The sequence below is a fragment of the Manis javanica genome, chromosome 6 (genome assembly GCF_040802235.1).
Source record: "Manis javanica isolate MJ-LG chromosome 6, MJ_LKY, whole genome shotgun sequence".
Lineage (NCBI taxonomy): Eukaryota > Metazoa > Chordata > Mammalia > Pholidota > Manidae > Manis > Manis javanica.
This window is the reverse complement of record NC_133161.1, coordinates 17777251-18834236: the sequence shown is the minus strand read 5'-3', so window position 1 is coordinate 18834236 and position 1056986 is coordinate 17777251. Positions and strand designations below refer to the sequence as shown.

The window sequence follows — 1056986 nt, the reverse complement described above, 5'->3', positions numbered from 1 at the left end:
TATAAGCCTTGCCAGCCCACAAATCACTTTTAATGATCCCTGAAAGAAACCATCCGCAAACCTCAGGTAGTGATCTGGAAGTCTGAAGGTACAGCTACAAAAACACCGCGTGAGGAAGGTGACATATAAAGGCTCACTTCACTTGGGCAGCGTCTCTGGTTCTTTCTTTATGGATTACTGCATTCACCTCTCTGTCAGCTGTGAGATAGAGATGCGTCTTCCCTCCCACATTAGGAATTTATAGTTCAGCTCGAGCTGTGATGAACCTTACTAGTCTCACGTTGCCGCTGCCTTCATGACTGTACTGCCTGTATGTTCTGAGAGGGGGTTCAATTAAAAACAAAATCCCTGCAAGAAATGCCAGCCTTCTTCTCTCAGAATATTAACTGATTACATAGCTGTGAACAGCAGAAGGAGGAATTTCTGTCAACTTCACCCTTCCTCTGTCACTTTGTTTCTTCTGCTCTGCCTTCTCCAGCCTTTCAGAGCTAGGATGGAGTGATGACTCCTAGTTCTCACCCTATGTCACCCCCAGTTACCATCCCTCCCAGGTGGAAGTGGGCTCCGGTACAGACTGGGAGAGGAAGTATTATCAACTGCCACAGCCGGGCTTTTATGCCATGACTATGGCAGATAGGATGTTACAAAAATGGCCACAGGGAATCTTTAAATATTTCTATTCCTAAGTGCATTTTTTCCAGAGCTTCATCATTCCCTGTTAACAAGAGGTGTCTATTTCTACTGCCCTTGGACCTTGTTGAGACTTTACAACAATCTCCACAAGCGGAATGTGGCAGAAGAGAAACTATATGACTTCTGAGGCTAGGCCGTCATACAGCTTCTGCTTGGCTCCCTCTTTCTCAAGACGCCAACCCATAGAACCCAGCCACCATGCTGTGAGGAGCTCAGGTCACGTGGAGAGGCCATGTGTTCCAGCTGACCGTACCAGCTAAGGTCCCTGCTTCCAGCTCGCATCACCACCAGGCATGTGAGTAACGGAGACTTCAGATTATCCCAGTTTATGCTGACTAGAGCAGAGATGAGCTGCCACTGCTGAGTCCTGTCCAATTTACAGATTTATGAGCAAAATGAATCTTGTATTTTTCAGTCATAAAGTTATAGGCTAATTTTGTTGCACCAGGCATAGTAACTGGAATGTTAACTCTTCTGGATCTGGAATCAAGGGTTCTAGAAAGACTAGCAGACTCCTCACTCACTCACTGAGTTGGGCTCCTCCAGGCCAATCCCAAGTCTTAGTTCTCCTAAGGATTCCCCCCATGACTGAATACTTCCCTCGGCTGGCTTAGTCTGAAAGGCTGGGCTCTTGTGCCCTTCTATCCCCCTCACGTCTGACCTCTTGCTCTACCCAGCAACTAGGCCTCCCTTGGACTGGAGTCTGGCCCTGTGCTCTGCCTGTGCCCAAGAACTGAGCTTACATGTTTTTTTATGACCAGTTTCTGCTCTGGGATAGAGATTCTCCTCCATGCATTCTAATGCTGTCTCCCCAATACATGTGCCTGGTCACGTGGTATATAATGGCATCCCTGGGGCTTGACCACTGACTGACCCTAGCAAGACTGGTTGGCTCAGAAGCCCTTGAGACAACTGTTGCTGGAGCCAAAATCGGGTATGCCACACCCAGAATCTTTCCTGCTGGGTGGCGATACCACAGGAATGGGCTTTGCAGATGGGCCAGCTTCCCAGGTTATGGGGGTGTTCTCTTACCAGGTCACCAAGGACTCCTCCTGTCCAGCCCCAGGTTATTGCAAGTAGATCACTCTTGAATAACTGCTAGCATATTACCTGAGAGTGAATTTGGAGTAAATATGAATAAACAAGTTGGCATTGTACTAGGAGTTCTGATCAAAACAAAAGTTCTTGGAGGAACAGAAGTTTGAAATTTATATATCTAATCTTTCAATTCTAAAGTAGGATTTGGAGGTCTAGCCATATTTAATGAAGTGAATAAAAATATATTCTCTTAGCTGCTGTTAGAAAATTTATTCCTGAGGCAAAAAAGCAATTTTGTTGGTAAAACTCCACCACCTGACGTAAGCAAGCTCCAAGGCATGAACGTTGGCTGATGTCAAGGTTTCAGAGAAGGCTGGAAAAATACTTTGGGTAAGACAAGGACAGACATTTCTGATCTCAACTGGAGAAGGGAGAAGAAAGTCAAAGGAGGGGAGAGAGATGAGCTGGGGTCAAGGAGATGAAAGAGTGTAGTCAGTGATGGAGGCCACGCGTCATAATGTGTGACCCTTCCTCATGAACTTTGCAGCTTCAGAAAGTCCACTAAAACCAACTGAACACCTGTATGTGTCAACACTGTGGAAAGGAACAAGGGTGCTGGGGTTTGCATGCAGGCTAGCATGGGGCAAAGCCAGCACGGGGACATCAGAGCTGGAGGCAGAGGCCAGTGTAAATCTTGAGGAAATAGCATCTGAAGGCCGGGGACAGTCTGAGGTGATGGAGTTGGGAATTCAGAGCAAGCGGCTTATGCCTTGAAGTCTACACAGCCTCCAGCTGAAGTCTGGTTACAGGAAGACTTCAGGCCCATCGGGCCAACTCACACCTTCATCCTTCTAATCACACAATGAAAAGGCAATATGTGGACACCATGAAATATTTAGATGGTTCAGAAAATATAGAAACAAAGTGAAAAATCATATTTTGATGTGCATCTTAGAGATAAAAAATACTTTTCTCCAAAAAATTAGGATCAAAATAAATATGCTCTCTTGTCATCTCTTTTCCCAACTAATAATATAATGTTAATGGAATATCTTTCTATGTATTTGTTCCTCTTTAGCAGGAACAATGGAAATATATTATCATGGTTTCTGAAGAATTCTAAAAGGATTCACATAGTTTTTTGAAAAGGATTAATTTTGGATGATGGTGTAAATGTTTCCATGTGCCACACAACATTTGGGCATTGACAACCCAGAAACCTCTCTAGAAAGTTCTATGGAATTTGCTCTTGGAATTATTGCTTTTTGTAAACAAATTTTCAAATACTGTTCATCTCTGTCATCAGAAGTATAAAAAGAATTAGAAAACACCACTGCTTTCCTCCACTCAAGAAGCTTTGTAAAAGTACTGATGTAAATAAAATGCTTGATATGTGTATTATAAATGTATAGAAAAAAAGAGACCAATGTCTAGAACAACAAACTTATCAAGTTGGTTATTTTTGAGGAGGAGACTGAAATGGGATGTAATGAATGGGGGACTTTAGCTACATTCTTTATCATTTATAATATTATATGTATATATAATAGATATGCTATATATTATACATAATATGTATAATAATATATGTATAATTTCAAGTACATTCTTTAATAGTATTTGGAAAGAGTAAAAACATTTTATAATTTCTTAAAGTTTGAAATGAACCAATCAACCAGTAAATAAATAAAAGACTAACTTTCGAAGAAATTTTTATTGAAATATAATTGATATACAATATTATTTTGGCTTCAGGTATACAACAGTGATTGGACAGATATCTACATTATTAGATGCTCACTCCAACTGATGTAGTTACTATCTGTGAACATAGAAAGATGTTACAGAATTGCTGACCATATTCCCTATGCTGTACTTTCATCCCCATGACTAATTTATACTGTGACTGAGATTCTGTGCCTCTTTATCCCCTTCACCTATTTCACTCACCCATCCCAACCCCTTCCCTGTGATAGCTACCAGTTACTTCTTAGTGTCTATGAGTCTATTGCTATTTGTTTATTTTGTTTTTTTGTTAAATTCCACATGTAAGTGAAAACATGCAGTATTTGTCTTTCTCAACCTGGCTTATTTTGCTTAGCATAATACCCTCTAGTTCCATTCATGCTGTCGCAAATGGCAAGATTTCTTTCTTTTTCATAGTTGAATAATATTCCACTATACATAGGTACCAGTTCTTATTTATCCATTCATCTATTGATGGACATGTCAATTGCTTCCATTATCTTGGCTTTTGTAAATAATGAGGCAATAAACATAAGAGTGTGTATATCTTTTCAAATCAGGGATTTTGCTTTCTTCAGGTAAATCCCTAGGAGTGGAATTACTGGGTAAAATGGTATTTCTGTTTTTAGTTTTTTGAGGAACCTCCATACTGCTTTCCACAGTGGCTGCACCAATTCACATTCCCATCAACGGTGTAGGAGAGTTCCCTTTTCTCCACATACTCATCTAATGCTTGTTATTTCTTGTCCTTTAGATGGTGGTCTTCCTGACTAGTGTGAGGTGATCTTATTGTGGTTTTGATTTGCATTTCCCTGATGATTAGCAATGTGGAGTAAAAGACTCACTTTGAGACTTCAAGGTGCAAAGATAAAAGGACATGTCATGCCGTGCCCCTGGTCTGTTTCAGGGGGCCTTGCCCCCTTTGCAGATGTTAGAGACAGAAACACTGATGAGAAATTTCCTTGGGCTTCCTGTCCTTCTCATGCAGGGGCAGCCCTGGTCGCCATGCTTGAGGACACTTGCAGCCCATGGTGTCCTGGGATTAATGACGAATATCAAACCGAAGCAGCACCGGCGAGCATCTTTAAGTTTCTAAGAAAGTGTGATACCCAAATGATATTTCTTTCATTTGAACAGGAAAATGAAGCTTCTTTTTGGTTTTTTTTTGAATAAAACTGGTAAACCATACCATCATCAGTAGGTGTGTACCCTGAATTGTTTATCTAAAAATGGGGGCAATTCTCCATAGGATAGCTGACCAGGTTTCTTTGACAGCCACAGGCTTGACTTTGGAGGCAAGTGACCAGGTTAGGAGTAGTCAGAGACCTTGAAGGAGAATGGAGATTGAACTTGTGTTACAGAAATTTTTATTGAAATATACTTGATATACAATATTGTTTTGGCTAAAAACATACTTTGGTAATTTTTAAGTGGGTACTGCTTACCTGTGGACAAAATGTGGCACCAGAATATAATGGATCGTAATCATAATTTACTGAACATACAAAGTCAGGTCCCTTGATTTCTTGTTTATTCATTCTCCGGACACTCACTGAGCTCCCTCTCATGCCAGAATGTTTTCTTCCTGCTGAAATGAACTGACGGCAGTATGGGAGAGGTTTGTAGGCATGAAGGTGTCTGTTACCTTGGCCATGGGTGTCCTGCCCACTCTGTGTGTAACTCAGGTCATGTTCCTGAGAGTGAAACTGCACCATGTGCAGAAATCAAGGTCCCAGGGCGGGGCAAAAAAGGACAAAAAGTTGACCAGAAGCTCTCTTTTCATGCTAGTTGGAATTTACCCAACAAGAATACAGACTGCAAAAGCATGCTGAGGCTGGGGTAAAGATAAAATACCTCCATGAAATAAAAACAAACACACTTTCCTCTAGAAGAACCACTAATAGGTAGCTCATGTTGGAGGTAAGGCAGAGAACTACCCATGCACGTCTCCCTCCTCTGGCACTGGCCTCTGGCCTCAACAGCAGGGGAGCTCGCCTCTGCAGGAACTCAGCGGGGCAACCCTCATGAACAGGCAGCATTTTTCCTGTGAATGTTTCTTTGATTTGGCACTACTTAGAGAGGAAGCTATTCTGTAATAGCTTTAACACAGTTATATACAAAATCTCGTGATGCTGTCTGGCAGACAATTTGAATACTTCAGTGATATTTAAAACAGACTTTTCAAAGAAATATATTTTAAGTTCCCTGAATCCTTCCATTTCTTTTGTCCTTTGAAGCTCAAGGTATACAATATTGAAGCTGATCAAATACAATAGTACATTCTCTTTAAAAATACTAATCTCATGCTAAGCACTTCTTGGCTTCTTTCTACAGAGTGATTGTAGTATGAAGAATAACATTCCAATTGCATCACTAATTTCTTTATCTGTCCTTATGGAGGCTTAGCTCTCCAAAGCAGCCTTAAAATTTAAGTGCCCGTGAAGTGCCAGGTACTGTTGGATGCCAAAGACAGAGTTCTACCTCTGGTGGTTTTCTGCGTGGGGTGGCTGGTCTAAGAGGAATGTGTACTAGAATCACCTGGAATACTTCTTAAACAGGTAAACACCTGGCCCCATCCCCAGATAGTGCAATCCACATTAGGCTTGGGGTGGGGCCCCAGGCATCTGCCTTTTACGTAAGTTTCCCATCATTCTGATGCAGGTGGTCTGAGTCCCACACCGCTGCTCCAATGATGAAAATCTCTGGTTTCCTGCCTTCCTAGGCTAGAAACTGCCATCTTGCAGCATTTGACATTTCCCTGTCATTTTACTTTTCACTGTTAGCCTTTTTAGCTAAGCTGTAATTGCGGAGAGCATATCCCGATAGCACATTGCATCTGTACAACCCTCAGTCTCCTTCCAACTCAGGTGAATCACCAAGCTGGTAGAGCACACAACTCGAAGATGGCAAAGGTCATTACCTCCTCATTAGAGACCTCATAGGTACAGAATTTACTGTTTTACCACTGGGTCAAACATTTTTTTACTTCTGTTTTGACTTGCACAACCCTCTGCTCTCCCTAGACTTACTCAACATAAAGCAGAATTGAGATGAGCTAAGTGGAATCACAAATATCATTTCACATGGTCCCTGAGCTTCTTAAAGATACCACTAAGATTAGGAATGTTGGTATCACCCCTGACCTGGGGTGAATAAGGGGTGACATCTCCTCCCCTCTGATAATTAAGGGGTCTGGCTACAAAAATGAGAAGAATTAGGAAGATGGATGGTCATGGACAGCTGTTGTTATTTTGCCCACCTAACATCCCCTTCTCCCTCTGGTAATGAAATTGCTCTTTTTCATGGGAAACTTTTTACCTGGGGTTGACATGGGTTGCCCCTGCCTCTCACCATGATCAGAGTACTCTGCCCCTTTCCCCTTTTCCTCCCTACCCCAGGCCTTGAGTGCTTGGTTTGGGGAGAAGCATACAACCCAAGAGACCAAGTTAGTAAACTCCCTGATACTTTTTTTGTAGGCGGAGCTACAAGAAACCTCTTTTCAGTGGGATTGCTAAAGCGACAGGATGGGAATTTGGGGCTGTGGTAGGTCACCATAATCATCTCATCAAAAGAGCCGGTCTGAGAGAGGGAGAGAGAAAGTAAGCCCGGAGGCAGCCAAGACTGATTTTTAAGTGAGCCAACAAAATCCTTCCTTTGCCTTTTTTTTCCTGTAGGCTAGTTAGGAATGGCTTCCTGTCACTCACAACCCAAAGAATCCAGACCACTACAGACTGTGCATTTGTCCTTGAGATTTACAGCTTGGTAGAGTAGATGCTACCCCCCACGCAGAGCCCCTTTCCAGTTAGTGCACCCATCTCTCAGCTGCCGTAAGTGTTGGTTTAGTGATTTATGTCTATGCCCTTCATTGACAGAGCACCTTCACCCTGAGATGCCTAGGAGTTACAGTCCACCCACAGGTCAGCCACTGACTGATACAGTCCTGCCAGGAGGTGGAACAACTCTGCAGAGTGACCTATGACCCGGAGCTTTCCGTGGATCGGCCAAGTCTGGGCTTCAGCAGCGGCAACGTGCTTGCTCAGCCCCTTCCCCCTCCATTTCCTGTTGCCCTTGCTTCCTGCAGAGTTTTCCTGAGCAGCTCACCAAAACTCAGGCTCCTGAAGCCCTGTCAGCCTCTACTTTTAGGAAACACAACCTAAGAAACACAGTTGTTTTTAATTAGTATATATTTAAATCAATGAAATATATTCCATGGTTCAAAGTAAAAAGGTATGGAGAGGCTTTTCCTGGGAAACAGCAGTCCCCTGCCCCACCTTTCTCCACCCCTGTCAAGGAGGAAATCCTCATTTCTTGTAATTACCTTAGTATTTATCTCAATGTTTTATGTAACATGCATATCCTTTTATCTCCATTTTCAACATGATCTTTTGATGTCCCAGAACAACAGGGGAGAACTCAGCTCATTTACACCACCTCAGCTTCCCTATACCCCTGACACTCCATCACAGTATAGCATAACTTTTAACTGAATAAATAGCCATTTTTTGTATTATTGTGATTACTATGACCTATACCCATATTTCATCAAATTTAAGATGTCATCAGTTGTAAACATACTATTATTTTATCTACTGCTAAGAAGAAAAAATACTGCCAATTAAGCATGACATACTATCAATTGTATGGTGCATCCCAGTTTCAGAAATAACATGTGGTAAAAACATGGTTTGTTAATTCACCTCCCTACGCAGACTAGAATATCAGATCCATAAAAGCAAGCACTAGTCTGTCTCACTCACTGGTGCATGCACAGTAGCCGGCACACAGTAGGTGCCCAATGAAGGACTTTTGAATGAACGCGCAGAATGTCCCAAATGGCACACATCACTTTCATTCACAACTCATCAGTCAGAACCAGTCACATGGCCCTGCCCACCCAAAAGGGGGTGTTAACAATGTCCAGAAGCCTGGAAGGAGAACAGAGGCAGATGTTGACAAGCACTCATAATGTCTGTCACCAGTACCTACTGAACATCTCCGTCGCAGGGGCCCACAGGCACTTACCTTCTACAAGTCTGAAACAAGTCTTCTCCCACCTCAGCACCCTATTTGACCAGAACTGTGCATGTTTTCTCTCAGAGACTGATACCACCACCCAGCCAGTCACCCAAGCCCGAATTCTGGCAACCATCCTCTCCTTCTCTCTAAATAGAATTTGTCATAAAGTCTCTTTGACTCTATCACCTTAAAGTATTTTGATTTAGTTTTCCTTCGCCATTTCTAATACTGCTTTAGTTTCACCGGGCCTTGCTTCTCTCCTGGAATATGAAAAGAGGCTCCTTTTAAACAGAGTAGAGTGGTGGCTACCATGCACCGGTTGGGGCTTAGCGGAAACTCAGAGATGGTGGTCAAAGGGTACAGACTTATAGTTACAAGATAAATAAAACTCAGAGCACCATGTTAGAGCTAACAATGAATTGTACACTTGAAAGTTGCTAAGAGAATAAATCTAAAATGCTCTCACCACAAAAAAATAAATGGCGACTATGTGTCACGATGGAGGTATTAGCTAAAATGATGATGGTAATCATATTGCAATATGTAAGTTATCAAATCAACACATTGTACACCTTAAATGTACACAATGTTATAGGTGAATTCTATCTCAGAAAGCTGGTGGGGGGAAGAGGTTTTTTATTCCTCCAAGTTTCATGCTCACAGCTGCCAGAAGTAATCCTTTAAAATTCAAATAGCAAATGTCACAGTTCAAGCTCCTTGGGGTTGTGGAGTGGCTGGGTACAGCTGCCATTTGCTCCATACGTTAGAGAATATTCTCTCTTCCGCTCTGAAGCCTCCCAAAGCTCCCTGTTTCATGCAGAGCTGGCAGCCAGTATCCCTCCAGGATCCCACGGAATCCAACACAGTCTCTCTGCCCCCACTCTCTGCCCTCACCTGCCCCCTTGCTCATCTTGCCCTGCCTGGGCTGCCTCCTTGCCATCCCTCTGTACTGCATTGGCTGGGTCCCCGGCCCAGAGTATCTCTACCCAGCTATTTGCCTGATTAACTCCCCCATTTCCTTCAAGTCTTTTCTCAAAAATCCCCTTCTCAGCTCTCTTCACCCCATCCTCTCCTCACTCCTGACTCAGTGTACCCTGTTTTTATTTTATCTTCCTCAGATTTACTACCTTATCTATTTATTTTTACTTGTTGTGATTTATTTTCTGTCTTCTCCCTCCTAGAGTATAAGCTCCATGAAGGTAGGGAATTTTTGTCCATTTTGTTCACTGACAAGCATCTAAAGAGGACATAGCCCATAACAGGTGCTAAATGAATACATGTAAGATTAAAGAATGAATCTCTGTTATATGACCTTGAATGGAATACTCTAAAATCTATTGACTTTTCTGCTGCTCCCACTTTTGGTTCTATAACCCCAGGGTGATGCCTGACGCACACGTATTTAGTAAATACCTGGTGAATATATAACATAGGATAAGCCTATCACTCTATCAATGAGGACACAGACCTCCAGAGCTCCCCTCATGTCACATAGTGAGTAAATGGTGAGGACAAAGTTAGAATCTGGTTCCTCTATGTCTCTGGGGTGAATCTCTCCTTTATATAGTCCAACTCTACTGAAAATATTTTAAAATACAGTTTTATCTTCCAACTATGGTGTAAGTGTCTTTAGACAGGGCAAGGTACCAAGTTCCAACAGTGCCTGATGTGGTACTAGGTAGACATATTACTTATTCATTAAATATTTGTGGTTTGCATGCTTAATAAAAATATTATTATCGTTAACGTTGTTTCTACTATTAATGACAGAAATGATAATAACCTCCCAACAGTCTGCTTTAAATAGGTTCAAGACACTGAAATACAATTTTAACAGTGTCTTCCATCAGCTTGCTCCCTGGAGAGTTGAAATGAGTTCATAATGAGATTCCTGCAATGAGTCCAAAAGCAGAGGGAATGAGGACAGAGCTTTGCTGCCGCAGACACAGATGTTTCACTGGCATTTGGGAGCCCATTTTTTCTCTGCTACTCAGAGCTCTCACCAGGCCCATGGGGGTGGGGGCAGTAGCATCCCATCCCCTTGCTGGGCCCACGTTTTCTCTTCTGGGTGCTGCCCCTTGAGGTCTAGTTCAGCTGTGATAAAGAACTGGTAAAGAACTGATTGTCCACACAGAATAAATCAGAGTGTGCTAGCAACCTATGGAAAACATAGGTGCCTCTGAATCCTACACAAAATAACAAACTGATTAAATTGCCAGCAACTACAACAGGTTATTTTCTCAGCAAGAGACTGGTGCAAAGACTCTTATTTCAAGCTTCTGCTGCTAACATGTTTGACTTGCTTGATTTGAAAGTACAAGATAAAACCATCTGGTGCTTTTAAGCTTTGGTGATGAAAGCGTTAGTTCCAGCAGATCCTGGGCCAGAGGTGGCCAAACAAATAATTGACCGAGTAGAGGTAGGGTTTCATCACTTCCCTTTACACAGCCATCATATCATTAGGAAGAGGAATAGGGAAAATAGGAAAAACTAGCCTGGATTAGAATGGCTCTTGATATGTTGTTCTGCTCTTCTCTGTCTGGGGTCAATCAGGGGAAAACGTCCCAATGACAAGCTTTCGGAATGCTGCCCTATTGAGTCCCACTCCTGAGAGAGTATCTGGGGGTCCTCACCCTAAATGACTCTATGAAATAAATGAATACCCTCATTTCCTGAGCGCTTCTGTGACTTTCCATTGTCAATTCTGACTGTGTCTAATGTGTCAAGTCCCTGAGATGCGTTAGTTATGACCAGGTTGATTCCTCTGCTTATAGTGGTCACCCCAGCACCTTACCGCATCCTCTCCATCCCTCCAAATAGCACACCAAACAAATTCACTGAAAGCACAGGCAACTTGTATAAATATTGACAGATTTTGTGGTAAGACAGGAGAGTTACAGTACAGTCCAATCAGCAATATTTTGTAAAGATTCCCCTCTAATTCCCTCTTCGGAAGCAGTGACCTGCTCATTCCACTGAGCAGGCCCTCCAGCAACATGAGTTCAGCATCACCCTTTTCCAGCTACGTATTTCCTGGAACAATTTAGAGCTTCTCTCTAATTCTCCAATTTGCATCCTGACAAAGAACTTCCTTGGCATCCATCTTAGAAGAGAGGGGACTTGAAAGTGACATTCTCCAGGGTCAAAAGTTATAAAATTCCTGTTACAAAATAAATAAGCCCTGGGAATCCAATGTACAGCATGGTGATGTTAGTTAATAATACTGCATTGCATGTGTGAAAGTTGCCAAGGAAGTAGATCTTCGAAGTTCTCATGGCAAGAAAAAAAATCAAAATTTCATGTGGGGACAGAAAAAAAAAATCCAGCAATAATTGCATAGTGGTGTTCGACTCATATCTAAGTTTTCTGACTCTAAGTCAAATACTATTTCTATTGAATTGTACATTTTGTCTAAAATAACACTAAAATCTATTAAGAAAAAAGAAAGTAGCATTTTTTCTTTTGTCACATGTGAAGGGTTTATGGATGTTCCATGCTGAGGTGCGGGGCACTCGGGGACTGAAAAGTATGTGGTTCAGTCTGCTTAGGGACGTGTTCCAGTGAGGGCTTCTGGATCCAGGGATAAGACACTGGCTGGAATTCAGATGTGCAGGAGTTCTCTTTACCCTGTCCTTATAACACCTTTCCTACCTCCTCTGCAAGGTGGGATCATAGATGAGAAAGCATTAGAGAAAATAATTAACAGCCCCTACAAAATACTGTCATCCTGGCTGAGATCTGAGGTTTGCTTCCGAGTCTTACATTCTTCAAGTGGTTTCTATCTATAATCTTTGTCTCCTTTGCCATAGCAGCAGAAGGAAAACCTGATACAACTTCCAGGCATCTGAGCCACCAGAACTCTTAGCATATCTACGGCAGTCTAGGGTAGAGCTTGCCTTATTCACCCTTTGTCCTTGCCTTTCTTATTGCTAAGAAAACCATTGCATTGAAACTAAAAATCATCCCTTTCTACTCTTGGTATTATTCCTCTTCACTGAGAGTTATTTCCCAAGATTTACAAGGAAAATGCAGGGAATAATAGTCATAATGGTAAACTGAATTATATTCTAGTGGAATGAGGGTGACTCTCAGGTAAAAATCCTGTAATAATGTATGAAATATCTTTTATTATTTTTATCAAAAGTTTCTTAAAGGAGATTTCACCAAGGGATTTTTCTATTAACTTGATACCCAATTTAGCCACAAAAGCACAAATAAATAGGCAAAGCAGAGAACAAATTGAAAAGTCTAATTAGATTCAGAGGGTTCCATTTCTCTTCCTCTTTATCTCTCGATTTTGCTCTGATTCATTGTGGTGATGGTAGGAAGGAGATGATCTTTCGCTTGGAAAATTGTTGCCATTAAAAAGAGACAAAAACAAGACATTTTCTTTGATGCCAAATTCTTTTGCACAGCCTTGCAAAGGACATTGCTCTACTTCATTGCATTTTCAGAAAACTCATCTCAAAAATGTAATAGCTCCTAGCGCTGTCTTACCAATGTCCCTAAGTCTCCTAGGATTTAGTCTGAGTTCCAGCTTTCTGAAATCCCTTTCTAGTCCATCACTTTCATATTTGATAGACCTGTTGATTCCACAACATGCCAGCACATGAATCCATCTGTCATGATGGCATGGTGCCCTTGCTGCAAGATGACATGCCAATATCACCAGTTCCAGTGCCAGCCAAAGTGGCATTAGCAACAATGCCCTGCGTGACACAGTAAACTGTGTACCACTCAGCAAGAGGTCTTCCCAGGGAGGGCACAAACTGCCAAATGAAGAACATGTCTCTCATTACAGCAAGTCACGCATGACCCATTTCTGTGTAGACCCCCTTCCACGAGTAATATTGGCTCTGAGTATTGCCACTGTCATCAAGAGCAGCTCCACCATGCTGACAGAGCACAGGCCGGACTGGAGAACTAGCAACTATCAGAAAACCCACAGGCACACTCCCCATGGGCCAGAGACTGAGGGGTTTCCTGGGATGTGGGACTCTCAGGGCTAAAAACTACCAAGTCTCCAGCAAACAGGGATGCATTGGTCACCAAGCTGTGTCTGCATCTCTGGACCCCCAGGTGATTCCTCCTGGCCTTGTCTCCACCCAACCTTGTCTCTATTTCCACTTTCCTGATAGATGTCCTCTGAGGTGGCCCCACGGATCCCCCTTCTGGTTTTCGTGCCTTTGTTCATCACTATTTGAGTGTGGGCTGGACTTAATCACTCACTTCTAATGAGAAAAGGGCAGAAGGGAAGGAGATACTGAGATTATCTTAGAAAAATGATAGGGCTTCCCTCTTGGGCATTCCCTCCCTCCCTTGCCCCCTCCTCTCCCTTTCCCTCTGAGGATAGCCGGCTGAGGTGTTTCCAGCAGCCCCATGGAGAGCCCATGTGGCAAGGAATTGCCAGCATTTGTTCTAGAAGGGCTGGAATGGGGGAAGGCAGGAATGGGAAAAATACATGACATGATTATTATCCTCAAGGAGCACTTCTGGGTGGAAATCTTAATTATAATCATAGCCATGATAATATTTAGCACTGAGGACTTATCTATGGTTATAATGTGTTACTTCTTTTATTTAAAATTATTTGAAAAAAAAGATGAAATGTTAGCAGTTGCTAATTCTGAGTGGTGGGCACATGGTTGTTACATTATTTCTGTTTTTAAAACTATACACTATATTTTCTATAAATATACGTATTTTTCTGATACATATATTATAATGTACATTAAATACACATTCTATTTTCTGGAGGTATTTTTTCCAATTAAAAGTGTCTGGCATGTGATCAGTATCCACTGCCCAGGCACCCTGACAAGTACTTACATGCTCCTTCTCACTGACTCCGTCCAGTGGTCCTCTGGGGAAAGTTCTGTTTTTACCTTGTTCCAATTCAGAAAAGGTAAATAACTTATTCAAAGCCACCCCGCTAACAAATGGAATTAAAATATAGTTCTGTCTCATTCACAAACCAGTAATCTTAATCACCAAGCTTAAATCCTTACCAAGAAGTAACAAGAAAATATCTAGGTGGGGAAATAAGAAGTACATGTATAAAATGAGTTCAGACAACTTCAGTAAGCTGCCACACTGGAAACAAAGGGTCAGATCTGAGGTCCTGAGTCAGCAATCAGGAACATGGGAAATCACTACCAGCTAACTTAATAAGAGAAGGCTTCATGAAAAAGACTCGTTCGTTCACTCAGCTACTAAGTTGTGAGCACCCACTATGTGCCAGGCAAGGCACTGGGGGATAAAGTGGTGAACAATAGACAAGGCACTGCTCCAGTGGGGCCACATCCCAGTGTGATGAGGGACAGTCAATAAATACGTGAGTCAGGTCATTTCAAATTATGAAGGATGCTATGAAGAAAATTAAAATACAATGGAAGAGTAACAGAGGTGGGGGCTTGTGGACTGGTTGGTTTTAAAGACTGTTGATTGAAGTTTGAAATCAGTTTCCCCTTTTTACCCCATTCCTCTGAGGTAGAGGGCTTTACATAATGGGGGATCCCAAATTATAATCAGCGAGATCTGTGGGGAGAGGACCAACATGTGAAGATTGACATGTCAGGTAGAGTGTTAGATTTCTCTACACATACAACTGCATTTAGTACTATTTGGATATGTTAGTAGTGGGTAAAAGGGGGACAGTAAGATCATGAGCAATGAGAGAGCAAGAAAAAAATATTATGAGTTTGGCAAAAGACCAAATAAAGATGGGCACAGGGTATACATTGGGAAGTAGGGACAGGCTATTACAGAGAGATAAAGAAGAAGTGGACATTTCAAAGCCAGGATGGGAGCTAGGATAAAAAATTTGAGCCACCATAGGTACTGAACAAGACAGTAAAATGATGAAACTAGTATTTTAAGTGGTTTATTCTGGCTACAGATAATACAGAGTAAATAGTGGTGTGAGACAGTTGTGGGAGGTAAGAAAATCTTTCAGAAGATTATAGTTCACATAAGCCATATGGAGCCCTTATCTAAAAAGGCAGGAATTGGGAATGGAGAGTATATCTGAGAGACATTGCAAAAAAAATAATCAACTGCCCAAGCCCAAGAGCTAGGACCGGGGGCCCTTTGGACACTAACTGTGCGAGCTCTCAGTTGGAGGTGGCAGCATTGTTTCTGCCCAGCAGTTCCGGGGGATTGAGTTGTTCTGCTCTGTCGATGATTGAACAGATTGCAAAAATGATCGCTCCAACTTTTTGGTTTTGGACTTGAGATGGAAAGTTTCTCTGAAACTTTGGGTAAGTGGGAGGACTATGCGTAGGACTTGAGCTTCCGGGGGCAAGAGAGCTGCTGCACAGATGGATACATTAAAGAAGACTACAATCAATACCAGCTTTTAGAAGTTTTCCTTTCTCACTAAAATTTGTTCCATCCTTTGAGAAATAACAAAAGAGTTTGTGCCATATGCTTCAAACATCACTAATGCTCCAGTACTTTTCAAGGATATTTCAACTTCTCTTCCTTCTCGGTCCTATAATTAACACCCTATTTGCCAACATATATATATATATATATATATATATATATATATATAAATTGGATTCTGGGTTTCAAAGAGTATGGATTTGCCCAAGTTACCTCAAGAGAAAACAGGAAAGGGCAAAAAATTATAAGGATTTGTAGTAGTATATAAAAATGGAACTCTTCCTGTCTCAGAATTTGGCAGAGTCTCCCCACCTTATGATTAGAGGTGCAAAGTACCTTTACATTCTAAACTTCAGTGGTAGACCACTGATACAAGATGTCCAAAAAGAGATGAAAACATTTTGGCCGTTTGCCCAGTATAACTTTGTACACCAAATAATAAACATGTCCATCGCCCCAAAAGGGATGGGCCACCTTCCCTTTTCCCCTCTCTCTGCATCCTCCCCTACCAGTTCCCAGTGATCTGGAAACTCTCAAGACATTAAACTGGGCAATGGTGAGGCTCACCTCATTTATTTCCTGTCTTTCAAAGATCACTGTTGTTTATTATTTAATCCCAGTGCTTTGGAAGCCACTCTTTCCAATACTTTGCTTTTATTGCTGTTCATTTCCGATGGGGGAATAAGTTTGATCCTTGTAATTCCATCTTGGCTAGAAGCAAAAGTTCCATCCTTTTATTTCTAATCCTTCTACAGCCTCATGTTTTAGATGTTTGTTTGTTTCTTTTTGTAAATAACATGAATTTGGATCTTTTAAATCTAGCTTGAAAATTTTTGTGTTTTAGCTAAAGCATTAGGCCATTGTTAAGCATTTACTGACTAATTTAAGTTTATACCTACCATCCCATCTTTGTATTGTTACCCTCTATTCTATATTGACTTATTTTGTCTTATTTCCCTTTCTTCTTTCTTTTAAATTGATTAATTTTTATTTTTCTCATTTTTCCCCCTCTGGACTAGTTTGAAAGTTATTAGGATATTATCCTTCCTGAAAGCAAGTTTTGTGAACCTGATACTATAGTAAGCAAGATTCAGAATAAGCATAGCTCAGAATCCAGGTGCCCTAATGAAATCACAACAGGCCTCTGAAAATACACATTAAGGAATGAGAAGTATCCAGCATGCTTACTAGGTAAAAAATGAATTAATAATGGGAGGGAAGATAGCTGAAAAGAAAACTTGTTATTATCAGCAAAGATTTTGGTAGAAGAGGTAAACTAGCAATTGCTACTGTAGTTTCAATTTTGTTTGCATGTCTTACGAGGTCAAGCAAGCAAATAAATTCCTTATGAAGATCCCAGAGATAATGAGAGGTGGTGGTATAATAATCGAAGCTTTCTGTACCTTGCTTTTTCCCTACATAAAAGGTCTATTCCTCAGGGAAATAATAACAATAATAATGACAGTAATGACAGAGTAGGTACCAGTTTTTGAGTACTTAAGCATGTAATGTACAATGCAGCATTACATGGTTTTCTCCTTTAATCCTCCCAATAATCCTGTGGCATGGATTTGACTGTGTAGGACACTCCCTGTATGCCACTTAAATCCCTCTGAGCCACATTTATCTGTTACTCTAGCCAACGCTGCAATAACCAGTCCTGCACAGACTCCAGCCAGCTAGCTTCATACAGATGCAGCCTGGTGCTATCTGCCTCAGACCCATGCTTCTGGCCCCAGAGCTTCTCTGCTCATACCCAGCATGGGTTTCTATGAGAAAGTCACTGAGTATATCGTTGGGATGGATATACTCAGAAGTGTGAAGAATCTTATTGTTAGTTCCCTGACCTCTAGAAAGGAGCCACTGTGATAGAAAGGACAGCGTGGAAACTTTTGTCACTACTCTCCTCCACTTTTCTGGCCAGGAGAGCAAAACAATTGTGCATTTCAGAAGGAACTGTAGAGATTAGTACTACCATCAAAGGCTTAAAAGATGCCGCTGTAGAGGTTCCCATAATATTTCCACTCAATTCTCCTATCTGGATACTGAGTAACAAAAACAAATGAACAAAACTCAAGTAGATAATGGTGGATGACAAGCATAAACCTTAATCAGGTAGTAGTCCCAGGTAGCAGTGGCCATGCCTGGTTATCGTATCTTACAAAAGAGGATCACTACAGCCTCTAGCTCTCAGCACGTGGCTATTGATCTGGCAAATATTCTTCTCCAGATCAGTACAGGGAGGATCAGAACCAGTTTGACTTTACATGAGAGGGACAGAGTGCATTCATTGTCTTATTCTGGGGCTATGTTAACTTTCCGATTCTCTGCCCCAGTAGATTTCAAGGACTGGATTGTTTTGATATTCCACCGGAACATTCATGACATCATACTAATGGGATCTGGTGAGAATGGGATGGCAAGTATCCTGGATGTCCTTGTAAGTGAGCCAGATTGTGGGAATAAATTCTACAAAGACTCAGATGGCAAGCACCACTAGTGTAATTACTTACTAATAGTCAAAAAATTTTTAATTAAAAAAATTGAACTGTATAGAGAATTTCAAATATATACAGAACTAGGCAGAGTAACATAACAAAATTATGTGTCCTGCACCTAGCTTCAAAAATGACCAACTCGTAGCCAATTCTGTTTCATCCATAACTTGATTCACTTCTCCCCTCCCATATTATTTTGAAACAAATTCCAGAGCTCACATCCTTTCACTCATAAGTATTACAAACATACCTTTAAAAGAAAAGACTAATTTTTAACATAATTATGTATCATCTATACATCAAAAAATACTTAATAATTCTTTAATATCATTGAATATTCAGCCATTTTTAACATTTCCAGTTGTTTCACAAATATCACACATTTTTTGAAGTTGGTTGTTTGAATAAAGTACAAAGAAAACCTGCACATTGTAATTCATTGATATGTTTTTAAAATCTCTTCTGATTTGTCAGTTCCCCTTCCTTCTCTCTGGTGTTTTCTTCTTTGTTAAAGGAACTGAATCATTTTTCCTGTAGGTTGGACTCTGCCAATGGCAGCCCTGTGGTGTCTTTTGTCCTGTGCCTCTATGTTTCCTACGGATATGTAGAAGGTGGTGAAATTTTGAAAGTCCATAGAGTCTGGGATGTTCTGGAATATCTACTCTACGGTAGAGACCAAGATTTGTATCTTGCACGCTTCTTATCATTAAGAAGGAAGCACAATGTTAGCTGAGAATTTTTAAATTGTGGAAGCAGTAGGCACTGCGCTTGAAGATGACATTCTGACCAGTTCATCAGATGACCAGAAAGGCTTCCATTCTCAAGCGGGATCCAGAACACAAAAACAACTCAGCAACAGGTCCAGGCTGTGGGCAAAGTGCCTTAGTGCTGGGACCACATGACCCAGCAGATGCAGTAGAGCTAGAGAGATCCCCGAGGGGTAAGAATGCTGTCTGACATTTCTGGCAGGCCCCGACACGAGGATTACAGCAGGTTTCTGGAGCAAGACCGTACTCTCTGAAACAGAGCATTACTCTCCTTTTTAGAATAGCTCCTGGTGCGCTCTTGCGCCCTCGTAGAGATGCCAAATGGCTATGAAACTCAGACTGACCATTCTGAGCTCACTGTTACCAGAATCACCAAGTCATAAGGGAAGTTGGGCACAGCAGCAGTCCACTATGCATAACAAACAGCACCTCTGGATCCCATCAGAGCAGGTCCACAGGGCACAAGCAAACTGCCAGACCAGCTGGCCCATCCCCCAAATCACCTACCCCTGTTGTACCAACACCTGTCTGTCCGCTCACACCAATTCAGCCCCAGGCTGTCTCGTGCCAAAGGCTATGCTTTAAACCGGAGCTGTCCACTAGAACTTTCTGTGATTATGGAAACATCCTTTGTCTGCACTGCTGACATGGCAGCCACATGTGACTATGAGGCTTGAAAGCACTCACTGCAACTCAGGAACTGAATTCTAAATTTTATTTTATTTTAACTGACTTAAAATTAAATAGCCACCTACAGCTTGTGACCATCATACCTGATGGTCCCTGATGATCCAAACCGACAGCTCAAAGCCACTTTGCTTAATTGCCTTCAAGAAAAGATTTAGAGTAAGCTATGAGGCACCACTGAATATATATTCATGAAACAACCTACAAGCATAGTAGCCAAAACCAATAAAGGTGCATCTGATTATTCTTGCTGAGATCTAATTGCAAAAAAAAAAGCCTCATGTGAGAGAACTGAAATTTATTTGACAAAGTAAGCACAAACTGGGAGCCACGCATTGTGCTCAGCAGAGGGGAAACAATGGTAACCTAGACAGTCATGCCCCTTGCCCATCTCTTGGATAAAATCAAGGCCAGATATTACAGGAATATTATCTTCTTTTGTCTTCCTTCATCACCACACAATTCATCTGTATGGGGTGTCATTTGTCTCATCTATTTCCTTGACCTGTGATCGTTTAATTGTTGAGTTCTCAACTTCTGGAGCACATGTAATGGAAGGAGCATGAGTCCTGGAGCCAGATCTATCTGGATTTGAATCAAGTTCTGTGTTTAAAGACCCGCCTATCGTATCTAGTTACTTACCTCTCTGAGACTTACTTTTTCTCAATCTGTAAAATGGGATTGAATGGAGTAAATGAAGTTATATATACCCTGGCATCAGACAGTCCCACAGAAATGTTACCTCTCTTTTCTTCATTCTGAGCTTTAGGAATTTCCTGTCTGAGTTGCCCTTAAACATTTATAAGAACTTTCCACAAAACAGTCTACTACATGGCAAGGAAAACCAATTCTAGGAGGCTGTTGGTAGTGACAGGTTGGCTACAAGATAATATTAAGAAATAATTTATAAAAGGAAATAAAGTTATAGTGCTGGTGATCACACAGCTTTTTCAAAAGGAAGAGGAAGTGACAGATCATAATCACATATTCCTGCCACATTCACCATGGAAACAGGTTTGGGTTACTAACCAGAGGCATGTAAACACAAGGTAATAAAAAATAGATGATATTAGAGCTGTGCTCCTTTTATTACTTTAGGAAATTTCAAACTGCTCATTTTACATGCACAGAACTATTAACAAGTGCTTTTTGAATACCCATTGCGCGTTTCTCACTGTGCTGGCCCCTGGGGATAGAAAGATCGATGCAACCCCACCAGTGTCCCCCAGGCTGAGGTGGTGGAGTAGTATGTTTGACAGGTATCACAGGCAGCATGTGACAAGTGTGGAACTATCAGTGTGGCTGCCTTATCCTGGGCTCCTAATGGGCCTGAGCAGTGGGACAGAAGCAGTGACGGGGAGGTGGCCAGGCTTAGAGGACATGGACAACTGGTCAGTTCGTGACCTACAGCAGGAGTTGGGCTGGGGCCTAAAAAATATTAATAGAAAGGTTTCAGGCTCTCCCTTAAAGCAAGGTGAGATTTAGTTGCAAGGTAACTAAACCCAGTTCCTCACGGCTCCCAGAAATGGAACCGAGGCTAGGAGAAATGTATGGACTGGCTCTGACCTAGCTCCGAGGGAGGGAATTCTGGCAGCCGTATCCTGAGGCTCTCAGCTGAACCAGATAAAGGGGCTGGGTACATCTGAACACACATGTTGGTTTCCCTGTGGTAAGGGCTGAGTCCTCCTTGGCCCGGGAACCCTTGCAGTGGTTTTCTGTAGGTAGCCCAACATCACCACAGGGCCAAGGCCTAACACTCCCTCCTTGGTTCATTCCTGGCAGCTCGTCTTAGGTCTTCGGTGTTCCCTAGTGAGAAGCCACATTCTCTAGGGCCTGGTCTTCTTGTGAATTGGGGTCTGAGGCACCTTCGTAGCACCTTTGAGTGCCCACTGAAGGGAGAGGGCCCTGCAGACTGAGGGGATCAGGAGAGCCCTCCCAGAGGGGGAGCATGAGGGTCTGGAGAGCTGACTACACTGTGGTCTGTGTGACTGGAGCCCCTGGAGTTGTGCAGTGCACAACCCATGCAGCTGTGCATGGCATCCCTGTGGACAGGCAAAGAAGTAGGGGTGAAGCATGCTAGGAAGAGAAGACAACAGGAGCAAAGGCCCAGAAGGTCTCATTTGATTCACATTCATTTATTACCACTTTAAACCAAGGAACATTCTACAACTCACAGGCATTTTCACCTTATCATTACTTCATTAACTCCCTCCGTATCTCTGGAGGACTGCTTTGTGGCAATTATTATCTTCGAGGGAACCTTAGCAGAATACATTAAGAGTTGCAGCATGGACTCTCAGGGTGAATTATTGGCAGATGGAAAGAGCTTCCCATCCTAGGTTCTAGCTCTTCTTCAGTCCTGTCTCAGAGTCTATCGTGTGCATTTTTAAAAATCCACCTGATTTTTTGAGGGTGATACAGCAAAATACTGGCCCTGAGTGCACACCACTATGCAAGGAGCAAAGCTGGAGGAAAAAATTTTTAAGTCACTTATCCTTGCACAGTGACAAACTGAAGTTGCTATAAATGCCAAGAGAAAACAATATAGAGAAAATGGATGGGGTTACTGGAACATGTTCATAAATTTATGCAGTAAATGTGCTGTGCGTTCTCCAATTGGCAAACGTCTGATATAAGACAATATTCAGGTTCTGCAAAATCTAAGTTAATATAACATTCCCCCCTATACTATTTAAATTTATTGCCTGAATTTTTATGGGCTTTAAATGGTTTTTTCTTGACATAAATACTTAGTAGTTAACAGTTAATTTGTCACTTTAATCTCAAATTGTTTCATACCACCTAATATGACAGGGGTTGGGAGAGACAAGGAAGTGGGATGTGGCCATCCTGGATTTGGGCAAGTTTAGGGATAGGGATGCCAGACTGGGAAATTTCAACATTTTCAGAAAACTCTTGCACTTGAAATGACAACATGAAGTGTTTTGTGTAAGTGGAAGAACAACAAGGTCCTCACTGTCACCCCTATCCATTCCTGCTGGCGACGAGGGGACTAGACGTTGGTCATTCCAGACTGTACCTGGGAGAAAGAAGGCCCCCAAAGCAAGTGTCACATGGTCAGCAAATAATCGTTGGAGCTGGACAGTGAATACATGGGAGGTACTCACATGTTAGCAGGCTCTCTGTTTTTATGTGTGTTGGAAAAATCCATAATAAAAAGGAGAAAGAGAGATCCTAGAAATGAACACAAAACAAAAAAGAAAAAGCCCCAGTGACAGGATATGACTTTGAGCCTCCCTTCGTGTCTCTCTCAGGTTGCTCTCCTGTTTCACCTGCACAGTTTCCTATTCTCTTCCTCCAGGCCTTTCGGAACCATGTTTCATCACTGTCATTGCAAATGCAGGATTGGGTCTCTTTTTAAGATTTCAGTTAGGGAGAAGCCAGAGAAATAACCATCACGACAAAAAATAACAATAGTTGCCACATTTTGAGCTCTCACTGAGCCTCAAGTTGATGCTACAGTACACTATTTCATTTAAATACTCTGATTATCCTCTGAGGGAAGTTACTAGCACTGCTTTGCAGGTAGAGAAACTGCAGTTTATCGAGCTAAGTGATGCGTCCCAAGTCACAGAGGAAGGCAGAGCTGGCATTAGGAACCAGAGCTGTTGCCTCCAAAATATGAACATAACTCCTATGTCGAAGCTGATCTCAACTATAACCTGGAGAAGAAGGTCAAAGGAGGCCCTTTGGACAGATCATCAGGGGTCAATTCTATTTCATACTTGGGCTTGAAAGCATCACCCCATCCAGTGTCCAGAAGTGGCAGCATAATTTCAGGCAACCCTCCTCCACAGTACGCACACAGGAATCCATGGCGGCGGTGCAACGGAAGGGGCGTGGCACAGACGACGTCAAGAACAAGGACTCCCTTGATAAAGGTTTAATCTGGACAGTGTTTTAACAGTTGGGGTTTGTCTGAAGGCATGCTGGATTCTCAGCTGAGAACAAGATGAAAGGGAAGCAGCCACAAATAAGTAGGGCTAGGGTTGAGGTATTAATTCTGCTGTCTGGGTAGTTTTCATGGGAGGGTAGCCAGTGGTCTTAGTCCCAGTGAGAAACAAAGGACGAAAGTGAAAAAGGCGGGCAGGCAATCCCCAACTCCAAAGGGCTACAGCAAATTCAGCACTGGTCTGAAATGGCGTAAATAATATATGTGAGGGTCCAGTGCACTGGGTGAGACTTGTCAGCAGAAGTTTCAGTGATGCAAAGATGCTTGATGGTGGAAAAAGGGCAGCATCAAGGTTCAAGTCCATCCTCGTCAGAGCCCAGCACTAGACGGGAAGTGTTTACAGGTGGCAGACAGGATACCAAGGCCCCAGTCAAAAAGTCGGAGGCTCAGAGCAGGGTTCTTGCTCCCACAGAAACCCTAGAGTTCACAACAAGTGATCAAGGTGGTTTAGGCTTGAGACCAGTCCCTGATTACCCTTTTTCACTTTACCCTAGCCCTGCCCTGTACAACACAACAGTTCACATAATGATTCTAGGAAATAGCACTGAAAAGCCCATTATTAATTTCTCTAGGGAAAGGTCCATATATTAATTAGGCCTTTTGTATCTGCAGTTTCTAATATAATATCTAGCCCAGAGTTGATCCACAAAAATGTCTGCTGAAGGAATGAATGGGAAGGTCCTGTATAGGGATATGACACAGGAACTTACCTCTTGAAGTCAAGATAATTCAAACAGATCAGGCATATTACTATAGTTGTTCTGACTATATACCCCCTCCCTAGTTGTTCACAACTTAAAAGGTCATCCCTGAAAATAGCAGGTCAACCCTCCAGACCTGATTCGGTTTGGACCTCCTTCAACCATAACCAGCCTGCTTGGAGCTCTGTGACACTGGAGTTTCATTCCAGTCCCCAGATCCCCTCACATAGATCAGCTTCAAAGGCTGGAATGCAGGACTAGTAAAGAATATCCACAACCCCAGGCTGTCAAGACTTTCTATGTGGATCTGAATCCCATTTTTAGGGCCACTCCATCTCATGAGCATCCATTACATGACTACCTGGATCCGGGCTCCAGGCACTAAGAGCAGAAGGCACTCAGAGCAGCTAGTGCAAGAACCTCAAAGTGTCCTGACTCTGATAGTCACTAGGGGTCTGAGGTGCCCCAGCAGGGCTCAGCTCTCATAGCACAACTGAAATGGTGCTGAATTTGCCCTTTGCTACTTACCACATTCTGGGGTAGCTTTGAGTTAAGCCAATCTGAACTCTGCAGGCACAGGTTCCATAGGGACAAAGAAGACAACATCTTACTCTGAACCCAGTCTTTCCCCTGTAGAATCAACACTTGAAGCTGTGTCTGGGCTCCCCTTTGCTAGCGGAATGAATGGGTATGAGAATGAATCTTCCCATTCATTCTGTAGTAGAGTTGGGCTGCACTGCTACCAGGAACAACAAGATTTGAGCTTCCATCTCTCAGCTTATGCCTTGTGCCTTCTAGAACCTGTTGGACGAGGACAACAAGCTTTCTGCCAATGGACTGTCTTCATGGGCAGCTGGAAGCATTAAGGACTGTGGGTTCCCCTTCCTCATCTGATTTCTATTCTTCTGTTGGAATGATTAGTGTCCGTATTAGTTCTCTGTGATGGACGCTGTGACATACCACCCAGATTCCCCAGTGAATGTGTTTTCCTCCTTGGCTGTTCCTCTCCACCTTATTACAGTTCCGTCAGCCCAGGACTGGACTGTGTATATTAGTAAGCTTAAAAAGAAGGAGGAACTTCAGCTTTGTCTCCAAATGCTGACTTTGATAAGACCACAACAAAAGCCATTTGCCAATTCTCTATCTCAGAGCCTTCATCTATTAAGGAGAAATAAGGATATTAAGCTGACTTTTGTGATTCGGGTGGGGGGGACATATTTGTGAGATGGTCAGAATCTCAGGAATAGGGAGTGTGAAAGAAATGTGAACCAGTTGACATGAGACATGTTGCTTACTGCAAATTCCAAATACAGCAATGGTGGGAAAATCTTTGAAATGACAGATCTGTAACTATGGGTTTTATTCTTGCCTTTGATCTGTGCTTTTCTGTAAGAATAGTGAGCATTTCTGCCCTTCAGTGTTTCAAACCAGAAGGGGCCTTAAGGGATTGACTCCAGAGCTTGAGAGTTTCAACATTTTTAAAATTTCTTTCTCCAAAGGGCAGAATCTCAGCTCATCATTACCTTGGAGAAGGAAATGCTATTAAAGGCAGAGGGATGAACTGGCAAACGAAGGGCAGAGAGGGAGCCCAGGGAACCAGACTGCTTTAAGCCAGAGCGGCCCAGGGAATGGATGTTTCTGGATTCCCTCTCCAGCCCCACTGTCACAGAACACTAGGTACTCACAGCCCATACCTATAAAGTGGAATTGGTTATACTTGGTGCCTTTCTCTTCTGTTGTGAAAATGAATGGATGTGAGCAGAATAATTTTTTTCTCATAACATTTTCACCTAGACTGAGCCAAGAAGTGATGAGCGGTGAATTCCAGATGTTGATGATCCCCTACTGCTATCATTTCTCTCCTTGCCTGCTTCTTCTTTGACAGCCAAGGGTATGGATGGCATCGTGGGATGCCTCACTTCTCTCTCTCTCTCTCTGCCTCCTTTTCTCCCTCTCTCTTTCCCTGTTTATTTCTTCCTTTGATGAAAACTGTCTTCTATCAGGGTGAGATATTTTGCATATATTTAAAAGCAACAGGATATTTTGGTCTCCCCAGATATTGCACAAGTAGCAAATATAATCAAAGATCAACTGCTTGGAAATATGAAATGTATCTTTGCAATGGTCCCAGGAAAGCAAGAGCCTATAATGTGAAGAAGTTTACCATCTGCCACCCAAACAGAGTCATCTTTCTTTCAGGAAACAGAGTGGGCTGAGGCTCAGCTTCCTTTTATTTTTTTTTTCTAATTTCAAAGAAAAGTCTTGGTTTATCTGCTTTTGTCACAGACAGGAAATTTCCTTTAGGTTTTCATGGATGCTTATGGTTTCTTAGTGCTTGGGAGCCAGTCTGACCAACAAAGGGGGAAGAAAATACCAGTGGGTAACCAGACACGTCCCGGGGCCAAGCAAACACATCTAACCCACAGAGGCAAACTTCCGTTGCTTGGAAGACCTAAATGGACACAGATTGGCTCTTGGGAAGCTGTTGATGGGTGGCTAACAGTCTTTGAAAAGTCTTCTGTGTTATAAAAGAAATGAGAGCAGGCCTCTGACAGAAATAATAGTAAGAATAGTAATAATGTCTATTTATTTGGTGCTCTCTTCTTTTGTGAAGCTTAAAACATGTTTAAACTCATCAGAAATGTATGAATTGGAAAGGGCTATTTTTTCTAGTCTGAAAAGATAAAGAGCCTACCAGGGTCAGTCAGGGTCTATGAAGGTCAATTTTATATGTCAACTTGACTGGATTACAGGGTGCCCAGATACTGGGCTGAATATCACTTCTGGATGTGTTTCTCTAGAGAACCCTGACAGGGATTCAAGGCCTTCCAACACCCAGAACTGGGTTCTTTCCAGCATAAGTGGCACATGCTCCCCCAGGAGCTGCCAGGCCAGCCAGGGATCTGAGTAGCCAGGAGTAGGAGATATCACTCCAAGAGAACGTATTGTAGCCTGGGGCCAAAGCTTACCTGCTCCTACTCAGCTGCTGGGATGTCTCTGCTGCAATGTGCATGGTACGCAGCGAGCCTCGGAGTCCTGAAGCAAAGGCCCTGTGGCTGAGCTTACCGTCTGGCACTTAACAAACCATGAGTCAGCTTCCACTTCCTTGTCTGCGTCCTCTGGCTAATGGTCAGCAAACTCTTTAAGGGCTGCATAATAAACATTTTAGGTTTTGCAGGCCATGACATCTCTGTCACAGCTACTCCACTCTGCTATTGTAGTGAGAAAGCACCACAGACAATACATAAATGTATGAACGTGGCTGTGTTCCAATAAAGCTTTACTATGGGTACTGAAGTTCGTATTTCATATCGTTTTCACCGCTCATGGAATAGTTTCCCGCCTACCATCAAAAAAATGTAAAGATGATTCTTAACCCTTGGGCTATTACAAAAACAACGGGTCCAGATTTGGCTGACTCTGCCCCAGATCCCATGCTCCTTAGGAGATGGAATGGCTTGTTCAGGGAGCCTCTGCTCTGTGTTTGCACAGTTCCTGGCACACAGATTACACCCGGCACTTACTGGGTGACAAATACATGGGGCAAATGCCAATACCCAGACTGCTTCCTAAAAGACATTCACTTGCTTAACCTCATGTCCCATTTGCCCATGAGGTCTCCCAAAAGGCAGTTGCTCCCCTAATTTAATGGCTCTCAGGCTACTAGAATGCTTTCCTCAGCAGCAAAGGCTCTCCGAGCAGCACCTGTATCCCATGGGGTTGTATTTCTTGCTAGCATCATAAAACCTCCTTTTCCAGTTTTGTTTTCAAAAACGTCGAGGAAACTCTTTGGCACAGTAAAGCACCTTTATTTTGGTGCTAAATACAGGGATGTAGGTAACAGGTATTTCTGCTGCTCTTGCCAGGAAAAGAGGAAAATCCCAACCATATCAAAAGCTTTGTTATTGAAATAAGACACACCAGGGAGAATGACTGCAGCCTGATCAAGCAACGGTACCAGCCTGGTGTTAGATGAGCCCTGAGTCCGTTCTTTAGATGACTTCTCCATTGATTTCGTCCTCCGCTAGGATAACCATCTGCGGACTCAGCCTATAGGAGGATTTATCACCTCCTGTTTCTGCTGCTAGATCAAGTGCCCACCGTCGATAAGATCAGGAGGCTGATTTAACAAATTGAACGTTAATATGATTTTCCTAAGAAAATTTATCATCCCCAGTTTCCTTCTGCCTTGTAGAAATCGTCCCCACAGGCGATAGAGAGATAAGGAAGTTCTGAAACTGCTAGACCTTTGGATTCAGCGCTACCCTGATGCTTGGCGAGCAATTGTGTGGCCACAGGCCTCATCCAGAGCTCCCGGGAACGTGGTGAGCGTGGGAAGAGCCTGTTTAAAAATGCTGAAACTGCAGTTTTCGGGCAGGGCCTCTGGGCTGACCCCGAGAAAAGATGTGATGAGGGCAACAGCTCAGACCTCTGATCACCCCATCTGAGTCTTCCTCTAATTGACATGCCCCCCTAGACCCCCAAAACCAGCTCCTCGGGTTTGGCTATCTTCTCCTCTATCAAAACCTACTTTCCAAAGACTATGTGATGAACTCATACTGAAGTGCTGGGTTCCATTTACCCAGAGAATATACTTACTCTAAATAATTATCAGATAATTATTTATAACTAATTTTTCATTGCCTATCTGTTTCCACTGAAATATAAGGTCAGCATGAGCTGTTTCTTCAACTTAACAGATGCACAGTAAATCTTTCTTGAAAGGATGCGTGAATGAGTGGTATGAAGTTAGGTGAACAAATTTCTTACTCACCCCCAGAACAGAAGGTGAGTGAGAGAGGAGAGGTATACTTGTGGCTTAGTAAAGGTCTGAGGCTTCTAGGCCTACATGTAACCAAATAATCGAACTTGTGCATTTCTATGTTTGTAACACATTTATTACTTATAAAATATGCTTAGAACACTGCCTGGCTCAGAGAAAACATGAGATTCTTCAACAAGCAAACAAACATACATAAAATAAATAAAAGGTTGGCAAACTTTTCCCTGTTGATGAGACAAATTAGAAAAGACAGCCACCCTAATACTTCCCTCCACTCCCCCCCATTTCCCTCTTCCCTCTCACTCACAGCAAATTACTTTTTTCCCCCCTTCAATTTAAGGCTATTGCTATTGTTTTTCTTACCATATTTTATCATCTGGGCATATAGTGCTGTGAAGGCCCCCAGGCCCTCTACCCTAGGGAGCGGTATTTCTAAAAGCCCCGTGACCCATGAGCTCCTAATTATCCTTGTCCATGTCAGCAGGCTCCAGCTAAGGAAATACAGCTCTGAAGGTGTGACTTTGCGGGTAGTGAATGGGCCCAATTTGCACTCCTAGCTCTCAGTGGATATATAAATACCCTGTTTGGAAGACCAGACCTGGTGGGTCACTTCAGAATTGATTTCCTTTCCTAAGATGATGGGGGCTGGTGCTCATGATGATAAAGGTACAAAGATGACTGTGACAATGAAGCCAGCAGCTGCTGTGTGACGTGCTTGTCACAGGCTCTTTCCTGTACTAAGCTCTCTTTTCATCAGACGCTGTTTAATCCTAGGAAGTAGTTATCATTTTTACCTCTCTGTTTTACAGACTGAGAGAGGCTAGCTCATTTTCCCAAGGTCAAACAGCTTGTAACTGGCCAGGCAGATTCAAACCCAGCTCCGTCTCTGCTCGCAATTACTCTGCATGAGGCACTCTGCTATCAAGGCCATGGTTATATTACCTCTAATTCTTGCCACAATACTCTTAGGGAATTATTGGTGTCCCTTTTTCATTGCTATGACAAGTGAGGCTCAGAGGAGCTAAGCGACTTGCACAAGGTTGCAGTTCAAAGTGATGGTGCCCTTGTTTTTTAACTTGAAGAAGTCTCATGTTCTTTTAACCTGCCATTCTGTTGTCCAAGCATCGTCATTTTTATTTTCTCCTTTTAAAGTTTTAAAATATCTTTCAACTTTTTGATAATAAGCATATATTACTTTTATTTTTATCTTTTTATACTCTTTTAATTACAACAGTAACACATGAATATATGCTTATTATAAAAAATTTAACACTGTAGAAATTATATTACTTGCTTAATGAGGAGAAAAGATATACAAACGATGTTATTGCATGTTTCTTTAGGTTTACTAACGACTTCACTTTTGTTATCATAGCAATTGTTAGAGAGAGAAATGAAGTAGGCCTGCAGCAATACCCCCGCTTTTTTAAAAGAAGGCCCTGGTTTGTGGCGAGAATGCTCTCACCGTGAGCTCATGTTGAGAGATTAAGTAAATGTCTCATTCTCCTGCTTCTACCTGGTTCTGCAGACATTGGGGCAGTTTGGGTTTATCATGAACAATAAAGAAAACCCTCTCAGCCTGTCACCTAGGAAATTCCAAGGCTGTTTAGAGTTCTTTGCCGGGAACAGGGACAGAGACCAAACATGCATTTCTGATTTTGTGGCACCTGCCCTGGTTGCAGCATCTGCCATTTCTTCAAGATGGCCTGGGTCCTTTAATTGCAGAACAATATGGGAAACTGAGATCTGGGTCCTAAGGGATCTTGCTGCTACCAAGGTATTCCTTTTAGGCCCCCTCAGCTGACGGCGAACTAGGTGTGTGAGTGCGAGCATCTCTATACGTAATCATCCATATCTATATTTAGCTAAACATGATTTCATACTAAAGTCCCCAACTCTAGTCCATTACCCCATGGATCATTCTAGGTTTCTCTCCTTGCTGATCTGTAAATTTCTACTCCAACAGTGAAAGCCTGGCTTCCACCACCTGCCATTCAGTTACTTAATTGTTCACTTCCCGTATACATGCATACCAGTATCAGGACGGTAACCTGCACCCCCGACGCCAACAATTTTATCAGGTAGAAAATGGCAATGTGCCACACTTCTCAGCTTGTAGTCTTACAGATCCCGCTAATTTCGAGTTACCTACGTCAACATCTTTCCCCTACCCTGCTTGGTGATATTGATCCCTACATTTAGATTCTCTTATCATAGTCTATATCCTTTCCTGGGATGCTTCAACCCCCTAAATAGTTTTTTAAAGTTTACATGTATTAAGGTTCCCTCTTGGTGCTGTAAAGTTCTATGGGTTTTGACAAACACATAATGTCATGTGTGTATTATAGTATCAAACAGAATAATGTTATTGCCCTAATAAATCCCCTGTCCTTCACTGTTCATCTCCCCCCACCCCCCACCTCCACTTGAATCCCTGGAAACCATTGGTCAGTTTACTGGTGTAGAGTTTTGCCTTTTCCAAAATGCCATATAATTGAAATTAAACAATATATGACCTTTAGATTGGCCTCTTTCACTTAGGAGCTTTATGGTTCCTTCATGTATTTTTGTGACTTGACAGCTCATTTCTTTTTATCACTGAGTGATATTCCACAGTGGTACAAGGATGTACTGCAGTTCGTTTATCTAACTGAGGGATATCCTGGTTCCTTCCAGCTTTTCACAATTATGAAACTAGGTGCCATAAACATTACTGAGCAGGTTTTGTGTGAACATAATTTTTTAAATCAGTTGAGTAAATAACCAGGAACATGATTCCTGGATGTGTGGGTAGACTATGTTTAGCTTTGCAAGAAACTGCCAGACTCATCCAAAGTGACTGCACCACTTTGCATTCCTTTCAGCAATTAATGAAGTTCCCTGTTTCTCTAAGCCTTCCCTTTAAATTCAAATCACATCACGCACAACATGAAGAAATGCATCTAGCCAGCCTCCATGGCTCCAGAAAGCAGAGTACCCATAAAAGAGGGGGCAGCCGAGGCACAAGTCCTCACCCTCACCCATGCCCAGGGCTCTAGGGGCCACCAGTTCCCAATGGATACCGGAAGCTCCAACATATTCACTGAATAAGGGGAGGCAATGATTCCCTGGATGAAATAAAGCAAGAGCATGTAGAGGACACCAGGATACACGACGTTCCCATTACAGAGCCAAACACTAGAAAGCCGCTCCCCTCACCAGCCATGCCAGGTGCACACATGTTACCTGGGTCCCGAGATTTCCTTGCGTACACTGCAGTGAGGACAAGGTTACCGAGAGGAATCTTCAAAATGAAAAGGTGACATAGCACCTAAGTTAAGAACTTGTCAGCTTTTTCATTTGCCGAGATTCCTTGAGCCTGTGCTATGGGCCAGTCCCTGTGTTAGGCACCAGTGTCCCAGAACCCCCTGTACAATGGAGGAGCCCAACACATCCACAAATACCAGGATCCAATGCAATACACAGAGTAACAAAGGGATGCACACTGATTTTGGAGCAGATGATACAAGCCTGGTTAGTAAGTGGGAACAAGTTAAAAGGCAATTTCAACAACAGCTTCTGCATCCAAGGCACCAAGCCAACAAACCTGAGGGGCCATAATTACTTTTTCAGCTTTATGTTAAATTACTGCAACTAGCTTTCTGTAGATGGATTTGAAGGAAGAGATGAATTCCCTTGTGTTTTTGAGGCTATTGTGGAGGTAATGATGGTAGGAGGTAAAGGAAGATGTTCAGCGGTGAGCAGCCCGGGGCAGAGAGAGGCAGAGAGATTTATTACAGGAGCAGCTGTACCCCACACACCAGTTCCCAAAGCTTCCCTGTCATTTGGAGAGAGGACAGCACGCACTTTAAGGACACAGTGGAATGCCAGCGATAGATGGGTCAACACGGCTGGCTGGGCTGGTGATTTTGTAATTACGAAGCAGATTTTTTAGACAGAATGGTTACCCCAACTGTGTAATTAAGAGGATCGTTAAGGGATGTTGCTGGGCTGTGCATCACCCTGGGGCTAGAGCTACCACATGGTTACAATAGAAAAATGCAGTCAAGCTTCATCATAAGGCCATTGCTAATTAATTGAAACAAATATTTGCAGTAACAGTTCCTATCAATGATATATTTGCAACAGTTGAATGCCGAGGGAATCTTAATGGTGGGGTCTGAGGAGGGGTAAAAAACAAAAAAACAGGTGTTAGGCCTCAGGTTAGAGGAAAACCAATGGGCCAGTTGAAATTGGATGGTCTTGGTGCAGTTTTGGTTGAATCTAACTCTGTAGCACTGGTTAGGACCTTATTTTGTCAGCATGTTTACCCTAAAATAGGCAGCGATAAATTGGAGAGGTTCCAAAAACAAATAAGAGTGGTTCAAGTTTGCAAATAGCACCATTGGGAAGGTAGGAGATAAGAGAATATTTAGTCTGAGCTATAGATCAGCCTACTACATTAATAAAGACTTTCAAAATTATAAGGTTTTTTGTGAGGATAGAACTTTGCCATTTCCATCTCACCTGAGCACAAAGAAATAAAGCTCAAAATTTGGACTAAGCCCAAATTTTGATGTTTCAGATTCTAGAGCAGGAGATTACACAGATATTTGATTTAATTTCTCCAAAGTCTTTAGAACTGCAGAGAGGCCATAAATCCTAACACAGTACCCGCCCCCCCGCTTTTTTTCATATTGTTCTGGACATCTCTGTTGGAAATCATTAAGCAGTCTTTGCTGAAAGGGCTTCTTTGGAAAAAATACAGGTTAAATCATAAACAAAGGACCTGATCTCATGCATCGGAAGTGGAGTCAGGCTGTAGATTATAACCATAGCCACTTAAGGCTTAGGTGTAGATTATAATCCTTTGGAGGTTGCTAGAAATTAATAATTGTTTGACTGACATTTTCACTGTCCACGACTATGCCCAACACAGAGTGGGGGCTCAGTAAGTATTATTCAGGGACCATGTGTAGAATAATTATGCAGGGAATTTACATGCTTAATTACCTCCAGTTTAGGGCAACCAAACCCCGGCACTGGGCTTGACTTGATCTCCCTGGGCACAGCATCCTGGGGCAAAGCGCTAGGACCTCAGTGGTCAGTCTGGGGATCTGAATCTGGTCAACAAGTTCAGTCTGCATGTAATCAGCAAGCCAGGTTGTCACAGCACAGTTAAAAAATGGGAAGACCTTCTGAAATGACCTTTCCAATGATTCCTGTGTTTCATAGTATCTCACTGGGTGTGTGTGGAAGGTTCTGGGAGAGGTTTGCACATACATCTTGGAGCCTGATCATGAGTTGCTTCATTGGAATGACCCGTTTTGTTCTGGCAAAGCAGGGAAGCTCACCACTGTTGACACGCAGAGGAGTGCAAAACCCCTAATGCCCCATAGGGGCGTTCTTCCAACTAGAATGCGACAAACCCCAGGATAAATCTAACATCTTTCTGGTTTGTCAATTGTATTCAATATTCAGTACTTAGAACCATTTTTTTTAACATTAAAGCAAATGTGTATGAATCATTGTTTTGAATGAAAACATTGCATGAGATTTTAAGAGAAAACGAGAGTTTTCAATCAGATTTCTCCCCAATAAAGTTCTGGCAGAGGCTCCAGAATCCCAGGGGTCATGCATTTGCTCCTCCCTATCTGAGGAGTGCTGACAGCAGCCCTGTCCATACAACTTTCTGCAATCATGGAGATATTCTATACAGACATCTGCGCTACTGAGCACTTGAAATGTGGCTAGTGAGACTGAGAAGCTGAAATTTTTGTTGTATTTTATTTAATATTCCATTCTCTATATAACTGTATTATGTGTATATATAACTATATATTCCATTTTATATATAATTATAATATTCATATTCCATTTTAATTCATTTCATTAATTTAAATTTAAATGGTTACATGGGGCTAGTACTGCACTGGACAGGTTCGAAGAAAAAGTTTACATTTTACTCCCAACTTCTCCTGAGAACAGTGTTTGGGAATTAAGACAGAGTTTAGGAAACAGAGCAGAACAGGAGTCTCCTATAACATTTTCCCTCTGCCCATCACCCTAACTCCAGCTCCCAACCTTCTTCTCACCGGAGAACCCTTTCCCAGACTGTGGAAGAACTGAGCATATGAAAAGACCTGTTTCAGGGGAAAACCTGAAATGGTGAACAGGAAGTGTGAGGACATTGGAGCCCATCCGCGGAGTCTTGCAATCCCTTCAATCAGACCTTAGGAATCCTGGAGGAGGTAGTTTCTAAGTTCCTCTTGGAGGGGTGAAGACCAAGACTGGGGTTGGAAGTATTTATTTTTCCAGTGACCCGGTGAACAAAGTGGATGCAGCCCTCGGCCTCCAGGCACTGTGGGCTTGTTCTCACAACGAACTTGGGTCCTTCTCGGCGAAAGGTGGTGGAGTGTCCTTCACTGGCCTACACGGTGGCTAAGATTTCAAAGCCAGGCAACATCCTGGTGATCTGACTATACGTATCACATGATTCTCAAATGCCCCCTGACTTAGTAATTCCTGTCATTTATCCCAAGCAAATCATGGGGAAATGTTAATAATAGTATGTTAAGTGGTAAGTAAAGGACACAAAATTATATGTACTATATTTATATATAATTATATATTATATATTTTAATAAAATATGCAATATAATCACTATATATAATATATATAATAATATGTATTCTATACATAAACCTCAAGAGGTTTTTTCAATGCATGTGTTTGTAACAAAAACTAGAAGAAAATACACCAAAACATTAATAGCAATTATCTCTGAGTGGTAGGATTATGGGCGATTTAGTTTTCTACTTTATACTTTTCAATTTTTCTTTAATAAATATCACTTTTGTAATTAGGAAAGCCAATGATTTATAAATACCAACACCTCATTTATTAATCATGATTTACTACCTTGTATCCACTGAGAGCCTACAACGTTGTCTTCATTGTGGTGGACACACACTGCTGTGCTCTGGTCCTGCCCTCAGGGAGTGGTGTTCTGGGAGAACTTGGAATTTCAAACATCCCCTTCACTTCTGGGTGTTTTCTCTGAAGCGGGCCCTGCATGGAGACATCATGCATGTTTTAGAGGCAGTGCCAATGGGCAAGAAACAAAGGTAGCCTGGCCAAGAGGTCTTTGAGAAAGAGAGTGGTTAGAGATCCTGTCAAGTGACCAAGAACTGGGCGTGGCTCCGGAGAGCAAGCAGCTATTGGCAGGTGGTGCGATCGGTAGGCACACGGTACAACAAGGAGTGCATTTTTCCATTTTGCAAAAAGGCGAATTCCGGAATGACAGGGGTGTTGTGAAGACTCTTTGGTATCAGTGACTTGACCATATTCAGAGTGAAATGAAAATCTGGCAAGCCTATGCAGGGGCTATATGAGAAGCTGCCCTCACAAAAAACTCCACAAGTTGAGGCAAATGTCAAGATCTCAAGCATGCCTAATTTCCAACCACAGATACACAATTCCAGGCTCATCGCCTCCCTGAGGTGGCTTTAGACTGAGACTGACAGGCTTCATTTTTTAAAGCAGTTGCTGATAGAATTGGGTAAAATGCAACTTAGAACTGAACAGTGGCTTCTAGGGTGCTAACAGCCTAAGCGAGCCAGCTTCCCCCAGTCCACTGGCAGACGCAGGATCGGCTGAGAGCAGGGCTTTCTGTTGTGATGCGCTGCTCCCACTGAGAACACACTGCTCTGCAGGCAGGACATGTACGGTTGCACTATACATCACCCAGCTTGCCACATCCTGTTATGTTGCATCCCATCAGCCTAAGCCATGATGGAGGCAAACACAACCCAGGGTGACATGTAGCACTTTGTAATGCATCGTACGTAGCATTTAAATCTACATCAGCCAAATCGCACACATTGGCTTGGACACTAGAAGCTCGTTATTCAGAGGATGCCATCTAATGTACAAGAAGTATAATGTACAAGAAGGGTATAAAATGCATCAAGGGGAGCATCTGCATCACACTCCATCTGAGAGCCAAAGTTCAGGCAGTACATTAAATTATCACTTCTCCCCTGGAAAACTCCACAACCGCTGGGTCCTTATGAGATAGGACCTGACAAATCAAAATATTCCAAACTTCTGGGAAGAGGATGGTACCTTCAGTCTATCATGGGATGGGTCATGCCCTGTGAGGATATCACCCTTAAATATTGATGCTGATAGATCAATGGATGTTATGAGTGCTGATGGATCAATAGCAAGCAACCTGTGAAGCATATGACTGGATTAAGAGCTATCAGCTCAAAGCAGAATAATGCTAACGTAGTTACTTGGAGTTTAAACTAAGGATCATGTTATCACCACTCTTCTAGACAATTGATTAAATACATGAGACTTTTCAGAACTACGAGGATCAATGATGAATGATATGAGTCTCTAGAGTCAACTCTTCACTATAAATAAAGATTTGACACAAGAATTTTCCTCCATCTTGCTGCCTGATGGATTGGGACCTGGCAGTCATGAGAAACCTTATGTTCTCCAAACCCAACTCAAGGAGCAGTAAGGGAACTTGGGAACATGCAGCCCTCAAGGACTGAGAAACACGGGAGTATGGCTCAAGCTTTCACAGCAGGCTGGGAATCCTTACAGGTTCCTCCTAAGAAAGGAGAAGTTATTGCAATTCCAGGAGGGCTTCAAGAGCTCATCACCTGCCTTTAGATTACAGATGCTTCCTATTATATCTTTTAAACAAAATCCCATGCTCTGAGGTTCTCCTGGCCCAGTCAGAGAAGGAGGAAAGCGTCTGGGGAGAGGGATCGGGTTATATTTCTCAGGACACTTAAAAAAAAGTAGAATTGGAACCTTCCAATGGATAAACAGTCTATCAGTGATTTGTCAATTAGTAACAGGCCCCGTGCCATGATGTCAGGTAATTCTTTGGCTATCATACCTCTACCAGTCTTCCCTTGATGTGACCAAATCCTTACTTTTCTGCCTTAGTCAAGACTATTTGCAGTAACAGAAATCCACCCAAACTAGCTCAATCTAAAAAGTGCAGCTAGACTTTTCCAGAACCAGAACTGGAAAGCCATCTGAGTCCAAGCAGCTTTTCTTCCACCTGACTTGGTCCCTTTCTCTTCCTAGAATCACATAGCCTCTCACCTTCACTTTCCCTCTATGACCTCTATCTCTCTCCCCCTTCTCCATTTCCAACTCTGTCTTTGTCAATCTGTCTTTCCTGATCAGCTTTCTCTGCCTCTCCATATGCACATGGACAAATACGGCTTTCTCAGGCAATTTTAGTTCTCCTCAATTTAAGTGACTGAAAAAAAAAAAAGAAGCACTGTATCTTGTAGCTCCAATAAAAACTCACAGGGGATTTAGGCTCATGTTTGGTTTACTCCAGTCCAATCAGTATTGTCCACTGAGTGTCCACCCTAGCCATTCAGTATGGCCCGGATGGTAGGGCACTGCAGTACACCCATAGCTATCATCCTCCATTTCTGTGACCCTACAAAGTTCTCAGGATTGGGAACTGAACATGCACGTCAAAAGGCATCCTTATGACTTCTCTCCACTTAATCACATCCTTCTTCTTTTGTAAACAAACCTTCACACAAATCATGGTGTAGTGGCAGAGAATAGGCTTGGAGGTCAGACAGACTTGGGTTCAAAGGCTGGCTCAAAAATGACCAGGCATGCAACCTTGGTTAAGGAGCATAAACCTCAACTTCTCCATAAGAACAGAGGAAATAGCATCTGTCTTGAGAGATGTTTTTGAAGAATGGTGACTTATTTTGGAAAGAGTCACATAAACTCAGAATCTCCACTTGTTCACTTTGCATTTACTCTACGCTCAGTTATTTCTGGCTTCTGCTTCTACCATCCCTTGAACTTGTTTTTATTAAGGTCACCTATGACTCTCCTGTTGCTAATATTTGCCCTAATCTTATTTATCTTCTTCTTAGAATTGCCATGTTGACTACTCTCTCCTTGAAAATGCTCTTTCTGTGGCTTCTATGGCGATATATTTTGTGTTTTTACAAATCCATACTGGTTTGTTTAAAATAGTTTCAATATATGCATGAACACAAAAAATCATCAATCTTTTCTTATCATCACCCAAAGTTAACTACTGCGAACAAGTTTGATTCTCTTTTCTTTACAAAAATCACTGCATCGATTTGTAAAAAAATTTACTAGCTCATGAATGAATACACAATGGGGAAAAAACAGCTTCTTCAACAACTGATGTTGGGGAAAACAGGACAACTACATGTAAGAGAATGAAATGGATTATTGTCTAACTCCATACATAAAGTAAACTCAAAATGGATAAAAGACCTGAATGGAAGTCATGAAACCATAGAACTCTTAGAAGAAAACATAGGCAAAAATTTCTTGAACATAAACATGAGCAACTTTTTCCTGAACTCATCTCCTTGGGCAAGGAAAACAAAAGCAAAAATGAACAAATGGGACTACATCAAACTAAAAAGCTTCTGTACAGCAAAGGACACCATCAGTAGAACAAAAAAGCATCCTACAGTATGAGAAAATACATTCGTAAATGACATATCTGATAAGGGAAAATATATAAAGAACCCACACACCTCAACACCCAAAAAGCAAATAACCCCATTAAGAAATGGGTGGAAGATCTGAACAGACACTTCTCCAAAGAAGAAATTCAGATGGCCAACAGGCACATGAAAAGATGCTGCACATCTCTAATTATCAAAGAAATGCAAATTAAACCACAATGAGACATCACCTCACACCAGTAAGGATGGCCAACATCCAAAAGACAAGGAATGACAAATGCTGGTGAGGATGTGGAGAAAGGGGAACCCTCCTACACTGTTGGTGGAAATGTAAATTGGTTCAACTGTTGTGGAAAGCAATATGGAGATTCCTCAAAACACTAAAAATAGAAATACTATTTGACCCAGTAATTTCACTTCTAGGAATTTACCCAAACAAAACCAGATCCCTGATTCAAAAAGACATATGCACCCCTATGTTTATTTGCTGCACTATTTACACTAGCCAAAATATGGAAGCAACCCAAGTGTCCACAATATAGGTAAGTCACAGGGATGGTAGTATAGCACAAACTGAATGACTTTATAAAACATCAGTAGATGAATGGATAAAGAAGATGTGGTACATATACACAATGGAATATTATTCAGCCATAAAAAGGAAAGGTCCTTTCATTTGCAACTTGAATCTAGAGGATATTATGCTTAGTGAAATAAGCCTGGTAGAGAAAGACAAATACCAAGTGATTTCACTGATTTGTGGAGTATAAAAACAAAGCAAAACTGAAGGAACAAAATAACAGATTTATAGATGATAAGAAGGGGCAGGTGGTTAACAAAAAGGAGGGGTTGGAGAAGGTGTGTGGAGAGGGAGAAGGGGATTAAAGGGCTCTATAATTTGCAACCACAATACAGGTAAGTCACAGGGATGGTAGTACAGCACAGAGAATATAACTGAATGACTTTATAAAACATCTTACTATGTTGATGGACTGTGACCACACTGGAGGGGCGAGGACTTGATAATATGGGTGAATGTTGAACCACTGTGTTGTGTATGTGAAACCATCAAAAGGTTGTATATCAGTAATACTTTAATAAAAAAAAATGTATGAGCCTGTGATATAAATTCAATTAATATAGAAATGTAAAAAAAATTAGACATTTAGAAACAGCTCAAATCCCTCCATCCTGAAATTCTATTCTTTATTTAAGATGATACAACCAAAACTCTTTGTTATTCAGGGCATCTTTTTAAAATGCAAATGTGGAACTAGAAAAATAGGTGGAAATACTTTTTTTTTATAATGAGTTCACACTATGTTATTTTAAATTGAAAGAACTAAACCTTAATTTTACTTGATAGTAGACATGAAACAGAAGAATTTTTGAACTTCAAGGAACTGTTTTCTTCATGACAATTGAAACAATTTTCTAAGAGCTCTCTTAAGATCTCTTAAGAGAAAAATATTAGGTTAGAGTCATGACAAATTTCTATTTCAGACATCAGCTCTTTCTCAGTTTCTCCCAATTCCTTTGCCCACCTTTGGTTTGTATTCCCTGTGTTATTGTTTTTATATTGTCCACATCTGCAGCTTTCACTTTTATTTCTGTACACACACTTTGCATAGTTTGTTGAAATCAGTTTTGGTTCTAGATTTGGCTCTATATTCAAGTGTATTGAGTGCTCACCACCCCTCTTTTTAACAGTGAACACTGATTCCTGAGTTCTTTATTTTGATTTGTCTCGATGTAGAATTTTGTTGCCTGCTGGGTGTTTTTTCAGAAGTGCTCATGGGTCTGTATTCTTTGAGTTATTTTATATATGAGAGACTCTGTAGCTTTTCGCGTGATATTTTCTTGGATGGTGTCAAGTTCACCTGTCATTCTTTCTTGCTCTTAGACCCTGATGACGCTCCTCCTTTACTTTCTTCTGGCACTGAATGCTCCTGTGGAAAAGTCTGGGTCCAGCCTTCGTTATCGCTCCTTACTTGATGCATGACAAAAATCTCTTTATACTTGTGTTCGCATAATTTAACTAGGTTATGTTAGCTTAATTAGGCTAAATTTTGATGTTTGGTAGACTGAGCAATTGAGATAATGTATATAAAGTGCTCATCATGGAACCTAGTACAACTATTGCCCACAGACCAAACTGGCCCACAACTTGTTACACAGAGTTTTATTGGAACACAGCCATGGCTATCCATTTGTGTATTTATGCTTTGTCTGTGGCTGCCTTCCTGCTCTAACAGCAGAGTTGAGTTGTGACAGAGACCATATGGTCTGCAAAGCTGAAATATTTACTACCTGTCCCCTTACAGAAACTTTTTACCAACTCTTGACCTAGACATAATCTTTCCCCCCAAACACATACACACTCAATGTTTCTCTGAGAGTTGGAAAATGTGGCCGTTAAAAGAAACTTTTCACTTTACTTTCTAGTCTAACACCTTGTTTTCTGCAAGAAAAGTTTCAATAAAATCTAGACATGTACCCCACCAGCCTTTTCTTAACCACTTCCAAAAATTCATCTGCATTCCATAATTTCCATTTGAGCTCACATTTTTGTCCAGAGACCTATGCCCGCTTGAGGCAGAATGATGCCTCCATTTAAAACTATCTGCATTCAGACACTTGCCCTATTACCATCAGGTGGTTAGATGGGCCATGCCCAGTTGTAAATAACCAGTCGATACCAACTGATGAGAGGGAGAAAAAAGTGCAACTCTCAGATTTGAGTAAAGCCCAAGAAAATTAAACGATAAGTCTATTAAAGGTTATTTTGAAATGGTCCAGATTTTTAAGAGTTTTACCGTAATGACTTTGAAATGCACTTCAGCGGGACTCATCTGGTCCTGCGTCTTGGGGAACCAGCAGCTTTCTGCATAAGGAAAACCTGCAGAGATCATTTCCGGCTCTGTGAACTGCCATCTGCAGTCACCATCTCTTGTGTACCAATTTGCAGAGAGTGACGAGGGAGGTGAGATAGTAGAAAGGATTAATAGTCTGCTTCCCAGTCTCTGGGAATGCTGAGAATAGATATTAGCAGAGGGCGAGATAAGGAATCTCCAGGCTTTATGTGTGTTTGTACAGTGGAAGATATCAAGGTATCTGCCTTTGAGATATCTTCTTGCCTCAGGTCACTAAAAATTAGAGTCAGAAATTTTATTTAACTCTGTGTTATCTACTCTTTGCAACTTGAAGTAGAGGAAGGTGAGTTAACTCAAAATATATCTTGGAGTGGGTACCTATTCATAATTTAGAGAAAAGGCTGAAATACAGATTTCTCTACTTACTCCTCCGTGGAAAGCAGAGTAAGCATTTATAACCCTGAGAAATATTATGAGCATGCCCCTGGGAGTCGGCACGTCGAGAACGTGAGGCCTTGGGCAAGTTTCTTAAGCTGCTCTGCCTTAGTTTCTCCATCTTTATAATGGAGGAATAATAAGAACTGACTGTAGTCAAGTACTGACTATGTGCTAGGCATGATCTCAAATGCTTTCCATGGATCAATTCTCACAACTCTGTGAGGCACATATTGTTATTATTCCCTCTTGCTCAAGGAACCTGAGGGATAGAGAGGTTCAAGTCATTACTAAGTGGGATTTGAACTTGGTAGTCTGGCTCCAAAGACTATCCTGCCTCCTCCTGTTAACAAGGAGATTATTAAAAATATAAAAAGAAAAAACTCAAATAGATTTCTTACTGTTTGCCTTGTATTTAGTAAGCATGCAACGAATGGTAGTCATCTAAAATAAGATGATGATTGTGATGGAAAAAATAATAATTAAAAAACCAAAGTGACTTAGGAAAGGTATGATCACAACCCCGGAAAAGGCAGCTGGCCCCAAGCAAACTACCCTCCTTGCCCAGGAGGGGGCCTTCTTTACTGGAGCTTGGCTCCCCTGTCTCCAGCCGCAGGGGGAATGGAGTTCAAAGCTGGGGAGGCCACTATCACAGTTCTGGCTTTTGGTCTTTGACTATGGGGTTTGTGCTCTCAGTCTTTACCTTCTGCTAGAGTCTCAAAATCAGGGATGACCTTCACGTATTCATGTGGACTGCCAGGCACGGGTAAGGGGTTTGACTTCAGTGGGGCAAGGCTTGGGACTGGGACCCACCTAGGCTATTGGGCATCAGAGAGAAGAGATGGAGTCTCCCTCCTCTAGGAGTCCGGCCCTGGGCGCTGCCTCTTCCATAGCAGGTGGATTGTAAAAAAGCAGTCTTGGGAGATAAATCACAATCTGTGAGCTGAAGAAGGGGATGCTGGGAGGACAGAAAATGAGAAGAGGTGAAATCCAGGTAGAAAACAATGAAAGGCATTGGCGGGAACGGTGAATCACAGAGAGGTGGAAATTGGGATGGAGCCACATGGAGAAGGGGATGACCAGTGCTTCTAAAGAGTAGGAGAGACCAAGAGAATTAAAAACAGGGACTTGAACAGACTTTTATACACGCATGTTCATGGTAGCGTGACTCACTATAGCTAACCTAAAAAGGGTATAATAACTGTTAGGCAGGAAAATAGACATGAGCAGGGTGGCAAGAGAAAAAGTCCAGGAAAGTCTACTAAAAAGACCCAGAGTTAATTAATTAAAACTCAAAAGCCAGGAGGAAGTTAGCCTGGAATGTTTGAATGTTCCCCAGATAAAGGAAGGTACCTCAGCATAGCCCATATCTTTATAGTGTTAAGCATGCAGGCCCAGCCGTGAACAACATAGTAGAAGGCAGGAAGGATTCCACCTTAAAGATTGCATTTTAATACCTAGGAAGGTGAGAAGTAAGATCCTTAACTTACTCTTCAGCAAACAGACAATAACTCAGCCCACCTTGGGGGCCCGGCAGGCAGCCTTGTTTGATATGTTCCCAGACCAAGAACTCCAGGTATCCCAGGGAGAAATCAGAGCAGGAAGTTCTTTGTGGTAAGTTAATTCAAAGTATTCAAAGACCACTTAACAAGTCTACACCCCCAGCTCTTAGTCACAGTCTTAAGAATCTTTAAAAGGGGGAACCCACAACCTTTCAGGACTCTCCTCTCTCTGAGGTCACCCACACTTTCTAAATGTGTAACCTTTTAATCTTAAACTTTCTCTCTCCAAACCTTTCAGGGCGCCTCTCCTTGCTGAGGTGGCAAGTACTGTTTCTCTCTTTAAGTAACTTTAAATACAACTTTTGCTCTGCTTCTACTACTATGTCTCTGTCCTTCAATTCTTTGTTGCGGGTTGACAAGGACTGAAGAAAATACATAACGCTCTCCCACCACAACTATAAGATGTTTTATATAAGTCTCATGGTGACCACAAAAATAAAACCTATTGTAGAGACAGAAAAGAGCATGAGAAAGGAATCAGAGCATACCGCTACAAAAAATCACAATAACCAAAAAATAGAAATACCCAAAATGTCCAGTAATGAATGAATAGATAAATAAAATATGGTCTATCCATACAAGGGAATATTATTCAGCCTTAAAGAAAAGAATGAAATCCTGGTATGTTACAAAATGGATGAAACTTGAAGATATTACGCTAAAAAAAAGAGATCAGACACGGAAGGATAACATTTCATGATTCCAGTTAACCAGTGTACCTAGAATAGTCAAAGGCATGGACGGGAAGCAGGTTGGTGTTTGAAGATGCTGGGGAGAGGGGGAAATGCAGAATTATGGCTTAATGGGTGCAGTTTCAGTGTGTGAAAATAAAAAGTTCTGGAGATGGGTGGTGGTGATGGTTGCAGAATAAGGTGAGTGTATTTAGTGCCCTTGAACTATGCACTTAAAAATGGTTAAAATGATAAATGCTATATTACATTTCACCATAATAAAAATAATAAATAAAAAATAAAGGAAATCTCATAATAAAAGAGTGGGCAAATAGGAATGATTTGACTTTATTCTAGTAGTTGCCTTCTAATGCCCATCCCATGACCCAGACTTATGTTCATTATGTTTTGTGGTGGTGGCAGCTGGGGTGAAGAAGAAACTGGTGAAATGTGTTGAACTTCCATTTTTGCCCATCTGTACCCATTGGTCAATAAAGGGGCCTTTAATTTATCCCAGCGAACTGTCACCAAATGTCAGTTACTCCTGTCAGTTCATCTCAAGAGAGCCGCCCATGGTGCCCATAGGAGGCCTGAAGAATGTCAGCACCAGGACGCCTGATGACTGCAGCTGGGAGATGAGATCAGCAGGAAACTAGGTCAACGGATCGGCCACTTGCTGGCTTGGGGACACTTCAGTTGGGATGCAAAGAGCCTGTGATCCAGGGCACAAGAGCCTTCTTACACCCAGAGGCAGAGGGTGTTAATATCACAGCGTTGCACAGAGCCCTCAAGAAGCCAAACAGCAAGACTCTCAGTGACTCTGGCAGGCTCCCCAGTCCTGGCAAAAGGGGGCATCACGGGACTCTAGTCTCCCTACAATTAAACAGATAATTAAGAAAGAAGAACATGCTTTTCCAATATAAACTGATAGATACTGGTTGGTAATGTTAGCATCAGGAATAAATTCAGCAGTAATCTGCAAAGGATGTTATTGCTATTATAAAAATAAAGATCTGTCTCTGCAACCAATCAATTCAGCAGATATATACCAACAATCAAATTGTTAAAAATGACTTCTATAAATTGCCCAATGTTCCATCTAATGGTGCCAGAAGCAGCTGTGATACAATTTAGGGCTGATATAACCATACGTCGAGAGTGCTTTTTCATTCTGATGTTTTTTGTTCACTTTTAAGCAGTTGTAGTAGAGCCCACAGCTTTGTTTAATGCACCCATGTGAAAACAAAGTATATTTCACTCCATGGGTTAGCAAAGTCACTTTGGCAGAAACACTCAGAAATATATGCATTTAATATGAGAAGAATAATTCAATTTTCTTTCTATTACTTCAGCTACAAGGTTGCAATATCCTTAATTCTTCATTAAGCCCTCTGGCTTGCAAGGAAGTTGCTATTCTTTATGAGCTGCCATACCTCTTTCAAATGAATGTGGAAAAGACCCACAGAGGGATAGTTACAATCATGTATTTTTCAGTCTTGTCTAACAGCCATTTCAATGAAATCAGAACAATTTAGTACCTTTTCTTGGTACCTGCTGCACCCTAAGACTCTGTCTGCCCAAACTTTGTTAATGCTCATCACCAAGCCACTGGTGACCTGTCCATGGCCTTTCTCCCCTTTGCATTTTCATGATAGCTGACAAAGCAGCTAAATACTGGCTGAACTGAAAGCAGCCCAGTTGGGAGCCCCGACACTACAGGAATCCGTCTTCAATACTATAGTTCCAAACTTAGTTCGTGGACTGAAGTTTAAATGATGCCCAAGCTGAGGCACAGTTCACTCCAGACAAGACGACCATTGAGAAGAAGTGTGTCAGCAATACCCACAGGTCTCCGAATGAGTGTGAAGTTTTTTTCCTCAGAAAACGGGATACCAGGAGACAGAGTCACATGAAGAAACCTGGTCCCTGCCCGCAAATGACTTACAATACAGTGAAGAAATGGCTTAAACATCGAATGGCTTGGGAACACCTAGGTGATTCGGCTTAGAATGAGTCCCATGGAATAGATTTGTTTGGGGAGAGAAAGTTCCTATTTCTCTCCAAGACGGAGGTACACAGTATCCACAGGACACTGTGGAAGGTTAAAAAGGAGCCACGTCATTGTCTTGAATTCAATATTCTAGCAATCTGGTTGAGGAAGAAACTAAAAGTAGTGGCTCATATAATAAGGTGAGAGAAAGAGTAGAGCCCGGGGCAGGGAAGGAGACAGTAGTTGAGGGGGGCTAGGGTTAGGAGCAGGTTTGGAGAGACATGAATAAGACATATTAAGTTTAACATAGAAATGATGCCCAGCAGTCAGTTGAAATCTGAATCTGGAACTCAGGAGAAAGTAAATAATAAAGACATAGATTTAGAAGTTTTGTTTTTATGGAATACTGGTCAGATAGATTGTAGAATGTCCTAGAAGTTTTGTTTTGACACTCAAAAATACCTAATTTCTTCCCCAAGAAGTACTTATCCTGAAGCTCTCAATGAAAATTCCTCATCTTTCAAGTTTTTTAATACAAAAATTTTGATAATCTTTATTTGGTCCTTATACTAAAGATGCTCTGAGTACACCTCCACATTCCCTCTCCATCCTACTCTAAACTGCTTTGTGACACAGGAAGTGACCGCTGTGGACTACATCCACAGCTGTTCAATGGTTTGATGAACGGGAGGCAAAAGACAACAGTCAGGAGGAGAGTGAGGTCAAGGTGTATATTCACTGTGGATCCCTCTTCACCTGGTCATGAGGAGTTGGCTGCCTCTCTCTGTACAGCGAATTGCCTTAGATTCCCATAACCACTTCCCCTCTTTGCTAGAATGGCCTAGAGGTGGTGAGAGCTTTCTGTGTTTAGCCTGTGGGGTATAACACCATCTTATGTTAGTTTCCCTGAATCCTGCCTACACTTTTGTAAATAGTGCTTTATCATGCATCAGCTTTACCGAATTTTGTTAAACTCTTCTTGATTGCCTAGTGAGAATGCGCTAGCACTTTTCTGACATGACTCTGATAGAGTTCTCTGCAAATATTGATCGATTGACTGATTGGTTGATTGATATTACGCAGTGTTGGCTCTAATATACCTCCCTTTAAAAAAAATGCTACAACATAGGAATGGCAGTTGGACTGATTTTTTTCATGAAAGAAACTGCTTAAGAGAGTTTTCCCCAGCCTAAAGATTCATCAGTAGGAAAATGGTTACATAAATTATAGGTCATCTCTAAATATGATAGAGAAATAAAAAAAGAATGAGATGATCATACAGATATGGACATGGAAGTATCCCCTGGACGTAAGTGGAAAACAAAATCAAGTGACAGAAAAGTGGGCTAAATATAACCCCATTTATGAAAATATTACACAAAATAAAACTAAACATTTCTTATAAACTCTTGGTCCTTCAAACTTTAGTTCCAAACTTTTCCTTTACCCCATCTCCTATTTCTCTGTTCCTTCCTCAACTTTGCACTTCAGCTTCGTCATGCAGAAGCTAAGCTAGAGCAGGTATTCAATGCTTGTTTGGTGAATAAATGAATTGCAAATTTCAAACATGTCCTGCACTTTCTTTCTTTTCCCCATTATTGAGGTTTCATGGACAAATAAAAATTGTACATATTTGAGGTATACGACTTGATATTCTGATACCTGCAAACATTGTGAAATAATAGTTACAATCAAGCTAATTAACATATCCATCACATATTTGCCATTTTCTTTTCTTTCCTTTTTTTTTGAGTGGTGAAAACACTTAATATTCGCCCTCTTAACAAATTTCAAATATGCAATGCATTATTGTTAACTACATGTACTCGGCACTTTTAAGACTCCATTATAGTGTTAGTTCTTACTGTTGCATTTGCTTAGAATGCCATTAACCTTTCCCTTCCCTACATAAGTAGATGAGTCTTTCAGCATCCTCTGTAAATGCCTCCTTATCTGTGAAGCCTTCCCAAACACCCCAGCCTACAATGTCCTGCTCCTTCCTCTGCCGTTCATAGCAGTTTGTAGCTTTATCTGAGCACCCAGCACACACTGTGTCATAGTCAGATCCAACGTCCCTACAAGATTCTAAGATCCTTGAGAGAGCTTTGGTAATTCTGAGTTCCTTATATGTACATAGCGCCTCTCACATAGTAGGCACTCCATAACTAATTGGTGTATTGTTTTGAAAGTTAGGGTGTGGCAGACACCACATCTTGCTGCCTATTAGATCATTAATTCAGTGTCTCCCAAACTGAACTGATTGAATTAATTAGGCAATTGAAAGTCATCATATTTTAAATAATTTACTCTAAAACCTCTGATAATTTAAATCCAAGATGAAAAGCAGATGGTGAGTGTAAGGGCATAAGGAAAAATGTTTCTTTGTTGGATGTCAAAGTCAACACAGAGAAGTTGAGAGCCTCCAGCAAAGATCTGGCCTGGCCACTGTGGGAATGGGCAAGAGAAGAGAAGTTGGCAGATTGTTGAGCAATCTATTCTCCCTTCTCTCCAGGGGCATGAGCACAGTTTCCTGTCTATTTTAGCAGCAGTTACCTCCTGCAGATTTCCCAATGAATCAGAAGCCACCTCCACACAGACCCATAATCCACAGCTTGTAAGTAATCTCAAATCTAATTTATTAAGAAACTCATTTATTTTCAAAACACCACATTTCTGATTAATTCCCAATGCCATGGGTTATTTAATGCAGTGGGCTTCGTTGTCATTTCTGATTTCCCAAAGCGCCTGATTGATAGAAGCTATTGTGAGCTTCGTCTGTCACTGTATTGTTCCCTTGTCAAGTGACAACAAAAAACCTTATTGATGAAATTGCAGGGTGTCTCTTAAATAAGGTAGAAAATATGGCATGGCATCGGAGACCCACAGGTGTTAAGCATTCACTAGGGAAACTGAAAAGCTTAGAAACTACACAGAAAAGCAAGGCAGATACCCTGTCCACATTCCACCTAGAGAGGTCAAGCAACATTGTAGTCTAGTGCATGGTGTGTGTTCTCATCTAAGGTCCAGGAATTAAGAAGTTTATTTCTCTTTGCCTTTTTATGAGGTGATGAAATGCAGTGAAGTGGATTCAGAATCACAAATCACCTTTAAGTGAAACCAGCCTCTTTGTTTGTTTAATATTTCAGAGCATTGAGGACCCATTTAGACCTCTGAGAGTAACCCTAGAGGACAAGCTTTTTGAGACAAGATTAAACTAAAAAAAAAAGACAGAGAGATGGTGCCACGGTGTTTGTGTAGCTAATCTGCCACACTAAATAGGAAACCATCTCCACTCCTCCCTTAACCTCTCCCCAGACTGAGATTACTCCCCCTGCCAACCTAGCCACAAATACAAGCTAGGGATTCGGAATCAGGTATGAAAGTTGCTATAATATGTCAGTCAAGGGGAAGGAAGCATGTCTCCCACATATTAGCAAAATACTTTCACAATTTGGAACATCACTTTGTTAAAATATGGCAACTCTCCCTTATATACCTCCCGTAAGTGTCTCTGGTACTTTACATAGACACGGGCCCTCAGTGGAGAATTGGCCATTAAATGGAAAACCCAATACCCTCACATTTCTCAAACATAAGGCTAGGTAACTTCCTAATCAGATCTTTCTCTTCTAAACAGCTCCTTCCACAGCCTTCAGGGACAGCAGGCTAGAGATTTGGATTTGCTTCTGTGCCAAATAGTTCCCATTAGCATGGTGTCTAACAGCTGGGCTATTGTGCTGTTTATAAAATGTTCACTGTCAAAGAGCTTATATATCACCTTGCACAGCCTAGAGGACACATACTGTGTAAAACTAAAGGCTAAGAAGCCAGGAGCCTGAGAATAAAGCATAATGCAGAATACATCTTTCAACCCCTCTTCATCACCTTCACTTGCCTTCCTGGAAGAAACCCTGAGAGGACAAACTAGGGGATAATGTCACTGGAGCCACAATTCTTGAAATTCCACTTCCCAGGTCTTTACTCGTGCAATGTCTCACAGGCAAATACAACTCTACTGACTCTACTGTTGGAAAAGTGAGGGCTTTGAGACGTTTTCCTAAGAAGAGCTTATAATAATGTATCTACAAACATCTGTATGCAAAGAGATGCATTTACTGAATGACTAAATTTAGAATGAATGTGGTGTTAGTGCCCTTTACAAAAGATCTAGTTAAAATTGTACTATCGCCATTTTTCACTAAGATTGACTGAGATTAAAAAGCTAATATATTAAGATGGTGAAGATACGGGGAATAGACACTTTTATATTGTTATATAGAGATTGGTGCAAACTCTATTTGAGAATATCTGTCAAAATAAAAATGTGCCTTTCAGAAATTTCCAATTTTAAGATGGCAGAGTGAAGTTTCTTTTCTGCCCCTTTTTCTTCTCAGCACCCAAAACCAACAAGGAAAATGAGAAACAAAACACAAGCTCCATACTCCATGAAATTGGAAAATATTTATAACCTCAAACTATAATCTATGAAAGTGAATGAAGGAGTGTAAATGATATAGCAGAGTGGGGGAGGTCAGTATAGTTGGTTAATGATAGGATTTTTAAGACAATACTACAGAAAACAGAAGTGAGAATAAGGGCTAAAAATGGAGGAATTGATTAAAAATCAATGGAAGGAACACAGAACCCCTCAGAGCCTCCCCCCATCCTGAGCAGCCACATGTCTATCCCTCACATTCTCAGGACCAAGAGAACCTAAAGCAGAGGGGCCAGCCCAGGGGAAGACAGGGAACAGGCGATAGGCTACAAAAATGTAAATTATGTGTAAAATGAACAGGGAGGCCTCCACCTCCCACAAAAAATCAGGAATCAGGGATCAGAATAGCATTAGATTTCTCAACAACATTATTGGAAATTAGAAGATAGTGGGAAAATGTCATTGAAGTTTTGAAGGGAAATCATATTCCATCTATATCCAGCCAAACTATCAAGTCTGAGGGTAAAATAAAGACATCTTCAGGTATAAAATAACCTAAATATTTTACCTCTCATTAAACATTCTCAGGAACCTACTGGAGAAAGCCCTCCACACACACACACACACACACACACATACAAATTAAAACAATCACAAGACAAGATGGGAAGCAGGTAACTGGGGATCCAATATGAGAGAGAGAGAAAGAGAATTCTTAGAATTAGAGCAGAAAGCAACCAGTCAGGATTGGAGCAAGATGATGGAAGTTTCCAGGGAAAATAAGGAACTGATTGATCATCTGATGAATGCATCAGCATGGAAAATTGTGTTCATAGGTTTTTGGACAGAAAATTAAATTTTTACAAAGAAAACAGGAAATGAAAAGTACAAGGCAATCATTTACACCCTGGGAAAAAAATGTCCAAGGAAGGAAACAATTGTAGTATACTACTTAGTACACCAGGTCAAAGTTTGCACAGCCAAAATAATGTAAATAAAATTTGTCAATATAATATTCAACTGTGATGTAAGCACATTACAAGTCTGGAGGGAGGGAAAAGTATGTAAGAGACGTGCTTCATCTGATGTAACACAAAGTCAGTAGAAGACATCAGAAAGGAGAAAGCAAATATTATCACTATGAGCAATGACTTAGAAATATAGAGGAAGGTAAAAACCAAAGGAAAAAATAAAATGATTGAAAATGGGGAAGTCTGCATGTGGGGAGTCAGGAAATGGTGAGGTGGGGTCTGTGGGTCCAGTTGGGGTCTGTGGGTCCAGTTATGTCTTCAGCACAATTTGATTTCTAAAAGTTATGTGCCTGTGATAACTTGATAGAAAGTAGACATGTATTTTAAAACAATAATGGTATTTTATTAGGTAAGCTTCAAAATTACTCCTGACTTTAAAGGGCATTTATTGAAAACTTTGAAGGAAAGAAAGCATTTGATGGAGAAAAATGTGAAAAGTGACTAGCATGTTAAAGGGCTAAATAAAGACTTTTTGTTTTCCTGCCTGGGCTTCTTTTTTCTGTTGTTATGATAATTCCATAAACTTTAGAGTAGAAAAGAACATGTTTGTATGATTAGAACCTATCTCTGAACTTGGCCTAAGTTAATTGCCTGAATAGTCACTTAAAAGAACAAAGAGGAAACACTATTCCACAGTAAAAGAGAACAACCTTCTGATACATGCTACAACATGGATAAGTCTTAAAGGAATTTGGCTAAGGGAAAGAAGAGCCACAAGATTATATAATGTATCATTCTATTTATATGACATTCTGGAAAAGGTATAATTTTAGGGAGAGGAAATAGATCAGTGGTAGCAGGAGCTGGGGGTAAAGTGTGTGGCATTGACTCTAAAGATGCTCAGGTGGGTTTCTGAGGTGATGGAATAAGGTTGTATCTTGATTGTGTTGGGGGTTGGATGACTGTATTTGTCAAAACTCATAGAACTGCACATTAAAAAGGGTAAATTTCATTGCATGTACAGTATCTGAGCAAGACAAACACACACAGAAGTAGGGTAGGAAGACAGAAGATATGGACAATGGTTCCAGAATAGCTTTAGCTTCATAGATTGTTAAACGAGACTAAAATAATCCCACCTTCTCAGGCCTCTCTTCACTGCACTGGGCAGGCTCATTAAGGTCCCAGAAGGCTTGAGGTTCAACATAAATCTCTCCCAGATGTACCAGGGATAGGAAAACCCAAAGTGTCATGCAGGATTCCATGTTAGCTTCACAATCAATGCAGTTTTTCTCAGAAGTCTCTAAAAGCCAAATATTAAAAATTAAAAACATCTCCATGGTAGATTGCAAAAATAGCCACAATTCCTTTCCCTGAATCCACATTACTTTGCAATGTGTCTTTGCAGCTACTTCCATCCAGAGGTCTTGTCTAGTTCCCCACCCCTTGAATCTGGGCTGACCCTGTGAATTGCGTTACCAACAGAATTTGATGGAGGGGACTTTGTGCCACTTCTGATCACAGGCTTCAAGAGGCCTTGTGACCTTCCACTAGCTGTCTTAGAGCCCTGCCCAGCTACCATGTGAACAAGCTTGTTCCTATGAGAGACATGTGGTCCAGTCCCCATCATCCCTGCAGGTAGCGGCTGGCTAACCTCCAGATGTGTGAGTGATGCTATCCTAGAATAGTAAGCCTCCAGCTAATCCATTGGATGACCACAGACACGTAAGCAAGCCCAGACAAGATCAGCCAAGCCTGGCCCAAATGAGCTGAATCAGCTAACTGAATTATAGAATCAGGAACAATAACGAATGGTTGGTTGTAGTTTTAAGTCACTAACCTTTGGGGTAGTTTGTTAGGCAGCAAAGCTAAGTGATACAATATAAAAATTAATATAGTTTTGTAAAAAAAAAAAAAAAGGAGAAAGAAAGAAAGCAACCCACTTAGATGTCTTTGTAATACTGAAACGCTAGGTATCTTAGACTAGAGATGAATCATCAGAAAATACAAATAAAGAAGACTTCTTAGAGTTTCATAAAATAGCACATTACATTTTGAAAATTAATTTTACTTACAGGAATTTACTCTGTAAGTTTATGTACACTGGTGTGCAATTAATAGCATTACTCTGTAAGTTTATGTACACTGGTGTGCAATTAATAGCATTAACCAAGTGAGCTCTGATTAGTGTACTTAACGTTTTATTAGAACACAGCCTCATTTGTTCATCTACATATCCTCTATGGCTGCTTTCACTGTGACCGCAGAATTGAATAATCCTGACAGTGACTGTGCAGCATCCAAAGCCTAAAATACTTATTATCTGGTCCTTCACAGAAAACGTATGTTTACCTCTGGTCTAGACCAGTAGTTCTCAAATTTTCATATGCATCAGAATTGCATAAAAGACCTTTTAAAACCCAGATTGCTGTGTCTACCTGCAGAGTTTCTAGTTCAAGAGGTCTGGATAGGGCCTAAGAACTTGCATTTCCAATTCTTTCTAATGATCCTCAAATTATTCTACCTAGTCTGTGGCCTCTACAAACTGGTAATAGTAGATTCTCAGTCCATGTGGCAGCTGCAATCTAGAGCCACTCCTTCAATGCAGCGTTGCTCTGCCCACCACGCACTGAGCATTCTGCTGAGCACTGGGGTCAAACTCACAACCCTCGCTTTGTCTTATAAGCTATCTTTCCTCCCAGATATTTAGAGGGAGAGCCATAGACCCTGCAAAGAATTATAAGATGTGGGTTCAAGTTTCTATTTTACAATGTCCTCTGGTAAGCCAGTTTACCTCTCTGAAGTCCTGGAGATAATAAACTGCTCTTATCAATTTTACATGACTATTGCGAGAAATAAATGGGAAATTCTATACAAACTATTCCATTAAAGTTAACACTTCATAAACTAAAGTTGTATCATTATTGTGTTTTACTACTAGAAACCTCTTGTTTTGTAACATTGTTATTATTGATAACCCTAGCGCTTCTAACCAGATGTGTTATGAGCACAGAAAAAGGCTTTGTCCAGAAAGAATTAATAAAACATTAACAAAATCCATCTCTGAATAAAAGGAAATCTTGTCACCCATTAAGTAGCTTCCAACATTAGTCTGCATTCAAAGGTAAATATGTGTCTTCATTCTTGGCAGAAAATAAGAGTGTGCAGGACAGGCAATAGATACTGTTGGTGTTGATTGATCTGACTTGCCAGACCAGAAGCTCAAAACAAACCCTGCCTGAGTCTCTCTGCCCAGAGCATCTCCTCAATCTTTGGGTTCTGTTCCCACCAGAAGCCAGCCTCCGATGTCATGCCAGCCTGAGCACCTCCAGGTACTCCAGCATCTTCTGCTGAATGGCTCCAGGAGGACCCAAGGTCCCGGGAACACCTGCCTACCCAGGAAAGCTCAAGAAACTACTGCCAGTTGGCTCCAAGCTGCAGAAAGCCATTAACTGCTAATGACCGTTGGCATGGACACCAGAGGGATTGGAATTTGATATGGAGTGTGGCACCCAGCATAGCTCATTCCTGTCTCCTCGAGCTGCCCAGCTCCCCAGAGGCACTGAGCTGATGTCTGCTGGTTAGCTGAGCTTGTGGATGTCTTTCCTCGAAGCTCACTGCTCTACTTGGGGAAGTCAGCCATAGCGGGAGTCCTGCCTATCTGTTCCATGTTTGCTCTTCAGCTGTCATTTCAAGGTCAACTTCACTCTTGGGCAGCCAGGGCCCGGGTCACCCATCAGGCTGGCACATGCTGCCCTGGGGAAACAGGTGCTATTTAGTCTACGTGGTGGCAGAGCCTCCTGATCCGACCTGGTTAGGAAGTTTTCTTTTCCCAAAGTAGGAATGCAAATTACTTCACCTTTTGGAGGCACTAAATAAGATTGTTTATGTGTTTGGATTTGTCCTATCAAAGCTGGATCACTCAGCTGGCTTCTGATTTGAAAGTGTATGTTTCTCCCCTTAGAATCAGGAAGTCAGAGAGCTAAGTCTGGACCCTGCTCTGCCACCTGCTTACTTTGGAATCTCACGTAGCCTCTGGGTGACGGAGCCTCTCTGGGCCTTGGTTGTCTCCTTTAAAAAAAAAATAGAGCAAGTTGCATTATGATTTCTAAGGCTGCTTCCAGTGCCAAGGTTTTATGATTCTCTTGAGCTCCTGGGATGCCATTCCTAGCCTCCTACTCCCATACACACACACACAGAATGCAAACATTTTTAAAACATGAATCCAAGCAAAATGTAATGAGGAAGGTAAATTTGCTGCCCCAAATTTGCATAATGTATTCTCAAGCCAAGCAGAAATGGCATCTGTATTATTTGCTGTTTTGAATTGCCTGCACCACCACACCCCTGCATTTGTGCAGATAATTGGGAGGTGAGTGTATGTGGGGAAGATACACAGCTGTCACATATGGATCACATCATAGTACCATTTCTCAGAGTTTAGGTTAATGTGATTAACTCAGTTGTTGGAGCCCAAGGAAGAGCATGAGTTGGATTTCTATAGTTTATATAGAGAAAAATCTCTTTTCACATGTCCCTAAATTACACGCCTAACCGTATAAGGAATACAGAGGGTAAAAAAATGTATGTGCTCATGAAATTCTGAATTAGTAGACTCTTGCATTCATGAATTTTGGTTTGTGATTGGAGTAACTCCAAAGGTAGGTAAGGTAGTTTGTCATTTTATTGAGGCATGAGTTTGGATCGCCTGTGCTGGGTGACAAGTAACAGGAACGAGGCCTATAGACAGCGGTGGCACCTAGCCAGTCACCGAGCAGCCGCTCAGCCTCCCAGCTTTGTCTTTCTCATAGGCAGCAACCCCAGTAAAGAAGTGGCTTTACTCTGCCACTTCAATAAAGCTAAAAGGGCTATAAGCTTCTCTGTGTAGATATGCGGAGAAAACAGGTGATTTGGAATGCAGCTCTGAAGAAAACCCAGCACCGGCCCAGATGTTCCCATTCGCTTGAATTCAGAAATGTGAACAGGTCCTTGTGGTAAAGGTCTCAGGGGCTACTGAGGTAGAATCAACAAGCTGTCTCAGGAGCTCGAAAGGGGTGGTTGTAGCATAAATATAACAAATTACTACTCAACAAAGCAGGTAATAAAGAAATGAAACATGCTACTCCTGGAGGCAAAAGCGGCTTAGAATAGAAACAGGCCAAAAATTGCTCTAGATAAATTCAGTACTTATAAATCTACAACAGAGGGCTTCCTTTGTCGTAGGAAAGCTAGGTATGCTCGACACTGGACAGAGAGTAACTGTGCTTGCCCACCAAGCATGCTTGTCCCATTCTCAGCTGTTATCGCTGTACTATCACTATCTTTCATTTATTAAGTGCTAAGCTATTACTAAAAACTTTATATGCACTATCTCTTTTAATTCTCCCAGGTACCCTATATTAAGCATTATTATCCCCATTTCAGAAAAGAGGAAACTTTGAGTATTATACAAACCCCCTGAGTTGACTAGTTCAGCTCATGCAATCCCTCCCTTATGTGGCCATACCTATAGCCCATGATCCCTCCTGCCAACTGATACAGGGCAAGCCCCTGACCCAACCCAAGTTGGGCCAGTGGCATTCTCTCTCCCAGAAATGTGATGTAAGGGTACAGGTGTGGTGTGTGCCCATTAATGGCAGAAATGCAGATAAAGAACACATCCTTGGAGAAATTGGAACCCTCATACATTGCTGATACGTGCAAAATGGTGCAGCAGCTGTGGAAAATAATTTGGCAGCTTTTCAAACAGCTAAATATAGAATCCCATAAGATCCAGCAATTCTACTCCTAGGTATATACCCATAAGAATTGAGAACAGGGACAGATACTTACCAATGCTCATGATTTACAATAGTCAAAAGGTAGAATCAACCCAAATGTCCAGCAATGGATGAATGGATAAATAAAATGTGGTATATCCATACAATGGACTATTATATTACTCAATCATAAAAAGGAATAAAGTCCTGATACAGCTCAAACCATAAATGAACCTTGAAAACATTATGCTAAGTGAAATAAGCTGGACACAAAATAACAAATATTGTTTGATTACACTTACATGAAATACCTAGAAGAAGCAGACTCATTGAGACAGAAAGTGTATTAGGGATTAGCAGGGGCTGAGTCAGGATTTTTGGATGGGGTATTCAGATAGTGCTCAAATCAAGAATAAACCTGCTTTTACTTATGCACAAAATTAGCCTCTGTAGTCTGAAATCTGATATTACAAGTATTTATAGAAGAGATGTCCTATCTTTCACTGTTTAATTAGTCAAAGAAAGTCTCACAATTCATGACAAAAAAAATCCCTTCACTCTGGATCCCCTTGATGTCCAATCTCCTCTCTGCCATATCATTTTAGGTAAGCCTGACTTACCAGGTCAGACAGTTCAGTGGCCTTGTTGATCTCAAAAATCTCTCTTAAGCTGAATATGATAAATTCTACCCATGAACATAACACACACAAGGAAACACCTTTCTGTGTGGATCCAGGAAGAAGTGATAACCATTATACCTAACTTGTGACTGCATCTTCTCCCGTCCACATGGTAGACACTGTGACCGAGCACAAAGACACCTTTCCAAATGTGCTCATCCTTGACGCCCCTCACTATGGGGGAGGGGGTTCTTTGCAACTACAGGTGAACACCTCACCCCATTTTGGCCTTTGAGATGTAAGGGAGAGACAGTTTGTCTAGGGTGAGGGAGAGTTTCTGTAAAGTAATTTGACTTTCTGATAGAAAGGAAGTTGGCCTCTTCCTCACGTCACAAAGGTGCGTGACCCAGAGGGCTGCAGTAGTCATCCCGCTGGTGACGGGCTTACGGACGAAGGCCATCATGCTGAAGATGAAGACACAACTGTGAAAGACCTGGGTCCCAGAATCAATACCACCGACCTCTACACTTCTTCCTCTTCCTTTCACACATTTTACTGAGGCATAATAAACATACAGAAAAGAGAACATCCGTAAATGAACAGCTCAACACCTCATAAACTGCACACACTGTAGAGGCAGAACCCAGACCAAGGGTATGACCAGCACCTGTGTTCCCCCACCCCATGTCCTCCTTCAGTCTTTTACCTCCACAAGGATAACCCCTTTCTGCTTCTACTACCATTGATTAATTTGGCCTGACTTTGTACTTTATATAAATAGAATTATACACTGTGCATTATTTTGTGTCTGGTGTCATCCACTCAGTATTATGTTTGTGAGATTCTTCCATATTGTTTTATGTAGTTATGGTTCATTTGTTTTCATTATTGTATAGTAGCCATGTGTGTACTTACCATAATTTATCCATCCTACTGTTGACGAGCATTTGTGTACTATGTCCAGTTTTTGATTACCAATGAACATTCTTAAATGGTCTGATGATAAGCACATGTACACATTTCTGTTGGGTATTTACCCAGGAGTAGAATTGCTGGGTGATAGGATATGCAGTGTCAAACATTTTCCCAAAGTGATTCTATCAGACAGCTTTTTGTGTGAAAAAAACCCACATTTGGCTAAGCCACTGTAAACTGGGTTTTCAATAACTTGCAACTGAATACATTATTAACTAGTATAGCTTTCTTAGTGTTTTAAAATAATTTTTCAATTAGTTCAAACATATGTAGTCGGGAAACTCCGTCTGTATAGTTCTGTAGAACTGACTACCCACAGGTCCAGGAAAATGGCATGTGGCCCAACCATGGCCAGTCGGCATATTGCTGACTGTACCGATCAGTTCAATGATGGTTACGCAATCCAAGCCGAGCCATGAAACTCAATCCTATGACTTTCACTGGAATTATAGAGAAAGATAAGCTCTTGCAGATAGTTCCAACTATTGATATAAGGATGATAGATGCTTAACCAAAAGTGTTTTTTTTTTTCATACAAAAAGATGTCTGGTATAATCACCTTGGGAAATGTTTGTTTTTGCAGATCCTATCACCCAGCAATTCCACTCCTCGGTATATAACATGAAAATCTGCATTCCTAGCTTGACTTCAAAGGTCAGAGGTACTCACAAGATAGAACACATTCCTGTATGGAAATGATTGGCTGGATTTGAAAATAGTAATTGTCAACATTTACATAGTTCTGATGTGCCAGAAACCATTCTTTCCATGTATTAACTTTATGCATAGTGCTTTACATATATTCACTCATTTAGTACTCAATGTAGTGCAACAACACTGCAAGACAAATACTGGTGATATGCCTGTTTTACAAATAGAAACTAAGGCACAGAGAAGTCAAGTATTTAGACCATGATCACACAGCTAAGATATGGTGGAACCAGGGTTTGAACTCAGACTGTCTGGTTCTAGAATCTGTGCTCTTAACCACTACACACCACCTTTAGAAGAGCCATGCATGCTCCAGTTCATCACAGTGCTCCCCATCACCCTCTGCTGTCTGAGGTCCAGTTCTATTTTCATTTATGTCAACTTGCTGGGCTTCTCTAGACATTCAAATTTGCAATCTTAAGATTACATATTTTGTGAGAGAAAGAAAGTCTCACCTATAAATTCAGGATGTTCCCTACAACCTCCCATGTTACTTACCATACATACTACCAAATTACTAATCCCTGGAATGCAAAGCAAAATTATTCCATACATTTATCCATGTATAATAATTTTTCAATTCTTACCATCACTTATTACTGTAAATTACCCACTATCTTCCGATTTCCTGTGGATGCTTTAAAAACGATTTCTTTTTGGCCAAAGGTTTAGCAAATAATTGTTACTGTTTGTGAAGGTCAGCATTGTCTGGCAGGCTAAAGCCTCCTTCAGTCAGGAAACTCAAAGATGCTGATAGGATGGGGCCCAGGGAAGCATTGACAGCATGGGAGCAGGCAGCCAATGGTGTAGAATGATAGGATACGATTTGGAGGAAGCGAAGTAATCAGAAAATTATCTGGACAGAGGCAAGTCAACTAGAAAACTCTTGAAAGCAGGCAGCAAATGCTGAGGGGAATATTTTCACTGAGTTTGAAAGCTCTGGAGAAGAGGAAGAAGGGCAGGGGATGGAGAGCACACCGTTAAGTTGATAAGTAACTGACAAATTTATCTTCCAATTGGAACTGGAGGTAGGAGAAGTAGTCCCTGAAAAGCAAAGGAAAGGATCTTTTTAAGTTTCCAGGCATGTGGAGAAAAAGAAAAGGAGGCGAAAGGACATGTGGTGCTTTTGCCCTTCCTCTGGTCACAGTACCTCTCCGTCTGTGTACTTCTGTATAACTGACTACCCACAGGTCCAGGAAAATGGCATGTGGCCCAACCATGGCCAGTTGGCATATTGCTGACTGCACCGATCAGTTCAATGAGTTATGCGATCCAAGCCGAGCCATGAAACTCAATCCTATGACTTTCACTGGAGTTATAGAGAAAGATAAGCTCTTGCAGTTACTTCCAACTATTGATATAAGGATGATAGATGCTTGAAGCTGCTGGGATCTCCCATATGGGGAACATCTTGAAAATGATGTTAATACAGATGAGGGAGAAGCAAAAAAACTGAGGTCTAATGATCTGCCATGGTTCAAGCCCCTAGGCCCAGCCATGCCTGACGTTCTGTACTTTTCCATCTCGAGGGCCTATACATTCCTTTTTCTGTTAAAGTCAATTTGAGTTAGATTTCTAACTCAATTTCTATTATCTTGTAACAACAATAACATCTTGGTTTATTTCTTTACACTCAAAGTATAATTCACAACAAATAGACTGAAGCATGATAGATTATCAACCCTTAATTATTAAGAAAGAGAGAAAGAGACTTGACTAGTACAGAATAAAAGGAGACAGGATGTGTCTAAGTATATATACCCTAGAACTGGCAAAAGCAGGTGGAACTGGGAGAGAACACTGGAAGCTGCTGCTGGCACCTTCCTGGTGTGTGGAAGCAGGCCAGGCTGAATGAGCTCTGGTGTTCACTCCCCATCCAGTCTGATCGTTCCGGTCGGTCCCTACACTCTGTATTGTGTGGAAGATACGGCTGAGAAAGAGCACCCAAGGGAGTAAAGGCAAATAGCTCTGCACATAAGACTTCATGCTTTAGATGCAAGAGCTCAGCTTCTCTGGGGATGTTCATAGATGTTTCTGTTGGTGTCATGCCAGCCATCTCCTGGATTGGGTGCTCTGGCTCATTTAATCAATGACATTTTTGGGGATTTCTTTCACTTTTGATTGCTCTCAAGGCCTTTCCCATTATTTCCTTCTCCCCATCTTCCCCTTCCTTTGGTTCAATTTCCATTTTTATTTTTTTTCAGTCCCCTCTTCCTCAAGTGAGTTCAAAAGAGAAATTTGAGGTTGTCATCATTAATGGTATTTAATTGTGTTTTGATTAATATCTATGGATTAAGCTCATATCCTTCACTTAGAATTTCTACAAGAGCAATGAAGGGGTGTATAAACCTAACACAGACTCCCAAACTAAAATACAAATCACCTGTCAACACCATGCTAATGTTCAGCTCCCAGATTGTAAAGACAGGTTTCTCAAGTGTCACAGAGACCTTTGATTCCATCCCCAGAGAGGGTTTTAAGTGAGCTCTGACATCCACAACTGAATCTTTTAATTAAAAACTATGTATATATGTACATTATATATATATAACTTCTTTACAAGGTTGAGAACATGGGGTACCACTGTTTTCTCATTTTAATCTGAACATTTCAAAAGAACACCTTGCCTAGCAGGTTTTACCTTTACCTGACTCAGATAAGCCTCACTAATTCCAATTCCAGATGACACTCTGTATCTGAACTGCAAGCAATACTGGGATCTCCTTCCACTGTAATAAAATATGTACAGGAGCCCCTGGATTGCTAGTTACATGTCAGAGTAACTATCAACATGTCAGAAGTTTCTGAAGCAATTACTTTTCCAACATACCTACTTATATATGTTTTTAGTCTCTCTTTCTAATTGGCTTCCTCAAAAATCACAGCTAAGCTTTAGTCAGCAATCTTTTTCCATGTTCCTTCCCTCCCACCTCCTCCGCATCCATCCCTCCTTCTCTCAATCTCTTTCCCCATCCCCCGCCTTTGCTTTCAACGTGTATGGAAGGCCTATTGCATGCCCGATTGTCAACTCTGAAATGACACTACAAATTCCCTTACAGTTAACTTACAGCCACTGTTGTTCCCTGTTATTTGACTTAATCCACTGAGGGAATAGTTTTTAATTTCATCGCTGGAAATTTCTTTAGCTTCTGATTTCCCCAGGGGATTGTGTTAAGAAAAAAAAATGAGTCTTTTTTTTCCTCTTAAGATCTTAGTGAGTTGAGGACTGATACACATCACTGAAGATTGCTATTAACATTAAGTTAGTTAATTATGGCGAACACATAGTCGACATGCTGTGATGATGGAGGAGAAAAAGAATAGCCCATCAATCAGAGAAGCCTCTAAAAGATTTTGCCATAATCTAGGGATATTGAAATTGATGGGTCTCAGCCCATCAACCAACCAAATATAGCATCTAGCTCTCACTGGGATGGGATCTAAAGTTTTAAAGAATCTAAAATCCAAAGGGGCTGGGATTGGTTGCACTGTGTCACGCTTGAACAAAGAACTGTTTCCATTCTTTTAAACTGAAACAAAGCTGACGTGCAAATTGCATTGGTTTTAGGTGGACAGCATAGTGATTCGACAATCATATACATCCTAAAAACGTTCACCACCGTAGGTGTAGTTACCACCTGTCATCAGACAAAGATACTACAACATTATTGACTATATTCCCTATGCTGTATGTATCCCTGTGACTAATTTATTTTATAATTGGAAATTTGTACCTCTTTATCCCCTTTGCCTATGTCACTCATCCCCCCACGGCAGCCACACCCCCTCGTCCCTACGGCAGAACAAGCTCCCCCAGACTCCTGACACCACTTACTCTTCGCGCCGCGTGTCCTTTCTGACTGTTCCACTGAGGACACCTTTGACTTTCTCCCTGAAACTTGAGCCTCGGCCTCCACCACCAGACCACAGAACGAGCCTATTCATTTTCCTGTGATCTGGGGCGCCAAAGAGGTTCAGAGTGCTGGGAAGCTTGCCGAAACTCTGGGCTCCGAGCCCACTCACTCTCCTCTGGGTGGAAAGCGCCCCCCTAACCAGGTGACGGGAATCTAGTGGCTGAGCCTCTTCCACAGCTGCTGCAAATTGTTAACCCCGAGGATCAGTGAGCAGTTGGAAGACACTTCAGAGGAAGCCTGTGGACCTTCCCGTGAGGACTTCTCTCTTCCCGGTTTCTTCATCTTTCCCTCTCCTTCCTCCTGGTACTTTTTCACTTCATTTCATGCCCCAGTGAACTTATTCAGAGCTTCTTCCTTCATTGCACAGAGTCCCGGGCTGAATTCAGGGCTGCTGCGAAGAGAGACTGCTGACCCTACCACGCCCCAGGTCATTGCCATGGAAGCCCCGTAATGGTCATTTTCTGGTCAGAAAAGGTATTTGAGTCTCTTACCAACCAGCCTGAGCATCCCCTCCATCCTGAGTAGCGCATTTGTCTTCAACACATTCACTTTCTCTCCTTAATAAGAGCGCCAGCTGCCTGGAGGGTTAATTTTTCCAACCTGACCTCCTGCAGTGATGGCTCCCTTTTAAAGTTACTGCACATCATTTTCTCTGAATAATAAGGAATATTAAGGAAGAACACAGAGGGGCTTTAGACCTAACAGGGTGACAGTATTGCAGCCACAGAGACAGAGGGTGTTAAAATGTTCTGCAATCATGCACCCAGGACATTTCTCCGTGTTCGCACCTCTGTGAAGCCCAGAGCTGTGCCTAACAGGCTTTCAGGGCCCCACTTAGCACATATTTACACTCTCACACCTCCTGGAAGGATATCTGATCTTGTTTCAAAACAAAGTCAGCCAGATTGTCCCACCTTATCAGCCTGAACCTATTAAATCTTATTTCCCAGCTGCTAGAGATTCAGGTACTGGTTATTTATGTAGGAATTCGGCAAATGTCAGACAAACCAGTGATGCTTGTCTGGAGTCCTGTTTGCAAAAGATGGCAGTGAAAGATTTATGTATTTCCCAGCCTCCTCTCCTTAGACTCCCCTGTTTGAGCCTTTAGACAAGGCCATGCCATGTCCGGGCAGGAGAGAAATGGTCAGACTGTTTTTTGGAATGCTGACTGCTTCAGGAAGCAGAGCATTATTTATGTCAATTGTATACACCCATTTGCTCCACAAACTTGGGGTGCAAATTGGTCCACAATTCTTTTGCTTTCCCCATTATTGTTTGCCCTACAGCACACCTTTCCCATGCACCTGTTGGCAGTAAAGCCCAGGATTTCACTCTTGAGGTCCACCCTGATACTTCTAATTATCAGTGGACCCTAAAGCCTTAACGCTTTGGGAGAGGGTTGGGAATGGCGGTGACAGCCCTTCCAGAAAGCCAGATTACCAGCACACACACCAATCCTGGAGGTCCTCCCTGCCAGTCTCTTCCCCTGTCTTGCTTCTCTGGCAAGCTCTCTGCCCACTCTCAGAGATGGGCCTTTACACTACGTGTGGTCTACGAGCAGAGCAGCCTTGCCATCCTGCCTAAGGCCACAAGGGGCCCCTCTCTTCAACTTATAGGTGGTCTGCTCAAGTGACACTCCCTTGATAAGACAGGAGCAGTCTCTCCAGGGCAGGCTGGCGTGTTGAGCACTGCTGTCAAAGGGCACGGTATCATTTCTGCCTTTTAGGTACACTAACTCCAGCTCATCACTGACACAGGCCATTTCTTAGTTTTTGAGTCCATTGTAGGACTGAAAAGCTCTCTAAACTAACCGCCATGTCCAAAACCCACAGGAATATGACAAAAAAATACAATGTGCACATTTTGTTTAAGACCCCAGATCATCACTCTGCTGAGCTCCACTTGCCAGATCTGGAGAAGCCCAGTTTCCTGGAAGGCTCCACAGGGCTTCCTGCCATGGGCAGCCAGGATAGGAAAAATTTGCCCTTGAGACCAGCCAGCCATCAACAGCAATCCTGCTGGCCTGGAGGTTCCATTTCTGCCCCATATTCCGGACAAATGAGATGCAAGGAGAGGCAGACATCCACACCACTGCTTGCGTCTCCAGAGAGGTCAGCTCCCTGAGTTTCAGCCATTTTCACTAAGCAGGCTTCAGAGGGATTGGATAGGCTGAGTGAGGAGAAATTTTGGTCCGTGGACTCAGCTCTAAACTGGCATGTTTCTCTGATGGGTAAACAACTCATGCTATGTGCATGCCACCAGCCCAGATTTCCTCTTTTTTTGTGGTGTGCCTTCTCTCTGGGATCATTTCAAATGTCCTGTTCTGCACTCTGGCCTTAAGCTGGAGGACTAGTTCACCACACACACCTCTGTCTTTCATACTCAGAGGGAAGGGGATAGAGTCCAGTCTATTTTCCCCAAGTGTCTCTACTGTCTCTTATTTCTGATTGCAAATAGATGAAGGAGGGAAGTGAGGATTACCTGTCTCTCCAGCAATAGCCAAAAGCCACACCTATTCCACCCCTAGCACAGGTCAGCTCCAAAGCTTGTCAAGCCTAAAACAGCCTTTTACACCAACACATGATGACAATGTTACATTTCATTCACATTGTCCATTGCACGAGTTTCTATTTCTGCTGTAACAAATTAACAGACTTGGTGACTTAGAACAATATTGATTTATTGTCTTACAGTTCTGGAGGTCAGGAGTCCAAAATCAGTCTCACTGGGCTAAAGTCAAGGTGCCGGCAGGGATGGTTGCTTCTAGAGGCTCTGGGAGGAGAAGTTTCCTTGTCTTTTCCAGCTTCTAGGGGCCACCTGCACTCGTTAGCTCATGGCCACTTCCACAAATCACTCCAACCTTTTGCTTCTGTCTTTATGTTTCTTTTCTCACTCACCTCCTCTCTTCAGAGTTCATATAAAAGTCCCTTCTGGTTCCATCAGGCCCATCAGGTTAATACACGATAACTGCTGCATCCCAAGATCCTAAATTTAATTATGTATACAAAAGCCCTTTTGTCAAATAAGATAATATATTTCACAGGTTTCAGGAATTAGGACATGGATACCTTCGGGGAGGGGAGGATCCATTTTCACATTATGTGGCCTGCTACACTCATGTTTTTTAAAGAACACTTTTAGATAAATTGTCTCATGTAATGCTTAAGACAACCTTCAGTGGCAAGTTAATATCATTGCTATTTGACAAAAAAAGATGATACAGACTAAGGCTGTACTATCTAATACAGTAGCCACTAGTCACATGTAGCTACTGAGTATTTGAAATGTGTCCAGTCTGAATTGAAATACATTGTCAAGTGTAAAATTCACCCTGGATTTTGATAACTTACTACAAAAAGAATATAAAGCATCTCATTAATAATTTTTTAAATATTGGTTGCATGTTGAAATGATAATATTTTGAGTATATTAGGACAAATAAAAGAAAAATATCTAAGTATTTAAATTAATTTTACCTGTTTCTTTTACCTTTTTAAAACATGACTACTGGACAACTTAAAATTACACATGTGGCCAGTATTATATTTCTATCAAGCCTCACTGGGCTAAAGTCATATATTTAGTAAGTGACCAAGCTGTCTTCTAACACCTCTCCCATGTCCTATGTCCCATGAAATAGTGGGAAAATGTGGGTTTTGGGAGTCTAAGAAACCTAGATTCAAATTCTGACTCTCCCATTTATAGAGTGTATATTAATGTTGCTGAACTTCAATTTTCAAATCTGAATAAAAGGATAGGTCCTACATCACAGGATTTCTGTAAATAGCACATGGCTAGCCTATGCAAAGGATCAGCATAGAAGCTAGAATGTAGCTGGTGACACACAAACGGTAGTTTCTATTCCCATCATGCTTTTTCTCTGTTGAACAGCCACCATAAGCAAATAGGCAAATAACAATAATCTCAAAAGATGATCAATCATAGGAAAATGGCACATTTATATAAAACTTCTCTTATCCATATTTAACTAGGAAAATCCACAGTTTTTACAACTTTTTACCCTTGTGACTCCAGGCACCTTTGGGATGGTAGCTGTCTGCAATATCTGGACCTCTATGAGCAGATTCGTTTCCTCCACAGATGCACAAATAACAGGGTGTGTAGATACCAAGAAAGAAGACAGACTCTCCTGGGACTAATTAGGCTAATAAGAAAAACCCAAAGGATGGCTCTTATCTTAATTTGTCAGAAGATTGCCTTAAGTGAAGGATGGTAAACTCGTAGTCTTTTGCCCAGTGGATTCTGCATTTGTAACATAAGCATAGAACTATCACACAATACTCTACTCAGAAGCATAGCAAAGATTTCTTAAATTCCCAGTGACAGGGGGAAAGACAATTCATTTGCTGCTGTGTGTAGTGAAGTGTGTTTAGTTGGAAATTAATAAGTGGCATATAAAAAAAAGAATGCCTTGGTGAAATAAGTTTGGAAAACCTTAGGATGAAGGAAATATGCTACCCTGCCTATGGTAATATACATCATGACTCATCAGGAAACAGGATATAGTGTGCAGATTTCCAAAATTAATCTTATTAGAGAAAATACTTTTTCTTTTGGCTGAACATGAAGCTGCTATGGAACAGTTACAGAATCCATATTCTGGGAAATACAATTCAGGGAGTGTTGATCTATTAAATGGAATCTTTGTTCTCTCTCTTACACACACACACACATACTATCAGTTCACAGGTCATGACTTCTTTTCCCAGGCTTATTGACATATAACATATGTAAGTTTAACAACTTTAAAGTACATAATTAAGTATGGCTAATTATAGTTACCATGCTGTACATTAGATCCTTAGAACTTAATCATCTTATAGATGGAAGTTTGTACTCTTTGACCTACATTTCCCTATTTCCTTTACTCCTTAATCCCTGATAACTGCCATTCTTCTTTATTTCTTTAAGTTTGCCTTTTTGTAGATTCTACATATAAGTAAAAACATACAATATTTGTCTTTCTCTGACTTATTTCTCATAGCATAATGCCCTCAAGGTCCACGCATATTGTCACAAAGGCAGAACTTCCTTCTTTATGGCTGAATAACAGTCCATTGTGTGTATGTATGTATGTATATACATACATACATACACATAACATTTTCTTTATCTATTCATCCATTGATGGAAACAGGTTGTTTCATGTCTTGGTTATTGTAAATAATGCTTCAATGAACATGCACATATTTCTTTGAAATAGTGATTTCATTTACTGCCCAGAAGTTGGATTGCTGAATCATACTGTGGCTCTATTTATAATTTTTTGAGGAACGTCCCTACTGTTTTCCTTGGTGGCTTTACCAATTTACTTTCCTTCCTAAAGGGCATTCCTACCTACATTCTTAACCAACAGTAGTTATCTCTTACGTCTTTGATGCTAGCCATTCTAACAGGTGTGAGGTGGTACCTCATGGTGGTTTTGATTTGCATTTCCTTAATGATTAATGATGCTGAGTGTCTTTTCATGTACTTGTTGGCTATTATGCATGTCTTCTTTAGAAAAATGTTCAAAGTCCTTTGCCCATTTTAAAATCAGATATTTTTCGTTTTATGTGTTTTGCTTTCAAGTTGTATGAGTTCCTTATGTATTTTGTGTATTAACCCCTTATCAGAAAGATGGTTTGCAAATATTTTATCCCATTCCATAGGTTAGCTTTTATTTTGCTGGTTGTTTCTTTTGCTATGCAGAAGCATTTTAGTTTGATGTAATCTTGCTTGTTTATTTTTGCTTTCATTGCTTGTCCTTTTGGCGTCATTTCCGAAAAAATTGTTGCCTGCCAAGATCAATGTCAATGAGCTTTCCTCCTATATTTTTTTCTAAAAATTTTATAGTTTCAGGTCATATATTTAAATCCTGAATCCATTTCAAGTTAACTTTTGTTAGTGCTATAAGATAATGGTCCAATTTCATTCTTCTACATGTGGTTATCCAATTTTCCCAGCATAATTTATCTAAGAAATTATCCTTTCCTCCACGGAGTCTTCTTGGCTCCTTTGCCAAATATTAGATGAATATATATGAATAGGTTTATTTCTGGGCTCTTGATTCCATTCCATTGATCTGTGTGTCTATTTTTTACTAATGTCATCCTTTTTTTTTTACTACTATAGATTTGTAACAAAGTTTGAAATCAGGAATTGTAATACTTCCAGCTTTGGTCTTTCTCAAGTTTGTTCAGGTTATTGGGGGTTCTTTGTGGTCCCATATGAATTTTAGGATTGTTTTTTCTATTTCTGTAAAAAATGCCATTGGAATTTTGATAGGGGTTGCAATGAATCTATAGATTAGTTCTTCTATTCCGTGAACATGGGGTATCTTCCCATTTATTTATGTCTTCTTCAGTTTCTTTCATCAATGTTTCATAGTTTTCAGTGTAGAGATTTTTTGCCTCCTTTATTAAACTTATTCCTTAGCATTTTTTCAGTTTCAATGCTATTGTAATTGGATTTTCTTTACTCTTTTAAAAGATATCTCTTTGTTAGTACATAGAAATTCCACTGATTTTTATATGTTGATTTCGTGTCCTGCAACTTTACTGAATTGACTTGTTCTAACAGCTTTTTGGTGGAATCTTTAAGGTTTTCTATGTAGAAGACTATCATCTGCAGAGAAAATTTTATTTCTTCCTTTCCAATTTGAATGCCTTTTACTTCTTTTTCTTGACTAATTGCTCTGGCTAGGACATCCAGTACTATGTTGAACAGAAAGGTGAGAGTGGGCACTATTGTCTTGTTCCTAATCTTAAAGTTTTTAAGATTTTTAACCTCTCACTGTTGAGTATGATGTTAGCTGTGGGTTTGTCATAATGGCCTTTATTATGTTGAGATACATTCCTTCAATATCCAATTTCTAGTGAATTTTTTTTCACAAAAGCATTTTGCATTTTGTCAAATGCTTTTTCTGCATCCACTGAGGCGCTCATATGATTTTTATCTTTCATTCCATTAACGCAGTGTATCACATTTGTTGATTTGTGGCTGTCGAACCATCCTTTTTTTGTTGGTATGTCTAGGTAACAGTTTTTCAATTTTGTTTATCTTTTAAAAAACCAGCTCTTAATTTCCTTGACCTCTTCTTTGGGCTTAGTTTGTTCTTCTTTTTCCAGCCCTTTGAGGTATAAAATTAGGTGGTTTATTGGAGATCTTTCTTTTTTCTTTTTTCCTAATTTCTTAATCTTTCTTCTTTCTAGAGGCTTATCATAATAAGCTTTCCTTTTAGAAATGCTTTTGCTGTATTCTGTGAATTTTCATATGTTGTGCTCCCATTTTCATTTGTTTGAAGATTTTTAAAAATTTCCTTTTAGGTCTCTTCTTTGGTCCACTATTGTTTAGGAGCATGTTGTTTAATTTCCACATATTTGTGAACTTTCCAGTTTTCTTGTCATTGATTTCTAGTTTCAAACCATTGTGGTTGGAAAAGACACTTGTTATGATTTCATTCTTCTTACTTTTGCTAAGGTTTATTTTGTGACTTAACACATGATCTATCTCGGAGAATGTTCCGTGTGCTTGAGAAGAATGTGTATCCTGCTTCTCTGGGATGGAATGTTCTGTGCATATCTGTTAGGTCCATTTGATCTAAAGTGTAGTTCAAGTCCAGTGTTTCCTTACTGTTTTTCTGTCTGGATGATCTATCCATTGTTGAAAATGGGGTATTGAAGTCCCCTGCTTATTGTATTATTGTCTTTTTTCTCCCTTCTGATCTGAAGTATTTGTTTAGAGTATTTAGGTAATCTGAAGTTGGGTGCATATGTATTTATAATTGTTATATCCTCTCAATGATTTGACCCCTTTATCATTATATAATGACTTTTGTCTCTTGTAACTGATTTTGACTTAAAATCTATTTTAAGGCCTAGATATTTTGTTGTTACCATTTACTTGGACCTCAGGTCCAGATGGTTCTATTGATTATACTCCTCTGCTCATTGCATACAGTAAGCATTGGTTGGCTTTGTATTTCAAATCCTGAAACTCAAACAAGTGTCTTTTATTACTATTCTTCTTCTTAGAACCTCCACTCTGCCTATTTATCGATTATAAGAAAATCAAATTTCCAGAGGGGAAAGAGCCAAGGAATTATTTGTTTTCAAAGGCTAAATCATAGGACATGGTACTTGAATGGACTTTAAATCCAAAGGAAACCATTTTTTTGTGTGTGTGTAGTATGGAAAACTGCAAGGCAAATTTCTTCTTGCTTAATAACCATGCTGACATTATGAATCTTCTGCTTCTCATTGCTTATACCTTGTCCCCTTTTGTCCTTACTGAAATGAATAATGTAAATCTGATCCTACTCTGACTTCAATAGTACCCTTAAGTGAATCCTGAGGAGTGGAAACGAAAGAACCTGCATCCTCTTAGTATGATTCCAGTCTAAACAACTTTGCTATTTAATTTAGTCATCAGGAGATGTTTTAGTTATCCAAAGCTGTTTCCTGAAAAAAATTTGGCCCTGTTGGCATATGTACCTGAAGCCTGCCCAGGGTACAAATGGAAAGACCTTCCACATAGTCAAGAATATAAATTAAGCTCCTTGCTTTTCCTTATAAAACCTCAGCTTTGCCATCAGCACTCCAGATAACCCTAGCACACGAATCTTCTATCAACAATGTGGAAGATCCATGCCATTCATTTTCTGTTACTTACCCATCTGAGACAACTGATAATCAAAAATAATTTTCTAAGAAGCATAGCTAAAGATGTGCTCCTCTAGCCTAATGTCTCTTCTAGTCTTTTTATCCTCCCACCAGGTCAAAAATGAACAAATAACATTCCTATAATAGACATTTTTAAGCTACCTCTGAGAAAAACCTTAACAAACCCATGACTTAACCATCCTCCGTCTGGCACTTATCAAGGATATATTTGAGAACTTTCCATAAAAAATGTTCCTATATCTTAAGTAAAATTGAAACTATGTAAATCTACCATATTAGTTGAATATCTGCATGACAGATAAATTCATTTTAGAATTTAATTGAAGGAAAAAAGTTTTAAAGCCACTGTATTTAATTTAACAGGTAATGAAGACCACCTCAGTCATATTTTCTATCATGGCTTAGAGGGAGCTCGGAACTGTTGGGGGATCTATTGTAGTAGTTTTGCTCAGCCTAAGTTTTTATGACACAACTATAACCATCTATTGCTTGGCTCGTCTTCTTTTGCTATATTTTAGTGGTTTTCTAGTATTTTACTCTTTATTGTTAAGTCACTTCAAATCTTTTGGGCGATAGATAAAATGGAAGCAATAAGTAAAGGAACTGTACATAATTGTTATATCACCATTCTAGAAACGTAATAGAGTTAGAGGTAGAAAGACAGTGAACCACCATAGAAAAGGAGAAGGTACAGGTAGAGACAAACAGAATAAAGGTAACTTTCTGCCTGGGAGAAAGAGGAAGAACTACAGAGCCACCAATTTTCTACCATAGATTAGAATTTACACTTACTCTGGGTCCTGAGCTGATAGATTTCCTCCTGCTGCTTTGGACAGACTGCTAGTCACCTTTTAACAAAGAAAAAGATATCATCTTGGTGACTGCTTTTAATTTAAGAAGAATAAAAAATTGAGACCATCTCCATGCATGATTTTTTTTTTTAATGGTGTATGTTGGTGGCTTGCTTGCTTGTTTGAAATTGTGGGGGAGGATTTTTTTCTTTTCTCTTTTCCTCATTTAGCTCCATGGCCTGTTTCCAGGCTTGTCATTTTCTAAGCACTCCTGAGACCACAAGCACAAATGTGTTCAGCAGAGGCCCCAACAGCAGCCCCTCAGTTCCCTGCACTGCCTTCTGTGCCAAACCTGTCTCTCTCACCTGTAATTCCCAGGTCAGAGCGAATTGGCTGGGTGGTTAAGTGTCTCTGATGTCCCTTCCGCCACTTCAGCTGTGGGGCTGGATTGTTGCCAGTCAGCAAACAGGATGTCAGGCTCAGCTGCTTTAGCCGAAGAGATTGATCCTTTTTAAATAAAATCTGTTAGGGTGAATAACATATGACTCTCGGGTGCTCTGATAAGGAAGGGTCATCCTAGGAGAGAAATATCAGGCCAGTATCAGAGTAGCTCCTGTCCTCACTGATTACAGACAGGGATCTCCAAGGTAAATTTAGGAGAAAGGACTGCAGTAAGATCAAAAAATTTTTTTGCCTAACAAGTCAACTGATTTTGTAGTATAATTGTAGTCATAATCGTATAGAACTGAAAAGATAACCCACAGTAATCAATTCAGGTTATATTAAGTGACAGTCTGTGAACTGCCTTTAAATTGCCTTTAAATTGAATGTAGAATTCGGTGGGTATGTGCAGTGTTCATTTTTGTGAAAAAAAAAAAAAAAAAAGGAGTCATATTTTCATCAAATTGCCAGAGAGGTCAACAATCAAAAAAAAGGTCCACAATCTCTCACTGTTCTCATCCAATGCCCTCATTTGATGGAGTGCATCCAATCATAACTAAGACAAGTTACTGTGCTAAAGCAGAGCTGTCAAGTGAAGGATTAGGAAAGAACAATTGCAGAAAAGGAACTTTTCTAAGATGTTTCTAAGTCCTTTAGCTTGCAAGGCTAAAAACACCATAAGAGGACTCAAAAAAGGGCTGCACCATCTAGAACACTAAATATGCAGTTTTTCTGATCAAAATATCTCAGGCATACTATTTTCTATGATCATTTTATGTGTTTAGGAGTATAATTTCCTGCAGAGGTGCCAAATCACGTACAATAGCAAAACCTGCAAATAGGGGATGCTGACATCAATTAGTAACAAAATGCCTGGGTTCTTGTGAACCTTCCTCTCACCAAGAACACGTGGATGACTCAACACCCTGATGGTCAGTTCCTTGATTCACACAAAGCCAATAAACATGATATCATATCTGAGAAATCTTTGTCTAAGGCCACAAATATTTTCTTCCACTACCAGTTCTATAGTTTCAGGTCTTTACTTAGATCTAAAATCCACTCTGAGTTAATTTTTATATGGTATAAGATACAGATCATATTTTACTTTTCTGCATATAGTTGTCCAATTGCTATAAGATCATTTGTTGAAAAGACTATCTGTACTCCATTGAATTGCTTTTGTATGTCTTTGTTGAAAATCAATTGACTATATATATGTGGATCTCTTTCTTGAATCTCTAATCTGTTCCATTGACCTACTTATCTATCTTTATGCCAATAACACACTGTCTTGATCACTGTATTTTTATAAGCCTTGAAAGCAGGTAGTGTAAATGTAAAATTGAACACATTCTCTCTTTCCACCTAATCTTATTCCTGTGTTTCTTATCTCAAAGAATGGGTCCATTCATTCATGCCAGAAACCAGAGAAATCATCTTGGACTTCTTCCTCTTGTGCATTTCACAGTTACCAGTACTTTTCTCCACTCATATTCTATCATCTTTTTATTGCATATTCAATCACAATCTCTCTGTTTCTCTGTCTCTCCCAGCTTTAAAGTTCATGAGGAAAGAAATCATGTCTGCCTTGTCACTCTTATATCCTAAGTCCCTTGCGTGGGGCTTAATAAAAGTTAGTTGAATGAACAAATTAATTAGTTAACTTACCACGTACAATTCTGAACATATACAGACAGACCAGGCTTTTCACTGGTTGCCTTTTGTCTAAGCCAATCCAATCCTTTCTCTGCAGTGCAGCTGCAGTGATTTTTATAAGCAAATCGGATAAAGTGCATTTCTTTAGAAACGTCTTCAGTGTCACTTCATTCCCCTCAAGACAATTTCCAGTTTTCTGAAATTGCTTTCCACCATCTTCTTTGACCTGGCCCATACTTAGTGCCCCAGCCCCGACCCACATCATGCCCATCCCTAACATCATGCTGCATGTTCACAGTCCCTTTCTGATCTAAGTGCATGCTGTTTGCTGACTCAGAACCATGTTTTACCCTCCCTCATTCCTCTTTCCTTTTATCAGGCTAATTCCTATTCATCCTTTGTGCTTGAGTGTTTTCCCAGAATCCACAAGGGGTTGCATGCTTTTCATATTTGCTTCTAGAATACCAGGTATTTCCACCTATTGCAATATCCTAATAGTTATCTGTATCCATAGGAGGCTCTGTGGGAGCAGAGAATGTGACTATTTTGTTGATCATGTATCTCCAGCATCTAGCATAGTTCCTGGCACAAGGTGGGTGTTCAATAAATATTTGTTGAATAAATGTTACATACTCTGATCTACACCATTTAAACTATGAGTATGTTTGAAAACAAGATTAACATTGTTCAGAATACATTTGTTCTATATAAATAGATTTAAAGCTTTTTAGAACAGTTCAACTTAGCGCCTTTAAGAAAGATTTCATTTTGATATGTATGGATAACTTTGAAGAAATCACAGTCTAAACCAGGGCGTCTCAAACTTCAGCATATATAGAATCACTTAGAGAATTTGTTAAGAATTCCAGATTCCTGGATCCTATTCAAAGAGTTTCTGAGTCAATATATCTTGGAACAAGGTATATGAAACAAGGAATCTGTAATTTTAATAAGTACTGTATTAATCAAGGTCACCTATTTGCCATAACAAATAACCTCCAACCTCAGATGGTTAACCCAAGAAAAAGCTCACTTCTTTTTTTTTTGAAAAAGCTCATTTCTTGTCCATATCTCACTCCAAATGGATTGGCAGCTTTCCATGCAGAGATTCAGGGCCCGGACTCCTTACATTTCATGATTGTGATATCTTGTAGGGTCTTGGGAGTCTTCTGTGGAAAAACCATCTTCAGCCAAGAAATCAAGGAAGATTGAAAATGTGAGTACATGAAAGTTTGAGAGTTTTTACAGGTTATCCTGGTAGTGGCCACAGTAAGACCAGAGCTGAACTCAATCAAAAGGTCACATAAGTGCAAATTGGGCAAGGGAATATAGTCCCATGGTACATTCAGACAGAACATACTGGCTTTCCATCTCTGGTGCCCTATCCTTCAGATGCACTGATCTACGGACAATAGTTGGATAAAACCCTGCTATGTGACAAAATTCAGTTCATTTCTTATGAATTCTATACATGATTGTTCATAGGATAGTTTATTATCCCAAGACTTGATATTTAAATGTCTTTTTAATTTCTCTTTAATCCTTAAAGTCATGTGATACATCAGATGGTTCGTGTCCATAGCTCTGTAGACTTCCTTAGGGTGAAAAACTGTTTCCAAAGCTTTTATCAACTATTGGTTATTGCTTTAGCTTAAAGAATCATTTCAGTGACTCCCCTTTCTCATGGCTTCTGCTGAAATAGTTCCTTTTAAGTTTCAGGTCTTTTCATCAATTCTTTCCATGGAGCAGAAAAGGAAGGAGATTATAACCAGGTAAGGCATTTCAGTTCTTCAGAAAAAACCTCTTAGTAATTAATTCTATTTCTAGATCTCTCTTCACTTGACTGCCTTTACATCTTTGCATTTTACTTTTCTTTTACAGGAGGGCTCACTCCAAGTTATAACCATTTGATCAATATTTTATTTTGCACATAAATGACTTTCTTTAGGAACTTTTTAACAACTTACAACTTTCATGAACTGCCTTCTTAAGTAAACTGCTTTCAAAGGAAGATTACTTAGAAAAGTCATTTGTAAAGATTATACATTGTAAAAGTCCTAATAAATATTATTGTATACAAACATTTTCACCTGGAGAATTCACATTTGGAGAGTGGCATTTTAACACCAAAAATGTAAACTGTTTAAAGGGGATTATAACATTTTTTTCAGAACTCAAGGACTGCAGGAATTATTTGATTTTAGGGAGTAAAGTATGAGAGACATATTGTTTCAGTTTGAAATATGTGAAATCCATCTTCACCTTCATTTTCTGCCTTGTAGAAAGAGAGCTTTTCATGAAGTCTAGGAGATGATTATTCTAAGATACTGAGGAATCATTGAGGGGAAAAACAGAAACCCACGGTTGAGTTTCTCATCAACTGATTATGCTATCATGGGTTTTCAAGTTCCCCTTCTTCCAATCCTGAGTAAATAGGACTCCGTGACTCCCCCGCTCCCTGCCTCAGTTTCCCCACTTTATGGACCAGAAAGTTCTGCGATAATCTACAAACTTGGAGAATCATAGGTCAGAGGAATTGTACCAAATCCAAAAAACACTTTGAATTCTGTTTCTAAGGTAGTAAAATAAAAGATAGATGAAAATTCTGTTGGCAAGGTGAGGCTCTGTCTCCATTTACAAAAGAAATCATTCTCACTCTCAGACCTTTCTCAAAAGGCCAGGGAGAAGCATGGAGAAGAGGCCCCAGCCTCCTTCCAAACAAGCAAATGTTAGCTCTTCTAAGGCAATGTAAAGTTCAAAGGATAAACAAGTGGAGCACATCTGGGACACAGTGACAAAGGCTCTGTACACATTTCCAGGAATGCCATTCCTTTAATTCCCTTCAGCCCTTAAGAGGACCAGGAGCCTGGCGCACGGAACCTTTCTCTCTCACTACTATTCTGAGAACTGCAGGCACAAATTCTAACAGTGTTTCAGGTTGTATTTCCCAAGCTCACTCCTTAGACCTTGCTGGGACTGGGTGCTGGGGGCTTAGTGCTCCTGTTGAGGCTGTTCAGAGTGGATTCTGGAGAGACTTTAGTTGGGATGGTGGAAATAACCCTGATCTAGGAAGCCCTGCCTGTTTCCAGTCATCAGTCCACCAATGAGATCTTGAGGTCTGGGAGCTTAGTTTCCTTCTGCCTCTGTTTTCTCACTGAAAACCTTGGACGGTGTTCTCTGCACTTTTGCACAAAAGGATGACAAGACGACAAGAGGCTTTTGGTATCTTGTAGGAAGAATTTCCCTATGGCTTATATGCCAGGCCATACTTACTACTATGCTTAGATTAAAGGGGCAAATACTAATGCAATATGTCACATGAACTTCAGGCTTAATTAACTGTTAAAATCACGGTGTTAGCCGACTTCTTGGAGGCTTTAGGGGAGAATCTGTTTCCTTGCCCTTCCCAGCTTCTCAGCTCATGGCCCCTTTCTCCACCTTCAAGGTCAGCTAAGATGGGCCAAGTCCTTCCTATATTGTCATCTCTTTGGTTCTTCTGCCTCCCTCTTCCATTTTTAAAGACCCTTGTGATTAAACTGAGCCCCTGCAGATATCTACTAGCCTTTTTTTAGCATTAAAATTTTTTTAATTGTGGGAAAATACGCATAATATAAAATTTACCATCTTAACTGTTTTTACATGTACAGTTGAACTATGTTAAGTATAATCACATTGCTCTGCTTTTCTTGTGTTAAAGAAGGAAATTTAAGACCCCCTAAAATATAACTTGGAAATTTTAAACACACTTCAAATAATTCTTGGTTTAAAAAGGACATCATCAATGCTGAAATTATGAATTATTGAGAAATGAATGTCCACAATCATGCCACATATCAAAATGTGTGAGTGTCACCAAATAAAATTTATAGCCTTAAATAAATTTATTAGAAAATAAGAAAGTTAAAAATAAATGAACTGTTCATTCATCACAGGAGCCTTTGAAAAAACACAAAAGTAAAGGGGAAGTATTACAAACATGAAAGCAGAATTTCCACTTCTATGTAAATATATCCTAAGAAATAGCTGCACATGTGCAAAACAAAACTGTGTATTAACAAAGAGGCTCATTAAAATTGTAGAAGTTAAAAATTTGGAAAAACCTAAATGTCTATCACTAGGGAATTAAATAAATTGTAGTATTTTCCCTACAATGAAATTCTAATCAGCCACTTAAAAATAATGCAGTAGATATATATATAATATGAAAAAATTCCAGAAATGCATTATTTATTTAAAAAAGCAAGTTTAATATCATTAAAGCATAATTCTATTTAAAACAAATCCAACCTATATAGTGTATTCATGTGCTTATGCATACATATTTCTGTAAATATGAAATTTCTGTAAACTGAAAAGGAATGGGAAGAAATATACCAAACTGTAAATAAATATTGCTGTTAGGAGGAATGTGAGACTGAAAATTGGTGGTTGAAGAGAAATTTGCATTTTATTCTGAATACTTCTCTACGGTTTGAAGTATTTAGTGTAAATACTAAGAATGAATTTATAAATTACATATGTAATTTTTTATAAATATAAATTTCAAATAAAATAAGTAAAATTTAGATTCATAAGAAAACTTTCATTTAAAGATTAAGACATACACATACACATGCACACAGTTATGTGGGTACTTAGTCAAGATTCTGACCAACTGTGAGATGTTGCAGGTTTTTTCATTTAACAAGTATTTGAAAAACAGAATTATTTTAAGTTCATAACCACTGGGCTTCTTTAGTTTAGCATCTTCAGTCTATGTCTTGCATCTGACCCACGTGACCTCTCCACCCATGGCTGTCTAAGACACTCTCCCATCCTGGTCTCTGATTCCACACTTCCCTTGGTTTTCCACCTCCCTCAGTGGCTCTTTTCCTTTTACCTTTGACCTTTTACCTTTGGATTCCCATCCAGACCATATTCTCTTTTCTGGCTATTCTCTCTCCTCACAGAATCACATTATGACCTCATGGCTGTATTATTTGTTATTGCTTTTTTCATTTCTGCTCAGAAAAATAATATGTGCTGGTGGTGAAAATCTTTCAACATTAAAGACCATACAATGTGGAAAGCAATCATCCTCCAAATTCAACTCTCATAGATACTCTGTTAATGGTTGGTCTTCTCTTTCCTGTGTTTTTCTTCTTGGTTAATCATGTTTGATTTGCATTTCTGCCCAAGTTGGTTTCTGTTGTTCACAGCGGTTCTCCTATAAAGTTGCTGTGAACACCCCATTTGAGAAGACAGAAAACCATTGTCTCTATGGGAAAAACAGAGCTAGGCTCCTGCAAACTTCCTGTTCATAGCAGTTTGTTCACCTATTGATAGACAACTTTGTTTTATGTCTCTGTTTAAAGACACCTTCTTTGATAGATACTGCTAATTCATTCATTCACATTGAATTCAGGGCCAACAGTGCTGGAACCGATGTCTGAAGAAAGCTTATTTAACCCATGTACTTTCTCCATAAGGTAGGTCACAGCCTTATCGTGCTCAGCAGCACTAGCCAGCACCATAGTACTTCACTTGGGGCTTTTATACAGATAAATCACCAGCACAAAGTACACAAATGCAAAAAGCATGGCACTAATTAGACTGCCAAGTGGATACTTGTTCACAGTGTGAGAACCAAAGACACCAATTGGCCTTGTTAGTAGAGACGTTCATTGAATAACTTAAGTTTTTCGCTGTTCTGTGCATGTCCATGAATGACTGCCTTAAATATCGACTTGGGGGGACAGATGTATACGCACACACTTTTTAAAGATTACACAGTGCCAGGGGCTTTTATACTGTCTAACCCCATCCCAATCCATCTTCCTCCCATACCATCTCCTGTTTCCCTTCCTCAAAGGCAACCAAAGTTACAGGTGTCTTTTATCTCTTCCTAGAAGTATTCTACAAACACAAACACACTTTTACATTAAATTTGCATAATATTCTGAAACTTGCTTTTGTTACTCAACAATGTACCTTCGAGATTTCAGTGTCAGACAAAGTGCTGCCTCATTCTTTCTGATGGTTGCATATTATTCTATTATTTGAAATACTATTCATTTAACTCTGTTGTTCTTTTGGTGGTTTTCAACTTTTTGCTGTTTCAAACAGCATCATAAATATGTGAAAATACACAGTAACACAGTATAAACTATTTCAGGTGAAATTCCTGGGTCATAAGGTATGTGCATTTAGTTAATAAGATATTTTCCCTTCTTCCCAACATAGTAACATGTTAAATCTGTTTCAGTATAATGAATATATGAATATTGTTCACTGCTGAGCCAACTGATATGCCTTAATTACATTTACATTTATTGTGCCTTAATTAAATTTTTGTTTTACCTGGAGTTAAAAATACACTCACTTTTTCATTTGCTTAATATTCTTTGAACATATAGCTAAGCTTTCCCATATAATCACAGAGAAATATAAAATGTCACTGCATGTAATTTTCTACATAGTCAAACTTGTCAGAAAATTGATCCATTCTAATTTTGATTTCCTGGAAATATTCCTTTTGGAGACTCCACCTTCTTGCTCCAATTCCTAAACCATCTCTTGTTGAATTCCTGGAGAAAACAAATCTCTTATCTTCAAGGAGTAGGTGAGAGTAATTGTCCTGGATTTGAAGTAGAGTTGGGGACATTGTGTATTGCTAGACAGTTTTTTTAAGCAGTCTTCCTGTTCTTATCCCTTTGCCTCACCCCTGCTTTCCAAGGAACCCAGGGCCTCTAATTCTTGACTTTCCCAAGTTGGCCAAATCATTTGTCATTCCTCACCTACCTTCCCATTTTCATATAGTATGACCTGGGTTATATATGACAAGGTGGGGTTTGTGCTTCGGTGCATTGTTCTTATTGTTTTGGGTGATTTTTTAAGAGGAATAAGGGAATGTGTTATTCAGGGTCCCAAGAGGAAACACACAGCATATTAAACTTGGGAAAATTTGAGGAATATTCAATAGCTGGACTGTGTACAAAAATATGAGCTGGATGTAGGGGAAGAATAGGGGATACCACAATGCCAGAGGCTGTAGCAGGGCTCTAACCCCACCCCCCAGCCAGAGCGGATAAAGAGGGAGAGAGAACTGGGATGAAAAGAGAGAGTTGATGGAGGAAGCCTTCCTGAGAGAGCAGTAGGGGCCTTTGTTTGAGGTGACCCTGAAAAGATTCAGCCAAAGGACCTCATTATCTTTCCTTATCACCCTTCTTCCCTCTCACCTCCTTAGGGTGAAGGGAGGGTCCCACAGGGGTGGAATCAACCCCAAGTCAGAGGGCAAGAGAGCCCATTGATGACTCCATACACAGGTATCCATCCTCTTGAGGCAGACAGCAGGGTGGAAAGAGGGGGAGAGTGGATTTGGAGGGGAAAACAGGAGGTATCTGGCACAGGGGTGGAAATGTCTTCTGCAACTCTTTTAAATCTGAAAGTTTGATCTCCTGCCTTAAGATGTTAGCTCTGTATTTGACACCTAAATTGATGTTATTAAGGCCTAAATTTATATCTCAAGCCAGACTTCTTTAAAATCTAGACTTGTAAATAACCTCAAGGCTGTACTTAATAGTAAAATAATAGTAGTAAAGTAATTAGGAAATGACAAGTCTTGAATATTTGCTTCCTTTGTTTTTAACTTAATTTATATAATGCTAAGTTTATATAATTAAAATTCTAATTATAGTTGTGTTTAACATATAATTCAAAAAACTCTAGAAGATTTAACAATTAGTTCTTGTGAGCTTGTATGAGCCAGGTTCAGCAAACCTCTGACTTTCACCCAGTGTTTGCCAAACTTTCTTGGTTGCATACACCTATCAGTAACGATTCTTTGAACTTTCAGTTGCAAAATATCAGTAGTTAGTTTTACATTATGTACATGCACTATTTTACTAATATGATTATAAACTTATTAAGGGAAAGTACGTGATATTTTTAAATAGCTTTTATTTCATTTATTTATGATATAAAAATTTTATTTTCAACAGAAACAGACTTTTATTAGACAAGAGAAATGCGTCAGCCCTATAAAACCATCTCTGTTTTCACATGTATTGTGGCTGAACTAGAACTCATGCCACGAGAAGACAAAGTGTCAGCTTTTCCAATTTCTAGTTCCTTTATGCTTGTGATGTTAAAATTCAAGTCAATTCATAGTCTCTCTGCAGAAATATTTTAAAGTTACTTTTTCATTTGCTCAATTAAACCTAAACAACATAGTCTGTAAAAGCACTCTCTATTTCTTTCTTATCAAACAAAACAAAAAATTGTAGCAGAGACCCAGCATAGGTGATGGATGCAACCACCAGTTATGATGCTTTGTTAAAAGCAAAAGAAAAAAAAAAAGCCTGTTAGATAAAGAGAAAAAGTATGATGTAACTGTATACATGCAAATTGCAATACTTTACAAATCTATCAAATAGAGTGAATGAGAATGGAGGTCATTGTCAATCTCAACTCTTTGTGGAATCCTCACTCTTTTCAGGACACTTAGTATACCACTGGTGACAAAGGACTGAACCAAGAGAAGGTGGCCATGTCACCCCATATTAATATTTAAGTTTAACTTCTTTAACACTTTAAAGAAAAATAAATGTTTTATTATTTTTCCTCATACACCGATGGATCATTTTAACGGGGTCCTCGACTTCACATTGTCTCTGCCCTCTTCCTCCTTTAGAAACCTCTGGTCCAATCCTTTGCTGGCAGCTAATGCTGACAAGTAGTGTTAAATGGCCATGTAGGTCCTCCCACAAGGGCTCCTGAGAGGCACGTCCTCTGTGTAAGAGGTAGGGAATTGCTGTAACTTGGATTTGCAAAATTAAATTGAATGCAAGGAACATAAGAACAATAGCAGCTAGAAAACACTTAGTTATCTCTGTGGAGCTGGAAAGAAGAGGCTGTAAGAAGGATGTTTTAAAAATAAAACAAAACAAAACAAAAAATTGTAGCAGAGACCCAGCACAGGTGATGCATGCAACCACCAGTTATGGTGCTTTGTTGAAAACAAAAGTAAAAAAAAAAAAAATGCCTGTTAGATAAAGAGAAAAAGTATGATTTGCAAGCATCTTTTGAGTCACTGAAGTTTCCTTTTCTGGGAAGATTTAATAGAAGAGTAAAGCAGTCACCCATCCTTCTGCATAACAGCTATAAATGTGTTATTCCACCCCCCCGAAAAAAAAGTCTTTAAAGATAATCATTCAGATGCATAATTTTCTGCATATTATAAAGTAATTTGTCACTTACTTTGTGTTTTGATAGATGTTTCCTGGTGTTAGCTGCAGAGCACTTCCTTTCATGGCTCTGAAGCATTGTCATTTCCTAGAGATTCCAGTGTGGCTGTAAAAAGAGACTGTTTCTCCTGTGTCCACCACCTGATCACCAATGGAGGGGCTTGGCCCAGGGATATTGGAAGGTGCTGTGATTTATGCTGGAGGGGGCACTTGGCCCACCTCAGTTAAGCTTCTTTATCACACACTGTTTATAATGCCTTTGATTATTTTGGGGGATCAGGGTGAAGGTCAAGAGAAAAAAAATTGATGATGTTTCTTTAAGGAGATCAAAACTTGTTTTGGTTGTGGTATGCCAAGAGGAAAAAAACATGTACTGAAATAACTCCCAGAGCTCTCATATAAATAATGGTTTAAAAAATAAAGATAAACAAAATAACTCACTTTAACATTGTCTAAAGTACTCAATGCATCCTTTTCTCACTGGAGTCTACCTGCAGCCCTAGGTTGAGATTCTTTTTTACTTACAATTGAAAAACCTGAGCTCAAGGTTACCTCATTTACACAAAGGTAAATCTTGTTTCCAAGATAAATCTACACAGACACGGTAGGTCCCATATTTTATGATATATGGCAAAAGGGAAAAGTAAAACAGATTAATTTTTCTTCTTTGGCTTCACAGTCTCGTTGCCTTCCTCCTGCCCCCTGGCCCAGTTGCAGTAAGCTGAGGGCCTCATTCACTTGCTATGTATTTTGAGAAGAACCACAGACAAAATTAAATCTCAGCGGCGGGATAAGAAAACAGGGCGAAGGACACAGCTTCATTGGCGACATAACCATGAAGATGACTGCCAGAATACAGGACAGAACAGGTTCATTGGGAAGCTGTTTGGCATATAAAGCAGAAAAGACGGAGGAAGAGCAGGGGGATCAGGAAAGAGACCGGAATCAAGAAAACTCCAAATTTTTCAGACTATTTCACCTTTTCATAGCATCTGAGGGTAGAAGGACCAGAGCCCTTATTTCAGCAGGGAAGATGGTGTAAGCTAGATGAGCTACGTGTCTTCTCTGAGCCTCAGTTTCTCTCTCTTACACGTACACACACACACACACACACACACACACACACACACACACACACATCCACACCCATAATTTAGCACGGCCAGATAAAATACAGGATACCCAGTTGTATCTGGGTTTCAGATGCGATTATGATTTTTAGTCTAAGTCTATTCCTAGCAATATCTGGAATATTCTTCTTTTTTATTAAGGTATCATTGATATACAATCTTATGCTCAGGTTTCAATGAGCAACATTGTGGTTAGTAGACTCCCCCCATTATCAAGTCCCCACCACATCACCACCCATTACCATCACTGTCCGTCAGCCTAGTAAGATGCTATGGAATCACTACTTGTCTTCTCTGTGCTCTACTTCCTTCCCCGTGTCCCCCCTATATTATGTGTGCTAATCATAATACCCCTTAATCCCTTTATTCCTCCCTCCCCACCCACCGTCCCCAGTCCCTTTCCCTTTGGTAACTGTTAGTCCATTCTTGGGTTCTGTGAGTTTGCTGCTGTTTTATTTATACGGAATACTCTCATATTTTAAAAATGTGCTTTTTTATCTGTAATTCAAATGTAATTGGATGCCCTGTGTTTTTATTTGTTAAATCTGGTAACGCTAACCTAATTAAATTCAGCTCACCCAGGTTAACCATGAAGCAGTTTCTCCCCATTTGCCCTCCCCGCTGGCCCTGACAGCCACAGTCTGCATTGTGTGTCTATGGATTTATCTATTCTGGACTTTTCATATAAATGGAATCATGCAGCCTGTGACCTTTTGTGTTTGGTTTCTTGCACTCAGCACATTTTAAGGTTTATTCATGTAGCCTCTCTCAGTACTTCATTCCTTTTTAATGAATGAATAAAGTTTTCCTTAAGTTTTGAAGTTCAATCTATAAATCTTATTATTTTATTTTACGGAATTAGCAAATTTCAAATAATGTTTAAATTGAATGATTAATGTTTAGCCATTAATATAGTTTATTAAAATTCCTTTGAAATTTCACAAAGTACATATACTTAACATATTCAATTTTCTTTAATACTTTAATGAGCTGTTTAATTGAAGTATTACTCATGTACAGAAAAGTACACAACTCATAGCTGTACAAGTGCATAAATTTTCACAAAATGAACACCCCTAGATAGCTATCACCCAGATCATGAAATAGAACTTAGGTAGCATTGCAGAAGGTCCCTCCTGTCCCTTTGCATCTTCCTGTGAAAGAATTATCTTTAATCCTGAATCTGCTTGATTTTCTGTGGAAGATATGCTTATCTACCAAATGTTCTGCCAATGACTTGCTAGTCAGCTGTGTACTTTAACAACAATGGCTGCATGGTGCAAAGGGCAAGATACAGAAAGATGCTCCATGCTTGTTTTGTGGCTTTTAGTATCTCTGCCACCCACTTAGAACTCCTGTCCAGGGAACAGATTCTTCCCTTTGTGCTGAGTTTTAGTGTGAATGAATCAGAAGTACAAGAGAATGATATTGCATATCGATTATGGCCTTATACTAAACACCCAGTGCTAGTTACTGTGTGTAAATTTCCCTCTGTTGTGTGGGCAGTTAATACTTCTGAAATAAAAACCCTTTAGGTATTGCCAGGGATGGACAGGGTTGCTCAATGGACTCTAACGGCATTTACTGCCAAAGGTTCCATGCCCAGATTGGATGATGATGATGAACCCCCATTCGAAAAGATGTCTTGAGAAGAATTATTTCTAGCTGGAATAGACTTCAGTAGCTGCAGCTAGAGAAACAGAAGACTCAGACGTAAGATAAATGTGGAAAGTAGTTGAAAGGTCAGATGGGAAACGCGGTCTGTGGCCTTACAGTAGAGGACTTTGAAAGCTAGTGGAGAAATCTGTTTTTTGGCAATCAGGAATCCTTAGAATGTTTTGTAGGATGAGCTGATCAGATACTAAGCATCCTCCTCTCCTTCCTCATTATTTTATTTCAGAGGGGGTTTCTGATGGAAGCATGGGACTGAGGAGTGGTTTCTCAGCCCTGTGGCTTGTTGGGGGAGATGAATCTGCTCTGCTAGGCCCTTCATCAGTTTTCCAGCCTCATCACAGCTTTCCCACCCAGGCAACTGAAGGAGTTCAGGACAGGCCACCCAAAATATGCTTCTTTGACATATCAGTTATTTTGAAAACAGCAGATGCGGAAAGGGGTTTTTGGCTTCTGCCCTTTAACCTAAAAACAGGGCATATAATTTCCCATGAGAGAGGTGCCCTCCCGGTACCAGGAAGGAAGAATGCCCTCATCACCAGACACCAGGAATTGCTTTTCTACCCAGACAATGGAGCTCCCTTGATACATTTTGCCACAGAATCCTGGGAGGGTTTGTTCAAGTAAAAGTAGTTTAAGATCTAAGGCAAAATAACTAAGTGTTATTATCTGAGTGCGCAGCACACATGGCCCCTTCAGAACTATTGTCTGTAGACTTATTGCGCAGAGTGAAGCCCTCTGGGAATGCACACTTAAAACGAAAAATGCTTTATTATCATAATGGAGTATTCAATTACTTGCTCTGATGAGAGGTGGAGGAGTTCCTAAATTCACTGTTGTAATTTAGGGTTTTGGGGGGGAAATAATTAAAAATGTAGGCCACCTATGGGTGCTGCATAACTCAGATGATGTAGTGTGGCTATAATGGGAATATGATACATTTTATTTATATAGTTGGTAACTCCAAAGAGTATATTAGGCATTTTGCAGTGGGGCTCAGAAGCCTAAAACAAACAAGATTAAAATCAGCAATAAACCAGATCAGGAGAAGCCAGTGAAATTCAGCAATAAATTTGATGCAAAACCAATGCAATATGCCAAAGGCCTTTTAAAATCTGCTGCAGACTGGGGAGGATGGGCAGGAAGGGAGGGATAAGCGGGGGAAGAAAGGGAGTATTACGATTAGCATGTATAATATTGGGGGGAGGCACGGGGAGGGCTGTGCAACACAGAGAAGACAAGTAGTGATTCTACAGCATCTTACTACGCTGATGGACAGTGACTGTAATGGAGTTTGTTGGGGGGACTTGGTGAAGGGGGGAGCCTAGTAAACATAATGTTCCTCATGATATTGTAGATGAATGATAACAAAAAAAAAATCTGCTGCAGGCTGATGCTTATGTTTTCTTATTTTAGTGACATGGGGTTGATGACCATGAAGGGGGAGTTCGCCTGGGGAGCACTTCCTGTTGTAGGGAGAACAATTCTGATTTTGCAGGGAGGATAGAATTTTCATGGCCCACAGATTTTTGTGAAAACAGTGTGTTTTTGTGTGTGTGGTTGTGAGGGGGGGGTTACTTCCCACAGCCACTCATTCTTACGTGATTTACACTCCTTGTAGGCAGGAAATCCTCCCTTCCAGTGTAACCCTGCGTTATCTTTCTGGGTATCCTACTGTTTTTTTTTTTTTTCCTCTCTCTCATTCTCAATTTTGTTTCTCCTAATCCCATTCTCAGCTTCCAGTCTTTTAAAACCTCTGCTCCTGGTATCCCTCGTCTTACTGAAACATGGCACACAGGGCAGAAATAAGGCTGTTGACCTTGGATTTCACAGAAGGGACTGCTTAGCCTTTGTTTGCCTAGTCAGGATGGGGGAATATGGACTTACTGATATGAGGTTCATTGGGTCCAGTTATGTAAGAATAGTAATGCTCAGAAAAATTCGTCGACTCAGAACTTTATGAAAATGGCATCCAAGATTTGTTGAGGAAGACTGAATGCCCTCTCTGTAACAAAAATACCTTATTTTTCTTTACACATTTACCTTAAACATACTCTAGAGCTTATCTTCTGACACCCTGGTGAAAACCCTTAACCAGTATATTGAAAACATTCTGTCTAGTGTGCCATTTTTTTCTGTGTTCCATCTTGTTCTTACTCAAATGCAGATGCATTTGCCTATCAAGCATCACTTTTAAGAACTGAATCTATATTACACATTTTCTACAGAAGATTGATCTCTCTGCCGAGTAATCTTCAAATTATTTGCTGGTTGCCTGTTGGCCTAGGTAACAGACATGAGTGTGTGGTGCTATAGCACCTCTCGTTCTGCCCCCAGTGCCCCTGTGTCTTTGGTCTCTCTGGCCTCTGGGTTTGCCCTGGCACGACCATGCTCCCTGTACAGTGGCCAAGGCAGAGCTGATTCATCCCCTTCCGTGGGAATTGTTACTTCCTGTTTGGCAGCTGTAATGAAAGATCCTGCTTTGAGCTATACCATGGTGCTTTCTGGGGAACACCACTGAACCTCTTCCTCTCTGTGCCACTGACTGAAGGTGCTATTCTTTAAACACCTCATTTGTAAAACCATATAGTAACATCAAATTTTAATCCCCCACCATGCTTGTGTTATTTTCCAACTTGCTGTTGTGTTACTACAAAGGGGGCACTACCTGGACATCTCCTTTATGCTTCTCCATGTCTGGTTGATTGCTATATATGTATTAAATACCCACTAAGTAGGTCTTTTCCACATACCTTGTTTGTACTTTTTCTTGTATCCTGCAACAGCTTATTTTTAAAATGTTCAAATCTACAGAGCAATGGAAAGAACAGAACAATGAAAACCTGTATATCTTGATTCACCAATTGCTAATACTTGGTCACATTTGCTTCATCTGTTTATACATATCTTATTTTTTTCTAAACCATTTGAAAATAATCTGCAGAAACCTTGATTTTTCACCCATTAATTTTTCAACACACATTTCCTAAAGATAATCCTATATAAACACAATACTATCATGACACCTAAAAAAAAAGAATAATAAGCAGTCCATAGTTAAGATCCCAGAATTCCCTCAAAAGTGTCTTTTAGAGTTGTTACTGCTTTTTCAAAATTTAGGATCCCACTAAGGTTCATGGACTACATTTCGTTCATACATACAAAAAGTCACTTTGAATGAATGTGGAAGTTCAAAGTCATCCATTTACTGTCTCTGTTCCACAGTTCTTCTTGGTAGAATCTGGAATAATTATTTCTACTTAGAAAGATTTATAGACGAATTAGAGCTACCATGTTTAGAATACCTAGAACACACTTACTATGTATATCAAGCACTTGTTATTGGGAAGTTTAGGATTGTTAGTAGGACTAGAACTGGTATGATAATTCTGCTGTTCTGCACTGGTGTAGCTGCAATGGTGTCAATATTGAAAAGCTATTTACTGTTGGCAAATAGCTATTGCCTAAAACACCCCCCACTCTACCCCACCCCCATGTGTTCCCATCCTCACATCTGTCAGCCACAGTATAGTACCTAAAGACTTAATTCCCAGCACTGCAGATGACCCCCCAGGAAAAAGGCTGGACTATCTGTTCTAACTGGTCAGTATCTCTGTCATACCATTCTCAACTTTTTAAATATCCCCTTAGATTAAAAGAATGGAAACCTTGAATAGACATATTCCTGGTTACTCTGTGTCTATTTCAGTTTTCCTATCTGAGATTATTGTTAAAAAATTATTTTAGAATTTATCAAGGCACTCAATAGATTTAGGATTAAATAGCTTTTGCTATTTAAGCAAAGGGGTTAAGGTCTTAAAGGTGCCCTTTTCCTCATTTCCATAATTCTCTGCATCTTTCTTTTCACTACACTTGTATGAATCTGTCATATACAAAATTCTTATTTATGTTTCTCCAAAGAAGAGCACATTTTCTGTGTTATCATTCCAGCCAGAGAACCCAGCATTCTTGCTCAGGTTAACACCATATTAATTAATTTACAAATGTTGGCACAGAACAGGTAACAGGTGATAGTGACTGTTTCTTGAGAACTGTGTGCATATCTGAGCGTTTACTTAATATTTTTGAAATTAAATGTGGAAATTTCACAAACCTGTTAAGTTAAACTAACACTGTTAAGTTAAACTAATTCTGCATTTACTTAGTGCAAACCAGTATTTATAAAAGTGGTGCTTCTGAGCAATTATTTTTATAATTAAAGAATTTGATGAGACTTTGAGCAATTATTTAATTAAATTTTGTAAGTTTTAGAATATGTGGAAGTTCCTATGTGTAGGAACTATGCAAAACTGTATCAGAACTGCCAACAAAATATTAAAAGAACTTTTTGGAGACTGACATAGGATAGGACATGGATAGAGAATACTGGAGAAAGAGAATGATTGGAAATTAAGAGTAAAATTCTATAGAATTTCTCAAGTAGATGCTAATAGTTAATAGGCTGTCATTACCTTAGCAGACAACGTGAGTAGTGTGCAATGTGAGGTATTAGTGACAAAAATAAAACGCAGTAAAATAAAAGGCAGAATACTGAAACAATTAAAGTCTGCCAGAATCATGTATATTATATTGGGCAAAGCTTGTTGTAATAATTTATTTAAATTATTATTATTTTGAACAGATAATACATCCATATGGTTCAAATTTTTATTTTATTTTTCAAAATTTTAAAAATACAGCCCTACCCTTTAGCCACCCAGTTCCTTCCCAAGAGGCAACCAAGATTATCAAATCTTCAGCTTCTTGTATTCTTACAAGGATATATAATGCATATAAAAGCATAATATATTCAGAATATATGTGAATTCGGTATATATATTCACATTCAGAAAAGTGAACAATATATTCTATAACACATGTTGTCACCTTCAGAAAAATTAGTAAGGTAGACTATAAAAAATAAATAAAAATTAAAGATAAAACAAAGTTAGTACTATGTAACCACCACTGATCAAGAAAGAGAATAGTACCAGCACTCCTGGTCACCAACTGCTACCTTGTCCTTCTTACCTAGAAAAGAACCAATATCTTGACTTGTAACAGTACAGTTTATTTTGCCTGCTTGAATTTCATATAGATGAAATTATACAGTATGCATTTTGTGTCTGTCTTTGTTGATTCCACATTGTACTTTTGAGAGTCATTCATATTGCTGCATATAGCTGAAGTTGGCTTCTTTTTCATTACCCTAGGTATCCTATTGTATGACTGTGGCACTGTTTATGCATTCTACTCTTGTTGGGTGTTTTCTGGTACTGCCCTGTTTTGTGATATAATGAATAATGCAGCTATGAATATCTTTTACATGTCTTTTGGTATATATGTACTCATAGCTGTTGGGAAAAGAATATGTATATAATGCAAATAAACCTTAACATGTTATCACTCTTCCCACACACAATGGCTTTTTTCACAAGGGTTTTTATAAAATACTTACTGTATGGGACTAATAGAGACAAGTGAGCTTTGGAGAGCTAATCCAATTATACCATGCAGGTAGCTGTTTTGCACCTATCAGTTGAACCAGTTCAACTTGATTATCTCTGTTCCATAGATGTTCAATCCACACAGAATAGTTGGTCCCGTGTGTGAATCAGGTTCCCTCGTGATGCCTTTCAATCTTTGGATAGCAAAGGGCATTGTCATACAAATTCAAACTATCTCTGTAGATGGTTGAAGATTCCCTTAAAAGAATTGAAGATAAATGGTGGTCACGCTGCTGTAACTAGTACCCATTGTGACAGGAGGTGTGATTTTAGGGTGATCGACTTCCTGAGACTTTTGTACTTGAAATCTTGGAATGGACAGCTCCACTATTTAACTGTGTGGTCCAGATTTGTTTTATTTTTTAAATCACTGATGAGCCAATATTAAGGACAAAAATAGCATCAAATGAGTGTTTAAGTAAAAATTCAAAAGCTCATATTTTGGATATTTGTTTCATTCCAAAATAAATATCGGTAAGCATTTTTACAGACCAAGCACATGGATTTTTGTATTATCTAATTTTACTTTTATGCATGAAAAATGTAAACAGCACATTGGATAATTTTATTCCAGACTGTATGAAAAATTTCAGAGATGGAATTATGTTGCTGATTCTGTTTTAATGTTCCCCATGATTTTGTATATTAAAATGTGATTATAATCTAAATCTTTAAACAATGATTTCCATTTTTGTTGTTGCTCCCAAAAGGCAACTTAATTTTGAGTTAATTCAACCAAACAGTGAAGTCTTTCAAAAATTGCTAAAGGAAATACTGTGTTTAAATCACTTATTATTAGTTTGACAACTGTGGTGAATTTTACCAGCCTTCTGTAATTTTCCTTGAAGTGTTTTTGGAAGATTCAGTCTTAGCCCCATTATATATTAAAGTAGGTTAGAGGATGCTTCAATTTAACATATCCTTTCCAAGACCCTTCTGTATGAAAATGAGCATAACAATGTTTTTGCACTGAAGTTTACAAATGAGTAAGAATTAAAGGAGCTGTGGTGTATGAATGCCTGGTGCAAGCCTGCTTACGTGAGCTACTGACCTTTGACCTTAAAGGGTAAGCAGAATTTCAACCAGGTGAATTGAAAGAAAATGTTTCTTAAAAATAACCATATACTGAGTGTCCTACATACGTATCTTATCATCTCTGAGTCTCTCCACAAACCTGAAGCTAGATAGCCATATTTTAACAGATATGGAATATGAGGCTCAGAGACATTTTAGGCTGAGCAAAAGCATGGAGGAAAAAGGGAAATATAAGAATAGTTGGCATATTTGGAACATGGCTAGAAAGTAGGGTATGATGGGAAGTAATCAATAAGAAAGCTGGAAAGACAGTTGTAACTGGTTCTCTAGTAAACAGTTTCAAAGAGCTATGAGCAATGAGAGGCCTTGGAGGTTTGTAAAGGACGCAAAGATCATACTCTTGCCTTTTTTTTTTCGATAGTAGAGATTTATTTGAAGAAATATTACAACATAAAAAACTTCATAAAGTGTTAATATCCACTCATACAGTGATAGATTTAATATAATGCATAATAAAAAACACCTTCATGATCTAGAATGCACAAGTATTGCACACTCTGGTCACAAACTCATTAGATCATAAGCAAACCTCACAGAGGTTTTAAGGTAAATATATACATATATTTAAGGTAAAACTTAGGAAATCAACCATTTTAAAGTGTACAATTCAGTGGCATTTAATATATTCACCATGGGCTGCAATACTGTCTAGTTCCAGAAAGTTTTCATGACTCAAAAGGAAACCCTGTATCCATAAAGCGATCCCTCCCCATACTCACCTCTCCCTGGCCCCTAACAACCACTAATCCACTTTCTTTCTCTTTGGATTTACCCTTTACTGGATACTTCATAAGAAAGAAGAATCATTCAATATGTGACCTTTTGTATCTGGTTTCTTTCACTTAGCATAATGTTTTTGATATTTATCCCTATTGTAGAATCTATCAGTACTTCATTCCTTGTTAAGGCTGAATAATATTCCATTGTATTGATATACCACATTTTGTTTATCCATTTATCCATAATGGACATTAGGATTGTTGGCACCTATTGGATATTGTGAATAGTTCTTCTATAAGCATTTGTGTAGAAGTTTTTATTTGAGCACCTGTTTTCAATTCTTTTGTGTATATACCTACAAGTTGAATTGCTGGATCTATCATATCATAATTTTATGTTTGGTTTTTTTGAGGAAAAATCAAACTTTTCCTTAGCAGTTGCACAATTCTATATTCTCATAGATAATGTACTAGAGTTCCATTTCTTCATCTACTTGCCAACACTTGCTATTTTCCTTTTTTAAAAAAATAAAATTACAGCATTCCTAGTGTGAAGTATCTCATTGTGGTTTTGACTTGCGCTTCCTTAATGATTAATGATGTTGAGCATATTTTCATGTGCTTGTTGGTCATTGGTATCATCTCCTTTAGAGAAATGTCTATTCAGATCAGTTGCTCATTTTAAAAGTTGGATTATATGTATTCTTGTTGCAGAGTTGTAAGAGGTCTTTATATTTTCTGGATGCTAGACTCTTATCAGATATGGCAAATATTTTTTCCCATTCTGTAGGTTGCCTTTTCACTCAACAGACTTTTGAGCCATTTATTGAAAAAGTAAACACTGGGGAAGAAGCCAGTGGGGATAGAGGGGATAGGAAAACTGGGTCAGTTGGAGGCGTTGGTTGGAAATCTGAGTGTGGATGCCCAGAAGATACTTGGCTATACATGGTGCCTGGAACATTTTGTGCATTCAGTGTTTGTTGAATGGTGGAATCTGGAGGAGAAGTGAGGGGACAGCTGCTGCCTTAGTTACCAGCAGTCAGGCTTGTATTCCACGGAAACAGAAGACACCCCCCTTTCAACAAAGTTGTCCTCTACAACTGAAAATGCTATTCTTTGCCAACCTCCTAAAACACTCAGAAACTCAAATGCAACAGGAAGGTCAAATTGCAGTTTCCCGATCAAATAGCATAGGCTGAATCAGGTATTAAGAATGTGGAAAACAAAATCAGCCAGTGAGAGGTACAGTCTGTTGTGATCTTCTTATAACATTTCCTTCCAAGTAGAATACAATGTGTGTGTACATCTGCAACTAAGCTTATATTTATGTAAGATTTATTTAAACTGAAGTAATTGAAAAAGCTGATACAAAATTGAAATCCTGAATAAATAAGACAGTTGCTTTTTCCGTGATGAAAGCATCATTGACTTTTTCCTTCAGTTTTATCATCTATATGCTGTGCCTTGATTTACTCAGCCATGCCTAAAGATATTTTATATCTTAGGTGAGCTGACTCTCATAAGCAGGCGGTGGTGATGGGGGTATAAAATGGCTCCTTTTTTAGAGTTCTGCTCACATGGCTGATATTATGATACCTTTTTAAAATCCCCTGGGTCTGTGCTGGGTATCCTGTGGATACTCAGGCCTGACATTTTTAGAATGAATCTCAGGGAAGCCATTCTGCTGCTGAGCTAGCCTTGCTCACACATTTCATTTACCCACAATAAGAATATCAATACCTTAGATTTATACAGGGCCTCTCATCCAAAGAGGTCAAAGCATTTTAATTTAATTGGATGTTCCCTTAGCTTTAAGAGCCTCTGGGTATATTTACAAATGTAATAATAAGAAACAGTCTGCCCTGGTTTACAATATAATAGACAACATAAAACAAGTCCTGAACATACTCTGCTTCTCCCCTGACTGCACAAATATATCCAATGCGTAGCCATGGGGTTCAAGGTCCTTGCTGAGCGCATCTCCAGGTATCTCTTCACCTATGACACCATTTCTGCTCTATGAATCCTTTTCTCTAGTCAAAAGAGTCCCTTACATAGGATGCAGGTTTTCACTTTGTACCTCAGCCTGTCTACCAGGCCTTTCTCTTTCTCTTTGGGTGTTTCAGTCTCTATTCATTTTTATTTTTATTTTTTTGGTCCAGTTTAATTATAGTACATCTATTCCTTGAAGATGGCTACAGTCATCCTAGCCTTCCTTAGTTCCCATCGAAACATCTGCAGTATTTATGCTCTTATTCTTTGGACAATGACTACATGCTATGGTTTGTTGTTTCCTTTTCTATTCTTTCCCTCTACCGCATGCAGCTCCTCCATGCAGTCAGGTTTGTAATCCCTCAGATCTTCATAAATTTTGATTGGTTCCAAATAATCTGGTACATCTGGGTCTGTAGTTAAGGGCTGAAGGTTATAAGTGGGCAGACCCATTGAGACTTCCCCTGATTTTGTTTTTTTCATTACTCACAGTTCAGTGCACATTTGGAATTAGTTTAGAATTTGACGTAGAATAGGAGCAATGAGAAAGGGTATGTCTGTCACCTGAAGATGGGAGGTAGAAGGTAAAATGGGAAGGATTTCTTGAGGTGGGACGTGAAGGAAGTGGAATAGAGAAGCAAAACCAGTTTATTGAATTAAAGTTTAACTGGGGTGTTTTGATTTAATTATCACACAACTGCATTTCCTGGTTGTGACAAAAGTAGCCCATCATTTTCGTCGCTTATCCAATTCTTGCTGCTTAAGAAAGTTCTTTCTGTTTACAAAAAAAGTGTATTTGTGTTTATAAAAGCAACAACTATTCACAGAAAATTTCAAAAAAGCAGAAAAGTGTAAAGAAAAAATGAAAAATTATTCATATTCTTGCTTCTCAACACAACCTCAGAATACTCACAGAGGAGTATTTTAAACAAAATTAGTACCATCCTTTAGTAATAATAGCTGATATTTACCCAAGTGCTGATCGTGCATACCTCACTCAGTCTCTCAATAACCTATAAGAGTGTCAGATAAGGAAACTGAGGCACAGAAAGGTTATGTACCTTACTTAAGGTAGTGGAGAGCTGATGTTACATCTAGGTAGTTCCACTGTGCATACATCCTGCGTTCTTTTCTCATGTGCATGGTAAAATGCACATAACATAAAATTCACCATTTTAGCCATTGTAAAGGGTATCATTCAGTGGCCGTTCACAAAATTGCGCAACCATCATCACTATCAGGTACTAGAACATTGTCATCCTCCCGAAAGAAACTCTGTCTGTAAGGCATTATTCTCCGTTTCCACCTTCCCCAGCCCCAGAGTCACTAGTTTTCATTCTGTCTGTGTGACTTCATCTATTCTGGATATTTTGTATAAATGTGATCTTACACTGTGTGGTTCTTTGTGTCTGGCTCTTTTACTTAATATAATGTCTTAAAGCCTTTTATGGCCAAGTAATAGGCCATTGTATGGCTGTGTCACATTTTGTTTATACCTCAGTCATGTACCACACATTACACCAACTTCATTTGGGTTGTTTCCACCTTTTGGCTCTTGGAAAGAATGTTTGTGTACAAGTTGTTTTTTTCCAGCGCTTGTTTTCATTTCTTTTGCCTATGTAACTATGGATGGAGTTGCTGGGTTATATGGCAGTTTTATGTTTAACTTTTTGAGGAATAGCCCAGCTGTTTCCATTATCAGCTGCACCACTTCACATTCCTACCAGCAATGCATGAGGGGTCCAATTTCTCTCCATCCTTGTCAACATTTATTTTCCATTTATAAAAAATTATAGTCATATTAGTGGGTGTGAGGTGGTATCTCATTGTGGTTTTCATTGCACTTTCTCAAAGACTAATGCTGTAGAGCAGCATCTTCTCATGTGTTTATTGTCCATTTGAATATCTTTGGAGAAATGTCTACTCAAGTCCATAGCTCAGTTTTTTATTGAAAATTTTGCCTTTAACTGCTGAGTTGTAAGAATTCTTTCTATATGCTGAATACAAGATCCTTACCAGATATGTGATTTGCATATATTTTCTCTTGTTCTGTGGGTTGTCTTTTTAAAACTTTCTTGATAGTGTCCTTTGATGCACAAAAGTTTTAATTTTGATGAAGTCCAACACATCTATTTTTTTCTTTTGTTGCTCATTCTCATATTTAAGAATCCATTGCCAAATGTAGGGTCATAAGGACTCACCACTATGCTTTCTTCTAAGAGTTTTCCCTTATATTTTGGTCTTTGATCCATTTTGAGTTAAATTTTATCAATGGTGTGAGGTCTAACTATGTGTCTCCCCTGTCTAAATTTATATGTTGAAGCCTAACCTCCAAAGGGAAAGATGATAGTAGTAGGAGTCCGTGTCCTTGGGAGGTGATTAGGGATTAGAGTTCCTACAAAAGAGACCTCGCAGAGCTCCTTAGCCCTTCCACCCTGTGAGGACACAGTGAAAAGGCACTAGTTACAAGCCAGGAAGAAGGCCTTCATGAGAACACAACTATGCTGGCAGCTTCATCTTAGATTCCCCAGCCTCCAAAACTGGGAGAAACAAACTTCTGCTGTTTCTAAGCTACCCAGTCTGTGTGATTTTGGTATAGCAGCCTGAATGGACTAAGACAGGGCCCATTTTCCTTCTTTTGCATGTGGATATCCAGTTTTCCCAGCATCGTTTGTTGAAGAGACTACTGTTTCCTGACTAATGATACAGGCATCCTGGTAGAAAATGAACTGTTCATAGATGAATGGGTTTATTTCTGCACCTACAATCACATTCCATTTATCTATGTGTTTATTTTATGCAAGTACCACACTTTTGATTACTGTATTGTAACATTTGAAGTCAGAAAGTCTGAGTCCTCCAGACTTATTGTTTTCCTAAAATTCTTTAGGGTTTCCACATGTAAAATCATGTTGTCTACAAACAGAGCTAGTTTTACTTCTTCCTTTTACATTTGGATGCTTTCTATTCTTCTTCCTGCCTAGTTGCTCTGACTAGAATTTTCAGTATTTTGTTGACTAGAAGTGGTGAAAGTGGGTATCTTTGTCTTGTGATCCATCATAGTTGGAAAGCATTCAGTTTTCCACCATTGGGTATGATATTAGCCCTGAGTTTTTAATAACTCTCCTTATCATGTTGGACAAGTTCCCTTCTGTTTCTAGTTTTCTGAGTGTTTCATCGTGAAAGGGAGTTGGATTTTATCAATACTTTTTCTGCATCAACTGAGATGATTTTTTCCCCCCTACTGCCTGCATTCTTAGCCACTAGGCCCAGTTACCTCTCTCTCAGTATGAGTCATTTAATTTTTTTTTGAGTCATTTAATTTTATAGCCTGCTTTTTACAGTTATACCATGAAAAATCTTCTTTTCATTAAAAGCCATTGAAATGATTTTCAGTGGCTATGTGTTATATCCTCATATGGAATGTTCCATAATTTATTTAATACTTGTATGTTATTTCCAAAATTTCAGTATTTTTTCTATACCTCTATTTTTTTAGGAACCAAGTCCCTAGAACTTAGCCAAAGGCTATAAATACTTTAAAAAATATATGTCTTTATATATATGTATAATTATATTATCTATTTATAAAACTGATTTAAAAATATCATTGTGAACTTCTACCAGCTTGTTATTTGCTTAATAAAAGTAGTTGATGTGCACTATGCTTACTGTTTCACAACTCCTGGACCTCTGAGCTTGCTTTCTAGTCCTCTCTGAACTTCTTTATTCTTGACCATTACTAAGCAGACGACCTCCTTTCCTCCTTCTCAATATTTATTTTTCTCCTTATTTCTTAATTTACTCACTTTCCTACATACTTCATGTTTGTTTTTGTTCATTTAATCTTCTTATTAATGACCAAGCCAGAAGAGTCAAATGCAGAATATGTGAAAAGTTACCTGTAAAAAAAAAATAAGGCACAGATGTCCAGTATTGCTCTCTATTTTATTTAGCTTAGGAAGAAAAGGCATCTGCAATGTGGCTTTTTCTTTTCCCGTTTTTTTGGTTTTGTGTTTAACTGATGTCTACTTTTTTAAATTTTGTTATCATTAATCTACAATTATATGAAGAACATTATGTTTACTAGGGTCCCCCCTTCACCAAGATATTTTTGTTTTGATGCTTGTGTGATTCTTAGGAAACACAGCAACACTGAAAAATAACTGAACTCAGACATCACATGCCTGCAGAAACATGTAGTTTTAGAGTACACACTGAACTATTTCTGTCTTTTCATTTTTGCATTTTATGTTTTATTACTTGTGTCTAAAAACTTTGCACAGACATCAAGCATTCCCAGCCCTCAGCACCCCCCACATACACATTTTGGCATTGTCTGAGAAATATGATTAAAAATTGGATAAAACTCTAAAAACAAGGAAAAATTTAAAAAAAACAAATAAATATAAATAAGACACTCCTGAGCAGACGTCACTCTCCCGGTTGAATCTTCCTGCATGTCCAGGAACAGAGGAAGGAGAACTACAATTCCCAGAGTGCTTAGAGGGCGTGTCGGGCCTGGGAATTACGGCCTCAGTCCCGCCTTCTCCCTCCAGTGATTGGATTATTCAGTTCGGGCTCTGTATTCCTCTTCTCCCATTGGTGAACTCTCCGTCGCGGTCAATTACATAGTTTACGCTCGCTTTGGTTCCCTCCAGCCCACCGGTTCACCCCCCGGAAGATGGCGGCCGAAGGAGCTGGTGGGAAATACAGAAGCACAGTCAGCAAAAGCAAAGACCCCTCGGGGCTGCTCATCTCTGTGATCAGGTGAGGGAGGCAGGAGGCAGGGTCAGGGACAGGGGGCAGCGGGCAGCGGCTCGATCTCCGCTTTGGAAGGGAGAAGGGTTAGCTGGGTTCTACCTGCTGACCCTTCCCTCCTTGCCTCCCCCCAGCCCCTCCCAAGTGTCCCCACAGTCCCCCCTTTTTCTCTGGGGTTTGGATAGAGGGAGGAGCCCCACTTCACCGTCTTTTCATTAGGGCCAGCGCTTTCTATTAGGGTGTCCGGGCCCTGAAAGCACGCTCTTTGGGGTTTGGTAGAGAAAGCCAGGTGTGTCCATTTAATCTTACATTTATTGATTTACCTTCAGCAGCGCTCACTGAGGAAGGAGCCTTTTTTTCCGGGAGTTCAGGGTGTAAGGAAGGCCCTGAAGTCCCGAGACTGTTGTCACGAGTTGCAGGTTGCGTTCTCACACTTTGGACACCTCCAACCACCTGTGAGTGGCCACAGCCTCATATAATCGTAGAGCCTGTAGTGAGCTGATGTGGGTATCAAGGCACACATCGTTTTTCGATTTTTGTTCTGCTTTCCTATCCCGATCTATATTCTTAAACAGAACAAAATACATTTCACGTTATCCTCTAAGTACGTGGTTTTCCCAGAATATGTATGTATGGTGAGAGTGGGAGTGGTGGACCTTTTAGGGGCTCTTTAAAGAAAGAAAAAGTTAAATTAAGAGCAGGGGAACCTTTTCAAACACCATTAAGGATGATACAGGGAGTGATTAAAAACAACCTGAATAGTATGTATTAAGGCACGTTTTATGTTGGCATTTGAATGTCAACTCATTGAATGTTAATTTTGTAAAATAACCCCACCCCGGTCCTTCCCCCCACGCCCCACCCACCCCCGCCGCGCCTATGCTAAACTTAGTTGAGCTTGGAGGGCTTCTGGAGGGTCCTGATGATCTTTTTTAAAAACCACGCCCCACAGTTCCTGGTAGTTAAGAAGCTCTTGAATGAATGAATGTGTAATTTATAAAATGTACTTATAAAACAGTGTACCTCTCATGGACTGATAGAGACCCATCTCATGGGTGTTATTTAGGGGGCTCTAGTTTAAGGTTAATGGCATATTAAATCATTACAACCAAGTTGTGGGGTTTTTTTTAGAATTAAGACAATCGTTCTTTGTCTGAAAATACTTAATATACTTGGTAGGCCATACAGAGGAAACTCTATTCTGGACCTACAGTCTTGTTGGAACAATATGCAGGTAGTGTAGATGTTTCATGATACTAAACTCCAACTAGAATATTTGTAGCTTCCCATGGAATTATAAAATATGAATTAATTTGGTTACTTTTTTGAACTTGTTTGTTTCTTTTGCCTTATAGTCAACGTTCACTGAGACAGTATGGCTTTAATGCCGGTTTGTAGTATGGTGCCTGGTGCTTAACACATACTTAGTAAATATTTATTGCACAAATGAATGAATGCCCTGAGTTTGCAAAGACAAATCAGATATGATGGTACCCTTGAGGGATAACATATGCAAATAAAAACTATGACAAAAGACTGGAAGAGACAGTGAAATACAAGGGTATTCTCAGAGAATATGTGCTTATTTCCAATGGAAGAGGAGTGGGGGTTGGGGAAGGTAACAGCTATACACAATGGACAATCTCAAATGTGTACTTAAAAGATTCTGTAAGCTTTACCCATTTCTTTTATGCTATATATATCACTTTTCTTAAATGCCAATCAAGTTAACCTAAATATCCTATTTTGAAAAAAACAAAAACCAGACTAAAGCTTATTTGCTGATGCTGAGCCACAAACGTACTGCCTTTGGTTGGCTGTTCCTGTGTGTTCTTCAGGGGGCATCACTGCTGGGTGGTGTGGAATATGATTTGTGGTTATCCATCCATCTCTTAAGCACATCTGCGTTACCTTCACATTGTCACCTTGATTTAGGCCTAGGCATTTTTTTTACTCCATCTTCTGTTGTGTCTTATTGTTTTTCATTTTTCTTCCTTTGATCACCTCAGGCCACTTAAATGACACGTATTGTATCTGTTACTAGCATGGTGTAGTGGAGTGTCCAGACCTAGCATCCTGGGTGAGTTTAGTAAGGACTAGGGTTCATGGTGACATATGATCCTGTTAAAGACTGGCTGTTGGTGGTACTGGAGTACTGATGTATATATTTCAACATTTCTTTGAATCACAGGAAAATGTTGGGGTTGGAGTGAGGGTGTTGCTAACTCTCTCTGTTGTTGTCTCCCTGCCTTTGATCTGCCCCAGTGGTATAAATTTCATAGACAGTGGGGGCAGTGAATGAGAGGAGGCTGGTATTTGTACTTTGGTGTTTGGGGCGGGGTGAGTACTTCAGGGAAGAAGACAGTGGCGGGTGTTCTAACAGAGTAGATCTTAAAAGTTCTCATCAGGAGAAAATAATTGTAACTGTGAAGTGATGGGTGTTAACTTGCTGTGGCAATCATTTTGCAGTATACACATATCAAATTGTAATGTCTTACACCTGAAACAAAGACAATGTTATATGTCAATTATATCTCAGTAAGATGGGAGAAAAGGAACGGGGCATCCGTATTTCTTGTGAGTGAATCGTGTTGTCACTCTGAAATTGCTGCTCTGCCTGTCTGCTCTGTTTGTATTCTTCATGTTATCCTTCTTGTAACCTTGTATTCATGATTAATTCTTCATATAAAACTTTGATTATCTCCTCTTCTTTTTAACCTCTTTCCAGAGTTTCTCACAAAGGCTGTAGCTTTCCTCGTTGCTTTGGCAACAAGCCTCAAAAAGGAAAGCCCGTTTTAGGTTCCTGTTTATAAAATCTGAGCAGTCCTGAAGATGTAGCTGGTACATGCCAGCTCTCTTTCATGTTTCCTTGGGCCTATGATTTTGTCACAAAGTAACTTACTTGTTAGTGATGGAGTCCATTGCCCTTGGAAAAGTTGGATTAGTTTAGCTTTGGCTTTTTCTATCACTGAGCAGTTGTTTTTTGAATAGTCAATGTTAAAAATCTCAGTTGTTTTGCTCAGATATATAGAAAATGTCATTGCTTGACTACATTATTAATTAGTATGATGCTATATATATATTTCTATATATACATAAAAGCATTTTATGTCATCTTTTAACCCTGGATAAGAAAAAGTACAGGTGAATGAGGTTTGAGCTAAAGACAGAGTAGGTATAGAAAGGGCATATCCAAATCTCATCACTGTTTTCAGCCATGGTATCAAATAGTTAAGTAAGGACTCCTATTTTAGTGTGATAGTCCATCACTTTAAAGCATTTAAAAGTGAAGATAATTTAAAGATGGATAGTGTAATTGTGTTGAAAAGTGTCATATTTGGTAGATGGGTATTTAAGTTCCTTGGGACTCATAAATGAAATTCTTAACCATTAAAAAGTACTGAATAAAAATATGTCAGGACAGTCAGATATTTCAAAGGGTGGGCTCTGGGCATTGCCGAAGAGCTCCTCGGGCTTTGAGGTCAGGCTTTGGTGAGGGGACAGACAGTGCCCAGCATCGAGTTTGCGGGAGGTCGCTGCTAACTACAGCCTTTGGTTCTAAGTCTAGCTCCTGGCCCTTTAAAAGGAACTAATTGGGTGGATAGAGTCCTGATTCCCTGCTGATGTATAATTTTGACTGTTTTATACATTTACGGGCACACAGCGTTTTCCTACGTTTCTATTGATTTCCCCAACCTTTGTTTAGTGTGAAGTTGGAGCAGGAAGCCTTTCTAAATGGGAAATAGGCAATATGGCATTTTGGAGATGCTGTTTTATTTTTGTGAGTTCTTGTCTGATTTTTAATTGAAAAAGGTGTCTACCACTTACTGTTAGGTGATTTGCTTTCCAATTAATGTTGACTCTTTTCTCTTTAAAAGTTGGCCTCTAATAGCCAGTTTAATTGGGAAGACAAACTTTGGCTGTGACTTGAGGAGACCTCATGGAAACCTCAGAGCAGAACTTTTGTAGACAGACTGGTTACGCATGTCAGGGATTTGTGAAGGCAGTTGAAGGCTTCATCGACTTTCATGTCTTCACAGAAGTTGAAATTTCAAAAACTTAGAAAATCATTTATTATAGACACCTGTTAAATTCCCTTTTCCTTAGAGAGTATTTTGGTCAGCCCCTTATTTAATTCAAAGCAAACTTCATCGAAGGGGTCCAGGCTTTGATCAGAGCTTTGAACAAACAGCTTTTAGGTCTGTGACACTGTCTGCGGCAGGGGAGTGTGGTCTCTCTGTTGGGAGCAGAGTCCTGGCAGTTGCTGGAAATGTCACCACCACCTCTTTGCGTCTGAGCCTGTCTCATAACGGTTTTTAGGGTTTCCAGTTCTCTTTATAGCCTTGGGAGTCTGGGCACTAGTGGTGCAATCCTGTTTGAAAATTACTGCTAGAAGACCTGGAGACTAAGTCCTTGATGTACTTTCTGGGAGTCCTGGGACATCTGATGGCATATATGGATGTAAGGGGCAAAATATTCCCCAGCTTTCTACTAAACATGTAGAATTCATATCTTGGGAACCCATGTCTTAGTTTCTACCCTCGTGTAAGTTTCTTGAAGGCTTTGGGGCATATAGTTGCAGTGCTGGTGACATAGGTTTTTTCCAAGCATTACTTATAGATAGGTGTGGTCATACTCTTAGGTGGGAGGTGTTGCATAGTTAGTAGAAACTGTTACCCATGTAAAATAAGCTGGAACAGTTACTTAAAATCACTGTTTCATTTCTCATTTGTAAAATGCAATAATGATATGATCTGCTGTGGCTTTAGGAAAATAAGCATATAAAATTGTCTAGCAGTGTGTGGCATAGACACTCAAATGTTCGTTTCCTCTTTAGGAACAGGTTAAAACCTTGATTTTAACATTTGCAAGATAGCAACCAGAACATAATTAATTTTCCACCTGAAATGTCCTTGCTCCGTTGGCTAAAATGTTTTATTCCAGTTGTCAGAATGTTCTCTCTGTAACTAGGAAACCTTGTGTAGTTGAATTAATGTGGAAATTATTTGAGAGCTAAAGAAACTAGATTCAAATATATGTATGCTTATGTGTAAATGTAAAACATATGAAATATAAGCAGACATAAGGTATAAAACATTAGGTTAAAGAGAGAAGGACTATAAACAAGCAAATCAAAAGGCCCATTATCTCTTTGGCTAGATAACTCCTGTTGCCATTAGAAATTATATATATGCTTTCCTAAAATTACATGCATAATTTTTCAAAGTGTTACACATTTAGAAAATGCAAATATTTCAAAAGGAACAGCAGAAAAAGGAGTGAAGACTTTTTCCCCTGATCATCTCCCTCCTGAAACATGCCTCGTTAAGTGTTCTCTGATTGCTGGAGGACAATAGAGGCTATATTTAAGCATGTGTGAATGTATAATCTTTAAACAAAAGCATGTATATTTTCTTTACTATGTTAATGTATAGTATTTATGAGTTTATACTTCAGGACTATTCATAAAGATGTGTTAAAACATGGGAACATAGGTGTGTATTTTTGAGCCTTTTTAATTTTTTAATTATAATATTGATATACAATCTTACGATGGTTTCACACACACAAAACAGTGGTTCAGTATTCACCCATATTATCAAGACTGTATCCCCTCCATTGCAGTCACTATCTGTCAACATAGTAAGAAGTTCTAGAGTCATTAATTGTATTAATTGTCCCAGTGACCTACCTATGTTGTGATTGCAAACTATACCGCCCCTTAATCTCCAACTTCTTCCTCACCCAGCCTCCCCAGCCCTTCACCTAGTTCCTTCTTGGGGTCTATGAGTCTGCTGCTTTTTCTGTTCCTTCTGTTTTGCTTTGTTTTTATGCTCTACAAATGAGTGAAATCATTTGGTAATTGTCTTTTTCTGCCTGGCTTATTTCACTGAGCATAATATCCACCAGATGCATACATGTTGTTGCAAATGGTACGATTTCTTTTCTTTTTATGGCTGAATAATATTCCATTGTGTATGTGTACCACATCTTCTTTATCCATTCTTTGACTGGTGGACACTTCAGTTGCTTCCATGTCTTGGCTGTTGTAAATAGTGCAGCAATAAACACAGGGGTGCATATGTCTTTTTGAATTAGGGATCTTGTTTTCTTTGGGTAAATTCCTAGAAGTGGAATTATTGGGTGAATTAGTATTTCTATTTTTAGTTTTTTGAGGAACCTCCAGATACTTTGCACAGCAGTTGAACCAGTTTACAGTCCCACCAACAGTGTAGGAGGGTTCCCCTTTCTCCACATCTTTGCCATTATTTGTTGTTTCTTGTCTCTTTGATGTTGGCCATCCTAACTGGTGTGAGGTGATATCTCATTGTGGTTTTAATTTGCATTTCCCTCATGATTAACTATGTGGAGCATCTTTTCATGTCCCTGCTGGCAATCTGTATTTCTTTCATTTGTTTTTCTTTATCTTGGCGATCTTGTCCAGCAGCACATATTGATCTAGCTCATTCTTTATTTTATTTTATTTTATTTTGTTATCATTAATCTACAGTTACACACAGAACATTATGTTTAGTAGGTTACCCCCTTCACCAAGTCCCCCCCACAATCCCCATTACAGTCACTGTCCATCAGTGTAGTAAGATGCTGTAGAATCACTACTTGTCTTCTCTGTGTTGTACAGCCCTCTCCATGCCCCCCCCCAACATTATACATGCTAATCGTAAGGCTCCCTTTCTTTTTCCCTGCCCTTATCCCTCCCTTCCCACCTATCCTCCCCAGTCCCTTTCCCTTTGGTAACTGTTAGTCCATTCTTGGGTTCTGTGAGTCTGCTGCTGTTTTGTTCCTTCTGTTTTTCTTTGTTCTTATACTCCACATATGAGTGAATCATTTGGTACTTGTCTTTCTCTGCCTGGCTTATTTCACTGAGCATAATACCCTCTAGCTCCATCCATGTTGTTGCAAATGGTAGGATTTGTTTTCTTCTTATGGCTGAATAATATCCCATTGTGTATATGTACCACATCTTCTTTATCCATTCATCTACTGATGGACACTTAGGTTGCTTCCATATTTTGGCTATTGTAAATAGTGCTGCGATAAACATAGGGGTGCATCTGTCTTTTTCAAACTGGTCTCTAGCTCATTCTTTATAGTGGCTGTATAGCATTTTGTCATATGGATATACCATAATATATTTAATTTGTGTTCCTGCCACCCCCCCTTTTTTTTTAACACTTTTAAGTTTCTTTTTATCTTCTGTTAAAAATACATTGCTGTGAGCATTCATGTACATTGGGGAGTATATCTGTGGTGTAAATTCATGTCAGTGGACTAGTTGAAACAGTGTATTTGCATTTTGTACTTTGTCAAAATGTCCTGCAGAAAGAAAGTAATTTATACTCCAACAAGTGGTGTGTTCAAGTACCTGTTTTCCCATTCATTACCTTGGAGAAACTGAAATATTTTTGATTGTCTTTATTAACTCTTATCTACTGCAGGGAAGAGGGGAGTGTTTTTCCCATTGTCATTTAGACAGTGCTGGATAGGCACTGTTGGATGTATGTGGATATATGTGTTTTGCAAATATTTTTTTCTCAGTCTGTGACTTGTCTTCTCATTCTCCCGACAGTGCTTTTCCCAAAGAAGGAGTTTCTGATTTTAATGAAGTCCATGTTATTAACTATTTCTTTCATGGGTTGTGTCTTTGGGGTTGTCTCTAGTCTTTGCCATACTCAAGCTCATCTAAATTTTCTCCTATGGTAACTTCTAGGAGTTTTGTATCTTGTGTTTTTACTTAGGTTTATTAACTATTTTGAGCTAATTTTGATGAAGGCCGTAAGATCTGTGTCTAGATTCACTTTTTTGCATGTGAATGTCCAGTTGTTCAAGCACCATTTGTTGGAAAAATGGTCTTTTCTTCATTGTTGTATATTTGTGGGTTCTTCAGCAACATTCATGCCTTTTGTTCTCTTCTTGTGCACATTGTCATAGCAACGTTTCCTATTTTCTTCTACAAAATTAGGTTGCACAAACTTTAAAAAAGAGTCATAAAAGAGAAACATCATCCAACAATCTCATTTCCCAATATATTTTTCCTTTTTAAGGTTTTCATGTGGCTCCTGTCCAGATACATACAGAAGTTTAATAGTTGTAAATACAACAAGTTAACATTTTTTTTTAGCTTGACAAATTTATTCATGTTGCTTTGTAGTTATATAAATATTTTTTAAGTGGGGGAGTTAAAAATATAGAAAATTAAAAGGAAGAAAATATAAATTACTCTCTTTGCCCAGAATTAACCATTGTTAATAATTTTGCTTTCAGTTTTTAAAAATTACTGTATCATTATAAAAATAGCACACATTCATTTTAAAGAATTCAAACAATGGAAATGCACAAAAATGTGAAGATGAAAGTGAAAAAATTATCCAAACTTTATACTCCACAAATTACCATTGTTGATATTGGGAACCTAAGTCTCTTTTTCTCTTTTCTCTCTCTGTTGTTATGTGTATGAGTGTGTGTGAAGCATTGAGTAGATAGAAATAATTTTTTAAAATAAATATGGGATCTTATTCTATATGCTAACTTACATGCTTTGTCTCCCTTTTTGAGGTATACATACATATAGTAAAGTGACACATAGTAAATGTATAGCTTTATGAATTTTTCCTTGATGAATTAACCACTACCCACATCAATATAGAGAATACTTCCAGCATTCCTGTCAACTTTTTTCCAATTTATTTTTTTGTGTAAAGATATGCTGTTGTTCCAGCACCACTCATTAAAAAGACTATGCTTCCTGAATTTCTTTTGCTCCTTTGACAAAAATTAGTTGATCGGTGTCAGTCTATTTCTTTCTTTTTTTTTAAAGATGTACAACATAATGATTTATTGTTACCACAGTAAATTTAGTTAATACCTATTACCTAACATAGTTACAATATTTTTTTGTGATGAGGACTTTTAAGATCTACTCTCTTAACAACTTTCAAATATAATGCAGTGAAGTTAACGATAGTCACCGGGCTGTAGATACATTTCCAGGACCTATTTACCTTCTAACTGAAGTTTGTATCCTTTGACCACCTTCACCTAATTCTTCACCCCCCGCCCTTGCCTCTGGTACCCGCCAGTGTGTTTGCCCATTTTTCTGTAGTCTGACATCTTCCATTTCATTTTTCTGTAGTCTGACATCTTCCATTTCATTCGTAGGAATTCTGCATATAAGGGATCCTTCCCTGCATATGAGCCTGAGGAAAGGCTCTTCTTAGCCTCTTGTGGGTTGTTCCATGGATTTCCCGTGGTGGGAGGAGAGAGGGGTGGCAGTTTGTTGGTCCCCATCTCTCTGTGACTCTTGGCTCCTGCAGCAGCATGTGTTGTAGTTTGGAAAAATTGCAGTGAAATAAATTGGATCACACACAACAAGAGAAGAGAGGTTGCAAGGCAGTATGTACCCAGTTCAGTTTTTGTGAAAAGGCATGCCTGTGCTTGTAAATATGTAGAAGGGCTGGGGAGGATGGGGCTAACTGTTGAGGGGCTCTTCTAAGTAGTGGGGTGTGCTGAAGGGGTTTTTTATTTTTGTAAGTCTGTTGTTTGCATTTTTTTACAAAGCATACAGTACTATTTGTCTACTGTGGGGTCTGTTTCTTGACTAGTCTGTCCCAGTGTATGTTTATCTTGATAACAATCCCACATGGTCTTGATTACCACTTTTAGAAGCCTTGACTACAGATAGTGTATACCCTCCATCTATATTCTACTTTTTCAAGATTGTTTTGGCTATTTTAGGTCCTTTGCATTTTCATATTAACTTTAAAATTAGCTTGTCAATTTCCACAATAAAACCTGCTGGGTGGGATTTTGGTTGGGGTTGCATTGAATGTGTAGATTCATATGGGAGAATTGACATTTGGACAATATTGAGTGTTCTATAAACAGAGTGTATCTCTCCATTTAATTCTTTAATTTCAGCAATTTTTTTTGTACATTTCAATGTGTAATTGTTGCATATTGTTGGTCAGATTTATCTCTAAGTATTTTAGGCCACTTCAAATTATCCCATAGCTCACTGAATGACGATGTTCTTTTTATTTCCAGTCTTTTTTCCTTGGTGTTTTCTTTTGTATAGTTGCAGTTTCTGTGCCTTCAAGTTCACTAATCTTTCCTGCAAATTCTAACCTGCTGTAAATCCCTTGTAGTAATGTAATTTTTGTTAGACTGTGATTTTGGTCTCTAAAAGTTTGGGTCTTTTGTTGAAAAATATTTTTAATGTCTCCACTTACATGTTCAGTCTTTGCTATAACAATATATGGACTACAGGTGTTATAACTTTTAATGTTCTGTTCACTAATTGCATCCTCTGGGTCATTTTGGGGTTACTTTTGGTTGACTGATATCCCTCTCCTTCCTTTACATGCCTTGTGCTGTTTTGGATGCTGGATAGTGTGAATTTTACCTTGTTGGGCCCTGATATTGGATGTCTTTGTTTTTCTGTAAATGAGCTTTGTTCTGGGATATGGTTGAAGTTACTTGGAAACAGTGTGGTCCTTTTAGGTCTTGTTTTAAATTTTACTATTTGAAAGCAGAGCAAATTTGGTTTAGGACCAATTTTGTGTCACCAATATGGCAAAATCCTTTTGAGTACTCCATGAAGGATGAGGTTTTTCACTCTGGCAGGGAGTGATTTCAGGTAATTGTTTCCGCGAATCCTTACAGGTGGTTCTTTTTCTGACCTTGAGCAGTTTCCTTCCAGGCATGTGGTAATGATACTCCGCAGGCCTTAAGGAGGTCCTGCAGATTTCCAGAATGCTCTGCGTAGCCTTCTCTCCTTTTCAGTCGCTCTGCCCTGCAGACTCTAACTGCTGTATTGACCAAGGTGTTGAAAGTTTGTTTTGTTAGATGCCGACAAGAGGGTAAAATCTTTCTCTATTATTACATCTTGGCAAGAAGTCCATCAATGCTTCATATTTTCAAAAACATCTTTGAAGATTCACTTTGGTGAAATTTTGGGTTGTGTACACCCAGAGAGGAAGAGTAAGGTAATCAGATGTGCTATATAAAGTTATGGCATGAAAGTGAGTGAGGTATCTTGGCACTGATGGTCTTGTTCACTTTGCAGTATTTTATAGGGTGTTTACTTAAACAGTTTAGTACATTCACTTCAGATAGTACGTGTTTGGGAACTTTTTCTTCAGAACTCATAGGAATGCTTTTCGGACTATTACACATCTGTTTCTGTATTTATTCATATGTAAGAATACTGTGTAGTTCTCTCTTCGTTTATTTAATACCCGTGTTAGTATTGTCAGTTGTTAGCCTGAAGTCTCACCTAGCTGTTAAGTGGGTTTTCTTTGGGCGACATAGTATTGAGATGCCCTTTGTTGCGCCTTGTTTTGTTTTGCCTTTGTTTTCGTTTGCATTTGGAAGTTTGAAATCTTGTGCTTGCATTTTTCATTTTGCAGTGGTGAGCTCTGCAGTTTCTTACATTTCTAACTTTTCAAGCCGTGAAATGAGTTTGGGCTTGGTCTTTTTAGTAGCCAGTCTTTTTGTGCTGGGAATTTTGCCTTGAAAAATATGGGAACTCACCAACAGAAAGTCATAAGGGAGAATTCTTGAGTATCATTTGACACGGTAGGAAAATTAAATATTTTACGGTCCTTAGGAGGACCTTTTCTGACTTTTGCTTATTCTTTTAAAAGTTTTGATAAAGCCCTTGCAAAAAACAGAGTGACACATCCTTCAAAAGGTGGTTTTCCATTTAAAGGTTGGTGTCTGTCACTGTGCTGAATACTCTGGGAGACATTAAACTCAAAATATCACTTGAGACCTTGTTAGAAAGGCAGAATCTCAGTCACCACCCGACCCACCTGACCAGAATCATTTTTAACAGTATTCCCAGGTGATTCAAAAGCATGCTAAAGTTTGAGTGGCCGCGGACATAATTTAGTTGGGGAAATAAGATACAAGAAACCAATTATCATTAACTTTTTTTTTTAGCCGAGATGATGGTATTAAAGCTATGTTTGTAAAAAAATTAAAAGATATACTGAGACATACCAATAAAGATGATATGTCTAGGATTTGCTTTCACAATAATTGGAGAAGAGGGTTGAAGTCAGTGAAGGTATAGATGAAACAAGATGGGAATGTGTTGATGTGGATAAAATGAAAGTTCCTGTGGCCAGGATTCTCACCTGGCCCTGGTTGGCTAGCTCATGACACACGTGTGGGCAATATGTTGCTATTGACTCTGTATAAAGAGCTCCGCCCAGTGCTCTGGGCCACATGGTGGCATGGCTGCAAGGCTGCAGGAGAGCAAAGCAGAGGCTGGAGTGGTGGCAGCGCCAAGGACAGAGGCCCAGAGGCCGAGACCGGCTTGCTGCGTGCAGACTCTGAGCGAATGGGATGTTAATGACTGACTGGCTGCTGTGGAAGTAAAGTTGGGTATAACCCTTGCACCTCAAGAATGTTTTACTGTCATTTCTTTGGTCACACTGAATCCATAGTGAACTTGTCCAGGGCTGAAACCCATTGGCAAGACACTTGATAATTGGTGAAGCTGGCTTTATTTGACAAGTCCAATTTATGTACATGTGTGAAAATTTCCATTGGAAGTGTATGTGTGTTTATGTATGAATGCTGGGGAGAGAGAATGGTGTGGAAATTACAAGGGTCTATAGATTAGTAAACTGCAGAAATGCAGCATAACCTTCATGCCCTGTCCTCCCAGCCTCCACCTACTTGGACACCATCCCTCCCAGAGGCATCTTGCACATTAACATATCAAAGTCTCCTGGATGTCTGCAGTTAGGAAACCTGCTTCAATTTGTGTGACACATATTTCCAGAATAACCTACTACCACATAACATCTGATAATCTTATAAAACATCATTTCTGAGGTACTCACCAGAAACTGCATTAGGAGATGGCATACACCTTTAAAAAGGCCAAATGCTATATTGTGCTGTAATAACAAAAATATTTCACTGTAGGTGAAAGTAAGATGACTGTGGACAAAGCTTTATGGAGGATGGACACCTTAAAATGGAAGTGGGGAAAGAGGTAGCCTTTGGCCAAGGAAGGGTGAAGGGGAGATTTCTAAGTTGTCTTTGCCAACGCTGAACTGAGTTCTATGCTTCTGTGGAGGTGCTTTTGCTTAAGTTTAGGTATAATGGCTTTCTCTGTTGACTATAAGACTTACAGCTCTTATAGTCTTTGCCAACGCTGAACTGAGTTCTATGCTTCTGTGGAGGTGCTTTTGCTTAAGTTTAGGTATAATGGCTTTCTCTGTTGACTATAAGACTTACAGCTCTTGGTCCCCAAAGTGTTTTGTATAACCTAGTTAATTGAAATAGTGAAAAACTGCCCATGTTGGGTGTAGTAATTGGCCCCAAGTGCTGTCTGAAGCAAGACACCAGTGAATTTGCAATTGACTTTAAAGCAGAAATTGTTTACTGTCGCTTGATAGTAAATGAATCTCTTTGCAGTGAATTAAGGAATATTGTTTTATGCATCAGAAAACTTTCAGAGGGCCTTGTCATGAATTGCTATCAATTGGGGGGGGATTATCTTGTATTTTGTGGGATCTATTAAGACATAATTAAGAAACACAATCGCAATGTATAATTGAATCTAATAAAATCTGATTTTAAAGTGTAATATAGATTTGGTTATGCTTTGAGTGAAGCCATATCTTATGTGATTAAATGGTAATAATACATCTTGAACATTTAATGTGTGTGTGTGTGTGTGTGTTTTTTAACACAAACTGAGAGTTATGATGAAGGTCTCTAATTCAGTGGGAGCATTTGTAGACTGCTCATCACACACAAAGTGCACGGCGTTGTATAATAGACTTTGAAGGCCACTTCTCACCTTGATTAACGTTCATATTCTTAGCAATCTCTCCTCCTCTTTGGTTTGTACTTTCACTCAACTGTCTTTAGTTTCCTAGCTGACGTAATAGGTGTATGTTACTCTCTGGCATTTCTTAGGTTGTCCGTATTGTGTTAAAGGGAAAGGAAATCTGACTCACATTTTGAAATAAGGGCTAACTAGATCTAGTAGTGTAACCTAATGTCTTCTGGTTAAAAGCAGTTTGGGAAACAATAAGATTCACGTTTTTTTACAAGAATCATGTCAGCCCTAGACTCTTTTTTTATGCTGAGATCAATAACAAAAAGGATGATGTTTTAGAAAGGTCTGTAAGCTAATAGTTAATCTTATTTGGAGTGAGGTTCTAAAACTAGTTAACCCTTGAATACTTGTTGAATGTTTAAAACTACTCTGTTTTTGTCTTCTAATGTGCTAGAATATTTGGTAAATAATAAGACAATCCCTTGTCCAGTCCTTTTTCTCTTTTTAAGGATAATTCTATTTTTAACTGCATCACGAGAGGGAAGGTGGTGCTGATGGTTCAGGTGCTTGATGAATGAGTGCAGAGGCTCAGTGACATCTACTTTGTCTCCTAAGGGGCCCATTTTGAGTACCTCCCAGGATGGGGATAATCCAGGAGATTCGATTCTTACTGTAGATTGTGCTCCGTAGAGCTGTAGCTTCCTGAGAAGTGATTTTTGGGTATGTGGAGTCTTACTTGTAATTAGTTTTTCTGAATTGCTTGAAGGGATTTCCATTAATTGTTTTGTTAATCTTTATTATTCCCGGAGAAGAGGTCACTGGATGCCAGCAAGGAATGCCCTTAGACAGTTAACCATAGTAACTGTTTTCAGAAAGTGAGACTGAATAATAATTATTTTGTAGATGTCACCAAAATTCAGGTGTATGTTAAATATTTCTTAACAGCAGGTTAATTAGTTTAGTTATCTGGAGCTGTATTAGGCAGCTAATTCTTCTTGTGGATTTGCTGAGAATCTGGGTTGCTATGGTTAAGCAGGAGGACTGAAAACATCAGCCTTGAGATTTTACCCAACCAAAATAATACTGCCTGTGTTTTATAGAGTTTTGTAAAAGTCAGCTCAGGCTGCCATAAGAGAGCACCACAGACTGGGGGGGTTGGGGGGGGCTGAAAGAACAGACATTTATTTTCTCCCAGTTCTGGAGGCTAGAAGCCAAAGATGAGGGTACAGTGGGGGTTGGGTTCTGGTGAGGCCCCTCTTGTCAGCCCGTGGACGGCCGCCTTCTCACTGTGTCCTCACATGGCCCTTCCTCTGTGAGTGTGTGGGGGAGAGAGGGCTCTCTTGTTTCTCCTCTTCCCCTTACAAGGGCATCGGTTCTGTTTCATTAAAGACCCACGTGTGACCTCCTTAACCTTATTACCTCCCTGATAGGCCCTATCCAAATCAGCTACAGTTGGTTGGCGTTCGCGCTACAACATATGAGTTTGGTAGTTGTAGTGATGTGTGTCACAGTCCATAACAGGTGCTACCCTGGAGGTTCTTATTATTTTGTCAGAACACCCTAAAATGCTTCCAGAGTGACAGTCCCATACCTACAGGTAATGTTGACGCTCAGGCAAGAGCCTTGGTCAGGCTGTTAATTTTTCACAGTGGTTGTAGACCTTACTACATGCTTTTCTGGCTTATAATGTTAAACAGTTGTCTATGAAAACCCTCTACTCCCAAATACTTGTACTGTAGACTCTTCAAAGAACTGTCTGGTCAGCTCGAATTACCAAATGGCTTGCTGAGAGGAGGAAATTAATGAACTGCAATCAATTCATTTATTGTATACATTCCCTAAAATCTATCCTTAGATTTAAATGGATCATTGGAAAGCTTCATACTTAGACTATACTCAGTCTTTTAGAATCTCTAGGTCTGAGTTTTAATGTTCTTGCAAGAACTTATAAGAAATGACCATGCAAAATTTGTTACTTTGTTTTTAGAAGGTTGTTGAGGAGACTTCACTGTAGTATATATTGGTCTTCCTTGTTTTAGGTGAAAGACTTTTTTTCTGGAAGTTGGACTAAAGTATACTTCCTCAGGGGAATTGGAATCTCTTTTTGATGAAAATTTTATAACTGGTGATGTTTCCTTTTTTGCATTGGCTACAGGAAACTTAGCGTTAGATTTGGGGGCTCATTTCACGTAAATAATGCCCATATGACTTGAAAAGCTGTGTTTTGCATTTATGACATTGTTTTCTCCTGCATCTCTTGAACAGTTCTACTTTCTCATTTTTGTTACCTCTTATTTTTTTTATTTTTTATTGACATATCATTGATAAATAATCTTTATTTTTATTTTTTTATTTTAGTATCATTAATCTACAATTACATGAGCAACATTATGGTTACTAGACTCCCCCCATCAACAAGTCCCCACCACATACCCCATTACAGTCACTGTCCATCAGCATAGTAAGATGCTGTAGAATCACTACTTGTCTTCTCTGTGTTGTACAGCCTCCCCGTGCCCGCCCCTACTTATGCCTGCTAATCGTAATGCCTCTTTCCCCCCCTGAGTTTTAATGTTCTTGTAAGAACTTATAAGAAATGACCATGCAAAATTTATTACTTTGTTTTTAGAAGCTTCTTGAGGACATTTCACGGTAGTTTAAATTGGTCTTCCTTCCCTTCCCACACATCCTCCCCAGTCCCTTTCCTTTTGGTAACTATTAGTCCATTCTTGGGTTCTGTGAGTCTGCTGCTGTTCTGTTCCTTCAGTTTTTTTCTTTGTTCTTATACTCCACATATGAGTGAAATCATTTGATACTTGTCTTTTCCCACCTGGCTTATTTCACTGAGCATAATACCCTCTAGCTCCATCCATGTTGTTGCAAATGGTAGGATTTGGTTTCTTCTTATGGCTGAATAATATTCCATTGTGTATATGTACCACATCTTCTTTATCCATTCATCTGCCGATGGACACTTAGGTTGCTTCCATTTCTTAGCTATTGTAAATAGTGCTGTGATAAACATAGGGGTGCATATGTCTTTTTCAAACTGGGCTGCTGCATTTTTAGGGTAAATTCCTAGGAGCGGAATTCCTGGGTCAAATGGTATTTCTATTTTGAATTTTTTGAGGAACCTCCATACTGCTTTCCACAATGGTTGAACTAATTTACATTCCCAACAGCAATGTAGGAGGGTTCCCATTTCTCCACCTCCTCACCAACATTTGTTGTTGTTTGTCTTTTGGATGGTGGCCATCCTTACTGGTGTGAGGTGATATCTCATTGTGGTTTTATTTTGCATTTCGCTGATGACTAGCAATGTGGAACATCTTGTCATGTGTCTGTTGGCCATCTGAATTTCTTCTTTGGAGAAGTGTCTGTTCAGATCCTCTGCCCATTTTTTAATTGGATTATTTGCTTTTTGTTTGTTGAGGTGCATGAGCTCTTTATATATTTTGGATGTCAACCCTTTATCAGATATGTCATTTATGAATATATTCTCCCATACTGTAGGATGTCTTTTTGTTCTGTTGATGATGTCCTTTGCTGTACAGAAGCTTTTCAGTTTGATACAGTCCCACTTGTTCATTTTTGCTTTTATTTCCCTTGACTGGGGAGATATGTTCATAAAGAAGTTGCTCATGTTTATGTCCAAGAGATTTTTGCCTATTTGGTTTTACATGTAGCTGTTCAGTTTTCCCAACACCAGTTGTTGAAGGGACTGTCTTTTCCCCATTGTATATTCATGGCTCCTTTATCATATATTAATTGACAATATATGTGTGGATTTATATCTGGGCACTCTCTTCCATTAATCTGTCGGTCTGTTCTTGTGCCAGTACCAAATTGTTTTGATTACTGTGGCTTTGTAGTAGATCTTGAAGTCAGGGAGTGTAATCCCTCCAGCTTTATTCTTCCTTCTCAGGATTGCTTTGGCTATTTGGGGTCTTTTATGGTTCCGTATGAATTTTAGAACTATTTGTTCTAGTTCATTGAAGAATGCTGTTTGTATTTTGATAGGGATTGCATTGAATCTATAAATTGCTGTTGGCAGGATGGCCATTTTGACAATTTTAATTCTTCCTATCCATGAGCACAGGATAGATTTCCATTTATTTGTGTCTTCTTTAATTTCTCTTATGATTATCTTACAGTTTTCAGAGTACAGGTCTTTCACCTCCTTTGTTAGGTTTATTCCAGGGTGTTTTATTCTTTTTGATGCAATTGTAAATGGAATTGTTTTCCTGATTTCTCTTCTTGCTAGTTTGTTGTTAGTGTATAGGAATGCTACAAATTTCTGTGTATTAATTTTGTATCCTGCAACTTTGCTGAATCCAGTTATTAGTTCTGACAGTTTTTTGGTGAAATCTTTAAGGTTTTCTATGTATAATATCATATTATCTGCAAATAATGACAGTTTTACTTCCTTCTTATGAATTTGGATGCCTTTTATCTCTGTGTTGTCTTAATTGCTGTGGCTAGGACCTCCAGTACTATGTTGTATAAAAGTGGTGAGAGTGGACATCCTTGTCTTGTTCTTGATCTTAGAGAAAGAGCTTTCAGCTTTTCACCATTTGCTATGTTAGCTGTAGGCTTGTCATATATGGCCTTTGTTGAGGTATGTACCCTCTATACCTGTTTTGTTGAGAGTTTTTAACATGAATGGATGTTGAATTTTGTCATGCTTTTTCAGCAGCTATTGAGATGATCATTTTTGTTAATGTGGCATATAATATTGATTGATTTATAAATACTATACTATCCTTGCATCCCTGGAATAAGTCTTATTTGGTATAATGGATGATCCTTTTTATGTAGTTTTGAGTTCAGTTTGCTAATATTTTGAGAATTTTTGCATCTATGTTCATCAGGTATATGGGTCTTTAATTTTTTTTGTAGTGTTTTGTCTGGTTTTGTGTTATCTATATTCTTGTACAAACCATTTCAGATCTTTTTTTGAAGGTGGGATTGAAAGTAGGTATTGATATTCAATTTTCACCACTAAATACTTCTTGAAAGCTATCAGTCTTTGCTTGGCAGCTAATCCCAAGTGGCCACAGAGAACTCTTTGGAGTAAAGACCCACAGAGCAGGACCCGCTCCGCCTCCCAGCCTCCTCCCTGACCTCACGCCCTGTGCTGTTCCTCTGCTTCTCTAAAGCCACACTGACTTCCTTGGCCGAACATGTTCTGCTTCAGGGCCTGTGCTGCTTCTGTGCTCTGGAGCCGGCTTCCCCGCGCAGTGCCCTCCCTCTGTCCCTCCCTCATTTCCTAGGAAGCTCTGTTCACCTGCCATCTCTATCTGAGTTGGCCTTCAGGTGTAATATAGTTCCCCTCCTCCTACCCTGCTTTGTTTTTGCTACCCCCTGGCTTCCACGCATTCCCTTTCTGTTTTATTGCCTGCTCACCCCACTGAGAATGTGAACTTCAGACTGGAGAGATTGGTTTTGTTCAAGTCTGGTTGGTTTTGTAGCTGCTTAGAACTGAGACTGCTAAGTACTGTTGGTGAATGGCTAAATGAAGTAAGTAGGGTCAGTGTAACTATTCTTTGTTCTTTCCTAGAGCTCTTTGAGCACGCCTTAATTTGTGTAACTTAGTTGCAGTGGTTTGTTAAGGCAGGAAACTGCCCTCCATGACCTCCTCAGATCCTGCATTTTGCCATTGCTCATTATTCAGCTTTTTCTCTTTAGCTTTTTCTAAGCACTTAATATACCAGGCATCTTAAAAATATAGAGGGGGTAGGGTGAGGACTTGATAATGTGGGTGAATGTCGAAACCACAATGTTATTCATGTGAAACCTTCATAAGATTATATATCGATGCTACTTTAAAAAATACAGAGAAAAGGTTTGATCTTCGTTCATAAATAAATATCGTCAGGAACTTTTGAATGGTAGAGGCTTTTGGGGATTTGGGCCAACAATGTTGTGATTCACAGATGATTTATTTTGTTCCTACTGTATCAGCCCATCCATAGATTGCACTTTGTATTTTACAGAGCATGTGCTCATGCACTTCTCCAATCCACATAACAACCTGGGGAGGCAGGTAGTTGAATTATCTATCTGTTTGGCAAGGAAAAACAGACCCAGAGAAGTGAAGTGACTAGCCTAAGGTGAAAGAGCTTGAAAGTTGCAAATGTGTAATTTGATAAATTTGCTGAGAATAGTAAGAAACTTCTTGTGTGTTCCTAATGGTAGTAGCCTAGATTTGTGTTCTTCATTTCTGCATCCTCTTATTCTTTGACTGAAGGTTATTGTTCCTCTTGAATGATGGATTACCTTTGGGTAACTAACCTTATTTTCATAAGTATGCTTTTTCTTTTACTTGATCTTCTTTTTGTCTTTTTAAGGGTAATACTGACTTTTGTGTTCTCTCTCCTGTCTGGACTCTTACTCTATTAAGTCTAACTTGAAAGCAAAATTGCTCCATGGAAAGAGTCAGTGGTGGTGACTAGTTATTTTCTTTTCAAAACTCTTGACTGGCTACACTGAATTATAGAAGCTGGCATAAAAAAGGAAACTGGCAAATTCAGTTTAGATCTGCAGTTATTTAGCCTGGATTTTTATGCTTGTTTACAGGGCTTGCTTGGAGCAGATGGCTGTGAATTCACTAGAACCACATCCATGTTACATACATGTTCCTGCTAGGTGCTGTTAACAGTAGCTCAACATGTGTGCCATGGCCTTTTTAGGCTATTAGGTAAATAAATTACTTCCTGGGGATTAATTGGTCATGCTTGGAGATGTGATTCATCATGTGAAATGCCAGAGCTGTCTTGGTGGAAAAAATCTTAGTGATCTGGAAATATCTATGTGTATAGCTTTACTGGAATCTAGTTTACACTTTTATGTTCCTCCATGAACTTGGTAATAGTTGGTAAATCATAATGGTATGAGGCAGGAATGGAAAAAAGTCTAAAGAATGATCAGTAACTTGAATGCAGCTTGGAGTGACAACTTCAAATTGTTTCTCCTCTGCTCATGTCTTTTAGCTCATGTGTTTTTAAACCTGCCTGTCCAGATTTAAGACTGTTACTACTAAAAAAAGCTGTTAAGTACTCTGCTTACATCTCGAGCAATCCACTCCCCTCTTTACAAGCTCATGTGTAAGAGTTTGATTAGGTTACAGTCCTGCTGCTCAAGAGCTGAAGGCAGAAAAAGTAGGATTTCATTATATGTATAGTGGAGTTAGGTATCCTTAGCTTTAATTCCAATTCTGATGTTGCTAGATTTGAACTTGTGTGCAAGTTATGTTACCTCTGTGTGTATCTGATTTCTTATTCCCTATCTGTATAAAAGGGGGTGATGGTGGTAGTATCTCACCAGACTACTTTGAGTATTGCTTCCTTAGATGTGTGTAAAATAACCCTGTACATTGCCTAATGTGTAATAGATACTCAATCATTTATATCCAGTGTCTCTTTCACCTTCCCTTCCCAAAATGTATGACTCAGGGATGCATGTAAATCTCAGCATTTGGTGATATTATTTCCCAAGTAGATGATGAATGAGAACTGGCTTGTCTGCACTTACTGTCAAAAGGATCCTGGATAATTTTTGCACCCAATATTTACAAAAATGCCACTAGTTTTAGGCTAGATTACTAGAAATGTGTCCATATTATGGGATATAAAACCTCTTCCTGTTTGGACTGGTCACACCATATCATGAGTACTGTGTTCCATTCTGGGGGCCACAGCTTGAGAGGCAGGATAGGGATGCTTTTAAGAGATAGACTGCCCAGGATTGAAGCCTGGCTCTGCTCCTTAACATTTCTGTGCCTCAAAGACATGACTCAGTCTTTTCATCTCTAAAAAGGGGTAAAAAACACCTATCTCATAGGGTTATTGTCAGGCATAAATAAATTACTAGGTGTAAATCCCTTAGACGAATGCCAGGCATGCAGTAACTTCTGTGTGTGTGTTAGCAGTTCTTGAGGGACTTTCAGAGGGGAAATCACTAGGATGGTGGGCTGCGTGGGAGCCATGCTGTGGAAGAAACAGGTGTTTCACCTGAGAAAGAAAGAAGTATTGAAAGTTCTTTACCACCTAAAGACAAATTTTTTGGAAGAGGGGGAATATATGTAACTGAGAAAGGTAGACTAAGGTCAGTGAGTAGAAATTATAAGGAGGCTGATTTTATTTTAATGAAAGTCTTTAAACAAGTGGAGTTGTTCACAGTGGCAGTGACTGGCTCTGTGAGCTAGTGAGCTTCCTGTTCCACAGAGGCTTCGAAGGCTGAGGAGGGTTCCTGACCTGGCTTGTGTGGGGAGCGGGATGACAGGTGTTCTCGTCTACTCTGCTCTCAGTTCAGGCCAAGTGACTGGCTTAACATGAGAGAATCCCACACTGAAGTTTGCTGGGTTTTGGCAGCAGGAGTGGGAACTTTCTCCCTAGAATTTGTCTGCTTTTTTGGTCTATCATTCCTTCACTTTGCAAACATTTATTGTGAGACATTGTTTCATGTCTCAGTTTGCAGGGAAGAAAATAGGTTGGAAATGAAACTTAGCTTACTGTCTATTGTTGCTTGGCACCAGCAGTCTTTGAAGGAAGCCAGTGTATTAGGGCTTCTTATTGCTGGAAGGTGCTTCTCCGTGGGAGCGTTGTTTCTGAAGTTCTTGTGAGCAAAGCACTGAGTGCCCTTTGTTTTAGACTCTTGTCAAGAATGTTTATTTGATGTTTGTTTGCATCTTTGGAAGATAGAGATGATCTCTCTCTCCGGAGTAAAGAGACAAGCGTATTTATTGTCCAGAAGAAAAGATTCCATTTTCTAAGTTTAATTTCCTCTCTGATAACTCAGTGTGTGCAGGCATCAATATGGGCCCATCTGCCTACCACCGCGGGACTTGGGAGCAAGGGGAACTGATGCAAATATGCGATGTTCATGCCACTTGTTGTGCTCTAAGTAATGATGTCCTTAGCTTCTGACCCAGGCGTTTTGCGTTTTCTTAGTTTGTAAGCAGGGTAAAATCTCAGACTCTTCATAATTCTGAACATGGAGGAGTGGAGTGAAGGAGCAGTCAAATCTTACAAGCAGCACCAAGTGATCTAGTGTTTGGAGGTAGTGGAATTTTAACTTTTGTCTTCAAGGGAATCTTTCCATGACATTCGGGAAAACTGCTCCTGTTCTTACTGCATCTACTACCACTGAAATACTGTAATAGCGGTAACAACGACCCGCATTGTTTGAGTGCAAATGATATGCCAGGCTTTGTTTGATGTCATTTAATTCCCACAACCCTATAAGGAAGGTACATTTATTTCCATTTTATAGATGAACAAAATGAGATGCTGTGACCAAGGTCATATGGGTAGTAAATTGTTGAGCCAGGACTCTAACTGATGCTGTTTGATTCCAGAGCCCACGACTCCTTAGCAGTTAGTGTAAGCTGAGAACAGACCTGCACTCACAACACAGTAACTCCTTTTGGATTCCTGGACCGAGTTCCAGTGCATTTGTGTGTAGGAAGGGGTCTTCCCATGTACAACACCCAGCAATTCTTGGACACCAGCAGGGTGTCTGAGAACTCAGCTCAATTCTGACTCTATCTGCCTGGAAACAGCACCAGATTCTCCAGGTGTTAGGCTCTGTCCTGTAAGGATGCACCCCTTCCGCCCCCCTGCCCCTCTTCCAGATACCAGATGCAAGCCCCAGGCTGTTACCTGTGCTTTTCACTGACTGGCTGCAAGGTGGGAGTTCCCATGACCTCCTTAGGTTCCACTAATTTGCTGGAGCAGCTCACAGAACTCAGGAAAACATCTTTAGCAGTTTAATAAAGGATACCATAAAGGACACAAGTTAACAGCTAGATAAAGAGATACCTAGGGCAAGGTCTCAAACATAGGAGCCATTATCCTCATTGAGCTCAGGGCCTGGCTCCGAGGCTCATACAAGCATTCTGGTTCCCCAGGCATAGAAGCTCTCTCCAACAGAGAAGCAGGATGCCAGAGACAGAGATGATCTGCTCATGGGTTTTTGTGAGGGATTCATTGCGTTGTCATGATTGATTAAACCATTGGCTGATTCAGCCTCCAACCCCCGCCCTTGGGTAGGGTCCAAAAATCTCATTAACATGACAACACACCCATTTTAACTTTAAGGCTCAGTAGAGCGTGTTTCAGGATCTGTAGCTGAAGACTAGATATATCTGGAAAATACATATTTGGTCATCTAAATGACCAAATATGTATTTCTTACAACTCGTTATATCACACTGGGTTTTCAATCCCTACGCTATCCTTTACCCTCCTTGTGTGAGGTGGGGCAAATTAATTTAGCCTTTTCAAATCTAAGCTGCTTCATCTGTAAGAAGAGGGGAGAGAGGATAATAACAGGACCCACTCCAAAGGGCTGTTCTGAGGATTAAACATATATTCTATAAAGTGTGCAGCACAGCTGGTTCCTGGCAGCTAGTAAGCCTCTCTAAATATTAGTAGCTATTATTATTATCCTTGCTGCCTGCCTTTTCTCTAATTAAAAAAACTTAAATGGTTTTGTACTCCGAGTTCTCTATGTAAGTATTTTTGAATAAAGGCAAAATGTCATTCAGGCCAGTTTACATCAAGAGGATGAATTTCAAATGGCAGACAAACCTGGCACAGGCTATTTCCTTATATAAATATTTTCTCTAAAAATGAAAATAGGAGCTAAAAATCCCTGTAGACCCAATTTACTTTCTGATCTTCATTTTAGTAACCTTTGATTTCCTAAATCACTCCTAATGCTGTGGTAATGTGTTACAGTGACAGCTGATGCCCAAGAAGGTGTCTTCTCTGGCTCTGACATTTTCCTTAATGGTAATTCTGCTAGGTAATGTAAACAATGTGAAATGTTTGGCATGTTTCTTTCTACAAATGGTTGTGGAGAGGAGATCATGCAAAGCATTGTGAAGATGGCAAACTGATTCACTGTAGCTTTGAAAAAGCTGTGGCTGTTTTCTGTTACAAGGGGAAGTAACAGTTAAATATCTAGGAACTCTTCCCTTTGGGAGAGTTGATAAATTGAAGGCATTTTCTGATTGTGCTTTACTTTAGATTAACAGCCTGGAAGATTTCAGATTTAAAGAGCAAAGTTATGTATCATGGAACGAACAGGAAGACATGCTTAGCTAGCCTAACCCAAATATTGCAAGTAGTTGTGATAGCTCTATCTGTGAAACCAAATTCCCCTTGAGCTCTCTACTGTAATTTACTCTACTAGTCAGACACATGTGTGGTATTTCAACTGGAACGTAACCTTTGAGGTAATTTGTGTAAGATCACCAGTTAACAGAGGAGGACACAGGATCTGGCATTGGGAAAGGCCTGTCTCCAAGTCTTGGGGTTCCCATTGTGTTGCTTTCCTGAGTGTACCCCACGGCCCTTAGAAGCTTGCACCTTTTCCTTTGTTATGTCTCACCCATCCCCATTTCATGCTAGATTTGGTCTCTTCATATCTATAACACATTTACAAAATTACAAAATATACAAAATTAGATTGAAGTCAAGGACTGACCTGCTGAATCTCCCTCTAAATTGAAAAAGAAGTTTTATGTTATATGGATCATGAATTAAGATCTTTTGTTGTAAATGACAGTTTGGAGAAGACTGTTGTACAGTATTTTGCTTGCAAATACCTAGAAGTGGATATGTGATTGATTCACTGACAGCCCATCTCTGAAAGCAGTTCTAATGATGGACTTATAATTGATTGCATCCATCATTGAGAGCCTAAACTTCCCCCTTCCTAAATTAAAAGATAAATGAAATAAACTATGTTGAATGTATAAACTGACAAATCTGAGGGAATTTAATGAAACTCTAAATTATTGCAGCCAACAGATAAGAGAAAAAGGTTTCTTTGTTACTGATTACAACACTAAATTAAAAAAAAAATTACCCAAGAAAGATAATAGAGGAAACAAAGATCTGTGGCCCATGTATCAAACTAAGTTATTGAAAGATTTTTAATAAGTATATCTATCTCACTCCCTGATTATTGTTGATTCATATCAATCTTGTTAGTGCTGTTGGAAGAATAGTAAAAGCAGGGACTGTCTTGTAGTGTAGCTTATATTATTGCTGCTGTAACAGATTTTAGAATTAATATGACCTTATTTCCAGGCTGCTGGGGGCTCTGTACCAAATTCAGGTCATTTAAATGAGTTACTTGGAAGGTTGTCCCTCCTCAGTGTATGAGTAATTTTATCAGTATGCTCTCAGCTATATATAAAACATCAACTGAAAGTGACTTAAGGGAGATAATAAAGGTCCATTACTTAATAGGAAGTCCTAATTTAAGCAGCTGTAGGGTTGGCTGCTTTGGTGGCCCAGTGACATAGTAGCAGAAGCTTGGCGTGTCTCTGGGCTTTCCCATCCGTGGTTGTAAGATGGCTGGAGTAGATGAATGTCTTAGCTTTGTCTAATAATATCCAGTGTTGGAAAAGGGACCTGCTTCCTGTTAATCTTCTCATAAGAAAACTATTCCTAGAAGTTCTTAGGTCTCAATGACCACACTTGTCACTGGTAATGGAAATGGCATTACTGGGAATTACTAGGATTCACCCAAACAATTGAAGTGCTGCTGAGACTCTTGCACAGTTCATGTTGCCTGTTGTCTGATTAAAAGTGAAGGGAAAGACACCTTGGATAAGCAATCAGCAGGTCCACATAGATGGGCTATTGGGATTTACTGTGGTGGTGGTGGTTTCATAGTTTCCGATAGTACTTGTTTCATTTCCTAGTTAGTGAGATGAATGTGCTAGTATATGAGAAACCCATCTTTCTTTTACTTTTTCTTTTAAGTTTGACTCAGCTGAATATATTCTGTCTTTAACAAGGACTCTGTCCACCAGTGATGATGTTGAAGACAGAGAAAATGAGAAGGGTCGCCTTGAAGAAGCCTATGAGAAGTGTGACCATGACCTGGATGAGTTGATCGTGCAGCACTACACAGAACTGACGACGGCCATTCGCACGTACCAGAGCATCACAGAGCGCATCACCAACTCCCGCAATAAAATAAAGCAGGTACGCCTCCTTTCCTGTTGTCCAGTGATTGTAGCACCTTCCGTTAGTGCAGGTCCAGATGTTGCAGCTTGGAGAGGTGCCTTGGTAGTGGCTAGTGGCCTTAAGCAGTGATTCGTAGCTGCTTTTCAGGAGTTCTGTAGGTGTGTGGAAAGCTTGGCTGAAGAGGATCACAGGGCACCCGGCAGCTTCTTCCCTCCCCCATGTCTTATCCTTGGCTTCTGCGGTTACTTCTCACCAGTGTGAAACCACACAGAGGTGGTGGCCCCAACTGGAGGAAGATGGGTGGGAGCTGTTATAGGGCCTCTTACTGTGTGTTTGAGTCTGTGACTTCATTTGAAGTTGGTTGTGATTTCTGTGTAGTCATTGTATATTTTTGGTAATTTTTGAGAAAACCTAACTTAACAAATTATTTAAACACTATTGTGAATACTGAAATTCTTGAATATCAGTCTTTAGTGACAAGCATGTATTTTTATTTTGTAATTTTCATATTTTGGAGCTTTTTTTTTCACTCTTTTTCTCTCTGCCTTTTTTCCCTTGTTCTTTTCTTGCCCCCTTCCTTCACCTCCCCTTTTCTCACCACCTTCCTTTTGTGGTAGGTCCTTGAAATCTCCTGCCATGTTTTTAGTGCCTAAAGGGTAAAGGGGGTTCATAAGGGCTGTTTCTATATTTGGCCAAGGTATGAACTGCTCAAATGTTATGTGCTGTCATATCATAGCTATGTGCCTCCTGGCTGTGTCTTTTGAGGGCTGCCCTTTGATACCTTTTAGTACCACTTTTTGATAAAGAACAGTAATTGCCACTACTTAACTAAGTGCTGATTGCTTACCAGGCTTGAGTATGTCTGTTCCTCACTCAACAGATTTAGGATTTGAACTCTGGTCTCCCTGACTCTAAGGTCCTTGATGCTGGTTTTTCAGACATCGTTGAAGCAGTGGGCCCCCACCTTAACACCCCCTTTAAATCAAGTAATTTGCCAAGATGCAGAGCCTCATGCTGGTCCCCTCCTCTGTACTCCGTGGCTGCCCCTCAAGCACCTCTGCAGCTAGAGGGCTGCCCCGACATTTGAAAAGTGCTGCCCTGTGCCACCGGGTTAAGGAATTCCCTGGACTGTTCCTCCCCAATAATAGCTGTGCTTACAGCACTCTCACACGTTTTCTTTGCCTTTTAGACCTTACATTATGATTTTATAAGCAGATACATAAGTTACTCTTCTAAGAATCCTGTTGGTACAAGTTTCAGCCTCTGAGAGTACAGTTCCAGAATCCGTGAGCTCTTAACCTTTTTGGAAGCAATGTGTTGACCTCTTTACATTTTAAAATTAACCAAGCATTTTCAGAAGGAATACTATAATTCTTAGCTTTTACAAGTGGTGAGTTCATCTTAATGGATTTATTTGTGAAACTAGGAAAAGCTATAGATCAGTCGCTCTAGATTTAAAGTAAACTGTAGTTCATTTTGACCCTATACGTACTAAGCTCAAGACGGGTCAGACAATGGATGTGTAGAGCTGCTGACCTTCCAGCTTTGCCCCGGGTAATCACAGTAAGGGTGAAGGACCTTTTGGTATTTGTGTTTTCTGATTAGTTTGCCCGACTGAAAGGACTTTGTGCCAGTCTCAGGGGAAGCACTGCAGTGCTTTCTGCCTTGACTCCCTATCACTCTGAGTCGATAGCATCTTTGCCCAAACAAAGAGTGTTGGCTGGTCATTGAAAAAGAGAGTCTCATCTTGATTATTGCACATTTGTTTTAGTAGCCACAGTGTTTTCACCAGCCTCATTTTTCAGTTTGCTGGAGTTTTGTGCAAAAGACAAACCAAAAAGGGAAAACTTTATGTTTATTATATCAGACTGTTGTCAAGAAAGTAAATGTCACATAATTCTGTTATGAATTAGCTTCAGTATTGGGAAGCAAAAGGGATAAAGCTCTTTTCAAAAAAAGCCTTTAATAATTGATAAATGGAAGAAGAAAAATGTTGGGGGAAAAGGAAAGTGAATGTTTTCCTTGAATAATTTGACCATTTTGTACTGTGAGAGTCCATTTCTTTTTATCAAGGAAATACTGATGTTTCCTTACTTATCTTGTCATTTTTGGGTTTTGATTGCACTTCAGATTCTATACAGAATACAGGTGTGTATATTTTAAAAGTAAAAATGGGGATGATTTAATAATCATTGGACTACATTACTTTGGAGCCAAGCAAGATGTTGAGACTGTGGAGGTCTGAGTTGAAACTTTCTTTTTGTTCTTCACCAAAAGAATGTAATGAAGATTCAGCCAACAAATATTTGTTGAATGCCAGCTTTGTGCATGGTTCTTCTTTAGATGCTGGGGCTGTGTCCATGGAAAGCACTAGTTCCTGTCCTCATGGAGCTTACATGCTAAGAGGAGATGGAAAAACAGATAGATGATATTTAACAACATCGATTTTAGTCTGTATATTAAATATCTCTTATGTGTTGAGCATTGCTCTAGAATCTGTGGTATAGAAGTGAATTAAACAAATTCCTCTCCTTGTGGAGGTGACATCCTGGCTTCTGTTCTGACTTTACTGAGACAGGCTATAAATAAGTAAAATACAGTATAACAGATGATAAAAAGTGCTGTGCTTTAAAAAAAGAGGAGTTGCTGTTTTAAATAGGTGGTTAGGGAAGGCTTCACTGAAGTTTCACTTGAGTCAATACTTGAAGGAAGTGAGGAAGAGTCAGGAAAGGGACCTCAGGAAGAAAGAATAGCAGGTACAGAAAGTTCCTGAAGCAAGAACCCGACTGGAATTTGAGAGAAGCAGCAATGAAATGAGTGGAGCTGGGGCACAGTGGGAAGTGGCGGGGTGGCCGGAGAGAGATGAGACAGCTGCTGGATGGTGTGGTGGAGTGGGTCACTGTAAGGACTGATTTTTAACTGAGGGTGATGGGAAACCATTATAAGGTGTTGAATACAAGAATGGCATGATGGGACTAACTACCTAAAAGGTCCCGTCTAGCTGCTACGCTGAGAGTAGATATTAGTGGGGACCAAGGCAGAAGAAGCTACTCAAACTCATGCTTTGTTGCCTTTTAAAGCTTGAGAACACAGAACTGTTTATATTTCCCATTTTGATATTATCTCATATATGGGTTATGTTGTATTGTATGGATAGTACTTCTGTCCTTGATAATAGTAGGAGCCGGCAGGTGAATTTAACTCTCTCTGCAGATGGTTCAAACTTTTCTACATCAGTCAAGTCCACTTGGAATTTTTTTCTAGATTAAAAAAATAGGTGCAATGAAAATACCATGTATGAGTGATCAGGTCAGGTGGTATGGGTAACAAGCAGAGGACTTGGGCTATCTTGTTACTGTTGAATATACTGTGAAATTGGTCAAAATGAGATGTTCTTGTTAGAAAACCTCAAGAGTGATAGGTGCTGCCAGTGTCTTTCATGGGGACTGTTGGAGCAGCAGCACCAAAATAGATGAATACGAGGGGTTCCAAGTGGGGGCTTGGGCTGTACTGGTGATGCTTGTTAGTATTTGACTTTGCGGGTTTCCTCCCCGCTTTACTGGGTGGATGAGATGACATCAGATTTCTTTAAAGATCCTAAGTATCCATCTTATCATAGGATGAGTATCTGCATAACTGAGGAGCAGGTAGGCCAAAGGGAAAACAGATACTTCTCTCTGTTGTGACATGTGCACAAACATTTTACATTTTGCCCCAATTTTGGCTGCTCTGTTGGTGCTAGATTAGGCTCCTAACTCATTTTTCTTGCCTGTCATTGGAAATTAACTATATATATATATATATATATATATACACATGATTATTCAAGTGAATGTTAGGGCTTCATCATTGAATAATGCAACATCATTTCTTAACACTTAACTAAAATAGTTTTGTGGCTTTTATATGAAAGTATATCTTGAAAGGCAGAATCAGAACAAAGAATAACCTTAATATAAAAAATCACAGCAGAACAACACAGTTTAGTAGGAAGTTATTTATTGCCCAAATACAAGCTGGAAATCTAACTGCTTGTCTTTCTGAAAGAGGGAAGAAAGCCTAGAAATGAACGTGTGGAAGAGTGGGTAATAATGAGGTATCGTAATTTAAAATCTAGGCAGTAGTCTGGAGGGCACTAATGCAGTCACAAGAACTGTGAGGCAGTCGTCGCATTAAGCTTAACTGTATCTGTATTTGTGTTCTGTACCCAGACCCCGCACCTCAAAAGGAAGGTATTGCCCTTGGACAGGGTTGAATGGAGCCTCTCAGAGAATTTAAGACTTTAGAATGGCAGCTAAGAAAACTCAGGGAAACAAGCACATGGGAAATAAAAGTTTGAAGGTAATCTTAAACGATCTATAGTTCTTTTAAACAGAACAGCAAGTAGTGTTTCTGAAGTTCATTCTTTCTAGGCACTTTCTATGAGACTATGGAAAAAAATGGGTTGGACATGTGTGAGGAGAATGCCCATGAAAACACTTATGTTTTCTCCATTTTACATTAAAAATTATTCTGTTTTGTGCTTTTAGAATTAAGAATAATGTTGACTGTCATCGATTTTCACCAACCATCCCTTGCCTGTAGGGAATAGGATATTTCTCATCTGTGGTTTCAGTGAGGTGCTCACACATTTGTTGTGCTTTCTTCCAGAGCATATGTGCACGCCAAAGCATTCCCTCTCCACCTGTATCTTATCCTTGATCCAAATTCAATATGTTCCTGATTTTATGACTTAGAAGTTATGGCCTTCCACCTCCTGTGCACCTGAACCCATCAACCTCTTACAGAAATCTCTGTTCCTCTTCTCACAAATGCTACTACAATGTTAGTCAGAGGTCCAAGTTAGTTTATTTTTTCCCAAGGCAGGGTTGCAAAATTCTTTTGTCTCTGCTTTTTGTATCATCTCACATACCCATTCACAATGACCTCTTGGGCCCTATTTTCCTTGTTTTCTTTTTTCTAATCCTCTCTAAGTAGTGACTTATGAGTTCTTACATATTGAAACTGAAATTATTGCTGTTGCCGAACAGGTGATTAACAGCAATGTGAAGTTACTAAAATTCTAAGGAAGCAAAGAAAACCTGTGTTTGAGGAAGGATTTCTATACTTGGACTTTGATGTCATGATTTGAACAGCTTGATTCTGTGGATTTATTTAAGAAAGAGTAACAGTTTTTCAGTATTAATTATCCTGATAAATAGAGTAGAATTAAAGTACTGTCACCATTCATAAAAGATTAGGCATTTGCGAAGTATATGTTGAGGTATAATTTGGTACCTTTCTCACATTTAGATGCTGCTGTTTATTGATATAGTCCTGGTTTTTCCCTTCATGTTTGAAAAACCGTATTTACTGAGCTATAATTTGCATACAATAAAAAGGAATATTTTGAGTATATATGTATATTTATCTTTGAGTGTATTAACATCAGTTGAGCACTCCTTCCTGCTTTTTTGCAGTCAGTGCCTCCCATCCTCCATCCCCTATTCCCCAGGCACATCCTGCTCTAAACAACTACTGATTAGATTCTAGCCTCATACGTTATTTTTGCCTGTTCTAGAACTTCCTATGGTATGTACTCTTTCCTGTCTGGCTGCTTTTGCTCAGCATAGTGTTTCTGAGATTCTTCCTATTTCTTCCCTTTTATTGCTAACTAGTATTCTTCCCCACCCTCCAAGTCTTAAAGTAACATTTCTTCACAGCTGTGACTTTCTAATAAAAAAGCTGCAGTCTTGGGGCAATTTAGTATGAAGAGTTCTTGCAGCTTCTTTTATCTACAGCTTTGATTAACTCAGTTTAGGGAATAATTTTGGTAATGTTCATTTTCCACACAGCCTAATGCCATCTCCCCCAACCCCAGACACCTTCCTTTTCATTTTTTCTTCATGTAGTGAGCAAAAATGAGAGGTGAACTGATTTATACTGTGTATATCCTAGTGTGAAATGCTGTAATAGTCATTTTCCAATCAGAAAGGAGTTTGCCAAGCTTTACCGACATTCTGCGTTTACCCCAACTATCTTAAGAGCCTAGTTGAGTGTTCTATGATATAAAATTTATTTTTAACTGTTTTCATAGTAACCATTACACGGGCAAAAAACTGAGAATTATAGAACCAAGGTGATATAATATAAAAAATCAAAATCTAACATATTTTAACTAAGATTCAAAATACAGCATATTTAATAGCTAGAGTTCTTAACCCATAGACCAAGAACTCCAGTCAAATCTAGGAATGGCCTTGAGAAATGTGTTCAAAAAGTCGAATAATATCACAAATGCTGATGATAAAACCAGCCCTTCCCTACTCCATCCTACCGAAGTCCTAATTCTAACACTTCAGAGGCGCTGACTTTTACTTGTTTTTTTTTCAAATATTTATATTTCTATAATTTCTAAGTAATACACTTAATCTATTTTCTCTTGATTTTTCTGTTGTAGATATTGCATGATTTATATATGAACTTCCAGCTATGCAAGATGAAGATTTACTCTTTCCCCCACCCCACTTCATCTTCCCGCATCCTCTTTATATAGTTGTATCTTAGTTTTTGGTTGAATAGTGCTTATTTCATTATAACTATGTAAATATTTACATGAAGCCCTCCAGCATACTTTTTTCTGCATATGCAATTTTGTTGTTTTCTTTAGAGGTAACAATTAATCCTATTGCCTTTCTTCTGCATTGGTTCCCCTCTTTCCCGGATCCTGTGCTGTTTCTCGTCTCTCGATGGGGCACATTCTACAGAGCTTGCTGAGATATGGTGCATATAAAGTTTATTTTTTGAGAGCTTGTATGTCTGCAAATGTCTTTATTCTTTCCTCACACTTGATTGATAGTTTTTCTGGAAAATCTTTAGGAGTTTAAAGGTATATTATTCCTTTGTCTTACAGCTTTTACTGTTGTTGAGAACAAGTCTCATGCATCTGTTTCACAGTCCTTTGTATGGGCTCTGTGTGCACCACCACCCTGCCCCGCCAAAGCTTTTAAGATTGTGTCCTTATCCCTTGTGTTATTAGACGTCAGGATAACGTGCCCTGGTTGGGTCTCTTTTCTTTGTATTGTTGTGAACACTTGGTGTGCCTTTTCAGTCTGAAACTTTGTTTGGGATTTTTTATTTTATTATTTTATTGGTATATTTCTCCACTTGATTTGTCTCATTTCTTTCTTTCCTGGAATTCCTATTTGGCAAGTTTTGGCCCTCTTACATCAAACCCCTTATTTTCTTTTAAATCCTGTTTTCTTATCTCTGATTTTTTGTTTTGCTCTTGGGAGGTTTCTTTCTAATCTTTGTATTAGGTTTTTTTTTCTATCATATTTTTAATTTCCAGGAGCTGTTTTTTCATTCTCCCGAGTTTTTTCTAATAGTATCCTATTTTTTTTCATTGATATATCTCCTGTTTTTCTTAAAGGATTAAATTTTAAAACTATGTTTCCTGCATAGCTTTTGTCCCCCTCCCCTGCCAACTCCCCTCCAGCACTTTGTTCTTTTTGTTTTGATGCCTGTGTCTCCATGTCACAGGCTTTCCTTGACTGTCCTCAGTAGTCATCCTTGCTAACTACTTGTGTGGAAGAGGGAGGTGCTACAAAGCTGATGGAAAGTTCAGGCAGCTGTGGGACTTGTCTAGTGGTGATTGCGCAGGGGTGCAGCAGTTCCTTGGTGAAATCTTAAATGTCACTATATATCACTTGGTCATTTTTCTCGGAGAGAAGCCATACATTTCTTGTGCTGGAGCTTAAAGTCAAGTTGAGTGTTAGTGAACCAATCCTGGGAAGAGGCTGAGGACTGAGAGGACCTGAGGCTCCTACTTGGACTTCATCCTCCTGTTTTCTGTCTAGTGCCTCACATCCTCCCCTCAGCAGTGTGAATTTCCTGCACTGTATCCTTTCTGATTCAGTTTCTTCAGGTCATAAACCTACTTGGCCAACATTGAGGGGGAGAACTGCCTTTGTGGTTTGGTGAGGACCTAAGGCTCAAAATAGTCCTTGTAGAAAGTTTTAACCCTGTACTCCTGCCTTCAGTATTCTTGATGCTTTCTTTTCAGTGTTAGCAAACCCCATTCCATGCTAAAATTTTCAGATTTCTCTGCTAACTTCATTACTCACTATCCATCTTCTTGCCACGTTTCAAAGCTTTGTTGCCAACTCTTTATTTGCTGTTCCTTCCTTTCTGTTCTCTCTTCTCTTGGTATTTTATGGTAAAAAAAAAAAAATCTTTCGCTGTCATTTTGGTGGGAATGCAGGAAGGACTAGAGCTAATTAGGACAATCTTCAACAGATTTTCAAAGGGGTCTATGACCTCCAAAAAGCTAGTAATCATTCCACTGTGCATATCAAGAGAGATTACAAAATTCTCTTGTTTAAGGCTCTTTTTACATTGGAGAGTTTCATACAAGTATGTCTTGTCTTAATGTTGTGGGAATAAATTAGATGCCTTCTCAAGAAACCTTCTAATCTTAGCATTTTGTCTTCATATTTTCAGTGTTTGCTGGAAAAATGTTAACTTAGTTTCATAGTCACCAGAAGTATACCGTCACTGAGTGGGTGCACCAACGCACCAAAACTTAAAAAAGCCAGACTTTGAATTTTCAAAAACATGGCAGACTTTGTAGAGCGATGGAAATGTCCTAGATGTTGATGAAGGTTTAGATGGTACAGGTATATGCATTTGCTAAAAGTCATCATGTGGTACACTTGAGATACATTCATGTGTAAATTTTACCTCAAAACAAAAACAAAACTGTAACTGAGTATTAGATTCCAATTTAAATAAAAATACATATAAGGAATGTCACAAGTATGTGAAAGTAATTCTGTGAATTGTGAAAGGTCATGATTCTTTGTATCTTCCCATGTTGTAAAAATTGAGAATTTTTACTTGGGGTAGAAAATGAAAATGTACTCACCATGTACATTGTGAGTAACCCCCTGCTCCGCTCCACCTCCCTCTCTTTTTTAAGCTGTGCCTGTGCCAGGCACTCAACTGTGGAAAGCTATGAGAATGTTTGTAATGGCCTTGGTATTTAAAAATTACAATACGTGGCAAAAAAAAAAAATTATTGGTATGCCCTAATTCCTTTTACTCAGATATTATCTGTGGATGTGTCTAGTACTTTTTGGAAACTGGGCTTATTTCCATTTTAGTCAGTTGAGTTGAATGTCCAGGTTCTTGGTGGTAGATCTAGAAGGATAGACCAGGTGATCTTATCAGCCGAATAAGAAATATTCAGGGAAGAATAGGGAAGGAAGAATAGCATGGACTCCGATATCAGTTATTCCCATTTAGATATGTTAACATCAATGTGACACTTTGTATTTTAAAAATTTCATAGTTTTTTTCCCTAGTGTCATTAGAACGTAGGTTAGGAGTAGTTTTCTCATTTTGCAGGAGAGAAAATACAGACAAAGAGGTGAAAACACACTCAAGTGAGCCAGTGTCAGAACTAAGGGTTAGAACTTTGCAAACAGACCAACCCTGGGGAATAAGTGGGGGTGGGAATTAGGAATGGTTTCTCAGAGTAGTACCAGTGAAGACTGCCAACCAGGTTATAGGTTCAGGCTGGCAAAAGTATGGGCTGACCCAAGATGGCATCTGTTTTATTGTAGGTAAAGGAGAATCTGCTTTCATGCAAGATGCTGTTGCACTGCAAACGGGATGAGCTTCGGAAACTGTGGATTGAAGGAATTGAACATAAGCATGTCCTGAACCTGTTGGATGAAATAGAAAATATCAAGCAAGTGCCTCAAAAGCTGGAGCAGTGCATGGCCAGCAAGCACTACCTCAGTGCCACTGACATGCTGGTAAGAGAACAGTCTTCGCTAGTGGTCATTTCTGCTAAGATGTGAAAGCCCTCACTCTTCTCTGAATTCTGTAATTCCCATAGCACACTACAGCTGCTCTCCTGGCATTCACGAACCCTTGCAGGTGAAGCCTGGCTCGTTCTCTTCTTAATTCTAGCATGTGAAATGGTAGGCGATTCTTATTTATGTATTCTGTGTCTTTGGAACAATGAAAAGAAACTGTAAGAAACCAGTACTTAAATCACATTGGAATGGTCTAAAGAGGTGTCTTTAGCTTCAGAGGAAGGTAGTTAATGAATCCCATCTTAAAGAATGAAGTCTGCATGAAAGGGAGAGAGCTTCAGGAAATTCAAAAACTTGATGTTCCACAAATTCTTAGAAGGAATTTTTACATTAAGGCTCCTCTTCCCCTTTTAAATTGATGAGAAAGAAAAGAATTTTGGGGGAATTATTCTGGAAGTAACTGTGTCAAGCAAGAGTACTTCATAGCCTAGCCTTTAATCTCAGTCCATTCTGCTACTTTTTGAATTAGAAACGAAAATCAGAGAAGGTTGCAGCTAGTGGTGCATATAGCCGAGTGTCAAGACGATGAATAAAAATAAAAATGCACATCTTGCTCCCTAATAACCCTTACCTTCTCAGGGCCTGTGGCTCTTAGAGACAGCTGCCCTATCTACCTCCCCTTTCCACACGAACACTCCATGTCCATCTCATTCAGAGTTGTCTGGGGACTATAGAAGCTCTCAGTGGCAGATGGATTATATCTGGATTTTCTTTTTCACAATGGGCAAAAGTCCATTTTCTTTGTTTCACCTAATGAGATTGGCTGTAACACTGACAAAACACAAAGAAACTTGGAGGAGAAACTGGTTAAATCCCTCTAAGTGGTTATAATTCATTCAGACTTTACTAAAGAATTTTGCTGTAAGTCCTTCATAAGAAGCTTTTAAGGAAATTTGGTAACCAAGAGGTGAGATGTGCCGTGATACTCTGTCATGTAGTAAAACCTGGTTACGTGATAGGCTGGAATGGTCAGTTTCCATAGTCGAAGGAGGTTAATAATGGTCTGCTCATGGGAGTGGCAAGGATTGGTTATTTTCAGTCTGTTCATAGTGACCCCACCTTAATAATGACTTTAGGGTGTCCAACAAAAAAATGAGTCACCTTCCACTTTACTGTTGGTTTGTGTATTAGGAATGCATATTTATGCTAAATTATCAAGACTTCAGCAACCAGAGTAACAAGCTTATATATATTTGTGTAGCATAATTACATTTACATAAATCATTATTTTTTTGGTAGTTGGTGTACTTTTAAGTAAATGCCATATATTAAAAATGGGTTGTTAGAATTTGTGATAATTATGTTCATTTTAGGATTTCAGATTTTTTTTAATGGTCTTATTACTTAAGGGCTAAGTTATTTACTTAAGTGCTAATCAGTAAAGACTACTGTCCCTTTTTTTGTTTTTGACTTACTTTCCTAAGGACCTCATTAAATACTTCTTTCCATTTTTGGTTGCAAGTTATAGACATTCAACTCTAACTAGCTTAGGTAAAAAGAATTGCTTTGCTTATGGAACCAGTATGCTAAGAGGACAGGAGTCTAAGTAGAATGCCACCTACGTGGTCTTTGTGCATGTCTTCTTGTTCTACTATAGACTGTTTCTTCACATCTGGTGAGAAGAAGGGGTGTAGCTGTGGCCTACTTCTTCCCAGCTTTGCAGAGGAAATTTTTTCTAATTAAAAAATACAGGGGTAGGATTTAGATTGGGACAGCCGGGTGGAAAGGAAGAGCAGTTACTCCAGAAAAGGGTCAGTGTATAAGATACATTTTCCAGAAATTTCTTTCTTCTATTTGTAGCTCTTTGTATGTTCTGGATACTAATTCTCTGATACATGGATTATAAATACCTTCTTTCAATTCAGTTGGTGATATATCTTTTTATTTTGTTTCAGTTGTCTTTTGTTATAAAGAAGTTTTAGATTTTAATGCAATACATTTTTGTATTCTTTTTCCTTTGTTGCATGATTTTTAAGAAACTTTTTTTCTACACATAAAGAGAATTTCCTATGTCATCGTCTTTAATCCATTTAAAATCTATTTTCTTATATGGTATGAATGAGGGATCTAATTTATCTTGTATATAAATAAGCCACTTGGTTCAGACCATTTGCTGAATCCATTTCCTACTGATTTACAATGCCATCTTGGTCCTCTACCAAGCTGTCACATATGTATGGGTCTGTGTCTGAGCTCCTTATTTTGTTCAGTTGGTCTCATCTGTATCTGCACCAAACTGCTTTTTTTAATTACTATAATTTCATAATATATCTTGATAGCTGTTGAAGGCATTCCCTCACCTTGCAGCTCACAATTGTCTGTACTATTCTTTGCCCTGTACTCTTTCATATGAATTTTAGTATCTACTGGTCGAGTTCCACAAAAAGTGTGATGGGATTTTGATTAATTTTGAGTATTTCATCTTTGTAATATTGAGTCTTTCAGTGAACAGGATTGTGTCTTCATTTATTGAAGCCTTCATTTATGTCTTCTATAATCATGCTTAGTAATGTAGTCCTTTAGATTTTAATGCAGTAAATTTTTGTATTCTTTTTGTGAGTTTGATTTCTGGGTATTGTATTTTCTGTTGCTTTTTAAAACAGTGGCTCTTTATTAATTACAGTTTCTAGTTATTTGTTGCTATTGTGTAGGGATGAAATAGGTTTTTCTTTTTTAATTAATCTTATATTTCCCATAAACTAATCCCAATCCTGTCTGACTGGAGAATAACAATTCATTCTTTTAAGACTTGGCTCAAATTTCATCAAGTCTCTGAATGTCCCAGGTAATTAGATGCTTTTCTTTTAAAAAAATAAAAATAGTATTCTTACCACAATAAAAAAGTAAATATGAATAGCTACTTTTCTTTGTTTCCATAAGCTGCATGTATTTTATTATAATTGCTTTAGTTTTTATGGTAGGTCATTGAGGGCAAAGGCTATATTATAAGTTCTCTATTTTTGTTTGCCCTGTATTTAGCATAGTGCACTTCTTAGTCAGAGTTCACAGATCATTAGCCAAATGGGTAAGTATGTGAAAGGCCTTCATACCACAAAACAGAGAAGGGACATTTTCTTCTCTAGGAACTCTAGTCTGATTTTTCTCTCCTAGGTTGTTTTTTTTGTTTTTTAATAGCGAGATTTTCTAGTTTCTAACCTTTCCTTTTTGCAATATTTAAATGAATGACAAAAGCAATAATTATAATAATGGCTAATACACATTGAGCACTCCTTGTACTGGTACCACTTTAAGTATGTTGCCTTAGTTAATGCATTTTATTCTTGAAACAAGCCTATGAGAGAGGGGTTTCTGATATCCTCATTTTCCAGGTGACATAGTGGCTTTGAATGATCTGGGGAGTTGGCACATCCTAATACACAATGAAGATTTCACGGAGGTAGGATTTAAGGTGTACTTGAAAGGTTGGAAATATTCTTCAATTTGGCCTTTTGTATATATGAATAAATATAGTAAGGTCTATAATTGCTCTTTCAATGGATTTCATATGAAAAAATAATCATATTTTCTCTCCCCTATTGGGAGGAAAATCTATTTCAAGGGTCCAAACTGAAATCTTTGCTACAAGGCATAAGAGGAAAGTGAAGACAAAATGATCCAGTCTTTCAAAACCCTCTGATTTCCTTGGATTTGTTTATGAAAGGATTTTTCATTTCCATTTTAAGGCAGGTGCAGATGTCCAGTAATTTAATACCTACTCAGGTTAATAAATCCAAAGCAAATAAATCGGTGGTGACCCATGGCTCTTGTCAGCTCCTGCGATTCCTACTTCACCATCAGACTGGTCTGATAGCTATAGGCTTGGCTTCTAGATGGGATATTTATTTCTCCTTTTGATACGATAGCTTGAGTATTGCATAAAATAATTAAATTGTCATGACAGGGACTGTCTGCAAATAGGCATGGCCTTTTGTTTTCTTTTTCAAGGTAAACAGCTGCTGTTAGCTTATGAAAAGCCAAAAGTGATCCAGCAAGAAGCCCGTATCCATCACATTGAAATCAGAGACTTGATTAATATCGTAGCCTGTAGCTTTGTGATATGTACGGTTTAAATGAGACCTTTGCAGTCATTGTGCTGGGTTGATGCAAGCACATTAATGACATAATTTCTGGTTGCTGCATCACATTTCTGCCGTCTGTCCTTTGTATTCCACTCACATTAATTGAAGTAATTTTGCCAGTGAAGCGTGTTTCAAACCTCTGCATTTAAATTGAAATTTTAATTCCCTTATTGTCTTGAAAAGACAGCTGAAGATGCCTTGTTACAGGTTTCATTATCACTCAGAACACTCCAGCTGCTGGTTCTAATGTACAATGACTGATTAATTCTGGGAAGAATTATTAATATAAGAATAGCAGCTTCTTCCAGTGGCATGAGCTAATAACCAGGAAGGTATTTCATGATAGTTAATATTTTTATGAACTTTTTTGCATAAGGAAAATTGTGTGGAAGTCTGCATCAAACTAAAATTGCACAGATGAACTTTGTAAACCACTTACACAAGTTCTGATTTATCAACCCATAGAAGTCAATTCGTAATTACATTGAATCAGTGGAAACCAAGCCCGTGTGAGTATTTTTGAAGCACTTTAGTTTGTAACTAAAAGTTTTTCATTTCTAGGTCTTCCTGAGATTGGAGAGACTTTTGAATGGCTCTTGATCATTTTGTCTTTTTAAAAAAATTTATGTAAGTCTTTTAAAAAAAGAATCCATAACTGTTTATTCAGGTAAGGATTATTTATGATATTTATAATGAATATTTACATTAGCTGACTTCTTCCGAGAGAATCCCAGAATGCTTTGCTGAGAGAGTGGTATGGTGGAATTATTTCAGTTAGACTTTGAAAATGTAGCCACATCTGGATAAAGAGAATACAGTAGCCATCGAATTGCATAGTTTTCTAATACCTGATAATAAAAATAAGTATACTTGTAATATTTTCAGTTTATAAAAATCCTTTGTAGTCATTGGACAATGCCGTTGGATTCAAGGGTATGAATATCAACAGGGACCTATACCTTAGTGTGGGTCAGATGGACTTGGGCTTGAATCCCAGCTTTGACTTTTACTTGCTGGATGACCATTGTTATTTATTTATTTATTTACTTACTTAAGGCATCATTGATATACAATCTTATGAAGGTTTTACATGAGCAACATTGTGGCTTCAGCATTCACCCATATTATCAAGTCCCCTCCCCCACCCCATTGCAGTCACTGTCTATCAGCATAGTAAGATGCTGTAGAGTCAGTACTTGTCTTCTCTGTGCTATACTGCCTTCCCTGTGACCCACCTACATTATGTGTGCTAATTATAATGCCCCTTAATCCCCTGCTCCCTCACTCCCCATCCGTCCTCCCCAGCCCCTCCCCTTTGGTAACTGCTGGTTCCTTCTCAGAGCCTGTGAGTCTGAGCTGTTTTGTTCCTTAAGTTTTGCTTCTTTGTTATACTCCACAAATTAGGGAAATCGTTTGATACTTGTCTTTCTCTGCCTGGCTTATTTCACTGAGCATAACACCCTCTAGCTCCATCCATGTTGTTGCAAATGGTAGGATTTGTTTTCTTCTTATGGCTGAATAATATTCCATTGTGTATATGTACCACATCTTCTTTATCCATTAATCTACTGATGGACACTTAGGTTGCTTCCATTTCTTGGCTATTGTAAATAGTGCTGTGATGAACATAGGGGTGTATATGTCTTTTTGAATTTGGGATCCTGTTTTCTTTGGGTAAATTCCTAGGAGTAGAATTGCTGGTCAAATACTATTTCTATTTTAATTTTTGAGGAACCTTCCATACTGCTTTCCACAATGGCTGAACTAATTTACATTCCCACCAACAGTGTAGGAGGGTTCCTCTTGCCTAGAGCTAATTATTTAATTTGACCCAGCTAACAATTGGAGTTGAGAATAAAAATATATCCCCAAGGGATGCTGAAGGAATTAAATGAGATATTAAACTGTATATGTAAAGTATGCATAGTATACATAGTAAGTGCTTAGAAATGTTATTTTTACTGATACTGTAAGAAAGGATATGGTGTTTGCTTCTATGTTATAATCTCAGAAGCTAGTCTGAGTTGGACTTGCTTTGAGTTGATGAAAGAGGGCTTACGTAGATTGTCATTTTGATTCCTCATTTTCTTGCTCTATCTGAATGAAAGTCTACTCCGCACTTTATAAGCCAAAGGAATTCCTGCAGGCAGGGGTAGGATTTTTCTCAGAAAAAGAAAAAACGCATAGTCTGCTGTTGCACATGCACAGATGAATGATCAAGACCCCAAAGTTCTATGCCATATTTTTGGGATTTGGGATGACAAACTTCAGATTTTGTGCCATCAGTTATGTCTTCAGCCTACACCAAGTGTATATTCATAGGGTACCCATTGACTGCCTAATTATAAACAATGTAATTTGTTGGTAAACTATCCAAGGTGACTTTGTTGCAAAATCTGCTCTTAGGTACCTAAATGTGTTACTCTGCTGTGTATTGTAATTAGATAGAAGCCAGTTCACCATTGGAGGGTGCTTATCAAAAAGTTCGTGTGTGTCAGTGCTTGGGTGGCAAGACCAGTGGACCACTGAAGTTGCTTCTATTTGTATCAGTAAAACTGTGTCATTAGCAAATAGACTGATTTTACTTTTCTCCGGTTATGGGCAGGGAATGGTGATCGTGCATACAGTGTCAAATGGTTAATGTACAGGTAAGAAAAGGCCAAAACACACATCCCTTTCATCTGACTTAAAGTGTCTGAGGTCTCATAGGACTTTTTTTCTCATCATGACTCAGAATGGTTTTGAGGTGAAAGCTCTATAAATATCAGGACCTGCAACGTTCTAGTGAACTGATTGGGCTTAACCTGAAAGTGGTTCATTGACTCTGCAAAAATGTTTCAATGATCCATATAGATTTCTCTACAACATAATAAAAAAAAAAATGTATCAGTGATCAATAATAGCCACATTAAAGCCCATCTGTTCCTAGTTTAGAACATTGATTTGAAAGACTGATGCCAATATTCTACACACATATTTATTGGGAAAGAATCTGGCACATATTTTGATAGACTAATGAATATGAGGATGCTGTTGTTCATCAAGTGTGTTGTTGGCATGTGTTATCTGCGTAGGTGGCCTTCACCTTGAAGGCGCTCAACGTGCTAGTCGGGAGAGACAGAGGATGAACAAATACAGTGTCTCATATCACAATCAGTTAAGAAGAGGAGGACCAGGAACACATGCAGTTTGGTTGAGGTCATATGCTTTGCTATTTAAATACGGTGGTCAGCTGTGGCTGCTTCTAGGACCCCTTCATTGCCTCTGATCTTCCTCTCAAAAAGATTTGAAAAATAAAGTTAAATGAGTAACCTTGGTTCTTATGTTCGAAATGAAGTGAGTAGGCTTGTGTGGCAGTTTTATTTTTCTCCTAGGGAGTAAAAGTGCAGGGCTTTGTAGCAGCTATTTTTCCTACTGCTCAATGCCTTTTTTATTTATATTTGTTGAAGGCTGGGTTTCTAAAAGCTAGTTTGATAGGCACCAGGTTATTGTATTAGCTTTTCTTTCTTTTTAGTTTACGTTTTTATATGTTCTTCATTTGCCTCTTTTAATTTAAAGCAAATAGAAATGTTTTTTATATTGCACTGGAGCTCATTATGAGGTTCAGCAATTTTCCAGTGGCTCACTTGGCTCCAGGGCAGTGATTCCCAAACTCTGTGCTGGAGGGACTCCTTCAAAAATTCTAAAGCCCAGGTCACACCCTAGATCAATTACATCAAAATCTCTGTGTGTGGGTGGGTTGGGGGTGGGACATTAGCTTCATTAATTTTTGACATTTTCCAGGGGATTCCAAGGTACAAATTTGAACCTTTAATGTAGGGTGTAGCCTCCGCTGTGCAATACAGCAAAACTAATTGTCCCCGACTGCACCGAACACTAGCTCTGAGTCGTTGGAGACCATATATTTGCATAAGACAGACATCATGGGGGTACTCACCTTTCTGTGGAAATGTAGGTTGAGTAAAGTTGCTTTGTTGCAGTCATCTGTTGTGATTTTTGTGTAGAGCTGATGAGTATTCAGCTCTTATTCTTTATAATTTTTATAGCCTGATTTTATAGCCTGATTTTATGATTTTATAGCCTGATTATTTGGTCATTATGAATTTTGTTTAGTGGTTAAATTAGATGCCCTCTAGGTTTGGACTAACTTGGAACTCTTCATGCTTGGAACTCTTAGAGCTGTCATCCTGGTGCTCCCATTCTTGCATCTTTACTGTGCATTCATCTGACTTACTGCTGGGATTTAATGTATTGAAACTGGGGCAGAAATTTATTGACAAGTAGTGACTAGGTACAGTATTGTATAATGCAAACCAAATGGACTTAAACACCAGACGTTCTTAAGACTAGTCCTGACTCAATTCTTCCCAGTTCTGTGAGCTTAGGCAAACAAATCACCTTCTTGCCTTGTTTGGTATATTCTTCTGTAGAGTGAATATACAAATACTGCCATTCTGTTAATGTAGAAAGGGTGAGAATAAAAATGAAATTGGGTACAAGTAAAGTATTTTGTAAAATGTAAGGCAATACATAAATTTAAAATGGTGTAGGTAGCACCATCATCATCTCTCCCATACAATGTCAGGTAAAAAGAAAAAGTAGTTGGGGCATGTTTATACTGAGCAGCATTTTTCTCCTGATGCTACCATTACTGTGGCATATGGGTTTCCATTAGATTGTGTGTGTGCAGGCATTTACATGCTTATCTGCATGTAATGAGCCTAGTCAAGATTAATATACAAGTCCTTGGCTGACACCCTCCATCATATTTCTGGGTTCAGCCTCATGTATGGATTTGCTTGAACAGTCTTTGATTGGTCAGTCTGTGGCCAGATGGGGCCCTGTAATTGGTGAATTGCAGCAGATGATGACACAGTGTTGTTGATGGGAGCCCTCCATCTCAACTTGGTGATGGTCTGAGAGTGCTCTCAGTATAACTTTTGCTTGGCTTGGCAACAGGGGAGGAGGTTGTTTAAGAAGTCCATTCTCTCTGAGACTGATCCTAATACTAATTACCTGTGGTTGCCTAGCTCTTAAAATGAAAAAAGTCATATTCCTCTCATATGCCTTTGTGGGATATTACTAATTCATTCTGCTAAAGAGCTGCATAAGTGCTGAGCATTTCTGATGGATTTGGGCTCTTGCAAAGTGTGGGTGAAACTGTCTTGATATAAATGTTGAGCCTGAAGCCTTTACTAATTCTTAAGAGGAGAGTTGTTCTGTTGGATTTTCTTGTCCCAGAATAACAAATGTTATCCCAAATACCATCTTGTTCCAGATGACAAAGGTTAGTGACTTTGGGACACTTGTTAAATGAGAATATCTTTCCTAGTGGTCTGTTCTCTTGTATTTTGTAGTAGAAACTTGGTTTTTAATATTCTCTTATGGAGCACTGACAGGAACTGAGAATTAAAGGGATCATAAGATTAGGAACAAAGAAGGATTTCTTTGTGAGCAATTCCACAAGCATTTGTAATCTTATCTTTCTCATGAGGCGTTAAGTATAGTTTAATTCATCAAGAAATTAATTGTGAACAAATCTGTTACAAATCCATTTAGAACAAATAAGGCTTTTAATTTGGCATTGTGCTTCAGAAACCCTAAATATATGCATTACTTTTGTTAATCTTAAAAATGAAACATTTCATTTACCAGCAAAATAATAGGTTTATTTGGGAATAGCAGAGAATTGTAATTTAGGACATGCAAGCTACAGCAAAACCATCGGCATGTCCAGAAAACAGAGGAGCGGAAAACTATTTTGTAGAGGAAAATGGCCCAGTTGGGAGGGCTGTTCTAAGCAGAAAAGTCCATTGGAATAAACCTGGAGGTCCCATGTGTTGTGGCTTCTCATTGGTTGAGTTGTGACAGCCTTTTATTGGCTGGGCTGCTGTGGGGAGGCCGCAGGTGGAAGCCTCCTTCCTGCTGGATACTACAGTGCTAAAATGGTATTGGCGTCCATTCTTCCGGCGTCCGTAACTGGGAGTTAGGAGGAGTGGTGGGCGTGAGAGCTTCCCATGCAGGCTTTGTAATGCCACGTCAGCGAGGTTTCCCTTCATTAATTTTTATATGTTGGACAGGGAATTGTACTTCTAGAGTGTTCTGTTAAGGGAGGAATTAAGAATTCGAATTATGTGTTCAAAAATGTGTGTATAAGGATAATTATCACAGTAAGATTTATGAAAGTAAAAAATGAGCAGTTAGTATAGAGAACTGGCTTATGTCATTTGTGGAATATTCAAATATGGACTAGTATGAGAACACTAAACATGATATTTAATAATGGGCAGATGTTCCCAATGTATTGCCAGATTTAAAAAAGCATATTTATTAAAAAAACAGGCTTTTTGTAAAACCTTTTGAAAAATAATTGGAAACAGTCAGATATAAAATGCATTATTTTATGATTAGTGAGAATACAGACCATCTTTTTCCTTTGTGATTTTTATGTTTTTCAAGTTTGAGAATGTATTACTTTTATGATTTGGAAGAAAAATAGTTTATGGAAAGTAAGTATATTTCTGCGCCTCACCCCTTTTTCTTTTTTAATCTGTAAAATGGTGTGGAACCCCGGGCTTGACAGCCTGTAATGTCTCTTAGAGTAGAAAAATCTTAAATTTCATTTCTCAGATACTGTCTTTTTGTGAGGCTTGGGCTGATGGGTATTTTAAAAGACCTGGCTGCCCCTGCTTTTCAAGAGGGGGGAAAAAGACTTCTGCTTTAATAAAATATGGGAATTAATTGTTGTAGAATGCCCTGATATCTAAGAAAAAACCAAACCAAATAAAAAAATGTAGGGAGAACCCCAAAGAAAGCTTAAGGATAGCTTAATAAAATGGTATGCTTTTAGGACGGCTCTGTGTCTAGAGATCTTTCATGAAGCTAGAAGTCATATTTGCTGTCTTTTGAGTTTTGTTTTCTAAAATTTGAAGATACTTTTAAGAAGGAATTGACAAGTAAAAGACCCTTTCTTTGGCAGCACTTTATCTTCCAGGGGCCCCTCCATTCATTCACTTATCAATAACTTCATCTCATTTGCTTTATCCTGTAAATTCCATTATCTCCCAGGCAGTCTATTGCAGTAAGCCTTTAGTACCTAATACCGCCTCATTTACATTGACACATGCTTGACCTCGGCCCTTCTCCTCTTTGCTAATGCATCAACAAGCGCTGATATCTCTCCGGAGCATTATCATTTGGCTGTTAGCTCAACTAATAACAACTCTTCATTTGAGCTGATGAAGGTTTATTAAATAAAAACATGCAATAACGCTGGCAGAAATGAACGGAGAATGGAAGTAGACAGCATCCTGTTTTTAATGGCAAGAGCATGCTGAGTCTGCATTATAGGAATTGGATTTCCTGAGGGAGAAGGGGCACCTGAATGGGTTGGATCAATATGATGTTAGCAAACTGACTTTAAGAATGGGTGTTTTTTGATGGCCTGATTTGATCGCTGTTGATTGGCTGTAGGCTGAGGAGTCAGGGGAGAAAAAAGTCTTTGCTCCTGGCACTTGGCCTGGCCTTGTGATGCAGCTTTCTCAGGAAGTCTATCTTAAGTACCAGATGGGGTCAGTAGTCCTGAGGCCTTCCGTCATTGTCAAAGCTGAACCATAGGGACCCTAAAACATTTTAGTCTTCTCTAGTGAAGCTAGGATTAGGGATTCTGGGATTTTTCCTGTAGATCTCCTGTGACTCCTCAAAACCTCCATTATGGCCCTGAGACTTGAATATATTCCTTTTATTCTCCTTGTATATCCTACACTTCTCCCCTCACCCCCATCAACCATTTTGCATGAAGAGCAGTCTAAGCCATTCTCCTGGAGGGGCTGGTGCCATGCTGTCAACACAGGTGAGTGGGCAGAGTTATCGAGTTCATATTTAACAGAATTTTGGTGAACAAAGCCCTTTCAGGTCACATGCTTGTGGTTTAATATCACACATGTATAATATGATATGCTGCTAGTAAAATTGTTCCTAGTTTCTCTGATTCACAGAGAGATTCACAGTTAAATACACAGGGTTCTATAAAGGCCACAGTTCTACAAAGAGTCCTAAGATGTCCTGAACGGAGAATGGAAGTAGACAGCATCAAAGTGTTCAACCCTCCTAAAACTATTAGATAGAACCATGTGAAATAGCCAATCTTTGATCATTTTTGACTTGTAAAAACAGTAGTTTCATATGGTTGAAATTTCGAAGTAATTCATGAAAGATAATTGTGGTTTTTTGTTTCTTGTTTTTAAGCAGCTTTTAGTTTTTCTTTTTATTTTTTTTTGTAAAAAACAGTTCTTCTCTAATACGGAATAAAGTTTCCTTTGGATATATGGTGTAGCAAAATGGAAATGTTTGGTAAGTGAATGATCCGGGATTCTTGGTGATAAATTCTTCGCTGCTTGTATGGAGTTGGGTGTGGATCATTCTGCTTTCACAGGGAGACTTCTTGTGCCCATCTGGGGCTCCCTGAGCCTGAATGTAGAGACTTCCGAGTGGGAGGGCTGACTTGATTTTCAGGGCCTGAAGCCACCACAGTTTGCCTTCTAGCAGTTCAGGGACCCGGCGGCAGCAGGCCAGTGACTGGGCACTGAGTAAATCTCTTCTACCAAGGCATGTTTCTTTTGTTGTTTATAGCCAAAGATTTTTGGTGGTCTTTAGTTGAGACTGTTGAAAAACTTAAACTTCTTGTTTTCTTCATATATATACATATACATATACACATGTATAAATACACATAAGGGAAAAGGTATTACGAGACTCCCAAAGACCAGGTTCTTGAATTGCAGTGTTATAGAAATGAACACTGAACTCAAAAGAAAGAAAGCAGGTGGAGATTATTGGAGATAGCTTGTACACAAGGGAATTGACAGAAAGCGAGAAGTCAGGCCCTCTGGGAAGGAGATATTGTGGGGTTTATAAAGGCAGTTTTTGCAGGTCCAGGGGTTTGGAGGTATGGCAATGATTGAACTTTCTTGATGTTTTTACGCCAGTGTCTCAGGGTGAGCCACTGCTATGACGTTGAACAGATGTCGGTTTATAATCTCATAGTCAGTCAAAAGGTTTCTTTTGATACCCTAGAATAGAGGCTTTCAGAAAAAAAGAATGTTGGTAATAAATCATCACAAATCAAATTAACCTAGAACTTGTTAACAAAAGCTTATCAGGGACTATTCGTTGTCACAGGCCAAGTGGTCTAAAACTTGTGCTTGATCAGGTACTGCTCTGAGAACATGTTTTCAAGTTAGGTATACTTCCCAAGAGGGAGGCTTATTCCAAAATGGAGTCCCTCTTGTTCAACACATTTGCTTCCTTTATGGCACATTGTTGCTAAAATAAGCATTTGCATTAGCTAGCAGATGATTTAGTTAGGAATAGTTACTAGTGTCAGTTACCTTTGTGTGTCTCATCATCCCCAACTAAAAAAAGTAAAAAAATAGAAAAAATCAGTAGTTTCTTTTCCAGCATTTTGTCAATGAAGCAACTGTTGAGAATGGCCACCTTTGGTTCCTCTAAAACACTTCCACTGGTTCATATTAGAGCACAAAATTAGATCTTTTTACCTAGTCAACTTGAGTAAGACTGGCAGAAGACAAATGCTTACCTAGAAATAATAATTTCCTCATTTAAATTAAAATGAAGTTGAGAAAGACTTTGGAAAATAAAATTTAAGAGTATTGTAGTTCCTAATTATAAAGATTTCCTTTGTTGTAGACTTATCTCTCAAGGTAAAAAATTTTTTAAATGCCAATTCTTTGGAATTTGTTTTCTTAACTGGTTGGGTGTCTAATAGCAAAACATGCTGTCCTGTTTAGTATCATGTATTAAAACGTTTTGTATATGTTTGCTAACTTTCAAAATCCTAAACGAAATACTTGTTTTCAATCCCCAAAACAGATCTTTATGAGCAGTTTTCAGCTGGTGAGTGGAACAGTAATGTTCTGTTAGATAATATGTGTTCTTTGAAAAACTCCCCTGTTAGCCATCTCCCACTCCAACCATCTATTTTTGAAAATATTTGTAACAAAACTTTCAAATACATTTAGTTCACTTACTATGTAGTCTTCCTTTAGGAAGTGGCATGGCATACCTGAGAATTCTAGGAGGTCACAGTAGATATCATTTGGGGCATGAAAGCTTGGTATTTGACCTGTGAGTAGATGTACAGGCAGCATTTGCCAATGAACTGCTCCACTGTACATTGTCTACTTCATCTTTCATCTACTGTGTCCTGTCCTGTAATTTTAATATGTATTTGTGATATTATTCAGTGTTGTATGTCATGTCTGTGAATTGTTTTGATAATTTCTCGTAACAGATAATCTGTGAGACCATTTTGTTGCTGCGTTAATCCGACTGCATCTCTTGAATTCCTGTTAATATTTCATCACTGTTATTTAGAAAGTGTTTTATAGTTAAATTGGAAAATGGATAAACAGAATTTATAAAAATGACCACTTCTCAGAGATTAAAAAAAAAAACTCTTCAGTTGAATTTTATCAGGAGGTATGTGTATTTCTAATCATAGATGGATATTTAATGATTTCTAGTCAAGCTTAAATGTTAGTAGATGCATGGAAAGAGGACCCCTCGCCCCCAGTACAACCACATGCGATGGTTGGTTTGGTTGACTGCCCTTTCCAAGTTTTCTTTTATGTGTTAACTTCAAGGTACAAGCTCCTTAAAACCAAATAAGATAAATGTCAACTTTCTAAATGGATGTTCTAGAGATCAAATGTTGCATTGACAATTATTTTCTTCAAATTGGTTTGAGGACTACTTAAGGTCCAGTAAGGACCGGCGGTGGCCTTGCCTAGCTTCCGCAATGATAGCTTTTAATTAGTGAAGGCTGGAAAAGAAAGCACTGTATTTTCATATAAAAATGAGACTTATTTTCTATTCTCTTTTTGGTAAAATTTTCAAATCTTTAAGGTTCTAACTATTTTCAATTATATATATGTTAATTGTACTCATATTTTGGGTCCAGAAAACACAAAGTTTGTCATCTAAATTGTTAGAATGATTCTATGAAGGAAATAGTATTTTACTGAGAAAGCTGCATTAAAACATGTTGGAAATACCCTCTGAGATTTCTGTATCCACAGAATAATAGGTTCTGTTAGAAATAATTTCATGGAGCACTCACTCAGTGTGTGCCAGGCACTGTGCTAAGTTCCGTACCTATGTTTTTAAGAAAATTAAGTTTTTTTTGAAAGTTGACATTGTCATATAATTTTGAATTCAAACATGAGCTGTTTGGGTTAAAAATCTTCATGCAGATTCCTACAAGCAGACCGAGTACGGTGGGTGGTTTTCAAGCTTAAATATCTCAGCTGGGTTTAATTACCTTAAGGGATAAGGCTACATGATGGGCCAGTGGTTTACCAAATTATTTTTCATTTTCTGGATCTTGATGTCATTAAAGGTTAATGCAGCCTCTTTCCTCTGCTAGAGACCCGAGTTAAAATCCATTTTAGAGCATAAGTGTAAATGAATTTGTTGTTGTTTTTTTGTCCTTGGGGACACTCTGGTCATTTTGTGAGACTGCCTTTCCATTTGGAGTTGCTGGCAGCTGGCGCAAGGCCCAGGGGCTCTTGGAGCAGGCACGGTTGCAAGTCAGTGTGAAAATGAACTGGCAGGCTTCGGAGGGAGAGCTGGCCCAGGGCCTGCCACTCTTTCCTCCCTTGATTCTTCCTTGGTTAACATAAGGAAACTTGTTTGCTACCAGTATTTGATTGTAACATATCACAAAACTAGTGATGTGTTGTGGATAAGCCATTGCCTTTTCCTCCCCGTCTCAGGCCAGTTTGTATTTGGCAGCCACCCATCTTTCTGTATTCACTGTCTACTTGCTCCTAAGGGACTGTGTATATCTGTGTACCTCTGTAATCAACATTTTTGGTGACCGGTATCTTTCATGGCTTTCACTATTGCTTTTGCATAAATGCTTTATTTTTTAGGAGCATGTTTGTATCCGTAATTACATTTAATGTTTTTGTGCTGAAGTAGTATTCGTTGCTGTCTGATCTGTACATATTAGAAATATTTAGAAGTCTAAGTGAAGCGGGGAGTAGTCATAGCACATTAATCGCTTCAGACATCTGGGTAGGACTTATATCCCTGAGTTCACCTAGTTGTTTCCTTTATTATTATTACTTTTACATTCTTTGTTTCTGTTTTATTTTCCTCCCAAGGAATAGTACCTAGCGTATACTCTTCATTTTGATTTTTTGTTTAAGAAAAATAACACCTGTACCTACAGAAAGATATGAATATAATTTTGTCTGCATAGATAAATGGGATCATATTATACATACTGTCTTCTTTTTCCCCTTTTCAGTTATCATTTTGGTTTCAGAGGGAGTTGTTTCAGGTTCCCCGAGTCCCTCACCTTCTCCATTTTTTGTCGGCATTTCTACACTATTTTTTTCATCCAATCCTTTTTGTCTTAATCTCCCAAATTTCACTTTAGACCAGGAATATCTCTCTTTATAGTTTATCTTCTATTCACCATCCAAATCCCACTTCTTTTATCAAACTGGGTCAGGCCATGGAGAGGTGATGACTTCTATGTCTGCTTGTAGTAGGGGGGCTGGGAGTATATGTAGACTGAGGCTGACCAAGCTGTAACTTAGGACCACCATGAGAATTAATTCCTGCGAAGCGTATATAGTGTTCTTTTATTTAGTCTCAGTCTTAAAAGGTTAGATTTGACTAACAGTTCATTTAAATCACTAGTTCATGGTTCTCAGTTGAGAACCTTCTTACGAGGATATGGATGATATAAGCAGGGAAGTCATTTTGTGTCCATTGATAGGTGATATGCATGGGAATAAGGAATATGTACAGCTTTGTTGTGCCTTAGTTGCCTTCATATTTCTCTTTATTAAGATTATCTAAGACAGCATTGTTTTAGATGTTAAACCCTGCAGGGTCAGAACTAGGTCTATCCACATTCTACTCCATAGAGTCTCATGTTTGCTGATAAGGTTCTCATAAACTCTCTTTTGACAGTATTTTTTAAAAAAGTGTTTCATATTTATAATGTTAGATTATTCAGTTGTACACAATCATATTTTCCCTCTTCAGGTGTCAGCTGTAGAGTCTTTGGAGGGCCCCCTGCTCCAGGTGGAAGGACTGAGTGACCTGAGGTTGGAGCTTCACAGCAAGAAGATGAACCTCCACTTGGTTCTCATAGATGAACTGCACCGGCACCTGTACATCAAATCCACTAGCCGAGTTGTGCAGCGAAACAAGGAAAAAGGGAGAATGAGGTTGGTTAAAGAGGCTCTTTGCTACAGTCTCTTGTGGCAGTGTAGAATTTTAAGGAATATTATTTGCTTCCCAGAATGCTGTACTTTATTTTGCTTCTTTTTAAGGTACTGTACCTGCAACTATATGATATTTTTTTAGTATCAAATATTCCATGTTCTAAAAGGCTGAAGTTCAAAGTTGGTTCATTCCTTCATTGCAATTTATTGTCCTCTTAAGTTAAGATATATAAGAAATATTTACTGTAGGCCTTTAAGATATTCGATCAGAGATTCTCTGGTATATCTCAGAAGGAAGAGCAAAAAAATCCTTAAATTAGATAAAGTCAGCCTAAATAAATACAGATGTGGGACCTGATGTAAAATTTCTTTGTTCCTTAGGGTTGTGTTCAACTTCACCTTCATATAATCCTCTTTTTGGAATAGTTCAGGAGAGGTTCAGTGAGAACAGTTTTCTTTTACTCCTGGGCTGACTATAGCATAGTCCTAAATTTAAGGCCTGGTGGATTCAAGAAATACATTAAATTAGAGCTGCTAGAGAGTAAGACCACATTTTAAGACAGTAGAACATGTATCAGATAGTTGTGCTTGTCATATATCCTTCCAACATTCCTTTAAAATGCCTTAAGGTCTTCTCAGAAGGCAGTTGAGCTCTGTCTATTGAAATACACACGTTCATGCTTTTTCACCCAGCTGTAGACAAGAGGAATGCCAGAAGCAGTGCATGCTGGGAATGAAGTCTTAAAGTACTGTCCTGCTCAACCAAAAATTGCCAACTTTGTGTGTGATGCTTTAGTTCAGTCAGGGACCCAAACAGAGAAGGAAGTTCCTGTTTTGTGCAGATGGGCACTAGAAAAATTTCTACCAGGCACACAAATTGAGCTAAGGGATATGTACCTTCGTCTTAATTTCAACACTGAATCTGAATAGAATAATTGTCAGTACTGTAGTGGAGAGTAAATTGGGAGTAGGGGTTTAGTGCTAAGGAAATTTCTTCCATGGTGTCTGGTGGTAAATAGGAGGTCTGAATAGATTCCTTCCAATGCAGAGATTTAAAAAACAAACAAGAAACCAGGCAATCATACTCTGGTCCTGTGAAAATATTCCATAGTGTAGGAAATGAGTGTTACCTTGAGGTCTCATAGAAGAGCATTGACTTGAAAAAAAATTTTTTTAAAGCAAAACAGGAAAAATTTAGGAGACTAAAGCTCGAGGTTTCTCAAAAGATGCAAGGTGATGTAGCAGGTTAGATTAGATTATTCAAAATTATCACTCCTTCCCCCTCCACTTTGTGGGAGAATTGTACTTCCTGCTCTTTGATTTCTGGACTCTTCCTTTAGCCCATCCTTAACCTGTGGCACAGGGAGGGGTTTGAAGTGTGCTTGTGCTACTGAGTGTGCCCTCTCGCCTCTGCCATTGCCATGATGGCACTGGTCCCAGGAGGAGGCTCAGAGGCCTGGGGAATCAAGCCAAGGTCATATTTTTTACAAGATCACAAATATGAGTGGAAACTGTTTTTGAAAAAGGCTATGTAGTCAGAGTACTCTGTAATAGACAGGATTTATATCCCCACATGAAGCTAGAGACTGAGAAATTTTGATAAGCAGGAAAAGAAAGGATCACTGACTTCTTGCTTACGATGAGTCATAAGTTGTTTTGAATTTTAAAAATTAGAGAAAATGTTTAATTCACTTATTTTGCATTTATTAACCTAGCTATGTATATTTCAGTACTTTTATACTAAATAATCACTAAATACAGAAACAAATAAAACATATTCTCTATTACACAGGGTGATGTATTAGCCATTGTTCTTGATTGTAAATGGCAGAGGTCACTCCTGGTAACTAAAACAAGGAACAGGATTTAGTGGAAAGTTATCAGCTGGGTCACAGAACCTAAGGGAAGGAAGTCTGTGTAATTAGGCTCTAAAACCGGGTACGACCAAGGGAGACGAAGCAGCTGAGCACATCATAGAGAGGCTGCAGTCTGGTTGGGTTGCTGCCTTGCTGACACCATGCCTACAACGGCTGGATTTTTAACTCTCCTGTAAATGACCTCTAAATGTCCCTGTATCTTTTTTTTTTAACTTATTATTTTTTATTAAGGTCTCATTGATATACAATCTTACGAAGGTTTCACATGAGCAGCATTGTGGTTAAATCATTCGCCTATATTATCAAGTCCCCCCGACATACCCCATTACAGTCATTGTCCATCAGCCTAGTAGGATGCTATAGAGTCACTCCTTGGCTTTTCTGTGCTGTACTGCCTTCCCCGTGTAAATATCCCTGTATCTTTATCTCCTCAAGATACAAAGTTCTGGGCAGAAGCACCCAGGTTGTTGAGCCTTTGACATGTCTGGTCTCCTTCAACTAGAGTAGGAAGTAGGCCCCTCTTTCTTTTATGTTTTGACCCAGACAGGGGAGAGTCTCTTCAAATATAAAGACTGTTGCAATTGTTGTTACTCAAAAACAAATACTCAAACACCCCAAAGCAAATTTCTACTGCAGGAGAAAATGAAAAAAATCACATGAAGCCATATACATATAAAGAAAAACATATTTTTGAAGTAGAATTAGACATCTAATAGAATTGATGAGGGTTACATGCCCACCTACATGGGAAAACATAATAAAAATGGTATTTGCAGGATATGAAACAAGGCCTAAATAAAATGGGGAGGCCTTCCATGTTCTTAGCTCATAAAGATGTCAGTCCCAGTTAAATCTCAGTTGAGTTTTTTTGAAACTGTCCAATCTGTAGTTCACAGAATAAATGTGTAAAAATTGTTTTGAAAAAATCTAGAAGGGGGATTATAAAGGAGGCTTTTCTTATCTAATTTTCGAAGATATTGTAAAACTGCTTTAGTCAGAACAGTACAGGTATGCAAATAGAAAATCAGATTAGTGAAATGAATAGAATTTAGAAACAGACCCCAGGATATATGGGACTTTTTTTTAACATAGTTGAGTTCAATGGAGGTCATGAAAGCTATTTTGTAATTAGTGTTGAAACAATTGGCTATTTGAAGAAAATAAATTTAGATGTCTACCTGTTATATACAAGAAATTCTAGCTCAATTAAAAAATCACATAAAACTTTATTAGCATTAGAAAAAAAAATGTATGTAGAGGAGGCTTTCGACGTCCATATCCTACAAAAATAATGTGATATTGTAAACATATGTGGATGTTCATTAGACCAGTGTTAAAAACAATAAAAATACACAAATGTTCAAGAGGAGTATGGTTAATGGTTAAATAAATTATGGTATATCTATGCCATTTAATACTAGGCTTTTAAACGAATGAGAAAGATCTCTTCATGCCAATAGGGGAAGATTTCTAAGATGTATTCTTGGGTCCAGAAAAGCCAGTTGAAAAAAGCACATACAGGATTAGCTTCTTTGTGTGAGAATTGAAAGGATATATGTTTAAATATGTGTCCTTTCTATATAGATATAAACATGTGTATTTGTATTGCAAATTCCTGGAAGGGTATACTGAAATACTAAAAGAAAGAATTACCTCTGGAAAATGGAAAATGAGGAGTGTGGGGAAAGGACTTATTTCATACCCTCTGCACTGTGAATGTATTCATCATGAGCACATATTATTACTTTAATAATAAAATTGGTGATGTGTATGAAGATTATTTTTAATGAAATAGCAAAATAAATACTGTTGAAAGGAAACACTGGGATTCAAAATTCTGTACAGGGTAATCTAAAGATGTTAAAAAAGCATGTGAACATTTTAATGTGTATGAATGTGTGCATGTGTGTGTAGGGGGCCGCTAATGGATGGACAGACAGACTTCCTGTTAAATGTTTTGGAAGGCATTATACCACAATTTAATTATACTAGTAGATTATTATCTTTGTATTTTCCAAAAAGAACCTATGTACCCTTACTGACAGATAAAAATCAACAAAAAGTTATTTTAGAAATAGTTAATCCTTTTATTGCACGCATCCTGGGTAATACTTGGTTTGACATTGGTTCCTTGGACCCTCCAGCTTGTGGAGGAGAAAATTTCAGGCCTGCAGATTTTGGGGTCCATATTTGTCTCTGGGTGTTTAAAGAGTGTTCTTGTATTATTTGTTTCCTATTTTGTCTTCTAAATTTTTTTCTGTCAGATATTTTAAGACCATGACTGTTTTTGACTTTCATACCCCTGAATCATTCATTATTCTTACTGTATGTCCAGGCAGATCTTGGAGCTGTAGGGAATTACCATGCCAGCCATTCCTCTTTAATTACTCAGTTAAATTTTCGTGCTAAGGGCACATTATCTTTGACGGATTCTTCTCAGCTCAGTTTGATTTAACAAACTTTTACAAGCACTTGCTCTTTGGCAGGTACTGCGCCAGCTGTTGAGGTTATAGAGGTGAATATATTAGTTACAAGATTTACAACTTTAAGTTCACCTCTGTCAAATTTTAATTTGATAATAAAATCAGCCAACTGAGCTGCTGCTGTAAATTTTGGATATAGCTGGACATATTTATTATGACTAAGTGAGGGAAAAAATATTTTCTAATTAAAAAGAAAATATTTAATAAGCTATTAGCACTTCTAACATTTTTCTTTTTTAAGAGAAGAAAAAAAAAACTTTTTGTGGCTTGAAATACTGAAATCAAACACATTTAGAAGTGGATCTTAACTAATTGGATGGATGTTTAACAGCCAGAAGTTCCTTGGGGGTGATGGTGATAGGGGTGGTGGTTGTTGGTTTATTTTAATTTGCTTTGTAGTTTTCCTGTCTGCCATCATGTGGTTATTAAATAGCAAGCCACATTTAGTCACAATACACAACTAATAATTTTGGGGGGACTATCTTTACTGGGAAGGACTTTTAGGTATATCAGCTATCTTCTGAAACTCAGCTGTGAGTGATTCTGAGTAGATTTAAAATAAATATTTGTCGTATGTATTTAAAAAGAAAAATAACATCTATCACTATTTCCTTCAAAATACAGTTTAGAGTATTCAAATTACTTAGAAACTTGAACAATCTAATTTTTATTTTTGGTTCTCAAAAATACTTCATCTGAGAGACTGAAAACCCTTCGAGGTTAGTAATTAATATTTTCTCAACTTTATCTCTGACGTATAGTGAGAACAGGCTTTTTCTGTTTTCTGAAGTACATTCTCTTTAAATGCGATATTCTGTAATAGCTCCTGCCTTTCTGTTGAGCTTCATGTCTGTAGCAGGTAAATGAGTGGGTGTGCCCCTGTCCTCGTGAGCTCTTGAGATGAAGTCCCTCCATACAAGAATAAGAGGAAAACCAAAAGTCATTTCCAGAGTTACTTGCTTTTGGGTCAGTGTTCACAAAGGAGAAAATTGAAGCTTACGGGAAAATTTTAGAGGGATGAGTCTATGAAAATCGTTTTGCAGTAAATTGACTTTCTAAAAGTTTATTGCTGGAGTTTGAGGGCCCTTCTGGCTCTGATAATAAAGTCAGCAGGTTATGTTTTTCAAAGTTAAATGGCAAGCCATTTATCACCCTATGTTTAACTGAAATATATTTTTAGGCTAAAATTGAGGAAATAATTGCAGGTTTTAGTCTAATATGAATCTTGTGCACATCTGTGTTTATAGAAGTGTGTATTATACTCACATATATATACATATCACTGTGCACACAGATATGTCCTGACTGTACTTCTTTATTTAGAGGCCTGGCAGGCAGTATTCCCGCTACGTACCTGAATTTTCCTACTGATTGATACGTTCATTTATTAATGCTTAAAAAAAAAAACTCCTCCGCATTTGTTATGGAAATATTTATAAAATGTATTACATATTTTTCCTATCATTTAAAACTGAAATTATCTTTTTCTTAACTCAGTAGCAGCACTATAAACATAAGTGATTTATCCCCTGTCTCCTTGGGCCTGTGTATCCAGGGGCTGAAGAGGTATATAGAGCTAGTTTTCCATTTGTGAGTAAAACGCAGGTAAAAGAGGGTGAAGGAGTTGAGGGAAAGAAAAGAGTAGGCAACAGGGGTCAATATATAGAAGAGGAATGGAGAAATCTATGATCTAATTGATTTCAGAAATAGATGAACTATAATAATAAATCTGTTTATTGGAAGACTCTGGATTTTCTCGATATTGTTTAGGCAGATAGGAACTAGTAGCTTTATACTGGAGAGGAAGAGTTATTGGAATTATGTCAGTTCGATTCCTGGTAAATGTTATTTCTGTTCCTTTTCTGTTTTCCACTTCACCTGAGGTTTCATGCTAGTCTGCAAGAGAGTCCAACAACTGGATATGCTAAGTTTGCTTTAGCTCATGGCTTAGTCGTTCTCAGCTCTTTGGCACTGAGCTCAGCGCCAAGCTCACAACAGATGGTGCAGACTTGTTCCAGTAATGATTCCCCCTCACTGGTATAAGGGAAAAGGGAAAAGGTAATTTCCATCACAGTTACCCTCAAGGCCTAGGACAATGGCTCACACAATATTAGCACTCGATAAAAACAATACGTTATATGATAATTTCATGCATTAACATAGTTTTTGAGAGATTTCTGAAAGAACATGTAATTTTTTTATTAGCTTAAAAATATATACATACCTCATAGTTTGGCTCCAAAAGGGAAGTGGTAGTGGGGAGATAGGAAATATTTCTATGAGGGAGGGGAGAGATGTTGTTAAAGATTGTACCCGTCTTTCCATCCCATTTGGAGAAAGCTTTCTTGAAGGTGTAGTCTCGTCCCTGTTCTTCCTGCCCTCCCACTTTGAGAGTCATATTATGGGTAGTTACTGCTACTGGGGATGTTGCTTGGGACTGGAAAGAGGTGAGGCCTATGGTTCTGACCTGTCTATCCTGGGAACTTAGAGAACTACTCTGTTTAGGTGATTGAGTTTCTTGAAGGTAGGGCACAGGTGTTATTTGTCTTGGCATTTCCTATATTCTTGCATTCAACAGATGCCTATAAATGGAAATTGACTTGAAAATTTAATTGTTTATTATAGTCTTTTTGTCATTTAAAATTAATGTGTTTATTTTGGAGGCTCTAAAGTTAATCACCAAGATGAGCTGCTAGGCCTTTTTGGAAAAGGTGAAATGGGTAATCAAATACTGAATTAACATGTTTGAGCTTCCTTAAATCATTTATTGTCATGATCCTCAGCTTGATGAAATTTATGAACTTCTTTTAAAGCAAATTTAATGTAGTGAACTCCCAGAATATGTCAAAAAACTCCAGTTTCTGTGTTTTTCACACAAGTTAAACTAGGCTGAAGTACTTAATAAAATGTTCATTCAGTTATCATGATACAGTCATTTGAACTTTCTTGGCTGATAAATTCATTTTACTATAGAAACAAAGAAGGGTAGGTAGTGAAACTGCATGGCATAATTTGGTTATAAGGTGGTCATTCAGATGATCCAGAATATACTTTACACTAATTTCTTTGAAACATAGCATTGAAATGAAGACACAATTTTAAATACTTGGAACCCTCGGACTACATCTTTATATCCCCTGTCTGTACCAATCACCACTTTACTGCAAGTATACTTGGGAGATACTTGAAGTCATAGTGTAAAGAGGGCTCATGACAAAAAGAAAGTGATGAGGGATGAGGGTGCAGTGGGACTTGAGGTGCTTTTGAAGAAGGTGGTAACCACTGCTGCTTTCCCCCCTCCGTCAGCTCCCTTGTGAAAGATGCTTCGCCTGGGCCTCTGATTGATGTTACAAACCTTCCAACTCCTCGAAAATTCCTCGATCCTTCTCAGTGTTCTACTCCTGGAAGCTCAGGTGGTAAGTATTAATTCTTCAGCCATTTAGCTTCTTTTTGGTTGCTGCAGTTTCTGGGGGAAGACCCAGGGAAGCCTGTGGGGCCAGGGGAGGAAGGTCTCATGTTAGTGCCTTGGAGCCGATGCTTAGTCCTTTGCCACCCTGAGAGGGAATAAGGTAGATGTTGATTGGTTGGACCTGTCGTGTTATCAGGTTGAAAACTCGAAGCAGAATACGGCCTGTGTCCTGAATGCAGATGTCGGTGCTGTATTTGGCCAGCACTGTTTGGCTTTTCTGAAGTTGAATTTGAATGCTTTTTGCTTTTTTTTTCTCTATAAAAAGCTCCTAGAAACTTTTACCCACCTGCTGCAAAAAGTACATTCCTTGTGTGGTCTTTGAGAGCTTTTGAGTGTGTGACTGTCTTGTATATCCAAACTCCCTGGACCTTCTGGTGGTGCCTCCACCTCCCCAGGTGCCTGCAGGTGTGTGTACACATGTACTCACGTAGGGCACTTTGACGCACATCCACAAACCATGTTTCTTCTTGGGCCACCTCGTATTCGGTTGACTATAACAAAGGTGAGGCATTTTGGCTTGTATTTCAAGTTGGGGAGGGAGGGTGTACTTTGAATCTGGATGCAGAGATTGAGGGGAGTTTCTGGAATGGCTCAGACCTGCACCATCAGAGGGCTCAGCTCAGTATGGCTCAGAGTGCTTCTGGGCGTCTGCAGAGAGCTGCTCGTATGTTGCAGCTTTGGGCTGGGGAGAAGACTGGATGTTTTTCACGGGATATCCCACAGGTGTCTTCATGTGATAGCTAAAGTTCTCAGTCCTTTTAAATAGTAATGTCGATTATCATTGGCTTTTCAGCTAAGAATTAGTTCTTATAGTTTTTATCAGGTCTATAGTCTTGTAGAGTGTAAAGTAATGGAAAGGCAGTAAAATAATTCAGATTCAATCAATTCATTTTATGTGAATAATTAAAAGTATTTCTTTTGAGAACCTAACAATATATCGTTGTTGCTGGGGCATATTTAATTACCTTTTAAAAAATATCATTTAATTAAATTTTAGAGTTATTTAGGCTTGGAAGCTTGAAGTTTATTGCCTTTACTGTAGGAAAAATGTAGGAATTGTTTTATAATAGATTTTTTTGTTAGTCTACTTAGTTACTGACTTAAAAACAAAAACAAAAACTGAACACTTATTTTTTTTTGACACACAAGTACTCAAGGCTCTTCTTGGACTTAAAAGGTTTGTTTTCTCTTTTTGTTGTTTCTCCCAACAACAATCCTATGTTGTTGAGGTAGTGTTGCTATTCATTGAGTTTTGACACTGCTTTGAACTGTTAGGGTGAGGAATTATGGAACAGAATATATATTTATACTTATGATTTGTATTTGACCTCTACCTTTTGTGGAAATTACCAGTTGTTGTATCTGGTGTTTTTATAATGTGAATCCTCATTGCTTAGTCTGGTTGTATTAGTTTAAGTAAATGTTGCTGAGTCAATGGCCAAGAGAAGCAAAAATTTTAATTGTTTATAAAGGAACGATAGGCAGGCATTTTGAAAGTGAGAAGTGCTATATAACTGGAAAATAATCTGGAAAGATGCCAATTACGACATTTCACTAGAAACTAATTTTGCTACGTCTATTATTTTTAATAAGATAGCTCTTACTCTTTGGGCAGTTTTTCTGTCAGACCCTATAGTTAGCATTTATCATTTAGTGGCGTTCATGGTGACACTTTGGTAATCTGTTCACTATCAGGAATGACTTGAAGAACTGCATGGTAATTTAGGGGAGCTGGGAGCATATGGGGACCACTTGTAGATATGTGTACAGACCTTTCTTTTTAGAAGGGCTCATTTCTTTGACTATTTTTGAAGACTGTTAATCCTATGATTTTCCTGTGAGTGACTGATAAAGAAGGTAGTTGAAATACTATTGATTAAAGTCAACGATAGCAGTAGTTAAGATGTGTTTAGTGCCTACTTTACATGAGGCAGTATTTTAAGTGCTTTACATGAATAAATGCTTGAGCTCATTTAATCCTTCAACAGTCCTAGGAAATAGGTACTCTTATTAGCCCTGTTTTACAGATGAAAAAATCAAGTCATAGGGAGGTTAATAATCGGTTCAAGCTGATAAAACCGACAAGTGGTAGAAGTGTGATTTCAGGTCAGAAGCTGGGTTCCACGGTGGCTGTTCTAACCACTTTGTTTTCCTGTAAATAAGCTGGGTGTGCTCTGAGTCATTTTCTATTGCTGCCACAACAAATTACAACCACATAAATTCATCATCTTACAGTTTCATAGGTTGGAATTCCAATATGGGTCTCTTGGGCTAAAATTAAGGTGTTGGCAGGGTTGTGCTCCTTCTGGAGGCTCTCCAGGGGAATCTGTTGACTTGCCTTTTCCAGCCCCTGGAGGCTGCTGCTTCTCCTGACCCACGGCCCCCTTCCTCCTCTTCAAAACCAGTGACAGTGGGTCACATCCTTTTTATCTCACATCTCTCTGATCCACTCTTCTGACTCTTTCCCTTTTTTTTGAGGATTTATGATTAGATCAATCCCTGCTGGATGATTCAAGCTACTCACCCCCATCTCAAGGTCCTTAATCTTACTGGCATGTGCGTCTCCTTTGTCGTGTGAAGTACCATCCGCACAGACTCTGGGGATTAAGACAAGGGTATCTGTGGGGAACTGTTATTCTGCTTAGCATACTCTGCAGTGTCTATTTTCTGACTTAAGTTATCTTTAGGGAGCCAATATATGAAAGTTTCATTTTCTTAAATTTATGTGTGAAGTCTTTAAGTCATTGCTGCCCTAGTCTTTAGGACTGTATTAATCTGGGTCACATTATTAAAGGGGATTGAGTACATGAGGAAGATGTAAATTATGTAGGGAACTGCATAAAATGTTACTAAGTACATGTACAAGTGGGCTGGTGAAATATAATAAAGGGCAGAAATTTTGTCTTATTCTTAATCATAGGCTCTTAAAGCTCCCCTCTCATCCTGTGAAATAGTAGGATTGAGGGTATAATCCATTACAAGTGACATTTTTATAGAGGAAGCTCCAATAGGGAATCCCTGGGTTGAGCAGATCTCCCATTGGAGTGCCATAAGTTAAGGTTGGAGGTGACTCCTGAGAACTTTCAGATTATTATTAATTAAATGAGAATTTTGCACATGAGTCGTTTTTCTGATGTCTTCTTTAGTGGTGGAGTTGGAGTGACTTTTCTGAGATTTTTCTGTCATGGGTTACATGTTATATATATGCAAAATATGTTGCATCATAAAACTGACACAGCAGTCCTATGAGGTAGTTAGGCAGGTACTATTACCATCACACTTACGTTGTCATCTACCATATTCAAGTCTGTTATCAAGTACTTATAATAAAAGTGTAGTATTATATGTGTGTGCATTGTTTAAAAAATATTTACAAAATACAAAATCAAGGTACAACTTGGCAGAAGCAAGCAAACCATTAAAAGAAAAATAATTAGCATCCACTTAGCTTTACTGCATATTCATGAAGAAAAGAAATACCAAAATAAAGAACTGGGCAAATAATGGACTATTCACAGCAAAGTCCATATACATGGAAAGACTGACATTTATCTGACAGAGGTTAAGTATACAGAATATATAAAGAACCCCTATAAATCAATAAAACAAGCTAAGAGGCAAAAATAGGCAAATACAAAATACAAAAAGAGGTGCAAAATATTAACAGGCAGTTTGCATAAGAAGAAACCCATGTTAGTTAACATTAGAAAAATTGCTTGTATGCTCTAGTTAATCAGGTATTATTTTTCAAACTCATTTTACAAATATGAAAACTGAACCCAGGAATGCTGAGTGATTGGTCCAGGTTCGCAGGATGGTAATAGTTGGTTGCTGGCCTCATGCTATTCCCACTCTATGTAAAAGATGTATTTTGCAAGCTTTTCTCCTATTCTTATCAGTCATAGTATTTTGTAATTTACAGGAAACCCAGTGTCTAATTTAGATATAGTGATTCAACTATAACTTGGGTAGAAAGATGGCAGAAGTGTGGAGAAAAGCCAGTAATTGTAGTAAAATGCTGGTTTAAGCTTTTGATGCCCAGTATATCCTTTTATTTGGCAAACTGCCTTTGGAACATTTTGACTGAGCAATTATTCCCAGGGTACACAGGCATTTCATTTGTGGCTTTTTTATTCATTTTATTCACATTCCTGCTGGGATTACTGTGAATATAACTGTAATGAAACTGGACTTCTTTTCTTTTTGGTACTAACATAGGTTAAGCAATAAAACCTAAGAGCATATGTTTTTTCTTTTGCTGCTGTTTTCTTATGTGCATTTTATTTCATAAAGCCTTGTTCTGAGACTTGATAGTTTTTTCAAGAATTTAGGATCTGATATTTAAAAAATTCTTTATATGTGGAGTAGAATCTGTGAATCCCAATATAAAAAGAGGTGAAGTTTCTCTTCTTGGAACTCACATCTTGAGAATACTGAAGATCTGATTCTCCAAAATAGGACCGACCCCCTTTGAGTTACTTCTCTCCTCAAGTAAGGGCTTCCCTTGGCATTTAAAAGAAATTGTTTCTCAAGTATCCTTCCATTTGCACTTAGTAAATATCTTGGTTGATTTCTATGATCCTAAGAAGAATGAGGAATATATACAAGGGAGTCAAAATAGAGTCAATAGCTCTGATATTCAAAATGTAAAAATGAAGCAAGGCCAGAGTTTTTTAATTATTTAAAATATATTTGTTATAAAGAATGAATATTACATTATTCCTATATCAGAGACCAATATGGCCATCACCCATGCACTTCCCACTAGATTAATGTCTTCATAGTTTTTCCGTATTTGATTCAGACTTAAAAAAAAAAACAGGTACAATTGAAGCCTCCTATGAATGTATGAATCTTCCTCAATTCTCTTCCTCTTCCTTCTCTCCCAGAGGGAACTACAGTTTTGAACTTGTTCTGTATCTCTTTCCTGTATGTTTGCATATTCTTACTGTGTGTATGTAAATATATTGTACATCTGTAAATACAGAAATAATACATATAGTTTATGTATATATGTATATGTAAATATGTCCTAAATTTATATATATATACATACACCATATTCTTTTGAATATTTTAAGGTTTAAATTGTATAGCTTAATTTCCTTATTTACTTAATTTTAATTGTATAATTTACTTAATTTCTTATTGTACAATAAGAAATATCTTATTGTACAATTATTGTATAATTGTATAATACAATATGTATCATTCTACTACTGGGATGTTTCACTGAACAAAGTAGTTTTTGGATTTTCTCTTGTGTGACAATATAGCTCTAGTTTATTAATTTTAACTACTGTATAGTGTTTTGTTATATAATAGATCAAAACCTATCTGTTCTCCTATACATAGGCAAGGTGTCAGTCTCCAGTTTTTCATTATTGTGAGCCTTAGAGCCGTGAATATTCTTGTACATAATTCTGTAGGACAGAGTCTACCAACCACTGATCTCTTGGAGTGGGTTATAGGTACATCTGAGATACTGAATCTTTCAGCCTTTGGGGTAACCAGTTGGATCATGGGGCAGTCAGAATCCCTATGCAGGTCCTCTTCAGCCACATGTGGCTACCTTCATTTACCCTGTTTGCCATGGTAATAAGCACTACTATTTTTCATATGTGCCACGATGTCCATAAGGTGGAGAAGTCCAATGCTTAACGGTGGATTATGTGGGTATGTATAGGAATGCTGTGCATTTTAAACTTGCCAAATGGCTTTTTAAAGTGATTGTACAAAAGTACATGAGTTTTTGTTTCTCTACTTTGCCTTGAAAATTGGCTGTTAATTTAATTTTTGCAAACTGAATTGCACAAATCTCAATGTTTGTTTTTATTTTATATTTTTACCTATGAGTTATTTTAATTTGCTTTTATCTGTTTCTAGTGGTGTTGAGAACCTTTCTATGGATTCCATTTGGGTCTCTTGTGAATTGTCAATTGAAAATACACAATTTGCTCAGTTTTTATATGGCCGTTTCTTTTCCCCTTTAGAATATAATAAAGTTAAATGGATGGTAGTAATTTTTCTGTTCTGTTTCCACCCATCCCATGTAGTTAATCAATCTCATTGGTTTCTGGTCTATCCACCCTGGATTTCTTTTTGTATAAAAAAACAGATAGATATATGACTATTCCAACAACTTTCTTTCTTCCATGAAGTGTGGGGTACTATAGATAATCTCTTACACTTTCCTGTGCAATTTTACCTTATATCTTGGATATCACTGTCTATTTGCTCATAGAGCTTTTGCTCTCACCCTGTAACACTTGCATAGTACTTCACTGTGTCCACTTACCATAATTGAACCACTTTCTTATGTATGGGTTTGTAAGGTGTTTTCAATATTTAGCTATTGTAAGCAATGATATAACTGTACATATGAATTTTCATAAGTTGGGGCACATCATGATATTAGAAGGGGGATTACTCAATCAAAAGATAAACTGATATGTATTTTTTTTAGAATTGCCAAATTCTCCTCCAGAAGTTGTACCAGTTGACATTTCTACCACCAGTGTATGGTGGGCTTGTTTGCCCCACAGCCTAGCCAAAGAATGTGTTGCCATACTTTTTCACTTCTGCCTGTTTGGTAGGTGAAAATGGTATTACAGTGTTTCATTTGTATTTCTCTAATCAAGACTTGGTTTGAAGAACTTTTCGTATGCGTGGAGTTCATTTTTAAATTTTTTATGAATTGTCATGTGTCTTTTGTTTTTTTAATCTGTTAATATGATATGTTGATGGATTTTCTAACGACCAGTTTTTCATTCCTAGAATAGATCCTTTTCAATCTTGGTGTGTTATTTTCTCAACCAGGTGTTGAATTGGTGGCTAATAGTTTATTTAGGATTTTTGCATGTTCATGAGTGATGGCGACTTGTAGTCTAAATTGTATCAGATTTTGGTTTCAATGTAATGATTTGCTTCCTATAAGGAATTAGAAAGCTTCTCTTCATTTTCAGTACTCTGGAATAATTTATGGAGCATTGGGACTATCTGGCTTTTGAATGTTTGGGAATTTCCCTATGAAACCATTTGGATTTGGTGCATTTTTGTATTTTTACTTTTTATGCCTTAATAATTTTCTCTATTATATGTGAATTGTTTTCTTTAAGCATTTTGTCCCTAGTGGGATCGATTTTAATAATCTGTATTTCCCTAGGAAATTATTCATTTCATTTAGTTTTTCATTTTTATTCATACAGAGGTCCATAGTCTTATGTTACAGTTTTGAAATGTTCTTTTTGTCATTTATTTTTCATTCGTGCTATCTCCCTTTTCTTCTTGATCAAAGTAGCCAGTGGTTTGTCTTTTGTGGTCCCCCTCTTGCCCTCTTTCCCACTCCCAAAAAATGATGAGGATTTTGATTTATTGATTAGGACTATTTTTTTGTTCTCTAATTATTTTATATTTTATCTTTATTATTTTTTTCTTTGTACTTTTCTTTTGGCTTATGTTTTTTCTGAACTAGAAATTGAAATCATATACTTTAGCTTTTTCATTTGACTGATAAATGTTCAGTGATAAGAAGACAGTTATGTCACACCTTTGTTCATTAAATATTTCTAGCCATTCTAAATTGCTAGTTTGTTTTAGAGATATGTATAGCATGTTGTTAGGCCTTGCTTTGTGCTCTGTGAATGAAATTGAAAATCCTTTTAATAGGTGGGTTGAATCCTTTGATACACATTTATATGATTGATATTTTTGTCTCAACTCTATCATAGTATTTTATAAATACGTTATTTTTATTTGCTATGTTTCTTTCTCCCTGATGTTAATTCTTTGCTCTTTAATTTATACAAAATCTTCTATCGAGGCTTTTTTTCCCTAGTGATTATCTTTTACTCTATTTAAAAACCTTTAAACCTTTGAAAAATGCTCTTAGTCTTTTTTTTTTTCTTTAACCTATGACTCTCAGAATTGTTTTTATTGGTATCCTTTAATTCCCATCTATTGCCTGGATAACAAACAACACACTGTTTTCCTCTTCCTCTCCTGCCAATTTTTAGTTGCATTATTTTTACTTTTTTGCAGCATACTGGCTTTATACAGTTGTCTTCTATCCACACTCCCACTTTTGTTTTTATGTTAAATCTGCATTTAAATATTTTGAATGCTTACTCACCATCAGTCTTTTTGCTGAAGTTTTTCTAGTAATCTCTTGGTTGGATGAAACTTGTCTTGTCATTTAAAGGATTCCTCCAGAAGGGCTCATTGGTGCAGAATTCATTCAACTAAAAAATTTCTTCATTTATTTTGTTTTTCCTATATCCTTGGTACTTAAAGGACAGCTTGGGTGGGTATTTATTCCTTAGTATACACTTTCACTTACTGAATTTTTAAATAAAATGCTATTTCACTGTTGTCTTCCTTTGTGTGTTTTATGAAAATTCTGATATGAGTCTAATTTTTATTTGTCCTTGGAAGTTATTTGATCCTGTAGGCCCTGAAGAATTTTTAACTTAGGAATTTAATAGTTTTAGTTGGGATACATCTTGGAGCTAATTTTTATGTTGGGTTGTGGGGTGGGGGGTAACTCTCTGAGGTATCCAATGAGCTCCTTTCACTTTATACAGCCAAAATCTTTTTTTTTTTTTGGCAAATTTTCTTGGTTTATAATTAAGTATTTTGCTCTCTTATTTATTATTCACCTAATATGTTACTGTGTTCTTAATCTGTCTTCCATTTTTGCTGCTTTCTCTTTGGTCTTTTTATTTCTTTCTTTATATCCCTTTTATCCTCTTTTTTGGTTCCCTGCATTTTCTCAATACACGTCATAAAATACTCATTTGACTCTATTCTCCATTGGGTATTTTATAATTCTTCATGTCTAAGAAAATTTTGTCTTTCTCCTCCATATCTTTTGTGAGTTTAGTCGATTTTCTTCTCACACCTTCCTTTTGTTGGTCCATGTCTATTCTTAGTTTTTGGATTTCTGACTCAAGGTAGCTTTTCGTATCCCTAAATTCTTGTTTGAAAATATTAATTTCATCTGGAATGTTGTCATCTGGGTTAATATACTATGTGGTTGTTTTATTGCAGGAAATTTTCCTCTGTTGATATGTGTTGGATTTTGATTTTTTTTCTTTGTATACCTCCATATGAATCTGTGCATCATTTTCTCTGTTCATTTTTATTGGAGTGTTTTAAAGCATTCCTAGCTCACTGGCTCCCTCTTCTGTCAGCAGAGCAAAATCCATATACTTAGTGGATTTTTTTGTTTTGATGGTTGGGAAAGATGTTTATTATTGGAATTTTGACTCTCTTGTCTTGAAGGATCCTGAAATTCCCCTTTATGCTTTTTGCTCCCTTCACTGTCCTATAGCCAGAGGGCATTTCTGTCTTCCTTTTTGTCTCATTTCTTCCCCAGAAGGTGTATGTCTTGAATACTGCTCCTTAAGTCTCTTTCCTATAGTCCGTGCTCTGATCTGCTTGGATACTTTTTTAGTATTTTGAAACTTAGGGTGGACTTTGTTTTTGTAGTGATGGTTTTAGATCAGTCTGAGGTTTATCAATAAGTCCCTTCTTGTCTCATCATCTCAGTCTACCTTTGACTTTAACAAAGTCTTGTGGCCGAGCAGGGGCAGGCCAGGAGCATGAGACATCGCTTGCTGGTGTTAGGTGTTTTTTTTTTTTTTATACAGTTGTTTTGAATTTTGGGCAACTTGTCTTCAAGTCATCCTGAGGGCATGATTTTTATGATTTTTATTTCTTCTTGTTCTGTGTTGGTTTTGGCAGAAATGTTCAGCAATGGATTCTTAAGCAACTGCTATTGTCTTCAGCAATCCAGTAGTACCTAAAGCTAGAAGTGTTAAAAGTACATTTTTTTTAGGGGTTTTTGTGTTTTGATGGTACATTTTCTCTTTTATTATGAACAGTTCTATGCACATGTTACAGATAAAGAAGTTGAGCTCCAGCAAGACTGGAGAGACCTCACACAACTAGAAAGAGGTAGAGATACTGATCAAAATCTAAGCTCTTTTTCTTCCTACTGCATCATGCTAGCTCCCTGGGCAATTGAACTTACAAAAACATTCTTTAACAAAAGACTGCAACCTAATGCATTTTAGTGAATACTGACTTAGATTGTGAATGTATTCATCTGTTCCTTGTCTCTTTTCATATCCTGTCTTCATGTCATATTTTTAGTAGCCTCTTCTCTGTTGGCTGCTACTACTAATCCTTTTAAGGTACGTCCTCCTGGCTGTAAATGAGACACTGCACATTAAGTGCGGCCCAAGGGGGATTCAACAGGTGTTAGTTTTGTTTGCTTGTGTTTTGTTTCCTTAAAGTCTTCCACTCTAATTTCCCACCCACCCCACCCACGCAAACATACCGTCATTTCCCCTTAGCCCACTTTCACTTATGGAAGGACCAGTGCACATTCATTTTACTTTGAAAACTCACTAAAACACAAGATCCCATCTCCACTTCAGAATTGAAATTATCCTTGTGCTGAGGCTGGAAAAACTCCTACCTTCATTTAAATGATAGTCCCAAATATTAGTTGGCAACAGCTTTGGGCTGCCTCCTTTTAGAAGTGGGGTGTTATATTGTCTGTGTTTTTCTGTAAGATAATTTAATATACACCTTAGGGGTTCTTAGTTAACATTTTTGAAGTACCTTAATCAGGAATCCACACTTCAGGGGTAGTTAGTTAACATTTGAAAGACCCTAATCAAGATGCTATCCTCTAGAGGCTACCAGTGCATGGGGTACTACTCCTTCAATCTGCACCAGTGGGTGCCTTAATTAGAATAAGAGATGTTGGAAATAATTTTTATTGGTGAAGCAAATGGTAAATGTTTAAGATATGTAGTTGACCAAGTATCTCCACTGCGACGTGAACTGAGGATAAAGATTTGGTAAGGCCAACAGCCTAGGTCTAGAGCTTGATTTAGTCCTGTGCTCAGAGCCCTTGATGGGAAATTTTGTCATCTCACCTGGCCAGTGGAGCATGTTAAGTCTCTGTAACTCTGCATAAGCCATATCCTGCTTGCCTCTACCTGCCTGTCTACCTAGAGCTCATTGGATACATGCTCTGATTCCACTCATTGTTTGCATTTCTTGTCAATAAGAGATACTTATTTTCAATATTGAGCCAGACTGTTTCTTTTTAATTTCTTAATTTATATTTTATGTAAAATTGTGTTTTGAGCATATTGGATATCTCAAGTATGAATTTACAGTGCCATTTTGAATTATTTTTACTTGGTAACTTTCTTACTATTTTCTACTTGAAAATATTGTCAGTATTCTGAGGTCAGGTTCCCATCTATGAGGGCAGTATTATGAATATCTAATTTTCTTGATAATTTACTGGTCTAATTAGGCTTGGTAATTCTTTAAGGCTCTTTCTTATATTGAATTCTGTTCAACAGTGGCAGATATCCCTCCTGTTATATAGGGATACTGTTCATGAATACAACATGTAAATTAAGTTATGTAGGTTGGAGTCATATATGTGAACTTTGCATACTTTAGGTACCATCATAGTGTAAGCAATCACATCTAGCAGTTTCTTCAGTAAACACTACCATTATTTCTTATACCTTAATTAATGTGTATAAATGTAAATGATAAGTGAAATAATACAGTTTATTCAATGAAATATTAAAATATATTACTAAGGTCCTTATCTTTAATTTGATGATGTGTGTGTAGCTATGACCTGATACTGATCTTTTCTTACCAAACATAGTGGGGGGAAAAAAACAACAGCCACGGACTGCTCTAGGTTGCTTTCTGTACTCATTGGAAAAAAAAAAACCAGTTTTCTTTTATAAGATACTGAGCTGCATAAATGGATTATTCACTTAGCCCATTTAAAAATACCAGATCAACTATCTATAATATAGGTATATATAATTAACTATAGACCAGAGATGAATAGACTTAAACTTCATTAATAGTACCTTGGAATTGTAGAGCTTGAAGGCACTTTAGATATCATCTAGGTAATCCTTTCATGAGTCCCAACGTGTCATAGTTAAGTGCTCCTTCTATGAATCCATGCTGAACCACAGGCACGATTTATGTCTACTTACACATACATACCTGTATATCCATCTTTCTCCCTCCCTCTCTTTCTCTGTGTGCATAATAAGAAACAATTGGTGCCAATAGGATTTTAATAGAAATACTTGGTTAAGGACATAGAAGTCTTTGAATATTTAGCACTATCCTTTCAGTTAGTGAGGGTCTTTAAACCAGATTCAATAAATCCTCACTTGATAAGATTCTAGAGCAAAAACAGAAACAAAGATAAGAGAGTGGGGAAAGGGAGTAAAGTGTCTCTAATTGTACAGTGTTCTAAAATCTACATATTGTGTACATATTAGAGCAATAGAGATCCAAGAGAATGATTCTGCGTTTGGTAGTTTAAAATATGTACCTTTTGTTCTAATTGTAGTATGAGGCTTTACTGAATTTCATCTAAATTATTTTTGTGCAAGGGTTTTTCCATAAAGCACCTGACCTCACAGGGTTTCTGTGATTATTAGACTAGTGTTCATGGTTGATTGTATTATCTCTTTAAATTCCTTTTAATTTTCTATTGATGGAAATGAAATAAATAATATAAATTAATTAATACTGAATCTGTTTAGTGTTCATGTCTAGGAGATTTCAGGGGACCAACAGAAAGATAAGGTTCTAAACAAACATGCCGTTTGAGGCTGTGGTATTTTATTATTCATACCTTGCTTACTTATTATTTTTAATAGGCTATCTATCATAGTAGTTATATGCCACATAATCTAGGGGCTTATTGATTTAAACTACATGTATCTCCTCACCAATCACTCTTTTGTGGCAGGTGGTTGACATTCAGGTGGCCCTTTGCTTGGGTCCTGTTTGTGGTTCATACGTGTTCTTTTGTGAAGACAATTTGTCCCGGCTAAATTTCTATTTTTTTCCCCTGCCTGAAGCCTTGCTTTTAGTTTTGTTTCATTTTCCCCTTTAGCGTGATGAATTTAGATGGTTCCTTGGCTGTTAAGAACTTTTCTTGCTGTTTTGCAGGATGGAGTAACTCTGTGGCCTACGGTCTCTAGTTCTTCATGTATAAAACAGGACCAATAACTGAAATGTCTGTTCTTAGAATGTCACATTTGGCAATACTGATGACTTTTTTTTTTCTTTCTTCATTTGCCTTCAGAATTGTCATGTCATCTTTAGGGGCTTGAATCTTCTTGGTTCCACTCTCAGTTTACCATAGATTTTGGGAGTCTACTGAGTCTCAGTAAAACAGCATGGATAAACATGGATAAATCTGTAGAGGACTTATTCACTTAAGAGCAAGCTTTAGTAACTAATTATATCACATTTTTTATTAAATGCCTTTGGTTCTTAAGGGCATTTTATAATTTGGGAGCAAAAAAAAATGATTGAGAAGAATAGCCTACATGTCATCTAAAGTATAGAGAATTTATTCAGTGGTTACTTACTCCATAAACTGGGCTGTTATCATTCTTTCCTAAATAGATTTTTACATTCCAGTGTTGCCAAACAACTTGGAGTGGGCTTGTAGTATGGTTGAGCTTGAATCCACTAAAGAAGAATACACACATTCTTTCAGGATGTCACATATTTAGAAACCTTCCAGTTGTTTCGAGGAGTGGAGGAGACGGGAGGATGGGGAAAACTTCATTAGGGTCCATCTTTAGGCTTCTGCTCACTTTTGCTTTTGTGTCAGTCCAGCCATTCATAAAATGAGAGAGTTATTTTCAGGCCAGAGGTTTTTAACCCATGGTTCTTTTGGTATTTGTGAAGCCCTTGAAATCATATGAGACGTTTGCATATGTGTGGATTTGTTTGAGGGCAAGGCCTGAAGTTTTCAGCAGATGACAGAAGCCTCAGATCCCACTTCCCATCCCCTTCTCTTCCTGTCCACAGGCATTAAGAACCACTGTTCTTGGTCACTTCTTCCATTCCCATGCCAGATGGTTTGGGTGAAAGCTATAATCTAAAGATTTGCAGAGACTTTTGACATATAAAATTATTACTCAGAAAACTTCCATGGCTTAGCAAGACCTGTCTTCAGTAGACAACGATATTGCTGTCAACATGTGTTTTAAAGAAACATAGTAGTTTCATATTTAGGAACTACTTTTTTATTACTCTTTCCCTCAAAGTCTTGTCTCACTAGTATAGATTGTTTTTCCTTTATTTTACTTAATCTCTTTTGTTATAATTTTACCTTATTTACCCTTAATACATGTATTTATAATGTCTTTATCAAGCTACTTACCTCTTCTAATAAGTAAAAATTTGAGACTATGGTCTGGCTCTTTAGAATTCTGCAGCACCAAGTATGGCATTTCATAAGCAGTGAACTCTTAATAAATGTCATGAGCTGACTGATTCATTGTGCAAATGGTTGTCTATGGACAACTTCCCATGGAGATTTGCTGACTTGTCCTGAACCATTTTTATCTCTCATTACTGACTGATGGGTATGATTTGAAGAATGTGACTATTATTTTGTGATTCTTAGGTACTATGTGAATATAATCTAATTACAAATTTAACTGAAAAATCATCTCTGATTCCTTTAAGGAAGTAATCAAAGCAGTGATCCCAATTATTAGACTTATTCTGTTTGTGACTTTTGTAATGGAATATATATATTTTTTCTATTTTTTCTTCTCCAGTGAGGGAGATAAACCTGCAGGACATCAAGGAGGATTTGGAATTGGATCCAGAGGAAAACAGCACTCTTTTTATGGGCATCCTCATCAAGGGGCTCGCTAAACTGAAGAAGATCCCAGAGACGGTGACGGCGATCCAGGAACGCTTGGAGCAGGAGCTTAAACAAATTGTGAAGAGGTCTACCACCCAGGTGGCAGACAGCAGCTACCAGAGGGGAGAGAACCTCACTGTGGATAGCCAATCAAGGTAGCTGGGGGCGCAGTTTGCATTTTTGATAACTGCTTACTGTGGTGTGTAAATAAATATCTTCTGCTGATTTTTGTTTCTGAACTTGGGATTCTATAGTCCATACAAACTCACGTGGGTAAAAACAGCTTGCATAAGCATAATTCAGCTGTTTTTTGATGTAGCTGAGAAGTTTTACACATACTGTTAATACTGAAATGAAAGGATGTAGCAATTACTGAACATTAACTGAGTACTAAGCAGTATTCAAGGCAACCTACCTCGTTTAGTTCTCACTACACCACTACGAACTTCTTACTGTTAGGAAAACGGGCTCAGTGATGAAGTGATTAGCTCAAGGTCAGAGGTGTCTGGTCTTGGAGTTGAATGTAAGTTCATGGTCTTTCCTCTGTCCTGTGCTTTTACTAATGTGTGGCGGTATTTGCTAATAGGCAAATCAGTCTCAGGAATTACTGTATCTCCTTAAAACAACTAATAGGATTTGGATTTGGATTTCTTAATTCTTGTTTCATAATGGGAAAATCGAAATTGTACTATGATCCTAACTCTGTCTTGACTGCCATGCACTGGGATATCATGTCTGCCAAACCAGAGTTCAGGGCCTAAAAGACTAATGTCATCTGACAGAACAAGATACTTGAAATTGAGGCTTTCCTGGAAAATCCAATATTCACCACAAAAGTTTCTGATCTCTCCTTCCCCTTCTCTGCCTCTGTCCCCCAACCCTCCACATCTACCAGACATGGACCAGGCAGGAATTTGGCATGGGGGCCTGGGAGCTGGTGGGGAGCCACAATGGAAACTACATTTGCATCTGAGAGCAGAGCACAAAGTTGAGCAGGTCCTTCCAGTTGTTCAGGAGTTCCTGGGGGGTGCCAGATAGTGTGTAGAGGGGATCGTAATCATGTTGACGTGTTAAGGAAATTCTGTTTGTACTTAAGGCTTTAACAGTTTTTTCTAAGAAGTTAAACAAATTTAAGGAGAAATAATAATGGCTAAGTAAGCTATAGAGTTATATCAGTTAAGTACAGAATTATGTAAGTAAGTGTGGAATTCCCCAGACTGACTTAAAATTTTTTGGAAAAATTAATGTATTCTATTTACATTTTTTGTATATCCAAATAATACTGATTTGAATTATGCTTTAAAACTCTTCAAAAATTAAATCCCTTGTCAACTTCATTCAGAAGCGAAATGGGTGGAGAAATCACCGCCCCACCCTCCTGCTACAGAATATTTCAAAGCACATGTTGTGATGAGCTTGGGCTTTGGTGTCAGGCGGACCTGACCTCGAATGCCAGCACTGTCCCTAAGGAGTTGCTTGTGTTGGATGAGGTTATGCGGTCAGAGGTCAGCAGAGGAGCACCACAGAGTACTGTTACCTGCATACCTGTGTGTGAATGCACATGCTTATTTGTTCTGGTTCCTTTGCAATGTCTGTGTTCTTTGATCACTCATGTTGTGTTCCTGAGAAGCTCGGGAAAGGTTCTAAACTGAACTTTGCTTTTCTTCTTTCTTTGCCTAGTGACTGGATTTCTGTGAACTCTTGTCCCCTTACTAATGAACACTCCAAAATTCTGGTTTGCTATTTGCCCTATTGCTGCAAGTCCCTAGATGAATACACTGAACTTTCATAGGGAAATAACATGACTATAGTGTATATTGGAAATGAATCTAAAGGGCACGATCAATAACTTTTCTGCAGACCTCATTACAGTTCCCTTAGAAGCAGTGTGTCTTTCATAGATTTTGACCCCAGCCTCTCCCATTCCCTAAGCCCCTTCCCGAATTCATGAGTAGAAATTGCAGCGGTAGAAGTGGAACCAGGAAATAATAAATGTTTCTCTGTGAGGAGTGAGTCAGCAGGAAGGCTTTTTTGTCCTCTAAGGTTTTGTTTTTTTGTCAGTATTTTATAGGCCTTTGTAGGCAGGATATATTGGACATTGGCAAGTACACAAGCTGTTTGTCTTGGTTTTGTGTGTATAATATGATGCCATTTTATTAAATGTACTAATATGAAAATTTGGGCCCAAATCCTTTATTATGAGATAAAGCAGTACACATGACAAAGCAAAAATTCGGAAATGTTCTGTATTAAGTGGCATAAGGGCCGGAGAATGAGGGAGAGATACCAGGGAAGGTCATCAGTCAGGAACTGTGGGCCATGGCTAACCAGAACTCCATGTTCCTGAATGACGTCATGTCCACACTCATCTAGAAGGACCTCAGGACCAGTGACCCTGTCCCACATGACCAGTATCTGACCATCATCAGCAACCAATCCACAAGCCTTCTTTATGGACTAACCACGTATGCCAGGACTTTACCCACTCTGTGTTAGCCCACCTTCCTTATCCATGGCCAGTGTGAATTTGGAGGACTTTCTTTCCTTGAGAACCCTCATAAACATGCCTTGTTCTTTGCGTCTGGTGTGTAAGTTGTTTCTGTTAACCGGCCATGCTGGTGAAGCAGAAATTTCCTGTCATGGGACTTAGTCCTTTTTCTGGCTGCATCTGTAAAGGCTCAGTAAACCCTTTTGTTTCAGACATGTCTCAGTCCTAGAGGTTTTTTTTGATTTGTCACACAGAAAGCAAACATTTGAAGTGAACCATTCTTTCTGAAGATGAAAGATTAAATTCTGGGGCTGGGATTCCAAAGGACTGGTGCTTTTGAGCTAGTCTGTAGTGGCTGTGTGCCAGCAAATACTTCCAAATGCCTCAAGAATTAATCACCTTGGTAACGTCATTTAAAAGTGATTGGCATTGTGCTACTGGTTTAGAGTTTTAGAAAGCTATTGTCAGATGATCACCTGAACCCTGCATGTTCATGGAAGCTTACTGGGAGTTGTTAGGACCATTGATTTTAGAAGTAAAGTCAAAATACTTTGAATTATTATTGTCTTTTATCATTGAAGGAATCTTATGCTAAAGGTACAAGGATTTGTTTTTCTTAAAGTTGGAGCACAGATTTGTAAAAACAACCATGAACCATCCTTCCTGATAGGCCCCCCTTCCTGTCATTAGCATTAGCTATTGACGCTACTCTGTGGCAAGGTACCCCTACTGTAACTTACCCCACAAATTTCATTGTTCAGCGTCCTCTTCTTAAATACAGTCTGGCTGTGATGCGCTGCAAGCCTGTTTTCATTCATCTTTATGGAAGGAGAATTAATGTTGTGTGCTGTTTTGCTAGAAATGTTGAAGAACCAGGCTAGTGAAGTCTTGTCTTGCTTCCACTTCCTAGAGCCAGAATACTCTCACAGCCAGTTCTTAAAAATCACTTTGGTGACCCACTTATTTTATTTTTGATACCCGCACCCCAACTCTCTATTGGCTTTTAATAGGATAAATGTTTTATTTTTCTGTTCATTCATAATCTAACTAGTATCTATAAACATCTGCTTACTATTACAGGAAATATCTAACCACTGTTGTTGCCAACTTGATGAACATTAGGGTAATGTGCTTTGCCGATCTCCCAGAACCACCTGCTACCCATAATTTCCAGAGAAAGATAGGCAGTGTCTTCAGTTTCAGATTTCAGCCTGTGCAGCTAACAACCAATTTCTTCACCTCCTGCTGCCTAATTATTGATTCTTTCTCAGAATCCAGCTTGAGTATTTTCTTGCCATTTTTGTTCCAAAGAAGCTGGAGGAAGTTCTCTAATATTTAACAAATAGGAAAAGCTTGAGGACTAGATGGAAGAAATCCTCTCAGAGGTGCTGTATCTTACCAGGAATATGGAAAAGAGAAAGATGTCAAGAAAAGAATGATTGACATGTGTGAGCCAATTACTCCTCTATTTGAAAGTCATCCTGTTTAAACATGAAGGCAGATATTAATATTGCAGGGGAGGTGCTGGGGGCCTGCTTTACTTGGTACGTGTGTTGGTCTTGAAGAGGGCAGAAAGGATTGACTAACTTGAAGCCATGGCTACCAGACACCTTTTACCCTTTTGGAAGGAGACCATTTCGTGATATTCCTTGATCTCTATATTACGAATGAAGGAAGATTAAGTGTCTGATATAAAAAGCGGAGAACATTGCATGTCCTGTGTTCACTGTGATATTGAAGAAAGATTACTTCAAAGAACAGGAAAGAAATATACTCATTGCCAAAAGTAGTTGTATTTGGATAGTAAGGTTATAGGTTTTTTCTCCTCTATTTTGCAACTGTTATAGGGAACAATAAACTTATCATTTAAGAATTTAAAGTGTTACTCAGTTTATTTTAATCAGAAAAGTCTTTTTTAATGATCCTATTGTATGTAAAAACATAATGCCTGCTTGCAGATCAACTGAATCATGTCTGTTAGATTACTTTTTATGATGTGTGTGTGTGTGTGTGTGTGTGTGTCTGTATATGTTTGGTAATTTTGACTGCTAGAACAGCAGCTTCAAGAGAAGACAGAACTAGTTTTTCTCATTCAGCGCCACATCTGCAGAATCTAGCTCAGTGCTCACCTGCCCATAATAAATATTTGTTGAGTGAAAGAATGAATTATTCTTTCACATTCATTATCTGTCATGGACCAGACACTGGGCTAAGATGGTCCCTGTCCTTATGGGATTTAAAGTCTAGAGGGGAAGAAAGGCATTAATCAGAATCCTCAGATAAGTATATTATTACATACTGTGGTACATGCTATAGAGGAAAGGTGAAGTGTGCCATGAGAGCATAAAACCACGGGGCCTGATCTGGGTTGGGTAGGAGGACATCAGGAGGTGCCATATGTGTGCATGTGTGTGTGTGTTTAAAGTAAAGCTTTATGTTTTATGCTAGTTGTAAAGCATATTGTTTTATGCTAGTTGTAGTTACCAAGTTTCATTCACTTGATAACCCCTGCAAGTTGTTCTAGTTGTTAGCTTGACATCAACATATAGGATATGAGAAGGAAAGCAGCCAGGTCTTTGCTGTGCTGTTTTCAAAGTTCTTGCCTACCTCTGTGGTTGATTAGATTTTGATAATTATTACCAAGTGTGCTTTTCTTAGAGATAATACCAAATTTTCATGTCATTGTTAATGTTTGAGAGTTCTTATATTCCCTTGCTAGCAGGTTGCATTATCAAATGTTTTTATCTTCACCAATCTGATGATAGGTGAAAAGTGGTATTTCCAAGATGGTTTTGATTTGTAATTCTTCTTATATGAATAAGGTTAAAATTTTCTTGATTTGTGTAAAAATAATTTTTTGTTATGATAGTTGGGTTATATCTGGATATATTACTTCAAAATAATCTGAATTGAGAATGGGTAAAGATACAGATAAAACAAGGTTAGGCTAAAATAATACTGAAGCAGGGAGATAGGTACAGGGTGGTTAGGATAATATCCTGTTCTCTTCACTTTTAACATTTGAAATTTTAAAAAATGTTCAAATAATGTTATGCCCCTTTTAGTGAACTGTATTTTTCTAGTATGTTTATCTTCTTACTTATTTACAGGAACTCTTTATATATTAGGTAAATTAGTTCCTTGGGATTTACTTTATAATTTTCCCCCAGTTTCTTTCTCTTTTCACTTTATGATATCTGGCCATGTAGACATTTGTTTTTATTTTTTATGAGGTTATATTTTTCAATATTATCTTTTATAGCTTTTGGGTTTTGTGTCAAATTTAGGTCTTCCTCACTCCTAGAATATAAGTAAAGTTTCCCAACTTTCTTCTATATACTCTTATTTTTTAATTTTTATATCTTTTGATACATCTGCAATATGAAGGAGTGGCCACATTACTTTTATACAGATGTAATACTTACTAAACTGTATTATAACGGACTGTCTGCCCCTTTCATTTCTGCCTCCTGTGTATCTGTCATGTAATTGATTGAAAAAGAAACCCATACAATGAATGATTCAATGTTAGCAGAATGCTAGCTGAGTAATTCTACTGACAAAGTTGGTGTTTGCCTCATTTCCTAAAACTTTTTTGCGAAATTCTACAATGAATTACATAGAAATACATTGAATAATTGCTCTAAAAGTTGAAAAAATAGACTTTAAGAATATTTTTAAGATTTGGAGTCCAGAATGAGGTATACTGGTATTCTTATGAAGTGGTTTTGTCTATGAGGAAGTCGAAGGCTCCAGCCCCATGGTTTGTAGTCCAAGTATACTGTGTGTGAAGAGAAATCAATAAAATACTTCTCATGGTTTTTTAGACATGTGACATGCATTTCTTTTTCATACACATGGCATTTCCTTTCATCTCTTCTTTCTCTACTACTCACTCTTATCCTAAGTATCTGAAATGTAAGATTTATGGAATCAGTCATTCTATTTTGCAGAAAAATCATATAAGATCGACTTTGAAGCAAGGTCAAGCATTTGTCCTTGTGGCTTCTTGTAGCCATTCCCAAGCACTGCATGTAGCACCTGGACATGCTTGGAATCAGGAAGGGCTTCGATGTAATTTAGATGAGTAGTTAATTTAAATCAAAGCAAGTGGGAAGCAAGTAAATTTAACTTTGGTGATTATGATTCCATTTGATTAAATCTCTACTTTTGATTACATGTATCAGTGAGAACATGCCTTAAATACACTCAAGTATGAAATACTGAAAGTTATGAATAGGATGAACCAGGGACATATAGAAGAAATTCCACTATTCCTCAGCTAGAATATATCCCCTGCAGCTTTACTGCAGTATTTTTAGAACAAATGAAAGGAATTAATTCTTTACATATAGGAATTTTAACCCTAATTGCTATCTATACAACTCATTACCTTGGAAGGTAGTAATGGTCCCAAATCTTGTACTTTCTAGTAAGACTTAAATAAATTAATTGGTAATGATCATAGCTCTTGTAAAAAGGAAATTGGACAGCTGTCTTCCTGACTGTATATTGTCTTTTGGTTATAGTCTCTGGAGAAAGGGTGCTTGGCTGAGTAGGCCAGAGGTCTTACTCAGTATTACAGCTCTTAATCTTTGTGTATATTTGTCAGAGTAAAAAAAAAAAAAAAGTCTGCTTTGACTTTTTTATTTTGCATACTATAGCAGGTTCAAATTAGGGATGGGGCCAGTTTAAAGGAATGGCAGGTAAAATTTCTTTCCTGGGTTATTAGTAACATTGTTTAGGCATTCAGCCTTCATGCTGCATTAAGGGCGCATCCCTGTTCGGCATATAGTAGGAGCTTAGGTCTTGTCATTTCCCGTGCACTTGTTAGTGTCCTACAAAAGGTTTACTCCACACTCTTAACACTGAATCTTTTCAGTGCAGAAACACACAAAACTCTTATGTCAAATGAAATTCTTCCCTGAGTGATATTTAGGAGTGGTGTCAGTTTCATGTGGATCTGAGGCTGTATTTCTTATCATAGGGGCTCCTCTTAACTCCTGGCACAGCCCCTTACTGTGATCGCTAATCAGATTGGACTGTGAGTTTGAGTGGAGAGTTAACTTAGTGTTTGCAGTCATTAAGGGCTGGGCATCTATTTATTTTATTTTATTATTTTATTTTTATTAAGGTATCATTGATACACACTCTTATGAAAGCTTCACATGAAAAACATTGTGGTTAATACATTCACCCACATTATCAGGTTCCCCCCCCTCCCACACCCCATTGCAGTCACTGTCCATCTGCATAGTGAGATAGGACTGGGCATCTATTAAATGCCCAAAAAGTTTAATGAATGAATAAAATAGAAAAAGATGCAGAGGAGATAATATTTTAATAAGACCAAGTGATTTTTTTTTTTAATCTCAGCACTACTCACAGTGGGGTCTAAGGATAAGCAGCACCAATGCCTCTTGAGAGTTAGAAATGCAAATTATCCCTGTGGTGGAGGCTAATAAAATTGGAATCTCTGGGTGCAGCGTCCACAGGTGTCATGCCTTAAGGTGATTCTTAGCCATGCTAAAGTTTGAGAACACTCTCATAATATCGCAGATATCACAGAGGTTTGCAGTTTTGTAGCATTTATGCTTTGCAAAGCAGTCTGCCATCTGGTGTCACACCTGAGTGAGCCTCACTATTGGCCTCATCACAGGTAGGGGCATTATTATTAATCCCAGATTTACCCAGGGAAATGTGAAAGCTGAAATAATTTGACAGTTCACAAAGCTTGCTGGTGGTAGAGTTGGAGTAGTCTCTTTCCATCCTGTAAGTTTGCTTTCTGGCTTATGTAAAAATGACATTCCTAACTCATTTCCTGAGCCTGATGTTCTTCCTAAGGAGAAGGGCAATATTTGCACTGACATACACTTTTCCCTACTCATACCCCCCATTGTGAGCAATGGCAAGCCTCTGAGATAACTGGACATGTCGAGAAGTGTGATCAGCAGCCACAGAGTAAATGGATCTTAATTAGCTCACCTGAGAATCAAACTGATGACTTAGATACCTAAACAGTTACCCTAGAGGCCTTATACATTCTTGTACTAAGACTGTTATACAACTAAGTTCTAAAATTAGACACCTATAATCTTTTTTATTTTTTATTTTTTATTTTGGTATCATTAATCTACAATTACATGAAGAACATTATTTACTAGGCTCCCCCCTTCACCAAGTCCCCCCAACACACCCCATTACAGCCATTGTCCATCAGTGTAGTAAGATGCTGTAGAATCACTACTTGTACCTGTAATCTTTTGTTATCTCTGGTAAATAGATTTGTGGATAATTTTTCTAAGGTTCCAGTATGATGAAACGTTTTTGGAATGGGGTAAGGCTTTTACCCCCCTAGCTTTGGGATACAGTTGACATATAACATTATATAAGTTTAAGGTATAGAGCATGTTGATTTGATACCCTTATATATTGCAAAATGAAACCACCAAAGCATTAGCTAACATCTACATCACATAATTATTGTTTATTTTTTACCATGATGAATTTTTAAGATCTACACTCTCAGCAACTTTCAAATATATAATATGATATTAACTATAATCACCATGCTGTGCATTTAGCTCCCCAGAACTTACAGCTGTAAGTTTGTGCTCTTTGACCACCATTTTCTCATGTTCCCCACCCCTAGCTCCTGGCAACCACCATTCTAATCTCTGATTCTTTGAGTTGAGCTTTTTTTAGATTCCACACTTGTGAGAATTCATAGTATTTGTCTTTCTCTGACTTGATTTAGCATAATGCCTTCAGGTTCCATCCACGTTGTCACAAATGGCAAGATGTCCTTGTTTCTCACGGTTGAATAATATTCCATTGTGTGTGTGTATGTATGTGTGTATCACATCTTCTTCATTCATTTATCTACTGATGGACATTTAGGTTGTTTCCATATCTTGGCTTTTGTGAATATGCTGCAATGAATATGGGAGTGCAGACATCTCTCTGAGATCTTGTTTTCATGTCCTTTGGATATATACCTGGAAGTGGGATTGCTGGATCATACGGTAGTTATATTTCTAAATTTTTGAGGAATCTCTGTACTCTTTTCCATAGTGGCTGCACCAATTTACATTCCTACTCAACAATGCACAGTGGTTCCCTTTTCTGCAATATCTTTGCCAACACTTACCTCTTTTCAGTGATAGCCATTCTGACAGGTGTGAGGTGGTAACTCATGGTGGCTCTGCTGTTCATTTTTCTGATTATCATGAGCACCATTTCATGTCCTTTGCATGTCTTCTTTGGAACAATGTCTGATTCTGTTCTCTGCCCATTTTTTAATTGGCTTTTTTTTTGTTTTTGAGTTGTGTGCATTCTTTATATACTTTGGGTGTTAACCCCTTATCAGATACATGATTTGCAGATATTTTCCTTTGCTCTGCAGAAGCTTGTTGACTTGATGTCATCCCACCTGTTTGTTTTTGCTTCTGGTGCCTTAGCTTTTGGTGTCAATTCCAAGAAGCTGTTGCCCAGACTGATGTCAGAGAGCTTGCCCCTGTGTTTTCTTCCAGGAGTTTTATAATTTCAGGTCTACATTTCAAGTCTTTAATCCATTCTGAATTGAATTTGGTGCATGGTGTAAAATAGTGGTCCAGTTTCATTCTTTGCGTGTGGCTGTCTAGTTTTCCCAGCATTCTTAAATGAGACTTTCCTGGGAAAGGCTTTTGAAAAAAATATACTAATACTTTAATTTCAAAGTAAGAGGGCCTGAGTTTATTTTCTTACTTTCAAATTTTCATCAGATTTAGCACATTTCAGAATGAGAAGTTCATTTGGAGTCATCTACTGAGAATTCAGAAACTGAGCATGAGAGGGCTGACTTGACAAGTGGGGAAGAGACACAAGAAGGAAATTACTAGAGCCAGGACCCAGTTGAGTGTCCTTTTTATTTTTACTGTTGTTTCATTCTATATTGCTAATAATTTTTTCCTGTTCTTTTCATAGTGCAGATGGAGAATTAGTCAGCATTCCTCAAATAGTAACTTCTTTTTATGTGAAGAGTGTTATTAGTGAGAGGTGGAACTTATCCTTACCCTTTAAAAGTAGGTATTAGATAATCTTGAAGATTAAATGGGATCTACATCCTGTTTGAAATGAAAAACATTAGCTCAGCCAAGCTTATTATGAAAATGTGTGACATACAGGCATGTAAAACTAAGACCATTTGATGTGAAATAATTGATGATCAATTTCTTTTAATTTTTTATGGACTACCTAAACTCAGAGTTGAGTATTTTCTTATCATTTTGAGCATAGTGGTAGGGAAATAGATATTTTTTGGTAATTACGTTTGTCAGTGAGAAAATGCAGAACCCTGATATTAAAGTCTCAGCAGATAAGTAGTAGAACAAAACTGATTTTCTACCTTGTGTGCATGTCTTTGCTTCGTGACCAAGTAAGGCAGCTTCTTGGCTGCAGACATGGGTTTTCCAGCCAAATGACTAATTCAAGGTTCCCTGAATGTTAAATTTGGTTTCGATAGTCCTATTTCACCTTAAATATTGAACATTTTCCATACTTTGATGATACAGCTTTATACCGTGGACACGTCTTGGCCTTTGCAACTGTGACTATTCCTTACCATTTTCTTCTCCTTACTCCTCTGCCTGTTTTCATGGTGGCACTTGAAGATGAGATATGTAGATATAACTGCAGGTAGGAAGTGAGTAGATCTTGGGGAATTAGAAACAGTTTACTTATATCTTTAAGAAGGCTGTTTTTAAGAACTGCCAGATAATTGGATGTATGTTTAAAGAACAAATACTTTCTTCATGTTGATACTTTTTAGAAAAACATTTTATTACAGTGTAACTATAATTAGCTCTGAATGCATGTATCTTTCATCTAGTAACTATACTATTTTTGGTCTCATGTTTAGGTTGGTAAGGTTATCCTTTTGAGAGGATATTTTTGTGTGAAATAATTTTTTGCTGTGGGCTTTGACAACCAGAAGATTATAATCCATAACACTTAATTTTCTCACCACTTGTTATTTGTAATCAGGCCTCTACCTTTCCCATCTTCTGGAGCTAGTTTTTCTTTCATTCAACTCTCATCTATTGCCTATCATTTGCTGCGGATTATGCCAAATAGAGGAATATAGTGACAAATCAGATGCAGTTCTTACCCTCAGTGTGCTCATAGTCTAGAGAGGGAGAGGCAAGGACTAGAGGAGAGGAAAACTATGTAGCAGGCCCCGTTAGTAAATCCAGGGGAGATGGTACAGCCTGCCATGGAGGAGCAGGGCAGTGGAGTGGAGGGAGGCCCATTTGGGAGAGTTAAGAGGTGGCGTTTGATTGGATTTGAGGGAGGAGCCAAGGTGGGCGTGATTTGCTGGGGCAGGTGGTGTGATTCACTGCCTCGGGGAACATGGAGAGGTAGGTTTGGGAAGCAACAGGATGGGTTCCATTTAGGACATGGCAAGTTTGAGGTTTATAGCTCAGGAGAGCCGTCTGGCCGGGAGATCTGTCTGGGAGTCACTGGCAAGCGGATAACTGAGGATAACAGTGGGGAAGGAGCCCACAGGGAAGGAGTAGGAGGCCTGAGCAGTTCACAGCATTTAAGCAACTGGCAGAGAGAGGAAGAGGTTCCTGAGAAGCAGCAACCAGAGAGGTGGGAGGAGAGCAGGAGAGCACAGGCTTGTGGGGCGGTGGGAGGCAGGGTGTGGGGTGGGGGGTTGACTGGTCAGTAGAAACGAGTGCCGTGCCTCCTCGAACAGGGACTGAAGAGTGGCTATTCCATTGGGCAGAATGGTTATTAGAGCCGTTTGAAGAGTGTTTTAGTGGAGTACCAGGGTAAAAACCAGTTTGCAGGGAGAAAGTAGAGAGAGGCCATACAGACCGTTGTACCTGACAGTCTCTCCAGCCTCGGTTTCCCTGGCACCGAACAGTACGGATACCTCTTTGGCCTCTCCTTTTTCCCCTAGTGCTCTTTGAAAGGAACACTCTCCAAAATTGGGTCCTTCGGTTCTCCTTATCTCGGAGCTTTAGCTTCCTTGTCTGTGAAAGTACTACCTTCCTCCAGGGTTGTTGACAGGACTAAACGAGGTGATCCAAGTAAAGCTCTTCACACCCTGCCTGGCGGGCTGTGATCAGTGTGGCTTTTACCGATTGCCCCTCCCTTCGGCCTTACTGAGTTAGCGGCCTCTCCCAGTACGACAGCTTGAGCTACCAGCCCCGTGCAGAAGACCCCAGGTCTGCGTCTCTAATCCTACACTTCTCTTAAGACTGCCGCCCTACGTTGCTCAATCTTTTACGCATGAACTCAGGTACCCACAAAATTAGACTGTTTCCTACAATCTGGACATTGAGCCATATGTTGGGGGAGAAGTGTGGTTACAGAGAAGCATAGAACAGGGACTATGTCCTCATTTTCTGGCCCAGGAGCCATGTGTGTCACATAGGCTCTTATTCTGTGAATTAGGTTCCTTTTAGTTGTGAGTGACAGAACCCAAGTCCAGCTGACTTGATTACAGAGGGGTTTGTATGGGAGTGATGTTGGTGTATTTCATAGACTACAAGCTGGGCCTCACTAACCAGGCTGTGGGCAGGAGCGCTGCAGCTGGGCCTCGGGGACATCAGGAGTATCTCTTGTCTCCCCACCCCCCGACTCCCCAGCCCCACCTGTGGTAACTTTACCTTTAGAAGACAATTTACTGTTAATTCTGAGTTTGTTTTTTCAATATACTTTCATAGACATTTTTGCATTTGATTCCCACAATTTGTGATTAGGAAATTGTAATTGAGGAACTTTGTGTTTGAGGAACCTGAGATTTGGAATAGTCCCCAGAGGTATGAAAGTCCCATGGCTATTCAATGGAGAGCTGGTATCAAGTCTCGATTTTGAATGCCAATCTTTTCTATTGGCATTTATACCACGTTGCCATCTCAGAATCAATATTTTCTTTCCCCAACTGTGAACTTGTATATTACTGCATACTGTTTCGTGACTCTAGAAATAACCTGTGGGGTGTGTGTGTCACATACTCCTGGACAGAAATTGTAATTATTTGAAATTCTGATCTCTGAAGGTCTTAGCCTTATTCCCACACGAGGCCTTTTCTTACTCAGTTTGGATTAAGGAGCTCTAGTAATTAAATGAGTTTGCTGCTTTTTGTCTTTTATATCAGTGATGAAAACCTTGAGCCTGACAAGATTTAAGTGACTGAGCTAACTGCAATGTAATGTTTTATTTCTCCTTTCTTTATTTAATATTTTGCCGTGGGAATGGAGTGGGGAATGATTTTAGTGGGGCTTTGTGTTCAGGTCATCCTGAGTGTGTCTGCAGCTAAAGGCAAGCACTTGTCTTCTCAGCCTGGTGTTGTGTGGGCTGTTGGAGAGTGTATGTGAATATTAACAAGCTATTTCAGTTTCCTTTAAACTGCAGATTTATGTTCCATTTATGTGAGTGATTCCTAATCTCTTTTGTCTTTGCATCAGGAGAGAGTCATCTTTTTCTGTTTGAAGGAGTGCGTGTGTTGGTGAGGAACCATGTGCCTTTGCGAAGTGTGTGTGACTGACTTGGGTTTCTTTCTCTTCATTAGCCATTCCCTCCTCATCCCACTGTCAGCTCCCAGTGTTCCTCTGAAACCCTTCTTGCCAAGGTCACTGGGACCTGTGAGTTGTAAATTTCTCTGTCTTTACCTTACCTGACCTCTGTGTAGTCTTTTGTTGGTATTTTCTCCTTTGTCTTCTATAATTTGCCTTCCCGATTTCCCCCTTCCTCCCTAGCTGCTTCCTAACTGTCTTTTCAGTGCTGCTATTTCAGGAGTGCTGGCTCTGGACCTTGCTTGCTTTTCTTGCTCTGCATTATTATCCCCGAGTGATCTCATCCTCTCAAATATTTATCATTTAAAAATTTTCCATTATCAGTCTTACTCCTGAGCTCCAGACTTGCATATTGAAGTACCTAAGGACATAACACCTTAAACTGAACATAGCCAGATTGACACCCAACATCTCTTTGTGCAAATTCTTCCATCACTTTATTCTCTCTCTTCTTTGGGTAATAACCATCTACTTCAGAGCTGCTCAAGCCAGACACCCAGACAGAAGGATCCTGAACTCTCTGCTCTCTTTAATATGGTACTGTTACCTCAACCAATTCCATCCAGTTTCCAATTTGATCCTTGTAGTAATTCTCTGAGGCTCCTAGAAGAACTATTAATGAGTACTTTGGTTTTATAAACGGGAACACTTGGAGAAGTTGACAGATTTTTTCACAATTAGAGGGTTAGGAATTATCAGTGCTGGGAAAGAATGTGAATCTTCTGTTTCTTATGGGTTGCTTATATAAGAAGGAAAAACAAACAAAAAAGCTCAAATGAATTAAAAGACAAAGAAAAGCTAATGTCTTTCTGGTAGTGAAACTCCAGAGGAATCAGCTTTCATCATACTTTTTGACATGCCACTTTTCTTTTTCACTGTCCTTTTATATTTTCTCTTTACTGCAGGGGAGGTTCTGGGCCCTCATTGTCTTCTCTCAGAGCCACAGCTGATGGTTTGTTAAAAAAGAGGTCTATTGAGATATAGTTCACACGCTAGCAGTTCACCCATGGACAGTGTACAATTCTGTGGTTTTTGTGTATTCACAGGGTTGTGCAACCATCACCGCTGTGTGGTTCTGGAACAGTTTTGTCCCGACAAACAAATCCCATATTCTTTAGTACTCAATTCCTACCTACCTAAATAAACTCTGATAGATTGTCTGTCTCTATAATGTGCCTATTCTGGATATTTCTTATAAATAGAATCATACAATGTGTAGTCTCTGACATTTTTGCCTTGCATAATGTTTTGAAGGTCCAAGCATGTTGTAGCAGGTTTTGGCACTTCACTCCCTTTCACAACCAAATGCTCTATTCTATGAGTGTGCCACGTCTTGTTTGTCCACTTACCAGTTAACAGACATGTGAATTATTTCTACTTTTATGGCTTTACTATTCTACTGCTGTAAATAATTCTGCTGTGAGCATTTGTGTGTAAGCTGTGTGCATGTATTTTTCATTTCTCTGGGTGTATGCCTAGAAATGGAATTTCTATATGGTTAGAAGTATGGGTCCATAGGCTTAGTCTAAGTTTAATGTTTGAGGAACTGCCAAGCAGTTTTCCAAAGCAGCTATACCATTTTACCTTCCCACCAGTCCTGTATGGAGAGTTCCAGTTTCTCTGCATTCTTACCAACACTTTTTATTGTCTGTCTTTTTGATTATAGCCATCCCGGTGGGTTGAAATGGTATCTCTTGGTTTTCGTTTGCATTTTTCTGATGGCTAATGATGTTGAGCATTTTTTGTTTTTTTATTTGTCATTCCTATATCTTTTTGGAAAAATATGTATTCAAATCCCTTGTCTATTTAAAAATTCAAATAAAAGTTGTGTTTTTATTATGAGTTATAAAAGTCTTTTAGATATCTAGATATAAATGTTACATAAGATAAATGATTTGCAAATATTTGCCCCCATTTTGTGAGCTGTCTTTTCACTTTCTGAATGATATCATTAGTAGCACAAAAGGTCATAATTTTAATGTTGGAACTCTAGGATTTATTAGCTTGCATGATCGTGCTGTGGTAAGGCAAAGGAGAGCTTCCTTCTCTTTCACATGGGTGGATGTTTCAGAGTAGGCGGAGCTGCAAGTAGCATCTGTCCACTTCGGGCCTGTCTCTTCTCCATTCTTTTCTTGTCCGTGTACCTTGTCTTATGGCTATGGTGGTCATACTGCAGCAGGGCTGTCTGGGCGTTTATCCTGCAGGAGTGGCAGAAGCTGTCAGTGTGACACACTCTGTCAAGGAGTTGCTATTTCCGTGATGTTACTAGATACCCTGGTTCTCATTTTACACCTGATTCTCCACTAGATCTCTTCTAATGGATAACTGCCCCAGGGTGCTGAGTTGTTCTTGTTCTTGACTAGCAGTCAAGGGATGTAGCAGTGGAGTTTATGGCCCTGGAGAAAACTAGACAACAGCTCCCCTCCATTCACAGGAACACTTTTCTTCCAGTGTCAGCTTCATGGCCATTTTGCAGGCCTGTACCTAGAACTTCGTGCCATTGGGAAGTTGGACACCAGTGTGCCTCAGGCGCCTGAACGTCATGAATCAATATGATTTCAAAAAAAGTTAGGGTATAGCATTAGGTTATAAGTTTTAATTTGTCAAGTAGGGACATTCAGCAACATAACTGCTCGCATGAAAGAAAATAACTGAGATTTTCCTATCAAGAAAATACCACAGGTATCAAATTAAATTTACCTTTGTGAAAGTCAATACTGCATATGGTCCTATTTTTCTTATTTTGCCATGTACCACTGAAAAATACATTATGGTCTGTGGATTGATGTTTAGGAACCACAGGCTTTACATACTCAGCATAAATCTTTATGTGAAAAGAACTTAATCAGGTATTTACTCTGTATGGTGCCAGACTTTATGCTGTTTCCCTGTACTGAATTAACTATTTTGCCTATAACTATATTCCTGTACTTTGTATCTTCTGCCAGTATTTGAGTAGTTCCCCAATCACAGATGAGAAAGAATGGTTTTAGGTATTTATGAGTATAAATTGACCTTTAAAAGATTAAAAACATCATTCAAAAGATTAAATGGCTCCTATTTACAAATACAATGTGTAAATGTGTAATTTCTGCATTATGTATATTCTAGACTGAGAGTACTGCATAAAGTTTTATTGATTCTGTCTCTAAATTAAAATGTCAAATAGATATTAGGGTTTTATCATAAGATAGTTATTGGCTGTCACATTGGCACATTAATTATAGTAAGTGGGTAGTAAAGAAGCCATAGGAATAGATAATATGTTATACATCTTGATGAGATGATAATTTCCTTCTCTTATTTATAGTAATAAAATTTTGTTAATTGACACTGCTGGCAAGCTCTTTTGCTTTCCTTTTCTACTTTCCAGGTAGATTTATAAGTCTACTTAGGAACTCTGAACTGAGGGCCACACAATATAAAGGTCACATTCCAAAATGCCTGTACTTGCCCATAGTATGCACATTAAATTTATTCAGCAAACATTTGGTTAATTGCTGTTTAATTACTCCTAAGTACACAAAGATGTATGAAACAGTGCTTGTACTGAAAGACTAATAATGGAGAAGGAGGTAAAGTGGCTAAATGTATGACCCACATTAATTGTGTCACATATGTGAGCCACATGTGATAAGCTCCTTAAAAGTGGGATAACATACTGTACAAGTTCAGAGGAGGAAAGGATGACTCCAAGCCTGGGTGATCAGTGAAGCTGTAAGGCTCAGTGGTAAAGGAATTACTTTGCATCTGTGAAATAAAGCACCTAGCTGTCTCTGAATATATATCTACACTCAGTAACTATAGTGAGAGGTAGGTGGCTAAATGCACTGACATGGAAATCAACTTTTGTTCTAGGCCCAGCTGCTTTGCAACCTCATTTTGTGTCCTTGAGTATATAAAATTGGTGTAATAATATGTGTCCAGCATCTCTCACTATGAAAAATGAGATAATGCGGATGCCTAAGTTGCTCCCTGTGGTGAAAGTCAGATTGCTTGGCAGGTGTGTATTTTTTTTTCAGGCAACTTAGGCCATACAGTTGAATGGAAGTAAGCACAGCTTTCCGTGACTAAAAGGATGAGTATTCTTACCAAAGTGCCCAATTTATTGTTAGGCAATAGCATATTCTTTATAACATCTGAACTGTTGTCTGGAAAATTGCCCGAATTCCTTGGAGAATCTGCATGAACACAGAGTAGTAAGTAGGATAGGGAGCACACTTACTGAGCTGCTTCTGCTGGTTTAAGGACTTTATAACTGGTTACCCTTACATCATTTTCATTATATGGCAGTGGAAACTGAGGCTTAGATAAGTTTTCAGAAGCTGCTTACTTAGATCATACAACTGTTTGAAATAAGATATGTTGGAGTCCAATGCGACATTACATAGGAGCGTGCCACTGTACTTCAGTTTGATGTTTTTCTTGCAGGCCAGGGTAAGCCATCTGTGGACACGGTTATATACATGCTACTTGTTTTTTCACTAGGTTGCTCCTAGAACTGCTGGAGTTGCTATTTGACAAGTTTAACGCTGTAGCCACTGCTCACTCTGTGGTCCTGGGATACCTGCAGGACACTGTTGTGACTCCACTGACTCAGCAGGAAGACGTCAAATTGTATGACATGGCAGATGTGTGGGTGAAGATCCAAGATGTTCTGCAGGTAAGGCACTTGTGCAAAGGATGCCATCTGGATTCAGTTAGAACACCTAAAAATCAGCCACTTAAGATATTCCCTTAGTCATAAACATAGTTGAAAAGTAATGTTGCTGTTTAAAGATAATGCTGCTCATGTCATGAATTATTTCATCCTCAAAAGACCAATTCACTTTTTTTTTTTTGCCAGCCTTTAAAATTAGGAAGAGATTCTCAATGTGTAGCAGTCAAATCAAAGATAGGCAGTGTCTGGCTTTCTATTATAATGTACTTTGCTAGACTGAGTCATACATTAAGGTAATCAATATTAAATGCTCTTAAACACTATTTTATAAACATATATGTAGCCTCATTTATGGCCATTATCCTATAGTCAACTCTTGCATATATTGGGGTAAGTGGCAGGTCAAGAGTTTATTTTGTGAGATGAAAATAAAATCTGTAAAGTCTAAATGTATTACTTTGATTTGTTGAAGATCAGATAAATGATATTACTGTTTGGTATAATGCTGTAAAGATGGTATTTAGAAATTACATTTTCTTTCCATATGCCAGGAAAATATATTTGATTTGGTTACATAAAAATTAGAAATAAGATTTAGAGTTGGCTGATGTAAATTTGACATAGTAAATAGAAATGACTTGGTTAGATGGTACCTACTAAAGGAAAAAAAGTAAGCATTTGTTTAGAATTGGAAAAATATAACTGTGTAGGAATGAAATTACTTGCCTGGCAAATAGGAGTCTTTGCACGAAAAAAATAAATCATGAATGCAAATTGTAGTCATCTTCAAGAGTATAGATATGCTCCTGGTGGACTGAATGAATGATTCTTGGTTATTCATTCATTAGACTTTTTTTTCAGTACAGTATATATGCTTTATTGATGCTTTTGTAGAAAGAATATAGGTTGCAACTAATTCCCCGAGTTTGTTTTGCTGTTCTGGCAATTACCATTTGCTGTAGTAGGCACTTGATGAATGGTTTGCTTGGAAACTGGTTTTTAATACTTTATATTGGTTTGCTAATCTGTCATGGAAATAAAATGTGCTCTTCAGGTCACATTTTTATTTTAGAGGTGGAATAAGATAATAGATTTTAAAGCTACTTCAGAAATAGTTAGAAATATGGAGTTCTAGTTCTGGCCATGATGGAGTTACCTCCTACTGTAAGCAACTCTAAGGCTGGAGAAGAGACCATAGGAGGTGAGTTCCATATTCATCCCAGTTTCCTTACAGGGGATGCTTTCCAAACCATGGCATAGAAAGTGAAGCCTAAGCAGACAGCAGCAAACTTTCAAAGCAGAGCACGCAGAGATCAGAGTTCAGGGTTGTGGAGGCAGCTGAAATTTGTGGGTTAGCATACTGGAGAAGAGGGAATTGCACAGAGAAGGAGCCGCATAAATCCGAAGAGTGCCATTGAGCCTTTGATCAAATGCGAAGCTGCTCACACCGCGTGGCTTGGCAGAAAACCAGAAAACAGCTACGCTGGGACTGTGAGCTACATGGAAGTTCTAGAAGTTGCCAAGTGCTTGGAAGTGTTGGAGTTCAGACTAGCCAGTGTGGTGAGAACTTGCTGAATATCCTGTACTTTCAGATGTGACCTCTGAAAGGTACATTTTAGAAATACAGCTCTGTTCTAGTCCTAGAGTAAGGACTATTTTAGATCTTGCATTCCAAAGCCCAAAATCAAGTCTTTGTGGTATCAGCCTGATGTACCTATAAATTAACTGACTGCTAGAACAAAACTCACTTTCAAGAAAGACAATATAGTCTATATTCTCAATAATGTAACATCCACAATGTCCAGCATACATTATGTTTGCAAAAAAGCAGAAAAATGTGACTCATAACCAGGATTTTAAAAGTTGATAAAAATTAGTATCTGAAATGAAAAATTCACCAGATGGATATAGCAGCAGATTGCATGCAGGAGAAGAGAGGATCAGAGACCTTCAGGATGAACAAACTGAAGCACAGAGAGAAAACAGGCTGAAAGGAAAAAATGAATAAAGCTATAATGTCCCTGGGACAATATTGTACAGTCTAACATTTGTGTAGGACACAAAGAAGAGGGTAGAGAGATTGGGGCAGGAAATTATCAGAAGAGCAATGATAAAAAATTTCCAAATTTGTTGAAAAACATAAACCATAGATCCAAGAAGCCAAGCAAGATTAACACAAAGAAAAGCAAATTCTAGACACATCATTATCAGGTTGCTGAAAACCAAGAAAAAAACTTTAAAGATAGCCAGTGGAACAAGACAACCTTGCCTCCAGTGAACCAGTGATATAAATAACCACCAATTTCTCATCAATGGATGCATCTTGAATGTGCTGGAAAATAAAAAAATTGTCATTCTAGAATTTCATATCCACTCATAATATCCAGTGAACTGAAGATGAAATAGAGGTATTTTCAAATTAACTAAAGATGAAAATTTGTCATCACTAGAACTGCACTCAAGAAATGGTATAGAAAGGTTTTTTAAGCTAAGGGAAAAAATACCAGATGGTAATTGGTCTATAAAAAATATACAGGGCCAGAAGTGGTAAATATGTGGGCAAAAAGAACATACATTTTTCTTCTTAATTTATGCTTACAGCAAAACAGTAATGATATTTGTGGGTTTTACAATATATTTAGAAGTAAAATGTATGACAAATTAGACAAAAGATGAGAGCAGTGTAAATGTAACGGTAGTGCTCTAAGTTTATTATACATGAAGAGGTATAATGTTTAAGGTAAACTGATAAGGATGCATATTTTAATCCCAAGGACAAACTAGTTATTTTAAAACTAAAAATTGTAGGATTGTTAAAAAGATATTGCTATATGATACAGGTATAATACTGCTAAAAAGCCAGTAGAAGGGATAGTGAATATTTGATTAATCCAAAAGAAAGCAGTTAAAAGAACAAAAAAAAGAAAAGATAAAGAACAGAGCAAAGATAGGATGAATAGAAAACAAATAGCAAGATGTTAGTTAGACTTATATTATACCAATTATATTAATGTTTACATTAAATGTAAGTGGACTAAACACACCAATTGAAAGGCAGAAATTGTCAGGTTGGTAAAAAACAAAAAAAAGCTGACCATGATGTTTATAACATATGCATTTTGTTATTTTATTTCTTATTTTTAAATTTCAAGCTTTTAGAAAGGTTATAAAAAGTAAGTATAGTAAGAGCATCCATATACCTCCTTATTCGAATTCAGCTATTGTTAATGTTCTGCCACTTTATCAGTTGTTTTCTTTATGTGCACATGTATGTGTGTGTGCATGTGTATTATATGTATTCTAGTTTTGTTAGTTGACCCAGCAGTGTTCTATATAGCAGGGTTTGTTTGCCTCTCCAGTAGAATCCAGTGTTACATATTGCATTTACTTTTCATATCTCTTCAGTTTTCCTTAAATTTGAACATTTCCAGTCTTTCTTTACCTTTTATAATGGCATTTTGAAGAATATACCCCATCTTTTAAAACAAGTTCTTCATTTGGGGTTAAAAAAAGCACACTTTAAATATAAAGATATGTGTATATTAAAGGTATGTGAATAAACAGAGACATACTGTGAAATACTAATAAAAAATAATTTGTATGCAACCATATCAGATACTATTAGAATATATAATATCAAATGGAATTATTTGTAGTACAGTACTTATGGCATTTAAAACTTGAGTGTATTAAGCTTTAGGAAGTATGTTATGGACTATGTAAACCTATTCTTGCAAGGTTATGGAATACTTCATGAATAGATTTTTAATGATCTCTGATATTTGGCCAACTTGAACTAATATTCTAAATTCAAAATGACCTTTAAGTCTATTTGGATTATATTTGTAATATTATAATGAAGAATTAATAATGCTAATGAACAAAGTAAGATATGTGTCACTTAGCTCTTCTTTGAATTTGTAAAATGTATATAATCACTGCACTTTTGAAAACAAAACCCATTATCTCATAATAAAAATTTTTATAATAAACTGAGGAACTTCGTTGCATCAGATGTTAACAGCTGAAATGTAAACATGATACAGAAATACTTGTTTCCGGCTTAAGTGACCTATACCTTTCACACATGTGAATTCATATGACTGATTTGGTATCCCATTTTCATATGGAAGGAGTTATTTGTTTATTTGTTTATTTAAATAGTTTTGTTGAGATCTAATTTACATGGCATTAGATTCACCTGTTTATAGATTTCTGTGGTTTTTAATATACTTAATGGAGTTGTACAGTTATCACCATGATGTAATTTTAGAATATTTTCATTACTTTAAAAAGAAACTTGTAGCCATTAGCAGTCACTTCCCATTCCCTGTTTCCTTCACCTCCAAGAGTGTTTGAGACACTGAAAAGATAACATATGTTACCTCTTTCAGTACCTCCTAGTGCCCAAATCATACACTGGGCAATGTTTTTACTATTTCATGTTAATACATACATATATCATTGACATAAGCTGTGGCAGATTAGAATATAAAACTAAAACTGATCTAATACTAGGTGAGCAGTCTAATATAGAAATAACATTTTCTTTTGTGTATCACATTTAGCTGGTTTGAGGTTGAGGTATGACAATGGTCTTTGCTGTTTTCCTCTCCCCCACCACCCAACTACGTTTCTCCTCTTTCTTACATTTCTACTTTTCTGTTCCCATCTTTTGTTTTCCTTGATACATTTTGGAAGAATAACCTTAGTCATGACTTGAATTAATCTGTGGTTGATTGTTTCTTAGCTGTCTACTCATGTTTATTAATCCACAGATTTGAGAATGAAGTGTTTTTGATTAAGATGTTCATCTAAATATTTTAAATTGTTGTTATATAATACAAGCTGTCGTACAACTTTTAAATTGTTTTTAGTTGCCTATATTTTCTGGTTGGCTCAAACATTCTTTCAGGTTACTCACTAATATTAGGCTCTACACTACTCAATACATTGGACATGTAGTGACAGACACACCAATGGACTAATGTTACTAAATGTGAGAACGGAAGTTGGCACAATGTGTCATAGTCATTTTGAAACATGTTAAATGGACCCTGAAAGATTTTTGAGGTTGATGGTGAGCTTGAAGGATTCACAGGGGTAGAGGAGATGGAAATAGCATTCTAGATAGCTGGAATGGCAAATGAGATGACATTGGTAAAGTGGCACAAAGTGAATGAATGGACAAGAATATTCAGGGATAAGGAAAAGAATGGTTTAGCTCTAACTGAGGGTTTAATTTGTGGACTAGAAGATGAATTTGGATAGATGGATTTGGGTGCAGGTTGAGGAGGGCCTTTAGTGTCACCAAATAGGTTTGTGATTTATCTTTAGACTAATGGTTTCTGAAGCTGGGTATGCTTAGAGTTACCTAGGGATTGATTCCTAGCCCCATCCTAGACCTTCTGAATGAAAATTGCTGTGGATAAAGACTGGGTTCTGTGTTTTTTGTTTGGTTTTGAGCTTCTAAGGTGATTGATATATTTGTTTAGGATTCTGTAATTGGGAACCTTTGCTCTGGGCCAGTGGTTCTCAATGCCAGCAGCTTCAGTGCTCTGTGGGAACATACTAAAAATGCAACTTCTTGTCCTTACCTCAGAGTACTGAATCAGAAACTCTGGGAGTGGGGCCATTCAGTCTGTTTTCACAAGCCTTTCAGGTGATTCCTATGCGTGGTGAATTTTGAGGACCTTTGTTTTAGGTAATACTGGACTGTTGGCATTCTGGTTTGGGTGTGATGAGATGGTATGGGATTCATGTGGTAACACTGAAAAGGACTGAATGGAGAGGCTAGAGACTAAGGCAGGGGAAGCTGTAGGCTGCGGTCGAGTGTAGGTCATATTGCTTGAGGTTTGTCTACTAGCGAAGCACCCAAGGCGAGCTTTCATGGAGTATGTTGAAGGGATACAAACAAGAGAGAAGGATTTGTAAGTCTTTGGGGAGTCTTTTAGAAAACCTATAAAACCATGTAGTTGACTTGTCAGCTTGGTTTCCAATATAATAGATACATTAATGATGGTTTAGTGTTAAGTTATTGAAGCCAACTCTATGCTAGGTATTAGGGAATAACGATGAGCACAAGACCAAGGGTTCACTCTTAAGTGAGGGAGAACCTGCAATACTGTGTGGTTTTTCGCTAGGTTCCAATCTGACAGGAATAGGTGACATAGGGAGTGTTGTTTCCAAACCAACATGGAGGGTTTAGAAAAGATTTTTTAGTTTAAATTTCCATGTAGAGGTTTATGCTTGGGGTCAGTTTCATATACTTGCTGGTGGCATGCTCTTTAGGTTAAAATCATTTCTGGAGGACAGAACAACTGAGAAGATCAATAGACTTCTGCAGCTAAGCATTTACCAGTGTGAATGAAGGGAATAGGATCATATGAATGAGTTATAGGGGTTCAGGTTTCATTGTTTTTTTGAATGGAAAATGTTTCTTGCTGAAAAATTGAGATGCTTTTCTGCTTATTAAGTCTTGGAAAAGGCTTATTTTTGATCTTCTAAAGCCTTGTGTCATTCTCCACTGGAACCTGGTCTTTCCCTGGCTGGCAGGATCCATCCTGTAGTTAGAAGGCTCGTTTGTCTCAGCATGTGTGTGTCTGGAGACAGCCTTGTGAGGAGACAAGACTGCAGCTCTCATAGCTACAGTGTCAGGATTTTCTCCTGGTGTCAGCCCTGTGACCACACACCGTTGCACTTCTTTTTCAGTTTTACACTCTCTTTGAAACTGTGATAATAGAAATACATGTTTTTGCCTTTCTGAGCAGCACCTTCCAAAATGTCACCTACTTGGTGACATGCCTGTCATACTGTTGGCTGCACATTTTCAAGTGTATAAGACTGAGGTACACTAGAAACAGAATATTCCATTTCTTGTGAAATTCTGTGTTAGAGGAAATAAGAGGATCATTTTGAATAAACCCATCCTTTAGGTGTTATGATTCTGGGGGAAAAAATCTTGTTTTTTCATTTCTCCTTGGAAAACAAAACTGCCCATTTAGCCATTTTTGGCTTAAATGTGTGACACCTGAGTGTGCTAAGCAGCATTCCAGAGGTGGAAGCAGTGGGTTCTAACTGCCATGTTTATCACTGGCAGTGACACCCAGAACAAGTCACTTCACTTCTAAGTGCCTTGATCTCTGTTTTTGGTGATTAACAGAGACAGAATGTAAAATCATTTTACTTTTTTAATGGCCACATAAATGTTTAGTGATAAAATAAACCTCAGGCAGAGAGAACTTGAAGTTTGCTGTCAGAAAAGAACATCTCCAACTCTTATTGCTTCTAATCCACGACCTGGAGGAGTTTTCCAAGGAGACAGATGGAGTTTCCGTTTTGAATCCAGGTCTGAAACTAGGTTACTACTCTTAGGTTTTGTTTTATTTGATGATTTGGCTAGCTGAGGACTCTGTACCTTACAGTAAGACTAGCTCTTTTCAGTATTTCAGGCCAGATAACATGTGAGATTACAGTTACAGAAAGTTTTTCTTCATATTTCAGCCTTTAAAACTTTTTGATAGCCTTTATTTTGGGTACATATTAAAGTCATACTGTCACCCAGGCCACTGAATTTCCAGAAAGGTGTTGCTTCTAAAATTTTGTCTTGTCAATAGATAGTATGCTGCCCAATGAACAGGATTAAGTTAACATTTGAAAGTTAAATAAGAAACCTTCCTCTAACTGGACAGTTTCATAGCACCAGGACTTCCCCTGTGTTTTTATATTCACTACTAATGCTGCAAGTAGAAACTGATGGGACTCCAAGGGGATGATCCCTCTGGGTTCCGGCTCAGACGTGGCAAGTGCACAAGTCAAAGTGTCAGGGTGTCTCATGCCCAGTAAAACCCGAAGTGAATGTTGTGGACATCCTAATACACTGGCCCAAACTTCAGAATATACTAGCTTGGCAGCAAATACTCCAGAATCAGTAGAATTTCCTCTTTCAGATTCCTTCTTCCATTGGAGAAGTCTGTTTGGGGCTGGTTAATTACATGATGGTCTAGAGGACCCAATGGTAGAAAGGATAGGCCTTCCAACCCACCACTTGCAAAGCTTCTCTTGTTGTCTGGTTTAGTCTGAGACTTTATAGGGTAGAGCATTAAGAGTCAAGTGCCCATCAGTCTTGCACTGCTACTGATGACTTAAGTGTCCCTGTGAAGACTGCTTATCAACGTTTGGTGCCCCTGGGCCAAAACAAGGGGTGTTGCTAGGGACCAAGAGGCCATTATAAGTGGTGAGGATTAAACAGAGGTAGATAATCAGAATTACTTATGGCCCCACATCTGCTGTTTCAGTAGGATTCCAACTTACTCCAATGTACGTTCTGGGGTAAAAGCCAGGATTAGCAAGTATTAGAGGCTTGGTGATATTAAAACCAAAACTATTAAAGGTAATCTTAAGGATGGGAGAAGTTTACAAAAAGTGTGTTTAGTTGAATTTTGAAAGATGTCACTGTAGCACGTCTAGGAGCATCTATAGTCTGTGACATATAGCAAATGCTGATAAAATGTTGAAACTCCATGAAGATGAGGAAATATTTCAATATACACATACTTTAAAGGGAAAATAAAAACTAAACAGTTGTGCTGTAACTGATTTCCATTTACAGATTTCAGTCAACTTTTTTCAGAGTAGCAGCCCGAGGACAGCAAATCGGTGGTACCTGTTTCTGACTTTGAATAGTTGAGAGGGTGACAAATACATTATTTCAAGACTTTTTTGGCTGGGAAACAGCTACATCAGAAAATTAATAATTGTCTGTTATTAAGAATGGGTTTTTTTATGTTGCCTTTCCCCCACCCATTTATTACTTGTTTGAGTTTTCTCAATTTATATTAATGAGAATTTGTGAAGGAAAAGATACTTCTTCCTTTCTTTTTTCATGTTTATATAAAAGGAATATAAGAAACTAAAACCTTGCAGGGAGTTAAGACAAAAACACAAACCAAGAGCAGTACAGAGCGGTTTATGGTCCCAAGGAAAAAGATTTAGTGTGAACACAGTGCTAGAGAAGATGAAAGAAGGAAGAGGTATAATGGGTTAAAGTAGTTAAATTCATGGGCAAGATAAAACTTTGGCACATCAGTATGGTAGGGTTGAATCTATAATGCAAATAGTATTATGGAAAGCTGGTGGGAATGGAGGTTTTTGGTTTGTTTTTTTGGAAAGTGTTACCAAAAGATGAGATTGAATAATTTTGGGTGATAAGGAGATCTTTGAATAAGAGAATGGGCAGTTTGAACTTGGCCCTTTTTGGGATGGGCTGTCATTATGGTATTTTGTTTTGTTTTGCTTTTTCCATTATGAAAAATTTCAAACTTGTTCAGAAGTACATAGAAATGTATAGTGAACTCCCATGTACTCATCACCCCACTTCAGTTTCAGAAGTTACCAATTTATGGTCAATATTGTTTCATTTTTATCCCTGCCCATTTTCTTTTCCCTTATTGAAAAAAAATCTAGAGGTCATAATGTTTCATCTGTATAGCAATATGAATCTCTAAAAGGTAAAGAATCTTTTTAAAAAATAATAATTTTTAAATAATAATTTTTAATAATAATTTTAAAATAATAAAAATAATTTAAAAAGCATGATTTCCTTATTAGCACCAAATACCCACTCAATATTCACATTTCCAGTAGTCTCAAATGTTAATATGTTTTTAGTTTGTTTAATCCAGAATCCACTAAGGTTGAAATGTAGGGTGATTTGTAAATTTCTTAAAACTCTTTCAATCTGTAAGTTAAATCTCTCATTTTTACCCCTTGAGATTTACTTATTAGAGAGAGCAGATCATTTGTCTTGAAGAATTTCCCATATTCTGTCTTTTGTCGATTGCTTCCCCATGGTGTTATTTGCTATTTATTATTGTCCTGTAATTTAGGTCTAGAGGCTTAATCAGATTTAAGTAGATTGGCATAATTATTACTTCAAAGCTAATGGTAGATATGCTTTTCTCATAGAGGAGTGAAATGGTGAAATTACTATTTTTTAGGATGATTTATCTGGCAGCAGTGTGCAAAATGAATTAGTGTAGAAGGAACTGGTTGGAGAGATCCCAATTAAAAGGCAAGTTTAATCAATGCAGGAGGGAAAGGCTAGACTAGGGCCGGGACAGTGAAAAGAAAGAGTGCGTAGATTTAGAGAGACTGTGAAGGAAGAGTGAATTTTCAAATCCTTTTATTACCAACTCTAAGAAATGGAAAGCTGTAAGTCAAAGTGAAGTTTTGAACTTGGGTGATTGGGAATTAGGATCAGCACGATGGTGTTTTGTGCCTGTTAAATTGGAGTATTGGCCGAACATCCCTGTAGAATCGTCGCAGGCACCTAGAGATTGAGCATGGGGGGGGGTTAGGTGGAGAGATACAGGACAGGAGATGGAAATTTAAGGACCATCTATTTGCCTGGGGATAGTAGCTTGAAGTTATGTAAGTGGAGCAGCTCAGAAGCTCAGGAGTGTAAAAGTGAAGTGGGGACGGCTTTCTTGAAGTAGTTCATCATCTCAGTCAGCTCTCTAGAGTTGCCACAAGCAGTGTATTGTATGTACGTTCCTAGAGGTTATAGAGTTTCTTGTAGCAACGCCACATTTTGCTTTTCTTGCTTCTGCATTTTTTTCCTTGTGTGTGGATGATAACAGTAGCAAATTGTCGAGCAGGACCCAAATGATGTTCAGCGCAGGGGCTGGTGGCTTTCAACACCTGGTGATTTCGTAGTAGATGTGGACAGACAGCGTACCTATGTTAACAGGTCCAGAAGTGACCCTGGAAGGAAGTGAAAAAAGCAGAGCAAGCAGTATAAAAAATACATGGGGCCCAGCCATAAGGAAAAGACCTTGGCGTTGAGGTGACTTGATACTTAACTTCCCTCATAATCTCTGTATTAGCTGCCTGCCCTGCACCGTGACTGAGGCTGCTTGGTAGGAGTGGGCACCAAGAGTTTCTTGATAGCCTCCTCTGTTTTTTCTCTTCTGTCCATCAAAATCCAGGGAATGTGGTGAATGGGAAGCCACAAGAATTATATATGGTCATAAACTAGTCCTTCCCAACTTAAAGGATATTAAGAAAATGTGTTATTCAGAGATCTCTTTTCAACTGTTTAACAGCATCATAATCACCCATGTATACTTTTTGCCTAATTGTAGGATGTACAAAGTAAATTTTCACTGTAAAATCTACACCTGCAATACACTCAGGCATTGAGAAAAGGTGAAGGACCCTTCTTCACAGGGGAATTCAGAATCATTTCAAATTTTTCATCCTTACAAAGATTATTTAGTAAATTTTATAACATTTAAAGGTGCATGCTTGTTTTTAGTAGTTCTGGGCTTCTTGGAAGTATTTGGTGTTGCCAGAGAGTTGTGTCCATAACACTAGTGAGTGGCGTGAACCTTTTTGGATTAGGTAACAAAGTTTTGAAGAATTTTGAAAATATGGAATGAACAATGAGAACAAAATTCACCACTTTGGATATAATTCCATGTAAGGAAAACAAGGGCTGCTGCCACAGCAAATGACGAAAACTCAGCACGAAATAGCCAGTCTCATGGGGGTGGTAAACGACAGCGTATTAGATATGTGTTAGCAACATGATATGGCAGTGAAGAAGGCCAGCACTATTTTTGGCTCTGCGGTACAAAACGGCATCTCATCGCAGAGCTGAGGCTGGTCATCCCCAGCTACCCAGATCTGGTGAGTCAGCATCCGGGACGGTGCCTTGAGTGTGGGACACGTGGGCACCAGGATGATAGACCAGTGGGTGGGAGTCCCAAGCAGGGCATCTGTCATGATTTAGGGCTTGAGATGAGGCAAGTTTTGATGCTGTGGGGGAAGAACTGGCATGTTAAGGAATAAACATGGAAGCAAAGAGCTGTTAGCCTTTTTTGGAGATGGGAGAATACTGAAGAAATTTAGTCATTGTAAAACTAGTCACTCAGAAGAGAGTTTTGACTCAATAGTCAGCATTGGTTTAATACAGAGCCCTTTTGAGGGGCTGTCAGGCTTGTCACAGCAGATCATCAAAAAGGGGCTCTGAAGTAAAATTAAGCAAGTACTTGTTTATTTTCAACTGTGTCTTTATCAAGGAATTAGCAAGTACAGCAGTGCCTGCTGTACTGGGAACTGGAATACGAAATAATGTAGGTCAGGTAGATTCCAATGCAAATGTTAAACTTAGGAACAACAGGGGTGAGGCTCAACAATAATTAAATAATTCCTTTATTTCACACTTGAATTAAAAAAATTTTCTTTTTTTACTTTCCACATTAGTGTAGATGAGCAGAGCAGAAAGAAATGAAGAAATGCAGAATATAAACTGAATGTCAGGGAGTATTTCTGCAGTGAGAACTATTGGGCCATAGGATAGTCCCCTACGAAAATGAGGTTGAGTTTCATTGGGTGTTTGATCCTGACAGAACTGAATGCGTATCAGCTGGGGAAATAGACCGAGTATCCATCCCTGCAGGCTTTTTCTTCTCTGATTCTGAGCCCTTGTTGCTGATCTGTTCACTTGCTGTGATCAGTAAGAAATACCATCCCTTGTATTTATGACATCCAGGCACATTTTAGATGCTCTGCTGATTGACATAGGCCAAATGGAGATTGACTGCTCTGAGGTTGACCTGGCCCTGTCCCCCTGATTACAGAGTTACTCACTTTTGTTTGGGGTGTAGCACTAGTAGGCTCAGGGTATCCCTTACTCAAGGCAGATGAATTTGATAGAGTGGGCTGGTGTGTATGGTCAGGGTTGTCTTCAAAGATCCTTAACCCAACAGGGTTGTAAGCTGGCCTCCCTGCAGTGCTGTGGGAGCAGAAGAGCTGCAGGGGTGATTGCCAGTCCTGTCCTTCCACCTGCTGATTCCCTCAGGATGTTACTGTAAGGACAAAGCTTATTCAGCAGGCTAGGTAAACTTAGACTCTTCTTGTATTCTGTAGAAACTGATCATTTCAAGTTCCTGGATTGGAAAGAGATTCTGACGAAAAGTTTGACTCCTTATGGTATGGTGATGATGTATGTGCAGTCTTTATCTGTAATAGAATCACTGTATAATCAAAGAAGTAAACTGAAAATGTGAACTAAATTTTAGGTTCATTAAAAATGGTCTGTTTCCACGTAATAAACCAGTTTGTGGGATGCATCTAATAAATATTCCTTGAATGTGTAAGTAGCAGATACCCACTACATACCTATTGGTTGGCTGATTTAAGAGTGAATGATAAATGCATTGTAAACATGATGAACTTGGAGGATTTAAAAATCATGTAGCAGAGGAATCATAAAACTGTGAAGGTCTGTTACATTCCCAGGAGACCAGTTATCCTCTTTCTCTTACATTGAATGGTAGGTAAATCATCCCCACGGTTTCTGTTGGCCAGGAAGATTAGCCCAGGGCTCCAGATAAGGGATAGTGAATAATGTTAGCCAGAGAAACCATTAATGGTTGAGACTATCACATTATTGTGATTAAATGACCAATGCTCACTCACTGGTACCATTTTTATTGTGGGTGTGATAATAGACTTGGAAGAACGGTGAAAAAATTTGATAATAGGTAAAGGCAAAATAAAACTACCCAAATTCTATTTAGTTCTTTGGAGAAGAAAGAGAGGTTTTTACAGTTTGGTTTTCTTATCCTTATTAAAATTTTTCTTCATATCTTACTACAAGTGAACTGTGCATGCTGTAAATTAAATTCACTTTTTTTCAGTGATATCTTTTGTGTGTAATTAGCTTAAGTATTAAGTCTGTCTTTAGAATTATCAGAGCTTCTGTTATGTACAAGCATATATTGGAGATACTGGGGGTTCAGTTCCTGACCACTGCAATAAAGTGAGTATCACGATAAAGTGAGTCAAATGGATTTTCTGCTTTCCCAGTGCATATAAAAGTTATGTTTACACTGTGTATAGTCTATTAGGTGTACAATAGCATTATGTTTTTAAAAAGGTACACACCTTAATTAAAAAATACTTTAAAATTAGCTAAATACTTTAAAAATAGCTATAAGATAGTAACTGTCTGACCTTATAGCAAATCATAATCACTGATCATGGATCATCATAACAAGTATAATCAATGTTAATGAAAAAGTTTGCAATATTGTGAGATTGATCGACATGTGACAGACAGGAAGTGAGCAAATGCTGTTGGAAAGATGGTACCAATAGACTTGCTTAGGGTTGCCACAGACCTTCAAGTTGTAAAAAACACACTATCTGGAAGTGCAGTAAAACAAGGTATGCCTTTAATTCTTTTGAGCAAATGCTGTTTAATCAGAAGGTGCATTTCACCTGCGGGGCAGCTAGGAGTGAGTAGTGTGAGGTGTTTCCTCTCAGTATAGTCTGTGAAGTGTTCTGTGGTCATCTGGGAGATGAGGTGCTATAGAAATTGTAAGGCTTTGATTACAACGCCTGGTCTATAAAGAAAGAACCATGCTAACATCCTTGATGATTCCTTTGCATAATCAAAGAATTTAACAAGTCATATTAATTTTCAGCTCTATTAGAGATGCAAGAATCAAAAAAGATGTTTGCCAAATGGGAAGGGACTAAATTGGTAGGAGAAAGAAATTTTAATTTCAAACTTCAAAAGAATGTTACAAATCTAGCATAAAAAAGATCCGACCAAGAGTACCTGACCATGCCCTTTTTAAAGACTGTCTTGCCAATGGGTTTCAGCCCCCAGCAAGTTCACTACGGATTCAGTGTGACCACAGAAAATGACAGCAAAGTGTTCTTGGGGTGAAAGGGTTATACCCAACTTTATTTCCAGGTGGCAGGTCAGTCATTAAAATCCCGTTCACTCAGAGCAAGTCTGCATGCAGCAAGCCAGTCTCTGCCTTTGGGCTCCTCTGTCTGCATAGCTGTCCCGCACAGCCGTCCTCTGGGCCTCTCTGCACAGTCATCCTGCACAGCCGTCCTCTGGGCCTCTGTCCTCGGCACTGCCACCACTCCAGCCTCTGCTCTGCTCTCCTGCTGCCTTGCAGCCCTGCCACTGTGTTGCACCCAGAGCACTGGGCGGAGCTCTTTATAGAGTCAAGAGTCATGTATTGCCCACAGGTGTGCAGTGAGCTAGTCAACCACAGCAAGGTGAGAATCCTGGCCACAGGAACTCTCATTTTATCCACAAAGACCAAAAAGTTACAAGGGGAAAAAATGGAAACAGGGAACTACAAGAATATGAAATTAAAGGTGCTACAGTTGAGTCAGCTTATGGTAGTCGATTAATTCTGAGAGCTTCAATTTGAAGATGTCCTGCTAGATTATGGTAATGAATATAATTTTGCCATGGTGACCAAGTCTTTATATTACTGTTGCTGGTCAGGCAGCAGTACTTTTGCCTTGTTCCTTACCTGGGAGCAATTGGAGATGACAGATCTTTGTCATTTACTTGTGGAAGGGTGAAGGTGAGATTCCTAAAGTGAAATAGGGACATTTTAAGTGCTCCCTGTAAAAACAAGTTTGTCTTTTTAATATAAAATACTCTTCTAATTTTTCTCTACTTCTATCTAAACACCATTCCAATATGTGTGAAGAGCTGTTGGTCATCTTCTGGGATTATTAAGCAGAGGACTAGAGAGATGGGAAGCTTTCTGCTAGGAAGAGCAGTACCCTTCTCTTCAAGATGAAAAGCTGGAGGCAACAGAGAAAGAGCTTGGGAAGATCCTCACCTTTTATATCTTTTATGCTCTTGATTTTGTATCCACTCTTATCTCCTCCTTCCATGGCTATCTGAGATCAGATAGTTCACAATATTAAAGGAGCAGGTGAATAGGAGCCCACAACTGTGGTCATCATGAAATCACTGATGTCATTTGTGTTTAGGCTCTGTGTGACTCTGGAGACGGTTTTACTGCTCAAGTAAAAGAAGTATTTGTATTACACACAAAGAGAGTATTTAGAAAGAAAAAAGCCATCTGTTCGTTCATTTTGCCTACATTCCTGGGGGAATTTAATCTGACATGACTCACTTGGGATTTGTACAGAATAAACCTGTGCTAACATTTTATGAAAAAGGGTTCCCGGGGTGGGGAAGCAACCAAAACTTTGTGTTTAGGGATTACTTAGTTCCCAACTCAGCAGATGCTTTTTTTTTCTTTATTGCATATATACATGGTGAACGATTATTTTGTTTTCTCATGTTAGCCTTTTTTGATTCTTTCTGGAAGAGGTTCATTCATTCCTTTGTCTAACCATGAAAATTTCTCAGAGTAAACAGTGGCAGCAGGAATGGCTTTAGACAAACTAGTGCTTCAAAGTGTGATCCCCAGACCGATGTCATCAGCATTACTTAGGAAGCAGTTAGCAGTGCACACTGTAGGGCTCTATTCCAGACTTCCGGAGAGAGAAACTCCAAGAGGACAGGGCTCTGCAGTCTGTTGAATGAGCCCTTCTGGTTACTCTGATGTGTAGAAGGGCCACGGAATTTGGCAGCACATGTCTATAAGGAAATACTGGTGTTACTTCAAGAAACTTCAACTCTCACACTCACCTACCTAATGACTGTGACCTGGACCAGACCTCAAGTGCATTATTTCCTTCAACCCTCACAACAGTTGAGAGAACTTTGTATTATTATCCCCATGTTCAGACGATGGCATTGTGTCCAAGCCCATGACTGGTAAGCAGTAGAGCCAGGCTTTGGATCCTGGTCTGATTCCAGTGTTGTCTTGGTGTCATTTTCAATAGATTTCAATTTAGGGGTAAGGATAAGGATGTATATATGTTTTATTAGTAAAGAGTTATATCAGCATTTTTTAAGTTTAGTCACTTTCTTCTGGTTTTACAAATAGTTCCTTTCAATCCAGGATCTTAGTGACTTTGTACACTTGAATGTAAACCCTTTTCTTTATTTCATGCTCATTCTCAGCATTTGTTTTTCTTTCAACTGTGTTGAATTTTCATGTAGGCTAGAGCAGAGTGGGGCCAGATCTTCATTTAAATAGCATTCCCTTGCAGACATTTCCCCGTAATTCTTTCTTTCTGTAAGCAAAGTTTACAGAGGAAGCTAAAAGCAGAAGAAGAAAGTTGAGTTTTGTTGTCTTTTGTGAATTTCATTGTGTTCTACATTCTCAACTGAAGTTCTGAGGACCAGAGAGAACAGGATTATCTTTTTAGCCTCTCTCAATGTGAGCCCATTTTGGTAACTTGACTTCCATTTTCTCTAAATGGGATTATTCACATGCATTTCAGAGGATGATCTGTGGCTAAATTACTATCTCTAAATTGATTAGAGCATGTAAAGTGGTATTTAAGTGTTTATTACTTTTTAATTACATTTATAAAGGTTAAAATATTGTTGACCCAGCTATCATTATCCTCATCATTTAGAATTTGTATACCATTTACATTTCCAAAGTGTTTTATTCATGTAAATTGGCTGGTCCTCCTGGCATTTGTACAAATTATGTCAGTATTATCCCTTGAAACGTTGACATTTTTGGTTTATAGTTACTATTTTTACTTCAGATAAACTACACCTTGTTAAAAGGGTGAAAGTGATTATTAGGTTTTAAACAGCTGAAGGTAAGCATTCTTAAATACCCTTGAAGATACGTCGTTGTCTGGATCTGCTGAAATGGCTGCCTGGCTGATATTTGAGAATGAATTTATTTGCTTTATATAGATTGAATGTCTTAGGTATTGTTCTTCACCTCCTCTTTAATCTTCCCTACTTCCACTCCTGCACCTGTTTGTTTTGTCTTTTTTATATATACAAGAGTGTGTACACATCATAAATTTGTATTTTTCACTTATTTTCACAAACTAAACATCAATACCCAGCTCATGAAATAACACACTGGAGTCTCAGAAGCTCTCCTATCACTTGTTCATTTGAGTATAAGACTGATCTTTGAGTAAAGATCAGTATAGCTGGAACTATGGCCATAGTGAGTTTCATGCTGCAATGTTGCTTCATTTAGGAAGCTAACTCACCAGTTTAATATAACACCTAATATTCACAGAAATGCACACTTCATAAGTGTTGTAGACAAAATAGTGCTGCTTGTCCCAGGAGCGAGGTTGGACCTTTTTAGAAAAGCTTCACATGTTGATGGCTTAGAGCTTTAAACTGGGCTGCTCCTGGGTATAGAGAGGGTGGGAAGAAGAGTAGCTTAAGAGACAGAAAAAGGAGGGTAAGAGCGACATATATTCCAAGCAGGGAAAATAGATACATATGACATGATCTGGTCACAGGGAGAAGTATCATGGTTTGTTTAGAATAGACGGGTCCTGTAAGGATGTAGTCCCCGTTCAAATCTGAGAGATAAGTAGAGGCCAGCTTTTTGAGGATCTTAAATGCCACCTAAGGATTCATAGTAAATTGATAACTTCCTGAATTCCACCTCTGTGTTAGACTTAAAGCTCTTTTTGAGTTTAAGAGTCCAGGCAGTAGGGACTGTGGGTGGTGCTCAACATATGTGAGCAGCCTGGAAAGAAATGGAGGGCCTGGAGGTAGGAAAAGCCGTTAGAAAACTATTATTGTAGATCGGATGAGATGATGAAACCTTGGTCCTTGCAACTCCGGGGGGAGGGGGTGGGAAGAGGGGGAGAATTCTGGGGCAAAATACCTTTGAAAGCAAAATCAGTCAAAGGGAGAAATAATGTGGGAGAAACCTATTTATTGCCTACAAGCAGTTGTCCACTTCTTGCCCATGTCTCTCAGCATCTGGCTGCAGAAGAAGGGGCTCCTTCTTCTCCAACCTCTCCAGTCCAGATAAGCCCTCGCTGCTCACCCTTGCAATTACCTATTGATACGGAGATGCACTAAGGCCAGATGAGAGATTCTGGAAATACTACAAATTTTACCCACAGTCCTAAAATTTTAAGTCCAGCTACTTGAAGACCCTGGGCCTGTTGAGGCAGGTAGGATGCAGGTACGTAAACTTCCTTGTAAGTTTCAAAAAAGAAAAAAAAAAAAACCCAATCCAACTCAGCCACTTAGCTAGACCCCACTCAGCTGCTCTGATTGGTTATGCCCTATGCAGATAAAACTGAGCCATTGGGAAGTTCACTTAGTTAGCTTGACCTCAGCAGCTCTGAGTGATTGTGCTCAATGCAAATGAAGCATTGTGCTTTCAGCCAGTCAGGAGTGAGTTGTGATGTCTTTAGTTCATTTGGCTTTAGTTCAGTTGATTCAATTTAGGTCTGGCGGTGGGTGGGCTGGGTGGGATTTCCTCCTCTCAGGAGTCAGTATAAACCCCAAATACTACAGCCTCGACGGCATCCTCCCTGGTGGCCCCTCATGATTATCAGGAGCTTTCTTGTTTCACTCATTAAAGAGCTTTGCTGGTTGCTCTGTACTCTTGTCTGCTGGCTTCAGTCTTCGTTGCCTCTGAGACATGATCCTGGGAAAAAACAGTGTTCTGGCCTATCCAATAAAGACTTTCAAATAGAAACTTTGGATTTTGTTGACTGTTTTACAAATTATCTAATGTAAGAATTTGCCATAAGGTAATGAGTATTTGGTACATACTTGTCTATCACCTACTATAGGTACATCTCTGTACTCGGTTTGATGTGTTGCTTACTCTGTTCCTCTGCATGCTTGGCATTGGTTAAATTGGGGGCAACCATTTACTAAGTTACTTCCTTATATTTCTATATAACCAGTTGTTTATGAGTCCCCCCAACTATCTAGAGATTGTGGTTTTACAGTGTTTCTCATTTTCTTCTTAGGAATTTTTGCTTTTGTTTCTTATAGCAGTGTGCTAATGTCAGGTCATTGAATCTAGTTATAGTTTCTTATTTTTCCTTTCTTGTTTCATAATTTTAGGAACTAAAACCATTCTCTTTGTGAAATTACTCCTGACATCTTCCTCTGAGCTTTAGAACTTGTTGGCTGTGACAACTATCTGAAGTTTGTCTTGGGCCCTGCTTCCCTTCCATCATCCTTCTGAGAGATCTTGTTTCCCTGTTTGATGTCAAATGGTGGGTTAATCATTTAAATAAGGAGACCATGAATAAAGACAGAAGTGGCCTACATAAATTGGTAGATTAGTGGGTGTCCTGGATAATGAATGGCCTGATAGAGAAAGAAGGAAAGAAGGAAGGACAGATGCAGGGAATAAAACATATATATAGGATGAAAAAGACATAGAAAATGAAAAGGTTTGAGACCTTAGAGTGGTGGTGGCATGAGGAGCTACTTGTAGCTGTAGGTTCAGTTGTGGTCAAGTCTTGAAACTCATTAACCAAGTTGTGCAGGAAGCAGTAATAGTTATAAAAATGTCTTCCAAGTATCCTTTTAACCAGCTGGAAGAGTTGCCATGACTTTTAATACCACTCTGGGGTGTGCCTAAGAATCCTAGTTACCGTCACCATTTGTGTTTCGCGTTGTTCCTGGATGCCAGAGTGCATGCATGCCTTTTTATTGGGCAGTCTGATGAGATGTAGCCTCCTTGTAATGGCTTTTGTATAATACTGATGCCATTTTAGTGAACTGTTTTCTCCTCTCTCCTGTTCAGTCAATTGTTTAACCTCTCAGTGATTTTAGTTCTAAAGATTTGTTCTTAACAGGAACAGTTTTATGTTCTTTAATAAGTAGAGGAGAAATCATCAGTCTGAATCTTTTTCATCAAAAAATTAGAAAAAGAAATTAAATATTGTATCGGTGATATTTGTGTGACTTCTTTGGTTTTTGTCTAAATTTTGACATAAGTTTAGCTTCTTCAACCTTTTAATCTACTCTTGAATGCATTATTTATAATAGATGTGGTGTTTTATTTTGGAACTAGAATATTAATTACCCCTTTTAAGGCAAATCACTACCCAGAACACATTACCTGTGCCTCCTCTAAGAGCTGTGCTAACATATTTTCACCTGACAAGAGGGGCTGGGCAGAAAATTAGCTAATGTAATAGCTGTTCCTGACTAGTAGTATAATTAAGGGCTTTACAAAGCCCTTTGGGAAACTAGAAAACTGAGGGTAAGTTATCAGTATGTAAGTTATCTGTTGCTTTACTAAATAAATGTGTAGGGGAAGTGAATTTTTTCTCTGGAAAGTATTTAAAGTGAACAAACCATAATTAGTTTTGCTTAAGTATTCTGGTCTAATGAACACAGGAAATAGTGAAGTACTTTCTGACTTGGGTTAATTACCATTAAGTACCAGTGTGTACTGCTTTGTGAGTTGCTTCATTTGAAGGCTGCTGTTGAGCTACTCCTTCAAACACTATGGGGGCAACAATGCTGATATTTTCTTGTTAGCTTTAGGGAGGTGTTTTGTGGACAAGTCATCCTCTCATTTAACGTGCATGTGAATCCCCTGTTGATCTTCAAGTGCAGACTTTGATTCAGTAGCTCTGGATCGGGTTAGATAAATTGCATTTCTAAGTAGTTCTCAGGTGATGCCCATGCTGCTTGGACTATATGCTCATAAGACTCAACTATTTCTTGCAACAAAAGGAGAAATCTCACTCAGAAGGCACAACATGCACAAGTGCGCACGCACAGACATCCTCTAGCATTTCTCATCTTGAGAGATTGGGGAGCTCTTTGGAGTCTTTAAACGGCTGTGATCTTCATTGTTTCCTCTTCAGGATACTGTGCCTTTGGTGTCATATCCAAGAAATTACTGCTAAATTCAATGTTGTGAAACCTTTGTCCCATTTTCTATTGCAATTTTTACAGTTTTAGGTGGTACATTTAGCTCTTTAATATATTTCTAGTTAGTTTTTGATATATGGCGTTAGGTAAGGATCCAACTTCATGTTTTTGCATGTGGAAATTTAGCTAATAGAAACTTCAGACTACTTTATAATTAAGGACTTTGCAAAGCCCTTTGGGAAAGTAGAAAAGGGAGGATGAGTTATCACTAAGTTATCTATGACTCTGCTAAACAAATGTGTAGTGGAAATATGTTACACATTTCCAGTCTCCCCAGCACTATTTGTTTAAAAGACTCATAGTTGTATACTTTGGGCCTGACACATAGAAGTATTTATGGAATAAGAGATTGAATGGAAAAAAAAAGTTAAGTCAAATACTATATCTTTGTTTTGTCTCAGGTAGAATTTTTGAGGCTATGGAAACTTTATATTAAAACCATACGACATTGATTTAGTAGCAAAGTTTTAATGATCTGTGTAGAACAAATGTCAATAAGACAAATTTTTAAATTTTCTGTTGGTATGTAGGCAATGATCCATATTAAATATAAAGAAGGAGGAAAAAGATATGGAATAGTAATTGTAAGACCAATAATAAATTGAGTAGAGATAGGTTGTGGAAATTGTTAAAAAAATTCTCCTTTCTGTGGTTTCTCTATTCAGATCAGGTAAAATAATGTATTACCAACAAATACTGATATTATAATTTGTTTTCTGAATATGACTTTTGTTTGCCTTTTGGGACACATACACCACCCTAAGAAGGTAATGGGATTGTATTTTAGAGCTAGCAAAAGAAATTGCATCTATCCATCTATCCACCCATCCATCTACCTCACTTAGCAAATATTTGAGAGTTTGTTGTGGGCAAGATACTATGTTAGATGTTGGGAGTTGCAGGCACGATATATATAATCCTAAAGATAAAATATGCCCATAATTTACAGAAACATCTCAAGTATGAGTCTGCTTTTGTGTTTTTGATGTGGTTAATATTGTGTAGTAATTTTTTTGCTTGCAGAGCACTTTCACGTGCCTTATCTCCTTTTATTTGTATATCACAGATGAAGAAGCTAAGGCTAAGAGTAATTTACACAAAGTCAAGTGGCTACCCAGTGGAAAAAGTAAATTTGAATTCAGAATAGATGTTTATTTCCAAATCCCATGCTGTTTTCTTACACCATCTTTATTGCCTCCATGGGCTATGGTGGAGTACCTCAGAGAACCCTAACAAGTTTTCAAGATCATGGTTTGAAAAATACTTAGTGGGTGTGGCACGTGTTCCAATGCTTAGTAAATTTTGAGCTTTGTGGGTTATAATTATAATGAACTTGTGTTCATTATATTGCCTTTTGAGTTCATTATATTGCTTTAAAACATTAAAAACATGATTTTACCCTTGCTATTTTCTAGGATTGTATTTTTAATATAGCTGTAAAAGTGATTATGTATTTTCTGAAATTTCTTTTGATTCTCTTTGTTTCTTATAATTTCCTTCTGTGTTGATAAAATATAAAGGGTAAAGTTTTATATGTAGAAGGAACTTTAAAAAAATATGTTATTGGAATTCTAGCATATAAATATATAACTGGGAAAAGGAAATCCTGGGGCAAAATACCTCTAAAACTGAAATCAGACAAAAGGAGAAATGAAGTTTAAAACCCATTTATTGCTTAAAAACTGCAGTCCAGGGCTGTCTCTTTCTCCTGCTCTGGAAGAAGCAAGCAAGACCTCCCCCCCAGCCTCTCAGGTTCAGATGAGCCCTCTGTCGCCCAGGTAATTACCCATTGATATGGAGATGAACTACTACTCTCCACCCCCTAGGAACGCCTGTTGATACACAGATGCACTAAAGACAAGCGAGATATTCTGGAAATATTACAATTTTACCCACAGGCCACCCCTCCAGAAATCTTGCCTTACAATCTACTCATTTCCCTTCCTCCTCCGCAATGGTCCCTGGGCAAGAAAACTGGAGCATTGTGACCAGACTAATTACATACAATAGCAACAGCAGTAAAATCATGGTAATCCTCAAGCCAGAGGATTCAGCTAGGTTCAAAGTCCTACGCAAATTAAATCCAAAGCTAGTCCATTCCAGCAGGCAGTATCTGAAGAGGTGGAGAGTTCAGAGCAATTGTCACATGGCAGCTGCTGCTAGGGGGTGCATCAAGGCCACAGGGACTGTAGAAGAAAATAACCTTAAGAGCAATAAGATACAAGTTTTAATGACACCAGCATAGGCAAATCTTGTCCATCAGGTAGGATGCATGCAAGAGTGTGATCCTGTGAAAGAACAGTGGCAGAAATGGGATCTCATCCTGGTCTCGGATACCAGACTTCTCCCCCTTCCCTGTGAGTGTTACAGATGGGTCACTATGTAGGTCTATGGGAGGTACATACACTGGCCATAAAAGATAAAACAGACTTACCCATAAGATGCTCTTAGCTCCTAGACGTTTTGGGTACACTCCTGTGATCTTTGGGGGCCACTCTGCTGTTACTCCAGGAATCCACATGAGGCCAGCTTCCAGGCCTTTCCCCCAAGGTGCCAGAAGGGCCATCCATCGCTAGTCCATGTGTCAAAATGTCCAGGGCCATGTCCGTTCAACAGTGTCTCCCAGGTTTAATGCAGTTGGAGCTGGCAGCAGGACGTTGCTCTGCTGGCCATTTCCTGGCTTCAATAACTCTTCTTTGGTTTATACATACAGTTGTATAGGAGAGGCAGCAAGGTGTGTGAGCATATCCACAGGGCTCAAAGCTCCTTTACGTGGCTTCTCATTCAAACACTGTAGCACTGTTCATAGGTGAAATGACCAGTCCCGTAGACTATTGGTGTCCAACTTCAGGCCAGATTTCAACAAACCATTGTACCTCTCTTATCATGCCTGCCCCAGTAGGGTTATATGGTACATGAAATTTCCACTTTATTCCTAATTGCTGCACCCATTCTTGTAAGGCGTGTCCAGAAAAGTAGGTGTCTTGATCACTCTCAATCACCTGTGACTGGCCATAGGCTGCAAAGACATGCTCTAGGCCACTTTTGGTGGTTTGCTGATCTGCATGATGTGCAGGAAAAGCAGTAGTCCAGTAGCTGTGCCCACCCAAATCATGGCATACCGATATCCTTTTGATATGGACAAAGACCCAATATAGTCTATCTGTCACCTGACAAGGGATATCAGCCCCTTTACTATTGTCCCATGTTGCTGAGGGACTCAGTGTAAGTCCCTCTTAGAGCACACAAGGAACTCCTTCTGGGCTTGGCTGACTTCTTCAAAGGTCAAAGGTAAGCCCTACTGACGGGCTACAGCCCACACTTTCTTTTGCCCTGCATGCAACAAATGCTGATGTAACCATTGAACAACATCAGAGGCCGGCTTTCCTTCTAGCCACCACACCTGGGCTAGTGTGTCTGCTTCATCATTCCCTGGGGAGCATCATTCCCAGCATAGAAAGGGTGCTATGCTGCTGTAAATATGTGCCCCATTTGACCAGTTCAGGCATCTCTGCCATGCCACTCGTGGCCTTTGGGTCCAGTCTAGCACCCACTCCGCGATAGGATAGGTGTTTATTACCTTGGTCAGAGCTGTTGCAGCGATGAATTCTGTATCCAACAAGGCGTGGTACACAGCAGCCAGTTGCTTCTCTATCAGGGTTACTGGACCTCAGCAATTTTCCATAGTTGTGACCAAAATCCAATAGGTTGGCATATCCATTCAAGCCACTGCCAAAGACCCCATCTTCAGTTACATGAATATCTAGCTCACAGGACTTTGATGAGTTCATTACACTCAAGGCCTGTATGGCCTTGAGTGCCTGCTTGGCAACAGTAAAAGCACCTGCACATGTCTCATCCCAGTCCCACCTGTTGCTCTTTCATACCAACCAGTATAAGGGCTTCAGAATTTGTGACAAGTGTGTGATAAACACTCCAGTAGCCCAAAGACCCAAAAACTCTTGTAATACTTTCACAGTGGTAGGGGTAGGGAAAGCCTGGAGCTTGTCTATGACTGCTTCAGGAATAAGTTTAGGTTTACCCAACCAGACAATCCCCAAGAATTTTACAAACCAGGTCCCTGAACCTTGGTGCTACTCACAGCCCATCCTTTCTCTGTAGATGTTTCAATGGTCTAGGAACTGCCCCTTCTAAATCTGAAAGAGAATCAGTTGTGAGCACAATATCATCAATGTAGTGATACAGCAACACTTTGTGGTTTCTTTCATATGGCCGAGTCCTGGGCTACGAGTCCGGGACAGATGGTAGGACTGTGGAGGTAACCCTGTGGAACGACAGTGAATGTCTGCTCCTGGCCCTCACATGTGAAGACAGACTATTCCTGACTTTCCTGTGCTATGTCAACAGACAAGAAAGCTTTAGCAAGGTCTAGTACATAATGATATGTTCCCAGCTCATGGCTGAGGGTGTCCAGAATGTCTGCTATAGAGGGGACGGCAGCATGCAAAGGGGGTGTGACTTTATTCATTTTCCTGTAGTCCACGGTCATACTCCAGAAGCCGTCTGACCTTTCAAATGGCCACACTGGGGAATTAAAAGGACTATGAATGGGCTTTATGATGCCCACCTTCTCCAACGCCTGTGGGGTTTCTCCATTTTCCTTGTGCCTCCAGGCAATTTATACTGCTTACTACTTGTCACTTGCTGAGGTACAGGCAGAGCTACTGGTGGGTGCTTAGCATGTCCCCTCAGTACTGCCTTTACCACACGTACCCTCAGTCTGAACTCACCTGCAGTGGCCTGTAACCACGGGTCCTGTGGGATATCTACCCCCAAAATATATTCAGGGATGGGATAAATGTACACAGTATACTCCTTTGGGGGTAAACGCCCTATCCCCAATGGGATTTGAGCTTTCTTCACTGTAATTTCCTTACCCCCCGTAGCCATCTATCACAGCAGGGGTTCTGGGAAAACACTTGGGGTGGCCATAAGTCAGAGAACACTCAGCTCCTGTGTCCACCTGCTCCAGGACATGTTGTACATTCACAGGGGACCAATGAATTGCTAATTCTACATATGGCCTCTGGTCCCCACCATGTACCCCAAGGTGGGGACCTTGACCCCACCCTTCTCAGTCAAACCGCAATGCCCTGTCATCCTCCTGTGGGGATGAGGGCTCAGGCAAATCCTGAGTACTGTCCCCCAGGAAGTTTTGCAGGGACACATGTTGGGCATGAGGCCTTGACTCCGGCTTCTGTGTCCTGGACCTCAGTGGCTGGAACTGCTGCTCTGGCTTTAATTGGTGCCACAGTTCTAATGAGAGTCTATTGGGCTGCCCATCAAGTTTTTCTTTCACTACCCAAGCCTTTATCAAATCAACCCGCATCTGGGTCCTTGAGACCTTTACAGGGCCTTTTGCACTTCTCCTTTCAGTCGTAGCCTATACTTCCCTCCATGCCCTTATTGTTTCAACCTCTCCCAGATCTGTAATGTACTAGTAGCCTCACTTACGGGTTGCCCTACTTCCAAGAGTAGTCACTAGGGACCCAAAGAGAGATGTGGGAGCTGTATGCAGCCCCAAATTTCTCATTTCTATAGTGAACACCTCCTCATTGAGGCCTTGGGGTCCATATTATAGATGATATTTTTCATACCCAATTCCTGCAGTATCCGGTAGAGCTCTGCATACGTTTTCCAACTACTAGGTTAATATGCTAAATCACCCTGATTAGGCCAAACTACCTTGATGGCAGTTGTCAGCCATTCCAGGAGTGTCTGATTCTCTGAGGCATGACAGGCATTTTGCCACAGCTGCTGGACCAAGGGTGAGTCATCAGGGAAGCTATTCTACTTATCTCAGTACCAGACACAACAATGTTTTCCAGCCCCATATCCCAGAGATGTAAAAGAAATGTAGGCGGAGATTCCGATGGCTTCTGCCTATACCGGACGCTCATGTCCACCAGCTCATCCCTGGCATAGGGACAGAGCATGGAGTGCTGCACAACCTGGGGAGGGGGCGGCTCCTCTCCTGAGGAGCCTGCAGTTGTTTTGTTTTTAATTTCTTAATTACAGCTGGGTGGGCCTTTAATACAGGAGATGATGGTATCTGAGGGTGGGGTGGCCTCCGCAGCAGATTGGCCCATGGCCCCACCTCCTCCTCTTCTCCCCCACCCCCATCTCTGGGGCTGAAGGCACCACTCTTTCCTCCCCCTTCCCCATGGCCTCCTGCAACATTGCTTTTCCTGCTGCCTCCCCCCTCACTGCTGCTAAGGAGTCTTCCAGGAACATAACCTGTCTTTTCAGTAACTGTCTCTTTTCCTTAATGGCATCCCATAGGTTATCACCCAGCTCCTCCAAGCGATGGTGAAGTGTGTCTCTCTCCCGCCAAAGTCCCTCTCTCTCCTCAGTAACCCTCTCAATAATCCTCTCTTTCTCCTCAATAACATTTTCCACTATCTAGATGAAAAGAGACCTTACAATGCCAGATGCTACATGGCCCCTTAGGAACCCTAAGCAGTTTTCCAACTCACGGAGGGCTAATTCTGCAGCTTCTGGTGTTTTCACCCCTCCCCAATTCTGGGGAAGGCCCCACCCATCTAGGAGGTACTTTAGACCAATTCCCCACTAGCTGTTTCCAAATTGGAAGCCCCACAAGCTGGGGGGATAATAACAGGTGAAGCTGCATCCTCTGCCGCTGCATCCACTGGGGGCTCCCCACCATCCCCAAGGGTGGTTCCGGGCATCTCCCCACCATCTCTAGGGGCAGCCTTCCCAAAGGTCACACCCATTTTGACAGATTTCAGGTTCAGAGGTCCTATCAACTACCATCAGATGTAACTCCAGGGAAAGAAAATTCTGGGGCAAAATATCTCTAAAACCAAAATCAGTCAAAATGAGAAATAAAGTTTAAAACCCATTTATAGCTTACAAACTGCATTCCAGGGCCGTCTCTATTTTCTCCTGCTCTGGCAGATGCAAGCAAGACCTACCCCCAACCTTTCAGGTTCAGATAAGCTCTCTGTCGCCCAGGTAATTAATTACCCACTGATATGGAGATGAACTACCTCTTTCCACCCTCTAGGAACACCTGTTGATATGTGGATGTACTAAAGCCAGGCAGGATAGTCTGGAAATATTACAGTTTTACCCACAAAATAAAATATAGTTCTCATAATTCACTGTAAGTTATTTTTATATCTGTACAGAAAGTCTTCATTTAGGTAATAATTATTTCTATTGATAGTATCAGTTGATAAAATGAATATAACTGTGGTTTATTAAACATAATATGCTATATGAAGAAAGTAAAGTGGTATTATTATAATCTTCAACTTGGACACAGTGAGAGGGAATGGTCCATTGCTGCCATGTGAATGTCTCTGACTGCCTGCAGTGAAACTCATGTTCTTTATTAGGAGGGCCACTCGTTGCCCTCCTTCAGGGATTGCTTACTCTTGGAGTTGACAAAGACGCTGTCCTTGACCAAACTTTAGTTAGATTTGTCTAGGCCTTGACCTTGGGCTTCTGTGTCTGTCCTTAGTAAGTCCAGTTTTAGCAATAATCTTAAATCAGTTTATGGAGAATCCCATACCCTTTATAATTTGATTATTCTTGATAACTGATACAAGTTCCTCTTCCCCCACCTTTGATGTATGGATTTGTGACCTGTGTTTATCAAGAATCCTTCTACCCTTGGAATTTCCCTCTTATTAATTTTCCATCCACTGACACCCCCACCCCCACTTGTTGGCTATAAATCCCCAACTGTCTCTGCTGTATTTGGACTTGAGTCCTCTCTCCCTCCCTATTGCAGTGGTCTTGAAGAAAGTCCTCTTTACCATTTTAACAAGAATCAGAAAAATTTTTTCTTTAACTGATTCACAGCAGCAAAAGCAATTCAAGTAATCAAGTCTGTGATTGGATGTAAAGGTTAAAGTTATTGTGGCTTAATGTTAAAAGGAGGGGAAATCAGCTATGTTAAAATATATAATATTTGAAAATTAAGCTATGAAGAATAACAGCCTGGTGATCAGATAGATGTGTGTCAAATGAAGTCCCCAGTTAACTGAAAAGGGTGTGAAAGGGTATCTGTCCGCGACCCTCCTTACCCCAGAACAACTCAGGAGACATGGGCCCATGCAAAAGATTTTTTACTATCTGAAAGAGAAAGTGGCTGCCCCCAGAGAGAGGGAGCAGCAGCTCGTGGGTGAGGAAGCGCCTTTTTAAGGAGTAGGGTTAGGGTGTGTTCTGTGTTGGTGATTGGATCTTAAGGGGTGGGGGTCTTAGCATGCCAGAATTTACCTTCAGGGTGGCTATAATTAATAGAGTTAGATCAATTTAAACAAAATGTTGATAATAAATACCAAAATTACCAAACTATGGACAATTTTTCCTGGAAAGATGATACAAAGACATTTAAAGTCAAACTATAACAAGCACAGAAAGTAGAATTTAATTAAGTAAGAAGCTGTTTTTGTTGATGTGGGTAAAATTGCAGTATTTCCGGAATCTCTTGCCTGTCCTTGTGCGTCTCCATATCAATAGGTGTTTCCAAGGATGGAGAGGAGTAGCCATCTCCGTTTCAATAGGTGATAACAAGGGTGGGGGGAGCGAGGCTATAACTGGACCTGAGAAGTTGGATGGGGTCCATTTTTGCCTTGGTGAGCAGAAGTGGATTACTGCTTGTAAGCAATAAACACGTTTCTCCCACTTTATTTCTCCCTTTGGCTGATTTCAGTTTCAAAGGTAATTTGACCCAGGCTGGGAGAAAGATTTACCCCCCAGAGTTACAGTTGAACATGTATAGATTTCTAAATGTATACTTAGTCTCATTTAATTTTTTTTTTGTCCTCTCAATACTTATGCAAAGCCAGAGCTGTTACTCATTTTCACTTGTTCTGATGACAAAACTGAGATTAAAGATGGTCAAATAATTTGAGATCAGCCAGAACTTAAACCCAAACCTGACACCAAAACCAGTGAAATTTTAACAGTGAGTGTTGGTGGTGATGGTGATGTAGGTGGGGATAGGGGTGGTGATGGTAGTGGTGTTGGGGATGGTAGTAGAGGTGGAGGTGGTGGTCGTGATGGTGGGTATTGGTGTGGTGGTGATAAGGTAGGTGGGGGTGGTGTAGTGGTGGCAGCTTCGCCTTACTTAGGATTTCTTTTCTTCCAAGCTCTGTGATGATCTCATTTCACCTACATTTCAGTGTTCTGTCATAATTTACTACATGACTGCCCGGTGGCAAAGCTTGGATTTGAGCCTAAATGAGTCTGACACTAAAGTCTACATATTCCACTGGAATGCTATATTGCTTCCCACTTTTTTTTCAGTCCACCATATGTGAATCTATGTATTCTCTTAAAATAGTGACACGGCATGGATTCGGGACTGTCAGAGTAGGAGAAGATGGTTAAACAGGTATCAGTGATTCTTTGCCTTTGCCTTTGCATATTTTAATATTCACCACTTTATTTATAAGACCACAAGACCTTTCTGAAGCAGCATAGGTAGCCTGTATTGGGATGTCCATAAAGTGTTCTCTGGCTTGAGCTATCTGGAGTGATGGTATGGAAAGAGGAGTGTGATCACAATCAGGTGAACTTCCCAGTAGGTTAGTGTATAGATGCATCATCCATGTTCTGACTCATAGGCCACGCCTCTGCATTGCTCATCGGGGATTTTGCAATAAACTAGCAGATTATAAATGTTTCGCTGAAATACAGTAACAGAATGATCAAGCTTTATTGCCACTTTATTGAGGTTTTGTTACCTTGCTACAAAGCTACCATTTTGATGATCTAAAAATACTAGAATTTTAGCTGCATTAGATTTATTCTCACTTAATTCATTCCACTTACAGAACCTGCCTCTGCCTACAGAGAGAAGAGATCCCTGAATGATGGCTGTGCTACATGCTGCAGCCAAGCACACTGCTTCCCCCCCTCCCACCCCCCTTCTCAAAGCAGTTACGGAGTTTCACCAGCTATGAGAGTCAGAATGTGCCGGAGGCTAAATTTCTTTTTGTCAAAATGTTTCCAGAAATGGCCAGAGGAGTTGATTTGCTTTTGTTTCTGGGAGCATTTCCGGCGCTACCTTTAGAGATCACTGAACCTGAGCAGTGGGTGTGGCTTTCGGCTCTTCTTATCCTGACCCCTGCTTAACTTTCTTACTGTGGAGCATATTAATTACTAGTATTATTCAGACATTTGGCAGCCTGTAGTCATTCAATTAATTCGTTCTTTCTTTTCTATATATTTTAATTACCCCAGGGATCTGGTATTCTGATGATATTACTTTTGGCTAGCTTGATAAGTATTGGAAATATTTAGTTCTTCCTAGCTCTGGGTTAGTTAGCCTTATAGGGCTGGGGAGGGTATGGAAAAAAACTGGAAATTACTGGACCTTCCTGCAGAGAAACCTGTTGTCAGTTAACATTTGAAAAGAACTTTGCATTTCCCTGGTTCCTTATTATTAATTAGCTCATCTGTATGATGTTCTTAAGAGAATATTCAGAATTATTAGCTGTGTGTTACAAATAAAGGCATAGAAACTAAGCATATAGATTTGCAGGGAGCCTGTTTTCCAGGCTGAGAATTGAAATTATTTTACCTGGACCTGCCTGCCTTTTCAATTTTTCCCTACCTCCAGACTGCCCGTCCTACTGAGCCAATACACAGTAAGTGTACTTTTGAAATGGTTTTATGTCTATGGTTAGCCTGCAGGAATCATAATAATGTGTTGCGCATGTGTTTCAAAGTAGCTCAGAGTCTTTTTATCAGAACTTAATATCTTACAGGATATAAGAGGAAGGAGAGAAGAAAGCATTTTATTAGATAAAAAAGCATTGTACTAGGCAAATTAGTTTTGCATAGGATTATCAAAAGAACTTTAAGATCGAGGAATGTATGTGTGTGATTTTCTTCTCTGCATGAGTTTTACACGTGTTCACATCGTACATATGTAGGCATCTGTCTTACTTGTATTCTTTGTGAATAAGTACATCTGAGGTCTCCAAAAGATGGTAGTAAAGTTTATTGTTTGAAATCTACATTAGCATCAATAAATCTAGATCATTGGAATTGTGCTAGGTCACTGTCTCACATCTTACTTTGAAGTTTAGGGTTGGCACCATGTTGGATGAAACTATATGATCTTAAGCTAAAGTTGTAGATACTAGCTATCTTTGGATCAGTTAACTTGGTTCTATTTTTTGAATATAGATTATAAATTATAAACTATACATGTAAATATATGCAAAAATGTTATGATCAGCTGTCTTAAAGATATCCATCTTTTATATCAAAAGGAACTTGGCAAAAGAATGTGTAGATTAGTGTCAACTCATATCCACTTTGTAAGACAGTTAAACTTAACATCTTATATCTGTAGAGTCATTTTCGGATACAAAGGAAGGGCCTTAAAAGTTCATTAAAAGTGTTAACCAAATATAAGGAATTTGAAGCATCTTTCTACCATCTGTAGATCATAGATCTTCATTGAATTACTTTACCTATTATAACATTGTCTGTAATAGTTTGTAATATCATAGAAATAAACAAGAATTCTTATCATTGAATAGAAATATTCTTCATCACTTACGCATTATAAAGACATTTTGTATTTCCTGTGCTTTTCCTGACCTCTACCAGTACATTTAGCACATTCTTACACTTGCAAAATTCTAACTAAATCTTATCCCATATTGTGTATCTATAGATTTAATGTTTTCAGGACTTAGCATCAGCAAAAATAGAATAATTTCTTGGCTTTTACATTCCAGCTGCATAGTTATTGACATTCTCAAGAGAGTTGTTTGAACAAAAACCCCTACATCAAATACCCAAAGTGAAGGCATCTATAGGTGCAAATTATTATCACATTATGAGAGATTTATCTTCAAGGTCACAAAAGTTTGCTGGCTTAGGGAAAGCTGTGTCCCAATGTCAAGTGGAACAGTTTATTTTGAACTCACGCAGTGTTGTTTATACTGAAATACTTGAATGTATGTTCTCACCTGCTGTCTGTCTTCTATCTTTTAAAGTAATAGAGTAAATCTTAATGAGGCAATTTTTTCCCTCAATGTTGAGTTGCACTTTACCTGTAAGTGTAGCCTTTGAAAGGAAGAGGTAGGACCCTAAACTTTCAAGTGAATCATTAATAAATAACTGCCTATTTTTCAGAGAGCTTACTTATAGGTGTATTGTTTTTGAGGCATTGTTACTTGGCTGCTGGGCCAAAGTTAATCCTGCAAGGTGGTGGGCTATCTCACTTGGAGCATTGTAAGAGCTTCTGGACTGTGCAGAATTTCTTATTTGTATCTGCTGAGTACTTGAGAATTCAGCTTTTTTTTAGCCAGTATTTAGTGGGATAGAGTTAGTTAGCTGTTAAAAAGTAGCATGTTGTGGTGAGACATTTGGAAGATTAAGCATACTTTTGTTGAATGTATTTGGATAATATTTCCATCTTTATTTGAGATAATGTCTAATTCTGTTTCCATGTTTGGGTACAAAGTTTCTTAGCATCTGTCTAAGGGTAGTCCAATTTTACAACCTCACCATTGTGTAAATATTAATCCCCAAACCAACATGTGGAATCAAATACCCTCTGAATTGATTAAAACAGAGCCTAGTCATAAGGCTAATTCATGATAGCAACAAGAATGAGAAAAGAGCAGCCATCATAAATAAATCTTTCCATAAATAAACAAACCTTTGTGACCTTAAATCCCTAGCTTGAATCATGTTAAAACTTGAGGGGAGAGAGAAACTTTGAGGGTTTCTTTTTTACCATGAAAAGGAAATCCAGAGGTGGTTTACAGTCAGTCTTTCTCAAACACTAGTTTGAAGGCAAACTATTGGGCAAGCTGTGGGTGTTGATCACAAAATTACTCCTAAATAAACATTCTGTGTGCTAAACTCTGTCTCAGAGTCTGTTTCTTGGGGACCCCAATTTGGGAGTTTGGAGGATAGAAACTATATTAGAGAATTTGGATGTTTTCATATAAGTAATAAGGGGAAATTGAGATTATTTGAGCACAGAAGTAACATGCTGAAGACATTTTTTAGATATCTGTATCTCTTTTTTAGATATGCCGAAGTCTCTGGTGGTGTGCAGTTCATGTTTAATAACAACATTATTCAGAGTCGAAATGTGGCTGGTACACCAGGGTTAATGCCAATGTTCTTAGCGTAAGTGTGGTTGGCGTTTTAATCAGTGCGAATGTTCAGAACCTTTGCCTGAATGACTGTATTTCCAGCTCTTCAGATCTCCCTGCCCTTTGGTTCAGCACCAATTCAGAGGGGAGAGCTCCATCTACTAAAGGCCCATTTCAGAGTGATTTCTTCTGTCGAGTTCAGCGATTTTACTTTTGCACAGCTCGTTGAATTTTTTTCTACTTTACAAGCTCCAGTGGAGGTTATGCTGAAACTGGTAATTTGCTTGTTTTAAAACCAAATTCCTTGTCATTTCGCTTAGTGCTTAATTCCAAAGGCATTATCAGGGAGCATTCTTAATTCACTCTATTTAATAGTCATGTTGTGTTGGGACTTAGGTAGATGGTAAAACTGTCCTTAAGAAAATGTTGCTGTAAATGGTCTTTATACATCCCTAGCTTGAATCCCCTTTCATACCTTCACCTTGGCATTTTCCCCATGATGTCATAGGCACTTGAGGGGTGACTTTGGTGCTGGATTGAGGCTTGACTTTAAGTTTTTCCACTTTGGTTGGCTGTGGGATATTTTGCAACTGACTTAATTTTTATAAACCTTATGGGTATTCGTGGGCCATGCTTAATGAGACTAGACTTGTTAGAAGGACAGTGGAGTCTTTGAAGAGTTTTAAATAGGCATTGTGGATCAGACCAAAGATGTTGGTGCCCAGAGCATTAGCTTTAAGCCCCTTCCATGACAGCCAAAGCCTCAAAGAACGCCATCACCCCAGTGCCTCTCGCTGGGGTGGACCACTGACTGATCAGTGAAGGAGTGTGAAGGCCAGGCTGTCTCAACCAGCTCTGGAAGCTCTGGAGGGCTGTTCTAGCTCCGAAGCTCCCCTAATGTCAGTCGATGCTGTTTTTGGGCCTTTGTGGTAGCTTGACGTCTTCCTCTGCTCTGTCCTGCTTCTGTTAACTTCTCTGTAAGGAAGCTGTGGGTGTTGATCACAAAAGTACTCCTAAATAAACATTCTGCGTGCTAAACTATGTCTTAGAGTCTGTTTCCTGGGGACCCCAATTTGGGAGTTTGGAGGATAGAGACTATATTAGAGCATTTGGATGCTTTCCTATAGGTAATAAGGGGAAATTGAGATTATTTGAGCACAGAAGTAACATGCTGAAGCAGTCTATTAGGACATTTAATCAGGCTTGCATATGGATCACACAGGGGAGAGCCTGGAGTAATCATTATGAGAGAGCGAATGAAGCAGGAGTTAATAGGTACTGAAGAAATGGGGGAGGGAAATGGAGCTTTGCCACCTGACAGCTGTGTGGCCTTGGGAAGTTATTTAGCCTTTTTAAGCCTTCTATTTCTGGTCTGTAAAGTAAGGGAATTAATAGACTTATCATAAGGCTGTTGAGAGGATAAATGAGATAATGTCAGGTACATACTTGGTGCCTACTAAGTGCTACTTTGAATGGGTTGATTAATCACAGTCTTATCACTACTGACACACACACATGTGCACATACAGACATACCCCCATGCACCTTCTTCTGCACACACAGCTGTCTCTTTGTTTAATATCTTTCAGCTTTGCCTTTCACAAACTTGTTAGTGTAGCAGTCAAGAACTTTTTCCTCTGTCATGGTACTTCTTTCTCATTTCCTATGTTCTCATTTCTTATGTTCCCACAGTTCATGCAAAGGCTGAAGTAGTTCGTGCTCTTCATGCCTCTTGGCTGTGAACATGCTGTTTACTCTTGTTGATGTGGTCTGTCTCTCTGTGGTCTACATGGTGAACTTCTAGTTAATCTTCAGAGTTCCTGTTTAAATAACCTGTTACTTAAAAAGATTTGTTAACTTCCTGGTCTGTATATTGTATGCATTTCTCTCAGGTTTAGCTCTCTGCTAATTTTATGTTTACTTGACCACTTTTATCATGACCTTGGGCCCAGAGCCTGTGTTGTATTCATGTTTCATTTCTCGGCCACAGAATGATGTTTATGGCACATTACAGGCACTTGAGACAGGTTCATTGAAAGTAGGCTGATGAGGGACTTTGTATTGTACCAGCAGTGGTCTAATAAGTCCAGGCAACTTGGGTACAGCTCCAAGGGTTCATAGGATCTGGGAATTCTGCACAGTGCCGGCGTGCATGCACAGATGCTCTGCATTGCACCAGCTCTGCATCTGGCAGGTTTGGAGACTTACTTTGCATACTGATGACTAGCCTTCCAGAACCTTAGGTTTATAGAAGGCCTTGATACCTGATCATCTGATGCCTTATGGCTCCACGATGTCTTCTCAGTTGATGGCCTCTTGTTCTAAGAGGTCTGACATTGAAACAAGTCTATATGCAATCTATGATGAGGAATGCGTTTGGATCAGCTTTCTTTAAAAATCCTCCTTTGATTTACCCTGTCTCTCCAAATTTACAAGTTTATTTTCTCACAGACTTACACGTTTTTTCTCCACTTACTGGTCTATTTAGGTAAAGTAATTTTTAGGCCAGTAGTTGTAAAAACCAATAAAACTGCTCTCAATAAATGATTATAGTTTTTATTACTCACTTCATAGTAACTAACCTACAAGTTGACTACAGGATTTTGAGCCTAAATAATAGTGAAAGTAATGCTAAAACAACTTGTTAGAAATAAGAAAGTCAGAAAGAGAGGCTATATTGGGGGAAATACTTATTTTAGATAAGTGGATGTTAAAATGACAATGGGCATCTAAGAAAGTGTCCACAGGCAGTAAGTAGTTCGGGACAGAAGTCAGAAGAGACAGTATAACTTCTACCCCCAACCTTTTTTAGGGAAAAATGTAACTAAGATATTTTGAAAGACAAGACAATAAACACTAATATATCTTTCACATAGTTGCTATTTCTTAAAATTTTGCCACATCCTATATCATGTGTATGTATACACATAGATTCAAAAATATGTGTGTATATATATTTAACACACATTATACACATCAAGACATTTTGCTCCTAAATAATGTTAGCCTGTGTCTTCATACAGTAAGAGCATTCTTTTACATAGCTTCATATGCTTGACACACTCAATTTAATACTGATATGCAGTCCATATTCAGATTTTTGCAACTGTCCAAGAATATTTTGTACAACTGGGCTTTTAAAAAGAGTAACTAGAATCCATTACATTTCTGTTTGTCCTGCCTGTTTAATTTGCTTTAATCTAGAATAATCCTTTCACCTTGTTTTTGTTTTTATTGATGTTTTTGAAGAGCTCAGGCCAGTTGCCTCATAAGAATATCCCACATCTGGATTTGTCTAATTCATTCCTTCTGATTAGATTAAATTTGGCAAATTTTGGCGAGAATACTACATAGGAGAAGATGTATACTTTCCATCACGTTACTTCAGCAAGTACATTTTACTTTGTTTTATTACTGGTGGTACTGAGTTTGACTGCTTGATTAAAGTATGTCTCTAACTCTCCATTTTAAGGAGACAGATCTCCTTCATAATTAATAAGCAATCTACACAGTAATACTTAGATACTTAGGCACCATTTGTTTATTATTTTTCTCAGCAACCTTCTCAACAGAAATTTCTTGCATCCAAATTTGATTCTTGCCGGAATCATGTTTTACACTCATGATATAAAATATGTAGTATAGATTTGAACATAATGTATCAGTTACTTATTAGTGGGGATAAAGGATAGATTTGAGAAATATTGAATAATAATAAATGGGCCTAGAGCTATTGATACAGAAAAAATTAAAATTAAATCACTACCTCACAACACACAGAAAAATAAATTTCAGGTGAGTTACAGGCCTAAATGTGATAAGCAAAACTAAATCTTTCATCAAAGAATGCGCAATGCATATTTCATGACATTGTAATACAGAAGAACTTAAGACATAAAAATCACAAGGCCTGAAAGAAAAGAGTTGACATTTTGGAATACATTAATATGAAAATCTTCAATGTAACGAAAGGCATTTAAAACAAAAGGAAATGACAGACCATAGACTTGGAGTACATATTTGCAGCTTCTTGAAGTGATCAAAGATAAATATCTATGGTTTGGAAGAAGTTATACAAATCAATAAGAAAAAGACAAACTACTCAATAGAAAAATGGACGAAAGGTTAATAATTAGGCAATTCATACAGGAGGAAGACTAGCCAATTATGAAAATGCTACCCCTCACTAATAATCCAGGAAATGAAAAATAAAGTCCTGGTGAGATTCCATTTTACACTTAATTGATTGGCAAAACCTAATAAGCTTGCTAACACCAAGTGTTGACAAGGATGAGAAGAAATAGGAACTCTTGCATGTAACTGATGGGACTAAATTGCTCTAATTATTTAGTGAGCAATCTGGAAATATCTGGTATAGTCGAAGATGTGCGTATTCCACACCTTAGCCATTCTAGTTTTTGATGTTAGCATACGAAATTGTCACACACACAAAACAAGGATATTTATTATAGCGTTACTTCAAATTGAAAAGTAGAAGTATTGATAAATACTGTGCTATTTTTTCCTATACACTGGGGCAGTGACAATAAAGTAGTTGTATATGTATCCACATGGATAAATCTCAGAAATATAGTAGTAAATTAATAAGCTTTGAGGGTTTATAATGCATATGTATAACACATAATTATGTATAATATATGCAATGTTTTATATATTTAAAGAAACACAGCTTTATTAAGATATAATTGACATACCATTCATCTAATCAAAGCATTCAGTTTAATGGTTTTTAGTATTTATTCACAGAGTTGTGCATCTGTCACCATAACCAATTTTAAAACATTTTCATTACCCCTGAAAGAAACCCTTAGCCCACCAAGTCTCTCCCTTCTCCAGCCCTAGGCAACCACTCATCTGCTTTCTGTCTCTATAGATTTGCCTGGCCTGAACATTTCCTGTAAATGAAATATACAATATGTGCTCTTTTGTGACTGACTTCTTTCAGATAATGTTTTCAAGGTTCATCCACGGTGTAGCATGTATCAGTACTTCATTTCTTTTTTATTGCCAGATAATATTCCATTGTCTGAATATGCCACGTTTGTTCACCAGTTGATGAACATTTGGGTTGTTTTCATTTTCTGGCTGTTATGATCATTAGTGTACAAATTTTTATATGGACATATGTTTTCATTTCTCTTGGTTATGGACACAGGAGTGAAGCTGCTGGGTTATATGGTAATTCTGTGTTGGAACAACCGCACTGTTTTTCAAAGCAGCTACATCCTTTTACATTCTCACCAGCAGCATGTGATGGTTTGAATTCCTCCATAGCCTTGCTGATACTTGTTACTGTCCATCTTTTTTATTATAAACATTCTGGTGGGTGTGAAGTAGTATCTTATTGTAGTTTTGATTTGCATTTCCCTGATGGCTAATAATGTTGATAATTTTTTCTTGTGTTTATTGACTATACATATATTTTTAAAGCATACAGAGCACTAGTATTTGTTGTTTCTCTCTGTATATGCATAATTAAAGTATAAAAATGGGAAGAGATGAGAGAGTAGGGCGTTAGCTGTATTGTGTCCTTTTACTTAAAAAAGGAAAAAAGGCATGACACAAGTAAGGTAAAATACTAGCATTCGTTAAATCACAGTCTGCTGTATAGATTGTCTGCTATATTTCTCCTTTCATGTATATAAAAATATATGTATTTATATCCATATATATGGAGAGAAAAGCAGCTATCCAAAAATGATAGTTGATGTGGTAGGAGCAGAACGTTTTTCTGAGGAAGAATAAAAAAGGAATAGAAATCCCAGAAATGCTTTGGTGCATGCTTTCATTTTGATGAGATAGGAGAAAAAGGAAAGTTTAATAAGAAAGTTACAAGTTGAAAGTCATTAGTACAAACACCAATTAAGGGTTGTCAAAACAACAAAAATTTTTATTGGTAATCAGCTCATCAATATCCTCCAAGGATAGAGTTTTGATTTTGGAAGCAAAGTTCAAAGTCCGATTGTAGGAGGTAAGCAATATATATAATGTATGAGAGAAAAACAGTAAAACACATTAAAAAGATTGTCAGTGAATTGAAGGAGAGAAATATGACAATAGCTTAAAAGGAAAGATGGCTCAAAGAACTTCAGTCTTGCATGTCAAACTTGGTGTAGTGCTTGACCATCATCCATGTGAACAGGTTGGAATTTCTAAGCACCACCACAATATTCTTATGATTTAGAAACGTGGGAGTGACTACTTCGATATTCATATCTTCTCTCCTTCCTCCCTTCTTAAATACATTATTTGCATATATGGCTGTTTCTCCTTCTAGCTCTTAAGATCCTTTGAGTGAAGGAACAATTGGTTATTCATCCGTCTTTGTACCACTGCCAACCACAGTACTTTGCATGCAGTAGATGCATAAAGAATACAGCTTAATTTTAAAAGGAACAAGTTGATTCACCATGGAGAGACCTTGAAGAAAAGCCACGAACAAGATGGAATGATTGAATGGAGCAGTGTATAAAATACCAAATTCATGGTCGCGGTCAATGGATGTTAACTCTTCCCCTCCCAGATACTTGAGGAGAGGCCATTGAAGAAAACAGCTTCAGAAGAGGCAGAAAGGGTGAGAGGCTTAGACTTTTCGGAGGGTGGAGGGAGGCAGGATGGCAGGTGTTGGAGTGGGGGAGTAGTGAAGATGGACTGCGTGGCCACTGCCCTCTGTGTGGTGGGCGAGGTCCCGTGGCCAGAGAGAGAGCAGTGTGGGTATTAAGGAGAACAAAGAACACCTGGAATATCTTTGTATGAAGAAAGAAAGAAAAGGGAGGTGAAGAAATGCATTGTCTGGCAACATGAACTTCACTTGAATTTAGATGGTCTGAATGATGAGGTCTATGTGAACATGTGATTTTTATGCTTTGGAAGCTGGGATTGAGGAAAAGTAAATAGAGTATGTATGCAAGGGAAGGGATTCACAGAGCTGCAAATGAAAGGTTTGGTGGAGACATGGTAATTTCCTTTCAAGTGTTTGAACAACTCCCATATGGACATGTAATTCTTTTCTTTCAATTTCATTAGAGGACAAAAACTCAGGCTGAAGAATTGAAGTAAGACAGATTATTGCTCGGTAAAGGAACTTAACAATAATCAGAGCTATCTGGTATTGGAATACACTGTGTTGAGAGAGGGAGTTTTCTGTCGGGGGAAGGATTCAAAGAGAGGCTGGGATGTGAAGATGGAAGGTCTGATCGCAGGTCAACTAAAAACCTTTTTAACACTTAAGGTGTGAAAAGATTTTGTGATCAGAGGTGGATGGGGTAAGAAAATTTAGTTTGTAGTTAAGAGCCGAAAAAATATAGTGACTATGAGTCTGAGCTAGATTGGACATGAATTGTAGCCAATGTTCTAAGACAATTGGGATTATCCATGCCGTAGTTACCACCTTATTTCTGCTTCTTTACTCTTGACTTAACAATATGATCTTGTCTTTTGTATCTCCCATTAGTTGAAGTGATCCTCAACCAGCCTATCTCATCAGTACCTTTGTACTCCATGTGTTTCCACCCTCTTTTAAATTTTCATTTTAGAGTGGATAGCTATAACTTCTTTGAAATAAAAACCAAGGTGTTTTAAATGTACTTGTGGAGTATGCATGGAAGGCGTGAAGATTTTTGTACATTTCCAGATTTTTGCATCATTTTCTTTTCACTGGCATCAATCAGTAGGTGAATTTTTAATATTGAGTAAAGGCCATACTAAATAACTAAATGTTTTGACATTTTTACTAAAAAAAAATTCCTAAGTAATTCTCATTTCCTAACTTTTCCTCTCTTTTTATCTCCTCTTAGGAATAGAAAGAACCATAGTAGTTTTATCAGTTTCACTTATCTCATGAAGACAGTATCATCAAACATCAGAAGTCCAGAATGAGGGATAACTAATTAGTACCAAATTTGTGTGTTGGTTTCTTTCTTGGCTCATTGTTTAACCGTATATAAGCTGTAGGCTGTGATTTTATAGAATCCTAAACTTAACATTTTCCCTTTCTTTTTGATGTAGTATATTAGTGTTCAGAAATTTAGTATTGATTACTATAGTTTCTCTTGCTTCACCTGAATGTGAAAGGAATGAAAAAGTAACCTGGATCACCAGGTTGGCCAGTTAGCTCTTTTTGCTTGCTAGAGTTGTGTATTGGTTCCTGGAGAATGCTGAATATTTACTTGCATGTCATTCTGCTCAGGCACTATTGAATTAAAGTCACAGCATTCATAGAGAACAATGTTGGAAACTAATAAGAATTTCTAAAATGTGGATAGGTTGGTGATGTGCTATTGAGAAAAAAATGGGTCAATACATTGATTCTCTTGGGCTAAGGGTTGGGGCCATGATTTTCAAGAGACTGTAACAGAATCTCTGGTTAAAGCTTTTCTAAATATACATGACCTACCTCCTGAGGCTCACTGTAGCCGTCACTCCCAGGGGTCTACAGTTTCCTTTATCCTGCTTTGAATCATTATATATACCCATTACCTGTCACTACCTATAAGATTATAGTGAATATTTGTTAGGTATTAGATATAGTATGAATTGAGAAGCACAGTGCTGGTGAATATACGCTGGGGCTGGGAGATCATTGCAGTTGATTGGCCAGCTATTTTATAGCAAAGTCTTCTGTAGGATATAGGATTAGGTAAAGCCCTCAAACATGGTAAGCTTTTAGAATTTAAATGAAAACTGAAAAAAAAAAAGACATTTATGGGGACATATTATAAGGATGGCAGATTTTCAGTGCTAGGAAAAGGTCATCCTTGGCTGTGTTTAGAAGTGATTAAGTGGTTCAATATGATCTTCCTGGCAGGAGTGAACTCAAGGAGTGTTGTACAGCAGACTCCCCTGAAAACAGTGTTATTTCAAGTAGTAGGATGTCTAGACAGAATTAAAGAAGATAGAGTGAAGAAGTGATTTCAAAAAAGTAACAAGGTGGTTTCAATTTGAGGGGTATCAGATGAAATCATCTAATCAGAATTTTGGTGATTATGGAATAACAGACATGAGTGCATGTGTTGTCAGTAGAACTGGGAGAATGTCAAGCAAGAAAAGGGAAGGACGCTCATGGCAGTAAATGGAGTAAGGGCGTATTTACAGATGATGCCAGTTTGAAATTCTCCAGGTCTCCAGGTTAGTATTCATCATTGAAAGAAGTAAGTTGTGAGAGCCAACAGCAAAGAAATTTACCACTTGTCTGCAGTGTTTTGATGTGATTCAGATTTAAAAGGATAACCCAAAATCTGGATGAAGTGACGTCATCTTTATGACATAACGGCGGCACAAAGATGGCCAGCACTCAGCTATTTATGGAGGACTGTCCTGGAGTAAATGCTTTGTGTTTTAAGGGAATTGTAGTCTGACTGGGACAAGAGCAACTTGGAAGGCCATCCCCAACAGAAGGTCGCAAACGCCGGTGTCTGATCAGTAGCGGTGCTCTTCAAATGGGAATCTCAGGTCTCAGCCCCCAATTCAGACCAACTCTATTAGTTTTCTATGACTACCTTATGAATGACCAAAACTTAGTGACCTACAGCAGCGCCCACATGTACTCTCTCCCAGTATCTGTGGGTCAGGAGTCTGGGCAGTGCTGCAGGTTCTTCTTCATCACTGCCTCTCAACAGGCTGCAGGCAGCTGCTGGATTCACCTCAGAGGCTCATCTAGGAAAGAAGTTGCTTCCAGGCTTCCTCCATTGCCGGCTGAAGTCAATGCCTGGCTGCCCCAGAGCTCAAGGCAGCTCTCTTCATTTAAGCCAGCCAACTGTGGAGGCTAACTGACCGATGCAGGGGGCAAGGGAAAGAGAGTCGGCCTACTAGCAAGACAGCCTTACGTAATATAATGTGACATCTTGTCATCTTAGCAATGTTCAAGCAGTTACAAGCAAATCTCAGGTCCCTCTCACCCCCAAGAGGATGGAAATTACACAAAAGAGTGGCTAGCAGGCAGTGGGGATCATGGGGGCCCCCTTAAAATCTGTTTGTGACACCTACTAAATTAGTATCCACATTTTAACTATATTCCTCAGGTGATTACATGTTAAAAAGCCATGTTATAGATAGTAGATGCCAAAAGAGTTTGATTTTTGTGGGAGAAGAAAATTCTTTGGGCTTGAGTTGGCCAGGAAGGCTGTGTTATGACCAGAAAATGATTTGTTGTGCGAAGGCTTATTTGCATCAGAGAATCTGTTGTATCTCTTATCACTGCTCCCACTCCTACCCCTGGCACCCCTCTCCCTGCCACCACCCACTGCCACTTCCAATTAAGTATATTGCTTTTCACTTTTGTGATGCTGTCAAGATAGTTTTCTCCGAGAGGGTCTGTGAGTGCTTAGCTTTGACTCTTTGAAGAAAAAATGAAGTTATTCTTTCCCTTTCACTATTCCATCTTGGTGATGGGGGTTGGTGGGAAGTATTGGACTTGGATTTTTTTTTTTCCTGCCCTAATAGCTGAGAGTCCTGGGGGAAGTCCTTGAAGTATCCTTGGCTTCAGTTCTCTTGTATGTGACTTCTCATATTGCTCTCCTAGAGGGTTATTGTGTGAATTGAGGGAATTAATGGAAGTGAAAGTTCTTGGTGAACTGTAAAGCATTATATAATGTTAGAGTGGACTCCTTTTATTCTGTATGCCTAATTTACAGTGCTGCCCTCTTCCCAGGAAAGCTGGCTTCTGGGTCCTGGTCGTACCTTGATTGTGTCTGACAGGGCACTGGTGGGTGCCTCACCCAAACAGGGCAACACAGATTTTCTGTCTTGGAATTTGAATTTGGAAAGAAAAGATGACACCTCTGGCCTTACTGATCTAACGTAAGGAGATTGGAAACCAAAGAGTCTTTAGTGCTGCTACGTAGAAGGAGTAGCAGAGTGAGCTCGTAGCAGAGAGTGGAGGGGAATTAGCCCTGCACAGAGAATCAGAATAATGGAGAGAGAAGGCTCACCACTCTTGGCATCCTCTCTGCCCTCCTTTTCCTGGTTCTGGCTACATTTTTGCCTTTGAGTTGTATACTGTAACTCTAAATTCATACAACAAATTCCCCCCTTTTTTATTTAAGCTACTTTGAGTTGTTTTCTGTTCCTTTCAATGAGGGAGCTGAAGTGAGGCCAGTAAAGCATGAGAGTCAGAAATTTTTAAAAATACCCTAGCTTGTTTTCCCCTAAAGTTGACATCATTGTTTTTAAAGGCCAGTTATAGTCCTTCATTTATTGAACAGTCATTCAGTATTTTTTCCAGAGTTCCTTAGAGATGTGAGATGAAGAAAGGTGATCCTTGCCCTCAAGCAAATTTTCATTTACTGTCAGGAGAGGGTCATGTAAATAACCACCTATAACATCAGGAAGAAGAGAGAAAGAAGTAGTATGTGCAGCTCCCGTGAGGTGATCTTTCTCTTTCACTTGGCAGCCATGTAAAATTTTCATTTTTTACCAAGAACGACTCCTTTTGTCCTTGACTGATGCTGAGGTCCTAACTGACGCTTTTGGGCCTATCATTTTTGCTCGTGCCTCTGAACACTGCAAACAGGCCAGGCAGTCAGGCCACGTATCCTTTATTAAAGTAGGTGAAGGGAATTACAATGATGTAGGCAAAACTGAAAACAAGACAAAAGAGAAGTTCTAATCAGAGGGTTTAAAAAAGAACTTGCCCTGTGAAGTTATTTGCTCTCCTGAGATGACTGAGTCACTCTTACCTGAGGGTGATTTGAAAATTTCCATGTTTAAGGATTCTTAGAGGTTCTGTGTTTAGATAGCTGCTTTATGTATAATATGGATATTTACAGAGCTTGTGCTAGGTACTAAAAGGACAATTAATATAAGAGTTCTGTGTTCTCTGTAGCTTTCATTATATAATAAAAAGGATACTTATGTATCTTGCATTGCATAAGAAGAAGGGCACCTAGTGTAAGAGATCTGTGTTCCCTTTAGCTTGCATTACATAATAAAATGGGTGGATAAATTAGATGGGAGCCAGCGAAGTCATCGTAAAACTGCACAGGGCTGATTTTAGAACCATATTTTGTTACCATGTAGGTTATATAGGTTATATGTTTTACTGGCTCATGCAGTTCTTCAAAGTGACCCAGTTCAGAGTTACATTTGACTTAGAGCTGATTGAAATAGGTGTTGGTGGAAAATCCCTTGGGAATTTATGGAGCAATTAAAAAAACTGGGAATCTTATTCTTTTTAATAGAAAAATCTGCAGTTAGAATTTTAGAGAAGTATGTGAAGCTTTATCTTACTAAAGAAATTGTGGGAAATACTTATACTTTTAAAACAAAAAAAACGAGTCTTATTTTGAAAATACCAGAGAAAGAAGAATTAATGGAGTAACCTAAAGATGAGCTAAGTAATTTTCTTTGAAATGACAGCTCTTCTAGAGACTAATTCTAGAATTGTTCTAGAGACTTCATAGTCCAGAGGAGTGAAACCACAGGTAAAACTAATACAGGCTTAGATATTCCATCCCACTGGTTCTTCTTGCCTTAATCAATACGTAGTTTCCTATTCATACACTCTCTCTTCCTTTCACCTTACTGTGCTCATTTAGTATTGTTAGTGTGTGGGCACATACACACATTTGTCAAGTTCTTTCTTGTTAGATTTTAAGTTTATTGACCATGAGAACCATGTGGTTAGTGTTGTGTCACTATGTACCCAGTACTTAGCACTATCCTTGGACATAGTAGGCAGTGATTATTGAATGAATGGATTTTTACTAATTCACATAATCGTGCACTCTGCAAGTATTATTTATACAAAGATAAGTCAGAAATATTTATAAGTAACATCATTTGTTGGCTTTTAGAATATTGTGTGTTTGCTGTGAGGTTTAGCACTATGAATATGGTGAATTGGTGAATAAAGAATCCATAAAAAATGTGATCAGTTTGACTCTTCTGTCAGAGGGAAATTAACTTTAAAACAATAAAGAAAATAGAAGCAAGGGCTCAATAGGTGGGACATTTATAAACTAACCCATGACATGGCAAGTGACTACTGAAGTTCTATGGGGACAACCCCTCTGGTAACTACCGGGTGAAGGAAGCCTCACAGCCATGGACTCAGGCAGTGGGGCGGCCACCCCGGTGGAGGGAGCCGCGCTGTTTGCCCAGGGCCAGAGCTCAGGGGGCTCTGAGCCACGTCCTGGGCTCTGGGGGCCGCGGGAGGGTGTGCGTCACGGGCCAGGTACTGCTCTGGAGCGGGAGGAGCCCCCTGTGCAGGGAGCCGCTGCGGGCGCTGCTGGATGTGTGTTGGGGGGTGGCTAGGGAGTCGCACCTCCAGGCTGGACAGGATTTAGAAGCCCCGTTTAGTGCCCATAATCCCCCTGCTTCCCACCCGCCTTTCCCTCAGATGTTTCTTGTCTCTGGTCCCTTTGCCTGCCTGGGTAGTAGAGGGTTCCTCAAGTCAACCTCTGCTACCCCCGTGTTCACTTTGAAGTTGGTGACATCATGCCCTCCGCACCCCCATCCCTCCCCTGAGTTGGGGGTTATGTCAGGAATCGCCACAGAAGCTGCTCTGTGTGTTATGCCTGCAGATGGCTCTGAATCTGTCAAGGGAAGAGCAAGATAAATATTTTCTTATAAATATAAAAGGAAGTGTTTAACACTTATTGTTTAGAAACCAAGCTGATAAGCATATTATATTGTCTGAGGCTCCAGAAATAAGCAAATTAATTACATGCAAATAACTTGCTCATGAAGTGTGGGATAATAATAGTATCTGTTTGGATGTTTATGGTAAGTTTATTTACATGGCTTAATTTTCTGCTAATTTTCCCGTGGAAAATGATAAACGCTGAGTTCCTTTTGCCTTTCTTTCAGAAAGAGTTTATTGAAATTGTGAAAACAGTTACTTTGTCTGGCTGTCATTGCCTTGCTAAGGGCAATTCATGGTGAATTCTTGTATATACATGGTGAAGAAAAACCTGTTAAGTGTTTGTGGGTCTGTTCCTGCCTTAAGCAAAGTCTGCCATCATCAGCGTCATCACGTAATACAGATATTCTTGTTTTTGAATGTATGAGCACTCCTGTTGGTCAGTCCCGACTGACTTTCTGTTGATCTTTTTCGTGAACATCTTTTGATGTCGGCTTCTGGGTGAACTTCTGACGCTGCTTCTCTCAAGGTAACACAGGGGATTGAGCAGTTGTATTGGCAGTGTGATGCGTGGAGTGGGGCCCTGCCTTTTTTGCTACTGAGTGATTTGGGGCATGTTGAAAAGGTGACTGTGCTCTGCTGGGTGCACCACACATTGTGCAGAAACCCCTGCTCCGGGCTGTGGTTCTGCACGCCCCCGCGCCTGTGCTCCTGGAGAGGCAACAGAGACGGTTAGGGGTGTTCTTCTCTTCCTTCAAGACAATCAATTCTTGTGGGTCATTAATTTGGATTGTGTATCAGATACCTCATAAGCTAGGAACATTTTGGTTGGGATGGTGAGTAATTGTTTTTCTATCCAATTTTCCAGGCTGGGCTTATCTACTGAATGCTTCCCCTGAGAGGGTGATACACACCTCTGCTAGGCTACTATTTTATTCGTTTGCACTGTACATACTAAGTCCCAGGCATTTTATTCACCTCTCTGCATTTCTATCACCATGAAAGTTTGACGTAATTTAGAAACTGTTATCTTAAGGTATGCCGAACACTGATTAATCATCTGCTCTTCACAAAACAGGAAGTCGAATGGAAATGGGCCTTTGTTTTAACTTTTGGTAGAGAAGGAGTTTTAGCATCTAGTCGAAAAGGAAAGCAGTGTTTTTGTATCTTGGATGAGTTTGTGTCAGTTACTGGCCAACTGCATTTTGCCATCTAGTGGTTACATGTGCACAGGGATGCAGAGGAACATGGGGGTGCCATTGGAGGGCTGAAAGACTGAATTCTGTAAAATTAACATCTTGCCTTTGGGTACTCTCTTCGGCAGTCCAATTCATCAAATGCCATGGTAGAGATCAGAATTTGGAAGGCTGGTGGCTGAGTATTTTCCTACTGTGTGTCTGGAGGGTTGGGGTTTGAAAGTTCCTACTGTGTGTCCGGAGGGTTGGGGTTTGAAAGTAGTAACACACACACAGACACACACACGCAGACACACACACACACACGCAGACACACACACACACACACACACACACACCAACCCCATCCCCACCCCACCCCCTTGGTGACCCACTGTTCTGCTGTCCCTCCTTTCAGATTGAGATTCGCAGGTAGAGAAATTATGCTTCTGTTTAATCCTCATTGAGAGAAGGAGAAAAATCAATTGGTAGAGTTTGAGGAGAAAAATCAATTTGCTTATTACAGAAAAGGATAAGAGACATAACTACCTTGTGTTTGCAAATTATTTGCTTTCAGGCTGTGATGCTTTCAAGAGTTTGAGAAATAGGGTATTTAACTTCTCAACTTATGACTGATAGGATCATGGTAAAAGGGCTCCAGCCTAATGGAAGCTTAAAATGCCGCTCTCAGAATTGCTGGATCACACTTGACAGTGATTTGTATGTCTACGGATTATTAAACTTCAGCATAGAGAATGTCCTGATTTAAAATTTTCCAATTTTATTCACTTGGTCTGATGTGAAGAGCAGCTATCCTTCTGTAATCTTGTGTGGTAGAATGTAAATTTCTCAGCCTCAGAGAAGTTTCTGGTTATAGCCAACCAAACTGAGCTTTAAGGAGTTCTTTCCCTCTTAGACTTCTCAAAGAATTCCTAACATTTCCTTACCCTTGACGTTGTTCTTCATTGACATCTAAGTGCCTTTTGTTGTTCCAGCAGCCATAAGCATGTGCCATGACCTGGAGCACATACTGTAGAGTGATCAGCAAGGAGCAATCTCAGAATAAATGATAATCACTCTGTGCTAATATTTTATTATATTTATTGTATAGGCTGTCAGTTCTTTTAAAAATCCCTGCAGCCTCTGTAACTATTTGGCTAAGTATGCACAATGTTAATGGTCAGAAATTTGCTGCTGTAGAATTTATAAATCAGGAAACTGATTCAACACTTTGGCTCTAAGACTTGTTTAGGAGATTCTAGGTTCCTTCAGCTATATTCTACATCAGTGTGTTGTCTTTTTATTCCACTTGTTTATTCTGCAAACGTTTATTGGTGCTTATTGTATACATTTAGTTCTGAATTGGGATATACCAGGACTTAGTTAATTTTGGTAAAGTTGCTGACAATGACTATCATTACTTTTTCTTAATTTTTGTTTTATCTCATGCCCTTTTTCACTAATCAGAAGTTACTATGTGAATGTCATGCAGATATGGATATCTGAAAGTCCTTATTTGATACAAGTCCAAAGCTGGTTAAAGGGGGATTATAGAAATATTGATGCCTGAGAAAGGCTGAACAGGCAGGGAAAGTATTAACCAAAAGATTCAGAATAGGGATTGAGGCAATTAACAGTATGAATCAGAAGAACAATGATGAAGGAGAAAGAGTACATTGATTTAGTAGGTGCAAGGATACTGGAACAATGAAGTCTTAGGATATTAGAGAAGGAATTGATAGAAACACGGCTTTTTGTATCTTTTAATCAGCTTTAAGAACGTTTGCCTTGGGCCTAAAATAATGACCCAAGTGTGGAGTTGACTTTGAAATCATAATTGAGTATTTTAAATAATTCACTAGTGAATCACTTCCTATTTCAATATGTAAATTTTCAAAGTTTTGCTAAGGTATGTGATTTTATTACGTATTTTTTTCAAGATTAAAAACACTGAGATACAATTCACATAACATAAAATTCATTGTTTTAAAGCTCACAGTTCAGTAGTTCTTAGTATATTCACAAGATTAAGTATCCATCACGGCTCTCTGATTCTAGAACATGTTCACCACTCCACCAAAAAAACCTGGTCACTGGCAATAACTCACCAATAGCTGTCGTTCCTATTCCTCCTCCTCCCCAGCCTTTGGCAACCGTCAGTCTCCTTTCTGTCTTAGGGATTTATATTTCGGACACTTTGTATAAATGGCCTTGTACAATATGTGATCTTGCGTGACTAGCTTCTTTCACTCAGCATAATGTTTTCAAGGTTCATCTGTGTTACAGCATATGTGTCAGTGCTTCATTCGTTTTCATTGCCAATATAATACTAGTCCATGGTGTGGACATTTGATTTATCCATTCATCAATAGTTAGGTATCTGGATGGTTTCTACTTTTTGACTATTAGGAATAATGCTGCTGTGAAAACATGTACATGTTTTTGTGTGAAGATATATTTATAATTTCAGTATACCTAGGAATGGAATTTTGAGGTCATAGTAACTGTTTAACTTTTTGAGGAGCTGCCAAACTGTCTTTCAAATTGCCGCACTATTTTATGGGCGTGTTATTTGACGTACTCACCATATTGGGCATATTATTTGAAATGTAACTGACATACTATTAACAATAGTTTGCCCTTTGTTTCCTGCCTTTTGGAACACTGTGTATACTGGATTGAGTTACTACCTGAAACTTTGAATTGTCATAAAATTTTAGAGCTGGAGGGGTTCTCATGGAGAGCCATCTTCCCACTGAAATGGAATGCCCCTGAGGTCAGGCACCTTGCCCATTTTGTTCACTGCTCTATCTACTCCACGTAGATCAGTACTGCAACCCAGTAGGTGCTCAGTCAGTGTTTCCAAATAAATGAATCTAATCAAACATGTCTATTTTTTAATGAGAAAAATGATGCCTAGAGAAGTCACACGACTTCCTAAAGGTCACCCAGAAACTTAATGGCAGGAGTGACAGCTGAAATCCTAGACCTGATTTCCTTGCCCAGCTCTTCAATCATCTTGAATTCCCTGTTCTTCCTGAACTTGGTAGTCCATTGCTGACCTGTTCCATCATTTTCTGACAGTATATAGCTTTGCTTTGGGGCTTTATTGACATTTAATGAGTGTTTTTGTTCTTGTGAAGTCATTTACATGTTTACTGCTGAGGCCAGCATTTATAAAAGGAGAAAAACATTTAAATAAATGCATTTTACCTAGGGAAGATAAATTACAATTGCCCATCAATAAATAGATAACTTTCATTGCTACCAACATTATTAGATTGTGGAAGACAAATAAATTTGTACCCTCCCTTGTGAGTCACTTGCCTTAAAAAATTCACAACTAATTATCTGAAAGTGAGACAAGTTAGTGCAGAGTTGCTCTCTGTTTACTAGTATTCCTTTCTTTCCTAATCACCCTTGGGGATGGAGGAATCCATTTATCAGTCTTGTCTCCTTACTCTGCTCTTCCAGAGTAATATACATAGATAGATAGATAGAAAGAAAGATAGATAGATAGATAGATAGATAGATAGATAGATAGATAGATAGATAAATGCAATATAGTGTAAGCAAGCATAGATTACCCTGTTTCTGAGGCAGTGTTCTTGGAGCCACATTTGCATATTAAGTGGACTCGTGTGCCGTGAAGGATAGGTTTATAGACTGGACCCGTAATGAACTTGAGAATCACTGTGTTAAAGCTATGGACTGTAGATAGAAATCTAGAGTATGTATTTTGCTTCCTTTTGACAAAGCCTTTATTTTATAAGGCTTTATGGGAAACAGGTGGTTCAATTACTTTAGTTTTAAAGTCATTCCAGGAAGCAGAATATTAAGATATTACTTGAAAGTATTGAGATTTTCCCCTTTTTGTAACGACCAGCTGATTAGAGTAAGAGATTTAACAGATTCCTGAATTCTGGTCTTGTGTGTCCAAATTGGTAGGACATAGCCTAGGGAGGGTCTTAAGACTATTATAATACTAGTTGTTTCGGCTTTTCTCCATTCATGTAGTTGAAAGTGGGGAAATAGAGAAGAAACCTCCTTTTGGTTAAGAAAGAGATTTTTAGGGATTAGCATGGAGCAGTAAAGGGAAAACAGGCTTTATTTAGAAGATTAATGTTCAGATTTTGGTTCCATGTCCAGCTAGTTATGTGGTCTTGATTAACTCACAGAACTTCACCAAGGCTTATTTTACTAATTTGTACAATGTGAATAATAATAATTCCTCACAACATAGCTTATGTATTTTGTGAGCTGCTTTATGGGACATATAGTAGGCATTCTGCAGTTGTTAGTGTAGTCTGAGCCTGTGGTCATTGGACCATCTAAAGAGAGTTTTATTATGTCTATACATGCGTACATACATAGAACACATATAAGCATGTGCATGGGCACACATAACAGTATAAACCTCCACATGCATGTGCACACACACACACCAGTCTAGCTCTATCCTACATCTTGTTCCCAGCAGGATTTAACTGGTTATGTAGTTGACAAGTTAACTTTTAAATGTATGTGGATAATCAGAGCCTTTTAGCATTGTATTAAAATCTTATTTATTGTAAAGATTTGTTAATAAGTGCTATAAATCTGTTTATCAAGTGCTTTCCACTTTCTTCCAGTTTCTGCCATTGCCACCACTGTTACTTACATTATCCAAGTTGGAAATGTTGGCATGATCTTTTCTACCTTCTCTTTTCTTTGTAAGTTTGCTACCTATAGGCTATGTCTGTGCAAAGCCAATACGGCATAAATGGTGGTTGATACTGATGTAAGGCAGACAGTTTACTAGTCAACAGATTACTGAGATGCTAATAAGCTCCTAATGATGTCCATTTATACGTAGAAGTATGATATATGCTGTTTGATTTTCTTTTTTCCTATTTAGTTCTTATTTTGTAATGGTCCTTTAAATGACAAGCTTATAAAACTAGGTCTCTTTTACCTCATTCTATACCGACAAAACCTTTGTATTCCCTTAGCTAAGCAGGATACCAGGTATGGGTAAACCAAAAAACTTCTACAAGCCAGCATCCAAGGATGTGGTAGATTGGATTACCATTCAGCAAACATTCATTCCCTAGCACCCCACCAGCAGCTACCTCTGAGTCTCAGAGCAATGCACCTCCTCTCCACATTGATATTGGGCATGGACATGTGACCTTACATGACCAATGGAATGTTAACAGGCCACTAGCAAAGGCTTAAAATGTGCTTGTGTATTTGGACTTGGTCTTTTGTGAAATCCCAGATAACCAGCATACATATAAGCAAGGAAGAAGTGGTTATTGTTGTATGTTTCTGAGTTTTGAGTGGTTCGTTACTCAGTACTGCTGTGATAGTAGCAAACAGATACAAAAGGATTTCTTTTTTTAAAGATTTGGGCACTCATGGAAGCCTTAACTTTCCCTACAGGATCAGAAACTTGTTGATTCTATTTGATTATACCAATTTTAATGCCAATTTTATAGTTCTGTTTTATTTTAAAGATTTGGTACTGATTTGGAAGCCTTTACTTTCCATACAGAATCAAAAACTTGTTTGATCATATCCATTTTAGTGCCAAGTTTGTATCTCTGGTCACTGACAAAACTGTTTAGGATCAAAGCTCAGTTAGAAGGAATACTTACCATTCAAATCTGGAAGAAGAAGGGTGCTGGTTGACTTTGGACATCTCTGAAACCTGCCTGAAGTTGTTTCTAGAAGATAATGGCCAGAGACTCCTTTCTTGTTGGGTAAAATTGTTGTATTTCCTTAGTGGTGAAAATGGCAGTGAATACACAAAGTCTCTCTAACTATGGAAAGAGCCTATTAAAATTCCATTTTGTCTTTAGAAGTAAACAATAAAGGAATCTGGAGAACGCCAAACACCTCTTTAAAATAATGATTGTCTTGGGCTAATTCCTTCTCTGTGCTTCCAGGGTCATTAGATGGCAGTCCTACTGAGTAGGTTCATTTGCAAACAAAACTGATCAGAGAGGGGAGGCTGCTTGCCTGAGACTTCCCTAAAGCTGAGGTTTCAGACACCTGCCCATTGTTTAAACTGGTTACTCTCAGCAGTATTTTTATTTATTTTCCCTCTACCTAGGAAAAGTGGGGGAAAAATATTTATTTCAAAGGGTATCGGAACCTATCCTTCAAAAGAGAACACTGAAAAAAGAGAAAAAGGGATTTTGTGCAAAAGCTCAAAAGGTTTTCAGAATATCCCTTTCTTGCCCATTATAAACATGATCTTTCCCTTTGCTCTGAGCTCCCCCCTCTGGCATTCATGGTATATTTCTCTTTCTATTATTAAAAAATTCAAAGCTCCCCCACCATGTCATCTTGCTATCCCGCTAGACTGTGAAGTGATGGTCGGCTCTGCTTTTATTTCCTAGAGTTTGGCGGGAGGTGTGGATTAAGGAACACGGAGGAGCTGACTGCAACATATATGTACTTTTAATTCACTGCCAAAAAAATCAGAAACGCAGTGCACCATTGATGCTTCAAAGATGCTTTGAGTTGTTTAACCATTTTTTAAGGCTTGTGTGCCAGGACTGAAATGAGTTGCTTTTCACAGACCTCAGGATTCTGCTGTCCTAATAGACAAATCCATATGGCTCTTTGTTTTTGTAATTAAAGCTGTATCCTTACTGCTTTTTTTTTTCTTAAATGGCCATCTTTGTTCTGATGGAAACTGATTGCTTTGTTGTTAGAAAACTCCTAACTATTGTATCATATTTTCTTTAAAAAGATTGGTAATGCCCAATTGATTTAGCACAGTCTGAGAGTCTGATTTTCAGTGTAGCTTAATATTTTAGAAAACAAAACCTCACTCCTTTAAGCACCAAAGTTTGTATTTTAATACTTTTTTATGAAAAGTTTTATAAATGTATTTATTTAAATGGGCCTGTAGGGGAGGAGAAAGTTTTCTTCCACCTCTTTGGGTTTCTGGCTGGATCTGAAAATTAAACTGACAAAGATTATCAGCAGAAAAGCATACATATTTATTTAATGGGCACTTTTTGTGGCACAGGTACCCACATAAGGGAATGAAGACCCAAAGACATGGTGAAATCTACATGCTTTTTTATATTAGGTTGAACAAAGAGAGGCAGTTGTAGAAAAGTTGATGCTGGGTTCTTGTTTGCAGAGTTGAAGAATGACCTTAGCAAACACCCAAGGTAGGAGAGCCAGGGAGAGGCTTTTATTTAGAAATAAAGTGAGAGGACAGAGCTCCTGGCTCATGCCAGGAGGGACAAGAGACCCCGGGGTGGTGTGTTGTCTAGGGGTTTTATAAGCAGTTGAGGATTTTTGGGAACTGAGGGCTTAGGGTGTGGACTTGTACCACCTGCCCTGCCCTCAAGGTGGGCTGGGTGGTTGTCTGTCTGCCAGGGCTGTTTACAGTGAAGTTACGGGTTATGCTGAGATACTCTTGGGGAACATTCAAACATTCCAGGCCAAGTTGCTCCTGGCCTTTGACCTTTAACTGATCTCACTGAAGATGTCCGTATTCCTAGTCTAGTATCTTTACTCTAGATAATTCTCTAGGTCTCAGCTGTAGAGTTCTCTTGGTCTCAACTTCTCCTTGATAAGGGTGTTACTTTCCTTCCAGTGTAAAGAGGACATTTTCATAGAGGAATTTCATCTCCTGCTTTTAAGAAAAAGAAGGAAAGTGTGTTTTTCTTGTATTTGCTGTTTCTTAAGTGCCTTTAACTCAAAATAGTCAATATGCAAAAGCAGCATATTTTGGGGTGATGTGCCTTGAACCTGTTCGGTCTTTCTGTCACAAAGTACTGAGCACATTGAGAATTTCCCTGATGACTGAAGTACCATCATTGTGGGCTTTGTGGGAACTCTGTAGCACTTCCCTTTACTGAGTGTGTTGTGGTGTATCAGAGTCAATTTAGCGTCCATAGAGGCATGCACACTGTTGCCCCCACTTTAAACCAGCCCCACACTTCTGTTTCTTTCCATCTCATTTGTCTGCCTCTCCTGCCATCTGTCCTTTTGCCCTGTGTGACTGGGTTATCGCCCCAGCTGTTCATTGTGTCTATCTCAGACAAGCTCCTCTTCCTTTAAAGTTGCCCAACTGCTGTGGTATAAGCTTCGAAAGTGGAACCATGGAGGTTAGAACTGTGTGTAGAATAAATGTAGAAGTACTCTTTGGCAGCAAGTGCTTGAGCTCATAACTTTGGATCTGTAACATGAATAAATTTTGGCTCTTTTCTTATCCTTTCCTGTTAAGTTCTCAGCAGTCCAGGTTGCCAGATAATTTAGGTACTCTTATGCTAACAATGGCAATCAAAGGGCACCTAAAACATGACTATTGTGTAATTCTCTCTCCTGGTCCTATTCTAGTCCTGTCTGAGATTTAGATGGTCATGGGTATCTATTTCTGGGAGAAATGTTCCATTATTTAATAATTTGTTAATTTCCAGCATTATCTGAGCTAGGTATAAAGTTTCTGCCATTGCTTGTAATCCTACCTAGATTGGGTTGAATTAATAAATGAATGAATAAATTTCTTTTGACACTGAAGCAAATGGTTTTTTTTATTTCTTTTACATTAACTCCTTGGTTAGATTATTTTTCTCTTAATTTGGTCTTTTTAAACAATTTTTTTAGTGTTATCAACCACAGTTATCCCATTTTAGATTAGATTCTCAGGCCTTAGTGAAAGTTTGTACACTTCTATCAATCCCTGGCTTTTTCCTCCGTCCCTTAGCCACTGGCAACCATTTTTCTACTGTTTCTTTGAGTTTGACTTTTTTTTCTTTTTTAGGATTCCTCATATGAGTGATACCATGCAGTATTTGTCTCTTTCTTTCTGGTTTATTTGGTTAGCATAATGCCCTTCAAGGTCCATTCATGTTGTTGCAAATGATAGGATTTCCTTCTTTCTCATGGCTGAGTAAATTCTATTGTATATATACCACATCTTCTTTATCCATTCATCTATTCATGGACACTTACTTTGCAGCATTATTTACAATAGCTAAGATACTGAAACAGTCTCTTAATTGGTTTATGTTGATCTTTCATTCCTAAGGGTAGTATAATGGTGTTTGAATTATCTTAAGCAGCATTTTTTTGTGTTTTATTTTGAGGAGATTGAATTTACTCTTGCCAGTTCTTTCAAGAGATTGGTGCTCTTACATCAGCTTGATTGTCTTAGAAATATTTTTTCTTAGCATGGAGACAGACAAACTGGATAAGAACTGGGTCACACCTAGAAGGGCCTGGGCCTTCCTTGTACCCTCTGTTTACTCTTTGCTGGGATGTCTCTACTTGCCCAGCTGTCAAGCCTGAGCTTTGCTCTCTGAATGAGAAGGTGGCTTGAATTAGACTCTGTCCTCTGTAGGCCAGAGCTTTGGTTACTCATATAAGTGGTCTTACTACCTTTGAGCCTGCTTTCTCTTTTGCTGTTCATTTGGCATGAACAAATGCCTTTCCTAATAATCAGGACCAACACCCTTTGCCTTTTTCCCTTTTGTTTCTCCTTTTTCTTGAGAAAAGGCAATGTGGCCCAAAACAAAAGCCCAACTTCATTCCTATCTTATGGGATAGTCGCCAGCATACTCCTGCTTCTAAGGTCATAGAGGTCGCTCTAAGGGACTCTTCAGAGGTCTAGGGCTGACCTGTGAAATACTTAGCCTCTGTAAGAGTCATATGCCTTTCCTACATGTGAGGTTGGTGGCTTCAAGTCAGTTTAATCCGTGTGTAGTCACTGATCTATACTACATGGAATGCACTATGCCCTGCATGAGAAGACACCCCAAAATGAAGTCCCCTCTTTTAGCTTGTAGGAAATGCAGCATTTAGTTTTTTTTGCTTATGTTTATAATTACTTGAGATCTTTTCTCATTAAGGTTATGTCAGCCTCCTGACAGCACATGCCTTTTTTATGGAAATTTGTCTGCCTACTCTGTTTATAAATTCACAGTCAATTAATAAAAATATGTTTGAGTGTTTGATGGTGGATGGGGGTTGTATTGGAATGTATGTCTCTGTGAGGAACTTCTGTGATTCATTAAACTATATAATCATTGTAAAGGTAGATTTTAGGATTTCTGTTCATTTTTGGTTTCTCTTTAAACAGCATGTTCTACAAATATTTTCGAGGAATGTTTTATAAGGAAAGTTGTGAGAATATTTGCTCAAATTTATAGTACACATTATACCTTTTTGCTTTTCTAGTTTCTCAAATCCATTTATGTTAGTAGAATGTTTAGATATTTATTCTGATTATGTTTTATGATTGAATTACCTACTCCATGTTTAGGTATTTTACCTTTTGCTTATATTATTTTATACTTGAGAGAAAAAAATGAGCTTCAACCTCCTCTGATAAGTTTCCTGTTCAGAAGAAACAGAGGAGTTTGGTACCATTTGCCTTTTAGCTCATTGTCTTCATACATGTTCAGCTATCTGGTGATCCCTTGCTATTTGCTCTAAATTTGGTACTCATGTGGGATAGTGAAGAAAAGTCTCTGGCCTCATGGAGCTCACAATCAGCATGGGAGAAAATGTCACTGGTTTTACCACTTATATTTTCCATAATATCTCTCTGTAACCATTTTAAGATTGATAGGCTATTTCATTATCTACTTTTTCCCCCTTCAAATCTTGTGCATCCCCTGTTTTTCTGTGATATTTCCATAATGATTGTAAATGACTCCTCAAGTGTGTGAGCAAATTCCCTTAAGAGGCTTAGCTTCCCATCAGCCAGGCCTATTGATTGGTGAGTTTTGTCGTTTTCTCCATCTGCTTTTTGTAAGTTGCTATTTTTTGCACAGTCTCCTTCTTTCTAATTATACAAATATTTCTTCTTCATTTTTCTTGTCAAAGACAAATGAAAAGGAATTAGTTGAGTTTCTGAGCTAGCTAAGTCTTCATTAATTCCTTACCCCACTGTTTTTAGCAGCATTTTTCCTTTCCTGCCTCTCGGTAATTCTGAAAGCCGCCCTCTCATGTCTGACTTACTTGAGTAGCATGAACTAATTTGCCTCCTATGACTGTCTTCTGTAAGCTTTGGCTGACTGCAACAAGAATACTTTTCACTTTTCTCCATATTTAGTTCACATCTATCTTTGTAGATATTTGAAGAGCCATTTGTGAAAGTACGTTAGGTGTTTCTTGTTCATTATCATTTTCCCCAAGAGGAATTTTTGTCTTATGTGTGTTAATTAATTATCCTAATGATGTCTCAAATGGCCCTCCTGGCCTCTTGCACACTGATGGAATTAATCCTTTATCCCGGGGCTCCTTGGAGTTCCTGATTCTTTAATGTTTGTACATTTATGTTATATATATGTATGTGTGTGTGTGTGTGTGTGTGTTTGTATGTATATATGTATATCTTTAAATGGTTCTTACATTAGTTGATAACTAACTTCGCTTGTTTTTTCATTTGTTTGCTTTTTTTTGCCATTGCCCAAATGCTGTCTCTTTCTCTAATGTACTGTGTTCTTCAGATTTATATTTTATTTCTGTAATGTTCTTTCCTTTCCATCACCTTGCGTGCAGGTCATTATTTTCTCATACACTCTGGTTCTCAAACTTTAATGGTCGTGAGAATCACCATGGAGAGAGCTTGTTAAAATTCCAGATTCCTGGGTCTGAAGCCCAGAAATTCTAATTCATTTGGCCTGTAAAGAGCCTCGATATCGTCAGTTGTAACAGGCATCCAAGAGGTTTTGAAGAGGTGGTCCCTGGCCATATGGTACATACTACTGGGACTGCCTGCTAACTGGTCTCTTGCTGCCAGACCTTACCTTGAATAAGCAGCCAAATTTTTCATCTCAGAATATTTATCCATGGATTACTTTAAAAAAAAATACCTACTATCTGCTAGGTAGGCACTGTGTTGGGCACTCAGAATATCATAATGAGCAAAATGGACTTTGTCCCCAATCTTGCCCAACTTATAGTATATTGACTTGTTTTCTTCATGTCTTCCTCATCTGAAAAACTTCTTTGATTTCTTATTATTTACATGGAACAGGGAGGTAGTTCATTACCATTTTTTGCTGAGGAGCTTTCAGAACAAAAGAGCAATGACTGGAAATTAGGATATTTGGATTTCATGTTTGTTTTTCCTCCTGACTGTGTGTGTGTGTGTGTGTGTGTGTGTGTGTGTGTGTGTGTGTGTGTGTGTGTGTTGCACTTACAAAATGAGGGGATTGGATTAGATCACTAATGTTCCTTTCAATCAGTGTTTGAATCTCATTCATGCTCTCTTCTTTCAGGGCTTACAGTCAAATTTAGAGGAAATGTACCATATTTCATCAGTTCTAACATGTCATCATTTATAAGAGCCCTCCCAATTTCAGAGATGTTAAACTGTGACATAACATTCATCATATAATCAGTGAAATACCTCCTGTGTGTTTGTGTGTGTGTGTTTGTATTTATGAGGGGAATGATACTATACAAAGCTGCTTTCCAGCTGACTACTGATGCATGATTACCTGGGACCAAAAAAAGAAGCACTCTTGAAAGAATTAAGAATTTATTGAGAGACATAGAGTCTGTAACACAACACAAGCAAAGATGGCAGTGGGAGGCTGTCAGTCGCTCAGCCCAGAGACCCTTCCTGTGTTTCCCCTGGATCTGCCTCAGCCTTGAGCTGTGTAGTGTGTAGCGATTTCCAACAATAAAGTAATCAGGGTGACTAAAACTCAGTGGGGACTCTTCCATAGATCACTCAGTTCAGACAGCTCAAAGAAACCAAACTCAGGTTAGTACAATGCTGTTCGTGAGACACAACCTCTCTTTATTTTTTCCTTTTAATTAAATGTGTCATTTAAAAGCATTTGTAAGAATGTTTAGTGACCCAACTGAGTCATAATTTACTAGCAGTCCTCTCCCACCCACCCACACACACACTTTTTATTCCCAAGCCAGGGTCTTGCATAGATAGCACTGACCACCTTTTAAACTTTTCAGAAAGTTATCATAGTTCCTGAAAACTGCAAGGGCTGTCTTCTCTTCATGTTTTTACTGAGTCTTACTATTCTTGGATGACAGATTAAGGGATACAGAGGAAAGAACTAGAATTGACTCTACTTTTATGAAGGCTCTCACTTCGTTGGTCTTCCCACCTTTATCTTTACCCCAGGCTGCCCATTCAATTCCCTCTTTCTTACAAGCACTTTTAGCCTTAGAATTAACTTCCAATGCTACATTTGGTCATCAATGTTCATGATTTGACTGGAGGTATTTCAGTACTACTGGGAGATTCTGGTTGAAATCTTCTATTTCCAAAGCTGTAACTTCAACAGCTAGTGGTAAATGCCAGATAAATGCCATGGACTCTAAGTAAAAAGAAAAGGAGAGACCAGTGAGTTGTTGGGAAATGCTTCAAGAAGGAAGTGGCATTACAGATGAGTGAACAAGCAAGATGTGGGGAAGCAGTACCAGGAAAAGGCAGGGACAAGGAAGTATGAGGAGCATGTGTGGGGAGGGACTCCACCCAGTGGACTGGCACAGAGGCAATGACATGGGCATGGGGGAAATCCTATGCAGGTAGGTCGGGGCTGAGACAGGAGGATCCAGGAATCCCACTTAATGATTTTGTTTTGTTTTTTTTCAGTTCAAGGACGTTTTATTTCAATATGTAGACTACTCCTCTTGAGTTGTAATGCCCACTAAAGGGAATCAACCAGGCCCAATGACAACATAACATTTTAAATATTTTCAAATGCCTATTTTGCTAAAATGAAAGCATTTTCTAGATTCTGCTCATTTTCACTATTCTACTGGTTCAAGAATTAAATTTTTTTAAAAATTTATGTTGATGGAATGTTTTTTAGCCCTTCAAAAAATTTTTTTTCTTCTTGGTATCATTAATAGACAGTTACATGAGCAACATTGTGGTTTCTAGATTCCCCTCATTATCAAGTCCCCACCACGTACCCCATTACAGTCACTGTCCATCTGTGTAGTAAGATGCTATAGAGTCACTACTTGTCTTCTCTGTGATGTACTGCCTTCCCCAAGCACCCCCCCACATTACGTGTGCTAATCATAATGCCACTTATTCCTCTTATCCCTCCCTTCCTACCCATCCTCCCCAGTCCCTTTCCCTTTGGTAACTGTTAGTCCATTCTTGGGTTCTGTGAGTCTGTTGCTGTTTTGTTCCTTCAGTTTTTTGTTTGTTCTTATACTCCACAGATGAGTGAAATCATTTGGTACTTGTCTTTCTCCACCTGGCTTATTTCACTGAGCATAATACCCTCTAGCTCCATCCATGTTGTTGCAAATGGTAGGATTTGTCTTCTTCTTATGGCTGAATAATATTCCATTGTGTATATGTACCACATCTTCTTTATCCATTCATCTAGTGATGGACACTTAGGTTGCTTCCATTTCTTGGCTATTATAAATAGTGCTGCAATTAACATAGGGGTGCATATGTCTTTTTCAAACTGGGCTCCTGCATTCTTAGGGTAAATTCCTAAGAGTAGAATTCCTAAGTCAAATGGTATTTCTACTTTTAGTTTTTTGAGGAACCTCCATACTGCTTTGTACAATGGTTGAACTAATTTACATTCCCACCAGTAGTGCAGGAGGGTTCCCCTTTCTCCACATCCTCACCAACATTTGTTGTTTGTCTTTTGGATGGTGGCCATCCTAACTGGTGTGAGGTAATATCTCAATGTGGTTTTAATTTGCATTTCTCTGATGATAAGTGATGTGGAGCATCTTTTCATGTATCTGTTGGCCATCTGAATTTCTTCTTTGGAGAAGTGTCTGTTCAGAAACTCTGCCCATTTTGTAATTGGATTATTTGCTTTTTGTTTGTTGAGGTGTGTGAGCTCTTTGTATATTTTGAATGTCAACCCCTTATCAGATATGTCATTTCTCCCATACTGTAGGATGGCTTTTGTTCGGCTGATGGTGCCTTTGCTGTACAGAAGCTTTTTAGCTTGATATTGTACCACTTGCTCATTTTTGCTTTTGTTTTCCTTGCCTGTGGAGATGTGTTCATGAAGAAGTTGTTCATGTTTATATTCAAGAGAGTTTTGCCTTTGTTTTCTTCTAAGAGTTTTATGGTTTCATAACTTACATTCAGGTCTTTGATTCATTTTGAGTTTACTTTTGTATATGGAATTAGACAGTAATCCAGTTTCATTCTCTTACATGTAGCAGACAAGTTTTGCCAACACCAGCTGTTAAAGAGGCTGTGATTTCCCCATTTTATATCATGGCTACTTTATTGTGTATTAATGGACCATATATGCTTGGGTTAATATCTGGACTCTCTATTTTCTTCCACTGGGCTATGGGTCTGTTCTTGTGCCAGTACCAAATTGTCTTGATTACTGTGGCTTTGTAGTAGAACTTGAAGTTGGGTAGCGTGATTCCCCCTTGCTTTATTCTTCCTTCTCAGGATTGCTTTGCCTATTCGGGGTCTTTTGTGATTCCATATGAATTTTAGAACTATTTGTTCTAGTTCATTGAAGAATGCTGTTGGTATTTTAATAAAGATTGCATTGAATCTGCAGATTGCTTTAGGCAGGATGCCATTTTGACAATATTAATTCTTCCTACCCAAGAGCATGGCATGAATTTCCATTTATTAGTGTCCTCTTTAATTTCTCTTAGGAGGGTCTTGTAGTTTTCATGGTATAGGTCTTCCACTTCCTTTGTTAGGTTTATTCCTAGGTATTTTATTCTTTTTAATGCTATTGTGAATGGAATTGTTTTCCTGATTTCTCTTTCTGCTAGTTCATTGTTAGCATATAGGAAAGCCACAGATTTCTGTGTGTTAATTTTGTAGCCTGCAACTTTGCTGAATTCCAATATTAGTTCTAGTAGTTTTGGAGTAGATTCTTTAGGGTTTGTTATGTCCAGTATCATGTCTTCTGCAAACAGGGACAGTTTAACTTCTTTCTTACCAATCTAGATGCCCTTTATTTCTTTGTGTTGTCTAATTGCTGTGGCTAGGACCTCCAGTACTATGTTGAATAAAAGTGGGAAGAGTGGGCATGTCTGTCTTGTTCCAGATCTTAGAGGAAAAGCTTTCAGCTTCCACTGTTCAGTATGATGTTGGCTGTGGGTTTGTCATGTATGGCCTGTATTATGTTGAGGTACTTGCCCTGTATACCCATTTTGTTGAGAGTTTTTATCATGAATGGATGTTGAATTTTATCAAATGATTTTTCAGTATCTATGGAGAGGATCGTGTGGTTTTTGTCCTTCTTTTTGTTGATGTGATGGATGATGTTGATGGATTTTTGAATGTTATACCATCCTTGCATCCCTGAGATGAATCCCACTTGATCATGGTATATGATCCTTTTGATATATTTTTGAATTCGGTTTGCTAATGTTTTGCTGAGTATTTTTGCATCTATATTCATCAGGGATATTGGTCTGTAAGTTTCTTTTTTTGTGGGGTCTTTACCTGATATTGGTATTAGAGTGATGCTGGCTTCATAGAATGAGTTTGGAAGTGTTCCCTCCTCTTCTATTTCTTGGAAAACTTTAAGGAGAATGGGTATTATGTCTTCTCTAAATGTCTGATAAAATTCAGCGGTGAATCAATCAGGTCCGGCAGTTTTGTTCTTGGGTAGTTTTTTAATTACTAATTCAATTTCATTGCTGGTAATTGGTCTGTTCAGATTTTCTGTTTCTTTCTGGGTCAGTCTTGGAAGGTTGTATTTTTCTAGAAAGTTGTCCATCTCTTTGAGGTTTCCCAGCTTGTTAGCATATAGATTTTCTTAGTATTCTCTAATAATTCTTTGTATTTCTGTGGTGTCTATTGTGATTTTTCCTTTCTCATGTCTGATTCTGTTCATGTGTGTAGATTTTCTTTTTTTCTTAATAAGTCTGTCTAGGGGTTTATCTATTTTGTCAATTTTCTCAAAGAACCAGCTCTTGGTTTCATTAATTTTTTTCTATTGTTTTATTCTTCTCAATTTTATTTATTTCTTCTCTGATCTTTATTATGTCTCTCCTTCTGCTGACTTTGGGCCTTATTTGTTCTTTTTCCAGTTTCAGTAATTGTGAATTTAGACTGTTCATTTGGGATTGCTCTTCCTTCTTTAATAGGCCTGGATTACTATATACTTTTGTCTTAGAACTGCCTTCACTGTGTCCCAGAAAAGTTTTGTTGAATAATTTTTTAAAAATTTGGAGCTCAGATTTTGTTCATCTTTGTCTTTTGAAAGTTTTACAGTAGTATCAAAACTGACCCATCCTCACAGGTAATTTCTGAAGCTATGGACTACATCTCTGAACCTAGATGGAACTGAGAGGAAATAAGGACCTCTCCTACTTTTTTCAGATAAGCAGTGAAAATGTTCCTCATTTGGGGCTGTTTTGAAGCTGTGGAGCGACAAGCTGTCATGTGGTAAACTTCAAATTCTGACCATGGGAAATCAGCCCAGAACTCAGCATCAATTGACAGTAAAACTTTCCAAACATGTTTCTCACACTTTATTTGCTACCTGTCTTCCTTAGGCTGCCGTTATATTTATATATGTTTATTTAGCCCTTTGAAGACACAGGAACATTTTGGCAGGTTTAATGTTTGATTTTTAACCGTGAGTCAAGAACCAAGGGGAAAGAGCATTTGTTTTCCTGTGGCAGCTTATGTTGCCATTTTTGAGTCTAGCCTACTCAGTTAAGCATTTCATCATTTTTAATATTCAGGTGTATTTTGGCTCTGGATTATTATGTTATAGAAGATGTATCAGTTTCTGAAGTAGGTTGAAGCATGAAAACATCAGTGTTGATCCTTGTCTGTTATACATTGTGTCAGGCATTCGGACAGTTGAACTTGCTTTTTTTTCCCAACTAGAGTATTTAGATCTTACAGGTGAAAAGGAGAGATCGGTCACTCTCTGTTCTTTTCTGCAAAGTCCACCAGGCAAGTCCCCTCCCCCACTTTTTTCTTGCATAATTTTTTCCTATTATAAGAGTAAGGCATGCTCGTTACAGAAAATGTGGGAAACACAGCAAAATATGAGAAGGAAAGTTAACTGTTCCATGTTCCTAGCACCTAGAAATAACTGTTTACATTTTAGTGAATTTCCTTCTCCAAATTTTTGCTTCATTTAAAGTAATAAAATTGGCATTCTATTGGGAATGCAAAATTCTATGCATTATTTAAATAAGCCAGTTTATCCTGTTTATGAATGTAGTTATATGATTATTATAGACATTTTTAGAAAATAGGAAACTTTTAAAATATAAAATTTAAAAATCACTGAGAATCCTATATCCTGGGGATAATTTTTAACTTTACTTATATTTATTTACCTCTGATATTTTTAAAGCATAGTTGAGTTCATATCCTAATAATTTTTAAGCATATTTATTACTATAGCCATAGTCATAGGACCTAGATAGAAGAAGAGTTAACTTAAAAAGCTAATAATTCAGAATACTCAGTATGAATTTCAGAGAGGAAAAAAAATAGCTATTCTGTGTCTCGATGTAACTATTCTTTCTTAGAAAAAACATACGTTTTATTTAATAGTTCTGGAATATTGTCCCAAATGTGTTTAAAACAGTTTAGCCACTATTAGTAGTAGAAGGAATAAGACTGCTGTTTTCTTAAGTATCTAATTAAAATATTTTGACTATGGGTCAAAATGAGTGGTTCTAGGTGAAAGGCAGAAGAGGAAAGGCACATATCTGGAATGTTCTCAGGCCAGCTTTGCCCTTGAGCTGCCCAGTGCTCTTAGTCCAGTTGGGTTCCTGACACTGGGCAGGCAACACCCACCAACCCATTTATGTCATGACTTCCTTAGGCTGGCAATCCTAATTTCTACTCATCTGTGGTAACCTAGAGAATGTCTGAAAATGGCCACCTACCCCCACTAGTGGGTAGAATGGTGTACCCCAAGAGGTTCAGTTCCCAACCTCTGGTACATGTGATCGTGACCTTTGAAATAGGGTCTTTGCAGGTGTCCTCAAGTTCAGAGGAGGATCACACTGGATTCAGGTGGGCTCTAACAACGAGTGTCCTTAGGAGAAGAGAATTTGGATATAGGGAAAAAACGACACACAGGGTGGATGCCTTGAGAGGATGGAGGCAGGGACTGAAGGGATACATCCAGGGGGGTATCCTCTCCTAGATCCTTCAGACTGTGTGGTCCTGCCAACATCTTGATTTCAGATTTCTGGCCTCCAGGCCTGAGAGAGCCTCATTTCTGTTGGTGTAAGCCATGCTCTTTGTGGGAATTTGTTATTGCAGGCCTAGAAACCAATACACCTCCTCAAGGACACTGGTGCCCAATTTTCTGAACTGAAGTTCTGTTTTCTGAGCTTCTTTAAATGTGAGGATTTTGGGGGGGGGGGAATGGGTGGGAGGGCATGCTCATTTCCCTTAAAAATCTGTAGGCAGTGTTTCATAGTCTATCATACAGTGTTGCAGAAAGTATAAAGCTATCCTCACGTCTGTTCTCCTTGTAAGTTTTGTATTCTGCCTGTTTGTCATTTGCATGACAAATTAGGTCTATCTAGACAAGGGTCACTTCATTGTTTTTCCCTCCCCCAAACGGTAAGCTTTTGTTTTACTCATATTATTTTCTCTCCAAAGCAAGAAAATAACATGTATGTGTGTATATATCTTTTTTTAAAGTTGTCCCTGTAATTCTTGAATTGAATCCCTAGTCTCAAATCTTCGTATCTATCACCTGTTCTCAACCTTTTCAATCTTTGTTGCTGTCTGTCCCATCTACATTTGCGAGTACTTCTCAAATTTGTTTTTTGCACCTCTGATTTACTTTGTGGAATATAAATTATTAACCTACTGCTTTTATTGTAGCATTGTCTTCTGTTACAGCATTTTTATTTTCCTTGAAATTTTTATCCTTCCTTTGTACATTTTTATGTTATCCTGGCGTCTTTTCCTTTCAGTCCGCTTTCTCTTTAAAGATTTCTTTTACTGTTTCAAGAAACCCTGTGTTCTCATGTGCCACTGAAGATGCCAGAATTTATTGAAATTTCCTTGTTTCTAGTTTCTTGAAATTTATCTCTTCCTCACTTCTTTTTCCTACTTACTCTCAAATGAGAGGAAGTCTACCCAGACCTAGTGTTTGCTGACTGTTGGAATGTGAAGACTATTATTTAAACATTTGGGTGCTAACGAAATCATTTTCTGAGTTTCACTGCTAGAACTCAATTTCATGTGTACAATCTGCCGGTTCAGTTCTGGCTTTTCATATAATGCAAGTCTATTTTCTTGAGATGGAAGCTACAACCTCCATTTCTGCCTGACTCTCAGATACATAGAGAATAGATCACATACTGAAATTAACAAAACTCTTCCCAGATGATTGTCCTTATCTGCGGGAGGATTTGTCAGAGCCCCATTGCCTGTCCTCTCCTACTTGCTAACAAATTGTTTTATTTGAAATATCGTTTCTAATGGGTGTAGGACAAGAGCACTTGTGCGGGGTGGTAAGCATCTGTGCAGTAGTGAATAGTTGCCCGATTTTATTTGCTTTGGAAAGTACAGACAGTGGGAGAGTGGATGAGACTTTCTGTATCTAGTTGCAAGTGAGCAGACCCACTTTCCTTCCATTGGTGCAGCAGTTAAAACCACTAAGTGTGAACCAAAAAGGTTTAGGTTTAACCCTGTCCCATCAACCTGGTATTTATTTAGTTGGGATTGTTTAAAGATTCTGGCGGTAGCCGGGTGTGGGCCCAGAGTTTTAGTATTGGGAATTATTTTTCGTTGTCTTAGGCACTCATAAACACTTTAGTGGGTATGTGGGAGAGATTGTGTGGTGTACTACCAGCCAAATACCATCTTAATATTTTAACTTGGACATCGAATGTTTGTTTCTCATTTCTACTTACAGATTTCCTATTGACTTGTAATTTAGGGAAAGATCCTCTTTTAATCTTATTTTTTGTAGCTTTAAATGGGATTTTAGATGTATATGTCTAACACAGATTAATATAAATATTGTTGAATTCAGGTAATTCACTAATATTTTATTATTTACATAAGGCAACATTTTTTCTTGCATTCTTGACAAAATGAACTTTCATTTGACAGACTTACAGTATTGAAAATTTTTTACTTTTTTTCTATTTGTATATTTTACTCTCCATCTCCTGGCATATTTTATTTAGAAACCTCGAGTTAGAGAAGAGGTGCAGGGGTTTATTTAGGGATTTGCGATGGTAACTGCTGTGTTAGGGACAGAATGAAGTGGGCCCTCAGTTCTGATGTTCCTTCAGGAAGGTCTCCAGCATGATGCTTGTATACGCTGTGCTGGCGGGCTGTACCTCAGCCCACAGCTAGCTGACGTGATGGAAGGAGGTCAATAATTCTGAGTTGAGAAGACATACCTGTATACCAGGATGATTCCAGAGAGACCTAGTGTCTTGCTTTTACCTTTTTAAAAAAATTTTTAATTGTGGTGAAAAGAACATAAAATGTACCATCTCAATCATTTTTAAGTGAGCAAGTCAGTAGTGTTAACTCTTCACATTGTGTTGCTTTTAACCTTTTTCTTTTAAGAGATGAGGGGCTGCTAATTACCAACTCACTCTGTGTCTCAGTTACAAATGTAAAAATTAAAATAAACTGCCACTTACTCAAAAGACAAAAAAGAAGAGGTGAGGGTGTGATAACTAGTCCAATACACAGTGGTCTGTGATATGTTAAGAACCCGGCTTTACCCATGAAAGAAATGTGTGAGAAACAATGGAAGGAAGAAGGTGAAAAAAAAAAAAGCTTGGAGGAGAAATGGATCCTACAGGAGCAATATTAGTAAATATCTCATTTCCTTGATTCTAAGATACTAAGAATAAGATTAGGAAAGAAAAGAAAAACTACCTTAAATGTATACATCTATTATAAAACAACCATTGATAACTATTTTTAAAGATGTGTATATAACTATTTTAGATATTTAAAATGTGTACCCTAGAATCTAAGAAACATAGGGAGGTGTCATGGATGGTGATGAGGAGCAATAACCATTGTGTCTGACGAGAAGCTGGTGGCCAAGGAGGCGGCACAGTGCCAGGGCACCGGCACAGACGAGGGTCAGAGGCTGTCATGACCACCTCGACCACCATGGCCTTCTCTGTACCCCACCCAGCCTTCAGCTGTCTGCCCATCTCAAACGTCTGGAATAGCTAATGCTCATCAATTCTAGATCATAGGGTTTTTTTTTTTTTTCCTTACAAAAGTGCTTTTTTTAACTAGGTGGTTTGATTGTCTGCCATAATGGATTGTTGACAGCAACTGACAGTTGAACAAATGTACACTGTGGAAACATGTTCTTAGTAATAATGACAGAAGAGCCAGCAAACAATTACATATATGAACTGCTGGCCTTTGTGTTTACTCTGAGCAGATGAGCAATATATGGACATTTGAAATAGGTCTGTTTAAAATTCATGTGAGGTTCACTGTTCAGTTCTATAGTCCATTTGGTGGTTTTTTTTTTAATGTGAAAAGAACCTTATAACGACACTGCCAGTTGTTCATCAGTCTCCTTTCCATGATGTGAAGTCCATGTGTGCCCACCCTCTGTCAGTCCGTAAGTTTATCATGACACATATACATGCCATGGTTTGTTACCTCTTCTGGGAGGAGAATAAACCATAAATATGAACGAGGCTTTAAAAGAGCCTAACATAAATCACTAAGAAAAATCCGTAGTAGACTGTGAGAATATAAAAATCACTGTGAATTATAAATAATACAGAAGGGTTTTCTATGAAAGAGGAAATATATATTTTCTTCGTACAGTAATGCTCAGGGATTTTAATGACATTGGTTGACCAGATTCTACATGGAATTTGGTAGAAAGTTCCATAGTGAAAACTCTTGCTGATAGTTGATAGCATGGAACACTGATGCTTACTTACTATTGGAGATCGCATTTGCCTTATATTGCTGTCAAAGTCTCCTCAAGAGCAACCTTTAGGTTTTCTTTTTCCGTTTGCTTGTAGATAACAACATACAGGTTTTAGATTCTTTAAAAATGGAAAATCTGCGTTGAATTCCAAACATTGTATTTTCACTTACTTAAAAAGTCATTTATCTGAAATTTGTGGTTAACCGTTGGGATACCTATTTATAGAGCATCCAAAGAATCACCTTAAATGTTTATTTTTCTGTTGTATCTCTTTTAACAAGATTTTCTAAGGAAAATTAATGATAAACATACTAGTAACCTTTTTAACATGTATTAAAGAGAACATTCTTTATACTCTTTACGACGAATATTCCTCAGTAAATTAGCAGTTTTAGCAAACGATATACTTTGCTTTAAAAAGTTTTCTTTACAACATGTACCTCTTACACAGTTAAGAGTTACGTGTTAAGCACACAACTTTATTTTGAAAGTACAATGATATTCTTTCTGTGTATTAAGTGCTTTATTCATGTCATGGGATTGAGCAACCTCACTAGATAATGCTGGAGATAAAAACTATAAGATGGTGCTTGTTCTTAGATTGCTTCCTGGTTGAGATCAAACTAATGTTATTTTTAACAGCACTGACATTTCAAGACAATATATGATTAAGTTCTAAATTGTGTGGTTCAGGCAGCTTTTAAATGTCACTCATAAAGAAAACTAAAGACAGGCTACCATTACATTTTTACCCCTATTCACACATAACTGGACTGAAAATGTTCTAAATATTCAGTTTTCAATACGTTAGGAGATGTTTTCTCTAATTCATTTCTAAAAGTAAATTTCTGCCATTCTAAACCAACTCTGTCTTTATGTTTTATCTTATATTTTTAATTCTTCAACACTACCTTCATTCCTCAAGAGGATTTCCTTTGGTTTGTTGTTAGGCTGAAGGTTCAAAAACATGAAATTTCTGCCCTCTAAGAATAGAACATACTTCTAAAGTGGCAATAGGTAATTATTATTTAATAGAATTGTTATCTTGCCAACTTTCAGCTCATTTGTGACAAAGCTCAGGAACACCACCATCTGGTTTCCTATCATTGATTTTTAGTTAAAGAGTCATGACTGGCACATGAGAAAAAATAATAGTCTCTATTTTCTAAAGTAGTTACTTGTAGAATTTTTGGAGGGGCCTGGGATTCTTTGAAAGCTGTTTAAGGGTTGATGAATCTGAACGTTCGCATGGTAGGTATGTATGAACAAATATTGATGGATGAGATTGAGCTCGTGGTTGGATGGAAAAGTGCCGACTGCAACCTTAAAACTACACATGTAATACACATAATTGGTTTTCTGTAGATCTACGGGTTTTAACTTACTGTTATTTCACTTTAAAATTGATTGCTGTATCTATGGTCCTAGCTATGTTTCAAATAGCAAAAGAAGCAGAATTCCATGGAACAGGCAGTGCAGCTATTCCCCTGTCCATAATACGTCCTAAAACATGCTTCTATTATTTACTTCTATTACTTATTGATTTGAGGATTATTGATTATAATAGCTTCACTCTTTGAGAATATACTTTAAAGAAATTGATCATGTGAGCACTATGTTTCCTTTCCTGTTCTGCTCAACCAGAATGTGTTCGGTTGCTATGCTACATTCTGTATTCAGTCTAAATGTATTCTGCCCTGCCTTTATCCATGAAAGCTATTAGTTAAAGGTAAATACCTGTTTTTCAGTTGAAAGTAAGTACGAAAGAAAAGAAAGCAACTGTGTCCCAGTGTATACATTGTCATTAATGAGTCTAATTTCTGCTTGCAAGTTATTGTAACTGAATCTTAGAATCACTATATTCATATTGGTCACTAAACTCTAGAGTGGTCAGTATGTGGGTACAGAATGTTTAGATAATGACTTCTCGGGTCCAGAAAAATACTAGATGTATTAAGGTCAACAAAACAGGCACTAATCAGTACATCTTTACTACATGCAAGTACGTCACTACCAGGAATGATAAGCTTTGTTGCCTGTATTCAGTACACCCTCGTAGTTTACGTTCATGTGGTCATATGACTGAATACGCTCAGGAGGGAGAGAAACTTCAGTTGCAGCTACTCTGGTAGATTGGGTAATAAGAGAAAACTAGGTTCTTTACTATCAATCAATATCTCAAGTATGAGAATCTCAGGGATTGAACTCCACAGGTTGCTCTGAGTGATACAGTCATCTTGTTCCTATGGTAGATGTGCCTTCCCAAGTTCCCAGAACTTACTATTGGGCAGCTGCCACCAGTATAGAATCAATTATCATAGAGCTCAGGATCAAGGCTGTGATAGGTGATTTGGAGAACTGTGTCACTGCACATAGCAGATAGGGACCTAAGGTATTTAGGTTAGTGTCTACACATAGAATGCACTTAAAAATACTGTTTAAACTAACACAGGATATTAGAGAAAGAGGCCAGGAGAATATGGAAAGTGGAGATAAGAGCCACGTGAGTGGCTGGAATCTCTGCACTAGTGCTACTTTTGAATGTATACTTTGGATGTGATGTTTGTAATATTCTAAAGGTCAACTTCATTTGCAGCATTATTTGTATAAACCAACAGAGGAACTAAATGCTGTGGCTCAAAGGAATGGAAGACCATTGAGCTCAGCTGAGAGCTCCTTTAGGGCATGAACTTTGCATCTTTTTATGTACAGTGCCCAGTTTGGGCCAAGCATTCAATAAATCATGAATGAATAGAAACATTAGAGAAAAGTTGATATTTGTGTCGGGCCTTGAAAGGTGGTTACATTTGATGTAGCAGAGAAAAATGAGACATTTTTCAATATTAGTAAGACTATATGAGTAAAGACACAGATGTGGGAAAGAGCTGATCTGATTTTGAGAGACACTGCAGAGGTCAGTTTCCTTAGAGGCCTATGATAGATATCGTGGTGGTGATGGTTGAGAAGAGGTGGTTTTTAAAGACCAATTCCTAAGAATTTTGTGTTCTGTCTTTACTGAAGTCCTGTCCTGATCATCTTACTGGGTAGACCTATTTTAGGAGAACAGAGTACTAATGAGGCCAGGCTTATTACGGGTTTCATCTGCATAAAAACCATTTATTCAGTTGGTATTAATTATGCACTCTCACACAGAAGACTCAGTGTAAGCTTCTTTGGAGAAATAACAGAGAATGATGCACTTTTCTACCGAGTAATTCTGTCTCACAGGCAGTCTCATACCTCCTGATTAACTGCGTTACCATATGCTGCTGGTCACAGAGGGGCTCTTGCAAGGAGCCAGTGTGGTTGCCCAGCACACTCATCTTCCTACAGCTGAGGGATCAGCATACTGAGTGGGGTCATGTTCTTAGTCAGATTGCTAATTAGAGCCTTACTGACACTTGGATTGAATCAAATGTAAAGGTCTGGATGTATCCTTAGGAAGGAGGCCCTTCTAGTGTAAAGCTGGTATATCCATCCCAGTGTTGTGCCAGCCCTTGAGAGGCAACCACAGATGTCTACTAAAGGACCTCAAAATTTAGCAAGAGACATTTTCCAAAAAAACTGTTTAAAAATTCTTCCTTGCTTTTTCTTCACCTTAAATTGGCCAGTCATTACACTGTATTGCTTTTTCACTTACGGACTTCTTTAAAACTGACACACTTTGGTTTTCTCTGTGGCCAAACTTAATCATAGCAGTGCCGGAAGTAATTTTAGCATCAGCAGTAGCTGTAGCTCTGGTGGTAACGCTGAGAACTCATGCTTTTCTAATCAGGTCTGCTTGCTATAGAGACTTTGTGTTGAGCAAAAGCTGATATTTTCTCAGACTTTTGGAAGGAACAAAGGGGAGAGTTATATAATCAGAGACAAAAGGAGAAAAATTTGGGTGCAGGAGAGATTTTTTTTTCTTTTGTAAGTGTGTGCCTAATTTAAAGAGTAATTATTTTAACTGGGTAGATACCATGCTATTTTTTCCGATTTTGAGTTCTGCAGTTACTTAGCCTAGAGCACTACACAGCTATTCATCTTAGTCACTGTCGTGCTCGGTGGCGGTTGTATATAGCTCCTCTTAAGCTGGAGAATATGAGATTGCCTGTTAGAGCTGGAAGGAGGGCCTGACTCCGGGGTTTGGGATCTGTCATTTATCCTATTGCAGAATATAAGCACTGGCAAATTTTGTGAAGTACACGCCAAAGGCATGGTTTCGCTTTCAACTGTGGTGACACTATAATTGATCAAATATGTTCTTTCAAAGAATCATAAATTCTTATTGGAGTTTGAGGAGATGTCATGTTCATTTGTCAACATGTCACTCCAGGGACACAGGTGCAGCAAATTTACGGAGGAAGCACCTCATGTTTCTCCTGAGCCCTGTAAATATGAAGCAAATTTGAGTGAAAACGTGTGGCTTTAGAATACTCCTCAGATGGCGAGCAATTAAGATCTCTGTGTAGAAGGCTTTGCATTGTGATTCTCAGGTTTTCATGTAGCATAGGTGGGGGACAAGTCTGAGGGGACACCAGAGAAATTCTTGGAGACCTGCAGATGTTGTTTCAGAAAAGAATACTAAAGCATTTCTTCTCCGGCAGAGCGAATACTGCATGTATTTAGTCAAGTGCATGATTAACTTTGACATTTGAAAATAGAACTTCACGTGAAAATAAGCATGCTACTTCTGCATGTTTAATTAAGATGTTTAGTTCCTGTCAAGGCAGATAGATTTTTTTTTTCCCCCCTGTGAAGGGCAATATATTCTCAACTTCTGAAATTTCAGAAACCTGTACTTAACCTTTAATCGTCATTCCATTTACATGGAAATCTGATTAACAACTTTTAAAGTTCATAAGCTCCTGGTAAATGCCATTAAGACCTTTTTGGAGTTTTGTTATTAAGAGCTGGCATTTAAGGAAGACTAAGTCCTGGCTACTGTTGCTGTCTTCTCCATAGAAGGATGTCTTAAGCAATTAGCAGAGAACATGAGGTACATGAATCGTACTGTGTTGCTTCCGAGTTAACATGATTGGTATTTAAGTAGCATACTGTCTTTGTCTTTTCTATGACTTGCTTTATGGTATGAACTTGTTTTCGAGTGCTAGACTAGGGCCACGGATAGCGAGGTGGAGCTGTGGCAGTTCTCATAACTAACTAGGAGAGTCAGGCTCAGTTTCCCCTCCCTCTGTGTTGTGAAGTCATACTTACCACAGATACTCATTCTCGAGTTAGAAGGAGTTGGGATACTCATCCTACCCTGTTGCGTTTATTGTATCTCTCTACTGGGTTTGGTAGTAGCCTTTGACAGTTACAAAGTGTAGAATTCGGAAGGAGACGTGGCTCAGGCTTGCATTTTTCTCCTAAACTCTCAGGTATCAGCTGTTCATATATTGACATCACTCTTGCATCATGGGGGCAGAAGGGAGGAGTTAAACGTGTTGGCAGGTGTCACGTAATTTACAAATTGAGATCTGCTGTGATGTATAGAAAATGGAGATAAATCATTAAAAGTCAAAAGGATCCTACTGGGCCATATGCTGCCAGTCTGGCAGGTTTTCTTTCATTTTTTTTCGCTGACAGAATTGGGCCCTCTGATGGATGCATATAATGCATTTCTTATGTAGTTCGTGCAGAACACTGTGCTTATTAGCATTGAGGGGAATGACAGCAGAAAATAATGAAATGAAGTATCAACAGAGGCAAATCAATAAAATGGTAGATTGCATATAACAATCCTATTAAAGATTATTTGAATCTTTGCATGCTTCTGTATTTCAAATTTTTATGAGTATATATTGCTTTTAAATAAATGATCAAAATAAAAATATTTTGGGAAAAGCTAAATAGGAAAACAAGTCTGAGAGAATTAAATTTTCCATAAATACCAATGAAGTAGTTCTCCATTTTGGGACATTAGAATTTTCATCTTTACTGTAAACTTAAATAAGCAGTGCAGTTACTTGGTTAACCTTTCAAATTACAGGTTAACCTCAAGTGTACTAGATAAAATAAATAGTTCAGTCCTATGTTTGGAAGTAACATACAGTGTTTCAGTAGAAATAATGTATAATTATCACAGACCTATTGTACATTTGGAAATATTTTTTCCTGGTAAAAAAACCAATAAAATAGGATTACTTTTTATTTTTTTCTTGAGAGGGCATCTCTCATATTTATTGATCAAATGGTTGTTAACAACAATAAAATTCTGTATAGGGGACTCAATGCTCAATGTACAATCATTAATCCACCCCAAGCCTAATTCTCATCAGTCTCCAATCTTCTGAAGCATAACAAACAAGTTCTTAAATGGTGAACAAGTTCTTACATAGTGAATAAGTTCTTACATGGTGAACAGTACAAGGGCATTCATCACAGAAACTTTCAGTTTTGATCACACATTATGAACTATAAACAATCAGGTCAAGTATGAATATTCATTTGATTTTTATACTTGATTTATATGTGAATCCCACATCTCTCCCTTATTATTATTATTATTATTATTATTATCATTATTTTTAATAAAATGCTGAAGTGGTAGGTAGATGCAAGATAAATGTAGAAAACATACTTTTGTGCTGTAAGAGAGCAAATTTAGATGATCAGGTGTGTGCCTGTAGACTAAGTGTTAATCCAAGCTAGACAAGGGCAATAAAACAACCACGGATGCAGAAGATTTCTCTCAAAACAGGGGGGGTGAGGTTCTAAGCCTCACCTCTGTTGATCCCCAATTTCTCACCTGATGGCCCCCCTGCAACTGTGCCTGTCTTAGGTTGTTCCTCCCTTGAGGAATCTTACCCGTCTCTGGCTAACCAATCTGGATTCCTTGTATTTCTTTGTTTTGTCTGATTGCCGTGGCTAGGACCTCCAGTATTATGTTAAATAACAGTGGGGAGAGTGGGCATCCCTGTCTAGTTCCCAATCTCAGAGGAAAAGCTTTCAGCCTCTCCCTGTTCAGTATAATGCTGGCTGTGGGTTTATCATATATGGCCTTTATTATGTTAAGGTACTTGCCCTCTATTCCCATTTTGCTGAGAGTTTTTATCATGAATGGATGTTGAATTTTGTCAAATGCTTTTTCAGCATCTATGGAGATGATCATGTGGTTTTTGTCTTTCTTTTTGTTGATGTGGTGGATGATGTTGATGGATTTTTGAATGTTGTACCATCCTTGCATCCCTGGGATGAATCCCACTTGGTCATGGTGTATGATCCTTTTGATATACTTTTGAATTCGGTTTGCTAATATTTTGTTAAGTATTTTTGCATCTACATTCATCAGGGATATTGGTCTGTAATTTTATTTTTTTGGTGGGGTCTTTGCCTGGTTTTGGTATTAGGGTGATGTTGGCTTCATAGAATGAGTTTGGGAGTATTCCCTCCTCTTCTATTTTTTGGAAAACTTGAAGGAGAATGGGTATTATGTTTTCCCTATGTGTCTGATAAAATTCCGAGGTAAATCTGTCCAGCCTTGGGGTTTTGTTCTTGGGTAGGTTTTTGATTACCGTTTCAATTTCTTTGCTCGTAATTGCTTCTTTTAACTTTTGTGTTTCTTCCCTGGTCAGTCTTGGAAGGTTGTATTTTTCTAGGAAGTTGTCCATTTCTTCTAGGTTTTCCAGCTTGTTGGCATATAGGTTTTCATAGTAGTCTCTAATAATTCTTTGTATTTCTGTGGAATCTGTCGTAATTTTTCCATTCTCATTTCTGATTATGTTGATTTGTGTTGATTCTCTTTTTCTCTTAATAAGTTTGGCTAGAGGCTTATCTATTTTGTTTATTTTCTCAAAGAACCAGCTCTTGGTTTCGTTGATTTTTGCTATTGTTTTATTCTTCTCAATTTTGTTTATTTCTTCTCTGATCTTTATTATGTCCCTCCTTCTGCTGACTTTAGGCCTCATTTGTTCTTCTTTTTCCAATTTCGATAATTATGATGTTAGACTATTCATTTGGGATTGTTCTTCCTTCTTCAAGTGTGCCTGGATCGTTATATACTTTCCTCTTAAGACTGCTTTCGCTGTATCCCACAGAAGTTGGGGCTTTGTGTTGTTGTTGTCATTTGTTTCTATATGTTCCTTGATCTCTATTTTGATTTGTTCGTTGATCCATTGATTATTTAGTAGCATGTTGTTAAGCCTCCATGTGTTTGTGGGCCTTTTTGTTTTCTTTGTAGAATTTATTTCTAGTTTTATACCTTTGTGATCTGAAAAATTGGTTGGTAGAATTTCAATATTTTGGAATTTACTGAGGCTCTTTTTGTGGGCTAGTATGTGGTCTATTCTGGAGAATGTTCCATGTGCACTTGAGAAGAATGTATATCCTGTTGCTTTTGGATGTAGAGTTCTATAGATGTCTATTAGGTCCATCTCTTCTAGTGTGTTGTTCAGTGCCTCTGTGTCTTTACTTATTTTCTGCCCGGTGGATCTATCCTTTGGGATGAGTGGTGTGTTGAAGTCTCCTACAATGAATGCATTGCAGTCTATATCCCCCTTTAGTTCTGTTAGTATTTGTTTCACATATGCTGGTGCTCCTGTGTTGGGTGCATATATATTTAGAATGGTTATATCCTCTTGTTAGACTGAGCCCTTTATCATTATGTAGTGTCCTTCTTTATCTCTTGTTACTTTCTTTGTTTTGAAGTCTATTTTGTCATGATATTAGTACTGCAACCCCTGCTTTCTTTTCACTGTTGTTTGCTTGAAATATGTTTTTCCATCCTTGACTTTTAGTCTGTGCATGTCTTTGGGTTTAAGGTGAGTTTCTTGTAAGCAGCATATAGATGAGTCTTGCTTTTTTATCCATTCTATTACTCTGTGTCTTTTGATTGGTGCATTAAGTCCATTTACATTTAGGGTGACTATTGCGAGATATGTACTTATTGCCATTGCAGGCTTTAGATTCGTGGTTACCAAAGGTTCAAGGTTAGCCTCTTTAGTATCTTACTGCCTAACTTAGCTTGCTTATTGAGCTGTTATATACACTGTCTGGAGATTCTTTTCTTCTTTCCCTTGTTATTCGTCCTCCTCCTTTCTTCATATGTTGGCTGTTTTGTTCTGTGCTCTTTTTAGGAGTGGTCCCATCTAGAGCAGTCCCTGTAAGATGCCCTGTAGAGTTGTTTTGTGGGAAGCAAATTCCCTCAGCTTTTGCTTGTCTGGGAATTGTTTAATCCCGCCATCATATTTAAATGATAGTCGTGCTGAATACAGTATCCTTGGTTCAAGGCCCTTCTGTTTCATTGTATTAATATATTATGCCATTCTCTTCTGGCCTGTAGGGTTTCTGTCGAGATGTCTGATGATAGCCTGATGGGTTTTCCTTTATAGGTGACCCTTTTCTCTCTAGCTGCCTTTAAAACTCTTTCCTTATCCTTGATCCTTGTCATTTTATTATTATGTGTCTTGGTGTTGTCCTCCTTGGATCCTTTCTGTTGGGGGTTGTGTGTATTTCCGTGGCCTGTTTGATTATTTCCTCCCCCAGTTTGGGGAAGTTTTCAGCAATTATTTCTTCAAAGACACTTTCTATCCCTTTTCCTCTCTCTTCTTCTTCTGGTACCCCTCTAATACGGATATTGTTCCTTTTGGATTGGTCACATAGTTCTCTTAGTATTGTTTCATTCCTGGAGATCCTTTTATCTCTCTCTATGTCAGCTTCTATACGTTCCTGTTCTCTGGTTTCTGTTCCTTCAATGGCCTCTTGCGTTTTATCCATTCTGCTTATAAATCCTTCCAGGGTTTGTTTCACTTCTGTAATCTCTTTCCTGGCATCTGTGATCTCCCTCCGGACTTCATCCCACTGCTCTTGCATTTTTCTCTGCATCTCTGTCAGCATGTTCATGATTTTTATTTTGAATTCTTTTTCAGGAATACTGGTTAGGTCTGTCTCCTTCTCAGGTGTTGACTCTGTGATCTTTGTCTGTAGTTTTGCCTTTTCGTGGTGATAGACATAGTGTGCAGAGCTGGTACAAGTGACGGCTGGAAGAGCTTTCCTTCTTGTTGATTTGTGGCCTTCCTCTCCTGGGAGACCAGCGACCTCTAGTGGCTTGTGCTGGGCAGCTGCGTGCACACAGGGGCACGCAGACAGGGCTTCTGCTTCCTGTCCGGCTGCTATGGAGTTTATCTCCGCTATTGCTGTGGGCTTGCCCTGGCTCGGGCTGCTGCTCCAAAATGGTGGAGCCCCATTCAAGGGGGAGCCGCTGGGAGGCTATTTATCTCTGTAAGGGTCCTCCGTGCTCCCTGCTGCCCAGGGGCTTAGAGTGTCCAGAGATCCCCAGATTCCCTGCCTCTGGACTAAGTGTCCTGCCCTGCCCCTTTAAAACTTCCAAGAAGCACTTGCAACAACAACAACAACAACAGCAACAAAAAAAATTCAATAAGTAATTTAAAAAAAAAAGAAAAGAAAAACGCATGATTTTCTTTGTCCTCAGGTGCCGGCCTCAGGTACCTGCTCACTGGTCTTGCTGCCCTTTTCCCTAGTATTGGGGTCCCTTTCCCTTTAAGACTTCCAAAATCACTTGAAAAATAAAAAATAAAAAAGGAAAGAAAACGGCCGCTCCCATTTCTTTGTTCCCCGTCATCAGCCTCACGCATCTGTTCACTGGTCTTGCTGGCCTGTTTCCCTAGTATCCAGGACCCCATGCATGCACTGTGTCTGTGCTCTGGTGCCGATGGCTTGGGCTGGGTGTTCAGCAGTCCTGGGCTCCCTCTCCCTCTCTGCTGACTCCTCTCCTCCCGCTGGGAGCTGGGGGGAGGGGCGCTCGGGTACCGCCGGGCTGGGGCTTGTATCTTACCCCCTTCGCGAGGTGCTGTGTTCTCGCAGGTGTGGATGTGGTTTGTATGTTGTCCTGTGTCCTCTGGTCTCTATTTTAGGAAGAGTTGTCTTTGTTATATTTTCATAGATATATGTGGTTTTGGGAGGAGATTTCCACTGCTCTACTCATGTCACCATCTTGGCTCCCCCATCAGGATTACTTTTTAATCAAGCTGTTAACAGGTGTTTTTCATCAGGTTAGTGTCTTGCGTAAGGGATGTATGTGTCCTCACCTTTAGATAGAGAGATTTTGCTTATTGTAAAGAAGAAACCTTTCTTGTAGATGCATGAATTGACTAAGTCTAGAAGTGAGTGATATTATGTTGCTCCTTTGGTTATAAAGATTTTGGTTAAGGTATTTCAGTGTGACATGAATTTGTGGTAATGCAGAGAAATATTAGGCAAAGTGCCTTTCATCAAGCCATGTTGTGAGTTTAAGAGATAAATACAGGAGAGGTTAAATACATAGCAGTATATGATTAATTACCAAGTCCAAGTAATCATATGTGGGTTCTATAGGAATTTAAAGGATGACTTTAGATAGATTGGTCAGAGAAAATGTGGTAGATGGTGAACTGATTCTTGAAGGAAGGCTTGAATTTAGGCACGCATCCCTGTCTGTCTGTCTAGATAGGCATAATATGCATGCACACTTGACCCTTGAACAATGCGATGGGTTATGGGTAATGACCCCATGTAGTAAAAAGTCCACATGTAACTTTTGACTCCCCAAGGACTTAACTGCGAATAGCCTGCTGTTGACTGGAAGTCTTATAACATAAACAGTTGATTAAGAAATATTTTGTATTATGTGTGTTGTATACTATTGTTGTATCTGTGATATACTGTATTCTTACAATAAAGTTGGCTAGAACAAAAACATTTTTTCAAATTTCTGCAAAGCTCCAAAAACTTTTCCAGTATATTTATTGAAAAAAACCTGCATGTAAGTGGCCTGCACAGTTCAAACCTGGTGTTCAAGGATCAACTGTTTTCACAACAGTGAGTACCTTACTGAAATTACCATATACACAATTCATACAGTAGAGTCTAGGATGTGGTTAGATTCTGAAGAGCCTCAGATGAATTCTTTGTGGACACCTTGCGGAAAGGGATCACTTGCTTTGTCTTTGTATCCTTGTGTTTTGTATACTCTGTGCCTGCAAACTCCAGTATCTCCACTTTGTGAGTCTTCACAAAGTTCTCCTCAAATCCTAATGAGAAGGTACTTAACACAGTTATTGGCACTCAGTAGGTATAAAATATCCAAATCTGCATTTTTTATTCCTAAAGATTCCATTTTGAGTGAACTTACAAGCAAACATTGTTTTTTTTTATAGGTGTGTCAGTATTCACAGATTACAGATAACCAATATGAAGGAGTTTTTAATAACTGAACTGCTAATTGAAAATTCTGGGTCACAGCCACTCAATTGAATAAACTGTCTCTAGAGAGCAATTTGGGTCTGTTCCAAGATGCATTAACTCTTTCAGGTCATTAGGGTAGCACTTATCTCATTGGAGCAGAAATTTAATAAATGGCATTCCTGTGATGTGAGTAAATTAATGTCCCTCGAAAAGCCTGAAATTTCACCATGGGTGTTGTGGTTCTACTCCTAGGAGCTCATGTGTGAATGTAAAACATCAATAAGTAGCTGCCCTTTAGAGCATCTTACTTTCAATTTAGGTAACCTACTAGGGAGCACCTACTTTGTTCAAGACACTGTGTTAGATGTTAACAGAGATACAAAGAAAAGGCATGGCCCGAACTCTGAGGCAGAAGAGAAGGCACATAACAGGATAAAACCCTGAAGAGATGCACACTGCTGTGTGGGTTCTGATGAGAGTGAGATACCGTGGTTTATAGTCAGATAGATGGTAACCTCTCAGAAGGCAGGGACCATGACATATTCACACAGTATGTTCATTGATATTTATTCTCTTAGGATGTGTGTGTGTGTGTGTGTGTGTGTGTGTGTGTATGTATGTATATAGATAGATGTATGTATGTATGTATATAGATAGTGTATGTATATAGATAGATAGATGTATATATAGATCTATATATCTATATATATATAATGTATACATGTGAATGTATGTGTATATACACAAAGATACACATATATGTAATGGTAAAATATGAGCTACTTCATGAGAAGCATTTATTTAGAAATTTCACAAATGTGCCCTTTTTTCTCCTGTGAGATATAAATGATTAATGCCTGGTGATGATCTAAAATGAACATAGCATGGATGTGAAAACCCAAAAAAAAGCCAGTGCCTTTTGGAGATGTGCTCACTGGTTATGTGATGGTTTCAATTTGGATGTCAGCCTACTCTGGGATATTGACCTCTGGATGGAGGATAAGAAAGGCCTGTCTCATCTACCTACATGTGTTACATGTTCATGTCTGTTGTGAAGGTAGAGTCAGATAGTTGTCATTGTAAGACTAAGGGTAAATGATATATAAAACATCACTGCAAAAAGAACTTCCAAAAAGAAAAATATCGAATACCCCTAGGAGGAGATAAAATGTCAAAGGTGTAGCACTTCCCTCTGCTTCCTCATGCGTGGGGTTGACCTCTCCTCTGGGCATGTGGACTCTGGTTAGTAACATCTGAATGGAGCACATGTACTTTGTTAAAATAAGTGACGTTATCCTTAAATGATCTCGTTCCCCCATGCTTGATGGAAGAGGTAAAAGCAAGTAGGGTAGAGGGACAAAAAAGCTCAGAAAGGGGGATTTGTTTAGGGAGCAGGATATGATTTAGTTTAACCAAATGGTAATAATGTAAAAACAATTGCTAGGAACTAAGGCAGCAGAGGTCAGTTGTGGCTGTGGAAGGTGCTGATCAATAGTAAGGAGGTTGAGTTTATATTGCAGGCAAGGAGGAAACCACTGAAGGGTTTGAGCCGAAGAATCACGACATTGAGCTCTGCATTAGCACGCTTGATCAGGTAACAGGTTGTGGGACAGATTTAAGGTACGAGAAGTTTGAGGCAGTTGGGAGACTTGTAATAATTTATGTGAAAGATGATGAGCATCAGATTTAGAGGGATGAGTATGGGGATGAAAATATTTAGAAAAGGAAATGGACGTTGAGATGTGTAGTATAAAATCTGTAGAACTTGGCAGGTGATTTGGAGAAGAAAACTGAAAAGAGTCAGAGCTAACTGCAGATTCTGATCCTGGGAGATGAGTGAGACGGTAATGGGGTTAAGAGAGAGTGAAACTAAAGGGGCTTGCTTGCTTCCTTCCCTCCCTCATTCCCTTCCTCCTCTTGAAGAGAGGTGGTGATAAGGGATTTGTCCGCTCAGTCTGTTTGTTGACCCCATGCCCCAGCAGTCCCTTTAATGTCTGCTTTGCTTTTGCCCGTCCCGACCGGGACTAGGATGCGAAAACCAGACACTCTTGCAGGTGAAGACAATTCCTCTGTAGAGCTTGGGAGAAAGTGTGGTGGTAGTGGTAGATTTGGGAATCATCTGAAATGTAGAAATAACTAAAAGGGGAGGGAGTAGGAGTTATGGATATTGAGCCTTCAAATAGGATGGAAAATATGATAGTCAAAATCATGGAAGTGAATTGAAACATTCCAAAAATTTAGAGAATGAGCATTAGGGACCTAAATTTAGTGAAGTCTTTATTGTGGAGAGAAGAGGAACTGAAAAGCAGGAGAAAACTGATAGCAGTGAGAAGTTTATAAGGATATAAAGATAATTTTATTTATTTAACAACCTTACAATGCATTTGCTCTGCTCCAGTGTTCTAAGTGATCTATAGCATTACCTCATCTACTCCTTATGCTAGTTCAGTGGAGTAGGTGATATTATTACTCCTATTTTACAGATGAGCTTTGAGGTACATATAGGTAATTTGTTAGTTACTGGGATGTATTAAAAAAAGAAAAAAAGATTTCTGAGCCTTATCCCCAGTAATAATAGCCTGCTCCATGTTAAGCCTTAAGCCTTTTGAATGTGTTATTTCTTTTAGTTGTCATAAAAATTCTATGAGGTAGGTTCTGTTACTACCCTTAAATAGCAGATGAAGGAACTAAGGCTTTAAGCAAAATTAAATAACTTGCAAAGGTCACACAGCTAAGTGGTAGAACTGATTTAAAGTACATACTTTCTACATTTCTATATTTGTTCTCTTATTTTACAGTTCTAGGGTGGGGCACATGAGCCCCTGTTTTAAAGTAGTTCTCCAGATGATTCCTATGTGCAGACCCATCTTTCCAGAATTTTAGCACAAATTGAGAAGGAAGAGGTGTATAGTTGCATTGAAGGGAGGGGATATGAATGATACTGCGGTCAGGAGAATTCAGAGTTGGAGACTTTGGAGGTGGAGTATTTCCAAAGGAGAAAGAATGTTAACAAGTAACAGGGTAGAAGTCACCAGAATTGAGAAGACTAAGAAAGACTGTGTAATGATAAAGGGAGTCATTAACACGTTACAATTAAACATGTAAAAAAACTGTTAACACCAGTAGCTGAAGTTTTACTTTGTAATAGTATAAGAAAATCATGAACCTTGGTAGTAAACTGATGAGAAAGAGTGAGAAAATGGTATAAATAGATAGAAGAGCTTTAAAATATAGGTTTGAATGAAGTGGGCAGAGACTTTGTTGAAACAGTAGTAAGGAATGTGTGTTTGAACGTTGAGACCACTTTTGTGTCTTCCCCTATCATGGTCTTTTTTTATTTGTCTTCTATTGTCTATGAGTGAGTTGGAATAATAAAATGAACAAAATACTCTGTGGTCCAAAATATATGGAGCACAATGACAGAATTGAAAGGAAAAGTGGAGAATTTAATGATTTAAGTTAGAGATTTCAGTACTTTTTTTCCAATAATTAATAGAATAACTAAACAGAAAGCAAGGAGGATTTGAACAAAACTGTCAGGTACATGAGTGAAACTAACATGTATGGAATAATCTACCTGCCACTATGAAAATACACGTTATTTCACATTCACATGGGATATTCTCCCTGTTAACCATATACTAGACCATGAAGGTAAGCCTCAATACATTTAAAAGGATTAAAATCACACATAGTATGCTCTGTGGCCAAGACAGAATTAAATAACAGGAAGAAATTGTGAATCTCTCAAACATTTGGAAATAAAACAACAATCTAAGTTTCCACCTTCAGAGCTAGATAAAAGAAAAAAAGAATCCAAAGCAAGCAGACGTAGAAATAATGAAGAATAATAGAAAACAGTAATGAAAGCAAAAGTTGGTTCTCTGGAAAGGTCAAAACTGATAAATCTTTACCTAGACTGATCAATTAAAAAAGAGAAATCGCAAAACATACCAAAATCAGGTACAAAAAGGAGACATCACTACAGACCCTAAAGAAATTAAGAAGCTTATTAAGGAATATTTTGAACAATTTATGCCAACTATATAGACAACATAGATGAAATATATGAATTTTGTTAGAAAGATACAGGATACCAAAACCCATTCGAGAAGAAGTAGAAAATCTGAATTTTCCTATAGCAAATAAATTAGTAATTAAAACTTTTCCTAAAGATACACAAACCACACAAATAGTCTGCCATACATTTAAAGAAGGAATTATACCAATCCTTTGGAAACTTCTTAAAAAAATACAGGCGAACACTTTGCAATACATTCTATGAGGTCAGTATTACCCTGATAAAAAAGTGAAAGATCACAGGAAACTAGAGCAATATACCCGACGAATATAAAAGCAAAAATCTAGAAAAAAATATTAGCAAATTAAATGTATTAACACAAAACTGTATTAGGCACCATGATTAAGTGGGGTTTATAAAAATATCAAGTAATATAATACACAATAGAATAAAAAGGGCCAGACCCACATAATAATCATCTCAACACATAGAAATGCACTTGACACCCATTGATGATAAAAAACAAAAACCAAAAGCTTCAGCCAACAAAGCCCAGAAGGGAACTTTCTTCATCTGATGAAAGACTATGAAAACCTGTAGTTGACATCATAAGGGAACTTTTTGAGGTGTTAGAAGTGTTCTAAGTGATTGGGGTGATGGTGACACAACTGTGTACATTTACTGAAAACACATTGAACTATATGCTGCAATGGGTGCATTTTATGGAATGTAAATTATACCTCAACAGTGGTTTTAAAAATATGGGAAAAAGTCAGATAACAAATATTAAAAAAAACATGTCCTCCAGTGTCCTTCAGAGAGCATTTAACATACACTTAACAGTGCACATTAATTAATGTATAAATCATGAAAATCTCATCAATAATTCCCCCTTTGCGATTATGTATTTGAGGGTACACCTGAATATGAATATTCATATGCTTCACTAGGGAGTATATTACAAACTAAATTTATTGTCCCTACTAGATTGTTGCTACATTCCTAATGACTATTCATGGAAGCAGTTTTTAGTTCCTCAAATGTGTGATCTTTTAGCTTTTTAAAAAATTTATCTTTCCTTCACGGGATAACTGGTTTTATTCATTTTTTTTTCTGCATTGACTCTCAAATGCATCATACAATCTTATTATCACTATTTTAGTTGACACTTGGGTTGGACTACTTGGTAGATTTTCTTTTATCAAATACTTCCTTAATCATTAATTTTATCCCAAATCCCATTGCCTTCTAATCTTTTATGTGCTGCCATATTTATCACCATTTTATTTACCTATTCAAAACCTCTTATATAGCATCCTCACTCTATATTTGATTTTAATGCCTGAGCCTGTTGTTAAAGGTCCTAAGAAGTTTGTCCATTTACCACCTTTTCAGGTTTACCTCTGACTCTTCGTTTTTGTACCTGAACTATTTGCTATTCATTAAAGATACTGTGAACTTCCCCAGTATTATTTCTTCATTTGATCTTTTCCTTCCACCATGTTTTTTTGCCTTTTATACATTGTAAGATTCTGTTTATGTCCTACAGTGCCATGCCATGATCTTTGTACTTTTTTTTCTCCATTGTCCTAATTAGGAGCAATATTGTCCTTTTATAAATAGCAAGTTCTTTGTCCTGATGCTTACCACTTTCTCTCTTGTATTATAGTCCTCCATGTATGTCTGCATTGCCAAGTAAGCAGTGAGGGAAGGATTGATTGATTTGGATTTTAATTCACTTGAAACATTTTATTTACATATAGTAAAAACCACTTTGATATTAGGGAAGGATTTCTTTTTGAGTTTTGTTTTAGCCAGCACAATACTTTGCATATTTTACATATTAAATAAATATATGTTTAAAGTAAATGAAAAGTTTCTTTTGGGAGCCGTTAAAAGTTGAATTTCTTTGTTAAGAACTGTTCTGTTGGGGTGGGGGTCGGGGAAAGGCAAACATGAGCTCTTTTGATATAGTCTTTGCTGATCAGGTATTTGAGACAGGACCAGAAAATACATGTGTGCTCTTGGAATTTTTTGGTTTGTTTTACTTTGAACACTAAAGTAAGGACCACTCACAAGACTAAATAGTGGTTTTAATTACACAATTGCCATTGTTAATGAGTATAATTAAGCAGGCAGCCATTCATTTTCAAAATGACTGTTTATTTTCTTTTAGTTTCCTTACTGCAGAGTATTTTATTTCTTACACAATGGAGAAATGCGACTGCTATATTGAAAAAATAACGTCTTCTGTTTTTTTCTTTTGTCACAAACATTCCATTCACTAGCGACTGTATGAGGGACATCTGATTTTAGTAATTTTAAATGGTAGTCCTAATTTAAAATATACTATTAAATTGTTTCAATCTCTCTGTTGTAATATTTTCTGGAATCAGGTGATAGTTTGATGGATTTATTGCACTGATTTTGCTCCTCCCCCTTCTGTGGATTTCTCTTTTCAGAAATTCTAGACACCCTGTATTCTTTCTTTTTTTGACACCCTGTATTCTTGTACCTAGCCTTATCTCGTCCATCCAGTAACACTATAGTTCCTGCTTGGGTTCCTCCACTGCTCAGTGGAAACTGGGAGGTGCTCTGGGAAAAAGCCTGAGGAACTCATTTAGTGTGCTTGCTTTCTTTCAGGGATTATGGCCAGCAGTTCTGCCAATTTGGTTCTTTTCATGACCTTACAATTGTTATTTTTGTAATATGTTTTCTCAGCTTTTAAAATTATTATCGGTAGAGGGTTAGTAAAATGGAAGGTACTTTGCTGTGCCTGGAATACAAACTCCTGGGCATCTGCAATTTAAATGAGTAAACGATTATCCTCAATGTAGGCATATTCAAGATACTGCCAAGAGAAGTTGAGTCTTAGTTCATATTGGGAGATCAAGGTGATTTTTTTTCACTATATTATTGATTCAGTCATAAGAAGCAATCCAGTTTTCAGATTCCAAAGGGAGACAAATATGGTGTGGCTTTGCTGTAAATCATTTGAACAATTGAAGTTAGTCATCAGGAGAATTGGGTTCCTACTAGCACAAGTTAAAATCTTTGCAAACCAGTCCTCCTCTTACTATGAGGTACCCGTGTTCTACAAAACACTAGAGGCATATTAGTATATATTCATTGATCAATAGATATCTAAGTGAAGAAGCATAACTCATTCAAGTTATCATTAAGGAAAACATAAGGAACATTAAAGGCTATAAGGATATCTTGAACCAAAGGGTAGAAAATCTGAGACCTTACTAGCAACTGGATTTGAGTCCTGTAAGCTATGGAAAACTTAGGCTGCAACCTTTAAATCTGCTATTTCTCTCTCTCTGGTCACCTAGTTCATTCTTTTATTCTTCCATTGCAGATTGGCTTTCTTTGATTTTTTACCCACATGGTGAAAGGTTGTTTACCCCCAAATTTGTATCTCTGCATTTACATTGACCAGCAGAGATGATATTGCACTTGACACATTCTTGGGAAAGAGAATCTGATGGGCTAACAGGGGGTTGGCTGTCCCCCTCGCGGAGTAAGCTCTGGCTGAAAGGGTGAGATCTCAGCATACAAGCATGGCTACCAGAGTCCACTGTGGAGTGGAGAAACAGTTCTGTTAGGTTAGAAGAGAATGTGGTAAGCTGAGAAGTTATTAAATGGGATTTACTACTCTATGTACCTAGAAGGATCTGGGTATTTCAGCAAGTAGCTACTTTGATAAATGTAGAAGCTGAAGACAGAGATGTGTTAATTCTAAACCTATAAATCTCACATTTATTTTTGGAAAGAACTCCATGTATAACCACAAGCAGTCACAGGCAATATGTTAAAGAGGATTAAATGGTAAATGAGGAATTCATTCAGAATGATGTTACCAATGTTATAAGAACTTGTAAACTTCAAAATTTCAGTTTTGCTTTATATATCATGAGATTACAGACTAGCATTTTAGCAGCTGCTCATCTGATATTATTGGAAGAGATGGCCGACCACTCCAATTTGTTCTTTAAAGCACTATGGTTTTATGCTTCTACCATAGAACCATCCAATATACTAGGTACTCAGGACATACAGTGAATCATGGTATCACTGGAATATATAGATTTTTCAGATGCTTTCCAACCATGTTTTTATATTTCTTTTTTAAAAAACAAATCAATACCTTTTAAGTTAAATTTAAAACACCCACAAACTTTTATTTTTGTTTTTTGAACTCATGATCAATAAGAAATAACAACTGTTGGTACTTAAAAAGACAAAAGAAATGAGTGTCTGAGATATGAAGGAATTTAGAGCCATTAAGAACATGGGATTATCTTCTTCTACAGATTTTCTATGGGCAGGATGTATTTGATATTGTATGTAATGCCCTTGGCCCCAGATTTCCAGTCTTGGGTGATTTTCCCCAGACAAAAGACAACCTATATAGTTAATTTCCTTTCATCAAAAAGGAAATTTGAATGCACAGGTGACTGCTTAGAATATTTATCTATAATTTGGAAGAAGCAGTACATTATCTACAATTATGTGGAATCACCAAGAAATTATATGGTTATATTTTAATAGCAAGTGGGTGTTTGATGTTTATGTCAGGACTTAGTAGTAGAAGATTTAGCTTAATTTAAACAAATTTCAAGCATCTTAGAATTAGGGGCTCTTTTGTTCTGTGAGATAATTAAAAACGTACTTTTTGCAATTTGAATATCAAAGTAAAACTTGACCTGCTTCAAAGCATTATTTTCCAGCTGGTGGTGAATGACATTAGGAAAAAGAGGCAAATACAAGGAAGGAAACAAACACTGGAAAGCCTATGATTAAAATCACATCCATCTCTTTTTAATTTTTCTTGTATTAGAGGTGTTTGTACTGAGGGCTCATTCTATTTTGGTTTGCAGATCACAACATATACCTCAGGGCTTCTTATGACATTCTTTATAAAATGCAATGATTTCACTATACTTTTTTCGATCTGTTATTTTGCATGGCTGTGTGGTGGAACTTAGGAAATAATAAAATTGGGGTGGTCAGGTGTCCTTTCATTATAAATCAGTAATAGTGGCAGGCAGTTTTGGATGAATGCTTAATGATGTATGGAATGAGTTCTGTAGAAGCCCAGTAAAAGGGGACAGCTGGCCTAGAGCAGCCTGTAAGGAGTCGTTGAAGAGTAAATATTGGAACAGTTTAGAAAGATCTGTTAGGATTTAGGAGAGAGGGTAATTTAGGTTAGGCATTCTATAATGAGAGGATGTGGCACATTTAGGGAAGAGTTGAGTAGGTGATTTTGATTGAAATGTTGGGAAGAATAAGATATGACTGGAAATATATGTTGATGTTAGATTGTTGTTACAGTGATAGTGGCAGAAGTGTTTTCAGAAGGTCATTGTGGTGTGTGGGAAGGACTGGAATAGCAATGATGAGAGGCAGAAAATGAAACGAAAAAAAAAAACTTTATGAGATGAACTAAGTTGGCTGTTAGAGTTGCCTGGAAGGGGTAAACTGATGGAAAGTTGAGAAAGAGGGGTCAATAGACACAGACACTGGCTGCTTTATGTAGAAAATGGATAAGGGGATGTATTGAAGATTGTTCTGAAGCTTTAAACCTGGAGACCAGTGAGAATGCTAAACTACTAACAGTATTTAAAGAAACAAGATGGCGGTGTGAGAAATGAGGCAGAAACCTCCTCCCAAAATCACATGTAACACAAAAATATAGCAAATACAACTAATTCCTGAAAGAGCGACTGGAAGGAGGACTGCAACAGATGGCCTACATCTGGGGAAAGGAGAAGACCTCACGGAAAAAGATAAAGTAACAAAGCTGTGATCCGGCAGAAGCCAAACCCTCCCCCAACACCAGCTCACTGGCGGGAGGAAGAGAAATGGAGCAGGAAGGGAGTAAAATCCCAGGACTGCTAATACTTACCCTTGGAGATATACTCTAAGAGCATGAACCCACATTACATGATGCTTCAGAGACTAGACGGGTTGGAAACCAGAAACAGGCAGAATACTGGGAGAGACTGAGATTCCAGCTGCTTGTGGAGAGCAGGTACCCACAACAGGCTGTGCCAGGAAAAAAGAAAGGTGGGCACTTTGAAGGACTTCCCAACAGTGAGAGGGCTGCTAAAGGAGCAAGGATTGCACAGAGCTTGCTGCTCAGAAGAAAGGACAGGTGGACAAAATCATCCCAGCAAACTCAGTCCAGCTGGATGGGAACTTTCAGGAGCTTCAGGCACTCCAACCCCCTGGCTGGCCACACATGCTAAGGCTCCCTACTGCAATATGCAGTCTGTCGCTCCTTCCTTCTGGCAAGCACTGGCTTTCAAACCTGCTTTCCCTGCCATTGCACCAGGCCACCCAGAGGGTGATGCTGCCTACGACAGCTACAAGGGCATAGCATAGAGGCTCCTCTCTTCACACTTGGCCCACTGGCCCTGGCAGTGGAGGCAGACACTGCAGCCAGGAAGCAGGAAAGAGCTCTTTCCTCCCAGCAGGTACTGACACCCCACACCTGTCTCTCCAACCTTGCTCCAGTGACTGTGCAGCTTCAGAGAGTAGAGCTTCTGGGCACTAGAGAGCATTGCTGACACAAAGTTATTATTCCATAGTAATCATTAGGAATGCAAAATGGCAAAGAACCTGGTTCAAACCAAAGTCCCTCAAACATCAGAAAGAGTGCTCAGTGAAACTGAAATCACCAATCTTCCTGATTAAGATTTCAAAATATAAATCACAAACATGCTTATGGAGCTACAGAAAAAAAATTCTGGACCTCAGGGAGGACTTCAAGAAAGAGACAGAAACTTTGAAAAAACACAGTATGTGAATGACATTCAATGGAGGGATTTAAAAGGAGATTAGATGAGGTAGATGAGATGGTAAATGAAATAGAAATTAGAGAAGAGGAATACAAAGAAGCTGAGGCAAAGAGAGAAAAAAGGATCTCTAGGAATGAAAGAATATTAAGAGAACTGTATGACCAATCTAAATGGAACAATATTCACTTTGTAGGGGTACCAGAAAAAAAAGAGAGGGAAAAAGGGAAAGTGTCTTTGAGGAAATAATTTCTGAAAACTTCCCTAGTCTGGGGAAGGAAATAGTCTCTCAGGCCATGGTGTGCACATACCTCCCAACACAAGGGACCCAAGGAAGACAACACCAGGACATGTAATAATTAAAATGGCAAAGATCAAGGGCAATGACATAGTATTAAAAGCAGCCAGAGAGAGAAAAAAGATCACCTACAGAGGAAAACCCATCAGGCTATTATCAGACTTCTCAGCAGAAACCTTACAGGCCAGAAGGCAGCAGCATGATATATTTAATGCAGTGAAACAGAAGGGATTGAACCAAGAATAACCTACCGGCAAGATTATCATTTAAATTTGAAGGAGGGATTAAACAAGTTCCAGGTAAGTGTAAGTTGAGGGAATTTACCTCCCACAAACTGTCTGTACAGTTTATTTTGGAGAGTGTGCTCTAGATGGAAGTGCTCCTAAGGCTAAATAGCTGTCACCAGAGAAAAGAAAACCACAGTAAAGGAAGTAGACTAATTAATTACTAAGCAAATGCAAAATTAAATCAACTACCCACAAAGTCAGTCAAGAGATGTACAAAGAGTACAGACACCTAATGTATAAAGAGTGGAGGAGAAATAAAAAGAAGGGAGGAGGAAAAAAAAGAACCCTTAGATTGTGTTTGAAATAACGTAATAATTGAGTTAGGTTAGACTGCTAGATAGTAAATAAGCTTCCCTTGCACCCTTGGTAACCATGAATTTAAAGTCTACAATGGCAATAAGTACATATCTATCGATAATCACTCTAAATGTAAATGGTCTGAATGCACCAATCAAAAGATATAGGGTTACACAATGGATAAAAAAACACGAATGTATACACTGCCTACAAGAGACTCACTTCAAACCAGAAGACTTTACACAGACTAAAAATGAAGGGGCAGAAAAAGATATTTCATGTAAATAATAGGGAGAAAAAAGCAGACGTTACAGTACTTGTATCAGACAAAATAGACTTAAAAACAAACATAGTAACTAGAGATAAAGAAGGACATTACATAATGATAAAGGGGTCAATCCAACAAGAGCATATAACCATTATAAATATATATGCACCCAATACAGGAGCACCCAAATATGTGCACCAAATATTAACAGAATTAAAAGGGGAAATAGAATGCAATGCATTCATTTTAGGAGATTTCAACACATCACTCACTCCAAAGGACAGATCAGCCTGACAGAAAATAAGGAGACAGAGACAATGAACAACGCATTAGAACAAATAGACCTAACAGACATCTACAGAACACTCCACCCAAAAGGAGCACACTATACATTCTTCTCAAGTGCACATGGAACATTTTCCAGAGTAGATCACATTCTAGGCCACAAAAAGAGCCTCAGTAAATTCAAAAGGATTGAAATTGTACCAACCAGCTTCTCAGACCACAGAGGTATGAAACGAGAAATAAATTACCCAAAGAAAACAAAGAAACCCACAAACACATGGAGGCTGAACAGCATGTTCCTAAATGATCAATGGGTCAATGACCAAATCAAAACAAATTAAGCAATATATGGAGACAAATAAAAACAATAACTCAACACCCCAAAATCTGTGGGATTAAGCTAAGACAGTTCTAAGAGGAGCTTAGGAATTTAACAATACAGGCTTACCTCAAGAAAGAACAATAATCCTAAATGAATAATCTAAACTCACAATTAATGAAACTAGAAAAAGAAGAACAAATGAGGCCCAAAGAAGGTAGAAGCAGGAACTTAGCAAAGATCAAAGCATAAATACATAAAATCGAGAAGAATAAAACAATAGAAAGAATCAATGAAACCAAGAGCTGGTTCTTCAAGAGAATGAACAAAGTAGATAACCTTTAGCTAGACTTAGCAAGAAGAAAAGAGAGTCTATACACGTAAACAATATCAAAAATGAGAAAGGAAAGATCACTATGGACACAGAAATACAAAGAATGATTAGAGAATACTATGAAAAATTCTATGTTAAGAAATTAGGTAATCTAGAAGAAATGGACAACTTTCTAGAAAAATACAACTTTCCAAGACTCACCAAGGAATAAACAGAAAATCTGAACAGACCAATTACCAGCAATGAAATTGAATTGGTAACCAAAAAACTACCTAAGAACAAACCCCTGTGCCAGATGGGTTCAGTGCTGAAGACCTAATACCTATCCTCCTTAAAGTTTTCCAAAGAGTAGGAGAGGAGGGAATACTTACAAACTCATTCTATGAGGCCAGAATCACTCTTAATACCAAAACCAGGCAAAGACACCACACATACACAAAAATTACAGACCAGTATCCCAGATGAACATTCATGCAAAAATACTCAACAAAATATTAGCAAACTGAATTCAAAAATACATAAAAAAGATCATCCATCATGATCAAGTAAGATTTATTCCAGGGATGCAAGGATGTTACAATATTTAAAAATCCGTCAACATCATATACCACATCAAGAAGAAGAAGGACAAAAATCACATAATCATCTTAATAGATGTTGAAAAAGCATTCAACAAAATTCAACATCCATTCATGATAAAAATTCTCAGTATAGAGGGCAAGCACCTCAACATAATAAAGGCCATATATGATAAACCCACAGCTAACATCATAATTAACAGCAAAAAGCTGAAAGCTGTTCCTCTAGGATAGGGAAAAAGACAAGGATGCTCACTCTCCCTACTTTTTTCAACATAGTTCTGGAGGTCCTAGCCATGCCAGTCAGACAACACAAAGAAATAAAAGGCATCCAGATTGGTAAGGAATAAGTTAAACTGTCACTGTTGGCAGATGACATGATGTTGTGCTTAAAAAACCCTAAAGAATCCACCCCAAAACTACTAGAACTAATAACTGAATTCAGCAAAGTCACAGGATACAAAATTAATACACAGAAATCTGTGTCATTCCTATGTGCTAACAATGAACTAGAAGAAAGAGAAATCAGGAAAACAATTCCATTTACATTTGCATCAAAAAGAATAAAATACCTAGGAATAAATCTAATCATGGAGATAAAAGACCTATACCCTGAAGACTATAAGGCACTCATGAGAGAAATGAAAGAAGACACCAATAATGGAAATATACCCTTTGCTCATGGATAGGAAGAATTAATGTTGTCAAAATGGCCATGCTGCCTAAAGCAATCTACAGATTCAGTGTACTCCCCATCAAAATTCAAACATCATTCTTCAGCAGACTAGAATAAATAGTTATATGGAACCACAAAAAACTCCAGGTAACCAAAGCAATCCTGAGAAGGAAGAATAAAGCTGGGGGGATTATGCTCCCCAACTTCAAGCTCTACTACAAAGCCGCAGTAATCAAAACAATTTGGTACTGGTGCAAGAGCAGACCCATAGATCAGTGGAACAGAATAGAGAGCCCAGATATAAACTGAATCACATATGGTCAATTAATATATGATAAAGGAACTATGGACATACAATGGGGAAATGACAGCCTGTTAAACAGCTGGTGTTGACAAAACTGGACAACTACATATAAGAGAATGAAACTGGATTATTGTCTAGATCCATACACAAAAGCAAACTGAAAGTAGATGAAAGACCTTAATTGAATGTAAGTCATGAAACCATAAAACTCTTAGAAGTAAACATAGGCAAAATCTCTTAAATATAAACATGAGCAGTTTTTTCCTGAACACATCTCCTTGGGCAAGGAAAACAAAAGCAAAAATGAACTCATGGGACTACATCAACCTAAAAAGCTTCTGTACAGCAAAGGACACCACCATCAGCCGAACAAAAAAAAGGCATCCTGCAGTATGGGAGAATATGTTTGTAAATGACATCCAATAAAGGGTTAACATTCAAAATATATAAAGAGCTCACATGCTTCAACACCCAAATAACAAATAACCCAATTAAAAAATGGGTGAAGGATCTGAGCAGACACTTCTCCAAAGAAGAAATTCAGATGGTTAACAGGCACATGAAAAGATGCTCCACATCACTAATTATCAGAGAAATGCAAATTAAAACCATAATGAGATATCACTTCACATCTGTTAGGTTCACTAACATCCAAAAGACAAGAAACGACAAATGTTGGCAGGGATGCAGAGAATGGGCAACTCCCCTACACTATTATTGGGAATGTAACTTAGTTCAGCTGTTGTGGAAAACAATGTGGAGGTTCCTCAAAAAACTAAAAATAGAAATACCATTTGACCCAGGAATTTCACTCTAGGAATTTACGCAAAGAAAACAAGATCCCAGATTCAAAAAGGCGTATGAACCCCTCTGTTTATCGCAGCACTATTTACAATAGCCAAAATATGGAAGAACCCAAGTGTCCATCAGTAGATGAATGGATAAACAAGATGTGGTACAATACACGATGGATCATTATTCAGCCATAAGAAGAAAACAAATCCTACCATTTGCAACAACATGGATGGAGCTAGAGGGTATTATGCTCAGTGAAATAAGGCAGGCAGAGAAAGACCAGTACCAAATGATTTCACTCATTTGTGGAGTATAACAACAAAGCAAAACTGAAGAAACAAAGCAGCAGCAGACTCACAGACTCCAAGAAGAGACTAGCAGTAACCAAAAGGAGGGAGTTGGGGAGGGTCGGTGGGGGAGGCTGGGAGAATGGGATTAAGGGGCATGATTAGCACACATAATGTCGGGAGGTCATTGGGAAGGCAGTATATATAGTACAGAGAAGACAAGTAGTGACTATAGCATCTTACTATGCTGGTAAACAGTGAATGCAGTGGGGTGTGTGGGGGGGGACTTGATAATATGGGTGAATGTAATAAACACAATGCTGCTCATGTAAAACCTTTATAGGATTGTATATCAATGATGCCTAATAAAAAAAAAAACTACTAACAAAGAAGACTCAAGGAATTTCTGGTTTTATGGGGAGTTGATTTAGGCATCAGAATTTAGGGTTGATTTTGCCAGTGAATGTATGGCATGTAAACACTGGCTTTTGAAGCTTGAAACCTAAAGACAAAAGGGAAATAAGACAATAGCTGGAGCATGAGGGCCAAAGCAATATTTTTGCTGAGAAGGTGCAAAGAGTAAACGTCTGTAGGAGGGAAGAGAAAAGCCAGCGCATAGGGATGGCCTAACAACAATACCGAGAGGGAATAACTAAGGACACTTTGTTTGTGTGGAGAAAAGGAATGTGATCTTAAAATACCTGAGTCTTAAGGGTGCTGTTCGGTTAGGCCTTGGCCAGTCAGTATTTCATTGTACAGGGTAGTCATTGACTTCTAGGACAATAAGTACCTCAAAGAATTAGTGGGTTTAGGGTATCTTCATACTTTGGTAGAAATATATTTCTGACATAATTTTGGTGTTAAAACCAAAGTGAAACTTGAGTGAAAGCAGTGCATTTATAGATATTTTTCTCTGTTATTTGAGTTTGAAATTCTGTTCTGGTTTACTAGTTGTCTAGTAACTAGACGTTTGATGACAGATTCCTGCAAACTACATTAGTATCAGTGCCAAATCTACAATATAATTGAGCCCCTCAGTTGAGTTTCCTGGAGATAAAGACCCAGTTCAATATTCTCCCTGACTATTGGGCAGTTTGGGTGATGCATTAGGAAAGATAATATTTGTCATTATATTACTTCATCACCATCCTGAATAATATTCCAGCAGCTTGGTAAATAAATAAAGAAAAAAATGGACCAATCTGTAAACATGTTTTATAGTTTCCCAGTGAAATCTCTTTTGTACTGAAAATGAAATAAATAATTACTGCCACCCAAGCTACTCTCATTGGCAGTTCTTATGCCTTTAGTGAGGGTAGAGTGACATAGGGAAAAGCACAAGCTCTGGAGTCAACTCAACCTGGTTTGGAATCCTAGCCTGTTGTTCTGTGATTATAAGACCTCAGGCCAGTGTCTTTTAAAAAAATTGACATTTTTTAAAGACCAGCTTAAAGTTTACAGTGAAATTGAGCAGATGGTACAGAGATTTCCCATCAATTCCTGCCCTATGGTACATACAGGTTTGTTTCTTAATACCACTACTTCTCAGTTTTCTTGTCTTTAAAGTGCAGATAGTAACTTACTTCATAGATTTGAGGATTGAATAAAATCATGTTTCTGAAATGTCTGACATTTGATAAGTACTCAGTAATGTGTATGTGTGTGTAATGGACATCCTTGGCTTTAAAATTTATTTGGGGCAATATCGTGTTCCTGAGTGCTTCATAAATCTTTCTTGATAATACTTAATATGGCTTTCAAATCTTTATTGAATCATTGAATGAATTAATATATACATGCATGCAGGGCTGAATGGAACCCTGACTCTTTGAAAAGCTTTTACTTTGGTCATGGGTAGTATTGCTGGCTTACATGTACTATACCATGTGGTTATATTGAAGTGTTAAGTATGGTCAGTAGTTAATAGAAATGAATTGATATACTTTAGTCCCAGTTAGATATCCTCAGGAACCATGGTGATTTCTGTTCAAGGTCCGTTATTTTCTTTCACAACTGTGGGAACTTTTTAGAAAGCTTGTCTTAGAAATAGAACCACTGATTCTAGCACAGGCCCCACTCCTGAGGCTCTAAAGTGGGTTGATTTTATAAGCGTGACCCACTGGAAGCTGTGATAAAAAAATCCTGTTACTTTTCTTGCTTTGAAGCTCTCAAGATAAGTAGCGGTCCTGGAAATGGTGCGTGGGCCAGGACCTCTTAGCCCACCCCACTCCTCAGCAGGTTTGTTGGATGCTCGTCTGTCGTCCTATCAGAGGAATGTTAGGGCACCGCCTCCAGAGTCAGACCACCAGGTTCACTTTGCAACTCCTGAGCCTGCTGATGAGCCTCATTTCCTTATCTATAATCTGAGAATTTATCTGATAAAATTTTGTGGTTTAAATGAGATAATACATCTAAATGGATTAGCCCTTTACGGGGAACTAGTAAGCCCTCAGTGAAGGCGTAGCTGCTGTCTAATGGGATAATGAGGATTTAGTTATGACCGAAGGAGAAGATTAACCAACTCACTCAGCACAGGGCCCGGCACACAGTAGGCCCTCAGACTGTTCCCTTTACCCCCATGTTCAAATACACTGTTCCCAGTTTTAGGAATAGATAGCAAATGGATCACTTTCTGCCTCTAATGAGTCTTTCTTCAGGTCTACAACTAGACATGAATAGCTAAAATAACATAATTCTGAATGTCAAGGTTGACATCTTAGAATTAGGTTTTCATGATTTTAAAATTATTTTTCAAGCACATCATAAATGTATATAGTAAATGTTTATTGATTGTACAGATGCTGTTGACTGAGTACTTGGACATGAAAAATACTCGTACAGCCTCTGAACCGTCGGCTCAACTAAGTTATGCTAGCACTGGACGAGAGTTTGCAGCCTTTTTTGCCAAGAAGAAACCTCAAAGGCCCAAGAATTCTCTTTTCAAGTAAGTATCTCCCTGCTGGTAAGATAGCAGGTGTCAAGAAGTGTTAGATCCAAGTAGCATGCTTTCTACTTTATTGACAGCCATTACTTCGCCCAATTAAACTTGATTTGAAATAATTTAAAGCAAGTGAACATATATTCAATTTTGTGTACTCTTGTTCTCTATAAGGAGAAGCAGCTGTTTGGGAATATGGTTACAGAACTATCTAGAACTTCTAATAATTTCTGGAGTTTGTTTCTGGGGAGTTTTATATAAAATGAAGGGAAATGAAACTCTCTAGTTGTTTCTGGGGAATTAAATGTGAAATGAAAGGAAATGAAATATTTCAGCCTTTGAAAACCCTGAAATGCCAAGAAACAACCTTTGTTAATAAAGTTATGCAAATCACCCTATCTAAGTGATATTAGATTTTGATTTAATAAAGGAACAATCTGGAAATTCTCCACCATGTTATGTACCCTATGTGTATGTCACTTGGTAACAGCTAGTAGTTAATAATGATAGTAATGATAATAATAATACCTACCACTGACTGAGCAGTTACTATGTACCTGGTACTCAGAATTATCTCAAACATAATCTAATTCAGATTATGTCAGATTTTGGCAGCAGTAGGGCTAATGCTGAAATCTTACTAAGCGCTGAGCACAGCATTCAGCCATTTTCGTGGATTCTCTCATTTGGTTACTACCACCTTATGGGCATCGTTCTATTTTTAATCTTCATTTACACATGCAAAAAACTTGGGGCACAAGAGAAGTTAAGTAATTTATGGAAGTTCACACAGCCAGCAAGTAAGAGAAGTGGCTTTAAATCTTGGCAGACCTATGTGTTCTTCTGGGGAGTTAAGGATACTTAAGAAGTTGTATCTGTAAATCTAAGCATGTAAAGTGACTACAAAAGTACTACTGTAGTATTTTGAATTCATTATTTTTGAATAGGTGAAGCTCCAGTATCTCATCTCAAGGAGAACAGATTTAATCCTGCATTGGATTAAATCCATTCTGCTTATTGAATATGTTCTTCTTTTTTTGTACAGTTTTATTCAGAGGTTAGATGTTCTCTCAGTTAAAATATCTTTAGTCTGCAAGTAACATTGATCCCCCAAATGAAAGAAATGAAACTGTAGGGAAGTTGTTATCTCACACAATAAGGATGAATGTAGAGGATTCCTTAATTCACCAGTTCAGTATCATCAAGGACCCAGCACTTTCCATTTCTCTGCCATCAGTTCCACTCTGACAAAAATGGTAATGCCAAGGAAAAGGTGTTATTTTTCCTGCAAATCTTTTTTTTAATTATTAGACTATTTTTTATACCACTTTACAGTTTACAGGAAAATTGGTCAGACTGTACAGAGTTCCTTTAACATCCCCCTTCCTTATAGTTTCTCCTTTTAGCAATATCTTGCATTAGTATGGTACATTTCTAAAATAATTAATGAACTGATATTGATGCATTATTAGCTAAAGTTCCTTGTTTACATTAGGGTTCTGGCTTTGTGTTATACAATTCTATGGGTTTTGAGAAATGCATAATGTCATATATGCTCCATTGGAGTATCATACAGAATATTTTCACTGCTCCAAACATCCCATTTTCCACTTACTCATTCCTCCCTCTTCTCCCCATCCACTGAGCGCCTGGCAATCACTGATCTTTTTACTGTCTCTATAGTTTTATCTCTCCTAGAATGTCTTTTTTTAAAAAAATCAAATGTACATCACAGTGGTTCAACAGCCCCCCTTCCTCTCCCCCCTCCCCACCCAGTCTCCTCCCCCTTGGCAACCACTAGTCACTTCTCAGTGTCTGTGAGTCTAATGATGTTTTGTTCCTTCTGTTTTGCTTTGTTTTTATACTCCACAAATAAGTGAAGCCATATGGTTTTTGTCTTTCTCTGCCTGTCTTATTTCACTGAGCATAATACTTTCTAGATCCATCCATGTTGTTCCAAATGACAGTATTTCTTTTCTTATGGCTGAATAATATTCCATTGTATGTATATGTACCATATCTTCTTTATCCATTCATGTATTGATGGACACTTAAATTGCTTCCATATTTTGGCTGTTGCAAACAGTGCGGCGATAAACATAAGGGTGCATATAACTTTTCAAATCAGGGATTTTGTTTTCTTTAGGTAGATTCCTAGGAGTGGAATTACTGGGTCAAATGGTATTTCTCTTTTTAGTTTTTTGAAGAACCTTCAAACTTCTTTCCACAGCAGTTATACCCATTTGGAGTCCTACCAAGAGTGTAGGAGGGTTTCTATTTCTCTGCACCCTTGCCAGCATTTGTTATTTCTTGTCTTTTGAATAGTGGCCATTCTAACTGGTGTGAGATGATAGCTCATTGTGGTTTTAGTTTGCATTTCCCTGATGACTAGTGATGTGGAGCACCTTTTCATGTGCCTCTTGGCTACCTCAGTTTTTTCTTTGGAGACATATTTATTCAGGTCCTCCTCCCATTTTTTGATTGGGTTATTTGTTTAGAATGTCTTACTGTTGGAATTACGCAGTATGTAACTTTTTCACATTGGTTTCTTTCACTGAGCAATATGCATATAAGATTCTTCCATGTTTTTTTGTGGCTTGATGGATCACTTCTTTGTATTGCTAAATAGTATTTCACTGTGTGGAAGCACTGCAGTCTGTTTTTTCCATTCACCTTTTGAAAGATAACTTGGTTGCTTCTAGCCTCTGGCAGTTATGAATAAAGGTGTTGTCAACATGCATGTACAAGTTTTTGTCTGGATGTAAGCTTTCAACTCATTTTGATAAATACCTAGCGGAATGACTACTGGATATGTGGTAAGATTATAAGACTCTGCCAAACTGCCTTCCAAAGCAGTTATATCATTTCAAATACTTTTTATCAACAATTAATTATTATTTATTAATCATTTCTGCCAGTGACAAAGCCCCTTTGTAAGTTTTCCTCAGATTCCAAGGTCAGTTTTTATGTCTGCTGCTAAGCCAGTCACTGGCAAGGGGAAGCAGACCACGATGATGGTGTTGAACCAGTTAGCGTCACCTCTGGTGACAGGCCTTGAGCTGGAGAGGGAGCCCCTTTTCTCTGAGCACACTGCTGATTGAAGAGGGAGCAAAGAAGTAAAATGCCCTGGTAGAATGGAGGCCAGGCCAGCCCACAAGCCAGATGGCAGAAGGAGAAGATGGCTGATTGAGGCAGCTAACTGTCTCAGATGTTACCTAACCGATAGGCCTTTATTTTCCCTTTCCCTCCCTTCCTATCTTCCTTCCTTTTTTTTTATTCATTTTGTTATCATTAATCTACAATTACATGAAGAACATTATGTTTACTAGACTCCCCCCTTCACCAAGTTCCCCCCACAAACCCCATTACAGTCACTGTCCATCAGCATAGTAAGATGCAGTAGACTCACTACTTGTCTGCTCTGTGTTGCACAGCCCTCCCTATGCCACCCCCACATTATACATGCTAATCATAAGGCCCCCTTTCTTTCCCCCCACCCTTATCCCTCCCTTGCCACCCATCCTCCCCAGTCCCTTTCCCTTTGGTAACTGTTAGTCCATTCTTGGGTTCTGTGATTCTGCTGCTGTTTTGCTCCTTCAGTTTTTGCTTTGTTCTTATACTCCACATATGAGTGAAATCATTTGGTGTTTGTCTTTCTCCACCTGGCTTATTTCACTGAGCATAATACCCTCTAGCTCCATCCATGTTGTTGCAAATGGTAGGATTTGTTTTCTTCTTATGGCTGAATTATATTCCATTGTGTATATGTACCACATCTTCTTTATCCATTCATCTACTGATGGACACTTAGGTTGCTTCTATTTCTTGGCTATTGTAAATAGTGCTGCAATAAACATACGGGTGCATTTGTCTTTTTCAAACTGGGCTGCTGCATTCTTAGGGTAAATTCCTAAAAGTGGAATTCCTGGGTCAAATGGTATTTCTATTTTGAGCATTTTGAGGAACCTCCATACTGCTTTCTACAATGGTTGAACTAATTTACATTCCCACCAGCAGTGTAGGAGGGTTCCCCTTCTTCCTTCCTTTTTTTCTTTCTTTTTTTATTTTTACCCCTGTGCAACTTACTATCCTAAATCTAGGTGTATTGTAGAAAGTAGGTTTCAGGGGATTTAGCTTTCCGGCTTTCAACCATTACCCTAATTTCAACCTCAGACCACATACACATTTTCAAACATTTTAGACAGTCCTGAAACTGAGGTATTGGAAAGCATAGAAATTGTTGGAAATGAATAAATGAAATTAAGTGATTGTTACCCATTTATTATTATTGCACAATAATAAAAACTCCTCACCTACACAGAATTAGGCTATTATTACAGATTTGCCTGTTTCTAGTCTTGGTTCTCCCATTAATGAGCCATGAGAGAATCCACAGCCTACTAGCAGGCCTCAGTGCCTGTGGCTATAAAACAAGGAAGTGAGACTGAATCACCTCTAGTGCCTTCTTTACTGTAAAATTATATCAGTCTGTGCCTTGTTACAAACATTAAAAAGATTCCTGAGTAGCCAAAACATATCGGGTCATAAAGGATTAAGATTTTAGCAAGCTGTAATCTGTTTTTATCACATCCATGAAGGACATTATTACTCTCTTTAGCTGCCCCTAGCCGGGGTTAATTAAGTATGTTTAAGTCCTCTCTTATTTTGTATAATGTCTGCCTCTCTATTCTTTGCTCAAGAGGTTTTTTTTTTCCTTGCTATTTCTGATCAATAGCTGCCAGCATGCTTTTGGAGGTCAGGGGCTTCTTTTGTGCACTCGGCTGGCAGGTGGCTCATCTGAAGTACTGTACACTTTGCCTCCTTCAGACTGTTAGTGCCCTCTTGGGTCTTGGCAGGGTGCAGAGAGAGGATCAGGTAACCCAAGTGTTTCCCTTTGAGTCACTCTCATTCATCTTCCTTGTCAAAGAACGGATTAAGAAGGCATAATTAAGAAAATCGTGGCATTCCCTCCTTGTTCCCAGAAACCCATCCCATTACCCTGTTGCTCTTCCATTATGTTGCTTTTTACCCCGTACTGGCAGTGATTCCTAGAAGGATTTCTCCTGTCAGCCTGTTATTCTGACTTTGAAAATCTGAGGTTTGAAATGGAATTTTTTTAGCACATCAAAGGATTTACTGTTTGAATATAGTGATGATTTTTCTTCTTCTTTTTCTTTACCTACATGTTTCTCTTAAGACTGTTTTTCTTTCTTGTTCCTTTTTTAATTCCTTATTCTTGCTTTTAGAGATCTGTTCCATGTCATGAGCCTATATGCTCCACGTCTCTCAGCTGAAACGGTTCCTGGGTACGTGTGAATGTTTTGTAGCTTGGAATTTTGGAGAGTATTCTGCATGATAGGTGGTAGGTTGCAAACCTGGCAGCTATTTAGAAACCATTGTTTTTGAGGACTTTTAAGGAGAGAACGTAGATGCCCTGTGGCTTCAGTGTAGTGATTCAGTGGAATGTCTAGCATCCCCTTTGTCCTTGTCTTCTAACTGCGGGAGTTCGGAAGACATGATGTCTTTTTTGAGGGGCTAGTTGTTTTGGGGTGGCAGCTAGCAGTCACTGAGGCTTTTGACTGGATAGCAGCAAAATTAGAATGGCTTTATAGGATATTCTTGTTGCTTTGCATCAGGTATCCTGGCAAAGGATCTGAAGGCAAAAGAAGGTTGCAAAAGACCGCAGCTGCATTAGGACAAATGGACAGCGAACAAAGGCCCCAGACGCTGTTGTAAAGGACTGTTAGCCCAGAATCGTGTTCGCCAGCCTGCCTTGGCCCTGCCATGGAACAGCACAGGCTCTTGTTGTGGAACACGAGGGAGCATCACCCACTAGAGCAGGATACTTTTACACTGCATGGCCCTATACCCTCCGTTTCCATGGAACCATTTGTTTACCGTGCGTTTCATTGCAGGTTCGAATCCTCCTCCCATGCCATCAGCATGAGTGCCTATCTGCGAGAGCAGAGAAGGGAGCTCTACAGTCGGAGTGGAGAACTTCAAGGTGGGTGACTGAGCTCTGGAAAGGCTAATTTTCTGGAGGAAGATCTGAAAGCATTTATAGCATGTAAATTGGAGGTCTGTATTCACAGATTTCCTTTAAGACAACAAAGATTTAAACATTTGATAATCTGTTTCTTCTATCATTTCCCAGCATCTGCTGCCAAGCAGCTAAAACTGTTACTATGGCCACAGGATTTATAGGCCTGCTGCCATTCAGGTGGGAACTAGGCAAAAAGAGGTGGAATCAGCCTCTTCTTGCTTAAAGGTGGCAAATGTGCATCCAGTCACAGTCTAAAGGAATACCAGTGTTCAGTGGCTGTTACTGTTGCTTTTGATTATTGTTTTCAATACCTTCTGGGGTATGGAAGGAATGCCTAAGATTGGGAAAGGGGCAAATGCAGTCTCTGCCATTGAAGGGAAGAAGGATGCCTCTAGTTAGTATGTCTAATCAATATTAGCTTTGATACATAGGGTATTTAATATCCATATATGGTTACTAAAGAATTGTAGTCTCCGTATGGGGATAGATAACTACACTAAATGTGGTGAGCATTTCATAATGTATGTTAGTGTTGAATCATTATGTTATATGCGATTATACTAAAATCAAAAAAAAAAGTTTTCTGCAGAAGAAAATAGTTAAGAAAATAATTAGAGGTAAATTTAGTCGGATCAAAAATCAAACTAATAACATTTTCTTCTTTGACAAAAAGGATGCTAATCATGGTGAATATAATCAATTAAGAAAGATCCGTGAGGGCTTGTCAAGTCATCTTAGGCATTGGAAGCAAAGGAAATCGAGTATAAGGAAATGAAAGAGAAAGCCTTAAGATACAGTTATAAAAGTGTAGCACGAATATCAGTAACAGTATCAAGAAGGCAATGCGAACAGCCATGTAGATAGTATGCATAAAATCAGAGGAGCTGAGAGAAGGGAATGAATGATGGATCTAAGGTATTTCAGAGCTCGTGCTTTCTCCATGAGGAATGGGAGGCGTCACTTTCACTGTTGATGTCTTGGGGGCACTTAGAATATTTTGTAGTGACTAGCCTTCCCAAATGAATATTTAGTTTTTAAGACTCATCATAGTTCTACATCAAAATATTATAAAGTGACCCACCAGCCTCTTTGGATTTAAAGATTACTGCCTAGTCATTCCTACCTTCACCTTCATTATTAATCTAAATACTTGTACATTTTCCCAAAGATCCTGCTATGCTCCCTCATAGTTATATATCACAGTAATAATTTGATAGCACACACACATAAACAGAACTAAAAGTTAGAAGGAAAAGGAGATTAGTCTACCAACATTTTATTTAATATTGAAGTGTTGCTTGCTATACATGGGGAAACCCTGAAGTATGCATTTTGGAGTCTTGAAATGCAGGAGTGCAGAAAGTAGTTAGAATGGGAGCAAATGACAGAACGACTGACTCTCTGGTCAGGGAGGGGGTCAAAGGGGCAGGCGATCCAGGTTCTAGCAGGCAGCTACCTCCCAGGAGGACTGCAAAGCTTAGAAGAAAATGCTGATAACAGAACATTCTTAAAGGATTGATCTTACTTGAACTGCCACTTAGGGGAGCTTAGTCAATCATCTTGCATAAGAGATAACTTCCATACTCACAGTGTCCTAATTTTAATTTCAGAATTGGCTTAAGAAATAATTTAAATTTACCTCCATAATTTCTTTATACATGGATTCTAGTATATCAGATTCCTTTAATGGGGACAAAAAAAGCTATTATCATTTTTCTCTTTTTTTTTAGCTTGAATCCTAATCATCTCATTTTCTTAAAAAGTAATAAACTAAAGCTTTTAGAACAGCGTTAGGTTCATAGCAATACTGAGTGGAAGGTACAGAGAGTTCCCGTATGCCCCCTGTCCCCATACCTCCCCTCTCAACATCCCACAACCACAGTTTCAGTTGACGCTTAAAGATCAAAAGGTAGACCACGTAACATCCAAAATATATAATGAATTCACATGCCTCAACACCCAAAAAGCAAATAACCCGTTAAAAAATGGGCAGAGGATATGAACAAACACTTCTCCAAAGAAGAAATTCACATGACCAACAAGCACATGAAAAGATGCTCCACATCGCTAATTATCAGGGAAATGCAAATTAAAACCACAATGAGATATCACCTCACCAGTTAGGATGGCCAACATCCAAAAAACTAGGAGCAATAAATGCTGGCAAGGATGTGGAGAAAGGGGAACCCTCCTATACTGCTGGTGGGAATGTAAACTAGTTCAACTATTGTGGAAATCAATATGGAGATTCCTCAGAAACTAAAAGTAGAAATAACATTTGACCCAGGAATTCCACTCCTAGGAATTTACCCAAAGAATGCAGGATCCCAGATTCAAAAAGATGTATGCACCCCTGTGTTTATCACAGTGAGCCAAGATAGGGAAGCAACCTAAGTGTCCATCAGTAGATGAATGGATAAAGAAGATGTGGTACATATATACAATGGAATATTGTTCAGCCATAAGAAGAAAACAAATCCTACCATTTGCAGCAACGTGAATGAAGATAGAGGGTATTATGTTCAGTGAAATAAGCCAGGCGTATAAAGACCAGTACCAAATGATCTCACTCATTTGTGGAGTATAACAACAAAGCAAAACACAACAGCAGCAGACTCACAGACTCCAGGAGGGGACTAACAGCTAAGGGAACAGGTTGAGGAAGGTGAGGGGGAGGGAGGGAGGGAGAAGGGGATTAAGGGGCATTATAATTAGCACACACAATATAGGTAGATCACGGGGAAGGTAGTACAGCACAGAGAAGACAAGTAGTGACTCTATGGCATCTTACTATGCTGATAGACAGTGACTGCGATGGGGTGTGTGGGTGGACTTGATAATATGGGTGAATGTAGTAACCACAATGTTGCTCATGTGAAACCCTCATAGGATTGTATATCAGTGATACCTTAATAATAAAAAAAGACACTAACAACCAAATAAATAAATAAATAAATACTTCATTTTTCCTGGGGGGACAAAAAGGTAGACCATGTAATTAATGGGACAGCAGTGCCACCTGTCATACACTATGATTGAAGCATAGTTAGTCAATAAGGATAAATGACTGAACCTAGATTCTTTCTTCTTTTTTGGTAAATAGTAAGAATAGCCAGGCAGAATGATTTTCTGTGTCCTCCCATCACTCCCAGTGGCCTGTGATCTCTTGAGAAGACAGTATAGCAAAATCAGTGAAGAGTAGAGGGTTCTGGGTACAGATTGCTCACATTTAAAATCTAGCTCTGCATTTACTAGCTTTGTAACCTCTGTGCCTCTATTGTTAAATCGGGATGGAAATAACTGTCTTCTTCATGAGGTTGTTGTGAAAGCTAGGTGAGTTAAGCTATGAGTGTTTACAAAAGTGCCAGACAAACATGACCAGTCCTGCCTTCTCTTCAGATATTGTTGGCATTACTAGCATAACCCCTGCAGAGTCTTCACGTACATTCTCTTTCTCTCCTGGGCCGGATGCTACTCCATGCTCCAATTTAGGCTTCATTGGCTCTCATTCTGATGAGCCCTCTCTGCTTGTCCCTCCTGTCCTCAGCCTGTGGCCTCACCCACCCTCACCCCCACCCTGGGGTTGGGGTCCCTGCTGTGTGCTCCTACCACATCTTTCATGTACCCTTTCTGAGCACTCTCTACACTGTTTTGTAGATTAATGCTCACTTATTTGATGTTGCCACAAAACTAAAAGCTTCATGGGGAAAATATGACTTTATTTGTGATGCTTTGCACAGTGCCTGTTACTATAAATATTCCGTAAATACCGACTGACTCAATGATGTAATAAATGAGGGCATCTCCCAAGAGGAGGTGGGGCCACTGACAGCCATTAGCAACTTTGTAGGTTTCCATCCCTTTTTCAGTTTAAGGAAAAGTAGAGGCCCTGTATAGAAAGGTTTTTGTGTTCTGCAGTTACACCTAATTTAGTAAGTAGTAATGTTGCCCTTGAGCTGTCTAACCTAGCACAACACTACTGCCTATAAACAAAAAAACATTTTAAAGTCAGAGGAAAAGTCTATTCTGTGAGGATGGTTACTTGAAGAATAACTGTAATTAGGAACTTTCTCATCTTTCAAAAAGTTAATTAAAATATGGAACTTTCAAGCAACAGTCTGTTGAACTTACGGGTATTCATCAAAATAGGAGGGTTTATCTCTGCTTACAAGGGGAGAAAGTAGTTAGCAAACATCATGTTCATAGTAATCATTAAAAAATAATTTTGCTGAGCTGACACATCACATGCTTGCTGAGAAAATAGCTCAGCTGACAAGTTTTTGGAAAAGTTTGATGGTGTTTCATTCAGAAGCATAAGAGTCTCTGATGAATGCTTTTAACGTTCAGCAGGGAAAAGGGGAGAAAGATCACATCTATTTTCTATTAAAAATGGGCATCCTTTTCCAGTTTTTCTGTTAATCTAATGAGTCTGTGGATCACGGTGTAATCTGCATTTCAAGCTTATCCTTGAAAAGGCATAATCGAATAATTCTGTCAAATCACAAGAGATTGGCAGAAGACTTGTGTCTCTTCTCTTAACACCACATAGCTGTGGGCTTTGCTTCCCAGTGGCTTGCTTCAGAGGGTCAACTTTTCCTTCTGTTGCAGGGGAGCAACAAGGAAATCCACCAGAAAGACCATTAAAGTAACATTAAAAAGCTCAAATTGTACAAAAGCTTAGTTTAAATGTTATTCATCCTAATAACACACAAGGGGAAAAAAGATTGAAAAAATGAGATTTCTTTGGTATCCATCAACCCATCTCAGTTGGCTCTAACTATTATGGTACAGATGGTTCGTTATATAGTCTGCTGTTGGCAATGGGGCTGAAAAGGTGGGGGTGCCATTTCAAAGTGTACAGGATAACAGGTGGAAACCTAACTTGTGTATGTGTCTGCATTAATCATAGACTTCCTATTGTTCTGAGACTCTCTACGGTTTCATTGGGCAGCCATATGATAGGTTAGAAAGATATTAGTTTTAATGAACATTTAGCTTAAATATAGCCTCTCAGGTTTAATGTGTGATTCTTCAGGAGAATAACTGATGAATTCATTATCTCACAGGGGTTTAAAAGAAAGAAAAATACTACTGCTCTTGACCAAAATGCACTCTTAGGTTAGTCAGTCCTACTGTGCCTCAGTTTTCTCATTTGAAAAATTGATCTTGTTAAAATATCTGGCTGCTGTAGGGGGATTTTTGTGACTATAAAATTAGATATTAAGACTGGAAAAATTAGAATAGCTGTAATTGCTTTAAATTAAAATGATGCTTTTAAAAATGTATCATTGTGGAATCAGGACACCTGCATCCTCTTCTCGGACTCCCATTTTCTCCTCCCCTCCAGTCTTACTGGCCCACTGAATTGGCTCTCCTCAGGGTAACCAGGGACCTCCATCTTGGGATTCGGCTTAGCTTTTTTGTGTTTATCCCCCTTGATCTTTCAGCAGCCATTTCCCTTTGCTCCTTGTGTGCTTTGAGATTTCTCAAGCGCTCAGTTGAGTGTCTCCTAGGTTGGTCATAGAATCTTTCCTGTGCTCAGCCTACACACTGTCCCCAGATGGTCTCAGTCAAAACCATGCTCTACTTAGTGCCCAGGTGTGTTGGGGGAAGCGTTGTGTATTTTCCTCGGTCCTTGTCCCCGCTGCAACAAAGAATTGAAGGGCAGAGACACAGTAGTGAAGCAGAGTAAAAGGTTTATTTGAAGTGATGTAAAGAGAAAAATGCTGCAGCAGGTGACCTCAGGGAGGAGAGGTGCCTTGATAAGTTTAAGTTTTATTGAAAGAGAGAATATCTACACACTTAGAAAGTACAGGTGACCTCAGAGAGAGGAGCTCCCTGAAAGGTTGAAAAGAGAAAGTTTTAAGTTAAAAGGTTATGCACTTAGAAACTGTGGGTAACCTCAGGGAGAGGAGTGCCCTGAAAGGCTGGGGGAGTTCCCCCTTTTAAGGATTTTTCAGGAATGTGACTAAGGGCTGGGGGTGCAGACTTGTTAAGTGGTCTCTAAATATTTAAAATTAACTTAACACAAGGAATTTACTGCTCTGATTTCTCCCTGAGATACTGGCATTGTGGTCTGGGAGCATATCAAACAAGACTGCCTGCCCAGGCCCCAGGGTGGGCTGTGCTATTGTCTGTTTGCTGAAGAGTAAGTTAAGAATCTTACTTCTTAACTTCCTGGGTTTTAAAATGCAATCTTATTTTTAAGATGGAATCCTTCCTGCCTTTTACTGTGTTGTTTACAGCTGGGCCTGCTTGCTAAATTACTTGCCCAGGTTGCAAACTACTTGATTAGGGCTGAAGGAGAAAAAAACAGCTATAGGTAAAGTTAAAAAATAAGCTGGGTCTGTGTGATTAACACAATAAACACATGGGTTATGCTGATGTACTCTCCTTTATCTGTGGAATATTCAAACATTCCAGGACAAGTTACTCCTGGCTTTTTGAGCTGTAACTGAGTGACTCATTAACTCTGGGTCTTTTTACTGGGCTATCTTGGCCTTATTCTCTTTCCACCCCGCCATACTGCTCAAATCTATTTTCCTGCCTAACAGGTGCGACTGACTTCCAGATCAGGGCTCCTGCCCAAATCTCATCATTGTTTCCTGACCTCTGGGCATCCAGCCCTCCCTCCCACTCCAACCCCCTCCATCTTGCCTCTATCACTGCATATTTTTGTTTTCCTCATAGTACTTTTCTTAATGTATACATGTCTTTTTAACTTGTTATTTTTCTACACTCCCCTCAGAATACCCAGAATCCAAGCTATATTTGTTAGTGCATTTCAGTGCCAAGGATAGTGCTTGGCTTGAAGTCAGGCACTTGAAAAATAAATGATGAAGGAGGCCTCGATCCTTCCTCTCATTTGTAGGTACGAGCCTATCTTATTTGAGAGACCCTAGTGGGAGCTTTAATAAACAGAGTTAGTAGTCCTGTGATTTGTCGTAGCTCCTTTTTAAAGATAATAAAGCTCACGAATGGGTAGAGTACATTAATTATCATTGATCCAAGTAGAAACACATACTTAGTTTTGATTATAGTTTCTTTTCTGTCTTGGGGCTACTTAGTACTACTGTTTGTGCTCAATAATATTACCTTTAGAGTGCCATTTTTATTCCCATTCATTTACTGAGTGGTATTTCTATAGCCGTGACATTAAAATATTCTGTTAAGCTCGAGCCACTTGATAATTGACTTCTCTAAGAGGATTTGCTTTGCATAGTAAATATGAAAGTACTGCTAGCATCAGGGAAAATTGGGCTCTCATACTGACCTGACCCGAATTTACCGAGTTTTTCTCTGTAATGGGTTGTTGGTGACTGGGGTTGTGAATACCTAACGATATTGCATATAATTAATCTGCTTGGAGGTGCCTTGCCTTAAGGTACACAGTGTTTAAAATAGATTAACCATAAGTTGATTATCCTTTTAACAAAAGGATTTATAATAGGAGTCTCTTAAATAGCAAGCTGTTCTATAATGGAGCATTTAAAACAAGATTTCATTTATGCACACATTTTCAGGGACATTTTGGCTGAAATGAGGTACAGCAATTTTACACTCATACCACACATTTGTTCCACAGCCTTAAATATAAGAAGCACTTGTAAAGCTTTATATCCTGAAATTTGATGAGAAAATTATTTGTAATCTTTTAAATTTTGCTTAATGACTTTGTTAATAACTATGTAACAATATGCAGGGAACATGAAAAGAGTCCATTTTTTTCTTCTTAAAATTGCATGTAATTATTTCAAAATAACCTTAATCTTTCAGAGTTATCTCTTCTGTTTTAGGTTCTAAAATGGTGTATAAAAATTTATTTCCCTTCCTTTTGTATATTCTTGCTTTTTAAAAAGACCGAACTTACTTATATGTAAGATATGTCTTATAATGAAATAATAGGACTTTTATAAATGCTAATTTATCTGTTCCTAAGAATTAGAATAAATATACTTTCCTCAGGTCATGAACAGACTAATGTATTATTTCAAATCATTTAGGAAATAAAAGTATTCTTTTGCCAAGATCAGTGAGTTTACCCTCTTTTATCCTTAATCTATGCAGTTATAGATATTTATTTTATTTTAAAATGTCTTCATTTGTGGATTTCACTTATATAAAATGGACTTATTTTCTGAATTCAACATGCTCACTCCCTAGTGGACACCCCTCTGGTACCTAAGCCACGTTGAAGAGCCTGGAGGTCATGAGAAATGGATCTTGAGAGAGCAAAATGACAACCCCAAAGCCTAAGAGCCTCACCGGTTGCCACACAGGACTACTCAATGGCATAAAAGCTTATTTTTAAAAAATAAAACTTTTGTTCTACTCATTTATTCATTCATCCATGTAGATTTGGGAAAAGAGGAAATATTGCTAAATAAGATAAGTATTGAGTTTTAAATGTGATGCATGTGTCTTTCTCTTTATATCATACTTCAATCAAGATTTTTTTTAAAAAAAACAAACTTCTAATATAATATAACAAAAATTTTAAAGTTACTTCTCTCACATTTTTCATCATTTGGTTCCCATTAATTTTTTAATGTAAAAATAACAGCTTTGATTATTTTTTAAGACTTTCTGTAGGACCATTAGAAAGTATATTTTTGGTAGCTCTAGTAGTTTATATCATGTAACTCTTACTTCAGCTTTTTAGAAAATAGAGAAGACTACAAACATTTATCGTGTATAATGAGGGAAGTAATTGGAAACTTAGAATGCTAAATAACAAGTTTATTACTGTCCTAATAAGACACAATGAGAAGATATTTCTGAACTTCAAAATGAAGGGTGTGCCCTTTCAGGAATACTAATAGAGATAACTTTATCTGAAGTATGATCTATTATCAAATTTCAAAAGAAATTGATGTAAACATGTATGTAGTATGATGTCTAGAAAATAAAACAGTAGCTTTTAATGGTAGAAAGTGCTTTAGAAGTCATAATGTAGTGCTTTTCCAACTAGTTTTTCCAGATATAGAACCCCTCTTCTGTTAGAGTATTTCCCAGTTTCATATAGAAAACAGTTTGAAGTGGAGATGGTTTCAGTAGGGTTGGAGGTTCATAGTTCCGCCTGCATAGATGCCAACTCCATCCACCTCTTTCCTCTTCCTCTGGAGCACCTGAGGCACCACTGCAATACTAAAGACTCTTTGATGCAGACCTCTACATAAAGGGAAATGTGATATGGAAGAGAGAGATGACATTACAGCTTTGTAGGGAGAGGACAGACTAGTCAGTATTGGGTGGTGAGATCGTTGATTATGTGAAAAGACATGGAGTTAGAATGTCAGATCATTTGGGAAAATAACTTTCTGATGCATTGAGAACTCAATTGTGAAAGGCAAAACCTACTAACAAGTATGTTCAGAGCATTATTGTTGGACTAACAAAAACCTGTCAATAATTCAAATACCAGACAGGAGAATGGAATTATAAATGGTGGTATCACCTCACAGTGGAATACTATGTAGCAATGAAAATGAATGAGCTGTACTGTACATTAACTTGATTGACTCTCAAAAGCCTTTGCATAAGACTATATAGTCTCATTCCATCTGTATGAAGGTCAGTAGTGAGAACTGAAAAGTATCTTTAGGCAGGCATCCTTATATGATGAAAATGTGAATAAGGTAGGGTTGGAAACATAATATAAAACCGAGGAAAGAGATCACCTCTGGAGGGGAAGGAAGAGGATAATCAGAGGAGCACATGGGGTATCAAGGATGATAGAATGTTCTGTTTTTTAACGTAAGTGATGGAAATGCTGTTGCTTGTTTCATTATTTTTAAAACTGTACAAATGTCATATGCACTCTTACACATTTCATAAAAAGTGCTAATAACAATTTTTAAAAAAGCTCCTTACATCTGCAGAGACAAAACTGTATATGCAGTCTAATGTTCCTAACTAGAAGTCTAAACCAAGTTTGGAGTTTTTTGGGACCGCTGGATTGATCTTTGTCCTTCACCACTCTGTTGAAACTCCAGGTCCATGGCAAAGCTGTGAATATTCACTGCACCAATTCTGTGCCTTAAGTAGCTCATGAGACGACAGCTTCAGGGTCTGGAGGGCTCCCTCCCAACTGACTTGCTCCTTCCTCCACCTCATCCTCCATCTGGGATGTCAGGGCCTAGCATTAGGTGAAGGCAGCTGGGAGTCTACTTTTGTTTTCTGTGTTTTCCAGGACTCTCTTTATTTATTGCACCTGTACAGATTCCTTGTTTGTACTACACACCTCACTTGACCCTCAAGATACAGTAATGAACAGAGCCCAGGTTTCCTGGGAAGGGCAAAAGAACAGAAAGAGGCCATGGATATGTCACAGAGATTGGAACTTGGCCACCAACATGTGTTCCTCTTTTCCTCTGTATGAATAAGGCCCCTGATTTTTAGCTGGATACTCAAAACAATATTTCTAAGCCTTCTTTGCAGCCAGCCATGGATGTGTAATTTAATTCTAACCAATAGAAAATGAGTGAAAGTGATGCTTTCAACTTTAGGCCTTACATTCAAAGAGAAGGAGCAGGTGCTCCTCTGCCAGCCCCGCGTGCGTAGTGGCCACATGCGGATGCGGATGGTGTGGAGGTGAAGCGCTGTAGGGCTGGGAGACCAACGAAATACGAGGGGCTTGAGTGTCTGACGCTGTGGGGTGTTGCGTCTCTGATGACCAGCACTGCCGTGCCATCCCGCACTCCTCCGTGAGAGAGGAATAAACTCTCCCCTATAGAATTTTGGTCCTCTGTTACTTGCAGCCGTATTCATATCTGAATTTAATTCAACATGAGAACCAGCCATCACAGAATGGTGATCCTCATCGTGATGGAGTCGTGTATGTGTAACGGAGATGCGTGTAGAAGTGCTGGGAGAGGCAGGGAGGTTTCATAAGTATTTACGCTTCAAGCTGCTTATGAAGGATGAAGAGAAGCTTTCCAGATAAAGAAAGGGTGGGCATTTCAGGCAGTGGGCATGGCAGGAATGTACGGAAGTGTAAGAGTACAGGCTTTCCTCATTTCATAACGTGAATTGGATGTAACTCTTTCTATCAAGGGAATCAGTTTTTGTATATAGAATTCTGCTGCTTATAATTTGTTATGTTCAGGAACCTACGATTATAGAAAGGGTACCAAAGTTTTTGTGAATGGCTTTGGCCATTGTTGTAACAGTTAAAAGGTTAAAAGTTGGTAGGAACCAGTGGTGTACTGGTGATAGAAAATGAAAGCCATAATTATACTTAAGGAAAAGCTAACTGTAATCACCTATTGGGTTCTGAGTAATGTCCAAGTGGTATAGCCAGGCTATTTTATTATTAAAAATCCTATAGGAAAAATAACTTTGTTTTAAAGACAAATATTGAAGAATATGTGCATGGTAGACTCAGCTGGTGATATTGGCAGGGGCCGGATCTTGAAGGACTAGCCTGTTCTAATTCCAAAGTACCTTGTTCAGGTTTGACTGCGAATGGCAGCTTGGTTCCGTATGGAGATTGCAGACTGTGTGCTCACATCTGATTTCCACTTTGTAATTGTGCTGTGCACGAAAATATGCATCAAGCTACTTCTGGTTTCACAATTTTAAACTCAAAAAGCCCATATTGTAGTAATATATGATAGTATGTATGAATGCTACATGAATATTGTAATAGTCATAATATAGGATGTTCATTCCTCGAATTGTGGTGACATCTACTGAATTGCAGCCAGTTCATTTGCATATTCATGCTCACTTAGCTCAAAGAAGTCCCTGTTTGTTTGCACATTAATGTCTGATTTCAGCACCAGTTAACTAATTTACATAACCATGTTCAGTTGGTTAGTGATGTTCGTGCGGCTGTTGGTGCTTTGGATAGCACGGGGAGCTTCATGGTTTAGGGGGAGAGGTATCTCAGTCATCCTGCTTTCACTAGGCAGGCTACTCTACCTGTCTGAGCTCTAGGTTTCTTGTTTGCATAATGGAGTTAGCAACAACTTAGCCTGTCCATGTCTTAGGGCTGTTGTAAGTAGCAGTTGACATACTGGAGGTGAAAAGACAGAGTCACTATTTCTGGGCCAACTGTATTCTACACCCTGCTCCAGGAATATCTGCATATGCGTGAGTTCGAGGTGCTGTGGAATAGAAGACAAGCAGACAGATACAGTTTTAAGGGATGTTATAATATTTCAGGAAACATCAAGAGAAAGACACTCAGCACTCACAGAGGGTGTCGTGGCAGGTGTTACAAAGAGGAATCTTTATACTGAAATTATAAAGATGAGTTACCCAGGCTGACCAGGGGAGGGGCACTTGCTGCAAGTAGGGAGAAGGTGTAAAACAACACGCAGATGTGTGAGAGCTTCATGGAATTGTAGATACTCCTTTGTGGTTGAAGCACAGAGTGTGCAGGGAAGATCGGACCTAGACTAGGGAGACAGGTGGACAGGTCACAGAGGACCTGGTATAATAGCAAGAAGGCCTAGTTTTTCTCCCAGGGGTGATAAGGAGTCCTCCAGGGCTTAACACAGGAGAGTGACATAATCAGATCTCCATTTTGGAAAAAGCGTTCTAGTGGCCGAGAGAAGTATGAATTGAGAACAGTGAGATTGGAGACACAGAGTCGGTTTATTTCAGGTGAGAGTTTTCGGGAGCTTGTGCCAGCTTTTTAGAATGGTGACGGCAGTGAGGATGGAGAGGCAGGAGTAGACCTAAAAGCCAATTTCCTGGTAGAATCAATTGGATATGATGACTCATTCTGTGTGGACTTTGAGCAGGAGAGAGCCATTTTGGCTAATTCCCGGTTTTCCAGTCTAGGGACCGGGTAGATAGTGATGTTATTTGTTAAGGCAGGAAATATAAGAATAGTTTTCAGTGGAGCATTAGGGGTGAAAATAACTTTTTTAAAACTTGTACTTTAATGCTTCTCTTTTTGTTTACATCTGTCTAGTCTAACCATGTCTAACCTAACTAATCTAATTAAATACCAGCTCCATCCTGTTGAAGGCAGTTTTTGATTACCTGTCACCATTCTGCTTCCCTTAAGTCAAGTGCCTGAGTTACAGTTTTCTTCCCTTCCTCCTCCTCTTCCTATTTTTAAATTGCAAATATACTTTCTCCTTTCTAGGCTTTGGTTGATCTATTTAGTGCCATTTCAGTCTCTGAAGAATATGAATTCTTTAATTTTTATTCCTAAATGTACCCTGTGTTATTACTGCTATTACAGTCGAGCTGCTATCCATCTTTCTTAATAATTTGCTCTGTGATTCTGTGCAAGTCATTTGCTCAATGTAAAGAGAAGCTAAATGATTTCTGTGACTCTCTTCTGGTCCAAAGCTCTGGGTTCTTGAGTCTCAGCCCCTTGGTCACTATCTGTTCCTCGAAATATGCATGAGTCTGAGTTAGAGGTTCAGAGTGTGGTCTCTGGTCAGGCTCACTACCTGGGTGATTTGGGCAAATTAACTCTTTGTGTGTTTTTCATTTCCTGTAAACACTGAATACAATATACCTACCTCATAGGGCCATAGGGAGATTGAAATGAATTAACACATGTGAAATATTTAGAAATGTGCCTCGTATGTAGTAAGTACTGAATAAATACTAACTATTTTTAATTTTCCTGTGACCCTTCAGCACCTAACAACATTGTTCCCACATGGGAGATGCTCAGTAACTTTTTTATTTTCCATTGAGTGAGTGAATAAGGATGCTAAGGGGAAAATTCAAGTAGAATTTTCTCTGATGGTCCTTAGGAACACTTTTTTTTTTTTTCCTTTTGTCTTCTTTGACAGAAGTCCTTTTAAAGTGCTGAGAAAATGTGTTTACTTCAGTGATCATCCCAATCTCGTTAAATGGCCTAGCTGTGATAGCCTGGGTGGGATTCACTTATATTTCCAACCAAGAGTGCAATACTCAGTGACTCTTTAGTGATCTGTTCTTTCCATATATATTCACTCCAGGGATAAATACTCATGGCCATAAGAAGATGGACATTTCTTTGCAAAATTATTTTGATCTTCAATGTCACTAACTCTGAATTTTACCACAGAAATAATTTAGAATGATTTGTATATGCAGAAAGAGAGGTTAGATTAGAAAGGACATCCCTTCTCTGAAAATTCTTTGTGTTAGAGCGCTTCGTGACATTTTATGTTCACTGTTTTATTGCCTTCCTTTTGCCTCCAGTTTGAAATTACTTCCTTGCTACTTGCGAAAACAAAATGTTAAAAAAAGTTACATTCTAACTCATCATTTGCTAACAGTTCTTAACCTAAAAATTCCTAGAGTTATCAGAGATCTCAAAATAGTACCATAAATAATCTTTTGAAAACAACACAAATTCTTAGAAACAATTAAAATGTTTGAGTGAAAAAAAAGTTTTAACAAATTACAGCTAATTTGAAAGGGACATTTTGAACTTGGCTTGGAAGGTAAGCAGTGAATTGTTTGTCAGTTATTATTCCCCACAGCATGGTTACAGAGAGGGTAATAAAAATTAGGTTATTGATGAGACAAACCATTCACTCATTTGTGATTTCCTACCCTTTCTAAATTCTGTGAATCTTAATGGGAACCAGTAATTCTAATTTATGAATCATTTAAAAAAATTTCTCAAGATCTTTTGCTGCAAGAATTCCTTAGCATCTAAATTGAGTGGTTGACTCCAATCATTTGCTAACTATTTACTCTGATTAATTCAATAGATGTAGTTTCCTCAGAACAGATACAGAATTTTGTCTTCCTAAGAAATTAAAATCCTTTGTCATTCCCAGAGCATAATATGATTCTTTTATATACTTCCAGGATGTTTTTAGACAAATGTAATACCCAACAGGAATAATTAGGTCAATTTTAGATGCTGTCTGCTTAGTTTTTAACCAGTATTATTTCATTTTACGCTTTGAAATGTGTAGCTGTCTCAAAGAATTTTAGATGTAATAATATATACTATATGAACAGAAATTATCTCTAACACATGAGCATTAGTTCCCTATAAACTGAATCCTTTCTGTTCTCCCTTTTTTCTGCCTTATTTATTATTACTATTTTACTGTATTTCACTTTTCATTGAGGTAGAATATGGCTAAAGTCTATAAAGTACACTTAAATATACAGCTAAATTTTTGCAAATAATATACGCATATGCATGGAACCAGCACCCAGAAGTCTTTTTGTACCGTTCACCAGTCAGTCCCATCCCCTCAGGGTAGCCACTATTCTGATTTCTAATGCTATTGATTAGTTTTGCGTATTCTTTAACTCTGTATAAATAGAATCATACAGTGTCTTGTGTGCCTAACTTCTTTCAGTATAATGTCTGATTCATTATTATATATATCAGTTTATTTCTACTGTTATATAGTCTATACATGCTAAACATGTTATACATTCTCTGTATATCTAATATATATGCTATATATTATTGCTATATATAAAATGACAATTTATACATTCTGTTAATAGATATTTATCATTCCCACTTTGGGGCTATAATAAATAAATATGCTATGAATAGTTTTGTACATATGCACTCATTTCTTTTGGGGATAAACCTAGAGTGGAATTGCTGGGTCATGAAATAGGCATATTTAGCTTTAGAAAATACTAACAGATATTTTACAATTACAGAAATCAATGGAAAACTGTATGAGAATTTCAGCTCTACACCCTATCCCTACTTCTGCCACTTTTTCCCTCTCCTTAATCTGTCTAGAGTTTCTGGATATGATTATTTAATTTATAGGCTGTTGATTTACTGATTTACAGTACAGCTTTTCATAGTGAAATGGCTTTGTGCTCTTCCTAGAAGTCTTGATTGTGTATATACCGTTTTGCCCAGGATTCTTGGGTGGCCTTTCTTGCTAGAAATCACCTACTAATCTATTAGCATTTTTGAGAAGAAACATAAAGATACCTCCTTTCTTCCTTCTTTGCTACTTTTTTCATCAATAGCCTTTTGTTTTGAAGTATATTTTTACCATGTGTATCTTACTGATATTCCCATTGGTGACAGGCAGAACTCTAAAACACCAGTGACCCACAACCTTTATGTAATTCACCCCCTGTGTGTGAGCCAGCTCTGTGACTATGATGGAGTATCTCTCCCATGATTAAGTTACATTATATGGTTACCGTGATGGGATTTTGCAATGTGATTAAAGGCCTTAGTGATTTATATTTGGGTTAATCAAATGGGAGATTCTCCTTGCTGGGTCTGACCTAATCAAGTGAGTCCTTAAAAGAGACAAGAAGCAGTAGCAAATGCTAGCTTTGAAAATATTTTCTTGGGAGAAGAATGAGCCATGTGGCAAGGACCTGAGGGTGGCTTCAAGGGGCTGAGAGTGACTCTTGTCCAACAGCTAACAGGGAATCAAGGTCCTCAGTCCTACAACCACAAGGAACTGAATTCTGCCAACAACCTGAATGAACTAGGAAAAGGACTGCAGGCTTCAGATAAGGTTGCAACCCTGGCTAGCACCTGGTGAGATCCTAAGCATAGGGACCCTGCTTGGGCTTTGACCCACAGAAATTGTGAGGGAATAAATTGGTGTTGTTTTAAGCTGCTACAGTTGTGATAATTCATTACACATCAATATAAAACTAATATACCACCCAGTCTTAATATTCCATGACTCTTCCTTTGAGACTGCCAAATATTTCCTCAGACTAATGGCTAGTAGTTGCCAGACTAGTTTTCTTACTGTAAGCAAGGAAGAGAACCACTTTTTTCTCCTACCCCATATTTACTTGAGGTGTCAATCTTAAAATACTCCCTGCCCCTCCAGTTCTCTATGACTTTAATTCGGAAGTTGACAGGAACTTTAAGAAAGGATGGTGGTTTAATAGGTTTTTGTGTTTCTGAGGACTTTATACTGTGATGTAACAGTTTTAAAAATATTTATGATAATTTATATACAATGAAAAACATCATCAATGGTAAGTCTCTGAGGCAAGCAGTACAGATTCTGTTACCTCGCTGGCTGCCTCATGGGCACCCAACACCGAACATGCCCAAATCAAGCTCACCTCCACTTCTCCCCACCACCCCAAACCTGCTCTTCTCTCAGTGCCCCTGGTGTCATCAAATGGCATTAGCAGTCGCCACCTGGAAGTCATCCTTTTCTTCTACCTTTGCTCTGCACAGTTAACCTATTACCAGATCCACTGATACTGCCACCTAACCTATTTACTGTTACAAACTCTTCTGTTTATTTTTTAAATTCTCTTCTTCTTAGTGCTAATTGTCATCACCCCTTGGTTTTTCTGCCTCTATCTTGAATCCTTCCAAACCATTTGTTATATTGGAAACAGTGATTTAAAAGTGTTTGGTGATTTCGTATGTCCTTTAGTATTAAGCCCCATGTCCTTAATGTGCCTAATAAGGTTCTGCATGATTGGCCACCACGTAGGCACAGCCCTTCTTGGCCCCTTTTCTCAACATAGCGATACTGGACTTCTCAAAGCATGTCACGCTCATTCACGCCTCAGGGGCCTTCTCACAAGCTGTTCTCTGCACGTGGAACTGGCTTGCCCACTCTTCCTGATAACTAATTGTTATCTTTAAGGTAGTTCTTTGCCTGTAAGAAGATTTTTATATAATGTTTGTTAAATGCTTATCATGTGTCACTCAGTACTCTAGAAAATTTTACATGGAATATCTTTCATCCTCTTTAACTATTGCTTCCTCAGGGAAGCTTTTTTGTTTTGTTTGCTTGCTTGTTTTTTAAATTCCCCCCAAATTAAGTTAGCTTCTTTATTTGTAACACATAGCATGTCTATAATTATTCAATTAATTATCTGTTGTTTAACATGCATGTGTATTATTCATTTAAAGTTCTGTGCAGGGCAAGGACCATGTCAGTTCACAGACCAAGCTCCTAGTACAGTGTCTGGCATAGAGGAAACACCAGCTGGATATTCATGCTTCTTACCAATGGAAAGTTTAATATTACACATTAACCAAATGGTGAACTAGACAGAAGTGTAGGCCTTTTTTCTCCAGGTTTAGAATTTTTCCCAATATGTTAGTAATACTTGAGATATACAAATATATAAGAAAGAAGATAAAGGAAACTAGTATTATTTGAGAGAAGAGAGTAAAGTTATTGATGTGGCATCTTTTGTAACTATCACCTGATTCTTGTAATCATTTTGTCAGGTAGGCCTTATTTTCTAATTTTTTATCACTAAGAAACCATGGCCCATACATAAATTAAATAACTTGACCAAAGTCACACAATTGATAACTGATAGAGGTGAACAATTAATATAATATTTTTATAATATGGGGTTTGCAAAATGACTTATGTAATTTTCTACCTTATTGAGATGATTTACATACAATAAACCACATTCATTTAAAATGAACGATTTGATGAGTTTTGATAGCTGTTACTCTTATTGAGATAGAGAATATTTTCATCACTCAAAAGTTTCTTTGTGACCTTTTGTTGTCTTTCTCTGTCCATTCCCAGCCCTACATAACTACTGAAATGATTTATGTCACAGAAGATTAGCTTGCAATTTCTAAATTTTATGTAAGTGGAATCATGCCGTGTACAATTTTGTGACTGGCTTTTTTCATACAATGTAATAATTTTGCCATCTGTGTTGTCAGGAGTATCAGTAGCGGGTCCCACTTTAGTGCTGAGCAGCCCTCTATTGTACGGATTCACCAAATTTTTATCCTTCCAGCTGTTGATGTATGTTTGAGTTGTTTCAGTTCCTGTTTATTATGAGTGATGGTGCTCTAAATATTTCCTGTATCAGTCTTTCTGTGGACGTACGTTGTCAGTCCCCTTGGGAATACCTTATGCGTGGGATTGCTGGGTCATATGGTAGGTGTATGTTGAGTTTTTAAGGAAACCGCAAGTTTTCTGAAGTGAGAGTATCATTTTATATTCCCACCAGCAGTGTATGCCAACACTTGGTATTATCAGTCTTTTCAGTTTCAGACATTCTACTGGTGTCTTATGTGGTATTTCATTGTGGTGACTTGTGCATTTTCAGTGTAATATATTATTGATGTGGAAGGCTTCAGAATTGTGGGTTTGAGCTTTCTGTATTCAAGTTAGAATCAACCTCAAATCCTTTTTGTTTTGTAAATGTCCAGACCTGTTAGTCTATGTTATTTCTTCGGAATAACTTTTTTTATATCTACCTCCATTAAGTTATTTTATTTATTTATTTATCTGTTTATTTACTTATCTATTTATTTATTTTTTATTTTATTATTCTATTCTATTCTATTCTGTTTTGATATCATTAATCTACAATTACATGAGCAATATAATGTTCACTAGAATCCCCCCATCAAATCCCCCCACGTACCCCATTACAGTCACTGTCCATCAGTGTAGTAAGATGCTATAGAATCACTACTTGTCTTATCTGTGTTGTACAGCCCTCCCTGTGCCAACCCCCTACATTATGTCTGCTAATCGTAATGCCCCTTTTTACCCCTTATTCCCTCTCTTCTCACCCATCCTCCCCAGTCCCTTTCCCTTTAGCAACTGTTAGTCCATTCTTGGGTTCTGTGAGTCTGCTGCTGTTTTGTTCCTTCAGTTTTTTCTTTGTTCTTATACTCCACAGATGAGTGAAATCATTTGGTACTTGTCTTTCTCCACCTGGCTTATTTCACTGAGCATAATACCCTCTAGCTCCATCTATGTTGTTGCAAATGGTAGGATTTGTTTTCTTCTTATGGCTGAATAATATTCCATTGTGTATATGTACCACATCTTCTTTATCCATTCATCTACTGATGGACACTTAGGTTGCTTCCATTTCTTGGCTATTGTAAATAGTGCTGCGATAAACATAGGGGTGCATCTGTCTTTTTCAAACTGGGCTGCTGCATTCTTAGGGTAAATTCCTAGAAGTGGAATTCCTGGGTCAAATGGTATTTCTATTTTGAGCTTTTTGAGGAACCTCCATACTGCTTTCCACAATGGTTGAACTAATTTACATTCCCATCAGCAGTGTAGGAGGGTTCCCCTTTCTTCACATCCTCGCCAACATTTGTTATTGTTTGTCTTTTGGATGGTAGCCATCCTTACTGGTGTGAGGTGATATCTCATTATGGTTTCAATTTGCATTTCTCTGATGATTAGCGATGTGGAGCATCTTTTCATGTGCCTGTTGGTCATCTGAATTTCTTCTTTGGAGAAGTTCCTGTTCAGATCCTCTGCCCATTTTTTAATTGGATTATTTGCTTTTTGTTTGTTGAGGTGTGTGAGCTCTTTACATATTTTGGATGTCAACCCTTTATTGGATATGTCATTTATGAATATATTCTCCCATACTGTAGGATGGCTTTTTGTTCTATTGATGGGGTCCTTTGCTGTACAGAAGCTTTTCATCTTGATATAGTCCCACTTGTTCAATTTTGCTTTTGTTTCCCTTGCCCAGAGAGATAATGCTCATGAAGAAGTTGCTCATGTTTATGTCCAGGAGATTTTTGCCTATGTTTTTTTCTAAGAATTTTATGATTTCATGACTTACATTCAGGTCTTTGATCCATTTAGTTAGTTTCCATTTGTTAGTTTTCTCTTTAATTTCTCTGAAGAATGTCTTGTAGTTTTCAGGGTATAGGTCTTTCACTTCCTTGGTTAGGTTTATTCATAGGTATTTTATTCTTTTTGATGCAATTGTGAATGGAATTGTTTCCCTGATTTCTCTTTCTGCTAGTTCATCATTAGTGTATAGGAAAGCAACAGATTTCTGTGTATTAATTTTATATCCTGCAACTTTGCTGAATTCAGATACTAGTTGTAGTAGTTTTGCAGGGGAGTCTTTAGGGTTTTTTATGTACAATATCATGTCATCTGCAAATAGGGACAGTTTGACTTCTTCCTTACCAATCTGGATGCCTTGTATTTCTTTATTTTGTCTGATTGCTGTGGCTAGGACCTCCGGTACTATGTTGAATAACAGTGGGGAGAGTGGGCATCCCTGTCTTGTTCCCAATCTTAGGTGAAAAGCTTTCAGCTTCTTGCTGTTAAGTATGGTATTGGCTGTGGGTTTATCATATATGGCCTTTATTATGTTGAGGTACTTGCCCTCTACACCCATTTTGTTGAGAGTTTTTATCATGAATGGATGTTGAATTTTGTCGAATGCTTTTTCAGCATCTTTGGACATGATCATGTGGTTTTTGTCTTTCTTTTTGTTGATGTGGTGGATGATGTAGATGGATTTTCGATCCATTAAGTTTTTAAGTTGTAGAGAAAGTAGACATAAGTTTTTTACAAATCAACTGGGGAGCCACATATATATTTGTTTAAATGTTAAAATTAGTGCTTAACTGAAAATGCTCATTATTGTGCCTCTGTACAGTTCTAGCATCTTCTGAAAGTTTATGTAATGTTATTAAACAATAGTGAGTGAATTCTAAATGAGTCCTGCTCTGAAGTTAAAAATTCCCCATTGTTGCCTTATTAGTAATCACAGGACTAAGGCAAAGTGTTAATTAAGACTTTTCATGTTTCTTTGAGTGCCACCATGGCAGCAAATGGTATCTTAAACTGACAAGCTGTAAATTAAAACTTGCAGAATGCAAAACCTAGTCTAGGGAAAATGAAGTTATGTATAGGTGACTTGTTCCATTTGAATTAATCAAAGGGCTGCTGGTGTAGACCAGCTGTGTGCTCTGATGACAAAAACGAATCTTGACATTTTGGATAATGAAAATTCAGTTCAGCACTTCTTAGAGATATGTATGATAATATATTGTCAGTCAGAAGCAGAGGAAGGAGGGAAGCAAAAACCCTGTCTTATTAAAATAGACAATGTGACAAGTGGACATTGCTGAATCTCCAGCTCCTAGGGAAAAAAATTTCAGGGTAAACCTCTTTTTAAGAAATGATTGGAATAGCTGTTTTATAGAAGGAGGGTGAAAAGTTTTGACTTCTGGTTCATGACCTCTTTGACACTTGCCTTTGTTCATGATTCCTAGTTTCATATTTTCTGTTTTTTTTTTTACTGGGGTGCAGGGTGAGGTCTGAAAGACCTGGAAAGGAGACCTACATTTTTGGTTTGACAGTATTAATGCAATCATCTAGTTTCTACTTGGTAAACCTACTTATTTCCTCTGCATGTGTTTTTTCTAGTTTAGCGGATTAGCTGCACTGTCTCTTCAAAGGCTATCCAATCAAGGAGGGGTTATTAAAACCAGGGCGATTTATGACTGAGAATTAATTAGAGAAGCATTTTCATGCAAAACATCCAATTTTTTGATTAGCAATGGAGCAGGGCTGCAATTAACACTCTAGGAAGCTTAAATTTCCAGCTTTTTGATTCTCAGGAAATGAGATTATCAAACCCGGGTCAGACACTTGACAGCAAAGCGGGGTTGGGGAGTGTGAAACTGTATGTGGAAAAAATTGTTTTTTGATTTTAATTCTGAGATTGCTATTAAGGCAGTGGAACATTCAGAGAAGGGGAAGACCAAAAATCTGAAAATGCAAGAACCTGAATTGTCTGATTCTTTAGTAGCCTGTTTGCTACTAAGTGTCTGCTGTAAATGTGTGCTTGGAATGTTTTAGAAGCACAGCAATATTTTTGTTCTTGCATTACTACTTATTATTCAGTCTTTCTCCAGTAAATTTATTTCAGATATTCAGTGGCTAAACAAATATTTAAAGTGTTTGTATACTTTGGAGGTAATCCAACATTTCTTTCATTAGAAAAGGAACCTTCTTTTCTAAAAGGTGGTTTGCTATTTTGGGAGTCTGTTTTTCTCTTCGGTGTTTTTAATTTTTGCAAGTCACTTGAGACATAGTTTAAGTGGTGAGTTATCACAAGACCCAGATTACCACTTAATGGTAAGTGACCTTTTCAAGCTTAGGTGCCTGAGATATGAAGTAAGGCAACCCAGACCTCCTTTAGAACAAACTGTCTTCTGTCCTCAGCATAATTGGTGTTCCCCAAGGAAATACAACAAAATGAAAATTCATTTGTTCTGGAAAATATTTTTCACCTTCTCATCTCTTAATTTAGACGTCTAATTTTAATTGAGAAATAGAGGAGCAGTGTACCTTTTATATTAGCTCTGCCAGCATAAAACTCATCTTTCTCTTTATTCATGAGGTGCTAAGATTCCAAAGGAAAGGGACCTTATTAATATTTTTGAATCCCCCAACCTTCTCTTCTGTGCTCTGTTTTTTTGCACTTAATAATAGTGCTCTATGTATCTGAAGCTGCCAACATACGTTATTCATGGATTGTCTGCTTATCGGCATCAGGGAAATTGTTGGTATAAATATTAAGATGGAACACAGGTAATGAACCTTGCTAGGCCTGGGGTGGAGGTGGGGCTGGGACTGAAGACTAGTTAATAGGCCTGTGTGAACCTGGCTTTTCTCATGTTCTCCTGGCCTTAATTTTCTCTATTTATATAAAAGGTAGGAGCTGAACAAGCAGTTTCTGGACTATGCTAGTCATGAATAGGAGAGACCACATAGTGTCTGTATACTCACTGATTTCTGTCATTGCATATTTTTTTCTCCCTAAAGCATCTCTGATTTATTGATCTAGTCTATCATTCTTTCAATGCCACTATGGATTCTCAGCTTTATTTGTCAGTCTTGCTTAATCCTCCTTCCTTTGTTAGTGAAGAGTATCTATCACTGCCTGGATGAAAACTGGCTGCAGTTTAATCTTGGGGAAAGCAAGGGGAAAGCTGCCAATCAGAGGCTGTAGAGTTGATCTTGTCAGATTTGTAGCAGTCAGCCTCAAGTGCTAATCTTCCCGTTTTTGGATGTTGATGATTGTATACTTTTTTGGTGTCTGATAAATATTTGCTGAAATAATTTATACTGTTATGTTTATAGATGTTTTCTTTGTTGGAAATTGTTTCTACATGGCCAGGTCTGTAACACAAGGAACCCAAATGGATGAATTAGGGATTTGTAACTATATGTTCATATACTGGGGGGAAGGGGTGCATGATTGGCCTTCAGGGCATCTATGACCCCAGCATTGTTTGCAGGTTTATGGGGGCTGGGGGAAGAAGGTGCCTAGTTGTCATTAAGTTTGCAAAATGCTATTTGTGTCTGTGTATATACATGAATATGTATGTATTTACACAAGTAAATATACAAATGCAATTCCCAACCTTGAGAACCTTATTATCTATAGAAGAAAACCAAATAACTTCAATAAAAGCACATAAAATGACTTCTTTTTGGAATAAGTGTGAGCATACCTATATTCAAATGTTTAAGTATCCAAGGTAGGCAGAAATAATTGAATTTATAAAAACTGGGAAAATTAATCAGAAGAAGCATAGTAATTATGAATCATTTTAAAGAAAATGAGTATTATTGTTTAGTGGAATGGAAAAACCAAGGGTATTCTAGGTTTTTTTTTCTTCCTCTAATGTTAGGTTTTCAAAAATTATAGTTTCATAGCTCAATCAATTAAGGAGCTTGATTTGCTTTAAGAGGCTCACAATTGGTAATAAACCTATCACATTGTGGAATTCCCAGAAGTGGGTAAGGGTGTCAGCTCCTATACTGAAAACATTTCTGCTTTATTTGATTTGCTGTGCACTCGCTTTATATAGTGGTGTTTGATGGACTTGGAAAAAGGCTATTTAAAAATATTTGGTGATTTTTGGAAAAGAGAATTTTTTTTAAAAATTTTATTTTGGTATCATTAATCTACAATTAGATGAAGGACATTATGTTCACTAGGCTCCCCCCATCACCAAGTCCACCCCACATACCCCTTCACAGTCACTGTCCATCAACATAGTAAGATGCTGTAAAATCACTACTTGTCTTCTCTGTGTTGCACAGCCCTTCCCACGACCCCCTCCACTAAACATGTTAATCGTAATGCCCCCTTTCTTTATTCCCACCCTTATCCCTCCCTTCCTACCCGTCATTCCCAGTCCCTTTCTCTTTGGTAACTGTTAGTCCATTCTTGGGTTCTGTGCTTCTACTGCTGTTTTGTTCCTTCAGTTTTCTTTTGTTCTTATGCTCCACATATGAGTGAAATCATTTGGTACTTGTCTTTCTCTGCCTGGCTTATTTCACTGAGCATAATACCATCTAGCTCCATCCATGTTGTTGTAAGTGGTAGAATTTGTTTTCTTCTTATGGCTGAATAATATTCCATTGTGTATATGTACCACATCTTCTTTATCCATTCATCTACTGATGGACACTTAGGTTGTTTCCATTTCTTGGCTATTGTAAATAGTGCTGCAATAAACATAGGGGTGCATATGTCTTTTTCAAACTGGACTGCTGCATTCTTAGGATAAATTCCTAGGAGTGGAATTCCTGGGTCAAATGGTATTTCTATTTTGAGCTTTTTGAGGAACCTCCATACTGCTTTCCACAATGGCTGAACTAATTTACATTCCCACCAGCAGTGTAGGAGGGTTCCCCTTTCTCCACATCCTCCCCAACATTTGTTGTTGTTTGTCTTTTGGATGGTAGCCATCCTTACTGGTGTGAGATGATGTCTCATTGTGGTTTTAATTTGCATTTCTCTGATGACAAGCGATGTGGAGCATCTTTTCATGTGTCTGTTGGCCATCTGAATTTCTTCTTTAGAAAACTGTCTATTCAGCTCCTCTGCCCATTTTATAATTGGATTATTTGCTTTTTGTTTGTTGAGGTGTGTGAGCTCTTTATATATTTTGGATGTCAAACCTTTATTGGATCTGTCATTTATGAATATATTCTCCCATACTGTAGGGTACCTTTTTGTTCTATTGATGGTGTCCTTTGCTGTACAGAAGCTTTTCAGCTTGATATAGTCCCATTTATTCATTTTTGCTTTTGTTTCCCTTGCCCGGGGAGATATGTTCAAGAAGAGGTCACTCATGTTTATGTCTAAGAGATTTTTGCCTATGTTTTTTTCTAAGAGTTTTATGGTTTCATGACTTACATTCAAGTCTTTGATCCATTTTGAATTTACTTTTGTGTATGGGGTTAGACAATGGTCCAGTTTCATTCTCTTACATGTAGCTGTCCAGTTTTGCCAGCACCATCTGTTGAAGAGACTGTCATTTCACCATTGTATGTCCATGGCCCCTTTATCGAATATTAGTTGACCACATATTTTTGGGTTAATGTTTGGAGTCTCTATTCTGTTCCATTGGTCTGTGACTCTGTTCTTGTGCCAGTACAAATTGTCTTGATTATTGTGGCTTTGTAGTAGAGTTTGAAGTTGGGGAGTGAGATCCCCCCCGCTTTATTCTTCCATCTCAGGATTGCTTTAGCTATTTGGGGTCTTTAGTGTTTCCATATGAATTTTTGAACTATTTGTTCCAGTTCGTTGAAGAATGCTGTTGGTAATTTGATAGGGATTGCATCAAATCTGTATATTGCTTTGGCCAGGATGGCAATTTTGATGATATTAATTCTTCCTAGCCAGGAGCATGGGATGAGTTTCCATTTGTTAGTGACCTCTTTAATTTCTCTTAAGAGTATCTTATAGTTTTCAGAGTATAGGTCTTTCACTTCCTTGGTTAGGTTTATTCCTAGGTATTTTATTCTTATTGATGCTATTGTGAATGGAATTGTCTTCCTGATTTCTCTTTCTATTAGTTTATTGTTAGTGTATAGGAAAGCCACAGATTTCTGTGTGTTAATTTTGTATCCTGCAACTTTGCTGAATTCCAATATTAGCTCTAGTAGTTTTCGAGTGGAGTCTTTAGGGTTTTTTATGTACAATATCATGTCATCTGCAAATAGTGACAGTTTAACTTCTTCTTTACCAATCTGGATTCCTTGTATTTCTTTGTTTTGTCTAATTGTCATGGCTAGGACCTCCAGTACTATGTTGAATAACAGTGGGGAGAGTGGGCATCCCTGTCTTGTTCCCTATCGCAGAGGAAAAGTTTTCAGCTTCTCGCTGTTCAGTATGATGTTGGCTGTGGGTTTATCATATATGGCCTTTATTATGTTGAGGTACTTGCCCTCTATACCCATTTTGTTGAGAGTTTTTATCATGAATGGATGTTGAATTTTGTCAAATGCTTTTTCAGCATCTATGGAAACGATCATGTGGTTTTTGTCTTTCTTTTTGTTGATGTGGTGGATGATGTTGGATTTTCGAATGTTGTACCATCCTTGCATCCCTGGGATAAATCCCACTTGGTCATGGTGTATGATCCTTTTGATGTATTTTTGATTTCGGTTTGCTAATATTTTGTTGAGTATTTTTGCATCTGTGTTCATCAGGGATATTGGTCTGTAGTTTTCTTTTTTGGTGGGGTCTTTGCCTGGTTTTGGTTATTAGGGTGATGTTGGCTTCATAGAATGAGTTTGGGAGTATTCCCTCCTCTTCTATTTTTTGGAAAACTTTAAGGAGAAAAGGTATTATGTCTTCCCTGTATGGCTGATAAAATTCCGAGGTAAATCCATTTGGCCCAGGGGTTTTGTTCTTTGGTAGTTTTTTGATTACCGCTTCAATTTTGTTGCTGGTAATTGGTCTGTTTAGATTTTCTGTTTCTTTCTGGGTCATTCTTGGAAGGTTGTATTTTTCTAGGAAGTTGTCCATTTCTCCTAGGCTTCCCAGCTTGTTAGCATATAGGTTTTCATAGTACTCTCTAATTATTCCTTGTATTTCTGTGGGGTCCGTCGTGATTTTTCCTTTCTCGTTTCTGATTCTGTTGATGTGTGTTGACTCTCTTTTTCTCTTAAAAAGTCTGGCTTCAGGCTTATCTATTTTGTTTATTTTCTCGAAGAACCAGCTCTTGGTTTCATTGATTTTTGCTATTGTTTTATTCTTCTCAATTTTATTTATTTCTTCTCTGATCTTTATTATGTCCCTCCTTCTGCTGACCTTAGGCCTCATTTGTTCTTCTTTTTCCAATTTCAATAATTGTGACATTAGACCATTCATTTGGGATTGTTCTTCCTTCTTTAAATATATATATATACTTTCCTCTTAAGACTGCTTTTGTGTTCTTGTCATATGTTTCCGTATATTGCTGGATCTCCATTTTAATTTGGTCATTGATCCATTGATTATTTAGAAGCATGTTGTTAAGCCTCCATGTGTTTGTGAGCCTTTTTGCTTTCGTTGTACAATTTATTTCTAGTTTTATGCCTTTGTAGTCTGCGTTGGTTGGTAGGATTTCAATCTTTTGGAATTTACCGAGGCTCTTTTTGTGGCCTAGTATGTGGTCTATTCTGGAGAATGTTCCATGTGCACTTGAGAAGAATGTGTATCCTGTTGCTTTTGGATGTAGAGTTCTGTAGATGTCTATTAGGTCCATCTGTTCTAGTGTGTTGTTCAGTGCCTCTGTGTCCTTACTTATTTTCTGTCTGGTGGATCTGTCCTTTGGAGTGAGTGGTGTGTTGAAGTCTCCCAAAATGAATGCATTGCATTCTATTTCCTACTTTAATTCTGTTAGTATTTGTTTCACATATGTTGGTGCTCCTGTATTGGGTGCATATGTATTTATAATGGTTATATCCTCTTGTTGGACTGAGCCCTTTATCATTATGTAATGTTCTTCTTTATCTTTTGTTACTTTCTTTATTTTGAAGTCTATTTTGTCTGATACTAGTATTGCAACACCTGCTTTTTTCTCTCTGTTGTTTGCATGAAATATCTTTTTCCATCCCTTGACTTTAAGTCTGTGCATGTCTTTGGGTTTGAGATGAGTCTCTTGTAAGCAGCATATGGATTGGTCTTTCTTTTTCATCCATTCTATTTCTCTGTGTCTTTTGATTGGTTCATTCAGTCCATTTACATTTAGGGTGATTATTGAAAGGTATGTACTTATTGCCATTTCAGGCTTTAAGTTTGTGGTTACCAAAGGTTCAAGGTTAGCTTCTTTACTATCTTACTGTCTAACTTAACTCAGTTATTGAGCTATTATAAACATGGTCTGATGATTCTTTATTTCTCTCCCTTCTTATTCCTCCTCCTCCATTCTTCATATGTTGGGTGTTTCATTCTGTGCTCTTTTTACAAGTGCTCCCATTTAGAGCAGTCCCTGTAAAATACCCTGCAGAGGTGGTTTGTGGGAGGCAAATTCCCTCAACTTTTGCTTGTCTGGGAATTGTTTAATCCCTCATTCATATTTAAATGATAATCGTGCTGGATACAGTAGTCTTGGTTCGAGGCCCTTCTGTTTCATTGCATTAAATATATCATGCCATTCTCTTCTGGCCTGTAAGGTTTCTGTTTAGAAGTCTGATGATAGCCTGATGGGTTTTCCTTTGTAGATGACCTTTTTTTTCTCTCTGGCTACCTTTAATACTCTGTCCTTGTCTTTGATCTTTGCCATTTTAATTATTATGTGTCTTGGTGTTGCCCTTCTTGGATCCCTTGTCATGGAGTTCTGTGTACCTCTGTGGTCTGAGAGGCCATTTCCTCCCCTAGTTTGGGGAAGTTTTCAGCAATTATTTCTTCAAAGACACTTTCTATCGCTTTTTCTCCCTCTTCTTGTTCTGGTACCCCTATAATGCAGATATTGTTCCGTTTCAATTGGTCACTCATTTATTCTCTTAATATTCTTTCACTCTTGGAGATCCTTTTTTCTCTGTCTGCATCAGCTTCTCTGTGTTCCTGTTCTCTGTTTTCTAGTTCATTAATGGTCTCTTGCATCTCATCCATTCTGTTTTGAAGTCCTTCCAGAGATTGTTTTATTTCTGTATTCTCCCTCCTTAGTTCTTGCATATTTCTGTGAAAGTCCAGTAGCATGGTTCTGACTTTTGTTTTGAATTTTTTTTCAGGAAGACTGGTTAAATGTATCTCCCCAGGTTCCTTCTCAGGGGAAGATGTCGAAACTGTCTGGGTTAGTCTTGTCTGGATCAAATTTTTTTGCCTTTTCATGTTGATAGGTACAGTGGTATGCTATTGACGTCTCTGTCAGCTGCGAGAGCCTAGACTTTTTCCACTAGCTCCTGGCCTTCCTTTACTGGGACAACTGCGACCCCTAGTGGCTTGTGTTGGGCAATTGCATGTAGACTGGGTCTCTGTATCTTGCCCAGCCAGTATGGAGGAAGCTCCCTTGCTGTGGGCGTGAGCAGCCTCAGGCTGGTGCTCCGCTATGGCAGGGCCCCGGAGGGGTAATGGACGGGGGGCTGTTTGGCTGTTTACCTCTGTGAGGGGTCTCGGAGCTGTTGCCCAGGGGGTTAGTGCACCCAGAGTTTCCTGGAATTTCCAGCTGCTGGACTGTAACCTGGTATGCTTCTGTCCACTTGCAGGGTCCCTGTCCCTTTAAGACTTTCAAAAAGCATTGCTCTTCTTTGTCCCAGAGGTGCTGGCTGCAGGACCTGCTCACAGGTCTTACTGTCCTGCTTCCCTAGTTTCCAGCACCCCACGTGTGCACTGTGTGTCTGCGCTCTGGTGCGGATGGCTGGGGCTGGGTGTTCAGCAGTCCTGCGCTCCCTCTCCCTCCCCGCTCCGACTCCTCTCCTCCTGCCGGGAGCTGGGGTGAGGGGCCTTGGGTCCCGCCGGGCTTCGGCTTGTATCTTACCCCTTTCACCAGGCGCTGGGTTCTCTCAGGTGTGGATGTAGTCTGGTTGTTGTCCTATATCTTCTGGTCTTTCTTTTAGGGATAGTTGGATTTGTTGTATTTTTAAAAATATATACGTTTTTGGGAGGAGAATCCCACTGTCCTAATCATGCTGCCATCTTGGCTCTGCCTCCTGGAAAAGATAATTTTTAAATATGAGGTAATCTTTTATAGTGGTTGACTTATGTGTGCTTATATGATTATCTCTCTCTTTGTAGATATGGGTGTTTATCAATAAGTATGTAGATGAAGATTTAATTATTATTGAAATTTCTCCTAGAAAAATTACATTGTTATTGAGTTCCTGAAACTATTCTTTAATCCCATTTTCCATTATAATACTTGATTTGATAAGGATATGATATTGTAGCAGAAATCACATAGGAACAGGGGAGCCTATTTTCTTTGGATCTTGATCGATCCAATTAGATATTTATGAGTATGGTGGTTGGTGCAGGCCAGTGAAATGAAAGGTTGAAACCTCAGCGTTCAAAGCAATGGACTGGGAGAGCTTCAGGTCAGGGATTGAAGTATATGAATTATCTGTGAGGGAGGTGGAAACTTTCGGGTTGTTGACCCTTTAAAGGAGTAATAAATGCAGAGAGAAGCTCAAGATGAAGCCTTGGTTGAACAAGGCTTCACTCCTCACAACACTTGAGGGGTGTTTTGAATGAGTTAGGGAGAGAGCAGACAAATGAACAACTGAGGTTTATAAGTGTCATAATATTCCACCAACAGCTTTTTACAAAACTCACCTAGATGAGGTCTTACTGTTGTAGTAGCCATAACCAAATATTTGCTTTTGCTTTTAGTGCCTTTCTGTCAGTTTTTATAACTATGCCTTTGTCTATGAGCCCAGTACATCCAAACGATGTGTTTGTTTCAGTGTTTAATAGTCTGCTTTTGACCACAGGTCCTGAGTTAGAATAGTATGACTTCTGCAAACTGTCGTGATAATGGTCAGTGAAAACAATCTTTGGCTAACTAATGACATCTCATCTTTAATGGAAACATCTTGTTCTGATGACATGACATCTGATCTGTGAAAAATTTTTTAATACAACACCAAGAATTTTCTCTCCATCTCTTCCATGAACTTTCTTTGGGGCTGTGGATAAAATTGTAACATTTCCAGACTGTTTCGCCTGGCTTTTGTACATCTGCATTTCAATAGGTACTCAAGGGTGGAGAGAAGTATGGCTTTAGTGCATTGGCATCATTCCTCAGGGGGTGGAGAGAAGTTCATCTCCTTATCAATGTGTAATTACCTGGGTAAAGGAGAGCTCATCTGTACCTGAGAGGTGAGGGGAGGGCCAGTTTTGCTTCTGCTGGAGCATGAAAGAGAAGGGCCTGGACTGCAATTTGTGAGCAATAAATGGATTTTAAACTTTATTTCTCCGTTTGACTGATTTTGGTTTTCAGAGGTATTTTGCCCCGGGATTTCCTCTCCCCAGACTTATAGGGGCCCAGGTAATTTACTAGGCCTCCCAAGTTCCTGAGAGGACCTTAAACTCCTTCTGATTCTTCTAAGAATTTAGTATTATTACAAATCATATTAGTGTTTTCAGATTTCTTTCTAATTGCTTGATAGTATAATAAGAAAAGCTTGTTGTTCTATAGTTGGATTCACTTAAATAATGTAAAAAATGTTATAAACGATTAGTAGCTTGGATAACTTATCACGTTTCCTCTCTGGAAGTCTGAGATTGCTGTGAATTTGTGATTGTGTTCTACTTAATTGCTATTAACCGCTGCTGAAGTCTCTCACTTATTCACTGTGTACTCATTGCCCATAAGCAGCATTTAGTTAAGGATGGATGAATAATCCCTTCTTTGTGTGTTCAGTGGATGGATAAATACTTTGACGTGGTCTTCCTCAACTAGAGTTTCTTTAAAATGGGATACATGCTGAAGAAATTATTTCAAAAATACTTTTTTCCACACCAGATGACTTATTTGGTAGTTGTATTATATTTGGCAATTGTACGACAGATTATGTCTTAAAATATATAAATGGAATAGGAAGATACATTTCTTAATATTCATGTATGATTGGTTTAAGTTAAAAGTAAAACTAATGGTAGTTGTCTAGTAATTTGCATGTACTCAGGTATATGACTGAAACTTGGATGGATTTCAGTGATTAAACCTCTCTAATGATAAATCTCTCAAAAACAATGTATTCTTGTATGGGGCTAAGAAACCATCTTCTGAGTTAATATAGTGCATTTGTTTTAAAATTGTGTCTGTTGTCTACAACAGTGAGAGGCCTGAAAATGTTTAAGAAATTGACCAATTAAGATTTCTAGTCCTCCCTTGAAAGCTTTGACCAGCGGGCCTCAAGTTTTTTGTTTTTTGTTTTTTTTCTTATATGTTGGGATTCAGTGTAAGATTTTTTCCAAGTGTTTCTCTGTATACTTCTGCGTTTTTTTATTCTTATACATGAAATTGCTGTTCATATTTTGTGTAATTTGTAAAAAGTTAAGTAAAATCTTTCAACCTCAGCCCTGTTCCCCTGCCCAGAGTATTATTCATTGTTAAGGGTTTTAGTGTGCGTCCTTCTAGTTCCTTTCCTGTGCATGTAGATGTGTATTATGTGATTTGACATATTTCCAGATTTTGCTCTTTCAAAAATGTTACAGTGAGTAGTTTTATGAGTATTTCTGACCACTCCTTTAAAAGAGGCATCTAGAAGAGGAATTCTTTTGTAGAAGGTTAAGCCTGTTCAAAATTTGAATATGGAAATTTGAATTTGAATAGACTACCAAATTATATTCTAAGGTTTTTTACCAGTTCACACTCCATCCAGTAGTCTATGAAAGAATCCATTTCTTTACATCCTTGACATCATTTCATATCAATTTTTTAAAAAAACTTGGTTGGCATTTAGACCTGATTACTATCCAGGTTTAGCATTTTTTCTACATTTACTTGACATATGTGGTTTTTTTTCCCTATATTCTTAAGAACCTAAAACTATTTCATCCTTAACCCCTTTTTAAAGGGTTGATTGCCTGTTTTTGCTTCTCTTTAATGATTTTTTGGTATTCTTTATATATTCCAGATGTAAATGCATTATAAATACTTTTTTTTCCCTCCCTGGTCTGACACTTAGATAAGATTTAATTTGGGGGGAAAAGATTTATTTTCTAAAAATAATTTTGAAGCCACTAACCTAGTAATATTTTTGATGGAATTATTTCTTTCAGATGGAAGGAAAATTGAATCTTTAAAAAGATTCTTAAGTAGATACTGAAGTTTTCCTTGAGTAATCTCTTCAAGAGTTTTTGAAGTCCTTACAAATTTTGTTTCTTAACTTAAAAAAAATTAAATAAGGAATAATTATCATTCTCACTTAGTCTGAATAGCTATCCAGCTCAATTAGCCATCTAAAAATTTTCCTATCAACATAAAAGTTCAAGATTTTATTGTCTTTTAATTAATGTTTCAGATCTTTAGTTACTAAGTAGCAACTTGACTCCAGTTTTTCTTCTTAGAATTATTCAGCTCTATGTCCCTTCTGGATGGATTGTGAGTGGGCATCATCTGTGCTTTTTAGAAAGAGGAACAGATGTTTAAAAACTTGCTGTGGGTTGTACCACAGCAGAACCAGTTATTAGAATCTCAGTGTATTGAGATATGCTGTCAAGGTAAAAAAGACACTGCTGTGCAAATAGTGCTTGATATTTTATCTAGCAATACAACGCCCAACATACGGTATTTACTGTGGAAAGTATGAGAATCAGTTCTGCGTTCTGTTCCTCGAGACCTCCATGAAGAATTACCACCTGGCTGGTGCCTGTAACAGCATGGCTGGGAGAATTCTAGCATGACTGGTTGACTTTTTTTTTTCCCTATCAGGGCAGCTACTGGTGAGGTATAAAGTATAAACTAGAATTTAAATAAAAATAAATACCTCCAAAAATAGAAAATCAACAGATACACAATTATTTTTATCCATGGCCACAAAGGTACCTAATTGAATGTGTAGTGACATTTCTTACCTGTCCTTGAAATCTTAATGTCTTTTTTTAGTAAAAGAAGTGAAATATGGAGTATATCCTGAGACAGTGTTTTCCAGCTTTAGAGCATATCAGAATACCTGGAGGGTTCATTAAGACACAGATGGCTGAACCCCATTTCCTGAGATTCTGATTCAGTAGGTCTCGGGTAAGGTCTGAGAATTTGCATTTCCAACATGTTCTTAGGTAATGCTGGTGCAGCTGGTCCAGGGAACACACTTCGGGAATCACTACTCAAACCCTTGTAATAAAATGAAGACTGGGAGTGCTAGTCAGGATAGCCTGGTTGTTTCTGACCAGCCATTTTTATTGCTTCCTTTATACAATAGCACTTAGAAATTATCTCCCTGCAGAACATCAAACCTAAGAGAATTATGTTTGTGCATTAAGAGACCATCAACTTTACACCTTTTCCCCTGAGCCTAGAGCAATTTGAAAAGAGACATTCCCATCAAATGACATAAAACCTGTAGTTATAGTAACAAATTAACAATTACCAGGCTCTATAGTTGGGTGTTTGTACAAGTCTCCTTCATTTGGGTTTTATGCATCAATCACAGAACTGGAGATGGGAGAATGTTTAGGAAAAGGATGTAACACTAGTTTCCCACTTCTGTTATTCCAATAGGGATTTCAGACTAATTTTGAGTTGAAAACAAGTAGTCAGTTTAGATACTTAAAGGCATACCACATTCTTGAAAAGAATAAAATATTGAACGCTGTACATTAGTGTTCTCTGAGTTTTTATTCTAGACTTTGTTTTTGGCCTTGAGTAGTTTAAAAGGAAACTGCTGGTTGCTGAGTCACTGTCCATTTACCTGCCTACTCCTTTTTTTCTACTCCTGATTGTATTCTAGATAGTAATGTTCCCAGTTTAAAAGAAAAAACACATTTCTAATGTGTTTTGCAGTTAGGAGTCCAATGAAATATAATATAACCTGAGGTAGACCTGAGGTAGTTGGTTAGAACTTCTGAGAAAACTCCATAAAAGGCTCGACTCATCTGCCGGATACCCTCTCACCACTCTTTCTCTCTCTGCTTGGAATTTGAATGTGATGGCTGCAGTGTCACCAGCCATCCTGCACTGCGAGGTCGTCTTGAGATTGGAAGCCAAGCACCAATGTTGGCAGAGCAGGAAGGAGTCTCAGTCCCCGATGAACACAGCGTTCCGGTCCTGGGCCGTGTACTTTCAGGGTGGAGAGAGAAAGAAGTCTCTATCTCGTTCAAATGATTTGTCCATCGTTATTTGCAAGCAAATCTTGCTTTTAATATTGAATATAGCATCTGCTCCCTTTTTAAAGAAGGTTGTATCTCGAGAACCGATGAGATGTTTTACCTGTTGACCTTGTAAGTTCATTATAAATTATTCCACACGTCTGACTGGATCCCCATCACCTTTCTTTCTTTTTCTTTGCTTCTCATGTAATAGCATATTTTGGAGTCTGGTACACCTGTTTTATTTTCAACAACTTTGAGGCATAATTAAAATTCACCCATTTTAAGGGTACAATTCAGTTATTTATTTATTTCCTTATTTAATTTTAGTGACTTTACTGAGTTCTACAACTATTATTGCAAAGTAGTTTTAGAACATGTTTGTCCTCTCCATTTATTTGGGCCCATTCAGAGTAATTCCTGCCCCAGCCTCAGATGTTTACTAATGTACTTTCTGTCTCTGTAGATCTGCCTTTTGGGATATTTCATATAAATAAAATCCTACGGTTATACGGTCTTTTGTGTCTGGCTTCCACATTTACAGAAAGGAAACATCTTTGCCTTGTGCTGGTTTCTGGGTGGCTTCTTTTACTTTGCATAGTTTTTTTGAGTTTTATTCATGTCTAGCATGTATCAGTAGTTCATCTTTGTTGATGGATAGCATTCTGTTATATGGACATACCACAATTTGTTCATTCCTTTATCAGTTGATGGACTTTGAGTTGCTACCATGTTTTGGCTATTCTGAATAATGCTCTTAAGAACATTCCTCTGCAAGATTCTAACACACCTGCCTTTGAACCTTAGCTTCTCCACTTAATAGTCTGGGACCTCAGTTAAGTTGCCAAATTGCTTATCTCTAAAAGATATGAGTCCCTTATCTCTAAAAGATGATACACAGTCGCTGTGAGGATTTAATGAAATGCTCTTAAGTTCATTTATTAAGAAATCTAAACACTGGAGGCTCACCAGCAATAGAAGCATACATCAAAACCAAATCAGACCATCACAGTGGTTTTCAGTACTGCACTGTGGGTGGTGATAATGGGCCCACAAGGCTGCAAGTGACTGATGAGTGTTATCATGATAGCTTGTTCAGTTCGTGATGGACAGAGTGGTACCGAGCGCAGCAGAAGCTGTGGGGATTGTATTAGGATGCTCCTGGTAATGCATAAGTTGTGACGCTTCGGGTGTTCACGTGATTTGGCAGGTAAAAATCATCTGATAGTTGTAAATCGTAATGTGCAAATACCTATTTTAATTAGGAAGACAGAGTTGAAGATAAAGTATATGAAACTTTTGGCCTTATGCTTGATGTTATTTTAATCTTTAAAAGTTTTAGCCATTTTCTAGAAAAAAGCTTTCTAAGATTTCTACTTATCTTGAACACAGTATTTTAAACATAACTTTATTGGTAATGTCTAGTCATTGTGATGAAACCCAAACAGTTTACTGCACTAAGATTTTGGTCTGTTTGTCCTTGATTCAAATCATCCAGTTTCCTGTCTTTTCCTGTTCATAGGCCCGCTTTTAATTTAATTTTCATATGTTTATTGTCTTTCTTTGTTGTGAGGCATTGTCTTCTTAGCTACTTTTTTCTAGTAATCTTTTTCATCCTTTCCTTTAGACATAGAAATTGAATATAAGAATGTGTTGCTCTGTGTAAACTAAATAGACCTGGGTGAGTAGTAACGCTTATGAAATTATGTTTCATAACATCTATCTTTTCCCCTGAGAGGCCTTTTTCATTTACTTCCAATTCTTGATTGTTATCTAGGTTCATAAAATTTCTGGGTATATGTGATCTGTATCTGCTCTCCAAATTGCTAGACAATAATTGGGCAAAGGACAAAATTAGTTGTTCCATTGAGTTGTATTTTTCTAGCACATCTATGGCTGGCTCAGGACCCACATGCTTGTGATTTATATATGTAATGTGATACCAAAAATTTACTGAGTGTTATGTTCAGACATTGTTCTGAGTGATATACATGCAATAATGATAGTGATAATATTTTTGTTACTATTTTGTAATTTAATCAATGTAGTTCTAATATTCAACTCATTGGAACATTCTCTATTTACAAACAGTAGAAATTCCTCCAGGTAATTTCTGATAAATACACTTCTGGTCTGGAATGAATGTTCTAGAAAATTTGACAGAAGTGTTTTTCTATAGCATGAGAGAACCCTTTCAGTACCTTAATTATTGATGATGGCCTATCTAGCCTAGATTTAAAAGAGTGTCCATGGAGGCAGCAAGAAGCACCAAAGTTCTTAAAAGGAGAATAATAAAACTATAGAAATGTATAATAAATAATAGGTTAACATTCTTGAGTTGATCAGAAAGAAACAAAACTCTTAGGACTTACATTTAGGGGTACTTGGAGCCAGGCAGTGTAATGAGAAAAATCTGGGTCCTGCAGGAGAATATGGGTTATTTTTGATCTGTTACTTTATGTCTGTTATACTATAGCAAACTATATTTTCTGCATATAAGGAAATTTTTCTCTGATGCATTGGACTAGTGATATTGTGAATATTTTGTTGCCACCACCAGTTTATTCTTGATTATTCATGAGAGGTTCAGATTGTTAATCCAGGCATTAAACTTTAGTTCTTAAAGAACAGAATTTTAGAGCATGTTGTTGCTTTAGTACACATCCCTACAAGATAGTTGACTTTGATTACTAGCTGCTCATTTTTTGTGATATGACTTTATACTGTTACTGGTTTTGATTATTATACAGTGAGAGGGAAAAAGAACTGGAATAATATTTTTTTGCAACCAGTTAATATTGAAGCATGTTGCTGTATATTGCAGGAACTTAAGAACATACTTTCTTGAGATGGGCTATAAATCTTTATGTCCTATGACCATGTAAGTCACTCCATCAGTAGTACAGGGCACTGATTTTGTATTTTCCAATGGCATTTATTTGTCATCAATTCAGATTTTTACAGTAGCAAAAATAGATGTTCCAAGATAGCTAGTGTCTAAGGATCTTATCAATAGCATGCCTTCTTGCAATTTATATTCATTATCCAGATAATGAAAACATACCACTGAAGAGCCTTATTGTCAGTAACTCTGGTTTCATCATCTGAATAGGAAATTTGTCTTTGATGTTAATTGACACATTTCATCAATACATCTTAGAATTGAATCATTGCTCAGTGGCAGCATTTAAAAAATAATGGAAGATTTTGATGCATCCCTATTGAAATTACAGTCTCTAATGTGGGTCTTATGCCATTCTCAGCAACTGTACAAACACTGAAAGGTTAGGGGAGCTTTTTCATTTGTTTGTTTTGTTCTTTTTGCCCTTAAAAAATTTTATTTTAAAAATACAGCTTCATTGGCATATAATTCACATAACCATACAATTCACCCCATTAACAATTCAGTGATTTTTAGGATAATAAGAGTTGTACAACCATCACCACAATCAATTTTAGAACATTTTCATCCTTCCCCAGAGAAGTCCTGTATCTCTTACTACTGACTCCCCATTTCCCCTCATCCCCTCTAGTCATGGGCAGCCACTAATCAACTTTCTTTCTCTATAGATTTTCCTTTTATGGACATTCATATAAATGGAATCATATACTATGTGATGAAAATTTATGACTGGCATTTTTCACTTGTCATTGTGTTTTCAATGTTCATCCATATTTTAATACACATCAATCCTTCATTCCTGAACAGTATTCCATTGTATGGGTATTTTATTTATATATTCATCTGTTGATGGACATTAGGTTCTTTCCACTTTTTGACTACTGTGAATAATGCTGTTATGAATATTCTTGTGTAAGAGTTTGTGTGTACATGTTTCGTTGTGCTTAGGTTTATACCTAGAAGTAGAAAGGTTGGTTGTTATAGTAACCCTATCTTTACTGACAAACTACCTGCTCTTTTTTTTTTTATAGAATTTAAACCACTGACAGTAGAAAACATGCATTTAAGATATGTTTCCTTTAGGTTATTGTCTTCAAAGTGAGTTGTTTATCTTTTTTCCTTCTAACATGTGAGCCTGTCCATTTATGATGTGGGTCAGTCATTACCTACCGTGTACATGTATATCCACCTAACTCCATTCTTTCAACTCCAAATGCATATGTCTAGTTACATATCCTCATGAACCAAGGAATATGAGATATAATCATAGATAATTTGATATTGGACAAGAGAGACTAAATGAGTAGGTCTTCATAGAGTTTTAGGAGTTCAATCCATTTAAATGACAGCATTGTGGAGATGGATCGTGGTGATGTTTGCACAGCAGTATGACTGTATTTCATGCCACTCAAGTGTGCACTCTAAAATGGTTAAATGGCAAGTTTTATGTGTTTTACACAATAAAAGTATATTCACTGCAGCTATGAAATATTGGTAACTACTCAAATGCTTTAACAACAAAGAAACTGTAGGTGAGTGAACATTTTATTAAATTTTAGAAAGTATTAGGGATTAGCTTAAATGTTGGAGAGTATTTAATAAGAAGAAATACTTGTGTTATAAATGAAAATGATATGTTAGTACCTCAAACTTGTAAATAAAATATATAAAAACAGGTGTGTGTTATTTTTCAAACCATGAGAAAAGTTCAAAAAAAACTCAGAAGGAAAAAATGCCTAGCCAAGAGGATCAATATTGAATTTCTTCATAGGAAATAATTTGACAGAAGTTGACTACAACCTAATTGGCCTTCAAATGAGAGCTGTAAACAGTTCAGAGAAGTTGGGCATTTCTAGGAAGTCAGGTCTGCCAGCCACTGCCATTAGGAAGCAGTTTTCACATGAAGTTTCTCTTTGTAAACCAGACCACTAGACCAATGGGAATGAATTGACATTTCAATTTCCTTAAGAACTTAGTGTGTGTGTGATAATTTAGTGTGGAATGAATATAGTCAATGATGGCGCTAGAACACTTTTGACAAAAACCTAATTCATATCATATTTTCTGACAACATTACAGATGATTAAAAGGGTAAATGTAACAAATCAAAACAAAAAATTAGGATGTAAAAGTAAATATTAATGTGTGGATGTACACAGATATTGCTTAAAAAAAACTACTAAAGGAAAGGATATTTCAATTTTGCTATGTGAAAAGGTAAAAACTTTTTATAATCTAAATGTGTAAAATTGAAGGCCAAAAAGTAAACTCAAAATGGATCAAAGATCTGAATGTAAGTCATGAAACCATAAAATTCTTAGAGGAAAACATAGGCAAAAATCTCTTGAATATAAGCATGAGTAACTTTTTCCTGAATGCATCTCCTTGGGCAAGGGAAACAAAGTAAAAAATGAACAAATGGGACTACACCACACTAAAAAGCCTCTGTGCAACAAAGGCCACAGTCAACAGAACAAAAAGGCATCCTACAGTATGGGAGAATATATTTGTAAATGACATATCTGACAAGGGGTTAGCATCTAAAATATATAAAGAGTTCACATGCCTCAACACCAAAAAGCAAATAACCCAATTAAAAAATGGGCTGGGGATATGGACAAACACTTCTCCAAAGAAGAAATTCAGATGGCCAACAGGCACATGAAAAGATGCTCCACATCACTAATTATCAGGGAAAAGCAAATTAAAACCACAATGAGACATCACATCACACTAGTTAGGATGGCCAACATAGAAAAGACTAGGAACAACAAATGCTGGCAAGAATGCAGAGAGAGGGGAACCCTCCTACACTGCTGGTGGGAATGTAAACTAGTTCAACCATTGTGGAAAGCAGTATAGAGGTTCCTCAAAAAACTAAAAATAGAAATACCATTTGACCCAGGAATTTCACTCCTAGGAATTTACCCAAAGAAAACAAGTCCTCAGATTCAAAAAGACATATGCACCCCTATGCTTATTGCAGTGCTGTTTACAATAGCCAAAATATGGAAGCAACCTAAATGTCCATCTGTAGATGAATGGATAAAGAAGAGGTGGTACATATACACAATGGAATACTATTCAGCCATAAGAAAGAAACAAATCCTACCATTTGCAACAACATGGATGGAGCTAGAGGGTGTTATGCTCAGTGAAATAAGTCAGGCAGAGAAAGACAAGTACCAAATGATTTCCCTCATTTGTGGAGTATAACAACGAAGTAAAGTTGAAGGAACAAAACAGCAGCAGACACACAGACTCCAAGAAGGGACTACTGGTTACCAAAGGGGAGGGGAAGGGGAGGATGAGTGCAGAGGGAGGGGGAAGGGGATTGTGGGGTATCATGATTGGTGCACATGGTGTGTGTGGGATCACGGGGCAGACAGTGTAGCTCAGAGAAGACAAATAGGGACTCTGTGACATCTTACTAAACTGATTGACAGTGACTACAATTGGGTATGGGGGGTACTCAATAAGGGTGAATGTAATGACCACATTGTTTTTGTTGTGAAACCTTCATAAGAGTGTATATCAATGATACCTTAATTAAAAAGAAAATTGAAAACCATAAGCAGAATTAATAATACCGAACAAATCGGCAGAAAGGCTGACATTCTTAGCAGAGACAAGCCCCCTTTTGGACGCACCATGAGACCTGGGCCTATCACTTCATAAACTTACCACATTGTTATTTGCTGTTCTTTTTTTACCTGTCTCACACTCAGTGGGGCTACCTTATTTATTTTGGTATATTTAGGGACAAGCACAAAATCTAGCCCATAGAAGGAACTCAGTAATGTCTGAGTGTGAATTGGATTTCAGAGCCCTTTTCTGGGGAGGGGGTGAAACACCGACAAATGCATGTCGATTGATGACTCTGATTTGAGTAACAAGGAGCAAAGTGCTCAGTTAAATTATCTGAGAAATGTAGCATCAGTCAAGATTTTTGGTGCCAAATATTTTAAAAGATGAAGTGTATGTTCCAATAAAAATTGAATGGCTACTAGAGTCACATTATAAATGCAAATAAGATAAAATATTAGTTTTCTGTTGTCCTTCCTAATTCTTCTCCTTTCACCTCCTGAAGTTCTGCCTCCACTCTTCCTGTCTTACTTCACCTCTCTCCTCCTTTCTTTATCTTTACCCTCTGCCCGTTTGCCTCTCTCCTTCTCTTTTCCTTCCCACAGCAAGAGAGTGTTTCATTTATGCCTTCCCTCAGTTAGCTATAAAAATCAACTGAGTATGTGTTTCAGATAGCTCCAGTATGATGAAGAATGCCTCAAAATGCAGCATCTGTTGGTGATAGTATATAAAATAAATAAAAGACTGTTAGGTGGAATGTTGACCCTTCAGGGCTCTTAGGTGCACATCATATGATCTGGATGGTAACCTGAGCCCATCTAATATTGGCCAATAGAATGACAGTGTTTATACATTTACACAGTGACATTTATATGAACTAGGCTTTATCTTTTATTACATTGAATGTACGTGCTGTTGTTATTTTACAAATGCAAATGCTCCTTTAATTAATTATGTTATTTAATTAATAATGTTATTCTTCTAGAGCTGTTTATGCTATGGGAAATACCAGGTGAAAATTTGAAATCCTTAACAATTGGGTGGTTTTTATTTTACCTAATTTCAAATAATGGTTATAATTAAGATTTTATGTTTATAAATCACTCTGCCCTATATAGCATGTGAGAAAAGTTTTTTTCTCTTATAATTTTCTCACTGAAGATAGTTGTCATTTCTATTTAAAAATGCTTTCTTAAACACTAAATGTTCCTTGTTTATTTCTGTAGTTTTTGAAATTTGCATTTCCCCCAATGCATTTCAACAGTAATGGGAAAAATGAAAGATAATCTAGAATAACACCACCTAGAGCAAAATTGACTGTGTTTGTTATTAGTGATGTATTCCAGTTCTGTGTCACATGTATTTGCAACTTTAACAATATTATGATAATGGTGCAGATTCAGCTTTTCTTAAAAAAATGGATTTAAGTAGTTTATCTCATGACTCTTATTCATTAGATCAAAATTAGCCAAGGTATTTTATCAAAACTAGTATTTGTCCTCTTCAGCCATTTTAGTGAATTTCAAGAAGTGAAACTGGATTTTAATATCAACTTTCAGTAATGTGCTAAAGCTTGATTTTTAAAATAATCAAGCTAGCAACAGCTCTTCCAAAACAAACATATGAACCTGCCCCCAGACTGCAGGTGTGGGCTGCTATCATTTTTTCTCAGTTTTGTGCTGTTAATGTGTTTTGAGTCTCTCTAAGGTGCATAATATGTATGATTTGTTTGAGTTTCCACCATAACTTAGTAGTGATTTTTCTCCATTATGGGCTTTACACGTAATGAATTTCAGGAGATATATAGCAACCGCTTCTTCTGCTTGTAGATAGACAGTAATATGATGGAGTGATCAAATACAAATGCTCCTTTAATTTATTTTCCCAAGACGTTTATCCATGTTTTATTTATAAGGCATTTGAAGTCATCCATTTTTGTATGGAACTCTTCCTCTTCTGAATAACAAATAATATATTATCATATATACTGCACTGGAGGAGGGAGTGATGAAAACCAGACTCGAAAATAAAAGTTTAATAATTTGGGCTCATCGGGCACAATTATAGCAACACTTTTTTGTTTTCAGCTGAATCATTACTGTATGAACAAATTTTTTAAAAACTGGGATGGCATATAGCACAGAGTAGTACAGAAAATTCTTTGTTGAGAGAGGGAAAAGATGTTTCTTTTCACCCGCAGAGCATTTTAAATGCAAAAACCTGTCTCAGAAATTTCCTTTCTTGAGATCCTTGCATGCACATGATTCATTTTATGGGGAACTAGAATGAATGAAGAGCCTGTCTGCCCAAGGATCTGTGGTACGGCCATCCGAACGCCCTGGTCAGCTCTTCAGAAGCTGTCTGATGTGAAGGGATCCACAGCATCTCATTTCTGACCCAAGTCAAGTTACCTGCTTGTGTTTCACTGTCCACTTTGTGTTCACTTTTGCCCGATGCCATGAAGAAATGTATCTAAAGCTGCATCATAGCGATAATTGTTATTGACTCAGTTAAAGTTCTCGCTAATAGCTATAATATGGCACAACTTCTTGTGTACTGATTGCTTGAGACTACCCACTTCTAGGTTAGTTAAGAAAAAAAGGTCATGCCAGAAAGAGAAGTTTAAAGTTAAGAATTTCTTAGCATAAATGGTAGATGACTAGTTAGCTGGTGTAGACCTCTGTTCAGTTACATATTAAATTCAATAATCATTTAAATATAGTAATGATTAGTAGCTCCCTTTATATAAGTTTGGGTAGATCCATATAATGTTGAGGTCATAGTTCACTTTCATGGTTTTCCAAAATATGGTCCCAGACTACTCAAATCTTATGTAAGAGACCTTTTAATAGCTCTGAGCAGGCACATTGAAAGTATGTGACTTACAAACTACCATTCAGAAGTATCCTTATGCACAGTGCTTGAACCATCAAGACATACGTGATTTTTATAAAGATGTTGGTTTGAGATTGTCTAATCTCCTGTCTAGAATTTCATAGTTATCCTGTTGTCTGTGTATTTTAAATCCTTTCTATACAGACAAAGAGCTTTTCACCTACTCTGTCTTGTAAGTGTGACATTAGTCATTTGAATTGCCCACCACAGGCTATGTGCTAGTTACTGCTTTCATAGTATAAGGGCTGTGGTTCTTGGACTGCCTCAGTGTCCCTTCAGTGGTACCTTAGGCTTAATTTGGCCGGCAGAAAACTTGGCTCCTGAACATGTTTGCTGAGTCATCCCGGTTCACCTTTGCCTTTCCCAGAACTGCCGCTGCTGTTAGGTTAGTATTTCCAAGGTCAAACTGATTGCTGAACTTTTTCCTATTGAGACCAAATAAGCTATATCAACATTTTAAAGGTTTTATTTTAGTTTCCAAGTGAGAATAATAACCTGGTGATGCTTACAAACGAGTTTATGGATTTCAGAAGAGAACAATGTGCATATTTTTTTCTGAAAAGTTCTTAATGATGGGGTTTATGCTGGAATTTCTGTGACTGCTTGGGAGTATTTCCTCTTCCCCATACCACTTCCTTCTTTCTAAAGTAGTGTTCTTAACCTTTTTGAATCATGCAACTTCTCAAAATAATGTAGTTAAATGCAGTAAAAAGTGCATAGGGAGTACAAAAAGAACCAGCTATGTTGAAATACAGGTTGTAATAAATAACAAGATCTAGTGACAAGTCTAATAATACAACATTTTTCTAGGCAATTATGAGCGTAAGTATAAATTTGAGGTACTTGCAGCAATTTTAATACATGTTTATTATATACAGTTACAAGGCATGTTAATACTCTTGTAGTTGTTGCCTGTAATCATAATTAAAGGAAATAACTCAATTTCAGTTAGCAGTTAGTAAAACAAAGATATGTTTCCACCCCCCCACCTCCCCATCCAGGGTCATGCAGTCCTTGAATTCTAACCATGGATTGTGGATTAAGAGGTCCATTTCTAAAGAGATTTCTGCTTGTTTAATCAATTTTTTCCTGAGCTACTATTCTAGAATGAAAAGGGCTGTTATTTCCCTTTTGGGCTGACTTCCTAGAACATTAGCAGATGATTCCTGTAATGCTGCTAAGCCTTCAGCATCTTCAGCTGCTTCTGCCAGAAGAGATGTGTATTTGGTGCATTATTTTCCTTTCCCCAATAATTGGCCCCTTTTTCACTTGAGAGACCAATATGATATTGTTACCCATGCTGTAGAGAAATTCTTATTTCTTTGGGATATTGTAGACCAAGGCATAAATCAGTTTGACAGAAATACCCAATCCTTTTCTTTGCAATTTGCTGAAATAAGTTAATCCCATTTATAAATGTTGACTACTACTCTGTTTTCCATGTTGATGTTAGGTTAGGAATTTGTTTGTGACAAAATCTATAATTTGAAATGAACCAGCTATTCACTGGACTAAAAAGAAAGACCAGATTGATTTGTGGAAAATTAAAGAAAAAATACATGATCTAAGATTCTATGAAAGTTTTTCCATTGATCCTACATTCTGTTTTTCAAGAGAGAAGTTTACTAGTTTCCTGCAGCAAACAAATGTATGATGACTACCTAGTTTAGCAGATTGATTCACAAAGGCATTTCCCTTCTCTGGGTACATTAGTACCAACAGTGAGTATATAACTAATTTTACTATAGAGACTCAATGGGAAATAGATTTAGATGACAATAGAAAAGGGAGCAAGGTTGCAGGGACTAACCACAATGCCACACTCATTTATTGGATTTTTCTTGCATCAAGCTCAGATTGATTTGAAATAAATAATACATATTTAAGTCATGCAATGGTTGGGCCTTTTATGTTGGTTAATTAAGGGCTCGAGCATATGAATTGAGACCTTTACCTAATTTCTCTGAACCTAAGATCTTCCTATGATGTATCTGTTGTATTACCTGAGCTATATACAAAAAGGAATGAGAAGATTGAGGCAGTATGGAGGAATGTAGTTTGGGAAGGCTGGAAAGCCGCTGTAAAATAAAGAGAACAAATTGAGCTCAAAGCCCTAGGCAGAATAAATTTCAAATTACATAGAAGAGAAAAGCTGTATATAAGTAAAACAAAAGTTTTAGTTCATTTTGTGATGTGTGAAAAATGTGAATTGTAGCCAATTAAGAAAAATGGCAGTAGTTGAAAGTGTCCTATTCAGTAGGCCACTGTAGGGAGCCCTACAGAATGGTCATCATAATTCCCAAATGAAATGCAACACTGTTCTAAAGCATTCAAAATTCTTCACTGTTTTTAGCAAACACCAGGGGGTGGTGGGAGCGTATATACTGTTCATTTTCACTTCCTCTTTTTCTCATGGTCACACATGCTCAGACCTCATTTGTCTCGGAATCACCTGGCTGGCTCAGTGAAACACAGAGTGTTGGGTATCCCCAGATTACTGATTCGTTATTAGGTCAGGAGAGGAACCCAATAATTTGCATTTCTAACAAGTTAGGTACCACACGTTTAGAACTATGTTATCTGCTTGTTTCCCAGCCGAGTAATGACTTGGTCATCTTTTGCTTAATGTGTGTGCATGACTGGTAGAGCAGTGTGTCTCCGAAGAAGCGGTCTGGTAGAGAGCTCTGAGCCTTGATCTCAGGGACATTCAAAGTCCGAGATTGGAGATCAGACCCATTAGGAAATGTCTCCTTAGAGTCTTAGCAAATATGGAGGTTCTTTGTGGAGATGTTAATGTCAACTGGCTGTGAAAATTCTGATTGTTACAAATATATCTAAATCAGTGCATCACCAGTTACTATAATTCTGAGTTTGGCCTTAGTAATGCCCTGAATAGGTATTGTATAAATCTGCAGCTATGCATTATGTTTTTTTCTGGTAGCTGATTATTATATTATCTTTAGGTGGTTGTCACCATCACTTGGTTTATGCAAACCTAAATAGGAGGAAATAGGGCCTCACATTCTCTTCTTTGGTCATTTTATTTATTGGCTTATTCCAATTCTGGGTGACTACTTAATATTTTAAATAAGCCAGGACTCATGAAAATTCTTGGACTTTGAGAGGATGTATGGCTACTCTGTAATAATATGTAATTATTTATAAACCTAAAACTCCTCTAAAAAATAGTCAATTAAAAAATAGTGCTCAGAACCAACACATTAGAACAAAAGGAGAAGGGATTAGAAAATTGTATCTTAGTTTGACAGTTTCTGGAGAAGAAAGATCCCAGATATGCAAGGTGTTTCCTTAATTTTTTTAATCCCTGTTCATTTTATACATCCAAACGCCAACAGATGTATGATTTAGCATTTGCCCTGCACCTCTGGCTCTGGAGACTGTGGAGTTTTTGTGTATGGATTCTCTGTCACAATGAACTCTGTCATTGTTCTGAACAGCTGGGAACAGAGTATAGCTTATTAAGACAGGAGATGTTATCCAAGCCTCCCCTGGCATCCCAAAGAGTAGTGAATATGTTTTGCTTCCCCAGATCTAAAGTATCCATTTCGTTACCACCTAGTGTTCTTTTATTGAAAAACTCTATTGGCCCCATTGACTCTTTGAATGATGTGCATGGTTTATACCAGCTGTTCCCTTGTCTCCCTCTTCTTTGCCTTTTTATTCTGTTTATGGTGTATGGTGTGCCCTTCATTTCAAAATGTAAAACCCCAAAGTAATTAGTATATAACACTTGTTTATGTAACTAGAAGAATATTCAGGATAGATTTCCACAAATAAATCCCTACCTTTCAGACATCCCTGTTCCCTTAGGGGTAAAAAGCAACTTCCTGGGGGACAGGGGGACAAAATGGGGGAGGGTTGTGATTTAAATTCATTGTGTTTATCAGGGGAGGGAGGCTACATTTGAGTCCTTATTCTGTGCCATGTGTTTCACTCATTATTTCATTTGATTGTGGTAATATCTGAGGTATGAGTATTATCATCCTGTTTAGTAAATGGACCACTGAGCATCAGAAGGCTTGAATAGCTCAGTAAATTGTGGAACAGGGATTCAAACCTGTGCCTTTCCGACTCTAATCTCTTTCTATTACTATGCTACTTTTTGGTGAATTATATGTAAATTCAAATGTTCATGATCATTTTTCATGTGGCATCATTGTCTGCTTATGAGGTGTGATTATTCAGGACAAGAAGACAACTAGAGAAATCATGTTAAAAATACTCTCTTATCTGGAGATAAAGGTGCATATGTAGGTCATTTTTCTATTTGGAGAATTATTTGTTCTTGGCAGATGAATAAGCACGGATGATCAGGGATCACAACCTGGAGCTTCCTTTGTAGTTGGAGAGAGAAACAACCTCTGCACTAACATTTATTGGGAGTTTATAGTATGCCAGCTACGTAAATGTATTATTGCATTTAAGACTCTAGGAAGTGTAGGAATAGATGTGGAAAATGAGATCCAGAGCAGTTAAGTCATATGCCCAAGGTCACATTGCGTGCAAGTGTATAGTCAGAGAAGAGCTGCCGTTAGACTCCAGAGCTCCCGCTCTCCGTCTGTGCTGTGCTGCCAAGGAACTGCAGCTTAGAACATGGGAGTGGTGTGATACTGCATCCTAGAAAAGAGGTAGATTATTTGAAGACCTAGACATTTTCTTTTTCTATCAGCCAAACAAAAATATTAAGAAATTGGAGGTACATTTATCCTTCCTTAAATACTAATCTGCTAAAAAAATAAGTTAAAATACATGTAAATTTACTTTGTATACTTAGGATTAATCCAAGAAAGTTGATTATATGATTTCTAAGTCACTCTAGTAGGGTATAAGTGGAAAGAGCTGGGTGTTTAAAGAATAAAAAATAGTTAAAAGCAGTGACAGAAAAAAGCTAGAGGTTTTGCACATGAATGGCTTTGTCAAAGGTAAAAGGAGATGAAGAATGGGAATCTGATTTGCTTTCCATACCAAGGCATCTGTGAAGAAGGAAGAAACGTTGTCAGGTGCTTTGTCATATTAACTGGATAGCCTTGAGCATGCAGGAGGGACTTACTCTAATATGAGACATCTCTGCTATCATGGCAAGATTAGGCAGGCAGGGTATAGTTGAGACCATAATCATTAAACGTTGGGTGGAGTACTCAACACCTCTTAGTATGCATATACATGCAAATACCTTAAAATACGTATTTTCTGCAGCATAGCAAAACTATAAGGAAAGGACAAAATAAAATTGCTCGTGAGGAAAAGATGTTAAAATTGTACAACACCCGTTATTCGTATCCTTTAAGGTACATGTTATTATCATTATAAAGGCTATCTTTCTGTTATTTTGGTAATTGTAAATATACTCATTTGAGGTTTTCTAGGGTAACTCTTGGAATAGATTCTGCCATCTGTGGAGTCTAACCATCCATGTTGGCGAGTACCCATGCTTATTTAATTAGCTTTAATATAAAAGTATTTCATATTTAGCTTTCTCGATTTATATTATAGTCTACTTGACTTCTAACTACAGGTTCATTAACTGAATTTCTATTCTTCTCTTAAATTTTGACAAGTAGGTGAAACTTGGTGGGGAGACAAAGGGATATCATAATACAACCCCGAGAGACTTGGTGCCATCAGGGCTTGTGGCACTGCCACTTCTGAGACCCAGGGAAGGCTTGGGAGCAGGTCTGTCAACCTCAGTAAGAAAAGAGATTAAGAAAAAAATGTTTTATGTGAAAAATATGTAGTTCTTGGGATATAAATCCTTGGAGTTGCAGCTGAGAGTCGAGTTGCACTGCTTCTTTGCAGTCAACCTGACTTACAACAGTGTGATGGTTTTTTATTTTTAAAAAATAGCCACCACTTCCTATTGAATCATTTTTAGAAATTAGTTTTGGAAAGTAGAAGCCTGGTAAACTTACACAAGGACCCTGTATTATTATGAATTTTGGGGAAATTCAGTTCTAGTTCTTTCCAACTTGTGAACTTTTTCTTTCTCCATCAATCTGAACTTGGCTTAGTAACTGCATTCACTAGTATATGCCACATCACAAATTAGTAGTTTATAAAAATCAAAGGAGGAATGAGTTCAGAATGAGGTTTAGGATGAATTGCTTCAGTGAAAACCCTCTTAGGAAATGATTATCAACTGCATTCTCCCACTGTACATAGGAGCAACATAACCACCCTGACCAAGAGGTGGTTCTTAGGTAATTTATTTTCCTGAGTGCTTTTCATACATGGTGTATGGTAGTAAGTCAATGCCAGGAAACAGTGCAGTGCTAAAAGATAACATCGACCTACAAGAAAGCCTGCTTTTGATGACCTTTCCTTCTGGAAGGGAAGAGAACTTTAGTGTGTCTGAGTCATAAATGGCCACATCTGTTCTTGAATTTGGAAAAATGTTTGATTTTGAACCTTAGCAGGAAGAATTATTCCAATATAAATTTGTTTGATATCTATAATTGACTTATTTAGAAGCCATAAGGTAATTCAGATAATTTCAGAAAATTTACTTTTGAGAAGAATTCTAATAAGGGATAATTTAGGCCATTAAGTGTGAGAAAAGGCTATTTACTAAAAAGGGAGTAATGTTACTATAGATGGTTAGAGTTTAAAATGAGAGATTCTCTGTGTAAATAGTCTATTCTCTGAGATTTCAGGGTAAAAATCATATGCATGAAGTATGACCCAGAAAGAGCCCTGTCAATGATTGCCACTGGGACTATAGTAATTGAAGATTTGCCTGTGTTGATTGACTTTCAGTATCTGATTACAGAAGCTCTGAGCTGTGTATCTTATTCTTTGATCTCCTTTGTTACCTTTTTTCAGAAATGCCTGTAAAGTATGTCTGGTGTATCTGTAGACATTGGATTCCTAGAATGCCACTTAGCCATTTCTGTTCAGTGCTTACCAACAGAATATTTCAATTGGCAGCGATATTAACATTATACAAATTAAAATTTGCTAAAATTCTGAGACCCATGTTATTGGCATATAATATACTTATTTATTCTTGTTAGAACCTCACATATATGGATGTTTGTGTTAAAATATGTCCTGTTCTTGAGCGCTGGAATGAGGGCCTATGCCCGGACATGGTAGCTTGTGGATGCCAGCCAGTCCTTCTAGAATGACTCATTGGTGCCGGTTATGTTTTGAGTCTATCTTGGGAATTAAATTCAGTACTATCAACATGAGAATCTTGTCATTTTATTTAGAATTTAACAGTGACAGAATGTATTAGTGAACTTTTATTTAAAAATAAAAAGACATCAGTATCCCATCCTATTCTGTTCCAGCTCTGAGGGTTGCCTGTACGGTGTGGATTATTGATGGTCAGCTTTTGGTGTTACAAGCTATGGTAGTTGCCACAGCTGACTATGTCATCTCTGTGCAGATTTTCTGTTTTTTTTTCTAAACTGTGTACTGCTGCTAGAAGCATTGATGGATAGATTGAGAAGGCTATGTTGGAAAACAGACTTATGCTACCCCTTTCTTCAGTTTTGCTGGGAACACATTTTAACTCTTATAAAACCCAGACCCACGATTCTTCTGTTTCTTCCTGGGTCATTCTACTGCTGGGGCCTCAGTGACAGGGGAGTAAGTGAGGTAAGGAAGGTGAGGTCATTGCCCTGAAGGCTGTGGGTAAGGCTCAGTTGAAGTCTTTGAGAACTAGAAACATGAGATGTTCACATGGCATTTGAGAACACTTTTCATAAATTAGTGTAGATCAGAGAATTTTTTTTTTTAGCTCTGATAAGCCCTTAGGTTGTGTTTTCAGTAAGCCCTGTGTTTTTCCTAATCAAACCATACATACCCTCTACCTTCTGACATTTTGCTTTGCTCAGCACTTCGGACCTGAGTATTCATGTTTGTACTGCCATTTTTGATTTACTCTAGGATTTGCGTAATGACTGCCTACATTTTAAACGATGTCACATTGCAGTGTATTTGTCCAAGTTTATGTATAATCAGTAAACACATGTTTTTGGTGTTTTCTGTTTCAGAGATGTGTGTTTGGCTGTAGTTGTTTCCAAAGCACCTACATTTTTGTCCTGGGTTGAAGAACCTTGGCTGATTTTAATCAGCCCTGAGCTGTCATTTCTGTTCATCACTGTCACATTAGCATCATTCCTGTTCATCAATGTCACATTAGCAGCAAATCTGAACTTGCTGATTAGTAAAGTGGATGAAAATCACAGCTCTGTGTGTGTCCAAATAGCTACTCATCAGCAAGGCTTGTGATGGGGTCTGATGGTTTAATGCAGGCCCTAATCAAGGGCTAAGAAATGTTTTCTCTGCAGTTTAACCTAGTAGTATTGAATTACATTAATATGTATATACACTTGCATACACATACACACACAGAAATAGTGTTAGTCAACGTTCAAAGTCAGTCAGGCTGAATCAAACAAAGGAAGGAAATAAATAGACTTTGAGGATGGCTTCCCTTGTGATTTCAAATCGACCGACAGACATAAACAGCATATTTACCTTTGGTCTTATTGAGTGACTCATATGCAGCTGAAGAACCAGCTTGATTGAAAATATACTGTCTTTGGGGACGTAAACTGAAAGACTATGGGGTAGATGGGATAGATTTCATATTCAAAGCTGACATTCTCCCAAGTGGCGTTAGTTGCTTGCTTCGAAGTGGCACTTGTATAGATGTGTTAATACACATTTGGATTTTTGTGCTGATGAGGAATAATACTAAAACGACATTGGAGTCATTATTTGGAGATGGTCATGCATTAGGTAATATCTCTGCTTGAGCACATGAATCAAATATATATTTTTGGAACAACCTTTTTGTGTATCAGGTAAACTCAAATACTGTTAAGGTGAATGTCCACTTTAAAACCTAATGTCTCTGTGTAGTCAACTTTTGACATGGCATCTTTATTTTCGGAGGTCATTGTCATCCTGACTTTACTGATAAAGTTCTGAGCAGGTAAGGGACTTGTCCAAAGTCACACTATCCATAAGTAAAAGATGGACCTCGAATGTGAGTCAGAGACTCTGGGTATAGTAACTGTCTTTTAACCACAGGGCAACTGCCTTGTTTATGTGGCCGAACATGATTCTAGATAATTATGTAAGGGTTTCATTTTTTAAAAAAATTCTTCATATCTTGCTGCTTACAGTCACATCTGAATGACCACAGCCATTGTGAACCCTAACTTCATTTAGGATAAGAACATTGGAGAATGCAAGGATGACACCACAGTTGGCACCAGAATTCTCTGAGTGGGTTGTAGGATTTCCATTCAAACTAAGGAGAGTAGGGAGGTCAGGTCTCTGGTGCTTATGGAAACCAACTTAGTGATATTTTAAGGTAATACCGATTCTTTTGTCCGGTTAAAAATTTTTACTTTATAGGTTTTTTTTTGTTGTTACATAGAATCTAGCCCTGGAAACATGTATATCTTCCAAACATGTCGTCATTTTCTTTTTCTAAGACTAGTGGGTGCATGTTCAAGTATTTCCAGCATACATTTTGTTGTTATAAACTGAATGAACATAATCATTTTCTTCCCGGATTTCTGTTACTACCACATTTTCTCTTTTCTCATGGCTCAGAGTAATGGAGTGCTATCACATTTATTTCTCTTGTCTTTTATGCCAGGCTGTTTTATTTTGCTTCTTTCTGGGTCTAGAAAGTTTTGTTCAGACATAGACCTGTGAGGCAGCAGGCTCATATGATGGAAAGAGGGTGGGCTTTTGAGACAAAGACCTGAATGAGGATTCTTCCTTCTTCGCTTACTAGCTTTTTGAGTTACTAAACTTTTTCCTGATATAGTCATGTCCTGATCTGTAATGATAGGAATTAGTTGGGTTATTGTGAAGACTAAATAGGGCAACTGAAGAGAAATGGCTACCATATTCCCCAGTCAGTGAGTATTCAACAAATTAGAATGTTCCATTTCCCATACTTTTCATATTCCCTTCCCTTCCTCCCCCTCTCTTTGTGTACAACCCCAATTCTTAGGTAGTCTTAGGAGATCACACTTAGCTCTTTGAAGATCACTTTGACTATGCTGCGGTCATTAGTGTTAGACAAACAGGGTCATCAATGTTGTTTCTAACCAGCCTTCTTATTTCAGCAAAGTATTAGTGGATACAGTCTCCATCATACTACTTTTGCCATCCTTCCTGTTGTCTCCCATGTTGCCTGTTTTATCTGAGCTTATTTCTTTCTGCCTGTTGATTTGTTTTAAAACACTCCTTATCAAGTTGACAGACTTCCTGTCAAACATCTTGGTTGTAGGAATAGGAATGGCTGTGAATAACAGAGACTCAGTGGACCAGTGGTATAAACAAGATAGAATTTTCTTTTTCACATAAAAGCCTGGCAGTCAAGTCCTGGTATCCTGGTATGGTGGCTTTGATCCATGATGTCTTCAAGGAACCAGGCCCTAGCTTTTTCAATGTTTTTTTATGTGTGTGCTCTATCCTAAGGTCTCCTTGTCCAAGATAGGTACTTCAGTTCTTGCCATCATATCTATATATTAGCAAGAAGAAGGCAGGGACAAAATGGGACGTGTCTCTCTCTCTCTGGAAGCTGTTCACACTGCCTTCCTCTTATATTTCTTTTGTTAAAACTTAGTTACGTGACCATACCTCCCTGGAAGGAAGACTCAGAAATGTAGTCTGTTTCAATCATTCACGTGCTGGGAAGAAAGAGAGAATGGATATTTGAGGACAGCTAGCAAGTGTCTACTTTGTTGCTTTTTGTGAGATGGGCTATATCCTTAGTAGGAGTGTCAGTAAATCACATTCTTTTCTTTTACACATTTTATGTAGCAGCTTGTTTACTTCTTGTACTGCACGTTACCTTTTTAAGTCTATACTATGTGGAAATGGAATACCACCTGTACTCTATTATGTTCATTTTCTTGTCAAGAGAAACGTGTCTCTACCAGTCAGATTCTTTGTTCCTGCATGAGTCAGTTACCGTGATCATTGGCTGCATGCTTAGCAGGCAAACCTAGTAGATGCCCTCTTGGATTTTTTTTCTCCACGTTCCTCTGAAAGTAGTTCAACATGTGTGTTTTAATATTGTCTTCAACTGGAATAATGGTGGTCTGTGAAGTCATAGTGCATATTTAAAGTGTGTCAGTACTCAAGTGTAATCATGAACTGTATTGAAGAAGTAATTGTAACAAGTTTTACATATTTATCACAAGTCTATATTTTGGTTCATTTTGATTTATAAATAGATGTTTTCTTTCTTCAGTAGTAACAACTACAAGAACTCCTGCTTCTTTCACATACTTTATTGTAATTGACAGATGTGAGGCCATATGAGTATTTTTATCTTAACAGGTGAGATGACAGGCTTCAAGAGGCTGGGTAACTTGACCAAGGTCATATAATAGTAAGCAGCAGACCTAAGACTTAACCACAGGTCTTTGACTGCAAACTCAGTTCCTTCTGCACTGTGGTGCTGACCTGGAAAATAAGTGCATTCCTTCACCTGCCACAGATTGTGAATTCTCAGAATTCCCCGTTGCTGCCTTTTCAGAATGGATGGATCATCCTCCAGGGGAGAGCCCTCATTTCAACCCAAGTGTCCGGCTACTCAAGCGCTTTTTCTTTATTTGCTGTTTAAAGGTTTTCTCCTGATCCATAGCTCAACAAAGATCTCCTTTCCCCTCCTTTTACCATTGGTCCTTTTTCCTTTTCTTCTATGATTGAATTTATAATATATATAAAAAAAATTGTGTCTGTGCTCTCAAGGCACTTCAGATCTCTGTAGGGGTGCATAGTATACCTATAGGAAAGGGTCACATTGCCGCACTTGCCTCAGTGAAATTGCTGCACGTGTATGGTTTTTCTCTTTTAATGTTCCTTATCCAGTACATTCTTAGTGTGAACTGATACTTACCTGTCATCCTGTATTCCAAAAACATTCACTTAATTTATCTTTGACCCATGTACCTTATATCTATGGTATGCATAAGACTGTTTATGCTTTTACACAGTTAATGCTAGAAGGAACAAATTTCTATTTACACACACACACACACACACACTTTAATTATAAGTACAAGGAGTGGTGCTGAAGGCAGTGTCAGAGCGTCCTGCCTCTGCGTGGAAATGGGGATGGTATCACTCTTCTCTCTTTCCTACTTCAAGCACTGTGATGCTTTCATTAGTCAAAAAGTTTTTTTTTCTTTATTGTCATAAGCTGGTATCTGATGCAAATAGCCATCTCTTCTGTATCTCATTTTGTCCTTAACCTTACCTCCTGAGCTGTATCTTCCCGTTTTGCATAACTGCCAAGGTCCAAACTTTAAAATGAAATTCGATTATGAACATTTGATAAGAACGACTTAACAGAGTTCCGAATCTCAGTTGCTGTCTATGCCTTGCTGAGTTAAGTGAAAATAGAGTATTTTTGTTTCTGCTAAGAATAGGAAAAGCCATTTGTTTCAGACATAGGATCTTTCTAAAAGCTAACCATAATATCTGTGTAGGTTGTGATGATTTAATAATTTGCAGTTTTCATATATAGGACAGAAAATTGTAATACAGTTTTATAAGCATGAAAACTTTCCCCAGGTCCCATCATGGCTATAACCTGAATGTTTAGTTGTCCTTCTGGAAGACGGTCATAGCTCTGTGAGGTTTATGGTGCCTTAGCCTTGAGAATTTGTAGACTCCTCCAGAACATCTGAGGAGGCGTGGCAGAGGGCACTGCTGCTCTACATCCGATGGGTTTACTATAGAAATCTCTTAAAATCCCTTCTTGCTTTGATTCTTTGATAAGCCATTCTGTAATTCAGATATGTGAAAGAAGAAAGATCACCAGCCACTTCCCAAAGCTGGGAGGAGCAGTTAGCTATTTCCTGTCTGTAGTTTTGAGTACTTCAGAGGGAAGGCATTAGATAAACATAAGGGATTTTTTGTTACAAGTATTGCCATTACTTGTTATCATTTATGTAGCACCTGCCTGACTAATGCAGTTGCTTATGGGAGCTGCAATTTTATTCCTGAAGGCCACTTTTTGTCATTATGTAATGTGTGGTAAACCACATAACATCTAAATGTTGCCATTGGATTTCTTTTTTTCTTCAAACTCCAGCCCTGCAATACTGTTTCTGTTCTATTTGTCAGTGAGCCACTAATGGAAATTTCTTAGGAACATATGGTACTAGGTGCCCAGGGAGAGAAAACATTAAAAAGCAGTGTAACTCCAACTGATTACCCCATCATAATTCTTATGACCTCAGAAAACTATTAAAAGAACATTAATAAGTTTTCCATGCGTGGCTTCATTTTTATAACCAGTTGATAAATTGCTAAGTTGCTTTTTTATTTACAAACATAATTTCCAAATTTGTGCTTTCATTTGCGAATGCAGGGCTCATTGTATATATGTAGATGTGTGTTTTCTTGCCATTTCTTCCTCCTTCATAAGCTTTGGGTCTCTTACTCTGAAAGGTTCTTGCCCGGCGTTACCAATTTGCAAGTTACAGAGCGAGATATTGACCTGGTAGACTTTGCCAGTTTTACTTGGACAGCTAATAGTTTCCCATGATAGAGAAAAACTTGCTTGCAGAGACACGCTTATTTATCCTCTATGCACTTCTCATCAAAAAACTTAAAAATTTCGTCTTGAAATCTGGCACCTCTTGATATGTAGAGTATTTTTATAGGATGAATCAAAGCACTTCTCGCTAGTTATTTTCCTTTTACTGATAATACTAAAAATCATGTTTTTAATTTTAGGAACATGAAAGATTTCACATTCAAATAGGTAACAGGAAAATCATAGCCCATCTTCTGAGTATTTATTCTACATGAAATAATTAGATTTAATTAAGCTAATTATAGTCCTTTTTTTTTTCTTACTGGAAATTATTCCCCCCATTTTTTTTTTTTGAAACAGTTTGAGAATTTGGACAACACACAGGAAGCATAAGTTACATATGTCCTCTCTGAGAATCTGTGCCCAGAGGCCGCTTGGATTCATTTTCGATGTTAAAATCCCCACCACTGTGACCTGCTCCATTCTTTAGCACTGCTGGTTATCATCTCCCTGATCTTTGAAAGGTGCTGGCCACAAACATTTGGAAGTGATGATGCACCGTGCCTCATAAGCAGTTCCTTTTAGGTGTGAATCATCTAACCAGGTTCATCTGTATTTTAAAAAGAAATTCTTATCTGTACTTGGGCCTTAATTTGGTGGGTATTGCAGCACTATGACAGAGTAAGAACTTCTAGGCGGTGTTGGGAGTCATCTGGGAGGGGAGAAGTTTTGCTCAGGCACTGTATTTGCTTCATGGGAGTGAAGGGCTACCAGTGAGGAAGGCAGAGGTTCAAGTCTCTCTCCTGGTGGTCATGCACTTCCAATTCTTGGGACACTCTAAGGTCCTGACCTCTCATATCAGTCTGTTTGTTTTTAGTACACAGTATAAGTGCATTTTATAAACTTACTTTAAAAATTACTTTCAAATAGTAGATCATGTGGAGAATGCCCATTTCTTTTTTTAAATTGAGAAATAACTGACAGATAACATGAAGATTAAGGTGTACAGCAAGCTGATTTGATTTATATATTGCCGTTTGATACCATCATGGCATCAGCTAATACCTCTATCATTTCACATAATAATCATTTCTTTTTGTGGCAAGAACAATTAAGATCTAGTCTCCTAGCAACTTTGAAGTTTATAATACAGTATCTTTGACTGTAATCACTATGCTGCGCAGTAGATCTCCAGGACTTATTTATCTACTAATTGCAAGTTTGTAGCCTTAAAATTTCCCCAATTGCTCTATTCCCCAAGCCCTTGGTAACCACCAAGCAAGCAAAGTTTTTAGGAGATTGGGTTTCTTTGATTTCACATATAAGTGATACCATATAGTAACTCTTCCTCCGTCTGGTTTATCCACTTAGTATAATGCCCTGAAGGTCCATTTGTGTTGTTACAAATGGCAAGATGTCCCTCTTTCTCATAGCTGGATAATATTCCATTTTATATATATATATAAAAAGATGTGGCACACATATGTGCGCCACATCTTTATCTATTTATCTGTTGAATGACACTTAGGTTGTTTCCATATCTTGGCTATTGTGAATAATGCTGTAATAAATTTGGGAGTTCAGATATCTTTTCAATACCATTTTCATTTCCTTTGGTTGTGTATCCAGAAGTGGAATGCTGGGTCACATGATGGTTACATTAAAAAATTTTTGAGGGACCTCCATACTGTTTTCCAAAGTGTGTGCACCAGTCAGTGTTCCTTTCAGGAGTGTGCAGGGGTTCTCTTTTCCGTACATCCTTGCTGATCCTTGTTATTGCCTGTCATCATGATGATAGTGAGAGAATGCCCATTTAAAGCTGTTCACAAAATGATTTGAAATGTTCAAAACTGAGTGAATGGCACAATTCGGTAATTCATTAATGGTATTTTATTTTTTTCTGTGTATCCAGAAAAATTCTAGTTGTTCTTTGCACACTTATTGATGGATTCAGAATGAAAATTTAGAGATTAAAAATATTAATAATATTGTGTTTACACTGGAAATAAACCAATTGGACATAAGATGATTTCAGGTATCAAGATGATTTTTGGCTTATATTCAGTTAGAGCACAAAGTTAACAGCTTGAGTGTTTGAGAAACCTGAGTGTTTTAGATTTGTTTGAACTCTTGGTTGGTCTTGCAGTTTAGTCTGTGACATTTAATTCCCTTTGGTAATGAGTTAATAAGGCAATTTGGGATTTTTTTATAACTCTTGCAAAATTCCCTATATATGTAAATTGAGTTTCTGACATAATCTCTATAGTCCAAGATTTTTTCTTAAGGCAGAATTTTATGTTTCCACTTACCATTCATCTTTATTTCATTATTTCTTTGGAATCTCAGTAGGTTACCATGAGTATCTTGGTATCATTTAATTAATTCTATTGACCCCACCCAAGCTGTTACTCAGTTGGTGTTACCTAGTGTGGAGCTTCAGAGGAGTATTTTTGTACTCTTAATTTCTAATTGGTGATATTTGTGGGCAAGTTCCCTTCTTCATTTTACCTGATTCCTTAATTCCATTTTGCTTGAGTTGATCACTTGAACAGCTTCACCCATCCTTCATACAGTAAGCTTTCATATATATACTAACTCTATTAGGTTTCCCTTATGCTGTCTTTTCTTCAACCACAGTAATCCCAGTTCTTTCAAGCTTATTTCGGTACTGCTTTTATCCAGGCTTTAATAATTTCAGTGGCTTCTTCTAGATCTTCTTTAGGAAACTGTAGTATGAGATTATAAAATGAGCCTACTGCTAGAAGTGTGCTCGTCGTTTATCCTCTATATCAGTAAAATTCTTTGAGATCCTCAAACCGAAGCCTCCATGGAAGCATTTATTATTTGTTCAAATATGGCCATAAAAATCGACTTTGCAATCATATTGAGTCATCTTGACAGTGCTGTGAGTGACAGAAACTAATCTTATCTGCTAGCTAGCATTTTAAAAATGATAAATGTACCTTCAGTCTTTAGTTAGCCTGTAAATGAAATTAGGTTTATCTTATTTCTCCAAGAAATAGGATTACTTAGAAAATTTTGAATTATGCCTTTCTGAGCAAAGTTAAATAAGAAAAGCTAGGGGCTACATTTTGATTATTATTATATACATACATTTTTTGCCTGGCTTTTAGCACCAAATAATGGTGCTTTGGGAAAAGGAAAGTGTTAAAAACTCATTATGTATTTCCTGAAGAGAAGAAAAGATTCTTCATCATGCGTGCGACCTGACTTAAAAATTATACCCAGATAGACTGAAAAATACATGTATAAGATTAGTATTTGCCAGGTATTTCTTTCTTTTTTCAGATATAAAATATAAAATATTGATAATCACAGCATGTCTAGCATTGTTTTATGTCTCCTTTCTAGTCCCTTAATCATTTAAAGGTGAAGCTAAATTGAAATCTAGTACAGTTCCTGCTGGTAAAGTGAGTTTTAGAGTAATTTTCGCCATTAATTTGTTTTCCCAGTAGGGCACTGATTTACCTTACTTCTTCATGGGATTCTGCCATCTTTGTTTTGAAATTATCTTTTCTTTGTCTGTCAGGATCAAGGACTTTAGTAGAACCCAGTTTGACCAACTCCTGTAACAAATTAAATTAGGTCACTTCAGTGTCTAATACCTTTTTATTCTGTATTTTAACTGAAATTTCGGAGCCTTAACAGTATTTTTTTTTTTTTTTGTCTTTCCTCTTATTTTTGATCTCCAGGACCATGCTAATCAGTTTTTTAGATGGTATTTTGTCAAATGTGAGGTTTAACCAAATCAAGGGAATTAAAGCAGTAACCTTTTATGTTCTGTTTCTAAAGCAACAGGATATTGATGTGCTGGGTTGATTGGCTGTGGGACAAACCTTGTTATCTTTCATTTGTAGAATTCCTCCCTTCTTTTTCCTGGTCAGCAGGCTTCAGAGCTTTGTATCTCATACATGAAATAATAGGGAGATAAGCTTGGACTGAGTAGGAGGATAACTCTTCACCTTTTGTTCTGATGATTTTTTTTTTAATTCCATTTCACTTAGGCCTTTTAAAAAGTCAAGGGATTTTTATATATGCTTGGTGTTAGAAATTTGCAAGGGGTAAAAAAAGGTTACTTACACATTTTTTAAGCCTCTGAATGGTAGTTATTTTTCTGTGAAATAATCGTAAATGAGAGATTTTCCTCCATCTACAATTTCAGTTCAAGACTCTTGCTTTATGGATGAAATGTATAGTAATGCCTCATTTGTTAGTATCGTTAAGGAATGCAGTGTCTCTCAAAAGTTAATTTTCCAGGTAACTGAATCCTACCTCTGGGAATCACATTGGTGTTCAGTGGACACGGTGTGGGCTTTTGAGTCAAACCCAAGAATCCTAGCTCCTCCAGTTTTTAGATGTTGAACAAGTAGTTGAAATTCTCTGAGCCTCAATCTTCTCTTTTCTAAAGATGGACTTGTAATAATACTGACTTCAGTGATTTACCCTGAGCATTAAATGTGTATAAAGCACCTAGGACAGCACTTGATAGCCATTTAATACTTACTAGGTTCTTTAAATATCATAACTTAATTTCCTTTCTCTTACTGTTTTCCACAGAATCAGTTAGGTTTTTACCTTCTAATAGTTTGCTTATCTTTAATGGTTTTCCGTATTTGCTACATGTTACCCAGTTCAGGTTCATTTCTTTACTCGCTTAAACTATTCTCATTATTAAAGGGTCTTAACGGCCATCTAGTTTGACGACTTTCCCAATTCTTAAATTTTCTCCGCGTTACTTCAAGTAGTTTTCCAGTCTGCATCTATTGCTTAAACAACCTGGTCCTCCTTTGACCCTGTCTAGCCTCAGGGAATGTCTAATCTCCTTGTCACATGGCAGCCCTTGTGCTACACAAGGATGGCCAGCATTTTCCTCCTCAGTCTTTTGTTTCCACATGAAAACCCTCCGTTCTCAGTTTATATTTCTAGGTTTCTAGTGCCCTTGACATTCTGATGAATATTCTTCACTATTCGAGTTGGTTCAAATCACTCTTCAAAATGGAAACTTTTCACCAAATAGGATTTAACCTGCCCAGAGGAGAGTTGGATGGTTTACTTCTCTTGTTCAGGTGCTGTGCATCTGCTAATGGAACCCCCCATTACTCTAGATATACTTTGTAGCTAGTTATTCTGCTGATTCATTGTGACTTTTAAAGGTTGTTCATTAGTGGTGTTTTAAACATCACTTGTCCATTTTATTGTTTTTAAGGTGAAGTTTAAGATGTAAGTTACTGTAATTTAAATTCTAGCCGGAATAAGCAGGCAAAGAGAGGCAACAAAGGGCCAGGTAATTTATTTAAATGCCCCCGGGTGAGGTTCTATGGCCTTCTTGCCCGAGGCCAGAGAAGTCCCGCCCGGTTAGGGAGGTGGGGCGCTTATAAGGGATTAGGAGGGGGAGGAGTGGGCAAGCTATCCTAAGGGGTGTTGAGAGGTACGATTGGCTAAAGGTGACATAATAGACAACTAGAAACTTTTTTCCTTCCAAGAGGGAGGGGGCTGACATCCGGGTCCGAGTTGGCACATCAGCATGGAATTCAGGGAGAGCTGTCCCCTTTCCATATACAGCACGGACTTTGGGGTCTGGTCTGTTCTCCCCCTATGGCATCTCTCTGTTCCGTTTGCATGTCCTTGTTTTTCCTTTCTCCAGCCTAACAGTTGCATACACTAAAATTCAGTATTTTTAGGTGGACAATTGGAGTTTTGACAAATGTATGCAGTCCTGTATATATTACCACATTCAGTATATAGAACATTTTCCCTCATTCCTAAAAGTCTCCCTGGTACCCCTTTAGAGTCAATTTCTTACCTTACTCCCAGCTTCTATCAACCTTTCTATCCCTGCAGGTTGGCTTTCTCTAGCTACCATTCTATTCATACATGGCTGATTTTTCTGCTCTGTAATAGAACTTGATCTTTATTCTTTTAAATTTTCTTCACCTCGGTTTGAGTGCATAGCTCTAGGCTATCGTGATCTTTTGAGACTGTAATTATGTTTTTATTGTCTTCCCAGTCTCATGATGTGCATAAGTTTGACACCTACTTTGGCTGTATTTTTCTAACATGTTACTTGGGGGGAAAAAAAGCTGACCAAAGGCAAGATCAAAATGTAAAACCCTTGTTTGACACTAGAGAGCATCCTCTAAGATGATGTTTATTATCAGTCTCTTCTGGTGATGTACTTAATGAATCCACCTAAGTATATTGTTGTTCTGCTTATATTTATACATTTATTTCAAACCAAGGACAGCACAAGAAATCTTGGAAAATGGAAGTGTGGAACACAGTTTCCATCCTGATTTCCATTACCTAATAGTGTAGTAACCTTTTCTGCCTGCTAACATGACTTTGAAACCATTGTAGGTATGCTGTTTGTTAAAATTCATGTTTCTCTTTGTCATCTCCGTTCCTTGACAGTTTAATTTTGAAGTTTATATACCTACTACTTTCCATTAATCATAAGTGGTAAGAAACCAATAAAGTTTGTTTCTCAAGTGATATTTTTCTGATGAATCAAAACATTTGTGAAGTATGTTGTATTTGTATTTGAATTGAAGCCAGGGTTTTTGTTATGGAACTCTGGTCAGTTTTCATTAGATATTAAAAAACCCTCTACTGGTAGGGAAGAGATGTTACATATTAAATCATTTATATTTACCAAATAAGCTCTTTAAGAACAGGCACCATGTCCCCCTTGTGTACCAGTGTGATCACAGAATCAAGCGGGATGCCAGGCACACAGTAGGTGCTCCCTAAATAAGCATCCTAACTCTAGCACCAGCTCTTTCATAGCAAATGTTCTGACTTTAGTTGTAATAAATACCAGGCCCTGTTTACTCGTTTTATTATGCATTTGTGGTCATCATTTACAATAACAGTTATTTTTCCCGCATGAATTTAAATAATAAAGGTTTTCAAAAGAATGCAGCTCCAAGTTTGAGACTATAACCTTTATCTTTAAGCAATTTCTAGTATTTGACACCTAATTTTTTTCTCGGGAGTAACGGTTTACTGTTTTTTATTACCAGCAGCAGCATCATTAGTGCAAGGCTTTTGCACTTTATCACCCGTTCTTATGAATTAAAAAAAACATAAGTACTCTAATTTAGCTGAGATGCAACTCCATGAGTGCTGTCCCGTGTTCCCCAATCCCACAGTGAGGCATGGTGCCAGCTTCCAGATTTTTACCTGTGATGGTCTTTTTGATGTGTCACTTTGGCTAAGCTACAGCCCCTCCCGAGTTCAATAGAATGCTAATCTAGGTGTTGCTGTGAATGTATGTTGTAGAAATGAAAATATCAAGTCCATAATTAGTTGACTCTAAGTGTGGGAAATTATGTTAGATAATCTGGCTGGGCCTGATTCCACCAGCAAAAGGTCTTAAAAAGAAGAGCTGCAGCTTCCCTGAAAAAGCAATTCTCCCTTGGACAACAGCTTGAGTGGTGCCTGAGAGGTAGGACCTTCCCTTCCTGACAGCCTACCCTACCGATTTGGGCCTTGCCTAGCCAGCTCCCAGTCCTTTGTAGTCTCTTAATCCTTATCTCCTACTGATCCTGTTTCTCATCAGGTAATGACTGATACATTACCCTGTCAGAAAGGTGCTTCCTCATCATTTTATAATGAATAGTGTGATGCAAAGCATGGTTCCTAATTCACGGGTCTGTTGCTATGTCAAAGGTTACAAAAGACTCTTGCTAGGTCAGAAGTGCCTCTGTTTTGCATACTTTTCAGTTGCAGGGCTCCCCTAAACTGTACTGTACTGCTGTAGCTCTCACCGCTTTGCCATTTGATTTTTTTTTTCCCCCAGGTTTTTCTTCAGAATGAAAGTTTTATCTTGTGATTTTTCTTGTCTCGAGTGTAGAGAGATAATGCTCTTGTAATTTTAGTTGTTTTGAAATTGCTCTGTTTACTTTTTTCAGAGAAGAAAAGTAACTGCTGTGCATTTATATGAACTGTTCAGTAGTTAGGCATAGAATATGTCAGCACAAGGTTTAAAACGTGAATGTTCTAGAGCACCAGTACAGAGCATTGATGCAGAGGGGATGTCAGTTATTCGGAAGTTACATTCCAGGATTCTGTCACGTGCTGATTTAATGCCAAAGCATATGGATCTCCATACGGCGTTTCTTTTGGTGTCTTTACCACCTGTAATCTAGCTGATTTTCATTCGTTTAAATTTGTCCAAGAGGTAAGCAAACTAAATATGGAAATGGGAATAACATGCCAGTGTTAAAATGCTGAAGTTTGGGATGAGTTACTGTTATTATAGTAATTACCAAGAAAATAAAGTCATTAAATGAGTGCATTCGTACTACAGTGGTAGTGTTTCTATTACCTCATTAACAGCGGGGAGCAGTATATCCATTTCTGACTTGTGGACTGGAGAGGAAAAGCATTTTTTTATTTTATTTTATTGAATCTTCATAAAAAGATAGAGTTGGATCATTTTGGACATCTTTAAAAGTAGTAATAATAATGATGGATTTTAACATGTTTTCATGGTTCAGCAATAATGGCATTGTGACTAGCGTTTGGCATTTTGATTGACTATAAAAAGTAATAAAACTGGTTGCATTCTGACTCCATGATATTGTAGTTGTTTTATATCATTAAGGATTTTTGATTTCAGAAATTGGGGAAGAAAGAAAAACAACAAACATGGCTCCACTGAACCTGGTTTTCAGACCTCATAAAAATGCCCCTCCGAGCTCCAGCAGAGTTACTGGTTTATGTGTCAGCTAGCATTGTTTTACATCGCATAATGCTTTAGCTTCTCTTCAAAGCAGCTGTTTTAATAGGCAGGGCAGAAATCATTGAGGATGTTTGTGTTACTGTTGCCATGTAAAAACAAAAAGGTGCCTCTTGTTTACAGTCTAGCCAACATCTGATCCTTTTAACTGGAGGTATTTTACTGATAGCCACATGTTGGGGACATTGAAGCACAATTTTTGATACTTGAGATGATGTCAACAGCCAGATATGTTAGGTTTACCTCTTCTGCACGGTAGTTCCCCCCAGGAATGCATGGCAAATTGAAGAGCTGCTGCAGGCCCCCTTTGCTGAGACTTGATGGTGTCTTGGAATGAGGTTGGAGAGGAGGAATAGTTCCCCCAACTGGAGCTAGAACTGATGATATGCGTCTAACCGACCCAGTCAGCCCAGTCAGACTGCACGAGTGTATCTCCCACCCTGTTAATAGCACCTGGCACTGTGTCTGGTGCAAAATACTGAACACCGTATTTTCTTGATTATAAAACATCATATTTTTTCACATTTAAATGTTTCTGAAATCAAGGCACATCTCACCATTGATGAGTTGTGTTTACTTTCCTCTTCAGCAATTTTTCCTCCGTCTTTGAACAAAATGCATTTGAGATTTAACAGAACAAGCAGCAGAACTCACCTTCCTTATGTCTGAATTTTTTGCCTTTAGGGTAGTTGGAGGATCACTGGGTTAGCCCGCACCAGGCTCTGATACTGCCCTTGCCGTTTACTAGCAAGTGGGTGATGCTGAGCAGGTTGCAGAATCTCCGGCATTGATTCTTCATTGATAAAGCAGGGACAATATTCTGTATCCTACTTATATGATAATTATTCCTCTAAGAAAGTTTTCATGGTTTTACTGTGTCATGAGGCATTGGAGCATCTGAACAAATCAATAAGATCATGAATATAAAGTGTGGTATACATGAAAAGATATATGACAATGTGTCTGTAATTTATATACATTTTTATTCCCACTACCCCAATTAATTCAGACCTTTTGCTACATCACGCTTGGATTACGTCTGTTTTCTACTAAATAAATTCCCTGTCTCTGGCTTTTATAGAGTATGCTGAGTAGTCCTGAAGTAATGTTTCAGATTTGTTACTTTCCTTTTCAAGGGTTGTGTTTGTGCCACCTGTCTACTCCTCCAGCTGCCACTTTCTCCTTGGACTTCTTCCTCCCACTCCATCCTTGAGCTACTTGCTTTTCCTCAAGCTCTTCATGCTTGCCAGCTGCATGCCTGGTCTACATAGAATCTTTTCTCCCTTCCAAACTCAGTCTGTATCAACTCGATAAAACCTGATCTAGTGTTCAAAGCCCATCTCAAATATGATTTTCTACCTTTAATTATGTTCTACACTTTACCAGACCCTATAATAGAAAGTGGGAGCCAGGAATAAGGAATGGCAGCCAAGGGGAGCTATGACCCAGTGACCCAGTGTGATTTTCTCTTGTTCCGATCACAATGAGAGGTGATCCCAGGTTTTGTTTTGCTGTTGGACAAATGGCAAGTTGGGGTAGGTTTTTCTCTCTCAGCATGTGAACCAGTGCCTCCTGCCTCCACCTGTGTCTATTCTATATTGCTTAAATTTTCCTTTACCTAACAAGTAGATTTTATGTAGATCCATAAATATTCCTATTTTATATAGTATGTATAACACAAATTTTAAATAAATCTTATGATGTAAATTCCTTAGGAAATAAGTTGTTTGGAAGACTGCAGAAATAAACTGTCTTGAAGGTGAAAATTAAATTCAGATATCAAAAATTTTACCATTTATTATATAGATTTAGATTTCTGTGTATCAGCTTTTCTTAAAAGGTGGCAATATCTATAGGAATGCAGCCCAGGCCTTCTCCTGAAAACTGTAACGCCCTCATAGATTGTATTACTATAAACTGATCAAATTTTAAGCTTTAGCTCTCAAAGATTTAATACAGTTGACCCCTGAATAACATGGGTGTTTGTGAGTGCAGACCCCACACACAGAAATCCACATATAATGTTTGAGACCCCAAAAACTTAACTTCCAATAGCCTGTGGTATATAAAGTGGGTCTATTAACTTCAGATGCAAAAAAGAGTAGACAAGTGGAAAAGAAACGGGAAGGTATAGTGTCCAGCAGAGCAGAGAGCAAGCAGAGGGTGAATTAGCTGTTCTCCTGGCACCTGCCAGGGTTGACAGCTGCCTGCAGGTGGATGAGGCCCAGGTTGGGAGGGACACACTGAAAAGGGGCAGAGGTTTCCCACCTCTTTTCTCTCAGTTGCCCGGCCGAGTGGCACCCCTCCCAGATCATGGTGCTCTGGTTCCCGTCCAGTGAGTGATCTGTTAGCTCAGTTCGAATGCGGTGCTGATACCACTAGTGTCTCAGGTTGAGTCCTTGTATGGGTCACTATATACAAGAATATTTTTCATTTTCTAGCAACCACATCACCTGTGGAATATGCTGCCGTACCTCCAGTTACAGATACTGTATATTTATTGAAAAAAATCTGTGTATAAGTGGACCTGTGCACTTCAAGTCCATATTTTTCAAGGGTCAACTATAGTATTCTCTCGAAGTCAGAAGTCTTTATCATTAATAAGGTTTGAATAGCAGGCATCTTGAAAATATGTTTGAATTATGAGCTCCTAAGCTCTCTACACCAAAAATAGGACTGTTAGAATTTTTGTCAATTTCAACATAAATTGATCTCTGGTAGGGAAGGTCATTACTTCTGCTCTCCAGCCTTCACCTGGTCCTAGGGCAACATATGTGACATGCCTGATCTTACGCTTCAAAACATAATCAAACTGACTTTTTTCTCTCTAATAAAATCGCCATGAATCAGAATTTTAGCCACAGGGTTATTTCAGGTTTTATGCTTTGTGCCCATCGTCATGTCGTCTTCATTACTGTACTGGAATTTGCACTTCTCCGAGGCCTGCCTGTTTGCTATAGACTAGCTTTCTGCAGTCACTTTTCATCACTAGAGCCCCACCTGACTTCTCAGACAGCTTAATGTCTTCTCTTTCCTGTTCTAGTAGCTCCTTACATATTAATAATCACCACATTATATTCAATTTTTTTACTTAAATGTTTTCTCCCCAACTTGACTGTGAAATCGTTATGGGTAGGATCACGTCTTACTAATTTTTTATAACCCTGTGCCATGCAATTTACATGCAGTAAATGTTTGTGGCATCAAAAGATGGATTAACAATAATAAGATTCCTCATCTTCACATTTCCCTTAGGGACAGTAGTACGTCGTGGAATAGACAGACCCCTCTGAGACTGCTATGAATGGAAAATATTTGGGAAAGCAGTGAATTAGAAGTTATTGCAAAAATTGAACCTGGCCTGTAATGCCCCTAGGGTATGGATTAATTCATGTAACACAGAATGGCCTGGCAAGTTATTTATCTAAATAACAATGAACAAATATTTATTGAGTTCCCATCAGCCTACAGGACTGTGCTTGGTTCAGCTATTGTGTGTATAGAGAGAGGTAAGGTATGTAAATAGATGGAAAAAGCAGCAATAATTAAAATGCCTTTTTTCTTTGCTGGTCACTGAGTGTATAGTGGTTAAGAAGATGGTAGTGTGTTAGCTATGTGTTAACTGTTACATGAAACATTTCTTGTCTCATCCTCAAAGAGAAACTATAATTTTATTCTTTGTTAGCTACACTTAATTTCTTTACTGTAGTGTTTTTTGTAGTAATACCGATGTGCCCTGTTTTTATTCTATTTTTTAAATAGAATTCAGACATTCAGTTTGTTTCTCTAAGAACCTAAGTTTGAATTCAGAAGCTCTAAGGTCACTTGAAATACATATAGAAAAAACACAGACTTTGGAATCAGACTGCCAGGTTTAAATTTTGGCTTTGCTACTTCAGCTGCATGTCCATTTCATCATCCTTTGCTATTGTGCCATCTGCAAAATAAGAGCCACAGTGGTACCTACCTTATTGGGTAATTCTGAGGATCAAATAGATAATGTGCCTAAGGCTATTACCATGGTTGTTAGCTATGATAACATTCACTCAATATGCAACTGATTTTGAAGTAAAAATAAATTTGGTGCTACTACATAGCATGCAAAATACAATTTTTAATTGTAAGAATTTTGAGTTTTTTCATCTTATTTGTAAGTACATAAGGTAGTTATGCTTTTGTGACAGAATTGGCCAGACTTATTAGGCTGTTTCTGATAGGAATAGACTGTGTGCATCACTGAGAAAAGCATAATCACTTGAGGTGATTTTTTACTAACTTCATTTTTATTGCCAGTTGTTCCCCATAGTTAAGTTGTAGCAGTATAGCTCGGTACCTGTACTCTTTAACTTGTCACCAGATATGTTCTTAATGGATTGTTGTGACGTTAATGAAATCCAGTCTTGCTGAATCACTAAACCTGCTTTCTCCTAGAAGGCTCTTTATTGGGACCTGACAGATCACCTCTCCAGAGCCTTCAGACGTCCTGATTCTCTAATTCTTCTCCATAACGAGTTTTGTGCTGCATGATAAAATATTCATGTTAAAATAGATTCTAAACTAATTATCTGCAGCCAGCAGTTGCCACTGCAGTCATTTGCTGTTAGCTTGGCTCAAGTTAATGGCTTGTGTTTCAGTACAAATAGTCCCTTCTGGCTGTTCCCTGTTGCTGATTCTTATCCTAAATGAAAATTTCCATACATATCTACAGTCAATTCTTCTTCTGAAAGGAGATATCTTGCCCCATGTTTCCAGCCCATTTTGTTACGATTACCTCGATTTTAGTGTCCAGTCCTTATTGTTCACTTCCACCTTCAATCCCTGTGTTGCTACCAAATTTGTGATTCCCACACTGTCCAGAAGGAAAAAGTCGTGTTCCAACTTCACCATTAATAGAATAAACCACATCAGATTTTTAAAGAAACAAAATGTGAAGCGCCAAGGGCAAGAGGAGCTTGAGTATGTAAGATGAATGTTCCTGCATAGATGCTGGAGCTCTGCAAAGCGAGTGCTATGAAAGGAGTCACTTCAGGAAGACTTCTGGGGCTGGCCTGGAGGGAGATGAGGCGCCACTGGGTGTTTTTTATGTGTATTGGTGGAAATGGCAATTGAAATGCTGAAAGAGTGGGTCATGAGCAAGGACTTAAAGATTGGGTCTTGGAGTGGACCACAGTTCTGTAGAAGTGAGAACAGAAGGAGCCAAGTGAGCAAGAGAACTTCCAGATACCGAGCACTGGCTCATGCTCCCTGCCCAGGGCTTTTTCTTCGAATCTTTCTGCTCCCTTCTGTTTCAGCAGTGAGTGTGAATGGAGTAAGTCAGAGACTGTGCAGATAGTTGGGTCGAGAGTGGGCCTTTCTTGGCACTTCTGACCGCCTGTCACCTCAGCAGCATGTTGGTCACTGAGCTCTTCAGAAAAGAGCAGCTGACCTGAAGCGGTGAATGTGGGTGTTGGACCGAGAAGACAGACACCCATCCCTTCAACATAAATCACATGGCTTTGGTTCAACCTGACTTTCTTAGAATGTTGTAGTCATCACACTCTTTTAAATACCACCTGGCCTCCTTTCCTCCTTTCCAAGTAAAATAAACACAAAAAATCTTAGGTTGCATATTGATTCTCTGCCTGTCAGCTGATACATGCCATATGCATTCTGCAAATGGCTAGGGATTTCACAAGCCCAGTGTTAGTGATTGATTTTAAAATCAAAACTTTACATTTTTCGTGAACCTTTTAAAAAATGAGAATTTTATTTTGAGTAGTTATTAGAGTCACACTTCTTAGAACTTGTCAGGATGTTGAGATAAAGGTATACGGTGTGTAAAACATGCATGGTTTTTATGGAGCTCTGAATAGTAGAAAAAAGTCTCCTGATATAATTGCCCAAATCCAACAGTTCATTCTTCAGTGTACTTAAAAGAAGTGCACAGCATAGAGAACTAATATGATAAATGTTTTCCCCTCATGCATTGTTTCTGACCTGTGTCATATGTTTGCTAATTCATCTGCTTTTTATCCTTGTTCAAAGTACAAGTATGCCTGTTAAGACACCCACAGTGTAATGTTCCCTGAAAAGAAGTGCTAGCTGGCATTGTGGTTTTCTTTTTTTAGTAAAGACATATTTGCCCTGGAATCTGTTATAAATGTAATTCCTAGGAAATGTGTAAAAGGGAACTTGAATATCAGCATTTGAATTGTGGCTTCTTAGAGTTCAGATATAGCTTGAAGTTGAGTTATTGCATATTGTATTTTATATTCACTTTCTAGGTATAACTTCGTAATGATCAGTTAAATGTCTGAATAGTATTTTCTTTTAAGTTCATGAAATACCTGAGGCATTTTTGGGTGGGTGAGTAAACATGAACTATTTTAAAGAGAAAAGTGTGTTTAACCCTTCCCCACTTTTAATGTTAGAATAGTAATTTTGGAAGGTAACAAATGTTACACATATTTTAAACCTCTTTCCTATTCCTTTTGTTGTTTTTAATTTTAAAGGAGTTAATGTATTTTATGCTTTCTTTTTTGTTTTTGATGTTCCCCATAGGCCTGGTCATACTCACTAAAGAGATGTGAGGTATAAACTGTGTTAACGGGCTCCTGATCATTTAAGTTATCTGAGAGTTAACACTGTTGATACTTCTTCAAATCATCTAATAAACTCTCAGTTACTCGGAAGGGTAAGACTGCTGTTGATCGCCAACAGAAGTGTGGGGGACAGAAAGAAGTTCTGTGCTCAGCGATTGCACCTCCGGGGTATCATATAACTGACCACATTGACCCTCTCTACTATTTGAAGGGCATAAGAGGAGAAATACATGATAATATACAGTAACTATGTAAATGCTTATAAGATCTTAGATGTTAAGCAGTTTAAATCAATTACCCTAGACTTTGGTTTGCATTTGGTACATTTTCATTTCTGCTCTTTCCTTTCCAAATTGCCAAGTTCTTATCCCTTGGCCATTTTTCTGTACTCCTTACTGATTTGTATGTATCATTTTTATTTATTTATTTATTTATTTTGGTATCATTAATCTACAATTACATGAAGATCATTATGTTTACTAGGCTCCCCCCTTCACCAAGTCCCCCCCACATACCCCTTCACAGTCACTGTCCATCAGCGTAGTAAGATGCTGTAAAATCACTGCTTGTCTTCTCTGTGTTGTAGAGCCCTCCCCATGACCCCCCCTACATTATACATGCTAATCGTAATGCCCCCTTTCTTTTTCCTGCCCTTATCCTTCCCTTCCCACCCATCCTCCCCAGTCCCTTTCCCTTTAGTAACTGTTAGTCCATTCGTGGGTTCTATGATTCTGCTGCTGTTTTGTTCCTTCAGTTTTTCTTTGTTCTTATACTCCACATATGAGTGAAATCATTTGGTACTTGTCCTTCTCCGCCTGGTTTATTTCACTGAGCATAATACCCTCTAGCTCCATTCATGTTGTTGCAAATGGTAGGATTTGTTTTCTTCTTATGGCTGAATAATATTCCATTGTGTGTATGTACCATATCTTCTTTATCCATTCATCTACTGATGGACATTTAGGTTGCTTCCATATCTTGGCTATTGTAAACAGTGCTGCGATAAACAGGGGTGCATCTGTCTTTTTCAAACTTGTATGTATCATTTTTAATTTTTTGTTTTGTGTAAGTAAGTCTTCCCTACTCCAAAATCATATAACACTTTTTTCCTAGACTCTTATAATTTCTGTAGTTGAGTTTTTCCTTATTACATGTGGGTCTTTAATCCATACAGAATTTGCTTTTGAATAAATGTGACATAAAACTTTAACTTGATTTTTTCAGATGTAGAATCAGTGTCGCACTACCTTTTATTGAACAATTCTAGCTTTCTCCAGTGATTTGAAATATATATTGATCCCCATATATGTCATTAGGGTGTCTTGATTTCAGGTGAAGAGGAGCCAGCTTAGTGAGCTTAAGCAAAAACAGGTAATGGTGGACTGTCCCTCAGAACCACAGAACAGGAAATGCTTCTGAGCCTTGGCAACAAAACAAGTATGACTAGAACTCAAGTGCCATCAGGTTTTTATTGTCCTTCTCTTCTTCTTTCTCTCCATTTCTTACCTCCTGTCTCTACATATTGGCTCCATTCTTCTTTTTCACCATAGGCTGTCATTTTATAAATGGTTCTTGAGCTTTTCATCTCTCCAAAAAGAGACTGAATGCTTCCGGTTTCCAGCCTAAAAATCACAGTTTGGGTTAGCTGCCCTTCAGTGGGTCCTGGAAAAGCAGTCATGTAAGAGCATAGCCAGCCCCAACTAGAACCAAGTGGATAAAGGTGCAGTGACTAGTAAAAGGCTCGTACTTCCTTAGATGCCCACTGTATCTGAGGTGCATGGGTCTGGTTCAGGGCTCTCTAGAAATTAAAGTTCAGCTGTTTACATGCTTGTTCCATTTCAGTGCTGAGTGCTGTTGTCCTGAGAAAACTGTAGCACAAATACCTTCTCATTTTTTTTCCTTTGAAAAATAGTATTGGCTGGTATTTATTCTTCCAGATGAAATTTAGGAACAGCATGTAATGTTCCATTACACATTCCCTAATTTCTTTGATGGGGATGCATCGAATTTATAGATTTGTAACTTGAGAATTGGCTTCTTATTTGGAGACTTTCTGGAATCATGGTTCCCCTGACCATTTTTTTCCCAGTCTTATCATGGCTGTATTAGTGTAAAATGAATATTCATTCCTGGTTTCTACTTAACCAAATAAGGCTTCCTGGGATAATAGTTTAGACAATTTTCGTGAGTAAAAGAAGAAAATAAAGATTTCCTATAATCCTGCCACTCAGGTGTACCTATTTACATTGGAACACATGATGAGAGGACCTCTTTCACATGAGTTAAAGTCATAAAAGGCCAGAAAATGACACTTGTAACAGTTAGGAATGCATTCACTTGTAAATAGCAGGAAACCTGATTGCACCAGGAGCTTATTAATTATTTACATGAAAAGAAGCCTGAAGATAGGCAGTTTGTTCAGCCACTCAAATCAGAGCTGACTCTGTATAGACGTTTGACTTTTCTCTGGTGGTCACAAGGCAGCTGCTGCAGTGACGGTCATTACATTCACTTTGGAGGCAAGAGGGCAAGGGATGGTGCGATCTAATGAGACATAGGAAATACATCTTTGGTCATTCATATGACTGAACATATAGGTCCTGGGTATAGTTGGTCTTCATCCACAGTTTCTGAAAATGCTGCAGAGTCTTAAAGGTGAAATGGGCATTTGTCCTGTTAAGGAGAGACTTTTGGAGGGTGGTATGGGCCAATGGCCAGTAATGTAGTCAATCATGATTGTGCAGTGAAGCCCTCACAAAATCCCCTGAGAAGAGTTTATCGCTCTCTTGGATCCTATTTTTGTGTCAGAGATGTCTTCTGTGCTTGGGGAGCCAGAATGCTCCTGCGCCCCCAAGCCAGGCCCCAAGCTCCAGGAGGATAGAAGCTCCGTTATTTTGGGACCTTGTGCTGTGTATCTCTTTATCTGGCTGTTCACTTGTATCCTTTATGGTATCCTTTATTAAACTGGTGAACCTTCTGTGAGCCACTCTAGCAAATTAATCAAACCCAATGGGGAGGTCATGGGAACCTCCCACCTGTAGCCAGGTGGTCAGAAGCACAGGTAACTGCCTGGGGCTTGAGACTGACATTTGGAATGGGGATGCAGGGGCAGCCTTGTAGGATGAAGTCCTTAAACCAGGGAATCTGGTGCTGTCTCCAGGCAGATAGCATCAGAATTGGGTTGAGAAGACCTCCTCCCACCCACTTACACACATTGGAATCAGGTCCAGGAACCCAAACAGAGTTATCGTACTATTATTGCTGTGTATAATACTGTTAGTCTTGTAGATGAAAGAACACATTGCACATGGGATGTGTCAGTCCACTTGTCAGGAAAATGAAAGCTATTTCTGGTCACCTTGGCCTAAGTCTGGTCACTTGACCACGCCTCTCCGCAGATGAGGTTGATGGAAGCCGCCTTTGGTATTTTGTCTCCATGATGGGACGTAGGGCTGGATTGGCCTTGGGTAGCCAGTCAACACCATCTGCGTTTGCACCCTTGAAAATACCTAAAATTGTACAAATCCAGTTTTGTACCATAGATGGTTTAGTTCCTCTCTTCTTTAACCAGTATTTCCCTATACCCCTTAATTAATTCTTGAGTTTTCTCCCTCCAGGATTTCAAAGAAGCCATTATTCTTCCTTGTCTATCACCTATGCAGTGCAGGACAGAGCCCTGGAAACTGTAGAAGTTATTTTCTCTTTGTCTCCATGCATTTTCAGTGCCATTTGTTGACTCTTTAAGACTGTGTTGCATTGGGCATTCCCTGTTAGTCAGAGTGGTGGCTCTGTTGTGTCTTTGTCTGTTGGCTCTTAACTGTGAAGAAATAGTGACCTTTTGTGAAGGGTGTGTTTACGCCCTCAGTCAGCTATGGCCTCCTGCCCAGGATGCCCATGGCCAGGGCTGGTTTCTGCTGAAGTGACCAGAAGACAGCAGAAGTTCCAGTGGCCCCCCTTGACCTCTGGATTAGACTCCAGTGGGGCCTCTCCAGGCTTTTGCATCTACAGTCTCCTCTGCCTCCCGAAATCACACCCTTGTGCTTCAAACCCTAAATCACATTCATCTGGCACTTCCAGACTTGTCTTGTTTATGAGGTCTCATTGCTTCAGCAGTTATGGCAGACTCTTGACAAATTATTAGCTTTATTTAAACCATAGCTCTTTTCACAAGTATGTGAAGAGCTGGAAAATTGCAATTAGTTTCAGAGAAGCACAGCTGAAATATTCTTGTTTTGTAGGAAGCCAACAAATTGTAAGAAGGATGGAGGATGTCAAGTCATTGTAATTCCTAATGGTACAATGAATGCATTATGGGGTTCCAGTAGCATACCGGGGCCTTATTTCTTATGAAATCTAAAATAAAAGGAACTTAATGTGTTCTTGGTAATCGTCAGGCCTGTTCTAAGAGCTTTTAATTTTTAGGCCTGAGTCATCACATTCTTGTGTTGCTACCCCCCTTATGGTCAAACTAAATACTAGTTAATTTTAATAATAGACTCAATAGGAATACACTGGTTTGCTGGAATAGACTGATGACTCATGAAGTCATGAAAAGAAGATGAAATGATTTTGATCATTTCCGTGCCATTTTTCAAAGATTTAAAACGACTGTTTCAGGCTGAGGAGGACTATTGTGGTCAGCATTGGGGTGTGTGGGGTGAGTGTCGTTATATTTCTTTTGTTTGATTTGTGCTGGTGGGTTTTCATACCCTGGTGTTCATGGCCATTTTGAATAGCACATGAAATTGAAAGAAACTGAAATGTTAGAAGACAGAAAAACAATGTTTTTCAATTATTAAAGTATCCAGAATGAAATGGGCTTATTAAGTCTCAAGAAGTGTGTATTTTAAAAAAATAAATCAAAATTGGGCAAATTAGCTTTTTCTCCCAAGTGTCTTTAAGCATTGAGTTGAATTGCCCTGCAGATGCTGTTGGCTGTGAGGTTTCTAGTTTTATTCCTCAATTGCTCCTGCATCGTTAATGTTACTTTATTTCTTCTTTTCTGTGGTGCCCTGGGTCACGTGGGTTTGCTTATGTAGGAAAGTTAAGATACTGAGGTTATTTTTAAGAATCTAAAGACAAGTGTGCTTATCTGTTAAAGCTTCTTCCTCCAAACACCTGTTACCATTTGAATTTAATCTCTAACAGCTGTAGCCTAGTTATGTGCAGTTTGAGTGGGAGGTGTCTGATACATGGTCCATCTTTTCTGTGTTTTCATGGAAGTGGATTTGATAAAACAAGGTGGCATATGTTGGAAAAAATCAGCCAAATCCTGTATTAGATGAAGAAGATCTTGCAAAACAGGACCTAAAACCATAGTGGTTCAAATATCCTTGCTTACACTTCACATAATGGAAAACTGGGTGATGAGAGAAATTTGTTTCTGCAAAATTGTTAGGAGTTGAATTAATCGCATATTGAGACCACTATCTTTTGACTTAAGCCTCTTTGTGCATCTGACTTTTCCAGCCAAATTACTCTTTTGGGGATGATTCTGTAGAATGGAGTTACTCTAAAGAAAAATACGTAGGTGCTGAAAATTTGTTTTATTTTTCCCTGACACGGGTATAACCTAAATTGAGTTTTATGAAAGATCATTTTAATTCATAGGAATTTTGATTTTTGCCTACTCAGTTGCAGGTCAAAGTCAAGCTCTTACCTTTTTTTTTTATTATTAAGGTATCATTGATATGCATTCTTATGAAGGTTTCACATGAGCAACGCTGTGGTTACTACATTTCCCCCTATTATCAAGTTCTCACCAAATACCACATTACAGTCACTGTCAGCATAGTAAGATGCTATAGATTCACTGCTTGTCTTCTCTGTGTCATACTGCCTTCCCTGTACTCCCTATATTATGTGTACTAATCATAATACCATTTAGTCCCCTTATTCCTCCCTTCCCACCCACCCTCCCCAACCCCTCCCCCTTTGGTAACCGCTGGTCCATTCTTGGGTTCTGTGAGTCTGCTGCTGTTTTGTTTCTTCAGTTTTTCCTTTGTTCTTATACTCCACAGATAAGTGAAATCATTTGGTACTTGTCTTTCTCTGCCTGGCTTATTTCACTGAGCATAATACCCTCTAGCTGCATCCAGGTTGTTGCAAATGGTAGGATTTGTTTCTTCTTATGGCTGAATAATATTCCATTGTGTATATGTACCATATCTTTATCCATTTATCTACTGATGGACACTTAGGTTGCTTCTATTTCTTGGCTATTGTGAATAGTGCTGCGATAAACATAGGGGTGCATATGTTTTTTTGAATCTGGGATCTTGTTTTCTTGGGGTACATTCCTAGGAGTAGAATCACTGGCTCACATGGTATTTCTATTTTTAGTTTCTTTAGGAACCTCCATACTGCTTTCCACAATGGTTGAACTAGTTTACATTCCCACCAGCAGTGTAGGAAGGTTCCCCTTTCTCTGCATCCTCACCAGCATTTGTTGTTCTTGTCTTTTGAATGTTGGTCATCCTTACTGGTATGAGGTGATATCTCATTGTAGTTTTAATTTGCATTTCCCTGGTGATTAGTGATATGGAGCATCTTTTCATGTGCCTGTTGGCCATCTGAATTTCTTCTTTGGAGAAGTGTCTGTTCATATCATCCCCCCATTTTTTAATTGGGTTATGTGCTTTTTGGGTGTTCAGGCATGTGAGCTCTTTATATATTTTGGATGTTAACCCCTTATCAGATATGTCATTTATGAATACATTCTCCCATACTGTAGGATGCCTTTTTGTTCGACGGATGGTGTCCTTTGCTCTACAGAAGCTTTTTAGTTTGATACAGGCCTACTTGTTCATTTTTGCTTTTGTTTCCCTTGCCCAAGGAGATATGTTCATGAAAAAGTTGCTCATGTTTATACTCAAGAGAGTTTTGCCTATGTTTTCTTCTAAGAGTTTTATGGTTTCATGAATTACATTCAGGTCTTTGATCCATTCTGAATTTACTTTTGTGTATGGGGTTAGACAGTGATCCAGTTTCATTCTTTTGCATGTAGCTGTCCAGTTTTGCCAACATCCATTGTTGAAGAGGCTGTCATTTCCCCACTGTATATCCATGGCTCCATTTTCATATATTAATTGGCCCTATATGTGGGGTTTATGTCTGGACTCTCTGTTCTATTCCATTGATCTATAGCTCTATTCTTAGACCAGTACCAAATTGTCTTGATTACTATGGCTTTGTAGTAGAGCTTAAAGTTGGGGAGCATAATCCCATCTACTTTATTCTTCCTTCTAAGGATTGTTTTGGCTGTTTGGGTTGTTTTGTCATTCCATATGTATTTTAGAACTATTTTTTCTAGTTCATTGAAGAATGCTGTTGGTATTTTCATAGGGATTGCGTTGCATCTGTAGATTGCTTTAGGCAGGATGACCATTTCGACAATATTAACTCTTCCTAGCCAAGAGCATGGGATGAATTTCCATTATTAGTGTCTTCTTTGATTTCCCTCAAGAGTATGTTGGAGTTTTCAGAGTATAGGTTTTTCACTCCCTTGGTTAGGTTTATTCTAGGTATTTTATTCTTTTGATGCAGTTGTGAAGGCAGTTGTTATCCTGATTTCTCTTTCTGCTAGTTCATAAAAAGTATATAGGAATGCAACAGATTTCTGTGTATTAATTTTGTATCTTACAACTTTGCTGAATTCAGATATTAGTTCTTGTAGTTTTGGAGTGGATTCTTTTGAGTTTTTTATGTATAACATCATGTCATCTGCAAACAGGGACAGTTTAACTTGTTCCTTGCGGATCTGGATGCCTTTTATTTCTTTGTGTTGTCTGATTGCCATGGCTAGGACCTCCAGTACTATGTTGAATAAGAGTGGGAAGAGTGGGCATCCTTGTCTTGTTCCCGATCGCAGAGGAAAAGCTGTCAACTTCTCACTGTTAAGTATGATGTTGGTTGTGGGTTTGTCATATATGACCTTTATTATGTTGAGGTACTTGCCCTCTATACCCATTTTGCTGAGAGTTTTTATCATGAATTGAATTTTGTCAGATGCTTTTTAAGCATCTATGGAGATGGTGGTGTGATGTATATCCTTCTTTTGGTTGATGTGGTGGATGATGTAGATGGATTTTTGAATATTGTACCATCCCTGCATCCCTGGAATAAATCCACTTGATTATGATGTATGATATTTTTTATGTATTTTTGAATTCAGTTTGCTAAAATTTTGTTGAGTATTTTGTCATCTATGTTTATCAGGGATATTGGTCTGTAATTTTGTTTTTTTGTGGTGTCTTGCCTGGTTTTGGTATTAGAGTGATGTTGGCTTCATAGAATGAGGTTGGAAGTATTCCCTCCTCCTCTACTTTATGGAAAACTTTAAGGAAGATGGGTATTAGGTCTTCTCTAAATGTCTGATAAAATTCAGTGGTGAAGCCATCTCATCCATGGGTTTTGTTCTTGGGTAGTTTTTTGATTACCAATTCAATTTCATTGGTGGTAATTGGTCTGTTCAGATTTTCTCTTCTTGGGTCAGTTTTTGAAGGTTGTATTTTTCTGAAAAGTTTTCCGTTTTTTCTAGATATTCCAATTTGTTAGCATATAATTTTTTGTAGTATTATCTAGTAATTCTTGTATTTCTGTGGTGTCTGTAGTGATTTTCCCTTTCTCATTTCTGATTCCGTTTATGTGTGTAGACTCTCTTTTTTTATTGATAAGTCTGGCTAGGGGTTTATCTATTTTCTTTATTTTCTCAAAGAACCATGTCTTGGTTTCATTAAATCTTTCTATTGTTTTATTCTTCTCAATTTTATTTCTTCTCTGATCTTTATTATGTCCCTCCTCCAACTGACTTTGGGCCTCATTTGTTTTTCTTTTTCCAGTTTCATTAATTCTGAGTTTAGACTGTTCATTTGGGATTGTTTTTCCTTCTTATATAGGCCTGGATTGTATTATTTTTTTCCTCTTAGAACTGTCTGCATTGTGTCCAACAGAAGTTTAGGTGTTGAACTGTTGTTTTCATTTGTCTCCATATATTGCTTATCTCTGTTTTAATTTGGTCATTGATCCATTGATTATTTAGGAGCATGTCATTAAGCCTCCATGTGTTTGTGGGCATTTTGTTTTCTTTGCCTAATATGTTTCTAGTTTCATACCTTTGTGATCTGAGAAGTTGGTTGGTACAATTTGAATCTTTTTGAATTTACTTAGGCTCTTTTGTGGCCTAGTATGGGATCTATTCTGGAAAATATTCCATGTGCACTTGAGAAGAATGCGTGTCCTGTTACTTTTGGGTGTAGAGTTCTGTAGATGTCTGTTAGGTCCATCTTTTCTAATGTGTTGTTCAGTGCCTCTGTGTCCTTACTTATTTTCTGTCTGGTTGATCTGTCCGTTGGAGTGAGTCGTGTGTTAAAGTGTCCTAAAGTGAATGCACTGCATATCGATAGATATGCAGAAATAAACAATCCCCTTTTTATTCTGTTAATATTTGTTGCACATATTTGGGTGCTCCTATGTTGGGTGCATATATATTTATAATAGCTATATCATCTTGTTGGACTGAGTCCTTTATCATTATGTACAATCCTTCTTTGTCTCTTGTTCCTTTCTTTGTTTTGAAGCCTATTTTATCTGGTATAAGTATTGCAGCTCCTGCTTTTTTCTCCCTGTTGTTTGCATGAAGTATCTTTTTTCCATCCCTTCACTTTTAGTCTGTGTATGCCTTTGGATTTGAAGTGAGCTTCTGTGGGCAGCATATGGATGGGTCTTGCTTTTTTATCCATTCTGTAACTCTATGTCTTTTGATTGGTGCATTCAGTCCTTTTACATGTAGGGTGATTTTTGATAGATACGTACTTATTGCCATTGCAGGGTTTGGATTTGTGGTTACCAAAGGTTCAGTGGCAGCTTCTTTATTATCTAACAGTCTAACTTAACTCACCCTGTTATTACGCTGTTATAAACACAATCTGAAGATTCTTTTTTTTTCTCTTCCTTCTCCACTCTTTATATTGTTGGTGTCTTACTCTGTACTCTTTGCGTATTCCTTCACTGACATGGTGGGTAGCTGATTTAATTTTGGATTTGCTTTGTTATTAATTTTTGTACTTCCTTTACTGTGGTTTTTATTTTTTTTCTGTGGTGCCAACTATTTAGCCTTTGGAAAACTTCTATCTAGAGCAGTCCGTTTTATATACATTTTAGAGATGGTTTGTGGGAGGTAAATTCTCTCAACTTTTGCTTATCTGGAAATTGTTTAATGTCACCTTCAAATTTAAATGATACTCCTTCTGGGTATAGTATTCTTGGTTCAAGGCCTTTCTTTTTCATTGCATTGAATATGTCATGCCACTGCCTTCTGGCCTGTAAGGTTTCTGCTGAGAAGTCTGATAATAGCCTGGTGGGTTTTCTTTTGTAGGTGATTTTTTTTCCTCTCTCTGGCTGCTTTTAATATTCTGTCTTTGCCATTTTAATTATTATATGTCTTGGTGCTGCCCTCCTTGGGTCCCTTGTATTGGGAGATCTGTGGGCTTCCATGGTTTGAAAGATTATTTCCTTCCCCAGATTGGAGAAGTTTTCACTAATTAATACTTCAAATGCACTTTCTGTCCCTTTTTCTCTCTCTTCTTCTTCTGGTGCCCCTATAATGCGAATATTGTTCTGTTTGGATTAGTCATACAGTTCTCTTAATATTCTTTCATTCCAGAGATCCTTTTTCTCTATCTGCCTCAGCTTCTTTTTATTCTATTCTCTAATTTCTATTCTATTTACCGTCTCCTCTGCCTCATCTAATCTGCTTTTAAATCCCTCCATTGTATGTTTCATTTCAGTTACTGTATTTTTCAAGGTATCTATCTCCTTCCTGAATTCATCCCTTAGGTCTTGAATATTTTTCTGTAGCTACGTTAGCATGCTTATGACTTTTATGTTAATTCTTTTTCAGGAAGATTGTTGATTTCAGTTTCACTGAGCCCTCTTTCTGGTGTTTGAGGGATTTTGGATTGAAAAAGGTTGTTCTCTTTTCATAATCCTGTTAGCTAATGAGAAATATTAGGCTTGTGTAGGTGGCACCCTCTGGTGTCCAGAAGCTCTGCTCTTTGGAGCTGCCAAGCACCTGGATTGATGGTAGTTGTTGCAGGTGAGCTGTGTCATTGCCTATCCTAAAGAGTTTTTTACTGCTTCCAGGCCTCAGTGCCTGCCTCTGCTGTTAGGATCATTGAGCTGAGGGCAGCGAACAGCCTCTGCGTTAATCCCCTGAACTGCTGTAGGCAGCGCTGCCCTTCTGGTGTCCTGGAGCTATTGCGGGTATCTCAGGCAAGCCGCGCTAGTGCCTGCCAAGAGGACAGAGCTGTTTCCTGCTTCTTTGCTGCAGTGCCTGCCTCCACTGTCAGAGCCAGTGAGCCATGCCCAGGGAGCAGCATCTGCATTAAGCCTGTGTCATTGCCATAGGCAGGGCTCCCCTCCAGCTGGTCTGTAGCAATGGTGGGATTGGTAGGGTTAGCAGGTTTGTGTGTGCCACTGGGAAGAAGGAGCGTCAGGCTGCTGATCACAGTGGGGGGTCCTCGGGGCTGCATTGCCTGTGGGGGAATGGAGCACCTGAAGCTCCTGAATGTTCCCAATCTTCCGGACTGAGTGTGCCAGGATGATTTTGACCACCTGTTCCTTCTCCTGAGCAGCAAGCTCTGTGTAATCCTTGCCCCTTTAGCAGTCCTCTCACTGTTGGGAAGCCTGTCAAAGTGCCCACATTTCTTTTGTCCCAGAGCAGCCAGTTGTGGGTACCTGTTGTTCACCAGCGAGTAGAATGACTTTGCTTTTCAACCTGTCTAATCTCCAGAGCACCATGCAATGTGGGTTTGTGCTCCCAGAGGGCTGGGTGTTTAGCAGTACTGGACTTGTGCCCCTTCCCTGCTCTGTTTCTCTTCCTCACGACGGTTAGCTGGGGTAGGGGGAATGCTTGGTCCTGCTGGGTTCCGGCTTTACTGCTCTACCCTTTCGTGACATAAATTTTCTGTTGTCTTTTCCCAGATGTAGACTGAGTGGTTCAATCTTACTTCTGGTCACTCTTTTGGAATAGTTGTATTTACTCTTTTTTCATATTATATGTAGTTTTGGGAGATTTCTGCCTCACTTCTTATGCCACCATCCTTTTTTCAAGCTCTTACCTTTTTACTTTCTTTCTCCACTTACATTAAAGGAGAAATAAAAAATAATAAAGATGTCTTAGGTACTTTGTCATACTCTTAGTTGTACATTTCTAAACCAATTTCATGTGACTAATTTTGAAGGTTAGCACTAGTCAAAAGTGCTGGATTTTGGTGGCGGTCCAGGAGAAAAGAGGCTAAGATAATAATTTTTCAAAGTTTGTAGTATATAAGGTTTTTGGCATGTAATGTGAGGACAAAAAATGAACAGACATTAATTCTACTCTCAGGGAGAAGATATATGTCCTAACCTAAGACTTAGCAGTAGGTTTGAATTCAGAACTGCAAATTGAGGCATGTGAGCTAAGTCCACTGAGGCCTGTCCCAGCAGTCTGAATTGTAGTTCTGTGAACTCAAGCTTCCCCTGTGTCACCTATAGTTGACCCTTGGACAACATGGGGTTGAACTGTTGGAGTCCACTTATACATGGATTTTTTTCAATAAATATATTGGAAATTTTTGAAGATGTGAGACATCTTTTTTTAAATTGTTTTCTTCAGCTTACTGTATTATAAGAATAAAATAACTAAATTGGTATAATGTACAGAATGTGTTTTAATCAAGTCTTGATGTTATCAGTAATCTTATGTTATCTGGTCAACCTAACAGTAGGCTCTTAGTGGTTAAACTTTTAAGGAGTCAAAACTGACATTCATATTTTCAACTGTACTGGAGGTCCGCACCCCTAACCCTTGTGTTGTCTAAGGTTGTCCAGTTGTATAGATAACCCAGGGTTCCAATATATTGTGAATGGGAAATTGTAATAGAAATCTCTAATTCGGTGAGTAGTAGTGTTAGGTGCCCAACTGTACCATGTTAGTTTGATTAGGGTCCCAGTTAGAGGACCTGGCAAAGACTTTTCCCATTCAGAACTATGGTAAATAGATTGGGAGCCATAGCTAATTAGGAGCCAGAGGGGAGGCTGATCCCAAGGATTGGGCATGCGTAGTGGAGTGGATAGGGAAAGTCATAAGTGGGCCCTCCCAAACATGCTGGATCCTGGGCTCTTCTCATCTGTGAAATGACAGTAGTTAGCAGTGGTTACTTGATTAGGTGTTTACGGGCATGGAAGGAGAAAAATCCATTGAGAGAGCTTAAAACAGTGCCTGGGATATACTGTTTGATAAATATGCTGGTTCTTAGAGATGCTACCCACTCAAAGGATTTAACATAGGCACTGACTTGGTTAGAAATGGCTCAGAAAAGATGTAAGTCTAACCCAGTGGTTCTCAAACTTAAAGTATGCACTGGAATAACCTTGAAGATATGTTACCATTGATTGCTGGGATCTACCTTCAGAGTTTTTGACTGGGTTTTGATTCTGGTGTAGTGTTATCCTATAGAATATAAGATGCCCAGTTAAATTGAATTTCTGATACATAGCAACTAATTTTTAATTATATCCCATGCAATGTTTGGAACATATGGTAGTCTCTCCTTACTCACAGGGGGTATTTTCTGAGATCCCCAGTGGATGTCTAAGTCCACAGATAGTACCGAGCCCTTCATGTACTATGTTTTTTCCTATACACACATACCTATGATATGTGACTACCAGAGGGTAGTGTATACAGTATGGATAAGCTGGACAAAGGGTAGAGTGAGACAGTGTGAGATTTCATAATGCTACTTGGTGAGCAATTCAAAAGTTTAGAATTGTTTATTTCTGGAATCTTTCACGTAATATTTGTGGACCTAGGTTGACAGCAGGAAACTGAAACTCAGAAAATGAAACCACAGATAAGACGGCAGTGGGGAGCCAGAGCTGCCCTGTTTGGGTGGGACAAGGAGGGAGGCTTGTGTACTAAACAACAAAAAAGAAGCTTAATGTTTATCTGAAATTTGAATTTAACTGGACATCTTGTCTTCTGTTTTTGCTAAATCTGGTAGTTCTTCTGGGTGTGGCTTGGGAATTGCATGTCAGACGAGTTCACTCCCAGGTGCCACAGCTGGTTTACAACCACCCTTTGAGAGTCTCTCAAGAACTGCAGCTGGATGGAATTGAGGGCTGTGATAACAATTGTTTTTAAATAACTGTAACACAAAGTATAAAGTTCCCTGAAAGTTCAAAGGATGTCAAAGATATGTTTGTTGCAGCAATGTTAGTGTCTAAATAGTGACAGTTCAGTGGGATTATAGATATATGGTGTGATTTTTTAAAATAAGGAACATGAGTTCAGTATCACTTACGAAGGTATGTAAATGAATTGACCTAAATAAAGTGAAGATAATCGATTCCATTTTTTTTTAGCATGACTTTTATTTAGCCACATTTTCATGAATTTCAGATTTATAGCCTTTTAATGCCAGGAAACATATTTTGGGCTTGCAGTGAGAGGGCCAAGGGCCAAATTTTACACGCAGCTGTACTTTATCTTCAATCTCTTTTGAAGTTAGAAACCAGAAATCAGACTCACACCGAGACAGTATGAGAGTGGTTATTTCATGAGATTTAGAGTTAATTATTTAACCCATGCAAGCCTCAGGTTCCCCATCCGTGTAATAGAAATAACAATAGTACCTATGTCATAGAGTGGTTGTGGGCATGATTTATAAAAGTACACATATAGCCTGGTTTAGCATGTAGTAAGCAGTTAATTCTAATTCTATTTTAGTCAACATTTAACAAGCTTCAAATCTTCAGTTAAGTGGGTCAGTTCTTAAGCTATTGTTAATAAATCCTCTGAATCAAGTTGGGTTTTTTATTTTTTTTTGGCCAAAAAACAGTACTGATTCATCATGCATAATCAATGCACATTGATTAGAGGAGTGTTTAAGTTTAGTTACTTGGTCTACTGCCAGCACAGTATTGACTCCATAAGGACAGGGACCATGCTTTTTTCTTCTCTGTTTTCTTCTTAGCGTGTAGGAGACTATCATTTATATAGCAGGTGCTCAATAAATATGTGTGAAAAGAACACAGGATGACTGCCTTTGGTAAATGCGTTTAATAAACAATATTGAAAAGATTTTATAGTTACATGCAGATAATCTCATATTGGAAGGCACTGTTTCTATGGATATAATGTTAGACTAAAGGTTTAGAGTATTTTAAATAGCAAACCTTGTGTGTGTGTGTATTCCAAATCCTATGTACTAAATCATACTGCTTATATATACCAAAGAATATTGAGAAAAATGGAAAGGTTTTTACACATGTTTATGCACTCTTGAAAAGTGCTGATAGAAGAATAATCACTTGACTTTTTTTTTCTTTAACCTTTTGATACACTATGCTACCTTGAAAAAACTATTTTATTACCTTTATTAAGTCAGCATAAATAGGAAAAACATTCATATGCTTCAGAATTCAAAAGTTTGGAAGTGTATATGGGAAACAGCTACCTGGAACCTCTACCCCCTAGCCACCCTGTTAGCCTTTCCACAGGCAACGGATAACATTAGTTTCTTGTGTTTCTTTTCTTTCTTCTTTTTTTTTTGCATAAATAAGCATCTATATGTATATTCCTTTTTATCTCATTTTACATAAGTGGCAACACATCATAAATACTGTTCTAAACATTTAAAAATATTTATCATGTCATGGCATTTTCTTTTTCATGGTCAGAGTATTTCATTGCACTGCCATACCGTGGCTTACAGAACCACTCCTCCATTAGCGGCAGTCCACGTGTTTCTGACTTCCACTTGTTTGTTACCACAAGCAGAGCTGCAGTGAAATGTCCTTTCACACATGTGAATATATCCGAAAAGATAAATTCCTGGCAGTGGAGTTTGTAGGTCAAATGGTATGTACACTTGTGGCTCTGATGTCCGCGGCCAGACTGCCCACATACGGGTTGTGCCAGCTGATGCTGATAGCAAGCTACATTCTCATTGACATGCTGTATTACCAAACTCTTGACTCACTCCCACTTTGATGTATAAAGAATAGTGCTTTTAGTTTGAATTTGTATTTTTCTCGTGAGGTTCAACATTGTTTCATATATTAAGAACTTTTTACATTTCTTTTTTTTGTAACTTGTTCATATTGTTTTGAGTAATTTTTAATTGCCTCATTTTTCACTTTTTATTGATTTGTAGGAATTCTTTATCAGGTAGTTAAACACTCAGAGGTATGAGTTTCCAATTTCTTCACATTTATCTTTTGACTTTGTTTCCAATAGTTTTGCCACCGAAAATGCTTCTTTATTTTGTTAAATGCAACAAACAAGCTTTTCTTTTGTGGATTCTTTTGACACCATTATGAAAGACTTCTACTGGCTGTGGTTATAATATAAGGGATTTTCTCGTGATTTCTTCCATTACTTTTATAGTTTTATTTTATTTTATTTTATTTTTTTTCCCATGAACACCTCAAGTTTATTACACCCAAATGTGAACTCATTATTTCCCTGGCAAAAACATATTCCTCCTTCTGGTTCTCTATCTCATTGACTGGAGTTGCCATCCACCTAGCCTCTAAGCCAGAAGTGTATAGGTTGTCCTACAATTCTTTTTTTTTTTTTTTTTTTTTTTTGAGAGGGCATCTCTCATATTTATTGATCAAATGGTTGTTAACAACAATAAAATTCAGTATAGGGGGGTCAGCGCTCAATGTACAATCATTAATCCATCTCAAGCCTAATTCTCGTCAGTCTGCAATCTTCTGAAGCATAACGAACAAGTTCTTACATGGTGAACGAATTCTTACATAGTGAATAAATTCTTACATGGTGAACAGTACAAGGGCATTCATCACAGAAACTTTCGGTTTTGATCATGCATTATGACCTATAAACAATCAGGTCAAATATGAATATTCGTTTGATTTTTGTATTTGATTTATATGTTGATCCCACATTTCTCCTATTATTATTATTATTTTTATTTTTAATAAAATGCTGAAGTGGTAGGTAGATGCAAGATAAAGGTAGAAAACATAGTTTAGTGCTGTAAGAAGGCAAATGTAGATGATCAGATGATCAGGTGTGTGCCTATGGACTAAGTATTAATCCAGGCTAGACAAGGGCAGCAAGACATCCACGGATGCAGAAGATTTCTCTCAAAGCAGGGGGGGTGAGGTTCTGAGCCTCACCTCTGTTGATCCCCAAATTCTCACCTGATGGCCCCCCTGCGACTGTGCCTGTCTTAGGTTGTTCCTCCCTTGAGGAATCTTACCCGTCTCTGGCTAACCAGTCATCTTCCGGGGCCATACAGGGAAATGTAAAGTTGGTAAGTGAGAGAGAAGCCATATTGTTTGCAAAGGTTAGCTTTTTACTTCTTTGCAGATTTATGCCCTGTGGCTTCTATGCCCAGCACTTGTCTCGAGGTATCTTTACCACCTGGAGGAATTATGATACTCGGTAAATTCGATATGAGGCATGAATTCTATTTAAGGTTTGTAATTAGGAAGGAAGAAGAAAAGCTATAGATATAGCATATGAAGGAAACTTGGGAGGATTGATTATTTCTTTGACATATCTTCTTGTATAGTACCTTAAGTATGTATAGGTTTTAAACTACTAACTAATTTGCACACACATATTAACATAATAGGAATACGGTGACATAAACAAAGCAAATCTATAATTACCAGCCATCTCCAGTGAAGCCAAGAAAACCATTTAGGCACCCTAGGCATTTGTGAAAATTTATCTATAATATGATGGATATTTTCCAACTGTACTTGAACCATCAGACAAATTAAAGCAGCCCATTTCTGGGATCTGTTCACATCCCATATGTTCTTTTAACCATAGATAGTCTATAGTCATGAGATTTTGGGGTGCTACAACTTGCACCCCTCCCAACTCCTGGTTGAGTTCCAACAGTACAGATCCAGTCAAATTCGTTGTCTCACTGTATGCACATGCCAGCCTAGACATCTCCCTCCTCCTTCTTATGGCAAGTCCAGGAGACGGTGGGCTGGATGCAGCCACAACCGCAGCATCGTCCGGATCCCTGGGGAGGCTTTTTGATGATCATCCCCCGGCACGAGTCCTCCAGAGAGTGCTGATGCCGGAAGCTCCTCCTCATATCGTATCTTATTTCATTTTCTGGGTATCCAAGCTAGGCCTTGATCTTCTGCGTAGAAACAAACAGACCCTTTGCCCACACTTTGACATGCCCTCTATACCACTGTGCAGAACTCATTGGAGGTCAGCACACAGTAACTGCTTTTTTTTTTTTTTTTTTTTTTAATTAAGAGAAAGGAATATTATCAGAAAAGAGTACCTCCATAGCTGATCATCTGACACCCTTTAAGTGATCAACATTAAGGATATTTAAAGCATGCGTTGATCTTTGATTTACCAATAGTTTTATCCTGTTAACGAGTAATCCCCCTTTTCTTTCTTTCTTTCTTTTTTTTTTTTTTTTTTTAAATTTTTAATCTACCCTTTCATGAAGAATACTATGTTTACTATGCTCTCCCCTATATCAGGTCCCCCCTAACAACCCCATTACGGTTACTGTCCATCAGCTTAGCAAAGTGTGGTAGAGTCACTACTTGTCCTCTCTGTGTTCTGCAGCCCACCCTCCCCTTTCTCCCTCCCCCCCATGCATGCTAATCTTAATACCCCCCTTCTTCTTCCCCCCCTTATCCCTCCCTGCCCACCCATCCTCCCCAGTTCCTTTCCCTTTGGTACCTGTTAGTCCATTTTTGGGTTCTGTAATTCTGCTGCTGCTTTGTTCCTTCAGTTTTTCCTTTGTTCCTATACTCCTCAGATGAGTGAAATCATTTGGTATTTCTCTTTCTCCGCTTGGCTTATTTCACTGAGCATAATACTCTCCAGCTCCATCCATGTTGCTGCAAATGGTTGGATTTTTCCACTTCTTATGGCTGAGTAGTATTCCATTGTGTATATGTACCACATCTTCTTTATCCATTCATCTACAGATGGACATTTAGGTTGCTTCCAATTCTTGGCTATTGTAAATAGTGCTGCGATAAACATAGGAGTGCATCTGTCTTTCTCAAACTTGATTGCTGCGTTCTTAGGGTAAATTCCTAGGAGTGGAATTCCTGGGTCAAATGGTAGGTCTGTTTTGAGCATTTTGATGCACCTCCATACTGCTTTCCACAATGGTTGAACTAATTTACATTCCCACCAGCAGTGTAGGAGGGTTCCCCTTTCTCCACAGCCTCGCCAACATTTGTTGTTGTTTGTCTTTTGGATGGCAGCTATCCTTACTGGTGTGAGGTGATACCTCATTGTAGTTTTAATTTGCATTTCTCTGATAATTAGCGATGTGGAGCATCTTTTCATGTGTCTCTTGGCCATCTGTATTTCTTTTTTGGAGAACTGTCTGTTCAGTTCCTCTGCCCATTTTTTAATTGGGTTATTTGTTTTTTGTTTGTTGAGGCGTGTGAGCTCTTTATATATTCTGGACGTCAAGCCTTTATCAGATCTGTCATTTTCAAATATATTCTCCCATACTGTAGGGTTCCTTTTTGTTCTATTGATGGTGTCTTTCGCTGTACAGAAGCTTTTCAGCTTAATGTAGTCCCACTTGCTCATTTTTGCTGTTGTTTTCCTTGCCCGGGGAGATATGTTCAAGAAGAGATCACTCATGTTTATGTCTAAGAGGTTTTTGCCTATGTTTTTTTCCAAGAGTTTAATGGTTTCGTGACTTACATTCAGGTCTTTGATCCATTTTGAGTTTACCTTTGTATATGGGGTTAAACAATGGTCCAGTTTCATTCTCCTACATGTAGCTGTCCAGTTTTGCCAGCTCCATCTGTTGAAGAGACTGTCATTTTGCCATTGTATGTCCATGGCTCCTTTATCAAATATTAATTGACCATATATGTTTGGGTTAATTTCTGGGGTCTCTAATCTGTTCCACTGGTCTGTGGCTCTGTTCTTGTGCCAGTACCAAATTGTCTTGATTACTATGGCTTTGTAGTAGAGCTTGAAGTTGGGGAGTGAGATCCCCCCTACTTTATTCTTCTTTTTCAGGATTGCTTTGGCTATTCGGGGTCTTTGGTGTTTCCATATGAATTTTTGAATTATTTGTTCCAATTCATTGAAGAATGTTGCTGGTAATTTGAGAGGGATTGCATCAAATTTGTATATTGCTTTCGGCAGGATGGCCATTTTGACGACATTAATTCTTCCTAGCCATGAGCATGGGATGAGTTTCCATTTATTAGTGTCCCCTTTAATTTCTCTTAAGAGTGACTTGTAGTTTTCAGAGTATAAGTCTTTCACTTCCTTGGTTAGGTTTATTCCTAGGTATTTTATTCTTTTTGATGCAATGGTGAATGGAATTGTTTTCCTGATTTCTCTTTCTATTGATTCGTTGTTAGTGTATAGGAAAGCTACAGATTTCTGTGTGTTGATTTTGTATCCTGCAACTTTGCTGTATTCCGATATCAGTTCTAGTAGTTTTGGAGTGGAGTCTTTAGGGTTTTTTATGTACAGTATCATATCATCTGCAAATAGTGACAGTTTAACTTCTTCTTTACCAATCTGGATTCCTTGTATTTCTTTGTTTTGTCTGATTGCCGTGGCTAGGACCTCCAGTACTATGTTAAATAACAGTGGGGAGAGTGGGCATCCCTGTCTGGTTCCCGATCTCAGTGGAAATGCTTTCAGCTTCTCGCTGTTCAGTATAATGCTGGCTGTGGGTTTATCATATATGGCCTTTATTATGTTGAGGTACTTGCCCTCTATTCCCATTTTGCTGAGAGTTTTTATCATGAATGGATGTTGAATTTTGTCAAATGCTTTTTCAGCATCTATGGAGATGATCATGTGGTTTTTGTCTTTCTTTTTGTTGATGTGGTGGATGATGTTGATGGATTTTCGAATGTTGTACCATCCTTGCATCCCTGGGATGAACCCCACTTGGTCATGGTGTATGATCCTTTTGATATACTGTTGAATTCTGTTTGCTAATATTTTATTGAGTATTTTTGCATCTACATTCATCAGGGATATTGGTCTGTAATTTTCTTTTTTGGTGGGGTCTTTTCCTGGTTTTGGTATTAGGGTGATGTTGGCTTCATAGAATGAGTTTGGGAGTATTCCCTCTTCTTCTATTTTGTGGAACACTTTAAGGAGAATGGGTATTATGTCTTCTCTGTGTGTCTGATAAAATTCCGAGGTAAATCCGTCCGGCCCCGGGGTTTTGTTCTTGGGTAGTTTTTTGATTACTGTTTCAATTTCTTTGCTTGTAATTGGTTTGTTTAACTTTTGTGTTTCTTCCTTGGTCAGTCTTGGGAGGTTGTATTTTTCTAGGAAGTTGTCCATTTCTTCTAGGTTTTCCAGCTTGTTGGCATATAGGTTTTCATAGTAGTCTTTAATAATTCTTTGTATTTCTGTGGAGTCTGTCGTGATTTTTCCATTCTCATTTCTGATTATGTTGATTTGTGTTGACTCTCTTTTTCTCTTAATAAGTTGGGCTAGAGGCTTATCTATTTTGTTTATTTTCTCAAAGAACCAGCTCTTGGTTTCATTGATTTTTGCTATTGTTTTATTCTTCTCAATTTTGTTTATTTCTTCTCTGATCTTTATTATGTCCCTCCTTCTGCTGACTTTAGGCCTCATTTGTTCTTCTTTTTCCAGTTTTAATAATTGTGATGTTAGACTATTCATTTGGGATTGTTCTTCCTTCTTCAAGTGTGCCTGGATTGCTATATACTTTCCTCTTAAGACTGCTTTCGCTGCATCCCACAGAAGTTGGGGCTTAGTGTTGTTGTTGTCATTTGTTTCTATATATTCCTTGATCTCTATTTTGATTTGTTCATTGATCCATTGATTATTTAGTAGCATGTTGTTAAGCCTCCATGTGTTTGTGAGCCTTTTTGTTTTCTTTGTAGAATTTATTTCTACTTTCATACCTTTGTGGTCTGAAAAATTGGTTGGTAGAATTTCAATATTGTGGAATTTACTGAGGCTCTTTTTGTGAGCTAGTATGTGGTCTATTCTGGAGAATGTTCCATGTGCACTTGAGAAGAATGTATATCCTGTTGCTTTTGGATGTAAAGTTCTATAGATGTCTATTAGGTCCATCTGTTCTAGTGTGTTGTTCAGTGCCTGTGTGTCTTTACTTATTTTCTGCCTGGTGGATCTATCCTTTGGGGTGAGTGGTGTGTTGAAGTCTCCTACAATGAATGCATTGCAGTCTATTTCCCTCTTTAGTTCTGTTAGTATTTGCTTCACATATGCTGGTGCTCCTGTATTGGGTGCATATATATTTAGAATGGTTATATCCTCTTGTTGGACTAAGCCCTTTATCATTATGTAGTGGCCTTCTTTATCTCTTGTTACTTTCTTTGTTTTGAAGTCTATTTTGTCTGATATTAGTACTGCAACCCCTGCTTTCTTCTCACTGTTGTTTGCCTGAAATATGTTTTTCCATCCCTTGACTTTTAGTCTATGCTTATCTTTGGGTTTAAGGTGAGTTTCTTGTAAGCAGCATATAGATGGGTCTTGCTTTTTTATCCATTCTATTACTCTATGTCTTTTGATTGGTGCATTAAGTCCATTTACATTTAGGGTGACTATTGAAAGATATGTACTTATTGCCATTGCAGGCTTTAGATTCGTGGTTACCAAAGGTTCAAGGTTAGCTTCTTTAGTATCTTACTGCCTAACTTAGCTCGCTTATTGAGCTGTTATATACACTGTCTGGAGAGTCTTTTCTTCTCTCCCTTCTTATTCCTCCTCCTCCATTCTTCATATGTTGTGTGTTTTGTTCTGTGCTCTTTTTAGGGGTGCTCCCATCTAGAGCAGTCCCTGTAGGATGCCCTGTAGAGGTGGTTTGTGGGAAGCAAATTCCCTCAGCTTTTGCTTGTCTGGGAATTGTTTGATCCCACCATCATATTTAAATGATAGTCGTGCTGGATACAGTATCCTTGGTTCAAGGCCCTTCTGTTTCATTGCATTAAGTATATCATGCCATTCTCTTCTGGCCTGTAGGGTTTCTGTTGAGAAGTCTGATGTTAGCCTGATTGGTTTTCCTTTATAGGTGACCTTTTTCTCTCTAGCTGCCTTTAAAACTCTTTCCTTGTCCTTGATCCTTGCCATTTTAATTATTATGTGTCTTGGTGTTGTCCTCCTTGGATCCTTTCTGTTGGGGGTTCTGTATAATTCCATGGTCTGTTCGATTATTTCCTCCCCCAGTTTGGGGAAGTTTTCAGCAATTATTTCTTCAAAGACACTTTCTATCCCTTTTCCTCTTTCTTCCTCTTCTGGTATCCCTATAATACGAATGTTTTTCCTTTTGTATTGGTCACATATTTCTCTTAGTGTTGTTTCATTCCTGGAGATCCTTTTATCTCTCTCTCTGTCAGCTTCTATACGTTCCTGTTCTCTGGCTTCTATTCCTTCAATGGCCTCTTGCATCTTATCCATTCTGCTTATAAATCCTTCCAGGGATTGTTTCACTTCTGTGATCTCTTTCCTGACATCTGTGATCTCCTTCCGGACTTCATCCCACTGCTCTTGCATTTTTCTCTGCATCTCATCCCACTGCTCTTGCATTTTTCTCTGCATCTCATCCCATTGCTCTTGCATTTTTTTCTGCATCTCTGTCAGCATGTTCATGATTTTTATTTTGAATTCTTTTTCAGGAGGACTAGTTAGGTCTGTCTCCTTCTCAGGTGTTGTCTCTGTGATCTTTGTCTGCCTGTAGTTTTGCCTTTTCATGGTGATAGAGATAGTTTGCAGAGCTGGTACAAGTGACCGCTGGAAGAGCTTCCCTTCTTGTTGGTTTGTAGCCTTTTCCTGGGAGAATAGCGACCTCTAGTGGCTTGTGCTGGGCAGCTGTGTGCAGACAGGGCTTCTGCTTCCTGCCCAGTTGCTTTGGGGTTTATCTCCGCTGTTGCTGTGGGCTTGGCCTGGCTGGGGCTGTTCCTCCAAAATGGTGGAGCCCCGTTGGAGGGGGAGCAGCCAGGAGACTATTTATCTCCGTAAGGGGCCTCTGTGCTCCCTGCTGCCCAGGGGGTTAGAGTGCCCAGAGATCCCCAGATTCCCTGCTTCTGGTCTAAGTGACCTGTCCTGCCCCTTTAAGATTTCCAAAAAGCACTCTCCAAACCAAAACAACAACAGCAACAATGAGAGAGGGAACAGAAAGAAAGAGAAAAAAAAAAAAGGAAAAAAAAGGAAAAAACAAGCGATTTTTTTTTTTTTTTGTCCTCAGGTGCCGGTCCCAGGCACCCGCTCACTGGTCCTGCTGCCTTGTCTCCCTAGCACCAGGGTCCCTGTCCTTTCAAGGCTTCCAAAAAGCACCCACCCACCGGTCCGGCAGGGAAGGAACGCTCAATATTCTTTGTCCTCAGGCACTGGTCCCACGCATCCGCTCACCAGTCCCGCCACCCTGCCTCCCTAGCACCGGGGTCCCTGTCCCTTCAAGGCTTCCAAAAAGCACTCAGCAAAAAGAGAGAAAAAAAAGGGGAAAAACACGCGATTTCTTCCGTCCTCAGGTGCTGGTCTCAGGCACCCACCCACCGGTCCCACAGGGAAAAATGCGGGATATTCTTTGTCCTCAGGTGCCGGTCCCAGGCACCCGCTCACCAGTCCCGCCGCCCTGCCTCCCTAGCACCGGGGTCCCTGTCCCTTTTAGGCTTCCAAAAAGCACTCGCAGAAAAGAGAAAAAAAAAGGGGAAAAACGCGCGATTTCCTCTGTCCTCAATTGCCGGTCTCAGGCACCCGCCCACCGGTCCCGCAGGGAAAAACGGGGGATAATCTTTGTCCTCAGGCGCCGGTCCCAGCCACCCGCTCACCAGTCCCGCCACTGTGCCTCCCTAGCACTGGGGTCCCCGTCCCTTCAAGGCTTCCAAAAAGCGCTCGCCCAAAAGAGAAAAAAAAAAAAAAAGGGGAAAAACGCGCGACCTCCTCCGTCCTCAGGCACCGGTCTCAGGCACCCGCCCCCAGGTCTCGCAGGGAGAAACGCGGGATATTGTTTGTCCTCCGGCGCCGTTCCCAGGCACCTCCTCACCGGTCCCGCCACCCTGCCTCCCCAGCAACGGGGGCCCGTCCCTCTAAGGCTTCCAAAAAGCGCTCGCCAAAAAAAAAACCGCTCCGGTTTCTCTCCACCCGCCGGGAGCCGGGGGGAGGGGCGCTCGGGTCCCGCCGGGCTGGGGCTTGTATCTTACCCCCTTCACAAGGCGCTGGGTTCTTGCAGGTGTGGATGTGGTCTGGATGTTGTCCTGTGTCCTGTGGTCTCTATTTTAGGAAGATTTTTCTTTGTTATATTTTCATAGCTCTATGTGTTTTTGGGAGGAGATTTCCACTGCTCTACTCACGCCGCCATCTTGGCTCCCCCTATAGTTTTATTTTTTTTTAAATGTTGAATCCACTTGAAAATTATCCAGATACAAAGGAAGAGGATATCATTTGACTTCTACTTTGACTTGACTTTATTTGTGACCTCACTAATTCAGCTAATTTTTGTTGAGTACCTTCATAATCAAGGAACTTTGCTGAATGCTGTCTTACAGGGAATCTTATAGTTTAGTAGGATGAATAGTATTTCCAAAACAAATTACACATTCCACAAAATGCATAAGTTCAAAGGTGGAGATGTTTGAGAATGTAAAGAAAAGAGTGATTAATTCTATAAAATAATGTACTTTTATAATATAAGATTATATTGAAATATGCAGGACTCTTAATGAAATATTCAGATCATATTAATTTTCAAAGTGATTAGTGTTTTAAAATAATTTAATTTTATAAGATGTTCATGGAAAGATTGATTTAGAAGAACAGGTATATACAGTCCGAGTTATAAGAATGTTGAGTGTATGGTGTGAATAGATTAAATGATGATATGATTCACATTTTTAAAGCCTGACATCCTTGTGTATTTTTTTTAGGTAGAAAAAAAGTAAAGCCAATGAGGGAAGCTAATTTGAAAAAGTCAGTTTTTTTAAATTAATTTTTATTAAAGTGTCACTGGTATACAATCTTATGGTGGTTTCACATAAACAACAATGTGATTTTGACATTCACCCATTCTATCAAGTCCTCACCCCCTGTATTGTGGTCACTGTCTGTCAGTGTAGTAAGATGCTATAGATGCATTGCGTCCCTTCTCAGTGCCTATGAGTCTACTGCTTTCTTTGTTCCTTCTCTTTTGCTTTGTTTTTATACTCCACAAATGAGTGAAATCATATGGTGCTTGTCTTTCTCCACCTGGCTTATTTCACTGAGAATAATACCTTCTAGCTCCATCCATGCTGTTGCAAATGGTAGGATTTGTTTTCTTCTTATGGCTGAATAATATTCCATTGTGTATAAATACCACATCTTCTTTATCCATTTATCTACTGATGGACACTTAGGTTGCTTCCATATCTTGTCTGATATAATAGTACAGCAGTATACATAGGGGTGCATATATCTTTTTGAATCTGGGATCCTGCATTCCTAGGAGTGGAATTCTGGGTCAAATGGTATTTCTATTTTTAGTTTTTTGAGGAATCTCCGTATTGCTTTCCATAATGGTTGAATGAATTTACATTCCCATCAGCAGTGTAGGAGGGTTCCTCTTTCTCTGCATCCTCGCCACCATTTGTTGTTCCTTGTCATTTGGATGTTGGCCATCCTAACTGGTGTGAGGTGATATCTCATTGTGGTTTTAACTTGCATTTCCCTGATAATTAGTGATGCAGAGTATCTTTTCATGTGCCTGTTAGCCATCTGAATTTCTTCTTTAGAGACTTGTCTGTTCAGATCCTCTGCCCATTTTTTAATCAGGTTATTTGTTTCTTTGGGTGTTGAGGCATGTGAGTTCTTTATATATTTTGGTGTTAACCTCTTACCAGATAAATCATTTATGGATATATTCTCTCATATTATAAGATGCCTTTTTGTTCTGCTGATGGTGACCTTTGCTGTACAGAAGCTTTTTAGTTTGATGTAGTCCTACTTGTTCATTTTTTATTTTGTTTCCCTTGCCTAGGAGATACATTCATGAAAAAGTTGCTCATGTTTATATTCAAGAGATTTTTGCCTATGTTTTCTTCTAAGAGTTTTATGGTTTCATGACTTACTTTCATTTCTTTGATGCATTTTGAATTTGCTTTTGTGTATGGAGTTAGATAATAATCCCATTTCATTTTCTTACATGTAGTTGTCCAGTTTTGCCAACACCAGTTGTTGAAGAGGCTGTTTTTTCCCCATTGTACATTCATGGCTTCTTTATTGTAAATTAATTAACCATATCAGTGTGGGTTTATATCTGGGCCCTCTATTCTGTTCTATTGATCTGTGGGTCTATTTTTGTGCCAGTACCAAATTGTTTTGATTACTGGGCTTTGTAGTAGAGCTTGAAGTTAGGGAGCATAATCCCCCCAGTTTTCTTCTCCTTTCTCAGAATTGCCTTGGGTATTTGAGGTCTTTTGTGGTTCTGTTGGAATTTTAGAACTATTCTAGTTCATTGAAGAATGCTGTTGGTATTTTGATAGGGATTGTGTTGAATCTGTAGATTGCTTTAGACAGGATGGCCATTTTGACAATATTAATTATTTCTATCCATGAGCACAAGTCAGATTTCCATTTATTGTGTCTTCTTTAATTTCTCTCAATAGTGTCTTTTATTTTCAGAGTATAGGACTTTTACCTCCTTGCCTAGGTTTATTCCTAGGTATTTTATTCTTTTTGATGCAATTGTAAATATTGTTGTTTTCCTGATTTCTCTTCCTGCTAATTAGTTATTAATATATAGGAATGCAACAGAGTTCTGTGTATTAATTTTGTATCCAGCAACTTTGCTGAATTCAGTTATTAGTTGTAATTGATTTTTGGTGGAATTTTTAGGGTTTTCTGTGTATAATATCATGTCATCTGCAAATAGTGACAGTTTAACTTCTTCCTTACCAATTTAGATGCCTCTTTGTGTTGTCTGATTGCTGTAGCTAGGACCTCCAGTACTATGTTGAATAGAAGTATGAGAGAGAGCATCCTTGTCTTGTTCCTGATCTTAGACGAAAAACTTTCAGCTTTTCTCTGCTAAGTATGATATTGGCTGTGGGTTTGTCATATATGACCTTTATTATGTTGAGATACTTTCCCTCTATACCCATTTTGTTGAGAGTTTGAGAAAGTCAGTTTTCAAGATGGAGAGGATAGTTGTAACATACCAACTTTATGACTTTGGAATTCCCTTTGAGAAAGAACCAAGAATAATTAATATTTTTGAAAGGTCAAAGTATTGATAAAAAAGAGCCTCAGATAACTAAAAAGGGGACAGACTAAATTGTGAAATGACAAAGGAAAAGAAAGCTTAACATGTGGGGAAGGGTAGCACACTTGGTACAGTTGATGAACATAAGCAGGGTTGTCAGTTTCTTGATAGGACTTGTATGAAAGGGGAAGTGAAGATGTTAGATGTGCCCAAAGGACCTAAGTGATAAAAGAGAACTGAAGTTTGGAAAGTATGGTGAAATGTGTAATTTACATGACCTTCAGAAAAGTAAGTGAAATTTGATGTCAGGTGGTAGCACATAGTATTTTCAACTGGAAAAGAACCAAAATGTCTTCAAAGCAGAGTAGAGATAAGTAACTTCATAGTTAAGCTTGCATTAACTCCCTGTTGTTAAGATAATAAAAAATAAGGAATACTCAATATTGAGGGGAAAAATGAAAAATTATCTGTGGATTGCATTTCAACTATCTATATGTTTGTACACACACACACACACACACACACACACACATATATGTACACATACAGAAATATAATGTGGCATTAAGTTTTGTTCCCAGAGAGCCAAAAGAAGTATAAAATACTAAATAATTCTTCAACTTTTTGACACAGTCTTCTGCATTTCATGCATGAAGATTAATATTGTTCTTTCCTTTGAGAAGACTCTTTGAATCCTCATGTTCCAGTAAGTGTGTCAAGCCTGCTAGAGATTCTGTACTTTGGCACACCTAATATTGTACATCTGTGTCTCAACCGGAATATGTTTGAGACCTATGCTTATCACCAGTGCATTCACTTTTGTTTTTCTGTTCACCACTAATTTTTATAATGACGAGTGCAATCAAACATCAAATAGTTGTCTAACTGCTTCTATACCAGCATGGCAGTGCTTCTGAAACTGAATTGTGAGCTGGCAGGAAGGGTCTTGGTAGACTAACTGAAAATATTTGACAGTTCAAATTTGGTATATAAAAGTCAATTTAGTAGTGTCAATATATTACGGGAAAGATGGCACTGTATAAATGTTGACAACTACACATATTTAGAACCTCTGCAGACTTTTAATACTATGGGGAATAAGAGTTGCCAGGTCTCTCTAGACTGGGAATTGGAAATGGAGTCTTACATCCTTAACAGTTCATGATTACCAGTTCAGCCACACTATTTTATAGTTAGGAGATTAGAACCTAAAGAAGTGTTTTCCTGAGAGTACAAGACAAATTAGATGGCAGAGATGTACTTAACAATCAAGTTTTCTGACTGACTTTATTGCCTCTTTTCAGCACATGTTGCTCTTTTGCCATAGCGGTTCTCAATTTTCAGTGCACTCCAAGTGACCCTTGGTAAAAACATAGATTCTTAATCTCTGACCTTGGGGAAACTGATTCGGCAGGCCTGATATGTGGGCCCCAGAGTCTACATTTTAAGTATCCATTTGGATGGTGATGGTACTTGTGTCACCCTTTGAGAAGGATGGTCCATGCCATGTGTGAAGCTGGAGTATATGATGTTACACTTCCTAAGTCGCACATCCAGAAGGTGGTGCGACGTGGGCTCTCACCCACTCCTCAACCTCTTTCTCAAGTATGATTTTCATGTGGGAAGTGAAGCGACTGACTCCACCTATAGGTTGGGAACAAGATTTAGGAAGCAGCTAAAATCAACAGGATTCACTGCTTAGGGTGATAAATGCTTGTTAATAACCAGAGTAGAATTGCCCAGCATGAGCCACTTTTAAATAGGCATTCAAAAAAAGCAAGACTATGATAACTAATGTTTTAAAAATCTCTTTGATTGGAAACTGATTAGAGACACAAAATTAAGTATTGGTATCTCTGTGCTTGCCAGCCGTTACCCTGTTGGGCATGCTGGGTGGCCTTTCCCTCCTAGAGCATCAAGTTTACAGTTGTCTCGGAGCTCTGCCTTTCAGTAACTTACGGTCTTGTGGAAGACACAGTTTAACTATGTAAATGATCAGGGAACGATATTCAAAGAGTGACGACTTGTGTGGCTCTAGGTCATGGAATGGTTCACAGTAGACAAGTGTGAGTCAGAGTAGTGACCAGGAGAGCCCCTTGATGGTCCATACAGAAAAAATGTTATGAGACAGAAGGGAGATAATGAGTGTGGAAATTACTAATAAAAATATCTTTAGAAAGAAGGCTAATGAAAAATTTGGATTCACTGAGAAAGTAGATGTGGAGTTTTTTTTTCGTTAATGAGTCCTTGGGTGAAAATAAACTAGGAGATGATAATAATAGTAATAACAAAACAACTAAAGGATCTAATGGAAAAGGCAGTACTGTTTACAAATGAAGAATAAAGTGTCCCTAGGTATTAAAGAAACCAGGCAGTTGTTCGAATGATCGTGTTTGTTTGTACTTAGTGGTATTTTAGTGCAACATTCAGACTATGTCCTTTTATTTCCATGTCATTACAGCCTAAATTCTTGTCTAGAATGTTGTCTACATTTCTTCTCCAAATTTGCAGCAATGAAAACAAACAGTAAATCTGAATCATAGAGCTAAATAATCGAATAGAACAAAACATGGACCTGCCTGGAAAAGAAGACTGGAACTGAAAAATCAATAAGTTTAGGAAAAAACTTGTAAAGCTTACTCAATATAAAAATAGCAATAAATCAAGAATAATAAACAACTAAGTTGCTTTGGATAATCATTTTACTTTGAACAACATAAAAAGAATTGGTAATTTCTGTGTGTGTGTATATGAAAGATTCTAGCATTTGAAAGGTTATGGCAAAATGAAGTACAAACAAAAACATATAAAAGGAATTCCTTCTGGCATAACAAAAATCACTTTAGTAAAATTAAATAATAAACTTTAGGAAAGATACATTACTGATTTGAAGAGCTGTGGGGTTTCTGCGGAAGCTTTAGAGACATCTCTGTCGTCCTGCTGAAACAGCACAACATGATTTCGATTGCTGATCAGTAATGCAAGAATAGTGGTATTTGAATACGATCTATAGTGACTTCAAAGGGCTCATGATTCAGTCTCCTACTCATAACCACTAGATATTTTCCAGTTTTATAAATTAATTTCCTGACTATGAAAAGGGGGATTGTTTTTATTTTTGAAGTTTTCAGTTAGGTATCTTCCACTTGCTAGGAAGCCCTAGCCAGGTTCTAAGATAATAATTAAGGATATGACCATATGATAAAAAGCACTTTCTTTCTTTGTATGTATGTATGTATGTACTTTGAAAGGATATCAATTCTGAAACAAGAGTGTTGTCATAATGTAGCTGTGATAATACATGACCAGTAAATCTCAAATATAATTAATACGTTGACTTTGGAATTTCTGATTAATTTTTTTTAAAAAGCCAATACCAGCCTATTATGTATTTGATACTCATAACTTGCAATGGAATACTAGAGCTGGAAGTAACCCCATTTTCACAGAGTAGCAAAACTTAGGTCTGGAGAAGTGAGCTGACTAGTTACTGCCCAGGGTTTGGTGCATTATGCTGTACACATACTGTACACAGAGTATAGACGGTGTCACTGTCACCATCCTTTGGCAAGTCCTCACCTCTGGTTTTCCACTTTGTCTCACTGAGTCGAGAAATCACCAGAGGCAACTCCAATAACTAGGGAATCAGGGACCCAGGAAGCATGTGGTAATGTGCCCGAGGTCTGCAGTCCTGCACAGCTTTGGACTTTGGACCTTTAACTGTCAACTTGGGCTTTTGATTTGTAGCTGTCAGGGTTGTATGTTCCTGTGCTAAGTATGAAATAAAGATATATATCCTGTGAAGAGAGATTCTTTAGCATTGTAAAAATTTAAAATACCTTTGGTTGCATGCTATAAGTATTTCCAGTTATTATTAGGTGTATATAAAACATTTTGTATTCTTGAAGTACCAGTAACCAGTGTTAATTTCACTGGTTGTTAGGTAAGACTTCTAGTAAGTTTCTGTCCTTATTAATAATTTGGGTGATTATACGTTGTTTTTTTATAACCAGTATCTGACAGGAGTAAGTAGAAAGTGTAGTGTATGAAAAAAGTAGCTCTGATTCTTGAATGACGCCAGAGCCTGTTTGTGTACATGTATCTGCATGTGTGTGTATGCATATATAATTATATGGTCACATTTATTATACATATAATTTATACATATGTAAAATCTGTGTACTTATAGATTTAAAAATATACACACTATACCAATACATACACACACATATGACTTTTTAGATATTTAGAGAGATAATTAGATTGAATCTATAGTACAAGCTCTTTAACTAAACTGTAAGCTTCTTGAGAGTAGCATTTTTAATAACTCTGTTCCTCTCATTATACACTGAATAAAAGTATTTGTTGATTACCCTGATTTAATACTAAGTCAGGTGGGCATTTGTTTCTAAGGGATAACTAAGGGCAGGGCTCTTGGTGTGTGTAGAAGTCAGTCATCATTTCTAAGGGTAACTGCCTGCAGCCTGAAGTGCCTGCTGTTCACACGTGGAAAGATGAAGCTCGCGGTCAGCATAACCACCGCCTCACAGAAAGGGACATGTGCTCGCGCTTGTTAATGCTGTGCTTTGGTCTCATGTTGGCCGCTCTCCTTCACTCCCCATCTTTTTCTCACTAGCCTTTGCCTCTGCCCTTTGCACCCGGATGCATCTGAAAATATGTCACCTGCAGAGATGCTGTTTGGTGAAGACTTGGAATCTCTTCAGGGTTAAAATTTTCTTTATCTTCAGCGGTGATGATAAATCCATTAGAACCAAGGTTTTAGAAGGAATATTATCATAGAAACGATACCGTTCATGCAGTGGATGGCCTGATTGTTCAGTGTGCCCTTATATTACCTCTGACAGCAACGTGCTCACCAGTAACCAAATAATTATATTTATGATTATATACATTTGATGAAAGGAAAGGGATGTGCTTAATTCTTAGCTAAAGTTTTAAAGGGATATTTTCCCCCAAAGGAAGTTAGTATGTATTTTTTATATGTACCTTTGGAGGTACCACATTTCTTTCCTCTGCTACATCTAACCTGTCACCAAATCTTGTTTCCTCTTTCATTTAGATCTACCTCTTGTGGTTTTTTAATCTCACTGATAATACCTTATCCAAGTCTTCCATCACCTCATGCCTGTGACTATAACCTAATGTCATTTCTCTTAATTCTGATCCATTCTGTATACCACATTCTTCAGTGCACGTTATTTACATCTGGACTGTAAGGCCTGATCACAAAGTAGGCAGGAGAGGTGTTGCTTTGGAGTGTTAACTTTGAGTCTCACCTGCCCCACCTTTAAAAAATTACGGAGCCGTAACACATACTATACTGCCTTAGATGCTGCAAACATTTAATTAATATTTGATGGATTGAAACAATTGCCCTGATTAAAAAGTCCCACTGCTTTGGTGATAGGGGATGGCTGGGGATGGCTGTAGGGAGGGGTCAATCCAGGATGTTCATTGTCCAGAGAGTATCAGTTCTGAGAATAAATAGACAATTCCTTGCATTTAAAGGTGTCATAAGTGCAGTAGAGCGAAGTGGATTTACATCATAGTGGTGCCTCTTGCTTCCATGCTTCTTTGCTACCCAGTGGTGTACCCTTCAGACATACTCCGGTGAGTGCTTGTAATGGTCCTCTGACTTTCCCCTTTCCTTTCTTCACCTCCAGTGTCTTAAATGAACCTCTCCTTGGTTCCATAAGGCCAGTCTGTTTTTGCATTCCTCAGTTCTGATTTCTTTTGGCAGGAGGACTAGATGTGGTTGACAGATTATATCTGAGAAGGGCTTTGGTAATTGCTCGTTCTGTTCGGTGGCTGTGTTGCTGACAGATGGGCACAGTGAATATTGAAAGTGTTCTGGACCTTCGCATACTCCTCCAGCGCGTGAGCCGTGAGCACTGCCAGCATTTTTGTTATTATCTATTAGCAAATTTAAAAAGAATCGCTTGGATCTTTACATTTTTTTTTTGAACCTATAAGTAAGTCACGTTTATGGCTAGGTTCTCTTCCATCTCTTCTACTCCCCCCTCATTATACATTTTTTTGGAATAGCGAAAATTCTCAAGATGTTAGTGCAGGCTGGCGTGAATGGGTGCCAACAGTTCTTACAGACTTGTTAAAGGATTTATTTTTTTGCCTGAGAATTATACATATGGCCTAGAATGATAATATTAGGATCTGTGTTGGTGGAGATAATTGGCAGATCACACCTTGAGGAAAGTGATTGGTTGGCTTGTCTCTTTCATTTTAATCTGTTGTCTCCATTACAGTCAAATTATCATTATGTAGTATATTATTATGCCTTTTTACAAAACCCATTTAACCCATTTATAGGGGGCATCTGTTAGTTGAGCTTGAATTATTTAAAACATTTTCTTACATTAGTCAATTTAGTAACATCCAGCAAAATCAAAATGAGCAAAAGAGGGGATCCCAATAATCTGACAGTTATAAAGATGGTTTCTTAACAGAGGGAACTTCACCACCCAGATAATGCCAGAAGTAATCTCATAAAATCTCAGTAGAAAAATAAATAGTCAGAAGTGAGAAATGGGACCAGTGAAACCATCTCAGGGAAGACTGGTTGCCAACACGGAGACTTGGATATTGGACTAGAGTGCACTGATAGAGACTTCTGCACCCATACAGCCCCTCCACAACACAGGTCTTTATAAAGTCCTTGAGATTAGGGGAGCTTAGTTCATCTGTTTCATTTCAGTGGTGACAAATAAGAGGATGACGTTTAAAATATTCACAGTTGTGATCGTTTTTAGTTTAGCATTTGTGTAGGTATGGTTATTGTACAGCAATCTCCTAACACCTCATGCTTGTGATAATGATAATAGACACTGATATCTACTTATAAAAAAGAATCTAAGATTAACTTATTATTATTTTTTTTCCTTTCTAGTTCTGTTATTCACTGTGTACATGTAAATTCATGAATGAGATAGAAAAAGATTATCTGCTCAGGGTGGGATAGATATTTTCATTCCTTAGTAAGTGGAAGAAGATGCTTACATACTCATAGACACAGAAGCTGGACTTGTGGTCTGTTTAAAAAGTAGTTTAAGAATAGACATAATCAAAAAGGATAAATTATACATAAGATGAAGCTGGCACACATCTTGTTAAAGTTTAGATAATGCACTTGACCCTTCAAAATGGGTTTGAACTGCCTGGGTCCACTTGTACATGGATTTTTTTTTTCATTACATACCTACCATAAATTAAGTTTCTTTCTCCATTGTCTTATTTTCTTCAGTCTATGTAATGGTACAGTATATAACATAGCATACCAAATACTTATTAATTGACTATGTTATTGGTAAGGCTTTCAGTCAATAGTAGGCTATTAGTAGTTAAGTTTGGGGAAATTCAAAAGTTATATGTGGATTTTTGACTGTGCAGGGAGACAAATAATTGGAGACAAATCAGTTTGGTAAAGATTAGAGCTTTGCACCCTTAACCCTGCATTGTTCAAAGGTCATCTGTATTTTCTAATCTAAAGATTAGAAAAGTAAAATGTGTTTAATTCACTTGTCTTTATATATTCACTTTACTTAATGCATTCACCAGACTTTAGGAAGGTGGCAAATAATTACAAACTTGTACTTGTTTCTTTTTTCCCTTTAATAATAGTTTTCTTTATGAAAAACATTTGAACTACAAAAATGCCATCTTGCAAGTTCCTGCATCACCATCTTGAGCATTTTCACTCTCTTGTAAGAACTCTAAGATAACTGTTCCTATTTTGATTCCAGTGATTATTATGAAGTTAGAAGATCTCTTGGATAATGTGTACTATATTTTACAGAAAACCGAGGCCCCCAGAAGTTAGGTCATTTAAGCTTGTCCAACAAGTTAAGGCACAGAGTCCGGAGAAAGCACCCCTGCCTCCTTATCCTGCTCAGTCCCCTTGCTTCTCATCATACTGCCCTCTCTCACGTCCCCAATCTGGATGAGTGCCTGTAAAAGTCAAGAGGACGTAGTTTTCAGTCTAACAATTATCAGTGATTCCTTCCATGTTTTAATAATAGCATTATAGAGTTCAAATTTGTTATTTTCCACAGGCTTTACATGCAAAAATGCTCAATGTTGACTGAATTAATGAAACTGGTAGTTTTGTTTTGCATATGCATTTCTTCTGACTTTCCCCCCAAAATGTGTTAAAATTCAAAAAAGGAACCACAATGGATCCATGTGGCTTATTTGGAAGGACATTCCTGCATAATAAAGTACCAACACAATTACATTATGCAAGTTTAGTATTCATAATTGGAGATAAATCAGCTTCATAGAGATTAGAGATTTTTAGAATAGTATAGGTGTTCCTGTCTTAACCACCCAATAGGTACGTGCAAACTTTTTCCAATTCAGTATATATTTGAAATTCTTATTCTTATATTATTGTCTTAATTTGTTGAAATTGTGATACATAAGTAGTAGTATTATCACATGGGATTGAAAGAAATGAAGTCCATGGTTCTGTATTCCCCTTTGGCCATATTTCTCCCTTTGAAATCAGCTTCACCTTTCATCAAACACTTGGTGGGATTTTCATGATTTCTGTGCCATCCTTAGTCCATGGAAGAAATCTCTTTTTTGGTTTTAATTTTTTAAATTGAAGTTTCATTCATATACAATCTTGTATTGGTTTCAAGTATACAACTCTGTGATTCAACAGTTACCCATATTATTAAATTCTTACCCATGCTAATGCAGTTACTGTCAATGCAGGAAGATGTTACAGAATCATTGTCTATATTCTCCATGCTGTACTACCATCCCCATGACCAACTTTTATTATGATTGAGAATTTTTGTGCCTCTTTATCCCTTCTCACCCCACTCCCCTCTCTCCTGGTAATCACCAGTCCCTTCTCAGTGTGTATGAGTCTACTGCTACTTGGTTCATTTTGTTTTGTTTTGTTTTATTTTTATATTCCACAAATAAGTGAAATCATATGGTATTTGTCTTACTCCACCTGGCTTATTTCACTTAGCATAATACCCTCTAGGTCTGTCCGTGTTGTTGCAAATGGAAGGTTTCTTTATCTTTATGATTGAAATATTCCATTGTGTGTATGTACTATCTTTTTATCCATTCATCTACTGAAGGACATTTGAGCTGATTAGGAAGGACTCTCTTTACTTGATGCTATAGAACCTTGAGCACAGTTCCCATATGCTGATTATTTACTAAATATTTTACTATTGACTAATTCCACCCTCTGGTTCTCCAGGCACATGGTTTTGAATTAAGGATATATTTTTGTATCTCAACATTAGTGAGAATTAGAATTTCTCACAGAATTTTTTCCATTTTATTTCTTATCACCATGGCTAACTTGAAATAATAATTCAAATAGAATGTTTATATAAATATATATATAACCCAATGTGGTGATGTATTCTGGATAGCTCCTTTTTTCAAAGGTTACCTGTGGCTTGTCATCAAAATGAGTTGCTTCACTTTGAGGGACTATCAATCAATTTCAATTTGCATAAATTTATTTTTTACTTGAAAACTGAAGTAATGCACTATTAGTTTTATTAAACAGGTGGCATATCTGTCAAAGTTCTTAACATTCTTTGTGATATTAAAACTGGAATTTCCCAGGGCCATGAAAGAAAAAGTAGAGAAAGAAATCTTTAGTTACATTGTATTCTCCTAGTTCTCTTGGGTTTATAGTGAAGGAACAGGTGTTGGGGGTGGTGTAGAAATTAGTTGCAAATCATGAAAAAATAAATACCAGCTCTTGCGGATGGGGTAGGGCCAAATGGCTTAGGAACACCACAATTACTCTGCCTCTGAGAAAATGCTGCTCAAGGTCAATAGCTTTTGTTAACCTCCCAAAATTCTAGGATTACATAAATAATGAATGCCCCAAAATGCCTTGGTTTTTGTAATGTAGATGAAGGTAAGAGGCTTGTCAGAACTGAAATTTGCATATTAGAAAACTTTGGTTATCTTGTTCTTTAAAGACATAATGTCTGTGAATATTCATGAGTGCAATTAAAATATTGATGGTATACTGATACTTCAGTTTTAGGTCTCTAGCCATCCATAAAAGTTTCATTTAAACTTGATTAACAGTGAAGGGATACTTTATATACTGGCTTTTTGTCTCCGAAATGAAAATGTAGTACCTGACATGAGTAAATAATTTGTTTATCCTTTGAATGCCTAATTTCTTTTGCTAAGAAAAGATCATTCTTGAATATTGAGTAAGGCATGGGCCTAGTAGGGATATCTTTTGTTGCTAAAGTACTCTTTTTTTTTAAAGCACTTCTATTTATTGTATAGTAGTTGGGGTTTCTTTAGTTGCTTCACTGATGTCTAATTTTCTTTTTAATCTTTTTCAATTGTAAAGTATGCATAATATAACATTTACCATCTTAACCAGTGTCCAATACTGGTGTTACCAGTGGTAAGTACATTTACCACCATCCATCTTCACAAATTTTTCATTTTCCCCAACTAAAACTGTGTACCTATTAAACACTTAAACCCTATTACTGCCTCTCTTAGCCCCTGGAAACCACCATTCTACCTTCTGTCTCTCTGAACTTGACTAGTCTAATTACCTCATTTAAGTGGAATTATATAGTATTGGTCTTTTTGTGACTGGCTCACTTCACTTAGCATAATGTCCTCAAGATTCATTCATGTTGTAGCATGTGATAGACATTTCTTCCTTTTTAAGGGTGGATAATACTCCATTGTATGTATATGCCATATGTTTTGTTTATCAGTCCATCCATGTGAATATCTGAATTGATTCCTGCATTTGGCTATACAGAGAATAATATATGGACATTGTGAATAATGCTGCTGTGAACACTGGTGTAAAAATGTCTCTTTGAGACCCTACTTTAAAGTCTTTTGGATATGTACCCAGAAGTAAAATTACTGGATCATATGGTAATTCTATTTTTAATTTTTTAGGAAATTGCCATTCCATTTTCCATACTGTTTTCCATTTTCCATTCCTATCTGTAGTGCACACTGTAGGTTTCAATTTCTCAACATCCTTATCAACATTTCTTATTTTCTGTTTAGTTTACAGATTTTAAGTTACGAGAGTTACATAAACTTATTGGACACATTCAAACTGTTAGGGTGCAGGCTTCCGAGGCTTCCCCAGAGAACAAACTACACAGGCATAGAGATGTAAATTCAAGCAAAGTCTTTATTCAGCCAACTAGTTGGGGTCCAAGTCAGCCCGACGCAGCGGGTCTCAGCAAGGACCCCGAGCACTCTGAACCAAGGGTTTACATAGCAATTTCAAAGCACTTAACTCATAGCAATTTTCTATAACTATACATTATTCTTGCAAGACATATATCCTGGGGTTAAGCAAGGGCAGGGTAAGACTACTCCTCAATGGTTAGGGAGGTTCTGCACGATAAGCTTGGTATGTAAGATTTACTGACCAAGGTTAGCTGACCAAGGGTCACAGCTGCCCACCACCCGGTGCTCATGATTAACTTGTTTTTCAAGGCCTTACCCAGGCCCAGGGTTTTTTTTTGTTGTTGTTGTTTGTTTGTTTTTTTCCTCTGAGTCACACTCTCAGAAAATGGTTTCTAGGTTTCTAAGATGGCTATGCTTATGCTAATTTACTAATCTTACTAATGCTTAGATTCTACATTTCCCCACTTTCCTTTGACCATTCCAATCATGGAATGTTTGTTTCTTCCTGCTGTGTGAGTGAATGATACTGCGTCTCAGCACTAGCACCTGAACAGCACTCACTCTTTCCCTAACAAAGGCTATTAGCCGGTTTAAGATACAGGGACCTAAAGTGAGAAGCAGTATAAAAATAAGCAAGGGCTCTGCCAGGGTGGATATCAGGGTTGTAAACCATGGGGATTTAGTAAACTAGGATTCAAATAGCCCTTGGCAGGCCTCTCGCTCTCTCTTCCTTTGATCTGGTCTCTCTCTAAGTTTAGACATTGAATCTCTTACTATTCCGGAATGGTCTGCTGTTAAGGTTTAGCTAAGTTTTATTAGTTCTTTTTCCTGACTCTTAATGCTCTCTGCACTCCTTTACAAAACAATGCAGAAAGGTACAGAATAAAATTGAAAATCCTTCTTCACTCCCTCTGACTGGGGTGGGGAAGGAGAAAGTAATGTTAAGGTGACTGCTGGTGTGGGAAATTGGTAGAGGGTCCAGCTTTGGGGAAAGAAGGGCAGGATGTACAGACAACAGATTGTTGAATTTGAAATGTCTGAGGTATTCAGGTGAAATCTAGAGTTTGGGAGAAAGATCAGGGCCACACATGTGCTTGGGTTCCGTTATAACACATTCAGGTGGTACTGACTGTGTATTTGATCATTCAGGGAGAGTCAGAAGAGCAGACTTGGAGACTAGAACCTTGGCAACTTCAACATGTAAGGGATGCGTGGAGGTAGAGACCTGTAGTCATACGCTACACCCCCTTTCTTCCTAAATTTCTTTGTTCTCCCAAGATGGCAGCATTCTTAGTGTATTTGGAATCCATACTTTTAAGTCCTCTCTGACAATTACCTTTGCCTAATTTGTCACCATGTTTCTTTGCTTTTTTCTTTTACAATACTTTTCAAACCTGGCATTTCTGCTGTTTTTCTACTTGCATCATTTTTTAGGCCTTTGTTTTTAGTCTATTGTAATTTTCTTTTAACCTATTGTCTCCAGAATTTTCTCTCAGACTTTTATTGACTTCACATATCATAATTCTGTGTAAGCTTTCAAATGACAGAGAAGTTCTAGTGTTTAAGAAAAAGTTTGAAAGGGTTCATTTCGTAAAAATAAAGGTCCTGGCATTCAAGGTACCCCAGAATCTACCTCTAATTTATCTTTCTGAACATTAATTTCAGCATAACTTCTAGGTTTTTGCCATTCTGCAGTTTTTATCCTCCTGGATCTTCATGTCTACATTTTCAGCGCTGTTTCCATTACCTGGTTTACTCTTTCGCACTCATACAAAGGTCCAACTTAGTGAGTCAAGTCTCACTGAAGACAGGCGGTGTGGTGCTGCATAAAGCACTTTGTGGAAATCCTTATGTAGCTAGCTATTATCTGTGTAACTTTGAACAACTTACTTTGCTGAGTTTCAGATTCCTTATTGGTAAAATAGGCCTTTGTGTGGATTAAATTAATCAAAAAGTGAAATGTGAAGCTCAGTAGTTAATGTTTCTGATCTTTGTCTCTCTGGGTTCTCATTCATTTATTTATTCAACAAACAGTTGCTTCAGCACTACTCTGGGGATGCAGCAGTGAGCAAAATGGACAAAAATCCCTTCCATTTAGGGACGCATGTTCTAGAAGGGGAGATGGGTGATAAACAAGATAAGAAATATATAATGTTTTAGTAATGATAAATGCCAAGAAAAAGCAGGAAAGAGATGTAAAATATTAGGAGAGAAGGTTGAAATTGTAGATGGGATGGATGGCAGAGGCCTCTCTGAAAGTTTTCTCTTTAAACCCTTGACAAACTTAGTTTCTTGGTCTCTGACATTCTGCTCTTTGTCTAGCTGTGTGTATTGACAGCTTTGATCTCATCCATTATAGGCTCCTTGTGCTGAGGCGCACTTTGTTTCAGCCCTTCGTATACCTCACCCAACTTTTATTGCAGTGGAAATATATCACTCTGACAAGAAACTGATACAACTGTAAATGGTGGAACCGGCAAGGCCTTCTAAGAGGATGTTGGTGGGATTCTATGAATGTTAAATATTTAATAGTTGTTTCATCTAATTTCTATTAGGCCAGATACTTATAATTGCAAAATCAAAACCGAAAGAGTAAAGACTAGTTACCTCCATCAGGCTTTAATTGCTCTTTGGAGACTGAATAAGCATGGCAGTGCCTTGGAGCACCTGGGAGATGAAAACTGGGCCTGTGAGGGGAAGTAGCCCAAGCTCAGAACTAAGTAAAACTGAGTCTCACAGTGAGACTGAACTAGCCTGGCCTTGGAAAGGCAGCTAATGATTTATTCAAACCATTTGTCTCTTACAAGGTGTTCGCATGTCAAGCTGAACAAAGATCACCGACTAAAATACATAAGCTTTTAAACATCACTGTCTGACCCATCAGCAAAATCAGATGACGGCTTGAATATGTAATTAACAGCTAGAGCTGTCCTCCACATTTCTTTAGTGTCTAGCATATCAGGCAGAAAATGAGAATCAGAAAGAACAACTCAGAATGTACACCTCTCATTTCTGATTCAGTTTTTTCCAAAGAAAATTTGTCCTGAGAAGAGTTAAATTTTCCTGCTGCAGTGACATGAAAGCTATGTTGTTGTTATTGCTTTTGTTTTGAACTTTGAAGAAAGGAACTCCACCAACCAGTCCTCTTTGATTAGTTGAAGCAGTTTTTTCCCCTTAAGGGAAACTGTAGACCATAATTTCATCACACAAAAAAGTAGGTGCCCGATCCCTGACCAAAGTTTGAGTTTGTTTTTCCCTTGGGGATTTGACATTTTCTGTTTCTTGACATTTTTACCATTGTTAGACACACTTGGTATTCTTGCCCTATATTCTTCCCCCAAAGGAGTTTGTGTTTTTTATCTGCTGGAAGGCAGGAATGCCTTGTTTTGGACAAGCCATTTAATTGTTCAGATAAATCCAACTATAGTGTAATAGAGCAATCATTAGGAACTGGGCCTTGTGGGAGCATTTAGATTCATGAGACCCAGATCCTCAGGTCAATCCAGGAAACAAATTTAAATGCCACATACACATAATGGTTTCTTGTCTCTCTTCTTCTCCACCTGGCCCTCCCCATTCCACCCTTTAAAAATATTAAATATCATCCTAAAAACAAAATGCCATTTGTTTCTGTAAGATAAATTTTAGCCGAAATAAGCTGGCGAAGAAAGGCAACAAAGGGCTAGGTAGTTTATTCGAACGCCCCGGGCGAGGTTCCCTAGTCTACGGAAATGGAGGCTGGGGAAGTCGCGAGAAAGTAGACAGGCAGCGAGTTTTTAAAGAAGGTAGGGGGAGGCAGAGCTTAGATTTACAGCGGCGGGAGGATTGGCTGGGAAGGGGGCAGCAGCCAGGGACTTTGGCATGTCATCAGTGTCTGACGTGCTACCCCCTCCCCTCAGTGCCTTCAGTCTTACAGTTTCAATGTATGTGGTTTACTTATTTATGGTTTTCTGTTTGGGAGAAGAATAATTTATTACCCATTAAGTAAAATAATAACAAAGATTGCTTTTTCGCCATTATTCTCTATTACATACAAAATAAGGAAATGGAAACCAGCACTTTTTTGCTCCCTTTTCAATTATTTTGTTGTTAATTCCATTTTAATTACACACACACACACACACACACACACACACACACACACACACACACACAGTCATATTTCCTAGCAACACTGCTTCTTTTCCTTCATTATAACACTGTGTATATTTGTTTAAAAAATACACCTTTTGGAACTAAGTTGCTGATATGAATTTTTAAGGAGCTTTTTTAACAGTCTATTTGCAGAAGTGATTCTGAGATAATAGAGCAAGGAAATGGGACAAGGATCATGCCATTTAAAAATCTACTTAGCCTAGTTCAACCATTGTGGAAAGCAAAATGAAGGTTCCTTAAAAAACTAAAAATAAAAATACCATATGACCTGGGAATCCCACTCCTAGGAATTTACCCATAGAAAATAAGTTCTTAGATTCAAAAAGACATATGCACCCCTATGTTTATTGCAGCACTATTTACAATAGCCAAGATATAGAAGCAGCCTAAGTGTCCATCAGTAGATGAATGGATAAAGAAGAGGTGGTACATATACACATTGGAATATTATTCAGCCATAAGAAGGAAACAAATCCTACCATTTGCAACAACATGGATTGAGCTAGAGGGTATTATGCTCAGTGAAATCAGCCAGGCAGAGAAAAACAAATACAAGAGCATTTCCCTCATTTGTAGAGTACAACAATGAAGCAAAACTGAAGGAACAGAGCAGTAGCAGACTCACAGACTCCAAGAAAGGACTAGCGGTTACCAAGGAGTGGAGAAGGTGGGTGGGAGGGAGGGAGAAGGGGATTGAGGGGTATGTGATTAGTACACATGGCGTAGGGGGATCATCGGGAAGACAGTGTAGCACAGAGAAGACAAGTAGTGACTCTGTGGCATCTTAGTACACTGATGGACAGTGACTGCAGTGGGGTTTCAGGGGGGACTCGATAATATGGGGGAATGTAGTAACCACATTGTTTTTCATGTGAAACCTCCGTAAGAGCATACATCAATGATACTTTAATGAAAAAAAAATCTACTTAGCCCTTGAAAAAGGCCAAGCTTATTGTTTAATCTATGTGCTCTTCTTCCTCTTCTTCCAGCCCCTTAATCAGTTAAGTATCTTTGTAACAAGACCGAAGACCTCTGGACTGTAAATGAACCTCTGTGGGTTAAGAATGACAAGATCTGGATCAACACAGAACTGAAATAGCCCTATTCTTAAGATAAAACTTCAAAGGAATCATTAATCTCCTGTGTACCTCATGCCTTATGCCAACCGCTACCCGAAAGGTTCCATAAAACTTCAAACCCTAAACTCTTAAGCGTGCCTGCACTCGGAGTTAGCCCACACTCTCATCTGAGTGTGTATTGTCTGTCAAATAGGCTTTCTTGTTGCATAAGCCTATTGCACTTGTCTCTGAACTCTTTTTCATGATAAAAACAAGAACTCTCTGATTCCACCTCTGGTGGAAAGTGTCTTTGTCACTTTGCTATTTCATTCATTCATTTCTAGTCTTAATCCTTTTCTCTCTCCCTCTTTTATTTCAGACCAGTAGGAAAGTGGAAGTTCTCATACCATAAACTTAGTCCATCCAGTGCTCTGTGGCTCCCCCAAATTCTGGGTTGGTAGGGATATAACTCCCATGCTGTGCAGATCAAGTGGACAGTGGACTCCAGGTGACCCTAGCTTTAGGAGTTGGCAGGGGATTTGCCCCATACTGAGCGGTTCCATGAACTTCCCTTGCCTCCCTCTGCTCTGCCTTGCTCTCTGCTGCCTGCAGGGCTGCTGACATTTGCTTCTAGTCTCACGCTGATGAGTTCCTTCCTCACTGACACTTGTTCAACCTGATCAAGAATTCTTTCCTGATCAGAGTCAAGAGCCCTCCCGTCCCCATATGGGTTGAGGTTTCACCTAGTGTAAAAGGCCTCCCCAGAGGCAGCTACTTGGCAACGATTCCTTGTAGGTCCCTGTTGGACAAAATGGGCAGCTCATTGGAGTATAAAAAGTGGTATTTGGTGGGGTTTGGAGGATTGAATGAAGGTAGGTCTGAGAACTGGTTCATTTGCTTTCATTGGCCCCGTGTGGTGGCAACAAGGTACATATGGTAGGAAGACCTGAGGCAGTGAAGTGTGTTGTGATCCTGATCTTGTAATCTGTGGGGGCCACTCAGTTTTTGTATTTTTCCCATTCAGAACACATGAATTAGTCTGCTGAGATTATTCTTTGTCCTAACGAAAGTATGGCAAGATCTGGACTTGAGATCTTTGCAGCCAAAGAAGCACGTGGAAAGTATTCCTTTTTGGCCACTATATTGCACATAGGAATGCTGACACCTAGACTTAGCGGGAGAGGCCTGGAAAGATCCATCCAACAGTAAATTTATAAAATTTATAAATATTAATCAAAGGGCTTAAATCTTCCAAAAATCAGGAAGGTCTTTGATTTTGGACTCATTGATTCTACTCAGTCTTCATTGGTTGTGAAACACAGAAAAGAAGTAATGTGAAAGGTCATGACTTCTGTAATTTACATAAGTATTTTGGTGCTGTTTGTCCTTTTGTTATTACATGTGAAACAGGAGAATGAGTAACATCCAGGCAAGGAGAGATTTGCCCAGGCAAGACTGCAGATGTTGCTTTATTGTTCTGGTTGTGGACTCTGACATTTCTTCATCAGCCTTGGTATCTCCAGTTCACTATCTGAAATTAACTCTGCTAATCCCCACCTTGCAGGCATAACCTTCAGAGCCTGAGATAATCCAGCCTGAAATCTTTAAGCCATAGGCCATCCTGCTCCCTGAATTACTAATGTGTATGTAATTATAAAATGGGAAGCAGTTTGGCTTTGCGAGTCTGGCTTGAGAAGAATAGCTGATGAGGTTGTCAGATCTGTGTAGGAAATACCCAGAGGAGATCTTCTTGGATGGAGGCTCTTGGATTAGAGAAATCTCTCCTGATTTTAGATTCTTCAGGTCTGTGTTTTCCACACATGGAAAGGAGAAGCCAGTCCTTTCCTTGTTACACCCAGTTGTTACAACTTCTGCGTCTTACTTTTCCAGAATTCTTGTAACAGAGTGTTTCTATAATAGATGAGCAAGCATATTTGAGCAAATATAGTAAAATAGACATCTTAGAAAAGTATATAAAATAATTTATGAATAAGCAAACAAAAAAAACCTTTGTTTGTGATTAAATATTAAAACAAGAATAAATGCATTCAAATTTCCTGTCAGAATCCACAGTTTATGTGGTTACATAAAGATGTAATAGAATTTAATACCTTTTATAAAAGCATTTATCAAAAAAAATTACTTTGATGCCAAACTGTACACTAGATAAAAATAAGTAATATTCTTCCAACAAGTAGAATTGGGGCATTATGATTAACAGACTCTCCTTAAACCAAATACAGTCATATTGATTATTCTTGGATGCCTGGGTGTTACTCATTCTCCTGTTTCACATGTAACAACAAAAGGACAAACAGCACCAAAATACTTATGTAAATTACAGAAGTCGTGACCTTTCATATTACTTCTTTTCTGTGTTTCACAACAAATATTGTCATACTGACCATCACATTGATTACTCAAGTGGCCTTGGCCATGTCTCCCTCACCACCATTTGCCTTGCTCCCAAATAGCTTTCACAGCTTTCGCAGGGTGTCTCGGAAGTAGATCTATTACAGCCTAAACAGAGAGAGGAATTTTAGAATCTACCTTAAAGGGAACCAGTTTGGTGAAGGTTTGCTGTTGTTCCTCTTCGACCAAAAACGAGGAAGTATATGAGGCTTTGCAGATTCCAGACAATGGGTAAAACCTTAAGTGGAAGAAAATAAAAGCTAGTCTTGAAAAATGGCATAGAAAAAGAGCAAAAAAATTCTGTGTGAAGATCTTTCTCCCTTCCTTTCCTTTAGCAAATATTGAACTTTGATGTTTCTAATTCTAAAGCTCACACTCCTGACAACAGGAAACTCCTTCTTATGTTTCGTACTTCCTGTACCTTCTCACCAAACCTCTCAACTCTTAGATGTTTTCTAAGGAATTGATGGAAAGGCCCCGAGTTTGGGATTGTCCGTTGTTCCTCCCCATCCAGCCTCTGTCCTCTCAGGGTTCTCTTGAAGGTGCTGAAGCCCGGATCTGGCCCCTCTGTCTGCCTGGCTTTCTTCCGTCCTAGCTGACTAGCGGTCGTGCTCGAGTGGCCTTGGCCACGTCTCCCTCACCACCGTTTGGCTTGCTCCAGAATAGCTTTCACAGCTTAGGTACTTCATATATTGGGTATCCCAGTCCTTGACAAAATCTGGATTTCTTTCTTGTCCTTTAGCTGCAATAGTAGAAATGCTCTCTGGTTATCTCATTTTACATTGCAGAAAGAAACTGTAACTATGGATTTATGAGAAATTTTGTGAGAGTTCTGGCTGTTTTATTTCCTAATGTGCTGCCTCGTTTTGAAGTAAAGACAAGAATAGGCCACATTAACTTTGTTTTTACACATAGGGAAAATATGCACTGAATTGTGCATATTTGCAAAATGAGTGAATAGAAGTACTTAAAATCAGATTTTCTTGTTATTAAATCCTATCCTTTATGTAATAGATCCCTCTCTTCTTATAGCTCAGTTGTATGTTTTGGTTTTGTTTATAATTTCTTGTTTTCTTTTCTGTTTGTTTGTTTTAGAGTTTGGAAAATAATGGGATGCTTCTGTGGAGAAATTCTTGTGTCATTTCGTATGCCTTTGACTGTTTGTACTAGAAGCACCCCCTCACTAAATGGGCTCCTCAGTCAGCCCAACAAGAAGTCTCTGCATCAGGGGGGACCTCTGGTCCAGGCCTCCAGCTTTGTTGCCCTGCTGTTCTCCCGGGCTTTCCCTTTCCTAAGCGTGGGCTTCATCTTCACATCGGTTCCAAGGTGGCACCGGTGTCCCAAGTACACAGTGTCACAGTTATCACATCCACACAAGATCTCGAGGCAACAAAGGCCCACCTCTTCTTTAAAATTTCCTTTAAAAAACAAATGATCTTTTCCCAGAAGGTCCTCTGCCTTACTGGCCTGAACTGCAGACCCTTTGCCTAAATATGCCTCTGGACTTAAAGGGTATTGAGTTAAGCTTGCATAAAGCATTCTGCGGTCCAGATGAACAAATTCAGAGTTTTTTGAGAAGAAGAAATTGAGGGGGATATGAATTTGGGTAGGTGGCCAAATGTTCAGTTTTTTTTGGTCTTCTTCAGTGTTCATGGAACCTCTCTTCAGCTAGCTGGGTCACACAGGTCAAGCTTGATGAATAGGGCAGTGGTGCCTGATGTCCCGGGTGCACCCGCTCTCTCAGAATGGGTTAGGTTTGGCTGTGAGTAGCAAAGACCTAAAACGCAGTGGCTTCTTCAGGGTAGATGTATTATTCCCTTACTCAGAAGTCAAGGGAGTATGTGGTTGAGGTCTAATGGCTTTGTGCTACTAAGTCCTTGGAGAGTCTGGCTTGTTCCAACTCGGTCTGTGACAGAACCTTCATTCAAGACGGTGGACTTTGCAGTCACTGAATGCAGAGATAAAACAGAAAAGTGACAAAGGGTTTTTGCACCAGCTCTCTTTTAAGGGAGATTCCAGGAAGCTACCACACAACATTTCTGCTTATATCCAATGGCCAATACTTGGTGATAGAGCCATACCTAACTACGAGGGGAGGCTGGAAATGTAGTCTGAATTTCAAGATTCTCAACTGAAAATCATTAGCGTTATTAATATGAGAGTGACTGTTGGCTACAACTAACATTCTCTACCACAACTGCCCAGTCTAATCAATCAAATTGATTATGTTAGTGAACAGATGATCAATTACTTAGTATGTGGACTTTGCTTACCTCCATTTATCCTTTTGAAATCTGTGCCAGTATCTGTGGAATGATGCCCAGCATTCTGGAGACTGCAGAACTTACCGTGTGCGGCTGTGCTATTCAGCATAGTAGCCATGAATCCCATGAGGCTATTTAAGCTCTTGAAATGTGGCTAATGCAACTAAGGAGCAGAATTTTAAATTTTATTCGATTTTAATTAAAAACTGTTATTTGATTCAGTTGCTGAAACCTTTCAATTATATATGGAACAACTTGGGTGTGTGAAATCTACTTTTTCAATTATAAATTTTATGAAGTCTTAATATAGACCAAATTTTTCTGATGAACATTTAATGTCTGGATTAAGGTGTGCTCTAAATGTAAAATGCAAACTAGATTTTGTAGACTTAATATTAAAGTAAAATATCACATTAAAAGTACGACTATATATTTTTGTTGGATATATGGGGTTTAATATTAATTAAGCTAATCTTACTGGTTTCATTTTACTTTTTTAATCTGATTACTGGAAATTTCCAAATTGTATATGAGATTCACATAGTATTTCCACTGGTCAGCACTGTTATAAAGCCTCATCTCTCAGTAGAGGACATGACCTCATGTGCAAATGGAGAGGCTTTCTAACTTTTCCTAGTTTTAGAGGGAGCAGACATTTCCAAGATGAGTAAAGCTATGTTTTATGTTTTTGTCATATTGTCCTTGCTGGATGATACTGTATTTCTATTTTCTGTGTATTCCTGTCTTTCTCTATTTGTTCTCTTATTCTTCTACATTATCATGATCGTTTCCTGGGCTTCCCTTTAACTGTCCCCTTACCTCAGGGAAAACTTGTCGTCTAATTTCTCTTTGGCAGAAGATGACCATACTGTGTAATCTTCATGTGCTGTGCTTCACTGAATATGGTATATCTTTGCAGCTTTGATAACAGATACCAAATTAGCCTTTCTGACATTAGCATTGACATCTAAAGGCCCTTCCTGAACATCATTTGTTTCTGATGGATGAGCAGAGATCAACCCTTTTTCTGGAAATTGTGTATAATGTTTTGTAGCCAAAGCCTACCTTTTATTTATTATTTATCTTAGTATCTGTGATGAGATATTGGGAAAGTGGTGCCTTACTCTATAAAGTGAAAATTCATTTTCCAACTTGACATTATTTCCCTTAAATATCACATTGCAAGTTAATCATAGAACAGCTACTGGAAACTAGAGAGAGGCCCTTGACTTTTGAGGTGTTTGAATATACCTTGCATTGTCTAGCACATTGTCATTTGTTTTAAACCACTAACCTTCTGTAGGGATCATAAAGCAAGGCGCTTCCCTTTTTGGTAACTGGATTTTCTCAACAATTGCTTCAGTAACCCTTGCTTTACCTCATAGAACTGTGAAGCTCATATGGAAGTGTGACTGCAAAATCGATTTGGACATTACATAGCTGTATTATTCTAAGGTATTACTAATGTAGACCTCTTTTCCTCTTTAGCGAAATGAGGGTGTGGTAGTTTCCCACTTGCCCAGTCACCTGTGTGCAGACTAACCCTCTGTTATTTGCACTAATGTGGAGAATCAATGTTGTAAAATCTCCAAAGCAACAGATAATTAGAAAATCATTTAGAAAAACTTCTGCATTTTCATTTACATATGAGTCTCTCTGATGTTCTAAGAATTCATAATTCAGGAATCAAAAGCAAAAAAAATTTTTATTCTGATTCACAAGAATATAAGCTTTACAAGTTTGTCATCTCATCCCTTTATTTCCTCAGAGTCTGTAGTGGGAAAGAAATGCGTCTCTGTCTCTGTGACCAGCAAAGGGTTTTAGTATAAAGCACTGTGGTGTTATTTTTGTAATATTTCAAACCTTTAGTTGCCTTTTGCACATGGGGTCATGTATATCTCAAACCTTTTGTAATATTTCAAATAGGCATTTGTGAAATAGCCTCTTTCTTAGCTTCTATAGAAGTACCAACTACATACAAATTATGCCATTCAAGTACATAAATAAATACTGTCAATATGCAGTTGAAAGCACGTTTGCTGTGAACCACCTGTCTTGGGAAGAATCTCCTAAAGATTTTTCTGGTAACGGTGCACAGAAATGTGATGGGTGTAGACTCCCTTGGCCATTTCTTCCTTGTTTATATGCTACTTTTTAAGAAAATTAAGAAATAGCTTTGGCATATTCTCACCCACCTCCTCCCATCCTCCTCAAAATAGGCCTCTCTGTGATTGGGGTATTTTTTTTTCCTGGGGTAAAAAAATCTCACATTGTTTTTTAGTTAATTGAAATGCTGAATTTTGATGTTCACTGCAGTCCTTAGCATGGAATAATCACTGCTAGTCACATTATTTATATTTAGAGCAATTTCTCCCCTTTTATTAGTGGAAAGATCTGGTGGAAATATCTTGTGATATAAAGCAATCTCTGCAAATGTTTGGAGATGTATGTATGTATATATACCCCATGTACACGCATATGGGCATATTTATTTTTTAAAAATTTCGAGTCAACTTACTCCCTACAACTCTAATTGGCTATAAGTAGCTCTCCATATTGTACATATGTCACAGTGTTAAAGACAATATTCCCTGGTAGAAATCATCTTTGTGAAAATACAGAACATTTCAGTATGGCCTCTCCCTCCCAGTGCTCTGTCACCCCCTGCCACCTCCCCAGTTCTCTTCAGTTTGGGGAGCAGAGACAAGCGCTCAAAGTGAGAGTAGAGCAGACAAGACGGGCTAGCAGTTTTCTGCTTTTCTTTTCTTTCCTTTTCCTTGATGCCAGAAAACAGCTCTCCTGTGAACTTTCCAGCTACAGAAGCAGCTGTGGCAGCTGCTGTGTCTTAAGGTATGATCATGGCCTTTGCCATTGCCAGGATATAGCCTAAAAATAGAACTGGTGGCTGAGTCAAGTCAAGCTTCATGACTTCCGGAACATCTGGGGCTTGTGCCTATTGCCAGCAAAGGCTTGGCATAAAAAATGCCATACCCCCAGTTGGTATTTTGAAGAAACACTCCAGGTCGTCTCTGGGACATGTGGGCAGTCCAGTCCAGATCCTGCACCTGCTCACCCAGCTGGTCACCAATTATACAAGTTCACATTCTGCAGGACTTCTGTTGACTCCATAACCTTACTTGTGTGACTGCCTGCCTAAATAGCAGTGTAAATGTGGATGTGCACATGTGTGTATTTGTATAAATACACTTTATCTATAGAATGTGTATATGTGTAAACTTTTCAGAGTTTTGCTAAACTGAGTCCAGCATAGTGCTGACACACTGACTTCTATGAAATTGGTTTTTATTAAAGTCTGCAGGTTATTCTCATACTGGCAATGGCTTTGATTAAGCACTGTATTAGGGTCACATCCTAGAATAACAGCATTTTGAAATCTGGCTGTTTTTGAAAGAATTGTAATTAAAGTTCTGGCTGTTTTCCCATGATTACTAATGTCTGCTGAGGGTTGGGTTTCCCTGGTCGTTGCTGGCGATTGAGTTGTGTGGCAGCCTCCTGTGTGCTTTCCTGCCAATATCAGTGGCATTCTCCAGGGAGAGTGATTTTGCATTGAAATGCAAGAACTGAAAGTGGTAACGAAATTAACACGGGGTCTAGAGTTTCTGATGTGACTACAGAGCGAGAATGGGAATGTTTCCTAAAGTCTAATTCATCTGTGATTGAATTTCAGACAAAACAACACTGCCATGATGAGAAGGGAGATGATGGACAAACAGGTTGAGGAATACGATATGGCAGGGTGAAATCTAGGCGATCAGGTATTTTAGCTTCAGCTGGGCCTTTCTTCTTAACAAGTGTTCCTGTGCCTTGACATGAGCACCGAGGCAGCTGCACCCTGGGGAAACCTGTGCCGTCAGGAGTGATCTCTGCCTGCCAATGGGAGATGGAAAACGAGCTCCTTTCTAATGTGTGTGCGCGCATGTGTGAGAGATGTGATTCCCTAGGTACTATGGTATAGTGTGAGGTTATCAACTAAATAAAAAATCACTGAATATCTACTACTGTCCCAGTTGATGATATGCTCCTGTCCACACTGAAAAAAATGCCAGAGTTAAAAAATGGAGAATAAGGGATACGAGGTTTTCTCCTTGGTGCTACCAAATTAAAATCCTACATAATTTTATTATTTTACTTGCTAGTTTCTCATCTTTGGAAATGTTAGGACTTGTGTATTTATTTTCTATCCATGTAGGTTATAAATTCCTTGAGGGCAGAGCATTGTCTGTTAGACTTTTTTCTTTTATTGTACCATACACAAAATAGTTTTGTAGTACCGATCTGCGAATTATTTAGAATTTATCCTTTGTGCTCTACAAAACATAGTGTTTAATCTTAAATGCAGTGTGATACAAATACCTAAATAATTAAAATTATCTTCAGAGAGTTCTGAAATTAAAGAAGTAACATGCATTGTACTTCTCATTTTGCTCTTTCTTCATATTTACATTAACTTTTAGGCCAGACTTTAAGAGAGAACGATGGGCTTTTGGTCTTACCTCTCTTGTACATCAAGATATTGATGTATGAAAAAGAGGGAACAGCACAGTAGTTCTGTTGAGATGTGAATATAAACTCCAGAGACTAACTTGTCACTTTTTCAGCAAATATTTTCTGAGTACCCACTATTGTCAGGTGGTGTTACATTTGCTGGAGATACAAGAGGAAACAAAGTTCCTGCCATCTTTTATTTTATTTAAATGTTTTTATTGAGATAAAATTCACATACTGTAATATTCACCACTTGACAGCATACAGAATAGTGATTTTTATTATGCTCAGAGTTGTGCAACCATGACCATTACCTAATTCCAGAACATTTTTACTATCCCAAAAAGGAACGCTTATCTATGAGCATTCTACGTCTCTCCTTCCCCCAACTCCTGGCCATCACCAATCTATTTTCTGTCTTGAGGGATTGCCTATTCTGGACACTTAGTATAAATGAAACTATACAATATGTGGCTTTTTATGTCTGGTTTCTGTCACTTAGTGTAACAGTTTTCAGGTTCATCCTTGTTATAGCAAGAGTCAGTACTTTATTTTTATGGAGAAAAGGAAGACTACTAGAGGAGCAAGTAGGGGATGGGAAGTGGGTCAGAATTTGGTTTGGACATATTAAATTAGAGTCATGCTTATTAGAATTCCAATAGAGATACTGAGTAGTCAGTTGGCCGCACAAGTCTGGAGTTCAGGAGAAGAGAGGTCTGGAGTGGAGATATGAATTGAGGTGTCATTAGCATATAGGTGATAATTTAAAGCCACCAAGTTCAATGAAGTCTTATGTGGCATGTATCTAGAGTAGGGAGAGGGTCCGAGGGGTGAGCCCTGGAATGCTCAAATGCTGAATGGTAGGAAGATGAAAACTTTCAGTAAGAAAACTGTCCCAGGAGTCAGGAGGAGAACCAAGAGCTTACAGGGCCCTGGAGCTCAGTGAAGGAATTGTTTCCAGGAAGGAACCGTTACTTGTGTCAGTTGGCACTGCTAGATCAGTAAGCAAGGGGAGGATTGAGAATTCTTCATTGACTAAGACCGTTCAGGAGGGTAGCTTCTACACCACCCACAGAAGAGTGAAGGTGAGGGCCCCAGAACTGTGTATCTGCCCGTGGTCCTCAATGCCCACAACCCTTACACAGGCTCACCTCCATCTCATCACGCCCTGTATCTCATTCCTGGCAGTTCCCACAAAGAACCCAGGGTTCCCCAGGTATCAACATCCTCAGGGCCCTTATCATTAATACTATGCTGTGCATCTTCATTTCCTTCCTCTGTCAGTGTCTGAATTTACCCATCATTGCAAATCCCCTACGTCCCAAACATCTTTCCTGAATGCTCCTTTAGCCTTCTAGAGCAATTAGAACTAAGACCCATCTCACCTTGGAGAGCCTGCTTTCCTTGCTGTTGTTCTAAATGATGATTTTTTTTTGGTCCTAGAGGGATGTGTTGGGTGTCTTCCTTGACTCTTCTTTCTCTTTTTCCTAAAAATTCCCACACCCTCAGATTATTTCATCTGTTGTTATTCCTTCTTGTTATTCATGGATCCCGGGATTGCTCTATCCTTTCATAGCTATAGATAATGCGATATGTATTTGTTAATAATAAAGTAATTTGTTTTCTCACTTTGGACAAGCATCAGTGTTTCAGACTTGCTTCACTGTTTTTTGTAATAACAAGGATAGTTTTTTGAGGCCAGTTTTCTGGAACATTAGTAGATATGAAGGATGACAAATGCATTAGTCAGGCTCCTGCTGTACTGGACTAATCATAAAAAAATACATGAATTTTAAGTGACTTATAGAGTTGAAAGGAGGACTTAACACATGTGTCAGATATGCTGATCAAATGATAAAGTGAAGGAAAATTGAGCCTCAACCTTTTGTGCAGCGAGTGAAAAGTAAAAGCACATTGTAGTTTTCTGTGGCAGATGGAATGTGAACAACTAATAAATCAGGTTTTGAAACATTGAAGAACAACTTATTTCAATGCATATGGTATTGGATCTTAGACAAGAATGTACTGGGAGTAAAAATAGGTAAGTATGTCAGAAGGAAGAGTACCTGAGCATCATCTGCATAACAATATTTAAATCCATTTCATGTCATCAAACTCAGACATTTAGTAAATAAATAATTAAATCCATTGCATGTCATCAAAATCAGAAATTTAGTAAATAAATAATTATAGCGCACCAAGATGCTCTCCATGGAGTCCTGCGTGAAAGAAATCAGAGTGAAATTACCAAGCATTCTGTGATCATTCGAATACTTTGTTCTCTTTTGTGCTTTAAGAAGATCACAAGACTTAAAATCACTTTATAGGCTTCCTCTAAGAAGCATTAATAGTAAAAATGCAAATTCTTAAACAGACAAATTTGTATCAGTTCTTGTGAGCCTGCTTTATGCTTGGTATGTTTGCTGTGTGGTCATCCTTTTTCTTTACTGATTCATACAAAATGGATCACTGCATAAAACTACATACTACTTAAGTATCAAAGATTTCAGAAGAGCAAACAGGCATGGTTCTGAAGTTTGAATTTAGTATTTACCAATTAAGGTGTGGGGAAAATATCAAACAAAAATTGAGGTCATTAAATAATTTTAAGTTATCCTTTGGCTTTTTTTGATTATTAAGATGAATAAGAAAATTTTCCTTTGAATTTTTGTTTGAAATGAGGCGTTTTTCATAGAACATAGTTCAACTTGAAGATGTTCAAAGTGTCATAGCAGAACTTTCCTGGAGTTTTAGTGAGATTCTGTGTCTTCCATTTAGTACAGAACATTTTTTGATTGGGTAAATGGAGAATAACAATGGTATTTTATTTTCCTTTTGAAAAAACAGCGTGAATCTCGTATGCTACACTCCTCGGGGATCTCTGGGTTAATAGTTTGTTTGATCATGTCATTTGGGTTTGTGGTAATTTCTTTCTGCCTTCTCAAAATGGATTTAATTTGTTGTGTTCATCAATTATTATTGAACTCTATATTGGAGCTGTAGGTATTATATTTAAATATGAGATAAAAAGACCCTACCTTGAAGGTGGCCACAGTTCCTGGGGAGACAGAGAGCAACACAGTTAACTATTTCAAAATGTAGTAAAAAATAGAGATGAAATAAAATATTAAAATATGAGATGCATGAGGTTAGTTTGGCAGAACAATCACCTGGGCCCAGAATGTAAAACTTTTCTTCATTTAATGGTAAACCTGCAACATACTTGTACCCAATTGTTATGTGGAGGGGTGTTGTGAGCATAGGATGTCAGGTTATTTCTCTAGGTAGGTCCTTTTGAGATCATTGAATGCCACCTTCTAAGCTTGTTAAACTTAATGCTTCTGATGGTATGTGAAGAGTGTCATGCTATCCAGCTCTCGGCTTTCCCTAAATCATGGCTTACTGAGTGAATACTATTTGTCAGGCCAGTACCCAGCAGAAGAGGTCTAAAGTGACTGAAGGTGGGTGTTTACCTTGAGCACTTTTCCTTTATGAGAGAACAATTAATATATTGTTATGAATAAGGTGATAGATGTCTGTGCAAGGTCAAAAAAAGGACCCTACGAAGGTCTTGAGGCTTTATATAGGTACTTCGGAATTGGAGAGTGCAAGCTCAGGTTTAATTTTAACAGTTAAATTGTGTTATTGTGCTCCAGTTGTTAATATATCTGTATGTAATATGCAGACATGGTGAAACAGGATTTAAGAGGGTGTTTACTAAAGACTCCAGTGGATCTAGGGAAAATTAAGAAATGTTTTCTGTGTTAAATATAACTGGTGATTTTCTGGCAGCTTTTTTAAAACTATTTCTAGGGGACTTGGGGGGATAATTTCAAACATAAAAATTAGAAAGACACACCCCCCCACACACTAATCATTCCACATTGAATAGTTATCAAGATTTTACCTTACTTGCTCCATTTCCTGTTTTTCTTTTTAATTCTTTGTTGAAGTATTTTAAAGCAGTTTCTAGATGTGATGTCATTTTATCCCTGCATGCCTGAATATGCGTCTTTAAATACTAACAGCACTTTCTTAGATATTGATAATTCTAGATGTATAAGTTGTTTAATACTGTGCTGAAGCCCATGAAAATGTTGGTACCCAAATTATTTATTTTGCTTTCAAAATCTCAGGGTTTTGATTCAGATATTTTACTAAATGATTCTTTGACTTTTGTGAATTTATCTTATTCCAATTATATATATACTGTGCCAAACTATTAATAATTTTTTGATATTATTCATAATAGGTCTGTAACAATCGCTCTGTTCCCCCTCTGTTGTGTGATAAGCAGTAAGGAGTATGGAGAAGTCAGTTGAGGAGAAATATTTGGGGAATGTTTTCCTATAAACTGCATCTCTCACATTGAGACATAAATACAGATTTATATGTGTTAAACCTAGTTACAGCCAAAATGGATAAAACCTATATTTAAAGAAGAATATCTTTACCGAACATGTGTTTTTTTTGTTTGTTGGTTTGTTTTTGAGGGGGTGGGTTGGAGTGGGGTTGGTAAAGTTATATGATATTAATCATGAGAACAGTTTCAGACTCACGGGAGTGGGCTTGCGCGTGCTCCCTGGAGCTCACTGTGAACTTTTCTTCCTACTCTGTGTTCAGTGACATCATATTGGTACCTTGAAATTGGCCTTGACCGGGAGTATTTACACCACAGCAATCAGCAAAGGCTGCAAAGCAGGGCTTCTGCCCCCACTCAGAGAGCTGATTATTAAACATTTACCAGCACAATGGCAGTTGCAGTCTATGGAAAACTTTTTACCTATAAAACGACAGATCCAAATGCTACTTTCTTCTTTTGTACTTTTAGCCTCTTTTTTTTTAAGTTTTCATTGATATACAATCTTATGCTCAGGTTTCATATGAACAACATGTGGTTACTACACTCCCCCTCATTATCAAGTCCCCACCACATACCCCATTATAGTCACTGTCCATCAGCATAGAAAGATGCTGTAGAGTCACTACTTGTACTTTTAGCCTTTTAAAAAATACTACTCACATTACTTTATACTCATTTGCTCTTTGATGTGTAGAGTATTCCTTTTTATTGTTGGTGTGATTAGACATGACTAGATATAATTACACAGATGTTTAAATCCATTTTCATAATCCTACATGGCTATGGCAGAACATAATGATGAATTTAGGGCAGTTGACTATTGCAGAATCCTTGGTGATGGTCTTTGACTTAATAATATTTATGAGTTTATTCCCAGGACATTTTAATGAAACCCCAGAATCTCACTGTTGGAATTGATTCTTACTTTCCAGTCATTGCTTTAAATCTCCTTTATGGTATCATGACAAGTGGACAGCCAGCTTGTCGTGGTGGAGAGGGAAAAAAAAGACCTTGAGTTACAAGAAAGAAATTGTTTCCTAAAATAGTCACTATTATTCATTGCTCTTCTAATCCTTGGTAAGTTTTTCCTTTTATAAAGCCAAGTCCACTTTTCTGAAGGATCCATTCTGCTTGTCTTAATACTGTCTCCTGGCCAACAAAATACAATTTTTTTTGTTTATTAAGGTGTCATTGATACACACTCTTATGAAGGTTTCACAAGAAAAACAATCTGGTTATTACATTCACCCTTATTATCGAGTTCCCCCCAAACCCCATTGCAGTCACTGCCCATCAGTGTAGTAAGATGCCACAGAGTCACCACTTATCTTTTCTGAGCTACACTGTCTTCCCTGTGACCCCACACACACCATGTGCACCAGTCATGATACTCCACAATCGACTTCTCCCTCCCTCCCCACCCACCCTCTGCCACCCCTCCCCTTTGGTAACCACTAGTCCCTTCTTGGAGTCTGTGAGTCTGCTACTGTTTTGTTCCTTCAGTTTTGCTTCATTGTTATACTCCACTAATGAGGGAAATCACTTGGTATTTGTCTGTCTCTGCCTGACTTATGTCACTGAGCATAATACCGTCTAGCTCCATCCATGTTGTTGCAAATGGTAGGATCTGTTTCTTTCTTACGGCTAAATCGCATTCCATTGTATATATGTACCACTTGTTCTTTATCCATTTACCTACTGAGGGACACTTAGGTTGCTTCCATATCTTGGCTATTGTAAATAGTGCTGCGATAAACATAGGGGAAGCATATGTCTTTTTAAATCTGAGAAGTTGTTTTCTTTGGGTAAATTCCTAGCAGTGGAATTCCCGGGTGAAAGGTATTTTTCTATTTTTAGTTTTTTGAGGAACCTCCATATTGCCTTCCACAATGGTTGAATTAGTTTACATTCCCACCAGCAGTGTAGGAGGGTTCCCCTTTCTCTGCATCCTTACCAGCAATTGTTGTTCCTAGTCTTTTCTTTTTCCTTTTTTTAAAAATTTTGGTATCATTAATATACAGTCACATGAGCAACATTGTAGTTACTAGACTCCCCACATTATCAAGAACCCACCACATACCCCATTACAGTCACTGTCCATCAGCATAGTAAGATGCTATAGAGTCACTGCTTATCTTCTCTGTGCCCCCTGTACATCATGTATGCTAATCATAATGCCTGTTATTCCCCTTCTCCCTCCCTTCCCACCCACCCGCTCCAGTCCCTTTCCCTTTAGTAACTGTTAGTCCATTCTTGAGTTCTGTGAGTCTGCTGCTGTTTTGTTCCTTCAGTTTTCTTTTGTTCTTATACTCCACAGATGAGTGAAATCATTTGGTACTTATCTTTCTCTGCCTGGCTTATTTCACTGAGCATAACACCCTCTAGCTCCATCCATGTTGTTGCAAATAGTAGGATTTGTTTTCTTCTTATGGGTGAGTAATATTCCATTGTGCATATGTACCACATCTTCTTTATCCATTCATCTACTGATGGACATTTAGGTTGCTTCCATTTCTTGGCTATTGTAAATAGTGCTGCGATAAACATAGGGGTGCATCTGTCTTTTTCAAACTGGGCTCCTGCATTCTTAGGGTAAATTCCTAGAAGTGGAATTCCTGGGTCAAATGGTATGTCTATTTTGAGCATTTTGAGAAACCTCCATACTGCTGTCCACAATGTTTGAACTAATTTACATTCCCACCAGCAGTGTAGGAGGGTTCCTCTTTCTCCACAACCTTGCCAACATTTGTTGTTGTTTGTCTTTTGGATGGTGGCCATCCTTACTGGTGTAAGGTGATATCTCATTGTGCTTTTAATTTGCATTTCTCTGATAACTAGCGATGTGGAGCATCTTTTCATGTGCCTGTTGGCCATCTGAATTTCTTCCTTGGAGAACTGTCTGTTCAGTTCCTCTGACCATTTTTTTTATTGTATTATTTGCTTTTCATTTGTTGAGGTGCATGAGCTCTTTATATATTTTGGATGTCACCCCTTTATCGAATCTGTCATTTAGAATATATTTTCCCATACTGTAGGTTGCCTTTTTGTTCTATTGATGGTGTCCTTTGCTGTACAGAAGCTTTTCAGTTTGATGTAGTCCCACTTCTTCATTTTTGCTTGTGTTTCCCTTGCCCGAGGAGATATGTTCATGAAGAAGTCAGTCATGTTTATGTCCAAGAGATTTTTACCTATGTTTTTTTCTAAGAGTTTTATGGTTTCATGGCTTACATTCAGGTCTTTGATCCATTTTGAATTTATTTTTGTGTATGGGGTTAGACAATGATCCAGTTTCATTCTCTTACATGTAGTTGTCCAGTTTTGCCAACACCAGCTGTTGAAGAGGCTGTCACTTCCCTATTGCATGTCCATGGCTCCTTTATCATCTATTAATTGACCGTATATGTTTGGGTTAATACCTGGACTCTCTATTCTGTTCCACTGGTCTGGGGGTCTGTTCTTGTACCAGTACCAAATTGTCTTGATTACTGTGGCTTTGTAGTAGAGCTTGAAGTTGGGAAGTGAGATCCCCCTGCTTTATTCTTCCTTTTCACGATTGCTTTGGCTATTCGGGGTCTTTTGTGGTTCCATATGAATTTTAAAACTATTTGTTCCACTTCATTGAAGAATGCTGTTGGTATTTTGATAGGGATTGCATTGAATCTGTAGATTGCTTTAGGCAAAGATGGCCATTTTGACAATATTAATTCTTCCTAGCCAAGAGAGTGGGATGAGTTTCCATTTGTTAGTGTCCTCTATAATTTCTCTTAAGAGTGTCTTATAGTTTTCAGAGTATAGGTCTTTCACTTCTTTGGTTAGGTTTATTCCTAGGTATTTTATTGTTTTTGATGCAATTGTGAATGGAATTGTTTTCCTGATTTCTCTTTGTGTTAGTTCATCATTAGTGTATAGGAAAGCAACAGATTTCTGTGTATTAATTTTGTATCCTGCAACTTTGCTGAATTCAGGTAATAGTTCTAGTAGTTTTGCAGTGGAGTCTTTAGGGTTTTTTATGTACAATATCATGTCATCTGCATGTGTTGGGGTTTTAAGTGAGTCTCTTGTAGGTAGCATATAGTTGGGTCTTGTTTTTTTTATCCATTCAGTGACTCTGTGTCTTTTGATAGGTGCATTCAGACCATTTACATTTAGGGTGATTATCAATAGGTATGTACTTATTACCATTGCAGGCTTTAGATTCGTGGTTACCAAAGGTTCAAGGGTCATTCCCTTACTCTCTTACAGTCTAATTTAACTCACATAGTGTGCTATAACAAATGCAACCTAAAAATTCTTTTTTTTTACCTTTCTTTTTCTTCTTCCTCCATTCTTTATATATTAGGTATCATATTCTGTACTCTTTGTCTATCCCTTCATTGACTTTGGGGGTAGTTGATTTGGTTTTATGTCTGCTTTGTAATTACTTGTTCTACTTTGTTTGCTGTGGTTTTATTTCCCCTGCTGACAATTATTTAGTCTTAGGGACACTTCCATCTATCGCCGTCCCTTACAAATACACTGTAGAACTGGTTTGTGGGAGGTAAATTCTCTCTGCTTTTGCTTATTTGAAATTTGTTTAATCCCCCCTTCAAATTGAAATGATAATCTTGCTGAGTAGAGAATTCTTGCTTTGAGGCCCTTCTTTTTTATTGCATTAAATATGTCATACCACTCCCTTCTGGCCTGTTAGGTTTCTGCTATGAAGTCTGATGATAGCCTGATGGGCTTTTCCTTGTATGTGATCTTTTTTCTCTCTCCGGCTACTTTTAATAATCTGTCCTTATCCTTGATCATTGCCATTTTAATTATTATATGTCTTGGTGTTTTCCTCCTTGGGTCCCTTGTGTTGGGAGGTCTGTGCACCTCCATGGCCTGTGAGAGTATCTCCTTCCCCAGATCGGGGACTTTTTCAGCAATTACTTCCTCAAAGACACTTTCTATCCCTTTATCTCTGTCTTCTTCTCTGGTTCCATTTGAATTAATCACACAGTTCTTTCAATGTTCTTTAATTCCTAGAGATCCTTTTTTCTCTCTGTGCCTCAGCTTCTTTTTTTCTCTCTTCTCTAATTTTGTCCCATTTACCATCTCTTCTACTACATCGAATCTGCTTTTCAGTCCCTCCTTTGTATGTTTGATTTCAGATATGTAATTTCTTAATGATTGAATCTATGTCCTATATTCATCCCTGAGTTCTTGAATATTTTTCTGTACCTCCATCAGCACATTTATTATTTTTATTTTGAACTCTCTTTCAGGAAGATTGATGAGTTCAGTTTCACTTGGCCCTTTTTCCAGTGTTTGTTAGTTTTTGGTTTGAACCAGGTTCCTTTGATGTTTCATATTTGTATGTGGTGCCCTATAGTACCTATATGCTCTAGTCTTTGAAGCTGCTCAGTGCCTGGAGTGACGTCAGGGATTTCAGGGGAACAGTGCTGGTGCCTGGGAGAAGAAAGAGCTGTTTCCTGCTTCCCAGCTACTGTACCTGTCTCCACTGTCAGAACTAGTGGGCTGAGCACACAGGTGTAAGCCTCTGTGCTTTGTATTTGTAGCTGCTGTAGGCAGATCCTCCCTCTGCTGGCCTGACTCCACAGCAGGGACTGCCGGTTTGCTATCCCATGTCGGTAAGCCAGGAGAACGGCACAGCAGACTGCATATCACAGTTGGGGGGCCTCGGAGCTACCCAGCCAGGGGTATGGAGCACATAAAGCTCCTGCAAGTTCCCAACCTGCTGGCAGAACACACCCAAACAGCCTTGTCTACCTATCCCTTCTCCTTAGCTGCAAGCTCTGTGCAATCCCTGCCCCTTCAGCAGCCCTCTCCACTGCTAGGAAGCCTCTCAGATCACCCTTCTTTCCTTTGTCCCAGAACAGTCGGATGTGGATCCTGTCCTCCACAAATGGCTGGAATCTCAGTCTCTCCAAGTATTCCACCTGTCTTAGCTTTCCAACCCCACTTATCTCCAGAGCACCATACAATGTAGGTTTGTGCTCCCAAAGCAGATCTCCAAGACTGGTGTTCAGCAGTCCTAGGCTTCCACCCCCTCCCTCCTCCGTTTCTCTTCCTCCCACCAGTGAGCCTGGGTGAGGGAAGGGATTGGCTCCCTCGGATCAAGGCCTTGGTACATTACTGTGTTTCATGAAGTCTGCTCTGTTCTCCAGGTGTATGCAGTCTGGCACACCCTTCTTTCCTATTGCTCTTTCAGGATTAGTTCTTTAACTATATTTTCATATTATATGTAGTTTTGGGTGGAGTTCTCTGTCTTGGCTTTCACGCTGCCATCTGTAATCTCTCAGATGCACAGAATACAAGTTTAACTCCTTTTTCATTATGTCACTTCACATATCTGAAGACAATAATCATATTCCTCCCCACACTTCCATTCCTTCAGTCTAAGCATTGCCCATTTCTTCTAATGTTTCTTTTATACCTGAGTATAAAAGGTATGAGTTGAATCTATGAGTTCAAATCTATGAGTTGAATCTGCTCTCCTCTGAGGATTTGACTCTTGATTTTTCATGGTGGGGAGTAGCAAAACACGTAACTGCTTCCATGTTATAGCAAATGTCATTTATACCATGCTTTACAAAAATTTTACAAGCAGCCCCACACACGTTCTTGTATTCGTTCTTTATGATAAGTCCTTGAGGGCAAGGAAGGTATTATTGTGTGTTTATAGATAAATAGAGGTTCAAGCTATAGTAAAGAGAGTTTGGAAAAGTTTAAATGCCTTGACCAAGGACAGACACAGAGAGTAGTGGAGTTTGAATTTTAATTCAGAACTTTCTGGCTCCAGAACTCTACTAAATTCTATTACACCTGGAGTTTCTGTTATTGAAGCTCTCTGTGTCCTTCCTGGAATTACTTGTAAAATTTTGTCTTCATGTATATATGCATTTCTCTGAGGAGAAGATCTGTAGTTTAGATCAGATTCTGAAAGACTTTAGTGACGTCACTCAGGTGAAGAACTGTTACTGTGTGGCCTGCTTCTCTGAAGGATCATTCAGTATAAAATTATTTCGAGGTAGGGTTTCAATAAATAAAAGATCTGGCATTAATACTACTTTTTGAGACACAGCTTTATTGAAATTCATGTCATAGGATGAAGATGACTTCCTCAAGGCTGAATCACTTGGCTGAATTAATATGAATAATAAGTACTGTATAGTTTTTACATATAACTAGATGACACATAAACACAATATATATATATATTTTATGCTCTTATTATAAATTTTTCCATTCTTTTCAAATCTTAAAATTTAGAAATAATTTGTTTTTAAACAAAAGGAAATAAATTTAGAAAAAATCCAGTTTATGGAACTTGTCCTATTGCTTTATTGTCACACTTCATTAAATAATATTGAATTTCTGTCAGAGTTTAATGTGTGTAATCAATTCACTTTGGTTATTTTGAGTGGGGCTGAAGTTTTCTTTATGTAATAAGCTTAAACGTGTTCTAGGACTCTTAGGTGTTAGCTTTAGGTCAGGGGAACTCTCTCTGAAATGCTTAGAACTCTGAAGAGCTTGAGTGCATATAGATATAGACTCATTTGTTATTCTGGACATGAGAAGATGAGGAATGTCCAGGTTCTTCATACTTTCTCTGTAAAACAAAAGGTAAGATCATCTGTTAAGAGTGAGGGAGAAAGCAGTATACCTGGGGTGGAGAAGAGTTGATAGAATTGTTGTAGACAGTGGGAGAATGAATTATCCAGAGAAATATCGTTGACCTGCTGGGCAGTGTTGAAGGGCCTATTCTAGTTAGCTATTGTACCTTGTTCAGTGACCCCTACAGCAGTGGTTGGTGAAAACCCAGAGAAGGCAGGTAACTGGTCTTCCCCATGGTTGGCTTTTGCAAACTGGTAAGATGAGAGGACAGTAGGATGAGTGATGGTTTGGGCAGGAGCCCTCCTTGCCTTATGTATCATGAAATCTTGGTTGAATAAGGAGGAAAGGGGGGGAAAAAATGATGAAGTGGGAGAAAGGTAAGGAGCCTGTAGCTTGGAAGCCATGATGGAGTCAAAAATGATTGTGTGAGGATGGTGGGAAATGCGTAGTTAGAGCAGTGATAGATAGTCGTTGTCCAGCTGAGACTGAGGGAGTGAGTGGCTGTCACTGGTTGGATTCTTCAAAAGCAGACACTGAGACGGAGTCAGAGGTGAAAGATATCTGTTGGTAGTCACCACCTATGAAAGGAAGTGGGCTGGACACTGGATTTGCCATAGAGAAAAGTCAGATTGGAGGTGGGTTTCTTAGAGCCTTGGCCAACCCAGCACGGATCAGTGCCATCAGAATTGTTTTGCATTGAGGTGAAATAGCCAAGACTTCATGCTCCTGCCTACCTTACTCACTGAATGTGGGCCTTCAAAAAAAGGGTCTCTCTGCTGCTGAGGCAGACCCTGACATGGTTGACAGCTGGAGACTGCATGCTGGACTATGCATGTCTGTGGACCACACAGGCTGGGGTATGAAGAAGGAGGTCTTCAGCTCATTGGCAACAGGAATATCAAAGCTCTTGGAGGCTTCTGTGTTTGATGGGCCATAAGCATGAATGTTGAGGTTTTCATCCTGTACACTGGAAGAACTTCAGGTAAGAAGTAAATTGTGGATCAGGAGCCAATGTTAGTAAATGGTAGCAGATGAAGATGGGAGAGGGGGGCACAGGACAGTGGGTTGTGCCCTAAAGTATCAGAATTAAGCATATATATATATATATATATATATATATATATATATATATATTACTCAAGTGCCGAGCTGCAATGGTCTGGAAGCTGCTTTGGGAAACCACCCAGTCTAGTTGATCAGTTCTCCTACCTGTGAGATAAGAAATAACTGATACTTTAGAGGACTATGGAGAAAAATGTTCATAGGAGAAAACCAGAGTATAAGAGAGGGGGGTTGGAGATTGTAGAAAAGTAGTACCTGAATCAGGAGGAAGGAAACTGAGAGTAGGGTGGAATGGCTAGATAGTTACTATCCCAGAAGACTGGCCAATGAGATAGGAATGAGAGGTGCGGCAGGCTTTGGGCATAGTGGCCAGAGGTTTTGTTACCTTTAGCTTGTTAATGGTCCCAGGAGCTGCAGCATCTATGTGCTGCTTGGAAGATAGGAGAGTTACTTTGAAGCAACTGTCAGGATAAAAATTAAGAAGAGGATTGTATTAGAGATTACTCTGTTAATCTGCATTTGCATTATATTGTATCACTTCCCTTTTCTGAATCTTAAATAGCTTCCCATTATACTTAGAATTTTTTTTTTAAATTTAAAAGTCCTTCCTTTATTTCTTCAAATCGCATTGTAAAGCTCTTTAGACATACTTTTTTTTTTTTTTTTTAGATAATTATTTTTTATGGAAGGGTAGTTGACACACAGTATTACATTAGTTTCAGGTGTACAACACAGTGATTGAACATTTATATACATGATAATTCTAGGTACCAGCTATCACCATACCAAGTTGTCACAATATTTTGACTATATTCCTTATACTATACATTACATACCGGTTACTTACTTATTTTACAATTGGAAGTGTGTACTTTATTTATTTATTTATTTTATTTTTTTCTTTTCCTTTTTTTTTTTTGTGAGGGCATCACTCCTATTTTTTTGGATCAAATGGTTGCTAACAACAATAAAATTCTGTATAGGGGACTCAATGCTCAATGTATAATCATTAATCCACCCCAAGCCTAATTTTCATCAGTCTCCAATCTTCTGAAGCATAACGAACAAGTTCTTCCATGGAGAACAAATTCTTACATAGTGAATAAGTTTCATGATGAATAGTACAAGGGCAGTCATCACAGAAACTTTCGGTTTTGATCATGCATTATGAACTATAAACAGTCAGTTCAAAGATGAATATTCGTTTGATTTTTATACTTGATTTATATGTGGATACCACATTTCTCTCTTTATTATTATTATTTTTAATCAAATGCTGAAGTGGTAGGTAGATGCAACATAAAGGTAGAAAGCATAGTTTAGTGTTGTAAGAGAGCAAATGTAGATGATCAGGTGTGTGCCTGTAGACTGTGTGTTAATCCAAGCTAGACAAGGGCAATAAAACATCCACGGATGCAGCAGATTTCTCTGAGAATGGCGGGGGAGGGGGGGTTTCTAAGCCTCACCTGTTTTGATCCCCAATTCCTCACCTGATGGCCCCCTGCGACTGTGCCTGTCTTAGGTTGTTCCTACCATGAGGAATCTTACCCGTCTCTGGCTAACCAGTATCTTCCGGGGCCATACAGGGAAATGTTAAGTTGGTAAGTGAGAGAGAAGCCTTATTGTTTGAAAAGGTTAGTTATTTACTTCTTTGCATATTTATGCCCTGTGGCTTCTATGCCCAGCATTTGTCTTGAGGTATCTTTACCACTTGGAAGAATTGTGATACACGGTAAATTCGATATGAGGCGCGAATTCTATTTATGGGTTGTAATTAGGAAGGAAGAAGAAAAGCTATAGAAGTAGCAGGTGGAAGAAAACCTGGGAAGATTGATTATTTCTTTGACATACCTTCTTGTAGAGTAACTTCAGCATGTATAGGTTTTAAACTACTAATTAAATTGCACACACACATTAACATAATGGGAGTACAGTTATGTAACCAAAGCATACCTGTAATTACCAGCCATCTCCAGTGAAATGAAGAAAACCAGTTAGGCACCTTAGGCATTTGTGAAAACTTATCTATAATATGGTGGATATTGTCCAACTGAATTTGAACAGTCTGAGAGAAATCAGACAAATTTAAACAACCCATTCCTGGGGACTGTTCACATCCCATATGTTCTTTTAACAGTAAATAGTCTGTAGTTGTAAGATTTTGGAGCGCTACAATTTGCACTTCTCCTAATTCTTGGTTGAGTTCCAACAGTTTAGATCCAGTCAAATTTGTTGTTTTGCTGTATGCACAGGCCAGCTTAGATACCTCCTTCTTCATTCCCATGGCAAGTCCAGAAACTGGTGGGATGAGTGCATCTACACCTGTAGCAGTGTATGGATCTTTGTTGGGGTTTTTTGATGGTCATCTTCTGGCATGAGTCTTCCCATGAGTGCTGATGTTGGAAGTTCTTTTTTATATTGTATCTTACTTCATTTTCGGGGTAGCCAAATTAGGCTTTGATCCTCGGTATAAACACAAACAGACCCTTTGCCTATACTTTTATATGCCCTTTATATCATTGTGTAGAACTCATTGGAGGTCACCACACAGGAACTGCTTTTTTTTTTTTATCATTAATCTACACTTACATGATGAATATTTTGTTTACTAGGCTCTCCCCTATACCAGGTCCCCCCTATAAACCCCTTTACAGTCACTGTCCATCAGCATAGTAAAGTGTTGTAGAGTCACTACTTGTCTTCTCTGTGTTGTACAGCCCTCCCATTTCTCCCACCCCCCATGCATGCTAATCTTAATACCCCCTTTTTTCCTCCCCACCCCTTATCCCTCCCTACCTACTCATACTCCCCAGTCCCTTTCCCTTTGGTACCTGTTAGTCCATTCTTGAGTTCTGTGATTCTGCTGCTGTTTTGTTCCTTCAGTTTTTCCTTTGTTCTTATACTCCACAGATTGAGTCAAATCATTTGGTATTTCTCTTTCTCTGCTTGGCTTATTTTGCTGAGCATAATATCCTCCAGCTCCATCCATGTTGCTGCAAATGGTAGGATTTGCCCTTTTCTTATGGTTGAGTAGTATTCCATTGTGTATATGTACCACATCTTCTTTATCCATTCATCTATCGATGGACATTTAGTTTGCTTCCAATTCTTGGCTATTGTAAATAGTGCAGCGATAAACATAGGGGTGAATCTGTCTTCTTCAAACTTGATTGCTACATTCTTAGAGTAAATTCCTAGGAGTGGAACTCCTGGGTCAAATGGTAAGTCTGTTTTGAGCATTTTGATGTACCTCCATACTGCTTTCCGCAATTGTTGAACTAATTTACATTCCCACCAGCAGTGTAGGAGGGTTCCCCTTTCTCCACAGCCTTGCCAATAGTTGTTGTTGTTTGTCTTTTGGATGGCAGCCATCCTTACTGGTGTGAGGTGATACCTCATTGTAGTTTTAATTTGCATTTCTCTGATAATTAGCGATGTGGAGCATCTTTTCATGTGTCTGTTGGCCATCTGTATTTCTATTTTAGAGAACTGTCTTCAGTTCCTCTGCCCCTTTTTTAATTGGATTATTTGTTTTTTGTTTGTTGAGGACGTCAAGCCTTTATCGGATCTGTCATTTTCAAATATATTCTCCCATACTGTAGGGTTCCTTTCTGTTCTATTGATGGTGTCTTTCGCTTTACAGAAGCTTTTCAGCTTAATGTAGTCCCACTTGCTCATTTTTGCTGTTGTTTTCCTTGCCCGGGGAGATATGTTCAAGAAGAGGTCACTCATGTTTATGTCTAAGAGGTTTTTGCCTATGTTTTTTTCCAAGAGTTTAATGGTTTCATGACTTACATTCAGGTCTTTGATCCATTTTGAGTTTACCTTTGTATATGGGGTTAGACAATGGTCCAGTTTCATTCTCCTACATGTAGCTGTCCAGTTTTGCCAGCACCATCTGTTGAAGAGACTGTCATTTTGCCATTGTATGTCCATGGCTCCTTTATCAAATATTAATTGACCATATATGTTTGGGTTAATTTCTGGGGTCTCTAATCTGTTCCACTGGTCTGTGGCTCTGTTCTTGTGCCAGTACCAAATTGTCTTGATTACTATGGCTTTGTAGTAGAGCTTTAATTTGGGGAGTGAGATCCCCCCTACTTTATTCTTCTTTTTCAGGATTGCTTTGGCTATTCGGGGTCTTTGGTGTTTTCATATGAATTTTTTAATTATTTGTTCCAATTCATTGAAGAATGTTGCTGGTAATTTGAGAGGGATTGCATCAAATCTGTATATTGCTTTGGGCAGGTTGGCCATTTTGACGATATTAATTCTTCCTAGCCACGAGCATGGGATGAGTTTCCATTTATTAGTGTCCCCTTTAATTTCTCTTAAGAGTGACTTGTAGTTTTCAGAGTATAAGTGTTTCACTTCTTTGGTTAGGTTTATTCCTAGATATTTTATTCTTTTTGATGCAATGGTGAATGGAATTGTTTTCCTGATTTCTCTTTCTATTGATTCATTGTTAGTGTATAGGAAAGCTACAGATTTCTGTGTGTTAATTTTGTATCCTGCAACTTTGCTGTATTCCGATATCAGTTTTAGTAGTTTTGGAGTGGAGTCTTTAGGATTTTTTATGTACAGTATCATATCATCTGCAAATAGTGACAGTTTAACTTCTTCTTTACCAATCTGGATTCCTTGTATTTCTTTGTTTTGTCTGATTGCCGTGGCTAGGACCTCCAGTACTATGTTAAATAACAGTGGGGAGAGTGGGCATCCCTGTCTTGTTCCCGATCTCAGAGGAAATGCTTTCAGCTTCTCGCTGTTCAGTATAATGCTGGCTGTGGGTTTATCATATATGGCCTTTATTATGTTGAGGTACTTGCCCTCTATTCCCATTTTGCTGAGAGTTTTTATCATGAATGGATGTTGAATTTTGTCAAATGCTTTTTCAGCATCTATGGAGATGATCATGTGGTTTTTGTCTTTCTTTTTGTTGATGTGGTGGATGATGTTGATGGATTTTCGAATGTTGTACCATCCTTGCATCCCTGGGATGAACCCCACTTGGTCATGGTGTATGATCCTTTTGATATACTGTTGAATTCTGTTTGCTAATATTTTATTGAGTATTTTTGCATCTACATTCATCAGGGATATTGGTCTGTAATTTTCTTTTTTGGTGGGGTCTTTGCCTGGTTTTGGTATTAGGGTGATGTTGGCTTTATAGAATGATTTTGGGAGTATTCCATCTTCTTCTATTTTTTGGAACACTTTAAGGAGAATGGGTATAATGTCTTCTCTGTGTGTCTAATAAAATTCCGAGGTAAATCCGTCTGGCCCCGGAGTTTTGTTCTTGGGTAGTTTTTTGATTACCATTTCAATTTCTTTGCTCGTAATTGGTTTGTTTAACTTTTGTGTTTCTTCCTTGGTCAGTCTTGGGAGGTTGTATTTTTCTAGGAAGTTGTCCATTTCTTCTAGGTTTTCCAGCTTGTTGGCATATAGGTTTTCATAGTACTCACTAATAATGCTTTGTATTTCTGTGGGCTCCATCGTGATTTTTCCTTTCTCATTTCTGATACTGTTGATTTGTGTTGATTCTCTTTTTCTCTTAATAAATCTGGCTAGAGGCTTATCTATTTTGTTGATTTTCTTGAAGAACTAGCTCTTTGTTTCATTGATTTTTGCTATTGTTTTATTCTTCTCAGTTTTATTTATTTCTTCTCTGATCTTTATTATGTCCCTCCTTCTGCTGACCTTAGACCTCATTTGTTCTTCTTTTTCCAATTTCGATAATTGTGACATTAGACCATTTATTTGGGATTGTTCTTCCTTTTTTAAATATGCCTGGATTGCTATATACTTTTCTCTTAAGACTGCTTTTGCTGTGTCCCACAGTAGTTGGGGCTTAGTGTTGTTGTTGTCATTTATTTCCTTATATTGCTGGATCTCCATTTTAATTTGGTCATTGATCCATTGATTATTTAGGAGCGTGTTGTTAAGCCTCCATGTGTTTGTGAGCCTTTTTGCTTTCTTTGTAGTATTTATTTCTAGTTTTATGCCTTTGTGGTCTGAAAAGTTGGTTGGTAGGATTTCAGTCTTTTGGTATTTACTGAGGCTCTTTTTGTGGCCTAGTATGTAGTCTATTCTGGAGAATGTTCCATGTGCACTTGAGAAGAATTTGTATCCTGTTGCTTTTGGATGTAGAGTTCTGTAGATGTCTATTAGGTCCATCTGTTCTAGTGTGTTGTTCAGTGCCTCTGTGTCCTTACTTATTTTCTGCCCGGTGAATCTATCCTTTGGGGTGAGTGGTGTGTTGAAGTCTCCTAAAATGAATGCACTGCAGTCTATTTCCCCCTGTAGTTCTGTTAGTATTTGTTTCACATATGCTGGTGCTCCTGTGTTGGGTGCATATATATTTGGAATGGTTATATCCTTTTGTTGGACTGAGCCCTTTATTATTATGTAGTGTCGTTCTTTATCTCTTGTTACTTTCTGTGTTTTGAAGTCTATCTTTTCTGAGATTAGTACTGCAACCCCTGCTTTCTTCTCACTGTTGTTTGCCTCAAATATGTTTTTCCATCCCTTGACTTTTAGTCTGTGCATCTCTTTGGGTTTGAGGTGAGTTTCTTGTAAGCAGCATATAGATAGGTCTTGCTTTTTTATCCATTCTAGTACTCTATGTCTTTTGATTGGTGCATTAAGTACATTTACATTTAGGGTGACTATTGAGAGATATGTACTTATTGCCATTGCAGGCTTTAGATTCATGGTTACCAAAGGTTCAAGGTTAGTCTGTTTAGTATCTTACTGCCTAATTTAGCTCACTTATTGAGCTGTTGCATACACTGTCTGGAGATTCTTGTCTTCTCTCCCTTCTTATTCCCTCTCCTCCATACTTCATATGTTGTGTGTTTTGTTCTGTGCTCGTTTTAGGAGTGGTCCAATCTAGAGCAGTCCCTGTAAGATGCCGTGTAGAGCTGGTTTGTGGGAAGCAAATTCCCTCAGCTTTTGCTTGTCTGGGAATTGTTTAATCCCGCCATCATATTTAAATGATAGTCATGCTGGATACAGTATCCTTCGTTCAAGTCCCTTCTGTTTCATTGCATTAAATATATCATGCCATTCTCTTCTAGCCTGTAGGGTTTCTTTCGAGAAGTCTGATGTTAGCCTGATGGGTTTTCCTTTATAGGTGACCTTTTTCTCTCTAGCTGCCTTTAAAACTCTTTCCTTGTCCTTGATCCTTGCCATTTTAATTATTATGTGTCTTGGTGTTGTCATCCTTGGATCCTTTCTGTTGGGGGTTCTGTGTATTTCTGTGGCCTGGTTGATTATTTCCTCCCCCAGTTTGGGGAAGTTTTCAGCAATTATTTCTTCAAAGAAACTCTCTATCCCCTTTCCTCTCTCTTCTTCTTCTGGTACCCCTATAATATGGATATTGTTCTTTTTGGATTGGTCACATAGTTCTCTTAGTGTTGTTTCATTCCTGGAGATCCTTTTATCTCTCTCTATGTCAGCTTCTATACGTTCCTGTTCTCTGGCTTCTATTCCTTCAATGGCCTCTTGCATCTTATCCATTCTGCTTATATATCCTTCCAGGGTTTGTTTCACTTCTGTGATCTCCTTCCTGACATCTGTTATCTCCCTCCAGATTTCATCCCATTGCTCTTGCATTTTTCTCCGCATCTCATCCCATTGCTCCTGCATTTTTCTCTGCATCTCTGTCAGTATGTTCATGATTTTTATTTTGAATTCTTTTTCAGGAAGACTGGTTAGGTCTGTCTCCTCAGGTGTTGTCTCTGTGATCTTTGTCTGCCTGTAGTTTTGCCTTTTCATGGTGATAGAGATAGTTTGTAGAGCTGGTATGAGTGACAGTTGGAAGAACTTTCCTGTTTGTTGGTTTGTGACCTTCCTCTCCTGGGAGAATAGCGTCCTCTAGTGGCTTGTGCTGGGCAGCTGTGCACAGATAGGGCTTCTGCTTCCTGCCCAGCCGCTATGGAGTTTATCTCTGCTGTTGCTGTGGGCGTGGCCTGTCTTGGGCTGCTGCTCCAAAATGGTAGAGCCCTGTTGGAGGGGGAGCAGCCGGGAGGCTATTTATCTCTGTAAGGGGCTTCTGTGCTCCCTGTTGCTCAGGGGTTTAGAGTGCCCAGATCCCCAGATTCCCTGCCTCTGGACTAAGTGTTCTGCCCTGCCCCTTTAAGACTTCCAAAAAGCACTCTCCAAACCAACAACAGAACAACAAAAGAAAAAAAAAAAGAAATTAAATAAATAATTAAAAAAAAAAAGAAATACGCACGATTTTCTTTGTCCTCAGGCGCCAATCTCATGCACCCGCCCCCCTGTCTTGCTTCCCCGTTTCCCTAGTATTAGTGTCCCTGTCCCTTTAAGACTTCCAAAAAGCACTCGCCAAAAAAAAAAAAAAAAAAAAAAAAAAGGCTGCTCCTGTTTCTTTGTTCTCTGGTGTTGGCCTCAGGCACCTGGTCACTGGTCCTTCTGCCCTGTTTCACTAGTATCCAGGATCCCATGCATGCTGTGTGTGCGCGCTATGGTCCGGATGGCTGGGGCTGGGTGTTCAGCTGTTCTGGGCTCCTTCTCCCTCCAGCTCAGATCTCTCTCTTCCTGCTGGGAGCTGGGGGGAGGGGCGCTCGGGATCCGCAGGGCCTGCGCTTGTATCTTACCCCCTTCATGAGGCGCTGGGTTCTCGCAGGTTTGGATGTGGTCTGGATGTTGTCCTGTGTCCTCTGGTCTCTATTTTAGGAAGAGTTGTCTTTGTTATATTTTCATTGATAAATGTGGTTTTGGGAGGAGATTTCTGCTGCTCTACTCACGCCGCTGTCTTGGCTCCACCCCTATACTTAGAATTTAAAAAAAAATTTTTTTTTCAATAGCATGACCTACCAGGCCTTTTGTGGTCTGGCTGTGTCTACTTCCTTTCCATTTTACCCTTTTTCTTCACTAGGGTTCTAAGACTGAACTTTGTTTCAGTGTCTTGAATGTGCCCCCCTCTTTAGTCCCTCAGGAACTTCACACATGCTCTTCCCTCTGCCTAGGACACTCCTTCCTCTGCTCTTTACAGACCAACTCCTGTTCATCCTTCCGGCTGCGTAAATGGTATTCCCTCAAAGAGTCTTTCTCTGGCCTTGAAATAAATTAGTCCCTAATAGATACTAAAGATTTATTGTTAAATATTAGAGAGGCATTGTGGTCTCTCCTGCCATTCTGTTCCAGGCTCAACACAGAAGACACTTTGTAGTTCCATATTTATCTGTTTGGTAGCTCAGTATCTAGCTCATTACACTAGGGTCAACTCCAGAGAACAGGGGCTGTCTTTTTTTGATCACTCCTGTTTCCCAGTACTTACAGTTCCTGACATGCAGCAAGTTTCTAGTAATTATTGAATGGTGAATGTTTGGTGTATCCCTGTGATATTATGTAATCTTTACTAGTCACATTCTTTAAAAATATTACATACTTTTGAAAACAGTCAGGGTCAAGTGTTAGGAGGAAAAAACCTGTTGAAACATTCATATGTATATAGTTTCAGTCTTGCATGTGTATGCTTTGGTTGTATGCTGGTGCAAATGTATTGCTGAAGTGGGTATTCCCTGTATAATATCTGCCTCAGAATTATATCACTGTGGCCAAATTTCAGGAACTTAGTTTTTCATAGATTTAAGAGTCGCTGGCATGAAGAAATATATGCTTTCCCATGGCTACATTTATTTAAATGAAATTATTTATATTTCATTTTAGTTTCATTTTACATGTCCGGGAAGGGTGTCTTGGGAAGGAAATAGTTGAGTAAAGACCTGAAGGAGAAAAAAGGAAGTAGTCATATAGATCTAGGGTAAGAGTGTTGATAGGCAGAGGGAACTCAGTGCCAGAGGCTCTGAAGTAGATGTGTGCCTGGTTGTTCACAAAGGAGGAAGAAGGCCTGTGTAACTGGGTCAGAGTGAGACGGGCAAGGAGGAGTAGATGAACGCAGAAAATTATAGGGGCAGATAGTATAGTGTCTTCTTTTTCATCATAAGGGGTTTGGATTTTACTCCAAATGAGATAGGAAGCCGAGCGTTCTAGAGAGAAGAGTAATTGGATCAGCTTTGCATTCTAACAGAATCAGTCTGGCTTGTGTTGAGAATCCCCCAAAACGGGGCAGGGATGGAAGCAAGCTGAGCTGTTAGGAGACCAGTAAGCAGGAGAGAGATGGTGGTGAATTAGAAGGTGGTAGCTGTGAGGATGGTGAGAAGTTTTGGGATTCTGTGTTTTGAAGGCTGAACTAATAGGATTTGCTGATGGATTGGATGAGAAGTTTGAGCAAAATAGAAGAGAGACAAGGGTTTAGACATGAGCACCCAAAGGTAGGCATTGTCTTATTACTACCAGGACCTTGTTTAGTACCTGTTCCTGGTTGCTATTTCATAAATACTTGTTGAATGAATTTAATCGGCCTTCCATCTCTTTGTTCTAATCTCTCTTTAGTTCTCTATTGCTGGAGCAGTGCTTTATTGCTTATAATAAAAATGTTTACATGGAAACTGTGTCCATCCATCATTAGTTTGTAGGCCTAAGTTGCTTTGTCTAGTATCTTTAGAGCCTTTTTGTTAGTAACCTCTGCCTCTCTCCACTCTCTCCTGAGCTAAATTGCCAAGTCATTCTTTTGTGCATTTTATTTTAATAAAGCCTTGTCTATGTTTTAGGCTTTTGAAAAACAACATTTTAAGAGCAGATTCACTGATTTTTGAAGAAATATAAAAGTAAAGTACTGTTCCAGGAAGAGGTTGTAGCAGTAATTTTATGTGATGTATTTAGAAAATTTTGAAAAGTAGTTTCTTTGTTATGTGATTGAGTCACTATTTTTGATCAGCCAAATGGAGTATTTATTGAATACCAATATTAGGAGTTCTGTGTTACATGTTATCTTTGCTAATGTGCTTTTTTTTTTGTAAATAATCAGGCTTCTTTGTAGAGGAACAGTATCATATTTTCTCTACCTAACCACTGTAACTTCACATGTCTTCCCTGGATTTTATTATGCTTATGTAAATTGGTTTCCAAACTAGAGTAATACTTCTATCTCACTGGAATTCCATTTTTTAAAATTCTTTTGCTGTATTTTATAATAACTTTGTCTACCTTTTGGTGTGTTCTTTTATATCTCAGGTATAACATGAACTTCTTGAAGTCATGGCTTATGTCTATTAGTTATGTCATCATGAGCACACTCCTAGGCACAAAGATGCTGAGTTCCTGATTATAGATTGAATTTAAATAAATAAATAGTGTTTTCTATTAAATATATTTTCACCAGAACTGCTTTTTTGAAAACCATTGATTACAGAGATTTGTTTAAAGATACCTGTTTTGGGGTGAATAATTGAAAAACAGTTTTGGATAAAATCACTGTAGCACCTGGGCGGGTAGAGAAGGGTATTCCTGGTCTTGGGCAAGCACCTTGTGAATCTGGTAAAACTGAAGTAAGACAAGGGAAAGGACAGGTTGGATTAAGGGGTTTCATTTCTCACAGCTTACTAGGGTCCACCAGCCAGGTTCCATACTGTCCATCCCCTCTGGCCTCTGTATGTGCTCTCTGCTTTCCCCTGCCCACCCCTTCTCGCAGGAACTCCATGGGCGGGTACATGGTGACTGATGGGCACCAGATCAGTTAGCTACCAGGAACAGAGGGGAGGAGAAGAATGACCATTTTCTCTCTACCTCTTGCCCCAGATGGACCAAAGGTTCTACTGTGGTAAACATCCATCGGTATGTAAATGGACTAAGGCCAGGCATGAAATTCTGGAAGTTCTCGGTGCAAACTTACATTAACCCCATAACCACATAAACATGCCATGAAATTTACCCATTATTATTTCTCTGCATTGGGGATTCCTGTGATAATCAAGGCAGGACATAAGATCTTCCCATAAAAGAAAGAGTGTGTGAGATAATCATGATTAGATGGTGTAAAAATGTCAGCCCCAAATGATATTAATTCTTTTTTCCTGAAGCATAACTAATATCCCAAAGCAAAAAGTACAGTGCATTCTCATTTAAAATCTGATTAGAATTATTATATATGATATCTCAATGATTATAATAATTGGCACAAATTTCTGCTTGGTAAAGGTGCTACTATATTATTATACAGTACCAGAAAGTGTAACTAAAACCAATATATTATAAAGGGGAATTTATAATCTGGGAAATAAAAATTCACAGATGGAAGGGTTTCTCAAGAGCACACCATCTGTTTCATTCCCCTTATTTTATTGGTAAGAAGTAGAAGGCTTATAGAGGTTAAGCAGCTTACTTAGTGCTATATAATTACTTGATATCAAAGTTAGAAAATGTGATATAATTTGATATAGTCTTTATCAAATTGCATTTTATTCTGTATTTTAGATTTCACTATATCAAGTTAACTGATAACATTTATGGCAAGAGCTATATTACTTTTATTCTGCTTTTTATTTTTCTTGTATGATTATCTTTATTTATAATAGTTTATGATTTTTATTTATATAATGATTCATGCTTTATATTTATATTGATTATCTTAGGATATGAGAATTGACTAAAACAAACCAACAATCAGTAATAGAGACAGATATCTGAGTAGAATCCAAAGATACTTGCACTGAAATAATTGCATTCAGAGGGGCAGTTGTTTGTTGACTGTTCCATAGGGGTAGATTGTGTGGAGACTTCTCTTTCTAACAGTATGACTGGTACCTTTATTCATCTTCCCTTGAAAAAATTTTAAGTGTTGGATAAAGCACTAAAAAGTGTGTTAAATTGCTTTGATGAGCTGTCAGGAAGTTAGGATTCTGGAAGCAAAGAAAAGGCCTGCAGAGGGGCACTGGAAAAAATACCATGGAAGCCTGTTTTCACCCTGAAGGTATTTGCCAAGCCCCAGTGAACTCGCAAGGCACTGGAGAGTAAAGAACCCAGAACCCACCCAACCTGGGGAGTCTAGCAGAGGGGATCTCCAGACTCCATGTGGAATATATATGGACCATGCAGAACTGTCACCCCTTTCCCATAATCTTCCCGCATCCTGTAAGGGACTGAAAGAAAATTGGTCCCCCTTGGCACCAAGGCTGAGGGAGGACAGATCCCTAGAGAAATGCTTGTCCTCAGGGTGGTGTGAGAAAAATTCAAAGTGAGAATTTAGTTTGAAATAGGTTCCAGGTTGGTAGCTTCCTTAGGTAAACTAGCAGAAGCTATTGCTAATGTTTCCTCATGGAACCTACCTTCAAACCAGGCCTCACAGTATTGCTACAGAGAAATATTTAAGGAATATGGGCTTATAAAATATACACACAAGCACATGTGCACGTATATATACTTGATACATAATATATATGGGAAAAAAGATCCAGGAACAAGCTTCAGCAGAGGTGAGAGACAAAAGAATCAGATGAGCAGAGACTTCCAGATTGCAATTATGAGACATAATATGGGCTTATCTCACAATAATATTTTAACTGATAACTTTTTGCTATCATGGCTTCTGCTGTTTATATCTTTTTCTTGGCCTTATTGCAGTGCCTTTATATTTTTAATGGCCTCATCATATTCCAGTTTATATCATATATATATATTATATGTGTTTTCATCAATTATATGTAGATATATGTGTATGTACTCAATTCCCTATTTCTTGCATTTTAGGTGATTTTTTTTAAAAAAACTAATATCCTGTTCTGTGATAAACATCCTTGTTGCCAAATCTTAGGTTCATCCATAATAGTATTCTTTTATTGAGGATGAGAGGAAATGCTTAGAACTAGAATTTTAGGATCTAGTATTATGAATGTTAACACTTAGGGTATGTGCTTTATGACAATCATGACTGATCATATGGAAAAGAAACATTTTGAGAGTAAGTATAAGATATAAGTGTGCCAGATAAATGTGGAGCAAATATGATTGGAAAAATTCACTATCTTTTGGATGATTGATAGCTGACATTGAACTTAACTGCATTTAATGAAGGAGAGAGGTCAAGGCTTTGAACATAGAAAGGTCATCTGTTTTTTCTCATGATTGTCATTATTTCAGTTGTAGATGAATTAGATGGCTCTGTTTCATCTCTTAAATATATGACACTCCATTGGGGTAGAAAAATGTATTAGACGTTGGAGAGCTGAAAGTATGCACATTCTGAATAGATTTTTTTATCAATTTTCTACTGAACTTAGGATATGCACAATCCTATATTATGCCCTATTTATATAGAAACAAAAAAAATAAATGTCTCTACCAGCTGTAATTTTAAGAGTTGGTAATGTCTTCGCTCATGTTTAGCTGGCTTGAAGACTGATCTTAATTCTGTGAGAATATTGCAAGAGTTGCCTAGAGTGCCTGGAAAGTTAACTGTTGCTGATAAATCCTAAACAGTGACTCTGGGTTTGCTGGTAAAGTCATTTAAAGCCACCTGTGCTTCAGAAATCCAGATGCTTCCAACGAGCCTTGAAATAATGCTGTTTCTGTTTGGATACCAGCACTGATTATCTTTGTCAGTAAGCTACCATGTTGTGCAACTTGTATTTTGACTCTAAATTTGTACTTAGAGTACCTTTCTCTCTTCTACTTCTTCCAGTCATTTGGGGTTATTATACTTTGTACCTGTCATATCAAGCCCTTCAAAATAATTTCTTTCAAACTTTGGGAGTACGTGGATTTAAGCACATCTCTGAGTGCAAAGATAATGACAACATTCAACAATACCATTTTGTCTATATGAACTAGTACGTTTATGCACTAATCATTTACAGTGGCCTGTGCTCCATCATAGTCCATTTCACAGGCAAAATAAGATTGATGGGCTCAGTCTGTTTTCAGTCTGCTGCTTATCTGCACCATAAATCTACCATCCAGCTGGCAAGACATTGTCGGAAGACTCCTGACTGACCAAACAGACATGCTAGGTCTGCACTGAGATGGGCTTATCTGATTAGGGAACTTCACTGCATTCTGTCATCTTTCAGATCATTCTTGCTTTATTTTAACAAGAACTTCTGAGCAAAACACAGTAAAATCTTCTGCAGTTGGAAACTTGAGGGAGGAGAGAAACCTTACTGTCTGTTTTTAATCACGGGTAATGAACCAGCACACTCTTAGTTGAAACAGTACAGATAGCACAGATAGTTTCCCAATTGTGCCAATTACCAAATGCTTCTGCCCTGGCCGTCACCTATTACATCTAGTAATGCTTCCTCAATGATCCCTTGAAACAGACAGGAGCACCCTACAGGAAGCAAGGGGAGATCTGGGGCTGGTGGGAAAGGGTTCTTCTGGAGAACAAAATACTAATACTTCCTCTATGCTGCCCATCACCCCCTCCCCCCCCACTGCACCCCCCAATTTTCTCTTAAATAGTGGTTTTTTAAAAAAGTCAACAGTAAACATCAGCGTGTAGCTTTATTTGAAAACAGTCTGCCAGTTCCTCAAAATGTTGAACATAGAGTTACCTTAAGCCCCAGCAATTCAAATTCTAGGGATATACTGAGGAGAATTGGAAACATGCCCACACAAAACTTGGATATGGGTGTTTGGTAGCATTGTTCATGATAGCCAAAAAATGGAAATACCCAAACTTTCATCAGTTGGTAAATAGACAAATTGAATGTGGTATGTGCATACTTTGGGATATTACTCAGCCATAAAAAGAAATGAAGTACTGCTAAATGCTACAACATGAATTGAACTTTAAAAACATTATGCTAAATGAAAGAAACCAGACATACAATAAGTAAGATAGAGGATTCCAGCGTCTACACATACGAGAATCTCTGAGCTAGCCACTAAAATATATTTAATAGATTCAAGATCATTAAAACTAGGGAATCAGTTAAAGAGTGCAAGAAAGAATCAATGCAATCTCTTTATGTCGCCTGAAAATCAAGTGAGTTGGAGGAGGATGTCACTAAGATAGGAATGGTCCTCAAAGAAGGCCAATTAAAGCTCCCTTGTGCCTTATTGATCAGGCATTTAAAAATACGCATGCAGTGACTGTGGCTCCTTTGGTAATTGGCTCATAGCTTACATTTTGCTCTTCATGGAGCATGCCATTTCAGATTCCACTGTGGAAGCAATCAGTACTACTACTAACGGAGCCACCTTTGACTTACGTGCGTGTAAAGAGCGCCCAGATGAACCCATTTCACTGATGGCTCAGGATGAGCCATTATTAACCTTAAAATTTGTTGTTTCATTTTCCTTTCTTCCTTGTCATCCCATCCTCAAAACAACTTTTAAAATTTGTTGCTAGGAAGATAATTAAGGAGTTGTTTTTTTGTTTTGTTGTGCTTTTTAAACCAAGTCACCACCCTACAATAATAGGTTATTGTAAAATTCCCCTGTTTAGGAGCTAGAATGTATTCAATTCTTGAACTCTGTATGAATATGAGTTTAATTTCTGCATAAAAATTATTTTATGGAATTTAACCAAAAATCTGGGAGAGATGATCTTACTTGAAGCAAAATTCAGATGAGGTGTTTGCTTTCTAGCGATCTGCTCACATTGAAATTCCAACAGACATAAGATACTGAACATATTATACTGTTCGTTATACTTCAAAACAGGTACTGATTGTCAATACCATGATCACCCATAATAATGCATTAGGCAGTCTCTGGTTTAGAGTTCTCTGTGTCTTGCCTTGGATTTGTGAATGACTCTAGAGAGACCAAAAGACACTTCTCCTTCTCCCTCTGGGCTAAGATCCTTGGAATTTCCTTTAATTTTTCTTTTCCCAGTGTCTTGCCAATGGGTTTCAGCCCTGGGCAAATTCGCTATGGATTCAATGTGACTAAAGAAATTGACAGAATGTTCTTGGGGTGAAAGGGTTATACCCAACTTTATTTCCAGGTGGCAGGTCAGTCACTAAAATCCTGTTCACTCAGAGCGAGTCTGCATGCAGCAAGCCAGTCTCTGCCTCTGGGCCCTTCTGTCTGCACAGCTGTCATCTGGGCCTCTGCCCTTGGCGCTGCCACCACTCCAACCTCTGCTCTGCTCTCCTTCAGCCTTGCAGCCCTGCCACCGTGTCGCACCCAGAGCACTGGGCGGAGCTCTTTGTATAGAGTCAGCAGCCATGTAGTGCCCACAGGTGTGCAGTGAGCTAGTCAACCAGGGCCAGGTGAGAATCCTGGCCACAGAAACTCTCATTTTATCCACTTCAGTTTTACCCCACCCCGAAACTGCTGCCTAATTCTTTAACTACCAAATACCAAACTTCCTGCAGCCCATCACCACTCCATTTCTAATTGAGAGGAGGGCTTCCCATGGTTGTGACCAGAGGGAAAGAAGGGAAAGATGATTCCAAGTCCCTCTCTGACTACAACCTCCCATTCCTTTTAAAACTTCTCTCATTCTGACCCCAGCCATAAATACTATTTGACTTTATGAAGACCTCCCCAAGTGTAGCTTCCATCATTTCCTCAGTCAAGCCCTTTCCAAACTTCATTTATTTTCTTATCAAGGCTTGACCCATCTGTGGTTAATCACCTGAATTTCTTTCTTACCAGAACCTTTAGTCCTTTTTCTCCTGTTCTTTGATCACATCCAGCTGGTAAAACCTTAATTCTCACTCTCAAAGTCTCTCTTCTCCACTCTTACTTTTGTTCTAGAATATCATATAAATAACATGCTGTTGCTGTATTCCAGTAATTACATCCCACCTGGGCCCTCAGCAATAGAGAAGGGTTACCAAGGAATCTTGCATCAATATTTTCCCCCCGTTCTTTTCCAAGATTAGTTCAGCTACTAACCACTCACCATAAGCCTCCAGCACTACAGAAATGAAGCACGAATATACTCAGGTCTCAGGAGCTCCCAAGTCTTTGCTTCTTCATGCCACTCCTACTAGACTCTGTTAGTAAGATAAAAGTTCTCTGACAGAATGCCCAGGAGAGCTTTTTTGTTTTAGTTTATTTGATTGTTCTGGTTTAGTTTTGAATTCTGATGAAGGGAGAGTGTTGAGCAGGAGACATGATTTCTCGGTACCACAGGAAGGTAAGTTTTCAGCTCCTGACCACTTGGGACTGCTGAGAACGCAAAGGATTCTCATTGGTTAGCAGTGCCTGCCAGTGCTTCTGAGAGCGAGGAGTGGCACCCTGAGTGATATTTGTCATCCCTACTTGAATATACTTTTTGAGGACCAAAAAAGCCCACCAACATCACTTGCTCTTCACACAGGGTTTGTCATGTTCTTACTAAGTTACGAGGAGTGGAGGGGGTTGGGAGAGGGAGGATGTATTTCGTGAGTCGTAGCCCAAAATTCATGCTCAGGTTTTCAAGAGTTACAGAGGACAGCAGAAATAGAGACATGGGTATAGTATAATTGAAATTTGCAAAGAGAGTAGAAATGAAATGTTCTCACCAAAAAAACAAAAAGTGATGGATGTGTTAAGTAGGTGGAGGAATCTTTTCACCGTGTAGGTGCATATGAAATCATCACAACACTACACTTTATCTTACACACTTTTACCAAGGAAACCTCAATAATGCTGAAAAAAAGGAATAGAGACAAGGTTTTAAGTTTAACAAAAGAAAACAAACTTAATTTACATACGAGGACTGCTTATTTTATTGTGAGACTTTTGAGACTTTTCAAAACTTTGTATTTTGCCCCATCTTCTTTTCCCTTTGTTTGCTAAAACTAAAACTCTTAGATAATCTTTGTGGGATTCCCATGCATTTTCTGTGTCATGAGGTTGCTGTAAGACACTGTATGGGCCTCAGATGATTGGATGTGTGGAAATGACCTCTGGTAACAGTAAAGGAACCAAAGGAGACCTATTTTTTTATTTAAAAGGAGAAACAGGAAAAACTGGGCCTCTATCAGTGTTTTGGGCATTAATACAGTCAGACTCTCCAAAGTTCCTCCCCAAAGGGCCAGACTTTTTCTTTTCTTTGCATCATCCTGTTCCTAGATCTCCAAGGAGCGTTCACAAGGAGTCTGGAGTGGAGGGGTCATTTTACCCAGTACTGGCTGGTCAGCAGAGATGGGAAAAGTAAAGCTAATTCTGACTCTTGCTGCTGGGTCTGTATTAGAGAGGAATGTGTTCTTTCTGGCCTCAGTTGCACTATTCAGTGTGTTTCCTCAGAACCATCATCTGCATGATGGTTTTGTCTATAGAATGTTGTTCTCCTTCAGCTTCACTTACATTTTTGATCAAAGAGGCTTTTGTGCACTGACTTGGATAAATAGCTGCTATATTGAGTGTTGATTCCATGGAAATGCATTTATCTGTCAAACTACCATAAAACCAGGGTTTTCTGCTCCCTCTTTGAGTATTTTCCTGCATCTCCCATCATCTGTGCCATTTTATTCAACCTGTGAGTTTCTTGGGAACATAAAATGGTATTAAGCACATTATAGTATATATATATAGTAAGAAAAAAAAATTGAATACTGAACCTGTCATGTGTGTGACCTCGATCAAGACACTTTGTTCCCTCCCACCTGTAATGAGCCTCTCTTTCTTCAGCTTTGTGTTAGGTAATAATTTACAGGGATATTATTCAGAGTAAGTGAGGTATTTTTTGTAAAGGTCCAGTACAGTAGCAGTTTCCTAGTAGGTATCTAATAAATATGAATCCCCTTTCCCTCCCTTGACCTTCTTCCTACGTAGACCCTCTGAAATACTTGACACCTGTCATAATTATCTACAGCACAACATTAGAACTACCCAGGAATAAAATATAATTGAACAGTGAAATAAAGGCAAGGCATTTATGTCTCCGATGGTGGAGATAACTAATTTGTTTCTGTACAGGAGATTGTCTTCTACAAATAGTATCTTAGTATATTTTTTCATCACTTGATTAAAACGTGGGTTCCTTACCAAGCATACTGCATGCAGATGCTCTTTGTTGCTAGGCGGTTTGTACTTAGAATTCACTTGGTCTAAAAGAGACATCGTTTTTTTTTGTTCATTTGTTTATTCATATATTCATTCAACAAATGTCTCCTGAGTTCTTATTATGTGCCAAAAACTATTCTAAGCACAAGTGACACATCCGTGAACAAAACAATATTGTTGTTAATAATTATGTACTTGGTGAGAGTTGAGTCCAAAAAATGATCCTTTTCTTGAAGGGGCCTGTTGCCTAGATTTTCTTCCCAGGTCCAAGGGCAATTTACCCATGAGCAGTAGAATATTACCACCAATCCTGGTTTGCTTGGCTTGACTGTAATAGTAAATTGTTTGCGGGTAATGCAGGTGTTTTATCTTTGTTTCCTTCCCGATATAGTGCCAATCTAGCTCATTTACAGTCCCTTGTAACATGTTTGTTGTTGATGGTAGCAGAAGTAATAACATTAAATTATAATGATAATTTGAGCTTTAAGAATAGGCCCTTCTAAAAGGACCAAAATAGGAACACCTCTGGCAAGGTGACAGCTACGAATTCTGGGAATCCTTAGACCATTCAGCTGGCTCTTAGAGCCAGTTAAAGATGCCGTTTATTGATGCAGTCAGGAATTCCATATTTATTGTACTGAATGCTCTTTTATAATCCTTAGAAGTATTTATGAAGCAAAATATTTGCTGTAAAAGAATTCACCTTCACTGTGGTTCTTTTCTATGTGGAAAGGCCAACTTTAAACCTAGGACAAATAAAAAATATCAGATGAGGCATGCTGCTCTCTGTGGCTCAACAAAAATAACCATTTATATTCTATATATTTTCATCTAAGTACTTGGCACAAAGCATTCATAATTTTAACATCTATATATTTTACATGGATTAAAAAAAGAAGAGTAGAGAAGGACTCATTTTATCATGTTATAAATGTTCTTAGCAATTTCCTAAACCTTGCACTGCAATAATATTGTTTCCCAAATAAGACAGACATGTTTTAATTGGTCTCAATGATATTGACTTATACAATTTGCCTGAAGCAGCAAAAATAATGATGGTGTGTGTGTGTGTGTGTGTGTGTGTGTGTGTGTGTGTGTGTGTGATCAGTTAGATCCTTCACTGCTTGGTAATTCTAACATGAAAAGTAGATGACCACTTATTTGAGATTACTGGGTGTCAACACTGTACTGAATGCCCTCTGGGACATTTTCTCACATAAAAATCACCACATGTCTTCAAAAGAGTTTATTGCAATATGTATTTTATAAATGGGAAAGCTGAGGCTTAGAGAGTTAATTTGATGACGCTTTAAAATATTATGTAGCTGATCTGGGTCCAGCACAGATCTTTTTCATTCTTCCCACTGTACCATAGTCTTTCAGTGAGAACATTTGTTTCCATTTCTTTCTGAGGCTTTGGTTTGGGATTTCTGTTTATTAAGGTGACTATATTCATTACACACTATATCAACTTCTGATTGGGAAGAACTAAGGAATAAATAAGCTTAGGAGCTAATTACTTACAAGTAACTGAATTCTAAGAGATGGGACTAGCCTGCAAGTCCTAAAATGCTATCATCCCCCCAGTCAGTGGGTGGCCCTGGTGCATTGTTAGAAACAGGACATACGACTGGGTTGGTTCTCCTCCTCTCCACACAATATCTATATTCTACCTGTGCTACTGTTGTCAGCTTCTCTTTCCTTCCAATTATCCATCACCATTTCTGGTGCCTATCACTTGGCCTTTGACAGCTGAGGTTAGACTGTAAGCATAATGAATGAAGGGGAGGGAGAGGCTCTGGCCTTTCTGTGCTTTTCTCAGGGTTGGATGTGTTCCTAGGGAATGTTTATGGCACGGCAACAATTCCCAGGTTACTTGATTACAGAAATGCATGTGGGGAGAGGCAAGCTTTGCTCCTCACCCAGAATATTGAAATGTTAGAATAAATCTCAAGATAGAGCCTCACAGACCATATGGTCTTCGGCCATGGCCTTAACTTTTGGTTCTGACAGCTTTATTTTCAAGAATATTTTCACTGGGTTGGTGCTGTTTATTGGTAATTTAGTAAGCTAGCTAGATTTGGACTTGTGGTAAGAGGAAGTAACTTCAAATACAGTGTAGATGGCACTTGGTAACGGGACTGGGGAGAGTATGTGAGGTTTCTGTAGGTAGAATTTTGGTTGGGGGTTGAGGTTGGGAGGAAAGTCCTTTTTTTTCATATTTCTGCCCAAACTTCACTTTTTATTTAGTTTAACCCCACTGTGTGAACCAATAATCATCTTTCCATAGCCGTCAGTAATTTAGAACAATGAAATGATTATGTAGTTTCTAGCCTGGTGCATATTCATAACCAAATCTTCCTCTCACTGACATTTCTAATGGATCCTATGCCTTACTTTTAATAATATGTAATAATGTATCTTCTGTTTTCTGTGTTCCCCATATGATTATCATCAACAAATGTTTGTGAAGCTCACGTACTACCTTTGGAAAGGACACAGAATTGCTTACATTGGTTAGGTTTTTGACACAGAGAGAATTGTTTACATTGGTTAGGTTTACAAAATATAATGCTTTATCATCTAATTTTAATAACATTCTACTAAGTTAGGTCTTCATTTCTTTCTTCCTTCAGCTAGTATATACTTTTATAACCACTTTGAAGGAAGTTACATCCCAGGTGGGGAAAAGTTGCATAAACATTAGAAATCAAATGACAATAGGAGAAGTGGCCTATGTTAAGGTTACATAGATTATTTCATATGAAGTCAATGTCAATGGAATCGTGGACATTGGGAGAGAGACATTTGACAGTTTAAAGCTAGACATGATGCCTAAAGGAATGGTAGGAGGGGACACAGCCCTCCAGCTGGGAGCCCAGTTTAGGCCAAGGCCTAGAGGTGGGCATGCATGCATACAATGTTTTCAGTGTCCATTAAGGTACTAGTTTGACTGGAGCTAGGTTACTCAAGTCAGTATTCAAATACTGAATGCCCAATACCATAGAGCTTCAGAATTTTTAGAAACCATTGGAGATCAACTCAAATTTATCCTTAAAAGATATGCTCATATTCAGTAGATGGATGTATTATGTTTTTATGTAGAATTGATTTCATAAGAAGATACTGATGTTGTTTCTAGAGTGCAGAATATAACCAGTTGTTTTTAACACATACACACATTTCCTTGGTTATTCATTACTGACTAGATTTTATCATCTTAGAGATATGTTGCTAAAACAGATTATTTATTCAGGTTTGGTTTTTTTTAGTTTGTAACCATATCATGTGACCTTTTGAGAAGAATTTTTAATTAAAGGAACAGTAGTTATGGTAGTTTTGGCAGGTTTCTTTTGCTTTCCTTTTAACCCAGCAAAACCACTGACTGAGCAGAACACTAATATCTCTGCTGCAAATATAATAATACAGGATGGCTTATTTTTCCAAATAAAAAAAAGACAGCACATCTTTTTGAATCAAGAGCTGTACGTGCCACTATATTTTCTGTTTTTTTCCTTAAGAAAAACCATGCTCTGATTAGTTGGTGGAAACAACTGATCCAAATGGATTTGTCTAGACTCCGATGCCTTTGGGAAGTCTCAGTGATCCTGGGTATGGATTTCTTAAGCTTCACATGTTTTTATCAGTCAGTTTCCAGGAAGCCTCAGAGACCATTAAGATAGATAATAAATCAGGTGAGATTTATTTGTGTTTGGTATCCTGCAAAGAAGTGTAATTAGAAAGAAAAATTTTAATTAAAAAAAAAGAAATGAAATACCATAAGTTCAGATTGTTAGGCTATCGAGGAAGCCCATTAAATAACATCTGTTCTTCCTGTCCGAGTTCTGAAACTATTAAGAAATAGCATAAGTAAGGTAGCTGGCAGGCAAACTACCACTTTCATGTTAATATAAGCTACACTGAAGGATGCAGCCTGGTTTGAGAGCCAGGCGAGTTTGCTAACTGAACACCAGATCTACACACATCTCCTTGCCCATTTACAGAAGGCGCTGGAGCTTCTTTCTGACAAGGCAGGACCTTTATTGCTAAACTCAGCAAGGTAACACTTACTATATATTGGCACTCATGTTTCAAAAGTGGAATAAGGGGGCTGCTGAGGCATTCATGCCAGCTTTTTCCCTCAATTTTACCAAAGTAGTTAGTTCATTTCCCCCGGAGTGGGTGAAAGATGGAGAGAGGCCAGGGATTACATAAAGGAGGTTCAGTGTAATGGAAAGAAACAGAGGAGTTGGGGGTGGGGGCGGTGGTGGCAAAGGGGAGGGAAGGGGCAGATTTCTCCGACCATCCTAAGAACATACATTTTTTCTTGTTCTAAACTCTCTAAAATTAGGATGTATCTTAAATCAATAGCATCTTAGTAGCTGTCAACTGGAGACAGTCCTAATGAGTTGTTTTTGCCACAGTATGCGTGAGCTGAGTGGTTATTCCTCACACCGTGACCTTTCAGTGTTTCAATCAATGAACCATTAGAGGATAGGACCGTTTGAGGAAAGAGTGTGAGTCCCGCTTGGTACAGGAACACCTTCTCTTTAAACCTTCTGATAGCATCAAGAACATCCCAGCTTTAAACACAATGGGTATCAGCAGCTTGGAATAAAATACTGGATGCACTACTTGAAGAAACCCAGTAAGTGACATTGTTTAGAAAACAAGGATATTGACAATTCTGAATCATTAAGAGGAGCTGGACTTTGAATATTACATAGTTTTAAGAATACCTTAATCAATTTATTTTTCTTTTTTAATGTGTGTAAGAGACTTGTGGTAAACATCTGTTTATTTAAAAAGCTTAAATAAAGCCTTAAAAATCTTATATAAATCTGTTTATAAATTATGTAACCTAGTTTTATATATTTAAACTATAGGAAGCTTTTCAATCAGAAAAAAAAGATTCTAAGTAACATGGAGGCATTATAAGTTTAATTAGTAGAATTGTTTTTCTTAGTGTTATTTAAAACAATAGTGTGTTTTACAATTAGTGGGGTATTAGATTTGATGAAATGTGATCAGCGCAGTTTATATGGGTCTGCTCCAATTTTGACAGTCCAGGGCAACCTTGAATGGTACTCCTTCTTTCCCCTGAAAATTTCATGTACTGTACTGACATAGACACTGGTGATTAGAGACCCAGATTTTGACCTTACCCCTTGCTCTGTTTCTTTCTTTTTTTTCTTTTCTTTTGATATGTTGGTTTACAGTTTTCTGTTTTTTTTATTAAGGTATCATTGATAGACAATCTTATGAAGGTTTTACATGAGCAACATTGTGGTTACAACATTCACCCATATTATGAAGTCCTCTCCCCTCCCCCCATTGCAGCCACTGTCCACCAGCATAGTAAGATGCTATAGAGTCACTACTTGTCTTTTCCACTTGCACTGTTTGTTTAAGCAGACCTTTTATTTTTAATGTGCTTTTACATTCTCACTCAAGTGAAAATGCTAATCCAGAATTCATTTAATGAGGAAAACTGGATCAAGTCATTAAAAGTAATTTTGTAGGTATTGAAGGCAACTGTTTTCAGTGATGTTCTTCATTTATCTAGATAGACTTGGCTTATTTCTTTGTAGAAATCCTAATGAGCTAAATCTCTCTCTTTCTCGCCTTCTTTCTAAAAGGGGGTCCTGATGACAACTTAATTGAAGGTGGAGGAACAAAATTTGTCTGCAAACCTGGAGCCAGAAATATTACCGTCATATTCCATCCATTATTAAGGTAAGTCAAATTCTATGAACTTACTGGAGATCAATATTTTCATTATTTATGCTGATGTACTGAATGCCAATAGGTCAGTCAGTATTGAAACAAGTCGTAAGAAAAAATTTGCTCCGTTTTCTTGGGTCTCACTATCAAAGTTCATCAATAGAACATATAATGTCAGTGCCACTAAGTAACTACTTTTTCTCAGAAGTAATACTCCATAAGTACTTTCATTCAATTTCCTCTTGTTCCTACTCTTGTTCCTGTCTCTGCCCTCGTTCTCTCTGTCATTGTCCCTCCCTTCTCTTCCTTATTATCTATTTCAGGAGTTGGCAAACTATGGCCCATAGGAGAGGTCTAGCTTGCCACCTGTTTTTGTAAATACATTTTTATTGGCATGCCCATCTGTTAATGTATTGCCCATAACTGCTTTTGTGCTACAATTTCAGAGCTGAATATTACAGAGAACTGCTATGGCCACAAAACCTAAAATATTGACTCTGTGGTCCTTTTTAGAAAATACTGTGGACCCATGAACTTGCTTACTAATTTACACTAGCGACTTATATACTCTCTGAGAATCGACAGGTCTCTAAATATGATTTACAAAAACAGAAAGACATAGCAAATATATGTGAAGGATAAGTTGATGTTGACTACAGTGATATCTATTATAACGCTCCGTTTATTGGGATACTATGATCGTAAGAAAATAAGAATCCATGATACTTTGTTTAGAAATTTTCTAAGCTCTAAATACATTAAAAAAAATACTTTTTCGGAGGGTGTAGGAAAAGGGAGTTGTTCAATGGATCTAAAGTTTCAGTTTTGCAAGATGAAGACGTCAGTTTTGCAAGATAAAGAGGTCTGTTATGTAACAGTATGCATATAGTTAACACTATTATACAGCTAAAAAGGTTAAGGTGGTAAATTATATGTTTTTTACCAAAAAAGGGTACTTTTGGGGCATAAATATATAATACTACTTGTGTATGTTCTCTCTGTAATGAACCAGTATATGTTTTTCTTGTATTTTCACGTAATGGACCAGAAACTCATGTTAATTGAAAGTTATGTACCTGAGGTCCTCACATTAACATTCTCAGATAACTCCTATAATATTTGGAATAACAGTTAAACAAATGCTACCAAATTGGCCAGAGGTAATATTGTATTTACTTTTTCAGAACATAAGCAGTTTATTATTGGAATTATCCTACCTTCTTTTTAACCAAGAATTATTAATTTGATATTGTCAGACCTAGTTCAATTCATATCTCTTATTTAGGTAACCAGGTTTTAAAATTGTACTGGAATACCCTACCCAATTAGTTTTAAATGCAAAAACAAAAATATATAAATCAAACAATAGAAAAAAGCCTGACTTTCATGCAATAAAACATAATTTTGAAGAAATGTTACTAACCTTAAAATCTGTTTCAGCAAACATTTGCAAGTAAATTCATGTTATTTAAGAATCATGTAATTAAGAGAATGAACACCATTGCTCTATAAATTTAGCTGATTATATGTTTATATAGACACACATGTAAGTAGTAGGTAAATTACAACATATAGAATTTCTGGATTAAGTAACAATGCTTATATATATCAACTGACTTTGGTAATTAGTTTACTACTCACTCTCTTCTCCAGTTACAAATTGATTTCTACTTAGTGTTGTTAATTGTTAGGAAAATGGCAAAATACTTTAATCATTGTAGGCATCTCCTAACCTAAATTTAACTCCATAATTTACTGCCAACTTTTGCGTGGCTTGGATAAATGGAATCCTTATGCTAATGTTTGTTCCTGAGTATAGAAGAAACCCTTTGGAAGCTTTTTTTAGCAGTATTGTCAATAACCACTTTTGAGAAAATTTTTTCCCCATAAACTTTTTGTCTCTTTTATAACATGAAATTATGAGAATGGATAAAAACATATACTTTTTCACACTTAATAAAATGCATTTCTGGTAAAATACTGGTAGAGTTTATTACAATTCTTGACAGTTTTTAGTATTTATGCTGCTTTACTAAGGGTTGTTTTAAGGCTTAGTAATACTCCTAGTCTTTCTTGCTTGGCTGGTCTCCATTTTCAACCAGAATTTTAATTTATTATTGATCAGTCCTGGAGAAAGTTTTACATGCTATAAATAGTTTACCATTCATTCATTCTCTGTGTAATTCTTAATGGAAGTCACAAGAATATTATGTGGTCTGCAAGGTAAGTTAATTCCTTTCTAAGCAACTGATAATTATAGACTTTAAATCAGCCTTTGGCTTAAACTGCAACCATGCTTCTCAAACCCATTATAGAGTCAGCTGAAAAACTCATAATCGGCTTATGGAACTTCAAATGACTAAGATTTTTCAGTATTTTTTTTAATTTTAGTTTTTACACTTCAACATCTGCTGATTTTTGGACTTCTTTCTTCTAAATTTGGAAATTTAGTTTTGGTAATGAAAAGAATCAGCTTTCTCATATTAGTATATATATATATTTTTTCACTTCTCCTATAGTCATTCATTTATTTATAATCAACAAAGGTTTATCAAATATGATGAGTGTTTTCTCAAAGTTTGATGTGGACTCTTGTTTAGAAATAGTCACTCTTATTTTTATGAGTTTATGTAGACAAAGCTTGTAATCGTTAATATAGTCGGAGAGGCAGTGTAGAAGAATGGAAAGATGGGGAAAAAGACACAGGGGTGAAATGTAAAATGAAAACCACAGCATGCTATCTAGGTTCAAATCTAGGTTCTTTCACTTCAGTTTTACTCACCAACGATTTCTTGGACTCTGATTCTGTACCAGATCTGGGGAAAACAAAAAAGTAAGATTGAATTCTTGCCTAAAGCTGCACACTTGGTAACTGCATGGCTGGCAGAAACATCAGTTGTTGGAGAGGACCTGCCTCAGTGGGATGTCTCATACCTAGTATGAGTGCACTCTAGAGAGTGCAGCCTCTCTTGAAAACAGTAAGAAATCACTGAGCAATCACATATCCTGTTACCCAGTAGTTCACCTCCTCATGTGTTTCCACTATGCGGTGACTCATTATTTTCTCACCCCAATTTTTCAAAACTTTTAATAATTGATTATAGTAATTATTATAACTTGCATCATATTAAAAAAAAGCCATACACATCCTTCAGAAGGAACTTACCATCGGTTGGCTTTTCTCACAAATCAACACCTGTTTAACTATTTTCACTGTTATCTTACACAATCTCTTAGTGAACTCCAGTGTTTTTCACTGCAAGGAAGAAACCCTGGCAAGTGTGTAGGTCCTTCATTTTCCTTTGCTACCCTTCCCCGTATGGAGCAATATTGTGGCCTCTCTTCCTGAAACTGCATATTCTTATTATACACTTCATTTATTGAAAATGTTCTTCACATAATTTTTATTCAGCTGGCAGTGTGTTCTTGGCAGCTAAAGGTCTTCCATGTTGAACACTCTGTTAAGAACCCCACACAGATTCCCATCATGCTGTTTTCTTTACTTTCAGTAGTTGTTTATACTGTCCTCCCATAAAATTATTGTACAAAGTTCCAGATCTGGTAACTTAATTTTGTACATTTCTCTTAACTACTGCAGTCTTAGCACTAGGGAATCTCATAGGATGTTGGGAGCAAACACACTGACTTCCAGTGCGTTCACTGACCATGAACTCTGCCAGGCCCTTGCCTTGATTATTTAATGGTTTTCCTTACTCTTTTTTCTTTTGTGTTAGGAAATTAGAAAACTGCATCTTAGAGATGAAGTTATAGAAAGATGATGTATATGGTTTTATGCTGCTTACTTTATTCTTTGCCTAACTAGACGTTGTATGCAATTAAACCCTGAGGTAAGCTTTTGATGGTAGAGATCAACTGATCAATTTTTCTGCTTGTGGGTCTAAAGGAACAAAAACACATTAGAAATGGTTTCTAGCCATGCTTAGGTAGATTGTGAAATATTTTCACCAGTATGGAGACCCTGAAAAGAATACAGTTCATACTTTTTCACCCCCACAGACACATTGATATTTTTTTTAGTTTTTTCTGGAAACATACAAGAGGAATGGATGTATTCACTCTAATAATGGATTTTATTTTATGGGACTTGAATTTGGGGACAGAAGGAAGATACGTTAATGTTGAAATTTGAATGGCGTATTTCCTTTCATCTTGCTCTGACATACATTTAGATTTTTTTTACAAAAATTATTTTTGAATAATTGTACCTGGTAATCGTTAACTATGATCTGAATATAAGTAAATGTTTAACAAAAATGCCCATTTTATTGAGTTATCAACCACAGTTCGATGCAGTGTAACCCTTACTAGTTATAGTTGATATATAATGTAGCCACTTCAAGAAATTTGAAATGACTTTGTGGCTATGATTTGTGTGGTTTTGAGCGGAGAGAGTAACAATTTATTTATTTTTTGTTTTTTCATTTCTCAATATTCTTTGTCCTCTAAAAACAGAAAATAAGTTGTACCTTAGATCTGTTAGTAGAGTTCCTTCATATAGAAAAAATGGCTGATAACAAAACTTATCCTTTTATAAATCTAAATGCTTGCAGCATCTATCAAAAGTATTTAGAAAACACTCCAGCGTTCTTTCTTTCTCTGCTTGTATGTGCGAACATATTGCATGCGTTTAGGGCCACTACTCAAATTGGTGGGGAGCACCGCTAATGAAAGCAGAGTCCTGTGTTTGACTGCTGCACTCAGTCGTCTCAACGGTGAGCTTCCGGTTTCAGAGGTGAAATCGTTAAAGAAAGGTGTTGGTGGGATTTAATCCTGCCCGTTATTGCTTGAGAAACAAAAATTCCAAGTCTGCCTGTGAGGACAAGTCAAGAGTGAGGACATGAGTCCAAGGAAGCCTTCTCACTGTCTTCTCGTACAGCTTTCCCCACTTTGTCTACGGACACCAGCTCTTGGATTAGGATGTGCCACCCTTATGACCTCATGTAACTTTAATTATCTACTGAAGGGAATGCATGTTACATTTTGCAATTAGAACAAACTTGGGAAATTAATTTATTAAATGGTTTATTAATCATTCTTTTAGTACTGGAGCCATTGTTGCAAGGGAAAGGAGTTTTGTACATTGGGTGATAGAGGCTAGGCCCCTAAAAGTGGGTTGGGGTGTGTCAGAGTAACCACAGTTTAATTTTTAATGTTGGTCAAATCATTGGTCACAGTTGGTCACAGTTTTCCATTACTTATAAAATAAAGGAGTTAGTGGGTTTGATTTTGCTTTCCCCCTTGCAAGTTTTATGATTTTTGTGACTGGAAAATGCTTTTAGGTATTTAGGAACTCAAAAGGCCTGACATTTTAAAGTTTGAAAGCCCAAATGACGATGTGTTGTTTCTTTTGCTTATTTGCTTCAACTTGCTTTTAAAAGGCATTTGGCTCTTTAGGGTAGTGAACACTTTGCATACATGAAGTGTGTTTCTTATGAGACAATAAAAGAACAGATGTTTGCAGTCAGGGTGACTTGGCAGAGGTAGGAGGCTGGAGACATAGTGGATGATGATGGTATTTAAAGTTGCAAAAATGTCACTGATGTTTACTCTGTTGAACACAACTTGAATATTGAATATCTGGGCCGTGAGTGTTTTTCACTATTTATTATTGACCACACTTCATTAAACTCAGACAGCAATTAAAGACTTCCAGGGTAGAATAAAAAATGAAATATTTATTGGCAGGAAGGAGAAGGCTGGCATTTAGGTCAGGGAGGTGAAACTTCAGGACAGCTTGGGCTTTGGTGACGGACAGCGTCCCTCTGGTTGGCTGCATGCCTTCCTTAAGGAAAAACAGCAGAGAAAAAGGGACTGTATTCACACCACCTAATGCTGTTTGTCTCTAATCACAGAGAGGATGACTTCTAAAAGTTAATCTTGTCAGATGTAGAAACTGCCGGTTAGCAGCAGTACAGGGACCTGTTTCAAAGTTACACGTGTCCTGGTTGTGAAGTAGTCTTGAAGTGCCTGTGATTGTTAAGCAATGCTTGAAGTCAGGCCAGGAAATAACTGAAATCAAACCTGGGGCAGCGAAAAGAAGACGGAACTCCAAAATAACTGATGATTCTGATAACATTTTTATTTTTATGTTTTTTATTTTATGAATTATAGTACTTACATTATCACATATTGACCATCGTGGTAGATCAAAGGTGTTTAAGTTCATTGTTATAATTAAGCATAATAAAAATCCATTTGCCATCCATTTAATAAAATTTATTGAACACTTATTCTGTGCCAAGTCCTCTCCGTCTAACAACTACTAAGTCTGCCCCCATGGAATTTAGTCTAGTGGAAAAGTCAGGCAGTGAAATAGGAAAACACATGAAACAGTATCAGGTAGTGATGATTTAATGAAGATGAACAGAGAAGAGTTAGGAATTGAATACTGACTGATGGCTTTGGGGTCGGGGTAGTGGCACTGTTTTGGATTGGGTGACCCAGGCCTGAGAAAATGACATCTGGTTAGATATGAAAATGAAGTGAGAGAGGAAGCCATGTGAATCTCTGGGGTAGAATGGCCTGGCCAGAGGAAATGCCAAGTGAAAAGGAAGAGTTTGAAGAACAGTAAACAGACTAATGCGAATGGGGGTGCGTGCAGCTGGTGCATATGTTAGGGTACATGAGTAAGAAGCTTGCACACGGTGTAGTCAGGGTGGAAATTTCTTCTTGTCATTTAGACAACAAAGAGGGCACTAGATTTATAAAAATCTTTTGGGACTAGGTCTGAGTTTTGCAAAGGTTCTCGAGGCTTAGAGAAAGCGTGATATAATAGCTATCAGTAACGACTATTTTCTAAGGTTCCATCTTACTGCATTTTGGATACTGAAGAAGCCTTCTTTGTAAGACTGAAGTAATTAACACTCTTCTCTTTGATAGAGTGAAAACCCTCTGTCCCTCCTAACAATTAGGTCTCCTGAAATGAAAAATAAACCTTTGATATGTAGTATGATCCAAAGAGACTGAGCAAATGTTATGCCATCGGTTTATCAAGATGTTACTAAGGATTTATCCGATGTGTCATTCCAGGTACAGATACATATGCTTTCTAAAGAGCAGCTGGGGTGGGGCTGCAGGTTTACTGTTTGCTCCTAAAGGAGTCGTCCAGGTTGGTGGGCTGCTCTGCAAAAGGCCTGTGGTTTATTTTGTTGTTGTGTTTTTTGTAATCTTTGCCAACAAATCTAATAGAAAATAACACATAATCACTTAACCAATTGTGGGGTATATATTTTAGTCTAAGCCTCGTCTGGCACAAAAGATTTGTTCAACTTTTTGTCACTAATCCTTGCTCGTAAGTGAATGAATTTGGTAAGACCATTTTAGTCTTCAAAACTCCCAAGTTTGCATTCCTGTAACATCCTGGATTTCTGCCCTTTGTCATCTTTCTTTCTCAAAACCTTCTTACATCCGCTTTCAATTTCCTAATGTTATTTCCACAGCAAAGGGAGGACAGTGGTTCAGATGTATCTTCTAAATAAAGGGGTACCAAAAACACTTGTTTAAAAATTAACTTATGCAAATGGTTGGCAAATATTTGTTGATTGGAAGTGAATGTCTTTTCATCAGATATGAATATGAAGCGAAACATTTTTTCTTTAGTAACGAATCTGAAGTAGATCATTTTTCTTATCTAAAAATTGTGTAGTTGAGTTTTTGTTGTTTTACATTTTTTTTTACCTCTGTTGGAAATAGAAAGTATTTGTCATAGAATAAAATACAGAAACAAAAAGGTGATTTAGAAATTTACTTTTTACAGCATTAATCCTGAATTAAATTACTACTCTTATAACTGAGCTTCATGTTTTGAGTTTAATAGGTATTTATTAGAAATTTACTTTTTTCTCTGCCCTTTTCTTTTCTTACTACATTGGGAGCTTATGGTTGCATAAAGGTATATTCGCCTTATCATTCTCTTATGAATAAAGAATCCCCTTCCAAGATTTTAAAACTTTTTCTAACTGATGAAACCTTGCTTTAAAAGCTTTCTTATTTAGCCTTTTACTCTGTTTCTATGGATTTTCTTTTTCACTTTGATTTAGAATGTGTACAATATCTCCTAGATTATTTCTTGATTATGTATATAATCTTTCCTTGATTTTATATATATATATGTATATAGAGACTATATGTGTATATATATACATATATATATATATGGTGTGTATATATATAGTGTGTACGGTTTACTTTGAAAGAGGGATTTAAGTTTATTTAAGCATGAATGTCACAAGCTGAAATAATTCTTATGTATTTCTTTTCCCAATATTTTTTATCTATGAGAAATGCACAAAAGTTATCCTACCTGTGTCAGTTTGCTGTGTGCATTGGTATTTGGCAGAATATTATTCTGAGCATTTATAGATATGTGATATTTTTATACAGATACCTGTTTGTTCTTAATGAAGTAAAGCTTATGTAGACATTTTGAAGTATGCTGGTGATTAGACAGTCTAGCCAATAGCATTGTAAGTCATACATCATTCATACATGGGAGAAAATGTGGATATCTGGTTGCATTTTTATGAACGACTTTTTTTTTCCTGTCCTCAAAATGATAAAAAGTATTCTTATGTTTTCAGACTATCTGACCTGTGAAGGCCTGTGAAGGACTGAGTAGTGGTATATTGAGATTGTAAACCCACATTTGATTAACTGCTTTTGAATTTATATTATAAATGTCAAATGCTTTTAATCTTCAGATTAACTTTTGGAGATTAAAAAATTGTTTTTCTAAGCATTTCTTCAACTTCTGTTTTCAAAATGTGTAGTGTGATATGCGGCTAAACACCAACTGCAACAACTAACCAACCAGCAATATTATGTTACTGACTGAAATGGGCAGTCAAGGCTTTAACTCAAATATCAATGCAGATTTAAACAGTAATGTCAGAAAGAAGAAACATATTACAGGCTAGGTAACAGAAGAGTTCAGGCCATTCCTGATGAGAAACAGTAGGAAGAAACGGATGTGTTAGTTAACAACTGACGAAGAAAACCAGAATATTTTATATGTATTTTCAAATATATAAACGTCTGTCACTTGAAAGAGATGAAACAGTTTTGGGTTTTTATTGTTGTATAAATCTGTATTAGAACTACTTAGTTGGTTGGATGTCGAAGAGATTTGATTGTGTACAGGATTTTCCAATGAATAAGGCAATCGAGAAATAGGGAAGCTTTCCTGGAAGACAGTATTTTTCCTGGAGATGCATAAGCAGAAGCTGAATTCAAAATGAAGTTAACTAGAAGCTGAACTGCCAGGTACATTTTGTAGTCTTTCTAATACACTGTGCAACCTTAGAGCTCTGGACAGATAGGTTTTTTCCACTCTTGCTCATTTGGGTTTCTTTTTTATGCTTTGGTTTAATGCTGATGATTATTACTGACCAAGTCAAGGAGTTATAGTTGTGTTGCGCCATTTTTGACGCAGGGTAAAGGAGCTCATGTCTTGGCTGTGGCTAGTGAGTTGTTAGAGCGACCACTGCTCCCTACAGTGGAGTTCCTTCTCTTCTCTTTTTTCCTTCTCTGCTACAGTTTTTGTAGTTTGCTGTTTTTCTCCTGAGCCAGGAACTGGTACATGTTTCATTGACATGTTTCATTAAGACAAAAAGAAATGGCTTTCTTATGTTGTAAAGCTATATGGGTCTAAAACTATATTTTTAAATAAATCTAAAATCGTCATGACTGTGGCTGTGATTTTGACCTAGATTTAAGATGATACTTTAGATGCAGGGTTTGTTTTTTTAATTATTATCAATTAAATTTTATAGCTATCAATTTATATTATTGGAGGCTTCCATATTTGAAAAAAATAGATTCTTTTCAGTGCAAAACATTTACATAATTTGTGTGCTGGTATTCTGAACATGTATTTGTCTTGGACTACAAAAGCCAAAATATGCTTGTTCGGTATCCAGTGAAATATGTTTCTGTCCAGCCACAGGCCCATTTACATTGGATTTTGAAACCTAAGTTGATAATGTAATTTGGTATCAAAAGTAACAGAAATACCTAGAGGAAAAATAATATCCTACACTTCGATTCTCTGTATGATTTGGGAAATTACTTTACCACTCTCCTTGCTCCTCAGAAACACATATATAGACACACACACTCTCACACCCACTCATACTCTTGTTTATTTTGTTCTTTTATTTCTGCTTTGCGTTCTTTGTTTCAAGGGCCTCTGTGTAATACCAAGAGCTCTTTCCTAATCATTTTCAGCTTTTTTACTTCCTGTAATTGTCACTTTGACATTCAGTCATTAACACTGCCTACTATGTATTTTTTTTAATACGTGGTACTACAAGTGAAATACTTTCCATTTCAGAGTCAACCCTTTCTAATCTTTTTGTAGTAAAAACAAACAGAAACCTTCAAACTAAGCAAAAGTATTTTCTTGAGAGTTTGTTATTTAATAAGAAAGGCAAGTTCTTTGATTCAAGCAGGAGAAGCAAGAACAGCCTGATAAAGAGAATAGAGGTGGAAGTATCATAAAGGAAGATTTAGTTATTAATTACCTTTATTTCATTTTTTGGTAGTAGCAGTGGTTTTGAAATTGGGATTGCTGGATCCATGCTTTCTGTTGTTTTTCAACTGAAATAAATACTGGAGTTTTTGATGTCCTCACATAGTTATTAGTACTTGTGGAAGAATAGTAATTATTTGGCAGTTACTATTTTTAAATTCAGTGAGCATTCTTTAATGCCTATTCCTGTAAGCAACCACATCATAAACAGGTGGGAAAGTGTTTGATACATAACAAGAAGAAAAAAGTGAAAGTTTCTAGGATATCACTTTCTAGTTCTATAAATATTTTTGAAGCTAATCTATTTTTTCATTTTTACTGACTTATGGTATACATACATTAATGTGTAAATTTTTACACATGGATTTGTATATATATAGTCATATACTTGTATGAATTTTTATAAATGTATACACAAGTACCACTATGACCCAGATCATTGATACAGCTCATTTTCATTGCCCCAGAAAACTGTCTCATGCTGATGGGAATACTCTTCCCTAAGAGGTAACTAACCGTCAGTTAGATATCTGTTATTACAGATAGATAGGTTTTGCTTAGGCTTGAACTTCATATAAATTGAATGATACGATATGTCCTCTTTGATATCTGGCTTCTTTTATGCAACATTATGTCTGTATTAATCATCTACATTATGGGACTAACAGCCATAGCTGATTCTTCTATTTTAGCCATTGTACCACTGAAATCTGAAATTATAAAAATACTATATTCAATCATTATTTGGGAGTAAATGATAACTTTTTAGGATCTTATAGTTCTAAAAACTGCTTACAAGTTAAACTTCTTCTAAACAACTTTTCAAGAAATCTTTTGATTTCCTGTCTTGTGGGGTCAAGGAAACTCTCAGGCAAGTAAGAGATCCTGGGGGCCAGGCATGGCCCAGCCAGGCAAGAAGCCAGGGTGTGCGGATCATCTTGGTAATATTCATAGACGGTCTTACAGCCTTGGAAGTTGGAAAAACCAGGGAAGCTAAAATTAATTAACTCTGTATTTCCCAGACTTTGGGATTTAACAAATCAATGAAAAAATAATTGTCAACTAAGGTAGGTTGCCACTTTTATTTAAAGAAAAGGAATTTCAATATCAGTAACAGTAAAAACAATATTGCCTTGATGTTGAGAACCATCCTTTTGAAAGAAAGATAGTTGGCAACTTAAAGTCAGCATTCGTAGGCAGCCATTAATATGTAGGCTAGTGTTTGAAAACAACAAATTCAATCCAAGAGGGAATTGAGAAGTTTCACACAAGGGATTAATAAAGAGCCAGTCAGATACAGGACTATCATAGGAGGCAACGAGCACGCATGGGCCCAGTTGGGAGGCTCGAACATATGTAGTGAGTAGTAACTAACTGTAAATCATGTGGTTCTGGTCCATAATAGTAAAAATGTTTTCAAAATGAGCAAATGAATCATAGGTAAGTGGGTGGCCCTGTTTTAAAAGCTCAAGATAAACTTGATGGATATTAAATACTCTTTTAGTAAGTTTTTAGAATCTTACATTATAACTTTTCCATATTAAAAGACATGTGGTTTTAACCTCATACTATCTTGCACCTATTGTTAATTATATTTATTCACTGCCTTCATGTTAGCTATTTGGCTATTAGAATATAGTAGGTTCTATACAGTCACATTTGACCTAGCCGCTTTGTTTTCGGAGTGTCAATACATCTGTATCCTTTTTCTCCTGGTGGCTTCTAGAATTCCCTGTCAGCAGCGATGCTGTGCCAGCTACAGACAGCTTTCTTGCTCTGCCCAGTGTGTTCAGGGTGCTAGCATCAACAAAGCCATTAATTTCTGATCTGCATGTTTCTTTTTGCTTTTTGCAGCCATGTTAAGAATGATGGAAAAAATTCTTAATGTAAGAGTGGAAATAAGAACAGCAAAGAACATTGCATGAAAAGAGGCCACTAAGTCCATTCTTCAAAATAAAATTAGAAATACCGAGCAATTTTGATAGAGGTGCATCAGTGCTCAAAAATGCATCTGGGTGACTCTGTAGTTCTTTCTTATTTTGAAGCTTTAAGGAAAATTGAAATGAGGGTTTCACTGAAGAATAAAAAGGAACCGACATCCTCCTATGAAAGTTGGAAGTCCCTCTGCTTTATAAACCTTAATTCATTACATTTTCTTTTTTATTGATTCTGTTTCTGATTGATGTTGATTCCCAAGATGCAACTCCTATGTTCAATAAGAGTTGACTCTCTTTTTTTATTTTTTGACAAGAGTAAACTATCTTTAAGCTGAATTTTAAAGGAAAATTCTTTAGTCATCTTTTTCTCTTATTTTTCATTCATTGATTTTTTTTTCCAACAAATATTTATTGAGTGCTGTGTCCAGATATTATCTTTGCCTTTGTGGAGCTTTTTTCCCTGATAGGTATCATGGTAGTTTGAGAAAAAAAGAAAATTGATGAGAAAAGTCCATTTTTCCACTGATGCTGAATTTTCTTGGTTTTCCACCTTTACCCCAGGAGCTTCTTTGTCCTAGAGGCACATGTCTCTGTGCCCTTGCCTTTTTGAGAAGCACTTCCTCTTCTGGTCTTAATTCCAGTTCCCCATCCCCTGTGGGATGTTGTTCTTTTGGTAAATCCAGCCTCTCCTGTGTCTTCAGTCTTTTCTTCTCTACTGGCTCCTTCCCGGGGACCTGTAAATGTGCTCAGCCTCTCCTGTTTTATAACAACTCTTTTCTTAAACTTACAGATCACCCACCTCACCTACCACTGAAGGTCCTCTCTTCTTTCCTGCTAGGCTCTTCCTTTCCCTCTTCCGTTCACTGTGCACGCTGCTGACCAGGCAGCTTCTGACTGTCAAACCTCAAGGGCATTTTTCAGTCTTAACTAATTCGTCAACATATTACACAGCTGATCATGCTTTTCTGTTTCAGTTCTTCCGTTTCAGTTGTCACCTTTTTCTAGCCTCTTAACTCTACTTCACACCATTCATTCTCAGGCTCTTTAAAGTTCTGCCCTCTCTGCCTACTTACTCAACACACATTCTCCACAGTCTCGCTTTGATAGTTTCCTGCTTACTCTGCCATTATCTTGCCCATTTAGTAGTTCTGGCTGTTATTTTCAGAATGTTATCTCCAAACCAAAACTTTCTCCAAAGGTCCAGGAAGCAGGTTCCGTTCTAAACTATCCAATCTCTGTCCACATCTTCCACTCACAGCCTCTCTCCTCTGCCCAGACCTACATCCTGCCCTGCTAATCTGCGTCTGCTCTTTGCTTCCTGTACTCTCTACTCTGAGAGATGCTGCTGCCCGCTCTCCAGTGATTCAGACCAAAGAATTCTTCTTGGAATCTGCCTGCAGAACTTATCTCCACCCCACATGCCAGTGGCACTCATTTTTGTCAATCCTGCATCATAATTATGTCTCAAATCCATTATTATCTTTCAATACCTATTGCCATCGCTTTTCTTTCTCAGCTTCCTAAGGGGTTCCCGTTACTCTGAACCTACACTTCTCATCCGTCTTGCACACGTCTGCCAGAGTGATCCTCCTTTGTAATTTCTGACTGTCTGCTAATGAAGGGAGTCAGAATTCCATTTTGTAGAGTATATATAAGGCTTCCTCTGACCTTACCCACATTGCTCTTAAGTTCACCTTTTATATTCACCTACTGTAAGCCTTTTCTTTTCCTGAACCTGTTATGCTATTATCCTTATTTATTTCTACCCAAAACCCACCTGCTCATGCCAACCTTCTTCTTTCCTTTAAAATCTGGTGTACAGTTTATCCCTGAAGATTCAGGTCATGCATAATTACCTCCTCTGTCAACTGTCTCCTGGCCTTAGCCCCACCCATCCATGCAAAATGTGAGTTGACCACTGTTTTCTTTTCAAATTTTTAAAATGACTATGAATTGGGCATATTTTCATTACAGTACTTAACACATTGTCTTGAAATGACTCATAGAATGCAGTCTTACAGAAATCAATATATGCACACCCAGTGAAAATATTAGAATAGGAAAATAAGCTATCAGGAGAAAATGGTAACATCTACAATTAAAAGTGTTGTTTGGAAAGAAGGGTGAAGATTAGGGGTGAGAAGAAAACCTGGATTGCATGCATTTAAACTGAAGATATTTGCTTGGAAGTTGGAGGTGGGGGTGGGAAGGGAGGGCCGGTGAAGGACAAAGATGGGACTCCTGGGTGAACAGTGTGAGTCAGATGGGCTAATGGCCTTTGTGGCTGGGTTGAGAGATTTTAGTTTTCCAATTAAGCAAAGCTTGATAAAGTGTCAAATCAGGTGGTACAGAACTGAGGACTTTCAGAAAATTGAGAGGGTCAAATACAGAGGTCCAGAAGGATGATGGGGGTGAGTGTGTTGGAGGATGGCCTGAAGGGACGATGAAAAGACTGTGAAACGGACAGATCACAGGGAATGTTTAGCTAAGACCTATACTGGGCCATCTATCCAGACAAGATCGATTATATCAATTATATGCCATGTACATACCATTGTCCAGTCATTAAAAGTGGTACAGCAGGTATATTTTTATTAACATAGGAGAATATAGTCAATATATTGATTAAAACAAAACAGAAGTATCACATGACCAAATTTTGATTGAAATACATAAATACATTTATATTTTTCTTTAAAGTACATGTATACCTAGAAATACATGTGAAGGTATTTTCTTTGTTATAATTTACCATATATTCTGTATTTATTGCAACAAGCACATATTTTATAATTACAAAAATGTCAAAAGGGAGAGGCCAGCATATAAGGCCATGATCTACCCAAACACAAATAATAACTTTATTACTATGATTATGTATTTACTTAAGTATATGAATGATATAAATAGTATTAAATTAAATAGCTATCACTTAAATACCAATTTGCAAAATACTTCCAAGCACACCATCTTACTGTCAGCATAACAACCCTGAAAAGCAGTTTGAAAGCTTAAACATTCAGTTCCTCAGGGTGACGCAGTATTGGAGGCATAAGCCTATGGATTCTGGTTCTAAGTCCTGTGCTTTCTGCAGTGTTGGTTTGGAGCCCAGTCAGGAAGAGGTCCTGTTCAAGGTACTTCATCGGACTTAGCGTGCTGAGCTGCTGCGGGGATCTAGGTCACCTCCAGCTGCTGGCTCCTCTCACATCCAGGCCCCCTATTCAGTCATTCCATGTAGTAAGTGCATGAGAAAACATGGGATTGCTGAACTAATTTTTAAGCCTCATTTCTGCATTTACTCATATATTTAGTGTAGTCTGTGTAGCCATCCTGAACTATTTGAAGTTCCACAAACCTTCATGCTCTGTCACCTCTCTTCCCTTGCATGCGCTTTCTCTCTACTTACGTGCCCTTTACCTCCTTTATTCCTGGTGAGTTTCCATGTGTCCCACAGCAGCAGGTTTTCTGAGTCACCTCCCTTACTCCTCCCCTTTCCTCTGTGCCCTTGTCACCTAGCATATATTGTTCTCTTAAGTGTTTGTTCGCTCATGTTTTGCCCTCATAATGAAGATGCTAACAACCATTTTTTGATTGGCTTTGGATGCCTAGAACTTTGATGTCCCGCTCATGCTAGGTTCTCCATGAATGTTTGGGGAGTGAATTAGTATGTACACTTTTCATGGACAATACGAGTCCTCACTGTCAGAACTATGGTAACAAAGATAGACAACTGGTTGTTAGGTGACCATGCACAGTTCATAGCTCAGGTTTTGTGCTCCTAAAACAGATTTGCATCCAGTTTTCTTTCTTCGGGTTGCTTTTGATACCCAAATAAATTTACAAGGCTGGATTTCCAAATGTGTTTTGTGGTACAGTTATTTAAGGAGAGCTGATTGTTATTCAGGTCATTGTAGTGATAAAGATGAAGCAAGAGAAAAAGCCACTATTTTGCTCTTTTTAGTGCTTATGTTAGCTGACAGGCTGCCTGTGTTTGATTACAAATGATCATCTGTAAAACTCAAGGTAGACCGTTAATTTCCCATGACAGCACATGAAGCTCCTCTTCCCCTCCCCTCCCCAAGCCCAGGCGCACACAGCAGAGGAACCTCCTGCAGGAGACATTTGCTCATGCCTGTCAGAAACGTGCTGCAACAAGTCATTTAGGTTTGGAGTTTGCAAACATACGTCTGCCTTACTGGGCATCCCAACGGCTGGCAAAAATTTCATTTCCCCATATTTTCCCTTCCTTCTAGAAAAATAACCCTTACAGATGTAAACATTACAGGAATTTTGTCCTAGGCTGTGGTGCTTCTGAAGAAAGTTTTATTCCTGAAGTTTGGATTGGGCAGAGGAAGGAAACCTCTGCTGACATTCTGAAATCTTTCTAGCAATTTATGTGAACTGTACTACTAGGGAGAAGATATTTTTCTTCCAAATATTGGTTACATCTCATGCTCTTTTTTCCTACTCTCACTGGAAAGGAAGAATAAGCTTTCCTAATGACCTTGATGTTTCTGAAATTTCTGTGTATTTTCTCTTGTAGTTGCTTATCAGTCTTTTAGACTCTACAAGTCCACTCCGTGATTCATACACATTTGTGTTTACCTGGAAGTTGGATGAACTACATTTATGTGTGCTACACATATTTCAGATATTATTTTATTTTGTAGATGATGCAGAACTATTAATTAAAACCTGAGTCTAAGAGAAGTTTGCATTTAGTTGTGACAAAGACTGGGGCATGCCCTCTGCAAAGTCAAGAAAGGGAAGGTGGATTCACTTCTAATGCAGTCAGGAAGCCCCTTTATAATTTAAATATATGTTGGCATATCCTGAGAAACCTGGTCTTTGAATATCCCTAAGATAACTCAAAGTCTCTCCCAAACAAACTTTGATTGAATCACTTGAAGGAGCACATTAAGACGTAGCCATGGTCCTTAATGGATCAACACTGTCTATACTCATTATCATAGCAAACTCCAGGAAAACTATTACCAAAGCCCTAAGAGTCAGGTTATTGATGCATCCTAGTGATATTGCTTGTGTTGCTCAATTTGATGCCTTGCAAACATTGAACTTCTGGAACATTAATATTGTTTCCTGTTTGTACTGAAAAACAGTAATGAGCCTACATCTTGAATCCCTGTATTTTGGATTATATACAAAAGAGTAAATAAAAGTTTTGAAACTTTTTTAAAACTCTGAATTCTAGGAATGTTAGCATAATGTAGGATGGAACTAACCATCTAAGACTACATTCTGGGTTTCACTTTTGCAATATATTGTAAAGGTCTCAATCAGTTCAAGTAAATAATAATAAAAGTAACTCAAGTTATTGAGTCCTAGTGATATAGCCAGCTACATTTTGAATGCTTACCATGGATTATCCAATTCAGTCTTTACCGCAACCCTATGTGGTTATCCCTATTTTATAGCTAAGAAACCTGAGGCATAGAGTTGAAGTAGGTTGACCAAGATCACATTTTTGTGAGTGGTGGGGCCAGGATTCAAGCCTAGCAGAAGTACTCCAGTACCCTGGCTCTTACCTCCAACGCTGTATTCCAAGGCTATGCCTACATTCAAACTCGTAGAATAGGAGATTTTTCTGGTTCAAGGACTCTTTCATGGTGGCTCTGATTGGGCTGTTGGAGTCTGGAATACCATTTCAGTAGGACACCCTGGGAGCAGTTCATTCTCCTGCTGGGTTAGAAGAAATGATTTTTCTATTTAAAAAATTTAAAGTGGAAAGACACAATATGACTACCTCTGGGCTCCAGAGACTTTGCAGGCCAGGTCAAGATCAGAAATTCAGAGTACTGTCTCATGGTGGTCTGGTCTAATCACTAAGCCTCTTCTCAGTTTTTCTTCAAAAAATAAGCATCTAAAGATAGTTGGGGTGATTTAGAAGACAACTTTATGAATTTAACTGGTTAGTTAATTGCATAACTTAAAATTTTTACTATATAAATTTACCCAAGGGAAATTTTCAAGCCCATTTAAAATATAATTTAATTTATTTAAAAGAAAATTTTGCTACATAGATTAGGAATATCTCTATTGCAAGAAAGTAGCCCTTGAGTATTTTTAGAGTAGAATATTGTGGTTTCCCAAATAGCTTTGGGTCTTGGTATGCAGTGAAACAAAAACTTTAAAGAACCCCTATGTTACCTGCAGGAATGTTATCTTTATAGCATTCTCTATTGGCATTATCTTCTGGAAAGCATGCATTTCCCTATGTTTTGTGGCATTTACTAATTTCTCAAATGACTCCTACTGTTGTGGGCCCTTCTTTTTTTCAGTGAGATATGACAAGTATAATCTCAAATTTTTTAGTCTTTATGATGCTATTATGAATTGGCTTTAAACACATACATCTCCCATGTATGATATATTCCTTGTTCCTCATTTTGAAAAAGCAGGATGATCTAGTGGAGGCCATAAAAGGGGAGGGAAACAATTAGACTTCCCCAGGCCATTTGTTCGTGCCCTATTGCTAAGCCTTACTCGGGTGTGAGGAAAAGCAGACATACCTATGTATTTATTTGGAAAAGCCTCAGTAAATGATAAACAGTTTGATTCAGAAGCTTCACTAGTTTTTAAAATTCACTCAGTTGTTTATGTGGTGTTTATACTTTTCTAAAAAGAATGTGAGACAGCTGGTGGAATAACTTGTTTGAAGAGCAGTAAAAAACCGAAGAGGAAACAATGCCAGCAACAATTTGTGAAAGGAACGCACTGGATATGTTTAATTTTTCTTAACTCATTTTCATAGTCTAGCTGTGCTTTCCTATCCGGTGCCTTAACTCTTACTCAGGAGCACAGAGTAATGAGAGGGCTGATTCAGCCCTCTGGTGGGTTGCAGTGAAGCTTGAGCGGGCTTTTCCTGTGGTGCCTTAATCCCACTCCCTAGTGGAGCATGCCACTCATAAAGGAAAAATCATTTTAAGCTTTAAAATTTAGCATTTTTTGAGCTTACTATTTTAAAATAATAAAATTCTTTTTTTGGAGGGGGGCAAAACAATTATTCCTTTTTAATTGTATCCTAACGTCCACAAAATCACCCTGAGGTGTCTTCGGGTTCCATGGAGTTCCTCTTCTCCAGATATTGATGAAATCATTAAACAAGCCTGAAGCTTCAGGATTTCTTCTCCAGCAACACTTTTCATTGCACTTTATCATTACGTTTAGTTATGTTTCATCTAGTTTACAATATATGTGACAGGGTTCATCTCCCAGCCAACTGGAATTAATTTGACAGCTAAGCATTTCATGAGCTGGCTCCAGAACATGCTCTGCCAGACCCTGCCATGTGTGAAGCATCACTCCTTTTTTACCACTGAAGATTATTTATGACTTTGACTTCTCCCATGCTCGTGTGTGTTTCTGAAGGACGGAGGGTGTGGCGTTGCTGCTCCAAGTGTTTCTCTTGGCTTTTCTCTGTGTAAACCTCACTAATGCTTTCACTCACCACCTTCTGTATCTTTGCTTTTGAGCCAGAGGAGAAAAATGGAGCTGGCTTGAATGGCTTTCCTCGCTTCCCAGCAAGAGAATGCACTCCAAAGCCCTGGTGTAGTTCAGACCTATCTCTGTTATTGCACATTAGTGGCTGGAGGGGATATTAGGAGGGAGATTGTGGTTTGGTGAGAAAATTGTTGGAATGGAGCTCAATAAATAATTTCTTAAGAGTTTAATCCTTAGAAGTTATGACTGTAAGTGACTGAATGGGAACCTGTTTCCCCTTTAGGGAAAAAATAACATTAGCTATGCATTTCAGGAATAAGAGAAAGGAAGTGTTTATATTCCTAAGATTTGATTATGTTCCAGATTTCTGCCCTTTCGTAAGTATCCAAAGCTATCCAAAACAGACTTTATTACTACTCTAAGCCAGTTAGAACACACATTCTTTTATTTGACCATTTTCCCATTATTTATCAGTTTGATAATTTAATTTTATGATCATATATATGTTTCCTAGTTTAAAAGATTTCCCTCCCATGGCATGATTAGCAATCATGTGTGAAATGATTATGCGGAAACATTACTAGTGAATCACTGCTTGTCTAAATACTGTATGTTTTCCCTTGAGAACATTGGCTCTGGAATGTATTTCTGGTGCTGTGGAGGAAAAGAGAAAGTCTTGATGTTTAAAAAATGGAGCCAGAATTTAATTTGTGAAATGGAGCTTTAATCTCAGTTGTTCCTCCCACTGGCAGCATCTTGAAGTTGCTTATTTCCTTTCTAGAATGAAAATTGTGCCCTCTAAGACAACTCAGTCTTACTTTTAATCTTCAAATTGGTGTTTTCTTAAAGAAAGAGCCAAAACTTACACTGGCTCTGTTTGTGTCTGTGTATTACATAGAGTCTAAATTATAAGTCCTAATTAGTGCCACTTGGAGAGGCCATTGCAAGGTCCCTTACCGTAGTACGCACACCTTGGAACGAGAAAGTGAGTCTTATATTAAGACTTTAGACTAATAATTCTGACTGAACTCCTGCACAGTGTTGAAACCCAAATCAGGAGTAGTCTTCTTATCATAAGATACAATCAATAACTTACCCTGTTGGTATTCACTGTTGGGGGATTAACTCTAATCTGTAAAATGGCTGCAGTGGAAAGACAGAGAAAAGCCAGGAGACATAGTCTCACTTCCTGGTTATTTTAATCTACAATAGAGAGAAGTTGCTCATTTTGGTTTATAAATATAGCTTTCTTAGTATTGAGTTTGGTCAGTTTCATTTCTGCAGTGGACATCTCTTGGGTGTCCCTAAAGAAAGAAGAAAAAAGGGAAGGGAGTTTGTTTACTGATGTAATTATTATGACCATAAAATGTTCTTTCAATATGTCCAAAGCACACCCCAAGAAAAAAGAAAAATGGAAAGAAATCAGACACCACCTTTCCCTGTTTTTCTTCCCAAAGAGGGCCTCAGAGTTCTGTAAAGAAGTCATTTTTTCTCACTTGCAATGTTTGATGAAGAAGATTGACAGCGTACGTAGAGACTTAGTCTCATTAGGGTCTGGGCCAAGGAAGGCATCGTAGCCAAGATCAAAGCTCTGAACTGAAGCAGGAACTTTGCATTCAAACTGGAATCAATCTATAGGAAAAGGATGCTGTATCTTCCAAAAATTAAAAATTCAAAACAAAATGAAAAAAAAATCAACACCTGTAGTCTCTTAGCACTACAGATTCTGTATTTATTTTGAATTGAACATTTTCAGGAAAACATCATGATTCATTAGTCTGAGAAATTACTGCATTATCATAAGAAAAGGATTGTTGACTCCAATAGAAATAGGCTTTGGTCCACTTATAATATAAATCAGGCTCATAGCATTAAACCATAAATATGGAGATACAGATTGCTTGTTCATTGAATAGTATGATTTTAAATATTACTCTGAGGACTTCTTTCTGATATCAGAATTGCCCACAAGGAGACCTTACTGTGTAACTCCAAAACCACTACAGAGGTTCTACTCTGTAGATTGATTCTCATTATTGGCTTACAGATAAACAAAAAAGCTGGTTGATTGCCTTTTCCTGGTAATTTGGTTATAATGTTGATGGTGTATAACTGGCATTCTTCCTATGAAATCTCTTAACTATTCTTGGTGTAGATGAAAAGCTACCAGCATAAGTACTTATGATGTAAGGATGCATTTTTTGAAATTTTTATGTGAAAAAAAAGTGAACTGTAATTACTTTTACAAACAGTATTTTTTTAATGAAGATAATTAGGAGATTGGGGGAAGAGGTTCTTGTCTTTTGATTACCCCTGAATAAATTGAAGGCTACCCATCAGTAAAGGGTAGTTTTCTCTCTCTTGTTTTGCGACTAGAGAAATATAAGCTGTTTAATTTGTCTTTAGCATAACACAGAGAAAATTATTAAAAACAGCACATCTGAGATCATTTCAACCACTTGGCTAAGGGAATGGAGGAAAAGGCCGGAAAGGAGAGTTGAAGAGGGAAAACAAACAAGGGAAAGAGTGAGTCACAGTTCAAGGAGGGAACCTAGTGAGAGACAATGGAGACAGCGGGGCCGCTAAGGAGGGAAAAGCAGCCCCAAACAGGGCTGTTGCTCTGTCCTCCAAACTCTCATAATGCTCATTTTTCCTTACAGATACCAAAATGAAAAGAACTTTAATGCTTTTGTGACAGTGTCCTAAAAACTCATAGGCCAGGCACTATATTAAAGTAGACCCTTTGTGGACCTAAATATTAACCCTGCTTTTTCCTGGTGAAAAGGAGAAAAGGAGTAAAAATGTAAAGAAATTTTAGGGATCTAAAACTGTAAATAACAATGAAAGTACTTCATTTTCTAATTAGTGAAAATTTTAGGAAGAGAGCAACATTTGTAAATACGTGAGATTGTGTCTGTTAAGGGCATCCATAATGGAGTATTACATGTACTATTTTCCTGTAGATTTTGACAGGCCCGAGGGTGTCTTCTACTGAAATTTCAGAAAGGAAGGAAAACATTGTTAATGTTAATAATGTTCTAATTTTGTAGATAGAGGTTATGTTTTCTATGACATTGAATTGGTTTGGAATCCAAAACTAACTCATTTATCAGAAGCCTTTTCTCCCCCTAAAGGTCAAGGCAAGCCTCTGCACTTTACTATGAGGAAATAATTCTCAATGTATTTGCATATCACAGTTGTAAATACTCATTGTACCAAAGCACCCTTTTATTTATGAAATTGTTCCTCAAAGTAATTTTTCAAATGGTACAGAAGACTCCTCAGTACTGTCTTTGCACTATTTTGCATTTGCACACAAACACAGTGTTGGGGAAGAAAAAACTTGCCTTCTATCCCTTTTAGGTTCTTTGATTTATCTAATAAATTAACAAAAGACAGATTAACAGGAGAGAAACATTTAATGCTGTGAATATGAGTGCTCATCCAAATATGAGAGCCCCGGGCAAGCTGGGCAGTTGAGGCTTACATGCCATTTTGGGTGAGGAGTGGACGGGGTCTGGGACTGCAAAGGGGAGGAGGGGAATTCACGGGATAATAAGAAGAGCAACCGTTTGGTAATACAGGTCACTTAGATAAAAATCATCTCTTGGTAGTAACTCTTTTTCTGGTCCAGATCCCCTATCTAAATTCTTCTAGGTAGTTTGAGAGAGAGGTGGAAGTTTTTCTTGAATCTGCAGGGTCTTGATTGCCTTTAGCTCAAAATAGTCCATGTGCCAAAGTGGCACATTTTGGGGACACTTGTTCTGAACCCCTTTAGTCACAGTAGATTTACCTTCTACAACTTTCACTTCTCTTTGGCAGGGTAACAGAGTAAATACCTTCTCTGATCTTTTTTTCTGTGGGTCTTCAGCTCTGCAAACATCTCCTTATTCCTCATAAACTCTCCAAAGCTCAGTAAATACTTTTCCGTGGATAGCCTGCGTTTTCTCCCTTGTATAGCTCCATTTCTCTCTCTTTGGACAGCAAAGAAAAAGGAAGCCAGACTTTATTAATTGTTTTCTGTTGCCAGTCTCCAGACAACTTCCCCATTTCTGAATTGCACAGCAGAAATTGAAGGGAAAAAAGTAGAACTATGTGAGAATGGTATGCTCTCTGTCCATAATTCTTCATCTTTATATTGGCTTGGTGTGTGAGCAAAGCCCCGACGGCAGAGAATCGGGGGCTGGAGGAATAGGAAGTGAGGAAGTCTAATTAAAAGTAAGAAACCTAGTTGGGAAAGATATTGGCAGTCATGGAAAGAAATGAGTTTCCTCATAGATATCATGTATTTTTTCCCCTTTGGGACTTGTAAGATAGGATTTCTAATATATGGAGTTTTTTCCTTAATAAGAAAATGAGTAGTGCACTGGGAGATTTCTGTTGCTCCAGCACTGGTTCTGTACATGCTTGAATAAAGGTTTATAAAAATCAATCCTGCGTGAAAGAATATGCCTTAGTAGGAGTTTACAGGAATGCCTTAAATGAATTAGGATTCTGAGAGCTGTGAGGGAGGCTGTTTAGCCCTGAAGGCAGACATACTCTTGGGTTCAGGTATTGGAGTCAAACCAGTGTAGGTTCCCTTCCTACTTTAGTCACTAAGGTTCATTAAGTCTCAATTTCTTCACCTGTAAAATGGGAACACCACTATTGGCTTTGTGGGCTTGTTGGAGATGAGCCGATGTATGTAAATTATTTAGAATTGTACTTGAAACACAGTAAGGTCTTGGTAATGAGATCTGCAGAGATTGTTGTCAGAGAAAGTGCAAATGGTTTATCATTTTCAGACGATCTGAGAGGCCTTAGCATTTTGGGGCTGTTGAGCATGGATACAGCAAACTGAAGGGGGTGGGGAACTCTCCACCCCATCCTCTGATCTCAGTCCTGGGCCATAGCGCTTCACGTTGCTGATTGTGTGACATTGGGCCAGTTGTTTAATCTCAGTTGATCTTTCTCATGAGGATAGATTGGTAGTGCCCATTTCATAAAGCTGTCAAGGATGATATTGATATGAATACTTACGAGATGGTAAGTATTGCCCAGCTATAAGCATATCTATGCATTCATTAGTTCACTCATGTATTCCCTAAGTGAATATATGCTAAGGGTGCACAGAGGCCCTTATTTATATAGCCTGTTTTTAGGGGGAAATGATTAGTTTTGTTATTTTAATTTCTTCCTCCTCTTTCTTTTTCCTCCAAAGCAAAAATACTGCTTATTTTGGTTCTATTTTATACTTTTACTGTGTTTGTCAAAGTGTGTTTTGCGAACCACCTGTGTACTGAAATTGGCAGATGAGCTTATTAAAAATATGAATTCCTGATCCTTACGTTGGAACCTGCCAAATCATAAGTCTGGGTGCAGCTTGGGGGGATTGGCATTTTAACCAGCTTCTCCTGATGGTTCCTAAACTCATGTTTGTAACATGTTAGGCTCACCTGGTCCCATTTGGTGCTACATTAGGAAAGCCTAGAAGTCTCATTCCTGTTCTGCTGTACAAGTTTACTGTCACTTTGGATCCTGAAAAACACTTTGCTTTACTTGAGATGGAGAAAGAGCACTTTGTTTATTCAGCAGTCTCCTTACTTACCTCATGGGTTTTCCAAAGGTAAGTAAGATATGACTGAGCTGTCTTCCTCTCTGGATGTCTTCTCCTAACATTCATTCATTTCTCTAAAACTCCAGATGCATAGGCTAACACCTGCCTGCTGCCAACCTGCAGTGTAGCAGAGTTAATAATGTACCTTCCCTTCCCCAGTTGTAGGGTTTGTTATTGCCCTTGGGCAATGTGTTCAGAACTCACAGCCTGAATGTTAATAACAAGGTAAAAAAGGACGGAAACTTCTGCATGTCTTTTCATTAATTTTTTTTTTTTGCAACATTGAATTGATTACTTCCCCTCTCCCAGAGCACACCCTGTGTGACCCTGATTTAGTGTGGCTTGACCAATAGTCTACAGAGTGACTAATTTGTTTGTACTCATTTCTTTACTGAGTATTTTCCAAGCAAAGGTATGGGAAAACTGCTGTGTGAGCAGGGGTGAAAGAAACATTGAGGCATGGATAGACAGCTGTCTACCCCTGTTTGCTGTAGTAATTTTTAGGAAGAATAAAAGGCAGGGGAGAAAGGATGGTGGTAAAGATATGTATCCCTCTAAGATATTGTTTCTGCCACATTATACGAAAGACCCTTGATAACCAGCAGGGAGCATTTTAACGCCTGTTATTTTTGTTTGGGTTGATCTCTATAAGCAATGGAAAAGAATATATTCCCCAATGAATGGGTCTAGTGGAGCTCTTGCAGATGGTAAAAGGATCCAATCAGAATAATATTAAACCTTTGAGGGCAGTTTAGGGTTTAAAAATTTATTTTATTTATTTTTTATTTTTTCATTCATGTAGGTTTTTTCCCTTCTGAATACTTTTTGGGGAGGCCCAGTGCCAGTTTTATTCTGTAGGATACACAGTAAATACCTCGCTAAAGTTTTGCAGAGCTGGATGGAAAGGGTGAATGCGCGGGGATGTGCTGCCATCTGCAGAAGTCCATGTGTGGCCTGGACAAGGGGAACTGCCATTTATGAAGTGCTTGTTGTGTACCAGTTCCTTTTCATGCCTCGTCTTAATTCTCAGAACAGTCACTTAATTTTAAAAATCAGAAATTGAGAAAGAGATAAAGTGATTTGCTCTAGGCCATAGAACACAGTCCTGTAGGGTGACTTTGGGATTTGAACTCACATTTGTCTGACTCAGAGTTGCCTTTGCTTATGTGCATGTCACTCAAGCCAGCCAGGGCGTTTCCAGGATAGCTGAAACAGCAGAGGGGTTCAGCATCACCCAGAGAGAGCTGACGGAGGGAACTCACAATTCGTCTCTGTTCTCCTATGTCTCCGTTGCTCCATGCCAGCAGATCAGCTGTGTATGTGAAGTGAGGTGTTGGAAATTACCACTGGAAGAGCCTGAAGATGTTGAGCCTTAAGCTTTAAGATGTTGGTGTGAAATCACAAAAATCACATGAACCCTATACGCATCTTACTGTGTTTGGTCATTGAGTGACACAGGTGGAATTGTGTGCATTTTAGTAACTACCTCCTGAACCCGACCAGGACGGTATTCTGCTCCCTTGTTCTGGGCAAAAGTAAAAAGCTTATAGTGACAAAGACTGTGGAAAGCTCACACAGAAATGGTAAAATACACATTTTACAGGCTCTTTGCTATTTACTGTGGATATATTTTATCAAGTGTGTATGGTTAGGGACTATGTATTTGTGAGATAAAAGGATTTTGATGGCAGGGAGAATCTATACTTCAGAGTAGACTCTTGACCAGTTTAGGTTCTGACAACAGAGTATTCAATTAAAACTGAACAGTGAGCTGCCCGTCCAGCAGGAGTTTGGTGTGATAACATCCTTTCAAATGCTCTTGTAGGTGAGAATGGGACAGGTATGTCTGCTAAGTGTTCTCTGTTAGTATTACCTCCAAAAACAGTTCTTAGAATAATAGGATAAAATATTTGAAATGGAACAGATTTGTTATTTATAAGAAATTAACAATAAAAATTGTTTGTTTTTGAATGAGGAAAATGCCTTAGACCCATAGGATTCTGAAGTTCCATATGACATATTCTAGACCAGTGATTTTTGTTTTGAGTGGGAGGGGGTGATTGGTTAAATAAACTGTTTCATTAGTAAGAACTATGAGCAGACATAGGCTGGTGGGGCAAAGAAGATGAAATAAGATAGCACTGTAGTAGGCATAGGCTAAAGAGAGTATGAAATGCCTTCTAGGCACTGTTACTATTTCAAGTTAGGTTCCATTACTGAAATGCCATTTTATTCATTCTCATTGTAGACTAACATTTATTGAATGATTTATTATAATTGACTTACTAATGATAGAACAGATCTTCCTCAATCTATGATATCCCTAAATTATTTTGTCTTTGGTCCACAAAGAATTTGAGAGAACCAAGTAAGTAATTCTAGTAAGTAAGAGAAATTGAACTTGAAGTAAAGAGAGTCTGGAGCTAGGAATTTATATATGGGAGTCACAATAATAGCTAACATTTTTTGCATGCTTAGTGAGTGCCACACTTGATGTTGAGCCTTACATTGTTGGCTCATTTACTGTTACAGAAACTCTATGAAGCAGGTGGTATTACCGTCCACATTTTACAGATGAGGAAACTGGCACAGACAATATTTTTATAATTTGCCGTGGGTCGCATAACTAGTAATTATTACAGTGAGATCAAATGGAAATCTTGATGGTGTTTAAATCCAAGCTTTTAACCCCTGTACTTTTCTGCTTGGAGGTGATTTTTAAGCCTTGAATATAGTTGAAAGCTGAGGGTCAGTTTAATCGTAGAATATCCCATATTAGGGACAAGAGAATTGATGAGACAGCAAAGGCCATAGAAAGAAAGCCAATTATGGAAACCTTGCAAGAGTGTTTAGAGGAGAAAGTTATTAAAAGCTGCAGAGAAATCAAGAAGAGAGAGAAATTACTAGATAGAGCGATTATGACTTTGGGAACTTTGAATAGAGCTGCTCTGAGGAGGGCATATAATCATATCTCGATATGCCGTTCATTTTTAAAGTTTTGGACTAGTTTACTTAATGATTATCCTTGGTATCACTTAAGGCTAGTGCAAGAGTGTTCCTTAGTTGAGAAAAATCTGAACATTTTTTAGCAAATGAGACCTACCGGTCACTTCCTTTGTTTCTTTGTCTCATTCCTCCTCTCTTCCAAAATAAATAAGTATATATATGAAACAAAGGGAAAGAAGTGACAGAGCATTTGCCTTACTGAGAACAGAATAATACCGAATGTTTTCTTTGTCTTGCCCAGGAAAAGATTTACTAAGGAGTAGATGCAAGTTGGCAACAGGTGATGTGATAAGTGTGTTAGTGGACTCTGTGGAGACTGAGATCTCCTGTGCTTTTTACAAAGACCTGAAAGCATGTTACAGACTTGCTCGAAAATAACATATGACATGTGTAAGGAATAAATCTATTTCTTTTTTGTTTCATTTGTTTTTTGGCATTGGAGAATTTGAAACAGAGAAAGGGATGGCATTGAACAAAATACAACCCCCAGTGTCCCTTTTCCATGCATGCCCTTCTGGTCTGCGCTCTTCCTGCCAGTCAGCACAGAGTCACCAGCACTGCAGCCGGCCGCCTTGACGGGTCGGGAGGCCTGTCTGTAGGATTTCGTGGAGCTGACCCGTTTTCTCCTCAGAAGACTCTGTTCCCTTGCTTCCCAGGGTCACATGCTCTACGAGTTTTCTTCCCATGCCTTTGGCTCCTCGTGAGTTTCCCCCTCGCCTACCTGGCCTCTTTGCCTGTAGAGTTTAGTTCTTGGCCACCTTCTCTTTTCTTATCTGTGCTCGCTTCCCTGGCGATGTCACCCCACCCTAGGACTTCCAATACCGCCTCAGGATGATGACTCCCGAATTTACACCTCCAGCCCCATCCGCTCCAGGGAGCTCCAGCCTTTTCATGTCTTTCAGCTTTCTTGACATTTCTGCTTCTTTGTCATATGAGAATCTCAAATTTAAAGTGTCCCAAACAAAGATCCCAGTGTTCCACATCCTCTGCTCACCAACTGTGTCCCTTAGCCTTACCCATTTCAATAAATAGCAACATCCTTCCTTCAGTTCCTCAGACCATAAATCTAGGAGTCCTCTCTCTCTCTCTCACACTCCATAAGCAATCTATCAGCATGTCCTATTAGCTTTGAAAAACAACCCAGAATCTAACCATTGCTCACCACCTTCATAGTCAGTACTCCAGTCTATGCCACCCACCACCATCTCTCGCCTGGATTATTGAATTCAGCTCCTAGCTGGTCTTCATGCTTGATTTCTTGCTAATCCTCCCTTTTAGCCAAAGTGATCCTGTTAAAACGTACATCACATCATATAAACTCTGTGGCTTAAAATTCACCAATAGCAATTCATGCAGAGGAAAAAGCTGAATTCTTTACAGTCGCTTAGAAGGCCCTACATGATCTGCTCCTGCCAGGTGAGTGCATTTTCTACAGCTCTCTCTATAGCTCACTCCTCTCCAGCCATGCTGTTCTCCTCGAACCTTGTCTTGAATCTTTGGATAGCGCTGCTGTTCTTGCATGTGAATCACTACATTAACACCATTAGGGCTCTTCTCAAATGGTACTGTCCTTGTGAAGCCTTGGTTGGCTAGCCTGTGTAAAATAGTAATAAGCCCTACTTTCTCCCCACCCCCTTTTCTCTAATCACTGTCTACATACTTTATCTTTTATCTGTCTTACCGATAGTCACCTCCCACTAAGAATGGAAGTTACACAGGGCAGGGATTTTGTCTATTTTGTTCAGTGTTGATTCCCTATTACTGAGGATGGTGCCTGACATAGCAGGACCTCTGTTATGTTGAATGGGTGGATGAAGTTTCAGAGCCTCAAATAGAGTTGTAGAGTTCATGGTATGCAAGTATATGTGTGTCTGTGAATAGAATTTTTCTCCTGTGAGCTACAGTCCCAAGATAACAATTTTCCTCCTCTGAACAAAGGTGCCTCTGTATCCCAGATCTTCATCCCTGTGAACAAGGATCACCTATTAGAGCCAGTGTGATTCAGGGAGGAGCACATAATGCCATCTCCTATTCTGTAGAGTCTCTTTGGCCCAGAATGATTTCAAAATGCTATCCCATAAAGGCAAACAAATCCAGAGACCTCTGTAGTTTCCCTTAACCTTTGCTGCATTAGCTGAAGATGAATCTATGCAGAGTTCACTAAAGGGAACAGACAACTGCATTAAGCTGTGTAATGATGAACACTAATGGCCTGTGACAAAATGGGTCTCTGTAGGCTCAGCTGCCATGTATGGTGGGAATTTTTCCTTCTTTTTGATAATGCTAATGAAAAACAAAACAAAACAAAACCACATACAAAGATGCAGAGAAATAACCTGCAGGCCAAGTTCAAGGTTATTTTCATGGGATCTCGGTTTTTCCTTTTTCCTCTTGGTAAGCACGTGCATCTTGACTGTAAAAGGTATATGCCATTGTACAGTGATGGAAGGCACTCTGCTGTATTAAGTAGAATATGGGGCCCTTTTATTCCCAGTAGCAACTGGTATAGCTCCTTTGTTTCCTTTTCTGGGACATATGCATTGCCATGCAAATGATTAAATTGACTTTTTTAGTTGCTTGTTATTTTTGCTTATAGACACACCTTTTTTGTGTTGATTTCATTTTCATGCGTTTCTTTCCCATTCCGAATTTAAGTGAGGAGTTTGTTTACCTATGTGTCCTTCTCCCCATTTGACTTTCACATATTTGGCTGAGTACTCTTGGGTAAATCAATTAATTTTGCCTATTACATGCAACTGTTAAGAGGATCAAATATGCAACATGTAAATATGCTGTAAAAACTACTGTAAACATTTAAGTGAACGATGCCATTGTGGATTTTAGACAAGTTGATCTCTAAGACTCTTTTCAATTGTAGAACTAAAGTATTCTAAGGCTTCCATAGCAATCTTTCCAGTATATTCTATACATCTATAAATTTAGTTAACTGAGAGAGACACTACATATAAAAGATATATAAAATATTTCATGGTCAAATCTTAGAAATCCCTGGTATTTATATGTTTTATATATATGTATTTGTGTGGGTATGTGTATTTTAGTTTCATATATATTTTGTATTCATTATATCCATGGAATACTGAAAAATGTGGCCTAGGGCTTCTTTTGTTAAGTGTTCAGAATGTCAGTATGACCTACACATACTGTATTTTCAGTGTTTGCTTCTCTGATATTCAGAACACATTTTGCTCTACAGCAGAATTATTTGACAACACATTCCCTCCCTGCCCTCTGCATCTCCATGGATGATCTATAAAAAATAGCATCTCTATTTGTTACTAAATAAAACTCTGGTATGACTCTTTTCTGTAAATCCAGTGTTATTACCTTCTTCCAAAGTGATTTCTGATAGTCCAGCCAGAACCCTTGCTTTGGTTTGTCATTTTCATGCTAGATTCTTGAGTAAGAGGGCTATCTCTCGTTTTAGCCTGAGAAGAAAGGAGTATGAGGTGCATTTGAAGGCCCTGGTTTGGCTGCCTGATCTACCAAATTTGTAAATCCTAAGAATCCATTTACTTTTTAAAAACATGTTTGTTCCTATTTTCAGCACCAGTCCGTCTCCTTCAGCTTTCCCATGTGCATGCCCTTTGTAGCTCTGTATCAAGTAGAGTGCTCCGCCATATTGATTTAATGGTGTGTCTCAATAAATTTCCCCTGTTCCAGTGCTCGCTCTGTACCAGGCAGCCAAGGGGGAAACAGACGGATGTGCTGGCTAACTAATTTTAAAAAAGAAAAAAAATTCTATTTCTCCATCCTTTAATGTCATAGCTGTCCTGCCAATGACCTGATAGTGAGATGTTTTAGGTTCCCCCTGACATATGTTACAGGAAGTAGTGACCTGACCTTTTAAAGATTTTATTAACATTTATAAATTTGTTTTAGTGTCTTATGTTGGAAGCAATGATTTTTCTCCAGAATGGATTGGGGTGACTGGTGTACAGATTGATAGTCGTGTCATATATTCAACTGGTACACATTTTGTAGAATATACAGATGCTGTCTTCCCACTCCTCCCCACCCCCAACCCCTGCTTCTCTTTCTTTTACCATGAAGGCTTACGCTAATGAGGAGGGAAGCATTTGAAATTTAAGCAGTTTACAAACACCTGAATCAGTACCGTGAACCTTTACATAACCAGGCAGGTTTGGATTATTGCTAGATAAAATACTGAGGCACCGGTATTCAACCTTCAACCTTTCCTCAGTGCCGAATGTATTCCAGACACTAGGGCTGGGAGGAGTGATTGCCGCAGTCCCTGTGCTCAAGTAATTTACAAACTGATGGATTAGGAACCTGGGGTCTGCGGTCCAGAGCCTAATCAAAGATTATTTCCTTTCTCAACTGTGTTGAAAGTTTTTTTTTTTTTTAACTGTTATATCTTAGCTTTTCCTAGGAAATAATTTAATTTCTGTGTACATTGTGGGCAGAAATATTTGTCATAGGTTAGTAAAGCAGATCTTATAAATGCAAACTCCTGGAACTTAAAACTATATCCAGTTTTATAGCCTTAGCAATTCTCATCTTCCTCTCCATACCCTAAAAACTGAGAAATAAGTGGCTTTAAAAAAAAGGGCACTTCTCCCAGGACAGGAAACAGAAGGCAGGAGAGTTGGCTGCCTTTCTGACCTGTTTACTGCAATAGCGGTTGTGATGGTGGTGATGATTGACGCTCCCATCCGTCATCTGCCTGTTTCCAAATGCTTCTGAAACGTAAATTAAGCCTCCTAGCTCCTTGGTGAGTATGGCTTGCAGTTTTATTTTACAGTAAATATTTGTTTATTTTATAGACAGGGAAATTTAGGCATTGAGGCCCAAGTGGATAGATAGATAAGTTACAGATGCTGCTGGGAAACATCAGCTAATGTTTATTGAGCTCATGTGGAGTATAATACTTCATAAGCCCTGTGCAGTATATTTTGTGTCTAGCTTTTCCTTTTCCTGCTTGAGGAAAATATCCCATGAACCTTTTACTGGCTTGAATTTACTCTTTTGTCCTCATGGAAAGCTATTGCTTTGTTGTTGTATATTTTACATTTGCCTCTTCTTAATGCGTATTACTTTTTACTTTAGCTGTGCAAGACCTAATAAGGACATTAGCCGTATTTGCAGGTTCTAGGCTTTCCCAGGCTCAATCACTCACATTTTCAAAAAATGCGAACATTGTCACATATCAAGTACTGTGCTAGGGGCCATGGCCAGAAGGTGAATTAAGAAACTCTCTTCTGGTAATTCTTAGTACCATAAAAGTATAATATACCATAAAAGTATAATTTTTGTTTGCTTGATTTTAAAGCACAATTCTTTATTGCAGAACTTTTCAGAGCCTTTAATATCAAGGTCTGTGGTGAATTTCCAGAGGCAGATAGTACATACATCATTTTCTAAGCCTATGTGAACAATAAACACATTATTTAAGGAGTACATTTTGGAGTTAATATTCTTTAGAACATGCTTTATAGAACTGATGATATGGCCATTTTCACCATCCACTTTGTACATGCACTAGAAGTAGTCTGAACAGACAAATCAAATTTCCCAGAACAGCTGGTGAGGATTTGACATGGTCATTCCTGAAAGCTGCTTTTCCCTCCCCCTGAGTAGCAGCCTGTGAAAGAGAAACAGACTGCCTCCCCAGTGCTCACACTTACTCTCTATCTAAATAGGTGTGTTTATGAGTGAGACTAAATCTTAAAAGATTAGCAATCCCTAGTCTAGCCCCTATGTTCAACTCAAGGGAAAGCTGAAGCTAGTATAGAAAGGCTTTGTGACTTACCTAGGATAATAGGACTAGTTAGCAGCAGAGCCCGAGAAAAACCCTGTCTCCTGACTCTCCCATTACAACCACACTTGGTCTCAGAAGATACCTGATCAGAAGGTTCTGCTTCAGATACTGAGAAGTCCCCATACCCAGTGCATTGGGTACAAACTCCTACATAAGTAGCCTTTGCAATCAGAGAAGCTAAAAATAGTCTTTACAATCAACCACTTCTTGCTGTTTGCCCACAAAACATCTGAATCAGCCAGCTGCTCTTTTTTTTCACTTCGTAGTTTCTGCATTGGTTACCTATTTTCATCATAATGGTTAAGGTGTTTTTACCTAAATAACCATGTTATGTTTTAGGAACTGTGAGTTTCTCTCCTCCATGTTCCACAAGTGTATACAGTGACTCACTGTTAAAATCGATGCACTACTGGAGCCCTATGTAGGTTATATTTTGAATTGTTTATATCAAAGCAAGTGCAATAAATACAAGGGAATAAAAAAAACCCATGTGTTATATAATATATACATAGATACACATATGTATATGTTATATAATAAATGTATGAATAGAAAATGTTATAAGGCCTTACTTTTCTCATAAATACGTTCCAGAAGTGCGTGTAAGTGAAATAAAAATGTATATATACATTTTTATGTCTGTAGGTCATGTTCATGGTTATTCACCAAATTGCCTGTTTTCTGAAGCTTTTCTCTAACAGGGTACCTGGTCGCATCACAACAATATAGTTTCATACTTGTGAATGTATTATACGCCATACATCCAGTTTATTTGGTAGTCAGTTTGGAACTCAGAATGCATTTTCCCATAGATATTATCTCATTTGTGCAAACCTCCACAAAACAGTTTTATCCATGATAGATCTCTAGTGTCTTACTGGCTTCCTCAAATTTAACTAAAATATAAGCACATGTCTTGGGACTGGAGTTAAGAGTTTGGCTTGAGATTCTAGGAGCATATTCTTCCTAATAAAACCTGGCAGTGGGGTCAGCAGCTCATAGGCAGTATTGGGATATGGTAGGTTGAAGGGACCTTGGAGTCATCCCGTCCGGTCTTCTTATTTTAGAGAATAAGGACACCTGCCTCCACATGCCCTGGCTGTGGTTCCCAAGGCTCAGGGGCGCACGGCTCTTTCTTGAGAGAGCTACGTGTGGGGGGCAGTGTCTACAGGGTCATGGCTATGACGACTAGCATGTGACCTGGGGCACATCTGATTTTTTTCCCCCTTTTCCCAGCTTCCCTATTAGTTCTTCTGGACTCTGAGTGTTGACAGTCAGCTTTGTATCTCCTGACTTTTCTCTTGTGTGTGCTGTTCTTTCTTCCATTTACTCCTCAATTTTGAGAAGCTGCCCTCAGTGTCCCTTCTTAGGCCCTGACTCGGTTACTCGGTCTAACACACACCTGGTTGCTTGGTCTTGCGCCACCCTAACGTGCCTTCCTGGGGAACGAGTCCTCTGACTTCATTCTGTGCCCGAGGATCTGCCTTAGCTTCCCCTCCGGGTATGATGCAGTGCTCCCTGTGATCTCTGAAAGCTTGGAGAGAAGTCTCAAAAACGAAGAATAGCAGGCGTGCTTTCCTCTTGGCCCCCTTTTATCTGTTGCTGATTACTTCCACGGTAATCCTCTTAAGTACGGTTTTACAGTTACTGTGATACTTCGGTTGTTAATGCTCATTTTCCTTGTTCTTTTTATCGGTATTGTACCACCTTAACGTACTAAGTGAATGTTATAACGGACTCAAAAAATTGATTAGCATTCCTCTTGTAAAAGTCCAGGCATGTGGGTAGCATCGGTGCAGCGCCTTGTAAGGAGGAATAGGTGCTGGGGTCGAACAGGTGCTTGCAGCCCTCAGCGACTTCCTGTGGTGAAGTCTGGGAAGGCAAGGCGTTGTGTCACTCAGGCTCTATGGAGTTTAAATCTGCCAAGGTAAAAACGCAGAACTGTAGCTTCCCTTAAATGATTAAAAGTTGCGTAAGGCATGGGGAAAGAAAATCCCAAAGATTTGGTGGCTAGAAAATCTTTTATAGTGAAAAGCTAAACCCAAAGCAATTGCATGAGACCCTAGAAATCAGAGATGGAAATGAGAGTGGATTACATGTAATACAAAAGACAAATGCACACACATTGCCTGACGAATGGGCTTTTAATGTAAGACAAGCCGATTAAGACAAAATGCACAGTAATTAAGGCACATCTTAGGAGGGTTAGGGTTGCTGAATTTTTTGCACATGCATATACTTAGTTTATTTTGAATTCTCCCATTATGGTAATTACATTATTTCTAAGGTGTGAATTTTTACAAGCCTGTTACATGAAAACGACAGATTACTAAGTGAGGTTTGTGTGTTTAACCTTGTGATTCAGTTACATGCCATTTATGTGCCTTGCCTAGAATGTTTGCCCTCTAATATTTCTGTGTGGTAACCCAACTGTCTCCCTTTATTGCTGCCATAGTACAATGAACGTTTTCTGCATTTTTATGAAGAGCCTATTAGCAGCATAGGCTTCATTTAAGGAATTTCTCTAGTTTATGAATACAGTTCATCTCTGTGATTGAATTTAGCACTTTAATGCTATTTATTTACTCTATACCGTGAAATGTAATATAATAAATAATGGGTCCCTTGAGCTTGTGGTAAAGCTCAGTGATCATCCTCTCAGCAGGAGGATGAACACAACTTGAGTGGAGAAATAATGATCAAAATTTGCCACGCTCACTGGGATGCCATTTATATACCCGAATCTAATAAAGGCAGAATTACCGCACTTAACATTATGCTTAATACTAGTGTCTGAATGTAATGAGACTGGGAGAGGGAAAAGACCCGGTCATATTAGCAACAGTTTAGAAGATAGTATCAACTCCAAATTACCAAATCAAGTAAGGAGTTTTCTTAAAAGTATGTGACACCTACTTTCTGGTGATGAATAAATGTTAGGTTAGTGTTATCCACCATCTTTACCCAAGGAAAAGCCTTGAACTTTTTTGGGGGTGATATTGTTTCACAGTCCCTTCATTATCAGTTTGGAGATTTTCAAGATGACCCTGTTGAGCAATCCATAAGTGAATATCTGCAAGCCAGAACTTCAGTGTGTGGTCATTGGTCAATAGGGACAGACTGTTTCATAGTTGAAGTCCAGAATTGGTTAATGCATGAATGTTTAAAACTCGGTATTTAACTGTATACCTGACTATATTGAGATGATTCAGGTCATTTTTATATTATCTTTGCTTTTATTTCCTTTCATTAAACATTAAACATTTGTTCCTTGAAAAAAAAAAAAGGATCACAAATTTACATGCCTATTGGAGCTGACTTGAGTGAGTGACTTAGGCAAATTGGAAGACCCTTTGTCCTTCTAAAGGAGCTAGCCTATATGCAGGTCCAGCTAAGCATCACTTAGGATATAATTCCAGTGGTGCCTGATTGTCTGAATTTGTCTAAAACAAGGAAGTCAGTTATTTTTTGTTATGTGAAATCTTCATATAGTCAATTGCCATTTCATGTTTTAAAATGAAATGCTGTGGTCTCATACTAAATATGTCAGCACTCTAGTTTTGGTTCATAGGTTGCCAGTTGGATGACTCTAAGTTATAAATTCATGAAAACGTTTATACAACCAAGGCTCCCACTGAACTGTTAGTTGGAGGCGTTTACTACCGGTTGGAGTGTGCCTCCATCTTGATCCTCCCTGGCCATGCATACTTCGCCTCCTGATGGTTGGTAAGGCTTTTCCTTGAAACTAAATCATTCAAAACTTTTAACATCTTTAAAGCGAGAGTCCTGAATGAACTTAGGTATTACAAAGTAGAGGTACCTGTACCTCCATAAATACAAAATACTTAGTAGTCCTTTTATATTGCATTTTTATTTTTCAGTCTTTAAAATTCAACATAATTTTATTGCTTATTTATATGGAAATGTACGGATGGCTAGAGGATAAGCTGAGGTTCATACCTTTATGGTAACAGAGTCTTAGATAAATGATTTCATGATTCTGTTTTGCTGCTAACAAATGATAAACGGAACTACTGCCAAATGCAGGCATCCACTACAAGCTTACCTTTTTAAAAATCAGCATCAGTGATTTTTCATTTCATTCAAAGGCATTTGCCGAAGTCATAATTCTATTGTTTATCATATGATAAGAGAATTCATATTGAGCTGTTCCTACAACCCAAGATTGTTTCTCTTGATACAATTTATTTAGTATGAACTAGAATAGTTATGTGTATGTGTGTAATGGTTATGTCAACTCATGAAGACTTTTTGTCTTCACAGTTCTATTTAAGAATATGTGAAATCACCTTAGAAAACCCCAGGTTTATTCATATAACCCAGGCAGGGTATTATAGACATACACTATAGTCTGCATATAAGGCTGTGGTTCTTTATCGGGGAAGGGTTGACTTTATTCTGAAAGATTCTGAGGGCTGATTTACTTGTAGTCTGCTTCTGGTGAGGACAAATCATTCTACTTTGTCGACTATTCGATTTAGAGCAGACTGTATACCTAATGGCCCTGCCAAGATGAATAGCCCCGGACTGTATCTCCAGATAACAGTGTTAGGAGTGGGCAATAGTGTAAAGTAACCTTTTGATGAGAGGCTTCAGAAAGCACAATTTTGATTTGGGTGTCGCTGGGAGTTCAATACTTGTTCCTTTGTTGGACAGCTTTAGTTAGTAGATTGAGATGAAATGTGCTTTCTTGTAATTTTTACTTCCAGTCCTTTCAATCTCTAAATGCCCGTGGCACTTTCTGGTTCTCTTTTTCTGGCAGTTGGTAGTTTCTGCCTTGTGCATTATCTATACTTGTATCGTGAATAAAGAATGGTTCAGCTCTATTGGGGAAGATTGCCTACAGGATCCTAGCATGCCTGTTTGGGAGAGCACCATAGACTAATCTAATCCCTTTATGACAGTCATTAAATGTATCAGTTGCTTTAGCCTTAAGTCCAGGCTAAATAACCCTGGTTCTCCAACAGTTCTTTCTTCTAAATCGTTTGATTGCTCTTCTCTGGTTCTTCTTGGGTAGAGTATTGCCCCTTCTCATGTGCAAAAACTAGAACAGAATGCAGTGTTAGTGGTGGGATCTGATTTCTCCGAAGTGGAGAGAAGAGCCTTATGCTTTCTGTGAGTCACTGATTTCTCATAAGGCGTTTTTTTAACCACCCTCCCCTTTTTTTCCCAGGGCAATATTTTCTTTTATTATGCTAATGTATTAATACAACATTATACATCTATGTTATATCCAAGTGTGTATACCTCTGAACTCTTTATTTTCCTGGTGATTTTCATTAGTGAAAAGATTTTGTGATTAAGTACTTTTGTTAGCAGTAAGAAGCTCTTCTCTTGTCATGTATATTATAGAAAGCTTTTCAAAAAGTCATATACAATTATCATTTAGGGGTGCAGAATACAGTAAACATGAGCATGTGTGTGAGAGAGAAGGAGAAAGAATGAGAATGAGGTGATGAACCTCCAAGGCCTGAAGTTCTTGCCTCCTGTATTCTTACTGGCATTCTTGTAATACTGCAAATGTCTGTGCTACCCATGTAGAATATTATTCTGTTTTATTTGAGCTGCCGATTTCCTACGCATGAAATAAAACTGCTTTGGTAATGCTTGGTGTTTCCCTTATCTCTCATCTTTAAGTTCTAGGAAAAAGCATTAAAGTATTCCTGTTGACATATGTATTATAGTTGAGATATATTGCTGTTTCTGAGAACAAATGACAAATCTCATGTCTTTGCCATTCCACAAGCCTTCTACCAACTCCATGGGTCCAAATGTCCCCTCCAGGTGACTTACTGTGCTTGATTTGTTCTTGATTCCATCTTTAGGCACTTCCATCTTTCAGGCCACACCGATCTCCTCACATGGGGTATGTAGTAGAATTTCTCATCTGTCAAATGCATTGCATGCGTAAAAAAAAAAAAAGACTGTCATTCAAGTTATCAACTATAAGAATAAAATTCCAAAACTTTAATTTGGAATTGCAGGCTTGTGTTTTAAAATTTGCTTTCCTCTGGATTCTTTAGTTTGACTTTTGCTTTCTTCCTATATCCCAGTCTCCTTCATTCTTTAGTTTAGCAAATATTTTGTAAATGCTATGTAAAAAGAACTGTGCTCAGCACCTTGACAGTTAAAAAGATAAATGAAACTCCTTTCCTTTTCCCCACTCCAAAACCACCCAAGAAAGCAATCACTGTTTCTCCTAAATAGCATGAAAATAGAATGCTTTGGGTTTTTTTCCTTGTTAGTTTTGACCAAGAGATTTTTGTATGTTTTGTTTGTTTTCTTCATTGGTAGATAGATATATTTTAGAAAGCCTACATCACTTAGCGACTCAAGAATGTTTATTTAATACCCTAAAATGTGTTTAGCTGTATGATGGCCTTAAAATGCGTCACCATAATTATACTTTTAAACTTACATTGACTGTTTTTAATAAGGCTCTGTTTTCTCCTGTATTTGTTCAAGTTAAGAACAACCAAAAAAGGAAAAAAAAGGGTGAACTTTATGGTATGGAAATTATAACTTGGTAAAGCTGTTACATGTAGATTAGGCTGAAACATCTTATCTAAGTAGTATTGCTTTGCATTATCAATACAAATAGTCTTCTTTGGTTAGATTTAATCCCATGTATAAAAATTTTGCTGGGGCATTTTACATCACCAAAAATGATGGACCACTTCATTCTTTATACTAGCTCCAGTTCTAAAGCTCAGGAAAGCTTAGTTAACTAATTGAAACACTCATTTGGATAAGAACTTAAGCAAGGTTCACTAATTCTCAATTTCCCACTTTGCTTGCAAAACACAATGTAAGTATGGAGTGACGCTCTTCACAGCTTATTACACTGTGTGTTCACTCACAGGGAAATAATCTCATGCAATTTACTCCCAACTGTTTCCCTCATGCTGACCCCTTTATTAAAGCAACTGATTTCTCAAGGTTATGTTTAGTTTGAAACTATTTTATTTTTTTGGAGGTCATAAATTCAGACACACACCTGGTCTCATTCTCCTTTGGTTTTTTTCCCCTTTTAAATATCTACATTGTGATAGCAACCAGCTCTTGACGGCTCCTACCCTGTCTTTTCCTGCCTGGTTGATCTCAGTTAATTTCTTTCACTTAGAGATTTTATTTCATTTTTTTTCTGGTTACTTTTTTATATGTTCAAACCAATCTCAGGTCTTCTGTTTTGTTAAAGTATTTCAGGCTCATCATCTATTAATAGTTTAGCCCTTGCCTTGGACTGTTTTATTTATTTATTTATTTATTATTATTATTTTTGGTATCGTTAATATACACTTACATGAACAACATTGTGGTTACTAGATTCCCCCCATTATCAAGTCCCCATTGCAGTCACTGTCCATCACTGTAGTAAGATGCTGCAGAGTCACCACTTGTCTTCTCTGTGCTATACTGCCTTCCCGTGCACCCCTCTATATTATGTCTGCTAATCGAAATGCCCCCTTTTCCCCCTTCTCCCTCCCTTCCCACCCACCCTCCCCAGTTCCTTTCCTTTTGGTAACTGTTAGTGCCTTGAACTGTTTTTATCAACACTTCCAACCTTAGAAACACAGGCCGTGTCTCCACCAAGAATCCCCGTAGGTCTGATGCTTCTTTTCCAAAAACCGAGGTTTCGGAGGTGAACCATGGTGCTGAAAGTGAACGTGCCATTTTGAAAATGCGAGGAAGTTTTATTTTCAGAATTTTATAAAGTCTTCGTTTTCCTTTTGCTGCCTTTGTTCCAAATCTTGCTTTTTAGCTTGTTTTCCCTCAAAGCATTTTATTAATAGTGCTGTCTTAAGTTCTCCCTCTCATGACTAGTAGTGATGAACTGTTCCCTCCCCTTCTGCTGTCTGTGCTCTGGAGGCCTCTTGAGATTTCTTCTTCTTGTGCATGTCCACCATGGGTCTCCGGGCGCAGAGCCTTGGCCTGATGATCCAGGATCTCCTCCGGAAGCCGCTGTCCATGCCTAAGAGCTGGTCCTGGGGTGCATGCCGGTAGCTTCGCCTGAATGCCACCTTCCACACCTGAATGGCATAGATATCGTATTAACTATAATGCTTATAATCAGGTGACCTTGCCAGTCGCTATTTGTGGCAGGCCTTGTTTTCACCTGTATTTTGTATTTTCCTAGTGCACAGCATTCTGTAGCGTGTTGAAGCTGAAAGATTACTCAGAAATGACCACAGATGATAATATATGCAGGACAACATTAGGTTGCTAATTTCTCTATGATCTAAGTATGGAAGTAAATAGAAGTGAAAATTTAGAATGGTTAACAAATCACAATCTCATTGCTAAGTAGTGTTTCTTTTAAAAATCAGGTGAAGGTCCTTTGTGCTTTTTATTGATTTTATTTAATGAGTTTATTTCTCCCTTCTAAAGAGCCACCTTTATTCCTCAGCATAATCGCTGGGAATAAGATGCTAAAAATCATTTACATTTGAAGAAGAAATGGATATTCCAGCTTCATTCTCAGACAGGAGGGTGATTGATGACTTTGATATCAGAGTCTTAACTGAAATAAATTTTGGCTCAATTCAAGAGAAAATAGTGATAGCACAGGTCCTCTCTGCCAGCCACTCAGGCATAGGGGACGTTTTTGGGATGGGGTGGGGGGTGTCTTTCTTCACTTATTTGAACCCTAGACTGAAAATCTCCAATTTTATCCTAAAGTTGATTTAACAACATGACAAATGTTTAAAAATATCTGAAATAAAGAATATAGCACATTTTACTGAAATAGGAGGCCAGTGGTTTATACATGTTGGTCAAATGCATTCCTCACCTTACATAAATCTCCAGAAAAGCTACAGGAAGGAAACACATTCCCCTGACACGACAGGATGTAAAATGGATATAAACCAATTGCTTTTTGCAGTTCTTAGAGCAGTCTCAGGAATACTGACCCTTCTGACTTCATTTTCAAGCAAGAACTTTCCACTCCCACCTTGCAAGGAAAAATAATTGAGCTGAATTCCCAGCAAGAAGCAAATCAAGGTTTTCAAAGAATAATTTTGCTAGGACCCATGGAGCAAATCACCTTTAAAACATGGCAAAGGTAGTTGTTTAAATACATTTAAGCCTCTAATCACAGAGGTCTTTGATGAACTTTTCCCACTTTAAATACATCAAAGTAAGTAAAGCAAGTAGAGAAGCCATTAGAAAAATCCTTATAATAAACACACATTGACCTACTTCCCTCTCCTTTGGAACCTCCCCTCCCCTTGTTTTAAGCTATTCAGGTGGGCTTTGTGTAGTGAAGTAATCAGACTCTCACAGGCCATCAAAAAAGGAATTTAAGTGATTAAAAAAAAATTCTTCAAGATTTCAAGGAGGCTGGTCAGTAGTGTGAGTGCCCAGTTTTTGGTGGTGACCTTCAAGTTGAACCTTTTGGATGGTAAATAGCCTCCTGCTTGCGCCTGTGTGTTTTGGCTTAAAAAAAAAATCAATCTCTGAGAAAATGGGCTTCCACCTGCCTTCCAGCAGGGCTCCTTTGATGATGGATGTTAATGCAGTAAGCTGCTGACCCAAGAAAAAAGAATTGTGCTGTTGTTTTGAATAAATAAACTTAAAAAGAATCAATTGCTATAGCTTAGAGAAATTTAAATGGTGGAGAGCATAGTCTCTTTCTGTCGTGTTTCTCCTGTAAATAAAGCAGGTAAAGGGCATTTCAGCACCAGGTATTTTTCTGGATGATGGAGACTTGCTTCTAAGGGGAGGCTTTTTAAATTTTAAAAGAAATGTTATCTCAGTATCTGAAGGGAGAAAAGTCTGCTTATAACAAAATAGGAAACCTATAAACAATTTCCAACTGGCAATAGCAAGGGAGTTTCCCCATTCACTGGGCCTTAATTTGCATTCAACATTGTTAGTATGTGGATGTAAGCTTTCCTACTGTAGTTTACAGAAATATTTCCAAAGGACTTTAAAATGTTTTATTCAGTTTTAAAAGCGGAAGGCAGTGTGGTTCTGCCAGAACAAAGTAGTTAACCCAGGTGATTTTTCTGATGGGGCTGGCTGTTGATTGACAGACTATACATGAATAATTTCACTGCGCACAATTTCCTTTACCTAAACCATACCACCCAATGTTATGATCATAGAGGGAAGGTGATTATCACCTATAATGACTATTCTTCAGGCAATAATATGATTTGGTGGGTTCCTGGCCATTAGACTTAGTTAGTGTTAATAGACAGTCAAGGATATTAGAAAATACAAAGGTGGCCTTTCTTTCTATTACCTTTTATTTTGGTACCAATCAACAATGTCTAATAATGCTTATGATTCGGTCTTAGTTTACTTACTCCCCAGCTCCAGCCAACCAGCCAGTATGCACTTACGGTATTAATACATGCAGAGTCAGAACTTAACATTACCCATGTTCCTAACAGTTTCATAAATTGAGAACAACCTAAGCATCAAGAAATAGTGGGAAAGCTAAGTAAATTTTGGTATTTGCATATAGTGTACTATTATATAGCCATGAAATCCATTTCCTGTGCTGTAGAATGGAGACAGTACCTACATCATAGGGCTGAGATGAAGTACGTTCATTTATGGGAAGCACAAAACAGTAACTGCATGTAAGCACCGGGCAGCTGTTTGTTATTTTTATTAATCATATGTTAAATTAGTTCCATGAAGAGCTTTAATTAGCAAAGAGAAGTACATATGTTTCAAGTGAATATGAGATATGGACACAATTATCATCTTAACTATATAAAATATCACTAGGAGATAATATTATAAGTTATCACCTCTGGGTATTAGTTTTTCTATTTTTTTTAATACTTCTTATGGTTTCATCAGCATATGGTTTACGATTTGAAAAAAATCTGATTTTAAAAAGTGTCAATAGCTCCGATATAGTTGCAAGAATGCATTTGGTCTAAAAGAAATTATCTGACATATCTAATTATGGTCAGCAAGTTCAGATAAAAGTAGAAAGAGTGAGTACTCATCAGTTTAGGCCAAATGTACATGTACAGCATAATGTAACTAGTTCTATATAGTTTCAAGTCCTAACTCTACCAGTTACTTGATCATTGGTGTTAGGTAAACTTAAACTCTCAGAAGTCTCATCTGTAAAATGGAAATAAGGCCATTTTTTCTGTTTATCTCATGATGTGATGGAAAGGATTGAATGAGGTAATATATGTGGTAAGTGCTATATAAACCTAATATCTAAATCTAATACCTAAATGTATACAAAATATCTAGGCTTTTTTTCTGTTTTTGAGTTTAAATATTGTGATCTTTCAGGTATAAATGATATTAATTAAAGACATTTACTAGAACTTTTAACAAAGAATGAATAAAGTATGATTCGGTTTATCTAAAACGGTATTTTAGGCTTAAGCCTGAATTCTGTTCCTCTTTGGGATTCAGATATCTATGAAGAATTGATTAAGTAGTCCAGAGTCTAGTTATTTTATAGGAAAAGAGAGTCTAGTAGACCTTCTTAGGACAGTAAACAATACTCTTGACTGAGAAGAGGAATGGCGATTTTGGGCACACATAGCTCAAGTGTCGGACACTTAATTGTCTCCCAGTCTTCTTCCTTATTTTCCATTCAGATATAGTCTATGATATTTGAGTCAATCTGAATGAGTGGGCATGCCTATTTATACCTGCATTTGCTGTCTGGACAGTGAGATCTTCCAGTGCTGGAGGTGAGCAGCAGAATTAGCCCTGCCGTGTAGATTCACACCTTCAGCATGAACTTGGAAATCTGCTTTATCTGTCACTTGCAGTGAGCTAGGCCCATCTTGTGCAGCTTCAGTTTGTTTATTGATGCAGTAAAGGGTTCTTGTGAAGGTTAAAGGAAATGCTACATGTAAAAATGGCTTTTGAAAACACCTAAGTTACAGAAACAGGATATTTGTATAGCCTCGGTTGCTCTTCCAAAGTCTTTATTAATTACCATGGTGATTTTAACATAAGTCCCCAAGTTCTTGGATGTCCCTCCTTCCAGGAGGCAAAGCCTAATTCCTCTGCCCTACACTGTGAGCTGGACATAGTGACTCACCTCTAACAACTACAGTATCTAGAAAGGGAAAAACAGTAACTCGACAGTGGAGAAACCTGAGAGAAACCATTTGCACGTTATCAAAGTTTGATCACCAATCATAAGACATACTGATGTCATGTATTCCTTGATGTGATTGATAAGATGAGAAAGGCCCTTCACCTCTTTGGTATTCTTGCCCCAAATCCATAACAGCAGTCCAATCCTGGAAAAACCACCAAAGACACGAAATAACTGGTGAGTACTCTTCAAAAGTTTTGAAATCATGGGAGGATATAAACAGACGATTCTCCAAAGAATAAATTCAGATGGCCAACAGGCACATGAAAAGATGCTCCACGTCGCTAATCATTAGAGAAATGCAAATTAAAACCACAGTGAGATATCACCTCACACTAGTGAGGATGGCCAACATTGAAAAGACTAGGAACAACAAATGCTGGTGAGGATGCAGAGAATGGGGAACCCCCCTACACTCCCGGTAGGAATGTAAGCTAGTTCAACCATTGTGGAAAGCAATATGGAGGTTCCTCAAAAAACAAAAAATAGAAATACCATTTGACCCAGGAATTCCACTCCTAGGAATTTACCCTAAGAAAACAACTTCTCAGATTCAAAAAGACATATGCACCCCTATGTTTATTGCAGCACTATTTACAATAGCCAAGATATGGAAGCAACCTAAATGTCCATCAGTAGGTGAATGGATAAAGAAGATGTGGTACATATACATAATGTAATACTATTCAGCCATAAGAAAGAAACAAATCCTACCATTTGCAACAACATGGATGTTGCTGGAGGATATTAGGCTCAGTGAAATAAGCCAGGCAGAGAAAGACAAGTACCAAATGATTTCCCTCATTTGTGGAGTATAACAATGAAGCAAAGCTGAAGGAACAAAACAGCAGCAGACTCGCAGACTCCAAGAAGGACTCCAGCAGTTACCAAAGGGAATGGATGGGGGAGGGAGGAAGGGAGAAGGGAATTGAGGGGTATTATAATTAGTACACATGGTATTGGGGGTCATGGGGAAGACAGTGTAGCACAGAGTAGTGACTCTGCGGTATCTTACTACACTGACGGACAATGACTTTAATGGGGTATGGGAGGACTTGATAACATGAGTGAATGTAGTAACCACATAGTTTTTCATGTGAAACCTTCATTAGAGTGTATATCAATGATACCTTAATAAAAAAAATGGTGTTGAAATCATGAAAAACAAAGACTGAGGAAGTATCATACACTGGAAGAGACTAAGACATGGTAAATGACAACTAAATTCAGTGTGGTAGCAAGGATTAGACTGGGGACAGAAAAAGGACATTAGTGGAAAAACTGGAGAAATCTGAATAAAGCCTTCAGTTAATAGTATTGCACTGATGTTCACTTCTTAGTTTTGATCATTACACCATGGTTAGATAGGAGAAGTGGATGAAGGGTGTGCAGGAACTCTCTGTACTGTCTCTGCAACAATTATTTCAGACTAAAATGTTGAAAGATATCTAGTGATGGGAAGTATACAGGTGTAAATAACTTTATTCCAAAGAAGTGATATGCTGTTTATCCAATTGTTGTAATAGAGAAAACCTACATGTAAATAAATTTGATTAATCTGATAAAATTTTGCTGCCTTATGAAATTTTTACTTGATTTCATTTGTTACCATTTTAGACCAGTAATTCTATTACACATCTTCACTGGACTATTTTTTTTCTGGCAGATGTTTTTTTTCTGGCAGCTATTATAGTTTTCCTTTATTCAGATTTTCATTTTAAAATATGCACATGTAACAAATAATTTTCCAATTACTATGGGGGAAGAAGCTATGTCAGAATGGTTGAGATGGAAATTCATAAAAAATATAAAAGTTTACAAGTTAGATAAATGGTACAGAAGTCAGGAAAACAGTTAAGTCTGTTAAGCATGATAAAGATAATAATGCTATTAGAGTAGTTAATAATTTTGGAATGGTATAAATCTAATCAAGTTATCTAATCCTTACAACTAAAACTTAAAAGCTATAAGGTGTGGGCGCTGTAACTGTCCTTATTTTATAGATGACAAGATTGAGGCACAGAGAGGTAAAGCTCAAATTCTTAAATACAAACCTACCACTTTGCCCTGTTTCTGAGAATTCTCACACCAGGTTCATACCATAATCTTGACTGAAGAAATACCTAGATAACCATGCGTGGCATTGTGGAAGGAGACGGGCATACCCTGAGTAATTTCTTAGGCCACCTTTCTCATGCACACATTATAATTTCATTGCCTGCTAGTTCTGCACCGGATGTCAAGTAGTGTTTACATTCAGACTCTTTCACCACCACCTAGGGGTCACGATGACTCCAAAGCTACACCTGCTGGGTCTTGGAGCACATTGTTATTTTCTCAAGCCACCAACCAATACATGCCTTTGAAGAAAAGAAGTTGGTCCGCACATGGCAAAGGGATGTATGGGTCTCCCCTCTGTGCTGAACACCATGAAGTTCTTTTCTTTAAACAAATCTGTGTTCTGATCTTGCAGAGACTGTCATTCTATGAAAGGGGGGGCAATGTGCGAGAGCCCAATTAAAAGACTGCCCTTCCCACCTTGACTTCCTGAGCCCTGGGACTGTTTTGAATGTCATGTCTCTTCTTTTATTCTCGTCTTTCTTCGTGGGGCCTTGCCTCTCCTTCCCTGTGTGTTTATATCACACGGCTTATTCCAGCTGACACATTTTGTTAGTGTTATCAGACAGATTAGAAGGAGTAAAATCACGGTGAGTGTTGTTTCTCATTTTTTCAGGTCAACAGGCTTCCTCTCAAAGACTGTGCTCCTTGATTGCTCTGCTTGAGGCATGATTGATCGGTATCAGGTTTGCAGCTTATTCTACATCTGACTCACAGTTTAACTCACAGTATGCCGATTTCATATGCAGTGTTGGTTCATATCTTAGGGCTCACTATCTAACTTATACATTAAACTTTCAAGAGGCTGGCAATAGAAGAAAGGTTTGTAATTTGCTCATCTGAACCATTATTACTAATATCTGTAGCTTTTGAATCACATAAAAATACACTGTGATTATTCTTTCACTGATGTTAGGTATTGTTTAAGGTTAGAATAATTTTCAGTAAATTCCTAACTTAAAAGCTCTAACTCTAGTTTTATGGTATTTGCACAGCACATGAAATCTTTTACCCAGTTTTGGGTTACTCCCATGATATTTTAGGCATAGAAAAGCAATTTTGCCATCTAAAATAGTTGTCACTTTTGTGACACACTCATAAAAAAAACAGGTAATATATATTAACAGCAAAATATGCAAAGCTGGTAAATATTTCACATATACAGTTAAGATAAAAAATATAAGGATATAAAATAAAGCACTTAGGAAATAGAAATATTCCTTTTTTTCTTAAAACATTGCATACTGAGCAAATGATCATAGTGTGCGCCCAAGTTTCTTTGATCATTTAAAAAGTCACACACACAAAAAATCACATTTGCTGTTTTAAAGCATATTATTCTGCCAGTGTAACATGTGCAATTTATCCAATTAGTTGAGACCCCTTTGCTTTAACAAACATTAACAAGCAGATACTCCCTTGCACACGTATTAATGTTAGGGGGAGCGTTGTGTATTTTCCCCGGTCCTTGTTCCTGCCACAACAAAGAATTGAAGGGCAGGGACACAGTAGTGAAGCAGAGTAAAAGTTTTATTTAAAGTAACTTAAAAAAAGAAAATGTGCAGGTGACCTTGGAGAGAGGAGCACCCCTGAAGGGTTGAAAAGAGAAAGTTTAAAGTTAAAAGGTTACACACCTAGAAAGGGCAGGCAACCTCAGAGAGAGGAGTGCCTAAATGGTTGGGGGTGCCCCTTTTTTAAGTATTTTTCAGGAATATGACTAAGGGCTGGGGGTGCAGACTTGTTAAGTGGTCTCTGAATATTTAAAATTAACTTAGGACAAGGAATTTACTGCTCTGATTTCTCCCTGAGATACTGGCTTAGCGGTCTGGGAGCATATCAAACAAGACTGCCTGCCCTGCCCCCAAGGTGGGCTGGCTGTATACTATTATCTGTTTGCTAAAGAGTAAGTTAAGAATCTTACTTCTTAACTTCTTGGGTGTTAAAATGCAATCATATTTTTAAAATGGAATCCTTCTGCCTCTTACTATGTTGTTTATGGCTGGGTCTGCTTACTAAATTAGTTGCTTAGGTTGCAAATTACATGATTAGGGCTGAAGGAGGAAAAAACAGCATATAGGTAAAGGTAAAAAATAAGCTGGGCCTGCATGATTAACACAATAAAGACATGGGCTATGCTGAGGTACCATCCTTTATCTGAGGATTATTCAAGGTCACGTTGCTCCTGGCTTTTTGAGCTTTAACTGATTAACTCATTATCTCTGGGTCTGTTTTAGTGGGCTTTCCTGGCCTTATTCTCTTTCCACCCCACTCATATCTATTTTCCTGCCTAACATTTCCCCTTCAAGCAGTTGGGACCTAAATCATTGGGGTGAGGGGCAACCACAGCTCTGGCTGCTTCCTGCTTGTGAGGGACAGTGTGGTTATTTGGGTCTCTCTGCTTGCTGGCCATTGGGATGGTGGAGTGTGGATAAAATGAGAGTTCCTGTGGCCTGGATTCTCACCTGGCCCTTGTTGGCTAGCTCACTGCACATGTATGGGCAATATGTTGCTATTGACTCTGTATTAAAGAGGCTCTGCCCACACCATGGCATGGCTGCAGGGCTGCAGGAGAGCAGAACAGAGGCTGGAGTGGTGGCAGCACCAAGGTCAGAGGCCCAGAGGACAGCTGTGTGGGATGACTCCGCAGGCAGAGAGGCCCAGAGGATGGCTGTGCAGGCAGAGGGGCCCAGAGGATGGCTGTGCGGGCAGAGGGGTCCAGAGGCAGAGACCGGCTTGCTGCACGCAGACTTGCTCTGAGTGAATGGGCTTTTAGTGATTGATCTGCCACCATGGAAATAAAGTTGGGTATAACCCTTTCCCCCCAAGAATGTTTTACTGTCACTTTCTTTGGTCACATTGAATCCATAGTGAACTTGCCCAGAGCTGAAACCCATTGGCAAGACATGGAGATTAGGACAGTAAGGGCACCCAGTTAGGTGTTTTAATTGCTTGCTGTCTGTTGAAGCAAGGAGGACTTAGACTGGCTGGAGGGGTGTCTGTCAAGTGGTCCCATTAAGATGTGTGGTCGTCGGAGGGTACAGGTTGGAATCCTTGTCTTACGACCATCTGCAGTTTGCTTCTAGGCGAGGAGACACAAATTGGATTAGAGGGTTAAGTAAGCACGGTCTGAATCAGAGGGCTAATACTACTACTCCAAGGAGAGGGATGAAAGGGCCCAGCCAGGGGTCCTGTGTCTCCTTTTTGGCAAATTTGTCAAAGAAGCAGATATTCTCTTTGATCTTTTCTAGATTTTCTTCTACTAAACTTGAGGTGTTGATATTGAAACAGCAGGTCTCATTAAGTATGGCACAGGTGCCACTGACTTTGGCAGTGAGCATATCTAAGGCTGTCCTGTTGTGGAGGACTGTGTGTGCTAGCGAGTGTAAGGATTTTTGCTAGACTTCTATGGCTTCTACTGTTGCTTTCCAGATGTGCTGCATTACTAGAGAGATATTTCTAATACTATTTTCAAGGTCAGGAATTTCTGTAAACCAAGAGACCGTGTAATATGGAGTATACTAGGCTATTCATTTCTAATACTGGGTTGTGAGTGGCTAGCCCATCGAAATTAGGAGGCTATTCTGTTTGGCTAAAGTAGAGGGATCCCATGGCCCCAAGGGTTATAAGTAGAGGGTCATATGCCTGCCAGGTGAGGAACTAATAAGGTGAGGGTTAATAATAGTAATGATGGCATGTTTAAGGACATTTCTTTTTAAGGTTTAAACCCAACAGGGGCAGAAATACTGGCTAAAGGAAAGGGGTTTCACAGTAGCACAGGAAATGAACAATAAGTCCCACTCTCACAAGAATGCCCAGAAAGACTTAGGGAACTGGAGTCATGGGGCACTTATCTTAGGTGGCTGTTGCTTGAAGAGATACTTCAGATCTTCTGCAAGCTCACAGGCATAGCTGGGTTCTTGGGTCTTGTGACTCTGCACCACTGGATCTTTCCACCACTTTACAGGAGAATGATGGATCCAGCTGGTGACCCCAGGGACTTTGACAGCTGAGGAGGCAGACATAAGGACAGGGTAGGGTCCTTTCCAAATAGACTGCAATAGAGATTGGGGCGACCCGTCATTCCAGACTTTGATGAGGACCTGGGTCAGGCTATGGCCTGGGTGAGCCCAAATTCTCTTAAAGCCTGTTGGAGTGGATGTATAGATGTGGCATATTCTAATAGGGCACTGGCCTCAGGAAGTTGTCTGACTTATCAGTTGGTAAGGGCATGAATTTTCAGGATAACAGGACTTTAATTTTAAGAGACTGTAATCTGGAAGAAATAAATTTAGTTAATAGGTTTAGTAAGCATGGTTCACACAGTGGGGCTAGTAAAAGCATTAGTGGGAGTTTAGCAAAGTGTAGTAGCCAGGATGCCGAGTTCTAAAAGTGGAACTGAACTCTATGATTCTGAGAGACTTGATCAGCTAGTCTCTTCGCTGCTTATCAGAGACAGAGGTTGAAATCCTTGTCTGAGCAACACCTGGAGTTGGATTTTCCATTCTGGAAGAACAAACTTGACAAGGAGATTAAGAATGCATGACTAAATATGAGGGTTAAGAATAGTAAGATTTTTAATTGAGATGGGAGAAAATTGGAAACATTTGGAGAGTCAGACAGGTATTTGATGAAACTAGAATTTAGTTTATTTTACAATGACTAGTATTAGAATCTAATATAGATAAGGCTGCATTATTGAAACAATACTTGACTCTCTAGAGTCACCCTCATTTTTTATTAGAGATAACCATATTAAGAAAATAAGTATAGCTTTAGACACTTGGCTTGATTATTTACATTAGTGCAGCAAGAAGAACAATTGATCACATAGGATTTTTTGCATGTGCTCTGCTGGAACTTTTTATAAGGAATTTCAGATTGAGCTTTTAAAGGCCAGGAAAGACAAGCCAGACTTGTCATCAGGTTTTGCTTGCAGTACCTGTAGATTTGGGTGAACTCCTCTTCTTGAGGTTCCCACGGTATTTTGAAGTTCCTGCACCTGCCAGGAAGGCTGCTGGGAACCCTGTAAGCAAGGTCCCAGGCCAGTTCTTCCAAGGGGCTGTGTTGGCTCCATAAAGTCAATCTTAGTTCCTTAAAGCTGTCTGGTCATATCTGAGTTTATGCATGTGTCTATCAAATATGATATTCCAGTCAAAGCCTTGGTAATAATCAGTGTTTTCAATTGTGTCCTGTTGCAAGGAGAGCAGATTCTTATTGAACTTAATGCAAATGAAAATACTGCCATAAAATATGAAAATAGTCAGAGGGTTTCTAAATTCTGGAGAGATCAGGTAGAGAAAAAAAAATAAATGTTTCAATTTTGCTTATAAAGGTATAGTTTACCAGACTGTTGTAAGCTAGTTTAAGAGAAAAAGTTTAAAACACACTTTTTCTGTTTACAAGAGATTAGCGACATTTGAAACAAAATGTCATGAAAATTAAAATTATCCTCTAGTTTATTCAGTCTTAGGTAATTAATTATTGCTTGAATCTAGGTTTTTTACTAGTTCTGGAATAAAACAGCAATGGCAAATGACCAAAAAAACTTAAAAATGGCGATGGCTTAAGATCTGATAAGAGTTTATCATAACACAATTGACAAGAAAATTTGGTAATTTCTGTAACATGTAACAGTTTAATAATCTAAAGTTTAGCATCATTCATTTGACAGGGGTTCCCTAGTAATTATATATTAAATAAATAAGCCAAATTAGCCAAATATTTTTCCCTGATGAGGAGAAAAAATTCCTCTGACATGTTTCAGGGACCCTCTGGAAAATATCAGAGTTAACAAGAGGTAAAAGCACCTTTTTGAATTTGGTTTTGGGAAGTTGTCAAAAGAAAGTTTTTAAGGCACTTGCTTAAATAAGGTAATAAGTTGTTAAGAAACAATATTTAGTTATTCATTTAACCAAAGTGACAATAAAGATTTTAAAGGCAGATACAGAGAGTCATATAGTTGTTAGCCAAACTTAGCTCTTTTAATATTGAGATTTTTGTCTTTTTGAGTATGCTGACATACTACTGAGACGTTAAGTACAAGAATAAGCCATTGTAAACTGTTACACTAGCATGTCTTCATGCACAGGAGGAAGAAGATTTTCCCCCCGCAGAGCATCTTTGTTACTATAATTTCCGTTTGGGCCTACCGAGCAAACAGCAGTTCAATGGGAACCTGTATCAGACAAGTGAAGGATGCTAGTAAACTTAGAAGCCTCTTTAATAACTCTTTTGCTCAGCTAAGGTCAGTTTTAACCTAATGTTGGAGCAGAAGTAAAGTAGGGAGAGGAGCAAAGAGAGGACTGTATCAAGTTTGCAAGCGTGGCAGAGTTCTTTTGGCTTCTGAGATAGAAGAAGCTTGAATGTAGGGGACCTCTGCTCAGCTGCCCAGGGTCGAATTGGGATCAGTGCTAGAGAACGCAGCCCAACAGAGTGGCTCATCTAGGAAGGAAGGAGCTCTTCTGGTCCCAGACATCTCCGAGAGCAGGACAGAAGACTGGAGTCCTGGGGAATGTGTTAGGGAGCTCAGCGTCCCAGGGTCTATCCCAGAGGTCTTGGCACAGCCAGCTGCCCAGGACCTAACACATCCCACCTCAGACATCCCTCCGAGTGGGATATGGATAGGGAGGAAATGAATGAGTTAGAGAGCGTAGCATCCCAGGGCCTATCCCAGAGGTCTCAGCCTCCCAAGACCTGAAAATCTGTGCCTGTTTTCAGACATCTCTGATAACAGGGCGGAGGATGGAGATCCTGGTTTAGGGCTTAGGGGGATGGAGGACTAGTCTGTGGCTTCCTAGTGAAGGGTTGAAGGGTCTTACCACAGGTGGTCCCATGAGACGTGACAGGTGTTGACAAAGGCTGACAGTGAGGTCCTATGGGGGCAGGAAGGAGGCTCAGCCAAGTCAGGCAAACAGCTAGAAAGCTGACTTGCAATAAGCAAGTGAGGGAAAAGGCTTATGAGAGGAGAGCAGTGAAGGAGGCGCACATGCAGAGGAAAGGGGCGCATACGGTTCTAGGATAGAAATTTTCAGGGAAACTTTGGTCTCTAGATTTGCTGAGTCTTAACTGGTCAAGGTTTTGGCATCACTAAAGGTGCCAGGATAAAGGCAGAAGAAGGGAAGAGAGGCAGCTTTTCACTGAGCTCTTAGAGTCAGCAAAAGGCATAAGGGGGTGGTCTGGCCAGGCAAGCCTCTTGGAGGTCTGGGGAGCCTCGTCAGGGGACACGAGGTGGTTAAGGTCCCTGGGGAGACTTCCAGACTAGTTAGGAAAGATCATCTCTGGTTGCCGGGACTGAGGGAGACAGCTGTGAGGGGAACAAAACAATGCTGTGCTGAGAAAGAGGTTTTGATGCTGGACCAAACCTTAGGAACTTGTACGAGGACCGGCCGTAGCTCAGGAAGGGTGTCTCTAGGCGCTGTATCATTCTCCTACCCTTTGTCAGGACTGCATGTAAACTAGGAAATAGTGTTTTACAAATGAAAGAGACTGTATTAATCCTTCATGATAATTTATTAAGTTAAAACTAATATTTGTTTACAATGTCAGAAAACTGAGTTTTAATGCATTCTTACAACTTTGTAAAAGATGTAAAGTGATGGCTTAGGTATGCTATATGTAAACTTGTTATGCTTATAAAGATAATGGATGTCCATACAAAATTGCCATTTATTTTAATTTTCAGTTTTAAGGATAGGGTTGGTACTTTAAAAATTGCACATCGTTCCAAATTTTTAGTAATTGGGTTTAATGAAGTAAAAATTACATAATATGTCAGAAATTTGTGGTTTCCATGTTTAAGGAGATGGGGGAAAAACAACACATAAAAATAAAATGAAAGAACACAGAAAGCCTGGAAAATTTCTCAGGACAAAGCAGTTAGAAATGCAGGATATAATGTAATAAACTTTCTTTTAAATGTATTGCTGACCTTGTTAGAGAGTAAGAGGTCTCCTGGGAATGAAAACAGAGAGAAAACAAAAAACCAGAGCAGTAGGCTGAGACTGACACTGCAGCTGCCTGGGGGGCATTTGTCAGTCTCTGTAACCAAGACGTTTGAGTTTTCACAGCTGCATCACTCCTGGAGACAGGCCTTTGGGCCTCTGCAAAAGGGGCTTTAGGATTAAAATGGACATATAAAGCATAGGCTTTTTGAAGGGTTATACCGTAAGTGAAGGGGTAGAATAGAAAACCAATCCACTCATCAGCAAAGGGAGATGACAAGGAAATTTGTCCTGGCAAAGCAAACAACTCTTCTCTAGAGGACTATATCCTCAATTAGGGCCTTGATTCTTCCCATGGATAAAATTTCCTAAGACACGAGTTCACAACGTCAAATTAAACAAATACACAGGGAATATGTAACCGTGAGGTGGGGTCAAGCAGAAACGATAAGCAGCTGAATTAGTTCCCAATCACTTTAGAATTGGAATTACTAATTGCAGAATATAAAATGGAGACGTGGAGAGTTCAGTCTCAGCTCTCTGGGTCACTCCTGGTGGTTTGAGTGTCCCCAGCAGAGATCCCAGTCATTACGGAACCAACACAGTCCTTCCCTGCTCTGTCCTTTCAGAATTCTTGAACCCCAGAGTGGTGGTTGTTACTAAGTTTTGGAGTGTTTTTTTTTATATATAGCAGTGGGTAAATGGAACAGATAAGATGAGAAGTTCTAATCTGCATCGGACAGAAGTTTCAAAAGAAGATAATAGAACAAAATAAGAGGCAATATCTCTGGAAATAGAAATTGAGAAATTTTCAGAATCAGTAAATGACTTGAATCCTTGGGTCCCAGAAGCTTAATGAATCCCAAGCAGGAAAGACTGAATGAGAGCCATCACTTCGGGCTACAAGATTAAACCGTGGAGCACCAAAGCCAAAGATAAGACACTAAAAGCAGAGAGAAAATATGGGTTACGTACTAATGACGTACAACTTGTATTAGTTGGTATAGCTAAAAACTGGAAACATCCTAACTTTTCATCACAGAAGGACTGATACGTACATTGTGATATGTAAACAATGAAAAGCTATACATACTATCCAGCAGTAAAAAACAGTTGACTAGAAGCAGAGTATATTAACATGAATTAATCTCCCATAGTGTTTGGCAATGAATGTGGTATGATGGCATTTATATAAAGTTTAAAAATATGAGAAATTGTACACGTGTTTGTGTCTCTGTGTATTCTTTAGCAATCTATTCACGTGTAGGAAACACATAGTTTTGAAATGTAAATATTAAAGTCAGTATAGTGGTTACTTCTGGAAGTGAGAATGGAGAAGGAAAAGGATTGTAATGAGGACTACACTCAAGGCTCTAAGCTTGTAATGTTAAACTGGGTAGCGACTACATGGGTACTCATTCTCTGTACTTACTTGTATGTGTGAATATTTCATAATAAAATATTGAACACGGATGTGTAGATTTGGTGAACAGGATAATAGGAACCTATATGACATCTCCTTAAAGGAAATGCATACTTAGTCTGAAAGGATTTGGAGGCTGGAGGTTAAGTGAATACTATTTACCTTTTGGCTTAAGTGGATAGTTTAAAATAGGAAAAAGGCCAAGCAGATCTGATATGAAGTCAGGTCTTGAATGGGAAATTTTAAGCCAACTTGGTGGGTTAGGGTGGATGGCATGAAGGAAGGGAGGAAGTTCGAAACACGAGATATTGAACCTTATGACCAAAGTCTGGGAATTGTTTATGAATGGGATATGTTTCTTGATAACCAGCAAGGTAAAACTTGAGCTTTTAAACTGTTAACCACTGAAAAATCTTTATATACTAAAATCTTCAGATGTTCTGAATATCTGCAGTAACAAATAGTCTGTGACATTTTGATGCAGATGATTATCTTTTGTTTTTCAAACACCTGGCAGTCACTGTGATGTGTTAACAATAAATGAAATCCTTGTTAGTATGAATGGGAAAGAGAAAGGATACATATGGGTTGGTGAAGAGAGACTGGAGAGACAGGTGGGAAGTGAAGGATTTAATGATTATTAAATTGCTAAACATCAGTTGCTAAAGATTAAATTAAATAAGGTATTACCAACATCTTCATTCTTTTTTCCAGTAGTAATTTTGTCACTGGAGAATGAGTTGCCGAGATGACAGCTTACCTGGAGATTTAACTTGGTTTGGTTTTGAAATCCATTGGCAAAACTTTTGCTCAGTCTTTCACTGGATCTTTTCTTTGCAAAGAGCAGTCATTCAGATTACTGCGAGTGTAGCATGTATGTGATATACTTGGGAGTTTAAAAATGCAGGAAAAACACAGGAATGGTTATTGACTGTAAACAGCTGAGCAGGAAGAGCAGAATCTGAACGAGAGGGGCCCATAAATAAACATCTTCCAGTAAACGATTCAGCTAAGCATTCATGCTTGTTTTACTCTCCTTACTTTTTCTCACAATTGGTTTTTTTAAAAGTACAACTTACACACCATCCTTTAGTTACTTTTTTCTCTACCTAATTTTAATTTCAGTTTTCTAAAAGTAAGACTGTGGTCCCAGCTTCTAGCCAACCTTCCAATTGGCTGCCTTTGGATAAGATGTCTACCCTTGGTCCATTTAGCTACAGATTGGTAGGATTGGACGCATGCTGAAGAACAAAGTCTCTAAGGAGACCCCATCAACAGAGGCTGTGTGCAGCAGGTGCACCGAGTGCCCGACAGTTACTTGATTAATACCCCAGTTATGGACAGTCAGCAGAGCATGATTTCCAGCTAATCACCTAGCCCAAACAGAGACTTGAATGGCACTGCTGCAGTTTTGGTAAATCTGTAGGCAAAGAATAGTTATGCTTAGGAATGCTACTGAGTTTAACATATGGCTTTCTCTTGAATCCTTATTGTTCCATATATTTTGAATTCTAAATTTCTGTATTGACATTTCCCCCTCTATCTATTGCCTCTTAGGACTTTTGCTTCCCACACCTCAGGATCTGACTATTAATACATTACTAACCTTTCTCCAAACTACTTGTACAACTTGCCATAAAATACATTCAAGCACAGCTGTTCATTATTTTAACTTAACTAGTTTTAATCAGTTGCCATGAAGTGTGATTTAAAGAAAAAAACCTGTTGGATAAGGGTATTTATTAAACATAAATATTTGTATTAAATCTTAAAATACTAGTGTGTGAATCTAGCAAGCTGTGTACAGATGTGTAAAATTTATTATTAAAAGTTGGCTTCAGAACAGTTTTGCCTTGAAGCACTCTGAAAATAGTTGGTCTAGAGTAGAACTATTTAGCATCACTTTACATGCCATTGAACTCAGAGTGAGAGTCGTGATTGAGACACCCTATAATGCATGTAGTAATGTCCTGAGGTCTTCATGTAATTTTATACGGCTCTTCACCAAAGCCTGGAGGAAGGTAGTATGTTCTATAGCATGATTAACTCTGAAAGAGCCGGCTTTTTGTGAAGCCAGCTGGAAATAGAATTCTGTGTGTGGGCACACAGTGTATAGAATGGGCATTGTACTTTGTGCATATCTCCATGTATTTTTCCCTTGTTCAGTATTTATGTTTAATTGAATGGAATGAAGTCTCCTACAGAATGAAAATGTGTACTGAAAAAAGTGGCAGCAATAAAACAATACCTTGCAGCTTTTTATTTTGAGTCCTGGTGGATCTGTGATTTTACTTTACATTAGTAATGACAGTATAGTGATGATTATTGCTTTCTGGGGACTGATAAGAAAAGAAATGGTACCCAATTTTATTAGTCCTTAGTATTCTATGTGCATTGGAGGCCCTGGAACTATAAGAACATGGCTGGAATATATATATTTCTTAAACAAATGAATTATCTTTCAGTATCAGGAAAAATGTAGTTTGTCTGCCTTAGAAAAATAAAACCTTCGAACATAATTTTTTAGCTTGTCTGTCATTTTAAACATTAAAGAAGACATAGCCCCATGGTCCAGGCCCATTGCTCTTTGTCAGAAGATGCTTCACTGGTTCTTATATGACCTTTTTGACATTTACATTGCACTCTGAATACTTGAGAAACCAGAGGATGCCAGTTCTTCTGGATTAACCAGTGGTCATCTCCTCTACCAGTCAAGCACTTGCAGTATTCTGTGTACACACTGAAACTGTTGAAATGCCCTCTTTCCTTATGTATTTTTGTTCCCTTACTATTTATTCCTCGATTTGTTATATATTTCTATGTTACTATTATAATGCAATTACATCATATGATAATTTATTTATAATATTATATAGAGACATATAATTATATATATTACTATTTATCTTTATAGTTTCTTCCATATGAGACCCAGGCCTTTTCATCCCCAAATTTATTGCTGCAGATGAAATAATTTGGAAAAGAAATCCATTCGTGAAACTATGTTTTGGTCTCCAAGTGAATAGCCAACGCATCCAGCAACCTCTTGATAAATAATTCTCAGGGTGATTGTGGCTGTGCTGGAAATACGTGCCCTGACCATTCTCAGCTCCCTGCGTCCAGGTTCATCCAGCTCCCCGCATCTCCCTGCTCTAGCATATGGAAGATAGGAAACCGAGCAGCCTCGTGGTCTAGTCTTAACACAGCAGTCCAACCCTGAGAGCTGTGAAGTAGCAAGGACCTTGACTCCGAGTTTCCTTGAAGATGAAAAAGATCATTTAAAAAGAAATCATCTGTTGGGATAGCTCTTCCAAAACCCTTTTTCTTAAAGATTTTCTGGTTGCCCTTTATCATCCCTGACTTTCATGGAATCAGTATTTCTCAATAATACTGTCAATGAGAATAACAGCATTTATTAAGTATTTGCCAGGTGTCAGGCAATGTGCTAACCACTTTACATGCACTATTTAGTTCACACAAACAGTCCTGTGAGGTATGCCCAATGACATCATCATTTTGGAGGGGAAACGAGTCAGAGAGTTAAGTAACATGCCTCTAACTACACATGCCTCTAGTTAGCAAGTCCTGGAGCTATGCCTACAGCCCAGGTGGTCTGGCCCCAGAGCTCACTCTCCTGATGGTCACATGCATTTAAATCAGCAAAAGTGTGTAAAATGCAGTCTATGTCCAGGCAGGGAAGATAGAAAGACAGCCATGTAGACTCAGTCTCAGTAGCCCCCAGATGATAAGGGCAATCAATGAGAAGGGTTTTTTCTAGAAGGGAGAAGCAGAATAGGGTCTCAGGAAGGCTTTGGAGAAGAGATTATTCTGGAGCGAAGTTTCAGTGTGTGTGGCCAGATTGTGTAGGGCTGTTGAAGGCTGAAGAGACAATGTCACTGATTCTTGCATGGTGACCCCTGGAAAGTGCCATCACATCCCCTGGGTGGCCTTTCTAGGAGCCCTGTTACAGGTACACCTGTAAATAAGTGCTCAGAAGGTGAGAGCACATGGCTTATTTCAAAAATCAGAATATTATTTCCATTTTCCTCCCTTGGAGCCAGAAGCAACAGAGTTGTATCTTTATCGCACCTAGATTACCTGTCTCTGGTCTAACAATATTTGTGAAAAGAAGCAGTTGAAGGGAGATTCTCTTATTCTTTATTTTTAGATAATAAAGTGGACTTTGTGGATAGCAAGAGTCAACACTTTACTCTCAAGATTTGAAGCACTTCCCCCTCAATGTGTTAATTTTGAGAGACTTATTGTTGTTATCATTATTTAATGATCATGGTAAAACCGATCCATTAAGTTAAGTAAATCTATGTTGATAATTGTTGCATTAATAGTGACAACAACTTTTCTAGTCATCATTATCAATAACTTCCGTTAAGTTGTCTCTGCATTTAAAAGTTTGCCAGGCAGTCTAGAAATATCTGATTATTATTATCTGAACAAGTAATATTACATGTATCAAATCCTATTGTAGTGAAAGCTGAAGGACTGCCCTGTTTCATTTATTATACCGAAATGTAGCTGTATTAAGCATTCCTTGAAACAATATTTTCTTACATGAAGATTAACATAGAAATATGGGGCAGGTGTTCTCCACCTCTCAGGGGTTATTTGTACTGTTTCTCATGTCATTAAAAAACAAAATACACTACTGATCAAGGAGCATTTAAAGCAGGACATTATAAACGTAAAACCAATGATATTCCCCCTTATATTTTGGACCCTTTGTCTATATAATTTTTTGGATTTTTTATTGTTGACATTGAAGTAACAATCTATTGATTTCTTAAAATGAGCTGCTTTAGAACAGCGCATTCATCCCACTCTCCTTTGTACTGTGTTTCTATTGTTGCATTTATCACAATTTTAATTTATCTGTTTACATGTCAGCCGAAGACTCTGAAGGCAAAAGGTCTTATTTGTCAGTGTCTGTATTCATTTCATGAACGTGTATGGGGTACCAACTTTGTGTTAGGGCAGTTACCTGCTTTAGGAAATTTGTTCTAAGGAGGAGGCCACAATCGGCCCATCAGAATTACAAGGGCCCACATGCCTGGTCTCCATCCCTGGGATTCTGATCTACAGGTGGAGGCCTGGCTTGAAGGTTGTTGTTTTATTTTTTTTAAAGCTCCCCTGGTACTTCCAGTGTTCCTTCAGAGTTGAGAGAGAGAGATCGTCCTTCTCAGACTGATTAGTCCTCTTCCCGTTGTTTCCGTTATTCTTTATCTTTTTCCTCATTCATGGTAAGGAGCTAGAAATAAAGCAAGCAGGGAGGTGAAGTGGCTTATCTTAAAGCTTAAGGAAAAAGAAGGTACTTTCACACAGATCATCTCATTGAACTCTTCTAGTATTTCTGTGAATTAAGTATTATTATTCCCCTTTTGTTCCCCCAGAACATTAAAGGTTATAGAAACTTACACAAGGTTGCACATCTAGTTATTGGTGAGAGTATGGTTCAAAACCGAGAGCTGTGTAATTCAGGAGCATACGTCTTCCCCCTCGATATAACCAGCTGTACCATAAAACTGAAATGTGCTGTTACAAAAATATGTTCTGCTAACTGCATATGTGTTCAGTTTTAAGAACAAAGAAAAAAATGCAAATAAGTTGAATGCTTCAAATAAAAGCTCAAGTGCTCTATAAAAAACAAAGATTGAGTTGAATTTCTTTTGTATTTGTGGCCTTTGGTTTTATTTTTCTTTCTGCCCTATGTATCAGTACCTCTCCATGAAAAAAAGCCTGAGGCTATTTTGTTTTCAAATCGTTCCGTATAGTTTTTAAGTACTGATTTCACTTTTAACTTGAGACTAATTTTAAGATACATAGAGATATACTCTGTAGTGTTACAGAGTATATATATTTATCACTTAAACTTATGAAAACAGCTACTGCCATTCATTTGGCAGGTTACCTTGGTACCAAGTTCTAATGTCTCATTTTTTTCCATATGTCAAGATGCCAGCCATTGTTTTTCTCGATAATTTTTGAGGTTGTCTATTGAGGTGTTGCTCAGAATGTTAAAAGTTCAGAGGTTGGTTAATTTATTTGTGTATGTTGTGTATCTTTCATGCAGAAATTAAAAATTGGGCCATGATAATAAATTAGTCAATAAAAGTAGGCATGTGCTATACCAGTTCAGTGCCGTGCATATATTATTTCTTATAAAACTATGCACGAATCTGAGATTGCCTTTGTTTAGTATTATTGTTTACTATCAGCATTTACCTTTAGAACCACAGTGATATAAATGAAACAAATATTTACAAGAATAAAATTACAACACATATTAAAGAAGCTAGTGTCAAATGATTCACAGAGGAATATATTTACATTGAGACTGTTTAAAGATTAATGTTCTTAAAAGTCTTCTCTCAGTTTGGGATGCCCTTCGCCTTTAACCCCTCAGGCAGATAGATCTTTATCCCTCAGCTTTACTCCTCAGTAGAGCTTCCTCTACCAGACCCTTTTTTAGGCTGAACTGGTATTTGTTCCTCTAAAAGCTCCCTGTAATGATTTATTTAAGTGTGTGTCTTTTCAACTGCATGTGAGTATGTAACGTCCATCTCTGGGAGCTCCTGCAGAATCTGAAACATTGAACATTCACTAAATGTTTCATTTTGGTTTAATGAGTAAAGTTTATCATTTGCCGTTGCAATGGAAAATGTATTAGAGCAATTAATTTTGCATTCTCTAGTTGTGAGATATAATATGACTCTCATTTTTAGGAAAACTGAGGTCCAGGGTAGCTAAATAACTTGCTAAAGTCATGCTAAATGTTCCTTAAGTTTAGTTGACACTATGTTCATTTGTCTTTCAATTCTGTGTACTTTTGAATAAATCAGCATTTGCCGAACTATGTTCCACAAGACATTAGTGTGCCAAAAAATGTAAATGGGACTCAAGGCCAGTAAGGGAAAAGATGGAACTGGGATGGGGCTAAGGTGGATAACCTTGGTTGAATGAAATGTAGTGGGTTTTCTCACTCCAGGACTTATTGAACTCTAACGTGCTAAGTACATAGTGCCAAAGAGATGGATAGAGCAGGCGGTTTATTCCAAAGTTACATGTTAATAGAACCCCCTCTTTAAAATTACTCTTGTCTTCTCTTGAAAGACTATTTTTTCAAAAGATACAATGTAGAGAAGCTACACTAAATGAATTCTGTATAATGTTGATTCGAGTTCTTTTCGTCAAAGTCCTCTTGACTTTGTATGTGCTCAAGAGAAATTGAATGATCCTGGTTGTGGACTCTTTTCCTGGATTTGTTTCTATGAGTTTTGACAGATTCCAAAATTGCAGGAAATTGTTTCCATTTATTCATTAGTAAAGGGACTATCAGGGGAGACATACAGTCAAATACTCAATCCTTGGATTTGTGATTTTGAGCCCATGGTTATTGTTTTACTAATAGGTCCTGGTCAAGATATATGTGTCAGATCATATTGTTACAAATAACAATAGATGATCCAATTTCATTTATTTCACTGAATTTGTTTTATTGCCTGAAGGAAGTTGGTTTGGTGATCGTTTTTTATATGGAGACTTTGGTATCCAATGTGGTCCAAAAAACACACCAAATCCACTCTCTGTTATTAGTTAAAATGGAAAAAAAGAGCCTTTCTCTGATATTAAATAATAAGCTAATAATACCTGCTGTAAGAAAGTTTAACTTGGCCAAATTTAAATCCTAAGCTTAATACGAATTAAAATTTAATTACAAGAGGGCAGTTAGAGGTAGTTATATTGTAATTTGAGAAGGAAACCTGAGAAAGCTAATAGAGATTGTGAAACTAGGGAGAGAATCCGCAGCACTGGGTGTAAAGAGAAAGAACTCAGTAGTGTCCAGGGTAATCAGTGCAAGGAGGTGTTAATGCTGTCACCACGTGGAACTCGTAATGATAGGAGGGACGACTGGGTTTTTATAGTTTCCCCAAGGGATGAAGTAGCTTAATTAGGTTAAATGTAGTCTGGAAAAAAAATTCACATGAAATAAATAATCTGACTTTGAGAATGAGAATCCCCGGCTCATCTGAACTTGGAAGGAAAATGGGAGCTCTAGATACGAATGTCAGTGTGGAAGGGGGATGACTTTGGACACCAGACTCTTCTGTTTTTGAGCTTTGTGACCTTGGACAACCCTCTCTTCTGCATTTACTTAACAGGGTATGGAAGGTCATACCTAATACGAATGACTGTAACTCTATGATTTTAAGCTAAGAATATAAAAGGAAATAGAGCAAACATGTCTTTACAATGGAATTTTGAGATGATATGTTAGGACCATGATTATAGATGGACTGATATTTTTTTTAGTAAATAATGTAGATTTGATCATCTAATTGAATTTTATCCATAAAAATATTCATGTCATGAGAATTTTTTAATATATAAAAATGCTATTGTTCCGAACATTTTTTTTTTTTTTACTTTTACTTTGGAATTACCTTAGAGCAAATTTAAGGACACAAAAGTTAAGTGCAATTGCTTTATATATTTTGTATATGTATAAAAACCATATATATATATATATATACATGTACTACACATATATAATATATTTTTACATCAAATGATAGTATCTAATTTGTTTACTGCTTCATTCATTGTAGTTGGGTTTGAATGATTTGAAATGGTGAAAAAAATTCCTTAGTGGACAAAGATGTCATCATCTAATTTTTTTAAAGGCAATGCCTGATGTAGAATTCTAGAATCATTTTAATAGTGGCAGTAGCTCTGAGGTTAATCTCTAACATCCATAGGCAAGTTTTTTGGAAAGACTGTTACTTGGCTATTTATCTTCTTATATACTTATTAAAACCAGCAGTCAGTTTATAGCATATTCTTACCTGGTGAAATAAATAGAAAGGAACATTAGCTGAAGATGTGAGAGTCAAAATGCAGAGATGTATGCCAGGGAAAATAAACAGTATCTTGAATTTGCAAGTGTTATTCCATCAAAGGGTTATAAAAACTCCTAGACAGTCTTATTTTTCCCAGTTGAATTATAAAAAAATGTAGTCCTAGATTTTAGAAATTCTCCATTATTCTAATAGCTGTGACACACCTTCAAAAAGATCTGTGCAGAGTATAATAGAACAGCATAATGTACGATCTGTGATATGAAAATTCAAATTGGAGCTGAGTGAAAGCATAATATTACCTTGAAGATTTTAATGAAGGAAGATATTAACACGATTAAACAAGATCAACAAGCTTAAAAGCTAATAATCAGATCATTTTTAGGCACTGTTAGCTTGCTTCCACTGGGGCTTTGCTTGCCAGTTTGTGTGATTATGATTTGTGTATCAAATTATACTTTCTACTAGGCAGCATTCAGCTAGAAATTGCAGTGCCTTTATAACTTTAGAAATGATCAAACTTAATTTTAAATAAAAATGTAGTATTCACCTGGCTATTCTGCTTGTGTGTGAATGGACTTCCCTCCCAACTAGTTTGAATTAATGTCACTTTTATGGCCCATGATATGTATGTTTGTATGCAGATCTGTGTGTATGAAAAATTTGATATATGGGTATACCTTTTACTTTATTCCATTAGCCTCAATATACTCATCATGAAAACAGCTAGTTAAACAGTTTCCAGCATGGTATAGGAATGTACAGTTTATGAATTATCAAAGTGCACTGCAAAGATGATAGACATGCATGTACATTTGTATTTGTTATTTATGTATACACTTAGATGCATACACTCACTCCTATGTCAATATTAGACATGGATTTTGGATGACCAATAAATGTACAGATCAGAATTAATATAATATGTGCCACATTAGAAATATAAACTGATGAAATAAATTTTAATAATGTATTTCACCCAGTACATCCAAATATTTCAACCTGTAATCAGTATAAAAATTGAGGTATTTTGCATTCTTCTTTTCATACTAAATCTTAGATTGGTTGGGGAAGGAAAGCCTGCCTGTCTCCTAGAGCCGGAAGCCTGCACAGATGCACAGACAGGCACATTCCTGTGGGGACACAATGTGCCAGCAAGCTTTCAGGCACATTCCTGTGGGGACAGCACTGGGACCAAAGCCCCTCTGAGGGGAGGTGTGGAGATGTTGGAGTGTTTGCTTCTCAGACGAGATTGTAAATGGAAAGTTTCTGCAACTGTGGACTCTCAGGCCCAATTAATATGGTGATGGAGATAGTATCTTAGGCAGGTCAGGCCTCCATACTGAACTACTACAGACTAGGTGGCTTAACAACACAACTTTATTTCTTACAGCTCCGGAGGCTGGAAATCCATGGTCTCGATGCCAGTGTAGTCATGCTCTGTTCTCTCTTCCTGGATTACAGATGGCCATTTTCTTGCTGTGCCCTCAAGTAGTAAAGAGAGGACACTCTGATGGCTCAGTCTGTTTTCAGGGAGCTCTGGTGCCATCATGAGGGCCCAACCTTCATGCCTTCCTCTAAACCTCATCACCTCCCAAAGCTGCCATCTCCTAATACCATCACATTAGAGGTTAGAGCTTTAACATACCAGTTTAGGGGGACACAGACTTTCAGTCCATCACAGGGCACTGCTTTCATAACTCAGGCTTTCACTGTCTCCATTCCCGGTAAGCCAGAGTTCTTATAAATTTCTTGTGTGTACACATCCGGTGCCTTTTTCCTGCTGATGCCTTTTTTTTTTTTTTCTTCTTTTTTCAAACCATTACCAAATTGAGGCCAAGTGACTCATTTTGTACGTAATTAACTGTCAGGTGTTTTGAAGGATTTCCATTGAAGCTTTTATTGGTAAAATTTTAGGATTCACCTTATAACAGTGATTAGTTAAGAAAATGACCCCAATAAAAACTGTCATTAAATAGAAATAAAGAAAAATAGAGTTGATAATGAAATGCCAGTTAATTAGTTTTAACTGTTTCCTATTTTAAAGTAGATTAGAGAAATCTGCCTAATTTTTTTTTCTCAACTCCCAATATGCTTATTTGTAAGATATATTTGCTATCATTTTTGTTTCTGACAGATTTGAGGACCTGAAATTCTGAAATTCTGGCTCTCTTAGGTACCAATGGGGAATAGATGATGGACTAGTAAAAATAATAGCTGAAATTTGTATGGTACTTTACAGTTCATATTTATGAAGTGCTTTTTTGAAATCCTCAAGATAGAACCTAATGAAAACTCTCAGACTTAGAGAAGTTTTGGGGACAGGGCTGTCAATCAAAGCAAAGTCCCTCCTTCTGGCTTGAGACCCATTAGTCCTTCTGTTAGAATACAGCTGAATCTCTTGATTTACAAGAAATATTTTAAGAAGATGATAAAAAAGTAGGATACATGGTCAGTACAGGAAAAAGGAATTCTTCACAAGTGATCTAGTAAACTAAAATGAATTCAGAGTTTGAGGCATTTATTACCGAAGCTCTTCTTGAGTTTTTGATAATGAGTTTGGGAAAGAACAAACATTTTGGTTGTCTAGGTGGGGACCTAATAATTGGAAGCATTCAATAACTTACCTATTGATAATAAAATAATTTCTTTTGATATCACTGAAAAAAAAGAATTGATATTAATCAAACTTGTTAAAAGGGAAAAGGCAAATAGTGTACGTATTCATTTATTCATTAAAATGTTATTGAGCATTCCTTAAGTTCTGGAGGACAGACAGACAAGACTGTCAGCCATCATGGAACTTAAGTTCTTGTGGGGAAGAAGTTTCAATTCCACTGCAGACACTGAGTTGAGTACTTTACATATACTCTCCCCAGAGTCCCATGGCGACCTATTGTATTATCGTTATTTCCAACTGAAAGATGAAAAAACTGAGTCTCAGTAAGTTGCTCAGGATTATGCAACCAGTAAGGATCAGGAACGGAAACTAAGCCTTGTTCTGTCTGACCCCTTCACCCTGTGGCTCCATGACTATTCTGTCCCATGGTCGCACTGTAAGAATACCATAACAAAAGTCCACAGCTAATAATGTTAGAGCCTGTAGGTTAGCTCATCATTCAGTTGCTTTTTACCAGAGCAGCCATTTTCTAGTACTGGGCTTCATTATGCCTTCCAAAGAAATTGCATCTGATATGTTTAGTCTGATTTGTTAGCGCAAATGACTGCTTCCCCTCCATAACAACAGGAAGATTCTTAATGGTCGCTATCTTTGGAACAGTGATTCTGATACGGAGTTGCCTTTCTAATAGTGTAGTCTGTGTAATAGCAAAGGACAGCCAATTATAATCAGGCAGGGTCTGCCAAGAGTGACATTGGTGGGGGGGTGCTATACAGACTTTGTGAAGGAATAGACAGGAGATGACATCAGGGGGAAAAAAAAGAATAAAAGGGAGGCAAGACAGTTCCATACATTACTAATCAGCTACAGGGAATGTTCTACAAACTGATTATCAGCAGCAGCCTGTCACCAGGCGCTGCCCTAGCAGATTAGAATTGTCATCCTCTAGGTTGTATAGACACTTCATTTCTCATCAGATTAAGGTTTTGATTACATTCAGCCTAACGGAAGGAGGCATAATCATATTTAGTATGTGTTTGGCCAAACGTCAGACAACTATCTGGGGGATTATATCTATTCATTGCCCCGATGAGTTTAGCATTGTTTTTAAAATTTCCTGCGACAAAAATCATCTCTATGGTAATTATTTTCTATTTCCTTCTTAGGGAGACTGAGATTTTAGTGTAGTGGTGAAAAACTTGCGGCTCTGTAGCCTCGGTGCCATCCCTGCCTGGCTGTAAAACCTCAGACTGATGATGTGATCTCTCATCGTCTCAGTCTCCTCATCTCTGCAGTGGGGAGAGGAATGATTGAAGCACTCAGATGAGCTCCTGGCCCATGGCAAATGCAGTATGTGTTAGAGGGGCTGTTGTTTGATGATTATGGATGGGACTGCTGTTTTTACAGACGTATTATCATGCCAAACTTAAATTGGTCGTCATTAACCTCCTAGCCTAAGATGTCAGATGAACAAGAACACTGGTTTTAGATTTGTAGTACTTTGCCTATGAATATTGATAAATTTGTATCAGCCCTTTGTGAATGTTATAAAACACTCCATGCAGTAGCCCTCAGGCATTTAGGGCACAATGTTTGGTATCTGAGTTCAGGCTGCTGTGACAAAAATACCATAGACAAGGTGGCTTAAACCACAGGAAGTTATTTCTCACACTTCTTGGAGGCTGGAAGTCCGAGATCAAGGTGGCAGCAGATAAGCATCTGATGAGCACCTGTTTTTGTGATTTCCAGGTGCCCATCTTCTTGCTGTATCTTCACATGGCTGAGAGAGGTCACCTCTCTTGTGACTCTTCTTATAAGAGGGCTCCACCTTTGTGACCTAATTACCTCCTAAAGTCCCTACTTCCAATTACCATATCACACTGGAGGTTATCAAGACTTGGTGTGAACTTTGGGGGGTCACAAACCTTCAGTCCATGAGCACTGGGAAGCAGCACAGCACGAACAGCTCAGTCATGGCAGGACTCCCACGTGGCAGGGGGAGACCTGGGGGATATGCTCTCCTGCCGGGACTTCCCTCTGGCTCACCGGCCTGGGCAGGTGTGGCTGCCGGAGCTCCCGTTGTGTGTGGGGATTGCACTCAGTGGAGAGATGATTTGGACGTGGAAACTAGTTGGGATATAAATTGTCAGCTGCAGATACAAAATGCTACTATGTGAGAACCGTCCTATAACCTCAGCTGTTTTCATTGTGCAGGTAGAGACAAAGAAGTGTATTCCGGGGCAGCTGCTGCTAATTTATTTTTCCTTTGTTTTGCTGTGACCTGATTTCCATGTTCTTATTTTCTTTTTTGTAAGTAATCCTAAATCAGATGATCATGTCATGTTAGGCTTAAACTTGAACTATGTCAAGCTTAATTTTAACAACCCCCAAAAAAAAAGAAAAGCAAAAGTCATGGTGATATATACATCAACATTTTATAAAATGAATGAGGGGAGGGATAAATTAAGCACACTGTTGGCGAAGTGGGGCCACAGGAGTGGCAGGGTATAAATGCGCCACCCTGTCCCCCTAGAACAACAGCAGTGGAAAATAAACTATATCGTTTTTTACTGACTTGTTCTGTTGGTGAGGTGACTGAGGCATTTGAGTGCACAACCAGGAAAATAATAGGTTACTTTCACAATGGTAGACGTTTAACAAATGCTCATTGACCTACATCATCACTGTCATTGGCGAGAGCTTTTATGTGTGATATTGATGCGTCACTTCTTTCTTATTGCCATATTCTTTTCAGATTCAATCTGTCTGCAGTGGGCCACTAAACATTTCAATTTGCTACCTGTAGAGCCAGGTTGCAATGTGCAGACTGAAATGAGAGAGAAATGGATTTAGTGAAACACAAAGTAGAGAGCTTCATGGATTTTTGTAGAGGGATGCACAAACTGAGACACACTGATAAGATATGCACCATCACTTTTGAGGGTCTCATGAAAGTACATGGTATACTGAGCAATTCATGGATGTTGATATGGAAAAGAGACTCATCTGGGTACTGATAAGACCCCCTTTATTTTGAGGAACTTAGACTGTCAGCCTGAGTTGTACTTGCCTATAGTCAGTGTGTTCTAATAGTTCTAGAGTACTTCTTTCTAAACAGTAGGCTTGTGTAGGTGCTCTTAAAGAGAACTCCACTAGTGAAGAAGAGGATAAACTCCAAATGATTTCCTGGCCCAATCAGATTGAAAAGGATTTTTATTCCACAGCTGGGAGAGATTTTTCTGTCCTTTGCAGTTTCAAGAGAAGATAACCTAAGGACAAGCTGACTAGGGGCACAAGGGGCCAAGAGAACCGCAGGCAGTTGGAGCCAGAGCCTTGACTTTACCGAACCTGGACACCTGCCCACCTCTGGACTGATTGTTATGTGAAAAGACAGATTGCCTGCCTGTCATGTTCCTTTGCTGCTGAAAGCATACTGCTGGCTAGATTGCCTTGGGCGTTTATACTCCCAGAGTCTATGTCGCACATTCAAATAGATGGTGTTACTTTAGAACACAATTCTGTAAATTAGTGAGTGTCACCCCCATTTTACCAGAGTGGAAATGAAAGAGATCTACTGGTGAAGTGACTTAGGTTCAGCCAGCATTAAAGGGCCCAACCTTGGAACTCACCTCCTTCCCATTCACATATGAATCTCTGGCATAATAAAATTAATACTAGACCAAAGGAATAAATAACTCGGAACTTCAGCCTCTGCTCAATCACTATGTGGTCTTGAGAAAGACATCTCATCTCTGGGCCTCATTTTTCTCCTCAGTATAATGGGGTAGGTTGTAATGGTTGATCTCCAAATTTTCTCATATAAACCTTATATTTCCATTTTCTCCATTTTTATCTTTTCTCTCTCTTTTTTTCCCCCCCAAATCATTATCATCTTCACAAAAGAGCAACATTTCTTGTGGGTTGTATAAATAGATGAAAGCAGGTAGAGAATAGCATCCATGCATAACTTTGTACTGAGTATTTAGGTTTTGGTGCCAAACCAGTTATTTCAGGACCTGGGGTCCCATTGTCCTCTCATTTCTGCTGCCACCACTGAACACTCCCAGTTGGAAAGGGTCTTTCTTCAGCTGACTGGAGACTACAGAACTGCATCTGGTCTCTAGCCCCCTTCCCTGCTGACCCCGAAGGAACCATTAAAAAGTTTAATGTTTTCTAATAATTGTGGGGTTTGGATAAGGGGTGTTGGGTGGCATTATTATTGAGAATTTAACCAACAGGAGAAATAGCAGATTAAAAATTCTAAGTTAAAAGGTAGAGTAATTCATGGGAGAATATATTTATAAATGACATATCTGATAAGGGGTTAATATCCAAAATATATGAAGAACTCACATGCCTCAACACCCAAAAAGCAAATAACCCTATTAAAAAATAGGCGAAGGATATGAACAGACAATCCTCCAAAGAAGAAATGCAGATGGCCAACAGACACATGAAAAGATGCTCCACATCACTAATTATCAGAGAAATGCAAATTAAAACCACAGTGAGATATCACCTCACACCAGTTAGGATGGCCAATGTAGAAAAGACTAGGAACAACAAATGTTGGCAAGGATGCAGAGAAAGGGGAACCCTCCTACACTGCTGGTGGGAATGTAAACTAGTACAACCATTGTGCAAAGCAGTATGGAGGTTCCTCAAAAAATTAAAAATAGAAATACTATTTGACCTAGGAATTCCATTCCTACGAATTTACCCTAAGAATTCAGGAGACCAGTTTGAAAAAGACATATGCACCCCAATGTTTATTGCAGCATTATTTACAATAGCCAAGATATGGAAGCAACCCAAGTGTCCATCAGGAGATGAATGGGTAAAGAAGATGTGGTACATATACACCATGGAATATTATTCACCCATAAGAAGAAAACAAATCCTACCATTTGCAACAACATGGATGGAGCTAGAGGGTATTATGCTTAGGTGGAGAAAGACAAGTACCAAATAATTTCACTCATCTGTGGAGCATAAGAACAAAGCAAAAACTGAAGGTACAAAACAGCAGCAGACTCACAGACTCCAAGAATGGACTAACAGTTACCAAAGGGAAAGGGACTGGGGAAGGTGGTTCAGAAGGAAGGGAGAAGTGGAATAAGGAGCATTATGATTAGCACACATAACGTAGGGGGAGGCACGGGGAAGGCAGTACAGCACAGAGAAGACAAGTAGTGACTCTATAGCATCTTACTACGCTGATGGACAGCGACGGTAATGGGGTATGTGGGGGGGACTTGATAATGGGGGGAATCTAGTAACTACAATGTTGCCCATGTGATTTTATATTAATGATACCAAAATTTAAAAAAAAAAACGATAGAAAAAAAAAGTAGAGTAATTCAGTGTCTTAAACACAAAGACCCCTGTATTTTGAGTGACTTTAGGGATTTAAGAAGTTTGGGGCCTTATCCCTGCTCACCTTTTGTAATTTTCTCGTAATACATAAGCTGCTCAGGAACTTACTGACTTAGTTAACTGTGATGAATTCTAAGATTACTTCATCTGCCTCTTCCACGTTTTGGGTGTGGTTCACCAGACTTTGCATATTACTTTTCTCTTCCCTCATAGGGGCGTTCAGAGACAGTGGGAAAGGGAGGGTGCTGAGGCCTTTCAGCACTTACTTAAATCTGGAGGAAGGGGTGTTTGTAGTGTAGACACATGAAACCTGACAATTTACTTCTCATTGAACTCTTATTCTTACTCTAGAAAGCATATTTCTTCACAGGAAAGTTACCGTCGAATGGCTGTATTATTCCTGTTTAAATGGGGGGGAAACATCTGTAGGCAATGCAGAGTCATTCAAGCAATTAGTGTCGCCTTGAGTTGTGGAAGCATACCATGTCCCAATGAAGAGTTTTTTTCCTGCTTAAAAATATAACCAAGTTTCCAAACACCTTGTGTTACACTACCACCTTCAGAGGGGTTTGTTCTAGCGTGGTATTTGTTACTGTTTTTTTAGATGCATTTTATTCATTTAGGGACTTATCCAGCAAATATTTATTGAATACTTAGTATGTGCAGAGTATTGCAATGTGCTGGAATGTAGCTGTGAAAAAGTTGACACTGGACTTCACCATGAAGGGGCTTTCAAAATGGTAGAAAAAAACAAGTTGAAGAAATAATTGCAAGGGCTTGTCGTAGAGCTGAAAGGCCTGTGCATGGGAGAGACTCTGAACACAGCCTGTTTATAAACATGGCTGTACAAAATTTTGGGAGAGTAGAACATGCTTCAGAAGGAACTGTGAAAGACAAGTTCACCGAATAAGTGTGCACTTTTCACATCTGGCCTTGTCTGTGAAACTTGAAGATTTTAAATGAGTTTTAGTATCGATCTGGTCTCCTCTCATGAAATATAAAAACAAAAATATCCCTCATATTGGAGCTTCCTTCTGGAATGTTTTTCATAATTAAAGAAGTTTGTAATTGTTCTACATTAGTTTTAGAAAATATTCTTTAGAAGTATTTCTTCAGTTGATAATAATTCACACTATATCTATGTTCCTTAGATGTAAAAAAGAAACAAGATAATCATTTTTCACTCATTTTAAGTTTTTTTAAAAAGCCTTGTTTCCATTTGGTATTTCCCATAGATTCAGATTTAGCTCTTAAAAAAAAAAGGAAGATAAAGAAATCCAGACAAAGATGAATTGTCAGAACTTCTGGAAGCTTCACTACTCCTACTTATCCTTTCAGGTAGCTACTGCCAAAGAATAAAATCAGTAAAATTGCTCTTTTCTGTGTAATTCAAGGTTAATAACTAGTAAAAGAACTTTTGATCATTAAGTGAGTTCTTTAATTTCACAAATGATAGGAGTCATCTCCTTTTAAATTAGTAGTATTCATTTAAAAGCTTAAGAGTTGGTGTATTTCTCTCATTCAGGTGTAGAAGTTTGCTCCTTTTTAGTCTGGCTCGCTCCTCAAGGCCCTGTTAAAATGTGAATGTTCTGTCTGTGTGCATCCCCCCTCCTCTCATACCCGCCTCAGCTGGGGAGCTTCCACGAGTGGCTCTCTACTCCACCCAATGGTTCTGTATAATTTATTACAATACATCAGTCATATATCCATCTCTCTGCTAAATTAGGAGCTCCTTGTATCTTTGTAAACCCAGTGCCCAACACAGTGCTTGTTGGTATAGAGTAATGCTCATACATAGCTATTGTGAGTGAAATGTGACCTTCTGAGAACAAAATATACATACAGACAAACACATACAACCAGCAAATGCACATTAAATGCCTGTTGTGTGCAGGGTTTCCATGGGTTCCATTGAAGGTACTAAACATATAGAATCCCTCCCCTACCTTTAGGAAGCATACAATTTCATTGGAATCTAAATGTATATTTGTGGAAAAGACACCTTACCTAATGGTGTTATGCAAAGATGTATTTTGTTTAGAGGCCAGAGGATATCCTCTGTTGTGGTTTAGAGGCCTGAGAAGAATCAGGAACTTCCTTATAGAAGAAATGGGACTTGAGCTCAACCTTAAAAGCGTAGGTAAGATTTATGCCAAAAGGCACCATAGGTGACAGTTGTGTCCAGTAGATTGCATTTAGGTCCCCCTTCACTGGGGAGCAGGGCTCAGGACTGACCACACAACCTCACCCAGCACGGCTAAGGAGCAGGTCTTACTAGGGAAGAGGGAGACTTACACGGCTAAGTCAGCAAGAGAAACTGAGGTACAGTTTCTCCCACAGTGAGGTAGATGCTCTGGGGTTTGGGCTCTGCTGAGCCTGCAGTGTGGGCTCAGGATCCCTGTTACTCCACCCTACCATTAGGCAAGAATGAGAAAACACCGTCGTCACTGAAGGGTACTTAGGCTGCCTGGGACCCAGCAGTTCAGTTGGATGTCCCAGCTGCCTATGGAAGTTTGCTGAAAATGTCAGCTGCCTGGTATGGAGACCCTTTCAGACCAAGGGAAGTTCCAGTTTCCTTTTTTGAGGGAGGAAGCCCCCAGTGCTGTAGACAACTGATCCACAATAGTCCCTTCTGCTGGGAACGAGCTGTGCACCTACACCAGCTAGTTTGTTGCCCGGGTAACAATGAGTGAACTTGGGGGGTCACCATCAGATAATCCTGCTTATTGCACCACGGTGACTAAAACTTTAGGCTCCAGAAATAAAGACCTCAATTCAAATCCCAACTTGCCCACTTCCTGGCTGTGTAACCATAGGTCCTTAACCTCTCTATGTGTCAGTATTTGGAAATGTGAAATTAGGCTAATAATAATTCTTTCTTCATAGGATTGTAGTGAGGATTAAATAAAACAGACATTTAATACATAGTAAATGTTCACTGAACATTAGTGGAAAAGGAAAGGGTAATGATCTTCCAGGAAGGAGAATAGTGAGGACATTTGTGGAGGAGCAGGAATATTCTGGGGACCCTGGGTGGACCTGTTTTATCAGATTAAGGGGCTCATTTGGGGGAGAATAGGACTGGATTTGTGGAGGGCCCTTAATGCAAGACTAAAGTTATCCTCCAGGCAGTTTGGAGCCATTGAAGATTTTCTTGTCAAAACGTGACGTGTAGAGGCATTTTTCAGAAAAATAATGTGGTGGTAGGCACTCCAGATATATTAGAAGGTAGAGAAACTCAAAGCAGGAAGACCTTTCAGGCTAGAAGTAATTTATTTTCCAGGAAACTGTGGATTTGAGTTGTTTGAACTTTGACTTCCATTCAGTCTACCATATCCGGTCAGTTAAAATCTTAGTTGCAATATGTGTCCAGAACTGTATCCATCTGCTGCTGTTCTTCATTGTGTGCACAGTTTGAGGGTTAGCATTATATAAAACAAGAGTTAACAAAGTAATTAAAATTATTTTTAATAAGGCATAATGACAAAAGTACTCACTGTAAGATAATATATATAAAAGGCATTTCTCTGAAGTGGATTTCTCATTAAATTGAATTGACAGAAACTTAGAAACAATACTCCCCCTTTACAAGAAATAATAATTTTTCATGTGTTAAGCCAAAATTTTATTAAAGTTTGCAATGTCTTTAGCATTCTGTTTTTCAACTCTGCCTTCACATGGTGCTTGATAGAACCTAATCAAGAAATCATGGATGTATGACTGAATGAATTGATGGTTGTAGAGAAGTTCAGAATTTTTGGTTCTTTACCCCACTGGATAGTGATTGCTTATGTATGATTATTTCATGTGTCTCCGACCATTACCTCCACTAAACTGTGGGCCTTTTGGGGCAAGGACTGTGCCTCTGTTGTTCTAACTGTAGTACCTAGTTCAATGCCTAGAATAGTCTTTCATTATTTCTTGGATAAGTGAATCTGCCTCCTGAGTATGGGATTCTGAGAGTAAAGAATTTTGTTCTAGGCCATGAGCCACTCACTTAAGATCTCTGAGACTTAGTTTCCTTATCTGTAAAAATGTGTGTAATACTTATTTTGCTACTAAATAATAGGTTGAATATAATAAAAATAGTTCAGAATTATAATAATTGGTTAAATATGCAAATAATAGAGGGACTTTTTCATGAGTGATGCCTGTAAGCTGTCATAGCTATGAGATTTCAAGGTACAGCCATCAATAAGGAAACAGCCACTTTGTCAAGCTTGAGAAGAGCCTGTTATTTTACCAGCAAAATGGGTTTCTTCAAGAATAGCAGAGGAATTGCAATGTGAAACATGCAAACTATGGTGAGTGATAGGCAGGTCCAGAGAATAAAGGAGAGAAACCGCTTATGTAGAAGAAAGGGCTGCTTTGGACAAAGACCACTGGGAGAGACTGGGGGAGACTAGGAGTGGTGGCATTTGCTGAATAGTAACAGCTTCTCATTGGCTGGGGCCATTACTGAGTAAGGAGAAAATATTCCTTTCTCCTGCTGAGATAGCAAGTAAGCTTCTTCGTATTGGAGAATGTAAGGAACACTTCTCCCTGTTGGGGTCTGCAATTGACAAGTGGTAGATTGTGAGAGCTCCACCTTCAGGGATTTCTTTTAGTCATTTTCATATTCTTCCCCATTTGATCAAGACCTTACCCCCAAAATACCACTGATTAAGAATTAGGTCATCTGCTTTTTATTAGAATTGTTTTTGTCCCTTGGTATCAGGAAGGACCTTTCCTGGTTGTCATGTCCCACGTCAGAGGGAAAGTGCACAGGTTGGAAACCATCGAGGCCATATTTGAGTAAAATGGGGGGCCAGGAAGGAGAACTCTCAGGCATTTCTTATTTAAAATCCCTGTCTTGTCAAGGTCCTAAGCATGGGAGATGATCTCAAAGCTCTAAGTCAGTGTACCCTGTTGGGCATACAACACTGACTTTTGGTTCTGCTTTGCGTGATTATTTTTAATATGACTCCAGTTTGTATGGTGGTTCTAAACCAGGAGCCCAAACCTGAAAGTAACCAACAAAATTGGTAAAAAAAAAAAAAAAAAACAGGGGTCATTGGGTGAAATTTATTTTACCCAATGGGCTTGTTCCTTGATCTTGTATCATTGGATTTCTACCTCTCCAGAGGCACTGATCCCTATGCAACAGGTGGTGTTTCCTATCACACAGATTCCTCCTTGTTCAGCAAGTAAGTAATCAAGGGCTATGCCATTGTCCAAAACTACTTTAGCCAAGTCAGGTGATCAGTGTTGGGATGCTACTGCTTTGGAAATTGGCTTACTCTCCCTGTGGAGGCAAACCCTGAGTCATCTACATCTCCGGGAAGTTTCCATTTAAGACAGCTATGGAGGTTTAATGGGTGGATTTACTATGGATGATGAAAGGGACAGTTAAACGTGCCAAAAAGCATTGACCTCCAATTCACCAGCTACCTAAACATTCATATGTCCATAGGAAGCGCAGTACACTGCAGACAAAAATGAAACCAAGTGGGGCACAGAGGACTCCAGCTAAGGTCTGGTTATTGATAGATCTATTCGCTGGAAATTCCTGATTGACCTTTTCAGTCCAGAGCGCAGAGGTGTTAGGATAACATTCTTTGAGGTGCCATCCCATCCTAAAAGAGTCTTTTTTTAAAAGACTTACAAAGAGGAGTTAGCCCATTTGTATTTCCCTTGAGTGCAGGGGAACAGATTGTATTTAGATAAGGAAAAGAACGTCAGGGGTACAAAAGTAATACAATTGGCAACGGTGGAGGTGTTCACCTGAACCAGTATGGTTGGTGAAAGGTTCAAGCAAGGTATGGGAACCAGACAGGTAACGCCCATAGGCTTACTGATATAATTGGCAATGGCATTTGGGATTAAAAAGAAATTGGCTGCAGTAAGACCGAGAGATCTCCGACATCATGGACAAATCAGAGTTTCTGATAACAGATCCAAAAGTCAGAAATGTTTCCTCCTTTTGTAGTAGATTGGGAAATACTGGTAAGAGTGTTGTAGTTCCAAAAAAGACACAGAAAATAAAGTAAGAGGCAACAGTGAGAGAACAGTATACAAACCTGGTCTGGTATTCTTGTTTCCTTCAGTTGTCACCTGCTTCACCTCCTGGAAATCTTTACTTTCAGGTCACCAGTTGGAATGGTGTTTGATTCATTCAGCGTTTGATACTTTCTTTAGATGGAACACATAAATCCAAGAGTCTTGTCCTTGGAGTTTGGCGGCACAAGGGTTAGTTAATAGTAACTGATGGGGCCTTTCCAATGGGGCTGAAGAGAGTCTTTCTGGAGATGTCTTTTCCAAAAGACCAAATCTCTGCACAAAAGATGATCATTTCTGATGTTTTCAGCTCATGGGAGTGCACTGGGAAAAGACTTTTCTGACAAAGTGCAGTTATTTTCTGTGCATTTGATTAGGGTTTTGTAAAATTGGAGTATATCCCCTTTTTTCATCTGTGGATCAGAGAAAGCAGGGGCTCAGTGCATTGGGCATCCTGCTACAAGCAGAACAGATTCTCATTGAACTTGTGCAGGTACATAGGTTGTCATGAAAAATAAGAATATTTAATCAGAGTTTCAGAATTCTGGAGGGATCAAGAAGGGTGAAAGGAAAAATGCTTCAATCTTTGTTGTAAAGATACACTTTACCAAATTGTTGTGAGATACAGATAAAGGAGAGACAAAAAAGGTGTCTTTTTAATCTGGAAAACAAAACATTAAAGCAATTAGTTTTCCACTAGAGTTTTAGAAATTCTTCCCCAATTCAGTGTTGTCAAAACCTATGCTCTAGAGTATCTGTTGGATTCCTTTTTCATGAGTCTCTTTAAAGGTAAAGCAATTTTATAAGGAACTTTTTCTGCAGAATATCAGAGTACAACAATAACTAAATAAAATTGCAAGACTTTAGGATGGCTATGGTTAAAGGTCTGTTGAGAGTTCACATACACATAAAAACAAAGTCGATGCAAATGACAAGTAAATTTGGTTATTTTTGTGGCATACATTTTAAAAGTATGACTGTAATATTATGCCAGGACATAATCAGAATTCTAGGAATCTTATATAATTTTTGGAGTGCTTATACTAACATGCCTTTATAAATACAGCATAAAGAAGGCTTATTATTACTTCTTATTTGACAATGCTTCCCGTGTAATTTAACATATCAAAAAAGCCTAATTAGTGTAATATCTCTCTTTTTATTGGGAGAGAACACATCTTTTGAGATATTTCAGGAACCCTCTGGGAATTCTCAGTTTGAGATCAAAAACACTTCATTTAGAATTTCAACTTTGGGAAGTTTATCAAGAACAGTTGACCCTTGAACAACACAGAATTGAACAGTACAGGTCCACTGATAACATGGATACTTTTCAGTAAGATACTGGAAAATTTGGGGAGATAGGTGACATTTTCTTTTTGCTAGCTTATTGTATTGTAAGAATACAGTATTTAATACATATACAAAATATGTATTGATTTAGTTCAAAAATGAGCTATTAATAATTAAGATTTGGGAAATCAAAAGTTATATGTGGATTTTTTATTTCATGGGGTTGTCAGTGCCACTACCCCCTGCATTGATGAAGGGTCAACTAAATATCAGAAGGTTTGACACTTGGCTAAATAGGATCACAGGAAGTTATGTAGCAATACTATCTACATAATCAAAGTTGACAAAAAAAGATTTCAAGGACAAATATAGAAGACTACATAGCTGCAAAGCCTTAGCACTTTTTGACTAGAGAAGACAGCTTTTCTAAATAATCAAAGTTCTGATAAAGACAAAACACAAGAATCTTTGTTTCTAGGCAGATTACATTAAAGGTAAAGACATTTAGTTGATAATTTCTATTAAGAACAGACCAATGATCTAAGAAAACTTTGTCCTTTAACACAAAAACCAAATTCTGATTTTGCACCAGTGTACTTTTGTTATTAAAACTTGCTTTTAAATAAATTCATTTTAATCTTAGCCAGTTTGATTACACATAAAATTCCTTTCCCAAGATCCCTTTTCGTAAAATTTTCTACAACTATCTTTGTCCATTTTAGTTTGTCCCTTGTTGTCTTTCCAAAATAACCAGCTTTACTTTAGGACAGAATCACTTTTATTTCCCTCAACAAAATGCAGTTCCATTCCTTGTGCCTTCCTTTAACAAAAACACACATCCTACTTCCCTTGCATACTTCTCATATACAGTTGTTTCTTCCATCCTTATTTTTTTTAATATTTTTATTTTTACATATGTTACTAGATTTCTTAAACCTTAGAATACTTAATTCCCTGTGAGAACTAAGAAGTAAGCAATTGTGGACTGGTAAATTTATAAATACATTTCATAATTTCCAGAAATGTGCTTTTTCATCAAAAATTTTCTCAGTGTGGCATAAAATATGTTTACTAATAGATCCAAATATCTTTAGTTCCTCTGTAGTAAGAGGCCACATTAAATCAACCTATGTTTAGTAATTAATGTCTTAGCATTTTATCTTGTTTCAAGAAACCAATCCAGATATTGAATGAAATTCCGTCATTTAATTTAGCAAAACTCTAAAGTTGCAAGTTACCAAGAAGGATTTGGGGGAGCATTTTTTTTAAGCACACATTGCACCTAAAAAATATTAGCCCATATTCATTCATCTATCTAAATCATTTTAATTCCCCCCAGTTATGTTTAAGTAACGCATAAAAACTTCATGAGATATTCAAAGGCTTCACGATTTCAAAGTCTGCTATAATCTCAAGCACGTTTTCTTGCTGACAGATTTTTTAACAGAGATAACATGAACCTCTTTGACTAATAAACCTAGGTTAACCAGAATAAAATTTGTATGTTTGTCTTATATTCAGTGTTGATAACTCTAAGCTATGTCTGTCTAAAATAAACCAACAAACTTAAACTAGCTTCTATTTATCAAAGAATATCCCAGATCATGTGGACTTGAAAAACATTTGGGTTTGTTTACTTATTTCTTGGAAATACTTGTTTTCCTAAAGCCAATTAATTAGAGCCCTTTACAAATTGGTTTTGGCACTGCCATCCAGAGGTAGAAATGTTATATCATACAAATACTAGACATGCATAAACATATACGCAGAGATCATAGATTTTTTTTTTTTTAAACCTAGCTATGTCTTGGGTACAAAACTCAAAAGAATAGTTGGATCCAATTTGTGTTTCTGGTAGATGGACATAGTTAAGTTATCTGTGTAGATGGTTGAAGTATTTTTGTTCACTAAAGATTTTTATTTGCATGCTATAAAGATAGTTGTAGAGCTGTTTTTAAAGTCATTTTATCTTTTAGAAACCTGTGCGCACAAATGAAAGAATGTGTTCCACTGTGTCTGAGCAGTTTGGGATCCTCTCTTTTAAGGTGTCCCTTAAGATGGGTTTATCTAAATCAGAGCTTCCCCTGAATGACCATTACAATTTCAAATTATCCAAAAGTTCACTCAGTTCTCAGAAGGGCACAACATCCTGGTCCAAGGACATGGTAGAAATGTTTTATCATATATGGATACATGTATTTTGTATACGTACAATACCCTATTTTGCCTATGGATTCCCTGAAACCTCTTAACTGTGAGGGGCTCTGTTTTCCAACAGCTCTAAAGCCTGGGAATCACACGTTTTCCCCCTTCTGAACAGGATGCTTAATTAACCAAAAAGCTTTAGGAAACAGAAACGGAACAAAAAAAAACAGAAGTAGAAAACACAAGAGTACACCAAATACAGCCAGAGAGCTCAAAATGCAGAGAGAGTAGAGGAGCTCAGGTCCAGGAGAGACGCCTTCCAACTCCAGGGTCTCTGAGAAAGGAGTGAGCTCTGTGGACGCTGTGGGGATCGGCACCTGTGCTGCTTACCAGCCCTGGAGTTGGGAGTCATCTCTGGATCCCATCTCTGATCATCGGGTAATGTCCACCTGAAAATAAAACAGCCAGTTATTTTGCCACTGAAATGAGTTTATTCGGGAATAGTGAAGGAATTGCAATGTGAGATGTGTGCACTATGGTGAACCACAGACACGTCCAGAAAACAAAGGAGAGGAGCTTGCTTATCTCAAGGGAAGGGGAAGTTGAGGTGTGGTGGGGGGCTGCTTTGGACAAGAGTCCATTGGAGGAGACTGGGAGTGGTGGCTTCTCAGTTGCTGATCGTGACAACTTCTCATTGGCTGGGACTTTCTCATTGCTGAGCAAGGAGAAAATCTTCCTTCTGGGATAGGGAAGTTAGCTTCTTCCTGTTGGATTTACAACTGAACATGAGTAGTAGTGTGTGAGAGTTCCCCCTTCAGGGCTATCTGACTCCGCGTCAGATGAGGTCTCCTCTATATTCACAACTTTCACAGAGAAACCATGGTGTACAAACCAGTCTACCTTAGGGTCTGATCTTGTAGGTCGGTTTTCTTTCTCATATAAGACAAAAAGGAACACTTACTTTGGGGTCATCTTAGGTCACAGAACGAGGCATTTCAGACAATGTAGCATATTTTGCACTCCTACCTTAATTGTTTTCTGACAAAATATTAGAGATAAAGAACTTTTCGAGAGTCAAAACAGTATTTTGTGCAACTTATTGATGATACTTATGGCAGTCCAGCTGTGGTGTTTAGCAAACAATAATATATCCATGGTAGGTAAACAAGATGTGGACCTTGGTAAGGAAAATGAACATTCCGGCAAGGGGATTGATGATTTGAGATTGACTTGACTGCCGCTCAAAACATAACATCACAGAAACAACAGCGTGTTACTTAGGGCTTAAATTTATCTGACAATTTTAAGAAGAAATAATTAGGAGCTAAAACAGAACTTCTTAGCATTAAGTAGGACCCTTTATTTTTCATAAAGTAAATGTGTAACTGAAATATATTTGGTGTTGAGATTGTGGTTTCGCTCTATTCGTCTTGCTTTGGGTGGACTTGCTCTTGCATTTACTGTCTTGAAATTTGGAGGCCTCATTCTTCTTGTCACTTATTTAATGGACTGGCCTTGGTTTTGGGTGAAGATGGGAAAATTCGGAGCTGCATTTCCATTTTTTTCCATTAAGATTAAGAAAAACATCCATATTTTGCACATTTATCATCAATTACCTCACCTTACAGTTTATTATTTTCCATACTCTTAGGAGCTTATTATAAAGAAAAATACTTTGAAACATCATCAAGAATACTTTCTGAGTGTTACCTATTTGGGGATCATATAAGAAGGAAAGAACCAGGAATCAAAACTGATAATTGGAGCCATTAATAAGATAGAATATGAAGGTGGGGTGATGTGGCAGAAAAAAAAAATGTTGCTTGGAAGTCAAGAGGTCTCGTTCCCCTTCCTAATATTGTTGCTTTGTCAGAGACGAGATTTTATCATATTAGATGTAGTCCATTGTAAGATATAGAGAAAGAAAAATGCAGATATAATGCTGGGTGTACCATGGAATAAGTTTCTTAACCTTTGTTGTCAACCCGAAGCACCAAGTCTTTCATGACCTCCTAGTGAGTCAAGCGTCTCTTTTCCATGTGACCACTGGGCAGGTTTACATGTTAGGAAGCCATTTGTTGGGTGGCAGTTTTCCATGGGTCTCTTGCATTTCTTCATGTTTCATGAACAGGAAGGCATGACACCCGGTTTTGTTGTGTCATCCTCTCCAGGATGGTTATTCAGTGAATAGCTTTGGAAGAAGAAAGAGTGTCTTCCTCTGGAGCAAAGGACAGATTATTTTCTGTCCAGTATCTTAAAAATAACGTCTCTTTATAGGGAACAAAGATTGGGCAAGTTTGCTTGCAGCCTATTACAAAGGATGGGGTTTCTTTACGTAAGATGCTCCTTTTGTCCTGTAGCCTACTGAGTGTCATGCATCACCTGGCCCTTGTTACCTGGTGTGATCGGAAGTGAGCCTTAAGGAGCCAGAGCAAGAAAATGATGATATTCTGGCTACTATTATTGGTGAAAGTAACAAATATCCTTTGTCTCTGACCCAGAGGGCTTTTCTTCTTTGATCAGCATCTTTGAAACTGTGGCAGACTAACTTGATAGCTTGCAAGTAGGGTAAAAACTCCGATCCTGCACAGTTCTGGACAGGGTTGAATTTGAATGCATTCATTTTGAAGTAAGGTACATAGATGAAGTCATGAATCTGATGTAACTGGCAACTGCATGTAAATGCCAGCAGGCAAGAGAAAGTCGGAACTCAAGATGTAAAATCTGACTTTAAGATTTCTTGCTGAACTGGCCTTATCTATTATCCTATATTGAACTTGCTTTAAATCTATTCTTCCATTCTAATGAAATGTTGGAAATCTAACAATGAGAGTTTTAAGACATCAAACTTGAGAGTTTAAGACATAAAAGAAAAGAAAAACAGTTTCTCTGGCTATACATGTATAGCTACTTTGATTTCATTAAACTCCTGTTGTTTTTGAATTTATCTAGGGGTCAGGGGCAAGTCAGAGATTCCTTTAATAGAGAAAAAATGGTCAATTTCTTTCTGTTTTAGAAAAAAATCAAGATTGTGCAGACAGAAGAATGTCAAAAGAGAAATGTTCCCCTTTCACAAGGGAAGTTGGTTGTTGTTACACTCTGCTTTGGGCAATTACATGTCTCTATCAGGAGCCAATTTGGAAACATTATAGAAACTTTAGGTCTTTGGTGTAATATGACTGGAACAGTAAGTGGTAACTGTTAGGTACTTTACCTTGAAAAGTATCTTAGTTTCTTCAGCTTGGATTCTAGGAATTTTAAAGATCATCAGGAAAGAGAAAGCAATCCAATAATTTTTACTAGAGTATTCATGTAAGTATCTCCTGTGAAAATCTGTGTAAAATTTCCCTGCCATTCAAAATGCAAAGTGGGGTATAATATCACTTCTCCGAACTACCCTAAATTGTTGAATTTTGAAACAATCAGGCTTTGAGTTATGCCCTCACCACATAAATTCAGCTTCTCAGATTGGATTATTACCAGAGGGATGCAGAAGCAGGAAAAATAAATAGTGTTAGTCTGAATTGTCCTTCTGCGTTTATTATTTGAGCTGCTCTTAACCTTTTCCTAGGCCAGTGATCATCTCATAGATTTGCTTTTATTCGTATGCCTAAGGGAATAAAAATTCCTTTCTTGCTGAGTATTATTTGTAAGTTAAATGTTACTTCTCAATTTATGTAATAATCTTAAATTATTTACCTGCTTGGGAATTCATATATTACAGATGTGCCAGGTGAAATCTGTCAAAGGAGTGAAAGCATTTGTGCTACTCATCTGTTGTCCATTAAAGTAGCTGAGTTGGGGTTCTTGGCAAAATTTAAAAAGTGTCCTAAAGATAAGTAGTGATTCTATAGCATCTTACTACGCTGATGGACAGTGACTGTAATGGGGTTTGTGGGGGGAACTTGGTGAAGGGGAGAGCCTAGTAAACATACTGTTCTTCATGTAATTGTAGATTAATAATAACAAAAAAAAATGGTGTCCTAGAGAGCAGAAGTGAGGAGAGAAGAGGTCAGGTGGCCTGTATCAAAGTCAGGGGTGCTACAGCTGCCATCTGCTGGCCTCGGGGTAGTTTCCACTACCCCGCAAGCAGTGGTGTTCCCTCTTCCATCTCTGTGTTTCCTTCATTAAACCCTGTGGCGATGTTTGGGGGGAGACACACAACACTGTTTAAAACAAGAGAAATGGTGTCTTCCTTCAGTCAGTGGTATGACAATACCTCTTGATTTGATGGGGATAATAGCTTGAGCTACTGAAGAAATTTAAGTTCTTTCCATAATGACTTACTCAAAATTAAAATGAAGCTCTAAGTTATATAAACAGGAGTTCTTAAATGTACTTGCTAGTCATGCCGACCAAAATCATGTGAGAACTGAAAATCCTGTTGCCAGTATTAATAATTAACTCCAGGCTGGCAGATTTGGCCATGGTAAGTTTTGTGCTTTTGGGGTGGTAAATTTAGTCTGAGGTCTTGGGCTGCTAGGGGAGCTGATTTTCCCAAGCTTGTATCTCCAAAGCCCTACAAGCTTTTCTGTTGAATAGCTTGAGGCAGAGAAGACTCAACTGAAGCTGTCGAGGAACTTTCACTGACTTCATCAGTTATTTCAAAGTCGACTGAAAGATGTCAGTCAAACTAAGCTTTGGTGGGAGTAAAAGAAAAAATATTTTAAGTCCACATCTGGGAAATAGATCAGTGAGGCAGATTTCAGAGCAGAACCTCTTACATCTTTGTTCTTTTGGAGCATCTTTTGCAGTGTTTTCCACTCATTCATTCACCCACTCATTCTTTCATTCAACAAATATTTATTGAGTACTTACTGTATACCTGGTGTCATTCTGGGCCCTGGAGGGATAGCAGAGAACAAAAAAGACAAATTTCTTGCTTTTTGGAGCTTGTACTCTAGTGGGGAAACAAATATTAAAAATGTCGTATCATTTTATTGATTCATAAAATATTAATATAATAACCAGCTGGTGACAAGTGCCATGAAGACAAAGTAGACTAACAGGCTAATTAGGAAAGAATCTCTGTGAGGGTGATGAATGAGCAGAGGCCAAAGGAAGTGAGGGAATGATTCACGCAGATATCTGGAGACAAATGTTGAGGTAGAGGAACCGCAAACGCAAAGTGCCTGAGACAAGTGCATGTTTGGGATTTGGAGGACCCTTATGGGGTGAACACAGTGGGTGAGGAGGTGTGAAAGGGGATGAGGTCGGACAACATGGTAGGTGACTGCAGGTAGGAGGTGATCACGTAGTGGGCCTCAGCAAAGACTTCAACATTGAGTAAAAGGAAATTACGGGAGGGTTTAGAGAAGTAGAGGGAAATGATCTTAGATTTTAAAGCAGTGCTGAACAACAGAACTTGATGGGATGATGGAAGTGTTCTGAAATCTACAGTGTCCAATGAGGTAGCCACTAACCACTCATGGCTGTTGTGCACTTGAACTGAGGCTAATACATCTAAAGGAACTGAGTATTTATTACAATTTTGAATAGGATTTAAGTAGCAAGATGTGGCTAGTGGCTAGCATATTGGACAGCACAGTTTTGATTTTTTATTGGTTGCTTTGTGGAGAATGATACAGAGGGAGCCAGAGGGACGGAAGTGGGATGGAGACTTTGGAAGCTACTGAGATAATCCAGATCAGCAGTTAGCAAATATTTTTTTGTAAAGTGCCAGGCAGTAAATATTTTAGACTTTGCAGGTCGTGTGGTCTCCATTATAGCTCTTCAAGTGTGTCATTGTAGCATGAAAGCAGCACAGACAATATGTGAATGAACTGGAATGGTCATGTTTCCATAAAACTTTATTTATATATGGGTCCAGTTTGGCCCTTGGGCTGTAGTTTGCCAAACCATGGTGTGGATGAGAGGTGGTAGTGACTTGGACCAGGCTGTACACCAAAGGTAGAGTTGACAGGGTTTATTGTAGACTACATGTGGGATGTGAAAGAGAAAACTCAAGCAAATAACTAGGTGTCTGACCTCTGCATTTAGTAAAATGGAGTTACCGTTTCCTAAAATGGGGAAGACTTGGATAGAAGCAAATTTGGGAGGAGAAACCTAGTTGAATTTGGCCCTGTTAAATTTGAGATGTCTAGTAGGCATCCAGGGGGAGTCTAGAGGTGAGCAGAGAGATCTCCACTGCAGAGATATATTCAATAGTCATCAAAAATAATGGTATTCTGTATGATTTCATTTACATAACATCCTTAAAATGACTAAATTATAGAAATGGAGAGCAAATGAGTGCTTGCCAGGGTTTAAAGAGGAGATTGGGAAGGAGGAAAGCAGTTGGTACTATAAAAGGGCAACAGGAAGGATCTTTGTGGTGATGGACAGAAATGTTCTGTATCTTGACTGTATCAATATTGGTATCCTGGTTTTGATATTTTACTATAGTTTTGCAAGATGTTACCATTAAGGTAGTGGGTAAAAGGTACAAACGTTTCTGTATTGTTTCTCTGTATATGCTCTATAATTGTCTCACAATAAAAGTTTACATTAAAAAATTGATGATAATAATAATAATGGTATTAAACCCACAGTTATGAGTAAGATCTCCTAGAGTGAGAGTCTAATAAAGCAAAGGTCTGAGGACTTACCCCTGGCAGAACCCTCCGTGTAGTGGTAAAACAGGCAAGAACATAGCAAAGGAGACTGTGAAGAAGGGTCAAGGCAACCCAGAAGGTGACGTCCTAGCAAGCAAAGGAACATGTGTTGAAGGGAGTCATCAGTACTCTCACATGCTCTGGGGCAGAGTGGGCACATGCACGTATGTGGAGCTGAATCCCTGGCACGCTCTGCACTGACTCTGTGGAGTTGTGATGTACAAACCCCATGTTCAGATGCCTTTAGTGGCTCCCCTTTGCCTACAAAATAAAGTCCAAGTCCTTGGTCAGGAAGTCATATTGAAAAATGGTTGTAAGCTCAACTGTGGCACCTCTTCACAGGCCTCCAATAAGCCCTGTAATTTTACACTTTCTTAATTTACTCATTCTGTTCAATTTGTCCAATGTTAATAATTTAACAAACAAGTTTGTGCAAGGAAAAGTCTTAAAAGCTTGTTTGTGTTGTCATCTGTTATTACAGTGTCTATCACTTTCTCTTGTACATTACCTCCCATTAAATTATTTACATGGAAAGGATGAAACATTAGCTTTTATGCCTTCAGTTAATTACAGGTGAATTCCTCTTCTTTCTTTTTTTTTTCCATTTTATAACCTTTATTGAAGTTCTTTTAAATAATTTGCCACTTGACAGTTTATTAACTTGATAACAGCACATGAATATGTATCTGAGTCTTCCTTTGCCCCAAAATGCCACTTTTCTTACTTATCAACAGAGCATCTGAGTGAGTAGGAACTACAGCTGAAGTAATACAACTTTTTCATTAGGCCTTAAAACATTATGTTAAAAATTTATAGTAGTGCATCGAGTGGAGAAAGGGAAAGTTACATGGGAGCTCAGCCTCCATTTAGTGGCTTCGTGAACCTGGAGCCACAAGAAGCGCCGTAGCTCCTTCCAGAAAATAACTGTTTGCCAGGGAGTTGTCGTCAAGGGCTTGTTTGTGTGATAGGAGGTACTGGGGACATTTTTACTGAGACTTCCCACTGATGTTGTCACATAGTGTTTTCTGAAGACAGCTTTTTGTTTCAGAAGTAGAGGTAACACTGGGGAGTTACAAAACATCTCACGTCTCTGACTGTTTGGAATCTGCCAGAGAGTACTTTGCCTTGTCAAATTTAAGTCAGATTTTATGTCCTTCCTTTGGAAAATGGTTGTATTGGCTGGAAATGTATCTTAATACTAAGTGCCAACCTTCTTTACTTCACTGCCTTCTAGCCATGTGTAACCTACATTATGTTCCTCTGTAACAAGCTGTAACATTTTTCTATTCTAGAAACTTTGGGGCTCTTACCCCAGTTCCTAGTTAGCTAATAACAAGAAGAATGACTTCTGTGTACAGGTCGTTTTACTACAAGCCTTTAGGGTGTTCTAATCCAGCCTCCAGCACATCTTTATCGTGAATTTTGTCCATTCTGATATTTATGCCTTTAGTTATAGAAAACTCTCCACTTTTTGAGGAAACTCATTTCATCATTCAATGAAATTGCCCCATTAGAAAACCTTCTTTTAGTGAAAGCATTCCATCTTTTTGCAACCTTCCCTGTCCATTGCAGTTCTAGCCTTTGGGTTTTTAAGGAAATGGTCCAGTTCCTCTTACACAAACTGTTCTTCAAATATTTGGATGACAAGAACAAATTTCTGTTCTATAAACCCTGGAGGTTCTCAAATAATGTTGGTTATTGATGAATTTTCTCCCTTTACTTTTCCTTAGAATTAGTTTCTAGAAAAGTTGCAACAAATGCAAAAAGCTTAATTGCTAACTACAAACTTGGGACAGACTGGAAGGAAAAATGTGGGAATGATTGACAAGTGACTTGGTTACTGTGATTTTAAAAGTGTTGTATTGCTTTTTATTATATATAATGTCTATGTCAAATTTGCCATTTTAATCATTTTTAAGTGTACAATTGAGTGACATTAAGTACATTCATGTTGTTGTGCAGTCATCACCACTGCCCATCTCCAGCACTTTTCCTCTTCCCAGACTGAAATCCAACCCATTAGATGGTATCTCCCTATTCCTCTTTTTATTGCTTTTTATTTCCTTTATGTGGGACATAAATAAAAGAATGTCCTTTTTCCTTGGACTCTGTAAATTAGCAGGTGCTAAATGAAGACTCTGTCTATTGCTGGGCTATGACAAAAAAAAATTGTAGTAATTTCTAAGACTACCTAATTTGCAAAACAATGGAGGTGAAGAGATAAATAAGATAATAATTTGTCCAGCCAAATAAAACAGTTAGTGGGACAGTGGACTGGCATGGAATTTGGCACAGTGAGACCTCAGTTTGAATCCTGGCTCCAACACTTACTCTAGATAGTGGCTTTTGGGCAGGTTACCGTCTCTGAGCCTCAGTTGCCTCAGCTGTAGAATGGGTATAAAACTTGCTTTTTACCTACCTTATGGGGATATTGTAAGGAACCAGGGAGTTCTTTATGTCAGAGTGTTCTGAAAATCAGAATTCAGATTTCAAATGTTAATTTGTGTGTCCTTATAACATGTACCTTGGTGTCTTCCTCTTATTACCCTTTCCTTGCCAAGTCCAAACATCCTACATTGAGCCTTTGTCATTATGTTTGAAAAATCTGAGTGTCATTCTGTAATAATCATGGTCCTTAAATTATCATTTGTGTAAGTCTATGGTGACTTCCTTTTCAGTGTTTGGAACCCACCTCATCTCTGTAGATGTCTTGTAGTGACCTATTGAGATTCTGTCCTTTACTTCCAGTTCCTCAAGGCACTTCCCAAGTGATGGACATAACCTGTTGTTTAGATAAGCAAGGGAGCATTGTTGCTTCCTTGCCCTCTCTTCTTAACAGGTCATGAAGATGAATTGAAAATATAAATCTTAACTTATTTTTTATGAATTCCCAAGAAAATGATTGTCAAAAAGAATTTTTCTCCTCTTCACCAAATAGTTCTCGCTATTTTTCAAAATGTGGCTTGTGACAGACGAATGTAATATTTAAATAAAATTATTAGAATCAAGAAAGTGCCAAAGCTAACAACTTTTAAAAAGGGCTATTTTGCCCACTCCGTAATTGACATTCTGTCACTGCTCAGACTTTATTTCATTTCTGCTCAACTCAATATATGGATTTTTATACAAACCATTTACCAGGCACTAGACAGTAGTGCCTTTGGCAGATCAAGTTCGTACAGGTAGGTTGTTTGTTATCCACAGGGGAGCTTCATTGTATCACTGGGACAGCTTCCCTTAGCAGGCCAGGGTCAGAGCGAGGGACACTTACAAACTCAAATTCTTGATGGGAACATCCCTAGTACTAGAAAGATTTTAAAACTTAAACCTTTTGAGCCTGTGCAGTCATTATCACATCAAGCAGGGAGATGGTGATGGGTCATAAATTGGTTTTGCATTTCATTTGAACAGGACCTGGCAGAATATAAATGGAATCTTTGAAGTTCACTTATCTCCTAATACTTCACTGTTTTTCAGTGTGGTCTGAGGGTTGAAACTTTAGATAATCTCTGATTGTTTCTGTTAGGCTACCATAAGGAAAAACTGTATTTTCCTAGTTTCCTTATGCCTTCCAGAAATCCAGGGGTTCCTTGACATTCTGGTTTTTCTGTATTGATTTCATGCAACGTTTTGAAATGTTAGGAGTTTAACAAATTGTGACACGCTTCACTGTCAGTATTTCTTGCGGAGTGAGGTATATGTTTTAGTATTAGTCCACTGCTTTAAAGCCATCCTGAACTCAAAACTGTGATCAGATCTTAACTATCTTCAGACAAAAGGTAGATGTAAGTTATATCTGGTTTGAGCATTCCATTTACTTTTTTGTAAAGTGGTTATTGTCTGGCTTCTAACCTTAAGCCATATTGTTCACACACCTTCTCCAGGTGACTCACAAGTTTGTCTGCATCTTCTCACTCGTCCTGTCATCTTTCTGATCTAATCTCTTTCATAAGAAATCTGGTTTGTTATATTAGAAGATTGTTTACCCACCTCAGTTACATGGGATCTTAGGTTCTCTCCTTTTTGAGATGTGAGAGTGTTCCACTTCTTGAAGCCCCAAATCCTTGCTGTTAATTTACCTGTTAAGACCATCCAGTGAGGATTCTCTTAGCCTCTGTTGTACTCGACTCCAAAATGTTCTTATTGTCCTCCTACTTCCTTTCCTTCATTCCTTTTTCTGAGGAATAAATATTCTACCATATCAGGCTAAGCTCTCATTTGTGCTTTTGGTTATATCCTCTGCCAGATTTTCCCGAATCTTCCTCCTTTATTCCTTACCCACGCCAATCCAAACCCTCTCTCCATTTCCCTAAGATGATTATTTTCTCCCTACTTGTTTCTTTCCATTTACCTACAAACATGCTCATTCTCTCCATATCCTAAAAAAACCTCCTGCCCTGAGGTCTTCTCAAGACACTGCCCTCTTTTCTGTTCCAAGTTCATCCAAAGAGTTGCCTGTGCTCCTTCTCTCTACCACCCACTAACTCTAGTATTTTAAAAAATACCGGTAATTCATCATTCTGTAGGACAGTCATTTTCAACCCTGACTACGTCTGAGTCACTGGGTGAATTTAAAACCTACAAATGCCTGGGCGCCACCCTGACACATTCTAATTTAATTGGCCAGTGATTAAGCCTCCCCATTGCTAATTTTAAAAATCTTCCCAGAAGGTTCGGCTGTGCTGCTGGGGTTGAAAGCCTCTGGTCCTGTAATAACCCCTGTTGTTAAATCCAGCAGGTTTTCCCCCCTCTGCACTTATTCTCCTTATCTGATTCTATCAAAACAGGTGCAAACCTTCTTCTTGAGCTCCTAAGTATTCAGGGTTGAAACAGTGCTGTGTTTGCCCCCTGCCTTCCTGGCTGCTCATTTTTCTCTGGCCTCTTTCTCCTTCCTATTCCTAAAATATTGCTTCTGCCTAAATTACGAACCTAGGTAGGTCTTCTAGCCTATATAATCTAGATCAGCGATCTTCCTTCCTTCCTTTACTGTTATGTTTATGCAATATCTTCCTACTCTGTCTCTCCCCAAACCCGTATTTCTCAATATCTGCCTTCTAGACATCTTTACCTATGTATACCATTGGCATCGTGTCCAAAGAAGAGTTTATCATCTTGCAGGAAGTTTTTCTCTTCCCTAGCTTCTATTTTTTTCATCCACCTGTGCCATAAGCATAATTATTTTCAAATTCATCTTCCTTTTTGCCACTACCAGTTGTTATCTAAATCCTATAGATTCCATCCAAGGAACTGCTCCTTAGACTGCTATTCTTTTAATATTTCTACCGTCATAAATCTTGTTCTGGCTGCATATGAACAATACCATTGCCCATTAGCTGCTTGACTATGTCCTACACTGTGCTGTTATATCAATTTTCAGGCACAGTTCCAATCGTTTCACTATCCTTTAAAACCATCTGTGGGTCCTTATTGATTATAATTGAATACAAACAATTGTCATGAAATTCTAGGCACCTGATAATAGGTTCCTGCCAGCATGTCTGACCCATCGCCATTACCTTTCCACAGAATTCTGTGCTTCAACTAAATGGGGCTGTTTGCCATTTCCTCATCTCTAAACTTTTTTAATTTCATTCTTTTGCTTGTTTAAATATTCTGCCTTATGAAGCTTTTTACATGTTTTCTGAATCCCTTAGAAAGGAAGTATGTTGCCATAAAAGTTCTAGGCTGTGTGGATCCCTCTCATGTTACTTGACTTCCAAAGTCAACTTGGAATTAAGTAGCTTAAGGTTTCTGGTTGCTTGACTGTCAGACTGTCATTTAACCAGGGTGTGTGTATATCTTAGAAGATGGGTTGTGGCTGGTTGGGACACATGGGACATCCTGGTACTCCTCTTCTAGCAAATCCTCTTCCCTTTACACCGTACAAGGTAAGGATGAGGTTTCTCACTTTTTCATTAGCGACCACTCCCATGTTTCCTGTAAGCTGGAGTCTATTTTCCCAGCCTGCACCTTTTGATAAAGCATGCCATTCAGCCTTTCAGTGCAGTGACAAAACAAATATCCCAAAAAGTTGGGCCAATATACTTTTGGATTCTTTTAACTTTGCATGCTTTCTGTGCCTCTCAATTATTAAACCCAAATTGTCCTCCTGCTGTCTTGGAAGAAATGAGATTTCTCAGCAGTAGCAAACAACAATGTCAGTCTATTTGAGACTGTTAATGACTCATTTATAATGTTGGCAGACAGGCAAAGGCTGGAGAAATTAAATGTACAGCATCATTACCTTTGTGGTTAGCATGGCTGGGACACAGGGTGGTGCGTAGTGCAACATTTTAAAAGGCAAGTAGAATCCTTTTAGCAGAATGAGCTTCATACTTGAAGGTGTGAGTAATGGAATGACAAACTGGTAGCTTCTTGCTCTTTGTGCTTCCTGACCAAGGCGTTCTGTAGAGAGAAATTAGCAGCCTTTGCAGGTCTGCGAAAGCAGAGCTGTTCCAGCCTCGTGACCTGTTTTGCATAGGTAATTTTAGACATGTATTTTTGATGTTTTGAGAACATCATTTTCATAGAACATGACTTTAAATCCTTTTTTAAAATCAAGACATTAATTTGTTTATTTAATTGCAGTATAATTGACATAAAATATCCTATTAGTTTCAGGTGTATATCAGTGATTTGATATAAAATCTTTTTTAAAGTGGTAATTTTTAGAAACTGTCTCATCTCTTAGCTGCTTCTGATTTTGGAGGTAATGTTCCTGACATCTCCAGGGAGGTTGCAGATAGGAGCTTGGGTACGTATCAGCCAGCACGCCTGTAAGTTCCCTTCCAACTCCAAGTTGTATTGTTACTTCCATTCCATTTGAATTTTTCCCTAGGAACTGAGATGACTAGGCTCTAGACTTGTTTTCCTTTTTATGTGTACAACACATTTATAAAATAGATGGCTTGTTTTGACAGTTTGCAGCTGTAGAAGAGAAGGAAGGTAACTGGCCCCAAGTGCAGTCTACACAATAGGGTGAAATATAAATGTAGACAGTGTGTGGGAGTCTGAGACCTGATACTTCTTTCTCTGCTGCTTTTTAAGAATGCCCATCCTGGTATAGGACTGCGCTTTTTCTGATGGGGCAACAAAAGACAGTTTGTGAAAAGACAACGTTCAACTTCATGATATTAACCTACCTTGTCTTTTTCACGATGAATGTGTACTTCTAATTTATCAGAACGTTTAACCATCTTTATTATTTTGAATCTCTGTTGCTTCCTTGAATAACAATAAGAAGTTCTGTACATCTTCTACCCAGTGTTTACAGTATTTTCTTGGATTTGTTCTGAAACGACCTTTAAGCTTCAAGATAAGCCCCCTTTGTTGTAGAGTAAGCAGTTTGGTGAGTGGGTCTGTGTATCATTTTTGTATATATTTTCAGTGTCAAAACCTGTTTTTGCATGTGTTTTCAGCTTTATGTTGCCAGATTAAAAAGTCAATTGACTGTTAATATTGGTAGGACTGCTTGTAAAGCACTGTGTACAGTTAAGAGGATGCTAAGAAGTAGAAGATATGGTATCTGCCATCAAGAAGCTTATACAGTTGGCACTTAACTACCACAAACCATTGATTCATTGACAACCTTGACTGTATTCATGTTAACTCTGAATTATCTTGAAGTGTCATGAAGAAGTTGGGGACCTGGCCTCAGGGCATTTACATTCTATTCTAATCAAAAATATCTGGTTATACCTAGATGATTTGGTTAAGGAATATGAGAAAAGTCACTGAGATAAGAAAGAGCCATTATGTGTTGAGTAATGGAGTATTCTAAGCAGTATTTCTATTTCTAAACAATTTGTATAAATTAAAAAAATTGTAGCATGGCATTTTGGCTGAGTATGAATTCAGGAGTTGGCAAAAATGCCTTGTCCTGTTACTTCGGTGGTCCTAGGAAAGTTATTTATCTCCTTGTCTTAGTTTCCTCATCAGTACAAGGGAGGGAATCATAGAGTTTTCCCCATAGAGCAGTGGTTGAAGTAAAATAGTACATCCAAAACTCACAGGATTATACTCTCAGTGAAATATCATTGCAGAACCCTATGTAATAAAATCAGCTCTCATGATAACTGTTACTCTTCAGAGACTCCTGCCAACACTTCTGCACAGTGCATATTGTTATTCCCCCAACCCCTTATATAGAGATCTATATATTTAACATACTCTTTATGCTATTTTTATTTTATCATTTTCTCTAATATATATGTTTTGAAAAATCGAATTTTCCAATACAGCCGGTGTTGAAGTTTTCTAGAATGAAGAATAAGTAGTTTTGAAAGCAAGCTTTAGCAGATAATTGAACTTTAGTTATTAATGCTAAAACTTAGTTTTGAAACTTTTCGAATGAAAATCTCTCTTAAATGTGTAGTAGTATTATTATTTTTTTGCTTCTTGAAGCCTTAACTGTCCACTTCATGATTCACACATCTGTCAATTACTGGATCATAGGAACTTAAAAAGTCTTACCTGTAGTCAATTCTCTTGATAATAAAGATCTGTATGGGCAGTATGCCAAGGAATGATATTCTAACAGATTAATTATGGCATTAAATATCAGTGCTCAATCAGAAAAGCAGAAGCTTGTATAGATGTGTGGGTATTTATAGTATAAAAACACACATGTAATAAATTTTGTTACAGGGACTTGACCTTGTACAGTTGTGGTGTTCGCAGCTTATGCTGTAATTTGCAGTCTGCATGGGAGACAGGAAGGAGGAAAGGGGAATATAAATAAAGGAGAGCAGGGACAAGCTAGAACCCACAAGAATGGGCCTGAGTTTGTGTCAGTTCTCTCTGTCTCCAGCCCTGATGACATGAGTGTTCTATAGGAGAATTTGGCACCCTTATCATTGAGCTAAAGATACACCTGGCAGAGGAGTTGAAGAAAAGCTGCAGGAGGATCGGGGAAATGGTGGAGCCATTGCAGACCTGACAGCTGCCCGACACCAAGGAGCTGAATCAGCAATGACATTAAGACCCCAACCACCTGAATCTGTAAAGTCCCGTGGCTGCTGCTTCATTTCCACCCCGCAAATCTCAAGCAAGAATATCTCTTGTAGTTCACGCTACCTGGAAACACACAGGGAAGGGAATTCAGTGAGGTATAGTTTAGCCTGGCCAACCCAACACATTACAAAGCTACCATAACAAATTAGCCTTCTGTATAACTTTATCATGTCAAAAGGGTAGTATTCTACAGGTCAAAGCTTTTTCTAACCTTCTTATAGTAACTGGATGACAAAATTCCAGGCATAGCCAGCATATGTAATCGCATCATTAATGTTTCTATGGGGCTGTGAGTCCTATGTAATGGCTCATTGTATTTGAGGGTACAGGATTGTAATGTAGTAAAATTAAGAGTAAATAAATGAGAATATTAGGGAGATTCCTTTGGAAATTTTAATCAATTTCTGAGATTAATTCTATAATAATATTTCATCCTGTAATGTACTTTGATTCAGTGAATTAACTTTGGCAACCAGAAAGATACTATAAGCATATTAATATGCAGTAATCTTTGCTGACCCTCAAATAACTATATGAAATGAAATTCCACTGAGTCTATAAAATAAGTTTGAACTTGATAGGAGGAAGTGATATACATTAGCTTGTACCCTCTAAGCAACAGGTAAGCATAGGACTCTTTGAAAAAGTCTAGGACTATAAAATTTGCAATTATCCACACATTTTACAGATAAGAGCCGCATGGATATTTGCATGTGCATTAACAGTAAGCCCTAGCCTCTGAACCTGGGGATCTCGATCCATTATTACCTGCAGGGGTGGTGGTTAACATGCTTCATGAATTTTGCTTCATCAACATTGTGACACTGCTCAAGAGAGTCTTTGTTAAAAACAGAAAAAAGTTCTCTGGAAATACTACAACACTGTTGGGCAGCTTCGTGGTTTATTGCTTGTCTTTCTTTAGATAGAATCTGGCCTTCTTTTCCATAATGACAATATAAAATGCTCCAAAGACACATATATCAGCAAATTTCTTGTCCTTAAGACAATTACTTGCCCTTTCAATTAGCACTATTTGAGGAAGGTGGTACTTTCTGAGAACAAAAGCCCCATTTTCGCTCCGCCTTATGATAATGATGGTGGTATCTCACTCTGTTGGCAGAGGATTTATAGGGGTCACATTACATGGTCTTCCAGGAATGACGGCCTGTTGGAGTGCAGGCACAGCTTACCATGGGATGATTCCTGTGTTTGACAAAGATGCAGAGATTGACATCCTCGTACTTGAATTGAGGAAAGTAAGACATGGAGAGTTGGAGATAAGCATCTTGCTGAACCTTTGGCTGCCTACCATCCCGTACGCACCCCCTTCCCGCCCCCTTCATCCTAGCTGCCAAATACCATTTTGTTCAGGTTACCCTCTATGCTCAGGGAGGTTCCTTCCTCCTGCCCCTCATGGTGCATCGTGATTTGTCTAGGCCAGTTGTGCTAATGCTGTTTCTTTTGCCAACGGTGGTCCAGGCCACAGATAAATCATGCTGCTCTGGTCAGTGAATCTGAGAGAAAGTCTAATAGGCAACTGGGAAAAGGTTTTCTCTGATTAAAAGATAACACAAAGAAATAGGCCCATTTGTTTCTGTCAACAATGTCAAATGTACATGTGTTACCTAGACCCTGACGGCCGTTTTGTAATCAGAAAGAGACAAGCCTCTGATGTTGATAGAGAAATGGAAAGGCTCCGTGTCCTTAATGATACTGTAGAGCCACTGAATTAATTGATTCTGAAACTGACCTGTCTTTGGAAATCTTGTCACCAATGCTAATAATTATACTTGCTGTTTAATCTATTTGTGTATCTGGTGTTCTGGCAGTCAGAAGACATTCCCAGCTCCAGCTGGTGTACCCCTGTGACTGTACAGTTCCTGGTCTCCCCTCCGGCACAGTTTAGTGGATGAGTTAGGTTCTGCCTGTTAGATGCATTCATGTGACATTTGAAAGGGGAACTGAGATAAAGCTGTTTTTGGTAGCTTGGCTTTTTTGGGGGAGCAAGTATGGAGGTGGTATTTTTGCATCAATGTTCAAAGTCACTCACCAGTTTCATGGCTATCAGGAGGTAATTGTAGCTTTAGAAGCCTCCTAATTCCTCCCTTTCCTAAGTGACAGATGTAATAGTTCTCTGGTGGGTCAGTTCTTTAGTGCTTTTTTTGAATAATTTCTGGAAACCCAGCACCACCAGCTCTTCCTGTGATACTGTAAGCACCAAATTTCTCAATATTAAATCCCTTTCTGCTTAAAATACCTTTAGTGGTTTCGAATTCTTATAGTGAAACCCTAACTGTTAACTGCTTTTAGTCAGTTTTCTATTATTTGTAACTGAAATAATCCTGGTTGAAAAAGTCATGCGCATAGTGAATAGTAGAGTGAGAAAGTTAAGCCAAGTCACGTGATTACAAACCCGGCGCTCTTCCAATTGTACCGCATCTGGGATGTCAGGAAGAGCCCTAGTTCAGTTTCTGGAGGAAGACTACTCTCCGCTGCACCCCTGTTTTGTCTCCCTTTCTCCTCTAGTAGCCTCCCAGCAGGCGTGTCTAGCTCTGTGCCCACCCTTGTCTTTCTAAACACAGGCCCTGCCCTGGCAGCACTGGTTTGCCCTCCCCATAGAGGCCTCTGCTGACCTGAGGATGCCAGGGCCTCTCTTTGCTCACCGCTCCAGTCTTGCCGCTCTCCTGATGGCCACTTTGTGTACATTTTTAAGATACATCTTAGATGTAACGTTTTTTTAAAAAATGAAATCTCTCCCTTTCATTGGTTGGCTTAACATCTTGATCCTATCATAATTCACGTTACTGTCACATTGTGTCATGATTATTTGAGTGTTTCTCTCCACTAGACAATGACCTTTGCAAAGAGAAAGACCAGGTTATATCTGCCTTTGTATTCCTGGGATATAGTAGGCAGTCTGAAAATATTTGCTGAACTGCTGAAGCATCATCTAAGTGTTCTAACAGCAATATGAATATAACATTATTATTTTGGGGCGGGTGCCCTCCCTCTGTGCCTGCCTCATCCTCCTGCCCACCTGTACATACGGGAGGGGAACTAACTAGGTGATCTCTAGGTGGTTAGTCCTTCCAGTTGGGACCCTGGAGTGGGAGGGTATACACACCACTTATTAATATTTAGAATTCATTAATTAAAAATCCTCAAGTTGTTTCTCAGTTTTCATTTCTAAATCTCAAATATTGTATAAGGTCTCTGAACCGGTGTTTCACCAAAGCACTCTTGAAACCTATGTTATGGGTGAATAACTGTGGTATTTTCTGATGTTGTTATGTACTATTGTACAGATTGTAAGAGGGCTTTTTTCAGTACCTTCCAGTGAATTGTCTGCCATTGATGATGTATTTATTCCTGTGACTAGCTGACTACAGTGACACCCTCACAGACTGATGAAGTTATTTTAATAGAAATACATTTGTTCTTTGACTAACTGCCCTCTAAAGCCCATAGACTTTTGTCACTTTATGGTTGATATATCTTTGTTGTTATTATAATACACTTTATAGGAACTAAACTATTTCTGTTATTTCTGCTTCTACTGCTCAGTGCACCATTTCTGCTATATTCTAGTCTTTAACTTACTTCCTTAGTTTAATGATTCTTTCATTTTTTTCTTTTATATTCATTTGCTTCTTTCTCTGATCACATTCCACCAGGAGTATTGGATTTTGCACCAGTTATTTGGTTTTTGTGACTATTGCCAGTCTTTATGAATGCTTCTTTCCTTCTGTAATATGTAACAGAATCTGTGACCAAGGTTTATTCTTTGAGAATTCCTCCTTTTAAATATTCTGATTACTTACAGCATTGCTAACAACTCCTGCTTTATTTATAAGTTTTCTCTTTGAGCTGCTTTAAAGAATTAAGTGAAACAATGCAACATGACACCCTGGTTTACCTAGAAAACTGATTTCCGTATGATGTTACTAAATCGTGTTTGCTTATAGTGAGGTATTCTTTGATAGCAATTGAGACTCTCAACCTACAACATATTATTAATGTTATAGGACACATAGATATGTGAGAAATGGAAAAGTTTAAGCGTAGAAATATTTATTTTTAAAATGAGTTTTATATTCTGCAATGAGAAAACTTGACATTTCTCCCTGACAGAGGAATCAGGACCTGTTAAAAGCATTTGTCAGTAGTACATTAATATTCAGGGTAGCTCACCCACTATCGCTTAGTTCTTTTCAAGTTGAAACTTTAAGAACAGAAGTGTTTAAATAGCAACACATACAGCTCAAAAGGATGTCACCTTCATTCCTGGGATGCTCGGTCCTGGGAGTTGTTGACCCAAGCGTTCTAACAGATTATGTGCTGAAAAGAGGGAAAAATACTTTATTTTAACATCAAAAGAACAAAGAAGGGGTTGTTTTTCTTTTTCCCAGCTGCCCCCTGGTGGCAAAGGCACAACAGACTGAGGAGGCATTGCAGAAAGATTCTTGCTGCTGGTGATGCTCAAGAGGGTCTCACACCAGTCTGTGCTGTACATGTGTGCTTCTGAAAAAGAAGAGCAGAATACTGGCTCTCCTAATTACGTTTTGCTTCCCAGCGGCATCTGCTCTTATCATAGGTGCACCAGGCTCTACCAGCTCAGTCAATACTGGTATATTAGCAAGAGGCAATCGATAGAAAAATTAAAAAGGAAAGTCAAGGTAATTAGGCTAAAGCTGCTGCTTATGAGTTTTCAGTAATTACTTTAGCTCCCTCTTGTTTTCCCATCTCCAGAAAAATAGGACCTGATTGAAGGACTGGGTCATGTTTTACTGAGGACATGTCAAAATTCTACAGAGCCAGACAGGAAACAAAATTAAGCTGTGATTGTTTTAGAGCAGTAAAAGGGCCTTGGATGATGGCAGGGGAAGAATAGGCGCTGATTTAAATGCACCCATGAGCAGCTGGGCCATTGTTGGTACCTGTTCCATGTCGTCAGTTTTTGCACCATTGGCAGAAGCCCACTTTAGAGCCCTGCACCATCTCGTGTATCAAAGCTCCAGAGGAACATAGTGGACGAATTTCCCCCAGAAACAGCATCTTTTTGGAAATGAGATGCCACCCTTTATAAAACCACAAATAACCCAAAACCTCATGGCTGCCCAAGTGGATGACACTTTGGTCATTTTCCTTTGTGGTCATAAATGACAGAGGTCACTGTCCCTATTGGGCCTTAAGAGGTGAGGGAGCCTAATCTTTGATTTTGAGCTACTTTGTCATCTTTGTGCCTTGCTCCTGGGAGCCCTAATAACTCAGAGCCACCCTGCTTTTGATTGCTTCGTTTGAGGTTCTGCCTCTTAGGGAAGGAAAAAACCAGAAGAATTCCTAGTTTGGGAGAGATCAATCTAAGGCAAATAGATAGGCTAGTGAGAGAGATATTTCATGTTTTATGTCCTTTTACAGTCCTCATTTGTACTATTTCTGTCAACATAAAGTACTTCCTAAATTTTACAACCAAATTATGTACTAACATCATTTCATTCATTGCTGATATGTAGCTGTTAAACATCTTCCAGGTACATATATCCTAGAAGCAGAAAGTATATATATAGAAGAGTATTAGATCTTGTTAAATATACAGAGAAAATTTAGATATGGAGGAATATATTTATTGAGCACCTGCTATGTACAAAAGGTTTCAGAAGATTCCCGAGGTACAGGAAATAGTATAGTAAATTCTCTGCCTTTCTAAGATCCCAGTCCTACTCCCTACTTCTCCCCCACCCCCCCCCCAACTAAGTCTGTTAATCAGAAGTGAGTGATGGAGCCGAGATTTGAATTCAGGACAGTCTGATTTCAAAGCACAAGCTCTTAACTCTTTTATTACATTATAAATTTTACCAGAGACTTAATAAAGACTCTGTAGGGGAAGATAAAATGTGTGAAACATGGTCTTAACTCAGATTCATCCAACTGATGCTAGAGTGTGGGATGGGAAGGTATTGAATAAAATACATACACCATACACCCAAAGGCATTGAGAAGTAAGATGAGGAGGCACAGACAGACCTGGAGCTTTAGTGAGAATTATTGTTAATTATTCATAATATTACAAATAGTCTTACATAATTCCACCAGTTGGGCTTGCATATGTGAATCCCTCCTACACGTACAACTTCCAGCAAGTAAAACTACTCTTGATTGGTGATTTGTGCCTGTTCTTTCTACAAGATTGTGTCAAGTCCCTCAGAAAATTCTGTGCACCCTTTAGATTAGCTGAGGCCAGGGAACTACAAATGTGGCTAAAACCTGGACACATCTGATGGCTGAATTCTTAGCTGTTGATTGCCATGATCCCAAGTGTTTGGAAGTTCTAGCTGACACTTCCATGGTGAAAATAGAGCATAATAAGCATGTGTTTCTTTACTTAAAAAAAAAAGTTATTCTGAATACATAATCACTTCTGAAATAGATATGTTTAGAAATTTGCCAAGGGGATAATTTTTGAAAGCTTGTTTTTCCTGTTCTCTCTCTGACCCATTTTATTTAGACATTCCAAGGGAAACTTTTTTCTACTTCTCTGCTCTTTGCTTTTTCCTTTTCCCATATTTGTTGTTTCCATTGTCACTCCATATATTTTGTCTTTCTTGTTTTCATTTTTACACTATAAAAAGTTTGTGTATCAAGTACCAAAGAAGGGTGGTGGAATATTGTGCAACCGTTAAGACAGTATAGATCATTTATGCAATAAGAATTTACACACGAGTCCAGCTGCCTAGTTTGGACCTTAGCTGTGCTTTGAATTAACAATATTAAGTAACTTCCAGAAGTTAACTTCAAGAAGATTAAGTACTTTTCTTAATCTACAAAATAAGAATAACAGAAGTACCTATCTTTTTTTTTTTTTGCTCATAAATGTGAGTTTACTTACAATCCCTCCATAAATGTAAATGAACCATTTTGCTGCTTTTCTCTCCTGAATGTCCGTATCAGTCATTCAGGTAAATGGTACTTTCAACTCTTGAAGTTTCCCTAGAGTTCAAAACAAAGTGGCCTCAGACCCATCTACTCCAGTGCAGCCATGGTCCCTGCAGGAGGTCTCAGCTTCTGCTGAAAGGCAGGGAGGGGCCCTAGCCCCGGACAGCTCATCAGAGAGCTATGCAGGGGCCTCTGCCTCTGGTTGGCTTACTGCTTAGGACGTGGGAGGCAACAGCGCCCCAACAGGCTCCCGGGAACAAGACTGTCATGGGAGCTTTTGTTGAGCCCCAGATATCAGCCCTGTGTTACTTTGGGGAAGTAACACAGTTAGGAAGGCCCATGTGGCAGGACGATGTATCCACATTGCTGCTGCTGAGGAAGATACGGTGCCACCCCCGTGGGCCCCAAGAGTCAGAGTGGCTGGAGCCAGGAGGTCAGTTGATGAATCCAGGCTGCAGGATTCTTTCTGAGAGTGTGGCCAGAGGTTTCATGCATGTCATTGGCCAGAAAGAGGCTGAAAATGGACTGAGGCATCTCTTCTCCAGCACACAGGTTCCCATGGGGAAATGCAGGGCACACTCTTCTTCCCCTCATTTTCCTTGATGTTCTATTGCTGAGTCTCACCTCCTTGGCCTGGTACCACGGCCTCTTGTGATCCAGCCATATCCAGTGCTGTTGAGTCCTGCTGTATTCGCCTCTCCCCATGACCACTGAGCTCAAGCTGAGAAAAATGCCAATTCTCTCTCCATCCCATGTCTTTGGTGATTTAGTGCATATGAGCAGGCTCTGCTCTCCACCTGAAACTCTTTCACAGAAGTACCATCTTAAAGACTTGTTCTGAAGATTATTTGAGCTAACATATAGAAAGTGTCTATGCACAGTGCTCTATAAATGTTCATATATTTAATAATAAAAACTAAAATACAGTATTAATTATATTCATAAGGCATGTATAATGTTATAGAAAATGTTAATGAGACTTTAAATGAAAGAAACAGGATATAAAGTGATATATGATTACTACTGTGAAAACGAGCACTTCAGCATTTTTAAAGAGGACTGGAATAAGACCAAAATATTAATTGTTTGTTTTAGAACCGTTGTCCCTTGTTAATCCTTATCTTTTTTAAAAAAAAATTTGAGGTACTTATCAATTATTTTATTATCAATTGTTGATCTGTTGACATGGTTTTTGGTGGTCTGTCCCTCTAGAATGGAAATTTTCTGAGAAGGGACTCATGCGGTCTTTGTCCCCAATATATATCGTGGGTCTACTGCCAAGTGCCCGGCAGAGGGTATCCCTTCAGTAAATATTTGTTGCATGAATATGTTTACTTTGTAGTTTTCTGTGTCTTCTAATTATGTTAATAGAAAATTTCTAACTGTTATACCAGAAAAACTATTTTTAAAACATTATTTCAGCCTTCCTAAAGTTCAGTAAGCAGTTCGTGGTAAGAAAATGTTTCTGATGTTGCCTGTTTACTCAGTCCTTTTGAAGTGGCCATTCCCACTCACAGCCTTTATTTATTTTAATTTTTTGATGTTTGTTTTCATTAGCTCTTTAATCAATCTAGAAAAACTGTAGGAGTATTAATTTTCCATTATTTTGTTTTAAACCTACCAAAGGTCTTGTTTTTAATTAGGAGAACTCGGTTCCTAGTTCTGTGGAGGGCTTCAGTTATTTTGTGAGTGAAATATTACCTTAAGCCCTTTTTGTAGATGAAGAAATGTTCTGGTTTTTAATTTTAAAAAATTGTAGCCTGGCTAGATCACAGATCCCATCCATGGTTTACTCAACATTAAAATTCTCAGTGTTGGAGTCACTACTTAGTACACCGTTGGCCCACCAAGCCGTGTACAGCTCTGCCTAAGGCTGGGTTAGGTGCTGATACGCTGGTGAGGGGAAATACTTGCTTTAGTGCCAGAGATGCTGCTGTCCGGTGAGATTTGGCATTGGCCTTCAGTGTTGCATTTGTAAGGTTTGGGGTCTCTGGAATTCAGTGCTCAAGTTTGAAAGGGAAACTGTACTGAAATAGGATTGTAATGATACACATACACATTGATACAGAGAGAAGTCAGACAGGATGCAGAAACCTTTTTATCTATTGCTAAAATTTCAAAGTTGCACAGGTGCAGCCCATCGTTCCCATGATTCCTCATTCACCTACCAGACTGACGGAATTTTCTTTTTTCTAAAGTGCATCCCACAGAAGCAGTTGGGAGAAGGCCAGAAGAGAGGAGACCATGAGAAGGAAAAATGCGAATGCGTTGAGGAGAGGCAGGCTCAGAAGGGCATTATGTCAGCACAGCTGCCCCTGGGGGTGGGAGGACCAGGTATATCAAGAGAAAAGATAGGTCGTTTTATACACCACTTAGAAAACCATCTATGTTCCTAATCTGTGGTCCAGGTGGCATAAATTAGATGGTGTGTAGTGAATTTTCCAGTAGCATTTTGTTGCTCTGAAGGTCTGAAACTTCTCTGAGAATCTGTAGTCAGGTTAACTCCAAACTGCTACTGATTCAGTTTTCTGCAGTGCTATTATTGCTGTGTAATAAGACTTGCTATTTTTATTTTAGTATTGGGATGCATTGCAGTGAACATACCTAGGAGCAATTACTATCCAAAGCAACACAGTCTAGAATAAAGACAGCGGTATGGGTAGGAGAAAGAATAAATGCTAAGTGTTGTGTTGCTCTTGTGGTGGTAGCAGCTGTTAGTGATGCTATTATCTTATTTTTCTTACATGAAATAAATTTGGCTGTAATGAAAATGCCAAGAGGATTAGTAGTAACAGCGTTTATTTAAGATCACACCCGAAGTACTCACAAGAATCGGTGTTCTGTGAGGGTCAGATGAAATAATTTGTGAATTGGGTTTGAAATCCACATACATTGGAATATATGCTGGTAAAATGATGATACCATGTCTTTCTGGAACTTAATGTATTGAATTATTCTGCTCAGAATTAAAGGCTCCTTGAGCAGTTTGGGCCTTCATGGGATCGGACTGAGTGTGCTGCCTGACGTGGCCTCCCCGCTGCTGCTCCTCCTCCCCCCCAGCTCAACCAACTGCTCCTGTTCTGAGGCAGTGTCTGAAATCTGTGTGATTCAGCAAGAAAAACCTGCAACCAGGCAGAATATTAATTATTTTCTTCCCTATCAGCCATCACCACGTGATTGCAACATCTTCGTCCTGATGAAAGATTTGGTCTTTCAGATGTAGAATGGCTCGTTAGTATTTTGTTTTCTCTTCTCACCCTGAAAAAGAAGAATCTACACAATCAGAAAGGTCAGGAGACCAGTGGGTTTTCTGTTCCTCTGACAGTGACCCAGACCTTCCCGTGGACTGGCCAGAGCTGTTCCTTGAAGACCCAGGAAGTGCTGGTGTGGTACTGGCTGAGGCATTGTTGCAAAGCCTGTATTGCCCCCAAATACTCCTTATCCGATCAGTTATTGAACTAACATCTTTCTACCTGACCTTAGATTTAGGTCACTAGAATTAATACTTTGGGTTAGAAAATGAACCTGAAGATATTTTCTTCAGAAGGCTCCTTGTTAAAAACTATACAGGTTTGAAGAAGACCTGAGACCCTAGAAATCTACAATGACTCTTCATTAATATGCTTTGTGAATAACCTAGGACCGGCTTCCAGAGAGGGCATGTGAAGCCACTACTGAATGGGGCCCTGTGCTCAGAGGAACCACATGAAGCCCAGCCTGGGAAGTCATCTCAGAGTCCCACTGGGGTCCCTAAGATCACTCCATGTCTGCAGATCACTAGAGGGATTTGAGGAACTTGGCAGATAGTTGTACCATGGCTAAGATTTATAACAGTGATGTAATAAGGATACACAACTAGCTGTTAAGGGAAAAAGCCACAGGCAAGGTCTGGAGGAATTCATCTACTGACCTCCTTAGGCTCTCCTTCCCGTGGGGCCAGGGGATCGCACAGAACGCATTCTCCCTGCAACAAAAATGCAACGCCGTGTATGAGAGATTCAGCGCCCCATGTCAGGGACTGGTCCCCTGGTCATGTAGGCATCCTCTGCCTAGCATGAACCAAAATTCCAGACTCCTAGAAGAAAGCAGATGTTCAGCATATCAATTATTTGGGTGGGTGAGAACACTTCCAAAATCCAAATCTCCAAATACTAGCCGAGGGCCAACTTTACAAGCAGGACCTTCTTCAGATAGCAGCCCTCGGGCTTGCTACACTAGCCTTTTTCTGTTCAAGGTACTTAGCTTCAGTGATTTTGCTATATCGCTGAAGAATGACCTGATAGTATGGATTCAGGAGCCAGGACAATTGACATTAAGTCAGATATCTGTTCCTGTAGTTACAAGAGAAACACTTTCAGACTCCCAACAGTACAAGTAACTCAGTGTGGTAATAATTTGAGAGAACTTTATTACTTGGGAATCAAAGTCAGTAGATTTTGTAGTAATAAGAGTCATGCTCTTCTTTTTCTTAGGGAAACCTTCTCTAGCTGATAATTTTCAGTGCAGTCCAAAAGGGTGGTGGAAAGGAGAGATTTTCTCAAAATGGCCTACTTGACAGTTTATACAATGTCTCTGGGTCCTGGTGGAGGGTGGCCTGTATTAAAAAGCTTTGTGTATAATCAGACTAAAGAACTTCTAAAATGTGACTTGTTTTGAGTTTTGTTCAATCTGTGTAATTTTAAATTAGTCAAACTTGAAAAGGATAATATTATGTCTAAAACTCCCTAGTTAAGCAGAATATAGTGTGAATTAATATTTTAACCTCAAATCAATGGTCATTTCTTTTTTCCACACTAAATTGCTTCTCTTTGTACAGTACCTTGAAATTCCTAGCCAACTAGTTAACATATTTTTGCTCTCCTGAAGGTCAGTTGGCTTTTTTCTTGGCCACTGGATTTTGGTGCCATGAATACTGAGTAGATAAGCCTCTGAGACCAAAATGAGGTTGTTGGAAATTTATCTGAAGTTAAAGAAAGCATAAGACCTTATGTTGTGGTTTTGTAGTAATCAGAGAAGAAGGGCTGAATGTTAGAGTTATCTGGAGATTCAGGTCACGTGGGCTTCTGTTTCTCTGCTGTATCTGCCTCCCATTGTCTCCTTTCTCCCAAGATTCTGGATTCCATATGCCCTTAATAGTGAGCCACTGTTCTTAATGCTTGATGGAAAAGTGTTTTATATTTCAAGCATATTTAGACCTTTATATATTTAAGAATTACTGGCTTCAAACACTTTTTCCAATGTGTCCATTGTACTCCAGTTCTCAGGAAGTCTTAGACTGTTTTGGTTTTATATGCTCTTCCCTGGATGGACACTCAGAGCCCCATTGGTTGATCACTGGTTTCTTTGGGATGAATATATCTATATGTAAAGCAGAAATGCCTTTGGTGTTTCATTGTGTGAGTCCCATTTTAAAATAAGGCACTGTAGAATATGAGAGCTGAGTAGCTGAGATGTGTGGGGATTATAGACTTGTTTTGAACCTTTTCAGTAGAAAACTAAAGAAAACCAGTTCTTGGAGATGCAGAGTTTCCTGAAATGCAAACCTCTTAGACAGAAGTCATTTGTATTCATACCCACACATGTATAATACTAGGGAGGAGGACCATCACCCAGAAAGTACTTTTCCTCCTTGAACTGGTTTACTGAATCCTTCAAGTTTCTGGTTTTGTTAAAGACCATAAAAATATTTTGACGGCCAGCACATTTCATGGCCACAAGGTACCTTTAATTGCTTGCATGTAGTTGGATCCTGTCTTTCTCCTTTCCGGACAGTGACATTTTTTAGCATTTCTCTGGCAGTTATTTGTAATTGCTCTAGTGTTCACCACTCCTAAATCTTACAATTAAATCATTTGCGATTCGAGTCACATTTCTAAGCAGATGTACCAAATTACAGCTCAAGACTTCTGCTTAAAATGCAGAGTCCCAATTAGTCAAATATCCAGGGTGGGAAGGGTTAGCAAGGAAGAGACCTGAGAAAACACATAGCCCAAAATAGTTTGAACTTGCCTTGCTGCTCTGCCTCCGCCGAAGTTTGATTCCTCAGCATGGAAGAGGGCGTTACATCTTCTGAGAAACTGCTTGGTTTCCATTTCATTCAAGTATAATTGGTTTTCATGGACTGAATTAAGTAGGACAGCAAAAGTTAGGTGGATGAAATAAGTGAACAAGTATCTCCATATATAACAGCATCTTTGGGTGTTTATTCTTCATTTCGATCAAAACCACAATTTCACCTATGGCTCTTTTTGTCTTATTAGTTTTTACATGTTGTCTTAGAACACAACTGCCAAATACATCTAATTTTCCATTTTAATTGGTTTCAAGAGTCTTTACAAACTGCCCTCTTACTACTCCAGTCACTGGGAAAGGCTAATCTATTGTATCTCCTGAATTTTCTACTTTCTATAACACCAACACCTAAAATCCCTTCTTATAGTTAGTCTTCCTTTAACTGGGGACTCATTCATGTCTCTGCAGAGTTATGAACCTCCGTTCTCAGTAGCTCTCCCTTAGTGCGCGCTATCTAAGGGAAGCGGTGTGATCTGGAGGAGAGAGCGTGGACGGGAGAGTCTGAGTAGTTCTGCCTCACAACTGCCTTTGCTCCTCTCTGTCTCCGAGAGTTCGGGCAGGTCAGCTAACTTTTCAGAGTGATGATACTCTCAACATAGGAGGGAACTAGTGGCACCCATCTTTCTGGGGTTCTGTTTGAGGTTTCATTTGTTTATGCTCTGGTTTGTGCATTCTTTCATTGATTCATTCAGAATGTGTATTGAGCACGTACTCTGTTGAACATTGTGCCAACACTAGGGAAGTCAAGCAGGGCATGGTCTAAGCTCTTACGGTGCCTACAATTTGGTGGGAGAAGTGGACATGAAACAAGCAGTTATAAGTTTGATCACTGCTTAAAAGCCAAAAATGACTGAGTACAGAATGCCATTGAAGCAGTGCAGGGGAGAAACAATGAGAAGTTGTCTTAGTCCACTGGGAATGCTACAACAAAATACCACAGACTGAGTGGCTTAAACAACGGGAATTTATTTCTCATGGTTCTGGAAGCTGGGAAGTCCAGGATCAAGGCGCAGGCAGATCGGCGTCTGGTGACAGCCTGATTCTTGGCTCGTGGGCTGCTCTCTTCTCTCCGCATCCTCAATGGCAGAAGCAGGCAAGGGAGTTTTCTGGGATCTCTCTTATAAAGCCACTAACCCCACTCGTGAGGGCTCTACCTTTATGAATCACCTCCCCAAAACCCCACATCCAAATACCATCACATTGGGGATTAAGTTTTAATATATGAATTTTAGGGGGATACAAAAATTCAGTCTACAGCAGAAGCCATCAAAGTTTTGTTTTATTTAGCATGGGGAGGGAGATTGAGAGAAGTCAGGAGCAACTTTGCTCAGCAAATAAATGTTAACTTAATGGGTGTTTTTATAGAAGATGAGCTAAAATAGGCCATGCTTTGCTGCCCTTAGCAAATTTTACAAGTCTTTCACCAGAGTCTCAGTTTTCCAATTTGTCTGAACCTTTGAACTCTCAACGGGCTCTCTCAGACATTATCCCACATAATTGCCTGCATCTGGCCCCATGTTTTGCTGATGCTATGCTGCTTAGGTAAAGCCTGTTTCCTTTCTCTGTGATTTGATTCCTCTTTCTTCTCTGACAGCATTCCGCTTTTCTTTGTTGTTGTTATTCATGTTTTTTTTATTAAGGTATCATTGATATACAGTTTTATGAAGGTTTCATATGAATGACATTGTGGTTACTATATTCACCCATACTGTCATACCATACTACACCACACCCCATTGCAGTCACTGCCCATCAGCGTAGTAAGATGCTATAGAGGCACTACTTCTCTGTGCTGTACTACCTTCCCCATGACCTCCCTACATTATGTGTGCCAATTGTAACGCCCCTTAATCCCCTTCTCCCTCCCCACCTGCCCTCTCCCACCCCTCCCCTTTGGTAACCGCTAGTCTCTTCTTGGAGTCTGTGAGTCTGCTGCTGTTTTGTTCCTTCAATTTTGCTTTGTTGTTGTACTCCACAAATGAGGGAAATCATTTGGTACTTGTCTTTCTCCACCTGGCTTATTTCATTGAGTATAATACCCTCTAGCTCCATCCATGTTGTTGCAAATGGTAGGATTTGTTTTCTTCTTATGGCTGAATAATATTCCATTGTGTATATGCACCACATCTTTATCTGTTCATCTACTGATGGACACTTAGATTGCTTCCATATCTTGGCTATTGTAAATAGTGCTGTGCTGTGATAAACATAGAGGTGCATATGTCTTTTTGAATCTGGGATCTTGTTTCCTTCAAGTATATTCCTAAGAGTGAAATGACTGGGTCAAATGATATTTCTATTTTTAGTTATTCAAGGAACCTCCATATTGCTTTCCACAATGGTTGAGCTAGCTCACATTCCCACCAGCAGTGTAGGAGGGTTCCCCTTACTCTGCATCCTCACCAGCATTTGTCATTCCTTGTCTTTTCGGTGTTGGTCATCCTAACTGTTGTGAGGTGGTATCTCATTGTTGTTTTAATTTGCATTTCACTGATGATTGGTGATGTGGAGCATCTTTTCATGTGCCTGTTGGCCATCTGAATTTCTTCTTTAGAGAAGTGTCTGTTCAGATCCTCTGCCCATTTTTTAATCAGGTTATTTGCTTTTTGGGGCCTGAGGCGTGTGAGTTCTTTATATATTTTGGATGTTAACCCCTTATTGGATATGTCATTTATGAATATATTCTCCCATACTGTAAGATGCCTTTTTATTCTACTGATGGTGACACCACTCCTTTTATCCCTGTCCTGCAGGATACTCTTGATGCTTTTCTCCACCTTGCTGACAACCTCTTTCAAAGATCACAGAACTTAATCTCTTTAGAGTGTGCTTTGTGTGTTCTGAATCTTTTGAAGCTGAAGTTTATAAATATAGGAAACTTTCATCTATTACAAATATGAACACCAAGAAGTTGAAATGCTGTCTCAGAAGACCAATTCTGTAGTCTTCATTGTACCTGTTTATTTTTTAAATCTGCTACCTTGCAGCAAGTTCACCAAGACAGGGATTGGAATTTAGTCACTGGTACATCACTAGCACACCTGTGAATGTGATGTTTTTGAGGAAGGGAATATTATTAACAAACATTCAGGGATGAATTTAGGTTACATATACACAACAAAAACTCTAGAGATGAGGTATGTAAATATCTAATTAGGAACAGCAAGATGTCATTATTTAGGCAGAGATCACTGGAGAGAGTGAATTACTTCTACCTGGAGAGGTCCAGAGAGGCACTATGACCATTATACCACTGTCTTAGTCTGCTCAGGATGCTATAACAAGATGCCAGAAAGGGTAGCTTACAGACAACGGAATTTATTTCTTACAGTTCTGGAGGCTGGAAGTCTGAGATCAGGGTGCCAGCGTGTTTGGGTGGAGCTTTCTTCTGGGTTGTAGACTTCGCATTGTGTTTTCACATGATGGAAGGGACAAGGAATCTTTGTGGGGCCTCTAAAGGCCCTAATCCCATTCATCACAGATCCACTTTCCTGACCTAATCACCTCCCAAAGGCTCCGCCTTCTTACACCATCATGGTCTGTGCAACTATAATGTGGAAGCTGAGAATCATACTGGCCATGAAATAGGTGCTAACAAATCTGCCATTCACCAGTTTTTATTACCGCAGGGCGTACTTGATACTCATGTAAAGTTCTTCACAGGACACTGGAAAGTCATGTGAAGCAATCAGTAAGCCTTTCATTAAGAATGTTATAAGGGAATTATAATAACAGTAACACTAAATTCCATCTGCTGAATGCTTACTAGTGTTAGGCTAGGCTCTGTGCAAAGAGGCACAATACATGTCTTCTCTCCTATCTTCAGTACTAGGTGTCCACACACCCTGAGCTTCTTACACTCTTCTCCCAGATGTTCCAGTTTTTAATTTCTTCATTCCTTGACTCAAGGTGGAACATTTGCTCTGAGTATCTTGCCTGCCCTTCTATCTAATACCTCTTCATTTATCCTTCAAGACTTAGCTTGTTTTCCCAGGGTCTGCCTGGTGAATTGGTTCCCTTCCCAAATGAAATCATTGGAAAAGTAGTTTAATACCAGTAAATTTATGGATAGAGGAAAAAATTATCATTCTATTCCAACATAACAACCTTTTTTAGTTCCATAACCTCCAGTTATTTTCCTCATGCGTATATATTCATATAGTACTACATGTACTAATTTATATTCTGCTTTTTCCCTTACACATCATATTTTTTCATATTTCCATAATAATTTTCACAATCATCATTTTCAGCAAAACCAGTATTACCCCATTACAGAGAATATATCACCCGTAATTACCATCTTGATGGCATTTCTTGCTTGTTTTCTGTAAGTACCTGTGTAACAATTTAAAGTGGAGGGTGGGGATATTTAAATAACTCAGAGAGCCTCCATTACCACTTTTTAAATTTTGATAATGTCACACTTAAAAAAACTGTTTTTCTTTCTAAGTGACTTACCCTCTCTGAACTTCCGTTATCCCACCTATAGAATGAAGATATTTGCTTTATCATCTCTAAGATTATCTCTAAAGCCCTTTTAAACTATAACCATTCTATGGCTTTATGGCTTATTGTTCTTTGAATGTAATAAACCTTGATAGCATTGATAGTTGTTCACTTTTTTGTGTCACAAACCCCATTAAGAATGTAGTGAAAGCTTTAGACCCATTTAAAAATGCCACTAGGCACTAACACAGCGTTTCATGCAAGACCATCTGGGGACCAAGAATCTTTTGTTTTAAGCACAGGAAAGAAAAATTTATGTAAATGACAGAATTCAGAAAGTATTTCATATTCAAGAGGTAGGAGAAATGGTATGGTTCATTTTTCTCTAATGTGCAAGCAAGACTGCAGAAAATGGGAAGAAATTTTGAAAAGCCTATATAAAGCACATTGTAAACTTATACAAAAATCTTTAATATTTAAAGTATTAAATATTTTGCCTGAGTTTTAAATATCTGGGTGTGGTATGATCAGTTCAGGAGAATCATTGTGACTATAGTCAAAGGTGGTGAGTCTTGGAACTGTAGGAGGAAATACTAAACTTAGGCTTCTAGGATGAGAAGGGGAACAAGTGGGCAAGATCATCATTGGCTGCTTTTAAAATACGTATTGAAGGATAAATGTCTTTTCTAGCTTCACTGTATATTTCTACTAAGTTTATCTATGAAGTTTGTTGGTGGAGATTTTTGTTTTCTGTATGTAGGAGGATAAGCAGATACTAACATTCTGCCTTTATACAGATGAGGCCACCGTTCTGCTCCCTTCTTGCCTGTGATAGTCATGGATCCTACTTTAAGATGTGATTCTAGTGGGAACATGATGTGGTGTTGAATGTAAGCCACTGAGCACAAGTTGCATTTTAGAGCTCTGCTTAAATTGCTTGGGATTCCTCTGCTGAGTTGAAGATTGGAGGGAAAAAGCAGTTTTAGGAAAAAAATGAAGTGTCTCATTTTTTAAGATGTAGATACTGTTTACGTTGTGATTTAGATGTTCAAAGGAGTTTCAGGAGGATGCTTCAGTTTTGGAAGTGCCTCAGTTGGGATGGGAGCGAAGGCCATCATTTGTGTGCTCTTTTGCTGAGAGATTTTGGAGTCAAAATTGCTTGCCACCTACTGTGATGTCTTTACGTCCTTCCAAGAGAATCATATCCTCTTGGTTCTGTATGTCTGGGGAACCCTTACTAATAGAGTCCTGTAACCCCATTTTGAAACAGATGAGGAGACTGAGTCTCAAAAAAAAATCTAAGTAAATTGTTGAAGTGGACATAATGAGTAAGTTGTGAAATAGGGACTGGAACTCAGGCCATCCGGATCCAGAATTTGCTTTCTCATCCAGAGAGGTTAAGAAAGGATTCTTTTCATGATTGCTTTGATTTTCTGTTCAGTCAGGGGAATTCTAAATTGCTGGGCTTTTTAAGAAACATTTTTAATGGTAGTGCTTATGACTGTGACCTTGGTGGTAAGTCATGGAGTATAAAATAATTCAATCAGTGAACAATTTTTACATTGAATTGAATGAATATTTATTGAATGCCTGTGATATTCCAGGTACCATGCCAGACACTAGGGACAAAAAGATAAGGCCAGGATTCTGTCCATAACGGGCATGTCACTCTAAGAAAGCAAACGTGGAAACCAACAGGTAGACTTAGGGCAAGAGAGACGCTGTAGGAAAATACATGCACATGCAGTGAGGACATTGGACATGAGCACATGTCTTTATTTTTCACCCCTATTTTATGTAAGTATATACATTTTTAATAAGTAAAACAGAAGCATGGTACAGATGTTATACGGTCACACACTGAAAAGCTTGGGTGTCTGTCTGTATGTGTGTGTGTATAAGGTAACATTAATTTTCTTGCCCAGATGCCCAAAGGATTCTTAATCTTTGCAGCTGAGTAACCTAAGATATATAGTATTTTGGGGGTGGGAAGGGAATACATTATGCCTCTTCAATCTTTAGATTATAAAGAGTATAAAAACGTTGTTCGTAAGGGAAAATCAAGAATTAAAGTGCTTTAGTGGTTTGAAGTATTTATGGAGTAAATGTTGAAGTTTGGGGGCAGTTCTGGAGGGTGGGGAAACATAAGGTGGAGGACCAGCAGCGTAGTGGTAGGCTAGCCAGTTTTAAAGACGATGAAATGCTGTGGGATTCAAGGATTGTTCCCAATGTCAAAAATACCCTTCCTCCAGTTTATAACAGTCCCTGAAATTATACCATTAAAATGTTCTATGCGGGGGAACAATTCCATAAGTAAATAAGAATAAGATTGGAAAATAGTCCCACTAATCCCATTCTTAGTAGTTCATTACTCCTTAAGATAAAAAAGTTTTTAAGAAATCCCATACTAAGGGGGAAAAAAAAGCATTTTGTTTTATTTTTCACCAGTACTTCCCAATTTATATGGCCATAGGATTCTTTTTTCATGGAATATTAGATTAAGATACTATTGCTCTGAGCAATCTTCTTTTAAAATTCTAATGGATGTGGGCAAGGCTAATAAATGATAAGACCATGATGATGATAATAGTAATGACGTAATAAAATAATCCCTAGACTTTATTGGATATTTACTATCTCCCAGGCACAGAACTAAAGTGACTTTGCTTTTAAATACCGTACTCCTATAAGCTTCCTCTTTTTTACAGGTGAAGAAATGTAGGCTTAACAGGATGATATAAACTTTTGCATGGCCACACAATCAGTAAATGTCAGAGCCAGCATTCAAACCTTGGTAGTATGAGTCTGGAGCCGTTCATCTCTATCTTTCCCACCACCATCTAACACTACACGTACGTTGTCATCAGATACAGCCTAGAGTACCTTAGCTGTTGACCCCTTTTTGCCACGGCAGCAAGCTGAGAGAAGGGCCTAGCTGAGCGGTGGTCCTGATGGACAGTGAGGGAAGGGAGTGAAGAGGAAGGGCATCAGTCCCTGAATGTTGGGTGGGGGCAGGTGGTCAGAGTTGGGAGGGGGCGTACTGGAAGAGAAGTACCAGTGGAGAGGAGCAATAGGCCAGGTTGGTCTCGCAGTAACCTCCTGCATGAGATAAGAAGACACAATGGATATAGAAAATAAAAATAAAAAGTGGAGAAGAAGCAGAGGGCCAGTTAGGATTACTCATTGCCTGTCCAAGTCAGCCCAGTCTGACCAAAGATGAAAATGTCAGGACAGGTCAAATTCCTTGCAGGAAAAATCGCCGGGAGCCAGCCTCTGGTTTTACACGTCCTCTGGTTTTACACGTCCTCTGGTGATGTTCGGTTCCATGCAACGAGGCCCTTCAGAGAGCACGTGGACCCAGCAAGTGGTAGTGAGCGCAAGCGGGTGTGTACAACAGAGGCATTCAGAGCACCCCGACCTTTTCATTTAGCCTTTTTTAAGGAAGAGAGTAGCATTTTGGCATAGTATTTTTGTACAGTAACTACATTTGAATATGTGTAATATTCTTAATTAACAAACATTTTTGAAATATTGTTTTAGTGATGGGATAGGAGATGGAAGGATATATGCCATCTTTGTATTTCCTCTTAACAGGCTGTCAATCGTTACAAGTAAGAGAGCAGAGGGAGAGAGCGCTGCAAAGCCCCTGGAAGGTCGCTCGCTTTGAGTCGCAGCATCCAGGATCTGCCCGCAGTGTCCTCTCCTCTCACCTGATACTACCCCCACCTGCACTCTCTCTCCTGCTCTACTCATTTCCCTCCTGCCTGGCTGGTTCGACTTTCCCCCATTCTAGGCCTTTTTTGGGAAACACACTAACTTGCTATAGGACTCCTGGCTCTCATTCCTCTCCACTGGAACATAAAAGCTTCTTTCCTAAAACAAAAAGGTCCATTGTAGCACAGCATGCTTAATGTCCTGATTTAAAAGAATGTGAGGCTGATTTACAAGAAGTCTTTTTTTTTCTAGTTAACAGAAAGTTCCATGTAACAAAAATATTTCCAAGGCCTAGGAAATGGTCTCCTTATTGCAAGTTATATTTGATACTGCGTAATTAGAATAGGCAGATATGTATCATCTCTTGGATTTTCTCTTACCGTTATTCGACCTGTAATACTCAGCTTTACAACTTGATTGCAAAAACAAGTTAGCACATTCACAACCCTGCACCCAAATTAGCGTGTATCAGCCTATCAACAACCAGTGAGAGAGCAAACAAACTGATAAATTAAGAATTTAGTATTAACAATAAATCCACTGGGACTTCCACCTTCCCTAATTAAGAAGTCTTAAAGGAAGATTAGCACTTTCTGTTGATGTTTACCTCTGAAATTTTGAACAAAATAATGTAAGCAGAAGATACCCAAAGGAGCATTTTTAGAAAAATCCCAACAATTGCATAGAGCCACACAGATGAAGTGATTTAATTAGCTTGGATAACACTATTTCTTCTAAAGGATCTGAAATAGACTCATGAAACTCATAAAAAGCCTTGTATTTTCTAGCATATGTGAGTGTTTAAGGGTGCTTAAGAGCCTGCTTTGAAAGATTTGCTGAGTCTCCCTTGATAAAATGTACTATTGTGAGAGTTATAAGGAAAAGAGGCTGCCTGAAGTATTAACCAACTGGCAATGTCTTCATAGAATTTAGATCTAGAAAGAGACTTCAGAGTACTTCTGATATGCCTCTTTTTACAATAGAGTATGCTGGTGCATAGATTGGCTGTTCATTCAGCAAAGGTCCTATACTCGTTTAGGTGACAGAGCTGTGTGGCTAGACCCCAGGTTGCCTGAAGGATGAAGTGAGCTTCTCACTGCTTTTCCCATGCAACCGTATTGTGTAGCTGGTACTTGATTTACTTTTCAATGTGCAGTCAACTTTGTTGGTTAAGATAATAGATGGTAAGTGAGATCTGTGTATGACTTGGTTCAATTCTAACCACCTCCCTGTACAACTTACTGGCAACCTAATTGGTAAGGAAAACACTTTCACTTGGACCCAGTGATGTCTTATCTGTATTTAACAAGGGACTGAGCAAATGAGTGATGTAGGTTGGCTTTTACTAGTCAAGTGTTTTCTTCTCCTTCCTCACATGAAACTCCATCAAGTGGCTTGTCCAGGAGGAGTGGGAAAAAGGCACAGGAAGAGATGCGAATGCTACTCACCGCCTCCTGAAGTTCCTTCCTCATGCCTGGGCTTTTCTGTTGTTTTTGGAGCAGGAGAAAGCACAGGTGTGGAGTCATAGCAGGTAGAGAAGTCGGAGTGGAGACTTGTCCTAGAAGACACCAGATTCTGAGATTTGAAGGGATAGGTTTCCAGTGATTTTATAACCCCTCCTTCCCTCTTCCCCGCTTATCTCCAGGAACTGACATTCTACTAAAGAAAATATTGGGTGTCCTTATTTGTAGGAGATGGCAGAGCTCTGAGTGAGACCCAAAATGATACTGAAACTAGTGATAAGTAAGAATTTTTTCTTCTTTTCATGGTTCATGTCCCAAATCAACTGAAAATTCTATCACTGTATGATACAATGTCAAACACTGAAAGTTAAGCTTTTAGGTTTGAACAGTATGAAATTGCTGATTTTCAACTGTATTTTACCAATGAAAGTGCAAGTTCATATGGATTAACCTAAGTTGTAAAAATCAACAAATGAGATCATAAATGTGCAAGAATGTCATACATGGTTGGTGAATATGTAAGAAGTTTAACATTACTAGAAACCGAAAATGAACATTAATATAAGAAACCATTTCCTTACCATTGTACTGGTGAGCCAACAGGGAGTCTTACACGCTTTGGGTGGAATCAGTGGTCCATACAACCACTGTATATGGCAGTGTTTACACATAATGTTTTTCACTTACATATTTATACCAAGGTAGTATACTCATAATATGAGTAAATATTTTTGCACAAATATGTTCATCACAGCTTGTTTATAATAGCAGGAAACTGGAAACAAACTAAAGACCTAGCAATAGAGGAATGGGAAGTTAATCATGCTACGTCCATATGATGTAGTGTTATGTATCTGAGCAATGTAAAAAGCTGTTTATAAACATAAAAAAAAGACAAGAAAACACACCAGAACACTGACAATGGTTATTCTTTTCTTTGTACTTTTCACTTTAATATGCAATTAACTTGTACTCCTTTTATAATGTGGGGAGACATTTAAAGTAATTGTTTGTTGGACACCAATTTACAAAGTCAAGATGTCTCCGTGGCGAAAAGTTAATATGTCCACATAGAACCAGGAGTATCTGCATTTCTAACGAGTTTCCAAATGGCAATGATGCTGCTAGTCTGGGGTTCACACAGAAACTGTCATGAATGGTGATTAGGTTTATTTAAAGTAGTACTGAGCACCAAGTATAAATGCTTGTCTCTTTGCGAGTCACCAGGCTCTAAAATAAAAGTTTGGAGTGTAATTTGTTCACTGTCTTAGTTTGTGTCTGCCCTGACGACTCAATACCATGCCTTTCTCTTTTTGTATCCCCTTCACCTAGTACCATCCCTGGCATAGAAAAAAATGTTCAGTTGTGTTGTTTGGTGTACGGAATGAATCAAGTGGTGAGGAGCACAGTTCTGAAACCATAAAAATGATTTGGACTCCTGGCTCCCTTAATTTCCTGGTGGTGTAGTGTTAGGCAGATTACTTAACCTCTTGGTGCCCCCGTTTGCTCATTCATTAAATGATTTCATGTGGTTGTTGGGAGAATTAACCGAGTTAATACACGAATTTCAGAATAATGCTTAATGGTGGCAGTGTTGTTACTTTCATATAGGACTGTCTGCATTTTCATGTTTTTCCTAAAAGAAAAGTTGCCTGAGTATTCAACAAAAAACATTGCAACACTGAACACTTTTAAGAGAGGGAGATTATAATTGTTTTATTTAGTACAACAACTTGGGAAAAGGACAGTGGAGAAATTGTAGTTCCCTAAAAGCATTTTCATGGACTTCTGCTAGACATTTCTGCTCTTAGTGGCCCTAAGAGGGGTTTACCAACTCTGGGATCTCTCAAAGGCCTTGAAAGTTTCTTAGTCTTCTTTTGATTCTTGTACCCATATAAACTACAAAGACATATAGCTCTGTGGCTCAGTAGAGTTTCTTAGCCTTTTCACTTTTATTTATGTCGTTTATGTTAATGATAATTATACTGATTCCCTTATAGGTTACACATGAAGGCTGAATGAGAAATTATGGGTAAATGAAGTAGCCAGGTGCCAGGCACGCAGCCGATTCCACTTAATAAATGTTCATTCATTTTATGTTACCTCCCCACTTTCACTTCTGCTCATCTTTCTGCATCCCACAATTTCTGTGAAGTCTTCAAATGTTGCACAGAAGGCAAGTGATATTTTTACTAGGATTAGCATGTTTTTTCAAAAATTGCTCTGAAAGGTCACATTTAAAATAACAATCCTTCTGATACTCCAACCATCTAAAAAAATGTGCTATAAGAAGTTAATTTGTCCAGTGAAAATATGAACCCCTCTTCTGTCTTCCTATGGAAGACGCCTTCACAGATATTTCATTATGATGTCTGTAAGCTGTAGACAAATCCCCTGATCCCTGTTAGGATAGCACCAGCATCCAGTGGGCTGAGAGTGTTCAGCCCCGGAGCATGGTATTTTATTGAAGCGGACATGCCATTAGAATTTGTTTGTTTTAACGCTTTCAGTTCAAAAACTTCCTAGTCCCAGAAGAGTGATTTTCTGTGAGACAGGATAGGAACTTTGTATCTCAGATATGTACAGTTGCCATTTAATTTTTTTTAAGTAACCTTTGAAATAATGAGAAAGTTACTGGTTTCAAGCATATTGAGTAATTATGTAAGTTATTTTACTGTTAGCTAACAGAGCTGGGAGTTGCTTAATATTGATCAAGCTTTCACTAATATATATATAGACCTTTCTTTGTGTGGCATCTACAGAGTGGTGGAAAAGACAAAAAATTCAAAATCCAAAGATTGAGTTTTGATCCTGGTTGTGACATTTATTAGGTAGGTAGGCGATAGAGGGCAGGACATTTAATGTCTCCAGGTCTTAGTTACTGCATTATTAAACACAGACACCAACAGCTAGGCAATTATACTTGCTGTGACCATTAGGTAAGATAAGATGTATGAAAGCTTTTCATCATCCATGAAGTCCTATATACAGAGAGGTGAACTTGTTAGGCCATTGCTTGCTGGCTTTCTATTACAATGTGAACATAAGGTTTTATTTTTTCCTATAAAATGAGCATGAGTATAACCTATTGCTTGGGGCAAGTTCACACTTTCATTTGCCTGGGTGTGGTATAAAAATTTTTTATAAATCACTATTTTTTCCCCTTGAGTTCAGGACTTAATATTTAAGTGGAAGTGATCTCTAATAGATAAAGTCATAACCCTTTTGATTGAATTTATCACTGGTTTACAAGTAACCTGTGCTAGGCAAAATTTTCAAAGCTGAATAGCTGAAGCTTTTTGTATGAGAGTTGATAGGTTTTAAGATGGCTTCTTCTCATTTTGAAAACCCAAGCTTAACGGAATACTTATAACTATAGTAGACTCAGGAATTAGAAGTTGTGTGTATATCTCTAGATGTGCTCTTTTACCATGGACAAATAATTTGCTTCCTAGTCACTGAGAGCCTGATGTTTCTTATAAGTGTAGGATAAAAATAAAGAGGGTATGTATTTTAAGATCTTTGAGTAGCATAACATTGTGATGATAAAGTTTGTACTTGGAGTTATTCTAGAACTAACCTAATTAAAACTTTCTCTTTTCTGCATTAATCACCTTCCTCTGTATTTTTATATTTCCTATAAGGAAAATGTCAGATTAACCCATCATTTTCCTTTCCTCAGCGTTAAATAAGCGTGCATATTTTAAACTTTACCTGTGAATTATAGTTCCTCTACCTTTTGTAATTTATCTCCCTATTCTCTTCTGGGAGTCAAAGTGCCACATAATTTCTGTGCAACTTACTTTCTATACAATGGCCAGAGTACTTATTCTAGGAGATTGTGTAAAATCAGGCTTCAATAAATGTACATAGCTTTCTCTCTGCCCAGCTTAGGGATACAAGCCCATAAAACTGAAATGAGGATGAAATTTGGTAAAATTCAGATGGAACTAAAGAATCAAAAGCAATTGAACTTTTACCAGGAATTCTGAGTGAAATAACTGATTGCATTATCTAATACTTCCCCCTCAGTAAGATTCCTTCTATTTGCCTGCTTTTACTTAAATATGGCTTTTAGGAGGCTCATATGTAGAACTTCTGTACTTATGAAAAAAGAGATAGCTTTGTAATTACTATGTGAGAACTATGAAGTGCGAAAGAATACATTGGCAAGGCATATTACAATTACTTTGTCATGCATCTGGTTATGTTGGCATATTTGTTTAATGAAATTCCCTGCTAATTATAACTGTATGTACTTGTGTTAATTATTATTTGCTTAACACAGGAAACAGTGTAATTCTTTAAAGGAAAGCAACTCACTTTCTATTTAAATTAAATTCCAATTTAATTTGCTTCCTAAAATGATAGTAGTGACATTTCATTAGAACGGTAGTTGAGAAACATTTATCTACCTCAGTGGAATTTGGACTGGCTAAAATTCAGCAGAGTTGTTTGAATATCAGTTTGTAATTGGGAATCATAAAGTTTTAGAGTAGAATGGTCAACATTACCAAACTAACAAATGAGACTATGCTTACTGAAGGATGTTTTCCCCCTTTAAGGAAAAACTTCCCTGTCGTTCTGAACTTTGCATCACCTATTCTAGGAGAGAGGAGAGAATCAGTACTTGGCAATGATTCTCAAAGACCCAACTAGTACAGTTCACCTTCTAATATATTCTCATCAGCATTTGGTTAGTGTCAGATTGCCCAGATCACTTGGTTATGATCACTCATGATACCTAGTGTAATTTTAGTCTTTCTCAAGCTTGCAAATCTTTCATTAGAATTAAAATAAGATTTTGAATGGAGTTAGCCCTTTTTTTTTATTACATTCTGTTCATCTTCACTCAGTTTCAAAATTTTCTGACCTCTATAGGTTTCCTCTTCTTTGGCAGACACTATATTAAAAAAAAAAAAAATTACCCTCACTTATCTTGAGGAGCTGGGAACTCTTATTTATGTAAGAGTTCCCTTTTATTTGCATTCATACTTAGATCTTTTCAAAGGGCTTGATTCTTATCTGTTCTTTTCCTTCATTTAGTTTGAAACTAATTTTTCTCTATAAAATACCAACTTAAAATATTTTGCTGACAGAGAAGACAAGTAGTGATTCTACAAAATCTTACTATGCTGATGTAATGGGGTTTGTGAGGGGGACTTGGGGTAGGGGAGAGCCTAGTAAACATAATGGTTCTTCATGTAATTGTAGATGAATGATAACAAAATTAAAAAAATTTTTTTTAAAAAGAAAAACAGAAAAACAAACAAAACCTAAACATACACATTTAAAACACATACATCATCATGGATTTTCTGACAATAAATCATATATATTAAAATTTCATAATTCAGAGCAAGTAACAGTCCTGGCAGAGAAGGCCCTTAATAATAGTTTGATATCTATCCTTCTAGACTTTAAAATGTGTACGTATACTTTGTTATGTAAATGAGATTACACTGTTCTGTAACCCCTTTTTTATGTAATAATATAAGTATATGTATTACATAAAGGTATGTCATATCCTTAAAAAAAATATTTTGCTGTTTATTCTGCCTGTTACTCTAATTCACACCAAAAATTTATTTTTCTACCTCAACAATGTTAGCTTTCTTTCCAGACAGAAATGGCTTTAAAACATGGCCTTTTCAAGTAAATTGCCTATTTTTTTTTTTGAGCATCAAAGTCCTTATTTATGGGGCTTCCAGTGTCTGCCTTGTAGGGCTAGAGAGAGATGAAATGACATAACATACATAAAGCATGTACAACTATCACCCAGGTTAGATAATGAACCTTAACTAGATCACAGGAAGGTAATATCTCTTCGCTATAGTAACATTCTAACGAGTCCCCTAAAAGTTGATGCCAAACTTAGGACAGGTGTTCAGTTCAATTTAGCAAACGCTTTTTGACTGATAATCATCGACCAGGCACTGAATGTATCCAAGAGGAAAAGACAAGGTCCCTCTTCTCAGAGAGCAGGGTCCAGTGAAGAAGTCAGATCAGTAAATGGATGATTTCAAAATATTATAAAAAGCACTGTGGAAAAATATAAAGAACAGATAAAGGAACATAGAAAAGAGGGTGTCCTATCAGAGGCTATAACAATCAAACTGAGTCTTTCAGAATAAGGTAGGAATTAGGCAGGTGAAGGCATAGGGAAGGACGTCCTGTATGTTTCTGTTAAAATTGAAAGCACATAGTCTTTGACATCTGATGCCCCAGAGACAGAGCTGGTGACATGCAAGGCTGTATGATCATACATAGGCCAATTATTTAACCTCTCTGAACATGACTTTCTACACCTACATTTAGTGTTCATCACAAAACATTCTGAGAATTAGATGTGAGGATGCATATAAAGAGGCTAACTGAGGCTGGTGCAAAGTTGTTTAAAAATAAGTCTGTTTGGTTTTAAACATTGAAAACATAGCTTTCAAAGCCAAGAGAGCTAAATTTTGGTATTTGATACTGGCTATCCTTACTAACTGCCTGCCCAGTAGTTAGGCTACTAAAATGGAAACTTTTATTCCCAATTAATGCACCATTTTTCTCAGAGACTTTAAACAGACATGTTTTTGACATATCTTTCAGGCCTGGGGTGGTGTCTGGTTTTTATTCCAATTTTAAAGTCTGTCTGCACACATTGCACCTTGAGCCATTTAGCACATAGAAGGATAAATTATTTCTTTTTATGATTCTTTTTGTTAACAACTGAGGGAAACAGTTAACATTTATTTAAGGAAAAGAAAAAGACTTGAGAGAAAATTTTGGTTATATTCTAATGAGGGTAAAAATCTCTAGTTGCGGGTGGGGCGGAGGGTGGTCCAAATGGTGGCATAGCAGGATCTTGAACTCACCTCCACCCGACACACCAAATCTGCAGCTACATATGGAACAATTCCCTCTGAAAAATAACTGAAAATCATCCATTTAGCTCTTCCACAACAAAGATTAATGGGACCACCATGAGGTGGTAGGAGAGTCAGAGATGTGGTCTCCCCCAAAACTCCACCCTCTGCATAGTGACCCATAATAGGGAGGGGTCTCACAAAGCCACAGCTTCTCCCTGAGGAGTGAGGGGTTTGGGCTGCATATTAAGTACCCCAACCCATGGGACATGCACCAGACAGAGAGCCTCCAAAACATTTGGCTTTGAAAACCAACAGGGCCAATGCCCAGAAACCCAACAGGCTCTTGGAACCTGAGATATTTCTTTTAGAGGTCTCATATATGGACTCTTTCGCTTTGGATCCAGCGCAAAAGCAGTAGCTTGAGAAGTGTCTAGACTAGTGCCTAGATGTGAGGGAGATTCATTTGTTAATCTGGAAATGTCTATCAGAGGAGCAGGGACCAGTCGGGACTCTTTATAGGGACAGAGGCACTGGTAGATGATATTTTGGCTCTCTCCCTCTATTTTGCTATTGCAGGCAAGTGCACGTGGACCCTCACTCTACTATTGCATTACTAAAGCTGATAAGAATTCCCCACCCACAACCCTTTCCCATTGCTCTGCTAAAGTGGGTGGGTGTGTGCAGTACACACAGGGGGCACCCTTTATAATCTGACCCTGGTAGTCACGTGGCTTGCATTCCTGGGCCCCACAATGTTCTAACAATTAGAAAGACAGTTCTTCCAGGATACAACCCCAGGGCACTACACAGAAATCAGATTGAAACATATCCCCAGTCTTCCAGTGAAAAAGGCCTATTATCTTTGCCTGAAGCTTCAGCCTGATGTTCAGACCTCAGATTTGCCATACAGCTAGTGGCCATGAAAGTACTCTCAGGAGTGTAGACAGGGAGACAACATCTTTGTGCTCTCACTACCATGCATAGGTACCTCCCAGAAAGGAGCTTATATACTTAAAAGCACTTGTATTCAGCACAGTATTGGAAATCCTAGCCAGAGCCATTAGGCAAGAAAAAATAAATAAATAAAGCACACACAAACTGAAAAGGAACATTTAAAACTGTCACTATTTGCAAATGACATGATTTTATATATAGAAAACCCTAAAGACTCCACTAAAATTCTGTCAGAACTATAAGGTTGCAGGATACAATATCAATATACAAAAACCAGCTGCATGTCTATACGCCAAGAGTGAACTACCAGAAAGAGAATTTAAGAGAACAATCTCATTTACAATTTATAGCTTTTATTCAAAAAGAATAAAATACCTAGGAGAAAATATAACTGATGAGGTAAAAAAATCTCTATGCTGAAAACTATAAGACTTTGCTGAAAGAAATTGAAGACACAAATGGGAAGATATTCTATACTCTATGATTGGAAGAATTAATATTACTGAAATGTCCATTTTCTCCAAAGCAATCTACAGAGTCAGTGCAATTCCTTTCAAAATTTCAATGACATTTTTCACAACTATAGAACAAACACTTCTAAAATGTGTATGGAATCACAAAAGACCCCGAATAGCCAAAGCAATCTTGAGAAAGAAGAACAGATCAGGAGGCATCACACTCCCTGATTTGAAATTACATTACAAAGCTGTGGTAATCAAAACTGTGTGGCATTATAGATCAATGGAAGAGAATTGAGAGCCTAGAAATAAACTGATACTTACATGGTCAACTAATTTATGAAAAATGAGGCAAGAGCATACAATGTGAAAATTAGTCTCTTCAATAAATGATGTTGAGGAAACTAGGCAGCCACATTCAAAAGAATAAAACTAGATCATTGTCTTATACCATACACAAAAATTAAGTCAATGGGTTAAATCCTTGAATGTATGACTTAAAACCATAAAACTCTTAAAAGAAAACAGAAGCAATGAACTTCTTACAACAGGAAACAACATTGGTCTTGGCAATGAATTTTTGGATCTGACGTGAAAAGCAAAAATAAACAAGTAGGATTACAACTAACTAAATAGTTTCTGCACAGCAAAGGAAACTAGCAAAACAAAAAGGCAACCTACTGTACGGGAGAAAATATTTACAAATATTTTATCTGATAAGGGGTTAATATCCAAAATATATAAAGAACTCATCCAACTCAAAAGCAAACGATAAACAATCTGGTTAAATATGAGCAGAGGCTCTAGAGAGACATTTTTTCAAAGAAGAGATACAGGTAGCCAACAGGCACATGAAAAAAATGCTCAACATCGCTAATTATCAGGGTTCACATCAAAACCACAATGAGATGTCAGCTAACACCTGTTAGAATGGCTAGTATCAAAAAGACAAGAAATAACAAGTGTTGTCAAGGTTGTGGAAAATAGGGAACCTTCCTGCACTGTTGGGTGGGAATGTAAATTGGTGCAGCCATTATGGGAAATTGTATGGAGGTTCCTCAAAAAATTAAAAATAGAAGTCCCATATGATCCAGCAATTCCACTTCTGGGTATTTATCCAAAGAAAATGAAGACACTAATTTGAAAAAGTATCGGCAGTCCTATATTCATTGTATCATCATTACAGTGGCCAAGATATGCAGACAACCTAAGTGTCTGTTAATGAATGAATGGATCAAGAAGAGTGGTATGTATGTATAATGGAATATTATTCAGCCATTAAAAAAGAAAGAAATCTTACCATTTGCCACAGTAGGATAGATGTTGAAGCTATTATGCTAAGTCTAATGAGAAAGACAAATACCATATGATTTCACTTATACATGGAATCTAAAAAACAAAACAAACAAACAAATCCAACTCATAGACACAGAGGTCAGGTTGATGATTGTCAGAGGGACAGTTGATTTGAGTGGATGAGAGAAATGGGTGAAGGGGCTCAAGTGCTACAAACCAACAGACAATAAGTACATCATAGTGATGTAATTAATGCACAACACACCAAGTAGAATCATTAATATTGCATAGAATATTTGAAAGTTTTCAGGACAGTAAATCTTCAAGGTTCTTATCATAACGAAAAAAATTTTTGTTATTTTGTGTGGTGATAGATAACCAGACTTATTTTAGTGGTCCTTCACAGTATATACAAGTATCAGAGTATTTTGTTGTATACCTGAAACTAATGTTATATCAATTTTACCTCAAATAAAATTCGTAAATGTAATACATCAATCCTGTTTCCTGGATAACATTAATGAAATCTGAGAATTTTGAACTTTTCCCTTATTCCCCTTATCATGAATGTTTAACATCCAAAGGAGCCATTTTTGTTCAGAATTAGCTCCCAGGTTTAAAGGATTATTAGCAGTCACCACAGGGAGCATCATACTCCATTTATATCTGCCACCCTTTTTTTCCAGAACAGAATCCTTTTCTGTACAGTTTTAGCAGAAACCTTTGTTTCTAGTCTCATCTGCTAGGTGGACCTGTGCCAAGATGAGATGTCAAGAGTGTGACCAAATTATATGTTAGAAACAAGGACCACTGCTTTAATAAGCTTGGTAAGATCAACATGTATAGACTTCCCTACATAAGGAATGCCACTGTTATCCCTCATGGAGCTATTTCAGTAAAAAATATCCTGTTCTTAATAATCATTTTATGATCATAATATTAATTATTTTTAATGACTAAACTCATGCTAAGCACCTATTATGGTATTCTTCTATTTATCTTTACAGTGGTCAAATGGAAGCTTATGTGATACCCAGTTTATCTTTGAGGAAACTAAGCCTTCAAGAAGTCAGATGACTTGCCTGTTATCCTATAGCTAGCAGAGTTGGGATACACAGCCAGACCTATCTAATTCCAGAGCCCATATTCTTAAACACTAGTCTATCCTGCATCTTTTTACTCCTTCTATGATCTTCTAAAATCAATTTTACGCATGTTAGTCCTTAATGTAAACCATGATCTCATATTTTATGAGTGTGTTTATTAGCTTATTAATTGTTTTGTTTATAAACACTAAAAGCAAGCTGGTACCAATGCAGACTTAATAAGATAATTATTCAGCAAGTGTGTTTTTGCTAATAATGAGCTACACATTATACTGGGCATTGGAGTTTGAAAAATAGAGGCATCTCTTGACCTTGAGCAGGTCATATCTAGTTGGCAAAAATACGTAAAAGAATTCTCAATTCCAAATTCCAAAAGCTCAGAGAAGTGGAAATTTTTCATGTGTGAGACTCGTTTAGCAGTAATGCCTGGCTTGAACTGATAGGCTATGTATAGCCTTAATTTTGGACTAACATTTTATATATGTTTGATTATGAGGTGCTACCCTAAATTCTGCTGGGATTGTTACATAATATGCAGTAAGTGACCCACATAACTTTTCTAAATTCAAACTTTCTCTTTCTGAAAAATACCTGGTCCTAAGGGTTTAGTAAAAGTGATCGTGGACCCATCCAGTGAATGGAGGTGTGGAGGTCCAGAGAAAGGAATGATCATTTGACCTGATTAAATTAAAGATTCACAGAAGAGAGGCTTCGGGCACTGAAAATGGAATTTACCAAAAGGTAGAAAGCAGTCCCAGCAGAGCTGAGGACAAGGGCAAAGACGGGATCATTAGCGGATCTGGCGAGCGTATATAGGAAAGAGACTAGAAAGGCACCTTGGGACCAGGTTCCAGAGGGCCTTCCTGCCGCAGGGGGTGTGCGCTGTGTTTCTCTGTGGCCAGACCCTGGGGCGGCCTTACGCAAGAGGAGTCACCTCGTGGGATGTCTGCATCAAAGGATTTTCTCCTGCCTCAGTGTGAATGCTATGATAGTAAACAGGGTCTGAAATGCTGCGAACCTGAACCAAGGCAGTGGCAGTGAGGAAGGACAGAGGAGGAGGAGCGGATTTGAGAGATGAAGAAAATACTCCCAGTATTTTCTAAATTTTCTAATTTGAGCCTCTGGGCAAATGGGAATACCATTGAGCAGAAGGTGGAACACAGTAGGAAGAACAAGGATTTGGATTGGGGAGGAGCTAGTGATCGTGTTGTATATTTTGAATTTGAGTCTCCTCTATATTATGGTTGCGAAGATGTACAGCAGGCAGTTGAAATTTGGGGTCTGAAGCACTAGTTATAAATTTTGCCTTTAGTCATTGGTATGTATGACCATTTGGAACTAATAAATATTGAGAATGGGCATATAAAGTTAAAAAAATAGGTGACTGGTATTTAAGTTTAGATGGAAGAAAGGAAGCTAAGGCAATTAAAGTAGGAGCTGTTCTTGGGGAAGGAAAAGGGAAATGTAGCAACGAATGGCAGAGTGGCAGTGCCTCCCTCCTGGCTGGGGTGGCCGGGCCGGCCCCGCAGCAGTGCAGGTGCTCTGGAGACTTCGGGAGGGTGAGCTCTATCAAAAGATCTCTTGTCACCTCCGGGCAGGCAGGCATGTTCTGTGAGAGCCAGTGAGGTGGCTTAGGAAGTACTAACTGCTAGTGTAGACCACTCAACAGAACTTACGTGGAGAAGAGAGGGGGTTCTCTATCCTTTCAGAAGAATTTGGAAAGGCTAATTACCTGATTGAAGTAACATGTTAAAGGCAATTTAAAGTCTTCTCTGCCAAGCTGTGTACTCTTTTTCTGTGGAAACAAAGGAGAGACTCTGCCAGCTACAGCCTCTTGGACATTGTCTCCAACAGCATGAATTAAAGAATAGCCTTGGAACACTTTCCAAAGCAATTTGAGGCTAACTGGGTAGATTCTGATAGTAAGCTGTCATAGAATAAGTTTTGGTGCCACTGACAAGCCTTCACATGGATTTGATCTGAAGAAATAAATTCAGGATGAGTGACCACGGGGGATTCTAATTCAGGCCTAGGGTTAAGACCAAGAATAATTACTTTTAAAAGTTGCCTTTATGAAATCATATATGTAAGAGTTATGTTCAACCATGACACAGGCAACTTCTACCATGTTATTAAGATACTTCAGTTGCAACTTTGCTATTTTTCAGTGATGCATGGGTGTTTGATAGTGGGAGGAAGATCTTGAAGACTCAGTTTCCAAACTGACAACAAAGGGAGCCAGTAGCTTCATATCCCAAAAATAATATTGCTTGTCTTCTTTCCATCAGGAGCCTTTTATGGAACAATGTATCATTATATATGGAAACAGTATGGGAAGCAATTCTTTTAAATTTTTTCTTTGTTTTATTCTAGTAGAAAATTCTGTCTTGTAGCTTGTCTGTATTGCTAGGGAAGATAGCCCAAATGCATCTTCTGCAGCAACTTGTAAACAAGATGTCTTACATTGATTAATTACTTGTGAAAATCCTGAAAAAGTGTCGTCTTTTACGTACAAAAGTATCATGTCTGGCCCTTGTGAGAAATTGACTCTAAAGAACTAAGTCTCAGCGATAGACATAGAGGTTGCTGCTTGTAACCTCTAGACTCACAGTGGTAGTGGTATTGGGGGAGGGGGAGATGCTGGGGTATGTAATGACTGGAACTAATAAATCACTTTTCCTAGGCAGTTATACTGTGATAGTTCAGTGACTCTCCATCTAATCAGCAACATGTTTTACCATTGCCAAGAAATACACTAAATTACATCAGGTGATTGACTCTTCACACTTCGTAGCCCTAACAGTAGGGTTGTCCTTCCATAAAGTTGTGAGATCATCATCTTCATGATTTGATAGGGGTTCCAAGGACACTTCCATGTCCAAATTCTTTCTGCCATGAGTCTGTTACTACAGTTGAACTCTGCTGCTCAAGATGTATTGACTTCATGTATTGTTTATTTTTATATTCATTCATTTGTCTATTCAGCCATCAAGTATTTATTGTATATCTTTAATGTATATTACTTCTTCCTATGCAGTATAAGAGGTAAAGATAGGATCCCAGACCCTTGTCAAGGGAGGAGAAGGAAGCAATGGTTTCTGAGTCCAAACTATGTACCAAGTACTGTACTGGACACTTTAATCTTCAAACAATCCTGAAAGGTGGTTGGTGATTATGTCTATTCTATAGGTGAGGAATTTGGGACTCAAAGAAGTCAGTTACCCAACTTTACACAGCTGTGAAGGGAAACCGAGGTTCCTTCTCATGTTTCTTCTCAAAAATCTATGCTCAGTTAATGCTTCCTTAAGGAGCTAATAACCTGGAAGAAGAGATACAAAATGAAAGGTAGAGTGTAGCATGTGCATTAAAAAATGTAAATAAAAGGCTGTGGCAGTTCAGAGAAGGATAGAAATACTTTCGGCCAGGAGATTAGAGTTCCCTGCCTGGAGGAGATGACATTTAGGCTAGGCTTCAAGGATGAGAAATATTATCCATGAACCAAATTAAATTTTCTTCCATCTAGAAAGAAGATGTCTTACTTACAGATTTCCTATATAGTGTTTTGGTTATCTGGAAGTATATTGAATGTTTGAAATAAATACTCTACAATCAAATTGATTTTATCCCAGCATAAAAGTAGTGAGGGCAAAGCTCGAGGCATACATTTTTTTCCTTTTTAAAAGATAGTCTAAGGTGCAGTGCTTTGGTGATAAAGTCTAGATAAGAATAACAGGAAGATACTCAATAATTAAGTGCTGAGGGAGGTCAGTTGCATAATTTTGAGGTGATCAACCCTGAATTGAGAAGCTCATAATCAGTGACTTCTAGATGAACTTCTTAAAGTTCATGTCTTTGTCCCAGAGAAGTCTTTCTGGAACACCTAGCCAATTACTTGGTCACTTTGCCTACACCCCTTCCTACTTCCTGGGTATAGTCTAAACGCTTCAGTTGAAGCCTTCGGGATTGGGCCTTCCATCTGCATGGTCTTCCACTTTGCTCTCTCCTTGACATTTGTGCCTCCTTCCCTCACTCCCAAACGTTTGGTGTCCTCTCCTCCTCCACCCACCCTCCAGCCGAAGTATCAGCTCTCCTCTGACGCGCCTTTCCTGAGATCTGATTGCTCGTCCCTTCCCCCTTCTCTGTACACTGTATCGACTTATGTCACAATGTCTCTAATATTCAGTGCACTCATTTGTTTACAGATTGGTGTCCTTTTGCTAGATAGTAAAATTTTTGAGAACAAAAAACATGTGCATATCCCCAGCAACTAACATTATGCCTGATACATACCTATCACTCAGGAAATACTAATGGGCCTTCCGCTGGATAGATGGATAGATGTACAGACGAGTGAACAATTTTGTCCTGAGCTAACCCTGCAGATAGCAACCCAGTTCTCAAAGTCCATTAGCTTTGTAAAACTTGTGGGCGGGGTTCACCCCTCTGACGCCTCAGCCACAGGAGACTCTGGACAAGGTACCGCAAGCAGCGCTAGTGTGTAGAAAAACCCAGACTTTGATTTTCAATGTAGCAATTACTGATTAATACTCTCACGGGCAGATGTAAATATCAGATGTATAAACAGAGTCCTGGATTTTATTGACTCTCAAATATGTCACAATTAAGTGACTGCTTCTGCCTGTGTCATAAAGATCGTAACATTTAAAAATTAGAACATAATTATCTGCTATGATCACCTAGATAAAATTTTATGGCTTATTTTACATTTCAGTAATTCATTTAATGGAGCTTCTTCAGCATTTGCCAGTATCCTAGATCTCAGCTAGGTCTCCAACAAAAGTTGTAAGTGACTTTGCCAGAAGTCATAGATTTATCTTTAGATCTTTAATTTTCCAATCATTCCCACACTGATTACTCCTTGTGTAAGAACGATGGGAGCAGATACATCTAATGAGTGGAGTTTGAAGTTAAATTAAGTAGCTGACAAACATTATGTCGGTTCAGTTCGCTTTGAGGTCATTTATGTATTTAATATTTCTTGACCAATTTCTTTACCTTGGCCTAAAGATTTTCAGAATTTTTTTTTTGTCTATAACTAACAGTACTGGGGACACATATATACAAATTTCTATGTGCAGTACGCTCTGGTATTTTCTGTCGTATTCTGTCCTGTTCCACTGCATATCCATCCATTCTGTGATGGTTATAGTGTACTGTTTGAAAAACCCACTTTGGTCATTATCAGTAACAGATTCAAGCAGGTCCAGGATCTGGCATCTACTCCCAGAAAATCATCCATGGCTGTGGATGTACTTTACACCAACCAGTACTGGAGGGGATGAGTGGGAGTTATCACAGACATGCTCTGTGCAGGATCGTGCACAAAATCTATCACCTGCAATCCTGTCTCCTCTTTCATTCAGCCTCATTTGCAAATGTTCCTTGCTTAGTTGCTGAGTGTCATGGATCCATTTGGGGAAGCTGGTGAGTCATCTTGTGAATAGTAAAATGAATTGAGGAAAATTACGTTATGTGTTGATTCAGTCTTAACCCTCTCGTTAGAGGACATCAGTACTGATTCTGTCTCTGCAACTCATTCCTAAATGAAATTCATTGGAAACTAGATAACCCTCTAATAACCATGCTTGTTTTTGCATAATAGAAGGAGAAAAGGATTAAATTCTTTGTTCTAATTAATAGAAATGAAAATAGAATCACAATCCGTGGTATGGCAAAATGAGAGAAAATAAGGCTTGTAAGTAATTTTCATGGTTGTTTAGAAATAATTGTTTCATTATTGAGTTAATAGTTTTTACAAACAGCTTTCATTTCCATATCATATTTCTGCAGTAGGTCTTTATTGAGGTTGCCTAGGCAGAAGATGGCAGTAAGTTGTTTTAAATCCATCACTTGTCTAAAATGTGAGTTCCAAAGTAGGGAAGGAGGATGTAGCAGGAAACAGTAAGGTATGGGAGGGAAACAGGGGGTCAGACTGGTATCAGCTGATTAATAAGACAACAAAATTCATTCACCAGCTTGTTTCAAAGGAGACTTTTATTATTCTGGAGAGAAATTAGACATCAGATCCCTCGTAGGCCCCAGGCTCTGACATGTGTTTTATAATGACAGTTAATTAGATACTGTCTGCAGCAATCATAGGCTGTCATTTCTAATACATTTCTGAGAAGTTGAAGGACAGGAGAAGTCACCCCCTCCCCGTCTTTCCCCTTCCCGTAACTGAAATCGGTTGCCAAAATTAACTATGAATATATGAGGCACGAGCTCAACAATTATACAGCCGTTCTGCACATTCACTTTTCCTACTTAATATGTGCTCTGCATCCCAGGCTATGCCGGGCATGCATTTTGCAGACAGAGTTGTTACTGCGGCCCTGGTAGTATTTAGGAACATCTCACCCAGCAGTCTCTAACACCTGGTCTCACGGAAGATGCCACTTATTGTTTGCACCTTATGTGTTAGAACACAAAGAATCTTTCATGCTGCAGAATTCAAATCACTAGCCCCCTCCCCCTTCCATCTTCACTAAAGCAGAACTTGCCATACATTCATGAGCATTATTTATTCTCATATATGTAACCTTAAATTTGGATAACTCCTATAGTATTATCTAACCTATATTTTTAATGCCCACATTTGCTGAACATCATTAAAACATGGCAATAAAATATAATATAAAAGAAACTATGCTGTGAGGCAGAAACACTGCTTGTGACAGCTTAAAAGCACAGGGACCTTAAAAATTATCCGATCCATTCTCTTTATAAACAAGGGCATTTGAGGCCCAGAGGGCTAAGATAGTTTCATGGCAAGCTGAGTAGAAACTCCATTCTTCTGACTGCTAGGCTGTTGTTCCCTTCTCTTTAGAGCACTGTTCCCTGCCTTATTATCTGGGGACTTCATTACAAACCCCAGATTTTTCTGACCTTGGATTTCCTCATCTGTAAAATGGGCATAGGAATAATATTGACGTCCTAGAGTCCTCTATGGGCCTCTAAGCCATCTTCAGTTGCCCTCTGATGGCTTCTATCATTTGTCATCTTGACCTGGGCATGCCCAGGCCTCAGAAACATGCTCAGAACTACAAGAAGGCTCTCAGGAGCTTTCTGGTTGAAAGCTGCACTCTCACAGGCTACTCACTGAGTTTGCTTCCGACTTAGAGACATGGCCACATAAGTCATGTGTGGAAATTCAGTCGTTTGTAACCCAAATTATCATAACTGATGTCCTTAGAGTGGTTTTCCAAATATGAGAGTAAGAATTCCCTAGAGAGATTCTTCAAAGTACAGATGCCTGCTCCCGTCCCACTTCTACCCTCCTACCAAGCCCCTTGAGGGAAAAATGAATATGGTAGGTTTGGAGCAGAGCCTGATAATCTATGTATTTGCTAGGCTTTGTTTCATTTGTTTCTGTTCTCTGAGCTCCCTGGACAACTGCCTGGGGGATGCTGCTTACCAGAGCAGATCATGTTCCAAAACGCGCTGCCTTCTACAGCTGCTGAAATCACCGCATGCTTTTCTGTGGGTTCTAATTAACTTTCCCATTTTGGAGGTTGGAGTGTCAGCAGTAAGCTGATAATATAAATTCTTGGAAGCACCATCTCTCTTTTCCTTGCCCCTGTGCAGTCAGATGTACACAATGCCACTGGCCTCATTGTCCCCTTCAACTCCACCACCTCTCCATTCTGAGTCCTGACTGAAACGGGCTGCAAAGCTGATAGACGGTGTCTATGAAGAGAGGCCTGCTTGGCCACTACCAGAAGAAAAATGTTTGAGATTTGTTTTGTTCTGTGGTGGTGGTTTTACTCTCTCCACATCCACTATCCAAATAGTAGGATTGAGTTTATATTAAGCCTTTCTTTCTTACATTTGGTCCCCTCATGATCAAGGACGCATATTTCCAAAACACATAGCTGGAGTTAAGGATCTGATGCATGATACTGAGTGATTATTCTCTGTGCAAAATAAACTGGCATCAGAGAGCAGATTGAGCCAGTCTTGCCCTCATTATATGATCCTCTGCCCAGTGAGCTAAGCAGCGGGGACAGAGTGGGGAAGGCTACATGTGGGTTCACCATCCACATCCCTGAAAATGCACACTGATACCTTGAATTATTCTCATGTGTGAGCTGAAAGTGTGTGCTTAGCCAATTCCATATGTGGTACTATAATGCTTCACTTGTTTTCTAAATGAATGCAACATCCTTACCAGCTGTGGACTCTTACTGTTTGTAAAGGCTTAAAGATGTTCAGTAGGAAGTAGAAAGATGTTGAAAAAGGCAATCAAAGATAATGAGATAATATATATAAAGTTAGCTTAGGCAGAGCCTAGCACATAGTAAGCATTCAATGAATGTTAGCTCCATTGAGGTTGTAATTATTATTCTTACGCTATTGCTGGTTAACTCAACTTATTGCTAATAATCAGTGGCATATTGACCATGGATATTATGCACAGAAACTTGAAGACATTTCATTGATTTTTTTAGGAAAAAGCAATTTAAAAAATCCACTTGGTTCAAGCTTAACTTCTTACTCTATTTGTGCATATCATAGTATATGGTCCTTAACTTACGACCATCAGTTCTGAATTCATATTGCCATTGGGTTTAGTGAATTAGACGTTTTTAGGTGAATTAAATGGGCTGTATGAAGCTCACCCTGGCCAATTTCAGGAATCACTGAGGCTTGTGGATAACTGACAATGTCTTTTCAAAGTTTATGATTATTTTTCCCTGAAGATTCTAGTCCTCCACTCTCAGCTAGCCTGCCCTCTCCTTTTATTAGCCGAATAAATAATAATGAAAATATAATTAACCTAAGGCCTGTTACCTCCAGCAGCGACTTAGATAAGTGGCAGTAAGATGAAGCACTGCCTGTTACCCCAGGGCTCCAAGTCAATGGGCTTTAAGAGGATTTAACTCTTTATAGAGTCATAATTGTGGCGATTTAATTCTCAAAAAACGGAAGTAACATTTTACACATTTTGTTTTTGAAGCCTGCCTTGTCAGAAGTGAAGAATCTGTTTCCCTCCTAAACTCTTCAGTACATAGTGCCACATGCCGAGGTTTCCCAGCTTCTCTACTTTGCCATATGCCTATCCTTTGGGGAAAAGGAGTAGAAATCAACCTGGATGAAATTGCAGCCTCCGTACGTTTTTATGCACATGAGAGGAGTTACGTTGATCATTCTTAGCAAATGGCTTCAAGCCACTTATTAGGCCACTCCATAAAGTAGTCAATTTGACAGTCCCACAGGGTGACCTGCAAACACACAGCTTTCTTCATCTGGGTACACAAAGTAGCACTGTCCTTGTACATTTGTCTTTAAGTGTATCATCCTTAATAAAGTTAGACAGAGAGACAAGTTCATTTTATCTGCCAAACATGTAGCAGGTGCATCTATCGGATTACATATGTGCACCTCCTCTAATGTTATCTGGGAGGAAATGTTCTCCCTGTGGTCTTCCATGGATATAGTGCAGTAGAGAGGACTGTGACACAGTTAAGGCATTAAAATATCCAAGAAACTCTTAAGACATCTTTTTCCCCATCCTTGTCTCCTCTGAGGCATCCATAATCCCACAGGCTTGTTTGTTCATGCTTCTGTTGGGTGTCCAAAGTCCAGTGGGACTGCTACATCAATACAGATTAAATCATGGCTAAACACCATTTGGGATGTTCTAGTATCTTCAGAAGAAGAACTGAAATCTGGCACTCTTGAAACTTCAGGAAAGGATTCCTAGGACATATAATTAGACTCAGAGCTAGAAGGAAACCAGGCCATCAGTTCTCTTGAAGGAAATACATCTATCTTCTTTCTGCTTACAGTCTTGGTGGACTTATGGGTCTTTGGACATTTATGAGTATTTGGTAAATGAAAAGCACCCTTAATTCAAAGAAATGAGGCAAAATATGGTAGAAATCTAATTTTCTCTGATCTACAAAGCTAAAGAAATTAGATACTTCAAGTTGCAAGTACAATTTGAAAGACTAGGTTAGCCAGTTGAGGATACTGAGTTTTGCTTTCTTTTTTCACTGTCTCTTTATTGACTGTCACAGTCTATTTTCTCATTTCACCCTTGGGTGCTGGATTTACAAACATCCTACTTGCAGGTTGCTCTTGTTCCTCTCCCTGTCCTATGCTCGTGACACTGACGTGATTTGTGTGTTGGTTTCAGTAGTATATTAATGTATTCAGTCATCGTTCAGGAGTTAATTGAGCATCTTGTCTCTCATTCCAGACATGTAGCACATGTTGCCCCAGCCCAGTTCCTATATGTGGGAAGGGACCATCACAGAAGTCTAACTGACCTCTTTGAATGAAGGGCTACAGAACGTGAATGATGAATTGGGTTCCATTGTGAATGTGGACAGGATTCATCTATTCTCTCTAATTTTTAAGATCATGTAATTTATGAAAAACTCAACTCATGTTGATTTTTATCCTCTTCAATCATCAACATGTTATTTTTTAAGAGTTATCAAATGTTCAAGAGCTAACATTTGGCTCAGAGTAAGGCTGTTCATGTGCCAAATAATTTGGATTAATTTCAGGAGCCTTTGGGTCTTCAAATGGGTATCCTTAACAAAGTAGGATGTTCTGTGTTTCTTTATGGCAAATTATAGACCACAAATTGTCCCTGCTTTACTGGTGGTCTCCTAATTGCTTTGTATCTAAGAATATTTATGTATCGTTTACTACCATATTAAAAATTTGAAACAAAACTGTCCTGTAAAGGCCCTTTAGCCTTCCAGAAAGGAACTAAAGAAAAGAAAAGAAAAGAAAAAAGCGTGAGTTTTAGTTTTGTTCTAAATAAAGAACTATTTGTGGGCCAAGAAAATTACTTAATTTATATTGTCAGACATTATTTCATGATTATCTTCTTTATATGTAGTCTGCTAAGATTATAGATTTAAAATCTTTTAATTAGTCTTTAATGACTCCTGTTCCATATCAAGGAGAATTCTTTGAGCATAGTATATATCCAAATTTCTTTTGAGATTAAGAACCATATACAGTTTTTCTATGCCTCTGCTTGTTCTGTTGAGAATAAAGATATATACATATTTCTGGTCAGTTACCTTTGCTTTCACAAATATGACTTCAAAAGAAATAATAGGAAAACTTATTACTGACTTATATATCCAGGTCTGATATATACAATCTGAGGATCTCCTTTTAGACCACAAGGTATAGTAAAAATACTTTCTGCAGAGGGTCCTGTAAGAAGTTGCTACCCTAAAACTGAAAAGTACTTTCACATTCCTAGTAAATGTCATTCTGAAAAACAAGGCAGTATTATGATTATTGGTGAAAACAGGGATGACTTAATTTGGAATTAATGATGAGTAGTAAAGATGAGAGATAGTGGCATATGGTTGAGAATGCAGACTTTAAAACAATCCTGTTCAAAACCTGGCCTAGTCATTTATTAGTTGTATGACTTTGAACAAGTCACTAAACCTCCCTGTTGAGTTTCTTCATCTGGTATATGGGGATGGTGATAATTTTGTAGGACTTTTAAGGATTAAGCATGTTAATACACAGGAAGTTCTTAGAATAGTCTCTGGCATATACCTAGTACATATCATATGTAGCACCTGTTATGAGTCATTGTGAAGATTGTCTTCGTACCGTACCTTACCTGGGTGACACTGTTCTCCCTGAAACTACAGATCCCCTGCACCTCAGTACTGATTGCAGCCTAGATATCTAGTAGCATTCACTCTTTACTTTATCCCCTATTTAAAAAAAAGAAAAGTATCTCTGAAAGGCATATAAAAGGATACTGGACTGATGAGAGAATTACAGGCATTCTTCCTAGTACTGTGCTGTGATTAAGAGAAAGGAAAAGTCCAAAGTATGTACAATAAGTTTTAACCCACGTTGCTGTTCATCCTACTCTACCTCTCAGTACTGGTCTTAGGGGGTGATGAATGAGAAAAAAGTGTAAGACAAGTTCTTCATAGCTCCCATATTAACTTTAGCAGGACTTGATCTGGGGTATTCTCATTTAAGACTTCTCCACTACTGCCAAAGCGAAGATAGTCAGAAGGTGGTGGACCGCTCGCTCAGTCTTCCCATTACTCATTCAGAAAGTCACCATAGTCTAACGGAAGTTTCAGAGCTGTTTTCCGCTTCATCCTACCACATAGCAGAACAATACCCAAGCAATAATTGCTCTAACAAATCCCTTATTAGTCTATAATGTGGCCTCTGCCATGTTGGGTTTTTTCCTTTAATTTAATCATTCTAAAATGCTGAGAGTATTTCCCTTCTCTTTTAGTCTCACATGAAGTACATCAGAGACTTTTAAGTAAATTGTTATGGTGTTAATTAAGATTTCATGGTCAGGCTCTATTCTCCAGTAGGTATGATAGGATTTGGCCTCCTCTGTATCTTCAAATAAGCAGTCCTCAAACATCCGTATGATCTTTCCTGCTGCCTTAGAAAATTTGATATAATGGAGGGATGATGAAGCAATCAAACAAATTCTATTGATTCATCTCGGTGAGTATAATTCACATATCAGTGAGTATCTAGGATACAAAATTACCTTTGGAGTTTAAATTCTCATTCAGAGTTGCATTAGAAAGGTAATTTTGTTTTTGTAGGCCATGGAGTTTTGATTTTAAGTACTATAAAATTTATATCTACTTGCTATCTTCATTGTATAAATGAGAGGTTTAAATACTGTGCATTTAATGCCCCTGTCTATAAAAATGAGGGTTTTTTAAAATGCTTTTCTCAATACTACTAACTCTTATTTTTGCTGTACTGCTAGGTGAGTAGTATGGATTTATGATACTATAAAAAGCAGAGAGTCAGGGGATAAAAGAGAAGGAACAGATATCTTAGAAACACTGTTCCGTGAAACTTTTCACAACTCTCTAGGCCTTTGGATCATTTGGGAAATTTTAGTTGGGTCCATGTCAAATGCTGCCAGGGGTTACAATATTGTCTATGTTTATAATGTCTTTTAAGCTTTATTTATTTTTTGATATTTAGGTCAGAGGACTTAGCTCGATGGTTTCCTGAAGAGCAGAGCAGGGTGTTCTGGAATGCTGGGAGAGCAGGACTTGGATGCTGGAGGGATGGGTCTTATTAGACAAATGATATTGTCATAGAATTAATGATCACTAACACTATTTTATAACTAGCTATGTTTTTATTTCTAGGCATCAGTCAGTACCTTAAATGCCTTAACATTCATAGTTAATGTGCTTTCCCCCAAAATCCTTCATTTTCTGCATACTTGAAATAATTTCTTCTTCCCGTAATAGCTTTTGAAGAATCTAAAAAACAACACTTTTAGCATTTTATTTGACAGTGTTGCCAAGTCAACGAGGTATTTTTTGTTTGTTTTGTTTTTGTGAATATGGAAAAGGGAAGCATTAATGATATTAGCAGCCTCAGAGTTGTATTGGATTTAGGGGCTCAAAAACAGGTTTTAAGAGCTTATCATTATTATGCAAGTTTCTTCCTGTACATATGTGTATTTTTAACTGCCCTTTTATATTATGGAAGATAATACTCTTGGACTTAGCAACTCTCCCAGCTTTACCAAGAATCTGACATAGTTATTGTTAATAAATCCTAAGAGCAATGTCTTTATTGTTTCGTTTTGGAGCATACTAGTGCCATAAAGAATCCCTCATTGGGCTGCAGTGGCCCAGTTCAGGTTTGCCTGCCATTCTCAGTCATTGGCTGGGAGCAACTTTGGAAAATGTGGCCTGGCGTGAACACGGAGGGGGTCTAAAGGTGCAGCGCTGTGGGCTGACATCAGCTCTGCTCCCCACAGCACATTCTCTCAAAGGCAGATCTGAGTGGAGCCCCTACATGGCAGCCACAATCCCTCTTAGCATGTCGGTATTTCTTAAATTAAGAATGGTTAAGTCTTGCCTTCTGAAATGCTGTGATCACTTGGTCCTGTAAAGACGGTTCTGGTCATAATATGCCCTGCTTTATGGTGACTCCACACATGACATCACAAAACTGGGCAGACGACCTTTTATTAATCTTTGGAAACATGAGACAATGGCCCGTGCATCAGCAACCCTGGCAAAGTGGGATATGCTACCTATGTTCTTTTCCACACTTTGGTTCTAAGAGAAAACGGTGATTCGTAAATAGTATGTCTTCCTATATAAGGGAAATAGAAAGTATCAAGAAGCAAAAAAAAACCTCTTTAAATGCAGAGTTTCAGAACAGTCTGTGGAGAAGGCTACTAGACTTGAGAACTTTTGCAGGCTGTTTTACTTTATCTGGTTCATTTGTTGGTATCCTAGAGAGGTCATTAAATTCTAGATTGGACCCGACTTCTTAGGGGTCCTGGAGTCCTATAAAATAAATTTTTGTAATTCCTATAAAAATAAATCAGAAAACAGGTTCTGATTTCTAGGGATGGTTTGTCCACACTGGTAATGTTACAGAGCAGTGGGGTAGGAGTTGGCAGGCCTGGGATTGGGATCTGGCTCTGCTGTTTACCAGTTATGTTTCCTCTAGCATATCACTTAGTCTTTCTCGGTTTGTTTCTGTATCTGCGACATGCAAGACTTGGAATATCAGTGACTGCAGAGACCCCTTCCAGTTCTTAAATCTGCTCATTCTTTCAGTGTGGAATTTTCCAGATGATTGAAGCCCAACCACCCTGTTGCCTGAAGCTTGTGGGAGAGGCTGATGCATCTCCAGGGGAGGTTGTCTCACACTGGGCCTTCCTCACCTATGTGAGTCTCCCATATGGGCTCAGCACTGACGTCAGTTCCCAGTTGTGTTCTTGGCTTATTCATAGCTCCTGTGCCTTTGGGAAAGTTGCCTCGCTTACCTGTAGTTTCATCAACTCCAAAACAAATAGTACCATCTTGCAGACATGCCAGTTAATAAGTGACAACACTAAAAAGCTTTAGTTGTATCCAAATCAACCTCTTCTAATTTTAATCATTCCCTTGTGGCTGCTAACTTTAATGGTTCCTTTGTAATCCTAGCCTGTATGAGTCTTTCTACCTTATTTCACCTTTGGGGGTGAAAATAACCATGTTGGGTCAGCATCAAATGCTGCCAAGGGTTACAATATTGTCCACGTTCATAATGTCTTTTAAGTTTTTGTTGGGAACATGTTAGCTTTCTTGTCTCAAAGAAAGGCATCAATCCAGACATTGCTATGTATTTGTCAAAATGCTGTGTTAGGAAATTACTGTATATTTACATATCTAGGTTTACTAAAATAAATGTAACCTCTGAGATCTTGCAATCATTCTTGGATCTAAACTAGTTAGATACCTGGGCCTCTAGGCTTAAAAATATGCCTCCTTGGTTTATAAAATTGTTGGATTATTTTTAATCACATAAATGCACCCATCATTGGGGCCTTTAGGGTATTAACATTAATCAAAGTGATGCAAAATTCAATTAGAAATTATCTGATGCTCTCTACATGTTGATCTCGCTAGGCAAGTCTTTTTTGCAATAATCTACTTGAAGATGAGACTCAGATCAGGCAGAATGAAAGCTGTCAAGGGCAAGTTTCAAATCAGCAGAAAAACGATCCCACCATGGGAGTATCTTTGCAGTATCATCCACAGTAGAAGTGGAGCCTGGGGCATATCACACTTTAATGGGTCCCCTGAAACACTTTGTTTTTTAGATAAAATCTGATTAAATAAGTGCCAGGAATTATTGTCCATAGATTAAAAGTTCCCAGGACCTGGGTACATAACTACAATTATACTGTGCATGTTGGGAGAGGGATTTGATAGCAAAGGCTGATGGTATTGTGTGGAGTATGAAGGCAAGACAAGTCTCCCCGGACCTTCCCTCTGGCTTCAGGGCCCCCCAGGGGTGGATTCTGCCCTGGTCACTGGCTCAAGCCATTGGATAGTACAGTGACAGAGTGGGAAGACCCAAGTTTCAAGCATAGTAGGGTTTGAACCCTATCTATACCATTTTATTTGTCTAACATGGACAAGAACACTGTGCTTTTTCTGTAAAAGGGGGGATGTTTCCCTCATAGGAGTATTATGAAGATTAGTAATAAAATGTATATAGCAATTCATACAGTTCATAGTATTCAACAAATGATTTTTTACGAAACATTTCATTCATATCCCATAACATGGATATGAACCATGGTAGCCCTTGAAAACTTTATTTCTTTAGGCTCTTCCCAGCTGTAGGGGAGTTAGAGCACCCATGTCTTCATGTCATTCTTGACTCTTTGCTGCAGAGGCTGCCAAACCCTTTGCCCAGTTCTGGTTGGAGACATCCAGAGACCAGGGATTGTCTGCGATTGGTTGTTGGAAGAGTAGATCATATGTGGACTTTGCTGCTTATATGTACTGCTGTGTGTGATGTCAAGCCATGGCCCTGGCCATCATCTTACTTGCAGTTCCCCTAGGACATAACTGCTTTTATGAGCAATGAATTTTATATGGTTCCTAGTGGCAGAAAGCCAGATGATCATCTCATTCACCACGTCAAATTACTCTTCCGTGTTTGTGCTCTTGAACTCTTGCACTGAAGTAATGTAATAAAGTGTGCACTCAGTGAACTGTGTGGAGAATTAGTATATAGAATCATTGCTTGTAGGTAGTTTTAAAAATTGTAAATTATCTGGAAGGGAGGAAGGTTCAGATTTTGACAAACTAACAAAGATAACTTAGTTCTTTCTTCCTTTGTGTTCAAGATGCCAGTGATCTGTGTTCTCAGTAACAGGAGGTAATACAGATTTGAGGTTGTGATGCTCTCATATTTTCCTATATTCTTCTATACGATTTAATTTTTCAGATCCTTAAGTGATGGCAGTGAGTACCAAGAGAAAGTGTTATGTAGATGAAATGCTTATTATTTATTTGTTTTGATTTGCTTCCTTTGGATAATTTATGAATGTGATAAATTCTTTACACACCCCCCATCTTGTTTTAAAGAGTAGTATTCATTAGTTTAAAACATCCATTTTATCTACCTTTCCATTTTCCATGATAATATCATGTTAATAATTCAAATCAATAACAGTTTTAATTATGCCATTTTTTTCTTAAAATGCTTTTTCATTTGATGAACACACAGTCTTTTCTTTGCTGTTTTTCCCCTAATCTTCATCATCTTAATCTTAAGGGACAAAGGTCAAGTGCAAGTGCTTGTCGTGGTACATAGTAGTTATTGAACTCTAGTGGTTAAAGCTTCAATAGCACATTAAGAGGACAGAAAAATGTACCTTTTGATATCTTAATTTGATCACTCTAATTGAGAAGGTACACCTTAATAATTACTCAGTAGATATATTGACCTGATCCTTCATTTGCCTTCTAATTTGGACCCTCAGTCTTTGCCTTTCTGAGTTTTATCTTCATTTAGCTCAATAATATATGGAGAACCTTGGACATCAGTATTCAGGTGATGGAGCACTGGCCTTGACCTGCGCCTTTTTCTCTTCTTTCTTCCTCCCTGGAGTCTGTTCTTGTACACGGCATTGATGGTGGGCTCTGTCCCGGAACTGACAGTGCAGGCTAGTTATAATGATGCTTTCAGATTTCTTCAGAGTCTGTAATTAAATGACATCACTAAGTCTTAAATGCATCTGCTGTGAAAGTCAGAAGGCTAAATTATCCCATTAAAGAGAGAAAAGTGTTACTTGGTGTTAAAGACTCCCAAGTTTAGTATGCTGAAGAGTTGCTTTGGGAAAGCTGTTGAAAGCCAGTTGAGCATGGAACATAGTGGGAAGATTGGGGGGCTGGAAGGCCATGTGGTTCAGAACAAGCTGTTCAAGAATCACAGCTGCATTCAGGCTAACTTTTAAAAATGAAGGCATTACATTTTTTTTTCTTTTCCAATGCAGTTAACTGCTTGGCTGCTGGTTTTTACTCCAAACATCTGTACTACCCCAGGCAGATATCAGCAGCTATGTGACCCCAAAATAGTATACTGTAGTGATTGGAGTGCAGTTTGAATGAGACCAGTACCATAAATTCAGTTCCCGTAGGACCAATGCACTTCACTAAATTAAATGACCAGTTTATCGTATCTCCAACCCTAATTAGCCATCTCCCATATGAGCACCTCATTACAAAAGGAGATCTGGAAGTAGGACCTCTGTTGATCAGCCCAAAAGTGCTACCACTATTGCAATAACACCTTAAAACTTATATCTTCTACACCTATTTGGCTAAGTACATAAATTGTAGAATTAAAGTATTATTGCTTGTGGCAATATAAGAAATATTTATTTGGCCTTTATCTCTGGTTCTTGGCACACAGCTCCTAAAACCCTTGGAATCTCTGGAGTAATAAAATGTCTCTTATATGCCAGTGAGATGACTGGTGACTGAGTGGGTACCCCTGGACAGCTTCAGGATAGAGGCTGGTTTCCAGGAATACCAAGGCATAATTAAAAGGTTGGGACTTTCAGCTCCACCACACATCCCCTCAACCCCCAATCCTGGCAGGGGAGAGAGGCTAGAGACTGAGTTAGTCATGCACAGCCAATGATTTAATCAATTGTGCCTATATAATGGGCCATAGACAGCATAACAATCCCTACACAATGGGATTCAGAGAGCTTACGGGTTGATGAGCCCATCCATGTGCTGTCAGGAGGGTGGCTCACCCCAGCTCTACTGGGACAAGAAGCTCCCATCCTAGGGAGCCTTCAGAACCTTGCCTTATATACCTCTCCATATGGCTGTATGTTTTTGCCTTTGTAATATTCTTTATAATAAGTTGGTAAATAGTTAACTGTTTTCCCTGGGTTCTTTCATCTTTTGTAGCAAGTTATCAAAACCAAGTAGGAGGTTGGGGGAACCCCAATTCATACCTAGTCCATCAAAAGTATGAAAGGCCTGGGGCGTGTGATTGGTATCTGACATGGGGGCATTCTGATAAAACTGAGCCTTTGACTTGTGTCTAATGCTAACAGTAGTTAGTGTCAGAATTGGATTGAGTCATTGGACATCCAGTTGGCATCCAGAAGGTTGGAGAATTGATTGTAGGTGTGGAAAAAACCCACACATTGGGTGTCAGAAGTGTTGTAAAACCATTTGTACTTATGCAGTCATTTTTTTTTGGTTGTCAGTTGCGTTTGCTCCCTTTTAAGTATAAAAAATAATACAAACTCTTGATCAAATCTTAGTCTTTTCAGTAGCTGTTTTCTTTGGCACATCCCTAAAATTGGGAAATATTCTCAATAGGTTTTTTTCTTCCATCTGTGTCTTGTTTATTACACTATGTCAGAAGTTAGGGCTCATATCTCTTGTTTACTGAGCAATAGAGGGGTGGAATGGTACGAGAGGAAGGAACTGAGATGCCGTGGACCAAAGCCACCCCATATTCTTTCCTTCTTCCCTGAGCATGTACTTAACTTTCTCAAAATCACCTGGTTCTTTCCGTCCTCAGTGCCTGAGAATGCCATTATCTCCCACCACCAAAAAGAGGTCAAAGGAAGAGGTGGAGGAAGGAAATGGACATACATTCTATATTCTTCATTTTACTTTAGAAACACTGGAAAATCCCCTCCAATTCTCAGCCTCTTTCCAATATACCAAATACATCAGTGAAGGACTTTTTTTTATTATAAGTCAAAGAAACCAATACCAAAAAAGGAAACTTTTTGGAAGGACAATAGGGTGTCTCATAGAATCCAAGCCGTGTGAAGGACAGAAGCCGGGACAGCTGCGGGCACCCCAGCAGGAGGTGTCTGAGTCTTCCCTCCAGTGCTCCCGTCAGGTGGCCCAGGCCTCCCAGGTATCTCTTGACACTGTGCAAATCAAAGACAGGGCCATGCAGCAGCGAAAAAAAAAGCTTCAAAAGCTTCAAAGAGTCTGTCCTTCTGGGGGCTATGGTTTCTTCTCTGAGAAGGGGAACTGCGTAGGCCGTCCAGAAAGTGCCTGCATTGTTGTTGACAGTTCCAGGGGCTTTATTTCAGTTCATTAAAAAGCAGGTGTGTCGAAGGGTTTCTAGAACAGCATCTGTTCTAGAAATGTAATGATAATTTTCAAAGCATCTTCAGTACCTGAGAAGTTGGGAGCACTAGGTCTAGAAAAGCATTTTTCTTCAGGCTTAAGGCCACACAGAAGGTCTCCACTCTGTGTCATTTTACATTTTGCTGACCTTTATTCAGTTGGTTCACACTCCCCCCCAGCCCCCATCCAACGGAAGACCCAGTAGGATCCAACAGAGATGACCTCATCATCCTGGCTTTTAGAAGACTTGCAGTTTATTTATCGCCATATAGTTTGTTGCATGTTCAGTTTTCCCTTCTAAACATCCAGGAAAACAGAGCAGATGGACACCAAAGACTCATAATCTTTTTTGCCCTGTCCAAAATGTAAAGTAATAAAATTCACCCACTGATTTTTTTTTTTAATAGTCTTGGCCCTCACCCCTCCCACAACTTCTGGAGGTCTGAAGACTTCCCAGGAATTTTTACTACTTTGCATGCATACTTTTTTTTAAAATTAAGGTATTGTTGACATACAGTCTTATGTTGGTTTCAAATATGTAGCATAGTGGTTCAACAGTTACCCATATTATTAAATCCTCACCCCTTCTAGTGCGGTTACTGTCTATCAATGTAGTAAGATGTTGCAGAATCATTGGCTGGATTCTCCATGCTGTACTTCTGTCCCCATGGCCAGCTAATATTTGGCCCACTAATATTTATGTATATATATTTGGCTTCTGCTGTGCTCAGAGAATTGTGCTAGAATTGTGAAGAATCCAAGAAACTTGCATCAGTTTCTGAATTCAGATAGCTCATACTTTAGCTGACAACATTAAGACATAAACACAAAAGTAATTACCATTTTACTTCAAGGTTTTTAGTAAATCCCAAATGATCAGTGTACAGATGGAAAGTGTTTTAGACATGAAAGAGGAAGGATTCATGAATAACAACAGCAATGATAAGTAACATTTATTGAACATTTGTGTCAAGTATTATATTGAGCGCTTTGAATGGGCTGTCATTTAATCCCTCAACATACAGATGCTATTGTTTACAGGTAAAGTCTCATAGAGGTTAAAAAATTTGCCCAAGGTCACACAGATAGTAGTGGCATGACGCAAATACTTCTTCCCAATGCTGTGTTCTTAACCATTGTGTTATTTTTTTAGAATATATCATACTTTAGGGAATTTCCAGGAGGAAAGGAAGTACAGTTCACATTTATATTCAACATTCTGTATGGACTAGGGTCTCCCTCCTCCCTCCTGCTGTTGTTTCTCCTTTATTGGCTTCTCCTTATCTTTTCTATCTCTAAATTAGGGTAATTTGGGTATCTCAGGTTCACCATTTGGACCTCTCTTTTTTTCTATCAGATGCACTTCCTAGTCTCATGACTTGAAATATGAACTCTGCACTAATATACAAATATTAGTGCCCAATTTTTTCTCTCAACTTTAGACTTACTTATCCAACTCCCCACTCGATCTCTCTACTTAGATGTCTGATTGGCATCTTCAACTACATTTGTCTGAAACTCTTAATTTCTCCCCAGGTCACTTCCTCCTGTTGTCTTGCTCATCTCAGTAAGTGCCAGCTCCATCCTTCCATTTGCTCAGTGGCACCTCTCTCTTATATCCCATACACAGCAGGTCATTGACAAATCTTGTGTGCTCTGCCTTCAGAATCTAATAACTTCACACCATCTCCATTGCTCTCACCTTGATCTAGGCTACCGTAATTTCCCATCTGCATTGTTGCAATAGTGTATACTATCTGAAGCTCCTACTACTTTTATTGCTCATTATACTCTGTTGTCCACAAGGCAGTCAAAGTGATCCTGTTAAAACATGACGTAGATCGTAGTGCTCAGTCAGGGCAAATCCAGATTCTTTGCTGTGGCCTGTGAAGCCCTCATGACCTGGCCCCCCATAATTTCTTAGGTGTCATCTCTCATTATTCTCTCCCTCTTCCTGCTTCTCCCATGCTGGTCTCACTGATGTGTTTCAAATGCAGTAGGTCTGTTCTAACTGAGGATCTTTGCTTGCCATTCCCGCATTCTGAGAAATCACAAGGAAGGCACTACAAAAGCCACTGACTGTTGAGGCACTATGCTGTGGTGATACCACTGTGTCCACATACCTACTCTCTCCTAGATAACGTATCTCCTAGTTCCTAAGGTCCACAACATTTTCTTTTAGTATTTTTTTAATGGTTAAAAGAATACTAATCTATGGCCTTTCAGTTATCTTTCATCTTGTTTTCAGCTCATATTTGGATTGGTTTCGTCAGTCAGGTAAAGAACACCACTCCATTATGAATGAAAAATAAAAATAGTGACAGCAGTGGATTGTAAGTTAAGGAACCCAGAAGGGATTTTAATACATCAAAAAGCAAGCATCATTTATTGACCAATGAATAGATACATAAAATGTGGTATATCCACACAATGGAATGTCATTCTACAGCCAAAAGGAATGAAGTACAGATGGTTGCTGAAACATGGATGAGCCTTGAAAACGTGAGGCTACGTGAAAGAAGCCAGTCACAAAGACTGCCTATTATATGTTTCCATTTAGAGGAAAAGTCCAGAACTGGCACATGTATCAAAACAGGAATTAGATTAGTAATGGCCTAGGGCTGAAGTGGGGTAGACTTGTGGGGGAAGTGGAGAGTCACTGCTAATAGGAATGGGGTTTCTTTTTGAGGTGATGAAAATATTCTAAAGTTGATTATGGCGATGGCTGCACAACTCTGAATAGACTAAAAACCAATGACTTATAAACTTTAAATGGGAGAATTGTATGTGAATTATACCTTAATAAAGCTTCTTACAGGAAAGAAGGAAGGAAATTCTTTATCTGAAAAGTTCTCGGCCAAGAAAAGCATTTTCCTCAGGCTTAAGTCGGTATAGAAGCTGTCCATTTATACCACTTTTTATTTTGCTGACCTTTATTCAATTTTATGTCATCCCCCACCCCCCACAGTGGCACATATTTTCCATTAGCTTCTCTTAGTTTATTCAATTGTTGATTTCTGGAACATTTCCCAATTTAATTTTATAGTGTGCCACACCAGCAATATAGGATTACCACTTGATGATAAAATGAAACAGTGCAATGTATTGGAAAGAAGACCAATTTGAAAAAAGAGGATTTGAAAGTCCTGGGTTCTAGGCCCACTTTTAACATGACTGCATTCTTGGTCAAATTACAAAACTCCGTATCTCAGTTACTTAGTTTGGTTATAAGATTGTGACACCCTAATAATAATTGCAAATTTCCTAATCAGTCTAAGTCTATCCATTTCAAAGGGGAAATGTTATTTTGTTGTCAGTTGTGGGGGATGATGGGAAAAGACTTTCTCCTTTTCCATTTCAGTTTCTATGAATACACTGTTGAAAGACTTGGTGTGTAATTTGGGCATTTGAACCGTAACAACCATATTGTTGTTGATTCAGTTTCCAACTCTTCATCTTAGATGCCGTCATAACATAGTGATTGTCCAGCTTAACGTGTCCAAGGATTTGCCACTTTTTTTGGATAGCAAGATCTTAAGCCCACTGACCCATAATCAGAAGAAATATATATTCTCAGGTAACAAACCTGACACCATTAGTGTTAGGTGGCTCCTGAGGGAGTCAGAAGCTGCCTCCAGCCAGGGAAATAATGAGCACATAACTAGCACAACCTGATCTTCCCAGCAGCAAGAAGACTCAGCCTACTTTACATTCAGCAGAAAATATGGTCAATGAATCAGCAGCTGCTGAGTGAACTGCAGGTACCCCCAACTGGAGGAGAAACAAGCTTTTTTAGCAACAGTAGAGCATGCAGTAGAATGCAGACAGGAAAGGAATTTGATGAGTTGATTTTCACTGGGGAAGTCTGAGAGATGTCTTTACCTGGGATTGCTTAATAGCCCTAAAGCTTTAAGCTGCTAATGAGTCTCTGCCATCCCTTTGGGGGCACTTTTTTATTGTTAAGCACTCAGTAGGTGGAAACAAATGATGCAAAAACACTATTCCCAACTCCCTGGAACTATGGGGTGTTGGGAACCACTCAACTTGCACCAAAGATCCAGAACACAATTGGTAGAAAATATATGGAAGCTATTTGCCTTTATCACAAGTTCACATGTACCACTTTTTATTTTGCTGACCTTTTTTCAATTTGATGTCATCCCCCACCCCCCACAGTGGCACAATTTTTTGTGCCATTTCACATAATTTTGTTTCATGAGTGGCTACATACATTCCATTTGAACTAAATGATTAAGCAAATTATTCATGTAATTCATTCCCTAGTACTAGAGCTGGGTTATCTTTTAAGATTTACAGCTAGCCACTAACTGAAAGAAAGATATCGTGATTGAACTCTTCTTGGTCTTCACAAAACGAGCATTTCCAGATTGAGATTTGTAGGTAGAAGTTCATGCTGCATAGTACTGGGCAACTGTGGGACCTGATTGTCAAATAAACAATCATCCTCTTTGTTTATATGAGGAAAATTCATCCTAAGGCATGTGGACCCAATAGCTTTCAAAAGTATTAAACTCGGCACATAATTAGTAATCCAAAAAGGCATTTAAACTCGAGTCTCTGAAGCATGGAGGAAGATGTACATTACATAAATTGAATTATCAGTATAGATACCTTCTTTAGTTATAGACATAATCAAGTTTTAGTGAAAGAAGACATTTATGTAGATTAGGGAGAAGCAGGAATGTTTTAATCATTGAAATATAATTCCTATTAGGGTATCAGGAGCCAGTATAGAACTATAGATCTTTTCTTCTCCCCTTAGAATGGGGAGATCTTGATATTTTAAAACTAGAAGGAATCCAACAGTCCTTCTCATTCAGCAGTTGACTATCCAGGATTCTCAGCTCCTAAAAGGCTGTGAAGTTGGTGAGAAGCTTCACAATTTGTTTTCAGTATATTCGTGATGATGGATGTACTCATTTGTGGGGTAAAATTATAGTATTTCCAGAATCCCTCCCCTGGCCTTAGTCCATTTGCATACTAATAGGTGTTCTCCCACACACACACACCCCTAGCAGCCTCCAGAGACAAGGTGAGGAGAGAAGCTGTTCTCTCCTCCCCTCTGTTGTGCGACTGGTCTTGCTCCTGTCAGTTGCTGGGGTTCTGCCTGAAGGGTTCCTCCTGGAATTAGCTGGGGGAGAGGCAAGAGTGAATGGGATGGGAGAGAAACAGGGAGTGAGGGTTGCTGCCAGAGAGGGATAAATGGAGCCAGGTCTCCTCTGAGCAATAAACAGGTTCCTCCACGTTATCCTTTCTCTAGACCTTTTTCAGCTTCACCAGTCACTAGTTCATTCGCCCTAGGCTGGGAACATGCTTCCATCAGAGCGACATCTGGCTGTAGTCAGCAACACCTGTGAACCCCGACATCTGTCTTCATGGGTGCAGTGCTTGAGCGGACTGCCCCTAGAGATGGTGGGGAGACACCCAGAAAGTCCCCTGTGGATGGTGTGGTTTCACCTGAGAATCCCCCATCCGTGGGGCTTCTGTGCAGGGATCCCCTAGTGGGGAGTTAGTCTAGGGTAAAGCGCCTCCTAGACGAGTGGGCCCCACCCCAGAATTGCGAAGTGTGGGAAGACACTGGAAATCATGGAACTGTCTGTCCATAAGATAGGGGACTGCTTAGGGGGCCTGAGTGGCCATGTGGCAGCAGGAATTGTGCAGCGGTTGTTTCCCCAGGTATTGGAAAGGGTTCCTGAGGAGAGAGGTGCACTTCAGTGTTGCTTGGATGAGCTGGGATATGAGCTATGGGATGCCCTAAAGAAGGAGAGACAGTATTGAGAACTGAGGTCACGCCGCTGAAAGACACGCTAGCTAGGGGGGAGAAGGCAGCGAGAGATTCCAAGCTGCAGGAGGCCGTGTGGGGTGGGAAGGAAGGAGCAGTGCCTTCAGCCCTGGAGATGGTGGAGGAGATGTCGGGAGAATGAGGGGCTGCAACTGAGGGCGGAACTGTTACCAGGGCCAGCACCCAAGGCAACAGCCCCTCCTGTTTAAAGGCCCGTCCTGTTGTAATTATGAAAATAAAAATGCAAGAACTGTCAGTTCCTCGGGGAGCAGCCCCCTCCCCACGTTGCGGAGCACTCCATGCTCCACCCCTGTACGTAGGAGGAGCTGGTGGAATTTGAGCATCTGGTTTAGTCAGAAACCCTTAGAAGCTCTGCCACATGGCTTTTGTGTCTTTGGGATATGGAGGTGGAAAGCATTGTTCTGTCTGGGTCAGAAATGGGAAAACTGGCTTGCCTGACGATTCATCCCTCCCTCCAGCAGTGGTTGCAAATGCCCATCACACCCCAGGGAATCATGCCCTTCGGGATTGGCTGACAGCAGCCCTTAGAGCAGTTTGGCTTAATCAGGGTGCTTTACCATACTTCCCTGCTAGATGGAAAACATATGCTGAGCTCCAGCTGGTTTTATGGGAGTTGGGCATGAAAAATACCATCTATAATGTGGACCCCCCAGGGTCCTGATGAGGAGTTTTTCACCATAGAAATGAGAAATCTGGTGCTCTATACAGCTCCCCCATCATTCTTTGGGTCCCTAGTGACTATTCTTGTCCCCCGCATAGGGAAACCCTTAAGTGAGGTTACTCATACTATAGCATATCTGGGGGAGGTTGAAACAATTAGAGCACAGAAGGAAGTATGGTCTGTGACTGAAAGGAGAGGTTCAGAGGGTCCCATGCAGGTCTCGAGGGCACAGATGTGAGTTGATTTGATAAAGGTGAGGGCAGTGAAAGAAAAACTTGATGGGCAACTCAATAGAATCTTACTAGAACTGTGACACCAATTAAAGTCAGAGCAGCAGTTCCAGCCACTGAGGTCAAAGATATGGATGCCGGAGACAGCCATATGTCCAGCCTGTGTGCCTGCAGGACTTCCTGGGGGAAAGTACTCAGACTCTGCCTGGACCCCCACCCCCACAGGAGGGTATTGGGTGTTGCAGTTTGACTGGGGAAGCATCAAGGCCCCCACCTCGGGGGATGTGGTGGGGACCGGGGGCCACATACAGAATTAGCAATTCATTGGTCCCCCGTGAATACACAATGTGTCCTGGCACTGATGGATACAGGAGAAGAGTGTTCATTGATTCATGGCAACCCTGAGCGTTTTTCCTGGGATTCTTGCTGTGATAGGTGGCTATGGGGATAAGGCAGTTAGAGTAAAGAAAGCCCAAATCCCATTGGGAATAGGGCATTTACCCCCAAAGGAGTAAGCAGTATAGATTTCTCCCATCCCTGAATATATTTTGTGGGTGGATATCCTATAGGGCCTGTGGTTACAGACCACTGCACGTGAGTTCAGACTGACGATACATGTGGTAAAGGCAGTTCTGAGGGGACATACTAAGTACCTGCCTGTAGATTTGCCTGTACTTGGCAGCTGAGAAATTCTAAGCAATACAGATTGCCTGGGGGACACAAGGAAATTAGAGAAACTCTAGAGAAGTTTGAGAAGGTGGGCATCATAAGGCCCACTCATAGTCCTTTCACTTCCCTGGTGTGACCAGTGAAAAAGCCAGATGGCTCCTGGCATATGACCGTGGACTACAGGGAACTGAATAAAGTCACGCCCCCTTTGCATGCTGCTGTCCCCTCAGCAGCCCTAGTGGACATCTTCAGTCATGAACTAGGGACATATCATTATGTTGTAGACCTTAACTAATGCTTTCTTCTCTATTGACATAGCACAGGAAAGTCAGGAACAGTTTGCCTTCATGTGGGAAGGCCAGCAGTGGACATTCACTGTCCCACAGGTATACCTCCACACCCCACCATCTCTCATAGATTTGTAGCCCAGGACTTGGCCACATTGAAGAAATGCAAAGGATGTGGCTGTATATATTATGCTCACATCTGATTCTCTTGCAGATTTAGAAAGGGCATCTCCTAGGCTTGCTGAAGCATCTACAGGAGAAAGGATGGGCTGTGAACAGCACCAGGGTTCAGGAACCTTGTTTGTCAGTAAAGTTCTTGGGGGTTGTCTGGTCAGGCAAGACTGAAGTCATCCCAGAAGTAGTCATAGACAAGGTTCAGGCTTTCCCTACCCCTACCACTGGGGCAGTATTATAAGAGCTTTTAGGTCTTTTGGGCTACTAAAGAATGCTAATCTGCACTTGGCACAAATTCTGAGGCCCTTATACCAGTTGGTACGAAAGGGCATCAGGTGGGACTGGAATGAAACTTGTGCAGTTCCTTTTACATGCTGCTAAGCATGCCGTCAAGTCCATGCAGGCCTTGAGTGTAGTGGACTCATCAAGACCCTATGAGCTAGACGTTCATGTACCTGAAAATGGTTATGGATGGGTCCTCTGGCAGAGGCTTGAACAGACCCGCCAACCAATTGGATTCTGGTCACAACTGTGGAAAGGAGCAGAGGTCCAGTACACCTTGATAGAGAAGCCACTGGCTGCTGTGTACCATGACTTGCTGGCTACAGAGCCCATCACCGGGACAGCTCTGACCAAAGTTATTTTCGTCTATAGTCCTTGCAGCTTGGGCCAGTCCCCTGGTTACAGCTGCTTCTTGCTGAGCATGCAGAGCTTCCTGCCAGTTTCGCTGCTGGCCTCCTGTGGAATGGACATGCTATGGATTTAATCTAAGTAGGACTTTGAATCTAGCTGGCTACTCAGGCTTGTGGATTATCATGATTTTATTGCTACCTATATTTCTGCTGTTTATAGTGCTCCAGCTTTCTTGCACAGGGGCAATTGTGGAAGATGCGGAGTGAGTAGATTGAGAGGCGAGAATTCTGGAGGGGTAGGTTGTGGGGTAAAATTGCAATATTTGCAGAATCCCTTGTTGGCCTTAATCCATTTCCATGTTAATAGGTGTTTCTTTTGGAGCCTCCAGGGACAAGGAATGGAGAGAAGCTGTTCTCTCCTCCCCTCTGTTGCACAGTTGGACTGGCACCTGTCAGTTGCCAGGGCTCGCTATGTGGAATTTCTCTGTGGAAGGCGCTAGAGGAGAGGCAGGTGCATACCAAGACTGGGGAGAAGTGGAGCAAGTGACTACTAGAGGGGGACAAATAGAGCCAGGCCTCCTCTGAGCAATGAATGGGTTTCTTCTACTTTATCCCTTCCCTAGCTATTTGTCGGCTTCACCGGTTTCACTAGTTTGTTTGTCCTGGGCCTGGAACATGCCTCCCCTGGAACTATATCATTATATGGCTGCAATATTTTAAATAGGCATATTTATATTCTGGCTGGGCATTTATCAGATGAAGATGAAGCATTTACCATAGGCTCCATAGAAGGGGCTGAACCTACCTAGTTCCGGTACCTGTCCTTAGCTCCATGAATAGGGTCTCTTAATATTTGTTGTTTGGATGGATGTATGAATGGGTAGGAAAAGAATTGATAAGAAGTTCTTTTGGCAGTTATAGAAACTGGGATTAATTTTTTAAAGGGGAAATAAATTATTGTTTAACAAAGCAGTTTGGTTAGTAAAAATATTTCAAGACAAAATGTCAGTGAGGACGAGTTAGTAAATTGAGTTCTGGATGTGTAAACTAGTTTCAACATTTCTGAACTAGGGTCCAGAGAAGTTAGTTCACCTGCTCCAAGCTGAGCGGCAGGGTAAAGACACAAACTAAGTTACCTAATACAGAGCAGGTTTCTTTATATGTTTACTCTTTTGGAAATAAAAATACTATCTAAGATTTAGAAATCAAATGTTGGTGGCTCTAAATAAAACTTACCTCTATAGTTAGTTCCTTATTTTTATTATGTAAGACATGTGGGAACTGAATCAAACATTGTTATTTTCATATTCAGATGAGACTGTTGAGGGGAATTTTGTGACTAAGGAATTTGGGGGAGTTACAGCTGCCTTTGAAGATCTGATGACAGCTGTGGACCCTGGAGAAACACTTGCATGCCCAGCTCCACCAGGTGATTCCCAGGTTAAGGACCTTGGTTAAGGGCATCTGCTGCCATGCCTTTTGTCCCTCCCATGGTTTTAGATGCACTTTCTAGGACCTGCACATTTGCTTTTACTCAGATCAGGATCAAACAGCCCATAATGTTTCATATTTAAAATGCCCCAAAACATACTTTATACATTGTCCATAGTAAGTGATGATGTTATTTATAACTAAGGCATTTTCATTTTTTAAAAATATGGGAAATGATAAAAGAAAGTCTGCTACAGAAGAAAATTGTTCACAAAGCAGAAATATAAATTACCATGCTTTGATGAAGCCATAAGTGGAGCTATTGTAAACTATGCATTTTTATCCAGAAATGGAAATGGAACTGTAAAAACTGACAACTTTGATGCTCTTAAAAAGTGTATAAAGTAAAATACGTTTACAGTTCTTCAAGAGCTGGTATCAAAAGCAGTAGTCAACTTTAGGTCATCTGAGCGGCTTTGGAGGCTGTTGTGTAGACAGAGCCAAATGTGAGTTTCCTTCCCAGGGTGTTCTCCTTGCCTTGGCTACATGAGCAGGACTGGTGTGAGGAACAGAGGTGACAGTGGGCATTTCCTTGGATTTTTGGAGGCTTGCTTTCTTTCCCACCTTATCCCCCACCCTTTTTTCTTCCTCACCTGTGAAAATATGCCGATTACTAGGAAAGCAAGCACAACATTTTAATTGGCAAATGAAGATGTTTCCTCAAAGTGGGGCCTCAAAACCTCAAAGGGTAGCTTGAGAAGGAGCCTATTCACCTCATTGTATCATCTTCATCGATGATTTTAATTCCAGATTTGAAGAGACTCTAACATGGGCAGTATTTAATCTGTTAACTCTGATAACTTGACTGCATCTGTCAGGTGCCACCTTACTTTTGAACTGAGTCTCAAATATACATCTCTAAGGGGACTTCTGGTTTTTCTTTACCCTTCTAACAACAGTGAAAATGCCCTGCTGGCGTTCCGTAGGTCTTCGTAGGCTTCCTGATTCAGTGGGAGAGTGGCTGAGGAGTTGCACTGGCGGACCTTGAACGTGGGAAACCATTTCACCTCATATATCCTCCCCATTATTTTGCTACTAAGTGGGGGTTTTTTTCTTTTTTACAGTCTCTATAACCACCTTAGAATCCTTCATGAGGCTTCTAGTGTTCCTGACTCCTAATTAGAAAAACAATGCTTCAGAGATACGGTATCATATATATTCAGGTGACTTCATACTAGGCTGGCATTTTCATCTTTGCTTTCCAGGTGACTCATAGACTGAATGTCTCTCCCGTTTTATGTGGTTAATTACTTTAGAAAGCAACTGGCAGCCTAGCCCCTTGTCAGCTGTGCTAATGACATTGACACTTCCTGGCCTCCTGAGTGAACCTGGAAGTCAAGCCGACATCTTCTGCTTTGGAGTTCTTACTTAATATTCAGTGTTTGTAAATTCTCAAAATTAAATCACCTTTTTCCTAATTTTGAGGTTTAGTTACTAGGCTATTTCATCTCTTAGCACCTGAGAGGCACTACCTTCAATTCAGCTCCTTCAGAGTTCAATTCTTTCAGCCCACGTGTTCTTCTGTCATAGTGTTAGTTTCATTGGACGCTGTGCCAGCTGTTGATAATAGCAAGAAAGTGTCGCAACCAGCTGCCACTGGTCATTTTCCTTCCATCAGTAGCTGTCCTCTTTGGCTGCATTGACTGAGCATCTCCCAGTCTAATCACTGTTTTTCGAAACAACTAGTCATGGTGAGTGCTTTCTTAGATGCTCATAGAGACCATGTATTCAAAGAACTTTAAAAAAAATCAGGTCTCACACAAGCAACTTCATGTGAAATTACTGTTGAATATAACTAGTACCTTCAATAAATAAGGAATGAAGACACTTAGAAAAGGGAGGACAATGGTTAATGGGCCTGCTTTTCCCTTTAACCGCAACTATGAAAAAATATAATCCTCATTAAAGGGCTGTAAAGTTGTCCACTTTAGTGGTTCTACACCCTAATGTCTCCTTGCTTTTAGTGCTGTTTTAGCATGTTCGCCCTCTGTTGCCTGCAGGAGGGAGCTTATTAGACTTTGTTGCTTCTGGAAATGAGCATTGATAATGAGATAGGTGTAGTACTCCACGTCCCTTTTAGGGCCCGGAGGGAATTACTCTTAGCATTGAGGACAGCTGAGGAGGGGGCCAGATCATGCCAGCGTCCCACAGTGAATCATGGGATGTGAGGTCTGTACTCAAAGGGTCTGTGAGGTTCATCTAGTGAGCAAACGGAAGCCCAGGATCACAGCTACAGACAGTGCAGCCAGCTTGGAATCGATTCCTTGGCTGTATTCTTTCCATGACATCATACTGTCTCCTTAGTAATTTTCTTTTTTTGTTTCTGAGGTTCTAACCTATGCAAAGTTTAAAATGCCAGATATTTCATTAGAATTTGAACATAATGGTGAGACATTTGTGACAAAACTATTTAAGGAGAGGGAAAGGGTCTCTGTCAACCATATATGGTTTTAGGATTAAACTCATTATATTTGGGGGCATTAATTTCACCAACTATATCATAGTTTTTCCTGAGATATTCATCACTAAAAATAATCTTTTTAGCCTAATGTTATGTTGACGCCTTGCCTATAATATTAAGTAATCAGTATCTTCATGATTATTAACTTCTTTGGAACATCCTTTAGTTGATTCACAGAGAGTTTATGGTACACCTGTTAAATGCTAATCAATATGGTAAAGTGGAGAATATGGGAGACATATGATGGTGCTTCCTTTTAAATTCTTGTTTCTTAATTGTAAGGCTCCAATGAAGATTTATATATCTAAGATGACTTTATTAAAATTCTAAGGATTGCATTTTAATTTACTGTAGGCACCAAGTTCTCTAGCCTTAAAAGTTTTCAGTTAAATTCTGACTTTCTTCATAGGCAGCTTAGTTTAGTCAATGCTATACTCCTTTAATTTCTTAGTGAGATCAGGTCAGATGAAAGCACAGTTTTGCTTTCCCAAGGTGACATCATTTGGATCCCAAACTGAGGTTGTATTATTTTTGTAGTGGATACCAGTCAGACTAGGGAGTGGAGGAAAGGCCTCGAGAGGAAATACGGCCTGGCGGGGGCTGAGGCAGGGCAGGCCGGGCCGGGCCGGGGCAGGACGGGGCGGGCCGGGCCGGACCCACCCCTACCCCTACCCACCCCAACCCCTCCCGATGAAGACTGCCCAAGAAAGCCTCCTAAGTCGACTGAGGGTAAACACGATGGCTTTGTTTATTATAGGCAGGTATCAACATAACATCAGGCTAACAAGATGATTTTTAGCGATGAATATCTCTGGGTTTATTGGGAAAACACCTGATTTCATAGATGGGCTCATTCCCTAGTTATGTGCCCAGGAAGCTAATTATTCAGTCGGAGGGTAATGAAACACCCTGCCATCTGTCTGCCAATTTAATGGAGTGTCAGCATATCCCAAATAGGAAGTAATTGGATTGACAGACACAAAGCCAGTTATTAGACTGTTATTATCTGATTGGAAAAAGCAGGCGGAGAAGCATACAACTGTAGCAAAACTAATCTGATGATGTCTGTTGTTCCCGGAATACATAGTCTGCCACACAGAATTCATGGGCTTTGAAACCCCTGGCCGGCTTAGGAACATTTGGTGTTCCTAAGAATTCATCTCTGTATTCTTATTACAAATCATTATAGTGCAATCGAATAAAACACAGTTTGCATAAAGATGGGGCCCATTTATAAAACTGTCACCACAGCCACTCTATTAATAGAGCCATTTTAAAGATTTATTGTGAGCATATGTTAGTTTTTACAGGGGGCCAGATTGAAAGCTGCAGGATCTGAAGATGCAAGAAAGTGCTACTGGTGATAATTCAAGAAAAAATAATGTTAAGCTATTCTGCCCAAGTAATGTCATAAGACACTTTTCTTACTTTTCAGGTTTGATCATCAAACAGTAGACTCAATGAGGCATCACAGAGCTGTGACAAGGTCTAGAGCTAGGTTACATTGGCACTTCTTTTCTTGCACAGATCCCAGTTTTACTGCCTGGCACCACACTGGTGGTCAGGGGAACCCGTGGGATGGGCAAAATAGGAGAGTTTGGAAGCTGAACTGACCTCTGGAGCTTTCTTCTTCTCCAGACACTTGGCTGGAGTGGATCTGATGGGAATGAAGTAGTAAAGACACTGCTTCCATTATTTCCATAATGGGCTCAGTGAGAATGATAACATGGACTTTATAGGCCTTGGAGTTCATGGAGAGAGCTGGGCAGGAATCCAGTGAGTTCACGGCGATTCAGCAAGCACCTCGTGTGTTAGGCACTTTCCTAGGCTCTAGGCACACTGCTGTGAACGCATCTAAGTCCCTGTCCTAGTGGGGCTTAGGTTCTCATGAGGCACATGGAAAATTCTCCAGTGGGGAGTTGGAGAATGCCTGGGAGCTCTGTTAGATGCCAGGCCTTCGTTGGGCACCGTCAGCAGATGGCTGCATGCAGAGAGCTCGCTGAAGTGTGTATGTATGGGGAAGGGTGGGGTTGTGTGAGTGTCTGGAGGGAGAGCAGCCCAGGCCATGGGAGCAGCATTTCCAGAGGCCCAGAGCACATTTTCAGTATGTTCATCAGTGGTGCCCCCAAGACACCAGGTGTTGCCAGGTCCCTTGCCTGATAAAGAATCCCAGCATTTCTTGTTTGTGAGTTAGGAAAGACTGATAATGTGTATGAAAGGGTTTAGTAAACTCTAAATGGTGCATAGACATAAGGTACTGTTAGCAAGCTGCAAGTGAACTCTCGAGATCTCCATTATTGTAAACTGAGTCATTTAAAATTCTGGAGGAGTTCCTACTTAAAGAGATTCAGTCATAACAGGACATTCATGATACAAATACTCTATCTATTTGGTTGGAACATTTACAAATAAATGGACAAATGAATTAACAGAGTATTACCTGCCATATAAAGAGTGCTACTGTATTTCAGGCACTTTGCTTATATACACTGGGTGAGTAAAAGGCATTAGGGCAGTAACATGGATCACTGCCAAACTGCAGTAACCCTCCAAGGGGAGGTATTAGTCCCCTATTTTGTAGATGAGGGGCCTGGGGATCAGGGAAGTCTTGTAGTTAAATACCTGAGAGAGCTGAGATTCCAATCCAAGCCTGCCTGACCCCAAAGCCTGGGCTCCCTTCTGTACACTGCATTGTCCAAAAGACCACATCACACAGTTCTTAACAAGAGTGACACATTATGTTGGGAGTCATTGAAATATAAAAATAGTAATAATAAAAGCACAGTCTCTGTACTCAGAGAAATGGAAATATAGGTGGATGAGATGACTGCATAAGAAATAACAGGGGACAGTGGAAGATGAGGTATAAACATATAATTATGTTCCTTGGACTATGACAGCTAAGAGAGGCCGGGTGTGGGGGTGAGGGGGTGTAATGTAAGCTGGAGAGAGGCCTGAAGCTGAGCTTTTAAAAGACAGGAAGAATTCAGGTAGGCTATGATGTAGAGTTGCAGTCGTTTATGCATGGTAGGTTCTATTCCTGTACCTAAGGTGTATATTGGATATTGTCATGTTTACCTGTGGAAATTGTTTAGCAAGTTAGAGATGAATTACTATCTCAGTGTGGTAAGTAAGGTACAGCAAGTGTTTCCTTCAGTTTTTCTTTCCCTCTCTGTGGTCAAGTTCCAAAAGAAATATTCACCTTGTGAATAATAAGCATTATATTGCATTAAAATACATATTCTAAATACTAGATGACATACTCAAACTCAGTGTAGCTAGATTCTGACACCACAGAAGGCAGCCTGGAGCTGAGCCTAGTTGAGGGGCCTGGATTCGTGTCCCCCTGTCCCGTTGACCCTGGGACATGTTCTTGTCAAATAGAATGGCAGCCGAACCCCTTGCTCTGTTTACATCGCACTCTCTCTTTGCCTGTGTGTTGGTGATTTCATGTATCTTAAATATGGGTATTCTAAAACTTCACCTGAAATGAGGGGTGTTCTAAATGAGTGGGGAAATAGAAATGAAAGGTCCGAGACTGGAATAACTTTGCAAGTAATAAGGAAATAAACATCCTGCAGAAATGTAGGAGTGTAAGGGGGCCAGATCATAGGATGGCCATGAAAACCAGAGAGAGAATTTTAGATTCATGTGATGGAAGTAGAAGCCCCTGGAGGTTTTTTGAGAAATGGATTATCACTATGAGTCTCATGTAGATCAATCTAATGATGAAACGTAGATGGATGGTGAAGTGGGAATGGGAAAGACTAGTTCAGGTGTAGTTATAAAAATTGGAGAAGTACAGACCAGGCATAAAGATGGGTCTAGTTTGGAAATGATTTTGTTGCCTTTTTATCTTACTTGATCTCATTAAAGCAATGCAAAGGGAATAATGAACATTCAAAGGAGTGGGTTAAATACCGAGAAATTTAGTGAATCAGCTAGCTGTAACTTTTTGAAATATACTGTCAGCCAGACAGCCAGGCAGCCATCTTATATTCCTCCTGCCTCTCTAAATTTATCCCTAGAGGTAAATATTACTTCTCCAGTGAAGCACTATAAGCTGTCGGTGGCCTTAAAATTGGTAATGAATATGAAAATGACTCAAAAATCCTGAAGACAAATTTGAAACATTATGATTGTTGCTTGGTTTTCATCCCTTTTGGATTCTCTTAAAATCATATTTAGATTAGATAGGTAGAGATATTTACATTTGAATAAATATATATCCTTCAATGATCCAGTTTTTAATTATTCTGATTCCTTCTGCAATTAGTGATAATGCCTTCTAGAGAAGTAATCGACCAAAGAGGAAGGGAGTCATCCTTCACCCTATCCAGACCTGCAATAATCACTTTGTTTCTCCTGATGATGCTCAGGATGGAAGATTCACAACTCCAAGAATAGACGTTTTTCTGTTTTGTTTTAATAACATCCCTTTTTTTCTCTCATAAGATGGTATTAAGTAATAGTCATATTATTAAATAATACTCCTGCACTGAACTTCCACGTCTCTGATGCAGTTTTCTTTCCTTTGTTTCTGAAATTCAAACAACCTTAGGGACAATAATCAAAAGGAACTGCATCCCTGGGGACACTTCATGGACGTCACCCTGTCATTGCTTTCACGTTTAGGTGACCAGGGTAACTGACCGCGTTGACATCTAATTGAAGCCTTTGTTCCCAGTGTGGAGACCTAATAGGCATCGTCTGTTCTCTATCAACACGACTACAAAGTGTCAGTCATGCCTAACTTCTCAAGTCAGAGAGCAAGATAAAAAAATTTGAAGGTCATCTCATGCTTTTGTTCCTTTCCAGTTCCTTTTCCATAACTTGCAAAAATTACCTTAGGGAACAGAAAGCCTCCAACTTGTTCAAAGCTGATCAAGCCCATCTTTTTTCAGATGAAAACAGAATTGTTACATGACAGCCACAAGCAACGTGGCGGACACCCACCAGGTGCTTCAACACGGTGAGGGCAGATGAGGAAGGCATGACCCGGGGCCGGGGTGATGAGACTGGCATGGAGACAGCTGTCTTTTCACTCACCACTGCTCTCTTAACCATGCTGTTTACTCCTGTGCTAATTTCCTAGGGCAGCAATGAGGTGAGACGCATGGACTGTATTTGGAAATTATTTTCTTCTTGTTGACTGTGAGCTAGACATTATGTACTAGCATCCCCTCGTGCTTGTGTTCTCTGTATGGCTTAGGTTCTCTGGTGGAGTATGTTATATTTGTTCCTTAGTAGGCCTACTTCCTTCCCACTGCACCACTGCAGATTCAGCCAATAAGAGGTACCATTTGTCTTAGCAGCAGTATTGTTTGTAATTTCTGAATACTTCCTTAAGGTAGAGACCAAGAGCTATGAATTAATCAGAGCTTGCACAACTGAAGTTAGCTCTAATTGTCATGGGTAGAGAAGATAAAACACAGATGATCAAAACGGTGACCAACAGCAAATGAATGTATATTTTCTTCACGTATATTCAGCTAAACACAGACCTAAGTTAGCTGGTTTACATCATGACCGTTTTTAGAGCAAGCTTAACTTACCACTTTAATCAGAAGGTCACGGAGCTTCTGCTAATGTGCTGTGCTTGTCTCTGAGGGGAACGCACTGGTAAAGCTGACCCATAACCTACCCTCAAAAGACCGAGTCAGGTAAGGGGATAAGGTGTGTAAACAGACTGTAAAGGGGTCTGTACCATTTGTGCTGTTAGCCTGTTGAGAGTATAATTCTTAAGTTTTTTTTAATCTCTGGAGCAGTGGCTTTCATACATTGTTTTCATAGTAAAAATTGTATTTTACATCGGGACCTGGTACATGCCTACATGTATGTCTTAAAAAAAACCTAAATAAATACAAAAATACACACACACACAAAATAGAGATTACACAGATCAATATTTATATGAATAAATGTAATACATCCTGAAATTTTCTATCCAGTTCAGTCCACCCTCAGCCCCGTTTCTCTCAGTGCCAATTGCAACCCTTGAATTTTATTTCATGACCAGCAATGGGGTGTCAGCTGTGGTTTGAACTCAGCATTGCCTAGCTTCAGCCGTCTTAAGGGTAGGTTCTCTGCTTTGTCATTTCTTCATTCTTATCATCTAGTGGTGCCAGACATACGGTAAACACACTAAATGTGTGGTGAGTACATGGATAAATGGATACCCAGATCTGCTCAGAACTAATTTTTTGATCAGGTCCCACCTGATGAAGAGCACAGATGTTTCCTATAATCCTAACCAACAGAAATAAGAAAAAATTATCAGTGTCTCATTCTGTCACCTCTACTGAAGTGAATATAAAAGGATAATGAATTGTATATTATTGAGAAGTGATCCATGTAGTCCAAGGGTAGGCAAAACATCTACCACCTTCAACTTTTAATACATTGTGTTTCACTAATGGTCTCTTTTTATTCTTCATGCTACTGAAGTTTTTTTCTGAGACCATGACTGAAGGAATGAAATCTACCTTCAATTATTTATAGTTTAAATTAATGCAAGTAAGACTTTCTGGCTTGCTGTGCTGATAGTCATTAATAAATATTTCACTGGGTATTAGGAAGATTCAGATTGAATAAATGAGGCTCTTTTTCAGGATAAACAAAAGCTCTTGTGTTTTTTGCAAATGTGCAGGCCCAATTCTCCTGCCTGGCTTTCATTAAGGCAAATGAATGTTAGACGGGTGCATCTCCAGAACGATGGATCCTTTGGGACCTGGAGTCGACCGGGGCTCTGCTGTGGAATAATCCTCTAGTTAAACTAGGTTTAATCTCATTAGCAGGGTAATTGTGCTGTTAGGAGAAATGGCCAACCAGGTTGAAGAGAAACCCACCTAGTCTAATTACTCTTTCACTCTCATCATTGGAACGATAGAACACTGAACTAAGGCAAAAGATTGCTGGCGGTGTGCTTGGCCTAACATTGTGACTGAGTCTTATAAAACTGCAGATCTCTCACAGCTCTTCCAGCCTGCGTATGGCCCTGATGTCATGAATTGACGCATTCTGCAGCCCTATCCTGGAGAAACAAACACACCAGTAGTAGAGGTTCCTGTCATGTCACTCTTTTTTGTACATGCATTTTGCCTACTCATTTTCCCAACAAAGTTTTATGTATTTGCCTTTGCCACTGTTTTTAGAACTACCAAAATATCTAAGAGTTAGTTGTGAAAAATATGCCTTTCCATCCCTGGAAATGAGCACATTGGGAAATTTTCTAGAATCGTTGAATCTTTGACCATTTATTTTACTTTCTCCTGAATTTCCATGCCTGTGGGCTTTGCCGTTTTTAGAATATGGTATAGAAGAAAGAATGGTAAACTAATTAAGAGCGGGATCTAGGATAAAGATACTATCTTAAAACTGGATAGCAGTGTGACCTTCAGCAAATTACTTATCTTGTCTGAATTGCAATCATTTGTAAAATGGAAATACAGTAATTACGTCAAAACAGCCCCCAAAGCTGAGTGAGTTTTAAGTATGTGGAAGTCCTTTGTAAGTGCCAACATGTGCCTTAGATAAGAAAGATCATCATGTATCCATTTGACTTATAGGACCTGGCATCGCCGGTGCCTAGGGCATGGCCTATATGTGGTCAGGAAATGTTGATCGAATTAATTAGTTAGATGTTTGGGAGGTTTACATCATATTTCAGATTGTTCCTGGGATTTTGCGTGAAGGATTATTGCCAAGAATGTGTCAGAAATAGAATAAAATGTGTGTTGCTGCATACTTTTAAAAAGAGGAAATACAGTGACTATCTCCTGTCCAAGAAGAGCTTATTATATAGCTGGCAAAACAAAATATGCATGTGGGAAATGACATAAAGACATTTACAGGTGTTAATAAGTACAAGTGCACACAGTAGCAATCTGAATAATTAAATACTAAATGCAAAACTCTTGTCTTGTGGCTATCATGCTTATGACCATAATTTTTCATTGTTGACCTCATAAAAATGGACAATTTTATGTATACTATCATTGAAAATAAACTGTAGAGGAGACTGGCTACCATTCTGATGGGCTAGATGCTTTTTTCACAGATTTCACATTAAACAAAGTAGTTTTCTGAGATATTTTTTTCCATTAAGATGTACTTCTTATTTGCATTACAATAAAGCACGTATTCCTTTTTTTTTTTTCATTGCTTGAACACAGGAATCATTTCTTAGATGAAACCAGGGCTTATATCAACAGAAGCACATATTTGAACTACTTCCATAGGGTTGCTGCCTCTTGCATATTCAGCTGAAATTAGTAGCAACAATCAGCCCAAAAGTGTAACTCAGTAAGCAGAGTCACCTGATTGCAAAGCTGGACTGTTGCACAGCTGTTTTATGTTCTGTGGATTTTAGATATTTGTCATCAGCTCAATCCAGAGGAATATCAGTTGTACAGGAACTGATAGTATTGCAATTGAAATTCTTCTATAGGGTCTAGTTTCTCTTTGCAAATATATATTCCATCATTTTAATGCCTATGTGATTGATAGACATCCACCTACAAGTAATCAGTTTAGACAGGAGGCTATATTTTGTTTCTGTACTATTTTGTATACAAATGTCATTAACTATACTTTTCTGTGGCTCCAATCTGCTAGCAGAATTTATCACTCTGATGTAGCCTTACAAAGGATATGAGAACTTGAATAAAATAGAATAGTAGGAATTAGAAAGGCTTTAATTCCTACTTAGTAAATGGACCTAAATATGAAACTAACTATAAAGAAGGAAATGACACTGAGTCTTCTGGAAAGAAGTATGGCAGTAATAGTATGATGCCAGCTGAGATGGCCTAAAAATGTTGAGCTTAGTTCACTTCCAAGGTTAAGTTGATGCTACTCCAGCCCATTGTGTCATGTGAAAGCCCCAAGAGTGTGACACGGCAACGATGGCCACAAGGGAGACTCAAGAAAGCAGATAATCTCTTCCAAATAGGGAAGAGCTCTGTAAGAGGTAAATTTGAAGAGAACTTTGAGCCAATATGGAAAATAGCTTTGTGAATATTGTTGTAAGATAATTATGATACCAGTGTGAGAAAGCATGGATGTGGGAGCAGAGAAAGTAACCAGCAGTCATAGGAGAAGATTATCATGGCTTCATGAAATAATCAAGTATGGGAAAAAGGTGATAAAAGTAGAGAAATGGCTGTGATTCACTTATTATCACAGTTGTTGGTTAGGGGATCACTCACTATTTTCCAGGTACTTTTTCTTAGAGCACTTTGCGTTCACTTGGCAGTTAAGAGATAATAAATGTAAGAGTGGAACAAGAAATAATCATAAGTTAAATTCGGAACAAGGTTACTGCCAAATAGGTTCATTAGAGATAATTCAAACTGAGTTATCCAAAGCATTCATTTATTAAATATAATGAAATGCATCCCACTGGAGGAATAGTTGAAGGAGCGTACCAAGTGGCCAGCCTGTCTCTTCCAGCAAACCTATACTGTAATTTCATCCCCACAGGCTCACAATTGATGTTTCTGGCACATGAAATACTTCACCAAATTTCACATTACCAGGAATGTGACCAGGTTTTGATTTGCTCATAGTTTGCCTTAAAATGCCTCATATCAATACATTTAATATAGTGCATGCATCACTTAGCTTCACAACCTTCTGTTTTATCTTTCACAGTCCTTTTTTTTTTAACCTTGTTTGGCCAGCCATATTTATTCCCTAAAACATAACCTTAAAATAATGTATGCATTGTAAAAAGCACGGGCCTTTCAAGATAAGCCTAAGTTGTGATAGAAACATAACGTCATCATTTCTTAAGGCGTTTATTAACTGTGTCCAGTGTACTTGACATAGTGTTAAGTGCTTCATGTATGTTTCTAAGATGTACATAGCGCAGTTGTTGCTCTAAAGGAGCTTAATTCTAATAGGAAACACATAGAAGAATGACTAATGCCATGTAATGAGGTAAAGTGGTTCAAATTCATAGTTTAGAAAAGGAAAACTTTATGAGTCAGCAACCTTTGAATTGGTCCTCAAAGGAAGGTTATAGTGAAAATGACAGTTTTTCAAACCTCCACTCTTGCGTATATACCACAAATTAGAAAATGGCTGGACAGACTAGCAGTAGACCACATAGACATTATCAAAAGGCATAGGATCTTTTTTCTTTTTTTGCTTTTTTTAAATGTAGGAAATGTAGGAAGTACTCAGAAAGCAAAGTTTGCTGATGAGTAGAAGTAAAAATAGCTTAGACTTATTTTTTGACACCTGATAGGTACTAAACATCATTTTCTGTGAACAAGACACATTCCCTCCCTTCAAGATGTTTACAAACTAGCAGGGAATGCAGACCCGTCAACGGGAATATTCTGTGGACCTGAGTGTGTAGGGGTCAAGTGAAAGGGCATTCAACCTAGACTTAAAGGAGAGAAGGTCTCCTGGAGAAAGAAATATTTAAGCTAGTGGCTATAGGACAAGTAAGTATTGGGAAAAGAGGTATGGAGAGAGTGTTCTGGGTAAATGGACCAGCATAAGCAAAGACCTGGAGGCAAGGAAGAATAGGGCACATTAGTGAAACTCCAAGTGGGCATATATTCTTTGCCATGGTGAAGTTAATATAATAGCTGTGTTAGATACATTGACAGAGGAAGGAATTAGAGATGGCAAAACCAGTTAGGAATTGTTTTAGGGAAGCCTAGGAAATAAATAACCTTGTATATTAAGTTCTGTCCATTCATCTAAATCATCTCGTTTAATAAAAGCCTGAATCATGGAGCTGGATGTTATGAATGGAGGCCCAAAAATGTCCACTTAGGCCCCAGCATGGAACTGATTGAGGTTCCACCATCACATCATGTGCTACATGCAGGATAGTCCCTGGGGCATGATTCTTTCACTGTGAATGCTTTAGCACCTAGAACAACGCAAAGCGTAAGGTAGACATTCATCAGTATTGCTTAAATAAACGAAGGAATGAACAAGTGAGTAAATGCATGAACATAAGACATAAAGAGAATGTCTCTAACTCTGGAGGCGTCTTGCCCGAGTAGCAAGGCTGAAAATAGGAGGAAGAAGTGCAAGATGATTGAATTTGAGCCTGGGTACATGGAATGAGGATGGTACAAAAATAGAGAACACTGAAGGAGAGAATTGAAATAATAATGGGAGGGCAGCTGTGATGGTTCCATTTTAGGCATAGTTTGAATTGCCAAGAGGGCATCCAATTGATAGTATCTAAGAGGTGATTAAAAATGCAGATCAGAAGCTCAAAGGAAGAAAGCAGGACTAAAGATGAAATTTATTATATTTCAAGAGAAATAATTTGGGCTTTGGCACATTCAAATACTGTGTTTAGTGAAACTGTGGTCCTCTCAATCCATGCAAGTTTCCATTATACCAAGATGCATTCTAGGGCTTTCCACATGTGCTTCTGTTGATGATCCTCCCCTACCAGCCTCCATCAAGAGTCCTAACCCTAAGGGTGAGCATTTGAGATGCAGCAATATTGGAAAAGTACATTTTATAGAGCGGTGGTGGCCAGTGTGGCCTGTGGAGCCAAACCACTAAAATTTAAATTTTGGCCCATCACTTAGTAGCTGTGTGACCTAAGGAAAGTACTTAACCTTTCTGTGCCTTCATTTCTTCTAAGTGGCAGTTATAAAAGTATTTCATAATGTTTTAAGGAATAAGTGAAACAAAGCATGGAGATCACTTAAAACAGTGCTGCCATATTGTCAAGCATAATCTGTCAGTCATTAATGTTACTGTTATTCTTTCACTCGATCAGCTCTATGATATGTAAAATGCAGGTAGTAATGGTGCAGATTCATAGTTACTGTAAAAATTACATAAAAGAACCCACATAAAGCTCTTCAGTAAGAAAATGGTAGGAGCTCAATAGATGTAAGCAATTATTAATATAGAACCTACGGTCATAGCAACAGGTAGAAGATTTGCCAGATTCCCCTCTGTCTTGCATTAGACTTTCTAAAGGCCAAACTGGTATGGAGCCGCTGAAATAAAGTATATTTACTACATTACACATAGGTTTCCAGATGATATGATAGACATTTTAGTAATAGGTTGCTCTTGGTCTTGAAGATTTTCTAACAGCCTTATGTTTTATAAAAATATAAATAAGAGATTATTTTACTACAAAGAACATAAATGGAAAGGATAAAAAACAAAATTCCAGACCTGTTAATAAAGCAGGATTATCATTTTGTCTCTGAGTTTTGTATCAGTAGCCCTCATTTATTAATTTATTTATATGCATATTTTAGTTTTAAAAAATTGCTTGATATTAAGAGTTACAGTTAGAGTTAATTCAATTTCCAAATTACATGTTTAAAAAATTTAAACAGCTGTCACTTTAAAGAGGCTTACTTCATTTTACCTAAAGTGCTTTTCAGTCTGGAGGGAACGCTTAAATGTAGTCACAAATCACTTGCAATATAATCATGGTGAGATTTTTTAAGTTAAATATGTTTACAAGCCTGCAGAGTTCAAATTTGGTAGATAATCTTTTCTCCCTTTACTTAATGACTTTTACCTCTTTTCTCCTCTAGTCCTAGGCATGAATTTCACTCATTACAAATAAGAGCACCCAAAACCCTTTTTATTTCATTAGTTTAGCAAATTGTCTCCTCGGGCTGTGGGCTGAGAACATGATTTGGCTCTGCAAGGATGAGCTTATTTTGCACTTTTACCCGGAAAATCTTTCGATACAAAAGGCACAGAGAGTAGCTACACTTCGCATGAACACTCCCAGACCGTTGGGGCAGCCTCTGCTGATGTGCTGATGACTTACTCCCATGAATTAAGAGGCAAATGTGCTCTAAAGTGCATTAGCCTTTATGGATTTTTCTTCGGTTTTCGCGTTCCACTGATTTATGGTCTTAAATACACTGGTAGCTGCTGTTTCTGAATGAGTCCCTTGTAAATCATTTCTAAATGATCTTTTTCAAATCAGATAATCCGAGTAAGTTGAGTATATCTCCAATCAATTCCTGAGGCTTCTTTCCTTCTTTGCCCAAGTTGTTTTCAGTTTGCTCTGTGCCTTAAATGTCGTATCTGAGAGTAATTGAGTAAGTAAGAAATCCGCCTTAAAGGAGCCATGCTTGCCAGGGGCTGCTTTGTCATCTCTGGCCCTTTGCATGGCCTCTCTTGAGTTTGATTCCAAACGCCCGTTCAGCTGAGTCCAGCTAACTGGTCACAGTTTTTTGTGCAAGGGACTGATGTCTGGGAATGGGTTTCATTGTGGGTGGTAGATTGTTATTTTTTTTCCATACAAATCAGGGATGACAGGGATTTTGAGAATACTGTGTTCTTATAAAAGTCTGCATTTGCCCTTCGAGCGGTGGGTAGAAAGTGTCATCACCACACAGGACTCTGTGGTTGGTGATGCTTGGTGTCTCTTTATATGGGCCTATATTTCTAGAGAAAAGTTCTGCATTTGGCACTTAGTGTTCTGTTCTTTTTCTGTGTCCAGAGATTATGTCTACTGATTGGATTGGCGAGAAATGTAACTGTATTTTCTCTTTGTAATCCATGTGACATTCATATTAGAGGATTGTTGTTATTTACTGCTGCTGTTTCCATTCTGTCCATCAAACTATAACACAGAATCAAAGGTGCAAATTTCAGAAGATTCGTATGCTGGCTTGGAAAGCACAAGTAATTCGTTCATGTCTCTGTCATAAATAGTACATCACTTTTTATTGTTAATTAACTGTTAATGTATGCATTTATAACTCTGTCATACATTATTAAATGTACAGAGTACTATACAGTGAGGATGGTGCCATGGGGACTTACCTTTGAATATGCTTGATTACTTAAGCTGACCTTTGTCAGGCCTGTAAATAATCATGCAAGTTTTCACAAAGACCTAGGACTGAAATGAATGGAAAAAGATGATTCATATTTTCTTAAACATCTGTAAAGCTATTATGCAGTGGATGAGATTCAGAGCTTCTTGGTGGAGGTAAGCCTTGGTGCATCTCTGCAGAGAGTTGACTAAATTAGAAGATTCATTAGTGAAAATGATATGGTGAGAGATCCTACAGAATGTAGGAGGTCAGAAGGGTAAATCACACATTTCCGTTTGTTGTAATCCATGGGATCAAGAGAAAAATCCCTAAGCCTTTCAGATAAATATTTTGTGTACACTATTCAGCCTAAACCACTACAATGTATGTGTGATGCCATACAACAAAGTCAGGTAATATCAAACCAAAAAGAATTAAAATAGTGGATGTTGTATGATACAGATTATATACAAATGTATGCCTGATAAACGTTAATTAGCAGGAATCACTGGCACACTATTCATGAGAGAGGTGAATGAATTCCTTGTACTCCAAACACCAGAATTCTGAATTTGAATTTCCTGAAATGTGCAACTTTTATGTTGTATTTCAGTTTTATGGAAAAATGATGTTTCCCCAGGAATGGATTCAAGTAACGCATTTTTGGCAGGAATCTCAGAGCAGCAATGCTGTGTTTTTCTTTATCATTTCAGGAGCACATCATACCAGTTTGTCCCAGTACTGATAATGTTGGCCATGGAATTTTAAAAACTCATTACAGTGTGACTGTGAGGAATACATAATTTATGATGAGTGACTATTTTTATTCAAATGAATAAATATCATTGCTCTCATTACAACATCTACCATATAATATAAGCCCTCTGTGTTCAAGGATACTTCCAGCTAGTAGCAGCCATAACTCTTGGCTGAGATAAAAGGGAAGAAATGGAGCTTTACAATGAAAAAGAATTTGTGATGAGGAGACTGGGTTAAGCCAGGGGCTCAGGAAGCTTGAGCGACGCTTTAATTAGTTTGCAATTTCACTGGATAGAAACCCATTGTGATAAACATTTTGAAAATATTGGGTCAGATATAGGTAGTGGGTACTCATGTATGCATTCCAAAGGACACATACTTGCCATAAGAAAGAGCACATTTGCAATATAGGTACATATGTACACATACGTACATACTTTAGAAGTTCCCCTGGTTGTTGATATCCTGGGGAGAAAAAAAAAACCTTTCGTTAAATATTTACAAATAGCAATATCAGGACTTAGGAACTGAGATCCATGCTCTCAATACCCAGCTGTAATGAGAATCAGTTGCCTACTCATTTATTTTTTGGTTTACCCTACTACGCAACCTCAGGTTTAGGAGGCTGATCTGAATATGATTCCTAAAACCTCAAATTAGATGCTCTGCGTATATCATTATGTAGATCATTGTCTTTGATTCTCCTTCTCTCTCTCTCCATACACACAGGTACCTGGGCTTTGCGTTTGCTTTCTCATCATTTACCGGGATAGGAATCCCCAGTGTGAGAGCACTTCACGAGATTAGATAAATACCCTTCTGACAGGGTTCCGTCTGCGTTCCGTCTTAACTTTGAAGTGAAGTGTTTTCTTTCCTAATGAGATTTTTTTCACTGTTAAAAATTCAATGCTTGCTTAGTTCCATAGAGCTGATTCGGAGCATTGTTGGAAAAAAAATGGGCTTTTTGATGATTCTCTTCTGTACTCTTGACTCTCTCTCCTGTCTCCCATTCAGCAGATTATTTTTAAAGTACTTATTAGGTGAAAGGAGCTATGCAGTATATTATGGGAATTTGGGGGCAAAGAAATAAAGACTCGCCCATGAAAAATGATAAGAAACTACTCCCAGTAACTTGTGGAAATAATTCAACAGAAGCAAAGTGAGAATGTCCACTGTAAGATTATCTATGATAAAACCAGAAGGCAGTGTTAACCTTCTCTAATAGATGTTTGGTTTAATAATTAATAATGTATGCATTAGCATGATGGATACACTGTGTGAAAGAGCAGAATATGGAATACAGTTGGCCCTTGAATAACATGATGTTAGGGGTGCCAACCCCCCATGCAGTCCAAAATCTACATCTATTTTTTTGACCCTCTCAAAAACTTAACTACTAATAGCCTACTCTTGATGGAAATCCTTACCAGTAACGTAAGTAGTCGATTAACACATAGTTTGTATGTTACATGCACAATATACTATATTCTTACAGTAAAGTCGGCTAGAGAAAAGAAAATGTTTTTCCAAATTGTTGTAAATCTCCAAACAATTTTCCAGTATATTTATTGAAAAAAATCCTTGTATAAGTGGACCTGCAGAGTTCAAACCCATGATGTTCAGAGGTCAAATGCAGTGTGGATCACCATACTGTGCAAAGGAAAAAAGTGATGTGATGTGGGTGAGGACTAGAGAATGCCTAGTCAAAGACAACTGTTAACACTGGGGTGGTGGGAATATAGCATGATTTTTCTTTTTTGTACATCTTTTATTTGGACCTCTAGTCCAGAATCTTGGGAAAAGGGTTTGTCAGAGAAATCATGCCCAGGTTTCAAGAACTATGGGTTGATGTTAAGGGACCTGCTAATTGTTTTGTTCAACACCAAATATTTTCTGAGAGCTTGTTATATGCTAGCCACAGAGGAGTGGTACTAGGCATTGAGGCCACAGAAGTGAGCGGTGTACACTTGGCCCCTGGCCACATGCAGTTTTGGTCATGCCAACATCAGTTGGTTGAAGAAATAGTCAAAGTATTAACCTTGCACTCCAAATTACCAGTTTTGGACAATTGCATGAGAGAGTAAAGGACTGAGGAGGAAAAAATTCATAAAACATAAAACATGTCACACTTCCCTCTAATCGCCAACCTCACAAGGGTTTATGCACTGCCAGTAATTACACGAATAGCAGCAGCTAACATTTATTTAGCTGTTACATGTGTCAGCCCCTGTGCCGAATGCCTAACTTATATTTCATCATTTAATCATCAAAAAAATCCTGTGTATTACATCCATTGTCCAGAATACCAAAGTAAGATTAAGAGAGGCTCAATAACCAATAACCTGCCCAACACTGTCCATTCAAGATTCAGACAGGAGTACCTACTCTTAAGTGTTCTGCTCTTGGCCATCTATTTCCCTTAACCTGTTCCTCCCTGCAGTGACCATGAGTCTGATTTACCTCCTGGCTGCCTCGCTAAGTTCTTATTCTGTCTTCCTCCTGCCCAAGAAAGGGCAGTTTGCCCATTTCATGTACTTCCCATTTTTGACTTGAGTTTTAAACTCAAGGGCTGATGAAGAGCCTTAATTTTTCTTGCATTCTCTCTTGCTTGTTTCATGCTTCCTGCACAGGGAAGGGCCTCACAGCTCTGCAAGCAGATTTGGAAACACGTTGAATGGGTCCCCTCTAGTTAGTGATAACACCATCAGCCTGGGTGTGTCAGTTTAGACTGATGTGTGTGCTTTAGGGAATAAGTGATTTGTATTTGAGGAAAGTCATTCAGCGACATGTGATGGGAGTCCTGCCTCTCCATCAGGGCTGCTCAGCATGTGTTTTAGGAATGCCAAAGGCGAATAAAGGACAAGAAAAAAAGGAAATGTGGATAATTTAGAGCCTTCTGTTGCTGTTTAGGAGCAGGTTAACTACTTAAACTTTCATTCTAATGTTAAAGATTTTCCAAAAGGTAAGAAGTACTTCTCAGAAAGCCCTTTTTCTAAGCCCCATTGAAAAGAATAAATAGGAACTGTGATAATTCATGCCCGCAATATTACAAGATAGTGAAAAAACCTTTGGTGTATTTACTCATTAGCGAATTAGTAGCAGCGGTTTTCTTTAAAAGGCCAACCAAGGAGGAAGAGATGCCCTGGGTAGGGGATTTCTCTGTTAGATGACTTCAGAATGGGTCAGTGTAGCAGGATGTGGGACTGGGAATCTTACAATGATGGCCATGGTTAACCATCTGCTTTTATTTCTGCTCTTTTTCCCTGTCTTCTTCCACTTACTCTCTTCTTAAAGATTTGTTGTATCTTGTTTTGGATCACCCTTTTATTTCCCTTTTGATGCTGATAACAACAAGAAGCCTTATTGCCATTTCTTATGGCTTCTCATGTCCCACTCTCTTTCCTTCAATCTTGGGTTCCTTTTCACTGTGGTAATCCTATATGTACTCCCTCCCTCCCTCCCCCAGCCACACACCTGGGATTAATGGAGTGTTTAAATGGTGAAATGCAAGATTAACCATGATGTATTTGTTTATTAAGTAAAGGAAAGTCTTTATTAAGTTAAACGGTGAAACTTAAGAAACATTTATATACCAAACTTTAAGTGTAGTCTAATGAGAAAGCAATTTATGAAATATAGTCTTTGATATGTAGGTAATTTTTTACATTTGCTAATTCAATTTTGAGTAGTTAATGTATCACAGTTTTAAAAAAATGAAGTAATTACAAAAAGTTATCATTGGAGAGTCTTATTCCCACTTCTCATCCAGACCCCACCCCCATCCCTTTTTACTACCAGTGCGCCTTCCCAGGTGTCTTTATAATAAACAAATGAGGATATATAATTCTTACAGACAGGTCAGTGTAGTGAAAACTACTAAATATATAATGATCTGCACCTTGCTTCTCTCACTTAACAGTATATCCTGGAGATCATTTCATGTTGCATCAAAAGCTTCCACGTTTAGAGGTGGGGGAGTCTATACAATATTCCAGTGTGTCTATACATCACAGTTCATTTACCCAGTAACTAAATGATAGATTTGTTTGTTTGTTTCCAGTCTTTTGCCATAAAAACAATGTTACACAGATCTATGTAATCATAATCAGATACAGTTGTCAGAATAATTTTCCAGAACTGGAATTTCTGGATCAAAAGGAAACATATTTGTGATTTTGAATGACAGAGCCAATTTGCCCTTCATAAGTGTCGTACCATTTTTCCCCTCCCATCAGTAATGTACAAGAATGTTTTTCACCAAACTTAATGCCATCAGAGTATGTTTTCCAACTGTGAGAATTTGGCTAATACCTGGATGTAAAAAATGGCATCTCAATATAGTTTACTTTTTATTTTTCTCATTATGAATGAAATTAAGATTTATTTCTTACATTTAATGGCTATTGTATTTCTTTTACTGTAAATTATCTTTCTCTGGTCCTTTGAACATTTTTTCCTAGCTGTCATCTGTGATATAAATTGCAAATATATCTTCTCAGTTAGTCATTCATTTTTTGCCTTCATTTCATTTCACTTGTACTTCCTTTGAGAAAAATTGAAAGTACAACGCATGACATTGTGGAACTGTAAAAGTCACCATGTACAACAATCTTACTTAATTGGGAAAATCACAATTGTTTCCTAACTTTAAAACTTTTTTGTCAAAACATTAAAAACTCTCTGGCTGTCTGTTATAAATGTATACAGAAATGAAAAAATAAGAAAACTAATACTTAGTGAAAGGAAAGGAGCGACACATAGCAGCAATTCACCGGAGAGTTCCGCTTTATTAGGGAAAGGTGCTGGGTTATATAGGAAGGGGCATGAATTGATTGAGGTGTCACTTCTACGGGGCTGGTGGCTGTTGGCTAGGTGCTGGGATTGGGAGGAGGGCGAGAGGTGATTGGGCTTCAGGTGGCGCTGGCGGGAACTGAGGACCCCGAAGAGAAGCCGGAAGTTTGCCATCTTACTGGTGGGGACCCTTCACTTAGTACACTGTAACATTAGAAACTTAGAGAAATCAAGTTTTCTTTGCTAAAATCTTAAAAGTAGTTTTTACAATGCTTTCTGCCACCCCTTTATTATATACCTTGCAGTTTATAGTGAGCATCTTTTCTGTGCCTTGGTGAAATGTCATACCTCTTCTTAAGTTTGGATCAACTGCCAGCATTTTATTCTTTGCATTTCAGTGTCATGAAATACCTCCTAGAGTTCCTTTAATGTGAAGGTTTCTTTGCTGGTGTGGTTTCTCTGGGACATCTTCATCTCTTACATCACAACCACTGTCCTCACTTAGATCAGTAAGTTCGCCTTCACTCTGGCATTTGCTTCTCTGGGGGCAGTGTGAACATTCCCACAGTCAGCTGTTTCTTCTATAAATACATTTACATTCATTTTGAGTTTAGCTTCCAATGTTATACCCTGTTTTTCATGTATTTTTATCTTTTTTGAGCAATTCCCTCTTTTAATTATCCATTTTTTTTGAGAGGGCATCTCTCATATTTATTGATCAAATGGTTGTTAACAACAATAAAATTCTGTATAGGGGGGTCAATGCTCAATGCACAATCATTAATCCATCTCAAGCCTAATTCTCGTCAGTCTCCAATCTTCTGAAGCATAAGGAACAAGTTCTTACATGGTGAACGAATTCTTACATAGTGAATAAGTTCTTACATGGTGAACAGTACAAGGGCATTCATCACAGAAACTTTCAGTTTTGATCATGCATTATGAACTATAAACAATCAGGTCAAATATGAATATTCGTTTGATTTTTATACTTGATTTATATGTGGATCCCACATTTCTCCCTTTATTATTATTATTTTTTTTATTTTTAATAAAATGCTGAAGTGGTAGGTAGATGCAAGATAAAATTAGAAAACATAGTTTAGTGTTGTAAGAGAGCAATTGTAGATGATCAGGTGTGTGCCTGTAGACTATGTGCTAATCCAAGCTAGACAAGGGCAGCAAAACATCCACGGATGCAGAAGCTTTCTCTCAAAACGGGGTGGGGTGGGGTGGTGAGGTTCTAAGCTTCACCACTGTTGTTCCCCGATTTCTCGCCTGATGGCCCCCCTAATTATCCATTTTTGTAAAATCTCACGTGGGTTATCACTGGGAGATAAGAAGACAACACAACTACATGCTTTGCTGTCTGTACATAAACTTAATAAGTGATGTGCCATGATCAAAGACTGATAGATTTTGAGAGAAGTGATGTGATTGGTCATTGATCATGATGAACATCAATTATTTATGTAGAGGCTTCGGAACTAAAGAGGCAGCAAGCAGCAAAGTTTTTACTTTATGCCATTTCTCACAGTTAATATATTGTGGTAACTGAAATTTAAGCCTTGGGGGACTGGTGGGTGTTACTGACCAAACTATAGAAACTTAAACTTGTGCACCTTGGAACTATGCAAAGCAGGATCTGCCAGTATAGAAAAGTACAAAGAATAATATAACAAACAACTGCATACTCGTCTTTGAGTTTTTAGTTATTAACTTCTGCTGTATATGCTTTGTCTTCTTAATAAAGGAAATAGATCATTACAAATAAAGTTGAAGTTCTCCTTTGTCTCTACATCCTATCCTGTTCCTTCTTGTAACCTCCCAACTCATATGCCATCACAAATTGAAAGAATATCCTCTATGCTTGTGTCTTTTTTTTTAACATTTCTATCCATATATATAATACCTCCATGAGAAATAAATAGTATTTGGGGGTGTGCCTCTAAATTTTCATCATAATTTGTTTTCCATTTATCTTGTCTTTCTTTGCCTTTTGTATTCATATTTCCTTCTTGACTTAAGAAAAAATATTTTGTGTTGCTTATTTCCCCCTCTAGTTTGGAAGTAATAGTTTCTATTTCATCCTATTTACATTCAATTAGTGGACTAACTTGTATTATAAAAATACCTTCATTTACAGATAAATAATAGAGTGATAACCTGCTCTTGTTAAGATTTCTGAGAACTCCCCCACTCTGTCCATGGAAATAGCCAAAGCTTAGAGATACCTATATGTGTTTTGTCATATACTACTGTAACTATTTTTCTGATATGTTTAACAACCATTGTATTCCGGCTGTCTTCCAGATTCATTCAGGAGATTGAACATGCCCTGGGACTCGGCCCAGCCAAGCAGTGTCCTCTTCGAGAGTTTCTTACCATGTACATCAAAAACATCTTCCTCAATCAGGTCTTGGCTGAAATCAACAAGGAGATTGAAGGAGTCACTAAAACATCCGACCCTTTGAAGATCTTAGCTAATGCAGACACCATGAAGGTGCTGGGGGTGCAGCGGCCTCTCCTACAGGTAATAATGTACTTTGAATTTACTATTTGTATCGGCAGTTTTCATCGACTTGGCAGGAGTCACAAATTTAAAAGAACAAGAAGAATTACCATCTGTTTCCATATTCATCAGGGACAAAACAAGAGGAAATAAATAGGCACTAGGGAAATTTAGGACTAATGTAGAAATAATGGAAATTCCTTAAGATCTCTAAGAAGTGGTTAGCTTTGAATATGGGAGATGGTGAGTTTCATTAACATGCAGGTGACTCCTCATTATTTGCCTGGAATTTGTCTTTGAAATGAATTCTTTTTCCATTGGTTAATGCATCCTGGGCTATGAAGGGCTTAGAGGAAGGAAGTTACTCTGCCTATAACCTCAGCTACCAACCAAAACCTTCTCTACCATTTGAGGGCAGACTTACTGTAAAGAACTTGGCCAGCTCTCAGTGAATTTGAACCTACCAGCAACCTGGCTTTTACAAGTCAGATCCTTTCGTTCAAGTGATGATATCATTAATATTGAAATTTTTACTTTGAATGTATAAAGAAATGATTTTTGGGCAACAGAAATAAAATAACTTTTCAGTGGGTATTTGGATTAATAGGCTTAAGGTATTTATTTTGTATCCATTTTAGCCAGTGACTTGGAGGTAAATATAAAACTAAAAGAAATTTCATGTGGGTTTAAATTATGGATATACATGAACTATTATTACATCATAATTGAATCTTTATAGTGTTCTTCATTTAACAGACTGATGGGCACTATAGCACTTATTTAATAAAAATTGCGTGATGGGATTAGAATCTCAAAATGTGGAAGGCTAGAACTCCTCAGAGAAAAGTTGTGTAAATGGAAGAAATAGTTGCTTCAGTTGTCTGCCTCACATGCCTTTCTGTAAGTCTTCCTTGATTTTTCCTTCTTCATACATTAAAATGAATAAAAATGCTGAACTTTTCATAGGGAAATGTCCTGGTTATGTGCATTCTTTTCTGTGAGCAAACTCTTCTGTAGTATTGAGAAAATAGAATAGAGGCATTCAGTTCTCCCAGAACTTGAATAATAACATCACACTTGGGAAAGAGTTCTTTTGGAGCGCCTGAGTGTGTGTTAGATGTGTTCCTGGTGAGGCATCTGTACCGGGAACGGGGCGGGGCATGTGCTCACTCGTCCCCCTGCTGGATACTCGCGCACTGGCTCTCTGCGTGGCTGTGACGTCTCCTCCCTGAGTCTCAGTTCAAATAAGTAAAGTAAATGAGTATGTTTTGAGAGTTATAAATAACTGCAGTGTCATAGTGAGAAGATGAGAAAAAGAGGGTGACAAAACCTGTTTCGGTTTATCTTTTGTCTGACCATATCGTTAACTTCCTGTCCGCCAGACTTTCGATCTGTATATCCCTGAAGGGTCATGGTATATGCTGCACCGAGCAACTCCAGTATGCTTAGCGTACTGAATTTAAAAGAAAACAAAAGGCAACAGTGTACTACAGTGAATCTGTGAACTAAGATGCTGGCTTGTTACACATGATCATTTTCGGCTTGAGTAGCAAAGACATTAAAACTCTAAGTAGCTGACAGCCATCTGGGCCGTGTTAGGACTGCGCACACTGCTGACTGAATGACGCATCTATGCAGCACCTCAGCGTGCTTGTCAAACCACTCCCAGCCTATCACAAGCCGTTTGTTCATGTTACCATGCCGCTGGGTCTTTAAAACAATTACTCTGTTTGATGCTAGACAATAACTACATTGCCTGTTTCTCTTTGACCTGGTCAATACAGGATAATTCTGTGTGAGTAAATCTTGAAACTAAGGCCATCCAAGTTATTAATCTCCAAAGCTGTTTTCAGAGCCAAAATACCTAATTTCTTATTTGGTTACTTGGTTGCCCTCTCTTTCTCCATCAGAATTTTATGAGAACGCAAATTAGACCATGTCAGTAAGTTTAAGAGTCTCAGAATTATGGGATTGAAAAAGCAAATAAATAGATGGTTATTTTCCCTTCCCCTCTTGAGGAATGCTCTTGCCTTATAATGATTATAAATTGTTTTCTAACATAATTTTCCATACTCGCGCTTCAGTGTTTCTTAAACGTGCTTATGTGCCACCTTGATATTTTTGTTCCTGGCTGATTGTAGGTGACTATTCTGAAGAAAAAGTAAGAAATAGTTCTCAAAAGTTTTTGCCAAGAATCTGAAACAACTGCTATGGAGGGAGCTCCGAGAAATATCTATATGTGTGAAAGATGTAGGTGGGTTAACTATTCCATTTCGTGAGGTATAAAAATGTTCCTTAGAGTTACCCTCTGCTAGACTACTGCTCGGTCACAGAGCAGGAGCAGGGAGCGTGCCTGTCCCCTGGGGCCGCACCCAGTGTCATAAAGCATCAGCCCAGCTGGATTCTCCAGGGACAGTGGAAGGTCAGCTGTCTCTCGGCACTGCTTGCACATGCTGGGCAACGCGCTGGGGCACCAACCCCAGGACACTTTGTCCTCGCCTCTCTGAAGTGCCATCTGGGCGGTACAGTCGGTCACAGGGGGCCATGTTCGTGGACAATAAGATGCTTTTGTATTGGTGATTTTGCTTTCTGGGCTCAGCATTCGTAGATGGGAAGGCAGGAAGGAAACAGGAAGGAAGAGATTGTAGCACCATTTTACAGATGAAACAATTGTGCGAGTGTTGGCCCAAAGTAATACAGCTTGTAGACCAGTAGTAATAGAAGGTGTAATCATAGTGAGAGCAGAGCATTCATGGTGGTAGATAGTAGTAACAATAGCAGGTAACACTTCATTTGCATTTACTGTGAGCCAGACACTGATCTGAGTGCTTTCTGTGTAGTGACTTGTGTTTTGCATGCATCAGCAATGGCTTTATGAGGGTGGTATTCTTCTGGGGAGAAAACTGAGATACAATGACATTAACTAACTTTCTGTCCACAGTCACACAGTTAGCTGCTGTAATTCAGACCCAGGCAACCTAACCCAGGAATCCCAACACTGAATGAGTTCTGCTCCGAGGGGAGCTTGAAGGGTCTGCTTGTTGGCAAGCTATTTGTTACCAGTCTGCCATGAGATGTACAGAATTTGAGAGAAAGTGTTTAGACACCACCCCACCCCCAGCCCACTTTAAGCAATTTGACATTGTCTGTTGAATCTAATAAGGAAAAATGGGATTGGTGTTTTGTATATCTTTGTGGTTTTTAAAACTTCTTTTTTCTAGGAATTCATTTCTATGTATTTTATGAATATCAACCTACAGCAGATTAGGGGGAAAAAACCCTAGGCTCTCACCATAGTTAGGGACACACTGCTCTAAATCCCTTCCTTCCCTGTGTTGCCTCTCAAAGAGTGGAAGCTTAGAACCATCTCTCATCTTAGTGCCCAAGGCGCTTTTCAGCAGAGAACAGCTTGGATATTTTTAGCAGATGGTTCTCTTCTAAATCCCCATCTCCTAGAACAGGTTCTGCTATACAGAGGGTACTTGAGATTTAATAAATGGATGAATGGATGAGTGAGTGAGAATGAATGAATGACTAATGGCTTCCTCAGTATAAGAACATGTGTGTGTGTGTTTTCCCTGCACATATACTATCTGTGGTCTTGAGCTTAAGGATTTTCCAGTGCTTATACTCAAAAGTCACATTTCTTATGCCCCTAATGCTATCATTCTCAAGACAGGAGGGCTGAATACACCTCATGGTCTTGCCGTCTGAAATCCCTCCATTGCCAGCACTTTTTTTTTTCAAAATGGCTTCCGCCTATTGTAAAGCAAAGCATTTGGTTCAAATGAAAGAGAAACTTCTCCTGAGTCAGATCTGGCGTTCTGAACAGGCAGCTATGGAAATAAGTCAATTGAAGTGGATACCTTCTCCTACCTTATAGGTCTACAGGAGTCTAAAAATTGTTCATTCATTGGACATGACAAAACATCCACTCAGTTCCTCACTTTACCATTGATTTGGGGATATCATTTAATTTAGTTCTTCTTTAGTTTTTCCATCCAGACAAAGGGCAGGGAGCTAATGCTTAAGGCTTTTTATCTTTTACCTGTCAAACTGCTAATTAGGCATTTAACTGAGCGAGCAAAGATACAAGTGAAGTTCTTCCCTTACCCCCAAAGGAAGAAATACTCTATATGCCTAATACTTACACAGTGGTCTGTGGGCAAGAACATGGGACCTCTGAGTCAGAATATGCTTCTGTATGGTAACACCCGGTGATGTGTGTGCACAGTGGAGTGCCGAGCACTGCCGTGCACCAGTGCAACACAAGCGGGGTCCTGGGCTGTCAGCATCCGCGTCACCAGAGCTTGTGAGAAATGCAGGTTCCTGAACCTCAGCGCACTGTGCGGTGGGACCCAGGAACCTCTGTGCTGTCTGGCCCTTTCGGCTTTGATAGAGACCGAGGGATAGTAGCGCTGCCTCGCACAGCACCACCGTACCCAGCTGGACACTGGGGAATGGGGTCTAACCCTGTGGGCTCTTGGTACTACAGTGGTCAACAGTCGTCACTTAAAAAAACTTCAGCTTTGTCTCATACAGGCCCAGAAATTGTAAAAGCAATATTTGCAGTGGCAGCAGAAGCTGCTTCCCAGTCTGGCACATCGTTGAGTTTTGCAGAGTTCCTTCCAAACACAGGATGAGCCTATGTTTTTCTGGCTCATGTGGGGCAATGTGAGACAAAGGCAGCTTTCCCACTGCTCAGGCTCACATTTCCGCATCACTGGAGGGAAAACATAAGCTGTACAAGGACAGATTTCAGGCAGTCTTGAAACATTTAAAGCATATTTTCATTTTCCTCACACCCCACTAATTGTCAGGTACCTCTGTGAAGCAGAATGGCTAGAATTGCCCACAAAGACTGACAAGTATCTCATATCTTCCTCAGCCACCTGCACTTCCCTCTGTTACCTGGGGGTTTACAGCAGCAAATCTTGGCAACAAGATCTTTAGGATCACTCAGGAGCTTTCTGAAAACACCACTGCCCAGATCCACCCCAAGAGATTCAGTTCAGTTGGTCAAGAGCAGGGCTTGGACATCAGCATTTTGTAAGCTGCCCAGATGACCCCAGCATGTGGCCAGAATTAGTGCCACTGGTCTGGATCTTTCTGCTTCATAGAATTAATTATTGCCCCAAGAGGAAGTACATAAAAAAATTATAGTTGAGGCATTCTTTAATTCTGTCAGGTTAATAAGAGAACACTCTCTTTGATGCTTTGAATGAGGCTTGGTACATAAGCCTTGGAATCAGATACAAATGGATTTAAATCCCAGCCACTTCAATTGATAACTTTGTGACCAGGACCAAATTGGTAACTTCTCTGTGCCATTTCTTCCTCTGTAAGACAGAAGCAAGAGAGGATACCCTTGCTCCTTTCTCTTTTTCCTGGAATCTGTCCACTGATCATTTATTAGTAGCAGAATCAGCATGTAGTGTGTACTACCACTAAAACTCGTATATTCGTTTCCTGGGGCTACCATAACAAATTACCATACAGTTGGCTCAAAACAGTGGAACTGCATCCTCTCTCAGTTCTGGAGTGCAGGGCGCCCATTCCCCCAGGGGCTCTAGGGGAGGCCCCTTCCTCAACTCTTCCAGCCTCTGGTGACCCTGGTGTTCCTTGACTTCTGGTAGCATAACTCCTAACTCTGCCTCCGTCTTAACATGGTCTTCTCCCCTGAGTCTCCATATGTCCATTTCTGGCTCTTGTAAGGATACTCTCATCACATTTAGGGCCCACCCTGTTCCAGCACTATCTCATTTCAATCCTTACCTTAATTATATCTGCAAAGACCCTGTTTCTAAATAAGGTCACATTCTGAGGTTCCAGGTGGAGTTTAGGGGATGCTGTTCAAGGTACTACAAGTAATTATTGGAATCAAGTTATACAGAGTGCAATATATTCAATTTGCTGTATTTTCCTTGATGGCCACTTGGCAGGCAGCAGTGTAGGAATATTTCTGTGAAGGCAGCAGCACCAGGATGGTCTAAATTCTAGGTGTCAACATGATTCCAAATGACAGCTTTTGGTAGGCTGAGTGAGCTGGAGCCCCAGCTAAGCCTTATTGAAGGTTGGTAGACGCAGCTGCTTACAGTGTGGTGGTTGGCTGAAGATGATCACACTTGACATCCGGACCTGTTGTCGCCCCAGCTCTGCCGAGGCACTGCCAGCGCCCCCCGCAGGTTTCCCAAGGCAGTGTGGCTGGCAGCAACAGCACACTGTTTTCATCATATGAGATTATTTTAGTGTGAAAAATGTTGCATTTGCGTGGTATTGGCATCACTGCCAGTTGTTGCCATTCCATTCCATGGTACCGAATATATTCAGCTTTTATTAGTGTAAATAGATTAGTCCCATTTAAGGTCTGCTGGAAGTCATCATGAAAATCATTAACTTGAACAGAGAGCAGGTCAATTGATTTGTTTCCCTCCCTGTAAGCTCAGAGAGGTGGTGCTAGTGGTCCCGCTGTGCTAAAGTAAGTCTTGGATCCAAGATGCCTTGGGGTCTGATTTGATTTTTCAGTGTCCATCTAGATCTAAAGAAATAGGAACTTACCACAGTTTGTAGTTTTAATTTCCTTTGAATTTTACTCTTGCTCTTTTATTTTATTCCCTAGCAGTGTTGTCTGGCTTCTTCATGACAAGTAGAGGCCTCAACTAATCAGCCACTAGTGGGTAATTTGGGCTTTATCCTGGAAGACGGAATAGAAGATGCCTTTATTTTTGTCATCGGTTGTTTGTTCACTGTGGCTTCAACTCTCACCTGTTCACTTCTGAGGCAGCTGAGCAAATTAAATATTTACTATCAATGGGGACTTGTAACATTCATCTGTATCTTTGGATTATCTTATCAAGTTGAGTTACTTGTATATTATTAGTTCTGTTAATGGTTTATTTGTTTTATTTTTTGTGGAATTTTTGTTGTGATTCTTCTTAGCCATTCAGGAAAATGATTAATGTAAATTTCATCATGGCAGGGTGGGTAAAGCATATAAAATGGGGATCTGGTCCCTTGTAAGGGAACTTGTCATAACTGTTAATAAAGTCTGTGAAGTGAGCAAGTGCAAGATGATTTTTATATAAAAGCAGAATAGGCACATAATATGATCAACTTGAATTTTTACAGATATAGTCTTATCTTGGAATGAAAAGGGAGTAGGAGCGGGTCTGTTAACTGGTTTTCTTAGAAAGTTCCTGGTTAATTAGACTTCTGTAAGTAGCTGTCTACAAAACGGGGTGGGGGGAATTATATGTATAGGTACATGTGTATATGTGGGGGGGTATATATAGGTTTTATATATATATTTTTTAGCTAACTTTATATAATACAGCCAGATAGGCTTTTGGAGAAATCCCATAGGGGCTACAAATAAAGTTAGTTTTTTCTTTTTTCTGTAGAAACCAGCCCTATACGTTCTATAAGAATCATTAATGGTCTCAAAAGTTTTGTCCTTTGAAGTCCATTATGATTCCAGTTTTTTCCAGCAACCCATCTTTCCTAATGTGTTTGGACATATTTTAATTTAGATGTAACTTTTCAAGAAATCATTTATTTTATCTGGGCTGTGGGGTCAGCGAGAAAGCCCAAGCTGGAGGGCTTCATCCACATGGATAGAGGCATCACGGGGGCCGCTGAATGAGAGGGATCACAGTCACTGACGCTTGTTTGCCAGCTTTGCTTGGTGCTAAGAAGCCTGAGCATCAGGCTGTTCCGAGTGATCTCAGTATAGGGCTAAGTGCTGGATTTAAAAGAGGGTTCTGAATTTACTTTCTAAGTAAGGGTAGGCCCACCGGTGGGGGTCTTGGTTCTCACGTCGGCTGCTCTGTGCAGCAGGGCTCATCGCGGAGAGTCTTTCTTCCGCAGTTGCTGATCGGCTGCTGTCTCTTCTGGTCTTGCCTCAGCCCACGCCCGGAGGATGAGCAGGACAGAAGGTAATGGCTTACGACAGATCTGCTGACAGGGACTGAACTACATTAACACTCTGTCACTCAGATCTTTAGAGAGCTGCCTTTGCCTGAAATAGATTTGACTTTACTTGCTAACAAAGGCATCTTCAGATTGATTTCTTTCCTTAAATGCTAGAGAAGAGGAAGAGCATCCCATCAAGAGACAGCAGGAAGAGAGAAAAGCCTGGCTCGACAGCCCAAGCAAGTGATAGCGATCATTCTTGGGAGCAGCAGAGTTGCTGATCTGGCAAGATGACTGGTAGGAGCCAGATGAGTCCAGAGAACTGCTGTTCTTCAGAAATGTTTGAGGTTCTTATCCTAAGTAATTTTTGCCCTGTCTGGATATTACAGCTCTGGCTTAGAGATGTTCTAGTGAGAAAATGGAGAGAGAGAAACAAGATCTCAGCTTGAAAGTTAAATGGCCCTTAACAGTTAACTGTTCAAATAAAGCAGCTGTTTTTCTTCGGGCTTTTCAAGGATCCTGTCTTACTCAAAAGCTTACATGTACTTTATCTTAGCAGAGACACTCTAAGATGGGCTGGTAGAAATCGGGTACATCTACTATAACAAGAGTAACATAACGCAGTTGAGTAATTTACACTGTTGAAATTCTAATAAAACAAAGTGATACTTATGAATACCTGCCTTATGCTATCACCAGACAAGGAAACGTGGGGTTACAGAAGAAATTTAAAGCATGGCTCCCATTTCTCAGGAGCTTCTGATTTAGCCAGGAAATCAGAACTCCTCACACCTACTAATCTGAGAGCAGCAGAGGACAGTTCATCATTGAGCACTGAATGGGATGGTTCAGAAGATTTCCGGTTGAGTTGAGGGCGCTGAGGCTAGAGGGTTCAGGAGACTTCAGGCAAGTTGTGGGTTCTGTGCCGGGTATGGTAGGCTGTGTAAAAATGGAGATGACAGAGGGGAAAATAACCCAAATGAAGGACATAATAACATAAGCAAAGACACAAAAGGCGTGTCTGTGACACAGTGAGGTTAGTCGAGATGAAGGAAGGAATGAACGGAGAGTGAGGGATAAGGTGACCAGGGAGCACGGGGCTCTTATAGCATCTTAATCTTTGAGCAGAACAGTTTACTTTTAATGTGGGGAGAGGTACAGAATCGTGAGAGGCTTTAAGAGAAGGGACACAGTCCAATGGCTGTACTTCCAAGGGAGCGTGGGCTTTGGCCCTTCACGGGCAGGATTAGAGGGCAGAAAGGCCATCCAAGGCAGGAATCCCCTCATCCACCTCTGAAGGGGAGACTGAAAGTTCCTTGCAAATGTTCCTCTGCAGGCCGAAGCTTCAGCTGCCTGAGATTTGGTGAGCCCCAACATATTGCTCAGTCCAGCATTTGAAGTCATTCTTTAGACCGCTTGTCGTAATTGGCCACACGACCCAGACAAGCTAACTTTTGGGGATAAGTATTGTGCTCCTAAATCTCCATCAAGTTTTCCTCCAGGCCCTCCCAGGCAGTGACTGGATGGCGTTCTTCGTCACCTCTGTCCACATGAGCAGCCTCTGTCTGCAGCATGTCCATATTTGTATAAAGACGAAGCTGTACATTTCTCACTTATTAACCTTTGTAGACACACAGGGGCTCTGTCAGTTAAAGCCCTGCTTTGAGGAAAAGGCAGCACACTGCTAGCTCATTAACAGGTTATCTATGTCATTATGTCCTCATTGGATTGTACATATTGGGAATAGAGTCTTTTGAGGAGAAAAAAAATCCATCTAGGCCTCTAGTTTCTTTTTCTTCCTCACTTTTATCTGCTTTTTCTCCTCCATAGTTACAGCTATTCCCGTGATGGATGGTCATATCTTTGGAGTCCAGAATACCCTGAGTATTCACTTGCAAATAGCTACAAAGTCAAATTCAGATAACTGTACTTAAATGAAAACTATTCTGTATCTCACCTCACTGGTCACATGCTACTCTCTCTTTGCCCCATTTCAACCACAGGAGCTTAATTGCTTCTTCCCTTTCATTCCACAAAGCAGTTCTGAATTTGTTCTTCCCTTGGTCATTCCAAGGTCAAGGCTGCCTGTCAGGTGCTTGCAGAAGTGCTCTGTTGGGTGACCTTGCTTGATGTGTTTGCCCATGGCTTCCAAGGCTTTGCCAGAATGAGCAGCCTGCTTGAGCAGAAACAGCTGAACTGTCAGCTAATTCCTTGCCTCTTAAGGAAGAAGTATTCCCTTTTCTTCCATACATTTGCCTTCGTGCCAAAAGAAACCTCTGACACATAGTAGGCACTCATTGGTTTGAAAGAATAAAATGGGAATTGCCAACAGTTATATTAAATGGTGGCTTCTGGCTTAAACAGGTAGGGATAGGTGTGTAAAAGTGAACCTATATTGTTTGCCAAGGAACGTAGCATTAAATATTTGTGGGGTTTTTATGATTTTTAATTTCAGAAAAGTGTTAGATTTTCAGAAAAGTTGTGAAGCTAGTACAGAATTCCTATACAGCCCCCACACAGTTTCACCATTATTAACATATTAGTATGATGCATTTGTTAAAATGAATAAACCCATATTGGTGCATTCTTGTTAAAGTCCATATTTTATGCACATTGCCTTATTTTTTACCTTACATCTGTCTTCTGTTCAGGATCTCATCCAGGATACCATATTCCATTTAGTTGTCCTATCTTCTTAGCCTTTTCTTGGATGTAACAGTTTCTTAGTCTTTATCTCTTTTTAATGACCTTGTGGACTAGGTATATTGCACAGTGTCCTGTGATACGGGTTTGTCTGATGTTTGTCTCACGATTTGACAGGGGGTACCTGTAGTAGGGAGGACGACCGCAGAGGTAAAGTGCCATTCTCATCATATGTCAAGTGTACGTGCAATCAGCAACTTGTCACTGCCGAGCTTAACCTTGAGCACCTAGCTAAGGCAGTGTCAGTCAGGTTCCTCCACTAGAAAGTTACTCTTTTATCCCCCAGAGCCCACCAAAGCCCACGTCTCTGGCTGCTTAGAATACTCTGTCTCAGTCTACTCTGTTATTGGGTATTATCCAGTTTTTTGTGAGGTTTTTTTTGGATATGTTTTTAGCTGTTTATAGAAGTTGTGGTATGAATGGGATTGTGGCAGTGGTAAGGATAGACTTAACAGATAAACAAGTAATTTGCATACATTATACACAGTTTATACACTCAAGGAATGAGGAGTTATGCGCCACCTCCTTGAGGGAAGAGTATCTGTGTAAAGTATTTGGAACATTTCCGCATGAGAGAGTTATCTTTTCTCTCCCATGTTTATATCTATTCAGTCATTTATGGCTGAATGGAATCATGGATTTTTTTTTGTATACAGAAGATTATGATCCAATACAAATTGTTCTAGTTTTGGCCATCGGGAGCTCTTTCAGTTCTCACCTATCTCCTGTGTCTCTATCTTTGTGATTTTTTTTTTTTTTGGTAGCACTTCCTTACTCTTTGGTACTATAATATACTCCAAGCCCCATCTGTATATTTTGTGCCCTAGTCCTAGAATCACCAATTTTTTCCCAGGAAGCCCCAGCTCCTGTTGCTGGAGAACCCTATTGGCAACCAAGTTCTGGGGAATTGGTATACGGGTTGCTACCTGGATATCTTTACTTCTGGGTCCTCTCAACTGGCAGAGAAAGGAAATAATATGTGACCCTTGTATGTATTCATATCTCTATAGTCTATATATAGCCACTCGTAATATTCACTGAGCCAAAGCCAAACATGAGTTCATATCGATGCCAGCAACTCTAATGCAATACCGGTGGGTGATTCTAACCTCCTCGTTGGTATCTTCCCTTTTCCAGTTTTGAAAACTGGCTCCCACCATCCCTCATCGAGCTCAGAGAGTAGGGGAGAAAAGCCAGGCATGGGAGAAACACATTGACCGATGTGTTCATTTCTGGCATACATGCATTGCAGTATCAGAATTGTTGACCCATACTCTTTTGGGAAACAAACTGATTACTAGTGCAGAGTCCTTATGTATAATTTCTGTTGCCTTTAATGTTATAGATTCTACTAATTTCCAAAAGTACTCAGGTCAGCAACTTTTTCTCCCACTCCTTTCGGTAAAGTTGTCGTATACATTTGTAAAACTGTTAAATGGTTTTGTCACATTCTGTACTCTCCATTGGGCTTCCTTAACCTCTTAAATGATTTTTGTAAATTTGCATATATTTAGTTTCATTCTTTCAGCTTTAAAATTCTTTGGGTTTCAACAGATGCTTGATGTCATGTATCTACCATTATGGTATCATACAGGAGAGTTCTTACCACCCCCCACATTCCCTGTACATTATCTGTTCAACACTTCTGCCCTCTCCCCATGTGTCTGGAAATCACTAATTTTTTTTACTGTCTCTGTAGTTGTGCCTTTTCCAGGATTCATATAATTGGAATCATACAGTATTTAGCTTTTCCAGACTGGCTTCTTTCAGTTTGCAGTATGCGTAAGATTCATTCCTGGCTGTTCTTGGCTTGACAGCTCACTTCTTCTCACCGCTGCCTGATATTCCATGGTGTGGATCATGGATGTTGCGTGTGGTGCAGATAGGCCATAGTTTGTTTTCCCCTCACCTAATGAAGGACATCCTGGTTGCTTCCATTTAACATGTTTATGAATAAAGTTGCTATGAACATCCACATGTAGGTATTTGTGTGGCCATAAGTTTTCAAATCAGTTGGATGTTGTTTTTAGCTGTGTATCCCAGTTGTGCGAATGCAGGGGCTTGGGGCGGTGGTGAGGTCAGACTTACAGATAAAGAGCTACATCATGGTGGTACGTGCTTTAGTAAAAGCTGAACCTAAGAAAAAGGTGAAAGTAAAAATATTTAAATTTACTCTCACTCTTAAGATACTATTAAAAAAAAAACCTTATCCTCTCTCTCCCTCCAACTGTACCCCATGCCCCCCAACCAACACAAAAAGATAAAACCAACCTGAAGACATGCTGCTACAGCGACAGTGAAGACCGTGCGTCAGGTAATGTAACAGTTGGCTCTGAAAAAAATAGACATAGGAATTCCCTGGTGGCAGACTTCAGAACTTAATGATTTTTCTTCTTCCAGCTCAAAGAGTAGGGAAGAAAAGCCAAACGTGGGAGAAAAAACAGTTCTTGCCAATGAGAAGGAAAAAGGTGTAGGGATTCTTGATCATCTGGAAATCTGGAATTTATAGGACAAAAGAGGAAATATAATTATTTTACAAGTCAGTCATTCAGAGCTAACTACAAGGAAATTTATTCACAGATTTGGGGTTCCTCCTCCAGGGATTTCTTATAAAAGGAGATAAATCCAAAGAACAAGACACATGGGAAATGAAATCCTGCTTTGTCAAGAGCTGAGCTTGTATGTTTCAAGAAGACCTTTCATATTAAGCTTCCAAAAAGAGATACCAGGGCTCTGTTAAGAGGCTTTTTTCTGTTTGCACACCTTTAAATGTTAGGTGGCTGGGTCAGCGGGGCCAGCTGGAGCCTGCCCTACACTATACACTGGTCAGTGGTGAAGATGATGGTATGGGGAGAGAGAGGGAAAGCATGCTTACTGCCTGGGAGGTGGAATGTACAAGAGGTGGTACATGCACAGCCTTCATAAGTGTACTTGAATGACCTGCATATTAGTAAAATATGACAGAAGCTCAGAGGCTTAATTAGCAAACTCTCTTTGTGGAGGAATTAATAGGGTGAAATCAGTATAGGCAAAGGGGCCAAACTGTAAGTGCAGAAAGAACTTTCTCCAATACCCAGCATACAAGAAATCTGTAAGCTATCAGGGATCAAAAGGTTTTTTATGCAGAACATAGTAACATAAATAAAAGAAAATAAAAGATTTGTCTTTAAGTGGAAAAAAAATGAGAGATGTGTTGCAATTTATGATGTTACAATTTTGTTGGTGAATGTTTTAATTAGTCCCTGGGTATCTATGTTTTTTAAAAACTTGCTGTATACTTCATATATTTGTCTAAAATGCATTAGTTAAATATTTATGGATTTAGTTATATTTTTATAATGTCTGCTTTTTTTATGGAGTAGTTTTATAGAAATAATCATGTGACTGGATTGAAAGTTATTTTTACTCTTCCTCAGCTAGCTGTATCTAGGGAAAATCAAGCTGATTGGCTCATGAAACTACTGACCAGACTGACCTCACAAGTACTAACCCATTTATAGACCTTGTGTATGGGTAGAAGTAATTGCTTTAGTTCTAGCGTGTGAATACAAATACTTCAAGTAATGGCAAAAATTTTAGGTTTAATTCTACTTCTTACTGGACATATAGGCACATGCTGTTTTACTTATATGATAGCAAGACAGCAGACAAGGTGTGCTATAACCAAATTTTTATACATGAGATAAATGTTCTTTCTTAGTCATAATTCTGTTTAACAAAAGATATGATTGCATATGGTTAATGTGCAGTGTGAATTTCCCCAAGTCAGCGTAGTATTCTGTCATATAAACACTAATATCAGCTAGAATTTTAGAGACAGAATTTTAATCCAACTTTATGACTAAAGTCAAGCTTAACAAGGTGTCTTGCTATGGAGGCATATCTAATAAATGGCCCCTCAAACAGTGGAATCCAGGCCTCTCTCCTGCTGACCCACTTCTCTTTCTATTCTACCTGCAGTGTTATTTAAAACCTCTCCTTTCATGTCCTAGCAGTTTTTTTATACTGGATTTTAACACTAACACTTGTACTATAAGAAAAATAGTTTGCTCTGCCGAACTTCAAAAAGTAACATCTCAGGCCACTCACTAATTAGGGTGACTTCACTTTTCTTTTGCTCCTTTCTCTAAAGGCAGAGCCCGTTTCAACTCTAAAACCAAATAACAAGCAGCTCTCTCTTAATTCACGGTTTTCAGAATTTTAGAGTATTTTTTCCCTTGCTGTCCAGAATGCTGTCTGAAAAGTCACAATGATTTGAATAATTGACCGCTGGCTACTTCATGAAATTGTCAGCCTGGATCCATGGTTCTGCCTCCTCCGACCACAAGTCCTTGAGCTGCTAATACTTTTATGTGTATGCTCTTTTTTTTTCCTTCCTGGTTTCATTTAGATAATTATATTATTCACCGTGGAATATAATTGCTGTTACACTGTTGCAGGGGGTGGGGGGAGCAGATTGGGGGGAGCTGTCTGCTCTTGGCATCTGCAGGTTGTAAGATGTCTGTTATGCTCTAGCCTCTAATTTCTTTTCCATGCACCTTTTAAAGATTTAATTATACCTTTGTAAAAACATAATTTGAAATATGACTTCTGATTCTTTTGAAAGGTAGAAGAGAGATTAATCCATTGTTAACCATGAACAATCATGGTGCAATGGAGAAAACTTTGGGCTGGAATTCAGGGATCAGTGTTCAGCTGAACAAATAATTTCTGAATGCCTACTGTGTGCCAGGCACTGGCCTAAGCATTTAAAAGTGTAAAGATTTTTTTAAAAGAGAGAGAAAACTGTCCCCTGGGAGTTTACATCTTGGTCATCTACCAACTTTCTGTGTGACTTCGAGCAGAGCACGTCACCTCTCTGGGCCACAGTTTCTCATCTCTAAACACAGGATACTGGCTCTCTTCAAATGTCCTTCTAGCTGTAACTCTCCATGGTGCTCTGATAAAAGCCCATGAACTAGCAGCCGCATTCCTTCTTTGTCAGATTTAATTGGAAAGTAGGTGTGTCAAAAAGTATACATTTTCTGAGACAGAAGTCAGTTTGTCACCTCTGTAATCAAAGATGGTCTGCTATGAAAGCTCCTAAAGGATCCCTTTTTCTTGAGAGTACTTTCTCCCTGCTAAGATCAGCATTTCCGAAGCAGGGTGTGTTGGGGAGCAGAAGGCAACAACCTCTGAGGAACTGAAACTTGTTACCAAAGGAGCAATAACGCTTCCTCTCAAATTACCACTTGCCCGTCTTTTGGCCTCTCACGATGGCAGGTGTTCTTACAGTGAGTCTAACGTGTTTTTCCAAGCCTGCATTTTGTTGTCTGCTGGTTAGAAGGGGCAGTCACAAAATGGCCCTTTGCCTTTGTACTTCTGTTCTTTTCTCTTCGGAGGTGTCTCGTGTTGACCAAAAAAGTAAGGACAAAGCTGTAAAGCAGTTGGCATTGTTTGTTTGGGGCCCTAGAGGTTGTGGTCTGGGAACACAGATTAAAGAGGAAACCCAAATGTATGCTCCCTAGAGGGAAACAGGCTTAGGGCTTCTTAAGGTAAGGGAAGGAACTCCAAGGGGACTATGAGAGTTGTTCTGAGATAATTGTGATTAGCCTCGGCTATTGTAACCTACATTCGGCTATCCATAATTGGTTGCTAAGTGTATCACTAGGCAAAAATCCACTTTCTTGTAGGTAGCAGAAATTTCTTGTTTGTCCCAGATGGTTATGATTCGGCAGAAATGTTAAGCTCAACGTTATTCTGGCATAGTCAGTTTCAGAGAAGACACGCATGGACCCCATTTCCTTAATGGCCCCTGACTCTATTTTCGTTAACTTTAATTGTTAATGTTAACTCCATTTTTGTACATTTACACCAGTTTGGATATTGTGAAACTTGCCAACTCAAGAACTTGGAAAACTTAAGAGATATTAAACATAAACACGGTAGATCAGGCTGTGTAACTTTGAGAGGAAATGGTATTCTCTGTCAGATCCTTATAGTGTTGAGTCAGGCAGACCCAAAATGAGAGCACATAGCCCATTTCAAATGGAATACAAATAACACATGATAAAATAGAGATTTGGAGTAGATTTTATAACATGTTTATTTCAGGGAGCAAATCATAGCCCATTTGCCATATTGGAAAAACAATTTTCCCCTTATACAGGGAAAATGGAGTATTTAAAAAGGAAATGAGTATGACAACAAAATGGACTTGGTTAAAATTGGCAAATTTGTTTCTTATTTACCTGTTGTTTTTGCACAAGAGAGAGTGATATGGGCCCTAGACCTGCTTTCAGTAGTAATGGTTCTTTTATGAAAAAATAACCTAGCCATCTGGGGTGAAGTAGCTGGCACATGTCCTATCCTCTACAGGGGTATAAATTGATGCTAGAAATCTATTCTTATGCAATATTAATTCTTTCCATAATTTGCAATTTACCTCCTTTCCCCTGCTCTTCATCTCTATGAAAATCTTTGCAAGCAGCCCTCTTCACAATTGTCTAGTAATAAAATACTGTGTGTCTAGTAAGCCCACCTCTTTTTTGTGATTTGATTGATCTTTAGGGCTGTGTCCTTTAGACCAGTGCTTCCAAGATTTTAATATTCATGTTAATCACCGGGGGATCTTTTTAAAATACACATTCCAATTCAGTCAGTCAGGCCAAGCCCTGAGATTCTGCATTTTGACCCAGCACACAAGTAATGCTGAGGCTGCTGATCCAGGAGCCATACTTTGAGTAGCAAGGCTGTACACCTGAAGTCAACAAGCTTTTCTTGTTAAGGGCCAGATAGTAAATATGTCCATGTGGCTATGTGAGTCATGTGGTCTCTGAACAATTGTGCCACTGTCGTATAAAAACAACTATAACCATTGTGTAAATGAAAGAGCCTGGCTGGGTTCCAATAAACTTACCAAAAAATGCAGCATCTGCATCTGGGTTTGGCTTGTGGCTTGTCATTTGCCAGTTGCCTACTTTAGACAGTGTGTTTGAAATGACATATATATATATGTATGTATTTTTTTTTAACTTGAAAGTTTTTATTCTAATACTTGCATGAAATTGTTGTATGATGTTAGGTTTATGTATAAAGTGGGTGGAGGTTATTTTATGCTCTACCAAGGTATTATGCAAGAAAAAACTTAAGCCAAATAACAAGATTTTCTTTCTCTTTGTAGGACTTAGATGAGGTAAGTGGCATAATTTTTTAGTACTGTTGTGGCATAGTTGTGACAACATTTTGAAAAACCATGTCCTGTTTGGCGAGTAGTGGTTTACTGTTACACATTATTACATGCACGCTTCTCTCCAAACTCTGACTCTCTTCTGTGTATGTGCATGTCTTTTATCACATCTCTTGCCGTATCACTTGGCACTGATCCATGTTTGGGTAATGAGATAGTTTGTTGTGTCTGCAATGAAGAAAATGATTTAAAATGCTTTTTAATAAGTTAACGGTAGCAAGTGTTGAAATTACTGTAATGAGATAATGACAGTGCAGCATATTGCTTTGAAGATTGTGCTCTAGTGAAGAATGTACGCCCTTAATAAATTCACTTTCACTATATTTTCCTGGGCAAGGCTGTTTAGCATTTGCCTGTTTGTTTTAGAATCATTTAGGAGTAGTGTTGAGTTTTAGGATGTCAGCTTTGGAGGACTTGGGCAAGTCCCCAAATCTATAGTGACAAAGGCTTTATGGGAAGATGAACTCAATCTTAGGAACCTCAAGGCAGTGTACTAGATTCCCCTTACTCTGCCAATGCAGATCATATTGTACTTCATATCTTCGAAGTTTTAAGTGTTACACTTGTTTTCTCCCTATCCTTGCTTGTATTAAGCAAACATGCACCTTTTGTGCATGTTTGCTTAAAAGATCAGTAGGCCTCCAGTGTAAGACAGAACTACAGAAATGAAGACCTGCATCCTACTTTCAAGTTTATTGTTTAGTAGAGAAAGGCACACATACTGACAAATCAGTATTATATTTACAATGGTACACATCTGTGTTTGATGCAGTGGGAACTTTAGAGAGGGAGTAGTCATTCAAGAAAGATTTCATAAAGGAGGTGAGACTTAAACTGAATCTAGAAAGGTGAGAGAATGTTCAAAGTAGAGGAAAAAGCATTATTAACAAAGATACAGAGGCATGAAATAGCCTAGCACATTAAAGGAAATAAGTACATAGTCATGTATGCCTACAATGGAATTTTAATAGCACAATGTTATACACAGCCTGGGTGAATCCAACAAAATAACATTTGGAAAAAAAAACAAGACAAAGTAATATGTAAAATGATTCCTACATAACAGGCAAAATTATACCATGTTGTTTAGGGATACATATCCAAGTGGTAAAATTCTAAGAATATCAAAAAATGTTTCTTAAGGAGGTTACCTCAGGTGGGAAGGGAGAAGGCTTTGACTGGGGTGGGGGGCACTTGGGATACTGGAAAGTTGTTTCTTTACCAGGTGTGCAACTCCACTGAGTGTTTGCTTTATAATTATTTAGTAAGATGTACACATACTATAAACTTTTATATAAATGTTATCGTGAAATGTATATATGTTGTATTGCACAGTGAAAGAGATTTTTAAGAAGAACATGATTACCTGAAGTAAGGCAGTAGAAATGGAAGAATGGGTATTAAGGGGCTTAGGGAGCAGAGTCTGTGGCCACTGATTCGGTTGGGGATGGAAAGTCTGGGTCTACCGTGATCCCAGCTTTTTAAATTTATTGAGTTAGAAAGATGGCACTTGCTGAGATAGGGAATATAGTATATAATGCACGTGTACAGTTTCTGTAATACAACTTTTCAGACATAGTTCTTTCTTCTTTTGTACCCATCTTTATTCTGTACAAAGGTTGTTACTCACACCTACTTCTTCAGGTCAGTGTACGTTACCACCACCTCCCCACAATCCTGGCAAGACCTCCCCACAATCCTGCCAAGAAAATCTGTCCTGTAGCCTGGGTCATCTCGGGACAGATGGGAACATTCCAGACAGTCAGAATGCATCGAGGGCCCAGTGTGCCCATCTAGCAGAGACAGACAGCTGAGTCAGTAACAGAGCCCCTGCCCAGGGTAGTGACTGACGATGTCTGTGGGTTGAACACATCCCAAACTGACTTCTACCTGGTTCTCTCCGAAAGTCGAAAACCCCTTTTTCAGACTTGGCGGGCTTTCTCCCTGGCAGAAGCATTTCACCCTTGTCGCCTCCCCAGCAGATAACTCCTCCCACATGTCCCAGCCATACTGTCTCCCTCTCACCCAGCAAATCGCATCTTTCTTGGTACTGTTGTGGAACTTGGTTGGAACAAAACTCCACACTTCATGTCTCCATGCGGGAAGTTAAAGGAAGCTTTGCTTACTTGAACAGATTAAAGGTTCGTTTTATAATCACGTCATGAGCCCACATCACAGTAATCTGGTCCTTGTTGCAGTGATGTCAGAGTACCTAGGGATCCTCCTTGTTTGTTTCTGGGGGAAATGAAGTGTCTCTGGTTGACTGGCTAAGTTGTCAGTTTTAGAGGATTTAAGAGAACATAACAAGCAGACATTGTTGACCATAATAAACCAACAGATTTTGCAGTGAAGTCCACAATAACTACCCTCTACTCATCCCTTCCTTTACACACACAGCAGGGAAAATTTTTAATTTATAGCAAAAAATAGCAAAACATTACACTTATTTTATACCTATACAGTTGGTTTTTAATCAAACAAAGAAACAGAGGGCAAAACGAAAGGAGATTTGAAAAGGAAAAAAAAACAATGCGGGGAGCAAGCTGAGACTAGTATTTCATAAAATCCTTTTCTAGCCCTACCAGCTGCTTGCTTCATTACCTTAGGCTTTCATTTAATCTTTTAAGTCTTTGGTGCTTTCTATTCAGTTCTTTTTCATGAGTTTCTTGAAAAATCTCAAAATGTTGATAATAGAAACCATAGGCCAATCCATAGCAAAGTGCCTAGTAAGCTCAGCTCTTTTACCACCTTCGCGGGTTAGTGGTTGCTGTGCAGGGGACACACATCTCCCATGGTGCTCTGGGCCTCAGAGCTCCTTAACAGTACCCAGAACCTGTGGGTCACTCCACTACGTGTTGGACTGAAAGAGGCCAGGCTGTTGCTGCTGGAAATTTAGGACCACTTCACTGAGGGAATGCAGTATAGTGCAGGGCTCAGCAAATTTCTGTTGGAAAGGGCCAGGTGGGAAACTTTGCAGGCCATATCGTCTCTTGAAACTGTTCCACTCTGCCTTTGTCTCAGGAAAAGTAGCCACAGACAGTAAACAAATGGATGTATGTGGCTGTGTTCCAATAAAACTTTATTTACAAAAACAGGCGGCAGGTAGATTTGGCCCACAGACCATATGGTTTAGTGGCAAGATGGCTGGATTTTGGGCTGTGTTTCCACATGGGTTCACATATCATCACAATGTGGTCTTAAGTGGGTCTCATCACTTGTGTATTTATTTGTAAAATTTGTAGTAATAGCATTTGTCACACCTCCCTTAGACAGTTAAATGGAATAATATAGATGAATAGAATCTGTTTACTGTGAAATACTATGTGAATATAACCTTTTTTCCTGATAAGTATTATTAGCAGCAATGGGGGCAATTTTTCTAGAGGAGTGGAGGATTAGGAATCACTGGGGTACTGGCCAAACAAGTTCGCTTCCTTTTCTACAAGATAACGGTCATGCTTCCTGTTAGATGTCTCTTCTTTAAACTGAATGTTCCTAGTTCATTGAACTCTTCCTCAAATGAGGAGTTTCTAGAATTTTTACCATCCTGATTGTCCTCTGGATAATGTCCAATGTCTTTCTAAAAATGAGATACCAAGAATTAAATGCTGTCTGTTATGGTCTGCCACATGCACACGTTTAACTTTTTATTCAACAAATACTTCTGGAGCTACTATTCTTTTGGGAGCAGTCTTCTAGACACTGAGAAATGCAACAGGCAATAAGACAGGCAAGATTTCCCACAGAGTTACTTGGAACTTAGGGTTTTGGAGTCAGAACCCCTACACACCCTCAGAGAGCCCTACACTGGGAGGTAGACTGCACCTGGCAATATTCATATGTATATGATTCTAATGGGAAATCCTAGGATCCTGTCACTTAAGAAAGGGGAGAAATCAGACACGGCCCTTTTTGCCTGTGTACACAGCTTCATATAGGAAGACCATATAGGGGAAGAGAAATGATGTCCACATGGTCTGTGGTATCTTTTACATCACCTCTGGTGGTCAATGGAAAAGATCAGTATTATGGATGGTCCCCCCACATCTAAGTGTTCTCATGTAACAATCTTAAACTTTCCTGAAGGATTTGATATACTCAAGGGGGACATCATATTGAAACTTTTTATTTTAATTTTTCCCAGTTTACATATTTTTAACTTGTATGAAGGTCTCATAAAGGACAATAGTGGAAGATAATTGTACCTTATATAGAATGGTATGTTCTGTATAACACAAACTTTCTAATCGGTCTGTTCATTCTCCTCAAAAGCATACATGACATTTTCTTGACCCCTTAAATTGTCTTGCATATGATAGATGTTTAGTACATGTTTGTTGAATGAAAACATGCTTATGCAAAAATACATATGTTTTTTGGTATGGGAGAGCCTTTCAGAAATCAGAAATACCAAGATACAAAATCCTTGCTTAGTAGCTTTTACCTTTTAATGGAGATCTCATCTATTTTAACCTGAAGCTGGGTTAAAAAAACAGTTTTTACCCAGTAGTGTTCTGGTAAATGTTAAAACAACCAGCTCTCTTAAAAAAAAAAAAATGAGAGGGAGGGAGATAAGTCAAGCTCCACTTTGTAGTGTTTGCCAATTATCATGGTGTAACTGGCTCCTGCCATGTCCAATTTCAATCTGCCAACCTGCTGCTGAATGCAGCACCGAGAAGAGATTCATAGTAGCACACCATTGCATAGAATTTTTATCATAAGGTCATAGTAGATGTAAGTAACCTCAAAAGCTTGGGTACGAGTGATACTATTTTTGTGTTTAATAATGTCTGTGTTTGACAACTCATTCACCAAAGTCCTAAATATTTAACAATTTACTCTTAGATGATAAGAGCCAGCCCCAGCACATCACTGTTCTGATCACAGTGTGTTTTAATGACTTGTTTAATTGTCTGCCTCCTTCCCTAAATAATGAGCTTCCTGGAAGCATGTCCAGTGTCTTGATATGCTCACTATTGCATCTCTAATGCCTAGCACCTAGTAGGTACTTACATATTTTTGACTGAATGAATCATTCCAGTCTGTTACATTCTCACCAAACTAGTACCCTGTGAAACACGATAAGGGTTTCTTTCCCTAAAAATCACATTTTATTTTCTTGGTTTTGGGCAGTTTCAACAATATACTTACTGTGGATCTTCATCTCTAAGCACTCCAGCATATGAAATGTTAATGTCTTCAATATTTTGCTGCTTATGGGTATGTGTAGAAATAAATCATAAATATGTTCAGGAACTACTTCTTAATGGAATATCAGTTTCTTTGATCTGTCTATGTTCTTCTAAACGAAGAAAACTGCCAATTCCTGTGATATGTAGATTACTTATCTTAATAAAATTGCCAAAAATTTTAAATTTTTCTCTAGGTGCTGCATAACTTCCATGTTTTGAAATTCTAGCATTTTTGTACTTTAAGTTATTCTAAGAAGAAAAGAATGCTCCTCCTAGAATGTAGCCTAACATTTCTCAAACTGTGGTCTACAGGATCCAGTTCTATGGGATATTTATAAGTACTATTTGAGACCTGGTTCCCAGGTGAAAATGGGCTTGGGAAAATTAGTTTAGCATTATACAGGTATTTTTACAATAGTACATTACTGGATGGAATACAGCATAGACTATTTCCCAAGGATTTTTTTTTTCACAAAAGTATTACAAGGACCTGATATTCCAAGGAATACCTTTTGGGAAATATCACACTCAGATATGAACAGACTTAGAGAATCATACGATGTTTAGAATTGAGACGCCTTGAAGATTACCTGGGTTTCCGTGTCAAATTCCATCTTCTATCACCCTCACCAGAGGGCCATCCAGACGCTGCTGAGTACCAACCTTAGCAAGATACATCCCCCTCCAAAAGGCAGTCTGCTCTGTTGCTGGCCTCCTTAGCCTTTTTTTTTAAACAACGTTCTTCCTTAGAATTGAACCAAAACTGTGTTTCTCTATGAATCATCTGGGGTACTGGCCAAACAAGTTCGCTTCCTTTTTTGCAAGATAACAGTCATGCTTCCTGTTAGCTGTCTCTTCTTTAAATTGAATGTTCCTAGTTCATTGAACTCTTCCTCAAATGAGGAGTTTCTAGAATTTTTACCATCCCCATTGTCCTCTGGATAATGTCCAATGTCTTTCTAAAAATGAGATACTGAGAATTAAATGCAGTCTGTTATGGTCTGCCTCATGCACACATGTTTAACTTTTTATTCAACAAATACTTCTGGAGCTACTATTCTTTTGGGAGCAGTCTTCTAGACACTGAGAATGCAACAGGCAATAAGACAGGCAAGGCCACAGGTGTCAGGAAGTACATAGTCTAATGGTGGAAAAATCAAATGAATCAGGAAATAAGTAAATAAGATGGTTTCAGGCTGGCAAAACATTAGAAAGGCAGTAAGACAGGAACGTCTGTTATGGTAGAAAGTGTTAAGGAAGTGGCATGTTTTAGACCAGCAGCAAGGGACAGATTCTCAGGAGGTGACATCTGAGCTCTTCTTGAACAATAAGATAAAGGAACCAAGGAGCTAGCATCTGTGGGTAGTAATGTTAAATCTCCTGGATTCAGAAAGGAATCCAGTAGTAACACAAAGGAGGGCCACGTTAGAGAGTATAGTAAGGGAAGTGAAGAATAACAGGAACTTCTAAAGGGCAATTCCAGTTCATTTGATCCACGTTGATAGTACCTTGATAATTCAACAATCTGTATTTGATAGGACATCATACTGCTGTTAACCCACAAGATTTTTTTGTTTTTGCTGTTATTTTTCTAAGAATCTGCTCAAATTTCTAATTTCTGTTGATTTTTGATATATTACAATCCCCAGGCCCTTCCCCCCAACCCCATTAGGCTCTTGACAAAGACAGTAATCTGGAATCTAAATGAAAAACATTTGCTGGTCTTAAATTTCATAGTTTTGGTTTCCTGCTTATGAAGATAATATTGAATCTTGACTGTCGTCTATAGTCATAGTAGCAGCATTCTCAATTTTCTGTTTTTCTTAAACTTAATAAATCTTCTGTATCTTTTTTCAAAGTTATCAATAAATCTGTTGTACAGGTCATTTCCAAGTCTGTTATGGATATCCTTTTAGGTTGAAAAGAATCCATTAAGCAACCCTTGCTCAGTATAGTTTTTCAACCACCTGCTTACACTTGATTCCATGAACTGTCATCCACCCATATTTTTACCATAAGGACAGCCTCTGACGATAATTGAAGACATGCAGATCACTCAGTCAATCCTGTACAAAAAGAAACGATCCTGTAAGAAAAGAAAGTTTATCTGACACCTTATGAATGCATGTCTCTGAGATAAGATTTACTTTCCTAAATGCTCATAACCCAAAAGATGGTTGAAACTTAATCAATTCCTTCTAAAATGCATTCTCTCCCATTACTAAAGATAAAATCACAGTATTTTCCTGACTCCAGTCTTTGGGATGAACATTAGGGAGCAAGCAAACCCTTATGGAATCTTCTTTAATAAAAACGTTCTTCCTAAGAGAAGGAATAACAACATCCATCGCTTAAAATCTGTGCCCCACATGGACTCACACAAAACAAGTTGATATTTATTGAGCACTCTCACAATGACCTAAGGACTAATAAATTGTTAAAAACACATATAACAATAAACAAATAAATTAAAAGGCCATCAGGTGTCTTTGCTCTTAAGTACCCCTTACAGGCCTGGGAGGCCTAAAATGGGTTAAACTTCTGGAAGCCAGATTTAGTTAATTACCTGTCTTTTTGCTCCTAATGTTCAAAAATCCAGTAAATGATTCTAGCCTAAGGTAGAAAAGTACCCAAGAGCAGTTTGGCTGTAGGTTAGGCAGTCAAGGCAGTCAGTCATGGGCTTCCTGGGGACAGTGCCATTCTTAGCACGACACCAAAGTTAACTATGTGCTTACTCACCAGCCAACACCTGCTCCATACAGCTAGCTAGGTTCTGTTGGCATCAGCCTCTTTATTCTTAATAGTTATTGTCAAGATCTCCTCTGTTGTGATAATCGTCACCTGTATTTTCTGAGGAAAGAAAATCACTTTGCCCAAACATCCGAGTGGCTCAGCATCAGGCTGAGGCACATTCTCAAGTGCTGCCACGCCTGGACATCCTGATTCGGTTTGGTCCAGTTGGCGGTGCTTATGGAACCCTTGCTGCATGTTCGTGTTCGTAATCATGAGCAGGACAGGACATCCCGTTCTGGAGACATTTCTCATTCCTGGCCAGGCATAGCCTCTGAAGAACCTGCCAGCTCGTGTGGGCCGAGTGGCATGTGTTGCGCCCTTTCGAGCTCTGGCTTTGCCCCCTGCTCAGAGAGCTCGGCCTCCCGGTATGTTCTTGTCTGACCTGTCTGTGAGCGCACAGGGACCCATTGACAGGTTCCAGCAGTTCACAGCCCCTGGGGGATGCACTGTGTTTAATGTGCCTTACAGGGGCAGAGTGCTGGACCCTCAAGATGGGGGTCATGGAAAAAGCAGCCCTCACCAGGAGCCTGTAGCACCGCCTCATCCCAGAGGGCATGTGTGAACCGTGCCAGCCCATTTGACTGCCAGGAGAGGACTCATAATGACACATCAGCAGTGTCATTTTCCACTTGCCATTCTAGACACTGGCTGTCCAGCTTCCTGTTCCATAAGGAGTCAAGATACAGCTGAGAGTGACAGGCACAGGGCAGGTAGGGACCTAGGGGCCTGAGGGAGCAAAGTGCCTTCAGAGACTGAGGACAGTGCTCCCTGTCATACGTGTCCTCTCTTACCGGTCTCCTGGTTACTAAGTATTTTTCTAGCACATTCTCCTCCTGGATTCAGATGTTCAAAAGAAAAAAAAATTGAGTTTGTTCTTTATATGCTCTGAAGCTAGGAAGAATGCAAGAGAGAAGAAGTTTACATGTGATCTGACAGTCTTACTGATCTTTGCTGATAAAAACTGGCAAAGGGAAAGGTAATCGGAGCCTCGGGAATTCAATTCATTGCTTTAATCCACTCAACAGATACTTTATGTTTAAAACACAAGAGCAGCTATCAGCAAAATTGAGAGACTCTGTGGGACCCTGAGGCACTTTAAATTTTTGAGACTCTTAACTCCTACCCCATCCCTATTCAAATAGCCCCTCCTGGCCATTTCTTCTTCTTGAGTGTGGCCTCCTTGCCCTCCAGGCCCTTGGGCACCCTAGAGCCCAGTTTTAAAAAAAGAACTTGCCTATTGGCATTAATTAAAGTCCTTATGTTCTCTACCATAAGCTAGAGACTTGTGCAGTGTATTATCCCTACTTCTTGTGAGTCTCTCAGTGTCGCCATGTGTTTCTCATTTGCAGGAAGTAGGTAGATAGTACACACTGCCCTCCAGCTGGTTGCTGTATCATAAATGGCTCCTCTTCCCAGTCCTAAGGCTCTGCCAAGTCAGCTTTTTTCCAGCAAAGAGAAGCAGACAGTGGTTTCTCATGTACACCTTCTCCCAGGCATTTAAAAGAGCAATTCTGCTACTTTTACTCCTCTCTCAGCCCCTCTTAAACTACAAGTCTACCTGAAATAATATAATAATCTAAACCAGAAAACCAACTTTGTTTCACCTGTGTTTTATTTTCACTGCTTTTCTGCTACAGAAGGTACGCTAGATGATTTCTTCTAACCCATCAGATATAAAAAGAAGATGTGACAGCACCCATATCTTTATGTCTTCCACTTACCAGGCAGGTGGGATTGAATCTTTATCTTGATTCTAAGGTCCCAGCACATTTGAGTTTGGAGACATGTTGGCTTTGAGCCTAGGGCAGTGGGATCTATATTTTAGTCTATAAGCTTCAAATCTCCAGATTCATTTTTCTGCATTAAGTGCCCAAGTGATGAGATAATAGTACTCTTAAGATAATATACAATGATGAACAATTCTGAAAAGTATAGCGTGTACCTTTTTCTTTGGGGAGAGGGTAGTAGTAACTAGTGATAAGAAAGTAGACATGAAGTCAGCTCCCCATGTTCATCTGCCAGTGAAAGTAGTTAACCCTGCATTCTACTTTGCACTCGAGAACCTTGGTGAGCAGTTACACCCTATACAGACTGCAGTGGAAAAGCACTAATCTAGAGTCTGGCAACTCGTTGTAACCCGTTAGCTTCACTACTTATTGGCTGTATAAATGGATCCTGTCTCTTTACACCTCTGAGCCTTAATTCCTTAACCTGTAATCTGAGATGTTTACCTTACAGTGTTGTCTGGAAGATTAAATGATTTGGAACATGTAAAGTGAAACCCTACATGAATATTGATATTACCGGCCCATACAGTTAAGAAAGCATGGCCTTTGGAACTAGAGTTGGGGTCCACTCTCAGCCTTACCACTCACTGGCAGCATGACCTTCACAGGAAGCCTCACTTCCTTGAGACTTAGTTTCCTAATCTATAGAATGGGACTAATACTAACTTGACCCTTACAGATCAGTATGGACATTAAATAAGTGATGCATATAAAAGTACATTATGAACGTTAAGTTCTGTGCAGATTAAGTTATCAGTGCAATCGTAAATGAGAAAATACCTGCGTGATGCTGTAGTGATTTAGAGTTGTACGAACATGATAATGGCTAAGTCTAGAAGGCACATTGCGCAGGTCTTATTCCTGGCTCTGCCATTTACCGACAGTGTGACATCACCTCTTTTGTAATTGCTTGTTTACTTCTCTGTCATCTGCAGGTATGTGAATTCCTTGATTACAAGGAGGCTGGATTCCTACTGCATGTGCATCTCCTAGCTAATACATAGATGCTCAGAAAAAGTCTGTTGATACATGCATGATTTTTATCATCTTTTATATTGTAGTACTTCATAGGTATCACTCACATTTATAATGATAACCATAAATTGGAATTGGTAGGGCAGTAGCCAATTATTGTAGCTTGTATGAAATTCACAACTCGACTTGCATTTTGCCCCTCCAGACTTCTTAACCCATCTTGATTCAAGTTCCTTGCTTGATAGGGTCTTATCTAAAGCCAGAAATGCAAAGTAGAACATTTCTTAAAATAACACCTCCACCTGGATGGTTGTCTTCTACTAACCTGAGACTAAACAGTAATTTTGTTTGCCACATGGCTCTGATGAAGATAAGACACTCTGAGTACCTTTTGGAATCACACATCTTGGAAACCCCTTGAGGGTAGGGGACTTGGCATTGTGCCAGTGCTTGAGAGATGTTAATTCTGAAATGGAATGGTGTCTGGTTCAGCTCATAAACACCAGAGTTTTCCTGTACTTTTACCCTATGTCTATTAATCCAAACCCAGTAATAATAAATTATTTTCAAGTTAGTCAAAATGGGGTCGCAGCCTTAGGCATCTCTTACGCTTCATCTGTTTTGAACAGCAAGTGCCATCTTGCTGCTGCTTGCTGGCCAATCCTAGGGTGCCTTTCAGATTCTGATGGCTGATTTTGTGGCAGCCTGCAATCCAGCAGGTCTCTTTGCAGCCATCTTTGGCCTCTGGATACTTGACTCTTCCCCCTGCTAAAACTTTGCCAGATCCCCACCCCCTGGCACAATTTGTTTTCCAAGGACCTCATTTCACTTGTCTCATAGATCCACTTGGGTTGAATGAAAGCTCGGACCATTGTTTGTGCAGGTCTTCACTTTTCCAAGCAGGGGTTCAAGGTAAACGGCCCCACAGCCCCAGCTACATCTCAAGCACATGTCCCAGAGGTGGCAAGACAGAATCTCAATCTTCAGGCCCACCTGGCTCTCTGATATGCTCTTTTTTATGTGTGGCCATGTTGTCAGCAGCTTCCTCCCTCTCTCCCCACCCCCTCACCCAGAGAGCTGTTCTGAATATGACAACCATCTAAAGACGAATTATCTCCTCACAAAGTTAATTTCTGTTTCCCAGCAGGGAGCCGCTGGCTCCCGCTGGGCTTGCAAGTGCTTCTGCTTGGTTAATGGATGCCTGTCCCTTGGATCCGGGTCCCACACTGAAACTGCTGCAGCTCCTGGCTCTCCATTTACTTTAATTTCCTGCCTGCAGCTGGCATTAGCAGACCTAAGTGGGTTTATTCACAGGATAGTGACTTACAGTCATTAGCACTGGAGGGAAGTCATGCTGAAGACGAGGACTAGGGAGCTGCCTTCACGCCGTCCTTGATCAGTTACAGCAGTTTGGTTGAGAGTAAAGCCACAGAATCCTTCTAGAGAAAGAATAAATGGCCTAACGGGAGAGGTTCAGCTCTGAGTGTTAAGAGTTGAAAAAGAATGGAACTTTTGTGTGTTTTCGATGTGCAGGAGTGTGAAGATAAAACAAGGTGCTGGATGAAAACCGCTCTGTGCACTTTTAGGTGTTAATAGTCAATGTTGCTGCTGTTCTGTGTGCTTGAAGCTTTTTAAAATGTAGGAAATTTAGTAACAAAGAGTTGTGTTCACCATCTGGAAAGCAGAGCCAGAAGCTAACTAGAAAATTCCTTAGAGCACATCTGGAATGTTTCTATTAGGGCTAAGTAAGGTCAAATATTGGCAATTTCATATAGTTCAAACTTGACAATGCTGGCTTTTTGGATAGGATTCTGAAGTCCAACAGCATCATAGATTTGTTTTTTTCCCTCTGAAAAAATCCAGAACCTGTAAAGCAGTGCCCATGTGTCCTTGAGAAGACCCCAGCCCTAAGCCGTGAACTGTGTGGGTCAGAAATATACCTGAGAATGGCTGCATTCAGCAAACAGCCGGTGACACAGACTTGCTAGTGTTGGACAGCCCACTTTCCCTTTCTAAGCCTCATTTTTCACAGAGTTTCAACATATCACACAGTCAAGTTAACAGAACATGAGAGATCATCAGGCTAAAAGTTCTGAGGAGGAAAGGGGAAGAGACAGCAACTCCTCATCCCTAAAAAGTGCCACTTACCAGGAAAAACTTCAGTTCTGGTGACTCCAGGGATGTGCATCGTTGGCCGCTGCAAGCGGAAGGAGAACCCATAAAAAACAAATCGGAAGCAAATCCCTCCCTAGCCCCCTCTCCCGCCCCCATCACGCTGTCGTGCTATGTGCGTTTGGACAGATATTTTTTACTAGTTTTGGCTTCATGCTGAGGAACGTAGTGTTTCAGAGGTGAATTGAAGATGATCAGATAGTAAAGTATCTAGTATAGGGTCAACGCACATTGGTGCTAACAGATGCAATTTCTCTTTTTCTTCTTTGCTTCCAGGTTTCAGTCTTGAAATTTAAATTCTTTAGGTCTTGAAAAAAAAATAATACCCTGAGCAAACCACTTTAAACTTGGAAAAGAGCCTCCACATGCATCTATGATCTCATGATCTAGCTGAATGAGCTATATGCATAGTATCCATAATGTTAACATGTGTATGTTTCTATTATATATGTATATGTATAAAACTAGAAATCATTTAGGTACCTTAGCCGAACTCAGCTGCTTCCTGTTTCCCTCATGTGCTGCCACCATTCTTGCTTTTATTTTCTTGCTCCTTCACTTTTCTCTCCTAGGAAGGCCCTTCTACCCATTCCCAAATATTCAAACATTACCAGCTCAGCTGTCACCTCCCTCACAAAGCAATGGTCATTTCAAGAAACAAATAATAACTGATTGCTAACTATGTACAGAGCACAATGCTAGGTGCTCAGAGTTATACAAAAAAGACCAGGCTCTGCTTTCAAGACTTAAATTTCAACAAGATACAAAAGATACATCCATATCATGAATCCTATCTTATTCATCAGAGTATTCACAGGACTTTTTGCATACCTGGCTTACTGTTATTGGAGAGGTTAGTAATGCTGTTGCATTTTATTTCCTCTGAGTACTTGATTGATTAGGGACCAGAAGTTGATTAGTATAAGCAAAACTGAAAGCTTCTGAGTTACATAAATGGTGGTCATAAGTGAACCTAGGTACTTTTAAAGCTCTTATGCTGTACAAAGCCATAGACCCTCAGTAAAAGCCTATTTATTCCAGAAAAGTTTGTCTATCTGATTTTCTGGTTCACATTATTTTAAGAAACAGCAAATCAGCAGTTGCAGAAACTGACAACAGTAAGAGTCTGCTACTACTTTTTATTCCAAGCATTGAGAATTAATAGCTGCTAGTCTCTGTAAGAGAATCTGGAAAAAGCATTAAACAGCATGCTTGTTTGGAGCCATTTAATGGGGTACAAACTGCTCTGCCTGCCATGATAGCCTTTAAGGGTAAAGCTTTATTGCTAAACAGATTAATATTAATAATGGTGAATTATTAATTTGTAATGAGTCACTATGGGGTTACTTAATATCTCTGAATTCTACTCCTAAAGGCAGGAATGTATCAATTATCTTACAATAATCGTCAGAGATGACAGCATAAGAATTGATATAACATGTATGGTTGTATTGGAATTTTGTTTTATTAAATATCATTTTGAAATAAATAATTCACCTGTTAGGGATTGGGATTTTGAGAAATTTACTTGCATTGTTTAAAAATGCAAGTAAATAGTGAAGGATTATTATATATGTATATATAGAAAGATGTTTGGCATTATATAATACTTTATATTTTTCCTAAAATAAATTTATATTTTCATAAAACAAAGTTTTTATCTTGACTGATTTAATTTGCCCAATCAGATTATGTTTTCTAAGCTTTTTCTTTTTAAATGAATTCCTTGTTTTAATTCCTTTTAAAAAAACAAGGGAAACCTTATATCGGTAGAAATGAAGATTAGAAAATCCATCAGCAATGTGTTTAACAAACATATGAAAACATGAATGTCATTTTTTTGCAGTGAAAACCTCTGGAGTCCTCTTATATAATTAGAAATGATACATAAATTCCTGTATGCCAGCAGTTCTGTTAAATTGTGGTAATACTCTAAACATTCAGTTGGACTACATTGTCTTCCCACCTCTTGCATTTTTGTGTTTATTTTTATTCATTTTGCTATAGAAATACTGGTTTCCTAGGTGCTCTATTACGAGTCCTCTGTTACTGACCAGTTATTGTGAACTTGGAGACGTCTAGTTTGCTATGCATGTTTTCTTAATAAAGAATATACTCATCTCTCAGCTTTTCCTCATGAATTAATGACATTAATTCAGCTAACATTTATGAAGAGGGGACTGTGCTCTTCATAGAAGTGATCTCATTTAATCTTTACAGCAACGGCGGGGCTGAGAGAAATTAAGTGATTCTGTAAGATCACAGAGTAAGTCATTGGCCCAGTCGGGGGGTGAATCCAACCTTTGTGACTCTTGCCTCTGCCCACTACCCGCCACCTCCTTCCTCCTTCAGGCCTCGGCTTAGTGGACACCAGACAGTATTTAGCCGCTCAATATATGAGGGGCCTCATGTGTCTTGAGATCTAATTTCGATGAAATATTGGGGGGCAGGGAGCTAAGGAATAGAGGGAGATAAACAGAAAGGGTTTGTTCAAAGTACTATGGGAGCACAAAGGAATGAGTGATTAACTTGGGGGAAAAAAATCAGGAAAGGCTTTGGAGAAGGCTGACGTTTGATCTTGCAGATTGCGCAGGAGTGTACTAGGCAGGTGACCATTTCAGGGAGGGGGAAGAAAAGTCCCCAAGGCCCAGATGTGGCAAGAGTGGGCAATTGAGTGCAGCTGCGGAACCCGGGGGAGATTGGAAGGTGGTGATATCAGCTGGCGCGGCCTTGCACCCATGCGGCCTGGTCAGTGGCGATTGGTTCTTCTGGGGCATTGCTGCTTCCTTCTTCCACGGAATCTCAACTCTGACAAGTACTTTCCAATTTGATTAACTTCTCTCCCTGTTCCAGAGTAGAACTCATTTTGATTCATCTCTGAATCTGAGAGCGGGTGTGTGCTCTGAAGCTTTGAGCTGTAGAGCTTTGCAAGAGGTACGCAACTTTCTCTGGTGAAGACAGATGTCTGACAAACTGTGGACTCTGTCCGTTGTAGTCTTTGCTGAGTGGCTCATTCGCAAGTCCCCTCAGTGGGTCTGAAGACATTTGGCTCTGCTGTGCCCTGCAGTCTCTCCTCCCAGGCCGACCAAAGTCCATCCCTGCTGCTTGTCCTGGCAACAGCACAGTGCTGGGCTCCTGAACATCTCTGCACCACCCCAACAGTGATCCCGCTGGGGCCCTGTATGGCCAGTGATTCAGCCACTTACAGAAACTATAGCTCCTCACTCAGGGATTCCTAGACAGTCTAGGAATCACCGTGAGTGATTAAGCCACTGGGCTCTGAACCAGATTGCTTGGGTTCAAGTCTTGGTTCTGCCACTTACTAGCTGGCCTTGGGCACATTTCCCACCCTCTTTGTGCTTTCTCCTTTGTAAAATGGCAATAATAGTACCTTCACAGGGTTGTTGTAAGGATTAAGTAAATTCGTATGTAAATTTCCAGCTTATGTATTAATATGAACACTTTCTAACACAGCTGTCAGCACTCGATAATAAGTTCAGTGTTATCATCCCCATCACTGCCAATGACCCTTTCAAAGCATGTAAGGCCATCTCCCACTCCCTCCCCTGAGACCTGGGTGGTAGATTTTCTTTGGCAGGAGTTCCTTGAAACAAAAGGAAGCTGTTAAGTCATCCTGGGGAGCCAAAAATTTGGTTATTCTTTTACAAATGGGAGCAGAGAAGGAGAAAAATCTCTTCTGAGTCCCCCCACCCCAAGTTTCCTGTGGAAGTTAGAGCAAAAATTAGTCTCTCCGATTATGCTGCCACATTCACTTAAATGTGATACATGATATGACCTGTAGGATGACAGTGGAAAACTAATCACTTACTTGGACCTGCCAAAGACTAATTTTTAGAAACTTCAGAGGTAGGCGTGCATATTAAAAGAGACCAGGTCTTTTCAGTAAAGCCCTGAGCAAATGTGTATTGATTAAGTTAATTAAAGGAAGATTATGACTTGTGCTCTGCACTCTGTATGTTAGCTGACAATATATGGTTCCAAGGGATCTTTAAAGCATGTGTGCTAATGGCCTTCTTACTTAAACGAGCATGAATTTCATCTCATTTCATCAATTTGGTAATCTAAATAATTGCCAAGAACACAGAAAGTGAAAAAACAGAAATTTTCTTTTATAAATAAATTAAAATACTTTAAGCTGTTTTTAGCAATCATTCTATATGGAGTTTGGTTCACAGAGATCCTTTCTCTTTTTCAAATAGTAAGGACAAGAGCTCTTTATTTATCATCCTGATCTCACTTCCTAGCTTCCTGTGGTCCTAGAACCATGAAGATTTGGCTGGGCCATTTGTCTGGGAAACCTCCAATGTCAGTTGTCTGACCCAGCCCCATCCAGAAAGATTCTCTAACTGGCTGTCTGGAGATTGAAGGCCTCACTGCCAACACCCAGGAAGCCAAATGGGAAGAAGATGAGAAGGCTCGGGATTCTTGGCATCTGATATTCATGAATTCACTTAATTCCCCATTCTTAGTTGTTCATACTGTACCAGAGACCCTCCGTTTTACCCTTTCCAGAGAATAAACCTTCAGCTTTTTGCCAGGGTGGAGGAGAATCCATCCTTTTATCCAGTGTGGGGAGGGCTCTGGGGCCTGAGGACCTGTCAAATAGACTTAGCTAGTCCCAGTACCCCCCGCCCCTTCCCTCTGCTCCCACACCCAGGTGTACCTGGGCTGCCGGGAATCCGCAGTTGGGGTGGCCTGTTTCTCAGCCTTCCCACTACTGCCGCAGCATTCCACTTCCTTGAATCCGATCTGCTTTCCAGCTTCCAGACTCATGTTGCTTGTGTCTTCTCCCTCCTGTTCTCCTTTGTTTATCTAGGTTTATATGTCAGTTAGAAATAATCTCTTTGTTGTCATTTTGGTGAGATTTGGGGAGGGAAAGAGAAAAAAAGAATACCTGTGCATGTGCAGTCTGGCTTTTTTAGCCCAAAGTGAAAAGCACATCCTTCTCACTCCTGCTCCCACACCTGCACTCAGAAGGCCCGGCCCTGCCGCGCCCCTCAGGCAGCTGGAGGAATGTAGACTGCGTGTCCCCTGTGTTTCCCACCTTCCCATGCCGTGGAAGTCCAACTTCTCTACCTGCCTTCTCTGAAGGCCCAAGTCAGATTCTAATGTGGCTCTAGGTCTTTCCAGAGCATCTCGGGCTGTGATGAAAAGCACTTGTCTCTATGTCATGGGAAGCTGAATTTCTAGGTATATGTCTTTCAAGAAGACTAAAACTAGACTGCTGGCTCCTTCATGCCAGGGCCTTGCCTGAGAATTTGGGATTCAAGTTGCCATCTGGTATAATGCAAAGAGCACAGGCTTTGGGATAGAGTCAGTCTGAGGGCAGCTCTGTCCCCACCCCTCCCACCTACCAACCCTGTTACTTGGACAAGGAACTTAACTTTTCTGAAGCTTCCCTGTCTTTTCTGTAAAGTGAGGCGTATTAGAACAGAATGTGATGACGCCTTGCTTAGCATAATCCCTGGCATACAGGAGGTATTTAAGAAAGGTTAGTTCCTCCCACGCCCTTCTTCTTCGTTCACATCTCCTTAGCAGTGTTTTCCAATATGCACAAGAATATTCACTAAATGATCTGGAAAAAGAAGTTGATAAAGGTTCTTCATTAAACATAGCTACTCTATTTTTCCATATTCAAGCTGCACCACATCACCCATAGCAGAAGGTAGGATCCCTCCTCTAAACCGGAATTTTATGGCAGGAAATCCTTAACTGCCTTAGTAAATGTGGACCAGGGGAGCAGAAACACAATATCCACTGCAATTGAAGGGGCCCAATCTCAGTATTGGCTTTGCCAAAGCCAACCTGAGGCTTACAGCTGTGCTTCCTCTTTGCAATTATAGAAGTGAGAAGTGTGTTAACTAACACTCAGTCCAATCTGCAGTTTGCCACTTGGGATCTAAAGCTGGCTGATGTTCTGACCTAAGGTCCTCTGCTGTGTAGCTTTGCCAGTTGTAATTATATGTTCAGGGTTCAGGTGTCAATTAGCAAAATAGCCCATTATTTGGCAGGTTGGAGTAATGAGACGGATCTTGCACTAATCCTTCAATTCAGCAAGCATTTGATAAGAGCTATATACATCAAATTCTATATAGTACTGTACCTAGTAAGGTTACATGAAGAGCTGGGGGTCAGAAATTTTACCTGCGCCTGCCTTTTTGAGCTCATGCATTTTCAAATATTACTAGAATCTTCAGCATCAAAGAAAAAGACAAGAGTTTTCCATAAAAAACAGTTCTCACTCGCATACACACAAGCATCCCTTTGTATTCAAGTGACAAGAATTCAAAGGCAGTTACCTCATGGAACAGATACAGTAGAAATTCATTTAGTGAAAAAAATACTGAATATGATTGCACTAGACTCTGCTTGACTCTGGGGAATGCTTGGTGAGTGAAACAGACTGGCTTTTTCAAAGATTCTTGTGCCCTATGGTATCTGACTTCTTCTCTCTGTTTCAGAGCTTGCCGTGCAGATTTTTCTCAGTGCCATATAGCTTAAATTCCCGAATCTGCCATTCTTCTTACAAAGTGTATGTATCCTCAGTGCTCCCCTAAAGCTTGTCGTGTCATGGAATGTTCTCTACTCCTTCTTGACCTCTGTTTGTTTTCCATGCATCAAGGGTCTATGTGGAACAGAGAAGGAAAAAGCAGGACCCTCACTTGGAGGGCATGACTGTGGGTGGCAAGATTCCACAGTGTGTTTTTGTTTGCCACTCATGGCCTGTAGCATGTTAGAGAAACACACTCAGGCCTTCTCTGAATTCATCTTCTCAAGCTCTTTTTCATAGTTGACCTCTTCATTCATCAGATTAGAGTGGATATTCTGTTTTCGTAAACTCTTACCATTTTCATTTCTCTCCCTCTTACCACATGTATTTCCTAGTGATGACAAATTTGGGACATTGTGAAGATCAAGTCTGCAGGCACCCTGCGCATCCACTTACTTGAGAATAGCTGCATGTGGGTAGTCACACTCAGCGGTGTGCAGGAAGGAGCTGGCTCCCACGGGTTCCAAGAGCTGGTTGTTAAACTTTCAGAAATTTTGTGAGCCAGTTATTAAACACAGCCATTGTTAAAAAGTAAGTTCAGCAATATTCAGAGGCACTAAACACTCAGACTCATCACTTCTTGATTATTTTGCTACATTTTAGTATTATCTCTGCTCTTGGTGTTTTACATCTTTTCTAGCTGATGGTAGACAGATTCCATTACTGTGTGTCTACTGGACTTCTCTTCCCAACTCTGAGCTGAGGGACAGCACATTGGTAGCCCGAGTGTGGCCATAGTGGGAATGTGTACACAGGGAAAACAGCAACCACTACAAGTCAGGACTCCCTCATCTCCCTGCAGAGCCAGTTGTTTAACACTGACCCTCACATTACCAGTCACTAGTGAAGGGTCCCCACCAGTAAGATGGCAAACTTCCGGCTTCTCTTCGGGGTCCTCAGTTCCCGCTGGCGCCACCTGAAGCCCAATCACCTCTTGCCCCCCTCCCAATCCCAGCACCTAGCCAACAGCCACCAGCCCCGTAGAAGTGACACCTCAATCAATTCATGCCCCTTCCTATATAACCCAGCACCTTTCCCTAATAAAGCAGAACTCTCTGGTGAATTGCTGCTATGTGTCGCTCCTTTCCTTTCATTGGTGCCGAAACCCGGGAGACGGGACACCCCAACTGGGCCCCGTCTTCCCCCCGACACCAGCAGCAGCTTGCCCTCATCCTCTTTTTCCGGCGCTGGCTCATCACACTCACCACTCCTCTCTGGCCTTTAGGTAAGTTTTCCCCCCGGAGTGGGCCACTCTTCTCCGAGCTATCGCAGTGCCATTGACCATGATCGTCTGGCAAGGCCCTGACGCTCGGGAATGAGGAGGGAACGCTCCCCGCCTCAGGCCTTCACGGCTGCGGCGGACCCTCAGGCCCCTCCTCCAACAGCCATAAATCCCTGCCTCAAGCCTTTACGGCTGCAGCGGATGCTCAGGCCCCTCCTCCGACAGTCATAAACGCATTCACCGTCCCTTCCATCAGTGTTGAAAGTTTTTAAGCAAAATTTCCCCGGGGTGGGCCACTCTTCCCCGAGCTATCGCAGTGCCATTGACTGTGATCGTCCGGCAAGGCCCTGACACTCGGGGATGGGGAGGGAACTCTCCCCGCCTCAGGTCTTCCCGGCTGCGGCGGACCCTCAGGCCCCTCCTCCGACAGCCATAAATCCCCGCCTCAAGCCTTTATGGCTGCGGCGGACGCTCAGGCCCCTCCTCCGACAGTCATAAATCCCCGCCTCAGGCCTTCACGGCTGCGGCCGACTCTCAGGCACCTCCCTCCAACAGCCATAAACGAGGTGACTCCTTTGTGGATGAGAACGCTCCCTTTTCCCCCCCTCCTCCTTCTGCTCCGTCCACCGAAAACGCCTAGTGCTAAGTACCTCGTGACTCTGGCACTCTGCCTTCTTAGGGAAGTCTGGGTGACGACCCACACTTCCTAAGAAATTCCAACTCGTATACGAGTTTCCGCAGACCACCAAGGATCATCGGGGACGCCCTTTGTCTCCTTGTGGTCTGCTTCCAGTCCGAGGATCTCTGTTCGTCTTCCCCTGTTTGTCTCCTTCTCTGTCCTTTAGCCATGGGAGCCTCCTCATCCCTCCCTGAAAGTTCACCTCTTGAATGCCTGCTCAAGCATCTGGCTACCCTCTCCCTGACGCCTGATATAAAACCAAAACTTCTCCGTAAATACTGCTCCCAAGATTAGCTGACATACCCCCCTAGACAATAACAACCAATGGCCTGCAGGGGGAACTCTTGATCCTAACATCACTCGTGATCTTTTTAACTACTGCCAGCGCCTGAAAAAATGGAAGGAGATTCCCTATATCGAAGCTTTCCGCCTCCTCCTCCCCCAGCCCCCTCCCAAGTTCTCCTAGCCTGCAAGCCGCTGCCCCCACAGAAGCCTCCCGTTCACTCCCTTCCCCTTCTCCTACAACAGCCCTTCTCCCTTCCTTCCCCACCATCTCCTCCCCCATCTCACCTCCTCCGCCTTCGTCCCCCACAGATTAAGCCTGAGCCTTTCAGCTCCCCCTTTAACTAGGTCCCAAGGGCCTCCTCCGTCTTTGCCCTCATCACCTGTTTCTCCCCTGTTAGAGACCGCCTTTGTCTTCTCACATGTTTGTAGGGAGAATGGGAAAGCACCTTCCCCCATGTCTGAACGCAGCATGGGAAAGCACAAGCTAGAGAACAACCGGTGCAGTCCTTAGAAGTTATCTGTCCACAAAAACATATCTTGCCAAGACTCCTCACTCTGAAAATAGGGAGACCTTAAAGATGTGTAGAAACACTGCGCCTGCTTCTAGCTATGCCCTTCCCCCACTTGCCGATGTGGCAGGAATAGAAAACAACGCATTCCATAAGCAATTAACTGGAGCCCTGCTGTAGCTCTGTTAGTAGAGCATGGGACTCTTAACCTCAAAGTCATGAGTTCAAGCCCAACTAGAGCAGCAGAGGCAAGCAGCTGGGCTGCTAGCTGGCGACACGTGGGTCTTTCTTTATTTTCTTTGCCCCCCTCCTGCACTTCAGGACCTGCTCGACTAAACACGGCTAGACCATGTCACTCCCCCACAGACTGAGCCAGAACCCTTCAGTCCCCATCAGACTCGCTCTCGAGGGCCTCCCAAAATTATCACCCCCCTCTGGGAAGTAGCAAGATCCGAAGGCATCGTGCGCGTTCACATCCCTTTCTCCTTAGGAGATTTAGCCCAACTAGAGAAACGCCTAAGTTCCTTTTCCACTGATCCCACGACATACATCAGGGAGTTTCAATGGACCCTCCAGTCTTACAGCCTCACACATCATGACATTTTCATGCTCCTGGCCAATACTCTCCTCCCTGAAGAGCATAGACAAGTTTGGGACTTCGCCCAAACACACGCTACGGAAACCCACAGGACTACCCCACCTATCCCCCTGGCCCCACTGCTGTCCCCGAACAAGACCCACACTGGAATTATAACCCCGCCGTAAGTCTCCGCTTTCGAGATATTTTTGCCTCCTGCTTAATAGCAGGTCTGAAAAAGGCAGCTCGTAAAGTAGTCAATTTTCAAAAGCTCCAAGACATAATTCAAAAGAGAGATGAAACGCCCTCCGAGGTCTTAGACTCACTCAAGCCCCATTACAGTATACCAGCCTGGACCCAGAAACACCTGAAGGAAGACATGTCCTTATGACATACTTCCTAGCTCAAAGCTACCCCGACATTAAAGCTAAACTCAAAAAGTTAGAACAGGGCCCCACTACCCCACAGACTGAGATCCTTACAGTAGCCTTTAAAGTCTTCCATAACCGGGAGGAGGAGAAAGAACGCGGTAAACAAAAGGCTGATCAGGCCAATTTCCAGATGTTGGCCCAGCTGATAAAACCACAACCTGGGCACCCCTCTACAGACAAGCCCCCCCCCCAGGAGCTTGTTTCAAGTGCGGAAAAGAGGGACATTGGTCAAGGGAGTGCCCCTCCCCCAGATCTCCTACCACCCCATGCCCCAGATGCCACAAAAAGGGCCACTGGGGGTCTGATTGCCCAACCACCCGAAGGGGAGGCTGGACGAACAACCCCCATCCTAGTGGGGCTGGCAGAAGAAGATTGACAGGGCCTGGGGGCTTCTCGCCCGACCATTTCCATCACCAAACAGGAGCCCAGGGTTACTTTAACAGTAGATGGTCGCCCCATCTCCTTCCTCCTAGATACAGGAGCCACCTTCTCAGTCTTGTGAGAATACCGGGGCCCTACCACGCCAGCCATTACTCCTATAGTCGGGGTAGGAGGTAAACAGATTTTCCCATTAAACCCCCCCCTTTTATGCACAATCCTAGACAGTCCCATACCTTTCTCCCACTCCTTCCTAGTTATGCCCCAGTGTCCCATCCCTTTACTAGGACGAGACAACCTTTCCCTCCTCCACGTTTCCATAACTATATCCACTCCCATAGCCCCCAGTACTCCCTTTCTGATGGCCCTCATAGCCGACAACCCCCCTCTACCCAATGAAAGCTCTGGTTCCGCCCTCATACACCCTGTAAATCCCAAAGTTTGGGACATTACAAGCCCCTCCATGGCCCTATGTCCCCCTGCCTCTATCAAATTACATGACCCCTCTCAGTATATCTGTCAGGCCCAATACCCCCTAACCACTTCAGCCCTCATAGGCCTCCAACCCATCATTCAAGATCTCTTGAACAAAAATTACCTCAGACCCACTCACTCCCCATTTAATACCCCCATATTAGCTGTTAAAAAAACCAACAGATCTTTCTGCCTTGTCCAAGACCTTCACCTTATCAACATGGCCGTTGTCCCTATCCATCCCTTAGTTCCAAATCCATACACCCTTTTATCACAGATCCCTGCCTCGGCCTCCCACTTCTCAGTCCTAGATCTCAAGGACGCATTTTTTTCTATCCCTCTGGACCCCTCCTCCCAAGATTTTTTCGCCTTCACCTGGACGGACCCATACACAAGACATTCTGAACAACTCACTTGGACAGTTTTGCTACAAGGCTTCCGAGATAGTCCCCATATTTTTAAACAGGTCCTAGCTCAGGACCTCAAACACTTTCATCATGATCACTCCAAGTCCACCTTATTACAATACATGGACAATCTTCTACTCTGCAGTCCCTCGTGGGAACAGTCTCAACTTGACACTGCCTCCCTACTTAACCTTCCAGCTTCCAGAAGTTACCGAGTATCCCCCATCAAAGCTCAAATCTCTTCCCCTCCTGTCACTTACCTCGGATTCCTTCTATCTCAACAAAGAAAGTCCATTACCTTAGACAGAAAATGGCTCCTCTCTGACCTGCCCATTCCCAAAACCAAGACAGAAATCCTTTCCTTTCTAGGCCTGGCTAGGTATTTTAGAGCGTGGATCCCTAACTTCTCCCTGTTGGCAAGACCCCTATACGACCTCAGCAAGGGCCCCCCTAAAGAACCATTATCCTCCTCACCCCGACACTCCTTCATTAAGCTCCGTCAAGCCCTTGTGGAAGCCCCAGCTCTCCATCTTCCTGATTTGTCAAAGCCCTTCTCATTATACATTCATGAGAGGTCCAGTCAAGCTCTAGGAGTCCTAGGCCAATATTATGGCCCATCCTTTGCCCCAATAGCTTATCTCTCCAAGCAATTAGACCCCACAGTTCAGGGATGGGCCCCCTGCCTACGAGCATTAGCCGCTAGCAGCTCTTGCAGAAAGAAGCTCATAAACTGACATTCAGGGCGCCCCTTACCATTCTGTCCCCACATCACCTAAAAGATCTCTTAACCTACAAAAGTTTATAGACTTTCCCTCCCTCCAGACTCCTGACCTTACTGTCCTCTTTCCTCCAAAATCCCGTTCACCCCCTTTGCCATCCATACCCGAATCATGACTTTTTCCTCCTTTACTGCTCTCTTGCTTTTTTCCTCATTCCTATTGTCTTCCCCGCCACCCCAGCCTCCTCTGTATGGCGATTCAAAGTCAGACAGACTTACACACAGCATCAAACAAAAGTTACTGCCCTCATTGCCACACCAGACTGCCCTCTGAAGAGCTGCTCTGAGCCTTTATACCTCCACTTTCCTCCCTCCACCGAAGTGTTCACTAGCAGCTACCCTTATTCTCCCTACCTCTGCTTCCTCTATGACCAAAAACAAGCCTATTGCAGGCGATGGCCAGACACCTACAGGAGATGTCCCTACTGGTCTTGCGCCATTCACTACATGGGTAACTTCCAGTACCCACAGTATTACTCCTCCAACCGTTTCATGAAATATCCCAACGGCTCATTCTCCTTATCAATCCCAGATCCCTGGGACTCTTGATGAGCTGCCAGAGTCCCAGCCTCAGTTTACTATGGGGGGGTGTCCTCGACCCCCCACAGTACCCTTCATATCTCTCAAAAGTATGTTCCCTCTCACTCCCAGATCTCTCAAGTTGCATCAGATATCAGACATTCCGAAAAAGTCATTATCCAAACTCTTGATAGCGCCTCTTCATCTTCTTATCCCCACCCCTCTTCCCATTTCTCCTACTCTTCGTTACAGCTCATTCAGGACACCACCATCTTTCTCAACCACACCCTTAACACCGCCAATTGTTTCTTGTGTGCATCACTACAGCGCCCACTGCTGGCCGCCGTGCCCCTTAATATTTCCAACTACTCCTTCCATGCAGAAAGACAACCCCTCTGCCCCCTGGCAGACATACCCCTATGGGAACCAGAATACGCAGATAATCTCACCATCCACCACTGTGTAGGCCCAACTCCACCCCCCCTCCAGCGCACTTCACTGCCTCTCTATCTACACCCCTACCTCCGGCTCTAAGACTTTTACGCAACCGGGACACTTCTTTTGGTGTAATGGCAGTCTTTTCAACTCACTGCCTTTCAACTCCGATACACCCTGCATTCTCGTCACCCTAATCCCACAGTTTACACTTTACAGCATGGCAGAATTCCTTGAGCTCCAAACTCCCTTGCCCTCGCGCACAAAAAGAGCTGCTTTCCTTCCCATCATGGTCAGTAGCTCTTTGATCACCTCAGCCATTGGGGCAGGGTTTTCAGAGAGAGCCTTGGGTCACTCTCTATGGGCAGTTAGAGATCTCAACGCCAAACTTGAGGGAGCCCTGACATCCACTGCCGATTCTCTAGCCTCTCTCCAAAGACAGGTCACTTCGCTAGCTAAAGTCACCCTTCAAAACCGGCGGGCCCTAGATCTGCTTACAGCCGAGAAGGGCGGCACCTGCGTCTTCCTCTGGGAAGAGTGCTGCTATTACATCAACGAATCTGGCATTGTAGAAACTGACATTACCAAACTCACCGGCCTTGCCTCCAGCCTCCACTCTGCTTCCAATTCCAACCCATTCTCTTCAATACTAACAAACCCCCTCCTCACCTAGCTCTGGCCCATTGCAGGCCCCATAATAATCATTCTTCTCTCCTGTCTCTTCTTACCCTGTATAATAAAGTTCATCAAATCCCAAGTTGGAAAAATCTCTAATCAAGCTTTCAACCAGCTTTTACTCAGGAACTACCAGCTTCTGGCCACAGAAGATCCCTCACCCTCAGGTGACCTCCTCACCACACGCTGAGATGGACCCCTCTCTCCACTGGTAACTGTTCCTGGAAACAATGGCCGCAGGCGCCTGGCTCCTGACACCCATATCCTCTTGGCACCATTGGAATCAACAGGTCCTCAACCTATGGTTACAGGGAACCTTCACTGATTTCCAAACGTGAAGAAGTCCACATCTACTCGTCCTTACTGCGGGGAGTCCTATCAACCCTTTCCTCCCAATCCTCAAGCCCTCACTCCCTTCTCCGCCCCTGTTCAGCAGGAAGCAGCCAGAGAGAAAGCAACGTCCACAAACTCATAGAGGAGAAAGGGGGGAATGAAGGGTCCCCACCAGTAAGATGGCAAACTTCCGGCTTTTCTTTGGGGTCCTCGGTTCCCGCCGGCGCCACCTGAAGCCCAGTCACCTCTCGCCCCCCTCCCAATCCCAGCACCTAGCCAACAGCCACCAGCCCCGTAGAAGTGACACCTCAATCAATTCATGCCCCTTCCTATATAACCCAGCACCTTTCCCTAACAAAGTGGAACTCTCCGGTGAATTGCTGCTATGTGTCGCTCCTTTCCTTTCAACTAGTGCTGTCCTCTTCTACCTCTGCCAACATTCCAGTCCCTCGTGATCTTGAGACACAGCAATGACCATTTATCTTCAAGACAACAAAGTTCTTCCTCCAGCTAGCCTGCCTTACATATTTTTGGAGATGGTAATCGTATCCATCTCATACATAAATGAGTTAACCGCTTGAAAAGAACCTAGAATAGTGCCTGGCATATTGAGCTAGCAATATATCCACACTCATTTAATAAATGCTCCCAGTTGTAATCCAGCTCTTACCTGCAGACTTATTATGTGCTAGAGAGCTCAAGACAGAAAGCAGAATAGCAAATGGAACACATGAAAATAAAAGAAGAGGAAGAATAGCCTGGGGTTGGAATACAAGAATAGTAGCTCTTCTATTATTATTCTACCAGGAGAAGGGTTAACAAACCAGAGGAAAGGTGGACGTCAGGAAGGGAGACAGATAAATAAGAAGAAAAATAGTTTATATGTCAGAATAAGCTGTGAAGATTAAAATACATAAACTTCTAATATTTTATTTCAGGTGTATACATGAGGAAAATAAAGGGATACTTTATAAATGCATAGAAAATTCCCATTTTGATTTAAGCAATTAAGCCAATTCTGATCCTCATTCTAGGCAGAGATTTCATTGTCACAAACTGGAGGTACTTAGGCTAAATCACATTTGTATTGAACAGGAGCCATGGAGGCTGAGTGAGAGATGTGTGTCCCTATCTGCAAAAAACGCAAGCCCCGGAGGCCCAGTCTTCGTTTGTCTGACCATCTGGAAATCTTCAGTGATCTAAGCACTCAATTTTACCCTCATTTTTAGAACAAAAGGGAAACAATACAAGAAGAAAATGGGCAGCAGGGACATTTTACTTTTCATTTAAAAAAAATTTTAGTGATAAAAGGAACAGAGAGTTTAAAAGAAAAAAATGAGAAACCATTAAAATGATTTGAATACTCTGTCTATATTTTGTAGTAGGCTCTATTGTTTTCAGTTACATGGGAACTGTGGTAATTTTATGACTCGTTAGAGTTTTTTTTCCAAATTATATCTGCATGTTCTTAAAGTGCCTCCTAAGTTACCCGCCTAAGAGCCTCTTGAACAATTTCATTATTCCTTTTAGGACTTTTGAGTTTTGTATTAATCTTGTATTTTAAAAATTTTATACCTAACAACCCAAAGATAAATTAATGACAGTTGAATCTTTGTATACTTAATTTCTCCTACTTTTAAAAACGTGTGAGCTCATCTCTGTTCTCATCCTTAGTCTAATAAGAAATTCTAGAATAAATATGAAGTCTGGATTTGGTAGAATGGCAACTTCCCACTTAAAAACAAAACCGACACCGCCCTGAAGTTGAAAACAGTCACAACAGGGAAACATTGTTCTTTGACATATATGACTCATCAGGCATCGTGACCTGCAAAACATGTACTCTGTTCATGTGGACACTTACTCCTCGAGCAGTGATCCCAAAGTCCGCCAACCCGGGCCAGCCAGCCCCACGTGGGATCTACAGAAAATGTATAAAGTAAGTTCAGTATAGTCCATGTGTGTGTGTGTGTGTGTGTGTTTTCCATTCAACTTTCTTGAAAAGGACTGTCCTTTTTTTCCTATTACTTTCCCCCCATTTTTTGGTGTTAGAACATCCATACTTTTATAAAAACAATGGTGTTGCAGGTGATCTGTTTTTGTTTTAAGATCATAACTGGGCAAAATTAAAAGTCAGATCTATTTTTAATCGGTCCATTTATTTTTCCTGGTTGGTGAAATCCTCAAGTCTGGAATTTATTGTACATGTGTTGGCTGTGTCCTTCCGAGTGGCGTGGGTGTTTCCTGTGTGAAGAGATAGTCTTAGAAGGAACTGCATCAAATCTTCAGTATTCTTTTTTTTGAACCACTAATAGTTCCCAGACTCAGAAGAGCTGCTTCCCTGGGCAGGCTGTGGGTGGTTCTATTACTGTGACTTTCACACAAACTTTGGCGGAATGCCATTGACTTTAGTTCATCAGAATGCATTGTGGTAATTTCTAATCTCAAATCACAAATAATGTGCTTTGAGAACTAAAATCTGGGAAAGATAAGTATGAATGACTCATCTCCTAAACTTGGGAAAATGAGTTAAAGCCCAAGTCGCCTTTACAGTGGGCAGGGTGGAGATGCCCCATGGTTCATGAAGAATATCATACCCCTTGCAAAAAGGGAGAATCACTCAGTCCACATTGCCAAGGCAGTCAGTGTTAAAACCGCATTTGCACCCGGGTCTCCTGTTTACTAGCCATTTGGTTTCTGCCCAGGTTGTATATTGTTTTGGTCAACATGCAGAGGTCATATAGAGCAGTTAACTTTATTCCTAGAATGAGCTCAAATGCTGGGTTTACAAATAGCCAATTTTGTCAAAAATAACATTTTCTTTTTAAAATTCATCAGTTCTTCACAAATTTTATTGTCTCTCCCGGTATGAGGCATAGCTGAGCTATATCTCTACCCTTGAAGAAATTTTCCCTCATGTGTGCACGCTTGCACATTTGTTCACTTGGTCTCTCCCCCAGACAGTTCCATATGTTCTGTTTTCATGGAAGCCAAACTCTCTGCTCATTCTCCTCCTTAGAGGGCTCCAGATCTTACCTCTGAGGTGCAGGAGTAACTGAGGCTGAAACCATCTGCAGGAAAACTTGTCAGCATAATTGATTGTTAAATGGTGTGAGCCACCAAAGACAGGTGAGCCTGCAAAGAGTGGAACAAATGTGTGTGTGCTGTGCATCTCCCACTGGGTCCAGTTGGACTTCCTCCTCTGACATGGTGATTTATATATCTGTAGCTCTTCCCTAATGAATCCCTACCGTGGGTCACTGCAGCCTCCTGCTGAAGAGACCTTGCCTTTGCTAGTGAAAAGGAGAATTGTAAATGTTCTGCTCTGCGCATTTCCAGGTGTGTTTATTGGTTGGCACTCAGTAGAGTAGCTGAGGACATGTAATCTTTAAAAGGCCAAAATAATCACATAAAACTCTTGAGTAATACTGCTACACCGGAGAGGACTTTCTGTGAATGTAGATGCTTTGTGACTTGACAGAAACTTGTCAGAATGGAATGTGAATTTGAGAAATATGAAGAGATGCAAACATTTAAGACTACCTGTGATGGCAGCTTGGTGTTCCAGAGTTCTTTTAAAACGTCTTTCAAAGTGTTATACTTGTTCCTTGAAACTGCTTTAAGTGTTAGACTTGCTAAAAAATTGGGATGATAATGACTGCTCTACTTTCTCACAATCTGTTGGGATATTGATGGAGATATTTGCGAAGTACTCTTAGTTCTCAAGAAGAAGGGTGTTAGGAAATGCCGTGGTGATGGCATTAGCAGGGCATGGAAAATTATGCGAAAAGATCTTTTCAGAAAGATGAGTTTAAGATAGTTTGAATTATTAGATTGAGCCTCTATGGCAGTCTTATGTCCTTACGTCCAATCCTTTTGTCATAAATATTGGTTCTGGGTGAATTAAGAGGCCAGGGCATCAGGATAGCACGAAGACATGAGAACCATTGCTGGCTTAAAACTGCTACTGAAGAGTCTCTTGGCTGCTGGCGGTGGAGTGGCCCTGTGCCTGCAGAAGGCTGGTTATACAGAACAGCCTGGTGACAAGCTGGAGGGTCCAGTCTTCATTTCCTGTTATGTCTCCATCCTATCTACTTGCTGAGTTACTTACACCTTCCTCTCATGGGCAGATGTCTCCAATGAGAGTCTCTCCCCTCACCATACACCCCTCCACAGCTTCCAGTAAACCTACTTCTGGTCTCACTAAATATCCTCTGAAGGTCACGGTAACCTTCCATAATCAGTCCTCATTCACCTGGACTGTGCTGCACCAGTCCTGGGGACTTCCTGAAAAGATTAACTCACTACTTACTATTTTTACTAGAAGCAACACAAGATCCAGCTGCCTGAGTTCAAATCCAGTATGCCCTTGGACGACTCTTAGATCTCTTAGTCCTTTGGTTTCTCCAGCTATAAAATAGAGATAATAGTACCCATATTATAGATAGTTCAATAAAATGGATAGGGAGTTCAATGAGGTAACACATTTATAAAGCACTACCGCATATAAAACAAGGAGGTAATGCATGTAAAGCACATCTTTGGCCACCTCATTATAATTGTTGTATTCCCAGAATGTAGCATAGTGGTACTGCCTGGCTCATGGCAGGAGCTCAGTAAATATTAGACAGATGGACAAATGGATGATAGGTAGCTCTTCTGACATGTACATTTATATTACAATGCAAATGCTCTTTATATATGCATATATATGTATTTTTTTTATTTTGGTATCATTAATCTACAATTACATGAAGAACATTATGTTTACTAGGCTCCCCCTTTCACCAAGTCCCCCCACATACCCTTTCACACTCACTGTCCATCAGTGTAGTAAGATGCTGTAAAATCACTACTTGTCTTCTCTGTGTTGTCGAGCCTGCCCTGTACCCCCCCAACATTATACCTGCTAATTGTAGTGCCCCCTTTCTTTTTCCCCACCTTTATCCCTCCCTTCCCACCCATCCTCCCCAGTCCCTTTCCCTTTGGTAACTGTTAGTCCATTCTTGGGTTCTGTGATTCTGCTGCTGTTTTGTTCCTTCAGTTTTTCTTTGTTCTTATACTCCACAGATGAGTGAAATTATTTGGTCCTTGTCTTTCTCCGACTGGCTTATTTCACTGAGCATAAATCCATGTTGTTCTAAATGGCAGGATTTGTTTTCTTCTTATGGCTGAGTAATATTCCATTGTGTATATGTACCACATCTTCTTTATCCATTCATCTACTGATGGACACTTAGGTTGCTTCCATGTCTTGGCTATTGTAAATAGTGCTGCGATAAACATAGGGGTGCATCTGTCTTTTTCAAACTGGGCTGCTGCATTCTTAGAGTAAATTCCTAGAAGTGGAATTCCTGGGTCAAATGGTATTTCTATTTTAAGCATTTTGAGGAACCTCCATACTGCTTTCCACAATGGTTGAACTAATTTACATTCCCACCAACAGTGTAGGAGGGTTCCCCTTTCTCCACAACCTCGCCAGTATTTGTTGTTGTTTGTCTTTTGGATGGTAGCAATCCTTACTGGTGTGAGGTGATATCTTATTGTGGTTTTAATTTGCATTTCTCTGATGACAAGCAATGTGGAGCATCTTTTCATGTGTCTGTTGGCCATCTGAATTTCTTCTTTAGAGAACTGTCTATTCAGTTCCTCTGCCCATTTTTTAATTGGATTATTTGCTTTTTGTTTGTTGAGGTGTGTGGCCTCTTTATATATTTTGGATGTCAACCCTTTATCGGATCTGTCATTTATGAATATATTCTCCCATACTGTAGGATACCTTGCTGTTCTATTGATGGTGTCCTTCACTGTACAGAAGCTTTTCAGCTTGATATACTCCCACCTGTTCATTTTTGCTTTTGTTTCCCTTGCCCAGGGAGATATGTTCATGAAGAAGTCACTCATGTTTCTGTCTAAGAGATTTTTGTCTATATTTTCTTCTAAGAGTTTTATGGTTTCATGACTTACATTCAGGTCTTTGATCCATTTTGAATTTACTTTTGTGTATGGGGTTAGACAGTGATCCAGTTTCATTCTCTTACATGTAGTAGCTGTCCAGTTTTGCCAGCACCATCTGTTGAAGAGACTGTCATTTCCCCATTGTATGTCCATGGCTCCTTTATCAAATATTAATTGACCATATATGTTTGGGTTAATGTCTGGAGTCTCTAATCTGTTCCACTGGTCTGTGGGTCTGTTCTTGTGCCAATACCAAACTGTCTTGATTACTGTTGCTTTGTAGTAGAGCTTGAAGTTGGGGAGTGAGATTCCCCAACTTTATTCTTCCTTCTCAGGATTGCTTTGTCTATTCAGGGTCTTTGGTGGTTCCATACGAATTTTTGAATTATTTGTTCCAGTTCATTGAAGAATGTTGTTGGTAATTTGATAGGGATTGCATCAAATCTGTATATTGCTTTGGGCAGGATGGCCATTTTGATGATATTAATTCTTCCTAGCCAGGAACATGGGATGAGTTTCCATTTGTTAGTGACCTCTTTAATTTATCTTAAGAGTGTATTGCAGTTTTCAGGGTATAGATCTTTCATTTCCTTGGTTAGGTTTATTCCTAGGTATTTTATTCTTTTTGATGCAATTGTGAATGTAATTGTTTTCCTGATTTCTCTTTCTATTAGTTTATTGTTAGTGTATAGGAAAGCCACAGATTTCTGTGTGTTAATTTTGTATCATGCAACTGTGCTGAATTCCTATATTAGTTCTAGTAGTTTTGGAGTGGAGTCTTTAGGGTTTTTTATGTACAATATCATGTCATCTGCAAATAGTGACGTTTAACTTCTTCTTTACCAATCTGGATTCCTTGTATTTCTTTGTTTTGTCTAATTGCCGTGGCTAGGACCTCCAGTACTGTGTTGAATAACAGTGGGAGAGTGGGCATCCCTGTCTTGTTCCTGATCTCAGAGGAAAAGCTTTCAGCTTCTCACTGCTCAGTATGATGTTAGCTGTGGGTTTATCATATATGGCCTTTATTATGTTAAGGTACTTGCCCTCTATACCTATTTTGTTGAGAGTTTTTATCATGAATGGAGGTTGAATTTTGTCGAATGCTTTTTCAGCATCTATGGAGATGATCATGTAGTTTTTGTCCTTCTTTTTGTTGATGTGGTGGATGATGTTGATGGATTTTCAAATGTTGTACCATCCTTGCATACCTGAGATGAATCCACTTGGTCATGGTGTATGATCCTCTTGATGTATTTTTGTATTTGGTTTGCTAATATTTTGTTGGGTATTTTTGCATCTACATTCATCAGGGATATTGGTCTGTAGTTTTCTTTTTTGGTGGGGTCTTTGCCTGGTTTTGGTATTAGGGTGATGTTGGCTTCATCGAATTAGTTTGGGAGTATTCCCTCCTCTTCTATTTTTTGGATAACTTTAAGGAGAATGGGTATTGTGTCTTCTCTATATGTCTGATAAAATTCTGAGGTAAATCCATCTGACCCGGGGGTTTTGTTCTTGGGTAGTTTTTTGATTACTGCTTCAATTTCGTTGCTGGTAAATGGTCTGTTTAGATTTTCTGTTTCTTTCTGGGTCATTCTTGGAAGGTTTTATTTTTCTAGGAAGTTGTCCATTTCTCCTAGGTTTTCCAGTTTGATAGCATATAGGTTTTCATAGTATTCTCTAATAATTCTTTGTGTTTCTGTGGGGTCCATCATGATTTTTCCTTTCTCATTTCTAATTCTGTTGATGTGTGTTGATTCTCTTTTTCTCTTAATAAGTCTGGCTAGAGGCTTATCTATTTTATTTTCTCAAAGAACCAGCTCTTGGTTTCATTAATTTTTTTCTATTTTATTCTTCTCAATTTTATTTATTTATTCTCTGATCTTTATTATGTCCCTCCTTCTGCAGACCTTAGGACTCATTTGTTCTTCTTTTTCCAATTTTGATAATTGTGACATTAGATTGTTCATTTGGGATTGTTCTTCCTTCTTTAAATATGCCTGGATTGCTATATACTTTCCTCTTAAGACTGCTTTCATTGTGTCCCACAGAAGTTGGTTCTTTGTGTTGTTGTTGTCATTTGTTTCCGTATATTGCTGGATCTCCATTTTAATTTGGTCATTGATCCATTGATTATTTAGGAGCGTGTTGTTAAGCCTCCATGTGTTTGTGAGCCTTTTTGCTTTCTTTGTACAATTTATTTCTAGTTTTATACCTTTGTGGTCTGAAAAGTTGGTTGGTAGGATTTCAGTCTTTTTGAATTTACTGAGGCTCTTTTTGTGGGCTAGTATGTGGTCTATTCTAGAGAATGTTCCATGTGCACTTGAGAAGAATGTGTATCCTGTTGCTTTTGGGTGTAGAGTTCTATAGATGTCTATTAGGTCCATCTGTTCTAGTGTGTTGTTCAGTGCCTCTGTGTCCTTACTTATTTTCTGTCTGGTGGATCTGTCCTTTGGAGTGAGTGGTGTCTTGAAGTCTCCCAAAATGAATGCATTGCATTCTGTTTTCTCATTTAATTCTGTTAGTATTTGTTTCAGATATGTTGGTGCTCCTGTATTGGGTGCATATATATTTATAATGGTTATATCCTCTTGTTGGACTGCGTCCTTTGTCATTATGTAATGTCCTACTTTATCTCTTGTTACTTTCTTTGTTTTGAAGTCTATTTTGTCTGATACTAGTATTGCAACACCTGCTTTTTTCTCCCTGTTGTTTGCCTGAAATATCTTTTTCCATCCCTTGACTTTAAATCTGTGCATGTCTTTGGGTTTGAGGTGAGTCTCTTGTAAGCAGCATATAGATGGGTCTTGCTTTTTTATCCATTCTGTTACTCTGTGTCTTTTGATTGGTGCATTTAGTCCATTTACATTTAGCGTTATTATTGAAAGGTATGTACTTACTGCCATTGCAGGCTTTAAGTTTGCAGGTTACAAAGGTTCAAGGTTAGCTTCTTTACTATCTTACTGTCTAACTTAACTTGCTTATTGAGCTATTATAAACACTGTCTGATTACTCTTTATTTCTCTCCCTTCTTATTCCTCCTCCTCCATTCTTCATATGTTGGCTGTTTTGTTCTGTGCTCTTTTTAGGAGTGCTCCCATCTAGAGCAGTCCCCCTAAAATACCCTGTAGAGGTGGTTTGTGGGAGGCAAATTTCCTCAACTTTTGCTTGTCTGGGAATTGTTTAATCCCTCCTTCATATTTAAATGATAATTGTGCTAGATACAGTATCCTTGGTTCAAGGTAGTTCTGTTTCATTGCATTAAATATATCATGCAATTCTCTTCTGGCCTGTAAGGTTTCTGTTGAGAAGTCTGATGATAGCCTGATGGCCTGATGGTTTTTCCTTTGTAGGTGACCTTTTTCCTCTCTCTGACTGCCTTTAATACTGTGTCCTTGTCCTTGAACTTTGCCATTTTAATTATTATGTATCTTGCTGTTGTCCTCTCTGGGTCCCTTCTGTTGGGAGTTCTGTGTGCTTCTGTGGTCTGAGCAACTATTTCCTCCCCTAGTTTGGGGAAGTTTTCAGCAATTATTTCTTCAAAGACACTTTCTATCCCTTTTTCTCTCTCTTCTTCTTCTGGTACCCCTATAATGTGGATATTGTTCCTTTTGGATTGGTCACACAGTTCTCTTAATATTGTTTCATTCCTGGAGAGCCTTTTATCTCTCTCTGCGTCAGCTTCTATGCTTTCCTATTCTCTGGTTTCTGTTCCATTAATGGCCTCTTGCATCCCATCAATTCTGCTTTTAAGTCCTTCCAGAGATTGTTTTATTTCTGTAGTCTCCCTCTCTACTTGCTCCCTTAGCTCTTGCATATTTCTCTGAAGATCCATCAGCATGTTTATGATTTTTATTTTGAATTCTTTTTCAGGGGGACTGTTTAGATCTATCTCTGCAGCTCCTCCCTCAGGGGTTGTCTGGACTGTTTTGGACTGAACTAAATTCTTCTGCCTTTTCATTGTGATAGTGGTGGCTGTAGGCATGTAGCGGGTATGTCAGCTGGGAGAAGAAAGTCCTTTCCTGCTTGCAAAATGCTCCTTATATTTACAGTATATCTAAAGTAAGGGAAAACAAGGGCACTTTAATTTTTTACCTTCATTAGTCAAGTCAACTAAGGGCTACAATTGGGTTATCTTTGAAGATATGTTTTCTAAAGCTCATCTATATTCTTTTTCATGCCATTTTACTTTTATGCTTTACTTTATATTTTTTCTTTTACTAATTTTTCCTTTGAGTAAATTACCTTTTTTAAAGAACAACTTGCATTGCTTAGGTTAAGGAAAAGAATGAAGGATTTTTTTTTTAATGTGCATATAACTAAACTGTAGAGCATGGAATAATATCGGACCCTTTGCGTAATAGTTAGAAATATACAACTGGGAAATAAAACTCCAGGGGATGCCCTTACCTGGAGGAAGTCATCCATTGGCTGTTCCTCTCTCTCCTTTGGAGAGTGTTGGGGCAGGTAGCTGGTTTCTGGAAAGTCTGATTCCCTGCACTACGCCCCTTCCTTGAAAGTCTTCTTCCTTAGCCTTTATCAGCTGTTGCTTTCTCAATTTTTTTTTATCTTTGTCCCTGTTCTTTTTTTCTCTCTGGGATCCTCTTTTACTCAAGCTGCCCCTAGGCTACTGCCAGGGTCTCACTCAACCTCCTTGCTGTGAGCACTGCATCTTGGTCCAGCCCCCATGTGTGTATAACTAGACTGTAGAGTATGGAATAATATTGGACCCTTTGCATATAGAGATAGTAGTACCCGTATTATTGGACCCTTAGCCCAGCCCATCTTCACCCAGCACTGTTTCCCCAAGAGGGGACACAGAATGGGGTAGTAAAGAGGTCATAAAAATGGAAGTCAGAAGGCCTGAATTCCCTTTTCCTTTTCAAATCTCGTTTCTTTTGTTTTTCTTGCTGTTTTTAAGATTTTTCTATTTACCACTGGTTTTCAGCAACTTGATTACAATGTTTCTTGCTATAGTTTAAATGATTTTCTGTTTGAGTTTTGTTGACTTTCTTGGATCTGTGGCCTTATAGTTTTCATCAAATTTGGAAAATTTTCAACAATTATTTTTCTGTCTCCCACTTCTTTTGGGGTCTTCAAGCACATGTGTATTAGGTGGCTTGACATTGTCCCACATTCACTGACTTCCTGTTCCACCATTTTAAACCTTTTTTCCTCTGTGCTTTATTTTGGATAGTTTCTATTGCTGTGTCTCCCATTTCTCTTGTCATTTTCATCGTTTCCTTTATGTTCTAGGCCATAGGAACATATTTCTAATGGCTGTTTTAACCTCCTTGTCTACTCTTTCTGTTATCTGACTCATTTCTGAGTCTGTTTCCCTCAACTGATTTTCCTCCTCCTTATGTATTTTCCCACTTCTTTGCATGCTAGATCATTTTTGATTGGTTGCTGGACATGTGATTTCTTTTACTTTGTTAGGTGCTAGATTTTGCTGTAGTCCTTTAAATGTTACTGAACTGTGTTTTAGAACGCATTTAGTAACAGAATTGCATTGATCATTTCACCGTTTGTTTGCAGGCTTTTCTAGACACATTCAGAGCAAGCTTTATTCTAAGGCTAATTTGACCCTGCTCCTGAGGTAGTGCCTTTCTGAGGACTCTACCAGATGCCCTATCTGTAAGGAGATTTTCCAGTCTAGCTAGTAGAAACACGAACCATTCCTGGCCCTGTGTGAACTCTGGGAATTCCACTTGCTCTTTTCAGGTCATTCTTTCACTGGCCTAGTAGCTTCTGCCACGCATGCACAGACGAGTACTCAGCCAAAGATTTGAAGAGACTCTTCCGAATATCTACAGAGATTCCCCCCTCCCCACCTTCTTTTACCCTCCCTCTATACAGTTTCCTACTCTGATATTTTAGTCCACAAAATTCTAGTTGCCTTAACCTTCTGAAATCAAATTCTTTCTCCTCAACTCAGCAAGATTCCAGGCTCTGTTTAGGTTTCCCCCTTTCCACATTTTGGCCTGGGAACTCCAGCTGGGGCATTTGGAGGGCTCACCTGATGTATTTTCCTTCTCCAGTTTCTAGAACTATAGCTTCATAATTTCATCTGGTGTTCTAGTGTTTAAAGCAAGGCTTCAAGCTATTTTATAGCAAAATACTTTAGTATTACTTCTTTACAAAGCAAGAGCATTTTCATTATCGAAATCATTATCACTGTTATCAGCATTAGCAGTAAGTTCATGATATCGTTTAATACCCAGTACATTCTGAAATGTCCCAAATGTTACAAAAATATTCTTTATAACTAGTTTTTCCAAACCAGGATTCCATCTAGAGCCACAGTTGTTAGCTGGCTTAAGTCTCTTAATCTAGAAGTCACTTTTTTCGTGACAGAGACATGTTGATTAGACCCAGCCAGCTGTGCTCTAGAATATCCCATCCTCTGTATGGGTCTGATCGCTTTTCTCTATTTCCTGTTACTATAAGTTAGATCTAAAAGCCTGATTAGATTGAAGTTAGATGTTTTTAGTAATAATATATCCTAGATGGTGTTACATTTCATATTCCATCACATCCACAGGCCTGTAGGAACTGGCTTCCTAATGTTAGTGGTGCTCAGATTGACCCCCTGAATGACAGTTGGGACCGTGTGGTCCCTCCATTGTGCAGTTGTGGTTTTTCCCTATTTGACCAGAAAGTAATCTGCATGGTGGAACTTTGCCACTACAAAAATATTCATTTCAAATGTCAACTTTCATCAGTTTGTTTTAGTACCAATTGATAATCTTTACCTGAATCAATTGTTTTACTAGGGACTGCAAAATGATTCTGTTATTTCTAATTCTGTTATTCTATTCTAATTCTGTTATTTCTTCTACATTTCTTAGCTGTCATTCTTCATCAAGGTAGAGTGTCCACAATTTTGCAATCCTGAAATACAGTTCCTACTGGAAAGACAGAGTAAATGCATAGTTGTTTCTCTTTATCCTTTTCAAAGAATTTGATCAAAGGGTGACAAACGAGTTTTTTCTGACTTTCTCTCGGCGTTGATATTTCATGTTTTTCAATAAATATGTCAGCTGCAATAATTTATTCCAGTTGATGTTCTAATCATCAGCTTTGGCCAGAGGGAGCCCAGAGACCTGGATTCTAGATTTTGAAGTATCATAAACCACCTGTGTATCTTTGACAGGCCCTTTCCTATTTGTTTTGGTTGTTTTCCTATTTTAAAACCCAAGGATTAGACTGTGGATAGGCAGAGTTGCTTTTAGCTCTAGAATTAGGACTCTGAGCTCCACCTCCTAATACACTGCACAGCTTTTCCAGTTCTCCAGCTAGAGGAGGCAGCCCTCAGTCCGCCATTCAGGCCGTGCACAGGCCAGCTCCCTCTTGTCCAGTCACCTTTCTCCCCCAGTTTCTCAACAGGAACCCCTCCTCCAGGCACACTGGTCTGTTTGCCCCACACAGCCAGCACGCCCCTTATTCCCAGCCTTTGCCTGTGCCTTTTCTCGCCCTGAAATGCGTTGCCTCTTCTGTGCGTGCATCCCAACCTCACCCTTGCTCCAGACGCCGCCCGTTCAGGCTCCCACCTTTGTACTCCCATTCCCTTACATTGTCTTCTGTACTTATTTGCATCTTCTCTTGAAATACCACTTGTTTCTTTTTGAAATGATGTTATCTCAACTAGAAGGAGACCATGCTTTATGCCACAAGCACTGCTTGGCACAAAAGAAGCGCTATGGCTGCTAATGTTATTGTTATACCTCTGTGTCCCTTTGTAGCATGTAGCACTATGTATTTCACTGAATAGCAATCTTAGGGTGCTTTTAAAATACGTGTGGGGCACGTGAGTGTGCCTGTTGGGTGGCGGTGGAGTTGGGGATGTTTCTTATTTTCATGCTCACCTATTCACTGATCTATTTCTGCTCTTTGGGCTCCATTACATAGTAAGGGTAATTAATAAATATGGACACAGAGTTACATTGATTTTAAGTATATTTGTCAAGAAATATTTTTTGAACTATCTACTATTAGCTAGGGAAACAAAGATGCCCCCTGGGATCTCACAGTGTAATTAAAGCAGACTGTTATATACTTGTTTCCCCTTTCCTGCTCTTTTGTTTTGTTTTGTTTGGAATATGAAATCACACACCCTTAAATAAGCCTCATAAGGAGCCAGCTGTGCTTATAAGATATGTTAGACACAGATATTATTCAATCATAAATGCTCCTCTACCCAAAATGTTAAGAAAATATTATTAGTAGTTTACATCATATGCATTTTCCTAGTTTTTAACTGGCAAATCAATTTAATAATCTCATATGTGAATTCTAAAAGGATATAGCTTTTCTGATTGCCCAAAATTTGACCTCATTTTCTTTAAGTCTAAACAAATTCCACTTCTCCGCAGCCTGCCAGGAGAGCGTCTGCATGTCATTCCCTGTTGGCTGTAGAAATTTGTCTTTCTCAAGAGTGGAACCTTTTGGGGTGATCTCCTGCACGTGGAGTGGACCATCTAGTGAATAGTAACATTTGGATTAATTTGTTGTATTTTCTTGCTGGAGAAAAGTAAAGAGGAATATCCAAAATACTTAGGTACTCTCTGTGTATGTATAAATTATAAAAGAGCCTCCAGGATCTAGCTTTTGACTCCCTCTCTCGCTGTGAAGAGCCACTTGCAGTCCCCAGATCTCACACTGTCTCATGTTCCGTCTGCCCAAAGTGCTTTTTTTCCATCTTGGTCAACCTACAAGTTGCTGTTTATCTTTTAGGACTGAGCCCAGTTACAACTTCCTCCTCCTCACCCCTTCATCCCACCCTCCACCCCAGGGTAGGGACCTCTTTCTTCCTCTCTGCCACTGCCGGACCACCTGCAGACGTCCAGGAGAGCACCCCGAACAGCTCCTTGTCCTTATTCAGTACCTGTCTGTCTCCTCCTACTCATATCTAAGATCGCGAGAGGGTAGGAATCTTGCTGAGCTAGCTTTTTTTTCTCCTAGAGATAGCCTACTTTTGGCACAGAGAGAATGGGTACATAACAACTATGTATCTATGTAATCAAAATTCCCTGCTCTTCCCCCAAACAACGTCTGATCCTTCTGAACTGGTCAGATTTAGTGACCCATAGTGGTATTGCCAGCAATGCTACTTAACAGCTTCACATTTAAAACTGTACCACAAGTGAAAGCATTACAATAGAATACCTGTATGCTGACAGACGGTGATCTCAGAAAATTCTTGAAGGGGTGCCTATTCCTCTGTGTAACGGTTGGACATTGTTTTAAAATTGAGATGTAACAGGCATACGTGTAACCACCAGCCAGATATCCCTCCTAGCCAGTATCCCGTCCTCCCCAGCAAAGGTTGTGTTAACCTCAGTTCCCCAGAGAAACAGAACCAAAGGGTAGGGGACACGTTCTGGGTATTTCTAACAGGACCAAATGGGAAGTGGAGAGAGTCTTCCCACTGAAAGGAGTTTTTAGTTGAGACCTGAAAGGTAAGAAAAAGTTCTCTAGGAAAGGAAGACAAGGGTCACGACTTTGCAGCCAGGTGCAAGGCCTGACATGGGAATGAAGAACTAAAGTCCTATGTGGCACCTGGTTAGAAAGGCAAGGGGGCAGTGCTGGGCAGGGGAACTGGAGGGGTAGAGAGAGGCCACGTCATGAAGGGCCTTACAGGAAATCTGATGAATGTGGGACCTAGTCTACTCAAGAGCTTCCAGTTGGTGAAGGACAAAATTAGGCATAACTAATGTTTTATTTTTATTTAAACTAGCAAACTGTAAAGTGCATGCATCTTAAACACAGAGAGTTTTTACATGTTTTGACTCGTGCAGCAACTACCCAATCAAGTAGTTATTGATAGATTCTCCATTTTAGCTCAGCATTCTTTTCCAAAACCCAAACATTTATTTTTTCTTCCTTTTCCTACTCTTTCCCACCTCCTTAACATTGCTCTGGTTTCTTCCTTCTTTAGCTCCTTAATCCTGACTGAATCCTCCTCTCTCTTCACACTGCCTGTCATGCAAGTTGGTAATGTTACTGTCCCAGCCTCACCTCCTGTCATTATGGAAAAGGACCACCTATCAGGTTGCCACGGGGCCTGATGAGTACATGTGCCTCAGAAATAGTCTCCTAGATGCTTGTGTCGTCATACCAACAGAGAAAATGACAGGGATGAAGGGACAGCCACTTAGGACTGTGTAGGTGAGGTGTCAGTCTTGATTTTCATGAAAACATGAAACTTGATCGGGTCCAGCTGGGACGCAGAGTGGTGCGTGGAGTTCCAGGGGCGTCTGGAAGGCTCTCCCTTCCCCATGAGGACTCACTTCCAGGTGCTCCAAGGGCAGCCCCGATTTTGACTTCTATCACCAGAAATTACTTCTGCCTGCTTTTGAACTATGATAATAATAAAACCGTACAGTTGTACTCCCCGTGTCCAACCGCGTTCACTGAGCGCACAGTGTGGAAGCTCCGTCCGTGTTGTCGCATTGGCTGTAGTTGGTCCTTTCCTTTGCTCTACGGGTTTCCCTTGGATAAATGTGCAGTGGTTTATTTGTCCACTCAGCTTCTGATGGACGTGAGGATCCCTTGGTTTTGCTATTACAAATAAAACTGTGCTCATGTCTTCCCACGGACAGAGGCGCTCACTTCTGTGGGACATACACATTTCAAAGTTCCGTGAGGTCCTTGTGAGGTGGAAGATGGTTCCGAAGGGAGTAGAAGTAGCAGTTTCTCAGGTAGCAACTCTCTGGGTGGCTGGTTTTTTCCCAGATAGTTTCTGAAAGGAGTAAATCTCATCAGAACATTTTAAACACCACACAAATCAAAATATAGATTAAAAAAGAGAGAACAGATTTCCTTTCGGCTTCTATCACTACTGTTGTCATCGTCGTTATGATAGTTTATAGTCAACTACAACTTGGAGCCGATAGTAATTGGAAGGGCAATCTGGTATGACCAGTGTTAATGACTTGTAGTTGAATATGTCCCGATAAACAGTAACCGTGTCGTCAGCAAACATTTGTGAAGCCTCCTCCCTCCACAGCTGCTGGTATGTGTGTAGTAGTGGATGAGTGTGTCTGAAGCGATGGACAGATTTACCTCATATTTTCTGTCAAATTCTTCATACAGCCGTTTCCCAGAACCCTAGGTTCTTTGCAGGTGTCTGCACCATCTCTGCATTAGCAGCTAAAAAGCACACATGCAGAGGTTGCCTTCTCCAGACTGAAGTTTTTGTTGTTGTTTTTCCTGAATTATGAATGTATATGTCTTAAAACTTTAAAATTAGCACATTTAGTTGTATATATAATGGATTGTTATAGAGAAAAATACAATTAAGTGAAATTAGGAAGGCTTTTATAGAAAAATCTAAGAACTTTAGTCACAATGTTCAGTCTTTAGAATCATAGGAGTTATTAAGATACAGTAATAGAGACTGTGATCTGATTCTACCTTACCAAGTCAGGCTTTTGACCCACTCTTTTGCATTATAATTATACTCAAGGTCTGTGCTTTCACCCTGTTCAGAATGTGCTATGTATTTGCATTAATTCATCTAATAAACATTTAGTGAACACCAACCATAGGCCAGATAGCTTCCTACTAAGTAGCAGATACACAGGTATAGTTACCAAACAAAAGGATTTTATAGCTTAGTGGAAGAGACAGTCAAGTGAACCAGTAGTTGTCAAGCCCCACTTTGGGCTTGGGCTCTATTATTCCCAAAGTGTTCTGATAGCACAAAGGAGGGGCATTTAAATCAGAGCAGGTCACCCTACAGCTGACTCTTCAAGGAGGAGAGACGTGAGCTAGGAAGGGCCTTCCAGGCACAGAGCGTGGGAAGCTCAAAGGCACAGAGGCAGGAGGGCACCTGGTCAAGGAATGACTGGTAACTTAGTGCGGTTGGGGCGCAGGGTGGGCATGTTCAGTGGTGCTCCAGAGAAGCCCGGAGGGGTGGGTGTGTAGGAAAGGGTGTGGACTGAGGCGGCAGAGAGCTGGATTCCCACCGTACTCCTACCAGGACTGATGTGTCCTCATCAGTATGACCAGAGAACTGGAAGAGTCACTCCCAAACCATGTTCTGGAAATACTGTTCCAGTAGATGTGAAAAGATGTGCTCTGAAAATGCTTTCTTTGCTTAAATAGTCAGGGGGAGATTGAATACCACAGTCACCTCTTCAAGAGTCACAATGACATGAACATAGTAAAAGTTTCCAAAGTCCTCCAGTGAGGAAACCACTTCAGTTTTTTTTAACTCAGCATTTTCCAAAGTACTTGAACTTAGAGGCAATTTTCTATAATACTAATATCATGCTGTAGAGCCCCATTTTGACAAACAATGGACAAGGTCTCAAAGGTTTAAATATCTTCATTCATTTATTTTTAAATTTGTTAAAAGTGTGGAACCAAAGAGCTGCTCCTTATACACTTTCTTCCTATTTTAGATGGCTGGTGTATCCATGTAAGAAATTTTAGTTTATTTTCATATAAATGTTTTTTTAAATTGCATCAGCTATCATGGGTTTGTTTGATTGTTTTCTTCTTTTCTCATTTTTCATGTCATGCCCAGACTTTATTACCTGGTAATAAGTTCCAAGAAATGAGAATTGGGTTGTTTCTAAACAAATATAAATCATTTCTGGTGTGTTTAGTAGAAATTATGAATGAAATCAGGGTTTGACTTATTATGAAGTCATTATGTTCAACATAGGCAAATCCCAAAATTAATAATAAGTTCATAAATCATTTGTGGTGTCACACAGATCAAATAAATAAAAACAGAATTGACCTTGTTAGAAATTTGATATTTTCAGCGTTTCTCTGTCAAAGCCACCGATTTGGAAATTGTTTTAAATTCTTGAAAAGTGGGAACTTTTTTCCCCTGTAAAAATACCCATCATTTGGCAAACTACAGTGTCATTTTCCTTGAAGCAAATGTAGTGATTGATTATCCGGAGTGCTACTACGACAAGGCACACCAAGCAAATAGCTGGAAAATTGTATGTAATCATACAGCATCACACAGGCTCTTTGTTGAGCATAATCATTGGAATTAAACCGTGGCATTCTAATCATTCCCTGTAGGTACTTCCTGTTTACCCCCAAACCATATTCCTACTGCCTGCAGGGTCCCCTTCCCTCGCGACTGCCTTCAGCACAGCTCTAGTCACCTGAGAGCACTGGGCTGAATACAGACCACACTGAACAAACCCAAAAAGGTTTCAAAATGCACAGATGTCTGTGTCTGGCATCCCTCCCTTATACTGACATTTAAAGAAGTTTATGAACGTGTATTAACATTAGTAGTACTGTTTCTTTTATTCTTAGTATTGTCCTGAAGATCCTGAGAAATTATAAACAAGCTGGGGAGGGGAAGGATGGGAGATGGATAGAAGGGCAAGAAGAATGCCGGGCTCGCTTTGAGAAGCTGAGCATCTAACCGGGAAGACCAAACCACCTGAGGCCCCCTGAGAGCAGCCACACAGTGGTCCCCAAGTGAGAAGCAACAGTGCCCTGACTGAATATACCTGAGCGATGAGGGCCACTAGAGCGGAGGGGCCACCAAATTATCCTTGCTTATTAGAAGACTAAATTGAGTCATGAGAAAGGAAGAGGTTGCCCACCCTGCCCCAGAGTTGATTATCAATAGCGTAATTGGGAATAGAACCAGGCCCTATCTCTCAATAATCCCAGCGGTCTCCCCATGCTCAGCTTCCCTGCAGTTTTAGATTTTAAACAGGCTTTGTTAGGATGGCTGTGCGCCGCTCTCCTTTATTAATTGCTGCCCACATATTGTAGGATACCCAGTGTTCTGAATCAGGATGAGGATTTTAGGTTCTTCTTACCAGCATGGGGACAGCTGTAGCTATGCAGAATCAATTCCTGTCACTCACACACAAGTACAGAGGAATGGGATTATGGATCAGGGTGAAGCTGCAGTGCTTTAATCTTAAAATCAATACAGGAGAGGAAGTGGGACTTGTGGGGATTCTACAGAGACTGTAATTTGGTTTCCTCTGTTCCTTCCATTTCACCTTCTGATTATTTTACTGCAGGGGTGGGAGGGGGGAGGAAAAGAAGATAAGAAACCTCTACATCAAATAATCTTGCATAAGCGTGCACATGTAAACTCATAACTCAAGCTGATACTCCATTGTGTTGAGAAAAACTATAGATTTTTATCCATTCTTTTTATTTTCAGTAGAAAAAAAATTAGCCAAAACCCTGTATCCCAGAGTCTGCATTTAAGCATGATAAAATGCCATTGATTCTTTCATGGGTCACTGTCAGACTGGGAAAAAATTTTTCTTTTTTAAGGTTTACTTTTATGGCCAAGTCTACCATAGTATATGTAATTATATGTGAATAAATGCATATTCAACAAACCAGTTGACCAAAGGGACATCAAGCAGCTCAGCATGTGGTTAGTATTTACTCCAGTGTAATTCTCCTCCTCTTGAAAGAGGCAAGAACTAATGATTTAAACAACTCAGTCTTTCCTTAATGAAAGGTCTAGAATGTACTGAATATGCCTGTGTTCAGACATAACACTGAGTAGCCGCACAGCACTGTCGGTCTCTAGCTATGAGATGGGCTTATTATTTTCTCCCTTGAATATTCCTTTAATTCAATTTTAACAATATGTCTGAGTCTATTTGGATCCTGCTTCCGCAACGGCACCAGCAATAGGAAATACTGCGATCACATGAGAAAATGTTTGGGCTACCCACCCTCAAGAGCTCTCGAGTCTGGCTGGGACGCAGAGGGTGGATGGTGTTCCAAGGACAAAGCCTGGAGCCCTTGCTTTGTTCACTTCCTTCTTCTAAGCCGATTTCTTCTTCTTTACACTGAGGATGGTTATGGGATTCCCCTGATGGGCTGGCATGTTGAATGGGTTAAGTGAGATGGAGCATGTAGAATACCTAGCACTGTACTTTGCACTTGTAAGAATCTAATAAATGCTCATGATTATCTGATTATTATGTGAATGTCAAGTGAGATAACATATGCTGTGTATGTGAAAACAGTCTGCAAGCTGTAAGGCACAATACGAATGTTAGTTGCATTCTTAATAGATTGATGGTTTAAAAAAAATTGTTCAACAACTCACGGAAGGCTTTTTCTTTGTGCTGCCTGGCCCCTAATCTCAAAGTGAGTCAGACTCCAACTAAATACCCATTTCCTTTCTTAAAAGCCACAGAGGTATCTTGTGGATGCCAAGAATTCCATGAAACCAATTTGAAAATCCCTGGTCTATGCCCTTCCCCATAGAACACTTTCCAGGTCTCTGGAAGGCAAACACGATGTAAGAGATTTGTTTTGTCACTTTAAATGTCCCATCCTCCCATGAAAGCTTATCTTTTTTTTTTTAACTAAGGTAGCATTAATATACAATCTTATGAAGGTTTCACATGAGCAACATTGTGGTTTCAGCTTTCACCCATATTATCAAGTCCCCCCCACGCACCCCCTTGCAGTCACTGTCCATCAACGTAGTAAGATGCTGTAGAGCCACTACTTGTCTTCTCTGTGCTGTACTGCCTTCCCCGTGACCTGCCTATATTGTGAGTGAAAGCTGAAGTCTTAAGTGATTGCTTCCTTTCAGTTATCCTTCCTTGAGTAAAAAATACTCATGAAATTCTGTGTTCTCTTCCAGAGTACAATTATTGTGGAGAAAACAGTGCAGGACCTCATGAACCTAATGCGCGACTTGAGTGCTTACTCAGACCAGTTCCTCAACATGGTGTGTGTGAAACTCCAGGAGTACAAGGACACCTGCACTGCGGCTTACAGGTGGGGCTTCTGCTGGGGGCTGTGCCAAGGCACTGCAGCGCCTGACGACTGTGTGAGGCAGTGATGCTGCTGTCCCAGCCTCACCTCCCGCCATTGTGGAAAAGGACCACCTTTCAGGTGGCCATGGGGCCTGATGAGTACATGTGCCTCAGAAGTAGTCTCCTAGATGCTTGTGTCATCATACCAACAGAGAGAAAGACAGGGATGAAGGGACAGAGCCACTTAGGAGTGCCAGTGGCTGGCATAGGTGAGGTGTCAGCCTTGATTTGCATGGAAGCAGAGAATCATAGGGTTTGTCTTGCTCAGGGAAAAACGGCAGACTTTGACAAGTCATCTTGTGCTCCTACAAGATCTTATATAGATTTTGAACTCTTAGTAATCCTTAGTCATCTATAACATGATTTCTTTTTATTTCTTACACATATGTTCCCCTGATGTTTGATCTGTAATCTTCCTACTGTCATGAAAGGACAGTTACACCTGTTTTGGACATCACTGGAAATGAAAAACTGTTGTTATGAACTTGAAAACCTATTACTTTTCCCTCTGCTTTCTTTTCTCTGGGTTCAAAAATCCCTTCGAGTTGATGGAAAAGATTCATAGCATTTCTCATAAAAAGCTAATAAAACAAACAAATTAGGAACAAATTATGGCCTGGTTGGCAAGACTGGAAACAGGGAATAAAATACTAAATTTTGTGTAGTGTATTATTAAGGACAGGTAAGTAGAGTACATCATCCGGCACTGCTTGTACAATATAGGAGACAAGAACAGAAGGGATAAAATGGAAGAGAGAGAAAGAGAAAAGGTGATCAGAGGTGGGAAAGAGTTCACAGAAGGTGAGAGGTGTGTGATGGTAGAGAGAAGATGAGACTGAGGGGAGTAGAATAAATAAGGGCATTGCAGACATGCTGGGGAGTATTATCATAGTGACCTGATACTGAGGGGAAATGACGAGAAAGTCAGGCTGGAACACAGTTCCTTGTAGAAGGTAGTAGTAGATAATGTTGGCTAGGAAAAGTAAGCACAAATTACAAGCAGTCTTCACCAATAAGACTCCGACATTTAAATGTTGCAGAGTAGATGATAAGGAGTCATTATAAGTGACCTAGGAAACAGTGTTAGGGAAGATTAATCTGGCAGAAGAATATAACACAGATTCGTGCTTCACCTCCTTCATTCCAGCAATAAGTATTATTGAAACACAGTTGCATGAACCAATTAAAGAAAAAACCATTTCACTGAGGATGTACTCCCAGTAACATTTTACTTTGTTTTGTCCAATAATTATTCATCAAAAATTATAACATTTGAGTGTGTTGCAGTCATAGGCATAATAAGAAATTACATTATAATAAATTGTGTACCAAGTAATAATTATAAAGGCAATTCAAACAAAAATATTTAGTCTCATGGTAACAGTTTTAATTTCAATTTTTCAGATTTTAATTTGTACAAATAATTTTTTGCAGAATGCTTCCATCGTATAATCAATAAAATACCTTCAAGTATAAACATATATTACACTAGGATAAAATTCACTGAGGAAATGAAACAAATAGTAATTCAAAGAGAAAAATGAAAAATATCCAGCTGGTAAAGAAGAGCTTATTCCTATGTGTGTTAGACGCATAACGGTGGATAGCAAATCCCCATGGCATTGAGATTCCATTGGATACACTTAAAATAGTGATTTTAAAGTGTTCATCTTTTCAACATTTGATATATGTCAAAAATAATATCTTCTGAAGCCATTTAAACCCATGCTGGAAAATACTGTCAATTTAAAAGTGTGGGAAGGAGAATAGGGTTTTTCAAAGTTCCTTTAAAGTGTACACACGAAATGTTAAAGCCATTGCTCTTGGGTCAGTGTCTAAGCTTGGAACACCTGAGCCATAGAGTGTAACATGTGCACCTTTACCAAACCAAACTCCAGAGGGACTGTAGCAATGTCACATCTACCAAATGAGAACCATATAGCATATTTTAAGTATTAAAACATCAGTATTAAAATTTTTAAAAATATTTTAAAGTCAGTGCAGTTAACTAACATTTTCTCTTACATTTACATTAAGTTTATGTTTAACTAGCTGAATTTTAAGGCTATTTTTAAAAAGCAAGTCATGTCCTCTTTTTTTATATATTTCATTATGGCCATCCAGTAATTTCTAACAAATAATAATGCTGGTGAATATTAACTATTATAGAGCTGTTACAGAACCTACCTAAGAGAAGGTAAAGTCAACTCTACAAACTAAATTCCACTGTTGACCATTTTTATATTATTGTTGTTCTTGGTATTTTGAAAGAAATCAGTTAGCTTCATATAGATTGGCATCTTACTTACTGTAGGCGATCTCTTCCTCAGCATTTGTGATCTTGCCCCTCCACATGCCAAGTGATGGGAAGATCACTGCACCTGCGAAGCAGACTGGTCGTTGCCGAGCAGTTTCCTGTTTTGAAATGACACTCCCCTAGCCACTGGCCATAGCCCTTTTTCTGGGGTGGTTCCAGATCAGTTTAATCCTTGTACATGAAAGTCCACTGTGGTCCATTTAGTCTTTTTCTCCCGCTAGACTGAACAGTCTCAGTTTCTAATATGTCCTGGGTCTGCACACCATCAGTCCTCTTTTTCTGTTGCCCGTTAGCCCGGAAGTATCTATCTTAAAAACAGAGCCCAGTGTGCCAGGGGTGCTCTTTGTACTTCAGCAAAACCTTCACCTTCCTTGCATAGGACCCAGTGCCGGACATAGTGCCTCTTTTGATATCCCATCCTTGCATCTGTCAGGTGTTTATTGAGCACTTACCAGATCCGGGATCCCATGGGAACAAAGACGTCAGTCACAGATTAGACCTTTCATGAGCTTACCTTCTTGGTAGAGGACAGAAAGGGAAATAGGGGACAAAGGAACAGCACATATGTATCCAGCGCATTAATTCATGAAAGGCAGTATGGTTAAGATAGGTAGACATGCTCCAGGGGGAAGAAGTTACTCACGGAGGACAAGAAAGGCTTGGTGAACGACAGGCAGTGTGAAGAGTGAGGAGGACTCAGTCAGGATTAAGGAGCTAAGGGAGGAAGAAGCCAGAGCAATGCCAAGGAGGTGGGAAAGAGTAGGAAAAGGAAGGAAAAAATGAATGTTTGGGTTTGGGAAAGGAATGCTGAGCCAAAATGGAGGATCTGGAATGCCAGGCCCAAGGAACTCTGGGCCTTCTTAGATCAGGAGGTGGGGAGCCCCTGAAGGCGAGTGAACGAGGAGTAGTGCCAGGGGCAGACCGGGGCATCAGGGGGGGTTTCCTGAGCTTTGCGTAAGATGGGTTAGAAGGCAAGAGTCTGCAGGTAGAGGGGAGAGAGGCGATGGGTGCCGGGTCGGAGGAGGGGCTGCGGAGACGGTGAGGGCAGTGCAGACCCAGGGATGTGAGGGGGGTGCCTCTGCAGGACACAGCTGCTGCTTGACTGCAGACGGTAAGGAAGCAGAAGAAATACTCACTGAAACCAGTCTTATCTTTCCTATACTGTATTTGTAGGGGTTTTTTTTGACTTCAGGATTTCACATTTACCCATTAAATTTAATGCTACTTTTAGCTCATCATTTCAGTCTATTGAGATATTTTTGAATCCTCATTCTGTCATCAGAAAATGTAGCCATTTCTCCAAAATCCATGTGATTCTTGAATTTATACACCATCTTTTAATTTCTTTATATATATGTCATTTTTTTAAATGCTCAACAGGACAGGACAAAGTTGGAAATTTGGCGGGCATACCTCTCAAGACTCCCTCTGAGACTACAGCCATGTGTTATTCAGTACTTCAGAAATGCATGTGTTTTTCTAACTATGAACCTGGACTGTGGCTCAAGAACAGACCCTGGAACCTGAATTTGAATACCAGCTTTCCCACCTGTTAATTGTATGATCTCAAACAGCTACTCAGCTTTTCTGTGCTTTTCTCGTCTGCAAAAAGAGATAATAATAGTTCGTCCCTCATAGAGTTGTTTTGAAAATGTCAGTCTTTTAAAATTATTTCTAACAAAATAGTTAAAGCTCCCCCCAAACGATTAGCTGCTGTTTTGATAGTGACAATGATGATAACGAAGATTGCCTTCACCACCATTAGTGACAGTCCCCCCTATATTTCATCATATGCCCTAGAAGAGACTTGAGAGATCTCTTGTTGGTGTCCCCCAAGTCCCGATCCTTTTGACACAGTTATCCCTTCTTCCTGTCTCCCCATGATGGGCATGCTCAGGCCAGCAGTGGGCAATACTAGGCATTTGTTCAGTAATCCTTCTACTCCTATCCCTTCATTTTTAAGCCCCTCTCCTCCCTTCTCTGCCAGCCTTTTTAAAAACTCTCATCCTGGACAGCTTACAAATAACCCTTAGAAACAAGGTCTCTTGACCTTGAGCCAAATTTATCATTTCTTCATTCAAGTCAGTGAGTCACCCAGTTAGGAAAGAAGCAAAAGGCTATGTGACTTTTTTGTTGTCAGAGGCCAGGAAGATCCTAACTGTTCACAAACTATTGAAAATAATCTGTTCTAGAATTTTGCCTGTAATTCCAAACTCGTCCAATTTCTGTAACTCACCTTCTTTCCTTTTATGAACATCAGGGCGTTTGCTCTCAGGTGTTTTACCCTGTCTCCCGGGGTACCACTCAGACCATCAGCACTGGTTCTGTGATTCTATACTTGGAATTATTTCTGTGCCCCAAGGTCCTTGCCTAAATTCATTAAACCTGTCAGAATATCCTTTAATCTGTTGACGCAGTTGATTACTCAATTCTTAAAACAATTTATTTACTTAGTGTCTAGGATTTTGTTCATTCAACCAGTGTTTATTGAGTACTTAAACAAGAGTGTCTAGGTACAGCAGTGACCAAACAGATAAAATACTGCTTGCATGGGAGATGTTGGAGATGGGAGAGAGGAGATTTATAGTAAATATAATACATAAACATGTTATAAAGAATTTTAGGAGATAATAAGTACTGTTGGAGAACAAATGGAGGAGGGTGCATGACCCTGAGTTTAGGAGGAGGAGGTTGCTATCTCAGACAGGATGCTGCCATAGGCCCTGTCAAGTTATGGTTTGAAAACGGCTCAGAGGAGTTTGGGGAGTGAGGTAAGGTAATCTGGAAAGAGTGCCCTGGCAGAGGACAAAAGCTCTGAGACAGGGCTCAGCATGATGCTTTTCAGGCATGGGGGGAGGCGGCTTGTGTGGTCAGAGTGAAGTGAGCACGGAGGGCGTTAGAAGGATGCCCGGAAGATAACCGAGGCCCAGACCATGTCAGCCACTGTAGGGACAGGGATTTCTGCTGTGAGTGAAATGGGGCACCATTGCAGGAATTGTGTCTAGGAACAGCAAGGTCTTTCTTACATTTTAAAATATAAATATTGAGAAGAGACAGTTGGAGAACAGGGGTGGACACAAGGAGACCAATTAAGGGTGATCCAGGTGAGAAATGAAGACAGCTCATACTATTGGTAGCAGCAGAGATGACGAGAAGTGATAGAATTCTGAATACATTTGGCAGGGCCAGCCAACAGAATCCCTCGCCAGACTGGATATCAGGTGTGAGACAATGGAAGGTCTCACAAAGAACTCAGGGTTTTTTGAGTGGTGCAGAGATGGAGTTGCCAGCTATTGAGATGGAGAACACTGCAGGTTTGGGAGCAAGTAGATCAGGTTTTTAATTTGGAGTGTCTATTAGACCCCCACTTAGAGATACAGAGTCAGCAGATGGATGTATTCATCAAAAGGAGAGAGGTCTGTCCTGGGGATATATCTTTGCCAGTCATTGGCATGTAAATGGTATTTAAAGCCCATGAACTAGATGGAATCTCCATGGGAGTGAGTATAAATACGACCGAGAAGACGACTATGGACTTTAAAACGTTTGCAAGAGGAGGAGAAACCAGCAAAGGAGACAGAGAAGCCACATTCAGTGAAGTAGGAAGAAAATTAAGACAATGAGGTGTCCCAGAAACTGAGTAGAGGGATGCGAAGAGTATCAGCTGGTCCCAGCACTGCTGGGTCAGCGTTAGGGCTGCGCGTGGACTGAGTGATAATAACCTGGAGACCACTGGTGATTGTCGCAAGAGTTGTTCCTACGGACTAGAAGTGAAACCTAGATTGGTGTGGGCTTAAAAAAGACACTGGGAGGAGAGAACTTGTAAATATAGGTGAGACATTTATACGGAGTTATGCTGCAAAGGGGAACAGACAGATGGGATAGTAGCTAGAGAACTAAGGTCACATGAAGGATTTTGTTTTGTTTTGTTTTATGTATTGTTTTAAATAGAAATAAGTGCGCTTTTGTGTTTGAGGAAAATTAGGAGAAAGGGAAAATTCAATGTAGGAAAAGGGCGAATTGCTGAAATTTTGTTTTTGGTTACTGAGTAGAGGTGAGATGTAAGGCACAAGTGGGGTGAGTGGCTTCAGGCAGAACAGGGATAACGTTGTTCCCCATGATCTGTCCTTCTTATGGGAGTTGAGTTATTCTCTGTCATTTATATTTCACCATTTTGTCCAAACAGTGCAGCTGTGTTTCCCTTGTACTACGTCTTGGAACATAGCCATTGTTTTCAGTTCCTGTGCTCACCAAAAGGATCTTGATTCCTTCGCCCAAGAGAGTAAACTACTTTGGGATCCCTCCTGGCCAAATTCTCTGGAATGGTCTCCATTTCTTGGTTTCCACTATCAGATCGTTCCCTATACGGGGTAATATCTGTAGGTCTACCACGGTTGCTGAATTACAGGCCTAGGAAGAATTCTCTCAGGGTTGGGGAAGGTACTTCTGCGAAGCTTTGAAGAGGAATAAATAAAAAATAATTGATGTGGTTGTTACACAACAATGCACACTCACAGACACACACTCCCTCCCTGCACATACCACCCCATGGTGCCTGTTGCCTGTGAACCAGGTTTTTCAGGCTTGGGCAGAAAGTGTTTCCTTATTGTATGGGTCTGAAGATGCAAAGTGTCCTTACTTCCTCTCTTCGCATTTATTGCCCTCCCCCAGATCGGCACCTGCTGAGGAGTAATTAGGGCAGTCCTAATTTGGACAGCCAAATCCTGATTACAGTGAGAGGAGAAACAGGAAATGTTCTCGTTTCACTGCCAGCAAATGACTGACTTAAATAGAAAGCCATATACAATTCAAATGATCCAAAATGATATAACATTGGGGAAGGAGGCAGGGAGCAGGGAAACATTGCAATCTGATTCTTTCTCAGCAGATATCTTTTATAGAAATGATCAAATCCATAAGCTCACAATGCCCTCTGCCGAGAGCTGGTTTGTTTTCCGAGTTTACCACGAGAACCTGAGCATCCATCAGGAGTTTAGAGATCTGAGGAAAGGTCAGGAACATCTCACCTTTCTGTGAGCACCTCACTCTGGAGAGAAGGTCGGTACTGTCTAATGATGTCACGGTACATGCTTTGGATGAAGAGAGGTCTCCTAAAAGGGTAATGAGGACTAGAAGTCTTTTCCTTAATTAGTCACACCCCTTGGGGCTCAAAGGAAAACTCAGCTGTGAATTCTCTGCTGCGCTGCATTAGCAGTCAGACAGTAGGCTCTTAGTCTGCCGCTTCCAAGCTGAGCGCTTCTCTCCCTTTGCTTGTCCTCTTTGTCCTGAGGTACAACCAACAGCTTGTGGTCCCCAAAATAGTCATTTAAAAATTGGAAATCACAGATTTTTGAAGTTTCTGCCTCTTCCAATTTAGCATCAGTTTATTCAATTTTTTTTTTCCTGACCTTTCTACATTGTGTTGCGCCTGGCAGAGAATTACAAATCAAAGATCTACTCATAGAGCCCCAAGTGATATGACATGGCATGTTTTTACTAGGAGAAGGAGTAACCATCTTCAGGACCCACTTTTCACCACTTCTCCCCAGAGGACCAGAACTCACACCAGCGCGTGAGGGAAGGGTGACGTAGGGATAAACTTGCTATCACTGAAATCAGGTCTGGCACAAGGCTGGGCACTTTTATGGCCCCTAGTATGTTTGTTGAATGGATGAGGAAATTCCTGGCAGACTAAACATGATGAGCAAGGAGTGGGGCGGCATGATAGATGGCTGTGATACATGGGGGAGAGGCTGAGAAATCAAAATGACTAGAGTGGACACCATAGTTGTGTAGAAACAGGCAGAAAAGGGGGATTTGGATAACTTCCCATATTACATAAAGGAATGCTGTTGTAGGTTTTGGTGAGGAGGACGACCTCCCCCTTCCACGATCGAAGTGTCATTTTAAAATCTCAGTGGCCCCATTGTGCAGATTAGCCACCAGGAGCCATGGTGAGTCATGAAGCCCCTCCAGTTTCCTGTGTAGCCAGAAGCCAGAGTCCTGCAGGAACCAGAGCCTAGTGGAATTCACCTTGCTGCCTTTGCCACCGAATTAACTTTGAACCTCAGAAGAGTCAAGGGCATATGCCAGCAAAATCCTCTGCAAGCTCTATGCAAGCTTGTCTTCTTGTCTGTCTCTTGAAGTTATGTTATGTCCCCCCCCCACCTTCTTGGCTTACCCAGCACAGATATATTCATTTTTATTAAATATTGAAGAGATACAAAGAACATTTATAAAATGTGTACAGTATCTTGTTCATAGAGATAATTCAGCAAATGAAAGCTTTTATTGCATGCTCCTATAATTTATTATGTATAACTCTAGTATTTACCCATTGTATTGCAATTTTAAATTTTTTATTGTGTATTTGATCAATTGTTGATTTACATGTCTTTCTCTCTCAAAAATATTGTTTTCAACTATGGATTTGTATCAGAGTTATTTGGGGAGATTTCAAAATGCACATACTGGATTTCCCACACTAGACCCACTGCGTGTGGGGCTTGGGCAAGAGTAGTTGTTAGATGTTCCCAAAGTGATTCTCAGGTGCGTTACTGATCTAAACTCTGAGGCTCTAGAAGGAAGTTACTATGTCTTTTCCACATAATTATCTCCAACTTTTAGCATGATGTCTGTGTACACATCTTTCCCTTATGTTTATTGATCAAGTGACTAACTTCACTCTACTTTTCCAGCGCACATCAGCAGCCTTCTGCCAAATACAGATGCCGGCCACTTAACCAGGTGTGCCACAAATTCTGTAGTAAGCAAGCAGTCTTAATTTCTGCCACCTAACCCAGTCTACCCTGATCAGATAGGAGTCTCTTGCAGCAATGTTGATGCAAAATAATAAGGACCTGGACTCAAATGGAAAGACACACTCAGGAAAGTAAGCAGTCACGGGCCAAGGGATTTCACTGGCATTAACTCACCTAGTCAGTCACAGCTGTTGTGAAGATTAGATTCTCCCAACCTTACAGATGAGAAATGGAGGTCCAGAGAGGTACATGACCCTGCTAAGGTCACAGAGAATGGCTGTGGCTGTGCTGGAAGCTAAGTCTGTCTGACTCTAAAGTCCAAGGAATAGTCAATGGAATTAAAGGGGAAACAGGAAACCTAAAAATGTTCAAATGGTTTAAAGAGACATTTTAATAGGAGCACAGACCCCAGAACAGTAGATTTGGGTCCAATTCAGGCTCTCATCTCTTGGTTATTTTACCACGATGGGCTAGCCGAAATATTTCATGTATCAAATGGGCATAATAATCACAGTACCTACCTCATAGAATTGTTAGGATTGAATACATGCAGAGTACTTGGAAGACCACCTAGTTCATGGTAAATGCTAAGTATCTGTCAGCTAATGTTATTATTTATTGTTGCTGCTGGTGGTAGTGATGTTTTTGTTATTATTTACTTTTAAATTAATTCATTGATAATATTGTTGATATTCTAATATTACTAACATAAGGAAAGACCTCATACATGATGTTTGAGCCAAATTCTGAAGGCTGATCAGGAGCCATGTGAAGATATGGGTAAAAACATTCCAGAAAGAGGAGGCCGCAGGTATGAAGATGCACAGGCTTAAAGCTAAACTGAGTTAAGGTTTGCGTAACTGGAACAGAGAGCGCAAAGAGACTGGACACTGAGTGAGGTTGGACAGGGGTGGAAGTCAGATTACTTGAATTATTGCTGGCTGCACAAGAGAATTATGTGAGAGCTTAAAGGACACCCCTGCTGAGCCCCACTTCAGAAGGTGAGATTTATTTATCTTTTAAAGATTCTACCTAGGTATTCCATGTGCAGCCAGGATTGAGGACCACTGATGAACTATCTCAAGGCCAGGGAATTTGAGTTTTGTTCTAAATGCAATGAGAAAGCATACACTTAAGTTACCTGGTCTGAATCTTTTTATAAGGATCTTGAGGATATCCTAATATCTATATTTGCTTATCAAAAATATTCTGATTTGCTTATCAAAAGAAAAATCTGAACATTTACAGTTGAGACAAAAATTTTTAGGGACAATTTTTATACTCTTGGTCCACTGTGTTACAATATAATTTCTTTTTGGTATTTTAAATATCAGACAGTTATGACCCTTCATATGAGAACTGGTCTATTTAAAAATTGTTATTAAATTTTCCCCAACAGTTACTTTCTGTAAACTTTCAAATTCCAGTTCTTTTTCTGAGGGTCCTCTTGAATTGTTTCTGTTTCCCATGAACCATTTCTAGAGTTACCAGATGCTTCGTAACTTGTGATTCCAGACCATCACACAGCTCTCTCACCAGCACTGAGTGTGATATAAAAAATAACATGGTGTTTCTCTGCTTGTTTCCTGTTTGTTCTGCTCCATGTTAGCATAAGGGATTTTTTGGTTTTGCTGTTTCATTATAATCAGAAGCATGGCCCTAACTTATTTTTGCATCCCTCATTCTAAATATCACTGTGTTGCTGGCCATCGCACTGTAGTTTGGCTTACTGTACAGGTCCAGTCATTTACAGTTGAAAATTGACCATAGTAGCTTAATTCGGACCATCCTTGCCTGGGGTTCATTTGTCCAGCTTGGCTTCTAATGTTTGAAGTGCCTGAAAGATTCAGTCTGGGAAAGTAAACATCACGCCCTGACTGGCACCAAACATTTGACTCCAATTAGCCATACCTGCCCCTGGTCGTTTACCTAATGAAAGACTCAGCACCCCAGCTGTGTCCAGAGACCAGGCCCACCGGCACTTTGTAACTGCTCCAGAAAGGAGGCAGTGCACATCAGAGCCAGTCAACACCAGCAGATGTTTTCTGAATGAAATTCACTGAACTGTGTCTGGAGGGTGGGCCCTTCTCGTGGCCCCCCTATCACCTGTTCCGAGAGGTATGCCCATTTTCCTCTTTCTCATGGGAACAGGCCCAAGAAGTTGCACAGATGGCTCTGTCTTTGGGCCACTGAGCCTTGAATTAATTAGTAGATTATGGTTCTGGTAGTGGTGATTAACTCTGCTCTTCCTGTGGAATAATTGTTGAAGCTATAGCTCTTCTTTTTTGAGACTATTTGAACAGGTCCTGGAATTTTGTAGCCCACACAATACAGTTTATCACAAAATTATAAACAAAAGAATAAACAAACAAATGCAGTTGATCAGGATTTAAACTTTGCCATTTGAAAGAAAAATTCCCTTTAGGGTAATTGTATGTTGGTAATCAATGCCAATATTTCAAATTAGAATATTTAGAATTGCATTTAGGATTGATGCTTATTCCAGTATGAATTAATACTTCATTGTTGAGGGTAGTATATAGGTAGCATTTTAGTTGATTTGGATTACTATTGTTTAATAAGACAGGATCAGTGAATATTAGTGAAGGCATAATATAATATTGAATAATTAAATTAAGTCAGTCTTTTAAAAGGACATAAATAAATAATGTGGGTACCTTTAATCTAATAGTCCACTTTTTTTTCAATTCTGCTAGTGCTAAAATGAAAAAGTCTCCAAAATGTACAATATCATTGCAAATCTACAGACCCAAACTTTTTCCTGAACCCTAGGACAGAAGTATGCCAGTATCGATGGGCTCATTTAGATGCTGGAAACCTGAGCTGGGTTTGGGCTTCTGACCCTGTGGAGCAGAATTTAACTTACAGTATGGATATAAGGAATTGAGCCACTCAGCCAAAATACTTTCTACATATGGACACTGAAATTTAAGTTTTATATAATTTCCACGTGTCTCAAAATATTCTTCTTATTTTTCTTAACCACTTAAAAATGTCCACACTGTTCACAGCTTACAGGCATGCAGAGTCACCTGATGGGGCAGATTTAACCCGCAGGCCATAGTGCCCAGCCCAGTGTAGAAAAAAAACTTGTAATGTGAAGTTATAAATGATAAGTATAAAAGGAGGGTTTTTATCATTTGCTTTCCAACAGGAGAGATTATTGTGGACTGACATAGTCAACAAATTCTTACCAGAGAAAGTGAGACTTCAAGGAGACTCTCTAATAACAGGCCATCTAGAAATAAGTGGAGTAGAAGTTTTGTCAATAAATAATGAAGTCTTTGGTTCATTTGTGAGTCAGGACTTTTTAATGTTGGACTTTTTCAGAGGGGGACACACCTGAATTCATTATTCTCATTTGTGTTGAATTCAGAGAGCATGCTGAGACCCTGAAGGAGTGATCCACAATTTGGTTAAAATGCCAAATGACTTGACAGCTCACCTAAGTCATTTGGTGCAAAGAAGAGTGAAAAACATTAAAATGGTTTTAGTGTAATGTTATCTAGACTCCTGAAACTGAAGAGGGCTTATCTTTATCTCTAGTTCAGTTCTTACACACTTTCCAGGTACTTGGTGTTGTGCTAGGCACTGGGGACACGGCAACTAATGAGAAATCAACTCTACCCTCAGAGAACTCATTGTCCAGCAAGGGGATCCCAGCTTGTGAAGAAGTGTAGTAGGAGCGGTTACAGTAGCGGCGAGCGCAAGGCAGTGGTTCTTCCCACTGAGCGCGCAGTGGAATCATCCAGGAAGCTTTTGAAAATTCTGATGCCTCGGTCCCACCCCCAGAGATTCTGGCTTACGTAGGCCCAGGCATCTAGTTTTTTTAAAAGTTCCCAGGTGAGTTTTTATTTAATTTTATTTTATTGTACCTAATGGGCAATCAAGGGTGAAAATCTCTGGTACAGGGGTGATGAGGCACAACAGAGAGAACTCAGCCGTCCCAAGGGAAGAGTGGAAGTAACGCTTAATCAGTAGAGGCAAACAGGAAGATGTAAGAAAAAGACTTTCTAGGCAGAGAGAATACACAGAAGTAGTGAACAGCGTATCCCATTCAAAAAACTCTGAAATACTCCTTATTTATAGGGTGGTCAGCCAACACAGCAGGGGTTTGACTTGGGATTAGTGAACGAAAGAGTGAAAAAATAGCAGGAGATGAAGCCAAAAAGGTATCTTCATGCCTTGCTGTGTTTGGACTCGCTCTTAGGATTAGGAGTCAGTGAAGAGTTCTAAGAAGAATAACATGACTGTGTTTTTACAATTTAAGAAAAACAACTCTTCCGATTAGTGTGGTAAATTGGACCGATAGTCTTGAAGATTTAGGCAAGGTGCCCAGTTACAAGGTTGCCTCCAAGTCCAACTGAGAAATGATAAAGTTCTAAATATAGGTTAATGGCAGTGAACCTGAACAGGAAAACAACAGATTTATAAGGTACTAAGGAGGTGGAATTGACAGGATGTGGTGACTGTGGGTGTTTAGGATTGCTGAGAGTTCCTGACTTCAGTAATAGGATGAATGGTTGAACCGTTGACCAAAGTAAGGAATACTAGATGTTTAGTGGGAGAGGGAGACGTGGATAATAAATGAGCTTCTTTTGACTCGTCTTAATTTGAAATACTACTAGGATTTTCAAGAAGAATTCTCCAGTAAACCTTTGGATATGTAGGTCCAAGACTTAGAGGGCAGCCTTGAAGATATTAATTTAGAATTATTTGGAGTATAGGTTGGTCAGGTCTGAGTAGAAGATGAGGCTGCCCAAGTGAGAAATGCAGAATGCTTTGAAACATCAATATTTAAAATATGGAGAGAGGAAAAAAGCATCAGTTTGGCTAAGAAAGAAGTTAGGGTAGCAGGAGTTAATCCAGGAGAAGGTGACATTGTGGAAACCAAAGGAGTAATATTTCAAGGAGGGAGTAATCAAAAATCAGATGCTTTAGCATAATCAAAGAACGTGAAGAATAAAATACACCCACAGGTTCGGGGAGCAGTTTCACAGGAATGGTGGTTCTAGAACTTTGACTGCAGTTGATTTAAGACTGAATTTGGACTTCAGTCAAATGTGTGGAGTGGAGATTTGTCAAATGGATGGCAGAAGAAATAAAGACAAAATAATAATAACTAAAAAGAAACTTTTAGTATGATTTCCCAAAAATGAATGTTCTAGCAATTCCAGTGTGTTTTGGTGGCATGAGGTAGAAGATACATACTTCTCTCTTCTTGCCCATATACTGATTTCTAAGAGACCAGAAAGGATAATGAACTGCTTGTTGTTGCTTTTGTTAAACAGAAGTAAAATAAAATGAGACCAAAAAAAAAAAAAAGTGTGGAGTGGATACATTTAGGAAGCCCTTTTCCAAAGCTAACACATAGAAAGTCCAAATAAAACTATATGATTTTTAAAAATGTATTTTAAATGTGTAGCCAAATTCAAAAGGAAGAAAGAGAATTCTCCAGATTCCTCCAATGAAAGAGAAAGTAAAAGGTATACAACAAGCAAAGGTTGAAGTTCAGTGGCCTGCCAAGGTATGAGGACCACATTTAGAGGGTGTCTTAGTCCTTTTGAGCTGCTATAAGAAGATACCACAGACTATTTGGTAGCTTATAAGACATTTCTTACAATTCTAGAGTCTGGAAGTCCAGGAACATGGTGCTAGAAGGGTTAGGTGATGCCCTCTCCCAGGTCACAGATTTCTCATTGTATTGTCACTGTGGCAGAAGGCTCTAGAGAACTCTGTGGGGTCTCTTTCATAAGGGCACCAATCCCATTTATAAGGGCTCCATCCTTATAATCTAATCAGTTCCTAAAACCCCCACCTCCTAACACTATCACATCGGTGGTAGGATTCCAACATGTGAATTTTGGGGGAGTACAAACATTGAAACCATACTAGAGGTCAAGACCCAATTAGGGGTTAGCATTTTAACACCTGCATGGCAGGGGCTTTCATTTGTGCAGAGATTATCTAAGGGGATTTTCCGCCCATGAATGGGACTGAGAAAACTCTGGGCTTGGGAATGAGCCACCCAATTTAGAGTAGAAAAGGTGACCCCTAAAAGAAATCAGAATCCCATACATGTATATGTAAGTAGGGACCTCAATTTGCACTACCCATGTTGGGAGAGAATGTTTTACAGCAAGAAAAGGAAAAAAAAAAAACTCAAAGCTTACTTAGAACTAGTGAAACCCATAGACAGGATGCAGAATAGGCTGATGCAAACCACCTATGTGACATCTCCAAAACTCAGGGCAAATGTGGGATTCCTGCAGAGGACAAGTCCCACTGAGGTAGAGCTGCCCACATTAGAAAACTCACCATCTCAATAAAAGAAGGAAATTGCAACCAACAGGACACTTGACATCCAAAGAACTTCCAAATAATATAGAATCACATAAAAGGAACTTTAAAATTGCTGCTTTTAATATATTTCAAAGAGATGCAGGAAGGGCTATAATACTAGGACAGGGCATTTTGGAGGGGAAGCCAGTGGATTTGTAACAGAGCTAAATAGAACATTTAGAGATGAAAATACAACAACTGAAAATTTTTCAAAAAGCTTTAGAGGGGCTACATCGTAAAGTAAATCATGGAGAGTAATTTCATGAATTGAAAAAGTGAATGAGAGGCGAGAAAGAGAAATCAGTGAGTGGAGACCATTCATTCGATGACAGTGTCTGTGAAGGAGAAAGAGGAGCTTCCCCAGAGAGAAATGCTGAAGAAGGAGGAGATTCATTTATTCATTCATTCATTCATCCATTCATTTTTTGAAAAAATAACAGGGACTGGAGAATATATTGAGAGAGACATTAGATATACAGGAAAAATAATTGGAGGGAGAAAGGATCCCCAAAAGCCACGTAAAGGGATTGCTGAAGTGAATGAGGTTTGAACGTATTTCCTTGGGAGCCAGAAAGTGGAATCTTTGAAAGTATGTAATTAGGTTCCCTCTTTTCTCTGTCAGATGGGAAGAATGTGGGGGATAAGCAATGAGGAGATAGAGTGCAAAGGTTTAAAAAATAGCCATTGATGGAATGGAAGAGGAGCTTGATCAGGACAATCTGTTGTAAAAAGAATGCCAGAGAACATTGAGGGTCCATCTGGCGTGGAGTATCATATGCTTGAGGCAGTACCATTCTATAACACTGCACCCAGCACCCAAGTATAAAGGTATAAAACTTAGATTGTGAGGCTGATCCTTAAATATCACAGAAAAAGATGCAAGAAAGTAACAAGGGAAAAAAGGGACTAGAAGGTAGCAGTGAGAGTAATTTGAGAGATCTGAGGAAAGAAGGTCTATAGTTTAATTTTTGTATCACTGACCATAGTTACTGTTAGTAACTTACAGTGAGAAGAATTCTAGAAATATTTATTCTAGCATATTGTCAGAAGACCAGGGCAGTATTGCTCCCTGCAACATGAAATCATATTACCTTAAGTCAAGATATCATGAGTTAAGGTTTTTAGGCTTCAACTTCCTTTGTCTACAAACACTACATTGTCTATTGGGTAAAGGAGGTTTTATCAAACACACATGTGTACATGTATTGCATATACAAAAGTGTATAATGTTCACCACTATAATGCTTTACCAACATAAATTCCTGACTCTGATGTGGAAGAGCAGAGGGACCTCTGTGAGTCTTGGTCAACTTCAGAGGAGTAGCTAGCTAATTAACACTCCCTTCATGAATAAATATCATTTCTGTCACCTAGAATTGCTGATGAGGAATTTTAGACCATTGAAATTAGTTACAGTGATGGAAGTGTTGATCAGAAAGAGAAGCTTTTTGACTAAGTTGAAAAATTGAACATTGCAGGTACATTCTGATAAGAGCAGTGTTATAGCTGACGCATGGGCCCCATTCAAGGACTTGAAGCCTGTCACTCTAGGTCACTAGTCAAAGTCCACTGCAGAGAGCAATAATCAAAGACTTCTTCTGCCTGACATCACGGGCAGAAGGTTTCTCTGTGATGGTACATTTGCTTTGAATAGAGGGGTCCATAGTTCAAAAAATACCTTCAAGTACAGCTAATTGGTCATTCAAACCAAGAAGTCAGAGAACAACCTTTTATACCACTTTCGTCACCTTTCAGATACCATTTTTGTCATCGTTTAATAGCATTCTTCTACATGACTACCCCACTTTTTATTTGTTCAACATCTTTCTTAAAAAATCCCCCCTAAAACGTACCATACACTTTTATTTGTCCTAAGGGATTAACTCTGATGGGGGGATGAATTATTATTATCACTAGCTTTCACAATGACTCGACAATAAAGAAACTATGAATGAAGTCTAGAAATTATGTTTCCCAGTAATGCGACCTGGTAAGGATGTCATGCTTCCAACTCAGATAACGGGTTACGTTAATAAGAGAGATGGGTGTAGTACCTTTTTCCTGCAGCAAAAGTAAGTGAAAAATGCTAACTGGATACCAGGCATTTTACTGAGATGTCTCTTTTCTGTTGATTGTGTTTAGGGGTATTGTCCAGTCTGAAGAGAAACTTGTTATCAGTGCATCTTGGGCAAAAGACGATGATATCAGCAGGCTTTTGAAATCTCTACCAAACTGGATTAATATGGCTCAACCGAAACAGCTGAGGGCAAAGAGAGACGAGGAAGAAGACTTCATAAGGTGAAGGTCTATTTTCTAAGTTGTACTGAACATGGGAGGAAAACGTCTGTTTAGCTGATACTTTCTTCCACGAAATTTTGCCAATTCTAAGTATCAAGTAGCAATGAACTAACTTAGCAGATTTATATTCATCCCAGCACACCTCTTTTCCCATAGAAGTATGCCTTGTGCTCAAAACTTTAGAAGGAAGGGATTGATATGAATAAGATTTGGAGCATTGTTAAATCAAGTTTACTATCTTTCAGTTTGTATGTCATTCTCCCCTCTTAGGGGAAACATATTCATCAATTCCTTTATTCAGCAAAGTTATATTAACTTTGTTATCTGTCATGCTTTGGAAACATACAATAATATAAAGCTCCTACCTATTCAGAGTATGTTGCAGTGGTTCTGAGCACGTTTTTCAGTTTATAGAACTGTTAGCTGAACTTTCTAGAAATACACATGTGCTTCCCATGTCTGTTCACGTGCTCTGTATTCTGATTGTTTTCTACTTATTTAGACAAAAGTAAGGTCTCTCTTTCAACTTTATCACTCAACATTTACCTTTGTACAATTTAAATTATTTACCTAGCAACGAAAATGTGGCCTAATTTTATGAAGTAACTCATTTTCACCTGGCTTCCTTGCCACCGTGAAATGTTGTCACCTTTGTCATTTTCAGAGCTGTGTAAGTAGAAAAAATTTGTCTCATTATTTAGATTTATCCTTACTGTCCTTTGCCTGTCCAAGTGAAATGAATAAATAGTAAAAAATTTAAAACCTCTTTAAAGAAGCAAAGACCAGAAAAGGAATAAAAAAATGTAATGGCCAATACCTTACTTTTAATTCATCATAGACCTGTGAGCTTCATCTCTTTCTCAGAATGTGGGTTGCAAGTATAAATAGGTTTTTATTGCTCACAACATTAACCATATTCAAACAATGTAGTGCTATTTTTTAGCATTTTATTATGAAAATTTACTATAGTGCCATTTAAAACTTCTTCAAAGTCATGAGACTCAAAAATTCACCTGTAACTTAACCTAAAGCATTTCTGTTTGATTTTTCCTTATTATTCACACTATCTCAGAAAAAACTAGTCAGGTAGTTACACTGATATAAGAAACTGTTTATAGTTTACTTTTTTTAGTTAACAGACTTTGTTTTTGGAGGGAGCAGTTTTAAATATTTAAAAATATTGAGCAAAAGGTACAGAATTCCCTTATGTCCCCTCACCCACTGTCCCACTCCAGTTTCCTCTGTTTTTAACATCTTGCATTAGAGTGATAACATTTTTTTAAATTGGTAAGTTAATATCAATAGATTATTGTTAACTAAAGTCTATAGTTTACATTAGGGTTCCCTCTGTGTTGTCCCTTCTGTGGGTTTTGACAAATGTATAATGAATGTATCCACAATTACAGTATCATTGAAAATAATAGTTTCACTGCTCTAAAAATCCTCTGTGCATCTCTTGTCCCCCCTACCTTCCTCTTGATGAACCCTTAGCAGCCACTCTTTTTTTTTTTTAATTGTCTCCATAATTTTGCCTTTTCCAGAATGTCATATAATTGGAATCATACAATAGGTAGCCTTTCCAACTTGGCTTTCGCTTAGCAATATGTGCTTAAGTTTCCTTCATGTGTATTGTGGCTCAATATCTTTTTTCATCTCTGAATAATATTCCCTTGTATGGAAGTACCACAGTTTATCCATCACTTATTGAAGGATGCTTTGATTGCTTCCACATTTTGGCAATTGGAAATAAAACTTCCTGTAAACATTTATGTACAGGTTTTTGTGTGGATGTAAGTTTTCAACTCATTTGGGTAAATACCAAAGAGTGTGATTGCTAGATTGTATGTTAAGCGTGTATTTAGTTCTGTAAGATATTGCTAGACTGCCTTCCAAAGTCGCTGTACCGTTTTGCATTCCTATGAGCAGTAAATGAGAGTTGCTCTCATTGAGTTGCTAGCATTTGGTGTTGTCAATGTTTTGGATTTGGTACATTCTCATAGTTGCTTAGCGATGTCTCATTGCTTTAATTTGTATTTCCCTAATGACATGATATTGAGCATCTTCTCATATGCTTGATACCTGTCATATTTTTTGGTGCAAATATATTAAGATCTTTTGCCCATTTTTAACAAAGTTGTGTGTTTCCTTACTGTTGAGTTTTAAGAGTTCTTTGTGTGTTTTGGATACCAGTCCTTTATCTGATATGTGTTTTGCAAAGATTTTTCTCCTAATTTGTACCTTGTCTTTTTAATCTCTTCACAGCATCTTTCTTAGAGCAGAAGTTTTTAATTTTAATCAAGTCCAGCTTATTGATTTTCTTCTTCTTTTATAGATCATGATTTTCAGCCTTTTGGTTTTAATTGAGTATTTTTTATGATTCCACTTTTTCTCTTCTCTTGGTATGTAAATACTCCTTTTTTTTGCCCGCTCTTTTTAGTGGTTACTCTAGAGTTTGTAATACACATTTATAACTAATCTGAGTCCACTTTCAAATAATGCTGCAAGTACCTTATAACAAAGTATTTCCAATTCCCTCCTGCCAGCCCTTATAACATTCATTTCATTTATCTATAAGCTGCAGTCTCTACATTGCTATTATTATTTTGAACAAACTGGTACTTATTTTCTTTCATTTATTGCTTTTTAAAAACTCTTTCTTTCTTAACATAGGTCCAAGTTTCTGACCTGTACCATTTTCCTTTTCCCTAAAGAACTTCTCTTAATGTTTCTTGTAAGGCAGGTGTCCTGGTGAAAAATTCCCTCAAGTTTTGTTTGTCAGAGAAAGTATTTATTTTTCTTTCACTTTTCAAGAATGGCTTTGCAGGGTACAAAATTCTAGGTTGGTGATTCTTTCAACACTTTAAATATTTCACTCCACTAATCTTCCATAATTTTTGAAGAGATTCTATGTGATTCTTATCCTTATTTTTCTATAGGTGAGGGGTTTTTATTGTTGTTCTGATCTAGCTTCTTTTAAGATCTTTTTCTTTGTTTTTAATTTTGTGCCGTTTAAATATTATATGCCTACTTGAATTTTTTTTTTTTTTGGTGTTTTTCACGCTTGGTGTTCTCTTGAGTTTCATGGGTCTATGCTTGGATTTCTATCATTAATTTGGGGAGATTCTCAGCCATTCTTGCTTCAACTATTCTGTTCCTATTTTTGTTTCTTGTCCTTATGGTGTTCCCATTTTGTATATACTACACCTTTTATAATTGTTCCACAGTTCTTTTGTCTTTTCATGCTTTTATTTCCTCCTTGAATTTTAATTGTAGAAGTTTCTATTAACATTTCTTCAATCCCACAAATTATGCCCAATCTGTTGACAAGCCCATCAAAGGCATTTTTCATTTCTGTTATGGTATGTTTGTTTTCTAACATTTCCTTATGATTCTTAAAGCTTCCATCTCTCTGCTTACATTACCTATAGTTTACTTTTTATTGAATAAATATTATGTAAGTGCATATATCAAAGACATAGTTTGGTAAATTTCCATACTGTCCATGTGTAACTAGTACCCAGATGAAGAAACAGAACATAGAAACAATAAGCCCTTGTATGCTTCCTTTTAGTCACTACTTGGCCTCCCCAAAAGTTACCCTTTCTGACTTACAAACATTGATTAATCTCTTTTGGGATTCCATATAAATGGAATCATGCAGTTATGTATTCTTCTGTGACTGGCTTAATTTGTTTTGCACTATGTTCGCAAGATAAATCCATATTGTTGTGAATAGGTCTTTATTACTCTATCATCTGTTTCATATTCCATTGTGTGAATACACCACAGTTTTTTAAAAAATATTTTATTATGTGTGTGTGTATGTATATGTATACACACATTCATTCTGTTGATGGGTACCTGGGTAGTTTCTAGGTTGGAACTATTTCAAACAGTGCTGCTGTGAATATTCTACTGTATGTCTTTTGCTAATCATACATGTATATTTCTAGGAGTAGAATTGCTGGGTCATAGGGTATGCATATGTTCGGTTTTGGTGTACACTGCCCAGCAGTTTTCCAAAGTGATAGTAAGAGTTTGCACTCTCACGGCATCGCTCCATATCTCTTATATACTTGACATTTTGCATCTTTTTTAGTCTTCTAGTAGTTCTGTAGAGGTATCTCATTGTGGTTTAATATGCATTTCATGATTAATGAAATAAGCACCTTCTGTTGTACTTTAATGCATTTATTTACCATTTGAATATCCCCTCAAATACTTGTTCAAATCTGTTGCCCATTTTTCATTAGGTATCTGTCTTTTCCCTACTGTTCAGGATATAACTTCTCTTAAATAGATAGGCAATGTGTTCTCCTACTTTACAAGTTGCTTGTTTACTCTTTTAATGGTGTTTTCTAACAAACAGACTTTTTAAATTTTATTAAGTCAAAAAAAATTTTTTTTTAGATAGGACATTTGTTTCCTATTTGAAATCCTTACAGCAAAGTCATAGAGATGTTTTTCTCTAAAACCATTATTTTAATGAATATATTTGTCCCCAGTATCTGAAATAAATTAATAAACTCTGAATACTTTCATTTCCTGCTCCTGTTCTCTCCACTTCCCCTTAATGGACACTGCATGGCCATGGCAGTAGTATCAGACAGTAGCCTCATGGCTTTTTTTTAACAAGAGAGGTAAAGAATGATTGAGACATTGATTAACTGGCACCCCAGGTAGGAATAATCACATTGATCTGAGGACAGAGGTCAGGCCACCAAGCTTTATTTACTCTTTCCTAGTATTTTCATCACATTTTCCTGCTGCCAGATACTTAGGCAGTCTGTAAGCATATTCCCACTCTTCTCTTTAAATGCACTCATCTAATCATATTTATATCATGAATAATTATATTAGCAGCAACTTCTCAGGGCTAAACTATTTTTCCCAACTTTTCAGGTTACTTTAAATGAATATAAGTCTTCTTCTTGTTGTTCTCCATCTTATATTATTACATAACTTCTTAATGGTATTTTATGCTGATAAAGGAGATTTTCGATCAGTTTTATTAGTTATCTCCAATAGCTTAGAATTAAAGGGAAGGGTTTCTAGCCCTATTCCAAAAAAGAGAATTCTGATGCAAAGAGACAGACCTCCTAATATATCACCTCGTGCTTCTGATTTAGGTGATCTAGAATTAAACGCCTGGCTTTTTTTTATATTTTTCTCTTGTTTTGCTCCTGGAATTGTATCTTAAATTTGAAGACAAAAAAATGGTACATTTTTTTTAATGTTTGGTGAATTGTAATGTACAAGAAATAAAGTGTAATCTTAGGTGTATAAACCAATTAAGTGTTATGTGTGATTTTACCCATGTAACCATCTCCCAGATTAAAATGGAGAACAAAATTTTCTAGTACCCCAGAAATCCTGCCCTCAGCGTAACCACTATTCTGACTTTCACCACCATATTTTTTGACTGTCCTCAAATTTTATATCAATTTAATCATAGTATCTGATTTATTTTGCAGATCATTATACCTGAAAGCTTTTTGTCCATGTTGTTGCATGTAGACATGATTTGAAAGCAAATTATATTTGCTTAACAGAGGAAAAATAAATAATTTTTTAGTTCTATTTTGTTTTGTATGTGATTGATTCTTTCCTCTTCATCTGTCATATTCCCTACCCCAGTTGTAAATTGAAAGCAAAGGTAGGTAGGCGAGAAAACACTTCATTGATATTCCAATGTGGTAGAGTTGACAAAGCGCCTTGATTTAGCACATCAGAGTACCATAGAGCATGGCAGGAGCCAGAAAGACTGGAGGCACATTCTCCTCCTATAATTAGTTTTTAAAGCTCGGAGTGCTGTTTGGCTCACAAATGAATATAGAATCCAGTGCCCTTTGCATTGAATAAAGGTTATGTTCCCTTCACTACTAAATGAGACCCTTTCCTATTCTTGTATTTTAACTAAAAAAAAAAGGTATTATTTCCAGGCCTAACTTTGAATAGAGGGGGGAAAAAAGATAGGTCAAGCCAGGGCTTTAATAGAGAAAAAAAAAAAAAGAAGCAAATATCCTTTTGTTCCCAAAGAAGCTGAAAGCAGGCTTTCTAGCCCATTGTCTTTGCACCTGTCAAATATATGTATATATTTATCCTTGGCCTATCTACTGATAAAAGCAATCCTGCTTTCTGGAGATATAATTAACAGAAAGGGTAAGGTGTTGGGAGAAATAAAGATGGTGGGAAGGGGTTGTCTAGGAGTTGGGGAGACCATATATATGAGAAACACTGTCCCAGAAAATCTCGTACCCCCGTTTCACTCAGGGCCCCAGAATTTCGAAGAATACAAATCATTTCTCTAGAGCCAGATTTGAGAATCCTAATGTGGGCAGGCGTGATTGGTGTGACCAGGACCAGAGTTATCAGGTGATAAATGGTGAAGAATACATAAAACCTATGAATTAGTCTTGAACTCTAGCAGACAGAAGGATGACTGATAGAGAATTAAGTTTCTGGAAAGATTATGTAATCTATTTTAACAACCACAACAATCTGAGTTGGTGGTACCCAGCTCTGTGCAGCCACTGTGAGTTTTCAGGTATTATTATCCCCCTTCGACATATGAGGAAACTGAGGTAGAGAGAAATTAAGAAACGTCCCCAGACTCACAGTCACGGAGTGACAGAGCTGGAATTGAGCACAGGTAATGCGGCTCCCAGAGCTGTCACACTGTGGTCAGCCAGCTTAAAAATGGATCTGGAACTTGTATTTTTGGACATTTGAGTTGTTCCTTCATTTTCATTGATAGTCATAATCTTGACTGACATTCCAATCATTTTATGCTATGCCACGGACTTCATATAATTGCTTTTACTCTAGAGGTAGTCTGTCAGTATTGGTATTCATTGTGGGCTCTCTCCATTCCAGGACCAGATTGGTAACAGAATAGCCAGGTATTTGGGAGCTGGCAGGGGATAATACATGAAAACCAGGAATTGTTGTCTCTTTCCTCTGAGCTTGATATTTTCCTAATCAAAGAAAAAAAAAAAGAGTCATTGTTGTAAAGAGAAGGGATGAAACAGAGAAAATGAAAATATAAAAATGATATAAAACAGAGTATGTAGATTTCAGATAGAACGTGAATCAGCCCTGAATAAGGAAGACAGGTGAAAGCTTAGCTATTTTAAGTTACTGAGTTATTTAGAAAATAACTTTTTATTTTGTCTAGGGAATCAAATGACTGCTATGCTTATTAAGACTGCTTTTTTGTCATTTTATGGAATTATGAACTCAGTATAATTAAAGAACAGCAAAATACTTTCTTATAAGACTTTACATGGCATGAGTTCCATATTAAAAGTTAGTATTTAAATAGGAGTCAGAGTAAAAGCAGAAAGAAGGTTTGACTTCTTACCTTCCTTCCATGGAACCCTAATCGTTCATCACAGATCCTAAATAACGGTTGAATGAATGAAACTGAATTTTAAAATAAGAAGAATCACCTAGTCTTCCATTGAAAAAGAATTAAAATGTAAGGAAAATGCTGTCAGTGGCCTCCCTAGGAGTTACATATATAGTAACACATTCCATTTGGAAGCTCACAGGCCTGAGTTCTCGTCCTGAACGTCACCGTTAAAACAGTAATCTGTTTCATTTGGTCTGTTTTTGCCTTTGGTGGGCCTTCTACTTCTTCAGTTTCTTCACAGAGTGGACAGTCCAGAGCAGCAGAAATCTAGTAGGCCTACAAACGTATTTAGATAGAAATATAACATGAATAAAGTTAGAGCATAAGTGATGCTCAGAAAAATTCTTCTTGGCAGTTTCAAAGGTTTTCAAAACAACATAAGCAACAGCTGTTAAAAGGTTGCCCATAACTACAGCTATTGAAGAACCTTTAGATAAATTTGAAGGAATAAGTAAGTAGAAGATCTGGTGCTGAGAAAAAAGACTGGCTAGCTTGAACAAAATGTTCACTGTCATGGAGACATGTATTTCACGATCTCTGCAGGCTTAACATGACTTTAAAACTATAATTATAAAAGATGAATCAGGAAACATGAATATATTAAAGAAGTATAGAGTAGAAAATGCTTTGCTAAAATTTTTTTTCCCCTCGATTAAACAAGACGAAGGTCATAGACGGATGTAGGACACTGCCAGGCAAGGCTGGATGAGAAGCAGACTTAAATCTCAAAATTAAACAAAAAGACAGGTAATTAACTGGAAACTCAGCTAAAAACATATCAATTAATGTTCAAGATGATTGAGTTAGCTACTTTGTTATTATATTAAAATGATATGACTCCTGTTAGTGTAAGATTGACAGTAAGTGGAAAAACCTTAAAATCTTCCCTGTCCATTGCATAAATGCTCATCTATTTAGACAATTATTTGAGGATTATAATTATCTGTTAGTATCATTAAATTTTAGTGTTTTCTACATTTTTATATTTTGTTGAATTTCACATCATGGGATTACCTTTTTTTACTTAGATGGACATTTAATACGATTCCTCTCTCTCTCGTTTGGAGTCCTCAATAAAGAACAAAAAAAATCAATCCCTCTAACATAGTCCCACACAGCCCTTCAGAAAGGCCTTCAGAAAGAGCTGAGAATGATGTCCTAACCAGTGCGATACCTGTCACCTCACCTGGCCAGAGCTGGAAGCAGTGTTCCTAAGGCAGTGAGAGTGTCAAATGCCCACTGAAGTGGCCTGTGCCCACTCGTGTCTCCCCCAGCTCTGTATCCATTGATGGCTGCTCTCTGCAGGCCTATACCTCCCTGCCAGATGACAAAGGACCACTTGCCTTCTCGTGCCCTCTGTCTTGCCCTGTTACATTTTTCCTGATTCCTAGTCCCCAGTGTTTGCCGTGCCCATTCCTCTTCCTGGAACACCCTCTGCTCAGCCACCCGGCCTCTGTACCTGTCCAGGGCGGGTTCCAAGCTACAGATCAGACATCAGCTCCCCTATCTCTCTTCCCTGAAACCCTCTCCCCCTCTGTGTCCTTCCTCCTTCCCCCCTGGGTCAGGAACTCGCAGTATGGAGGGAGTTAAACAAATGAGAAGCTTATAGTGTGGTGAGTGCTACGACTAGAGGTGAAGAGTTGTGTAAATATATTAAAAGGAGATCAGTAAAAAAATGAAAAATAATAATTACATCAGGAAGGGGACATGGGTATAGTTGAAGGTGGGAAGTGGGTAGGAAGTAAGCCAATTCTTCACCTATCCACTGAGCAGGAGGCCAGAATAAAATGTCTGAAATTAATACATCAACAGGTAGCAGCTTCCACAGATCACATAGAGAGATAGTTTAAACCACTGGAAGAATTCACCACAAATAGTTTTTTGGATTTTTTTTTTAAGTTGTAGATGCTTCTCTCTGGGGCACAAGACTCAGAATGGGGAGCCTTGGGACAGGGCATCACTGTTCATCATTAGAGGTTATTTAACCACAAGTAATTATTACTTAGGTTTTAACTTTTTATTTACTTAAAAATATTGGCCACACATATTCAAACCCATTACCACTCACTGCCAGTCCACCAGTTCCCCACTAATACACTAAATGTCATTCTAACATTTCTTTTATCCCTGAGAAAAAAAATCATAATCTTAAGCCATCTTCACTTTCTGCCAGTTTTTTGCAGAGCACTTAACTCTGCTCTGTACTGTCTCACTCTGCTCCAAAGAGTCTCATCTCTTTCTTGGTCTTCCTTCTAAGCCCCCACCCATTTCTCAGTTCCTTCCCCATCTCTGTTCCCAGATTGCTGCCTTGAAGACAAGACACTTAGTTCCTTAGTTTGGGAATTACTGCCTTTGCTTGAGATCAGCTGTTGAGTATCTCTGCTCAGAATGGATTTAGATTCTTCAAAACAAAACTGGATGCCAATATGAGAAATAACCAAAATGGTCAATAAGCTGGAATACTCAGATGAATAGGTTCAATGCTTTATAAATTTTGACTTTTAAATTCGTAATCATTCTTGGAAGTTGAAAAACTGCAGTACATGTTCAACATATAATAAGTAATTATTGGTCATTTTAATCCTGTATATCAATAATCTGTTTTGAAGCTGTTCTTTATGGAAATGTTCTCTTATGGAAAGCTGTTGCTATTTGTATAGATGCATAACTTATAGATGCATAACTTCTAGTGACTCCTGGCAGAGAAAAAAAATGCCTACCTGTGGAAGTCCCAGTACCTCCAGAAAAACACTTATACCTTACTGTTTATATCCAGTATTGTTTGACAACATCCTACAAAGGACACGTGGGAGCCAGGCTTCCTTTAGTGGCTTGGCTAAAGAAAGATGCATGCAGGTTCCAGACTAACTGGCAGCTTTATCGCAAGTTGAGTCTGTGTCCAAACTCTGAGAAGGTGCCGTCAGCCTGTAAATAATGTGCCGCTGCACAATGAGCTCTTTGCTTCTTGTTACCTAGTATCAACTTTCATGGAATTTTTCAGACTTCACCCACTAAAAAACCAGTGTTTTCATCTGCTTGGTACAGAAAAGATGGGTACAGAATGTGGGGGAATACCCCGAGACTGAGGCCTGGGGTTCCTGCCTCACCCTGCCCCTGATTCTCCCTGAGTCTCCAGCCAGGTCTCCGCGCTCCTCTGCTCCTCAATCCCTCATCGATAAATGACTGCTTTTGATTCTAGAACTTACAGACTAGCACGTGCATGTGTGTGTGTGTGTGTGTGTGTGTTTTAAGTAGCATATTGGGTCATATTTAATATTGAGTAAAGTTGTGTTTTTATGTTGTATATTTTTATCTTAGGTTGGAGCCCTTTGTTTGATCAGTCTGTATGCCTAGTGCATTCTGTCTATTATGCAGCATTTTGAATAAATTTCAATATGTTTTAGCTACTACTGAGGGTTCCAGTTTTAGTATGTTTACACTTATTGCATATTTTTTGCAAACATTCATCATTTATTTGATGTCTCAGAATCACAACCTTCAATTACAAAGCTGCTTTTATAAGAAAATTTGGCCAATTCTTTAATGATTCTTATTTTCTAGAAAACTAATGCCATAAAAGCAGAGGGTGCCTGTAAAGGCTTTTGAAACCAAGTTCCTAGATCAAATAAGTATTCGATACTGATACCAAAGTTGTATGGTTAATGACCAGAGCACTTAGCTAGTGTTGCTCTAGAATTTCAGTGTTAAATGGCAGGCCTGGAGTCACCCAGTAGTTGCTCAGTAAGTGCTTGTTCAATGAATGTCTGTACTCATGTACTACTTGATATATGCAGTTAAATAAGAGAATTGATAGCATAGAAGGAATCTTAGCATATAGGATGTGTATTCATCTGCTCATGCTACAATAACAAAATACCATAGATAGGGTGGCTTAAGCAACAGAAATAAATTCCCCACAGCCCTAGAGGCCAGGCAGTCCAAGATCAAGGTACCAGCCAGTTCAGTTCCTTATGAGGGCTCACCTCCTGGCTAGCAGAGACCCATTTTCTTGCTGTGTCCTCACATGTCAGAGAAAGAGAGATCTCATATTAAAGGGTATTAATTCCATCATGAGGGTTCCACCTGACTTACTCCCAAAGATTCCATCTCTAAATACCATCACTTTGGGGTTCAGGGCCTCAGCATATGAGTTTGGGGAAATATGTTTTAGATGACAGCAGGGTGCAAACACTAAACTGCTTACCTACAATCTGAGCTATAATTTTACATAAACTATTATAAATGAGTCAGAAATATAAGAGCCATGTAATGTATAGCATATACTGTTAGTAATGCAGGCCAAGGGACAAAAGCTTTGCTGCCAGGGAAGAAAAGTAGTAACTTAGATTAAAACTCATTTATAGAGAAAACCTAGAGAATTTCTTATTGTATGACTTAATGCAGTTCTGAGTCAAATAGGAACAGTGTTTTGCATGTGTGGGGTTTTTTTTCACATAATGAACCTCCCATAATAATGTATTTGGTCTTATCACACATTTGCTTATGATGACCTGTAATTAAAATCTTGACCTCTCATTAAAGACTCACTATTTGAACCCTCATGTTTTGCTATGAGCAGGCTCTGTACGCTCTCTGATAAAAGTGGGTGTTGTTTTTGTCTTTCTTTTAGAAAGCATAGAGGTGGAAATGACTTAAGCAGAATGGTGTCGCAGTTTAGTCCCCAGGCCCTTGGCCTGCCATTGCCTTGGTAGCTCCAGCCTTTTTTTTTTTTTCCTGGAACAGATTTATTTGAGCCTAATAGTTTTTCTCTGCTTATCCATAAGAACACAGCACATAAGCCACCCCAGAATTCTTATACAAGGACAGAAAGATGGGCTGACAGAAGAAATTATGTATTGTATGCCTATGTGGATTAAACATGTCAAAACATAACTGGCTGTCATTCTAAATTTTATCTCTCTGGATCTGAAATGAGAATGGCAGAAACAGTGTACAAGAATTCTGATTGCTTTAGTAATACTGCTCAAGTTTTTAATTTGGCACATTAAATTCTCATCATACATGTTAGGTTATACCTTGTATAAAACCTTCATTTCCAGAAAGTCAGCATGCTGGGAAGAAATTTATAGATCACTTTCAAGGGATCCATCTAGGCAGCAATCCTAGGAGATGACTGTTTTGGGAAGTATTTTGGGCAGGAGTCGGGGAGATACTGATTGTGAAAAGCACAACTGTCTACTTCTCAATTCTTATTTTTTCCCTGAACCTAAGTTGTTCTTGTTTGAAAAATTTAAGCCCACATGAGAGTTGAAATAACTGTCCAAGGAATGTATATACACCCTGACTTAAACTTACTGTTAACATCTGCCACACCCACTCTGTTCTTTCTCTAAATGTATACATTCACTTCCCTTTTATCAAGCCATCCAAAAGTAAGCTTAAGATGTCATGATTCTTTACTCTTAAACCCTTGAACATGCATATCCCTTGAACAAGGGCATTTTACTACACACCCACATCATTACCGTAAGTATTCATTTCATGTTGCTGCCATAACAAATTACCACACACTTAGTGGCTTATTAAAATCACACAGATTCATCTTCTTACAGTTCTGTAGGTCAAAGTCCAACCCAGGTCTCATTGAGCTAAAATCAAGATATCTGCAGGGGCAGGGCCACATTCTTTTTGGGAAGCTCTAGGGGAGAATCCATTTCCTTGCCTTCCCAGCTTCCAGAAGCCAATCTCATTCCTTGGTCTGTGGTCTCCTTCTTCCGTCTCCAAAGGCAGCAGCATAACCTCTCTGATCTTTTACTCATCATCACATGAATTCTCCACTTTAAGGACTCCTATGATTAGATTTGGTCCACCCCGATATTCCAGGATAATTTCCCCATCTCAAGGTCCTTAACCTTAATCACATCTGCAAAGTCCCTATAGCCATGTAAAGTAGCATACTCACAGGTTCCTGAAAGTAGGTATAGACATCTTTGAAGAGCCATTATTTCCCCACACAGCACACATAACAAAATCAACCTTCAGTCCAAGTTTATCCAACATACAATCCATTGTCTTAATTCTACAATTACCCCCCAAAAAATATCATGTGAATTTTTTTAAATCCAGGATCCAATCAAGATTCATACATGACATTATGTCTCTTTAGTTTCTAATAATCTGCAACAGTCTCATCAACTCCTACTTTTCATGACATGGAAGAGTCCAGGCCAGTTATCAAGTAGAGATCTGAATTTATCTAACAGTTTCTTCATGATTACAGCCAAACTGAACATTGGAGAACACCACGTAGGTGATGCTTTGTGCCTCCCACTGCTTCACGTATAGTCTGGCTATGCTGCTCTGGCAATGCCAGGCTGGACCATTTGGTTAGGGTGGTGACTCCCATTGTGCATTTCTTTCCTTCTGTAACCTGTAGGGTGATACCTTGAGACCATGTGATATTTCTGTTCTCCAACAACCTTTCAGCCAATAGTTTTAGCATCCATCAATGAACTTTGTCTGAAATATTTATTAACTAACATTCTTCTGTAACAAAGAGTTTTGCGTCCACCTCCCTTTGTCCCCCCCTCTTTTTCTCTCCCCATCTCATTGATGGTTTCAGTTAGTCATCACGTTAGGCACAATTGGAAAGAAAACTTTATGGTGAAAAGGCAGAATGGTGGTAAATGAATTTCAGACATATGCATTGGAGACTTTATTCCTTATCTTTAATATAATATTAATGTGGACATTTGGTGGTGGGACAGTCCTTGCACTGTCATATCAAAATGATTTCAAAACGTATCAAAGTGTTTGAGGATGATCATGATTGTCTACAAATACTTTCATTAGCCTGCCTTTATCTTTTCCTTTCTATTATATGTTCACATTAACAATGTGAGAGTTGGGGGCAGGTAGCTGTTTTCATTCCCAGGAAGCCTCACAAACAGCAAGGGATTTCAGCATTTCTAAAGTGTGATTGCATTGTCTGGGAGGGGGGGGTTGCTTCTTTGAGTCCCTGGGTAAAGCAAAATGCTAAAACTACTACCTCGTGTGGGACCAGTGTGTCCTGTAAACTAAGGCCATAAAGTAGCTCTGTTCCCACCTTTGCTACAGTATGCAAGTGAGTACATCTTTCTCTTTGTGCATCAGTTTCTCTATAAAATGCATCATAAATATTTGCCATCCTTAAAGATCCAATCAAGGAACACAGTCACAGGAAGATTTTAGCACACTATATTCAAACTCTGAGTCATGGCATATTAGCAAAGTATTAAATCATTGCAGTGGGCTTTGAACCCATCACAGGATCTAGGACAGGACACAGGTAATGGTGAATTCCTAGCACATATATGCTAAAGAATAGGCAACTCAAGAAAAAGAAAAAAGATGGGAATTGATGTTTCTCTAAAGATATACAAATGGTCACTAAACACAATGCTCAATATCATTAGCCATCAAGAAAATGCAAATCAAAGCCACAATGAGATCTATACTACTTTGTATCCATTGGGATACTGTAATATTTAAAAACATAATAATAATTTTTGGCTAGGATGGGGTGAAATTAGAACCTCATATACTCCTGGTGAAAATGTAAAATGTGCAGCCATTTTGGAAAATAGTTTGGCATTTCCTCAAAAGGTTAAAGACAGAGTTACCATACGACCCAGCAATTCCATGCCTAAGTATATAAGCCCAAGAGAAATAAAAATATCCACAGAAAAATTTATGTGAATGTTCACAGCAGCAATATCCAATAACAAAGAAATGGAAACAACCCTGATGTCCATCAACTGGTAAAGGATAAACAAAATGTGGCATATCCATACAATGGCATATCTTTTGGTCATAAAAGAAATTAAGTACTACTATATAGTTGAACATGGATGAACCTCAAAATGTTCAATGACAGAAGCCAGTGACAAAAAACAACATATTGTCTAATTCTGTTATATGAGTAGGAATCATATATGAATAACCAAAATAGGGAAATCTGGGGATTCAAGATGGCGGCATGAGAGGTGAGACAGAGAATTCCTTCCAAAACCACATATAGTGTGAAAATATAGTTAATACAACTAGCCCTAAAACAGCTACAGGAAAGAAGGCTGCACCAGACTGCATGCAGACCTCACGAACAGAGCAGACCTCACGAAACAGGGTAATGTACAAAAGCCTTGATCTGGCAGGACCTAAGCCCTTCCCCCACCTCAGCTCACTGGCAGGAGGAAGAGAAATGGAGCAGGGAGGGGGTGGAAACCTAAGACTGCTGAACACCCAGCCCTGGAGGTCTTTGGAGCACAAACCTACTTTGTGTGGTACTCTGGAGGTTCGTGGGGTTGGGGAGCTGGAACAGGCAGAGTGCTTGAGAGACTGAGATTCTGGCCATTTGTGGAGGATGGGGATCCACATCTGGCCACTCTGGGACAAAGGAAAGACAGGCGGTCTGAGAGGCTTCCGAGCAGCAAGAGGACTGCTGAAGGGGCAGGGATTGCATGGAACTTGCTGCTCCAGAGGAGGGACAGGTGAACAAGGTTGTCTGGGTGCACTCTGCCCAGCAGGGTGGGGACTTTGAGGAGCTTCAGGCGCTCCATTACCCTGGCTGCCTACTCAGCTCTGAAGCCACCCCACTGTGACACACAGCCTGCTGCACCTTCCTTCTGGCCTGCTGGCACCGGTTTGAGAATGGGCAGTCACTGTGCTGGTGTCAGGCCAGCCACAGGGAGGCCCCGCCTACAACAGCTAGAAATGCCAAGCACAGAGGCTTACAACTGTGTGCTCGGCCCACTGGCTCTGATACTAGAGACACTACAGCCGGGAATCAGGAAACAGCTCATTCCTCCCGCCAGGCACCAGCGCCTCTCCCCTATGACCCACAACCTCATTCTAGGGGCTGAGCAGCTCCAGAGACTAGACTTCTGGGCACTAGAGGGCACCACATAGAATTATGAAATGTCAAAGGAACATGGTTCAGACCAAAATCTCACAAACCCCAGAAAAGGGGCCAAATAAAACTGAACTCACTAATTTTCCTGAAAGAGAGTTTAAAATAAAAATCATAAACATGCACATGGGTAGAAAGTGTTATTGAGGAGGTAATTACTGAAAACTTCAATCTGGGAAAGAAGATAGTCTCTCAAGCCATTTGAAACAGCTAGAGAGAGAAAAAAGATCCCCATCCTCCACAAATGGCCAGATGCACAGATCAAGGTGCACAGATCTCCCAACACAAGGGACCCAAGGAAGACAACATCAAGACATAATAATTAAAATGGCAAAAGATCAAGGATAAAGACAGACTTTGAAAAACAGCTAGAGAGAGAAAAAAGATCACATACAAAGGAAAACCCATCAGGTTATCATCAGATTTCTCAACAGAAACCTTACAGACCAGAAAGGAGAGGCAAGATATATTTAATGCAATGAAGCAAAGGGCCATGAACCAAGAATACCCTACCCAGTAAGGTTATCATTTAAGTTAGAGGGAGGGATTAAACAATTTTCAGATGAGCAAAAGCTGAGAGAATTCACCTCCCACAAAGCAACTCTACAGTGCATTTTGGAGAGACTACTGTAGATGGAAGTATTCCTAAGGCTAAGTAGATGTCACTAGGGGAAATAAAACCACAGCAAAGTAGAACAATTAATTACTAAGCAGATACAAAATCAAATCAACTACCCTCAAAGTCAATCAAGGGATAGACAAAGAGTACAGAATATGATACCTAACATATAAAGAATGGAGGAGGAAGAAAAAAGAGGAAAAATAAAGAACCTTTAGGTTGTGTTTGTAATAGTATATGAAGTGAGTTAAATTAGACTTTAGCTAGTAAGGGAATTACCCTTGAACCTTTGGTAACCACAAATCTAAAGCCTGCAATGGCAATAAGTACATACCTATCGATAATCACCCTAAATGTAAATGGTTTGAATGCACCAATCAAAAGACACAGAGTAATAGAATGGAAAAAAAACAAGACCCATCTATATGCTGCCTACAAGAGATACACTTCAAACCCAAAGACATGCACAGAGTGAAAGTAAAGGGATGGAAAAAGATATTTCATGCAAACAACAGGGAGAAAAAAGCAGGAGTTGCAGTACTTGTATCAGACAAATTAGACTTCAAAACAAAGAAAGTCATAAGAGACAAAGAAGGACTTACATAATGATAAAGGGCTTAGTCCAGCAAGAGGATATAACTATTGTAAATATCTATGCATCCAACACAGGATCACCTATGTGAATCAAATTTGATCACATATGTGAAACAAGTAGTAACAGAATTAAAGGGGGAAATAGAATGCAATGCATTCATTTTAGGAGACTTCAACACACCACCCTCCAAAGGACAGATCAACCAGACAGAAAATAAGTAAAGAGACAGAGGCACTGAACAACGTATTAGAAGAGATGAACCTAACAGATATCTATCCAAAAGCAACAAAATGCACATTCTTCTCAAGTGCTCATAGAACATTTTCAACAATAGATCATATACTAGGCCTCAAAAAGAGCCTCAGTAAATTCAAAAAGATTGAAATTGTACCAACCAGCTTCTCAGATCACAAAGGTATGAAACTAGAAATAAACTACACAAAGAAAACAAAAAAGCCCACAAACACATGGAGGCTCAATAACATGATCCCAAATAATCAATGGATCAATGACCAAATAAAAACAGAGATCAAGCAATATATGGAGACAAATGAAAATAATAATTCAACACCACAAAAATCTGTGGGATGCAGTGAAGGCCATGCTAAGAGGGAAGTATATTGCAATACAGGCCTACCTCAGGAAAGAAGTCCAATCCCATATGAACAGTCTAAACTCACAATTAAGAAACTAGAAAAGGAAGAACAAATGAGGCCCAAAGTCAGCAGAAAGAGGTACTTAATAAAGATTAGAGCAGAAATAAACAAATTGAGAAAAATTAAACAATAGAAAGAATCAATGAAGGAAGGAGCTGGTTCTTTGAGAAAATAAACAAAATAGCTAAACCCATAGCCAGACTTATCAAGAAATACAGAGAGTCTACACACATAAACAGAATCAGAAATGAGAAAGGAAAAATCACTATGGACACTGCAGAAATGCAAAGAATTATGAGAGAATACTATGAAAATTATATGATAACAAACTGGATAACCTAGAAGAAATGGACAACTTTCTAGAAAAATACAATCTTCCAAAGCTGACCCATAAACAAACAGAAAATCTGAATAGACCAATAACCAGCAAGGAAATTGAATTGGTAATCAAAAAAACTACCTAAGAACAGCACCTCTGAAACAGATGGTTCCACTGCTAAATTTTATCAAACATTTCGTGAAGACCTAATACCCATCCTCCTTTAAGTTTTCCAAAAAGTAGAAGAGGAGGGAATACTCCCAAAATCATTCTGCAAGGCCAACATCACTCTAATACCAAAGCCAGGCAAAGACACCACAAAAAAGAAAATTACAGACCAGTATCCCTGATGAACATAGATGCAAAAATACTCAACAAAATAATAGCAAACTGAATTCAAAAATACATCAAAAAGATCATCCATGATGATCAAGTGGGATTCATCCCAGGGATGCAAGGATGGTACAACATTCGAAAATCCATCAACATCATCCACCACATCAACAAAAAGAACAAACCACATGATTATCTCCATAGATGCTGAAAAAAGCATTCAACAAAATTCAACATCCATTCATGATAAAAACTCTCAACAAAATGGGTATAGAGGGCAAGTACCTCAACATAATAAAGGCCATATATGACAAACCCACAGCCAACATTATATTTAACAGAGAGAAGCTGAAAGCTATTCACCTAAGATCAGGAACAAGACAGGGATGCCCACTCTCCCCACTTTTATTCAACATAGTTCTGGAGGTCCTAGCCATGGCAATCAGACAACACAAAGAAATAAAAGGCATACAGATTGGTAAAGAAGAAGTTGAACTGTCCCTGTTTGCAGATGACATGATATTGTATATAAAAAAAACCCCAAAACTACTAGATCTAATATCTGAATTCAGCAAAGTTGCGGGATACAAAATTAATACATAGAAATCTGTTGTATTCCTATACACTAACGATGAACTAGCAGAAAGAGAAATCAGGAAAACAATTCCATTCACAATTGAATCAAAAAGAATAAAATACCTAGGACTAAACCTAACCAAGGAAGTGAAAGACCTGAAAACTACAAGACACTCATGAGAGAAATTCAAGAAGATACCAATAAATGGAAACACACCCCATGCTCATGGATAGGAAGAATTAATATTGTCAAAATGACCACACTGCCTAAAGCAATCTACAGATTCAATGCAATCCCTATCAAAATACTAACAGCATTCTTCAATGAACTAGAGCAAGTAGTTCTAAAATTCATATGGAACCACAAAAGACCCCGAAAAACCAAAGCAATCCTGAGAAGGAAGAATAAGGAGGGGGGAATTACACTCCCTGACTTCAAGCTCTACTGCAAAGCCACAATAATCAAGGCAATTTGGTACTGGCACAAGAACAGACCCATAGACCAATGGAACAGACTAGAGAGCCCAGATATAAACCCAAGCATATATGGTCAATTAACATACGATAAAGGAGCCATTACAATGGGGTAATGACTGCCTCTTCAATAGCTCATGTTTGCAAAACTGGACAGCTACATGTAAGAGAATGAAACTGGATTATTGTCTAACCCCATTCACAAAAGTAAACTCAAAATGGATCAAAGACCTGAATGTAAGTCATGAAACCATAAAATCCTTAGAAAAAACTTAGGTAAAACTCTCTTGGACATAAACATGAGCAACTTCTTCATGAACATCTCTCCCTGGGCAAGAGAAACAAAAGCAAAAATGAACAAGTGGGACTATATCAAACTAAAAAGCTTCTGTACAGCAAAGGACACCATCAGTAGAACAAAAAGACCTCCTACAGTATGGGAGAATATATTCATAAATGACATATCCGATAAAGGGTTGACATCCAGATTATATAAAGAGCTCATGCACCTCAACAAACAAAAAGCAAATAATCCAATTAAAAAATGGGCAGAGATCTGAACAGACACTTGTCCAGAGAAGAAATTCAGATGGCCAACAGGCACATGAAAAGATGCTCCACATCGCTAGTTATCAGAGAAATACAAATTAAAACCACAATGAGATATCACCTCACACCAGTAAGGATTGCCACCATCCAAAAAACAAACAACAACAAATGTTGATGAGGTTATGGAGAAAGGGAAACCCTCCTACACTGCTGGTGGGAATGATTAGTTCAACTATTGTGAAAAGCAATATGGAGGTTCCTCAAAAAACTAAAAATAGAAATACCATTTGACCCAGGAATTCCACTCCTAGGAATTTATCCTAAGAATGCAGCAGCCCAGTGTGAAAAAGACATATGCACCCCTACGTTTATTGCAGCACTATTTACAATAGCCAAGAAACAACCTAAGTGTCCATCAGTAGATGAATGGATAAAGAAGATGTGGTACATATACACAATGGGATATTATTCAGCCATAAGAAGAAAACAAATTCTACCACTTACAACAACATGGATGGAGCTAGATGGTATTATGTTCAGTGAAATAAGCCAGGCAGAGAAAGACAAGTATCAAATGATTTCACTCATATGTGGAGTGTAAGGACAAAGAAAAAACTGAAGGAACAAAATAGCAGCAGACTCACCAAACCCAAGAATGGACTAACAGTTACCAAGGGGAAAGGGACTGGGGAGGATGGTTGGGAAGGGAGGGATAAGGGGGAATAAGGGGCATTATGATTAGCACGTATAATGTGTGTGGGAGACACAGGGAAGGCAGTATAACACAGAAAAGTAGTAATTCTATAGCATCGTACATGCTGAAGAACAGTGACTGTAACGGGGTATGTGGTAGGCACTTGATAATAGGGGGAGTCTAGTAACCATAATGCTGTTCATGTAATTATACATTAATGATAGTAAAATTTAGAATAAATTAAATTAAATTAAAAAATAGGGAAGTCCATAAAGATAGAAAGTAGACTAGTGACTACCTAGGGTTTGGGGTCAGGGTTGGGGATATATATGAAATCTAATGGATTCAGGATTTCTTTTTGAGGTGATGAAAATGTTCCAAATTAATTATATAATTGAATAACTGTGACTATACTAAAAACCACTGAACTGCTCATATTAAATGGGTGGATTTTATGGTATGCAAATTACATCCCAATAAAGGCTGTTATTTTTTAAAAGTGCCCATGCTTGAACCCCACCCATGGCCAATTTCTGCAGGTGGTGTTTGGCATGGGGTATTTTGTTTCTGCTTCCCTAGTTAAGTATTTCATAGAAAGCCAGGGTGAGCACCACATGTTTAGATGAACTACCAAGATCCCTGTCAGTGCTAGAATGCTGTAAATCCATGAGTCTCCTGTTTTCTGCCTGTCTCAGTGAGTAGGTTGATTTAAAGGAACTAACTGGTGGAAGAGCTGGTGGTCAAACACCATCCTCAACCCCTTAATGATGTTCCTGATTAATTTCTTTGGCTGTCATTTGTAAATGAGTAGAAACCCAGAAATCTCCATTTCCCTACAAGCAGAAAATGAAGCAGTATTGTCCTAAGTCCCAAACAGAACCTCGGAGAAGAGAAGTTGCTGATAGTTCACATACTCTTGATTTTAAAGAACACCCTGAAGCCCCTCCCTGACTCATTCCCAGCTCTGCCTCTGCGTAGATCCGTGGACTGCTCGCCTCACCTAGCCTGTCAAGAGCATTGCAAGTTTTTAAATGGTGGCAGAACAGTAGGCAAAGAAAGCAAATGAAAAATCTCTGATTGTGATTACTGAGGCAGGAGACAAATTTCTAAAGAGGAGCAATTACTTATTAAATATGAAAAATAGCTCATCATGTGATAGTGTGTGATGAAATGCACATGTAGGAAGACCATCGAAGGATAGACTGTGTGATGAGTTTTAGCAGTTTCTAGAAGGGAAAATAATGTAATCAAGATAACTGGACTATTTTATTACTTCTTATTTATGAGGATTTAGCCAAGATCATTTTAGAAAAATAGGTTTTGAACAACCTGATTAAAGAAGCTGTCACAATGGTACTACCCCCATTATTTTTGACACAGACAAATTAAGTTTTGAAAGGGGTGAAGATTGAGCAGTTGTAAAAAGTAGAAGTGGTAAGTGGAAGTGTCATTGTCACATCTCATAAGAGTCAGTTGCTATTATTAGGTGTAGGTAGGTGACCCAGACCTTTTTATAACCTTCATCAGTTTAGGCACTGACAGATAAGGGCTTCGTGATCTTTACAGGTCACCTTAACGTGTCCCAATTTCTCTTCCTATGCAGTAGAACTAATTAATTCCCATGTCAAATAATTTATTTAATTCCCAGTAGCATTGAATATTGTCAGACATCATTATTAGGCCTTGCATAAGTCAAGGTCTAAAGTGGAAAACAGAATCCACTTCAAGGATTACCTTTGAGAGAATTTAATGTAGCTGGTTAGTTAGACAGGTTAATGATAACTGGATTGTCAAACACAGAACACTTTGATAACCCATAGATAAGCAACAGCAAGAAGCCACCTCCTCCCTTCAGGGGGAAAGCCAAAGGGAAGGGATTTACTGGAGCACCAAGGTGACCGAAGTCAGTTGGGGCCTGGTGGAGCTGTGAGATGCATCTGTTCCTGGAGACATCACCAGAGGCAGAGAGGGAGGGGGATAAGTACCCTGGCTTCTCCTTTCCCTTTGCCCTTCGGTGTACCGCCAGGGCCCTCATCGTCAGTATCCAGCTGGGAGCCTGGGAAACAGGCTGCAGGGTCAGCTCCACCTCCCTCTGGAACAGATTAGGGCACACAAGCCTCGGGCTTGGAGAGTCCACCCACTTTGTTACCTGTATCTATTCTCACCATATGCCCATATTTTAAAATTTCATACTTCCACTTAGTGCAAGGTACTGTTCATCATATGGAGGCATTCTCCCCATCTTCCCAACAAGGAAGCATAAGTCTCATCAGTCATTTTAATTTATGTCAAGTCCAGCATCTCCACCATCTTCCATATCAAGTCAGATGTGAGTCCTCATATCTGGTCACCTCTGAACTAGATTGAAAAGTTAATCACTACCAGCTCCTCATATAAAATATTGGGGGAAATACCACCTCACAGCCATTAGGATGGGTATTTTTTTTTTTAGTTTTTTTCTATTAAAAATTTTAAAAACAGAAAATGGCATATTTTGGCAAGGTGTGGAGAAATTGGAACCCTTGTGCATTCCTGGTGGGAATGTAAAATGACCCAGCCCCTGTGGAAAACAGTTTGGTAGTCCCTCAAAAGGTTAAATACAGAACTACCATACGATCCAGCAATTCCCTTCTCTGTATAAACCCGAAAGAATGGAAAGTGGAGACTCAGACACTAATACACCAATGTTCATAGAAGCATTACTGACATAACCAAAGGTCGAAATAACCCAAATATCTACCAATAGAGGAATAGATAAATGATATGTGGTACGTACCTACAATAAATGTTATTCAGCCTTAAAAATGAGTGAAATTCTGATATATGCTACAACATGGATGAATTTTGGAAACATGCTAAGTGAAAGTAGCCAGACACAAAAAGACATGTACAGTTCCACTTCCATGGGGTATCTAAGATAGGCAAATTCACAGACGCAAACTATGAGAGTCGTTACCAGGGACTGGGGGGCAAGAGGGAACAGGAAGTTATTGTTTAATAGGTACAGAGTTTTCTCTTTGGGATGATGGAAAAGTTGTGGAAATGAATAATGATAATGGTTGCACAACATTGTGAGTGCTTAATGCCATTGAACTGTGTACGCTTAAAAATGGTTAAAATGGTCAATTGTATATTTCACTACAATTAATAATAATAGAGGGAGTGGAAAATGAAAAGACCCCATTTATGAGTAGATGCATGAAAATACAAGGCTGCTGCCATCCTATTTCTGTAATGCTCAGGAGGCCGTAGGTGGTATTCGTCACCTCCTTCTTCTACCACGCGTCCTGTGTTGCCCTTGCTCTCTGCCGGCACCTCAGGCGGTCAGCGTTCTCTACCTGTTTGTGTTGAACTAGGCCTTTCTTCCTGCAAGAGCTGAGTTCTTAGCAGTTCTTTCTTGAGGCATTTACTGTGGACGTGGAAGTCCTAAGAGGGTCCCCGTGAATCTGACATGTCCTGCCTGCTCCTGTTGCCTAAAAGCAGCACATTTCCCCCTTGGCAGTGGAGGTCCGTCATTCCAGGCTTCGGAGTAACGCTGTTCTCTGCCTGTTGGGTCAGTAGTAGGAAAAGCCCCAAAGAGCCAGGTGATAATCACTTCCACCAATGTAAGGCGGTCACCATCGTCTGCCGGGGCAAGTATTCCTTCCTGAATGCCTCTCCACCAGTTTAGCCCCAGGTTGCATGGCCAAGAGCAGGACCTCCACGAGTGGTTTTAGTAATGGGAGGAGAGGCTGTTCCCACTTTCACTCCTTAGCTCCCAGACCCATAGTTTCTTACTGGAAAAAAACAGAAGTTGTGTTTTATTCTCTGGGTCAAAGCGCTGCAGCACTCCAGCCTGTGTTGCCTCCAGCTGGTACCTGCCTGGGTCCTGCCTTGGCCCTTTCACGGCCCTGTCTGACCAGCTCCTTCTGGGGGACTGGGTAGGCAGCAAGAGGGGAATCCCAGGAGCGTGGGCCCTGCCTTACTTCTTTTGCCTTAAAATAAGTTTCTTGACCAGAAACATTGTTGAACAGGCTATCATGACTGGGAATAAGACCTTGAGTGACAGTGGTCTGCTGGGAACACTTCAGACGAGGAAAGCAGCCCCACACTTCAAGTGAATGTGACAGTGTGGGTGCAGCGCCGCCCCTCCAAGGTACACGAAGTCTGCGTGAGTCTGGTGCGCCACCTGAGCCAGTCCTCTCCCCTGCCTGCCCCCGCCCCCGCCCCCACCCGGCTGAGGCTCACAGGGACTCCTGCTGTCAGGTGGAGGCTGTGGGGAATGGGGCAGGGAGAGAGGGGAATGGGTCTGAATGTATATGGCACTTGATCAAATATAGCTCAGATCTGCAAATCAATCATTTTCAAACTCTTTGCCATATTTCTTTCATGAAGTGCATTTAATCTGCTGAAAATGTAGGTGTATGTTTCATTTTTTGTCTGTTTTTCCATTTATTTATTTCTCTACTCACCTATTTCTCTATTTATCTGTCTTTTCTAGTTAGTTGTCTTCCTAAGCTTTCACTGGATATACAGAACTATTTAAAGACTAAATGGAAATAATTCTCGGCCTCTTCGGCAAAATTCTCTTATGAATTCTTGTCAGATAGACAGACCTCTTTAAAGATTATAACTGTGTGGTAAAATTAAGTTAAACAGGCTTTACATTTGGCAAAATTCTCTTAAATAAGTTCTTGTCAAATCAAGCTCTTTAAAGATTTATAATTGTGTGGTAAAATTAAGCTTAGCAGTTTTAACGTTGTTCTTCAGTTTCATAGGCTTCTGTGTGAGCACGCTGGTCCAGGGCTGATGAAGTGACTCCTCACATGCTGACGACGGTTCATTGCTTAAAACACACAAGTTTTGAGTTCTGATTTCTGTTCTTGGCTTTGTCAGATAATCTTTGGGCAAATACTGAGTGCCTGTTACTTCTGAGTTTCTGTTAATTCACCTCTCAAGATAATGCATATTCTGCTTCCCATTTTACTTAAAAATATATAATGTCTTCATTAAATAATTATACGTTAGTAATAGGCAGAAGATGAAGACTAAAAATTCGCATCTAGGAGGAAGAAACACACAGGGTGGTAGGCATTCTGGCAGTGAGACCGCACGTGGAGGACACTGCATCATGTTGAGCAAGCCTGGAGCTCAGACCAAACCAGCCTTCGGACCAGCCACTCACCACTGCCCAGTGTGGTGCGAGTGACTGATACACACCCATGGCTCCAGTTCTCTGTGCTCAAGTTCTTCATGTGTCCATCTGAAAGGTTTCCTCATTCATGATAGGGCTTCCAATTTTTGTGTTTAATTAGAAAGTAAACCTGTTCTTTGAAGAAAATGTAGAAAATACGGAGAAACACAAATCATGATCCAGTCACATGGTCAACATTTTGGTAGATAGATATCCAATCTTTTTTCAGTTCATATAGCTCTACAATTTTTTTTTCTTTTTAAATATCATCCCATGCTTACAGTTTTACAACTTACTTTACTCAGCTGCATATCACGGCTAACAATAAGCTACTGAACATTTTTCTATGGTATTGAGTATTTTCTAGTATGTGATTTCTAATGACTGAATAGCTTTCCAGACTCTGAATGTACCATAATTTATTTACTAAATTAGAGGACTTAGACAAAAATCCATAGTCAAGCAGCTAAAGCCATCCCCTTAAGGTTATTCTAACCCCTAATAAATGTCCCCCAAGCTCTTAGACACACACAAACCCTCGAAGGAGTGGTTTCTCGTGTGAAAGGGTTATAGTTGTCAATCATTTCTTGTTGATGTCGCGGTTTCCGTGCTATCCCCAGGTTGTTAGGGGGTGATTATGGATTCCTGTCAAATGAGATGTCTACTGTGTATTCAACATGCAGCAGTTTGTATTTTTCTCAGTCTGTTGCTCTCCCAGTGGAGGAGGTTAAGCAAATCTCAGGAAGCCAAAGGGAAATGGGATCAGCATCTAGAGCTGGAAGCACACAGCAGACATGCCCGAGGCCTGGACACCCGCACACAAGCAGATTAGACTTCTACATAAATACATTTGTCTTGATTGTCACATTCCACCCAGGGTTACACCTACATGAATAAAAATGGCTCCAAGCCTGTTTTTCAAAGCAGTTTGCCTTCCCTATTGCTTTATAACCACCCAGCTCAGAGGCATTTTTTTTGTGTTATATCTATCAAAGATGATTAAGGGGCTGAGAGAGTTGATATATAAGGACAGATTAAGAAAAGTAAATATTTACAACTTGACCGAGTGACAGCCAAGGGGAAGCTATTATAACTGTCTGCAGGGCTCAAAGCATGAAGGAGAGACATGGTTTTGTTTTTCCCAGTAACCCGATTGTAGGGATATCTAAATTCAGAAAAAGTTTTCTGAGGATTACATCATTTATGCTAATTAGATCATTGTGTCAGTGAGAAATTCCATTTAGCTGCTCTGCAGCAGCAACTTGGAATAGCAGTGGCTCAAACAAGTAGGGTTTCATTTTCCCTCCCATAACTCGAGGCCCAGGAGTGTGTTGTCAAGGGCCATGTTGCGGTTCCATAATGTCACCGGTGCACCTGTGCCTCCCTGTTTGGGGCTCCATTATTCTCAGTCAGCACTGTTTTCATACTCATGGCCCTGATGTTTGAAGAAGAGCTACTACACCTTCACTGGCCTTGGCTCCATTCCAGAAAGGGGGAAGGCAGAAGAGGTCTGTGCCAGCTAAGCCTGCTTGAAAGAGCTTTCTTGGAGGCCCTTTTACTGATTTAAGTTTATATGTCACTAACTGCCACATCTGCGAGAGGGGCTGGGAAATTGAGTGGGGTTTTTGTTTGGGTTTATTTTGTTTTTAAGTGGGTGCATTGCTGACCCTAACAATACCACAGTCCTTTTACTCAGAAGACATGATATAATGGATACAGGGTAGGCAACTCGTAGTTTCTTTCACAGTAATTTGCCACCTGAAGATTCTGAGAAGTCTGGCCTCGGAAGCAAAGGACATTGCTACAAGGTTACAAGGTTCCATTTGGAAAACTAGCCCTTGAGATTCAGTTACTTCTGATCACTCATCTAGTTCAGTTTATTCATCATAGCGTACCCTGGGCTGATGCTAAATAAACCAGTCATCTCAACAGACCTAAGAATTATAACAACTACAACTTACTATGTTTCACCAAGTTCCACACACTGTGCTTGCACTTGACATCATCTGAATGGTTTGCTTCAAAATTCTCCCCAGAGGGATGGGGAATGGACAAAGGATAGATGATACAAATCTCACCCATGATTTGCTCATCATTGAAGGTGAACAATGGCACCATGGAGGTTTAATTATACTCCTCTCTCTACTTTTGTAGTTATTGAAATTTCCCAATAATGATTTAAAAAGTCACCTCATCTACCTCCTGCATTGTTCATATGAGGTCAGTACTATTCCCTCTAGCTAACAGTACTCAGGGAAATTAAGCAGCGTCACACAGGGAGTAAGTGGCAGATTCAGGATTCCGACCCAGGTTTGTCTGACTTTGAAGCCTGTGCTCTAACCCTGACCAGCTAAAGAAAGCATGCTTCCCAGCGAGTCGTCTGAAACTTGTTAGAAATGCAGACTTTCAGATCCCACCCCAAGCCCTTCTAGAAGTCCCCCACGTGTGGTTTGTGCGCGCTCAGGGTTCCTGTATGCGGTCTGTATTGCCTTCATAGCCATCACTTAGCCAACTCAGTCAATCAGCTATGACTTTTCCTTTAAAAATACAACTCTCTATTAGACAAGCAGTGACTCTATAGCATCTTACTACACTGATGGACAGTGACTGTAATGGGGTATGTGGGGGGGACTTGATAATAGGGGGGAATGTAGAAACCACAATGTTGCCCATATGAAACCTGAGCATAAGATTGTTTATCAATGATACCTTAGTAAATAAATAAATATTATATATATATATATATATATATATAACTCTCTGTTGAAATCAGAAGCCTAATCATGAGTTACTGCTTTGTAGCAAAACATTTTTAATGGGCATTTAATTTACAGCTCTTGTTTCACTGAGCAGCTGCTGTAGTGCGGGGCACCACGTGCCTGTGTCAGGGGGCACCCTTCCGACTCTGTGTCAGCTGTATGCATCACTGCTTGCCAGAAACAGTTCGGTTTGTTCTGCTTAGATAAAGCCCTTCCTTCTGCTGACTCAAGGTGTTTTGAGCTTTAAAAGCCTTGGGACTTAGAGAAAACTCTCCAGGTGCCTTTCCAGCTTTCACCAGCATCGGTTCTGCTTACCCTCCTATGTGGAATGTTCCGAAAAGGCATTTTTCTCCCTAACAGCCTCAGTCATCTTTTGTTATCTCAGCCCTTTCTTTTTGAAAGAGAGAGAACTGTGGAATTGGGGGACCTGAGTCCCAGCTCTGCCACCCATGTGTCCCATGGGCAAAACCGCTAACCCTCTGAGCCTCCGTTTGTGCATCTGTGCAGGGGCAGTGCCACAGGTCCCCAGGGTTCCTTCCCTTGCCTCCCTCCTGTGACCCCATATAACATGACTCTTCATTCCCCTAAATCGTTATGCAGACAGCAGGCTCTGCAGAAAGCCCCCTTAGCCGTGTTTTTCTAGTCAGTAAAAAGAATCTAGCATGATGTGTTTTTTTTAATTGACTTTTCATTCTAAATAATGAATGCCTTAATGCTTTATGGTTTATTTGCTTCAGATCCTTTTTAGAACAAGTGAATGAGTGAATGAGGCCTGCCATCCATCTCAACTGTAATCTGCTTTCTTAAATAGACTGGGCCCTCTTTGCTTGTGAACATTTTAAAACATCTAGCTGATTAACTTGATTATTTTATTTACTACCATAACCTTCAAACCATGTACATATTTAACACCCTAAACAGTTCATCAACTTCCATAGCAGAAGAGGCAGGGGAAAAACCCCCAAGGGAGCAGGTGTTGAAGCCATCCCCAGGGACCACCACCGTACGGGCTGGGCCCATGCTGGCTCCCAAAGGTACAAGCCTCAGGGTCACTTGATTCTTCTCCTAAGAACCCTCTTTCTCATACCAGAGTAATTTTAAGCAGGTATATGGCAGTTTTCTCATAAAATTAAGCCTAGGAAAAATAGCATGCTGTAAAATACTGACTTTAACAACCACTGTGCTAGACATGCCTTAAAAAGTATTGCCCACCCCGTCTTCTCCTTGCGGACTGTGAAGTGTGTTTCTGATTTGTTTTCCAGGGCAGCCTTCGGCAAGGAGTCAGAAGTTCTTATTGGGAATCTGGGTGATAAATTAATCCCTCCCCAAGATATCCTCCGTGATGTCAGTGACCTCAAAGCCTTGGCCAACATGCATGAAAGCCTGGAATGGCTAGCAGCTCGAACAAAGTCCGCTTTCTCCAACCTTTCTACATCTCAGAGTAAGTATCTGGTGTGGCAGCTGCTGTGGGGACAGCTGAGGAACTAGACTGAGTACTCTCATTTGGAATGTAGCATATATACGTGTCGCCGTGTGGGGGGCATGGCCAGGCTGTCAGAAGATCTGAGCTAGATCCGTGCCAGAATTCTGCTTGGGCTACACCTCATGTACTTTGTGATTCTGCAAAAGGGAGTAATCTTGGCTTCCCTGTGTGGGGCATGGAAGGCCAGGAAAGCTCCATGTTAACATAGCTTGATAGTAAACCTTAGAAACATAAAGCAGTGTAAAAATGAACCCCTGTGTCTCAAGAACAGAAAGCAACGCCATTTGCCCCCCTTAACAATTTCTCAACTGTAGAATCTGTGTCTCAGAGCTGAGCCTTCATTGTAACTGATAGAAAGTGAATGAAAAAGTGTCTAAAAAGAGAATAGAAGTGGTTAAGGTGCTAGAAAAATAGAGACAAAGAGAAAAATAATTACTCTGGAAAAGAGATGGCTGGAAGATAATTATGGAATTCAAGGAAATTAAGGAAAAAGATATGAAATAAAAATGAGAAGCTTTTTTTCTGTCAAGGACCAATAGTCAAAGAAAAACAATTTGAAAACTTAAGGGCACATAAACTTTTTCAATAACTGTAAAATAAATACTTTTAATGGCATTAATTCAGAAGTATATGTTAGTTAAAATAGAAGCAAAGAAAAAATACGATAAATAAAGGAGATGAAAGATTTGAATGCATAAATGGAGAGATGGGAACAGAACAGAAAAGTAAACAATAGTAGCAGTCCCATGTAAGAAACAAAATCAGCTCTGAATTTAATATTAGAGTTAACTGTTAGAAGATTACTGAGAGGAAAATGCTTACATTATTTGAACTCTGATCCTCAACTAAGTTATTTATTATGATTTTCTTTTGAAAAGTTATTACTTGATTAGCCACGATTTCCAGCCTTGAGATTGAAGAGTTTGGATGAAATTCACAGGCATGAGTTATTCCTGGAAATACAGGCACCCTAGGCAGTCTTGGAGGCCTGTGAATGCTTTACTATTCCAATTATCTCACACTGATTATGTAGCTATCCTGAGGGTCAATAGTGGGTGGAGAATGGATGGGACGAGGGCTTTTGAGCAAATTTATACTTTAGAAATCTGCTTAAAATACTACTTTTTATTTATTCTTTTATACTTCTTCTTACATAAAATGTTACTTTTTAACTGCTGATAAAATTATACTTATTTTCAGAGTCTGTAGGAAAAGAAAATGTATCCACCTATTAAGGATAGTTTGAGCGTAGTATTGAATCCGAGCAGACTCTGCTTAAGTAGGAATCCTCAGGCACTCAATTTCATGATCCCATCACATAAGGCAGTCTGTTACAAGCAGTAGTCTGAATTATCCATTTTCTGTCCCACTTCACTCCCCCAAAGAAAAAAAGTCAGGAAGTGCCGATTCCCTTTTGCTAATTGCCAAGTAGACAGCTCTAAAAAGGGACCAGATGCCTCTTTTCTTGTAGTTGCCTTTGACTTTTGCAAATTCAGAGCTGCTTGTATTGGTTTATTAGTGATGACTGGAAGGGGTCCTCACATTTGGTGGACCATCAGCATCTAATATTTAATATGCAACCTCTCGTTTCCAGTGGCACAGCATTCCAGATTTCTGTCCATCTAAAAGAGCTCCACTTGGCGAGGTAGCAGTAACCTCTATAGCAAGCCACTGAGTGATTCACACAGGCTCACCTGGCATCAACTGTTTCCAAAAAGAGAATGATACTGTCTGCATTATGCTCAACTTCATAACTGCACGATTTGGCTGTTGTGTTGATGTCACTAAGAGTACCCAGTCCAGTCGATGCCTAATTGCTGTCTTTAATCATCTCTGTTATTCTAACAGAGATCTCTTCTACCATGCCCATTAATACTTTGTCTCATGTGCTCAATTCCATTTTGTCGTTTTAGTTGTACCCTCTCAGTTGCTTTCAGGGTGATTATTCCACCCAGTGAGTGATTTAAGTGACTGTCAGCATTTTGATGATCAGTACAAAACCCAACTGAACTGTAATCACTACTTTTGCTGTCTTTGCTAAAACAAAGCATCGAGCAAACCTGACTTATTCTAACAACAAGCCTCGCTCACCCAGACTCTTCTGTTCTTTGAATTCCCAGGACAGACACCCACTGATGTTCATAATTCGAACAAAGCAGAGAATTCTCTGATGATGGGTTACTTTGACTTCTTCATGTCAAGGTGACTCTAGAAAGGGAATTAGGGACATCTCTTTATTATTCTTGTGAAAAGTGAACCAAATAATCACCTCCACAAAAGTGTTTCCAAGTCTGGAGACTGGATAGCATAAATAAAATGCCAGCCTTTTATCATGGATACTCAGCAGGACGGAAAGAAATCAAGAAAAGATTTTAGGTTTATTTCTGGTTCCGCATCCTGTTAACTGTTTGGTGTGGTAACTACCCTGCCTTATTATACTTGACAAACTATTACTATAATGGAGTAAAGGAAGTTGGCAGAAAGTTATTTTCATAATAGAATATCTGTTTAGATATTACAACAGGAGTTTTAACCACCTGAAACATTTCCTGCCATTCCGAAGAGAGTATTGCATTTTAGCCCCTGGGGATGGTTGGCCATTTGTCCAAGAGATAAAAGTTGATCATTTTTTTAGAGATAGTTTTTCCATCTCTTTTGGTGTTTGCCTATGTGTCACTCTGTCCTCTGCATGTAAAAGGCTCTCCTCACCTCACAGATCCTGGCCGCACCGAGATGTCACCTGTTCTTTCATCCTACGGCAGTCCATGGTCCCTGTGCCATTCATTCTGCTGGCCCAACCCCCCAATCTTCCTTATATTTTTATGCTTAAAACTCTTTCATGGAAACTCACAGACTGATTGAAGGAAAAAACTGGTAATATTCTTAAACCTGATTGATCAAAAGACTTCAGGTGTGGTTGGATCTAGAAGTTTGCAAGATAGCATCACAGACATGTTTAGCTACCTGTGCACATTCTCTCGGTCACTCTCTTTCTCAGTCTTTATCTCTTGGTATTTTCTCTTTATTCTTTTCTATCTAAATAAGCACTTTCCATGTGGCAATATCCTTGGCCACCAGCAACTCCAGGATTATTTGATCCCAGACCAAAAGAGCATTTTTGCCAAGAACCCCAGAAACAGCCCCAGAGAGGACTTGAAATGAACCAACTTGACCTTCTCTCGTGGGTCCCTCTGGTTCTCATCTTACAGGCCTTGTTCTCTGAGTCTGCCTTTCTCCCCACAACTCAGCCTCTGTCTCCCACTCCCACTTCTAAAATTCCCTTTTTTTTTTTTTAGGATCTTTTCAGCACAAGGAAATTGAGCAGGATCATATTTAGCATCAGGCCTTCAAGGTCTAGGTTAAACATACTTTCCCCCACTGATCACAGTTTCATCTCATGGTACTCGCACAAGATAACGTCTGCCCTTTGTAATGTCCGCTGTGTATAAGAATCCTAAATAAAGGCTCTGATCTGGGCTCCGATGTTATGGTTAAGAAAATTGAAAGCAAAACGTGACCTACATAAAAATAGTTATAGTGTAAAAAAAAACAGTAATGATTTTCTTTTGTATTGTATCCTTTTGTTTTGTAGATGTATCACTTTTAGAAAGACTACAGAGAATTGAAAGGGAGCTCAAGGGCTTATATTTTCTGCATTGCTTCAGGAGGTGGGGGTGCAGTGGCAGGGGAGACCTTCCTTTCTGCCTTGGATTCTGTTAAAAATCTCCAGGATTAGAGATTCTAAAACTTCCTTGATTGTATACTCTGCTCTTCAAGCACCTGCCCTTTGGGAGGCCATCTTTTCTTATTAAGTCCCTTTGCTTCAGCCTCTAACCCTCCTTCCTCTGTCCCATTCCTCAGAAATTAAACATTGAGTATTTTCTCTATAAAATAATGTATCTGAAAACATTTCCCTGGCCTCTACCTGCCCATCTCTGGATATTAAAGATTTTTGGCCTAAAGATCCCACTCTCTGAGTCAAAGAGAACCAAATCTAGCAGATTAGGAGCCCAGATCAGGCCCAAGTTCACTCACACTCTTGGATGGTGATTCTGCTATTAGCCTTTGCTAATAGGGGCTTTGTTGCAGGTTCCTTTGGTACAACGTAGCCTCCTCTGGTTCCCTCAGTTCCCATTACTGAAGTTCTTGCTGAGCTCACATGTACAGATAATGAAAATTAATAAAAGGGATAACCTAGTCTTTTTCAGTCTGCAAAGCCAAAGGGTTAACCATCCCTCTAACATCCAGGGCAAATAATATCATATTTGTTCAGGAATTGTAGTATTAGTTATAGAATTATTTATATACTTTTGTGATGAGAAGTACATAATATAAAATACACCATCTTAACCATTAAATGTCTAGTATAGTGGTGTTAAATATATTATTGCACATCAGTGTTCTAGAACTTTTTCATTTTGCATAACTGAAACTCTCTATCCATTTAACAGCTCACTTTTCCCCCCTCTTACTCAGCCCTTAATAGCCACTTTCTACTTTCTATGAGTCTGATTACTTTAAGTACTCTTATGTAAGTAAAATCACACAGAATTTGTCCTTTTGTGACAAGTTTATTTCACTTAGAATAATGTCCTCTAGGTTTATTCATGTTGTAGTGTAGGGCAGGGTGTCCTTCTTTAAAGCTGAATAATATTCTTTTACACCTCATTCTCTTTATCCATTCATCTCTCAGTGGACATTTAGGTTGCTTCTACCTCTCAGCTATTGTGAATAGTGTTACAGTGAACGTGCATATGCAAATTATATTCATTTTTTAAAGTAATTCTTAGAAATCACTCAGTCCAACTCAGTCATTCTGCACATGAGGAAATTAACGTTTCAGAATGGTCACATTGCCTGCTGTGCCTGATGGGATGGAAGCAGATCTTCAAGTTCCCAATTTAATTTTCTCTTTACCATATTGTTGTCTTGACCAGTACCCAGGTTAACTGCTGGCAGTGCTTGGAGGTCCATTCATGCCATACTCCTATTAAACCATCAGGACGATTGCCTTTTTAATTTTTTTTTTAATAGAAAAAAAAATTCAGTGCCTACAGTTAACTTGTGATCACTTCTGATTATCATTTTCCTGTGTGGAACCAGATTTTGAGTGCCTTGAATATATAGGATTATTGCACGTACCTCTTTTGAGTTTCATCATAGCTGTAATAAAACATTTCTCAATTTGTCACTCTCTATTTTTGTTCTACAGGTATTTGCTACCTTAGAAATTCCACTTGTCTTGTTATCATATTATGTAATATATTCTAGACACTGCACTGTCCCATAGAGTAGCCACTGGCCTACTGTGGCTATTTAAATTTAAATGAATTGAACTTAAGAAAATTAAAAATTCAGTTTTTCAGTCACATTAGCCATACTTCAAATTCTCAATGGCTGTTGCATTAGTCAGCACAGGTTTAGAATATTTCCATCACAGAATGTTCTCTTGGGCAGTACTATAGTTCATCAGCTATGTCATTGATAAAGGCTTAAAATAATGCCAATCCATATACTTGGCCTTTTGAAACATACTTGAAATGTCCACCTAGTTATATCAAGACATGGATAGCTACTAAATTGTCTAGCCTCCAAACCCCCTGACAGACAAGTGTGTTTTAGGCCTAGCAGTATCCAAATTTTTTCTATTTATGCTAAAGAGAAAGAGACTTAGTTGTCAAAGATGCTTGAGAAACATTAGGTTAAATAACATTAAGTATCATTCAAACACTAAAACATCTGAAGTCTTTAATATGTTAACAAGCAATTACAGCTGTGCAGTTTCCCAAACTTGAGGTAGAATTCTGTTGCTCCGGAGCATTTCACAGGGCTTTTCTTCCTTGAAACAACTTCTGGGAAACATTGTCCTGTCTTGTATTTATATGATTTGTTCAGAATCTTTCATTTCTCCCAATAGTCAGGCACAGAACAGGACAGATGTTTCACTATCGCAGGCAAGTAATTTCACATTATTAGCAGAGTTGCACATCATCACATGACTTTGGTCGCAGTTCAGTTATTTGATCTGCTTAATCTTTTTAGAAATGTTCAACTCATCCAATATAAAATGACTGTGGTTTCCTTTTTGCTTGTTTCAAATTTGGCTGCTATACTGGCCCTTTTCTAGTCATTGCACTTTCCTCACATTCTCAAAGATTCTAGCCACTAATAAAATTCCATATCTCAGTTAACTGACAATGCTAATATGTCTATTATGGGGCTCCTGGGATTGATCTTTTAAATAAAATTTCTATTTTAGAATAGTTTGAGTTCAAGATGTGAAGCTGATGTAGGGTTCCCCTGTATCTCATACCCAGTTTCCCCTCTTGCTAACATCTTACAGCAGTATGCTACTTTGGGCAAAACTCATGAGCCAATGTTGATACATTATCATTAACCAACATCCAGACTTTATTAGAATTTTCTTAGTTTTTACCTAACATCCTTTTTCTGTTCCAGGATCCCATCTAGGATATCATAATAAATTTAGTCATTATGTGTCCTTAAGCTCTTCTAGACTGTGACAGTTTCCTTGATGTCCCTTGGTTTTGATACCCTTGACAGTTTCGAAGAAAACTAGTCAGGTATATTGCAGAATGTCCTTCAGAAGGAGTTTGTCCAATCTGTTTTCATGATTAGACTGGACTTACAGGTTTTAGGAAGGAAAACCACATAGATAAAGGCTGTTCTTATCAAAGCATCTCAAGAATAACTCCCATCAATGTGACATATCGCTGATGATGCTCTGGGACTGATTTTTACGCCTCCAATTCACATAGTCCTCTCTAGACAGTTCCTTCTGAATTCTAGATTGACTTACCACTTGCTCACCACAAATTGCTTTTGTCTGTTTATCTTTCTAGCCACTGTTTTTTATGAATGCATCTATTATAAGCTCAATGTTTGGACAAGCTGAATAGCTGCTAAAAAAAAACAGCTGTCCAGATTAAACAGTTAATGTAGTTGATATAGATTATAATCTTGTGGGTCTGAAAGGCTTGGTGTGGGAAGAGCTGTCTTTTTCTACCCTGAGCCACTTGATTAGGGCCTGCATCTACTTTTTAGTTGCCACATGTGCTAAACAATCCTTAATAAGTGTCACAGCTGTATTTTGGAGCGGACTTAAGACAAAACACACTTATCTTTATTGTAATGGAGGTCAGAAGTTTCAGCAGGCTAAAACCTAGGTGTCAACAGGCCTGCACTCCTTCTGGAGATTTAAGGGGACAACCTGTTCCCCCACCTTTTCCAGCTTCTAGAGGCTGCCCACATCTCTTACCTCTTGGTCCCTTCCTTCATCCTCAAAGCCAGTGGTATAATACAACCATGTAAATCTCAGATAAAGATTCTGAGACTAAAAGAATTATTGTTCACTAAAAATAAAGTCTTTTTATTTTCATTGGGTTCCAGTGTGCAGTGTTGACTCAAAACCCATTTAAAAGTGGAACTTGCTTCCTGAAAGATGGCCTTTTTGAGTAGCAATTCCCAAAGTTGGTTGCACATCAATTGTAATCAGTTGGGAACTTTAAATATACTGATACTGGGGAAAAATACTGATTCTGAACCCCACTCTGAGAGGTTTTCAAAAATCGTGCCAAGTTGTGGCTTGGGCATCCCCGAACCAATGAAATCAGAGGTGGAGAACCATTGTTCCAAAGGATTAGTTCTCAACCTTGGCTTGTATTAGAATCAACCTACTGAGTTTTGAGTTAGACTTTATGGGCAAGATACCCAGACCATCATGCCTTTTAACATTCAGGCTATTTCAACAAATAGCCAAGGTGGAGAAACACTGATTTAGAGCCCCCCAAAATTTATTCTTTAATTTCTATAGCTTTGTAGTTTTTTTTGCCAGTTCTTCTGTTCTCAAAAGCTTGAGAGTAACATGACTTCCCATTTTATGGACAAAAACACCTGGCACAGAGTGTTGTACTTTGAGTCTATGCCAGAGTCAGGACAGTGACCCCTTTCTGCGTAGCAGTTTTCAGTTAGCCAAACTGTCCACCCCACTCTGATTTAAACATTCCTCTTTAGTGAGAAGGGCACAAGGAATCAGCGTCTCTCTTAACACAAACCGCTGCAATTGTCTAACCAACTGAATGATTGTTGACGTGTTATTAGTCAATTGTATCATTCAAATTAAACATGGAAAAAGTCCAGGTGTCTGTACACTCCCATCCCTCAGGTACATCATTTTGTGATATAGCAGAAGGCTTTTCTGCATTGCCTACTATGATTTAACATTTTCTAGAAGATGGGGTATGAATTGTCCTACACAAAAGCTCACTATAATGGTCTTTGTCTGCCTTACCAGTAAATGGAAAGATAAAATGCAGACCTCATCACACTTTTTACTTTGCTGCCGTGACACAAATGAGAAGAAAAATATCCCTAGCCAAGATCTCATGGGGCATTGTCCTGTTTCAGCTTTCCTTTTGTCAAACATTAAGCCAGAGTTTTCACTGTCATCATTTCATCTGATTATCTTTAATTAAAACATCATGCACGGTAATTCCTCTCCTGCTTCGGTATTTACAAATTTCAAATATTTGTAGACTGTTATCAGACAGCTCCTCCTCAGGTGTTGCTTAGCCTAACTACACGTTTAGTTTCTCTAATCATCTTTGCGAGGTTAAGCTCTTCTGTGCCTGAATCATGTTTTGGTCTTGTTAGTTGTCATTTCCTTAAGTGGCCTCTCATTCTGTGTCTTCACTGTTACCGTTCTTCTTCAGTTAGTGCTACCTTACAAATTCATTGTGCTAGTTAATTTCATGATCATACTGTTTACTGAGAAAATTACATAAGCAACTGTATCTGAGATCCTGGGATTATGTCTGAGAGCAGACCTGCCTCTCTCTGATGGTCGCCTCTGTCTACATTGCCCTTCTGAGAAGCCATCCTCAAAAGGATGCATTTTTGTTCTTCAAAACTATGAAGAGAGGGTTCGGCGATTATTGAAAAACATGCCACATCAGAACCAAATTCAATTCCCTTCTTGTCAACCAGCTGGTCATCTGTAGAGTTCACTGTCCTGTGCTGGGTACTGATCAGAAGGCAGCTCCCCACCCGCCTCGGCAAAGAGGTAATTATCAATTGTAAAGCTGCAGAAGGCTAGAGCTGTGGGCGTTTCAGTGTAATTACGGAGTTCTGAGTATCTGCCCATGAAGAATTATAAGCCTCTTCCTTTGAAAATACCAACATTTGTATCCGTAAGGGAAATGTTTTATTAAAATATGATAATATCGTGGATGCTTAAGTGCAGTGGCTTGGAGCTTCCTGCTGAATGATTGTATCTTCAAACAAAACTATAAAATGGAAACAAGAAGGAGAAATAGGAATGAAAATCTTTGGGAAGAGGGAGAGACAGAAGTTGGAGAACAAGAGAAGGCTCTGCAGTGGCAAGCCGACAGAGCCGGACGGAGGAGAGGGTGGGCGAGCAGGATTACCCGAGCCGAGCCGACGCACCTGTGATGGTGAGGAGGCCTGGCTGCGAGGGCAGCCGGACTTGGGCAAGAAAGCCTCTTACACTGAGAAGCAGGCAAAAGGCCGTACCTGAAGGCACTGACCGTACGATTACATCTAAGTTCTTATCTAGAAGAGCCCTCAGACAGTGGGGTGCTTTAAAACTTGAGATAAACCCACTAACCAACGTGAAACCATGACTTAATCAACTCCTCGCTAGATAAAGAGTGTGTCTTTTAATTTCTTCACCCTGAAACTCAGTTTAGGTATGTTGAAAAATGCAGCGGGTAGGAGAGCTGGATCCTTCCAGGAAAAACAGAAAGAGTGGAGAGCTGGCCTAGATTTAGTGGCTGAAATCTCCATCACTCTGTGGAATTGAATTCAGAAAAATATCCAAAGTGCAAACCGGATATGCTTTTTCAGACAGCTTACTTATTCATCAGTTGTGCATAAATACTACCAGCCCCAGGGAAGTTTAGCAAACAGGCGGTCTGTGCAAATGTGTGTGCATGTGACAGTCCCCAAGGATGCCATGGTGATGATAATGGACTCAGCATTTAGATTGCATTTCATCCTTTCAAGGACCTTTATAATCATAAATTCTTAATCCCTTATTCCTGCCTCAAGCTGTCGTTGACAGGCAAGCCTTTATTCTCTGTTTTACAAAGCATGATTATGAAACAGAAGTTCAGTCATTTGCCCAAGGTCAAATGGGACAGTGACAAAATCTAGACTAAACCTGACTGTTTGCAGAATGAAGACCATAGTGTGTGGAAAAACAAGGCGATCACCTGTTAGAGTGGGCCTCAGAGCAGCAAACCAGCGCACCTCTGTTTCCCCACAGACGGTGCTGTTCTTCAGCTGTCTCCCCAGATGCCAGCAGCAAGCTGAAGGCGATGCGTTCCTGCGATGAATGGCATTGAGTGCACCTTAAAGGGAGGGGAGGTGACCTGACATGTCACCCACTTTAAGAAGCTGAAGCAGAAAAGCTGTCCACCCCCACCCGCTAGATCTATCTTGAAGCACAGTTTGTAGGTCTGTATTTAGGAATCGGTTCTCTTTTACTGCATTGTTTTAAATTCAATACTGTCATTTATATCCAGTATTACAAATTATACAGTAAAAATGTAAAAGATCCCCCTTCATATGAGGTACAGAGATACATCAGGTGTAAGTCTCCAAAGCACAGTGCTATTTATTAATAGCAGTTAATTCTGTGAACTAACTATCTCTGGTCATTGGATCCTGGGTGGATTTGACTGGAGTTCTTAACTAAGAACCGAATCCAGTTTTTATGAAAGGAAGAATAATGAGGACTACTCTGGAAGGCTGATGAAAAACATGGGCATCTTTCTAGGAATCAAGAATATCTGATCAGATTTCCTCAAGGAAGCAAAAATCCTGTAAATGTCAGAAAGATGTTACATGCTGGAAAACCCCTTTGGTCAAAGTCATCTAAAGAACATACTGTTGGTAAGTGACTTTTCAGCAAGTCTGTCAAAAGCTTCTTGCCACAGATAAAAATGCAATAACCTTTCACTGTGGATGTGCCACAATTATCACTCATTTAAAAACAGTGCCTCTAATGGAGTATTTTATCATGCTGGACAGTGTCTGCATTGTTCATTATTTAGTGTTTGCTAAGCTGATGGCCCTTCCGTAGTGCTTCTCTTATCTCTTCTCCTTCAGAATTGGATTTTATATTTCCGAACCAGTCAGATATGACAAGTCATTTTCTTCCCTCTTGTCTTCTAAGAAATGCAAACTTGATTTCTTTTTTTTTTTCAACAGTCACCACTTAAAGATTAAAGTTACTGGAAATGTCTGTATTAACGCGTGTTGGGGTGCGCACTGGAGGACGATTGTAGTTGAATTGCAAGTGAGGTTTTCCTCTCTTCTTTCTCAATTTTTGTTTTCCAATGTGTGTGTATTCTATCTCTCTTTGGAACCTCATTCTTCTAAAACACACAGTGTACGGCAAAGATGAGGTATTAGGAAGCCTGATGTTGTTCGAAGACAAGGTAACTATCGAAATTATTATATTATAGGACCCCAGTAAAGGGGGTGATAAGCTGTGTAAGTGGGTCTCTGTATGTCAAGATGGTCTTTATATGATAAACTTCTTGAAATAAAAATGACAAAGTCATTAGCCTAACACCTGAGGAAGAAATGCCAGTTCAAGCAATATTTCTTTCTATAAATAGCTCATTATTGAGAATTTAAACATTTTGAGTCTGAAAAAATGCAGCTACCTGTGGTTCCAAGGGAATGATTTTTAACTACATGTACTTTACCCAAGCTTTAGGCCTGATCTCTAATACATACTTTTCAGTGTTACATCTTATTCCAGGTTTTATTTATCTTGGGTACTTTAGTGGAATAGTGCTGTTTTCTCACTAATACCAACTCTTTTTTTCTTTATAATGAGGAATCTCTGGGAGATGTAGGTGAAGCAGCCTGAACAAAGGGTCAGAATAAAGTGGCCATATCCTCTTACTTTATTGGAAGCCCTCTCTGTAGGTCTGCAGAGGACCTGTCCATTTTCTTCAAGAGAGTCTCTTGCACAATTTTTAGGGAAATGTAGGACTTTTCTTAAGGACTGTGATCACAAGACTTTAACTTTTTAATGGAACAGTCTTTAAATAATGATATCAGGATACTGAGAAAGATTGTGTAGAGAGAAATCTGCACCAAAGTATGTATTTCATAGATTATTGTCATTGTATAAAATGTATGGATTATTATTGTAAGCATCAAAATGGAAATAACATCAGTGCCTTTCTTCACACACTGATTATAAAAGCCATCCTTTACGATTGGCTTTATGAAGAAAAATACTTGCTCAGACTTTACCCAGAGAGAGAGGATGTTCAGAACTTCCGTCATGTCTGCTTCTAAAAGAGGGAGTGTGTGACGAAAACTCCACCATCCTATTATTTGTTTAAAGATACCACCAGCCCAATTAACGCATTTGCTCAAGCCAACAGCCTTTGGGCTTTTCACAGAAATCTTGGAAGTGAGCTGGAGAAACGCCCCCACAGAAGAGTTTTGCATATGCTGCTGTGTCTGCCTTGCTCCAGGAAGCAGAGCATGTCCCTGCCAGACAGATGGCTACCACAGGCACCACCACGGCCAGAACCTCCTCCCACAAACAGTGGGGAAGCATACTTTTCCTCTCAAAGAATGGAAAAACATACTTTCCACCCACTTTCCTTGCCCCAGCACTACCCATGGCATACTGAGGCCAGATGGACATCTACTGCTACACCTACCTTGTTTCTGGTCCTCGGCACCAACAGGACACGATAGACGAGCGTGGGCTTGGCCATGGACAAGGCATGTTTAACATCACCAGTGTGATGTCTGTATTATAAATCCCACATAGGATCGCTTTGAGGATCAAGTCAACTAATAAATACACAACACCTGATACACTGCCTAGCAAACAGTGGTCTCTCAGTAAATGGTAGTTTTTTTTCTTCTGCTTCTGAGTCTCCTTTTTAAAGTTCATTTCCTCATTCCTAGCCATCCTGATAATATTCGATTTCTGACTCTTCCGTTTTGCTGTCAGTATTTGCCCATGGTGGCGCTCAGTGTGAAATGCCTGGGTCTGCCTTCAGTTTTTGTCTCACCTTCTCCTATCCTTCCTGTTGATGGCTGGGCCATTCTCCTCGATAATTTCACTGTTTAAGGGATCTTTGGTGCAGTGCATTTAAAATAATTAAACTTTGAGCACTTATGTTTAACAGCCTTCCCAAACCCATATAGCCTTTGAACTTGCCCACTGGGTAAGGGTGTGCTTATTTGGGGCCACAATGAGTAAAACTCCTGGTTAAACCTCAGCTCTCATTAAATGACTTTCTCTGTAAACTTGTACTTCAGTATATCAGGAGTTATGGAAATGAAGCTGCTGCTACACTGCGGTCTTAGTGAAAACTGTAACAGAAGTGACAGGCCATCCACGCATTGGTGCTCTTGGACTTTTTAGCATTAAGGGACTCTGTATTTAGCTGCATTCTCTTCCTCCTTAGGAATTAATTTGTAGCATATCTCATTGAGCTGATTGTTCATATGGATTTTTTTCATATGTGTCTAAAAAATGTTTTACTTTTTAAAAGCTGAATAATTTATAGACTGTTAAATATCTAAATAGCCCTGAATATCCCCAAGAAGGTGAACAGGACACTGATACTTCATTAATGCCATATATATATTGGAATGTTAAAAATAAATAAATATGCATTAATTTAAAACATCTACCAAAACTGCAAACTATAGTCTGTAGTCTTCAATAAAATCCTGGTGGCAAAGAATAACTCAGTGTAAAGTAGGGTTTTCCTTTCTAAGGGTGTAAGGAGTTCAAGCCTTCTGGTCTTTAGATTAAGAAGTTAAGATTCTTAAGTGCTAATATGGTAATTTCTGTGTCCACTATTTGGATAACAGATTATTCCATGATATCCTTTGTGCACCCCTCTTTTACTAAGGTTCACCTTTTAAGGTTTCACATACATCGTGAAACGACAAAAAGTCTTCATTACCACAGAGCTTCTGTTAGTTTCAAAACCATTGGAAACAATCTAAACAGTTGAGAAATGCATCTCAGTAATGTACTTGGAAGGGTTGAGAAACAAGAATAGTGAAAACAGCTATTGAGCTTGAATTCATTTGGGGTCAATTACCCGTGCTGCAAATCACTTAATTTTCTACTTTCCTCACTGAATTAGTCATGTGAATTAGTCAACAATCCAGCCACCACTGCCAGACCAGCTGTCACCAGGACTCCTTCCCCTCACCAACACGCCATAGTGGCTTAGGCTGTAAGTCACAGCTACCTGTGTGTGCTGCACGGGGCCTGCCTGGTGGGTACTTCATGCTGATGCAGATGTTGACAAGGCCACTGTAGTTACCAATATCAATAATAAAATCAGTTTGAGGCATAACTCCTTGAACATAGCAGGTACTTAGTAAATGTTTCATCAGAGAGAGTTCATTTAACCAAGGGCTTGCAGTGAGGGTCTGAAACCTGCTGCCCTTCTTGGATTTACTGAATTGGCTGGTAATCTGTCTACAGATGAGCTAACACTTTTCCTTATTTCGGCAGGCATTACCATTCCCTCCTTTTCCTCTCTCGTTTCAGGCACAGGTAGTGACAATTATCTTACATAATGTAACACAGGAAGGTTCCTCCCAAGTCATCCGTTGGTTTCCCATGAAGAATTTCTCCTAGGATTAAACAGTATGACTACCTTTGGATTTCCACTATTTTTGGCCATTCATGTCCTTATCTAAAGCAATATATTTAATTATATATCTGTTTTATCCCTTGCTAAATGTGGGATTTATTTACGGGGCATGTTCTTCATGACCCTCTACTTTGACTTGTCGCCCCTTTCCTTAAACAGTCCTTCCATCAGTACCTGTTTGTCACAAACATTCACTCACCAGCTAATAAATATGTTTTGTTCTTCCCAGGAATTCTTTTCCAGATTGACTGCTAAAAGCGCTGAATGCATTTCCCCCATAGAAATATGGTTATTTGTGGTTTTGGGATATGGGGCATGGTTTTTCATCTCTCTGAGTCTCAATTTTCTATTATAATTATTATTAATTAGGTATATTTTATGTACCTAATATTTATTATATAATTTATTATAATTATTGTAAAGTAGGCATACTAATAATGCCTATTTTTGATAGTTGCTCTGAAGATAGGCTAATTTGACTTCCAAAGTATTTCTCCATCTGTCAGTTCTTCATCCCTACTGTCACTACTCTGATTTATACCTTCATTCTTCTTGCCTAGATTCTCCCAATAGCCTCCTATGATTGGCTTGCTCCCATTCTCCTTATCCTCCTAAAATATAACTACCGTGCCAAGTTGGATTGGCTGGCAAATCTGTGTCTACAAAGTGATATATGTAAATGCAAAGGTGTCAGACAACTCGCCACAGTGGCTTCTCATCATGCCGCGGGCAATGTCCAAGACCCCTAACACTGCAGAGAAGAGGGTTCACAATCCAGAGCTCTGGTTTTCTGGGCGTTGAACTGCCCTTGGTTCTTCTGAGTACTGTGCCATTTCTCACTTCCTTACCTTGTTCAAGCTGTCCCCGCTGCATCTAATACCCTTTCTCCTACCTTTTCCCATTCTCCTTCACCTTGTTAATTCCTATTCCTCCTTTAAACTTCACCTTAAGCATCACCTCTTTAAGAAATTCCTTTGGACAGTCTCAGACTGAATTAGGAACCTTTATCTGAGCTCTCATAATACCCAAATGTGCTCTCTAAGCATTTTATATACTGTATTATGCGATTTATCTATTTCTGTATCTGCTTTTCCAAGCAGACTGTAAACACCTTGAAAGTATGGACTTCGGCTCTTTTCCTCTTATTTTCTTCTATACAACTAATATAATACCTGGTATGTAAAAGGGGCTCAAGAAATATGGATTGTATCAACTAACAAATAAGTAGGTAAACTAATCAACCTTAAGCTCCATTAATAATATTATTCCAGTGGGCTAATAGATATTTCTATGTAAATGACTCCAAGAGCACAGTCCCTTGGGCGGCAGTCCCAGAGAGAATGTTCCTTCCCACCTGCTAGCCCTGCAAGTTTCAATAGGTCCCCTAGTTTTGATTTCTAACATTTACTCACCTAGAGTACACTAAAATAATGTGATGTGGACAATAATGTGATAATATAAACAAGAATAACCTCTCTCACCAGGGCAAAATTATAGCATAGATCCAGTAAACATTTTTGAGAGCCAATGAAGAAAACCTTTGTGGTGTTGGGTTAAAGGAGGAGCTATCAGCAGAGTCAAAGTGATTGGTTGGAGTGATATAAAGTTCACTCCAGTAGACTAATGATTGTTGATTTAGAACCCCCACTATCTTTGCCATAGAGCACTAGTTTCTCTGTGGTTTAAAGGGGTCCTGAGCAGACATATTTCTAGGCTTCCCACCTTCTACTTTAACCAGAGCCCCTTGCCAGTAACTAGATAGTAGTGTTGAACTCAGCTCATTGACTTAGCTATGAATCATTCATGTCTACAGAGTCAGAGGCTATGAAAAATCAGTAAAAGCTGTCATCTCCGTCTCTCATCATCTTCCTGGCAGATTTCTTCCCAAAACATTAAGGTAGGAGGGATAACAGTGATCAGTCATGTTGCCTGAGGCCTGCCTATTAGTAATATACAATATCGCTTTGATACCCAGGCATGAAGTTTGTCAAGGAGGAGACTGGCATAGAATTTAGGGGAGGTATTTGGCAAATTAATGGATCTATAGATTGGGGGAAGTGGAAGAATGCCATTTTTAATAAAATACACCCAGGTCCAAGCACATGATAATAATAACCATGAAGTCAATAAGGATAAGTCACTCAGATGAACCCTAAATCTTTTTTAAAAAAATACAATGAATGAGCATACACATTTATCTATGCTTCCTTCATTAACCCTATTGCAACAAAACAAAAACTATTTTTAAAGGTATAAAGAAACAAAGGAAAAAGCAAAAGATAAAAATCCATGAAAGCTAATTTCTGAACCAATACTGAATACACAAAGAAGTTATCCATTTTACTTCTTTAAAAAAAAAATGGCATAGCTAGCTACCTCTAAGAGGGAATGAATATGGGGCTAAAAATAGAAAGACTTTTTGAAAGTCTGTTTGAGAGACATTTACCCTCAGATTTTTTTACCTTACTTCACATAGCTGTGGCATTGCTCCTGTCAGAACCCTAACAGAGCACTAGAAGTTTACTCTGCACAAATGGTAAAATAGAGATTTTGGGGGGCTGTGGGACATACATAATAGTTGAGTGTTAGATTACCATTCTGAAATTAGGGCAGTTAATTCAAACTTCACATTAATGACTATTGAGACCTGCCTACTCTCCCTGATTGGCTAGCAGCCAGGTGGTATATATTCAGATAAGAGACTAGAAAGTCTTCTCTGAGAAATCTGATCAGCCCAAGAGAAAAAAAAAAGCCAAAGACACTGACATCTGTGGCTCCCCAGTGAAAAGGTCCAGCCAGATCACCTGCAGGGATGACCACAGTCCATAAGCTCCATCTCCACACAAAACTTCAGTCAGCCCCGTTTAAATATGAGCAGACAGACAAGGACAGTAGACATTTGAAAATACCATACAATATGAAACATAGAGACCAAAATGAACAGAAAAATTGACTTAGAGGGAACAAGGATTATCCAGAAAGAAAAAGCACTTAAAAAAAGAGTATCGTTAATATAACTTAAAGTAAGCAAAAATATTACACCCATGAAGCAAGTGTAGTGTACTATATGAGAGGAATATTCAGAAAACAAAAAAGAATTATTGAAAATAAAAAATAAGTGAAAATAAATATCTCAGAAGAAAGTTGGAAGACAGAGTTAAAGAAACATCAAAAAACAAAAGTAGAACATAAAGACAAATAAAAAATAGGAAAAAAATTTAAAAGACCCCATGAAGCAGTCCTGTTTGTTCAACGGCTGAATAGTAAAGCCACAGAAAGAAAGGAAGGAGAATCATCAAATAAAAATTAAGAAAATGTCCCCAAACAGGAAAATATAAATTTTGACATTGAAAGGTTCCAGAGGACCAGCGCAGTAGACGAAAACAGACCGACCTTCCCACCAAGGCATCATTGCAAAATTGCAGAGCCCTCAAAGTAAAGAGAAAAATCCTACAACTGTCCAGGGAAAAAAGGAAAAGTTTTAGATAATCAAGAAGCAGAAAAGCAATGACTCATCAATGCTGGAAGCTAGAAGACAATAGAAAAATACTTTTCCTATTCTAAGAAGAATAATTTCCAACCTAGAATTATATACCTAACTACACTATCAATTCAGTATGAGGGAAGAATAAAAACATTTTCAAAGACACAAGATCTCAAAAAACTCGCTTCCCATGCAGTCTTCCTCAGAATTTACCAAAGTGAAACAGTTTATCTTAAAAGAGTAAGGCATGATATACAAGAAATAGAGATTTGGATGCAGTTAAAGAACCCCAAAGTGATGACAGGAGGGGCCAAGACGGCAGCTACGCAACAGGCATGGGGAGTAACTAGCCTAGCAAGGACTCATTCAGAAGGTCCCAGGGGAGATTCATTCAGGAGCATGATGTTGATAAAATACCCAATGTGTTTGGATTTATTGAGAGGAGAATTATTTAATTAGGGAAGTCTTTGGAGTTCAGTGAACCCTAAGTACCTAAGAAGCTAAACAAACAAATAACGAGGCTGATATTGGCAGAGAAAACAAACCTGTTGTGCAGGGAGGAAAATATGCACTAAAAACATAGAAGCATGGCCTTAGATGTCAGCAGCATTTATCTAGTGAGCCAAATGTAAACATAAAATACTGATCTAACCAAAATTATGAGACAACTGCGGTGAGAAAGTAATGGGAAGAGTGTGTGTATACGGATGAAGTTAAATCCTCATTCTTCATCTTCATAGTGGGAGGGCAGCAAATAAACACCTACAACTGAAAAATCAGGAAGTAATACAGTAGGCAAGTTCTTTAACTATAGGGATAAGAACCAAGGAAATCAACTAAAAGAGTAGAGAGTAGTTGCCTAGTGGAAAAACTTAAAACAACAGCTTGACTCTTTAATCTGTGTGCATATCTAGCTTTCATTAAAAGAGGTAGTGAGCTAGAAAGTAATTACGGTAGTAAAAGTCCTTACAGGGTTCTCACTTCTAAGTTTTTAATCAATTCTAATGAATAATTTACACTACGTGAAACTTGTTAGGTAGACCCAGTCAAAGAAGATCCTATTGGCCACAAAATTCCAGTCAGTCTTCCTGAGATTCAGAAACTAGAGAAAAACGGACCTTCTAAATATCAGTTGAAATCTGGACTTTCACAATTTTTCCTGTGAAATTTGACAAGAATAACTATATAATCTGCCCTCATTCCTAGTACTGTCCAAAACCTAATCTTACCAGAATAATTTGCTTGGATTTGGATGAGATAATCCAGTATGTAATAGGATCCCAGGGTGGCTTCTTCTGTATTCTGCCTTGCTCATGAACACAGTACCTTGACCAAGATGTTTTCTGGTTCCGTAAGGACTAATAGGTAGGTAAAACCGGTAAGGTGCTTAACATAGAGTGAGTGGAACAGGATTCTGTTTATCAGTGATACTTCTATGAGAAACATGATAAAACACTTCAAGTATGTTTAATAATTGGAGATAAAACATTATGCCACCATAAGTAATATTATAAAACCACTACTGTTAAAATATTTCTGCAAGCTATTTGATAGAGTTTTTGAGGGAGATCCCCCTTGGGGGTATAATAATCATGCTAGAAAATTTAACTTGCCTCAGATTTCTATCAACAGATTAACAAAAGAGCCAGATATTATGCTGGTATAATATATGTTTATGGATATATGACAGATATTTATGGATATATGATCAGAACTTGGAACATCCTTCTTTATGATCAAAACAAAACTATTAGCAAAACATTTAGCTATAAGATTTTAATATCCCAGAATGTCCAAGATTGACAGGACATTAGTCACTCGTCAGCTCCAATGATGAACACTGCCATTTATTGAGAATTTATTATGCACAAGACACTATACTGGGAATTTTAGAAAATAATTTCTAATTTTCATAGCACTTTGAGAGTGTGTAGTAAGCAGAATATAGCCCCCTAAAGGTGCTAAAGCCTTAATGCTCAGAACCTGTGAATATGTTCAGCAAAGGGGAATTAAGATTGTAGATTGTGATTGCTAGTCAGCTCACCTTAAGGTAGGAAAACTATCCTGGATAATGCAGTTCAGTCCACTGTAATTACAAGGGTCCTTAAAAGTGGAAGAAGAGACAGGTGAGTAAGTCAAAGTGATGCAGTGTGAGAAGACTCAACTCTCCATTGCTGGCTTCAAAGATGGAGGAAGGTGGCCACAAGCTAAGGAATGTGGACACCCTCTAGAAGCGGGCAAAGGTAAGGAAATGGATTCACCCTTAGAACCTCTGACACTTCAGTTTTAGCCCAGTGAGACCTATGTCATATTTCTAATCTCCAGAACTGGAAGATAATAACTTTGTGAGTTTTTTAAATACTATATTTGTAGTAATTTGTCACAGCAGCAATAGGTAATTAATAGAGTAAGCATTATTGTCTCTGTTTTCAGATGAAAAATGAGGTTCAAAAGATGGAGTAACTTCTCTAAAATGCAGGTAGTAAGTGGCAAAGCCAGGACTGGAACCTATGACATTGTGGCTTCCAGACCTGCCTGATGTGACTGCAATAAGAGCTAGCATTTCTTGAATACCAACCCGGGAGAGGTAGGCCCTGGTCTAAGATCTCTCCTGTGTTATCTTGTCTAGTCCTTATCAACCTCTAAGGTAGGTGGCAGTGCTTATCCTCATTTCTTAGAGGAGGAAGTCAAGGCTGAGAGATTAAAGAAAGTGATGGTGACAGGACTTAAATCTGTGCAGTAGGACTCAAGTGGCCACACTCTTAATCTCAACTTTGCGCCTTTCTCGTACTTGATGGACAAGGAAACTGAGCCAGATGTCTGGCTCTCCCGAGGTCACATATGGACGTGGTGCCACAACCAGGTCTTGAACCCAGGTTGCCTCCTGCCTCCTCTAGAGATTTATGATTTTGAAGACCATACTTAACATGGAAATACAGGTGAAAAACAGGATGAGCAAAAATACTAAATAACAGCTCTAAAGAGAAAAGAATGCATTTGCTCTCTGCTGTAGCTCAATTTCCTGAGAAACTTTACACCCACCCCCAAAAGTCTGTCAAAACTAATAGTGCAACTCCCAGGTAGTTGTCCTGTAGTATTTTTATAGCTGGGATCATTAACATATATTTTACCTTAGATGAATCATCTCACTAGGCTAAATGAGCTGAAAGATGATTACATCATGACTACGCAGCTCCAGCCAGGGTGGAGCCTCACTGCCCTTGACCTTGGCGTTCCCTGACAGACTCTCCAGAGCAATGATCCGAGACATTTAAAGGACTCTGCTCTTATTTGGTGACACTTTTATACACAATCTAAATCTTACCACACAAACAACACTTTCCGTGCGAGTTAAACAGATTTAAATTTAAGCAAAATTGAGTGTCACCACATGTGCTTATGCCAGATCTATATAATTCTTTTGAGGTTTCTGGAAACATGAACCAAGCCATTTATGCTTCATAGGAACAGATTATATCATTTGAAATCCTCAATAAAAATGCAGTCTCATATTCTACAGATGGGTGTCATTTAATTAAAATATGTATTTAAAATGCAAAGGGCTACATTAATTCTGCACTGTGGCTGAGATTTTAATTGCACTCAAGTTAGGAAATTCTGAGTTAATGTTCCCCTGGCATCTTTCATTCAGCCTCTTAGAACAGATGTATCGTGATCCGAAGAGGATTTCAATATGTTTTCACATGCTGTACATATAGGGAAGGCCTTGAGATACTAGGGTGGCCAGCATTATAAAAACAAGGAGAGGATTCCAAGAGGAGGTAGCACGGTGACCTGTGGCTACTTTCCATGGTTTCCTCCTCTGTACAGGTGCTCCCAGCTACAGTTATGTTTCATCTGTCTTCTCTACATCCGATAACCCAGAAAGGTTGTCATGAGCTCCCATTTTGACGGAAGGTTGGGGGACTCCCATATTTAAAGGGCTCAGAACTTTGAAAGGCTCAAAAATCTATTCAAAAACCAACTCTGAATGCCTTTTAGTTTTAGAGAACATTTTAGAGTATACTCTAAGTGTCTAATAAATGTTAATTGACCACAAAGAAAATCATCAGCCTCACTTAAATACTGTTTTAATGTAATGAACTACAAAATATATTCCAAAGTGGAACATTGGAATCTTGAACCCTTAGGAACTTCATCTCTTTAGACCAGAGACAGTCCAGGGGCTAAAGGATTGCCAGCACTCAGGAGCGTTTTTGACAAGTAAGTCAAGGCGCAAAAGGAAATGACAAAGAGTAGATGTGGGCACCAAAGTGTGGGACAATTAGTATCAAGGATCTGGGGCAAAGACCAGTTTTATATGTAAAGTACTAGAGAGGAATCCATGATACTAAAGTGTCAAAAAAGAACGAGAAATGGAAGGAAAGAAGAGGCTGAAATTGGCACCAAGCAAGAAAGGATGTGTGTCCCTTCATTCATTCTGTCCTTCAGTCATCCAGCTGCTTTGTACCAGGGCTGGACTAGGCATCAGGATTCAGTGTGAACAAAAGATTCGTGGTCCAGGCCATGTGGGGCCCTCTAGCCTACTGAGGCCATTACCTGCAGAAGACACAAATGTACATATATGGTAAAATTAAAGGAGAGGTTTTTGTCTTATTTTTAACAGATTCATAGAAAATACTGAAGATATGGAGAAAAGAATGGGGTAGTTCAACTTGAAAGGATGGATGTTACGCATGTTAAGTTTAGAAATAGCAACTTGTCATATATTTTATGAGATTGTTTTTATTATGTATATATGCCCCTGTGAAATCTTTTTAATTAAAATCTGCAAGGCTAATATGAGGTAATATATGAGAAAGAACTACAAGTTCTTAGGAAAATAGGCAGGATATAAATCTTTGGGGAACAAAATAAATCCAAAACACTCTTAGAAAAATCAGCAAAGGAACCAGTCATAGAACGCAGACCTTCTTCTGGCTTGCATCTAGTACTTCATGTCAGAAGGTAATACAATCTCCTTGATATTAACTTTTATATTAAAAAAGAAAGATACTTTTTTAATATAAAATATCAAAGATACTTCAGCTAAGTTGAAGGAACAACTATATTTTTCTCTCAGTCTTTTAAACCTAGTTTTGTCTTATCAGTATATGCCTCAGTGACCTAAGATTGTCAACCACAAGCACACAGCCACAACCAGAAGACTAGTTTCCAGACAGCCTTCCCCAGACCCATCTTCCTAAGGGAAATGTCCTCTAGAGAGGGTGACTAAAGGCTGGAAAGAAATCATCGGCCCTAACTCTACAGCCCTTTGTGAACTATGGCAGTTATAGACCCCAGAGAAATGAAATACGATTATGCGCCTCAGAGGCCCGGGCCTGACTTTCTGATTCTGCAAGGATACGTAAGGTTTAGGAGACCTTGGTCAATGGAGAAAACCTAATCATCAGGGTTAATGTGCAAGACTTGACTAGGAAGAGATTGATTTTTCTTTATTGTCATAGAAGTCTAATAGGACTTGAGAGTTGTTAGGTTTTTTTAAAAAATTCCCAGCTCATATCAGGGTTATTATATAAATTCAATCGATTGATTGATCAATGGATCTAATCTTATGAAAGATTGTTTTGCCTCTTTTTTTCTTTAAGTTGCTTAAGGTGTATGCCTGAGGAAGGGAGAAAGAGCAAAATGAGAATGTTTGTAGAAACTAATAGAAAACAAGCTTCTATTAAAGGAGTTATTGACTCCTTAAAAGCGCTAATTTCTACATAAAATTTATGCCTTCTTGCAGAGGCAGAGGGGAGTTCCCCAGGCAGTTCTAAGGAGAGAGTTCATTACTGGTTAGTGTACACAAGCCATGAAGGATATTAATTCACCAAATGAAAAACTAATAGAGTGTTCCGCTGGCTCTTTATCACCAGTGGCAGTCTGCGCCCTCTTTATCATTAGTGTTTAATGAGCTGATGAACGCTGTACTTGGTCCTCTTATCACAGCTCATCTCAGATGAGTGTATATCACTTCTGAGCTTCATTGGGCATCCTTCCTCTCTTCATAGAAATGAGCAGTCCAGGGGTACCAAAGCAGCTGTGAAGTTATTCTGTCCATTTGTGATTGTCGTCCCCTTCCCTTTGACCTCCTGTTGTGCCCTCAGAAGTAACTCTCTGTACATAAACACTATACATTTGTAGTTTATACTGTAGTCATCTTTTGTTGAATCCTCACAGGCACATGCTGAGCTAACTAGGAAGCTAGCTAACTAGTCTTTTAAACTAAGTTTAATAGACTGAGAGAAAAATATACTTTTACAGATGGGAAAACTGAGGCATAAAAGTTTAAACTCTGCTTAGCCAGTGACAGAACTGGGGTCTTGATCTTGTAGCCATATTACTTGTCATTAAACTAAAAATAAATTTCATTGTGCTTCTCTTTTTCCTTCTCATATTCTGTACTTTATGTTCTTTCAGCACTCCTGGTTGTAGACAGTCTGGTCGCTCTATTTATGATTTCCACTTCCTCGTATGACAGTTCTATTTCCTTCTAAAAATCTGTTTGTTGATTCTTGGACATGGTTTCTATTTTCTCAATCTGAACATCCTTTACTCCCTTCCTTACAATTTAAGTTGTTGCCTTACCTAATAAAAACAGGTACAATGACATTTTAACACACTTGAAATACCAGAATTGCTTCAACAAATTCAAAGCATGTTTGAAAGCTTACTGCATTAGGATGTGCAGAGGGAGCATTATTTGCATGTCTTTAAGTAAAGCAGCTCTGGTGAACTCTGCAGGTGCAGCATCTTAGGGATTTGTACTCTCTACATTAGGTAATTTTTTGTAGTTTGTGTGTTATGGGTTCTTGAATTGCAGGGGATGAGGAAGCGCTGAAAATAGTATTACTTAGGAAAGTAACTTCGGCTTTCCTCTGTTTTTGTCTTTGCCCTCTGTCCTGTGTGTTCCCCCACTTTGCCAGCTGCTTCACTCTCCATCCATCTTCTCACAGGCGTCCCCTACTGAGGAGGCAGAAAAGCCACACAGTCAGCTGGAGAGCCACCATAGTTAGGGATTCATGAATCATGTGTTCTATTGAATTTATCCAGGAGAAATTAAACTAGATCAGTGAAGCACTATCTTATGGGTTCAGCAGGGAAGATATTCAGTCATTCAGTAAATATTTGGCATCAACATGGTTTAACAGATAAGACAGTACCAATAATGTGCTAGGCCCAAGGGCATGCATAAACAGGGCCCAACTTCTGCCTGCAGGGCTTGTATAAGTCATGGAAAAGATGGGCATAAAAGTCATTGCACCATATTGTTATTTGGTAGCTATGAAGTAAGCACAACATACTATGGGACTATATGAAGTTTATTTTAAAGGGGAAGATAAGTATCAGAGAATGTGGCAGCTGATACAGGTCTTAAAGGATAAATAGTAATTAACCAAAGAGGGGATAGAAGAACAGTTTATAAAGGAGAAACCAGGAAGGGAACAGAAAGGGAGGAGAAAAGGTTGTAAAGGAAAGCAAACATGGTGAGTTCAGGGCAGTTCACATATTCAGTACGGCTGGAATCTAAGGTTCGGCGTAGGGGAGCACCAGGCGAAGAAGCTGGAGTTACGAGCAAAGAACAGTGGAGATGTTACTTGAAAGACCATGTCAAGCTGTTGAAAGATTTTAGACATAAAAGAGACATGATCAGACAGTGTTTTGGAATGATTTCTCCAGTTAGACTATAGGGGAATAAATTGGAGAGGAATAATTCTCGAGGCAAAGAGCTTAGTTCGAAACCTGCTGCACTAATTGGGTGACAGACGGTGAAAGGCTGTACCAAGGAGGCAGCGGATGGATTCAGAGAGATTAAGAAGAGTGATCAGCAAGCCTTCAGCACTGATTAGATAAAGGAAATGTAGGATGTCAAAGGCCTTTCCATGTTCCTTGTCTGGAAGGATAGACGATCACTGGGCCAAGCACTGTGCTAGAATATGGAATTAGCTTTGCCGTAAAGAGCCAGGTGCTAAATGACACTCATCCAAGTGAAGCTGTGTCTGCGCGTCACAGACATGTGGTACAGCTTAAATACAAATGCAAGTTCTTAGTTCAACTAGAACTTTATTGTATAAAATTCTCTTTAGGATGTATACTCAATGAGCTGATTCATAGGAATTTCCTTCATTTTAGAGACATTTATATTAATGGTATTTGCTCTCTAATATACAAATCTAACCTTAGCTATTATTCTCCTAACAGACCTGCTGGAAGTAGCAAAATGGACTCATTTAAATGTCATATTTTTCATGCCCTGTATTTGTCCCATGTTGGGAGATAGAATGAAACAGGAATTTTGTTTATGTGTTAGCATGTGGAATTGTAAGCATATTATAATAATTGTAAATAACTTAGAAGGGTTAAGAGGTAATTCCCAAACTGGGCAATAAGCTACCACGTGCCCCTAAAGCAACTCAACTTGTTAATAGTTCTTGTGACTGGTTCAATGAAGGAAGAAATTGATGCTGCTAACTAAAATTAAAATATGGGATCCTGTAGAAGTTTCATTGAGAATTGACTCTCTTACTAATTTTGCAATTACTTTATTCACATCTTTGCTGTATATACAATGCTGTCACCTAATATAATGGCAAACTACAAAATGGACCATTTGTAACCCCCAAGGAAATTAAAACTCTGTAGAAATTCCTATACATTTATTTTGAAATCTTTATCTCATATGGAGGAAAGCTCAACTGTTAGTAACCACCCTTGCTTAATGGGCAAAATGTGGGAAATAGTCAATGGGAATTCCCCTCTCGGAGGAGAGGTTGGAAAGAACATTCAAGTGAATATTCAAACACTTGTAAAAGGAAAAAAGCAACAGGTATTGGCATAAAAGTATACTAAAGGCCCTCAGTGAGGTACAGACTATGTTTGATACTTTCTTGACATAATGATGATACTGACACAGTGATAGTAGTGATAGGAGGTTTTAATTAGCTTGATGTTCCAGATGTCTTAATTCCACTTAAATAGACAAAGAAGAAAGTTCTTCACTTGTCCTTTGGACTATTTTACCTCCCAAGAGGGAAAAATGTGAATACTCAATATTCTGTACTTAACTCTAACCAAAAGGAAAAATTCACTGGAAGTGAAAATTATAGTAGTCTTTGGAAAATGTTACCCTATCATATTGGAGACTACACAGCAAAGCTGATTGTTTAGTTTTCAGGAAGTTAGATTTTCAGACATTTTGAGAAAATATAGATGTGATCCCATGGTTAGGACCTCTCATAGGGAATATAGTTCATAATATAACATAAAAGATGAACCATAAAAGGTGAAGTAATTTCAAAAAAAACAATATCAAGTACACTCTATGCAAGGGCTTATTCTCTTTCTCACTCTCATTTAATCGTCACAATAAGTCATGAAGTAAATACCATAATTATCCCTATTTTTACATACTGGGAAACTGAGGCACACAGAGGTGAAATAATTTCCCCAAGCATACACATTTGTTTAGTGATCAAGTGGTAAAGCCAGATTTTGAACTTACTCAGTTGGCCTCTATAGTCTGTACTTCTAACTACTACGCTGTTGTGCAACATATAAAGATTTCCCTGATGAGCTTACAGAGAAAAATATAAGAATGAAAGAAGAGGCCTGTAATCATGAATGAGTGTATAGCAGGCCCAGAAACTGTCAGGTGAGCCTGTGGAAAATGTGTCAAGGAGGCAAACTCCCAGAATGACTTGATGGTCATTAGAGATGGTGGAGACAATAAAATTGAGCTGTGTCTATGCACAGAAAGCACAGGAAATGGATGGGCACACAATGGGTAAAGTGGTGACGGTAACGTTCATAGAAAGCAGAACCGCTCTGCTTGTCTTTTGTTTCTGTTTGATTAGGAAGGGACGGTTCTTCGAATGAAAGGGTGAGATGTGGTAATAAACAAGAGGGAGGAAAACATCAGATGGTACCTGGCTTCAAATAGATTATCTTGGAGCATTAAGGAAATTTTCTGAATCTGAGGAAATGTGGAGCACGGAACATGGGGTGACAACAGATATTCTCAAAACAGTGAAATCTGAAGAAATCCTGGGAATTATAGACTAAAGTTTGGCGATGATCCCTATAACCAATGTGGTTATTACCACCTGGAAAAGAATGTGATGAGAGCCAGGTGCCGACATGAGTTCACAGGAGGAAGAGAAAAGTCTCATAAAGGCTCAAGGGCCACGGAAAGAGGCTGGGAAGGGTACTGGAGGGAACCAAGAGCACTACGCCTATGTCCTTACAGTTAGTGGGCACAGACCAAGGCTTGCCAGAGTCTCCAATGTGTATGTTTAATTTCCAAACAGTTACAAATGTATTTCTCAGTTGAGCTCTTGTGTCTTATCAAACCAAGACTTCCAATATCACCTTTTTGTTTCTACAAATTAAGTTCTACTTAGTCCAGCAGAGGAAGATGTGAAAATGAATATTTCATTTTTAAAAAGTGAATGTTTTGATGAATGAGCCTAAGGACAAAGAGATCTAAACATCCGTATGTCAATGGGTGATTCCTTCTGAATTTCATACATTTACCCTGGTTGTCAAAGGGCCGGTGATCCAAACTGTGGAGCCTGGAAGTTGTTACACACTTACTGGGCTCACAAACATGGAGATTTCTTGGAAGATACACATTCAGGATTAAGTTGAAGCTTTTTTTTAGTCACTGAGAACAGCTCCAAATCAAGTGACCTTGCTAAGAAGCCTGCTTTGTTGAGATTTGCATCTTTAACCTGGGATTTCTTTAGAAAATAGTGGAGAAAACTGTGGTAGAGTTTTCTGAAAAATTTGACAGCAAATGGTTCTGTCAAACATTTTCCAAAGGAGGGTTGAAGGCATTTTGCAAGGGAAACTTGATATGAGTTATTCAGAATAAGAGCAATTCATAATTTGTTTAGTACTCAGTAAATAATTTTTAAAAAAAGATACTAGAGTTCATGTAACTAAAATAATACAGAGAAGGCAGGTTGCTTGTTTCCAAGTATTATCTATACAGGTATCTTTACCATTCATCCTCGGTCTTTAAGAGTTGTGCCATAACTTAAATGTTTGGCTTTTATCCCTACTTTGGCTGGACCTGTAGGTTTGAGTATAGTGGGAAGTTGTTTGTATGTGACCCACATCTCTCCTCAAGGGCAGTGGTTTGTAAACAGCTCTTGTAGCAGAGTTTTACTGCCAAATACTAATAGGTAACAAATAATAGGGGAGCTTCTCTGATTACAGACAGGGGTGGGCAACCCAGCGAATGGAGACTGGGAGACGAGGGGCTCTACCGACCACATTCTGGACATCCTGCTGTGGGGTAAACCACCCTCCTGTAAAAGGTAGCCGAGGGATTCGTAGTGAACTTTTCCTGCCAACCATAGCTACAAATGTTCTCTGAGATCTCAGTTGCCATAGCTCAGAAATATCTCATGCAGAGACAGTTACACCTATTCATCAAGGCTCATTCAGGAAAACAACCCATTTCAGGTATGTCAAGCAAGAGGGAATTTAATACAAGGAAGTAGATGTTTTAAAAATTGCTAAAAGAGTTTAGTAAGCAGGTAGAAGGAAGCAGAGAGCGAGGGAAGTAGCTGCTGGCTTGCAGGAAGTGTGCCAGAAGTTTCACCCACTGCAGTGAGGAGACAGCTGTGGTAGGAGCTTTCCTGGAAGCAGCTGCAACCCTCTTTTCTGCCATCTGCCTGAGCAGCTTTCTGTCACTGCTAGAGGAGAATAACGCCTTCCCTCTCCTGTTGCCTTCCACGTCTTTGGGGAGTGCCTCTCCCTAGCAGAATCCAAGCCCCAAACCCTGTGTGGTATCAGGGTCGTTCCTATGCTTCTAGGAAAGGAGGTGGAGGTGATGCCGAGCTGATGACAGTCAGAAAGCCCAAGGATATTTTTTTGTCTCCTTTTTTACAGTGAATTTAATCTAGGGTAATACCAAGGGGAACATACCCCCAAGAAAGCAAATAACAAGTCTCCTATAGTAGTAAATAGAAAAGGCATCTTTGGAAAATAAGCCCAGGTCAGTTGCCTTAAGTCTCATTAGATCTGTATTGTCAGTGCCTTTATGGGTATACTGAAATAATTCATAACACAATTTGTCTCTTCAGGTGAAAATGGCAACTTCTGTCATGTCAGGGCAGAATTTCATAGGCTATACAGATTCATCCTCATTACTCCCTTCCCTATACCCTATGTACAGGACACATCCGTGTCTATTTCTTCTCCTAGTGCCTTTGGCAAGGGAGAAATAAACTGTGACCATGAAGTAAATGCTAATTCAAAATACAAATGTAAATGTGACCTTTCAGACCCAATCTGAGTAAGACAGACCTGATCTCTCTCAAAAACACAATTTCACAACTGTTTTGAATATCCATTTGAATTCCTAAGATAACACCTAAGTTTACCTTCCTGAAGAACCAGGCACTGCAGACGTCCCTCCCTTGACAGAAGAGATGCCTGTCATTCCTCCCTCTGATAGTGTGAGAAACACTGTCTCCTCCCAAGCTGTTCCTGAGTGTCCTTCCTTGCTTCCCCGCCAAGCTGCCACTTCCTCATGCCTGTGGGAAGTGCCGTCTCTTTTATTGAATTGGCAACCCTGAAGAAAGTCACTCTCCCCCTTTTGTAGGGGAGAAGATAACATTTCAACCTTAATCCCATTTTCTCCTGCTTGCCTCCACCGATTTGAGCATTGTCAGAATTCTGGAGTGTTCTCATGCCTTTGTGAGTCCTTATTTTAAAGTTAAAATGTCCTGAGTTTACATACATGTCTTAGCATGTCAATATCATTTTTTTTCTGTCCATTGGCCATGTGAACAACTAAGCCCACTGCTCTCTGGGTTTTCGCAAGGTGCTCTGATAAATAAGTTTAGGAGTTTCTCTGTTCCAGGTTCCCACCACCAGGAGTCCTAACAATGATAACTCAGATTTATTGAGTGCTTACTATGTGCCGGGCTTTGTTCTAAATGCTTTATGGGTTTCATATCATTGAATCCTTACAATGACCCTCTGAGACTGAAATTATTATTGTTCCAATTCAGGGTCTTCACAATTTGCCCAGGGTTATTCAGTTAGTAAGTGCTTCAGTCAGAATTTTGCCACTACCTTCTGTGCCTAAGCATAATCAATCCAGAATAAATGTCATTATAAGTAGGAAAATTGAGTCCATAGTTAACACCAAGGCACTCATCTCCTTTTACTCAGAGAAAGAAAATGATTTAGATTTGGAGGTAAGAAAAATTGTGAGACTATATAATCTCCTGATAGATAAATGATTGCTTCTCTATGTAGTTTTTCCCTTAACTTGCACAAAAGCAGATTATTAATCTTTTGATATTTAGGAAAGTTGATTCTAGAAGCGTCTATATGAACTGTTAATTATTTGAGGGATTATGTGGCAAGACAGAATGGATGCATGAACAGTATTCATATGTTACTAATTTATAAAGACAGAAATATGGCCATATATTATTAATCTTCACAAGGCATTAGTCAATATGTATGTGGCACCAATCATCAATATGGGACTATCTGACAGAGGAGAGATTAATGGGGGGTACTTAACTGTTCACCTTGAGCATATACCGAAGAAGTGGCCAGGCTTGTCCTCACTGAGTAGAGGCTCACTTAGCAAGATGCACATCAGCAAGTCCTGCACCGTGTGCTAGCCAGGTCGCTCTGCATGTCTTACTTCCAACATGCTCCGAAGGGAGCCATGACCAGCTGCACACTAGCCTCAGGGATTGAATGCTTGGTAGCCGACCCAGCTCTTTCAGGAAGGTCAGTTGTCTCTGTGTTGCCCACACAGAGATAGAGTCAGAGTGGCCAGTGCTTCTAGATTCTGTCCTTTTTGCTCTGCCATTACAATAGCTCATCAGGTTTTGCCATTAAATGTGTTAAACTGGTCAGTTCTTCCAAACCCTTCCAAAGCCTCCGCTGTAGGTGGCAGAGGGTACTGGGTTTTTGTTACATATGAATTCATTCAGAATATGTTTATTGAACAAACAGTAGTAGTAATAATAGTAATTGCACATAGGAAGTACCTGTGTGTCAAACACTATCCTAAGCCTGTATGTATTTTCTCATTTAATCATCAGAGTCCAGTGAGGTAGGTATGATGACCCTCCTTTTGCAGGTGGGGAATATATTCTAGAGAAGGTCCCCCAAATAGTTATGAGAATGTCAGAATGTGCCCTCAAGCCCGTCTGTCTGCAAAGAGCAATTTCTTGTTCACTTTGATATTCACCTACCAGCTCTAACCACTATGTTAGGTACCAGGGATACAAAGGCAAAAGTCAAGAAAGTAATGATCATTTTTAAACTCTGGCCCAAATTTATGAGTGATGTGGCTGCCTAAAGAGGAAATTCATGAAAAAAGGCACCTGGAAAAAGTTCAATTGAAGAGTTTAACTCCTTCAGTTCTGTCTTTACTCGTGGCACCTGTTTTGCTGGGTCATCGAGGGAACCGTGCATCACTTCTGTTTGGTTAAGTTTCATCATTTGTAAGTGGACCTAATGTTTCTCATTTTAACCCAGTGAACGAGCCATTCCCTAAGGCTCTTGGAAGATTTACAAATGCTGAAGCTGGAAGGATCCTGTTTGAACACGTGGATAAATGTTCTCTCTTTGCCATGGAATATTTTTGCCTCTAAAATTCTCTTAAAACTCAAGTCTGTGTCATTATTCACCTAAATTATCTGGTTAAGTATGTAACACCTTAGGATGCTTTTTGATGCATGGTTTTACAGACATACAAAAGGCTTACAAAGTCCATGGAAATCTAATATCGCTCCACAATAGTGCCTTTCAACAGGACAGGAGCTGTTCGTTAGCTCCCCCTCCCCATTTCTCTTTCATATCTGGCTGCAGCTGAATTGGCCACACCACATGCCTTTTTAGTAGATGATTAGGTTTTTACCAGGCCTCAGGGAGGATTATTTGCAATAAAGGAAAAATCAATCTTAGTGTTTCCCCCCAGGACCAAAAGAGACTGAGGTCTGTACTGTCATCGCTCATGAGGTGTAAAATCATGTGTCTGTGCTTGTTTGCACCGAATGGAGGTGGGAAGCTAAAGCTAAACATCATGGAGGACCTGGGGCATGCTCGGGCTTGTCACCGGCAAGCGCCACTTCATGAGTAACTCGATGTGATTTTCGCCCACGGAATCGTGCAGCGTGCAGTGTGTACGGTTGGCTGAGAGTGGCCTCCCATCCTGTGGGGGCCTAAGGGAACAGCCGTCCTTCCTGACCTTGGCTCTTACTTCATTTTGCTCTTCACGATGGGCCTTAGCTGAACTTCCTTCGCTTTCCCTCTATAGGTCGACATTTGAAATAACTCTTCAAACCCTCATAGCCTTTCTGTACCTTCAGTCTCTTAACCTGGAACAGAACACTGTTCCACGCGCATGAACTCTTGGGAAGACATTAGGTAAAAGAATTGTGGAGAGACAAGGAAAAACATAAAATTCTTTGATCAGTCCTCAACTTGAAGAGGAAGTTCAGCAGGCATTACTACTAGTCTAAGGAAGAGCTACACAGGCTGTGAGAGATGCCAGGGAGGGTACGTCGGCGCTTCTGTTCTCATGGGTGTCCTGACCTGCCAGGGATTCTGGAGGCCAGTGCTGCGTGTGATGAAACATGCTAAGGCGAGAGGAGGGAGGCAGAGCCCCTGTGGGATGGTCCCCAGCTTTACGGCAGCCACTGTGTCGGGGGCCACATTCCCTATTTGGTCCCTACAACAACTCTCTGAGTTGTGTAAATGAGGAAAAGAAGCCTTAGAGTTGTTAAGAAATGTGTTTAGGGGCAACAAAAAGTAGAAGAATCAAGTATCCCCTTCTGCGAAACAGCAAGAAGAGTGTGGTTACATAGAGGTGAAAATGACTCTTAACAGGATCCCTAAAATGAACTGCAAGTTTTATATAAAATACATGCTTAATTTTACTTAAAATAATAATAATAAGGGAGAAATGTGGGATTCACATATAAATCAAGTATAAAAATCAAATGGATAATCATATCTGACTTGATTGTTTATACTTCATGATGCGTGATCAAAACTGGAAGTTTCTGTGATATGACTGCCCTTGCACACTGTTCACCATGTAAGAACTTATTCACTATGTAAGAACTTGTTCACCATGTAAGAACTTGTTCGTTATGCTTCAGAAGATTGGAGACTGTTGAGAATTAGGCTTGGGGTTGATTAATGATTGTGCATTGAGTCCCCTATACAGAATTTTATTGTTGTTAACAACCATTTGATCAATAAATATGAGAGATGCCCTCTCAAAAAAAAATAATACTGCATGTTTTTTATAAAAGTGTGGTCTTTTCTTTGGTGGTGGGGGTGCGGGGGGGCAGCTGGGCAGTGAGTGGGACAGGCACGGCTTCTCTTCCCGAATGAGTCACTCTCTATAGTTAGAGTGATAGAAGACATTTCAGAGCAGAGAGAAGGAGAGGAGGTGTTTCAAAGAGCAGGCAAGTCCCATCCCCTCTGGTCTGATGACCAGTCAGAGGAAGCGGGGTGACACATGACCATTTAAAGAACAGATAGTACCACAGAAAAGAGAGTAGGTAGGTCTTTGCCTGCTGTACCCACTGGAAACATTTTTCTGACCATGAATGTCTTATCAATTAGGTGATTAGACCCTAGAATAGCAAATAGACGACACCTTGAGTCATCCTCCAGTTCCCCTATCCTTATCTCTTTTTTCCTCCTTGGTAATTAATTTCTTGTATTTTTCTCTATCCCAGCTTTCAAAGTGGGCAAAAAAGAGCTCCCTTCCAGAGGCAGCAGTGAACAGGCTTTGCATTCATGTTGCACAGCTATCAGATATAAAAAGATTCATTGGTTGGGTATCAAGTCTCACAGAGCAGGCTATATTCCAGAGCTGGTTATACGCATGTATGTGTGTACAGGATCTAATCTGACTAATGCACACTATGTCTCCCCCCTTTGCAATCAGAATCCTGTGGGTCAGGATCTATAGCATCTTAGGACGCTGATAGACAGGGACTGCAATGGCTGGGAGAGGATTGAGGGCTTGATAATATGGGTGAATGTTGAAACCACAATGTTGTTCATGTGAAGCTTTGATAAGATTGTATATCAATGATACTTTAATAAAAAAAACTCACACTTTTATGCCATTAGACATTTCATTCATTCAGTAAACATAAGTGTCTATTGAATGTCATTTTCAAAATTTTTTATTAAGGCCTAATATTAGTTTCAGATGCACAACATAATGACTTGATATGACTGCAAAACAATCACCAAAATAAGTCTATTTAACATCTGTCACTTTACATACGTTTTTTTTCTTGTGATGAGAACTTTTATGATCTCCTCTCAGCAACTTTCATATGTACACTACAGTATCATTACCTGTAGTCACTATGCTATACAGCACATCCCTTGACTTGCTTATTTTATAACTAGAACTTTGTACCTTTTGACCCCCTTCACCCATTTGAATGTCATTCTTGAACTAAGAGATGCAGAAGTGCGCAATATGGTCTCTACTGTCAAGGGCCTAGGACCTCACAGACCAGGCACCACACAGGAAGAGTGGTAAGTGCTTTGACAACCGTGTACACAAAATATGGGAACATGAAGGATCAGTGTTGATTTGGGGACAGTTGAAAGAAAAAAAAATCTGCAGATCAGGGAAAAACCTAAGTCAGCATTTTCGTTTTTAAAATCAATCGACTCTGCTAGTTCAAACCAAAAATTTCTAGATAAATTTGGACTGAAAAGAGATAGTTATTATTTAGGGACAAAAGAACCATTGTTTCTGAAATTGGAAGCAAAAGAAAGTGAACCTACAAAATAAGTGCCTTACGTAAGGGCCATTCTATGTAGAAACATAGCAAAATAGCTTACAACTAGGTTATACATTTTTGGAGGCTGGGAAAGAGTGACTAAATAATTGACTTGATAAAAGCTAGGACTATTGGCAAAGAATAGCTAGGTGTTACAAATACGTCTCAGGACAGAGAAAGAGAGATCAACAAGTCACTGTGAAATTTTAGTTTGGAGTAATTGACTTAGATAAGGAGAAAAGGACATCTCTCTCCTAAGAAACTCAAATTAGATGCTAATGAGATGGCAGATATTTCAGCCTGTGAGGATCACCTATCTGTTCCAGAAGCCGTAGACTTTATAAATAGATAAATAATTTATTTAATGAGTACTTAGAAAGTGCCTACTGTGTCCAAAGCACTGAAGTACGGGCTGGTTAGCTCTATAGATTTGTATCTAATTTAATGGAATGACTACAAAGTAAGGATAGTGGTACAGAGAAATGAAGCCCGAGGACAGAGCTAGCCGACATTAAGGTCCTAATGTGGAACTGTGCTGTTCCTGTGTATGACACCTGAATCCTACCCTAGTGTGAGGCTTGTAGTAGCAGTTCCCCCAGGCATTTATTTAAGGAGAGTTTCGGTGGAGGGTCTACTGTCACAGTCCCCATGGACTCTGTGAGCCCCCATGAGGTCATAATGTCACAGGACTAATCAGTATTCCTATTTTTATATTTTTTAAAAATGTCAGCCAGGTAACAACATCAAAGGATCTCAAAATTATTGACAAAATCTAATAACACATTTCTCTAGGAGTTAGGAAGGTGCTACTGGGTGGTGTTTGTCATTTCTCTGTACAAATAGGAAGAAGAGTCAGAAATAATGGTGTACTAAAATTTGATTGTAAAATGTTTTCCAGTGAGAAAATCTCATGGGATCGTTCTTCATTGTCTTTTACCATCTTCTAAAAAGTTTGAATTCACAGAGTTAACCTTTATTTTCCTGCTGTGATAACCATCTTTTCCTTTTCAATATATCACTTTCATGACAGCTGATACCAGTCAAAGCTAATATTGTAACAATTTTAGACAATATTGCAGATGCACAAGGACATCCTCATGTGAGTCAATTAAAGAAGTCACAGTAAGTTGCCATTGAAAGTGTAGCAGCTGCATCCTTGAAAAACAGATGCTCTTCTGGGTCTGAATGAGTCCAATTTTGACTAATTTTAAGACCTAAGCAGATTTCAGTCTGGTTAATGCTAGGATGTGGAACCTCTTGAGACACCCTAATGCCCTAGGCTGATTGCTTCTCCATGACAGTATGTTGGTTTCCTTGAGAGATGCTGGGTATTTGATATGCCAGGAACTTTGTGTCAGTAGAAAAGAGAGACTCCACATCTTGGCTGCAGGAAGGTGGATTCGTGAAAGGCAAGTAACTTCTAAAAGCCACACAGTCCAGAGGGAAAGTGTTGGAGCTATGCGCATTGCCCAGCATTGCTGTAAACTGTACCTCTGTGAGATTCCAGGGTAGCCCAGGAAACCAGCTATAATGAACTATGTCCCTATCTCCACCCTGGCCTAAGAATGTCCTCAAGAAACTAAGGCGAATGTATTTGTTAAGGAGTTACATTTGTAAATAGCAAGTGGTTCCTTCTCTTCCTGATATTTAACGATCTTACTATGTGAATTATTTTTCATGTTGAATTGGTCAATTAAATAATTCATTCTGTTTAATTAAAAAGCATTGATTGATAATCCATTGATAATGCCTCCAGTTATTCTGCAGGCCCTGAGCTGAGAATGGAAATATAATCCATTAATATAAAAAACATATATTAATGGAAAAATATATATGCATTATATACACTAATAAAATATGTATAATACCTGCCCTGAAGGAGTTAATGATCTGGTACGGAGACATACCAATGCACAGATATTATCAGTGGAATATGGTAACTGCTGTAATAGAATTACGTGAAAAAACACCCAGAAGAGCCAGTGACCCTGAATGAATCAGCCAATGAATTCAGGGACTCAAAAGCCCTAAAATGCTTTGAAATATTAGAATAGCGTTACTGATAGTTGCTTTCATCCAGCCTGCCAAATAAAAGCAGTATGAAGGCGGTGCTGTCCACTTGAGATCAAACAATGTGAATAATGTTAACATAAGAAAGAAATGCAACATCACATCATCTTCTTCTGCAAATCAAGTTAATGAACATCTTGGATGATGCCAAGGCTGGTGGTAATTTTAAATCTACATCGCTGCGTTCCTTGCCTCCTTACATGTTGGCTTCCTTGAACAAAATTCATTTATGTTTGCCATGATATTTTCACTTATTAAAGTCTGCTTCCACAGAGGAAAACATGGCCTTATAAGGCTGGACTGTCTTTTGGGGCCCTTCTCTGGGCTTGGCAGAGTCCAGGTATGGTTGTGGCACTGAAAGCCTGTAACTGTAGCCACTGCTACAGCCAGATGTTGACTCTCTGCCTATAAGACGGACTCCTCCTGGATTAGGCAGTGGTGCCTCACCCAGTCCCATGTGCCCTAAGGCCAGCAAGTCCTTCTTTCAAAGTGCATCCTCTGCTGGGAGAGGAATTTTTCATTGGAAAAGCAAAAATAGTGACAAATGGAAACTGAACTTTAAGATGGGTGGAATTATCTTTCAAGTACCTTGTTGATAATTAAGCTTAAGACTCTTAACCTGGACAAGTCACATGCTAAAGAAGAAGAATTGTTAAGATTATTTATATTAATATTAAGTGAGCTTTATGTGTTTTACCTACAATAATCCATTAAGTGATCCCCAAAACCCCATGCTGTAGGTGCAATTATTCTATAATTCAGGAAGAAACTAAGGCAGACAGAATTTTTTAGCTCTTGGTTACATAGTAAGTAAATAATGGAGACAGGGCTCAAAACTAATCTTTGAATGAAACTGCCAAGTTATACTGGTGTTGCCAAATCATGGGGAAGTGGAGATACAATTGAAGTCTAGACATAAATAAATGTAGTTCATACTCTTGCTGTTCAGTATTTTCCTGAAGAAAATGGCCAAATGCTGTTAAATATTTTACCATTTACTTGGGAGAGATATAGAAGGTAGCGTTATCAAATTTTCCATAAAGACTTTCTTGGGCCATTAGTTGACTATAGACTCTGTATGAATTGAAGTAGAATACAGCACACTACCACTTTCCCCAACTCCTAGAAGATTTTAGAATTACATACAAGGAGCATGGTGTCAAGAAAACAAGGGAATGGATAATTCTCTCTAGACAGCTCAGACTACTTTATAGTATTTTTTATGTTTGGTTCTGAGTCCCACATTTCAGGGGAGACATAGAACAATTGGAATGTTTTTGTTGGCAAATAATGAGAATTGTAAAATAATTCAATCTGGTTATTTGAAGGATAGTTGAAAAACTGCAGACATTTCATGAAGGCATAAAACTCTTAGAAGACAACAAAGGCAAAAATCTCTTGAATATAATAACCATGAGCAACTTTTTCCAGAACGCATCTCCTCGGGCAAGGGAAACAAAAGCAAAAATGAACAAATGGGACTACATCAAACTAAAAAGCTTCTGTACAGCAAAGGACACCATCCACAGAACAAAAAGGCATCCTACAGTATGGGAGAATATAGTTGTAAATGACATATCCGATAAGGGATTAACATCCAAAATATATAAAAAAGTCACATGCCTAAACACCCAAAAAACAAATATCCCAATTAAAAAATGGGCAGAGGATCTGAACACACACTCCTCCAAAGAAGAAATTCAGATGGCCAACAGGCACATGAAAAGATACTCCATATCACTAATTATCAGGGAAATGGAAATTAAAACCACAGTGAGGTATCACCACACACCAGTTAGGATGGCCAACATCCAAAAGACAAGGAACAACAAATGCTGGCAAGAATGCAGAGAAAGGGGAACCCTCCTACACTGCTGGTGGGAATGTAAATTAGTTCAACCATTGTGAAAAGCAATATGGAGGTTCCTCAAAAAACTCAAAATAGAAATACCATTTGACCCAGGAATTCCACTCCTAGGAATTTACCCTAAGAATGCAGGAGCCCAGTTTGAAAAAGACATATGCACACCTATGTTAATCGCAGCACTATTTACAATAGCCAAGAAATGGAAGCAACCTAAGTGTCTATCAGGAGATGAATAGATAAAGAAGATGTGGTGCATATACACAATGGAATATTATTCAGCCATAGAAGAAAACAAATCCTACCATATGCAACAATATGGATGGAGCTAGAGAGTATTATGCTCAGTAAAATAAGCCAGGAGGAAAAAGACAAGTACCTATGATTTCCCTCATTTGTGGAGTATAACAACAAAGCAAAAAGTGAAGGAACAAAACAGCAGCAGACTCACACACCCCAAGAAGGGACCAGCAAAGGGAAAAGGGGTGGGGAGGGAGCGAGGAAGAAGGGGATTAAGGGGTATTATGATTAGCACACATAATGTAGGGAGGTCGCAGGGAAGGCAGTATAGCACCGAGAAGACAAGTAATGACTGTAGCATCTTACTATGCTGGTGGACACTGACTGCAATGGGGTGGGGGCGGGGGGTGGCTTGATAATATGGGTGAATGTAGTGACCACAGTGTTGCTCATGTAAAACCTTCAAAAGATTGTGTATCAGTGATACCTTAATAAAAAGAAAAATCTGCATGCATTTACTGGAAAAGGGAAGACTTCAAGGAAGCCAAAAGAGAGATTTTCAGTACTTGAAGTCCTGTCACATATGAGAATGATTGCAAAGTAAGTAGAGTCAGAGCCAATAATTGGAAGTTCATGATGACAGATAGGGTTTGATGTACAATGGTCACATCTTTCAGAGATGGAATAGGCTGGCTCAAAACGTATTAAATTTCCTTTCACAAACATCTGTGAGGGAATACAACCAGAAGGTGAACTTCATTAACTTGAAGATTTACAAATGACACAAGCACAGACGGTGTGGTTGGGCCAGATGACTGTTGAGGTCACTCCCAGCTCCAAGATTCAGTTTTATTCATTCTATGAATCAGTTCAAGACAATCAGCTGAGCGTCTGTGTAATCAAGTACAGAAATAATCTATCATGTCTTGGATGTCTATTGCTGCCAACACTAGCATTAGCCAAATTGCTAAAAACAACATGATAAGCAGCAAAATAATATGTCATTTCAAAAAAAAATCCCCAGTAAATTGGTGTTTTGTTCTCACCTCTCTTTCAGTGCTGTCTCCTGCCCAAGAAAGCCACGTGACCATGGATCTCCCCCCCGTGTCAGAGCAGATCATGCAGACTCTGAGCGAACTTGCCAGATCTTTCCAGGATACGGCTGACCGCTGCTTGCTGGTCCTGCATCTGGAAGTCAGGTATGACACAGTCAAGCACAAGAGTTTGGAATTAAAGGCACTGTGGGTCACAAACCACTTGCGTATTTCTGAAGTTTCTCACCCCAATTTCTGGTTCTTACTATTGATGTCCTTTGTTACAAGGGAAGTGATTTTTCGTGTTACTCAGTCACTGTTGAAGCTCTTAAGCACATGCTGTATTTTGAATAATTTGATTCAGAATTTGCATGTCCTCTGACATCAGAATGATCTGGATTTGAATGTCTCTGCCTCTACTGGGTGGCGAGGCCATTTTAAGTCAGTTAATTAACTTTGCTAACCCTGTTTCCTCATCTTGAAAAATGAGACAATAATTCCCAACCTACAGACTTTATAAATGAAGTAATAAATAATTAGTACACTGCCTGCCACAGAGTAGATATACCCAAAAAGTGGTAACTTCGCAACTATGGTGACTTTATTGTGATTGATATTTTTACTAAGGTGCTCTGTTAATCAAGAAGGAAATAATGTAGATGCAGGATCCGTGATCCCTTCCTGCAGGAACTTAAAACCCTATTGAAGATATAAAATAATAATTAAAAAAAATAACTTCAAAGATGCCATTTTCTTGGACCCTTGTTCCTCCCACTGCAGTGTAGAACATTCTGATTAGTTTTGTAATCTCTCTTCATACGCCTAATGGAAATGGTAGAAGAAAAGATTGGAAAGTCTTAAATTGTTCATTCATTCATTAAGCATTTATTGAGTGCCTTCTCTGTGCCAGGCAGTGGTCTAAGAACTGGGATACAGTAATTTAAAAAAACACTCACGGTCCCTGCTCTTATGGAACTGCGTTCTAATGGGAGGAAATAGCCAATGAGTAAACAAAAAAGATAATTTCAGATAAGTACAACTGAAAAATGAAAGTAACGTAATGGAATCAAGCAGTGCTGTCCAATAGAAATATAGAGAGCTACGCATGAGAACCAAATAGGCAATTCAAATTTTCTAATAGTCCCATTTGAAAAAGTAGAGGGAAGCACATAAGTTTAATAATATACTTTATCTAACCCAATATATCCAAAATATTATTTAAATATGTAATTAACATAAAACTTATTAATAAGCTATTCTGCATTTATTGGTACTAAGTCTTTGAAATCTACCACATATTTTACACTTATAGAACATTGAAATTTAGACTACTCACGTTTCAAGGGCTCGGTAGCCACAACTGTCTAGTGCTGTCATACTGGACAGTGCAGCAAGGGGCTGAGTTGACTAGAAAGGGGGATTTGCTCTTTGTTTTCTAGATAAAGTAGTCAGAGAAAATGTGACACAGTAACAAGAAGGAGCCATCTGTACAAAGACCTAGGGGAAAAGAGTTTTGGACAAAGGGAGCAATGCTCACAAGGTCCTCAGACAAAATCAAGCTTGGCAACTTTTGAAGAACAGAGAGGAGTCCAGTGTGACTATAGCCCTGTGCACAACCGGTTGGGGAGGTGTGGAAGGATAGGGAAAGAGGAGAGGCTTGAGCCTGATACAGGGACCTTCAGACCAAGCGAATTTTGCATTTTATTCTAAGTGCATTAAGAAGGGATAGGAGAGTTTTAAGTGCATGAGAGATTCATTCATTCATTCATTCACATTTTTTAAAAATCACTCTAGCTTTGTATAAAGAAGGGATTGCAGGAAGAAATTTGAATGGAAGCAGAGTGACCACAGTGATGAGCACAAGAGTGACAGAGGTCATAGAGGTATGGGAAGTGTTGCATATGAGGCATATTCTGAAGTTAGAGCTGATAGGATTGGGTGCAGGGGCTGATGATAGTGAGAGAAAGAAAAGACTCAAGGAAAAGAATCCAGCCAGAGCAACTAGTGAATGCCAGGGCCATGGACAGATGTGAGCAAGGCCAAGGAAGGAGAGAGGTTGGGGCAGGTGTGGAAATCGAGAATTCCATTTTGAATAGGTTCTATCTGAGATGCTTCATAGACATCTAGGTAGCAATGTCAAATAGACAGTTGGATATAGACTTTTGAAACTTTAGGATCAGCAAGTGTAGATTAATACATTTTCTTCTGTATTACCATGAGACATTATTAAAGTTGATAGAGTATTTTCTTTTTGTTTAGAGTCTTAACGAGATTTTGGTCTTAAACATGTAAATAGGGTTTTGTTCGTAAATCTGGACTCCAGTCAGAACTTGGACATCTTTCAGGTATGCCCAGGCAAAGCCTAATTGATAATGTATTGCTGATGTCACTTCTTCTGTACACCTTTTACTTCTGTTCATTCTTCATTATCTTGTCCAGGGAGCTACCTCTTTGTGAGTGGAGTAAGAGAAGCACCATTGCAGATTTGGATTGTTTTCCCCAGCGTTATTTCTAATCTTCTTTCTTCTATTCAGCTGTCCAGAAATAAAGGTTCTTCCTCTATCTTTTCTGATTCGTTTTACGATAATTTTTAGATTTGTTTTTCTACTTATTTACCAGCCACCACAGAAATAGATGTTTTCTATGAATAGATAAATGTAATATACAGAGAGAACAAAATCTACCCATTAATACTCCAATGCCTCTTGTTACCTGGCTTGCACAGAAAAACAAGGGAACATCAAATCAATTACTATCACAACTCCAGAAATTTATGCTATTGATCGTGTGGGTATACAATGTGTTCTACATTTAGAATTCTCTACTTGCAACATAGTTAATTCCAAGTGGGAGATTTTCAACACGTTTCAATAAGATCTTTCAAATCTTTAACCTCTATTCTGCCCTTTTTATTTTTGTACATTTTGGCGATACTATTCTTAATAGTGCTGAACATGTTTCAGTCATTATTTGTTAACTTTACAAGAAACCATTCAGTGCTATAACTCCCATTGTTACATCTGCTTCAACATTTGCTTGAAAAAAAGAAAAATACCATTTTAAGAATAACAAAAAGGACTGCGTTTTAGAGTCCTAGATGCAGAATTCTTCCCTTGACTTTTACGAAAAACAGTAAACATGTTTTTTTCTTAATTAAATTTTTTTGCTTTCTCGTATAACGTGACTTCAAAATTCAGATTGCTTTCTTATAAATATGCTCCATGTTATCTTTTTCCCACTTAATGGTACATAAAACTATATAGAGTGCTCCTTGTACAGCTCAGATAGTAAATGTTGACATATTTTATTCATTCCTTGTGTCACAGTAACGTTTTTCTTTTCTTGGTTTGTATAATTGATAATACCAAATAACTAGGACACATCTCCAGCAAATCATTATACTATAGCATAAGAATGCTAAAACAGAGGAGACCCTAAGTGCTGCGGCTACTCACAGTAGGTGACCGTGGAGGAGTCTGTTAGCTCCTGGGGGGCAAGAAAACGGCGTTCCTTGTTCACTGTTAAGGCCCCAGAACCCAGAAACAGTCCTGCTGCCTAATAGGTGTTCAGTATAACCTGAGTGATTCTTAAGAGTTAGCTGATTTGGAATCAAACCCAGATAAAAAAAGTACTATTTCCCCAAACAAAACCTGTTGCTCTTTAAAGACAATGAATTGGTTTGGAGATTTTGTTCTCACGCATAGTCCACTGCCTGGATCTACAGAGTACAGAGACTACACAGCCAGAGTCATCCTTGCCATCATAAGCCGCTCATGTTTCTCTCGTTCCATCCTGTTATGAAACAGAGGTAGAACTTAGGCCCTGCAGTTCAGGAGCAGGGGTGATGGAGAAGTGGCTGTTGGGCACTGTCTCTGGCACTTTTACCCAAGGAACCATTATAATAAGAGAGCACAGACAGAATTGACCAAAAAATTAATGGGAGAACAGTGAATGGGAAATGCTAGGAGAAGTCCAGAACAGCTTCAAATGCCCAGCTCTTGTCTTATTTCCCAAAATATTCTTATATCCATAGCTCATATTTTTCTTTTAACATTATTAAAGTTCAAACTAGAAAGTGTCCTCAAATCCAGTAGGTTCCATGTTGAAGGGTCCATCCATCCAAAGAGCCTTTGACATTTTTACCTGTGTCACCGTAGGTCACATTTAACCACCAAGCAACCCCTTTCCACAGTTTGAAGTATAAGGCAAATGATACCCCCAAGAGTTGAAAGACCTGGTGAGACCATTAAAAATTGTTGAGTTCTTTTTTCCTATTTGAACTTTAGAAGAAGAAAAGTAAGTCACCATTTAAGTCCAAGATGCCAAGAATGTCAGCTTTTTCAGCTGATTTCGCTCTCCATCAGGAGTGGATTCAACAGCAACTGCCCGTCACAGTTGGGATCCTAAGTATGCACTTTCTGAAAATCAACCATCCTGCTGTGTAATCAGCAGTATTTGCAGAAAACCTTAATGCCAAAGTTGTGTTAAGGTCAGCAACAACATGCCAGAATTCAAAAGAATTTTAAAAACACTTTTTTTTGAATTTGACATTTTCCATTGACTATGTTCTTTTTCATCTCTAATCATTTTTGGAGAGGAACACAGTACTTAAAACAGTATTTATCTCCCCTCTCTACCACTCACTTCAGCATCTCATTAGCTCTCACCTCCAATTAATAACAATGGCTAAATAGTCTCTTTACTTCCAGTAGTTTCCATTCTCCACCATCAGTCCACCCTTTATATGGTGCCAGAGTGATCTTGCCATAATGCATGTCCGATTGTATCATTCCACCTCTTAAATTTCTCCTACGGCTCCCTCTGACTTCTCAAACAAAGTTCAGCGTCCTTAAATGGCCTCCAGAGCCTGTGATGAGCTGGCGCCTGCACTTCTTCCCCAAGCTCACCTTATGCCTCTGTCATGTGATCTATGTGTGCCAAAAGGAACCCCTTGTCATTCCATAAAACTATCCCCTGTTCACACCCCCATGCCTGTGTACATGGTCTTCCCATTGTCTTGGGGTATAATGTCTGTAATTTACTGTATAAGTAATTTAGCATTGGTGGCTTGATTTTATTTTCAGCTAACAGCTACTTGGTGTAAATTTCAACCTCAGTATCAATCAGTTTCCTTAGTCATGAGTCCTACTCCACACTCAGTCAACTTTCATCATATCAGAAAGGTTGCATTCCAGAGGGGGCTGCACCCAGTGCTGTCACCAGTATCTTGATTAAATCTATACACCTTGCCAATGAGCATGTGAAAGTTGGTGTGGGTTTTTGTTGATTGGTCATTAGTTGATTAGCAGCTTTTGAGATGAGGACTGTAAGGGTGACAGAATCTTGACTCAGAATTGTCGTCATGTCTGCCCCCAGTGAACTTCCATGGCACCATCAGACAGAGCACCTACAACAGTAGAAATCTTCACTGAGCTTGCGGAACGGCCATTTGAACTGTGCCTGCCGATGGGTGGTGGGGTTTTGTTTGGTTATGTTTGGGGTTTTTTTTGTTTGTTTCTTTCTTTATTTAATAAGTGCCTGTATGTGTGATCAAATTACTTGCTGAAACTTGCTTCCACTACAGCTTAACACAAAGATTATGGAGTAGCCAATCTTTAGCCATCTCAGATTTCTTTAGCAGTTATTGATACCTACCAGAAAGAACCTAAGAATCTGCATAGTCAAACTGACTCAGGCCATTTCAACATAGGAATGCCCTCCTTCCTCAGGCTCATTCAGACAGTCTCATGTGACTCAAATATCACCTTCGGTGGTGAACTTGCCCTGACGCCCCTTGGCAAATGCCTGTGGCACCCTGCGACATGTGCTTCTGAGTGAGACATTGCCTGCTGTTGATCCCTATTTTTTATCTTGGTCAGCCCCATTAGGCTGTGGAGTCTTTAAGGGCACAAATCATATACATTCCCAGGGCTAGCACAATTTTTAACATATTCATAGATGTTCAGTGCTTGATTTTACTAATAGATTAATAATAGCAAATATAATAGGGGTCATAGCCAACACCTACTGGGCACTCCCTTTGCGCCAGGCCCTGTGCTATACATTTTATATTTAGTAGCTCCTCACAGCACCTCATGACCAGGGTGGTGTTCTCCTCCCTTGCACAGATAAGGAAACTGGGACAGACGAAGTAACTTGCCTCAAGTCACACAGCTAGTAGATGTTGGTATTGGCAATTGAAACCAAAGTTATATCATTCCAAAGCCTACTGTTTTAAGATCTGTGCCTCTGTCTCTCATTTGCACTACAATATATCTGTCAAAAGACGTAATGTTTTCCATATTATGCATATAATCTTGTCTTTGAAAGGAATTTTAGAGCTCATTTATTATTATTTATTCAAACCTGCAATATATGGATTAAACAAGCAAAGGTCCCAAAAGCTAACTTGCTCAAGATCACGAGTTGTTCAATAGAATAAGATGATTTTCTGGTGAAAAAGCAGAAGAGTATGTAAAAATTTACAGAGCCACTGCTTCTTTACATATTTGGGTGGTCTGTCTGAAGATCATTGTTTTCATCAGAAAGATGTATTACTAACTTCTCTCCCCATCTCTCTTTCTCAGGGTTCACTGTTTCCACTATCTCATCCCTCTGGCAAAGGAGGGGAACTATGCCATAGTCGCTAATGTCGAAAGTATGGATTATGACCCTCTGGTGGTCAAGCTCAACAAAGACATCAGCGCCATCGAAGAGGCCATGAGCGCCAGCCTTCAGCAGCACAAATTCCAATATATATTTGAAGGTCAGACTCTGTCCCTGGGAGTTTGGGAGGAAGGAAGGGTGTAGGTTTTCCTGATCTTTCTATACTATTGAAGTTCAAAACTTGTAGTTGTTGGGTTTGTTGTTATTGTTATTTTTGTTGTCCTTTTTAGATTTAAGCTGCAGTACCTAGTCTCTCTGTAGCTACGTGTACAACAATATAACTGCCATCTGCTCCTGGTTGATAAGGAGATTTAATCCAAGATAAGGCAGATGGCAGCCAGGCTGCCTCCTTGACATGCCACTCATGAGAGTTGGGTGATGTGTGGAGTGGGCCATAAATTAACTCAAGAGTGGCTCATAAAAGAAAAAGAAACACACTCAATGAGGAAAGAACCTAGGAAGATCCTTCATCAGCTAAAATCACCAGTGGAAGGGGACATTTTCTGTCAGAAAATGCATTATTGTCTAAAAAGAACAGAAACCTGATTAGCCGCAATTTTAGGAAGGCGGCATCTATAAATGCCTTCAGGGGCAGGGCGGCGAGGGGAGGTATGAAAGAGTACAATCTGATGGCCTTGGCCTTCAGCATTTTGAAATACATGGTGCCAGCCAAATACTGTTCATGCTCAGTTCTTCCTATAGGAACTCCTTTGAGGACTTCAAATTAAATTATATTACTTTTTCTCTTGTTTTGGTTTGTATGTAGACCAGAATGCCAAAAGTATCTATGATTTCTCACAGAATTGAGCCAGTGTTATTTAAAACAATTAAGATGGTACATTGTGCAAAAGATAACAACATGAAGAAAGGAAAGGACGTGTCAACACATGGTCATTGGCTTGCTTTATGAAACAGTTGTGTGCCAGCAAATCTGGACCCCCTAAAATCCTATTTTCCCATCAAATGATGGCGTAAAGATATGTTCCACAGAGGAATATCCCTAAAAGACTTTAGCCACAAAGTGTAAGTGATCAAGAGGTTAGCTGTGGTCTCCATGACACCGAGAAGTCAGGGACAGCAGCAGTCCTCTGGAGCCTGAGGCCACAGTGCCCCTCTGAGAAGCCACTTGTCCCTTACTACACAGTTTCCTCGTTGCTTGTGACTGTGGCCTTCCAAGTCCTGTGTATCCACATGTGCAGTCCCCAGAGTTTCCTCTCATTCACCCAGACATTTCTTAACATCTAATCCTGATGAGCAGCAACATCTTCTTGAAATACAAGTATGATCCTCTTGCATAAAACAAATTTTAACTGAGAAACCGTAAGTTTGAGCTTCCCTGTTCAAAGAGCGAGCTACTTCTCTGTGATAGCACTTTCTAGATTCCAAAGGCTTGGTGTTGAGTTTACTAGGGGCGGGGCAGGGGGAGAAGTGATAGGATCTCTCAGTCTTCTTGGTGTGGCGGGGAGGAGTATGTTATCACAGACACTGTTTGGAATTGCCAGTGTGTAGTGATACTATGAAACAGACCAACTTTTAATTTGTTTTATTATTATAATTTTTATGCATATTCATTTTATCATTATAATATTTATGCATATTCACTATATGCATTTATTTACTTACTATATTTGTTAGTATTTACTGTTCTCTGTAAACAATGCATCCTCATTGCCTACGCTTAGGGCAGGCTGCGTATACCATGGCAGATACATGACGTTACGGACTCAGGAGAATCACACCAAAACTTGACCGACAGAGATTTTTCACATAAACAGCCTAGCTTTAAGTGTAAAATCGCATGTGTTTTCTTTTTCGTAGAATAAAAAAGCTTTTTACTTCACTTTCAAATAGTAGCACATACAGATAGATGTGTTCGTGGTCTCGAAGCACCGTTGGGTGAGTGTAGCCGAAGCAGGAGAGAGCATACATTCTCCACTCCCTTCCTGTGTTCTTCCCGATCAAAGGAAACTCATTTTGAAGACAGAGGGAGCCACAGAACCGGAAGGTGTGCCTGAGGTCTGATCTGAACCATAGGTGCCATGGAGATTTTGTGCTATGATTTTAGAAGAGAGAAATAACAAAAATAGTAGACCACTTGTGACCAGTCAGCTTAGCTTTAGAGTTCTGGGGGAACTTTTAAAAATGCTAACACGCCGGTGCCTCCGATTGTTCTGACCCAGCATTCCTCAACTACACAGGAGAGCTGAAGGGGCCCTCCTAGTTGTGTACTGAGCTGCCCTTTGCCAGTTGTTGTAGACCCTAAGACAGTCCTTTGGATGACAACAAAGCACTTAGGAGACCCCAGGAATGTCCATAAGTGACCCGTGGGAACTCAGCAATGTGTGATCTGCTTTTCCCTCACACTTTGTTTCTGATTACATTCTCGCCAGTTACTACTTGAGAAATATAGCTACACTGTCACTGTTGAGGTGAATTAACATAGATGCTGTAGCCCAATTTCTCATTGATTTGTTTTGCTTATTAGGTTCTAAATCAGCCTTTCAGCCAAAAGTACACCCAGACTGTTTGTGGGAGGGAGAAGAGACTAAACACACCATTGTATTTACATGTGTCCTCCACTCCCAAAAATATATGTATGGGAAAACAAGAGTTCCTATGCATTTAATAGTTCATAACAACCTGGCCTATTTCCTGAGTTCTTGGCTCTGTGGCTTTAGATGTATAGGCAAGGCTGAAGCTGTGGGTACACCACATTTTGCTACCGCATAAAGTCTTCCCATTTGTAACTATTAGGGCAATGTATAAATACTCTGAAATTATTGTGAAATCAGCTGGTACAACTATCAATAGTGTGTTTTCTTAGGTCATTTAAATTTGTGGAGGGTTAGAAGAGAGAAATCCTTCCAAGCTCAAGTGTAAGGTCAGGCAGATGGCCCTAACCTGACTTCTCTCCTCTCCCCACTGTTCTGTGCTGACCCCTCAGGACTGGGGCACCTGATCTCCTGCATCCTCATTAACGGCGCCCAGTACTTCAGGCGCATCAGTGAGTCTGGCATCAAGAAAATGTGTAGGAACATTTTTGTTCTCCAGCAGAATTTGACCAACATCACCATGTCACGGGAGGCAGACCTGGACTTTGCAAGGTAGGAGGAAAGATTGGGCTCCATTTCTTGTACCAAAACCAAGACTCCATTGCCTACAAAGTCATTTATAAAAACAGATTCTTGGTTACTTTAAAAGTAAGTTAAACAGAACAAAACAAAACAAATGGATTTTCTTCAGTCGCAGAGAAGGTAATTCTAAAAAATTCTATTGGATGCTTACCATCCCTCAGGCAGGTAATTTTTCCTATTGTCTAACCTAAATTCTCTTTACTACAAAGCTTTGGTAACTCTTTTTTTCTGATTATAAAAGTAATATATGATTGTTGCTTAAAATATGTAACATGAAATACAAAAACAATACAAACAGTATTCAAACACCTTTTGTTTGTTTAGAGCCCAGGATATTTGATATACTTTCTCCTGTGTTTTTGTGCATGTGCTGTGTTGTATATGTGAGTTTTCACACATCTGCATGCATATGATTTCAGATCTCAAAATTGGAGATTTTATTATCACCATGTGCTGACAAAGTGTTTTGCCAAGAAATAATTGAATGGCAACCGGGTCACGCGTTTCACAGTTGAATTTGTGAATGATGTCCAGGGAAGTGGGTATAAGCTGAAATGTGGCCACAGGGGAGTGTTAATGTAATTTTATATTCACTTAATTGCATTTTTCCCATAACAATAATATTCTTTGAAAACATGATTTTTCTCATAGCCATTAATAGTCCTTGAAAATATTCCTTTTAATGCCTGAATATTCCAAGTATAAATGAACCATTGTTTATTTAATCATTTGCAAATCTGTACACATGCAGATTTTTTCCATTTTTTCCTTCATTATGAATGACATGTGTTATATGTACTTTGGCATGAATTTGTTTACTCATCTCATCTGTCTTTCTGAGTTGAAAAAAAAGCCATCGCCTCTTGTTTTCACTAGAGGGGGAGTGGTTACTTGTCACCAACCATCATCTCCTTTCCTGTAATTTAATGTTCTTCTTTTAAGTAGCCCTCTCGTTTTCTCTTTCATAGGTTTTGTGATCTCAATTTTTAATGTTTCTGTTTAACACACATTTTCAAATGTAAGAGTTGATCTTATTCTCTCCTCATAGGGTTTCAGTACTATCTATATCTCAAGTCATCAGACCTCTGGGGCTTTAAATGAAAGTTTTGCAGAGACTATGTGGTGATTGACGTATTGGTGCCTTATTGCTGTTCTTACCTAAGGGAGTTACTCCATAAGCACCTTTACGGCTAGGAAGACATTTGTTTTTAATAATCCAGAATCTTCCTGCCTACTGCTTAGAACTTCTACATCTTTCTGCTTGATGTTTTGATTCCTCAAGAAGTTCAAGAAAATGTGAAGCAATGTTTTTAAGATATTTCAGGGGATGATGAAATATTATATTGCTTTGACAGTTATTAAGACATATATGCTATAATCTTTGTTTTGAAATCCTATAACCATGTGTCTTCATTTTTAACCTTTCTTTTCCAATCTGTCGCTCTATTTGTCCCATTACTACACTGTTCCTCTGCTACTGTGTCTTTCTTCCCTGTCTTTTTCTTCCTGTTTGTGTATTTGGGTGTGTGCTCATTAAATTCCCTATTTTAGGCTAAATTTGGTGGAAAGCCTTCCTTGCTCAGATTAGGGAAACCAGGTGTGACTGAATGCTGCATTTATTTAGTCCCTCTTGTGGGGAATGATCTCATTATTGAATTAGTCTATTCATAATAACATTGACAAGGGGAAGTAAAGAACATGGAGGCCTGAGGGATACAGAAAAGCATTACTAATTCTCTGAGGAATAAGATTCCTAAATTCAATCATCCTTTTTTAAATGATTTTTTTATTTAGCTGAAATAAGTACATTGCCACAGTTTTTGGCAGACAGCATAGGGCCTGAACACGTACTAAAAAGAACTAGCGTCTGAATAATGAAAGGCTGACTGGGCAGTATTGAGGTTGGCATCGGTCACCATGTGCCGACAAAGTGTTTTGCCAAGAAATAATTGAATGCCAACCAGGTCACGCGTTTCACAGTTGCATTTGGGAATGATGTCCAAGGAAGTGGGTATAAGCTGAAATGTGACCATGGGGGAGAGGCACCGCTACCTCTTATCACTCCTCACTCTTAGTGGGCTATGCAAGTGAAAAGGTGAGCCTACAGCCTTGGATGACTCTGTCCTTCCTACCCTGGCTCAAAACACATACCCTCACTAGATTTAAAAGCTCCAAAAGAGACTTTTGTGTGTTTCCTTAGTGCCTGGGCCAGAGTAAGTGCTCAGGATGTGCACTGGATGAGTGAGCAGGTATCAAAACAAGCCTTGTTGTGGTGTTCGTGATAGGCTTAAACAATGACAAAGTTTACTTTGCCCTGAAATTTTTAGCCATCTGACATGGGTCATTTTCTTACAGGCTTATAAGAACCATCTCCCTCACAGTTCTTTCTTTGTACAGCAGGAAGTGTTACATAAGGAACAAAATATCCCTACTATTCATCGTTTCTTTCTCCTTCATTTTCTCTTGCTCTCATACATATACACATACATAGACACACTTTATAGCCTTATTTTTTTCTGCTCTTATTTTTGGTAGGGACAGGTTTTGTGAAATGGGCTCCGTCAATTCTACTGAATTTGAAGCTGCATAAAATAAATATAACAACGATACCAAAATGGCCAGAATAATAGACTGCAGCAGTGTAGTGTGCCTCAGCATTCCTTAAGCACAGTCTAATCAGGCATGGACAACATCTGTATTTCCAGCAAATCTCTATAGGAAGGTTATCTTCTAACACAGTAATTAATCACTAGTTGCCATGTGTCAGAAAACTTATTTAACGAGAAGTTGCAAGTCTTTTACAGTTTTTCACTTCCATAGCCTTCCTGGCCCGTGGAAAATATAACGCCCTTTCTATAATAAGGAAATGAGGCATGTGGAGGGATTCCATTTATGTTGGTTCTTCTACTCGTAGTATTGCTGTCTGTCTCTTTTTATACATACCTTTACTCTAATTTCTAAAAGGAGGATGACTCTTGGGTGAGCAAAGGATCAAGCTAAGCTATGTAACCACCAGAATCGGAGGGATGCCCTGTGCCCTGTGGTAATGATGTCTGCTATGGTTTCGGTCCTTTTGTCCCCACCTGTAATTTTCAGACCCCATAAGGTAATTTGTCCTGGGAGATCGCTGCAGATTAATTAGAAAGTGGAAGGGCTTTACCAGTATGCTTTGTAGTTCCTTCCATCAGAAACCATCGTACCCCATGCTGTCATGCCCTTCTGCAGAAGTGAGTCACTGAGGCAGCCCAGGAGTCCAGGCGGGGCATGATGGGAGAGCCTGAATGGGCACTGAGGAGTCCCCGGGGTGGCTCTGGCAGGCTTTCCAGCTGAGGTGAAGCTATTTTTCATATAGAATATCCAGAGTTTTCTTCCTAGTTCTTCCCTCTCTTCCTGCATTTTCCCTTCTGTATCGGTCTCTCCCATTACCAGCTGTCTCTCTCTCTTCTCCTTCATCTTTCTTGTCGCCTCTGTTTCCAGCTCTCCTCAATTTTTTTTTCTCATTTTGGTTTTCCTTACCTGTTATCTCTCATGTTTAAATCTGACAAAGATAAGGAAAAGCCATCTCTGATTCAGGAACTGGTAAGAGGAGAAGTTCTAACACATGAGAAATCTTCCTCACCCTTTTATTCATTCATTCAACAGGTATTGAGCATACATTCTCTTTAGGTCCTGTTCTCATAGAATTTACATTTTGTGGGCAAGGCAGGCAAGCTAATAAGTAAAAAAATATAAAGTATGTCAGACGATGATATGTGCTATTGTAAACAGTTAGGTATGGCAAGAACAGGTGGAGTATGTCAGGGTATAGAAGGCACCCTGCAGTTTTAGAGGATTCATGTAAATCCTCAGCGCGATGGTAACAGTCGAGTAGAGTCCCAAAGGGAGAGTAGGAGCAGGCCATGTGGGTATGTAGGGGAAGAGCGCACCAGGTAAGGAGATGAAAGAGCAAAGAACCAGAGGAGGAGTATGCCTGGCAGTTGAAGAAGAGTAGGTCGGTGCAGCTGAAGGGAATGAGCAGGGGAAGAGTAAGACATGATTCAGACGTTTAATCTAAGAAGCTGAAATCCTCAGGACTGTTGCAATAACATCGGGTTTTACTTTGAGTGAGGTAGGAAGCTATCAGAAGATTTGGAACTGAAGAGTGCCACAGTCTGACTTTCGCTGTAGAAGAATAACGCTGGCTGCCATGTTGAACGTAGGTGATTGGGGAGGTGCGGGTGCAGGCAAGCACAACAGCAGAAGGAACTGTTAGAAACCTATTGCAATGGTCTCAGGGAAAGACAGTGGTGATTCAAACCACGATGGTAGCCATAGACAGGATAAGAAGTGGTCAGATCAGGATATGTTTTACAAGTAGAGCTGACAGGATGTGCTGAGGGGTTGGAAGGAAACCAGTAACTCTAAAGTTTTTGTTCTGAGCAATTCAAAGGATGGAGTTTTCATTTACTGAAATGAAAATGAGCCTGACCTCGGGAAAGCAGGTTAAGTGGGGGTGGCGGGGGAGGGAAAGGGGCAGATAGGAAGGGGATAGCACAAGTTTGGGTTTGGAAATAGGACTTTTGAGATGCCTGTTAGATATCTGAACAGAGATAGAGAGAGCTGCATATACAAATCAAGAGTTTAGGAAAGAGGCCCGGGCTGGAAGTAGGACTTTGGGAATCTTCAGCACGCAGATGAGACCTAAGGCCATGAGACAGAGTGAGAGGTGAGATCTCAGTGGGAGCACAAGTAGAGGAGAAGAGAGAAGCTGTACAGGATTGGGCCTTTGGCGCTCCGCTGTTCAGATGTGGAGTGCAGCAGGGAAACAGCCAAGGAACCTGAGAAGCAGCAGCTACTTAAGCAGGAAGGTAAACAGGAGGTTTGTGTCGCAGAAGTCAGGGGAAGAAAGTATTTTAAGACGAGAGCGTGTTCATCTGGTCACATGCTGCTGGTAGGTTGAATTAACCAAGAGAGAGAATGGGCCATGGATGGATCTGACAAGAGGACTGAAATGCTTTGATTTGCCTTTATTTACCTTCCCTACCCAACTTGTCTAGTGTAGGAACAAGCTTATGCATATGGGAACAGGCTTCTAACTTCTCCATTCTATGGTAGGGTTGATGTATTCAGGATAAAAAAATGCAATTAGAGTCTTTCTAGTGTGATTTATAAAAGACCAAATTGGCAGCCTCTCTTTTCCCACTGAATGGTCACTAAGGAAGCCCTGGTCTTCCCAGCATAGGCACTTCTTGTTGTTTCCTATGATGAAGCAGAGTTATGATCTACTCTTAGAAGGATACTGAGTAGTTTTGTTTTTAATGAAGGGCAGTCTGTGCCTCCAGGTACCCCACCCCTCCCTTCTCCAGCGCTACACCCCCTTCCAGCAACTCTAGGTTAGCTTTTACGTTCACTTAACCAGAGAAACTCTTTATCTCCTGTACATATACCCATACATGGGGACATCCCCACAGAAGCCAACAGAAAGATCCCACTGGTAAAGAAGGAGCCATTGGGAACCTGGTAACCAAAGGAGAAAAAAATCTTGCCTGAAATGCCTCCTCAGGACCCAGTTTTATATGGAGAAGGACAGTGACATATAAGATACTTGTTTAAGTCAATAAGAAGTTGAATCAAGGTGAAAAGACAGCCAAGAGAATGGGAGAAAACATTTGCATATATTTATCCTATAAGGGACTTGCATCCAGAACTTATAAAGAACTCTTAGAACTGAAGGCAAGTAACCTAATTAAAGAACAGGTAAAGAACACCCCATCTGACGCATAGTGTCAGATCTTGGTTTGTAATCCTCTCCACCAACAAAAGGAACCAGGACTCTTGGGATGTATGGCTAATTCTAGGACAGGGCAGGAAAGACGAGCCTACAGCATCTTGTAGTGTCAGAAAGTAAGGAAGTACTGGACACACACACACAGTGCAACACATTGATTGGGATGTGTAGGTGAGACACGGGCCAACTAAAAAATCTCCTTAGGGCAAAAATTGGAACAATTTGAGCAAGAAAATTGAGTAGTATTTGATGACATCACAAATGAAAAATAAATATCCATGAGTACATACTGATTTAAGTAAATGATTGAATAAATTAGTAAGTGAGGAAGATGAAATAAATGTATACAGAAGAATTCCAGATAAATTATGTAGCTACTCTATCTTAAGAAAGGGGAGCCTTATTCCCCACTTCCTTAAGCATGCATTGCACATAGGGACTCCTTCCAAAGTGTACACAGTGAATGGAGGGAAAGAGGCTTACTTCAGCCAAATGATGAAGGTCCACATCAACATGCATAAGTCATGTTGGCAGGTATGGGGAACAAAAATGGCACTTCACCTGTGATTTTCTTCCTCCAAACCCACAACCTCCATATAATAATGAAGAGAATATCAGACAGATTCCAGTAGAGGAGGATCCTGGTCAAAACGCCTCAGAACTGCAAAGGTCATCGAAAGCAAGGAAAGTCTGAGGAACTGTTATCAAGAGGAGACTAAGAAACATGACAACTACATGTAATGTGGTTTCTGAAATGGGATCCTGAAACAGAAAGGACTTTAGGTCAAAACTAAGGAAATATGAATGGACCTCAGTTAATAATAATATATCAATATTGATTTATTAGTTATGATAAAAAAGTCATACTAATATAAAATATAAATAAGAAAACTGGAAAATTGTGCTATCTTCTCAAATTTTCTGTAAATCTACAACTATTGGAAAAAATTAAATCTATTAATTTAAAAAAATAGGCAAAAAATTTTAATAGACATTTCTCCAAAGAAGATGAATAGATGGCCAATGCACACATGAGAAGATGCTCAACACCGTTTGTTACTAGGGAAATGCAAATCAAAACCATAATGAGATACCACATTATACCCATCAGGATGGCTATAATCAAAAAGCAGTATTAACAAGTGTTGGAGAGGGTGTGTGTGTGTGGGGGGGAACCAGCATCCTCATATGTTGCTGGTGGGATTGTAAAATAGTGCAGCCTCTTTGAAAACAGTTCCTCAAAAAATTAAACATAGGGTAACCATCTGATCCAGCAATTTCACTCTAGGTACACACCCAAGAGAAATGAAAACATATGTAGACACAAAAATTTGTACACAAATGTTCACAGCAGCCAAAAGAGTGGAAACAACCCAATACCTACTAACTCAGAGATAACTAAAATGTGATCAATCCATACAATGGAGATTTTCCAGCTTTAAAAATGAAAGTACTGATCAATGAATCAACATGGTTGAACCTTGAAAACATTACATTAAGTGAAACTCCATTCATACGAAACATCCAAAACAGGCCAAGTTAGAGGAGCAGGAAGTAGAGTGGTGGTTTCTTAGAGCTGGGGAAGCTGGGAGGACGAGAAGCCTTCCACACCCTCTCCAACACTTGTAAACTGTGGGCACAAGGTTTCTTTGTGGGGTGATGAGAATGTTCTGACAGATTGTGCTGATGGTTGCACAGCACAGTGAACATAACAAAAAGACATTTGGTTGCACACTTTAAGTGAATTGTATGTACATTCTATCTCAATAAAGCTGTTAGAAAAAAAAGAAAGGTTGAGCTTTATAGTTTTAGAAGCCCTAAATGTTATGTGATAAGAAATAAGTAACTCAAGTTCTGTACTGACATTGATGGGGGCACTTTGTGTAAAGAAAATACCTAACTCATATTGGCTTTCCGTAATCCATCCAGAGAGGTGGGAATTTCTGGAGAAGGTGATGCTTCCTATTAATCTTCAGTGGAGTTATCCAGGGTAGGGAGAGAGCCATTTGGAATAGAAGGGGCAGTTCAGGGCAACCAGAGCAGCTGCTTAAAGGGGGCTGGTGAGCAATGACCACTGAGGGCAGGCAGAGCCAGCTCAGGCACAGCTTGGCGCAGATGCCACCTTAGCGGAGGCCTTCTCTCTACGCCTTCAACACGTACCTTCCTCTCCCACCAGCACTCCCTCTTTTCCTTACCCTGAGTCATTTTTTCTTTGCACATACCACCATCTGACTGTTCTGTGTTTGTTTGCTCCTTATCTGTGAGCTTCAAAAGGCAGGGACTCCTGGTGGCTTCTCTGGCCCCAGAGCCTGGGGTAGTTCCTGGCAGGTAGCAGGCGTTCAGGAAATGCTGTGGGGTGATAAGGCTAAGGTGTTTGGACTTTATCCTGTAGGATAAATGAGCTAAATGGAAGAGTGAGATGGTCAGATCTGTGCTCTAGATAGATGACTTCAGCAGCTGTGTAGTATTTGCAGGCCATGCAACTGGAGGCCTTGCAGACCAGTTGGAAGATGATTGTTGAGAGAGCTGGGGAGGGTCAGTGTGGAATGGAGGAGGCAGCTGTGGGGAGTATGAAGGAGATAAATTGGCAGGTGTTAAGAGTCATTGAATACTGACAGTAAGGAAAAGGGAGTGAGGGTGCTTCCTGAGAAGGGTATCCAGCTGGGTCACTGTACCACCAAATAAGATAAATCTGCAGGAGGAGAGGGAGGGCCTCCTGTGGATGTGACGGATATAAGTGTTGATGGAGGGAAAGTCCTCAGTGGATGTGATGAGTGTAAGCTGGCTGTGAGATCTCCAAGTAGAGATGTCTAACATGCAGCAGGATCTGTAAGCTAGAAGCTGGGGGGAAGAGGCCTTGATTGAACAGCCAGATTTGGGGAACCTGGAGTTGTGCTTTAAACTCTTTAGAGGAAATAAACACTGTAGGTGGAAAACCATCCCCTGGGAATGCTAACGTGTAAAGGGCATGAGAAGTAGGGGACTGAAGAGGATGGGCAAGAAATGGTCCCACCGTACAAGAGCCAGAAAAGGACGGCGCAGGAACGTGCTGCCGGCACTGAAATTGTACCTTCCTCATTAAATTGATACAGCGGCTTTCTTACCAATAAATTAAAGCATCTTCTCACTTTAACTTGTCCAACTTCCCTTTGAGATAAACTGTTGAGGTGCCTTCCTCAAAGTGACAGAGTAACAAAGCCAGCCTTAGAAACTAAGTAAATCAGTTGGGACTCCTGCTTTATTCTTGACCTTGTACTTCTCTAAAGCCAAGAATGATCTCTAGCATTGCTGAGACTGTTGAACTCCTTCCCAGGGAGCTGTTCAAGTAGACTTATTTCCTACAAACCCATTGCACCAGGAACATTACTGTGGTTTTCTGCAGGAAAGGTTATGTATGGGTTTTCCTGTAAGTGACCAGGGCATAGTTTGATAGCTGGGGATTAGCAATGACATGCTGCCATCTACTGGAAGCACCCACAGACAGACAGACAGTGCTCTAAATGCTTGTCACAGAGGAATTGAGTAGGTACTGCCTCTGAGGTAGTTCCCCACCTATCAAAAAAATTTTCTTGGACTGCCTTGCTTGAAGAGCAGTTTTGTTTCTGAGAAAGTATGTATGTGTGTATTTTTCACATGCTTTTCTCTGTTTATTTTTTTCCCAGTTTTATTCTGCCATTAGTCTTACCTGCCTTTCCAGTTCTGCTGTGACCTAACCCTTTTCAAACCTTTACTTGTAATACTCCAGATTTTTTGATTCAAGAGTATGAAACATATGGGTTTATAATTTAATTTTGTGTAATTAATTTTTTAGGCAAGATTAGTCTGCTACCAAAATGTTTTAATGATGATGCCCCTAAAAATTCGGTTACATCTCTTGAATTCAATGGTGATACAAAGCCAGCCCTGACTTTCCTAGGGGCCAGAATAAAGTGGGAAATATGGTGGGTAGAATGCCTTTGCTGCCTGGTAGAAGGAATTATGCCAGTTAATACAATTTAATAATAAAACAAAAATTTGTATGGCTTGATCTCTGAGGAAAAATGTCAAAAAATCTTTATAAAAATAGATTTGAATAATTAAACCTTCATTTGACTTTGCTACCTTGTTCTGACCATCCCACCGTCTACCAATCTCCTTTTTCTGTCTACTGCACTTACAGTAGTTCCATACATTCTAACAATTAACCGATCTCTAATCAGTTATGTAATTAGGGCTCTTTGAAGACCGGTGAGTATGCCTACTGGTCTTCATATCCCCTACAAGTCACACCAAAATAAGAGTACTTGCAAGGTAAAAAAAAAAAATACCTATCAGTACTGGTGTTTGATTTCTCATAAACGTATGTCATATGAGGGGCTTTGATAAAGTGAGATTCTTTCATTTATGCTCAATTAATGTCACTACACCTTGTACCTATATAATGTCAATGTATAATTTAGGGTTCCTTGAGATTATTGGCACACAGTGGTATTCTTCCCTTTGTAGTACGTATGCTGGAGTTGGATTGATTCAGAGATTAACAGAGGTGACAGGTGTTGTTATTTCAAATAAAGAAACCAAGGAATGGAAATCAGAAGTGACTTGTCCAAAATCTCTCATCAAACTGTGTTATTTATGTACCCTGACACTACCACTGCAGTCGTCACAGTTAGGGTATTAAATTAATTCACCCAGTGAGGGAAGGATTGCGTCGTACTAAAAAGACATGAAGCTCGTTCTGTGGCTAAAGCCCAAGAATGATCATTTACTGACCATTAGAATTCTTAGGGAAACACTTGAGGCTGGAAGCTGACCTTCCTTGTTTTCTACGTGAAGACGTAATGTTTCATTTTGATGCTGATTAGCAGGAAACAGGCACAGGCCTTATATATATATATATATATATAAAAGCAGAGCTACACCCCCAGACAGACCCTCTCAAGGCCACACTTCCTCCCAGCTCCTCCCTCAACCCTTTTCTCATTCCATCTTATACAGAAAGCCCCTCTCTCCATTCCCACCTCCTGCTCTGGTTAACACCCTTTTCCATTCTAAAGAGAGTGAGACGGAACTGCAGAAGGAAGCGAGTGGCCGCGCCCCCAAGCCCCTTTGGCTCTAAGCTGTCCCTAACGTGTCTGGCCCATAGTGATTTCTCTCTTTAGAAAATCCCCTTTCCTCCCTATTTTCTACCCTTTGAAATGAATGTCTCATTATATGCCACACTCTTCTTCATTTGTACCCGTCGTTTAATATCGTATTGCTGTTATTTGTGTTAGCATGTTCTTCCCTCCCGCTTCATTATAAAGTTCTTGTGACTGATAACCATGATTGTATTTTATTTGCTTTTGGTTTCTTGGTACTTTTTTTCTTTTTTTTTTTCTTTACCTCTCTGTCATAGTCAGCAATCTAAGGTTTATAAATGTAATTTGGGTCTCAAAGCATGTTTGATAAATATGAATTTCCATGTATGTTCCAGAGAGCATCCTTAGGTAAGTTCAAATAGGTTATCAAGAAATAAACGTGTGCCTCACCCTATAGACTCCTAATTTCACCAAAAGGACAACTTCTAGAAGACCAGTGACTTCAGTGTGAACCCCTTAGAGGCTGAAGTTAGTTACTTTCTCACAGTGATGATAATGTATTACCATTGTGAAAGTAATCATTATTAATTTCATAATTGAACTCAGTACATGACATGAGCCATAGGAAATTGGTTCACAGAATTCTCCCTGAGCTCAATATATAGCTATTATTACTACATTTTCCAGATGAAAAAAGCTAAATCTCAAAGAGACTAAGTAAACTCCCATTTACTAAGAGTTAGGATTCAAACTTAAATCCAGCCCCAAACTCTGTATATGCTCTTAACCATGTGAAAGCTAATGTGTCATTTGGTAAATAATGGGTCTTCTTTTGCTTTGTTAAATTAAAATATTATTTCATTTTTCAGTTATGCTCTTAGCTCTCAAAGATTTTCTTTTCCTTTATTTTTTCTGGTTGTGTGTCCTTCCCTCCAGATTTCTATTGAGCTTTGGTCTCTGGCAATTTTAATTAGCTTGGATTAGCAGTTTCACTGCAGAGGGCTCTGCAGAGCCTCCTCCCCTAGAATGTGTAGGGCTGGCTTTGCTCAGCCATTAGTTTCTGGGTCTGCTTGTCGTCTTCTGCCTGCCTTCCAAATGACTGCCCTGGAGCAATAGCTCTGGATGCCCGAAACCACTCTCCTGGGGCCATACTACAAAGTAGGACTCTGTCATTAATCCCAAGTACACATACCCATACTCATAAAACACCAACCAGACTAACCAAGTGGTTCTCAAAGGCTAGCGGATGTAAGAATTTCCTAGGGAACTTGTTTTAAGTAGAATTCCTTGATTCCATTCCTAAAAATTCTGATTTAGAAGGTTGAAGGTGGGGCCCAGACATCTGCAGTTTATCAAGCAAATGCTGAGGGGCTCTTGATGCAGGTCTTGGACACTCTTAGAGAAATGCTGGCCTAACCTCATGTTGTTTGAAACTCATACAAGGCCCTGGCCATTTTTCTCTCAGCCTCGTATTCATTTGTCCCCCTGACTCTTGTTTTCTCCTGTTGTAGGCAGTGAAAGTGAAAATTACCTGAAAGTATTTTTCTGGATTGAATTGAGTCATCATGAAAATCACCCCTCGAGTCAGTCACCATTACTATTTTAAGATGGAGCCAGATTGTATTCTTGGAATTCGGGGGTGAACTAGATGTGTGTGGTTGATTTGGGTGGCCAGTAAATAAAGTCAACCCATGAGTGTTGAATAAACTTGGACAAGTCACTTCAGCTCTCTTGGCCAAAGTTTCCCCATCTATAAAAGAAAGTTTTGACCAGAAAATCAACTCTAGTCATTTGCAAATATGTCTTGCAAGTATGACTTGCTCAGAGTTCTACATCATAGAGCCAGAGATGAGATTCAGAGGTCTGGAGCTCCACCCTGACCCCTACCTCCCAAAAGAGACTATCACAGGAGAGGTTTTTTAACATGATAACTTTAATTCCATAAAGATACCATAATGACTTCTAAGACATACAGTACTAAAAGGCACTTGAATATTTGTTGACTAGACAAGCTAATGCATGTGTGAATGAATGAATGAATGAATGAAGAAAACGTTAACAGGCTGGTTTCTTTCCATAGTCAATACTGTGGTTGTAGCATTTGCTCAGCACACATACTGAAGAGTAAGACAAAGATAGAAGCTGGTAGTGCTTTTGCATGACCTATAAAGTTCTTATAAGGCTCTAAACAATGACTCAAAAAATAAACATGTAGGTGCTGAAAAATATAAATGTCACATCTGCTGTAGTTCTTCATTTCCTTTGCTGTGCTGTGGTTTTCCGATTGATGGAAAGGTTTTATTCAGATCAGCCATTTCACTTTCTCCTGGAGGCATTCTTAATCATTGTGTTCTAACCTTTAAAGATACAGAATTTGGTGGCTGCTGTAATGATTTCCATTGCCCAGCATCTGCATGTTTAAATTCCTTCACAGAACTGCACACGTTCCATTTTTCTCAGTTGGCGATGGAGTCAGATGAGGAAAAAAACAAAGCTGGTAGGAGAGGCCAGCCCCAGATTGGCTTCTCTCTCTTGATACCGGTCAGGGGAAGGAGGGGATCAATGGGCTCAACTCTGCAGCAGGCATTAACATGGCATCTCATGCTCCCCTGGCAATCTCTTTCACAAAGATGCTGATGAAACATTTCAGGGTACTGGGGACAGAGGAGGGAGGGAGAGGTTGTGGATTTTTAGTGGCTAGAACATTTTATTGACAACATTAAAGGCTTCATGATATATTCGACCAGAAATTAATTACAGCCCAGTTCCCCATTTCTCCCTTAGGTGACAGTCTTCTGCTGTTGATGTGTGCCGCTGTGAAAGTAATAATAGGTTTCAAATGTTTGTGAAAAACATGAAGTAATTACTTGCTGTGATAAATCAGTCATTTGAAGTTGCAGCTTTTCTCGGCTCCATGTATGTGGCAGTGAGTCTGCTTCTTTTGTTAACTTTAATTATACAGTGTAGGAAATTTTTTATTTTTCAGTTTTCAGAAATTTTGCTTTTTTTTTTTTTTAATTTCCTGGTTTCCTAGCTCCCCAGGGATGAAAGTATTGAAATCATAATGACATAACTAACATTTGAACAGGAGAAGCGTGTCTGCTGGGGAAACTGATTGCCTTAGTTAAGTTTTGTAGCTATTGGCTAGCAGCTATTTGCCAGTTCCTCTAATGAGCCTTAAATATTTACTGTTTGTTGTGCCAAGGGAAAGAGTGTGCTCTCAGGCATTTTGAGGTTCCTTCTCACCAATGGCATGTGTGTAGATTATGGGCCCTGGAGCCAAAGAGCTTCCGCTCTTTTCCGTTTTTTAAATTAAAAAACAGAAACAAATAAAGTTATGTGCAGTTTTCCAATAAAACATGCAGCTCCTTTTCTGGGGTCTGTTTCTTGCAGTGGGGCCTGTTCCAATCTGCTTGGATAATACCAGCCCCTGGGTCAGCTTACCTGCAAAGCAGAGAGGTACTTCTTTTTGGCAGCCATCTTATTTTTATTCCTTTTTTTAATAAAGGTATCATTGATATACACTCTTATGAAGGTTTCAGAAGAAAAACAATGTGGTTACTACATTCACCCTTATTATCGAGTCCCCTCCCCCCCCGCCCATGCCGCATTGCAGTCTCTGTCCATCAGTATAGTAAGATTTTTGGGGAACTATCTTAAAAGGCTTCCTCACCCAAGCAGATACAAAGCAGGACTATATACTGGCCAGTGTGACATAGTATCACAGATAGGTGTCCTGCTGTTGGCGCTAAGGCTAATGCCACATTTCTTTTTAATGCAGATAATTTATAGTAATAGTAAGTTTTTCTATTCTGTCTAATCTGTCATATCCATTCCTGATCAGTGAGCCATTCTAAGACCTAACTTCAAAGGTTTGCTTAGTCTCCTAGATCAAGCTATCCTTCTCTTAGAATAATACGTTTGTTTTTCCCTTTCCAGGGTTCATCTTTCTTTGAACTATTAGTTATATTTAAACCCAAATAGGAAAACAGTAAGAATTGGTTGTCAATAACTCTTCTGTGTGGAAAATCCTGCTAACTGGGAGTTCTGTGCTCTTCATAGCAATGACAATTGGGGTTCATGATGTTTGCCCCAAAGACTGGAAGATCCTGTCCATCATCAAAGAATACTACTGCATTTAGTATAGTTTTAGCATTAATGTGTATTTTACAGTATTCTGGTTTTTTTTATTAAGGTATGATTGATATACACTCTTATGAAGGTTTTGCATGAAAAACCAATGTGGTTACTACACTTACCCATATTATCAAGTCCCCACCCATACCCCAATGCAGTCACTGTCCATGAATGTAGTAAGATGCCAGATTCACTATTTGCCTTCTCTGTGCTACACTGTCTTCCCTGTGACCACCCCCCAACACCATATGTACTAAACATAATACCCCTCAATCCCCTTCTCCCTCCCTCCACACCCACCCTCCCCCACCCCTCCACTTTGGTAACCACTAGTCCCTTCCTGGAGTCTATGAGTCTACTGCTGTTTTGTTCCTTCAGTTTTCCTTCGTTGTTATACTCCACAAATGAGGGAAATCATTTGACACCTGCCTTTCTCCACCTGGCTTATTTCACTGAGCATAATATCCTCCAGCTCCATCCATGTTGTTGCAAATGGTAGGATTTGTTTCTTTCTTATGGCTGAATAGTATTCCAATGTGTATATGTACCACCTCTTCTTTATCCATTCATCTACTGATGGACATTAAGGTTGCTTCCATATCTTGGCTATTGTAAATAGCGCTGCAGTAAACATAAGGGTGCATATGTCTTTTTGAATCTGAGAACTTATATTCTTTGGGTAAATTCCAAGGAGTGGGATTCCCGGGTCAAACAGTATTTCTGTTTTTAGTTTTTGAGGAACCTCCATATTGCTTTCTACAATGGTTGAACTACGTAACATTCCCACCAGCAGTGTAGGAGGGTTCCCCTTTCTCCGCATCCTCGCCAGCATTTGTTGTTCTTAGTCTTTTCAATGCTGGCCATCCTTACTGGTGTGAGGTGATACCTCATTGTGGTTTTAAATTTCCCTGATGATTAGTGACATGGAGCATCTTTTCATGTGTCTGTTGTCCACCTGAATTTCTTCTTTGGAGAACTGTCTCTTCATATCCTTTGCCCATTTTTTAATCAGGCTATTTGCTTTTTGGTTGTTGAGGCATGTGAGTTCTCTGTATATCTTTGATGTTAACCCCTTGTCAGACATGTTGTTTACAAATATATTCTCCCATATGTAGGATGCCTTTTTGTTCTGCTGATGGTGTCCTTTGCTGTACAGAAGCTTTTTAGTTTGATGTAGTACCATGTGTTCATTTTTGCTTTTGTTTCCCTTGCTCGAGGAGATGCATTCAGGAAGAAGTTGCTCATGTTTATATTCATGAGATTTTTGCCTATGTTTTCTTCTAAGAGTTTTATGGTTTCATGACTTACATTCAGGTCTTTGATCCATTTCTAGTTTACTTTTGAGTATGGGGTTAAAAAATAATCCAGTCTCATTCTCTTGCATGTAGCTGTCTGGTTGTTGAAGAGGCTGTCATTTCCCCATTTTATGTCCATAGCTCCTTTATTGTATATTAATTGACCATATGTGGTTGGGTTTATATCTGGGCTCTCTAGTCTGTTCCATTGGTCTATTGTTCTGTTGTTGTGCCAGTACCAAATTGTCTTGATTACTGTGGCTTTGTAGTAGTAGTAGAGCTTGAAGTTGGGGAGCATAATCCCCCCTGTATTCTGGTTTTTAAAACCTGATGACTCAATAATATGATAGCTCAGTGTAAACCAGAATATCTGATTAACTGTAACCCCTCATTTTCTTTTCATGCTTCATCATGGAGTTTTTATATCACTATAGTTCTGTCGTAGCATCTCATTTTCACACATATAAATAAGACTGGGTAATAACAACAAAATTGCTTAAAGTAGGTATTTTTATTATTAATATTATTACTAAAATTATGAGTATGTGTACATGTATGAGTATATTCTTCATGTAAGGCACTCTACTTATGTGACTTACACACATTATCTCATTTGATCCTTGGACTGACCTAGTATGCTGAGTTATTAGCATTTTCATTTTACAAATGAGAAAATTGAGTTTCTGAAAGATTAAGTAACCCAAGGCCTACACAACGAGCAAATGACAGAATCATGATTCAAAGCCAGGTCTATCTGCATTTTAGCTATTGTGCTGTACAGCTCATGACAGTATAATGCAGTAGTATTTCAAGAAGACATTCCACGGCCTCAGTGATTTTATGGACTCTATTAAACGGTGATGACAGAGCGTTCCTAGTTGAAAGGGCTTCAAGGAGGGGTAACAATTTTTTATCTTTCCTGAGAGAAATTGAAAGGAGATATTTTGTAGGCCTACAGGGATAAACAAAAGAAAACCAAACAGATTATGAGAGAGGATTTTAGCAGAGCACTTGAGGCCTCTTCAAGGAATGGTCATAGTTATTACTGGTCCTGACGGAGATAAGAAGGGGTGGAGGACCTCTGAGAGACTTGGCATGGTGGCAGCATTGCAGGGCGTCCGGGTCAGGGAGGAAGGCTGGGGCAGGCAGCGCAGAGAGAGTGGAGTCACTGCCGTGGGCAAACCTTAATTCCCAGAGTATCAATAGAACACCTACCTGTGGCAGTAATACAGTGACTGATGAAATTGTTTTCAGATAGCTTTGAAGAAGAAGCTGCTTTTTTTTTCTGAATGTATTTAAAATGTCCAGAAAGGAGGGAAAAACAAGAAGCTATGTCTTTTTGTTCTATCAATAGAAAAACACAGTCATTTTATAAGAAAAACAGAAACAGTTATATATGATTCATGTTTGTCCTTTTTTGACCCCCTAGCTTCTAAATGACTGTGTTTAGGGAATGTCCCACAGGCTGGATTTTGGAGGGAGGCAGAGCACGCCTTGCTTGCTGTATGGCGACCCACCTAGGCCAGACCTGTCAGATACACCCACCCCAGACTGATCGGGGAGCTCAGGACTTCTGAGAACAGGGCTGGCGGACCATCAGGTGAGGCGGCAGTGACAGCTTCAGTTAGCAGAGGGGGTGGTGATGGCCGTGGTGAGCCAATGCCCGCTCGGCTGGCAGCAGCGCAAGACATGGTGCTCTGGGTTCAGTGGCCGCCACCATGCTAGCTTCATGAGACTGTCCTTAAAGAGTGATTCTGGGCCAGTTTGGGCCGTAGTGCCAGCTGCCATTAGCTAGGTTATTCCTAGCTGGGTTATTCCTGCTCACTTTCCGCATCTGACTCTCCAGTGTTCCTGCCTCATCTATCGGTTACCCCGCATCCTTTCAGTAATTCCTGCTCTGCATCTTAGAACCTTGGCTGTTTCACACATAGGTAGTAAAATCTAGTGAATCTAGTACATTTTACCTTTTAATTCTGTCAATCCTCAGCAAAGCTTGGAGCCTGACAGTTTTACTCATTTACTATTTAAGTTTGGATTTAAACTCTGACGATTATTCATCACTCAAAGTTTTGGTATGAAGTTATGCATCTTTTTGTCTTGGTCAGTTATGTAGAACACTGAAATATCTCTCAAAAATTTTATTATTTTTTTTAAATAAAGCAAGATTGGCTGGATTACATACCCTCAAGCTCGGCTCCCCATTGCTGGGAAAACTTAATTACTACATCTATACACTTCCACTTCCATTATCTATTGCTACGTAATAAATCATCCCAAAACTTAGTACCAAAACCAGCCACCACTATATTAGTTTTCTGGAGTTAGCAGACTGACTGGGGCTCAGCTGAACAGCTCTTCTACTGCCTTGGGGGTCTCTCGCTTGTCAGTAATCTGATGGTAACTGGGGCTGGAACACCCAAGATGGCTTGCCTTATATGTCTGGGGGATAGCTGGGCTCAGCTGGGATGCTGGGTCCCTCTCTATCTCTGCAGAGATTCTCCCTTCCACATAGTTTTTCCATATTGTTTCTCTATCAGGTAGATACATCTCTTCCATGGTGACCTAGGGCTCCCAAAAGCATGGAAGTAGAAGTTGCCAGGCCTTTTTAAGGCCTAGACCCAGGCAGGCACGGTATCACTTCTGCCACATTCTGCTTAGTTAAAGCAAGTCACTAGGCCAGCCCAGGTTTGGTGCAGGAGGAGACTACACAAAGTACGCTTCATCGGCGTTTATCTTAGGAGGTCAGCTGCCACTACCAGACTTGAGGCCTAGATTAGATAAATGCTCAGTGCCTGGTACAGTGGACAGTCAATGTATTTGTGAGGATTCTTTCAGTTGCAGGGAGCAGAAACCAACCCAAACTAGCTTAAGCCAAAAAAGAATTTTTTGAATCGTGAACCTGGGATATTCAAGGGGTGATTGCTTTTAGACTTGGTTTTGTCCTAAGATTTAAACCATATCAGTAAGACACAATCTTTTTTTGGTTTTGTTTTCTGCTTTTTCTTGTTTTTATCAAACTCTCGCTTCTGTTTGCATCTTCTTGGCTTTATTATTATATAGCCTGTCTCCCCATGTGGCAAAATAGAACACGAAACTGTCATACTCATAGCTGGAAATCTTGGGGGAAAAGAGACCCTCTGTCTTCTCAAATCCATGTAGAAAATCTCCTATCGGGACTCTAATGGGCCCTGTCCATCTCCTAGCCAGCTTCTGTGGCCCAGAAGAGTGGAGCATTGTCACTGAAGAATCCAGATCATGTATCCCCACCTATTGTGAAGGGCAGATAGTTCAAACCTGGACTTCATTGAACTTCACTTTCATTCCAGAGAAAAGGAAAGGTTCTATTACAAAAGAAGGGAGATGATGCTGGATATACAAAAATAAGAGGTAACTACTATGCGCAGTTAGCAGCTTGCTGAATGAATAAAATTTCAGTAGTGAGTGAGTGGCACAGACAGTGAAGTACTGAGTTTATTATACACCAAAGAAGATAGACTTTAAAAAATTTCTTTATGGAAAGAGTTAGAAAGAAGTGCTACTGGGGCATTATTCAGACTGGACTGAACTAATTAAAGAAAAATGTAGAAGAGGCAGGTTTTGAGCTGTACTTTGAAAGAGTGAGATTTAGAAGAAAGAAGGATGTTGCAGACCAAGGAAAGGTACTACTTTATGAGCCAGAAAGTATTAAAAAGGGGTAAGTTTATGAAGTATAATTTTTGGTTGCTGCTCTGCTTAAAGGTTTTAAGAAAACTGAGAGCTTTTTTGCTGTAGTGTGGTGTGTGTGTGTGTGTGTGTGTGTGTGTGTGTTTTCAGACTTGGTTGGTTCCAAGGGAGAATTTTTTTAACCTGCAATTTGACAAGTGGATGTTTTAAGTATTTAAGGGTCTCATGAAAAAATAAGATGTCCAAGATGATTGCTATCAAAGAAAAACAAAAGCCTTTTAAGGCATATATTCATTTGCTGTCCTCTGTCACTTTGATGAACAATAGGTGCTGAAATTACCAGAAATAATAGTAATCTGCATTTCTGTATTTACAATCCTCTGAAGGGAAGATTTCCTGAATGTGAATTAATTTAGCTTCTCTCTGCTGTGCTGAGGAGGAGAGGAAAGCATGCCCAGCTCCCTGTCTCTGTGTGAAAGACAGCGAAAGAGGAGAAGTAGCAAAAAACTGAGCTCGCTAAACTGACTAGTTTTCACGAGCTTGGTGAGAGGAGAAATCAGTAAAAGGTCGAAATGAGTTTAGAATTTGGTGAGAAGAGTCCTGATTGGTTCTCAGATGGCTTGGACCATATTGTCTTCCCGGAAACCTAAGAAGGATTCCCTTGAAAGGACTTTGAGATGGTGTCATCTGACCCCTTCCTCTAGCAGTGAAGGATCCAGATAGGACTAGACCCCGGATGTCCTAACTCCTTGCTTAGGGCTCCCAGAGTTCTTGACGCCTCCTGCAGGTTGATGTCAAAAGCTCTCACATGGTCTTGTTACCATGGGAAACAGTGACACCCTGGGGCAGTTGATGGGTGACCTGAGAAGAAGAAGCACGTCCTGTGCTTTGAACTCACCCTCCCACTTTCTGATACAACCCTAGCAGTGTCCTGTTCACCCACTCCCCGTAATGTTTGCCTTCTCTAAGACTAGAATAATATTGCTGCTGGACACTTCTTTATAAACAGAAATTACTGTGTGATGGCAATTATGACTTCTGTTCCCTATCTCCACATACTCATGTTTCTGTTATTAAGTAAATGCAGAAAGATTATTACTTTTTTTCTTGATATTGATACTGCCATGTTTTCTCTTAGTTATGAATATCACAATTAATTACTATCGAGATTCTACAAAATTCCAAGTCAAAACAAAATATAAGCATTATGATTGATTATGTGAGAGGAAGATACTGTAGGGGGAGGTTTCTCCTGCTCACAGAGAGCAGAAGGTCAAGTGGTCAGCAGAGGAACCTCGAGCTCATAGGTCAGCCCCAGTAAGGCAGGCGGGCGGCCGGACTCCCGTGCCGGGGAGCACAGCGCTGGTGCCCAGGCTTGGAAGTCGAACATCATCGCTGCTGAGTTAAGTGTTGACTCTGGTGCTGGTCTTCTAGGTCCAATGCAGATTTTTCAGCTGGATATATGGGCTCCTTTCCTGAGCCTGAGAGTCAGTGATAGTAATGCCAAGAAGTGCCCTGAAAGTGCCAGGGATACAGGAAGAATCTATGTGTCTTTGACAAATTGGGAGAAGAGCTAAGGTTTGGTGTTAGGGTCACTTAACACAAAACCGTAGAATTCCTTTTTCCTCCCTGAGAGGAATCTAGTGTAATTTAGACACCTGCTGTCTGCTTAGGGAGAACATTCTCAGCTGCATACCCACGTCTAGCAAGTGTTCGGGAGACGACCCTTAGACCCCAAAGGGGTCTTTCTGAGCAGCTGGGAGGGAACAGGGGAAGCCGCACTCTCGAGCATGGGAAGCCTACCTGGGTGGTTTTCTCATGTTGCAGGATGACATTATCCTCTTTATCCAAACTCTGTGGACTATTGTCTCTCTCATTCATTGTACATTAAGCCTCTGTCTCTCTTCAGCACTTGGCGGTCCTTTTAAAGCTGTATACTCAGGCTCTTGCACATCTTTGAAACCATCTACCTTTGGAAGCTTCTTACCACTGATTTCCTTAATAAGTAGAGCTATGTACAAGCCCAAAAGCATGTAATTTAAACTGTTTCAATATCTGAAGCATTTCCTAAAGAAGTCAGTTGCTCAGAGTGTTTACAGCAAAGTGGCAAGGGGCCATTCATTCAGACATCAAATAGTGATTGGACATTTGTGAGAGCGAACCAGTCCTGGAGCTTCCCAGGAGAAGAATCAGTTCCGACTTACACACAGAGCAGCAGAGTGGGCTCAGTAATGTGAGCAATACAATGGGATAAGAGTTAAGAGGGAGAGGATTAAGAGAAGATGTTAAAACCTCCTAAGATTCACTCCTAGGTATATACACAAGACAAATGAAGGCATATGTCTGCACAGGAACTTGTATGCCAATGTTTGTAGCAGCATTATTCGTAATAACCAAAAGGTGGAAGCAACCCATATGTCCGTCATTGGATGAATGTAGAAGCAAAGGCGGTATATCCATAAAATGGATTGTTATTTGGCCATAAAAGATGGATGTACCGATATATGCGACAATATGAATGAGCCTTGAAAACATTATGCTAAATGAAAAAATGCCTGTCACAAAGGATCATCTACTATATGATTCCATTCACATGAAAATCCAGAATAGGGAAATCTATAGAGACAGAGACTGGATCAGTGGCTGCCTAGGGCTGGGTGGGGAGCAGGGTGGACAGGGCTGCAATCGCTGAAGGGTACAGGGATTCTTCTCAAGGTGATGAAAATAGTCCTGGAATTGTGGTGATGGATGTGCATGTCTATAAAGATACTAAAAGCCATTGCATTGTACACTTTAAGTGGGTGAGTTATATGGTCTGTGAATCATCTCAATAAAGATATTTAGAAAAAAAAACTTAACAACAAAAATCAAAAATAGTGGTAGAGAATGGCAGGGAGCTTCCCCCACTCTTTCTCACTGCAAAAGGGAAATACTTTCTATAATTGAGGTAAAACACAAAAAGTTTGTCACGCTGCCTCTGGAAGTAAGGGAATGCTTTTAGTAGTCCTGGTGATTTTTTAAATTATTATTAAGAGTTGATTTTGGAGCTAATTAGGACTAAAGAACTTCCAGCTAGAGAAAGAATGATTCCAGTTGGGAGGGTAGGGGCAGGTATTATTAGTTCAAAATCTCACACACACTTCTATCCCAGCTGGAGGAAGAATTTCTTATTAGAGAAAAGGATCTAAGATGCAGTAAGCTACTGAGGAAATGGCTATTTCAAAGTTAAAATAGATGCATCTAATGAAGAGAAAGAAACCTGATACAAATGAATCTAAGACTCCATTATAGATGCATTAAGTTAAGAACAGCTAAAGAAATTATAAGGAAATTCTTTTGTTTTGTACTTGCCATGAAGATTTTTCTTTTCTAAGTTTTCATTTGTTACTGAATCTCTTAGTTCAGATTGTTTTAATAAGCAGGCAGTGAGTGTAGTTAACAAAGTCATGATTTGAAATACTAAATGTTTGATCTCCATAGTAACCCAAACTATCTGGGATTATAAATTATGACTCTTTATTGCCACCTGATGACAACAAGGAGTGCAACCCTTCTAGAAATTCTAGCCTTTTTAAGAAACAAACGGGCCCCTTGCAAGCTGAAATTCTGAATCAGTGTTACAGAGATGGAGACATAGGCCTTTTATAAGGTCCTCTGACCTTGGTGTTAGAAAGAGGCTCCTTGTCATAGGTGTCTTTAAGCACATTGAAGTCTTTTCTTATAACCACATTACCTAGCAAGCAACTCTATTGAAAGCGATTTTCAATACATCACATTAAAGTGTTAGGTGTGTGTTACCCTAAGTCTGTCACCACTTTCTCCTGCAGTTGTAGCTGCTGTCACTGTCCACCGGCTGCTGCTCTGGTGTCTGTGGCAGCTGCCAGCCTGTTCTCACTGTTACTGCTGTCATCACCATCACAGACAAGCTGTCCCCCCATCACTGTCTTCCTGCCACTAATGGGACTGATTGACACCTCTCCATGCCACATCAAGGTGCAGAAGCTCTTCGCCACCCCAAGCCCAGAGCCATCTGACACCCTTCACTGCCACTGCTCATTACCACCCTCACAGCAATGACAGCAGCTGGGACCAGCCCAGCCCTGGGTGGCTTTGCTGGTGAAGGGAGGGCAATAGGCACCTTGTTACCTTGGAAGCAGCTGGGCCTCTCCGTGAGACTGGACCTGGGATTCAAGGAAACCTGCCCTTTTAAGAGTCAACACATTTGAGCCCAGCATCTCTCTTCTTTATTTGTTCCTGGAAATGAAAGCAACTTGAAAACTATTCTGTCCACACACAGTGGACAGCTTCAGCAGCTTCTCCTCACTGTGTGCCTGCTTAGCTACCCAGAATAAGCCATCCTGTGCTCCTGCCCAACCATACATTCAGTTTCAATGCCCTACATTAAAAGTTGTTTTAAAATGTTCTGCATCTACGCCAATATTTGTAACAAAGCTTGTGAGGTTGAAGTAATATGTAGGGTTCAAGATGACAGACTCCGCTAGGAAACAAAAAGCAATAACTCTACCACTAAAAGAGGAGGGAGGGATGTACCAATGAACAAAAGATGTCAACAGATTTCTGAAAAATGGGAGGAAGATGAGACACAGTTTAGGTGGGAAAAACCTCAGGCTGGAATATACAGTGAGTGCTGTGGAGAAGTTCCAGGCTCATAATCAACACTTACAGGATCGCAGGAGTGCCAACAGAAACTGAAAACAGGGATTCATGAAAATTGTCTATACGCGAAAGTATACACACTGTTTTATTGCCCCCTTCAAAATGTTGGCACCCAGAATTTATTCCTGAAAGAGCCTTCTTAGGAAATATTGAAGGAAAGTCGAAGCATCTGGTATATGGATGTTGGACCCTCTTCATTGTGATATTGAAAAAAGCCTGACAGTTGGCATCCCCACCTCCTCACCCTCTCTGCACCCTCCAAGCAGAAGTCTGTCCCACTGAGAGAACAGGTGTCTTAGGGACATGAACCTACCTGGACTTAAAGACCTGGCAGCCAACTAATTGGAGTCCCAGGAAGACACCAGAAGATGAAGGGGAAGGGAATGCAGAACCCGTGGAAATGCTTTTCTAAAGCTGAGGAAGGGCACACGTCATCCTAGTGGCTGGGGTCTGCTGGGTGCCCCATGCAGTGCATGAAAGAAACAGCCTCACCTGAACACAGACTCATGAATTATCAGAGTGCTGAAAGTAAAGTTACTAAAAGCTTCAGAGAGAGAGAGAGAGAAGAAAAGGTCAGCAGGTGTCAGACTTGTGATCAATAGCACTGAGTGCTAGGAAATAATGTGGCGCTGTCCTCTCAGCTCTGAGGAAGAATGATTCCAACCCAGAATCATGTATCCAAAGAGTGTATCCGCTAATTCCGAGGGCAAGATAAAGACATTTTCAGATTTATAAGATTCTGAGAGTTTAGCTCTTCTTCCAAGAGAACTAGTTGAGGATGTATTTGAGCAAAGCAAGTAAATAAACCAAAAAATTAGAACAAATAGTGTCCAAAAGATGTTTGATCCCACTCAGGAAAACAATTAAAGGCCAGCCAGGAAGCAGGCTCAGAGAAGAGCCAGTCCCAGCTGGAGGAACAGGATACAACACCCTCAGGATAAGGTCTCTGGGAGGTAAAAGAGTCCAGAAAATGGATAGTAAGATTAAGAAGTTTAAAACAACTTAAGGTAGGATCAATACAAACAATGCAAAAAAGTCAACCAGAAATTTTCAGGAAAAAAAAAAGTATAAGAAATTCATGGTCCAAATACAAAGCAAACTCCCAGAAGCATCCCGTTTGAGAAGCCCGCCGGTCGGACCGGCTGATGGAGAAAGAAAAGCCACCATTCCCCAGCACTGGGCCAGCACCGGACGGAGCACACAGTCGCATCAATGCTTTTTGTTGTTTTTCACGCCTCATCTTGTAAAGCCTGAAAAACTCGATGGAGTTTGCAGGACAGCACAGGCCAAAGCAAAAATGAGGCTGAGGAAAAACGGAGAGAAGTACCTGGACAATAGAGGGAGGAAGAAAGATTTCTAAAAGGGTCGCTAAATCCTTCACAAAAAGTGGGCAGATGACTGGAGGTAAAAGTAGTGTGTCAGGGAGTTTATTTAAATTGTAAAGAACAGCATTTTTACACTAAAATAGTAAAATACTAGGAAGAGGAGAGAGGCGATTCAGGTGAGCCAGATCTTGATCCTCTGGCACCAAGAGGTTTATTAGGGTACTGTTGACTGCATGTAGCAGAAACTGCTGACTTAAGGGACTTTATGTATTTATTTATTTTTAATGTTTTATCTCACATACTGTGAAGTCCCAAGGTAGGCTGTCTTGAAGACTGGTAATTCTGTGGCCCAGTGATGTCATCAAGGACCTGGGTCCTGGCCAGCTGTCTGCTCTCCCTTCCTCAAGGTGCGTTGGCTCCGTCTTCCTCAGCCCCCTCTGTGGTCCAGCCTGGTTCCCGTATTTCCAGGTGTCACAATACATCCACTGGGAAAAGACTGTTTCCCTTTCTGTGCTTTATTTTTGTCAGCAAGGGAACATTTTCTAGTAGTCCCTCTGCAGATTTCCTCTCAGGTCTTAATGGCCCAGATGACACCACACACCCTCCTCCAAACCAGTCACCAGCAACAGAAACGGAAAGCTGCCTGCTTGCAGCCACTGCCCACCTGACTTGACTTGGCAGTACAACCCTGGAAACGGCAATTTGTATCTTAGCGTGAACCCAAGATTCAGGCATGACAGCTGCTAAGCTCCTCTCTCTCTCTCAATTGATGAGTGTTCATACTGCTGCTAGTCCTATTAAAGGCAAGGTCTTGTCTGTTATTCCTGTACTCAGTTGGATTATAGACATAATTCAGAAAAGCACAGTGACCATCTAGTTTCCTTCTTCAGTAATTCTTCCCTGAGAGCCAAAAACATATAAGAGATCTTTCATCTCTTTCGATAATCTGTGTTTTTCCCATAATATATAGATTCTAGAGAGAAGGATTCTATGTCTCTTCTCAAAATGCCCTTGTTTTGTAACTTGATAAAGTAGAAACCAAATGCAAACCAGGGTTGAACCCCAATTCTACCACTTACTAGAAGGTGCATGACCTCTAGTACTTTCTTAACCTTTTAAAATTTGAGTTATCTCTAAAAGGGAGATGATTTGCTTACATTGTGGGGCGGTTTTAAGGATTAAATGCAATTACAAATAGATGTCCCTAGTATACACATAAGGAAGATGTCAGCAGATGTTAATTCTTTTTCTTCCTATTATAACGTGCAAGAGGGTAGCTAGCACTTGGTTTCCCATTTTTTACGTGTTTAATAGTTGACATTACTGAAAAGTGAGTCCAATTAGAGGGTAAGGCAGGGGAATGTAATTCTCATTTGAAGTGTGATTATGGTAACAAGTGGAGAGATGAAAAGCAGCAAGGATAAAGACCAAAGAGGGAAGGTATCAGTGCTTTTGACCAAGTTTTCTCAATCAAAGACTGCAAGCTGTTCCCACAGTGCCCTGAGCTGAATCCTAGGGAGCTCCTCCATTGAAGGGGATTTCAGTGGAATGGTTTCCTCACAGAAGGAGACCAGGGGAACTTTATTATTCTTCACTGAAGCACTTTGAATTATAAAAGGAAACCAGGCTCAGATAATCAAAAAGCATGAGCTGATGGGTAAAATTTGTTACAGGATTATAATCCAATAATAATTGAATTTGTCTAGCATTTTTCCCTAGCTGAGCGGCTCAGAGAAGTTCAGATGTATCATCTCAGTTAGTTAGAACACGCATCAGTCGAGATGAGGGCTGGTGCCAGACTCTGCGCTCTTCTGGTCCCGTGCCAAGGCCATGAGACGGAACAGTGTTCCTGTAGTTTAAGCATCCATGGCTTGATACATTTTGCCATGAACATTTTAGGCACAATTTAGAAGTGGATTATCCCCGCCCCTCTCCGGGGGCTTTCTTAGTCCTGAGTGAAGGCATCATCTTTCTAGTTTCTTCTCTGAATACCCCTCAAGCAGTACATCTAGTTCAGTGGGTCGAATGGAATGCCACAACAAAAGAAACTGAAGACTTCCTGTGACCGCCCCACCTACGCCCAGGAGTTCTTAAAGAAGCATGTATTTTTACTTCTAGTAGTCCAATTATAAAATAGTAACTCCTTGGCATCTTACAACTTACTAAGTACTTCTGGGTCTAGGAGTTCTTTTCAAAATGCCTAGCACTGTGAATAACAAGAAACTAAAATAAGTAACTTGTCTTTCCACCCTTTCCCTCTAAAAAGTCAAGATGGGAATAGAATCCAGTGCAGTATCAGCCTCCTTCCCCCACTGCGGACCGAGCAGCGGGGCAGACATCCCAGTTCCTGAGGCTGGTCTGAGAAGCATATTAGTTGTATGAGCATCAGCATGTCTGGCGGATGGGGGCTGTCTGCACCCGTTCAGCTGAGAGGCATCTGCACCAAGCGAACTGGCATTGCTGGACTTTCACACGTCAGATTTAGGATTTTAACATGTAGCTTGAGAGGCAGCAATCCGAGGCTTCTCCCATGGAGACCCAGTGAACATATAAAAAGACTGAGACCTTTAATAATTCCAGGATATATTACAAAAGAATATAAAAAATAAATACAGAAGAATGAAAATATTTTCCCCAAGTGCTGTGTTGGTACCCCAGGCACCTCAGCTTACGATCGTGCTCTTCAGGAACTGCTGCGTGTAGTCAGTTACTTAGAAAATCCTGGCCTGATTTGTCTTATGTATCTTTTAAATTGTCTCAGAGTGCTGAACTAAATTATGTGGGTAAATTCATCTTTTTTTGAGAAATCACTTGAAACACATTAATTTATTCTCTAGTACTTACTTCTGATTCCTCGTTTCCCCCATCCCTGCCTTCTGACTCATTCTCATCTTCCCAGATGGCAGTGTGAGGCCTCTACCAAGCAGAGCAGGCACACAGGGTGCTCCCAGTCGGTATGCATCACCGTACACAAAGCGAGGGGCTCTTGTAAGATCCCCGGGCTGTATGTTTGACCAAGACCTTCAGAGCTTGACTGGCTCTAGTAAGAACCCTGAGAAACAAGATAAGAGAGCATTTGCTTACCCATCAGTCTCAAAGCACTGAGAGTGCTCATGTAAAGATACAGATACGTGTGCCTATACAATAAATCCCATAACTTGGTTCCTGTTTCTGGGGATACTGAAGTTTCTTCCTTCATCTCAATTGAGAAATAGAAGTGGTTAACAGCTACATGTGGCATGATAGATACATACATATATACATACATCCATGTACCTGCACACACACAAATATGTATGGTGTATATTTGTGTAGAGAACATGAGTCACTATATAGAGAGATATTTGTACATGTGTGTGTGCATGTGTGTATGTGTGTGATGTTTAGGCTATAAAGCATGTAATCCTAACTCAGAGTGTGTAATGAAGCTTCAGTGGGTCTGTAAACCCCAAAATTATATGCAAAATCTGCATTTATGTGGATACCAATTTTTTCTTGATATCATGGATCAAGATAGTCCATGATCTTACCAAGTTTTCAAAAGGTGCTGTGGGATTCCAAATCCCTTCTCTTTGGCTCTCTGCATTTGCTCTCTCATCTTTGGATCATTCTGAACAGAAAGCTATGAATCAGAACAGACAATCATGCTAATGCTGAAATGATACAATCTGACCGGGCCAGAGCTCCTCTTCACTGCCTCCATCACAGCCCTCCGTTCAGAACTGACCACCACTCCCCAGCTAGTCATACTGTCTCACTTGGCTGCCCGAATAGAATGAACAGCCCTGGGGACCGAGCGTCAGAATACACAGGCTTTCGCTTTATTGTAGAGGTTACATTTGAACAGCTCATCTTCTCTCATAAAGCAAATGCCCATTTCTAAACTTGACAGCATTCTTCATTCAGGAGGGAAATCTGGAGAGTCGTTGGCCCCGATACCCTTTCATCATCCTTATCTGCTCCAAAACATTCTTCCTCCAAGCTTTCAAATATTAATAATAGACTAACAGGTTTTCCCACTTTGGTTTCAGTTCTCTGTGAAAACGGGCTGAAGATCTGCCAAATCTGAACCTTAGTCCCACTGCCCATCCCTTAATTTCAGATTTTACATGACAAAAATTTTTAACACAGCCTCTATGGCATACTCATCTCTCTTGTCCACCATTTACATCAAATTGAACACAAAAACTTGTTGACTCTTTCTTTCTCTAAATGGTTCTCAATTTAATTCCTGTTTTACTGTTCCCACCGTAACCACCATACCACATCTGGAATAAAGCAACAGTTCTTTTGCTCATGTTTTTACACTCTCTTCCCTTCAGCCATCCTTTGCAATACTGTTTCCCTTAAGTTAATGTGTTGCTCAATCCTCAGAGTGACTTTATTGTAAATATTCTGTCAGCCCAAACTTTTCAGGCTTCAGTAAAAATTCTCCTATTAACTGTCCTTTCTTAACTGGACAGCCTCTCATTTATTCTGGGATCTTCTGTTCCCACTGAACTTACAGTCCTCCTTACATGTGGCTTCTAGTCCAACCTCCATGCCATTGTTCTGGCTGGTCTGTCTGGTTCTTAAACTTCCCACTCTTCAAAATGCATCACACTTCCACCCATTTTCTAGAATGATTGACAGCTACGGTTGACATTCATTTTTCTTTTCTCCAAAGTCGTTGGCGTATTATTTCTGTTTCCCATAATGAAAGCATGTGACATAGAATAGATATTTAATAAACACTGGATTATTTCAAAGATAGCTTTCAACCCAATAACATCCAAGAGTATTAAAAGGTGTGTTTTAGGAAAGCAGATAATAGTTGGCCCAAAAATGATCACTGCACAAATTTTTACAAATATGCAGCTAATTCTGAGGTCACTGAAGCTCAGTTAACAACATTTGTAACATCTTCAGTATTCTTGCATATCAGCAAAGAAAAAGACAAGCATGTTGAATGTCGATACCTCTAAGGGGTAGCCAATTACCTGTAGAAACCAAGGTATTATTGACCAACTTATGGTATGCAATGGTATAGGTGGGTGGGTCTTCTCTTTGATCAGCAAGTGAATATTTAATATAGCTTTTCAAGCATATTCCTTGGCTGACCTGTGAAGCGTGATCGGCTGGTGTGTACTTTTGAAAACGCATTTCCCTTCCCTTCCCAAAACTAATGATAAACACCACCAAATTTGTATATGTCCACATCTCCCTGTGACTATGGCATCAGATGTTTGTGTATGATTCCATTCCAGTTGACTCTAAAGAAGGGAGAATTATACCATTGTAATTTCTGTTCCCTGAAGGGTAATACAAACTGCTTTAGTCAGCAAAATATCTACATGTATATATCATCTTTGCCTTGTGGTGTATTGAATTGCTGACTCTCTTTTTTAGACCCAATAGTCATTTCTTTGCCTCCTTAATTTATGCATGAAGCCAAAAGAAAAATCACTTATTATTCTTAATAAAAATGGCATAAGGTTTAGATAAATTTTACTATATGCAGTAAAAATGCAAAGTGTGTGGCTTATTTGCAAATGCAGACATTAATAACTGATATTTAAACAGGCTGGATTAGCTATTTTACTGATATATTCAAGAGATATTTCCAATAATTTACACACTCAAAATCAATTTGAATACAACATGTAAATTGAATTTAACTTTTTGATATAAAATTGTAGTTATCAGCTTGAACCATTAAATTTACTATTTAATATATGCTTTCCAGCTCACTTGGTTAGAATTTCATTGCACCTTATCTATATAAATTTAATTAGTCTTGATATCATCAGTATATTATAGAACTAATTAAAGATTTAGATAAGTGCTGAGGGGGCTTATTGAAAACTACATAAAGTTCCATTTGGAAAATGAGATATTCTTCCTTCAGTTCATTGTGCGAGAATGAAAAAGCAAGAAGTGTGTCTTGCAGTGTTACTGAAAAATTATTTAACTGGATTTAATGTACTTATTCCATTCTTTGAAGAGCTTTTTAATTACTCTGTGTCTTTGTACAGTCCAACAACAATTATAATCTTTCTTTTAAAAGCTTTAAAATCCTCATTTCCCTCTCCTCCCACAGAGCTAGCTGCCTTATATTCTGGGGTGTGTACATGCACACGCAGTGTGTGTGTGTGTGTGTGTGTGTGTGTGTGTGTGTGTGTGTGTGTAGAGGTAGGCAGTGTAAGATTTTAATACCCTGATTGAAATGGTATAGTATGTAATGGAATCTCCTATTATTTATTTTATTTATTACCAGTTCTCACGAGTAGAATAAACGTTGAGGAAGATCAGAGAGTGCCGCCATGACACAGTAGGAAGAGAGAAAAGATCAGAAACCCTGACCGCAGAAGCAGTTAGTACTTAGGCAAAATTGAGCCTCCCACTCAGAGGTAACGCTACTTTGGGTAAATCATTTTGCAGAGATCACTTTGAATTCCCTTGTATCTGCATCTCTGCTATATAGAGTATAAATCAGATTCATTTAAAAGACTGCGATTTCAACTAAGTGCTTTGTGTCTTCATTACAAAGCAAAATAAAGCTTTTTATTACAATGAAGCCACTATTACTTTGAATGGAATATGCACTGACATAGAGCTGCATCTACTGCAGTCCCAGGGTGCTCCATGCTCTTGTCAAAAGCACAGGTTTTTTTTCAGTGCAGATTGAATGGCACAGTGCGTGGTAGGGAAAAAAAAAAAGAAAGTGGAAGGACAAATAACAAATGTGGGCCATCCATGACTGGGGACACTTGCTTAGTACAGAGGCACCCAGGAAGTTAGGGCGCCAGAAGAATTACCAAGAACCTGTGTGTGTGATAGAAAAGTTACAGGTTTGGGCCTAGGAGATAAAGATTTAAAGCTCTGCTGCTGATGAGTTGTGTGACCTGGGGCCTAATCTGTCCAAGCCTTAATTCCTTTTCCTAGAAAATGGAAATGGAGAGCAGTAACCATGTCAGTCTCCTTCCTGGGTTCGCTTGGTTTTTAGATGTCATCTGTTCTAGTCTAATTCATTTATTTTTCCAGATCTGGAGACTGAGGTACAGTGGGATTAAATGGTTTGATCATAACATGACCACTCCTTAGCTAGTGGCAGGGCAAGGACTAAATTAAGCAGATGCATCTGAGATGTCACATCCTGGCTGCACTTGGTAACATGGGGATTTTTTTCCCCCAAGCATCCATTTCTGTAACACATCACCACAGTTTTCCTGCCCAAATGATTTGCACCCCCCAGGCTGAGAAAACATTTGTAGAAACATTTGGGTCATAAATCAGTGTTTGTTTCAGCACTGCACTTGAAATGTTTCTCTTTGAAAACATTAGAAATGTTTGCCAGTGAAGCAGATTCTCAACAGAAGTATAAGCTTGGAGTGGATAGGACATCCCAGCTACGTGGGTCAGGATATTCAGGACTTCCAGACATAGCAGTTCCTTCCTGGCCTATGAGTACTGTGTGCTGTGCTCCGGTGAGGTTTTGGGGCAGCAGCTGAGTCTCTTTCATCCCTGTGAATTTAGACCAGGTGCTGTGAAGGATGTGGGAGGAGAGGAAGCAAGACGTGAGCCTCAACAGTCTCGTCGTAGAAGGACAGACTGAAGGTTTGTTTCTCCCTCGTTTTTTCACACGCCCCTGCGTAGGTGTCTGCAACTCCATAGTCCTCCGTAGTCCTCGTTTGAAGCAGGGCATTTACGATAACCTTGGTCCGTAGCCCTGGTCTGATCAATGGTGGAGGATGGCCTCACAACTAGATCTGCAACTTGGGGGTCCAGACAGAGTGAGCTTAACCATAACTCTGCTTCTAACTCACGGATAACCTCAGGGTATCCCTCTGCCACCTTCGTGTCATTTTGTTTTCTCCATTGATACTCAGATCATGACAGGAGCATTTCCCTGGGGCTGCAGGAGAACAGTCAGTACGCCACATCGTGCTTGCTGACAGAGCCCACTAGACCATAGGTGAAGCATGCTGGAAGTTCATTAGATTTTTGAAAGCATAGGAAATTATGAGACACTTGCTTCTGCAGGTAGCAAGCATGAAGGAATTGGAATAAGCCCTTTCACTCTTTCCTACCTTCTTCTGCAGTCTTTGTGAAAAACTGAGCTCAGGTTTCCAGGCTATTTTTGCTGCCTTTTGATTAACTTTCGACTTTTCCTATTAAGGATCAACATAGTTTTTTCTTTCAAATCTGTACCCACTGGGATCACAGGCCATCCCACCCTGCACCTTCCTCTCCAATACAGCTCAACCTTGAAGAGTCACTCCTTACCGTGAAGAGGGATCTGCCAGGCAACCACGTGAAAGAGCACAGTCACAAGAAGTCTGTCTTTCACTTGAACTTGGTGTTTAAGTCAGCACAGCAATTGCACCTTGAACAGTTGTACACCTCAGCTTCTACTTTTTCCCCCATCCGACATCCAGGCTAAAATAATAGTAATATATTCTTACCAGACATGCATATTTTGTAGCACTTTACAGTTTACATGGGGCTCTCACAAATATGATCTCAGTGGGTCACTTGATTATGAACACATATTTTCGTGTCCCCAGGCTTGGTTCTGGGTGTAAACTGTTTTCTCATTGCCCAACTCCAGTTATCCTGGAATGATGTGGGGGAGGTAGGATCAGGTAGTGCATTATCGCGTTGGCAGAATTCAGTATGGCTGTTCTTAACCAGCCAGGTGACCTCAGGATATGAGTCAACTGTGAGGGTAAAACCAGGAACACCTGTAAAGCACGTGACATATAGTAACTGTTAAATAAATATTATGTTCCCCTTAATGAAAACATTAATATAATTGTTAGTGATCTTTGGCTCAATTATATTTCTCTTAGTCTGTAATCAGACACATGGTACTGTTCCCAGTTCTATTCTTATTTTTCTAGTAGGGGTTCTTCATTATTAGTTGTCATGCATTTTTCTTGAGAATACTATATAGAGACGAAGGGAGTTCAAAGGCATTTAGTGCAAAGATGCTGAGGGGTCACAGAACCTGTAAAAGTGTGGGGCCCTGAGAAATGGCGTTCGTGCATTTCAGGGGCACTTAATGAAAATGGGAGCTAATGAAAATGTTTCCGTATCTGTCAGCTTACAGAATATTTTCTGCAGATATCGGAGGCAAACACTGAACCGCGCAGCAAACGTCTTGATTAACGGATCAATCTTCACAACAATATTGGCTGTAGGTGTACATCTCCTGTGTTGTTAAGTCAGGGGTCTAGTTCATAAAATTAACATCTTTTGAAAACCGCTTTATTACGATATAATTTACAGATCATAAACATTAACCCTTTTAAAGTGTGTGATTCGTTGGGGTTTTTTGGTACAGCCACAGAGTTGTGTAGCTGTCATCACTGGCTAATTGTAGAATATTTTCAGTACCCCCAGAAGAAGCCCTATATCTATTAGCATCACTCGCCGTGCCCCCACCCCTGGCAACCCACTGATCTACTTTCTGTCCCTGGGGATTTGCCTATTCTTGGTGCAAGTGGTCTGCTGTAACCAGCTTCTTTAGTTAGCGTAATGTTTCCAGGGTTCATGAAATCAGCATTTGTCTTAACATTAGTATATGAGACTGAGTTAAAAATGTCAAGGTACCAACCCCAACACCTGGCCTATTGCCTCCCCTCGTTTTCTTTTTTTTGCAGGGGGAGCAGGGGAGAAGGCATTGTGTTTTTATTGAAGTGTAGTATGTTCCTACAAAAATAGCCTACACCTGTACCATGAACCGTACAGCTCTTAACTACACCTCTTGATTACTTTTTACAAAGCAAATGTACCCATATAACCATCACCCAGACAAGAATATAGAACATGAGAATCACCCAGAAGCCTCCTTTTGCCCCCATTCCTAGTCATTACCGCCACCACATGCATCTCCTATGTTTGTTTAATTTTATTTTCTGAGTCTGTTTCCCTGTGCAACCACATGAGACGTGTGGCCTCCCAGCCTCCGTCGAATTCTGAAATCTGAACAGATGTCCCGACGCTCCGGGCCTCAGTCCCACGGTCATCACTGGCGATCCCCGTGGGAAATAAAGCAGCACTGAACCTCTGAGGAGCCGCTCTCCGGGCACTCTGTTTGCCCAGGCTCTTCGGGGGCCAGGTTCCCCAAGGCCCTGTACTTCTCCTGGCCATAGTCTCCAGCTTTCCTTCCGGACACCAGCACTCCCTCAGCACTGGCCAGGATGAGTGGCAAGAAAGCGCTGCCCTCCCTCAGGTGCTGTTGTGGCGAACGCTGGTATGCAAGTCTTGAGGGGAAACTCCATTTGTGACCGAGGCAGGCCCTGTCTTCTGCCACTAAACACACCTGATGTGTCGCCGGCTGCTTTTTACCCTGATCAGAAGGCTATATATATACATCTCATGGAAGTCCTTGTGTTAGCTTCTCAGCAGAAAAAAAAAAATCTCTTATACAAGAAATGAAGTTTTCATTTGAAATTCACTTTATGGACTTTGAAAAAATGTAGTTTTTGTGTGGTCCAAAGCTATAGGTTAGCATTAGCATTTAAATAGAGGTATTAAGTGTGCTCAAAAACCTGCCTCCCATAATGGTACCCTTTCTGGGAGGTTTTTCAAATCTGAAACTTTTTTCTTCTTAAAAAAAGAATACAAATGCTATATATATATTTTCCCCATCAAAGGCCCTTTCTTTATATATAGACTGAGAACAGCATTGTCAGGCAGGTGCAGTATTCGTCTTTTTATATGGAAAGGCCCCATTTAAAAAAATTTCTATTCTGTCCCTCCATGCCTGATTTTCTCTGCTGACACTCCGAATGAATTTTTCTATGGTTAATTTTATCCTCTTATGCCTCATTGCCCATCACATACCCTCCCCAGACTCAAATACCTGATTCTAAACTAAGAATCTGGTGTAAATTTCTGCTAGGTGTTAAGACATCCGAGCAACAGCACTGCCAGAACCTCCCTGTAAGTGCAGTACGGAGTCCTGCAGGCCAGGGCATGAGTCCGGGGTCAGTTATGTGAAGACTGGCACCTCCATCCTGTACTTCTCTGCCAAATTAAGATCATCAGACCTATTACATGTGATTCTCAAGAGATTAAGCAAGATCGTGATTGTACCCCTAATTTATAATTTTATATATAATCACTTGCATTCTTAGGACCTTCCTCCCTTGCACTTCCAACAGACCCGTGGTGGAGTAGGGATGGAAGGTACCTTTTGGTGAAAGGTGTCCTTCCTGCTGTCTTTCCTTCTCACTACAGCCAGCGCTTTCCGCTCTGCCTCGTCTCAGTCTAGCTGTGTGTGTTGTGATAGCTCCACACCCGTGCTGACCTGAATGGCAGGTACTAGAAGGGAGAGGTTGGGTGTGTTTTTCTGGTGAGGTATTGGTACCCTTCTCTCTCTTTGATGTTGCTTTTGTTCAGCTGCAAGCTGGGGGACACAGAGTTGTGGGGAACCCGGAAGGCTGGTACAATCTGGAGGAGAAGTTGAGGACCAGGGAGAGGCTGGGGGGATAGACCGTCTGGAGGCTCTCCTGCCCTCAGGCATCCGTCCTGCCCTGGAGAGGGCTTTCTGAGGTCTCCTCCCACCCGCCCATGAAAGGACAAAGTCTTTAGCGTGACACACTGGGGCCGTTGTGATCTGGTCCTGCTTTCCTTGCTGACCCCTTTCCCTCCTCCCCCCAGACACCGCTTTGCCCTCCAGTGAGGAGGACCCCCTTTGTAGAGCCCCCAAATACCACATCCTTCGGCCTTTCCCACTCGCTTCTCACATCCCATTTCCTTCACATGTAGAGGACTCTCCTTCCTTCGTGTTGCCTCATCCATAGTGTCTCCTCCGCACACACAGCCTTCTCTGGCTGCTCTAAGAAGTGCACAAGCCTTCCCGTTTGTGACCTTAGAGAGTCTTATTTGTACCTTTGTTACAGCACCGTCACATTGCCATAATCCCATGGCTGCTGTCACGCCAGATGGCATCTCCAGAGAGCAAGGATTATATTTTGCTCTTTTTTGTCTCCACAGAACCTACTATATACCACCTGGTACATAATTGATGCTTAAATGTTTGTTGAGCAAATAAACAAATAAAAACAGTTTTGAAAGGTACTGTGTAAGCACTGAGGGTGCTGTAGAGAGTCAGAAGACATAGTCTTTGTCATTAAGAAGTCTGCATTCTGGGAGAATACAATAAATATACATTATGGTTTTTCCACACAGTTGAATCCTCTGCAGCCATTAAGAAGAAGGAGATAGGTCAGCATGTACTGAAATGGAACATCTCTAAGATAGTGTTGAATGGGAGAAGCAAGGGGCAAAAGAACATGCCAGCACAATTTCTCTTAAACTATACATTTAAGTGTACATATACACACTCATATACACACTCATACCCACACACAACTATGCTTGTATATGTATAAGGTATATTTGGAAGGATACCCTAGAAATTAGTAACAGTGGTTATCTCCAGGAAAGGAAACAGGGTAGGTGGCTCGGAGACAGGACTGTGAGAGAGACTTTGTCCTGTATGCTTTTTTGTACCTTTAATTTTACTTAGTTAACAAACACATGTTATGTACCAGGCACTGTTCTAAGCACTTCACAGATAGTAATTCATTTCATTCTCCTAACAACCCTATGAGGTAGGTACTATCAATATCCCTATTTTATGGATGTGGAAATGAAGGCTCAGAGAGGTTAAGTAACTTTCCCAAGTTCACACAGTGAACTTGTGTTTATTGTATTACCAGTTCATAAAGAATCTTAATCTTTTTGTAAAAAATTCCACCCTCTGAATGATAGAAAAATAGGTGATCCATGCCAAACATGACAAAGAAGGAAGAAATTGCTCAGAATAGCTTTAGAGAGAGAGAGATTTCATCAGTCTTGGAGGTTGGTTAGGCTTTGGATATACAAGTCAAGAGCCAAAACTAGTAGGTTTGCTCAAGAGACATTGAGTAGCTCAGTTTGGCTTAAATAGAAGGCTGATGCAGGAGAAAAGGGGGAGGAAAAGTAGAATAGGGGGCCATCATTAAAAGGCCTTGGATGTCCGTGTGAGGAGTTTAAACTTGACTCTGTTGGCACTCAGAAACACATGTTTTTTTTGGGGTTTTGTTTTTTTATATGGGCTAGAGATCTGATCCAGTGGAAACAGGAGGTTAGCCTGGGAGAAGTGAGAGACCCCATGTAGGAGACGATTGTAATGACCCAATGAGAGGTGAGGAGGATCTGTGAAGGTGAGATTGGAAAGGAGAAATAAATGTAAAAGATATTACTTCAATAAACCTGGTGGTGATTGGGCAAAAGAAGTAAAGAGTCAAGATGACATTGAGATTTTGAGGTTAAGCAAAATTTGGAGGTTAGGGAGGCCGCCCGAAAAGAACATCTGGTAGAAATGTCTGGAAACCAGTGAAAATGAGGCTTTGATCTGTTGAGAGACAAGATCTTGAGAGAGAACATGTCATGCACACCTAAAACTTCGGGAGGCAGAGCAAGAAGAACAAAGGCACTGTGTCTGCCTGGGAGGAATGCCTGCAGTGAGCAGACCGCCAAGGAGCCGATGAAGAGTGGGGGACCCAGAGGAGCTGGGACGAGAGTCCAGCTGCATGGCTCACGGAGAGCAAGGATGGAAAAGAACTAAGCAAAGGCCGCTGTGTTTGTCTGGCAGGGTGGAACTGGTGACCTTTTTGGATATAGTTTGAGACAAAATGGAGGCGATGGAAGGACACACAGTGATCACAAATGATTTGTTCAAGAAAGTTAACGATGAAAGGGAGAAAAGAAACCAGATGAGAGCTAGAAGGGACACAGGGCTGTGTGAAGGGTTTGGGGTTTATTGTTTGGGGTGTTTTTCCCCTAAAATATGAGAAACAGGACGTTTGAAGGCAGACATGAAAGAACCAGTGGAAGGGGCAGACACAGATACGCAAGCTCAAAACAAAACCACACCAGGGTCCTAAAGGCATTGGGACAAAGCATGGAGTTAATCATAGAGAAAAAAGAAGAAAGGGTTGCAGTTGTTGTGAACATCCAAAGACATGACATATGCCTGGCCAGTACAGAGTACATACTGCGCATTCAGAAGAAGTCGTTACCATTTTCACGTAGCAGGTGACCTGCCACGTCATCTGATTTAATTCTCCACCCTAACCTCTGATGTTATATTATTTACCTCATTGTGTAAATGAAGAAGCTGAAGTTCAGACAGGCCAAGAAATTTCCAAGGTCATACACGTTAGATCTAAGTTACGGGATTGATGTCTAATTCTGCTAATGAATGAATGAAAAGTTGGTGAGGATTGCAGATCATTAGCCAGAAATGGGTCTCTTCTGTCTATGTCTTCCTCTTTTTCATTTGCAACCAGTTATCCCAAATAGAGAAGTGCTCCGCACCTCCCTCCCAGAATTACATCAGAACACACCTTTGCCTTTCACTTCAGTGACTAGTTTATTCCCCAGTGTCAAAGAATCGTTGACTGCTGATCACACTGCGCTCTGTCACCCAGCGAGATCTACACACTGTTGGCTCACTCTTTCACCCAGCGCTCACTGTATGCCCTGTTCTCAGGCCAGGCAGTGACGAGGAATGATACAGAAGCCAGCCCTGCTCTCACAGCGCCTGTGTTCTAGGAGAGCGAGGCAGATACTTGTTCACGTAATAAATACTACACGACTCTTCCTGTGTTCCAGGCACAAATAATGTTCTACATTATGTGATCTTTGAAATGACCCCATATGACTATTTTCTTTCTCAAATGAAGAAAATAAGACAGAGAGAAATTAAAATTGCCCGGTCATACAAATAGTAAAAGGCAGAATTGAGATTCAAACTCAGACCCCTGGCTCCTGCATCCATGATCTTAACCATTATTTATGCTGTGTCTCTAAGTAGGTATATATACTTTTTTCAAATATATATAATATAGACAATAAATTTAAAATATTTTGGGGGGACGGTATATACATATTTTTAGATAGAGGTAAGTGCCAAAAAGAAAAGTGAAGCTCGGTAGAAGGACAAAGCTTGATGAGGATGGGACAGAGATGGTTTTAAATAAGGTAGTCAGGGAAAACCTCACTCGGTGATAAGCTGACGTTTGAGCAAAAATTGGACTGAATCTCTTTTAATCTTCTATTTTCCTCCAACCTTCTGTCCCTTTAATCCCATTTGATGCTCTTCTCTAATTTTCTCTCACTTGGCTTACGGTGTAAAGCAATACAGAACTGTGACATACAACAAAGGGATTATTGTCACATTCTTTCCCTATTACTGGCACCCCTTTTCATAGGAGGTAAGAAATGCTCTGGTTCCATGCCCTCCTCACCTCTCCCCACCCTCCTCCAATCCCCATACACACTCACAGACCATTTTTACCCGTGCTGTTTTAAGGTCTTTCCCAACCATGAAATACAGAAAGTTAGAAATTCTTCCAGAGAAATTCACTTGGATTTTTCCAGAATGAATCTAATTTCATTATTTGCTGCCCATAATTCTAAATTCTCTGGAGTCCTTTACATTACTTCTCCTTCTCTGTGGCTGTTCCCAGCCCCTTCCCATTCAGTAACATTTGCCCTTTTTGCCACTCTGTACGTTCTCGCACATTTATTAAGGCATTAAGTGAGATCAGTCCTAAACCACCATCCTTTGCATTCACTCAATAGCTTCTCTTCTGACTTTGTTAATTTGCCTGTTATTTCCCTTTGTTTGTTTTTCAGCCTGTGTCCTATCAGGGGTAGCCATTCAGAATAAATGCATTTTGCTCGCTGTGTTTTTTTAGAGGCACTGTATAAAATGGTTCACTGACATCCAAATATGTAACAACCGCAGTGGTATTTTCATCCACCAAATTCACATGGCTCCGGGAAGCTATCCATCACGTTTGTCAGAGTATTGGGGTCTTTAATTAAACCCTGCTGGATATCGTACATGTTTCCATTAGCTCTTTCCAATTTAGTCTATTATGTTTCTAACGGACATCAGCTCTGAGTCACATGTTCTTGAACCTCGGGTAGCCTGTTCCGTAGCTTTGGTTTATTTAGGTTTTCTCTCTTTTTGTAAATAACTTACGGGTTCAGTACATTCACCCTGGAGTGTTGGCCTGTGGAGCCTACTGATTTGCATGTGCTCACACTTCTCAAGTAATCTGCAGATTTTTTTGTTCCTCTGCCAAAATCATTTCCTTTCCAGTCCTTCAGTTTTTTGTTGCACCAAAGTAGAGAAATCTCCATAACAATATGGAGAAGTGTGCTAGGGTCCCAAACTAGGACCAACACTCAGGAGGCACGGTTTGAGGACTTCAGCTTCCACAGCAGTGATGACAGCTTCATAGAACTGTCCATTCAGCCTCACCGAGTTCCTGTTGTAGCACACTTGTGGGGTTCCTAGTTAGGGGCGGAGTCAGTGGCACCTGCCAGAATCAGCCATTCCCAGGGCCTCATGGGCATCATACTCTAATGGGCATGTTCTCCCAGAAAGCCATGCAGCCTGGGCCTGCCCCTTGTGACCTTTCTCCGCAGTGCTCACAGGCCCCTGTTACCCCTTCACTTCTCCATCCCATCCCTGGCCCTAGTAGTCACCAGAGCAGAAACCTTGCTTCCCATGCCTTGTCCAGGGCCCTCCAACTCTTCTCTCCTTTCCCATGTACCCAGAGAGAGGAGGAGAGTGGGCAGGCAGGCCGGCTGGCAAGCCCTGGATTTATTTTAAGTTAAAATGTTTGCCTAGTGTTTTAAATACCTTTGATCTGTGCCTGGATTGGATATTTTTTTAACTATATAAAAGAAGCTTCTTGCAGCCAAAGAATACACCTTTCTATGTTACACAGTAGTCCCCTCTTTCACATGGAGATCTGTTCCTAAACCCCCAGCAGATGAATGCCTGAAATCACAATACTACCGAACCCTATATGTACCATGTTTTTTCCAATACATACATACGTGTGATAAAGTTGAGCTTATAAATTAGGCACAGTAAGAGATGAACAACTATAATGATATAAATAGAGCAGTTATAACAAAATACTGTACTAAGTTACATGGTTATGGTCTCTCTTACTCTCAAAATACCTTGTTGTACTGTATTCACCCTTCTTGCGATGATGTGAACTGATAAAATGCCTACCTGATGAGGTGGAGTGAGGTGAGTGATGCAGGCTTTGTGACACAGCATCGGGCTACTCCTGGCCTTCCCATGATTGCTCAGGAGGAGGATCATCTGCCTGCAGACCACAGTTGACTGTGGGTACCTAAAGCCACGGAAAGCATGACCATGGATAAAGGGGGACTCCTGTATTAGCATTTGACCCGGTAAAGCTTCCTATGCATTACTAGTAACAATACTAGGTTTTCCTTTGAAGAAATCTTTGCATGATTTGTTGAAAAGTTGATAATTCCATCTCATTACTTCAACTGAAATAGCCGTCAGGCCTCTGAATTATTTTTATTCAGCATATCTCAGCCAATGCCTCCCAGATTGCTAATATGGCAAACAGAAAATATACGGTATAAGAGCCTTGTGCTAATTGGTAAGTAATACATAACTCTGAGGCCACCAAAGGGCACGATACTGTGTCCTTTTATCAACCTATGATATTAGGTAAATTATTTTTTTTAGTTGAAAAGACTTTCTAAAGTGATATTTCATAAATTATTTTTTTCTAATGAAAAGACTCTCTAAAGTGATATTCAGCACAGCGTAACTCTCCTTACCCTGGACTCACCTTTTGATTATCAAAAGAGCATTTACAGGAGTATGAGACAAACACAATTATGAAAGTAAAATGAAGGCCCTAAATAAAAAATCACAGAACAAGAGGGTAATTCTATTCACTCTTTCATATTTCATTATTTGATAACATCAGAAGATGAATCCATCAGAATTGCTTTGGCAAGTGCAAACAGAACTGTGCCTGATCAATATTTATTAAACCCTTGAAAATGGGAGAAGGAGTTGAACAGACTTCTTAATGGACTGAATAATCATTCATACAAATGGGGTTTGACCGAAGACAGCACCAGACCAAAGAGATACAGTTTTAATTGTACTGAATTTAAAATGCAGATCTTCCTCTAGCTTGTTGTAGAAAACTTAATTTAAAAATTGATCTGATGTTGCAGAGAGGGACATGTGAATCCCTCAGCTGCTGAGGACATTTCAACCACAGAGGTGTATAAATTTAAAGTGGGTTCCAAAAGTGGGGAGCAGAAATTTCTGGCTAAGGGAACAACAAAGAAATTTTCTTCCCATTTCAGCAACAGTGACAGATTAGGGAGAGGGTCATCAGCTCCAAAGTGACGGATCTCAGTGGAATTCCTTCATTTAAGTGGTTGTATCTTCTGAGGAGAAATAAAGCAAGCCTGCTGCCATCAGAAATATCAGGATACATTCCTGAGAAGTATCAGCACAGCTGACTTTAACTTTTAACACCTCCCCAGGGAAGACAACCCCACTGTATTGCCAAAGCATATTATCAGCATTAGACCAATAGGTAACTGCCATTTAAGCACAGTGCCACTGATGAAGGCAGTGGTGTGTGTATCACTTTATAAAAAGGAAATGTGGGTCGATGACCAATCAAAGAAACCTGTGCAAGCTTTCAAGCAGCAGATGCCCCCACCCCCACCACCCTCCCCCAGCTCTTTACCTCTTGAGTGATTTTCTGCTGCCACTGCTGAGGGAATTTCTGCATTGTGTTTTCTACAGACCATACTTTACTTCTCTTCTGGAGTGCCCCAGTCAGCAAAACCCACCCTGCACAGTCTGTTGTAAGGAGTGTTAAAAACAATCCCAACATTGAATATAAATCTATTCCGCCACTAACTCTCAGACAATTATGTAGCTTTTCTCTACCTTAGTTTTCTCATTCCAGAGATGGAAATAACTTCAACTATTTCAAATTAGAATTTTCAATCATGTCCTTAATAAACTCTAAGCTCTTTGAAGGGGAAGACAAATGAGAGCAATTATATTATATTTTTAATAAACTAATTTATTCTTCTGACACACAGGATTACCATCCATTTTATGACTGGCCTGGAAAGTACATCTGAGCTAAGTTTACACTTGTTCAGAGTGTTTTCAAATCAATCACTGTAGCATCTTGCCTACCATGGCTCAAGGGAAAGTCAGCATCAGCTAATTCTGATGGAAGCCCATGATTTTAAAGGACCAGGCAGGGGATGCTATAAAGGTTTTAAAACCCAAAACTGCAGGTGCTTAAACAGCATCTGCTCTAACCTCTGTTTTTCCAATGGGGATTACTGGTCCAAAGAGCCAAGGTCACACAGCTAGTTAGGGGGGATGCGAGATTTAACCAGAACCTGAGCTAGTGGGTCTCTTGAGTATTTACTTCCGTAAGTCTTTCTACTATAACTACCTCTCAATTATTTATGGGATGATTATCCAGTTTATGGATTATTTACCTCCTTTCTTTTCTCTTTTTCCATTTCCCTGCTTATTACTGCATATGCTATGGAGGGAGCAGAGAAGACAGGAGTTGAATGTTGTACCTGACAATCAGTGACCCATCTACTAGTGGGTTTTTTATTAAAGTGCTCAAAATGCTACAAACTATTGGCTAAAAGGAATTTTAGGGAACGACAGTCAATATAAAGTTGTATTCAGGTAGAACTGTCTTGCCTTAAAACTTACATTCAAGAGGTCAGCTTCAGAACCCAATTCTCTTGTTGACAATCATACTATCATTATCTCAGGAAGGACTAGATGAGAAAGTCTTCACAGAGAAATTACTTAAGTATTCCCCTTCCTCAAAGAAGTAATAGATTTGAAGGGCAGCCAATTTTGGGAAAGAAAAGTTACCTTATCCCTTACCAGCTTGGAGGGGCAAAAGGGAGAAATAAAGAGGTGATACAATGATAAAAGCCAAAAATCTTCCCTGTAACTCCTGAATGCTGTATTTACAACACAACCTCATTATTTGGTTTAGAGCAATAAATTCCCAGATCAAATCTAGTGTTATTCAAATGTAACTACAAAAGGTACAAATGAATTTTTAAATTGCCACAATACTGGTTTGTTCCAGTACACTGGAAGGCAGAGATTTGAGTTAGTGTGTAGATTTTATTAATTCTTTTTTCATAAAGAGTGACTAGTAACAGATTAGCTGTAGAAGTATTCTTTGCAATTAGTACTTTTGATTTTTACAGCTTCAAATACTTCTGCGTTACGGTGACTTCGGAGTAGTGAGTCCAGGCTGCAGACCTTCCACAAACCACTCATACTCGCTCTATAGCTCAGTTTGCTCTTCCGTAAAATGTGGATGATCGCAGTGCCCACATCCAAGGGCTGGATACATAAATGCACCTAAAAGGTAGACATTATTATGACTCTTACTACCATCAAGACAGATCCTAACCCCCACATGAGACATATCTGTCTGTCTCTGGAAAATGCGGGAGAATTACAGTGGGTTGGGAATAGCTGGGTTTGGGGGGGCTTTCTTCCCTCAGTCTACAAAAAAGAGAACCGACACTGTTTCCAGTAGCTTTCAGAGGCACAGCCATAACTCAGAGGCAGAGCGGGAGGTAGACCCGTGTATGAGAGGCTAGAATGCTCCTCACTTCCTGTCTGTGAAAACTTGTAAAGGGCTCTGAAAGGGCAGTAAGGCAGCAGTAATACTCCAGAGGCACAAAGGGTGTGAAAAATTTCATACATACATGTATACCTGTGTACATTAAAAAACCAACAAGGGGGTGAAAAATTGTTCGACCTCATGAAAATTAAAAGAATACGAAGATGTAGGTGCTGTCATATGTTAGAGGGAAGATAAATTGATGCATGTTTTAAGAAAGCAATTTGACAGCATTGCCAAAGTCCTCAACAACATCTTACCTTCTGACTAATTGCTTTTGGAAGTCTATCCTGAGGGAAGAAGGTTTTTTAAAATTGAAAAACATGTCCAATAGTGTGTCAAGCTAAATACTTCAACTGTAAGAAAGAAACTGGTAGAATACTGTATGTAGAAAGAAAATAAAAAGCTAGAAAGAAATGCCAGAATGTGATATATCTTTATAATAGAATTATATGAGTAATCTTCCTATTTAGTTCATATAGTGTATATGACATATGTATTAATTTCCCAATTAGAGAAAGATAAACTTTATTGTAAAACTTTACAAAGAAGATCTGCCTAGCTTACTAAATGCCCTTTCATATCCTTACTGGTGTAAATGTTTGCAGATGGAATCAATGGGGAGAAAGAGCTGTAGTGCAATACCATTAAAATAAAGTAAGAAGAAAAAAAACACAGGAAAGGACAATCTGTTGATAAAGGAAACATGAAGATAGGAGAAAATCATCTGTTTGCACCAGAGTATAAACATGTTGCAGGCTATGTGCACGAGACAGTCCGTGTGACTCACACCCCCACCCCATCCACTCATTACACTTGGTAACTGCTGCCCAAAGATGCTGCTCAGCAAAAGGAGTGAGAAACCACGGTGAGAGCCACCTACTCACAGAATGTTCCACCCTGAAGAGTGACATTGGACTCTGGCTTCCTGACTAGGATATTTGGTCAAGCAATTGTTCTTGAATAGTATGGGCTATGAAGAGACTTTCTCTACAAGTCATGAGCCAGAAGAGGTCTAGAGCAAATGTGTGTCCACTGACCCCTTCTAAGGAGCTAAGTGCTGTCTAATACAAGATGTGGTGCCCTGGAAGCCATGGCTGCTATTTTAATGCTTGATGATAAAAATCAAGCTTTCATTTTCTTGGGGCCTCACTAAGTGCTGATAAGTTATTTAGCCCATTTGGGTTACATGATTTCATTTCACTGTGTCAGAGTTTGTCATGGAAGCTCATTCTAATTCTACAGTTCCAGCATTTTCCGATTTTCTCCTTGGGGCACCTTGTAGCACCCTTTCCCCACCTCCAAGTATAACTGGCTGTGCTGATTTAGTATAGCCTTTGCTATTGGATACTGTTCTGGAAGATGAATGAATTTCATTCTGTCTTTAAATATTTATACTTCTTCAGAATCTAATATATCATCATGGTTATGGGAAATTTTTTCCCTGACTATAGAAAATACACCATCAGTTACCTGTCAATTTTGTTTAATAACTCAGCTTTGCAATACTGAGGCACTGTTCATCAGAGGCTCGGGAGGGCTTTTTCAGCCTCTCAGTCCACTTTAGACTATCACTCTGGGATTTATAAAGGCCTTCATTGCACAGAGGCTACTGAAGCATTTAGGCCTTAAGTGGCATGCCCTTTATCACTTACCACACCAGAGGACCCCAGGCTAGAAACTCAGGCATCTTCGCTGTGTTGTTTGCTGCCAGCATGAAACAGCATCTTTGCAGTAAACCAGCCAGTATCCCTGGCAACAATTCCTCAGATTTTTCAAAAGAAATCCAGTTTCATTCGATCTGATGGGTTCATTGTTACTTCTGAAGATAAATGATGAAAATATCAACATCATAATACAAAGAAACCCAAATCTCAGTGAAAAGCATCATAACCCACCTACTGCTTCTATCTCATTCCCTCATGCTTTTAGGTCCTTGGCTCGAGGAGGTGGTAGTGGTTCTGTAACTATTCCCACACCAAACTGACTCTGGCTCAGAGTCTTGACTGGTTCAAACCTCTGGGGATCACAGTAGATGGGACCTCAAGAATCAGCACTTTTCATGAACTTCCCAGGTACTCAACAGTTTGAAAACTGCCTAGCTCCACAGCTATCAAGTCCCTTCCAGCTTTGAAAGAATCGTGAGTTCTCTCTCATTCTATTTGGTAAATCTAGATTCAGCCATGTGCTCTCTTGAGCAGTTTTTAAAAAGTATTCTTAGGTAGGTCCTAAATGGACAGATCTCTCCCCCACCTGTGCATCTAAGGGAAATAGAATTAGATAAGGTAGGACCTCATTTCTCAAAACAGGGACTAGTATCAGGGGAAGCCATCATGTGCCAAGGGACATGCGAGACCATAATATAAATATGATTCACCTTCCTAGAGCATCATGTTTCTCATAGAAGGAATAATTTTAAGTTATAACAATTCAAAATTATGATCTTAAATACAGATTATAAAGTAGGAGTAGTGCACTTGGGTTTTACACTAAACAGGAAACTTCAAAAAAGTTCCTAACTGTAGCTAATACTGGGCTCCCAGATGTCTGGAGATTATAGAGTTCATTTGCCGCCTCTTTCAGAAATATCTCTGTCTACATTGAAGGTTACCCTTGACCAGTTTAGTAACTCCCTAAATATGTGGTTCCATGAGATTAAGGTGAACACTCATTTGAAACCACTATGGAAAATTAACCCCAAGTGATGTATCTGATAATGGGCTAATAGCCAAAATATTTAAAGAACTCTTTGCTTCAACACCAAAAGATAAATAAATAACCCAATTAAAAAACGGCAGAGGACCTGAATAGACTTTTTTCCAAGGAAGACATACAGATGGTCAACAGGCACATGAAAAGATGCTCCACATCGCTAATCATCAGGGAAATACAAACCAAAATTACAGTGAAGTATCACTTCACACCTGTCAGAATGGCTGTTATCCAAAAGACAAGAAATAACAAGTGCGGGCAAGGATGTGGAGAAAAGTACACTGTTGGTGGGAATGCAATATGGAGGTTCCTCAGAAAACTAAAAATGGAAATACTGTATGACCCAGTAACTCAGCTTATTTTTCCAAAGAAAACAAAATCACTGATTCAAAAGGATACGTGCCTATGTTTACTGCCACCTATTTTCAATAGCCAAGATATGGTAACAACCAAAGTGTCTATCTGACGATGAATGGATAATATGGTACATATGTACATTGGAAGATGATTCAGCCACAAAAAGGAGATCTTGCCATTTGCAACAACATGGATCGACCTAGAGGGTGTTATGCTAAGTGAAATAAACCAGGCAGAGAAAGACACCATACGATTTCACGTACATGGAATCTAACCGAAACAAACAAAACAGAAATAGACTCGTAGACACTGAGATGGGACTGGTGGTTACTATGGGGGAGGAGCTGAGGTGGGTGGGTGAAATCGGTGAAGGGAATAAAGAGGCAAAGCACAAAATCGCAATCATACATAAATTAGTCACGGGCATGAAAGTACAGCATAAAGTCAGTAGTTCTGTAACATCATTCCATGTTGACAGATAGTCACTACACTATTGGGGGAGCTTTTAATAAAGTAGATTAGTGTCACATCATTATATTGTCTATTTGAAAGCAATATAATATTATATATCAACTCTACTTCAATAAAAAAAAAAAGAAAAAGAATTGGCCCCAGGAGGACCCTCTACACAAGGATGCCAAACGATTTGCTGCCAGGAGTCATTCATAAATTTGCCAATGGAAGATGAGCACTTTCCATTCCTGTCACTATTTAGGAAATATTCACAAAAGAGTATACAGAGTATTATTTCCCCTATTTTTTTTTAAAGTGTGTCAATTAGAAAAGGTTTAGCCCACCAGAAAAAGGAACTAGCCATGTAAAAAGACACCAACACTTTTACCACATATGTAGCGACAATTTATAAGATATTCTTTAAGTTATGAAGCTCCCTGAATATATTCATTACTTAGTTCTCCCATAGGATATTCTTTTTTTTCAACGTGTTGCTGTTGAAGAAACAAATCCAAGGGCCTGAATTCAGTAGTGCCAGGATTTCTGAGCAAGTGATCGTGATACACCTGCAAGGTCCCTTCACCCCTGGAGTTGCTTTGGGCTCCGCCACCGTGTTCTGTCCCCTGAGTGGTTGGCACAGCTCCCTTTCCTGTCAGGAAGAGAGAAGCAAGGGACCTGTCTGTACCTGGGAGCGCTCCTCTGTCCTTGGCTACCTAGCAGTGATGGCATCGCTGGCTCAGAGCCTGTGCTGAACTTTGCCAACTGGGTGATTGATATTAGCCATGCAAGTCATAGCCTCAGAGCCCAATAGACACAGTATAATGTTAGTTTTAAGAAGGCAAGTGGCAGCTTTGTCCTCTCCTGACTCCCGCCTCCATCTCCTCTCTGCATTGATCCACTCCAACGCACATTTCTCTTACAGGCACAACTCCTCTCCACCACCCAGGCACCCAGATGGCCCTCAAGTTCCCAATTATAACGAGTCCCCTCCCATATCATTCTGTGCGCCTGTTGTCACATTGGTTTTCTAGAAGCATAACTTGGAATGATGCCTGTGCTCTCAACAGAACTTTTGAGGGATGGGGAGGGAAGTCCTTTATTGACTCAATTAGTCCTCAAGTTCCTTAGTGACTAGGCCTAAGGTTCTTTATTGACTTAACTAGTCCAAACTCTACCTTCTGCCTCCAAATACCTTTTCCCACAGCTCTCTGTCATCCAGCTCCCCTCCCCAGGCTGGCCAGACTACGTTTCCCTGCTGTTGCTCAGGCTTTTTTCTTTTCTTTTAATCTAGGATCTCCTGCCTAGAAAACACTGTCGTACCCTGTGTGAAGTCTTTCTTGACCCATCACCCTCCTGTCAGCGTGTTCTGGTTTCTCTTTCCTCTGCTGTAAATTCACAGCATTTATACCTCATTCATGTCTTTATACGGAACATGCTTGTGTCTGTGAAGAATGAAGAATGAATATTGGACTTGGAGTAAAAAACCTGGGTTCTTATCTTGCCACAACTGCCTGCTATTTTGTGACATTGGGCAAGTCCTCAAACTTCTCTATGCTCCAGTTTCCATCTCTGGGAAAAGGAGTAATAATTGCTCCCTGGGTGTAGTGAGTGTCAAATGACACAGTCCATGGAAATTTGTCAACAGAAACTCAATCATTATTTCTGTGCTGTTCATCGCCTTTTCTGTGGTCCCCAGGCTATGTGAGGCTGTGTCTTGCTCATCGTTCTAAACTGATAATACTATTAATAGATTATTATATATATTTCTAATAATAATAGTTAATGTTTGCAAAGCACATATAATTGTGCTAAGTACCCTTCCAAGTGCTTTACGTGGAGTAATTAGTTCTCCCAGTAGCCCCAAGAGTACGTACGTGCCATTACTGTCCCGCTCTAAGGATAGATTCCAGATCCTCCAATGCATGTGGGTGGATGAGAGGCGCAGTGAGATGAAAGCTGCCTTTGCAGTGCCTGCCAAACGATTACTTCTCTCCTTTTGGGTTCTGCCTCTACTTCCCTCTCTTTGCATCGCCTGAGGTAAATGCAGATGAGGAGAAAGTCTTGAGTGAACCGGGCCTCTGGAAGATGTGAGGTCTCCCTGGATCTCACGGAGATGCATTCTCATGAAGAGAGCTCCAGTGAGTTCCCAGGGGACAGACCGTGTTCGTCTTGTTCCCTGATATATTCATAGGGCCTACAACGATGTCTAGTGATCAATAAATGGCTATTGAATAAGTGAACCATGTAATTTGTAAATAGCATATTCATTACCACTCAAACCACATAAATTGCTGGCAGTGGAGATGGTGAGCAGTGTCCTATCTTGCTTTCGCAGGCAGTATTACGAGATGTTATACAACACGGCCGATGAGCTCCTGAACCTGGTGGTGGACCAGGGCGTGAAGTACACGGAGCTGGAGTACATTCACGCGCTGACCTTGCTGCACCGCAGTCAGACGGGGGTGGGAGACCAGACCACTCAGAACATGAGGCTGCAGAGGCTCAAGGAGATCATTTGCGAGCAGGCTGCCATCAAGCAAGCCACCAAGGATAAGAAAATAACTACGGTTTAACCCAGTGCACTGCTGGGGGAAGGGGCTGGGAGCGGGGCAGCTGGGGGAGTGGGCATTTTTCTTTCCTTAGTCATACTTCTTTCCTTGATTTGTTATTTGGTATGTTCTGAGCTGACTTCGTTTTCTCTGCACTGATGCTTTCATGGAGAAAAGGTGTAAGGATTTTTTTTGTCCCTTTAATTTTGGTTTTTCGTATAAATTCTAAATTGAATCTGCAGTACAGATGTTTTGATTAAATGTCCACTTTACTGCAGTCATTTCCAAAGGGGTTAGGGTGGGATGGGAAGGAACGTTGTGTCAAATTGGACTCTGAACAAATGAATGCATGAATTACTAATACCAGCGGTCTTTTGAAAATAGACGGCTACCTAAGTGTTAGTCCCTTCCTAAAACCAGTAGGTTTTTACTCTCTTGACCTTATCAGTTTACAGTTCCATGAAATAAGCGTATATGGATTGCTTTCTTCCTCTATTGCCAAGATCAAATCAATGGCTTCTCAGCTGGCTGTAGTTTTCAACAGCTTTCCCTAACAAAACAGGACCTCTTCAGGGTTAGGGGGAAAAGTCCTTCCATCCCAACCCCTGGGAAAATTTTATATGCAGTAGCTTGTACACAGATTATAGGTTGGTTTATTGCCTCTGTTTTTATTTTGTGGTATCAAAAATAAAGAGCCAGTAGCCAAAATGGAAGATTGAAAAGTGATCCAACCCTCTTCTTGATTTGTCCACTTCCCAGGACAAAATGATGGTTGGAAAACTTTTAATGTCAGTTGAAACTGGGTCTGGGTGTGAATGACTTTTAGATGCTTACTTACTCTCCTTATGAGCCCCTAGGTCTTTCTCACCTCTCGGAAGTAGCCCAGGTCCGCTCAGTGGAGGGCAAGGAAGATGGGACAGATGTGACGTATCTCCTCTTTGTGCCCACAAGCTGAGTCCATTTCTGAAATGCTCTCAGGTGATGTGGGCACTCACCGCTCCTGGCACAGTGGACCTCCCCACTGTCCCCAGGTCTCCAAGTGCTCTTGCTACCCAGGGTTGACACGTCACCAAAGAAAGCAATGTACTGACTGGGACACACCTGGACACATAAGGAAAGGAAGGCAGGAAGGACTTGACCACACAGACATGCCTCACACTAGGATGGTCCAAAATCTTACAACTGTTTGTACAATTTTGGTCTTGGTCAGAAAAACAGAAAATTAAAATATGTCTTGAGAAGCTCAAATATTGTGTATTGTTTTTCTTGTATTCTTTATTCAGCAGACATTCCCTGAGGTCCTGATATATGCCAGACTCTGCTAGGCATGAGGGCCGATACTCAACAATGCGGACACCCTTATTATGTACCTTTAAGTCAGAGTATGGAAACTAGACTCTAACCAAAATCCTAACATGTATACTCAGGGCTGTGTTAGAAATTAGGCCACACAGTGGGGCAGCTTTGAAGGGAATTCAGCAGACAGCTGGAAGATGGTCATCCCGGGGGTTCTGGGAGGAAGTTATACATTGGTGCAGCTTCAGAGAGGCCTGATTGGGAAGAAGTTGGTCTATGTCAGGGACAGCCTTGAAAAACAAGGTGCCCCTGAACAACATCCTATAAAGTAGTATATTTAAGAAGTAGGCATGGGAGGAAGGGGTGAGGGGAGTCTAGGGCTGGCCCTCCGGTCTGGAAGCCTCCTCTCAGCCACCTGCCAGGGTTGGCCTCCCTGCGTTACTATGTACCTTTTCTTCCTGTCGGCTCCAGGCGAATAACCCCAGAGGGGTGAAAGCAATGCTGTAGGAGCTCAGGGTGGGTGGGGGGCTGCTTAGGGCAGTGTTACTGGCTGCAGAAAGGGGCATGGGTTTGGACTGAGTAAAATGCCAACAACACTGAGAACTGGCAGAGATGAGCTGCTTCAGGGGGGCATTTAGTAGAATCCCTGCTTTGCTTACAATAACAATATAATTGAAAAATGTCACTTCCCACAGAAAAAGGCATCTAAGCGTCTGTCCAGGACATTCAAGGACCAAATTTCTTCATCGGATGGTACACGTCTTTATGCTTCAACAGGTCAAGAACAGCTAATGGCACATTCAACAGAGGGTCAAATGGATGTGGATAGTGTAACTTCATTCACAAAAGCCCCAGCCCCTGTCCAGGACCACCTTCTTGCCTAAATGATGTCTCAGCCTGAGAGTCATTAATTTATGTTTCCTAGCTTGCGAGGAAAAACTCAAGTACATGAAGTTGAATTGGCAACCAAACCCTGATTTTTTTTTTTTTTATAGACCTTTCCAGGCAGCTTGGCAGAGCAAAGGTGCCTGGCAATGACAGACTGTGGTAGTTTGATTTATTTATTTATTTATTTATTTTAATTTTTTATTAAGGTGTAATTGATACACACTCTTATGAAGGTTTCACAAGAAAAAACAATATGGTTACTACATTTACCCATATTATCAAATCCCCACCCATACCCCAATGCAGTCACTGTCCATCACTGCAGCAAGATGCCACAGATTCACTATGTGCCTTCTCTGTGCTGCACTGTTCTCCCCGTGATTCCCCACACCATGCATACTGAACATAATACCCCTCAATCCCCTCTCCCTCCCTTCCCACCCACCCCCCGACACCCCTCCCCTTTGGTAACCACTAGTCCCTTCTTGGAGTCTGTGAGTCTGCTGCTGTTTTGTTCCTTCAGTTTTGCTTCATTGTTATACTCCACAAATGAGGGAAATCATTTGGCATTTGTCTTTCTCTGCCTGGCTTATTTCACTGAGCATAATATCCTCCAGCAACATCCATGTAGGATAGTAGGATTTGTTTCTTTCTTATGGCTGAATAGTATTCCATTGTGTATATGTACCACATCTTCTTTATCCATTCATCTACTGATGGACACTTAGGTTGCTTCCATTTCTTGGCTATTGTAAAAAGTGCTGTGATAAACATAGGGGTGCATATGTCTTTTTGAATCTGAGAAGTTGTATTCTTTGGGTAAATTCCAAGGAGTGGGATTCCTGGGTCAAATGGTATTTCTATTTTTAGTTTTTTGAGGAACCTCCTTATTGCTTTCCACAATGGTTGAACTAGCTGACATTCCTACCAGCAGTGTAGGGGGGTTCCCCCTCCTCTGCATCCTCGCCAGCATTTGTTGTTCTTAGTCTTTTCTGTGCTGGCCATCCTAACTGGTGTGAAGTGATATCTCACTGTGGTTTTAATTTGCATTTCCCTGAAAATTAGTGATGTGGAGCATCTTTTCATGTGTCTGTTGGCCATCTGAATTTCTTCTTTGGAGAACTGTCCCTTTATATCCTCTGCCCATTTGTTAATTGGGTTATTTGCTTTTTGGGTGTTGAGGCATGTAAGTTCTTTATATATTGTAGATGTTAACCCCTTGTCGGATATGTCATTTACAAATATATTCTCCCATACTGTGGGATGCCTTTTTCAAACCTTGATGATTTTTACTGTCAAGTTGTTTCCATGAATTTCTTAGCATTAATGCAGTCAGTCAGTCACAAAGATACAATCACCTGCTACAACTCAGGTGATACGGGATTCATGCAGTGGCAAGCAAAAGGGACAGTCCCTTGTGCAATGGAGCTTATACTTCAAAGAGTTCTGCAACTTCCACTCTGATGTTGTCCTCCCCAGAGTCCTTATCACCCACTCCATCTGCCAAAACTACCCTTTCATTTAGGAAAACATCTCATTCAGGACTGAGGACTGAACTCTTCAGCCTGACCCTTTGCTGCTCTCTTCCGAGCTTTGCCCTTCCAGAAACTCAAGCCTTCTTTTGCTTGGCACAGAGCCGGGAAGTTTGCCCTTTCTTTACCATTTGTTGATGGAAAAGGGTAGGCTCTGTGAATGTGTGGAGGCCAATTGTGTTCAGGATTCTTGCTCTGATGCAGAGCTGTGGCTACATCCCGAGGACCAGAGCACAGAAATTTCACAGGAAGGAACAGAGTGATCAGGATTTCACAAGCCCAAGCTAGACTCTACTCCACTGGGGCAAATGTGATGAGAAGACCAGCTGGATATGAAAATAAGGAGTGTCCTGATCAACAAGATTTTGTGAGGAAAGCAGAGTGTGTGCTGAAATACACACACACTGAGAGCAATTGTCTTAATGTGTCAGGGATGTAAAACAAATTGGGCATAATTTGGGGGGAGGGTAATGAGCTACCAAGAACAAGAAAACAAAGAATGGTTGGGCTCAGCAAAGGTTTCGACTCTGTCCTAATTAGGCACAGTTGTTCTGAGAAGTACATAATTAATAAGCGTGTTACCAGATGTGAAAAACAGCCGAGTCTTTTCCTGAAATGGAACGTGTAATGAAGTGTACGCAGCTGCAAGTAGTTGTCCTGGTTTGGCTGGGGCAGAAGGCCTGCCTGGAATTTTGAAGAGGTGCCGTCTAAGGCACAGCACAGGTTTATGCGTGAAAACAACTAATCCTATTCCAACGGAGCCAGGGAGTAATGAGATATTGCTAATTATCGAGAGTGTAATGAGATGCAAAAGCCACTGGAATTGAGCTGGAAATTTCTTTAAAAATGAATTGAGATGCAAACACCAGAGAAGAATGTCTGCTAATGGAACTAGGTGTGAGTATGATGAATTGTGCATGATCTGAGGAATTGCTTTAATGCACCTGGGCCTGAGACTTATGTCCATAATTAAAAATATTGCTGGAACATTGACACACCTGGAGCAGGAGTCCTGGGACCCTGAGAACACAATGACCCATGAAGGCCGCCCATGTAGTTTTAAATGTACATACAGCTTATGTATGTATGTAGAATGGGAAAAAAAAGGTAGGTCCTGCAAGGTAAGTGTAGTTCCCATTATACTCAATCTTATTTAGAATGTGGCCTCAGATTCCCGCTGAATGTGCAATAGATCATATTGGAGATTTGGCAATCTCCTCATTCCAAACTTATGTAATCACCTACCAGGCTGAGTTTTCTTTCACAAGGATTTATCTACTGGGAAAGATCAGGAAACATTAGTACCTGTTTTGTGTTATTTTTATTTTATGGTTGCTAGTACATTATTTTAGAGTCCATGAACGGAGCGCTTGATATGTATCAAGCGCTGTGTAAATGCTTTATTTACCACATTATTACTTTTAAACCTCCCCCAAATCCCATGAGATAGATCCTGTTATCTTCCCGACTTCAAAGAGGAAACTAAGGCTCAGATTAAGCATGTGACCCAATGGGTTCCTCCAGTGGAGTTCCTGCTCGGAGCCCCTCTAGACCCTGTTCTAAGCCAATGCCCCTCCTCCGGCAAGGCACAGGGAGGGGACCTCGCATGATAAACATGTGAGCGCCAAGTGACATCCTCTGGTAGGCTGACCCTCCATCTGCTCTGCCCTCTCCTGCAGCCCCAGGAGGGAGCCACTCCTGGAATGAATCTGGGGCTCCCTTTCCCACTCTCCTCTCTGCTTCCCCTTAGCCCCTGTGGCCAGTTTATCTGCACTTCTCCTAGAAACAAAAACCTTTGGCGCAGGGATTGAGCCCTGCCAGCTGGAGGCTGAAGGTGACCCACACCTGGGCCAAAAATTGGAGTGGCCTTTGGGGATGGGGGCTAAATGCTCAGATTTTAGAGTCTGCTGTGCCTTGGCTCAGAAAGTCACCTCAGCCCTTTACTGACAGGTGGTTTGATGTTGCACAAGTTATTAAATGTCTAGGTCTCGGTTACCTCACCTGTGAAATGGGATAATAATATAGCTCCTATCCAACAATGTTGCTGCATAAAGTAAAAGGTATTCAGCACCTGGCACTTAATAAGTATTACATATACATAATAATATTCTAATATGCTAATGCTGGTATTGTCTTGCCAGTTTCTTTTGAGGAGCTGTTGACTTAATATCTAGAAAGCCTGCTTTGATGATGTGTAGGAGTGCAGCCACCCTCTTGGGGCACATCCTTAGAAAGGCTTAGGCTATGCCCAGGAGGGGTCCGGGGGAGCCACTTGCTGTATCTGGAAGCCTGAAGCCCCCAAGCAACAGGAGGCTCCGATTTTGTTGTTCCATTGTTTCAGTCCCCTCTCCCACACAGGAACTGCCCAGGCGTCTGGTTCCTCAAACCTGCTTCCTGTTCAGCTGTTAGTGAGCTTGCCTCTCATTGCCTGCCAATGTATTAAGTGCACCTCATTGAACTCTGAGGCTCCAGGACCTTTAGGGACCAGTCCTGAACAGGTATAATGGCCTCGTGCCTGGGGTTTGAGCCTGCCTGTGCTGAGAAATGACGGATCGTGGATCTCTGATAAGTTCACAAATTGCTCTGTGCAATGGAGGTGAGTGAGTGTCACTTTCTTTTTCCTAAATCAAATCTAGTGCTGAGGTCCCACCTGACATTCTCAGCAAAAGTCTAATCTCAAGAATGGTTTTGGGGTTTCCTGACAGGGAGGCTGGGGAGAGGCTTCCCTTCCTTTTGGTTATGCCAACAGTCCGGCAGGTCAGGAACATGGGGCAAGACTATATCGTCATCGGTGTGTCACCCTAACTTTGTTACCTCTGCCCTGGACCTGATGCCCTCAAATGCTGCTGCTCCAGGGACACAGCTTCTCCCTAGTGTCCCCAGGCTTCATCCAGCCCAACCTCTGCAGGCCACCCAAGGCTTTGCTCCTGGGAGGCACCACAGGCTGGTGCAGCTGGAGCTACTGTGGAATCTACAGCCCATCTCTTCTCAACTTGAGGAATCTGACACTCCAGGTTGGAAAATTCTCCCCTTTCTTCCAAATACCAGTCTCTTTTTCTTTCTTCCACTGGGAGATCTGAGACCTTTCAAAACAGTAGCCAGATTAAGGGAATTTCCCAAATGTAGCTCCAGGCTGAAGGGGGTTTCAGCTCTGGGCAAGTTCACTCTGGATTTGCTGAGACTGAAAAATGACAGTGGAACATTGTGGGTAAAATGGGCTTATACCACGCTTTATCCTCATGGTGGCAGGTCAACCTCTAGAGTCCTGTCCACTTCCAGGGTGGTCTGAAAGTAGCAAGTCTGTCTCAGGTGCTGCCTCTGCCCCAGATTCTGCTCTCGCCTCCAGCCTCTGCTCTCCTTTCTTCTAGCACTGGGTGAACCTCTTTTTATAGCAACACAGGCAATAATGACTTATTGCCAATGGATATACAACCATGTGCCTATGCAGTAGGCTAAGTTTTACATCATTGCATGTACACAGTGGGTGAGTAGATTAGGATCAGGTGAGGATCCTGGCCATGGAACTTCCATTTTCGCTATATCAAGGATCTCTCTTCCTTCCCTCTTCATTTTCTGCCCTGAAACAGAAGTGTGTTAGCCAAACTGGGCTTCAGGAGCAGTCCTCAGATAATCTTCCTGGAAAGTAGCAGAGGGAGGGGATACTCCTTTTATTCTAATTCGGGGTAGAGCAATGACAGCAATTCATTTCTTTGTAGCTGACCCTGTGGTGGATTCACAAGAGCTGGATAGAACTTGAGTGAGCTTTTGTCCCAACCATCTCACTTTCCTGAGGGGTCAAGCGAGGAGGTCCAGAAGAAGAGAGTGGGACTCTTAGTGACTAAGCCAGCACCAGGCTGCAGGTTTTTGACTGCCAACCCCAGGAACTGTGCATTTGGGAGCCCAAATGTGCCCCACACCATTAGGCTGCCAAGCAGAGGGGTAGAAGGGAAACAACGAGCAGCACACAGGAGGCACCTCTGGGATATGGAGAGCCAGTGCAGTGCTACTGAAAGCCCACTATGTGGTTCAGACTGAATGCTTGAGGAAAGAAGGAGGAATCATGATTATAAACAATTGTTACCCAGACCCAGCTTAATGGGAGATGTAGACCTGGACTACAGTCTTGAAGAAAGTTTAGCGCCAGGGTGATGATGGGGCATTTCAGATGAAGGGGTGCATTTTGGCAAACTCTACAGTTCAAGAAAATGAAGCAAGAAAGGAAAACCCTCAGATGTATGAGGAGGGTCAGCGGAGTATAGTCAAGAAAATTAGCCAACAAGGTAAGGAGGCCTGGCACATTGTTTCTTTAATTATTTGTTCTTAACCTTGCTGGGAGTCAGTAGATATATAGGACCTTTGCATCCCCTGAAATTACACATATATAGCGTTTGGAGGAATGGTTTATAAGTGTATTATATGAAATAAAAGTCTGAGATTTTAATCAGATGCTCAGTATTTCCTATTTTCCACTTTCTAGGAATATAGTAGGATTGCATTTCCTGGCTTTTTTTAGTTTCGTGGCAGACCATGTGATTAGTGGTGTTGAGCTGTGAATAGAAGTGTGCCACTTCCCAATCAAAGCATTTAATTACCTGTGTGCAGCCCTCCAGAGCTCACGCCCCCTCTGCTGTAATTCCCAGCAACAGTCCAGACGATGACTGCTCAGTGTGTTCAGGTCCCAGAAGGAAAGGGTGCAGAGCGGAGCCCCAGCTGACCTGCAGTGGACATGTGATGTAAGCAGAATCTTTGTTTTAAGCTGTTGAAATTTGGGGGCTGTTACTACAACATAACTTTGAGTATCCTAATACACACAACAAAGAGGCTGACTGCGAGGCAGAAAGCAGAAAAAAGCAAGGGAGTTCTTTTAAGGGATGAAACTATTGGCATCAAAGAGAACTATTTGAGTGGAGTGATGGGAATAGGAGCCAAATTTAGAGTCTCTGGGGAGAAGAAATGGTGCTTTGCTAATGTCAAGTGCTCCACCTGCACGTTTGCTTTAGAGACCGAAGCAACAGGGATGTTCACCCAGGGAGTGACACCCCCCCCCCTCCTAGTTTGCTTCTGTTTTTTTCTTTCTTTGCCTCTTTCCTTTGTTTTAACCTCTTTGGTATTAGGGAGCCATATACATAGGTCTTATTTCAGTGTTTCTAACTATTCACAGGGAAGCCTCCATATCCGTCTAATACATACAGACAAAATATAATATTATTATAATTAACTGTTTTTAATGCTTAAGAACTCCTAAGAAAGAGGCCATACATCTCTGCTCCTAAGTTTTTACTGAGATCTAATCATCTCACTTGGACCAGCCCCTTTTTCTTTGGAAGCTTCCCATCACAGTTTTATTAACCATTATTTTCTTGGATTCTCATTCCCATGTTTCCTAGATGTGAATTATGATGCAGGTCCTGCCCCAGCAGCCCCCTGAGATGGTTACATGCCATTCCAGACCCTCCTCAAAGTTCTGAAGGGAAGTGAGTATATCCAAGTAATTTGCCCCACATCCCACCCCTGCACAAAGGATGGATTGTCTTAGTCCATTCTGGATACAACAACATATCAGAAACTAGGTAGGTTATAAGCAACAGAACAGTGTTGTCCACAGTTCTAGGAAGTCCAAGATCAAGATCAAGACAAGGGTAGATTTGGTGTCTAGTGAAGGCCCACTTTCTGGTTTACAGATGGTGCCTTCACACTGGCTCCTCACAGGGTGGAAGGGACTAGGGAGCTCTGTGGGTCTTTTGCAAGGGTAGTAGCCCCATTCATGAGGGCTTCACTCCCATGACCTTAGCATCTCCACAAGGCCCCACCTCCTGATACCATCACAATGGGGATTTGGATTTTAGTGTACACATTTTGGGAGAAACCAACATTCAGGCCATAGCACAGATCTAAGCCAATTTGGCATTCCTGTCTATCGGGTTCCTTCGGTAAGCGTCAGGAGCCTTCAACCATAAGGAGTGAGGAGAAGTAATGTGCCTCCTCCCCACAGCTGTGCTAGCAGGCAGTGTGCTACAGCCTTTATTAGCAAGGGGAGACAAAAGCTGTCTGAGCATGCTCTGTAAGTTCAGTGAAGTCCCCACTCTGTCCCTACTCTCTGGCCACTGCCATTATTGGAACGTTTACTCCTAGGTAAACACCGCAGAGTTTTGTCAGCAGGATCAGACTCACCTTGGCAAATCTGGAGACAGTTCTCTGTTGATTATGGGAGATCTGGGACCTGAAGTTTGGCTCCTTAACTGTCAAGTACCAGATTTACTTATATTTAAATTCATTCATGAAAAAAGGTGCTCAAGTCTATATACTGAACACATTTTACGCCTCTCATGCTTTTTAACCCCTCTCATTGCTAATTAGCCCATCCTCTGGTACTGTTCAAATTTAAATGGCAATGCTTGGAAAGTTTGCCATGGCCACCTGTGGAGAGCAGGTTCTGGAAGGATGCCCCTGAGTCTGGTCTTTGAAGGCAGCATCTGTCAGGGAGACTAACAGAGCAAAGGCTATCCTGCCCTCATTAATATCCCACCCCTCTGATGCAGTTTCTGTTCCTCTAATGCCCCAAAATAGGACACCTACTAATTGTCATTGTCCTAGTTGTAGACACAGCTTTGCACTGAGTGGTTCATGTGACCTTGGGACCTACAGCTTGAATTTGCAAGGCAGACCCCAGGTGTAGTCCCAGCCTGCTAGATAGCACGAGGACTCTAACTCGGTTCACCAGAACCGAGGCCGGGGTGGGCCCCAGGGATATGGTGCTCCTTGGCCCCACTGAGCCCTCCACTTCAGTCTCCTGCACTCAGAAAACCTGACCCAGAGACCCCATGACGTAGCACGCAGAGCCCCCCACACCCTGCCAGACCCAACCCCTTTTGCTGCAAACTGACTCTCCAAGTGCAGAGTCTGTGCCCGTATCACACCAAGATCTAAAGTCCATATAACTTATGCCGTTGATATCCAGGGCCATGCCGCCAGCCTATAGCTTATGAATAATGTAAAGCTGCAGCCCCCCCACTTAGTTCAGCTACAAATGCCCCTGATTTGCATGATTAGCTCTTACCTTACTGATTAGAAAGTTTCTTCTAGCCCCATAACCTACCCTTCCTGAATGAATGGCTCTTTTAAAGGGATCCAGGTTCTCTAACAGGCATTTCAAGGCGAAATAAAAAAGAATCAACAACAAAAAAGTCCCGTTTTTTCTTTATGGAATGAGAAGAGAGGAGCTTATGAAGGTTTTTAAAAGTTCAGTGCCATGCTTATCAGTAGGAGCTCAAAGTGGCTGTGGCTGTCCAGGGGACTTGGGGGATGCAAGCTTGGGGAAGATCTTGCCCTCCCAGAACGTGTACTAATGGATTATCAGATTTTTAGCTTGAGGAGTTTAGGCTAACTACTAGTTTTAAGCAAGAGTGTGGAATCAGGCTTTGCCTTGAGAAAGATCACCCTAGGGGAAAGGTGGATAATGAATTGGGAGATGGATGGCCATAAGACTAGTAATAATCCAAGAGCGAAAGATGTGGTAGCTTACACTAGGGCCATGGCAGGGCAGATGGAGAGCAGAGGATGGATTCAGGAGGTATTTAAAAGCCTCGGGGCTCCCTCACCTTCAGGTCTCTGCTTGAATTTGACCTCCTAAGTGAGACTTCCTTGTCTACCTACTTAAAACCGCAGCCTCCCTCCCAGACCCTGTCACCCTTTCTTGCCTAGTTTTTCTCCACAGCGTTTACCACCATCTGACATCCTATGTAATTTGTTAATTTTTTATAATCTTCCCCAACTAAAATGGTCTATGAGGGCAGAGATTTTGTATATTTTATTCTCAGTATCTCCAGTACTAAGTCCCTGGCGCACAGTCAATGATCAAGAGGTACTTTTAGAATGAATGCACTGGTGAAGAATGAATAGACTTGGCAGGCATGATCAATGGTTGGATGGGAGGAGTAAGAGGAAGAGGCAAAGGGGCAAAGGAAGTTTCCCAAGTTTCTAGCTAGGCTAACTGAGCCAGCTGATGGGCCCGTCAGTGAGACAGGGATCGCCGTGTGGGGAGAGGAAGCAGGGTTGGAGGTGAAGGACTGCATGGATGATAAATTTGAGGCACCTGTGGGACATCTAGAAAAATACATAGACCAACAGGGGAGGGCTTTGGGTTGGAGGAATAGATTTTGCAGTCTTTTGAGACTTTATTCATTTAACAAATCTTTATTGCGTACCTACTTCTTTCCAGACACTACACCAGGCACAATGGATGCAAAGATGAACAAGCTGAGGTCGTGCAAACGGATGACATTACCTGTAAGATCACAATTACTACTGCAGTTGATAATAGCCAGTGCTACTGAGGGGCCAGGGAGCAGGCACTCATAGACTGTAGAAGGAACTAGAAATTGGTAGGTCCTTTCCGGAGTACAATTTGGCAGTGTATAGCAAAAAGCTTAGAAATTTACGTATCCATGACTCAACAATTTCCCTTCTAGATATTTATTTGTGGTTATAAGCCCAAGATCTGCTCCCCACCAAGAGGACCCTACTTCAGTGTGGCCAGTTTGCACCCCAAGCAGGCACCTAGGATCCCTATCCACTGACACACAGGGCAGACCCCAAGTCCTGGCACCCTAAGAGGGTCTATGAGCACCCACTGACATGCAGCTAAAGAAGAGTCAGGGTCTAACCTATCAGGTGCTTTGCTCATGTGTAAGACATACTCTCCCGGAAGGGCACTGACTCCCTCTTGCAGTTATATATTGCTGTGTAACAAACTAACAAACTAAACATTATTGTATTATATCTCATTATTCTGTGGATCTGAAACTTGGACATAGAGTAGCTGGGCAATTCTTCTGCTCCATGTGGCATCAAGCAGGGTAACTCGGTGGCCTTGAGTTGGCAGCTGGGCTGGCCCGGAGCATCTAAGATGCCTTCGCTCACATACTGGACACCTCGGCAGGGGTGGCTATAGGGCTGGATTCAGCTGGGCCCCTTTCCTCCCGCGTAGTCTCAGAGCCATGTGGTCTCTTCAGCAGGGTGGTTGAACTTACATGATGTCTCAGGGCACCAAGAGACCAAGGCAGAAGCTGCTAGTGGTTTTTTGTTTTTGGGGTTTTTTTTTTTTTTTTGGTATCATTAATCTACTGCTAGTGTTTTTAAAGACTAGCCCTAAAACTAGCTTAGCATCACTTTGGCCATACTTTAAAGGTCAAAAAGTGATAGCCAGTAATAGCTCCTACCCTCAATAGGAAGAATATCAAAGAATTTGCAGCCATCTCTAATCTGCCACATTGCCTAGTTCAGGATTGCCAGGAGGGCAAGGTCTGGCATGTACATTCTGGTTATTCTCCTTCTGCCCCTCTACTGTGTGGCTGCCAATTCCTCCCAGTGAGTGTATGGCAAAGTGAAAATTTCTCAACTTCTTTCTCCATAGAAAATCAGGCTTATTAGATCAAACAGGAAAGATCCCCTGTAATATCACTCTAGTACATACGTGTGACACAAACCAAGACTGTCTGGCTCCAGTGAGCTGCTAACCTGGCTGCGCTTAAAAACCCCTCCACTGTGAAAGATAGGTAATTAGGCTAGTTTCAGCCATTCATTTCTGGAAACATGGCTTGGTCAGTAGGGTGGAGTTTCTACTTATTAGTTATTACATTGAACATCAGCTGTAACTACCCAAAGGCAAATTTGACTTCTAAGTCAAATGCGCAAAGTCAGAATTCCCAAGTACTCCTGTGACAGCCATGGATACTTCCTCGTTGTCAGTGTTAAAGACATTATAAAATCTCTTAGGATACCATGGACTACACAATAAGTGCTGGAAGGCCTGGCCAAAAGTGAGAATATGGCTGCCAATTGGTAGGGCACCATCCAGGCACACCGGGTAACCTCACGGGGAAAGCCGAGCAGAGTAAAGGTCCCAAGAGGCTGGCAGATTGTCTTATCAACAGTTGGTACGTGGGCTGCACTTGGATTTCCTTTATAAAATCGAGCAGGCTTCCATGAATGTAGATGCCTCCCCACCTTGCAAGGCTGGCAGGTGGTTACAGAGGTGATAGGTTTTCCAAGGGGTCAAAGAGAGGACAAGCTCGCCTGGAAAAGCATCTGGTTCAGCTGTAAAGAAAGCGCTCAGCAAACGATGGGCCTCCCCACCCTTTTAATTCCATTGCTAAATCTCATAACTGCTGATGGCAGCTCTGGGCCAGGTTGGCAGGTGAGACTGGATTTCAGTTCTGAGTATAGATGCCATGTGGTGGTTTTAAAATATGTCCACAAATTCTTTGGTGCTCCTTCCTTCAAGAAGTGGGCCTGGGAAACTTACAGAATAGTGGAGTAAGAACTTATAAAAATCCGTTCTTCCACATAAAACTCTTATAAGAAAACATAGGCAAAACTCTCTTGAATATAAACACAAGCAACTTTTTATGAACACATCTCCTCGAGCAAGGGAAACAAAAGCAAAAATGAACAAGTGGGACTACATCAAACTAAAAATCTGCTGTACAGCAAAGGACACCATCAGAACAAAAAGGCATCCTACAGTATGGGAGAATATATTCATAAATGGTATATCCAGTAAGGGGTTGACATCCAAAATATATAAAGAGCTCACATGTCTCAACACCCAAAAAGCAAAAATAGTCCGATGAAAAAAATGGCTAGAGGATCTGAACAGACACTTCTCCAAAGAAAAAATTCAGATGGCCAACTGGTACATGAAAAGATGCTCCACATCACTAATCATCAGAGAAGTGCCAATTAAAATCACAATGAGATATCACCTCACACCAGTTAGGATGGCCAACATCCAAAAGACAAGCAATGAGTAATGCTGGCAAGGATGTGGGGAAAGGGGAACCCTCCTACACTGCTGGTGGGAATGTAAATTAGTTCATTGTGGAAAGCAGTATGGAGGTTCCTCAAAAAACTCAAAATAGAAGTACCATTTGACCCAGGAATTCCACCTCTAGGAATTTACCCTAAGAATGTAGGATCACAGATTCAAAAGGACACAGGCACCCCTATGTTTATCGCAGCTCTATTTACAATAGCCAAGAAATAGAAGCAACCTACATGTCCATCAGTAGATGAATGGATAAAGAAGATGTGGTGCATATACACAATGGAATATTACTCAGCCATAAGAAGAAGAAAAATCCTACCATTTGCAACAACATGGATGGAGCTTGAGGGTATTATGCTCAGTGAAATAAGCCATGCAGCAGAGAAAGACAAGTACCAAATGATTTCACTCATCTATGGAGTAAAGCAAACACTGAAGGATCAAAACAGGAGCAGACTCACAGAACCCAAGAATGGACTAATAGTTACCAAAGGGAGAGGGACTGGGGAGGATGGGTGGGAAAGGAGGGATAAGGGGATTAAGGGATATTATGATTAGTGCACATAATATCGGGGGGTAACAGGGAAGGAAGTATAGCACAGAGAAGACAAGTAGTGGCTCTATAGCATCTTACTATGCTGATGGACAGTGACTGTAATGGGGTATGTTGGGGGGACTTGATAATAGGGGGGAATGTAGTAACCACAATGTTGTTCATGTGAAACCTGGTTATATATCAATGACACCTATTTAAAAAATAAATAAAATCCATTCTTCCATAAAAGCAACAAAAATACTTGCAAAAATTTTCAAAGTCAACTTTTCCAAATTCTGGAAATTAACCAAAGGCTTGCAATAAACCAAGGAGCCCTTATTCAGGAAAAACTGCTGAATCTTGTTAAGAATCACAAATCTTCCTGGCATTTTAACTTGCACTGTTTGACTACCTCTCATCCTGGCTTTGCAGGGTCCTTGAAAACCAGCAGGTTCAAAATCATGGCAGCATTGCGATTGAGCAGCTTTACAGCCACTGGATGGGCAGACTGGGTTTGGAGCTCCTCAAAGGCCCCATTCCCATAGAATTGCCACTATTTTACCCCTCTTGCAGCTCCATGGAAAAGCCTCATTCATAGGACATTGTCATTACTTGACTTGATTCAGAGCTCACTGGGGGCAGAAAGGAGAGCGGGGATGTTACTCTGAATCTTGTTAAACATAAGATTCTTTTCTGGTTGTGGCTACATGAGGCCATGATACCAGCTGGGGCCATCAAGAGCCTGACCAGTAATTTAAAAGGAAGGACTCAGGAATGAGATAGTTATAGATGGCTCTGAAAGGCTCCACCAAATCACTGGTGGTCTAGAAGGCCACACACATGTACAGGACACTGTGTATGCTTAGGAGAGACCCAAGAGGGACCTCTTGCTGAACCTGAGGTCCTATATAAGCAGGAAGTCCTTAAGTTCAGGAGCATTAAAAGTGTATCACAGCTCGTGCATGTACGCACGCACACACATTGCCCCTTGGGAAAAGCTGGAGACTAGTTGGCTCAAGGCATTTATGGAAATCTCTGTACAATCATTAACCATCCATTAAGTCAGCTGAGCAGAGATTTCAGTGGCCACAATGACAGGGATATATATAACTTTCCTGGACAAATTCTGTATATATATACAGAATTTGTCCAGGAAAGTCACTAAGCAAATAAACAACAGCAACAATGCCCTGGTGGAGGAGAGTATCTGATTTTCAGAGCTGCTTTAAATGTCCAGTTTTCAAATAGGAAGTTTTTCTTGGGGGTGCTGACTATAGCCCCACCACCTGATATCTTAATAACAACCTCATGAGAGAACCTAGGCCAGAAGCATCCAGGTGACTTGCTCTTAGATTCCTGACCCTCAGAAGCTGTCTCTCATACAAATTATGTTGTTTAAGCAGCTAAATTCAGGGACAGTTTTTTATGTAGCAATAGTAACTAATAAAATGCTGAAAGGAAAAAAATCATCTAAAATCATCAAAGGAAATAATTAAGATCAATAGAGAAACATTACCAAGAAGCTAATTTTGTTTTAATACAAAGAAGAACTTTATATGGTGAGAGTAGCCCACAGTGGACTAGGTCACCTTTTAAAGGAGCGAGCTACTTGTCACTAAAGATTTCAACTAAAGGTAAATGCCTGTTTATCATAGATGATGAGTATAGTTTCCTGCTCTAGTGGGTAGACGATTTTTGTGGATGACTTCTATTTTCAAATGTACATGTAATTTGATACCCACCACTACCACTACCACATGTTTTCCAGAAAGACTTTGAAATAGTCTGGAATTATAACATTTATTCATAAGCAAACTAAGACAAAAATAAGAGAGACTAGAAATCATATAAAAGAATTGGAAGAGTTGCTACAATTCCAATGAAGCCTCATGGAAGGTTGAAGAAGAGACCACCAGAGATGTTTAGGTAGTAGGCCAAGGTGAGACCTGGCAATGTCTTCCTTTGTTGAACCCACCTAATTCTGGTTGAAGATCTGCCAGCCTAGACTGTCCTTCTCAACTCTGTCATCTCCTCTATGCTTTTTGGGGGGCTAAACATTACCTAATATAGCAGAAAAATATTCCCTGTTACAGATGGAAAAGAAGTCCATGGGTAGCCAATCCCCAAAGATGAGTAGGAGAACACCTAGCTCCTTCCTTAGTGGAGAAAAGCAGATCTCGGTCTCTATTGCTTAGGAAATTTTCTTGCAATCTCCTGAAACAAGACTATCTTGCCTGACACTGGGAGGCAGTGTTCTGGGTTGACCCTAACAGCAGATGGAGGAGATGACTGGCTCAGAGAGAAGCCTTGCTGAGGCAAGCTGCTGGGTGATCCAAACACGAGCCAACTAACCAATCCTAAGACATCCTGCACATTGACCAGGGGTCAACCTCCACGACTTGACATTGGATGGTAACATAAGTTCCTAGCAGATCCCTGTTATCCCTAAGCCTCTCCTCCTAATTATTTCAACTCCCCTGGTAAAGATACTAAGATGTAATTCTGATTTTGAGTGTCATTTGGATGTAGGAAATATTCATGGTCATATCGGTTGGCCACCTTAGTCATAAAACTTTCTGGAAGAAATCTGACTTGAAGCTCTTCTGCCTTCTGATGAAAACTCAGATGATCAGTGATATACAAGGTCCTTGTAACTACTGGGTTCTCAGATTCCACTGCTCTGAGCTTTTGGCAGTGAAGTTAAATGTGAAACCTGGCTAACAGGCACCTCAAGCCCTCTCATGAAAGGCAGACTTGTACTTACTAATCAAAATCCCATCTGAGACAAAAGTAGAAAAATGGCACCTGATGTTCTTTTCACCCCAAGTCCCTGCTTAATTCCAAACATCTTCTGCAGGCTGGGTGTCAGTGCAGCTGAAGGGTGATCCATCTTACGCTGGAATTAAAGCCTGCTGCGACGTTAATGAAGAAATGCCAGTGGATTTGCTGCAAGGTAATTTAGATCTACATAATTATGACTTAATCCCTCGCCCTGTGACATCAAAAAGGTCCCTCCCCAAGTGGAAGCTGCATGATTTCATGCCACAAAGAGCACAGCTGTATGCCTCCTGTTTTCTTTTGTGTGCAGGGCTCGCATCAGTCATGATAGCTTTATTAAATGGTGTGACCCGACCTAATTCTTGCACAAAGGGCTCTATCTCCTAATCAAAACTGCAAAATGTGGCTGAGCAGGCTGCGAAAAGAAACCAAGATCTGCATCTTAAATAGCGGATTAACTGCTCAGGATGGCGGAGCTGGCTGGTGGGGTGGTGACGGCTCAGAGCAGCCTCAGTCCTTCAGCGGTAGCAGTTGCGAGGGTCGCCTCTAGCAGCCGGACCTGAAGGAGTGCGCAGAGATGTCTGCAGAACTCCGTCTGGTTCTGGAGACAGCTGTCCTGTCAGGGAATCACCAACGGGACACCTCCTCACCACGCAGAGCACATTTCCAGCGCCAAAGAGAGCACTGTCAGAACTGTTTATGCTTTTCCACCATCTTCCAAGGTGAGAGATAGGTGTGCAATTAGAGATCCTGCAGGCAGAGTCATAATCCCCTTCGGAACATAGTTTGGAGACAATTCAATACCTGAACCAGATGCACGTCCGGTGCTGGTGTCATAAAGCACAGAAAAGTGGTAGGAGTTTCTTAGGCCAGAGGTGGGCAAAGAGGGAGAGAGATTATATCAAGCTTGGGGTGAGGGAGAGGGAGAGTGGGTTCAGGATGTTTCCAGAAGGAGGTGACACTCATTTGAACTTGGCTATAAGGATGGTGTTATAGGGTGAATTGTGTACCCTCTAAATTCATATGTTGAAGTCCTAACAATCAGTATTGCAGACTGTGACCTTATTTGGAAATAGGGTCATTGCAGATGTAATTAGTTAAGATGAGGTCATATTGGAGTAAGGTGAGTCCCTAATCCAATGTAAGTGGTGTCCTTATTAGAAAAGGGAAATTTGGACACACACAAGCACACAGATGCTATATGAAGACTGGAGTTACGTTTCCACAGGCCAAGCAGCTGCCGGAAGCTGGGAGGGAAGCTTGGAGCAGACCCTTCCCCGGGCCTTCAGAGGGAGCACGGTCCTGCTGTCCCCTTGATTTCCAACTGGCCTCCAGAACTGTGAGACAATAAATTTAGGTTGTTCTAAGCTACCCAGTTTGGCACTTTATTGCAGTGCCCTAGCAAACTAATATGAATTTGTAGGATTCTATGGTCAGATTTGGAAAAAGAGGAGCTCCCATAAGGGCATGAGCATGAGCTTGTCCAGTTAGGAACTGGGTTTGCATATTGGGAGCACAGAAGTGCAGTTCTATTGGAACCAAGAGTCTAAAGAGGTGCCTTGAGAAGGTAAAGAGGACAGGCAACAGAGAGCATTGAATGCTGGGAAGATGGCTCTCAGCTTTGCTCTGTGTTTATATGCATTTATTTCCACTTTGGCAGAAAGTGATTTGAGGTGTCTGACTTCAGTCTGTAGATCATGGGCAACCAGGTTGTGTGCTGGGAAGTGGCTTGATTGGAGTCTCTACAGGAAGATGAACTTGGACACATATACTTAGAGAAATGAAAAACAAGAAACAGCCTAGGTAAGAAGTTGTTGCAATCATCTGAAAAAGAAACAAAGAAGGACTAAAATGGGAAAATGGCAGCAGAACAGAGAAGAAGGGATGAAGACAAGAGATGAAATTATATGTTGACTGGGTAAGTGTTCGTAAGCGAATAAGTAAGGGAAAGAGAGGAATTGAATTACACATTGTCAACATTTTGAGCCTGGTGACTGGGAGAACTGTAGTGCCTTGAACAGATTTAGTGAGGACGAGAGGACTATGTGGGGGGAGTTGAGGAGTTCCTTTGCACACATTGACTTTGGTCTGTCTGTGGGACCCCCAAAAAGAGGAATCCAGCAGACAATTGAACTTGGAAGAAAATATGACATCATTCACCTTGACACAAGAATCGAAATTTTGATGCCAGCTGAAAAATAACAGCTCTAAACGGGAAATGAAATGGGGCCAGAGGGAGGGGACCACATTCTTCAAATTCCTTTAATGGTTGTTCTACCCAAATGTGGGTTGTACTTTGTTAAGTACTTTGTATTTTGGTCAATGGCAAAACTGCTTGAACCTCACTTTAGTAAAGGCATCTTTCTCTGTGGAAAGCTAAAATAATGAAATGGACATGTTGGTCATCAAGGAAGGGGCCTCCCAACTAGGAAAACAAAAGCATGGACTCAAGCTTGAGGCCCTGCTGCCCCCAAGGGAGATCTCCCTGCTTTCCTTTCCTGACCACAGTAGGAACGGCAAGTAGGCTCCCAGGAAGTAAGACAGCGGAGCGAGATAATCTCAGTCCAGCTTTCTTCGGAGAGTTAGTCGGTGAGCGCCGAACTTTCTGACAGGCAGCGTCCATGTCATCAAAGTATTCTTAACTGATGCATCAGGAGGATGACACAAAAGCAGCAGCACCTGGGAAGCAGACCTTGGATGCTATTAGGACCGGAATGAGAGAAAGCACTTTCTTTAAAGCAGAGAAAAATAACTTTGGTTAAGTTCAACAGTGAAGGGTAGTAGAAGAGTATACTTAACTCATACCAGGCCATACTTGACTCCTTCTATGCTTACGTATCTATTAAGCCAGCTAAAAATGAATAATATCTCATGTGGCTTGTCGCCAAGACTATGTCCTACCTCATCTCCATCCAGTAAAAATATAATGTGAGCCACAAGTAATTCTTTCTAGTAGCTATGTTTATAAAAGGAAATAAAAACAGGCGGCATTCATTTTAATAAAATTTAATAATTTTCAAGTATATATCTTATTTAACTTACTATGTCCAAAATATTACCATTTCAACATATAATTAATATCTAAATTTTTGACGGTTTTTTTGCTTGTTTGAAGTTCTTCAAAATCCAGTTTGTATTCATACTTAAAGCGGATGTCAGTTCATCCTTAGCTACATTTCCAGGGCTCAAAGGCACAGGTGGCCACCGTATTGGAAAGTCCAGCCCTACCTCTTCTGAATGGGGACTTAACCTTGCTGTGCTATTCATTTCATCCACATCGTTTCTCTGGTTACGGGGTTCTTACTTCATCTTCCAAAGGGATGATCTTTCTTTACTGCAAAAATCTTGACCAATTAAATTTGCTAGAAATCTCTTCAGAATTATATGGTATATCCTTCTGTTTAAAGATTGGCTGTATGACTCAGTATACAAATATTATTTTGTGCTAATGGCAAACTAGAATCTCAAGTAAATGTTTATGGAAAGAGATGTGGGGGGATGGATGAGAGTTAACATTTACAAAGTGCTTTCTATGTTCTCATACTGTGCTAGATCCTGTATTTACATCATTTCATTTCATTCCCATGTGGAGCCTAGGAACAGTAACAGGTCCTAATTTTCACTATTAATAGTCATTTGAGTTCTGAGTAATATAAGAACAGAGGCCAACCCCACAGACAGTACTTGGTGGTTTTCTTCATCTTTGGCAGTGCACGAGTCACATGGATATAAGCCGTATGATATTCCAAGCCTGTCTCACAGTCTGATCAAAACATGTGGGTCACTGGACCCACCCCACCTACCTCCCCTCATGCCACTGCACACAGCGCCCTGCGGGGCCCGCTCAGCACGCAGCGAAGCTGGGCAGGAAACAGCATCCAGCAAACCAGGCTAAGCCAGCTGCCCACTACCCTGGGAAGTCTCAGCCCTTTCTCGCCTTTTAAATTCTTGTCCCATAGGCGGAGGCATGGGGCTTCACTTGACATCTGACATCTCTGCAGATGCCTCTGCCTCACACACAGCCTCAGAAGATCCCAGGGATACCCAGCTTATGGGAGAAAAGGGAAGTTGAAGGCACTGGCAAAAATGATAACGTTGTAAAAGTAGGTGAAGAGAGCTCCTCATCTGAGAGAGAAGGTTGAATGCACAAAAAGGGTCAAGGGGCTGGGTAAGAAGTGGGGTCCAGGAAAGAGTGGGGTAGAAAAGATGCAGTGGAATGTTTTGCCTGTGGTCTGCTCTGTGTGTCGCTAGTCCTCAGTCTGGATGAGAGGCACAGGGAGCTGACCTGCCCTCTTCTAGCCGGTCCCTCCTGTCTGCTCACATATTCCGTCCCACCTTCCCTTTCTGCCTCAGCTGATCAAAAACGGGACCCTGATTTTGTACTTTCTGCTTTTTTTACTTGACCCTGACTTCTTTCCTTCACTAGAATATGAGTTAAGGGAGGGCAGGGACTTTACTCAGGTTTATGTCTTGCCCTGTGCATGTCACAGTCCTTTGCACATAGTAGGCATTTCTTAAGCATTTGTTGGATTGAAGGATAAAAATCTGGGGTGCCTGTGAGCATAAAGTTGTAAAATAAACGGACTAAGAGTATAAAGAATGCAGAGAACATTAGAAATTCATTTGCATTTGAGAGCGAGAAGAAGGAGGCAGATGCTGAGAGGGGCCAGATTGGAGAAGAGGTGCAGGCAGGGTGCAGTCTGCAGACCCTTGAAGAGCTGGGGAGAAATCATTTATCTCATTATCACATTCAAGAAGTCTAGCAGGGTTGACTGCCCTTTGTTGACAGATACCTGTTTGATCTTATAAAGGAAGGTGGGGAGAGAAGTTTCCTACGGTTTCGGTCAGATTGCTCGGCATTTCGCTTTCGCTCTCTAAATTACAAAAGAGAAATGCATGTGAAGTGATGAACTGCTCCACATTTTACCAAAAGAAAATAGTTCAAGAAACTATTAGCCATTGGAACCATCCAAGAGTGGTTCCCAAGATCAAGGGACAGAACGTAGGACCCGGAATGGTCCTTTACTTGGGCAACAGGTAACAGAAGCCCAGGCGCACTCGAAGCGCATCATGCCACTAGAAAAGCTGGTGGTTTTATGCCGACACAGTTCCAAGAGCCCTTTGTGAACGTGCCCATGCTGGAGGAGACCATGTCTGTCGCTGAACTTTTTTTTTCACAGGAGCTGGGAAACCATTCCCAGAAGCCCTCCAGCAGAGACATACTATTGGCCCAATGAGTTTCACGTGACCATTCCAAACCAATCACCAGCAAGGAACAGGACACTCTGATTGACTGAAATCAATCAAGGCTCTGAGCAGGGGCTGCAGGTGGGTGGCCAGCTTCCCAAAGCAGCCTGAGGCTACTTGAAGGCTGAGTTGAGGGTGGTGATGGGTAGAGGTTCTGTTAGGTAAGAAGGCTGGAGGGTGAATTGGGGATAATAGATGTTAAGTCTGCAGGTATCAGGTGTGATCCCGCCCGGGTATGTCATGACCCAATTTTTAGTTTTACTTCTTAAACAGATCTCAGCTTTTTTCTTTAAAAGAGTTAAGTGGTGCTTGAATATATTTCAGTTTTCTGATGCACAGAATGTGGTAGAAGAGAGCATGGGCTTTGGTATCAGAAGACCTGGGTTTACAGTTTTTGCTGTACTACCTACTGTCATATGTACCCTTATGCAAGTCACCTAACCTTCTAAACTGTCCTTTGTTTTGCAAAAATAGGACAATTCCTACTGTCCTGAGTGTTAAAAAAACATTAGTATGTAAAGAACCCAGAGTGCCCTACCAAATACCAGGTGCCCTTATTGTGAAATCCCTTCACCAGTGTTAGAAAAGGTGGTGATATTGGGTGGGTCAGCTGCTTATGCATTTCCTTGGGGGTTGACATCCTAGATATGTTTTCAGGGAAAATATATGAAATAATTTACAGTTCCACAGAGCCTTCTGAGAAAACAGGTACGTTGAGGTGTTTCTCATAAATCCTGAGGAAAGGAGGCACCTATGGCCAATCTAGTAAATTAAGAGACCCAAACAAAAGGGAAAATATTGGCATGCCATTCTCTCCTCCCCAGGACATGATATTGCTCTTGCTCACTAGCTTATAATGGTAAGCAAGACTGCGTTCAGAAAGAGCTCAGTTAGCTGTGCTGCTTGCTTCCTCTTAGCACTAGATCTTAGCTCCGTCATTAGCATCTCTCACACTGTATTACAAAACCCACCCATCATTATGAGTCATCTGTACTTAGTTCAGTTGCTCCCACTATACCATGGGCTAGCATAGGCACCTTTTCTTATTTATCTTGTCTCCCTAAGGGAATTTCCAGGACTGTAGAAGCTTCTGTTTAGTATGTAAATTAGAAAGAGACTGCCGTTTGCGAACTAAAATGTAACCCCCTTTAGTGCTGTGATGAGGTCTGAGATGTTCATTTTCATCTTTAAGGCCCGACCACAGTGTTAGAAGAACTGCCCTCAGAGGAGCCATTAGGAATGCCGGGGGGGCCTGAGGCTGTGACCCACATTTCATTTTTAAGGGCTGCCGCCTCTTTGCTGAGTCATTCCTTTCTTAGCCTCTCTTAGCAGCTCTCTTTTTAACTGTTGCTCCTTAAGAGGGAGTTCTTGCTCCTCCATTCTAGTAGAGTAGCTCAAAATTTATGGAATCAGCTTTCTTCAGTTTGCTGCTTTTCTCCAAGAGCTGTGTGTTTATCAGACTTGCTTCAGGAAAAATGTCTAATTTTTTAACAGTCTTTAGATTTAGCAGTGGTGGCGTCGTCCCTATTTGGCCTTTCCACACATTACTCACTCTGATGTCTCCTCAGCTTGAATGGTTCGGTTTTTGAGTACTCGAGTTTTGACAATCTACACCTTAGATTCTATGGTTTGTCACATAAATAAAATGCTTATGCTCTTTTATTCTCAATTAATACATTAATGGGCCTGCTTAACAATGGAATGGATTCAGTTTCCTTATTTATTGTCTGTAATCAGAATTCGGTGGGTGGATAGTCCTGGTAACACTAACAGCAGACCCCTGTGTCTGGGGAAGGAGAAGGCATTATCATGCCGCAAACGCAACTCCTTTCCCCAGGTTAGTTCCAAATACCAACCGCATCTCTATGACAGAAATTTGCTAACAGCTTGAAACCAGTAGCCCCACTGTCATTTGGAGTTGAGTGGACTTGTTTTTGACCTTGCGTGACACCACCAACCTTGCCTGTTACAGCACTTGATCTTTTTCTCAGCAATAGGCACCTTGACGTCCAGGGCTCTCTGACCCCTGTACCAAGCCAGGAGGCCTTACGCTGGCTTCTGCTATTTCTTCTTACTCTCCCTCACCCGTCTTCCTGCTTCTGGAAACAGTATTGCTGTTTCCAGCCCGAGTTTGCTCATTCTTTTGAGAGTCTCACACGCATGTCAGTGTATTCTTTTCTTTCTCAGTCTCCCCATCTCTGCTCATCTATTCCTGTCTGCAAAATTCAGATGACAACCTCTTAATACTGTAGCAACCTCTTCAGTGGGTAGTGTTGGAAAACAATTTAGATCTTTTTCTTCTTTGCTCATAAAAACCAATGTCTTTCGTGGTCAAAAAGAAAATTAGTAGCAGCTGAAAACAGAATTTCAATGACACTAAAGCCTAATTGTTATTCAGCTTTAACTTTAATTCCTACCTCATCTTCCACAAATTCCTATTAATTCATCAGCTAAATAATGTGGCTGCTACTAAAGATTCTGACATCTAATTCTCTGCCTGTGCAGGTTTATTGCCAGAGTGAAAAATACTTTGTCTTTTTACTTTCATTTTTAAAAACAAGCATAATGAAAATATAAAATATTGTTTGGGATTTATCTTAGAAGCCTTGGCAGCTTCTTTGAGAAATGGTTGGATGGGGAGATATGAATCAAATTTGGAAGTCCCCATCTCCTTGACATTATTTGAATAAGTATGAGCTGATTGGGCAAGGGGAAGAGCTCTCTGTATTTTTAACTATGATCTATATCATTTATTTCTCTTAAATTTTAACATAAAGGATAATTCTTGAGATGTCAAAGGACTAGGAATTAGCCATGTAACCTTGTCAATTGTGATGACTCTCATCCATGGAATAGGTTGGGTTTATAAAATATCCTACAGTTAATGCACTGATTATTCCCTTCCGATGGGTAAGCCTGAAGTTCATATCACTGCTGCCAGGAGAAAGTTGGGTATAAACACAAAAACGTCATCTTATGGGTTGAATCAGCAATGGGCATTAGCTGACAGGTGGAGGAAGTGCTGTCATTCTGACTCCATGTGTGTCCAGGATTCCCCTGCAGGATACAAAATTCTGAGCGTAGTGTACAGAATGACTTAATTGAAGTCCGGTTAGATGGCAGAGGTCCTTCTGGATGCAGTAAGGTTAGTTCAATAACTGAGGCGAGCCTGGGTATGGACTGAGTTTCCCCACTAGTTAGGTTCAAATGCCTAGAAGAGATATGAGCTGAGGGAAGACACAGTTCCTTTGAGAGATGACTAAAGGAGCAAGATTTAAAGAAATGGAATATTTGGGTAGTCCCAGATTTATGCCATCAATATCTGAGAAAAGATTAGTATCCAGAATATATAAAGACCTACAACACAACAGCAAAAACACCCAAGCAACTTGATTTTAAGAGGGCAAAGGACTTGAATAGATATTTCTCCAGAGAAGATATACAAATGGCCAATGACCACATGAAAAGATGCTCGACATCAATAAACATTAGAGAAATGCAAACTAAACCACAAAGGGATGGAACTCACACCCACTAGGATACCTACCATAAAGCAATAACAAAAACAGTATGTAACAAGTGTTGGTGAGGATGCAGAGCAATCGGAACCTTTGTACACTGTCATAATGTGAAATGCAATATAAAATGATGCAGCTGCTATGGGAAAATGATGCAGTATGGCAGTTGCTTAAAAAATTAAAAATGGAATTATCACTGGATCCCACGATTCCACTTCTAAGTATATAGCCCAAAGCATGGAAAGCAGGGTCTACACACATACGTTCAAGGCAGCATTATTTACAATAGCCAAGAAGTGGAAGCAGCCCAATTTACCTGACAGATAAATAGATAAGTAAAATGTGATATTATGCACGGAATGCATATTATTCAGTTTTAATGAGGAAGAAACAAATTTTTTTATTAAGGTATCATTGATATACAATCTTATAAAGTTTCACATGAGCAACATTATGGTCACGACATTCACCCATATTATCAAGTCCCCCCCATACACACCCCTTTGCAGTCACTGTCCATCAGCATAGTTAGATGTTATAGAGTCACTACTTGTCTTCTCTGTGCTATTCTGCCTTCCCCATGATCCCCCTACATTATGTGTGCTAATCATAATGCCCCTAAATCACCTTCTCCTCTCCCCAACCCCTTCCCTTTGGTAACCGCTAGTCCCTTCTTGGAGTCTGTGAATCTGCTGCTGTTTTGTTCCTCCAGTTTTTCTTTGTTGTTATACTCCACAAATGAGTGAAATCATTTGGTATTTGTCTTTCTCTGCCTGGCTTATTTCACTGAGCATAATACACTCTAGTTACATCCATGTTGTTGCATCCATGCAGGATCTGTTTTCTTCTTATGAATGACTAATATTCCATTGTGTATATGTACCACATCTTTAAAGAGGAAGAAAATTTTAACACATGCTACAACACATGGATAAACCTTGAGGACATTAAGCTATGTGAAATAAGCCAGTCACAAAAAGATATATACTGAATGATTCTACTTATATGAGGTCCCTAGAGCAGTTCATAGTTGAGGTAGAATGGCGGTTGCCAGGGGCTTGCAGAAAGGGCAAATGGGGAGTTAGTGTTTGATGGGTCTAGAGTTTCAGTTTTGCATAATGAAAAGAATTCTGGGGATGGATGGTAGTGATGGTTGCACATGAATGTAAATATCCTTAATGCCACTGAACTGTACACTTAAAAATGGTTATGATGCTGAACTTTATGTTATATGTATTTTACCACAATTTTTTTAAAGCTACAGTGTGAAAAGCAAATCAGTACCTAGTAGTTAAAAGTCAAATTTCATCAATATGACTGTTATACAAAAGGATTTCATAAAAGTCATACATCACTTTCTGAATGAATTCAGAATCAAGGTGGACCCTGCAGTAACTTGATTTGGTCAGGAACAAAAATCAAAACATGGCAGAGAGAGAAAAGCTCGAGGGGACCTCAATAATTAATGGACTTTGAAAAACGCCTTAAGCCCCTATTTATTTATAATGAAAATACTGTGCATGTTCAGAGCTGTTTGTATCTGCAAGACTTTACAAAGTAGATAAATCAGTCAAACACAGATTTGCTCAACTGGATATCTAAGGGCAATGAGGGGCCAAAGGTCAGGATTCCGTGCTATTCTTCTGATGGTCACTGATTTTTGTTCTCCAGAAATGCATGTTGCCAGTGTTCTGTGTCTCACTAAAAGGCCCCATGGCATGTCTCACGGTATGATTCCTATCCTTGCCATCCTCTTTCTGTTTTCGAATAAATGTTTCTGAAGAGAAAAGAATTCCAAACCTCCCCTTGTCTACTTGTACTTCTTCAGGCAAGTGTGGCATTATTATTATTATTATCTATTACTATACATTTTTCAATACTCTTAGTGGCTTGCATCTTTACAGACCTTAAGGAAGACAAGAGGGGCATGAAATGGAGGATGATATTCAAGCAGAGCATCCGTGAGGCTCCCCTGGCTGGGCAGGGCGGCTGGTGCAATGATGGTGAAAGATGTGAGCTTTGTTCTTCTCCTTGTGCAGATTGTTGCCATCCCTTCTTAGAGACCGCCTGTTTCTGTGATGGTTCATTTTATGTGTCAACTTTACTGGGCCACGGGGTGTCCAGATATTTGGCTAAACATTATTCTGGGTGCACTCGTGAGAGTGTTTCTAGATGAGATTAACATTTAAATCAGTTAACTGAATAAAGCAAATCACCCTCCCTAATGTGGGTGGGCCTTATCTAGTCAGAGACCTGGATAGATCGAAAAGACTAAGAGGGAACTGCTTGTCTGACTTGAGCTGGAACATTTGTCTTCTATGCTTTCAGACTGCAAGTTAACCATCAGCTCTCCTGGACTCCAGCTTGCCAACTTCAGATCTTGAGACTTCTAGCCTCCTTAATTAAGTAAGCCAATTCCTTATTGTGTGTGTGTGTGTGTGTGTGTGTGTGTATTATAGATAGATGATGGAGATAGATAGATAGATGATAGATAGATAGATAGATAGATAGATAGATAGATAGATAGATAGATAGATAGATATAGATAGATAGATAGATCGATCCTATTGGTTCTGTTTCTCTGGAGAATCCTGCCTACTATACCTGCATTGGTGGAAAGATTTGCTTCATTTTTGGCCTTTATAGCAGCAAAGATTTGTTTATGATAGAAGATAAAACTGACAGTAGCAAAGGCCAATATGAAACTAATCACTTCGATCTGTTACTAACCAGTTGGGTGAGACTGTAGGCAATCCATGTGATGTATGTGTAGGTTAACTTCAGCTGCTTTTCAACCCATTCCAGATTTTAGTGGCTTAAAATTACCATTTATTTGGCTCATGAGTCTCTTGAGTTGACTGAGTAGTCATTCTTCTGGTCTGGTGTTCTGTTCTGTCTTGTTTTTTGGCTCATATGGTTTTTGCTGGGTTCCCTCAGGAATCACGATCAGCTGGCAGGTTGGTTAGAAGTGGATGAACTAAGCTGGTTTCATTCATGCGTCTGGCAATGGGAGGCTGCTGGCCACGGCCTCAGGGACTCAGGCCCATTGCCCCTCCTTATCCAGCAAGCTGGTTGTGGCTTCTTTATAAGGTGACCGTAGGTTCCTAAGAGCTGCAAGGAAGAGCAGCCCAGTGCCCGAGCTTTTTCATGTCTCTGCTGGTGCCACATTTGGTACTGTTCTGGTGGCCAAGGCAAGTTTCATGGCCAGGCCCAGACACAAGCAGTGGAGAAATAGACTCGACCTCTCTTTTTTTTTTACAACAGGAAAAGAAATTTATTCTAGAGCTTGGAGCGAGTGGGAAGAACAAAGCTAGAACTGCAGAGAGCTAGAACTCAACCTTGGCTATATATTAAATCGCCTGAAGAAGTTTTCACAAATAATCATGTTCATAGCTCATCCCAGAGCAATTAAATCATAATCTTGGTGTTTGATGGGTATCTGTACATTGCTTTTTTTTTTTTTTGTATTTTGGTATGATTAATGTAAAACATGAGCAACATTGTGGTTACTAGACTCCTCCTATTATCAAGTCTCCACCACATACCCCATTACAGTCATTGTCCATCCACATAGTAAGATGCTATAGAATTACAACTTGTCTTCTCTGTGTTATACTGCCTTTCCTGTATCCCCCCCACCTGACATTATGTGTGCTGATCATAATGCCCTTTTTTTCCCCCTTATCCCTCCCTTCCCAACCATCCTCCCCAGTCCCTTCCCTTTGGTAACTGTTAGTCCCTTCTTGGAGTCTGTGAGTCTGCTGTTTTGGTTCTTCAGTTTTGCTTCGTTGTTATACTCCACAAATGAGGGGAATCATTTAGTACTTGTCTTTCTCTGCCTGGCTTATTTCACTGAGCATAATACCCTCTAGCTCCATCCATGTTGTTGCAAATGGTAGGATTTGTTTTCTTCTTATGGCTGAATAATATTCCATTGTGTGTATGTACCACCTCTTCTTTATCCATTCATCTACTGATGGACACTTAGGTTGCTTCTATTTCCTGGCTTTTGTAAATAGTGATGCAATAAACATAGGGGTGCATGTGTCTTTTTGAAACTGGGCTCCTGCATTCTTAAGGTAAATTCCTAGGAGTGGAATTCCTGGGTCAAATGGTATGTTTATTTTGAGCTTTTTGAGGAACCTCCATACTGCTTTCCACAATGGTTGAACTAGTTTACATTCCCACCAGCAATGTAGGAGGCTTCCCCTTTCTCCACATCCTCGCCAACATTTGTTGTTTGTCTTTTGGATGGTGGCCATCCTAACTGGTGTGAAGTGATATCTCATTGTGGTTTTAATTTGCATTTCTCTAATGATTACCGATGTGGAGCATCTTTTCATGTGTCTGTTGGCCATATGAATTTCTTCTTTGGAGAAGTGTCTCTTCAGATCCTCTGCCCATATTTTAATTGGGTTATTTGCTTTTTTGTTTGTTGAGGTGCATAAACTCTTTGTATAGGTGTCAACCCCTTATCGGATATGTCAGTTGTGAATATATTCCCCCATACTGTAGGATACCTTTTTGTTCTGTTAATGGTGTCCTTTGCTGTACACAAGCTTTTAAGTTTGATATAGTCCCACTTGTTCATTTTTGCTTTTTTTTCCCTTGCTCGGGGAGATAAGTTCATGAAGAAGTTGCTCATGTTTATGTCCAAGAGATTTTTGCCTATGTTTTTTTCTAAGAGGTTTATGGTTTCATGACTTACATTCAGGTCTTTGATCCATTTTGAGTTTACTTTGTGTATGGGGTTAGACAATAATCCAGTTTCATTCTCTTACATGTAGCTATCCAGTTTTGCCAACACCAGCTGTTGAAGAGGCTGTCATTTCCCCATTGTATATCCATGGCTCCTTTATTATATATTAATTTACCATATATGCTTGGCTTTATATCTAGGCTCTCTAGTCTGTTCCATTGGTCTATGGGTCTGTTATTGTGCCATTACCAAATTACCTTGATTACTGTGGCTTTGTAGTAGAGCTTGAAGTCAGGGAGCATAATTCTCCCCACTTTATTCTTCCTTCTCGGGATTGCTTTGGCTATTTTGGGTCTTTTGTGGTTCCATATGAATTTTAGAATGATTTTCTCTAGTTCATTGAAGAATGTGGTTGGTACTTTGATAGGAATTGTATTGAATCTGTAGATTGCTTTAGGCAGGATTGCCATTTTGACAATATTAATTCTTCCTATCCATGAGCATGGGATGTATTTCCATTTATTGGTATCTTCTTTAATCTCTCTCATGAGTGTCTTGTAGTTTTCAGAGTATAGGTCTTTCAGTTCCTTGGTTAGGTTTATTCCTAGGTATTTTATTCTTTTTGATGCAATTGTGAATGGAATTGTTTTCCTGATTTCTCTTTCTGCCAATTCATTGTTAGTATATAGGAATGCAACAGATTTCTGTGTTTTAATTTTGTATCCCTCAACTTTGCTGAATTCAGATATTAGACCTAGTAGTTTTGGAGTAGATTCTTTATGGTTTTTTATGTACTATATCATGTCATCTGCAAACAGGAACCGTTTGACTTCTTCCTTGCAGATCTGGATGCTTTTTATTTCTTTGTGTTGTCTGATTGCTGTGGCTAGGACCTCCAGTACTATGTTGAATAAAAGCGGGGAGAGTGGGCATCCTTGTCTCATTCCCAATCTTAGTTGAAAAGCTTTCAGCTTCTCCCTGTTAAGTATGATGTTGGCTGTGGGTTTGTCATATATGGCCTTTATTATGTTGAGGTACTAGCCCTCTATACCCATTTTGTTGAGAGTTTTTATCATGAATGGATGTTGAATTTTGTCAAATGCTTTTTCAGCATCTATGGATATGTCATGTGGTTTTTGTCCTTCTTTTTGTTGATGTGGTGGATGATGTTGATGGATTTTCAAATATCGTACCATCCTTGCATCCCTGGAATAAATGCTACTTGATCATGATGGATGATCTTTTTGATGTATTTTTTAATTTGGTTTGCTAATATTTTGTTGAGTATTTTTTCATCTATGCTCTTCAGGGATATTGGTCCATAACTTTATTTTTTTGTGTGATGTCTTTGCCTGGTTTTGATATTTAGAGTCCACCTCTTGATCAAAGGGGCAAAGGTGGCATTGCAAGGGGTACAGGATAAGAAGAATTGGTGGCCATATTTGCAAAAGAACACAGTGTATCAGCCAATTTTATGCTCGTCTCATTCAACTCCCTCTGTATCATTGGGAGGTAGGCCTTAGTACTGGCTTTGATTAGATTCCACCGAAAAAGTCCTGTTAGACCCTTGGAAGGTTGATTTGTTTCTTTTTTAATTCTTTGGCAGCTTCAGAGTGTAGTTACTGTTTTCTGAGACAGGTGTCCTGCTAATTTAATTCTAAACACTTACCAGCACAGATGCCATTTCTTTCAGGAGGAATGAAGTAGCAGCTGCATCCATGTAATTACTAGAAAGCTAAGCTTCTGAGCCATCAATACAGGTTTGTAGAGCACCTACTGTGCTCAAGGTGCTTTGTGCAAGTAAGGGAGGGACTTTCACTGGAGAAAGGGAACTAAGGAAGTCTGGCCATAAGGTGGAGATGTTAACTGTGTACAGAGCTTAAGATATACACTATATCAGAGGCTGACAGAGCATCCTGTTAATCTTCTGGGAAAACATCTTCATGTAATGGACTTTGTATGAAACCAAGATGTGCTTAGGGTCCTGCCTTTTCCTCAGGGCTGTTAGAATCTCTCACCAGGCCCATCTTTCCCCACCTTTTCCTAAGTCTCATCCCCTCGATGGTACTAAGATATTTTGCCACATGAAGCAATTTCATCCACTTCCTCCTTTATGCCCCTTTTCTCTGGGAAGGCAACACCATCCCCCTTCTTCCCAACTTCCTGTGAGCAGGTGTTATTTCTACATCAATTACTTCTCAGAGACTCTTCCTGAAGCACATCCAGGCCAGCCTCCTTACCTCACTTTGTACCACTCTCCATTCTGGGACTGCCCACTTCCTCCTCCCGTGTGGCCACCTCTTTCCTCCTGGAAGACCTAGCTCAACTCTTACCTCCTGCATGGGGCACAGCATTCCTGCCTTGGGACACAGATTTATCTCAACTGACAACTCCCACGGACTGGCCTCGGGCACTGCTTTACCTGCCTCCAGGAGTGAGCCCTGTCCACCAACACTCGTAAGGGAAGGGGTGCTCTGCACCTGTCTCCAACTCAGTCCCTCCCTCAAAGCCTGTAACACTAACTCCTTGTCAGTCAGATGGGACTTATCTTCTCTTGTCTACTTTTAATTCATTTTTAAAATCTGGGTCCTGCTGCCCTATCATAATTCAAATCTCTTGAATAAAGAGACCAAGACTTAACTTTTTTTTTGAATCCCCAGCACTTGAAACAGACACCCCCACTTAGATGGGTTATGTAATCAAATGGTCATATTGGGTGTTATTAGTTGGTGATAATGGTGACCTGGGTGTTTCTTGTGCTTTACATCAGAGCCTGCATGATTTGCTTTTTTCCACAAAGCACCACAGTTCCAAACTTGTGTTGAACTAGATGAAGTATATTGCATTTCTGGAAGCACTTGGCTTATGGTTGGATTTCTTGCACAGCTAATTCACCTGTCTGCTGTTTGCTCTTCCTTCTGTTCTTATTAATCGGTGCCATTGGGATGCTTTGGTTATTAAATCTCATGTCTCTCAAACTCTCTTTCCTTTCTACCCCCCTCCTGTGATGATTTCTTCCTGAATTCCTTCTGGTCTTTTCCAATCTTCTTCTGAATGTCCTAGCATGACATCCTCAAGTCTTCATATCTTCTTCCAAAAGATTTAATACAGTCCCTTCTGGTATCATTTTAACGTTTTAATCATTTTGATCTTAAGTTGTTGTGACTGCCCTGATGAAATCCACCTTTCTGTCTGTGAGCTAGAAATTCTCAGTAATCCTTACCTAGTCCTCTGTTCAGATTTTATTCGTGACTCGATGCCTGCAATTCTTTTGCAGACAGTTCATCATTGACTTGACTTTTCTGCCTTTGTCTATAACCTTTTAAGATTATCTCTTCCTAGACTGCAATTTTTATCTTTGATCTCATCACCTGTATTGGATCCAGGGTATCTTTCAGTGGGGCACCCCCCAAAATACCTTTGATAGCTGCTTAGAACAGATATTATTTGGCTCATTCAAGTCCTACCTGAATTTTATCAGGCCCTGGGAGACAGTTTATGACATCATAATCTGAGTACCACTTATTTCTGTAAAAGTAACAAAAGAAGTTCCTCATTTGTTGTACCTTCTTTCTCAACTTTTTTGATAATCATCATGAGGCTCAAAGTGTCTGTCTGACATTTTGAAGAACGTTTCAACACCATACTGGGTCAAGGCCACAGATGATGTTCTCATGGTACCTATATTTTCCTTCCTTAGCCCTTGGTTAAGGTGGCAATTGGAAATAAATGATTATTTGTATAATTATTTGCTTAATGTCTATAGATACACTAGGCTGTTATTAGATAGTAAACATCCTTATGAAGCATCATCCCTTCCTCATAGGAAAGGATAACAAAACATAAAAGGTATGATGTTAGTATATTGAATTACCTCACATTTAAAGTTCTCCCCTGTCGTAGTTTGTGCTGCTATAACAGAGTACCATGGGTTAGATAGTTTATAGACAATAGGAATTTACTTAAAGTCCTAGAGGCTGGAAGTCCCAGATCTGGGGGCCAGGTTCAAGTTCTATGAGGACCTCCTTCAGGTTGCAGACTTCTGCCTTCTTGTATCCTCACAAGGCAGAAAGAAGGGGCTAGCTCTCTGGCCTCTTCTGATCCCATTCATGAGGATTCCACCCTAGTCACCTGGTAGCCCACAGAGGACCCACCTCCTCATATCATCACATTGGGGATTAGATTTTCAACATAAATTGAATATGGGGCGGGAGAAACACAAACATTCAGTGTATAACATCCTCCCATAAGGTTTTACTCAAGTGGTTGAATGGAAGTACTGTGTTTTGATTAAAGATGTGGACTGGGAAACCAGACTCTCTCCATTTGAGTCCGAATTTTGCCCACTGTGTGACAAAGTGGGTTGGGTGGGTTCCATAATCTCTCTGTGCCTATCTTTCCTCATCTATAATATGGGGATAATAATATTAATCTCTACCTTGTTGGGTCCTTGTAGGGATAGAATGAGTTAATATTTGAAGAGAGCCACTGGAATGATTAACTGAGATATGTGTACAGCACTTAGCACAGGCCTGGTTTACAGGAAGCAGTGAATGAATGGAAGTGAGTATTGATGTTTTATGCTAATGAGAAGAGTTTAGACAAAATATTCCCTCCCCTCACCTCTTCTCTCTGCCTAATTCTTTTTTCTCTACCTGATAAAATAACTTTTATAAAGACAAAGTTTTCTACTTTCATGCCCAGAATCCCAAAGTAAGGATTCTATTCATGCAGTCTTGGCCTAGAGAGGATTTTGGTGAACTAGCAAGAGCCAGGACTGAGCACTAGAGGTCTAAACTCTCATTCTTGTTTAGCACTAATAAATCAGGTGCTTTTGGGCAAGTCGCTATCCTTGCAGGGCCATCAATTTCTTCTTTTATAGAGAGAGTTGGAATAGGATGAGCTTTTAAGATCTTTCTAGTTCTGACATGCTGGGATTCTATATGAAAGGGTCATTCTCTGAGTGAATTCTTTTATTTATACTTAAGAATATTACCTGATAAATGTTTTTTCTTCTGAGACCTCCTGTGTACCTTTATCTTGACTCACATTTTCCACCTGCAGAATTAGTAATTGAAGATAGACAGTGCTGGTCATTCTAGGTTTGGATTTCAACACCACCATTTGACTTTGGGTCAGTTAATTAACATCCCTGGAATAATTAAGGTAACTTCTCAGTTACCTCATCTATTAAATGGGGATAGACAGAGGGTAGATGTGAATGTGAAATGGAACAAAACATTTAGAAACATTAACTCCAAAGGCTACAGTTTAATGTCCTACAGGGTGTCACCCAGTTTCAGCTTAGTGAACTTATTTCAGAATTTGTTTGTTGACTCTGAATAATACCCTGTTAACCATTTTACTGGTTCTATCATTAATTAATGAGCTGAATAAAATCTTTCACATGTTTCATTCTATTTTTATATGAAAATCATGTTTTTTAACTTTTTGAAAATTATTCTTTGATTGGTCCTAACACTGCCTTAAGACACTTTACTTGATAGACATCAGCAAAGCTTGCTTGCTAGATCTGATCAAGTTAATTAAAAAACAAAAACAAAAACACACTGGGTTTCCAGTTTTATGCTTTCTGCCTCCTTCTTCCCTCTGTCAGTTAGCTAGAGCCACTTCCTATGGGGGTGAGGATGGGGGAAAATCCCCTTGGAGGAGTGGCTACCCACTGGAAAAAGAAATAAGCAAGCAGCAAGATGAGCCTAGCAAAAAGAGATATTTTCACTGTGGCCTTTCCATTTATGACTAGCAAGATAATGAAGGAAGGTAATTCTGAAAGCTTTATGTCAGTTTTAGCGGTCCCTCAAGCACTGAGAATGATAATAGTCAGTGTGATGGTGTCCATAAGGATGTTTTTCTCCTCCCCTGGCAGCCATTGACAGGATCATTTTGTATCTGCAACTGCTATCACCGGAGCATGGAGAAAAGACCCTATAAGGCCAGGAGGATGAGGGCGACTTCCCTGCAAGGACCTCTATTGTCATCACTATGGCAATAGTAGTTACTGTAATCTCCATTCTGCTTTTCTATAGAATGTCTACTTTGTAGAGCTCAAGGCTGTGGATTTGTGTCACATAAAATCACACTAGCATACCATCATGCTTTGTAATCATGCAAGAGTATTTTTTAGAACTGTGAAGAGAACCTATGCAACAAGATAAAAATAATTAACAATGCAGGTCACTTGACTAATGCAATTATTTATGGGATGCTAATAGCTTTTCAGAGGGTTTCAGATTCAATGTCAATTTGACATTTTTTCCTCTCTGTTTGGATTATTAGCCCACTGCTAGTTTTTCTCCCCAAGGACATAGCTTATCATTTCGGTGGAGGGGTGGGCGGGATGTAAATCAATTGCAGATCAGCTCTCAGTCGTTGTCTGGTAGCTTCTCCTTACTTCTCTTTACTATCACAAGGACGGAAGCCATGCCTTCTATTTCATTTACACACACCCTCATCTCCTAAGACTGAGCTGTACTTAGGGTAGAATTTCAGTGTTACTAGCTTTCCGAGAGCGAGCATTAGGGACACCTAACATTTCCAAAGTACAGTGCTGCAAAAAGAACGTTTATGAATGAAGCAGGAAAGGATGAAAAATCTCTAAGAGGAGCCTCAAATTGGGGAGAAAACAAGAGTTGGAGACCAAAAAAAAAAAAAATGCGGAGAAAAGAGGTGAAAATGAAAAAGAAGAGAAACAAAGCCAGCGACTGAACGAACTAAAGAGGAAAAAATCGTGGCGGGGGGCACTGCAGAAAAAAAGAAAGGGAAAGTGGCGCACTAGCGGCTGTGTTAGAAAGCCGGGGAGCGCGCAGGGGCGAAGACTACAGCCCAGAATCCCTTGCGGCTCCGCCCTGGGCGTCCGTCTCCTAGGCAACCCCGGTAAACAAGATGGCGACCTCCGGGAGGGGTCCCCTGAGGCCGATGTCTTCCTCCCTCCCAGGAGGCTTGGGCGGTTCACTCCATGCAGCTCAGTCGATACAGTCGCCCTCAGAAAAAGAGCGTCAGTCATGCTTGTCCTCATTTCCCGTGGGGCAGAGACCGAAGGGTGACTTCCGCGAAGCCTCCTCCTGTCTGCTGCAGGAGCTCATTCGCCGCTCTCCGCAGGCGGACGCCGGCGCACAGGAGGAGGGCGAGGGCGAGGGCGAGGCGGAATCCGAGGAGTCCTCAGAGTCCGAGATGCCGAACTTGGAGGTGTGCGCCCCCCGCCGCCCCGCGGCTGAGCCCACTGACCCCTCCCTCTCCTCTGGGGGCGTCTCCCCCTGACCGCCCCGAGGCGCCCCCTCTTCTCTTCCGACTTGGGTTAAGCCGTTTCTTCATTATTTGCCTGAAATATTTCCGAGTCTCTCCTATTTTTCGTTAGCTCATTTGGTTTCTTACGAGTCAAGTTACACAGCATCGTTACGAAGTATCTATTTGTATATGAGTTATAGCTTCAACTTTCTCAAAATTACACCTTGAAAGTATTGTGAATAGGCAGAGCTCGTCCTCGACATCCCTTGCACATTTCCCCACGATTATGCAGGACTCCCCACACTGCTCCCCACTCTAGTCCCTTCATCCTCTGGGGGGGAAATGTACTGTTCTGAAATAGTACGGTAAGCGATTGCTAGGGGTGTATGTTGCATTATACCAGCGACATACACACAGACACACACACACACACACACACACACACACACACAGAAAGGAGCTTTAGAATGTTCACGCAGCTCGCTTACCTTGGCAGTACCTTAGCATGTGAAAGATGTTTGCAGCGTTCCCATCTGTATTGCCTGGTGGAGGCTTGGCCATTCACATTAATACAAATTTTCTAAAATACCTCTTCGAAACACCACCCAATCACAGTTCTTTCTTAACACTTATTGCTGTCATCCTGTTCCTTTCTTAGCCCGTTGCCCATTTTTTGTTGTTGTTGTGTTGTCCCTTTCCACTTCACATCACACCCTTCTCTTGGTTTTTAATATGTTGTTTTCTTTCTTTCAAAACCATCAATTGATTTGCCCCCTCTCAATAAACTGCTGGGTTTCCCTTTTTGTTGTGGCTGCTGGGAAACTCAGAATCAATATTTTTCTAAATTTCAATCGTTTTTTTCTTTCCTCTTGCCTCTTCTTTCATAATATAAATTGCTTCAGATTCTTTTCAGAAGTAAATGTAATACAGAGAAATAGAATGATTCCATTATCCCCTTGTCTCATATTCTTCTGGCCTCTCCTCTTTGCATCTTTGCCCCTTTTCCTAGTCACCTTTCCTCCTTGAGACCAAATATGTTTCTGTTTGTTATGCCTGTTCTCATTTACAGACTCCTTTCTTCAAGTGTCCTGTTTCTTATTTTCTCCGCTCTGTAACTTGCAGTGTTTTCTGTTACTCTGATTCTGCCTTTAACCACTTAAATTCTTCCCTCACCTGGGTTCCCTTCTTCTGAAATGTCCTTTTATTCACTTTTGACATTTTGGCCCTTTTTACCACCTTCATTTCCCATTTCAACTTTCCTCTTCTGCCTCCCTCTACATGGCCTGGTCACACATTAGTTTTACTCAAAGTGGGCCATAGAAAATTACTACTTTTTTATCTTTTGCTGATTTTACTACTGTTAGCAGTGATTTTTGCAAAACTGTAGCAGTGTTTTTACAACTTTGAGATGTTTGTATGGTTTCCACCAGCTTCCACCCCAAAGGAATTCACAAATGAATCGCCAGTTTACTTTATTATTCTAATTAACGCATGCTCTTCAGCTACAGGGTTCATTAGTAGCATTGTTAATCTGTCTTCAGTATGTGGTTAACAAACCAGAGAGAGGGTTGACTTGGACTGATTATTCCTTTTTGGCTTGTAGGTTCTGTGTGGAAAAGTTTATTATTTCTTCCATTTACATTCTAGATATTAATATTTATTTTGTGCACTCACATTCTATTTTAGCTCTTTAGAGTATCTTGTAAGGTTTAATACACTGAATATACCGAAAGTCTTAAAAGGAAATATTTGGACTTCCATGTCAAGTGATTTGTTTTCCATATCTTAGCCTAGTTAAGATTTATAATGATGTGAAAGTCACAGTGATTACTAAGTGTGTATAATACAATTAGCCTTAGATTGAGAAGCCCTTATGAACTTAAGGGAGGTACTACAGACCAGCAAAGCCAGAATACTGCCTTTGAAATAAAAGATTTGTGTAAAGCCTTTTATTACTTGTGACATTTTAAACAAGTTACTTCACCTCTTTCTGTCTCATCTGTAAGATGGGAATTTTAATACCTATCCCATAGAGCTGTAAGAGTTAAATGAGAACCTATGTGTAATATAGTCAGCATTAATATATTATTTGTACTGTTACTGATACAATAATAATAACTTCCATGTTTTTCAATCTGTGAACTGTAGCCTATCAAGTGATTTAATTAATTTAGCGGTCTTTGAACAAACATTTATTGACTGATTGCTATGTAAGAAGCACTCTTGCCTAGATAGGGCAGAAGTGTCTGGGCCCAAGAGTCGTGTCTGAGGCTTGCAAACTACTCTTGGGGAGTAACTTAATTGAGGGTATAATAATGCCTACTCATGGATAGTTATGAATATCAAACTTAGTAAGAAAGTCTATGTTAAAGTTCTTAATAGAGTGTCAGAGGTGGCTTTCAAAAATCATGGATATAATGCAAAGTAGCAGCAATAACAAGAGAAGATGAGACCGTGACTGAGGACATGCATGGTCCCTGCACCCAAGGTCAGATAAGAATGCAAGCAAATCACAGCCATTCAGCATCCAAAGTATTGCATACGTACAGGGATGTGTACAGAAGACGGCTGGATTGTGGGGATCAAGGCAGACTGCCAGGAAAGTAGACCCTTGCCTGGATGGAGAGGTGGTGTGTGGGCAGGCCTACTGATGACTTATAGGTGAGAGCAGAAAAAACAGCTGAGGTAAGGGCCAGATTGGGGGGCCTTTGTGCTCTTGCACAGACTGTGGGTTTGGATCTTTAAGCAGTGGGGAACTGCTCAGGGGTCAAGTGGGATTAGAATAGAGACTGGTGAGACTGGGGGCAGGGAGGTCAGTGAGACTAGCAATATCTATGGGGAGCGATGGAAGTCTGGATTACGGCAGTGGAAGTGGGAATGGAAAAGAAGCTAAAGTTGACATTTAAAATATTTAGGATTGACAGTTACTAATTAAATAATACAAGTCTAGGATGACTGCTAGCTAGGTCTGTGGCATGGTCCGGAGGAATATTAAGGCCATTAATCGCACTGGGAAACAGGGGCAGGTGGAGCTGGGCACCGAGGACTTGGAATGTGAGTCATACGACTCTGGAAATCAGAGGAGGAGGTCTCAGGGTGGGAGACCTGGGAATCGTCAGCAGTGGAGTCTGTAAAATCATCCAGGAAGAGAAGAGAAGAGGAGGGCCAAGGAAAGAACCCTGAGAGTCGAGGTCGTTAACTGACAAGCAGATAAGAGGAATCAGGAGGAAACTGGAAAGGACCGGTGAGAGAAGTAGAAGAGAGAAGAGCCATATGGTAGGGAACCCAAGGCAAGAAAGAGTCTTTATAACGCGGGAATGAGCTGTGTTGCCAATGGTCAAGTGGGAACAGTCCTAGAAACTGCTCATTAGCTTGGCCTATTTGGGGGTCATTGGAAACCTTGGCCTGTGTGGTTAGGGATGTGGCGAAGGCAGAGGCCTAGCTGGTGTGAGTGAGTGGGAGGTGACCAAAGGGGAACTAAGGCATAAAAAAGCAACTCCGAAGGAGCCTGGTTACTAAGGGAAACTACAGCCATAGCTAAGGGAACATGCAGGGCTGAAGGGAGCCTCTTTAGGCCAGAACAGACACCCATATTAGTACAGCAGGAGAAGTGACAGGTTGGAGAATGACAGTGGAGAGTGACTGGTTGAAATTACAGGCAAAAGAGGGCAAAATTGAGGGTCCCTGGGAAGGGTCACTGTGGAACAGAGGGAGGGGAGGTGTGTGTGTGGGAAGGAGCAGGTTTCCTCTGAGAGGCAGTGGGACAAGTGCAGAATGGGGAGGGGTTACGTTTGATGATTTCTGCTTTGCCCCAGAAGCAGAAGAGGGCAGCTGCTGAGAGCAAGGACCAAGGAGTGGAGGCACCAGACAGAGGACCGTGATGACAGTCTGGGTGGTCATGAGCCATGGTGGGGAGCTGAAAGGCAGCTGGTGAACAGGAGACTGTAACAGCACCGAGGCCCAGCTAGAAGCTGCTTAGGAGAGGCCCCGGAATGCATGGTTGTGGGGCCTTATCCACCCCACCCAGCAGCTCAGGGGGAGAAGTAGGTCCACTGATTCACTCACCCAATGTTTGAATGCTTCCCACATACCAGGCCCTGGGCTCCCCCCTTTGCTCTTATACTTCAGCTATTTTGAACCCTCTGTTGTTCTGCCAATGCTCCCCTTTGCCTCTGAGATTTTGTACGTGTTGCCCTTTGCCTGCAGTTACCCTCCTTAGTCCTCTTTTCTGCCTCTCTTCCCCTTTCCAGAGTAACTCACAACTTTGGGACTCAACTTAATCGCTCTGTTCCCCAGGAAGCTTTTGCTAACCTCCTTCCCATTAGAGCTGATATAAAGTGGATGCCCTGCCGATAGTCAAAGCACCCTGCTTACCTCTATCGTGATATTTACCAAACTCCTGAAATTGTCTCCCAGACTGACCTGGCTATCCCTTAAGGATAGGTCTTACTCATAATTTTGTCTACCGAACCTAGCACACTAGCTGCTGTGTGCTTAGCATGTTATAAAGATCTTTATACCAAATGAAAGATGGACATCATCAAGCTTCAGTGTGGGAATTGATGGTGAACTTGATTCAGGTTTGGGTATGTATGTGGTAGTTGCAGTCAGGGGTCAAGGAGTCAGATGTGAGAGAGTCATTGAAATTGCCCATGTGATGCCCAGTAGGGAGGAATTATAGTGAGGAGGGAACAGACAGATTCTGGGAAGGAAGGATGAACAGACTGGAGATGTTGTTGTCATCAAGGAACAAGTTCAGTAGCTGTTGGAAAGGTTAAAGAATAGGCTAAGTTGTGGGGTCAGAGAATGGAATACTTGGGTCTGAGCTGTCTCAGGTAGAGCAGTTTAGCATGATGCCTAGATCCAGGGTGGCCCTGGGAGTGAGTGGCTGAAGTTGGGTGGAAATCAATTTTAAGGTGTCTGGAGTTAAGGAAATAAAGAAATGTGTGTGTGTGTGTGTGTTTGCTTGGAGTAGTAGGGGTGTTGAATGGTCATCCTTAAAGATTCTGAAGCCACCCAAGGTAAAGGTAGGGCTTGTGAGGGTCTGAGCAAAGGCCAGAAGGGACAGGCACAGACTATGAGGGTTGCTGCCAGGGTGTGAGTGGGTTGCCATGGGAGTCTTGCCATGGACGTCTGGGAAAATGCTGACTGTGGCCAGTCTCCATATCAATGGATGCATTAAAAAACAGACATCCTCCTCCTCATTAGTAAGGTGCAGTATCTTCTCATATCCAGGAAATAGAGAGGGTAGTCAAGTAAACTTCAGAGGTTTAGGTAGAAATTTTGGAGGGAAAATAACACCTCCATCCCTATTCCTCCCTAGGGCTTTTGTAAGAAATTGAAATTTTATTTTTATCTTTACCCCATTTGTGAACAGGTTAGTTGGTATGGATGAATGGAACACTGAGGTGTGGATTTTTCAACTTCATCAATCAGCAGTAACAACTGTCATTTATTGGGAACACTTGCTATGCTCTAGGCACTGTATGAAGCTTTATATACATTGTTTTCATTCTCTCTAAAACATTAAGAGTGGATAATAACATTTCCTATTTATAGATGAAGAATATGAGGCTGAGAGAAAACTTTATCTCCCTAAAGTCATATCCAGAATGGTAGATCTGGAGTTCCAGTGAAACCTGCCCAGCCCCAAAGCCTGTGCACTATCTCCGTGTGAATGGTATTTGCTTCCCTAGGTTAGTGGAATTTGAAGGAGAGAAACTCTGTAGAGCAGCACAAGCCTGCATAATTATGTCCTCAGCACCAGCAGCCTGAGCATTATTGTTGGTTCCTGTTAATGCAGAAGACCTGGAAAGGGTATTTTGCCACCATGATTCGCATGCAGATCATGCTTAGTTCTATTGGTGCGGCTAATGGGATTACTGTATTTTATGTCCTCAGGCTGATGTTAGTGTTAATGTGTTGTTCATTATGGAGTTGATGGCTGCACAAATACAGGCCAGATCCACCTGTTATCTCTTCTGTTTGTTATTAGGGAAAGGACGTGTTGGGTCACCACTGGTCCATGGCTGTCTACAGACCAAAAGCCTAACTCCTTGTGCAAGTCATTAGTACTCTTTTAATAAATCTTGTAAATTGTATGAATCCAGCAAAATTATCCAGTAGGAAGGAATTGAGGACCTGTTTCCTCTAGCAAAAAATAATCGGTTTTAGAAAGAAAACTAATTGCTTTCATTTGGGTTATGGACAAGCAGTCAGTGTTGTGGTTAGACTTGCCTTGGGGACAGATTTAGGCTTGAATTCAGGCTCCGTCACTTACTAGCTGTGCAGTTTTGGGCAAGTTAAGGTCTGGAAGCCTTTGGGTCTTCATCTGTAGATGGAGCCAAGAGTGCCTGCCTCAGGGTTGTCAAGAGGATTCAATGAGTTGACCCACTGGGAGCTCTTAGCACAAGGCCTGGAACAGAGAAGAACTCACTGTAGTCATCGCCACTAACACTGATGCTTCTACTGCTCTTGTGCTCATTCCATTTTGAATACCTAGTACAAATGACTACCTGCAAATTTGGTGGCAGTTAAAACACTGACTTGATAAATACTCATTTAATTATAGGTAATCTATATGTGTCCTCAACACAGAATTCTTTTTGGGGCTGGTAAACTTCAGAGGGCTCAGCTCCTGGACGTGTAATACACTAAATAAGTGCTGAATATGACGGGGTGGATTGTTTCCCTTCTAATGGAAGTCCTTTCTTTGTCCACCTCTCTGGGGTTTTTTTGCAGGAGGAATTTGATGGGGTCCTGAGAGAGGAGGTCGTGGCCGAGGCACTCCACCAACTGGGGCGCTCAGGCTGTGGGACTGAACAGGTCTACCTCAATCTGACTTTATCAGTGAGTATGGCGAGGTCCCCTGGCTGGCTACACTCTGACACTGGTTGGATCATATCCGTTTTCTCTGGTACTCATAGCTTTTGTGGTGGCCCCAGATCTCAAGAGTCTTGCATTTGATGGACACAAGTGATAAAGAGTTGTTGATGTAAATGTTAGAAGCCACAGAACCCTGGACAACCCAGAAATCGGCCCCCGATCACTTCATTTTCATTCTCTTCACAGCCTGTTTCTTTCATCTTAACTAGTCTATATTATAGCAATCAATGCTTTCTTTCCAGAGGTTGGATTTGATTCTGTAAAACCAATCAAAAACTCTTTAAAAAGAGTTTTCTCTCTGATCAGTGCCAGGACTAGAATTTATATCTAAATTGCAGGGAACAAGGTATTTTGGTATTGACTTTTTCCCCCTCTGAGCATATAAAGAAATAAGTAGCTTTAAGCTATAGCTCGCTTTCCAACAGAAACCCATCATTAAAGAAAAAATGTATTGTTATTCGTTAATTGTCAAGATTTTGATACAAGCACAGAATCTTGGCTCCAATTTTACAAGAGAGGCTCTAAGAGCAGAATACTCAGAGCTTTTCAGTTCTTTCCTCCCTTTGTTTCTCTGTAGTCATAGAAAAATAATCTCTTCTTGCTTCCTGATATTGTAAAGCATTAAATATTCCTTGGAGAGCTGCAGAGTAAATGCAGAAACACAGGTGAAAAAAGCCCACTGGAATTTTGCTTGAGCACCATACTTTGGCTAAAGCATGTATGTATAACTCATAACCCTGTTCCGTCTTGAATTTGAAGTAGTAAACTACCCAAGAAAGCTCTTTTCACCCATGCTGGTTTTATGGCATGTCCTTTGAGAACAGCATATGAAGATTCTAATCTTTTACTATTTTGACTTCAAAACATTTTAAGGATGACTCAGCTACTTAGGCAGTAACTTACAGGGAGCAACCCCGTGTGCATTACCCTGTGTTAGGCCCTGGAATGGTAGGTAATTCCAGCAGCCAGTGCATCGCTATACACGTCCCCTTCAATCAATATTCTACTTATGTACATAGTGCTATGCCTTAAATTGATCTCCAAAAAAAGAAAAAGCAATCCTTTAAATCTTATTTCAGCTAGATGGACTGAAGTTTAACTTACTTTGCCACTGACCTTCTAACATATGCAGTATTACACATTGAATTACTTTGCCTTAATAACCTGTCTTACTGAATATGCTTTCTTAGGGTTGCCTAGCTGGGTGAGTTTTTTCATTCCTTGTATCTTAATGTTGCACACTATTTTTTTACTTTGATTACTTGTATATACAGCTTCTCTCCCAAAGTCACAGGTTTCTAGAGGGCACAGTATAGCTCTGTCGCATCATTGTATATCCCATCATGCACAACGCCTTATACATAATAGGTTTTCAGTAAGTATTGATTTATTTATTACTATTTAGTTGCCTTCATTAAACATTCTTATCATTATTACATTTGATAATTTGCTTATGACACTTCATTGGTTGGCTTTTTCTGATTCTGACATTGCAACATAAACTAGTAATATGAGTCTGTTCCCAGGAACCAAATTCCCTTCCAACCCATCTTGAAGTTCTCTAGATCGAGATTTCATGAAAAGACTCTTGGACAAGCATTCATGAGACCTGGATCTGCTTCTCTGGTGCTAACTTGCTGTGGGATTTCAAACTATTTACATACCCCTCTCTCCCTTACATTCTTTATTTCCAAATTGGGGATAATCTGCCCCAGGGGTCTCACAGTTTTGTTCGATCAGATGAGATTACTGTAAAGAAGCTCTGAAAAGGAACCCTGAGAAAGTGTAGGTGGTATTGTTATTAATGATCTCTTGATTAGATGTGAGCTCTTCAACATTTCATTTAAATTCTAGGAATTTGCTTTTTCTTTTCTTCTACTTGATAAAGGCTTTGGCTTTATTGCTATTATATGTTATTTTTTAAATAATAAAACTGCTCTAAAGGGCTTCACGATACCGCTTTAATTTGCCTTTTCATGTTAGCATTCTTGCTAACAACACTAATTTTCTAAGCTATTATTTTCTTCAAAGGAATGCACTTTTTGATGGAGTTTGTCATCTCTTTTAAGGTCCTATTAGTAGTAGGCTTCAGATTTTGTTCTCTCACTTCTGCTATACTTCTGAAAGAAATTCTAGATTTCTGTGTGTCAGCTCTTCCAGGTGTTGTGAGAAGGCTGAGTACCAACCTGCTAAAGCAAACAGTCTTTTTTACCTTTTATTTTCTCAGGGTTGTGATTTAATTGACATTAGCATTCTCTGTGGATATGTTCACCTACAGAAGTTGGACCTTTCAGTAAATAAAATTGAAGGTATGTAATTGTTGTGCTAGTCAATTGATGGATCACTCAATTATTTCAAAAGTTAAGCTTTGTAGTATATAATATGGTTTAATGTGACAAAACTTGGTGTACTATTGTGGATCAGTTTAGATGCTGTTGCTCTAGTTCCCATATGAAAAAAAAGGCACCAGTGACTACTGATGAGTCAAGAAAAAGGCACAGGTCAGCCAACATGCAGCGTCATGCTATGCTGGAACCACAGCGATATTGAAGAGGACCGTGTGGAATGCTTGCTTTGTTTTTTCCCTCCAAGAGGCAGCTCATCACTTATTTAGTATTTCCTGAATATATGATGATTCCCTTTTCTTGCCCTCTATTAGTTTATTCAGTGCAGTTGACTTGTCCTTTTTTTTTTTCTCTCTAATGGATTCATTTTGCTTTTGCATTTACATTTTAATGCTGGGTAGCTGCTCCTGTTCTTCTTTCTTATTTGAGTTCTGGGATTCACAAATTTATTTTTTCCTCTCTTTTTGTTGTCTCTATATGTATAGCTGAGCCTTTCGGCTCTCACTGTACCATCTGTAGTTCGATATAGTATTTGTTGTGGTGCCTTGCTTACACTTAAGGAGATTAGTCACATTTTCTTCAAAGCTTGATTGTTGTTCCCGGTATGCTGATCCTATTGAAGTTCAAGTGTACAGTTTTTGTCTTTAGACTTCTAGGTAAGTAAGCAATCTTTATTTCCAGCCTGCTTTCTTCATTCTTCACTAACAATTTTTCTGCTTGCTTCTTTAGCCTGTCATTTTTATGACAATGAGGTGTTGCTGATCGTAGTCTTCTCTGGCTCATTTTCTCATTTCTTCCCCTTATATGTCTGCAGTAATTAAAATCCACTCTTCTCAATAGCTAAGAAATATTGTAGCATATTTAATTCCTAAAAATTTCAACTGTTTCTTAAAAGACTTGTTATTTCTGGTTTAAAAACTTCTTTATGGAAAATACAAACATGTGCATAGGGAAACTATCGTAATGAACATTCAGGTGGAGCAACTATCAGCTCTTGGCCCACCTTGTTTCATTAATAACTCCCCACCCCCTCTCCACCCCCCAACTTTACCTTGCACCCCCATGGTAAGAGTTTTTTTAGTGTTACTGACAAGAAATATCCCCACTCCCCAGCCTTCGAGGTTGGTTTTATTTACTGGGCAAGAATTGCAGAGTGGCAGAAGCTTCAGCAATGCGCAGGGCTGGTGAGCCGGGAGGTGACGTGGCTTCATCCTCATGCAACTTGAGCAGGGAGTCCCCTACTGCAAGCTTTCCTCTTCAGATCGGTCTTCTTTAACCTCTTAGGGCCTATCTTATTAACTCATCAAGGGTTTGAGAATCTACTGTGTGTGAGGCACAGTATGGTTTTCTTCTTGCAAGAAGAGCTTTATTAATGTTGTGCTGCAGACCCGATTTCAGGTTGCAGCAGACACCTGGGGTGTTAAAACGCAAACAAACGGCTGTTACCCTCCCTCAGAGTGTCGGGTTCGGTAGAGCTGGGGTGGGACGCAGGAATCTGCATTTCTAATTATCTTGGAGAAAGCTATTGCTGCTGGTCCAGGATCAAACTTTGAGAACCACACATGTAAGCGACGAGGAGCTCCTGCCATCTGGTGGGCACAGAGGTCACTACACCAAGTAGGGAGTTAATGGGCTTGCCAGAGAGAAGCCTAGCAACCCAGACCATGGACGTATTTTCTGTCTGATCTGAAAGCTTTGGCCATCCGCAAAGTGTGAAATGTACTTGCTGTCTCTTTATCTTCATCTCCGTCGTAGCTTCTGCTTCCAGAGCTCCATGGAGTAGTACTTACCTGCCCACAGGAAGGTCAGCTCCGTGATTTATAGCCAGAGATGCTTATGTTGACATATGGTATGCCAAGAGTACTAACGTGTTAGTTCGCAGTGTCCATCCTCAGCTGATGTTCTGAAGTGCACATTTGGCATTGGAGACCCTGTTAGGCCTATAAACATATACTGTGGAAAAGTCAGTGCAGAGGTCCAAAATCTCCTAAATTTAGAGAGAGCTGCCAGCATAGATAACTGCTCAGTCATTCCAGGATGGGCCTCAGGGACTTGGTTTGCACTCCCCTGCCACCCCGCCTTGTACGTGAGCACCAGCTCAGCCTGGAGCACACCTCCAGTGGTGGAAGAGGGGTTCAGTATTGCATGATGACCATGCCATCTAATGCACTCTACCATTTTACCGTAACTCCTAAAGAGGGGTCACCAGTATATGGTATTTTCCTAAACTGTGATGCGTTTTCCTAAGATTGATAGAGATGAGCCAGATTACTTTGATTTTTCTCTATGACCCAATGCAGAGGTGACACTGGTTTATATTTAGTAGACATAAGCAAGACTTGTAAAGTAATGACAGTTTTCTCCTGAGGTTTGCTTTCAAAGGCAGCCTTCCTTGACTCCCTCATTAATTCCCACCAAAGTGTTAATGTCTCAATGTATTATTCCTCCTAGAACAACTTCATAAAAAAGACAGGCTAAAGAAGGGTGTGGTTAAGACCAGAGAGATGAAGTAGAAATTGGCGGGGATCTTCCGGCTTCCATGACCCTTGAGGAGGACTGATACTGGGGTAGGGTAGCAATGGGCTTGTGTTACCTGCTGCACCTACTCCAAGGCAGGGCCCCAGCTGCCCAGCCTTCCTGCTCCGGGTTTGCCCATGTCCTTGCCACTGGTGAAAGGTAGAAGCATTTGCTTGGCTTCCAGTGTAGAGGCTCCATTCTCCCAGCAGGGGCCATCCCCTGAGGGGCTGTAACTGCGGGTTCTATGATCTTGAAGGAGAAGAGAGGGAGAGTTACAAGTGTTGCTGTAATCAGTGGCAGAGACAGGGCTGTGAACCGCCTCCTGCGCAGCCTCCTGAATCCTTCCCTAGTTCCTCCTGCTGCCCAAAGTGCATCTGCTGAGCAGCGGTAAAGACAACACAGTTAGGTTTTATTTGTAACTTCATTAGGAGTGATAGTAACACAGTAGTCCTTTACTTAGTATTCGAGGTTCAGAATATTTGCTTGCAATAAAATGCAAAGCTCAGACTTATTTTTGAAAGTAAAATAGCAGCAATAATTTAAATCACTTCAAATAATTAATGAGATTTAGAGTTAAGTCCAACCAAAACAAAATTTTATTTATAACAAAGTTCTCTAATTGTGGCATTTCCAGTCTCTCTGAAAAGACTTAATTCAGTTATTTAGGGGCTAATTATCAAGAGGATTATCTAAGGGTTTAGTTTCTCGTCCCTTCCTCCAAGGCTGGCACTTGTGGGGACATTTGACTCTTAGCCACTCACGGAGAGTGTATTGAGACATGGAGGAGGGCTTGGTCATTGAAAGGGGATGGAAAGAGGTGGGGGGGGGTCTGGGAGGTTAAATTATGGGCTCTTGGGGATTTTTTCACACTGTGTGTGTGTGTGTGTGTTTGCACATTCCTATTTTATTCATTTTACTCACCTGCAATAATGAAGATATGCTTGCAGCTGGTGTAATTAAAAAACATTCTGATGTAACATGCTATTTTTAATGACTTACTCTAATTTTTATTTTACCGGCTTACCTTGTTCTTTATTTCTCCCCAGATTTGTCTTGTGTAAGTTCTATGCCTTACCTTCTAGAACTTAATGCTTCTCGAAATAAACTGACTACATTCTTCAATTTCAAGCCACCCAAAAATCTCAAGGTAAACTTTATCAATACACCAATTACAAGTGTTAACTGGTTTGCTAAGTACATTAACATGAAAAACAGCTCTAAAACAGAGAATTCTGAGAGAGTAAGATGTAGGAGTAAATAGTGTAAGTTCTGAAATGAAGAAAAGGGGAAGGACTTGTGCATCATTTACTTATGGAAAAAAGAGATGGTCTGTCAATGGATAATCTTTTTAGGAAGCTTGGCTAAAACAAATTGAGGAACTAACTTCATTCTGTGCTCGCTCCTACTGTTAAATACTAGTTATTGTTTAGCTGTTTTTATTACAGCGGAACAATTTTGTACCTGAAAAAAATCTTTAAAATTTTTCTGGGGGGCTCAAATTTTGCCCTCCTTACTTTTTTTTAGAAAACAGTGATTTCCAATCTTTAGTCTCACTTCTGCGCACCTGCTTTTGCATTTCTGAGGCAGGAGTAAACTCTGTGAGTAGTGGTTGATGGAGTAGCTTGCTGTAGAGCAGACTGTCTCTTGCTCTAATATGTGGGCAGATCACCTGGGGTTCTTGTGAAAGTGAGATTCTGACCCAGGAGGTCTAGGGTGGGGCCTGAGACTGTATGTCTCCCAACCTCCCAGGTGACGCCATTGCTGCTGGTCCATGGACCACACTCAAGCAGAGAAGTCATAAGTTAGTGGTTCTTAGACTTCTCTGCATGTCGATATCACCTAGGGAGTTCTAAAAACTACTAATGCCTGCATCCTACTCCCAGAGATGCTGATTCGAGTGGCCCAAGGTAAGACTTGGGCATAAGAATTGTTAAAAGACCCCCCAGGTGGCTCTAATGTGCTGACAAATTTGAGAGCAGTATTCACAAGCTTGGCTTTAGTGCTCTTCTATGGGACTCAAAATTTCATTAAAAAGTTATATTTAGGAATGGACATCAACTTATTGCCTTTTTTATCTATTAGCTTTATTTTGCTTACAAATCGAATGGACTTAGATCTAAAGTATTCTGCTGGGGCTTGCACAAATATGAAAATAAGTTTGAAAGCAAGAATCTGACTTCCCCTATACTGCCAGTGAGACGTCTTTCTTAAAATTTTTCTTCTATTGTTTCACATCATTCCATTTTTGTCAATAGTGTGGTTTTTTTCCTTTGAAATTGTAGTTATTGCCAGGGGTGACATTCCTTTGTCCAAATAAGCTACAGGACTTGCCGATTTGTACTCGGCATGGGGCCATGGTCTTCAGGTTATCAGGAATTGTATTTGCAGAGCTGTGTTGACTGTCCCTCCATTTCTGTCCCATTCTGCCCTGGCCTAAGCCTCACGAAGTCAGTCATGGCAACAGCGTGACCCCTTCCCTAGGAAAAACTTCCTTGGAGTTTCTTCCATTCATATCCTTACCTCATCCCCTCCAAAAAGATGCCAACAATGAACAAAAACAACCCAGATACCCCGTCTTTAAGGCTCTGAGCTCCCAGAGAAAAACCCAGTATATTGGTAACTTTAGAGAAGTGCTTGCAAAGTGCCGAACTGCCCCTGATGAGGTGCTTCAAACCGCTATGAATTCTGTATGAACCTGGGAGGGAAATAAACGAGGCCCTCCAGTGTTTTCTGTGCACTATGTTCTTTCATTCTCAAAGTAAAGCTATGAGCCACTGGAATGGTCCCATTTTACAGATGAGGACACTCTGTAGAAAGGTTAAGTAACTTATTTAATCTTTGCTGGGGAGTAGCAGGGCTGGGATTGAACCTGATGTCTGAGACCCAAACCCTCTATCTTCCTAGTAAATCTGGCTTATATACAATGTCCCACCTTGTCAAAAAGCTCTGTTTCCTTTTCACTTACTATCTATGAGCCTTGTGTCACCAAGCAAAGAAAGCATACTTTTCCTAAAGAGCAGAACCTTGTCCTTGCACTCTTTTTTTATTTCCTAAAATGCTTTTGCTCTTAGTAGGTGCAGAAGTTTCATTTTCTTGATGGGTACTTCCTACAAGCCTTCAGTTCCAGTGGAATCCCAGTGGGAGTCAGAGCAATGTCATAACCTTTTAAGGTCCTGCCACAAACCTAACACCATAGATGCATAGATGACATAATGTTGGCATGGAGCCCCAACGGGGGGTAGTTAGGTAGACATCATGAGCAAACACAAGCTATGCCACAAGAAGGAAAGGTGTTAAAGGAAAAGTATCAGTTATAAGTTAAACTGAGATAAGCATAAGTTTGTTTCTACTCCATCATTATTATATAGAAGAAAAAAGTGAATATGAAACTTCATCCTGCCAAACTGGCTTCATAGCTCAGTCATGGTATATATTTTACATGGTTGCAATTGTATATGCATAGAATTATGTGTTCTGATTTTTTTTATTAACAATATTTTATTTGCTCATTTCTATTTCCTCCCATGATTCTCACACTGCATTTTACTATGTAGCCCTGTTGCTATATTGTAATTGACTTAACCATTTTTCTGCTCTTACCATTTGAATTTCCAAATTTCTTTTGTATTCAGTGCTTAAAGTTTTTAATATTTAAAGTATTTAGTATTTAATATGTAAGATGATCTTTGTACATTTTTTTGGGGGCGAATCACTGTTTTACAGGGCACAAGAAGATAAGTATAGTGCTTATTATAGTTATAATTACTTGGTAGTTTTCTAGAAAATGGTCACAGTGTGCCCAGCAAATTATCAATGCAGTGTTTCAAGAAATTGTTTTAAATCATTTTTGTTTCTCTTTTGCAAGTAAGTGAATATTTAAACAAAGTTTTTATGTTGTTTTTCTTTAGTCTCATATTTTTGAGTAGGAATAACTGATGTCGCTGAAAATGCTTTCTTAAAATAGTCCATTTTGAAAAGGGGTGTTAACTTGAAGAGGTATATGGCCGAAGGGATGAATAAGAAATATTTTTCTGGCATTTAGGGGTGACATGGGAGACTATGATGAGATAGAAATAGAAAAGGCAAAGAAAAGAAAAACAGGCTATGCATATGAATTAGGTGAATACAGTTTACTAGGCATTAGGGAAAATGAAAGAAATGGTGGTAAAGAAAGGTGAAAGTAAGGTAAATCCTGAAGGAAGAAAAAGAAAGTTTAAAATAAATGCTGAAAATGAGGGTAGTAACTGCAAGAATTGAAAGTGTTTGTGTTGTGGGGATGCCTGTGCTGGCCAGAAGGAGTGGTCTCCTCCTTGGTATCCCTCAAAGTGGACAGACAAGCATCCCCGTTAGAAAATGATTGAATATAGGTAAATATGTTAGTCTTTTCAATAATGAATTCTAACCCCACACCCAGAAATACATTCTTCTTGTACAATTAATTATTGTGGTTAAGATGAATAAAAATAAAGTATGACATATTATTCTTTTTTTCTCATCAGAAGGTGGATTTTTCCTACAACCAAATTTCTGAAATGTGTGATTTGTCAGCATACCAGGCACTCACAAAGCTAATTTTGGACAGTATCCTTTGAATGAGTAACAGGGGATATTTGGTTAGTAGGCCCATGAATAAATATATATAAGATAACATGGAATAGTACTGGATAAACAATTTACTAGAGTTGTGTGACTCATTTAAGTGATTAAGAATTGATAACCACAAAATGAGAAAAGATATTTTATTTAACAAGGAGTAAAATTGCAAGCCAAAGCTTTCCAAGAGCATCTTATACCTGAAAAGCTAAGTAAGACAGTCATTCTTCTGATAAACATAGACTTGTTTTTAATTATAGATCCAGATAAGAAATTCTATTTTAACTGACCCTTCAAATTTAAATTTGTTCCCTGTTTTATGTAAATTCAGTATCTGAAAATCCAAAAGGAAAGGTAGTGATTATTTTACAAAAGAATTAATATTAAGTTCCCTTTAAATAGCAAGCTTCTCCAGTGTATTTAAAATATGCTCTCATTAAAAAAAAAAAAAGAAAAACTTTTCATTAGAAACCAACTTCAGGAACATATCTTTTGCATGAGCCAGGCTCCCATGCAAATAGAGCATCAACTCTGAAGTAGGCACACTCCAGCTTCTAGAGCCTAAGGGGTTAACTGGGGACCTGTGAGTTTAATGAGCCAAGTCTCTTTACACCAGAGACAGATGTTCTCTGGGTGATAAGGGAGCAGCACCTTCTCTTTCTCAGTAAGTATCTTTCTACTCACCTGAGGATTTTTCACACAGCGTGGAGAGTGGATTGATTGCCCTTGGGTGCCTCATTCCAGGGATGTGGCAGCAGATAGTACACACTACACTTGTTAGAAGCCTGAGATGTGGTAGAACAGAAGGTACACTTTCTTGAAGATGTAGAAAAAAGGCCTTTATTTGTACATAGTGGAAAGCTTAGAACATAGCATATTATTACCCATTAGAAGGTATATGTGAAGATGAGCAATTAGTGGACATGTAGTTGGTGCTCTTGAAATGAGCAAGTTCTCCCAAATATAGCCTGGTGAGAAAATGACCAAAATGAAATGCTTTGATGACAAACTAAAAGCAGTGCATGATAGCAGCACCTATTCCGAGAACCTTCACTTTAGGCTTGACTGTCATGTATGTATTGGAGTTGCAAAGAGATAGAGTCTGATGGCCCAGAAGCTATGGGGCTCAGAAATCCACTCATGTCAGGCCATCTAGAAGAGTGCTGCGCAAGGAGGACTGGCAGCATCAGCATTGCCTGGAACTTCTTTGAAATTTAGACTCCTGGGCTCTACTCCAGGCCTATGAAATCTGAATCTGCAATTTTAACAAGACCCCCAGGGAACGTGAGTGCACGTTAAAGCTGGAGAAGCACTGCACCCACCTACACTCCTACCAGCCTGAAGGGATAGGGCATCCAGAACCCCTCCTAATCATCAGGGTGTCCTGACTGGGAATGCTGACGTGCCAGTCTGGAGTAGACAGTCTGAGCTCTGTCTGCCGGAAAAATATTCTTCAACGTACGGCATGGAATTGCCAGATAAAACAACTCCACAGTAGTTCGGATCCAAAACAGAGAAACAGTTTAAAACACTTCTATGAAAGTCTTAATGTCTATATAAATTTGTCTATGTGAAAAATTAAATTATTATGACTTTGTAAATTTCAAATAACATGAAAAAAGGAATTAGGGTTTTTTTTTTTTAACTTGGCTTTAGATCTTTAGATGTAGCAATCAAGTCTTATTGCCAAGGTATAAAAATCTATAATTATTACATCAGAACCAAATGAAATTCAGATCAAGGATGTATAATTAGAATGTAACATGGCACCATTCCTCACCTGTGTTTCTAAAAACTCAAAGTAGCCAAAACAAGCTACGCTTCATATACTATTAATGAAATAAACTTAGATACCTGACATTTTTTAAAAGATAGGCTAGTTTTTAAACAGTACCAAATATGCCTTTCACTTTTGTTCTGTTGAAGCATATCATAGTGTATATAATTGTGTGATTAGATTGTTGAAGACTAAAAAGCTTTTAGGTAAAATAAATTTTAGATACTTTTTTGTGCCAATACATTTGAAGACTTAGGTGAAATAGACAAATTCCTAGAAAAATATTGTGCATCAAAACACTGACTTAGAAATAGAAACCCTGAGTAGTCTTGTAACTGTAAAAGTAGTTCATTACAAACTAAAATTAAGTTAAAATCCTTATTTGAAAAACCAATGAAACCCAAACATTGAAGAGTGAAGCTTCCAATAATGAGCAAGTACTTTCAAAAATTTAGAAGGCATAGTCAATATTCATTCTAATGAGGTTTCTTTGATATCCAAACCAGACGAGGAAGAATAAGAGAAAGGAAAATGAGACTCATTTTATTCATGACATAGATGAAAAAAGGTAATCTTAAACAAAATATTAGCAAACTGATTCTGACAACGAATGGGAAAAAAATATACCATGATCAAGTTGTTTATCTCATGAATGTAAGGGTGGTGTAATATAAGAAAGCCAGCAGATGTCATGAACTACATTAGCAGATTAAGGGAAATAAACTACATGATCAGCAGATACAGAAACTCAATAGATATAGAAAATTTAATAAAATCCAGTACCCATTCACACTTACTAATCTCTTACTAAACTAGTAATAGGGAATTTCCTTGACTTGATTCAGAACATCTACACAAATACTAGGAACAAACTTTTTCCTAATTGGAGACATGTTCTCTAACTCTTTAAAATCAGAAACAAGGGTGAGGATTTAGTAATATGGGTAACTGTTGAACCGCTGTGTTGTATACTTGAAACCAATATAAGATTATATATCAATGATGCTTCAATAAAAAAAAATCATTAACAAGACAAGAATACCTACCCTTGTCACTTCTATCCAGTATTGGTTATGCCATAAAACAAGAGTAAGAAATTAAAAGTATAAAGATTTATAAGGAGAAAATAAAAGTCATTCTTTGCACATGATATGATTGTCTATGGAGAATATCAAAAAGAACTTGCAATAAGTTACTTTCTTATTGTTCTGAGAGTTCAACAAAGTAGATTGATATGACTTCAATAAACAGAAATCAACTGCATTTCTCCACATCATAAACAGAAAGCACAACTTTAAAAAGAAACACCATTTATAAGAACAATAAAATGGACCCTATTAAAGATGAATTAAGACCTGTAGGGGGAAACATAATAAAACTTTATTGAAGGATATTAAAGTCCTAGATAAAGAGAAATATATCCCATGTTCCTGGATAAGAATATGTATAAGAAGAATTTTAGAGAAAATGAGATAAGATTAAAAACATGAAGAGATGTCAACTTCATCTGATTAGAGGAATGCAACTCAAGACCATATGAGGTATATCCATTCATTTGACAAAATTTAAGAACTCTAAAAATACCAAGTATTGAAGAACAAATAGATCAAGAGGATCTCTTTTTTTCTTCCTTTTTGGAAAACAGTTGTGTACTATCTGACAAAGTTGAACATCTAAATTCCCTATGACTTAGCACTTCATTCCTATATATGGGAAGTTTAGCATATGTGTATCTGGGGGCTTGTATAAGAATGCCCATAGTAATACTAGCTGTAATAGGAAAAAAAATTGAAATAACCTGCATGTATGGGAAATAAGAGAAAACATTAATTATGGTACATTTCTACAATAGTTTATCATATTGAGCTGAAAATGAATGAAATATATCTCTATGCAGCAATAAGGATGAATCCTAATAAAACTGAATATAATTTAGGTATAAACCCAAAGGGGAAAGGGAAGAGGAAATAGACAATTCAGCTTAGTAATTATCTCTGAGAAAGGGACAACAGGATGTGACAGAGGCGCACAAGATAGACGTAAGTTACTGCTAATATTCTACTTCTTAAACTGCAGGTGGTCATGGTTTCAAGAATGTTCATTATATTTTTCAAAGTAAGTAAGAGCAGGCTTTGTATGGGCCAATGATGTCCCTGTGTCCATTAACATTTTTAAAATCTGAAAATGATAAATTAATGTATTTGAAAACAGTTATTTACCAAACTTCAAACCTAGATGTATCAGAATACCCTGCAGGGCTTGTTAAAACACCTCTTGCTGGCGTCCATACTAGAGCTTCTGAGTAGGTCTGGGTGGTACCTGCGAGCCTGCATTCCTAACAAATTCCTAAGTGATGCTAATACTGCTGGTCTAAAGACTCCACTTTGAGATCCACAGTTTAAGCTAATCAGTCCTCTCTATTATACTTCATGAGGCTTGCTTTTCTAATCTGATGCCACGCCTTTTGTCCTTTTATGAATGCTTTAAAAGTTTAGCTGTTATCATTTTTATACTTTTTAAATTTTTGTTCAAGCTTTCCTTAGTGGGTATATACATCTTTTCCATTTGAGGGGGAAAAGCAGACTTCTGTTTAAAGTTAAATAAAAGTACTATCAATTTTAAAAAACAATTACATTTAAAATAAACTTCTGTTAAACTAGCAATGCTGACAATGTGACTGTAGTACAGTTGACCCTTGAACAACATGGGGTTTAGGGACACGGCCCCCTACTCCCTGCACCACGTAATTGAAAACTCACATATAACTTTTTACTCCCCAGAATTTTTCTATCAATAGCCTGCTGTTGATTGGAAGCCTTACAGATAATGTAAATAGTCAATTAACACGTATTTTTTGTTATTTGTATTATATATTGCACTCTTACAATAAAGTAAGCTAGAGAAAAGAAAATGTTTTTCCAAATTACTGGAAATATCCAAAAAATTTTACAATATATCTACTGAAAAAAGACTGGATATAAGAGAACCTCTGCAGTTCAAGCCTGTTTTGTTCAAGAGTCAACTATAGATTATATTAATACCTCAGAATGAATTGTTGACTATAAGATAATAACTTTTTAGTTTATCTTATTATGCTATTTTTGTCCTTCCATATGTAGATAACTGATGATTAATTGATGCTCTTCCTAAACCACAAGACGATAAACTTTGCCAAGGATAAGTAAATTCGCTTAGTCTTAAGGAAGGATGCGGTTTATAGTCTATTTGTAAATATGGACTGATCGTTCATTGGAATTTGTTTTATCATTATAGAATCAGAGAATTTTAAAAAGTGATTCATAGAATTTTTAAGTCCAGGACTTTGGAGATCATGTAGTGCTAACTGTTCTTTAATGGAAGAGGAGCCTGAGGCCCAGGGAGGTTCAGCACCTTGTCCAAGATTATTGGGTAAATAGTGGAATTGGGACTCATCTTCTGAATTCCCAGCATTTTGCCCATATTGTGATTCATTGAGTAATTACAACTTTTATCACATAGCCATTTAAAGTATATTAGCATTTCATTTCTTAGAGAGATTCACTCCCACGGTGAGGAATATTTTTCACCGTAGAGTGATACAGATCTTTCAGGATTGGTTTGGATAAAAGCATCCTTGTGGTTCTCTCTGCTCAGAAGATTGGGATGGATTTCCTACTTACTTCTCCATAACTGTTTTCTATACACCCAAACCATCATTTACGATTGTAGACAAATGAGTAAGAGTGAATACTGAACTAATGAATAATTCATGTCAAGCACTGTGAACTGCTGACAGGATCGCCAAATGTAAGAATATATTGTTGGGCTTTTCCCCAGCGGTAAAATTATGCAGTTGTGCCACTTGGTTCCTTCACTCAATTTCCATGAAGATCTAAAAATTCACTGTGAAGATTTATCCACAGAATTGTAAGACGTTAGCGCTGGAATGCAGCATGATGAGTTTGAGTTCCTCGAGTCTCTTTCTCCTAATAGTGACCTTTTAAAATTAAAACATCTCCAAGAAGATTAACCCAGTCAGCTAATTCATTGTCACAGTTCAGTTACTTTTCAGATTATATTTCTCCTTATCAGAAAGTCCTGAAACCTATGAAAGAACATCAAAGAATAATATTAGGAGGAAGGTCAAGTAACATTTCATGAAGTTTCTTAAAATAAGAAAGCAGGAAATTGGGGAGATAAAGGCATTTCTGAAAGCAAGCTGCAAACTCAGAGCTCTGCGTGGACCAGTCCTGCATAAGGACCGTCATCATTGCTTCTGGTGACAAATGATGTGACTGTGGGAGTAACTGCAAAGGGGAGGGGGAGGAACTGTTGTGCCATTATAAAAAGTACTCTTTACTCAAGAACCTGATTCATTTCTAGTGCTTGGGAAAGCTGGGAAACAGGAAACAATTTTTCTGAAGTGAACATACTTCTCAGCAGAGATGTTCGATTCCTCACCCTTTGCCCCAGTGCTGTGAGTGACCACAGTCGTACAGCAGAAGCCAGGCTATGATTACAGGGAGGCATCTTTAGGCCTCCTCGTTTGCAATACTAATTTCATAAAACAGGCCTTGCCATACAAGTCAAGCTGGATGTACCAAGGGAGCTGTGGTTAGCCTCTAATGTCTTGGCAAATCGCTGTATGCACAGTAAAGCTTTCCTTTTCAATCTCCATTATCTCTTGATAATTTCAGGATCCCTGTTTTCTAGTGTTCTGATCCTTGCTTGCTTCCCATGGGAATGTTCCCTAACTCAGCTACCCACTAGCATTTGTTTTATTCTTTGCCATAATTCAGAGTATCTTTATTTTGGTTGGAGCAGAGCTACCAGGACCCCAGTGCTCCTGAAATGGGACTTAGAGACTTATCGCTTCCTCTGCTAAAAGACAGATGGCCATTTGACATTTTCCTTGCCTAATTTTTCTTTCCAAAGACTGCTACTCCAAGGATATTCTAAGTTATTGTAGCTATATGAGAGTTTAATCTACTGTTTCCTATTTCACATTCTTTGTTGCATTCCATATTTGCAAAGATCTGCTCTTTGTTATATTTCCAGAAGGATGATTTAAATAGCTCAGAGAAAATGGAAGCAGAAAGGAGCACAGTGTTTGTGAACATGAATGTCTATTTGTAGAGCTATTCTGGCAGGAAGTTGTATAAAAGTAGACTAGGAAATGCATTTTGATGACAAGCAGAACTATGCTTCGGCACAATGATTGAATCTGAAAGGATTCAGTTTTCAGTGAAGGATTGATTTTCAGTGAAGCAAATCTAGGAATTTTTAGTTCATTTGGTAATGTTTTCTCATTGCTTCTAGTTGCCTAATTTACCTCTTTCTCTGGCCTAGGTCTTTTAAGAATCAATCTTTGCCTTGAATCTTCCATTTTGTGCTGTTGACCAAGAGGTAAAGGACGTAATTCCTTGGCCTCATGTGCTTGTAATTTAATAATGGTAACAGTACGTTATATTTGTCAGGTGCTGTAGGGTTTGTGCCACTCATTCGTACCCATTTTCTATTTTTTTCCCCATGATTTAGCTCTCTGCCTTCACAACAACTTTTTGCCTATCCCTGTGTGAGAGCACCATGGTGTTATCCCCACTTTATAAATGAAAAATCTGAGCAGAGAGAAGTCACATAACTAGTTATTAATAGAATTAGGATAAGTACAAATAATTAGAGGCAACATATATGTTTCTGTGATATTTACAATCCCTTCCTTCCTCTTTAAAATAAATTGTCATTGAATGGAAGGAGGTAGTTCCGGGATCATTGGAAGTTGACCGGAAAAGGCTTTGAGGAAGAAATTGTTTTTCTAAAGTCCATACTGAGAATTGGAATTACTGTGACTTATTTACACTTATAATAGGCTGCCAAATCGCCTCCAAAGTGGCTATACCAGAATGAAACTTCTCACCTACTAGTATGAAAAAATCTTTTCTTCCAAAACTTTAAAACATTTGCTAAACTGGTGGGTGAAGAACGGCATCCTCATCTGCATTCCACTGACTGTAGGTGATGCAGTGTCTTTTCGTGTGTTTAATATTAGCCACTTGGATTTGCTCTTCCGGGAGTTCCCTGGAGGTATTCTTTTTCCATTTCCTACTGGGGAGTTTGTCTTTTTTTTCCTACAAATTTATTTTCATTCTTTATGCATTTTAGGTAATAATCCTTTGTCTACTACCTATGTTGTAAATATGTTCTTCCAGTCCATCATCCGTTCTTACTTCTACAATTAAAAACAAATAGAAATAAGACAACGAGGTTCTCTCTCAAAAAGAAGTAAGATGTGGTTTAATGTGAATGTTAAAAAAAGAAAAAGAAAAGGAAAAAAGTGGAGTTTGAAATTAAGTCCTAAAGAATGGGCATGATTTAAAAAGGAATAGGAAAGCAATATGAAAAAAAAAGATACACTGATAATAATAAAGTTACTGGCACATTCTAGAACTGCAGAGAAGACTGACTTGGCAGAACTGGAGAGAGTTCTTCCTGGATTATAATGGGGATGAAATCGGGTAAATAGGTTTTGCTTCAGGTGAAGGTCCTTAAATTCCAGAGTTAGGAATTTGGAATTCATACTACGAGAAGTTTTCCATTGAAGCAGGATAAGCAATCAACATTTTGAGAAACAGAACCTGCCTACAGTGTATATGCTGACTTGAGGGTGGGAGGAAATGTGCGTTAGAGGCACCCCTGTGCTAAGGCTGAATAAGTTGTCGAAGGAGTGAGTGAAAAGGATGGGAATAATTAAAAAGATGTGTTGAAGCAAAAAATGCCAGTCATGGCGAGTGGTTTGGAAGCCTGCAGATTATGAGGGGCTGAGAAAATGGTGATGTCTGAGTCTACTTGGCAGGGAAACTGAGCTTTGGGGGAATGAGATCAAATCTTGGAATTTGCCGATGATACTGAGGACAGAGGGAAGTAAGTAGAATTTTTGACTTTGAGATTTCCGTTTTAGCTGACTGTTAACAGATAAAACACAAAAAATAAGTTAAATTTTAAAATGACTAGGAACTTAATCCACAGAGGAAATGAAGGCAGAGTTTAGGCCTTACTTATTTTAAAGGGAGACGAGAAGCCAATGTAGATGGAGAGAAAAAGCTGTTTCTCTCTATATCACGATATTGACTTTGACAGGCGAAAAATGTTTTTACTCACCAAATTAAATGCAACTGACTACACTCAAAACCTATGCCTTTTAAAAAATAGATATATTATTTCGAATGGTGCTAGAATTAACTTCTATATGAAAAATATTTCAAGATTTAGCATTCATTCTGTACGGGGCATGTGGTATACCACTTTATTTATGCTATTGGCTGATATTTCTAAAGATGCTTTGACACTGATTCTTTTTTTCTCTTCAGAATATTCCTAATAACATTTTCCTTAAACATAGTCATGGTATAAAGGCAACGAGATCACAGAAATCAGTGGACTAGAGCTCTGCCGCAATCTAACTCACCTCAGTTTGGCCAAAAACAAGATCGCAACAATTAAGGGCTTAAGCATGTTACCAATCAAAGTACTTTGTCTGGTGAGTCTAACAAAAATGTTATTGTTTATAGAAGTTCTAGTTTAAGTTTTAGTAAATATATAAATGATAATTAGGATTTTTCAAATTTGTAAAGAGCTAATTCCTTCATGAAATGTTACTGTCTTCAGTTTTGTTTGTTCCTTTCCATATCTGGGGTGTGTGTGTGTGTGTGTGTGTGTGTGATCAATATTTCATGCTAAAGTAAAATGCTTTTCTAATTTGGTATCCAAATTCAATTTGTTAGAAGATTGACTTTTTACACTGAAAAAGAATGGTATACTTTTTAATGACTATGAAAAAATATATTTCATTAATGTATCAATGTCTTATTGATGAAATAATATTCAAGCATGTATAAACATAATGTTTAGTGTGGTTAATACTTAATTGCTCTCAATTGAGCCACAAGATGTTTTCTAGGCTCTGAATGTTGGTTGTTCTTTTCTATCGATATATGCTAGTCCCCCATTTTAGAAATCCAGAATTAGTGCTAAGAGTAAATGAACAATTCCAGTCATGAAGTTTAAATGTTTAATTTTTTTCCCACAGAGAGCACTCTTCTTAAGCCATATGACCTGCTGTGTGACTGAATGAAACTACAGATAATTTCTTAAAAAAGATCAGGATCTTATTTCCAAAGATATATACAGCATTTTTGAAATAACAGTATAGGTCACTAGTTTGGAGGCTGATACTGTATTGCGTGGATTATTGAGGATTCTTTCTCCTACCCTTCCTCCTCTCCCCTACTTCTTTCCCTTGAGTGGCTTTGCTCTTCTTACATTTGTCACAAGGCTGGTAGCTTATTAGCTTCTTACTTGAACTAGCTCGTAGGACAGTACTGAACCGCTGTTTGAAATGATGTCTTGGCTTGTGTGCATAAACAAAATACTATTTTACCTTACTTAGCCACAGATGGCTAAAGGTTGGCTATGTGTTAGTTTTTCTTTCCCTAAGCTTGGAGCCTGATTTGTTTTTTCAAGACCCTTCTCTCCTTATAATGAGTTAAGTGAGGGTAAAGTATTGGTTCCCAGTATGGAGAATGGAACTAAGGCATGGAAAGGCTTAATAATTTCCCTGAGGTTTCATGTTTCCTGCCCATTGAGGCATGTTGGCAAAGCATAAATAAATGAATTTGATACATTGGATTGCATATTTAAAAATTATAAAACAAAGTCACATTTTAAAATTCTGATAATTTGAAAGCTTACTGGCAGTATGTACTATTCGATTTGTTGCTTGTCAGAACCTAACCTTTCCCTACATGTCTTTGTGTGTTGGCATTCCCATTAACTAAGTGGAATGTGATATGTGGGAAAAGATAGATGAGTATCTGCAGGGAATGAGAAGTGAACTCATTATTAAGAATAATGATACAGGTCGCCCGGCTAGCTCAGTCAGAAGAATAATGATCCATAGAACTTTTATCCTAAGAGTCTGTTTCAATAACTAAATAAGTAATCCATGTGGACAGTTCCATCTCAAGGAGCTTTTAGAGAAGGCATAAAGGACCTATTTTTTCTACAACTGATAAGGCAGATTTTTCCATCTCTGCCCCCATCACCCAAGATGAACTAGACAATACAGACAATGCCATCACTCATTTTCCTTAAAGTTTTTGAGAATGGTGTTTCACTTCCAAATATTATGTAAAATAAAATGATACACATTTGTTTCAACAGTTTTTAATGCTTTTATTTTTTAATTCGTGGAATCAGAAAAACAGTTGCTTTACTATTGGAATATATAATTCATTTCACAATTTTGAAAAAAATAATAATTCACTATATAAACCAATTGTTAAATGTCCACCATCAACTATTATGATACCCATAAAGGAAAAATGTGGTTCCCTTATGGGCTACTCTGTCAACCACATCTCTTAGTAAGTAAGGACAATGCATTCCAAACTTGAATATTCGTTTTCTCTTAGAAGAGCCACTTGTTTTTTCCCTCCCAAATTGTGGAGATTGAGAATATTTCTTATTTCATGTAGTTAAGAAAATAACTTCTCTCTAAATGCCCCCTCTCCCCTGCTAATCATGATGAAACAAGCAAGAAGTTGGAAGAAAATGGACATGCAGAAAATGGACGTCCACTTTGTGGAGTGATATGATACATCAGTTTTTCATCATTGAATAAAGGGTTTGACTGGATGACCTTCAACTCAGAAATTGTTTAATTCTGCCTATTTCTCAATTCTGCTTGCTTTTATGGCCATAGGCTATCTAATTAAACTTTTCTGTGTCTCACTCCACTCTTAAGCATCTACCACTTTGAAACCCATCAGAGGCACTGTAAAGAATTATTACAATCCATCTTCCACATCTACAATACTTCAAAGTTCCTAGAGAAAAAGTGTATTGTACATAAATATTATATGTGGGCACATTTTAAATAGGATATTGAGGTCTTATTTCAATAAGTTAATGTGGATATTATGTTGAGTGTAGTTTTTTTCTTTCCCTTTTCTGTTACACTTTCTAGAACTTTTTTGAACTCTGAACAGTAGAAAATTTGATTTAACTTAGGCAAATAGGGTTATGAATATATTTTCCTTCTTATTATGGAATTTTTCAAACATATATAAAAAAAGGGAATAGTTTAATAAGCCCCCTTGCACTATCACCCACCTTTATAGGTTATCAACATTCTATTAATACATTTTAAAGAGCCATGGAATTATACTAATGAACACAAATCTTGCTCATTACTGACATCTTATGAAAAGTAGCATAAAAATGAGCTCTTGCTATTAAATATACCAGGAAACATGTACCAGGAAAAATATTGTAGCTGGAAGAGAATACTATAATTTTTCAGTTAAGTGCTCATTAAAAGTTTAAAGGTGGGCATATCACAGCATTAGTTGAATCCTCAAAATTCTCTTTATGATGATTCTCAGCTTAAACTAAAAGTTTAATTTTACTGTGTTATTTTTATACCTCAAGGCTAAGGAACCCAAGGTATTATGAGTATGTTGGAAAGTATACAAGAGAATGCAAATTATTGTTGTCACGGGCACATGGGGTTGGGAAAGAGGACAACATTTGAGTCTTAAATCTTTATTTTATGCTCATTGTCTGAGAGGTACTTACATGTGAATTGTTAAAGAACTCAGTTTAATCATCTGCTATTGAATAACAAGCCATGCAAGTGTCGTGGTGTGAAGGAAATTTGTTAGCCAGCAGCTCTTCAGTCCGAGCTGGATTCAGCCAGGTGTTTCTTCTGCTGGTGTAGCCTCATTCAGCTGGCATATCGGCCCCGGGGCCGGGCTCAGCGGGGATTCTGGGATGGCTGGGGTGTTCCTCGCAGGGCTCCCCTCCGCGTGACCTCTCCACAGAGTCTCTCTATCAGAATAGCTAGAGTTCTTACGTGGTAGCTCAGGACTCAAAGACACAAAAGGAGAAGCTGCAGACCTTCTTAATTCTTCTTGGAACTGGCACACTTCTGCCATATTCTTGGGGGAAAGCGAGTCACAGGGCCAGTCGGAATCCAGAGGAGGGAACTGCACAAGGGCGTGGGTAACTCAAGGGCTGTATCAGATTACCACATGCCTCATGATAAGAAATGATTATATTGAGATATTTCTGCAAACAAATTGTATATGAGAATTACAATATTCAAGTGATTTACCTAGTGGTGATTAAAGAACTGTATTAAATTTTTATTTCTAAAGATAAACATGAAACTATACTATCATTAGGCTTAAGATATGCAATGTTAAAAGCTTATGCTACCTAGCTTTTGTACTGATTTGAACATTCATCTTGCTTTAACTTTAGTGAGAATATTATATTCTGAGTCTTCCAGCAGAAAACCTAGGATTTCTTTCTGGGGTGTATGTGTATGTATTTAGGGAGGTGAATGATGGAAATGGGAAGGGCGGGGACAAGAATGGCTTACTGGTTTTAAGAGATTTGGAGCAGTATACAGAATGGAAAACTTGTTATGCTTTCTCTTACTGGAGGCCTCTCAGACATTAAGTGTATTTTATCAATTTTAGAGCAATAACGAGATTGAGAAGATCACAGATTTGGAGGACCTAAAAGCCCTGCAGATTGTGGATCTGTCCCACAATCAGATCAGTAGTCTCCAAGGCTTGGAGAATCATGACTTTTTGGAAGTGATCAATGTAGAGGATAATAAGGTAATTTCATACTTTATGTATCTTGGTTTCATTGTCTACATAAGAGGACATACTAGGACCTATTATTGGGTTCTCAAGGGTTGTCACATTAAATGCCAGCTTGCAAAGTTTATTCTGGAAATTCTCCTGGAGAAGTAGTTGCAGAGGACTGTGTTTTGTTTTTGTTTTTTAAATAAATACCTAAAGTTCTTATGTTTTTCAAATTTGATGGTTCCTAATCGCATTGTTTTAAAGGTTTAAACTGCAACCAAGTGGATGTGACTTTTTGAAGTAGATGTGTTTGTGTGAAATTTTATTTAGAATGATGAATTTGGAATGCCTGAAATGTCAGAGCAGGGAAATTAGAGACATGAGAATAGCCAAAGGCTGGTGTTGCCCCTGCCTACCATTTAAAGAGAAGAGGAAGTGAATTCTTACATCCTACCAGTAACAGTAGTGTATGTTCCCAACCTGTATGAGTTGTGATTGGATTTACTCAAATTTTCATATCTGGCTCAAGGCACACTTTCACAAATTATATAAATAGGCTCTTACTCTTAACTATACCTCATGTTTAATAAAGCAGTTATGCTCATAATTATGGTATATCTGACTTTTTATGCAGTAAGATCTATAATATGATTTTATTCTTTTTGATTACTTCATCACATTTTTTAGAAGGATTTCATAAGGAAGTTGAATGTTTATTTCTTCTCGAAAATGGAAAGTTTGGGCTGACCCTGAAAGAGACATTGGTCCTAGCTGGGGTGAGATGTAATGCTGTGGAAACATTTCTCTGCTCACAGTGGTGGTGTTCAGTGGGTGTCTGTGACTCTCCAGTAAACTCCATTGGCTGTTAGATTTCTAAAAATCAAGAGAAGACAGACTATAGATCTGGAAAGAAATAGATTCTTAAGAGACAAAACTGTTCATTTTTGTTTTCACTTGATTTATATGTTAAATTGTTCTGTCAACTTCTAAAACTATTTCCAATGGCCAACTTTTATTCACTGTGCTGTTGTGCATCTTTATGAAGGTAGCACAATCTCTGTTTTATATAGTTTTTCTGTCTTCTTCATGAAATGGCTGTTAAAATGGCTCTGACATATGTACAGGGGGTGTTGGCAAGGTGGACTGCACTCATTAAGTCCCAACTCAGTGCATCTCAGGACTCAGGAAAAGGAGTAATCATAGTAATAACAGTTACAGTCATAAAATAGCCTAGAGGTAGTCATTAAGTATTTATGCATAAGGCACTCGTCTAAGCACTGTACATATATCATTTCATTTAATCTTCATTATAACCTGGTTTTTATTGCTATTTTATTGTTGAAGAACCCAGGGCTCAGAGAGTTCAAGTAACTTGCATAAAGTTACATATCCAGCAAAATAGCAGAGACAGGATTCAAATACGGAATGCTTTGCTTCTAGAGTCAGTGTTCTTCACCCTACAAAAGACAGTAAATGAAATGCTAATGGCCCTTCCTCTAGAAATGGTGTGATGCTCTAGAAGAGAGCTTTCTGGTAGAAATATGATGCTAGCCCTATATGTGAGCCACATATGCAGTTTTAAATTTTGTAGTAGCTACAGTAAAAAAAGATAAAAAGAACAGATAAAATTAATAATGTATTTTATTTAGCCCAATACTTCCAAAATATCATTTCAACATGTAATCTACATAAAAATTATTGATGAGAGATTCTATATTCTATTGCTGCACACTAAGTTTTTGACATCTGGTGTATACTTTACACTTATAGTACATCTAAATGCATCCTAGCCGTACTCCAAGTGCTAAGTAGCCCCATGTGGCTAGGAACTACCGTCCTGGATAGCAATGGTCTAGAAAGGCCTCATGAATAATATTTTGTTCTCTTTTATTTCAAGAGACTTTTCAAATTACATTTGGAAGAGTTTAGTGGAAAAGGGAGTATTGTTAAGTGAAGAAAGGAGTTTGTAATTTTCAAATGTTAAGAGCGACTCCATAAAAAAAAGTGGCCACGTGTCCCAAAGGGGGGCTCCTTTGGCAACAATTGTGTCCATAACAATAACATAATTCCCTGGTTCCCCACTGGGCCGGTCGGGGAGCAGCAAACAGTACTTTGAAATATTCTTTGAGCCATCCAAAATTTCCTCAGAGACTTCTCCAGCACCACTGAGGATACTGTGCATCAGGGATGGAAAATTTATCATATAAAGGAAACATAACACTGCTTTTGCTTCTCATGTGATTCATTTGATGTTAAGAATATTGTTATATTGGTAGCACTTTCATCAGTGTATTTACTTGGTTGAAACATTGCCACACCTTTGCATGATCATTAAAACATTTAAGTTCCTTTGCAAATGTTTCCCATCAGCTGGTGTTCTGGGGAACCTTTGCTACTCTCCGCTTTATAGAACTTGTTAGATTTGATGTCATTTTTACCATTTAAAACTCATCCCCAAAATGTTAACTGTATTACAACCTCAGTCCTTTCTTCTAGAAGCAAGATACTGGTCAGGAGTTACTTAGAGAATGCTGTTTTACTTCTCTCTGTCTTCGTGGCATTATTTCACAAATCAGTCGGTCTGTCTATCTAAAGAAAAGGCCTTACCAGGCCCCTTTAGGTCTGGAGGTGGGCCTTGGAGAGCGTGGCCTAGAGAGAAATGGCAAAAAAAAGAGTCGACTAAACCGCTGGTCCTACAAAGTCGAAGTTGACAGGCTTCTGGGGGCTGGGGAGCAGCCAGTAGGAACAGAGGAGGTTTGAGAAGAGAGTCTGGAATCCGGGAATCAGCTGTGCTGGTATGACATTCTTAGCAGCAGATGACGGAAGCTCTCTCAGTATATAACCATTCTGGCAGTATTTGTCTTTAAGTCACTTGGGGTGCTGTACTCCTACACCTTCTGTGAGCATCTGTGACACACACAGCTGTGGGTCTTGGCATTTGAGGAGAGCAGATGTGAGGGTGAGTCTGCTGCAGGGCGAGGGCTCCAGAGCAGGCAGTGTCTGCTGCAGATTCCTCATGCAGCAGCTGGGGAACTAGAGGCCAGGCTACTCCACGTTTGCTCGCCCTCTGCCTTACCAACCTCATCCTACCCTTGGAAGGACTGGGAGCAAAGCCAGATCTCTCTCATTTGACTCCTAAAAGACTGGCTGATCCCAGCTGACATCTTAATGACAAAAGAATTGTTTGTAGTCCACGATTCTGTTCATGGTGTTCGCAGCATTTCAAGATCTTTCCATGTTAATCACCATAGATGTTGCCATCTTGTAAAATGTGTTCCTGTTATGGGACCGTACCATGACTCATTTAATCACATAATGGTGGAGTTTTTAGGACTTTGAAAATGTTTTCGATTTTCCTAAAAATGTTACGCTGAATGTTCTCGTATCTAATTCGTACCTCATGATCTCTTCAGTGTAAACTTCTTGAGGGGAGACAGCTGGTTCATAGCTTATGCATGTGTAACACATCAGTTTGCCCTTTGGAAAGAACATGCCACTCTCCGTTCGCCGCCAAGGTCTGCAACTGCACGTGGCCAGGATTTGTTGCTAAGACATGGTGACTACAGGAAAATATCTCCTCCTAACGTTTCTGTCAGGCCCAAGCATAAAGGCTGTGCGCTAGAGGGAAGTCAAACCATCATTCAAAAGTTCTGACAGGGCAGTGTGAACCAAGCTGACTTCCACCTTCCTGAATAACACAATAAAAACAGAAATCCTTTCATTTTGTAGACAATGGAAATGACAGTCTAATGGCCAGTCTAGTCGTCTTGCGGAAAGAGCTGCGTATAATAACATAATGTTGCTGTGACTAGACTGATGTGTGCAAATTGTGTTTTATAAATCTGAATTTGCCTTTCATTATGTATCTTTGAAAATGGCATCCTTTGAACATGGCACATATACCCCTGACTTACTGTTGGGAATAGTTTCCATTTAAGCTGCATTTTGTGGTTGGGTTAACTCAGGAATTACCAGTGACTCTGCTGTTGAAGCGCTTTTACAATGCATGCAAATGACTTAGGGAGCAATATAAACAAAGAAGTGATTATTAATTTTTTGTAAAAGTTCAGTCTCTGCCTTTGAAATAAAATGACAGTTATGCTAATGACAGGAAATCTAAGTAAAATTGTTTATCTTTAGTGGAAAATTCAGACGTGCTGCAACCCAAGCTCTATCCTTGGATAGATTAAGGAACTCTCAAGTTTTTCCTTACTTTTTAGAGTTGTGATCCAACCTACACACAAAGCATAGAACATAAATGTACAGTTTTAAAAAACAGTTTTCCAGTGAACACCCAAGTAGCACCCATGTCAAGAAGTATGTCAGTTTTCTATTTTTAATTTTTAAGCTTTCCTTAAAATAATTATCTCTTAATGAAAAGATGATAGACTACACATGTGCATGCAGTAAGAAGGCTTCAGCAGCCACAGAGAACCAGACTAGCAGAAGCAGTGTCGGGAGGGAAGTCCAGGACGGGTTAGAGGTGAGGTGGCTGGAGAACCAGGTCACCCTTGCATACACTTTTTGTACTGTTTCTCTGATTCTATATACTATTTGATTGCTACCTGAAAACAAACATGGCTGAGATGAGGACCACCTCACTGTTCTCCAGTCAGAGAGGACAAAAGCACATGTGGGGGGTGTGCTCACATTTATCGAGGGGCATATGCAAAAATTCCATTGGTTTCAAGTATACAACACAGTGGTTCAACTGTTACCCATGTTATTAAATCTTCGCCCCAACTAGTGCAGTTGCTGTTCTGTCAACATAGAAAGATGTTACAGAACCATTGACTATATTTTCCATGCTGCCCTTCCATCCCCAGGAACAGCTTATATTATGATCGAGATCTTTGTGCCTCTTTATCCCCATCACCTACCTCACCCACCCACACCAGCCCCACGCCCATAGTAACCACCAGTCACGTCTCAGAGTCTATGAATCACAGGGTAATTTTTGTAATGAGTTGAATTTAAAGGATCCAAAGTAGCTCCTCTTATGTTGTTTCCTATTATCTTTATGCCTGTAGTCTATGATAATTTTTTTTTCTTTCTTGAACAGATTGCAGAGCTGGGTGAGATAGAAAACCTTGCAAGTCTACCTCTCCTTCGAGTTCTCAATCTGCTAAGAAATCCAGTTCAGGTGAGAGATCATTTATATCAAGGGAGGGAGCATGAAGACTTTCTTGGAATAATACTTCAAGAGGTAGTTTTGATTAGGAACGTCAAGAATGTGAATACAATGTGATCCCCTTCATTCTGTCTTCGAAAACAGAAGGATTAAGGGAAATAGCACCTTACGTCACTGTCAGTGAAAGGGAAGCCTGTAATTCCCTATCCCGTGTGGCCGTGCGTGACTCATCCAGGTGGTAATGAAGATTGCAGGAGGGAGCTGCTGAGATTGTCGAGTGGTGTCCTTTTACATTAGAGAACGCAGCATGCTGGAGGCATAGACAGAATATGGCTCCTATTTTATAACTAGGGAAGGAAAGGCTAAGATTAGATACCTGAAGTGATTTGTCTTAATATGGCTGTGAAATTGGTGTTGTTGTAAAATGACTATAGAAGAAGATAATGTTTCCTACAGATTCTTTACCTGTGGGATTCAAAGATCCGTGACTGTTTTTCAGACCTCTCTCTCCTTCCACTGATAAGTCCTTTCTTCCTTAGCCTCTGTCTCTCCCTCTTTGTCCATTTGTCCTTCAGTACACTTCTCTACCTACCCTTCACTTACCTTTCCATAGACTCTTGAATTTGTATATATCCCTGAATACTTTTCTTTTTATGTGTATCTTGATGAATGTATCTGGACAGGCAAAAAGCCAAAATCAAAATGAAAACTATGATTTAAAAATAGAAATAACCTGTGGCATGGGAGTACTGGCAGACAATTTGAAAGCATCTCTGGGAAAGAAAGGAGTAGGGCTTAAAGTGCCCATCAGCCCCCAGTTTCGGGTCCATGGACTGTTTGTGCTTATGTATAAATAAATATCACAACCATTTCATACCCGTTAACTCATTTATGTACACAAACTCCCCCATTTACACATTAAAGTACACACAAGAGACCTTTGTATGCTCATTTCGAATCCATTCTCATCTAGACAATGCATCAGCTACTAATATCTTTCACTTCAAAGATGTAGCTTCTTAATACAACAAACTTTCATTATAATTCTAAAAGCCAGATAATCCTAACACAGCAGATGGTTGGGAGTAATAAGGAATTTGTTCTATACATGAATATTATTTTATATTTGTGAAACAAATTCATAGTAAGTGATAAAAATTAATCCAAATACAAAGTAAAAAGAAATAATGTTCCATTATTTGCAATAATGAAACCCTTTAGAGTTAAAAGATAGAGTGTGACTCACTGGCCTTGGAGTCTTAGATGAAGTGTTTCACCCCTCTGAGGCTTAGTTGTTTTTCTCTTTAGAAATGAAAAGTTACCAAAGGGAAAGGGACTGGGGAGGTTGGGTGGGAAAGGAGGGAGAAGGGGAATAAGGGGCATTACGATTAGCACACATAATGTAGGGGGGAGCACAGGGAAGGCAGGATAGCACAGAGAAGACAAGTAGTGACTCTATAGCATCTTACTACACTTATGGACAGTGACTTGATAATGGGGGGAATCTAATAACCACAATGTTGCTCAAGTAACTGTATATTAATAATAGCAAAAAAAAAAAAAGAAATGAAGATAATTGTACCTTCCTGCTTATCTCACAGGGAAATTAAATAAATTACACATTTTTTTAAGAAAACAAACAGTTTTTTTTAATTTTGTTATCATTAATCTGCAATTACATGAAGAACATTATGTTTGCTAGGCTCTCCCCTACCCCAAGTGCCCCCCCACACCCCATTACAGTCACTGTCCATCAGCATAGTAAGATGTTGTAGAATCACTACTTGTGTTTTCTGTGTTGCAAAGCCCTCCCCTTTCCCCTACCCCCCACATTATACATGCTAATCATTATACCCCCTTTCTTCTTCCCTGCCCTTATCCATCCCTACCCTCCCATTCTCCCCAGTCTCTTTCCCTTTGGTAACTCTTAGTCCATTCTTGGGTTCTGTGATTCTGCTGCTGTTTTGTTCCTTCAGTTTTTCTTTTGTTCTTATACACCACAGATGAGTGAAATCATTTGGTATTTGTCTTTCACTGAGCATAATACCCTCCAGCTCCATCCATGTTGTTGCAAATTGTAGGATTTGTTTTCTTCTTATGGCTGAGTAATATTCCATTGTGTATATGTACCACATCTTCTTTATCCATTCATCTGCTGATGGACACTTAGGTTGCTTCCATTTCTTGGCTATTATAAATAGTGCTGCAATAAACATAGGGGTGCATCTGTCTTTTTCAAACTGGAGTGCTGCATCCTTAGGGTAAATTCCTAGAAGTGGAATTCCTGGGTCAAATGGTAAGTCTATTTCGAGCATTTTGAGGAACCTCCATATTGCTTTCCACAATGGTTGAACTAATTCACATTCCCACCAGCAGTGTAGGAGGGTTCCCTTTTCTCCACAACCTCGCCAACATTTGTTGTTGTTTGTCTTTTAGATGGTAGCCATCCTTACTGGTGTGAGGTGATATCTCATTGTGGTTTTAATTTGCATTTCTCTGATAACTAGCGATGTGGAGCATCTTTTCATGTGTCTGTTGGCCATCTGAGTTTCTTCTTTGGAAAACTGTCTGTTCAGCTCCTCTGCCCACTTTTTAATCGGATTATTTGCTTTTTGTTTGTTGAAGTGCGTGAGCTCTTTATGTATTTTGGATGTCAAGCCTTTATCGGATCTGTCATTTATGAAAATATTCTCCCATACTGTTGGGTACCTTTTTGTTCTATTGATGGTGTCCTTTGCTGTACAGAAGCTTTTCAGCTTGATATAGTCCCACTTGTTCATTTTTGCTGTTGTTTTCCTTGCCCGGGGAGATATATTCGTGAAGAAGTCACTAATGTTCATGTCCAAGAGATTTTTGCCTATGCTTTTTTCTAAGAGTTTTATGGTTTCACGACTTACATTCAGGTCTTTGATCCATTCTGAATTTACTTTTGTATATGGGGTTAGACAATGGTCCAGTTTCATTCTCCTACATGTAGCTGTCCAGTTTTGCCAGCACCATCTGTTGAAGAGACTGTCATTTTGCCATTGTATGTCCATGGCTCCTTTATCAAATATTAATTGACCGTATATGTTTGGATTAATGTCTGGAGTCTCTAGTCTGTTCCACTGGTCTGTGGCTCTGTTCTTGTGCAGTACCAAATTGTCTTGATTACTATGGCTTTGTAGTAGAGCTTGAAGTTGGGGAATGAGATCCCCCCCCACTTTATTCTTCTTTCTCAGGATTGCTTTGGCCATTCAGGGTCTTTGGTGTTACCATATGAATTTTTGAATTAATTGTTCCAGTTCGTTGGAGAATGTTGTTGGTAATTTGATAGGGATTGCATCAAATCTGTATATTGCTTTGGGCAGGATGGCCATTTAGACCATATTGATCAAGAAGATATTAATTCTTCCTAGCCAAGAGTATGGGATGAGTTTCCATTTGTTAGTGTCCTCTTTAATTTCTCTTAAGAGTTTTCAGGGTATAGGTCTTTCACTTCTTTGGTTAGGTTTATTCCTAGGTATTTTATTCTTCTTGATGCAATTGTGAATGGAATTGTTTTCCTGATTTCTCTTTCTATTAGTTCATTGTTAGTGTATAGGAAAGCCACAGATTTCTGTGTGTTAATTTTGTATCCTGCAACTTTGCTGTATTCCGATATCAGTTCTAGTAGTTTTGGAGGGGAGTCTTTAGGGTTTTTTTATGTACAATATCATGTCATCTGCAAATAGTGACAGTTTAACTTCTTCTTTACCAATCTGGATTCCTTGTATTTCTTTGTTTTGTCTAATTGCCGTGGCTAGGACCTCCAGTACTATGTTAAACAACAGTGGGGAGAGTGGGCAGCCCTGTCTTGTTTCCAATCTCAGAGGAAAAGCTTTCAGCTTCTCACTGTTCAGTATGATGTTGGCTGTGGGTTTATCATATATGGCCTTTATTATGTTGAGGTACTTGCCCTCTATACCCATTTTGCTGAGAGTTTTTATCATGAATGGATGTTGAATTTTGTCAAATGCTTTTTCAGCAACTATGGAGATGATCGTGTGGTTTTTGTCTTTCTTTTTGTTGATGTGGTGGATGATGTTGATGGATTTTCGAATGTTGTACCATCCTTGCATCCCTGGGATGAATCCCACTTGGTCATGGTGTATGATCCTTTTGATATATTTTTGAATTCGGTTTGCTAATATTTTGTTCAGTATTTTTGCATCTACGTTCATCAGGGATATTGGTCTGTAGTTTTCTTTTTTGGTGGGGTCTTTGCCTGGTTTTGGTATTAGGGTGATGTTGGCTTCATAGAATGAGTTTGGGAGTATTCCCTCCTCTTCTATTTTTTGGAAAACTTTAAGGAGAATGGGTATTATATCTTCTCTGTATGTCTGATAAAATTCCGAGGTAAATCCATCTGGCCCAGGGGTTTTTTTCTTGGGTAGTTTTTTGATTACCACTTTAATTTCTTTGCTGGTAATTGGTTTGCTTAGATTTTGTGTTTCTTCCTTGGTCAGTCTTGGAAGGTTTTATTTTTCCAGGAAGTTGTCCATTTCTTCTAGGTTTTCCAGCTTCTTAGCATATAGGTTTTCAGAGTAGTCTCTAATAATTCTTTGTATTTCTGTTGGGTCCATCATGATGTTTCCTTTCTCATTTCTGATTCTGTAGATGTGTGTTGATTCTCTTTTTCTCTTAATAAGTCTGGCTAGAGTCTTATCTATTCTGTTTATTTTCTCAAAGAACCAGCTCTTGGTTTCATTGATTTTTTCTATTGTTTTATTCTTCTCAATTTTGTTTATTTCTTCTCTGATCTTTATTATGTCCCTCCTTCTGCTGACTTTAGGCCTCATTTGTTCTTCTTTTTCCAATTTTGATAATTGTGACATTAGACTATTCATTTGGGTTTGTTCTTCCTTCCTTAAATACACCTGGATTGCTATATACTTTCCTCTTAAGACTGCTTTTGTTGTGTCCCACAGAAGTTGGGGCTTTGTGTTATTATTGTCATTTATTTCCATATATTGCTGTATCTCCATTTTAATTTGGTTGTTGATCCATTGACTATTTAGAAGCATGTTGTTAAGCCTCCATGTGTTTGTGAGCCTTTTTGCTTTCTTGGTACAATTTATTTCTAGTTTTACACCTTTGTGGTCTGAAAAGTTGGTTGGTAGGATTTCAATCTTTTTTAATTTACTGAGGCCTTTTTTGTGGCCTGGTATATGGTCTATTCTGGAGAATGTTCCATGTGCACTTGAGAAGAATGTGTATTCTGTTGCTTTTGGGTGTAGAGTTCTATAGATGTCTATTAGGTCCATCCGTTCTAGTGTGTTGTTCAGTGCCTCTGTGTCCTTACTTATTTTCTGTCTGGTGGATCTGTCCTTTGGAGTGAATGGTGTGTTGAAGTCTCCTAAAATGGATGCATTGCAGTCTATTTCCTCCTTTAGTTCTGTTAGTATTGATTTCACATATGCTGGTGCTCCTGTGTTGGGTGCATATATATTTATAATGGTTATATCTTCTTGTTGGACTGAGCCCTTTATCATTATGTAATGTCCTTCTTTATCTTTTGTTACTTTCTTTGTTTTGAAGTCCATTTTGTCTGATACTAGTACTGCAACTCCTGCTTTTTTCTCCCTATTGTTTGCATGAAATATCTTTTTCCATCCCTTGACTTTTAGTCTGTGCATGTCTTTGGATTTGAGGTAAGTCTCTTGTAAGCAGCATATAGATGGGTCTTATTTTTTTATCCATTCAGTGACTATATGTCTTTTGATTGGTGCATTCAGTCCATTTACATTTAGGGTGATTATTGATAGGAATGTACGTATTGCCATTTCAGGCTTTAGATTCGTGGTTACCAAAGGTTCCAGTTTACTTTCCTTACTGTCTAAGAGTCTAACTTAACTCACTTAGTATGCTGTTACAAACACAATCTAAAGGTTCTTTTCTATTTCTCCTCCTTTTTCTTCCTCCTTCATTCTTTATATATTAGGTATCAAATTCTATACTTTTTCTCTATCCCTTGATTGACCTTGGGGATAGTCAATTTAATTTTGCATTTGCCTCACAATCAACTGCTCCACCCTCCCTACCGTGATTTTACTACCTCTGGTGACAGCTATCCAACCCTAGGAACACTTCCATCTATAGCAGTCCCTCCAAAATAGACTGCAGAGATGGTTTGTGGGAGGTAAACTCTCTCAGCTTTTGCTTATCTGGAAATTGTTTAATCCCTCCTTCAAATTTAAATGATAATCTTGCCAGATAAAGTAATCTTGGTTCCAAGCCCTTCTGCTTCATGGCATTAAGTATATCATGCCACTCCCTTCTGGCCTGTAAGGTTTCTGCTGAGAAGTCTGATGTTAGTCTGATGGGCTTTCCTTTGTATGTGATCTTATTTCTGCCTCTGGCTGCTTTTAACAGTCTGTCCTTATCCTTGATCTTTCCCATTTTAATTACTATGTGTCTTGGTGTTGTCTTCCTTGGGTCCCTTGTGCTGGGGGATGTGTGGATCTTCATGGCCTGAGAGACTATCTCCTTCCCCAGATTGGGGAAGTTTTCAGCAACTACCTCCTCAAAGACACTTTCTATCCCTTTCTCTCTCTCTTCTTCTTCTGGTATCCCTATAATGCGAATGTTGTTCTGCTTGGGTTGGTCACACAGTTCTCTCAATATTCTTTCATTTTTAGAGATCCTTTTTTCTCTCTGTGCCTCAGCTTCTTTGTATTCCTCTTCTCTACTTTCTATTTCATTTATTGCCTCCTCCACCGTATCCGACCTGCTGTTAATACCCTCCATCGTGTTCTTTAACAATTGGATCTCTGACCTGAATCCATTCCTGAGTTCTTGGATGTCTTTCCATACCTCCATTAGGATGTTAATGATTTTTATTTTGAACTCCCTTTCAGGAAGGTCCATATCATTTAAATCTTTCTCGGGAGTTGTATTAACAATTTTACTCTGGACAAGGTTCCTTTGGCATTTCAGGTTTGTATATGGCGCCCTCTAGTGTCCAGAAGCTCTATTCTGGAGCTGCTGAGCCCCTGAAGCAATGTCGGGGGGGAGTAGTACTTGCAGTAGTACAATGCAGGGGAGCAGTACTTGGGGTAGGAAAGAGCTGGTCCCCGCCTCCCGGCTGCTGTGCCTGTCTCCACTGCCTGAGCCAGTGGGCTGGTTACACAGGTATAAGTTTTTGTCCCAGAGCAGCCAGATATGTATCCCTGCTTTCCACAAGCAGCCAGAATCCCAATCTCCCCAGGAACTCTGCCTGTATTAACTTTCCAACCCAGTAGTCATGCGAGTCTCAAGAAAGCACCATGAAATGTAGGTTTGTGCTCCCAGAGCAGATCTCTGGAGCTAGGTATTCAGCAGTCCCAGGCCTTCCACTCCCTCCCTGCTTTGTTTCTCTTCCTCCTGCAGGTGAGCTGGGGTGGGGGAGGGGCTCAGGTCCCGCGGAGCCACAGCTCTGGTACGTTACCCCATTCAGTGAGGTCTGCTCTTTTCTCCAGGTGTGTGCAGTCTGATGCTGTCCTCTTTCCTGTTGCTCTCTCAGGATTAGTTGTGCCAGTTAAATTTTCTAATTGTATCCAGTTTTAGGAGGAAGCCTCTGTCTCTCCTCTCACACCACCATCTTTAATCCAAATCTCCAAATTACACATTTGAAGAGCTTTCTAAGTTACAAGGAGCAGCCTGCATTTGAGTTGTTAATATAAGGGGACTGGTAATGGTGAAAATGTAGAGACCTGTGAGGGTGTGTGGATGACAGGTGGTAGGTGACAGACCTATAGTCATGACAGAATGCTGGTGCTTGTGAATTTGGGAAAAGGAAAGCAACTGATTAGTCCTCTTGCTATTTCAAATAGGAAAAATCTGAATATTGGTTCTTCGTAATTTTTATGCTACTACGATTAACAGAATTAGATCAGAAGAAGATTAAAGTGGAAGAAAAGGTATGTAATCATATGGTCTCATGTGTTTATGAGTTCATGCTGCCTACTGCAGGACCAATATAGTTAATAAGTGACACACTTTGTCACTTATTCATTATTTATTTATTTAGGGACTGTTTCCTAATTGGTGTTGAACCTGCAAAGCTGAGCATCAACACTAATGCAGCAAAAAGGCCTTCTATTAGTACCATGAAAGATTGGTGGGTGAAAGATTGGTGGGTGGGGAGTGGAAGCAGCACTCTTTCTATAGGCTGGTAGCATATAGCAGTTTCTGAATTTGGAAAATATTATAGTTGGAGGGTATGTGATTCCATATCACTCTAAAAATTCATTTAATAATGAAAAGTATTTTAATTACTTTGTACCATATAATCAAAAAACACTCCAATAAACCACTGTTCTGAGATCCTAAATCCTTAATTCTGCTCCTTAAGATAATCATTCCTCTGGACACACAATTCTGGAGTAACCAGACCTTGAGCGCAAGCACCTACCTCCCCCACCACAACCATGCTAGCGATTTTGTTTTGCTTTCATGACTGATGAAATCTCCACTAATGAGGCATTTCTTACACTGGATGCAAGTTTGAGATTGGAATGAAAACAAGTGTAAATATGTAGAGAGGCAGATACTCCATTTCATAAATACCTTCTGAAATCTTGGTTAAAAATAGTTATGCCAAAAAAAATAGTTATGCTAGTTTGTTACTATTCTCACACTTAAAGGCACTTCTTAGGTTTCTCTTCCCCATTATCATTTTGCAAAGGGAATACATTTTAAAGCCTTATATTAAGTAAAGGTGTGGTAGATGAAGATAATGCATTTAGAGGGATGACAAAGATGGGGGATAAAGAATTGTACATTATGAGGAAAGGTCCATTTCTTTGAACAGAAAAAGTTATGCTGAAAGAGGAGGAGTTTGGAGTAGAACTTGAGATAATCACAGTAGTTCTTGGTGAGATGGGATGAGACAAAAATTTTGTGATATCAACTACCTGGAATCTAGAGCTATGAATTTTATTCCTTCTTTTCATACTGAAAGTTGGCATGTTTACTGTATTAAAAGTAGTCTTGGACTTTGGAAGTTTGTTTTTGTTGTCACTTTTGCCCTCCCAAATCAGAGAGTACAAAGGAGTAGAGGAGCAACGAGCTCTAGTTCAATGTTTTAGAATAATTATCATTATTCAGGTTTTAAGAAAGTCAGAGTAGACATGAAGACTAAGCACAAAGATTCCTGAGTGTTCATTACATTATTTTCTATACCTGGTTGCATGTCTAGAATATTTCATTGAAGAAAAAATAAGCCTTCTTTCTAGAGACAAACTTTGTTTTCCTTTTGCATTTCTTATTCTGGAAAAGGTTGCAGCAGTGAATAAATATGACCCTCCCCCAGAAGTGGTTGCAGCCCAAGATCACCTGACCCACGTTGTCAACAGCGTGATGCAGCCACAGAGGATCTTTGACAGGTATTCAGTAGGGATCCACAAGGTGGACCTCAGAGTGGCAAGCACAGGACATCCTCATCATTATTCTTGGCCCTCTATTGTGTGACCCATTCCTTTCTCATTTTCTCTGACGGAAAGGATCAGATCTTCATTTGAAAGGCTATGTTGTCTCGGTTATAGCGCTGATCATCACATGCTTGAATATGGAGCTCACTTGTTGGTGTTTCCCCAAGTGTGGCAATGAGTGGCTTCATTTCCCTTCTTTCATCTAGCCCCTTGAATGGTAGCTACCCTGTGACACAGGTCAGTGAAATAAAAAATAATAATTTGTCAATTTTTATGCTATAGGAGAGAACCAGAGACCTCAGCCTCCTCAGCAGAGACTTGTGATTTCTATCCCTTGCAAATTTCTCCTTAGCTGTGAGTGAATGCGAGATACCCCTGCTCAAAGAACATCTGTGGATGCAGATTATTACAGAGTCCCTAGAAGGAAGCCCAGCCAGCCTAAGGGAAACCTGAAATAATCTTTACAGTGATTGCACTGAGCTTGTGGGTCACCCAGCTTGGTTGAACACATGAAAAGCGTCTCTCACCTCTAAGTTTGAAGTCAGATTTACCACGGTTTCTCCATTTCTTCTTAAACAATCTGTTGCAGCAGATGGCCATTTATGCTACAAGTATAATACAGAAATTCTATCAATACCCAAAGGCATTTTAAAAATACTTGTAAAATCTCTCGGTTTTAAATGGCTTCCCTTCCTCATGTGGTATTTGTCCCTGTGCTCCACAGGATTGGTTTCCCACAGAGAGCAAAATGTTTTATTTTGCATGCAGGACATGATGTTTTACATGTAATTTAATAATATAGGCATTGACAGTTTTATATATTTATGGTAGCCCTCTAGGTGAAATGATTTATCATTTATTTGCATATATCTGGAAAAGCACATTTGATTTAAAAGAAGGGCATTTATGTCCTCATTGTATTTCTTTTCTAGTTTATGAGATATTGCTAGTTGTTTCCTGCTTTGGGGTAAATTTATATAAAAATATGTATCAAAGAAATTCACAGCAGTGTCTGATAAATGCATATTTCTTGATCATTTCTGGCTGTGGGGAAAACAAGAGCAAACGGCCCAGCAGCTCTGGGTGCTCCAGGATGGGGCAGTGTTCACTGTGAAAGACTCATGGAGGTGGAGCAGGCCTGACATTGCCTTTCCCGCCTTGGGCTGGTACCCAGCTCTCTGGCAGCTCCCGGAGAGGAACCCTGATTCTTGACTGTGGGACTGTAATGCTGCATTATTGGGGAATCACTGTCCCCTCTCCTGGTTTGATTGGGGTGAGGATACAATATTAAAATGACACAGCAGAACCTTGACTGTGAGCTGGAAGTTACGATGGCTTTCTCGCTCTCTGGTATGACGAGGTTCTCCAGGCCCGTATTGTACAAGTCCTGTCCAAACTTTGGAATCAGCCATTCTCCAAGAAGCCATGGTTTGTTTTAGCAAGAAATGGATTCCCCAGTCCCAGTCTGGGTGCTGGACGTAATCATTACTGCTGGGTGGGTCATTGCCTCTAGGCCTTTTAGTGGACATCAAGGACAATATATATTTTTCCTCCCTCCCTCTAACCCACCCACCCATCCATCCATCCATCTATCTAATCTCTCTATCCTGTTTATCTATTTGTACCTATCTATCTACAGCTGTCCAATCTGTTAATATGTATCTAATCTGTATCTAGATAGATCTATCTTTCTATAGATAGATGACAGAATATCTGCTGAATTCATATTGATACTTATAATTCAATTTCAAGACTATAGTTGAGCATTTACTTAACTTTTTCTTTATTATATTTGTATCTTCCTTTTCTCCCACACCAGGGACACAGAGGAAGATGGATTTAGAACATCCCATAATTATTTTTTTAAAATCCCATATTATACCACAACAGTATCAGGATCAGAATACCAATACCATTCCTACCACCAGCATGATTACTGGAAACATTAAAACTGTATCTTGCTTATTCTCTTCCCATTAATACCCCCCACCATTCTTTCATTCTGGTAAAATACATATAACATAAAATTTTCTATTTTACCCATGTGTACAGTTCAGTGGCATTAATTATATTCACAGTGTTGTGAACGGTAATCATCATCTATTTCCAAAAAAATTCTGTAACCATTAAGCAGTAATTTCCCATTCCTTGCTACTCCCAGTCCCTGGTAACTTTTAATCTACCTTTGTCTCTATGAATTTGTCTATTGTATATATTTCATATAAGTGTCAATCACCCCATCTTAAAAATAGTGTGCTATATTTATATTGTCAGAATATGTAGCCAGCACATATTATACTTTCTCCTTTGCTGTCATTTATTCTTGTATCTGTGGATAACTGCATATTTGTTGCTCAGCACCAGACCTTATATTGATGTCTCTTGAGTCATTTTGGTCGTATGAAGCTTGTTCTCTAGTAGATTCCTTAAGGGCTATGATATCAGTATCCCTTGAACTCTTACAAGTTGATACTATTTATAAAACTTTGTATTTGAAAGTCATTTATGTTATATGTAAAGTCATGTCTTACACTTGTTTCCTTGAATATAGTAAAGATGTTGCTCTATTTTCTTTTGATACAAAACATTGCTGTCAAAAATCTGATGACCATTTAATTTTCTTTCGCTTCTAAGTCATGTGTTCTCTTTTTCTAGAGAACAATTTTTTTTTTCTTTAAAGTCCAGTAATTTTAATGGACTGCCTTGACATTAGTCATTCTGGGCCAGTAGTCAGTCTCAGGTGGGCTCTGTGCTCTTTCAGTGTACAGTTTTGTTTTATATTTTTATTACAGGGAGGTTTTCTTGAATTACGGTCTTTAATATTTGTTCTCTTCCTTCAGTTTTCTTTTTCAGGAAGATTTCCTTTGCCTATCTTCAATATTTTTACTTCCTCTCAAATTATTTTCTCTTTAATTATTTAAACTTCTTGAAATTTTGAGATAGCTTTAGATTCACATGGAGGTGTAGGAAATAATACAGAGAAATTCTATATATTTTTCACCTAGTTTCCTCCAATGGTATATCTTGCGCAGCTATAGCAGAATATCAAAACCAGAACATTGACATTGATACAATCCATCAACCTTACCAGATTTTGTCAGTTTTCCCTATACTCTTGTAGGCATTTAGTTCTCCACAATGTTACCACATGTGTAGATTCATATGAGCAACACTACAGCCAAGATACAGGAGAGTTTGGTCACAAGGATCCCTATGCTTCCCTTTTACAGTCATTGTCACCTCTTTCCTTCTCATCTTCCCTAACTCCGGGCTACGAATAATCTGTTCCCTGTCTCTCTGTGATGTCATTTCAGGAATGCTATGTGCATGGAATCATATAGTATATAACATTTTGGGATTGCCTTTATTTTTTTCCCTTAGCTTGATTCCCTGGAAATTCGTCAAAGTACTTGGATGTATCAATAGTTCAATCCTTTTTATTGCTGAGTATTTCTTGGTATGTGTGCACCACAGGTAGTTTAACCATTCGTCTCTTGACATCTGGGCTGATTCCACTTTTTGGTTATTGCAAACACAGCCATTATGAACATTCGTGTACAGGTTGTACCTGCACAAGTTCAGCCTACCTGCGTACCAGCAATTCCCAGGGGCCATCTTGGGGTTCCCTTGTTCTCGGGCACTGCTTCCTCTTTCTTCCTCAAGCACAGAGTCCAAGGCTGTGAAAGTTTTGGGGTGTGTTGTTTGTGAAGAGACTTTTCATCTCATTTTATTATGCAAGTTATCCATGGGTTTTTGCTCTCAAGTTTTTCTGTTCTTACATAGGCTTTCAGAGATTGAAAAACTACCCTGCCACTGCCTCCATTCTTCATAGAAGCTATACCTCAGCCATGTATTTTTGAAATATTATATTTTATTCTGCGTTTCTATGATTTGTGTCATGAGTGGAATCTCAACACTTCTGCTCAGCATGTTATAGGAGATCTTATGAAATTATTAGTCCAGTCTTTCCGGCCCAGAGCCATGCCTAAATTCATCTATCAGCTGGGACTTAACTGGCTTTTACTTTCAGGAAGTTAATTAACCTCTCTGTTCTTTAGTTTGTGTGTTAAGTGGGGATAATAAGAGAAACATGTTAATTAGCTAGAGAATTCTGGAATGGTGCTCAGCACAAAGTCATTGCTCATGTAAATTTTAGTGTATTACCAGTTTCTTTGCATATCTATATTCTGATTCAAGAGGTGTGGCTACTAAAGTTTAATTCTCAGAGGGTGGTCTAGGGCATTTCTTTCATTTTGAAGTCCTTGGAAGAATACTTTTTATCAACCAAGAACTAATATAGCTTACCGTATTTTTCTTTTTAAGAAATTGTTAATAGGTTTACGTATATTTGGATTTTACTTATCTATGCTTTAAATATTATTTTCGGCATAGTATAACCAGCTTGCTTCTGGAAAGTAAGACCAAGCTGCTGCTGCTATCCAATGCCTACATATAGCAAGTGCTCAATTATTGAGTTAATTGTGATTGCGACAGAGACACCTTAAACGCTGGATGCAGTTACCACGCTGTGTGTCTGACCAGGATAGGCCCGTCTCTGACTCTGCCCTGTGTTACAGCACTCTTCCCAGTCTGGACGCACCTTACCCCATGCTGATATTAGCTGGGCCTGAAGCTTGTGGTAAACGAGAACTGGCTCACCGCCTCTGCAGGCACTTTAGCACTTACTTCAGATATGGGTAAGTTTGATTACTGGCTGGTAAGGCTGTAAAATGTTGGCTATTGCTAATATGGGTTATTAATTTTAAGCAAGTTGAAAAATGTACAAAGCACGTTTATCAGCTTCTTTGCCATTTATTACACTGTGATATACACTATGTTTTTTACTCTAATCCTCCAAACGTTTAACTTAATTCAGCAACAGCAGGAATCTTTCTTCAAGGCTTGAAGATACACGAGTTTTAATAAAGTATAGTGGTATTGGAATGCAGGCTCATCTTGGCATGCAGTGTGATAGGACAAATCACAATGTTGTCATGTGCAATGGGCTGGTCTGGGGGCAGGTGACAGCCTTTCCTTGTCTCTGCCAGAACTCGTGCTGACAGCAGCTCAGCTGCCCTATCTCCACACAGGTCTCCCTTTCTTGAGCCGTATTTCAGGAGGAAGCAAAGAGAAATGACAGCTTAAGTTTATCCTTTCCCTCAGCTTAGCATTCAGTACACTTTCATTTTTCTGGAGCAGATATTTTGCTGTGTGATTTCTTAATGACCCAGTTAAAATAGAGGAACATATCCCAAATCTAGAACCATAGAACCATCCAAAAAAATCTTCAGCTGGATTTACAGACTTTCTAACGGTTTCCAGGAATCAGATCTATCACTGAGGTCTTCTAAACTAGTTTCTTCTTTTATTTGCATGTATGACAAAGAAATTACTTTTAGATTAGTGATTTTTGTCAGTGAGCTGAGGATGTGACTACAAATACACATAGGACAATAGACAAAATAAATGCACATTATTTTCTAATACCATCACAGAAAAGCTCCTTCCCTTAAGCTACACATGTTCAAACAATGTGAATACTATTTTAAACCACTCCATTTATTTAGATACCTAAAATTACGTCCCTCATTAGGACAACTCTAGCATACAAATACTAGGATTATAGAATAATTTATTCATTAATATATTTTAAGCATCCTGAAGTAACAAAAATAAATGAGAACTTAATATTAGAATAAAAATATATGGAGTGCTATTATGCTTATATAGGGGTACTGAGTCTGTTTTAAAAGAAAAGTGGAACTCAGTGAATGGAAAGTCAAACTAGGGCAAAAGCGTATGTCCTGACTATTGTGCTAATGTGCTAACCTGGAATCTTTTAACAAAACAAAGTGAGAAGAACCAAGGCTTTTCTCTGATTAGAATTCCTTTAATTATGTTGCAAATGGTTGGTAGCCTAGCCCTTCATGTTTGTCTGTGTTATACACTGCCGAGGCATGCTGCTTTGAATGAGTTCTTCGAGGTGTTTATTAACTCATCGCCAAGACTGTGATCCAGTCCGCCACTACGTTCTCACCTGGACACTAGGCTCCCCAACTGTTGGTCTTCATTTTATCCTGTTTTCCCCGCATTAGAATGCTTATACATCATGCTTGTGATTGCTTGACTTGATGCCTCTTTTCCCTGCTCATCTGTAGCCCAGTGAGGGTAGGGACCAATGTCAGCTCTACTTACCATGGAGTTCTCAATGTTCAGCGGAGGGCCAGTGAAAGGAAAGGAGTGATACACAGCAGCAATTCACCAGAGAATTCCGCTTTATTAGGGAAAGGTGCTGGGTTATATAGGAAGGGGCATGAATTGATTGAGGTGTCACTTCTACGGGGCTGGTGGCTGGTGGCTAGGTGCTGGGATTGGGAGGGGGAAGAGAGGTGATTGGGCTTCAGGTGGCGCCGGCGGGAACCGAGGACCCCAAAGAGAAGCAGGTAGTTCGCCATCTTACTGGTGGGGGCCCTTCATTCCCCCCTTTCTCCTCTATGGGGTTGTGGACGTTGCTTTCTCTCTAGCTGCTTCCTGCTGAACAGGGGCGGAGAAGGGAGTGAGGGCTTGAGGATTGGGAGGAGAGGGTTGATAGGACTCCCCACAGTAAGGACGAGTAAGTGTGGACTTCTTCAGGTTGGAAATCAATGAAGGTTCCCTGTAACCATAGGTTGAGGACCTGTTGATTCCAATGGTGCCAAGAGGATATGGGTGTCAGGAGCCAGGCGTCTGTGGCCATTGTTTCCAGGAACAGTTTCCAGTGGAGAGAGGGGTCCATCTCAGCGTGTGGTGAGGAGGTCACATGAGGGTGAGGGATCTTCTGTGGCCAGAAGCTGGTAGTTCCTGAGTAAAAGCTGGTTGAAAGCTTGATTAGAGATTTTTCTGACTTGGGATTTGATGAACTTTATTATACAGCGTAAGAAGAGACAGGCAAGAATAATGACTATTATGGGGCCTGCAATGGGCCAGAGCTAGGTGAGGAGGGGGTTTGTTAGTATTGAAGAGAATGGGTTGGAATTGGAAGCAGAGTGGAGGCTGGAGGCAAGGTCGGTGAGTTTGGTGATGTCAGTTTCTACAATGCCGGATTCGTTGATGTAATAGCACTCTTCCCGGAGGAAGATGCAGGTGCCGCCCTTCTCGGCTGTAAGCAAATCTAAGGCCCGCCGGTTTTGAAGGGTGACCTTAGCTAGCGAAGTGACCTGTCTTTGGAGAGAGGCCAGGGAATCGGCAGTGGATATCAGGGCTCCCTCAAGTTTGGCGTTGAGATCTCTAACTGCCCATAGAGAGTGACTCAAGGCTTCTCCCGAAAACCCTGCCCCAATGGCTGAGGTGATCAAAGAGATACCGACCATGATGGGAAGGAAAGCAGCCCTTTTTGTGTGCAAGGGCAAGGGAGGTTGGAGCTCAAGGAATTCTGCCATGCTGTAAAGTGTAAGCTGTGGGATTAGGGTGACGAGAATGCAGGGTGTGCTGGAGTTGGGAGGCAGTGAAGTTCGCTGGAGGGGGGTGGAGTTGGGCCTACACAGTGGTGGATGGTGAGATTATCTGCGTATTCTGGTTCTTATAGGGGTATGTCTGCCAGGGGGCAGAGGGGTTGTCTTTCTGCATGGAAGGAGTAGTTGGAAATATTAAGGGGCACGGTGGCCAGCAGTGGGTGCTGTAGTGATGCGCACAAGAAACAATTGGCGGTGTTAAGGGTGTGGTTGAGAAAGATGGTGGTGTCCTGAATGAGCTGTAACGAAGAGTAGGAGAAATGGGAAGAGAGGCAGGGATAAGAAGATGAAGAGGCGCCGTCAAGAGTTTGGATAATGACTTTTTCGGAATGTCTGATATCTGATGCAACTTGAGAGATCTGGGAATGAGAGGGAACATACTTTTGAGAGATATGAAGGGTACTGTGGGGGGTCGAGGACACCCCCCCATAGTAAACTGAGGCTGGGACTCTGGCAGCTCATCAAGAGTCCCCGGGATCTGGGATTGATAAGGAGAATGAGCCGTTGGGATATTTCATGAAACGGTTGGAGGAGTAATACTGTGGGTACTGGAAGTTACTCATGTAGTGAATGGTGCAAGACCAGTAGGGACATCTCCCGTAGGTGTCTGGCCATCGCCTGCAATAGGCTTGTTTTTGGTCATAGAGGAAGCAGAGGTAGGGAGAATAAGGGTAGCTGCTAGTGAACACTTCGGTGGAGGGAGGAAAGTGGAGATATAAAGGCTCAGAGCAGCTTTTTAGAGGGCAGGCTGGTGTGGCAATGAGGGCAGTAACTTTTGTTTGATGCTGTGTGTAAGTCTGTCTGACTTTGAATCGCCATGCAAAGGAGGCTGGGGTGGTGGGGAAGACAATAGGAATGAGGAAAAAAAGCAAGAGAGCAGTAAAGGAGGAAAATGTCATGATTCGGGTATGGATGGCAAAGGGGGGTGAACAGGATTTTGGAGGAAAGAGGACAGTAAGGTCAGGAGTCTGGAGGGAGGGAGAGTCTGTAAACTTTTGTAGGTTAAGAGATCTTTTAGGTGATGCGGGGACAGAATGGTAAGGGGCGCCCTGAATGTCAGTTTATGAGCTGCCTTCTGCAAGAGCTGCCTAGCGGCTAATGCTCATAGGCAGGGGGCCCATCTCTGAACTGTGGGGTCTAATTGCTTGGAGAGATAAGCTACTGGGGCAAAGGATGGACCATAATATTGGCCTAGGACTCCTAGAGCTTGACTGGACCTCTCATGAATGTATAATGAGAAGGGCTTTGACAAATCAGGAAGATGGAGAGCTGGGGCTTCCACAAGGGCTTGACGGAGCTTAATGAAGGAGTGTCGGGGTGAGGAGGATAATGGTTCTTTAGGGGGGCCCTTGCTGAGGTCGTATAGGGGTCTTGCCAACAGGGAGAAGTTAGGGATCCACGCTCTAAAATACCTAGCCAGGCCTAGAAAGGAAAGGATTTCTGTCTTGGTTTTGGGAACGGGCAGGTCAGAGAGGAGCCATTTTCTGTCTAAGGTAATGGACTTTCTTTGTTGAGATAGAAGGAATCCAAGGTAAGTGACAGAAGGGGAAGAGATTTGAGCTTTGATGGGGGATACTCGGTAACTTCTGGAAGCTGGAAGGTTAAGTAGGGAGGCAGTGTCAAGTTGAGACTGTTCCCACGAGGGACTGCAGAGTAGAAGATTGTCCATGTATTGTAATAAGGTGGACTCAGAGTGATCATGATGAAACTGTTTGAGATCCTGAGCTAGGACCTGTCTAAAAATATGGGGACTATCTCGGAAGCCTTGTAGCAAAACTGTCCAAGTGAGCTGTTCAGAATGTCTTGTGTATGGGTCCGTCCAGGTGAAGGCAAAAAAATCTTGGGAGGAGGGGTCCAGAGGGATAGAAAAAAATGCGTCCTTGAGATCTAGGACTGAGAAGTGGGAGGCCAAGGCAGGGATCTGTGATAAAAGGGTGTATGGATTTGGAACTAAGGGATGTATAGGGACAACGGCCATGTTGATAAGGTGAAGGTCTTGGACAAGGCAGAAAGATCCGTTGGTTTTTTTAACAGCTAATATGGGGGTATTAAATGGGGAGTGAGTGGGTCTGAGGTAATTTTTGTTCAAGAGATCTTGAATGATGGGTTGGAGGCCTACGAGGGCTGAAGTGGTTAGGGGGTATTGGACCTGACAGATATACTGAGAGGGGTCACGTAATTTGATAGAGGCAGGGGGACATAGGGCCATGGAGGGGCTTGTAATGTCCCAAACTTTGGGATTTACAGGGTGTATGAGGGCAGAACCGGAGCTTTCATTGGGTAGAGGGGGCGTCGTTGGCTATGACAGCCATCAGAAAGGGAGTACTGGGGGCTGTGGGAGTGGATATAGTTATGGAAACATGGAGGAGGGAAAGGATGTCTCGTCCTAGTAAAGGGATGGGACACTGGGGCATAACCAGGAAGGAGTGGGAGAAAGGTATGGGATTCTCTAGGATTGTGCATAAAAGGGGGGGGGCGTTTAATGGGAAAGTCTGTTTACTTCCTACCCCGACTATAGGAGTAATGGCAGGCGTGGTAGGGCCCCGGTATTCCCGCAAGACTGAGAAGGTGGCTCCTGTATCTAGGAGGAAGGAGATGGGGCGGCCGTCTACTATTAAAGTAACCCTGGGCTCCTGTTTGGTGATGGAAATGATTGGGCAAGAAGCGCCCGGGCCCCGTCAATCTTCCTCTGCCAGTCCCACTACGGCGGGCTTAGGATGGGGGTTGTTCGTCCAGCCTCCCCTTTGGGTGGTTGGGCAATCAGACCCCCAGTGGCCCTTTTTGTGGCATCTGGGGCATGGGGTGGTAGGAGATCTGGGGGAGGGGCACACCCTTGACTAATGTCCCTCTTTTCCGCACTTGAAACAAGCTCTTGTGGGGGGGCTTGTTTGTAGAGGGGCGCCCAGGTTGTGGTTTTATCAGCTGGGCCAACATTTGGAAATTGGCCTGATCAGCCTTTTGTTTACGGCGCTCTTTCTCCTCTTCCCGGTTATGGAAGACTTTAAAGGCCACTGTTAGGATCTCAGTCTGTGGGGTAGCGGGGCCCTGTTCTAACTTTTTGAGTTTAGCTTTAATGTCGGGGTAGCTTTGAGCTAGGAAGTATGTCATAAGGACATGTCTTCTGTCAGGCGTTTCTGGGTCAAGGCTGGTATACCGTAATAGGGCTTGAGTGAGTCTGTCTAAGCTACATCCTGGAGGGGGGTCAATAATTTTGGGAGGCCTTCAGTACCGAGTCTGAGGGGGACTGAAGGGTTCTGGCTCAGTCTGTGGGGGAGTGACACAGTCTAGCCACGCCTAGTCGAGCAGGTCTTGAAGTGTGGAAGGGGGGCAAAGAAAATTAAGAAAGATAGAAAGAACTGGGAGGGCTGATGCTCCCATGCGTTGCCAGTTAGCAGCCCAGCTGCTTGCCTCTGCCGCTCCAGTTGGGCTTGAACTCATGACTCTGAGGTTAAGAGTCCCATGCTCTACCAACTGAGCTACAGCAGGGCTCCAGTTAGTTGCTTATGGAATGCGTAAACAGAATGTTCTTTGTTCTCCATTCCTGCCACATCGGCAAGTGGGGAAAGGGCATAGCTAGAAGCAGGGGTGGTGTTTCTACACATCTTCAAGGTCTCCCTATTTTCAGAGTGAGGAGTCTTGGCTCATCTTCGAGGACAAGATATGTTTTTGTGGACAGATAACTTCCAAGGACTGCACTGGTTGTTCTCTAGCTTGTGCTTTCCCATGCTGCGTTCAGACATGGGGGAAGGTGCTTTCCCATTGTCCCTACAAACATGTGAGAAGACAAAGGCGGTCCCCAACAGGGGAGAAACAGGTGATGAGGGGAAAGACGGAGGAGGCCCCTGGGACCTAGTTAAAGGGGGGCTGAAAGGCTCAGGCTTAATCTGCGGGGGACGAAGGTGGAGGAGGTGAGATGGGGGAGGAGATGGTGGGGGAGGAAGGGAGAAGGGCTGTTGTAGGAGAAGAAGGGAAAGGGAGTGAACGGGAGGCTTCTGTGGGGGCAGCAGCTTGCAGGCTAGGAGAACTTGGGAGGGGGCTGGGGGAGGAGGAGGCAGAAAGCTTCGATATAAGGAATCTCCTTCCATTTTTTCAGGCGCTGGCAGTAGTTAAAAAGATCATGAGTGATGTTAGGATCAAGAGTTCCCCCTGCAGGCCATTGGTTGTTATTGTCTAGGGGGGTATGTTGGCTAATCTTGGGAGCAGTATTTACGGAGAAGTTTTGGTTTTATATCAGGCGTCAGGGAGAGGGTAGCCAGATGCTTGAGCAGGCATTCAAGAGGTGAACTTTCAGGGAGGGATGAGGAGGCTCCCATGGATAAAGGACAGAGAAGGAGACAAACAGGGGAAGACGAACGGAGATCCTCGGACTGGAAGCAGACCGCAAGGAGACAAAGAGTGTCCCCGATGATCCTTGGTGGTTTGCGGAAACTCGTATACAAGTCAGAATTTCTTAGGAAGTGTGGGTCGTCACCCAGACTTTCCTAAGAAGGCAGAGTGCCGGAGTCATGAGGTACCTAGCGCTAGGAATTTTCGGCAGACAGAACAGATTTCAGCGGACGGAACAGAAGGAGGAGGGGGGGGAGAAAGGGAGTGTTCTCATCCGCAAAGGAGTCACCTCGTTTATGGCTGTTGGAGGGGAGGCCTGAGGGTCTGCCGCAGCCGTGAAGGCCTGAGGCAGGGATTTATGGCTGTTGGAGGGGGGCCTGAGGGTCTGCCGCAGCCGTGAAGGTCTGAGGTGGGGATTTATGGCTGTTGCAGTGGGGCCTGAGGGTCTGCCGCAGCCGTGAAGGCCTGAGGCGGGGATTTATGGCTTTTGGAGGGGGGCCTGAGGGTCCGCCGCAGCCGTGAAGGCCAGAGGTGGGGAGAGTTCCCTCCTCGTCCCCGAGCGTCAGAGCCTTGCCAGAGGATCACAGTCAATGGCACTGCGATAGCTCGGGGAAGAGTGGCCCACTCCAGGGGGAAAACTTACCTAAAGGCCAGAGAGGAGTGGTGAGTGTGATGAGCCAGCGCCGGAAAAAGAGGACGAGGGCAAGCTGCTGCTGGTGTCGGGGGGAAGACGGGGCCCAGTTGGGGTGTCCCGTCTCCTGGGTTTCGGCACCAATGAAAGGAAAGGAGCGACACACAGCAGCAATTCACCGGAGAATTCCACTTTATTAGGGAAAGGTGCTGGGTTATATAGGAAGGGGCATGAATTGATTGAGGTGTCACTTCTACGGGGCTGGTGGCTGTTGGCTAGGTGCTGGGATTTGGAGGGGGGCGAGAGGTGATTGGGCTTCAGGTGGCGCCGGTGGGAACCGAGGACCCCCGAAGAGAAGCCGGAAGTTTGCCATCTTACTGGTGGGGGCCCTTCAGCCAGGCTCTTAATAGGTGTATGATAAATATTTGTTAAACGAATGCTAACTGATTGAGTAAATGTATGAATGAATTAATGGTATTTTGTGCAATATTTAATGGGAAGTTAGTGTGATAAGAAGCACAGGTAATTTTTCCCAGCTTCCACTAATGGATATATGGAGAGATTCATGGATTTACTCATTTGTTCATTGATTTTTTCAATACATATTTATTGAGTTCCTTCCATGTGCAAGGCTCTGCAGATACAGTGGGAACAAGATTGATGAGGTCCTTGCCTTAATGACATTTGTAATCTTGTGGGGGAACTTAGACCTTTAAGTCGTGTGTGTACTATTCATGTGGAGGCACAAGAAGGCAAAACAAAATCCTAACATTAGCGTCATGCTCGTACTATTATTGCTGCTGTTGTCAGGCAGCTGCATCTGGGGAGGTCTCTCCCTGCGCACTAGGTGAAACCTCAGCCTGGACAGGGGAGGGTTCTTGACTCTGACTGAGAAAGAATTCTCAAACAGTTTGGAGGAGTATAGGTAAGGAAGGAATTCATTAAAGTGAGAGTAGCAGCAAATGACAGCAGCTGCCCAGGCAGCAGAGAGAGAGGAAGGACAGGGGGGGGGGGGGGGGGCGGTGGCGGTGGCGGGTGGAAGGGAAGCTCATTGAACTCCTGCTCAGTGTAGGGCAGATCCGTCGTCAACTCCTGAAGCCAGGGTCACGTGGCATCCAGTGTCCACTTGAATCTGCATGGCATGGGAACTAAGGCCCTACCACTCTAGGATTTGAGGGGGGCGCAGAGCACTGGATGGAATGCGATTATGTTCTGAGAATGTCCCAAAGACAAAGAAAGAAAATTTGGGGGCAGGCTACTAAAGAGCATGATGGTACAGCTGCAGCCCTCTCCCCATTTCCTAGGCAACGGTAACTTGCAAGCCCGAATCAGAGATCTCAGTACCCCTTCCCTACTTGTCTGAAGTAGAACAGAGAGAGAAAACACCTGTGCTTAAGTCTAGAAAATTGACTGAAATAACAAATAGCAAAGTCTTACCACTGGGAAAAGGGTCTCTTATTAACCTCCTAAGAGGCTTGGAAATGCAAGAGACAAAATGCAACAAGTTGAGCATCAAAGAAGGCTTTATTTAAGGCAACATACACACCTGAAGAAAGGCGAGTGCAGGCAACCTCAGGAGGCACTCTTAAGGGCTGAGGATTTTGTCTTTTCAGGCTTTCAAGAATGGGGGCAAAGGGCAGGTGGAATGGAAGGGGGGCACGTAGGCTTGACATGTGGTCTCATGATGTCTGTCTCCAGTGAGAGACATTATGTCAATATCCATAATCTTTCCTCTAGATATTCTGTAAGGTAAACTTTATGCAAGGAATTTAGGACTGTTTGCCCTGCCTTAAGATAGGGTAGGTTATTGGTTGATTACCATAAAATGTGTTAGGAGTCTTACCTTCCAACTCCCTGATTTTTAAAAAGGAATCTTAGTCATAAGATGGAGTCCCTCCTGTTTTTACTATACTAGTTATATTTTGGGATTTTTCATCATAGGCAGGAGAAATTAATTGTGATTGTCCCATGTCCCTGCCCTACCTCACTGCCACTGCTATTTTTCTTTTCTGGATGGAAGTAGTGGCAAATGGAAACACACTCCTTCCTGACCCACTACTAATTGCTCACTCACTAACCTACCTCCCTTATAGGCTCAGAAACATTGTCCAGCTAGTTCATTGGCATCCTCATGGAGGCAGAGATCAGGGCTTGTTCAGTGGCAAGTCATTCTAGGAATTCTATCAAGGCATGGATCAAAGACCGTATCACTGGATAAAAAGGGGTAGTAGATAACTAGTAATTTCATCTGTTAAGAAAGTAAGATAGTACTACTTTACATACAGCAACTTTTGAATTAAAACAAATGATACAACCAAAGAATAACCTCAGGGGCAAGTTTAGATTTTCTTTCATTTTAGTCTCTATCCAACATAAATTTTATAGATTTTTAATTCAATGGAAAAAAAGCATGAATACCATCTCATCATGAACATGTAGGTATTTGCAAACGCACTTTCTAAGCCATTTGCTTGAATCTTTTCTTTCCCTCCTATTTATTTCATTTTCTCTTGGTATTTTCTCTTCCTTTTTAAATTGCGTTGGCCCAAGAACCAAGACATTGAATCAAATTTTCACATGCTAAGTTACATATTCAGGTATGTAAAAATTAAAAACATAACTTGGTTGCATAACAAATATCAGTGTGCTGAGAAATTTTGCTCTTGTGTTAGGTTTTTATTTTCCTTTTGTTCTTGGTTTTAGAAATAGGTTACATGTTCTTTCTTTACCTGCACTAGTTATAAATAACCTGGAGATACACATTTACTGCCTTCAAAGTCTCTCTATTTATTTCCAACCTTAATAATACCACACAAATCAGTAGCTTCCTGGAAGAAGTCTGGATAATGAGAGAATCATAGAACAATACCAGGATGCCTGTTTGTCTTCCAGATTTAAGGCCTTGAAAGTGATCTGAATAGTCATGAGACAAAAGCCTTATTCTTCTTCCTTAGGTCTCTATTTTATAGCAATCTCTATTTTTATCACCTTTTTTATGGCATTGACTACTAACTATATTTTACTTTTAGCACTGTAATACAGTAAAGTAAAAGACCACAGCTATGTAGCTAAATGAGATGGTATGAGCTACAACTACCTAAATGCAGTCTAATGTCTGTTTATACAGATGGGACAAACTAGTAGAATGGTTCACTTATTCATTCAATCAGTGTTTACTGAGCACCATCCATGTGCCACATGCAAGTGATAAAATGTAAAACAGCCGTGGGTCTTGTCCTCCTGGTAGCTTACAATCTAGTATGGGATTTGGACAGGTAAATGCTGTCTGAGGAGAGGGTTTGATGGGTGGTATGATAAGGGAAGTAAAGAAGCTCTGTGACAGAAGTAAAGACCAGAGGGATGTGCAGCTTGAGTCAGGGTGCATTCCAGGCAGAAAGAACAACAGGCTTATTTGGTTAACTGAAAGAACCTGTGGTATGGCTAAGCTTAAAGTGTGGAGGGAGATGGCAGAAGACCAGACTAGAAAACTCAACAGGGGTCTGATCTGAAGGATCTCTCAGCAGGGGGTATCATGAGCGCAGCTGCACTGTAGAAAGTGCACCCTGTCGGCAGTTTGGAAGCGGGCCTGGGGAGGGAAGGCTGGATGCAGGGAGACCAAGTAGGAAGCAGTAGCAGCTGGTGATGGCATGAGTTAGAACGTGGTGTGTAGTTGCCGGAAAGTGGGCGGAGTAGTGGCTTGCTGGCTTCGGATACTCAGACACAGTATGTGTTGGAATCTTCTGTCTTGATGATTTCTTTAAATTGTGTCCATCAGTTTATCAACATATATTTGCACTATGACCAATTGAATTTGCCTTCCAAATGCCCTAGGATTACCGGGCTTTTGTGGGTACCTGTTAAAGAGTTCACTTACCAACAGTGTAGTGTGTTACAATGTGCTTGAATTGAGATGCACTCATAGCCAAGCCTCTGCCTACATATTTGCAATAATAAGAAGTTCATTATTTCCTGAGGCAATATGACCCGGAATTGAGATTCTAAATCTGCATGCCTCTGAATCAAACTGAAAAAATGTCTACCTCCTCATCTACCTGCTAGCTTTCTTGGACACCTTCCTTCCTGATCTGTCTCCCTGGCTGTTTTAACACTCCATTGTTTGGCCTGGCCTTCCGGATTCTTTCCCCCTCTGATCTCTTCCTCCTCTCTGTGGACTCGGTTTGTTAGGTTCCTTGATGACAGCTGGTCAACGAATTGGCCTTTAGAATGTCTAATTCCCTCTTAGACTTTTAGGGTCATTGTTGTAGTCTGAGATTAATCTCTAATTCAATTTTTTTGTCTGTTAAGTGAAACTAATAGGAGTATGACTCCTCCCGTCACAAACCATGATTTAACTAATTGGCCATGGTTTACTAGTAAATCGGTTTGTAAATAATAAAGTCATGGAAGTTCAAATTATGATTGAAATTATATTTAGACAGGAGAGAGGAAGGGAATTGAAGGTGATGATAGCCCAGGTAAATTTCTTTGTCCAGAATTTGGCGTAATTTTTTTCTAAGTTTAGTGAAATACTGCCTTCACTCCAAAGTGTTCCTTTCTAAGATGTTCATATTTAGGCAGCATATTTTGCAACAAACATTTCTGTGTATGAAAGTTGTATGACAGGATTCAAAAACCACAGGCCCTCCTGGGTCCTCCTTCACAGAAAGGTCCACAGTGGCTGCAGGTCCTGACATAACGTTCTCCACATCAGTGAAGCCTTCTCTTTAGTTACCTGCCTGGAAGCTTCAAATTGCTTCTTTGCTTTGTCTTCCTTAAAGAAATTCTGAAAAAAATCTCTGGTGTTCCATTCCTTTGTTGGGAAATGCAAATTCACCTCAGTGTGTAAAGGCTGTGCGGAGAATGTGTGGCACAGGATGCCAAGTCGCTGATTTATCTTTGCTGACTGTCAAGGATACCAATAGACAGAGGGTCTCAGGTCCTTGCCAGGGTGGGTGAAGAAATGCCAGGGTATTCATACAACAAAACAAATGTCACGCTGTTTTGACAGTCTTCTCTTGGAATATACTCTTTGCTGAGTATACAATTTAAATATATGCTAAGACCTTAAAATATACTAGTGTAGAATTACTAGTATCATTCTTGGTCATCAATGAAGGGAAACAGTGGTATGAATGATAAAAACTTGTTTTTGACTTTGTAGTGGCGAGGCTTTTGAGGCTGCAGTGTGGTATTAGAAGGAATTGACTTTGGAGTCATCCTGGCATTGCTACTTGGTCCCATGACTTCAATACTGTGCCTCAGTTTCACTGTCTGTCTAATAAAAACAATAATACCTACCTCACGGTTTTTTGTGAAGAACAAATGAAATATGTCAAATGGGTAGCTAGTCTAATCTCCTGTTTTAAAACTACAGAATAATCTGAAAAACAGTTTGCCTTCTCAGAACCTAACGGTGGGAAGTCAGAATGGTATGAAATCAGGAGTCCTGCGCTAGTCGGGTCCCCTCTAGTCTAGTTCTGGGACAGCTCTGTGACCTTGGACTGCTCATTTTTATAGTCATCCATAAAATGGAGTTCATCACAGTCACATGTTTCATTTACTCACTCATGTTACAAATAGTTAATGAATGCCAGTAATGGGCCAGGCATTGGGAATACGGGGACAAGTAAGACGAACAAGGACAAGTCCTTGCCTTATGATTCGTATGTCTTGCTAGGAAAGAGGAAAAAAACAGGTATGTGGAGAAAGGAAGGCAGTTTGGGTGCTAGGGATTCACTGGGGTGTGGCGGGCTGGGGGTGCTACCGCAGGCAGGGAAGGAGCCACCACTCTGGCTGAGCTGAGAACTCCATTCAGCCCCAAAAGCTTGGATTCCCATGGCGGTTCCCACACAGTGAGCAGGCAGAGCAAGCTCCTCTCTGCCCTCCCACAGCGGGGAGATGGTGTCCGGGCGGCGCAGGCCTCGGGGCACTTGGTGGCAGGCCCAGAGGCTATGGGAGTGCAAAGAACAGGTGCATAACCCAGCAGTAGGGGGTCAGGAAAGCCTTTTAGAGGAGTGACACTTAGAAACTAAGTCCTGAGAGACACGTGGGCTAGCCCACTGGGGGAAAGAGAAGGAGAGCACGCAGAAGATGTCCATAGATCAGAGGGAACGTGGAAACACTGAGGGGAAAATAAATGAGTAATAAATACGGTTATACTTAAATAAAGTGTTATTAGGTGATAGCAGAAGACGCGGTTCAGAAGGTAATGAAAACAATGGGTAAAAATTAGATGTTGATAATCCAAAATTTGTAAAATCCCTATAGAGTACAGAGGCTGAGTGTAGTGTAACACTTCAGAACCACAGTGGGTTTACAATTATCTTAGTTTGATTTATGATGTGGTGATCAACTTCAACTTTTTAAAACTGAAGTTTATACTGAAAAGTTTATACTGAAACCTTTCCTATTTTGAATTTCAAGTTAACAGAAATAGACTAGGTTATCTGTCTTATGTTTCCAGTGCCTGTCATACCACAAGGCCGCCTTACTTTGGAGAAGGGGATCGAGTTGATTATCATTTTATCTCTCAAGAAGTTTTTGATGAAATGCTGAACATGGTAAGAGTATTCTCCTTTATTCTTTTTGTGCAAGAAATACATGTTCTCTTGTAGAAATACTAGAAATCATAAAAAAGAGAACAATTACATTTTGTGTTTATGAGAGACGTGTTGTAATTGTCTTCCCTTAAGTCACTTATACACTATTTTTCATCTGTTTTATGATCTTAGAGAAAATGTTATAAATTTCCAATAAAACCAAATGAGTAGACATTTTAAGAAAATGGAAGTAAGAGCACTATGAAAAGTTCTTGTGTTCCATGTTTATCAGGTGCTGCTGTTATTAATCTGACTTCCTCAAGCTAGGCAGTACTCACAGACCTGATCGGATGCATGAAGCTTGTGAATTGAGCATTCCTAGGGGTTGGGGTGTTCTTTCCAGAGACCACTCCTTCTGTTTACCATCACTGGTTGCTTGCTAATTGCTGAGCCCATAAGCACCGTGACGGCATGGTGCATCCCATTCAGTCAGCCTGTCCTGGACACATATACAGCTTTAACCTTCCATGTTAACATCCCTGTTCAAGAAGTCCTAAGTCTTAGAGGCCAGATGGTTCCCTAATGCAGTTGGAAGCCCTGGCTATTAGGCCAGAGAAGAGTCTTGATTTCAGGGCTGTGTCTTTACCGGGTGAGGGTGCTTACCCCACATTAGTCTATTTCATAAGAGCTCTGGGCAGTCTTGTTCAGTTCAAGTTATTTTCCCCTGCAACCCTGGTAATCTTGTCATTGCTAGTAATTCATGACACCCTTGCCTCTGGGTGGGCTCATTCTCTTAACAGCAGTTTATTCTGGGCATTCACATGCAGAGGGAACCCTCACTACCTGAGTGTGTTTCATCTGTCAAAACTGTATGCTAATGTCCACACATTTCCACCCATGACTTCCATGGAACTGAAAGAGTATTTCATATCTTTATCACAGCCGACAAATCTTTAAGCCTTTTATTTTCTCTTCACTGTGGGCCTGAATTTTGTTTATATCATCATCCTTTCTGTCACCAAATGAATCTTACACCATATTTTTTTCCTGAAACCTACAAGGGGACTGAATTAAGGACTAATCTATGTTCTGCTTTTGAAAGATTATCATTCAACCAGTGATACTCTTACAGCTACATTTCCTCTCCCCTCTTTCCACTCCTCCTTCCTCCCTTGTTCTCTGCCCCTTCCATCCCCAAATAATGGACCTGACTTACACCTAAATGCACATAATTGTAGAACATTTCAGCATAGGCTCTGCACTTTCTATGGGTTTACTTTGAATAACCAACCTCACACATGGTGCGTATGTCCTCTTGCATTCACAGAGAAACCCAAGTGAGAAAGCCCTTTAATGCCTACGCCCTTTTCCCTCCAGCTCTTATCAAAAGAACGTCCTGGAAATTCTTTAAGTCTTCTGTCGTAGGGCAATATTTTGGCACTATTAACGTATGATCAATTTAATGCATTGAGAGTGTTCTGGGTCTTTATATTTCTAAAAGCCTTAATAGAGATTGGAAGCATTATCTTGATATGAGTAAGAAGCATTCCTTGAGGACTCTTTGGGTTAAAAGACAACTGGTTCCCCAAATTAATGTTAATTTCTCTTGTTAGAGTCTGAGGCATGTTTCCTTGGTTCAGTTCATCTGTTCTCAGTACCACATATGCTCCCTTGATGTTCCATACCTTGTCATATCTATAACCAAGGAAGTCTGGTTCAATTCCTAGTCTAAGAAATCACTGTACTTGTATGCTATATTTAGTCTTATGGTTTTACGCCTTCTACAAAGTCCTTGAGTGTTTAAAAAGTACCAGTTTTCACTGCTTCTGCTAACATTTATTACTTCAATATAATGTCATTTTCTTCAACTCAGTTTTGCTTCTGATTTCCTTTTTCCCCCTTAAAGTGAACTTGAGACTGTTTCATAAAGAGACAAACCTAGAGACACACTCATGACACGTCAGCTTAAGACACACCCAGCCTATACACAGATCCGCCTCCACAGAACACCCACCCAGACAGCCTGCCACCCCCCACCGCTTGGCAGACAGCCCTGACGTATCTCCCCACAAAAACCTGTGGACCCACCTACCCACTGTGGTCACGCCTACCCACTCTGATAGGTACACACCCTCTCATATACACACCCCGCTGACCACATACAGGTCATCCCCTGGACATGCCCACAGACACACAGCCCTTTTTAAGGACATGTATCCATCACTTGCCTGCAGATACTCTCTCCTGTGGAAATAAGACCACAGATCAGGAGGCTTCTGAAACACGATTATTACTATTAAGAAAGGCACAGGTGGGAAGAAGTGAAAGGAGTGTCACCAGCTAGACACTGGAAAACCACGTAATCCAAATTCTTTAACAATACCATTTAACAGGGCCTGTTTTGTATATATAAGTACAATGCAAGATGCCTCCCAACCCTACATCCTTCCAGAAAATATCCTTGTGAACAGAGGGAGGCCCTGTACACACAAATAAACAAACTCATAGTTTTATATCTGAAAAGTGATTCAACTATACATTTTGAAAATAGGGTAAATCACAATAAACAAGGTAAACACATACCTGATGGGAGATTCAGAAGATCTATCTATGTAGATATATATATATTAAAGGAAAAGGAGTCACAGTATTTGTTCCAAAGAACAAAGGTATGACATTGAGGGGATAAAATATTAAGGATAATTACTGCTGAGTCTTTAAGTCTTAGAATACATGACATAAACTTCTTTGGGTTATGGGGGGTGTGGATTTTCCTCATTGCCTGCAGCAGACCAGAGACCCACTCCACCCCAAAATACACCTGACATCTCCTGGCTTTCCCACACTGCCCCCTGATACATAGCCCGGCCTCACCCCACAGATCTCCTGAACATCTGCTGTTGTTCCTAATGGTGGTGGTGCCATTTGATGAGATCCTGTTGATGGGATTCAGCCTTGGGAGTTTTTGCTTCATTGTTTATTTCAGAATCATGTACGTGAGGAGCCACAGATGCCTTTGTCATCCACGTTCTCATCCCTTCCCTTGTTGTCAGCCTCCAGTATAGATTAGGCCTAGTGGTTTAATAAATATAATATTGTCAAAGAAAAGGTCAGACGATTTTGAAACGTATTTTTTACTTGCATTTTTTTTTTGCAAGGGAGTACAGCTTTGGGAAGAACCAGCATCTAGAATACAGAGAGAAGGTGGTATTTATACCTCAGGTGACTGTAAGGCACACAGCAATTCTGTTGGATAACATTTGGGGCAGTTTCAGTAAAAAGCTGTGTTTAAGGGAAAACAGGATGGGTCTGTTTTCCACGGCTTATCGCAGGATTCAGAGGTTTCACGATGTCCCTGTAATTCATGGCCTTCTGGCTTATCTGAGAATGCAAAGCTTTTGAGGACTGAAGCTTTTTCTGGGCAGAGCCAAAATGACTGTGGCGAAGGGCGAACTATTAGTCTGTGCTTTCTCAAGAATGAAGGCTTATGGTGCAGGGTTAGCAGGGAAGTGGATAAATAAGTAAAATGATCCACCATAGCTTCCGTGCCCACACTCTCCTCTAATGTTTTGTTGGCAGATTATTTCCAAAAGCCTGATTTGTTTGCCAGTTGAAAATTCTGAATACATTACTTGACCACAGTTTGCTATAAACTCTTTGTCATCCTTATACAATGGCTAATATTCCTAAGTTTTATGAAATCATAATAAAATTAAGACATCAAATAGTTTTCTGTAAATTAAGTTCCACTATGGCAACTGTTTTATGAAAATCTTTGTATTTTTCAAATTTCAGGGGAAATTCATTCTCACATTTCATTATAGTAATCACCATTACGGATTAAGTAGGGACACCGTAGAAGGTATCGCAAGAGACGGCTTAGCAAGCTGTATTCATATGGAAATAGAAGTAAGTGTTTTCATACAATTTATTTTTAATGTGTGAAAGTTTGTGTATATATTTGGGGCTGGGGAGGGGGCTACAATGGGCAGGTAGCATACAGCTAGGCCCAAGGAATGCCTACCAAAGGGTGAGACTGGAGGCTTGTAATTAGTGTAGGGAAGGCAAGACATGAAAAATTAAATGACAGGAGTTACATACAAGAAATTACACATGGACTATGAGTAAAACTGCCTCCTAAGATATATTTTCTAAGTTATTTTCTCCCTAAACTATCCTTTATCTTTTTAGAGCATGGTCTCTGTTATGAAGTGATATTGTAGATAAAGCCTGATGCTTACAGGCATGAGACACATTCCCTTTCCATGCAGATGCCCTTGGTCCTTCATTCTTCATGGAGGCGTGTGGGCTGCACTCACTGGTTACAATACTGTCATACTTTCAGCAATTGAGACTTGCCAATTTCAGGAGATTTTTCTCTTGGCCCCAGTATCACATCTTCTCCCAGTGATCTTCTATAATTAGTATATGCAGAAAATCTTCTGGAAACAAGACCCAGAGTAAAATCAATATTCCACTTACTGATTTTAAAAACATAGCTTTATTGTGTATTTGAAATCTTCAAAGACAGTTGGTTTTTTCTCTAGGTTCCTTCACTGAGCACAATGACACTTTTGTGGTCAGAAAAAAAGTTATAAAAATGATTCCATTAGGTCAAACTTACAGAAAACATAACCAGGCCACCCTGGTATCCCTTTACTATGGACTCTGAACTTTTCTGAGAGTTTTTTTCCTCTGTGACTTGGCAGAGCAGGAGACCAATCCCCGTTTGGCTCCCTGTACTGGTGTAAGTGCAGCCTCACTCTAATGAAACAGTCACATTTCCCCCAGCTCCTTCATTTTCCTAATTTCAAAGTCATGCAATTCTTAGCTTTCTGCAATTGATTGGTTTTGCATCTTCAAGGAGGTTTTCTTTGTTTCTATGCTCATAAGCAAAAAACAGCCTTTTCTCAAAAATATCTCCCTTGGACAAAAATGTCTTCCTAGGCAGAAACAAAAATGAATTCATCTTCGAGTGCAGAAGCTTTCCAGTTGCCTGTGCTTACCTTTTTCCAGTTCGGTGGCTCCCTGAGTGCTGGCTCGTGTGTCTCTGTTTTACTCCCCAAGAGCTTTCTCCTTCTCATCTCCAGGAGGTTGAGTCTATACACCAGGCTTTTACTCCCCGGAGTCTCTCCAGCTAATGCATTTTTCCAAAGTGCTCTTGTCATCAACACTTTTAGAAACTGTTTTTTTAAAGAGTCTATATTTCTCTCCCCAGAATTTTCACAACAAAGATTTTGGACTTTAAGTGAACCTACTGATGATAGATAGGATTGAGGTAGAAGGAATTTTAACATTCATTTGGAATAGCTCTTTTTTTTGCTGAGGAGAAAACTGGTACTCAAGAAGCTGGAGAGATTGGCACGGATTCTGCAGTAGCTGGAGAGCTGCAGTCACAACCAGCTCTCCAGATCCACAGACCACCACCTGCCACTGCTCCCTGTGTGAGCTCCTGGCATCCTGGTGCCATGAGCATGGCCTTCCTGTGCTCTGGGTAAGAGTCTGTGAGATATAACAGGAACCGGCCAACCAGCTGCTGTTTTAGCAACAGGAACAGTCTCAAGGAGATGAAAAAAGTGGTAACAAACGAACCTTTTCACTTTGGTAATATATCTATATCTCCTAGAGCTACAAGGATGCCCTTTAAAATGTAGAATTGAAACTACTTTTAAATAATGAAGATGCAATACTGCTGTGAATGTACCTATTTGCATCTAACAATTTTCTTTTCTTAATCAAATTCAGTAGAATGATTAGTTAGAGGATAACTGGGGTGAATGAATTCTTATATTTCCAATATAATTTTTGATGAACAGAGAGAAGTAATCTAACCTTGAGATATTTATAGGGAAATAATAGCTATTTATACAGATACATTCTTCAATACAGTACTACTTATACGTGTTGTCAGATGTCTCCAAAATGATTTCTTAATCGTATCTGTTTCCAATTCTTTTCTTTAAACACATAGGGTGTAAGAAGTTTGAAATGTTCCTATTTTGAGCCTCGATATATCCTGGTGGTACCAATGAACAAAAAAAAATATGAGAAATACTTACGGAGAAAAGGATTATTCAGTCGTGTAGAAGTTGAATTTGCTGTCTCCAGAGTGGACCTTTATATTAAAGTTAATCAGGAATTTCCAGGATATTTTGATGCAGTAATCAATGCAGGTCAGTAACTTTTAGCAAAGTTTTATTTTGAGATATAAGGTCACCAGGGAAAAATCTGTTCCAAAGTACATTCTTATTGTTGACTGACTGCAGTTTCTTGTGGTTGTAGGACTGGGGTCCCTGATTCTTTGTTGGCTATCTGCCAGGGGTTGCCCTCCATTCCTGGAGGCTTCTCCCTAGAGGTCCTGTCCACATGGCCCCCTCCACCTTCAAGGCAGCACCAGCACATCAAATCCTCCTCATGCTTCAAGTCTCTGTCTTCCTTTTCTGCTACCAGAAAACTCTCTCTGTCATTGGGTCTTAGAATTCTGTCTACCACAATATTCATAAACTTAAATGTAGCTAAAAAAAAAACATTACCACCAACAGTTGCAAACTGTATTTTGATTTTGATACAGTTCTGTCACTTTAAAGTGTCTCGTTTACTGTAGATGACCTGGATGTCGCCTACCAGTTGCTGAGTCAGCTCATTAGAGAGTACCTTGGACTGTCTGAGGAAACCGCCAGCAGTTTGGCTCCAACTACAGGTACTATATCCTGTCCCTTTTGTTCCAGACTTTTTTTTTCACGGAAAGGAAAACAAATTTGTGAGTTGTTATTTGGGTACTCATCAGCCTGGCTAAGCTGGCTCTAACTCTTTAATTCCCACACTTCCTCTGGTGTGATTGTCCCCACAAACTAGCTGCATGAATCAACCCACTGAACCCGTGCCTGTGCTTGTCTCAGTGACCAAGATAGAGCCCGGAGGACTGTCCTTCAGGGTGTGCTGGGCAGTGCCCTGAAGCTTTGTGGTAGGTAAGGGTCAGCTTCTTGGATCACAGCTCAGCCTTTCAGAAGTCTGGCCCCCTTTACAGGGCTGAGGTGTTGTTCTGCTTGGTAGGTTTGTATTGATGTTGTTTCAGTCCCTTTTTCTGTGCATTGCCGTGGTCCTTAAAGTGTTGGACTACATAGTATAGTGGAAAAGTACAGTCGGGGGATGGGAGCCAGGTTCTGGCCTGCTGCTCCCTTGGGCAAGCTGCTTACCACTCTGGGCTTCAGTTTACTGCTTGCTAGATGGAGTTATGGATCCTGTCTTATGGATCGTTCACAGCAAATGACCCAGGATATATAAGAGCATCTCCTCAGAATCTAGGAATTACAAAGCCCTCACTTAGAATGTTGGTACAGGAGTATTGTATTTAAAAGGCTCCCCCAGATGCATCTTACACCCATTAGGATAACTACTATGAAAACAAAACAAAACAAAATAAGATAGATAATATGTGTTGGCAAGGATGTGGAGAAATTAGGAATATAAAAGGTTATATAGCTGCCATGGAAAACAATTTGGTGGTTCCTCAAAAAATAAGAAATAGAATTACCATATGATCTAGCAATTCTACTTCTGGGTATGTACCCAAAAGAATTGAAAGCAGGGACTGGCACAGTTATCTGTACCCCCATGTTCATAGCAGCATTATTCACAATAGCCAAAAGGTGGAAGCAACCCAAGTGTTCATCAGCAGACAAATGGAGAAACAAAGTATGGTATGTACTTACAATGGAATATTATTCAGCCCCCCAAAAGAAGGAAATTTTGACAATATTACAACATGAATGAACCTTAAGGACACAGTACTGGTGAAAAAAGCAAGTCACAAAAACATAAATACTATATGATTCCACTTATATGAGCTACCTAAAATAGTTAAATTCACAGAGACAGAAAATAGAATCATGGTTGCCAGGGACTGGGGGCAGAGAGGAGTGGGAGTTGTGAATAGCACAGAGCTGTCAGCATTGCATGACGAGAAGAGTTCTGGGGTTCACTGTGCAACAATGTAAATGTGCTTAGCACTACTGATCTGTACACTTAAAAATGGTTAAGATGGTGTAGCTCCAGGCCAGAGGGGGTTTCAGCACTGGGGGCACCTCTGAATCATGGCACCTGAGCAGTACCCTGCCTCGGCAGCCAGTGGGGCTCTGGTTCTCCCCCTTATTCTGCAGCCAGAGTGGGGGACATACACTCTGGATTCAGTGAGACTGAAAAACAGTAATGGAGCACTGGGGATAAAAAGGTTCTTAATGGCTTACATATAGGGCAGTTTTGGTTAAATAAATGCCAAGCTTTATTCTCATGGTGGCAGGTTAAGCACTAGAATCCCCCCCACTTCCATCTCTGCCTCTGCTGCAGCCTCTGCCTCAGGTGCTGCTTCCACTCGAGGCTCTGTTCTTCTCTACTCTTAGCACCGGCAGATCTCTTTTTATGCAAACATGCACCTACACAGTAGGCTAACTATTACATCACTGCACGTACAGTGGGCGAGTAGATTAGGATCAGGTGAGGATCCTGGCCATGGATCTTCCATTTTCCATACAGATGGCAAATTTTATGTTATGTGCATTTTACCACCATAATAATAAAAAAAGAAGGTCCCCCCAGGGAAATGACCTGCATTCTCATCCCATCCCATATTGTGAATATATACAGGAGACTCTTGCTGCTATGCAAATATTCTGCAGGTTTGTGTGTTTTGGCTTTTGTGAGTCTGTGCCCAAGTAGGATTTTGCTTGCCAGGTTGCATCCTGGCCAGGCTGAGGCAGGCCAGGTCATGATTTTTCCAGAGTTCAAACTAATAGTGCTGATTTACAATTTTACACACTTTTCCCAGGTCAGGTGGCCCTGGAATTCTGGAATGAGGTCAGTGTGAAACTGCTAACAACCAACAGATAATGACTGAGCTTTCTCTTCTACATATGTCTTATCTAGGAGACATGTGATCAGGGTACAACTTACAGCCTGCAAAGTATCTGAACAAAGTGTGCCCTATGTGAAAATGGGCAATAGTGCATGAGTGGGGGACAGTGCTTTGTCCATAGGGGGTGGTCCTTAAATTGGGGGCATGCTGGTGTGTTTCTCCAGCACTGCTCTTATTCTCTGAACCAGGCATTGGCTCTTTGAAAAGCTATGCCTGACAAGTTGCACAGTGTACCTAATGAGGTTTTGTAGCTTGATACAAGTTTCTCTTGAGGAAAGCTAACTCCCTTTGCTTTAAGTCTTTGCTAACCCAGCAACCGTCTGATCTTTAATTTGGTCCCCTGGGTGGGCCTGCATCCCTGTGGGGGGCTGTACCCTATGTTGGAACACCCTGCCCTGACCCCCGAGCCAGGCCCATCTCCCATGGTAAATTAATAACTTCGTGTTCTAGTTTTTAAATCAGCCCCATGTGGGTTTAGGTAAACATGAATGAGTCTCCTGAGCCCGACCAGTTCTGAGTACAGAGAAAACTGTTTCTCAGGCAGGAGCACTGGGGGCACCTCTGAATCATGGCACCTGAGCAGTACCCTGCCTCGGCAGCCAGTGGGGCTCTGGTTCTCCCCCTTATTCTGCAGCCATGAGGAACACTGACAGTTGGGTGCACTTGCCATTTGGCAAATTAATAGACAAGAGAATTTGTGCATAGGAAAACAGACTCTCATTTTAAAGGGTCAAATAAAACATCATTTATTTGGATTAATTAGGTCAGGACTATCTAATTTGATGAAAAGTATGGATTATAGAGTTTATAAAAATGTTATCACTCACAGATACATTTAATAACTGAAACTGGGACATCCAGCTATGGCCTAATAGAATCCCAACTTTAAAAAGTAGATGGGAAGTGGATTTATAATTAATGTATCAAATCACCAGCCTCAACAGACCCCTGTTTTTCTGGCAGATTTAGTATTTTGGAAAATAATGTGTTTTCTTAAAAAACCAAACAGCTTATTTTATATATACAGTTAATCTGTGCAGGAAGTCACATTGTTTAGTGGATGATTTAAAGGTAAACTTGTACATAAAGTGACTTCATGGAGGCCAGACAAGAGAGTATTTTAAAATTGGAATTAACATAGTCCTTACTAATAAGCTTTCCCTGGTGGCCCAAAAGTAGAGCCAGTGGCCTGAGTCTTGGGGCTGTGAAGCACATGCCAATGCGAGCAGGCCAGAAGTTTACAGGCTCACTGCCAGAGAGCAGGTCCCAGCCATAATCACCTGAAAATGAATGTCATGACTCCCTGAAGGGGTCCAGAGCCGCAGCAGGTCACCGCCACACCCTTCAGTGCCTCCAGTCTGTACTGGGTCTAAGTTCTGTGGTTTAGATATATTTCCATAAAGACTTAACATAATTTGCATAAATGTAAACAGGATACCTAGAAACAAAAATCAACAATTTTAGTAGAGTGGAGTATTTTTTTTTATTAATTATTTTTTATTGAAGGGTAGTTGACACACAGTATTACATTAGTTTCAGGTGTAAAACACAGTGATTCAACATTTATATACATGATAATTCTAGCTATCAGCTATCACCATACAAAGTTGTTACAATATTTTGACTATATTCCTTATACATTACATCCCGGTTACTTATTTATTTTACAATTGGAAGTCTGTATGTTTTTTTTTTTTTGAGGGCATCTCTCATATTTATTGATCAAATGGTTGTTAACAACAATAAAATTCTGTATAGGGGAGTCAATGCTCAATGCACAATCATTAATCCACCCCAAGCCCAATTTTCATCAGTCTCCAATCTTCTAAAGCATAGCAAACAAGTTCTTACATGGAGAACAAATTCTTACATAGTGAATAAGTTACATGGTGAACAGTACAAGGGCATTCATCACAGAAACTTTCAGTTTTGATCATGTATTATGAACTATAAACAATCAGTCCAAACATGAATATTCGTTTCATTTTTATACTTGATTTATATGTGGATACCACATTTCTCTCTTTATTATTATTATTTTTAATAAAATGCTGAAGTGGTAGGTAGATGCAAGATAAAGGTAGAAAACATAGTTTAGTGTTCTAAGAGAGCAAATGTAGATGATCAGGTGTGTGCCTGTAGACTATGTGTTAATCCAAGCTAGACCAGGGCAATAAAACATCCACGGATGCAGAAGATTTCTCTCAGAACAGGGGGGGAGAGGTTCTAAGCCTCACCTCTGTTGATCCCTAATTTCTCACCTGATGGCCCCCCTGCAACTGTGCCTGTCTTAGGTTGTTCCTCCCTTGAGGAATCTTACCCATCTCTGGCTAACCAGTCATCTTCCGGGGCCATACAGGGAAATGTAAAGTTGGTAAGTGAGAGAGAAGCCTTATTGTTTGAAAAGGTTAGCTTTTTACTTCTTTGCATATTTATGCCCTGTGGCTTCTATGCCTAGCATTTGTCTTGAGGTATCTTTACCACTTGGAAGAATTATGATACTCGGTGAATTTGATATGAGGCACGAATTCTATTTAAGGGTTGTAATTAGGAAAGAAGAAGAAAAGCTATAGAAGTAGCAGGTGGAAGAAAACATGGGAAGATTGATTATTTCTTTGACATATCTTCTTGTAGAGTAACTTCAGCATGTATAGGTTTTAAACTACTAATTAAATTGCGCACACACATTAACATAATAGGAGTACAGTTACATTACCAAAGCATACCTATAATTACTGGCCATCTCCAGTGAAACCAAGAAAACCAGTTAGGCACCTTAGGCATTTGTGATAACTTATCTATGATATGGTGGATATTGTCTAACTGAACTTGAACAGTCTGAGAGAAATCAGACAAATTAAAACAACCCATTCCTGGGGACTGTTCACATCCCATATGTTCTTTTAACAGTAGGTAGTCTGTAGTTGTAAGATTTTGGAGTGCTACAATTTGCACTTCTCCTAATTCTTGGTTGAGTTCCGACAGTATAGATCCAGTCAAATTTGTTGTTTTACTGTACGCACAGGCCAGCTTAGATATCTCCTTCTTCATTCCCATGGCAAGTCCAGGAACCGGTGGGATGAAGGCATCTACAGCTGTAGCAGCGCATGGATCTTTGTTGGGGTTTTTGGATGGTCATCTTCTGGCATGAGTCTTCCAGAGAGTGCTGATGTTGGAAGTTCTTCTTCATATCGTATCTTAGTTCATTTTCTGGGAAGCCAAATCAGGCTTTGATCCTCTGTATAAACACGAACAGACCCTTTGCCCACACTTTGATATGCCCTTTATACCATTGTGTAGAACTCATTGGAGGTCACCACAAAGGAACTGCTTTTTTTGTTGTTGTTATCATTAATCTACACTTACATGATGAATATTATGTTTACTAGGCTCTCCCCTATACCAGGTCCCCCCTATAAACCCATTTACAGTCACTGTCCATCAGCATAGCAAAATGTTGTAGAATCACTACTTGTCTTCTCTGTCTTGTACAGCCCTCCCCTTTCTCCCACCCCCCCATGCATGCTAATCTTAATGCCCGCCTTCTTCTCCCACCCCCTTATTCCTCCCTACCCACCCATCCTCCCCAGTCCCTTTCCCTTTGGTACCTGTTAGTCCATTCTTGAGTTCTGTGATTCTGCTGCTGTTTTGTTCCTTCAGTTTTTCCTTTGTTCTTATACTCCACAGATGAGTGAAATCATTTGGTATTTCTCTTTCTCCGCTTGGCTTATTTCGCTGAGCATAATACCCTCCAGGTCCATCCATGTTGCTGCAAATGGTAGGTTTTGCCCTTTTCTTATGGCTGAGTAGTATTCCATTGTGTATATGTACCACATCTTCTTTATCCATTCATCTACCGATGGACATTTAGGTTGCTTCCAATTCTTGGCTATTGTAAATAGTGCTGCGATAAACATAGGGGTGCATCTGTCTTTCTCAAACTAGATTGCTGCGTTCTTAGGGTAAATTCCTAGGAGTGGAATTCCTGGGTCAAATGGTAAGTCTGCTTTGAGCATTTTGATGAACCTCCATACTGCTTTCCACAATGGTTGGACTAATTTACATCCCCACCAGCAGTGTAGGAGGGTTCCCCTTTCTCCACAACCTCGCCAACATCTGTTGTTTGTCTTTTGCATGGTGGCAATCCTTGCTGGTGTGAGGTGATATCTCATTGTAGTTTTAATTTGCATTTCTCTGATGAGTAGCGGTGTGGAGCATCTTTTCATGTGTCTGTTGGCCATCTGAATTTCTTCTTTGGAGAAGTGTCTATTCAGCTCCTCTGCCCATTTTTAATTGGATTATTTGCTTTTTGTTTGTTGAGCTGCATGAGCTCTTTATGTATTTTGGATGTCAACACTTTATCGGATCTGTCATTTATGAATATATTCTCCCATACTGTAGCATGCCTTTTTGTTCTATTGATGGTGTCCTTTGCTGTGCAGCAGCTTTTCAGCTTGATGTAGTCCCACTTGTTCATTTTCACTTTTGTTTCCTTTGCCCAGGGAGATACGTTCATGAAGAGGTCGCTCATGTTCATGTCTAGGAGATTTTTGCCTATGTTTTTTTCCAAGAGTTTAATGGTTTCATGACTTACATTCAGGTCCTTGATCCATTTTGAATTTACTTTTGTATATGGGGTTAGACAATGTTCCAGTTTCATTCTCCTATATGTAGCTGTCCAGTTTTGCCAGCACCATCTGTTGAAGAGACTGTCATTTCGCTATTGTATGTCCATGGCTCCTTTATCGAATATTAATTGACCATATATGTTTGGGTTAATGTCTAGAGTCTCTAGTCTGTTCCACTGGTCTGTGGCTCTGTTCTTGTGCCAGTACCAAATTGTCTTGATTACTATGGCTTTATAGTAGAGCTTGAAGTTGGGGAGAGATATCGTCCCTACTTTATTCTTCTTTCTCAGGATTGCTTTAGCTATTCGGGGTCTTTGGTGTTTCCATATGAATTTTTGAATTATTTGTTCCAGTTCATTGAAGAATGTTGCTGGTAGTTTCATAGGGATTGCATCAAATCTGTATATTGCTTTGGGCAGGACGGCCATTTTGACAATATTAATTCTTCCTAGCCACGAGCATGGGATGAGTTTCCATCTGTTAGAGTCCCCTTTAATTTCTCTAAAGAGTGACTTGTAGTTTTCAGAGTATAAGTCTTTCACTTCTTTGGTTAGGTTTATTCCTAGGTATTTTATTATTCCTAGGTATTTTATTTTTTTGATGCGATTGTGAATGGAGTTGTTTTCCTGATTTCTCTTTCTGTTGGTTCATTGTTAGTGTATAGGAAAGCCACAGATTTCTGTGTGTTAATTTTGTATCCTGCAACTTTGCTGTATTCTGATATCAGTTCTAGTAGTTTTGGGGTGGAGTCTTTAGAGTTTTTTATGTACAGTATCATGTCATCTGCAAATAGTGACAGTTTAACTTCCTCTTTACCAATCTGGATTCCTTGTATTTTTTGTTTTGTCTGATTGCCGTGGCTAGGACCTCCAGTACTATGTTAAATAACAGTGGGGAGAGTGGGCATCCCTGTCTAGTTCCCGATCTCAGAGGAAAAGCTTTCAGCTTCTCGCTGTTCAATATAATGTTGACTGTGGGTTTATCATAAATGGTCTTTATTATGTTGAGGTACTTGCCCTCTATACCCATTTTGTTGAGAGTTTTTATCATGAATGGATGTTGAATTTTGTCAAATGCTTTTTCAGCATCTATGGAGATGATCATGTGGTTTTTGTCTTTCTTTTTGTTGATGTGGTGGATGATGTTGATGGACTTTCAAATGTTGTACCATCCTTGCATCCCTGGGATGAATCCCACTTGGTCATGGTGTACGATCCTTTTGATGTATTTTTGAATTCGGTTTGCTAATATTTTGTTGAGTATTTTTGCATCTCCGTTCATCAGGGATATTGGTCTGTAGTTTTCTTTTTTGGTGGGGTCTTTGCCTGGTTTTGGTATTAGGGTGATGTTAGCTTGATAGAATGAGTTTGGGAGTATCCCCTCCTCTTCTATTTTTTGGAAAACTTTAAGGAGAATGGGTCTTATGTCTTCCCTGTATGTCTGATAAAGTTCCGAGGTGAATCCTTCTAGCCCGGGGGTTTTGTTCTTTGGTAGTTTTTTGATTACTGCTTCAATTTTGTTGCTGGTAATTGGTCTGTTTAGATTTTCTGTTTCTTTCTGGGTCAGCCTTGGAAGGTTGTATTTTTCTAGGAAGTTGTCCATTTCTCCTAGGTTTCCGAGCTTGTTAGCATATAGGTTTTCATAGCACTCACTAATAATTCTTTGTATTTCTGTGGGGTCCGTCGTGATTTTTCCTTTCTCGTTTCTGATACTGCTGATTTGTGTTGACTCTCTTTTCCTCTTAATAAGTCTGGCTAGAGGCTTATCTATTTTGTTTATTTTCTCGAAGAACCAGCTCTTGGTTTCATTGATTTTTGGTATTGTTTTATTCTTCTCAATTTTATTTATTTCTTCTCTGATCTTTAGTATGTCCCTCCTTCTGCTGATGTTCGGCCTCATTTGTTCTTCTTTTTCCAATTTTGATAATTGTGACATTAGACCATTCATTTGGGATTGTTCTTCCTTTTTTAAATATGCCTGGATTGCTATATACTTTCCTCTTAAGGCCGCTTTTGCTGTGTCCCACAGTAGTTGGGGCTTTGTGTTGTTGTTGTTGTTTGTTTCCATGTATTGCTGGATCTCCATTTTGATTTGGTCATTGATCCATTGATTGTTTAGGAGCATGTTGTTAAGCCTCCATGTGTTTGTAAGCCTTTTTGCTTTCTTTGTACAGTTTATTTCTAGTTTTATGCCTTTGTGGTCTGAAAAGTTGGTTGGTAGGATTTCAATCTTTTGGAATTTACTGAGGCCTTTTTTGTGGCCTAGTATGTGGTCTATTCTGGAGAATGTTCCATGTGCACTTGAGAAGAATGTGTATCCTCTTGCTTTTGGATGTAGAGTTCTGTAGATGTCTATTAGGTCCATCTGTTCTAGTGTGTTGTTCAGTGCCTCTGTGTCCTTACTTATTTTCTGTCTGGTGGATCTGTCCTTTGGAGTGAGTGGTGTGTTGAAGTCTCCTAGAATGAATGCATTGCATTCTATTTCCTCCTTTAGTTCTGTTAGTATTTGTTTCACATATGCTGGTGCTCCTGTGTTGGGTGCATATATATTTATAATGGTTATATCTTCTTGTTGGACTGAGCCCTTTATCATTATGTAATGTCCTTCTTTGTCCTTTGTTACTTTCTGTATTTTGAAGTCTGTTTTGTCTGATACCAGAATTGCAACACCTGCTTTCTTCTCTCTGTTGTTTGCATGAAATATCTTTTTCCATCCCTTGACTTTAAGTCTGTGCATGTCTTTGGGTTTGAGGTGAGTCTCTTGTAAGCAGCATATGGATGGATCTTGCTTTTTTATCCATTCTATTACTCTGTGTCTTTTGATTTGTGCATTCAGTACATTTACATTTAGAGTGATTGTTGAGAGGTATGAACTTACTGCCATTGCCGGCTTTAAGTTTGTGGTTACCAAAGGTTCAGGGTTAGCTTCTTTACTATCTTACTGTCTAACTTAACTCACTTGTTGAGCTATTATAAACGTGGTCTGATGATTCTTTATTTCTCTCCCTTCTTATTCCTCCTCCTCCCTTCTTCATATGTTGGGTGTTCTGTTCTGTGCTCTTTTTAGGGGTGCTCCCATCTAGAGCAGTTCCTGTAGGATGCCCTGTAGAGGTGGTTTGTGGGAGGCAAATTCTCTCAACTTTTGCTTGTCTGGGAATTGTTTAATCCCTCCTTCATATTTAAATGATAGTCGTGCTGGATACAGTAGTCTTGGTTCGAGGCCTTTCTGTTTCATTGCATTAAGTATATCGTGCCATTCTCTTCTGGCCTGTAGTGTTTCTGTTTAGAAGTCTGATGATAGCCTGATGGGTTTTCCTTTGTAGGTAACCTTTTTTTTCTCTCTGGCTGCCTTTAATACTTTGTCCTTGTCTTTGATCTTTGCCATTTTAATTATTATGTGTCTTGGTGTTGCCCTCCTTGGATCCCTTGTCATGGGAGTTCTGTGTACCTCTGTGGTCTGAGAGGCCATTTCTTCCCCTCATTTGGGAAGTTTTTGGCAATTATTTCTTCAAAGACACATTCTATCCCTTTTTCTCTCTCTTCTTCTGGTACCCCTATAGTGCGTATATTGTTCCATTTCGATTGGTCACTCAGCTCTCTTAGAATTCTTTCATTCCTGGAGATCCTTTTATTTCTCTCTGCATCAGCTTCTCTGCATTCCTGTTCTCTGTTTTCTAGTCCATTAATGGTCTCTTGCATCTCATCCATTCTGTTTTGAAGTCCTTCCAGAGCTTGTTTTATTTCTGTATTCTCCTTCCTTAGTTCTTGCATATTTCTCTGCAAGTCCATCAGCATGGTTATGACTTTTGTTTTGAATTCTTTTTCAAGAAGACTGGTTAAATCTGTCTCCCCAGGTTCCTTCTCAGGGGAAGATGTAGCAGATGCCGAAGCAGTCTGGGTTATTCTTGTCTGGATCATATTTTTTTGACTTTTCATGTTGACAGGTGCTATTGACTGTCAGCTGGGAGGGCCAAACTTTTCACATGCTACTGGCCTTTCTTTACTGGGACAACTGCGACCCCTAGTGGCTTGTGTTGGGTAATTGCATGTAGACTGGGTCTTTGTGTCTTGCCCGGCCGATATGGAGAAATCTCCCTTTCTTGGGGCGTGGTCTGCCTTAGGCTGCTTCTCTGCTTTCGCAGTGCCTGGAGGGGTGCTGGACGGGGGTGGCTGTTTGGCTGTTTACCTCCGTGAGGGGTCTCAGAGCTGTTGTCCAGGGGGTTAGTGCACCCGGTTTTCCCTGTAATTTCCAGCCACTGGGCTGTGACCTGTGTTCGTTCCGTCCAGCTGTTACATTCCTGCCCCTTTAAGACTTTCAAAAAGCACTCGCTTTTCTTTGTCACAGGGGCATCAGCTTCGGAACCCGCTCAGAGGTCTTGCTGCCCTGGTTCCCTAGTTTCCAGCCCTCCACGCATGCACTGTGTCTGCGCTCTGGTGCGGGTGGCTGGGGCTAGGTGTTTAGCAGTCCTGGGCTCCCTCTCCCTCCTGCCGGGAGCTGGGGAGAGGTGTGCTCAGGTCACGCCAGGCCGGGGGTTGTATCTTACCCCTTTCACTAGGCACTGGGTTCTCGCACGTGTCGATGTAGTCTGGCTGTTGTCCTGTGCCTTCTGGTCTCTCTTTTAGGATTAGTTGTATTTGTTGTATTTTCAAAAATATATATGTTTTTGGGAGGAGATTCCCACTGTCCTACTCATACTCCCATGTTGGCTGTGTCCCCAAGTAGATTATTTTTTATATGTCATTGAGCTGTCAAAGATCAGGAACTTAAATAAAAAATATTCAAGATTCTGTGAAAGACAGTTTTCTCTGAGCAATTAGAAAACTGGACTGGAAATAGGAGGCCTTAGTTTTGTATTCTAAATTTCACCAAAAATCATTAATTTGATTAGAGGAATCACTTTGCACTCCCATTTCTTAAAAACACAAACACTATATATGATATTATAGAGTATTTTAGAATCTGGTCTTCCAGAGCTTAGGTTTTTCCCAGTTGAATTAGAGAATCTGTATGTTAGGCTTCAGTACAAATAGGAATCTGATGGTCAATGGTGTTTCCATAGAAGGATTTGTGCTTCTATCCTGTTATCAATGCCAACTAAAAATTATTCCCAAATATTTGAAATATTAATATGTAGCTTTATCTTTAGTAATTTTATATTGCTAATTTGTAACTAAGAATATGATTTTAATTTCTACTCTTAACAATGAGAGTGGAACAAAGCCATAAAAGTAAACCCAAGATCTATCTGTTCTGAGTATAGCAGGCCCATCAGCATGGACCCAGAAATTCAGTCCTTCACTAGAGGAGAGACTAACTGAATTTTTATTTGATGCATTTATAAAATAGTAACTTTAGGTACAGAGTGATTATAAACCCTCAAGATCTTTAGATGTACCATGAATTAAAAATGTGTATCAATTAAGGTACAGAATCATGTTATTTTTTCCCTATAGTAATGCAGGTAATATTAAGCCTGCAATTAAAAAACAAAAAAAAATTCCCTATGCTCACAACTCAATATGAGGGGTATTTTACTCTCCATTTGTCTCTATATAATCAATTTCTGGAATAGTCAGTGCTTCTAGTAAAGCTTTTAAAAAGCTGATCCAGCTACCACCCTGAGTTCTTGCTATAGAGATCATAAAATAAAATTATATTTGCAAATCATTATTCAGAATTCTGACTAATCACAGAGGAAAATGGTGATGGTGATGATGAGTCAAACAGGAAAACTGAGCAATTTACTAGTCCATCAAATGGTGCCTTTATCTCTAATGAAGGGCATGGTTATCATTTGCCAAATTACGTGAATTGCTAAATTCTGAAAGCAGGGGAAAAAACCCTCTATGTCTGCTTACAGGAAACCAGGAGGGCTTAAAGATGGGAAGAAGCTTCAGCACTGAGCTTCACTGTTTTGATATTTCTCTATTTTTTTAATAACTTTTTTATTGTGGTAAAAAAAATAACAAAATTTGCTGTTTTAACCATTTTTAGCATACAACTTAATGGCATTAATTGCATTCACAGTGTTGCCTAACCTTCACCACTATTTCCACAGTTTTTCATCACCCCAAACAGAACTCTGTACCTGTTAAGCAAAAACTAGCACCCCCCCCCCAGCCCCTGGTAATCTCTAACCTACTTTCTTCTCTGTGAATTTGCCTACTCTAGCTATTTTCATTGATTTTATATTTTATTTTAACTTTGATTAAATTTGTCTTTAATTTATGACTGTTGCCTTAGATTGTAACTGTTGGCTTAATTTCTAACTCCTATAAACTAGGGAGATAAGAATGATGAACAGGGTATTCTCTCGGAAATCCCACAGAGAAGCCAGTCTCCCCTTGCCCCCATTCCTTCCCTCTCCCTCCCCAGAGACATCTGGTCTGACTGGGTGCACTCCCAGACTAGCAGGTTCGGTGGGAACCCGGAGTAGTCCAAGCTCATCCTGCTTTGTTGGTGGGGTGCGCTGTGTCAGGGAGCCTGGTTCGCTTCTGCAGATGGACCACCTGGGTTCACTTAGGAGGTCTGATTTTGTTTGGAGTCTCTGAGTATCGGGTCTCCCCAAAGTGAGCAGAGACTAGTTTCTTTAAGGCTGTTCCAGACCGGTGTGCCACCTCTGACCACTAGCATTTCAGAGTCCTGTCCTTAGGACTAGGTTAAGATGATACACGGCCCGCCAGAATATATGAGGGCTTCTATCATAAACAAGTGCCTGCTGGGGTGATTGTGTCCATGAGACCAGAATCATTCTGAGAACTTGCTCCTGTGGTGATTGAAGGAAGCGATCATGCTCTGCAATATCAGCAATGCTAGTGGCCTCTGAGGGCCATTTTTGAAGCCAGAGTAGACTTGGAAGGAAAAGGGGAGCCCTGGGGGTGGGGGTGGGGTAACAACTTGAACAGCAGATCTTCTGGAGCAGCTTCTCTGAGCCATGATGTCTGTGGGCCCATCAGAACTATTATTTCCCTCCTTCCTCCATTCATTACTTATTTATTGAGTGCCTGCTGAGCTCCATGCACCTTGCTAAGTATTAGTAAGCTGACATTACTCCTCACAAAGCTCACAGTTTCTTTAAGGGGAATGCCATTAACTAGTCCATCCATTAGTTTCTATCATGAAAAGCAGCAATGACACTCTCAGACCTAGATATAAATTTTGGTTCTGTGAATAAGCCTCTTTATTTGTTAAATTTTATTATTAAAGTTCTTGTTTTCGGTTGACTAAAATTGTTCTATGGTCCACTAAATAAGAATTATAGGCACTCAGTACCCCCATGAAGAAGGGATGGTTAAATTCTTCTGTATGTGCATGTAATTTTATTCTTTTCAAGGGTCTATGTAAATCAAAAAAGGGAGAGATTTTTTTTGTTAATTTCTTAAGTTACATAATCATTCGCATTTGTTAAAAATGCTTTTAGCTAACTTCTTCTTATATTAAAGCAGGAGCTCCCACTAGCAAGAAGACTGCCTCTGGGGTGCCGGCACACCTAGTTCCATCCCCGAGGCGCTTGGCGAAACTGCAAGCAGATGGCCAGATAACGGAGCACCTCCCTGGAATGCAGATTCACGCAAACGTCCCTGAAAATCACAGCCTAGCTTCCTCCCAGACCCAGGAGCTGACTCGGGAGGGAGCAGCCCAGGAAAAAGAGCATTTTCCCAACAGCCATGTTGGTGCCGAGCTGCCCCCACCGCCCAACTCCTCAGGACTCGGTATTCCCCATATTCCCCAGCAGGCCCATAACTCAGCCACAAACCAGAAGGAAGGGGATGTTCAACAGTCAGATCTTTCTTCAAAAATAATAACCACAAATCTCCCTGAAAATGAGGCCCAGACGTCCCTGAAAGCAGGTGAAGGAGGGCATCACCCGAGCACCCCTTTCCAAGGGCCTCCTCAGCACCCTGACCCAGCCGCAATCCATGGCCCTCAGCCGGAACAGGATGAGGAGTCGGGGGAGGCCAAGGCAACCTCCACCGGTCCTCCCCCATCTGAACCTCCACGGCAGTGTGGCCCAACATCCCTCAGCCCCCAGAGAGCCCAGGATGAGCAAACTGAGCCAGCCAGCCTGCCTCCCGGCAGTTCCCATCATGACCCTCCAAGGGATCCTTCCTGCCCCGATGGGGCCGAGGTGCTAGGATCATCGCTGGGAGAGGCTCAGCCTCTAGAGGAGGGACCCCCGAAAGCAGAAGCCGCCCAGGTTAGCACTCCGTACCCAGAGCTGCCACATCCCCAGGACTCAACAAACTCCAGACAGACCCAGGACAGGGAAGAGCCAGTGGCTCTGCTTCCCAGAAGTAGGCTGGCTCCCACCAGGCTGCCTCAGCCTCGAGTCCTTGCTCCGCTCCAGAGTCGGAGGCCCACACCCGTAGTGCTCTCACCCAGCAGGGAGGAGGCTGTAGGAACAGCCTCGGATCACACTGCGACCCCCGCTCCCAGGCCTCCTCTAGCCCAGGAAGGAGACCCCAGTAAACTTCCCCTCATCAGCCCTCCCCATTCCAAACCACCGCAAAACTTGAGCTCCCATCTGGGCCACAGTCCTCAGCAAGCCCAGGAAGAGAAAGTCAGGGAGGTGAAACTTCCTCTTATCAGTGCGTCAGTCAGGGAGCCTGCACCGCAGGCCGCGCCTGCCCTCCCACCCGCCCCGCCGCAGGAGGAGGAGGCCCAGGTAGTTAGGCTTCCTCGCATTCCTGCTCCCTTCTCGGAACCTCCGTTGCCCCAGAACATGGGGGCTCATCATGACTCGACGCCTGCAAAGGAAAGGCAAACTCCAAAAGCAGGCCACTCCTCCAGCAAGAAGATCCCAGCCATGCAGGCCTCCCCCCAAAACCAAGGGCCAGTGCGGCAGGCGGCAGCTAGAAAGAAGCCCCTCCCCATCCAAAGAGAGGCAGCCGAAGGACCAGCGCATCTGAAAAGGGCAGCGCCTGGACGCCATCAGGCAGCTTCACAGCCAGAATCCCAGACTGATGCCCCTGACCACTCTGACCCCAGACCTCAGAGCCCTCAGGGGAACCAGAGAAGAAAAGTCCCCACACCAGAAATTCCTGAGCCACCCCACGCTCAACCACTGCCTGAAGATCCCCAATTACAGGAAAAGAAAAGGGGAAAAACACATTATTCCAGCAGAAAAGGTCATGCCAGCCTCCCGTCAAATGACCTGGTTCAGAAAGTGGCTGTGTCCAAAAAAGGACCATCTCTGAAAAGAGAGAGTTCTGGAGGATCATCTCAAGCAAATGACCAACCGACTGAAGAGAGTCAGGCCCCACCCAGGAGACCTCTAGAGTGAAAAGTCCTCTGCGGAGTCAGTGTCGCATGTCGCTACTCCCAGGGAGCGCCCAAGGAGAAGAGAAGAGGTTCGTAAGAGGCGAAGGTCTCAGAAGACAGAGACTGCCACGGAGCCCCCCAAGGGGGATGGAATGGCCACGCCCAGCAGCCCAGTGAAGAGACAGAAGCCCATTCAGGCCTCAGAGAGAGCTCTGACCAGAGGGACGCTGCTCCTAGGCAGCCATCCAAAGAGAGGTGCCTCCAGAAGCACAGGGGTGCACCGAAGGACAAAAGCTCTGCCACCCCCCAGGACCAGGGGTCTGCTGAGGAGCAGGGCAGCTGGACAGGAAGACTGAGCACCCCCCCTCCCAGGCCTCCTCTAGCCCAGGAGCCTAGGGGCAGTCAGAGCACCAAGGTTTAAGCTGTTCCTGGGGCCACCAGGTCATTAACGTCTGTGCCCCCAAAGCAGTGCTGCCATAGAATGGAAAGTTAAGGCCAGGTCGTACGAATCTCTATACTGGCTTCCTTCTGCAACCCTGAATCAGTGGAGGTGGGAAGCCTGCTGCACCATCCAGCCATTGGATTCTTAGAAGGCAGTCAACCTTTGCACCTCTGTGCCGCCCCTGTGGCTTGGCACTGCAGCCTGGGAGAGCGGCCGCTGTGGGAGGTGCCCAGCAAGCCCTGCTGCTGCCAGCTGACTGAGCTGGTCTTAGAGGCTGGTGTCAGCATGGAGCCTTTGTGTCCAGACTTGTATGAATTCCAACATGAGCTCCAACTCTGGCTGAGGCAGTGTGGTATTGCCCTTGAATTTTGTTTTATTCATCAAGAAAATTCACTTCTAGATTAGAAAATTCTCATGCCTCTTGCATTTCTGAGGGCTCGGGACTCTGAGAAAGGAAGCCTTTGCAGTGTCTGGGTCCTGGCGCCTCCCTCAAAGATTCCAAAGCCACCACTGATTTGCGGGATTCTTCTGAAGGGCAGAGGACAAGTTTTTACGGATATGACACTATGGTTGAGCAAGTGCTTTAGACTTGGCGTTGGCCTGAAACTTAACTTTTGTTTGAAATGTATTTCAAAATGATTACCTTCCTTCTGCCTCTGAATAGGAACCTCATGTAAATCAGCCCGTGCCTTCATTATGCCGAACCATCTGGTTGGATCAGTTAAAAGAATTACTGGGGAGAAAATGCAGGCGAATCAGTTTTTCATTTTTCATTTTTCATTTTTCATCTGTTCATACCATCAGGATTCTTTTGCTGGCAAGTGAAAGGATTCCAACCTGAGCCAGCTCATATGAACCCATGAGGAAGGAGTGGAATCTCTCACACAACCAAACTGGGGCAGGGCAGAGGTGCAACTAGGGACCAGTAATTGAGCATAACCGAGACTTGTCATCTCCAGGGTTTTTGTCATCTCCTGGACTCTTGTCACCCCCAGGACTCTCATCATTTCTCATCTCTGTTTCTTTCTCCATGTTGTCTTCATTCTTTTTGATACAAATGATTATGTATCAGTTTCTGCACATGGCAGAGAACATGGTCACCAACACCTCTCAAGTTTTACACCTGGCAGTTCCCACCACTAGAAAGGGATTAACTCAGATGTTCCTTGACCCTAAGATAAAAAAATTTCAGGGAAAGACACGGATTGACCCAGTGTGGGTCAGGTGCTCATTCTTAAACCAGTCTACTCCAGCCACAGACAGGGTCACCATCGGGCTCACTCCTAGAGGGTGTGGAGGCTGCATTCCCAGAAAGGAGTGTAATTGTGAGCAAAGCAGTCAAACCAAGATTTGACTCTTAAAAAATTAGAAGATAATTATTGAGTTCTTACTATGTATGCAGTAGCATGCCAAGCAGTGTTGGGCATCCTGTGTTCAAAAAATACAAAAAAAAGTGATGAATGAATGTCTATATAAATGTGTCTTATCATACATAAAAGGTGTATGTCCACAAAATTGTGTGTATGACAAACATTATTTCAAGTTCTGTAGAGGAAACTGATATTTTTTAAACTCAGGATGCAGGAATCCTCTTGTAAAATGAAGAACCTATGTGATTTGTTGAAGATGAAAGTAATAAGGTAAATTTTTAAATATATCATACCTCATTTTTATTGAATTAGTCCAGTCATCCAACAAACACTGATTGAGTACTTCCCATGTGCCAGATGCTGTGATAGTTGCTGGACACAGTGAAATGATTAGATCACTTCAGGAAGCTCTCTTTCATCAGTGAAGACAGATAAGAGGGTTCATTACAACAACATGTGATTAGGGCAACCGGAGGTCCCACAGCATACAAGGCTAGATTTAGCATCAAACAGGCCAGAAAACCCATTTGTTAACTTTTCCAGAGTGTCGTAAGGGCACCAAGGAAGGATACTGGATTCAGTCCGGCACGTGGGAATTGGATCAGTAAACACTTCCAAGAGGAAGCCATCCTTGAGCTAAGTCATCCAGGTTACATCACTGTCAGCTGACTGATGGAAGAGCGTGAAGGTTTCTTAGAAGAGGGAACAGCATATGCCTAATCATGGAGGCAAGAACAGGCATAGAGCATCTTTTAAGGACCCGGGTGTAAGGAGAGCTGTAGGTATATGTAGATCAAGAGGGCATTCTGTGCTATGCTGACAAGGTTGGAAACTTGATCTTCTAACAATGGGGAGCCACTGAATGGTTAAATTTTTGTCTCCATGGCATTTGTGTAGAGTTAGAAGAGGGCAGTACAGAAGGTAGGAACAAGAAATACTGGAGGCTAGAAAGCTATTGCAACAGTCCTGACAGGTAAGAACCTAAAATAAGGCATTGTGACAATAGATTGAACAAGTATTTTGATTCGATGTGGGGGGACAGCAGATTGTGAAAGAGAAAGAAAGTGAGGGTAACTTTTTAATAAACTGTGGGGAAGGGGATTATAGAGGCACCAATACCTCACTTAGGTGAAGAACTTTATGAATTCACTTGGTTTCCTCCCAGTACAACTGGTTCTGAGGCTCCTTAAAGCATTTGGGGTTGCATTTTCCTTAGGGTTCTCATGGAAAGTGAGAAGCCAAATTCCCTTCATTTGACGACGTGGAGAAAGCTCTGGCCCCCTTCCCTGGGGTCCCCGATGGTGTAGGAGTTTTGTTGGTGTTTGTGCTTTGGCAGTAGAAATGTCTCATATTCAGTATAGCTAGACATTTTGTTTGTGGTCCAAAGGGAAGAAGTAAGAAAGATCAACTCCTCTCTGGTGAGAGATTTTTACTGCTACTATTGATTTTCTTGGCACAAGGGAAACTTTTCAGTTGTAGAATATAAATATTTAAAAACTGTCATTTTCCATCTTTTGCACACAGAGTTCATATTACTTTATTCACTATGATTCTTAGCGAAGTACTCTTTTGGGGAAAATAAAAATCACTGTGGACTTTAGTTACTCTATTAGCTTATGCCATCTTAAGCTTTTTAGAAGTCTAGTATCTAGTTTCAAGTCCACGGAGATGATAATTCTACTGGACTTAGGAGCCTTCTTCAAATATTTAAACAGCTAAATCAATTACTTTCAAACTTCAAAAGATAATTGGACAAAGGAATGATTGGGTAATTCACAAGAGAGGAAATAAAAATGGCCCAAAATATGGCAAAAAAACTATTTAATTACCACTGTAAGTTAAAACAGAATAGACTTTTTTGGGTACCCAACTACCAAACATAGGGAACAAATTAATACCTGACCTTGGAGAGGCTAAGGGTAAAGCACTTCCTGGGTCACACTGAGAAAGTAAATTGGCACAGCTTTTCTGGGGACAGTTTTACGATATCTGTCAAAGCCTTAAAATTTTGCTCATCTTTATTTAACCTAGTAATTCCCATCCAAGAATTATCATAAGGAAATAATTTATGTACGAGGATGTTCCTGTGAATGTCTTTATGATCTGGAAATAATCTAGTCATCTAAGAGGATTTTAAAAATAAGTTACGGAAAAATTATGGTATACCCATATGCCTGAACGCTATGTTGCCATTATAATTGATTGTGGACAAAGGTGTGGAAGAAGAAAATATTTGTTACATGTTGGAGAAAGCAAGTTAAGGAGGCATAGCTAGTATGGTTCCAGTTGTGAGCTCTGGGTTATTAGGTTATTGGTAACTGTTATTTTTCACTTATGCCTTTTAGTATTTACTAAACTTTCTGCAGTGAACCTGTATTTATTCAGAAGAAGTTATACAGAATAGGATTCACATATATGAAAAGCTGTCATGTGAAAGCAGTAAACTTATGTTCTATTTCACTTTGGCACAAGGAGGAACTTTCTAAGACTTAAATGCCATGTACAGAGGAATAGGCTTTTCCAGAACTCAGGTGCTCTGATGAGAATCTTACATGGAGTCTCCATTATGTTGGGTGATTAGTTGGACTGGATGAAATTTAAGTTTCCTCTTATGATCTGTGAACTAGTTGACTCTATTGACTGACTATGAAAAGCCCAATCGTCTGTTTTATTGAGTATAGGGCTGAGTACTAGAAAATTACATGCAGTTAGTACACATTAGATTAGTGGCTCTCAGACTTTCTGGTGAGAATCTATAAATTAGTCCTGAGGTTATAAAATTTCCTTATGATACATAAAAGACTCGTCAGAGCACCTGGCACATGGTGTATGCTCAGTAAATGTTATTATTTTTACTATTACTTCATTACTGATGAAATCAAAGGCATTTGAATTCTGTGTTTCAGATTGGTTAGCTGGTAAATGCTGTCAAATTTTTTGACTAAGGAATAAACTACAAGATATTGGACATTTTGGTTTTTTTTGTGGTGGGTTGAGACAAAGACTGATTTTTACAAGCTACTAGATCTAAAGACCTTCAATTTCCAAAGACAAAGATAGAAAAGCAAAATGAAGAAAGACACACTTAAAAAGACTTTGCTAGAGAAAGTGTCCAGTGAAACATTATTGAAAAAGTTGTTACTGAAGAATGAACCCTTAGCAAGCAAAGATCACACTTACCAGAGGCAGGGGTGTAGACTTGGGTAGAAAACACATCAGAAATATACTTATGAAGATATTGCTCGAAGGAGAGGAAACTTTTTGCATGTATTCAAGCTCCCTGAAGGTTTCTATCCTATTTCCTGCCAATCAATGCTACCCTTTTCTTCTCCTTTCTCTCTCCCAAATTCTACACGTATGAAAATCTTATGCATAAACCAAGTTTCCACTCTTAAAATTTACCTGCCCTGTGTCTTATCCTCTTCAATGTGTCACTTAACTACTTCATGATAAACTCATTCATTAAAAAAGAAACCTGAAATTCAGAGTACTATTGTTTTATGTTTAATTAGGACATTTTGAATATGGTGCCAAATGATGAACCCATTCGGTCAGCACTGCTGAGGACATTTCAAAGTATGAAGCTCAATGGAAAGGAACATTCTTCGTACCTCATTCTCTCTGTGGGCGAGTACACATTCCTGGGTTTTCCTTTATCCTGATGTAGAATCTGCTCTCTGTTTAAATCGCCAATTATTCCTTTGCTTGGACACTGGAGAAGAGGGCACTTTACTGTACTCATTTCACAGTCTATGATCTGAACATCGTTCGTTCATTTCCTTGGACTCACATTGTAGCTTTCTACTCTAAAAGATTATTTTGCTATGGAAAATTATGATGATACCATGTGAAATGATTATTTTTCATCTTGCTATTATTCCTTTCTTAGAAGCAGAGAGAGACAAACTGTAAAGATTTAAATCTGTCCTGGGAAAATAGCTTTTTTGGAACCTTCACTTCTGTGATAACACTTGCTAATGCACTGAACTTTTCCCTTAATTTTCCACTACAAATTATGTAACTGTCCTATTAAAAATAAATAAATATTTTAATTGTATAGCAGATTCTTGTGCTTGAATTTGCTTTTGGCCCTGTATGGTTGTATGTTTCAGTACTAAGACTCTTTTATAGGGATTTTATAGGTATTTATATTTTATATATGTGTATGTATTTAATCATGGTAGGTATAAATCACTCTATAATTAGTTTAAAAAAACCATGATTGCCTAAGTATGTTTTTTTAAGCCTCGTTTGGGTGACAAAAACATGAACAATTCTAAAACCATCTGGCTATCTGAGGACTTTTGTCTGAAAATTAAAGCTTATCCCCAAGTGTTTTCAGAGAGACAAACTCTAGTGTTGATTCATTTTTTTTCCAAGGTTTTATTTAAATGTTAAAAAATGTATATTTAAAGGTGTTCAGTCTCATATATTTGGACAGGAGAGTGATATAGTTGCTTTGCTAGTGAAGCAATCTTAATGCAGAAAAATTATTTATGAAACAGGGATATTTCTTTTTCAAAATATTCACAGTCTGACCCCCAAATTGTAATCTTATTACTGGTTATTGACATAACTATGTGCCTGTAATATCAGACCATCCACATCTTTTATTTTCACCTTTCTTTTTTGTAATGAAAGCTCATTTAGTCTGTGTGATGATATGGTATTAAATACATATCATCTTTCAGATGTGTTTCATTCTTAGGTAATATGGCTTCTACTGCATTTGCTATTTAGGTTGGATTCTATGCTTATTTTTAAATGTTCTATATAAATATTATTTTAATTCACTGGACTTTAAAGGGCTACAAATCTAAATAAAAGGCCTAAGCTCTTTAGAATTAACTTGAGATGTAATTCCACTTGTTTCAGATATTTCATTTATATTTTCCTGCATTTGGTAATGATACTAATCCACAAAATAACTTTAAAATCTGTCATGCATTATTAAATTCATTTATGTGTCATTGTGTTTAAATAAATGTCAGTAGTCTGTATACTGATGAACTGAGTTCTTTTGTGGACTGTAAAGTAATTTATTCATATATATTTCATGTTGTCTCAAGTTAGACTTTAATTTAGATACTTTAAACAGTATCACATTAAGAAACTTTGTTGCAGAGTATTGTAACCTTGGGTTTTTCAAATTGAGGACTAGATCTCTTGTCCATTGATGTTTTACAACATTAGAAACTATATTAAGCACTGATGGAAATTATTGTAAGAGTCCAGGTCATTAAAGTGAAGGCATTACAGTGTAGTTTAATAGTAGTCTAAACGCATTCTCTTTACCCAAACTGTGTAGTTGTTGAAAAACCATGAAGACATTAAATTGTTGAAATTACAGCTGCACTGTATCATCAGATTGAGTTTGACTTGTTTACATCATAGTATAAATGGCTTATGTCTTAGGAAGCTAGGAAAAGAACGCTGACACAAATACAATATTTTATAAGCTTTTACATATATATAAATTTATACATATAAGTTATATATACATATACATAGAAGATCATTTCTGTAGAAATTATCTCAATAGATATTGCTTCTATTTCTTTAGTTTTTTATCTGGTCATTTACATAATGCTCTGTTCTTAGAGTCCCATCAAGAGGACAAATTTTCCTCTTTTTTTTTAAATGAGCACCCCTTCCATCTCATTTATATATTTTTTACTTGCTTGAGTCATGCTGAATTCTTTACTGTAATTTGGTTAGGTTAAGCATGTTACTGGGCCCTTATGCAAAGGCCCTCTCTCTGTGAGATATGCTTTACCCCAGATACTTGAACATTTTTCTTCTTCGTGACTTTAGATCACAGTCTAGACCACCTTAGAGAAGCCTTCTTTTACCGTCAGGCCATCTTTCACTCTGTCCCCTTATCTGGCTTCCTGTTCCTTCAGTTGCGCTCATCACTACCTGACATCATCTGATGCGTTGACTGACTCCAGCATTAGAAGGAATTCCCAATGGTCAAAGACCTATTTGCTGCTGTATCCTCAATATCCAGAGCACTGTCTGCACATAGCAGGTGCTCAACAAATAGGGATTGATGGCGTTCCCATCATGATTTAACAAAGAATGTTTCCACATGCAATTGTCTCCTATTATCATTGTGATGGTTATAAACATAGTTATTTAATGGATTACTGCTCAGATTACTTTATCAGCTGGAATTCCTTGGGATTGGATTTGCTCATTTGTTGATCTTCTGAGTCTCTCTCCCACCCAAGACAGATGCTGGAATGTGGCATTTAAGCTTCCCTATCATGATCAACTTTTTCTCATCTGCCACAGCTTTTACCTTACCCTATTGGTTTAGGATTACCACACAATTTTGTGAAAGTTCAAGTTCAGAGTCCATACCAGCACACAGCACAGGAGTAGAGGTCTGATTTCCCACAGGTATTTCCACCCTCAATCCAGGTGAGACTCTGTGCCCAGGCAAAATCCTAGGTCTGTTGGCTGAGATTTCTAGACACCCCTTTCCAACTTCTCACATCATCAAAGATCCCAAGTCTTGTACATCAAGCACACAGGAAGTGTCCTTTCTCAGTCTAGACACCTCAGCCCCTGATCCACTGTAACTCCAGGGGGAAAATCCTGGGGCAAAATACCTCTAAAATCGAAATCAGTCAAAGGGAGAAGTAAAGTTAAGAAACCCATTTATTTCTTACAAGCAGTCATCCTGTCTCTCTCGACCTGGCTGCAGCAGAAGAGGAGAGCTCCACCCAACCTCTCTGGTCCGGATAAGCCTTCACACGCCCTTGTAATTACCTATTGATATGCAGATGAACTAAAGCCAGGGGAGAGGTTCTGGAAATACTGCAATTTTACCCACATACACTAACCTCTTGGCATCAATTTCCATTCTTCCAACGTGGGATCTTCATGTCAATGCCAACATCTGGAAATGTATCTTTCTTAGTTTCAGCTTTGCTATGTATTAAAAACAAAATAAATTTCTTTTATGTGTTATTAGGTAATTTTTGTCTTTGCGTGAGGGTAGCTTTCCACATCTGTTCAGTCAGCCATATTTGATTGGTAGGACATGTGGAAATCATTTATCTTAGCATCTTTAAAGCAGTACTACTGAGAGTGTTGATGCTCCCTCCTATATATCCAAAGGCATTTACACATGGGCCCTTTATAGATGAGCAGTAAAGGAAATTCAGGGTCTTTATATTCTAGGTCTCTATACGTTCTAATGTTTTGTGTTTGTTTTTAATTAAGGTATCATTGATATACAATCTTATGAAGGTTTCACGTGACCAATGTAGTGGTTGCTACAGTCACCCATATGATCAAGTTCCCCCCACCAGATTGCAGTCACTGTCCATTAGTGTAGTAAGATGCTATAGAATCATGACTTGTCTTCTCTGTGCTGTATTGCCTTCCCTGTGACCTATTTGTATTGTGTGTGCTAATTATAATGCCCCTTAATTCCCTCCTCCCTCCCTCCCCACCCACTATCCCCAACCTCTTCTCTTTTGTAACTGCTTATCCCTTCTTGAAGTCTGAGTCTGCTGCTTTCTTCCTTCACTTTTACTTCGTTGTTACACTCCACAAATGAGGGAAATCATTTGGTACTTGTCCTTCTCTGACTGGCTTGTTTCACTGAGTGCGATACACTCTAGCTCCACCCATGTTGTTGCAAATGGTAGGATTTGTTTTTGTCTATGGCTGAATAATAAGTCCATTGTATATATGTACCACTTCTTCGTTACCCATTCATCTACTGATGGACACTTAGGTTGATTCCATTTCTTGGCTATTGTAAATAGTGCAGCAATAAACGTACATGTCTTTTTGAATCTGTGATCTTGTTGTCTTAGGGTAAATTCTTAGGAGTGGAATTCCTGGGTCAAACGGAATTTCTATTTTTAGTTTTTTGAGGAACCTCCATATTGCTTTCCACAATGGTTGAACTAATTTCTGTTCCCACCAACAGTGTAGGAGGGTCCCCCTTGTTCCACATCCTCACCAGCATTTGTTGTTTCTTGTCTTTTGGATGTTGGCCATCCTAACTGGTGTGAGGTGATATCTCATTGTGGTTTTAATTTGCATTTCCCTGATGATTAGCAATGTGGGGCATCTCTTCATGTGCCTGTTGGCCATTTGAGTTTTTTCTTTGCAGAAGTGTCTGTTCAGATCCTCAGCCCATTTTTTAATCACATTATTTGTTTTTTGGGTGTTGAGGCATGTGAGCTCTTTATATATTTTGGATGTCAACCCCTTATCAGATAAGTCATTTACGAATGTATTCTTCCATACTATAGGATGCCTTTTTGTTCTGCTGATGGTGTGCTTTGCTGTACAGAAGCTTTTTAGTTTGATGTATTCCCATTTTCTCATTTTTGCTTTTATTTCCCTTGCCTGAGGAGATGTGTTCAGGAAAAAGTTGCTCATGTTTATTCAAGAGATTTTGCCTATACTTTCTTCTAAGAGTTTTATGGTTTCATGACTTACATTCAGGTCTTTGATCCATTTCGAGTTGACTTGTGTATGGAGTTAGACAGTAATCCAGTTTTCTTCTCTTACTTGTAGCTGTCCAGTTTTGCCAACACCAATTGTTGAAGAGGCTGTCATTTCCCGGTTGTATATCCATGGTTCCTTTATTATATATTAATTGACCATATATGTGTGGCTTTATATCTGGGCTCTCTATTCTGTTCCATTGATCTATGGGTCTGTTCTTGTGCCAGTACCAAATTGTCTGGATTACTGTGACTTTGTAGTAGACAATGAAATTAGGGAACATAATCCCCCCAGCTTTGTTCTTCCTTCTTAGGATTGCTTTGGCTGTTTGGGATCTTTTGTGGTTCCATTTGACTTTTAGAACTATTGCTCTAGTTCATTGAAGAATGCCATTGCTATTTTGATAGGGATTGCATTGAATCTGTAGATTGCTTTAGGCAGGATGGCCATTTTAACAATATTAATTCTTCCTATCCATAAGCATTGGATATATTTCCATTTACTGGTGTCTACTTTAATTTCTCTCATGAGTATGTTGTAGTTTTCAGGGTATAGGTCTTTCACTTCCTTGGTTAGGTTTATTCCTAGGTATTTTATTCTTTTTGATGTAATTGTAAATGGAGTGGTTTTACTGATTTCTCTTTCTGCTAGGTCATCATTAGTATATAGGAGTGCAACAGATTTTTGTGTATTAATTTTGTATCCTGCAACTTTGCTGAATTAAGTTATTAGTTTAGTAGTTTTTGGGTGGATTCTTTAGGGTTTTTTATGTACAGTATCATGTAATCTGCAAATAGTGACAGTTTGACTTCCTCCTTACCAATATGAATGCCTTTTATTTCTTTGTGTTGTCTGATTGCGTACTGTTGTACTCAGTACAACATAGGACCTCCAGTACTATGTTGAATAAAAGCGGTGAGAGTGGGCATCCTTTTCTTGTTCCTGATCTTAGAGGAAAAACCTCCAACTTCTCACTGTTAGGTATGTTGTTGGCTGTGGGTTTGTCATATACGGCCTTTATTATGTTGAGGTACTTGCCCTCTATATCCAATTTGTTGAGAGTTTTTATCATAAATGAATATTGAATTTTGTCAAATACTTTTTCAGCATCTATTGAGATGATCATTTGATTTTTGTCCTTTTTGTTGATGTGGTGTATTATGTTGATATGTTTTAAGAAAATATTACATATTATATATGAATAAATTCTATTAAACAGATACCTCATCATCCCTTCTAAGGCTCTTCTTAGCATGAACACTTTGTTTTCTTCTTAGCTTTTTAGGAGAGTTATAGCAAATGGAAAGTAATTATACAGTTAATTATCTGGAAGGTAGTGTTTTGCTAACATGTATTTCCTATAATTCCATTCATAAACCTGTACTGACTGAACACTAAACATATTCCCAGGATGTGTCTATCAGGTGCTATGGCCTGGATTTATGATTATCAATAATAATTATGAGACATAGTTTTAGTTACCTTACTTTCAACTTGAAATGCACACACTTTAGGGATGCAGTTTTCTGTGTGTAGGACAATCCAGACATAAAAGGTTCTTTCACTTCAGAAAGTACCCTTATCCTATATTATGCCTTTTATCTTAAACTTTTGTTGTTGTTTTTTTTCCTACCAGGTGTTAACACACCTCTGCTGAAATCCAGAGAGTCTTCTAGGAGGTTTACTACTTCAAATCTGTGTGATTTCATGGATTCCACACACAAAAACTACTTTGTGAAATTATGGGCCCAACTTTCAGCCAAAAAAACACCAGTGGTAAGGAGGGAAAGATGGGGTGAAGCTGCATCTGAGCATTACACGGCGTCAGACAAAAAGAGGATTGGATATTTTGAGACTAGGTTTTGCCAATGACTGGCGTTAGCTGAAGACAATTTTTTAGCCTCTTTCTACACCTCTAAGAATAGAATGGGTTCTAAAAACAATATTCTGTCTAGATTTTGGGAGTACATTTGCCTCAGCCTCCTAGTCAAAATACTGAATGCTTCTATTTAGCAAGAATAGGAAAGTACCACCACAGAATTAATGCTGTGAAATATGTATTTCAAGGGAAATTCTGCTGTGTTGTTGGGATATAATTTTGAGTGTTCTTGCTGAGCCTTCAAAGTAAGTCCACTCAAAGTGTCCATGTTTTATGACTTTGCAGTACTGAAACCAGTCATACACCTTAGTCCCAATTCAGTTCTCCAAGAACAGAAAGAAATCAGTTATGTGCAGGATTGTTGAATGCAGAGGGGCACTGCATTCAAATCAGGTCATGCTGATTTTGCATTTGTAATAGGGTTTATAGAATGATCTGGAAAATTTTGCATTTGTAATAGGGTTTATAGAATGATCTGGAAATACAAAGAGGCCCACATCATTGCAATTGCAATTGCTGAAGAAGCAACAGAACGTTTGCTTTTGTTGTCAGCTTGTCACTTATATCTTACGGCTAGCCTGTTCTAAGCAAATAATCACATCATCTTCTAAAGTCAGAACTCCAGGCAGTGGTCAGAAGACTCAAACTGGTTGCTTCAGACAAAAAGTCTCAGGCCAGATAGCAGATTCTCAAGATGGTGGCGTGAGTAGGGGTGATGTAAATCTCCTCCCCAAACCATATATACTTTGAAAATACACTGAATACAACTATTCCTAAAAGAGTGTCCAGGAGATACAGTACACCAGCCAGGCTACATCTACATCTGCAAGAACTCAACATATCATGAAAAGGATAAGATACAAAGCCATGTCCCGGCGGGACCTGAGCACTCCCCCAATCCAGCTCACCAGTGGGAGGAAAAGAATCGGAGTGGGGAGGGAGTGGAAGCACAGGACTCCTAAACAACCAGAACTTCAGGTGCCCTAACCCCCTGGGTGACAATGCAGCAACAAAGCCCCTCACAGTGATAAACAACCTGCAGTTCATTCACCCCTGCTGGCACTGCAAGCAAACCAGCTGATATGCCCTTGCTGTGGAGCAACTGGGGAGAAGCCCCACCCACAGCAACCACACAGAGGGTTCTCCCAGCATGTGGCTAACTGGGCCAGACAAAGAGTCTGTCTCCTGCCTGCAGTCAACCAACAGCGGAGACCAGTGCAGAGTCCAGAAGGCACAATGGTACTTTATTCTCTCAGCAAATATGCCCTGCTTGTCTGCAACCCCCACCACTGCTCTAGGCCATCCTGAGGGCTGCCCCACCCACGACAGACAGCTCAGGGGATCAACCCAGAGGCTTCCCCTGCACGCAGCTGACCAGCACAGGCAGAGAAAGTGGGCACCAAGTCCAGAAAGCACATGAGAGCTCTGTTCTCATGGCAAACATGTGCTGATAGCTTGCAACCAGTGTTTTAGGCCATCCCAAGGGCTGCCCTGTCCACAGCAGCTCAGGGGATCAACCCAGAGGCTGCTCCCTGTGTGTGGTTGCCTGGTACAGGCAGAAGAAGATGGCATGGAGTCCCAAAAGCATGAAGGGGCGCTGTACTCATGGGAGACCACACGCCACTCACCTGCAACCCCTGCCAGTGCCATAGGTTATCCCAAGGGTCACCCCGTCCACAGCAGCTCATAGGATCAACATAGAGGCTGCTCCTTGTGTGCGGTTGCCTGGCATAGGCAGCGGAGATAGGCAAAGCAACCAGCAAGCAGGAAAGGATTTTGTTCTTCCTTCTGACACATGTGCCACTCGCCCCTGATCACTTCCATCACCATGAAAAGGCAGGGGAACCTTGTTCAGTCCAAAATCGCTCAAACCCCAGAGAGAGGGCCTGCTGAGACTGAAATCACCAATCTTCCTGAAAAGAATTCAAAATAAAAGTCATAAGCATGCTGATGGAGCTACAGAGAAATATGTAAAAACTAAGGGATGAATTCCAGAGGGAGATAACAGAAATGAAACAAACAATGGAAGGATTTAAGAGCAGACTGGATGAGGTGGAAAACACTGTTAATGGGATAGAAATCAGAGAACAGGAACACAGAGAAGCTGAGGCAGAGAGAGATTAAAGGATCTCTAGGAATGAAAGAATATTAAGAAAACTGTGTAACCAATCCAAACGGAACAATATTCACATTATAGGGGTCTGAGAACAAGAAGAGAGAGAAAAAGGAATAGAAAGCGTCTTTGAAAAAATAATTGCTGATAATTTCCCCAAGCTGGGGAAGAAAATAGTCTCTCAGACCATGGAAGCACACAGACCTCCCAACACAAGGAACCCAAGAAGAACAAAAACAAGACATATAATAATTAAAATGGCAAATATCAAAGCCAAGGCAGAGTATTAAAAGAAGCTAGAGAGAGAAAAAAGATCACCTATGAAGGAAAATCCATTAGGCTATCATCAGACTTCTCAGCAGAAATTTTACAGGTCAGAAGAGAATGGCATGATATATTCAATGCAATGAAACAGAAGGGCCTTGAAATAAGAATATTGTATCCAGCAATATTATCATTTCAATTGGAAGGAGGGATTAAACAATTCCCAGATAAACAAAAGTTGAGGGAATTTACCTCCCACAAACCACCTCTACAGTGTATTTTAAAGGGACTACTCTAGATGGAAGTTCTCCTAAGGCTAAACAGATGTCACCAGAGAAAATATAACCACAGCAAAGAAAGTAGACCAACAAAATACTAACTAAATGCAAAATAAAATCAGCTATCCACAAAATCAGTCAAGGGAAGCACAATAGAGTACAGAATAAAACACCTAACATATAAAGAGTGGAGGAGGAAGAAAAAGAAGGGAAAGAAATAAAGAATCATTAGACTGTGTTTATAATAATGTAATAAGTGAGTTAATTTAGATGGTTAGATAGTAAAGAAGCTGCCCTTGAACCTTTGGTCACTACGAATCCAAAGCCTGCAATGGCAATAAGTACATATCTTTTGATAATCACCCTAAATGTAAATGGACTGAATGCACCAATCAAAAGACACAGAGTCACTGAATGGATAAAAAAGGACCCATCTATATGCGGCCTACAAAAGACTCACCTCAAACCCAAAGACATACACAGACTAAAAGTCAAGGGATGGAAAAAGATATTTCATGCAAACAATAGGGAGAAAAAAAGCAGGTGTTGCAGTACTTGCATCAGACAAAATAGACTTCAAAATAAAGAAAATAAAAAGAGATAAGGACATTACATAATGATGAAGGGGTGAGTCCAACAAGAGGATATAACCATTATAAATATCTATGCTCCCAACACAGGATCACTGACATATGTGAAACAAATACTAACAGAATTAAAGGAGGGAATAGAATGCAATGCATTCATTTTAGGAGACTTCAGCACACTACTCACTCCAAAGGACAGATCAACCAGACAGAAAATAAGTAAGGACACAGAGGCACTGAACAACACACTAGAACAGATGGATCTCACAGACATCTACAGAACTCTACACACAAAAGCAGCAGGATACACATTCTTCTCAAGTGCACATGGAACATTTTCCAGAATAGACTACATACTAGGCCACGAAAAGAGCCTCAGTAAATTTAAAAATATTGAAATTCTACCAACCAATTTTTCAGACCACAAAGGTATAAAAGTAGAAATAAATTCTACGAAGAAAACAAAAAGGCTCACAAACACATGGAGGCTTAACAACATACTCCTAAATAATCAGTGGATAAATGACAAATTAAAACAGATCAAGCAATATATGGAGACAAATGAAAACAACAGCACAATGCCACAACTTCTGTGGGACACAGTAAAGGCAGTTTAAAGAGAAAAGTATATAACATCCAGGCCTATTTAAAGAAGGAAGAGCAATCCCAAATGAATTGTCAAAATTCACAATTATTGAAACTGGAAAAAGAAGAACAAATGAGTCCCAAAGTCAGCAGAAGTAGGGACATAATAAAGATCAGCAAAGAAATAAATAAAATTGAGAAGAATAAAAAAATAGAAAAAATTAATGAAACCAAGAGCTGGTTCTTTGAGAAAATAAACAAAATAGATAAGCCTCTAGCCAGACTTATTAAGAGAAAAAGAGAATCTACACACATAAACAGAATCAGAAATGAGAAAGGAAAAATCATGATGGACCCCACAGAAATACAAAGAATTATTAGAGAATACTATGAAAATCTATATGCTAAGAAACTAGATAACCTAGAAGACAACTTCCTAGAAAAATGAAACCTTCTAACACTGACCAAGGAAGAAACAGAAAATCTAAACAGACCAATTACCAGCAAGGAAACTGAATCACTAATCAAAAAACTACCCAAGAACAAAACCCCCATACCAGACAGATGCACCACTAAATTTTATCAGACATTTAGAGAAGCCATAATATGCATTCTCCTTAAAGTTTTCCAAAAAATAGAAGAGGAGGGAATACTCCCAAACTCTTTCTTTGAAGCCAGCATCACTCTAGTACCCAAACCAGGCAAAGACACCACAAAGAAAGAAAACTACAGACCAATATCCCTGATGAACACAGATGCAAAAATACTCAATGAAATATTAGCAAACCTTATTTAAAAATACATCAAGAGGATCATACACCATGACCAAGTGGGATTCATCTCAGGGATGCAACAATGGTTCAACATTCAAAAATCCATCAACATCATCCACCACATCACAAAAAGGACAAAAACCATATGATCATCTCCAAAGATGCTGAAAATGCATTCAACAAAATTCAACATCCATTCATGATAAAAACTCTCAACAAAATGGGTATAGAGGGCAAGTACCTCAACATATATGCCATATATGACATACCCACAGCCAACATTATACTTAACAGCGAGAAACTGAAAGCTTTTCCTTTAAGATCGGGAACAAGAAAAGGATGCCCACTCTTCCCGCTTTATTCAACATAGGGCTGGAGGTCCAAGCCACAGCAATCAGAACAACACAAAGAAATAAAAGACATCTAGATTGCTAAAGAAGAAACCAAACTGTCACTGTTTGCAGGTGACATGATATTGTACATAACAAACCCTAAAGAATCCACTCCAAAACTACTAGAATATCTGAATTCAGCAAAGTTGCAGGATACAAAATTAATACACAGAAATCTGTGCATTCCTATACACTAATGATGAACTAGCAGAAAGGGAAATCAGGAACACAATTCCATTCACAATTGCATCAAAAAGAATAAAATACCTAGGAATAAAACTAACCAAGGAAGTGAAAGACATATACCCTGAAAACTGCAAGACAGTCTTAAGAGAAATTAAAGAGGTCACTAACAAATGGAAATTCATCCGATGCTCATGGATAGGAAGAATTAATATTGTCAAAATGGCCATCCTGCCTAAAGCAATCTACAGATTCAATGCAATCCTTATCAAAATACCTACAACATTCTTCAACAAACTGGAACAAATAGTTCTAAAATTCATATGGAACCACAGAAGGCCCCAAATAGCTAAAGCAATCCTGAGAAGGAAGAATAAAGCAGGGAGGATCTCGCTTCTCAACTTCAAACTCTACTACAAAGCCATAGTAATCAAGACAATTTGGTACTGGCACAAGAGGAAACCCATAGACCAGTAGAACACAATAGAGAGTCCAGATATTAACCCAAGCATATATGGTCAATTAATGTATGATAAAGGAGCCATGGATATAAAATAGGGAAATTACAGCCTCTTCAACAGTGGTGTTGGCAAAAGCAGACAGCTACATATAAGAGAATGAAACTGGATTATTGTCTCACCATATACACAAATGTAAACTCAAAATGGATCAAAGACCTGAATGTAAGTCATGAAACCATAAAACTCTTAGAGAAAAACATAGGCAAAAATCTCTTGGACATAAACATGTGCAACTTCTTCATGAACATATCTCCCTGGGCAAGGGAAACAAAAGCAAAAATGAACAAGTGGGAATATATCAAGCTGAAAAGCTTCTGTACAGCAAAGGGCACCATCAGTAGAACAAAAAGACATCCTACAGTATGAGAGAATATGTTCATGAATGACATATACAATAAGGGGTTGACATCCAAAACATATAAAGAGCTCACACACCTCAGCAAACAAAAAGCAAATAATCCAATTAAAAAATGGGCAGAGGAGCTGAATAGACAGTTCTCTAAAGAAGAAATCCAGATGGCCAACAGACACACGGTAAGATGCTCCACATCGCTAATCATCAGAGAAATGCAAATTAAAACCACAATGATATATCACCTCACACCAGTAAGGATGACCATCATCGAAAAGACAAACAACAACAAATGTTGGTGAGGTTGTGGAGAAAGGGGAACCCTCCTACACTGCTGGTGGGAATGTAAATTAGTTCAACCATTGTGGAAAGCAATATGGAGTTTCCTTAAAAAACTAAAAATAGAAATTGCATTTGACCCAGTAATTCCATTCCTAGGAATTTATCCTAAGAATGCAGCATCCCAGTTTGAAAAAGACTTATGCACCCCTATGTTTATTGGAGCACTATTTACAATACCGAAGAAATGGAAGCAATCTAAGTGTCCATCAGTAGATGAATGAATAAAGAAGATGTGGTAAATATACAGAATGGAATATTATTCAGCCATAAGAAGGAAACAAATTCTACCATTTGCAACAACTTGGATGGAGCTAGAGGGTATTATGCTCAGTGAAATAAGCCAGGTGGAGAAAGACAAGTACCAAATGATTTCACTCATATGTGGAGTAAAAGAACAAAGGAAAACTGAAGGAACAAAACAAAGCAGACTCACAGAACCCAAGATTGGACTAACAGCTATCAAAGGGAAAGGGACTGGGGAGGATGGGTGGGAAAGGATGCACAAGGGGGAAAAAGGGGCATTATGATTAGCACACATAAATGGGGGGGGGGGCACCAGGAAAGCAGTATAGAACATAGAAGACAAGTAGTGATTCTATAGCATCTTACTACACTGATGGACAGTGACTGTAGTGGAGTATGTGGTGGGGACTTGATAATGGGGTGAGTCTAGTAACTGTAATGTTGCTCATGTAATTGTACATTAATAATGCAAAAAAAAAGTCTCAGGCCACAGTAGATAGAAGCTTAGCTATACATTCATGTCTGATTCAGTCATAAGAGTGGGGTGTTCTAGGTGCAAGAAACCAACGCCTATTCAAGTCAGCTGCAGGAAGAGGTAGTTCCATTATAAAAAATACCATGAGCGGATTCATAGTGCATCATGATGTGTGGATGTCATAAGGACTGGAACTAGGATTAGAAAGCGAGTTCTCTTCCTCCCAGAGGCATTCAGTTCCTTGCACCTCTGCTTCTATTTCTCATATGTTCTGGCCTTTCTCCTGGCCGGCCTCCACTTGCACTCAGGCTTTCCTCCCACAATTGGAGTTCATTCTTGTGCATGCCATCCCCGGTTCTCTGATTTCTTGGCTCTGTGTCCACGTTCCTGGCCACTTCTCTCTCTCTCTCTCCCTCTCTCTCTCTCTCTCTCTCTCTCTCTCTCTCTCTCTCTCTCTCTCTCAGATTCTGGAAGGCAAGAGAATCCAATTGGCCTTCTGATTTAAGACTTCAGGATTTTCACTTAATGTCTCCTCTATTATATATTTTTCTTTCTTCCACACTGAGAATGCTGATTCTGAAAGACATAGGATATGTTAGAATTTTATAATATCTCATGAAATTTCTCATTCATCTTATGTGCTATATTACACACAGAAGAGTCTCAGATTTCCCGACTCTGTTCCCCTCCCTGACTGGTCTGGACTTTCTCTTTCCTTTGTCCCTGTTTACTCTGTCCTAACTCAGTTTTATTCCATACCCACCAATGTTTCTTTAGTGTGTGGCTGCGTCTTAGAAGGGAGCCCCAGGAGGTCAGTTTCAAGAATTCAGAGTTGATCCAGATCCTTCAGAACCTAAGTGAACCCCTTGTTCTTACCTACCACTGGAATCAGAACAATCCCTCTGATTCCAGCTGTGGTTCCCAAACTGTCACAGCTTCCTCTTCTTTGGGGGCTCTCCTGTTCTCAGGTCTTTTAGTCACCCTGTTGCCTCCCTCAGTGTCCTGTTTGATAGACCCAGATACCATGCAGGTGTTGGTTATTCTCACCTGTATTTTGGGGTTTAAGAGGATAAGGTGTCACCTGGTCTTCCTATAAATGCTTTGATATATTTTCATTTTCCTATCTGGTTATTCTATTTTTTCAACCTCTAAGATCAACTTTATTAAAGTATAATTTGCATTCAGTAAAATGCACAGGCTTTAAATGTACAGACTGGTGAGTTTTGACAGAAGTGTACACCTTCATAACCATGAAACCCGAACAAGATATATTTTCATTACTCTAGAAAGTTCCTTTCTGCCCCTTCCCAGTCAATCTCCCTTGATACTTTGGGCCGTCATTGATCCAATTTCTATCACTATAGATTAGTTTTGCCTGTCCTAGAACTTCATGTAAATTGGATCATATATTTGTATGTATTCCTTTATTACTCTGAATTTTTGTCATTCAACATAATGTCTGCATTACTATTCCGTGCTGTTGCATGCTCTATTTTTTTTGTTATCATTAATCTACAATTACATGAAGAACATTATGTTTACTAGGCTCCCCCCTTCACCAAGTACGCCCACACACACCCCATTACAGTCATTATTCATTAGCATAGAATGACTACTTGTCTTCCTTCTGTTGCACAGCCCTCCCCATGCCCCCCGTACATGATAATCCTAATACCTCCTTTCTTCCCCCCCTTATCCCTCCCTTACCACCCATCCTCCTCAGTCCCTTTCTCTTTGGTAACTGTTAGTCCATTCTTGGGTTTTGTGAGTCTGCTGCTGTTTTGTTCCTTCAGTTTTTCTTTATTCTTATACTCCACATATGAGTGAAATCATTTGATACTTGTTTTTCTCCGCCTGGCTTATTTCACTGAGCATAATACCCGGTAGCTCCATCCATGTTGTTGCAAATGGTAGGATTTGTTTTCTTCTTATGGCTGAATAATATTCCATTGTGTATGTGTACCACATCTTCTTTATCCATTCATCTACTGATGGACACTTAGGTTGCTTCCATGTCTTCGCTATTGTAAATAGTGCTGCAATAAACATAGGGGTGCATCTGTCTTTTTCAAACTGGGCTACTGCATTATTTTTTTTTGAGAGGGCATCTCTCACATTTATTGATCAAATGGTTGTTAACAACAATAAAATTCTGTATAGGAGAGTCAATGCTCAATGCACAATCATTAATCCACCCCCAGCCTAATTCTCATCAGTCTCGAATCTTCTGAAGCATAACAAACAAGTTCTGACATGGTGAACAAGTTCTTACATAGTGAATAAGTTTTTACGTGGTGAACAGTACAAGGGCATTCATCACAAAAACTTTCAGTTTTGATCACGCATTATGAACTATAAACAATCAGGTCAAATATGAATATTTGTATGATTTTTATGCTTGATTTATATGTGAATCCCACATTTCTCCCTTTATTATTATTATTATTTTTTAAATAAAATGCTGAAGTGGTAGGTAGATGCAAGATAAAGGTAGAAAACATAGTTTAGTGTTGTAAGAGAGCAAATGTAGATGATCAGGTGTGTGCCTGTAGACTATGTGATAATCCAAGCTAGACAAGGGCAACAAAACATCCACAGATGCAGAAGATTTCTCTCAAAACAGGGGGAGTGAGGTTCTAAGCCTCACCTCTGTTGATCCCCAATTTCTCACCTGATGGCCCCCTGCGACTGTGCCTGACTTAGGTTGTTCCTCCCTTGAGGAATCTCACCTGTCTCTGGCTAACCAGTCATCTTCTGGGGCCATACAGGGAAATGTAAAGTTGGTAAGTGAGAGAGAAGCCTTATTGTTTGAAAAGGTTAGCTTTTTACTTCTTTGCAGATTGATGCCCTGTGGCTTCTATGCCCAGCATTTGTCTTGAGGTATCTTTACCACTTGGAGGAGTTATGATACTCGGTGAATTCTATATGAGGCACGAATTCTATTTAAGGGTTGTAATTAGGGAGGAAGAAGAAAAGCTATAGAGGTAGCAGATGGAAGAAAACATGGGAAGACTGATTATTTCTTTGACATATCTTCTTGTAGAGTAACTTCAGCATGTATAGGTTTTAAACTACTAATTAAATTGTGCACACACATTAACATAATAGGAATACAGTTACATAACCAAAGCAGATCTATAATTACCAGCCATCTCCAGTGAAGCGAACAAAACCAGTTAGGCACCCTAGGTATTTGTGAGAATTTGTCTATGATATAATAGATATTGTCCAACTGTACTTGAACAGTCTGAGAGAAATCAGACAAATTACAAAAACCCATTCCTGGGAACTGTTCACATCCCATATTTTCTTTTAACAGTAGATAGTCTGTAGTTGTAAGATTTTGGAGGCTACAACTTGCACTTCTCCTAATTCTTGGTTGAGTTCCAACAGTATAGATCCAGTCAAATTTGTTGTTTTACTGTATGCACAGGCCAGCTTAGATATCTCCTTCTTTGTTCCAATGGCAAGTCCAGGAACTGGTGGGATGAATGCAGCTGCAACTGTAGCATCACCTGGATCTTTGTTGAGGTTTTTTGATGATCATCTTCTGGGATGTCTCTTCCAGAGAGTGCTGATGTTGGAAGTTCTTCTTCATATCATATCTTAGTTCATTTTCTAGGTAGCCAAATTAGGCTTTGATCCTCTGTATAAACACAAACAGACCCTCTGCCCACACTTTGATATGCCCTTTATACCATTGTGTAGAACTCATTGGAGGTCACCACACAGGAACTGCTTTTTTTTTTAAGAGAAAGGAATATTATCAGAAAAGTGTACATCCATAGCCAATCATCTGACACCCTTTAAGTGATCAAAATTAGGGATATTTAAAGCATGCATTAATCGTTGATTTATAGTTAGTTTTATCCTATCAGGGAGTAATCCCCCTTCTCTTTCTTTTTTTTGTTATCTTTAATCTACGCTTACATGAAGAATATTATGTTTACTAGGCTCTCCCCTATACCAGATCCCCCCTATAAACCCCTTTACAGTCACTGTCCATCAGCATAGCAAAATGTTGTAGAATCACTACTTGTCTTCTCTGTCTTGTACAGCCCTCCCTTTTCTCCCAACTCCCCCATGCATGCTAATGTTAATACCCCTCTTCTTCTAACCCCCCCTTATCCCTCCCTACCCACCCATCCTCCCAGTTCCTTTCCCTTTGGTACCTGTTAGTCCATTCTTGGGTTCTGTGATTCCACTGCTGTTTTGTTCCTTCAGTTTTTCCTTTGTTCTTATACTCCACAGATGAGTCAAATCAGTTGGTGTTTCTCTTTCTCCGCTTGGCTTATTTCACTGAGCATAATACCCTCCAGGTCCATCCATGTTGCTGCAAATGGTAGGATTGGCCCTCTTCTTATGGCTGAGTAGTATTCCATTGTGTATATGTACCACATCTTCTTTATCCATTCATCTACCGATGGACATTTAGGTTGCTTCCAATTCTTGGCTATTGTAAATAGTGCTGCGATAAACATAGGGGTGCATCTGTCTTTCTCAAACTTGATTGCTGCATTCTTAGGGTAAATTCCTAGGAGTGGAATTCCTGGGTCAAATGGGAAGTGTGTTTTGAGCATTTTGATGAACCTCCATACTGCTTTCCACAATGGTTGAACTAATTTACATTCCCACCAGCAGTGTAGGAGGGTTCCCCTTTCTCCACAGCCTTGCCAACATTTGTTGTTGTTTGTCTTTTGGATGGCAGCCATCCTTACTGGTGTGAGGGGATACCTCATTGTAGTTTTAATTTGCATTTCTCTGATAATTAGTGATGTGGAGCATCTTTTCATGTGTCTGTTGACCATCTGTATTTCTTTTTTGGAGAACTGTCTGTTCAGTTCCTCTGCCCATTTTTTAATTAGATTACTTGATTTTTGTTTGTTGAGGTGTGTGAGCTCTTTATATATTTTGGACATCAAGCCTTTATCGGATCTGTCATTTACAAATATATTCTCCCATACTGTAGGGTTCCTTTTTGTTCTATTGATGGTGTCTTTTGCTGTACAGAAGCTTTTCAGCTTAATATAGTCCCACTTGTTCATTTTTGCTGTTGTTTTCCTTGCCTGGGGAGATACGTTCAAGAAGAGGTCACTCATGTTTATGTCTAAGAGGTTTTTGCCTATGTTTTTTTCCAAGAGTTTAATGGTTTCATGACTTACATTCGGGTCCTTGATCCATTTTGAATTTACTTTTGTATATGGGGTTAGACAATGTTCCAGTTTCATTCTCCTACATGTAGCTGTCCAGTTTTGCCAGCACCATCTGTTGAAGAGACTGTCATTTCCCCATTGTATGTCCATGGCTTCTTTATCAAATATTAATTGACCATATATGTTTGGGTTAATATCTGGAGTCTCTAATCTGTTCCACTGGTCTGTGGCTCTGTTCTTGTGCCAGTACCAAATTGTCTTGATTACTATGGCTTTATAGTAGAGCTTGAAGTTGGGAAGTGAGATCCCCCCTACTTTATTCTTCTTTCTCAGGATTGCTTTGGCTATTCGGGGGTCTTTGGTGTTTCCATATGAATTTTTGAATTATTTGTCCCAGTTCATTGAAGAATGTTGCTGGTAATTTGAGAGGGATTGCATCAAATCTGTATATTGCTTTGGGCAGGATGGCACTTTTGATTTTATTAATTCTTCCTAGCCACGAGCATGGGATGAGTTTCCATTTGTTAGTGTCCCCTTTAATTTCTCTTAAGAGTGACTTGTAGTTTTCAGAGTATAGGTCATTCACTTCTTTGGTTAGATTTATTCCTAGGTATTTTATTCTTTTTGATGTAATTGTGAATGGAGTTGTTTTCCTGATTTCTCTTTCTGTTGGTTCATTGTTAGTGTATAGGAAAGCCACAGATTTCTGTGTGTTAATTTTGTATCCTGCAACTTTACTGTATTCCGATATCAGTTCTAGTAGTTTTGGGGTGGAGTCTTTAGGGTTTTTTATGTACAGTATCATGTCATCTGCAAACAGTGACAGCTTAACTTCTTGTTTACCGATTTGGATTGATTGTATTTCTTTGTTTTGTCTGATTGCCATGGCTAGGACCTCCAGTACTATGTTGAATAACAGTGGGGAGAGTGGGCATCCTTGTCTTGTTCCCGATCTCAGAGGAAAGGCTTTCAGCTTCTCGCTGTTCAGTAGGATGTTGGTTGTGAGCTTATCATATATGGCCTTTATTATGTTGAGGTACTTGCCCTGTATACCCATTTTGCTGTGAGTTTTTATCATGAATGGATGTTGAATTTTGTCAAATGCTTTTTCAGCAACTATGGAGATGATCATGTGGTTTTTGTCTTTCTTTTTGTTTATGTGGTGGATGATGTTGATGGATTTTTTAGTGTTGTACCATCTTTGCATCCCTGGGATGAATCCTACTTGGTCATGTGGTATGATCCTTTTGATGTATTTTTGAATTCAGTTTGCTGATATTTTGTTGAGTATTTTTGCATTTTTGTTCATCAGGGATATTGGTCTGTAATTTTCTTTTTTGTTGGGGTCTTTGCCTGGTTTTGGCATTAGGGTGATGTTGGCTTCATAGAATGAGTTTGGGAGTATTCCCTCCTCTTCTATTTTTTGGAAAACTTTAAGAAGAATGGGTATTATGTCTTCTCTGTATGTCTGATAAAATTTCAAGGTATATCCATCTGGCCTGGGAGTTTTGTTCCTGGGAAGTTTTTTGATTACAACTTCAATTTCTCTGCTGGTAATTGGTTTGTTTAGATTTTATCTTTCTTCCTTGGTCCGTCTTGGAAGGTTGTATTTTTCTAGGAAGTTGTCCATTTCTCCTAGGTTTTCCATCTTGTTAGCATATAGGTTTTCATAGTACTCTCTAATAATTCTTTGTATTTCTATGGGGCCTGTCGTGATTTTTCCTTTCTTGTTTCTGATTCTGTTGATGTGTGTTGATTCCCTTTTTCTCTTAATAATTCTGGCTAGAGGCTTATCTATTTTGTTTATTTTCTCAAAGAACCAGCTCTTGGTTTCATTGATTTTTTCTATTGTTTTATTCTTCTCAGTTTTATTTATTTCTTCTCTGATCTTTATTATGTCCCTCCTTCTGTTGACTTTAGGCCTCATTTGTTCTTCTTTTTCCAATTTTGATAATTGTGACATTAGACTATTCTTTTGGGATTGTTCTTCCTTCTTTAAATATGCCTGGATTGCTATATACTTTCCTCTTAAGACTGCTTTTGCTGCGTCCCACAGAAGTTGGGGCTTTGTGTTGTTGTCATTTCTTTCCATATATTGCTGGATCTCCATTTTAATATGGTCATTGATCCACTGACTATTTAGGAGCATGTTGTTAAGCCTCCATGTGTTTGTGAGCCTTTTTGCTTTCTTTGTAGAATTTATTTCTAGTTTTATACCTTTGTGGTCTGAAAAGTTGGTTAGTAGGATTTCAATTTTTTGAATTTACTGAGGCTCTTTTTGTGGCCTAGTATGTGGTCTTTTCTGGAGAATGTTCCATGTGCACTTGAGAAGAACGTGTATCCTGTTGCTTTTGGATGTAGGGTTCTATAGATGTCTATTAGGTCCATCTGTTCTAGTGTGTTGTTCAGTGCCTCTGTGTCCTCACTTATTTTCTATCTGGTGGATCTATCCTTTGGAGTGAGTGGTGTGTTGAAATCTCCTAGAATGAATGCACTGTCCTCTATTTCCTCCTTAAATTCTGTTAGTATTTGTTTCACATATGCTGGTGGTCCTGTGTTGGGTGCATATATATTTATAATGGTTATATCCTCTTGTTGGACTGAGCCCTTTGTCATTATGTAATGTCCTTCTTTATCTCTTGGTACTTTCTTTGTTTTGAAGTCTATTTTGTCTAATACTAGTACTGCACACCTGCTTTCTTCTCTCTGTTGTTTGCATGAAATATGTTTTTCTATCCCTTGACTTTTAGTCTGTGCATATCTTTGGGTTTGAGGTGGGTCTCTCGTAAGCAGCATATAGATGGGTCTTGCTTTTTTATCCATTCTATTACTCTGTGTCTTTTTATTGGTGAATTCAGTCCATTTACTTTTAGGGTGATTATTGAAATATATGTACTTATTGCCATTGCAGGCTTTAGATTTGTGGTTACCAAAGGTTCAAGGTTAGCCTCTTTAGTATCTTACTGCCTAACTTAACTTGCTTATTTAGCTATTATAAACACTGTCTGGTGATTCTTTATTTCTCTCCCTTCTTATTCCTCCTTCTCCATTCTTTATATGTTGGGTGTTTTATTCTGTGCTCTTTTGTGTTTCCTTGAACTGCTTTTGTGGGTGATTGATTTTATTTTTTGCCTTTAGTTAGTATTTGGTTGGCCTGCTCTCTTTGCTGTGATTTTATTTTCTCTGGTGACATCTGTTTAGCTGTAGGAGTACTCCCATCTAGAACAGTCCCTCTAAAATACCCTGTAGAGGTGATTTGTGGGAGGCAAATTCCCTCAACTTTTGCCTGTCTGGGAATTGTTTAATCCCTCTTTCATATTTTAATGAATGATAATCATGCTGCATACTGTATTCTTGGTTCAAGGCCCTTCTGTTTCATTGCATTAAATATATCATGCCATTCTCTCTGGCCTGTAAGGTTTCTGTTGAGAAGTCTGATGATAGCCTGATGGGTTTTCCTTTGTAGGTGACCTTTTTCCTCTCTCTAGCTGCCTTTAAAACTGTTCTTGTCCTTGATCTTTGCCATTTTAATTATTATGTGTCTTGGTGTTGTCCTCCGTGGGTTCCTTCTGTTGGGAGTTCTGTATACTTCTGTGATCTGAATGATTATTCCCTCCCCCAGTTTGGGGAAGTTTTCAGCAATTATTTCTTCAAATACCCTTTCTATCCCTTTCCTCTTTCTTCTTCTTCTGGTACCCCTATTATGCAAATGTTATTCCTTTTGCATTGGTCACACAGTTCTCTTAATATTGATTCATTCCTGTAGATCCTTTTATCTCTCTCTGTGTCAGCTTCTATATGTTCCTGTTCTCTGGTTTCTATTCCATCAATGGCCTCTTGCATCTTATCCATTTTGCTTATAAATCCTTCCAGAGATTGTTTCATTTCTGTAATCTCCTTCCGTATGTCATCCCTTAGCTCTTGCATATTTCTCTGCAGCTCCATCAGCATGGTTATGACCTTTATTTTGAATTCTTTTTCAGGGAGATTGGTTAGGTCTATCTCCCCAGATTCCTTGTCAGGGGAGGGTGTCTGGGTTGGTCTGGTCTGTATCAAATTCTTTTGCCTTTTCATGGCATTAGAGGTATTTGTGGGGAGTTGGCACATGTGTTGACTGGGAGAACGTCCCTTCTTGCTGGTTGGTGGCCTTCCTCTCCTGAGAGAAGAGTGACCTCTAGTGGCTTGTGCTGGGCAGCTGCGCACAGACGGGATTTCTAATTCTTACCCGCCCACTGTGAAAGAAGCTCTGCCCTAGTGCCTCAGGCTGCTTCTCCACTATGGAAGAGCCTCATCAGAGGGGAAACAAGCAGGAGGCTGTTTATCTCTGTGAAGGGCCTCCGAGCTGCGCTTCCGCCCAGGGGATTAGGGCACCTGGAGTTCCCCGGAATTCCCAGCTGCTGGGCTAAGTGTCCTGGGACGTTTCCATCCAGCTGTGGGGTCCCTGCCTCTTTAAGACTTTTCAAAAAGCACTCACTTTTCTTTGTCCCAGGGGTGCAGGTTGCAGGGATCTGCTCACAGGTCTTATTGTCCTGTTTCCCTAGTTTCCAGCACCCCACGCATGCACTGTGTGTCTGCACTCCCAGTGCGGATGGCTAGGGCTGGGTGTTTAGCAGTCCTGGGCTCCCTCTCCCTCCCCGCTCCGACTCCTCTACTCCCGCCGGGAGCTGGGGTGAGGGGTCTCAGGTCCCGCCATGCTGTGGCTTGTATCTTACCCCCTTCGCAAGGCACTGGGTTCTCTCAGGTGTGGATGTAGCCTGACTGTTGTCCTGTATCTTCTGGTCTCTCTTTTAGGGATAGTTGTATTTGCTGTATTTTCAAAAATATATATGGTTTTTGGAGGAGATTTCTACTGCTCTACTCACACTGCCATCTTGGCTCCACCGCCATCCTCTATTTTTATGTGGAAATTCTAGAAGATCCAAACACTATGCTTCCATTACCACTGTTACCTTCCCAATCACGATATAATTTGAACCAAGTATCAATGTAAGAAAAAGTTAAGGGTGGTATAAATCTAAGTCACCATAGAAAATGTATGTACTTGTATAGGTAATTTGAGAAAAAATAATAACAAATTAACATGAGAGTAGGAGAGTAGATTTGGCCAATATATAGTAATTTTATAGTAATGTGATACAATTCAGATGTATCTGTGGGGTTACTTAAACATATAGTTGTTTTTTCACATTTATTGACCCCTTGATGATTTCTTTTTTAGTTTCATATCACTGATACACAATCTTATGAAGGTTCCACATAAGCAACATTGTAGTTTCAACATTCAACCATATTATCAAGTCCCCCCAGCACAAACCCCATTACAATCATTGTCCATCAGTGTAGTAAGGTGTTATAGGGTCATTACTTGTCTTTTCCATGCTGTACTGCCTTTCCTGTGACCTATCTATATTGTGTGTGCTAACTATAATGCCCCTTAATCCCCTTCTTCCTCCCTCCCCATCTATCCTCCCCACCTCTTCCCTTTGATAACTGTTAGTCCTTTCTTGGAGTCTGTGAGTCTGCTGCTGTTTTGGTCTTTCAGTTTTGCTTCGTTGTTATACTCCACAAATGAGTGAAATCATTTGGTACTTGTCTTTCCCTGCCTGGCTTATTTCACTGAGCATAATACCCTCTAGCTCCATCCATGTTGTTGCAAATGGTAGGATTTGTTTTCATCTTATGGCTGAATAATATTCCATTGTGTATATGTACCATATCTTCTTTATCCATTCATCTACTGATGGACACTTAGGTTGCTTCCATATCTTGGCTATTGTAAATAGTGCTGCAATACACATAGGGGTGCATATGTCTTTTTCAATCTGGGATCTTGTTTTCTTAGGGTAAATTCCTAAGAGTGGAATTCCTGGGTCAAATGTATTTCTATTTTTAGTTTTTTGAGAAAACTCCATACTGCTTTCCACAATGATTGAACTAATTTACATTCCCACCAACAGTGTAGGAGGGTTCCCCTTTCTGCACATCCTTGCCAGCATTTGTTGTTCCTAGTCTGTTGGGTGTTGGCCATCCTAACTGATGTGAGGTGATCTCTCATTGTGGTTTTAATTTGCATTTCCCTGATGATTAGCAATGTGAGACATCTTTTCATGTGCCTGTTGGCCATCTGAATTTCTTCTTTGGAGAAGTGTCTGTTCAGATCCTCTGCCCATTTTTTAATCAGGTTATTTATTTTTTGGGTGTTGAAGCATGTGAGCTCTTTATATATTTTGGATGTCAACCACTTATCAGATATGTCATGTATAGATGTATTCTCCCATACTGTAAGATGCCTTTTTGTTCTGCTGATGGTGTCTTTTGCTGTACAAAATCTTTTTAGTTTGATGTAGTCTTATTTATTCATTTTTGCTTTTGTTTCCCTTGCCTGAGAAGATGTGTTCAGAAAAAAGTTGCTCATGTTTATATTCAAGAGATTTTTGCCTCTGTTTTCTTCTGAGAGTTTTATTGTTTCATGACTTACATTCAGGTCTTTGATCCATTTTCAGTTTACTTTTGTGTCTGGGGTTAGACAGTAATCCAGTTTTATTCTCTTACATGTAACTATTCAGTTTTACCAACACCAGTTGTTGAAGAGGCTGTCATTTCCCCATTGTATGTCCATGGCTCCTTCATCGTGTATTAATTGGCTGTATACACATACAGTTTTTAAATGGTGAAATTTGAATAGTTTGTTCTTTTCTTCCCTTCTTTTTCCATTACAGACCCCCTCCCTCTCACCCAACAGATACTTTCTCCTCATCTGCTTATATAGAACCACAAGCTATCAGTCAGAGATATAGTAAAATGGTCTTGACAATCAATATCCACTTAAGAGCTTATGTTCAATGAATCCACATATGAGCTCTCATGTGTCATGGTGTCTAAGAGACAATCTCAAAAACTTGACCCAGAATTCTCAAGCTAGCAAGCATTGACAGAAAGTTCTAGTTCAATTTACCAGGAATGGTAAACATTATTCACTCTTCATTTTATCCCCCCAAATTTATACTGCTGTACATTGAAGATATGTATTGAGCTCCTGCTTCTTGATGAAGTTTGTGTGCTGTGTACAGGGGATCCAGGAGTGACCAAAGGGACTTCTGGTCTCTGGGTGTGGCTTGTTTTCCAGAGATGCTCACTGTGCCCATCTTGGCATCACTGCAGGGCACAGCCACTCCTGCAGATAAGTTTTGTAATAGAGAAATGTTTTTAGGTTCACATTAACTTAATCCTTAAATATCAATTCTTAGCAAATTCCCCCAAAGACATGTCATCATTTGAAACTATGCTGGCCCCCCATGTTAGAACAGGTGATCCACCTGGAACTCTGAGCTCACGCCACAGCTCTTGTATGTATCCTGCCATGAGTGTGCTTGTTTGTTGTTGTTTCCTATGTGATTTTAAGTGAATATCAACTTGTAGAGGAGCCTGGTAAGGACATTAAGATCAAAACAGGTTTATGTTATATTAAGCTATAGCAAGCAAAGATTAGTGTATTTTAAATGCATTTGCTAGAGGATTAAAAATGGCGGCATGAGAGGAGAGACAGAGGCTTCCTCCTAAAACTGGATACAATTAGAAAATTTAATTGGCGCAACTAATCCTGAGAGAGCAACAGGAAAGAGGACAGCATCAGACTGCACACACCTGGAGAAAAGAGCAGACCTCAGCAAATGGGGTAACGTACCAGAGCTGTGGCTCTGTGGGGCCCGAGCTCCTCCCCCACCCCAGTGCACCAGCGGGAGGAAGAGAAATGGAGCAGGGAGGGAGTAGAAGGCTTGGGACTGCTGAACACTTAGCTCCGGAGATCTGCGCTGGGAGCACAAACCTACATTCCATGGTGCTTTCATGAGACTCGCATGACTACTGGGTTGGAAAGTTAATACAGGCAGAGTTCCTGGGGAGACTGGGATTCCGGCTGCTTGTGGAAAGCAGGGATACATATCTAGCTGCTCTGGGACAAAAACATACCTGTGTGACCGGCCCACTGGCTCAGGCAGTGGAGACAGGCACAGCAGCCGGGAGGCGGGGAACAGCTCTTTCCTACCCCCAGGCACCAGTACAGCTCCCCTGCGACCCCTTACATTGCTTCAGGGGCTGAGCAGCTCCAGAATAGAGCTTCTGGACACTAGAGGGCCCCATATACAAACATGAAATGCCAAAGGAACCTTGTCCAGAGTAAAATTGTTAATACAACTCCCGAGAAAGATTTAAATGATATGGACCTTGTGACTCTTCCTGAAAGGGAGTTCAAAATAAAAATAATCAACATTCTAATGGAGGTACAGAAAGACATCCAAGAACTCAGGAATGAATTCAGGTCAGAGATCCAATTGTTAAAGAACATGATGGAGGGTATTAAAAGCAGGTCGTATACGGTGGAGGAGGCAATAAATGAAATAGAAACTAGAGAAGAGGAATACAAAGAAGCTGAGGCACAGAGAGAAAAAAGGATCTCTAAAAATGACAGAATATTGAGAGAACTGTGTGACCAATCCAAGCGGAACAATATTCACATTATAGGGATACTAGAAGAAGAAGAGAGAGAGAAAGGGATAGAAAGTGTCTTTGAGGAGGTAGTTGCTGAAAACTTCCCCAATCTGGGGAAGGAGATGGTCTCTCAGGCCATGGAGATCCACAGATCTCCCAACACAAGGGACCCAAGGAAGACAACACCAAGACACATAGTAATTAAATGCATTTGCTGTTTAAATAGATGTTATATATCCCATTATATTTTTTATAATGAGTCTTCAGGTAAAACAAATAAGCATTGCTAATTTATCTTTTCTATTAAGAATGTTATATATTAGGCTTGCTTGAAGTGAGGAAATTCAGTACATGGACAGTTGCTGAACAGGTCAGGTTCCCATCAGATAATCTGTGTGTGCACATGTTATACTATGTATAAAACAGCAGTACTATCTTGTTGCTTTTTTCCTCTTTTTAATCTGATTTTGCCACCAGATGATAAACCTTTTGAATGCAGAGACTGTGTCTTTTATATTTTTGTATCCCCATCAAATGTTCACAAAGTATTTAGTGATGGTGACAGTGATATTGGTGAAATATGGGAGAAAAACTTCCCATTTGTCCTATTTCAAGATCATAATTAACCATTGCTGGATATAGCCAGTGAGTTATTATGCGTGCTAAGACCTAGGAAGACTAAAAAGACAATAATAATCTGTATCCTTGAGAGATAATCTCATTAGAAAGATAAGGTATAAACATGCAGTTAATAAAAATTGCCACATTATTATTTAGATGTCAAATGATATATTAAATTGCAGTCTTCATAAAAATATTTTGATTTCTTAAGGGTTTTTTTTCCACTGAGCAGATATCAGTTGTTTTTTAAGCCTACATTTTTTTTTCCTTTTTCTCTCCATGTATTTGGCAATATTTAGTACGAAAAGGATGATTTTAGTTATTGTAACCGTCTGATGTATTTTTAACATCAATATAATTTCCTGATCATATTTCTTGCCTAGGAAAGAGATTCCATTGAGAGACAGTATAAGGCATCCCGGGAGATCCTAATGGGAAAGGTGCCTCCACATCACACACTGCTATTTCAAAGGTAGGGATTTAGCACATATATTTATACCCGGGCATCTGTAGATTTATTTTCTAGTACCCAACTAAGCCAAACGAATCCTGAGTCATCAACACAAACAAGGCCCTCTGGACTAATATGGAGGCAGTAATTCAGTAGTAAGCCTAGTTCTGGAAGTTGTGTTTCCTCTCATTTATATATTTTTTAAAAGGCATGATATGCTCACAGCTGCCAGAAGCTGATGATTCTTTGTAGTCTTTGATGATGGTAAATAATGATATTTTGAATCTAAGTATCTTCTTGAATACACGAATTCTTAATATTTAATATGAAATGTTTCATTTAGTTCCTGTTACATAGTAAAGGCATCATGAGTCAGTGGTTAGAATTAATTATTGTACCATTAATTATGACATATGAAGAGGCACATTTCGATTTTAAGACTTACTCAAAATGAATAAGCAGGTCATAGGATGGTTATGAAATGTTCGCATTTTGTTTTCTCACTCATGTTACAGGCTTAACTATTCTGAATTCTCTTTTATGTGTGTGCCCTTTTAGAAAATTTGATTAATAAAGTGAAGTCCCTCTTTTCAGAAAGTTACTGAGAACATTGACAGGACCTTAATTAGAGCATTTTAAAAAGCTTTTTTGAATGTAATGATTCATGAAAGTGGAATAAAAAAGCCATTTAAAAATTTTTTCAATTTCACTTCTTTTAATTGTCTATGATTTTAAGCTGTCTGTTGAAAATCTTTAACCAATATAGATGAAGGTTAAGTTGTGTCTATGTGTGATACATTGAAAAAAGTTGTGACTAATTTTCTCCATATTGGCAGGCTATTTGTGGATAGTCTGATTCAAAAACAGGCTGTATGGTATATGTGAAGTTCTATGAGGGGCTGGGAGGTTGGTGGCCAGGAGATAAGCAGTGTCCCCAGAGCAGCTGAAGGTGGGGCCTGTGTGACCCACAGAGTGTCCGTGCCTATTAAAACCCTGTGGACAGAGACACTAAACAATGTTAAATATGAGCTCCAAATGAGGCATAATAGGGCAGATAAGAGGTTTTGAATTTGCATGCATTTATATGCAATTGGGCTACTTTGCACACAGCACTCTATTTAACAAGTTTGGGATGAATACCAGTAGGATATATTCACCAAAAATGGTTAATGATTCTTTCAAGTCACGCTGGGGAAACAGGCTTGTATAGATAAACAAAAATAAAAAATAAAATAAAGACTATTTTATACTAGAGTTCAGGTGTGAGTACAAAATTAGGATTTTTAGAAAAATTTTATTCTGGAATAATTTCAAAACATTAGATTATGTACAAAATTGGAAAATATAAATCCATTGCAATTTTTATAACAGTTGATATATTGCTGGAACTCACATAACAAATGGACTAGGGTTTATAATAAAATACATACTAATCAGTAGGAAGATAATTTGCCTATATTAATGGCTTAAGGGATAAGGAATAGTCACAATAATACAAATTTGCATAATCTACTAATTAGAATGTAATAAAGCCAGTGTCTAAGACAAGACCTGAAGTGAATGTTTATAAGTGGATAACAATATATTTTCCCAAGTAGATTTTATTGGTATTTGCCTCTATGTGGATATAATAGTATTTAGGTATTGTGTGTGTGCTTGCCTAGTATCATTACAAAACTCCTTGGATTTTTTTTTTTTTCAATTTCAGGGGTCCAGTACCAGTACCCAGCATCAATGATACACATTTTTTTACAGCTTTAGAACTACAGAAAAATTCTGAGCTTTGTGAAGATTATTTTAAAACTCTATTTGGACCATATCCTGAAAAGAGGTGAGTTCAGGATTGATGGAATCAAAATAGTGCTGACTAGTTAAGATCATAACACTCATCCCTAGGTTTCTGAAAAATCCTGAAACTGGGAAGCAGCCTCCCCTCCCACCACGGAATTCAAAGGGAGTAGATCCTGGCCCTCTAGGAGGGGCATAGGCATAACCTGGTTCATACAGTTAAAAGCTTCTCTCTGGGATTTTGAATCTTCAGGGAGTGATACAAAGACAAAGGGGCAGTCAGAGGTTCCGCAAGTCACCAACGGTGGAAGAAGGATCAAGAGCCCACCACGGGATGCAAGCAGTGCTGACCTACTAGTCTCTCCCTGTACTGAGACTTGGCTGTATCTTGGCACCAAGCTACCTTGGCTCTTGCCTGGTTTTTAAGCCCGATTCTCTAGTTGTCCATTAAGTCGATAAACTACCCAATAGCTTTTCAATAACTCTCTTTTTAATATTCAAGTTAGCTAGATTTGGTGTCTTTGCAATCAACATCTTTGATTAGTACAATGCTAAGTTTCAAAATGCCCACCGGTTGATGTTCAATGTGTAAAAAATATATACCCATTTTAGGGTCCCCATGCTTCATTTGTCAAAGTGTGTTTCAAAAGTGCCATATGTGTTTAGTTGAGACCCCATACAGCAGACTGTGTACCCCTAATTTTAGTGCTGGGCTTTTGTGGGCATTCTACTACATTCTGTTTCTGCATCAGCTGTGCCTGCCACTACAATTGACTACCTTTCTGTAAGTCTTGGGTCCAAACTTACCAAGCAAAGATCTGGCTGGTTGAGTCAATTGCTATCTACTCGGGGTACCACTTGGGGATAGAGATCTAAGTAGCAGGTGAGTGTATAGATTGGTCACCCCTATATCAGGTATTCTTCCTTAGTCCAGTCATCTGTGGCCAGACTAGTGAAAGAACCAAGTAAAGAACTCTTCAGAAGGAGTCCATGGGTTTGGCAGTCTGTCTGGAGTGTCTGAATACATGGTAACATAACAGATAAGAAACGTGACTGGAAGGAAGTACACTGTAATATTAACAGTGCATATTTCTCTACAATTATCAATTATTTTTATCTTCTTTATTCTTTTTCTGTATCTTCTAAATTGTCTGCACAGGTTATATATTTTGTTTTTATATCCTAAAAAAATCTATTAAGAATCCATGAGAATTTGATGACATATTCAATAAATGGGAAAAACTGGCCCTTTAGATGTAATTAAGTTTACTACATCCCTCTATATGCTGAAAAAATTTTTAGATAAGTTATAAAGCATTAAATACAAATCAGTGTCTAGAATGGTAAGTGTTGAAAGTCAGATGCAAATGCATATCCAGTGTAAGATGGGTTCAAAAATGTTCATGTGTAATTTCTGGGATTTTTAATTTTATACACCAAAATATTATCAGTATTATCTTCTAGCAACGGGACTATAGCCAATTTTTATTTTCTTTGTTCTTCCCTCATATATTCAACAATGAACACAATAATTTTGGAAGTTTTAATATAACTTGAAAAAATTATTTTAAAAGTCTGATAGAGCAAAGGGATATTTGATGAGGAGATGTGTCATAATGAGAATGACAGTTTAAAAAATGAATAATGCTTCCCTTAATTTCTGAATTTTATTGTAATACTTTGGGTTTCCTTTCATAAATTCGATGACGAAAAATATCTGTCCCTTCTAAATACTTCTCCCAAGTCTCTACATTTCAGTAGATCTAGAGACCCTGGTATTAGTATTATAATTAGTTAATTAGCTTTCTTTAACAATCCTGAAGCTTAAAATCTCTGAGGATTTATTCAAGTGCTGGATTTTTAGCTCAGTAGGTTGATGAGAATACAGTGAGAGAGTATGTCTTGGTCAGTTCAGGCTGCTGTAACAAATCACTGTAGACTGGGAAGCTTAAACAACAGACAGTTATTTCTCATGGTTCTGGGGCCTGAGAAGTCTGAGATCAGGGTGCCAGCACAGCGGCGTTTTGGTGTGGGTGCTCTTCCGGTTTGTAGATGGCCGCCTTCTTGCCGGGTCCTCCTGTGGTGGAGAGCAGAGAGAGAGAGAGCAGGCTCTCTTGTTTCTCTTCTTATAAGGGCACTAATTCCACTCAAGTGGCTTCCACCTCAAGACCTCGTGACCTCCTAAAGGTACCAGCTCCTAATAACCATTGGGAGTTAGGATTTCAACATATGAACAGGAGTGGGGGTTACACAGACATTCAGTCCATAACAGAGAGAGAGAAAAAAAGAATACCTAATAGGCTACAGTGGTCACTATCACTCAAGTCTGACCATCCACATGTAGTAACATGTGAATTTCAATTCTACCACATTTATACATATGACTTTCAAAGCATTTTCATTTAATACTTTCATAGATTCCAAGGAAAAGAAATTGTTGAAAGGCAGAACTTACTCTGTGATCCCTCTTTTAGTGTGTGTTTTAAATGAAGGTATGAAGGTGTGCTCAAAGGTATGAAGGCGTACTCGAAGATATGAAGGTGTACTCGTTTTCAACAATAAGAGACCCAGCTGTTATGGGTTGAATTGTTCAAATTCATGTATTGGTATCCTAACCCCTAATAGCCCAGAATGTGACCTTATTTGGAAACTGAGTTATTGCAGCTGTAATGACTTAAGATGGGGTGACACTGGAGTAAGGCAGAATCCTAATCCAATATGATTGGTGTCCCTATAAACAGAAAAGGGAAGTTTGGACACAGACACACACAGAGGGAGAGAGCCTGGGGTTATGCAGAAGCCCAGGAGTCCCAAAGATGGCCAGCCATCCACCAGAGCTAGATAAGAGGCAAAACAGATTCTTCCTTACAGCCCACAGAAGGAAACAGCCCCCCACCACCTGGATCTCAACCCTTAGACACCAGGACTGTGAGACAATAACTGTCAGCCATTCAGTCCACAATACTTTGTCACAGCAGTCCTAGCAAACTAATAGATTTGTACTAAAAAAACCCAGTGAAATTTTTCTTTCCACTTTATTTTTGTGTTTTCTTCAACATACTAGATTTATATTAGTTTAGAGATTTGGCCATAAAATCTATGGGTTTTATGTTTTTCACTAAAAGAAGAAAGAATACCTTTATGCTTCCATAGTTTGGAATCAAAGATCTGGCCCATAAAATGCAAATGCATCTAAGGCTGTAATTAGGGGGGAAAGACTCAGTCTAGTTGTACTTCTAGAGAGAAAAATCCCAAACATGGGCTAATAATGGCACTTCCCACTGCAGGGGATAGAGGGTCGGGATCTTAGCCTTACTCATCATGGTTTTATCACAATGCCTTGCTCTTATAGGTACTCAGTTATGTTAGAGCTATTGGATGAGAAGTTTATGCTGATATGCATCGTACTTAACATGTCAGCTGCTCTATAACTTTGCCGTAGATACCATTGAAAACTAGCTCCGCAAAGACATGTTCACAAACGACTGACGCGACTTGGGAAAGGTAACCCGGTGAAGTCACACGCATAGATCGTAGAGCCATTAGTAGTTTCTCATCTCAAAGATATCATTCGTTTTTCATTTTTCAGTGGCAAGGATTCCCCTGGTCCTATGAACCATTCTGGATTATTTCAGTCTTGTCCGTGGGCAAAAGAATTGTCTCCTCAGCCTCCAGAGGGCAGCATTTACTCACGCCCAGGAACAGGAAGAAGTGGCGAGGAGGAGGATCAGGCCCTAAAAGGTATGAGGTGTTTTACATACGGTTCTCATGTAAGTATGAATCTTACTATTTAAATGTATCTCTTCCCCACTCTTTTTATGACTGTTCCTGGTTTTTAAAGTTTACTGAGTCTTTCAAGTCAGCATCTCTCCCCTGAAGTAGGGTGGGTTATTTGTCTCCCATTGCTGTAGATGAGAAGCAAAGTTCAGAAAGGTCGGGAATGTGCCCAAGGTCACTGAGCTGCTTAGAGTGGACTGCTGTCCAGCCCATCTGGCCACACTAGCTGCAAGGGACTTCCAGGCCAGCGGCACATGTGCCTGGAGGAGGCCTTTGGCGACTTGAGTTCCATTCAGTGAAGGTGACGAGAAGCAAGGAAGGTTTCAGCACCGGCCACTCTCCTGTGCTGGGGATCTGGCAGAATCTTGGTGGTTTTAGGTTGGAAGGATCTGGCTCAGGTCCCCCATTTTTGCTCCTTGCTCCCCAGCACACATGTGAATGGGTATCTCCTGGTACAGGCAGACTAGTATCAGAGTTTTGTCCCCGGGCTTCATGTCAATGTTCACAAGCGACAGTGAATAAACGCCTTAAACAGTGTGGGGAGATTGAAGAACTAGGGGTAAAAATGGGAAAGGGAGAAAGGAACCCAGTGTCAGGATAGAAGATGGGGCTCTGTGAACAGGTGATAGAGGAATGGGTGGACTGGGGAAATTCTCTAGCACCTGGAAGCTAGGACGGAGCCACCATTTGTAGGCTGGAAGGTGGTGTGGGGTTGGGGGTCTGCCTGAGTTCAGGAGAGGACATGAGGATCCCCTGCTTGTTCAGGTGACCAGGGGAACCAGAAAGAGAATATGACTTGTTAGGTTGCTGGGGACAGGAGGACACTGTGGATGGCATCTCCAGAAGGAAGGCTTCCTAAAGATGCGTCTTCTAACCAGTTCAAAGGTGGACTCCATCTTCAGCAGCAGTTGTATTCAGGAGAGCTGGCTGAGATGAGGTATTTTTCCAGGATTTCACTCATGAGGGAGGACCCAGTGAAGGTTAGAGTCCTAAGACCAAAATTCCAGCAAATAATCCCAGATCCTCAAGTAGACACTTTATGTCATCTTACAGGATGTGGGCAGTGTTCTAGGAACCCCTTAAAGCCTGTAACCTGCCACTCCAGGGCCTGAGGGGACGCAGGAACCCTGGACAAAACATGGCACCGAGACTCACCCCTACCCAGAGGATCGTGTTCCCAGACCCTTCCTATCACATTTTCTCTCCTCTGCCTGTATCCTTCCTTACCTGGAATACTTAAGAATCAAAACTGCATTCCAAACGTAGTCTGGCCAGAGCAGAGTAGGGCTGTGACCTGTGGGGTGATACAGTGGGAAGAAGACCGAATTAGGAATCAGAAAACCTGAGTTCTGGTTCCATCTCTACTATTGTGTGGAGGCATGTGCTGGCAAATCAGTTAATGTCTGAGTCTTGGGAATAATGTATCTGTCCTATAATACTACAGTAATATCCCATATTACCATGCACATGATTATGTAATATATAATATAATAATATAGGACCAGTAAGATGGGGTATGGCATAAGTAAGAAATAAAGTGCTCAACGCCTGTTGGGTATTATATTCGGAAATTTTTGTACACACAGCAGGAGATTATGGTAGTTGTCTATAGGGCTGGTTTCTGGAGATTTATTTTTTTCCTTAGAATAGGCCATGTTTTCCTGTTTCTTCATGTCTTGTGATCCTTTGTTGAAAACTGAATTTGAAAAAACAGCTACCTCTCCCCAGTCTAGAAACTGGGCCTGTGCAGGGAAGATCCTGACTACTTAGCAGCTCCAAGCCCAGGGTCAGCCCAGTGTGACGGCTTAGAATCTTTCAGTCCTTTCGTAGGCATGCACTTCCCGTGGGCCTGTGGCTTCCCCCAGTGTGAGGTCTCAGCTACACCACTTGGGGCCACGTGAGCTCTGAGTTAGGTGGTACAGAGACCAATCAGGCAGCGCCCAGGCAGGTGGGGCACAGAAGGGAACTGGGGAACTGTTCCTTGGCCTGCCAAGTTGGGGTTGGGGCAAAGGTGACTAAAAAGCACCTAGAAATTTCCTGCTCATAATGTGGCTTTTTCTTGATTGGGCATTCACTTGGTTGCTGTAGATCTTTGGCTGATTTCTAGAGCTCCTATAGTTATTTTAGCTAGTTTTTTATTTAATGTTTCCATGGGGAAACAAGGGCCTGGAGCTTCCTAGTCTGCCATCTTGCCAACATCCTTCTTTGGTGGCTTTCTTACCAATGCATCACACTAGTAGCTCTGGATCAGTTAAACTCTCTTATCTTTTTCACGTGGACTACCAAGCCAGGTTTCTATCATGCAATATATGCACACTTGATTTCTTTTTACATAAACACAACTTTTATTTTCATCTTTTTATCATTTTGGTTTCAGCCCCACATTCTAGCTTGATTGCGTCATTTTGGGTCTTGATTCATCTTCCACATTTACTACATCATATTTCTATGAAACCAGCAAGCTGCCACCTGTGCCTGTGTGCTCGTCATTGTCAGCAAGGGGATCCAGCACTCAGCCAAGGGGTGTCCTGTGACAAGTCTCCAGAGGCTGAATTCCACAGAGAGCCTACCTGGACTGATTCCTACTCACATCTCTCTAGTGCATCCACACGAGAAACTTTGAGATGTGTCTTGCAGAAATTAAGATGCATTATATCAGTGGTATTTTCTAACTGAGAGGTCAGGAAGCTTTCTGTAAAGGGTCACATAGTAAAAGCTTTTGCCTTTGTGAGCCACATAGACTCTTCCGCAACTACTCAACATGACCATCGCAGTGTGAGAGCAGCCGTAGACATTTGTAAATGAATGGGCACTGGCTGGGTTCCCATAAAACTGTGTTTACTAAAACAGGCTGCAGACCAGATTTGGCCTATGGCCTATAGCTTCTTTACCCCAGCGTAAGCAAAAGGGAAATGAAGTTAATTTGAAGCAGTTTTCTTTGCAAATCCCTTCCAACACTTAGCACTCAGTTCAGTATTTTCTAAATGCACAAACCATTTGTTTCATAGACCCAAATATACTAAGGTTTAGTCAGGTGCACTGGTTTGTAAATCTTCATACCCGTTTTTTAAATGGCAATATCACTTGTCTCCAGTGCTTTTCTCACTGTCGGTGGGTTCCCAGAGACCAAACACTCTAAAACTACCACCGTGAGCTCTTTCAGCACGCTGGGCTGGAAGTTACCTGGCTACCCAGGCTGATTATGAGGCCTCCTATTCCACTGTCTTCTTTCCTCTTCCAAGACTTCATTCTCTGAAGATGTTTTTGTTACCCTTTCCAGTTTAAAAAGCATTTCCGTGGTGGAAAAAAAAATAAAGCAGCAGCAAACAAGGCAGAGATATTTCTTGTCTTTTTCCTTTTTTGTCTTCAGTTAGCATAATATCGTCTTCCTAAGGAGTATGCCATTCTTGCTCTGAGTATACCTTTAAAAGGTCCATTTTTCCTTTAACATTTTGGATTGAGTCTTCCGGATCTTATAGGTCACTGCATTTTTCTCAATCCTTATAGAATCTCCTGCCTCGCTTTTCCAGTCGTGCTGCACTGTTTCCTCCCCAGTGAGAACACGGCTGCCTCTGGCCACCATGCTCTGTGTTCACACTGTCTTCCAAACTCTTGCTCCCCACAGTCACTGAAGGAACCTAGTGCCATGGTTCATCCTTGGTGAACAAAACCAACCTTAGAGGCATTACATGAGGTTTCTCTAGGAAGGACTTCAGGATGGGTGTGTGCCTGCTCTAAGGGGGCTTATGCATGATTATGAACGCGCACGGTGCAGGACATTGTCACCGAGAGCAGGAGCAGGATAGAAAAGTAGCAGAGAAGTTACTTGATGTTGCAACCTTCTGGTTGTTGGGCAGGTCTATGCAACCCAAGGCTTGTCCAAATATGCCCATAATATATTATGAAGCTATCCCCTATTTTTCTTGTTTGGAAGGCATTCTTTATACTTTGTTACGAATGAATTCTAAAAATGACTCTGGTGTTTATACCATGTAATGCTTATTTTATTTATTTAGTGTACCAAAAAAGGGTTAACTATATGTACCGTATCTTTTTTTCTTAATATTTACAGCACTATATAAACAGACGTTTCCAAGTGAGAAAAGGTCTGGCCAACACAGAAGACACACGATCGCAGTCTTCAGCCGCCCAGGTTCCAACACCAAACTCATCCTGCCTCCAATCCCTCAGGGCCACAAGTAGACTGGTGCTTGACATTTGATATTAACATGGGAAACTGGATCTGATCATATCCAATCCTTTTGTCTTATCTGGCCATGGATCCTGGCTGTATCTCATTCAGTCAACTAGCTACAAAAGATCTATATGCCTTGATTCTCTCAATCAGTTTCTTTTGTGATTCTCTGAATAGTGCCTTTTTAAAAATATGTTATTCTTACCTTTTAGAGATTTAATTTCAGTTTTTCCCATAGCTATTAATGACTTTTCCAGCTGCTTCCTGCTCTGAAATACCAGATGGCAAAATTTCCCAAGGCCTCTGAATTGTTATGCACATAGTGAGTTTTAGATATATCCAGTGGGGACTGTGCTCTTGAATTTCAGTATGTCCACTTAGAGCATTAGTATATACTCTAGAGGACTGAAGTATTTTGTTCTTCTGATTAGGAAAGGATTGTAGTGTTCTATTTAACATGTGGCCAATGTGCTATCAACTGCATCTCTCAAAGGCAGTTAATTAATATAATTTGTCATGGTTCTCAACTTGCTTTAGCAATATGAAGGAATAAAAAGTATCAGTTTTTTAAATTTCACCCTTTTCTAATTATGTACTGCTCGTCATTAGAAATATTTTTAAACAATTTTCTTCAGTTTTCACTACTCAGTGTTAACAGAGAAAGGATAAGTAGTTATAGATAAGGCTGGTATTCAGCTGATTTGTGCCAGGAAAACTATCCTAGTTAAAACATTGAAACATGTCGCTTTGGATTGGTAAATGGTCTGTTCTCTGAAACCTCTGCACGTGATGACTCAGAGGAAGGAGAGCCTCCACATGGTACTGTACTAATTGTGAAATATTTTAAATATCAAAACCCTTCAATGACTTCTCTTTTAAAAATATCAAAAACTCCTCTGAGAACCCCCTTTCCCAAAATCGAATTTAGGTATAACATGACTTGCTATTAGTTTCTGTCCTCCACCTGACCCTATTCTCAATAGGAGCTGCTTAAAGGTCATTTCTTGGGTTTGGTGGGGGGGGGGGATGAAAGGGGGACATAGACAAGGGGACAAGGCTGGGCAGGCAAAGGGAGGCAGTCCTCTCTGGGGAAGTGAGGAGGCACAGAGTGAGTCTGAGTCATTATGCCCCCAGAGTCTTAAAGAATAGTTCAACTTTCATCAGCATCATCTAACTTTTTAAGAAGTCATTATGAAATACTTCAGACACACAAAAAAATATACAAATAATAGTTCCAATTTCAGGCAATATGGAAGAGATGCACTTTTCCCTCTTTCTTGCACTAAGTACAGCTAAAACCCGAGAAATTATTTATAAAACAAGCATAAGAAAGCTGAGAGATGGAAGGAAAAAGGCCCTTTGGGGACCCCATGACCTGAGTGATGACATAGTGGTGAGTTTTCTGGGCTTCCTCTTTACCTCAAATATCCTGAACTGGATTTTGGAAAAACTGCAACTCCCAATCACTAAAGGTACAGACAACAAAAGCTCCAACAAAAAGCCTGCTCTCTCTCCCTAAGGGACTAGGAAAGGGGCAGCCTAGTGAGACAGAAAGTGTTTAAACAATCACTGCATTACTTTAGTCAAACACCATGGATATAACTGTGGCCCCACCCTTACTCTTCACCCTGTCAGCAAAGGCTTCGACCCTTTTCTGGCTGTAACAAGGTTCCCTTCTGCCTCCCTGCTGGAGTAGTGTCGGTGAAGTTCTCATGGACAGCTAGGACTTTCCCCACTAACCAATATTAATGAGAAACCCCCCCACCCCCCGACAGTGTCATTTAAGCCCACTTAGGGACCTGGACCTCCATTGCTCACCTGATAGTAGTTAGATACCTCTTCCCCTTCTCATCAGGGTGGTAGAAGAGAAGGGCTGGTGGAGATCCAGAGCTTTCACCACGGACCTGTCAGAGCAGTAAAGAATGCCCCCCACTCACACCAGTGTCAGTGGGAGCCTAATGGGGATCCTAAACTTTCCCCTGACCACCACCCAGCATTAGTAAGGTATCACTCATCCCTTGTCAAGAGAGACCAAGTAGAAAATGTACAATTCCTCCTCCACTTGGCAATAATGAGTCAGTGTCCCCTCCCCCACTGGCATGGTGTCCCAGAAGCTCTGCAAAGATAAAAAATTTAAATAAGATTTGTCATCTTACAACATACTATCCAAAACATCCAAGATTAATTTAAAGAAATACTCATCCAGAATCAGGAAAACTATCAGTTTGAATGGTAACACCAAGTTCACATACCAACACCAAGATGAAACAGATGTTGGGACTATCTGACAAGAATATTAAAGCAGTTACCATAAAAAATGCTTCAACAAGCAATTATGAACATGATTGAAACAAATGAAAAAGTCTCAGTATTGAAAGAGAAAGTTTTAGGAAATAAATAGAAGATATAAAGAAAAATCAAATGGAAATATTAGAACTGAACAATACAATAATTGAAATTTTAAAACTTACTGGGTGGGCTTAACAGTAAAATGAGGAGAACAGAAAAATAAAAAGCAGTGAACTTGAAGACAGAGCAATTGAAATTATACAATACAAACAATAGAGAGAAAATAGACTACAAAACAAAATGAGTTCCAGAGATATGTAGGGACTATATGAAAAGATATAATGTTTATGTCATTAAAGACCCAGAAGGAGAATAGAAAAAAGGAGTATGGGGTTAAAAAAGTATTCAAATAAATAATGACAAAAAATTCCCTATATTTGCCAAAAGCCAAAACCCTGCAAACTCAAGAAGATGATGAACCCCAGACAGGATAAGGCCAAATAAATCTGCTACAAACATGTCAGTATCAAACTTCTGAAAACTAAAGACAAAGAAAAATATCTTAACACAGCAAGAAAGAAATTATATCTTAATTATAAGGAAAAAAATCAATTGATAGTGGATTTCTCATGATATTACCCATGATACTACCAGAAACTATGGAAGTAGAACAGCATTTTCTAGTGCTAAAAGAAAAAAACCCCATCAGTCTAGAATTTTAGATTCAGTGAAAATATCCTTCAAGAATAAAGAGAAATTAAAACATCCTCTGATGAAAGAAAACCAAGAATATATTGCCAGCAGACCTACCCTAAAAGAATGACTACAGAAAACCCTTGAAACAGGATGAAAATGACAAAACAAGTAAATCTGGAACATCAGGAAGGAAAAAAGAACAATGGAAAGAGTAAAAATACGGATAGTGCAATAGAATTTCCTTCTCATCCTGAGTTTTCTAAATTATGTTTGATTGTTGAGCTAAAATTCTAACATTGCCTGATGTGGTTCTTAATATATGTAGAAGGTATGTATAATTTAAGGTGATTATAAATAGGAGCAAAGGGACTTAAAGGGAGCTAAGCTTTCTGCATTTCACTTGAACTCTTAAAATATCAATGCCAGTAGACTGTGGTAAGTCATATACGAGTAATATAATATCTAGAATACTAATAAATCTACTTTGTGAGATACACTCAAGGATACTATAGATAAATAAAAATGTAATTTAAAAAATATTCAAGTAACACATGAAAAGACAAAATAACGAAAACAGAGAGCCAAAGAACAAAACAAAAGCCAAAACCAGCCTTAAGAACTAACATACCAATAATTACATTAGAGCAAATGGTCTAAATACACCACTTAAAAGGCAGAGGCTGGTGGAGTGGACAAAAAGCATGACTCAATTACATACCATCTACAAAATCTCACTTGAAATTTAACAATATAGGCAGGTTGAAAGCAAAAATATGGAAAAGTGCATATATCGTGCGCACATTAATCAAAAGAAAGCAGGAGTGACGGCATTAGTATTAGATAAAGTATGCTTTAGAGTAAAAATTTTACCAGAAACAGAGATATATATGACATAAGGATAAAAGGGTCAGTCAACCAAGAAGATATAAGAAAATCTATATCTTATATACTTATAAAATGTATATACTAAGCAACCAAACTGCAAAATATGTGAAGCCAACACAGATAGAACTAAAAGGAGATATAGATTTATAATTATAGTTGGAGACTTCAACACTCCTTTCTAAACAATTGATGGAACAGAAAGGATATAGAGGAATTCAACTTCATCATCAAACAGTAGAATTTAATTGATATTTATAAAACATTCCATCCAGTGACAGCCCAATAAACATTCCTTTCAGCACTCATGGAACATTTACCAACTTAGACCATATCCTGAGCCATGAAAGAAACCTTAACAAATTTAAAAGAATTGAAATCATACAGAGAATGTTCTCTGACCACAATAGATTCAACTAGAGTAACAGAGAGATAACAGGAAAATCTCCAAACATTTGAAAAACAACACACCACTAAATAATCCATGGCTCTAGGGGAATGTCTCAAGGGAATTAAAAAATAAACTAAATGAAAATGAAAATACATCATAACAGAATTTATGGGATACAGCTAAAACAGTGCAGAAAGGGAAATTTTTAACTCTAAATGCATATATTAGAAAAGAAAATGATTTTTAAAACAATATGCTCCTACTTCAAGAACCTAAAAAAAGAGCAAAATAAACCCAAAGTAAGCAGAATGAAATAATGAAGATAAGCACAGAAATAACTGAAAATGAAAACAGAAAAACAATGAGAAAAATCAATGAAAAAGAAAGCTGGTTCTTTAAAAAGACAAATAAAATTGACAACTTCTCTCTAGTAAAATTGACAGGAGAGAAGATACAAATTGCCAATATTAAAAATTATATTGGCAGATGTCAAAAGGATAATAAGGGAATACTACAACCAACTCTACATACGTAAATTTGACAACTTAGATGAAATGTACCAATTCCTCAACCTACCACACTCAACACAATATGGGATAGATCAATTGAATAACCCTATAAATAAATATATTAAAGAAACTGAAAAAGAATTAAATTGAATTAAAGACTTCCTAATTGAATTCTGAAAAAGAAATTGCCAGACCCAGATAAATTTATTGGAGAATTCTGCCAAATCTTTATGAAAGAATTTATACCAATTCTGTGCAATTTCTTCCAGAAAATAGAAAAGGGAGGGAGATTTCTCAACTTATTTTATGAGCTCAATATTACTCTAATACCAACATTAGAGAGCACAAAGAAAGAAAACTACAGACTAATACCACTCAAGAATATAGATGTAAAAATCCTTACAAATTATTAGCAAGTAAAATTCAGTAATAAGATTATATATTATGACCAAGTGTTTTTTTTAACCCAGGGATGCAAGGTTGGTTCAATAATTGGAATCAACTAATGTAATCCACCATAATAACAGATTAAAAAGAAAAAACAATGACCATATCAATTGATGGAGAAAAAGTATTTGCCACAGTCCAACACCTATTCATGATAAAAATCTAGAAATGGAGACCTTTCTTAAATTGATATTTTGGCACATATGTATTTCACTAAACAATATATAGTTTTTGTTCACCATAATATTAAACTTCATATTGTACTGTAAATTTTCAGCAGTTAGCATTTTCTTAACATTATGTTTGTGGGATTTATGTAGACTGCTGTTTTAGTTGTAAACTTTTTTCAGTGCCATATAATATTCCATTGTAAGAATGGACTACAGTTTATCCACTTTCCTGCTGATAAACACTAAATTTGTTTTCTTTTTTTTTTTTTTTTTTGCTATTACAAAGACACAGTTAAAACCATTCTTGTCAATTCTGTGTCATAGGCATACAAATCTTTTATCTTTACAAGATATTGCCACATGGATTATTCTAATACACCCTCACCAACATGTAAGAGAGTTCCCATTTTTCTTCACCAATAAGTGGAATTGACAGTCTTTTTATTGCTAATTCAGTGGCTGTTAATATAAACTTGTTGTATTTAATTTGAATGTTCCAATACAAGTAAAGCTGACCATTTTTTATAAGTCTGTTGGCCACTTTTGGTTCCTCTTCTGTGAGTTGCTTATTTATATGTCTTGCCTACTTTTAAGTTAGATTATCATCTTTTTCTTATCAATTTTGGGGTTTATTTATAAATTCTGGCTATTATTTTTAACTGTGTATATTGCAGATGTTCTTTCCAAGGCTGTCTTCCACCTTTTCACCTCTTAAAATGTTATTTAATAATAAAAGTTTTAAATATAGCCAAATTTGTCCATCTTTTATTTATAGTTTATACTTTTTATGTCTTGTGAATTCCTTCCATATTCCATTGTCATATATGTAGTCTTCTAGATACTCTTCTATGTGCTTTTTAAAAAATCTTTGCTTTTCCAACTTAGGTCTATACTCTACCTGGAATGGATTGAATTTTTTTTTCCAGTTGTTCTATCCACCCCTTTTCCTCTCTAATCTGTAAAATCACTTCTCTCATATATTGCTTCCATAAATGCTTGGAAGTGATATGTTATCTGGATAGAAACAGCTCTGTGTTACTATTTTATTTACTATACATTTACAGTAAAACTTTAAAGTATGGTAGGAAAACTTGTGTAATTTGATATTTAAAAAAATTATCTTGGCTATTTGCAGTTTGCTTTTCTAAGTAATTTTAGAATTTGTTTATCAAAATCTAAATGTCTTGCCTGGAGTTTATTAGAATTATGTTTAATTCATAAATTTAGGAAGCTTGCCTTCATGATATTGGACCTCCTTATCTATAAGCATGCTCCATTTGTGTAGGTTTTCTTTAGTTCCTTTAATAAAACTGAACAATTTCTCCATAAAGGACATATTTTTGTTTAGTAAAAATGTATTCATAGATGCTGTTTGTTTGGGTTGTTGTAAATGGAATTCTTTAAGATTATATTTTATGTCGCTGGTGTATAGAATGAAATTGATGTCTATATGTATCATGGGTATTCCCTGTAACTGTATTTGTATGTTGTTTCAGGATTTCCATCCAGTTAATACTAAAAAAAAAATGACAATATTTTCTTCTTTCCATTCCTATTATTTTTTCCTCTTAATTTTGTTTTTTTTCTTTTTAAAAACTGTCCCCAGAAAAAACCCCAGTATAATGTTGAATAGAAGCAATGACAGTGGGCATCCTTATCTCACGTCTGACCTTAAAAAGAGTATTTCTAATGTTTACTATTAAGTATGAAATTTGCTGTAGATTTTTGGCAGATAAACTTGTTTAGGAAAAGAAGTTTCATTTCATTCCGGGTTTACTATTAGTTTTAGCATGAATGAATATAGAAAAAAAGGTGTTTTCTTGGAAAGAACAAAAATTTGAGGTATGTATTGACTATATCTTATTAAATGTCTTATCCAAACCATTAATTTTCTTTTTAGTTTTTTTCTACTTACTTATTAAAAAAAAAAACAACACTGCTCACAGTGATTACATTTCTGTCTCTTTCCCCTACTCTCTCCTTCCCTTCCTGGATTGCCTGCTGACTGTAGATAAGTAAGTGGTACATAAACGAATGCTTACAGAAGTATCAAAAGTAATGTCACAGAAATAAAAAGCAACCAGGGGTAGCAATATTATAATCAGAGTAAGAGGTCAGGACAAAAATCATTAAATGATACATAAAACACCCATTTACATTAAACCAGGTGTATACCATTACTAAGACATAGCAGTCATGAACTCTTATAAATTGCATCATATAACATCAAAGTATATAAAGCTAAAAGTATTAGAAATATAAATGACTTGCTATCTGAATCAAAGCACTACCATCTATAAAGCTAGGATTATAGTAGGAGTGCCTGTTGGGATCCTTGTGGTAGTTAAGCTAGCTAATGCACATGTAATGAGTAAGTTAGCTCTGGCCACAAACTCTTAGTTATAAGCTCGAATCCAAAGTACAAGCCCCTGAATCTTACTCTCAGTCAATTCAGGATAATCTCAATCTTATTTCTCTTCTTGACTTTTTACCCAGGATGGCACCTAAGTTCCAGAAGTTACAGTTTCGGGATACCAGGGGAAGGCATCTGGTTCCCGCATCAAAGAACAAGTGCTCATTGATTCTTTCCTGCTCTCCAGCATCCTCACCTGTAGCTGCTGCTGTATCCCCATCATTCTGGTCCCTCCAGGTTTGTCAACCTGCTCTTTTATGTAACTTTGGTTATGCTCATGGAAGCACAGAATAAGCCTAGTGTTCCCCTGGGTGTTTCGGTGGCCAGGGATCTGTCTCAGCCCCTGTCTGCCTTAAGAACCACACAGTCTTCTGTCCTTGAGTTCCCACCATAGGGACATATTGGGAACTCTGTGAATAGACTGCCTGATAGAGCTCTATATGGGAAGCCAAGCAGTGGGCATAAATGCCCCTACTCTTAAAGTCCCACACTCAAGTAGGATTTCTACTGTACCCAGGACCCTGAAGTTATGTCTCAGTCTGACCTGCATATGAGGTTCTCCATCAGCTTAAAAAATACCAGTGCCCAGGTTCTACCCTAAGCCAGTTAGATAAGGGTCTGTGGGTATAGAGGCTCAAGCACTGTATTCTTTTAAAGTCCCCAGAGGGATTCCAGTGTGTAGCCTGGTTTGAGAACCAAGCTTCTAGATGGTTGAGTGGGGACTTTCTAGAATGATACTGTCACACATGCTCATTATTTGCCTTCGGCAGTTTATCAGTGACTATGTCACCATATCATTAGCATATTATAGCACACTGTAATTTTTATCATTGCTAATTTGAGAATTGAAATGTTTTATTGATTAGGTTTAAGTTTTCATGTGCTTATTTTATATTAGTATTTCCTTCTTATGAATTGTTGGTTCGTGCTTTTGTTACATTTTTATCCTGGGATATTAGTGTTGTCTCTTATATTTTTGTGAGAGATGAGAGCCATGTTATTAAATATTAACTATTTGGTTCCCATTTGTTATGAATTTTATTTTCTAAAAACAGCACTGCCTAATAAAGCTTTAAATGCATTAAAAATATCTACGTTGTCCACTATGGCAGCCATTAGCTCCATGTAGCTATTGAGTACTTAAAGGGTGGCTAATGTGAGGAATGAAATTTTTTATTTTAGTTTTAATTAATTTATATGTAAATAACCAGACCTGACTAGCTATTATATAGGCTAGAACAATTCACAAGGGTTTAGCTGTTTGGGGGCTTTATTGGCCTAACAGTTATTTGGAGAGTTTTCTTTTAAGTTGTAGTTTCAGTAGATTGTAATGAAGGAATGGAAATGTGGCTTATGTGATTTTATTTTATAAAATTTACTAATGTTATTTCTGCCTTGGGATGTGCTCAACTAAAAAAAAATCATTCGTGGAATTGCAAAGAAAGTCTATGGTATAAAATTTTGCTACATCTACTAATTAAACATTACTAATTATATTAACTATCTAGATAGAGCCTCTCATTTTTACCAGCTTGCTCTGTTGTAGATGGTACTGGTTTTTAGTATCTCACTGTAGTTGTGTTTGTCTCTTCTT

At 39.3% G+C, this 1056986-nt stretch overlaps 2 protein-coding genes and 2 long non-coding RNA genes across 11 annotated transcripts; 3 read left to right on the top strand and 1 right to left on the bottom strand.

Moving 5' to 3' along the window:
* Positions 1–102236: 102236 nt before the first annotated feature.
* EXOC4 (exocyst complex component 4) lies at positions 102237–880430 on the top strand. Of its 6 annotated transcripts, XM_037019539.2 has the most exons (18): positions 102237–102384; positions 129018–129207; positions 138795–138989; positions 156215–156399; positions 164063–164172; positions 178883–179126; positions 197515–197689; positions 300543–300688; positions 306598–306686; positions 473036–473132; positions 660353–660572; positions 727163–727299; positions 744921–745076; positions 775408–775586; positions 816862–817003; positions 823426–823604; positions 826449–826608; positions 878969–880430. In XM_037019539.2, exons 1-18 carry the CDS (start codon positions 102299–102301, stop codon positions 879204–879206), a joined length of 2928 nt encoding a protein of 975 aa, XP_036875434.2. In that variant the 5' UTR covers positions 102237–102298; the 3' UTR covers positions 879207–880430. The 6 variants fall into 6 exon arrangements, with proteins under 6 accessions (XP_036875434.2, XP_073094547.1, XP_073094548.1 ...); XM_073238446.1 differs by lacking the exons at positions 816862–817003; positions 823426–823604; positions 826449–826608; positions 878969–880430 and adding an exon at positions 778925–779056; XM_073238447.1 differs by lacking the exons at positions 744921–745076; positions 775408–775586; positions 816862–817003; ... (1 more) ...; positions 826449–826608; positions 878969–880430 and adding an exon at positions 731035–732003.
* LOC140849853 (uncharacterized) lies at positions 660586–689152 on the bottom strand. Its single transcript, XR_012132106.1, has 3 exons — positions 686325–689152; positions 673437–685651; positions 660586–671289 (listed from the first exon to the last, which is right to left on the bottom strand). It is a non-coding gene; the product is annotated as an uncharacterized lncRNA (long non-coding RNA).
* A 6898-nt stretch (positions 880431–887328) lies between the features above and the next one.
* LOC140850064 (uncharacterized) lies at positions 887329–891643 on the top strand. The gene is made up of 3 exons (XR_012132805.1): positions 887329–887631; positions 888286–888372; positions 891117–891643. It is a non-coding gene; the product is annotated as an uncharacterized lncRNA (long non-coding RNA).
* A 25759-nt stretch (positions 891644–917402) lies between these two features.
* Positions 917403–1054840, top strand: LRGUK (leucine rich repeats and guanylate kinase domain containing). Of its 3 annotated transcripts, XM_073238443.1 has the most exons (20): positions 917403–917706; positions 924487–924594; positions 926858–926939; positions 930539–930639; positions 933992–934073; positions 943254–943378; positions 947385–947528; positions 952561–952641; positions 960462–960548; positions 961909–962015; positions 966638–966757; positions 980971–981067; positions 984842–984955; positions 987018–987219; positions 987651–987746; positions 1015773–1015912; positions 1037768–1037856; positions 1039544–1039666; positions 1043213–1043364; positions 1047473–1054840. In XM_073238443.1, exons 1-20 carry the CDS (start codon positions 917404–917406, stop codon positions 1047601–1047603), a joined length of 2484 nt encoding a protein of 827 aa, XP_073094544.1. In that variant the 5' UTR covers position 917403; the 3' UTR covers positions 1047604–1054840. The 3 variants fall into 3 exon arrangements, with proteins under 3 accessions (XP_073094544.1, XP_073094545.1, XP_073094546.1); XM_073238444.1 differs by lacking the exons at positions 1015773–1015912; positions 1037768–1037856; positions 1039544–1039666; positions 1043213–1043364; positions 1047473–1054840 and adding an exon at positions 1009171–1010573; XM_073238445.1 differs by lacking the exons at positions 1015773–1015912; positions 1037768–1037856; positions 1039544–1039666; positions 1043213–1043364; positions 1047473–1054840 and adding an exon at positions 1002028–1004156.
* Positions 1054841–1056986: the final 2146 nt, after the last annotated feature.

Excerpts from the sequence above, each read along its gene's own strand:
- EXOC4 (XM_037019539.2), top strand. The coding sequence starts at position 102,299 with ATGGCGGCCGAAGGAGCTGGTGGGAAATACAGAAGCACAGTCAGCAAA. Across the intron at positions 660,573-727,162 it reads TGCAGCGGCCTCTCCTACAG|AGTACAATTATTGTGGAGAA; the intron begins GTAATAATGTAC and ends GTTCTCTTCCAG. Across the intron at positions 823,605-826,448 it reads ATTCCAATATATATTTGAAG|GACTGGGGCACCTGATCTCC; the intron begins GTCAGACTCTGT and ends CTGACCCCTCAG.
- LRGUK (XM_073238445.1), top strand. The coding sequence starts at position 917,404 with ATGGCGACCTCCGGGAGGGGTCCCCTGAGGCCGATGTCTTCCTCCCTC. Across the intron at positions 926,940-930,538 it reads TTCAGTAAATAAAATTGAAG|ATTTGTCTTGTGTAAGTTCT; the intron begins GTATGTAATTGT and ends ATTTCTCCCCAG. Across the intron at positions 966,758-980,970 it reads AGCACTTACTTCAGATATGG|TGCCTGTCATACCACAAGGC; the intron begins GTAAGTTTGATT and ends TTATGTTTCCAG.